The sequence below is a fragment of the Vulpes lagopus genome, chromosome 9, assembly GCF_018345385.1.
Source record: "Vulpes lagopus strain Blue_001 chromosome 9, ASM1834538v1, whole genome shotgun sequence".
NCBI lineage: Eukaryota > Metazoa > Chordata > Mammalia > Carnivora > Canidae > Vulpes > Vulpes lagopus.
This window is the reverse complement of record NC_054832.1, coordinates 77,088,794-78,242,226: the sequence shown is the minus strand read 5'-3', so window position 1 is coordinate 78,242,226 and position 1,153,433 is coordinate 77,088,794. Positions and strand designations below refer to the sequence as shown.

Here is a 1,153,433-nt window from a genome sequence, read left to right as displayed (position 1 = left end):
TTTCATTAAGAGTTGCAAATCACGACAAAAAGCATTCTAGAAATTACAGATCTTATCATAAGCTTTTAGTACATGAAGGAATGCTTGGCTCCAATCTTATGGGGACTAGGAAGGTTTTACTCTTCATGTCTGGAATGTTTCTTTTTAAGTTATTTGTTAATGAAGCATATATATAATACGTGCTCAGGGCAGAAGTAGAGGCTATGCTTTGAGGTTTTCCTGACTCTAGTAATGACTAAAGTACGGCTTCTGTGAGGGTCTGTGAGCAGGATCTACAAATATTAGAAGTCAAAAATTGTCTTTATCAATTCCATTCATCTTTTTTATTTTTAATGATCTTACACATGTTAATATCTCAAGAAGTTAGTTCAACTTGGTCTTTTATATAAGTTCCATGTGTAAATAACATTATTTCCTCTAACTTCTTCAATATGTGAAGCAACATGTGAACATATGAAGAATAGACACACATGGTAGAAATAATTGAAAGATTAATTATAATGATATTCTTTTAACTAACTTTTCAATTATTTCTACCATGTGTATCTATTCTTCATCATTTTGTAGTAACTGATTTTCCTTCCTATTACTGATTGTGGTTTCTAGCTTCTTTGTATGCTTAGTAGTTTTTGCTTAGATCCCAGATATCGTTGGTTTAAATTTTTGGTAGCTTATGGTATTTTTGTATTTCTATAAATACTCTTGATGATTTGGCTTGTCCTATTTGTATATTCCATGAGTTAAAAATAGTTTTTTTTATATATATTTTTAAAGGTAGGTATAAAATAAAAGACTACAGATAGCCCTCAAAATATAAAAATATTTACTGGATGGTCATTTAGAGAACAGGTTTTCTGAGTCCTGCTCTACCCGATGCATTACAAATTTGAGGTTTTCAATTATGGCTGGTAGAAACATAGTTTTGTTTTGTTTTGTTTTTAAAACATATATTCCTCATTCTATCAAAATTGAAAAAAAAACAGCTCTAAGTAATTCAGAATCACTTTTATGGCACAAAGACAGTATTGCATGGATTGTTATTGATGCACAATATTTTTTCCTTCTAATTCTCTAAACTGTGTTTGCAAATTTCTATAACATTAGCAAAAACACTCAGATCATGATAAACAGGCATATTTTTCTTATGGCTGATCTTAGGGGGGTGCTTCTATAGTTTCTTCCTCAGCTGAAATTCTCAATAAAGGATTTTGGTATATAATCTTTATAGTCTTTATAAATAAAATCTTTATAATACTAGGATATTCCCTCTCTGCTCCTCATTTGGTCAGAAGGTTTATTATAAGTATTTATTGAATTTTATCACTTTCTCAGTATGTTTGACATTGTCTCCTTTGATACATCAGTGTAGTGAAAACAGTGATTCATTTTTTTCTGTTCTTGTTCTTGAAAACATGCCTTTAAAGTGCAGACTTTATTAGGACTGGGTACAGATCATGGTACAGTAGTCCAGGATTGGTGGCAACAACAATACCAGGACTTAGAGATGAGGAATTCTGGAAGTCTTATAGAAGAAATTGTCTGCTGATGGTTACCATTAAAGAGTTTATGAGTCTTTCCTGAAATAGCGGGTATAAACAATCAAATCATTTGCTTAAGCTACACTGAAAAGAAGTGCAATTGAAGACGTCTAATAGCAAGATCAAGTTAATGTAATCAGTAAGGTGTGGTTTTGGTATTTAGTGTCCAGACTGAGTGAGAGTGATAGTTTTGGTCCTCAAATTTATTCCCTTATTGTTACTGCATATCAACGTTTCCTCATGTCAATATACCTTTTATTTCAGAGTATAGCAAACTCACTAGTCCTTAAGTTTGATTATTTCATTATACAGAGGATGTTAATTCACTCAGTAATTTTCTCTTTTATCTTGTGCCTGCAGACCTAGAATTTTTATGTGCTTTGCCACATAGGAAGAAGGCCCTAGACTAAGACACATATCAGGCTACATTTTTTTTTCAAGCTACATTTTTGATGCGAGTCACCTAATGCACATGTAGATGATCTCCACACACTTGTTCCTTCACTGGTTCCTGAATACATTGATCACATGTGAGTTCCCTGTGGTGACTTAGTTTCTGAACTCCTGGCCCATGCCACAGGAGTCACCAGATGACTCCGTATCTTCACTTTAATTTCATACTAATTCCTTGATTTGCTCTTTTGGATTCCAGTGTTTCATCCACAATTTGTTCTCTTCTATTATAATACATATATATCTGCTATATCCATTAAATTCCATTAGAATTATACATGTTTGTCTTTTGCCCTAATTTTCTGGATTCTGAGAGTTATTGCACACTCTGAACAATACTCTACTACTGTCTCAAGGAAGACATTATCAGCTAACTCCGAGAAATATTTTCTTTTCAGGAAGGGGAGAAACTCTTAAATGAATTGAAAGTTTTTGTGATCTTAGATGCTGTTTAAATTATTATTTGGGGGATCCCTGGGTGGCGCAGCGGTTTGGCGCCTGCCTTTGGCCCAGGGCGCGATCCTGGAGACCCGGGATCGAATCCCACGTCGGGCTCCCGGTGCATGGAGCCTGCTTCTTCCTCTGCCTGTGTCTCTGCCTCTCTCTCTCTCTCTGTGACTATCATAAATAATAAAATAATTTAAAAAAAATTATTATTTGGTTTAGTAAGTTTTTCAACTTTTAAATGAGTCACAATAGTTTGTCAATATCAGATATAAATAAGACTGTTTACTTGTTTAGTTTTCACATCTTCTACTTAACAAAATGCAAAAACACATCGGGTTTTTTCCTTAAGATTCATTTATTTTTGAGAGACAGAGAAAGGGAGAGCACATGAGCAGGGGGGAGAGATTGTGGGAGGGGGAGAGAGAAAATCTCAAGCAGACTCCCCACTAAATGCAAGGTCTAATGCAGGACTGAATTTCATGATCCTGAGATCATGACCTGAGCTGAAATCAAGAGTCAGACACTAAACTGACTGAGCCACCCTGGCAGCACAATGTTGTTGAGTTTTCTTAATCCATCATTCTGGGATGCTCAGAAATGTATTTAAATGCTTTACTTTTATAAAAAAGACAGAAAAAGATGTCTCCTTGTACTCTGTATCAAAGAAGTACTTGTTTATAGAAGTTCTCAGAGTTTATTGGAGCTCACACAGTTTAGCTCATTTGTTCCCCATCACAGCCTTTTGAAGCCAAGAGGGTATCGTGACCCTCTTCATTTGACAATTCTACATACAAACAAATAAACCTCTACAAGTAAGAGATTATGTGTTTTGTCTTAACTCCCACAATAAATGGTTTCCAAAGCTAGGACTGTGTGTTAGACACTAATTTTAAAACTTAAACACTGTACAAGATCAGGACCATATACTCTTCCCATTGGAAAAAAATGTTTTCCAAATTTCAAAAATTTCCTTTCACAGGTAAAAAAATAAAAATGAGCAATAAAATCTACTTACTAAGATTTAGATTATTCTAATTTGAGAGGCTTAGACAATGTTTAGAGAAGAACATAATTTCCCTTTGTTAGATTAATGGCTCCATTTAAAAATCCTAAATTTTGAGCAAATGCCTTCAATTCTGCAAAATTGCAAAGAATTAAAACAATTAAACTCTTTAATCCACTGCCAAGCCAGAATTTAACACAAGGCATTTTAAATTCTACCATTGTTTACTGTTGCTCAGATATTTTAGTATCTTCACTTCTAATTGCTATTGCTTTACTCAGAGCACATCACTCACTTTACGTCCTAACATACTCAGCATGGCATTTTCCCTAGAATGTGCTAGGTGACATTAAAAAGCAATGATAGCAACTGTGTGATAAGTATTTGATATTTTAGTATCATGTATTCATAGCATTTATCTAAAAAGCTGTTATAAAAATTATATGCCTCTCAAAGTATATCACTTACAATTTAAAAAGAGTATCAATTTATCCTGCTGCCCATACATTATTCATGATAGTTATGCACACCACTTTGTAACTATAACTGGAAGGTAAGTGCAACTGTAAATGACTCTGGGTGCTTAAAAATATTTCTGTAGAAGTTAAAACACTTAACTTTTTTTTTTTTCCCTGAAAACTTGTAAATGTGTTATTAGAGTAGGATTGATTATCTGTAGTTTGAAAGTGTGGATTATTATAGATAAGAGGTATCCACTATCAACACTAAAATTTAGAAGTGGTATTATGACTGCTAGCATTGATTGTGAAGATGCGCATCTTCCAGGAGACACTGGTATCTCTTCATATTTCCAGCAAGAAAGATTTGGGGACAGCCTTCCTGTTATTTGAGAGAGAGGAAGTAATCACCATGCAGTGAACTTGCCCCATCCCTACTGCACTGTCCTCCTAGGGCTAACTCTGTTGGTCCTGGGACATAGAAAACCATCTGTTCAGAATATGAAGAAGATGCCCAGGAATACGCCTCATGTAGTTTGACAATTTGGGTCCTAGTGAAAAGTTGAACTTGTAAAAAAAAAAAGTTGAACTTGTGGTTCAAAGGGGAAAAAGGGGACCAAAATTGTTTTCAGTTCACCAAGTACTTTCACATTTTTCCTCCCACTCATCTGTCTCCTTGGTGATGCTGTGGAGAGGCTGAGAGGGAAGTTGAAGGGAGCAGACTACATTCGACAGGCAGAGAAAGTATGGAGTCCTGGGTGCCCCAGAGGAGTTTGCATCTATTCTGAAGCAAAGGGGGAATTAAAGCATTATCCCTCCCTCATCCGCCACCGGATTGAACTAATATGTTTCCCTAAATGTCTACTCAATTTCAGAGTTGTGACTCAGCCACCAAAGGTAATGGACTCAAGGACACTTTAAATCAGGTTTATTGCTTCAACCTTTAATTTTACACTCTAATAACACTATCTTTTACTTGCAGAGGTAAATATCTTATTGATTCTCTTCAACAACTTTACACCTTTAGTTTACTTCACCTGTATCTACAGATGAGCACAGAACATAAAGTGATTAAAAGTCAGGACATATGGCTGGACGAAATAATCTGATGTTCAATTGTGTTTCACATGAAATAAGTTAAAGCCATCGATTTTCCCATGAGTTCTTATAAAATCTTCATTAACAAAGTTCCAGATATGAAGTATGCCATTGCCAAAAAAAAAAAAAAAAAAAGTTTAGAGAGTGCAAATTCTGTTCTAACTAGTTACTAAGAACATCTTTGGGGTATCTTGTGTGTCTGAAATCACAGGGCTAGTTATGCTTTCCATGCTGACAGGATAAGGCTCTGACCCCTGATTTTGGCTCAGATCATGACCTCAAGGTTGTGACATCAAGCACCATCTCAAACTCCACACTGAATGTGGAGCCTGCTTAAGATTCGCTCCCTCCATCTCCCTCATCCTCTCCCCCCCCAAAAACCCAAACAAACAAATAGGAGAATATTTGCTTTATTCATTAGCTTTTCATAGTGACTAGGTTCATATCTGGAACAATGCAATAAGATTTTGTATGATGCAGTCATATGTTGAGAAATACATCTGTAGAATGGAAAATTGAAATTAAGTTTGTAAAATGAAGTTTTCAATGATTCTGAAACAGGAAGAAGAAAATAATATGCAATAATCCTACTTACAATTTTTTCAAATGAGCATTCTTCTCTAGATATGAAAAGGAAAAGACACAAATAGGAAAGGACAAATCTAGAAAATATTTTTTAGTCAAATCTTGAGAATGAATGTTTGTCTATTTACATCCTTTCATTATTATCTTTTGGGAAGCGTCTGGGGATTTTATTTATCATGTCACATATGCTATATTTTATACTTCTAGGAATATTTTTCCTCAATAGTGCTCAGTGGAGACAGTAAAATGAGATTCAATATTTTAAAGGTAGTTCCAGGAGATTTGGATGTAAAGGGATGAGATTTGGAAGAAAGGCAGGCAGGGACAGGGGAACCCTGTCCTGAGAGGAAACCACCCTTAAAAGGATTTTACACCATCTTGGAAGGAGCCCTCCACCCTTTCCCATATGTAGGTAGATGACAAAAACCTGAGTGGCTGACAGGCTTATGGAGGGTTAATCAGATTAAATAGCCCACCAACAAGCCCATAAAAACCCTTAGACTTAGAAACTCCCATGCAGCCCTTTCAGGTCCCCTCCCTCTTTGGGAGTTTTATACTATCACTCAATAAACTTTGCTGGCCATCACTCTTCTTCTGGTCTACCTCTTTGTTCTTTGAAGCCACGGGACCAAGAACCCTGGGCACCAAAGGAAAAGAAATCCTGAGACAGTTACACAGAAGAAAGACAAATGGAGGCTTTCATAGAATTCATGAATTTCATACAATTTCATTGTGATTAAAAATGTGATTTGTCATGGCAATATGTAGTCCAATAAATAGAAGTTATTTAAGAAATACAAAACTAAAGTGAAAAAAGGGAAGGAACGAATCAATAAGACCTGAGAACATGTTAAACATTTGCAGAGTCCCCAGCATCAGTGTGAATTACCAGCTGTGGTTGTTGTTGTTAAAGGCCTCTCTTCCAGTCACTAACGCAATATGATTGACGTCTCTTCTGTTGACAGTTTGCTTACCACCATCACAACATTTGGTTCATCCGAATATATATTCCCTTATAGTAAAGATTTGATATCTACTATTCTTCAAAGAAACCATGATTCCTGGCAAAGAAGGCAGACAGAAAAGTAGGCTATTTTTGGCCAAAAGCAACAACATACTTTTCAAAATGGAAAACAATGATTACAAATGAGTGGAACACACCTAACAGTGGCAAGATGTGTGAGCAAGGTTGATTCAGGATATGATGGGTTGGTTGTGAAATAAATATGTGTTTCTAATTTGGGGGTATATTAAAAAATATAAACTATGCAAAATATCTAGTGTACTATTTATTGAGTAACTATTAGTATACAAAAGGCCAAAATCAAATAGGCTGTTCCTATAAAAAGAATGCATAATATTCATGTAACTGGTATATTAACATATCATATTTTATTGCATTTAACCATGAATACCAACTATTTTTCAATAACTACACCCCTAGAATGATGTATGGAAAATATTGCCTTTCTCCTATTGAGTAGTAGCTCAAAAAAGGTAATTGCTGGAATCCATCAGCTCTTAATCAGTTTTGATTATTATAATTTACCTTGTAGTTAATAACTACACCATTTCAAGATTTTAATTCCAAATTTGCTTCAAACCTTGCCTCTTCCTCTTTACCTTCTCTCTTGTTTCTTTCTTTCTTTCTTTCTTTCTTTCTTTCTTTCTTTCTTTCTTTCTTTCGAGCGTGAGATCATGAGCAGCAGGCACAGAGATAGGGAGAAGGAATCTCAAGCAGGCTCTGAGTTGAGCATGGAATCCAACCTAAGGCTCAGTCTCACAACCCTGAGATCATGACCCTGAAATTACAACCTAGCCAAAACCAAAAGCCGGACACTCAACTGCCTGGGTCACTCAAGTGCCCCTTCACCTCCTCCTTTTTAAACAAACCTTCTAGGCATTAGGCATAGGAGGAGAAGCTTGACCATATAAAAGAATATATGTTACCTTCACATATGATATAGTCTTATCATTAAAAGGGGATGAGTTTAAAGACAAATCCAAACAAGAAATTTTTATTCCTAAGGAATTATTGTTATCTTATATAAATGTTCCTTTAAATTGAGCATAGATGATGAAATTAATGAAAGGAGAATATTTTTATTTATATTTGTAATACCCAAACCACATATTTAAGTAGCATTGTATTTCTAAGTATATACAGCCAAATACCTTTCTGTTTAATTGAAAGATGCAAAAATGAACCCTAACAAACCAAATAAGTCAATAATAATCAACCAATCAATTGTACCTATATTAACTTAGGTATTTTTATTCTATATTTTTGCCTATTTAAAAACCTTAGAAAACAATATATACATATTTTTTTTCTTTTTTCTGTACATTTAATGCCCTACCATATCAACATACCACATTTTATTTATTCTTTGCCTACTAGCCAATTTTTTACTATATATGCTCCTTATCTCATGTGCCCTTAGTGCTTCTCTAGGGTAGACACAAGAATTATAAATATGTAGATACAGGGTTTGCCCAGTTTCAGTGTTACTACATTCTTCTAAATTATCCTTCAAAGTGATATACCAATTTATATCAAAGGCAAAAGTACCCATTTTCTCATCACCAGCACTTAATATTGTAAAAGCATTCATTTATGTTGACAATAGATGGAAAAAGCTCATTACAATTTTATTTTTAAAGACTTTTTAAAAATTTATTCATTCATGAGAGACACAGAGAGAGAGGAAGAGACGTAGGCAGGAGGAGAAGCAGGCTCCCTGCAGGGAGCACGATGTGGGACTCGATCCCGAGACTGGAATCACGCCCTGAGCCAAAGGCAGACACTCAACTGCTGAGCCACCCAGGCATCCCTACAATTTTAATGCCTAATATTCTTGTGTATAATGAAATCAAGCAAAAAGTAAAAATAAAAAATAAAAAAATGAAATCAAGCAACTTTTAATTATAGCATCAGCTATTTAAGAGCCATTTTGTTCTGACTTGCTTCATCATAACATTTGCCCACTTTTCAACTTATTTTAATTTGATTGCTTCTAATTAACTTGAAATGCTATAAGACAAGTTTATGAGTATTTTGAAGTATTTATGCTCTTGTTTTGCTTTATTAATTTGTCTCTAATGCATAAGTCTGTGTGTCTTCTGTATTCATGTGTGTAGTTTATTCAGCATATTTAGTGTGTGTATTTGTAGTCTATTTAACCTTTTTCAACATAGTTTTATGAATAAGGCATTCAATTATTTCAAAATGATTTATTGGGGAATATCATTCTATTTCTTTAAATAGATTCAAATTCCTGCTGCAATAGATAGGATTATTAAATCACTCACCCTACCTGTCTTTATTTAACTTTGAATTCAGCTTATCCAAAATGAGACGAAGTATTTGACTGCATAATCCTTGTGGAATCAATGCTAAGAACAAATAGAACTGCAAAATAATAATAATAATAATAATAATAATAATAATAATAATAACAATAATAATAAAAATATTTACAGTAATAATATTGTTAGTGGTAGCATTGGTATGTTTGTTTTCATTCTTTGATTTATGATTTTTTGGGATAAAGCAAATTTAGTAATTATCCTATCATCATTGAGAATGATAATTTTCTGCAGAGGAGATGAGAAAGGTGTCAACTGAAGGTGAGTGAGATTATGCGAAAATACTCTAGTCCTAAATTTGACCTACAAGTGTCATTATGAACTCATGATGTAGAATATCACAAATATACATACACAGGAGACTTTCACTGATAGGAGGGAGAAGTCTTTGGCAAACTAACCATTATACCAAGGATAACTCAAAAAGTAGAATGAAACACAAACATGTTTGCAAATGTACAAGATTTGCTGAATCAATAAATGCTAAAGGGCCAAGAATCTACAGGGAGACCAAGCTGAAAAGGTGAGATCACAGTCTTCCCTGCTTTTCCCTGAGGACATTTGCTGACATTGATCACAACTAAGTAGTTGAGCATCCAGATTTTCACTAATTTGTCCAGGAACAGTCACTGCTGGAAACAAGAAACCAAAAAAGGTTTTGACCATCTCTCAAAGAAGAAAGACAAAGATGAAGACCTGGACATTTCCTCTGAGACATTTGCCAAATTCTGTATTCTCTAGAAAAAAGGTCAGGGCAGCCCTGGTGGCTCAGTGGTTTAGCGCAGCCTTCAGCCCAGGGTGTGATCCTGGAGACCCAGGATCAAGTCCCACATCGGGCTCCCTGCATGGAGCCTGCTGCTCCCTCTGCCTGTGTCTCTGCCTCTATCTCTCTCTGTGTGTCCCTCATGAATAAATAAATAAAATCTTTAAAAAAAAAAAGAAGAAAAGAGGTCAAAGCTTTGTGGGTTTGGGTTAGGGTTCAAGGCTTCCAAGAGAAGGGGCTGATGTGAGTAGCAAGAGGAGTAAATCAGCCTAGACTGAAATTAGCTAATCATGAAAACATTTCTAGGACTAACTTGACTGGACCTAGAATGGAGAATTGTGTGCCTACCAATCATGGTCTTCAACCAGACACACACTTTTGATTCCTAGTCATGGGGCCAGTGCAGTATAAATCAGGCAATGTTTCCATGATGTGGATGCCTTAGGAACTTGTCTCACAGTTACTTGGGCTTTCATTGTCCCCAAGGCCTATTTTAAAAGTATTCAGTCATTGGGCCAGTATCCTAGCCAAATTAATGACAGAACAACTGAAGTTTTCCACAGAGTTTTACCATTTCTCAGTCTTGTTATAAGCCATGAACAGAGTAATCCAAAGTCTGTTCTGACATTTCTTCCATAGAAGAGGGTTTCCTCTCTCAGAAACACTCTTGCATCTAGTAGTTCACCAGTCTAGTCTGAGCACAGACTCTAAAGTTTGGGTCTTGTGATCCTAGAAACCAAAAAACACTAAGCAGTGGAGGGCCAGCCCTATTCAGGGAGAAAGCATGGTTTTCCATTGTTGTTAAAAATGTTAGCATCTGGGCAGCCCACGTGGCTCAGCGCTTTAGCATCACCTTCAGCCGGGCCTGATCCTGGAGACCCGGGATCGAGTCCCACGTCAGGCTCCCTTCATGGATCCTGCTTCTTCCTCTGCCTGTGTCTCTGCCTCTCTCTCTCTCTCTCTCTCTCTCTCTCCCTGTATCTCATGAATAAATAAAAAAAATGTTAGCATCTGTCTTTGTCATCTTGGACTGCTGTAATAGAATACTATACACTGAGTAGCTAATAAAAAATAGAAATTTATTTCTCACAGTTTCTGGAGTCTGGGAAGTTGAAGAGCAAGGCATGAACCAACCCACAGATTGGGTGTCCGGTGAGAATCTACTTCCTGCTTTATAGTTTGGCTGTGTCCTTACAAGGCAGAAGAAACAAGGGAGCTCTCTGGAGTCTCTTTTATAAGGCACTAATTCCATTCATGAAGGTGGAGCCATAGATTACCTTTCATACAGTTCATATTGGACTTTATCACATGAAAATGTTATATATAAGCTGTGTTTGTTGATCTGGAATTATTCTGGTATTGAAAGTATTTTAAAAGAATTAAAATGTTTCAAGGAACTAAAGATAGCTGTTCATCTAAAACTCTGAATTTTAAACCTGAAAGAATATTAAAATTTCAACTAATACCTGCATAGTAGCCAGCACCAAACCAGGATGTGTTCTGGAGAGTGTCAGTGAAGGTCATGTGTCTCTTGCTCTGTTGGAATCGCTTGATGTAAAATGCTCCCACTAAAAAAGAATAAGAAAAATGAGATAAAATGCAAAGTAAATAATAAAAATGTCCTAGCTATCAAAGATATTGAGAACAAACTTATAAAGAGATGTGATTAACATGTTGTAAAAGACAGATTACAACATGAAGAATGTAATAATAAGGGACTCAAAGGATGGATTTCATAGCACAATGAACACAGCAGGGGAGAAAATTAATGAATTGGAAGATAGGTACTGAACATGTTTCCAATAAAATCTATTAAATTTCTTTAGCTATTACCAACACAGTGAATGTAATTTAAGAAAAATTAACTAAGATTGTGCATTTGTATATTTTACTCATTTCTAAAGGATTCATGTTTATCCTTCTATTGTACTAAATCACCCCGGATTTTTTCAGAAAGTAAAAGCCATACATAATCCTAAAAATAATCATTTGGATGTATATCTATATACAGTATACATCTTTACTATCTTAAATAATAATTTAATACCAAAATATCATAAAATATATATGACCATATCTTCTACTTAATAAAACAAATTCAAGTTTGACTACAGGTCCATATAAAAAAGTCAAATTTTTCACTTGGCCACTCCATTTAGTGACTTAGTACATGGTTTTTCTGGGTTGTTGTTGTTTGTTTGTTGTTTTTTGAGACATCTTTTTTTTTTTTTTTAAGAATTTGTTTATTCTTGAAAAACACACAGAGAGAGAGAGAGAGAGAGAGAGAGAGAGAGAGAGGCAGAGACCTAGGCAGAGGGAGAAGCAGGTTCCCTATGGGGAGCCCAATGCAGGTCTCCTTCCCAGGACCCCGGGATCATGCCCTGAGCCAAAGGCAGTGTTCAACTGCTGAGCCACCCAGGTGCCCCTTGAGACATCTTTGAATCCAACCAAATTATTTACTTTATCTTAATTTTAACTACTCAGCCACTTCAAGGTCTATTTGAATAAGTTGCTTCATTTATTTCTCAGAATTATCCTCGTTCTTTTTATATCTTATTTCCATTTACTTTCAGTTTCTGTTCAACTTATGATTCAAGTGTTTCTCTATTTTAAATCAAATTTAGCACTCTGAGCTTTCACTTTTATCTTTGTGTCTGAGTTCAGGTTGTGTCTTTGTCAGTTTGGCCTGCTACAACAGAGTACCATAGACTGGGTGGCTTAAACAACAAACATTTATTTCTCATAGTTCTGGAGGCAGGAAGACCAACATCAAGGTGACGACAAGGTAGAGTTTACTCAGATGCCTCTTTTTTTTTTTTTTTTCAGATGCCTCTTTATCTGGAATGTAAGTGGCCACCGTCTCTCTGAGGGCTCATATGACCTCTTTTTTCTGCTTGTTTAGGGAGAGAGAGAGTGAATTCTGACTCTTGTCTTCTTATAAGAATGCTAGCATCATCAAAGAAGTTCTACCTTCAGGACCTTACAATCTCATGACTTCCCAATGGCTCAATTTCCAACTACTATTGATGTAGGACCGAGTTAGAGGCAGATGGGGCTAGACAGGGAAAGATAGGGTAAAGGCCCCAGAGTTAGGTTTCTGCCCATCCCAAGAAAACACAGATCGGAAAGTAAAAACAAACAGAATAAACCGGTCTCCCTAGCTCCAAAATATTAAGTAGCATCATCCCCCCTTTTAATGGCTACTAAGAGATCATAGAAATATGTCATTAAGGTATTATGAATAGTCCCTACTCAAACCAAGATGGCACAAGAATCTCAAGGCCTACCTGACTAGTCTTACAGAAATCCCAGATATAGTAAAATGTTATGGGGGAGATTTTTTAAAAAGATTTTATTTATTTATTCATGAGAGGTAAGGAGAGAGAGAGAGAGAGAGAAAGAGAGAGAGAGAGAGTCAGAGACACAGGCAGAGGGAGAAGCAGGCTCCATGCAGGGAGCCCGATGTGGGACTCGATCCCAGGACTCCAGGATCACACCCTGGTCAGAAGGCAGGCGCTAAACCGCTGAGCCACCCCAGGGATCCCTGTAGGAGGTATTAACCAGAGAGAAGGGAATACCTTGTATGGGCCATTATATTTACAAAAACACCTTGTTTGTTATTATGATAGTTACAAGTCCACAATGTTTGTTCTAAATGTCCACCCTGATATTGACAAGAAATTTACCAAGTGCTCTGGTCAGGTTCCTATAAAAGAGGCCATAAAAGCCCTCAGTGGCAACTCTGTCGGGATCCCTCTCCCTTTTGAGAGCTTTCTCTGTATCTCTGTTTAATAAACTTCTATTGCTTTGCTCACTCTCTGTTGTCTGCAAGATTCATTCTTCAACTCCATAAGATAAGAGCCAAGCTCTCCCATATCATTATCATATTGGGGATTAGAGCTTCAAGATATGAAGAGAGGTGGGGCAAGTCACAAACATTCAGAAACTAGCACACTTTCTCAGTAATTTGACCTATCCTTCTGAATTTTCTAGATTTTAAATAACTGTCAGTTAATTCAAGCTGTTGTTTCAGCTATTATCAACAATAGACTAAATTTTCTTTAATCCTTCTACACTTGTAAAGCAAGAAAGAAAATAAGTAGTTTGCCAGTTTAATGTGCCTCGTAAAGATAAGTTGGATAAATTCATAAGATATTACTTTGTCAGGAGGCACATTATTAAGTGTTCAATTTAGGTCAAAATTAACTGGGCTTCAAACATTGTGTGGGTCATTGATCTAGGCAACACTTCGTGTCATTATTAAAGTATTTGATTCTGTGATTCCCTGAGCATGTATGATGACCACAATACTATGACCCTGGAAGAATAATAGAAAAACAACAAATATTACTAGAATTAAATAGAAATGGATGCACACTGGTGAAGTATAAGCATACCTTATTTTATTGTGCTTCACCTTATTGTATTTTGCAGATACTGATTTTTTTTTTATTACAGACTTAAGTTTCAAGACTTCAGTAATTGCAGATGTGATGGAAAGAGCAAGAGAACTAGAATTAGAAGTGAATCTGAAGGTGTGACTGAATTGATGCAATCTCATGATAAAACTTTAATGGATGAGGAGTTACTTCTTAAGGATGATCAAACAAAGTAGTTTCTTGAGGTGGAATCTACTCCTGGTGAACATGCTGTGAATATTGTTTAATTGACAAGAAACGATTTGTAATAAACTTGATGAAGTAGCATCAGAGTTTGAGAGGATTGAGTCCAATTTGAAAGAAGTTCTACTGTGGATAAAATGCTATCAAACAGCTTCACGTGCTACAGAGAAGTCATTTGCGAAAGGAAGAGTCAATTAGTGTGGCAAACTTCTTTATCTTCTTCTTAAAATAAATTGCAGCTTATCTCATGGGACCTTGGGAAAATGTGGAGGAGGAGTACCCTAACTTACCTGGACTCATGTTTACAACCGGATATCACCTATATCAAAGTCAATAAACCGAAGAGCAATCCAAAGACTGGAAGAACAATCTCCACATCTAAATACAGAGAAGAAATTTCATCTGAATTATTAAAAGGGAAGGTCAGAAAGCCATAAGGAGGTTTCCCATAAAAGGGAGGGACTTGCATGCACATAGTGGCAGAAAAATGGGCCCTCACATCAGGATGCTCACAGGGAAGCCTAATACCCCTAATATTCAGCTTTAAAAACCAGAGGGGCTGAATTCTGTGAGTTTGTAAAAGCAGTGGGACTTGGAGCCTGGAACTTTAAAAGTCAGTTGACTCAGCACTGGGTGAGCCCAGACGGTGAGTGGTAGCTGGGTATCTACCATTAAAGAGACAGAAGCCTGTGCTGGGAGGCAACATAAAGACTGTAATTTACACACCAGGAACAAGTGGAAGATAAATCTCTTCCTACAGATTTCACAGCATCACAGCATCTTGGGCAGGAGAGACTTTCCTCCCCTGCTCCCAGCATAAACACAGAACCACCTGCAGGAAGTAGTGCTGTGCAGACACTTGCTACCTAACCTGCCAGCAATGAGTAAAGCCTACAGATTCTCCTGAGGACTCACCCACTCCAAAAATTACTGTTAGGCTGGCCCTGAACTATAGCAAATCTGTTAGTGCTTGCAGCATGCTCTCCCTCTCAGTCCACAGCTGCCTCCATGCAACCTATGCAGTTGCCAATCAGCACCCTGCTGCTGCATCACACCCAGCTTTGCACCCCCAGTTACTCCAGTGCATAGCCCCAGAAGCTGCACAATTTCAGGAAATCTGGCATAGGACTAGTGGCCCAATGCAAATTTTGCTAATACCACCAGTCTGCTCCCAAGTTCCCTGGTGGGCATGTTCCCTTAAAGCTAGCCTGGCTGGGTCCCACTAACACCACAGCACAGTCCATAACAGGCAAAGAGTCACTGCAGACAACTGCACTGAAAGGAAAAGTGACTCAGACACAATAGCAGGGAATAAGCAACAAACGTAGGATATTCTCCTGAAGTGTCAGGGTCTGATGAACAGGGTTATACTGCATTGCAGGGCACTCTAGGATCCCTTTTTCATCAAGTCACCACTTTCAAGAGCAAAAGATAAGCTGACTTTCTTACCAGAGATAAACAGACACAGAGAAGGAGACAAAATGAAGAGACAGAAAAATTTATCTCAAATGAAAGATTAGGATATAGCCAATATCTAAGCAAAACAGATATAAGTAACATGCTTGATAGAGTATTTAAAGCAATATACATAGTTAATGCAATCCCTATCAAAATGTCAGCAGCATTTTTTACAGACCTGGAGCACACAATCCTAAGATTAGTATAGAACCACAAAAGACCACTAGCCAAAGCAATCTTGAAAAAGAAAATCAAAGATGGAAACATCACAATTCCAAACTTGAGGGTATATTACAACGCTGTAGTCATCGAAACAGTATAGTACTGGAACAAAAATAGACACATGGATCAGTGAAACAGAATAGAAAACCCAAAAATGGAGCCACAACTCTATGGTCAACTAATCTTCAACAAAGCAGGAAAGAATATCCAATGGAAAAAAAAGGCAGTCTCTTCTACAAATGGTGTTGGGAAAACTAGACACCTACATGCAAAAGAGGAAAACTCGACCACTTTCTTATACCATACCCAAAAATAAATTCAAAATGGATGAAAGACCTAAATATGAAACCCGAAACCATAAAAATCCTAGAAAAGAGCTCTGGTAGCAATTTCTCTGACATCAACAGTCTTTTCTCTTTTCATTTTGGTGAGTCTGGCTAGGCGGGTTACCAATGTTCTTCTTTCAAAGAACCAGCTCCTAGTTCCACTGAATCTGTTCTATTGTTGTTTTGCTTGCTTCTATATCATTTATTTCTGCTCTGATCTTTATAATTTCCCTTCTGCTGGCTTTAGGCTTCAGGCTTTAGGCTTTATTTGCTGTTCCTTTTCTAGCTCCTTTAGGTGTAAGGTTAGGTTGTATAAATTTGAGACTTCTCTTGTTTTTTGAGGTGATCACTTTTGTTTAATCCCCAAAATTTGCTGCCTCCCCAAAATTTTGGGCCATCATGGTTTCATTTCCATTTGTTTCCATGTATTTTTTTTTTATTTCTTCTTTAATTTACTAGTGAATCCATTCATTATTTAGTAAGATATTCTTTAACCCTCATGTATTTGTGGTCTGTCCAAATTTTTTCTTGTGGATGACTTCAAGTTACATAGTGTTGTGGGCTGAAAATATGCATGGTGTATTTTCAAAATTTTTGTACTTTTGAGTATTTGTTACCCAGCTTATGATATATTTTGGAGAATGTCCAGTGTGCACTTGAAAAGAATGTGTATTCTCTGCCTTAGGATGGAATGTTCTGAATATATCTGTGAGGTTCATCTGGTCTAGTGTGTCATTCAAAGCTATTATTTCTTTGTTGATTTTCTGCTTAGATAGTCTGTCCATTGCTGTGGGTGGGATGTTAAAGTCCCCTACAATTACTGTATTATTATCAGTGTGTTCCTTTATGTTTGTTTTTAATTGATTTGTATATCTGGGGGCTCCCGAGTTGGGAGCATAAATATTTACAATTGTTAGACTTTGTTATCCAACCCCTTCATTATGATGTAGTTCCCTTCATCATATCTTGTTATGGTCTGGTTTAAAATATGTTTTGTCTGATATAAGAATTACTACTCAACCTTTATTCTGATGAATAGCCAAAGTAATATTGAAAAAGAAAAGCAAACCTGGCAACATCACAATTCCAGACTTCAAGCTATATTACAAAGCTGTAGTCATCAGGACACAGTATGGTACTGGCACAAAAACAGACACATGAATCAATGAAACAGAATAGAAAACACAGAAACCTAAAACCAATATTACACTGTATGTTACCTAACTAGAATTTAAATAAAAATTTGAAACAATGAGACATGGGTGGTTCAGTGGTTGAGTGTCTGCCTTTGGCTCAGGTCATGATCCCTGGGTCCTGAGATCAAGTCCCACATAAGGTTACTACAGGGAGCCTGCTCCTCCCTCTGCCTGTGTCTCTGCCTCTTTCTGTCTCTCATGAATAAATAAATAAAATCTTAAAAAAAAAACTTGAAACAAAAATAAAAATAAAAAATAAGAATGAAGAGTAGGCAGAAGACATGCACAGACATTTCTCCAAAGATATTCAGATGGCCAACAGACACATGAAAAGATATTCAACACTTACCAACAAGGGAAGTACAGATCAAAAGTACACCTGTCAAAATGTCTAAAACCAACAGCACAAAAACCAACAAGTCTTGCAAGATATGGAGAAAAAGGAACACTCATGCCATTGGTGGCAATGCAAAGCGGTGCAACCACTATGGAAAACAGGTGATTCCTCAAAAAGTTAAAAATAGAACTACCCTACAGATCCATTAATCATACTACTGCATATTTACCCAAAGAATACAAAATATTAATTCAAAGAGATACATGCACCCCTATGTTTATAACAGCATTATTTAAAATAGCCAAGACAGAGAAGCAGCCCATGTCAATTGATTGATAAATGAATAAAGAAGTATATATACATACATATATATATACACACACATACACACACATATATGTAAAAAGAATGAAATCCTTCCATTTGTGCTGACATGGATGGAGGTAAAGATTATACTACTAAGTGAAATAAGTCAGTCATAAACAAATACCATATGATTTCACTTATATGTGGAATTTAAGAAACTAAACAAATGAGCAAAAGGAAAAGTGTGAGAGAAACCAAGAAACAGATTCTAAATTATAGAAAACAAACTAATGGTTACTATAGGAGAGGGGGTAGGGGGATGAGTAAAATAGGTGTTGGGGACTAAGGTTGGGTTGAGCATTGACATATAGAAGTACTGAATCACTATATTGTATACCTGCACTAATATAACACTGTATGTTAGCTAATTCGAATTAAAATTAAAGCTTCAAAAAGAGTTTTTCTCTCTTTTTTAAAATTTATTTTAGAGAGAGAGAGAACATGAGTAGGAGGGGTAGAGGGAGATGGAGAGACAGAATCTAAAGCAGACTCTGTGCTGAGTGCAGAGCCCTATGCAGGGCCTGATCTCATGATGGTGGGATCACGACCTGAGCCAAAACCAAGAGTCAGGTGCTTAACCAACTGCATAACTCAGTTGCCCTCTCTTCCCCCAGAAAACACTTATCTCTTAATGAAAGAAAATAAATAAACAAACAAACAAACAAACAAATAAATAATAAAATTGAAAAAAAGAAATCATCATAGCCTCCTCAATCTTTAGCCACTACCATCCTGATCAGTCAGCAGCCCTAGATATCGAGGCAAGTCCCTCCACCAGAGGAAAGGTCACAATTCCATGAGCTCAGAAGACAGTTAGAATTTTTTAGCAATAAAGTATTTTTAAATTAAGGAATATGTATTGTTTTTTAGACATAATAGTATTGCACACACACCAGACTGCGGTATAGTATAAACATAACTTTTATATACACAGGTAAAGTAAAAAATTCATTGACTTTGTTGTGATATTTGCTTTCTTGTGGTGGTTTGGAACTGAATCCACAATTTTTCAGAGCTGTGCCTTATAGTTTATTAATATAGTTCTAAGAAAACAAGAAATGTTGTTTCTTCAATCTAAAAAGTCTAAGAATAAATTGTTATGTTCCAATGTGGGAGTTTTATAGCTTACACAAATATCAGTATCATTTAATAAAGTTCTAATTTTGTTTGATATATTTGAAACACCACATTTGATTAAAAGGTAGCTAGAAGCTAGAACGGTAGCCTTAAATATTAATAAGCTATATAGATGTTTATATGCGGATTTATTGCATACACTATCTACTAGAAATAAGCATTCTGGGCCATTTTGTAAGCTTTCCTTCGTGTTAAACATTTAATTAAAATTTATCAAATCCTAATTAAATAGTTGGATTTAGATGATAGATGGAAATTCAAGCATTATCTCATCAATGCAATTCTGCAAAATTTAATATATGCCCACACAATACATTTTTAAAACTACACACAAGAAAAGATCTGATTTACTTGTTTTAGTCTGTGAAAGCTTTAACACACTGTACCTTGAGAGAAGAGACTGGATAAGTAGTAAATATTTTTGTCCACAGATGTCCCCACATGTCTCAGTCATTGGTGGTGTCTTCCTTCATTATAAATGTGATGACCCACGTTTCCTATCCACATTCAACATCAGCAAACTCAAGGTCAGTTTATTCTGAAATAATTTTGAGTTTTCCTCTAGAGCAGATCGGGGAAGGGTGTTCTCCTGTCAGATGTGACCTGCCACAGAGGCTGCTCTATTTTCATGGTGGTCTTGGGCTTCTCTTTGATCCGGTCTTTCTCTCCATACTTGCTCTCCATTTCACACTGCTGAGAATTTATCCTGAGTCCTCAACTGTCTATGCATACTCCCCTCATGTCACAATTAACCCATGTCTGAAAAGAAGTATTTTTAAGGCTTTTTTAAGTACTAGGGTAGGGAAGAAGCAGAGATAACAGAAATTATCTATCCAGAGGAGGGAAAACAAATTTAATGGTTTTTCATTCATTCAATTCATTCTATTCATTCTGCCTCCTATGGGTCAGCGCTGTGGCAATAATCTGCCTAATGATGGTCATTATCAACATCTATAAGGAAGAAATCGTTAGTGCCACTTACGGTGTTAGATGTTAGAGTTATAAGACTTGTGTCAAAAGTTGGGTCTCCCACTGTCAGCTCTTTGACCTTGAGTAGCTTATTTAAAATTCCCAAACCTAAATAATATTTCCTGTACTGGTTAGTGATACCAGTAAAAGCAATCTTGTAAGAGCGTTAGGAAAAGTAAAGGACATAATGTATAATGTATTCTTAGCAGTGTCCACAACAAATTAACATTTCATAAATGTTAGCTGTTACCGTTATTTTATTTTATTATTCTAATAAAAAAATACAGTCATCATTATATAATAGATGTTGGTGAATTCCTTTTGGTCACTGGGTTTTCTACTGTTAGTTGCATGCATGAGTAAATTGAACAGTATTGCTGGCTATGTCAGCACAGAGCTCTAAGAATAGGGTGTCCTAGACAACTAAAAAGCCTTAGGACCTAGCCAAGAATCTTGACTTAACCAGAGGAACTTTCTAAGTTGATCCAGAAAATAAACTGTGCCACAACAGTCCATCCCATCTACACAGGTGAGCTGCAGACATACGTGTATCAATAGCAACAGTCACTTCCAACAACCTCCTCCTTTGTTCATGTTCCATTTGGGTCTTTTATTTCTCTCTTTTTAGTCTTGATTCTCCCTTCTGATTAACTAGCCACACCAAGTTTTTCCACCTTATCTCTGAAAACTGTCTCTAACTCAAGCTTTGGCTCTTTCAAAGGCAACTTAGTTGCTGTGAGTAGGATGTTTTGCCCTGTCTGAGGTACTTGTTATTCAAATCTTGGTCCTAACTCATGAATACAGCTTAGCTCCCTTAGCCATGAATGAAGAGGTAACGATGGTCAGGCCATAGCCACTGCTTCCAGTGAGATTCCTTTCCAACCTAGCTCTGTTTTTATTCAAGAACTAAACCTTTTATTTTTTTTGAACTCACCAATAATTATCTCTTCACAAATTATCCATAACAATACTGTACATTCTGTGAAGCAGAGACTAGTAAAAATACCCCTTATAAACTCACCTATGTAATATTTGTCCTTTTGGTAAATGACATACTGTAATATTTGACCAACCATTAAGAAAGTTTGTGATGAATACTAAAATATATACAATTTCTCATGTAAACATTACAATTGAAATGCAAAAAAATAATTTAACTTAAAAAAACATTCATATCTTAAAAATTACCAAAACTTGAAGAAAATGTTTGTTGTACACTGTTGGCAATAACCAATTTTGCAACAGACACCCTCTTTGTTTTTTGTTTTTTTTTCTTACCTTATTTCTTTCATATATGTTAGCCATTATAGGAAGCAGGACTCTAGATTCAAAGTGCTGCTGATTATTATGCTCTACTCTATCAGTTTACATGTTCATCAACCTTTCCCTCCTTGTCTTTCATTTCACAGTTCAGGAGAGGGAGCATCCATATACAATGCCCTCAGAGTGCTGGTTTAAAGTTAACCACAATATCCTTCTTTATTATGGTTACTTAATAAAATCATCATTAAGTTTAGCATGGCAACCCTGAGTAAATGACCTGGAGACCCACCTCCTTTGCGCCTGTCCCTGCCCCTCCTGGCACTATTTGTCGCACTGTGGTGTGCCTTTTTTTCCGCATCTGTGCAGAGTAAAGATAGCAGTGTCTGCTCACAGATCCCAATATAAACACTGAGAAGTGTTTGTAGACAGTGCTAGGTTTTCTGGTTGGTGGTGTTATTATAGAAGTGGAATAGAATACAGTTTTAAGATAACCAGCGTGATGTCCTCGATTTCTTCAAAGAAACTTGCTATCCAGAAAAGTTCAATGATCTGATTGTCAGAGGGAAATAAGTAAATTTATGAGTAATGAAAACAAATTATAGTGGTGTTCTCATCACATATGTTACATTTATTGGTGAATCTCTTTTCATCCAGAAGCTTTAAAATGTCATGAAACATTTCAAGTATATTTTATTGACTTCTTACATTTTGCATTAGACAGATTGACTTGAGGGCCAGTTCCTACATGTAAGGAACTAAGGAACTAGCTTCTCACCTAAGGCCATTAGTAGAAGCATTGGGAGCATTTTGGACCAAATGGAAACAATGCAACTGTGATATGTTTTGAATAAATGGAAAATAACTGGGAGAGATTAAGAAACCTAACTAGCACAAAGAGCTAGAGCTTGTGAGAAGTGAATTTGAATGTGCATTCTGACACTAGCTGGTCAGGTCAGAGTTGATATTACACCTGAATACATTCTCAAGATAGAAAAGGAAACTGCCACAGGAGAAATACTCCCATTTCTTGAAGGCTGCTGAATGTTCTGTACCCTTAAAACAGTTTTCTGCAAAGAAAAGCCTGTGTGTGGTAAGGAGAGCAGATGTTGTTGTCAGAAAACACTTCCAATTACATTTCATATGCTCCTGTGTTGTAGAAAATTTGAGACTGTTTTGTAGGTTATGTGGGAAAAAGGAAATAGAAATTTGCTTAACTTACCCTCTGGTCTAATGATTCGAGGTCTACAAGCCTAAACTCATAAGAAAGAAAATTAAGTAAACTATGTATGATAATGATAAATGAACATAATGCTAATTTTCAGCATTTAACCAATGTGAATAAAGGCAGATACAATATTTGATGGTTTAGCAGTGACAGAGTCATTACTTTTCAGCAGATAATTTATGCATACCAGTTAAGTAGGGGGAAAAAGTCATTATTTTCTTTGATGAAAAATCTCATAAAGTCAATATTATACCTTTTACAAAATTAAATGAAAATATTTGAATGTGCCCAGTTTGAAAGTGGAATGGCATATTGCCATTCTCATAAAGCACAGTTGTAACTGGCTTTTTAACCAATTGAATCACACACACAAATATTTTTATCTGACATGTGGTTCTTGTGTACCATCACTGACCCTGAATCTTTGATTGTCTGATAGCCACTGAAGACGCAGGGCTCTATTAACACAGGCATGATTATCCCAAGATATAGATTGTGTCTGTGAGTAAAAAGAAATAAAATGAACCCCCTTAATTCAAATTAAGATATAGCAAACAAACCACATTAAACTGCCTGAAATAGTTATGAGTAATATAGTAAATTTTGGTTTGGCATGGCAGTCTGTTATGTTATCAATTATAATTTGTGTTTTCAACTAATGAGACAAAAATGCTTTATATAACTGCTACAGATTGAATGCTGTATCAGGTACAAATGGGCAGTATTTACAATACACACTCACGTGTGCACATATCCATACAAGTATTAAACTACAAGGAACTTAAAATCCTTTTGAAAAGACAAAATATAGACATATTTCAAGTGTTAAAATGATCAAATCACCATATTAATATTGTTATTTCTATATGATTTCACATAGGTTTGATCTTCAAGCAAGTAAAGGATCTAACACGAATGCTGTATATAATTAAGTAGACATGTAAAATAAATGCATTCTCTTATTTAATTCAGTTATCTTTCCATGTTAATCTCTGTAACTACTTCCTAGCTGTGAGGAATATCAAGAAACTCAATTTCAGTCATAATTAATTTTATTTTTTCTTTTAAAGGTTATTAGTTTCAAAAAAAAATAAATAAATAAAGGTTATTAGTTTCAAAAAAATGTGTCCCTGCACTGGCCATTAAAAAAATCAATATTTCACTTTTTAATGTAATATTTTTGGTGTTTAAGCATGTCAGGACCACAAAACTGGAGTCTCCTACATCTGTTCCAGATTGCCATGGGCCTCTGAATCCACAGATTGAGACGTAAAGCCTGCAAAGCTAGGAAGCATGCCTCTGCAGGAATTGTACTGCTCCTTGGCATAAAAGAAATAGCAACGACAGCACTGTGGCATCCAGTACTGATTTCTGTTTTGCTTTGGATGCTACACTTGCTACCCCATGTCTTTGCATAATTTTCTTAGCATCTATAAACTTTACCTGTTTCATCTGTAAATGTGAAATGACCTCACCTGCTCATTTTTCAGGGTTTCATGGGTGTGACTGTCAAAGCATGAAAATCTATCTTAAGGTGATTAGTTTGTCCTCAATAGAATGTAAGCCTCACACATGCACAATATGTGGAATATAAATGTTAAATCATCTAATTTATTAAAATGCGAGTCACATGGGAGAGTGGCCTAAACCATTTGTGGATGAGGTAAGTTTATTAATTTAGTTTAGGATAGGAATGCTAATCATATATCTAAGTGAAACAGTAGAATTTTCTCAGTAGGCAATTGGATGTGCGTGTGTCTGAGATAGAAAGAGACAGAATAGGGAAAAAGAGAGAGAGAGACAAAACGTATACCTGTGTTGTTTGTTCTAAGACTAGAGTCAGACACTGGAGAGTTTTTTGCTTTTAAATGATCATTGAAGCTGTTGAATGATATGAGAAAGATTTGGCATAGAACCTTAAGAAACATCAAGACTTATGAGATAGATTAAAAGAAAAATATATGAGAAGATAAGAAAAAAAGCATGCATATCAGAAACAATGCAAAATTCAAATTTTTTCTTAACAAGAACTGGTCTGTAATGTTGAATTTGCTGACAAGTTCTATCAGTGAGGATAGGCCAGGTTATGCTGTGGTAACAAGGAGCATCCAAATCTTTGTGGCACAAACAACGAAGGAGATAGATGCATCCCACACAGTTTCTTGCTGGTAACACAGGCCTGGGAAACATCACCACTTCAGTGTTAACTTGTCACCATACCAGAGAGATGCAAATGCTCTTAGGTTTGTGCACAAGAGAAGCTGTTTAACCCAGAAACACAAAATCTCTTTAGCACACAAATCACAAAATCCCACCTGACCACAAAGAGCCCTTAGACAATCCTGACCATGTTCCAGGAAGCAGATGATGTTGAAAGACAAATTTTTAGCAAAAAAACACAAGAACTGTCATGGTCATAGAATAAGATGTGCCCTTAAAAACGTACATTGGATTGAGTGACACAGAAATCACTAAAGACAATGGGGACACGAGTGTCCTTAGAAAACCGTCCCTGACAAGGCTGATGAAGTTGGGAGCACATTCCAGGTCACTGGCTAGACTGAGGGGAAATAACCTTGTCTACTGAAACCAGAAGGAAGAAAGAACAGATCTGGTGGCAGAAAATCAAGACAAAGTTTTGCTTATGGATTACATTGTTCTGTGAGGTAGATGGTTCCTTGAAGATAAGCAAAAAAGATCACAAATCTGAGTATTTTATGGAATTTTGAGTCACGTGGAGGGATAAAAGAAAGAGAATGGTAGGAATTACAATTTGTAAGAATTGCATCAGTCACATAAACTGTGAAATATTGAACAGTCTGGACATAGTGTTCTCTCCTGTTTGGTTTCTCTCAGTTACTAAAAAGTAACTTTAAAAATAAATAGTTGTTTTCATCTCTGCTTCCACAATACTTAGAAAAGTTATTGCATTATAGGTTTATCAGCTTTTTCGCTATGCGTGATAAGATTATTTTATGATTACATTTTCTTCTCAGCAATTTTTGTGTATGATAAAGTTTTATTTGAATTTCATTTAATATACATATATAAGGTCATATATTAATTCTAATGTTTTTAAACAATTTTATAGCTTCTTTTCTTTTTAATGTAAGCTCTACACCCAACGTGAGGATCGAACTCACAAGTCCAAGATCAAGAGTTTCATGGTTTACTGACTTACTGGCTGAGCCCTCCAGGTGCATTTTAACAAGCGCTAAATTACCTGACGCAATAGTGATCATCTGACCATTATAATTGTGCCTCCTTTCTGATGAATATATCTTTTATTTCTATGTCACATTATTTTCTACTGCCTGAAATTCTAGGCCAGTATTAAGTAATTATTTGGATAGAACATATATTCTTGTTCCTGATAATTATTTGAATGTTTTCATTAGTTCAGTTTATTTTTAAGTAGCAGGTTGAGGATGTATCATTGTATTCTTAGTAATTCTTAGTAATAGTCATTGACAATGCAGATTAGATTTTATTGCTTTCATCTCATCTCTGATAGTTTATGTGTTAGATACTTATTATAGTTCTAAATTCTAGTATTTAGTAAATATTTATTACCCAGATGCATACATATATACCCATTTTTTTTAGTATCTTAGAATTATCCAACTATGACCCAAAAATATCTTCCCCTTTGAGATACAAGAAATAATTTGGGGTCACTTTCAATACCTAGATTCCATCAATTTCACCTTTTATTAACAGAGATTTTTATTTCTCTTTCTTATCCCCTCCCTTTTCTCTTCCCCTCCCTCTCTGCCTCTCTCTCTCCTTTCTCATTCTAAAGATGCAGTCTTCAGGTTTAGCTTTGAATTTTACACCCAAGTTTTCCCTGATAGCTAAAATTGTGTCTTCCCAGTGAATTATCAGGAGCAATTTTTGTCAATGTACCACTGCAATTGTTAAAATGTGTGATAATCAAAAATAAATGTATCATATTCCAATTTTATAAAATTACTTACATAATAAATGATGTTCATCATTACTATGATATTTTGTGTTGCTTGGTTCACCATAGGGAGTATCATTTTTGCAAAATTGAGTAGAAATGAAATTTATAAGCTGAAAAATAGAGAAGGAGATATCATGTGAAAACTAAAAATGGATTCTTTGGTCAAATATTTTGGGAAACACGGGATGAAACAAAATTGAACAGGATTCTTCATCCCAGAATTTCTTAAACTCTTCACGTACCAAGGTGACTTTTCAAGAAGAGAAACAGATTAGTTGGGCCTCTTAGTAGGAGTAGAGATGCTCCATTTTTTTTTTTTTTTCTTTTAAGACCATCTCTAAAAACCAATGTTCTGGAAAATCCGCTTAAAAATAATTAGAATGAAACATTTTATCTTACTTAGGTATTTTTGCTATTGACTGTGTTTTTCTAACCAGGAGTTGCCATTATTAAATTCAATTATAATTGTTTCAATTATTGTAAAGTCTTTATTTTTATTTTCAAAATGTTACATTTGGATATCATATTTCATCAAGACTGGTGAATTCCGGGCAGCCCGGGTAGCTCAGTGGTTTAGTACCTCCTTCAGCCCAGGGCATGGTCCTGGAGACAAGGGATCGAGTCCCACTTCAGGCACCCTGCATGGATCCTGCTTTTCCCTCTGCCTGTCTCTACCCCCTCCCCGTGTCTTTCATAAATAAATAAAATCTTTAAAAGAAATAAAAAATAAAGAATAAAAAAAAAAGACTGGTGAATTCCTTTTTGTAGCAGCAACTTATTACTGCACTAAATTCTCTTTTGTTATTATTATTGTTGTTGTTTTGTCATAGGTTGTTGGGAGAAAGTACTTTTTCTTCTTCCCACCTGGGTCTACCAATAATGGGCCTGCAAATTAATGAGAATGAACAGATTAACAGGCGAAAGGACAAAGTCTATTTAGGTGTGCCCATGGGAGTTGACTAATGAGTATCTGGCTTGCTGAATAGGGAGAGTTAAAGATTTACATGTCAGCTGAACAAGAAGGAGAGCTGGAATTTCAAGTGGATAGCACGGGAGGTTCTAGTGGGCTTTTTTGAGACCAATGGTCAGCTGACTTCTTGCTTTTTGATGCGAGGGCTCAGGCTTTTCCCAAATTAGGAAACTCCCCCTCTGGGGACAGAGAGATGGCATCAATGGCATTTATATTTCCAGCAGGCTCTGCTTAAGTATAGATATTTCTTTCTATGATTGCTGATTGTTCAGATATTTTCAATTTAATTTTCATGTCACTTTGATAGCCTTTTATTAATTTGTTTAGCTTACAGATTTTTTCTTTGATGATGTTTTTTTCTTTTAAAAAGTCATCTGTCATAAAATTGACCAATAATCAAACTCAATAAAATCACATTCCAAGAGAACAAATGTAGAATTGAGTAAGTCACTAAAAGATTCACAATTGATTTTGGTACCTTTACCTTCTCAAATTGACATCTGAATGGAGATTATCTGCTCATCGGTGCATCATAGGCTTTTATCTGTAGCACATTAAGGGACTGAAGACAAAGGTTTTGTCCTCACCATCAGGTTCTATGACATAAAGAAGATGATATCCATCCTAGAAAGTCCAGGACAGGTTGTTGTTGTCACTTCCTCCCCAAATTATGGTATTAGTGCCTCTGCATGCCCATTCCTAGAGTTCCAGAATTCCTTCATCCCTGCTATGATAGGCAGAATTCTAAGGCATTCCCATAACTGTGTCAAAGTGTACAAACCCTGTTAATTTCCTGTCATGGTGTGTAAGGGAAACTCGTTTGATGGAATAATATGGAATAGCATTTTTACGGTTATGTGATATTATTTGGCAGAAGGGATTTTGCAGATGTAATTAAGGTCCCTGATCAGTTGGCTCTGAGTTAATACAAAAGGAGATTATCTTGGGTGGGTCTAACCTAATTCAATAAGGCTTTAAAAGGGGTTGGAGAGATTTGGGAAGTGAAAGAGACTCTCCCTCTGGCCTAGAAGACAGAACCCTGTCATGAGGGGAGGGGCTATGTGGCAGGCTTCTGGGCAGTCTCTGGGACTTGGTGGGGTTCCTGGATGGTCATAGCATGAACACAAGGGTGTCACTTATAAACCTGCGAGGAAATGAATTCTGCCAACAACCAGTGAGCTTTGAAGAAGACCTCAAGCTTCAAATGAGATCACAGCCCCAGCTAACAATTTGATTTCAGTGAAAACCCTGAAAGGAGCCTTAGCTAAGCCATGCCCAGACCATTGGCCTATGGGAACTGCAAAATAATACATTTGTGCTGTTCTAAAATACTAAGTTTGTGATGATTTGTTATGCAGCAATAGAAAATGAATATACTTCGTCTCTCACCTATTCTTTCTATATCCCCCAGTCTCTGACTATATTCACGTATATTTGAATACTCAAATGGAATGGGAAATTGGTGGTAGCAGATTCGTATTGCCTCAACCTGTATTGTCATGCTTGAAGATGAGGGAGCCAACTGGCAAAATTTTGTTACTTAGAATTGTCAGCTAGTAACACCAATGCAGTTGAGCTTTACATTTTATTTCCCAACTTCTGCCTTCTTAGTACCATTATATTCCTGAACTTAGACATCGAAATTAGAGAACATTTTCCAATATTATGACATATAGTCAATCTATTTTCCTATTTTCAGTAGTGATGCATGTGTATACCCATGTGTGTGTCTATATGTGTATTTCTCATTTTTAATCAATAGTCTAATATAAGATTTACTTATTTTTATTTTTTTCCTTTAAGATGAATATAGAAACAGAAGCATCCAAAAGAGATGTTCACATCCAAAATTGTTGAAAAACAGCTTCAACCTACCCAGATACTAGGTGTAATAATTATGGAAGTGAGAGGCCATGCTGCCTCTGATTTACATTATATCTCGTTTTTCCACCACCACAGCAAGCTGTACAAACTTAAAGAGCTTCTTTTCCTTATGATGCTAGTTCACGCCATCATTAGCTTGGTTTTTGTAGGTGGAAGCACCTCCCACATACCAGTTGTCACACTGAACCCATGGGCAAGCAGCTAAGGAGATTTGTCAGTTTTGGTGTGTCACATAGCCCAAGTGTTATTTACCTTAATCCTAGTTCACTCTTTAAGCTTACATTTCACATACAATTTCTGGTAGCTGAATTCATGTTGTGATGATTAATTATATGTGTCAGATTGGCTGGGCCACAATGCCCAGATATTTGGCCAAACTTCATTCTAAATTTTTCTATGATGCCATTATTTATTGTTATTTTTTGGATGAGATTAACATTTCAATCACCAGACTTTGAGTAAAACAGATTACCCTCCATGGTGTGGGTGAACCTCATCTAATCAGTTGAAGACCTGAAAAGATCAAATACTGACCTTCCCCAAGCAAGAAGGAATTGTGCCCGCAGACTGCTTCAGGACTCAGACTGCAACTCTGCTCGTTGACCAGTAGGCTGGACACATTTTGGACTTGCCATTCTCCACAATTCCATGAGCCAATCCCTTAAATTTGGCAGCTCAACTTATCTAGTATTTAGCTCCTATGTTAATTATAGTAAAACAGAGAATTACTTAGAAGAATATATTGATGAATATTTAGTCTAATAAAATTTCAACATATATAATATGTAGGTACATAGGTGCATATATTTGTATGTGAGTATATAATTTGTGTGAAAATATATACTCACGGTAACCGCATAGAGCCTTGAGTTCATAATAAATACTGTAGCTAAGTTTCTGGATTTGAGGAATGTTAGACACTTTATTTTATTTAAAATTTATATGTGGTAAGTTTTACCTTTATAAATTGTACAGTTTGATGCCTTTTTTTTTTTTTTTTTTTTAGTTTGATGCCTTTTTAAACAAATACTAGAATATCTGCACCACCATCTGAAGTGGGTCTCCTGCCTTTTTCAGTCAAAGCCTCTTACCTAGCCTTGGCCCTCATCTAATACAATATGGATTATATTTTCTTGTTCTACAATTTATTTAAAATGAAATCTTACAGTCTGCATAGAGTGTGCTTTTCTTCTTTGTTAAGTAAAATATTTGGGTCATCCATTTTGCTGTGTCCATGAAGTTCTTTCCTTTCTTATTCTTGAGCAGTTTCCATCATGTGAACACAGGACAGTTCATTTGTTCCTTGCCTGTTAAACAGTTGGGTTTTATTTTCCAGGTTTGGGCTCTTACAAATAGAATTCTTATAAACATTTTGTAGAAGACTTGTGTGGATATACATTTTCATCTCTTTTAGGCAAACAGTTATAAGAATTGTTGGCAGCCTGGGTGGCTCAGTGGTTTAGTACCTCCTTCAGCCCAGGGCCTGATCCTAGAGACCCGGGATCAAGTCCCACCTCAGGCTCCCTGCATGGAGCCTGCTCCTCCTTCTGCCTGTGTCTCTGCCTCTCTCTATCTCTCTCTGTGTCTCTCATGAATAAATAAATAATCTTAAAAAAAAAGAATTTTTGGGTCAAATGGTGAGAGTAGGATTTTTATAAGAAATTGCTAAACTATTTTGTGAAGTTGATGTTCCATATCATGCTCCCATCAGCAATATATGAAAGTTCTAACTGCTCCATATTTACCCTAATATTTGGTGTTTTCACTCATTTTATTTTTAATAGTGTTCGAGGTTGGGCATTTCTGTAATGACTGATCATGTTTAGCACTTTTCATGTGCTGATTAGCATTCAGATATCTTATTTTATGAAACATCTTTTCAAAATTTTGCCTTTTAAAATAGAAGTGTTTCCATTATCACTGAATTGCAGGTGTATTTATATATTGTGTACAAAGTCTTTGTTAGCTATATGCTTTGCAAATAGATTCTTTTGTCAGTTGTTCACTTTCATTTTCTTAGTGGTATATTTTGAAGAGGACAATCTTTGAATTTAGAATAACCCCAATTTATTAATTCATTATCTTGATGGTTCACTTATTTTTGTTTTATGTAAGGAACTTTGCATATACTACAGTGATAAAAAATAAACATATAAGCAAACAGAGAAACTAGCAAATTACTATGCCTTCTACCTGAAGTTTATCATTTGAACTATTACATTTAGGTCCATGATACAATTATACGTGGAGTGAGGTAAATTTCAGGTTTTGTTTTTATTATTTTTATATGGATATGTATTGGTTCCTATACCATTTTTTAAAAAGATTATTGTTTCTATATGGAATTTCGTTGGCACTAGAAGAAAAAACTAATTGACAAGTATGCATATATCTAAACATCAATTCTTTTGTCAATAGTACTATGTTTTGATTATAGTTGGTTTTGTTGTAAATCTTAAAATTAAGTAATATCTTTTCATTTTGACCTTTTCAGAATCTCTTTGGCTATTCTGGGTCCATTGCCTTTCCAAACAAATTTTGAATAAACTTACCCATTTTGAAAACAAAAACAAACAAACAAACAAAAACTCCCTCAATTTCTTTATATTGGAATTGCATTCAATCATAGATTGCATTAGGAAAAAATGACAACTTAACAATATTGAGCCTTTTAGTCATGAACAAAGTACATCTCTCTATTTATTTAGGTATTTTTACTTTAGTTGTGTTTTATAATTTGTAGACTGCTGGGTGGGTTTGGGTGTCATGACTTTTTTTTTACTTTTCCATTTTATTAATTTCTATTTTTGTTTTATTATTATCTCACTATTGATTTAATGTGTTCTTTTTTATCCAGTACTTAGAAGATTAGATCATTTATTTTAGCACTTTGCTTTGTACAAGTCTTTAAAATTGTCTCCTTCAATGCACAGCTTTAGCTGCCTCTTGTAAGTTTTGATACAGCAATGTATTATTTTCATTCAATTCACAATATTTTCTAATCTTTCTTGTGATTTGCTTTTCCAGTATTAAATTATTTAAAAAATGAAAATTTTAATTTCTAAATATTTGAAAGCTTTCCAGATGCTTTTCATATATTGATTTATATCTTCACTCCATTGAGATCAAAGAATATACTTTCTGTAATTTAGACCGTTTTAAAATGACTGACATCTATTTTGTGTTCTTAGCATATCAAATATGATAGTTTTAAAATAATCTTTATTATACTGTTGTTGAGTAAAGCTTTCTATAAATGTCAATTAAGTTTGGTTTTGTTGTTTGTCTTGTTTTGATCAGTGTAGATAAAATTTTCTGTATCTTTATGGATTTTTGTTTCCACTTATCCTATTTTATACAGAAAGGATTACTTCAAGCTCTACCCACAATATTTGTTTTTTTTTTCCTTTTGAGTTAAATCAGTTTTTCTTAATGTAATTTGAAACTCTATTATTAGTCACATGCATATCTATCATTACAAAATGTTCACTTTATCCAAGAAAGTGTACCTGCCCTAAAGTCTACTTTGTCTGATAGCAGTAAGACAGTGGATTTAGCCTTATTATTTGTTTTTGCATAGATGCCTTTTTCTAATCTTTTATTTTTTAACTTATTTATGTCCTTATATGTAAAATGAAGGTTTTTGCACAGCACTTTTATCCATTCTGACAACCTTGCCTTTTCCCTATGCTTTAGACTATCTACACTCAAAGTAATAATTGCTATTATTGGCTTCATTTCAACCATTTTGACATTTGTGTTTTATTTGCCATGTGTGTACTTTGCTATTTCATCTTCCTTGTAATAAGAAGTTTCATCTTCTCTACTAGATTTTTAACTGTACTTTTTTTGGGGGTATGTTTTCTATGGTAACTCTAGTTTTTAAAACAGGCGTTTTAACTTCTTACAGTGTCATCTAATATTTTAGGACATTATGATGCAATTTGTGACATAAGAAACTTTTAACCCAGTATTTCAATTTCCTACCCTTATTCTCTGTGTTTCTGTGATTATAAATTTTACTTTTCATATTATATAAAATCCACAATATAATTCATTTTTCTTTTAAACATTTAAAAATCATTTAAAATTTTAAAATAAGAAAAAAAATTTTATATTTCCTCATAAATTTAACATCTTCACCTCTTCCAGTAGTGCTGATCTCCTACAGACTAATTCTCTCAGCTTTTGCTTCTCTGAAAATGTTTTTCTTTATTTTTTACATGGTATAAATCTAAATGGATAGTTTTCCTTTCCTTCCAGCATTTTAAAGGTGTCATTCCATTGTCACTTGGCTTCTGTTATTTTTGATGAGATCTTTATAAAAATTCTTACATTTGTCCTTTATATTATGGATATCTCTTTTCTCCTTTTATTCCTTTTTTTCTCCATATTCCTGGTTTTCAAAAAATTAATTATGGGGATCCCTGGGTAGCTGAGTAGTTTAGCGCTTGCCTTCAGCCCGGGGCGTGATCCTGGAGTCCCAGGATCAAGTCCCATGTTGGGCTCCCTGCATGGAGCCTGCTTCTCCCTCTGCCTGTGTCTCTGCCTTTCTCTCTCTCTCTCTCTCTGTGTGTCTCTCATGATAAATAAAATCTTTTAAAAAATTAATTATGATGTGTTTTAATATGTTTTCCTTTGTGTTTTATTGTTTGTTGCTTTTTGAGTTGTTATTTAATAATTTTCCTAATACTTGGAAAATATTCGATCATATTATCTCCACACGTTTTTCACCACTCTTCCCCCTTCCTGAAACTCCAGTTTCATACCTTAGTCCTCTCCATCTTGTCCTCATGTCACTGAGTCCCTGCTCATTTTAAATTCACTAATCTATTTTTTTCTTTTGCAGTATATAATTTGTTAGTAATTCTTTAAAGGAAAATTTTTTACTTCAAATATAATATTTTTACTTCCAGAACTTTCATTTACTTCTTTCCTAGATCTTCAATTTTGTCTTATTATGTTTGTTTCCCTTTAAAGCTTTGAGCATTTAAAATATTTATAAATATAATACTATAAAAGTCTTATCTTCTAGTTGCAGTGTGTTTGCCCTTTATTTAATTACTTTTTATTTCTATTAACTGATTTTCCTCCTATTTCTGGTTTATACTTCCTGCTTCTTGGCATGTCTAGTAATTTTTTAGTGCCTGTGGGACACTTTTTTTGTTTGAGTCCTCTTTGTTTAGTTCTATCTGTAAACATGTTTTACAAAGTGTTAAATTAATTTTGGCTTACAGTTTATCATTTGTATACCAGCTACATGCTCTTTAAAATAGCTATTAAGCTTTCTTTAGGGGAAATTTAAAATAGTCTTTAGGCTTGGTGAAGCATTACTACTATGTGAACCTTCTGATACATCTACTAAATATTTATGTATTCAATGAGGTTTCTCCATTGTGTCTCATGAGTATTAAAACATTTTCAGCCATTTATGAACTCTGAAAATTGTTCATCTGTTAGATCCTTGGTAATTGTTCTCTTCTTGATAGGTTTCATCTCCCAAGATTTGTAGTTTCACCTACACATTTGCAGATTCATGTTCAGCTAGAGACTTACGGTGATCCCATGAAGGTTCTAGAGTTTTTTCTGCAGAGCTTCCTTTTCTCCGGTATTTTATCCCACAAAATCTGGACACTTTGGAATAGCCAAAAAGTCAGTATACCTTAACTCAGAAAGAATAATGGGATTTGTTCAGATTTCCCCTTCTTAAATCTAGAAAGGGAAAATTATAAATTGTATCTAGATTTAAATCTGTCTTTGCAATGATCAATTCATTTCTCTTTTGAAGCACAGTTGTGTACTGCGTGTAGTCCCAATTATCCAAAAACAGTAATTTCATATAATTTGTCTAGTTTTCTACTTTTGTGAGATGGAAAATCAAAACATATACTCCTTCATAGACAGAATTGAACTAATCTATTTTTATTTATTTTCTTCCTGATTTCAAAATAATAAAAGAATATTTATTTGGCATTTACTCTCAACCAGGCAGTTTTCTATGTATTTTAGAGTCATTTAATATTATTTTCTCCATTTTCCAACCAAATAAAACTTAGCCATATAAAGTGTATGTGAATTTTCTTGAGATCATATAACAAGAAAAGTGATAAACTCTTTGATGCAAGGCATTCTGACTCCAGAACCTCCACTCTTTATCACTCAATTTGCATCCATCTATAAGCATATCATATTTACTTAAATTATGGGGCTATGAAACATGTTATTTGAATTACTTGATTTCCAAGAGATGGAACTTTGTGATCTCTCTCACTACAACTTTTTTGTTCAATACCAATCAATTCCTCAATCTTCACTGAAATTGCTCTTCATTAATGTCAAGACCTCTGGGTCCTTATCCTCTTCCCATTCTTAAAGTCAATCAGGATCCTCCCTTTACCTATACACCCCTATAGCTTTTACAAACACATCCCTTATTTTCCCCTCTGCTTTCATATTGTGTTCTCCTAACTTATTATTTCTTCTGGGATCTCCAGTTTGAAGAAATTTGCTATAGAGGACCAGAGGACCATATCTATTGTTTGTATTCCATTCTCCAATTAATTACCAGAACAGGATAGGCAAGATAGACAAAAGGGATACAATGCTTAGAATCAAACTCAATCCCTTCAATGTGGAAAGTTCAAAGAAAATTTGACCTACTTTTAATGTTGACTGTATTAAAACCCGTGCCTTACAAGGTTATGCAACAGTAATTTCTAGGTATGAGGTTATTTTCCATTAGCCTTATCATCATATATTTTGTCTAACTGTCATGCCTTCTGTACCCTGGAGACATGATTATGACATACTGCATCACACATCTCCATGATCCTCTTAGTTCTAGCAAGAAGAAAAACAAGGAAAGCAAAGTATTTTGTTTCTAATCCATCATGTCGTGTTACTCCTCTTTCAAGTTGCTCTACTCACACAGCTCCAGCTCTCATAAGGCATCAATAATGCCATTTCCTTTCGTTGCCCTTCAAGTACAGGGAAATAATAAATTCCTGCTGTAGTTCGTCCACAGATAAGATATTAATTCAATAAACTTTTCCTACACTCTTATAGTAAAATTTCATTAAATTATCTTTTAATCCCAGCCTAGAGTGTCTTTTGGGTCCTGCTGGGACTCTGCCAGATAAATCATGCCAGACAAAAATTCATCAATTAGCATGTTTAATAATCTTCAACAATTTTCTAGAACACTAGTGAGGATTATGATCATGAGTGCAATCTATGTGAGAGATGATTTTATAAATAGCAGGATATCAGTCATAAGCTTTGGGATGCCTGGGTGGATCAGGGGTTGAAGTGTCTGCCTTTGGCTCAGAGCATGATCCTAGAATCCAGAATCAAGTCTGGCATCAGGATCCCTGTGGGAAACCTGCTTCTCCCTCTGCCTATGTCTCTGCCTTCTCTGTGTCTCTCATGAATAAACAAATAAAATCTTTAAAAATGAAACAGAACAAAACAAAACAAACAAACAAACAAACAAAAAGAAAAAGAGCTTTGGTACAGGAAAATCTCCAATCTTTGTAAGGAGGAACTAGTGATACTAAGGTTTATTTCCAGATCTAACAGAGGACCATGGTACCTTCATATTAGCAAAACAAGAACCTCAAACATGGAATAAAACTGGATGATTTGGCTAGCTGAAGAAAAAACAAGAAGAAACATAGAAACAAAAATTAAACTTAAAAAAATTGAAAGCTCAGTTGGGTAACCCAGAAAACTGCAGAGGAAGTGAACATAGAAACATTCCAAAGGACAGGGTAATGGTAGCATGGATTTGTGGGCCTCTCTCTCAACTATACTGGTATTAGAGTAAGATTGGCCTGAGACTGTCTCAATTTGGTTAGTTTATAATTTCATCCTAAAGTAATAATAGTATTCCCTTTTATTCTGACAAAGTGTCATTCTATATTAAGATGATATAATTCCCAGAACTTCATCCTTTCTCTATCAGTATTTCTTGATCTCATTAGGAAGACTGTTACTGGTCCAGGCTGGTCAGGTATCTGGATCATCAACCATCAGAAGGAAAAGATCAGAGGGCACAGATTTAGTCCATTGATGAGTCTCTGCTAATTCTTAGCCACTCTCATTAGTGTCAACTATGGCTTTGTGTTCTGCGTTAGAAACATAAGAGGTAATAATTAGGTTTAAAAACAAACATGAATGTAGTATAACCAAAATCTGATTTTGAAAAGCTTCATTAGCAGCTTGATGGACAATGGGTAGTTGTGTGGAGACACCACTGGAAGGAATAGTAGACCCTACAAAAATTTGGGAAAGACATCATATAAACACAACTTTAAACACTGGAAATAGAAAGTAGAAATATATTTTCTGTAAATGAATTATCAAGTATTAGCAATATTTTGAATGTAGGGATGAAAGATACAGACAGAAAGTAGTCAAATGCAACTTTAGGTTTCCAGGCTAAAATGACTGAATGCATATCAGTATCATTGACTAAGATCAATAAAATTAAAGGAGACAGACACATCTTTAGGCAAAAGAAAGCATGTGCAGTATTTGACATAATAAAAATAGTTGTCTTAGTGGACTTCAAGTTTTATCTCAGAGATATAAAACTCTGGTAAGAATATAGTTCCCACTCTTACAATAAGAAAAAAGCTGCATTAACATGCAAACAGTAATTTGTCCAAAGATTAGGTTGCAGGGCAAACAAATAACAGGTAATGTGGAGAGATGTTGGTGCCTGCAGGGGGAAATACAACTCAACATACTTGGTGGATATGTTGCTGAATGCCATGTAAGCCAGTTAGAAGATTGGTCTAGAAATTTTAAATAAATTTTAAAAGACACAGGCTTAATTCCCCACCACTACACTAATAAGTACAAGAAAAAGCATAGCTACTAAGGGTATATTTTCCCTGGGGAGCAGTGTGAAAGAAAGATCCACAACCTAGTGAAGAGTCCCAAAGACAAGCAGGGAGCAAACACTGAGTAAAATCCTTTAGCAAATTAACTCACTCCATAAACAAAAGATATCAAAAGAGCAACTTGAAGGCTCTAGTACTCTGAGGGTTACTAAAACAATAATAAACCTCAATCACAGTCCAGCTACTGACAATATCAACACAAATCCCCACTTTAAAGTCTTAACAGAAGGAAAGTCATAAACAAACATACTTCTGTATTTACTTTCATGTATACATATGATTTTCAACCAAAAATAATGAGGCATAACAAAAGGCAAAATTTTTTTTTCTGAAGACAAACTAATCTTTAGAATCAAAATTAAGTAACATACAGATAGTGAAACTAACATAAAATTGATTTTAAATATTATTAATATGCCAAATTCTCCAATGGAGAGAGTAGAAAGTATATAAGATCAAATGTAAATCACTTCAGCAGATATATGGAAACTCTAAGAATTATATAAATGGAAATTTCAGATTTTTTTTAAACCACAGAAATACCGAAGAATGCCTTTGATAAGCTTATCAGAAGTCTACATAGTTGAGGAAATTATCAGTGAACTTAGAAACAGGTTAATAGAAATTTTACAAAATGAAATGGAAAGGAAAAAAGAAGTCAAAAAATTCAACAAAGAACTCAAGAACTGTGGGAAAATATCAATAGTTTAACAAATTAGATTCCTAGCTGGAAAAAAAGGCAGAAAATAAAGTATAAGAAATAGATAACAGTAAAAGAAATGGCTCAGAAAAAATGCAAATCAGTGGCAGGCACCAAATCACAGAAGTTCAGAAAACAACAAGTAGGATAATAAATATAAAATAAACAAACACTGCCCATATAGCATGTTAGATTTAAACTTCCCCAAATTAAAGACCAAAAGAAAACCTTGAAGGAAAGCTGAGGGGCGAACATTACCAGCATAATTATTATTTACAGAGGAAGAAAGATCAGAATTACAAGAGACAGTTTTCCAGAAACCATCTCTCAAGCAAAATTTGAGAGCATTGATTGTCAACAGAGATATTCTATAAGAAGGTATTTCTTCAGGAATAAGAAATATGAAATAAGGATGTAAGAGATTCAGGAACATTGGAGTGCTTGGTGACAATGATATGCAAGGGACTTTTTAGGGAACTGAGTGGTACTGAGGTGATGCATATACAGTCATTCATGTCAAGTCCCATACAACCGTACATCACAAACAGAACATTACTCTCTGAAACTTTTTAAAAATCAACCAGAATGTTGGTATTTTTTACTAGATATGTAAGACTGAAGACAAAAATTTGTGCATAAGGAGTGTACTCTACTTGATAAATTCTGACGCTACTTTACAGTATTGAACAAATAAGTAAGCAGTATACATACTTATATTTCTAGCTTCCTTACTGAGTAGGCCTAGAAAAAGTAAGACCCTAGTAACAATGAAAACTCCTAGAACCCAGCTCTTATTATTCCAAAGCCACTCCTGGATTAAACTAAAGAGAGATCCTTGGAGAAATGCAGATTGTAAACCTGGGAAGGGACAAAATACAAGATGTGCCTGGAGCAGGTTGTAGTGTAAGATAGTAAGGTGATGCTTTAAAAAAAAAAAAGCAAGAGAAGAATCCAGTTCAAAAGGACACAGCAGCCAATGTGAAAGAGCTCCCAGTGGCCAAAGTTGTAAGAATTTGAGCAACAAAATAAATAATGATAGTATTAAATTATAACCTAAATGTGTAAAATAAATATGCAAGACTCCATACTGATATAAGGAAATGATTGAATAAATTAATGAGGGAGAAAGGACAACTTTTCCTTACAGGAGAGTTTTAAATATTAACTTTGGAAGGACAAAGAGAAGCAGAAAATCACTATTGGAAAACCATCATGCTGCTGCCAAGTTCCACTAAGAAATACTAAAATTGGCGGGGAAAACTTTAAGTAGAAAAACAATAGCTGGGTAGCATAAAAATATCTCCCACAAATAAAGTAATACATTATTTGTTCTGATGTTCTAATATAATCCCATAAATTCTCTGATATTTCCCTCTTCAGAATGTGGGCCTTAATCCACCTGCCTTGAGTGTGGCTGGAAATAGGGGCTCACTTCCAAGAAATAGGGTTTTGAAAAGGAGAAAATATACTAACTTTACAATGGAGAAACCAGGAAGACACCATGTCAAACAAGGGTTTACGTTTAACATAACTAAAATAAGTTATGTTGATGTCACGCACCTGGAAGTACTAAAAGGAAAAGATGCTTCACCTTTGTGGCATGCCTTCCCAGTTTTTCATAGCCCCTGCCTAATCATGAAAAAACATGAGGCAAATTCAAATTGAAAAATTCTTGAAATTATTTACCAATACTTTTCAAAAATATCTTCATGAAAACGTGAAAACTTTTTGGTTCTCTTTCCAGACCTGGCTGACAAGGAGGTTCCATCATGGGAGTCAGCATCCACCATAAGGAGGAGCCCAAGTGCCAGGACATCTACCTGAGACTGTGGGTCAATTTGCACAGGTTTCTTTCCCCATTAGCCTACACCACCTTTAGCCAACTTGTGTTGAAGTGGTTGTTCATGAGTTGCACCAACCCACTTCCTCAGCCCCAATCCTGGATGATCCAGAAGATGAAGCTGCCTGACTGGGAAAACAAAATAGCTGTTGCTGTAGGTACTATAACTTATGATGTGCATAATGCACAGGAGGTGCCCAAACTGAAGGTGTGTCCGCTGCGCAGGAATAGCCATGCCTGGAGTTACATCCTCAATGTTGGGGCAAGAGCCTCACCTTCAACCAGGTGGCCCTAGACTCTCTCAAGAACTGTGGTACTATCTTGGTCTCTGGTCCAGACAGGCGCTGAGAAGTATACAGGAATTTCAGTAAGGCCCCAAGAATCCCATATAGCCACAACAAACTCCACTTGCAATCCAAGGGCTAGAAGTTCCAGTGCCACCGAGGCTCCAGAGCCAGTACAAAAACTAACCACAGATCCTGCCTTATTATTAAAACAATTTTGGATATTGGGGAAGTTTTTAAAAATTTATATTGATAGAGCAAGAATGTGCACGCCAATAGGGGAAATAGGAGGGGGAAAGGGAAAAACCGACTTCATGCTGAGTAAGGAGCCTGAGGCTAGCTCCATCCCAGGACCCTAATATCATAACCTGAATTCAGATGAATTGTCCTTTGACTGAAGTCAGATGCTTAATGGACTGAGCCACCCAGGTGACCAAAAGGAAAAATTTTTGAAAAAATAAATAGTGTTTTGCTGAGGTTGCTAGAATATCATTACATACTTCCCATAGACGGCAAGTTCTCGTAACAAAGCCAACTTCTTTGGTATCTGTAATTTAAAATGTGAGGGCCAACACAGCTGAAGCATGCACAAGGAGCACAGTACAAAGTCCAGTGAATCAATTCACAGTCTGAATGTGTGAAAATAGGGAGAGTAGGCCAATATTTTTTCCTTACACAGGTATTTCTTTTGTAATAATTAAAAATTAAATTAAGTAGCTAAATTTTCTATTCTTCACCAATGCATTAAATTTGTATTTAGAGTAACAGAATATGAAAGAAATTGCTATTGATTTTTTTTTTATAGTACAGTTTCCTGCTTTCAGATTATTCCTACTGGAGTTTATTTAAAAAGTCATAAAATTGAACCTCAAGGAGCAAATTTGAACATAATTTCAAATAGGCATAAGAAATTAGTCCCATAATTCTGAAAATTCATGATAATGGAATAAAATGTTAACATATAAGCCAGTAATTCTATATACAAAATAAATCTACAAAATTAACCCTGTTATTGGCCTTGATTGAAACCTAAAAACCTTTTTATAAAATAAACAATGATTTTGAGAATTGTGGTGTTTATAAAGAAAATTTTGTAAACAAATTTTAAAAGCTACATGGTTGGTCATCATTAAAAATAAAGTTAGTAATGTATGTTGGAAAAAATAAAACAGTTCTGAAATAAAAGCACTAATAAAATCATTTAAATTAACAATTCATTAAATATGCTGTTTTTAAAAACTATTTCGGAAAGTAAATATTGGATGATTGAGTAGAAATACTTTCCTTATTTCTCCCATTAAATATAGCTGAAACACCGGGACATTCTATATAAAACACATATAAACAGATACTGAAAAGTATAGAAAATACAGGACTTGAAAATGACATGACGGAGAGTTCCCTGTTTTTTTTCTGTTCTTTCATACTTCTCAGACTGAGTTCTGAGAAGCCATCAATGTGAAAACACTAACAGGCACAGATAAAAATGTCCTTTACTCTCTCTAGTCAAAGGACAAGGAATGGGGCAACCTCAAAAGGCATAAAACTTAGACAATAACCAAACTGGTCTGGACAAACACCAGAGAAAAGCTGCAGCTCCAGCCATACCAACAAAGACCAAGTGGGGAACTTAGATTCCACCCTTGATGAACTGCACTGAGATACCCTATTTGTGCTGTGGTGGAAAATTATACAAAGCTTAGCTTAAATTTTAAAGATCTCAAATCAACAACCTAACTTAATACCTTATGAGACTATATGAATAAGAAAAAGCTAAACAGAAAGCCAACTGAATGAAGGAAATAATAAAGATGAGATCAGAGCTAAATGAAGCAAAAACAGAAAAACAAAACAAAACAAAACAAAAAACAACAAAAAAAAGCAAACCAAGAGTTAATTCTTTGAAAGCACTACCAAAATTGAGGAACCTTTATCTAGAATGACCAAGGGAAAAAGAGAGAAGAGAAAAACAAGTTTAAAAAGAGTTGGAAGGGGATCCCTGGATGGCGCAGAGGTTTGGCGCCTGCCTTTGGCCCAGGGCGCGATCCTGGAGACCCGGGATCGAGTCCCACGTCGGGCTCCCAGTGCATGGAGCCTGCTTCTCCCTCTGCCTGTGTCTCTGCCCCTCTCTCTGTGTGTGACTATCATAAATAAATAAAAATTAAAAGAAAATTGAAGCCTTATTTCTTAAAAAAAAAAGAGTTGGAAGAAACAAAATTACAAATAGTTTTGCAAAGATAAAGGACTATGTACAATTGTAGGCCAATGAAATGGATAACTTATGTAAAATGAACAGTTTTGAAATGCACAAACTACCAAGATTGAATCACAATGAAACAAAAAATCTTAATAAATCTATAACCAGTATGGAGATTGAATAAGTATCAAAAATCTCTCAACAACAACAACAAAAAACCCAAGGCCAAATGGCTTCATTCTACTGAGTTTGAATTCTACCAAACACTTAATGGAACTAAATAGAGAGCCCCAAAATAGCCCCATGCAACATAGTCAAATAACTTTTTAAAAGCAATTTAATAGAGGAAGCTAACCTTTTCAACAAATGGTGCTGGTGTAATTGAATATCCATAAGTTTTTTTTTTTTAAAGGAGATGATATAAACTTCACAAATTAAAAGGAGAAAATTAAAGTTGTTTATAGATTTATACATAAATGTAAAACTATAGCACTTTAGAAGATAACAGGAAAAATCTGTGGTACCAAGCATGTATGGCCTGGTGAAAAGTTCTTAGGCTTGACAAAAAAACATAAAGTACATAAAGCAAAAACATTTAATAAACAAAAATTCATGCAATTCAAATATTTGATCTACAGAAGACTCTTAAAAAGATGAAAAGACAAATTAGACCCTGAGAAGGTACTGTGAAATTACAAATTTTACAAGGGACTCATTTTTAGAATAAATAAAGAACTCTCAAAATCAACCATAAAATAACAAACAACCTAAATGGAGTACTGTTAGATGATATACGTAGGTCACTCTGCAGTGTGTATCTTATATTTATAGCACATCTCAGTGGAGATTAGCCGTACTGCAAGTGTTCAAACGCATGTGTGGCTAATCGCTTCCATATTGTACAAAGCATATTTAGATCTTCCATAAACATAGCCCCCTTCCCTTGGCAAACATTTTATTCATGCTTTAGAAGAGCCATGTTTCTCCAGAATAATTGATAACTTCCGCATCACGTTCCTCAGCCCCATGCCCATCACTAATGGATCACAACACTCTTTATGCTATGCCAGGATATGGTCTTGGAACCTCTCCCAGCTGCCCTCCAGGCAGCAGAACAACTGATCGGCATGTTACTTGGAGAGGAGGCCGTCCTGAGGAGCAATGGAAAGTAGGGTGCAGATGGTGACTATGAGCATTTTTCAGGTCTTTTAACTTCAATTGTTTCAGACAGCTGTCTTTTTGTATTCTTTTCTCCTCTCTCATACTTTTTCATATATGAAGTGATGTTGGAAAGGTCAAGAGCTTTTGGGGGACGGGGGAAGCAGAGGACATTTGATTACACGTAGTAAATGACAGGCAGATTAAAAAGCCCAAACCAACTGTGTTTAAGCATGATAAAATGACTCTCAAAGCCCATGGAGCTGAAACAACCCTCATTAGAAGTGTTATAATTCTCAGGGGACCAAACATCAACTAAATATTTAGGGTAGAAAACAGGAGTCAGTGAAATTGTATAATACCAATCCATAAGTAAACTTGAAACTTGGTACATAAAAGTACATAAACATATACAAGTAAACATTTGCAACCAAAATTCAAGGTTGTATATGTAAATAATTCATATTTTCCACGGTTCATTTTATGTTCAATATAAATGGCTCTTCCTCCTCCCTTCTCCTTGCCATGTACAATTGGAGAACCCCATAGAATTATGAAGTCAGCATCCTAACTTATTTTCTTATCTCTTGTCTTGCCTCCCCAACCCCCTTCCCACTCCTGCTTACCTCATCTTCTCCCCCAGAGAGATGTGAGATAATTCCATGTTGTTATCTTACCTAAAGTTCTTGAAGAAGTCTCCGTTGTCTAACATTTCTCCATTAAGTAGCTAATCATTGTAGAAAAAAACCTTAATAGGAAGATTCCAAGTTTCCTTTTCAGTTTTTCTTCTAAATTCTAAAAACATAACTCTACATTCTGCTTCACAGAAATTACCACTAGCTTTTATGAAAAATGCAAACACGTAAAAAGCTCTCAATAATATCTATCTGCTTGTACCTGACATAACTGTATTTCCCCTTAACTTTTCTAGTCTTGAGTAAACTCATTTGTCTGTGATCAAGTACCATTCTTCGCAAGGCATTTCAAGAAAAAGTGTCTAAAGCCCCTCCTTTTCTAACATATGCTGGAGCAAAGAGCCAGCTCTTCCTGTGTGTTCCTCAATTTTTTATAGTTAATGTGTAGGAGCAGTTTTAATGTTTAATAAAGTGAGTATTTGAGTACCCTGCACTAAACATTATTAAAGGGTAGGCCATTTCTATTCATATTTTACTTCCATTACCTGGCACACTGTTCAATAAATATTTGCTAAATGAGTAAATGAGTATTGAATATGCCTCACTGTGGACATGACATAAATTTTTCTCTAAAACAATATGTAAAAATGACCTATGACAATAAATGCAAGGCCAAGAAATGGTGATTTAGTACTAGGACATATTTTATATCTTGTACAACTGATGTCTTTGCTTCCTTTCATCAATATTGCAATTCATTTAGATGCAATCATATGCTCTATAAATCTTAGTTTTCTGAAGTTCATGTATCAAATCATGGTCTCCAGCTTTAAATATTTTGGTTTTTATCCCTTTGCAACCATAATTCAAATTGCCTCTTAAAAACATTCAACACTTTGAGGATAAAAATGTGTATTATTAGAAGATTAATGATTACAAATAGGAGCTATGATCGATGTCTGATCTTTCATAAATGAAGAGTTATCCTTACCAAACTTATGATCTAATCATTCATTTTATATTATAATATAATGTGCATTATATATTATAAAATATATGTTTTATATACGTGTAGATACACATATATTTGTATATGTGGACATATACCTATATTTGTACATGTATATGTAAATGTATATATCTATATATATTTTATTTTTGTATATATTCATAAATATATAAATTTTAATAATATATATAATGAATTAATTATAGTTAACTTCAGAACCTAGATTTTTTTTTATTTGTTTCTGGGGAAATTGTGATTATAATTCTATCATTTTTAGAGCAGAAAAATGCTTTTGTGTACATGGCTAGTGCTGATATCTAATTATCAAGTAAGCAGCGCTTACTAATGAGAAGAACAAATCCATAGCCCTTCAGTGATTGTGGAAGTAAATATGGAAATCTAAAGCTACAAGATAACAGAGTTAGGATGCAAGAGTGCACTGCAAATAGTTCAACATACAAAACCACATAGTAAATTCAAAGAATATCAGATGCTTCAAGGGAAATATCAGTACGAAAAGAAGACCTGTGTTTGTTGAATCAATTGACAAATATTTTGGATACATTTTCTCTTTCGAATGTATTTAGAATAATCACAGAATTAGATTATTTCCCATCTGACTGGAGTGGTTTCCCTTCCTTCCTCAGTCTAGTAACATACTGCTTTCCCTTTGCCATACACTGAGTTTCTCCATTTCTTTCACTTTCATATGATTCTGTTCCTATTTCTGTTATAGCACTTAACACCTTTTGCTGCAAATTATCTGTTTCTATTTCTCTCCCTCCACCATTATAATAAAATCTCTTCAAGTTTAGGAAGTGGATTTCAATTAAAAAAAATCTAAGCAAATCCTAGCACTGTGGCGTTACATTGCTAGCACTTGGTTCTTAATAACTCTTTGTGTTTTTTGTTCGAAGCAATGATTGGTGTAACTGCAAAGTGCACAGATATGGTCAACTATTAGCTCCTATAGGAAGTGAAAACGCCACAGGTTAGCTGCAAGAGAACTCCCTGAATTTCAGAAAGTTCTAGTCACAAGGTGAATACTATATCCAAAAGTCTTAGATTTCTAACACCTGAATTATTAGAACCCAGCAAATTGCAAAGTTTCTTTACTCTAAAACAGTTGTAAAGGATTCCTTTACAATGACAAAGAATCACTTCTGAAATTAAGTGTGAGAACATGCTAGAAGAAACATGGTTGCCTTTTTCAGAGAAATTTCTCAATATGAATACATTATAAGAAGATATTAATGGAAAGCAGAGACTTAGATACCAAAAATTCAAAAGAATATGAAAGCTCAAAGGGAGGTTTAAGACCACAAGGCAGAAATTTCAAAGTAATAGGACAGAAACCATTTCACGGGCTATAAAACCCAAAAGGAAGATATAAAGTGGTAGGGAGTAGCACTGAGGGTCTATTCTTTGAAAATATCTCTTTGCTTAAAGAGATAATCTATACCTAAGTCTCCTCTCCTGCCCATCAGGAAGGAGAATAAGGCATTCTGTTCTTTTTTTTTTTTTCTTTCCTTTTTTCTTTTCATTTGAAGTCTAGAAAGAAAATAAGACCACTAGGGACTTATCCCTACAGTTTGGGGATGTAGTGGACTACTGTCTGACTCACAACAAATCCGAGAGATCAGGACTAGGCACTTTCTCTAACACCTGAGTATGAGAGAGATGGGTTAGCTGGGATTTTCTTGCACTCTAAATGTTGACTGGGCCAAATACGCATAGGTGTAAGTGGTGTGGGCAAGGAACAGAGGCCATGGACACCCTTGTTAAAGTTTGTATGGGAACTTTCTGAAATGGTAGCATTAAAGAATAGAATGATTGGAAGGGCAGGGGCAAGGGATCTAGAAAGAAACCTCAGGAAAAAAGAAAACCATTCTTGTACCTATAGGGAAAGAATTAAGCTTTGAGCTTCTGCAGGCTGGAAGTGTAGGAACCCATTTTATGATGGGCCATGTCAAGAAAGAATATTCTGACCTTTTATTTAAAGTGGGATTGGGAAAAAAATAAAGTGGGATTGGGGAAGGAAGTGTGTGACAATAAGAAAATAGGTAATAATGCTTGTTTCTAGAATTATGTCCCCATTTACGGTAAGCTTCTATGTGGAGAAAGGGAGTGCGCTGGGACAATGAATGTAACTTAAAGCTACTATGGAGCTCTTATTACTTGAAAGCAAGCATAAAAGTAAGTTATGCCACTTCTTGGAACAGGTTAGATGAAGACAAAAGTAAAACTAATTTCTATTTACATTTCTCAGGTTGTGCTTTTTGGACACAGCAGGTACAGTTTGCTTTAATAACTAGCTAAGTGATTGTTTAAATAGTATTTAATAATTTAATATGAAATGTTTTACGTTACAGGGAAAGTTGTAATTATATCGTTCATGTGCTTTTGTAATAGAAATTAAATCCAGAGGAACATAGGCATTTTAAAAGGCAAGAGTTTGTGCGTGGGTTTCTAACCTCCTTTTGTCAACGCTCAGCTCAAGCCTTAGTATGAGGATGTCAGCCAGGTTTGCTTAAGACTGCCCCCTGGAGAAAGAAACTGCTACATTCCATTTCTCTGGACTCATAGACAAGAGAAAGAAAAAACTTCTGTTTCCTTAAATAATTTCAATTCAATATAGTTTATGTTCAGTGAAATTCAGAGATCCCAGATGTACAATTCAAGCAGAAACTGTTCTGACAAATTAAGTAAAGAAGAAAGTAATCTGATCTTTTTTGTGTACCTTAGGCTGCTTTTACTCCACATTGTTCAGTTTTTAAATGTCTTGCTTTTCTTATTAATTACTCCCAGAAAGTTCATTGTATTTGTATCGGCAACTGCTCAAATTTCTTAATTAGAAAATAAACATCACCATAATACAGCTGACCTTTGAATCACACAAGGGTTAGAGGTGCTAATCTTCATCTAGTTGGAAATTCCACATATGACTTTTGACTTCCCCAAAACTTCTAATAGCCTACTGTTAACCAGAAACCTTACCAATAACTTAGTCAATTAATGCATAATTTGTGTGTTATATTATTGTACACTTTGTTCTTGCAATAAAGGGACCTAGGAAAAAGAAAATGTTATTAAGGAAACCATAAGGAAGAGAAAATACATTTACAATAATGTACTGCTAAAAAATAAAATTTCCCATAACTGTTGAATCACTGTATTGTACATAACACTCTAAAACTATACTAGAATCAAAATATTAAAAAATAAGAGGCAAAAAAAAAATCCGCCTATAACTGGACTGCATAGTTCCAACCTCTGTTGTTCAAGGGTCAACTTTACATCATGACAGTATTTACTTGTCAACAGGAGTTTAAGTATTGAATAGGGCCAGCCTATCAGTTTCTGTTTCTCTTTCTGTTTAGGATGTTAGTGGTATATGTCATATTGAAGCATAACTCTACTATTATAGGAAATATTTTTTAATTATTTTATTTATTTATTCATGAAAGACAGAGGGAGGGGGAGAGAGAGAGAGAGAGAGAGGGAGAGAGAGAGAGAGAGAGAGAAAGAGAAAGAGAGAGAGAGGAGACAGCAGGAGAAGGAGGCTCCATGCAAGGAGTCATGTGGGACTCAGTCCTGGGACTCCAGGATCCCACCCTGGGCTGAAGGAAGGTGCTAAACCGCTGAGCCACCCAAGCATCTACAGGAATTTTTTTTTAAAGATTTATTGATTTATTTATGAGAGAGAGAGAGGCAGAGACACAGGCAGAGGGAGAAGCAGGCTCCATGCACTGGGAGCCTGACGTGGGACTTGATCCCTGAACTCCAGGATTGCGCCCTGGGCCAAAGGCAGGCACCACACCGCTGAGCCACCCAGGGATCCCCCCCCTTTTTTTAAAAGATTTATTTATTTATTTATGATAGAGAGAGAGAGAAAGAGACAGAGTAGGAAATATTTTTTGATTAGAGTTAAGGATATAAACAAAGTTTCCTTCCATTAGGCTAAGATATCAAGGTTACAACAAATTCTTTTTGGTAGAAATGGTAAATATAGGCCTGATTGGTTTGATTTGCTTTCAATATTTATTTAATATTTAATACTTTATTGAATAAAATGAATAAATTATATGTAATAATTTATAAGTTTAATATGTACAGCATGTTATTTTGATATATTTATATATTGTGATATGATTGCCATGAGAGCAATATTAATTATATTATATAATTATAGTTCAATATTGTTGCCTATATTCATTACACTGTCATTAAATTTCTGTGTCTTATTACTACTCATTACAGTTACACCCTTAAACACCATCAATCTTTCTCCATCCCCTCATCCTCTTTCAACTAGCATTTTACTCTCTGTTTTTTTACAGGTTTTTTTTTTTTTTTTTAGATTCCACATATAAGTGATATCATAGATACTTGTATTTTGTAGAGGAAGAGAAACAATTAACAAAAAGCAAAGAATACCTACAAAATGGGAGAAAACTTTTACAAACCGTATATCATTTAAGGGGTTAATATCCAAAATTTATAAAGAACTCATATAATTTAATGGCAACAACAACAAAAACTTGATTAAAAAATGATCAGAAGAACAAAATAGACATTTTTCCAAAAAAGATATACAATAGCCAACGGGCACATGAAAAAAAGCTCAACATCACTAATCATCAGGGAAATGCAAATCAAAACCACAATGAGGTATTACCTTACACCTGTTGGGATGGCTATTGTCAAGAAGACAAGAGATAACAGATGCTGGTGAGAATATGGTAAAAAGGGAACACTTAAACATTGTTGGTGGGAATGTAAATTGTCCCAACCACTACGGAAAATAATATGAAGTCTCCACAAAAACAAAATAAAGATCAATCCATCATATAATCCAACAATTCCACTTTTGGGGATATCTTCTAAAGACAAGAAAACAGTATTTCAATGAAATATATACAAATGAATCATTTTTGATGTTCTATATCTATCAATGGAATATTATTCATCCATGTGAAAGGCAGATATCTTGCTATTTGCAACAGTATGGATGAACCTTGAGCACATTATAGAGTTCTCTGGTGGACCCTGAGCTGAATGAGGTAAGTCAGACAGAAAAAGATAAGTACTGACTTATTTTAGATTTTATTTATTCATTTATGAGAGACACAGAGAGAGGCAGAGACATAGGCAGAGGAAGAAGCAGGATCCCTGCAGGGAACCTGATGCAGGGCTCGATTCCAGGACCCCCAAGATATACAACATGAGCCAAAGGCAGACACTCAACAACTGAGTCACCCAGGTGGCATATATATACATACCTTAGTAATTTAAATGTATAATATTGATCTTTCTCATTTTAATTTCTCTACCTGTCCTCCAGGGATAAATTTAGACATCATGAAGGAAGCAAATGTCTTGGTGAGTATGACCTAACTATAGTTTGGGGTGAATGGTAATAAGTGTATGAAGTAACAATCTCTATAAAAGAGAATAGAGCTGAAGTGATGGAATAGAATCCAGCAATAGAGAAGACTATAAGTCACTAAGCATTCCCACTGTATAACAAGCTAATTGTTGTTTATGAGGTTCCATCTGCTGAACTTTTGGGTGTGAAGAAAGCAATTTAGAACACCAAGTATGTATTAACATTAACACATTCATATTTCTAATTTCATTTCCTAATGTTTCTTCACAGTTTTTTTTGCTTCGAACGTCAGCTATATTACACAGTTGACCCTTGAACAACATGGGTTTGAATTGTGTGGGTATACTGATACATAGATTTGTTGTATTTTCTCTTCTTTATGATTTTAATTTTCTTTTCTGTAGCTTACTTTATTGTAAGAATTCAGTATATATAGTACATATAACATACAAAATATGTCTTAATGGACTGGCATCCACCTGAAGCACAAACTATTCTCTGGAGGATAAGACAAAAATGAGTAAAATACATAAACTGACATTTCTCAGCAACAGAAATGATATCATCATATGAACATGATTAAAATGCTCAACCTTTACTGTGAAATTATGAACAGAGTAAGATATTATTTTACAACCAACATATTGGCAAAAAGATAAAGGAAGCATGGTACAAGTATACATATAAAACCCAATTTAGCACACTTTGCAAAGCATGTACAAAAATGTCCTTAACAGTATTCTTCATAAAGACCAAGAATGGAAAACAATCAAATATCAATTGCGAATCCAATGTATGTGTAATTAATGGTACTGTTACAAAATGGAGTGCTATAGAGAAGTAAACATTATAGAGAAGCAAATACAGTACAAGTACAAAATAATTGCACAGATAAATCTTTTTTATTATTATTTGAGAGAGAGCAGAAGCGCAAGTAGGAGGAGGAGCAGAGGGGGCAGGGAGAGGGAGAGAATCTTAGGCAGACTCTGCGTTGAGCATGGAGGGGGCTCAGTCTCATGACTCAGATTATGACCTGACCCAAACCAAGAGTTGGACACTCAATGACTGAGCCACAATGGCTTCCCCACAGCTCACTGGCACAGATAAATCTTAAACATCATATCTAAACAAAAATGAAAACTACACTCAATGTGATAGCATTTTCTAATGCTTAATAACAAGTTAAACAAAGCAATATATGCTTTAGAATATATACATACATGATTGAACCATTTTTTAGCAAGACAAAAGAATGATAAACACAAAATCAAGATAAAGTCACCTGAGAAGATAAGATTGAGACCAGCAATCCAGAAGGCCAAGGGAGGGGGGTAGCATTGTAGTTCTTCAACTGGTAGTGAGTCAATACATGCTCATTTAGATAGATAGATGATAGATAATAGATGATAGGCATCGATTATAGAGATGTGTCTCTCCCTCTCTCTATAGATAGATGATAGATAGATAGGTAGATAGATAGATAGATAGATAGATAGATAATAGATAGATAGACAGATATACACATATATATGAGAATATATATAAGATATATATGATATATATAATATTATATATGTGTGTGTATAAATTACACACTGTAATGTAATATATCACGTATAAAATTCATTTCTTTGTACAAGTTTAATAAAATAATTTTACTAAGAAGGCTTTCAAAAAGATTGCCTTTTTAAAAAGGAGAGAAAGAGAAGGAGTACTATCTGAAGGCACTGCAACGATAGCAGGTAACTGGAGCTTTCAGATAAACTACTATTCCAGCTGGAAGGAAGAAGCATATCAATAGGATGCACCAGGTTTAACTTTCACTCATGGCCTTCATTTTATTTTCCTTTTCTCACAGAGGGAGAGAAACAGACCCTGGCAGGCGTGCCTCCTCCAGTCTGTCAGTTTTCCCTGCAGTTTATGGGGGCCTAAAGGAATGTCCCAGAAGAGAACGTTAGCTACCATGTATGGGAAGATGATACCTAGTGGGAAAAGCTGGAAACTTTTAGATGTTTGTAGCAGAGGTGAAATAAGCCCAGAGACAGCCATGGTTCCAAACCTCTAAGAAACAAAGCGGCTTGAGGCCGTATATTGCCAAAGCCATTCCTGGAGAAGTAGCTCTTTGAGCACCAGAATGACAGGCAAACAGTCACAATTCTGGAGGAATAAAAATGCAGTGAAATTATAACCAAGCTGAAGGTAACACTGTAGGTTTAATTTAAAAACAGAATTGGTATAAGGGTGTATTTGCCAACTTGATGTCTCTCTCTCTCTCTCTCTCTCTCTCTCTCTCTCTTTATCTTTGGCATTCTTGATACAAATAGGAAATTTCCTCTGAAATTTTAAAGAAATTTGAGTTATATAACTATCCCAAAGAAACATGCCGACTATAAAAGCTCATTTAAGATTGACAATACAGGGATGCCTGGGTGGCTCAGTTGATTAAGCATCTGCCTTTGGTTCAGGTCATGATCCCAAGGTCCTGGGATCAAGTCCTGTATCTGGCTCCCTGCTCAGTGGGGAGTCTACTTCTCCCTCTGCCACTCTTTCTCCTTGTGCTTTCTTTCTCAAATAAATAAATATTTTTTTTTAAATAAAGAAAAAAGTATAATTTTTAAAAAAAGATTGGCTACATATTCTGTGAATGGTTATGGAATTTCTAGCTCTCTGGCATAATTAGTACAATGTATAACATACTAGAATTATCAGTACAATGTACAAAAAAAGTCATTTTCTGGGAGAAGTCATAAACTATGTCCTTAGAAACTCTCAGATTCTTAGAGGTAGTCTCAGAGATTAACTGAGGGATTAACCTGCTTAAGTATGACCATTCCACCCTTATCGTTTATAATTCACTTGGATCGACTGTTTTGCTTCAAACTAGTCCCCAAGGAGGAGTCAGGCAGCACAGCAGCCAAGGTAATGACAAACCTGAACTCTTCAAAGAATGTAACGTAGCATTCACTCATTCAATGTAAGCATTCACATTTTTATGGACTGTATAGGATATGTCAGGCAAACTAGTGGGGACCAGAGAAAATGATAAATGTGATATGTCGCATATTAAATGTCATATTATCACTGTGTCTCCGGGAAGATCATACACTATTCTGAGTTTATTTTTCATTATGGTTTTTAAAGTTGGATGTTGATTAAACACCACTGCCCACTACATAGAAATATGATAAAGATAAAAACATCATACTTGAAACTTGCATCAGTTTTAGGAAATGTCACAATAATGAATTTGTTTCTAAGATGTGGAGTAATTTGAGAAGATACAATGGAAAAGATAGGTCTAATGGAAACTTCAATAAAGTTGTCATTTCTCAATCACATAAAAACAAATATATGAAGAGAATTCATATTTAAATTAAATTACATTATATTTGAGGATTCAGCAAGAAGTTGGAGACAATGGTATAGATGTAATGCATGTATAGATGCAGAGAATTAATGACTTACATTGGTGACAGTGTTTACCTAGTTAGAAAAAAAAAAAAAAACCTGAATACTGACAGTGATTGCCTTATGACTCCATGCTATGAAGCTGCATGTTAATAGCCAAGAAATTCCACATATTATTCCAGGCAAGCAGAGCAGAATATACCATTTCAACCTTGAAGCCAAAAAGGGCATGTCTTGTTAGGGAAGAGCATTAGTTATTTCATCTTCCACATAGTGTGAGCTGTATATATTTCAAGGTTTCACATTTTTCTGATTGGATGGAAAAAACATCCAATTGTATTGCCATCTGTTTGCTTTTGCATATACTTGTTGATTTGTTGGGGGAAAATAACTGCTTATTTCCAATATTTCTGGAAAATAAATAGAGTAAACCATTAGTTAAATTCAGTAAGACCTACATTATAACATTTTAATGATCCTCCTACATTTTATATTTTAGTGATCCTCCACTTTAGAAAATGTCAATGACAGTAAGTAAATAATGTGAATAGATCTCGATCTTTATTCATACCATTTGACATGTGTGCAATGAAAATATATACAGATGGCGCAGCTGACATTCTAGGTCTAACATACTGCCCTTCTTGCCTTGATATGGTGCTTAGCATTCCAGGCTGATGGTACCTTTGGGTTCTGAGAGATGAATGGGCGAAATGGATACGCAAATAGAAAAACTTTAGAGAGGGGAAATTGAACAAAATCAAGAGAAGAAAGAAGAAAAGCATAACTATTTAAAATAAAGTCAGACAAGCGCTAGAGAAAAAGATATGAGTATTAGAAAACAAAGTGACCCCTGAAAAGCTTTCTGAGCAATATATGGAATGTCGGTCCAGAGCCAGGCTTTGGCACGACTTACTGAGGCAGCTACTGTTAGAGGTTATCCAACAAGTACCAGCAGGTCATTTTAGAACAGCTGACCTTCCATGTCATCATTTGGGTCCACATTTAAGTGACACTTTAAATTAATGGTCTCCATGTCTCCACTTAGGTCCTCTGAGAATTAGGAACCCAGAAGATACTCCCTGTGCAAGAGATTTATAGGGAATCCCAGGGATAGATAAAATGAATGGAAATAGGAGTACACAGGGAACCTGGAGACTCCAGTCAGGTGTAACTCCTGTAAAAGATAAAGGAGAAGAAGGAAGGTATGATAGAGAGATCTTCCCACTGCAATGCCCTTCTTTAAAAAAAAATTATTAATTTATTCATGAAAGACACAGAGAGAGGCAGAGACACAGGCAGGGGGGAGAAGCAGGCTCCCTGCAGGGAACCCAGTGTGGGACTCCATCCCAGGACCCCAGGATCATGCCCTGAGCCCAAGGCAGAGTCTCAACCACTGAGCCACCCAGGTGCCCCTGAAATGCCCTTCGGAGACAGTTCCCCAGGCCAATAAAAAGTAACCCTCAACGACTGCTGTTGAGCCCCCATGCAGGTCAGTGGTCTGACTCTGCCAGGATCCTGCCTTCTTGGTCCGTGCCTAGGAGGGTGGCCTCTGTAGGATCCTGAGCCAGCTTGCTCCCTACAGTTCATTTACAGATGCACATGTGCCCTTACAGAGTGCCTCGGACAGCCCTGGCTCACCCACAGAAAATGAAGACCTCAATGCAAGTGTAAACAGGATGCACAAGCCTCATGAGAAGTGATACAGAAAGGAAACTATTGAGTAAGGAGTTAAGCCTAGATGTGATCTGTTGGTGTTGGTCAGGTGACAGGTCACAAAAACACAATGTAGACTAGTTTGAGGATAAAGAAGTTTGGTTTGACCATGCTCATGTGGGTTGAGTGGGTGGAGGCATGAGAAAATAAATGTGTTTTTCTCCATTTTGGCTACATTTTCAAGTGGGGTCTCTCCATCTATCTGTTGTCTCCCAGATCCCAAAAGCTCAGCCAAAGGCTATGCACCACAGGTGGAGTCACAAGCTCATTCCTCAACAATGAGAATTAGACCAGAGTGCTCGGATCACACCACCTTAAGTCGGAGGGAAATATGCAATTTGCACAAAATTCGAGGACTGGGATGGTGACTAGAGGGAAGGGTGTTTTCTCTAAAGAGAAGTTTTCATGGCAAGAAAGAGAAAAGAATATTAGATATGGAGGGTGGAATGAGGGATTTTTTTTTGATTTTATGAACAATATTTGTTAACAGAAATCAAAATTACTGTCCAAAGTGATAACATATCAAAGAAATATATACTAAAATATTCTGCCATTATTAATAGTTTTTAACATCTTTATTGCATTTACAATATGTGGAACATTATAGGGATTTACAGTAGAGGCCGAACATCCCAGCCCTTAAAAACTGAGTAGGAAAGACTGAATGAACCATACGTAAATGCCTTTGAACACAAGCATTAGAGACATACACATGATTACAATTTTATAGGCTTATACAAGTAACTGCTACTATATTATATTACATAATATAACAGGCAGGAAGGGATAAAACACAGTAGGAGAGTCACTAAGGTGTGAAATAACTACAGCGAGGCGGTACTAAACAAAAAGACAACATGGAAAATGTGATTTGTAAAGGCGAAAGTGTCCTGCGAAGACAGAGCTATCCCCTATCACAACCATCAGGTAGAATTCTTCCCACCCCGTTTTCGGGTTTCTTCCACCACAGTGGAAGACCCTGAGTACAGGTGTTGTGTGTGTAGAAATCACCAGATACCTGCGGGTGCCAAAATAGAAGGAATGTTGGATAAATAGTATACAGGCTTGAGATTTTTTTTCTGAAGATAGTCCCAGGAGGCATAAGGTGGGACGTTGGCTGACTTTTCCCTGAAGTGACCAGTCCTGAGAACACTGCTCAGTGAACAAGATAGACTCAATAACCATCTATTGCATAGGCAGCCTTAGGAGTGAATAACTGCAAACATTGCCGGAAGGTGAATCTGTAAGCAAATCAAGGGATCTACCCATATCTTACCATATAGAACTATACTCAGGAGAAAACACCATCAGATCTCCCACCTCCAAAGAAAAGTAAATAGAAAAAAAAAAAAAAAGCACTAAAGACCAAGTCCAGATTATAATATTGTCAAATAGAAACAACAAGTCAAAATCCAAATAGAAGACAGGAACAATGCACATGGTTGTGTTCTTTGATGATGTGACACACACAAAGAACTAGGAACTTGGTTTTCAGTTTATTTTAACATTGTTATGCCCTTTTGATACTACAGTGATGAGGCAATTGAGCGACTAAACAAAATAGATTCTCGTACATAGACTAGATGACTTAGAATTGTTAATTTAACTTTAAGTAGGGAAATTTTGTTCTTAATTTTATAACAATGTAACATGGAAAAAAAAATTACTTGTGAGAAAACCGTATTTCCCCAAGCTTCAAAAGAACAAATATATGAAAGAAGGTGGAGGGAATCTCAGCTTTACCACTGTGGGTAGCTGCATTAGTCAGGTTACAGGAGACTACACCGCAGAATAAATAAAACTCAGAATTGCAACGGCTTAGTATAGAAAATACTTATTTCTCATTGACATCACAACCCTAAGTAGGCCAGAGACGATTGTCCCTTACTGACAACTATTTCTTTTCCTCACATGCTTCGTCTCAAAGTGTTTTTGTTCCAGCTGTGAAGACCTAAAACAGAGTATATGTGAATTTATATCCACTTCAAATGGGCTTATTCTGAAAGTAACACACATCCTTTCTGCTCATATCCTATTGGCCCAAGGCCTGAACCTAAATGTAAAACAATCTGGGAAATGTAAGAAAACACTAGGGAATCCTGGATCATTTTCCCTGCTGCAGTACCAATCCAGAAAAATTGAGCTTAATTTTTCCATTTGACTGGAAATATAATTAGCAATAAGATGTTTCCATAATGGAATTATTTATTTTCTTGTGCTAGTTTCTTAAGGATGTTTTTTTCTCTGGACACCTGGGTGGCCCAGTGGCTGACCCTCTGCCTTTGGCTCAGGTCATGATCCCGGGGTCCTGGGTTTAAGTCCCGCATCAGGCTCCCTGCATGGAGCCTGCTTCTCCCTCTGCCTGTGTCTCTGCCTCTCTCTCTGTGTGTCTCATGAATAAATAAGTAAAATCTTTAAAAAAAAAATGTTTTTTCTCTGTTGTTTTTTTCACAAAATGACCTTTGAAATAATATTTTTAGTCATGTGTGTAATTATATATCAAATATATATGCTATACACAAACATGTTCCTAAAATGCGCATGCAATATATTGAAATGTAAAGATAAAAAGTAGAATAAAAAAATCCACAATTCTAGTTTGACTCATTTATTTAATTTATTTGAAAACCTGAAGGCTTTTGTGGACATACAATTCTATTTTTAAAGTTACAAGTCCACAGCTTATTGAAGGATTGGTCCTAGGGCAATTGAATTACTATGAATAAGGCCAAGTTTGGGGGCTTGTTTATTGTTTTTATTTAATCTTAATTTTAATATTACACACAAAATTTAACATAGTCAATATGTGTTTTCCAAAATTATCATACTTGACATTTTACATTTAGATGCCTCAATAAAATATACTGCTGACAATTACATGAACTATTTTATTCTATGATGATATATTTTATCATATATTGGGTGGCTTAGCGGTTGAGCATCTGCCTTCGGCTCAGGTCCCACATCGGGCTCCCTGCATGGAGCCTGCTTCTCCCTCTGCCTGTGTCTCTGCCTCTCTCTCTCTGTCTCTCATGAATAAATAAATAAAATAAAATAAAATAAAATAAAATAAAATAAAATAAAATAAAATAAAATAAAAATGGGATGCCTGGGTGGCTCAGCCATTGAGCCTCTGCCTTTGGCTCAGAGTGTGATCCTGGGATCTGGGATCGAGTCCTGCATCAGACTCCCTGCAAGGAGCCTGCTTCTCCCTCTACCTGTGCCTCTGACTCTCTCTCTGTATCTCATGAATAAATAAATAAATCTTTAAAAAATTAAAAAAATAATAAAAATAAAAATAAAGTAATATTTATAGTTCTTATATTAATGCTTATCATTTAATCACAACCATTAATGCAATTGAAATTTGTTTTATTCAAAATATCTTCCAACTGAACAAATTTTTATCCATCCACTATTTGCAATTTAAACATGTTTATAATGTTAACCAAAATACACAAAGTGGTAAATTAAATTTCTTAAGCCAGAATATTTTACATACTAAAATACATTTTAAATATGTGGATATTTTAATGTTTGCAGTATCCATATCAGTCACATATTCTGAATTTTTAAAAGGTCTAGTTTCTTATTGCAAAATTTGTCCCTATCAAATATAAAATTATTTTGGCATGATCTTTTCTGATTTAATAACTTTTACTGCTTGAAATGCTTTAGCTCCATAAATGTAAGAACACGTACTTTTAATTCATAAACTTCGGTTGAGTGCTCCATATGACGTTATTGTGTTGCAAAGCAAATGTTCATTACCTCTCTTGAGAATCAATTTCTTCCAGTAGATAAAATTCAGGAAGAACTAAAACAATTATTTGACGATCACCTTTTTCCCCTGTGATTCCAGTTGAGGGAAAGAATGGGCTACATATTTGGCAATGTCAGAACCTACTTAGACGTTCTGTATTTGTTCATGTAATCACACAGTTGCAAGAGACCACACACCACATTGACTTGATATTAGATCTTTATTTTCATGTTATTATCATGAATGCTGTTTTTATTAAAAGATAGAACAATTCTGTAATTCCAGCAGAGCACAAATATCCTGTTTGCTTATTAGAATTTGACTCTTCTTTACCCACGAGGGATTCTATCCTCTGAAACTCTGTACATATGTACCATGCCAAGAGGCAGGACTCGATCCAGGACTGCATCGATGCAGGACTCGATCGCAGATCCCAGGATCACACTCTGAGCCAAAGGCAGAGACTCAATGGCTGAGCCACCCAGGCATCCCACTTTTTTTATATTTTATTTTATTTTATTTTATTTTATTTTATTTTATTTTATTTTATTATTTTATTTATTCATGAGAGACAGAGAGAGAGGCAGAGACACAGGCAGAGGGAGAAGCAGGCTCCATGCAGGGAGCCCGATGTGGGACCTGAGCCGAAGGCAGATGCTCAACCGCTAAGCCACCCAATATATGATAAAATATATCATCATAGAATAAAATGCTGAGACATTAAATTCCAAAAACCATCAGGGTAGACCATACATGCCCTGGTGGGGACTGTCTATGCCATGCCCAATTTCTGTCAAGCACCTATATATTAGAATATAAGATGCCAAACACCTGGGCATTTGGAAACATCAGCGACCATGAACCTTTTAAGTGTGGCAAGAGAGAAAAAAGATGCGATAGGGAAAATCACGAAGAATCGTATAAAAATAATTGAAAGACCAAGACAGAGGCAGAGAACACGTCAGACCATTCTATAAAGCGGTTTCACCGGCTGTCACTTTAGAGGGTTCGCATCAGCATCTTCTGGAAAGCCCGTGAGCATGCGGAGAGCCAGGCCCTGGCAGGAAGGCGTGACCTAGGTCGTGGTCTCCAAGGTCCTGACCTTGCAGCCCGGAGCCAGCGCCTGGTGCAGCGCGGGGGTGGCCGAGGGGAGCTTCAGGGATGGAGGCGGCCAAGGGGGGCCCCTGCGGACCCCGGGCCTCCTTGGGTTAGAGCATCAAGAGCCGTTTCAGGGAGTCACGCGTCGATATAAATCATTCATTGTGATTCAATTTTTTTTTTTTAATTTTTATTTATTTATGAGAGTCCCAGACCTAGACTGTCAGCAGGGGTTCGCCTACCCGTATGCATAGGACGTTTATATCACATAGTTCGGGATCCCTCAGCTCGAAAAAAATCACAATGTTCTACCTAATCAATATCTGATATTGACTTGATCGCGTTTGAAAGCCTCTTGCTTGTCTTTGAAGTGTAGAGTATTAATTTTGGTTCTAAATTCATAGCTCATTGTAATGCTTTAATAGAAATTACTGGGGTAAAAGTCGGGTTGACTGGGCCAACTGGCCTATTATGAAGATGGATGTACTAGAAAATCAGGGCATTTCGGGGCCCCTGGGCGGCCCCGGGGAGGGGGGGAGCCTGCGGGGGGCTCTCAGCTCTGCAGAAAGTTTGCCTCTCCCTCCCCTCTGCCCTTCCCCCACGCATGCCCGCTCTCTCTCTCACTCACTCACTCTCTCAAATAAATAAATGAAATCTTCAAAAAAAAAAAAAATAGTGCATTTCTTTATATATCACTTTTTTTATTTTTTTAATGATATTGCGAAATTGTTTCTTTGCTCTGGTTGTAGGAAGTTGGTTTCTTATGGTGCGATCTGGGATTGTCTGTGGTCATCACTAAATTCTTGAATAACATCACTGAGTCAGTGAACTCATACAGTATTTCCCCTTAGACATAAGGCTGAGCTTAGCGTTCTTAGAGTAATATAAATCCACAAATAAGGCAGATATAGCTATCTTTTTAAGTATATAAGCTCTTCTAGAGCTTATATCTTCATTTTCTGTGATATAATTGCAATGCTAAAACTTTACAAACAAAAGTAGATACTATTAATAATATATATATATATATATATATATATATATATATATATATATATATTTTTTTTTTTTTTTGTGGGGCACCTGGGTGTGCTCAGCAGGTTAAGCATCTGCCTTTGGCTCAGGCCATGATCCCAAGTCTGGTGCCAGGCTCCCTGCTCAGTAGGGGAGCCTGCTTTCCCCTTCCCTTTGCTTGCTGCTCACATGCTTGTGCTCTCTCTCTTTCTGTGTGAAATAAATAAGATCTTTTAAAAATCATAATTATGATATTTCCTTGTTGGCTACTTGGTATAGTCTGAGTTCTATTTTAAGCCATCCATATACATTATTTCCTTTCTCTCCACAGTCCTGTGAGGTGGGCTTAGAGATAAAGAAAGTGGTGTTGTTCCTACATTACAAACATAGGAGGTAGAAGAGCAGGGGTAAAATCAGGCTTTTGGACAAAATAGCCTCTGCTCCAATCACTGCGGCACATGCTCCAAATCCAAATGTTCATTGAATGAAACAGGCACATCAAGGACATTGTCAGTAAGTGGTAAAAGGGAAATATCAGACTACTCTTGCCCATAAAAAATGACTGGTAAATCTACAGTAAGCTTTAGTTTTAAAATTATTAATAAGAATTAAGCTCTATTTATCTAGTGTGCTTAAATGACATGAGTTAATTCACTATATTTGCATTTATATTAATATAAAATTAAAAACATCACACATTTTATATATTAGATCTTTATATCTATTTTTAAAATCTGTAAAACTGTAGCTGCTCACAATAGTAAATAAGATACTAACACTATAAATTACTAATGAGTTGTTAAAATTTCAGAATTTGAATACTACAGTATACCATGTTTTAAATAATCATGTGGTCATTACTCTATTCATTACATGGATTTCAAGTACCACAGAGCTGGAAGGTAGACAAAATCATCTTCACAGTCTGATGAGGAAGACTGAACACCTAAAGAAAATGTCCATATGTACCTATAGAAAAACATGCATGATTGTAATGAATGTAATGTAATGAACATCCTTATAATAAGGATGTCTGAGGAAACAAACTTAAGATAAAATCTTAAGGAAAACCAGGATTATTCAATAAAAAAAGGGAGGTGGAAAAAGGAAGTATCATGGATAAGGTTATATTGACGGAAATATTTCAAAATTAAGAAATTGCAGGAAATACCTGTGGCTATATTATTATAAGAAAAATTGTGGATTAGTGGTGGGAGGGACATATTTTAAAATAAAGCCGTTTCTGGTCACATCAAGAAGTCTGGCAGTGAGAAGCCATTGGATAATCTGCAAGATGAGGAATGGCACAAATTCAATGTACTTTTTATAGTGGTCATCTGAAGGCTCTTACATGCCTTTGAGGGAAGCTCGACATCAGACTGCTGGTGAGGCGGGGAATTACAGCAACGGGAAAAAGCAGTAAAATCTGAGAAGTTTAGAACTGATAAGGCTCAGTAACTGGACCTCTGGTTAGGAATAAAATATTGTCAAGTCTTAGTTTTAATATGAAGCAAAGTTTGTGCCACCGTTTTGTTGTTACTAAAATAAAAATGCAGATAATTATGTTTGGGAAAGATCATACATTCTGTGGGAGTCTCTGAAGAAGAAAGACAGTAGGGCTGAGTGAGTGGTCCAAAAAATAATGGCTGAAAACTTCTCAAACTAAGTGAATGATACAGACCAACAGATCTAAAAAGCTTAGTGAAACTTGTACAGAATATTCCTAAAGAAATCCACGCACAGACACACCATATTAAACTTCTGAAAAAGCAAGACAAGAAAAAACCTTGAAAACAGGCAAAGATGAAAGATATATTACTTATTGGGAAATACCAATCTGAATAAAAGAGAATCTTCATCTGAGGCCATGGAGGCCAGAAAGAAGTACACACTCTTTTTTACAATAGCAAAGGAGAAAAATTATTAAACATAAGTGCTTTACCTGGTGAAATTATTCATCAGGAACAAAGGGAATACAAGAAGAAAAAAATGAGGGAATCTGTTACTAATAAAATGACTATGAAAGATTGGGTAAAGCAAGAACTTCCAATACAAAGGAAATGACTAAAAATACGAAAAATTAGCAAGGATTACAGTGAAAGAAGGAACAGGTTTTGTTTGTTCGTGTTTACCTTTTGACTCCATTTATCTATTTTCTCCCACCTTCTACCTTCACCCCTACCTCTGGCAACCACCAATCTGTTCTCTGTACCTATGATAGTTGCTTTTATTCTTTTTCACTCCATATAAATGAAATCAAACAGTATTTGTCTTTCTCTGCCAGACTTATTTCACTTAGCATAATATGTTATTGCAAAGGACAAAATTTCATTCTTTTTCCTGGCCAAAGAATATCCCATTATATTCTTGGAATATACATATATATACATAATTTTGATATCTGATTTTTCTTGCTATTGATATCAATAGAAGTTTTTTTTTTTTTTCTCTTAAGTTCTAATTTTCTTGGTTCCTCACAAAGGGTGATTTTTTCGTTGAACTCTATCACTTAGTCTATTCTGTTTGGAGACTCTGGTCCAATTTGGATCTTTTTATTTTAGCAGGTGTTCATTATGTTTAGGTTCACTCTGTATAGTCCAAGCCTTCTTCTGTGGGCTGTGGTTTGGAAAACAACTTAATTTTCAGAGAATTTCTGATTTTGTTCGGTCTGCTTGTATCATCTGGTGCTGTTTAGTCTTCCACTGGTCCCTCTGGCACTACCTGCAGAACAGGAGTTTCCCAAGGGAAGACAGATGAATTGCTGCAATGGGGAATGAGAGCCTTGGACATACAAAAACGACGAGTCTCTTCTCCATGGGTATTTGTAGTTCTTCTGTTATGAGTATCTGGGAGTATTTCCCAGGCCAGCTGCCTTCTGTGATGGGATTCTTCTTGCCAGTATTGCTTGGCCTTCCAGTATCTCTTGCTTGAAGGTGGGAAATCTCAGGTTGGTGGTAGAAGAGAGCCATTACCCTTGCCGTTTATTGTAATCAAGGCTCCTAACGGATCTTCCTACTAGTGGTTGTGGCTCACCTGGTGTTGTCAAAAAAAAGTCCCATTCTACTGAGAAGGTGAGCCTGCTGTGGCTAGCGTGTATGTCAAAAATTCTATGGTCTAGATTGTCTTCTTTTGTGAGCGAAGGGATGAAAGGGAACCTGCTGCATAACTATTCCTCTTCTAGGCTCCCAAATACATTCATCTTCCTCTACCAACTTGTAAGCTTCCCCTTTGATTTCACCCCACGTTATTTCCCGGGTTTATAGCTTTGTTTCACAGGAAGAGCAGAGAGAGTCAGGCCTATGTCATTTTATCTAGAAAGGAAGACTCCAATGTGGCTGCAATTTGCAGTCCAGTATTTAATTTTCTTGCAGACCTCTCATAACTCATCCAAATCCTCTTATATCCTGGTTTTACTTCCTTTTAGCCCCTACCTGTGTCTTTTTTCATAGCTCTTTCTGTTACCTTCCATATTTTACTTCTGAGTCCTTTCTTCCTCACTTCTACTAGATTAAGGCATGACATTTTCTATCCAATTCCTAGGTTCTAATTGTATCTCTCTTGTGGTGTTCACATACCAGTGTCGTTTCCTCCTTTTTGACTTCCTGTACCAGCAATTCTCTCATCTTCCTTCCTAAGTGTTTCCATCAGAAACATTCACCAGTTGGAAATCTTACTCTCACTCCCCAACTATTGCACTTTAAGAATAATATTCTCAGATTTTAATTGCCAGATTTTCTCTAGAGTTTTTTCATTAACTCATTTCTGGGATTGGTAGTATTATCTTGGTTTTGGGAGATGAAAACAATAAATAATGAGATGGAAAAATTGTAATATGTTTTCCAGAGGAGAAGTTCCCATTTTGTTTTGTTTTTAAGATATTTCATCTCTAGGCTTATAAAACTGATTTTAAAAAACATGATCTTGGCTGGTTTACCTTTTTTCAGACAATATTGTATCACATATTGAAGATGGGGTTTGCTCTGAGTGACGCTTGCATAGATTTATAGCAAAATAATGACAATTGTCTTATAGTTAATATCTTTATCCCAGATATTGTCATTAGTTTATTCATTTTTCATGTATAAAAATAAGCATTTTCATCTTTATTATGTGTGCACAATAATACAAGGACAAGTTAGAGGAGGTTTCATTAGCAGAGGTTTTATAGGTAGATATTGTTTTGATTTTGAGGCTTTGATATTCATTTTGTAATTATGTAGCTTTTCTTGTTTACTTGTTTCTTTTTTTTTTTAATTAATTTTTATTGGTGTTCAATTTACCAACATACAGAAAAACACCCAGTGCTCATCCCGTCAAGTGTCCGCCTCAGTGCCCGTCACCCATTCCCCTCCACCCCCCACCCTCCTCCCCTTCCACCACCCCTAGTTCGTTTCCCAGGGTTAGGAGTCTTTATGTTCTGTCTCCCTTCCTGATATTTCCCAACATTTCTTTTCCCTTCCTTTATATTCCCTTTCACTATTATTTATATTCCCCAAATGAATGAGAACATACACTGTTTGTCCTTCTCCGATTGACTTATTTCTTTTAATTTTTCTTAGTGAAGTAAACTGGCATGCAACATTCATTAGCTTCAAGTGTACAACAAAATGATTTGATCTTTGTGTATACTGTAAAATGAATACCACAATAAGTCTAGTTAACCATACATGACTACAGACTTTCTTTTCTTGTGATAAGAACTTTTAAGATTTATTCTCTTAAAAACTATCAAATATACAATGTATTATTATTATTAACTTTGGTCACCACACTATATGCTATGTACCCAGATATCATTTGTTTTATAACTGGAAGTTTATACCTATTGACTACCTTTACTTTGCCCAACCCCCCACTCTCAGGCCCCAGGCAACCAGTAATCCATTTTATGTATTTATGAGCTTGTTTTATTTTATTAGATTCCACTTGTAAGTGAGATCATACAATATTGGTCCTTATCTGCCTGATTTATTTTCACTTAGCATAATGCCTTCAAGGACCACCAATTTCACAAATGGCAAATTCCATCCTTAATGATTGCATAATATTCCATTAGGTACATATCACATATTCTTTATCCATCTGCCACCAGTGAGCATTTGTGGGTTGTTTCCATGTCTTTGCTACTGTGAATAATGCTTCAATGAATATGAAGTAGTATATATATCTTTTAAAGTTAGTGTGTTTATTTTCTTCACATAAATACCCAGCAGTAGAATTGCTGGATCATATGGTATTTGTATTTTTGACTTTTTGAAGAATCAAAAATCCTCATATTTTTATAGTGATTCCACCAATCTACATTCCCACCCACAATGTATAGGGTTCCCTTGTAAAGAAATTATGAACTGGCCAACATTTGTTATCTCTTGTGTTTTTTTATAATAATCTTTTTAACAGGCATGAGGTAATATTTCATTTGGTTTTGGCTTATATTTTCCTAATAATTAATGATGTTGAGCACCTTTCACATGCCTGTGAGCCATATGTATGCTTCCTTTGGAAAACATCTACTTAGACCCTCTGCTCATTTTTGAATCAATTTTTTTTTTTGTTAATTGAGTTTTATGAGTCCTCTATATATTTTAGATACTAGCCCCTTATCAGATATAAAATTTGCCAATATTTTATACCATTTAGTAAGTTGTCTTTTCATTTTGTGGATTATTTCCTTTGTTGTGCAGAAGCTTTTTAGGATAGTGGAGTTATCCTTACTTATTTTTGCTTTTGTCGGTTTTGCTTTTCATATTGGGTGCAACATATCATCACCAAGACCTATGTCAAGGGGCTTACTGCCTATGGATTTTCATGGTTTCAGATCTTACATTCAAGTCTTTAATCCATTTTGGGTTAATTTTTGTGTATAGCATGAAATAGTGGTCTAGTTTCATTCTTTACCATGTCGCTGTCTAGTTTTCCCAACATTATTTATTGAACAAGCTATATTGTATATTCTTGTCTCTTTTGTTGTAAATTAAATGACATATATGTATGTATGGGTTTATTTCTGGGCTATTGGATATCATGGATGTGCCTGTTTTGATGACAATACCTTACTGTTTTAAATTACTATAACTTTGTAACACGGTTTGAAATCAGGAAGTGTGATGCCTCCAGCTGTGTTCTTCTTTCTCAAGATTGCTTTGGTATTTGGGATCTTTCATCTTTCCATATATATTTTGGAGTGGTTTTTTCTATTTCTGAGAAAAAAATGTAACTGGAATTTTATAGGGATTGCATTGAATCTGTAGACTGATTTTGGGTAGTATGTACATTTTAATAATAGTAATTCTTTCAATCTATGAACACAGAATATTTTTCTATTTATTTGTATTTTCTTTAATTTCCTTCATCAAAATCTTGTAGATTTTAGTGTATAGGTTTTTCATGTCCTTGGTTAAATTGATTGCTAACTATTTTATTTTTTATGCAATTATAAATGGAATTTTCTTAGTTTCTCTTTCTATAGTTTATTATGATTCTTTACAATTTTTAAAGACTTTATTTTAGAGAAGTTTTAGGTTTATAACAAAATTGAGAGGCAGATATAGAGGTTTCCTTTATGTCTTTTAACCCCATATGCATTGCATACTCCATCATCAACATCACTCAATAGACAGTACATATGTTATAATGATGAACCTATATTGACACATCATAATCACCCACAATATAGTTTATTGTTTACTCTTGGTGTTGTACATTTTATAAGTTTATACAAATGTTAAATGAATGTACGCATCATTGTAATATCATATAGAATATTCCTACTGCCCTAAAAATCCTCTTTGCTTCATCTATTCATCTTTCCTCCCCTCAACCTCTGGCAACTACTCAACTTTATATCATCTTCTATAAGCTTTGCTATTTCTGGAATGTAACTGAGTTGGAACCATACAGTATTCAGCTTTTCAAATTGGCTTCTTTCACTTAGTGATTTACATTTAAGGTTCCTCCATGTCTTTTGATGGCTTGATAGTTCATTTCTTTTTAGTGCTAAATAATGTTCCATTGTCAGATATAACATAGATTATTTTTCCATTCAGCTACCAAAAGACATTTTGATTACTAAATGTCTGAGTTTTTCTTTTAATTACACTTATGCACATTCACACCACTAGTAGTTCTCCAGCTTGGATTTTAATACAAGGAACCCCATTCTCTTAACTATACAACATACTGCCTCATCCTGGGATGTATGAATTTAGGGCCTTGGTAACAGTTTCTTATTTTTTTCCTCTTCTTTATCTTATTTCAAATATTTATTGTAGTTAATTCTGCTTTTATATCTCTTTATCTTTCATAGGTTAGCAGAATGAGGTATTCTAGATTGAATATAAACATAATAAGATGATGTTGTATGGATTTGGAAAGTCTAATTTGTAGGTAACAGTCCTCATGATACTTATTAGATATGCAATAGTCAGATTTCTAAAATGACTGTAAAAGAGGAATTTGACATCTTTCCACATCAGTTGAGAAATTTCACTCTTTAAAAATTAATCTACAGTAGTCAGTGTTTCCTCTTTTACTTCTCTTTCCCTTCTTTTTGGCACTCTTTCCCTTCTTTTTGTCCCTTGAAACAAACATTTCTTTAACTATTATCATCATCCCAGAATAATTCTAAATGCTTGTATGGGAAGTAAATATTAAGAATAAATTCTATTTGTCTTTCTCTGACTAATTTCACTTAGGATAATATTGTCTAACTCCATCCATATTATTGTAAATGGCAGGATTTCATTATTTTTATAGCTGAGTAATATTCCATTATATTAAAACAAATGAATAATTGGTGGAAAAAAGGAGAGGAAACCAAGAAACAGACTCTTAACCATAGAGAACAAACTGATGGCTACCAGAAAGGAGATGGGTGGAGGGATGGGTTAAATAGGTGGTAGGGATTAGGAGGACACTTATGATGAGCACTGCATTTGAATTTGTAAGTGTTGAATCACTAAATTCTATACCTGAATCTAATATTACACTGTATGCTAACTAATTGGAATTTCAATAAAAACTAAAAAAAAAAAAAAAAAAAAAAAGGAAGAAATCCTAGCTTCCCAAAGCTTTGAATTTTTATGTAGGCAAAAATAATACTCAAGTAGATATTAAATTTTTTGTTTCATTTTTATAAAAAGTACATTAAGGAAATGAAAACAGGAACTTGAGTTCGAGAAGTCAAAGTCTTTCAGAGTATGGTAAAGTGAGCAGATCCTAAAAGAATATATAAAATTTAATTTATACATTAATTTTTTCAAATTCGTTTTAAGTACCAATTATTGAACTAGTTAGCAGAATCTAACTGCTAAAGACTAGACATACAATCATGAAAACGTAGTAAGGTCACAGTTTAATGATAAAAGTAATCCTCTCAAAACATAGGCGAAATGGAGTAGTACTAGTGCTGTTTGGCTAAGATGTATTGACTGAATATGGTCAGAGGATATGCATAGTTGGCCCACAGGTGAATTAGCAAATATTAAATATTTTTCCATAAAGCTACCCAGTGTCTGTTGCTACTATATCTGAGCCTATGATCCTTGTAGGTTTTGTGAAAACATCAAGGGTATGGATATTAACGTTGTTTTAGGAGATAAAGCAAATCTTCACATCTGCACTAGCAGGAGTTGGATATGGAGATGTGCTGTCTAGATCTTCCTTGCTGAAGCCCAGTTCTTCAGAACTGCTGGGAGTGCTGTTTGTAGACAATCTTCAGGGCCAGCCTTTTCTAGACTGTTTGAGATGCAGAGAACTGCCTTGTCCAATGATTGATGACTGATGACTTGAATGACCTGGCCTTCTAGCTCAATGAAGAATAGCCCCAAGTCCAGGTCTACTCATGGAGTTACACTGCAGTTCAACTTATCCTCTACCCAATCTGGCTGCTTCTTTTCTTCCCTTTTGATCCCAAGGAAAATCTTTAATAAATTCCTTGCCTGCTAGACTCCAAGTTGGAATATCACTCTATGGATTTTGGAGTTAGGAAGAGGACAATAAGACAGTCAAAAGGCAGCTGTAATCTAGTCTCACATACAATGGGAGTTTTGTTTTGCTTTGCTTTGCTTTCCTTTGATTTGTTATTAAGAAAATTTAACTAGTATCCTTGTGCAAGATTAATTAAGTTTAGAAATAATCAATGGCAAACAATGCAAATTATGGAAACATGAGATGATGAAAACCTGGAAAAGTCATAGCAAAAGTAATCAATAAAAGAAGACATGTACGAAAAGGATGACTATACTTGATTTTAAATAAAGGAGGAGAAGATTTTAAAGCTTCATCTAAATCCATATGCTAAGAAAAAAGAATATTGTCTCTCTGACAGAAAAAAAAATAACAAAGGAAGTGAAAATCTTATAGCCAAGGGAATTATTAAATATAAATATATATTTATGGCGATATATATATATTTATGGAGGTTATATATATGTATATATATATATGGAGAGAGTGGTATATGCTCAGAAGTATTTCACTTTCAAACATATAGAATCAAAAAGTTTGGACATGGATAGTTTGAAGAAGTTTAGATGTCATATAGATTAATGTTTCTCAATAGCATCAGAATTTCCTCAGTTGTTAGCAGAAAAATGTAGACTGTTGATTCTACTTTGAAAGCTACTTAAAAAGAAAAGTTACCCTAGAATCCTTGTGTTAAAGTTTGAGAATCACTGCTGAAAAAAATTGAAAAACACGTTGTACCTGTCCTTGAAACTGTCTAGTATCCTTGTTCTAAGTTTCTCATAAAGTACACAAATTAAATTTGCAGATAGAGTCTATTATATTTAAATCAGTTCCTTATAAAAACGGTTAACTAGGGAGCAGGAGAATTGGAGCGTTTGTAATGAGACCATTAGAATCGGTTGGCCACCTTGGTGGAAGGTGAATAGGTCATTAACTTGAAAAACAGAAAAATAAAAGAGAGAGAAGAACATTTTGAGCTTAAGAAATCAGTTATTGAGGAAATCTATGTCTAGACTGACAAAACTGTTTATCCCATTAAGGGAAACATGCATATTATAAATTGAGAGACTTCCCCTGCCTCTTTTCCAGGAGACTAACATGAAAATGAAACGATTAAGTATCATTTTAAAAGTATCATTTTAAATTTTAGAAAAGTTCTATAATATTTTGGTTGAAAAAAGCAAAGATTAACATAAAAGTAATGGCTACGAGAAGTATTATTAGAAAAAAATAAACTAAAAATATAAGAAGGAAATAAATGAAACTGAAGACTCTTGCTTGATTATTTTAAAATTCTGGCTCCCCAAAATATCACCAAAGCAACTTTGGAAAGATAGTATTGAGGATAAGGTGCTAGTAGTATGTCAGAGTGAAGGGCAAAGTTGAGATATATAAATATGACTTTAGTATGAGTTATAGTGAGTCTTAAAATGTAGGGATGTAATTAGGATTCACACAACATAGTGAAGATTCAATGGGTCCTTTTAAGATGTCCCTAGAAATTAGGGCAACTGAGTGTCTCTGTCGGTTAAGCCTCTGTCTCTTGATCTCAGCTCAGGCCTTGATCTTAGGGTTGTGAGTTTAAGCCCTGTACTGGATTCCATGCTTAGTGTGAAGCCTACTTGAAAAAAAGAAATTCCTAGAATGAACAATAACATTGTTTGTAATGTTTATCTTCTGTGTTAAGTATTTCCTGGAATACTAAAGTTACATTGGTGAAGGCAATGGAATAATAAAGTCATGTTAATATAGAGTAGACAATAGAATAGTTTACAAATGGGTTTAGTTTCCATAATGCATAAGAATTTGTAAGCTGGAATTCACCAAACGTTCAATAACTCACTTTGTTGATAGGGAATGATATGTGAATAGAATAGCATTGTGAATTAGCCAGAATAGAGAAAATGGTCAGATTAAGAATACATAATCCAGTAGGACTTATTGTGAATTTAAAACTGTATCTGAGTCTATGTTGAAGTGGAGCTAATAGTTCTGAAAGATAAAACACATTGGACAATTAAAGAGATGACAACTAAGGCTACAGCAATTTATATTTTTTAATGAAAAACATCTAAAAGAAAAAGAAGTGGCCCTGATTATATAGAAGCAGGTAGTCAAAGGTGTCATCCAGATGAGAGAGTCATAACAAATGATGGAGACTGGGTTTATCTTGCAATATATAGAGGCATGAGTGTCTTTTGTAGTTAGCCATTCCCTGAAACAAAAAAAAAAAAGGGGGGTGGAGGGTGAGGGAACTTATCAAGTTTGCTATTTTCTGAAAACACAGGGATCAGGTAAAGTTCACTGTTAGTATACAGTGTGCTTATAAGCAAGGGAAGCAAAATATCAATATTTTGCAATCACTATCTTGAAAGCCAAGTAATTTAGTAAATAATAAACTGTGGCAACCAGAAAGCTGAATTCTGGTGCTGACTGCAAAATATAATAATATTCTGAAATCAGAAGCAGAGATGATAGATCCAACTGAATTTAGGTTTGCTAAATGGCAATGTTCAGTAGCTTGACAAAGAATGGCCATGAAACAATATTAGCCCCTGCATAACAACAAAAAATATAAATTACATTGTTTTTAAAAAGTCAAAGAGACAGAAGCAATGAATAAAGAAAAAATTTGGAGAAAAAGAAGTGTACATGCTGGGAAATTATAGAGCATCATTAACATTGTCTCAGATACAGACCAGAAAAGCAGGTTCCCTGTTCATTTTAAATGGATTTATAAACTCTTATTAGTACAGGAAGTATCTCACACAGATTCATAAGATGCCCTGCAGCCTGACAATTGAATACAGAACTGATTTCTTACATTTAATTTGTAAGCATTAAGTAGATAAATACAACAAAATTAAATCCTTCATCTCACCTCCTTTGGATACCAGTTATTCTTCCATAAATTGATAGACTATGTACAATAATAAGTGCTGGGGAACACTATAACTGTCTGCAGTTAGAATCGAAGCAGACAGATGAGATTATCTCAGCAAAAGTAGAAGAAAGCTTTAATAAACAATGGAAATAACTCTCTACGACAGCTCTCTCCTATTGAAATGCCTCCTTTATTAGGCGGGTTGATTTTAACAGTGGTCAATTCCTGTACTTGTATATCATTCTTCTTACTACTGTACCATTGTGTGAATGCATCTCAACTCTATTCGTCACTTAACCGGTGATAGGCACTTGAATACTTGAAAGTTTGGGGCAATCATAACTAGCACCACTATGAACATTCTCACACGTGTTTTAGTAAACATATATATATCAGTTTCTGTTGGGTATTTACCTAGGAATGGAATTTCTGTTAGATTAGCGAGTGTATTCAGCTCGTGTAGATACTGCCAGCCAGTTTTCTAAAACATGTTACCAACTTACACTTCCACCTGTGGTAAATGAGACTTCAATCCAATCTACATGCTGCAGGATTGGAAGAGTTTATAGTATAAAATTTAAGAGAAAGAAAAGAACATTTCCCAGAGAACTTAATTTTTAGTTCTGTGCATTATCTGAATATGACTTTATGTTATCTTCTGAAGGGGAAGAATGTGCCTGTGGTTTTGTATGAGACAGACCCTCTGTAATACCCTTTCCATATGTTTTCACAGGATTGTGCTCTCTGAAATAGCCCTTGCACTTAAAAGAATTACATTCAGCAGAATAGGTATGATTTCTTCCTTAAACGTTTGATAGAATTCCCCTGGGAAGCCATCTCATTCATTTGGGGAATATAAATAATAGTGAAAGGGAATATAAAGGAAGGGAAAAGAAATGTTGGGAAATACCAGGAAGAGAGACAGAACATGAAGACTCCTAACTCTGGGAAACGAACTAGGGGTGGTGGAAGGGGAGGAGGGCGGGTGTTGGAGGGGAATGGGTGATGGGCACTGAGGTGGACACTTGACAGGATGAGCACTGGGTGTTTTTCTATATGTTGGTAAATTGAACACCAATAAAAATTAATAAAAAAAAAGAAAACAAAAAAAATAAAAGAATTACATTTCATTTTTAAACTTTCAAGAACACACTGAAATACATTATAACGTGTGATTTTCAAAACAGGTGTTGATGTGCCCAGAGCTACAGAATAAATAGTGTGAAGGACTTCCAGAATAGCAGCACAGTCATCACTAGCTAAGACAAGTTCTGTAGATACAGACACGTTGCCAGAACAATTGCTTGACAGTCCATAGAGTATGTGAGCTTCTTACAATAATATGAGAGGGCAATAATTCCAATACTCAAGAAGTAGATCATACCTTGAAAAAAGAGGCAGTAAAAAATAAATAAATAAATAAATAAATAGTAAACAAACAAACAAACAAATAAATAAATAAATAAAAGAGGCAGCGACAAAAAAAAAAAAGAATAACAAAATAGGCCTATAAAAAATTAAAAATCACAAAGAACAACGACATAGATTATCCTGGCCAGTTTACACACTACATACACTTTTGAACAATAAAAATAATTTTTAAAGAATGTATTTGGATTTCAGATAAAAGTTATTTTTACCTGGCAGAAAAAAAAAGTATAGATACTGATATATTTTTAGTTCTGAAAGCTTTTGTAAAATGAGAGAAATTTACTTTTTTTCTGATTAAAACCTAGTTCCACAAGGAAGTGTGAATTATTTAATCATTTAGCCATCCATAGCTATTGTAGTACCCTTGAGAACTATTTTTTCAAGACTAAATTACCTTAGATACAGATATTTTTCTGTTATCATTTATCTTAAACAGAAAAAATTTATTTCTTTAGTTCTTTTTTCTTGAGGGACAGTTCACAATTGTGTATAAGAATCCCAAAGCTAATATCTAAATCAAAATGGTGGCTGAAAGGACATTGTGTGAGATGCTTCAGTGACTTGGAATATTGATATCGTGGATCTAGGGTTTTAAAAATCTATAATGAGCTGCAACATTTAAGCACTAAGTAGTTTATGATTGTTTAGAAGTCACAGAGGTACTTCTGGATATTTAATGACTGACAATTTAGAAACAGAAGCTATAGAGAGAAAAGTCTTAATATGTATATTTTTATCATTCATTGATAAAGAACCCAACTGAAAAGCATTGTGCTGGTTCATCCTTTAACTTGCTTTTTAAAAATTCAGTGAATATTGGGGCAACCTGGGTGGCTCATCAGTTAAATGATTTCAGCTCAGGTCATGATCTAGGGGGTTGTGTATTCAAACTCTGCCTTTTACCTCCCTGGTCCCCAATGTCTGTCTGTCTGTCTCTCTCTCTCTCTCTTTTTCTCTCTTGCTAAAAAAAAAAAAAAAGAAAGAAAAGAAAAATTTTATTGAACATCTGCCAAAAATGCTAGGAATAATGAGAGGAACTCCACAACCTGGATTCTCTGAAGAGGTTGTTCTCTACCAGGTGCTAGATGTTTCTAGTAAAAACAGTGTCCTGGGACTTTAAATAACCTTGAAAGCCTAGGGCAACCCAGGAGTCTTAAATGATTGTGGTCCCTATTGTGAACCCCAAACACCAAACAATGCCAGAAATTGATGAGGACAGTAGTCTGAAATAAGATTATAGGATCTAAAAAAAAAAAGATTATAGGATCTTCACGTCCAATCTCACAGCCTTCACCCTAAATCTGCACCAGACCAGTTAACGCTATTAGGATTTCTGAGATATATTCTAAAGCAATTGGTCTCACAGTATTCAATATATTTCCAGACCCAAAAGTAGGCATTAAATTTATTATTTTTTATTTTGATAGAACACATATGTTGATTGGTGAATTTGTAAATGCTTCATGGAAAACCACCTAAAAGTTTCTTGAAAAAAAAAGACACCTGGGGGATGCATACAGTGACATCCTAGATACTACTCTCAAGTTGTCAAGCATGTGTCTTCAGAATCTTCTCTTTGCATTGTTTCTTCCCCTTTAATATAGCACTTTGTATTAGCATTTGTTAGCATGTCTTTAAATAAATACACTATGGCGTTAGACCACTGATCAATCCTGAATCATGCTGAATGTAGAACAATACCCTCACTCCAAAAATAGGCAGCAGTGGGACAGAAAAGCATGGGATGCCACACAGTTAGTGAGATACAGCTTTTAATAGGTAATCTCTAGAAATGACAGCAGACTCCTAAGAACTGAGGTTTTTTACTAGCTTTATTAATAGTTGTTTATTTCATGAAATTTTAAATGTCTAGATCTTGCAAGGATCTTCATGATTACTTAGCCTCATCTCTATACAGAAATGCAGTGTCCTGGACATTCAAGGCCTTGTCCAAAGTCACAAGACTTTTTGCTTTTCGGAGGGAGCAAAACCTGCTGCTTTGACTCTGGCTCAGGGGTCAGATAAGACCAAAGTTCTTAAAAATGTACTTATTTAACTGAACAGTGGGGAAATGACTTATTACATCTGACCTTGTATTGTAAGCATCTTGCTATGAGAAATGAAAGCTGAAAGAAACCACACTGGTCATAATAATGTTAAAAAAATGTTTATGTCCAGATCATGTTCCATTTCTAATTATGATTTTACTTGACCCTTATGCCCACTATTAGGAAGGTCTACTTTTATGACAATTTTACAGATGGGGAAATTGAGGGGCAAAGGCATTAAGCAAGGCTTAATTGCACAGCTATCAAGAGGCAGATCTGGGAACTGAGCCGAAACACTATGACTCCAATCCCTTTGTTCTAATTCACTGCACTATATATTATGGTTTTTTTGGTTCTGTTAAAAATAAATAAAACAGTCAAAGACATAAAACGGGAAAGACTATATTACGTTTAAAGAGGTATCAGAAATAGAATAATTTAATTTTAGCATTATATGCAAAACTATTGTTTTATCTTAGCATTTAAGACAGTCTTTCGTATTAAACATTATGTTACAGAAATATGATCCCATTGAATTACTATCATCAACGTTGCCCTTCAAATGCTTGTGGATTTTCCCTACATAAATATATCTAGAAACAAATCTTAAGTTAGAAGTTATATTTCCTGTATGATAGATAATGTTTAAACTAGCTTTATTGAGATATAATTGAAACATAACATTATAAAAGCTTAAAGTAACCAATGTGATGGTTATATGTATATATGTAGTAAAACAATTATGACAATAAAGTTAGTTAACACCTTCATTCCCCCACATTATTAGTTACTTTTGTGTATGTGTGTGGCGAGAACATTTAAGATAGACTCTTAGCAACTTTCTAGTGTATAATGCAGTATTGTTAACTATAGTGTTGACTACAGCATTAACGATGCAATTCTATGCCTTAGATCCCCAGAACTTGTCCATCTTCTACCTGGAAATTTGTACCCTTTGATCAACATTTCCCCATTTGCCCACCCCCTTACTCCAGGCAACCATTTTTCAACACTCTGCCTATCTGAGTATGACTGCTTTTAGATTCCATAAATAAGTGAGTTCATGCAGTATTTGTCATTCTCTACTTATTTCACTTATCATAATGCCCTCAAGGTCTTGCCATATTGTCACAAATGGCAATATTTCCTTCTTCTTTGTAGATGAATACTATTCTGTACATACATACTTTTTTTTTTATCCATTCATCTGTCAATGGACTCTTCCGTTATTTCAGTGTCTTGGCTATGGTGACTAACACTGCAGTACATGGCAGTATAAATGACTCTTTAATATCATGGTTTCATTTCTTTTGTACATATACCTAAAAATGGGAATGCTAAATCATATAGTATTTCTGCCATAAATTTTTTGAGGAAATTCCATCCTGTTTTCTATAGTGGCTACACCAATTTACATTCTTATCAACTGTACCCGGGAAAGGGTATACAGTTGGTGTCCCTCACCAACACTTTTTATGTCGTATCTTCTTAATGACAGCCATTCTAACACTGTGAGGGGATAGCTCACGGTGGTTGTGATTTGCATTCCCCTGACGATTAGTGATGTTGAGAATCCTTTCACATACCTGTGATTCGTTTGTATGTTGGAAAAATGTCTTTAGAAAAATGTCTTTTCAGGTACCCTGTCCATTTTTTTTTAAGTAGGTTTATTTTTTTAAGATTTTATTTATTTATTTATTTATTATTTTTAAGATTTTATTTATTTATTTATTCATGAGAGACACATAGATAGAGGCAGAGACACAGGCAGAGGGAGAAGCAGGCTCCCCAAGGAAGAGCCCAGTGCAGGACTCAATCCCCAGATCCGAAATCAATGCCCTGAACTGAAGGCAGACGCTCAACTTCTGAGCCACACAGGAATCCCTCTGTCCATTTCTTAATCACATTGTTTGATTTTATGCTATTGAGTTATGAGATTGCCTATATATTTAGGATATTAACTCCTGATTTCACACTTGGTTTGCAAATACTTTCTCCCACTATGTATATTGCCTCATTGTTTCTTTTGCTATGTAGAAACTTTTTAGCTTGATACGGTATCACTTGTTTATTTTTACTTTGGTCTCTTTTACTTTTGGTGTCATATTGCAAAACAAAATGCAGCCAATACCAAAATCAAGGGGCTTCTTCCCTGTACTCCTCTAGGAGTTCTGCAGTTGCAGGCCTTCTGTTTAAGTCTTTTATACATTTAAAGTTAATTTTTGTGAGTGGTGTAAGATAGGGGTCCAATTTCAGGGCACCTACGTAGCTCAATGTGTTAATTGTACGATTTTTTATTTTGGCTCAGGTCATGATCTCCAGGTTATGAGATGGAGCCTGATCAGGCTTTGCACGCAGCGTGGAATCTGCAAAAATTTTCTCTCTCTCTCTCTCTCTCTCTCTCTCTCTGCCTTTCCTCCTGCTCTCTCACCCTCTCTAAAATAAATAAAAAATAAAATAAATAAATAAATAAATAAATAATAAATAAATAAACACAATTTTTTGAAAGCTAGCGGTCCAATTTCATTATTTTGCATGTGATTGTTAGTTTTCAGCATCACTCACTGCAGAGACTATCTTTTCCACATTGAGTGTTCTTGGTTCCCACATTAAATACTCGTTGGCTGTATACAACTGGCTTTATTTCAAGGTTGTCTATTCTGTAGCATTGACTATATGTCAGTTTTTATGCTATAATATTATTCTGATTACTATTGTTTTGTAGTACAGATTGAACAGGAAATGTGTTGCCAGCAGCTTTGTTCTTCTTTCTCAAGATTGCTTCAGCTATTTGGGATCTTTCATGTTTCCATACAAATTTTAGGAGAGTTTTTCTAGTTCTATGAGAAATACTATTGCAATTTTGATGAGAATTTGACTGAATCTGTACATTGATTAGTAATGTTATTTCTTCTAGTCTATAGATATGGGTATTTTCCATCTGTTTGAACTTTTTTCAATTTCTTTCATTGAAGTCTTGTACCTCCCAGTGTACAGATCTTTCCCCTTTTGCTTGGTTACATGTATTTCTAAATACTTTATTCTTTTTGATACTATTGTGAATGAGACTGTTTTCCTTATATTTCTTTCAGATATTCCATTTTTAATGTTTAGAAATGCAATTGATTTTATATGTTGGTCTTGTACCTAGGCACATTACTAAATTCATTTATTATTTCTAATACTTTTGGTATAGTTTTTAGGATTTTCCTCATAAGATCATGTCACTTGAAAGCAGGCAATTTCATCTTTTTTTTTTCTGACTTGTATATTTTTTATTTCGTTGTCTTACCTAATGGTCTGGCGAGGACTTCTAGTACTTTGTTGAATAGGAATAAAGAGAATAAGCACCATTTTTTTTCTTATTTTATTTTATTAAGATTTTACTCATTTATTCATTAGAGACAGAGAGATATTAATGTGGTGTATCACATTCATAGATTTCCATATTTGAATCATCTTTGCATCCTGGCAGCGATAAATTCCATTGATCATGGTATATGATCCTTTTAATGTACTGTTGAATTTGCTCTGCTGGGAGTTTCTTGAGATTTTTGCATTTATGTTGATCAGGGAGATTGGCCTATAGTTTCCTTTTCTTGTAGTGTCCTTATCTGGTTTTGGTATTATGGTATGCTAGATTCATAAAATGATTCTGAGGATGTTCTCTTCTATTTTTGAAATAATTTGAGAAAAAATGATATTAATTTTTCTTTAAACATTTGGCATATTTCACTAGTGAAACCATCTAGTCCCAGGCTTTTCTGTGTTAGGGAGTTTCTGATTACTGGTTCTATCTACATAGTCATTATTGATCTGTTCAAGACTTTCTATTTCTTCGTGATACAGTCTTTGTAATTTGTCCTAGTAATGTATCCATTTCATCTAGGTTGTCCTAGCTGTCCAAAATCTGTTTGCATATAATTGTTCATAAGAATAATAAACTCTTGAGGATCCCTGGGTGGCTCAGTGGTTTAGCTCCTACCTTTGGCCCAGGGCCTGATCCTGGAGTCCCAGGATCGAGGCCTGCATTGGGCTCCCTGCATGGAGACTGCTTCTCCCTCTGGCTGTATCTCTGCCTCTCTCTCTCTCTCTCTCTCTCTCTCTCTCCTTCTCTCAGTGTGTGTGTGTCTCTCATGAGTAAATAAATAAAATCTTTAAGATAAAAAAAAGAATAATAAACTTTTATGGTCCTTTGTATTTCCATGGTGTCCTTTGTAATGCCTTCTCTTCAATTTTTAGATTCTATTTATTTGAGTCTTTTCTGATTTTTTTTTTTTTTGGTTAGTCTCCCTAATGACTTGTCAATTTTGTATATCTTTTCAAAAAACTAATTCTTATTTTCATTTTTTTCTATTTTCTTTCTAGATTATATTTCAGTTATTTCTGCTCTATTTTTTTTTTAAAGATTTTATTTATTTGTTCATGAGAGACACAGAGAGAGAGAGAGGCAGAGACACAGGCAGAGGGAAAAGCAGGCTCCCTGCAGGGAGCCCGACATGGAATTAGATCACGCCCTGGGCTGAAGGTGGCGCTAAACCGCTGGGCCGCCCCGGCTGCCCTCTGCTCTAATTTTTGTTATTTTCTTCCTTCTACTAACTTTGGACTTAAGTTTATTCTTCTTTTTCTATTTCCTTGAGATATAAAATTGGGTTGTTTTTATGAGATCTTTATTTAATCTTAATGTAGGCATTTATCGCTGTAAACTTCTGTCTTAGAACTTCTTTGGAGTATCTCATACATTTTGGTATGTTGTGTTCTCATTTCTATTGGTCTCAAAGCACTTTTTTGTTGTTTTTGATTTGTGTTGTTTTTTAGATTTCTTCTTTCTTCTATTGGCTTTGTGTGATTTTTTTCAGTTTTCTTCCCATTATTAATTTTTAGTTTCATACCCCAGTGGTCAGAAAAATTACTAGGTGAGATTTTAATCATTAATTTGCTTAGATAAACTCAAAATGGATGAAAGATCTAAACGTGAGATAAGATTCCATCAAAATCCTAGAGGAGAACACAGGCAACACCCTTTTTGAACTTGGCCACAGTAACTTCTTGCAGGATACATCCAAGAAGGCAAAAGACACAAAAGCAAAAATGAACTATTGGGACTTCATCAAGATAAGAAGCTTTTGCACAGCAACGGATACAGTCAACAAAACTCAAAGACAACCTACCGAATGGGAGAAGATATTTGCAAATGATGTATCAGATAAAGGGCTAGTTTCCAAGATCTATAAAGAACTAAACTCAACAGCAAAGAAACAAACAATCCAATCATGAAATGGGCAAAAGACATGAAGAGAAATCTCACAGAGGAAGACATGGACGTGGCCAACACGCACATGAGAAAATGCCCCACATCACTTGCCATCAGGGAAATACAAATCAAAACCACAATGAGATCCCACCTGACACCAGTGAGAATGGGGAAAATTAACAGGAAACCACAAATGTTGGAGAGGATGTGGAGAAGGGGAACCCTCTTACACTGTTGGTGGGAATGTGAACTGGTGCAGCCACTCTGGAAAACCGTGTGGAGGTTCCTCAAAGAGTTAAAAACAGACCTGCCCTAGGACCCAGCAATTGCCCTGCTGGGGATTTACCCCAAAGATACAGATGCAATGAAACACCGGGACACCTGCACCCCAATGTTCACGGCAGCAATGTCCACAATAGCCAAACTGTGGAAGGAGCCTCGGTGTCCATCGAAAGATGATGGATAAAGAAGATGTGGTCTATGTATACAATGGAATATTCCTCAGCCATTAGAAACGACAAATACTCCCCATTTGTTTCGACGTGGATGGAACGGGAGGGTATTATGCTGAGTGAAGTAAGTCAATCGGAGAAGGACAAACATTATATGGTTTCATTCATTTGGGGAATATAAAAAATAGTGAAAGGGAATAAAGGGAAAAGGAGGAAAAATGAATGGGAAATATCAGAAGGGGAGACAGAACATGAGAGATTCCTAACTCTGGGAAACCAACTAGGGGTGGTGGAAGGGGAGGTGGGCAGGGGGTTCGGGTGACTGGGTGACGGGCACTGAGGGAGGCACTTGATGGGATGAGCACTGGGTGTTATTCTATATGTTGGCAAATTGAACACAATAAAAATAAATTCATAAAAAGATAATTTTCTAAAGCTTGCTTTATAACTCCACATATTACCTATCCTTGAGAATGTCCCATTTGAACTTGAAAAGAATGTGTATTCTGGTGCTGTTGGATGGAATGTTCTATTTATATCTGTAAAGTCCATCTGTTCTATAGAACAGGGCCTGATTAACCTGAGTTATTCAGGTCTACTGTTTTCTTATTAATTTTTTTATTTGGGTTATCTACCCAATTTTGAAAGTGGGATATTGAAACTTAGTATTATTATTGTACTATTATTTATTGCCTCCTTCAGTTCTCTTAATATTTGCTTTAAACATTTAGATTTATTAATGTTGTATGTATATATATTTATAATTGCTGTATCCTCTTGATACATTATAGAATGTATAATATCGTCATTATAGAATGATCATCTTTGTTTCTTATCACTTATTGTTACTGAAAATCTATTTTATCTGATAAAAATATAACCACTCCTGCTTTCTTTAGTTGCTGTTTGTGTGGAATATCTTTTTCTAGCCCTTCATTTCCAACCTATGTGTAGTTTTAAAGCTAAAGTTAAGTCTCTTGTAGGCAGCTTATTATTGAATCTTGTTATTTTATCTATTCAGACATTTTGTTTTTTTATGGAGAATGTCTCCCAGTTACCTTTACTTTTTAAAGATATTTTATCCATTTATATGATAGAGCAACTGGGTGTAAGGAGAGAGAGAGCATGAGCCATGAGCAGGGTGAAGGGCAGAGGGAGAAGCAGGAAGCCTGCTCAGCAGGGAGCCTGATGTGAGGCTCAATCCAGGATCATGACCTCAGCCAAAGGCAGACGCTTAACTGACTAGCCACTAAGGTGTCTCATTAAACTAATTATTGATAAGTAAGGACTCACTATTTTCATTTTTTAATTGTTTTCTTTTATTTAAACAAAGGTTTTATTTATTTATTCATGAGAGACACACAGAGAGAGACAGAGAAAGAGAAAGAGTGGCAGAGACACAAGTAGAGGGAGAAACAGGCCCCATGTAAGGAGCTCAGTATGGGACTTGATCCCAGGACTCCAGGATCACGCCCTAGGCCAAAGGCAGGTGCCAAACTGCTGAGCCACTCAGGGATCCCTCATTTTTTAGTTGTTTTCTGACAGTTTTCCTTTTCTTTCTGACATTTTTCCTTTCCTTTTCTTACTGAGTTCCTTTCTGATTAATTGATCTCTCCTTATCTTTTATGTAATTACTATAAGTTATTTTCTTTATGATTACCTCACTAATAGGCTTACATAAAACATCTTATAGGGATATTGGTCTGTAAGCTGAAATTAATTTACCTTCAGTTGCATGTAAAAACTACACTTTGACTTTTCCCCCTTCCATATTTTGTGCTGGTGATGTTATGCTTTACAACTTTTCATGTAGTGCATCTGTTAACAAATTATTAAAGCTATAATTATTTTTAATATTAGTGTTTCTTAACTTTTATACTAGTGATTGATTTATACAACACCATTACAGCATTATGGTATTCTGAATTTGACTATATATTTACCTTTACGAGTGAGTTTTTTACTTTTGTATGTTTTTATGTATTACTTAGCATCATTATAACCTGGAGAAACCCCTTTAGCATTTATTATAATGCTAGTCTAGTTATTACTTTTCTTAGCTTTTGTTTATATAGGAACATCTATGTCTTTCATTTCTAAAGGTGGGCTTTGTTGGGTATAGTACTCTTGGCTTGCAGGATTTTTTTTTTAATTTTTTATTTTACTATTTTGCAAATATAATTCTATTCCCTTCTGGCCCACAAGGCTTCTGCAGAGAAATCCACTTAAATATTAATGGAAATTCCCCTGATAATCTTTTCTTCTAGCTGCTTTCAATTTTTTCTCCTTCCTCTTTGATACTTTAACATTTTGATTACATGTGTCTCAGAGCAATTTTATTTGGGTTGATCCTGCTAAGGGTTCTATGGTATCCCTGTGCCTGGATGTCCACATTGCTCCATGATTTATGAATTATTCATCTATTGATTCTTTATATAATCTTTCTGCCCTTTCTATTTCTCTTTTCCTCTGGTACTCCTATGATTTGAATGTTCACTTGTATGATGTTTTCCTGTAATTAACATAATTGATCATCTTTCTTCACTCTTTTTCATTCATTTTTCGTTTTGTTTTCCTAATTGGCTAATTTCAAATTATTTTTCTTGAAATTTGCCTGTTTTTATCTTTTCTGAATGATGAAGTCTTTCGTTGAAGCTCTCTTTTGAATTTTTCAGATCTGTCATTTTATTCTTTAGTTCCAGGATTTCTGTTTTATTCTTTTTAAAGTTTATATTTTTAGCATACCTGGGTGGCTCAGTTGGTTAAGAGGTTGCAATTGTCTCAGGTTGTATTCCAGGGTCCTGAAATAGAGCTCCACATTGGGCTCCCTGCTGGATAGGCAGCCTGCTTCTCCCTTTCCAACACTTGTGCTCTCCTGCTCTCTCTCTCTCTCTCTTTCATAAATAAATAAATAAATAAATAAATAAATAAATAAATAAATAATTACTTAAGAGTCTATATTTTTTATTAAACTTTTCATTTTGTTTATGCATTGTTTTCCTGTTTTGTTTAATTGCCTACAAATTATTGAGATGAATAAATGAAGATTATACAGAAACAGAAACTAAAATAACTTTCCTTATTTTGTATTTCATATTTTTCTAGTCTAGAAAGGGCATTAAAATGACATCTTAGAAACACAGTCAGTTGAAAATATTGGTGGCATAGTCATCGTATATTTTTCATGCATGAAAATATTTCTGAAGATAAAGAGAGGCATCATTGACCTTGGTTATAAACTGCAACAGACCAGGATAAGATCACTAATTGTAGGCTAAATGTCTGTTTCATAAGTAGATGCTAAATAAAAGCACAGTAGTTCTTAAAGCTTAGGTTTTATCTGCATTGGATTGGTTCTATTTTCTTTTTTTTTTCTTTTCTCTTCCTTTTTTTTTTTTTTTTTTTTTTCTTGGCCGGTTACATCAGGATAGAATTCTTTCAGTTAGAGTTAATAGACATTATCCAGGAATGACTAACTTTTCTGGATCTTGGTTCTCCACTATGTTCCTAGATAAAGGGCATGTACTTTTGAGACCACATCATAGTCCTTTTTATTGTCAGGTACAGTCAAGGGCCAAAGGAACTGCATCTAAAGAAGTAATACCTCACTTTCTTGCAACTCGCCATCTAGGAGGTACTGCTGCTCACAGCAGCCACAACTTTATCATCTGTATCCTGTCAGCAACATACTCACAATGAGTGTCCTCAAACCAAAACAGCATAACATCATCCCTAAGCATTAGTTACAGAGGAGACATTATACAAGAAGGACCCTTTCCCTAGCTAACTCTTCCAAAGACTTATAATTGGTAAAGCTGTTATATCTAAAATTCCCCCAAAAAAACATAAATATCAATCTCCATTTCCCTTAAATGCTTCATAGCAGCAGCACCAACAGAAAACCTCATGTAAATTCTAGTCACTGACAAACACATTTTATCGTCATTTCCTAACAAATTTTGTTCTCTTTTAAAGATTCTTACAGCGATTTACTGAATGGCCTTTTGTAATTTCAAAGATCTTATTTGAGGCAGTCAGTGTTCAACATATTCTTTCTCTAAAGCAAAGGAATCTGTTTTCTAGTTTTTCTTTTTTAACTACTGTGTAGCTTACTCCATGCATAGCATGGCCTTAGGAAATAACTTGTATTTACCTCAACTGTCAGTGTTTAGTGAGAAAATGTAATGTAGAAACTTATACTCTATATATTGAATTAGAGTACATGATGATACAGTTTACTGGTTTTGAACTAAAGAAAAGTATTTCTCTCTTTATCTTTTTATTCTCACACAAAAAAGTATATAAACACACATATAAAAATTAGTACATTAGTGAAAGAATATATTTATCAACAATGGTTGATAAAATAGAAGTGATTGGGGATCCCTGGGTGGCGCAGCTGTTTGGTGCCTGCCTTTGGCCCAGGGCACGATCCTGGAGACCCGGGATCGAATCCCATGTCGGGATCCCTGCATGGAGCCTGCTTCTCCCTCTGCCTGTGTCTCTGCCTCTCTCTCTCTCTCTCTCTCTGTGTGTATGTGACTATCATGAAAAAATAAAATCTGTAAAAAAATAAAAATAAAAATAAATAAAATAAAATAAAATAGAAGTGTTTCAGAAACAGACCAAAGAATATATAGTCAACTAATTTTTGACCAAACACAAGCAATTCAATGAAGAAAAGATAATCTTTTCAATAGTGTTGAACAATTGTACATCCATATGCACAAAAATAAAACTAGATTCACGCTTTACATCTTATAAAAAATTTAACTCAAAATGGATTTTAGATTTAAATGTAAAATGCAAAACCATATAACTCAAAATAAAACACAAGCTCAAGGCAATTTTGGATTTGGTGATGAGTTTTTAACTACAACACTAAAAGCACAGTCCAAAAAAGAAAAAAATAATAATTTTTATCAAAATTAGAACTTTTGCACTGTAAAGTCTCCATTAATAGAAAAGATAAGTGACTTACTGAGAGGAAATATTAGCAGATTATATATCAATTAAACGGCATGCATCCATAATATAAGAACCGTTAAAATGCAACAATAAGAAACTAAATAAACAAAATAGGCCAAAGATCTGAATGTCTATCTACCAATGATGACAGACTATATAGATGATAGATAGCTGACAGAAAGATAGCAAATTAGCATATAGAAAGATGGTTCCTATCATTTGTTATTAGGAAAATTAAAATTCAAACAGTTTTAAGATGCTAATACAAACCTGAAAAAATAATTAAAGTTTAAGACTGAGAATACTAATTCTGGTGAGGATGTGGAAAAACAAAAATTCTCATTCATTGCTGGTGGAAATGTAAAGTGGTACCGCCACTTTGAAAAACTATTTTAGAATTGCTTACAAAGCTAAACACTGTCTTCCCTTGTACTCTAAAAATGACATCAACATGTATTTACCCAACAGATTGGAAAACTTACCAGAACAATCTGTGCAAAAATATTAATAACATCTTTACTCATAATTACCCTACCTAAAAGCAACCAATATCTTCTTCAATAAGTGGATGAGTAACCAAACTGTGATCATCCATATTATTATTCATCAAAAAGAAAAATAAACTATTGAGCCTCAGAAAAACATAAAAGAATATTAAGGAATCTTAAATGATTATTGATTAGTGGAGAAAAATCTAAGATTTATTTCTGTTTATGTGGTGTTGTAGAAAAAAGGCAATAAAGATTTAAAACAGGTCAGTGGTTGTCAATGGTTTACAAATAGGTAAAGCAGAGATTTTCATTAGGGCATACAGTGTAATGACATTGTAACGATGTGTATATGATTCTATGAATCTCACAAAATCCATAAAACTTTACAGATAATAGTGAACTTTAATGTATGGAACTTTTAAAAATAAACTAGTTCAAATGATCCCAGAATGGAATATAGACCATGAAAAAGAATCTCACTGTGCTACAAATGTATGATATAATCTCTCTGAAGCGGTTGGGGAAAAAGTGTGGTGCTCACTTAAGTGACTTTGGATATGACTGGAAACTCTAAGGCCAAAGACAAAAGGGTTTGTATATAAACATTACACTCTAGTTGATAAAGTTGCTTCTTACCAGGATATGTTAAAAACCTCAAAACTTCTGTATATGCACACTGTATTTGAACACATAAATAAGTGCATGATTGATAGTGATGGCCACGTAGTGACAGAAAGAAAGTGCTTTAAAAAACAAAATAAGCAAAACAAAAACATACAATGATAAGGATGTGTCAAGGAGACATAGAAGTCAACAGGGAGAGTTACCTATGGACAATCCTGGAATAAATTGAGCAAGAAAATCAATAATATTGTATTGGAATATAACTCAAGTTACAAAATAAAATCCATGTGTACATAGTGATATAAATAATTGATCGAAGAAATAAATAATGGGAAAGATGAGATGTAACCTGGTATAGAATATTTCCAAATAACTATTGTTGTTTCTAAACCCTCAAGGGTGGCACTTCTCCTCACCCCTTAAATGTGAGCTGTTCTAATGACTTTCTTCCAAATAGTAAAGAGGAAGAAAAGATTGATTTTATAGAAGACAAACCTGACAAACCTACCTCAGCCAGGTGGCCAAAATTAACATCAAGAGTGAGAAGTCATATTGATAGCATGTGTCTTGGCATAAAACTATGATGAGAATGACACTTTACTTTTGTGGCCTTCATCCAAAAATCCATAAGCCTCCATCTAACTTTGAGAAAAATATCAGACAAACTCAAATTGGAAAACAGTCTACAAAATATCTGATCCATATTCCTCACTGCCATCAAGGTCATAAAAAAAAAAGAAAAGTCTGAGTAACTGTCACAGCCTACAGGAACCTAAGGAAACCTGGTGAATAAATGTAATATGGTATTTGAGATGTGCAGCTGGAACATAAAAAAAAAAAAAAAAAAAACTAGATAAAAACAAGGGGGTTTGAATAAGGTATGGATTTTAACTGTTAGTAATCTAGTTGCTTTTTTGAGACAAACATACCATTAGTAATACAAATATTAACAATTCAGGGACATCTGGGTGATTCAGTTGGCTGAATGTTTGACTCTTGATTTCAGCTCAGGTTCACTTCAGGGTTGAGCCCCACATCAGGCCTAGTGCTCAGTGCAGAGTTTGCTTGAGATTCTCTCTCCCCTCTCTCTCTGCCCATCCCCTTGCTTCTGTCTCTCTAAATAAATAAATGAATAAGTGAATAAATAAATAAAATATTTTTAATATATGTTAATAATTGAGGAAACAAGGTGTAGGATACATGGGAACACTCTGTACTACCCTTGTTACTTCCTATAAGTCTAAAATTACTTTCAAATGAAAAGAATTATTTTTAAAATGCATGCATAATGTTATGAATAAATTCAAAAGGAAAGTGATGATTCAGAAAATTAGTTGGTTTCCTGTACAAAAAGTTGAAGAACTAAAACAGTAATAAATTAATGTGCTTAAAAAACATTAATTAATTAATTAATGTGTTTTTGTTGTGGTAATTGGAAGATTAGGGCAGATGTTAGTATGTCCAAGTTCTTATAGAAAGTAATTGAATGATTTTAGTGAAGAGCTCAGCTATATCTGAGGAACTCTATTCTTTGAATGATTTTAATGTCTAGAAAAAAGGACCAATTTTATTTTTGTTCTCTAGAAAAACACATATTTTAAATTTTTCTAAGGCAATGTCTCAAAATAATTTTCTTATCCCTATACACCTAATCCTTTTCCCAATATTTTCATGTGCCTTCTTAAAGAGAAGGCTTCAGAAGTCCTTTTTAATAATAAGTTTATTCTAGAATGTTTAGGGGACCACTGCAAAGTGACAGGGATTGCTTGCACTTTTAATATGATTGCATGATTGTATCTCAGCAAGGAAAATTCTGTACAAAAGCAAAATATTTCTTCTTCCCTACGTGATCTCAACTTAGAATGCTCCAGTTGACATACCACCAAAGGTTATCCAGAGATTTCCTTTGTTTTCAGTATGTAACCAGGCTTCTGGATTTTCTCAGACAAGATTACCACACACTTTTAGTTAACATCTATCACACATAGTTATATATTTTTTCTTGTAATGTGAACTTTTAAGATCTAGTCTTTTAGCAACCAGACAATGTTATTATAAATATCCTTAATTCATTGTGCTACCTCCTATAACTATTTCATGCTCAGTTCAGGTATTTGCTTGAAGTGTGAATTAGCTCTATCACTTCTTGTTAGTTACATTGGAAGGGGCGCTGAGAACCATTTTGTAGTCCTAAACCTACAGATCATTAATCAATGGTAACGAAGCCTCTATTTAACCATTCTTCTAAGTTATATTTATTGAGAAAATTCAGGACCGAAAGCAAGGACTCAAAAATAAACAGTGCAAAATTACTAAACCTAGAAAAGGATAAGGTTCATAAAATGGAGTCATAAGAGGCTATGCAAATGTTTACCTAAGAATAAATACTGCTTCAGGAACATCTCAGAAAAATAAAATAAAATGGCAATACCTAATCTGAATTTTTTTTTAAATTTTATACTGAAAGTAGAGACATTTTAAAAAGAGAGAAAGAGAAATAGTATAATAGAGCAGATAAATGCGATGTGTAGCAAAGATAAGGCTGAGGCACTTGACTTAAAGAAACACACAAGCCATGTCCAGGAGTTTGGAATTAGCCTGCGTATTCACTTGCCAGGGCTACCACAAAAAAGTACCATAGACTGGGACTGGGTGACTTAAACAAAAGAAATGTTATTTTCACAGCTCTGGAGATTAAAAGTCTGAGATTAAGGAGTCCAGAAAATTTGTTTCCTCTGAGGACTCTCTCCTTGGTTTGTAGAGGCAATTTTCTCACTGTGGCTGCACCTGGTCTTTCCCCCATGTATGTCTGTGTCCTAATCTCCCTATAAGGACAATTGTATTGGATTAGGGCACACCCTAATGACCTCATATTATCTTTTAACATCCCTTTCTCCGAATGCAAGCACATTCTGAGGTACTTGGGGTTGCTATTCAACATACAGAACTTTGCGGTGGGGTCGCAGTCAGCCCCAAATAGCCTGAGAATAGAATTAGGAAAGAAATGAAAGCCCCATGAAGGAATTTGCAACTCAGAACATACAGCCCCATCATGGTAGGGAGGATGAAACTGAGATCAGACTTGATGTGCTACGAATGTGACTGAGGCAAAAACAAAATAAATAACCAGAAACTAAAAACAGGCAGCAGTAATTTGAGACTCATATTAATAGTTAATTATTATGTCATGGTAATTCATTGGGTGTGGAGGTGTGGAGAAGTGATAGTCTTTAAAAAAAATCAGTAAAGCTAGTGCATGAAAAAAAAAAAAAAAGATCAGGAAGTGGAAAGAAGCAAGGATACCACCAGAAAGGAAATTGTATTAAGAAATACTGGATCTGAATTCATTAAATATTGACCCTGCACTACCTAATTTTGAGTTTAATGAGAACTTTCAAATATTAAATGTGTTTATTTATGTGTGAACTTTCCTTTGTGTGGTAGCCTGAAACCTAACTGAAGATGAAGCTTATCATGATTTAATAGATTTATTTTGGCCAGGAATCTTTTTTGTGATAATTTGCATGACATCTTATGAATATTTCAGTTGACTAAGAATCAATACAACAGCTGCTATATGATCATCTCAAGGATATCTGGTTGTTGTGTCTTAAGGAATTCAGTTTTCCAGGGGAATATGGAGCTATCATCCAAAAGTGTTACTTTTGTTATTTCCACTGCTACAGGGGATATGCTTCCTCTAATTATCCACTACAGGTTACATTTTTATGAGGAAAAAAGAAAACAGAACAATATTGTTGAAATCACTTTACACTAAGCCTTTGGCATAGGCTAATGTACAATTTATACATCACAAACATAGTCTAGAGATGTATGCCGGAGTACAGAATTTGTTCAGTTCATAATACAGTCCCTGGTTATTAATCTTCTCCTGTGGTAAGTGGTTATTCCATTTCTAGTTAGTATGCATTAAAAAATGAATTTCTCTCTTTTCCAATCTTGAAAATAAAAATTTACACTTTTATTGTGCCATGACTGACATAATGATAAAATATCATGAAAGTTTAGGTCCTAGGTCTATTAGAATTAGAATTAACTATAATGACAATGAAGCAAAAAAGTTTTCTCTCCCCAAAAGATTGTAATGTACTATTCCAAGACTATATAATTTTCTACAGATATTTTAATACCATAACCTTTAGGCATGAGGCATTTAATAATATGCATGTTTGTGAGTATTGGTGAAAAGTTACAACACCATTTTCCAAAAAAAAAAAAGGAGTCAATTTTCCCACATCTCTTTAATGTGGAAGTGTAAGACTTAAAGGAAAAATTATAAAAGAGTTTATAACTAGAACTATAAATGATATAAAAATTATTTTGGCAAACTGTTCTCTGCCCAGAGCACAAAAGTAAACCTTGAAAGTAACATTAAATTCTCCCTCTCAAAACAATGACTTTAATTGTTTGTGAAAACAAGGCATTTGATTTCCTTATGAAAAATCAGTAGTATTTAAACCTAACATATATGCCTAGAATACAAAGCTGATTTTAATTGTCCAGTCACATTAGTTGTTAGAAGCAGAACCATGAGTTATGGATTATGTTTTATTAGTTCATATTAAGAGCCACAGTAATTTATCTGTAAGCCTCCACAGTCACTGATGTAACCAATAACAGAGCAAGAAAAAGAAGAGTATGCAAAGCTATTGTAGATGATCATTCATACTCCTAGAAGAGCTCAAAGATGTTATTCTTTATGAATATTTCACTAACTAGGCCAAAGATCACCACGTTTTTCCTCTAATTTTACAGAATTACAGGTTTTCATATATACATGTGCATTACATACATACATACATGTCATAGACCTGGAGATAAATATACTGTTCTGATTGTTTTCAGTGAAGGATGTGCCTTCAGTAGACAGCCTTCAGCTCTCAGCTACTTGAGGATCTGCCTTAGCTGCAGATTGCTGTTCCCCAAGCTCAGTCCCCTGAGCAGCCTCCATCAGGGGACCATGCAAGCCAGGCATAAAGGCCGCCATTTCAGTCCTATCTGGCCATTCTGCTGGGCTGCACTCACACCACATTGGCTGAAGCCCTTATTGGTGCTGCTTTTCAGACTGACACTGGCTTCCTTTATCTTCTCTCTCTGCTTCTTTCGGGCTTTGATACCTAATAAACATCTTACACCCTCAACTCCAACTTGGTTTCTACTTCTGGAGAAACCAACCTGTGATATATACAGCCAAATAAGCACAGAAATACTAAATAAGAACCAATTGTTTTAAATATTAAAATAATATTTTGAAGTCAGTTGAACCAAGAGGAAATAAATTGCAAATCCCAAAGAGCCCTGAGTTAATATGTATGTAGAACACAGTTGACCAACATGGCGTGTATATATAAAGTACTTTAATAGATGAGTGTCCAGTTAGAATCAAATCATAAACCCTGTTACCATTCCAGACAAATGTATAAGAGAAGTCATAAAGTAGGAAATGTGGAAGGAGGGATAACTGATGAGGCTCCTTCAGAGACAGAACCTAAAAAGTCCAGTTGTTTCTGTACAAAAGAGACGTGTGGTCTAGAGCAAGTTACCACACCAAATACACTGTATTTAAGCTTTTTAGTTAATCACACCAGAATTCGAACTCTATTCTGAATTATTCCAAAGCTCTTAAGTTTTCATCTCGTTATGCTTTGCCTTTGAAGAAATTGTGTACCCCAGATTATAGAATATTCAAATGCAACCAAGATGGCAATAGAGTCGAATCCCATTGTAGCCACATTTGGACGAGATGTCTGGAGCATCCTATCTTGCCAGAAGCAAGGAAGTGCTAAAAACAAACAAACACACACATGGAAATATGTCAAACACAGTAGGACAAGTAGCCAACTGAAGAGCTCCCAATAGCAAAAATAGGAAAACATTTTTTTTAGCTTTATCCTCAGTGAATTGTGTTTTTTTTATTGTTTCCATAAGATTTTTATTTTAATTCCAGTATAGTTAACATACAATGTTATATTAGTTTCATGTGTACAATATAGTGATTCAACAATTATATATATTACTCAGTGCTCATCCTAACAAGTGTACTCTTTAATCCCTGTCACTTGTTTCACCCATGTCCCCCACCCACCTCCTCTCTGGTAACCATCAGTCTGTTCTCAATAGTTAAGAGTCTCTTTCTTGCCTTGTTTCTCTCTCTCTTTTCTTCTTTGTTTATTTTCTTGTGCTTGTTAAATCCCACATGAGTGAAATCACATAGTATTTGTACCTTTCTGGCTCAATTATTTCACTTAGTATTATACTCTCTAGCTCAATCCATGTTATTGCAAATGGCAAGATATAGATAGATAGATAGATAGATAGATAGATAGATAGATAGATAATAGATAGATACAGATATATAGATATATATATAGAGAGAGAGATAGATATATATTGCATCTTCTTTATCCAGCCATATATTGATGGATACTTGGGCTGCTTCCATAATTTGGCTATTGTATAGCCAGGGGAGAGTGAAACATACCAAATGGCTGATGTCAGTCAAAGACAACGTGGCACAGAGTATCAGTATTCCGACCAGGTCTCAGAGATGTGGCATATCAGTATGTGAAAAAGGGGTCCCGAATTTATGTAGAAGGGAAAGTAGACTATGGTGAATACACAGACAAAAATAATGTGAGGCAACAAGCAACAACAATCATAGCTGATAACATTATACTTCTGAGTGACCAGACCAAAAAGAAGACATAGAGTGGACGATTCTCCTTTGGCCGTTGTTTGGTATAGTCTCATTTCCAAATCATGTATAGTCTTTATAGTTCCTAAGGTCAAGAATTAAAATATAATACTGTTGTAAATAATACTACAATAAACATAATAAACTAATAATAAACTAATAAACTAATTCCCTTTAAATTAGTACTTTTCTATTTTGCAGGTATCTAGTAGTGTAATTGCTGCATTGTAGTATAGTTCTGTTTTTAACTGTTTGAAGAACCTCCATAATGTTTTTCCACAGTGGCTACACCAGTTTTCATTCCAACCAGCAATGAACAAGGATTCCTTTTTCTCCACATCCTCACCAATACTTGTTTCTTGTGTTTTTTTTTTTTTAATTTTAGCCATAAAAGATGGAAAAAATAATCAATAAAATAATGTAGGATGACTAAAGTATAAAATAAATATCCATTTATTTATATAAAATATATATATATTTACTTATATATTATATATTATATATTTACTCATATAAATAAATGACTGAGTAAATAAATAAATAAATAAATAAATAAATAAATAAGACAAATCTCCTATGTAGAATTCCAAATAATTAGTATAGATGTTCCATTTTCAAGGAGGTAGGGTATTAATGCTTTATCCCTTAAATGTTGGGGGAACATAATGACTTCACTCAATAGGAAATGATGTGCATAAGAAGGGAGTGAGGAAAAACAACTTTACAGTGAAGAGAGCTGAAAAAACTATCTCAGGTAAGCAAAGTCAAAATCAACAGTCATAAGTCATGTTAGTAATTGGTACCTTTATAAAATATGACAACATTGGCATTTTACCTCTATGATCATCTTATGAAGAATCTCTCACTTTAGTCTAATCATGAGAAAAATAAGTCAGACAGATCTCAATTGAAGAATAGTCTACAAAATGTATAACACATACTCCTAATAACTATCAATGTCATCAAAATCAAGGAAAGTCTGAAAAAAGTATCACAGTTTAGAGGAGCCAAAGGATACATGGAGAATATGTGAAATATGGTATCTTAGATGACATCTTGGAGCAGAAAAAGTATATTGGGTGAAAGAGTAGACTTGTTTTTTGTTTTGTGGCTTTTGAAAAGATTTTATTTATTTTTTTGAGTGAGTGAGAGAGAACAGGGGAGAGAGAGAATGAGTGGGGAAGAGGGGCAGAAGGAAGGAGAAACAGGATCCCCACTGAGCAAGGAGCCTGATAACCCCAAGATCATGACCTGAGCTGAAGGCAGACACCTAACTAACTGAGCCACCCAGGCACCCTCAAAGTTTAGACTTTGTAATAATGCATCATATTGATTAACTAGTTGTGACAAATGTGTGTTTGTAATATAAGATATTAATAATACTGGAACTTGGGTGTGGGTATATCAAGTACTCATGCTATCCTTTTAACTTTCAGTAAATCTAAAACTATTCTACATTATGAAAAATTTTCTTTAGAAAAGTGAGCATTAAAACAAAACAAAACAAAACAAAACAAACAACAACAACAACAACAACAACAACAAAAAACACATGCTCACTTATATGGTCACTTGAAAAGTGTTCCAAGATTACACAATGGGCAAAAGACTGTTTCTTAGACAAATGGTGCTGGAAATCAGGATATTCACATGCAAAAGAATGAAACTGGATCTTTGCCTTAAATGATATACAATAATTAACTCAAATGGATCTATGGCAGAAACATAAGATTTAAAACTATAAATCTGCTAGAAGAAAATATTAGAGAATGTTTCATGATGTTAGATTTGACAATGATTTCTTGATGACCCAAAAGCAAAGCAACAGAGGTAAAGATAGATAAATGGGGCTTCATCAAAATTAAAAATTCCCAGCATCAAAGGAAGCAATCAATAGAGTATAAAGACAACCTGTAGGATAGGAGAAAATATTTGAAAATCATATATCTGATAAAGAGTTAATATCTAGAATATACAGAGAATTTCCTATAATTAAACAACAACCAAAAAAAAACGCCCAAAAAACCCAAAAAAACATATTTAAAAATAGGCAAAGATCTTGAATAGACATTTATCCAAAGAATACATACATAATGTCAACAAGCATATGAAAATGTACTCATCATCACTAATCATCAGGGATATTCAAATCAAAATCACAATTAGCTATCTTACATCTGTCAATATTACCACTAACACCACCACCACCGCTGACACCACTAACAACAACTAAAACAGAAAACAAGTATTGGTAAGGGTCTGGAAAATTGAAACCCTTATGCACCATTGGTAAAATTGTGGAAGTGCTATCGAAAAATATGGAGTTCCTCAAACAATTAAAAACAGAATTACCACATGATCAAGTAATCCCACCTTTGGGTGTGTATACAAAATAATTAAAAATAGAATCTTGCACACCTGGCTGCTTCAGTCAGTACAGCATGTGGGTCTTGATTTTGGAGTCATGAGTTCAAGCCCCAAATTCAGTGTAGATTTTGCTTAAATAAATAAACATTTGAAAAATAGAATCTTGAAGAGATATTTGCATACATGTTTATTGCAGTACTAGTCACAATAACCAAGAGGTAGAAGTGACCTAAATGTCCAACTGATAAATGGATAAAGAAAATATGGTGTTCACACACACACACACACACACACACACACACACACACCCCAGAATATTATGCAGCCTTTAAAAAGAAGAAAAAGCCATCATACATTACAACAGAGATGAAACTTGAGGACATTAAGTGAAATAAGCCAGACACAAAAAGACAAATACTGCATAAATTCCACTTATGTGAGGTACCTAACACAGCCAAACTCTTAGAAACTTTATAGAAACTTTATAGAAAGTAGATGGTAGTTGCCAGGGGATAGTGAGATAATAAAAATAATAATAGTAATAGTAATAATAGTAATAATGAGAAGTTCAATAGATAAGAGTATCAGTTTTGCAAAATGAAAGATCTACAGTTCTAAAGATCTTCTCTACAACAATATGAATATAATTAGCCTCCATTTCATTAAGGGAGTGGGCTTTCCCCCAAAAATCTGAGAAATCTATTTTGACATCCTACCTTGCAGAGCCTAAAGAATTGTCTCTTGTCTCAATCACAGTGGTTGAATCAAGAAGCTCTACTTTGTCTGATACCAGCAGCTACCATTACAGTATACTCAGATGCATTCATTGCACATTATTCTGATTTTCTATTTTTAATATCTGAGCATATTCCTTACTATCTCTCAAACTCAGCTGTGATGAATATTTTATTTATACTTGATCTATAAGTTTTTGTTATTTCTGCTGTGAGAGTTCTCTAGCTATCCAGAGGAACCCATATTGCCAGAAATATAGCTCCTTTGAAGTCCTAGTCTTCAACAAATTATTTGCAACCACTTTTGTCACATTCTTAATTTCTTCCCTTTCTTAAAGCGTGTCTGAAACCTAGGATGTGCAATTTTTAGCATGTCTAAAGGGTTTTTTCTTCTATCATTAACTGTGTTTGGATTATGAAAACTACTGTATTCATTACAGTAATCACTATTTTATTTTTAATTATTTATTTATTATGTAGTATACATTTATAAACAATAAAAAATTGTTTTGTACGTCTAAAAACACAGACAATCCTATATTGTCAGAAAGCAAATGTCAGGACTTCCAAAGTAGAACTGTTGAAAGTTGAAGTGAGCCAAAATTAATTCAATGATAATTATTTAAAAAGCAAATCTAATAAAGCAAAACAATTCAATCCAGGGGAGAATAAAATGAATAATGGGTATATTTGACTTTTTGTTTACTTCACTCAACCAACACGAACACATTATGCCAGTCAATTTTCTATATAATTTCTAAATATTAACTGATTCATTTAACAACTCAATGATAAAACTGAGTCTCAGAGAGGTTCGATAACTTGCCCCAAATCCAGGAGTTCAGGTAATATATTCAGGATTTCAACCTGTCTTGTCTGGCTCTAGAGTTTATATTTTCACCTCTACAGCATGCTATCTCTTATGTATAAAAGTTTTATCTAGTCTAATTCTTGAATCTTTATGTTTCCCTTATGAAAGCACTTTCAGCATTTAGAACAAAATACATTTTGATTCTACTCATTTTATTTTAAGAATAAAATGTCTTTAGGCTTTATAACCATATTTTGGTTTAGTTGTAAACAGGAAATGACTAACAATGAATCTGATATCTTACAACATTCAAACGTTCAAAAAGGCTTGAAAAGAACAGCTTATAAAACAGCTGTTAGATTGCCTAAGGTAAAACTCATGGATGTATATGATTCTTTGCTATAAGATTACTTATAAATGAAATAGTGCTAGGGAAAATAAGTGGATGCAATAAAAGATAAATTAAAAATCAAAGTGAAAGGTATAATTTAAACAGCTTGATATATTTGAATTCCTAAATAATATTTCATTGACTACAGTTGGTGTGTTTGGTGTATTGTAAACAGCACTGTCATCTCTGCCAGTTGGGTGATAGTGGTCCACCAGTATGGACTGATACTAGTAAGGCATCAAACAGAAGCCTTTCTCTAGACATGTTCATTTGGTCCTTCCCTAAGGTTACAAATTAATTGGCAATTATGATACATGGAAAATGACAAACTGTTGTTAAGATGTCAAATATGTTCCTAATGCAGAAATTTCTCTCCAACAAGAATGGAAACCACATTTAAATGAGATTTTTTTTTCATGAAAGATCTCTTGTGGCTTAATGAAAAAAAGCATTTCAGTTCAGTATGAGAAATTCAGAACATGATGACAAAAAATAACAATTATTCAGTCACTGAGAAGCAAAGAATACTTTTTCATAAAAATGTTGAGAGGTGTGAAAATAAAAACTATTCCTCGGAAACTACACAAAAAATATTAAGCTTTATATAAACAAAGCATATTATCTCCCACAATTAGTTTGATGTTTGACATCTTTCCTGAAAAGTACTGTTTTGTATTTTAAAAAGTGATTGAGTTGTGTTTTCTTTAAAAATTACCCTTCTGAAACTTACAATTTCTGTGATTTTGTAATCTTCTATGTATTTATATATAAGAATAGTCTTATCAACAAACCCTAATAACTTAGAATGGGAAGACTTCCTCTTTTACAATATAATTCTCCCCCTTAGTCCAGAGATTGATATTTTATTTCTGATACTGTTTATTATAAACACAAATTGTTTGCCAATTAGTCTCTACAAATACTGTGTTTCGATTATGGTTTCTACTCTGTCTAGGTGTTTAGAATAGCCTAAATTGGCATTAACTTTCTAAAAATTTTCTATACGATGAGACATTGTTTCATTGGCTCTTAATATTCCTACCATTGCTATCTCATATACATCTCAGGCTCAAGGAAACACCTAGTGTTTGGAAATAAATAATATATATGTACTCTATAGAGCAAACCAAAAACTCCATAAGTATCCACACAGGGCATCAAAATGAACTTTGTTGAACATTCCACATTGCTTTGTGTGCTTCTAAAACAGGTCCCTCATGGGTGGCCCAGCCAGTTAAGTGGTAGACTCTTGATCTCATATCAGTTTGTAATCTCAGGTGGTGAGATCAAGCCCCAAGTGGGACTCCACACTCAGCACAGAGACTGCTTAAGACTGTCTCCCTCTCTCTTTGCCCCTTCCCCTGAGCTCTCTCTAAAATAAATAAATAAATAAATCTTAAAAAATAAAATAAATAAAAGAAGACCCATGAGTGTATATGGCAACAGTGTATAATCTCTATACACTTGAAGATACTCTGCGTGAGAAAACTTGTTTTGGTCATTTAGAGGACACAATATAGTAATTTAAATAAAGGATTTGAAGAAAGTCCACTTCCTTCGAGAGACTAACACTCCTTACCAACTTTCTCCTCCCCTTCTTCCAGAAAACGTCATAGAACACAGCTATTTTTTCTGCTCTTTCTCTGTGCTTTATTTTCACCAGATCTTCTAGTAGATTCAAGTAAAAATCAATAAATTAGTTTAACACTATGTACTGTACTCAAAAATATAGCAACACCTCTGTTATCTGCTGAGACTATAATATATATGGAGGAAATTATGGTGAACAAAATTTGTTTAGTAAGCAATAGTTCCATTTTGAATAGACAGTCTCATCACTTTTTCTCATAGGATCAGCAACTGTCAGACTTCAAATCATTGCTCACTCAACCTTCTTATATCACAAAGAAGTCCATTTCTACTCCATTCTGCCACTCCTATTTTCCTGTCCAGACACTATTTGTCTTATAAGACAACTCTTATGGGAGTATTTCCTGATTTCTGTTTCCCATCTCTAGTAAAATGGACTAGTCACTATTGTACATGTTTAGGTGTATTATTTTACATATTATACTTTATATTTACTCAAAACGTATTTGCTTCTAACCACTTTTTCCTAAAAATGCTATGTTAAAAAGCTCAAAACTAACCTGAGAAAAGTTACAAGAATAGTACAATGAAAACCCATATAGGCCACCTAGGCAAATATAGCAAATAATTGCTTTATCTCTTCATATGTGTTTCTTAATATTATGTAATAATTATAACTATAATAATAACAGTTATTATTATTACTATTATAAAATCAGCTCCCTTAAAGCATGTCTCCATTTTTCTGATGGTCTCTGCAATGATTAATTTCGTATGTGATCTTGGCTAGGCTATGATGCCTCAGTGTTTGGTCAAACACCAGTCTGGATTTTGTTTGAAGATATATTTTTAGATGCGATTAACATTTCCATCAGTAGGGACGCCTGGGTGGCTCAGCAGTTGAGGGTCTGCCTTTGGCTCAGGGCGTGATCCCAAAGTTCTAGGATGGAGTCCCACATCAGGCTCCCTGCAAGGAGCCTGCTTCTCCCTCTGCCTATGTCTCTGCCTCTCTCTGTGTGTCTCTCATGAATAAATAAATAAAATCTGAAAAATAAAATTTCCATCAGTAGACTTTGAGTAAAGCAGATTACCATCCATAACATAGGCCTCATCCAGTCACCTAAAGAGCTTAAGAACTAAGACCAACGTTCTCTGAAAAAGAAGGACTCAAGACTGCAACATGGAAACACTGCTTCAGTTTCCATCCTGTCATTGTGTGGAATTTACACTTAGAATTGTGATATTGACTCTTACAAGTCTCCAGTCTGTCAGATTGCTCTACAGATTTTAGATATGCTAGCTCCCACAATCATGTGAAATGATAGATAGATGTTAGATACATGATAGATAGATAGATAGATCAATAGATAGATGATAGATAACCATATAAATATAAAATATATTTTATGTGAATATACATATATGCAGAGAGAAAATATATAATCATCACATATTTATTACACTATATATTACATATATTTTGTATTATATATATACACATTGTACTATATACATTGTATTAGTGAAGGTTCTAATCCACACTCACACCTGCATGTCATATTTTCCTTGTTCCTCTGAAGAGCCCTAACTAATACAATTATATTACATACACATTGTGCACATATACATGCACAATATTTATATATTTTATTAGATATATATTTTATATATATTTATGTGCATACATATCTTGTTGCTATTGTTTCTTGAAGAGCCCTAACTGATACCATCTTTTTTTTTTTTAAGATTTTATTTATTTATTAATGAGAGACGCAGAGAGAGAAGCAGAGACACAGGCACAGGAAGAAGCAGGCTCCTCACAGGGAGCCTGATGTGGGACTTAATCCTGGGACTGCAGGGTCACGTCCTGAACCAAAGGCAGGCAGATGCTCAACCACTGAGCCACCCAGGTGTCCCCTAACTGATATGATCTATAAGCCATGATTATGTTCCCAGGAGACAGTCAAGATATTGGCACATATTAGGAATGTAACAAATACTGGTAAATTAATTACCTGCTTTTTAGTTGAATCTTCTACAAGACTTGAATCTTCTGTAAATAAAGCAGGTAGGAAGAGTAGAGCTAATATCTGTGTTCTATGGTACTCTCTGGAAGATGTATAGAAAAAGGAATAAGAGAAATATTAAGAGATGTTAAAAGGAAGTGTTTTGAAGGTACTAGACTTAATTTCTTTAAAGTCCTTTATGATTTATGTTTATTCTTTGCTTACTTTTTATTTTTCTTGCTGCTACATTTGTTTCCCCATCCTTTCAAAACTGTTTGAAGCCTAGCTTTGTGTAATAACTACTCAAGGTTTCTTTTATTTTATAAACTGAATAAAAGACAAACCAGAAATCTGTATACAGAAAAGCAAAAGTGCAACTGTAATAAGGCACTTGGAAAGATAATATATTTTCATCACTTATGTGATGTAAGTATTTCCTGGACCTCAGTTATTCACTATGGTAAGATAATCAGAATCAGCATCCAGACCAAAACACAGACACCAAGAAAATGGAGTATGCAATCAAGATATGGATACTGTACTCTATGCCGATTGGTAATTGTTTACCAATTAGTCTCTATAAATATTGTGTTTCAATTATGCTTTCTACTCTGTGTCTCGGTGTTTAGAATAACCAAATTGGCATTAACTTTCTAAAATCTTTTGACTAGATGAGACATTGTTTCATTGACTCTTAATATTTCTACCGTTGCTATCTCTGTGTCAGCAATTGCATGAGAGAAAACTAAAGAAAAAGATGCCTAGAAATCAAGTATGGAAGGGTTTTGAGAAGACGGGGAAGTTGGGAGTAAAAGAATTCTGTCTCCCCATCTAGACAATAATTGCACTAGCAGAATCCATAGGTCTTAACTATTTTGGAATACTGGAGTCTGTTAGAAGGCTTGCAACCTCCAGGAAAAGGCTTGAACAGTAAATGGCAGTTAATTTCAGTCAAAATCAGTTCAGCAGTGGCTACCCATTCTCCACTCCCCACCCCTGTGGCAAGCATCCATCCATGTTCTCAGAGCAGCTTCCACATAGCTAGCAGTATTCAAGTTAGGCAAAGGAGACCCTATTCCCCAAATATTAGAGATCTGTGTTCTCATTTCTGATTGTTGCTTCTGAACACAGAGGTAGGCAGTTGTCACAACCGTCTTCCTGCTGTTGGGAATCTCTCTCAGTTGGACTGAAGTCACTTTCAGGGGATTTAAAAAGCCAGCTTCTCCTCCCTCCTCTCATTTTCATTTTACTTTTTCCTTTTCCATTTATTTTTCTTTTTTCCCTTTTCAGGGACTAAATATTTAAAGTTTAGGACATTAAAAAGCAACCATATGCACAGGGAAATTTAGAAAGTCACTGCATATGCCTAGAGAAAGAAGCCCAGTACCTTATGTTTACCCCTCAGACTGATACCCAGTACAGAGATAGCCTGCAATAATGCAAACACAAGAACAAAAACCAGTCAACATGAGAAGGGGGGTAATCTGATTTGCTGAGCTACAAAATTATTTGATACAAATGTCCAGTTTTCAAAAAGAGATAAATCACAAAACATACAAAAAAACAGAAAAGTATGGCCCATGCAAGGGGAAAAAATTAAAAAAAACAGAAAATATCTGTGAGAAAGACCAGATGGCAAGCCTAATAGAAAAATACTTTAATACAACTGTCTTAGGGATGCCTGGGTGGCTCAGTCAGTTGAGTACCTTCAGCTCAGGTGGTGATCCCAGGGTCCTGGGACAGAGCCCTGCATCAGGCTCTCTGCTCAGTGGAAGCCTTCTTCTTCCTCTCCTCCCCACTTGTGCTTTCTCTTGCTACCTCTGTTTCTCTCTCTCTCAAATAAATAAATAAATAAATAAATAAATAAATAAATAAAATATTTAAATAACTTTTAAAAATAAAACAATTCTCTTAAATATGTTCAAAAACTAAAGGAGGATGTGGAGAATGTCAAGAAAATTATGTATGAATGAAATGGAAATACCAATAAGGAGATAGAAAACCTTAGAAACAATTCTAGAACTGAAAATAATAGTAACTGAAATGAAAATTTGTGATAGGGATTCAAAGGTAAATATGACCAGCAAAATCAGTAAACTTGAAGATAGGACAATGAAAATAATCAAGTTGGAGGAACAAATAGAAAAAAAAAGAAGAAGAAAAGTAAACAGAATCTAGGGGAACTGTGTGACACCATTAAGAAGACCACCATACACATTGTGGGAGTTCCAGTAAACAGAGACAGAAAGGGGCAGAGAGGTTATTTGAAAAAATGAAGGCTGAAAACTTCCAAAATTTGATTAAAGACATAAAAATAAATATCCAAGAAGCTCAAAAAACTGTAGGCTGAACTATTATAATCAAACTGTCAAAAGACAATGACAAAGAGAGAATCTTGAAGCCAGAATGAAAGAATTTACTCTTCATGTACAAGGAATCCTAGATAAGAATATCAGACAATTTCTCATCAGAAACTTTGAAGGCTGGGAGGTAGTTAGCCAATATATTCAAAATGATGAAAGAAAAAAGCATCAATCAAGAATCCTATATCTGGCAGAACTATTCTTCAAAAGTGAAAGAGAAATTAAGATATTTTCAGATAAACAAAAGCTGAGGGAGTTCATCACCACTAGACCTGCCCTCCAAGAATGTTAAAGGCTCCTCTGTAGATTGAAGTGAAAGGACACAGGCAGGTAACTTGAAGCCATACATAAAAATAAAGATATCAGTAAGGTAAATATATGGGCTATTGTAAAAGCTAGTATTTTAACTTCAATTTCTACTTTAACTTTCTTCTTCTTCATGATTTAAGATACTAATACATTTTTTGCTTATGTTGTTTTTTTTTCCCTTTTTTGAGGTATAATCAACAATTAAAATTGTATATATGTAAGGCATACAATTTTATGATTTGGTATATACTGTGAATTACTACAACCAAGATAATCAACATAAATATTACCTCATATAATTACTATCATTTTAATATATTTTTCAGCATTGTTGAGATATAATTGTCATATAACACTGTAAAAATTTATGGTGTAAAATGTGAGGATTTGATATACATATATATTGCAAAATGTTTACCAAAGTGTGGTTATTTATCACATCTTTCACCTCATAATTGCCATTTCATTGTTGTTGTTATGTCAAGATATTAAAATTTTCCTTTCACATCATCTTTTTAGTGTACACTACAATATTGTTAACCATCATCATCATGCTGTACCTTAGATCCCCAGAACTTATTATTTTATGACTTGATCAACATTTCCCCATTTCCACCACCCCTAAATCCTTAACAACCACAATTCTACTGTCTTCCTATCAATTCCAGCTTTTAAGATTCCACATATAAGTGATATACAATATTTGTCTTTCTCTATCTGATTAATGTCACTTAATCTAATGCCCACAAGGTCCATCCATGTTGTTGAAAATGGTAGGATTCCTGGGGCACCTGCGTGGCTCAGTGGTTGAGCATCTGCCTTTGGCTCAGGTAATGATCCTGGCGTCTTGGGATTGAGTCCCATATTAGGCTCCCAGTAGGAAGCTTGCTTCTCCCTCTGCCTCTTTCTGTGTGTCTCTCATGAATAAATAAATAAAATCTTAAAAAAGAAAATGGTAGGATCCCCTTTATTATTTTATATGAATAATATTCCATTTTATATGTTAACCACATGTTTCTTATCCATTCATCCTGCTATGGACACTTATGCTGTTACCACGTCTAGACTATTGCAACTAATACTGCAATAAGCATGTGAGTACAGATATCTCTTTAAAATTCACCTAAAATTTAATTTCCTTTAAATATATACCTAGAAATGGGGTTGCTGCGTTATATGGTATTTCTATTTTTAATTTTTTGAGGAAACATTATACTGTTTTCCATAGGGCTGTATCAGTTTACATTCCCACCAACAATAAATCAGAGTTCCCTTTTCCCCACACTTTTGCCAGCATTTGTTTTATATTGTGTTTTTGATAATATCTATTAAAGCAGGGGTGAGACGATATCTCATTGTGGTTTGGATTTGCATTTCCCTGATGATTAGTTATGTTGAGCACAATTTCATATATCTTTTAGGATTTGTATGTTTTCTTAGAAGAAATGTCAATTTAAGTACTCTGCTCATTTTTAAAATTTTTAAATTTATTTTATCATTATTTTGCTGTTGCTCTGTATGAGCTCCTTGTATATATATTAGCTATTAACCATTTACTACATAATGTTTGCAACTATTTTCTCCATTCTTTAAGTTACTTCATTATGATGATCATTTCTTTTGTTATGCAGAAGTTAGTTGATGGAGTTCAACTTATTGGTTGTTTTCACTGATTTTGCTTATTGCTAAGACAAATGACAAGGAATATTTCCTATCTTTTAAGCTAGAAAGAAAGAATTTTATAGTTTCAGGTATTACGTTTAATATTCTAATCAACTCTGAGTTCATTTTTATAAGTAGTAAATACAGGAGCCCAATTTCATTCTTTAGCATGTGTATAATTTTCCCAACACCACTTTTCCATCTTTTTCCCCATTGAATATTTCTATATCCCTTGTGAAATATTAATTAACTACATATGCATAGGCTTATTTTTTGGTTACAATTATGTCCCATCGGTCTATGTATCTGTTTTTCTGACTGTGTCAACCATATTGTTTTGATTTCTATAGTTTTGTAGTATAATATGAAATCAATAAGTAAGATGTCTTCAGCTTTGTTCTTCTTGCTCAAAATTGCTTTGGCTATTTGGTGGTTTTTGTGGTTCCATACAAATATTAGAATTGTATTATTTCTGTGGAAAATGCCATTGGAATTTTTATAGGGATTTCACTGAATCAACTGATGGCTTTGATTAGTATTTATATTTTAACAATGGGTAGGAAATATCAGAAAGGGAGACAGAACATGAAGACTCCTAACTCTGGGAAATGAACTAGGGGTGGTGGAAGGGGAGGAGGGCAGAGGGTGGGGGTGAATGGGTGATGGGCACTGAGGGGGCACTTGACGGGATGAGCACTGGGTGTTATTCTGTATGTTGGCAAATTGAACACCAATAAAAAATAAATTTATTATTAAAAAAAAGAAAATAAATAATTCTTCTAATACTTGAATACAATGTATCTTTCCACTTATTTGTACCTTCATCAACTTCTCTCATCAAAGTTTTGTAGTTTGGGGATATAGATCTTTCACTTCCTTGGTTATTTTTAAGTATTTTATTACATTGCTGTTACAAATTGGATTACTTAATTTATTTCTTTTTAAATAGTTTATTTCAGTACATAGTACACAACTGATCCTGTCATGTTGATATTGTAGCCTGAGGTTTTTACCGGATTTGTTTATTAGTTCTAATATTTTTCTGATGGGGTCTAAGATTTTCTATACACCAGATCATGTCATCATGATTTTTCCCTAATTGTTCTGGTGAGGACTTCCGGTACTATATTGAATACAAGTGATGAGAATGGGCACCCTTTTCTTATGCCTGATCTTAGGGGGAAAGTTTTCAACCTTTCACTATTGAGTTTGTTGTTAACTGAATATTTTTTTATTTATGTATTTTATTATTGAGGCATTTTCCCCTAAATCCAATTTCTTGAATGTTTTTACCAGAAAGGCATATTGAATTTTGTCAATGCATTTTTTTTCCCTGTAGTATCACCAACCTGTTCTCTCCTGGTAATTATTTGCATAAAGTACCTTTACTTCATGAAGTAACCAGAAGAGAGCAGGGTAGTTACACTAATATAAGACAAATAAACTTTAATTTTAAAAGGTTTACAATATGCCTGCCTGGGTGGCTCAGTCAGTTAAACATCTGACCTTTGATTTCAACTCAAGTCATAGTTTTAGGGTCATGAGATTGAGCCCTGAGTCAGGCTCCCTCTCTCTTCATCTCCCTCTGCCCCTCACTCTCTGCTCTCAGTCTCTCTCTAAAAAATAAAAATAATAAATAAATAAATAAATAAATAAATAAATAAATAAGTTTATAAGAGCTAAATAAAGATTATATACTTGTATAAGTTTCAATACAAGAGTATATAAGGATTATTAACAATTATACCCATAATATCTGACCATCAAAATATATCAGGCAAAAATTTATAGAATTAAAGGGAAGTAGATATTTTTACAATAATAATTGAAGACTTTAGTACCCCACACTCAATAATAGAGAAATACCCAATAAAACAACTAGATGTAACAGATAAATAGAATGCTCTACCCAACAAGAATGGTATACACATTAGTTTCATGTACACATGAGATACTCTCCAGATCTCCAGACTCTATGTTAGGCTAACACTTAAGCCTCAAAAGATTTAAAAAAATAAAGTAGCACAGGGCACATGAGTGGCTTAGGAGTTAATCTTCTCACTCTTGATCTCAGCTGAGGTCTTGATCTTGAGATTGTGAGTTCTGGCCCCACACTGGGCTCCATGCTAGGTGTAAAGCCTACTTAAAAAAAAAAAAAAGATAAAGTATCTTTTATGATCACAACAGGATTGAAGTAAACATCAGTAATAGAAGGAAAACTAGAAAATTCACAAATTTGTGAAAATTAAACTACATGCTTAATCAATTAATAAATCAAAGGTAAAAATCACAAAGGAAATTAAGAATATATTTAGAGATAAATGAAAATGAAGTCACCACATACCAAAATTTAAACAGTAAAAGCAGTGCTAATGGGGAAATGTATAGTTATATATATTTCAGCATTATTCACAATATCCAACAGATGAAAGAATAAGCAAAATGTGGTATATACATACAATGGAGTATTATTCAGCCTTAAAAATGAAATTCTGACTTATCTTGCAACATGGGTGAATATGACACTAAACTAAGTGACATAATCCAGTTAGAAAAAGACAAATACTGTATGATTCTACTATGAGGTACCTGGAATAGTCAAACTCACAGAAACAGAAAGTACAATGATGGTTGCCAAAGGCTGGTGGGAAGGGTGAATAGAAAATTATTATTTGATGTGTATATAGTTTCAGTTTTGCAAGATGAAGAGTTTTGGAGATGGATGGTGGTGACGGTCACTAATATAAATGTATTTATTACTACTGAACTAAACCCTTAAAAATAGTTAAGATGAATTCTATACTATGTGTATTTTACCTCAATAAAAAATTTGTATTTAGGGGCCCCTGGGTAGCTTAGTCATTAAGCATTTCCCTTGGGCTCAGGTCATGATCTCCAGGTCCTGGGATCTAACCCTGTATCAGGCTTCCTGCTCAGCAGGTAGTTTGTTTCTCTTTCTCTCTCCCTCTGCCCCTCCCCACTGCTCATTCTCTCTCTCTCTCTCTCTCTCTCTCTCTCTGTCTCTGTCTCCTAACTCAAATAAATGAATAAAATATTTTTAAAGCTTTATTTAAAAGGAAAGAATAAAAAGGGAAAAATTTTATTCTAAAATTTCTCAGGCAAATTCTATCTGAGAATAAAGTTAGAAAAATAAGGGAATTACCTACTGAATGGGAGAAGATATTTGCAATGACACATCCAATAAAGGGTTAATATCCAAAATATATAAAGAACTTATAAAACTCAGCACTCAAAAACCAAATGATCCATTTTAAAAATGGAAAGAAGACATGAACAGACATTTTCTCAAAGAAGACATTCAGGTGATCAACAAGCACATGAAAAGATGCTCAACATCATTCAGCATCAGGGAAATCAAAAACACAATGAAATATCACCACACACCTGTCAGAATGGTTAAAGTAAAAAACGTAAGACAGAACAAATGTTGACAAGGGAGAAAAAAGGAACCGTCATGTACTGCTGGTAGTGCAGCAGTGTCAAAATGAGTGTCAATATGTGTCAAAATGCAAAAAAAAAAAAAATATGCAGCACACTGGTGCAGCCACTGTGGAAAACAGCATGGAGGTTCTTCAAAAAATTGAAAATAGAACTACTATATGATCCAGTAATCACACTACTGGATATTTACCCAAAGGATGTGAAAACACTAATTTGAAAGGATTGCACCCCTGTGTTCATTGCAGCATTATTTACCATAGCCCAAGTATGGAAGGAGCCTAAGTGTCCATCTACTGATGAATGGATAAAGAAGGGTTATATATGTATACTATATATATATCACTATATATATTCTTTTATATATATAAATATATAATACACATATATACCACTTCACATATATATAGTGATATATACCACTATATATAAATATATAATACACATATATGTATATAATACACATATAACACATATATTACACATATGTGTATATATACACATATTATGTATATAGTGATATACATAATATATGTACACACATATATGTATATATATAGTGATATATATTATAAATATATATGAACATATAATTCAGCCATAATAAAGAATGGGATCTTGTCATTTGCAATAACACAGATGGAACTAGAAAGTATAGTGCTAAGATTTTGAAATAAGTCACTCAGAAAAAGATAAATACCATCTGATTTCATTCATATATGGAATTTAAGAAACAAAACAAAAGGACAAAGGAAAAATAAAGAAAGAAACCAAAAAAAGCAGACTCTTAACTATAGAGAACAAACATGGTTACCAGAGGGGAGGTGGGGGGATGGGAGAAATAGGTGATGGGAATTAAGGAGTGCACTTATCCTGATGAACACTGAGTAATGTATAGAATTGTTGAATCACTACACCTCAAGCTATTATAATGTTGTATGCTAATTATTTAGGAAGAAGAGGAGAGGAGGGGGAAGAGAGGAGAGGGGAAGGGAGCAGAAAGAAGGCGATCACCACCTGACCTTCAGGTGGATTATATACTTATGTGTCAATACCCACTTTGTTCCCAGCATTGTTTCTTAGGACACGTCCCTTCCAAAGGTTTGGGTAACAACACTGTACTCAGGGCCATAGTTTTTTAAGTGTCTGGGGGAAATTCCAGTGCCAAATTACAAACAGAAATCTGCGAACAAAATCAGTACATAGTAAAATGTCTTTATTATAATTCATTATATCAACTAGTCCCTGTGACAACTCCACTTATAACTACCAGCATATAAAGCATAGCTGCATGTGGGATGGCATGGATTAAAAAAAGTTGATGCCATGGGACAAAGTTCCCAGGAGTAAGGGTCCAAATATCTACAGGGTTCCTGAGTCTGTCTCAGAGACCAATGTCCTCATGTCTGGTCCTGCTGTTTTCCTATAGGCACTTACAAGTGTGGCTCTTTGTAAATAAGAAGACAAAAGTGAGATGAAGAAGAGAAAGAAGAAGAAAGAAAAGAAGAAGAAGAAGAAGAAGAAGAAGAAGAAGAAGAAGAAGAAGAAGAAGAAGAAGAAGAAGAAGAAGAAGAAGAAGAAGAAAGAAGAAGAAAGAAGAAGAAAGAAGAAGAAGGAGAAGGAGAAGATGGAGAAGGAGAAGGAGAAGAAGGAGAAGGAGAAGAAGAAGAATTAGAGAAATCAATGCTTATTCTGATGTTACACAGGTGAAGTCAAAGCCCTTGTGCAACACAATTTTTCCAGATCCATCAGTGCTCCTGCCAACTATGCAAGATAACTTAAGATAATTGGACTTTTGCATTCTTTAACACTATTAACTCTTAAACTTTTAAAGAGTGCTTTGTGAAGATAGGCCCACATGTAAATTAGAAAGATAAGTTCATTTGCCTTATTTCCTGACTGAACGTCTGGATGAACACCAAAGAAAGGAAACATTGAAGATGCGCCCACGATTGTGCATGCATAGGTGAAAATGAACTAAGTAGGTGTTTGATGAATGTGGTGCTGATTGTCCAGGAGGACAAGCCATTTTGTTTATTTGATATTTTGTACAGAATGTATTTGCCTTTGAAATGTTTTTAATTTTTTGGCAGCTGGAGCCTCTGTCTCTTGCCTCTAATCCCAAGCATTTCAATATGATCATTTAAAGATGGGAGCCAAGATAAAACAGGCGTCTTTGGGATAAAAATTAGCCAGCTGCCAGGAAATAGAGGGTTTTGCAATAAACAAATGAGAGTGCTGTCGCTTGCACAGCCTGGAGACTGTTCAGTGAGTCTGTTAATCATTTTCCCTGCCTCTACTGACATTGTCCCCTCTGTCCGGGGTGGCCATCTATGAATTCCCTGAGGAAAAGGGGAAAACCAACATTCCATACCACTGTCGAACATTGTTCAGTCTCTGTGCTGAAAATGTTAGAGCTTCTGTCGAATTATATTGATTAAAGGCATAGCACTTAATATCACAATTACATTTTGTTGGGAAACGAACCCTTTGATATAATCAAATGAATAAAGTGGCACTGAGTGCCAGTGAGATTATGTGATATCTGTGAAAATACCTCAAAAGCTGTAAATTATTCTTTAATTAAAAAAAACATATTCTACAAATAAAAGTATTTTTTTCATATTAATAGGATCAAAAATCTATGAGTGGCACAGGCCTGGAATTATGACATCAGTTTTGTTATTTTATATTGCATCCACATCGATAATAGATAATGGTTAACACCCTTTAAAGGCATAGATAAAAGAAACTATTACAATAGAAGCCATGATAATAGGATATAAAAATAGTTCTGTGAGAAAGAGCAATGAATATTCCTAAAATAAAAGCATTAAGACTTACTGGATATATCATTAAGTTGCCTTCCAAATGACAATAACATTTCTTAATTTATTAACATACTTTCCAACATAAAAATATTTTATTATTCAACCCACAAATTTCACTCTGAGTATTAACTCAAGAGATTTAAAACACACAGATATGTGTGCGTGCTTTCAGATCACGGGTGCACACACACACACACACACACAGCTTGTAAATGAATACTTATAGAAGTGCTTTGCATTATAACTCAGAACTGGAAACAAGACAAATATTCACCAACAGGTGAACAAATAAAGAAATTGGTATAGTCATAAAATAGAATACTATTCAGTGATAAATAAGAATAAAACATAAACACACATACACAAGGATGAGTCTCTAAACATATTGTTAAAGAAGCCAGACACAAAAGACAACAAATGACTTCATTCATATGAATTCCTAAAATAGGCAAAAGTAGCCCACGGTGACAGAAAGCAGGTCAGTGCTTGGAGGCAAGGAGGCAGAGATTGACTTCTTAGAGGCACAAAGAAACATTTGGTGTAAGGCAAATGTTGTATATCTCAATTATGGTGATGCTCATTACTTGGGCACGTATTAGTATATTGGTGTGAACAACCCTAAGATTAAAGGTTCAGCAGTTAGGTTAATAGTAGTTTTGGTAAATTTCAAAAGCTCATTGGAAACTTGAGAAACTACATATAGCTAATTCGAATTATCTAATCTACAGAGCAATTTTGGCAGAGATTATCTTAAAACCATCCTGTGGCGTGTCCCCAAAACGTCCCCAAAACGTCCCTTAGTCACCCAAATGTTCTCAGGAAATGCAGACTTCTGCTTTTTAAAACCTTAAAGGAATTATAGTGTGAACTTAAATGGGGGTCCTCATTTTATCCTGCCAGACTATTACGACTTAGACAAGACCCATCTCTGGCTAATAGGGGTGATTTGGATTTTCCAGTGGCTTGCAGAAGTTTATCTTCATCATGAAGGATTGTTTTTTTCATATAGTTGCTGTTGATGGATTTATTCCTACTCCATGTCATCCTGTCCAGTAGGAGAACTGCCTATCTCACCACATGCTCATGTGTATGCTAAAAAACACCTTGTTGCTTAAGCCACTTTTTAAAAAAGTCACACTCTCTTGTTAGAGCTATGCCGTCAAATACAGTAGACACCAGCCACATGTGGCTATTTAATTTAAACTAAAATTAAATAAAATTTTAAATTCCTTAGTTGTGCTAGACACATCCCAAGCATTACGTGTCTAGTAACTGCCCAATAATGGTGAAAATATAAATAATTTCAACATCACAGAAAGTTCTACTGTAAAATGCTCCTCTAGCACATGGATGAAGACTCTTCAAAACTTCTTGCCTTTTAAAATTATCATCATTGAATTGTGGTGCCCAAGGTCAACTTTAGGATAATAATATTCTAGATTGCTAATTCTATCCTTTTCACAGATCGAGTATTCTAGGTATAATTTTAGCTATAATTTAATAGAAAGTAAATTTCTTACTCCAAATATTTTTAGACCTTAATCTTTTATTATCTGAATTTAGTGTATCACCAGTTCTCTCTAATTGTACATTTATCAGTGCTAAGTCTGATGTGATCCTCGTGTCTGTGCAACAACAGGAATCTTACAGAGGGATAATTCCCTCTTTCTTCAATACCAGCTGGTGAATAAAGGCTGTTGTACAGCACTGAGTTCACCATAATTTCCCTCCAAGTTTACAATAATTCCACAGAGACTTTGCAATTTTTAGGAGCGAGTCAGAACATGTCAATTATATCAACCACAGTGGATGACATAGAGTAGAAAATAAATACTTTTTATTGAAAGAATGAATAAATGAATGAATGATCAATTCTTATTGTGTTATGACTGTCCAATACACATTATGAAGACTTCCAAATATGTTTTTAATGAAATCTTTGTTAAAATCTTGTAATTAAAAAATGGGATCTTTTCCACAATTAGCTTGTGGGTGTACACACACACACACACACACACACACAGCTAACTTGTACAAGTTTGTATGCTTTCATATCTTCTGTTAGGAGGAAAATATTAAATTATCATTTGGATTTTCCCAGGAAAATTCCTATCCTTAATTTGAAACTGGCTCCCCAGCCAATATTTAAGAATTTATAGTGGTAAAAATTGAAATGAACGTGACTTCTCACTTTTACAATTGTATAACAATGATAAAATCCAATCTTTAGAAAAATACATTAGTCTTTAAAAGCCATTTCAATTTTAATAAAGTGTTCCCAGCATTATCATTCTTCTCACATGCAATATATTTGCCAACTGGTGGCTTTAATAGTTTGTCAGATAATGGAGTAATTTATATATTTTATTAACATGTAAATTAATCCTGATGTGCTCCAAATTAGGAAACTTGGTAATACAAAACTTCAAAAGAAAATCTGACATTTTCAGGTTGAACTCATACTATTTCTAAAATGTTACTTAAAACTCAATTACTTCAGATCAAAGCAAAGACAACTCCACATATACTTGTAATGTTTGCCATATCAGAAATTGCATATCTGGACTGATAAACCCACAGTTTTTATAATTTACTTTTTAAAATATTATAATTTTAAAAATTCAAATTAATTGAATTATTCTAATAAGTCCATAGTTTTATCACTAAAGGTTTACAAGGTATAATTTGTACATTTAATAACTCAATCCAACAAGTTTTTAGTGAGTAACTATTTCCTGCATAGTAATGTCCTAGGCCTTGAGGAAGGGGTCCAGTAAATGAAAGATGAAAATCCTTTCCAGAGAGTCTTGTGTTCCAGTAGGGAGGAATTGGAGGTGGTTTGGGATCCAGATGGCAAAGGGTAGCTTATGATATATTTTTACCAACATATCATGTATTTCATAAATAAAATACATGTTCAGATTTTCCACTGAATAGCCAAAAAGAAAATCAAAGATATTGTTATTTTTTTATTAAAAGAAGCAAATCTCTAAACAATTCTCTAGGAAATTCAAATCTTGTTAATAGTATTTGCTGAACTTAACTGAGTTTTAGATGACCCTAGCCCTATAGTGAAGAGATCAGAAAAAAGCATGCATCCATGCATCTCTTCCCTCACTGAAAGATGTCAAACATAATCAACTTTCATAATCTCAGAAACTGCCTCAGGTTTCTCTTCACTGACATGGGCTTGTCTTGCTTCCATGACCACATGAGGAGTTGGATGATATAAAATGTCATTCAACAAATATTGGTATTCTGAATATTTTAAGGGTAAATTGTATGTGACCCGATAAAAACAAAACAGCCATAAAGAATTTCATTTTTATCTTAGGTATGGTCCAAACTTAATATTGAATCTATAATCACTGCTATTTCAGTAACCCAAGATTCTTACTACCTCTGGGCTTGCAGTCCCTTCACATCTACATTATGTTCTTCTGCTGATGGCTGATGAAATTGAACCGTGACCATAACACAGCATTTACTATTATCCAAAAGGGGATTTCAAGAGACAGGTTGACCTTTGGAAATATCACTGGCTTAGTACCTTTAAAAATAATTTGATCTTACAGGTTTGCTCACAATATATAGGGGTCACCTATAAACAGAAAACTGTCACCAGTCTGCCTCTGTAACCAACATACCCAGACTTGGGGTGTTTGAGCCATTGCTTGCTAATGATATTGCCTGTCTAAATAACAGGATTTCAAAACGTACAACTGAGACTCTATTTATTAAAAGCTATAAATGAGACGCAGCCTGCAGATAGGAACCTGGAAAAACTGACAGAAGCTGGCAAAAGGAAGAACTCTTTTATTATTATTATTATTATTATTATTATTATTATTATTTTAAGGTTATGTTTATTTATTCACAAGAGACCTGGGCAGAGGGTGGAGCAGGCTCCCTGTGGGGAGACCAGTGTGGGACTCAATCCTAGGACCCCAGGGTCACAACCTGAGCCAAAGGCAGATCCTCAACCACTGAGCCACCCAGGGGCCCCCAAAACTATGAATTCTTAACATGACTAGTGCTCCCAGGAGTCTGTGGGACCTCAGTGAGAGAGACAGTGTACCAGATGGATTGCCTGCACCACAGCTGGACTGCCCCATGCCTCACCTTTGACTGGCCTCTACCAGTCACTATAACGTTCAAATAATCCTGAAAACCTACAAATTTGGCCTGAGATTTAAAGAGAGAACAGCTAGAAGGCTACAGAAAGAAGGCTTTGCACTTCTAACAAGTACAACTTGTTTTAGCCACTCCACACCAAGCAAAATGACTAGAAAGAACTCACCACAAAAGAAAGAATCAGAAACAGTCCTCTCTCCCACAGAGTAACAGAATTTGGATTACAATTCAATGTCAGAAACCATTCAGAAGCATAATTATAAAGCTACTGGTGGCTCTGGAAAAAATCATAAAGGATTCAAGAGACTTCATGGCTGCAGAATTTAGATCAAATCAGGACAAAATTAAAAATCAATTAGATGAGATGCAATCCAAACTGGAGGTCCTACGATGAGGGTTAATGAGATAGAAGAACAAGTGAGTGATATAGAAGAGAAGTGGATGACAAAGAAGGAAGCTAAGGAAAAAAGAGAAAAACAATTAAAAGACCATGAGGAAATGCTAAGGGAAATAAATGACAGTCTCAGAAGGAAAAAAACTCACACTTAATTGGGGTTCAAAGGGCGCTGAAAGGGACAGGGGAGCCAGAAAATGTATTTGAACAAATCATAGCTGAGAACTTCCCTGACTTGGGAAGGGAAACAGGAATCCAGATCCAGGAAATAGAGAGATCCCCCTAAAATAAATAAAACCCACTCAACAACTCGACATTTAATAGTGAAACTTGCACATTCCAGAGATAAAGAGAAGATCCTTAAAGCACCAAGAGACAAGAGATCCATAAACTTTATGGGGAGAAATGTTAAGTTAACAACAGACCTCTACCACAGAGACCAGGCAGACCAGAGAGGGCTGGCAGGATATATTCAGGGTCCTAAATGAGAAGAACCTACAGCCAAGATACTCTATCCAGCAAGGCTCTCATTCAGAATAGAAGGAGAGATAAAGAGCTTCCAAGATAGGCAGAAACTGAAAGAATATGTGACCTCCAAACCAGCTTTGCAAGAAATATGAGGGGGACTCTGTAAAAGAAAGAGGAAGTTGAAGGAAACAATCCACAAAAACAGGGACTGAATATGTATTATGATGACACAAATTCATGTCTTTCAATAGTAGCTCTGAATGTGAATGGGCTTAAAGATCCCAACAAAAGGCACAGGGATTCAGACTGGATAAAAAAGCTAGACCCATCTATTTGCTGTCTACAAGAAACTCATTTTAGACCTAAGGACACCTACTGCCTGAAAAAAGAAGGTTGGAAAAACATTTACCATTCAAATCATCCTCAAAAGAAAGCTGGGGTAGCCATCCTCATATCAGATAAACTAAAGTTTATCCCAAAGACTGTAATAAGAGGTGAAGAGGGACACTATATCATACTTAAAGGGTCTATCCAACAAGAAGACCCAACAATCATGAATATTTATGCCCCGAATGTGGGAACTGCCAAATATATCAATCAATAAATAGCCAAAGTTAAGGCATACTTAGATAATAATACACTTATACTGAGAGACTTCAACATGGCACTTTCTGTAAATGACAGATCTTCTATGCACAACATCTCCAAAGAAACAAGAGCTTTAAATGATACACTGGACAAGATGGACTTCACAGATATTTACAGAACTTTACATCCAGATGCAACTGAATACCCATTCTTCACAAGTGCACATGGAACTTTCTCCAGAATAGACCATATACTGGGTCACAAATCAGCTCTTAACTGATGCCAAAATATTGGGATTGTCCCCTGCATATTTTCAGACCATAATACTCTGAAACTTGAACTAAACCACAAGAAAAGTTTGGAAGGTTTTCAAATGTGTGGAGGTTAAAGACCATCCTGCTGAAAGATGAAAAGGTCAACCAGGAAATTAGAGAAGACTTAAAAAGATTCATGGAAACTAATGAGAATGAATATACAACCGTTCAAAATCTCTGGGATACAGCAAAAGCAGTCCTGAGAGGGAAATACATTGCAATACAAGCATCCCTCAAAAACTTGGGAAAAACTCAAATAGAAAAGCTAACGTTGCATGTAAAGGAGCTGGAGAAAGAACAGCAAATAAAACCTGCACCCAGTAGAAGAAGACAGTTCATAAAGATTCGAGCAGAACCCAATGAAATCGAGACCAGAAGAACTGTGGAACAGATCAACAAAACCAGGATTTGGTTCTTTGAAAGAATTAATAAGATAGATAAACCATTAGCCAACCTGACTAAAAACAAAAGAGAAAGTACTCAAATTAATAAAATCACAAATGAAAAATGAAGGCTCACCACCAATATCAAGGAAATACAAACGATTTTTTTTATTTTTATTTATGATAGTCACACACAGAAAGAGAGAGAGACAGGCAGAGACACAGGCAGAGGGAGAAGCAGGCTCCATGCACCGGGAGCCCGACGTGGGATTCGATCCCGGGTCTCCAGGATCGCGCCCTGGGCCAAAGGCAGGCGCTAAACTGCTGTGCCACCCAGGGATCCCACAAACGATTTTAAAAACATATTATGAGCAGCTATACACTGCCTAATAAATTAGGCAATCTCGAAGAAATGAACAGATTTCTGGAAAACCACAAACTACCAACTGGAACAGCAAGAAATGGAGAAACTGAGCAGGCTGATAACCAGAGAGGAAATTGGAGCAGTCATCAAAAACCTCTCAAGACACCAAAGACCAGGGCCAGGTGCCTCCCAGGGGAATTCTATCAAACGTTTAAAGAAGAAACCATACCTATTCTACTAAAGCTGTTCTAAAAGACAGAAAGAGATGGAGCACTTCCAAACTCGTTCTATGAGGCCAGCATCACCCTAATTCCAAAACCGCACAAAGACCCCACCCAAAATGAGAATTATAGACCAATATCCCTGATGAACATGGATGCAAACATTCTCAGCAAGATACTAGCCAGTAGGATCCAAGAGTACATTAAGAAGATTATTCACCATGACCAACTGGGATTTATCCTCAGGATGCAAAGCTGGTTCAACACTTAAAAAGCAATCAACGTGATAGATCATATCAACAAGAGAAAAAACAAGAATCATATGATCCTCTCAATAGATGCAGAGAAAGCATTTGACAAAATACAGCATCCATTCCTGATCAAAACTCTTCAGAGTGGAGGGATAGAGGGAACATTCCTCAGCATCTTAAAAGCCATCTACGAAAAGCCCACAGCAAATATCATTCTCAATGGGGAAGCACTGGGAGCCTTTCCCCTAAGATCAGGAACACGACAGGGATGTCCACTCTCACCACTGCTATTCAACATAGTACTAGAAGTCCTAGCCTCAGTAATCAGGCAACAAAAATAAATCAAAAGTGCATTCAAATTGGCAAAGAAGAAGTCAAACTCTCCCTCTTTGCAGATGACATGATCCTCCTGTACATGGAAAACCCAAAGGACTCCACCCCAAGATTGCTAGAACTCATAAAGCAATTTGGCAGTGTGGCAGGATACAAAATCAATGCCCAGAAGTCAGTGGCATTTCTATACAATAACAATGAGACTGAAGAAAGAGAAATCAAGGAGTCAGTCCCATTTACAATTGCACCCAAAAGCCTAAGATACCTAGGAATAAATCTAACGAAAGAAGTAAAGGTTCTAGACCCTAAAAACTACAGAACACTTCTGAAAGAAATTGAGGAAGACACAAAGAGACGGAAAAATATTCCTTGCTCATGGATTGGCAGAATTAATATTGTGAAAATGTCAATGTTACCCAGGGCAATTTACACATTTAATGCAATCCCTATCAGAATACCATGGACTTTCTTCAGAGACTTGGAACAAATCATCTTAAAATTTGTGTGAATCAGAAAATACCCCAAATACCCAGAGGAATATTAAAAAAGAAAAGCAGAGCTGGGGGCATCACAATGCCAGATTTCAGGTTGTACTACAAAGCTGTGGTCATCAAGACAGTGTGGTACTGGCACAAAAACAGACACATAGATCAATGGAGCAGAATAGAGAATCCATAAATGAGCCCTCAACTCTATGGTCAACCTCTATCTGATAAAGCAGGAAAGACTATCCCTGGAAAAAAAGACTATCCCCTGGTGCTGGGGAAATTGGACAGCCAGTGCAGAAGAATGAGACTAGACCATTCTTTTACATCATACAGAAAGACAAACTCAAAATGGATGAAAGATCTAAATGTGAGACAAGATTCCATCAAAATCCTAGAGGAGAACACAGGCAACACCTTTTTTGAACTCAGCCACAGTAACTTCTTGCAAGATACATCCATGAAGGCAAAAGAAACAAAAGCAAAAATGAACTATTGGGACTTCATCAAGATAAGAAGCTTTCGCACAGCCAAGGATACAGTCAACAAAACTCAAAGACAACCTACAGAATGGGAGAAGATATTTGCAAATGACGTATCAGATAAAGGGCCAGTTTCCAAGATCTATAAAGAACTAAACTCAACAGCAAAGAAACAAACAATCCAATCATGAAATGGGCAAAAGACATGAAGAGAAATCTCACAGAGGAAGACATGGACATGGCCAACAGGCACATGAGAAAATGCTCTGCATCACTTGCCATCAGGGAAATACAAATCAAAACCACAATGAGATCCCACCTCACACCAGTGAGAATGGGGAACATTAACAAGGCAGGAAACCACAAATGTTGGAGAGGATGTGGAGAAAGGGGAACCCTCCTGCACTGTTGGTGGGAATGTGAACTGGTGCAGCCACTCTGGAAAACTGTGTGGAGGTTCCTCAAAGAGTTAAAAATAGACCTGCCCTACGACCCAGCAATTGCACTGCTGGGGATTTACCCCAAAGACACAGATGCAATGAAACGCTGGGACACCTGCACCCCGATGTTTCTAGCAGCAATGTCCACAATAGCCAAACTGTGGAAGGAGCCTCAGTGTCCATTGAAAGATGATGGATAAAGAAGATGTGGTCTCTGTATACAATCGAATATTCCTCAGCCATTAGAAACGACAAATACCCACCATTTGCTTCAACGTGGATGGAACTGGAGGGTATTATGCTGAGTAAAGTAAGTCAATCGGAGAAGGACAAACATTATATGGTCTCATTCATTTGGGAAATATAAAAAACAGTGAAAGGGAATAAAGGGAAAGGAGAGAAAATGAGTGGGGAAATATAAGTGAGGGTGACAGAACATGAGAGACACCTAACTCTGGGAAATGAACAAGGGGTGATGGAGTGGTGGAGGGCGGGAGGTTGGAGTGACTGGGTTATGGGCACTGAGGGGGGCACTTGATGGGATGAGCAGTGGGTGATATACTATATGCTGAAAATTGAACTCCAATAAAAATAATAATAATTGAATTTAAAAAATAAAGAGATTTTCTAAAAAGTTAAAGAAAAAAAACTATAAATGAACTCTGCCAAATTGAGTGTTATGTGGTAGAGTAGAATTTCTTGAAGTCTCTTATCTAAGAACATCAGCATCACCCAGGACTCAGGCAAGGCACATTCCCACATTCTACTATGGACCTACTGAATCAAAACTTGGTTGGTACAGGTCTACCAAGAGTGTAGGTGATTCTGATACACACTCAAGTTTGAGAATCACTGGACATCATAAGTGTCTCAAATTTTGACACCCATGCAATGCTGGAGTGTGTTCAGGACAATTCCTCTTTCTTTGCTATTGCCAGACATCTCCAGGGATGTGGAAGTCACTGTGTCCAAAATAACTCATTGAATCACTGGAATACTATTAAAAACATAGAAAAGCTTATTCCCATGAGCCAAAAATCTTTATAACCTAAGTGAGGATCTAGTCATTACAGTTCCATTCTTAGGTGCTTAATTTTAAACAATGTATTCTTAATTCTAGTTGAAAATGATTACGGAACTCACCATTTTATTTTAATTACCTCTCTCGGGCAGCCCCGGTGGCTCAGTGGTTTAGCACAGCCTTCAGCCCAGGGCATGATCCTGGAGACCCTGGATCGAGTCCCATGTCGGGCTCCCTGCATGGAGCCTGCTTCTCCCTCTGCCTGTGTCTCTGCCTCTCACTCTCTCTTTCTCTGTGTGTGTGTTTCTATGAATAAATAAATAAAAAATATTTTTTAAAAATTAACTACCTCTCTCCTTTTCGAAAATATTTCTCACGTTACCTTTTTATTTTTTTATTTATTTTATTGTTTTTTATTTTTTATTTTTAAAATTTTTATTTATTCATTCATGAAAGACACAGAGAGGCAGAGACATATGCAGAGGGAGAAGCAGGCTCCATGCAGGAAGCCTGATGCAGGATTCGATCCCAAGGACTCCAGGATCACGCCCTGAGACAAAGGCAGACGCTCAATCACTGAGCCACCCAGGCATCCCTCACGTTATCTTTTTAGAAATATGTCAGAAATTCACTCCATTTGCAAATAATGCTTGGTCCTCACTTGACCCATGGGTGGCCTTAGGTAATAACAACTTTAGGGCTACCTTGACAAGACTGAAGAAGCACAACTTTCAAGGTTATTGGGAGGACTAAGTGAGGTGCCACAACAGGGAAGTTGTTTAGTTCTTGACAATAACAGGGTGCTATTTCCCAGGGTGTTTACCTTCCCTGGCTTCCCTCAATTACTTTTCTTTTTAATATTCCCACCAACTCCAAGAAAAAAAAACAAAAAACCTCTATTGTTTTCACCTTCTTGATACTAATCTAAGTTTCAAAATCTCTCTGGCATTTTTGGGAAGTATAAACTCATTTTTTAAATTTAATTATCTGATAAACACTACAATGTAGATGAAACTTGAAGACATTATGCTAAGTGAAAAAAGGCAGTCACAAAAAAGACAAATGTATGACTCCACATATATGAGGTACCTACAGTATCAAATTTATAGACACGGAAAGTAGAATGGCAGTTACTAGAGGCTGAGGGAAATGGGGAATTACTGTTTAATGGGCACAGAGCTTCAGTGTGCAAAGATAGAAAAAATTCTGAAGGTGGTGATAGTTACTAAAAAAATGTGAATATACTTAACACCAAAAGCTGAACACTTAAAAATGGTGGAGTTTTTGTTATGCATATTTTACCACAATAAAAAATTTAAAAATTAAAGAAAATATAATTCATGCATTTCATGTAAATATCTGTGAATTATGTTCCCCTGAGGCAAATACCACTTAAAGGAAAATCTTATTTTTAAGGAGAAAATAGTATTGAATATTTTATAAATCACCCAAAGGCAACTGAGGTGAATAAAAATCAGATAATCATAGCTTTTTCCAACTATTTGTTCATAAGGATTTTTAATATGCCTGTACATTACACAATTTAACTTTGAAAGGAGACAATATTTGCAAATATTTATTCTAGTTCGTACTTTCCTTTACAGGTTTAAATATGCACTTAAAAGAAATATTAAATTTATGCCAAAGGGACCTGCATGCTCAGTTAATTGGCACACCTTTTGTCAGGGGGGAGAAGCTGTCTCACAAACAAGCCAGCTCGAATTGGCTCTGCAAACTAACCAAACCAACCAAGCTCCTGCCAAATGCTCACCCTCCGTCACTAGCATTAGCCATCGTTTCGATGCATTTCAATCAGCTTTACTTTGCCATTATTAAAATATTTTTAAAGCGAAATAACAAATTTTAAAGCATTTACTTGGCAACTCTCCTCAGAGACCCATACTGGGCTATGGTCACTCCTGTATGGGTTTGTTTCCTTCAACAAGAATTTATTCTCCATTTTATTTAAATTTGATATAACAAGCATAGAAAGGACTACAAATATAAATATATTTCTGTAGGCACAATACATAGAAGTAATTAAAATGTTTAACTTTCAGATAAAATATTACACTAGCATTAAAAGGAAACTAGGAATGCATTGTTGTATTTACATATATGTGTCACATTAGTATAACAATTCATTGAAAAAAAAAATAGAGCAACAGTCTACTTTTATAAATTAGCTCCGGTTACAACACTTTATATAAGTGGAACTTTTGTATAAATAAAGATTTTAAAATATCAAGAATTAATTAAAAATTATTTCCTGGGGTTGCAAAACTGAGATTGAACTTTTTTTTGAAAACCAATGAGAAAGCACCCTCCCTGAACCAGTGCTATTTTCTTAGAACTGTAGATACCCGTGCATTCAATTTTCCAGGACTTTGTGGGCTGTTGCACATCATTGGTAGGAGCTCTCATGTGGTCCTGGATCCCCTGTGCTCTGTGTTTCTATCACAGTTCCACAGCCAGAAACCTCCTAGTGGGGATGATGCTGCCTGCTCAGAAAAGACGTGAATGTCACCAGTGTGCAGAGGCTGATAGTGTGCACTTGCTGTGCTGAGGATCATAAGATGGTCCACCACGACCCCACAGAAGCCACGAGAGAAGCTGTGCTCTGTGGAAAGGAGATCCACTTTGCAGTATCATGTCACATTTTCCATTCACGCTATAGGCTTCTGTCTATTTCTGTGTTACCAGACTTTACCCATTTTCCAAATCTTATTAAATCTTGTTAAATGTCTCTGTTTTGAAAGCAATGTATATGAGGTAGGATTTGTGTGAGTGCAATATTGCATGACTTCATAAAGTCCTCTATTTACTATTACTAATTAGTACTATTTTATTCTGTTCCTCCTGTACTGGTCTTGAATAACTAAGTTATTGATAGACACCTCTTCCTAGAACGATGCTCTCTTTCCAATTCTGTGACTTTAGTTTCTATTTTGGGTGACTCTCACCTGCACTGTGAAACCTGCCATCCAGACATGCGTTCACAGCCACAGCTTCAAACCTTCGTGAGTGAGCCTTGATTCAGAGAAGTGATCTATATTGTCTATGGCTATTAGACAATGGCACCTCCACCCCATAACTACCCAATGCACAAATTAGTTCATTTGAGGAGTGATAATGATGTGCATTACATCTAAGGGCTCTTTTAAATCTTCAAAGCATTTCACAAGTACTAATTAATTTTCCTAGAATCCCTACCAGGTAGGTGTTAGCATTGAGTGTCACTTCATGCAGTGAACTATGATGAGTCCATAATTAACCTCAGTTTGCAAAGCAAACATACACGAAAATTGCAGTGGGTGACTTGCACTGAGGATACTGGTAGCAAATAGAGAAAGAATGACTTTGTTTTTTAAAGATATTTTTAGCTAATGGTTCTGCAATTTTTATTATGAACTTACAAATCACTTCAATAAGTGTGAGCAACAGCAATTATGGTAAGAGAAGGAAGTTTTCTATTAAACTGAATTACTAATAAGGATGTTTTACACACTATTTATATTTCTTATTTTATCTTATCTTTTTCCTTTGGTCCTTTCCAATAATGTGAATTCAAACTGTTATTTACCATAAGAGTATAGAAGTTTAAATGAGACTAACTCAAATGTTGGTAGAATCTAGACAGTCTTTATGTAGATCAGACCCAATTATTTTCTGGGCACCTGGGTGTCTTGGTCAGTTGAGCATCCAACTCTTGATCTCAGCTCAGTCTTGATCTCAGGGTTGTGAGTTAAGGCCCCACATTAGGCTCCATGCTGGACATGGAGCCTACATTAAAAATAAATAAATAAATAAATAAATAAATAAATAAATAAATAAATAAATACATAAATAAATACATAAATAAATACATAAATACATAAATACATAAATACATACATACATACATACATACATACATACATAAACAAACTGACTATCATTTTCATTTTTCACCTAAAATATATTGCTACTAGTAGGATGCTTGATGGGCTTTTAAAAAATAGTTTTCTAGGGGAACTTCTGACATCAGTATCATCTCATCTGTAGAACACAATTAAGTAACTATCAAGTAATTCTAAATACCCATAAAATCTACCTGAGGACTGACAGAACAAACTGCACACCTAGAGGGAGAGAAGGAGCCATATCAAGGAAGGTAGGAAGTGTGCAAGGTGGTTTAGAGGAGAAACAGATCACGGGTGCTGTGAAGAGGAGAGAGCCCTGGTCAAGAAGAAAGCCGAGAGTAGAGCACACAGATATCATACACACAAGGACACACAAAGAGAACATTTCCCCAAAGTCATTGGCTGGAAAATTAGAAGGGTTGATTTTTGTGAGTTTTTGCTACCAGTGGGTCTTGAAGACTGGAGTTTTAAAGGTCAGTGCCTTGGCTGGGATAGAGCCTTGAGGGTGTTGCCCTACTCCTCCAGAGGAGGCAGGCAGGTAACCTGAGGACAGACGGTGCCATCTCAGGGATACTTAAGGAGCATGGCCTGGAGACTGTTCGCTCGTCTTGGAGGGGGCATTCACAAAGGTGCATCTCAAGGGACAAAAGAGCCAGCAGACACTGTTTCCCTCCCCTCCCCTTCAGCATAGACTTGAAGCCACACCTTCTGAGGGTGGCTTTCCCTGACAACGCTTGCCTAGCCTGCTTGCTCCAAGTCCCACACCCTTGTGCTCTGGCCCAACGGCCCTTTTCAGTCAAACCTGATGCATCCGAGCACTGCTAGACCCTCCCCCAGAAGACCAGTAAAGGCCCCACTGCAGCACATCCCTAAAGTTTGGAGTTTTAAAAGTCAACAGGCTTGACTATGATAGAGCCCAAAGTGCATTGCACTGCTTCAGGCAAGCAAGCAACCCCGAGATTGACAGCATGAAAATGGTGATCTAAGAAATGCCTGGGATGCAAAAGTGGTAATTATTTGCTCCTCTGGGTGTGCTTTCCTGAGAGCAACAAGCATGGAAACGCCTCTCTGGGGACAAAGGAACTTGTTAGTGCCATTTCCCTCCCCTCTGCCCCTCAGCCTAAACACAGAGCCCCCTGTGGAATGCAGCTGAGCCCTGCCTAACCTGCTTACACAAAGAACTACCCTCCCACACCCTGCTGGTACTGTCCTTCTTGGTCAAATAAGCCTAAATCCCAGTGGAACAGGCTCGTTCCCCAGGAGACCGGCAGAAACCCCTGCATGCACCCCATCTCCTGAAGAGAGTTCTTCAGGGCCTCAGTTCTGGTAGAAGTAGCATCAGATCTCATTTAACAAGCCCACCAGAGCATACGTAGATAAAACTCACCACAGACTGACCAAGGTCTAAACACTGATGAGGCAAGGAGGGCCTGATGACTGGTCCAAAGGATAGAGCAGCCAAAACACCGTGGCAGGGTGCACACGCATATACCAGAAACACTCCCTGAAGTGCCATTTCCTGGAAATGACACGACCCCTCCCTATAGCCGTTACTCTCAGGGGCAGGAGACATGATAGGCTTTCCTAACACACAGAAGAAGAGAAAGACAAAATGCAAAGATGAAGGAATGAATTCCCCCCCCCCAAAAAAAAAGAACAAGATAAAGTCTGGGCCAGCAAACTAAATAAAACAAAAGTAAGTAATGTGCGTGATGGAGAATTGAAAGCAACAATCACAAGGATGCTCACTGGGCTTGAGAAAAGAACGGAAAACTTCAGAAGATCCTTACAACAGAGATAAAAGAGGTAAAAAAAAAAATCATTCAGAAATAAAATCAGACACAGCATAAAACACGCAAATTTGTTTCTAGCTGGAATAAAATAGTAAGGACTACAAAATTGCCTTCATTGGTATCACCTGTCCCTTGAGCTAAGGGTCACTGTGGCCTTTTGGCCTAGTAAGTGTCCTGTGCTCCACCTTGTTTAAGCAACAGGAAGGGCCTGCGCAAGGATGTCCTCATTCTCCCACCACCTATTTATTTGTACACCCACTCATGGCCCCTAGTTTTGTATTGGACTCGGACACTGTCAGTTGGTAAATCAGATCAAATTATTGATTTCATTCATCTTTTTTTTTTTTTGTTTCAAGCTACAGAAAGCACAGTTAAATAGTGTGCTGTGGCCAAGAGAGGTTTCTTATGGAACAATTGGCTCAAGTTCAAGCCTCAGTTCCAAAGAGCATTGATCAACTGACTAACACAATTTGGGAAGAATTCACTAGATGTGAAGAATGTAGTGAGATTGCTTTATATTTTTGAAAAAGGGGTGTGATAACCACATCAGACCACATCAGTCTATCAAATAAACTGTCATTGGAACGCAGGAAAAGTCATTATTTATTCTACGTGTGGCTTTATGTTTCTAACAGGAAACAGATTGTAAGATGAAACACTTTCAAATATAATTTTACACTGTCCCTGATTATTAAAGGCCCTGTAGGAATGCGGCAAACTTCTCAAATTTAGTTTAATCCATCAAAACTAATGATTTAAGTAGGAAGCCTGTGATAGCTATTTACTCTCTAACACCATACCCACTTTTCTGAGGCTTCTGCTTCTGATCTTATTTGTATCTAAATAGACTTTGTGAGTTGATTAAAGTCCTAGAGATCTGAAAATGTCAATTTGGAGATATTTCTTGGCACACAACCTCATGCTGAATCCTAAAATGAGCATACACACTTAAGAATCACACAAAGAGATGGCAGGTCGTGATGTAGAAGAAGAGAATAAAATTTATTAGTGAATGATTACAAACAGATTTGCATATAAGGTAGAAAGAAAGTGCAAATTTAGAACAAAACCTCACATGTGTGTTTGTTTTTTTAAAGATTTTGTTTATTTATTCATGAGAGACACAGAGAGAGAGAGAGGCAGAGACACAGGCAGAGGGAGAAGCAGGCCCCATGCAGGGAGCCTGACGTGGGACTTGATCTTGGGTCTCCAGGATCAGGCCCTGGGCTAAAGGTGGTGCTAAACCGCTGAGCCACCCGGGCTGCCCAAACCTCACATGTTTGATACAGGAAAGCAAAACAAAGAATGACTTTGTTGTCTCCTCTGTTATGTCTCTTGTACATCTCCTGAGACACCCTAGGCTAATTCCTGAATTGCATTTTTTACCTATTTGGTCTGTGTCCTTGGAGATACCTCTAAATTGTAAAAACTGGAGACTAGGCTTAATCCGGGAGATTTATCTCTATTCCAAAGGTAAGTGTAAGGACTCCAATTCACTGTTTCTCTAAGGAATCATTTGAATAAAGAGGAGAAGAAATCATTTCTTTGCCCTTTGAAAGTGGAAAAATAATTTTCATTTATCATTAATCTTCCTTGTAGTTCATTTTCTCTAAAATGTTGCAGTATTACTGTCCTATTTTATACCAATATTCTACTTCTATAATTTATTTTGCAAATAGAACTTAAGTTATATACAACTCAGCCCAGTTATATTTGGAAGATAACTAATATGAAGAGCTTTGTTTTCAAACATATAAAAGAGAGTTTATTTCTCAATTAAGAAAAAGTCAATATTCTATTGTAACTGATGATTAGCTCAGAAAAGAGTATAGATTTTTTTCCACATTATTTTTCTGCAAATGGATATTCAGTTTCAAGGAAACCACAATATTGAGTCCCTCATTTGCTCTCAGTCACAGTGCTTTAGATTTGGGGACAAATTCTGGTGATCAGCAAAATTGGTTCAATTCTAGGCCAAAATTAATCTTATAAACCCTAGAGAAAAGATTTATTTCTAAGTTAGCTGAAAAAAATAATTTACTCTTTTAATCAAGCCTCTAGTTTGAAGCATATTTTAGAACCAGTCTTATTTCTCTTGTCCTTTCATACTGAGAGAGAACAGTAAAAGCAAGAGATGAAATTTTCTCCCATTTCTTTTACTCTCTCATACAACTCACAAACATCAAGGTAATAATTTAATAAATTATTGATCTTGAGGTAGAAGTATGAGATATATAACCTAACTTCTTCCTGCTATTTTCCTCTTTATTCATATATTCATCACAATGCAGTTTTAAGAATAAAAAATAATCTCTCTCTCATTCTCTGTCTCTTGGTCTCTGTCTCTGTCTCTGTCTCTGTCTCTCTCTCTCTCACACACACACACACACACACACAAACCTTAATTCTATCTGCAACAATAACCAGGATGCCTCTGTTATCAGAATATTCTTATTAAACTGATGTCAGGGAGATCTCAAGAACTAGAAAGTAAGGTAATTTCTAGAATCTGCGTGGATGGGTAAATTTCTATGGAAAAGTATTAAATGTGAACAAATATTAAAATATTGTATGTGGACCACATGCTCCCAGTGGAAAGTTTTATCCAATTGTAGGACTGAAGCACTGGGTCTGTGTGTGTATATAGTTGGTTTATGGGGGTGTTTTAAAGCAGTGCTTTTATGTGCGGATATTCATCTGTGTTTTAATTAAGAACATCACATGAATCTTTAAAATAATTGTCAGAGAGGAAGTCTTACTTATGTCAATTCTATCTAGATTTCAAATTAAATTCCTTTACTTTAACTAATGATCATTCTTTAATGTAATCTACCTGATAAGTTATTAGCTATGGTGACTATATTACCTTCTTTATTTTTTATTATGTACATAATATTCTCAAACTTAATCTGCAAAACAATTTCCGTTGGTTGATTATAAAATTTTATCTTCATTAAAAATGAAAGCCAAAGAGATTTCCGATTTTCCTCTACTAGGTAGAAAAATTAATAACTTTTATTTCCTAACTGAAATATCAGACATTCATAATTAACCAAATTAAGTTTGATTCATATTGTATTTTATACAGCAAAATAACCATAGCCACAATATAAAAGAGTTAAAAAGAAAAGGACACTGTCAAAGAGTAAAGAAAGATGACTAGTATTTTATTGTTTTTAACTCATGCAAAAAAATATAGGCTGGATTCAAAACAAAGACAACCATATAGAAGAAATAAAAAAGACTATCTAGCACTGTCTAATAATATCCTATGAAATACAATGGTGGAATCAGCTGTTAAGTGCAAGGATCCTTTTTTTTTCCAGGAAAATGTTCATAAACTTAAAGATTAGATATATAGATATAGATAGATGATAGATATAGATGTAGATGCCTACACTCTAGAAAAGACAGACTTTATTTAATTGCTACAGCTCTAAGGAGAAACCTTAGGTCTATATGAATTCTAAAAGGAGGAGATGGGCAATCCTGTAAAGCATTGTAAAGCATTTACCATGAGCATCATTTACCCTGGTTACATTTCTAAGGTAATTGATCTGTGCAATATGAATGTGGCAAATTGAAATCACTTGACTCAGCATTGTTTCACTAAAAGTATGTTAATAATTTTCTCAACAGGAAGAATTTTGATGACCTGAATATCAAAACAATTGGATTGGCTCATAGTTAAAGTAGGCTTCCTGAGCATAGTCCTACAGCAATGAGGAGAGGTTTCTTTCTAGTAATGGAACATGAGTGCCATTCCTGGCCATATCCCAGTCAATATTTCTATAAATGAACTAAATGAAGATATTCATCAAATTTATGGAAATAAAATAATAAATTGTATAGCAACATCAGAATTTAGACATTTTAAGCCTAGAAATGTAGACAGAAAGATAGTATTTAATCAATATTCTATATTTACTAAGCCTCAAAAACTTTGTAAATCTAAATCTAAGTGGTAGGGGCATATCATTGGTGAAAACACTTTAAGAGTTTAGTATAAGCAAGCTCAAGATAAAATAGCAATGGATTTTAGCTGCCCAAAACTAACATGACTAAAGGTTACATTAGTAGATGTATAGTCAGTTCCTATTATTCACAGTAGTTAAATCCTATAAAGTCACCACGAACACTGAAATAGTGAACACTGAGCACTGTTCTCAGGAGAAATATGGGATTAAATTCCTGTGAGTAGAATCCAGTCACAATATTTTCATCAACCAATAAATATATAACTTTGCTTTATGTGTTTGTTTCTTTAAAGACAACTTATTTAATTTTCATTGTTGAATCATTAACATTGAACGCAGGGACAACAGCACTGTAAGTCATTCCTGAACAAAGCTTATCTAATCCATGTTTTTTCTCTGTAAACTACATCAAAGCCTTCTTGTGCTTACAAACACTAGACAGTACTCCAGCACCGTGCTTCCAGGCCATTCTAAATGAGAAATTGACAACAAAAAGTACAGAATCATGGCATTAAAAAGGTACTTATTTTAGATAGGATAAGAAGGCAGAGCATTGCCTTGTTCTCTACCGGAAGAGGGAACATGCATATCAGGTAACAACTTTTTTTTTTTCCACTCTACACACTTCCCCAAAAAGTATGAAAGTGCTATGAGTATAGATTTGAGGATTACAATAACTTTTGGCTACAGGAGAATTCATAAATACAAAATCTGTGAATAATGAATGACTATGCAAACACACCTACTTTTACTTTCTCTTTGTTTCACCTTAGAAAAGATGTAGATAAAGTGCAATCAGAAGAAAATGGTGAAGATGATAAAGTTCTGCAAAACATGCTTAATGTACAACACCTAAAGGAAATAAGAATGTTTAATCTAGAGAAAAGATCTGATAGGAGAAAAAAAGGAAGGAAAAATAGATCTGTTTCCACATGTTAAAATCGTGCTGAATGCTTTCTTACTGTTCTCCGTACCTGAACTCAGGCATGGTCTCCTGCCAACTGTTCCACCCCACCTTCATCTACTAAAAAGGATCTTCACATCAGGCTGACAATCTTTCCAGCTGGCCTTTCCACTGTGTCCCCAGGGATGAGCAGGACCTATGACCCAGCAGGTGGCTAGGACACATCTCTGAAGAAACCACCCCCCCTGTAAGTAGGATCAGCCCTAATCCAGAGGCAGCCCATCCAGGTGCCTTCCTGAAGTTTTAGCAACAAAAAGCATTCTGTTTGTGATAAGAAAACCATTTCCCCCCACACCCTGATTGGAATGTCCCTGAATAGGTTTATGTTGACCTTTTGAGAAATTGGTAACCTGAATGCTCTGCGACTCCCACGGTTCTTTTGTCTTTAAGCGGGTTTTTTTCTTTTACCTTTAAAAGATACCTGTAATTGCTAATCGGGGCTCTCTTCCTCCTCGGAGGCGGAGAGCCCGTTTGCGCAAACGTCCAATAAACCCTCTTGCTAATTGCATCTGCCTGTCTGGGCTCTGAGTCTCTGGGGCGTCCACCGGGACACGTTGGCACCCGTGAGCCAGGGTCCAACATCTCTTCCTCTCTAACAATTCATTACAAAGTTTATGGGGCTCATCCTAAATTGAAAATCTGCTTCTTGATATTTTATTGCAGTAATCACTTACATTCCATTGAATAAATTCATTCTGAATATATTAAAAAGCATATATTACAAATTATAGTAATAGAATTATCTAATTTTTATTTTTTATTTTTCTAATCATAAAAACAAATATATTCATTATAGAAAAGCTGGGAAAGAGGGGAGGTGGGGCAAGATGGTGGAAGAGTAGGATCCCCAAGTCACCTGTCCCCACCAACTTACCTAGATAACTTTCAAATCATCCTGAAAACCTATGAATTCAGCCTGAGATTTAAAGAGAGAACAGCTGGAATGCTACACTGAGAAGAGTTGGTGCTTCTATCAAGGTAGGAAGATGGAAAAAAAAAATAAATAAAAAAGCATCCAAGGGGGAGGGGGCCCTCGAAGAGCCCAGCTAAAGCCAGGCAGTGAGTGCCTCCAGCGGTTCCCGGGGTCACTAACAGAGGAGGTGCGCCTGGGGGAGAGCTCGCCACACCCCATGGGCGGAGCTCTCTAAAGGCTGGAGCGCACCTGGCGGGGCCTCAGGAGCAGCTCAGGTGTCAGCTCAGGCTGCAGCTTCACATGGAGGGGGCTCCCCGGCCCCTGGAGCACAATTCCAGCAGTGCAGACCTCAGAGCCCAAGGAACCAGGGGACACAGTGCAGGATCCGGCGCTCCCCTAGGGACAGGCAGAGTCTGGGAGGACACAGGCAGCGAGGATGCTCCTGCCGCTGAGCAGCCCCAAGCTGTGCAAATCAGCACCCCCCGCCCCCGGAGCATCAGGCGCCTATGGACTGGGAGCAGACTCCAGAGCTGGAGAGATGGCTGTCGCCACTGTTTCTGTTCCTATTGGTGTCACTTTGTACCTGGGACTGAGCAGGGGCCTCACAGGATAAACAGCTCCCAGTGAGCCAGTGCACCTGGCAGGGGGAGGGGCAGCTCCTTTAGGTGCACACTCCTGAGAATCAGCACACCAGGCCCCTCCCCCAGAAGACCAGCTGGAAGGACAGGGGAAGAGCAAGTTCTTGAGCAAGCAGCACTGGAAAGTTCCTAGGGAAATCGAGGGATATACGGTATACAGAATCAGATGATACCCCTACTTGTTTTTTGTTTTTTGTTTGCTTTTCCTTGTTTTTTCTCTTTTTCCTTCCTTTTTCCAATACAACTTGTTTTTAGCCACTCTGCACTGAGCAAAATGACGAGAAGGAAGAACTCACCACAAACGAAAGAATCAGAAGCAGTCCTCTCTCCCACAGAGTTACAGACTTTGGATTACAATTCAATGTCAGAAAGCCAACTCAGAAGCACAATTATAAAGCTACTGGTGGCTCTGGAAAAAAGCATAAAGGATTCAAGAGATTTCATGACTGCAGAATTTAGATCTAATCAGGCTGAAATTAAATATCAATTAGATGAGATGCAATCCAAACTGGAGGTCCTAACATGAGGGTTAATGAGGTAGAAGGAAGAGTGAGTGACATAGAAGACAAGTAGATGGCAAGGAAGGAAGCTGAGAAAAAGGAGAGAAACAATTAAAAGATCATGAGGAAAGGTTAAGGGAAATAAATGACAGCCTCAGAAGGAAAAAAATCTACATTTAAATGGGGTTCCAGAGGGCACCGAAAGGGACTTCCATAACATGGGAAGGAAAACAGGAATCCAGATCCAGGAAATAGAGAGATTCCCTCTAAGAGCAATAAAAACCGTTCAACACCCCAACATGTAATAGTGAAACTTGCAAATTCCAGAGATAAAGAGAAGATCCTTAAAGCACAAAGAGACAAGAGATCCATAAATTTTATGGAGAGAAATGTTAGGGTAACAGCAGACCTCTCCACAGAGACCTGGCAGGCCAGAAAGGGCCGGCAGGATATATTCAGGGTCCTAAATGAGAAGAACATGCAGCCAAAAATACTTTATCCAGCAAGGCTCTCATTCAGAATAGAAGGAGAGATAAAGAGCTTCCAAGATAGGCAGAAACTGAAAGAATATGTGACCACCAAACCAGCTTTGCAAGAAATATGAAGGGGGACTCTGTATAAGAAGGAGTAAGTCCAAGGAAACAATCCACAAAAACAGGGACTGAATAGGGATCATGATGACACTAAATTCATCTTTCAATAGTAACTCTGAACATGAATGGGCTAAATGAGCCCATCAAAAGATGCAGGGTTTCAGACTGGATAAAAAAGCAAGACCCATCTGTTTCCTGTCTACAAGAGACTCATTTTAGACCTAAGGACACATACTGCCTGAAAAAAGAAGGTTGTAAAAACATATACCATTCAAATCATCCTCAAAAGAAAGCAGGGGTAGCCATCCTCATATCAGATAAATTAAAGTTTATCCCAAAGACTGTAGTAAGAGATGAAGAGGGACACTATATCATACTTAAAGGGTCTATCCAACAAGAGGACCTAACAATCATGAATATTTATGCCCCGAATGTGGGAACTGCCAAGTATGTCAATCAATTAATAACCAAAGTTAAGGCATACTTAGAAAATGATACACTTATACTGGGAGACTTCAACACAGGGCTTTCTGCAATTAATAGATCTTCTAAGCACAACATCCCCAAAGAAACAAGAGCTTTAAATTTTACACTGGACCAGATGGATTTCACAAATATGTACAGAACTTTACATCCAAATGCAACTGAATACACATTCTTCTCAAGTGCACATGGAACTTTCTCCAGAATAGACCACATACTGGGTCACAAATCAGCTCTTAACTGATACCAAATTATTGGGTTTGTCCCCTGCATATTTTCAGACCATAATGCTCTGAAACTTGAACTAAACCACAAGAAAAGTTTGGAAGGTTTTCAAATGTGTGGAGGTTAAAGACCATCCTGCTGAAAGATGAAAAGGTCAACCAGGAAATTAGAGAAGAATTAAAAAGATACATGGAAACTAATGGGAATGAATATACAACCGTTCAAAATCTCTGGGATACAGCAAAAGCAGTCCTGAGAGTGAATACATTGCACTACAAGCATTCCTCAAAAAATTGGAAAAAACTCAAATAGAAAAGCTAACGTTGCATGTAAAGGAGCTGGAGAAAGAACAGCAAATAAAACCTGCACCCACTAGAAGAAGACAGTTCATAAAGATTCGAGCAGAACTCAATGAAATAGAGACCAGAAGAACTGTGGAACAGATCAACAGAACCAGGAGTTAGTTCTTTGAAAGAATTAATAAGATAGATAAACCATTAGCCAACCTGACTAAAAACAAAAGAGAAAGTACTCAAATTAATAAAATCACAAATGAAAAATGAAGGCTCACCACCAATACCAAGGAAATAGAAACAATTTTAAAAACATATTATGAGCAGCTATACACTGCCTAATAAATTAGGCAATCTGGAAGAAATGGACAGATTTCTGGAAAACCACAAACTACCAAAACCGGAACAGCAAGAAATGGAGAAACTGAGCAGGCCAATAACCAGGGAGGAAATTGAAGCAGTCATCAAAAACCTCCCAAGACACAAAAGTCCAGGGCCAGATGGCTTCCCAGGGGAATTCCATCAAAGGTTTAAAGAAGAAGCCATACCTATTCTACTAAAGCTGTTCTAAAAGACAGAAAGAAATGCAGTACTTCCAAACTCATTCTATGAGGCCAGCATCACCCTAATTCCAAAACCGCACAAAGACCCCACCCAAAATGAGAATTATAGACCAACATCCCTGATGCAAACATTCTCAGCAAGATACTAGCCAGTAGGATCCAAGAGTACATTAAGAAGATTATTCACCATGACCAACTGGGATTTATACTCAGGATGCAAAGCTGGTTCAACACTTAAAAAGCAATCAACGTGATAGATCATATCAACAAGAGAAAAAACAAGAATCATATGATCCTCTCAATAGATGCAGAGAAAGCATTTGACAAAATACAGCATCCATTCCTGATCAAAACTCTTCAGAGTGTAGGAAAAAGAACATTCCTCAGCATCTTAAAAGCCATCTACAAAAAGCCCACATCAAATATCATTCTCAATGGGGAAGCACTGGGAGCCTTTCCCCTAAGATCAGGAACACTACAGGGATGTCCACTCTCACCACTGCTATTCAACATAGTACTGGAAGTCATAGCCTCAGCAGTCGGGCAACAAAAACAAATCAAAAGTGCATTCAAATTGGCAAAGAAGAAGTCAAACTCTCCCTCTTCGCAGATGACATGATCCTGTACATGGAAAACCCAAAGGACTCCACCCCAAGATTGTTAGAACTCACACAGCAATTTGGCAGTGAGGCAGGACACAAAATCAATGCCCAGAAGTCAGTGGCATTTCTATACAATAACAATGAGACTGAAGAAAGAGAAATCAAGGAGTCAATCCCATTTACAATTGCACCCAAAAGCATAAGATACTTAAGAATAAACCTAACAAAAGAAGTAAAGGTTCTAGACCCTAAAAACTATAGAACACTTCTGAAAGAAATTGAGGAAGACACAAAGAGATGGAAAAATATTCCACGCTCATGGATTGCAAGAATTAATATTGTGAAAATGTCAATGCTACCCAGGGCAATTTACACGTTTAATGCAATCCCTATCAAAATACCATGTACTTTCTTCAGAGACTTGGAACAAATCATCTTAAAATTTGCGTGGAATCAGGAAAGACCCCTAATACCCAGAGGAATATTAAAAAAGAAAACCAGAGCTGGGGCCATCACAATGCCAGATTTCAGGTTGTACTACAAAGCTGTGGTCATCAAGACAGTGTGGTACTGGCACAAAAACAGACACATAGATCAATGGAACAGAATAGAGAACCCAGAAATGGACCCGCAACTTTCTGGTCAACTAATATTCAATAAAGAAGGAAAGACTATCCAGTGGAAGAAAGACAGTCTCTTCAATAAATGGTGCTGGGAAAATTGGACATCCACATGCAGAAGAATGAAACTAGACCACTCTCTTACATCATACTCAAAGATAAACTCAATATGTATGAAAGATCTAAATGTGAGACAAGATTCCTTCAAAATCCTAGAAGAGAACACAGGCAGATCCTTTTTGGACTTGACCACAGCAACTTCTTGCAAAATACATCTATGAGGCAAGGGAAACAAAAGAAAAAATGAACTATTGGGACTCAATCACGATAAAAAGCTTCTGCACAGCAAAAGAAACAGTCCACAAAACTAAAAGACAACTTACTGAATGGAAGAAGGCGTTTGCAAATGACGTATCAGATAAAGGGCTAATATCCAAGATCTATAAAGAACTCATTAAACTCAACAGCAAAGAAACAAACAATCCAATCATGAAATGGGCCAAAGACATGAAGAGAAATCTCACAGAGGAAGACACAGATGTGGCCAACAACACATGAGAAAATGCTCTGCTTCACTTGCCATCAGGGAAATACAAATCAAAACCACAATGAGATCCCACCTCACACCAGTGAGAATGGGGAACATTAACAAGGCAGGAAACCACAAATGTTGGAGAGGATGTGGAGAAAGGGGAACCCTCCTGCACTGTTGGTGGGAATGTGAACTGGTGCAGCCACTCTGGAAAACTGTGTGGAGGTTCCTCAAAGAGTTAAAAATACAACTGCCCTACGACCCAGCAATTGCACTCTGAGGATTTACCCCAAAGATGCAGAGGCAATGAAACGCCGGGACACCTGCACCCCAATGTTTCTAGCAGCAATGGCCACAATAGCCAAACTGTGGAAGGAGCCTCGGTGTCCATCGAAAGATGATGGATAAAGAACATGTGGTCTATGTATACAATGGAATATTACTCAGCCATTAGAAATGACAAATAAACACCATTTGCTTCAACTTGGATGGACCTGGAGGGTATTATGCTGAGTGAAGTAAGTCAATCGGAGAAGGACAAACATTATATGGTCTCATTCATTAGGGGAATATAAAAAATAGTGAAAGAGAATAAAGGGAAAGGAGAGAAAATGAGTGAAAATATCAGTGAGGGTGACAAATCATGGGAGATACCTAACTCTGGGAAACAAACAAGGGGTAATGGAAAGGGAGGTGGGCGGGGAGTTGTGGTGCCTGGGTGACGCGTAAGAGGGGCACTTGGCAGGATGATCACTGAGTGTTATACTATATGTTGGCAAGTTGAACTCCAAGAAAGAAAGAAAGAAAGAAAGAAAGAAAGAAAGAAAGAAAGAAAGAGAAAGAAAAAGAGAAAAGAAAGAAAGAAAGACGAAAGAAAGAAAAAAAAGAAAGAAAGAAAGAAAGAAAGAAAGAAGAAAGAAAAAGAAAGAAAGAAAGAAGAAAGAAAGAAAGAAAGAAAGAAAGAAAGAAAGAAAGAAAAAGAAAGAAAGGAAGAAAGGAAGAAAGAGAAGAAAGAAAGAAGCAAGAAAGAAAAGAAAGAAAGAAAGAAAGAGAAAAAGAAGAAAGAAAGAAAGAAAGAAAGAAAGAAAGAAAGAAAGAAAGAAAGAAAAGAAAGAAAAAGAGAAAGAAAGAGAGAAAGAAAGAAGAAAGAAAGAAAGAAAGAAGAAAGAAAGAAAAAGAAAGAAAGAAAGAAGAAAGAAAAAGAAAGAAGAAAGAAAGAAAGAAAGAAAGAAGAAAGGAAGAAAGAGAAGAAAGAAGCAAGAAAGAAAGAAAGAGAAAAAGAAGAAAGAGAAAGAAAGAAAGAAAGAAAAAGAAAGAAAGAATAAAGAAAAAGAAAGAAGAAAGAAAGAAAGAAAGAAAGAAAGGAAAAGAAAGGAAGAAAGGAAGAAAGAGAAGAAAGAAAGAAAGCAAGAAAGAAAAGAAAGAAAGAAAGAAAGAAAGAGAAAAAGAAGAAAGAAAGAAAGAAAGAAAGAAAGAAAGAAAGAAAGAAAGAAGAAAGGAACAAAGAGAAGAAAGAAGCAAGAAAGAAAGAAAGAGAAAAAGAAGAAAGAGAAAGAAAGAAAGAAAGAAAGAAAGAAAGAAGAAAGAAAAAGAAAGAAAGAAAGAATAAAGAAAAAGAAAGAAGAAAGAAAGAAAGAAAGAAAGAAAGAAAGAAAGAAAGAAAGAAAGAAAAAGAAAGGAAGAAAGGAAGAAAGAGAAGAAAGAAAGAAGCAAGAAAGAAAAGAAAGAAAGAAAGAGAAAAAGAAGAAAGAAAGGAAGAAAGAAAGAAAGAAGAAAGAAAGAAAGAAAGAAAGAAAGAAAGAAAGAAAGAAAGAAAGAAAAATGCTGGGAAAGAGAGAGCAAATCTTAAGAGCAAAATATTCCCTCCTGATATCACCACCTACAGGTAGCATTTTTTTAAATTGTGGCAAAAAAAACTCAAAATTTATCATCTTAACCATTTTTGTGGCATTCAGTACCTTGTTGTGTAACCATTGCCTCCACGCATTTTCAGAATTCTCTCCATTGCAAAACATGAAAATCTGTACCCAATTCTCCCCTCCTCTCAGCCCCTGTCCTTCTGAAAAGTAGCAAATTTTGACATGTAGCCATTTACCAGGTAATGATTGCCATTTGATGTTTCTTTTTTTTTTTAATATTTTATTCACTCATGACAGAGAGAGAGAGAGAGAGAGAGAGAGAGAGAGGCAGAGACACAGGCAGAGGGAGAAGTAGTCTCCATGCAGGGAGCCCGATGTGGGACTCGACCCGGGTCTCCAGGATCACACCCCGGGCTGAAGGCAGCGCTAAACCGCTGGGCCACCGGGACTGCCCTCATTTGATGTTTCTTAAGAGCTGAAAAAAGATTCCTCACATTACAGAAAGATCTAAAGGGATAGGATACAGTTTTGACACTGATTAGTATATCATGATGCCCATGGTTAAATTCTGTCAATTTATGCAAAAGTTATTTTTGACACTAAGCTTGTGAATTTTCATAATACCTGATGTCAATTAGTTGTTTTTGAAAACTAACAGGAAAATGTTACATATTTATGTTTAAAAAATACGTTCAAATTTTCTGAAACTCTTCATTTAGAAGAACTTTATGTTAAAAGTTTCCATTTATAATTTTTTTTTTTTAAGAAATTTTATTTTATTTTTTTTTTAATTTTATTTATTTATGATAGGCACACAGTGAGAGAGAGAGAAGCAGAGACACAGGCAGAGGGAGAAGCGGGCTCCATGCACCGGGAGCCCGACGTGGGATTCGATCCCGAGTCTCCAGGATCGCGCCCCGGGCCAAAGGCAGGCGCCAAACCGCTGCGCCACCCAGGGATCCCTCCATTTATAATTTTTGAAATTTTACAAATATTAAATATTGTGTGTGACATTGTTTACAATAACAAAATCACAAAATAGGAGAGATATTTTTTCTAGGGGCACTTGGTTAGGTCAGCTAAGTATGGGACTCTTGGTTTTGGCTTAGGTCATGATCTCTGGGTCCTGAGATCCAGTCACGTCATGCCTTCTGCTCAGCAGGGGGTCTGCTTCCCCTCTCTCCCTTCCTCTCTCCCCTTCCCCCTACTCACACACATGCTCACACTCTCTCTAAAAATATATAAATAAATATTTTTTTAGAAGAAACACTTCTAAACCTCTATAATTAAAAACTTTCTCCATATCATGACCATTTCTCTCAAAAGCAGTGATTAGCAAATTAGTAAATTTTCTGAATAGCAAATTAGTAAATCCTTTTCTTTGAGATTTTCCTTTTTCCTCACTAGTGAGTGACAGCCTGATTTTGTTAAGCTTGAATGGGTATTGATTTAACAATGAATAATGATCTACAACTAATAAGATAATAACACTGAATATCAAGGTCATTAGAACAGATGAAAACAAACTTGTAGATTCTGGTCAAAGTTGATCTAGGTAGTATTAGAAAAATACAAATTATAGTATTTATGTGAAATTTGAAAGATTATCTCAAGAATAGAGGAAGTATAATGTGTAACATTCAGATAAGATTAGGATAATTAAAACAAACGCTAGACCAATATAAAATTGTAATGAAATATTGATCATAAAATGACTTTAAGATTTCCCAGAGGATCCCTGGAAAATGCCAAAGGTTTATTTTTTTCAACTTGTAAAATGAGAAGGTTCAGATAATTAGACTTATTCGGTATGTTGAATTGCATGAAAATCATTGTCAAGTAATAAGAGATGCCTAATATGTTCCTAAATTTCATATGAACTATTAATATAAATATTTCAGGAATTACATGAAATTCCTAGAAATCTGTGTTCTCTATGTCCATATGTCCTGATACTCGCTTGCATAATGTAAGACAACAGTAATGTTATTAGTCATAATTGCAGTTATTATATAAAATGTTGTATGCTTCAAGAGCCACCTAATTTTATTATCAAATTGCATTATTTTTAAAATGAACTCTCATCAGATCTTTAACCATAGCTTAAAAGGATTAAGCCTGACTACTCAGATCCTTATTGGCACTCTAGGTTAATGCAGTTGCCCTTTTCCTAAACACATGTGAGCTGAAATTGGGTGAATTGATACAAACTAGAAAGGACTCTTCACCACAAGGGTCTGGCCACTCAAGACGTTCCCCAGAACACTTGTATCTTCTATTCCCTGGAAAATAACCATGATTGTAACATTGATGTTTATGCCATCACCAAATTCATTCAAACTACAAACCAGGAAATCCTGCAAACTGCAAACCACTGCCATCTTCACACCAGTCATCTAAAAATACTTTGAATCCATTCTTAAAAAAACTATTTCGACTGGGCTTAACTCTGGACCCAAAAACTGGATTTGTAGTCTGCTCTGACTATTCTTTATTTTTCTTTCTTTTTCCATCAAAACATTCCTCATTAAATTCCTCATTACTCTTACCATCCAGTCAACACCCTCTACTCCCAGACCTTGAAGACTGATTCATATGTGATAATGAATATGTGATAATGTTTATGCTCTGGTCTTCCCTGCTTATTCATCTTTGTTCTAATTTACATTCTTATTTCACTTTGCAGGTATCTTACTTCTGAACTGAATCTTCTCTGTAAAAATCGATCCAGATCCTTCTTTGTAAAACTTTTTGGGAAGTCTTAAATTTAAGTCTTAAATTTAAGCTTGTCCTTGGACAGATTAACAGCCCACAAGAGTAGTATGAAAATTACTTTAAGCTGAAAATGTCCGAACAAACAGCAGCCACAAAAAGAAACATCACCTAATCTTGAGCAGAGCCTCCCAAAAATATGCCTGCCACCGATGCCCCTCTAAGGGAGTTTTCTGTTTAGAAGAAGATTGACCCTTACGACCAGGAAGTGCAAATTCAACTACTTAGTAGTATCAATAAGCCAAACAGAACCTTCCATACCTTCCCACTGAAGCCATAAACCCCTCTCCTACTCTTCTTGTAAGTTTATGTATAAACCTTTACTTCTGGCCATTCAGGGAGTCATTACTGAGTATTCCCACATGCATGTGTAAATAAACCTTGTCTTTTCTCCTATTAATCTATTTTCAGTGAAATCCCCAGCCCCCCAGCCAGTCAGACCAAAGTTGTCAGAAAGGTTTTTCTTCCAACACACAGTTGACGACCAGGTGGAACAGATGGGGCACTCAGGAGGGGCGGGAGTTCTCACAGTCAGGACCTGGCTCTAAAGTCATGTCAGGCACAATCTCTTTTGGCTTTGTCCTGTGTTTTCAAATCCCCTTCCATATCCCTTACCCTTTATCTAAGAACTTTCTAATAAGGAATTTAATCTGTCGCCTTCAGTATATCTTGGTCTTCCCCAATTCATCCATCTGCCTTTGTTGTGTGCTCTCCCACAGCTAAAAGCAATTAATTCTGAAGGGCAAGGTTAAATCCCAAGCCTTCAAGGGGAGGGCTTCATTCAGAACTGAGTTGACAGGGAAATCCTCAGACTCCTTTGTTCCTGGTCTTCTTTTTTTTTTTTAATTAATTTTTATTGGTGTTCAATTTACCAACATACAGAAAAACACCCAGTGCTCATCCCGTCAAGTGTCCACCTCAGTGCCCGTCACCCATTCCCCTCCAACACCCGCCCTCCTCCCCTTCCACCACCCCTAGTTCGTTTCCCCGAGTTAGGAGTCTTTATGTTCTGTCTCCCCTCCTGATATTTCCCAACATTTCTTTTCCCTTCCTTTATATTCCCTTTCACTATTATTCATATTCCCCAAATGAATGAGAACATACACTGTTTGTCCTTCTCCGATTGACTTACTTCACTCAGCATAATACCCTCCAGTTCCATCCACGTTGAAGCAAATGGTGGGTATTTGTCGTTTCTAATTGCTGAGTAATATTCCATTATGTTCCTGGTCTTCTTGAAGTACTTAGTATCTGCATCATATATTTTTACCCTTAATTACGTTTCTGCCTTTATTATTCTATTTTCTTTAAAGCAGTCCAATTTCCTTCTTAGTTTGTGTTTCTTAAAAACATTGACCTCAATCACAATGATTTCTCTCCTCCCATTCTTTTGTCATCTCTTACTTCCCCTTCTATCTCCCTTTTCTCAGTTCTCCTTCCATCACAACATAACTGAATGTATTTCTGAAACCATAGGAGTAAATTCACAACACCTCTTAAAGGAAAGTCTCATTATTACAGTATTATGTGATGAAGTTTTGGAAGTATGGGTGAGGTCTGGAGCCAGTGACCAAGAAAGAATTCTTGAGACATCTTTGGTGCAAAATGGTGGTGTTATTAAAGCTCAGGGACAGGACCTGTGGGCGGGAAGAGCTGCTGGCCTGGGCCTGTAAGGGGCAGCTAATTATATACCTGGGAGTTGGGAGGGGTTTGAGGACAGCTGTACTCTCTAAGGACCTTTGGATGCAAGGCTTCCAGGACATTGAAGGGGCTAGCTATTGCTGGGAAAAGGTCACTTATTACCATTTAATAAAATCTGAGTCATGAGACCCTTCAGATGCATGTCGATGGGCCATGTGCTTGGGGGATGATTGCCAACACATATCTTTGGGAGTAGAGATAAAGAAAATCTCTAAAGGAATTTTTATATGTTGAAGTAGACTTACAGACTCCTGGGGGTCTGGCTAGGATTGCCTCTGCCCTTAAAGTATGAACATCGAGGTAGCCAAGTCTGTAGAGGAAGGTCCCTCTGCCTTTTTCAAGAACTTGTCAATGTGCTCCCCAGGCTTGTGCTTTATCCTCAGTTAGTCCTCTGTTCCCCCATCATTAAGTGTATGGTTGTGTGATGGTATATGAAGAAATGTACACTTAAAGTTGAGGTCACTTACTACACAGGGAGTAAAACATGGAGTCAGTGTGTCAACCCAAGCTGATCTGATACAAATCTTTCTCAAAAGCCACTCGTCTTGACTAATTTCTATTAATGGATTAAAGACATTCAAACGCCAAATAACTTAAAACTTACCATACTAAACTGCTGGCTATATGCTCATATTTCAATATGCACAAAATTCTCATAATCAACATTCTCATTTTAGACAATAAGAAGGATTTGTTAGTTTAAAGTTTGTTTACATGATCATGTAGAGAAAAAAATGTGCTTCATTGTTTAAAGCATACTCTATGGGGTTATTTGTTTTTTATTCTGATTCTAGGGGGCCTCTGTGTCTTTCACTGCCCTGGAGCTATTTTGCAACTCTGTAAATTATAGAGGGAGTGAAGGAAATGCAAATGAGGCTTGTCTATTGACATGCAAATAATTTTCCTTCTGGATGACGTTCATTGACTATCCTCCCCACCTCATCTCTGGAAAAGCGAATTTTATATCCATTTGCAAAGCCTTCCGAAATTTGTGATCTATATATATGCTTCTATTTTGGTTTTCTCCTTTAAACTAGTTGTCAAATATAATAGATTCTCTCATTAATAGCATATTGAATAAAATCTTAAACGTGTTAGTTTCATATCTATATGAGAATCACATTTTATGCTTTAGAAATTATGTTTAACAATAAAATTATAGAGTAATAATCCTACTTTAAAACCCTCTTGAGGGATGCCAGAGTAACTCAGGGGTTGAGCATCTGCCTTTGGCTCAGGTCGTGATCATGGGTCTGGGGATTGAGTCCTGCATCGGGCTCCCTGGGAGGAGCCTGATTCTCCCTCTGTCTATGTCTCTGCCTCTCTCTATGTTTTTCATGACTAAATAAATAAGATCTTTAAAAAAACACTCTTGTAATGATAAATTAGAAGAAATTTGAGAGATTTATTTAATACCCTTCAGATTACTAAACTAAAACATAATGCATTTGATTTGTCCACCTGCCTTCCCTTAACTAGTTAATACCATAGCTGCAACCAAATATAGGTCCTCTGACTAGATACCAAAATCCAGTGTTTTTCCCACAGTTGTAACAAACCATTTTCTTATGAAATAATTTCCTTAAGGAGCCTGTCTTGAGAAAAAAATAAAAATAATAATAAACTGTCAATTCATGAAATAAAGACATTAATAGAAAGTAACATATTTTTGAGTACTTATTCAATTAATTTTTAATACATTCCCTAAAAAAAGGGAAGATAGAAGAAATGTGTGGGAAATATCAGAAAGGGAGACAGAACATAAAGACTCCTAACTCTGGGAAACGAACTAGGGGTGGTAGAAGGGAAGGAGGGCGGGGGTGGGGGTGAATGGGTGACGGGCACTGAGGGGGGCACCTGACGGGATAAGCACTGGGTGTTATTCTTTATGTTGGTAAATTGAACACCAATAAAAAATAAATGTATTTAAAAAAATAAAGCACGAGTTGCAGAATTATATCCAATTCTGATTGCAGCTACATAAATAATATTATATATGAAGATAGACTATATAGATTCTATCAAAAAACTTAATAATGTCGCAACAGCAAACTAACAAAAAAGATGTGATAATATTTTATTATTACTGCAGTATCTACTTATAACTTTTGTAAATCATGGTGATGAATAATTTGGGGTAAGAGGGAAGCTCATCTGGGTTTATCCCTTTCCTCTAGGTACTAGCTGCATAATCAGAAATTAGTTATATAGAAAAGAAATCTTTTTTTTTTTTTAAATCTACAGTCTATCGCTTATCATTCAAAGTTATCAGATTCTGCAGATTCTGTCCTGTCTGGTAGTGATTTTAATTGACTTTCCACTTGAGAAAAAAATAATTTGTTCCATTTGTAATTTGTCTCAACATTTCCTTACTTCACATAAATTTGTGCTAATTTTTACTTTTCCTTTGAACAGGCTATATCAGCTGCCTGGCTTCCTCAAACTATATGAATAAATTCTTTGACATTCACTTATTTATATCTCAATGAGAATCATAATTTTACCTTTTCCTGAAATTTCTGTTTAATAATTCCTTACTCTAAGCCTCTAAAAGATTTTACAAATGTTAAATTAGATAATGTATTCTATGTTCCTGGCATAATATATGTTTCTGGCATATATTTATATGCTCTGTTAAATAACAAAAATTCAACTGAGTAAAATTAAAAAATCTAATAGGCTTTATTGGACAATTCTCTCAGCTAGCTAAATAGAAAGGAGGCCCTAAGGGTTCTAGAAAGGAAAGGTTTTTAAAAACAGGACAAGGAAGTCATAACCAAAACAAAACAAACAATAATAACCAAAAAAAGAGTTATTTCAGGCAAGATCATCTCCCTTTGGAGACAAAAGTGTCTTATTAGCTGAATAACCTCACCAGTGCTAACCAGGAAATTCCAAATTGACTGGTTAGGACTCCATTTCTGTGGAACATTAAAACCTCAACTATTTGGTATTAAGCTCTGGTTTGTTGATATGGGCCTAGGATAAGTAACTCCACTTTGGATCTATGGCTTTTTAACAAATTCTAGTTTCCTTTACAGTATAATTAAAGATATCTCACTTTTTAAAGATTTTATTTATTTATTCATGAGACACACACACACACACACACACACACACACACACACAGAGGCAGAGAAACAGGCTGAGGGAGAAGCAGGCTCCATGCAGGGAGCCTGATGCCGGATGGGATCCCTGGGTCTCCAGGATCACACCCTGGGCTGAAGGCAGCGCTAAACCACTGAGCCACTGGGGCTGCCCAAGATATCTCATTTTTATCTGCTAATATTACTCAGCAGAAACACCATTAATGGTTGAGCATTAGATAATATAATATTTATATAAATAAATCACATCATTTCTTAGCAGATCCATTTATCAAATTTTATTTTATTTGTTGTTCCCTTCTACTAGCTTTGAACTATGTGGTCAGTTTTAACAGGAAACTCCTTAATTTGATTATCAGAGCAGGTAGTAAAATATAATGCCAGTAAAGTCCACATCCTTTGGAGAAATACTAATTCTAGGAAAAGGCTTTGCATAGTCATGCCTCAAGCTTGCAGGTTTTGGACCTCTGGGCAACATAGGCTAACAGGTTGACAGGCTTTAAGCCAATTCCAAAGCATCAAATAGTTCTAGGAAGTGATGGTTATTTGTAAAGCTGCTTAGAATACTTTCCTTTATCAATCATTTGGCCCAATCAAGGAAAACAGCAATACAAATTTACAACAACAGGGAAACCAAAAAACTTATTTTCAATACCACTTCATGATCATAGAACATTAGGACATGTCTTGAATTCTTAACTCTAGGACATTTTTGCTTCGTTCATTTTCTTCCCCAAATGTTCATCATCCAATACCATTCTTGAATGGGATTTTTCATGAATATTTCCCTTGATGCCTAGAAAATATTTTGATCTTAAGCCTAGTTGCTATTTCTACATCTTTTCATCATGCTCAGCAATTTAAAAATAAACATTTATTCTCAAATTGAAAATCAGTAATAAGAAAAGACAAGTATTTATTCAGGATTTTTAAGAGCTCCTCCAGATAACATTCTCAGTCTCAAGTAATAAAAATGGAAATAAAATTGAATTTCTACCAACATTAAAGACACACAAAACCCATAATTACAATAAGTTGTAAAAGGAGGGGCTGTGACAGTGGTTCAAAGATGTGCTATTAGAAGAAGGATGGGTTAGGAAATCCAAAGAGGAAGCCATTTGGAAAGGTTCTGAAGTCTCCTGTGCAAATGAGGACATAGCTTAGGATCTAGGTGTTGGTCCATATTGAGAAATTTGTTTCAACGGTGAAGACGCAAAGTTTGGAGATTGGGAGGGGAAGAGTGAAGTTTAGGATTGGCATCAACGTTTCTAACAATATATGCCCATAATGCAGAAAAAAAATCTTTTTAAAGCAGCAAGTATTTCAGATTATCAAACACTCATAGGCTGCTATGAAATAGAAACTGAAGCCCAGACAGGTTATCGAACTAGAAGAAGCATTGAGTAGCATGTTCCAGAAGCCCTCAGCCATTCATCCTCAAAGAGTAGAAATGAGTGACAGAACCCTGAGTGGTCTTGTGGACAGGGAGTGGTGTGGTCATGTGATTGAAGTTCAGACTATTTACTCCTCAGAAATCAGAAGGATATTAACACAAGTCAGAGAGCTGTGTGAAATTCTTTGCAAATGGTCTAACAAGGAGGGCTCCCCACTAGAGCCCTCCTTGTTAGACCTAAAAAGTAAATGTAAATTTTCAACATTCAGGAGATAGGACCATTTAGACTTGAGAGTGTTTTGTTTAGATATTGGTGATGGTGTGTGTGTGTGTGTGTGTGTGTGTGCGCGCGCGCTTGCACATGCACATGTATCTAAGATCCCCAGTTTCTTGAGATTGAAGAATAGAAGACATTTGAGGAGCCTGTGGAACATCCAAATGATGGTGTCCAAAAAGTCTGGGGATTTGAGGTCTGAAGACCATACCTGGCAGCAGGGATCTGGAAGTCAGCACCATGTTGTCATTTGTTAAAACTCAAAGATTCAAAAAGATTATTTAGAAAAGTCTGAGTCTATAACCCTGAAAGAGAAATACATTTTCCAATATCTATTGCCTAAAATTTAGACTGTCCCTCAAGTAACATGGTATTCAGCCAAAGCATTTAAAAATAAACTTGAATACCTTTATATAATTATTTAGTGAAAAACTTTGTCACTATTGTACAAAAACTTCAAGATTATTCTTCACATTCTAATACAAGGTCAATAATTAAATTTGCACTCAGCACACTTGCCAATTATGAGTCTTAAACATTTGCAAATTTAGCTATTGTAGCTCCTTGATAAGCAAAGGACAGAGAGAAAAACTTGCCCTTTAGGGAGCTGTTAAACTTTTTCAAGTTCTTCAAGTAGTCCCCTGTGGAGATAGTTATTGGAATACAGTAAAATTGTTCTATGTGAAAGACTAATTTTCTTGGTGGTTAGAAAAAATGATGTGCATGACAAATATTTCTTCTGCCATGGGACATAGGATGATTTTATTTTACTCCTGATAACAACTTAAGTAATAATATCAGAATGATAGAGCATTAATTCTGACATTTGGATTTTAAACAAATATATATTAAAATGAACATCAATAATTTAGGGACACCTGGGTGGTTCAGCAGTTGAGCTTCTGCCTTGGCTCAGGTGGCAATCCCAGAGTTCCGAGATTGAGTCCTACAACAGGCTCCCTGCATGGAGCCTGCTTCTCCCTCTGCCTGTGTCTCTGCCTCTCTCTCTGTGTCTCTCATGAATAAATAAATAAAATCTTGAAAAAAATCAATAATTTATATCTTTTCCTGAATTGAATCTGTGTCAAGGGAAGCCATTTTCACAGCAAGAACCTGTACTTAATGATGTGGTTGATTATGGTAAATTATTTGTGAAATTGCTGTGTCTTTTTTTTGATAATATTTCTGTAATTAATGCCTTGGACTGTTGAAGTTTAGGGCAATGACTTCTATCATGTTTAACTAATTAAATTGTTACAGAACTTTGAAGAAGGACAGCATATTTTCACTTCAGGTTTGCAGCAGTGTTTCACATAATAACTTGGGATTTTATTATATTTTGTAAACATTAGTTAGGTACTTAGTGTCTCCTAAATGGTATGTCTGCACTGTTATTCCCATTTCAGAAATGAGAGAACTGAAGTGCACCAAGAACATGGCACAAAGTCCTGTTGAAGTTTACTTTTCCTTTACTCACTTAGGACTCTCCTATGCACACAGATTCTATTTAAGTCTGCTACCCTGGGACCCGGAAATGGGCTATTGATTTTGTTCTCTTATATGAAACCAAAAGCACAAGCATCACTCCCTCTCTATAAGAAAGACATTTGGTAGGGAGCCTGGGTAGCTCAGTCAATTGAGTGTCCAACTCTTGATCTCAGATCAGGTCTTGATCTCGGGATTGTGAATTCAACCCCCTACTTAAGAAGGAGAAGGAGAAGAAGGAGGAGAAGGAGGAGGAGGAGGAGGAGAAGAAAAGAAGAAGAAGAAAAGAAGAAGAAGAAGAAGAAGAAGAAGAAGAAGAAGAAGAAGAAGAAGAAGAAGAAGAAGAAGAAGGAGGAGGAGGAGGAGGAGGAGGAAGAAGAAGATTTGGACTGATACGTTTTGAATTAGATGGTGTAATAGGAAACCCCAAACATGTTTCCTTCAAAGACACTGACTTAATTATAATATGCAGTACAGAAAGCCTTCATAAATACTCCAGAAACAAGTTATAAGGGCCCAGTACTCCAGGAAAGTGCATAGCTGCACTGAAATGTGTTGTTATGTTTCATACCAATAGTCACACACACACACACACACACACACACACACACAAGCTGCCACAGCCTAGTACAATTAGGAGAAAACACACAGCTCATGGTGTCTCTTTTAAGAAGAAAAAGTGTAGAACATACACATCCAATATGTTGACTTTTCAGGGAACTGACCAAGACTGGTTTTTGCCTCACCTGATGCAGAGTGCTAACTGAAAATTAGAATGTCTTGGGTCCACTAAAAACAGAAGAGTTCAGTGGCTTGTTGCAGGACCAAGGAACCTATAGCACAATGGACAGAAAACAGAAAGAGCAGGAGACTAAGAATTTTTAGAAAAAAGAGAACAAAAAACTAAAAACTAACAAACTTCTCTACTTGGGAGATTGTTTGCATAAACTCAGAAAATATACATCCTCAGAAAGTGTTTGAAATGTCTCCAGAATCTCTATCCGGGTTGATTGATGATGATCTTCCCCTATACAAAGATGATCTTTAAAGACTAGGATAGGTGATGTTTTTCAAATATCCAAATACTAGCAAAAAAAGAAAAAAGATTATGAAGAGTCAGGGAAACATGACCCCCAATAAAAGGAACAAAATAAATCTCCAGAAAATGACCATAAGGAAATGATGATTTTTTTAATTACTTGAAAAATAATTCAAAATATTTTTAAGTTATCTTAAAGAATCTCAATGAGCTACAACTGAATACAGGCAACAAAATGAAATCATGAAAATGAAAACATCAACAAAAAAATAAACAAATGGGGGAAAAAAGAACCAAATAGGGATCCTAGAGCTAAAGAGTACAATAACTAAATTGAAATTTCATTCTAAAGATTCAACATCAGACTTGATGCAACAGAAGAATCAGTTCAGACAAGCCATTTGAAATTATTTTATCAAAGGAAAAAAAAGAAAACAGAATAAAAAATGTAAACAAAATCAAAGAGAGTTATGGGGCATTGAGAAAGGATCAAGTTAGATGTTATAAGAGTCTTAAAAGCTGAAGAGACAAAGAAAAGCACATTCTACAGTAGAATGAACTCAAAGAGATCCATACTAAACTATATTGTAATCAAAATGTCTGTTACAGACTAAGTTTGTGTCACAGGGACACAAAATTCATATGTGGAAAACCTGTCCCCAATAGAATGATATTAGGAAGTGGGACCTTTTAGCACTAATTAGGATTAGATGAAATTTTATAAGTGGGATTTTAAAAGTCATAAGAAATCTTGCTTTCTTTGCTCTCTTCCATGTGAGTATACAAGAAGTTGATAGTATACAACCTGGAAGAAGTTACTTAGAACATCCCACCATACTGGTACCTTCAAATCAGACATTCAGCCTCCAGAATTGTGAGAAATAAATCTTTGTTTTTTATCCACCCAATGTGTGGCCCTTTGCTATGGCAGCTCAAACTAAGACCAAAGACAAAGAGAAATTCTTTAAAACAGCAAAAGAAAGGTGGCTAATCACACACAAAGCTACATTTATTAAGATTATCAGCAGAAACATTATAGGGTTGAACTCCAATTTAAAAAAATTAAAAAAAAGAAAAAAAGAAACATTATAGGGTATAAGAGAGTAAGATTATAACTTAAAAGTTCTGAAATTAAAAAGCAAAGAAACAAAAAATGTCTGCCAACCAGGAATACTACATCCAGCAAAACTATTAATAAATAATGAATAAGCTTATCTTTTCCAGATAAGCAAAAACTGAGGGAGTTCATCATCATTTTATCTGCTCAACACACACTGCTAAAGGGAAGCTTTCAAGTTGAAATGAAAGGGGACCAGACAGTATCATGAAGGCATACAAAAATATAAAACTCTCCACGAAAGATGAATATATGGACAAATTCAGAATTTCATAATATGGTAATATGTGTGTGAATTATTTTCACCATTGGTATAGACCTTAAAAGATAAAAACATGCATAAAGTATAACTAAAAATTTTCACACGTTAGTGTGAAAAATATTTTATTTATTTATTTTTTTATTGAAGTTTGATTTGCCAACATATGGTATAATTATAATACCCAGCGCTTATCCCATCAAGTGCCCTTCTCAGTGCCCACCACCCAGTCACCCCTGCCAGCCTCCTCTTCCACTACCCCTTGTTCATTTCCCAGAGTTAGGAGTCTCTCATGTTTTGTCATCCTCTTTAATTTTTTCCTCTCATTTTTCCCTATAATCCCTTTCACTATTTCATATATTCCCCATATGGGTAAAACCATATAATGATTGTCCTTCTCCGACTGACTTACTGCAATCAAATATTTTAAAAGATAACATTGATAACATAAGTGGAGTGGAGATAGATGTAAATTGTAGTGGATTTGGTATGCAATTGAAATTAAGCTGTTGTCAAGCTAAAATTATACTGTAACAGCTATAAGATGTTTTATATAACCCTCACGGTAAAAAATAAATTAATAAGGAGAGAAGACACACAAAAATATGAGAAAATAATCAAAGAATGTCATAAAAAGACTCATGAAGGCCAGAGGAAGACAGCAAAAGAGGAAAAGAGGTAAAGTGGGTCAAAATAAGTATAAAACATACAGTAGACAATTAACTAAATGGCAATAGAATGTCCTACCCTTCCAGTAATTACTTTAAATACAAACAAATGAAGCTCATCAATCAAAATATAGAGAGTGATTGAATGGATGAAAAAACAGCCAACTATGTGCTAGCTACCAAAGAGTCTCTTTAGATGTAAAGACACACATAGGCTAAAAGTGAAAGGGTAGAAAGATGTATTTCATGAAATATTTATCAGAGAGCAGCATTGTACATACTTATATCAGACAAAATACACTTTAAGTCAAAAACTGTCACAAAAGACAAGGAAGATATTATAAGATGATAAAAGTATCAATTCACCAGAAAGAGATCACAATTATAAATATATGTGGAAATTATAGCAAAGGACCCAAATATATAAAGCAAACATTAAAAGAATTAGAGGAAGAAATAGACAGTATACAAAAATAGTAGATTTCTGTATCACACTTCCAATAACAGAGAGAACAATCAAACAAAAGATCAATAAGGAGAGAGAGAACCAGAACAGCACTTAGACTAAGTGGACATAACATATATATATAAAGAACACTTCATCCAATAACAACAACCTACTCATTCCTTTTAAGGAACATGAAACATTCTTCAGGATAGATTACACATTAAACCACACACAACACTTAACACATTTAAGAAGATTGAAATTATAACAAATATCTTTTCTAACCACAATAGAATGAAACTAGAAATCAAAAGCACAACAAAAATTAGAAAATATGTGAAAATTAAACAACATACTCTTGACAATCAAGAGGTCAAAGAAGAAATCACAGGGGAAATTTAAAAATAACTTGAGACAAATGAAAGTGAAAACATAGTATGCAAAAATATATGGGATAAAGCAAAAGCATTGCTAAGAAGGAAGTTTATAGCAGAAAACATGTACATTAAAAAGATACATCTGAGATCAACAACCTAACTTTATACTTCAGAGAACTAGAAAAAGAACAAACTAAGCCCAAAGTTAGTAAAAAGTTACCTGATCTAATAAAGATTAAAGTAGAAATAAGTGAAATGGAGAACAGAAAAATAGTTAAAAACAAAAACAAAAACACTGAAACAAAGAATTGTTTTTTAAAAGATTCACACACTTGACAAGTCTTAAGAAGACTAAGAAAAAATGCCAAAAAGAGACAAAAAATTCAGAAATAAAATCAGAGACATTCTAATGGTCAAAAATAAGAAAGGTCACAAGAAACTACTATGAACAATTACACACCAACAATTTGGTTAATCTAGAAAAATGGATAAATTCCTAGAAACATATACTCTCCCAAGACTGAATCATGAAAAATTAGAAAACTTGAACAGATTGAAAACAAACCAGGAGATTGAATCAATCAAAACCTCCTAACAGAGATAAGACCGGGACCAGATGACTTCACTGCAGAATTCTACCAAACATTTTTTTTAAGAATTAACACCAACCCTTCTCAAACTATTCCAAAAAAAAACTGAAAAAGAAAGAATACTTCCAAATTCATTTCATGAAGCCAGAGTTACACTGATACCAAAACTAGAAAAAAATATTGGAAGAAAACTACAGACCAGTATCTCTAATGAATATTGACATAAAATTGAGGAAACTGACATCTACAGCACATTAAGAGGATTATATACCATCACCAAGGGTGATTTATTCCTGAAACGTAAAGATGATCCAATATATGAAAATTGATCAGTATAACACACAGAAGAGAGGGCAAAAAGTGCACAGTCATCCCATTGATGCAGAAAATGCACTTGACAAAACCCAATGTCTTTCAGAATAAAAATACTCAAAAAAAACTAAGAACAAATGGAAATTACTTCAACATAATAAAGATCATCTATCAATAATCCACAGGTAACATCACATTTAATTGTGGATAATCGAAAACTTTCTCTCAGGACTACAAGGATGCTCACTCTCCCAACCTCTATTCAACATAGTACTGGAAATCCTAGCCATAAGAGTAAGGTAAGAAAAAGAGGGGGGAAAAAGGGCATCCAAGTAGAAAAGTAAGTAATAAAATCACATTTTTTTGAAGATGACATGATCTTATATGAAAATTCTACAAAATAAAAAATAGTTAAATCTAATAAACACATCAAATTTGCATGTTACAAATCAGCACACAAAAATCAATTGTTTCTGTACATTAACAATGAACAATCTGAAAGACTAGAAACTTAAAAGCATTGCTGAAAGAAATAAACACAAATACATGGAATGACAGTCTGCTAATGGATTAGAAGAATTAATATTGTTAAAATATAAATATTACTCAAATCAGTCTAGAGATTCAATGTATCAATCATTATCCCAGTGGAATTTCTTTACAAACATTTTTTTTTAATTCTAAAATTCGTATGGAATCTCAAAAGACCTCGAAAACCTAAAAGAATCTTGAGAAAGCAAAAGAAGGCTGGTGGCCTCACACTTTCTGATTTCAAAGCATATTACAGCTAATATTTGAATATTGAAAAGGAAATCAAGGGCACTGCATGGACAAAAGACAGTCTCTCCAAAAAATGGTGCTGGGTCAGCAAAGAAAACAGTCAAGAAAACTAAAAGGCAACCTACAGAATAGAAGAAGATATTTGCAAATTCTTATCAGCTAAAGGGCTAGTATCCAAGATCTATAAAGAACTTATCAAACTCAACACCTAAAAAACAAATAATCCAGTCAAGAAGTGGATAGAAGATAAGAACAGACATTTCTCCAAAGAAGACATAGACATGGCCAACAGACACATGAAAAAATGCTCAACGTCATTTGGCATCAGGGAAATACAAATCAAAACTACAATGAAATAACAACACCATTTACAATGGCTAAAAGTAATAAATCAAGAAACAACAAATATTGGCAAGGATGTGGAGAAAGGGGAAACTTCTACACTGTTGGTGGGAATGCAAGCTGGTGCAGCCACTCTGGAAAACAATATGGAGGTTCCTCAAGAAGTTAAAAATAGATCTACCCTATGACCCAGCAATTGCACTACTGGGGATTTACCCCAAAGATAAAAATGTAGTGTAACGGTGGGACATCTGCACCCCAATGTTTATAGTAGCAATTTTCACAATAGCTTAACTATGGAAAGTGTCAAAATGTCCATCGATGAATGAATGGAGATTATACATATAATGGAATATTATTCAGCCATCAGAAAGGAGGAAATTTTACCATTACCTTGATGTGGATAGAACTGGAGGGTATTATGCTGAGTGAAATAAGTCAATCAGAGAAAAAGGATTATATTATTTCACGCATATGAGGAATATAAGAAACATTGCAGAGGATCATAGGGGAAAGGAGGGAAATCGAAATGGGAAGAAATCAAAGAGGGAGACAAACCATGAGAGGCTCTTTACTATGGGAAAGAAATAGGATTGCTGGAGGGGAGGTGGGTGAGAGGATGGAGTAATTGGGTGATGGGCTTTAAGGAGGGCACAAGATGTGATGATAACTGGATGTTATATGCAACTGATGAATTACTGAACTAATGTTCTATATATTGATTATGAATTTATTTTTTTTTTATTTTTTTTTTGAATTTATTTTTTTAAAGAAAAAATGGTGCTTGGAAAATTAGATATTCACTAATTTTCATTCATTTAAAAGAATGAAACTAGACCTTTCTCTTATGTCACTCAGAAAAATTAACCAAAAATGGATTCAAGATTTAAATGTAAGATCTGAGACAATAACACTGAAAATAGGTGGTAAACTCTGCAAACAATTAAAAATAGAATTATGAAAAAAAATTAAAAAAAAATAAAAATAGAATTATGATATAATCTATAATCTGGCAATTCTACTTTTGGATAAATATCCAAAAGGATTGGAAACAAGAATTCAAAGATATATTTTCATATTCATGTTTATTACAATATTAATATCAAGAGCTGGGAAAGGATAACAACCTAAATGTGTATTGATGGGTGAATGGATGGAGAAAAATTAGTATATACCTACAATGGAATATTATGTAGCCTTAAAAAAGAAGGAAATTCTGTCACATGTTACTACATGGATGAAACTTAAGGACATTATGCTAAGTGAAATAACCCAAATCCAAAGAAGAAATACTGCATTATTGTACATATATGAAGTATCTAAATTAGTCAAACTATTAGAAACAGAAAGTAGAATGAAAACGGCCTGAAGATTGGGGAGGGTACAAATAGAAGCTTCAGTTTTACAAGATGAAAAGTTCTAGAGATCTGTTGCACAATAATATTCAAATATAGTTGACACTACTATACTATACTTAAAATGGTTAAGATGGTAAATTTATTTCACTTTTTACCACAATTGTAAAAAATAAAAGGTAGTTATTGCAGCTTCACTTATATGCTCTTTCAGATTATTGAGAATGACTCTTGTCAGTCACATAACTTCAGTTTTATAAAACTATGTTTATTAAGTTATGTTTTGATGCTTATAAATTATGAGGATCCTCTACTAAACTCATACCAAGGCATGTTCTCTTTTTTTAAAGATTTTATTAATTCACTTGTGAGAGACACACAGAAAGAGAGAGAGAGAGAGAGAGAGAGAGAGGCAGACACAGGCAGAGGGAGAATCAGGCTCCATGCAGGGAGCCCGAAGTGGGACTCAATCCCAGGTCTCCAGGATCACGAGTCACCCGAGCTGCCCCCAAGGCATGTTCTTTTTTTTTTTTTTTTTTTTCCAAGGCATGTTCTTGATGCCTGCCTGTTACCACTCAGCTGGGGGACGGAATATCTTTGTGAATACCAAATGCTTAATAATAATAATAATAATAATAATAATAATAATAGCAAAGCAAGTAGTAAAACATTTTTTAACATTTACTTAGTGCCACGTACAAAATACTTTATGTATATTTTCCCATGTAGTCCTTGGAGCGCCCTTTATCCCTCTAACAAGCAGAACCATTATAACTCCTCATCAACAAATAATATGTTTATGTTCAGAGTAAAATATGTGGCAGCAGGTTGTGATACACATCACTTGTAATTCTTTATTTGCAATATCTTTCCAATCACATCACACCTAGACTTGTCCTTACTTAAAAACAGGCCTTCTACTTAAAATATATTTTATTCCTTTAGACATAATAAATGTGACACCTTCTGAATATCCAACTATTGTATTTATATATTTGTTAGGACAAACTTACTGTGTGCGCCTGAAAAGAGCTTACAGACAGGGGTAAGGTTCTGTTTATTTCCAAATCCCTAACACACTTGGTAAGAGAGCAGAGCATATTATTAACATTATTAATGTTTTCATTATGAATGAATATATTACATGAAGAATGGCTTCTAGTTTTAATGGCTTCAGAGAAAGCAGTGTATGGCCATAAATGACGAAATGATAAAACACACAATACTAAGGGCCACATACACCTAACTGATACAGCGTCCATGGATACTACCACCAGAATAGAAATAAGCTGCTAGTTTCACAAGAGTGGGGGTTGTGGCAATAAAAGTGTTGGAAATAATGAAAGAGCAAAAGCATATGAATTGGCTTTTAAAAGGAGGGTAAGTGATCTGGAAATGAGAATGACAGGATTTCAATTAGAGGAAAGCAGTGTGAGTAGAGGTACCGGAGGGGTATGCAATTGTTATAGGTTGGGGACAGTGGATGAGTATTTTTGCTAGCTTGCAATGCCAGTACGGAGGGATAGGGATGGTACAGTGTAAGGTTGGAGACGTAGAACTCATTTATCCCCAGATTCTAACTTCAAATTGCCCATCCAAAACACTCCACTACCAAGCTATTTTCTTTTTTATATCTAAGATAAGTGCATTTCATTATGTGCCTTTGACTGGGCATAACTAGCCCAGTTGGGTGCCAGAGACAGTCTTTAAGATCAAATCAGCATTACACAGTTAACAGGCTATTTGTTTCTTAGGAATTACTTATAATCACAAAACTTCCATTTCTTCAGCCACAAGAGTGATAAAAATACACTTTTATAATGATTGCTGTGAAAATTACATAAAATAAGGTGTGCAAAACTTTTGGTACTCTGGCATATATAAGATACACAATAAATGTTACTTGCTTATGTTTTTCACATTTATAACTTAATAGACTTAGGAGTGATTATGGATGAGCCTTTATCTAATCCTCTGAAATTCCGTAGATCTGCACCTATAGTATGATTCAGAAAAGGGTTGCAGATAATATTAACATTTTAAGAAATTTGTTCTAAAATGGCTGATGATTTTATGTCTAGTAGTATCCTCATTCCCAAAAATCTCTAGCAGCCATGAAAACAAAGAGTGATCCATCTGTGCGGATAACTGAATGGAAGAAGGCTAGATAGCAAGAGTGCGGCTAATGACAATCCAGCAGCGTACAGAACGAGGCCTTTGGTTTTCTCTCTTCTAAACTCTGAGCAGAAGTCTAAGATATATGGCATTCGCCACATTGTTCTGTGACCCTTATAATTTTGAGAGTAGTAATGTGAGCTAAAAATAGAATGGCTAAAATAGAAGAGGGTGTAATTGTTGATTACTACTAATATTCAGGAATAAAAGTTGTAAGACTCTTGTAAGATTCATTTTTGTTTAACTGTTTATTCCAAAATATTTTACTGCAACTATATACTTGTCCTTCCCTTCCTTTTTCTTTTTTATCAGATACTGTTCTGGTGCTATTATGATTGCCAGACATTTTATTATACTATTATAAACATTTTAGGGATGCCTGGGTGGCCCAGCGGTTGAGCGCCTGCCTTTGACTCAGGGTGTGATCCTGGAGTCCCAAGATCGAGTCCCACATCAGGGTCCTTGCATGGAGCCTGCTTCTCCCTCTGCCTATGTCTCTGCCTCTCTCTCTCTCTCTCTCTCTCTCTCATGAATAAATAAATACATACAATCTTTAAAAAATTATATGTATTTGTTAAAGATTTAAATCAGGTTAATGTTTAGGCAGAGCAAATATAATGAGCAAATAAATCAACTAAATTTGAATTAATATGCCTATTACAAGGCATAGTTCTGTGTTAAAGAAAGCATTAATTGTGGCTGTTTTCAATGGCTGCCTGGGTCCACCAAAACAAGTCTGCATTACAGAATGCAAGATATTTGGAAATGCAAATATAGTTTTTCATGTTTTTATTAAATTAAAGCTTTGATCAAAATTGAACAAATTAAAAGTAACACATGCTAAGCCTTGTAAATTAAGGCAGAAACCAAATTTACTTATCTAGTGTTAGTTATTGTATCCTCTTCAGATATTAGCCAAGGTTTATTTTTGAAACCAGGACACTAAACAGGTTGACCCATTTGCAGATATATAGCAATAGCATAAATCTGAAATAAAATAAAAGCTCAACAAAGGAATTCTTACAGTCTTTTCTGGTGGTATGTTTAGCAAGCTCTGATTGTTTTCTAGGAGTGGATTTCCAGACACATTATCTTTATTTCAATATCTGTAATAGCTACTATGTGGGTTTCTCAGAATTTGCTTCTTAGGATCTTAAAGTGAAGGAGACTATCTCCTGCACTTCTAAAAGGAGATTATAATATATATATAATATATATCATAAATATATATGGCTTCCCATCTCATAAAATGTTTTATATAAAATTTAAAATGAATACCTGTCATCTCATGTGCAGGATTTATTATATATGGCCTATTTGTTTGACAGATAGGACCAGAATTTATGGACAGGTATTTGCATGAGCGGTGAAACAGTCTGGCACAATTTTTGCTATTTTACAGGAAGTGGGTTTTTTTTGTTGTTGTTGTTTTGTTTTTGTTTTTGTTTTAACTACAGGAGATTGAATGAGAAGACAGTGATTTTTTTTTTTTTTAATTTGCAATTGATTGTTGGGTAGTTCATCCAATTATCTATCAAATTTAGTACCACTCAGATATCCTATATAACAAATATGTTTTGTATTTCTGACAGATACAGCAAGCAGCATCAAGATCAAGAATATATCGATTTTGAGAGTTTACACACAACTTCACACTGGGAGCCAAGAGACCTGAGCTCTGCTTCATCTTGTTTACTCACTTGCCTTGTGATGGGTTGAAGGTGTACCCCAATAAGATATTTAGAAGTCCTAACTCCTAGTACATTTAAAGAATCTGACTTTATGTGGAGACAGAGTTTTTATAGAGTTAATCAAGTTAAAATGAAGTCATTAGTGTGGACCGTAATCCAATATGATTGTTGTCCTTATAAAAAAAGGAAATTTAGATGCAGACACACACAAGGGGCGAGGCCATGTTAAATGAAGACCAAGGATGGAGTGATGCATGTATAAGCCAAGGTAAACAAACAATTGACAGCAAACCAGCTGAAACTGGGAAAACACAAAGAATACTTCCCTTCCAGGTATCCAAGAGAGCATGGCCCTGCTGACATCTTGATTTTAGATTTCTTTTCCCCAGACTGAGAGAATAAATTGTGTTGTTTATTTTTTTAAATTAACTTTTATTGGTGTTTAATTTACCAACATACAGAAAAACACCCAGTGCTCATCCCGTCAAGTGTCCACCTCAGTGCCCGTCACCCATTCCCCTCCAACACCCGCCCTCCTCCCCTTCCACCACCCCTAGTTCGTTTCCCAGAGTTAGGAGTCTTTATGTTCTGTCTCCCTTCCTGATATTTCCCAACATTTCTTTTCCCTTCCTTTATATTCCCTTTCACTATTATTCATATTCCCCAAATGAATGAGAACATACACTGTTTGTCCTTCTCCGATTGACTTATTTCACTCAGCATAATACCCTCCAGTTCCATCCAGGTTGAAGCAAATGGTGGGTATTTGTCGTTTCTAATTGCTGAGGAATATCCCATTGTATACATAAACCACATCTTCTTTATCCATTCATCTTTCGATGGACACCGAGGCTCCTTCCACAGTTTGGCTATTGTGGCCATTGCTGATAGAAACATCGGGGTGCAGGTGTCCCGACGTTTCATTGCATCTGCATCTTTGGGGTAAATCCCCAACAGTGCAATTGCTGGGTCGTAGGGCAGGTCTATTTTTAACTCTTTGAGGAACCTCCACACAGTTTTCCAGAGTGGCTGCACCAGTTCACATTCCCACCAACAGTGTAAGAGGGTTCCCTTTTCTCCGCATCCTCTCCAACATTTGTTGTTTCCTGCCTTGTTAATTTTCCCCATTCTCACTGGTGTGAGGTGGTATCTCATTGTGGTTTTGATTTGTATTTCCCTGATGGCAAGTGATGCAGAGCATTTTCTCATGTGCATGTTGGCCATGTCCATGTCTTCCTCTGTGAGATTTCTCTTCATGTCTTTTGCCCATTTCATGATTGGATTGTTTGTTTCTTTGGTGTTGAGTTTAATAAGTTCTTTATAGATTTTGGAAACTAGCCCTTTATCTGATATGTCATTTGCAAATATCTTCTCCCATTCTGTAGGTTGTCTTTTAGTTTTGTTGACTGTATCCTTTGCTGTGCAAAAGCTTCTTATCTTGATGAAGTCCCAAAGGTTCATTTTTGCTTTTGTTTCTTTTGCCTTCGTGGATGTATCTTGCAAGAAGTTACTGTGGCCAAGTTCAAAATGGGTGTTGCCTGTGTTCTCCTCTAGGATTTTGATGGAATCTTGTCTCACATTTAGATCTCTCATCCATTTTGAGTTTATCTTTGTGTATGGTGAAAGAGAGTGGTCCAGTTTCATTCTTCTGCATGTGGATGTCCAATTTTCCCAGCACCATTTATTGAAGAGACTGTCTTTCTTCCAATGGATAGTCTTTCCTCCTTTATCGAATATTAGATGGCCGTACATTTCAGGGTCCACTTCTGGGTTCTCTATTCTGTTCCATTGATCTATGTGTCTGTTTTTGTGCCAGTACCACACTGTCTTGATGACCACAGCTTTGTAATACAACCTGAAATCTGGCATTGTGATGCCCCCAGCTAAGGTTTTCTTTTTTAAAATTCCCCTGGCTATTCGGGGTCTTTTCTGATTCCACACAAATCTTAAAATAATTTGTTCTAACTCTCTGAAGAAAGTCCATGGTATTTTGATAGGGATTGCATTAAACGTATAAATTGCCCTGGGTAACATTGACATTTTTACAATATTAATTCTGCCAATCCATGAGCATGGAATATTTTTCCATCTCTTTGTGTCTTCCTCAATTTCTTTCAGAAGTGTTCTATAGTTTTTAGGGTATAGATCTTTTACCTCTTTGGTTAGGTTTATTCCTAGGTATCTTATGCTTTTGGGTGCAATTGTAAATGGGATTGACTCCTTAATTTCTCTTTCTTCAGTCTCATTGTTAGTGTATAGAAATGCCATTGATTTCTGGGCATTGATTTTGTATCCTGCCACGCTACCAAATTGCTGTATGAGTTCTAGCAATCTGGGGGTGGAGGCTTTTGGGTTTTCTATGTAGAGTATCATGTCATCGGCGAAGAGGGAGAGTTTGACTTCTTCTTTGCCAATTTGAATGCCTTTAATGTCTTTTTGTTGTCTGATTGCTGAGGCGAGGACTTCCAGAACTATGTTGAACAGCAGTGGTGAGAGTGGACATCCCTGTCTTGTTCCTGATCTTAGGGGAAAGGCTCCCAGTGCTTCCCCATTGAGAATGATATTTGCTGTGGGCTTTTCGTAGATGGCTTTTAAGATGTCGAGGAAAGTTCCCTCTATCCCAACACTCTGAAGGATTTTGATCAGGAATGGATGCTGTATTTTGTCAAATGCTTTCTCTGCATCTAATGAGAGTATCATATGGTTCTTGGTTTTTCTCTTGCTGATATGATGAATCACACTGATGGTTTTACGAGTGTTGAACCAGCCTTGTGTCCCAGGGATAAATCCTACTTGGTCATGGTGAATAATTTTCTTAATGTGTTGTTGGATCCTATTGGCTAGTATCTTGTTGAGAATTTTTGCATCCATGTTCATCAGGGATATTGGTCTGTAATTCTCCTTTTTGGTGGGGTCTTTGTCTGGTTTCGGAATTAAGGTGATGCTGGCCTCATAGAACGAATTTGGAAGTACTCCATCTCTTTCTATCTTTCCAAACAGCTTTAGTAGAATAGGTATGATTTCTTCTTTAAACGTTTGATAGAATTCCCCTGGGAAGCCATCTGGCCCTGGACTCTTGTGTCTTGGGAGGTTTTTGATGACTGCTTCAATTTCCTCCCTGGTTATTGGCCTGTTCAGGTTTTCTATTTCTTCCTGCTCCAGTTTTGGTAGTTTGTGGCTTTCCAGGAATGCGTCCATTTCTTCTAGATTTCCTAATTTATTGGCGTACAGCTGTTCATAATATGTTTTTAAAATCGTTTGTATTTCCTTGGTGTTGGTAGTGATGTCCCCTTTCTCATTCATGATTTTATTAATTTGAGTCTTCTCTCTCTTCTTTTTAATAAGGTTGGCTAATGGTTTATCTATCTTATTAATTCTTTCAAAGAACCAACTCCTGGTTCTGTTGATCTGTTCCACAGTTCTTTTGGTCTCGATATCATTGAGTTCTGCTCGAATTTTAATTAACTCTCTTCTTCTGCTGGGGGTGGGGTCTATTTGTTGCTTTTTCTCTAGTTCCTTTATGTGTAAGGTGAGCTTTTGAATTTGAGATCTTTCCAGTTTTTGAATGTATGCTTGTATTGCGATGTATTTCCCCCTCAGGACTGCTTTTGCTGCATCCCAAAGATTTTGAACGGTTGTATCTTCATTTTCATTAGTTTCCATGAATCTTTTTAATTCTTCCTTAATTTCCTGGTTGACCTTTTCATCTTTTAGCAGGATGGTCCTTAACCTCCACGTGTTTGTGGTCCTTCCATATTTCTTGTTGTGGTTTAGTTCTAATTTCAAGGCATTATGGTCTGAGAGTATACAGGGGACTATCCCGATCTTTTGGTATCGGTTCAGACCCGATTTGTGACCCAGTATGTGGTCTATTCTGGAGAAAGTTCCATGTGCACTTGAGAAGAATGTGTATTCAGTTGAGTTTGGATGTAAAGTTCTGTAGATATCTGTGAAATCCATCTGGTCCAGTGTATCATTTAAAGCTCTCGTTTCTTTGGAGATGTTGTGCTTAGAAGACCTATCCAGGGTAGAAAGAGCTAGATTGAAGTCACCAAGTATAAGTGTATTATTATCAAGGTATTTCTTGAGTTTGGTTATTAATTGGTTTAAATATTTGGCAGCTCCCACATTCGGGGCATATATATTGAGGAGTGTTAAGTCCTCTTGTTGGATAGATCCTTTAAGTATGACAGAGTGTCCCTCTTCATCTGTCACTATAGTCTTCGGGGTGAATTTTAATTTATCTGATATAAGGATGGCAACCCCTGCTTTCTTTTGAGGACCATTTGAATGGTAAATGGTTCTCCAACCTTTTATTTTCAGGTTGTAGGTGTCCTTCTGTCTAAAATGAGTCTCTTGTAGACAGCAAATAGATGGGTCCTGCTTTTTTATCCAGTCTGAAACCCTGCGCCTTTTGATGGGGTCATTAAGCCCGTTCACATTCAGAGTTACTATTGATAGATATGAGTTTAGTGTCATCATATCTATTCAGTCCTTGTTTTTGTGGATTGTTCCACTGAACTTCTTCTTAAAGGGGAATTTTAAGAGTCCCCCTTAAAATTTCTTGCAGAGCTGGTTTGGAGGTTACATATTCTTTCAGTTCCTGCCTGTCTTGGAAGCTCTTTATCTCTCCTTCCATTTTGAATGAAAGCCTTGCGGGGTAAAGTATTCTTGGTTGCATGTTCTTTTCATTTAGGACCCTGAATATATCCTGCCAGCCCTTTCTGGCCTGCCAGGTCTCTGTGGAGAGGTCTGCTGTTACCCTAATATTCCTCCCCATAAAAGTCAGGGACTTTTTTTCTCTTGCTGCTTTAAGGATCTTCTCCTTATCTTTGGAATTTGCAAGCTTCACTATTAAATGTCGAGGTGTTGAACGGTTTTTGTTGATTTTAGGGGGGGATCTCTCTATTTCCTGGATCTGAATGCCTGTTTCCCTTCCCAGATTCGGAAAGTTTTCAGCTAGGATTTGTTCAAATACATATTCTGGCCCTCTGTCCCTTTCCACGCCCTCGGGAACCCCAATTAAACGTAGGTTTTTCTTCCTCAGGCTGTCATTTATTTCCCTTAATCTATCCTCATGGTCTTTTAATTGCCTGTCTCTTTTTTCCTCAGTTTCCCTCTTTGCCATCAACTTGTCTTCTATGTCACTCACTCGTTCTTCCACCTCGTCAAGCCTCGTCGTTAGGACTTCTAGCTTGGATTGCATCTCATTTAATTGATTTTTAATTTCTGCCTGATTAGATCTAAATTCTGCAGTCATGAAGTCTCTTGAGTCCTTTATGGTTTTTTCTAGAGCCACCAGTAGCTGTAAAATAGTGCTTCTGAATTGGCTTTCTGACATTGAATTGTAATCCATATTTTGTAACTCTGTGGGAGAGTGGGCTGTTTCTGATTCTTTTTTTTGAGGGGTTTTCCTTCTAGTCATTTTGTTCAGTGCAGAGTGGCCAAAAACAAGTTGTATTGGGAAAAGGAGAAAAAGAGAGAGAAGGAAAGAGAAGAGAAAAAGAAAAAAGAGAAAGAAGAAAAAAATAGGGGAAAAAGAGAAGAAAAAGAAGGAAAAAGAAAGAAAGGAGAAAAAAGAAAAAAGGGGGGGTGGGGGAAGCAATCAGAAATCAAGAAGAAAGAGAGAAAAAAAAAGCGCAAAACAAAACAAAAACAAAAACAAAAACAAAAACACAAAAAACAAAAAAAACCACGGGGAGTATCTTCCGATTCTGTGTAGTTTAAGTCCCTTGACTTCCCTTGGAACTGGTCCGTCTCGCTGGTCTTCTGGGGGAGGGGCCTGCTGTGCTGATTCTCAGGTGTTGGCACTTGGGGGAGCTGCTCTGCCCCTGCCTGGTGCAGGGCTCGGTGGGGGTTGTTCACCCCGTGAGGCCCCGGGAGGAAGCCACAGTGGCGGGGGCAGCTCTGGGACCCTGGATCCAGCCCCCGCAGTAGCTCCGGGGCTCTCCGTCTGCAGGGCCTGGGGGCTCCCGGGCGGGGCCGCTGATCTGCTCAGTTCCAGGCAGGAGCGTCCTTGCTGTCCTGGGCCCTCCCGGCCTCTGCCTGTCCCGGGGGAGGCCGGATCCTGGGCTGTGTCCCGGCGCCCTGTGCTCCGGCGCCTGCGCTGTTGGATTCGCGCTCCCGGCGGTGCAGCCCCCTCCGCGGAGCCGCCGCCCGAGCCCCTCCGAGCTGTTCCCGGAGCCGCGCAGCCCCCTCCGCGGAGCTTCTTCCTCCGCCCGAGCCGCCGCCGCCGAGCTGTTCCCGGAGCCGCGCAGCCCCCTCCGCGGAGCCGCCGCCCGAGCCCCTCCGAGCTGTTCCCGGAGCCGCGCAGCCCCCTCTGCGCGGAGCTTCTTCCTCTGCACCAGCCGCCGCCGCTGAGCTGTTCCCGGAGCCCCGCAGCCCCCTCCGCGGAGCCGCCGCCCGAGCCCCTCCGAGCTGCTCCGGGCCCCGCCGAGCGCTGCAGCCCTTAGGGAGCTCGGCGCATCTCCCGGGGCGCAGTTCCTCTGTTACTGTCCCAGGGAGCCCGAGGGCGTCCCCGCCTTCCTGGGGATCCTGCTCCAATTCCCGGGGAGCCCCTTTCCACCCGGGAAGGTCGGTGCAGCTCCTGCTCCTCCGGGCCGGGGCTCTCCTGTCCTGGGGACACTCGCCCCGGCCTCAGCCCGGCTCCTCGGGGCCCCTCCCCCTTGGAGGCCTTTTGTGTCTTTATTTCTTTTTCCCCGTCTTCCTACCTTGATGGAAGCGCGAACTCTTCTCACTGTAGCGTTCCAGCTGGTCTCTCTTTAAATCTCAGGCCGAATTCGTAGGTTTTCAGGATGATTGGATGGTTTTCTAGGTAATTTGCTGAGGACAGGTGACCTGGAGACCCTGCTCCTCCGCCATCTTGCCCCTCCCCCCAAATTGTGTTGTTTAAAGCCACTCAGGTTTTTGGTATCATGGTATGGCAGCCTCAAGAAACTCAGATACCATGTGAATTTAAATAACATTTCATCTTTGAAGGGTTTTTAATCTATAAAATGGAAATAAGATGATGATAGTTATAATCATTTTTTTAAAGAGTTCTTTGGAGAATTAAATGAGACATTATGTGTCAAAGTGATCATGTGTGTATGTACATTCTAAGCATATGTATATGACAATATGTGTCAAAGTTATTGGATAAGATAGATACATATTTCAGGTTTAACTGTATGTATATATGTGTAGATATATCATATTTTAATATACAATACCTGAAGAAATTTTTCTTATGAGTTCCTAGAAGGCAAAGATAGAAACCTTTTCATTTTTATATCACCATTACACACCATTTGGGTCATTTACCTGAGTGGAAATTGGGTGCAAATTCAATACATTATGGGTGAATTATATCTGCAATATTACCTACCTACAAATAGATAAATATTACAAAACTTATTTTTCCCCAGAATTAATGCTAAAGGTATAAAAGATTTAGAGCTATCATTAGAGAAGAGCACATATGAAATTAACAGGAGTATGACAATCCTTAAATAGAAATATTTTATTTACATCAGGGTTGGAATTAGATTTTCACTACTTTTTCACTACTGATGTAGTAGAAATTAATTAATTTGCAGATAAAATTGTCAATGACCTCACCGAAATAAATTTCCTATCTTTGGTTGCATGGTTATCCAAAAAACTCCACAAAAAATTAGAATTACAACTTAAATGATCATGTGTTTTTTAATATTAGTTGCACTGTTAGTTATTAAACATTTGGAGCTTTTAAACTATGTGAAAATTATTATGATTATATTTGTTATTGTTTATTTTGGCTCTGGTGCAGTCTTCATCAAACTGGAATTTAAGGAGACTGTAATTTATAAAAGTATGATGATACTAGCAATATAGAATCTACTTCATGGCAAGAAGATGTAATAAGATGAGATGTAATTTTATTATTAATCTTTTAGGTCTTTGTGTAGGATTTAGTGAGAACAAAAACAGAGTGAGTGATCTTTATCTCATAAATAAATATTATTTTTTAACATAGTTGTAAAAGAAATTATTTTCAGGCTATCATAATTAAAGTTGCCCTTAACTGTAGTAAAGGTATAACCAAGAAACATATGTATATAATATAATATCATTTTAAGTATCTTATTTTCTTTGATTTTTTTTGTTTTAATTCCTCTATGAATGGAAATAAGGTTTAAAAAAATCAGAAAAATATAAGTACAATGGAAACATGTTAATGATGTACGTCTTTATCATACGATTCCATTTCAGCATACACAACAGCAACTAAAGCCATAAATTATAAATAATATAATATATATTTGACAGACATAATACAGTCCTCTCTTCTTAAATGAAATATCTTTACTATTTTGTAGGATTGGAGGCGTCCTTCTTTTTGTAAAGAAATTAAAAAAAAAAAAAGAAGAAAAAAAAAGAAATTGTTGATTACTATTTAAGTAATGTCAATTTGAGAAAACATATAAAAATGAGACAACAACTACAAAAGTGTAGCTGCACTGTCAGAATGAGTATTTTACACCTTTTTTTTCATGTATGGTATTGAATTACTTCTCTGGCTTTCTAAAAGTGAATCCAGGACAGCCTGGGGTGGCTCAGCGGTTTAGTGCCTGCCTTCAGCCCGGGATGTGATCCCGGAGTTCCAGGATCAAGTCCCTGCAGGGAGCCTGCTTCTCCCTCTGCCCGTGTCTCTGCCTCTCTTTCTCTCTCTCTCTCTCTCTCTCTCTCTCTCCCTCTCTCTCTGTCTCTCATGAATAAATAAAATCTTTAAAAAAAGAAAGTTAAAAAAAAACTAACAGTGAATCCAATAAATTATTACATTGAAAAATGCCTCAAATAATTAATTATGAACTGCACAGTGTCAATAATTTTCCTTTCTTTGCATTTTATTTTATTGAGGTATAATTGGCCTATATCTTATTAGTTTCACATGTACAACAAAATGATTTGGTATTTATACATATTAGAAAATGAACATCACAGTCAGTCCAGTTACCATTTGTCACCTTATATCGTCATAAATTTTTGCATGTGTGATAACTTTTAAGATTTACTCTCTTAGCAACTTCCAAATATGCAAGACAACTATAGTCACTACTATCTATAGTCATTAAGTTGTATAGTATATCCCCAGGACTTATTTACTTTGTACTTGGTAGCCTGTATCTTTTGAACTCCTTCACCCATTTCACCCAGCTTCCACTCCCTATCCCTTCTAGCAGCCCCCAGTCCATTCCTTGTATCTAGGAGCTTGAGTTTTGTTTTGTTTTACTTATTTGATTTGTTCATATGTTTTGTTCTGTTTTTAGATTTCACTTATATGTGAAATCATACAGTGTTTATTGTCCTCTAACTTGAATGAAAGATCTAAAACCATAAAACTCCTAGAAAATAACACGGGCAGTAAACTCTTTGACATCAGTCTTGGTGATGGCATTTTGGATCTGACTCCAAAAACAAAGGCAACAAAAGCAAAAATAAGTGGAACTACATCAAACTATAAAGCTTTTGCACAGCAAAGGAAACAATCAACAAAATGAACAGGCAATCTACTAAACTTAATATCCAAAATATATATAGGACTCATACAACTCAATAATAACAGCAACAAATACAATTTAATTAAAAAATGAGTAGAGGACCTGAATACTCATTTTTCCATAAGACATACAAGCACAAGAAAAGATTCTCAACATCACTAATGACCAGGGAAATGCAGATCAAAACCACAATGAGATATCATCTCACATTAGTAAGAATGTCTAAAATAAAAAGCACAAGAAATAGCATGTGTTGGCAAAGACGTGAAGAAAAAATTATCCTGGTGCCCTGTTGGAGACATAAATTGGTGCAGCCACTGTGCAAAACAGTATAGAAGTTACTCAAAACATCAAAAATAGAAGTATCATATGATCCAGTAATACCACAGCTGGATAAATATCCCCAATAAATATGCTAAAGAAAATGAAAACACTAATTCAAAAAGATATGTGCATCTCTGTGTTTATTGCATTATTTGTAATAGCCAAGATATGGAAGCAACCAAGTGTCCATTAGTAGATGAATGGTTGAAGAAGTGTAGTATATATGTACAATGGAATACTACTCAACCTTAAAAAATACTGTAATCTTGCCTTTTGCGACAATATAAACAGAACTTGAGGGCATTATGCTAAGTGAAATAAGTCAGATGTAGAAAAGCAAATACTTCACTCATTTCTGTTTGGAAAAACCTTACAGTCTTGCTCTATAAATCTTGGAACCAGACATTTTCCTTTAAAAGCAGAAATCAATATTAGGAAAGTCATTATGTGGATAAACATAGGTGGATAAAGTAATAAGTGACTTCTATATTGAATATCTTTGGCACTGACCAAGCTTTCTTTTAAATTACACTAAATACAGTTGAATCATGCATAACAGCTTGACTTACAAGACATTTTTGAATCTTAAAACATTATTTGAAAACTTCAAGTGGATTTTAATATCTCAGGCCAAATATATAATATGCCTATCTAAAACTATAAGTGATAGTGTTAATTTAATTGAGCTCATACAATTTGAGCCTGATTATCCCTTTTAGCAATCTATGTATATATCAATTTAATAAATGTTAAATGCCAATGTCATGATGTATTTATAAAACATCAAGTAGTATTTTCCCTTTAGATTTTTTTCCTTCCCTCCTTCACTCTTCAGATTCATTTAAAATTTTTTTCCTCTTAAATTAGTATTTTGTTTTCTATGGGTAAATACCTACTAATGCAATTATTGGACCATAGGGTAGTTCTGTTTTTACTTTTTTGAGGAGACTCCATACTGTTTTCCAAAGTGGCTGCACCAGTTTTCATTCCTACCAACAGTGCAAGACAATTCCCCTTTCTCCATATCCTCATCAACACATGTTGTCTCTTGTGTTGTTGATTTTAGCCACTCTGACAAGTGTGAGGTGATATCTCACTGTTGTTTTGTATTTTCCTGAGGATCAGTAATATTGAGCATCTTTTCATGTCTCTGTTGGTCATCAGTATGTCTTCTTCAGAAAAATATGTATTCATGTCTTCTGCTCATTTTTAAATTAGGTTGTTTTTTTGGGGGGGGTGTTGAGTTTCATAAGTTCTTTATATTTGGGGATACTAACCCTTTATCAAGTGTGTCATTTGCAAATATCTTCTCCCATTCCATAGGTTGCCTTTTAGTTTTGTGGATTGTTTCCATCACCATTCAGAAGGTTTTTATTTTGATTAAGTCCCAATAGCATATATTTCCTGCTGTTTCCCTTGCCTTATGATACATATCTAGAAAGAAGTTGCTATGGATGATGTCAAAGAGGTTACTGCCTATGTTTCTTCCAGGATTTTTATGGTTTCAGGTATTGTATTTGGGTCTTTAATCCATATTGAATTTATTTTTATGTTTGGTAAAAGAAAATGATCCAGTTTCATTCTTTTGCATGTTGCTGTCCAGTTTTCTGAACACCATTTGCAGCATTATCTACAATAGTCAAATTATGGAAGCAGCCTAAATGTCCAACCACTGATGAATGGATAAAGAAGATATGGTATATATAGTATGGAATATTAGTCAGCCATAAAAAGCATGAAAGCTTGCAACATGGACGGACTTAGTATAATACTAAGCAAAATATGCCAATCATAGAAAGGCAAGTACCATATGATTTCACTCATATATGGAATTTAGGAAACAAATAAAAGATAAAAAAAATAAGAGGGGGTGGCAAGCCGAGATACAGAGAACAAACTGATAGTTACCAGAGGGGAGATGAGTGAGGACATGGGTTAAACAGGTGGTAGGGATTAAGGCGTGCACTTGTTATGATGAGCTCCAGGTGTATGGAAGTGTTGAATCACCATATTGTACTCCTGAAACTAATATCACACTGTATGTTAACTAAACAGAATTAAAATGAAGACTTTTTCAATTTTTTGCAAATAAAAAAAAAGCTTTCTTGTGAGTATTGGGATTCAAAATGTCAGAGAAGGCGGTCAACACCAAGCAAGTGAAAGGAGATTATACATAATATTATAGAAAGTCTAAAGATATTCTGTTTCTCATAATAAAGCTGTTGCCCTTAAAAATATAATATCCATTTCCTATTTCCTAATGAATCAGTAGCATTCTCATTTTAATGTTGCTTATCCTTAGCACATTTTCTTAGTGTTTCATTAGTTGTGCACCGTTTGAATTGCATGTCACCAGTCCATTATTAACATTTTCTCAGAAAAAGTAGACTTTCCCACTTTCCCACCTCCAGTTTCAGTGGTCATGGTAGCAAACTAACTTCTTAAGCCCACAATGTCAATTGTGACTGCACTGAAATTACAAAATAGAAAAGGCTGTTTTTGCATATTCATTAAAATAATTTAAGTCTGAGTTATTAAATATAAATTGTGATCATGGTCATAGAGTATAAGATCGCAAAAAATAGTTTGATCTTCTGATCATAGTTGCTCTGTCCACTGGATTCTTTCTCGGGATATATTAGCTTCTCTCATTTTTTATGAAGCATTGAATCCTTCTTTTGCATATATGATAATATATGAAATTTGTATAGTTAGCTAACTGATTAGCATTTGTATTCCAACTTGTGTTCATTTATATGGAAAATTTGAACTTTCTGGAACAATAATGCTTAATAGTTCTTGCTTCTTCATGTATAGACAGTCACCTGTCTGTCGTATTTCTAAACTCCTTGTATGTGTGTGAGGTTATAACTAGATACATAAACGCATACATGATGAATATTCCTAGGCCTCACCCATTTGCGGGTATAATTACTTTCCTATTTCAAGTAACTTGAATTCCACTGGATTTTGCTCCAGCACGAGTCCAAGACTTGCAAAAAGTTTTTCTAACTTCCCAGAAACACCAGCACATATAGAGCGAACTTCTCCAGAGGACCTGAGGCCAGCTGGGATTGGACTCTCATTCCCCAAGGCCCATGTGCAGAGCAGCCACTTCCCCCAGGTGACCCTCGTTTCAGAGTGATGGCATTCCCAAGGAGCTCTGCACCTCTGGTCATCGCTCTGTTCCATGCCCGTTCCCTTTGTCAGATACTCCTGACAAATCCTGCAGAGCAAGGATGTCTCCACTCTCATCTTCAGTGAACACTCACAGCAGCAGTCCCAGGGGAGTGAGTGCCATAACAGGTCTTTTCTGCTGTGCAGTATACCTAAAAGTGCTCTTTGTATCTTAATTAAATAGTCCTGCATTATTTTCCTCTAGTGCCTCCCATCACAGCACCCACAGATCACAGCCTGAGTAGAGAGTACCAGTTGTGAGGCTGATCCCCTTTCTCTCTGGCCTTAGTCTCTTGTTGAACATGAGTTTTTGTGGGTCTTCCCAGTTTCCCAGGCTGTCCGTACATTTATAAGCCTGAGTTTAAGTATGTTAGGAACTTGTAGCAGACCTATTTGTATATATTTTAAAACAGACTCACTTGGAGTCTCCTGGGTGGCTCATTCGATTAAGCCTCTGATTCTTGATTTTGGCTCAGGTCATGATCTCAGAGTCCTGAGATACAGAGCCCGGCCTTCTGCTCCTTCCTAAGAGGGGAGCCTGCCGGAGATTCTCTCCCTTTCCCTCCCCCTCTGCTTCTCTCTCCTGATGTGTACACGTGCTGTTTCTCTTACTCTCTCAAATATATATATATTTTTTAAATAGCTTCACTGGGTTTTCTTCTTCTCTCTTCATCATAGTACTTAGTCCCTTTTGTTTTCTGCTTTAAAAAAGAGAAGATCAATGAAGGAAGAAAGGAGGGAGAGAAGGAGGAAGGGAGGGAGGACGATATCATTTGATATACAACCAATCCCCAAAATTCATCTGTATTTTAGCATTCCTCATGTCCCTTATCTTCTTTTTTAAAAATTTTACTTTTATTTAGCCCTTTAGCAGCTTAAACTTACAAAGTAATTCGTTCGGATACTGATCCTTTCTTGTTTGCTATGCAGCAACAGATAAATAGAAATAGAAAGGCTTCTCCTGGAAAAAAAAAAAAAAGAGTTTTAAGGTTCTTTGCCCCAGTGTATTTCCCAAAATTAGTATATACTCCTTATTTAAATACTTCCTGAATGTAGCCACCTTGGAGGATTTGGTAGGGCAAGCCTAAGATTTCATATCAATCTGGTGGATGGAGATAAAGCCGAATTTGATTAATTTAAAAATATAATGGTCCCTGTCCTTGGATAACAAAGAAAAAATCTATATCCAATATCCTATATGACCAATTAGCTTCTTAAATCCTCTGGCCTCTAACAATTATGCACATTATATAACTAACAGAATAACCAGTTACTTGGCTTTTCCAAGACAGAAAGGCCACACCTGCTCTGAACAGGAATTTGTAGTTCATGGGAAAAGTGAGATTGAGAAGATCTGAGAAGCCCACAGACTAGACCTGACACGCTTTACCACTTCAATTTCATCATCCTTAAAATGGAATAAATGTCATTTATTTCATATGATGATTATGATAATGTAATTAGTATATGAAAAGCATTTAGAAAGTGTTTGTTAAATATTAATTAACTTAATTTAGAATTCTTGATTTTCCATATTTGACTCTAGCCATGTTTACTTTAAACTTTCCCTAATTACACAACACTGATCTATTTCTCTTGTTTTATTATTATTCATTATAATAATGAATAAATAGCCACTTTAAATAGTAATCATTGGGGATCCCTGGGTGGCTCAGCGGTTTAGCGCCTTCCTTCCCCCCAGGGCGTGCTCCTGGAGTCCTGGGATCAAGTCCCACATCAGGCTCCTTGCATGGAGCCTGCTTCTCCCTCTGCCTGTGTCTCTGCCTTTCTTTCTCTATGTCTCTCATGAATAAATAAAAAAAACCTTAAAAAATAAATAGTAATCATTATTATTATTATGGTAATGTGCTAATTATGTTAATAATGAGTCATTGTTTTCTATGAGTTCCCTAAAGTCTTTTCATTAAACAAGTCAAAATGTCAATTATGTCTGTTGATTACAGCTTGCATTTATTATTAATCGTATCCCTTGATCAGTGTTCACAGTAAACTCAGGAGCCTTTTAAAACTCTAGTTGAAAAAAAAAATTTAAAAAATTAAAAAATTAAAAAAATAAAACTCTAGCTAAGAATGCTATCCATCCGTTTGGGCTCATTACCATCATGAGCTCACCAGTGCTAAGGAATTGGCTATCTTATGGGTTTGTTCTTCCAAATAGGATGACCATTTATCAATAAATCAAAAGTTAACCAAAGGGGACGCCTGGGTGGCTTAGTGGTTGGGAATCTGCCTTTGGCTCAGGGCATGGTCCCCAAGTCCCGGGATTGAGTCCTACATTGGGCTCCCCTTGAGGATACTGCTTCCCCTTCTACCTATGTCTCTCCCTCTCTCGCTGTTTGTGTTTCTCATAAATAAATAAATTTTTAAAAATCTAAAAGAAAGTTAACCAAAGGATAAATAAGGAATAAGATCTTCCAGATGAACGTTAATTTGCTGAGATACATATGGCATACAAAATAGTACTAGAATTATTTTAGACTATATAAGCACATATTTTAAACTATTGTATATGTGTGTAAATTGTGCAATATTTCTTTTTTTAAGATTACATTTATTTACTTATTTATTTGAAAGACAGAGGGAAAGACAACTCCCACAAGTGTGAGATCAGAGGGAGGGGCACAGGGGGAGAGAGAGAGAATCTCCAGCAGACCCCCCCCCCCACTAAGTGCACAACCACCTGGGGGTGACCCAGGTGCCTCAGTTGTGCAATTTTTCTATAAAATCTATCTTTTTTCAGTGTCATTAGGTATCTACACATGGTCACTTACAGGATCTTTAGAAAGAGACTTCTGACAGATTTAGAAGAGTATTTATGGCCTTAAAGCTTTGCCCTCCAACTTTTTGGAGTATATATGGACCCAGATGAGCTAACACTGTCTTATAGGCTTGGCAAAATCACTTTCTAACCCACTACACACAGTTTGAAATTGTAATTTTTCTAACAGACACATCTTTTTTTTAAATTTTTTTCAGACACATCTTTTAAAGTATGATCTCACTTACTAATCCTAATCATAATACATACAACTACAACTTCTGTCTCTCTGGTTTTCATTTTCCTAACCTATTTTGAAATATTTCATTTTTAAAACTTAAAATCCTATTCCAAAGTAGGTCTACTTTTATTTCTTTTCCTTCCTTTCTTTTTCTTTTTTCAAATTAGTGAAGTGGAAAGAATAGAGACAGTGTCATCAGAATTCCAGTATCAGCACTCATTCAATATGTGAAATTAGGTAATCTACCTGGCTTCTTGTCACTCATTTTTATTCTCTATACATGGGGAATAATTATTTCTACCTTCCAAAAGTATTACAGCTGGGCTCTAAAAAATGTGTGTCATGAAACTTTCATTATTCTTATTTTTACTGTCAACTGTCAGTATTTAGAGGGATGACAATAAATACTTGATAATCATGCAGTCACTACTGCTAAGTAATACTGAATATTATTGAAATATGTCTAATGATTCTTTGAGATTTTGTTATTTGTCCATCCTTTTTGGGGTATCTGGCTCGTTTAGTTGGTAGGGCATGTAACTCTTTTTTTTTTTTTTTTTTAGGGCATGTAACTCTTGATCTCGGGTTTATAAGTTTGAGCCTCACCTTGAGTATAGAGATTACTTAAAAATAAATTTTTTTAAAAAATCTGCTTTATAGTGTATGGTTTTTTATGTTAGTAAACTGTTCTAAGTTAATGCTGTTGTCACATATATTACAATCAGAACATCTCTGACTTCTACTAGTGTTTCCATTTGTTCAACATTTATTCACTGAGCAACATCTACGTTCTTACACTCCTCTAGTTACACAAGTGAGCCAGACAGGTCTTTGCCCTTGAGGATGTTAAATAAACTTTTTGAAAATAAAAGGAAGGTAAGCAAAGAGAATTTCCTTTTGATTCCATATGACAGATACAATGATGAGGTAAATAAAGGATAGTAAGGAGCTATAGAGAAACAACATTAGGATTAGCCAGGTTGGGGAGGAGCAAAGGAACCCTGAAGGGTGGATGTAGATGATGAGAATTTTCCAGGAATTTACATCAGCACACCTTACATGGGGAGAGTGGGACTAGGCATGACTTATGGGAGGTCATACAATAGAACTGAGCACTCTGAAAAGTCCACTTTCACACAAACAAAGTGATGATCCTAACATTGCACTGCACGATAGCTTAATTTTCTTATTAAACAATTACAGTATAGACAGGCATTGCTTCCAGAGAGCCACCGTTAATTAGGAATGAACGACATGGAAAGTAAGAATTATCTCTGGTTGATGGTAGGCTCTTTCTTTTTAGTTAGCATTGTGATCAATTTTTAGATCCGCTTCATGGAATTCAGAGAACACTCAGAAAGTTAAACTCATGGCAAATCAACATCCATGTATCAAAGAACAGATTGGCACAAGAAGCCTGGGGTAATTGGTGCATCATTTGACAACGTAAGCACAGTACAGATGCTTGGAGAATCTAGGCAAGTAGGGGAGAGGAGAGGATAAATAAGGGACAAAACCCCTAAAATGCACAATACTATTGCTGCAAGATATTTGAAAATTACACCGTCTGTCCTTGAAATCAATTTGATTTTTATCATTCTATCGATTTCTCCTCATACCTATTATAACATCCAGATTTCAAATGTTTGTGGACAGGAAAAATCTTGTGTGGTGGTGAAACTAATAAACCAAATTCACTAATTTCTATGGTCAGTTCCACTTTTCTTGTAGATAAGCTTATCATGTGGGATATTAATACCTATTGAAAGGAATGGCAATTGCATTGATTGCTAACCTGAAAAAAATGGACTCATATATCTCTTTTCTCTGCAATACACAACTAGACAATATAATCAGTTTGAAATTCTGTGAAAGGTAACAAAAAGGAGACTCATGGATGATGTTCAGTATAGGATGAGAACAATGGAGTGACCCAGTTCATCTCAGTTCAAACTGAAGAGTTCCACGGTACCAAAAAGAATGACCTATATCAGGATGAAGCAAATGGAGAAGTCCATTTTCTTAAATAGCCTTGAAACAAGGTTTTTTTCTCTTTATTTTTTCAAATAGAAGCCTTTTACAAAAAAGGAAGGGGGAGAAAAAATGATACATAACAGTCAGTGACTTTAATTTTCAAGCAAGTCTAAAGATGAGATGTAACATTTTTTTTTCTTTCACCAAAAATGGCATGCTGGAATCCCCAAGATTTATGAAATTCTAAGAATGATTTGTGTTCTATCTTATCTATATTTTGATAAGGTTTTTAAAGAAAAGAACCTTTACCAAGATTATAATGATTTTCCAAAGCAGGGATTTAACAGACTGCTTTTAGAAGGAATCTATAGGGGACATCATGGAGCAGAGTTCAGTTTTCAATATTTTAAAATCTTATTTACAGAAGTGCTCTTTTCTGTACTGGCTGGTATCGGTGTCTAACATTACCACTTCAGTGTAGTCCATACAGGAAGCCTTTGTTGCACACCTTCTGTGTCCAAAGGCTTGAGTGACCACTCTTCAGCATAAAGCTGGTGCGTGTACCCGTACTGTGTATATGACAATCATCTGGCATATGTGACCAGTCCTGTTGGTATGAGGACAAACAGGAGGGTTTTGAATCCACAGTGACTAGTATGTAATAAGCACTCAATTTCACATACATTAAATTCAGGTTTTCTCCAGTGGAAATGAGGCACACTCCTATTTCAGGAAAAAATGGAATTTTATTAAAATAGAAGCAGAAAGGGCAATTTATCATTTTTTTTATAAAGAGGAGTTGATATTTCGAGTTGATTATTGAGTTAATTTTTATGCATGGATGGCTATTAAAGCAAAGTGAAGGAAGAGGCTTCATATTCAAAGTGAGTTTTGCTACTCTTCAGTTTTCCCTATTACTTAAGAGAAACTGTTGTTAACAAGAGAAGCAGACTCTGTGCCCAAAATAATGATAAAAACAAAAACATGTAATGTTCTATTTCAACTTACTTCTCTATTTTCTATATTCTCTATATTTTCTTTATTATTATATAAATAAATATTTATTATTTTAGAATCTCATGTACTATTAAAGGTAAGTTTGTGGTTTTTGTAGGAAGGAATGGCTTTTAAAGGTTAAAATTTTTCAAATAACTCACTTGAACATTTTTCCTTCTGACTGTCCAAACAGAATGTTAAAGAGTTCTCCACTCTCAATGGGCTGGGGGAATAATCAGTGTCACCCATGATATTTCCCAAAACATTACGTGTTCCTTTAAAGCATCACTTGTCATGTACCCAGTATTATAAAGGCAATACAAAAATCCCTCCATTATTATTTTTAAGTCAGGTTTTGCATTATGATTTTCATAGAATTGAAGGGACTCACTTTAAGTGTACACTAAAATTTAGCAAATTCATTCTGTGTCACCACTCACACAAATCACGATATGAAATATTTCTATTGCTCAGAAAGTACTCCCGTGTTCCTTAGCAGTCAATACCCCACCCTTGGCCCCAGGTAACCACTCACTTACTCCCTATCACCACGGCCAGGTAACCACTGAACTACCACCTGCCACTATGATTTGCCTTTCTAGAATATCAGATAAATGGAATCACCTTTTGGCTTGATTTTTTTTCCTCTCCCCATATTTTATGGTCCATCCAGATCATTGCAAGTATCAGCAATCATTACTCCTATTGCTCAGGGATATTTTGTTCTTCCTACTGTTTAAGTATTCCACAGTTTGTTTATCCATTCACATGTTGAGACATTTGCATTATTTCCAGCTTTTGGCTTTTTTTTTTAAGTGTATTTATTTTTAGTAATCTCTACACCCTACATAGGGCTCAAACTCACAACCCTGAGATCAAGAGTGACATGGTCTCCCTACTGAACCAGCCAGGCACCCCACAGCTTTTAGCTTTTTTGAATAAAGCTGCTACAAACTCTCTTGAACAAGCATTTGTATGGATTATGTTTTCACTTCCTTTGGGTATATATTTAAGAGTAAATTTGCTAGATTATATGATAAATGTATGTTTAAACTAAAGAAAGGGATCAGCTGTTTACCAAAGTTGTATCATTTTATAGTCCCATCAGTAATGCATTAGAATATCAATTACTACACATTCATTTATTTCATATTTCTTTTCTTTTTTTAAAAATATTTTATTTATTTATTTGAGAGAGAGCATGAGTTGAAGGAGGAACAGAGGGAGAAGGGCAAGCAGACTCCAAGCTGAGAGCAAGCCCAGCATAGAGCTCAATCCTGTGACCCCAGGAACATGACCTGAGATGAAACCAAGAGCTGGACACCCCCACTGACTGAGCAGCCAGGCACACTTACTTCTTTTCTAATGTCTTTGGGGAGTTTTTAACTTTGATGATGTTCATTTTATCATACTGCTAGATTTTCATTTGTTTTTTTTTTTCCTAAGAAATCTTTGCATACTTTATTGTCATGAAATGTTTCTCCTGTTTCCTTTTGGAATGTTACAATTTCAGAGTTAGTTTTGCCTTGAGGTGTGAAATAAGCAGGGTTGTACTTTGTTTTTTCGTAACTAATATGAAGTTATTTCAGCACCATTTGTTGAAAAGACCATTCATTTCCCCATTGTTAACTTTGTCTATTAACTTTGTGAACACTTCATTCCCTATTGACACTTTCATTAGAAAGAAGGTTCTAAAGTAGATAATATATGTCTTTTGTAAATTTGAGAGATCAAGTTACATTTTCAAGAAGTTTTGGCTATTCTACATTTCTCCCATACAAATTTAAAAATCTGCCTCTCAATTCCTACCAAAAATCCATCTAATAGGATTGTGTTTGAAATACCTCTAACTCTATTAATGAATTTGAAGACATTTGCCATTTTAAATTATTGAGAGGTATATGAAGATCTCATGAACTTGTTGTCATTCTAGTTTTATTTCATTCTTCTTTAATATTTTGCTCTATGCTTAGTATAAAGATTTTGCACTTTATTATTTTTTCCTAAAAATATTTAAAAAATAAATAAATATGTTATTTTTGCTGCTTATATATATTTTATATATATTTATATTTATATATATTTATATTTATATATTTATATATTATATTTATATATATTTTGGTTTTTATATTTAATATTTATACTGCTAGCTTATAAAATATAATTATTTTTATATTAGTCATTCATTCTGTGACATCACTAGATTCCCTTAGTATTTCTACTAGTTACTTGGCATATTTATTACGATTTCTATGAAAATGACTGTAACATCTCAAAAATCAAAGCAATTTTATTTCTTTCTTTTGTATTTTATGAAATTTTTTTCTTGGCCTACTTCACATGATAAGTGAATTGCAATTATTAATAAAACTGGTGAGAATAGATGTCTTTTCCTTGGTCCTAACCTTAGTGGAAAGGCACACAGTTATTTCATTAACTTTATTTTGCTTATTTTTAAAAGTCCTTAAATCTGTCACTGTAATAAATTATTTTGATCAAATATTAAATTAACCTTAAATTTCTTGAATAAAGGCAACTCGGTCATATTGCATTTTAATAAAAATGCATCATAATGCATTAGCAAATATATATGTATAAATACAAATATACATATACATATATATAATTAACAATATATATAATATAATACACATATATAATATATATATAATTAGCAATAGCCAAATCATGGAAAAAACCCAAACATTCATCAACTGATGAATTGATAAAGAAGTGGGATACAAACACACACACACACACACTGGAATATTAGCCATCAAAAAGAATGAAATCTTCCCATTTGCAATGACATGGATAAAGCTAGAGTGTATTATGCTAAATGAAATAAATCCATCAGAGAAAGACAAATACCATATAATTTCAGTCACATGTGGAATATAAGAAACAAAAACAGATGAACACGGGGGAAGGAAAGAGAGAGAGAGAGAGAGAGAGAGACAAACCATAAGAGACTCTTAACTATAGAACTATAGAGAACAAACTTAGAGATGCTAGAGGGGAGTTGGGTGGGAGATGGGCTAGATGGTGATGGGGGTTAATGAGGGCACTTGTGATGAGCATTGGGTGTTATATGTAAGTGATGAATCACTATTCTACTCCTGAAACCAATATTCCACTATATGTTAGATAACTAGATTTTAAATAAAAGCAATATATATATATATATTATTTTAAATATATGTATATATTTGCTAATACATTGTGAAGGATTTTTTTTCATATAACATGAATGATAATATTCTATAGTTTTTTTTTATCCTGCAGTGCCTTTGATTTTAATGTGAGATGATGCTGGCCTCAAAAGAGACTTACGAGATATCTTCTACTGTACATTCTGAAAACATTTGCAGTCAATTGATGATACGTCTTCTTAAGTGTTTGACAGAATTTATCATTCATTAATTCCGGGCCTGGAATTTTTATTTGTGAGTGATATATGTGTGCACATATGTGTATTCAGGATTACTATGTTTCATAATTTTTGTCTTTCAAAGAGTATGTCAATTTCAGAAGTTATCAAATTCAATCACATAAAATTTCTTCTAATATTCACATTATTTTTTTGTGCTTGTAAGATCTGAATTAACACTCTTTCATTCCTAGTGTGGGTAAATAGACTTAATTTTTTATATAGATTTAATAAAATTCAAATCAGAACTGCATTTTTATTTAATTTTTTCCTATTTGGGGATGCCTGGTGGCTCAGCAGTTGAGTGTCTGCCTTTGGCTCAGGGTATGATCCCAGTTCCGGGATCGAGTCCCACATCAGGCTCCCTGTGAGGAGCTTGCTTCTCCCTCTGCCTGTATCTCTGCCTCTCTCTGTGTATCTCTCATGAATAAATAAAAGCTTATTTTTTCCCATTTTTATTGAATAAATTTGACATATACTTTGTGTAAGCTTAAGGTGTATGGTGTTTTGCTTTGATGCACCTATATGTTGTAATATGATTGCTGATGCAGTGCTAGTTATCACTTAACTATAATAAAATATTATTGTCTGTTTTCATTACACTGGTCGTTATGTCTTATTTACTACTTGTTACAAACTTGTATCCTTAAACACCATCACTTGTATCCCCTGCTCCATCCAACGATAGCCACCATTTTACTTTCTGTTTTTTATAGGTTTAGCTTTTTTTAAATTCCATGCATAAGTGATATTATATAATACTTGTTTTACTCTGTCTGATTTATCTCACTTAGCAAAATGAGCTTAGGCCCATCCATACTGCAAATGGAAGGATATCTCCCTTCATCTTGGCTGAATAATATTACATTGTGTTTGTGTATTGTGTATATGTAACACACTTTTTTTAATCCAACAGTTTTCATATCTTGGATATTATGAATAATGGTGTGATGAACATGGGAGTACATATATCTCTTCAATATCCTGTGAAATAACCAGAAGTGCCATTGGATTGTAGGGTAGATCTATTTTTAATTTTTTGGCAACCCCCCACATTGTTTTCATAGTGGTTGGAAAAATTTACATTCACATCAGCAATATACATTCATTGATTTTCATATATTGAAGCATCCTTGCATCCCAGGAATAAATCCCAAATCCCACTTGATTATGGTGTTTAATCATTTGAATAAATTCTTGAGTTTGGTTTGTTAATATTTTGCTGAACTTTTTGGCATCTATATTTATCGGAGATATCCGTCTCTAGTTTTATTTTCTTAGAGCATTCTTATCAGATTTTGGTGTAAAAGTAATGCTGGCTTCATAGAATGAGTTTGGAAGTGTTCTTTTTTCCTCTATATTTTGGAACATTTTGAAGAGTGTTGGTGTTGATTCTTCTTTAAAGATTTGGTAGAATTTTCCAGTGAAGCCATTTGGGGAGTTTTGTTGTTGTTGTTGTTGTTGAGATTGTTTTTTTTTTTTTTTTTTTTTTTGATTATTGGTTCAATCTTATTACTCCTATTTGTTCAGATTTTCTATTTCTTTATCATTCAGTCTTAGTAGGTTGTGTGCTCACAACGTGTATTTATTTCTTCTAGGATATGTCATTTGTTGTCATATAATTGTTCATAGTAGTCTCTTGATCCTATGTATTTCTGTATTTTTGTAGTATCAGTTGTAATGTCTCCTCTTTCATCGTTAGTTTTATTTGAGTCTCCCCCCTTTTCTTTTCTTAGTATTAGCAAAAGTTTTGTGAAGTCTTTTTGTTTTCAAATAACCAACTCTGAGTCTTGATTCTTACTTTCCTTCTTTCTTTTACATTTGGGCTTCATTTATTTGTTTTTTTTTTTTTCTAGTTCCTTGTGTTATAAATTTAGGGTGTTTATTTGAGATCTTTCTAGTTACTTAATATATGCATTTATTGCTATAACATTTTCTCTCAGAACTACTTTTGCTGCATCCCACAATATTTGACCTTTTATGTTTCCATTTTCATTAGTTTCAAGAAAATTTTTTATTTCTCTTTTGATTTCTTGTTTGAATCAAGAAATCTCTTGTTTGAATCCTGTTTGAATGGTTAATTAGAACTGTGCTGTTTAATTTCCACATATTTGTAGATCTTCTTACTTTCCTCATTATTGGTTTCTAGTTTCATACCATTGTGGTCAGAAAAGATAGTTAGTATTATTTAAATCTTTTAAAATTTGCTAATTTTTGTGACCTATTATATATGATCCATTATGGAGAATGTTCCATGTGCACTTGAGAATATTTATTCTGCTGTTATAGGATAAATGGTCCGTGTTGGCCTATTAAGTCTATTTGTTCTAAAGTATGAGTCATTCTTTGTTGGTGCTTTGTCTGGGGCTTTTAAAGTTCCCTATAATCACTATATTGTATCTATTTTTCCCTTAAGACCTGTTAATAATTTGTTAATATACGTCAGTGTTTGGGTGATGGGAGAAGGTATATTTACGATTGTTATATCTTCTTAGTGTACTGGTCCCTTTATCATTATATAATGATTTTCTTTGACTTTTATTTCCTTTTTTGGCTTGAAATCTTTTTTGCCTGTTGTAAACATGGCTAAACTTGCCGTCTTTCATTTTTCCACATATATGGAATGCCATCCATTCTTTCACTTTGAGCCTATATAAGTTTTTAGAGCTGAGATGAGTCTCCTTCAGAGCCTATAATTGGGTCTTTTTTCTAGTCACCCAGCTTCTCTAAGCCTTTTAATTAGTGAGTACATCCATTATATTTAGGGTGATTATTGATATGCAAAGTTTTAAACTGCCACTTTATCTTTTCCTTCTGGTTATTTTGTTTTTCCATTTTTTCCCCCTTCTGCTTCTGTTTATCTTTGTTAGTTGATGGTTTTCCATCGTGAACTGCTCAGTATCTTCTTTTTATATGTTTTGTGCCACTGCTCTAGATTTTGCTTTGTAGTTACCATGGAGTTTACATAACATTACACAGATAAAATAATCCTTTTTCTGATGAAAAGAATTTATCTTAATTTACCTATAAATCTTCCATCCTTTTATATTTTTGATATCACAAATTACCTTTTTATGTTGTGATTTTATTAATAAGTTGTAGTAGCTATAGTTATCTTTAATGTTTTTTTCTTTAAGTTTTAAAAATAATTAAGGGTTTAATAAACTATTCTGAAATAGAGGTAAAATTTTCTAGTTCTATTTATCACCTTAATCAGTATTTTGTGTGATTTTGCCTTTTCACCTCAGCCTGAAGAATTCCTTTCAACATTTCCTGTAAGGCAAGTTTAGTGGTGGTGAATTCCCTAGCTTTTGTTTGCCTAGGAAAGCTTTTATTTCTTTTTCATAACTGAAGAATAACTTTGTCAGATAGTATATTCTTGGCTGGTAGTTTTTAATCTTATAATATTTTGAATAATTTATTCCACTATCTCTTGGCATGTCTCAGTTTCTGCTGAGAAATCTACTGGTAGCCTCATGGGACATCCTTTGTAGGTTACTTTTCTTTATCCTTGGCTGCCTTTAATATTGACGTTGACAGTCTTAATATAGTATGTCTTAGAGAAGGTCTTTTTGCACTGAGATAATATTATATTAGCTTTGTGGACTTGAACATATAGTGCCTTCCCCATGTTTGGGAAGTTCTCTGCTATTATTTTTTTTTTAAGATTTTATTTATTTATTCATGAGAGACACAGAAAGAGAGAGGCAGAGACACAGGGAGAAGGAGAAGCAGGCTCCATGCAGGGAGACCGTCAGGGAACTCGATATCGGGTCTCCAGGATCACACCTTGGGCTGAAGGTGGCACTAAACTGCTGAGCCACCCGGGCTGCCCTGCTATTATTTTTCTAAATCATCTCTCACCTTCTTCTCCTTATTTTCCTCTGCTGGTATACCCATTATTCTTTTTTTTTTCATATACCCATTATTCTTATTTTGGTTTTTCTATGGAGTCTGATAGCTCTCATAAAGTTTCTTCACTTTTTAAAAATCTTATTGTCTCTCCTGTTTCGCCTGAATTTCTATATTCTTATTTTAGAGATGGCTATCTCTCTCTTCCATTTGATCTGCTGTATCACCAGTACATTCTAATGACTACTCATCTCATTTATTGAATTCTTCCACTCCAGAATTTTTGTTTAACTCTTTAATAGAATTTCACTCTCTTTGTTAATATATTCCTTTTGTTCATTGATTTTTATCCCTGAGGTCACTGTATTGCCCGAGTTCTTTTGTAGCAGGTTGAATTTTTTCATAGCAGCTATTTTAAATTCTTTATTACAATATTCCATATATTTGAGTTACGTCGCTAAAAATTGTCATTTTCTTTTTATGATACCATATTACTGTGATTTCTTTCATAGTTTCGATGAAAAATGTTTCTGCTACTTCTTTTTGAAGTAGCCATCCCTTTTCTCACTTAAGGCAAGGTTTTGTGTACTTTGATTCTGACAGTTGAATAGATTGCTATTAGGAGCCTTCCTCTTTTTCCAGAAGGTGGCACAAGAGCACAAGTTTTTGGTTTCTCTTACCAGCGGACTCCCCGTTAAGGTTAGGAGTGCACATTTCAAAAAAATGGCAGAGGAAAAAGATGGCAGGAGAGTGGGGCGAGATTTGTATTTACCACTTGGGGCTTTGAGTGTGCCCACCTCCAGCTACAGAGGTTCTGCAGTGGGGATCCCAGAGGTCTGTGGGCGGTTCTATTGCCAGAACCCAAGTACAGAAGACAGGAGACACTTTTCTGAGGTGCCCTTTGTCTGCCTACTTTCCTTTCATTTCCCTCCCCCAGTCACTGTGGTTTCTTTTCAGAGAGAGCAACAGGTCCCTCCAGCTGCAGAACATATGCCCAGGAGAACTCACTGCCTTCATGCACCACCTTCTCTGCCTCACCCCCTGTGCCACCACCAGCTTGCCACCACTCCCCTTGGCACTTCTCCACAGGCCCATCCACCCAGTATGGGGGACACAGAAGACTGGATCTTCAGTGTTCTGACAAGCCCTGCATGGTCACTTTTCTCAGTTATGAATGTCCCATTAGTTGTAAGTGAAAAGGGAAAGAGAAAAAGGAATGACCCAGGCTGACTCAGCTGCCATGATGTCATGATGTCACTCTCCTAATTTACTTTTTTATAAATGAATCTAACCAGAGTTACGTCAAGTGCTATATCTTATCAAAGGATTAAAATTTTATTTCATTGATTTCTTCTTCATTTTGTCATTTTTAAATTTCATTGATTTCACCTTTATTTGAATCATGTACTTCATCATACTTACTCTGGATCACTTCACTTTTCCTTACTTAATTTCTTTAGATAGTATAATAGAGCATTTAAATGATTTTAGACCCCTTACTTTTCATTATAAATGTTTAAAGATCTAAAATTTTGTCTCAGCACATTTAGCTACACTCTTCCACCTAATGTCATTTCATTTTATTGGTTTTCCCTGTGATCTCTTCTGTGAGTCATAGTGGGAATGTGCATGTGTGTTTGTTTAGTAGTGTGTATAATTTACAAATATGTGGAGATTTTCAGATATCTTACTGTTTTGAATTTATATCTTATTTCAATTTTGGTCAGATAATACTCTGTATGATCCTCGTTCAATTATTATCGAGTCTGCTACATGGCCCAGTATAGTCTATGTTGTTAAGTATCCCATGACCCTGGAGCATATGAACTCCACTGTTGTATAGAGGTCTCCAATACTGTCAATTAGCTCAAGATTATGTAATACTGTTCTAGTTTCATATTTTCATTCTAATTTTATGTCCACTTTTTAATCAATAACTGAGAGAAGAGTTTTGAAATCTCAAAATTGTAAATTAGTCTATTTATTCTTTTGCTTTTGAAACTTTTTGCTTTATTTATGTTTAATTCTGATTCTGTTTTTTTTTTAAGATTTTATTTATTTATTCATTAGAGACACAGAGAGAGGCAGGGTCATTGGCAGAGGGATAAGCAGGCTCCTTGTGAGGAGACTGATGTGGGACTTGATCCCAAGACCCCAGTATCATGACATGAGCCAAAAATGCTCAACCACTGAGCCACCCAGGTGCCCCTAGTTTCTGTTATAGATAAATTAATAAGTGTGATGTACTGTTATATATTCTTTTTAAAAATATATTTATTTATTTGACAGAGAGAGGGCACAAGCCGAAAGAGCAGAAGGCAGAGGGAGAGGGAGAAGCAGGCTCCCCACTGAGCATAGAGGCCAGTATTGGACTCAATCCCAGTACCCTAGGATTATGACCTGAGCTGAAGGCAAACACTTACCTAAGCCACCCAGGCGCCCCAAGATGATGTTACATATTCTTTTTTTTTAAAGATTTTATTTCATTATTCATGAGACATACAGAGAGGCAGAGACATAGGCAGGGGGAGAGGCAGGGTCCTCAAAGGGAGCTGGATTCAGAACTCAATGCCTGAGCCAAAGGCAGACACTCAACTGCTGAGCCACCCAGGCATCCCATTGTTATATATTCTTAATAAACTTTCTTTCATCATTACAAAATATTCCTCTGTGATTTTCTTTACATTTCTTGTTTGGAAGTGTGCTTTATGGATATTAATGTAGCCACTTGAGCTTATGATTATTATTTTTGTAGTATATCATTTTCCCTTTTTGTTTTGACCTATTGTGACATTATATTGAAAGAGCATTTCTTTTAGACATGATATATGTGAGTCTTGATTTTTTTTATATCAAGTCTAATAATTTTTGCCTTTTATTTTTTTTTTTAAGATTTTATTTGTTCATGAGAGACCCAGAGGGAGAGAGAGAGGCAGAGACACAGGCAGAGGGAGAAGCAGGCTCCATGTGGGAGCCCGATGCGGAACTCGATCTTGGGACTCCAGGGTCATGCCCTGGGCCGAAGGCAGGTGCCAAACCGCTGAGCCACCCAGGGATCCCTTAGTTTTTGCCTTTTAATTGGAGTCTTTAGATGGTGTATATATAATGTCATTAATAATAGTTGAGTTGAAGTTTGCCAATTGTAATTTGTTTTCTATCCAGTCCTTGTTTCTTCTTTTTTTCTTTTATAAGTGTTTTGATTAATTATGTTTTTAGTATGACATTTGATCTCCACTTTAAATTGCCAGATAGATATTTCTGTTTTATTGCTGGTGTTTCTGGGGTTTATAAAATGAACCTATAACATCATAGTAACATTTAAATTATATTATACCATTTCACATATAAGAACTTAATCACAATATATTGTCATGTCTTCTCTCTTCTTTATTATTTCCATATATTTTACTTTAATATATTTTATTAACCTGATGATATAGTTACTAATTTTTGCTTTAATCATTTGTATTTTAAGTAAAACTTTGAAAGTGAGAAAGCAATATTTACTCATGTTTCCATTTCCAGCGTTTTTCATTCTTCTTGTAAATCAAAGTACCCATCTGGCATCATTTCATTCAGTCTGATGAACTTCCTTTACATTTTTTTTAACTCATGTTGCTGACAAACATTTTTCTTAGCTTTTACTCAGTTGAAAAGTCTTTATTTTGACTATATCTCTTCTCAATCAGAAGTATAATTCTATGTTGACAACTGAAATAAGCAAAAAAAGACATTTTTACCTAGAATTACAGCTCCTTAACTTTTCTATTTTAGGGTTTACATTTTCTCCTTAACAGTGAAAGATGTACAAGTTTATGAAAACACTAAATCAGACACTTCTTAGCCAAAGGGATACATTTCCCAGGTTTTTCAAGTTCCTTTGAAAGGTCTCCATATATTGATAAGACTTTTTCTTAATTGTGTGAGAGTTTGACGTTTTCCACTTCAAAACTGTAGCACATTCTGAAAAACTATATGAGCAGACATTATTTTCCTCCATACTGTTATAACTTCTGTACCTACCCCTCCCTAATTAATTCCCACTGTAACAGAACAAATTCTAGTATACAAAATGCAAAGCATAAAAACATTTTCAAGAAAAATGAAAGCTATAAAGGCCATAGAACATATCTTACTCACATATTCTTTGTTCTTAAAAGGGAAAGAGTCAGTTAAACCAGATGTGTCATACTCTCTTAGTAACTGGGTACCTAGTCCCTATGTTCATGGTGAAGAAACCATTATCAGATAGCAAATTGCCACCAAGTATCCTTGGCCTGCAGTGTAACAAAGGATCCTCTTACAACTAACCCGGTTTTCAGTAGTTCCAGAAAAGTTTTCTACTTTTCCTCCTTCATTCAATATTTCCCACATCTATCCATCCTCTTCCTTCCCTTTTATTTTCCTTTTATATTTAATTCTTTTCTATTTAAACTGGAACTGAAACAAGAAAATAAACAAATATCCAAAACAAAAGATTTAAAGCAAAGGTACAGAGCTTTTATTCAATGACTCAAATCATCCAAAATTTTTGCAAATATACATTTAAAAAAATACAATAAGTCCCTTAAATTACAATGTATATTCCAGTAGGATACCTAGAATAAACACACACCCACACACTCACCCACGCACACATATACACATTTCTAAGGACTATATGCCATCATTATGGTAGTGCATACTGTGTAATTTCTGTCCCTCTTTTTACAACTAAAAATTGGCAGCCATGCAAAAACAGAAACAACTCTGTGGGAGTTGTGGAATCTAGCACTATATGTCAAGGAACCTGAGAAGAATCTTGTCCATCTGTGTATTGAGTAGTGAGCAGATGGAACTTGGTGTGTGCTGTGGAATCGGCTGACACTGGCAAACTGGTTCCATCCTTCATGACTGTAGTTGGAGAAAACATGGCAAGTGCTGGCTTGGGCAGAAACCCATAGATAATAAAGACTATAGAAGTGTAGCTTTCCTGGGAAGAGACTCCAGCACTCTGTTAGAAAACATAAATAAATAAATTTATACACATTGTTTATATATGCGTATGTACACAATAAATATATACATATATAAATAAATTTATACGCACTTACGCACATTGGAGAAGGGAAGAGGCACTTTGCCAACACTGCTCTATTCCCTACGGGCACAGTGTAGGACTGAACTAGCCAGTGGTAGACTCTATCATAAGGGAATGGGATAGTAGTGAGAAAATATTTGGCTTCCACTATTTGGAATGCTGATAGAAATATATAGACTGGAGGAAGAGAGGTGGGCATGAAAGAGACAGATATGAATATCAAAGTGCACTAAAGGAACATGGTCCCTGATGACTGTGTTAAGCAATCCAGCAGGAACCCTGCCAATGAGCCACTGATGTAATATCACTTGAAGATTCCTTCCACTTGGCTCAGAGGTACCCCCACACCCCAAGTGCTAGACCCACACTACCCGAAATTCTGAGGCAAGGTCCTTGTGCACACTCACAAGTGTGACAACAAGAATGAGCTCTCTTGAGATGTACTCAAAATTCAGTCCAGGGTCTGTGGGTAAGGGAGCAATCATCTTCTAGAAAACAAAAAAGATGTTACTAGCTGTAAGAATAAGAGGGAACAAACAAGTTTAATAATTTGTCCACAAGAGGGAGCAAGAAATGGAGGGCAGGTGAAATCATAAAAGGTTGGAGAAAATGTCAGAAATAAACAGGAACATCCCCAACTTAAAGACAACTAGTTAAGATCTGCAGAAATATCCACCACTTCACATGTGAAAACAGCAATGCAAAATTCAAACATAAAGACTCAAGGAAACATGTGGTCACCAAAAGACAATCATCATTCAGTAACAGAACTCAAAGACACAGAATCTTATGATTTAGTTGATAAAGAATTCACAATTGTTCGGAGGAAACTTGGCAAGCTATAAGAAAACATAGAATAGAAATATACTTCAATGAAATCAGGAAAACCATGCATGAACAAAATGAGAAAAATAATAAAAAAGAAAGGTGAAGAATTTAATAAATAAAATTTAAGATTCAATAAAGATAATATACAACATAATAGAACAAATGGAAGATAAAATGAGTGAGCTACAGAATAGGACTTAGAAATAATCCAGTTAGAGAGGGACAAAGAAAATGGATGAAGAAGACTTAAGAAAGCTTACATGATCTATGTAACATCATCAAGCATTCAAACATTAGAATAATTGGAGTTCCTGAAGGAGAGGGTAGGTAGAAAGGAGTGAAATTTTCTTTAAAGAAATAATAGCCAAGAACATCTCCAAGCAATGGTGGAGGGGAGGAGAGGACTTCGATATTCATGTTCAGAAAAGTAATAGGTCAGCTCATCATCTCAATGCAAAACAATATTCTCCAAGACACATAAATGAAACTGTCAAAACTCACAAAGAGAGAACCCTAAAAGCAGAATGAGAATAAAATATTGTGATTTATAATGGAGCTCTATTAGTCTAAGAGAAGATTTTTCAGCAGAAACTTCACAGGTGAGGAGACAGTGGAATGATATAATCAAAGTGTTGAAAGAAAAAAAAATGCTGAGAATATTCTATCTGGAAAAGTAATGTTTTATATATGAAGGAAAAATAAAGACTTTCCAGTGAACACAAACTGAGGTAATTAATCACCACTAGACCTACCTTGCAGGAAATGCTAGAAGGAGTTCTTGGAGCTAAAATGAAAAGATGTTGCTGAAAAAATAGAACACACTGGTAAAGGTGAATATATAGTTAGATTTAGAGAACTCTGATTCTGTAACAACATGTTAACCACTCACATATAGTGTAAACTTAATACTTAACTATAGTATAAAGGTTAAAAGGAAAGTGCAATAAAAATATTTATAGCTAGTATAATTTGTTTAAAAATACACAAAACAAAAAGAGGTAAATTGTGGCATCAAAAATATAAAAGAAAAGTAGAAGAGCAAACTTTTTGTGTGGATCAAGATTAAGATACTTTCAGCTTAAAATGGGTTATTCTGTTTATAAGATGTTTTATGAAAGCCTCATGGTGATCACAAAGAAAAATTATGTACAAAAGGAAAAGAAAGGGGAATCAGGGTTACCACCTTGGAATATCACCAATTCATAAAGGTAAGAAGTAAAGAAAAGAAGAAACAATGGAAGTGCAAACAGCTACAAAACAATTAATAACACAGCATTAGTAATTCCTTACATATTAGTAATTATTCTAACTGCAAAGGGATTAAATTCACTAATTAAAAAACACAGAGTGTCAGGAGGATGAAAAATTAAGACTCACTGTATGCTGCATACAAGAGACTCACTTCAGCTTTAAGGACACATAGTATCAAAGCAAAGGGATGGAACAAGATTTTCCATGCAAGTGGAAGCCATAAGAAAGTGGGGATAGCTAAAGATATCAGACAAAATAGATATTTAGTGAAAACTAAAAAAAAAAAAAATAAAAGAGACACAGTAAGTCATTGTGGAATGGTAAAGTGATCAATTTATTAAGAAGATAAGTATAGGGATCCCTGGGTGGCTCAGCGGTTTGGCGCCTGCCTTTGGCCCAGGGTGCAATCCTGGAGTCCCAGGATCGAGTTCTACGTCGGGCTCCAGGCATGGAGCCTGCTTCTCTCTCCTTCTGTGTCTCTGCCTCCCTCTCCCTCTCTCTGTGTGTCTATCATAAATAAAATAAATAAATCTTTAAAAATATCTATAAATCATTAAAGAAGATAAGTATATATGCACCCAATATCACAATACTTATATATTTAACAAATACTGATAAATCTGAAGGGAAAATAGGCAATGCAATGATAAAAAGACTTCAGTAACTCTTTTTCTGCAATGGATAGATCATCCAGATGGAAAACCAAAACAGAAACACTAGACTTAAACCATAATTTAGACCCAAGGGAATAGACATTGATAGGACATTACATCCAACAGAAGTAGAATCACATCTTTCTCAAGTACACATGGAACATTTTCCAGGATATGATTGGCCAGAAAACAAGTCTTAGCAAATTTAAGATTGAAATCATACCAAATATGTTTTCTGATTATAATGGTATGAAACTAGAAATCAGTAACAGGAGGAAACCTTTAATTCACAAATACATGGAAATTAAACAACATGCTCCAGAGTAATCAATGGGTCAGAGAAGAAATAAAAAGGAAGACTAAGAAATATCTTGAGAAATAGATTAGCCTAAATACAATACCAGAGTGCATACAGTACACACTGAAGATACTACCTGAAACATTAGGCCCTGGGCACTACATAGCTCTTTTTCATAAGGCCATTATTTTCAGGAGCAGAAGACATAACTAGCTTTTCTATCACAGAGAAGAAGGCAGAAACTAGACAAAATACCAAGACAGAGGAACTTGTCCCAAATGAAAGAACAAGATAAAGCCACAGCTAGAGAAACAGATTCAAGTAACATACCTGAAGGAGAATTTGAAGCAACAATCATAAGGAGACACACTGAGCATGAGAAAAGAATAGAAAACATCTGGGAGACCCACACCAACAGAGACTAAAGAGTTAAAAAAGAATAAATCAGAGATGAGGAGTGCAATAAATGAGATAGGAAAGAGTCTTGATGCAATGAACAGAAGGCCGGAAGAAACAGAGGAACAAATTAGTGGCCTAGAAGACAAAACAGTGGAAAATAATGAAGTTGAACAAAAGAGAGAAGTCCCAGGAGTTCCAGAAGAAGAAGACAGAGAAAAGGGGGCAGAAAATTTATTTCAAGAAGTAATCACAGAAAACATGCATCCCTAATCTGGGTAAAGGCATCCAGACATCCAGATGCCTGAGGGACAGAAAACTCCCATCAAAATAAACAAAATCAAGCCAATACCAAAGCATTGTAATGAAATTTGCAAAATATAGAAACAAAGGAAAAGTCTTAAAAGCATCAAAACAAAAGAAGTTCCTAACTTACGAGGAAACATCCACTAGGCTAGCTGGAGATTTCTCCAAAGAAACTTGTCAAGCCAGCGGGGAGTGGCATGATATATTCCACGTGCTCAATGGGAAAAACCTGCAGCCAAGAATACTCTATCCAGCATCTGTCATGCATAACAGAAGGAGATAGTTTCCCAGAGAAACAAAAACTAAAGGAGTTCATGGCCACTAAACCAGCCCTGCAAGAAATATTAAAGGGACCCTTCGAGTAGGAAAGTAGGAAAAAAGTGACAAAGACTAGAAAGGAACAGAGAAAAACTCCAGAAACAACAAAACAAGTAATTAAATGACATTAAAAATATATCTGCGAATAATTACTCTGAGGGGCTCCTGGGTGATATAGTCAGTTAAGAGTCTGACTCTTGGTTTCAGCTCAGGTAGTGTCTCAGGGTCATGAGAACTAGCCCTGCATCAAGCTCCATGCTCAGTGCCTGAGTCTGCTTAAGACTCTGTCTCCCTGTCCTTCTGCCCTGGTTACCCCTCTTCTTGTCTAAACATTTAAAAAAAATGTAAATAGGAATTGTGAGAGTGGACATCCTTGTCTGGAGTGTAGGGGAAAGACTCTCAGTTTTTCCCCCCTGAGCATGATACTAGCTGTGGATCTTTGCTATATGACCTTTATGATACTGAGTACAGGAGAGGAGGGGCAAGACGGCAGAAGAGCAGGGTCCCCAGTCACCTGTCCCCGCCAACTTACCTAGATAACCTTCAAACCATCCTGAAAATCTACGAATTCGGCCTGAGATTTAAAGAGAGACCAGCTGGAACGCTACAGTGAGAAGAGTTCGCGCCTCTATCAGGTAGGAAGACGGAAAAAAGAAATAAAGACACAAAAGGCCTCCAAGGGGGAGGGGCCCGCGAGGAGCCGGGCTGAGGCCGGGGGAGTGTCCCCAGGACAGGAGAGCCCCGTCCCGGAGGAGCAGGAGCTGCACCAACCTTCCCAGCGGAAAGGGGCCCGCAGGGAGTTAGAGCAGGACCCAGGAGGGCGGGGATGCCCTCGGGCTCCCGGGGACACTAACAGGCACCTGCGCCCCGGGAGATGCCCCGAGCTCCCTAAGGGCTGCAGCGCTCGGCGGGACCCGGAGCAGCTCGGAGGGGCTCGGGCGGTGGCTCCACGGAGGGGGCTGCGGGGCGGGAGCGAATCCAACAGCGCAGGCCCCGGGGCACAGGGCGCCGGGACACAGCCCAGGATCCGGCCTCCCCGGGACAGGCAGAGGCCGGGAGGGCCCAGGACAGCGAGGACGCTCCTGCCCCAGCTGAGCAGATCAGCGGCCCTGCCCTGGAGCCTCCAGGCCCTGCAGACCGAGAGCCCCGGAGCTACTGCGGGAGCTGACTCCAGGGCTGCAGAGCTGGCCCCGCCACTGCGGTTGTTCCTCCTGGGGCCTCACGGGGTGAACAACCCCCACTGAGCCCTGCACCAGGCAGGGGCAGAGCAGCTCCCCCAAGTGCTAACACCTGAGAATCAGCACAGGAGGCCCATCCCCAGAAGACCAGCTAGACTGACCAGTTCCAGGGGAAGTCAAGAGACTTAAGTATACAGAATCAGAAGATACTTCCTCCAGTTTTTTTTATTTCTTTATTTTTTGCTTTTTGATTTCTGTTTGCTTCCCCCACCCTTTCTTTTCCCTTTCTTTCTTTTTCTTTCTCTTTTTCTTCTTTTTTTTCTTTTTTTCTTCCTTTTTTCTTTTTTCTTTTTCTCTTTTCTTTCCTTCTTTCTCTCCTCTCTTTTTCTCCTTTTCCCAATACAACTTGGTTTTGGCCACTCTGCACTGAGCAAAATGACTAGAAGGAAAACCTCACCTCCAAAGAAAGAATCAGAAACAGTCCTCTCTCCCACAGAGTTACAAAATCTGGATTACAATTCAATGTCAGAAAGCCAATTCAGAAGCACTATTATACAGCTCCTGGTGGCTCTAGAAAAAAGCATAAAGGACTCAAGAGACTTCATGATTGCAGAATTTAGATCCAATCAGGCAGAAATTAAAAATCAATTGAATGAGATGCAATCCAAACTAGAAGTCCTAACGACGAGGGTTAACGAGGTGGAAGAACTAGTCAGTGACATAGAAGACAAGTTGATGGCAAAGAGGGAAACTGAGGAAAAAAAGAAACAAACCATTAAAAGACCATGAGGATAGATTAAGGGAAATACATCACAGCCTGAGGAAGAAAAACCTCGTTTAATTGGGGTTCCCAAGGGTGCCAAAAGGGACAGAGGTCCAGAATATGTATTTGAACAAATCATAGCTGAAAACTTTCCTAATCTGGGAAGGGAAACAGGCATTCAGATCCAGGAAATAGAGAGATCCCCCCCTAAAATCAATAAAAACTGTTCAACACCTCGATATTTATAGTGAAGCTTGCAAATTCCAAAGATAAAGAGAAGATCCTTAAAGTAGCAAGAGACGAGAAATCCCTGACTTTTATGGGGAGGAGTATTAGGGTAACAGCAGACCTCTCACAGAGACCTTGGCAGGCCAGAAAGGGCTGGCAGGATATATTCAGGGTCCTAAATGAGAAGAACATGCAGCCAAGAATACTTTATCCAGCAAGACTCTCATTCAGAATGGAAGGAGAGATAAAGAGCTTCCAAGACAGGCAGGAACTGAAGAATATGTGACCTCCAAACCAGCTCTGCAAGAAATTGTAAGGGGGACTCTTAAAATTCCCCTTTAAGAAGAAGTTCAGTGGAACAATCCACAAAAAGCAAGGACTGAATAGGATCATGATGACACTAAACTCATATCTGTCAATAGTAACTCTGAATGTGAACGGGCTTAATGACCCCATCAAAAGGCGCAGGGTTTCAGACTGGATAAAAAAGCAGGACCCATCTATTTGTCTACAAGAGACTCATTTTAGACAGAGGACACCTACAGCCTGAAAATAAAAGGTTGGAGAACCATTTACCATTCAACTGGTCCTCAAAAGAAAGCAGGGGTAGAAATCCTCATATCATATAAACTAAAATTTAGCCCGAAGACTGTAGTGACAGATGAAGAGGGACACTCTGTCATACTTAAAGGATCTATCCAACAAGAGGACTTAACAATCCTCAATATATATGCCCCGAATGTGGGAGCTGCCAAATCTATCAATCAATTAATAACCAAAGTTAAGGGATATAGATAATAATACACTTATCCTTGGTGACTTCAATCTAGCTCTTTCTACCCTCAATAGGTCTTCTAAGCACAACATCTCCAAGGAAACGAGAGCTTTAAATGATACACTGGACCAGATGGATTTCACAGATATCTACAGAACTTTACATCCAAAATCAACTGAATACATATTCTTCTCAAGTGTACATGGAACTTTCTCCAGAATAGACCACATACTGGGTCACAAATCGGGTCTGAACCGATACCAAAAGATTGGGATCGTCCCCTGCATACTCTCAGGCCATAATGCCTTGAAATTAGAACTAAATCACAACAAGAAGTTTGGAAGGACCACAAACACGTGGAGGTTAAAGACCATCCTGCTAAAAGATGAAAGGGTCAACCAGGAAATTAAGGAAGAATTTAAAAAATTCATGGAAACTAATGAGAATGAAGATACAACCGTCAAAATCTTTGGGATGCAGCAAAAGCAGTCCTGAGGGGGAAATACATTGCAATACAAGCATCCATCCAAAAACTGGAAAGAACTCAAATACAAAAGCTAACCTTACACATAAAGGAGCTAGAAAAAAAACAGCAAATAGATCCTACACCCAGCAGAAGAAGAGAGTTAGTAAAGATTCGAGCAGAACTCAACGAAATAGAGACCAGAAGAACCGTGGAACAGATCAACAAAACCTGGAGTTGGTTCTTTGAAAGAATTAATAAGATAGATAAACCATTAGCCAGCCTTATTAAAAAGAAGAGAGAGAAGACTCAAATTAATAAAATCATGAATGAGAAAGGAGAGATCACTACCAACACCAAGGAAATACAAACGATTTTAAAAACATATTATGAACAGCTGTACGCCAATAAATTATGCAATCTAGAAGAAATGGACGCATTCCTGGAAAGCCACAAACTACCAAAACTGGAACAGGAAGAAATAGAAAACCTGAACAGGCCAATAACCAGGGAGGAAATTGAAGCAGTCATCAAAAACCTCCCAGGACACAAATCCAGGGCCAGATGGCTTCCCTGGGGAATTCTATCAAACGTTTAAAGAAGAAACCATACCTATTCTACTAAAGCTGTTTGGAAAGATAGAAAGAGATGGAGTACTTCCAAATTCGTTCTATGAGGCCAGCATCACCTTAATTCCAAGACCAAAGACCCCACCAAAAAGGAGAATTACAGACCAATATCCCTGATGAACATGGATGCAAAAATTCTCAACAAGATACTAGCCAGTAGGATCCAACAGTACATTAGAGATTATTCACCATGACCAAGTGGGATTTATCCCCGGGATGCAAGGCTGGTTCAACATTCGTAAAACAATCAATATGATTCTTCATATCAGCAAGAGAAAAACCAAGAACCATACGATCCTCTCAATAGATGCAGAGAAAGCATTTGACAAAATACAGCATCCATTCCTGATCAAACTCTTCAGAATGTAGGGATAGAGGGAACATTCCTCAGCATCTTAAAAGTCATCTACGAAAAGCCCACAGCAAATATCATTCTGAATGGGAAGGCGCTGGGAGGCTTTCCTCTAAGATCAGGAACAAGACAGGGATGTCCACTCTCACCACTGCTGTTCAACATAGTACTGGAAGTCCTCGCCTCAGCAATCAGACAACAAAACGACATTAAAGGCATTCAAATTGGCAAAGAGAAGTCAAACTCTCCCTCTTCACTGATGACATGATACTCTACATAGAAAACCCAAAAGCCTCCACCCCAAGATTGCTAGAACTCAAACAGCAATTTGGCAGTGTGGCAGGATACAAAATCAATGCCCAGAAATCAGTGGCATTTCTATACACTAACAATGAGACTGAAGAAAGAGAAATTAAGGAGTCAATCCCATTTACAATTGCACCAAAAGCATAAGATACCTAGGAATAAACCTAACCAAAGAGGTAAAGGATCTATACCCTAAAAACTATAGAACACTTCTGAAAGAAATTGAGGTAGGCACAAAGAGTTGGAAAAATATTCCATGCTCATGGATTGGCAGAATTAATATTGTGAAAATGTCAATGTTACCCAGGGCAATTTACACGTTTAATGCAATCCCTATCAAAATAACATGGACTTTCTTCAGAGATTTAGAGCAAATTATTTTAAGATTTGTGTGGAATCAGAAAAGACCCCGAATAGCCAGGGGAATTTTAAAAAAGAAAACCATAGCTGGGGGCATCACAATGCCAGATTTCAGGTTGTACTACAAAGCTGTGGTCATCAAGACAGTGTGGTACTGGCACAAAAACAGACACATAGATCAATGGAGCAGAATAGAGAACCCAGAAGTGGACCCTGAACTTTATGGTCAACTAATATTCGATAAAGGAGGAAAGACTCTCCACTGGAAGAAAGACAGTCTCTTCAATAAATGGTGCTGGGAAAACTGGACATCCACATGCAGAAGAATGAAACTGGACCACTCTCTTGCACCAGACACAAAGATAAACTCAAAATGGATGAAAGATCTAAATGTGAGACAAGATTCCATCAAAATCCTAGAGGAGAACACAGGCAACACCCTTTTTGAACTCGGCCACAGTAACTTCTTGCAAGATACATCCACGAAGGCAAAAGAAACAAAAGCAAAAACGAACTATTGGGACTTCATCAAGGTGAGAAGCTTTTGCACAGTAAAGGATACAGTCAACAAAACTAAAAGACAACCTACAGAATGGGAGAAGATATTTGCAAGTGACCTATCAGATAAAGGGCTAGTTTCCCAGATCTGTAAAGAACTTATTAAACTCAACACCAAAGAAACAAACAATCTAATCGTGAAATGGGTAAGTTTTGTTTTTTAAAAATATCTGATCAATTTTTCCCAATTAGGTGTGCATATAATACTCTTTCATTTTGATCTTGATTTGCATTTTTACTCATTTGTGTTTGCTTTTCCATGAAAAGTCTGCTTGTTTCCTTCGGTCATTTTTCTAATAGGTTACCATTATTATTTATTAATGGTCTCACTGTAAAATGGATCCTGATCTTGTGTCAGTTATATTATTTCCAAATATCTCCAAATTTTGTGGCTTATCATTTCACTTTCTTTATGATGTTTCTAAGAACAGTAATTATTAAAAACGTCTAATATTTCAAATATTTCCTTTATTATTTGAAATGAAGTGGGGAAGGCTGTCTTGATTTATAACTTAAGGGCTAAGTAACCCCCTACAACTGGCAATAGGGGTGTTTCCAGAAAGCAGAGAGGGACAGTTCAGCTCATCTACTTCTCTTCACATCCCTCCCTTTACCTGTCTGATTGGTTTCTCTTCTTCCCCTTACAGTATTAGAATAATAATAGTAGTATTTTAATTACTCCCTTCCCTTTCCTTCTTTCGTATCCTTATTTTGTTAATTTCACCTCCTGCCCATTCCATGGCATCTTCTGAAATCATAACTGGATGCACAGCATTAATTTTGTTTTTTCCTTTGTTTTTATAGAGTGGGGATTTTAATCTGGTATTTCCTAAGCAATTTATTTTTTTCTGCGTTACACTGTTATTTATCTCAAGCTCAGTGCAAGTGTATATGCATGTGTGCATGTGGACAAATAAGGTCGGGATCAGTTCCTTCCCTCTCCATAGCTCAAGGTTCATAATAACTCACTCATAACAGGGGAAGATTACAACTGGGGTCAATCACATCTTTAAGCTTGCTCATGAGCACATACTTAGAATGGCAATTTTTGCTGAAAGCAAATATAAATGGGAGTAAGAAAAGATAAACTACATGTACTTAGAATATTGATAAAACTAATTATTAGGGGATCCCTGGGTGGCTCAGTGGTTTAGCGCCTGCCTTTGGTCCAGGGCCTGATCCTGGAGTCCCCAGATAGAGTCCTGCATCGGGCCCTCGGCATGGAGCCTGCTTCTCCTTCTGCCTGTGTCTCTGCCTCTCTCTCTCTATGTCTATCATGAATAAATAAAAAATAAAAAATAAAAAAAAATCTTTAAAAACTAATTATTAGACTGTTATAAATATCTGCTCGACTAAACAGTGTCAAACTATTAGATTGTATTCACCTTGATTATCTTGCCTTGATTATCTTGTGTGACACCAATACTCCCAAGTGATTCAAAACCTCAAATGTGGGGCACCTGGGTGGCTCAGCTGTTGAGTATCTGCCTTTGGCTCAGGACATGATCCCAGGATCCATGATTGAGTCCCACATCGGGCTCCCTGTGAGGAGCCTACTTCTCCCTCTGCTTGTGTCTCTGACTCTCTCTCTCCCTGTGAGTCTCTCATGAATAAATAAATCAATCTTAAAAAAAAAATAAAAAAAAATAAAATAAAATAAAATAAATCAATCTTGAAAAAAAAAAACAACAAAACTCAAATGTATTTATCCTAATCCAATCTAGTTAATTATCTTTAAAAAAAATTAATCTTTTTGCCTAAATTCTGGTTTATCGTGTCACCACGAACATATCTGAATTAATTTTCTCCAATTGTAACATGAGAAGTTCTAATCAGTACATTTGATGCTATTGGAGACCAAAGATTTTTATTTTCAAAGAAGTGCGAATTAAAAAAAAAAAAAAAAAAAAAAAGCTCAGGGGGATCCCTGGGTGACTCAGTAGTTTAGCGCCTACCTTCAGCTCAGGGAATGATCCTGGAGTGGGACTCCATGCATGGAGCCTGCTTCCTCCTCTGCCGGTGTCTCTCCCTTTCTCTCTCTGTGTCTCTCATTAATAAATAAATAAAATGGTTAAAAAAACAAACAAAAAGCGAAGTTCATATGGCCCTTGTTCAGAGGCCCTTCAGTGAAACCTCAGAGAGTGTCCTGTTTTCCTAGTTGGATTCTTCATTGACATTCTCTCAACACATTGGCTTTCAATTCACCTTTTCCCATTATGACGTGATCTCCATCCTGATGCCCCTTGCAGGCCCAAGTTATCACCTGAGTTCCTTGTAGCCCTCTGGCTAACATATCACCTTTCCTCCCATTAGGGTCTTGTCAGCCACATTGAAACTGAGCAACACTTAGGCCCAAGCAATATCTTGTCAATTGCCATTCCTTCTGGAACTGCTTTTTTGGAAGTAGTAGATGTCCAGTTTCCATGGTTTCTAGGAAAAAAAATGTTTCAGAAATTTGCATTCTGTTTTTCATTGTTTTTACTGAAGTTCAATTTACCAGCATATATTTAACACCCAGTGCTCATCTCATCAAGTGCCCCCCTCAGTGAACATCACCCAGTTACCCCATCTCCCTGACCATCTCCCCTTCCACAACCCTTAGTTCATTTCCCAGAGTTAGGAGTCTCTCACGGTTTGTCTCCCTCTCTAATTTTTCCCACTTATTTTCTCTCCTGACCCCTTTATTCCCTTTCACTATTTTTTATATTTCCCAAATGAGTGAAAACATATAATGTTTGTCCTTCTCCGATTGACTTACTTCACTCAGCATAATACCCTCCAGTTCCATCCACGTCGAAGCAAATGGTGGATATTTGTCGTTCTAATGGCTGAGGAATATTCCATTGTATACAGAGACCACAGCTCCTTTATCCATCATCTTTCAATGGACACCGAGGCTCCTTCCACAGTTTGGCTATTGTGGACATTGCTGCTAGAAACATCGGGGTGCAGGTGTCCCGGCGTTTCATTGCATCTGAATCTTTGGGGGTAAATCCCCAACAGTAGAATTGCTGGGTCATAGGGCAGGTCTATTGTTAACTCTTTGAGGAACCTCCACACAGTTTTCCAGAGTGGCTGCATCAGGTCACATTCCCACCAACAGTGCAGGAGGGTTCCCCTTTCTCCACATCCTCTCCAACATTGGTGGTTTCCTGCCTTGTTAATGTTCCCCATTCTCACTGGGGTGAGGTGGGATCTCATTGTGGTTTTGATTTGTATTTCCCTGATGGCAAGTGATGCAGGAGCATTTTCTCATGTGCGTGTTGGCCATGTGTCAGGTCTTCTCTTGGACAATTTCTGTTCATGTCTTTTGCCCATTTCACGATTGGATTGTTTATTTCTTGGGTGTTGAGTTTAATAAATCCTTTATAGATCCTGGATACTAGCCCTAGCCCTTTATCTGTTATGACATTTGCAAATATCCCCTCTCATTCTGTAGGTTGTCTTTTAGTTTTGTTGTTGTTTCCTTTGCTGCCTGGAAGCTTTCTATCCTGATTGAGTCCCAATAGTTCATTTTTGCTTTTTTTTCCCTTGCTTTCATAGATGTATCTTGTAAGAAGTTACTGTGGCCAAGTTCATAAAGGGTGTGTCCTGTGTTCTCCTCTAGGATTTTGATGGGTTCTTGTCTCACACTTAAATATTTTAAGCATTTGTTTATTTTTGTGTATGGAGTAAGAGAATTGTCTAGTTCGATTCTTCTGCACATGGCTATTCAATTTTCCCAGCACCATTTATTGAAGAGACAGTCCTTCTTCCAATGGATAGTCTTTCCTGCTTTGTCAAAAATTAGTTGACCATAGAGTTGAGGGACCATTTCTGGGTTCTCTATTCTTCTTCTTCTTTATTTTTTAAGATTTTATTTATTTATTTATTCATGAGAGACACACACACACACACACGGGGGGGGGGGGGGCAGAGACCCAGGCAGAGGAAGAAGCAGGCTCCATGCAGGGAGCCTGACGTGGGACTCAATCCCAGGTCTCCAGGATCAGGCCCTGGGCTGAAGACAGTGCTAAACTGCTGAGCCACCCAGGCTGCCCTGGGTTCTCTATTCTGTTCCATTGATCTATGTGTCTGTTTTTGTGCCAGTACCACACTGTCTTGATGACCACAGCTTTGAAATACAGCTTGAAATCCGGCATTGTGATGCCCCCAGCTCTGGTTTTCTTTTTCAATATTTCCATGGCTATTCGGGGTCTATTCTGATTCCATACAAATCTTTTTAATAATTTATTTTTTACGATTTTATTTAGTTATTCATGAGAAACAGAGAGGAGAGAGAAAGGCAGAGACACAGGCAGAGGGAGAAGCAGGCTGCACACAGGGAGCCCAACGTGGGACTCCATCCCGGGTCTCCAGGACCAGACCTTGGGCCAAAGACGGCGCTAAACCTCTGAGCTACTCAGGCTGCCCTGATTCCACACAAATCTTAAGATTATTTGTTCCAACTCTCTAAAGAAAGTCCATGGTATTTTGATAGGGATTGCAATGAAAGTGTAAATTGCCCTGTGTAGCATAGACATTTTCACAATATTAATTCTTGAATTCTATAAGCATGAAATATTTTTCCATCTCTTTGTGTCTTCCTCAATTTCTTTCAGAAGTCTTCTGTAGTTTTTAGGGTATAGATCCTTTACCTCTTTGGTTAGGTTTATTCCTAGGTATCTTATGTTTTTGGGTGCAATTGTAAATGGGATTGACACCTTGATCTCTCTTCAGTCTCATTGTTAGTGTATAGAAATGCCACTGACTTCTGGGCATTGATTTTGTATCCTGCCACACTGCCAAATTGCTGAATGAATTCTAGCGATCTTGGGGTGGAGTCCATTGGGTTTTCTTTACGTCATCCGTGAAGAGGGAGGGTTTGATTTCTTCTTTGCCAATTTGAATGCCTTTTATTTTGTTTGTTGTCTGATCGCTGAGGTGAGGACTTCCAGTACTATGTTGAATAGCAGTGGTGAGAGTGGACATCCCTGTCTTGTTCCTGATCTTAGGGGAAAGGCTCCCAGTGCTTCCCCATTGAGAATGATATTTGCTCTGTGCTTTTTGTAGATGGCTTTTAAGATGCTGAGGAATGGGGATCCCTGGGTGGTGCAGCGGTTCGGCGCCTACCTTTGGCCCAGGGCGCGATCCTGGAGACCCGGGATCGAATCCCACGTCGGGCTCCCGGTGCATGGAGCCTGCTTCTCCCTCTGCCTGTGTCTCTGCCTCTCTCTCTCTCTCTGTAACTATCATAAAAAAAAAAAGATGCTGAGGAATGTTCCCTCTATCCCTACACCCTGAAGAGGTTTAATCAGGAGTGAATGCTGTATTTTTCAAATGCTTTCTCTGCATCTATTGAGAGGATCATATGGTTCTTGGTTTTTCTCTTGTTGATGTGATCTATCACATTGATTGCTTTATGAGTGTTGAACCAGCCTTGTATCCTGGGGATAAATCTCACTTGGTCATGGTGAATAATCTTCTTAATGTTCTGTTGGATCCTATTGGCTGGTATCTTGGTGAGAATATTTGCATCCATGTTCATCAGGGATATTGGTCTATAATTCTCCTTTTTGATGGGGTCTTTGTCTGGATTTTGAATTAAGGTGATGCTGGCCTCAAAATGAGTTTGGAAGTATTCTTTCCCTTTCTATCCTTTAAAACAGCTTTAGTATAATAGGTATCATTGCTTCTTTAAATGTTTGATAGAATTCCCCTGGGAAGCCATCTGGTTCTAGAATTTGTGTCTTAGCAGGTTTTTGATGAGGTTTTAAATTTCCTCCCTGGTTATTGGCCTATTCAGGTTTTCTATTTTTCCCTGTTCCAGTTTTTGTAATTTGTGCATCCATTTCTCCTAGATTGCCTAATGTGTTGGCATATATCTACTCATAATACATTTTTAAAAATCATTTGTATTTCTATGTTATTGGTGTGATCTCTCCTCTTTCATTCATGATTTTATTAATTTGAGTCTTTTTTTTCTTTTTAATAAGGCTGGCTAGGGGTTTATCTATCTTATTAATTCTTTCAAAGAACCATCTTCTTGTTTTGTTGATCTGTTCTACAGTTCTTCTGGTCTCTATTTCATTGAGTTCTTCTTGAATCTTTATTATCTGTCTTCTTCTACTTGGTGTAGTCTTTATTTGCTGTTCTTTCTCCAGTTCCTTTAGGTGGGAGGTTAGCTGGTGCATTTGAGTCCTTAGGTCTAAGACGTCTCTTGTAGATAGAATATAGATGGGTCTTGCTTTTTTTATCCAGTCTAATACCCTATGTCTTTTGATGGGATCATTTAACCCATTCATGTTCAGAGTAACTATTGAAAGATATGAATTTAGTGTCATCATAATACCTATTCAGTCCCTGTTTTTGTAGATCATTTCTTTGGACTTCCTGTTTCTTTTACAGGGTCCCTCTTAATATTTCTTGCAGAGCTGGTTTGGAGGTCACATATTCTTTCAGTTCCTGCCTGTCTTGGAAGCTCTTTATCTCTCCTTCTATCTGAATGAGAGCCTTGCTGGATAAAGTATTCTTGGCTGCATGTTCTTCTCATTTAGTACCTGAATATATCTTGCCAGCCCTTCTGGCTTGCCAGGTCTCTGTGGAAAGGTCTGCTGCTAGTCTATTATTTCTCTCCATATAAGCTAAGTATCTCTTGTCTCGAGCTGCTTTAAGAATTTTCTCTTTACTTTTGAAATTTGCAAGTTTCACTATTAAATGGCAAGATGTTGAATGGTTTTTATTGTTTTTTGGGGGGTGTCCTCTCTATCTCTTGAACCTGAATGGCTGTTTCCTTTCCCACATTTGGGAAGTTCTCAGCTATGATTTGTTTAAATATACTTTGTGGTCCTCTCTCTCTCTCTAAGTCTCTTCTGGAATCCTAATTAGATGTATACTCTTCCTTCTCAATCTATCATTTATTTCCCTAAGCATTCCTCCTGGGCTTTTGATTGTTTTTTTTTTTTTCTCAACTTCCTTTCTTTCCATAAACTTGTCTTCTATGTCACTCACTTTCTCTTCCACTTCATTAATCCTAGCAGTTACAGCATCCAATTTGGATTGCATCTCTTTTAATCTATGGTTAATGTCAATCTGGTTAGCTCTGTTTCTGCAGGAACAAAGTCTCTAGAGTCCTTTATACCCTTTTTTCCAGAGTCACCAATAGCTTTATAATTCTACTTCTGAATTGAATTTTGACCCAAATTCTGTAACTCTGTGGCAGAGTATTGTTTTCGGTTCTTTCTTTTACGATGAATTCTTCCTTCTAATCATTTTGTCCAGTGCAGAGTGACTGTATGAGTGGCCTGAGCCAAAAATATCAACTATGACCTAAATAAAATACACCCTAGATGATTCTGGAAAGGTCGGAGACCAGAAAATAGAAGAAAAAGAACAAAACAAAATAAAACAGAAAGGATCATTAAAATGAAAAACAAATTAAAAAAAAAAGCAGTAAAAATAAAAAGCCAAAAACAAAAAAGAGGAAAAAAGAAGAAGAAGTAAAAGAAAAGAAAGAAAAGAAGAGGGAAAAAAAGAAAAAAAGAAGAAAAGAAAAGGAGGAAGGAGGAATGGTTGTGGTGAGGAAATGGTAGTGGAGAGAGAATGTAGTCGGAGGGGTCCTAGAGGGTGATCCTCTTGGTTCTGAGTGTATTTTTTTCTGTATGTTAGAAATGCTCAATCCAAAATTTATATAAACTAATAATACTTGTATAAAGCCCCAACATTGACTACAAGAACATAAACAAGATAAAAGAGGGGAGCAGAATGGGAAGGAAGAGAGATTATAATCTTAGAGAATGAACTAACACGGTATTCCACTTGGTTCTGGGTGTATTTTGTCATGTGTTAGAGACTAACTCCCACTATTGTAAAACAAAATGAGGAAGAAAACAAAACAAAAAGCAAATACTCATATATCTACCAAAGCTAAATTGAATGTGTTGAAGAAGTGAAAATTATATCTAAGACATGTAATTGTAGAAATATGTTAGTCAAAAAAGAAAAAAAAAACTTAAAAATGAAGAGCTGTTACAATATTGTAGTTAAGTTGATAAAAGAGAAAAAAAATGGAAATTTTTCATCTGATATAAAAATGAGTTGTAAAGGAAGAAGAAAAAAATTAAAAAAAATTAGAATAACAAAAAAGGACCCTCTAGTTCTATATACTATTTCCCTCAGCCCTGTAGCTTTCCAGTACTTCTTGTTCAGTAAACTTGCTCTTCCCTTGTACTTCCAGCAGTTCTTCTGGAGGAGAGGTCTCCTGCCCTGATTCTAAGGTGTGTGTACCTGGGCAGAGATGCCCCACCCATGTGCTGGGCTCAGTATGAGCTGTTTACCCTGTGAGGCCTTTGTTCCCTAGAGACCCTGCCTCTCCCAGGAAACAAAGAGAAAAAAATGGCAGCGGCCAGCTCCCCAGCCCTGGAGTCAGCTACCCCTGGTACTACTGCAGTCTCCCAGTCCGCACTGGCCTAGGTGCTCCTGGGGGGGCACAGGTTCACTGATCTGCACAACTTACGGGGTGCCCAGTGGCGGGAGAGTCCTCACTGTCCTGTGCCCTCCCTGCCTCTGCCTGTCCCAGGGGGAATGTAGGATCACCAGCTTTGTCTGCTCCGGTGCCCTGGGATCCAGGGCCCTGTGCCACTGGACCCATGCTCCCAGGGGCCACCTCTCTTGCAGGAAACAGGGTACAGCCACCTCTGCCCAGACCCTGCCGCCTAACCAATTGGCTTTTCCCAAATTTCCTTAGAGAGCTGTGGTGCTCCATCCCTTTATCAATATCTGCCCCGGTTTGCAGTGAGCTTTCCCCCAGGTGCACTTCTTCTTATAGTGACTTCAGGAATCTGGAGGCTTCCTTGCTCCACCTGCGATTCTGCTAGACTTCCCTACTGAACGCTTTTCCAGTGTGGATTTTTAAAGTTCCCACTTCTCCAGAGCTGGGTTTTCCTGCCCTGGAGACTTTTCACTTTCCACTTCACTTTAGCCAAGCTAGTCACGGTCCCTCCCCCACTTCATTCTTTTTTATTTTATTTTTCACCTTCCTACCTTGTTAGATGCAAGAACTTTTCTCTCTGTAGTGTTCTGGCTGTGTCTCTTGAAATTTCAGGTTGAATTCGTAGGTGTTGAGGATGTTTTGAGGCCAGGTGGGTTAAGGACTCCTACTCTTCTGCCATCTTGCCCCTCCCTCCTAGAAATTTACATTCTTATCAAAATAAAATAAGTGTATAGAAGTGCTATAGAAGTCGGGAAGACAGAAACCACATAGAAGCACGCAGCCCCAGGTCATCAGCAAGGACACAACTAGTCTATACATTCTGATCATTGAAATGTTGCTTATGAGGGCTTTAATCACGAACAGGGGTGATGATGGCTACGTTTCTATCTAGAATCATCTTGGTGCTACATGCCTGGTTACTGTCCCAATCTTCACCTCAAACTAAAATTAAACACCATCTGCGATAGAATGAATTGTGCTTCTGCAAAATTCACATGTGGAACTGTAACTCTCAGAACCTTACACTGTGACTGAATTTGGAGATGGGATCTTTAAAGACATAATGAAATTAAAATGAAGCCATTAGAGTGGGCCCTAATCTGCTATGACTGGTGTCCTGAGAAGAGAAAATGAGGACACAGACATGTACAGAGGAAAGACTATTTGAGGACACAGATAGGAGATACTATCCACAAGCCAAGTAGAGGAGCCTCAGAAAAAAACGAGCCCTCCTGACACCTTGGTCTTGGGCTTGTGATCTCTAGAACCATGAGAAAATAAGTGTCTGTTGTTTAAGCAACCCCAGTCATGGCAGTTCTAGCAAACTAAGATAGCATCTCAGTAGCTCAACAGGGCCCAGCTTACAGCTCAGATCTGCAGAGGTCTCCTGACACGATTCCCCTTACTTTCTCCTTAAGCATCTTGGGGCCATCTTACTGCAAACTGGGTCTGTTCTGTTTATTGATGTCTCTGCCTGAGATCTGCTGATGACCAGACAACAACACAAATGTTACAGAGAGTCTCGCATAGATCCGAATGTTCATATTTTCATATAGGATTTTTGTCTTCTAAATTTGTTTTTCTAGTTACATGATTCAATCAATATTCCTAAAAACTCACATTTTAAACTTCTAAGCACATTTTATAGACATAAACTTTCCCAGGCCAGTGTAAAATATTCCAAACAACTCTCTTTGCCCATAAAATTTTCACTTCCATGTTAAACTTTACTTTTTCTAAAATCATATCAAGGCTTTTTTTTTTTTTTTTTTTTTTTTTTTTACAGCCAGACATTGCTTCTTCTTTGTGGTTACAAATCAGTATCGCATGCTTTGTTTTTTGCTGAGCTGGCCCTAGGTTTTCTTGATTCCCTTTAGGGTGTCCTTGGAATTTAATCTTTGAATTTTGGATTTTTATTACCACACTTTTCCTCATTATTATGAATAATGTTCCTGTCTACCTATGATCTTTCCTCAGTGACTGACTTCAGTTCAGGGGAATTTGGTATAAGTTAATGTTATCCATTAATTTCTCAGAATCTCTCCACCTGCTCCCATCTTTCTACTATAGAATTCAGCCTAAAATATTTTTAATTTTCTTCTAACAAAATACCTAAGCATTTATTTGGCATTAGCAATGATTCAAACACTGTGATAAATGCTGTGATATGTATTAATCTCTATGTTCCTGATGAGGAAACCAAGACTTAGAAATTGAATAATTTTTCAAAGTTCATACAAGTATTAAGGGTTGGAAATATTATATAGGTATAGGTCTGTCTGATTTTAAACTAAGCTTAAAGTGCTTATACAGAGATTACGTTTAAAGACTCTTAATCTTGGATTCTGTGTACTCTAAAAATAAGATCTATAATTCTCATTTTTTAAAAGATTTATTTATTTATTTTAGAGAGAGAGAACATATGCACAAGAGCTGGGGGGAGGGGCAAAGGGAGATGTAGAGAGAATCTCAAGAAGACTCTCTGTTGAGCAGGGAAGCTGACACAGGCCTTGATCTCATGATCCCGAAGTCATGACCTGAGTCATAATTAAGAGTCAGATGCTTAACTGACCGAACCACCTAAGCATCCCAATATATATTTCTTTCTTAAAGAATTTGTTTCTTATAAGATCAATTCATAGTAATTTATGCAAAATATGAGTAAAAACATAAAAGAAAATTGATATAAAAGGGCACCTTCATGCTCACAGACTAAGAATATTCAATTTAATATTTTATGTACACCCCATTAGGCATCTCTCTCTGTCCCTCTCTCTCTTTTACTTAAGGAGGATCTGAGCTTCTTGTGGACACTTTATGTAAATGTATCATACTTCATATTGAAACTATTTCCATTTAACATTTTAACATAACTATTTCCCATTTTTATATGAACATTTTGAGTATATTCATAATGGCTGCATAATATTCAACTAGAGATAAACAAATATAATTTTAAATTCCCATATTCTATGTGGGATATGATTCTTATTTTTGTATGTCAGAAACCTCTTGTTCTTATCCTTATAAATAATGAATTCAGTAATTATCTGAGGTAAACTTTCAATTTTAAGTAAGTTTTGATTTACAGGAAAGTTGAGAAGATACTATAGTTTTCATATATTCCTTGTGCAGTTTCCCTTATTATTCAAATCTTACACTAATAAATTACATTTTTCACAATCAGTGAACCAATATTGATACATTATTATTAAGTAAAGTCCATACTTTATTGAGATTTTCTTAGTTTGCACACGATGTTTTTCTTCTTTTCCCAAGATCTCATCTGACATCCTACATTACATGTAGTCATCATATCTTCTCATATTCCTTTTGATAGTAACAGTTCATCACACTTTACTTGTCTTTGACAGTTGTGAGGAGTGTTGGCCAGGTTTTTGCAGAATGCTCTTCAATTGAGATTTATCTACTTTTCCTATTATTAGTCTGGGGTTATAAATTTTGGGTTGAAACCATTTTTATCACATCCTTCCAGAGAAAATACTATCAATATGACTCATCCCTGTTGATGTTGACCCATTCACATGCCTGAGGTAGTGTCTGCCAGGCTTCTCCACTGGGAAGTTATTCTTTTTCTCTTTCCCACACTGGACACTTGGGAAGGAAGTCACTGTATGGAGCCCATACTTAAGGATGGGGAATTGTACTCAACCTTCTTGAGGACAGAGTATCTTTATAAATTATTTGGAATTATTCTTCACTGGAGATTTGTCTTTTCTCCCCCATTTATTTATTTATGCAATTATTATATAAATATGGGCTCATACTTTTAGTTATGATCTAAGCTATTTTATGTATGTTATTCATTCAAATTGGCCCAGTTGGGAGATCTTTCAGTTGACTCTTTTGTCCCTTTTACACACTCCTTCCGTGTGTGTGTGTATGTGTGTGTGTGTGTGTGTGAACATTTTCTTTGTCGTGGCCTCTCCCCTCTCTTCTGATAGGTCAGAGAAGCATGAAAGATGTTCACTATCACTCATGCATTTCCACATTATAAAGATTCTAGATCACTGACAATGCCTTGAAAGTCAAAGTCTTGTGGTGTGAAAATTAATAAAGGGAAACCTCACTAAGTGTTCTTAGGAGGCTAGAAGGGATTGTTGGGCGGGGAGAAGCAGTAGTATTCAATGTCAGTTACAGGAGGAAGAGTCAGTTACAGACCCCCAACAGAAGAATCATCAACAGGAAAGAATGACCCATTACAGGTTCCAACTGGAAAAGATGTACACTGCATCTCCTACAAGACATCCATCCCTGCAACTCAGCCAATGAGAAAGTCATCATCACTCTGAACTCCTGCTTTTTTTCCAGCAGATTTTCATTCCAAACAACCCCACACAACTTTCTCTTTCTCCATAAAATAACATTCGTCTCCTTTATTTGTTGGACTTACCTTTGGTTTTTGCCATAGCTTGCTGTGTTCTGAATTGCAATTCTCAATAATTCCTGAACAAATCCATTTTTCTTCTGGGAAAATAACTGATAGTTGTATTTTTAAGCTTATCAGTGGTGACAGAAGTATATTCAGGAGTGTTCTACTTTGGGGTGAATCAATACCTTCCTGTAGTAATATGCTGCAGCAGCATTTGCAAGTTTCACACAGGTCAGAGCCTGCAGGGTAGGAAAACCCACACCTAAAAATAGGCCTTTACAGCATGTCCATAGGCCAAGCAAGCACTGTGCTTCCCATTTTCTCCACTGACCAACTTTTGGGCTGTTATGCATTTAATAGCAGGAAGTCTACCCTCAGTTTAGTACAAAATGAGTAGCAAATGTTAACTTTTAGTGCCGCTCTGCCAGTTTCCTAATAGAAAAGGGAGACTTGCAAAACAGAGAAGCAGACAATTTTTCAAGGGGCCTAATAACCAGATGATACATCTTCAGACAGAGTGACTTTGGGCTACCACTTTGGGTTTCTCTAACCCATGAAAGGGGTTTGAAAAATGGACTAACAGATTTTGAATTAAAGATTACTAAAGATAAAAAGGAGATGGAACGCCTGGGTGGCCCATGGTTGAGCATATGCCTTCGGCTCAGGGCGTGATCCTGGAGTATTGGGATCAAGTCCCACATTGGGCTTCCTACATGGTGCCTGCTTCTTCCTCTGCCTGTATCTCTGCCTCTCTCTGTGTCTCTCATGAATGAATAAAAAAAAATCTTTAAAAAAATATAAAAAGAACAACATAATTCCTGAAGCCAGAAATTTCTTATATTTACAGTGTAAAGTAGGAATTTGTTTTCCTTAACTCTCCACCTCTTCCCAATGTCCTGGAAAAGACAAGTTTCTGGAGAAGCCCCCTCCAATCAGTTGTGTCATCCTGAGAAATGCTACATAAGGAAAGCTGTTTCACAAATGCTTTGGCTTCTTTCAAATTCATACTTTTTACCTGTGGGAAAGGGTCTTTCAATTGAAGAGTTGTTAGCATCATTTCAAACTCTAAATTTGGAAGTGTCCTCTAAAATGCTTTATGTGGGCAGCCCGGGGGGCTCAGCGGTTTAGGGCCACCTTCGGTCCGGGCATGATCCTGGAGACCCAGGATCGAGTCCCACATCAGGCTCCCTGCATGGAGCCTGCTTCTCCCTCTGCCTGTGTCTCTGCCTCTCTCTCTCTCTCTCTGTTTCTATGAATAAATAAATAAAATCTTAAAAAATACTTTAAATGTAAAATAACTATAGTAAAATATTACTTAAACTTTAAAAATACAAAATAATCCATTGGCTAAGGAGTTAAAATTTTAAAATTGTGGTATCTCTCCCACTTTAGTGGTCTGTTTCTTTCCTTCCTTTTCTGGTTCTTACTAGGGAGAGATGTGGTGTGGGGAGATAGAGAGGGTGTGTACATTGCAGCCAGGCTAGCTGTGAACTTAACCCCGCTCAGGACCAGCAGGAAAGGGAAAGTACAAGTGTGTCCCCCTGAAACAGCCGGGAATGTCCTCCCTGTCATAGAGGATCAGAACATCAAGTAATCCTCCTTCAGCTCGAAAGTGGCACTGAGCATTGTGTCTGCCTATGTCCTTAATAGTAAGCACATTGTCGATCTTTCTAAGGAATCCAGAAACTTCATTCTTGAATTGTTTACAAATAGAATTTAAATTGCTTGTCCCCCAAAAGCTATTTGTTCTGAAACAATTGTCTTAACTTTGGAGATTACATGTAAAATTTTTATTTTATTCTCAGGCTGACCACCGAAAAGGTACATCTCATAAGCCATTTGTGCAAGAACAACCAAATTATCAGATGTTTAAAGATTGCATTTTTCACCTGATATATAACATATTTATTTTTACTTCACCTTAACTGTGAAATATGTTGACTGTCTTTTGTAGCAGTACCTTGACAACCACTAAGGCCACTTAGTACAAGCTGTCACCTGGTGACACCCCAGAGCTGAGGCTGCTAATTCTCTGGGATGTTTTACTGATAGCACACTCATTATTTATCAGTCAGTACAACTGCTGCACACTCAGAGTACTGGGGAAAGTTGACTGTGCCTTTGTTGACAAGATAGATTACCCATGCTAAGCTTGAAATTTTTAATTATGTGTGATTAAATGCAGTTCCCTTCCTTATAATTTGTATGTTTATACCCTTTCAGAGTTAAAAGAATATGTATGTGTATATATAGCAACTGGAGAGATAATTTTTTTTTTTTGAGAGAGAGAATTGTTAATGCAAGTAGGAAACCCAATGGAATACATATGAGTTACACATTTAATAGCAAATATTAGACTCTTCTCTTTAGGAAAAATTAATATACAAAGTATTTTATACTAAAAATGATACCTTCTGTTCCAAATGTGTCTGCTACAATGACTGCATTTTTCAAATATTGTAGTAGAAAACCAGCTTATATCCATCGTCTATAGTTTAGAATGTGGTTAGGTAGACACTGCTTTCCTTATGATGCCATTTCATGATAGTTTATTCAATTTTTTCAGTTACAGAATTTTTCTGCAAAAATTCAACCTCTTTACTGATTCTGGAATTCTGAAATTAGACCACAATCAAAACTTAGGTTTACATATTAAATAGCAATATGGTATGTATAATGGCATGAAAGGTAATCAAATGTTCAGAAAAATGAAATATGAAAGTCTGATTCTCCTTTAAACTAGGATTTTAAATCAAAGAATTTTGCTAGTGCTTAATTCAATTCAGAGTATGTCTCTGTTTAAAGATATTATGTAGACAAGGAAGTCAGAATACCAAAGAAAAATGAATATTAGGCTCACACTGAACAGACAAATATATACATTCCCTAAGTTTAGTTTCTGCTTTAAAAACATGTGCTATGTAGCATTTTTAGTAACTTATTGAGGAAGTCACCATTGTGCAAATTACTATCCTCCTTTGACTTCCCTGATTTGGGGACTTTTTGTAACTTGGTCACATGGTACTTCCTTTCTTACCCACTATCCACGGGGAGTATTTAATACTCAGTTTCTACTCAGCTCACAAGGATATGGAGAGGGTCAAAGTGATTTGGGCCTCCTTGTATTCACACATGTTTATTGTTTCTGAGGCTTTGAAAATTGGGTCAGGATGGAGAGATGGCTCACATTCTTGTGTATAAACTGAACTTGTCCTTAGGAACATTTTTATCATCAAATGAGAAGAAATGGTGGGTTTGCCATGACTGTGGTCGAGACCAATTTTGCTAGCTGGGTGATGAGGAGGAAAGTAGGGCTTTGTGGCAGCATGCACAGGACAGAAGCCAGGCCTGGACATGGCAGTTCTGCTCTAGTTTGGCAAAAACTGTCTTCAAAAACCAATCATGACTTTTTTTTACTGTGATAACCTATTTACCACAATGCAGATGCTTCGATTAGCATGTAGTAAACTAGGTTCTTAATGAGGGAGTTTGTGAACTTAAATAAGAAAAAATACATCTTTAGTTTCACTGACTTCTAATTGATATTTATCAGTTTCTTCAATTATGAATATGGATAAAAAGCAATGTGGCTTTGGACATACCAATATAAGTCATAGCCATGAGGTATCTGGGTGACTCAGTCAGTTAAGCCACCAACTCATGATTTCAGCTCAGGTCACTATCTCAGGGTCCTGGGATGGAGCCCAGCATCAGACTCTGTGCTCAGCAGGAGTCTGCTTGTCCCACTCCCTCTACTCCTCCTCTCACTCATGCTCTCTCCTTCTCTCAAATAAATAAATATTATTTTTAAAGAGAACCCATAGCTACTTTAAATATTTATTATTTATATACAACTGTTACAGATAACTCAAAAATACTTTTTCACTTATCACTATAATTGTGGTATTTATTAAATTACATGGCCTTTATTAAGTCATGGTATTTGTTAGTCCCACTGTCAGATCTCACTTAATGTGATTAATATAATTTATAATCATATTTCGATATAATTTGTTTTGTGAATGTATGTATTTTATTTTATGTGTTTGTGTGATTCTTCTGAGAAGGGTTCATAGGCACACCTTGCCAAAGAAAAACAGGGCAAAGTAGAACTTTTATTGTGGCATGGTTTTCAGTGGCAGGGCAGAAAGTGAAGGCTGTTGAAGGGACTCTCCTCCCCATTTCTGTTCCCTGAAACTCTGACAGTCCTCAGGAGATAAATCTAAAGGACAGTAGTGGAGAAGGAGATAGGATTGGGAAAGAAGAGGCTTAATGACAGCAAGGACCATGTTTTGCTAGATGACGTCCTGCGGGAAGGTGGTAGGTCCTCTGCAGGTGCTTTAATGCAAAGTTCGTCCAGAAAAGTTGTACCTGGGGCACTGGAGCTCCCGGAATATATAAAAATGGCCAATCCAGCTTAACTTGGGGTAATGGAGCCCCTAACTTCAAAGGAATATATGGATTTGGCCAGAAGAACAACCAGTGGTGACCGTGGTGAATTAGAGCCTGTACCTTTTTTTTCTGTACAACTGAAAAAAACAAAAGCAAAGAACAACTCTAATACCTGCTCAGATAATTGTTCGACCTTGAAGAAAGACATGTAGCTCAAAAATTATTGCAATTGGATTTACTGCCATTTCAGCAAAATGCTGACATGGAATCAGATTTATTTTGATCTAAAGAAAAATAAATAGGTGTTTTATCTTTATTCAGGTTTGTGAAGAATCAACCACGTTGATTACATTATCATTATACTTATTATCACATTAACATTTTCATTATTACCATTTTGTGAGTATAGTGAATATACTATATATTCTATATACTATATATTTCAATATACTATATATATATATATATATAATATATACCATATATTTCAAGTCCTGACATTTGGGAAAAATGATGAGGCTTAATTTTTAACAGTTTTTGAAATTTATACTCCGATTTGGAAGATAAGTTTGGGGGACTATTTCATTACAGAAAGAGGCATTTTGTACGAAATGATCATGATAACCTCTACACATGATTTTATGAATATCAGCTTTAATCTTTCATTAACAAATAATTGTAATGTGTGTGATATAGAACACACTGGACATTATTTGAAGCAGCAAAACCATAGTCATGGACAAGAGGTAGCTCTAAATTCATTGTGTAACAGGCAGAGATAGCTGGCAGGTCACACAACTTTAGCTGATGGTAAGTGCTGGGAAGGGAGAGGATGCAGCGTACAACAGACACTGGTGAGTCATTGGTGAGCTATTTTTGTTAGGTAGTGAGGAAAGGCTATCCATGGAATTGGCACTTATTTCAGGACATGAACACTGAAAAAGAACTAATCACAAGGAAGATCTCCAAGGTCAGAAACAGGAGCATGCAGAGGCTTCTGGGATTAGTGCGGAAATGCAAGGATGGAGAAGTGTCTCTTAATGTACTTAACAAGAACAAAGAGAATAAATATGCAAGCAACCATAGCAGGGATTTTGGCTTTTCCACGTGATACTACCTGCTTCAAGGAATGGGGCCAACAGTTGGTAAAGACCACTGTGGATGCTTTGAGATTGCAGGCAGAGTGAACAGTAGGTGTTCAAGAAGACATGTTAATGACAAAAAAAGGGAAAGGTGGACAATTAGAGATATGTTTTGTAGGTTGTTCTAATGGCTTATTGAAGGAAGGAATTTAGGAGACAAGATAGAGTAATTGTGTAATTTACTATCCAAATTAGAATGTCCCTGAGAGTGAAAGGGAGTAGTTAGTAATAAGGCAGGACAGGAGATGTAAGCCAGGACTGTCCCAAATAAATCATGACATATATTTATCCTAGATTTAAGGAAGAAGAGTCACGAAGACTGGAACTGTGGTTTTGGCTTTGGTGACAACATAGAAAAGTGATGTGCTGTTAGGAGGAGCAGCAAAGCCTGTAGCAAGACAAATTTTGGAGAAGAAATCAATTGGTCCTTACTATATGTTAAATCTTAGAAACCTATTTTTTTTTAATCATTAGACTCTAAGTAAGGAGTTAGGAGTTAAAATGACCCTTAAAATACCATGTAAAGTTTTGCTATAATTTTGTTACTTAATTTTCTAAGACAAGTAGGCTGCACTTCATAATGTCACATTCCAAATTTGCTGGGAAAAAAAAAATCAGTGAACCAATTTATTTCATAAGAGGTTTTGTTGAGGAACTGATGTTAGCATCAAATGTTATCATCAAATATGTCAAATTGTTTCCTTTATGCTATTCTACTCCTTTATAATTTGTTTACATAGGCCTGGGCTCACCATTTCAGAATCAGAATAATGAGAGCAAAGTATAATGACTCTTAAGATTGAATTTTTTGGAGACTCCAAGATACTTGTAAACCCTTTCAAAGTAGCACTTCTCTTTTGAAGATAATTAAACACATCTACTCTTCAAGGGATAGGCACAGGATTGAGAAAAATGTACCTAATCAAGAAAAAATATGTTGGTTTTTTTTTTGCTTAATACACTACTATGAATTGTGCACATATATTCTAGATTAAGACTGCATTATGTCTTGTAACAATCATTTTCAAGTCTAGGCTGGACACTCCAGGAATACACAAAATGATTATTTGTTACAGGAAATAGATGTATATTCTTTCTACCTAATCTGTAAGCATTTTATTATTAGCAAAATATACTGGCACAGTAGTACATTTATAAGATAGAAACACAAGATCAGTGCTCGCGAAGTATTTTATTGATATAACTATCAGAAATATATGGGGGAGGGGCGCCTGGGTGGCTCAGCGGTTGGAGGGTTGAGCATCTGAGGGGCACTGTCACATAGCACCAATGATAACGGAACATAATTTCACCCATTTGGAATTTTTGCTTGATGGAGTGGGCTCTGAACCTGGCCAGACGGTCACTTGACATTTGTCTGGGCTCACACCCACCCTGAAAATTTTTAGGTTGCTGAGTGTCTCCTGTTCTCACCTAAGGAAAAGTCACAATTCTGACTGGCCAAGAATTTATCACTTAACTTCAGGCAAATCACGTTTTCTATCTTAATCGTCTTATCTGTGAACCAAAATTTGGAAATTAGTACCTTGTTGAATTAATGCACGAGTGAATAAATGATGACTGTTAGCATGAAAGTTGTACTTAGGTTCTGTCTAGGAGGAAAAATTCTTCCTCTATCTTGAAGGTCTTTCAGCTGGACTAAGAATTAGATCAATACGAGGCGCATTAACAGGAGAAAAACACCAGTTTTATTATGTGCAGACAGAGGCCCAATTGTGAAATTGAGACCTAAAGAGATGACCCAGGAAGGCAGGTATTATTCATTTTAGACAAGAAGACGGATTTCTGAGGAACTGACAGGACAAAGAAAATAGGTATGCGGGAGCTTTAATTTGTGAAGATTGTAATTTAATTTGTAAAGAATTCTCAGCAGAATTTGGGCTGAGGTAGTAGATTAGAAAAAAAGGTAATGAGGTATGTTTCCAAAGCTTTCCTGGCTTTTAGTCCCTATCTCTGGTGATAAAAGAGTGTCTTACTTCTAAGCATGGGGGGGCATTTCTCATATGGGAGGTTTGTTTCCTGCTTTCAGGAGGACAGAAGAAGGCCCTTGCACCAGCTGTTTCTTAAGTAACTTTCGTTTGAAATAATCAGGATGCCAAAGTGGCACATTTTGGGGCAGCCTGCTTTGGTCCCTGCAGGGCCCTGGCATTCACGTCCTCGCAGATGCTCATCTTCGACACTCTGAAGTAAGAGGAAGAAATCTTAATCTCATCTTTAAAGTTACTGCAGCATAACATTGGATGTTTCATACTTTGTCTGCAAATACATCTACACATTTCACATATTTTAAGAGTAAATCGTAAATGATGCTACTTAAATTGGGCAATAGGTAAAAGTAAATCATCATGGACTACAACGTAAAGTAATTTTCTCTTTCCCGACTTACGGGAGGGGGTGGCAAAGACAAATTTAACTAGTTCATTTTCATGGAGAGAATAATTTTTTTAAAGTGGTGGAAATTTTACTCAATGAATTTTCAATTTAATGTTGGAGAAATGTCAGAAATTATATATTTGCGTATCTTCTGGGATTCCTCCTAAATTAAAGTATTTTGGAAAAGATTTATAAAATATGCAACCTTATCTTGTCTTATGGCATCAAAACTAATAAATAAAGTAGATAAATAAAGCCCTGGAACCATAAATTTTAATAGAGTAAGCCTTCACATAAACAATAATGTCTACCAAAAATGTATTTACAAGACATGGTTGCCACTGTGTTTCCCTAACATAATTTATAAAATAATAGTGAAGTACATACTTCATATTATGATTATAAAACTAACGAGGCATTTCTCTATTTTATAGAAAATAAAGTCATTTAGATGAACTTCAATTTTGATTTCAAATGTCATAACTCTTTCTATGATTTATCAAAAATGCCACATTCCTGTCTCTATGATTTGTTATAAATGCCATTTTCCTGTCTCTAGTAAATTTGCACATCTATATTTCATCACCAAGATCACCAGTTGAAAAATATTTCTAAGGACTACTTTCCACTGAAAAACCTCTTCCTGACATTTACTGCATAATACTTGTAATACGTAACTAATACTTGATAAATCAGTGTGTCTCCATATGGCATCTCCACAACAACTAATCCAGGTAAAACTTGTAAAATCCAAGTCCAATCACTATGCTTTCCACTACATCACCATAAACAAACAGCAGCAGCAGGAACCCCCAAAATTTCCCTAGAATTCCAGGAAGGAGGACACTAGATGCTGTAATAACGTTGTCGGAATGGGAAAAGCCAGAAACATAGGTTACAGCCTACCACTTAATTTACAGATCATCTGGGAGAAAATGCTGAAATAGCTTAAAACAAGTTCTTCCTGATAAGAAGTAGTTTTCATGTGATGATCAGATAAGAAATCATTATATATGAAAAGCTGGTAAGCAATTGGTGGGCACAGTGTGCCAAGAAGGAGCCACGCATCCCAAGTTCTGATCAGAGCTGTGGCCCATGCCCTGCCAGTCAGTCTGGGGGCTCCTGAAGACCGTCCAAATGCTTTCCCACTTACGTGTTAGTCTGGTGAAAGAGCGAGGATCCCAGGCTGGGAAGAACATAAGCCATAGGTGTGTTTTGGATCTGAGTCTGGTTGTCAGTTCTAGACATTTCTCATTCTTTGCCAAGTGCCTGCAGCCAGTGGAACGGACCAATTGGATAACGTCTGCAGTGTGCTTTGGGACTTCTTTACTAACAGTTTATCTCCTAAATTGGATTCTGGCTTTTTCACAGGTTGTCTGAGCTGCTTAATATCCTATAACAGGTTCCTTCACTGTTTAAACTACTTAGTGTTTTACTCCTATTTGTGGAATAGCTGTGGCAGGTAGAAGCCTATGGAGACTGGTGTAGAGGCTGAAAGCTTTCCTAAAGACAAGGGGAGCCCTGTCACCAAATGTGTTTGCTAGGGAGCCACCGGGGGAGTTAACGGAGGCCGTGTCGTCCGAAGGCAGGCCAGGAGGTAACGCAGCTCACACACCCAGTGTGGAAGGAGCAGAGGCACCAAAGCATGACGAGGCTGGGCTATGGGTCATAGTTGACAAGCACACAGGCAGCAGAGGTTCCTCCCCCACTGTGGTCATTCCTCTGGGCCTCTCTCCAGGACAAATCCAATCTCACATATTGGGATGTAATAAAAAATAAATGCTTGGTCTCTGTGCCTGGTTCCTGTCACACATTTTCTAAAACTCTTGGAGCCTCCAGAGTAGAGTAGTAAGAATGTCTTTTTTTATGCTAATGAGATGACTAGTAGTTGGGGGCTACTTGTAAGTAGCTCCAGGATAGAGGCTGGTTACCAGAAAGACTCAGGCATGATTATAAGGGTGGGACTTTCAGCCCCATCCCCTGACCTTAAGGGAGGGGAGAAAAACTGGAGATTGAATGAATCACTAGTGACCAATGTTTTAATCAATCACGCCTATCCAATGAAACCTCCACGAACACCCCCTACCAACCGAGTTCAGAGTTCAGAGTCAGTGAACACATCCACATGCCAGGAGGGTCGCACACCCCAGCTCCCGGGGGATGGAAGCTCCTGTGCTGAGAATCCTTCAGGACCTTCAGGATCTCTGTCATCTGGCGTCTTGTATTCTTTATAATAAACCAATGACATTAAGTATATTCCTGAGTTCTGTGAGTCATCCTAGAGAATTATCAAACCTAAGGAGGGGGTCATGGAAACCTCTGATTTATCACTGATTGGTTAGAACCACAGTTGGCAGTTTAGGACTTGCAACTGGTGTTTGAAGTGAGGACAGTTTTGTGGGACTAAACCCTTCAACTCTGAGGTCTGTGTTAACTTGGGTGGTTAGTGTCAGAATTGAATTGAATTATAAGACATCCAGGGCTGCCTGGGTGGCTCGTTGGTTGAGCATCTGCCTTCGGCTCTGGGCATGATCCTGGAGTTCCAGGATCGAGTCCCACGTGCAGGGAGCCTGTTTCTCCCTCTGCCTGTGTCTCTGCTTCTCTCTGTGTTTCTCATGAATAAATAAATAGAATGTTTTTTTTTTTTTTAAAGAACTATTAGGAAGAGTTAAAGAATTGGTGTCCGAAGAGTTAAAGAATTAACTGGTGTGGGAAACAATCCCTACACAATGGATGCCCAAAATTTCTTAGAGACTTACACTATCCCTAGCCCTCTCTCAACTTGAAAGTATATAATCAGCCACTCTTAATGCCTCAGTGCAGTTCTTTCTACCCAAAGGTCTTGTCCCTATGCTTTACTAAAATCACCTTTCTGCACCAGTGACATCTCAAGAATTCCTTCTTGGCCATAGGCTCTGAACCCCCACAATTTCCTACATCATATACCAGGCCAGAAGATAGCCTGACCAAATAAAGACAATAAGTCAGTGGTAAAACTCCTGGTGCTGTTTTAAAAATAAGTATTGACCGAGTGCACACTCTTGAGTCAATTTTACAGGATTTAAACCACTTTGAGCACTCAAACACAGGACTAACTGGAGCCAGAGAACTGTTGATGCTGACCTTTGCTGGCCCCGTGACTTCAATCAACTGAGATCTGAACTCTCTTAACTCAGGATGTCTTTTGCCCCAATTCTACAATGAATCTTCCCTTGCCAAGTCTGTCCATGAATATGCACGCGCCCTTAGCTTAAAACTATCCCCAATTTTGTGTTTGTTTTTGTTCTGTATTTGTGAAAGTGGGACATTGCCTTTGGAAATATCAGCAGTACTCTCCTTACCTGTTGAAAGTAAAATCTCTCTTTTCCCCACTCTTTGGTTTGGTCGTGTCTTTTGGTTCCATGCCCACTAATAAGTGAACCGAGTTTTGAGTTACACTGTGAATGAAAATAGCTCATACTTGATGTGAGAAACAAAGAAAGAAGGAAACATAGATAAAATTAAATGTCCTTATAACCTGCAGCCTATGGACAAAGAAGTGTGGCATGCGGAGTATTCATGACAGGCATTCCTCCCTCTTAGTCCAACCCCCAGGATCCTGTAAATCTACTTTAACATGTAAAAATTCCCTTTGAAATTTTTCTTTATCTCTAAACCCCCAAGATACATGTTGGCAGTCATCCCCCAAGCACATGGCCCACCGATACAAATCTGAAGGGTCTTATGACTCAGGTTTTATTAAATGGCAATAAGTGACCTTTCCCCAACAATAGCTAGCCCCCTCAAGGTCCTGGAAACTTTGCTTCCAAAATTCCTTAGAGAATATGCTATCTTCAAACCCCTCCCAACCTCCAGGTATATAATCAGTCACTCCTCACAGGCAGGGGGCAGAACCTCACAGGTCCTGTCCCTGTGTTTTAATGAAACCACCATTTTGCACAGAAGACATCTCAAGAATTCTTTCTTGGTCGTCAGCTCTGGACCTCACCCCACCAAACTTCACCTGTATTCCAAAACTTCATCACCTTGAAACAGGCAGAGTGACATTCTCCTAAGGACTCAACTGCCTGGATGTTAACACTTTGTTAAGGGCAAAAGGCAATCTTAGCCTGACCCCCAGGATCTTGTAAGTCTACTTAAATATATAAAAGTTCCTTTGGAAACTTCCTTTATCTCTACCCCTCCTCCCATACATGATGGCAATCATCCCCCAAGTATAAGAACCCCTGATACTTGTCTGAAGGATCTCAAAGAGTACAGGTCTCATTGATAGACAAGGTTAGGTAGGGAGAGATAGGTAGGGGGTTACCTGATTAGGCTCACAGAAATCCCAGAAATGCTGAGGCGTAATGAAACAAAAAATAAGGAAACTAACCAGATCACCCCGCCCTGGGGGTCAGGGGTGGGGTCTTTTTATGATAGTCACCTTGTGACCAACAGAGAATAACCAGACCCCAAAGAAGAAGTAAGCCATTAAATATATTATCACCCGTCCTTACACACATCAAGACATCATAAGGATGTTAAGGCCACATGCAACCTGGTCAGTTCTAAAAAAAAAAAAAAAAGCTGTCAGTGGAGGTCGACATTGGCAACCCTGTCAGGACTCCTCGAACTCCTGAGAGCCCTTTCTGTGTCTCTGTGTAATGAGATTCTATTGCTTTATTCACTCTCCTTTCTCCGCGACATTCATTCTTCCACTCCATGAGACAAGAACCTCGCTTTGCTGCTTCACTCTTATGTGAAAAGGTATCAACACCAAATAGAGTCCTTTATTCCCCACCCATGTGGGAAGCTTGCAGATGATTACTCTTCCTGGAATCAGGGATTGAAGGGCTTTGCCTGAGGAGGTCAATTACTGGATCTACATCCTAAATCAGAATCCTTACTTATCCTGATGATATAATTTATGGATGGAAAATTAGGGTACCTGTTGATTCCCATACAGAATACAATTAGGTTAAATGTTACATTTCGTCATGATTCAAATTCAAGGTGCCCTAAATTGGATTTCAATGATGCATTTAAATACAGAATATTATCAGATATCTGTGGCTAAAAACGATAAGGGGAGATGTATAGGATTTTCTCCACAGTTTGAAAGACAACTTGGAATAATTCTAGGCCTCATCACCTTTCAGTGGATAGTAATGATGATAATAAAAATAATAATGACAAATATTTTTGAGAACTTACTATGTGCTAAGCATAGTTCCAGGTTCCAAATACACATGACCTATTTTAGACATTATTTTCATCCATGAGTCCTATTTTTTTCTGCCTTTATTATATCTTTAAAGTCATTTCTTGAATTTTTTTGAATTTGTATATAGTATGAATTTTAAGTCTTTATCCAAATATTTTTGCAAAAAATTGAAGGAATATGTTGAAGGTAAGCAAAACAAAGGAAAGAATTAAACAAATTTATTTTTTTATTTTTTTTAAGATTTTATTTATTTATCCATGAGAGAGACAGAGAGAGAAAGACGCAGAGATACAGGCAGAGGGAGAAGCAGGCTCCATACAGGGAGCCTGACATGGGACTCGATCCTGGGTCTCCAGGATCAGGCCTTGGGCTGAAGGCGGCGCTAAACCGCTGAGCCACCCAGGCTGCCCAACAAATGAATTTAAAAGGTAAATACATGTAATCTATTTCAAAGTATTTTCTCTTTTCTGTTTCTAAAGTATTCTGCTTTGCCAATTGCTTATTTAAAATACCTCAAAGCCATGATTATATCTGAGATCCTAGATGCAGCTAATACTGAATTTTATGACGTGGACTACAAGATTTAGTTATATCTAGCCCCACTCTGGCTTGCTGTGGTGTCTTCATTTTTGGAAGCATGTGGGGAAAATATGCGTGTAGTCCTTGGCTTAGCTGCTCCTCAGTTGGATGGTTTGGCTACTTTTCAGTTCAATCCCCTAATCTTCTGGTTCTGGAAGAGGTTTGCTGATTCATCGCAGGGGGTCTAAATACTACTACTGCCTTCCCACATCCCTCCAATGGTGAGAATTGCAGGTCCCCAGAAACAATGCACAAGGTGAAATAACTCAAGGGACAGATTCACAAAGATTCACACATCTTGTTTTCACTCTCTCTGTAAGGCCTTTTGGAAAAGTAAGTATTCCTCTGGGTACTGGTTATGTATTTCATATATTACAAGGAAGATTATATTTTTAAAATAAATGTGTACTTATTCAAAGCTATTGTAGTTTAGTTTTATGAGATTATTAAATAAATTTAAACAAGTGATACAATTTTAGGTCTACTTATATCTTCTTGAATATAACATGCTATTTTGATTATATTATTATAAACATATTATAAGGACTTTCCATAAAGCAGGAGAATACTTATTGATTATCCTCTGTAAGAGTAATCAGTTTTACTTTGAAGTTACTGTTGACAAGCTTTTTTTGTAACACGTATAATTTAAAAGATGTGCATAGATAATTCTCATAAAATAAGAAGTTGAGGAGGTAAGGAAAGATTTCCAAGTACTTTTTGGGGGGTTAGATAGATAGAATGTAAGTGAACACTTTTGTCTTGAGACTTAATGTGTCAGGTTCCTGTAGTTGCCACATCTCATGCCTCAAACTCTCTTCTGGGTATAAGATATAAGTGGTTAGACTTGGGAAATCATGTGATATTAAGAATAAGAAGCAAGAAAACCTGATTTCTCAAAAACTATCTACTGTCCAGGCCAAATTCCCATACAACCACACTTGGCTGGAAAATTCAGACAGGATATAATCGTGCAGACTAATTCAAGCAAAGGTATGTAATATGTTTTCTGTATAGGTGTTTGGAAAGTTAACAAGTCTGGGCACTCCCAGGAAAGGCTTTTACAGTCTAGGAATAAAAAGAACATCGTTTAGAGCCTGCCTTCTGCCTGGGTCATCATCCTGGAGTCCCGGTATCAAATCCCATGTCGGGCTCCCTGCATGGAGCCTGCGTCTCCCTCTGCCTGTGTTTCTGCCTCTCTCTCTCTCTCTCTCTGTGTGTGTGTCTCATGAATAAATAAATAAAATCTTAAATAAAATAAAATCTTAAAAAGAAAATCATGGAAATCCTGGATGGCTCAATCAGTTAAGCATCTGACTCTTGATTTCAGCTCAGGTCATGATCTCAGGGTCATGAGATTGGGCTCCACACTGGGTTTTTAAACCTGCTTAGGATTCTCTCTCTCCTTCTGTCCCTCTCATTTTCCCTCCTTCTCTGAAAGAGAGAGAGAGAGAGGAAGAAAGAAAGAAGAAAGAAAAAGAAAGAAAGAAAGAAAGAAAGAAAGAAAGAAAGAAAGAAGAAAGAAAGAAGAAAGAAAGAAAGAAAGAAAGAAAGAAAGAAAGAAAGAAAGAAAGAAGAAAGAAAGAAAGAAGAAAGAAGAAAGAAGAAAGGAAGGAAGAAGAAAAGAAAGAATGAAAGGAAGGAAGGAAGAAGGAAGGAAGGAAGGAAAGAAAGAAAGAAGGAAGAAGAAAGAAAGAAGAAAGAAGAAAGAAAGAAAGAAAGAAAGAAAGAAAGAAAGAAAGAAAGAAAGAAAGAAAGAAGATGAACATTAGCTTTCTCCAAAGCTATATAAGACTTCTGGGTTCCTTTGTTTGAATTCAAAGGCTAGCAAGCACTTCCTAGCCCAAATAAAATAAGTGGCCTCTCCAGTGTAGCAACTCCTCCTCCTACTATGAACAAGGGAATCTTGGGGACAACCCACAGCCTGGAAAGCACCTGCTGTTTGTTGAGCTGAGATGTAGGGAAACTTACAGTCTTTGAGGATGGCCTGGAGTACGATATAAGGTGACTTTGAGGCCTCACTGACCTGTGGTGGACATCTCAAATAAAATTTCTATTCAGTTGTGTATATATTGAACTTAATTTGGGGGCTAGTTTAAGAAATTAGTGGGGGGTAGACATATTGGTGGGAATAAATACTATTTAACCCCTGAGGAATATTCTTCAACACCACCACCATTAGTAGAGAAGAAGATACTCTCAGGTAAGGAAAAGAAAGATATTTGGCAACAGACATTACAGTATTGCAAGGTTAGTGAGGTAAATGGAGGCACACTGGAAGCGTATGAAGGATTATTAGTAGGTTATTTCTTGTGAAATACAGAAGTTGGTGCTAAGCCAAAAAGCAACAGTTCAAGCAAAATAAGGTAGACTTAGAGAATTTAGAAGACCTTCTGCCTTTTGAATCTAAGGTTTTCATCCTCTAGGATAGGAAAGTGGAAGAAGTTATCTGGAGATAGTGAGCAGTTCAGAGTGATTCATAATCAGACATATCCCATCTCATCTATGACATCAAATGCTACTTGGTCCTTTACAGAGGTGTGTGTGTGTATATATATATATATTATACTATACATATCTATATAATAACATTTCCAGGTAAACTAAGTTTAAAAATGACGAGGCAGATAATGTGGCACAGAGATGAAGGACAAACAAGGAAGGGAGGAAGAGTGTTCCAGGACTGACTGACTGCCACATGCAAGCTGCCTTGAGAAAACTTTGATTTTACTGCCTTATACCCAGTGGACAAAGAGGAAACTGCAGGAGGATCCTCAGAGGAATCAAATAAAAATAGAGGGGGGGGGAGTATGATATTCCAAAAAGTATAGAACCACTGGAGTTGTCTCTGCCAGGGACAGATGCCAGTCCATCAAACTGTTTGAAGCACGGAGAGACTTTTGTTGCTGTTGTTTTCTGTCTTTAAAAACATCACCATAATTGTGCAACTAGCAAATCTGTATCGGAAGACACCATAACTTCTCCAAATAATTATTTTTCTGGTGGTAAATAAAAGCCTAGGAGAGAGAGAAATTGAAGACTTTTGATCCAAATGGCACTATACGTTGATCCTTCAACAAAAGAAACAAGGTTAAAATCAACTCCATTCGGCAGAAACTAAAGCGCCAAATTGAGGTGGGAATGCAGCTGTAAGCAGTCACACTAGAGTCGGATGTAGGAAGTAAGGAAATAGAAGAAGCAAAAGGTACCTCTACAAGAGGGTAGAAAGAATCCATCAATTCTTTTGAACTGAGTTTTAGCTTCCCAGCTCCTGAACTGAGAACACAACTACTAGGAATTTGTCAATTAACACTTGTTAAGTGGAGCACAGGACACCAGATGGTGAGTCGCTGTCAACGATGGATCACAAGAGAAAGTGAAATGGAGTTTACTACTCGCAGGTCCTGGAGGAACTAATCTTTATGCCTCCAGTGATCACACGGAAGGTCAAGGCACAGTGCAGAGACACAGGCCTTTATTAGGGTCTATGGGTGGTGTCCTTTGGGCTTCCCAGGCTAAGGCCAGATTGATCAAACAGTTGGGGGTTTTGGGTAAGTCTTATGAGAGTCTTATATAAGGGGTCCAATAAGAGTAAAGCGTTGGGAGGCGGAGGAAACTGTTGTTCACAATAGCTGTAGAGAAAGTCATATTAGGAACATAGTTACTGGTGACTCTGTGGGCTATGATCTAGTGTGTTAGTGCTCCCTGCAGGTCACTTGGCCTAACAAAGTGAGTACCAAGGCAACACTACCATGGAGGAGCCTTGCTAAACTCTCAGCATCATTTGTGTAAGACAAATACTGGGCACCAGAAAGGATGAACGCCCCCACCCCCACCCTGCAGTCCTGATTCCAGAGTATAATGACCAGATCATACATTCCCAAATCCCAAGGTAATATTGAAGTGCTTAAGAAGATAACCTCTTTAAAAAAAAAAAAACATTTTATTTATTCATGAGAGACACACAGACAGAGAGAGAGAGAGAGAGGCAGAGACACAGGCAGAGGGAGAAGCAGGCTCCATGAAGGGAGCCTGATGTGGGACTCAATCCTGGGACTCCAGGATCACGTCCTGAGCCGAAGGCAGGTGCTCAACCACTGAGCCGCCCAGGTGTCCCAGAAGATAACCTCTTGAGAAAGAATGCCGAAGTTCAAATCTTGACTCAATATTTATATCCTATGACCTTTGGCAGGTTACTTAAACTTTCAGTATCTTACTTTTTTCATCTATAAAGTGGGAATAAAATTGATGCCTGTGTCAGGGAGCTGAATGTGATGTGTTAATATTAACAAATCATTTGGAAGAACACTGGCCCGTTGCAAGTACTCAGTAAATGATAATTATTGTTATTATTACTGTGGGACAGAAGACCAAAGCAATCACTATAGAGAATGAGTCTGTACCAGTAAGAGTCAAACAGGAAGGTAGGAGATAGGTATGAATAAGTTAACTTATGGACAGGGTAAGTCAGCAAAAGAAAAAAAAAAAAAATTCCACTCTGTATGAGTCTAAAACCACCAATTCCAAAAACCAGAACAATAAAAACTATTGCTAAAAAGGCAGTTAAAAAATCAAAATCAGGTATATGAAAACATTCTAGATAAAACTATTTAATGGATTCACCTGAAAAGGACTGAAGCATATTCAAGATGTCAAAAAGATTAATTGTGGAATTATATCTATCAAAACAAAATGAGGAATTCTTACCTTTAAAAATGGGTAGAAATGAGGCACCAAAAAAGTCTAGAAATAACTAGAAATCTTTGAAATTAAAAATATAGTCATGTAAATTTAAAAAAAATAAGATAAAAACCTGGAGTGATCACAGTTAAGGAAACAAATTGGAGTATTGGGACATAAACATGAAGCAGTTACCAGGATGCAACAAAGACAGACAGACATATAATGCACTAAAGGACATTACAAAACACAGAATTTAGATTGAAACACTCCAATTTGGGTTTTCTTAGAGTGTTGGAAGAAGGATATGGAGAAAATATGAGAGATATCATATATGAAGGGATCATAGCAGAGATTTTCCTAGAAATAAGGATGTCTTCCAACCAAAAACAAACCAAAAACCTTCTGATTTCCAAGCAAGATAAGTAAATATTAGTCCAAACTTAGGAACATTATAGTAAAAATGGAGAATATAAAAAAAAAATGAAGAGGAAAATAAAAGCTAGCAGAGAGAATATTTAGATTATAAAGGACTGAACACAGTTTACTTGCCAGCCATGCAGATATTGGAAGACAAATAACTCCTGTCTTCCAAGGGGGCTGAGAAAAACAAATAATAATAGAAATTTATGCCAAAACAAACCATCATTCAAGAGTACAAAAGAGAAGATATTTACCCAAAAAAAGGCAAAGATATTTTACCACCCTCAAGCACTAAATATATAACTCAAATTATCTACTCAAAAAAGGACAATAATCCAGAAGAAAGATATGAAAGAAAAGAAACCATGAAAAACACAAATATTAATAAAATGTCAAAATACTTTGCAACAACTATAGTAATTAATGTTAAAAAGGTAAGCTAAAAAAAAATTGTACATGATATTAAGATAGAGGGATTTGGGACTTGATACCATAAATATGTGGTTAAATTACTCTAAGTTCCTTATGCTCTGCAGGAAGAAGGAAGTCTATACCTGCAACTTTTTTAAGAAAAAAAAAGATACTTAAAATTCACATAAAATCAAGTATACCTGTAAAACCCATAGAAATACATTCTGTGACCTAGCAGCATTGTGTGGTTGAGACATAGACATGGCACTAACCCCATGAGTCTGAATAATGGCTCTTTGATTCATGAGTTTCATGATGAAAGGAAGGCAAATTTCTGGATCTTTCTGTGCCTCAACTCCCTCATCTTTATTTTATTATTTTTTTTAAAGATTCATTTATTTGTTATTTGAGGTGGGGAGGGGCAAGAGGACAGGGAGAGACTCTCAAGCATCCTCCTTTCTGAGTGTGGAGCCCAACAAGGGTCTCAATCCCACAACTTGAGATCATGACCTGAGTGAAAGTAGAGTCTGATGCTTAGCTGACTGGGCTAACCAGGCACCCCTCAACTCCCTCATCTTTAAAATGGGCATCATATTAGTCCTTACCTCTAGGCTTAAGATGAGGATAAAATGAATCAATGCGAATGAAGCTTCCTTTACCACACTGTATTTCAGAGAAATTTCTTGTGCGTTTCTTCCAGCTTGGTGATTCTCTCTGTAGATGTGTCTCTCCCGTGCTCTCCCACCCACTGAGGCTTCCTTTCAATGACTATACTTCTCAGAAAGTTATAGTTTGTTATTTTTAAAGTCTGCCTTTATATTCTAATGCCGAATCTTTTCCTTTTAATTTTTTTAAAAAAATTATTTATTTATTCATGTGAGACAAAGTAAAAGGGGCAGAGACATAGGCAGAGAGAGAGGAGTATGCTCCCAATGCGGGACTCTAATCCCAGAGCCCCAGATCACACCCTAAGCCAAAGGCAGATGCTCAACCATTGAGCCTCCCTGGCATCCCTCCTTTCTATAAATATTTATTTCATGTTTGTAACCACTTAGCCATGCATTCTTTAAAGATTTTATTTATTCACGAGACACACAGAGAGGCAGAGACACAGACAGAGGGAGAAGCAAACTTCTCTCAGGGAGTCTGATGTGGAACTCGATCCCAGGACCCTGGGGTCACGTCCTGAGCTTAAGGCAAACACTCAACCACTGAGCCACCCAGGTGTCCCTTAACCATGTATTTCATACTCTGCTTCACAGTGTTATTTAAACAGCTCATGGGGATCCCTGGGTGGCTCAGTGGTTTAGCGTCTGCCTTTGGCCCAGAGCGTGATCCTGGAGACCTGGGATTGAGTCCCACATAGGCTCCCTGCATGGAGCCTGCTTCTCCCTTTGTCTCTGTCTCTGTCTCTGTCTCTGTCTCTGTCTCTCTCTCTCTCTCTCTCTCTCTGTGTGTGTGTCTCTCACAAAAAGTAAGTATCCCAAATGCAATTTAAAAAAAATCATCCAATTTTCATAACCATTGCAAACTAATTATACGTTGCTCAAATCACACTTGCATACCAGAATAACACGTTTTCAAATGAGTATCCATATGCTGGATAGAGAATAGTGATAGATTGAATTATTGACCTGTTTCTTCACCACTCTTAATTCACACCCTTTGCCTTTTACAGTTCTTCCCACTGGGGAATCAATATTCTTCTCACTTCAGAAAAGAATCTTTTTGGACAAAAAGGTTTTGACTGAAGTAACACAGGTACAAGCTTGAAATGTACCTGAAGTGTTTTGTCTTTGCCATTAGGACAACATTGTCCACTAGCCCACGGGTCCAGCAGGTCCACAGAGAGCAAATACACAGGAGCATCTCCAACCAACCTGCAGCTTAGAGCCAGGCCCAGCTAGGCTCATCTCCAGACACATGGACCAGAATAAATAAATATCATTTTAAGTCATTAAGTTATAGGCTGGTGTGTTAGTCAGCATTACTCCTTCAATAATTAAAATACATAATAAAATATACCTAATAATTTTGATTTTGATACACAATTGAATTTATGCACTTAACATATTTATTTATTTTCAACAACAGGTTGACTTTTATGAGGTATTTTTATGATTCAATTAATATGAAACAGGGTATTGAAGCTAATATACCCTAAAATTAGACTATCCATTATCTATATTAAAAATCACTGTAAATCTTAAAATAGCTGAGTAGAAAGTTTATTCTAGTACTAGAAGGCTAAATAATTCAGACCAATTCCAAAGTAAGACAATGGAAAAAGCTACAGGAAATTCACAGACAAAAATTTACCAAATGCTTCTCAAAGCTTTTCAAAAACTAACAATATGGAAAAATTATAAGGCCAAAAATTTGTGGTAAGAAGAAATCCCTAAGATTGAAGGCCAGCACTCAGGGCTGCTTTTGGCCTAAAGCACTTGCTAATGCAAAAGAAATGGCTAAAACTTTAATAAATAGGTATCCATATAGATGAAAAAGAAAACCCTTACTTTATATCATATGCATAAAAGCACTTGCATATAGATCAAAGATCCAATTATGTCAGTCAAAAAGTTAAAACCAACATTAAAGAATATCTTTGTAGCCGAGTACATAAATGATCACAGGATTTGAAAAATTACTTACCAACAAAAGGAAATCAGATGGTATTTTATTTTATTTTATTTTTTTAAGATATTTTATTTTTTATTCATGAGAGACTGAGAGAGAGGCAGAGACATAGGCAGAGGGAGAAGCAGGGTCCATGCAGGGAGCCCGATGTGGGACTCGATCCCAGGACCCTGGGCTCACACCCTGTGCCAAAGGCAGACACTCAACCACTGAGCCACCCAGGTATCCCCAGATGGTATTTTAATGATATTCTTAAGTGTGCTACCTCATCAGTAACCAGGTAAGTGCACATTAAAACCTCACTGAAATACAATTACATTGCCACTACATTGTTTATTTATGCATTTTTATTTTTCTTAAGGATTGTGTTTATTTGAGAGAAAGAGAGGTAGAATGAGCAGGGTGGGTGATAGGGAGGGGCAGATGGAGAAGAAGCAGACTCCTCCCTGAGCAGGGAGCCCAACATGGGTTCCAAGACCCTAACCAACTGAGCAACCTTGGCTCCCCACCTCTACATTGTTCAAGTTAAGAAGCCTAGCTGTGCTCAATGAAAGTAATGTTTTGGAGTAAAGGAGCTTCCATATAATCACTATACTATACTGGAAAATAACTGTTGCATTATCTGATGAACTAAATACACATATATCCTATGGCCCAACAATTTAATCTTGAGTACATGTCTGAAAGAGATTGTTACATTAATTACTTATTGCTGCATAAAATTTATCCCTAAAAGTAGAAGCTTAAACCTACACACATTCATTATCTCATATTTCTCTCACTGTCAGAAATTTGGGAGAAGTTCAGCAATTGTTCTGGCTTAAGATGTCCCACGATTTTATAGTCCACGTTTCAGGCCAGGGATGAAGTCATCTCAAGGCTCAAATGGAATATCTGTTTCTTTTTTTTTTTAATAAATTAATTTTTATTGGTGTTCAATTTACCAACATACGGAATAACACCCAGTGCTCATCCCTTCAAGTGCCCCCCTCAGTGCCCGTCACCCAGTCACCCCCACCCCCTGCCCCCCTCCCCTTCCCCCACCCCTAGTTCCTTTCCCAGAGTTAGGAGTCTTCATGTTCTGTCTCCCTTTCTGATATTTCCTACTCATTTCTTCTCCCTTCCCTTCTATTCCCTTTCACTATTATTTATATTCCCCAAATGAATGAGACCATATAATGTTTGTCCTTCTCCGATTGACTTATTTCACTCAGCATAATACCCTCCAGGTCCATCCACGTTGAAGCAAATGGTGGGTATTTGTCATTTCTAATGGCTGAGTAAGGAATATCTGTTTCTAAGGCCATTCACATATTTATTGAGGGAGCTTAGTTCCTCAGGAACTACAAGTCAGAGGTCTCAGCTCCCTAACAGATAAGCCTCCTCATAGTTTTACTCACAGCATATTAGTTGTCTTCCTCCAGAGCAAGAAATCCGAGGAAGGGGGATGCCTACGTGGCACAATTAGTTAAGCATCCAACTCTTAGTATGGGCTCAGGCCCTGATCTCAAGGTGGTGAGATAGAGACACGAATCTGGGCTGTGCTCAGTGTGGAGTCTGTTGAAGACTCGTTCTCCTCTGCTCCTCCCAACATGCTCTCTCACTCTCTCTCTCAAATAATTAAATAAATCTTTAAAAATAAATACAAGAAATCTGAGGAAAAGGGAGACAGAGATGCTCACACACATACACATACAGAGGGAGAGAGAGTCAGATAGAAAGACATAAAGACAGAGCCAGAGGGAGCCAGAGAGAGCAGGGCAATAAGCGGCACTCAAGAAGGAGCTACAGACTTTTATAACCTAATCTCTCAAAGGCCATCCATCCCTTCACTCAAGCCATCTGCTACCAACCACCAGAGCAACTATAATAGAAACTGAGAGGGAACAGCAGAGTAAAACAAAGTGTGAAGATCAAAAGGCGGGGATCATTAGAGACAATGTAATGAGCCCCTGGCAACACATACATGGATCTTCCCTAACCACATTGCTTATCACAGGTCCCAACTAGAAGGAATCCAAATGTTCATTAATGTTAGGAAAGATAAATAACCTTTGGTATATTCTTAAATTGGAATGTTCTATAGAAGTGAGAATAAATGAACTATAGCAACAATATAGAGATAATTTATAATATGGAAACAAAGGAATATGGCATAATAGAATCATTATAATTTGATGGCAACTACATAAGTTCCTACACTGGCAAAACTAATTGAATTTTTATGAATGTATACATTGGAGGTAAGACTATGAAGAAAAACAAATTGATTGCAACATAAGTCAAGATAGAGTTTATAACTAGTGGAGTGAAGTATATATTTGGAAACACCACCGGAGGGTTTGGTAAAGAAACACTAGTAGTGTCTATTTCTTAATACGAAAAGGAGGTATGAGTGTTTCCTATGTATTCATTATAGTCTATATAGATTTATATGTTTACATTTTTATCCATGTGTAGTGTAGTCATGTTTAATTGCCTAAATATTACATACATTTGAGTTACTTTCTTTTTTCAAGATTGTATGTATGTATGTATCTATTCATGAGAGACACAGAAAGAGAGGCAGAAACACAGGCAGAGGGAGAAGCAGGCTCCATGCAGGGAGCCCGATGTGGGACTCGATCCCGGGACCCTAGGATCACAACCTGAGCCAAAGGCAGATGCTTAACCACTATGCCACCAGGTGCCCCAACTTGAGTTAGCTTCTTAAGTGAAACCCATTCCATATGCATTGTTTCATTCTTAGATCTAATAATTGCTTACAAGCAAGTGCCTTAAACATTAGGGAAAATAAATTTGAACATTCCTAGATAAATACAAGTGTCTCATGGTCAAACTCAATAAAAATTGCTCCTGTTCCATTCCTTGTTCAAGAGCATTGTCATCTATTTCTTAAATGCCATAGAGAGGTCTCAGAATTGTCATAAATAATGTGGATATTCAGAAAATATTAGAACAGACAAGAAGAGCAGAAGAAAAACCAGAAGAAAATGGAAGAGGAAAGGGCAGGATCTGGGATAACGGGAGGAAAAAAGACGTAAGATAATGGAGGCTTTATCTATGGGGACAAGGAGATTTAGGAAGCATTTGGTGGTTCAACCAGTGTTGGTTACCCAAAATGTGACTGAGATTTTCCAAAAACACACACTTTATGTCTTTATATTGGTTGATTAATTGGGTTAAATTAATTACTAGCTATGAAATAGACTATCAGTTTCTGTTCTATTTTTTTAATTTATTTTTATTTATTTTTATTTTTTTCTGTTCTCTCTATTAAGGAAAGACATGAGAAAACAGGAAAGAGGCTGCTAAATTATAAGTTTCTATCTGAACATTAGATATTTTTGTGATCTAATATCTCCAGTAATGTATTTTGAATTAACAAATTCCAATGCATTTGAAAAAACTCATAATAATTAAAAAAAAAAAACTAAGCTTATCATTTAAACATTTTAACATTTCCAGTGTATTGTTTAGCCCTACACTGCAATTATAGATAATGTTACCGTACGGACAGTTCAAAGAGCAGAAATGAACAACGGCACCCACTAATGCTTCTGAGTTCAGACTGGGTGAAGTCTGGGTCAGCGATGTGCCAGAGCCACCCTCCTACGTTGCTCTCCTTAACTGACTTCGCAGCTCTGATGCTCGCTGTGCAGATTCAAAATCTGAGCGTTAACACAGCACAAACCACTAAACTTCCTGGAAAAACACTTTGGAAGGTTCTCTCTCATGTCATGTCAATCGTGTTTAGAATAGCCACATGTATTTAAATTAAACACGAGTTATGATTTTTAGAATCAAAACCCAAATGCTACAAACGGTGTATCATATTGTCCTCACAGGGCTCCTTATTCTAGGTACCTTGCCTATTCTCCTCCCCTTCCCACACCAGCTCTATCGGGGACAGACTTCTTTATGGTCTTTGTCATTTGTGAGTAGATATACAAAAGTATCATGTAGTGTTTTAAACATAGCCAACTAATAAAAGCACAGCACAAAATACAATCATACAAACAGCATTTTAGGAGAAATATGTGCTATTGTATTATTAGATATAAAATTTAAGTAATAATCCCAATAATGTGCTAAAACAAAATGAGTCACTTCCGTTGGCCTTCTGTGTGGACTGCTGATTGATCTGTTTTCCCAAACAAATTCTTTTGAAGGAAAGTAATATTTTATAACGTCAATGTCTTGGGAATTCATATGCTAGCATATCTGTTCTCTATGGCTTTTGATTAGTTTTTGAATCAACTTCTTTTTCCCTTCAATTCTAATATAAGCACAAAAGAAAAAAATATCTATTATAAATGCAACAAAAAATATGCTGCTTTTTATATCCTCATGACTCCTAAGTCTCTAGCTTTCTTATGTCTCCACAAGCTGGAGGATGCATTCCACTGTCTTCTAAGTAACTACTTGAAAATCCCAGTCCTCACCAACTTGATGAATGAGAAATGTATACATGTATTTTGACGCAGATTTTTTATAATATCATTAATATTACTTGAATCTCTACCTCCTGCTTAAAAGGACTTCACTTGGCACAGAATAATGGCTATTGTCCAGACTCACATTGACTGATATCATAAAGGACTCTTGACAAAATATTCTTTTTCAGGATATTAATTTTACACTTCAGAGCATTATAGGAATAATATTTGTACATAACTGAAACTTCTCTTTCTTATACAGGTCTCGCAGCAGGTAGGTCTATAAAATTTTTGTCTATAAAAATTTGATCTCTGAAAATTATATAATCATTAAAATGCAGACGAAACAGTGTTATTCAACACATATTTAAATATAAATTAAAATAACCTTTAACTTTTCTGGAAATTATGACCTACAGGGATCCTTCACATAATTATTATATTCTTTTGGTTAAAGTCACTGTCAACTCTGATGTATTTTGGAAATTAAAATTAGATCTTGAGTGAACTGTGAAGTCCTAAAAGACTGCTGGAATTTCAGGATGCATCAAATCTTCAAGTTCACCCACCAGAAAGGAGCAAGATGCTCCTATGCTATATCTCCTCACCCTGGCTTTGCTCAGCTTTCTGGGACTGTTGAGGTGTTAAAATCGGATCTACAAGTAAGAAAAAATGTATATGAGCAGCTGAAAAACTAGAACACACAGAGTCAGGCAGTGAGCTTGATGGAGCCGACGTCAGGGCCAGCACACACGTGCAAAGCTAAACCTGAACTGGTGCCTCTTCCTACTACCGAAACAAAAAACGACTTGTTGCAGTAATAACTGTGGCCAGACAGATTCTCCTGGGGAATATCATGGAAGCCTGCCTGGTGGGAGAGAAGGAATGACCTGGACAAGCCAAATCACACAGCAGAGGGCTCAGGTATACTAAGAATGTGGCTTTAAGTTGGGGTTTTTCAGCTGGTAAACTTTTTTTTTTTAATTTTTTTTATTTATTTATGATAGTCACAGAGAGAAAGAGAGAGAGAGAGAGAGGCAGAGACACAGGCAGAGGGAGAAGCAGGCTCCATGCACCGGGAACCTGATGTGGGATTCGATCCGGGGTCTCCAGGATCGTGCCCTGGGCCAAAGGCCGGCGCCAAACCCCTGCGCCACCCAGGGATCCCTTCAGCTGGTAAACTTTTGCCACTTCACAGAATATTAACTTCTTAGAAGATATTCTAAATCCAACATCAAATTCTCACTGATTTAGTTTTTTAAGTGGTAGAGGCAGTTCAGGTCAGCAGGAGGTTGCATGCCTTTTAGGACATGGCAGTGTGGAGCACACAGACAGGGCAGTGTGGAGCACACAGACAGGACAAGATGTCAAAGGGGCACAAAACCCGGAGCTAGTTAAGAGGATGTCAGACAATTTTATTCAGTACTAGTGCAGTAGAGGAGAAATACTAGCCTGACTTGACCTCTACCACATGGAAAGAGAAGGTGAGAGGAGAGGCCTTCTAAACCCTGGGATGTGCTGACATACAAGTCTCCAAAGATGTTAAGGGCTGCGATGAGGCCATCTCTTACCCTTAACTGCTTATCGAAGTTAGACTCCTACCCTCTGTAGAGACAGGGAGACAGGGGCCCTATTCTTCATGAAGAATGGCTTCGGAGTCATTGAGAGACACTCCTGGGTGGAAGAGAGCTGTACATCTCAAAAGGACAGAGAAAGGATCTAGGATGTCAAGTTTCCTAAAGTAAATGTTCTGAAAAATAAAGAGAAGTTATGGGCCTCTGTCAGGTTTTTGGCTGAAACAAGGAGTAAATTCTCTGGTAGCTTTGAGTTTTCCCAGGCCGGGACTTAAAGGGAGCAGGGTCACCCCAGGAGCACGGCCTTCAAGTACTGGAAGTTATGCTAAGTTTGGTCAAGTTTCTTAGTGCGAGAGGCTGGACAGGTGGTTTCAGCTCAGTGTTTGCAGTTCTCAAGGGCACGTCCGAGACCTGACCCGGTTGACTGGTAAGAGTACGAAGAATCACTTAGATTTAGAGAGAAAAAAGTAGAATAAGCTAGAAGTGCCAGCTCCCTGTGATCCTGCACCACATACCAAAAAAAAGGACAGTGAGGACACAAAAGGGGTGAGCTGTGCAAGAGGACTACCAGCTGCCCCCCGGAGAGGCGCCAAAGGCTGACTGCAGTGATGTGGATCCTGCTCTGCGGCTCCATCCACCCAGGACTGCTGATGGCGACCCGGGGCAGGGAGAAGGCGTCCAGACGCCACACAGAGGGGCCTTGTGCCCGCCTCCGGTGTGGCCTTCGGCAAACTGGTTCAGCTTTGCCTGGCTGTGGGTGCTGCAAGGGCTCCAGCACCCTGGGGGCCCACCCAGACGTTGCATCCTCAGGCTCCCCACAACCTTGCACGGCCTCTGTGGAGAGTCGCACTGCAGCTTCATTGCCCTTATGGATGTTCAACATTAGTAATTTTTCTCTTTTCCTCTGCTTATAATTGGGTGTTACTCCAGTTTGGGGCAGGCTCTTACTTTGATTTTTATATTATGCACTAACTGCTGGTTATTGTAACATGATTTTCATAATGTCTATAGGCAGGGTCATTTAGATTGGTTTTGTTTCTCAGAGTTTCACTAATTCTGCAAAACTGAATCCATACTGGAAAGGTAGGGGAAAAAAGGGGATGATTTTCTAGTGTTGAATCTTTACATGCACCCTGTCACAGTCTTTAGGATGGAATTGCTTTTCTCCTTTGAACCACTGAAAATTGTAAATGTGTCAACAATTATGAAATTTCAACTGTCCATGGAGCTCCTAAGGATGACGCATGGATCTCTTAAAGGCAAGAAGCCATTTTTGACACCGTAGGGTTAATTAAATGCGTACTTTATATTAAATTCAGCATGATTAAATTAGGATCTATCTATTTTTTTTATTTTTATTTTTTTTAGGATCTATCTTTAAAAATGGTGGATAATTTTCATCTAAGACACTTCATTCAAGTAATAACCTGATAAACTCAGTTCATTCTCTGTTGTTTTTTTTCCTTTTTAAGATTTTATTCATTTATTCATGGAGACACAGAGAAAGAGAGAGAGAGAGACAGAGAGAGAGAGAGAGAGAGAAGAGAGAGAAAGAAAGAGGCAGAGACACAAGCAGGCTCCATGCAGGGAGCCTGACATGGGACTCAATTCCAGGTCTCCAGGATCACGCCCTGAGCTGAAGACGGCGCTAAACTGCCAAGCCACTGGGGCTGCCCTGATTCTCTGTTTTTTTTTTTTGTTTGTTTGTTTGTTTGTTTGTTTTAAATTCACTCACTTTCCTCTGCAGATGTGTCTAAAAGCTTATAGAGAGACATAGCATTTGATCTAACACTTGAATTTCTAAAAATATATCATTAGAAAAGAATAAAATTTGACTAAGCAAAAATCTATATCCAAGTGAATTATTTCTGAGAGTGAAAACTTGGAAACAAAGTATATATCCAGAGAAATTGAATAATGATTATTTTCATAAACTGCAAAAAGAATGAACCCTATTTTTCCTCCTAAAACTTATAGAATAGTGGAAAGGAGGGCATTAGCCAGGAACTGAAGGCTTTAAATTAATCTAAGATTTCTTAGAATCATGTGATAGCTGAATATAATGTACAAGGCAGGAAAGACTTTTCCAAGGAAGTAACGTTTAGGAGGAGATCTGATGTCTGATGATGAAACATAGGGCCAGTGGCGTTTGAAGCTTCATGAGCAGAGGGAATGGATCTCGTTGAATTTGTGATGTCTGACACTGCTAAAAACAAGCAGGCAAAACAAAATCAGAACAAAACAATAGCAAAAAAAAATGCAACTTTTTAAAATCTTCTAATGCTCATAAACATGACATGAGGTTTACCATTGTAATCATTTTTAAGTGTAAAGTTCACTGGCATTGAGTACATTCATTCACATTGTCGTACAACAACTCTTACCATCCATCTCCAGAACTTTATTTAATTTTGCAAAACTAAAACTTTGTACCTATTAAACTAACTCTGTATCAAATGTCCCCAGCCCTAATCCACTTTCGGCCTCTGCAAATGTCTTCTTTATGTACTTTATATGAGTGAATCATAGAGTATTTGTCTCTTTGTGACTAACTTACTCCACTTAGCATAATGTCTTCAAGGTCATCCATGTGCAATGTGTCAGGATTTTCTTCCTTTTTGAGATCAAATGATATTTCATATATATTTTTTTTCATTTTATATATATATATATATATATATATATATATATATATATATATATAGTGTATCCATTCATCCATCAATAGGCATTTGGGTTTCACCTTTTGGCTACTTGAATATGTGAATGATGCTACAGTAAACACGAGTTTACAAATTTCTGTTGGAGTTCCTGCTTTTACTACTTTTGGGTACATACCTGGTAGTGGAATTTCTGGATCATATAATTCTATTTTTAATTTTCTGAGGAACTGCCATACTGTTTTTCATAGCCGCTGTCCGTTTTATGTTTCTCGCAGTAGTTCACAAGGGATCTAATTTCTCCACGTCATCAGCAACACTTCTTATGTTCTGTTTCATTGATAATAACCACTCGAGTCACTGTGAAGTGGTATATTATGTGTTTTGATTTGCATTTCCACAATGATTGACGATGTTCAGCATCATTTCATGTGATTATTGGCCAATCATATGTCTTATTTGGAGAAGTGTTGACTTAAAATATTAGCAGATTTTTTTATTGGGTTGTTTGTTTTTATTGTTGCTGGATTTTAGGAGCTCTTTTTATACTTTGAATATTAGTCCATTATCAGATACATTTTTCTCACTTTGTTGATAGTATCCTTTTTTTCTTTTAAGATTTTATTTATTTATTTATTTATGAGAGACACAGAGAAAGGCAGAGAGGCAGAGAGGCAGAGGTGGGCTCCCTGCAGGGAGCCCAATGTGGGACTTGATCTCAGGTCTCCAGGATCACACCCTGGGCCGAAGGCAGCGCTAAACCTCTGAGCCATCCAGGCTGCCTTTGATAGCATCTTTTGATGCACAAATGATTTTAATATTAAGTAGTTCAGTTTTTCTGTTTTTCTTTTTTCTTTTGTTTCCTCTGATTTGGGTGTCAAATCCAAGAAATCATTGCCAAATCCAATATCATGAAGCTTTCCCCTGATATTTTCTTTTAGGGGTCTTATAATTCTACTTCTTATATTTAAGTATTTTATCCATTTTGAATTAAAAATTTTATGTAGTATAAGCAAGAGTCTGATTTCATTCCTTTGCATTTGTACAGTTTCTATAACACCTTTTATTGAAAAGACTATCTTTTCCCCAGTGGATGGTTTTTGTACCTCAACTCTGTTTTAGAAGGAGGTAAGGATAGATTGTACCAACAAGAGCTCTAATAAGTCAGTGGCTTGTATATGTTTTATTTCCATTTTACATAACTGTACAAGGTGAGCCTTCTGAGTCATCAGATCTGTATACTCTATTTTATGGAGATCAAGATTCGCTCCATCTTGTCTTTGATCCTTAACATAAGGCTTCAACTTCCTTTTGGAAGCTAGACTTTAGTGGTTTGAAGAAAGAAGTGAAAAGCACTCAGAGGCAAATTTGCTGGGACACCTGGGTGGCTCAGTCAGTTAAGCATTGGAGTTTTGTTCAGGTCAAGATCTCATGGGTTGTGAAATCAAGCCCCCAGTGGAACCCCATGTGGGGCTCTCATGCTCAGTGGGGAGTCTGCTTGAAGATTCTCTCCCTCTGCTCTTCCCTCTACTTGCATGCAAGTAAATAAAGATTTTTTTTTCTTTAAGAGAGAGGCATAGCTGCTGCCTTATAGTGCCGCCTACTGTAATATCTCACATGTTTCCACTTTTCTTCAATGAGGGAGGCAAGGCCATGGCAAATGCTGGACAGCCATACTCTCAACCATCATTCTATACCAGTGGAAATGGGGGATACATTTTGGTGGATAGCCAGTGGTGTACACTGCAGTAATCCTCTCTTGCCACTAAAGAATTCTACATCTCCTTTCTATAACATTTGAGTGCACTCATGGCCATAAAGGAGATAATCACAGTCTCATCTATTTATAGCATACAACTATGGTCCAAGATTTTTAGCTGATGTGCCACCTTTTTAGGAGTCTAGTCTCATGATCCAGTAACTTATAAATTAAAAATAAATTTATCTGGACCCTCAGATGCAAAATATAATGGTATGGGTGAAACTCTTATTTGGAAAAGGAAAAAAAAAATGGAAAAATTGGTCTAAAACCATAATTTTACTCTCCAAAATAGGTGCTGCAAAGATTCTTTGTCCCAGCAGTGGAAAATTTGGTTGATGTAGAATAAAGGAAAAGCATTTCAGACAGGCTTGAAGATATATTTTTGGACTTTCTGTTCTGTTCCATTGATCTACAGGTCTTTCTTCACTCAAATATCACATTGATTTTCCAAATTTAGCATAAACTTTGGAATCAGTTTAGCTTCTCCAATTAAAAACATTGTATCGGGGGGATCCTTGGGTGGCTCGGCGGTTTAGCGCTGTCTTTGGCCCAGGGCGCGATCCTGGAGACCCAGAATCGAATCCCGCCTCGGGCTCCCTGCATGGAGCCTGCTTCTCCCTCTGCCTGTGTCTCTGCCTCTCTCTCTCTCCCTCTATCTGTGTCTATCATAAATAAATAAATAAATAAATAAATAAATAAATAAATAAATAAATAAAATATTTAAAAAACAAAACAAAACAAAAAAAAACAAAACAAAACACAACAAAACAAAAACCAAAAACATTGTATTGACTATTTGGTCTTTCTTTACTCAAATACCACATTGATTTTCCAGATTTAGCATAAACTTTGGAATCAGTTAGTTTAGCTTCTCCAATTAAAAACATTGTATTGACTATTCTGTATCTTTTCATTGAGATATAAATATAAAACTCATTAATTTCTACAAAACGCTTTCTGTTATTTGAATAGAGATTCTGTTGATATATACAGGGTCAATGTGGGGAGCTTTGCCATCTTAATAATATTGAGTCTTCAAATTCATGAATGTCAAATGTCCTATTTATTTAGATCTTCCTTTTATTTTTTTTTAAAGATTTTATTTATTTATTCATGATAGTCACAGAGAGAGAGAGAGAGAGAGAGAGAGAGAGAGAGAGAGGCAGAGACACAGGCAGAGGGAGAAGCAGGCTCCATGCACTGGGAGCCCGACGTGGGACTCAATCCCGGGTCTCCAGGATCGCGCCCTGGGCCAAAGGCAGGCGCTAAACCATTGTGCCACCCAGGGATCCCTATTTAGATTTTACTTAATTTATTTTAGGAATGTTTTGGAACTTTCAATGTTCAAATACTGCATTTCTTTAAAAAAATATTTCCCACGTATTTTATTATTGCTTATGCTTATATGAATTTAATTACTTCCTAGAATTCATTTTATGATTGTTCACTAGAAATATAATTGATTTTTAGTATATTGATCTTGCATTCTGTACCTTTGGTAAACTCCTAATTTGTTTGTTGTTTTTACGTTATTATTAACAAGGGCTGTCTAACTTTGGTTTTAACATAGCCCGATGGACCTGGGCAAAGGAAATGCCTAAGTTTAGCATTCTCTACCTTTTTGTCTCATCTAAGGCAGTAGGTAAAACTGAGAATCACTTTTGAACGTCATAACCCAGGGGTGAAAACCCACTAAAGGACTAAGATCTTGTCATAGCACTAAAAAATGCTTACCCTCACCCTACTCTCACCCTACTCTCCTATCAATAGATGTCTTACATAATAACAGGGAATTAGAACTGAAAAAAACTTCATATCACAGACCTTATTTAAGAAGTTTTTAAAAATGTGGGGGACCCTCAAATCCTTATATCCTATATAAAACCTACATAAATATGTTTTTAATATAGGGAACCCTCAACATAAGAAGCAAAACAAGGGACACCAAACAAAGGAAACTAGAGGAAATTTTATTCACTGACACCTGCAGATACATCAAAGTGTAAGGAAAGCATAACCCTTAACCAAACCTCAACTGAGGAAATATTTACCTCAGTTCTTTTATCTAGTACTTTTGTCTGGTTTAAAAATAATTAAAAGGCATATTAAAGACAATAAAAGTAAAATGAACAACAACAACAACAAAAACACAGTTTGATGAGATACAGCAATTATCAAACAGGACTCCAAAATGTCAGGGATGTTTGAGTTACTAGAGTGGTACTTTAAAACACCTATGGTTAAAATACTGAGGTCTTTAGTGGAAACAGTGGACAACATGCAAGAACAGATGTATAATATAAGCAGATGGATAATATAACAGGAAATGCTAAAAGTAAAATACACTAACAGAAATGAAGAGTACCATTGATGGGTTTATCAATATTTTGAACACAACTAAAGAAGAAATTAGCAAGTTTGACAAAATGTCAACACAAACTTTCAAAAGTGAAATGCAAATAGAGAAAAGAATGTCAAAGGCAAATTAGAATATGCAAGAATAAAAAAAAAAAAAGAATATGCAAGAATAGTGAGAGCATTACAAAAGGCAAAGCATATACATAATTATAAATCAGAATCGAAGAAAAAGAAAAAGGAAAAGAAGAAACATTTGAAACAATAATAATTGAGAATTCCTAAAATTAATGATAGCAAGCCAAAGTACCAGGAAGCTCAGAGAACATCATAAACACACACAGAGAACACATAAACACACACACACACACACAAAGTACATCTACTATAATATATTCCAACTACAGGAAAGGGAAAAAAAGAAAAAGAGAAAAGCTTGAAAGATGTCAGGGTGACGGGGGACCCTTTTACCTATACAGGAGAAACATAAAAATTACATCAGACTTCTCTTCAGAAACCACGCAAGCAAGAAGACAGTGGAATGAAATATTTAAAGTGCTAAAAGAAGGAAATATTAACCTAGAATTTTATCCAGTGAAATTATCTTTGAAAAGTGAAGGAGAAATAAAAACAAAAGTAAAGAGAAAATATAAATAACTATAATCAGAAATGAATATGGATCATTGACACAGATCTTGCAGAAATGAAAAGGATTGCAAAAGAATATTATGAACAGGGGTGCCTGGGTGGTACAGTCAGGTAGGCATTCAATTTTTGGTTTCAGCTCTAGGTCATGATCTCAGGGTCATGGGATAGAGCCCCACGTTGTGCTTTGCACTCAGTGCAGTCTGCTTTAGAGTCTCTTCACCTCTCCCTTTGCCTTTCCCTCTGCTCATTCTCTTTCTCTCTCTCTCTTTCTCTAAAATAAATAAATAAATCTTAAAAAAAGAATATTATGAATAATGGTTTACCAACAAATGAGATATCTTATGTGAAATGGACATAATCATAGAAACACACAATTACCTAAACTAATTGAAAAGAAATAGAAATTCTTAACACAACTCTAATGAGAAAAGTGTTTGAATCATTAGACACATCTAGGACCAGGAAGCTTCACTGGTGAATTTATCAAGCATCAAAAGAATTGGCATTAACATTTCCCAAACTTTTCAAAAAAAAAAACAAAGAAGTAACAACAGCATAGAGTTTATATCCCAACTCATTCTATGAGGCTAGCATCACACTGATAACAAACAAGATAAAAACATCACAAGAAAAAAAAATTACAGGCCAATATCTTTGGTGAATATAAATGCAAAAATCCTGGACAACAAACTAGTAAACCAAATCTATCAGAATATTAAGAGGACTATATCAATGATCAAATAAAATTTTATTACATTTACATTACAATCAATGAAAAAGTGGTTCAAAATAAAAAAAAAAAAAGAAAAATCAATGAAATATACCATCTTGATAGAACGTGGGGGGAAAACACATGATTATCTTAGTTGACTCAGTAAAGCCATTTGATAAAATCCAACACCTTTTTATGGTAAACATTGTCAGAAAACTACCGATTAAAGAAAACTTCCTTAACATGATAAAGGGAATTTACCGAAAAAATAAAAATAAAACATAAACACCCACAAACCTGACATCAATTCAATAGTGAAATATTAAAAGCTTTCTCCCTAAGGCCAGGAAAAAGACAAAGTTGCCTGATTCCCCCACTACTTTTCAATATTATACTTGATGTTTTAGCCAGGATATTTTTAAAGAAGAAAAAAAATAGAGGTTGGAAAAAAGAACTTCTAAGTTGACATGAAATATATTTTTGTATATATTTTTTAAAACATGAGAAAGCTACTGGAGCTAATAAATTCAGTAAAGTTGCATGTAGAAGATCAAGATATTAAATTTCAATGAGTTTCAAAGAGAAATCAGGAAAGTAAATGAAGAAAACGTTTCCATTTATAATATCATTCAAAAGAATAAAATACCAAGGAATAAATTTAATCAAAGAAATAAAAGGCTTGTACTCTGGAAACTACAAAGAATTGCTGAGACAAATTAAATAAGACATAAATAAATATAACTCCAACTGAGTCCATAGATAGGAAGATTTAATAAGATGGCCATACTACCCAACACAATGTAGATATTCAGCTGCCATGTAGAATCCTTAGAAAGAACCATACATGATATCTGAAAATTGTTAGTTTTCTTTTATGGAAGAAAAAAATTCCAAAGGATCTTTTCAATGATAACAGGCCACAGATCCTTTTGTTGTTGTTGTTCTCTGTGATGAGGATTATTTGCTGTTTTTTTTCAAACATATATATGACTTGTTAATCTTCAAATTCTTTCCTTTTACAAATGGAATGAGCTGTAAAACAAACAAAATTATTAAGTAAAAATTTAGAGAAAAAATTTTTCCAAAGTTCCAACAGACTTTTTTTTTTTTCAGAAATAGAAAGGCTTACTGTCAAATTTATATATAATTGCCAACAACTCCAAATACTCAAGTCAACCTTGAAAAAGAGCAAAGGGGAGAACTTACATTTTCCAATTCAAAACAATACAAAACTGTAGTAATTGAAATATGGTACTGGTATAAGACTGAACACATCAATCAGTGGAATAAAATTGAAAAATCCAGAAATAAACTCACATGTCAATGGCGAATTGTCAAGTCCATTCAAATGGGATAAAAGGGTATCTTGAATAGATGACACATAGATGACTGGGTTCCCACATGCCAGAGAATGAAGTTGGATCCCTATTTTACACCATACACAAAATTGTCATATTGGATCTGTGACCTAAATATAAGATTTAAATCTTATATATATTACTCAACTCATGGAATAAAATACAGGTTACACCTTCATGATCTTGGATTTGGCAGTAGATTCTTAGATATGACACCTAACGCACAAATATCAAAGGTGAAAATAGATAACTTCATCAAAATGAAAACTTCTGTGCATCAAGTGACACTATTAAGAATGTAAAGGGCACCTGAGTGAGCTGGACATCTGACTCTTAGTTTCAGTTTGGGTCATGACCTAATGGTCATGAGTTTGAGCCCTGCATCAGGCGTCATGCTCAGCATGGAGTCTGCTTAAAATTCTTTCCCTTTACTTCTGCCCTTACCCTAACTTGTTCCCAGTCTCTCTCTCTCTCTCTCTCTCTCTCTCTTTCTCAACTAAAAAACAAAAGTAATAAAAAAAGAATGTGAAAGACAGCCAATGTCTGACAGAAAACACTTCCAAACTGTACATCTGATAAAGGATATCCACTACATATCAATCAACGCAAAGGGATAAGCAATCCAATTTAAAATGGGAAAATAACTTGAATTTATCTAAAGAAAATATGCAAATGGCCAAAATCACCTGAAAAGATGCTCAAAATCTTTAGTCATTAAGGAAATGCAAGTCAAAATTATAATGAGATACTATTCTATACCTACGACCTATTAAAAATTTCCTATTTTTAAAAAATGGAAAATATCAGGTGTTGGTGAGAATGTGGAGAAACTGGAATCCTTAGACTTTGCTGTTGGAAATGTAAAGTGATACAAGACAATCTGGAAAGCAGTTTGATGGTCCATGAAAGAGTTAAACATAGAATGACAACATATCCCAGCAATTCCATTCCTAGAGATATACCTCCAAAAATTAAAAATAGGGGCTTGGGATGCCTGGGTGGCTCAGCGGTTGAGCGTCTGCCTTTGGCCCACAGAGAGATCCTGGAGTCCTGGGACTGAGTCCCGCATCGGGCGACCTGCAGGGAGCCTGCTTCTCCCTCTGCCTGTGTCTCTGCCTCTCTCTCTGTGTGTCTCTCATGAATAAATAAAGAAAATCTTTAAAAAAAAAACAGGGGCTCAAGTAATAACTGTGCAGTGATGTCCCTTGCAGCATTATTCACAATAGCCAAAAGGTGGAAGCAATTCAAATGTTCACAACACAACCTTAAAAACATGATACTGAATGAAATAAGTCAGACATAGAAAGACAAATATTGTATGATTCACTTATATGAAATATCTAGAATAGGTAAACTCACAGAGACAGAAAATAGATTAGATATTTCTAGGGGCTAAGGCAATGGGTACAAAATTTCTGTTTGGGTTACTGAAAGCTTTAGTAATGGTGGTCATACAACATCGTGAATGTCATTAGTGCCAAAAAGTATACACTTATGTATTGTTAAAATGGAAAATTTCATGTTTGTAGATATTTTAAAACAATAAAAAAACTTAGAAAGTCAGTAGATGGCAATAATGAGAACTAACTTGGTGTGTTCAAAGGACAATAAGGCCCATGCAAATGGAACATGATAATGATGCAAACAGTGGTAGGGACCAAGTTGGAGATGGAGCCAAGGACGAGGCCATGAAGGCTCTTGAGGCCAAGTCACAGGTCCTTATTTGGTTGTAAAGGCAGTGGACAGTAATAAGAGAAAATATTTTAAGCAAGGGAAATCATAATCTGATATATGTTTTAAAGGGATCACTGTGCCAACTGGACAAAGGATACAATTGGGGAATGAATGGAGAGAGTGACCAACAATAATGAAACAGATGTACACAAAATAGCAGTATTCATAATAGCCCTAAAGTGGAAACAACTCAAATATCCATAAACAGATTAATAAATATGTAACATTTATTATTAATTAATTTATTATAAGTAATAATATGACTATTATAATAATTATATAAAATCATATATAATTATTATAATATTTATTTATTATTTATTTATTAACAGATTAATAAATATGTAGAAAGTGGTACCTCCATAAATGGAATATGATTCAGCCATAAAAATGAATGGATTCTATAACATGAATTAACTTCATAGATAGTATGTTAAGAAAAAGAAGCCAGTTACAAAAGGCCATATACCATATGATTCCATTTATATGAAATATCCAGAATAGGTGAATCTATAGAAACAAAATAAATGGGTAGTTTCTAGTGACACATAGGTGGGAAGAAATGGTATGTAACTGCTAATAATTATGAGGTTACTTGGGAAATGATGAAAATATTCTGGAATTAGATAGTGGTAAAGGCTGCACAACTTTGTGAATGTTCTAAAAACCACTGAATCCTACACTTTAAAATGGTCAATATTATGGTGTGTGAACTATGTCTCAGTTTTAAAAAGAGAGAGACAAAGTAGAGTGACCCAAAGGAAAAAATAGAGATTTTCAACTGTACCCTCTTAATTTCCCTGGCACTTTTTTTACTACATATGTTTGAGTTATTTTTTATTGGTTTCCCTGAGAATTACAGTGAATACCTTAAATTATAATAATATATTCCACAGCAATACCAAATGCATTTTAATAATATATACAAAATATATACAAACTTGGATCCTTTCTTCCTCTTTCCCTTCCTTCTCCTGTGAGCTACTTTCATACAAAATTGCATCTTTACACATCCATGCCTATCAGACTGAATTTGTAATTATTTTAGTGCAGTAGTATTTTAAATCACATGGGATAAAAGTAGTAACAAATAGGAAATGTATTTATATTGTCTTTTATATTCACCTTTGTAATTACCTTTACTACTATTATTCATTTCTTTGTTGGATTTGAGTGATTGTCTAGTATCCTAAAGAACTGAATTTCATCCCGAAGTATTCCCTTTTGTGTTTATTATAGGACAGGTATCCTTGTAAAAAAAATCCTCTCAGTTTTTATTTATCTAGGAATGTCTAAATTTTCTTAACTTTTAAAGGATAATTTTGATGGCTATATACCTCCACGTTGACTGTTGGTTTTTTGTTGTTGTTGTTTTGTTTTTTTAGTATTTTGAATCTATCATCCCACTGTCCTCTCCCTTTCATGGTTTCTGATGAGAAATCAGCCATGAATATTACTGGGGATCTCTTGTATATGCTTCTCTCGTGGTACTTTAAAATTCTCTTTATCTTTGAGTTTTAACTGTTTGATTATGATGTGTTCAGGCGTGTGATTTTCTTTGAATTATACTAACTAGAATATGTTGAGCTCCTTGGAGGTGTAGCTTTTTTTCTAATCTAATTTTAGGAAGTTTTTGGCCTTTATTTCTTTAAATATTATTTCTTCCACCTTCTCCCTCTCCTCTATTTCTGGGACACGACTTTGTGTGCCCGTTGGTATGCTTGATGGTGTCTCACTGGTCTCTGAGGCTATCCTTATTTTACTTCATTTTTTTCTGTCTCTCAGACTTAATGTTAATTAACCTATCTTCACATTCATACTCAAATATTTTATGAGCTCTCCAGTGAATTTTTCAGTTTAATTATTGTGCTTTCAACTCCAGAATTTATGTATGGCTATTTCTTATAATTCTGTGTCTTTATTGATTTTTTTAAAAGAATTTATTTATTTATTTATTTATTTATTTATTTATTTATTTGAGAGAGAAAAGAAAGAGCATGAGCAGGAAGAGGGGCAGAGGGAGAAGGAGGGACACAGGCCAACTCCCATCAAGTGGGAAGCCAAACATTGGACTTGATCCCAGGACCCTGAGATCATGACCTGAGCCAAAGTCAGATGCTTAACTGACAGCCACTCAGGCGCCCATTTATTGATGTCTCCTATTTGGTGAAACACCACTGTGGTGTTTTACTTTAATTCTTTACTTTTGTTCTTTGAACGATTTTCAAATAGCTGATTAAAGTCTTTGTCTAGTAAGCCTAACATTTGCGAATTCCTTAGGGACAATTTCTATTCATTTGTTCCCTATGTATGAGCCATATTTTGTTGTTCTTTGCATGTCTCACTTTGGGAGCTTGGAAATAGTGTATTTAAATAATATAATGTGTCTGTTTTTGTGCCAGTGCCATACTATTTCTATTACTCCAGCTTTGTAGTATATCTTGAGATCTGGGGTTGTAATACCCACAGTTTTGTTCTTTCTCAAGATTGCTTTGGCTGTCATAGCGCTGTTGGTGGAAATGCAGATTGGTGTAGCTACTGAGGAAACAGGGTAGAGATTCATCAAAAAACTAAAAGTAGAATTACCATAGATCCAATAATTTCACTACTTCAGGTAGATACCCCAGATACTGATGTGTAGATACTGGGTATCTACCTGAAGAAGATGAAAACATGAATTCAAAAAGGTATATGCATCCCTATGCTTTTTCACAGCATAGTTTTCCATAGTCAAGATATGGAAGCAAGTGAAATGTCCATCAAAGGATGAATGGATTTAAATAAAGTCTTTCGCACACACACAAACACACACACACGAATATTACTCAGCTGTAAAAAAGAACGAGATCTTGGGGTTTTTTGGACCTTATTTGGACTTAATCTGAGAATTATCTCTGCCCAGTGGTATGCAGCCCCTGACCTCTCTGCTTATTATTTTATTTTTTATTCTGATATTGTAGCGCTCAGCTTGATAGTCAATGATTAGTCAGTGGTTATGGAAAAAACACCTCAAATGCATGAAGTTTCTACTTTCTCTTGGTCTGTATGTGGATTGGGAAGCACATTCGATGTTCTAGAAGGTTGCAAGTCTGTCCCAGCTTTTCCTTTCCACTGGATCCTTTCAGGACTTCCTTGAATCGATTATAGCATTTCAAACAGCCAAGAGTATATTGGGTGTTTGTATCCCTCAGAGCTCTCCTTCCAAATACGTAACTTCCTGATCAGTAAGGGATTTGTAGAGAGCATAACTATTTCTTCTATGATTTTCTGTTGGTGTATGCTCTTCAGAAATATTTTCCTATCAAGATTTCTATCATTAATGACAATGACAATGGGCATTAGTTTCTCTGCTCCAACTCAAACTAGTACCTTCTGCCAGCAAAGCTAGTTGTTTCCATGACCAGCATCCCGTTAACATTTTTTTTAGAGAGGGATAATGATAGACGCAGTTGGGATGGGGCAGAGGAGGACAGAGAATCTTAAGCAAGCTCTATGCCCAGCATGGATCCTGATACAGGGCTTGATCTCAAAACCCTAAGGTGACCTGAGCCAGAATCAAAAGTCAGATATTTAACCAACTGAGCTACCCAGGCATCCCGTCCTGTTGTCATTTCTGAGTGAGTTGAGCTGGGCAGTGGTGGGAAGGGTGGGAGAAGCCCCAGACAAAGACACAGAGACTCATATCAAACTTCAGAAATTTCTTATGAATAAATGTTTTTCCATATGTTGTTTATCTTTGGTCAATTTCTGGAACCCTGATGATATAAAGGAGTTTTTGACAATTTTGTTTAGTGTCATAGTTTGGTTTTTGCCGGAGGGAGTAATGATTTCCTACTTCTTTACTCCATCATGGTTGGAAGTGCCTTCCACCCCTCTCCTCTCCAACAGTCTGGTTGATTTCTATTTGTCCTTCAGTGCCATCTTCTCTGAGTTGCTTTCTTGACACCTATGCAACCTAGAAGAAATGCCCTTTCTTCCTGTTTCTGTGGTATCCTCCATGTTGCTTTAAACTTTAACAGTTTATATTAAAAGATCCTATTGACATATTTGTCTCTGAAACTAACTGTAAACTCCTTGAGGGCAAGAACTGTATCTTATTTCTCTCTTTGCCACTATTGTTATGCATAGTGCCTTGCATTAAATATGGGCTCTATAAATGTCTAGAAAATTTTTGTTAGGATTAGTATGATAAAACCTTTTTGTTCTTATGTGTATGCTATTTCTGCAACTAGACTGGAAATCATTGCAGGTAAAAAACAAGTTTTCATTCTTTTTCTTTCTTTTTCTCACAGAAATTTGTAAGGTGCTGCATGGAATTGGTGTTCAAATACCAACATTTTATTTATTTGTTAAAAATTGTATTGATTCATGAGAGACACCTAGAGAGAGGCAGAGACATAGGCAGAAGGAGAGTAGGCTCCTGGTGGGGGAGCCTGATGTGAGACTCGATCCCAGGACCTTGGGATCACGACCTGAACCGAAGGCAGACATTCAACCACGGAACCACCCAGGAGCCCACCAAATACCACCATTTTCAATGAATATTTGCTGAACTATTTGTTTCATTCCAAAAAGCCATGAGGTTTCTCAACATCTTGCCTTTATATATTAATTAATTTATGACTCTGTGCCTGGATCAACTATACCTACTGTCCTTGACTGATTAACTTGTCATCTGTGAAGTCTCAAAGATCAGAGGATATAGGAATCATTTTCTAGTTCATTCCTGCTTCATTATTCAGCTAGACTGTATCTCTGTTATAGTGCTTTTCACACTCTATCAAATTTTTTTCTTACTTCATGCCCAGGAATTAAATTTGCTTATATCTTCAGTATCACACACAATGACTAATAAAGAGTAAGCATTAAGAAAAGTCTTGAAATAAATGAATTACAGTATATTCAACTAAAACCTTATGAAATATTAAAATATTAATAAACTCACCTGAACTCAATCTCTTAAGGCATAAACAGTTCTTTTATTTCCTTTTGATAGAATAGTAGTTTGGGTTCTTAGAATCAAGTTTTTTTAATTGACTCAGATTACTTTTCATTTTCATGTCTGGTGAATTTACTAATAACAGTATCTATTATCTGCCCAAATGCTCTAATTCAGTTTTCCTCAATAATGAAAAAACATGTTTATGTGCAGATTGTACATAATTTTAGCAATTACAGGTCTATTATCCTGCCAGAAAATTATTACTTTTCAACTGTTTTGTATATATGTGATTGACATCAATTTATATTACAGAATTCCAATTCAGGAGATGGCATATCAGATGTTAGTTAAATAACAAACTAGCAATCTTCAGAATAAAAGTAGAGCAAGTTAAAATCTGTAATTTGATATTGCCATTAATATAATATAAATTCTTGAGAGAATGTTATTCTCTGGAGTGTGTAATAGGAAAAGAATTATAAGAAGGAAAATATGGTCATTTTCACCTTTTGCCCTGCTGAGAGCCTGAGCTGTGAGATTCTACTGCATAGGTTTAAGTAATGACTCTTCTTTTCCTAGTTACAGGATCTTGGGCAGGTCACTAATTTTTTCCTTTCTGAACCTCAGTTTTGGCATCAGTAAAAAGGGAATACTAGAAGCTAGGAAGAGTCTGGCATTCACAAACACCATCAGATGTTAGCTCTTATTACCGTAATTACTGTTATCATTATGGTCATACTGTGGGCAAGCAGCAATGAAAGAATGTTTCACATCAGGAAAACTTACAAAATTTCAGGTAACATATGCCTTGAAAACTGATTCTTATACATCACAGAAGTAGATTGCCTCTTTCTAAGTTAAATAAATTCAGGTATGTCAATCCAATAAAGGTACAGATCATAATGTTAAGGAGAATAAACACACATCTGTAAAGCAATAAATGTTTCAATTCACTGAATTTAAATGCCAGTTAAATTACTACACAGTGTACCTTTTATCAAAAGACATTCTGCCTAAAAGATAATTAAAAATCTTTAAATGTCGATGAAGTGTTTCTCCTTCCCTAAGCAATAGCACTATAATAACTTGCATATCAGAAATAGCATAAAGACAAACATGGTAAGCTCTTAGGCTTCAAAAGTCTGAAATCTTGCAATAGTTTAAACATTAAGTTTCTCTCTCCTCCCTCTCATCCTCCTTCCCTCCTTCCCTCTCTCTTTCCTTCAAGGTAATCCATTCCCTAGCAAGTATTGTGCTTAGAGTAAACAGATGGGATCAGAGAACTATCAGGTTCTCAAGTCCACGTATAACCTGCAGGACTAGTGAGCTTCCTTCCACAGCATGCTACGGGGCATCACAAGATACCCAAGCTCTGACAACCTGTTACCTGAGTCATGGGAAGCACTTTTATTTATTTATTTATTTTTTAATAATAGATTTATTTTTTATTGGTGTTCAATTTGCCAACATACAGAATAACACCCAGTGCTCATCCCGTCAAGTGCCCCCCTCAGTGCCCGTCACCCAGTCACCCCCACCCCCTGCCCTCCTCCCCTTCCACCACCCCTAGTTCATTTCCCAGAGTCAAGAGTCTTCATGTTCTGTCTCCCTTTCTGATATTTCCCACACATTTCTTCTCCCTTCCCCTCTATTCCCTTTCACTATTATTTATATTCCCCAAATGAATGAGAACAAATAATGTTTGTCCTTCTCCGATTGACTTACTTCACTCAGCACTTCTAAGAAACAGTATTGAAGCTGCTTGACCTTTTAAGTGCCCCACCATTATCCTCAGCGATGCCTTTTTTAATGGATATTTTTATATAGACAATGGAAACACAGTGAAAGACAAAAATCTATTTCTTCCAAAGCTGTTTAGAAAAGAGCTTCAGTTTGGCAGGTGTGTGAGAGGTGGGGGCTGGGGAGGGGGGGAATCATAATGGCTATTTTTGTTTTTGTTTTTTTTTTCCTCTAGAAGTTATTGGTCTAAACATAACCAAAAAGAAAAGGGAGAAATGATGTGTTTATATTATATTTCTGCCTATTTACACTTGGAAAAGTTGCCTACTTCCTATATTCTAAATAAATTACTGGGCATATTTGGTGGCCATTCTTTAGGACACAGGCTTTCTACCCTCCCCCAAGTAGAATAACTTCTTTTAATATCTTTAATGAGCACGGATAATTTAGAGATGCTGACACGAACTATAATTGCTCTTACCCAGAAAAATGTGTATATATACAAATTCAGCAATTCAGCCCTCATTCATGTGGTCCAAAATTTCAAAGCCTTCCTGGTGTCTGAGGTTGTGTGTAGCATATATATCATGCATAGCACCATGTGGTGTAATGTGCCTAAACTTAACTGTAATAAAAGCTGATCAAATTAGGAATAATGTTGACACTTGTATAGCAGCAATCTGTATATTAAAGGCAATTACTGAATAGAATAGAAAAGGTAGGTTAGAGTGGCTTTGGGTGCTAATAATAAGCCTTTGACCACTAGTTTTGCTTAATATCCAAATCAGATAATGCGGATCACTGTCAGATTAAGCATTATAAGCATATTCTGAGCTTTTACAAGGATATAGTTTCACACTGCATCTTGGTAGTGAAAGGGATACCACCCCCAAAATATACCATTTTGGCATTGTCATTATTTTGAGCTGAAGGAAATTGAGAAAACAGCAGACATAGGAGGAACTCACCTCCTCTCTGCATGAAAGCAGGGCATACATTTCCATTTGTAAAAGGAATTTTCCAGTACCAGGAAGGGAACAACTGTTGATCAAAAGACATAACTTATTTCCATAAACAAACCATAATAAATAAGGCTTACTTTTCATTAGGTACTCCGTATATTTACTTTCCCACAACTTATCACACTTCAATGTCAAAACCTCTCTTCCATTGTATGGGCTTTGCAAAAGCTTTTTCCTTCTCCGCAGTTGCTAGATAGAGCCCCCTTAAAAATGTCAGACAATTACAATTTTACGTGGCTCCCTTCTGTCTGTGTTCTCTATTTTACAATTATTTCTCCTTGTGTCTTTCTCCTTAAAGGACCACAGGTATAAAAGTTGTAATTCTGCCTAAGTTGCTGGTGTGAGATTAAACAAAACAAAACAAACAAACAAAAAATGGGCAGCCCGGGTGGTTCAGCGGTTTAGTGCAGCCCTTGGCCCAGGGCATGATCCTGGAGTCCAAGTCCCACGTCGGGCTCCCTGCACGGAGCCTGCTTCTCCCTCTGCCTGTGTCTCTGTCTCTCTTTCTCTGTGTCTCTCATGAATAAATAAATAAAAATTTTAGAACATAACAACAACATTAAGAACAAAAAAACAGAGGGGCTCCTGGGTGGCTCAGCTGGTTAACCATCTGACTCAGGTTAATGATCTCTGAGTGATGAGATCTAGCCCTACATTGGGCTACGTGGTCCTCGGGGAGTCTCTTGGAGATTCACTCTCTCCTTCTGTGCACATCCTCCCTCCTTCTCTAAAATATTAATCAATTAAAAAAAAGACAAGAAACATTGCTAAATAAATATGCTGACATGAACATTCATTTTGAATAAAAAAGATAATTTTTTTTAAGATTTTTATTTATTTATTCAAGAGAGACAGAGAGAGAGAGAGAGAGGTGGGGAGCACAGACACAGGCAGAGGGAGAAGCAGGCTCCATGCAGGGAGCCTGACATGGGACTCGATCCTGGGTGTCCAGGATCAGGCCCTGGGCTGAAGGTGGTGCTAAACTGCTGAGCCACCCGGGTTGCCCTAAAAAAGATAACTTGGACTGGAACTCATGAAAATGAAAAACTAGAAGTAATAAAAGTAGTTTTCCTTTCTCTCCTAAATTTATGTAAAGGCACAAGGGAATAAGTTTATTATACAAGGTTGGTGTAGACGGAAGATGTAAATGTTAATGAAAATTAGGGAGCATTTTATAGAAGGAAATCAAATAGAGAAAAAGGGGTTATCTTTTTTTTTTTTAGGAATCAAATAAGTTGTCCTGTTTTGTTTTGCATATTCTATTGTGGTAGAAAGGGCATAAGATATAATTTACCATTTTAACCATTTCTAAATATACAATTCAGTGGCATGGGCCCCATTCACATTGTGCAGCCATCAGCATCAATCACCTCCAGAACATTTTCTTCCTCCCCACTGAAACTCTGTACCCATTAGAAACTAACTCCCACACCTCCTCCCCACCACTCCACCCCTAAGAATGTGACTATTCCAGGTACCTCATAAAATAAATAAGGTTTGGGGGGTGTTATTTATTTATTTATTTATTTATTTATTTATTTATTTTAGCGAGACTGTGTGTGTGCACAAGTGGAATGAGGAGCAGAGGGCGAGGGAGAGAGAGGAAAAAAACACTCTCTGCTGAGCACTGAGCACTGAGCCCAATTCAGGGCCTGATATCACAACCCTGAGATCATGACCTGAGCTGAAATCAAAAGCTGGACACTTAACTGATGAAGCCACCCATGCACCCCAGGAAATAAGGCTTTATTACATCATTTTATTAAGATATTTTCCTGTATAAGATTACTTTATTACTGATAACAGGATTTCCTATTTGCCTGGGAACCATATTGAAGAGAAGAGAATAAGGCTTTTATTTTAAAAGGCAAATGAAAAATGTAAGTTATACCTACCTAAAGGCCATTAAAAATAAAAATTAAAAAACCAAATAATTACAACAAAATTGGTTCTACCCTGTTGCAGGGAAAGCAGAATTCTCCAGTTATACATGGAGAATTTTCTTTTTCTCTTCTTTTTTTTTTTTTTTTTACGTTGATATGTTTCTTTTATTTTTTTAAATAGATTTATTTATTTATTTTTTTATTGGTGTTCAATTTACCAACATACAAAATAACACCCAGTGCTCATCCCATCAAGTGTCCCCCTCAGTGCCCATCACCCATTCACCCCCACCCCCCGCCCTCCCTCCCTTCCACCACCCCTAGTTCGTTTCCCAGAGTCAGGAGTCTTCATGTTCTGTCTCCCTTTCTGATATTTCCCACACATTTCTTCTCCCTTCCCTTCTATTCCCTTTCACTATTATTTATATTCCCCAAATGAATGAGACCATATGATGTTTGTCCTTCTCCGATTGACTTACTTCACTCAGCATAATACCCTCCAGTTCCATCCACATCGAAGCAAATGGTGGGTATTTGTTGTTTCTAATGGCTGAGGAATATTCCATTGTATACAGAGACCACATCTTCTTTATCCATCATCTTTCGATGGACACCGAGGCTCCTTCCACAGTTTGGCTATTGTGGACATTTCTGCTAGAAACATCGGGGTGCAGGTGTCCCGGCATTTCACTGCATCTGTATCTTTGGGGTAAATCCCCAACAGTGCAATTGCTGGGTCGTAGGGCAGGTCTATTTTTAACTCTTTGAGGAGCCTCCACACAGTTTTCCAGAGTGGCTGCACCAGTTCACATTCCCACCAACAGTGCAGGAGGGTTCCCCTTCCTCCACATCCTCTCCAACATTTGTGGTTTCCTGCCTTGTTAATTTTCCCCATTTTCACTGGTGTGAGGTGGGATCTCATTGTGGTTTTGATTTGTATTTCCCTGATGGCAAGTGATGCGGAGCATTTTCTCATGTGCCTGTTGGCCATGTCCATGTCTTCCTCTGTGAGATTTCTCTTCATGTCTTTTGCCCATTTCATGATTGGATTGTTTGTTTCTTTGGTGTTGAGTTTAATAAGTTCTTTATAGATCTTGGAAACTAGCCCTTTATCTGATACGTCATTTGCAAATATCTCCTCCCATTCTGTAGGTTGTCTTTTAGTTTTGTTGACTGTATCCTTTGCTGTTCAAAAGCTTCTTATCTTGATGAAGGCCCAATAGTTCATTTTTGCTTTTGTTTCTTTTGCCTTCATGGATGTATCTTGCAAGAAGTTACTGTGGCTGAGTTCAAAAAGGGTGTTGCCTGTGTTCTCCTCTAGGATTTTGATGGAATCTTGTCTCACATTTAGATCTTTCATCCATTTTGAGTTTATCTTTGTGTCTGGTGCAAGTGAGTGGTCTAGTTTCATTCTTCTGCATGTGGATGTCCAATTTTCCAAGCACCATTTACTGAAGAGACTGTCTTTCTTCCAGTGGATGGTCTTTCCTCCTTTATCAAATAGAAGTTGACCTTAGAGTTCAGGGTCCACTTCTGGGTTCTCTATTCTGTTCCATTGATCTATGTGTCTGTTTTTGTGCCAGTACCACACTTTTTTTAAAATTTTTATTTATTTATGATAGTCACAGAGAGAGAGGCAGAGACACAGGCAGAGGGAGAAGCAGGCTCCATGCACCGGGAGCCCGACATGGGACTCGATCCCGGGTCTCCAGGATTGCGCCCTGGGCCAAAGGCAGGCGCCAAACCGCTGCGCCACCCAGGGATCCCAGTACCACACTGTCTTGATGACCACAGCTTTGTAGTACAACCTGAAATCTGGCATTGTGATGCCCCCGATATGGTGGAGAATTTTCAACCTGAAGTTTCACAGAAGCTGTCATAGTCTTCTTTGAATTCTTCATGTATGTCTCATGGCTTCTCAGTTAAGCCACTGCTAGGATGGTTTAATGGAAATTTTCTGTATTTTAACCATCTCTTGCAAAAGAGATTCAGTGGCAATTGTGGACAAGAGCAGAGGGAGAAACCAGCAGTCACGTGGGAGGCTGCTGCCAGCACTCATACAGGCAACCTTCAGGGCCTTTCCAGGACAACATCTCTGAGACAAGTGATGCAATTTGGAAGAAATATCTAATATGTTGCAAATCCATGTCAACCTTATGAATTTGCTGCTTAGCAGAGGAATGGAAATAAATGAAACCAGAGCAACAAGGAAATGAGGCAATATATAAATGGATCAAGCGTGACAATGTTCCCTTTTCCACTTCATTGCTTTCCTTTATCTGAGTAAAGTGGTAAAATGCCAACTTTGGGTATTGTCACAAGTTACTGGTTACTTATTTTGAGAGAATGAGACATTCACCTAAGTATATATTTAGAATTATGTTCAGTTGCATTATTGCCTCTAGTTACATTGAGGCGACATTACTGTCTCTTGTGTTTATCCATGTGAAATAGTATATTTCTTTACACATTGTATTCCAACATAAATTATGCACTCTGTTTTATGTAATTGCATATTTTGAGAGAAAATGCTCAAGTTTATACGTTAAATTATTTACTATTTTTTTTAGAAAAAAATATTTAAATAACTGTAAGACACAGGCAAGGAATAAATTTGTTATTAAAAAGGTTTTGCTATGACGTTGCTGGGGAGGAAAATTTTTCTTCTACCATTAAAAGATTTTTCTGGCTGGTCTGAAAATTTAATTGACATGAGACAGATTAATAGGAGGAAAAACAAATTTAATTGTGTATATATGGGAACCCCACATATATGAGAGACTCAAAGACAGGAAAGCAAAATGAAGTGTAGATGTCATCCTGAGCTAAGGAATGGGATAGGGGGCTGAGACCTCAGAACCGTAGAGGACAATTCACAGGGAAATAAGAAGAGGGCAGATGTTTGATAGTAAGATATTTGCTATGCCAAATAGATGCATCACTTGGAAAAAAATTATCTCTGGTAAAAACTCATTCTGGGAAAGGACCCCAATTTAGACTTTTCTGGGCAGTGAAGGGAGGGGCAAATTTTCTCCTGGGGCCTGCAGGGTCTCAGTTGCCTTCAACTCAACATAGTCCACGTACCAAAGTACCACATTTTGGGGTGACTTGTTCTGAATACCTTTGAGGTGTATAATAAACATGATATAAATATTTTTGCAAGAGGCAGAATGCTGAGTCCTTTTAACAGAGGCAGAATAAGTTTATCTTAGTTAAATATATGCAGATATGCAGATATATGTCACTGTTTTAACACCAGATCCTTTAATCTACTCAATTCATAGAAGATTTGTTGTTTTAATCCTCTTTGGTGTCTTCATGTTTAAAGATTACACTGTTACACTTAAGAAGCCGGTAACATGGTTCCAAAAGTCAAGCTTTTGATGGTTTTGCAGATAAAACCATACTGGCTGAGGTTACATAGCTGAAAAGTCGGTAAGTTGGCATCAATTAATATTACTGTGGAGGCCGAGAGAATTAGGACCATTCACGTTTAACATTGGCACAAGTACAGCCTTTGTGGCTTCGGTAGCCGTCTCAGGCCACTGTGACCAGGCCCTGTGACGCCCTGAACTCTACCTTTACCTTACCCTGGCCACAGAGAAAAACACAAAGCAAGCCCCTATAGGATTAAGGAAGCAAGAGCTTGTGAGACTTCTTTACTGGAGATTCTCACACCCCCTCCTTTACTGAAAAGCCTCACCTTAGCCCCAGGCCAGCCCGTAAAAGCCCAGCTGTCACCCACCTGGGGCCCAAGTCCCTGCTCCGCTGTGTCGGGTGCACTTGGACCCAAGCTCCAGCTTGCTAATAAAGCCTCGTGCGCTTGCATCGGTGTCAGCTCCTTGGTGCTTTCTCTGACTCGCAATCTTGGGCACAACATTACCATGCTATTACCAGTTGACTTGTCTCTTGATTTATATTGCAGTAATAATTCGAGTAAAATAATAAATTAAATTAAAACTTAAAGCTCTAAATTCGTTTCTCAAGTATTGGTTGTAAAGCACTTTAGATGCTTTTGTTTCCCCTTGAATCCCCACTGCCATACTCTGGGGGTTAAAATAAACTGGTAGCTGAGGAGCTGATTAACAGTCTTGCTGACTTAACTTCATTTCCTTGGGAAAACCTCATTTTCCCCAGGAACATCATGGGGCTCCTCCAGCCAATCTCTCTGTTCTCTGGTGTCAAGAAATATGTAGGATCTGTGATTTTACTCTACTTATACGCTAAACAAGGTAGCCTGGCACAGTTTAGTGTATGCTGGCACAAGACACACGACTCGAGGCAGAGACAAGGGGCCTTAGCACTTACGGCAGAGCAAGCGGAATGGATGTCGAGCTCACTTCAATTTCTCTTATCCATCAAGCCCCATAGGAATGATGCCAAGGTGGGTGCTGCCTACAAAGTGGGTGTGAATCACAGACGAGGAACAGAGTCTAGGAAATCTCTGGTTTTATAAAGGGCGTTGTAAGCAAATCTGCTCAATATTTGACCCATACAGAGATATTGCCTTTATTCTCCTGGTCAGAAAAATATGTTCTCTCTGTCTTGGAAGAAGGTACCCTACTATCTCTAGCTTCCAAGGCTGTTTGCTGTACAAACATCTTTGAAAAGATAATGCAAGACAGAAACTGTCACAAGACATGTAGAAACTTCATAAAGAATTCCTTATCCCAATATCTGGTTCTTCCCATCATTTATCAGCATGAAAAATATTTTCCTTTTGATATTACTTAAAACCAAGGGTGAATGAGGATAAGGAAAAAAGAATCAAAGTGATACTTATAAAAATTTAAGGTTATAATATTAATATGTTATAATGTGTTGTAATTTTTAAACACAAGAATTCATATTCATGAATATTTCTATATCACTTCTGACCCAAAGGAATTATCATTAAAAAGTTTTGGATTTAATATGACATCCTACAGTAAATGAAATGCTTATATGCAATCGTTTCCATTCCATACCATTATTCATTTATTGCATAAACATTCAGAAATAAAGCATATGCGTATGCATATATTTGTCTCCACAACTGAGGTAGCATTAACCAGGCTTTAGATGTAAAATAGCAACCATGGTTGTGAATATCAAATATCGTCTTCTATATCTCTGTGGATGAATTCTAAGGTTTTTCACTTGATTCTTCAAATATATTTTTTGAAGTGTTAAAAGCACCAATAAAATTAAAAAAAAATATATCCATTTGGGGGAGAGGCACATGCACATCAGTGAAGGTGGTGGCAAGGCAGCAGGAGGAGAAATAAGCAGACTCGACACTGAGCATGGAGCCTACTGCAGTGTTGTATCTCATGACCCCAAGATCATGACCTGAGCCGAAACCAAGAGTTTGATGCTTAACTCACTGAGCCACCCAGACACTCCACCAATGAGATTTCTTTATGAAAATTTTTCTCTAAGTAGAATATATACGTAGCAAAACTGTAAATATTTAATACACTGAACAAAATTTTCTTTAACTTACGTAAAATATTAAAGGATTTCAAATATAAAAAAATGTATATAGAGTTAAAATCCTCAGCACTATTATAGCATCCTTGTAAAATGTTTTGGTTTTATTTGTTTTTAGGTTATTAGTTGATCTGTGTCATGTTCATTAAGGTAGATTTTTTTTAAATGCCCTAAAAATGTCATTATTATACAGCTAAGTTGTCCCCCCAAATATTCTCTAAAAATTTGATAGTTGTATGATTAGAGACAGAAAGCTATGTCATATATGATGTTTTTGATAGATTTTAATAAGATACAATTAACTTATTGCATTTCCCAGACATCGAGAAATATCTCCACCCTAATTCTTATTTTGGGCAGAAATTCTTTCCCAAAAATTCAATACGTAAGTGAACTGTAAGTTCAAAATTTTAAAGTTTTCTTTGTTTGTTTACTTTTTTAAATGTAATCTAAGAGCCAGATTGCTTATTATTGTTCCAGGTACGATCTTCCTACACCAAACTTTTAACTACTTGTCATAGTATAAGCTTATTCTCCAATGTGGTGTCTCTCTGGATCAGATGGTGGCCCCCAAATATGGAGCAGTGATGGGGTGGTGAAAAGACCCACCCAAGGCTGAACAAAGAAGATGGAAGTTTATTGAATACACTGCAAGGGAGTAGCAGGCTGGATGGCAAAGTAGTAACCGTGTGCCATGAGGCAGTGATGCGGCTCTATTTAAAGGGGGTGACTATATCTGGTTGTAAGTAGTCCATTGGGGAGTTAGGGCTGTGGATATTTTGAAGTTGGCTGCCTTGATAAGTGTGTCTGTATTCCACCCGGCGGTAGCTGTGTGCCCTTTTGCCTTGATCAAGTTCCCATTGTTCAAGTCTGTTGTCTAAAAGTGGCCTCCACATCCCACTGCCCAACTAACTCATTTTGCGATCTTCAGGAGGCTGGGTTCAGTTCTCTCTTTAGGGGTAGGTCTGTCCTGCTAGGAGGGTTGTATGGGCTTCACTTTTCCATCCCTCACAAATGGCTACAGGAAACGGAGTGGCCTTACATACCCAAACTATGAGTCTTTCTTTCAGATTTCACCAGCGGCCTTAGATTTCCTGAACTGACTGCCATGTCTGCCATCTTCTCAGAGTTTGAAGAGCTATGACCCCAGAGTTGGTGATCTTGACCTTTCAAAGCTTCAGCTTCTGTGTTGAGATAAAAATTTCAAGGACCTGGTCTAGAAAGGAGAACACTACAAGTGTATGCTGTCCGGGCAGCACTCTTCTTGCACAAGGTTCTGTGTTCTACTACGGAGCACATGAGTGATCTGCTGTCTCTGGGTCCTTGCTTGTCCACCTTCAGGTGAGTAAGAGCCCTGGTGCCAACAGTGAACTCTCCAAGTCTGTCAGGTGGACTCAGTGATCAGTGGGACTCTACTGCATTGCTACACTGACTTGACTTTCTAAGTTATCTGCACTCTCCATATCCTTGATTGGGATAAAACCCCATAAAAATAAAATATAATATTACAGACTTCTTATTTTTCTCCGTAACTAAAATGATTCTTATTTAGCTATTTATCCATAAACTTATTTCTACTCTCACTCTCTTGTATGTATTTCAGGTCACTTAGTGTGGTATTGTTTTGCCACTTAAGCCATATTAGCTGCTTAAGAGCTGCCAGACTAGCTTTGCATCCTGTTATCACTAGATTGTAAACTCACTGAACTTGGGACAATTTTTTCTCCATGGTATGTTAAGGTTAGCAAAGTGTCTAGCTCTGCAGATAGCAGGTGCCCCAAAACATTTACTTGTAGATTGTTGAATAAAGACATGAAGACACAGAATAAATGAATAGTACATGTGTTCACCACTTGAGTCTAACCACATCCTATTGTTCATTTCCTGGTGAGACAGATATGTAAGTGATGTTTTTTTCTAATGGGCTTGCTAGATAACAGGAATCTTGAGCTATCTATGTCCAACTTTTCCACTGAGTTTTTGGGGACACTTGGGCAACTCAGAGAAAGAATAAGATAGAGGAGGGGCAACACCTGCCCTACAGGTTTAAACTCTAAAATACAAATGTGCATGATCCTCTCTGGGCTTCTCATTTGTTAGAGTAAATATATTGTCCTATTTTGCTTTTAAAAATCTCCAAAGCAACAACCAAAGGAATTATGAGTCAATGTGAAAATGCTATAAAATGATACATTAAGCTTTTACATTTTCTTGCTCCAACTGATTTCAAAAAGAAGAAAAAAAAAATTAAACCAGCAGCCAAGCATTACAGAGGCAGGTAGAGGATACGACTAACTTAACTGGGTTGTTTGGAAAAGAATGCATAGGAAATGTAACAAATAGGCTCTAAATAAGATATATTGGTTATTGATATCAAACACACTACCCCCAAACTTAGTCAAGGTCATCTAATTTCAAGGTGGGTTTGCAGATGTGTCTGTGGTGAGCTGGGGAAGGCCAGGAAACGGTTGGGCTAGAATAGTGCCTGCTGAGTGCACTCAGCACTGCCCCATATCATTTCTCTGTCTGGCTTTTCCTGGTTACGGTGGTGAGGGGAAATGTCCAAAAGAGAACCAGAGAGGTCAGGGGTTCCTGAAACCCAGATTTGGGATTAGCACATCGTTACTCCTGGTTCCTTCTATTAGTAAAAGCGAATTTCAAAACTATACTGATTCAAAGGAGAAATAGTTTCCAATTCTTTATGAAAACTGCAATCCATATTGCAAAGTATGGATACAAGGATGCCATTTAATTAAACTTGTTAATTCAATCAATCCATTAGATAGATGGATGGATGGATAGACAGATATATAAGCTTTACACATATATATGTATCTGAACCCAAAAAAACATTATGTGATCTTGAGTGCAGATAGATTGTAACATAGTATACAGTGGCATCTTTGCCAGAGGGTCTCTTTCTTTCTTTTTCTTTCTTTCTTTCTTTCTTTCTTTCTTTCTTTCTTTCTTTCTTTCTTTCTTTCTTTCTTTCTTCTTTCTTTCTTCCTCTTTCTTTCTTTCTTTCTTTCTTTCTTTCTTTCTTTTTTTTTTTTTTGTCTTTCACCTTAGGAGTTTATGACATGGTAATGAATCAGTGTAAAAAGAAAGCAACATTTATGTTATATACAATCCACAGTTATCAGAACCCATCATAAATTTATACTTTTATACATTAACTTTGGCATTGTGTTTGAATCTAATCTTTTTTTTATTTTTAAAGATTTTATTTATTCATGAGAGAGAAGCAGAGACATAGGCAGAAGGAGAAGCAGGCTCCCTGTGGGGAGCCCAATATGGGACTTGGTCCCAGGACCCGGGATCATGACCTGAGCCAAAGGCAGATGCTCAGCCACTGAGCCACCCAGGTCCCTTGGTTCTAATCTTTTGAAAAGTATATATATATATATATAAAGCAAAAGCAAAAGTTCAGTGTTTTTTTTTTTTAACCTTTCTGTTATAAAAGTCTGAATGAATTTATGTTTGGGTTAAGCTGAGTTTATGTTTTATGATTGTACTTAAAGTATACACGCTGTCTGAAATTTACAGGAGAGGACCCTGGAGAGAACTTCAAAAATATTAAATGGTTATCACCCAGAGAGGCTTGGCTGAGAATGTAATTTCACCATATTCGAATGACATTTTTGAGGTGTTTAGACAAAAATGAATGTTTTGTGGCATTTACAGAATTTAATATTGGGAACCTGGGTGGTATACCTTTAAAAGGCACCCCCTTGAGAGGCTGAAAATGTAGTATTACAAGAAGCATCTAATATTGACAAATACATAGTAAGATGTGAAAAGAAAAAAACGGTGGTTGCAAATACAAGCCCACAAAGAGAGTCACAAGGAAAAGTTACACATATTAATTTGAAATCAGGCTGCCTTTCACATGGGAAACTCTATATAATAGTTCTGGGAGAAAATAACATCATAACAGAATTCATTTATCATGGATGAGTGGTTAATAGTTAATGATTATCCCCAGTAAGACAGAGTGGGCGAGGCAATTTCCTCTGTCTGTCTGACACACACAAATCATACATTAGAAAGTATCTACCTTAAACCTGTATTTCCATTTCTTTGACTCTTACTCCAAAATAATGCAAACAATAGAAATATTTCCCTGAAACTGTTCATGCAAATAATAGCAAAATTTAAAAATAGGCTACATGTCATAAAATAAAGACATGACCAATATGTTGCCTCCACATAAGAGTGATATGCAACCTTTAAAAGTGATTATAAAGACTGAATAACAACACAGAAAAATCATACATATTGTGTTGAATTAAAAGTATTAGTAAAAATTTTAACTATAGTGTGATAATTAATGGGAGATGGTGCAATATATTGAAAAATGTTTAGGAGAAAATACACTAAAATTGTGCTGTAATTGGTAAGGATGTGCCAGATGAAATTTTTCACTCTTTTCTAATTTTTCCACATTAAACCATATTGGATTTGTAAGAGAAGATGCATCTGTACATAAAACAATCATATACCTATTTTTCCTACAGAAGTGAAGATAATGAAAGTGTAAAGAATGTAGATCAAAGAGAATAAAGGGAAGGGTATAGAACAAAATCTGTGTTCATGCCCCTCTTTTGTTTTTTCCAGACTATGAATAATTTCAGTAATTTAAAATATTAATATCTAGCTGATTATATAAAAATGTTTTAATTATAGAAGCATACAAGGTGAAACTTTCTAAAAATAAATGCTTATTACAACATCAAAAATACACTCTTAGGGGCGCCTGGGTGACTCAGTGGTTGAGGGTCTGCCTTCAGCTCAGGGCATGATCCCGGGGTCCTGGGATTGAGTCACACATTAGGGTGCCGGCAGGAAGCCTGCTTCTCCCTCCGGCTATGTCTCTGCCTCTCTTTGTGTGTCTCTCATGAATAAATAGTAAAATAAAATCTTAAAAAAATACACCTTTGGTGGTTTCAAAATGGCTGAGTATATTTTTAAAGAGCAAATTATCATAAGGAGTGACCGCAGTATTGAAGCTCTTTCTTATGCCTGTAAATAACAGATGTTTCCCAGGTTTGAAAAGCAAAGACAATATTTTGTTTAATCTTGTATCCTCTTGACAATTATCACAGTGCTTCAGTCTTCAGATGGTACCAACCATCTACTAGCACGCACGCACCGTGTGCTGTACACTGTTCTCAAGAAGAGGATTCATAAGCACGTGAGGTTCCTGTTTTCCTACAGTCTGAATGGCAGAGGGAGAGAAGAATCAATAAGGAACACCACATGTTAATAAATTCTGACAGGGACACTTGTTATAAAGACATTAAAACAAATTGATGGATACACAGAAAGACGATGAGGATTGCTTAACCTGGCAGATCAGGGGAGGCCTCCTTGAAAATGTCACATTCAAGCTGAGATATGAAGGAAAAGTGGGACCAAACATGTAAAGATATTAGCAGTGAGAGTAGTACTTCAGGTTTAGAGGATGGCATGAGCAAAGTCCCTATAGCAGGACTACGTTTGGACAATAATGTCTTGACATTAGATGATTAAAGAGGAGAAAGTGATGAAATAAACATCACATTGGCAAAGTGAGACGTTATGCTCAATGCATTAGGAAGTCCTGGGAGGTTTTAAGCACAAGCGTGATATGGGATGATTCGTGTTGTCAAAAATCCATTCCTACTGCTGTGCAGAGGAAAGATTCTGAGGGAAAACCTGGCAACAATGAGATTAATAATTGGTATGTTACCAATATATCAATTGCCCTAGAGTAAAAAAGTTATTCTAGAGAAAGTAAGTGGATTTGGGAAATATTTTAGGAACAAAAACAAGAGTTTTTCCTTGTTGATCTTTTGCACATGATGTATAAGGGAAGATAAATATTGGCATGACTCTTTGGCTTTGAGCTGTAACTGGGTGAGTAGTGATGTATTTATTTGATGAAGACTATAGTCAGAGGAAGAATTTCACTGGGATGATGATCCAAAGTGTTGTTTCAGACATGTTGAGATGTCTAGTAAGCATTCAAGTAGATATGTCAAGTATACAACTTGCGTCTACATATATCTGGGACACAATGGAGTCTTTTTCACATTAAGGTGGCAATGTCATATAAATTGTATATTCAAAGCAATAGGGTTTGGGATTGGATGAGATCACTTAAGCAGATAATGTAGAAAAAGAAGGGTAGAGGCCCAAGAATGAAGGCCTGGTAATTTCAACATCAAGAGGTTTGAGCTGGTAAGATATCAGCAGGGAAAGCCGAGGAAAAATAGCCATTTATGTAAATAATTTCACAAGAAGGAAGCAGTCATCAAATGGATCAAAGATTGTTCTTGAATCAAGTAAGATGTTGAGTGTCATGTTAACTTTAAAAAGAAAAGTTAGTTTGGGATCCCTGGGTGGCGCAGCGGTTTGGCGCCTCCTTTGCCCCAGGGCGCGATCCTGGAGACCCAGGATCGAATCCCACGTCGGGCTCCCGGTGCATGGAGCCTGCTTCTCCCTCTGCCTATGTCTCTGCCTCTCTCTCTCTCTCTGTGTGACTATCATAAGTAAATAAAAAAAAAAAAATTAAAAAAAATAAAATAAAATAAAATAAAATAAAATAAAAAAAGAAAAGTTATTTTACCACAAAAATGGGTTTATGTAAGAGCAGCAGAGAATTGCAGTTTGGGATGTGCAAGCTATGGCAAAGCCAGAGGCTAGTCCAACAAACAAAGGAGAGGAGTCGTTTTATGAAGAAAGAGAAACTTGGGAGGCTTTGTTTTGAATGAAAGTCCACTGGACAAAAGTAGGAGTTCAGGTTTTTTTTTTTTTTGGTTTGTTTGTTTGTTTGTTGTTTTTTTTGTTTTGTTTTGCTTTTTTTGTTTGTTTGTTTGTTTTTTGTTTTTTTTTTTGGCTGAGTTGTAGGGGTAGTCAGTTTCTCATAGGGGACTCAGTGGTTTTGTTTTTTGTTTTTTGTTTTTCCCTCCTGAAGTCATGTAATCGACAATTCTTCCTGTACCTGACATTGAGTGGTGCCACTCCACATTCTTGCCTTCAGATTTTACTTTAGTGAGGTCTCCCTTTATTAATTTTCACAAATGTAAGAACGGAATGATGACCACTGGATTCAGAAATAGAAAATAGTTTGTTGACTTTGATAGAGAAGTCCAATTAGATAGGTCTAGAAAGGAAATGATGTAATAAGTGAGAAAAATAAACTAAATGAGACCATTTTAGACAATATTTCCAAGAAATGTTTCTCTAAATAATTGGGTAATAGCTGGAGGTATCAGAATAATGATCATTTATTTTTATTTATATGTGTATATAAACATATATGTGAATACACACTCATGCATATACACATGCATGTGCATCCACAGATACACATAAATAAAAGGAGATACTGAAGCATATATGTATGCTTAATATAAAGAATGCATATTACTAGGCATTTTAAAATATTTAATGTGATATATGGGCTAAATTGGCAGTATATTCTTTAAGGATAGCTTCATTTTTTATCATTGGTTAGCAACCTGCTACCATGCAGGACCTGATGACCTGTGAAAGGACTTCCATAGTACCGAAAACAGGAAGTGGAATTTCCACATACTTGTATTTAAACTCTATTCACTTTGATGTGTTTTGAATAAAGCAATTTTCCCTGATTGATGTTAATGAACAACAACAACAAAAACCACTCTCCAATACACTGTCTCTGTCAGAGAGGCGTGAAAGAGATGTCCTAGAAATGGATCAGCTCATCATACACTGAGCATTTTGTGAACAAGGCGCTGAGCTAGGGGCTGGCTGTAAACCTTACTAAGCAGGTTGCCTTATTTCTGTTTTAAAATGAAGATACAGGGTGACGGGAACCGAGGGGGGCACTTGATGGGATGAGCACTGGGTGTTATTCTGTATGTTGGCAAATTGAACACCAATAAAAAATTAATTTATTATAAAAAATAAAAAAATAAAATGAAGACACCGACTCAAAAAGGTTAAGTAACTTACCCAAGTAACAAAAGTAGCACTTTTTTTTTTTTCTGAGCAAGTTACACTCAATAAATAAAGTGCTCAGGGAGTCATTGTCTAAAATGACATGTTACGCATGAGGAACCATAGTTTATACAGCCCAATTTCCTAAGTTTCTCTGACTTCTACTTGTTACCTTCCTTAACAGAAAAATCAAACAAATATAACTGATGGATTTTGTACTTCAGCTACTTTGAAGTCATTGGAGTTCTGCAATCCCATCCACCTTTTTCCTGTAACTGAAGTCAATTGAACTCAAGTAATGCAAAAACAAACACAAAGTCCTCTAGATTTATTACCTGATTATAATTCAGCAAATTAGAAAACCTTAGCTGAAGGTGGTCCAGTTGCAAATGACAAAAAATCAGAATCTCATGCTATTCCAAGAATTGAAACAGAAGACCTGCATAGTCCTGCCTCCTCAATATCCTCCTGACCCTGTTTTGAAGGACTCTCTTAGCAATGTTTTCTACATTCTGGAATCTTTTTTTCCCCCCAACAAACTTAACATACTATTAGGAAACATATAAAAGAACAATTTTAAGTAGGATCCGATTCAGAAATAATTGGCAATAGATAGATAATACCTCGTTGTACTTGACCACAAGAAAATATCAGCTCAAAATAATGAGATATTGAAGCCATTGATTGAAAGAGTCAGAGGTGGGTATTGGGTTATCTCTAAAAGGAAACATAAATATAACACAGAAATAGTGAGAAAAATATGTTAGTAAAAACCAGAACACCCAAGTTATCTATCCAGTCTTGAAATTAAGGCATAGAAATAGTGATCAAGGGATACTCCATCAATAATATTATGTATTTTTAATAGAAATATACAAAGGTATTAAGATTTTACATACAGGACTTTTTGGGTATATGACAATTCAATCAGATTCACATGAATTTTATTATCACCATTTTACATATGATGTCAAGGTAGCTCAAAATAGGAGGCTTATGTAAATTATACAGAAGGTCAGAGTTTCATATATAATGATCATTACTCTAGATCATATTGCATGGAGATTTTGCTTTGCATTTCAAACTCTCCCCTTCAAAGGACCTCAAATTATTTTCAAAATGTTCCACAAGCTAATGTTGTCCAAGATTCCTATACTATGAGGGATGGGCTGGGTGGGGATTGTATTCTAATTTTAGAAACAGAGAAATTGAATGATCTGGTAACCATTCTAAAGTATTAAATTTTCTTGTGAGTGTAATGCTTCATATACTGTATGGTTCTGATGTTTCATATTCATATTTTACTATTTTACATTTTTTGAATTAAAAAAAATAAAGATTTTATTTATTAGCAAGACAAGAGGAGCAGGGGGAGGTGCAGAGAGAGAGAGAGAGAGAGAGAGAGGAAGAAGCAGAGTCCCTGAGGATCAGGGATCCCCAAGAGGGGGCTAAATCCCAGGACCCTGGGATCATGACCTGAGGGGAAGGCAAACCCTTAACCTACTGAGCCACCCAGGAGCCCCTAGGTTTACATTTAAAAATAATAACTTAAAATAATAAAATTTAACATTAATTTAAAAAAAAATCTGCTCCAAGTGTGACATTTCTTAAAACATTTATTGGATTGATCTCCAGCATATCTGCACCTCGGTGTTCGTCATACTTTATTTATCTGTAGCATCAGACGTTAGACTGCATTTAGTTTTCATCATTTTAATTTCTATCACTGGTCACACAACTTGATGAAGAAAAATATGGAGTGGATTTTGGTTCTTTAAAAAAAAAGACATCAAACTAACATAATCTTACTGGGACTGACAGTTCAAATTAATCAAATGCTTTTTTTTCTCTCTCTCTCTCTCTTCTCTCTCTCTCTTCCTGGCAAAGAGAGAGGGAGGAGGAGAGAGACAGAGAGACAGAGAGACAGAGAGACTCTGCATTACCGTCAACCAATGCTTAGAGAATCTGTCCCTCTAGGTCTCAATAATCAAGTGCATATGTTTTTAATTAGTAGCATCTTTGTACTTTGGGACTCATTTAAATGCTCTTATTTGGGGTGTTCAATTTCTGCAATTATTCTTGCTTTTACAAGTCTGGAGAAGATAATTCAGACAATTGAATCAACTGGAATAAGCGCAGAATTAAATACTGCGGGGAGATGCCTCCTCACTGACGGGGAGGGCGGCACCTGAGGAGTCAGCTCTCAAGCGACAGAGCTGATTTTCGTCTTATGACAAAAAAACGGCACTTTCTGAAACTTCCTTGTACGGATGGCACATACTCGTTTGTGCAAAGGAAGCGGGTGTTCCTCTACATTCGTGTAAGGAAAAGGAACATTTCATCTACCAGGATCCTCAGAAATCCACCTACTTTCACACGGATGTAAAGCAAAGCACACCCTTCCCAGTTAGCCTCCAGGAGCAAACACTGGGGGGGGGGGGGGGGTGAGTGAGACCGAAGTGCTTCACGGGGCACCGCTGCACACGCTCCACCTGTTCCCCGGCCCCTGGGAATAAGTTGGCCCTGGGCCTCCTGCCGCCGCGTCTCCTCCGGGCGCAGGTGCACACGGCGTCGGCCGCCTGCAGTCCCCGGCCCCGGCCACAGCCTCCTGCCGCGGGAGCCCGGCCCCGGCCCCGGCCTGAGCCCCAGCCCCAGCCCCAGCCCCAGCCCGAGCCCCAGCCCCAGCCCCAGCCCGAGCCCCAGCTTGAGCCCGGCCTGAGCCCCAGCCCCAGCTCCAGCCCCAGCCCCAGCTTGAGCCCGGCCCGAGCCCCAGCCTGAGCCCGAGCCCCAGCCCCGGCCCGAGCCCGAGCCCCAGCCCCAGCCCCAGCCCCAGCCCCAGCCCCATCCTCAGCCCCATCCCCAGCCCGAGCCCCAGCCCCAGCCCCGGCCCGAGCCCCAGCCCCAGCCCCAGCCCCAGCCTGAGCCCCAGCCTGAGCCCCAGCCCCAGCCCCGGCCCGAGCACGAGCCCCAGCCCCGGCCCGAGCCCCAGCCCCAGCCCCAGCCCCAGCCCGAGCCCCAGCCCCGGCCCCATCCTCAGCCCCATCCCCAGCCCGAGCCCCAGCCCGAGCCCGAGCCCCAGCCTCAGTCCCATCCCCATCCCCAGCCCCATCCCCAGCCCCATCCCCAGCCCCAGCCCGATCCCCATCCCCATCCCCATCCCCAGCCCCAGCCCCAGCCCCAGCCCCAGCCCCAGCCCCATCCCCAGCCCGAGTAGCCCCGGGGGAAGGACCGCCGCGCTGCGCAGCCCAACAGAGCAAGTCCAACAAAACCACGGACTCGTCGTGTGAATAAATGACCTGTCGGTCCGCTTTTCATTCCCAAGTGGTCCCGGATCAAACGCGTTTCGGCTCCCGAGGAACCAGTCGCGGTCCCCGCCGCTGGGGCCTCCCGCGCCCGCCGCCCGCCAGGGCCTAGCAGAGCGCGTGAGCTCCGCGGGCGAGGACCCGCGCACCCGGCGAGGACCGCTGCAGACCCACCAGCTGATCCGCAATGGAAGCGCAGGAGGAGGACGCGGCCTTAGTGACTTCCTGGGAGCTGCCAGAATCAGAGCAAAGGGGTTCAAGGAAGGGAGGCCAGGGACAGGCGACAGCCCCTCTCCCACCTCCCTGGAGAATCTAGTGTCCCCCCCCCCCCCAGTAATTCCTCTTTCCCTCATCTCCTCCCAAGTCTGCCAACAGCCTCCTGGCGCGCAAACCTCCACTGCACTGAGTCCAGAGCCTGAAGGGCTGGGCGCGCTGTGTGGCGCTACATTCTCCCTCTTCCAGGGAGAATCCCAATCCGTGCATGAGATTCTGACCAGTTTTCCAACAGCTTCGACCTTCCGTATTTCAGTGCCCCAGCCCACAGCTCGCATCTGCACCCGGTGCGCAGTGTGGGTGGCGAAGCCCCCGGTGGCCGCCCCGGGGACCACCCACGCAAGCCCTTCCCTGTGCTTGTCATCAGCCGGTTAACAGCGGGGAGAGCGGGCAGGGGCGGGGGCGCTGCACAGAGCGGGAGCGCAGGGCCTGCAAGGCCTGGGGAGACTGGACCACTGAGGCCCGGGGGCCGCGTGGGCGGGAGGGGGGATGCGCTGAGAACCGGGCAGCAGCCCGGCGGGGTGGGCATTGTTCCCGCCCGCGAAGGGCGGGGATGCTCGAGCCCGCCCGCTGACTTGGTGCCTTTCTCACCCTACACTTGGCGGAATCAGTCTGGTCCCGCTCCGCTGCGGGAGCCCGGGCCGGGGGCGGCTCTCGAGCCCTGCCCTGGGCGTGCAACCTCCCGCGGCTCCCGGCTCGCCACACTGTTCTCCAGGCTGCGGGAGGGAGCCCTGATGCTCGCGCCAACCGCGTCCGGCTGATCCTCCCAGCTGCTCTGCAACGACCCCGAGCCAAGTCAGCAGCGTTTTAAAAGGTAGCCAAGGCGAGATGCTCTCTCTTCCCTTTTTCCTTTTCTTCCCCGCCACCCCCCGCCCCGGTCTCTCTTTTATTTATTATTATTTATTTATTTCCAACTAACCTGTCGTTTCTTCTTGGAGGGTCCAAGAAGAACCCACGACCTCTCCACTGTGTCTAACCCAGGGATCTCAAACAGGGGCTTTTCAGAATTTAAGTGAGGTCGCCCTCATTGCTAATCAAGACTGTGGAGCCGTTCAAAATAACCCTTGACATTTTCTGTAATTAGAGACCAAAAGAAACTCTGGATTTTCCACGGTGCATCATCTATATTTATTCATATTCTCTCTCTTCCCCATTCCTTCCTCCCCCCCCCTTCCTCGTGCGCGTGTCTGCGCTCGCTGGTGCGCGCGTTTCCTTTTATTTCTACATTAGGAGACTCGTTCAGGGATGAACTGAACTGAAAAGTCAGGAGAGGCTCAGATCTGATGATCTCCATCGGATTCCTCCCTCTAATGTCAGATCATGCCCGGAGACGTTGCCGCCAAATAAGTATGAGAGCATTATTTCCGAAAAGCAGTTAGTTATATTCTGCCAGAATATAAAGCGCCAGAGGAAGGAAGGTGAGGCTGGAAGACAAGGAAGCCCTTTGCGTCCGCTGGTGGAGGAAGCGCGACTCTGGGGACGGGCCGGGTTCCAGTCCCTGAGCTTCAGCACCGGGGGGATGGACAGCGCCTCCGGCCTGGGCTGCTGCAGCCGGGACCCAGCCGAGCTGCGGTCGCCGCGGGCATCTGGGCTCCCTGCTCTTCGCAGCTAGAAGGAGGTGCCGCCTGACACCCCTGGCCCCCCCTTTCCTTGATAGACGAAAACCCTCTTTATCCACCTGCTATAACTACCATACAGGGCTCCGGGGAGTCCTCTTGTTCCACAGATTAAACTCTGAGCAACAACTTCAAGAATAATTCTCCTAGGGTGTTGGGAGGAATGCAAGCTGGAGAGTGGAGCTGAAGTTCTTAGAGGCTCCGAAAAGCCATGGGCTCTGCAGAAGGGGTTGAAACACTCGAAGGCCCACACTTCATGAAATAAACAGAATGCTCACCAGAGGGTTGCAACTATTTTGGAAATAGCTTTGTGGGAAGAGATTTCAGATCTACTCACATCCCCACGTTAGAGAAACTGAACGACTTCTAATTCCTTTACTTGGCTGGTAAGTGGTAACGCTATTACTTCTATTTATTTACGACCCTAATGACTTTTTAAATAAAGGTTTTAGCAGAAAGATTGCAGTGAGTCTCATCTTGCCTTGTGGATTAAGGAGTAAATAATTTTATTTTTGAATGATTGTTCCTGCAGCATGATCTTAGGAAACCTCTTGTCTCACAAAATAGGATATTTTACTTCTCTGAAGCCTCTTATGTGACAAGAATATTAAAAATAATGTGTATTACCTTATATGATTATAGTAAACTCTTGGTTGGGTATTTTACTTACGGATGATCTAATATCGTTTTTTGAATTTGTATGTGTCTTTTTTTTTTTTCAAAACTAGTATAATCTGGCTTTTTGTAAAAGGTTTTTTTTTTTCTTATACATGCACTTTAAAGTGATCTTGTCTGTGTTATGTAGTATACAAGACCCAAAGTTACAAGTAGAGATGGTTTAGCAACCTTTTTTACTGTATTTTATATGATTATAATTTGCCAAATCATGTATAAGAACAAACACATGCATACATACACGCTTGATCCTTCTCTCTTCCCCAGACCCTGAGTATACTTACACCTGTAGAATCTTACCTAAAGAAATACACACATGTTTACTTAGCACAGTCTTTCCAGCCTTTTAAATCTTAGGACTGCTTACTCAAACCAGATCTGCCAGAAGGGAGAAAATGAGAAGCTTTAGAGTCCCTTTTTAGGAGAGCTGGCTTTTGATATCATTCTGACTTCTTCGTTCTACAAGATGCATTTGTTAATGAAATCCAAAAAGCGATAGGCCAATAGGCCCTTGACAAACCATAAACTTTAAAGTTTAATTTAATTAAATCTGTCTTCTGTTGATTCTTACTTCTAGAGTCTTCCCCTGGAGCTTTCAAGTACAATCTTTCACAGTGAGTGACCTTGATAAGCATTCTGCTTTAATAAAAAGGGTTCACTGGGTAAAGGCAGTTACACAAATTTATAGCGTATGCCTGACATCTCACTAAGAGATTGATCAATTCCAATGAGAACATTCAATTCAGTGGAAAGTGTTGACTTGGAAGTATGGACTTCTACAGTCATGTAAATACTGGGGATGCTATATGCATGCCTAACACTGTGGAAATAGTTTGTCCCTTTAAAAAATTATAGTTCTTTAGGTTTCCCTTTTAATTTCATAGTTCATATATAACTGATATAAAATGCCTCTAATACATATCCATACCTACACTCCTCAGTTTCAACACAGAAATCAACTGAGGCAGTTAAGATGGTATTTATTGCTTTCCATTGGCTCAGAGTGGCAATAATCCTCTGAGGAAAAATCATTCTTAGCTGTCACTTACTGCCTACCATGAACCCGCCTGCTTGGGAGAAAGGGAGCAGAGGCATCTATGTCATTGAGCTCCTTGAGGGCTATTTTGTCCTATATAGGTCAGAAATGATAATCTGAGAAAGAGAAAATGTATCATTGGTGTGGATTCCTTCCCAAGAGACCTAAAATGTGCTTCTAACACAACCTGATTTTTTTTTTCCCAATCTGAGAGATGTGGAAGTGAAATTACTACGTGGAATGATTAATCATGTTTTAAGAGAATCACAACATATTGTTCGATTTTTATTGTGGTTTTCAATTAACTGACATAGAGACTCCCCTGGTTGGCAGAGCATAAAAAGAAAGCAGAGAATGTATTTCAGGAAGCAAGGCTGTTGGTTTGTGGCCGCAATACCTTCTTAGTGGTAGAGGGGGCAGGCTTGTCCTATATGTGGCTGAACTGCACAAAATAAAAGTTACCTTTGCCTAATTCCTCTGGAGATTTAGTCAAAGAAATAAATAACTCAAATTCACCCATCTAAGCTCAGGCAATGTGCATGGGAGCTTATATCAATCTGTATTCTTGGGGAAATGTCATTACAGTGAGATAGACTTTTGCAGACCAACTTAATGCCTACCTACATGCTAATATCTAACTGTCCTCTACTCAAAAAAAAAAAAAAAAAAAAAAGAGTTGGTGAGCTAATCAAACCTTCTTTTGTACAGAGTCACCTGTCTTTAAGCAGAAATCAATAGTTTATTTCAGGATATCCATATTTTATTAAAGTAAGCTGTTTTGATAGTTATTTTGGTCTGTAACAGAAAAAAGATGCATGCAGTTTGGCCAGTACCAGACAGAGTAATTCAACATCCTGTCTCCTTGGGGATAAAAGGGGGTTGGTAGGGATAAGTATTGTTGGCTGTTGCTTAGATTTAAGATTCAAAAGATAAAAGTGAAATAAGACTGCATAATCACAAAAATGTAAAGTGTATTTAGGACAGAAGATAATTCACAGTGAGCCCTGGAATCTGTTTAATTGCTTTCCTTCTTTTAATAAGAAATAGTTGAGAGTCAGACAAGGAGTTCTGCCCTCAATCTTTAAATTATGAATTACTCTAAAACTATTTATTGGTAAACTTTTTCTGTAGGCCATCTAAATATTAACTTGCTATCCTAATGCAATTACTGATACCATGATATCATATTGTATTTAAATATCCTTAGTTTGCCTTTGGAATTGTTGCTTGAGTGTGAAACAAGTTATATACGTATTTATCAAAACACATTCGAAGTATTAGATGATTATTTTTGGAACTTAAGCAGGCCCCTGGTAATTGATTTTTATTTTTGTACCACTTAAAAGATATAAATTCCAGGCAAGCAGCCACTTATTCATCCAATTCTAACAAGCATGGCAAAAGCCACTCGTGAAGAAAAGCATATTGTAAGTCAGAAATTATTTATATAGTCATCTCCACCTCTCCAGGACCCTGTACAGTGAGTCATAGAATAGCACTTAAATGGAAAGAGACCTCTTATTTAGTATATTCTTTCTGTTTGGCTTAGGAGAATGAGTTTTACATGGCCTGTGTTGAAAGAACAAACACACTGCAGTATAAAATATGTTATGCATCATGATGTAGCAGAGCAAACACTGTTTAACAGTTAAAAGATCAAGATTCTTGAACTGCTTGTCATTAGATCTTGGACAAGTCATTCAACCCACTAAAACTTAATTTTTCTTCCCTAAAAGAGGATATTTCACATACCAGTTAAGGCAAAATGCTTTATATATGACTGACACCTAAATATCTGTGGAATGAATGAATGGATGTCTACTCTATGAAAGGTTGGAAAGTATGATGTGATGCTTTTGAGAGCATTTTGGAAATCTGAGTGCGGTATCTTTGAATTATTATAAATAATCTCTGATAGCATTAATTCCTTCAATCATTGAAAAATCCCCTGCTGGTTACTGTACAGTGGGTATGTCCTTTATATTTAAGAACTAAAGAATATTTCCCTGTTAACTCAGCATCAATTTTCATGTATCTTTTAATTGAATCGATAATAGAATGCAGGTGGGACTGGTTTAAAAATATTTATTACTCAAAATTGACACCATGTTTTACACTAAATAGTCAAGCCAAGGTCAGCATGACTTGAGTTCATTTTAATTACTTTGATTTTGACCATAAATGGATCAGTCACTGCCTTTGTGTCATCATTTTCTGGTCTGTAAAGGAAGAATGGTATTATTAGTTATATCAGTAAGGAAACTCATAGGTTTAAATGGACTTTGAAACTGAAAATATAACAATACATATTGAAAGCATTAGATTTGTTTTAGGGCAAGTGAGGATGGAGAGAAGTGTAGACAACATGGACTAATCCATGGAATTGTCCTGAAAATGCTGTGAAGATTAGTCCAAAGCTTAGATTCTGTTCATGGACGTCTTCAGGAAATCTCAGTTAAGCAACATTTCATTGCTTGTTTTCTTTCTTGGAGTCTTAAAAGTGACTATGATTTTTAAATGCAATTTTTGAATATGTGGTCTTTATAGATTTCTGTAGTATCACTAAAAATATTATGATAGTATGTTTAAGAAATCTAGATTGTTGTGATGAAAATTATGAAATAACCTAATTAGTGATAGACTTTAAAGATTTTTTTTGGTTTTATTTTTTATCACTTACCAAAAGGGAAAAAGGAAATAAACAACAAAGAAAGAAAAATGGGCAAAGAACAGGTAATGGTCATAAAAATAATCTCATGTGACCAAGAACTTTATCTTTGAATTATCACTGTGAAGCTTATTGAACATATTCTATACAAAATGTCAGAAAATCATTTAGATTTTCATAAATTTAGTCTTCAAATTATCAACAAACTAAAGTAATAGTATTTTCTTAAAAGAATCATCAAATGAATGCATTAGAATAGTAGCTAATTCTTTATCACTTCATCACATTTAATGCACATACCTGCATAAATTCTAAAATTAAAATTTATAGTTAGTTATAACTACATTTCTGTTTATCAAATACATTAGCAGTTACTCAACATTTCAAAGAGCTGAAGATTTAATTTTTTATAGGAATAAGTGCTTACTTGATAAACTCACTAAATAAATTCATAGATAGTAGGAATCTTTTAGAAATGATACCAGAATTTTAACAATAATGTTATTCATATAAGACAATTGAAAAAAATAATGCATTCTCTTTAAATCTTCTCAGTGGACCCATGGTAAGAAATAAGTTAGCATCTGAGATTAAGAAATTTAATAATGTTGATAAGAAAAAAAAGTGTAAATTGCATGGTTAAAAATACACTGAGTACATGGAAAGGCTAAAATATGGTTTTCTCATCAACTGATTATGTGATCTTAGTTAAATCACTTTATCTTTACTTAATAGATGGTCTATTTTCTTGATTCTCTTGGGAAATCATTATCATGTCTATTAGAAAACAAACCCAGGAAAACCTACAGGTTTAGTTGAGCTCAAAACTTTTCTTCTGCTTCCCTCTGATCATTTTTCTTGAAAACATTCCTATACTCTTATGGTGGAAAGTGCATGACATTTGGGGTCAGTTGAATCTTGGTATAGAATCTCATTAGCTGTACAAACTTGAGCAAAGGATGTAAACTCTGAGTCTCTTCATTTTCATATGTAAAACAAAGAAAACTTCCATCTCAAATGTGGTTGGGAATGGGCTATGTAACAGGGCATAGAGACTGGCTTGTGCACTGCCTCTACCCAGAAGGAGATTGGTCAAGTTGGTATTTGTTATTACTTAGCCTGTAAGGTCAATCTGTATCTGACGTCTCTCACTATAGCCCAATTTTCTCTTATTATTTCTCCAAAATAAATTTCCCATTTTGTCTTTCAAAGTGTAGTATGCTCATCACTACCTAGTTCTTTACTTCATACTCTGTCCTAGACCGTTTCTTTTTCTGTTTATTTATCCAAGCCCACATTCATTTGCATAGATTGTAAAGTAAAATGCCTACTGGGCTTAGCATGTAAGCTAATGAGAGTGGCTGGCCAGCACAGCCTGCAGCAAACTACCGAAAGTAAGCCCCCAAGAGGTTCCGGACTCTCCGCAATCCTCAATAAAATCAAGATCTGGGAACTGAAAGCAGAGTTTGTGTGAAATCTTAATTTCAACTAATTTAACTTTTAAGGTTTTTAAATAGAACAAATGTGCTATATGCTGGACTCTGTTCACAGGATGCCTTTGGTCTTGTGGCATCCAGAACCATTACTTTTCTGCTTTCAGTGGCATCCGTTAAAGCTGACATTCTTAGAGTCATTTACTAGTCCTGTTTTTATCTAAAAATAGGAGAATGAACCATGACTTGGCAAAAACCCTCATCTTAATACCTTTTAGAAGTTTACAAGAAATAAATATCAAATAATGGTAAGTGGCTGAGGTGAAGTAGATACACTCCATTTCTTTTATGGTCAAAAATATTGTGGGGGAAAAATAGTCCATAGAATAAACAGGAATGATGATAGATCAGCAATTTTTCATAACGTATTTATTCCAACATCTCTTCTCACCACCATCTTTCTTTCCTCTTATACATGTGACGGCAGCAATAACCCAGATGTTAACCTTGACTAAACTGTTACATTCAGAAAAAGAAAGATAATAAATTACTGACTACTATCTGTTAAGTATATAACAGTTCCTCTATCCCCAAGTACAAAATTTGGTGCATTCTTCAGGTAAATGGGAACTATATTATTGGATAGAAAGAACAGCAACTGTCCACTGTAATATTATCAGATGATCTATCAAAGATTCCCTAAGTCATTTAATGTATCTAATGCTGACAGAATGCTCAGCAAAAGTAGGCTCCTAAGCTTATTGTTTCTCTAAAAGCTTGCTTTTCTAAGAAAACATTTTAGGATGAAATGTGACCTTCAATTAATTACTGCACCAAAGCTTTGTGAGTGTCCTTTTTACTTTATCACTCAAAGAATATCAAAAGGGCGTAAAAACAGAATAAGGAAAAGAGACCAGTGTGGATAATAGTACTTCTTTCTTCTTGGAGAGTGTTTTTTTCCCCAGCATTTTAAAGTAATATACCCTCATTTATCATCTGATTAGCTTGCTCCAGTTTCACTAGACTATTTATCTTTTTTTCCTCTGGTCCAGTTTTAATATTGAAGAAGTAACATTTCCAAAAGCAGATTAATTGCCTAAATATTGCACCATGTATTATAGATAATACGACCTAGAGGTGATGTGATAGGGCACATTTAGAGTTAAGGTAAATAAGAGTAGGGTAGCTCACCTAATTCATTAAATTCATAAATAGGCCGTTTGTTTTTTTTTTTCTTCTCTGTGGGCTCATTATTTTCTCTACTTGTAAATCCTTTATGTCACTTACCTGTTATCCAGCTAAGCAATTTATTTTTATCTTCCATTTTGTGTTTTCTTTTTGTGGCAGTAAATTTCTGGAAAGCCCCTTGAAATTGGAGTGAGAGTATTTCACTGTTGTATGGAGTCTTCATAAACATAATAGATATGTTCCAGGAATATTTGCCTTCTCCTTTAATTTCCACTCATGCTATGATTCTCTGGCACTTTGTATGATATTGACAGTTTTTAAAAAGTCCCCTTTAGGGAATCTTACGGATTTTCATGACAGATCTGTAAGGCTGTCATTCTTATTTTTCAAATGAGACAGTTGTAGTCTAAGAAAGTTAAATGACTCTCGAGATTAAATCAAAACTACAATTTGGTCAATATTTCATAATTTTCCACATGCTATATGTGATTTGAGAAGAAAACTGCCATCTATTACATGGGTATCTCACCTAATACATGCTTCACTTGCTTCAGCAACTGTATTTTACTGACATTTTAGTAAGTTATGGAAGAGTTTAGATTCTTAAGGATCCTCAGGGGCTCCCATATTATCCTGACCCTCATCTTATACAGATAGGGAGGTTTGTGGACAACATGATGACATGTTAAAGTCATATTTTAGAAGCATCAGGGAGTCAAGAAGGACCAGGGGTTGGTTCTGTTGCATTAATTCACCTTGGACATGATGGGAACTTGACCTAAGGGGATGAAGGTTAAAAATGAGTCAATTAAAACTGGATAATTAGATGAGAGTGATACCACTAACAAACAAAAGAAGAATCAATAAGAGGAGTCTGAATGAGATAATGCATTTGATACATGCTAGGTAAATGCTAAGTTATATATAAATGTAAAATGTTGTTCTTTGGAAGGAACCATGTCACATCTGACTTAGGACATGTCAAATGAGTGGTGAAAGGGTGTCATAGCCAAATGGCAGGTGGAGGAGCCATTAGTTTCAGAAAAAGGGTAAAACCTGACATACCCAACTCAGTCATTGCAGTAAAGATTATTGCTGAAGCCATGATAATGTATTAGCTATTTGACAGAATGAAGGGAAAACATGTTATGAACATAAACATTCATATTGGAAATGAAAATGTAATAGGAGAGAGGATTATAAAAAAGTACTTAGAAAAGGTTAAGGGAAAATATGTAGAATTTCAGGAAAAAAAATAGATGGTTAACACTGTTGGTACTCTGTGGAAGTGCACAGGATTGCCCTTGAATAAGGATTCAAGTTCCTTTGGGTTCACCCAAAAGTAGATCATTGGGGACCATAGAGAGAATGGTTCTTGAAAAATGATTCAGATAATCCTTCAGATTGTGAGGTCCTAGGGATAAAACCAAGGGCAAGGCAATGTTAAAATTGTATTTATTATTAGAATGTGGTAGGAAGCAATATAGTTACTTTTTCACTGCCAGTTCACAGACCACATTCCTGGGAAAGTGAATACTTTGTTGCATTACATCAATTTTGCCTGTGGTTATGGAGGTCTGGTGAGAGAAAATATGGTTTATCATAAATCTATAAGAGATACACATAAAATTAAGAAACAGATCTGCTTAAGTTCTTATTTCCCATTACTTAAATATTTGTTTTAAATGATCACATAAAGTATTCAATAATTACTCTTTTGCTTTAGTTAGTGGAAAATTAACTTTTCTCTATTAGTAATATGTAACATGGCTTTGACTTTACTTGAAAGGTTGAAATTCATCTCTAATAGTAATGTCTTTCTTTACTATATCCTCCTTTGTGTTCTTATCTATATTATTAGTTCTTTCTGCTTTAGATATGCAAAATCTCCATATTTTTCTAAAATAAATTTCTGAGTATGAAAATGGATATAAGGGATTTTCAGACCAATCTAAATCTCTTCTACAGTTTTTATTTCTCATCGAGTTGAATGACTTAGAAAATCACAGTATTGCCAATTCCATAGGAATAGCTGGAATTTCCAAATAAAAACTTTACTCTTGTCTATATTCAAATTCCTTTCGCATATCACTCAAATTCCTCAGACAATTGCCTGGCTTTATCTTGGTACAAAAGGAGTAAAGATTATCTACTTTTTGGAGGCCAGTTAAGTTTTCTAAACTACTAGTGTGCCATTTAGCAAATGCATTAAATGCACTAAAAGGCTCTCTAGTAACCCTAAAGGAGTTAATGTGCCGTCAAACAGTGGGTGATTTATTCCCTCATCTCTGATGGAATCAGGTGGTTTAGAGTGTCAATGTGAGCTTTTGCTTTGAATTAGTGAGTCGCAGTTGAGTCAATGTGGGGCATTGAGGCAGTGAGTCTCAGTGTGAGGCTAAGCTATAGAGGGCAGAAGGTGTTTATCAACGCGGAGGAAAGAGAAGGGGAGTAGAAAGTGCAGCTAATTTTGTCGGATTATCTGAATGGAATTCCTATGCCATTACCTGTATATGATTAGCAATCCATGGGCACAAGGAATCATCTGGTTATATAGATTTATGTAATAGATCTTTGTGAAGTAACCAACTCCTTTACTTTTAATTTAGTGACCATTGGCTTTCTTTGTCCTGGTCTTATTTGAGAAACGGAGTAATTTATTTCCTGCTAATTGTTAAGTTTCCATGACTTAAATGTAAATGAGCTTACTAAATACAACTCTGGTTATAATCTTTCTCATGTTTCTCCATAAATTTTCCAAAAGTTGTGGTGACTCATGTGTACTTTATTATTATGATCATTTTCTGTTACTATTGGTGTTCCATCTGGCATGTCAAACTGAAATATTTTTTAGGATTTTTTTCCTTCTACTTAGGGATATTTAAAGTGATATATACATATATACTGCATACTATTTTACTGAATGGGGTAAAGGTGTTCCTATATTATTTTAGGGAGTACTGTGAAAAAATTGAAGAATACTAAATATTTACCAGTGATTCTTATGGATAAATGAAGTTGTTTTGAGAAATAAGCAATTCTAGTATATACAATGAAATTTTTGTGAAAATGAATTTCCTTAAAACATATCCAAACTTCAGTTCTCTGAGAAAATGTTTTATGTATATAAAAGCAGTAAAATCATTGAATTAATCATCAATTAAATGAAGCTTAGAAATCATTTACATTATTTTTACAAGCATGTAAAGCCCCCAATAGGCTATTTTCTCCAAGGGGATAAACAAAATACCAAATGAAATACAGTCTCTTCCTTCAATGTGTAGTCACAGAATATTTGCATAAGAGCTTCACTTCAGTGTGCTTAGTTGAGCCAAATCACTGAATTTTTTCAGGTTTATTGAGGATACATACACATTAAGAGATTGAATCCTAAGAGCAAGATGGTACTCAAATAGATAAAAGTTGTAAGTATCAATTGATACTATATTATAACTATTCTTTATGAGCATGGAAGTTGAGCAGTTGGAAAAAGGCCGATGCATGGCCAAAAAAAAAAAAAAAAAAGTTTGGCAACTGATGAATTACTTAGCATTTCTTTTTGTAAAGAATAAAAGCTCCTTGGCTTCTAACAAAGAGTTTGTGAGCTGTATGGCAGTATTTTGAACAAGGAGATCATTTATAAATGCAGTCTTTATATTTAGGAAATGATTACGAGATGCAGCTGCAGTTTTTAATGACTTTTAATAAAGCACGTTATAAAGTGAATTAGCAATAAATGTTCAACAGATGATACTGAATCAAGACATTATAGAACATCATTAGATCTGTATATTGAATTGTTAAAGCAATGTATGAGTTCCTGCAATACCACTGGGTTTGTAAATTTCTGGGATATTTTGAAGGAATGTTCAAAGGCAGGTTAAAGTTTAACAGATAGGATTAGTATATCAACTAGCTCTGCTAAGACAGTAAAAACTTTAGTTGAATAACTGATTAAGTGAAAAATCTGAAAGTTTCTTAAATTTCTATAATATATGAAATTATAAAATAAGATTCAAATGTTAATACATGAAGAAATAATATTTCAACCATTTTAAATTCTTGAGTCTTTCATAAAGAAGGATGAATGTACTTTGTAGAAAGACATAGTTCATTAGAAATAATCTGCGTTCAGCACTGGTTTTGCTGGCATTGCCAAAATTCTAAATTTCAATGTTTAGTGGTCAGAATACTGATGAAGCAAGCACAGCCCATAACTTAGCAGTTTCTGTTTGTACAATATTTGCAGACTACCTACTATGCAGAATAATACAGTATAAATTCCTTTTAAAGACTAAGCTTGGTCTCTGACTTGAAGAAGTTTAGAGTCTAAAGATATGAAGAATGGATATTCAGAATCACAAAGTCATTACAAGGTAGATCCTGAAATGTACCCACAGGTTATCAGGTTAGGAAACTGGCATTCGGAGAATTTTTGAGATTTGTTGACAGGCTCAAACTAATTCATGCCTGAGTTGAAATGGAACCATAAATAATGGCTTAATCAATGATGGTACTCCAGAACAGTAAGAGAAAATTAAATACTGTTTAATGCCCATCATAGATGCAGTATAATGCCTTTAAGATCCATCCAAATGGGTACATATGTCAGAAGTTTATCCTTTGAATTACTTCAGTATTCCATATACATTGTACCAGTTTTTTGGCCCTTCTAGTGGTTGAAAGACATATTCAAACTTGGTACTACAATGAATAAAGAATGTTATGAACATTCACGTATACGTAGTTTGTTTTACAGTAAGGGTTAATCAGAATGTCTTATTAGAAGTACTCTGGACACTTATCAGAATATGTTAATAATACATATCCAGAAAGCAGGTAATAACATGGAGAAAACAAAGGAATTTGAGCAACGAATACTGTTTTAAATTCTGGCTTTCCACTGATGGATGGTGAGTTTATACCAGTTACCAGTGCTTTAAGAGCACTAGTTTTTGGAATGTAATAGATGTAAAGCAATAATATTTGTCTAAGAATTAATGCAAAAGTTTAAATAATTCAATAATGTTCCCAATTACTGATTTTCTAAAAAATATTTTTAACTTGATTTTATAATTTTTCACACATTCTATAACCAAAAAATAAGGCTATGAACAGGTAAGGTAAAAAAAAAACCTACACACAATGTATACAAATACAGATTATTTGCAATTTACATTATTTAGAAGTTCACAAATACATTTTCAAAAACTTGACCATATATTGTGCCATGTAACAAACCATGCCAAATTTAAAGTGTTTAAAATTCTAAGAGTATAGTCTTTAATCAATACCATTCAATTAAAAAAAGGAATTAATTAAAAAATGCTAGAACCTTTTCAACAAATGGTGCTGGAACAACTAGACATACACATGCAAAAAAATTAATCTAGACACAAAAATTTCACAGTCTTCTTAAGAATTAAGATGGATCATGGATCCAAAATTCAGACACAAAAATTTCACAGTCTTCTTAAGAATTAAAATGGATCATGGATCATAGACCTAAATGTAAAATGAAAAATGGTAAAAGACAACATAGGAGAACATCTAGTTGATCTTAGGTATGGTGATGACTTTTACATACAATAACATGACACAATCAGTTAGAGAAAGAATTGAATAATTGATAAGTTGGATTTCATTGGAACTAAAAATGTCTGCTCTGTGGCAGATTAAGATCAAGAGAATGAGATAACAAACCATAGATTGGGAGAAAATTATTTATAAAAGACATATTTGATAGAGAAGTATTATCCAAAATATATGAAGAACTCTTACAACTCAACAATAAAAGAATGAACAACCCAATTTAAAAAAAGGGACAAAAGACCTAAACAGACAACTTACCAAAGAAGATATACAGATGACAAGAAAGCATATGAAAAGATGTTCAACATCATATGTAATTAAGGAATTATATTAAATAAGGAGATACCACTACATACTTAATAGTGGCCAAAATGGAAAACACAGCACCTAATGGTGGTGAGGACATGGATCAAAAGGAACTCTGATTCATTGCTGGTGGGAAAGCAAAATGGTACAACCTCTTTGGAAGACAATTTTGCAGTTTCTTCCAAATCTAAACATAATCTAACCGTTCAATCCAGCAACCATGCTTTTTCGTATTACCCCATGAGTAGAAAACCTATACCCCCACAGAAACCTGCACAGAGATATTTATAGCAGCTTTATTTATGATTGCCAAAGCTTGGAAGCAGTCTTGAGGTATTTCAGTAGGTAGATGGATAAACTGTAGTACATACAGAAGAATATTATTTATTTCTAAAAAGAAATGAGCTGTCAGGTTATGAGAAGATCCAGTCTCTCTGTTGAGTTCCTGGTGCTTAGCTTACCATATTGTAAGTGATCAAAAATTTTGAAAAATTTCAATCCTACGAAAATGGTTGAAAGATTAGTACAGTAAGCACCTGTAGATCCTTCACTGAGACTATTTGTTAGTATCATTAACTTTATGATGTTCAGTGCTGTATTGTTATACATTATTTTTTAACTATCCCAAACTAGTCCTTATTTCTGTTTTTTAAATAGTCAGCGCTTCTTTAGATTTCCTAGAAACTTCTGTGTTCACTATTGCTTTTAAAACATAGAGATAGGGCAGCCCTGGTGGCTCAGCGGTTTGGCGCTGCCTTCCACCCCGGGCGTGATCCTGGAGACCCGGAATCGAGTCCTGCGTCGGACTCCCTGCCTGGAGCCTGCTTCTCTCTCTGTCTCTCTCTCTGTGTCTCTCAGGAATAAATAAATAAAATCTTTAAATCAATCAATCAATCAATCAATCAATAAAACATAGAGATATAATTTCCATAATATAACATCTAACCTTTTAGTATATATAACTCAGTGGTTTTCAGTATATTTACAAGGCTTCGCAACAATCACCATGATCTAATTTCAGAATATTTTCAGCACTCCAAAAGAAATTTGTATCAATTAACATTCTTTTCTTTTCTTTTCTTTTCTTTTCTTTTCTTTTCTTTTCTTTTCTTTTCTTTTCTTTTCTTTCTTTTCTTTTCTTTTTTTCTTTTCTTTTCCTTTTCTTTTCTTTTCTTTTCTTTTCTATTCTTTCTTTTCTTTTCTTCTTTTTCTTTTTTCTTTTCTTTTCTTCCCTTTCCTTTTCTTTCTTTTCTTCCCTTTTCTATTCTTTTCTTTTCTTTCTTTTCTTTTCTTTTCTTTCCTTCTTTCTTTCTTTTCTTTTCTTTTCTTCCCTTTTCTATTCTTTTCTTTTCTTTTCTTTTTTTCTTTTCTTTTCATCTTTTCTTTTCAGCCCTTAGCATTTGCTAATCTATTTTCTGTGTCTATTTCAGAATTGGTTTCTATCTTCTGGACATTTCATGTTAATGGGATCATAAAATCTGTGTGGCTTTTTCACCTAGAATAATGTTGTCAAAGTTCATGCATGTTGAGGAATAAAGAATTCGTTAATTTTCATATATATATGATATTGTATAAATAACACCACATTTTATTCACCAGTTGATGGGCATTTTGGAATTTCCACTTTTCTGACTGTTTTGAATAGTCATTAGTATTAACAGTTATCTACAAATTTTATGTGAAAATATATTTTCAGTTATCTTGGGTATATGCCTAGGAGGAAATTGCTTGGTCATATGATTAGCATTTTGGAAGCTGCAAAACTGTTTTCCGAAGCAGCTGCACCATTTTACATTCCCACTAACAATGTGTGAAGGTTCCAATTTCTCTACATCCTTACTGACACTTACCATGTTTGCCTTTTTGATTATAGCCATCCTAGTGGGAGTAAAGTGGTATTTCCTTGTTTTCATTTGCTTTTATCTAGTGATTAGTGATGTTGAGCATTGTTTGATGTGATTATTGGTTATCTATATGTCTTGTTCAGAGGAATGTTTATACAAATCCTTTCCTATTTTTTAACTGGAGTGTTCGTCTTTTTGGTAATGGCTTGTAAGAGTTCTTTTTATATTCTAAATATTAGAACTTTATGAGATATATGATTTAAAAATATCTTCTACAATTATACAGTTTTTTTTTAACTTTGTCAATAATGCCCTTTAAAGCACAAAAGATTTTAACTTTGATAAAATCCAGTTTATTTCATATTTTGTGATATTGTGGCCATAAGTAAGGAAAGGAACCATGCTATTTTGCCTAATCCAAGATAAGATTTTCATCTGTGTTTTCTTCGAAGATTTTTACAGTTTTAGCTATTACATTTAGGTATTTGACCCATTTTGAGTAAACTTTTGTATATGCTATGTTGCAGGAGCCAATTTCATTCTTTTGCATGTGTATATTCAGGTGTCCTAACACCATTTGTTGAAGAGACTATTTTTTTGTCATTGAATTATCTTGGCACATTGTTGGAAATCAGTTGGTCACAGATGCAAGAGTTTATTTTTGACACTTAGTTTTTTTCATTGATCTAGATGTCTGTTCTCATCCCATTACCAGTGTTATCTGATACTTTTGTACTAAGTTTCAAAAGAAGTAGGTCAACCCATTCACTATTCCATCTTACTTGATACCCACTCATTTATGTGATGGTTACTTATTTGTAATTTCCTAAACTGAATTTTATAAGGTTGGAAAAAGATACTATTATACATTGTATTGTCTTTGCTTAGCTTAGAATTTATTTGGGAAAGAGAAGAGGCATAAGCATAAGAAAATAAATACTTAAAAATTATGTCTAAGATACTTACTTTTTTGTGATTTAGTAAGCTCATAATAGAAATCAAATATGCTTCAACAGAGAAGTAAATGATACAATCTCTGAGACTAGTATCTGAGGCTGCCACTCATAACGTTAACCTAAATTTGACTTAATTATTCTTAATTCTTGTCATGGATGACTTAGTTCAGCATGGATATCTTCTCTGATTGTGAACACCTTTCCTTGAAGAAAAAACACCTTTCCTACTCATGGTGGTCTTTCCTAGTATACCTCTGTACCTTTTTTTTTAAATATTTTATTTATTTATTCATGGGAGATACAGAGAGAGAGAGAGGCAGAGACACAGGCAGAGGAAGAAGCAGGCTCCATGCAGGGAGCCTGACGTGGGACTTGATCCTGGGTCTACCAGGATCAGGTCCTGGGCTGAAGGCAGCGCTAAACCGCTGAGCCACCTGGGCTCCCCACCTCTGTACCTTTATATAAATATAATAATACATTTGCATATGTATATATATAATATATTGCATTTGTATTACATAATGTAACTTATAATCAGTTACAACATGTATTATATACCCTATATGTTTGTATGGTACTATGTGATGCATACATTATATATTATATACATATGTATTTTATGTATAACATTATATTGTAATTACATAGATATAACATATACAAGCATATAATATGCATATATAATGTTATATAAGATATATACTATGTAACATATACATAACTGTATATTAGATATAAAATATGTTATATATAATATGCATGCATGTAGCATATCTAATAACATGCAACATATTATATATGTTGTATGTATACATACATAAAATGTGTAACTAAAATGTATAGTATGTTATTTGTCACATTGTCATGTATATCTTTGAGAGAAAGCATGATGGAATGGTATTTGCAAACTAGGCAATTTATGGAGGTTTGAGCCACATTCCACTTGAATATTAAATTACTGACTCAAGGAGGAAATTCTGTGATTGAAAAAGGAAATATTACTGTTTGGGTTGGAGAGACCAAGGGTTAAACTATTCACTGGAGAACATTCCCCTGGAGGGTATATCTTATGATAGTTTTTCTGCTAGAAAGTGAAATGAATCCAAAGGAAACCCAAAAATAGTTGTCAGTGCTGTGATTATCTATAGTTCATAGACATTTCATAAAAAATACTGGTGCAAAAATATGTTTCTATATGCCTGTGAAACTATCCTTTTTGAACAGGTAAATAAATTGATTTAAAATCTAATTTTCTAGGGAAATATGGGTTACACTGTGAAATACCTAATCAGCCACATAGTTCAAAGAAGTTTATGCATGTGTGCACAAAATGGATCTTTGACGGGATTAGATAAGAAGCCTGGAGACAGGAGGAGGGGCAAGACGGCGGAAGAGTAAGGTCCCCAATCACCTGTCCCCACCAAATTACCTAGATAACCTTCAAATCATCCTGAAAATCTACGAATTCGGCCTGAGATGTAAAGAGAGACCAGCTGGAACGCTACAGTGGGAAGAGTTCGCGCTTCTATCAAGGTAGGAAGATGGGGAAAAAGAAATAAAGACACAAAAGGCCTCCAAGAGGGAGGGGCCCCGCGAGGAGCCGGGCTGAGGCCGGGGCGAGTGTTCCCAGGTCAGGAGAGCCCCGTCCCGGAGGAGCAGGAGCTGCACCGACCTTCCCCGCGGAAATGGGCCCGCAGGGAGTTAGAGCAGGACCCAGGAGGGCGGGGATGCCCGCGGGCTCCGGGGACACTAACAGGCACCTGCGCCCCGGGGACAGGCAGAGGCCGGGAGGGCCCAGGACAGCGAGGACGCTCCTGCCCCAGCTGAGCAGATCAGCGGCCCCGCTCGGAGCCCCCAGGCCCTGCAGACGGAGAGCCCTGGAGCTACTGCGGGAGCTGACTCCAAGGCTGCAGAGCTGGCCCCGCCACTGCGGTTGGTCCTCCTGGGGCCTCACTGGGTGAACAACCCCCCACTGAGCCCTGCACCAGGCAGGGGCAGAGCAGCTCCCCCAAGTGCTAACACCTGAGAATCAGCACAGCAGGTCCCTCCCCCAGAAGACCAGCTGGACGGACCAGGTACAGGGGAAGTCAAGGGACTTACAGTATACAGAATCAGAGGATACTCCCCGAGTATTTTTTTTATTTTGTTTTGTTTTGTTTTTTGTTTTGTTTAGTTTTTGCTTTTTGATTTGTTTGCTTCCCCCACCCCTTTATTCCTTTCTTTCTCTTTTTCATCTATTTTCTTTTTTTCTTCTTTTTTTCTTTTTTCTTTTTCTCTTTTCTTTCCTTCTTTCTCTCCTCTCTTTTTCTCCTTTTCCCAATACAACTTGTTTTTGGCCACTCTGCACTGAGCAAAATGACTAGAAGGAAAACTTCACCTCAAAAGAAAGATTCAGAATCAGTCCTCTCTCCCACAGAGTTACAAAATCTGGATTACAATTCAATGTCAGAAAGCCAATTCAGAAGCACTATTATACAGCTCCTGGTGGCTCTAGAAAAAAGCATAAAGGACTCAAGAGACTTCATGACTGCAGAATTTAGATCCAATCAGGCAGAAATTAAAAATCAATTGAATGAGATGCAATCCAAACTAGAAGTCCTAAAAACGAGGGTTAACGAGGTGGAAGAACAAGTGAGTGACATAGAAGACAAGTTGATGGCAAAGAGGGAAACTGAGGAAAAAAGAGACAAACAATTAAAAGACCATGAGGATAGATTAAGGGAAATAAATAACAGCCTGAAGAAGAAAAACCTACGTTTAATTGGGGTTCCCGAGGGCGCGGAAAGGGACAGAGGGCCAGAATATGTATTTGAACAAGTCATAGCTGAAAACTTTCCTAATCTGGGAAGGGAAACAGGCATTCAGATCCAGGAAATAGAAAGATCCCCCCCGAAAATTAATAAAAACCCTTCAACACCTCGACATTTAATAGTGAAGCTTGCAAATTCCAAAGATAAAGAGAAGATCCTTAAAGCAGCAAGAGACAAGAAATCCCTGACTTTTATGGGGAGGAGTATTAGGGTAACAGCAGACCTCTCCACAGAGACCTGGCAGGCCAGAAAGGGCTGGCAGGATATATTCAGGGTCCTAAAGGAGAAGAACATGCAGCCAAGAATACGTTATCCAGCAAGGCTCTCATTCAGAATGGAAGGAGAGATAAAGAGCTTCCAAGACAGGCAGGAACTGAAATAATATGTGACCTCCAAACCAGCTCTGCAAGAAATTTTAAGGGGGACTCTTAAAATTCCCCTTTAAGAAGAAGTCCAGTGGAACAATCCACAAAAACAAGGACTGAATAGATATGATGATGACACTAAACTCATATCTGTCAATAGTAACTCTGAACGTGAACGGGCTTAATGACCCCATCAAAAGGTGCAGGGTGTCAGACTGGATAAAAAAGCAGGACCCATCTATTTGCTGTCTATAAGAGACTCATTTTAGACAAAAGGACACATACAGCCTGAAAATAAAAGGTTGGAGAACCATTTACCATTCAAATGGTCCTCAAAAGAAAGCAGGCGTAGCCATCCTTATATCAGATAAACTAAATTTTACCCCGAAGACTGTAGTGAGAGATGAAGAGGGACACTATATCATACTTAAAGGATCTATCCAAGAAGAGGACTTAACAATCCTCAATATATATGCCCCGAATGTGGGAGCTGCCAAATCTATCAATCAATTAATAACCAAAGTTAAGGGATACTTAGATAATAATACACTTATACTTGGTGACTTCAATCTAGCACTTTCTACATTCTATAGGTCTTCTAAACACAACATCTCCAACGAAACGAGAGCTTTAAATGATACACTGGACCAGATGGATTTCATGGATATCTACAGAAATTTACATCCAAACTCAACTGAATACACATTCTTCTCAAGTGCACATGGAACTTTCTCCAGAATAGACCACATACTGGGTCACAAATCGGGTCTGAACCAATATCAAAAGATTGGGATCGTCCCCTGCATATTCTCAGACCATAATGCCTTGAAATTAGAACTAAATCACAACAAGAAGTTTGGAAGGACCACAAACACGTGGAGGTTAAAGACCATCCTGCTAAAAGATGAAAGGGTCAACCAGGAAATTAAGGAAGAATTAAAAAGATTAATGGAAACTAATGAGAATGAAGATACAACCACTCATAATCTTTGGGATGCAGCAAAAGCAGTCCTGACGGGGAAATACAAGCATCCATTCAAAAACTGGAAAGAACTCAAATACAAAAGCTAACCTTACACATAAAGTAGCTAGAGAAAAAACAGCAAATAGATCCTACACCCGCAGAAGAAGAGAGTTAATAAAGATTCGAGCAGAACTCAACGAAATCGAGACCAGAAGAACTGTGGAACAGATCAACAGAACCAGGACTTGGTTCTTTGAAATAATTAATAAGATAGATAAACCATTAGCCAGCCTTATTAAAAAGAAGAGAGAGAAGACTCAAATTAATAAAATCATGAATGAGAAAGGAGAGATCACTACCAACACCAAGGAAATACAAACGATTTTAAAAACATATTATGAACAGCTCCACGCCAATAAATTAAGCAATCTAGAAGAAATGGACACATTTATGGAAGCCACAAACTACCAAAACTGGAGCAGGAAGTAATAGAAAACCTGAAGAGGCCAATAACCAGTGAGGAAATTGAAGCAGTCATCAAAAACCTCCCAAGACACAAAAGTCCAGGGCCAGATGGCTTCCAAGGGGAATTCTATCAAACGTTTAAAGAAAAAATCATACCTATTCTACTAAAGCTGTTTGGAAAGATAGAAAGAGATGGAGAACTTCCAAATTCGTTCTATGAGGCCAGCATCACCTTAATTCCAAAACCAGACAAAGACCCCACCAAAAAGGAGAATTATAGACCAATATCCCTGATGATCATGGTTGCAAAAATTCTCAACAAGATACTAGCCAATGGGATCCAACAACACATTAAGAAAATTATTCACCATGACCAAGTAGGATTTATCCCCAGGACACAAGGCTGGTTCAACACTCGTAAAACAATCAATGTGATTCATCATAGCAGCAAGAGAAAAACCAAGAACCATATGATCCTCTCATTAGATGCAGAGAAAGCATTTGACAAAATGCAGCATCCATTCCTGATCAAAACTCTTCAGAGTGTAGGGATAGAGGGAACATTCCTCAGCATCTTAAAAGCCATCTACGAAGAGCCCACAGCAAATATCATTCTCAGTGGGGAAGCACTGGGAGCCTTTCCCCTAAGATCAGGAGCAAGACAGGGATGTCCACTCTCACCACTGCTGTTCAACATAGTACTGGAAGTCCTCGCCTCAGCAATCAGACAACAAAAAGACATTAAATGCATTCAAATTGGCAAAGAGAAGTCAAACCCTGCCTCTTCGCCGATGACATGATACTCTACATAGAAAACCCAAAAGCCTCCACCCCAAGATTGCTAGAACTCATACAGCAATTTGGTAGCGTGGCAGGATACAAAATCAATGCCCAGAAATCAATGGCATTTCTATAAACTAACAATGAGGCTGAAGAAAGAGAAATCAAGGAGTCAATCCCATTTACAATTGCACCCAAAAGCATAAGATACCTAGGAATAAACCTCACCATGGAAAAATATTCCATGCTCATGGATTGGCAGAATTAATATTGTGAAAATGTCAATGTTACCCAGGGCAATGTACACGTTTAATGCAATCCCTATCAAAATACCATGGACTTTCTTCAGAGAGTTAGAACAAATTATTTTGTGTGGAATCAGAATAGACCCCAAATTGCCAGGGGAATTTTAAAAAAGAAAACCATATCTGGGGGCATCACAATGCCAGATTTCAGGCTGTACTTCAAAGCTGTGGTCATCAAGACAGTGTGGTACTGGCACAAAAACAGACACATAGATCAGTGGAACAGAATAGAGAACCCAGAAGTGGACCCTGAGCTCTCTGGTCAACTAATATTCGAAAAAGGAGGAAAGACTATCCATTGGAAGAAAGACAGACTCTTCAATAAATGGTGCTGGGAACATTGGACATCCATATGCAGAAGAATGAAACTAGACCACTCTCTTGCACCAGACACAAAGATAAACTCAAAATGGATGAAAGATCTAAATGTGAGACAAGATTCCATCAAAATCCTAGAGGATAACACAGGCAACACCCTTTTTGAACTCAGCCACAGTAACTTCTTGCAAGATTCATCCACGAAGGCAAGAGAAACAAAAGCAAAAATGAACTATTGGGACTTCATCAAGATAAGAAGCTTCTGCACAGCAAAGGATACAGTCAACAAAACTACAAGACAACCTACAGAATGGGAGAAGAGATTTGTAAATGACGTATCAGATAAAGGGCTAGTTTCCAAGATCTATAAAGAACTTATTAAACTCAACAGCAAAGAAGCAAACAATCCAATCATGAAATGGGCAAAAGACATGAACAGAAATTGTCCAAAGAAGACTACACATGGCCAACATGCACATGAGAAAATGCTCTGCATCACTTGCCATCAGGGAAATACAAATCAAAACCACAATGAGATCCCACCTCACACCAGTGAGAATGGGGAAAAGTAACAAGGCAGGAAACCACAAATGTTGGAGAGGATGTGGAGAAAGGGGAACCCTCCTGCACTGTTGGTGGGAATGTGAACTGGTGCAGCCACTCTGGAAAACTGTGTGGAGGTTCCTCAAAGAGTCAAAAATAGACCTGCCCTACGACCCAGCAATTGCATGTTGGGGATTTACCCCAAAGATTCAGATCCAATGAAACGCCGGGACACCTGCACCCCAATGTTTCTAGCAGCAATGTCCACAATAGCCAAACTGTGGAAGGAGCCTCGGTGTCCATCGAAAGATGATGGATAAAGAAGCTGTGGTCTATGTATACAATGGAATATTGCTTAGTCATTGGAAACGACAAATACCCACCATTTGCTTCGACGTGGATGGACCTGGAGGGTATTATGCTGAGTGAAGTAAGTCAATCGGAGAAGGACAAACATTATATGTTCTCATTCATGTGGGGAATATAAATAATAGTGAAAGGGAATAGAAGGGAAGGGAGAAGAAATGGGTAGGAAATATCAGGAAGGGAGACAGAACATAAAGACTCCTAAGTCTGGGAAACGAACTAGGGGTGGTGGTAGGGGAGGAGGGCAGGGGCTGGGGGGGGAATGGGTGACGGGCACTGAGGGGGGCACTTGACGGGATGAGCACTGGGTGTTATTCTGTATGTTGGCAAATTGAACACCAATAAAAAATAAATTTATTATTAAAAAAAAAAATGAAGCCTGGAGACCAATGCAGAAATAAAGGAAATACTTCTCTTTGAAGCTGTGGGAAAAAAGTCTTAGATATGGTTTTACAGGTCATTATTATGTATCTCTGTGAGAAAGCCTGAGAAATCAATGCCAACCCTCATTTAGCACTAAGGAATTTCAATCCAACCAGTATTAACTTGTCTAGATGACTAGTTAATAAAACTGGCCAAGCGGTTTTGGGAAGCTTTTCAATGTGTGATTAGACCCTTTTCCAGACCTGCTAAATCTTAAATTTAATCCCATAATAAGGGAGTAGCAAAATAGAAGTGTATGTGTATATTGTAGCTTTTCTACATATGTTAATGTCATCTTCTGAGAATCAATGTTTGTAGAGCACCTGTTAAAATGAGGAATTAGGATATCATCAGTCACCTCCATGCTATTTCCTTTATTAAGGGTCTTCAGAGCCATAATTTATTTTTTGGTGCTAAGCATAGGCAGAGATTCTTCAGAGGCTTTTACATGTGGGAAATGCTGGGCCACTGGGAAAAGTGCGTTTATGTGAGGAAGAGGAGGTGAGACAAGAAAGAATCATCGAAGCAGGGGAGGACGCCCTGTTTAAACACGTACTGGTCCCTGCCTCCCAGTCCAGCTCCAGAAAGATGCCAAAGCATTGAACCAAGGTTTGCAGCACTCAGACTCGTGTGTCTGTTGGCCATAGCCTCTCTCTTCTACACTTGGCAGAGTTCTTAGTTTTTAATCTGCAGCTCTGGCCCACAGGATGCAAACTAGAGTCCTGACACCCTGGCCCCTGCAAAACCCAACACTATAATTCACCAAGGAACCTCACATATGTACTCATTTTAGTCGTTAATTTTTATTTTTACCTCAATTCCATTCACTTTCCCTCCTGGACTATGAAATATGATTGTGGTTTTTCTTTTTAATTAGTGCCCTGCTATAATATCTGTGATCTTTCAATGGCCGTGGATACCAATGCTTTGGCATTCCGGTTTAAAGTAACCAATCAATAATATGAAAATGAACCCCATGAAAACCAGTTAAAGTGGAGACTAAAAAATTTTTATGGCTACAGAACAGAATCCTATTGGAATGGATCCTGTGGATTTAGTTGGCAAGAGTTGGATTTCCAAAATGCAAGGTCATTCATTGAAAACTAACAGGTATAATTTAAAAGGCTTAGTACTCAAGAATCAATAGAGTTGGCCAAAATTATGTCAGCTAAATTAATACTTTTTCAAAATAAATTTAAAAATTGATTTGGATGAAAGGAACATTTTGTTTTATTTTTGTATGTGGCTCCTGTAATTACTTGCCTTGAAAATTCAGTGTGCTAAAAGAATTAAGTCCCCTTTTGCTACAATTTCCCTATTTATTAGTATGAGTTGATTGCATCGTGAACTTAATATTCTTTTGGGAATTATTATGCAACTTGCCGTTTTGGAGACTTGTATAAGTGTCATCCACATGTTTGGTAATTAAAATATAATTGTCAAATTGGATCAAGTAAGGTGTTGAGTATCTTGATTGTAGTGATAGTTTTAAGTTGCACGCTTTAAAAATGTGCAGTTTGTCGTATGTCAATTATTCTAACTATTCTAACACTGTCAGAAGAATTTCATTTAATCTATTTCTTTGTATCTTTTAAGGTGGTTCTTAGATAATTTACAATGATCTATGTGGCTTGCATTACATTTCTATTGATTGGAAAGTGGTGATCCAGGCCTAAGTACTGTTTGGCAGAAAATAATAGGGGAATATTATATAAGACCACTGGGATTCGATTGGCTATTTCCAGAATGGAGAAACTGTGGGACAAATGACCAGTCCTTTTCAACTAATATATGGCAAAAACAAATCATAGCTAAAAATGGGATTTATGAAAAATAGCAATAAGGGTTAAATGTACCTTTTTTTGAGCTTGAGTTTACATTTCTCTTTAGAGATGTTCAGAGCTCTTAAAGACAGTGTGTTCTCTCTCCCTCCTTTCCTCTTCTACTACCCCTCTTTCTTTTTCTGGCTTCTCTGTGAAATATTACTCCAGATCCACAAGCTAGTAGTTTGGGCATAGTCATTTACTTTGTCTCTCTGCCTCCTTTTCCATACTCCATCAGTAATCAGTCTTAAATTCTGCTTTGTGTTTGCCCTTGAACTTGGCTTCTCCTCTCCTTGGCTATGCTAGCAGTCTCTTAACTGGTCCTACGATCCTTTCAAACCCATACCATTCTCGGGTTTATTTCCAAAATACGGATCATAATCTTTCCATGCCCTTGACCCTTATTCTCACTGATTGTCCACAACTGATAGGGTAACTCCTTGTCATAATTTGCAAAGCTGTTCACAAGCTGAGCCCACCTGTCTCTCTAATCTAATGTATGGTCATTTCCCATGAGACTTTCCAAAAACCAGTATTAGCTGAACATGTGCTAAGTACTTAGCTTGCCATTGTAATTTAATCTAATTTAACCTGTACAAGAATAATCATAATCTCTGTCTTATAATATTGGATACTCAAGATAAAAACCATGGCTATATGATCAGTAGACAACTACTGTACCACTCTGTCAGTGCCTACCTAACATCGAGTGGAATTCCTCTCTTCTCCCTTCCCCTACCGTGTTGTCTCTCCTTCTCTTCCTTTCTTCCATATTTTCTTGGACTATGTGACAGAAGTTAAATTAATTACACCATTAGGTACCAGTGAGTACCTCAGCAGGAAACATTGATCACTGAAAGTAGGTAATCTGAAGGGAATTTAATAAATTCATTATTTCCACAGTGTGGGCAGGATGTAGGGAAACGACATGAGCACGAGCTCTCCCACTAGGTGGTGTCTGAAGGGGCAATTGGTAGAGGATGGGAGCAATCTTCTGGTCTCAGAGAAGGTGAGTGTGTGGACAGAGGTGCCGCCAGGACCTGTGTTGAGGGCCTGAAGAGGACCTTTGCTAACTCAAGGACTTCATAAGCAGGTCACTTGGGAACAGACACCCTGAGCTCTCTTTCCACTCTCTTATCTCTTCTTGGTGCAGGAGCATAGAGGAATGTGCATGAAGGATCTTTAAAATATGAAAATATCCCTATAAAATAGGTAACAGATTTTGTGTGTTGTAAATTCATGCAAATGGTATTGTCTTACAAACTTATTATATTTATCACCATTTCCTTCCAGCAATATGTTGGTAAAGATATCACCATGTTGTTTATATACCTATAGTTCAGTACTCCTAGGTCCCACACAGTATTCTATACTAGTAAGCTACCATTTTTTAACCTACTTATCTCCTGGAAATGGACCCATAGACTGCTTTCAGGCACCAGATAACCATGTGGAGTAGTGCAATAAATTCTTTGCTCCTGTCTTCTTTTGACTTAATGAGTTTGCTGTATCAGAAGATTTTCACAATTTCAATTTTGTTAAGTACTGCCAGACTGTTTTCCAAAGTGGCTATTTGAATTTATATTCTCTTTACCAGTGCATGAGGATTTCCATTTTATCACATTCTGGATAACTTTTGGCATACTCTATTCTTTAAATCTGCCATTTTGTTGGGTGAAAATTAATATGTTAACATTTGAATTTGTGTTTCTATCTATATGAGTAAATGTTAGAATCTTTTGAAATGTTTTTCAACCATTAGGATCCTATCTGTATATTGTCTCTTTATGGTCAGCTGTCAGTAAATAGTTTAAATGAATGACAAAGCACCGTGGTATGTGATTTTTCACAGCTTTTTGAAAGCCCCTTGCCCTTGACCACTTAGTAGACACAAATAAATGCTCATTTAATAAAGAGCAGTTTACTATGCTTACTTTTTGTATATAGAATTCCTGCCTTATGTCTTTTTACTTAGCTCCTTTTATCAGTCAATAAAGCTTTTAAAATAATCAGACAGAACAACTTGTTCTCTAACTCCTTAGTATATTCTATGCTTATGCTTATGAGTTCTTTTTTTAGAAAGGCCTGCCTTCAGTACTTCTGTTCTCCTAGACAGCATTGAATTTCAGAAGAAGTTGTAAACATGAGGTTTCTTGGGAAGATAGCACATCTTGAAAAGGTCTAGAATCCAGTAGGCTAAGAACATCTCCTTTCTGACTGTCATCTTTAAAAAGGAAAAGAGGAATAACAAAATTCACTTTATAAAGTGAAATAAACTAAAATGTGAAATCCTATGAAACATAGTAAATAAAATAATACACTGGAGGTTATTTGGATGTGATGTGGTATGAGGTGAATTCTAGGCTCCTGGGATTTGACTCTGTCAAGATTTGGTCTGCATAATCTGAAGTCCTTGGAATTTGAGGTGCTGGGATTGAACCAACCCATTACAGAGAAATGGCGCATTGAATCCTTGAGGAGCGGCAATGACACAAACCAAATGCCCTGAAAGACCCCAGAAACTTGGCCTATAGACAGTGAACTGGGCAGTCTTCAACATATGCATTGAATAGGAGTGAGCAAAAATGTCTTAAAAGACAGAGAATCCCAGGCCAGAGACTGTAATGTAATAATATATCTGAGGAAAGCCTGTGTCCACTCTTGGGGTACCTGTCAGTTTGTTAAAAAAAGAGATTTACCTGGGAAATATTTTCTAAGTAGAAATAGGCATGGCTGATCCAGTCATACTGGCAGGTATATCCTTATTCCAACATGCTTTTTTCCTTTAATATCTTTAAGTTAAAAATGTTTAAATTTAATTGACGTATAGTTGACATAGAATGTTATTGTAGTTTCAGGTGTACAAAATAGTGGTTGACAGTTATAAATGTTAGGAAATGTTCATTATGGTAGGTGTAGTTACCCTCTGTCATCATACAAAATTATTACATTATTATTAAATATTCCCAATTCTGTACTTTTCATCCTTGTGACTTATTTCTTTTATAGCTGGAATTTTGTACCTTTTAACCCTCTTCACCTGTTTTGTCTATCCCCCAACACCCTCACCTCTGGCAGCCATCATTTCGTTCTTTGAATCTAAAGCCTATTTCTTTCTTTTTTGTTTGTTTAGTTTGTTATTTGTCTTTCTCTAATTTGTTTCACTTCCACATTGTCACAAATGGTAAGATTTCATTCATTTTTTTTAGGTCCATGCTTTATCTCTTTATTTGACTAAATATAATATTTAATTTATATGGCTAAATCATTGGGTTTGATTCCAGAATTACCAAGGAAAATTTTCTAACATTTGACCTCTCTCCATATTTGCTCAATGAGAGACACTATGTGCAACAGACAACATTTCTGTAGATTTCCTTTCCTCAAATGATATTTTATAAATATGTATTGAGGGCCCGTTATGTTCCCAATATCATGCCAGGGATAGAGAATACAAAGGAGTTATGGTCCTGCCTTCATGGAATTTATAATCTGGTGAGGGAGAGAAGTATTAGACATATAATCATAAAGGTGAAATATAAAATATGCATGAATACATGAGAGAGAGATGCAGGATGCTACCACTGTGAATATTCTAGCCTAAGATGTCAGGAACAACTACCTTGAGGAAATGGTCTTTGAGTCAATATTCTAAGTTTAATAAACTTTAACTGACAAGATTAAGATAACTTTGATGGAACAATATTTAATGCACTGTTGGTACCACCTTAGAGATTTAGAATAGAACATTGAACAGACTGAATTCACCAATAAAAGGTATATCTTTATAGGGTGTATCTGAGTGGACAACCATCAATCATTCCAAGAGAAAAACTCTTCAGGCCCATATCCTTGTGCATTCAAAATCTGAAAAAGTGTAAGTGGAAAAGAAAGACAATTACTCTCCTGAGTAATTTCATGTGGCACTCTCCTTTGACCTTTCATTCACCTTTCATCCAAGAGTTACAAAAACATCAGTTCCTTGCTCTCCTTTACCTCCTAGAAGTTACTATCAATTATAGTAATTGATATTGCTAGTAACAGCCTGGTGTTGCTTCTTACCTTAATTCTGACTTTCCCACTGAAACTCATTAAACAATAATTGCTTATATTAAAACACTGAGGACAGTTTTAATAAAAAGCATTGAAGGTTGGACATGGAGATCTTTGCACATCCTTAAAGTCAAAAAGGAGCACAGCTGACAGCCTGAATTAGCACCTTTCGGCTTGGAATGCCCAACCCTACCATGTGCACCCATTTATTTCATGCATCTGGCAGGCATTCCCGAGAGGGAATCTGTGCCATGCTTGGCTACCAGATACCATGAACCCTATAATAAAGTTTATAATGGAAAACTAGGAAGCTTTTGGGATAGAGGCTGGATTTCCTTTCAATTCTACTTCAATATGCCTGAAATTATATAAGTGATTCTTTTCTTCCAAATGCATCTCTGCCTTCCTTTACCATTTTATATTTATTTATTTATTTTTGGAGTAATAGATTTTTTAGTAGTCTGAGAAACATATTGACAAGGTACTAGGATAAAAGATATGAGAAACATTTAGACTCAGAAATCATATCTTTGCCAGCAAGAGGCTTAAAATCTAGGGGCGGTATATGAGCATGTATACAGACGATTATACATCAATATAGACCAATAAGACAAAAGGGGGAAGTGTCTACTAAACATGGAAGACCTGCATCTATCCGTCTTTTCAGTTAGACACTGGTATGAGGGAGTAAAGGAGGGATTCTAAACCTTGACCAAATAATCTAGTAAGAACTTTTCTTAATAGTTGCTGTATTTGGCATGAGGGAATCTTATCGGGATTGGGGAAAACAAAAAAATGAATGAATCACGATCAAAGCTTTCACTTACAGATCACTTTCCAGTATAGAAAATCTTACATACAATAAGTTTATTTTTAAAAAATAAACTTTATTTTTTGGGATAGCTTTAAATATACAGAGAAGTTACAAGGATAGTACAGAGAGCCCCCATATACTTCATAATACATTTTCCCCATCATTAGCATCATGGCATATTTGTTACAATTAATGAACTGATATTAACACAATATTTTTCACTTAAGTCTACAGTTTATTTGGGTTTTCTTTAGACTTTGTCTACTGTTCTTCTATGAAGGATCCTATCCAGGATATCACATTACATTTTAGTCATTATGTTTATTTGGGTTTCTTTTGACTGTGATAGTTTCTCAGACTCTCCTTATTTCCTGATGACCTTGACAGTTTTGAGGAGTACTGGTCAGGTGTAGTGTAGGATGCCTCTTATTGGGGTTTGTCTGATGTTTTTCTCTAGGATTAAATTGGGGTAATGGGTTTTGAAGAGAAAGGTTGTGGGAGTAAACTGCCATCTCCATCAAGTCATGTCAAGATGCCTAAGATCAACATGACCTTATTACTGTTGATGTTGACCTTGGTCACCTGACTCAAGTGGTGTTTGTCAGGTTTCTCCCATATAAAGTTAAGCCTCTGATTGCTCTTTTCCGTCTTACCCTCTTAGAAGGAAGTCACTATGGGGAGTTGGGTTCCACCTCCTTGAAGGCAGACTATCTTCAAAAATTATTTGAAATTCTTCTTCATGAGTGATTTGTCTCTTCTCCAACTTGTTTATCTAATCACTAATTGTATTGGTATGGACTCATGGACATTTGTTTCATACTTTTATTTTTAGTGCAGCACTACTTTATTTTTTTGTTGTTGTTCAGTAACTTTAAAAAAATATTTAATATTCAGGTCCATCCTGTTTAAAAAAAGACAGTATGTGAAATTTTGGGTCAGAAAGATAAAGTGACTTGTTGAAAGGCACACATTTAGGACTGTACCCAAATTGTGCAACTCATGGCATGACTCTTTGCTTGGCAGAGAGAAGCCTCCAAACTAGTGGATAAATTGGCCAATAAAGGAAAAATTGCAGGACTGGGTATTGTAGGATGAAGACAAAATATATGTTCTAGTAACTATTTTATTCAAAAAATATTAACCACCAATTGCATGTGCTGGCATTTCAGGATAACTTTAATGTATTTCAGACTTCTGAAACTGTATTACTTTTCTTGAAATACATTAAAAAAGAACAGGATTACTTATTAAAGCTGGGAATTATAGAGAACCAATTTAGGTTAGAAGCTATGGTAGCATCTCTCTCTCTGGAGGCCTGCACCAACATTGCAGCATTTTGAAATGACTACTATTTTGTCCAACGTAGAAAATCATAATCCTTGCCCCTTTGGCCCTATAATCCATGTTTTTGAAATTTCACTGTGATCCCGACAGTAAACATAAGACTTATTTGGGAAAAAAGAAAAAAAGACTTGTTTAGTTGGAAATATCTCTGTGCTCCTAGTCCTCCAAATTATGTTGCATTTCTTCTTCTATTAAAATGGGTATTTATAGAAAAATTAACTTTTGAATCACTTGATATATTGCATTTGAATTATACTTCCATTTTCTAAAATTTTAGCTCAACAAATATTTTTTAAGCAACCATAAGTTTAAATTCTTAGTTTTTGTTATAACATTAATTCGGTTAATGAATTTATTATTTAAAAAAGATTTTAAAAGGCAGCTTATTCCAGTATTGGGCAATTCTAAAGGTTAGACAGTGTCTGCATGTATTTAATCTATTTCATTGATCTTCTGTTAGTCAACTATTGCTCCAGGAGTGCTAAGTTATGGACAGGGTGACTTATAATTATTTTACAACAGCAAGCCTTTATTTTTACATTTATGTGTCTGAAGATGAACCACATTCAGCCTATGTGTGCTGGGGTCAGCCTTGCTCGGTACCAGGGTAAGTTAGGTCTGTTTCACGGGCGTGCATTCTGGGTCCCAGGCAGAAGGGGCAGCGTCTGTCAGGCTCATGTGCTCAGTGATGGCTGAAGCAGGACAAGCAAGCCAGAAAACGCAGGCATGTGTGAGGCCTCTGCTCGCATCAGTTCACTGATACTCCAATGTGAAAGCATAGCATATGGCTCAGCTGAGCACGAGTGGAGCAAGGATGGGCACTCTGTGCACAGTGGGAGCAGGAGGGTGGGAGCATTTGCTGGACAGTAATTCAAAATACCGTGCCTCCTGGATCTCATCTCTGCCTGAAAGCATCCCCTCATATTGCAAATGAAGTGACTGAGGATCAGAAAGGTGAAATATCTTGCCTTGGGTTACAGTAAGTGCAACAACCAGGAAACTAATTGAGAGTCGAATCCAGAGCTACTTTGCTTTGGACTTCGTTCTTTTCCTCGTGCCCACTGCCTCACCCTGATCCAGCATCTTCCTCTCTTTCTATTTACATACATTAATGTTGAAAGACCGCGTCATACTTCCCTAATGATTTCTCTTTTCTAGCTTTACTCTTCTACCTTCAGCATCCTTTTATTTTCCAGGAGAACTCAGGCTCCTAGTATCTATAATCACCATTATCTTCTATTCATAAGCACATTAAAGTCTATTACTACAACTAGAAAAAAAATTGAGAATAACTTCATAGATGTAATAATTTAGTGTGTGTTTTGACCAGTTTAGGCTTCAGTAAGATTTGATAAATGACATCTTGAAAACTTTAAGAGATGTGTGTGGTAGAAAAATATACATACTTACTATCAAGAACATCAATGCTTTCTAAATTTTACTTGAATGTAAAATCAATGTAAGTTTTTAAAAAGCACTAAATTTATTTATTTTTTATTTATTTATTTATTTATTTATTTATTTATTTAATTTCATTTTTCAATTATTTTTGAAGTTTTTAATTTTAGTTCCAGTTAGTTAGCATAGTGTTATATTAGTTGCAGGTGTATAATATGATGATTCAACACTTCCCTACAAAACCAGGTGCTCATCACAACAAGTGCCCTCCTTAATCCCCATCACCTGTTTAACCCATCCTCTCCCCGACCTCTGGTAACCTTAAGTTTGTTATCTATAATTAGAGAATTAAGTCTGCTCATAAATTGTCTCCTCTTTTCCCTTTGCTCATTTGTTTTATTTTTAAAATCTACCTATGAGTGAAATTGTACGTTGTTTGTCTTTCACTGACTTATTTCTCTTAGCATAATACTCTTAGCTCCTTCCACATCATTGCAAATGGCAATATTTCATTCATTTCATGGTTGAATAATATTCTATTATATACATGTTATATATAAATATACATTACTTTTTTTGCCCATTCATCAATCGATAGACACTTGGGCTGTTGTCTATATCTTGGCTATTTTAAGTAATGCTGCCAGAAACATTGGAGTGCATGTATCCCTTTGAATCCCAGATTCTTTGGGCAAATACCTAGTATTACAATTGATGGACCATAGGGTAGTTCTATTTTTAACTTTTTGAGGAATTTTCATACTGTTTTCTACAGTGGCTGCACCAGTTTGCATTTCCACCAACAGTGCACGAGAGTTCCCCTTTTTCCACACCCTTGCCAACACCTGTTGTTTCTTGTGTTACTGATTTTAGCCATTCTGACAGGTGTGAGACTTTTGATCTTCATTTCCCTGATGAGGAGTGATGTTGAGCATCTTTTCATGTGTCAGTTGTCCATTTTCATGTCTTCTTGGAAAAATATCTATTCGTGTCCTCTGCCCATTTTTATTTGTATTATTTGTTTTTTGGGTGTTGGCTTTTAGGGATGGATATCAGTGATTTCTTTCTTTTGGTGATTTTAATGGTTTGGGGATTTTTTCTTTTTATTCATGAAATAGAAGATAATATTTCTTTTTGGAAGAGAGGTAAAAGTTCCTTAATATTTTAATTAAATCTCACAATGTTTTCATTCAGTCAAATTGGGCCTTCTGGTGTAATCGGAATCTGGTCAGTGTTATGAAAACCAACCATTACATGACACAACTCTTCTTTATATGAACCAGACATAAACCACGAAAATGATAACCTTATATCTCTGTTAAATAATCTTGAGATGTAACCTTTAGTTGGATTCAAATTCATGTCAATTGCATACCGTTTTATTTCTTTTTAAAATGAATATATCCAGGAATACTCATATTTAAATTTTCTATTAATGTATTCAACATCTATGTTTATCACATCTACTAAAAACTAAGTATTCCTTTAGATTAAAGGAGAGTAAAGATACTTCTGTCCTCAAAACAGTTACAAATTATTCTTAGTGGTAAGATAATTCTGTCAGATGAAGTTGCAGAGAAAATTGCTTTTGTAATAAGATGTAAGGAGAAGGACCTGGGCATGCATTTACCACAGCACTCATCTGTGTGACCTCAGGCAAGGCCCTTTCTTCTTCGAATTTTACTTTCTTTGCTTGGAAAAAAAGAAAAAGATAATAATGGAGATGCATTTAGGATTTAGTAGAAATAACATAAACTAATGACTACATCTTTACAACTATCTGTCTTACAAATGGTTAGTATTAGCTTTTTGCTAAAAGCAGCTTAAATTATGTGTCCTCTGAAATCAAAAGCTAAGGGATAGTGATTAAAAGTGGTCAATATTAACAAGGGTTTGATCTTAGCAAATCTTTACATTCTTTTTCTTAAAGATTTTATTTTTAAGATATTATTCATTTGAGAGAGAGAGAGAGAACAAATAGGGGGTGTGGCGGAGGAAGAAGGAAAGGAGAAGCAGATTCCTTGCTGAGTGGGGAGCCTGAGAGGCCCCATCCCAGGACCCTGGGATCATGAACTGAGCTGAAGGCAGATGCCTAACCAATGAGCCACTGAGGCATCCCCTCATTGTGGTTCTGATTTGTATTTCTTTTTTTTTTTTTAAGATTTTATTTATTCATGAGAGACACACAGAAGCAGAGACACAGGCAGAAGCAGGCTCTCTGCAGGGAACCCGATGCAGGACTCAGTGACAGGACCCAGAGATCATGACCTGAGCCAAAGGCAGATGCTCAACCACTGAGCCACCCAGGTGTCCCTTTAAAAAGGTTTAGATCTGAAGATGCCTCATTCCTAAATCTAGACATGCAATTTACTAGCCATATATCCATCCTCTTATAAGCTATTTGGTACTTTGGATACTCGACTTTTTAATCTATAAAGTAGGAATGACATCTCTGACGCTAACCCTGCGAGACTTCTGTAAGTTTCAGATGCAGGCAGGCTCGGGAAGCCACTGAGCAAACCCGAGACAGCTGTGATGCTGAGGCATCGCTTTCCCGTCGTGCATTTATCAGGGTAGTAAGCAAACAAGAATGTGCTGCCTTCATTTACTGATAAGCACATACATAGAAGTTGTATCTTCCAGGAAGATGTTTCTCCTTAAAACATAAAGATATTTTAATCTATAGATGTTGTCTGCTTTAATGAATATATTTGCATTTTCTAACTGATAAAGGCTGAAAATGGGTGACAAGATTTATACTGCCAGGAGACTTCTAATTCCCAGAGAATGTTAACTCAGAAGTTGTTTTTATGTGATCATAATGACCGTCTCCCAACTTCTTCAGAGACCAGGTCACTGGAACTTAGGATTTTTAAAGGAAAATGCTCAAAGATATTTAATTTTTCTCCAAATAAATATAGTTCACCTCTATTAAAACTCTATTAACATTAAAATGTCACACCTTGAAAATAAAATTCTGAAGAGGTTTCGATCTGTGTGATTACAGCATAAACATCTCTGACTCTTAATTATTCTCTTCCTTTTAGTCTCATCGGATCTCTGTAAATTAAAATCCACATGGACTCACGCTTATCATTAAAATCTAACATTTATTAAGGTCATACTGTAAGCTGGATCTCCAAAACCTGTGTTAAGTGTATAGATTAACTGTCACGGGTTTTTTCCCCTCATTTTGCATTGAGAAGTTGAACTTTAAAGGTGTTTAGCTCTCCTTTACTGGATGTAAAGACTGATAGATCTTTTGTAACAAAGACCTGAGTGTCCCCCCCAAATATGTTGATTTTTCCCTCAGGGTTCCTGTCCTGTACGGTTTTTACTACGTGATTTGATAGATTTCCTCGACCTTAACTTCCAGACCATTCAACAATTATTATCTTATTCTTCTTTTTTTTTTTTTATTTATTTTTATTATCTTATTCTTCAATCGCCTACTGCATACTTTCGTTTAGAAGCTATGTACTTCTTTCCTGGACTTTTGAGCACTGTACTCGAATCTCTTTGAGTACTCTTATTATTTTTTCAGATCAAAACATCCTCTGTTTCCTTGAGCAGCTGCATTTGAATAGAAACCCATTTTGTTTCTTTTTCCTCTCTCTAGAACCCCCCCCTTTTTTGCTGTTTATGATTGACATCTAAAGCTCAGATCTGACTGTTAAGCAAAATCAGTGAAAATGATGGAGCTTCTGTGGACTGGAATGTTATCAATCTTCTGCTGAGGCGTCAGGAAGAAGCCATTCTTTCTACAGTTGCCTTAATTACAAATTCTAAAGGGCTTCTAGGTTCAGGGTCCAGACGAGACCAGTTCATCTGTTCATCTTGCCCATTAGGTCCCCTGAGATGTGTGCCAGTCTTTAAAGGTTCCAGGAAGGATGTTTCTTCTTAAAGCATATAGATATTTTAATCTCCTATAGATGTTTTTAATCTCTTATAGATATTTTAATCTCCTTTAAAGGTTCCAGAGCCACTGAGAATCATATTCTCTACATCATAAGTGGACTGATTTGTACTCAATGGTTTTCACCTCCTGATCTCAGAGTTTCTTGAGATCAAGTAGGAAAATATCTGGTGCTTGTTGTTGGTCCAGACAACCCTGTTGTTTGAAGCCATACTGTCTCCAGGCCTGAGGACTCAAGAAGCTCTTCCTAGGACATACTGCTTGTCGGCCAGTGGTTGGTGAGGAGACCTTTTGGAATCCTTTCTACCAAAGACTTACTTACTAATGAGGCATTTGAAATGGTAATGTACATTTATATGAATACAGATCAAGAATCAGTGTCATGGGGGAAAAGAAAGACACCTTTACACTATTTCCACACACAAGTGATTTATGGCTTAATTATTAAAAATAAATGCTCACTCCTTTTTTTTTTAAAGATTTTATATGTTTATTCTTGAGAGACATAGAAAGAGAGGCAGAGACATAGGCGGTGGGAGAAGCAGGCTTCCTGCGGGGAGCCTGATGAGATGCTTGCTCCTTATGTGTTCAACTACTCATCCCTCATGCTTCAGTGATACAGAGTTCACTGGTCTTGATAAAAGAAGACCACTTAGTTTTTCTTTTATGGGCATGAAGCTCCCCTCATGATATCTTCATTGTTATTTACTTATTTCAAATTGCATGAATCCATGTGAAAATGGTTGGGATGAGCTTTACTAATTTTTTTTTTTTTTTTTAGATTTTAAAATTTATTTTTAGAGCACTTGGGCAAGGGGAGGGCAGGTGGAGAGGGAGAGAGAATCCTTGAGCAGGCAGACTCCCCACTGATCGTAGAGCCTTACACAGGGCTCAACCTCAGGATCCTGAGATCCTGAAAATCAAGGTTGACTGTTTAACCAACTGAGCCACCCAGGTGCCCTAAACTTTAATAATTCTGAGCTACATTCAACTCCTCAGAAGAAAGAGTATTATATCATAGATGGACTTATTGGATGTTTTTGATTTTTGTATTTTTCAGTTGTGATAAAGAAGAGATCTGAATTCTGTGCACCCATAGGTAGCTTGTGTTGTCTGAAAGTGTCATTTTTCCAAAAAGTATGAGGGAGTATTGTTGACGCACATTTTTAAGTTAATTGAACTGTTTTATTCTAGTATATGTTTTTATAGATGTAACTATTATTCATTTAAATTCTCAAGCATATTTTAATTATTTTGGAACATTTAGACCTTAAAGGACAGTTGAAGGGATAAGCAGTTTCACTGAATCTTTTTTTTTTTTTAATTTTATTTATTTATTTGAGAAAAAGAGCATAAGCGTGGTGAGGGGCAGAGGAAGAGGCAGACTGAGTGGGGAGCCCAAAGCAGTGCTTGATCACTAGACTCTGGGATCATGACCTGAGCCAAGGGCAGACCTTTAACTGACTGAGCCACCCAGATGCCACTCACTGGATCTGTATAGACTATTTCTCTTTGGATAAATCTTTAATTTACTTAACTTTTATTGAAACTAAATTTATTATTGCTTCAAATGTCCTATGGCATATGATTGATAATATAAATGACTTATTTGAGTTTTAATTATAATCATAAAGGTTTGGAAAAGTGTTGTTTACATTGTATATGCTATTCCTCTAGCAGTTTCTATTTGCATTAATATTTAGGCTATTTTTCCTTTTTATTTATATTTATTTATTTATTTATAGATTTTATTTATTTATTTATTTATTTATTTGAGACACAGAAGGAGAGAGAGGCAAAGACACAGGCAGAGGGAGAAGCAGGCACCATGCAGGGAGCCAGACATGGGACTCGATCCCGGATTTCTAAGATCATGCCCCGGGCTGAAGGCGATGCTAAACCACTAAGCCACTGGGGTTGCCCTTTTTTCCTTTTTAAATGAAATCAGGAATTCAGGGAAAATGCTTATTCTTTGCAAATCAAGTAAAAGATAGCTATTAATATCTTGGTATTTTTTCATGAAAAGGATATATTTTGGCTTCTCAAAATGATAAATTTGATCATGTAACAGAGTCTGGCCTGGCAGTTGGTTTTGAGTTGGTCTGTAGAAACTATCAATTTTCACCTTCACCATCTGCCAAATGTGGGTTATAGCAAATGCTCCCCAGGTTTTCTCCATTTCTCAAAGCTCTGAGACATATGAATTTCTTCCAGAATTCCAGAAAATATTGTCACTGTTGAAACTGTCCATTTCTTCAGTTGCAAGGAGCTCGCATCACACTTTTTTTCAGCATAAAATGATCTGCCTAGATGATAGCAAGGTTATTTTTCTTTAGTTATTCATAAAACCCTTATAATCTTAGAGTTGTCAGGTGGTATTGAGTTATCAATTCCATCACTTTCATTTTTAGGGATTGTGAAATTGAGACAAAGAAAGATTGTCTTTACTCCAATTTTACACAGCTAATTAGTGGTTGCAGTAAGAATAGAAATTAGGTTTGCTGACATCTAATTCATCATGCTATTATGTTAAAATGAATACTTTGAAGGTGAAAGCAGGGATATTTTATCAGAGAAAGGAGAACTAAATAATCAGTGGACTGAGAAGTAAAAATAATAATAATAAATGCCTCGAATGAATGCTTACTGCATCTAGGCTTTAAATGAAGTATATAAATGAATCAAATTAATCCTCTTAAACCTTCATTTTATTTTATTTGTGGATTTTATTTATTTATTCATGAGAGACACAGAGGGAGAGAGAGAGAGAGAGAGAGAGGCAGAGACACAGGCAGAGGGAGAAGCAGGCTGCATGCATGGAGCCCGATGTGGGACTTGATCCCAGGACCGCAGGCCAACCGCTGAGCCACCCAGGTGTCCCCTTCTTAAACCTTTAAAGGCAGATGTAATTGTCCCATTTTCCTACTGACACCATGGAAGCATAGAGAATATACCTTGGCCTTGGCCATAACCAGGCTAGTAGGAGTTCTGTTATTGGAGAGTGCAAATCTTTACTAATATCCATTTAACCAACCCCTTGAGGCAATCTGTGAACGTAGTGAGTGTGGCCAGGGTAGTCGCCACTATCTTTTCCTTGTTGTGTTATGAGAATGATTGGAACTGGATTGGTCTCAAGAAGGCTTTAGAGTCTAGAGAAAGATTTCCACCAGAAATATCATTTTAGGGTTAAATGTCTCCACAATGACAGATTTTTCTTGCAGCAAACTACTTTTATTGTTCGTCTTTTCTCAGCTATCATGTGCTCTACACTATCCTATGCTGTAGAAACGAAATCAGTACACAGATCAGTCTTAACTTCTCTTCTCACAGAGTTTCTGAGGAAACATGAGAAGTTCTATAAAGTAAACATTGCTGGTGTTTTATTAAATGATGCAAAGTCCTGATGAGAATGTGGAGGGAGAAGACTTCCTTTTTGAGTGAGAATGGAAGAGAAGGAACCGGTCTTGCGCAAGCAGTGGGGGAGGCAATCCACATAAGAGAAACAACCCTCATGTAGTCATAGAAATCTTGGCCTGTCCAACAAATTAGAGACTGCTATGGCTGTCGCTTAGGAATGAAGGATGATAGTTTAGAATAGGGTGAGAAATAGAGATGTGAGTGGCATGATGCATCCTTGGCTGTTACTGTTTTTATCCGTGACTCCCAGGGGATGCCTAACCTGGGAGGGGGAGTGACAGAATCAGGTAGTTCGATGCCACAAAAATATAGGACTTGTTGATAGATTTGATTTGATAGGTGATAATAAAGAAGGAATCAAGGGAAAACTCCTAGGTTTCTTAATTGGCTAACAGCTTGGGTCCGATTTACTATGATGAAGATACTTTGGTTAGGAACACATTTTGGGTGGTGGGATCGTGAAAATCAGGTGTTATTAGTAATGGTCATGTTTGTAAAGTTGCTGCCTTCCAGATAGAGTTGTCAATAACTAGGTGGATAAATGAACCAGAGTTCAGAGGAGTCTCAATTGAATATGCATGTTTAGATGTCATTAGTCAGTGAGGTTCGTAACAGTGAGAATGGACATAGCCACCATGAGACTGTGTCCGTCAGAGTCCCAACAGCAAATAAATAGCATGTCAAATTAGGAGGATTTACTTTCAAGGGGACTAATAACCAGGGTATCACTGCCCCTCGTCCATAGGTACAACAGATGAGCTAGTGTGAATATAACTCCAGGGTTTCATCCAGTCTGAGGGGACCGTTGGGAGGAAAGCAGAGGACAAATGCTCTGTCCTCATTCCCCTCCCTCCCTCCTAGCTTTGTTGATGTAGCCTACTGGCCAAGTACACCCAGAAACAAGAGGTCATTACAGCCTGTTGGTATAATCATGTAGGCCAGTGGCCTAGCACAACAGAGAGGGTGGAAAAGGCAGGGAGAGATCTAAGGGAGCGAACACAAAGTGCCTGGCATGTAGAGCAAAGTATTTTAAACTCAAGATTATGGAGCTCATACTCTTTTTTTTTTTTTTTTCTTGCTTCCTTGTAATGGTCTATGAATATAAAGGAAATGTAGAAGATACCTATTTATTTTCTCCCCGGGGTATGATGAGAATTAAATTACTTTAGACACTGGAAATCACCCTGAAAAATTTAAAGCCTTATGTTGTCATTAGTATTGTTCTTGCTAAGTCCAAGTCTCCCATAGAGTGAAGGAAAACACAGCCTATGTTCAAAAAACGAATCCAATTTTGTGGAGGTTCAGTTCGTTTCTTAGAAAATCAGATCCCTGGGAAAAGGAGTATAACAGCCTTCAGTAAGAATTTATAAAATTATTTTATGTAGCAACTGAAACTTGCTACATTTGTCTTCTCCCTCTCTGTTTTATAGGCACTTCTATTATATTTGTAATAAAAATGCTGTGATCAAAAAATAAACAGATAGACATGCAAATCTCAGAATGTATATTTACTATATTAAAAATTGAGAAAAAGTTAAGGACTGAAATCATCAGTTATGTTTTCTGTTACAATTAAAATGTAGGGGTAGAATATTAGAATGTATGATTAGAAATGTTACGAGAATTATTTGTATAGAAATCGTTGTAATAATTTCACACCGTTTTCATTTTATTTTCATGTCCCTAATAATTGGAAACTAGCTGAATAGTTTTCAAAGGAATCCAATCAGAGAGAAAATCCCACATGACCAGAAAGCAAAATGTAGATGAATACCACTGTCTTAAAGTGTGGTAATTAAATAGCAGGCCACATTCAGAGAGATGTCAAATAGCTAAATGGCTCATACATTTGATTAGTGATTATGTATCAGACGTAAAAGTCGCCAACAGCTCTCCTTAACAGAAATGATTTTGGTCTGTAATGTCTAGTAAGTATCATAAGTTAAAGTCAATTTGTAAATGCTGCTATTTAGAAGGAGAAAGGTGATCAGTTTTTATTTCTGTAATTCTGTTAAGTTTTCAGAGAGAAATACAGAGCCAGAAGCAAAACTTGAAGTAATTATAATGCGTATTTTCTCTTTCTTTTTGCCTAATTTATAGCTCTAATAAAATCTGCTATGATCTTGAAGGTTGATGTTACAGAACCCTTAGTTAAGTTAGTAGCTCTACCTTCATGAAATACTGAGCCAGAGAAAACATGGCAAAGCCTGTTTTTATTATAAGTTCAGATTATTTTTCAGAAAGAAGGCTAACAGGTTTCCATCAATAGCTTTTACTATTCTTAAAAAACAACAGAAAAACCTCTTGACTACTGGTTTTCATTATTACTTTATGTCACATGTGTCTCACTGTTTGCTTCAAGGAAATCAGAACACTGTAATACTTTTAGTATTTCAATATCCATATGTTGTAAGTGTTTATCCAGAATTTTATTAAGCAGAGTGTTTATCGACTGGCATCTCTATAGTTGGCAATGATATGAATGACTCCAAAAATGTGAACAAATTTGCAGCGTTTCCATGAACATCAAAAGAATAATTATGCCTGGTGTCACTTTGGTATTAGGTATCATTTGTCTCTTTGTTTCTTAAAGATTCATAGCCCACGTACGGTACGAAGGAAAACAGTCTGGCCAGAGTACGTGGCACACTGCCACTTCTGCTAAAGACCAAAGACTGTGTAAGGGATCTCAGTTATCTCGTAAGTCTCTAGTATGTACCGACTGGGCAAATAGCTTTTTCTTTCTTAGCTAGTTAAGATCACTTTTAAACTTAAAATAACCTCCTTAGAAAGTGTTCGTGCAGTAAAGTGATACTCTCAGCAGTGGCCTGGTCTCTGCACCATGGCTCAGTGGCCCACCTGTCCAGTGCGTCCATTGTCAGGATGGCTAATAGGGAGTGAAGCTCCTTGCTGCAAGTGAGCCCAGTGCTTTAAGCTGCTTTTTTGCACATTCACATGCAGAGGCAAGAAGTTAAGCTCTTAAAATTACAAATGGGCTGGCAGAGACACACCCAGTGAGTGGCTTTTCATCACTTACTTATCTTTAATGGGAAATGAGTTATTGTGGTTTACTTTTACCAGGTACTTACTAGGATTCTTTTGATTTTAATGGACTCTCTGCTTTAAAATGTTGTTAATTCCTTTGGCACCACTCTCTTCTGGAAAAGACCGAGGCAAAATCTTGAGGCACTGCAAAACTGCCGTGGTCACCTGCACTGCTGAGCCAGGTTTGCTGCATATTCGTTGCAGTTTCATCATGGAGATAAATGACCTTTATAAGCTTTCCCCCGGCTTATCTAGTGCATGGCTGGGAAACTCTGAGACATGCTGGATTCCTAAGCCCTTGACAAAATAATTCTAGGACCCATATATGTCATCTCATTTTCAGTGTCATTTTTATTCTTTTTTTGATTGACACGTTTCTTTTCTGTGCCAAATTTTCCTTTGATCCAGCTGGATAGATGCTCTCATCACAGAAATGTCCTTTAGTATTACATGGATCAGTTGCTATTTATTTAACAAGAGTCATAGGTATAAAGAACATAGAGATTTAAAATTATCTGGATTATTTTAATTTTGCAGGGAGAGGTTTTACTCTTTCTTTCTTTCTTTCTTTCTTTCTTTCTTTCTTTCTTTCTTTCTTTCTTTTTTTCATAGACAAAAAAAAAACATAATTTAGGAGTTTGAGCAAAAAACATGGTATAACTAGTGATTTGAAGAATCCCACTGAGCCAATATATGCTATTGAGGTAAAACCCAAAACATAACCACCCTAACTTTGTCCTTTGATTGAATTACCTGGATTATAAGACCTGATCTTTCTAAGTAACTGTGCATCTCATACTTTGCTTTGCCGTTTTATAAACAGGGTCCTAATATAGCTTATTAACTTGTATTGAAAGAAATGTCAATGCTAAGGCCGGTGTGGCAATGATCCATGAAGAACCCTAAGCAGTGCACAGCATGGGATAGTTCTGATAACATTGTTACTCACATTTGTCTCCATACACATATATGAAGGGGGATCCCGAGAAATAAAGATCCTAACTTAGACAAGCAATGGCTAATTCAAGTACCTTAAAGGCAGCATCCTCTAGAGCTTTAACAAAAGCACCGCAGTCAACATTATATCCCTATAGAACTCCACCACTGAAGATAATGCAACCCTCACAGGTTGCATTATATGTGGACTTGTAAGGTGTGTGGGTTGTCTCATCCTCACTCTTTCCAGAAGACAGTGATATTTTGTTAGCAAGAGTGGGAACAGCGAAATCAACAAAATGCCATTTTTCTGAGCTCATTTTAGTTATGTCTCTCTGATGGGTAGTATACATGTTTTATTATAATTGAATGCATTCATTTTAAAAACTGTGAATATTACTGAGTGTCATTCATCTTTTTTTTTTCCTTCATTACTGCTGTATTTTGTATGAAATAATTTTGAGCAACTACATTGGCTTAGCCATATGTTAGAAAGGGGAGAACGTCATGATTTGTTGGTCCCCACACATGGGAGAGAGTAAGAGGGAGGAGAATGCATAGCAAAGATAGGCTGGTGAGGAAGAACATTTTCCAGAAGACAAAGTTCCCCTAATAACTTTTCCCACAGATATCTAGATAAAAATAAAAACCGAAATGTGAGCAGAGACTGAATGAGGTTCCTTAATTGAATCATTACCTTCATCATGCACTTTGGTTGGATTTTGGAAAGTTTGCTGAAAGGCTTTAAAATTATGCAGATGACATGGGGCCTATAGAGCATGATATTTGTTACTCAAAACGTATCTCTGCTGTCCTATGTCTAACACTGAACTTCGTCGACATTTGAAGATTTGCCTCTGGGTTTAATAAGAGGTCAGGGATTCAAACACAGGGAAAGACCATGGAAGGAAGGTAGATGAAAACGAAGCCAATTGCTAAGTTCCATGAGACACTGTGGTCAGTCAGAGGGGCTGTGTCCTGCATAAAGGTTCACAAATCTGACTTTAAATCTACTCTGGGACCAAACACAAGGCAAACTGCCAGAACGGGGTCCTCCCACCTGCCAACAGTGTGAGAGAGGTGATATCATCTATGGAGCTGGACATCTGAGAAGGAGGCATTCCTAGAGCTCTAGAGCTGATTTTTGCCTGTAAATGTTTTCTTTCTACTCCAAGAATTTACTACTGTGAAACCTAATTAAGATCCTTCTTAGGTGGAAACAGTGAAGTATGTAATCACAGGTGAATCATTACCGGTCATGGAGTAGAAAGATGACACTTTTTATCAGAGAGATATTTCTTCTTTGGGCCTCCAAAGTAGAGATTATAGCCTTCATAAAAGTGAAAATATAGCTTCAATCAGAGCTTAAATTATCTCATGGTTGAAAATGTGCTTCTAAACATCCAGGGGCATGCTTTTTGATCTTTTAGTTAGTGTGGAAAATATGATTCTCCTTGCAATATGAAAATTTAATTCATCTAATTAGCTCTTGAATTTTTCTGTTACAGTATTTCTTAACTAATAAAAAGTGGGATGCATTCTTTATATTTTAGTAGTAATTATTAAATAATGTTTCAGATATTTTCTGATTTATGGAAATCATGCTCAAGAGAACATGATCTACATCTGTGCCCAAAGACTCTCTCTCCATCCTGCTGCCCCTGAGATGGATCATGGTGGCAAAGATCAAGGAAGAGGAGGAGAGACCTTTCTTTTATTATTATTATTATTAAATATCATTGAGAAATAGGACATCATTGATCTAGGGCCCCTAATTCTTACTGCCAGAAGGTTAATGTTTTAGTGAACATGTGATTCCGTGTTTCTGGCATCACAGCAGTCAGATATCTGAATTGTTTTTCTGTAGAGATATTCTTTTTTTTTTAAAGATTTTATTTATTTATTCATGAGAGACACAGAGAGAGGCAGAGATACAGGCAGAGGGAGAAAGGGGCCCCATGCAAGGAACCCGATGCATGACTCAAAGGCAGATGCTCTTAACTGCTGAGCCACCCAGGCATCCCTGTAGAGCTATTAACACACTACATTATAGTGGAATCTTTATTGAAATATAATTCGTGTATCATAGTATTCACCTATTTAAAATGTACAATTCGTTGTTTTTTGTATATATACAGGGTTGTGCAACCGTTGTTATAAACAGATTGTAGAATATTTCATCACCCCAAATAGAAAGCTCAGATCCATTAGTAATATCCCCCATTCTTCTCACCCCAGCCCCAAGCAACCACTAACCTACTTCTGTCTCCATATGTTTGCTTATTCTTGGTATTGCATATAAATAGAATAATACAATATGATATGTGTGTCTGTGTGTATGTTACTGGGATTTTCACTTGTTATAAGGTTTTCAAGACCCATCTATGTTATAGCATGTATCCAGTAAATCATTCCTTTTTATGACCAAATATATTCAGTTGTAGGCAGATATCTCAATAAAACTGGAGAAATTTGTTTTCCTTGACTTTAAATTTGCATATTTTTAATCTAGCAACATCTATCTGTTGAACATAAATATGAACTTAGTATTAGATATTTTGAAATTCAGGAGAAAACTACAATTATATTACGGAGTCAAAATAATACAACAATTAATGAACAAGGAAATGAATAATGGAGGGTTAAACTGCATATTCTAAAGTCAAATTTATCAAATACACAGATTTGACTGCTATACAGATTTTGATGATACTCTTTATACCAATTAGAAATAGGACTTTGACAAAAAAAGGTCTATTTACTTGAGCCTAAGTTACATTAACTGTGAGTGTATTGGATATATTGATGTCCAGAATGTCTTAGAGCTATAAAATGGTGCCATGAGTTATGTAGAGGAATACAAACACTACAAACTTAGATATAATGGATAGATGTTCAACTATATCAGATGCAAGTGAACGGAAGAACAAAGTCACAAAGTAGACAGGGCTCTAGAAGGGGCTGGGTCTTGTTCCAGCTGTGTTCTGTTGCTATAAGCTTGTGTGACTTTCTGGGACTATGTCTTTCTAGGTTAAAGATAATACATGTGCCCTAGCCCTTTATCGGGTTGCAGTAAGATATTGGCTCTTCCCTTCTCAGGTAGGATGATGAAGGTCTTCCAATAATCATGGAAGTATGTTGGACTCTCCCAGCCTGGATATGGATAGGAGCCTTAAAAGGAACAAACCTGTGAAGAGGGGAAAGGGTTGCATGCATCATAGATCATCATAGACCATCATAGAAACAGTTTTTCTGTTATTGGGGCTGTCAGTTTCTAGAATGTTAGTTACTGGCTTGAGGAAAAATACACCTGGAAAAGCAGGACACTGCCCTACCATTTGAGCTAAAGCTCAGTTATGTAGGCTTATAGGGGTCCTGTTTGGGCAGATTCTAGTCTGGAAATACAGCTGGCCCCTTTTTCTGCCTCCCTCCAGAGCTGCGTCTTCTTTAAAGGAAATTTCTATTCACTGTTTGTCAGGCAACAACACTTTTCAGCAATGTTATTGTCATTAAACATTGTATTTGAGATTTGCCATTATCATCAACAACGAAAAGAAAAGTCTTATCTTCAGTAAGAGGTTGAACTCCACTGTCATCCACAGGCTGAGATTCCACCCTGGATGGGAAACTGCTGGTTGTGGGAACCACAGTGGCTGATACTTTCTAGTGGGTAGAAACATGGATTCCTGCTGGGAACACTTGTCACCCCTGCACTCTGACCCACTGTCTTTCTGCAGTAGAATTTGCAATATTGCCCCCCCCCACTTTTTTTTGGTTGAGGGTCCATATTTGTAACTGTTATCCTGGTAAATGAAAACTCTGTGATAAAGAATATCTACATCACTGCTAAAGACATTATTTTCGTGGGCTTCCTTGAAGGAAGACTTTCTGTGATAAATTATTGTAAAAGAATGTGCTTGACTGATCTAAAGGGGAACTGTAAGAGTTTACACTGATGGAACTTGTTTGCTGAATCATTTCCCCATCGTGATACTGTTTTTGGTCACGTGGCCTACAGTTATCTCCTGAGCCTTGATCCCCTGTCATCTCCTTCTGTTGGAGGAAGACACCGAGACTCAGGAGAATTCAATGACTTGTTAGAATCACACAATTAATTAGTTCCAAGGTCATTTCTTGATTTTCCATCAAACTGTAAGAAAAAATGACATTGTTTCTACTAGTTTTACAAAAATAATTTGTAATTGGCCTTGAGGGAGTGTGAGAATGGCAATCAAAGCACACCAGTGGCAGCTGGGCAAACCCCAGAATCCCTTCTGTTTCTTGGGCCCTCCCTGAGGTCTAGTCAGGGTGACATTTGCAAACACATGTTAGCTTCTGCAAGAGTTGCTGAGGTCGGAGTACAGAGGAAGAGGTATGAGGTAGGTGACTGGATCTGACCCTACGATGTGCACAGCTAGCCTTAGTGGTCAGCCTTGAGCAGTAACCTGGTAGATGTGTGTAGATGGAACCTGAAGCCAACAGGATGGAGAGACGTGCAGGGCTGGGCCTGGGCTATTCAAATAGCTAAGTGAGGGACTCTAACAGCAGGCATCTTGGATTATGTGTAGCAATAAGGCAGGCAGTGTCCTGGCAGGAGCAGAGGTTCACACATGTGGGGCTCCATGAACCCCGGGTAGGCAGTGCTCCAGCCAGAAGAGGGAAGCACATACAGGGAGCTTCTGACTTCAGCAGTTTCATTATACCACATACCGTAATCGTGGTGGATGGAACCTAAGCAGATTAGTTAGAAGAATAAATGAATAGATGAGTGAATAAAGTATAAATGGATGAGTAGCTGATCCAACTCCAAATGAGGAAGCCCTTTCCATCCTGCCCTACTCTTATTTCCTTGGTTTTTCCATGTCAGGAAACAGAGCGGCCCAAGACATGTGCCCTCAGCTAGTTGGGCATTTTTATTTAACCCCCCTCTCAGGAATCAGAGAGGATATTGGAGACCAATGCTTGAAAGTGAGTTTTGGCACATTGCCCAGTTCTTAGCTTGACAAATCTGATCTTGTTTTGGTTTCTGTCTTGGGCTTGCAGCGTCCATTTATATGCTACCATTTCACACTTTCATTATTGTCTTTGGATCACCATTTGTAAGGGCCTGGTTTATGTTACCATTTCAGTGCATTAGGGTACCCTTGTAAGTATTTACTGTTTCCTTAAAAATTAAGCATCATTTATCTTTATTCCTTACCTTACAAGCAACTTTCCTGACCAAGCGGGCAGTGCCTGCTTTACTTCTTTTAACTCTGTGAGAGAGGTAGAATTTGGATCTAGAGCTTGTAGGTTGGGGTGTCCTTTACCGTAAGCTACTGGTGTTTGTGTTGTACCTTTGGATGACTGAGCTGAATCCATGAAGCAACGCTATGAATAGCTACCAATGTATTTCAGTGAGTTCTAAAACTTGTTAAAAATAGAACCTTGGAGAGACTTCATTTTCTTCACTGTTTTCCATAGCTGATGTGACAAAACATGTCTTTGTAAATCTTTTCAATTTAGAGAGAATTTTGCTTTGCTTCTCTACTAATGTCTGACTAAAAGAAAAAAAAATTCTAAAGCTCAAAATGAGAAAAATGGTTTGAATCAAATCTGTTAAGTTCCCACAGTTTATTTTCAACTTAACACAAGTTAAATTGAATATATGTGTATTTCACACTTGTCACAGTGCTTGTTCAGGATAGGTTCTTACTGTGATCATTAATTTTATGTCAAGATCAAAGTACTTAGATGATTGATTAAACATTATTCTTGATGTTTCTCTAAAGGTGTTAATTAGGAGCACCCAGATGGCTCAGTTGGCTGGTGTCTGACTCTTGATTTTGACTCAGGTCATGATCTCAAGGTGATGAGATCAAGCTATGCGTTGGCTCCATGCTGTGTGTGGAGTCTGCTTAAGATTCTCTCTCTCTTTCCCTCTGCCCTCCCAAAAGTGTTCTTATATGAAATTAACATTTAAATTGGTAGACTTTGAGTAAAGCACATTGCCTTTCATTCTTTGGGTGGGCCTCCAAGCAGTTGTAGGCCTTAATGGAAAAACTGACCTTCTCTTAACAAGAGGCAATTCTGTTAGCTAACTGCCTTTGAACTTAAGCTGTGATGTCAGTTCTCTGCTGGGTTCAAGCCTACCCTGGAGATTTAGACTTGCCAGTTTCCAATATCATATGATCCAATTCCTTAAAATGAATCTATTTCTGTGTTTCTCTATATACACACACAGTACTCTAATAGTTCTGTTTCTCTGATGAACCCTGCTAATACACTTAGTGACATTGGTTTTGCCCTTTCTGCTTTCTCGTTGAGGTGGCGAACCTTTGATATAGGTATGGCTTATTCACGTTTGCAATCTTCCATCTGGACACAATCCTGGCGTTAGAGAGTTGCTCAATCATGCTTGTTGAAATAAATTAGATTCCTCCTTTTTTTTTCATTTTTATTATATTCCTATTTTCTTTTCTTTGTTTAACCAGTATATTTATATTTATCCAGTTCAGTTACAATAAGATTTCATTAGTGATGTCCATGATATAATGAAGTTTTAGAAAATATCTTATAAATGTCCAAGATAGATGGAATTATGCTCAGTACAATTTTGAACATTTTGTTTCTTCTATAACTAGTAGATATATGGCATGTGAAGTATTGCCCAGACATATTAGTGATAACGTTTAATATATATTAGAGGTGTTTTTTTTTTTAAGATTTTATTTATTTATTCATGAGAGTCACAGAGAAAGAGAGGCAGAGACATAGACAGAGAGTGAAGCAGGCTCCATAGGGAGCCTGATGTGGTACTTGATCCCATGACCCCAGGATCATACCCTGGGCTGAAAGCAGATGCTCAACCACTGAGCCACTCAGGTATCACAGAGGTTTTTTTTTTGTTTTGTTTTGTTTTGTTTTGTTTTAGGGGAGAGAGAGAGAGAGAGAGAGAGAGAGAGAGAGAAAGAGAGATTACACAAGTGGGGAGGAGGGGCAGCAGGAGAAGGAGGGAGGGAATCTCAAGAAGCAGGCTCCACACCTATCACAGAGCTCAACAAAGGGCTCCATCACATGAACTTGAGATCATGACCTGAGCTAAAATCAAAAGGTGGATGCTTAACTGACTGAGCCACCTAGGAGCCTTTATAAATTAGACTTTCTATGTAAAGTATTCACTGAAGCAAGTAGAAATTATAAATAGCATGTGGAGTACGATAGGACATGGAATTTCTGACTTTTATTTATTTTTTTGAGTCTATTTTTAAAAACTTTATTTAAATTCAATTTGCCAACAGAGAGTATAACACCCAGTGCTCATCTCATCATGTGCCCTACTCAGTGCCTGTCACCCAGTCACCCCATTCCTCCATCTACCTCCCCTTCTGCAACCCTTTGTTTGTTTCCCAGAGTTAGTCTCTCATGGTTTGTCTTCCTAATTTTTCATTACTCAGTTTCCCCCCTTCCTTTATGGTCCCTTTTACTATTTCTTATATCCCACGTATGAGTGAAACCATATGGTAATTGTCTTTTCCCAAATGACTTACTGCACTCAGCATAATACCCTCCAGTTCCACCCATGTTGAAGCAAATGGTGGGTATTTGTCGTTTCTAATGGCTGAGGAATATTCCACTGTATACATAGACCACATCTTCTTTATCCATCATCTTTCGATGGACACCGAGGCTCCTTCCACAGTTTGGCTATTGTGGACATTGCTGCTAGAAACATCGGGGTGCAGGTGTCCCGACGTTTCATTGCATCTGTATCTTTGGGGTAAATCCCCAGCAGTGCAATTGCTGGGTCGGAGGGCAGGTCTATTTTTAACTCTTTGAGGAACCTCCACACAGTTTTCCAGAGTGGCTGCCCCAGTTCACATTCCCACCAACAGTGCAAGAGGGTTCCCCTTTCTCCACATCCTCTCCAACATTTGTGGTTTCCTGCCTTGTTAATTTTCCCCATTCTCACTGGTGTGAGGTGGGATCTCATTGTGGTTTTGATTTGTATTTCCCTGATGGCAAGTGATGCAGAGCATTTTCTCATGTGCATGTTGGCCATGTCCATGTCTTCCTCTGTGAGATTTCTGTTCATGTCTTTTGCCCATTTCATGATTGGATTGTTTGTTTCTTTGTGTTGAGTTTAATAAGTTCTTTATAGATCTTGGATACGAGCCCTTAATGCAAGGTATTACAATGCTATGATTCAATTACTCATCAGCAATATTGGACTTTCATATTTGTTACACTTACAGGAGTGAGAGATTTGCATTAGGTAAATCATGGTAGGCTACACATACTTAGCTGTAAGAAGGTAGTGTTCTTTCTTTCCTTTTTATTTTTTTAAAGATTTCACTTATTTGAGAGAGATCAAGCACTGAAGGAGAGGGAGAAGCAGACTCCTGGCTGGCCTAGCAGGGCACCTGACAGGGTGTTCAACCCCAGAACCCGGGGGTCATGGCCTGAGCCAAAGGCAGACACTTAACCAACTGAGCCACCGGGTGACATGAGAAGGTAGTTTTGTACCGTAGGTTTTAACATGTCTGGTTACAGAGAGCAAGGCATCTAACAGGTGGTGACAATGGTGGTGGTGGTGGTGATAGAATCCAGTGGCCCTTTTCACAGTCCTTCCTTTATGAACAGCTGAATATGCATGTGGTGATTGAGGCCTGGATGTATTTGCCATTATAACGACTTGCTGGTTAATCAGCTTGTTCTCTTCCTGAGGACTTCCGCTATAATTTTCATGTTTCGTCACCTGAGCAAACAGAGAATGAATTCAGACAATGAATACATTAGGTTATCAGTGAGAGCTCAAGAGAGTTCTTGCTCTAGACAGCAGGACAATGATCTCTATGGAAATGTGACATCTAGATATTCAGACACCTGACTTAATTTCTGTAGGTGGGTGTTGTCAGGATTCCATTAGCATCCCCTACCTCCACCAGGAGGACTCAACTTTTAGATAACAGAGAATTTTTTAATGAAAATAGTATAAATAGTTACCACTCTGGCTTGTGTAATTTCAATGATCTTTAAAACCAAATACTATGTCACAAAATTTAGCTTATTTCTACTCCCTTTATCTTTCTTTCCTACATATTATGTTTACTAACCTACTGAGTATTTCCTTTGTCGTAAGATCTTTCATTTTACTTTTATTTTATTTACATGAATATTAAAGCCAATTTTTTGTTCAACCTTTTATGTTGGGCCTTTTTATTCCTCCTCTTCATCCAGTATTTAAATTTTCATTCATCTTCCTCTATTTTTCCCAGTATTTTTAACATATAGTAGTCATATCTAAAATATATTTTGTTTTTATTTCTGACTGAATTTTACCTTTTTTTCTATTTTTCTTGCATCTCAGGAAAATGGTGGGAAAAAATATACTTTGGAGTCTGACTACTTGGGTTTTAATCATTGGTGAAGTTGCTTCTTTCGTGCCTCCACTTATGTATCTATAAAAGGGAACTAAGAAATATATTTACATTCATGGAGTTGTTATAAATTGTAGGTTTGCACTTGAAATATAGACAGTACTTTAGATGTATTAGTTACCATTGTTGTTTTTCTTTTTTTTAAACTAGTCTATTGCTTATTCCAGTCCCTTTTACTAACATAGATTTTGCCTCTGCAAATGACTTATTTTTATTCTACATTTTTCATTCCAGTAGTAGTTAATTTGTGATAAACAAAGGGTGTGATGACTAGTGAAATCATTTTCTTTATTTTATAGGCATATTTTGTATGTACTACTCTGTATGCCTAGCACATAATAAAAGCTCAATAAATATTTGTTTTATGACTGTAATGCAAAGCTAGCAGCTGTATTACAGCTTATATGAGTTTGGTGTCATATCATGAATTTGCCAACAATATATTTTTTTGATCTTCCTATAAAAAATGTCAGCAAGTGTTTTTGTGTTCTATTTATCATTTGGAGGGCACTGTGCTAGACAATACCATGAATAATAATAAAAGCTAACACTTTCTTAACACTCAGTATTGGCTAGCATTGCTCCAAGTACTTAAGCGAATTATAATCGTCATGATAACCTCACGAAGCTGGACTTGTTGATTTCTATTTTGTAGATGAATAAACTGACTCACCAAAAGTTTAAGTGACTTGCCAATAGTCAGATGGTTGATAAAGTAGCATTAGCAGGGCTTTGAACAATGCCTTTCTGGCTTTGGATTCTGTGCCTTCAATAATTATTCTGTATTTCCACCAAAATGAGAGTTCCTGTTACCAGAGAATTAACAGTCTATCAAATTATGGTACTTGTCACCATGCAACATCTATCTTATTTATTAGACTAGAGTCTACTTTTGTAGATAGGAACCTATGAAGTCTTCTGTATTGGTTTATTTTCTGCTTTGGTCTACAAATTTACTCAGTGCATATATGGTAATGAAAATATTCATTGATACACTGATAAAACCTTAACTATTCATCAATTTTTGTTTTCAGTTTTTGCTAATTTATTATGTGTGGACTGGGTTTATGTACTAATGGGTTAATTTGGACAAAAATGTTCTGTAGATGAAATCTTTAAAAAAAAAAAAGAAATCTTAAACCTTTTTTCAACCTACCTTTTCCATGATAGTGCCAGGTCTTCTGAGCTTTGTCCTTTTTCTGAACTATCTTTCATTTGTAGGGAAAATTGATAAGTGTTAATTATCACCAAAAGTGAGATTAAAGCAACAAAAATTCCATTACGCAGAATTAATTGCTAGGCTGGCATTTAACTGAAAGTTTTTAAAGCAAATAATAAGACACCATCAGCATGTATGTCTTACTATTGACATTTATTATTTAAAATAATGGTTATCAAAATAATCTGTTTTTCCGGCATCTCTTTCACTTTCTTCAAGAAGTAAGTGTGCACCTGTCTATGCCGATAGAGGAGTGAAGGTATTCTCCTCCTCACTGTTTGTCCCATCCTCATCCTGCAGGCCATCAAGGAATTGTTCTACTCCTCTTGCAAGCCCAAATATGTTTCTTCTATACCTGGTGGACATTCTTTGTTTTCTCTGCACAGAAATACAATGGTAATTGCTAAATATACATTTATGTTTATATGTTTATATATACTATTTTTTAAGAGAGCAAAAATTTTGGCAGAGAAGTATAAATATGGGTTCTGTTCTTCTCATTTCTCTCTGTCCAAAACCACTGTTCACATATTTCTTTGGATTTGATGACTTGAAATGTTATCCAAGTACCGTTTGTTAGTTTATGGAATTTTAACATCTTATCAACACTATCATCCTAATTATGCTGTATTTTGTCTTAAGAATAGATGTGGTAGTTAATTTTATGTGTCAGCTTGCCTGGCCATAGGATGCTCAGATTAACTATTATTCCTGGTTGTGTCTTTGTGAGTGTTTTGGTCAAGATTAGCATTTGACTGGCAGACTCAGTAAGGTAGGTAGCCCTTCCCAATGTGTGGGCCTCATCTAATCTGTTGAGGGCTTGAATGGAGCAAAAGGTGGAGGAAAGAGGAATTAGCCCCTTTTTTTCTGCCTTGCTGCTAAACTGGAACATCTTATCTCATCTTTTCCTGCCTTTGGAATTGGGTTTTCATCATTGGCTCCCCTGGATCTATGGGCTTTGAACTTAGGCTGAATTACATCATTGACCTTCCAGAGTCTCCAGCTTGCAGACAGCATGTCTTGGACATATACTTCCATAATTGTGTGAGTCAATTCCTCATAATAAATATCTATCTATCTATTTGTCTATCTATGTATCTATCCTTTATCATCATGTCTTCTACTGATTCTGATTATGTTATGAATCTTGACTAAAACAATAGATTTTTTACCTTTTGCTTCCTGTGAGTTGAGGGGTAACAGTAAAGAACACATTCAAAAACATTTCCCCAGAAAGTTGATCCAGTACCTGATTGTGAGTTAATCTTTTAGTTATTGAATTTTCACAATTATTTGAAATGGAAAGATTCCTGGATGAGTTACTAAAATAAATATAAGATGAATTAGACATGAGCCTTGCCCTGAAAGGACTCATAATAAAATTAAAGGTTACTATGAGCAGAAAGTGCATTCCTATTCAGAGGAGAAAATATAAAATTGGGAGGATCAAATGCAGCTTCATGATGAAGACAATTCTTAAACTAGATTTTAAAGAACAATGAAGACCTTTCCTCTTCCAGGCTGATGACAGAGCATTTATTTTTCAGTTCAATCACAATTAGAAACTTATATGTAGGGGATCCCTGGGTGGCGCAGCGGTTTGGCGCCTGCCTTTGGCCCAGGGCGTGATCCTGGAGACCCGGGATCGAGTCCCACGTCGGGCTCCCAGTGCATGGAGCCTGCTTCTCCCTCCGCCTGTGTCTCTGCCTCTCTCTCTCTCTCGGTGACTATCATAAATAAATAAATAAATAAATAAATAAATAAATAAATAAATAAATTTAAAAAAAAAAGAAACTTATATGTATTCTGCTCTGATATCTCAGAAAACTAAAAGAGATGCAACTGGAGATAATAATGGATATTTCCATTGGTTTGGTGTTGAATTGAGGCAAAGGCCAACGTTGAAGGGGAAAGAGCAAAAACTAGGATGCATCTAAAACGTGACCAGCTTGGGTGCCAAGTAAAGGAACTTGATGGATTTTGGAGGAATGGAAGGGGGGTGAACATATCTAAGTTTGGGTATTTTAATTTAAGAACAGTATGTAGAATGGATTAGAGATTAGATGATTAGATTAGAGGTGGGATGAGAGAAGAATTAGGTGATAGCAAATCCACAACAGGGTAGCTAATGTACTGGTGGCTTGTGTATGCACTACTTAATTCAATTAAAGTTTTCTGTTCTGATTATTTTTTTAAAATTTATTTATGATAGTCACAGAGAGAGAGAGAGAGAGAGAGGCAGAGACATAGGCAGAGACATGCAGGCTCCATGCACCGGGAGCCCGACGTGGGATTCGATTCCGGGTCTCCAGGATCACACCCTGGGCCAAAGGCAGGCTCCAAACCGCTGCACCACCCAGGGATCCCACTGATTATTTTTTTAATGAGGTTGTTGAACCAGTTTATTAGAAGGCTTAGTCCACTTCTTAAATTTCCTTTTTTTTTTTTTTTAAAGTTGGGCACATTCCATATTTTGATAGTTTTGCCTATAAGAGCTTTATTTATTTTTTTAAAAGATTTATTCATGCATCCATGAGAGACACAGAGAAAAAGGCAGAGACATAGGCAGAGGGAAAAGCAGGCTCCCTAAAGGGGAGCCCACTGCAGGACCCCATCCCCGAACCCCGGGACCACGCCCTGAGCCGAAGGCAGACCTCAGCTGCTCAAGCCACCCAGGCCTCTCTTAAATTTCCTTTTTTTGATTGATTATGAATCTTTAAGAACTCAGACAAAGGCTTTAATACAATGAAGTTTTAGATTTCTTTCGCTTCTGAATTCATATGTCACTTCACAGAGAATTGTATAATGTAGAAAAATTCCTAATAGCAAATTTATTTCATTTTAATTCACTTGATTTTTCAGACTACTTTTGTGGCATATGGCATTTTGCCTTAGGCCCATAAGAACAGAGATCACTGCACTATCAGAATAATGACACAGTAGTGTAAATTCCAAATGTATAGAACTTGAAGAGTAGTGGTTTCTTCCCCCTCTCCTCTCCTCAGCTGCACTCCAAATACTGTTGATGATGCATATACCAATATTTGAGCTTTTTGTTGATGAGATTGTATTTTTTTTCGGCCTGGTGTACTGCTGAATGCTGACAAAATGATCTCATGCTTTTATTAATTATTTTAATCAGCTTACCATGATGCATACTTATTGAAGGGAACATTTAGATTAATTTTGGGATGATTAGCAGGGGTTGGTTGAAGAATTCAAATCTAGTCTGGTTAATGTCTATTAAAGGTTTTTCAGTGACTGTAAACTCCAGTAATGTCTCAGTACCTCTCCTTCTTGCAAAAATTCTCTTTGTGTGTCTGGTGAGTAAGATTGACACACATTTTCATGTATTAAAATATATTGCATTCCTCTAGTAATACACGTAAGTGCTACTGTACAGCTTTTAATTTATTTAACATCTAATATTTGGTGGCCTTGTCAGATCAGAGTAGTGACTGTCTCCTCAGAACACATGCAGTTGTTTTAGATGGTTATTTCTGCTCTGAAACTTCCAAAATAATTAATAGCAAATTATCCATTTCATTAGAGATATAAGCATTTACTACTCACATCCAAATTATAGTCAGATGTCTGTCTTTTTTCTTTTCTTTTCTTTTTTTAATTCTGTAAGATTCCTGCCTTAGTTGAGGGTCAGAGGAAGGAATACCTTATGCAGTTCTAACTACCATGCCTCTAGAGAAGGACAATTCTGCTGTCCTAGATTCTACAGCAAGTGAGACTGGCAAACATTTTTTTTTTTTTTTTTTTTTTTTAACGGTAGAAAACCTCCTTCTCTTACCTTGAACAATTGGCAGCTGTGGTTAGGGAGTGATGCCAAGTCTAAGCAAAGTTGAGTTAAAGGTGGAGGGCATGTGGGGGAACTAGTGGTACTGTGAATACACAGGAGACTTGGCTTCAGGTAGAAATAAGCTGTTTCAGATGAGATGAAGTTCACTGCTTTCATTTGGTGAGTCTTGGCTTTCATAAAATATGCACCACTGTGTTTTAAAAAATTAAAAATAATTTAAGCAAGATATGTGTAAAAAGAAGCATAGGATGGAAAAAAGTATCCTTTTAAAGTATTTAGTATCCTTTCGATGTATTTCAATATGTAGGTCAAATCAATTGAGTTTAGGACTTTTAGAATAAAATTAGAGACGCAGAGACTGAGAAAGGAATATTTGGAGAAATAAAAATGAAAACAACATTGATAATTCTGATCCCATTTGGTAACATTTCATTTCAACAAGGTGATGATACTTTTACAATTAGTCTAGCAATTGCATTGCATTCTGTATTTTTATTCGAATTAGAGTGTTCTTGGTGTTATGCACATTATCAACTTAGAGGAGAGGAAAGCATGTCAACATTTTACTAGAAATCCCAATTTTCCTAGTGTTAAACTATTAGGTTGTTTCCTTTTTGAATACACTAAAATTAACCAGTAGTTCAGGTTTTTATTTTGTTATACCAGGAAACATGCTGTTTTCCAAAGTGAATGAATGTAGCTTCCAAAATTTCATATCATCCAGCTGTCTTTTTGTTCCTATCTAAAAGCACAGGCCAGAACTCCATTAGAAAGTCATAGAAACCGTAGACTGATAATTTCTAGTTGCAAAAAAATCACCTTAGATTTCCAAGCGGCGGTAGATGAAGTAAAACAATCACCATAACAATATTAATTAATGAGTACTAATACTTCCTTAGTCCCCAGATTATATAAGTGCTTATATTTTTTATTTATAAAATTATATATTTTATTAGCTTTTGGACTTAACAATTCTATTAGATAGGTAGATAAATCATTATTAAAATCACTTTTTCTCAAGGGGAATTTATATTCCTAAGGACATATATAGTTAAAAAGTGGTAAAATTATACTCAGGCCTTTTGATTTCAAATTTCTTGTTCTTTCAGCCATTTCCAGGATGATGCATTAAGGTACCTTTTTTTTTTTTTTTTTCCTTTTGGCTTCTTTAAGAGATAGCCGTAGCCCAAAAATTTGAAGAACACATCCCCCACATGCCAGATCAGCAATTTACTAGCTGCAAGACCTTGTGGCTCCTTTCATTAACTATAAATTGAGGGCTTTGAACTAGATAATTTTAAGTACTTTCAGCTATAAAATTTGGTTATTCTATTTAATGTAATGTAAGATGGTTCAGAAAAAATTATATGTACAATAATATATTTTATTGCTGAAGGTTTCCCAGAATTTATTCAGAAAAACTGTTTCATATATGTTAATACATATTATGTCATAAAAGGGTTTGATGGGCAATTGGTTTTGGGAAAGTCACAGTAAAACAAAATTAGACATCTATTTATGGTAGGACTGACTTCTTGGTAACTTTAGCAGACTAAGTACAGAGTGAAACTAGATAAAAGGTAAGTAGAATGCAAATGTCCAGGTGTACACTGCAGGTGCACTTCTCAGGAGGGATGCATGGTCCAGAAAATGCTCCCTAAGGAAACCCATCATAGCCCAAACCTTTAGTGCTTATTCTTAGTCAGCAAATCATCATTGTGTCTAGCTATACTTTGTCTCTTCCAAAATGATTTTGGGGTTGCTAAGGGCTGTGTATTTCAAAACATATTTGGTGAACTAAAATTTAAAGAATAATCTTATTAAATATAACTACAACATAATGTAGAATGTCTTAATTCATAGTGATCTCAGCTGCTGAGATTATTCAGCAGCATTCAAGAGGTATTTTAATTCTTCCATTTGTGGTAGCATTGGAAGAAAGGATTTCTGAAATTTCTTAGAATTTTGTACTATAGATCCTTGACTTAGTTTACCTTCACGTGCTATTTAATGTTGGCTTTATGATACAATGTTATTCAACTAAGTTTCCCAAGGTTAAGATTTCAGCAAATTGCGCAAAATATAGAGCAACATTTGCCTTCAAGATCCTTGTAATTTTTTCTGGGTTGTAGAGTTGGCACACGGTCTCTACAGCTCCTGATAATGGCGTTTTTTGTTTCTTTTTTGTCTTGTTTTTGGTGTGTGTTTAGAATAAGAACACTACGAAGCTGAGCCGAATGCTTTGGTCTTTCACAGGCCTTGCAAGATAGCTCTCCAATGACCATAACAGACAGATTCTCCATGCACATAAATCATAGGTGGTCCACAGAAAGGGATCTGTTACTTTCAGTTTGGGGAAAGATCTATCCTGTGTCACAATAGCATCGTTTTGTGACTGTAATACTTACAAAAACATATCTACATATTCAACATCTTCATTTGCTGATATATAATCTAAATAACTTTTGTATTTGTTTCTGACGAATTAATGGAGTTGATTGAGGATTTAACTTGGTTATTTCATCATTTTTTCTTTTCTTTCTTTCTTCACACTGTATTTTCTCCCTGAGTCATTTATTCTTATTTTATTTCAAAAATTGAGATGGAGAGAGAGTTGGAAAGATATATTACTGTTTTTGACAGCTATTATTAATTTTCAAGATTCATATCCCAATGTACTATACAGCAATGATTCACCCAGATGTGCCTTTCAATCAGTAGCAAATATAATAAGATTTCATGTCTTTTTTGGGGGGGAAAAGCAAGGCCTTCTTTGAAGGCTCCATACATTACATACATATTTATGAAGAAATAGGAAGAGAAGCCTTCTTTGTTTTTATTGTATTAGTATTATTTAAGTGCTGTTGATACAGCCAAGGCGAGCCATTCAATCATTTTCTACATTTTTGCATTTGTACATGTATTTCCAAAATACTTCACTTGGTTTCCCCCAGGCCATGAGGCTGACTAAGGCAGAGAGTTTCCTGTGCTCATGAAACTCACATGCAAGTGTGTGTGTTTGGGAGGGACAAGGGAAGGAGAAATAAAACATGACACTGAAAGATGTTCACCAAAGAATTTTATGGCACCATAACAAAAGAAAAGTGACTTAAACTTTTCCAGGGAAGCCTTTTCTGAGGAGGTAAGATTTAAACTGAGCTATTATCAACAGACCAAAGCTAAGTACATGAAGAGTGGGAGAAGAGATGATGAAGCAGCTGGCGGGGAGTTGCCAACGTGCCTGTTGGAGGAACCAGAGGAGAGAAGAAGGGTGCCATGGCTCCTGGTCATGTGGAGAATTTTTAAAGCCAAAGAGAAAAGTTTCAACTCAATTCTAAGTACAAGAGGAGGAAGCCTCCTGCAGGTTTTAAGCCAGGTTAAATGGCATGATTCCATTTGTTTTGAAAAGATCAGTCTATACCATGTACTAAAAAGTATTGCAGAGTCAAGAAGGCAGCTCAGAGACCAGGAGTTGGGCTCTGTTCTAGTGAACCCCAGGACAGATGCTGATGCTTTGCACAGAGAACGCACTGGTGAGGAAAAAATAGCTGTATTTGGGGCTCTGAACTCATGATTTAATTACAAGGTGTGGAAAAGCATGGCCCTTCCAACCCATCCAATTCAAAGAGAAGGAAGACCACCCTGAAAGGGAAAGTCAGGGGGAAGTGAAGTGGAGAGCTGAGAGACATGGTTCTAGAGGATGAAGAAAGACCGGATTTCACATCCTTTCAGAATCCCTAATCATAAAAACAGGCAAACAACTGTAAAACATCTTTGTACAACTCCTTGTATGTACTACAGCCATAAGTATTTTAGAGGATTTTCTTCAGAAATAAAAAAACAATCTCATAAAACAAATGATTAAAAAAGTGTACATTTTCACTTTGAATATAGAAGTATACAGGACTAGCTTGTAAATAAACCCTCGTGTGATTGGAAAAAAAAAAAAAAAAGAAGTATACAGGACTGAAGGCTGTTGAAATCGAAGCCTTCATTTTGGCAAATGAATATGCTCACATCCAAGAAAGATTACACCATAGGTAAGGACACTTGACCAGCAGTGTGCAGATTGGACCTAGAGCTTCATTCTTCTGTGGCCCACTCCAGTGGGCCTAATTATAAACTAATTATATCAGAGGTTTTATACTGAATTAGTAGTTTGAAGTACATGCTTCAAAAGAAAAATTAAGTAGGAAAACAGAGCAGAAGAACAATGGATATGGACAGAAACTTGGACATTAAGGGGCTGAGCCATTTAGTCTGGGTGTTTGGTCTGGGCAGGGTTCTTTATTTATTTATTTATTTATTTATTTATTTATTTATTTATTTATGATAGTCACACAGAGAGAGAGAGAGAGGGGGGGGGGGGGCAGAGACACAGGCAGAGGGAGAAGCAGGCTCCATGCACCGGGAGCCTGATGTGGGATTCTATCCCGGGTCTCCAGGATCGCGCCCTGGGCCAAAGGCAGACGCCAAACCGCTGTGCCACACAGGGATCCCCTGGGCAGGGTTCAATAAAGGTAGAGATGCTCATGGAGATGTTAAAACGAATCCCTTACCTTTCCTCAGAGGAAGACAGAACATACATACCATTTCTCTTCTTGACCATCACGATAGTCTCTGCCACCTAATGCCACCGTGCCTGCAGTGCCACTGCATCCTGTCTCCCATCCTCAGGTGCTAAGGGTCAGAGCCTCCTTGGGATTGTAGTCAGGTGTGCTGCTTTGTGTGTGTGCTGGTTTCTTACTCACTTTGTCTTCTCTGTTAAATGGCAAATTGCTTGAAGGCAGAAACTATGTTAATGATAAACTCAGAAAAATATTGCAGGTAAGTGGTTGTTGATTCTAGTGGGAAGGAGACCCTGCCCTGGGCCTAAAACCTCTCCTCCTACAATTTGTCTTTAGAGCATGAATCCTAACTTCCATTCTGCTTTCCTACTGTTTATCATGTCATAGGTAGAAGATGGAAAGGGAGGAATTCACAGCAAAGACTACTCAAAATTAAGCTGAGAAGACAAGAAAGCACTTACAGTTTCTGAGGTAGACATAGAGAGGCAGAAACACTGCTGAAGATTCTGGAAGGTCCTACATTTCTTTCCTAGGAAAGCAGCTTGTAAGCTTGGTGACCGTGAACACATGAACCTGTTTGAGCTTTAATTTACACACCTTCATAATGGGAAGTAAAAACTGATCATGTTACAGAGATGAATGAATGGTCATTTGTGTTAATATGTGTATGATGCTTCATACAGAACAGCCCCGACTGCTCATTTTCATCGTGTGTAAATTGTTCATAACCAAGATTCTGTGGTTTTGATGATAGTATTCTTCTTTTTCTAGGCCATTGTCATGTTTCTCCTCCTACTAAACCTTTGCACTTCCTTCTGGACCCTGTCTCTCTCTTAATTTGTCTACACGTGTACATCCTTGGGACGTACTTATTCTTGGGTATTTAGCTTGGTCTGGGTAGGCTCCCAATGCTTAGCTTGTTGTGGTACTATAGAGTGTAGCATCACAAACTGTCTCCAGTTATATAGGCTCTGTGTGGCCTGGGACCATGTTTGTCCTGTTTATTGATGGCCTAGGCACGGAGGCTGTGCAATGCATATTGGCTGAATGTCCGATAAGAGAAGTGTGCAGTGTCTGTATACCTCATGAGTGTGCAAACAACATATGCATGTTATTTCTATCTCTCTCTGTGTGTGTATGTGTGTAGCAAGACCTCCAGGCAGATGCACATAGCTATTTATATCTGTTGAATATTTCTTTGGGGAAAATCCTATCCTAGTAATGGAGCTTGGTTTTAGGAAACAATCATTGCACCCAGACAGAAGGCACCAAATTTGCTGAATATTGCTTTATAGGCATACTTCGTACCGTTAGGTAGGGCACAAGGGGGCATTGAGCCTCTTCAAATGCAGTGATAGAGCAAGTGAAGGGAAAATATAAACCAGGAAGATATTTTGTCATTTTGTTCAGTTGTTTGGTCAGATGCATTCTGCATCTACATTTTCTAGATAATCACCTTAAATTTTCATTTTTCTTTGCTGTTTTCAGTGTGAACACTGTGTCAGATTGTAAATCATTCTCATTTAAAAAATTCAGCTATGGTAAATTGCACATAACAAAGTTTACCCCCTTAACCATCCTTAAGTAGTTTATTTACCACCTTAACCATCCTTAAGTAGTTTATTAGTATTAAGTATATTCATACTGTTGGGCAACCAATTTCCAGAACCTTTTCAGCTTGCAAAACTGAAACTCCATATCATTAAACAATGCCCCATTTCGTCCCACAACCAGCCCCTGGCAACTGCTATCCTACATCCTGTTTGATTTCCTCTTTGTATTTTAATTAAGCCCTGCTTGACACTGTAAAGAAATACTGTTTGGCCCAGTGATCATTCTCATATACACACTCTGGATCCAGTCACTCTGAAATTCTCATCATTGCCTAAGCACTGAGAAGACTGATCCCTTTGCTCTTCTGACTTATACTTGGGCTTGGTCTCATACAAAATGCCTTGCCCGAATATCTGTCTTTACCAGTTCCTCTATATCCAGCCCCAGGGCGCTGATTTCTCCAGCAGAGGAGCCTTTGTCTCCTGACCACCTGGTGCACAGTTGTGGGGACATCTGTGTTGCCCAGAGTTGTCTTGTGAAGTGTAGTGTGGCCTCCCCAGTTTTTTATATAAAAACTGTGTTACAAATGTACTTAGGTGTAGTTGACATAAAATTTAATTTCAGGTACTTTTTCATAAAGTGGTTCTATGATTTGGACTGAAAAATTAAATTCAAAATAAAACGGTCTTTAGGAAAATGTGTCCTAAGACTTAGAAACAATTTAACTTTTGGTAAATGTTCACTCACTAACTGTATACTCATAGGGTTTCTATTGTGTCTTTCTCAGTCTTGCTTGAAAAAAAATATTTTTTTTTCCCTTAGAGAAGACCTGTATTTCTAAGAAAAATGATGTGGATTCCCACTACAGCAGCCCCATCTTTGTAACTGCCAGTCGAGAGCCACTGTACACGTAAGACAGTGAAGAGCAATATGTTTGTCTTTAGGGAACTAAATAAGAGATGCTTTTAAGTGTCTAAGCTCTATCCAGGCTGGGTTCCTGATAAGCACTGAACTGAGTCCTCTGGCATTCCTAGGTATTGATCTGGGGAGAAGGAAAGGCATATGAGTTAAAAGAAGAAATATTAGAGAACAAAAGCAAACGACAGTATTTGAAGTAATCTTAGCAATGATAGCAGGAGAGGAAAGGAAGAAAGGGAGAGACAAAGCAATAACTGACACCACGTCCGTATACAAGTCTCATAATTAGAAGAACCAAATAATACAAATGCAAATAGGGAACACTTGACTCTCCAGTGGCTTCAGGCTCAGAAACTTTGCCTGTTGCTTTGATAGACCATGAAAGTCATTGTTTTGTCTTGAAGGCAGGCTGGACTGGAATGATAAAGAGTCTGGACTCTATGACATTTAGGTTTCCAATATTACACTATTACTTTTAAGGGCATTATTGATTAGAATAAGTCAAAAACATGACTGATATCATTTGTTTTCATGTGTCCTGTATTAAAGTTAGTTGCTTACTTGTCTGCCACTGACTATGTTAAATTCAATTTTAGAAAGAGAAGATGGCCATCTTACCACTACCTCCTAGTATAGTCAGTGAATTTGATTGAATAGCTATATCTTCTTATGGTGATCAACAATAGTTGAAATAATATAATTAGTTCACCTTTTACACATTTTTACTTACGTGTTTTATGAAATGTTTTCCTGTTCCTTAAAGCTTCATGAAAATGTTTTTCTTTCAGTTAAGTAATTAAATACATCGTGTGTGTGTGTGTGTATAAAATGACCTTATAATCACTGCCCTCTTTGGCCTTTCAGAAAAATATTTGTAGTGAAATAAGAGTATTAAAAAATAAAATGCTACTTTTAGAATATATTTGCCTTAAGTTTATCTTAGTATTTGGAATGAGGATACTACTAATATTTTAACATAGATCTTTTTTTTACGCAAAATAAATCTAATCTTTGAAGAAAATAGTAGCTTTAACAATAAAAATATCTCTAAGAAAAAATGAATATAATTCTCAAAATAACCTAGTCCAAAGTTTGATGTCTCTTATGAAGTTATAGGATATTAGCCTTCCATTTCCCCATTAAGTCACTTAGAAAAGCAAAAGTGTATCTGTGTTTGGGAAAGTTACCTGAGAAGTACGTGAGGTCTTTCAATCATATTATGAATGGTTACCTCAGTGGTATTCAACTGTTCAAGAAGTCAGCATTTGAGTCCTTCCTTTTAAGCATTCAAAATATTTTGTGAGGTGTTAAATAACAAAAATTCAAACATGTAAATTTAAAGATCAAATTGGCTTTATTCAACAATTCCTGAATCTGTCAGTATCCCACCTAGCAATAGAAAGGAGTTCTGCAGAGCTGTAGGTGAGGAAAGGTTTTTGAATACAGAAAGGGAGTGGGAAAAATTATTAGCAAATAGTGCATTGCTTCGGGCAAGACATTGTTTCTGCCCTCCTAAAGGGACAGAAGGAGTCTGTGGAGCACATTTTGTCACCAGTGCTGACACTGATTTTGTTACCAATCCATGTTGACTGATTAAAAGTTACATTCCTGGGAGAGGTTGAAGCTGAAGTTAGGTCAGGTATGAAGTGTTGGTTTGCTGATGTGGAGGTTAGCATAAGTGACTCCATTTTTGGCCTGTTGTCTCCTTTTAACAGTTTTCCCCTTTTGATCAGTTTCAGCCTAAGTAAGACATGTGATCAAAATTTAAGGCATTGGCACCACTCAGCTACTACTCTCTAGTTTTTGTAGATTTTGTTGATCTTCTTTGTGGTACCCATAGGTCATGGTGACTTCAGATTCAAAATTTTTAAGTAGCCCATGCTCTTCATTACCTTTCTGAGGTTCCAGTTTTAGGGAGATTATTTGCTTGCCGGTAGGTGTCTGTAAACATGCATTTAAGTTTCTCAGAGAATACAATGCGCTAAGGAGATATTATGATTATTACAAGTGGGATAATTCTCAATGTTTGAAGTGCATTTTCAAGCAATGGTCCCTAAGACTCAAACCAGTCAGAATCAAATAAGTCAAAGGAAGACCCTCCTGAATTTCTTTTTAAGCCACTTGGTATAGATTAGTCATCTTAAGTAACTGAATTTCAACTTTCCCGGAAGTATTTTTTTTTCAACTTTTCCAGAAGTATTAATCCAGGTGCAACAGATTGCGTTGGCCACAGCACACATACCTCCTTGCTCAGCTAAAAGATAATCAAGGGCTATTATTCTATTCTCAGAAATAACTTTGGCCAGAGAGTCTAATGGTCTTTGTTGGGCAGCTGTTGTCTTAGCAATGGATTCTACCACATCATTAAGAGTTAGGGAGAGATTTCCCATCATATTTTCATTACATTTACTCCTATCAGGGAAGTATGGCCTTGCTAAAGGAAGTGAACCCTGAATTGTGAATGCCTCCTGGTAACTCCTTTCTGACTCAATAATGGGCTAAGTTTATTTGTGGAAAGTTAGGGGTATAGTTAGATAATCTAAGAGATATTTCCCAGCTGTGTCCCTGCTACCTAGGTATTTATAGGCCCAAGGAGAATGATAACCTCACAAAGACAAACCCTATGGGTGCACAAACCGTTCCCACTGAGGTTTATTAATGGAGTCATTCACAGGGATTGCTGCATTTACCCATTCAAGCCACAGTCAGAGAGGTTTTCAGTGCATATGGTAAAAAAAAAAAAAAAAAACCTCCTAGCCTGAAATACAAAGTTGTTTTAAATATTTTGTGAAGAGATGCTGCTGGTGAGAATTTTTAGAGAAAAAGGCACATCAGATCTAGATAATCATGGACTTGTGAGGATGCAAATGTGTTAAGATTTATGGAGGTAAACATGTCTAATTGGGTTAGTACAGTTATCATCAGAGAAAGGGAAAAAACAAGGCACTGGATGCTCTGGCTATAAGAGTTGAACTTGGTAAAATAATTCTAAGGGGGTTGACTGTGGTTTGTGGTGACATTGGGAATAGAAGGGAAATTGGTCACAGGGAGGACCAGGGGTCTCTGACAATGCAAATAGATGGGAATCTTCAAAGATAAATCCAGCAGTCTGAAAGTTTACCCCCCCACACACACACACACACATTACCACCACCCAGCAATGGCCTGGTATATTCATTCAGATGAGAGTTTTTTTTTTTTTTTTCTTTCCAGGCCAATGCCAGAGTAAAGGAGAAAGAAAAAGGTTTTATTTTCAGTTAGTGTATAAGTCATGACCACAGTGTCTTGGGTGGAAATCATCTATCTTGGTGTCCACTACTTATTTTCTTTGTCAGTTTGATTTGGAGGTCTTCACTGTCTGTACAGGACCAGATGTCAGAAAGAGGCTCTGCTTTAGCTGTGAGAACTATAACCAAGGCTCAGTGCTTTGCAGTTTTGCAGCAGTGTCAGTGGTCAGGAGCACTTGGTAAGGTCCTTTCCAAAGGAGTTTGGTGGTTGTTTTCCTCTGTTGATGTATCCAGAATACCCAATCACTAGGCTCCAGACTATGACCACTAGGATCTTTTGAACTGAGATCCAGGAAAGCTTTTTTAGTCTTTAGCATAAAGCATTTGAGACTTACAAGAGCTGGTCGTCCTAACATGGGATAATGAGGGATCAGCAGAACATTGTATACCTGTCAAATGGTGACTGTCCCCTGTAGAATTTGTTTCCAAAAGTGGCAACTGGGAATAGTCAGCAAGGTGTGAAATAGTGACATCTTAGGGCAAGGGAATCCGGTCTTTTCAGGAAGTTTAGAGATTTTAAATTGGGGGATCCCATTACTTCTTTGAACCTTGTCTGGTGACTGAGGGTGACAGGGACACGGAGATAATTCCAAAAGGTTTGCAAAGCTTACATTAAGGCATGTATGATTTTTAAAGTGAAGTGGGCGCCTTATTCACTGCGGATTATGGAAGGTACAACTCAGTGGAAAACATGTTCTCCAATAATCTCTTTGCCACTATGAGGGCATGCCTTGTGGCAAGGGAAAGCTTCGGCCCACCCAGAAAATATACATACAATAACAAGAAGATATTGATAACTCATAGTGACTTGATGGGACCAGAGTGAGGAGGTCTGAGGCTTCTGGGGGAAAAGGATGTTTTTCTAGGATTATGGAGTTGACAGGTCAGAGATTACTGGTACACTGTTTTCACAGTTCTATAGAAGTATTTCCACTAATGTCTATTCATAATTTGAGTCATCTTAAACATGTCATGGTGGGTGAAGGAATGCAAAAAAAAAATTGAAAAATGGGGCTTGCCTAGGAGCTGGAAAAAACAAGTGTCCATCTTGGGTTTCCCACAGTCCCAACTGTTCTTTGAATTTACAACCATTTTTTGCTCATCTTAATTTCTCTGAATCAGACACAGACTATTGTCACATTATAAGGCCATCAGGACGGCAAAAGTCTGGCAGTGAGGGGTCATTTTTGCAGAAGCAGAATGTAGTTCATCTACATGTATCACAATCTTTGTAGATTCTGTTAGTGCTAGCATTGCATGAAGGTCAGCCGGGGCATTTCCCTGATACTTAGGTTCAGGCCTTTTAGTGTAAGCCTCAGTTTTGATGACAGCAATTTTAGAAGGTAAGAGAATAGCAGTGAGATTATTTACTTGCTTCCCATGTTAGTTTGAGGTCTCAGAGGGTATAGGAAAACCCCTTTGTTTCCATAACATACCCAAATCACAGAGAGCTCTAAAGGTACACCAGCGAACAGTGTAAACATTGACAGTTTATCCTCCTGATAACTGGTACATGCCAGTAACCGCCAAGCTCTTGGCAAGAGTGTAGTGCTTTGGTGTTGGGCAGATTGAGCTTGTGGGAGGGAGGTTTCCCCTTTCAAGCAATTTATATTGGGTAGTAATATGACTACCAGCTTGAAATTTCTCTTTTTATGGTAAAACCCATCAACAAACAAGATTGGAGTTTGTTTCCTAAGTGACCTGTCCTCACCAACTTACCTAGGTAACTTTCAAATCATCCTGAAAACCTACGAATTTGGTCTGAGATTTAAAGAGATCAGCTACAGTGAGAAGAGTTTGAGCTTCTAACAAGGTAGGAAGACAGGGAAAAAAATAAAGAAATAAAAAAGCATCCAAGGGGGAGGGGCCCCGCGAGGAGCCGGGCTGAGGCCGGGGCGAGTGTCCCCAGGACAGGAGAGCCCCGTCCCGGAGGAGCAGGAGCTGCACCGACCTTCCCCGCGGAAAGGGGCCCGCAGGGAGGTGGAGCAGGACCCAGGAGGGCGGGGATGCCCTCGGGCTCCGGGGACACTAACAGGCACCTGCGCCCCGGGAGATGCGCCCCGAGCTCCCTAAGGGCTGCAGCGCTCGGCGGGACCCGGAGCAGCTCGGAGGGGCTCGGGCGGCGGCTCCGCGGAGGGGGCTGCGGGGCGGGAGCGAATCCAACAGCGCAGGCTCCGGAGCACAGGGCGCCGGGACACAGCCCAGGATCCGGCCTCCCCCGGGACAGGCAGAGGCCGGGAGGGCCCAGGACAGCGAGGACGCTCCTGCCGCCCGGTGGCCCCAAGCTGTGCAGATCTCCGCCCCCCCCCCAACATCCAGGCCCCTGCGGACTGGGAGCTGCGGTAGTTACTGCTGGAGCTGACTCCAGGGCTGGAGACTGGCCGCGGCGACTGTTGTTCTTCCTCCTGGTGTCACCTTGTACCTGGGACTGACCAGGGCATCACAGGATAAACAGCCCCCACTGAGCCCTGCACCAGGCAGCGGCTGAGCAGCTCCCCCATGTGCACACACCTGAGAATCAGCACAACAGGCCCCTGACCCAGAAGACCAGCTGGAAGGACAGGGGAAAGCAAGTTATTGACCAAGCAACACTGGAAAGTTCCAGGGGAAGTCCAAGGATTTATAGTATATAGAATCAGAGGATACTCCCCCTTATTTTTTGTTTTCTGTTTGCTCCCCCCTTTTTTTCCTCTCTTTTTCTCCTTTTTCCAGTACAACTTGTTTTTGGCCACTCTGCACTGAGCAAAATGACTAGAAGGAAAAACTCACCAGAAAAGAAAGAATCAGAAACAGTCCTCTCTCCCACAGAGTTACAGAATTTGGATTATAATTCAATCTCAGAAAGCCAATTCGGAAGCACAATTATAAAGCTACTGGTGGCTCTAGAAAAAAAAAAAAAAATATATATATATATATATATATATATATATATATATATATATATATATAAAGGATTCAAGACACCTCATGACTGTAGAATTTAGATCTAATCAGGCCAGAATTAAAAATCAATTAAATGAGATGCAATCTAAATTGGAGGTCCTAACAACGAGGGTTAATGAGGTAGAAGAACAAGTGACACAGAAGAAAAGTTGATGGCAAGGAAGGAAACTGAGGAAAAAAGAGAAAAACAATTAAAAGATCAGGAGGATAGGTTAAGGGAAATAAATGACAGCCTCTGAAGGAAAAATCTACGTTTAATTGGGGTTCCAGAGGGCACCGAAAGGGACAGAGGTCCAGAAAGTGTGTTTGAACAAATCATAGCTGAGAACTTCCCTAACTTGGGAAGGGAAACAAGCATTCAGATCCAGAGGATAGAAAGATTCCCCCCTAAAATCAATAGAAACTGCCAACACCTCAACATTTAATAGTGAAGCTTGCAAATTCCAGTGATAAAAAGAAGATCCTTAAAGCACCAAGAGACAAGAGATCCATTACCTTTATGGGGAGAAAGGTTAACAGCAGACCTCTCCACAGAGACCTGGCAGGCCAGAAAGGGCTGGCAGGATATATTCAGGGTACTCAATGAGAAGAACATGCAGCCAAGATACTCTATCCAGCAAGGCTCTCATTCAGAATAGAAGGAGAGATAAAGAGCTTCCAAGATAGGCAGAAACTGAAAGAATATGTGACCACCAAACCAGCTTTGCAAGAAATATGAAGGGGACTCTGTAAAAGAAAGAGGAAGTCCAAGGAAACAATCCACAAAAACAGGGACTGAATAGGTATTATGTTGACACTAAATTCATATCTTTCAATAGTAATTCTGAATGTGAATGGACTTAATGACCCCATCAAAAAAAAAATGACCCCATCAAAAGGCGCAGGGTTTCAGACTGGGTAAAAAAGCAAGACCCATCTATTTGCTGTCTACAAAACTCATTTTAGACATAAGGGCACTTACAGCCTGAAAATAAAAGGTTGGAGAACCATTTACCATTCAAATGGTCCTCAAAAGAAAGCAGGGGTAGCCATCCTCATATCAGATAAATTAAAGTTTATCCCAAAGGCTGTAGTAAGAGGTGAAGAGGGACACTATTTCTTACTTAAAGGATCTATCCAACAAGAGGACTTAACAATCCTCAATATATATGCTCCTAATGTGGGAACTGCCAAGTATATCAATCAATTAATAATCAAACTCAAGACATATTTAGATAATAATACACTTATACCTGGTGTCTTGAACACGGTGCTTTCTATAATTGACAGATTTCCTAAGCACAACATCTCCAAAGAAACAAGAGCTTTAAATGATACTGAACCAGATGGATTTTCACAGATATTTACAGAACTTTACATCCAAACTCAACTGAATACGCATTCTTCTGAAGTGCACATGGAACTTTCTCCACAATAGACCACATACTGGGTCACAAATCAGGTCTTAACCAATACCAAATGATTGGGATCGTCCCCTGCATATTTTCAGACCATAATGCTTTAAAACTAGAACTAAATCACAAGAAGAAGTTTGGAAGGAATTCAAACATAGAGGTTAAGGACCATCCTGCAAAAAGATGAAAGGGTCAACCAGGAAATTAGAGAAGAATTAAAAGGATTCATGGAAACTAATGACAATGAAGATACAATTGTTCAAAATCTTTGGGTATAGCAAAAGCAGTCTTGAGGGTGAAATACATCGCAATACAAACATCCATCCAAAAACTGGAAAGAACTCAAATACAAAAGCTAACGTTTCACCTAAAGGAGCTGGAAAAAAAAAAAAACACAGCAAATAGATCCTACACCCAGCAGAAGAGAGAATTAATAAAGATTTGAGCAGAACTCAATGAAATAGAGACCAGAAGAACTGTGGAACAGATCAACAAAACCAGGAGTTGGTTCTTTGAAAGAATTAATAAGACAGATAAACCATTACCCAGCCTTATTAAAAAGAAGAAAGAAAGACTCAAATTAATAAAATCATGAATGAGAAAGGAGAGATCACTACCAACACCAAGGAAATACAAAGGATTTTAAAAACTTGTTATGAGCAGCTATACGCCAATAAATTAGGCAATCTAGAAGAAATGGACGCATTCCTGGAAAGCCACAAACTACCAAAACTGGAACAGGAAGAAATAGAAAACCTGAACAGGCTGATAGCCAAGGAGGAAATTGAAGCAGTCATCAAAAACCTCCGAAGACACAAAAGTCCAGGGTCAGATGGCTTCCCTGGGGAATTCTATCAAACGTTTAAAGAAGAAACAATACCTATTCTACTAAAGCTGTTCGGAAAGTTAGAAAGAGATGGAGTACTTCCAAATTCGTTCTATGAGGCCAGCATCACCTAAATTCTGAAACCAAAGACCCCACCCAAAAGGAGAATTATAGACCAATATCCCTGATGAACATGGATGCAAACATTCTCAACAAGATACTAGCCAATAGGATCCAACAGTACATTAAGAAGATTATTCACCATGACTAAGTAGGATTCATCCCTGGGACACAAGGCTGGTTCAACACTCCTAAAACAATCAATGTGATTCATTATATCAGCAAGAGAAAAACCAAGAACCATATGATCCTCTCAATAGATGCAGAGAAAGTATTTGACAAAATACAGCATCCATTCATGATCAAAACTGTTCAGAGTGTAGGGATAGAGGGAACATTCCTCAGCATCTTAAAAGCCATCTACGAAAAGCCCACAGCAAATATCATTCTCAATGGGGAAGCACTGGGAGCCTTTCCCCTAAGATCAGGAACAAGACAGGGATGTCCACTCTCACCACTGCTATTCAACATAGTACTGGAAGCCCTCGCCTCAGAATCAGGCAACAAAAATAAATCAAATGCATTCAAATTGGCAAAAAAGAAGTCAAACTCTCCCTCTTCGCTGATGACATGATACTCTACATAGAAAACCCCAAAGCCTCCACCCCAAGATTGCTAGAACTCATACAGCAATTTGGCAGTGTGGCAGGATACAAAATCAATGCCCAGAAATCAGTGGCATTTCTATACACTAACAATGAGACTGAAGAAAGAAATTAAGGAGTCGATCCCATTTACAATTGCATCCCAAACCATCAGATACCTAGGAATAAACCTAACCAAAGAAGTAAAGGATCTATACCCTAAAAACTACAGAACACTTCTGAAAGAAATTGAGGAAGACACAAAGAGATGGAGAAATATTCCTTGCTCATGGATTGGCAGAATTAATATTGTGAAAATGTCAATGTTACCCAGGGCAATTTACACGTTTAATGCAATCCCTATTAAAATACCATGGGCTTTCTTCAGAGAGTTAGAACAAATTATTTTAAGATTTGTGTGGAATCAGAAAAGACCCCGAATAGCCAGGGGAATTTTAAAAAAGAAAACCATAGCTGGGGGCATCACAATGCCAGATTTCAGGCTGTACTACAAAGCTGTGGTCACCAAGACAGTGTGGTCCTGGCACAGAAACAGACACATAGATCAATGGAACAGAATAGAGAACCCAGAAGTGGACCCTGAAGTCTATGGTCAACTAATCTTCGAAAGAGGAGGAAAGACTATCCACTGGAATAAAGACAGTCTCTTCAATAAATGGTGCTGGGAAAATTGGACATCCACATGCAGAAGAATGAAACTAGACCACTCTCTTGCACCAGACACAAAGATAAACTCAAAATGGATGAAAGATCTAAATGTGAGACAAGATTCCATCAAAATCCTAGAGGACAACACAGGCAACACCCTTTTTGGACTTGACCACAGCAACTTCTTGCAAGATATAAGCCTACCATGAAGGCAAGAAAAACAAAATAAAAAATGAATTCTTGGGACTTCATCAAGATAAAAAGCTTCTGAACAGCCAAAAAACATTTAACAAAACTAAAAGACAACCTACAGAATGGGAGAAGATATTTGCAAATGACGTATCAGATAAAGGGCTCGTATCCAAGATCTATAAAGAATCTGTTAAACTCAACACCAAAGAAACAACCAATCCAATCATGAAATGGGCACAAGACATGAACAGAAATCTCACAGAGGAAGACATGGACATGGCCAACATGCACATGAGAAAATGCTCTGCATCACTTGCCATCAGGGAAATACAAATCAAAACCACAATGAGATCCCACCTCACACCAGTGAGAATGGGGAAGATCAACAAGACAGGAAACAACCAATGTTGGAGAGGATGTGGAGAAAGGGGAACCCTCCTGCACTGTTGGTGGGAATGTGAACTGGTGCAGCCACTCTGGAAAACTGTGTGGAGGTTCCTCAAAGAGTTAAAAATAGACCTGCCCTACGACCCAGCAATTGCCCTGCTGGGGATTTACCCCAAAGATGCAGATGCAGTGAAACACTGGGACACCTGCACCCCGATGTTTCTAGCAGCAATGTCCACAATAGCCAAACTGTGGAAGGAGCCTCGGTGTCCATGGACAGATGAAGGTATAAAGAAGATGTGGTCTATGTATACACTGGGATATTCCTCAGCCATTAGAAATGACAAATACCCATCATTTGCTTCAATGTGGATGAACTGGAGGGTATTATGCTGAGTGAAATAAGTCAATTGGGAAAGGACAAACATTATAGGGTCTAATTCATTTGGGGAATATAAAAATTAGTGAAAGGGAATAAAGGGAAAGGATTGAAAATGATTGAAAATATCAGTAAAGGTGACAAAACATGAGAATCACCTAAGTGTGGGAAATGAACAAGGGGTAGTCGAAGGGGAGGTGGGCAGGGGGTTGGGGTCACTGGGTGATGGGCACTGAGGGAGCACTTGACGGGATGAGCACTGGGTGTTATGCTGTATGTTGGGAAATTCAACTCCAATAAAAAGAATTAAAAAACAAACAAAAACAAACAAGATTGGATCAGAATTAATTAAAAAGGTGTCTCGGAAATCAGGATGTGATGGTACAAAATGGGATACAATTACCATGGGACTTGTTGGGCTCATCCTCATCCTGAAGGGGTACTAACATAGCAGAATTAAGAATGTTGGGGCATGTAAAATGTAGATTAGTTGGTGACAGCAGAAGGATCTCAGAGGAAGTTATTTTGCTTGCAGAGAAATGTTGAGTCAATTCAGAGTTAAGAAGACTTTGGACAGCGTGAGGGTTTTGAAATAAACATCATTTGCTAGGATTAAGTCTGCTGAGGCTTTCTTACCTTTGTGGCAACAGCATATGGCCCTTGGACAGTTAGGGTGGGCATGAGCAACTGGTTCAAGGTGTATGCTACAACGGACAATGAGCCTAACTTTATTGCCATGTTCTCATATAAGCATTCCCAGGGCCTATCTCTTTCATGCACAAATAAAATGAAAAGGTTTTGATTAGTTACATAATTCTAAGGCAGGTGTGGTTTTATAGTTTTAGTCTTATGAAAACTTGCTCAGAGGACGCCTGGGTGGCTCAGCAGTTGAGCATCTGCCTTCAGCTCAGGGTGTGATCCTGCGATCCAGGATCAAGTTCTGCATTGGGCTCCCTGTGGGGATCCCACTTCTCCCTCTGCCTGTGTCTCTACCTCTCTCTGTTTCTCTGTGTCTCTCATGAATAAATAAATAAATCTTAAAAAAAAATCTTAAAAAAAAACTCTGCTCAGTTTATTTTTCCAAGAAAGTATTTCAGACATCAAAGTTTTAGTAAGTTCATAGATTGGGGAAGCCAATAGAGAAAAATTAGGAACTCATAGTTTGCAATAGCCAGCCCAAAGTCCACAAAGCTATCACTTAGTTGTGGACCTATGAGACCCTTGGATCAGCTTGATTCTTTTTGGAGATATCCATGTTCCTTTAGCATTCAAGTTATGACTTAGGTCATGAATATTGTCTAGAGATAATTATAACTTCTTAATGACTTTATGCCCTTTTCCAACTAACTGTTGCAGCAAATAAATGGAAACTTTTATGAACACCTGTTTGGTAACCAAGCCCAGCAAGGGGTCATCTACATTTTGTAGAAGGGTCAATTTCCCTGGGACCTGGAAGGTTCCAATTAAATCTTGGTAGAGTACTTGGGAGAAAGAAGAAAGGATTTCAGGGAATGCTTGAAGCATTACTCTGCAGGTATATTGTTGACTATTTCAAGTAAAAACAAATTGATGTAGTCAGGGTCAGTAGGAATACTAGAAAAGGCTGAGAGGAGGCCACAGCAGTGAGGTATTTTGAGTCCAGAGGAATGCATCGATTACAGAAGGGTGTTGGGCTTTGGAACAACTGGGAAATGGGGGAATAACTATCTTGTAAGTAACGCATAATCCTTGACAAATCAATATCCCTTCCCTTTTGGCTTGTGGATTGATGAGATCCCTATGTTTTAGGGGCTGGTCCTGGGCATGATTAGCCCCTGGGAGATTAGGTCTTCAGTTAACTTGTGTGGACCCACACTTTAATGGATATTAAGGCAATTTAGCAAGACATTCAGTCACATCCATCTGCATTTTTTAAAGGTTTTATTTATTTATTCATGAGAGACAGAGAGAGAGAGAGAGAGAGGGAGAGAGAGGCAGAGACACAGGCAGAGGTAGAAGCAGGTTCCATGCAGGGAGCCTGATGCAGGACTTGATCCTGGGGCTCAGGATCATGCCCTGGGTCGAAGGCAGGCACTAAACCACTGAGGCACCCATTGGCCCCCCATCTTTACTTTTTATTCTCTCAATGTCAATATTAGAAATAGTGCACAGATTATCAGGCATCTAGATGAAATTAGAGGACTTTTATTGGACTTCTTGCTCTTCTGTATCAAGGACAGATTGCAAAGAACATAAAAAGTCAGGTTGGCCAGGAAATTCTAAGGTGAAGTCTTCTTTGAAAGCAAAATGTATTAGCCCTTTTAATTTAGAAAGGAGATCTTGAGCTAATAGATTGACTGAGATAGTATCATATAGCCAAAAAAAAAAAAAAAAAAAAGATGCTTTTCAGTAAAAGACTGTAGAGTCATGTGTACTGGTTGAGATAGAAACTTGCTCTGAATTTTATTAGATACCTGTACTACAGATACTTCTTTTTTTACTCTGAGTGATTTGTTGTCCTATGAGGGTAGATTTAAAGTAGAAAACAGCTCTGGTATCAACTAGAATTTGGCAAGGCTTCCCATTGTTATAGCTGTAAAGCTAATAGCTTGGCAGATTTTTGTTTGTAAACTTGCTCCAAGGTCTTTTCAAAGTGTTTAGCTATGGTCACGAGTTCTGTTGGGCTTGTGACCCCCATCCTATTTTCTGCCTTCTTATTAACCCACTAATCTCAGGAGATAGCTCATTTACAAATAGAGCAGCTAGAGCAGGTTGGGTGACCTCATTTATTGTATGATATCCAGAATGCTGTAGGAGGAGAGTCTCCAAATGTGCTTTAAATTCTGCCAAATGCGCATCTTTCTTTTGTTTTCGTGTGTGAATAATAGACCTATCAATGTGGCAGGGAGGACTCTTGAAATGGCTTTTAAAGGATCAGTTGCTATATTGTGTGTTATTTCTGGTCCATTAGAAGACCATGTTGGAAATCAAAGACCTCGAACCTCATTCTTGGGATTGTGCCATTCTGCTTTCCAAATCTAGTTTTGGACTTTGTCATGTTATCACCATGTGCACAAGCTGATACAAATCTTGTAGCCCAGGGTAGTAGATCCCAGTTAGAACTGTAACACTTAAAGACACATTTAGGGATCACTTTTGGGCCTAGAAAATCCTTTAACTATGGCCTTTAGTTCAGTCTTTGATCAAGGAGTGAAAGATATCTGGGGAGGATTGCCTGCAACCTTGGGTAGTTTTTGTTTGTTTGCTGGTTTGTTTGTTTGTTTGTTTAAAGTAAACCTTATGCCCAACATGGGGCTTGAACTCATGACCTGAAGATCAAGAGTTGCATGGTCTACAATTCTTTTTTTTTTTTTTTTAATTTTTATTTATTTATGATAGTCACAGAGAGATAGAGAGAGAGGCAGAGACACAGGCAGAGGGAGAAGCAGGCTCCATGCACCGGGAGCCCGATGTGGGATTCGATCCCGGGTCTCAAGGATCGCGCCCTGGGCCAAAGGCAGGCGCCAAACCGCTGCGCCACCCAGGGATCCCTGGTCTACAATTCTTGATTGAGTTGTAGACCATGGACTGAGCCAACCAGGTGTCCCATTGGGTGGCTTTATTTTGAAAGTTAACTATTCAATATTCTCTTCCGAGTGGACAGGCAGTTCAGACAGAATTAGTAAATTGTGAGCTACTCAGGTAAGGAAAGGTAGGGAGGAGTTGAAGTCACCTTCGTTCTATCGTCTTTTGTTTTAGGAACCTCTAGGTCTTCAATTTTGCATCAGCCTTTTGTAAAAAGTCTTTAATGAGGTTATTTTGGAATTTTGAAGCCTTTTGGCAGCTTCCGCATACCAATTAAAATAGGTATCACATTTTGTTTGTTTGACTTGGGAACCCTTATTCTGAGGTGCACTTCTTAGATGAATGATCCTAACTGGAATATTCCCCTTAACAGCCATTGTAATTCTAGGCTGTTTTTAGTAAGATTTGGGGAGGGATTCCAATCAAAGGGCAAACCATAGAAAACTAATTAGATCAGAAGCTTCATGCAAAGAGGGTAGAACATGAAACTGAGAATAACTGACCTCAGAACCCCAGGGAGCTCTAATGGGCTCACACCAGGCCTGTGTTTCTTGTTGTACCTGAAGCTGTTGGAGTGTCCTTTAGCCCTGCTGCTGCCACCAAATCTGCTAAATAACAGAAATTTATCCATGTAAATTTATTTTTTATTTATTTATTTTTAAAAACTTTCTTTTTTTTTTTAAGATTGTATTTATTTATTCATGATAGTCACAGAGAGAGAGAGAGAGAGAGAAGCAGAGACACAGGCATAGGGAGAAGCAGGCTCCATGTACCGGGAGCCCGACATGGGATTCGATCCCGAGTCTCCAGGATCGTGCCCCGGGCCAAAGGCAGGTGCCAAACCGCTGCGCCACCCAGGGATCCCTATCCATGTAAATTTAAAGATAAAATTGGCTTTATTCAATAGTTTGTGAACTGGGCAATGTCCCATGCAGCAATAGAAAGGAGCTCTGAGAAGCTATGGAAATGGAAAGGCTTTTAAAGACAGAAAAGGGCTAGGAAAAGGAAATTATTAACAAAGAATTCATTGTTTCAGGCAAGGATGCCTTCCTTAGGGGAATGGATAAGATCTGTTGGGCATATTTCTCATTTGTACTGACCAGGTGATTCCTCGTTGATGGGTTAAAGGTTATATTCCTAGGAAATTGAAACTTTAGCCATTAGATCTTGGTTTGCTGATGTTGGGTTGAGCACAAGTCACTCCATCTTGGACCTGCTGTCTTCTGTTTTAACATGGGTCAAAGGATTTTGATTCATTCAGTAAGTATTTTTGCATGCTTGCTTTTTGCTAGGTACTGTTTAAGTTGTGTGAATCGGCAAATATGTAAGAAATTCTGATAGCTGAAAAATGTGGATTTATAAATATATGGACATGCACATTTATATATAGTATAAAATATATATATAATATATATTAGCATGTACGTTCCTAAAATTATATACACTTGACAAAAGTCTAAGGATTTTACCTTACCTTTTATGTACCTTAAAAAAGTGAATGGCTTAATCCAATTTGGTTAAGATCATATCTAGTTTTACTTTTTAAAAAATAATCAAATGGCTACTTATCTACTAATATTTATGTCAACATTTCCTACAGTTATTCAGTTGATGTTAAAATACTTTAGAGTTAGTGTTAAATCATGAGAGACAGAAAATACAGTTCACTCGATATAATTCCAGTCAACTGAGTTGGAAAGTTATCACTTTTTAAAAAGCATTAAATATTATGCAGTTTGTGTATTTTCACCGAAAATTTTTCAAAGGCTGAAATGCTATCCAAATAAGCCTTGTGACCCTTCATAACTGCAGGTTCTTCTCATATTTAACCAAAGAAGTGATGCAGGGATAGGAGGACTTTTACCAAGTGGTTTCATGGACCATAAAACTTCAAGTATAGCTCTATAGTTATGCAATTACTTTGAGTCTTGGGAATTGATCTTTGATGGATAATTATATTTTATGGAAACTCAAGGAAAAAAATTTAACACAGAAACTTTCTGATTAATCTTTGTGAAGAGAGTGTTCCCTATACATCAAGTATAAAGGTCAGGTGACTGATTTGGAATTCCAAATTCAAAGATTTTATTTATTTATTCATGATAGTCACACACAGAGAGAGAGAGGCAGAGACACAGGCAGAGGGAGAAGCAGGCTCCATGCAGGGAGCCCGACGTGGGATTTGATCCCGGGTCTCCAGGATCGCGCAAATAACCTCTTTTTAAATTATTCACTTAATGTGACTCCATATATGTGGTATTATTTATCCTGAGTTTAATAAAAATACAAATTCAGTCATTTAATACAAGGACAGTGAACCATATATTTAAGGGACCCTGTATTTTCTATGTTTTTAAATCTCTAAATACTTTATAACTGATCTCATTTGCCTTTTATTATTGAGAAATATATGAGGTATGAGAACTTAAATAATAACTACTTGAGATAATATATATAAGGTAACTTGTAAGTGTAGTTTTCAGTTCTGAGAACAACTTACTAGTCCTACTGTTTTGCCCTAGCTCTTATCTGCTAAAGCCCCACACTAACCCTTGTCATGGAGAAAGGCCTTCAACTCAGCCGTAGTAGTCAGCGGTGCCCACTGAGGTCATCAGGATTATGCTGTCTCCTTGTCTTGGTGTTTTTAAGGTTTGCAGGAGAGAGATGTAAAAAAGAATCACTGCTAGCATATTCCCATTTAGTTGTGTCTACTCTCTAGAGTATGCAGAGAATACTGCAGATTTCAAAATTTATGTTTAGTTGTATTCATGAGGACATTTCATCATGGTCAGATGAGTGAGGAAGACAGTTGCCCTGAGACCTGGCTAGGATTTAACTTTTGGGCATCTACAAATTCAGTCTATTTAGGGGAGGCACAATTCTGTCTTGTTCTCTTCTACATGACCATTTTTCTCACTCTCCCTACTGCTAATTTCCTTTGAGGACAATTGTAGCTTCTAAGTTGTAGATTTAAAAGTAAATTATTTTGAAATAAAACATAAATATTTAAAAATATAATTCATGCTGTGACTAGCTTTTGTTTTTGTTATTTGTAAACAATATATTTCTCTTAGATTGGAGGGAGAACAAGTGTAATTTATTTCCGATAATATTAAGTGAACAACAAGGGATAAAAATTTCCTAATGTCTTAGACCTAACGGTGTAACTTATGTTGCTAAATTACTGTGTTTTGTTCCTTTCCCCCCCACCAAATCATCAGTACATTATATAGGATGTAAACTGAAGAATTGACACTTTGTAATAGGAAGATTACTGTGTTAAATGTTGTACAGCTTTAAGAATTTCTGCCTTGCTGATTTCATTAATGAAATGGCAAACTTCCCACGCAATACCATTAAATATTTTGGCTGGATATGTGTCATGAAAGGTAAGTTGCTTCTGTAAAGGTCTTAAGCATCTGTAGTACAGCGATCTGTTCTTCTCTTAGAGTACATTTTTTAACCTCTACCTTATCAGTTTCCAGAAGGAAAATTATCCCAAAGGCATTTTTAATTGAACTTTAATTAATCAGTTTTCCTTCTGGTGTCCAGGATTAGGTTCCTATGGAAGTTAAAAATTTAGGATCAGGACTTGGGAATGAAGGTTATAGACTTACAAACAGGGTTGAAAACTACTGCAAGTGTTATAAAAGTGGAAGCAAACATAATGCTTTTATTCTTTTAAAGAAAATATTGAAGTCTTGCTTCTTATTATCTTCCTGGAGAATATCAATGCTAACTTGTTATAGAATTTTCTTCAGGTAGATTAGACTTCTATTGTAATTCATTGTAATTACAAATATCTATTTGGGATGGCTCTGTAGAGAAATGTCAAAATTAAAAAAAATGACTGATTAGGATCATTTACATATATGGAAGTGAATGATACATTGATTTCAGTTCTACAACACAATTTTATTCTACAATATAACCCAAGAGGTTCTAAGTGAAGTCTGCACTCATCAGATCTACAGACATAATTTTCTGTTATTAGTATTCTACATAAAATAGAAAGTGGAATGAAAGAGAAGGTGGTCAGATCAATAGAGAGACTATCATAATTTGAGTCTTCATGCCAGTCAACACCTTATATATTTTACTTCCATTTTCTTAAGAAAGAATCTAATTGATTTAGCTGGTCTTCAGATAAAGAAGTGTTCTAGAGTGTAGATAAAGTGCTCATTAAGACATTGTTTTAATCTGTATGAGCTGCTATAGTAAAATATAAAACAAATTTTAAGTTCCAGAAACACTTTATTTATTAACAAAATAATATAAATAATAACATATAATGAAAATACATAAGGAGAGCAGTATATTTATGCAAAATAAAAATAATCTAGTAAAAGGTCAAATGCTTATAACTGAACAAACTTGTGTGAATATTTTAATGATAATGTAAGTAGAATAGATGATAATATTTTCTTAAACAACTCCTTACCCTCTACTTCCTCTACTTCCATGTGGAAGTACTTCTTCAAATGGATTGATCCTGTTTTAATATTTCAATTATTCCTTCAAAGCATTTATATCTTTCCATCCATTTTTTTTTTAGGATTTTATTTCTTTAATTGACATAGAGGTTGAGAGGGAGAGAGAGAAAAGTGTGCATGCATAAACACAAGCATGGGGAGCAGCAGGCGGAGGGAGAGGAAGAAACAGGCTCTCTGCTGAGCAGGGAGCTCAATACCAGGCTCCATCCCAGGACCCAGAGATCATGATCCGAAGGCAGACACTTGGCTGACTGAGCCACCCAGATGTCCCTCCATTCATGATTTTTCAAATATTTTCAATCTTACTTTGTTAGATAGAATGGGAAATTCAGCTTTATAAGGAAAATAATTAATTTACTTTTTTTAATTTAAGAAACAATATAAGATTATCATATAACAGACTTTGGACTTTACATATCTACAAAAAATATTTTTTTGCATTTTATGAACTGGCTGAACAGTACATGATTTCTTAACTCTTGTAAAGTTCTGAAATGTACAGAGTTGGCTTGTTTCTTAAAACAGATGTAGCAGAGTAGTATTGCTGAAATATTTAAGGACCACTTCATAAAAGTTGGAAAAGTTGCAGTTTTAATGGAGTTTAATGGAGTTTGACTCCATTGATGGAGTCAATGGTCATAGACCAGGTGGCTTACAAATAACATTTATTCTTCATAGTTGTGGAGGCTTAAAATCCAAGATCAGGGTACCAGCATGGTCAGGTTCCGGTGAAGGCTCATTTCTGGGTTACAGACAGCTGTCTTCTCATTGTGTCCTCACATGGTGGAAGAGGTGAGGGCTCCCTTTCAGGCCTCTTTTGTAGGGCGCAACAATCTCATTCATGAAGTCTCTCTCATGACCTAATCATTTCCCAAATGTATCACATTCTCACAACATCACATTAGGCATTAGGAATTCAACGTGAATTTTTGGGAAGCACATTCAGAACATAGCAAATCCCCTCAACATATGACTGGTCTAAATTTGGGTAAGAGGTTGATCCCTGATTAAATCAGTTGTGGATAAACTGGATGTATTACATGGATCAAATTATGGGCACTGTGCATAATTAATCACTTTTAACAATTTTATGCATAGCAGGTTTCAACAAAATAGGGTTTTCAGTATGGCGCATACTCAGTATAGCCCAGATTAATAAACTTCTGGACATTGGATATGAAGACATCCTCTATAATGGATGTTGGAGATTAAAATTCAAGGTTAGCCCAAAATTTCTACCTGAAGTAAGTAATTTCAGTTGGCTTTAGTTGATCTTGGGGGGAAAATCAATAATGTTTGGAACAATATGAGAAATTCAATTTGGGGGATGTTGAGTTTGAATAACATGTTGGTATTTATCCTGGACTAATCCAGTTGAGGTACTGTATTGGACCTCAGGAGAGAAGCTGGGAGTTTTCCCTCAAGATGATGTTGGTCCAAAATACTGGGATTCCAATTTCCTTAGTCTTGGCTTAATCATTGAGTAGAAGTTCATTGCAGGGAAAGGCAAGCATTAGAGAAGATTAGAGCCTCCTACTCTACCCAGTTCCTGCATCTAAACAGTTATCATTTTAGAAGTTGACTTCTAATCTTTGACTTGAATTATGGAACAGTTACTTAGATTTTCCCAAGAGGAGAGGCAGGCTTTCAGGAAGAGTGCTCCTAAGATTTCCCAAAAGGAAATTATTTTATTTGGAAACAAGTGTGGGAACTTTAAGCTTAAAAGTGCTATTGAAAACAATGGAAATTTTGGTTATAATCAATTAAGAGGAAACTGGTAGCTCCTTAAGAGCAATGAGCTAAACTTTGGTCTATGTAAAAGTTTAACAGAGAGAAAAAAGTCTACAGAGACAAGAACAGATACATTTAAGAAGAACCTTCCTGGGGCTAGGACAAACCTTGAATTGTATCCTCAGAGTCTACAAAAGGACCTAAATTTAATTGGATCCTATTGTGGAACAATTTCAGATCAGGACACTTTTGAATATAATAAAGCAATGAACCTGAAATTAATGAAAACTTATAGCTAAATGTGACATAAACAGATGTAGACATCTTAACAGAGAGATCAAGGAAAGAGACCATCAAAAGAGCTCTTGAAAACCACTATTATGCCAGGGTGACTGCACACAGGTTCAAGGCAGTGACTTCTGAGAAGTGACACCAGAGATGGCACATGAAGGGGAGAGACGTCAGTGAAATAGTCTAGTCAACTATTGAGACAAGCAAGAGAGCAAAGGCAACAATTTCTTGGAGAAATAAGGTTAAGGATCAGTACCCAGAATTGTTACAGTATTATCTACCATGTCCAATTTTCAACAAAAAATCAGGACATTAAAAAAAAAAAGGGACCCCTATTTGGGGACAAAAAGTAAAAACTGCCTGGAGAGGGCTCAGATGTTAGATTTAGCAGAAAATCTAAGTCAACAAATATTAATATGTTTAAAGACAGAGCATTTTCTCATGTGCATGTTGGCCATGTCCGTGTCTTCCTCTGTGAGATTTCTGTTCATGTCTTTTGCCCATTTCATGATTGGATTGTTTGTTTCTTTGGTGTTGAGTTTAATAAGTTCTTTATAGATTTTGGAAACTAGCAATATTACTCAGCAATTAGAAACGACAAATACCCACCATTTGCTTCAACGTGGATGGAACTGGAGGGTATTATGCTGAGTGAAATAAGTCAATCGGAGAGGGACAAACAGTGTATGTTCTCATTCATTTGGGGAATATGAATAATGGTGAAAGGGAATATAAAGGAAGGGAGAAGAAATGTTGGGAAATATCAGGAAGGGAGACAGAACATAAAGACTCCTAACTCGGGAAACGAACTAGGGGTGGTGGAAGGGGAGGAGGGCGGGTGTTGGAGGGGAAGGGGTGACGGGCACTGAGGTGGACACTTGACGGGATGAGCACTGGGTGTTTTTCTGTATGTTGGTAAATTGAACACCAACTTATGCCAATGTTACATACAAGAGTAAAGAGAACTATGATGAAACAGGCAATATATAAATATGGTGATAAAAGTATCAAAAAGAACCAAATGATAATTCTGGAGTTGAAGACTAATTGAAATCAGAGATCAGTACATTGAAATGAGAGTAAGCAGTAATTGAAATAGAAATTCAGTAGATGGGTCCATCAATAGATTGGCAGAAGGAAGACTCAGCAAACTTAAAGATTGATCAGTGCCCGTCACCCATTCCCCTCCAACACCCGCCCTCCTCCCCTTCCACCACCCCTAGTTCGTTTCCCCGAGTTAGGAGTCTTTATGTTCTGTCTCCCTTCCTGATATTTCCCAACATTTCTTTTCCCTTCGTTTATATTCCCTTTCACTATTATTTATATTCCCCAAATGAATGAGAACATACACTGTCCATCTCCGATTGACTTATTTCACTCAGCATAATATGATCAGTAGATGCTGTGTAACCAGAAAAAAAGGGATGAAGAAAAATCAACAGAGCTTCAGGGAATAACCAAAACATGAATAATGGGAGTATCAGAGTAAATTGAGAGGTAAATGAGTAGAAAAAACATTTGAAGAAATAATGGTGGAAAATTTCCTAAATGAGATGAAAAAAAATGAATCTAAACTTTGGAGAAGCCCAAGATACTCTAGTTAGCATAAAAATACAAAGATTCTCAAACCCAGGCACATCATAGAAATATACTGAAATCCAAAGATAAAGATATAATCCTGAAAGCAGCAAGAGAAAAATAATTCATCATGCACAGAATAATGTTAATAAAATTAATTGCCAACCTCTTGTCAGAAACAGTTTAGGCCAGAAGTCAGTAAGATGACATACGAAAGGTGTTTAAAGGAAAAAAGAAAGAAAAGATAAACCTCTAAAACAAGAATCTTATATTGAGTAAAAATATATTTAAAAAGTTAAGAGAAAATAAATGCATTTTCGAAACAAAACCTGAGAGAAATTGTTACTTCTAGACCTGCCTTCAAAAAAATGGTGAAGTTCCTCAGACTGAAAACAAGTGACCCCATAAAGTAGTTTGAACCTAAACAAACAAAAAAATATATATAAGAGTAATGCTAAAGTAAATATGTAATTAAAAGAGTATGATTGTAGATTTATCCTCCTGTTTTATCTTGTCTGATGTGTATATAATTAATTATATTATTGGGCTTATTGCATGTACAAATGTAACAATTTGACTACAATACCACCAGGATGTGATGGTAGCAAAGCTTATTAGAGTTAAGGTTATAACACTAGAAGATAATGTGAATCCACAGGGAACAGAGCCATTTAGGAGTCACATTTATCTATATTACTGGATTAAGTCTGTATATAACTGAAATACATTTTGCTACATTAACATGTACATTGTTAAGCCTAAAAGCAACCAAAGAAAATGACTTGAAAGTATAGTGAAAAATATTTAAAGAATCAAAATTATACAATAAAAATATTCACTCAGTGAAAAATAAGAAAGAGAACAACAGAGGTATAAAAAGATATTATGGATAAAAAGCAAAGCATAATGTAAAATAAAAACCCAACTGTATCAATAATAACATTATATATGAATGAATTAATCTACCTAAATCTAATCAAAAGGCAGATCTAATCTAAATCTAATCAAAAGTGGGCTCCATGCTGGTCTTGAACTTAGGACCCTGATTAAGACCTGAGCTGAGATTTAAAGTTGGACATCAGCTGACTGAGCCACCCAGGTGGCCCCAAAAACATGGATTTTAGGAGCTCTTTGCCAAAAACTGGAATGAATACCAAATATATATTTCTCATAAATCACCAATCGCATTGTAATTGTTTTTTTTATTTGGGAAAGACTTTTTTCATGTTAAATGTAGTTGGAAAACTCATTTTATTGTATAGTAAATGTGGCATAAATTTCTACAATATTTGGTTTAAAATGTTAACTTTTATATTACTTGAGGTACTTAAAAATAAAGGTAACCTTGGTGGGTAAAGGTAATAAGTACGCAGTCACAGAAACCTAGTTAATTGGAAAAAAATCTCCCACATGTCTGCATTGACAAATAGGTAATGTTAGAAGAAACTTTAAATTGGCGTTTCATGGTAGTGCCTAACATCAGCAGAAAAGTAGAATTCTAAGTAGTACCTTTCTCCTGATTAAAATACTTTACTATCCCTGTAGGGTAAAAGTGGATTTCATCTAGTAATGGACCTCTTGAGAACAATTAGATTTTACATATTGCTTTAACCAGTAATTTACAGACATAACTCAAGGTGTAATGCTAAAAGTTTATTTATAGTAAATAGAATGCCTAGAGAAATACTAAAATCAGTATTTTATGCATGCAACCAATAGAATTTATGTTGTATTTTTATATACTCACTTTCTTGGCTACAGTTTAAATACATACAGACCTTGAAAACTTGAAAGCAGAGCGTTATTTTTGCAGGAATACAGTATCCACGTTTGAGTTCTACATGTTCTAAATCTCTTTGTGAAGGAAAATCTAGTCATTGTATTTATGCTGATATATATGTGTGCATTTTAAATAACTGCATTGTTAAGATCAAAGAATAATAATATGGGAAGGTCTTTTGATTCAATGTGAGAGTAGTACTTTTCTATGGGCTGTGCATTCAAAAGAGGGTGGTGCTGATTATTGAATGGAACCAGATGAACCATCATATTCCTGTTGAAGCACCTTTGAATTCTTCTATACCTAAGCATGCGGGGACACTTCTTTTCCTTCTATATCCTTTTCTACTCTCTACCTATTACAACATAGGATTCTAGCTCCCTAGCTTATCCATTATATGCTCTGTAGTTTATTGAATTTATTACATGCCTTTCTCGATGTTTTAAATAGTAATGAATGTGTTCGTATATGTGTGTCTGCATGTGGGTTTGCATATATATGTCTGTGTAAGTATATGTTTACACTAGTATAAATTGCTTTTATAGTGTAAATGTACTTTTTCTTAGGTGCTATAAATGGGAAGTGAAAAAATAAATTCTTTTCTTCTATCCACCTAATATGGGCCAAAATTCTCCAGTTCATTTTTCTTACTAAGCAACATTATAAAGAGCAGTGCATTGAATTGGGATAACCCAACAAAATAATATTATTTCAAAGCTGAAAAAATTTGTCAAAATTATTAACTATAATCTCCTAATTTTTTAATAATAATAATACTCATTTTTTCCTCTGAATCTAGAGAGTATCTTGATGAAATGAGATGAAAGATGACAATGTTTATGGTAGAAAAGCTGGGAGCTAATGACTTTGAGTGGGTTAGAGGAGACATCAAAGATACAATATTAAAGATAGTAATGGACATTTCTTGATTTCATTTAGAATCATTTCAGATGTTAAAATATAGTAAATGACACTTTATTATCTCAAAGCCAATATGTCTTTTAATTAATAGAATGTAAGTGCAAGAAAAATGTAGTAATTGCTTAGCCATATCACCTCATACTTTAAATCAGAATATTAAAATCCAACAATAAGGTGATTTGAATTTGGTTTTTGCTTTATGGTGGGAGAATCCAGAGATAGAAAAACAACAATTGAGAGGGAGATATTAATGAAAAAAAAAGTGACAAGGAAAGAATCAATTGACAAAATCTCAAAAGCTTCAGATTGGCCGCAGGTTTATAAGTTTGTGAAGAATGGAGAAAATAGATAGTGCATGTGCTAGGAAGAATGGGAGAAAATACTGACATGGAAGGATTGGGGGTCAGAGCTGAGAACCCAGTTGAATTGGAAACTATAAAGTAATGGCAGTACCAGTGTATGAAGTTGGTGACCTTTCTCCAGTGGCATTCAACAGCTCAGAACTGGCAGGCATATTTATCCAGGCGAGGTTGCCCCCCGCCATACACCCATACACACGCACACCCCCACACCACCACCACGACTCTACCTGTCCAGTGTAAAATAATGCTCTAGTAATAATGTTCAGGATACTAGCAAAATAGATGTTAACAGCTTTCAATAAAGAATGAAAATCCAGCCTAGAATACTCTCTGCAGTGTGCTCACAGCTCACCAGTTGGACTGTGTACGCAGACATTACTACTTTTCAGTAGATTGCCATTTTCCTCTGTTTGTTGAACACCATTTATTTGGCTTCATTTTAGTTGATGATCATAATTCTCTTCTACTCTGAAGTTTAAAAAAAATTTTTTAGGCCCAAATGCCTATTTCTGTGGACACAAATATTTTCCGAGTTACACTAAAGCTACAGATGTACGTTGACAATCAAGGAGTATAACTATATGGCGAATGTGTCGATTCTAAGTCTTAAAGCAAAAAAAAGGGACTTACAAATTCAAAAGGCTAACCGAACACTGGGAAATATGTACTACTCAGTTTAATGTTTAAATTAGCATTTATTGGCTTGTCTTGTTTTTGCCATTTTCGGAAGCAAGCCTCTTAGCTTTTTTCATTTCTTTTATCCTATTTCTCCAATTTTATACATACAACTAAATGAAATTAAAAAATGTAGTTAATATTTTGTGACTGTTTTATTTATTCTAGGGTGATGTGATTTTTCAAAGGAATAAAGCACATGCCACATTACTTGCAGTATTAAACATCTTGGAAATAAAGACTGTATGACTCATTATTCTTGGATAAATGTATCAAGGTGAAAAGTTAAAGCAGAAGCAGTATGGTTTTTTTTTTTTTTCCTTCCACAATGCTTGGTGAAACATTCTTCACGGAAAGAGCACTTTATCCTTCACGTCCTTGTGCTTCTCCTCTCCGTCAGTTCTAATTTTATCTGAGAGCCTCATATTATATGTCGGAGAGAATGATTTTGACATGATAAAGCTTGGAAATAAGGATAAGATTAAAACACATACAATGTAGTTTCTAAGACAATAAAACCCCTATAAGTAAATAAGCTGAATTACTTATTAAAAATATTAACCATTAAAAAATACAATTTTAGTTAATGAAATCACCTAATGATGATCAAGATGTTTGTTAAAATGTGCTCCCTCGGGGGAAAAAAATGTGCTCCCTGGAGATGATCTAGATCTACTGTCAATGTTTTTCACTACTTAATACTGTCAGAAGGGTTATAGTTTTAATAACTATCATTTTTCATAAGGCTTGAAGTTTTAATATCTGGGACCTCGATATTAGCAGGGACCTAAGAGATTTTCTTGCTTTCTGATCTAAATTTGAAGGTGGAAGCCAATATTGTATATTTTTTAGATTGCCAGCAGCACTGGAATAATTTTATTTAATGTACTTATTTTACACAGTGTATGTGTAATGGATGGCACTAAAAATAATTAGCCTTTTTAATGGTAGCCTTCTGTGAGCTACTTACCTACTTTATCACTTGAGAATATAAAATTTAACTCGGATTTACCTGAACTAGGCAATTATGTAAATCCATGAAGCTGTTCTCTGTATAAACTAACACTGTGAAATGAGAACTCCACATTTTATTTTAATTTAAACCTAAATTAAGCTTGAATTAAATTCAAGCCATGGGTTTATCTAAAGCCAAAGCATCCACGTATTTCACTCTATTGCACCATGCTGTCTCCTTTCCTCCCTCCAGCCTTTCAAGGGTATCACTCCAGAAATTCTGCCCTCTCTCTGTGTTATCTTTAATCCCTCTACTTACTGGATTATTCCCATAAGCAAATAGATGTACTGTTGTTTCCCGTCAAAAAAAGGTAAAGATTAAGTTTCTTGATTTTCATGAACTACCCTTTTGATTTCTGTTGTTCCTCAATGGAGTTGTCTACCGCCTGTCTCCAGTTCCTTTCCACTCTTGTTCCATTATGATTCCACACAGGTTGTATTTCTCCCTCACCCCATTACTGAAACTTTCCCTGGTCACCGCTGAGATTTATGTTGTCAAAACAATAACCAATTCTTAGTACCCGTCTTAGTGAGTGCTAGTGAATGAACTATTAGTTCATTTGTCACAGTCAATCACATCCTTACGGAATATTTGATCACTGACTTCTACAACAGAGTGTCCTGGTTTTCCTCCACTCTCACTAGTTATTTAGGAGAGGATTAGGGGAAGGATTTGAGGGAGGATTAGGAGCATCCAGATCTTGAGATCTTGTAGGGGAAGGATTTGAGGGAGGATTAGGAGCATCCTGACCTTGAGATCTTGAAGTGTCCCAGGGTTTAATCCTTGGGCGTCTACTATTTCATCCTGTTTCCTGCCTTTCAAAACTATGCTAATTCTGAAATTTCTATCCTCAATCAAGACAAGTCCAGCCTCATGTATATATGCAGCTCAACATAGTTCTTTGGATGTCCAAAAACTATATTAAAGTTAATATGTCTAAACTTAATTCTTGATTTTTTTTCTCTCAAACCTTGTCTTCGTATTTAAAAAAAAATTGGTTTCCATTTTTCCAGTTCTTAAAACCAGAACCTTTCTTCCTCTTTTTCACTGTACCATTTACTCCACTAAGATAGTATCTCTTTTCCCAAAATATATCAGAATTCAACTATTTCACATGACTTCTGCCATTTCTATTTCATCCAGGTCAACCCTGTCTTGTGCCTGGGTTATAATTATAGCCTCCTGACTGGCTGTTAGTCCATTTTGTTGTTGATCTGTCTTTGCCCACTCCTGAGAGATCTTATTAGACAGAGTCAGGTCTGATCAATACCACTCAGTGATGTTCCACCTCACTCTCATGACAGCCAAGTTCTTCTCCCGGCCTGTGATGAATCTGTTCTTTTGGGGCACAGATGCTGCCCAGCCCTTCACTCACTTCTAGAACCCCACAGGTATCTTCACAAGGGGCTATTCCATCAGGCATCAGCATTCTCTCCTCAGGTGTTGGCATCTCTCCCCTTCACTTCCTCCAGGACTGGCTCATGTGTGTCTGTCACAAGTGGGCCTTCTCTGCCAGTTTTTATGAGATCTACACTTGACCCTGGCACCATGCCCCTACTTCATGTTCCCATTTTCTGCTTTATTTTTCTCCATTGCACTTGTACTCCATTGGCATACGATATACACTGATTTATTTAAATTTGTTTTCCTCCCCTGTTAGACTGTAAGCACTAGAAGAGCTGGGATAATTTTAGCTATACTGTTGCCTGCTGCATCCCTGGAACTTAGATCAGATCCTGGCCCAATAAATATTGTTGAATCTGTCAGTTAATTGTAGCTAGTATTAATGTCTAATCATTCCTCACTACAGGAAAAGTACAACCTCAGTCTGGAATGGCAAGAGGAAGCCTGTTCTTTCAGTTAGTACTGACCATGATAACTAGTCCAGGTGTTGCCTCCCCATATTTCAGCTTCTGTGATCTGCCTCTGTTCTTGCCTCTTGCTGTCTGTGTAGATATGATTGATTGCTTAGAGCCAGGCTTTTAATATCTACAGTGCAGAATATTCAGTTTTTTTCTCACTGCCATTATTTCTAGTTCAGATTTTAAGCCCAAGTGTCATCAACTGGGCTTCTAAAAATCTATCAACTCCAATTCCTTCAAGTTTTTAAATCACGGAAATGCAGCAAGAGTTGTGTGTACCCTGGAAGTATCTGCTCTTCCCCCATTATCCTAGAATGGCTTCTCTTTTCCTCCTTTTTGGGTTTTAGCTCTGCACATCTTTATCCCTGTGCATACCTTTTTTCATCTATCCTGTGACAGCTTGAGGGGCTTTCCATTTTTGTGAAAAGAAAGAAAGCTTCAGTGGTGAGCCTGACCTCAGAAGAGCTAGCCCATAATGCCAGTATGGCAGACCCTGTGCTACTTTCTTCTGTTAGCAATACCAAATAGTCTTATTGGCTCCAATAAACCAAGCTTTTACTCTTTCCTGCCCCTAATGTCACATGAAATGTGAAAAGTAGAAATTGTGGTTTATAAATATAGTTAGAAATAGCGGCTTCCTGCTAGTTACTTCATGTATTTCATTCCATTCTTGCTGGTCTACTGTAAATTTGAACAAGGGGTTATCCTTTGTGTCACTGGCATCTAATTTGTTTGTTTCAGCTGATTGAGGGAAACTATTTCACCATGTCTGAACTTTAGGCCCTTTGAAAGCATCAGAGCATAATTACTAAGGGGCACAGTTGTCACAGTGCTTTTCTTTTCTTTTTTTTTTTTTTCTTTTTCTTTTTTTTGGTGGTGATTGTTTTTTGTTTGTTTGTTTTTTGTTTTTTTTTTCCTTTCATTTTCTTTCAGATACCGTATCATCTAACCTAGTTCATAACTCTGACTCAGCATTACTACTGAAGCACCAATGACTCTTGGGTTTCTTGGGTTTTGAACTCTTCTATATGTACAAGACAGGCCTCCTATACTGCAAACTCAAAATAGAATGTAAGTGGGATAGCTGTAAAACTAGTGTTAGGTTCTCTTTCTGGTCTCAACTAGTGTGAATTGATTATTGTTTGTTGAAGGGCACTGACACCTTCCCTCTCAATGTCAGCAGGCAGCGCTCTGGTGCCATGTGCCAAAACATGTGGTTTGTTCAAGGTTAAACACCTAGTTTGCAGCAAAACATATGGGTTATAAAAAGTAATTTTACAAGTATCAGGTTATTTGATTTATACGATCCTTGTGTGAGGAAGACAGAGAATTGAACTCTGTTTTGTAGGTAAGAACTCTAAGCTTAGAGAAGTTAAGTGCTTGCCGAAAGCGACACAGGCGATAGGCCAAGAATTAAGGCTCTGGGGCTCTAGGACCAGTGCTTTTTCACTGGACACCTTGATTCTTATTATGCTTCTCATGTGTTTGGCACCTTTAACACTAGACATTTTATTATATTGAAAAGTTCTGTTACTGAATAATATCTCTGAAAACTATGGAGAAACATAGGTATGAATTGAAATGATGAGATTAAATCGAGAGTGACGTATCATAAAAAAGACATTTTTTGAAAAGATGATTTCTTTCTTCTCTGAATATGGAAAAACAATGTCATTACCGTTTATCTCTCAAAGTAGCCTACAGCATTTCCCCCCCAAGTGTATCTCCATCTGTAATGTCGTCCCAACTAAAATGTGATTTTTTTAAAGATATGTGTGATATCTCTTATTTGTATGTATTACTAATGGTTTTATACTTTATGGTATATGTGGTCACCTATATAGTGGGACTACAGGATCAATTTTTGATCATGAAATGTATTTTCATTTTTAAAGTCCTCTATACCTTCCCCCTACAAATCTATAAATGTTTGTTAATTTGGAATATGGTTCAGTGAGAAGATTCATTTATGGGAGGTAAATGTGAAAAGAGTATATCCAACTTTTTTAAAAATTGAAGTATAGTTCACATACTATATTAGTTTCAGGTGTGTAACAGTGATTTGGCAATTATGTACATTACATATGCTCACCTCAATAAGCATATTTACCAACTGTCACCATACAAAGTTATAGTAATTATTGACTTTTCTCTATTCTATACTTACCTTTCCTGTCATTTATTTATTTGCCAGCTGGATATTGGTACCTCTTAATCCCCTTTACCATTTTTACCCATCCCCGACCTTCCTGTCCTATGACAAGTACTAGGTTTTTCTCTGTATTAATGAGTCTGTTTCTCTTTTGTTGTTGCTATTTGTTTGTTGTTAATTTGTTCTGTTTTTTTTTTTAGAATCTGCATAAGTGAAATCATATGTTGTCTTTTTCTGTCTTAGTTATTTCATGTAGCATAATACCCTTTGGGTCCATTCATGTTGTTCCAAATGGCAAGATTTAATTCTTCTTTATAGCTGAGTAATATTCCAGTGTATATATATATACCATATCTTCTTTATCTGGTCATCTAATGATGGACATTTAGGTTACTTCCATATCTTGGCTCTTATAAATAATGGGAGATAAATATAGGTGTGCATATATTTTTTGAATGAGTGTTTTCAAATAATCCCATTAAGAATGGCCAGAGGCTCTGCATCACTTGCCATCAGGGAAATACAAATCAAAACCACAATGAGATATCACCTCACCCCAGTGAGAATGGGGAAAATTAACAAGGCAGGAAACAACAAATGTTGGAGAGGATGCGGAGAAAAGGGAACCCTCTTACACTGTTGGTGGGAATGTGAACTGGTGCAGCCACTTGGAAAACTGTGTGGAAGTTCCTCAAAGAGTTAAAAATAGACCTGCCCTACGACCCAGCAATTGCCCTGCTGGGGATTTACCCCAAAGATTCAGATGCAGTGAAACGTCAGGACACCTGCACCCCGATGTTTCTAGCAGCAATGTCCACAATAGCCAAACTGTGGAAGGAGCCTCGGTGTCCATCGAAAGATGATGGATAAAGAAGCTGTGGTCTATGTCTACAATGGAATATTCCTCAGCCATTAGAAACGACAAATACCCACCATTTGCTTCAACGTGGATGGAACTGGAGGGTATTATGCTGAGTGAAGTAAGTCAATCGGAGAAGGACAAACATTATATGTTCTCATTCATTTGGGGAATATAAATAATAGTGAAAGGGAATAAAAAGGAAGGGAAAAGAAATGTTGGGAAATATCAGGGAGGGAGACAGAACATAAAGACTCCTAACTCGGGGAAATGAACTAGGGGTGGAGGAAGGGGAGGAGGGCGGGGGGTGGAGGGGAATGGGTGATGGGCACTGAGGTGGACACTTGCCGGGATGAGCACTGGGTGTTTTTCTGTATGTTGGTAAATTGAATACCAATAAAAATTAATTAAAAAAAAAAAAAAGAATGGCCAGAGGACCTGAATCTTCCAAAGAAGACATCCAGATGGCCAAATAGACACATGAAAAGATACTCAGCATCACTATTCATCAGGGAAATATAAATTGAAACCACAATGAGCTATCACTTCACACCTGTTAGAATGGCTAGCATCAAAAAGATAAGAAATAACCAGTGTTGGTGAGGATGTGGAGAAAAATGAATTGTTCTACACTACTGGTGGGAATGTACATTATTGCAGCTACTATGGAAAACAGTATATGGAAGTTCCTCAAAAAAAACAGCAATATAAGTAACATATAGTCCAGTAATTCCACTTCTGGTATTTACCCAATGAAAATGAAAACTCTAAAACTCTTTAAGTTATTAAAGAAATAGTAAAAAAAAAAAAGAAATGACTTGGAAAATTTAGTATTGACCATTTCTCTGGGATGTTGGATTATTTTCAGTACAAATGCAATATGTATTACATGAACAGTCCTTAAGCTCAACAGTAACAATCTATGAACATTATTTTAATTATCATAGTACAATTTTCCCCTTTATTATGGAAAGATATGCAAGACCATTGGGAGGATTGCTCAGTTCTTCTATTTGTTTTCTGTGAGCTTTGTTCAGGTTTCAATTCTTAAAATTGTTTAAGAGTTTTTGTACAATACCCCCTGAAAATTTGAACATTGTTCCTACACTGGAATGACAACTACCATATGACCTAGCAATTCTACTATCAAGTGTATACCCAAGATAAGTGAAAATATATCTACATGAAACCTTATACAAAATGTTTTTAGCAGTATTATTTATTAAGTCTACAGGTGGGAACAAGCCAAATATCCACCCACAGATGAATGGATAAATAAATTGTGGTATATCCCCCATATTGGAACATTACACACCCACAAAAAGGAGTGAGGCACTGATACATGCTACAACACAGGTAGACTCTGACATGCTATGTTCCATGAAAGTAGCTCTTACAAAAGACCACATCTTATAGGATTCCATGTAAATGAAGTATCAAGAATAGGCAAGATAATAAAGACAGAATTCAGGTAAATTCTGAATTAGGGTCTGGTGGGATGAGGGAATGAGGAATGACTGCTTATAGGTATGAGGGTCTCTCTTGGCATGAAAAAAAATGCTCTGAAATTAGGTTGTGATAATGATTGCACAAGTCTATGAATATACTAAAAACAATCAAATTGCATACTCATAAAACACGAATTTAAAGATGCATGAATTATATCTCAAAACTGTATGTAAAAAAATGTAATGCATGTTATATTAGTTTAAAATAAACGGCAAGGAAATTATTTCTTCTTATTACTTAAGATATAAATGTTAACAGCTGAAGATTAAATATTAGTGCTTTTTCTCTCCCAAACAACTATAGTGGTCTTATGGGAAGAACAAATGCTTTAGGAAAATCTTCATGGACTCTAACAACATTTACCTTTTTTTTTTTTGACTAAGTGCTTGAACTTAAAAAACATCCATTTTATTTAATTTAAAAGATAAATATAAAATTTAAGGATAAAATGTTTCAAAATTTTGATGTTATTATCATGGAAAAGATTTTATTATTATTATTATTTTTTTTTTTATGGAAAAGATTTTAAAAGCATGATTATTGTGTGAAATATATTTTCTCCTTTTAAAAAATTCTATGTAGAAGATGGATGTTTTTATTACTGGAATTACTTGATATTTTACATTTTTTTCTCCTGCAAGTGGAGCCATCCTTATTTATATTAAAACATTGTACTAATGCCTCCAGGGGGGATAAAAGTGATTTGGCCATTTTCTTTCTGGAAAATGCCCAAATGAAAATTGCTTGCTCACTTGGCATTATCAGTTAGAATTAAGTCATGTTTCCAGGTGTCACCATCCTGTTCCCCAGAGTTTGGTCCTGATCCAGAACAATCCAGGGGAGGTGAATTTCACTGTGGTTGATGTAAGGTTATTGCTGTAGTTAAAAGACTTTGTCAAGGATCCAAAATTATGCTAGGACTTTTTTTCCTGTTAGATCTGCAAAATTTGCAAAAGGGTATACATTATGGTAGTGCTTAACAGCATATATATCAGGACCATGTAATTCTGGCGACATTACTGAATGTCTTTTAACCTCAATTTGTGGTCTTTTATTAATGATTTTTGTAAGAGTTAAATATAATGTACACAATGCTTTAGAATAATAACTTGAGTAGTTTTAATAGTGATCATACAACTGCTTAAATGCTGTCTTCTCCCCCAAGTGTTTTATTCATACTAAGCCAACTCATTTCACATTAATTGGGAATTGCTAACTTTGAGCTGTCTATCCTGGAATTCCTAGTAAATTAGGGAAAAATTTGTAAATATTTGTCACTTTAGATATTTGTAACAAAGGCTGGGTTTCCCAAATCCCAGTCGAGAAGGACAATGGCAAGCCATGTTTATTAAGAATTAAGGTTTTGTCAAGATCCAGAGGATGTGCTGTTACTATAATTCTGTCATGGACATTGTGCTTGCCTGCCCAATACCTTCTTCCCCTTCCTTTCCTAATGCTCTCACATCTCCCCTGCACAGCCAACATTTGGTGAAGCAGACTCCATCTTGACTGTACAAAAAGACAAATTGCTCAGTCCTAACATTCTATCCAGTGGCAATATTTGTTATTGGCATGTGACCCCATATGGTTCAACAACATCTATGTAGAAATATCTGGAGTTATTAGACGAACAAATTTCCCTTTTCTCCTGAAATACCTGACAGAAGAAATGCTCTGTTCATCCTTGGAAATAGATGAAGGAGCAAATAGCCCTGTAGCTACTTAGAACTAAGAGGGGAGCCAACATTAGAATAAACCTGATATCACATGATGAAGAGCAGAAGAAATAAAGGAAATTGGCATCTTTAGGACATTATTGCACTGCTGAGCTAAATCATGCATGAAGGCTCCCTCCCATTCACTTTCTGTTATTTGAACCAATAGATTTGCTTTATTGCATAGTCAGAATTATATTTTATTTATTTGTTTTGTTTCTTGCAATAGAAAATATACTGAAACACCACATAGAATCATACATATTTTTTCTATTTCTGATATGAATACCTAGAAAGATACAGTCTAGTAAATGTCTGAAATCTACTTCTTCAAACTGTTACTTGTAATAATTAAAGCATACATTTAGATGAAAAAGAGAAACTTACTTCTAAACTGGGGAACAAAAAGATCTAGAAGATGATGTCCTTATCATCATGAGTGTTAAAGAAATAAAAAGAAAACTTTACTTTATTTTGCAAAATGGAATGAATCATCTCAAGGATGATAAAATTGTTAATCTTTAGTGAGGGATGATATATTATGTCATGACAACATGTCTCATATATTATCTTTAGTTGAATGTATGCATCATAAAAAATTTTAAAATTTCCTGTGATGTTTCTCATCTTTGAAAGAATAAAAATTATTTGAATATGATGGCCTAGTCTACAGCTATTACTGTAAAAATGAAAATGATCATTTAATTTTTTGTATATATATTTATTTTTAAAGATTTTATTTATTTATCCACAAGACACATAGAGAGAGACAGAGACATAGGCAGAGGGAGATGCGGACTCCATACAGGGAGCCCGATGTGGGACTCGATCCTGGGACTCCAGGATCATGCCCTGAGCCAGAAGGCAGGCGCTTAACTGCTGAGCCACCCAGTGGCTTTTATAAAATTTATAAAATTATAAAATATAAATTTTATATTTAATATAGGACATATTTTAAAAATAGAATTTGAGTAGCTTTCTATCCAAAATAAACTGAAAATATGACATAAGGATTTTGGTATACTTATAAAATTAAAATTGTCTACCTGTTTGCATCATTTTGGAAGTAAAGTGTTGATTTGTATATCCTTAGTTGAGGTATATAATAGTGAATATTTAAAATTCAGACATAAAACCCTCCATAAGATAGAATTAAATTTGATGATGTGTCTGTTGGATATTTTATTGTTGTTCCACAGGTCCTGAGGCTATATTACTGTTTCTTAGATTGAGTAAAGTCCTTTGTTCTTTCCTCCAGCTCACTATTCTATCCTCTCTCATCTTCACTCAAAAATTGAGCTCATCCAGAGATTTTTTTTGCTATTTTTCATTTCTATAGCTTGTTTTTTATTGAAATTTTCCATTTTTTCATTCATTTCAAGAGAATTTGAATTTGCTTGCTGAAATATTTCTATGATGATTGCTTTAAAATTCTTGTCGGGTTACAATATGTGTGATTCATCTCATTTTCGGTATTAGATAATTGTCTTTTAACTTTCAAACTGTGATTGTTCTGGTTCTTGGTATGACATAATTTTTATTGCATCCTGTGTTTTTGCTGATCATGTTGTGAGACTCTGAGCCTTTTTTTTTTTTTTTCTTTTTTTAGCAAGCATTCACTTGATTTAGATTTAGCATACAGGTCCTGTCCTAATTTTGTAGACTGATTGGTGTCATTAGCAGTTGAATTTTTTGATCCTGTGTGTTACTCTTTTGGTTTCAGTGGTTTATCTTGTGTTACTGGAGTATCCACTGGTCCCTGCTGGTACTGCTTGAAAGGATAACAGAAGCTACCCAAGATAGGCCCTTGACTGCCACCAAATGTGGAAAGGGATCCCTTCCATGTCCAGTGGTGTCTGTGAGCATTTCTGGGCCAATACTTGTTGTGTGAAGTTATCCCCCTTATTATAGAAGAAGTAGGATGGATGAGGTGATCCTCATCAAGAGGCTGCTTGTTAGGACAGGGTTACCTTTGTCGGGTCTTCCCCACAGTGTAGTGTCTCTGAGTGGGGAAAGTAGTGTCAGGCCCTAGAAAACTGGCTTTCCAGGCTAGGCACATTTTGTGGCAGCATGTTCCTGCTGGTGACCTTGGCTCGATGGATGCCTCTAAGTGGGACAGAAGAGTCAGGCTAAGGAAGGAGAGGCCACCTCCACTGGCCACTTACTGTCACATGGTTTCTGATTGGTATCGTTCACCAGTTTTTCACAACATACTTTGTGTTGGTGGGACTCCTTTTCTATGCTAGAGATGCTTGTGAGCCTACTTGGTCTGCCTTTGTTGTTATATGGGGTGGGGGTGGGGGTCAGGAAACCTTCTTCTTCCGATGAGTGGGGGGCTGCATGATGCCTGTTTCCTGAGCTGCGCCTCCAGTCCTGGGGCCCCTAATCAACTCCTCTTCATTTTCTACTTTTCAGAGCTCTCCTTTGGTTGTCTTTTGCACTTTATCCCAGGATGTCATTGTACTGGCAGGGAGGAACAGGGAGAGATCATCTTCACATTTTCTCTGGACTGGGAAATTTTAACTTATTTTAAAACCTGTTTTCCTTATCCTTTAAGTGACACTGCATTCCCTAGGGAGGAAAATAAATTAGCAAGATTTATGGACTGAATGAGCTAAGAGTTGACTAGACAAAATTTAAAAGTGAAAAGGTGATAACCACGTACTATATATCGATAGTTCTATGAAATGGTTTCTGATCTGCCATCTGGCAGACCATGACTGGTTCCTGAATGATAATTCTGTAGGATTTCAGGGAAGAGATAGATACATCACAGTGGGCTAGAGGGTGAGATTTTCCTGAGGGAAGTTCCAAATTTCCTCAATAATAAATTTAGAGGGACAGAGAAGAATTTCAAGGATTAGGTATCAAAACAGTATTTCCGTGGAATGCTGTACTTGGTGTTTTAGCATCGGAGCTCTAGAGTCAGTTTTCTGGATTGGAATATTCACTCTTCTCCTAGCAACTAAGTGACAGCAGGAAAGTAACCAAACTCTCTGTACCGCTGTTTTCTCATAGAAAGATGAGCTAGTAATTAGGACCTCAATCAAAGGGACATTTGAAGCAAATATGTGCACATTTCTTTTTTTTTTTTTTTTCGTGCACATTTCTTAAATGCAATGTCTGGACAAGCACTTGATGCTTATTTTTGTCTATTATTAGACATATCCTGTCAGAACTATTGTTTTTCTTAGCAGTTGGGTCCAATTTTCCAGTTTCTCTTCATATGTTAAGTTCCTTATTGTGGGCTGTTTAGTTTCATTTTTTTCAGTAATCCCACAAGTGGTTTGTGGCTAGCTGGTTGGATGGATGGATGGGTGGATGGATGGATGGAGAAACAGAAAAATTTCATCAATCTTATAGCGACTAATGCTAGAGAATGCTATGCTGATTTAATTCTACCTACAGCTAATCTCAGTAAATCAAATGATATGTCAACCACCTGTTGTGTTATATTGCTGATTTGTTAGAAAAAGTGAATTAGATTTCTCATAGGACTTATAAATGATTATGCTAAGATGTATTGCTTAATGCAAGTTATATGTAGCTCCAGTTAGTCAGGTGCTTGTCTGTAGTTGCAAAGTTAAATCACTATATTAAAGAGGCATCGTTGCATTTTCTCACAACATGTAAACAGTTCTTTCAAGTAATTTTGAATAATTTTAATTTTCACTGCTAACCTCACAGTGTTCCTCTTAGAGTGAATCAGCTTCTCTGTCCGGGCTTCAATTAGTTATTGATTTGTTAAAATTTAATTCACTTTTTATCAAATCTTAGATTTTCCATAATTATTTATAAGTATATTAAATGGGCTTGTTTGAGAAGTTGCTAGGATGCCAGATTATCATTTCTGGGCTATTCTGCACCCTAATTCTGTATGATTTGTATGTTAGTTAGCTGGGAACTGATTTTTATATAATGCATAGATCCCACTTAAGATGTTTAATTTAATTTTAGTGTCCATGCTTTTTGAAATTTTAGTTTTAATACTGGGACTATTTCATTGTTCATGGGATAGGAATTCTAATATGAATACTACTCTAGCTGAAATAATTGTTGGTTATATAATTGTTGGATTCCTTTGGGTCGTAGGGGGCATGGAATATAATTTGGCCTATGCTGGTTTACCTTTTCAGAAATGTATGCTAAGGGAAGAAGGTCTATAATTTGAGAATGAGCCTAAGCATTTTTGCTTGTGGATTTTGTGGTGATATTTTATCTTATTATGTTCTGCTATTTGAGAACCAATCTTGTTATTGCCACTGTCTATATTTATCTGGAGTAATATATTTAAATTTTTGTTATGGTTGTTGACAATCTCCTAAAATCATTAGTAGTTTTGATATTATAAAAATATTTCAAGATGTTAATGATCATTTTCTTAGATAAGATTGCATACAACACTGGTATCCTATTATTTATCTCTTGAACCTCTTTTTTCCCTTTCTATCAAGATTTCTTAATTATAGATAAGAAATCATTTATCCCAGAGAATCACCAATGTAATTTTTCTTCTTTTTTAAGAATAAGAAATTTACTAGGCAAACATGAATGCATTATCTAAAATTCTGGGAGGCTCTCTTAACCGGTAGATTTAAGTATATCTGCATATATACTTACTAAATGTGCATACATACACCCACTTGTTAAAAACCTCCTCATACAGACTCAATGTTTTGGTTGCTTAGGAAACCTCAGCTCCTATTCTATCAACTACAGCTTTCAGTAGACAAGCAGGTATCTTTTAGGTATGATGCTTTGTTATAAGACGTGTTTGGTTAAAAGTTTCCTAGTGGGGAGTAAGGGGAAGGTGCTGGTGTCTCTGAACTAAGGGACTAGTTAACTGCAACACCCTAGGGCACAGGCTTCTTTCAAATAATTCCAGTTTTCAGCAGACAGGGGGCAAGACAGTAACCAGTTTTGCTGTTGTTTCAAATTCCATTGCTCACTTCAATGGAAATAGAGTAGCGTCATTTTCTTTATATTTTATTTCTTCATGTTGTCACACTGCGGCTCATTCATTTTAATAATAGTGAAATATTTCCCTAAATCAATAATATATATGCCACCTGACATGCTGAATATGAATAAAATAGAGACAAATTTAAATGATTTCTGTCATATGTCTGGTTTGTCCTTTTAAATGTAGAACTAGGTGTATCCATGTGACTGCATATGACATTGCTTTGAAATGGGATAGGCTCTACATCAAATGATGAGAGAACTTTTTACATATGGCTTATTGAATAAGTCTGATCATCTTATTGACAGACTGGAGAACCAAAATGAGTGTAAGGGATTTGCAATCTGGCAGACATAATTTTAAATTCCAGCTCTGACATTTAAAACTTTTTTACATTAAAGAAGCTAGGGAAACTTTCTAAATCAGTTATTAAATGAGATAAAAATACCTATATTTAAGGAGTTTTGAGAGATAAAAATAATATTTTAATTAGAAATTTATTTGTACATGATACTTATTGTTAGTCATATGCAGGAATGTCCCATGAACCCTCCCATATATTTTTCAAAGATTTTATTCATTCATGAGAGACACAGAGAGAGACAGAGAGGCAGAGACACAGGCAGAGGGAGAAGCAGGCTCCATGCGGGACTCCAGGATCACCACCTGGGCGGAAGGCGGCGCTAAACCGCTGAGCCACCCAGGCTGCCCATCCCATATTTTTTTTTTTCCATCCTATATTTTTAAGTGCAAATATTTCTAACTTTTCTCAAAGATGTGTAACAACTCAGAATTTTGAGGACTATGATAAAGTTATTTAAATTTATACTATTTTTTTTTCACCTTTAAGTATTCCAGCAAAATGCTAAATCTAGTGCTTCCAAGTTTTGCTATTTTGTGTGTGTGATTCCAGGCTACTGTACCAATGCTAGAAAAGATCTTTCGAGATTTCTGATCCTTTTATGTTTCTTTTAAGTATTCCAGCAAAATGCTAAATCTAGTGCTTCCAAGTTTTGCTATTTTGTGTGTGTGATTCCAGGCTACTGTCCCAATGCTAGAAAAGATCTTTCAAGATTTCTGATCCTTTTATGTTTCTTTTAGGAATTCTGTTATTAAATCATAGCACAGTTTTGAACAGATATTGTCAATTCCTTAATGTCACATGAGGAGGAATATATTTTGTGAAATCATCCTGTTTTCTGACCCTAAAAGATGGACAAGTTGCTGACTTAGCACCCAGTGCTGAGAATACAGAATTGAACATAGAGATAATAGATCTAGCCCTCCTGGATCTTATGTTATGATGAAAGTGACAAATTCTCTAACATCAATAAAATGCAGTGCTTTTTTTTATGAGAAAAGACTAGTGCTATAAACATTTTATCGTTTTCATTACCTCTTTGTTAGGATCACGCTATGGCCCACAACCCCCCCCCCCGCCCCAAGTAGGACTTTGCATGTAGTGGATTCAGGTTGTTGCACCATAAAAAAAAAAAAAATTAAATATACTTGTGGTGAAAGATTAGGTGAAATTGGCAAACATAAATTACTTCCATACACACATTAATTTTACCTAGAATGGGGCTTTTTTTGGTAAAAAAAAAAAATTATTTATTCATGAGACACACACACAGTGAGAAAGAGAGAGAGAGAGAGAGGGAGAGCCAGAGACACAGGCAGAGGGAGAAGCAGGCTCCATGCAGGGAGCCCGATGAGGGACTCGATCCTGGGTCTCCAGGATCAGGCCCTGGGCTGAAGGCGGTGCTAAACCGCTGAGGCATCTGAGCTGCCCCAGAAGGGGGGCTTTTACTAAAAAAATATATATATATTGCTTACACATTGTGACCACACTGGCCTTTTTCTGAGGATGTTGCCTGCATTTCATTTTGTTTGCTTTCCTCATGCAAGAAAGTGCAACGAGACTGTTGTTAGAATGTTTGTGTTTCAATGGAGCATGGGAGTTGAGCATGGGAGTTTAGTGTTCTAGATGGAAACGGAGTCGTGCTCACTAGAAAGTATTTTCACTATTCTGTGTGCATCCAGAGTCAGAACTGTGGGTACTGGACTACAAAGTTGGTGAGCCACAAAAATTAATGGAAAATTCCATACATTTATACAAACTTTAAAATTTCAGACAGTCTGTTGGTTAATGTTTCATCTTATTGCAGTGACTCTGAGTTTGAGAATTCATACTATTACACTTACTGGAAAGTTGGCCCTGTTTTAAAATGTGGGTTATATTATTATTCTGATCTGGTGAGGTCAGCACACCAGGAGATAACTGCCATTGAAAAGATAGTTTGTGGACCACAGTTTCCATGACAGAGGGGCACAACACCTCATGGGAAGTTACGTGGGAAAGCACCAGTTTCAGCCACCAATGTAGAGGAAGAGAAGGCAACTGTGAACAAGAAAATTTATTGTGGTTTCCATGGGAAATGACAGGTGAGGCAGGGTAAACAGATTTAGATTAATAAGTTCTTTTTCTTAAAATAGAATCATGTCATAGATTTTTGTTTGCTTCCACATTTCTCAAATCAAATGTCTGTGGAAGGTTTTGCCTGTTGACTCTCTTTAATTTATTAATTTCTCTTTTACATTGTAAAAATTTCTCTTTACTAAAACTATAATCTTCAAGATGGGGCTGGATATATACATATTTTATCGGTAGGGTTCCCCGTGGAGGTAATTATCTGGATAAAAATCAGGTAAAAAGATTGTTTTTTAAAATAACATAAAATTCTACATGCATTTAACCTATTTCCCTGAGGAAGTTAGAAAGAGAAAAAATAAACACGGGCCCAGGGTTTTCTTAGATACCCATGTTGAAGGAGGACAGACCTGGAACCTGAAAATTTTACTCCAGAGAATGAACTCCAGAATTGCAGAATGAGGACCTCGGTTAACTCAGTCTTCCTCTAAAGCAACACAAATATTGACAAAATCAATTGTGTCAGAATTTGGACAATTAACCAAGGCTACAAAATGAACCAAAGATCATCTATCCAAGAGAAAATATTGAACCACAGTGTGATAGCAGGCTCTGTGATATTGTAAACTTGGGGCTGTTCCCATCCTCCTTCCCCAGCTGCACACACACCAGTTCAGTGACATAGTAACCAAAATCCAGAATCATTGCAGACAATGGAGAGATTTGTGACCATTTTTAGAGCTCCATTAAAGCACGATCCCAGAGCACAGTCCATATACTATTCAAATTTGCAGCTATTTGCGAAATCTCAGAATATGGTAGCTATTTGATTTGACTCAGAGCTCAGATCAGGGTGGGGGCAGCAAATTAAAAGAAGTCTACCCCCATATTATTACAGAAACAATAGAAGATTGCTGGCAACATGGTATTTATGGATGCCACTTGATCAAGGCAAACAAGAGCCTGGCTATGGATTTAGAAGGACATCAAAGGAACTGCCTAATGACAGGAGCATCAAAGAAACCTTGATTTACTCCTGGGCAACTAGAGGATGTGTGCATGTGCAGGAAAGATCTGAGGAAGGAAACAACAGTCACTCAGCGTGGTCTGAACTTGAAGCCCTGTATAAGCAGGAAGTGAGAGCTACAGCTGTCTTATAGATTGTATGAAGTTGAAATGTAGGCTCTCACACACAGATCCCTATGGAAAAGTATGAAAATATATAGGCAAGACACCTAAGGAAATCTGACCAATCATTGACTGTTCACTAACAATGCTAATATCAGAAAAATAAACTTTAAAACAAAATTTTTATTAGAGATAAAGAAGCACATTTTATAATGACAAGAGATAATTAATCAGGAGTACATGTGATTATAACATAAATGCATCTAAAAATAGATCCTCGGAAAAAAATGAAACAAAACCTGACAGAATTGATGAGAGAGATAGTCTGTTGGCGATTCAATAGTGATTTTCAATAATGGGTAGAACTAGACAAAAGATCAACAAAAATATAGAAGACTTGAACAATACTGTAAAACAAGTAAGCTTAAAAATCTCTATAGTACAACCCTTAACAGAAGATATATTTTTCTCAAGTGTGCATGAGATACTGAAAAATAACACAGCTCTATGAAGGAGATTAAGGTAATTCTAAATAAGTGGACAGACCACGCGTTTTCATCAATCATAAGACTTTGTTAAGATGACAATATTCCTTATATTAATCTGCAGATTCATGCTAATCTTAATATAAATGCCAGCAGGGTTTTTATATGGTAAGTTGCTCAAAATTTTTTTATGAAATGGCAATGACTCAGAATACTCAAAATAATTTTAAGAAAGAATATTGTTGGAGGATTCATTCTTCCTGATTTCAAAACCTACTGGAAAGCTACAGTAATAAAGACATTGAAGTATTGGCAAAAGGATAGACATCCGGATTGCTGGAATATAATTGAAGAGTCCAGAGCTAGACATTCACATTTATACTCAGTTGATTTATGACAACAGTGCCAAGATCACTCAATAAGGAGAGAATAGTCTTTTTAACAGATAAGCCTGGCACAATAGGATATCGACTTGCAAAGCATGAGTTTGGAACCCCACCTTTTAACATAGTCAAAAACCAACTCAGAATGGACTGTAGACCTAAATGTAAGAACTAAAACACTAAAGCTAGGAAGAAATACACATGTAAGTCTCTGTTACTATGTATTAGAGAATGTGTTTTTTACATATGACACTGGAAGCAAAAACAACAAAAGAAAAAATAGGTAAAATAAAAGTTCATCAAATGACAAATGGATAAAATAATCCGTTTGTGGTATGTCTATACAATGGAATAATATTTAGTGATATAAAAGAATGAATTACATGCTACAACATCGATGGAACTTGCTGATGGAAAGAAGGCAATCCACATAAGAGCATATATTGTCTAATTTTATTTATTTTAATATCAAGAATATTCAAATATTTAGAGAAAGCAAGTAGATAATAATTGATAAAGTTGGGTCTGGTGAGAGGATGAGAGGAAAGCAGGAAAGAGGAATGCCTGCTAGTATGTATGGGTTTCTTCTTGTTCGGGTACTGAAAAAGTCCTAAAATTAGTTTGTGATAATGTTTGCACAACCCTGTGAATACACTAAAAACGTTGAAGTGAATACATTAAATGGGTGAATTTTATGGTATGTGCAGTATTTCTTAGTAAAGATTTAGAAAAAGTTTCCATCGTCTCTCTGATAGATTTGAGGAAAATTATATAGTTATCTTATTTGATAATATTCCTAGTCTTCAGAAAGAATAGTTATATGGAGAATAGGCTTATAAACACAGTAAATACAAATGAGTGTGCAGGGGTGTGTGTAATGTGTTGTACACTTTGAGATGGAGGAAGAACAGTCTATTTGTCGAATGAAATACAAAGAATCTTCTTTTATATGCCTATTTATTCTCATCAAAATCTTAGTTTAACTTGCTTTCTGTATCTAGAAAATTTTATCTGTACGAGTCACTTATCCCTTTATCATCCATTTATGCATCTGTTTGTTTGTTCATCCTTCCATCCATGGATCCATCCAATACACTTTATGACTTCTTAGCTCAAAAGAAGACAGTTCTGATAAAAATGTGTCTTATCCATTCAGTAAAAACATAGGCAACAACAAAAAACTCTCTCAAAATACACAAGGATATATTTAGGTAGCAATATGATGATAAGGAAATGTATGTAAGGCATGGGAATTTGGAATACAACGGTACAGATATTTGATGGACTTCCATCCATATTGAGATCCCAATGTGTGTAATGTATTATGCACCTGGGTGCCATGTGTTCCAATAGAGTTAAAAGTGTTCTCTAAACATGGATGTTATTTTGCCCCACCTGCCAAAATGAGATGCTATGAAAAGAATGTAATTGAGAGAATAAAACAGATGGTAATTTGGCAGCAGAATGCACATTTATATTCTTAATCTGTACAAAAGATCAGAAAGCAATCATGTCTTTGTGTCACTGCACTGTGCCATTTAATATGGGATTCCTCTTTTTAAACAGCATCCGACAGGGTGATCTCTTGCTCACAGACAAATCTGAAATCCCAAAGGAAAATATTTTGATCTGATGGAAAGTTATTCTCCTTTTTTGTCTTCTACTCCTCATTTTTTTCACCTTATTAGGGAAGGAAAAACTTTCCACAATAGAGTGAGTAAAATACCTATACTTTCTTTGGGTGGGTTTTGACATATTTATACTAGGTCGTCTTAGGCATGAAGCAGACAAGGCTTTCTACACCGCTGCCAGCCTGCTATTCATTTCACTTTTAAATCATTGGGCTTAATGCAAACAAAGCTGGGTCAATTTTATTAATTATCTTGGGTCATAACTTTACTATATACAATGTAATCATTTTGGGGTAATAAACTTTCAATTATATTCTCTTTTTTAAAATATATTTTATATATAAAGTATTTTTTCTTGTAAATATTGTCTATTTAGGCACACCACTAATCTGTGGTGTTTTTTTTTTTTTTTTGATCCACATATCTTTTCTTAAAAGCACTTTTCATTGAAATGAAGATGGTGAAAATATATGCAAATGATATCCCTATGTGGATTGATGACTTGTATTCTGTAAGCTGTAATGGGGAAGAAACTGTAAATGCTTTTCTTTCTTAGGATATAAATATAAATATAATATACACACACCTGGGATTTTGACTTCTCTTTATGTAGTATATAAAGGAATTTACTTTTGCAGATTCTAAGAAATTTGGTGAGGAAATCTCTGTTTGGAAGGGATTAAATTGTTTGGTGGGGATAAACTCAATTATAATTGGCTTCTTTATCTTGTTCTAATGTCTTAGATACAGGCCATAATCCAGGGTTTCTCAATCTGTGGTATAAAGGCCTGCTGTCTAGAATCACCCCAAATGCCTTTTAGTAATGGAGATGATTAAGGGCCACCCCTAATCTGCCACAATAGAATTTGTCTGGTGGGAGCAGAGGAGGCTGCATTTTAACTGTAGTTCCAGGTGGAGATTATGCCTACAAAGTCCTGAGAATTACAAAGGGCCTTTTGCAGGTTTTCATCAGAGGTGATCACACTTGAAAAACTTGCTGCGATAGACCCCCATGATTCCAGAGTTACTTTTCAAGAAAGAGAGTTGGAAAGGCTATCTAAAATCTCCCAAACTTATAATAGTCTTCCTGTTGGCTTCTTTAATTCTGTCTCCACTGTCATCATTTCTCAGCACCGTTATGTGAGTTCTGTCACATTTACCCTTCTGCAGCTAGCACTTTGTCAAAACGGGTGCAATCTGTTATCTTTCCCAGATTCTAGATGTCTCTTTATTTCTCCCACTAGTATCACCTATATTTCTTTAAGTCCTTGTTAAATGAGAACAATTTATTTGATAATCAAACTAAAGACCCTTTGTACAGGTACAGTTAATGTAGGAACTCTGGCAATTATGGCAGGCCTAGAGAGTCAGGGTTGTGATCACAGCTGGCGAAGCACATGTCTCCATGACCACCAATTACGCTGTCTGAGCACATTCTGAATGCTGGGTGCTACGTTGTGCTGCGTGAGGAGAACTAATATAGTAGTTAACGCTAAAGAAACTTCATTCCAGTGATGGGAAGGTCCACAATGTATGTTAAGGAAGCATGGCAGTATCATGCAAGGGTCTAGGCTACACGGCTTTCTTGTTGTGTCACATTAGCAAGATAGAGAATCTCTGGGCCCCGAGTCCTTGTGATGGGGATAAATAACAACCTCTAGAGGCTACTACGCAGATTAATGAGAGAATGGTGCTGCTAAGTGCAACAGTAGAAATCTGTACAAAATGCTTGAGGTTCCAGGGAGTAATATACCTAATTATGTCTTGAGATGTGGTGGAGAAGGGTCTTGGACAGACCTTACCAAGGCAGCTGGGCCAGAATCCAGTGCTGCCATAGAAAGCATGTGTATAGTCTAGCCATGTAGGACAAAAGCAATTGTTATCAAATTCTGGAAAGCCACAGAAATCTTAAATACAGGGAAGGCATGTCCACTGTAGTGATAATGCATCTCCTCTAAGGAGGCATGCAAATTGGTCAATATCTCAAATATATAATGAATTAAATTGGAAGGAACGGGATTTAATTAAGTGGATTAGATTGCCTCTAGACTGCCTCAAAGTATGAGTCTTTTTTTTTTTTTTAACCTGTTTAGGGGATCCCTGGGTGGCGCAGCGGATTGGCGCCTGCCTTTGGCCCAGGGCGCGATCCTGGAGATCCAGGATCGAATCCCACGTCAGACTCCAGGTGCATGGAGCCTGCTTCTCCCTCTGCCTGTGTCTCTGCCTCTCTCTCTCACTGTGTTCCTATCATAAATAAATAAATAAAAATTTAAAAAAAATAAACCTGTTTAGGAACTATTTACTGCCTGTGTTTTTAGGAAGAGCTACAGTAGCAGAGCATATATAGAGTTCAGGAGTAGGCAAAAAAGAAAAAAAAAACCTCAATGTTTTCTATAAATATATAGTAAGAAAAGAATATGAACGCCAGTCTAAGAAGTGTTGCATTTATGGAAGATCAACATGATTAAACGGTAGGAGAATAATAAAGTGAAAGCCTTTGAGCTTGGAAAGAATTGAACTTGTTTGATATCCATTAGGAAGGAGCCTGTGGAGAGGGACAGAGTCAAGATAGGATGGGCAGGGGTGTGAATCTTAGGACAGGGGTAATGTTAATAAGAATTAGAAGGAGCCAGTGCTCCATATTTAATCATTTTCTATGTCCTCATCACAAATGGAACATTTATATATATTTTTTTAAAGTCAAGTAACACTCAAGGTGGTACTATTTTGTTTATGTTTCCCCAGATACAGTAGAAAACTCCTTGAGTCATCTGTAAGGTCAGAGGGTGGAGATGAAAGGCACTTCTGTATTTGCTGCAAAAACCTTTCCCGTGTATGACCTGTGGGTTTCAATAAACTGTGCGTTTATTTCATCCATGGAATTATAAGAGGCTTCTAGAGATTTCCTAAATATTTTGACCTTTAAAGTTATCTAACAGCCTCTTTATTTATGCTTCCCAACATCTTCCTAGTCTTCTATAAAGACTTCTGCCGCTCGCAGCGAAGTGAATGCAGTTTCACTAATGTCCAGCACATTCAGTGAGTCGGCCTTTCCTAAGCTGGAAGAATGTGTGGCGATAATAATAGCAATAAAGTATTTTTAACCATACATTTCCACGACACCCAGATAATCACTGAGATGAATTGGAGACCGCAGCGTCTAAGCTCCTTTGTAACCACCGGTGCAAACTTTGGCTGGGTCCACAGGCCTTCAGGCTTCAGGCCTCAACTCAACTAGGACATCACGGAGTTATATTAAGCCTTGAGCATGTGTTTATGTAGATGGGGAGGGAAAGCACTTCGGTTCTGAACTTGAGTCTATATTAAAGTTGTGTCTTTTGTCAGTCTAGATATAGTTTCTGTGGTGGAAACACAGGAGGGTATTCTCATTTTTACCCATGTGTTCTCCATATGTGATCCCTGGACCAGCTTTATCTGCATCACTCAGAAACTTGCTAGAAATTCAAATTTGGCCTCCACCCTAGAGCGACTGAATCAGAAACTGGCAGTACAGCCTAGCAACCTGTATTTTAATGAGCTCTCCAGGTGATTTTCTTGCACAATAAGGTTTGAGAATTACTGTTCAAGGCAGACAGAACCAAAATCTAGGAAATGATCATGTACTATAAAAGCAGCGTGGCCTTAGACATTAACTAAAGGAAACTTGCAAAATCCTATACAGATTTGTGTCAGGAAAGCTTACTTTTACACACATGAAAATTACTTCCTTTTAGTCATCATACTGTTACCCTCTACCATGTTTTCTGTCCAAAAGCTGATATTGTACTATGTTACTTTAATAATACCAGTCGTCTTTTTTGAAATGTAACCGTTTCACATAAATTCTTTATTTCTTTAGAGCCACTACCCTGAAAAATAAAGAAAACTGAGAAGAAGGCATTTTTAATGAGCTTTTTAAAATATAAAAATACATTTGCTCTGATGCTTTTCTGGCACAAAGTAGAATGCTATTTCACATTTTTTTTAAAAAAAGGTATATTCATTAATTTCAGTCACTTGTAATAGGGCATTTTATCAGTAATCTGAGTCCTAATTTATCTAAAACTTTAATTATTAGGTATCTTCTTCTTCTCTACTAACTTTACCATGCATTCAGCCATGTCTGTCAAACTATTAATTAGTTTAGAGTGATAAATTAGTCCTTCCAAAAATTAATGGACAGTAAGAAGTCTAGTTCTGTGAGATGATGTGATATCCACAGCGTAAGAAATGTACTTTCTTTTTCTAATACTCCTTAGAAGCATATGATAAATCAAAGAGAAGAGCTATTAGATGAGAACACTTAGGAAAAGTAGGTGGGATAAAGAAATGGTTTTGTTTGGTAACTCCTTCAGTCACAAAAAGCAATGTTGGTATTTTTTTAAGCCTTGACACCAATTCAGGATTTCAGATATTTAGGAAAATCCCATGTTCTTATAAAATTACATTTTTGGAAAAATATGTGTAAGTCGCAGCAAGCTAAAAACCTTAGAACCATTCAAAAACTATTCTTTTTTGTTTTTTTTGCACTTAAAACAAAGTCTTTTTTTTAATGTTTTTTTTTTTTTAATTGGAGTTCAATTTGCCAACATTTAGCATAAAACCCAGTGCTCATCCCGCAAGTGCCCCCCTCAGTCTTTCACTCTGCTCTTGCTTTAGGAAATAACTTCCTAATCGATACATTGCAATTCTTTCTCTCTCACTTTTACATGTTGGCATACAGAGCGCATCCCACTGGCTGTAGTGAAGCAAATAAGTCTATTCCTCACATTGATAAAATGCTAGAGCAGTGGTTACATAAATGAACTAGCATTCAGCCAGCAATCCTCCTCGGAGCTCTGTATTTAGGTCTCTGGCCCAGATTTTCTCAACCTTTTAGGCTGCTGTATATTTAGAGTAGAATACAAATGAGTTTCAGAGGAACATAAATTATCTAAAATTGTTCCCTACTGCAAAAAAGTTCAGATGTTTATTTGTAAAGATTTCCTTTGATCACTTGTATGTTATTTTCCATCAATGTACACTCTCTTTCAATATAAAAGTGATCTTTTATTGTTGTTGCGTCCAGTTTTTAGGTTAATTTTTAGCCCATGTATATCTTATAAATAATGATTTTGCTCTATTTGTAGGATTTTGAAAAATGTCCTTGGGCCTATGCAGAGAATAATGATTCTATATTTATCTTAGGCCTCTTGTTCTAGAAAATTTTTGCTATCTGAATTCTACATTGTCTTGGATGACTTGGTGGGTACGTATTTGTGAATAACAACCTTAATGGATTTTTTCCTGCTCTAATTGTAATACATTTGTGTTGCTAGCTAATCAGGTTAAAGGAAATTGATAATGAGATAAAGGTTGAAGGTTCAAACTCCCTGATGACCAATTATCTTCATTAGGAGAACTCAGTGTCCACACTCTTGTGCTGGAGACTACCACCTCACAAATGCAAAATGTTGCACATGAGTGAAATTTATGAGTTTAAGGATAAGTTGAACGAGCACAAAACCACTAGTAGAAAAATAGCCCAAATTAAGAAACCCCAGACAGGAGGGGATTTATATATTCATTCAAAAATTACATTTATAGCACACATGTATATATGTATATATATAACCTAGAGAATTATATTGCCTCCATTGAAAGGAATAAATTCTGAATGAAAGTCACAAAAAGATGAGTTTACAGATTTTTGAATCTATAGATTTTGTATTGTTAAAACCTTTGTTTTTTTCCCGTTAAATGTTTTTAACTGTCAGTGGTAAAAGAACATTAAAATAAGCATATAGATCAGAATTAAATGAACAAGCTCTGAATTAATTTGATTGACAATGGCTTTTCCTGTAGTCTCCATCTCCATTTTTTAAAACCCCATTGTTTCTCATCTATAGCATTTCTGTGTCTCAACTGATCGCTTACTTTTAGCTTCCCCTTGAGTACATCTGTAAACCACTGTGAAATTGATCTTTCTACAGATTATTACTAATCATATTTCTGTGTTTCCAACAAGCGAAAATGGGGATAAAGAGAGTGCTTTGATGGTATATGGGAAAAGCCGGTAACATAGCAAATTGTAGCCTTATCTCTCAGGGCTCCGTGCTCCCTATACTTCACTTCGTGTCAAGGTTTGATTGTCATTGTCCTCTATCCATGTCTTCGTTATTTTCTCTTCAGTTGGCACCAACCCATCCAGAGACCTCATGTGTTATTTTGTTGTCCATCTGTACCGGGTTTAATAGTGACTCCCCACAAATTTCTGCCCATCTGGACCTCAAAATGTGACCTTGTTTGGAAATATTCCTTGCAGATGTGATTATTAAGATGAGAGCATATGAAGTAGGGTGTGCCCAGTGGGAAGACATGTGACATATGAAGACAAAGACACACATAAAGGGGGAAAAGGCTATGTGACAAGAGAAGCAGCAGTCGGTGTGATGCATCTGTAAGCCAAGGAGTGAGGAGTGCAGCCACCACTAGAACTGGGAAAAGCAAGGAAGGAATCATAGCCCTGCGTCACCTTGACTTCAGATTTTAAGCCTCCATAACTGGAAGCTTAACTTCCAGAAACGATAACTTTCTGTCCTGTGAAGCCACACGATCTGTGGTACTTTGTTAGAGCAGCTCAAGGAAGCTAATATACTGTCCAGCACAATTCATTGCCTACAGCTCCTGCTCACACTTTGATATTTGCCCCCTTACCAGACCCTCCTCAGTTAATCCTAGCTTCTGATGGATTACTCAGATTTTCATACTTTTTATTTTGGAATAAATATAAACTAACAGAAAGTCACAAAGATAGTACAGGGATGTCCAGCGTATCCTTCCCTCAGTTTTCTCCAATGATTATATCTTGCATAACTAGAGTACAATATTGAAAGTAAGAAACTGACCTTGGTACATTGGGTGTATATAGTTTCATGTCACCTTACGACATATGTAGATTCTTGTAACCGCTACTGCAAGCAATCAAGATACAGAACTATTCTGTTACTACAAAGGTTATATATATACACACACCTCTCCCTTAACCCCTTGACACCATCCTGTTCTCTATAATTCTGTCATTTCAAAATATTACATAAATGGTAACACATAACCTTAGAAATTGGTTTTCCTTTTTTAGCATCATATGACCTTGAGATCCATCAAAGTTGTGGAGTGCATTAATAATTCACTTTTATTGTTATGTAACATTTCATGATATGGATTTTTAAATAAACTTCTATTTATAAATTTGATATATCTTATATTAAATTAGAATTATGCTAAATTCTGATTTGGTATAATTTATAAGGTCTCCTTAAGTAAATTTGTTTAACCATTCAATTTTTGAGAGATACTGAGCTATTTTCAGGTCTTGACTATTAAAAATAAAGCTTTTATAATCAACTGTGTACAGATATTTGGGTGGATATAATTTTCATTTCCCTGGGATAAATGCCCGGGAGTGTAATTGCTGGATCAGATGGCAGTTGCATGTGTATTTATTTACTTATTTATTTTTAAGAAACTGCCATAATATTTTCCAGAGTGACTGTACCATTGTAGTTTCCCACTAGCAATGTTCGAGAGGTTGTTTCTTTAAGACCTTGCCAGATTTTATATTTCAATTATTATTTTTAAATTTAGTTATTCTAATTAGTGCTGTGATATTTCATTATAGTGTTAATTTGCACTTCCTTAATAGTTAGAGATTGACTGTGGGCTTATTCAACATCCTTATATTCTCATTAGTGATGTACCTGTTCATCTCATTTGCCCATTTTCTAATTGTATTGTTTTTTTAATGTTTAATTTTGAGAAATATTTGTTGTTTCATCAGATATGTGATTTGCAAACATTTTCTCTAATATGTAGCTTGTGTTTTTGTCCTTTAACAGTATCTTTTAGAACAAAATTCTTAAAACTTTGATGAAATCTGGTTTATCAGAATGTTTCTTTTCTGTTTGTGCTTTTGGTTTTATGTCTAAGAACTCATTACCTAGCCTTAGATCTGAACAATTTTTTCTTAAGTTTTATTCTAAAAGTTTTACAGTTGTTAATTTTACATTTTAGTCTATGATTCATTTTCAGTTATTTTTTAAATTTTTTTTTTAATTTTTATTTATTTATGATAGGCACACAGTGAGAGAGAGAGAGAGAGAGGCAGAGACACAGGCAGAGGGAGAAGCAGGCTCCATGCACCGGGAGGATGATGTGGGATTCGATCCCGGGTCTCCAGGATCGCGCCCTGGGCCAAAGGCAGGCGCTAAACCGCTGCGCCACCCAGGGATCCCCATTTTCAGTTATTTTTTATACATGGTATAAAGATTTAGTTAGAGGTCGTTTTTTTTTTTTTTTTTTTTTTTTTTTTTTTGCTTAGGGTTGCTCAGTAGCTCCAGCACTATTTACTAAATAAACAACACTCAGTTGAATTGCTTTTGCTCTTTTGTCAAACATCAGTCATCAATACTTGTATGTGTCTGTATCTAGATTCTCTATTTTGCCTTATTGATCTTATGTCAATCCCTCCACCAACATTACACAGTCTTGATTAGAATATAATAATTCTTGAAATTGGGTGTAGTAGTTCATTCATTTTATACTGGTTTTAGCTGTCTGTCTTTGTCTTTCCATATACATTTAAATAATTTTGCTTAAAACTTCTAAAAAATGTGGTAGGATTTTGGTAAAAGTTGTGTTAAAACTGTGTGTAAATTAGTAACAAATTGACATCATTACTATGTTAAATATTCCAGTCTATCGATGGACATTGAAATTATTTTTTTTAGATCTTTGATTTTTTTAGCAATCTTTTGTAGTTTTGTATCTGATACAATATGAGTTAGATTTTTATTTAAATATTCTTTTAGTGATTGTGAATGGTATTGTGTTTAAAATTTGTTTTCATTATATAACGTAAAGAAATTCAACTGATTTTTGTATGGTGCTCTTGTATTCTGTGACCTTGCCGAATTTATTTATGAGTTTTAGTCCTTTTGAATAGTTTCTTGACATTTTCCACATAGATCATGATGTCATTTGCAAATAAGAACCATTTAATATCTAACTTTCAGATTTATATGTCTTTTATTTATGTTGCTTTTCTTATTTGCCTCTGGCTATATCTTTCAGTACTATGTTGCATAGTAGTGATAAGAATAGATTTCCTTTTCTTATTCCCAATTTCAAGAGGAAAACAGTGTTTTGCCAGACTGGATATACATTTTTTAGGTACACTTTATCCCTAAAGTTATCCCTCCAATTCTAGTTTACTGGGAGTTTTTATTATGAATGGGTATTAAATTTTGACAAATGCCTTTTCTGCATGAACTTATATGATCATTTGATTTTTTTCTTTAGCTTTTGAATTGGTGGAGTATATGGGTTGACTTTCAAATGTTAAATCAGCTTTGCATCCTTAGAATAAATCACACTTGCTGATGATGTATAATTCTTTTTCTATATTGATAAACCTCATTTGCTAATATTTTATTAAGAATTTTTACATCTAATCCATTAATGATATTGGTCTGTAGTTTGTTTGCATTTTCTTTGTCTGGTTTGGTATGTGAATAATACTGGATTAATAGAATAAGTTGAGAAGTATTGCCTTTTCTATTTCTGGAAGAGAATGTAGAGAATATATGATAATTATCCTTGAATATTTGGTAGATAGCTTTATGAAACCACTGAACCTGTATATATTTTTTTTGAAAGTATTCATTTGTAAATTTGATTTCCTTAACAGTTATAGGGTTATTGAAATAATTTATCTCATCTTTGTTGAATTTTGGTTGTGTACTTTTCCAGGAATTTGTCTATTTTGTCTACTTTGTCAAATTTATGTGTATAGAGTTTTTCGTAGAAATCAGTTTTATCCTTCTGTTGTGTACAGTGTCTGTTATGATGCTCCTTGCTCCATTCCTGTTGTTAATAGTTTTTATCTTCTCTTTGTTTTTTTCTTGGTCAGTTTTGCTAGAAATGTATCAGTTTTATACTTTTTTCCAAAGAACCAATTTTCACTCATTTTCTATTTTCAATTTCATTGTTTGATGCTCTTTGTTATTTCTGTTTTTGGCTCATTTTGATCTTCTTTTGTTAATTGCTTAAGAAAGAAGTTTAGGTGATTGATTTGAGACTTTTCTTTTTTCCTACTATAGTATATAGTGGCAAAAATTTCCCTCTAAGCATTTCTTTAGCAATGCGTCATATTGCCTGTGTGTTTATTTTCATTTTTATTCAGTGTGACCTGTGAGTTATTTTGAAGTATATGTCTAGTTTCAAAGTATTGGAGATTTTCTTATTATCTTTGTTACTGATTTATATATTTTAATTCTATTTTGGTCAAATAATATATGATTTCAATTCTTTTAAACTTCTGTTATTTTTTTAAAAGTCCAAAATATGGCCTATCTTTGTATATGTTCTGTAGGCACTTGAAGACAATGTTATTGAGTGGAATGTTCTATACATGTTAATTAAATACTTTTGTTTGATGGTGTTGATGAGTTCTTTTTTTTTCATTTTTTTCTTTTCTTTTTTTTAAGATTTATTTATTTATTCATGAGAGAGAGAGAGAGAGAGAGAGAGAGAGAGAGAGAGGCAAAGACATAAGCAGAGGGAGAAGCAGGCTCCATGCTGGACCCCGCGACATCAGTTCTGTTAGTTTTTGCTTCACATATTTTGGAAGTCTGTTATTTGTTATTTATTACATACATACTAAATGTCCCTTTCTGCCACTGGCAATTTTTTTCCTGAAGTCTGTTCTATCTAGCATTAACGTAACTATTCCTGCTTTTTTTGGATTCATGTTTGTATGATTTCTCTTTTATCATTGTTTATATGTGTATATTATTATGTTCAAACTGAGTTTCTTATATTCAGCAAAGTTACAAAACTTTATTATTTTTATTTTTTTTAAGATTTATTTATTTATATTTATGATAGACACACAGAGAGAGAGAAAGAGGCAGAGACACAGGAGGAGGGAGAAGCAGGCTCCATGCCCGGGGCCCGACATGGGATTCGATCCCGGGACTCCAGGATCAAGCCCTGGGCCAAAGGCAGGCGCCAAACCACTGAGCAACCCAGGGATCCCTATTATTTTTAATCCACATTTCCAATTTTTGTTTTCTTATTGGTGCATTTAGAAATTTACAATTAATTTCATTGAGCTAAAATCTGCCATTTACTTTAGCTTTTTTGTTTTGTTTTGTTTTTTTCTTACTTCTATTTACTTTTTTCTATCTTTCTGTTGGTTAATTGAGCAATATTAAGAGTTCCATTTTAGTTTACCCATAGCATTTTTTATTGTATCACTTTGCATAGAGCATTTTTAGTGGTTACTACAGAAATTACTATACAGACACACATCTGTGTTTTTAAATACACATCTGTGTGTGCTTACAACATGTGTACAAACAAGCTCATATATTCACATACACACATCTTATCACAGTCTTCTGGTATTGCTGTTTTACCCGTTCCCATGAAGTTTAGAAATCTTATTCATTTTACATTTCATTAAAATCCCCCATTCATAAGATAATTATTTTATTCTGTATATATATATATATATATATATATATATATATATAGAGAGAGAGAGAGAGAGAGAGAGAGAGAGAGAGCTCTATAATGACCACATTATAAGGTCATACTTACTGTTTCAACCCTCAAATGTAATGAAGAAAGCTGAAGTGGAGAAGAGAAGTAGATTCTATCTATACATAATTTTGCTCTATCCATATACTATTTTCCTTTCTCATTATCCCTTTTTTTATTCTTCTTCATATTCTTTCTGTTTTGAGAATTTCCTATAGCTTTTCTTTCAGGGTAGGTTGTTATGTTCTGAATATTTGTGTCCCCTTAAAATTCACTTGTTGAAATGTGAAGGTGTTAGGAAGTAGGGCCTTTGCAAGGTGATTAAGTCATGAGGTGGATAGGATTAGTGCCCTTATAAGAGACTCACAGATCTCCCTTACCAATTCTGACATGTGAGGCTACAACAAGAAGTTTGTGACCCAGAAGAGGTATCCCACTTGGCCATATTCACACTGTGATCTTAAAATTCCCGGATCCAGAACCTTGGAGAAATAAACGTTTGTTGTCTATAAAGCACTTAGTCTGTGATATTTTGTTATAGCAGCCTGAAAAGACTAGTATGATAAGTCCACTGGTGACAAATTCTCCTACTTTCCTTTATCTGAAAATGTCTTGATCTTGTCCTCATTCTAGAGGATATTTTCACTGGATATGAAAATCTCGATTGATGGTTCTTTTCTTTCAGCACCTGAAATATGTTACACAACTTCTTTCTGATTTCAGTAGATTTTGATGAGAAATCTGCTGTCAATTGATTTGTTTTTACCCTCTAGGTAATGCATTGTTTCTCTGGATGCTTTCAAGCTTTTCTTCTTCTTCTTCTTCTTCTTCTTCTTCTTCTTCTTCTTCTTCTTCTTCTTCTTTCTTCTTCTTCTTCTTCTTCTTCTTCTTCTTCTTCTTCTTCTTCTTCTTCTTCTTTCTTCTTCTTCTTTTCTTTTAAGATTATTTATTTATTTATTTATTTGATAGAGAGAACACAAACAGGAGTAGTGGCAGAAGGAGAAGTTTAGCAGGGAGCCTGATGTGGGGCTTGATCCCAGGGCCCTGAGACCATGACCTGAGCCAAAGACAGACACTAAAGCAACTGAGCCATGCAGGTGCCCCAAACTTTTTCTTCATCTTTAGTTTTCTGAAGTGAACTTATGATATGTCTAGGTTTGTTTCTCTTGGTTTGTCCTGGCATAGTCTCACACCACACACACTTCAGATGCCAGTTGCAAGCTCAGGTTATTAATTTTGCTTCTGTGCAGAGTAGAGGTCCTTATGACCCCCTCATTCCTTGGATTTGATTAATTTGCTACAGAGCTTATAGAACACAGGAACTATTTTACCTAATAAATTACTAGTTTATTATATAGGATATAACTTAAAAAATGGCTAGATGGAAGAGATACATCAGGCAAAATATGGAGAAAAGATACAGTTTCCATGCCCTTTCCAGGGGTACCAGCCTCCCAGCACTTTTATGTGTTCACCAACCCTGAAGTTCTTCAAAACTGTCATTTGGAGATTATATGGAAGCTTCATTATATCCTTGGCATGATTGATTAAATAATTGGCCTTTGGTGATTCAACTCAATCTTCAGCCCTCTCTCCTCCCCTGAGATTGGGGTAGGAACTTAAAATTCCAATCTTATAATCGCATAGTTGCCTCCACTGGCAACCAGCCCCAATCCTTATGTTCTGGTCCAAAAGTCACCTTATTAATGTAACAAAAGACACTTCTATGGCTCTTTTACATAGGACATTCCAAGAATGTTAGGAACTCTGCAAGAAATGGAGACAAAAACCAAATATATAGTTATTATTTTAAATCACAATATCACATTCTTCCATCTGCTTAAGTCATGGGTTTTATTTTAGACGACAGCATAAGATGTTGCAGGTGAAACTTCTTTAAATATTGTCTTGCACAATGATAGGTAGAAGTAATTAATTTTCTTAAAAATCATAATTGATATATATCCAATAGCACTCATATTTTTTTGGAATAGAGAAGGTGCTTTATAATCTCTTGAATCTGTGTGAAGTTATGGGAGGGAAAGAGTGAGAAGAACAAAGGGAAAGTGAACTCTCAGCAATAATTTATTTGATAAAGTTAAAAAAGTATTTAATTAATTACATTCTTGTTGGTGGAAGTTACAGCTCAAAGAAGAAGAGAGGGCAAGGATGGAAGTTTTACTTCTGTTAAAATAGCAGAAAAATCTGGAGCAGTCAAGCAACAGTTTTTTTCTAAGGATCTGTATTGTGAGAAATTAGAGTGTTTCCCTTCTCAATCTGAATAAATGTAACAATTGGACCATTAAGCTTGTTGGCAGAATGCTTTCAAAGCATGAGAAGGAAGCTGCCAAAGAACATGAGGAGTAATAAAAATCATACTCCTATGTCTTCATTTCATTAGAAGAAATAAGAGATGATGCAATGTGGATGAAGCTTTTCTTAGACTTGCTATCTAGTCTACTTAGAAGGCAAACAAGATTTTTGAACCTCTTAGAAGTACTGACTGTTTTTTTGTTTAGGAAGTTTAAATACAAGGCTAATGACAACATTGTTAAAACAAAGGGAATTCTTTCATTGAAATTACTATAGCAGTAAGAGCATAGGTTCCTCAGTGGGGTGAGGTTGGAGTGGGGGGAATCTCAACTTTCACTTGATGTAAGTCTTTGCCCGCAGCCTGGTATGGAATGCTATCCTGGACAGTCTGGTGTTTTAAAAGTTGATGTCATTTTATAAGATCAATAATATTCCTAAGTCTTAGATCATCATGATATAGATTGAGATGGGTCAATCACCAGTATGCCAGCCTTCATCAACCCAAATTCATAATTTTCAACAATGGTAGGACTGTCTTTTCCAAAACTATCTGTACTCCAGGCCTCCCTTCTGGCTGCATTATGGCCTCATGGAGTTTCTCCCAAATATGACTCTTTTATTCTTTTCCTGGCTGGCTCCTTTCTTAGCATTCAGTATACCAAAAGTCTTACTGAAGCTTCCATTAGCAGAAGCCTCATTGACCCTTCCAAGGACATTTGGACTTTCTGCAATATTTCCTCTTGAAAATACAGCTCCTCTCATAGAGTTGATGTTAGATGTTGAAGATATGAGCCAGATTTTCCATCCTTTTGCTAACCCTGGGAACAATTTTCTACTGGCTGTTCCCACCTCTGTGGCCTCCCTTGATTATTTTTCTTAAACTTTTATGCTGCATGCTGTCTAAGCTGTTTGCCTCTTCACTTTCCTATCTGTGAACATTTTTTTCCAAGTTTCAGGATGTGTAGGTTTGGACCCAAACAGTCTTTTTTCCTGTATCCATTTTTCCTAGAGGTGAATAAAAATGTGAAACTTTTATAAAGATACAAGTCAAATATTTTGGGAATTGTCCAAATTCCACCTCCTTACTATAAAAATGCATACTGTATCTCAAAGAAAAGTCTTGGTATGTCCTCTTGTATTTATTTAGCTCAGTTCAGCTTTAAGAGTCATTTGAGATTCCAAAATTCAGGCAAAGGAAATCACTTTTGGCTTCTGCTCTGTATCACAGATCTTTACAGATAACTTCCTATGTAGACAGTGTCAATAGGTTCTAAACAAGTCATTTAAGGCACAGTGGAATAAAAGGGACATCTGTGACTAGCCTAGCAAGTGCTCACCTGACAGCAAGGAAGGCCAGATGGAGTTCCTTTGAAAAAGATTTGAGTTAATTGTTAGGACAGATGTCCAAGCATGGCCTGCACCTGCCATAATCAAACTAAGGACAAGTTGGAGACCAGTTTTGGGTTTATATCAAAGATCTAGTGAGGAAAAACAGCAAGTAAAAAGATAGGTCATAAAAATTCAGTATTGCAAAATTTAGAAAATTTGGTCTCTTTTTGCCTAGCTTTCTGCTTACAACAAATCCACCCAATCATACAAAATGATTGAAAAGGGTATATACTGTGTAGCAATATGAATGGAAATTAATTAAGTGTGTTTACATATGAATGTGCAATAATATGAACTAAATGTGTCCTATTCCAAATGTGTCCAACACTAAAAGAAAAGAAGCTTCAAGGTAGATAAATAAGATTGTATTGATGGGAAAAAGAAAATTTTGTATGTTTGTGCAATTTTTGTATAATCTTTTTGGTTCTTTTAATGTGCCATTCCCAGTGTCACTCTCAACTCTGGGCATGATCTTTCCTCTATCTGAAAAATCTCTTTCCCACCTTGATTCTCATTGGGTTCATGCTTATTTTTAAGCTTCATCCTACATTCAGTTTTTTCCAGGATGCCTTCAGTATGGAATGAATTATTCTCAGAAATGCATGTCATCACACATATATTCCATCAACATGGCCTGTTTCCTTGTGCATCTCCTTACTAGATGAGGAATTCTCTTTACAGAGGGGAATAGCTCATTCATTAAGGAATCTGCAGCTCCAAGATGTGTGCCAAGTCCACACTGGCAGATGATGATAGTTGTAGAATGAATGAATGGCAAAGCTCATAATTTATTATGTGTGTTTAACATGCTAAAAATGAAGTACCTTTTCTTCAGCCATAATAAACATCTTCTACAAGTTTAGAAGAACTTGTTTTCTTTTCCTCAAAAGTATTATATCATATTTTATTTTGCCTAAAATTTTATTCTAACAATAGATATTGTTCCCAAGCACACAGACTCTTCTGGGACTAGATACTTATGAAATATACAGGAAGTTATGTAAGAATAAAAAAGTTACCATTATATAACCTGCAATCTTGAGAAGTGAATACCTCTGTAAATTTCAATGATACAAGTTCATCTGTTTACCATATACTTACAGCTTCTTCATTTAAGCCGTATACATAACTGTTTCATAACTCTGTAGCTTTCCAGCATTATGTGGTCTGGATTCCTCTTCCAATTCATGTGACAACTGAATTGCACAGCCAGCACATTTATTTTCTAAGTTTAGGAAATCATCAGCTTTGTGTATTTCCATACTTAAATTAGACAGTTTTGGTAAACTACAGTTTCAGAGTTATTATTTTAATGAAGGGTACTTCTAAGGTTTTTGATGAGTGTATAATAAATCATTGCTTCTCCAACTTTATTTCATATGAATCATCCTAGGATTTTGTTAAATGGAGATTCCGATTCAGCAGGTCAGAAGGAAAGCCTGAAACTCTGTATTTTTAACTAGCTGTATGGCCTGTATGTCACCTGTAGACCAGAACCTCAAAATAGGAGTTTTTATCTGCTTCAGTATAGCTTCATAATTCTCAAAATGGAATCAATAGTAAGTTTGGTAATAAAAATACAATAGGCAAATAGTTAAAATGCCAATGCTTCATATTAATTCTGTTAATGTGAATTAAATTATTCTGTTTATGGTAATACCCATTTCATATTATTTTTAAGATTTTATTTATTAATTTGAGAGAGAACAAGAAGCAGATTCCTTGTTGAGCAGAGAGCCCAACTTGGGGCTAAGTCCCAGGACCCTGAGATTGTGATCTGAGACGAAGGCAGATGCTTAATCAACTGAGGCCCCCAGGTACCCCTGTGCATTGTGGGCTTTTTAAAAAGATTTTATTTATTTATTCATGAGAGATACAGAGAGAGAGGCAAATACATAGGCAGAGAGAGAAGAAGGCTACTCACAGGAACCCTGATGCAGGACTCAATCCCGGATCCTGAGATCACAAGCTGAGCCAAAGGCTGATGATCAACCGCTGAGCCACCCAGGCATCCCCCATTGTGTATTTCTTTTTAAAGCCTATGTGGCATGAGTTTTAAAACTGAATTTTCAAAATTTGATTTCTGGATCACCCTTACTGGCTAGTCTTTGGGAAAAGTCATAATATCATAAACTTATTAACATTGCGTAGGTACTAAACTTAAGATCCCTTTTCTGGGAGTTGTTTTGAGAAAAATAGGTAAATTCACATAAAATAGCAGTAAGTATGAGGTGTAATCATAATAATAATCACCTTTTAGAAACTGATAAAAAAGTTATCAAATTTTAGAGTTGAAAGAGATTTAATGGTCATCTAACTCAAACTTTCATATGACATTTGAATCACATTTGATAAGATGCCCATCCTCACCCAGGAGGATGAAAACCCAATGGCATTGGGTTTAAGTTAATAAGTGAAACTTCTGCACTCAAGCTTCAATCTATCTTCCTGGAATTTCTACTTTGGGGCATCATTCTTTCTTATGGATTCATACATAAATCACCTCATCAATTTTCCATGTGCTGATCCTTCAGTGTTTGAGTTACTACTAGTTTGCCCCCTCACTTTCACCTTTTCAGACTGAAAACACAAACTCTTCAATTTATACCCTCTTCCCATCTGCCCCTTAAGCTTATCTATGGTCCTTAAATACTGCTTAAAATAGGCCATCTGTAGGTGAGCACCATGTTCCTGGGGTGGACTAATCCAGGATGAGTGCTATAGAATAGGTTCTTCCAAGTTTCCTCTTCTGACTGCAATATTTCTCTCTGTATACCCCATAATCACATAAGCACTATGGCCACATCACAATGTGGACCTAGAATTGCAGCTGACTACATCCCACATTCTCCCATTTGCGACTATGTTACTCTTCTCTCCAGCCCTTCTGTGCATTAGGGTTTAGGGGCCTCATAGAGCCACTTACCATGATTCCTGTTCAATGCATTTCTTTTATGTAGGCCTCATTCCAGTAGACATGGACTTGGATAATTTTCCCATTGATGAATTTGCTATTCCTCCAATTTTGTGTCAAAGGTAAAAAATGTATGTATTAGCCTGACATCAACGTCTTCGTCTAAGTCCAAAGTAAAAGTTCTAAAAGGAAGAGTTCTATAGAAACAAACATAATAACAAAGTGATACTTAAGGAATATCCTTGGATTAATTTTTTATAAAGTAATGATTAACCAAAGAAAGGCTTACCATAAAATATTTTATTTATAGCTACTTTTCCCCCAGACTGGCATGTTACTGGTATTTTAGTGTTAACAAGAAGATGAAGTATCAGTGTATGTTTATTTAATGGAAGATAATCTCATTTATAGACTAACTGGTCTTGATCAATTTTCCTCATTTTCATACTACTGTTTGATTCTTGGTTATCTAATTTTTGCTTTTTCTTTCTTTTCTTTTCTTTTCTTTTCTTTTCTTTTCTTTTCTTTTCTTTTCTTTTCTTCTTTCTTTTTTTTTTTTTTACTAAATGCCTAAAGAAAACAGACACTAAATTTAAGAGCATCTAATCAGCAAATTTTGTCAGAGCTCTGGAAGAAAAGAGACTGAAGCAACTGCACATTAATTCTAGTTGCTTTTTGTGATTATCTATATATTCTAATATTCTAATATTTTCTTTCCTTCAATTTCTTCTCTTAAAATTAACTATAGTGATAAAGTATTGACTTAAATATGTCAACCCTCTGAGTGTAACCTATAATCTTAATATATTTTTCTTTCTTAATGTTCTGGTAGTGTGAATGGTTTTGTTTGATTTTATGGCCATGACATTCAATTGCAAACTTTGCACCTGACTGGCAAGAACTCACTGCTATGAAAAACCCAAGGATAAGAAGATGGATGGGGAAAGTACATCTAAAGAGAGTTTAAATACAATCCAGGAGGAAGTGGCTGCCACATGTGAGTGGGCTCTACCTATGTAGCAATGGAGACTATTCTAATCACTCATTTGACATCATGTTATGACAAAATGATACCCTCAGACATTGTGGACAGTCTGCATAGCCAGTACCCAGTAGGAAACATGTCCTTCTGTAGATTCAGTTTGGTTAGGTGATTATCAAGTATTTGTCTCCTGCCTGACAAATCAGCTGATTCAGGTCCTTTAGGCTACATATATGTTCTTCATCACTGGTGCAATATATTCCAGTGAGACCCAAGAAAGTACTGTGCTTGCAACAGGACTTCCCATTGCTTTTTGTGAGATGAGATAGAAATTTAATAAGTAGTGGGTGCCATTTGCTTAGAATGGCCACAACAGTTCCCTGCATTTATCCAAGTAACTTCCTGGGTATGATTTGTCATGGGTATGACAAATCAGCTGATTCTGGCCCTTTAGGCTACATATATGTTCTTCATCACTGGTGCAATGTATTTCAGTGAGACCCAAGAAAGTACTGTGCTTGCAACAGGGCATCCCATTGCTTTTTGTGAGATGAGATAGAAATTTAATAAGTAGTGGAAAAATTAAAAAAAAAAAAAAAAGGGATGCCTGGGTGGCGCAGCGGTTTGGCGCCTGCCTTTGGCCCAGGGCGCGATCCTGGAGACCCGGGATCGAATCCCACATCAGGCTCCCGGTGCATGGAGCCTGCTTCTCCCTCCGCCTGTGTCTCTGCCTCTCTCTCTCTCTCTCTCTCTCTCTGTGACTATCATAAATAAATAAATAAAAAATTAAAAAAAAATAAGTAGTGGGTGCCATTTGCTTAGAATGGCCACAACGGTTCCCTACATTTATCCAAGTAACTTCCTGGGTATGATTACTGTATCTGATAAATAAATCTTGGAATAAAAACTCAGTTTAATTACCAGGCCATTTCCTTATCTAAAATGGGTATTAGGACAAGTTAGGTCCTCTGATTGGGGGTTTTGTCTGATCCCTTTAATCTAGATCTAATGTGGTTGAGCATACTATCATTCCTTGCATCATTTCCCCATAAATTTCTTTAATTAATTATTTCATTTATTTTTTCTGTTGAATATGTTCCCATTACTTCTTGTCATGGAATTCTCTGAAGTGCTTTAATAGATCTGAATTTTCTAGTCCCTCTTTTTGTTTTATGTCAAATTGATCATATTTATTTTCTTATGGTAAATGGGTGCCATAAACCTCAATCCTAGACCCATAAGTCATGATTCAAAAGATACCAAACTTGCTTTTGTTAATTGAAATGTTAGTTGTGAAGGTGGAGATGACTTTTGCCTATGGTACCCTGCAAGACGTTTCCATGGCCATGGACTGAGCCACACAGTACATAGGAAGGAGTACCAGATGTCTGTGTGCGCCCAAGGATTATCCATGGAGGCAGTACACATTGATTCTTGGAAGACACACTTGAGTGTCCAAAATGAGAACTGAGATGAACCATTTTGAGTCAAAACTTGTGTGACCTTTAAAATAGAGAAGCAGAAAAGCAAAGTAAGGGCAGAAGGTGTGCTTATCAGAGCTCTAAACAAATACCAGGAGTCTGCTTGTGCTTCCTGTGGGGTTGTATCTCAGCCTTGCTTGACATGAACAGTGTACTTTACCTTTCAATTCAGGTAGAAATAGACTAGATCTTTTGCACCAAACATTAGATATAATGTTACATCTTTGGTTTTGTTAAATCTGGTATTGGTCAAATATTGTTAGAAATAAATGTGACACACACATCTTTTTTTTGCTGTGAAGCTTATTATAGCATTTTTCTCTGTCCTGTTTTTGGGCATTCATTGTCTTACATATTAAGCATTTATGATTGGTATAGTTTAATTATACTATAAGTCTTAATTTGTTAGTGTTCACTTGGAATGCCTTTAACTTATAATATTTAAAATTTATCCAAAAAGAGCCATTTGCTTTGCTGATTAAGATTAAGCTTATCCAGAGATTATTCTGTATTTATAAGGAAGCAATCAAGGAAATTGAGATTGTGAGATTCTGCAGGAAAAGCAATCTTATATCTTCAACTAATGGCATGGGAGAAAATGAGAAGACAGTTATGAATAAAAGATTCAGGAGACAAAGCAAATGAATGCAACATATGGGCCTTTTTTAGACCTTGATTTAAACAAAACAATGATAAAATCTATGAAGCTTCAAGGGAAAAGTACAAAATGAATTGGGTATTATATGATGTTAAGCAGTTCTTACTAATTTTATTAGGTATTTTCATGGCATTTTTTTGTTGTTTAAAATGTTCTAGACATGACAAAAGAGAGATTGACAGTTGATATAAAATGGTATCTAAAAATTATTTTTAAATTCAGCAAAAAATAAAGGTGGAAGGAAGATAGAAATAGTAGCTAAAGATTGGTGGCTGCTGGAAATGGATTATGGGTATAGTCTGGATCACTGCAGCAGTCTAGTTCTATAAACTTTTGAAAAATTTCATGATAAAACAAATGTAATACGTTAACAAAGGATTATTATAAAGGCTTTTAAACATTTTATAATTTAAGATTGATGTTAAGCAGTGACCTTCAAAATTTAAGGTTTCTAGATGAAGGTAAATAAATCAGTAAATCACTGTGAAGCTAGAGAGATAAAACAGGAATGAGAATTGTATTCAATGTAACAAATAGACATTGATTTGGGATTAAAAGGGATTGACCTCAGTAGAAGTTTTAATGTCAAGAAGTATTTTTTTCCTTTTAAATCATCTTTATTTCATTTTAAAACATTTACAGTTTTTTTCATTATTTATACCTCCTTTTATTCAGCCTCAGGAAACATAATGGACTGTGGAACCATATTAAGTGCCATTTGAAAAGCTACAATCTCCTTTTTTGATTCCTACCTGTTTGCTTTGGGATTAGTTCCTGGATTTAGGATCCAATAATCATTGTTATCTAGACAATGGAGTTGATTTTTCCATCTAATCAGTTTGCCCCAGTACATAGTGAAAATATGAGGCAACGCTCTTTCCTGCAGGACAGGCCTTTGCTCCTAACAGGGGAGTTTGTTGACTTCATAGCTGAACCTAGATCTTGCTTTATCAATGTAATGCTTTTGGAAGTCTTTACCTTGTCTTTTATTTTCAATTTTTTTCTTTTCTACTAGTTTCCTGTTACCAGCATTTAAATATGAAATGATTTCTCTAATCTTCAATTTTCTCTCCTTTGATTATATAAACCACAACTAAATATTATTTACCACCTAACTCTCTTGGTAATCTGCTCCCATCTTGCCATTCCTAGGTCACCTCGCTAGCTACTGCTCCCCTTACTGTCTTTCCCCTGGGCAATTGCTAACAAGCCACAAATCTAATTTCTTTCAAACTGTTATTCATAGGGCATGTTGAAATAACTTTCAAAGAGAAACTATATCCACCATTCTATTGACTTAAAAACCTTCAGGGCTGCCCATTTTCCATTTGTTACGGTGCAAACATCTACATTTGGTGTTATGGGTTGAATTATGTCTCCACAAAATTCATATGTTCAAGTCCTGACTCTTCCTACCCCAGATGTGACTGTATTTGGAGTAGGGACTTTAAAAAGGTGATCAGATTAAAATGAAGTCATTAGGGTGGGCCCTAGTCCAATATTACTGTAGTCTTTATAACTAAGGCTTTGTAACTATAAGTCTTTATAAAAGGAATTAGAACACGGAGGCAGCCATGTACACACGCACACAGAAGACCACGTGAGGACAAGCAAGAAGGTGGCCATCTGCAAGCCAGACAGGGGCTTCAGAAGAAACCAACTCTGTCCACACCTTGACCTTGGACTTCTAGCCTCCAGAACTGTGAAAAAATCAATTTCTTTTAAGTCAACCGGTCTGTACTTTGTTATGGCAGCCCTGGCAAACTAATAATACGTATAGTTTCCATATTTTGGTCCATTATCTTTCCAGTTTCTCTTATTTCTGTGTTTTTTACATACTATGTTTTAATTTCAATTCTGAAAGTATTTGCAAGCTGCCATGTTCTTAGCCTCTGCACCTCTCTACATGCTCTAAGTAGCTCTTCCCATTATCACTTTGTTTAGCCTTCAGGTCTTTGCTTAAATCATACCTCATTAGGAAAGTTGCCTTAATTTCTAAACAAGTTTGGATCTTTCTGATATTTATTACTATAGCATGCCAAACTTCTCTTTTTTGAAATTTACTTATGATAGACAGAGAGAGAGACAGAGACAACAGCCAGAGGAATAAGCAGGCTCCATGCCAGGAGCCCAATGCAAGGCTGATCCTGGGACTCCAGGATCGTGCCCTGGGCCAAAAGCAGGAGCCAAACCGCTGAGCCACCCAGGGATCCCCTAAACTTCTCTATCACCACATCAGTCATAATGTTCCTTGTGTGATGATTTAATTAATGGATATTTTCACTGGCTTTGGTTGAAAGCTCAAAGAGATCAGTTCCCTAGGTATTTTAGGACTGCAGAACTGGGATTAATGTTGGAAGGCTATATGTAAGAGATTCATGCAAACCAAAATTATAAAACAGTATTTGAAGCTTTCTTAGAAGAAAAGTCCCATAACTGACTCAATGCTTGAATTAATTAGATGCACTTTGTATTTTTTATGAAAATTCTAGAACCTGATGATACTTTTTATTGAAAGAAGCCCTTCCTAGTGTCATTTCTTAGCTTCCTATGACAAAATATAATTTCCTTGAGATGTGACATTTCATCACTTAACTGAAGACCTCTGTAACTTCAACTAATAACTGGGTTTTACAGAATAAAAAGTCATACTAAAGCTCCATTATTTATGGGAGTTATAACAATAATTTAATTTCTGTGTCACTTTTGTGGGGCAATACTTTATATTCTAAAATAATTGAAGATACGGATATATTAGGATTAAGAAATTAGAAAATTATATTATCATTGTTATCAGAAATTTAATTTAATTTAGGGGTAAATTAAAACAAAAATCTTATAGAAGTGAAACTATGATGATTAAAATATACTTATTTTGAACATTCACCCAAATTAAATATTTCTGCATTTTAAATTTACTGGCCTTTACTATCGTAGTTAAAATTCAAGGCTGAAATCCCCCTTCTCTAGTCCTAATATCATAGGGTCTTACTGTCTCTATCCATAAGGTTTCTGTTATTTTTAATCTTAATTTATTGGTATCTAAGCAATGAAGATTTTGAACTATATTTAAAGTTAACCAATAATTTCATTTTCAGAGATTATGTAATTTTTGAAAATACACATTTTGAGATTCATGTGTTCATGTAACGTTTTCATATTAATTGTTACACCAATAATTTTCTATTTAGAAATTAAAGTAATATAAAGTCTTTGGTTTGTGACCACATTTGTATTAACCATTGATTTGTAAAAATACTCAATATTTTTTGCACTTTTTCAAATGTTAATATGGCAAATAATCATTTCAGAAGAGCTTGCTAAAATATAAATGTTGCATTATCAACAGAGATTCTATATTAGCAAGTCTGGAATGAGGCCAGGAATTTGAATTTTTATAAACACAATGAACGAATGATCTTAATAGATAGTGTCCATTTATAGACACTCCAAAGGCTTCTGAAATTATTGTGTAGCAGGAAGTTAAATTAGAATTTTTGACTAAACCATAAGTATATAATATATATGGTATACCAACATGGAGACGATGAAAATTTTAAAAAGAAATCACTGGAAACTATTCCTGGTACATCTTACTTACATTGAGCATGTAAAAGCAGTCTGATTAATAAATTAGTTTGTGCAATAGATATCTCTTGACAGAGCTGCTGGACTGAACTGTGAGTTCCTTTACCTTCAAGCTAGTATGAGTGGTTTCAACAGAACCACTTCTAGAGCTGACTGTGTTAAATTAAAGATCCCCCACAATTAAAGATTCATGGTGGGCAGGCATTTGACTCATGCTAAGATAGTCTATGAGATGAAACATTGGATGGTTCCTGTTTCATTGGCAAATATGGTCCCAGTGTGTCGGGGAGTGCTTCTTGGAGACAGATACTACTACTTGGAAAAAAAGAAAAAAAAGACTACTACTTGGGGAGATACACACACACACACACTTTTCACCACAAACAGCATGGGCTGCGAGGGCAAGCCAGCATCCTGGGTAAAATCCTGAGGAAAATGCATTACCCACATTAAAGTAAGTCCAAGGAAATGTTCTTAGTGAGGATCTTTGAGGAATCACCAGAAAATGAATAAACTTTAAACATTTCCCAAGTTTATGAAATGATAAATCATCTTATGACAACCAGTCACAAAAGAACTTTACTATCCTTCTAACATGTGCCTTCACGCTACTCTCCCCAAATAACGCTGAAAGTATTTCTTTAAAATCACAATTTGTAAACTTGGGGTGAGTGAAAGAAGAGAAAGACCTTCTGTACTTCCAGAAGTCAGCTTACAGAGCATCCAACTGAAGATGATAGAAGATACAAGTTTAAGGAAAGTTCATTGCTTCTAGTATAACATAGAATCAGACATATTTAATCACTGAATTGAAAATGTGCTTCTAAGTTAAAGTGACCATAGAATTTTTAACCAAGAATTACCAAATAAGTCATAAAAATGGCCAATGTCTTTATCCCAGAGCAGAGGAGGAACTTCTCCGTATACATTTTGGAGCGAATCATACGTGCTATTTGTTAGGTATGCCAGTTATAAACCTTAGTGTCATTTTAAGTCTTCACTGTTTATCAAAATTCAACCTCTTCTGCAAAAACAAAACAAAAAAGAATAAAAAAATATATGTAATTATGACAATATCCTTTAATAGTAGAAAGAGCTCAGAAACAGAGACTGGTTTGGCCATTCCCTGTTTGGCATATGAATGTCACCACTGCTTTGAATATTCCATATCCTGACATCATCCAGGGGTTCTGATTCAGAGATTCTGGGGCATGAAGTCAGGAATGTTTGATTATTTTAACAAAATATATGATACTTTACTGCCACAAATGCTGATTGTTTAATTTTTGTGTCATTTCCAATTTTCCTACGTGTCTAACCCTTTTGATGTGTTATAGTTTTATCTTGCCTCTATTTTTACCTAGTGGAAGTTGCTGCTTCTTTATAATCAAATTATTAGCTTTATTATAATAATTTTTGGATTATTTATTCATATTGATTTTGTGCTAAAATTTTGTGTTAAAATTTACCCTTCTCCTCCCAAATTTTAAGTGCCATTTATCTCATGAAGATAAATTATATATTTCTGAATGTCTTAATTCTAGATTTTTTACTCAAATTCTAATTTTTAGGAATATTAGATAGATTTTGTTAGAATACATGATAAAAGGCTAAATGAAATATAATTTTGAGTTTAGCATAGAACTGTAAATTTTATTATTTATCTATATATAGAGCCACTTAAAAATTTTTTTTGTTAAAGAAATTGGCTTCTGTACAATACAAAAAGTAAAGTTGAAGCCCTAAGGAACAATTAAAAATTAAAAGGTATTAGGAAGTGAGGAGTGCCTCTGGATGGTGCAGTTGGTTAAGCCTCCGATTCTGTGTTTCAGCTCAGATCATGATCTTAGGGTCATAGGGTTGAGCCCCAAGTCAGGATTAGGGGTCAGCACAGTGTGCTTGAGATTGTCTCCCTCTCCCTCTGCCCCTCCTGCTCATTCTCAATCTCTCTCTAAGGTAAATAAATAAATCTTTAAAAAGAAAAGATATTAGGAATTCATAAAAAGCTGTTTTAGTCACATGACCAGAATAGTTAAGACTATGTTTCTTGTGGCAAATTGATAGGAGAAATAATTGCCATTTTAAGAAAGCTTCAAGTCTTAAGATTTTAATCAATTAATTATAATTTCTATAATGTACTCTAATATGATGAGCACAAAATTTTCTACCACTCTTCTCCCTCAAAGAAGTGGTGACATCAAAGTTTATCTAGTGTTTCCTACTCTTGTCTCTGATAATGACCTTGAGAAGAATATATTGAAATAGGCATTCTCCAGGCCTTAAAGATTCTCGGCAAGGAATCTGCATTTTAAGAGGTGACTGGCATTATTATTTTTTAAAAAATTAAATCAGGCACATTTGATAACCCTGGTTTAGTATTTAATAATTAAGGATCAGAATCTTAGTTTCTTCTGTTTTAATATTGGGTAATATCACACATTTCAAAACATTGATTAGAAGATTATTGAGAAAGCCCATGTAATGGATTTATTTTAGAGCTTGGCACACAGGACACAATAAATCACCCTAATAATCATAATAAAATACAAATAAAATAGTTTTAATGTTGGGATTCATGGGTAAGGGCATTACAGATACATTATTTTATTTTTTTAGATAGAATAATTTCCTTTAGTTGACCAGCTAGGATGTTTCAATAAAATTTTTAAACTCTCTGAATTTTAATTTATTTTCCTCTAAACTGAGGGGTTAAAATAGTTATGTAAGTATTGGGATGAAGGAAAATTTGAAGTCTGGAAAAAAAATGACATTAAGAGACCAAAATAAACAAACAAAAAGATGAAATGCACAGGATTCAGAGTTAAATGTTTGCACACATGAAAGGAAGATCCTGACTTCCCATCTTAGAGTATACTGTTACTGGCAGTGTACAGAACGACACAATGAGGAAAATCTGCAATCTTTGTGTGTAGTATTGCCTGCACTTAATTTATTAAGTCTCACCTCCAAATGTGCCCATTTATTTTACTATGTTCTGTTTATTGCCTTCTCTCTTTTTAAAATAGTGCTTAAATACTTAGATGTTTTAAGTTTAGCCTATTTCAACTTTTTATTTATCATAAAATACAAAGAGTGTCGACTCCTAATAAAAAAAAAAAAAAAAGCAGGGGCATCTGAGTAGCCCAGTTGGTTGAGCATCCAACTCTTGGCTTTGGTTCAGGCCATGATCTCAGGGTCCTGGGCATGATCTCAAAGTCTTGAGATGTCAGGCTCCATGCTCATCTGGGAGTCTGCTTGAGATTCTCTCTCTCCCTCTCATCTGCCCCTCTCCCTGCACACTCTCTATCTAAAATAAATAAATAAATCTTAAAAAAACACAAATATTAAATGAAAATAGTGATACTAGTTTTTTTCAGTAAATTCATTAATTTTATTTTTGTAGCATATACCTCATATTCTTGGATATAATTAGGTGAACACTGGCAATATAATAAACTTGCTTTTTTGTTTTTACTTTGATACTGGCTTTTGACTTTAATATTTTATTTCTGACTTAAAACTAATTTAGTGTTATTATAAATGATGACATTGCCAACTATGTTTTGCTTCCACAGCACTAGCTTACATTTTTATCTATCTATCTATCTATCTATCTATCTATCTATCTATCATCTATCATCTATCTATCTTTTACTTAACCTTTACATTGTAGCGGTCTGGTATCTGATTCTCACAGTGTGGCATTTAAGCTTCTTGAAGGCAAGAGCTCTGTCACATAAATTAGCAATGATTAAAGCATACAAAATATTTGTAAAATGAATGAGTGCACAGATAATTTTCCTGAATCTCTTTCTGTGTTGTGTGTGTGTGTGTAGATTTCCTTTGTGTTTATTTTACTTTTCATTGCCCCCTGCTACTTTCTAACTGGAATTGCCATTATTTACAATGTGCCTTATTGCTTTTAGAAGACTGTTTAGTGTTTTTGAGTATAAGAACTGTTTTCTTATTTATCTCTTCATCTGTAAAGCTTGCCCAAATCTCAGGAATTCCTTTTCTTATTTTTCAAAATAATGTGGAATTTTAAGTAATTGTAAAGTCTGAAGATCCACAAAGCTGTAAGTTGTTCTTGAGAAGATATGTTAAGGGTGGGCAGTATTTTCCAAAGAGTAATCAGTGGTCAGTCACCATTCATTGAATATCTATTTCTTTCCTTATGTGTTGTGTAGTGAACACACAAAAATAAGGCAAGATCCTGTCCTCAAAGAACTTACCATTTAGATACAGAGAAAATAACCACACAGAAACATGTGTAACACAAAATGACACAAACTCGGTAAGAGAAGCATTTACATAACATAGTGGGACACAGAAACTAAAATGACTACTTTTGTCTGTGAATTTCAATAAAATTTTCTCAGAGGAAGTTACACAGTTGCTCAGTCCTGGTAATTTTTGCATGTGTTTAGGCTATACAGGTGAAATTCTTCATATACACAAATAAGAAAAAAATATGTATAAATATATGAAGAATATATTTATACATAGGTATAGAATGTATATGTAATTGGTGAATAAAATATGAATATAGAAATATATTGTTTGACTTATATTAAATATTAAATGTATGCAACATGAAACATAAATATATTGGATTTCATAAAAATATAATATATAAGTGTAAAAATACATAGAGGATCAATATATATAGAATATAAATTAAAATTTTAAAAATATATAAAAGCACTTCTATAATGGCAAAGTAAAGACCCTCCAAAATCCACTTCCTCATAAAAGGAAGGAGAACAGGAGTGCACTTGCAAAAATTGTCAAATTAACTTTTCTAGAAGTCTGGAAATTAGTGTCTTATACCATTTCAAAAAAAAATTGAATCTCATCAAAAGCTCTGACATTTCTGCATATTAATTTGCCCTATTTTCATTTTTTATCCCAACTTCCATGCTACCTAGAAGACCAGCAGCCTCAGAACCATGGTAGATGTGAAAATTCACAGCATAGCTACCACTAGAAGGGAGGACAACAGATTCCTAAGGAAGCCCCGTCCATAGAAAACTGTCAAAACTTGATTTGTCTGATAACTCCCTGGAAATTTTTCCTTTGATAGCATCTATTTTTGTTTTATCTCACTCAAAATTTGCCTTTTCCCCAGGATCTTTGTCGAAAACAATCAATGACATTTGTTTAATATTGTAGCTGCCCATGCCAGCAGAACCAGTGGGGCCAAACAAATGCTGGTCAAAAAACTTAAAAAGGATATCTGGAAATAAGATGTCTATACGGGCTTTGTAATGGTCCAGCATATTCCTTGAGGTCTAGAATGCTATGTGCATCATTAAAGCTGGCCATGTGCCCAGGAAAGGCCTGAAAAGGCCCCATTCTCTCATCTGGTTGACTTTGAGGCTCTCTACAAGCAGCAAGCGAAGGTTATGACAGAATTTTAAACTGCCGTAGCTTTGAAAGCATGCCACAACACAAATATGTGTGCACATTTACACACACACAAGCACACGCACTGAATGGAGAAATAAGTGGCCACCCACAACAAAGAATACAGACATTATGTAATTAGTCAAGGAGTTTCCAGAGAAACAATGACAAAATAACAGTAGCAAACAAAAACAACAAATCTTGAAGATACAGGGGGTTAGTTTGAAGTTTCCACATTATGTTATTTTAAATGTTCAATTCTCACCTAAAATTATGAGACATACCAGAAATAAGAATGTATACTCAGTACCAAGAAGAAAATCAATCAATAGAAACTATGCCTGAGAAAGTCCAGATAGAAGTATTGAATGAAGCTTTTAAATCTGCAATTGTAAATATGTTTTAAAAATCTCAAGGATATTATACCTGACAAATTAAAAGGAAGTATGAAAATAATGTCTCATTAACAGAAAATATAAAAAAGACATATAAATTATTTCTAAAGAACCTAATAGGTATTCTGAAATGAAAAGTGGAAATAACGAATAAAAAATTGCTAGTGAGGTTCAAGAGCAGATTTAAATTGGCAACAAAAACAGTGAATTTCAGTATGCATCAACTGAGATTACTTATATGAGGAACAGTAATAAAAAAATAAAATAAATACAATTGACTGATTTCTGCTTTTGCAAGTTAGAAGCTTGGAAATCATTACTCCCATTCTCATGAGAAAATAATATTGAATAAATTAAAAATTAACAACTATTTTTAGACTTATCAGAGAATTCAGGCCACAGGAAAAAACAAAAACAAAAACAACAACAAAAACAATCTCCTCTAAAGGGGAGAGACAGGCAGATACAGATAGTCACAGCTTACCGCAGCAGAAGACAAGGAGCAGTAACCTCTGTTGCAATCAGTACTGGGTAGGAAAATTTAAGCTATGATTAATGGATTACTGGGTGATCAGTGAGGATAATTTTGGGTTAAAAATGCTTCAGTGTTGTAAGGGGTCTTAATGTAACTCAATATTTATGTGAGTTTTACCTTGAGGATCCCTCCTAGAGGAGGAAAAAAATTTCTTCATGCCACTAGCAAGGAAGGAAAAAATGGCCATTTTGAAATATGCCCAGAAAATTATGTTCTTATAGCCTGTTTTCAAGGGAAAGAGTTCTACTATAGACTAGAGATTTACCAGAGACTAACTGACTTGAGGGAAGGAAAATTCCCAACTCTGGCCCCCCTTGACCTTCCTTTCTACTTGAGGTATGGGGGGTAATAAACTGAGATCACTTTGCAGGTCACACAGCCCAAGACCACAGGCTCACTGAAAGACTGATATCAAATCATAAATCTGTAGAACCCTGCTTCTACCCCCACACCTCACCTCCACGCCAACAGGGCTGCTGTCTAATAACAGTGATACAACTGAAAGAGCTGCATGTCTGATCTTATTTAAGATTTAGGGAAATCTAACGATTAAAGGGAAGAGAAAAACAAGGACATCACAGGAAATTTAAGTCACTAACACCAATAGGTCTAACAGTAAGCACAGCTTAACTACCGGCCGGATAAACATAAAATCTCACACTAAAGGCCAATTATCTCAGTTCTTTTAAACTTGACTTTCTTTTCTTTCTTTTTTTAAAGCATTGTTTATTTTATTAAGTAATATCTACTGCTTGTGGAATTTTTAAAATTTGTTTTGTTACTGTTGATTTCTTATATTTCTATCTTTGCATGACACAAATCAAGATTCCAGATACAGGTCCTTATAGTGGGAACTTGTATGATTTTATTTACCCCTCGATGCCACAGGCACTTTATTATTTAATTTAATTTAAAATTTAATTTAATTTATTTATCTTTATTTTTTAAAAAATGTTTTATTTATTTTAGACAGAGCACTAGTGTGCATGTATACATGATGGAAGGAGGGATGAGGGAGAAACACACTCTCTGTTGAATGTGGAGCCCAACTCAGGGGTCAATTAAGCATACACTGATATACAAATGGATAGGGATGATGTGGGGTATATATATATATATATATAATCAGATATAATATAACTCAAAATGGATTATAGACCTAAATGTAAAAGCTAAATTATGTAAGAGTTAAAATTATAAAACTCTTGGAAAAAGAAAAACAAACATGAGAAGAGTCATGCCCTCTGTTAGGCAATATCCTCTTACTATGCAACCAGAATCACAAGCAAAAGCTAAAAAATATATAAGCTGTATTCTATTAAAATTACAAAAACACTTTTTGCTTCAGTGGACACTATGAGGAATATAAAAAAAAAAGCAAACTCCACAAATTAAAGAAAATATTTGTCAGTTAATTTTTGATAAGTGTCTATGATCTAGAATACATAAACTCTTTTAACTCAACAATAAAAAGATAATCCAGATTTTATTTTTTTTTAATTTTTATTTATTTATGATAGTCACAGAGAGAGAGAGAGAGAGGCAGAGACATAGGCAGAGGGAGAAGCAGGCTCCATGCACCGGGAGCCTGATGTGGGATTTGATCCCGGGTCTCCAGGATCGCGCCCTGGGCCAAAGGCAAGCGCCAAACCACTGCGCCACCCAGGGATCCCGATAATCCAGATTTTAAAAGTGAAAAGGTTGCATATACATTTCTTCAAAACAATGTATTCACATGGCCAATAAGCACATGGAAGTATACTTAACATCATTAATTACTTTTGAAATGCAGATCAAAACTACTTTGAAATACCCTTGAATATCCACTAGGATGGCTACAGTCAAAACCCAGCAACAACAAAGTTGGTCAATATGTGGAGAAATTTGAATAATCCCGCATTGCTGATGAGCGTGTGAAATGGTGCCGCCATTGGGCAACCTTTTGGTAGTTCTTCTAAGTGTTTGACCTAGAGTTCATATATTACCCCATCATTTGACTGCTATGTATATACCAAAATAAACGAAAACACTTCCACACAACTACTTTTACAAAAACATTTATAGTAGCATTTTGCTTAATAAGAGTCACAAAGTGGAAACAACCCAAATATCCATTCACTGATGAAAAGAAAAACAAAATGTGGTTGTCCATGGTGTAATATTATTTGTCAATACAAAAAGATGAACCACTTATCCATGTTAGAATACGGATGATCCTTGAAAACATTAAGCTAAATGAAAGAAGCCAATCACAAAAGACCAAGTATTTATATAAAAATGTTTAGGATAGGCAAATTTACCCAGTTGCCCAAGCCTGCCACCTAGACATCATTTTTAAAGGCTCATCACTTCCTTATGCTCTACATCCCATCAACCATTAGTTTCTGTGTATTTTTCCTTGTAAAGACATTGTGAATCTCTCCAATTCTCTCCCAACCATCCTTGCCCAAACCACTATCTTCTCATACCTACAGTTCTGAGCAAACTCTTAAGCTCTTTCCAAATTTGTTCCCAGCATTTTTCATACTGTTGCTAGAATGTTTATTCTCATTAAAACATTGTTCAGTGTCTTTCATTTTTCAGGGTAATATTCAAGTTTCTTGATATGGTTCTTGAAAAATCTGCTCCCTGCCCTCCTTCCTAGGCTTTAGTTCATTTAAGTTCTCTCATTCCTACAGCTGACCCACAATGACCTAACATTCTTCAAATGGGAGGCAAACCGTATCATTCCCAACTTGCCAGTAATTGTGACTCACTGTCTTTACTGCATTGATGTCAACTGTTTCCATGGCCCCAGTTAGCTAATATCTACTGAATAGTCAGGAGTTGAGTGAGCTGCTACTGCTCCTAGGAATCTTTCTCTGACATGCCTCATCCTGAATGGATGGTTATAACAAAAGGTCTCTTGTTATAACGCTCTTTAATAAGTTATTGTAATTATGTGTTTAATTTTCTCTATTCCCTATATCATATTGTATCTGGAAGAATATGGCCACTCCTCTTTCATTGTAGCTCGCTTTGAAAGACAAAAAAATAAATAAATAAACAAAACCAAAAAACTCATGTCTAGTAGATATTTTTGAATGAATGAATGCAATACTCTCTGAAAGATACCTTCCAGGTTTTCAGTAAACTTTGAAAAACCTGTTAATACTCCTGTTTCTCTGCTCCTCAGTCTTTTAGTGAAGAAATCCATGTCAGGAGGCTTCACTGTGCTGGAAAGTATGGGGTAGGGAGGAAAACATGCTTTTTTTTTTCCTGCGTGGGAAGCTTGTTAACATCTCTGACTCTCACTTTCTTCATCTATAACAGGAGTGATAATATCTCAGAGGATTGATTGAGGACAAACGAATTTGTGTGTAAAGCGTGCCAATGTAGTAGGCATTTCTTTTCCACCTTTGTTCAAAGAACCTCTCTTATCCTCACTCAGTGTTGAGAAGGGATATATCCAAGGTTTGACAAGGTTCATCCTTTTCTCTTTCATGTAAAAAGTTATTTACATCATTTCTAAGTCAAGGTTAGAGACATAAGCACATCAATATATTTTGTAACTTTTTAGAAATTCCTTTGTTGATAGTCCCTCTTTTCCTTAGAAAATAAATTTTACTGTCTATTTATTGAAAACAATGGATAGTATACCATGCCAGATAATTGCTTTGACTCCATTTTTCTGTTCTTTCTGTTTTAAAGGGCTTGGAAGCAATTCCAAAGCGGGAAAAATGAATCATTGCCTTCCCATACATGCATTTTGGATTGTCAAATTTTATTTGAAAATAGCTTTTTATTGTTTCACTTTACAATAGATAAAGCATGGATTTCCTTTAACCTCATGGTCTTTTTGGTTCTCTGGGTGTACTCCTACTTGACCTAAGGATTCTCTGTCCTTAGGTTTGAATAAGGGCCTATGGAGAACAAGTTAGTGAAAGCCCATGTATTCTACGTATAAGACACTGAGCTCAATCATGAAGGACAAATCATGAAGGACTGCATGGGCACAGAGATTTTGGACTTAGGACTAAACTTAGGTACTTTTCTATGAAAGAGAAGAACCAGCCCCTTACTTGGATCTACATCCTCCTCCCTCACTATGGACACTCATATCTTTCTTTTTTTCTTTAAACATCCAGGCAAGCCATATGACACAACTCAAAAGCTATGGTGAATAGTAAAGTCCGGAATTGGGAACCAGCTTTCAAAATACACAGCCGAATGGCTAAATTTGCAGGCCCCAGGGCCTAACTGCTTGGGTTTGAAATTGTGTGCAAGTCATATGAGGCAGGTTTCTTACCCTTGCTGTGCAAGCCATCACATTGCTAGTCAGATAGGGATAGTAATAATAGTGCTTTCTTCCTAAGTCATTGTATGTTGCACCGTAGGTAGGATATTTAGGACATCATGTGGCCCATGATCACAGTTGATGTTAGCTATCACCATCAAGCATCTCCTTCCAACAATGTCAAGTAAGACAAATGAGTGAGTGGGTCCCATGGAGCAATAAGGGATTACCCAAACAGTAGTGCATTGGACTGTATGTATTTGGATCGAGGGAAAATGTGTTTTATTTTAAAATAAACAAGTAAACCTATAAATTCCCACTGAGCCTCCAGGCTCAGTCCAAGAGGCTGGCCATGTCAGGTGCACTACATTTTGAGGTTTAACCTAATAAATTTGTTATGTCTAACATCTGTATATTGTCACAGGAAGTGACATTGGCACCTATATATATTTCATTGTGATGATTCAGCAAGACATAATTTAGAGGAAATATTTAGAACAGTGATTGTTACCAAGGGATTGATTACTTGGGTGACATAACCCTTCCTTACCCTCCTTCCCCCTGTCTGTCTCACTCTCTTTCCCTCTTCTCCCTTAGGCTCCCGTCCCTTTCCTTTCCCTTCCCTCCTCTTTCTTTTTTTTTTTTTTGGGGGGGGGGATTGTATACCATACAATTGTATACCACAATGTGGTGTTATTCTTGCCAAAGATAGGTTATTTTGTCATAGGCATTCATTCATCTTTTGTTGCATTAGTCAGAGGAACATGCCGAGCCGAAATGTAGTTGTCAAAAATAAGTTCAGCCCATAGATGGAAGCCAGGATGCATGACAATAAAATGCCCTAAAGTGATGATATCTTGTTGGGCCATGTGAATCAGCTGAGCCTGTAGTTTTTCTTTTCCTCCTTTTGAAGCCTTAGTTCTTTTTTTTTTTTTTTTCAGTCTTTTTAATTTCATACGAACTGCCACAGTGCAGCAGAAGGTCTGTGGGCTCTAAAATTAGAGAGAACTCAGGTCAAATGCAAGGTCTGGTACTTAACTGGGCGAATTATATAAACTTCTCAAGCATTAGTGTCAGTGTCTGTAAAATGGAGATAGTGTCTAATTACCAGTATTGCTTTAAGGATTAAACACGTAAGGCAGATGCTGATGTCTATAGAACTATGTACATAGGGTAAGGTGAAAACATGTGCTTCCTCCCGTTGTTTTAAACTGTGAAGGACCTGTGAGCTGAGGCTGTGCCCTCCCTGTGATTGTTGCTTAGTGGCATTTGGTTATGTCCCTTTTAAGGCCTAGATATTATAGGAATGTCACATCTCAGGGCCGTGTCACGTCTCAGGTTCCTATTTAAGGATCATGGGATCCATGATCAACTTAGGGAATGATATACACACAAAAAATCTGACTGATGACGTGTATTTTGGATAATAATAGTCTATTTGTGCTTTATAAGTTATTAACTGTGATGTGTGTGTAATTTGATAAGGTACTTTCACATATTGGAAAAAATGATTCATATGCAAACACTTTGTGGCTGGTGGCGTAAATGTATAGAGTTGAAAAATCTAAATTGGTACCTTGGAATCCTAGGTCAGGAAGAGACCTTTGACATTTTTTATTTTATCTTTTAAAATTTGTACAACATAAACTGTGGACCCCAGAGGGCTGAGGAGCTACAGCAAGGGGCCCCGGAACCACATAGGCTATAAACTTGTTCTGTAGAATACATGAAAGATATTTTCATGACACACTACTCTTCCCAGTGTATGTAGATGTTTATGCAATTAATAAAACCACAGAGCACAATTTTTTTTTAAATATTAAAATTTCTACCAGTGGCTCCTAAGTATGGTGATGATCATAGCAGTGTGGGATAGTGGAGAGGGGCCTATGAAGTGTTTTGCTGTGTAAAATAACTATAATTATCACATGGCCTGGAAACCATACACCTTATCTAAATCCTTCCTTTTCTTACAAGGAAGATGGAGCCTAAAACGATAAAGTGAATTTTGGGGGTGGCACAGGTAAATAAGGGGTAGGTCAGAGTCTAGAAAAAATATGGCATCACACACAGTCCAATGTCTTTTCTACAGCTACCTCAAATTTCTTAAATGAACTTTTTATTTTGAGGTAATTATAGGCTGATATGCAGTTGAAAGAAATAATGTGGATGATCCTGTGCATCCTTTACTCTGTTTCCCTCAGTGGTGACAGTGACAATGACAAATGACAGTCTAATAAAATACCAGGATACTGACATTTATACAGTCAATTGATCTTTCACAGATAATTGCAATTTCGTGTGTATGTGTGTGTGTGTCTTTTGTGCTAAACAGTTTTATCGCAAGTCTAGATTCTTCAGTATATCATCTGAGTCAAGTTCCAGAGTTTCATCACTCCATATCCTTGCTGTTGTACTTTAATAACCATCCCAAGCTCTTTCTCTCACCTTCCCACATGCCCCCCCAGCAATAAATTCTCCATTTTTATAACTTTGTTATTTCAAGAATGTTATATAAATGGGATCATGTGGTGTGCAACCTTTTAGGCTTGACTTCTTTCTGTACCATCCCCTTGAAACTCATATAGGTTGTCACATGTATCAGTAGTTTCTTCCTTTTTATTTCTGAGTAGTATTCCCAGGTAAGGAGTTACCATAGTTTGTTTAACCATCCATTGAAGGACATCTGGATTGTCTCTAGCTCTTGGCTTTTACAAATAAAGCTGCTATAAACGTGCATTTAATTTGTGTGTGTGTGTGTGTGTGTGTGTGTGAATAGAAGTTTTATTTTGCCAGGTTAAATTTTAAGATCGCAGTTGCTGGATTGTATGGAAGTTGCCTGTTCAGGTTAGTTTTAGTTTTTATTTTAATAGCTTTGAGATATAATTCATATACCATGCAATTCATTCATTTGTCTGAAATTAAAATAAAAAACTTAATTAAAAAACACAAATGACCCATTTGAAACATACAATTCTGTGGTTTTTAATATATTCATGAAGTTATGCATTCATCAACACACTCAAATTTAGAACATTTTCATCACCTAAAAAGGAAACATTGCACTCCAGCCATCACCCCTCGACCCCCACCAATTCCCCAAGCATTAGGCAGCCACTAATGGCCTTTTGGCTTTCTATAGATATACCTATTCTGGGACTTCCAGATAAATGAATCATGAGTTATATGGTTACTTGTAATTTGCTTAGTTCACTTAGCTTAGTATTTTCCAAGTTCAGCCATGTTGGAGAGAGTATCAGGCTATAAAGTGATTGAATAACATTCCGTTTTATGAATATACATTTTATTTATACTTTCATCATTTGGTTGACATTGGGATTGTCTGCAATTTTTGGTTATGAATAATGCTGGCATGAATATTTGTGTACAAGTTTTGTGTGGAGACATTTTCATTCATCTTGGATATTTCTGGGAGTGGGAATTGTTGGATCAGATGCTAACTCTTAGCCACTTTAAAACTGCTTCCCAAAGGACTGGTAACATCTTCATTCTCACCAGAAGTGTGTGTGTTCCAATTTCTGCAGATCCTTGTCAATGCTTGTTATTTCTGTCTTCTTCATTGCAGTCATCCTAGTGAGTATGAAGTGGTAACTCATGGTTTAATTTGCAATTCCTTGATGGCTAATGATGCTGAGCATATTTTCATGTACTCACTGGCCATTTGTATATATTCTTTGGAGAAATATCTATTGAGATCATTTGTCCATTTAAAGAAAATTGGTTATTTGTCTATTATCGAGTACCGATTATTCTTTATATGTTCTCGGTATAAGTGCCTTATCAGATAGATGATTTGCAAAAAATGTTCTCATTCTGTGGGCTATATTTTCAATTTCTTAATGATGTCCTTTGGAGTAAAATGTTTTTAATTTTGATGATGACTTGTTTATTTTATCTTTTGTGGCTTGTACTTTTTTGTGTTCTAAGAAACCATTGCTTTATTATCCCAACTCACAGGGTTTACACCTATGTTTTCTTCCAAGAATTTCATCATGTTAGCTCTCACAGTTAAGTTTTGATCTAATTTCCAAGTTAGTGTTTTTAGATGGTGTAAGTAGGGGTCTTTCTTTTGTCCACTCCCCTTTTCCCCCGCTTATTGCAGATACTTGGACTTAGAACTTTCAGCAATGTGTGGAATAAAAGTGGTGAGAAAAGCCACCTTTGCTTATTCATCTTAGGGGGAAGGTGTTAGGTATCTAATTATGTGTATTATTATATGTATTGTAAGTTGTAAATTTTTGTAAATGCTCTTTCTCTACTTGAAGTATTTCTTCTGTTTTCAGATTGCTTAGAGTTTTTCCCTCTCCCTCTATGGATGTGTGTTGAGATTTGTCAAATGCTTTTTATGTCAATTAATACAGTCATATGATTTTTTCTTTTTTATCCTGTTGATATGATGGATGATGGTGATTGAATTTTCCATGTTAAATTAGATTTTCATATCTGGAATAAACCCTACTTAATCATAGTGCATAATTCTTTTTATACATTGGCTGATTCATTTGGTTAATATTGGGTTGATGCCTTTTGTACATAAGTTCAAGGGGAATATTTGAAATAGGGTTTAACTTTGTTTGGTCTTTGTCTGGTTTTGCTATCTGGGTAATACTGGCTTTATAAAATGAATTGGGAAGTGTTCTCTCTAATGGAAAAGATTGTGTGAAATTGTTAATTCTTCTCTAAATATTTACTAGATTCAAAAGTGAAAACATTTGTACCTAGATATTTTATGGGGGGGGGGGATTTAAACTATGATTTCAATTTATTTAATGAATACAGGACTATATAAGTCAGCTATCTATTTTAGTTGAGTTTTAATATTTTGCAGTTGGCAAAGAATTGATCAATTTCTCCTAATTTGTCAGATTTCTGAGCATAAAGTTATATATATGCATCCATTATCTGATATTTTCAACATTGGTACTGATAAACCCTGTTTTACTCCTGATATTGGTTGTGTCTCCCTGTTTTTATTCTTGTCAGTTTTGCTAGTGGTATATTATTATTATTATTATTATTATTATTATTATTTTAATAATAATAGATTTATTTTTTTATTGGTGTTCAATTTGCCAACATACAGAATAACACCCAGTGCTCATCCCGTCAAGTGCCCCCCTCAGTGCCCGTCACCCATTCACCCCCACCCCCCGCCCTCCTCCCCTTCCACCACCCCTAGTTCGTTTCCCAGAGTTAGGAGTCTTCATGTTCTGTCTCCCTTTCTGATATTTCCTACCCAATTCTTCTCCCTTACCTTCTATTCCCCTTTACTATTATTTATATTCCCCCAAATGAATGAGACCATATAATGTTTGTCCTTCTCCGATTGACTTACTTCACTCAGCATAATACCCTCCAGGTCCATCCACGTTGAAGCAAATGGTGGGTATTTGTCGTTTCTAATGGCTGAGGAATATTCCATTGTATACATAGACCACATCTTCTTTATCCATCATCTTTCGATGGACACCGAGGCTCCTTCCACAGTTTGGCTATTGTGGACATTGCTGCTAGAAACATCGGGGAAATACTTAGATAATAATACACTTATACTTGGTGACTTCAATCTAGCACTTTCTACACTCAATAGGTCTTCTATTATTATTATTTTTAAAATTACTTTTGGAAACCAGTTCTTTGTTCTATAAATTTTATTTATTGTTTTTTTCTTTTGTTTTAAATTCCTTTTTTTCCCCCTACCCTTATCCTAACTTGTTATTTAATTTCTCCTGCATGATTTGGTTCTTTTTTTCTCCCAATTTTTATGGAAGGAACTAAGATTATTGATTTAAAATCTTTTTATTTCTGTAATGTAAGATTTTGGTGGCATGACTTTACTTCTCATGACTGCTTTAGTTGCTTCATATATCTTTCAAGATGTTGTACTTTCTCATGAGTTCATTTTTATTTCCCCTTAAAACTTCATCACCATGCATTACTTTATAATATGTTAATTTTCAAATTTTTAGAAATTTTCCTTTTTTATTTGTATTATTTATTTCTAGTTTGATTCCTTTATTATCAGAGAATTTGAGTTATTTTAAATTTGTTAATGTTTGTTTTATGGCTCTGGACACACTCCCTCTTGGTGAATGTTTCATTCAGTTTTGGAAAAAAAAAAGATACATTCTGCTGTTATTAGGTAAAGTATGCTATATAAGTTAATTAGGTCTGGTTGGTTGATTATATTGCTCAGATTTGTACCTTTGCTGATGTGCTGTTTTACAGTTTTATACAGTTGTATATTGTAAACAGTTGTATACAGTTGTAAAGTGTATAATGTGTATACACTTTACTCAGGTGCTAAGAGTAGTGTTGGAATCTCTGAGTCTGTGGATTTGTTCACTTTGTCTTTCAACTCTGTCAATATTTGTGTCAGGAATTTTGTGGACCTATTGCCTGATGCATACACATTTGAGACTGTTATGTCTTACTAGTAGATTGATCCTTCAGTCATTATATAATATCCCTCTTTGCCTCTAGCAAGTTTTTTGTTCTGAATACTAATATTAATGTTGCTACACCTGCTTTATTTTTTTAGTGTTTGCATGTTATTTTTTCTATTTTTTCCCTCAATGTGCCTGTGTTTTTGCATTTGAGCTGAGTCTCTTGTAGTCAACAAAATAGGATTCACCTCAATTAGGATTTGTTTTTTCTTGAAATTCTGAAAACTTTGAAAGGTGATTTGCCCACAAATATTGGTTTAATCCATAAATTGCATATCATAAATATGAGTTACATTTGTACATTTTTATACATCCTTTATTACTTATATAGTTTGAACATATAATCTATAATATTATATGTTACATGTTTCCAAATTGTATCAATTACATGGTGAATTCAGTCAAATGTAAGGAAACTAGAGATAAGATATATGAAGAATACTTAACCACAGACTAACTAATTAGTTTTAATTCTTTTGTCAAGGTAGGTAAATTTACTAGATGCTTTAGATACATACACTGGGTATTAAGCCTCATGGTGACGGTATGGTGTATTTTTGCTCTTCTAGAGAAGATTGTCAGGCTGCCTTTCAAGAGGTATCAAGGTGAAGCACCATTAAGGTTGTAAATATGCCATAGTCTAGAGTTCGAACCTCCAATCTATAATCCCAGACAACCAATTTTATTAGCCAACTGTTTAGAGGTTGCCACAGTAACCAAACTTGGAAGATGGATGTATTAAAGCAGCAAACAAAAATACTGAGAAAGTCCAAAGTATCCAGAATACTCATGTGTGCATGAACATACATTTGTACATTTACAATGAGAATTCACTGTCATGTGTCTTAAATCAGCAAATAATAAGAATCCATGAAGAGAAGAAAACAGGGAAATGAATTAGATGATTCAAATCTTAAATAACACCAGTCCATAAAATAAGAACAATAGGATCAGGATGCCCAACCATCTTGCCAGTGGCCACTGAAACTAAAAATGTCGACTGATGTTTCCTGGGAGAGCACTGCCAGTGCTAACATCTCTCCCTTTACCCTCCACATCCATGACCAAATCCCACCTGGTTGACACATTCTTTGTATGTATCAGTAGTTTATATCAGATCACATTATAGTTGTATAACCTTTTCTTGAAATCATTGCTCCTTTTCTTTTGATTTTGACTACTTGATGCCAATAGGACAGGTGGGGGGAATGGATGAAATAAGGGAGGGGATTAAAGAGTGTACTTGTTGTGATGAGCAACAGATGTATGGAATGGTCGAATCACTATATTGTACACCTTAAACAAACTTTACCCTGCATGTGAACTAACTGAAATGTAAATAAAATCTTAAAAAAAAAAAAAAACTGATAACAGAGGTAATCTCGTTTTCAAGTTTTAAGGATGAACTTCATTGTAGTTTTAAAATGTTGAAAACATACAAGGTTACTCTGGATGTTGGTGACCTCCAAATATGCAGATCTCAAGTCCTATGCTCCTTGCTGAGCCTGTATTGTATCACAGGGTTTAAGACAGAAACTTGAGTCAGACTACTTGGGTTCAAATTCTGTGGATACCAATGTATTAGCTGTATAACTCTGAGTAACCTTTTTATGGCTCCATTTTCTCATTCGTAGAATACCTAACCATTATTATGGTTATTATGAAGATATGATACTATAATATGATAATACATATAAAGCAACATAAATGGCTTGGCATAAATTGAACATTCAACAAATGTTAACTATTTTTAATGGTTTCTCAGCATTACCAAGTATAACATGACTAACACAGAATCCTTGATTCCTATATTCACACTTAGTTTTTCCTCAATCCCTGGAAATGGCATCAACCCAGTTTCTTAGGCCCCCAACTTAGCCATCAGAATGCATGTACCTTTCCCTTCTTCCCTTTCTTCTCTTCATCAGGATGTGCTGCCTTTTGTGTCTACAAATAGTAAACCCATCTCCTTGTCTCTTGTTTCCCACCTAATTCAAGCCACTGTCATCCCCTGCATGGGCATCCGCATCCCTCTCCTGATTTTCTGCTTGCACTTCCTATCATCATCACTTTTACCACAGCACAATCCATCATCTGTGCCTTAGAAAAAGGGATCTTCTCATATTCAGAAGTATGCTGTCACCCTCCACAGCCTATCACTGCATACTTCCCTTGTGAGCTGGGTGGTTGCATGATTTGGACCTGCCCACTCCTCTGGTTTCATTTCCCAGTGCTTCCTTGTGGCCATGCCACCTTTCATTGGTGCATGTCTCTCTGGCCCTTGAACACATTCAGTTCATTCCCATTTCAGTGCCATTCCTTGCTGTATCTCTTCTGCCTGCAAGATTTTGACTAGATATTTATATGTTTGTTCCTTCAAATTATTCTGATTTTAGTTCGCTTATCACCTTCTCATGAGGCTAACTTTGACCACTATATCTAAAGTACTCTCTGTCCCTACACATGCTTGCCCACATTGACATGTTCTGTTGCCTTATAGCCATCATAAATCTGAGACATTAACTTATTATTTATTATCCTTTGCACTATAATATTAGAATATGAATCTCTTTGCAATCTTAAGTGCCTAGGACAGTGCTTAGCACATATTAATTCTTAATAAGTATTGGCATAATAGACAAATTTAGGGGCACTTGGGTGGCTCAGTTGGTGAAGCATCTATCTTCAACTCCTGTCATGATCCCAGCAGGCTGGGACCGAGCCCAGTGTCAGGCTCCCTGCTCAGCCAGGAGGCTTCTTCTCTCTCTGCCTTCTGCTCCTCCCTCCTGCTTGTGTTCCCTCTTTCTCTCAAATAGATAAATGAAATCTTAAAAAAAAAAAAAAACAAATTTAAAAAGAAATATAAAGTGATAGGGTAATTAAACATATTTGCAGAAGTTCCAAAAGATTTAAAATTGGTTACTAGTCTTTAAATATTGATTAAAATATCATGATCCAATAAAAAATTAACCTTGCATATTAGCAGTTAATTTTCTTTTAATACTTTAAAAAAGATTTTATTTATAAGTAACCCCCACATCCAACATAGGGCTTGAACTTACAACTCTGAGATCAGGAGTCACGTGTTCCACTGACTGAGAAAATTACCTGCATCCCTGGCAGGTAATTTTCAGTTGAAGGAATTAGACTATGTTGCACATCTGATAAAATGTGATAAATTAAAATATTTTGAGATATTTATTTTCTGTAATTAATAAAAGGCTTCTTTCACTAATGCCAGGAAGAAGTTGATATTAAGCATCAAGTTTTTAATCTTTTTTTGTTTAAAATATTTAAAGAATAAAAGCAATTATGATTTTACATTAAAAAGAGCCTAGAGGCAAACAAACAATTAAAAAGATGAAGAAATAAGCTAAGAAATAAAATGGCGATTAAATTTGAAGTCTATTTTACTGAAACTGAGTTGCAAGGCCGTTGTGGTTATGACTTAGCAAAGTAATAGGTTCTAAGTCCATATAACCTATAAGAAAAATAGGTGACTCAATCATGTTCTTTTTAACTGCATGCCACAGGATATTATGAAATCCTTTTTAAAAGTTTGTCATGGGAGACACAGACATATTCAGATTCATTACAGAATATTTTACCATGGGGTATATAGATTTGTGCATTTTGCTGTATGTACCCTGGTTTATTACACATAAATTGAAATGCATGAATATGCTGTTTAGCTAATCTAATCTGGGAAGTACTTTCAAATGAGGGAGTTCATTTGTATTAGTTAAAAAAAAAAAAAACTTTTGTATATATATTTACTTTCTTCTTAACATTTTCAAAGTACAGATGGCTCCCAGGATGTTTTGACTAGAGAAATAGGTCTATGCAATCCAGTTTCTCATATTATTTTCTCAGCTTTAAATAATCCTCATATCACCATATTATACTGGTTCTTTACGTTCTTGGATTCTTTTTAATTCAGTGAATATTTTTTGAGAAATAAAGGTAGTAATAATACTTATAAATACAATAACAACTTGAAAATACTGATTAAATTCCTTTCCTTTTGTTCTTCCCTACATTTTTCAGTTTATTTATCTATGCTATTGCAATGAAAATGTTTTTAGTCACAAGTAGTGCAGACTTTATAGTAAAAATGTATGAGTCCATAATTCTGTTTCCTTACATTCTAAATCGATAGTGAAGGATAAATAGAAGCTGCTTTAGCTTCAATACTTAAAATGTATAAAGGATAAAATGAAAGTACTCTAATATCAGGACTCTGTGTATCATGACAGATAATCCCTATTATATGTTGACTTTATAATGTTATACCTGTTTGACTACTTAGGCACTAGTGGTTTCTAGCATGTAAGGACCAATTTATTGGAAGATCTTTGAATAGAAAAAGATGAACAAAGTAAAGAAAATGTTGTACTCTTATGTAGTAAACAGCAGTAGAAAAAACAGAAGAATAAATTTGATTTTACCAATAAATATATATCATTAACCATTGCTTATTCTTTCATCAATTAGTTTTCATTCTTTTGTAAAAGACATAAAACGTCATTCTGCCGTTAACTACATTCATCTTTTTATTTTGTTTTAAATGTGTCTCTTCCTAAGAGATGTTAAAGTGCTGCATTATTTTGTACTTAGTATTGTTGCTTTCTCCCTTTCATTAGTTTGCTTGTTATGTTTTGGTGTGAGCAATTTTAATGAAGTTTTACAAAGTTGAAAACATTCTTATTTTGCACATATGTGGTTTTTCACCAGTTTATTTCAAAAATCGAAACTAATGCTATTACTTTAAAAATTGAACTATTAATTTACACACCATTTAACTTCCAATTGCATTCTGAACCTAATTTAACTTTAAATTTACCTTTAAGCCATTAAGAAAATAAGTTTAGTTGAAATACAATTGCAGGCCATCTGGTTGTTTCAGGTCTTTCCATTTCTGATGTGGAATTTTATTTCAAATGGGCTTGTTTACTTAGCTCAGTGTGAAATTAATCAGTTTCTGGAACTACCCTTCCAGTTGTTAAAATTTGTGAAACTTTTTGGCCTTCCCTTTAACAATTTGTAATTTGTATTCCTTTGACTTTTCAAAATATATTTCCTTAGTTATATTCTTGTCTTATCTTCATTGGATGAAAATCTGCAGCTGAGCAACATTCTCTCTTTCCTTTTCAACTTTCTCTTTTTGTCAAAGACCAAGAAAGCACACAGTAACTTTGACGTCTTTGGCCTGATGTTTTCAAAATGCACATGTGGAAATTCTGCTTTCCTACTGCTTTGCTTGTCCCCAGTCTTATCCTAGAAGACATCTGATGATGTAGTGTACATGGCTCCAGGTCCTGATCCTCTGCATTTTAGGATTTAGGCACAGACCTTTAGGGGGATTGTCACGGGGCAGGTTCTCAATCAGTAGTTGCTGCATGAAAATGTTTTAGACAGATTTAAATGTCCCACAAAAATCCCACTAAGCGTTTCATTTTGTGCTTATAATGCCCAAGCAAATCAAACTTTTCAGACACAACAAAAATCAGACAAAATTCACAGGAAAACCTCTAAAATAAATCTAGGTGGCAATATTTCTGTTCTTTCCAGGTAGCAGATGTGAGGCACTTTTAATTACAATCTCAGTGGTATTAGCTGCTGTGACTGGGGAGGGCTTCTAGAAATTTTGCTCTTACATTTATCTGCAATTATCTTCAAGCAGATTATCTACCTGCCATATCACCTCTAATTTTTCTTGTCACCTGACTTGTACTTTTTTCTTTCCACCAATGTCGTCAATTCAGATTATAATAGTCACTGCAATAAAAGAGCAAAAAATCACTTCTAAGTGTTTCTAAGGTGTTTGGCAAGAATGGGGCCTGAGGATACGTGCGGTGATTTTTCAAGGACGACTCTCAGTGAGCATGGTCTGATCTCTGTAGAGAAGGAAAAATAATTTCCTCTCTACCATTCTTGGTTCTTGGCTAAAACATCCTGCAATAAAAGACAAATTAACAAGAGAAGAAAAAAAAACACCCTTTAAATTATGTATGTATATAGCAGAGCCCTCATAAAGATAGAAGACCGAAAAGGCAGCCAGATGATTGAGGTTTATATGCCATACTGAACTAGGGAAGCAAGTAGGGGTCTGGGGCTTCAAAGGGGCTAAAGCAATTCCTGGGAAGGTGGGAAGAGGAATCTTTGATAAGTGCCTTGTAAATAAATCCCTCAGGCAAATCAGCTATCTCTGTTAATAGATCTCTCCCTGGTACAGATCTTGTTTCCAACGTGAACTTCTCTTACAAAAGGGTAACTTCTACTCTGTTTTTATAGCTTCTCTGGAGCCTACTTTTTCTTGAAATAATCAGCTCAAAATACTCCTTAGAACAAAGAGGAATATTTTGAGGTGGTACATGCTGCTACCCCTCCCTCCCTGATCTAAAGCTGCAGTCAGACCTCTGCCAGATGGAGCAATTTATGGTCTTCTCCTCTAGCTATTTTTTTTCCAGTAACACTGAGAACTTTGTAACATATACTACTGATTGATCTTATTTATTATCTGTCTCCTCTACTACAATGGATGCTTATATATAATAAATAATTCTTTCTGTTAGCTAATTATTGCATCAGTACTACCCAAAACAATCCCTAATACATAGTACACACTCAATAAACATTTGTTGAATGGGTGTGCTACTGTTGAATGACTGGTTGATTGTTCTTCTCTTGCTGAGTAGACATTAGCTATTCCTTTTCCCTGCTACTCCTTTGTCCCATTGTCTCCCCATGTGTCCCCTAAATCCATTCACAATTATTGTTACTTAAAACATTATTTATAAAAAGTGCACCTATTCAGTGCAGTCCTTGACAAAATAGAAGAAGAAGCAAAAATGTTATTAATGATTTAAAATTGGTTTGTTTTCTCCAGACTCTTGATAATGGTCACTACCCCTTGCAAGTTTTATCCAGTATTCTTCCTTTCAGAATTAGAGGCTAGAGTGACATATTTTATGTCTAAGGAGAAATACATGTGAATTTATCTAAGTACCCAACAACAAAAAAGGTGAAATCAAATTTTGTCTAGCTATACTATTTAGAATAAACTCAATGATGTACTTTAGTTGACTTATGCTAGCTTACAAGAATCTATTCTGTGCATTTCTTCCTAAAGCTACATTCAATGACATCACGTCGGTAGCTTGGAATTGGCCAAAGTGAGAATACTTATATAAGAAAAACTTTCAGGTGCTACAAATCACGGTGTCTCTTTTTCAGAATGTTACTTGTCAAATATTTGCCTCAATATTTACCAGCATAGCAGCAAAAGTAATTTAGTGACATCTGAAAGAGACAATATGAACAGACCTAAATCTATTAAGGAGATTGAACCTATAATTAATAACCTTCCAAAACTGAAAGCACTAGGCCCAGATGAATTCACTGGTGAATTCTACAAAACATTTGTGAACGAAATTATGTTAATTCTGTATGATTATTTTTTCAGTAAAGAGGAAAAGAAGAAATATTTCCTAACTCATTTTATGAGGCCAGTGATATGCTAATACCAAAAGCATGCAAAGATATAACAAGAAAAGTGGGGATCATTATCTCTCATGAACATAGGTGTCAAACCTTAACTAAATATTAGCAAGTAGAATTCAACAATATATATGAAAAATGATATACCACAACCAAGTGAAATTTATCCCTGGTATGCAATGCTGGTACAACATTTTAAAATTAATTAATGTGTGGGAAATATCAGAAAGGGAGACAGAACATAAAGACTCCTAACTCTGGGAAATGAACTAGGGGTGGTGGAAGGGGAGGAGGGCGGGGGGTGGGGGTGAATGGGTGACGGGCACTGAGGGGGACACGACGGGATGAGCACTGGGTGTTATTCTGTATGTTGCTAAATTGAACACCAATAAAAATTAATTTATTAAAAAATAAAATAAAATAAATTAATGTAATCCATCCTAAAAATAGACTAAAAAAAGAAAAATCACATGACAATGTGAATAGATACAGAAAATCATTTGGCAAAATCCAACACCTATTCATGAAAAAAATTCTCAGTAAACTAGGAATATATGGAAACTTCCTCAATTTGATAAAGAATATTTTCCCCCCAAAACACACAATAATAACAACTTATAATTAATATCACATTTGCTAGTGAGAAGCTCAAAGCTTTGCCATTCAGATCAAGGAATGAGACAAAGATGTCTTCCTTCAGCACTCATTTCCAATATTGCAGTAGAAGCTCTAGCTAATGCAATAAGCTAAGAAATGTAAATAAATATAAACAAATTGGAAAGGAGGAAATAAACTGTCTGTATTCACAGATAACATGAGCAGGTGTCCAAAAGCATAGACAGAAACACTCCTGGAACTAGTGAGTATTTATTGCAAGGCTGCAGGATTCAAGGTTAAAATCCAAGTCAGTTGGTTTCCTATGTATCAGCAGTGAACAAGTGAAATTCAAATTAAAAACATAACACATAACATAACACTATTTACGTTAGCAACCTCACCCTTAAAGCTGTTCATATAAATCTAATGAATTATGTACAAGGTTTATATAAGGAAAACTATTAGACTGATGAATGAAATCAAAGAAGAAATGAATGGAGAGATATTCTACATTCATGGGTAGGAGGACTCTATTGTCAAGATGTTAGTTCTTTCCAACTTGATCTATAGATGAAGTTGCAATCTCAATAAAAATCTCAAGTTATTTTGTGAATATGACAAACTGATTCTAAAGCTTATATAGAGAGGCAAAAGTTCCAGAATAGCCAATATAATATTGGAGGAGAAGAATGAAGTTGGAGGACTAACCCTATGTGTCTTCTTCTAGACTTACTAGAAAGTTACGGTAATCAAGACAGTGTCATATTGCTTAAAAAATTATTCAAAAAAATCAGTGGAGCAGAATAGAAAGCTAAGAAATACACCCCTATAAACATAGTAGACTGAGCTCTGTCACAAGGGCAAGAGCAATATGATGGAGCAAATAGTCTTTTCAACAAACAGTGCTGGAATGACATGGATAGCAATAAGCAATAAAATAAATCTAGACACAGAACCTCACACAACTGCACAAAAATTAACTCAAAATGAATCATAGACCTAAATGTAAAATCCCAAACTATAAAACTCTTAGAAGATAACATAGGAAAAAACCTAGAAGTATTTGTATGTCAATGACTTTTTAGGTACGACACCAAAGTACACTCCATGAAAAAAAAAATTGATAAATTGGGCTTCATTAAAATTCAAAAATTCTGTGGAAAACAAGAGAATGAGAAGACAAGATACAGAATGGGTAGAAATATTTTCAAAAGACCCATCTGATAAAGGACCAAAATCTGAGAAGCCAAAATATACAAAGAACTCTTAAAACTCAACAAAAAGAAAGCAAACAATCTGATTAAAAAGTGAGCTAAAGATGTCTACCAACTCCTCATCAAGGGAGATATGCAGGTGGCAAATACAAGCGAGTGTATGAAAATATGCTCTACCTCATTTATCTTCAGGGAAATGAAATTAAAACAATAAGATATGTTTTTAGATATCATTAGAATGCCCAAATCCAAAGCACTGACAACACCAAATGCTGGTGAGGATATAGAGCAATAAGAACTCTCATTCATTACCGATGGTGATGGAAAAATGGTACGCACATTTTCAAGACCGTTTAGCGGTTTCTTAGAAAATTAAACACGTTCTTACCATATGATTCTGGAGTCACACTCCTTAATATTTACCCAAAGGAGTTGAAAACTTATGTTCACACAAAAACCTGCACAGGGATGTGTACAGCCGTCTTCTAGTTCTGAAATTCAATTTCTTGTGTGGGAGGGAGGGTTCCTACAACAAACAATTCTCAGGACGCTCTCTGTGTGTCCTATAACTCAACTAGATTCTGACACTATCTACCTGGAGGTAGCATCAGATTCCACAGGTAGAGGGCTCAGTATCACAAGGCGACCTCCCACTGCAGATGCCAGCTGCCAGCTAAGATAGTTACCTGTGCATCTGCCTGACCAGCTACAGACTGGAGGCTTTCAAAACTGCCTCCTTGGATTTTAGACCCTGGTCATAAGTTCCAGCTGCTATCTATACTTCTGACTGACTAGCTATAAATCAAAGATTTCCAAAACCTCAGGTTCAGTTTTTTTACTAGATCAGGTCACAGAATTCAGAGACACATTTTGCTTACTAGATCACTAGTTACTTATAAAATATGGAAGGAAATAACTCAAGACATAACTCAAACAGAAGAGATGCATAGGGCAAGGTATGGGGAAAGGACACAGGGTTTCCATGACTTCTCCAGGTGCACCATTCTTCCAGCACCTCCAGTGTCTCCTCCAAGGAATCCACTCCTCTTGGGATGTTATGGAGGCTTCATTTATGGTCAAGATTGATTAAATCATTGGCCATTGGGGGTTGGTTCAACCTCTGGCCCCTCTTCCCTTGGTGGAGGCTGGGGTGGGGTGGGACTGAAAGTTTCAACCTTCTAATTGCATGATTCATTACAAGAGCAATGAGCCCTCATTTTAGGTGCTTTCTAAAAGTTACCTCATTATAACATAACAAAAGACACTTTTATTACTCTCAGAATTTAGGAAATTCCAAGGATTTTCAGACCCGTGAGCCAGGAAATGTAGGTGAAGACCAAATATATATGACAAATATATTTTGGTTATTTGAATGACCAAATACGTATTTTTCTTATAAATCACAGTATCTCAAGCAGCTTTATTTACCAACTTGGAAGCAACCAAGACATCCTTCAGTAGGAGAGTGGATAAATAAACTGTTGTACATTCAGACAATGAATCATTATTCAGTGCGAAAAAGAAATGCGCTATCAAGCCATGAAAAGACATGGAAGAACTTTAAATGCACATTAGTGGGCAGCCCCGGTGGCGCAGTGGTTTAGGGCCGCCTGCAGCCCAGGGCGTGATCCTGGAGACCCTGGATTGAGTCTCACGTCAGGATACCTGCATGGGGCCTGCTTCTCCCTCTGCCTGTGTCTCTGCCTCCCTCTCTCTCTCTGTGTGTCTCTATAAATAAAGTCTTTAAAAAATAAATAAGTAAATAAATGCACATTAGTAATGACTACGTGAAAGAAATCAATCTGAAAAGGCTACATATTGCATAATTCCAACTGTATGACATTCTGGAAAAGGCAAAAGTATGGAGCTGCTTAAATCCTCAGTGGTTGTGAGCTGTTTTGGGGAGGAAATGAATATGGAAGGAAGACAATGCATTTTTTAGGATGATGAAAATACTATGTATGGTACCATAATCATAGAAATAGGTCATTATACTTTTGTCCAAACCCAAAGAAAGTACAAAACCAAGAGTCCAGTATAATGGATACTGGGCTTTGGGGTGACTATGATGTGTCAATTTGGCTCATCAGTTTTAACAAATGTGTCACTTGAGTGGGAGATGTTGCTGTTGCGGGAAGGTATATATGTATAGGGACAAGGAGTATATGTGAATTCTCTGTCTTTCAGTTTTGCTGTGAACTTTAAATTGTCTGAAAAAAAAATCTCTTAATTAAAAAATAATAATGTAGAGATTATAAAGTTATTTTCTAGAGAATATTTTCTGACATGGAAAAATACAATTTAAAAATATTATGTTAAAAAAAGAAAAGAAAGAAAATTGTAAAAATAAAGAGTATATTTTCTCTATTAAAAAGAAAATAAAACGAGGAACCTGGATGGCTCAGTTGGTAGAGACCCTGACTCGGTTTTGGCTCAGGTCTTGATCTCAGTCATGAGCATGTTGGGCTCTGTGCTCAGTATGGAGTCTGCTTGAGATTCTGTCCCTCCCCCTCCCTCCCTGCTTCTTACCTCCCTCTACTCCTCCCCCCATTCACGTACTTTCTCTGTCTCAAATTAAAAAAAAAAACTAAAAAAATGAAAAAATAAAAATGCGATATACTATATACTATTCATTACTAAAAACTGTATTTTGAAACTCTGCTGAAAATAAGTACTTTTAATGTGATACTAGTGGTGATCTCTGCATAGTGGGATTGGGAGTGAATTTCCTTTTTTGCTTTATTTTCAGTGACAAAATAGTTTCATAATCAGAAAATCTTTTCCTTTCAAATCTTTGCTGCATTCCCCCTCTACCTGACTTCTTCCTGCAATCCTCACAATGGATCCCTGATATGATTTCCTATGCTTTAGCTCCTCCCTGCTGCTCACTCTTTTTTCTGCTTAGTGCACATTCCCTGTTAAGAGAAACTAGAGGTGGACAGTTGTTAAAGTGGTAAAAGTAGATTATAGTCATGAATATTGCAGTAAGGGAAAGGAGATCTCGGTATAGAGCTGGGCTGAATTCCAAATACAACATGGACAACTGGGGGTTTATAGCCAAGGAGCAGAGTGAATGGAAAATTACTGGGGGATTTTGGCTCCAGACACGACAGGGCCCTTGGTGACAGCAGGCTAAAGTAACCAGACATCACCTGAAGAGATGAGGAATTTGATCAGCTATCGAGGGTGATCAGATATTGAGGGTAAGGTTTTTCTCTGAACTGACTTAGCAGAATTCTTCTGTGACATGGCTCTATAGGACAGAGATAGATGCCCAACTGTGGACTTACTAGAGCTCATAAGAACCTGAATAAAATTTGGTCAAGGTGGGTATCTTTGGCAGTTACTCCTGTTCAAAGGAAGAAGAAATGTTCTCCTTTCACTTGAAAAAATTATGTCAGTAATTCCCGTTCACTTGCTTTTTGTTCATTAAGGGCTAGCAGAACTGTTGGGACTTGGTGATAGAGGATGTTTGTGAGCAGCCAAGCATTTAATGAGGGGAATTTCTATGGAAATAAAAGAAAGAAAAAAAAAAAGATTAGTGTTTGAAAACCCAGTTCCTGAGCCGAGAGAGTAGCCAGCCGAAAAGATTTATAGATGCTGGGTTGGAAGTATCGTCTGATGGTGGAGTGAGGACAGCGCTGACAAGTGGACAGATTATCTGGTTTGAAATCTGAAAATCTCTGTTGATGGAATATGCATCAGTAGGAGTCATGGTTACTGAAGTAAAGCGTGGAAACTTCCAGCTTCAGCTCATAGAATTCTTAGACAGTCTCAGTAAAAATCTGGGAAGTCAGGTTTTAGTTCTCAGTTACACCAGGTAAATAAGGTGGAAAAGAAAATTTGCAAGCACTAATTTGAGGGTTGTAGCCGCATATTGGAGGAAGCTAGAAAATTTAGAACTCACCAAGATTCACTATGGTTTTTCCATTCAAACATAAAATTTCTCTCTACAGTGTCCTCCTTTTGATTCTATTTACAAAACAAATCTGGTCTCCTAGATTTGTCCTAATTATTTACATAAGTGCAGCAAGACTGTTAACTGACCACATAGGCCTTTATTTACTCTGCTTTGCAGGAGCGTTTCAAAAGAAATGTCGTATTAGACCCTAAGAAGTCCCTAGAGTCTAGGAAGCCAAGCCAAGAATCACCACCAGACTTCACTTTTCATACCTATTGATTTAAGTGAATTCTTTTCTCCTCTAGGTCCCCAAAATACCCCTTCCTGGGCCTGCCAGGAAATGACTTTCCTCACTTACCTCCAAGGCTGGAAATCCTTTAGACCAGGTATCAATCTAGTTTTTCTAAAAGGGCTTTGTAAGCATTAGTTCCATAAAGTCAACCTAGTTCCTGAAACTGATTTATGCATGTTGTTCTCAAATATGACACCCCCATCAAAGCCTGAGTTATACAACCAATGTTTCAAATTATGTTGTGTAACCCAGAAAACCAATTCTCATTCAATTTGGGCAAATAGTTATGTTATCATGAAAATAAGAATACTCAATAAAAATTTCCAAATTTTGGCAGAGTATGAAGGGAGAAAATATGTTTCCTTTTTGTTTATAATGGTATGATCTATAACATTGCTATAAATTATTTATAGTGAAGAGAAAAGGGGAAGGAAGTTTTTTACATCCAGAGACTATGTCATTAAAGTACCATCAATGTACCAAGTAAAACCATAGTCCTCCTTTATCACTTCATTCAGTCCTATGTAGTTAATTCTTGTTCTTCTTGATTTTAGGTTATCAGTTTCTTGAATCTGTCAGTTTTTCCACTAGAATTCTGGAAATTCTAACTCAGTCCAGTGGTATAGACTCAGAGTTATTTAGGCAACACTATCACAAAGCATTGTGGCCTATAGCAGATGACAAGAGCTTTTAGGAAAACATCAAAGTAAAATAACAAGTGTGAATGACAAAAGGCTTAAAATGGCCATGATTAAAGATTTGATGAGAGTGCATTTGACAAAAAAATGTAGTTATTTTTGTGGCATATACAACATTTTAAATAATAACTGAATTTATGACTGATAACATTATACCAAGACATACCATGAATAGTAAGGATACTGAAGAATTCAATGAACTTCACACAATTTCTAGAATATGGATATTAATAATATTTATCTATATTAATTCAACCTGGTAAATGTTAAAACATCTTTTCTTATTTGACAGTATCTATCATGTCATTCAACATATCAAATAAACCAAATTATTTTTAACATATCTCTTTTTACAAGGTGGAAGAATAAATCTTTTGAGATTTTCCAGGAACCCTCTAGATGACGTCAATGTTAGTTTAAGAATATGATTTTATTTAGGATTTGATTTTGGGAAGACAAGTCTGTTAAATGTAAAAAATCTTACCTCTTTAAAAGTGAAAGTGATTACTATTTTAAGTAATGGAAGATGTGGAAAAGGTTAACATAAAGGATAAGAAAGTAGTCTTATAAAAACATAATCTTCATGTTCTATGGAGGTTACTCAAAAGGTAAAAATATTTTACAAATCGTTATAAAGAGCAGGCCAGTAATCCAAGAAAATTCTGTCATTTTAACTGAATAAAAAAAGCAAATTCGTGTTTTGAACTAGTGTACTTTGATATTGAATATAAAAAAATTAAGCTTATGAAAATCCATTCAGATCTTAGCCAGATTGACCACACATATTTTTTTTTTCTTCAAACTTTCTATAAATTTGTTTAGTTAGTATTTTTTTCTTTATTTTCCTCTGTCTCATTCTGAAATACCCAGTCAAGCTAACTTTAGGACAAATTGACTCTTTTCCCCTTAATGAAAATATATCCTTCAAATACCGCTTATTTTCCTTGCATAGCTTTCATGCAAAATTGTTTCCCTTACTATTTTTGGTAGTTTTATCTTCATATATTGGTCATGCTTTCTAACCATTAGTAAACTTTTCCACAGAAAATTGGGAGTTCTGAACTGTCTACAACATATCAGCATTCTGTAGCATACTAGCGAATTTGATACCATTTCACATTTTTTAGAAGTTTATTGTTCTTTATAGTATAGTTTTCAATGCAGCAAAAAGAACATGTTTATTAACAGGCTTAAATATATTTAACTTCTCTTTATGGTATAAAGATAATATGCCAAAAGCATTTAATTTAAACTTATGTTCAATAATCGGTGCTGTAAGAGTTTATCTTACTTTGCAATGAGCTAGGTTCTAACTGAATGTTACCTAACCTAATTTAGCCTAGGTCTAAGGGTTCAAGTTACCAAAGAACTTTGGAAACTGGCTATTTTTTTTGCATGTATTTTTTGTTAAGTATAATATTAAACAGACTTAGCCATCATCTCAAGCTATTTCCCAGCTAACTACTTTTACAGCATATGTATATTAGTGTCACAAATACAAAAACCTAAAAGTTAAATACATGGACTTTTGTCTTATTGCTATCTCATATGAATAAAGTAACATATCAAGCAATTCATTTTTTACTCTATATTATTCTTTTCTTCATAAGTTGAATTTATACTTTTCATAATATTAAACATCTAGTAGACATTTACAAATAAGTTTATTTTGCTAGTAAACCCAAATAGATTAAAGATATATGCTTATATTGTACTTAATGCTAACTCAGAAGATACAGCTATTTTTATTGAAGTAACTATGAACCTAATATTACTCACTCAAGGTTTCCAAAGTTATGTGGACTTGGAAAGCATTTGGGTTAATTTCTATACTTTTGGAATCTCAGGAATAATTAATTTATGTAAGTGCTCATTTATCTCTAAGCCAGTTTGAATAGAACTCCTTTAACTCGTTTTGTAAAACACTTTGGTAATATTGCCCAGAGGTAAGAATCTATCATGTATATATAACATACATATTCGATGCCCATGAACATAATGATAGATGCAAATGGTATTCTTACAGCTTTTATTCTAAAATTTGAGCCATGAGTCAGGTAACCTAGTGATATACTCTCATCTTTGCTGCACTTTATGTAGTTTATCTCAACTTTTGGCAAATGGAACAAACTGAGATTATCTCTTCAATGTGAGGGCTAAAGCTTTTTTTACCAATATCTGTAGAGGAGGCTTTTTTTTTTTTTTAAGATTTCATTTTTATTTATTTGACAGAGACAGAGTGTGCAAGCACACAAGGTGGGGAATGGCAGAAGGAGAGGGAGAAGCAGACTTCCCACTAATCAGGGGGCGGGATACAGGGCTCCATCCCAGGACCCTGAGATCATGACCTGAGGTAAAGGCAGATGCTTAACCACTGAGCCATCCAGGCACCTCTGTAGAAGAGGCTTGTAAGACTTTCTTTGGCTGTGAGCCAGCCTCACGGAGGCTCTGGACTGTGCATTTTTAGGTGAGAGGTGGAGGGCACATCCAGCAGCTGTCTGGTTGTCTCCAGGCCTCATCTGAGTGGACAAACTGTCCAGTCTACTTCTAATTCACCTTTCCTCCCCCTTTCAGAGTAGGGGGTTGCTTCTGGGGGTCTCCAGGCGCCTGGAGAGATCCTGATGAGGGGAGCAGATTCAGGGGGCTGGAGGGATCTGCGTGGCTGAGAGCATGGATGAAGGATGCAGGATGGGGGCTGAACGGGGGACCTCATCAAAGAATTCCAGGATGCTAAAGGGAAGAGTAAGGTGGATAAAGAAGGAAGAGGGAGCAGATGTGGGGGAAGGGAGAGACTTTAGAGGAGCCATTTTAAGGAAATTTTAGGTTTCCCAAAGAGGCTACTTACACTCCATACCATCCTTAGTAAAAATGTGCTGATCAGAAAAGAAACAGACAGCAGAGGTTCACGAGATGGGTTCAGTCAGCCAAGGGGCTCCTTTTCTTTTTTCTTTTCTTTTCTTTTCTTTTCTTTTTTTCTTTTCTTTCTTTTCTTTTCTTTTCTTTTCTTCTTTTCTTTCTTCTTTTCTTTCTTTTCTTTTCTTCTTTCTTTTCTTTTCTTTCTTTCTTTTCTTTTCTTTCTTTTCTTTTCTTTTCTTTTCTTTTCTTTTCTTTTCTTTTCTTTTCTTTTTTCTTTTCTTTTCTTTTCTTTTCTTTTCTTTTCTTTCTTTTCTTTTCTTCTTTCTTTTCTTTTCTTTCTTTTCTTTTCTTTTCTTTCTTTATTCTTTTCTTTTCTTTTTTTCACAATGAATCGCTTTTATTTCAGTATGCATCCACATCTCAGCATTTAGTGGTCCTGAACAGAAAAGTGGAAAAATGCAGCAATTTTCCAGGAAGTCAAGCCCGCCAATTTCGGGGACCTGCTGCGCACACTGAGTTCTTTCTCCATCCCTGCTGAGGACCATGAGACGCAGCAGCACCAAAACCAAAGTATGCACCGAATCCAAGGTTCTTTTTGTTCCAGTTGTCAGATTCCAAACTAGACCCAAATGGATTGTAAGATCACCACATGAGAACCCTGTTTAAAACTTCTTCAATTGTTAAAAGCAAAAGCAATTACAGGAAAAGAAAACAATTCATTCAGAGGGATCGCGTGTGCTTACAAGTGTCTTCTGTAGCCTTTCTCCAAGTTTATCACCAAGCACTTTGAGAGCTGGCAGGTCTGAGTACCCCTGGTGACTCTTCTTTTCACTTTATCAAAACCTGAGCTAAAAAAATGGCATCAGCTGATGATGACAGCAGAGGGTGGCAGGGCTGAAGACCCAATATGCACTCCTAGGCTGGTGGAGAGTGAGTTAATGTGGTTCCAAACTAAACGAGGGAAGTCAGAGACTCTTTCCAGCCTTACCTGATGGCTTCTGGCCAAAGCAAGGAAGCATTAGGAGGTGATGGTGCAAAAAGGGACTTGAGGAGGAAGGAAAAAGCAGCACCCCTCGATTGAGGTGGGGGAGAAAATATGGGGAAAGCCCTGAATTGCTCACCAAAGGCCAATTTCAGAGGGGAGCAGAGGGCATTACAATCTATGCTTCGGCTGAAGGTAGTCATGGGAAGTGGAGAAAGGATGATGGCTTGGAGGGAGGAGGACATCATTTAAGACTCAAAAAAAAAAGAAACCGGGGGTGCAGCTGGAGCACCCCTGCACACCCAGCAGTAGTCCCACAGGCAGCGACCTGAAACCTTCACGCCTATTCTACAAAGCCACCCCCAAGCTGGAGGACTGCTGCAGGGATGGAGGGTTGGGTGGAGGGAGGGAGGAAGGTAGCCAGTAGGAGGAGAAGAGGAGAAGGCAGAGACCCCAGGCCTGGAATCAGCAGCAAGGTGATTGTGGGATGTGTCTTTTCACAGTTGAGTTAGATGTGCCCCCCCCGCCCCCCGCCGGTTATGATGGGAATCAATTTAAATATACTTTCTTGGTCCCAGAAGTTCAACTATGTGGACAGTCATTACACTTGACAGGATGATTTGTTATAGCACAACTTATGTATTTCAAATGGACAAAAAATTAGTATTGTTTACAGTATCTTAAGATAAATTGCCTTTGAATGGAAGCTTCCTTTCCAGTACTTTTGAGGCCTACAAGACGTGTCTAGAAAATGTACTACTGTGGAAAATGACTGCGGAAATCGAATGGGGCGGGGAGGGGAGGGCCTGTGGTTTCTTTTTTTTGACTAATTGCTGTAACTCTGTCCTTTGGGCGGCTGAGGGGGTTTCATGTTTTCTTTAGACATCGTTAGGTGCCGGAGCTCTTGAGGATAACTTTGATGCTATATGAATTCTGCCATTTTGCCAGCACTGATATGGCTCCTGGGTCCACCACTCCATTAGAACTATTAAGTCCATTCATATTAATTTTTGTTACAAATCTTACAAAGGGGGGGTGCTTCTGAGTATTTAGGTCCACATTCTATTTTAAGGCTGGATATTCGATTTTCATAAATTGTTCTTGGAGGCCCAATTATCATCCCTGTCTATCTTTTAAGTGTCATGTCTTCGTCATCTTCTAGACCCCAGCTAACTGTGCCTTCTCCTACTCCTTTCTGGCCTTCTTCCAGTTCTTCCAACAGTCGAAAATTGTGAGGGACGTTTACTTCCGAGCCCGTGGTGGCTGCTATCTTGTGTTGCTGTCGCTCCAAGAGGCTCTTTTTTCTTAAGTAATGGTGCCCTTGTGCTTATGAACAGAGGAACTGGGGGCTCCAACCGAACTTCTGAGCCACTTACCAACAGAAGTTTAGGGCTACCCCAGCCTCTGTTAATCTGGGTCTCCAGTGCTGCTTGTACGTTACACTGAGATTCTTAAAGATCAGATTATTTTAAGAATGTCCCACTGTGCTTAAATGGATCACCATCCAGAGCCCTGGCTCGGGAGTGAGACTCATCAGCAAAGCCCGTATCAGTCAGCCAAGAGTGAAAACAGACCTTTAGAAAGGTGCCCATTTGGGATCCTGGGCAAGAGGTCCCTGGATCTGATTCTAAACAATTCATGGGCACCACAACTGTCAAAGAAAACCATCGCTGGACAGTAGATAAAGTTAATAAAACAGATATTACTCAGGATCTCCTGCAAAAGAGACCTCAGTATAGAACTGGGCCCAATTCTGAGTACAACGTGGAAAAGTGGGATGTATGTTCAAGGAGCAATGTATCCCAGTGGACGGAAAATTACTAAGAGGAAGTATTAAAGGCAAAAGGGGATTTCTGGCTACCACTACCTGACAGGCTTCTTGCTGAAGGCAGGCTGGAGTGACCAGATCCTCCTGGGGGATGGTGTGGCAGAGGAATTTGGTCAGATATCCAGAATGAACAGATTTCAAGGGTGAAGGTTCTTTCCACACTGACTTAGCAGAGTTTTTGTTAAAACTGACCTCTAATAGGATTAGAGGTCGGAAGCCCAGAGTTGGTCCTAGTTAAGAAAGGGCTCAGAGTCTACTAAGAACCTGAGGAAAGTTTGGTTGAGGAGAACATGTGTCATCTCCTACATTCCCTTGTTCTGACCCCTTTAGACTTTCCTTTCAAAGGTAGGATGTGGTCAACCTCCTTCAACAGGTATGGTCCGAGGCTGCCCATCCACAGCCCTCCCATCCCTGCCCGAGGCAGATGCTTACTTTGGAGCGCATCGGGCTGGGCAGCAGGTGCTTCCTAACTTGTCAGTCTCTTCTCCTGTGATCATTTGTGGGATCGTTGTGGAGTTTGTATCCCCAGGGAAATACCCCAAACTGAAAACATTCACTAAATTTGTGGTAAAATAATAAAGAGTTAATGGATATCATGATAGAAGAAGTATAATCATCACAATAGTTAATAAGGTGTTATAAGTAATTAACTCTGATAAAATCTAAAAAACAAAACATTTATTGATGAATGTCAGAAACAGCTTTTTTTTTTTTTTTACTCAAATATGAGGAAAAATTTAAACTATTTATGGAAATACTTGTGCTTTTTCTTTTTGGAAGTCAAGAGGAGGAATAATAGTTCTAATTTAGCTATTGCTCCCATCATTTGAAAATGAAAAATAGCTTTTCTTTTCTTTTACCAACTATTTTTAAATTTTGGAAACCAGATTGGAAATCTATCATGCACCAAAAACAAAAAGTGTTTTGCCACTGTCTTGTAAGCAGATGTAACTATAAATTAAATCTGTATATTTTTCCTATTATGAATAAAACTGTTATATCAGATAACATACACAGTCATGTACATACAAATTACTTGCTGATCGGGCCAAATGACAAGTCTCATTAGCAGACTGGACAGGGCCTCCATGTTAGAGATTTAGGATAGAAACCAAAAAAAATGAAAATGGCTTTAACTCTATCCTGAAAGCTATATTTGAGTACCCTCAGGTTATCTTGCTAGGTAACAAACTACCTTTCAAATCTAGTGCTTTAAAACAACCATCATGGAGCACCTGGGTGGTTCAGTTGGTTAAATGTCTGACTTCGGCTCAGGTCATGCATGAGCTCAGAGTTCTGGGATCGAGCCCCAAGTAATCAGGGGAGTCTGCTTCTCCGTCTCCCTTCGCTCCCCTGCTACCACTCATATGTTCTTTCTCTCTCTCATATAAATAAATAAATAAATAACCTTTAAGAAAATAATAAACAAAACAACCACCATTTTATTATATCCAATGACAGTGTGGCTCAAGAATTCAGGCAAAGCTTGACTGGGTAATCTTGCCTGGCCTGTTAGCATTTGTGATCACGATGTGTTCAGTTGGTGACTGGGCTGGGCTACAGAGTCAAAGAAGACTTTATTCACATGCTTGGTACCATGGTAGGAATAGCTTAAAGCTAAACTTCTTGTCTCACCCTCTTTATAAAGACTAGACTTTACATATAGGTCTTTACCTGGGCCATTGTTCTTACATCAAACCTCAGGAATCCAAGGGAGAGAGACAAGCAGTGGAAACTATCAGTGTTTTAAGGTGTGGGCACAGAAATGGGTACAATGCACTTGTTCTTTATTCTGGTGGCCAAAGTAGTCACAGAGATTGCCCAGATTCAAATGGAGGGTAGCTATATCCCAACTCTTGAGGGAACCACGTGGAAGAATCTGTTGATACGTTTTATCTACCACATATTCACAAACATCATTTCAGAGATAATAAACTGAATTAAAGAGAACGTTCAGGTACTAATAAAACTAAGGAATTATTCAGAAACATAGGGTAAAGTTTCACTTAATAAATTTTCTGTCTTCTAGTAGAGATAAATGTCGGTGATAAAATTTAAAAAATGATAAAAGCAGATCCATTTGTTTTATTCCATTATAATGATATTATTGCCAAATAATATTCCTGTGTGTGTGTGTGTGTGTGTGTGTGTGTGTACCACATCCTCTTTATCCATTCATCTATCAATGGACATTTCTCTTAACTATAGAGAACAAATTGATGGTTACCAGAGGGGAGGTAGATGCAAGGATGGGGGAAATAGGTAAAGGGTGAAGGTTTTTTATGGTGAACACAGAGTAATATATCAATTTGTTAAATCACTGCATTCTACACCTGAAAATAGTATAACCCTGTATGTTACCTACACTGGAATTAAAATTACAAAAAAAGACTTATAAGTACCATATGTATTGTATATTTATCACATTTCTGAGAATATTTCATTAAAGTTTTTTAGTAATTAAAAATACATAAATTTTTAAAAATGATATTATGTCCTTGCTTAAATTTATATAAGTCCTAGAAACTTAAACTATGAAAAAGTATAGCAAGTTTGACCCCTTAGTTTTATTTGCATGAATTCACTCTTGGAAACATTTTTGAAAGTTGGCGTATTTTAAAAAGTCATATATCAGAAAATTAAACAGAAAATTACAGTTTAGCATCGTAGTTAAGAGCTCGAGCTATAAATTCAGACTGACATGGATCTTTTCTTTTGGTCGAGTAATAGAACTTTGATGATCTTCCATTGTGATAGAGGAAATAGTAGTAATTACTGCCAAGAACGGTTGATTATTAAGTGAGAATGTATATGAATTACCTAACATGATGCTGAGCATATAGGCACTCAATAAATATATTTTAACAAGTTATAGTACGTGTAGGGTAAGAGACTAAGGAAAGGTACAGAATTCTAAACTGTGCCTCAGACAGTTAATAATTTCTTCAGGCTCAGTCTTTTTGACAAGAAGCATGAAAACAGCAGCCCAGGAATCTTCCCTTTTTATGAGTTAACTGCTTGTATAGTTTCACAGAATTGTTGTAAAAAGGTACAACAAATTGTGTCCTGAAACAATAGGAATTTATTTTCTCAGTTTTAGAGGCTAGAAAGTCTAAAATCAAGGTATCAGCAAGGCCATATTCCTGAGATTGAGTAGAATTTTTCATTGCCTTTTCCCAGCTTCTGGTGGTGACCAGGGATCCTTGGCCTATTCTGTTTTTCAGCTATATCACTGCAGTAGGTAAAGCTGTCATTACTTGGTGTTCCATTGAATGTCCCAGTCTTCGCATGGTATTTTTTTCTTCTTAAAAGACACCAGTCATATTGTATTAGGGCACATCTAATGACGTTCTAATTGGATTACATCTGTGAAATCCTATTTCCAAATAAGGTCACATTCACAGTTAGTTGGGGTCAGGACATTTGGGAGACAGAATTCAACCCATAGCAGTCTACCTTCTGATTCCCTAAAAAAAAATCATATTTTTTCCCATGTGCAAAATACATTTTCCCATCACAACCCCCCAAAAGCATTAGCCAAATCCAGCATCAACTCTAGGTCTAAAACCTTACCTAGATATAATCAACTCAAAAAGTCCCAAATACTGTCTTCTAAATCATCTAAATCAGTTATGAGAGAAACCTGGGATATAATTTATCTTTACACCCTAGCATCAGTGAACCTATAAAACTGGACAATCCACTTGCTTCCAAAATGGAATGGTGGGAGAGGCGTAGGATAGGCATCTGCATTCTCAAAGAGAGAAATCAGAGGTATGAAAAAGTGTAATGAGTACCATGCAAGCCCAAAACTTAGCAGAAATAATTAATTTAGCTTTCAAGGCCCACGGATACTTACCTATGTTTCGGGGATCCCTGGGTGGCTCAGTGGTTTAGCGCCTGCCTTTGGCCCAGGGCGTGATCCTGGAATCCCGGGATCAAGTCCCACATCAGGCTCCCTGCATGGGGCCTGCTTCTCTCTCTGCTGGTGTCTCTGCCTCTCTTTCTCTCTGTGTCTCTCTCATGAATAAATAAATTAAAAAAATCTTTAAAAAAAAATTACCTATGTTTCAGTGCCTTTTCTCCTGACCTGAGGAGGGGCATGTTCACTCAAACCCATGCATCTTTGGCTTGGCCTCAGAGTTACTCTGCCTTTGTTTTGTCCCATCATGGTCTTTTCCAGGCCAGGCTTGAAATGTCTCTAATGGTATAAAATTCTCATAAATCTTCAGTTTATCTCTTTAATCTCCTATTTTCCTATAAACGTCAAGGAGAAAGAAGGCTTTGTGTTCCACATCTTGCCTGGAAATTTCAGTGATATGTCCAAATTCATCACTACAGATTATTCGGCTCTGTTATTTATAGTGTAGTCTGTATTCACAATTTTGAAGTGGCGGTGACTCAGGAGATCGGCAGCACCATACTTTCTTGTACGGCAAATACATGAGTATATTTGAATCAAAATTACCACTAGCTAAAGCTGATTTGAAGGAGAAAATGTGGAGTAGGCAATTTAGTTATCAGTGACACAAACTTCGGAATTTTAGCACCGACACCACTTTTCAAGTGAAGAAATTTTACAAAATGACATGATAACCTTTTCTGCTTCTGGCCCAACTTTCTACACATGCTCCCTGATGCAATGCCAGCTTGTGTTGATTGACAGGTTGCAAATGCACAGAACAACATCCGAACACATATTTTGGCTACAGAGAAAAAAAGTCACAGAAAGAATTAATCTGTATTCAGTTTGGCGCGTCTGTGTAGAATCATCCTTGCCTCTACTGTTTATTCTTCCCACATCTCATTGGCATGTGTTTCATTTATCATCCAGGGCAGGGTATCCAAAGGAAAATGTTCTGGCTCTCAAGTTATTAGATCATTTTACTTCTTCACAATTTCCTATTTTATTATACAGGATGCTCCTAAAATAAAAGCCCCATCTTCTAACCTGTTCAGAGTAATAATGAATATTATTTTTCTTTTTTGAGAATTACTCAAATCAATTTAGTTTTCTAAGAGTTGCCCTCTTAACAATATTCAGAGTTATATCCCGTGACCATGGAGTAGCTCTGTGTTTATTTTTATCTGCTTTAATATTTCTTAGCAATGCTTTATAGATTTCAGGGTAAACGTTTTTTATGTTTTGGTTAATTTTATTTCTAGATATTTTATAATTTTGGTTGCTATTGCCAATGGATTTTTAAAATTTCATTTTTTAGTGTCCAATGTTATTATATAGAAACACAATTTATACTCAAGTTTATCCTTTAACCTATGACCTTGCTAAACTTGTTTACCTGTTGCATTAGTTTTATTGTGGATTCTTTAGGATTTTCTACAAAAGGGATCATGTTATTTACAAATAAAGATAGTTTTATTCATTCCTATCCAATATGGATTCTTTTATTATTTATTTATGGCCTTATTGCATTGGTCAGATCTAAAGTAAAATGTTGAATATAAATGATGAAAATTGATAGTCTTACCTTGCTCTAAATTTAAGGAGAAAATGTTCACTCTGGCACTATTAAGTCTGATGTTAATCATAGGTTTTTCAAAGATGGCCTTCATCTTATGTTTTCATCTTAGTTTGTTGAAATTGTTTTTGTCATGAATCGGATTTTGTAAAATTCTTTGGTGCTATGAAGGTAGCTGCGTTTTTATCATTCATTTTGTCGCTATCACTTAAATCATTACATTAATTGATTTTTGGATGTTAAATCAATCTTGCATTCTTGAAATGAATTCCACTTGATTTTGATATAGACATTTTTTATAAGTTGTTAAATTTGATTTGTTAATATTTTGTTAAAGACTTCTGTGTCTATGTTCAAGATGAATGATATTCTATAATAATCCTTTCTTGTGATCTTTTAGTCTGATTTGACATCACAGTGTCCTGGAATCTAGAATAGGTTGAGAAGTGTTCTCCACTATTTTCTGAAAGACATTTTGAATTAGCAATAATCGCGCCTCGGATAAACTTCATTGGCTATGATACTGTCACTGCACAAAGCTTGAAAGACATTTTGAGGTTATTGTTATATCTTTAATACTTGATAGAATTCAAAGTGAAGCCACTTGGGTAAGATTTTCTTTGTGGGAGATTTTAATTGCTATTTATATATATTTTACTAGCAAGAAACATAATAAGTAATAGGTCTGCATAGATGACTTTATTACTTTAATGAGTCAGTTTGCATAATTGGTGTCTTTCTAGGTATTTTTCTATTTTATCTACATTGTCTAATTTGTCGGCATACACTTGTTTTAATTGTCCCTGACAGACTTTTTGCTTTCAATACAAAGTTAGGGATGTTTCCTTTCTCTTTCTTACTTTCAGGGACAGTCTACATTTGTCTTTTTTTTTTTTTAATCCTTTTAATGTACCATCATTTTGTTTCATTGATTCCCTGTCTTGTTGGTTTCTTTTTAAATTTCTACTCTATAGTTTATTATTTCCTACCGTCTGCTTGATTGGGTCTTAGTTGAGTTCTTTCCTAAACTTTCCTAAAATGAAAACTTCAGTTAGTAACTTGTTACTTCTCTGCTTTTTTGATATAGCATTTAAAATATAAATTTTTCTCTAAATAATGCCTAGCTGCATTTCATAAACTTGATATATTGTTTCATTTTCATTCAAGAGAAAATATTTTAGAAGTTTAATTTGTAATTTATTTTTGACACATGTATTATCACAACAGTATTGTTTAATTTCTAGACTTGTGGTTTCCCAATTTTATTCTGTGGTGGACCCTTAAATCCTTTCTTTTTTTGCCATAGAATATTCTTTGCATGACATTAATCTTTTTTTACATTTATTAAGTCACTTTATTACCAGACTTGCACAAAATCTGCTATTAGAATATTCCATGTATACTTTTAAAAAATGTTTATAATTTAGTTGTTAGATGGAGTATTTAAAAATGTCTACCAGGTCAGATGCATTGATGATATTCCCAAGTTTTCTGTAGATATCCTGATTTTTTTTATTGTTTTGTGTTTTTATTTAAATTCGATTTGCCAACATATAGTATAATACTCAGTGCTCATCCCATCAAATGCCCTTCTCAGTGCCCATCACCCAGTCACCCCATCCACCCACCCTCCTCCCCTTCTGCAGTCCTTTGGAGAGTCTCTCATCGTTTGTCTTCCTCTCTAATTTTTCCTCACTCAATTTTCCTCCTTTCCCCATAATCCCTTTCACTATTTTTTATATTCCCAAATGAATGGGACCATATAATGTTTGTCCTTCTCCGATTGACTTACTTCACTCAGCATAATACCCTCTAGTTCCATCCACGTTGAAGCAAAAGGTGGGTATTTGTCGTTTCTAATGGCTGAGGAATATCCCATTATATACAGGAACCACATCTTCCTTATTCATTCATCTTTCGATGGACACCGAGGCTCCTTCCACAGTTTGGCTATTGTGGACATTGCTGCTAGAAACATCGGGGTGCAGGTGTCCCGGCGTTTCATTGCATCTGATATCTTTGGGGTAAATCCCCAACAGTGCAATTGCTGGATCGTAGGGCAGGTCTATTTTCCCTGATGGCAAGTGATGCGGAGCATTTTGTCATGTGCGTGTTGGCCATGTCCATGTCTTTATTTATTTATTTATTTATTTATTTATTTATTTATTTATTTTTTAGTGTTTGTCTATGATAAGGGTTGGCAGACCTCTCTCTGTAAAGGCTCACATAATAGATACTTGAGAGTTTGTGGACGGTATGTTCTTTATGGCAACTGATCAGCTTATCTCTTGTAGTGTGGAGGTGGGCACAGCAAATATATTCATGGAGAAGCATGACTATTTTTCAATAAAAATTTAATTATAAAACCGGTGGTTGGCCAAATCTGATCTATGGGTCATTCCTGTCCTCTTGAGTTCTAAGGATTGCACTGGGTATATTAAATTGTTATAATCTACTTCAGAACCATAATAGTTACATTATGATAAAATAGGCAAAATTTACTATATTTCCTTATTCTCCTTCCATTTTATTCTTTTATAATATAAATAACATACATTATATCTATTTATTAATGAACCCCAAAACATAATGTGATAATTTTTACTTCATATCATCTTATTATTTTAAATAGGTCAATAGAAGAAATGAGAATATATATATTTTTTTGCAAAAACCCACACAATTGCAATTCCAGGTATCTTAAAATTTCTTTCTATCAATTTTAATTGCTATTTCCTTTTTTTCCTTTCAGACTAAAGGATTTATTTTAGTATCTTTTGTAAGTCGGTTTTGTAAGTCGGTCCTCAGGATTCTTCCTAAGAATGTCTATATACTTTGCCTTCATTTTGGTAGATGAGTTTTACTGGTTATGAATTCTTAGTCGGCAATACTTTTCTGTCATCATTTTAAATATAATAAAACACTGTTTTTTGGCTATTTTTTTCTGATGTCAGACATTAATCATGCTGTACATGCTGTATATTATTGATCATTTATTTCTTGCTGCTACCAAGTTTTTCTCTTTTACTTTGGCTTTCAATGGTCTGATTGATATGTCTAGATGTTACATTTGTGTCTTTATTTGGGATTTATTCAGCCTCTTAAATCTGTAGATTGAAGTTTTTCATAATATTTGGAAAGTTTGAATTACTATTTCTTAATGTATTTTTCTTCCCCTTTCTCTTTCTTTTTTCCTCCTGTGCTTCTATTTCACCTTTGTTGCTGTGTTTGCAGTATTCTCACAGGTTTCTGAAATTATGTTTATTTTTATTTCATCTTCTTTCTCCTTCTTCTTCAGTTTGGATAATTCATTTTGCTTTATCATAAAGTTCATGGATTCTTTCTTCTCCCTTTTCAAATTTTCTGTTAAACTCTTCTAGAAAATTTATTGTAAACATTATACTTTTTAAACTCTAGAATAACCAATTGATTTTTAAAAAATCATATGTTTATTGAGACTATTTGCAGAGCTATTGTTGTTCTGCTTTAATTCTTAGATATTATTTCCTACAGTTCTGAATATATTTATAAAAGCTGCCTTGATGTTTTGGCTGAATTCCACATTCCACAATTAGAAGAAATATATGCAGACTTTTTTTTCTTCCACGTATTCGTCCTTTTTCTTTTTTTATTTATGTTTAATTTTTTGGCGTAATAATGAGTATTTTGGTAATTTACTGGAGCAACTCTGAATTCTGACTTTTTTCACTAAAAATTGTTGTCATTTTGTTTGTTTTGTAACAAACATTTTGTTTGTTTATGGGTATATTTATGAAGCCTCCCTTGCCTATAGTGTATGCCTGGTTATTTCTCTACTCCAATTTGTGTTGTTTTATTTTTAAGTCTGAATTCCTGTTATTCCAAACTGCTGTTTGAATAGTTTCAGATTCATCTTAAGTAAAGGATAAACTCAAAAGACCTGCAACTAGTCAACTTTCTAATCCTTGTTTCAGATCTATGTGTGTTTTGGAGAGAGTTTTATGCCAGGTCATCTTAAAGCATCCCTAGCTGTTACTTCTGATGGACTTGTTCATGTCACCTGTGCACAACGTTCAGAGGCCTTTTGCCAGGGGTGCCTGGGGTGTTAACATCCCCATCTCTGCTGTGCATGCACACGGACTCCCATCCATCAGGAATATGTTGACAGCTTATAAAGTCCCTAGATCCTAATGGCTATCTCTAAAGCACACTATTAAACCCCATGCTACGCCTCTAGTCTGTTGTTTGTCCCAAATATGACCTGGATCTCTGGCTGATGGAGCCACTGGCCGTTCTTTAGTTGCCAACAGGATTGCCAATTTAACTAACAATGCTCCATCCAAATCAAGTGAGTTTTCCCAAGTGATGTGAAGGCACTTTTCATAGCCTGTTCCATCCTGTTTTAGCTACTGTGCCAACAGAACCAAGGGACTTCTGGGACAGCCTTTGGCAAAACAGCCACAATCTCTTGAGCACAACTTTTCACTGTTCTTAGCTTAAGTTAAGTAGTCTTCATGAACAAATACTTCCCAGTTAGTTATATGGCTTTGGTCAAAATCAGAGCTTTAAAATAGCTGATTTTGATTTGGCCAGTTCTTTAGTTGACTTTTGAGAGACAGATGTGTCTTTTTTTCTTTTTTTTAAATTTTTTATTTATTTATGATAGTCAGAGAGAGAGAGAGAGAGAGAGAGAGGCAGAGACATAGGCAGAGGAAGAAGCAGGCTCCATGCATCTGGAGCCCAACGTGGGATTTGATCTCTGGGCTCCAGGATCGCGCCCTGGGCCAAAGGCAGGCGCCAAACCGCTGCGCCACCCAGGGATCCCCAGATGTGTCTTTTCATGACAGAGGTCAGAATAGCATTTTCATATAAATGCTCATACAAAGTGCTAAGTGTACTTAGACATCTTTTTTTTTTCTTTTCAAGAGTTGAAGTCCATTTTGTACACACAGTTTATCCTGCGGTGCTTGCAAATAACCAAACACAGCAAAAATAATCAAAGCCTTTCAGTGAGAGAAATGGTTTATAATATAGGAGGAATTAGGCATTTGGACACCTGGGCTAACTTCATTACTAACGTACAATTTTAAGACTTAAATTTGTGTGTTTTATATAAAGCAACATATTCTTTCCCTATCAGAGTTCTATTCCTCAGAGATAGTGTATGATGCACATAAGCTGTAAGATTAAACAACTACGTCAAGCGCTCATTCAATTCGTGTGTTACTAGTTCAATGTTGTCCTAACACAAATCTGAATCTGCGTCATGATATATTCCTGCTTATTGGGAAAAATGGACTGTCAGAATGATGGAACTATGTTTGCTTGTGCTTTTCATGGGTTTAATGCATCAGGCTTCCTGACTTGAATACCCAGTTAGTAGTTTTGCAGTGTCTGATTATTCAAAATTATGAATCTTTGGTTCTGCAAATAATGTCACATGGTTTCCTTAATCTATAATTACTAGAAAAACCTATAGTGTGTAAATTAATACTTCATTGGTCATACTTAATATATTGATGTAACTTTTATTTAGGGCTTCTTTAAACTTTAAGTGCCAATTTTATGTGCAAACTCATGATATTGTATTCATATTCATTTCATATTGAATAAACATACCCACCTCTTAAAGACACCCCCACCCCTAATAGAGGATGGCTCATTTGGAGAAAATACTATGCTAAATATTGTGAACTGGTACAAAATTTTAAATATATTACATTTTTGTTTTGGACAAAATCTAAATGACCAAAATTTATATGACTTTGTGTAAGTTATTCGTGGATCTTTTCTTTAATTATTTTGTTACTGAAGTGAGAGTAAACTATTATGGCTTAATGCTTAAAATTACTAATTATAAATCTGTTCATAATTAAAATTAAGATGTTTGTAATTATGACTAAATATGAGCATGTTTATAACTTTTATATGTATCAGTAAAAGTACAATCTCAAATTAATGTAATAGTAAGAAATGATCATGCAGCATTTTCTTTGATCCTAAATGTCCCTATTATAAAGTAATCATGAAGGGAATTAGAAAACCTGTCTTTTGTTCATTTTTAAAAATAACTTGTCTTCCATTGTGAAAACTATACACAGTTTAGAATATTAAGAAAATACAGAAAATGTATACAAGTCAAGGGAAATAATCAATAATCCCACAATCTACAGCACTAATCCTTTATAGAAAAATCCATTGGTCACTGGAAAACATGTTTATTTCTCAGTACTTATGTCTGGACTCTCCTTTTGAAATTTAACAATTCATAAAATTAAGCTCCTTTTCCCTTTTTTTTCTTCTTTCCACATTTTACAGTGAGTACCAGAAGCTCTGAGCTCTCCTGTAGGCAATGCAGAGGCAGTGTTGGACAACTCAAAGACTTTTTCCATTTAGATTCCATTCTGAGGAAGTCCAGAGCTAATGCATTCAAAGGCCAGAGACAAAAATGTATGCACAATAAAATCAGCACCTCAATATCATTAAATCCTTAGGTTCTTCCTGTTCTTCTCTATTCCTCTTTGGGCTTAATTCATTCTTAGGTTGCTTTCATTGTCACATTAGATAATTTGTGCTTCAGTCTACACTAAATATCTCCTGTTCAAGTCAGGAGGATATAAAGCAAACTTGACTCCTGAGCCTGGAATATAAACTATTTCCTTCCTTGGATTAGGTCATTAAATCATGTACCAAACCTGGGAACAGCAAAAATTTTTCACATTCACTTACTTCAAAATTGCTCTCATCCAGGTTGTACCTTTACGATATTTGGAAAAACTTACAGAACACATTTATGCAGGTCCTGGTTCAAGATGGCTACATAACATCGTGAACTCACCTTTTTCCATGGGCACACTGAGTCTTCAGCTATGTAAGGGATAATTGCCTCTTTAAAAAAAAATGTAAAGGCTGGCTGACTGCTACATATCAGGCAAATAGAAAGAAAACCACATTGAAGATTGCAGGAGGGGGTGGAACACAATCTTGCCATAAATTCTACCTTTGTTGAGGAAACCCACAAGTAGTAGAAAACTCAAACCCTAGAGCTTCTCCCTGAGGAGTCAAGGGTTTGAACCCTACATTGGGTACCTCAAGTTTTAGCACCTGCACTTGAGAGATGAGCCCTTTAAACTTCTAACTGAAAATCAACAGGCTCAAATCCTGAGAATCACAAGATTGTAGTGATATTACCGGTAGCTCTTAAAGGGCCTCTGTAATTGTACTTACCTGCCCGTATTCCCAGCTCAGAGGAAGTTAGTCATGCTCAGACTTAAAGTGAAGGAGGCTCACCTACTTATATTGAAATGTCAGGCTAAGGGCAGGCATCTAACTTAACACACACATTTAGGAGCCTGCTGAACACTCTCCAGGGGCAGAGACTCCTGGGTACCATATCTACACTCTCTCTTGCCAGGTCCAGAGCACCAGTATCTCCAAGAACAGAGCTTTTACATATATCTGATGCCATCACTTTTATTGCTGCTACCCAGGGTACACCTGTTTACAGCTTGGCTCTAGAGGCCAAGGAAGCTTGCATTCCTAGTACAAGAGGTGACTATGGTAGCCAATGGGGCTTATGTTTATGGATCCCTTAGAACTCTAGTCAAAGAAGAAAGGGTTCTTAAAAAGCTACTACTGCTAGGGCATAGAAAGAGGCAATAGGCCCAGGAGTTCTGTCTTTGTGTGAAGGAGGCCTATTAGCTAGTAATCATAGCTGCTCCCGAGAGGCAGGGTTGTAATTGTTTGCCTTGATTGCCTGGCTTTGGTGGTCAGGGGCCTTACGTTCCTGGGTCTCCTGAATCTATGTAGAGAGGTGGCACTTGCCTACAGTGTGCTACAGATAGAGGACTAAGGCATGCCCCCCACCACCCTATTTTTCTTTGATGTCTTATATACTCCTTATATGTCTTGGAGCTTTAGATTGACAGGCAGGCTTTAGGTTGGGTGTACATCTCAAGGAATGTAAGCTGCAGACACCATCTTGGTACTCTTTCTTGGCCTTATTCCAGCTTGCCAGTTATCACCCAGAAAATAGCTGTATACACTATCTGGAGCCCTGATTTTGTGACTGCTGCCTAGGGGAAAATGCTAGATTGTCTGGCCAGTGTTCTATTTATTGTCTGGCCAGGGTTATATTTATGGCCCCATATGATACATGTGCATACTTTTAAAAGCTTCTGCCTGAGAATCTGCCTTCCAAACAGTCTCAGTCTCAGTCTAGGAGCCAGGATGCTCTCCCTTATGGACGCTAACAGGTCTAGGCACACCCTCAACTCCTGGGAGCTGTAAAAAGATAATAAGCTGCTTGGACAAGCACAAAAGTCTAAGTGACAATTAAGAGCTGAGGCAGTACTGAACAAGATGCTCCTCCTACATGAGGCCTCTTCTTCAAGATCGGAAGTGGTTGTTTTCTTTGTTTTTGTTTTTGTTCTTTAATCTGCCCTATAGAAAACAACACAGAGAGCCAAGCAAATGAGGAAACAAAGGAATGCATTCCATGAAAGAAAAAGATAAAAGCCTCAGGGAAAAAAAAAAAAAAACTTAGTAAAATAGAAATAAGTAACTTAGCTGATGAAGATGCTTACTGGATTCAGGAGATGAACGGATGGACATATTGAGAACTTCAACAAAGAGATGGAAAAGATAAGAAAGAAGTCACAGACCTGAGTAATAAAATAATTGAACTAAAAAAATACAGCAGTCTAGTTGAAGCAGAGGAATCAGCTGAAGGCCATGTGGTGGAACTCACCCAAAGAGCAGCAAAAAGAAAAAAAAGAATGAAGAAAAAAGAAGATAGTTTCAGGGGCTTGTGGAACAATGTCAAGCAGACCAACATGCACATTGTTAAGGTCCCAGAAGGAGAAGAGAGAGAGAAAGGGGCAGAAGTCAAGTTTGAAGAAATATTGTCTGAAAATCTCCCTTTCCTTCCTGGGGAAGGAAACAGACATCTGGACCTAAGAAGCTCAGAGAATTTCAAATAAGATGAGCCCAAAGGGACCACACCAAGACAGGTTATAATTAAAATGTCATAAGATAAAGACAAGGAGAAAATATTAAAAGCAGCAAGAAAAAAAAAAAAAAAAGAAAAACCTGTTATATACAGAGGAGGCCCCATAAGACTATCAGCAGATTTTTCATCACAAACTTTGCAGAACAAAAGAATATCCGTAGATTCAGTGATGAAAGAAATAAACTTCCAACCAAGAATGCTCTTCTTGGCAAAGTTATTATTCAGAATAAAAGGAGGGATGAAGTTTTCCAGAAAGGCAAAAGCTAATGGAATTCATTACCGCTAAACCAGGCTTATCAGAAAAAAAAAAAGTTCTTTTTTTTTTAAGATTTATTTATGTATTTATTCATGAGAGACACGCAGAGAGAGAGGCAGAGACACAGGCAGGGGGAGAAGCAGGCTCCATGCAGGGAGCCTGATGCGGGATTGGCTCTGCGGTCTCCAGGATCATGCCTTGGGCCGAAAGCGGCGGTAAACCACTGAGCCACCAAGGCTGCCCAGAAAAAGAGTTCTTAAGGCTAAAAACAAAGGGCAGTAATCAGTAACAAGAAAATTTATGAAAGAAAATATCCTTGCAAAGGTAAATATATCACAAAGATAGTACATTAATCACTTATAAAACTAGTATGAAGGTTAAGAGACAAAAGTAGTAAAAAACTATGATTACACTAATTGCAATAATAATTAAGATGCACATATAAAAAGATGTAAAATGCGAGATCAAAAACAAAACATTGGAGGTGGAGGAAAGAGTATACTTGTTGAGCTTTAGATTGTGATCAAACTTAAGTTGTTATCAACTTAGAGTAGCCTGTTATAAGTCATTATTTGTAAGCCTCATGGTAACCAGAAAACAAAAAGCTATAGTAAATACACAAATATAAAGATAAAGGACTATAAGTAAACCACTAAAAAAGTCATCAAATCACAAAGGAAGAGAGTAAGAGAAGGAGAAAGGAACAGAGAGGAACTACAAAACCAGCCAATAAATAATTAATAAAGTGGTAATAAGTACATACTTATCAATAATTGTTTTAAAGGCAAATGGACTAAATATTCCAATCAAAAGGTGTAGAATAGCTAAATGGATTTATAACAAAAGACCCACCTATAGACCCACCTATATGTTGCCTACAAAACACTCCGTTTAGAGTAAGGAAACACACAGGCTGAAATGAAGAGATGGAAAAAGAGAGTCAATGCATATAGAATCCATAAGAAAGTTGGAGCAACTCTACTTCTATCAGACAAAATAGGCTTTTTAAACAATGACTGAGGAAGCCTGGTGGCTCAGTGGTTGAGCTTCTGCCTTTGGCTCAAGGCAGTCCCAGAGTCCCAGGATTGAGTCCCATATCGGGCTCCCTGCATGGAGCCTGCTTCTCCCTCTGCCTTTCTCTCTCTGTGTCTTTCATGAATAAATAAATAAAAATCTTTAAAAAAATAAAATAATAAAATAAAGCAAAGACTATAATTAGAAACAAAGATGAGCATTGCACAATGATAAAGGGGCTAATCCAACAACAGGATATATTATTATTATTATTATTATTATTATTATTATTATTATTTTAATTTTTATTTATTTATGATAGTCACAGAGAGAGAGAGAGAGAGGCAGAGACACAGGCAGAGGGAGAAGCAGGCTCCATGCACCGGGAGCCCGACGTGGGATTCGATCCCGGGTCTCCAGGATCAGGCCCTGGGCCAAAGGCAGGCACCAAACCGCTGCGCCACCCAGGGATCCCCCCATTGCTCTTTTATTGTTCCACCAAGGAAGGCACTTCAAGGTTTTGTCAGGATTAAGCATTTTTTTGGCTTGTGGTATTACACTGTTATGTTCCAGATAGTTTTTATGAAATAAGTGAGAGATTGTCATGTCTATTTTTTTTCAATGGGCCTCTTTTATGGAGCTTTTGTGAGCAAGACATGTTTTAGAAATCCTCAGGAATGCCTGACTCATTTTCAGGTTATTCTTTTGTTGATATAATAGATCTCTCAGTTGTGATCTCCTGCAGATTCTGCTTTCCTCTCAGAGGGTCAAATTTGTCTTCAATAATGACAAGACTGCCGTTCCAATATCCCTGAGTTTTGATATCTCAAATGAGAGTTTGCACAGTTTTAGGGGGTCTGAAATTTTTAGTAATATATTTTATTTTACTATGTCATGTAGAAATGCCTTACTTCAACAATTTCAGACATCATTACATGATATCAAATAGTATTAAAAATCCTGTGTTCTCTTACTTAACTTTCCTTCTATTTCCTTTTTGCTTCTAACATATATTAGGTATTTTCTTTTTTTTTTTTTTTTAATATGTATTTTTTTAATTTTTCTTTATTTATGATAGTCACACAGAGAGAGAGGGAGAGAGGCAGAGACACAGGCAGAGGGAGAAGCAGGCTCCATGCACCGGGAGCCTGACGTGGGATTCGATCCCGGGTCTCCAGGATCGCGCCCTGGGCCAAAGGCAGGCGCCAAACCGCTGCGCCACCCAGGGATCCCATATTAGGTATTTTCATGTGAAAGGATGTTATTACATAATTGAACCATAATTTAGTCTATGGAAGTATTCTACTTAATTCAGTGAACAAACTATGAACTGGACAATCTTCCCTATTGCAAAATATGTGTGAATAATATTTATTATGTAACTTAAATCCAAATTAGCCAACATCTAACCATGGAATGTCCTATTAGACTTTCAAAAATCTTAGAAGGTATTTTAGAAGACAGAAATTCCATGGTATTGTATGGATCATATGATACTGTTCCATGGCAATGATGCTTCTTTGGCTAATAAATAAAAACTAAAACAGCAAACCAGTGTCAACAATTGGATAAACATCGACAATGGTCTGTTATTCTTTCTTTGCATGACTAGTGAATGGTGATTGATAACAAATTTAGACTTAGCCAAGTCATCCTAGAAATATGTTTAAATCATCACAATCACTCAGGACATCGGTTTCTTCCAACCTGTGAAATAAAGGAGTCGAACAGTGTCATATTTACTCTAAAGTTAGCACGATGACTTTCCACTACCTAGAGATCCTTGCTCAGTTTTACACTTGACGGAATTCTTACACTTTAAAAGCCAACACAAATGCCACTTCCTTTGGGAAGTATTCTCGGTCTGCCAGAAGGTGTCTACTACTTGCTCCCCTGTGCTGCTTAGCAGACAACGTCGAAGAATGTTTATTATGGCATCGTTACATTGATTTCCTGTAGTGAAGGCCCTGTTTCTCTTTAAATATTGTGAAGTGTTTGAGTCGGGTTTTTAAGTTAATTCATTTTGCATATTACTCACTTTGTTTCAGTTGCGAGTTATAAAAGTCTACCTGAAATGCTCAAGCAGAAAAGGAATTGATTGGCTTGTAACCTGTAACTGGAGACATAAGGATGGAGCTGGATTTAGGTGCATCTTAAACGAGGGTCTCACAAGATATCACTGGGATCCAGTACCTTTCTCCATCTCTTATCCTCTCTCTTTCTGGGTCATTTCTTATATGAAATAGGCTCTTCCATCATGGCAGATGGCTTAAGCCTTACAATTTCACAAACCAAAGAGCAGTAGATTTGGGGAAGCTTAGATTCAGGGCATCTCCCACAAGTCCTAGAGATTCACTCTGAAAATATCAGTTTGGGTCAAAATTAACCCCTTTTTTTTATTAGCATGGACAGGTGAAGGTGATGAGCAAATTCGGTACTGCGACTCATCTTTCATTTACATTATAATAACATAATTATTCTTAGGGACACATGTTCAGATTGTACTGAATAAGAGTAACAAAGGAGTGTGTGTTGCAAGAAAAGCAGGATATGTATACTGGGCAGAAAATAATAACTACTAGGAAGACACATTATATGTCTGTACACATTCCATGGATTAGAATCTCAAGAGTATAGTGACTAAAAGAGCGTATGAATAAATGAAATATGTTCAATGCTGAAAAAAAAAAACAAATGAAAGAAGGATACCATTCATCTCTACTAGAGTTAAGGCCAAATTCAAAATTATGCTTTTGAGGGCTTTATTTAAAAGAGGTGAGTATATTAAAAATGCCCAAAGGTAATAAAAAGATGGGAGACACTCATGTAAATGTTCATGAACCAGATAATATATTTTTTAAATACATTTTTTGTTCTCATAAAAATGGATGAGAACAGTGTCATGGAAAATCAAAAAGTCTATAATACATATTTCTTTCATAATTTGCATTTCAAGGAAAAATAAATTATATCTTTTTCTTCTTAAGTATGTTTTACTTACGGTGATATTTATGGCTGAGGGGATCCCTGAAGATTGGTTGTCAGGAAATCAAGCTATAGGTAATCTGCTGGGAGGATAACAAACAGATAACTGTCTCTTTTTTATTTTTTTTATTTTTTTAAAGACTTTATTTATTCATGAGAGACACAGAGAGAGAGAGAGAGAAAGAGAGAGAGAGACAGGCAGAGGGAGAAGCAGGCTCCATGCAGGGAGCCAGAATGTGGGACTCAATCCAGGGCCCGCAGGATCACACCCCGGCTGAAGGCGGCGCTACACCACTGGGCCACCAGGGCTACCCACTGTCTCTTTTTTAATTTTAAAATTTATCTGTTACTTAATGGTCTCTGGAAGCTTGAGCACCATTTTAATTAAAACAGTTTAATTAAAATTCAGTTTGACTGAAACATGCAGCATGACAGGAACTCAGCCAAGAGACCAACGCCAATGACAAAACAACACTTGTCACATAGGAACTCCCAGTCTACATATAAAACTCTATCCCTTTTCCTACCGTATGGAAAGTATCATAAAGCACTTTTTCCTTCTTGTGACCTGTAACAAAATCATAGTCAATAAACTATTTGAGTACATTTGTTGTTTCATGACCTTCAGCTCTCTAATGGCAGAGACGTGTCCACCTATTTGAATCCTCTGTCCCTTACTCAGAGACAAAGAAGACACTTCATGAGTGATGAGGTGTCAGTGTCAAATGAAACGGATACAAACAGCTAAATGAGGTGCTTATCGGAATCCGTGAACACGCTGTGGAGCCACCTCGATAAGTAAACGTTGGTGGGTTTATGAAAACCACTGTGGTAGCAGTGCAAGTGCCCCCCAGACTGGTGACTTTAGGGAACGTAATTGATACAGAGCCCCCTCTGCTCTGGTGTAAATTCTGTCTCTGGGTTCGCTCCACGGCTGTTTTCTTTTCTTTTTTTTTTTTTTTAATAAATTAATTTTTATTGGTGTTCATTTTACCAACATGCGGAATAACACCCAGTGCTCATCATGGCTGTTTTCTGGGCTCCTCTCAGATGCTGATTGACTGTGGTAAGGATAAGAGGAAGCAGTGGGAGTCCTCTGATCGCTGACTTGACTGCAGACACCTAGTAGCCTGGCAGAAGTTTCCTGAGCCTCCTAGGCAGTTTAGGAGATGTCTACCTTGCCTCACCTTTCCTCTTTACCCAGAGACAGCCTGGTATCATGGTCTGATGAGCCAGACCTCCTGGAACCATTTTCATTTCCTTTCACAGACATTTCATGCTCAAAATAATTGTGTACTTAATTCTCACTCTGGGCATTTGCTTCTCAAAGGACCAGAACTAATGCAATCATGATACTTGACGAATAATTTTATTATTTGACAACATGTGTGTAATAGGATGTCACTGTGCTAGATTCTAGAAATACCAAGCCAAAAAAAGAGAGCAATCTTAATGATATCTTGCTATATTAGGAGAAAGAGTAATTGAAATACAATAAAAGTGTAATTATTTATGGTACAGGAATTTATCACAAAAGGAAAAGGACGTGATTAGTGGAAATGCACCAGTGGATACAATTAAAGGTGAATTCTTAATATCAAAGTATAGGAACAATCGTCTGTATATAGATAATTAGGCACATCATCGATCCCAGCTGGGGAACATACATTCGTGATGATTATGGCTTTATGAGGGTGTGTACGTGTGTGTATACCAACTTTTATTATGCTTCACTTGTGCTTTGCATATATTCTGTTTTTTTACAAATTGGCGGTTTATGGCAACGCTATGTCCAGCAAATCTATTGGCCTTTCCCCAACAGCATTAGCTCAGTTTGGTAACTCACATATTGTAAGTTTTTTCATTAATACTATATTTGTTATGGTGATCAGTGGTTATGACTCAGTGAAAGCTCAGATGATGGTCACCATTTTTTAGTAATAAAGTATTTTGAAGTTAAGGGTTTTTTATTAAGTTTTTATTAAATTCAAGTCAGTTAACATGCAGTGTAATATTAGTTTCAGGTGTACAATATAGTGATTCAGTACTTCCATACAACACCCACACTCATCACATCAAATGCACCCCCCAATCCCCATCCCCTGTTTAACTTATCTCCCCACACACCTCCCCCTGGTAACCATCAGTTTGTTCTCTATAGTTAAGAATCTGCTTCTTGGCTTGCCTCTCCCTCTCTTTTTTTCCCCCTTTGCTCATTTGATTTGTTTCCTAAATTCCACAGAAGAGTGAAATCGTATGGTATTTGACTTTCTCTAACTTAGCATGACACTCTAGTTCCATCCATGTCATTGCAAATGGCTGGATTTCATTCTTTTATAGCTGAAAAATATTCCATTGTGTACATAGATACACACACACACCTTCTATATCCATTCATTAGTCAGCGGACACCTCTTTCCATCATTTGGCTACTGTTGATAGTGCTGCTATAAACATTGGAGTTCATATTTCCCTTTGAATTCATATTTTTGTATTCTTTGGGTAAATAGAGACTAGTACAATTGCTGGGTGGTATGGCAGTTCTGTTTTCAACGTTTTGAGGAACCTCTATCCTGTTTTCCAGGATGGCTGCACCAGTTTGTGTTCCCACCAACAGGGCAAGAGGTTCCCCTTTTTCCACATCCTTGGAAATACTTGTTTTTTTGTGTGTGTGTGTGTGTAGTTGATTTTACTCATTCTGACAGGTGTGAAGTGACACCTCATTGTGGTTTTGATTTGTATTAACCTGATGATCAGTGATGTTGAGCATCTTTTCACATATCTGTTGGCCATTTGTATATCTTCTTTAGAAAAATGTTGGTTCATCTCTTCTGCCCATTTGTTAATTGGATTATTTGTTTTTTTGGGTATTGAGCTTTATAAGTTCTTTATATATTTTGGATAATAACTTTTTGAACGGAGAAACCTTTCTTTTTAAAAATATTTCATTTATTTATTCATGAGAGACACGGAGAGAGAGGCAGAGACACAGGCAGAATGAGAAGCAGGCTCCCTGCAGGGACTCTGATACAGAACTCGATCCCAGGACTCTGGGATCATGACCTGAGCCAAAGGAGGATGCTCAACCACTGAGCCACCAACGTGCCCCTGGATACTAACCTTTTTTCAGGTATTTTCATTTGCAAATATCTTCTCTCATTCGAATGATAGGTTGTTTTTTTATTTTGTTGTTTCCTTAACTATGCAGAAGATTTTTATTTTGATGAAGTTCTAATAGCTTATTTTTTCTTTTGTTTCCCTTGCCTCAGAAGACATATCTAGAAAGAAGTTAATATGGCCATTGTCAAGGAAGTTACTGCCTGTGTTCTGTTCTAGGATTTTTATGGTTTCAGGTCTCACATTTAGGTCTTTAATCCATTTTGAATTAATTTTTAAATATGGTGTAAGGAAATGGTCCAGTTTCATTCTTTTGCCATCTAGTTTTCCAACACCATTTGCTGAAGACACTGTCTTTTTTTCCATTGCATATTCTTGTCTCCTTTCTCCAATATTACTTGACTATATAGTCATGGGTTTGTTTCTGGGGTATCCTGGTCTCTTGATCTATGTGTCTGTTTTTGTGCCAGTACCATGCTATTTTGATAACTAGAGCTTTGTGATATAATTTGAAGTGCAGAGACTCCAGCTTTGCTGTTCTTTTTCAAGATTGCTTTGGCTAATTGGGGTCTTTTGCGGTTCAATACAAATTTAGGATTGTTTTTTCAAGTTTTGTGAAACATGCGGGTGATATTTTGATAGGGATTATATTAAATATAGAGATCGCTTCAGGTGGTATAAACATTTTAACAATATTTGTTCTTCCAATTCCATGAGCTTGGAAATTTTTTCCATTTCTTTGTGCCACCTTCAGTTTCTCTCATCAGCATTTTATAGTTTTCAGAGTAGAGGCTTTTCATCCCTTTGGTTAGGTTTATTCCTAGGTATCTTATTATTTTGGGTTCAATTGTAAATGCAATTGATTTCTTAATTTCTCTTCCTGCTGCTTCTTTTTTGGTGTATAGAAATACTACAGATTTCTGTATGTTGATTGTGTACCCTGTGTCTTTACTGAATTTGCCTCTCAGTTCTAGCCGTCTTTTGGTGGAGTTGTTAGAGTTTTCTATATATAGAATCATGTCATCTGCAAATAGTGAAAATTTCACTTCTTCCTGCTTGATTGGGATGCCTTTATTTCTTTTTGTTGTCTGGTTGTTGTGCCTAGGACTTGAATAAAAGTGAATAAAAATGGTAAGAATGAATATCCCTATCTTGCTCCTAACCATAGAGTTTTGTCCCTTTTTGGATGACATTAGCTGTGGGTTTTTCATATATGGCCTTTATTATGCTGATGCATGTTCCCTCTAAACCTACTTGACTGAGGGATTTTATCGTGAATGGATGTTGTACGTTGTCAAATGCCTTTTCTGCATCTATTGAAATGACCATATGGTTCTTATCCTTTCTTTTATTAGTATAATATATCATATTGATTAATTTCTAAATATCAAACCACCCTTACAACCAGGAATAAATCTCCCTTGATTATGGTGAATGATTTTTTTTATGTACTGTTGGATTTGGTTTGCTCGTATTTTACTGAGAATTTTGGCATCTACGTTTATCAGGAATATTGGCCTGTAGTTCTCTTTTTTAGTGGTGTCTATCTGGTTTTGGTATCAGGGTAATTCTGGCCTCATAGAATGAATTTGCAAGTTTTCCCTCCTTTTCTCTTTTTTGGAACAGTTTGAGAAGAATAGATATTAACTCTTCTTTAAGTGTTCAGTAGAATTTACCTATGAAGCCATTTGGCCCTGGAATTTTGTTTGTTGGGAGATTTTTGATTACTGATTCAATTTCTTTGCTGGTCATGGATCTGTTCAAGTTTTCAGTTTCTTCCTTTTTCAGTTTTGGTAGTTAATATGTTTCTAGGAATTTATCAATTCCTTCCAGGTTTACCAATTTGTTGGCATGTAGTTTTTCATAATATTCTCCTATAATTGTTTATATTTCTGTGGTGTTGTTTTCTTTGTTGTTGTTGTTGTTTGTTTGTTTTCTCCTCTCTAATTCGTGATTTTATTTATTTGGCTCCTTTTTCTTTTCCTTTTGATAAGTCTGGCTACAGGTTTATCCATTTTATTAATTTTTTCAAAGAACCAACTCTGAGTTTTATTAATCTGTTCTCTTTTTAAAGCTTCTGTATCATTTAATTCTGCTCTATTTTTTAAAATATTTTATTTATTTATTTATTTATTTATTTATTTATAATAGACACAGAAGGAGAGAAGCAGAGACACAGGCAGAGGGAGAAGCAGGCTCCATGCAAGGAGCCCAATGTGGGACTCAAACCTGGGAATTCAGGATCATGCCCTGAGCCAAAGGCAGGCACTTAACCACTGAGTCACTCAGGTGTCCCAATTCTGCTCAATTTTTATTATTTCCTTCCATCTGCTGGCTTTAGGCTATGTTAGTTGTTCTTTTTCTAGCTCCTTTAGGTGTAAGGCTAGGGTTTTTATTTGATACTTTTCTTATTTCTTGAGGTATTGTGTACAATTAGTAAGTTATAGCATGCTCACAGAGTTGTGCAGTCATCTCTCCTACCGAACAAATGCATCATGTAGACCACATTTTAAATAGCAAAGTGCTAAGAATCTGGCCACCAGTATCTGATACAAACGAAACTATTTCACCCTTGAATAGTTTCATAAGGCTGACTGAAGTGAAAACTAAAATTCCACATGGACTTGACATCACGATAGGACTGGGCCTCAGTCCTGCCTGAGTTGTTTTTGTTTGTTTGTTTTTTTTAATAGAAGTTTTATAGAGAGACTTACCCTTGAAGATCAGAGAAGTTGCTCAGAAGCGATGGAAAGGCTTGTCTTTTGAATATGGAAAAGGTATGAGTTAAGTTGATTATTAACCCCTGGAGAAAGTATCATGCAGGAGGACACCATGATGTGAAAGCATGTAGTCTTCTTTAAGGACCTACAAAATGTTCAGCACATCTGCAGTGAAGATTTTAAAAATTGTAGAGTAATTGTGACCAAATTATAGAAAGCCTATGTTCCATGCTGGATTCCGGAGGGTTTTGTTTTGTTTTGTTTTGTTTCATTTTGAGAGAGAAAGAGAGAGAGAGAGAGAGAGAGAGAGAGAGAGAGAGAGAGAACACGTGCCCATGCGATGTTGGAGAGGCAGAGGGAGTGAGAAAATCTCAAGCAGGCTCCATGCCCAGCAGCCTGATGCAGGGCTCTATCTCACGACCCTGAGATCATGACCTGAGTTAAAATCAAGAGTGGGACACTTAACCAACTGAGCCGCCCGGGTGCCACTGGAGTTTGGGTTTTAACATGAAGATGAAGAACCATCTAACAAAGAGACATGATTTTTTAAATTAATTATTTGAGAGAGAAAAAGCACGAGAGAGAGAGAGAGAGAGAGAGAGAGAGAGAGAACAAGCACGATGAAGGGTGTGCTAAGAGGGGGAGGGGGAAGTAGGCTCCCTGGTCTAGGGGAGGCTTGATCTTAGGGGCTGGATCCCAGGACCCTGGGACGATGACCTGAGCCAAAGGCAGACTGACTGAGCCACCTGGGCACTCCCAAAGAAATATGATTAAAAGCCATTTTAGAAAGGTATTTTTGGTAAAAGCCTTGAAGATGAATTTGAAAAATTTGAGGATTATTGTAAGTGACCAATCAGAGGGATGTTCCAGCAACTGAGGCAACAATTCTTAAGGCCCCAAATAATTCATTCGCAGTTAGAATAAGAAGTTAAAAACAAGTTAGAATAATGTAGAACAATGATGCATAGAACTTTGTGAGAATTCAGATAGAAATGTGGGAGGTGGGATTCCTGGGTGGCGCAGCGGTTTGGCACCTGCCTTTGGCCCAGGGCCCGATCCTGGAGACCCGGGATCAAATCCCACATTGGGCTCCCGATGCATGGAGCCTGCTTCTCCCTCTGCCTGTGTCTCTGCCTCTCTCTCTCTCTCTCTCTGTGACTATCATAAATAAATAAAAATTAAAAAAATAAAAAAAAAAAAAAGAAATGTGGGAGGTATAGGATCCCTGGTTGAAACCCAGGATTTTAGCTTCAGTGACTTGAGGTGCTTTTGTGCTTATAGCACTACAGTGAATTTTATATATCCATAGTAGTACTATGTGAAAAGACAATACAATAAGATAATAGTGATGCAAGTTACTACTGTTATGCACTGTTTATTGCCCCTTAGTAATCAGAAAAGATTGTAGAGCAATGCTACACTGAGAGATTTTTTTGGAGGGGGTACCTTTACATAATAGGTAAAGTGGAAAAAACTCTGAATGAAAATTAAGATCACATATTTTGTTTCTCAGAATCCCCCTTTGTGGGACGATTTTTCTTTATGGACTGTTTTTCTCATTCTTTACAATGATCCTGAGTCTCTTTTAGAAATTTGTAGTAAAAGCCCAAGGCTGTAATATATGCATGTTATTCTGAAATATGGTAAGTAATATAGCACTGTAAATTATTATCTTCACTACCATTATTTAAATGTAAGAAATAATTTCTTGGATGACATGCCTATTTTAAAGGACAAAAGAGCCCCAGTCAAGTTAAGTACTAATAGGTGGAAATTGCACTTCACACTGAAGTACAATTTAGTTATGTTGTACAGTGGACTGAATTTTGCTTCCCCAAAATTTATATGTCGAAGCTTTAATCCTACTGTAAGGGTATTGAGAAGGAGGCCATTTAGGAGGTAATTAGATCATGCAGTGGAGCCCTCGTGAATGGGATTAGTACCCTTCTTAGGGAATTAGTGCCCTTAGAAGAAGAGGTTCCAGAGAGCCAGCTAGTTTTCTCACCACCTTGTGGCAAAAACAACAAGAAATCAGCTGTCTGCACCCAAGAAGAGAGCTCTCACAAAACTGGGCCATGTTGGCACTCTTTCAGAGTTGCAGCCTCCAGAACTGTGAGAAAAAAAAAAATGTTGTTTTAGTTAGATAAACAAGTTTATTTGTAAATGTAGTAAACACATATCATTAAATTCAATGAAAGGATACATTTTAAAATCATTCAGAAAACCATCCGTAAATTTCCCAAGACCGTACGGTCAGATGTAACCTAACCTGATGTCATCTTAACTGGCATAGTTTGTTTAAATAGGATAGAAAAAAATAACAATATAACTGAGGAGAATTTAAGCAGATTTTAAAATTACAGGGGCTCGAGTTTGTTCCATTGAATTTTTCATCAAGGTTTAACTCTTGAAAACTTTGAGTTTCTTCAAAACACGAAGAAACTTGGACAGAAGAGTCTAATCATGAAGGAGGCTTTGGGGGGTTTACCTACAGGACAATGAGATCTAAATGAGTCTGCTTTTGAAGTAAATAAAGGATTTTTCTGAGCTTACAATACAATGGTAGTTGTACTGAAAACCGAATTATAGATGAAGTATTTTCAAGTTAATGGAACAGCTTTTATTTGTCTGTTCACAATATGACCCACTGTTGGTAGAAATCATAAAATGTACTTTAAAACGTATCAAAATGTGAAAACATAAGATATTTATGAGCTAACATAGAAGATACATATTGCAAAAATAAGGTCGTTTTTTAAAAGAAAGATTAGTTGACTGTTAAGTTTGGTTTCATTTTTTGAAGGGTACATGGAGAAGATTGGTGGGATGGTGCACAAAAGTTAAGAATGGATCCAACTGACTTTTGTGCCAGAGCCTGTAGTCATACTCCAAGTAGTGTTTAGAATATATATGAAAAAATTTTCTCAAGAATTTCTGTATAAAGATGAAAGAAATAGTAGTAGTGTTTATGGAATAAGTAGCATAGAAATGACTGAAGTTAACATGAAACACTGAATTCTTACTATAACTTGTTTGAATTGCTGGTGTAATATTCAACTGAAAATTACCTGTAGAAATGGTTATGAATTTGGAGTGTTCCATGCTGAGGAATTACCTCATGCTACGACTTATTTATTTATTTATTTATTTATTTATTTATTTATTTTAGGACCCAATAATTTAGATCAATCTGGTATTACCAGAAATTTAAAGTTGAAATAATCTCTTTCCCATAGTCAATTTTTTAGAGAATTATAAATCATAGAATTACAAAATTTTTTCTCTTTAGAATTTCTTAGTTCTAAAGATAAATTATGACTTGATGACAAGAAATGTCCTTTTTTTATCAACCAATTTCAAAGTTAAGAACTGTTCTAAATATAGTGTGTGTACATGTATGCATGTGTGTGTGTGTGTGTGTGTGTGTGTTTGTAAAGAAAAGCTTCTTCAAATTCTGATTCAGAGTGGAAAATTTTAAGAGAATTTCCACCCATCAGGAATTTTGGCAGATATCAGAGTACAAAGAAACTTTTAGATAAAGTAGATATTTGTTTTAAATATGCTAGATTTTGTTCAGACTTGTTTATGTTGCAGTGTTTGTTTCAATGATTATCCTTGGCATACTTAAACTTATGTGTTAATTTTTATGTGAATGCTTTGAATGATTTAAATGTTACATTTTGGAAAAAATATTCCTTTCTGGTATGTGAAGAGCTATTGGAATTCTTCTTGCTTCTCCCAAATCCTATAATTGTCATTATTTTTCTTATGGGAATAGGAATTTCAGATTAATTAAAGCATACCATTAGCCTCAGGCAAGGAGACAGATTTAATCTTTGTTGTCTCCTGATACTCTTTTAAATTATTTTCATGGCTTCAACATCTTTCTAGTGAGCTTAAAATGTTTCTACTGATTTGATCTTACTGGTCAAGAAAAGGGCATCTGCCAAACTAATTTACTCTAGAGGATTTAATGAACAATACATACTTTCCAAAGGACTGCATTTCAAGAAAGAATAAAATAATGCTTCTTAATATAGCGGAGAAAGCATGGATTTAGGATTTAGACAAGTGATTTTCATAATGAGATCCTCATTATGTGATCCTGAATAAGTTCTTTTTTCAAGCCTTAGTTCGTGTTTAAAAATCATATGATTTGGGGGAGAATTTAACAAGGATATATTCATTCATCTGTTTCTCAGGAATTGTGCTAGGTTTTGGAGTTTCTATGAAACAAAAGCCTGTTTTCACATAGAGTTCATAGTCTAACATAGGAGATAGATATGCATTATAGCTTTATATAAAATAATGACCAAACCACAGTAATGGGCTTTTGTAGGGTGTGTATAATGAGCCACATGCATATTAAACAAAAAGCCACAATGTATTTGAAGGTTACTGATAATTTATACTGAGTGGGGTTTTTTCAAAGATTTTATTTGTGTATTCATGAGAGACACACATTGAGAGAGAGGGACAGAGATGTAGGCAGAGGGAGAAGCAGGCTCCATGCAGGGAGCCCGATGTGGGACTCGATCCCGGGACTCTGAGCCCTGAGCTGAAGGCAGACACGCTTAACCACCGAGCCACCCAGGCGTCCCTATACTGAATTTTAAAAATATATAAGGATGCTTCACACAAAATTAGTGACTCATCTGAAAGAAATATGTCTCAAATGGCAGAATATTTTACTCTTTGTTATCTGTGTGGGAGAGCAGTGCCTGTCACTGAAGCACACACATAGCTACACACACACACACACACACACACACACACACACGCTCCCTATATTATAGGAACCAGAGTTGGTTCACTGAGAACATTGGTTAAAAAGGGGGATCTTTAAAAATGACATAGTCTCCTAAATATATTAACATCTCTGTTATGTGTATATTTACTTGTCAATCTTGTAATAAAGGCAAGGCATTTTCTTTGATTATGGGCTTGCTGATTAGGGTCTTATTTTTTCCCTTGCGTGAATGGTACCCAGTTTGCACTTTCTGTACTGCATTTCCATTTTCGGGATTTTTCTGAGCATAATAATATTTAGATTCTTGATAAGCAACTTGAATGCAGAGCTTTCTTTCATATATTTATGAGTTTTTTAAACTTGCAAGGTTGTCTTACTTTAATTTTGATGACATTTTTGCTTAACAACTCACCTTTATTATGTGTGTCCAAACATGCATAGATTTCATAGCCTCAATTTTGTATTTTGGCATGGATATTTCAACAATTTATGTACGTTTTTCAATATTGTGTTAGGTAGTCACACTTACACGTCATGCTGGAATAAACAGGTTTGGAGACAAACACAGCTGATTGACTCATGATACCAACATGAGTTTTTCTGACTGGCAAGAGAAATGCAGGGGCATCCTGTAACCTGCTGACAACACACACATAGAGCACATAGCAACAGTCCCTATAATTAAAAGACTTTTCCATTCCAAATTAGGACAGTGTCAGAACTTAAATTTTCACTGTATATAAAGACAATATTGTCAATATCCATTAAAATAATTGTAATGTCCTTTAATACTTTCATCTTCTAAATATCCTTATATTTTATGGAAATCCCTCAAGACTGTTATAATTTGCCAAAAAAAAGGAGTAACTTGGTCAAACTGGAGAAAGAATACCTGGGCTCCTCCCTCCATGTTACATTGGAATTCTATACAGAATATCAACAACATAAACAGGTGGGTAGATACATAGGTAGGTAAATAGATAGATAAATGGGTACAGAAATCAATTTGTACCCATGGATGTTATTTAAAGGTCAGTTTTTAAATGCAATTTGTATTTATTATTTTTAAAGATGTATTTATTTATTTGAAAGAGAGAGAGAGAGAGAGGGAGGGAGGAAGAGAGAGAGGAAGGGAGGGTGGATGATAGAAATTCAAGCAGATTCCACACCGAGCAGGGAGCCCAACATGGGGCTTGATCTCATGACCCTGAGATCACCACCTGAGCTGAAACCCAGAGTCAGATTCTTAACCAACTGCACCATGCAGGCACCCTGAAATTTAATTTATTTTTAAATACCTCATTGTTATTCACTTATTTTTAATAACTCTACCTTCATTTTATTTGAGATTTAAGAGTAAGTCACCTAAAAGCTTATTTTAAGGTCTAAAGTAGCTTAAATTAAGAATCATGATTTTAGAAAGAGAAAATCACTGAGGAAGTATAAGAATAAAATGAAGATATGTTTAAAGTATTTAATTTTTAGCATTTCACAAATAATTTTCCTTGATAAGTGCTAATTACTTTTTCTTTGCCTTGGATGTTCCTAAAACCATACGCTAAATGATGAGTCACTGTCCATATCATTGATCACATCCAAACTGCGTAAGGCAGTATACTAAATATTTGCATTATATGAGATTTCAGATTCAGAGGCTGTATTCTTCCATGCATTCACAAAAGCCCTGCCTTGCAGAGTTTTCTGTCTTTAAGTGCTTGGACCAATATCATGTACCAACTGGACAGAACTTTTCTAAAAAGGTATTGACACAAAACAGAGCATTTTTTTTTTTAATATTAGGGCACTGTTATTTATTTGACTTGATATGCTGAGTAAAGTCAAGCTGCCTTTGGGAGAATGAAGAAATGTTACAAAATACAAGACAGGTTATAGTCTGTTATTTCAGAGGACAGGTCAAAGAATTTTATACTGAGAGTAACATACATTTGCCATCCTTGGCAGTAATTTCATAAGGAATTTGGATAGATTTGATGTCGAAAAACAATTATAGGAAAAAATGTCATCACTGTTATAAAGATGATACTCTATAATAATCTAGATTTATATTGTAAGTGGCTATGAAGGGGCGAAAAAAGGCCAAGAATTATACTTAAATAAAACAACAACAAAAAGTGTGATTTGGTAGTTTACTTTTTTTTCTTTTTTTTTTAATTTTTATTTATTTATGATAGTCACACACACAGAGAGAGAGAGATGCAGAGACACAGGCAGAGGGAGAAGCAGGCTCCATGCACCGGGAGCCCGATGTGGGATTCGATCCCGGGTCTCCAGGATCGCGCCCTGGGCCAAAGGCAGGCGCCAAACCGCTGCGCCACCCAGGGATCCTGGTAGTTTACTTTTGTAACATTATTAAAGCTAAAAATATTTTATATATTTTGATCTTTGTTGAAAACCTACTACATAGCAGGTTCCTTGTTAATTTATTTGTGAATAGTCTGTACAATTTTTTTTTTTATTTTTCTTCTATCCAATACCCTACTCAGAGAAACTCACCATTAAAACAACTATGGTCTACTTTTGGAGTAAAGTAGGAGACTTTGGGCTTTTCAACAACCTGAGGATTTTGCAGGTGTGAGATCATATGATCTGCAGTGATGTTTGCATCCCTCCATGTATGCACATGGTCAGAAGGAGGAGAGTATAATTGACATAAGGACATCTCATTAAGAAAGGGAAAGATCCTCTGTAACTGCTGGGTCCAGCTTTTGAGAGATCAGCTCTCCCTGTTGATGTCAGAGGCCCTCCTTGCTCCTGGACATGGAATATCCTATATTCCTAGAAGATGTGTACCTATGATACACTGTGAGAAGTCAGGGGAAAAAAAAAATCCACCCCTTGAGTTTTACCTGCCTTTCATTCCAGAAGACTCAAATGTCTAACACAACTTCAGTAGGCAGGGACTTAATTGTGCAAACACACCATTAATATCAAATGTAATGAGAATTGCTAAGCAGATGCAATTTTTATGCATACACAAGAAATCACAGATTCTGACGTCTTATAGAAAATCACATTACGATAGAGCAGCAGAGGCTGTCAAAACCCATAAAAGACACCGTCAGAGTCAAGAGCCTCAATGTGGAATTTAAACATGGAGAAACCATACTACAGACTATTGATAAGCCTACTTGCACTAATTTTCCATTTAGGACAGGAGTTCTCACATTTTGCAGTTTTTAAAGAATGCTCATGCGTGTATCAGTTAGCATGGTACCCAAACTTAATGAATACAGAACCTGCCACAATTGCTTAAGGAAATAATTGAGTTGTCCCTGTCATCAGTCAGCACTGTTCTCAGTGACAAGTACCAGGCTTCTTGGTTTGCTGCCTGTGGCAGCCCAGGCCTTTTGTGCACTCCACTTCTGATTTCAGCCCCAGCGGTGGAAGACAGTCTGTGTGAGCCCAGACAAGCTGTTTATCTCTCTGCCTTTTGCTTTCCAACATTGAGCACTTCTCAGTTCTCCTGCAGGCACCCAGTGGGGATTAAATCTCATGGAACCAGCCCAGACTGATGGGAGCTGGGCCTTGGTCTTTAAACCCTATGTCTACAGCCTCCTGCCATCAATAGACCTTAACAGATATTTCCATTAGGAGATATTATAGCCTTCGCTGGCCTGCAGTCTTTGTTGGGACTACTCAATTATACCATAGCAAGGCTGCCATGAACAATACACAAATGAATGGATGTGGCTTTATTCCAATAAAACTTTATCTACAAAAACAGGCCACTGGCTAAATTTGACCAGTGGGTAGGGTTGCCATATTTATATAAAAAATTCAGGACATTTACTTAAATTCAATTTCAGATAAATGCATTTAATTTGTTTTAGCATAAGTATATCCTAAACAGTTATTTTTTTTAATATGAAATTCAAAGTTAATTGTGTATCTTGTATTTTATGGCAACACTACCTGTAGATTGTAGTTTGATGATCTCTGCTTTACACAGATTTTATTTTTTTAAGGATTTCAGTATTATATCAAGACTTCTAGAAGAACCACCTCTATTGGTTATAACGCTAATGCTAATAAATACACATCAGTTTTGGCTCTTTTTCTCTTTTCTTGTTTTGCTCTCTAAACTCCCTCACCTTTGCTTTCTGGGATCTTCTCCTAAGTAAACTTCTGCCTCCTGGCTATGCCCTGAATTGTTTCCTCCCTACAGGGTTAAAGTCTCAACCCCCAAGGTGACTATTTATTTATTTATTTATTTATTTATTTATTTATTATTTTTTCAAAGCAACTATATTTCAACAAAGGACCTTGAAGTGTGAATTAAGGTTAAATGACATCATAAGGGTGAAGTCTTAATAGGATTAATTTCCATAGAAATAGAGTCACCAGAGAGGTTTCTTTCTCTCCTTACCTGCACAGAAGAAAAAACACATGAGGAATTACTGAGAAGGCAGTCATCTGCAAGCCAGGAAAAGTCCTCACCAAAAGCAAATCCAGAAAGTAACTTGATCTTGAAGTATAATCTTCACTACTGTGGAGTAAATAATTTCTATTGCTTAAGTCACATAGTCTATGGTATTTTGTTATGACAGCCCTAGCAGATTAATACACTCACCCTCTCTAATGAAAAAAAAAAAATTAAAGATTTTATTTGTTTATTTGAGAAAGAGAGGGAGAGAATGAGTGATAGAAAGCAAGATATGAGTGATAGAAAGATAAAAAGATGATCATAGGTGAAACTGCATTAGCATTTGCCAAGGCCCAGTGGGGGACATCTGCCATAGTTCTAAGCAAAATCCTAGGGCATGGAAATCATGATTGATAAATGAGACATGGCGGTAATTCCATGGAAATAAAGAAAGAAATAATAGGAGTTGAAATGGGAAGAAAGAGAAAGAAAGAAGAAAGAAAGAAAGAAAGAAAGAAAGAAAGAAGAAAGAAAGAGAAAGAAAGAAAGAAAGAAGAAAGAAGAAAGAAAGAAAAGAAAGAAAGAAAGAAAGAAAGAAAGAAAGAAAGAAAGAAAGAAGAAGAAAGAAAGAAGAAAGAAAATGAGTCTAATAAAAAATAATGAAAGTTTCCAAGACTTAGGAAGAAAGAAGCCACATAAGGAGATATAAAAAAGCAATCCTTTAGGCCAAAGCAATATAGTCATAACACAGATAACTCTATGGTGAGACATTTGAGAAAGAAAATATATAATTTATATATTATATATATATACATATATATATATATATAATTTGTCAAATTCTGTTGCAAAGAGGTAGAAAACTTGAATAATTCAGTAATACTGTAAAAAAGGTAAAACACAAAAGACAGGCATTAAACCTTCAGAGAGCAGATGACTTAGTTCAACATTCAAGGAATTTGAGATTTCAGAAAATATATTGGCATATATTTCATATGAGAGTGTTATTTAAGATATGACTATAAAAAATTTGACCTAAGAATATAGATATAATTATTCTAATTATAATGCTAGTAAATTGAATCTAAGATACCAAAAGAATAAATAGCAAATCAGGTAGGCATGCAATTCAATTCTAAATATATTAGTTAAAGAAAAAAAAGAATCAAGTTAATATAATCCTCAAACCAGGATTTTACGACAGCATAAAATAAAGCATCAGACTAATTGGACCTAACACTGCAGGGGTAAAAATCTTAATTGAAATACTACTTAATAAACTCAAAAAATACATATTAAAAGAGTTATGCAGCATAACCAAGTATTTAATTTTAAGTATGCATGAATGGTTCAACTTTACATAAATTATTTTTATTATTTATTCATAATAGGAAAAAAGCCCTCTCAAAATGACATTTGATAACATTAAATGACCATTTGTCTTAAAAACCAAGTAAGTAATTAAGTAGATTCAAAGTACTTAGAGATTGTAAATCTTGCAATTTTCCTACAGCAAATAGCTAATATATTAAATGTTAAAACACTAAAACAGCTATTATTGAAATCACTACAACTCAGATCAGAGTGCTATCCCCTCAATGGATAAATACTAAATTATTTTGGATATGGATAATACTAGATACATTATAGATATATAGATATCTGTATTTGTATAAATAATACTAGATAGTATATAGATACTAATACTAATAGTATCTAGATAATACTGATTTAATGCTATAGATAATACTAGATTATTTTGAAGATGCTAACTAGTAAGAGTTACCCAGATCCCCAGACCTGAGATTGCACCCTGAGCCAAAGGCAAATGCTCAATAGGGGACCCACCCTTTTGCCCCTATTTCAGCATTTTAAATGGAAAAATTTGTACTTCACTTACAGAAGACCAGAGATTCTGAACCATTCTGAGACCAGAGATTCTGAACATTTAGGTATATATATTTTTTTAATGCTAGAACTCATTTTCTCAGTGGAGAATGAGGCACAGCACAGCAGGAAATATATTATAGTTGACAATGTTTTAAATTAGACTAATATTGTAAAACATGCTTTAATAGTCCTGGAACCAACATATTTTATTCTTTCTGCTTGACAAAGTTCTGATCATTCAGCTGAATGAGAACTGCAGTTCGTTATTATCTTACATATGTGTAAAAATGTTCAAATACCTTTTTTAGATATCATTGTACACAATTTGGACTTGTTATGGTATAAAAACAATATAGGTTAAGAATAGATGCAATTTATTATTGTAACTTTCGAATCCAAAATTATATTTCAGCATATCATAAAACACAAAAGTTAAGGTTACTGTAAGATGAAAATGTACGTGATTCTTTAGAGTTTCAGAACAGTTTGGAAAAATAAGACAGGAAGAATTACCCTTATATCTAAAACTGATTCACAACGTCAGCATGTGTCATATTTTCCCCTCTTTTCCTTATAATAAATATAAAATGTAAGGTGTTTGAATCACATGAAGAAAAGCACCAATATCTCAGAGTAAACCGGAAAATACTTAAGACTAAGGCACTGTGCCAGTCTTCAGGTCTCTCAGCAAAATGCTCCCCACTGGATTGCTGTCTGAGTCCTTGAGTTCATTTCCAACAAGTAATTTTTCCAAGCACTTTAATTTAGCATCACAGATACGGCTCTCATTGAACTGACGAAGTGAGAGACTAAACTCGCTCTCCGTCGGTCACTAAGGTCAGTCATTCCCTGTGTTGCCTCTAGACTGGAACAGGGAGCATTTGCCAGTAACTTAACAGGCTCAGGAACTAAGAGGAAGGTAATGTTTCCTGCAGTCACTCTTATGCTTTCCAGAGCAGCTCTCAGATTATGTTTCTGTTCCCTCTCACAGTCTAATAAATATTGGTTGGGTTTGTAATCAGCAAAACTGAGGTCTCCTAAATCCCTTGGTAAGAAAAAGCTAAGTGAGTGTTGGTACTTGAAGAGGAAGGAGACCCCTGCGCGAGCTTTAGCCCACCATGTTTTTTGAGGTTGCATTTACCATAAAGCCTCTAATTGTTTCCTTGTTTTTCAAATGTATAGTTTAAATATTGTCCTGGGAGTATGAAGGCTATGACTGCACACTTGCAACTTGGAAACATGATTTGCTGACTTACTGGTCAACTTGGAATTTCCTAGTTGTTCAGATATTTGAGGTTTTTGAGCCACTAAAAGGCCACTGTCAATAGACTCTACTCCAGAGAAGAAACCATTTTTCAATGGCTGGAGGAGGTAATTCAGTTCCAACACGCAACAGTTTATTTTACTTCCCAAGTTTTTTTTTTTTAATTACATTTATCATAATTTCCTATATTTTATTTCAAATAATGATAGTAACAGGACTTAAGATTTATTGTCAAGTACTGTTCTCAGTTTTTCACTGCTTTGCAGATGTAGTCATGTAATCCTTACAATGTCCCATGAGGTAGACACAGTTGTTCTATGTATAAAAAATAGAAGCAAGGGCAGCCCGAGGGGCTCAGTGGTTTAGCGCCGCCTTCAGCCCAGGGCAGGATCCTGGAGACCCGGGATCAAGTCCCATGTCTTGCTTCATGCATGGAGCCTGCTTCTCCCTCTGCCTGTGTCTCTGCTTCTCTCTCTCTCTTTCATTCTTATGAAAAAATAAATAAAATATTTTAAAAAATAGAAGCAAGAGAATTTCTACTTATTTTTTTTAATTTTATTTATTTTAGAAAGAGACTGTGTGCATGCAAGTGGGAGGAAGGGCAGAGGGAGAGAATCTTCAAGTGATTCCCTACTAAGCATAGAGCCGGAGGTGGGGCTCAATCCCAGGATGCTAAAATCATGACCTGAGCTGAAAGCAAGAGTCGGATGCTTAACCAACTGAGCTACCCAAGTGCCCCAAGAGTAATTACTATTTATTCAGGGCTGCATAAGTAAAGAATTACTGAGCTGGGTTATGTAAGGAGGCTGACTATAGAGCCCCGCTCTTCATCTTCTTCCATATGGCCTGCAAAAAATATGGGGAAGTTTGAAAAAAAGATTGAATAATTATTTTATTTTTATAGTTTATAAAATTGAAATTCATTCTTAAATTCCATGGATTGCTAGTTTTTCAAATGACAAAAATGCATCCACTTTTCATCATTCTAGAGAGATGGATTGGTATAATATTATGTGGATTTTATAAACAAACATCAGACTTTTTAACAGAATTGGAAGAAGAATAATGAAATCTAGAACCACAACACATTAGTCTTGAATAGAGACGTACTGTATTCTAGTTGAATGACAGACTCCTACCTCTGACTAGCTCAGGAACATACAGGGGTTAGATTGGCTCAGGTAATGAAGAGTTAAAACCCCAAACTGCTAGGATTCAAGGCACACAGCTAGCTTCAGAAACATCTGAAGCAAATAAACAACCAAAAAATCCCAAAAACAACCCTTCAAAAAACTTTCTAGCAATTATTTTCCATTTATTATTTCCTGATTTTTCTCTTGAGTTAGCCTTTTTCCTCCTCTCACTAGCTTTCTCTACATAGTGGAAAAGTATGGCCAGTGGAGGTGCTCAGTTTTATACTTTATCACCACTACAACTGAGACGACAGATTCCCCTTCTCCGCTGCAATTTGAAAAATTTCAGGAAAGCGCTCAGGATGCCATTCCTGGAGAGTGGCCACTTTGGGCCAGTCACGTGTCTCACGCAGCATTGCTTTGTTCCATAGGGGCCTTCTCCACAATCAGCGCAGGTTAAGTGATGGGAGGATGGATCTGAACAGACCAGATCCACGAAAATGACATGAGGCAGTGGCAGGAGCTGAGAATTTAAGAATTAAAGAAATGGTAATTCAAACCCCGGTCCAAAAAGTCACTACTTAAGTGATTCAGGTTACTTTGTGAATCTCTTTTCACATTGGTTCATTTATCTAAACTATTATGATAAATAAATGAGATAATAATACAAAATGAGATATTTTATAATAAAAATATCATAATATTTATTATGATAATAAATGAGATAATGAGATAATAAATAGACAATAGCTAGCATTAGACTAGCTTGGTATCATTTTTATCTAAGCCCTTGTATTGTCCACGTATTACCTAAGCCCTTATTAGTCTGTATAAGTTTACTCTGTAAACCAGGTTAATAGTGCCTTTTCAGATGAGAAATTGAGACATAAAAAAGTTAAAAAAAATGCTCTATACTCATATTTAGTAAATTTGGGAGGCAGAATATGTAGATTTTCAAGAAATATCAATCCTTTATAATATGAGCTCTAAGTTCATTAATCTTCAAGACATGCTTGCTCTTCCAGGAAAGCTCAATGCTCAGAGGTAGGGCTTGCACTATGTACTTCTGTGAATCTGACTCAGAATTGCCATAATTATAAAAATATCCCTCATTCTTCATTAATGAGTGCTCATCACTAGTCTTGTGCATAATTCAGTATCATACCTTGAGAGGCATAGTGAGTAAGAGCATGGACTTGAGAGCCAGTCTACCTAGGTTAGGAGTGTAGCTTTGCCATTTTTACCAAATGTAGAGCCTTGACCATGCCGCTCAACATATTTGTGTCTTGGGTTTCTTTCCTGTCAAAAGTTAATAGTACTGTAGCTACCTTTCAGATGCATTATAAGGGAAATCATGAACAAATCAGCACTTTGTAAGGTCTCTGAATAATACCTGACCCTTAGCACTCAAGAAATAGCTGCTACCATTGCTGCTAACTACTATAATCTCGACTACCTCCACCACCGTTAACATTAAGGAATGTTTTCATCTGAAATCCACTGTTTCTATTAATCACATTTTAATTTTTAGTTTCCACTTAATTTATGCATGTCCTAATTCATGTAGTCAAGAAGTATGTATCAAGTTCTAACCTGTGCTAAACTGGTAACGAAATGGTATATAATATATTAAGGGAGCAAATCATGTAGCTCTGGAATGAGCACAGTTACACGAGACAACTGGGTGTATTTATATGACAGCTGGTTAGATATTTTCATAAATATACTTCAGGAAAACTCAACTTATAGGAAACAGAAAAGTTATTTTTTCTCATATTGTCATTTTCTTTTTGTCCATACTTCCTGAAGACAGAAAACTGAACCAGGTATTGAAAAGTTACTGTTATGTATTAGACTTATTTTTACTTAAGACTGTTAGAATGTCTTCTGTTTTTATTGCCAATAAATACACACTTGCAACACACAAAAAAAGTAGTCTCTCACTGTTATTTTTTAAATTACTTTTCCTACATAAATGGTTGTGAATATAGTAACAGCGATTTCAATGGAATCAATTTTTTTTTTTTTTTAGAATCAAAATTTATTGTAAGAGATTCCTGACTGATTTTGGCTTTTGCCTTGATTCTGTAATTTATTATTTTTGTGAATTTAGACAAATTACAATCACTGAGCCTAGCTTCCATATCTTTAAATAAAACACCTTAACTAGCTGGTATCTAAGCTCCCTTGGAGTCTGATATTCTTAGTTCTACATGGAAAAAGAAACTGAAGTGCAGTCTAGGGAAGGTAAGCTCATCTATTTATCAGCATATACTGAATTTTATATACAAAGAGAAAAATAATTTTAAAGAAAACTGCCAGAAATAATGTTTGTATGCTTTGGAGGTAACAGGCTGTCAGATAGGTGTGTGAAATGACATGATTTGGTCATATAAATATTGATTAAACTTACTTTAGTTGTATTTTGCAGGGTATTTTAGAATAATTAGATGTTGAGAAAGCAGAAACACAGATACAGGATTTTTCCAGGATTTACAGGATATTGTGACTGGACCAAAAGTTTGAATTTTAAATCATGAAAATAATGCAGTTTGAGCTTAAAACTAAATGAGTAGCAGAGGCTGAGGGGTGGTACAGAATAAGAAAAGCATATTTATCTTAAATCTCAATCTCAAGTTTATGTTTGTGGACAGAAAAGCTAATAGTAATGGCCCTATATTTTGGTGGTACAAATACTGAGGTGGATACTAACCCTGAGTAAAGAGGGGGCGTGTGCATGCTGGCTTTTCATCTCAGTCCCGACACTACCCACCTTCCAGTGCTTGTTACCTTTGATCAGGGCCCCTTCCTCTGCCACACAGACATGCACACCTTAAAGGCTGTGCCTCCCATGTTTTTCATACTTTTGAATCCATGCTTCCTTTGGGTAATTATTTTAAAAATTCAAGACACGTACACACATTTGGCAATGTCACCCTCCTCCCCTTACCCTTGATTTCTACTCGTTTTGCAAAACAAATAGCAAGATGACAAGTATTTCCTGGTTTATCCCAAGCAGAAGGTCCAGTGTGCACATGTGCCTGGAGAGAACGAGGGGGATGGGAGAAGCAGAGAAAAGAGGGAGTGAGGGCATTTTCAGGAACTAAAGTAGTTTACAAAGCCAGGTATGCTGGAAGGACGTGGAGAGAAGCAGGCTGAGCCCTGCACAGGGAGTAGATTTAATGGCCTCGTAAACTACACTAAAGTGTTTGGCCCCATCCTCAAAGTAATCAGTAGAATTTGAAGTCTTTTGAGCATGGAAATGATACTTAGATTCATATTTTAAAAAGACCTTTCTGTGTGTACAATCCCAAGAAGTAACAAGGGGGCAGATCAGGATGGAGATTGTTGCATTCTCCCAGTTGGGAGGAAGTGGCCTGGGCAAAAGAGGGTCGTGGAAATGGGGACAAGAAGGTAGCATGTGGAAGCACTGCTGATCAGCTAAGGGAGAACAGAAGTAGTAGAGAGAAGACATTTCAGAGATATACCTGATAAAATACAATATCAGTACTTCTTTTCATAGGAAGTTGAATTTCTGAGCTCCCACAGGGAAGAGTATACCAAATGAATAGAGAAGAGAAACTAATCTCTTTGCTTATAGCATGGAGCTGGCTGTACATATACTCAACACCTATTTATTGAGTATCTGTTAAGTACTAAATACAAATACTTCACGGATTCCAGTGGCAAACTTCCATTATTGTGGTAAAGATCGCAGAATTATGTGGGAATGGGTGGCAAAAGAAGGTCATAGATACTCGATATGAAAATGAGATCACTGAGATATAAAACCTTAGATTCACTTGCTATAGTTGCTACCTACTTCTAAGAAATCATGAAACTCTACTGAAACCTAATTTGCCAGTTTGTATCTAGGCATTGCAGAGGTTTATATGCAAAAGACAGCCAGCTAAGGGCAGTAATTGTGCTGTTCCATGCCCCAACACTCAGTTGTGTTGACATATAGGAGCTTACAGGACTTAATTATGAGACGATTAATTTAATAAAGCAAATGAATTCACTAGTTTCAGCATTTCTGAAAGGTGAGACCAGGATACTGAATAAGCATTATATAAATTCCTAATAAGGAGTAGATAAACTAATTGTACAAGAGTGAAAATAAGATACAGTTACACTCAGCTCATTTTTATGTTACTCCCCAAAATATAAAAAGATCAGGTATTTAAGAATATCTTTATGAAAAAAAAAAGAATATCTTTATGTTAAGAGAGTAAAAGTGGAATCTTTTCTCACCTTAAAAATGTTGAAATGGCAGGTTGCTAAGAAATTCCTATTATAGCCCTTCATTAATTCTCATAATTATCACATAAAAACTTTCTTCCAAAATAAAATTTACCTTTTAGGTGTGTCCAAAAAAGCTTATTTTGTTTTCTACCTGGGAAATGGTATTATCATGGAAAGCAAAGAAAGAAACACTTTAAAGGTCAAATACTTAAAAATGCATATTACCAGTCAAGATTGCGAAAGTCCTGGTCATGATGACGAGCAATGGCAACAATCGTTCTTATCGTTCCCTGACCCTTATCACAGCACAGTTGTAGAAATGTGAAATGAGGGCACAGAAAGGTAAGTGCAGGCAAATGTCCAGAGAAGAGGGGATGTATGTCGGGGTTTTCTAGTCTTTCTGATTCAGAATCAGTGTTTCAGAATCCTATGGGAAGGGTACCTGGGAAACTGTGGTTGATAACACTCCCTACTCCCTTCCCCAAGTACTTTTAATTGGGGTCTGTTTCCCTGGGAAACAGGTCTTTATGGGATACTAACTCTAAGGAATCCTGCATAAGGAAGAGCCATATAACCCACAAGCACACAGTTTAAAATACTCAAAGGTCATCACGTATTTGCTTTCGTAAATGATTTTTCTAAAAATGGGTGGGTAGTAAGTAGCAGAACTTGGATCAAACCATTGCCAGAAGTGGTTATATTTTCAACACAACTGAATATGAATAAATATAATTCAGGGCTTTTAGTCTCTTTTTCTTAGCATAAGAAAAGTACCTTTTAACTTTCGGCTGAAATGCATCGCCCCAAGTTTATGATGAAGTGCCAACCCTCTGAGGGCACCTGGGTCTCAGATTTTAGCCTCCAGGACTGTAAGAAATAGATTTCTGTTATTTAAGTCACCAGTCTGTGGCATTTTGTAACTATAGACCTCGTACTTTTTTATTATGACCACAGCATCCCTGCTAAAGAATGGGTATGACAAATAATTGTTTAGACATTTCTTATAGATTGTTGAAAGTAGTATTTGTCTGATGCTTCTGAAACATAAAAGTCACTTAAAAAATTAAAACTACATATTGGTAAAACTGACATCTAAACTTAAGATGATGAAAAGCAATATGCTCCTCACAACATGAATGAAACAGATTGGAGCTTTATTTTTAATCATCTACTTATACATTATTGATATAGCTTCAAAATATGAGTAAATAAGGCAGAAAATTATCCCATTTACATGCCTAAATTACTTCCAAGGAGCCTTCCTTTTTCCATTTGTGCTAGGCAGCAGTGGATAAAATTGTTGCCAAATTCCTAAAGAAACTGGCCCTACATGTTGAAGCTTATTGCTAAAATTGGAATGTTAGGCTGAAGAATGTGTGAGAATGGGATTTATTCTTAAAGATGGGATTAAATACTTCCTAGAATCTTCCAAGTATTTGCTTTGTCAAAGGGTTTGTAACTGGATTACAAATTCTATTTGCTGATATGTAGTTGCTTGCCCTGAACATGTTATTTTATTTTCATGGTCTATCGTCTCATAAGTGATACTATAAAATAATTACTTACCTACTGATAGAGCCTACCTGAAATTGCTCAGACTGTTGCTCTCACTTTGCAAGAGTCCAATTACTTATTCTTAAGAGCCATATTTTGGTTTTGGCTGAGAGTTCTTAAAAGAGATGTTGTGGATAAAAAGTAAATCGCAGAGGTGTCCTTGAATGGGAAGTGGAGTAGTGAGGGAGGATGCGTGTTGTAATGTCAGGAACTCAGTCATCAATTTCCCCTAACTGTGATATTAAATCCTGACTAAGAACCTAAGCCCTGTTGGAAGCAATTGCATGTGAAATTCTAAATATAGGTGTTATCATCTCTTGTTTTTCCCTTTTCCAAACAGTTTCAAAATAACTTCATCATCATTATAAAAAATGCATTATCCAAACTGAGGGGAAGGTTAATTTGGTCTAGTAATACTAGACCAAATTACTTTTGGTCTTATGTAGGCCTCAGGATTTTTCTTTATTTACTAATGTGTGTCACATAGAATCACATAGAAATTTACTTTTGTTTCTTATGTAGGCATCAGGTTTTTTCTTTATTTACTAATGTGTGTCACATAGAATCACTCAGATATCTATTTAATTAGTATCTAGTATGTTTAAATACATATATTAGGACATGAGTTTTTCTGTGAAAGGCACATAAAACATAAAGGATTTTTTATTTACTACAAGAACTATTGTACTAAGTACTATTGAATTCATTCTCTGTACTAAGTACTGTAGAAAGTGCTGTGGCTAGAAGGATACGATGCAAATTTTCTCTCATGGGGCTCATTTTTGGTCTGATAGAAAGGTACCATTCATAATGTGTTGTATCCGGGCAGCCCCCGTGGCCCAGCGGTTTAGCACCGCCTGCAGCCCAGGGCATGACCCTAGAGACCCTGGATCGAGTCCCACATCGGGCTCTCTGTATGATGCCTGCTTCTCCCTCTGCCTGTGTCTCTGCCTCTCTCTCTCTCTCTGTCTCTATGAATAAATAAATAAAATCTTAAAAAAAATAAAAAAATATATATAATGTATTGTACCCTTAGTGGCCACCATATGATGGCTATGTGCCTATGGTAAGGCCGCTAAATGCCCACTGCATGGCATACAGATGCCCTTCATGGAGTAGCCTAGTAACCACCGTACAGTGTGTCAAGTGCCCATCATACAGCCTGCAGAGTAACCATCATATGGTGTGCTAGGTGACTTTTTACCCTGTGCTTAGTGCCCATTGTACGGTATGATGAGTGTCAATCATTAATTGTGCTAAGTGCAATGTATGGTTGCTAAGTGATCATCAAAATGTCAAATGATGGGGATCCCTGGGTGGCGCAGTGGTTTGGCGCCTGCCTTTGGCCCAGGGCACCATCCTGGAGACCCGGGATCGAATCCCACGTCGGGCTCCTGGTGCATGGAGCCTGCTTCTCCCTCTGCCTATGTCTCTGCCTCTCTCCCTCTCTCTCTCTGTGTGACTATCATAAATAAATTTAAAAAAAATATAAAAAAAATGTCAAATGATGTTACATGTTAAATGCCCATCGCATGATGTGCTAAGTACCATTGTATGGCTTGCTAAGTTCTATTGTGCGGAGTGCTATGTATGGGGGCCCATGGAGGGTAAAGGCCTATTAATCTTGGGGAAATTAAGGAATATTTCAAGTAACATTGTAGTTGACCTTTAAATGATGAATTAAAGGCCTAGGATTTAGTGTCAGACAGATCTGAGTTGTCTCAGCTCTGCATACCACTATCTGCTATTGGTCAGACTATTCAGTATGTCTGAATCTCCATTTCCTGATCTGCAAAATGGGGCTAATATTATGTGATCCATATTGTTTTGGGAATGAACTAAGATGCTGTCCACATGACCCTTGAAAACCTGGCTCTAGAGTTTAGTCGTAAATCCATAGCCATGCTAACTGGTAACCTTGGACAAGTTATGTGATTTCTCATTGCAGATGAGTTGTATATAAATTGAAGACCACAGTTTTTAGTCTCAGGGCTAATATTAGATGAGCACATTCAGGTAAATATGCTAAGCAGCATTCTTTACACATAACAATAAGTGTTAATAAATATTTGTTATTCTTGATTTGTGGCAAATGTTCATGGTTCAGTAACTAGCAGCCATTACCCCTAGATATTCATCTAGAAATGTTCAAAAATATTGGCGAGTAGCCAGGCAGAGAAGCAAAATATACTAAGTGAGAAGATACATGGAATAGTTTGACTCTGTTTTTATTGTTCATTTTGAACATATTAAATAGGACATAAGATAGGAATAGAAAATAAATGTAGACAATAATCATTATCATCATAGCAATATTAAATGATTCTTAGTGTCATTAAGCCATGTTTTTTTAGTATGTCAGATCTGGAGGGTATGGAAAGTATATTTTGAAGTCACACTTTAACAGATATTTTTTAATTACCTATCTCCAAATTAACCCTCACTCTGATTTGAAAGCATTTTTTTCTTTTCTTTTCTTTTTTTTACTAACAGGAATACTATTTTGTTCATTGGCGGTGAGCCTCTCCCAGGGAATACAAGACAGTCAGCCCAAACTAAACAGAGTCACAGAATTCCCTATGGTAGTGACTGACCTAGAAAAGGGCATGTAACTCAATTCTGGTCGACAAGATAGGTGTTAAAGAATAAAGGCAGAGACACAGGCAGAGGGAGAAGCAGGCTGCATGCAGGGAGCCCGACAGGAGACTGGATCCCGGGTCTCCAGGATCACACCCTGGGCTGAAGGCGGCGCTAACCTGCTGAGCCACCGGGGCTGTCCATGCTGCCATCCTTTGAACTCTGTTGCATGAGGGTCTGATGGCTGGTGCTGAAGCAGCCCTCTTGAGTCCAGAGACCCACAGGCAAATGGCCACATGCTGAGGAAGCTGCAGTGAAAGAACACTAATCCAGGGCAGGGATGTCCAGGGATATCACTTATCTATATTACTCAGTAATGAACACATGGATTTTAACTTCTGAAAGGGACGTGTGACCGAATTTGGACACAGAGTGGCCAAGCTAAATGGGCTGTCACATCGTATAGTTTTGTGATAACAGATACAGGAGAGGAAATAGATTTGAATGGAATAAAAATGAAGTTTTTAAGAATTATTCAATAGAATGTTCATAAACTTAATTAAAATAAGTTAATAATGAATACTTAAACAGATTAGATTAGTGCATCCTTTCAAAAAGTTTAGTGCTGATGGAACAGAAAATGATGGTTATTAATTTGATAAGATAGAGGCTTAAGAGCTGTTTTCCTTATATCACACAGACCCCAATGTTGGTGATAATCAAGACATTATTGTCGAGGAAGGTGTGGAATCATCGTTATTGGTGAAGAAATGTGAAACCATTCAAAATAGTATAGGTTAGGCAGAAAGGAAGTGGGAGCCAAAGAAGTTCCATGAGCCAGGAGGACCAAAGAAGGCCTGTCTCCAAAGTGATGAGTGCCAGTGTTGTCCTTAGGAATATAAGATCCTAAAGTAGAATGTTTTTAAAATTATCGGGCAGCCTGGGTGGCTCGGCGGTTTAGCCCCTGCCTTCAAGCCCAGGGCGTGATCCTGGAGACCCGGGATCGAATCCCACGTCGGGCTCCCGGTGCATGGAGCCTGCTTCTCCCTCTGCCTGTGTCTCTGCCTCTCTCTCTCTCTCTCTCTCTCTCTCTCTCTGTGACTATCATAAATAAATAAATAACAATTAAAAAAATTATAACTGAGTCAGGGAAGTTAAAGGGGTTTAGGACTTGCATGGTCAGAGATAGAAATACGGATTGTTAAGTCATACCAAAACGCCAAACTTATGAAATTAAACCATATGAAACCTTAAGAATATGAAATCTCAGTGTTAACCTATGAACACTGTGACCAAAAATATACTATTAAAACATATTCTCTTAAATAAAGAAAATGTTATCTTCATTTATTTTTACTGGGTTATCTTCAAGTATGTTTTGTAAGTCTAATTGTGATGATCAGACCACGACTGCCTGTGTATGGCCACACACCGCTGCATCTAAACACAGCTTCCAACATCACTTCTGCATTCAGTAGGTGGCTTGCAAATTTCCGTGCATCATTATCATGCTAAACTGGTCATTAGATTGGGGAGAGAGCCAAAAGAAATGCCTTTTACTGCAAACAAATGCTAGGGATCAAATTTTAAATCCTTTAAACTGGGTAGCACTGCATATTAAGTTTCTAATGCGGAACTCTAATTACCCTGTAATGAGGAATCACAACTCACAAAAGCAACTAATATATTGAGGGGGAAAGATTTACATGGAGATACTATTTGCTTATCTCAGTATCAGTGCTGATGTGTTAATTTTATCACTCTCCATTACTGACGGTGAAGGAAAATGAAGGCAGAGGCATATACCAAGCACAAAGTGGAGGAAACAATGCCTGTGATTAAGGGAGAAGCAAGGGACGCTTTGCTGTATCTCAATGTATCACTCAGAACGAGAGCTTTTGTTGTTAGCTATGAGCCTGTAGAAAGGAGTTGTAGAAATTTAAAAGGAAAATCATTTCATATCGTTAAAAACACTTTTGAGGGATGCATTTATGCCTGTAGCAAAGATTCTAAAATTCACAGATCCTAAAAGCAATAATAATAAGCATTTATAATCTTTCTAAAATGCCTCCACAAATAAATGTTCACTTAAACAAATGAAATGCATATTGCTCCCAGTACTTTATCCTAGATCCAGTTCCAGTGCTATGACTTCTGAATGGTATTATGTGGACAAATTACGTTTTTTGTTTCTTCTTCAATAAAGTGAAGGAAATACTTGAACCTGCCTTATGGAGGATTGAAGAGTAAATGAGATAATAATGTGCTCAGTTCTTATTACAGTACTCAGCCCATAGCCAGTGCTCAACAAATGTTGATTCTAATTACAATTACAAAAACTTTTAAATAGAGTTTTCTCCAGTCTATCATACGTTCATCCCATTTTTTTTAAAGAACTCGCAGTTTTAACTCTATAGCATTATGTAGTCATGAGTTGCAGAATCCACGTTGCATTCATATCTCAGTTCAGTAACTGTGACCGTACATCCACTTAACTGCAAGCATGACTCTATCAGTCAGAAAGATAATGAAATCATGAAGAAAACCAGTGTGACTAGAACTGATGTGACCAATATTGAATCAAAACAAAATGCCATTTCATGAAAAATTGAACATAGCAGACTACTCTATTCTCTGAAATTGCATGTTTCTTAAAGTATAGCACTAAAGTTATCTATTCCTGCAACTAGCATTTATTGGGTCCTTACTATGTACAACCCACTCCCCTAAGTATTAGGGACACAGGAATGAATAGACTAAGTTCAAACTCTTCTCTGCCCCTGCTTACATCTGTATGATTGATTTCACATATAGGATGTCTGATTACAGAGCACTGAGCAATGTGCTGACGGTAGAAGAATAGTTAAGGCAGTTCTTGTTTCAAGGGTGTTTTGTTTTGTTTTTTAGCATTAAAGAAAGGAGATTTATTTGTTTTAGAGATAGAGCATGCAAGCAGGGGGAGGAGCAGAGGGGACGGAGAGGAAGGGGGAAATAATCTCAAGCAGACTCTGTTTTGTGTGTGAAGCCCAAGGTGGGGCTCAACCCCATGACCCTGAGATTATGACCTGAGCTGAAACCAAGAGTTGGGTGTTCAACTGGCTGAGCCACCCAGGTGCCCCTCCAGTGTTCATTGCAGAAGAAAGCCTTGGCTTTTCCTGTCCAAGTAAAAGATGGAAGGCAAGTGTATTGATCTTCTCAGGATGCTGTAATTAAATACCACAGATTGCGTGATTTAAACAGTAGTTTATTTTTCACTCTTCTGGTGGTTGGGAGTTCCAAGACCAAGGCTGGCAAAGTAGGTTTCATTCTGGGTTTCATTCTCTTGGCTTCTTCTCTGTGCTCCCATGACCTCTTTTTTGTGCATTCACAGAGAAAGAATGTGCCCCACCTTCATGACCTCATCTAAACCTAATTAGTTGCCAAAGGCCTCATCTCCAAATACCATCATACTGGGGGGTAGGGTTTCAGCATACGAATTTTCAGTGGACGCAATTGAGTCCTAAGAACAACCAAAACTTATGTCACATTTTCACATAATCAACAATTATAAATTACAGCCAAAATCAGACTTCTCTTATTAAAGATCAGAGAAAGCATAAACATAAAGCAATACAGTGTGTCAAGAATTTCACCCCACAGCACCTGGCAACCACCATCTACTCTCTGCTTCTATGTGTTTCACTTTTAGATTATGCATGTAAATGAGATGATGCATTCTTTCTTGTCTTTCTTTTTCTGTCTAATGTCCTCCAGATTTATCAAAGTACTCACAAATGGCAAAATTCTCATCCTTTTTCTGGCTGAAAAATATCCTGTTGCATGATTATACCACATTTTCTTTATTGATTCATGCAGCAACAGACAAGTAGGCTATTTTCATATATTGGACACTGTGAATAATGCTACAATGAACATAGGCGTGCAGATATGTCTGTGAGGTCCTGACTTCATTTCCTTTAGCTATGTAACCAAAAGTGAGATTTCCGGATCATATGGGAATTCATATTTTTACTTTTTTGAGGAACCTTCCTACTGTTCTAGAATGGCTATACCAGTTTATATTTCCACCAACAGTGTCTAAGTGCCCTTTTCTTCCTACCCTCAACAACAACTGTTATCTCTTGCCTTTTTGATCCTAGTCACTCTAAGAGGTGTGCGGTGATAATTTCATTTTGGTTTTGATTTATATTTCCCCGATGATTAGGATGATTAGTAATTTGAGCAACTTTTTATATACATCTTGGCCATTTGTATGTCTTCCTTAGGAAAAAATACCTATTCAGGTCTTTCACTGTTTTGTGTTTTGCTTGCTTGTTTCCTTTTGTTTTCATGGTTTTGTTTGTTTGTTTGTTTATTTTTGTTTTTGTTTTGTTATGGAGTTGTAGGAGTTCCTTATGTATTTTGGATATTAATCCCTTATCAGATACCTGTTTGCAAATATTTTCTACCATTCAGTAGGTTGCCTTTTAAGTTTTGAATAGTTTCTTTTATTGTGTAGAGGCTTTCTAATTTGATGTAGTGCCACTTGGTGTTTTTTGTTTTTTGTTTTTTTCTTTTATTATTTTTGCTTTTGGTGTCAAATCCAAAAAATTATTGCCAAGACCAATCCCAAGGAGATTTTCCCCATGATTTCTTCTAGGAGATTTACACTTTTAGATCTTTCATATAAGTCTTTAATCCATTTTGAGTTAAATTTTGTTTGTGGTATAAGATAAGGATCCAATTTGATTCTTTTGGATGTGGATATCCAGTTTTCCAACACTCTTTATTGAGGAGACTATCTACATTGTATATTCTTGACACCTTCATCAAGGATATTTTGACAATACATTCAGGGATGAGGGAAATGGGGGGATGTTGGTTAAAAGGTATAGACTTTCAGTTATGACATTAATAAGTTGTAGGAATCTAAGGTGCAGCACAGTGACTATAGTTAATAATGTTGTATTGCATGCTTGAAATTTGCCAAAAGAGTAAGTCTTATGTGTTCTCACAACATATAAAAATTATATATGAAAAAAAAGGAAAAATTATCTATGAGATGATGGATATATTAATTAACTTCATTATGGTAATCATTTCACAGTATATATATATATATATCAAATCATTACTATGTTGCACACCTTAAATATATGTACAATTTTTATTGGTCAGTTATACTGTGGTAAAACTAGGAAAAAGGACACATTAAATAATCAATAAATTTAATTAAAAAAGAGTTTCAGATGTTGAGTGAACAAATATAAACTGTTATATGTAAATAATTGATATTTTTCAACAATAACACTAAATAAAAATTGTTCACACAAATTTGAAAAATAAGAAAGTGAACTGCCTGGGAAAGCAATGTTCCAAGTTAAAACTTTGGGGATAATTAATAAATTATCACAAAGAAGGAACTAATAACTTATAAAACATAACATAAGAACTTATTCTCAAAAAAAAAAAAAAAAAAAGAACTTATTCTCAATATAAAACTGAAAAGTGGAAACTGAAGTTAAGAGAGTTTACGAGTCCTAGAAAAAAAAAAAAAAAAAAGAGATGTTCTCACAGAGAAATTTTGTGTCAGTGATAAAGATTAGTGTAAAAGAAATGTTATTTGGCTTTTTTTTTTTTTTTTTAGAGTTGAGGAGAGAGAAAAATCTTCTAATTCAGAAACCACAGTATTAAGAAAGATAAATAAAGGGAAGTATGCATTTAGAGTGTTTTATGGGGTTCCAGAATGCCAAAAGAAAGGAGAAAAATAAATTAGTAGCCAGAGAAAAAAGACCACACATTTTATAATAATAATGGAAACCAGATATATTTTTAGGTATTTGTTTTAGGTAGTTGTTACATCAGTACTACACTTTCCAGTGCCAAAAACCGTATTAGTTTCCTATGATTGTCATGACAAAGCACTACAAACTGAGAGCCTTCGAATAACAGAAGTTTATCCTCACACAGTTCTGGAGGCTACAGGTCCAAGATCAAGATATCAGCAGGGCCAAGCTTCGCTTGAGACTCCGAAGAGGAATCTTTCCTCTCTCCCTCCCAGTTCCTAGTAGTAGCTGTCAGGGCTCCTATTTCTGCCTCCATTGTCACGTGCTGTTTTCCCTGTGTGTCTCTTCTCCTAGAAGGGTATCAGTCATGTCGGATTAAGGGCTCTCAACTCTAGTATGATTTTATCTTAACTAATGATGCCTGGAATCATATTATTTCCAAAACCTAGCATAATCTTTTGGACACAATTCAATTCCTAAAAAAGAAGTGTCAGTATAGTAGAGGACGTTATGAGAGGCGAGAAAACGGCCAACTATTCCAAAGTAGGGTGCATTGGAAGACTGTGTTTGAGGAGGTGGTGCTTAAATAGTCTACATTGTTGAGTAAGAATTTCTTAAGGCCAATATAAAGAAAATAGGTATTTTTTTTCAAGGTTCAGTAGATTCTATAAAATATATGAAACTCAACCTTGCTGATCGTGGATTGAATGTCAGGTTATCTTTCACAGATGTTATTCTGGAATAGATGAGAACATGTGGAGTTGTTCCAGCGATTGTTATAATAATAGGTTATAGTGGAACCATTGGATGTGAATAAATCTCCCAGGTTAATCAGACAGGCATGGCTAATAAAAGAAAAGAAAGAATGGAATTCTGGAAATTATCAACATCTCTGGAAAGTGCAAAGGAAGGGAGACTTTCAAATGGGGCTTAGAATATCAGAGGGGATAAAAAGATGGGTTGAGTGTGAACTGTCATACAGAAAGATTAAGCAAAGGAAGGACGTGTTTGTCACTGGGTCTGGCAAACAGTCTCCTCATGACTTGTGGAAAAGCTGTTTTGGTGGAATTTGGGGGAAATGTGCTCAGCAAGTGTAGACAACGGTTTCAAGTATGCTTACTGTGGTGGGAAGGAAAGATGGAATGTGATAGGTGATTTTTTTTTTTAATGAAAGACAAGGATGCCTCATTTGGTTAAGCATTGGACCATTGGACTCTTGGTTTTAGCTCAGGTCATGATCTTACGGGTCGTGAGAACTACCTCTCCCTCTGCCTCTCCCTCCCATGGCATGCCCCCACTCATTCTCTTACTCTCTTTCAAATAAATACATAAACCTAAAAAAAAAAAAAAAAAAAAAAAAAAGAGAGACACTGAGGTATGTGCATGCACTTAAAAAGAAAAAAATATTGTGGGAAGATTCAAATTAAAGATAACAAAGAGGAGATATTTCTTCTTTTCCTTGTTTTTTATTTTTAGTATTTTTTTTTAATTTTACTTTTTCAAGCAGGCTCCACACCCAGGATAGGGATCGAACTCATGACGCTGAGATCAAGATCTGTGTGCTGTAGAGACGGAGCCAGCCAAGAGAGGGGATATTTGAATAACATATGGAGTGTGTTTCCTGGAAAATGGACATTGAGAGCATAGACTGAGGGATTCACATTGGGTGGGAGACTAAAATGACCCATACTTACTATAAAAAAGAATCCAGCTCCGATGCGGCTCTCACAGTGATTGCAGGAGTAATTTAAGTTCTCTCTTGTTCTTTACAATGAGAAAGGGATCAAAGAAATAGAAACGATGCCACAGATCTGATCTTAAGTTGGTTGTTTTCTGTGATCCCAGTGAGAAACAACTTCACAGGTTCCCTGATGTCAGCCCAGTAGTCAGCCTAGAAATGAACATTACTGTGAGGCTCAGACTTGCTTTGCTGCCTGGCTGCATATTGAAGCACAAGAAAAGTTTAGCTTTTCAAAGCATTACCCCATCAGCAAGAAAAAATATCAAAAGTGACTGAATCTTTTTCATAGTTGTTCACTCCCTTTACCAAAAATCTGTCCTCAATGCTTCCTGAATGAAGTCTGGTTTTATTTTATCTTACCTGCATTAATATTTAAATCTGATTTTATACCCAAATACTGACAGTTCTTAAATAACATTCCATCATGTGTTACTAAAGAAATAGAGAAATCAAAAGTTAAAAAAAAATCACATAAAGGAATAAAACTGTAGTTCTCTTTTATGTTTATTTTCATTTTTTGTAGGCATTTGTCATTATTTGAATTGATATATTCTATCTGCATATTTAATAACAGAAATTTGTTGATAGCCACCAATAATACGTAGCAGATGTTAAAACGATCATAGGGAAACAAGAGCAATTATCTTGTTTTTCATATATCTGTTCATGAATATATGATGCTTTCTCATTAAACTCCACATGGTCTTTCAGAAATTTTTGGCTTTCTTTATAATGTTCCTTTTTAGACAAAACAAAAATATTAAACAAGACATGGAACACTTGGAAAAGAGGTTTTTACATCCCATCAGAATTAGAGCTATCTCAAAATCATTAATTATCTTTAAGTGCCAGAGTTAATTTCCAGGTGTTTCCACTACAGGATTAGTTTTTCTCTCTGAATTATGTGACTAAAAAATAATCTGGGGATGCCTGGGTGGCTCAGCAGTTTAGAGCCTGCTTTCACCCCAGGGTGTGATCCTGGAGTCCCAGGATCGAGTCCCGTGTTGTGCTCCCTGCACGGAGCCTGCTTCTCCCTCTGCCTGCGTCTCTGCCTCTCTCTCTCTCTCTCTCTCTCTCTCTCTCTCTGTCTCTCATGAATAAATAAATAAAACCTTTAAAATAATAATAATAATGATAATATGTTTGGCCACAGATTCCACCATCTTGGCCCATTTTTATTTCTTTTTTGAACTTCACCATGATCTGACCTCTCATTCTTTACCAACTCTGTCAAGGTCAGGACTCTCTGGAGTTAACTTTTATTTGCCTTGTGATCTACATATTTTGTGAGGATTACTCCATAAACTTCACACAATTTCAACTAATCCCTTTCTCCTCTCTCATTTTCCTTGTTCTTTTTCATTTTTCATTTTGCCACCTCTTTCATTAAGCCACACACACAAATTGTCATTCACTTACTGGAGTCTTGATTCAATATTCGTTGAATATTTTAGATTTCAGCTGCAAGAAACACACAGACAAAGAGACTTACTCCTGTGCTCTGGGAGCTCATGTGAAACAAACCTATAAACCAATTGACAGATCCCGAGGTGACTGAGAGGAGTGCACACAAGTCGTAGGGTCGGGGACAGGGGAAATAATGGTCACTACTGCCTCATTGATTTGAACTGTTGAATAAAAGTAGGTTTTTCACCAGGAAGAAAGGGCATAAGCCATTTGAGGACCCATGGTACTCTTTGGAAAGGGATATGTGGAGAGCAACCTGAAATACCACACATTTGGGGAAAAAAATAACTGCTTCAGAATGACTTAAGTTTCAGCAAAATAGCACCATGGAGGACCCTCCAAAATACTGTAAGAAACAGAAATACTACTTCTTACACAGTATCAATGCACCGTATTTAGAAATCCTCCCAGGCAGTGTGAGGTGGGGGTGGAGAGAACTGGGGAGAAGGGGAGTGGGAAGATGTGTGAGAGGCTCCTGCATTCATTAGAATAATGAGACAATAAAAGGAAGTATAGCTTAGGAGGGTGTTTTCAGTCAACCCACTCATCCTCATTCCAGTGCAGATGACAAGATCTGAGCCCCCATCTCACGATGGAAGGTCTCCACATCACAGCTGCTCCCTGCTGCTTCCATTCACTTCTGCATTCACTCAGCAAGTGTTTATGTGAGGATTACTCTGTCCCTTGTGCTGGTGTAGGTGTGGGAGCATGACAGTAAACAAGACAGACAGGTACTAAACTAGTTTATCTCTAGCAGGGGAGGACAGTCACGAATTAAGTAGAATTAAGTAAACATGTAAATAGGCGGGTGGAGGCACTTCAAAGTATTGAGAACGGAGAAATAAGGGTGAGGAAAGTGGAGTGAGGATGTGTTGTTTCACATGGGGGTGGTGAGGGAAAGCCTCACCGGGAATCTCATGACCTGGAAGAAGTGATGATACATGAACCATGAAGGGCTGTGGAGAGGAGATCCCAGGAGAAACCTGAGGCAGGAGGGTTTTTGTCCTGACGCATCGTCAACACAGTGATTGCATTTGATACTTAGGTTAGAAGGTGTCACCTTGAAAGTGACTACAGAAAATAGTTCTGAGGACTAAGTCTCGGTGCCTTCCAGCATATGTGGGTTGTTGAGCTAAAACTAACAGAAGAACAAAAAAATTATCAGCACTGAGGAAAGAGGAAGCCAAGACAAGGGAGCTTTCTGGTAGTCAGATAAAAGACTGTGCTTCCGCAAGAGAAGAAATGATCAGCTCTGCTGAATTAGTTCTCTATTGCTGCATACTATATGATCACAAATCTAGTGACCTAATATAAAGTACACTTTTTGGGACGCCTGGTTGGCTCAGCAGTTAAGCATCTGCCTTTGGCTCAGGGTGTGATCCCGGAGTCCTGGGACCAAGTCGCACTTCCGGCTCCCTGCACGAAAACTGCTTCTTTCTCTATGTCTCTGCCTCAATCTCTCTCTCTCTGTCTCAAATAAATAAATAAATAAATAAATAAATAAATAAATAAATCTTAAAAAATAACATAAAATACACTTATTATCTCATAGTGTCCATGGGTCAAGAATCTGAGCACAGGTTAGCTGGGTTCTCTGTTTCAGGGACTCGCAAGGCTAAAATCAAGGTGTTGGCCCTGGTGCATTCCCATACAAAAGTACAATGGTGAAGACTCTGTTTCAGTCCTGAGTTCACTTAGGTTATTAGCCAAATTCAATTTCTTGCAGCTATTTGACTGAGCCCCTCAGCTTTTTGCTGGGTGTCAGATGAAGGCCACCTGAAGTTCCTTACGGAATAGCCTTCTGCAACACGGCCACTCACTTGTCAAGTCTATAGGAAGGGTCTTCAGCTTCAGTGTGTAAGTTGAGACCTTGTCCATACAACACGATTACAGCAGTGACATCACCTTTGGCCTCTACTGTAGGTCAGAAGTAACCCTCAGATACTACCTGGTCTTGAGGAAAAGGTGTTGCACTAAGACATTAATATCAGAAGCTTGGGACTGTCTTCCTACCCCCATAGCAGGGTCATCTCCGGGTCTATCTGGCATACGTGCTAAATGCTGCTAAGTCTGATAAAATGGAGATTGAGAAGGGCTCATTGGATTCTCAGTGAGGGAGGAAACATTGACATCGATAAAAGCTGTTTTATTGTTCAAGAAAGAATGGATGAGAAGAATTGTGTAACATGCAAATCCAAACACCTTAAATCTCTGTTTCAAAACCTTTAAAACCTATTTCCTGGAGGATAAAGTTCTAATTCTTTGACGTGGCCTTCAAAGAAGGTTTTTTCATCCCCTCTGCATTGTAATAGATCCCAGACTCTACTTGTCGGGCTCCTCTGTCTCTTTCCCTTCATAATCTACTACGTGCAACCTATGCCCCAGGCAGGAGTGACTTCTCGACACTCCCTGAATACATCTAGTACTTCATATCCACATGACTTTACTCAGATATGCCTTTCCCTCTAATATTCTTTTCTACTTGGAAAAATACTACTAATTTCTTAACAAATGATGCATATGTCACTTCTTTTGTGAATTCTTCCACAACTCACCCCGGCAGAATTGCTCATTTGTCTGTATCCATATTGTAAGCCATACGTAGATTTTTTTTCATTCATTCACAAACACTTGAGCATTTACAACAATAAATTGCATTTAGAATAAAAAAGAGGCATGACCTTGTCTTGTACAGTGTAGTTCTCTATCTTAGTAAAGCATTTATGGAGTATTATTTTATTTTATGTTTGTCAGTTAATTTTTTGAAATATGTCTGCATGTTGTAAGGTTTGACACCTCACACAAATGTCGTGACACCTCATGTCAAATTGTGACATGAACAATTTCTAACAGATCTGTATGCTTAAATCTAATTACAAATATTGACAATTAATAGGTCCCTTAATAACTATTAAATGGATTAATGATAAATGTTGATTGATTTATGGGTACATTTATGTTTCTTTTCATGCCAGATAGACCTAATAGTAAGGTGAGAGCTAAGAAATACTTACATAGAATAAAAAATATAATAGATTTTTACATGTGCACACCAGGCGCCACACATATGAAGTTTGCAGCTAATAACTTTTTTTTTTGAACTGAGAGAATCTGGAAAATTTTAAGATGCCACTTTTTAAAATATTTTATTTATTTATTCATGAGAGGCACAGAGAGAGAGAGAGAGAGAGAGAGAGAGAGGCAGAGACACGGGCAGAGAGAGAAGCAGGCTCCATGCACCAGGAGCCCGACGTGGGACTCAATCCCAGAATCACGGGACCACGACCCGAGCCAAAGGCATCTGCTGAGCCACGTAGTGTCCCTAAGATGTCGTGCTTTAAAGATAAATTAAATCAAAGCTATGAAGGCACATAGTAGGGTAAACAGCTGGATTTTCCTTAGCATTATTTTAGAAAACCTGGCATATCTCTCTAGACTTAAAGGTAATTGGCAAAAGGAGATATTCTTAACCAGCTTCTTTTTATTATTATCATTTTTCTAATTCTACTTGAGATGTCATTGATGTCTGCCATTTTTGCTTCCCAACATTTAAACACACTTATTTACTGGAGGAATCTCTATAGATGAGACCCACAGTGCCACCTCCAGATATAGAAACTAGGAAGTACAGACATGCCCCTTCCTAGTTTCTCAGAAAGTCATTGCTTTCCAATATGGACAAGATCTCAAAGAAGAAAATCCTTTTTAGGATTTTGGGATCTAGAATGAGTGACAGAAATGCAAGGAAAGTTGAGATCATTTATAAATACCGAGCCACAGGTAAGAATTTAGCAGCATACCATTTAATAGCCAGAAGTGGTAGTGCCTACCGTGGCCCAGTGACCACCAGTGCCTTGCTAGTATGGACCCCTTAGGACAATAATTTTGTGCCAACATTCCAGTCAGGCATATACTTAGTTTTCTGAATCCAATTCTATAACCTTTCTGTTAATTATGGAATCAAATCAATTATCCATCCAATAAATGCATTTTCTGCTTAGGTTCATTTCTGTTGTCTAAAGCTAACAAGCTTATCTAATAGAGGAAAAAATTATAGATTCTGATAACTTTTGACTTTATACAAACTTTATAGGTAGCATTAGTCTGACTACCTTATTGAATTCTGGGAATAAGGACATTGGGACAAGTCACACGCACACACTCACATAAATACACACACATGGAATTTACATATATATTTTTCCACTGGTAAAGAAGGCATTGAAAAGTTCTGTCTAGGTAACCAGCAACTTAAATAATCAGAATGATGTCAATGAAAATATAACTTATGCACCAATTTCGCCTCAGTGGACATGCAGCAGATACTTGCTAGTAGGTGCTGTATAAAGCCATTTGTGATTTTTTTTAATAAAATAGCTATAGATCTCAAGAATGGAAATCTTAAATTATTTGAATAAGAAATTGGATTTCAAAAAGCAAGTATTGATAGTGTAGAGTTTTATGAGCAATTAGAATCAAAACTATGTTTGGCAGATATGGAATATATCATATTGACTTTTTTAATTCAAAAACTATTTTGTGATAAAATTATGAAACTCTGAAATTTTAAAAGTCACAGAAAAAACAGTGGCAAATAAAATAAAATTAATGTATAATCCTGGTCTGTACAAGTGCTGTTGTCATTTTGATGTCTCCACATCTAGAATTTTTCTCTCCAATTGTGTATATTTGCATCTCTGTGTTTGGATTTAAACTCATATTTCAAATGACAAAATTGAAGTTTAATTAACACCATATTTTGTAATGTACTTTTGATGTTATATTAGTCTGTTCCTGATGCTATACCAAAATATCACCGACTGGATAGCTTAGACAAGACTTATTTTCTTACACTTTTGGAGGCTGGAAGTCCAAGATCATGATTTGACTGATTTAGTTGATTTAATTTCTGGTGAGAGCCTTCTTTCTGGCTTGAGACAGTTCCCTTCTTGCTATATCCTCATTTGGCCTTTCCTCAGTGAATATGTGAGAGAGTGAGATCTCTGATATTTTTTTCTTATAAGGACCCTAATACTAGAGGATCAAGGCCCCAGTCTTATGACCTCATTTAACATTTTTCAAAAAATATTTTATTAATTTATTCATGAGAGACACAGAGAGCCAGAGACACAGGCAGAGGGTGAAGCAGGCTCCATGCAGGGAGCCCGATGAGGGACTTGATCCTGGAACTCCAGGACCATGCCCTGAGCCAAAGGCAGACGCTCAACCATTGAGCCACCCAGGCATCCCCTCATTTAATCTTAATTACCTGCCAAAGACCTTTTCTCCACATACAGTCATGTTGGAAGTAGAGTTTTGACGTACAAATTTTAGGAGGACATAATTCAATCCATAGCAGACAGATACTGTTGGAAAATTATGTAGAAAAAAAAACTGTTTTATTTGTTTAACTCTATTCTCAAGTCTTTTTTTTTCTTTTTTTAAATTTTTTTTAAAATTTATTTATGATAGTCACAGAGAGAAAGAGAGAGAGAGGCAGAGACACAGGCAGAGGGAGAAGCAGGCTCCATGCACCGGGAGCCCGATGTGGGATTCGATCCTGGGTCTCCAGGATCGCGCCCTGGGCCAAAGGCAGGCGCCAAACCGCTGTGCCACCCAGGGATCCCTCAAGTCTTTCTTTTTTTTCATAGTCTGCCTCCTCCATAAGGTGTTTAAAAACTTAAATACAGTTGACATACAATTTGAAATTAGTTTCAGATGTACAACATAGTGATTCGGCATAATACCTTTTATGTCTATCCATGTTGCAAATGCATTTTTCAGTAATATTTCATTGTGTATATATACCAAGCCTTTTAAATTAAACTCTTTATTAAAGAGATTTATTTATTTATTTATTTATTTATTTATTTATTTATAATATTTTATTTACTTATGAGAGACACAGAGAGAGAGAGAGGCAGAGAGGACATAGGCAGAAGGAGAAGCAGGCTCCTCCAGGGGAGCTGGATGTGGTACTCAATCCCCAGACCAAGATCACGCCTTGAACTGAAAGCAGATGCTCAACTGCTGAGCCACCCAGGTGTCCCTATTAAAGAGTTTTAAATGGCAGCAAAATATTATAGTGAATGCATATACCACAATATATTTAATCAATTTTTTATATTTGGACATGTATGTATTTAATTGTTTTTACTATAAATTTGTTATGGACATTCATGTGCATAGTATCTATTGATATGGCTTACTTCTTTAAGTCCTAAATGTGTACTCACCAAATCAAGGGATGTAGACAATTTAGGCTTTTATATATATTGCTGAATTGCCCTCCCAGAAAGTCTGCAATATATGAGAAGATGTCATTGACCTAGAAAACTGGACGTTTGTGCCATATCTGTCAACATTTTACTCTGTTAACATTCCCAAACACATACCAAATGATTCCAAATTATTTTTACAAGTCCATTAGTGAAGACCTGAGACACAAGAGCATAGTCATTAGATATGTCATTATATAGGCTGTTTTTTGAGAGTTCTGCAAGGGGAAAAAGGAAGAGCCCTCTTCATTTGTAGGACTCAGAATTATCTTAATGTACTACACAATGGTACTATTTGAAGAAACATCTAATTATCTTGCATGTGCCCCAATGTGCACATTCCCCAGATACCTGGCAGGATTGCAAAGCATCAGAGCCAAGAATGGGTCGCTGAAAAGTAAGAGATGAGACAGTTTGCAGGAAGATTCACAGTGATTCTTGGTGATGAGTACCCTGAAATAGCTCAGTAATTTAGTTCCGTTTGGATCAGTCTTTCCAAGTTCAGTTGATGTTTTAAGATTTTCGGAAAATGGTTGTGGTTTGGATTTATGTTGTAAAGAAAACAGTGCAAAAATTATTATAGGGACCCGAGTAAAATGTCACACACACAACTCATAATATCATTGAGATGCTACATTATTCCATAAGGTCCCAGGACAGATGATCAGAAACCTTTGTTCTGTCCAGCTAGAAGTCAAGAAGTGAAGAGGCCCAGCTAACTAGCTCAGCAGTTGCTACCGTAGTCAAGGAGAAGGGCGTTTGGAGGGGAACAGGAGTCTCACTTTCAGAATCGCATTGTTCAGTTGCATACATGTTTACAATCTTCTGAGTCTAATTCAGTGCTACAGGTGATATTTTTGCTCAGCAAATTCCCTGTTCTTGCTCATCTTGAGTGTGTTCATGCACCTGTGTGCATGCACGCATGCATTTTTACGTGTGTGTTTATGTGTGTAGATTTCTATATCTTAGGCAAAAACAAAACAGAAGTTTATTTCATTTGTATTAAAAATTCCAGAATGCCTTTAGGATATATTTTAATGAAGGCCATTTGTGAATACATTCCCTTAATTTTTTTTTGTATAAAAAATATTGCTTGTTTTTGTTTTTGTTGTTAAAAAATAATTTTTCAGGAAATTCAGGTTTGACAGCTATTTTTTTTTTTCAATACTCTGATGACTTAATTCCCCTTTATGGCTTTCATACTTTCCATTGGGAAGAAGGCTATGTGGTTGGTATTGTTCCTTCCCTGTGACTGATTTAATATTTATTTTTGTTAATATGAAGTTTCACTATGATGTTTTAAGTATTGATGCCTTTTTAATTATTTCTATTATTTTAATTTTCTTAATCCTGAAGGTTGACGATTTCAACAATTTTGGTAAATTATTCACCATTATTTCTTTAAACAGTGTCTCTTCCTTGTATTTCTTGAGATAAGATGATCCTCTTGAAAATGTGACTTAAACTTCTTAATTGGCTCTAGAAATGTCTTACTTATCCTTCCAAATACTGCTTTTGTCCAGTCTGTTTTTTTTTTTTTTTTTGGTTTGTTTGTTTTTAAGGATTTTTAATTTTATTTATTTAATCATTTGACACGCACACACACAAGCAGGGGGAGTAGCAGAGGGAGGAGAAACAGGTTCCCACTGAACAGGGAGCCAATGAAATGTTCGATCCCAGGATCCCGGAATCATGACCTGAGCCAAAGGCAGAAGCTTAATCAACTGAGCCATCCAGGCACCCCTTGACCAGTCTGTTTCTACCCTCCAGAACTCAGATCAGTTGTATGTAAGTGCTTAATTAACCTTTCATAACTTCAGCATATATGTTTTTTTATTTCGTGTTGAGTATTTACTTGAGATCTACCTAATTTGGGATCCCTGGGTGGCTCAGTGGTTTAGTGCCTGCCTTTGGCCCAGGGTGTGATCCTGGAGTCCTGGGATCGAGTCCCACATCAGGCTCCCTGCATGGAGCCTGCTTCTCCCTTTGCCTGTGTCTCTGCCTCTCTCTCTCTCTCTCTCTCTCTGTGTGTCTCTATGAATAAATAAGTAAAATCTAAAAAAAAAAGACCTGTATATGTTTTGATGCATTAATATTCATAGGTGCTAAAATATATGAATGTAGATTGATGTCTTTGTATTGACTATTGCATATGAAATGATATATTCCTTTATACAACTAAAGGATATCTTTCATCAGATATAAACTTTTTTTGATAATTGTTCTCAAGTTGTTTGCTTCTGTATCCTTGTGCTCACAATATTTCTAGACATATACCTTTTTCTCCCTAATATCTATAATTTTAAAAACTTTCATTAAGGATAGTGCACTAAATAAAATTCAGATTTAAGTGACTCCAAATAACTAATGATTGATATTTTATTTTTCCAGCTTTCTTGAGATATAATTGACATGTAAAATTGTATAAGTTTAAGGTATACAGGGTGATGATTTGAAACATGTATATATTGCAAAATGATTACCACCATGTTAGTTAACACTTACAATCACCTCACATAGTTACCTTTTTTGTGTGTGTAGTAAGAACTTTTAAGATCTACTCAGCAACTTTCAAGTATATGATACACTATCATTAACTATAGTTATGCTGTTTATTAGATCACTAGGGTTTATTCATCTTTTAGTTAGGTGTTTATACCCTTTGACCACCTTTAGCCATTCCCTCCCTGTCACTCTGCCCCTGGCAACTACCACTCTACCCTCTACTTCTATGAGTTCACTTTTTTTTTTTTTTGATTCTGTATATAAATGGGATCATACAGCACCTGTCGTTCTTTGTATGACTCATTTCACCTAGTGTAATGGCCTCAGGGTTCATCAATGTCACAAAAGGCAGAATATCCTTACTGTTTTATAGCTAGATAATATTCCATTGTATGTATATATTATTCTTTTAAAAATCCATTTATCTGTGACAGAAACTTAAGTCATTTCCATGGCTTACCTACTGTAAGCATCTGAGGAATGCAGATATCTTTTGAGATTGCGATTTCATTTGTTTTAGATATATGCTCAGAAGCAGGATCACTAGATCATATGTAGTTCTGTTTTTAATTTTTTGAGGAGCCTCTATTCCATTGTCATAGTGCCTATACCAATTTACATTTGTATCAACAGTGTACAGGGTTGAGTTGAGAACCTTTTCATGTGTCTACTGGCCATTTCTATGCCTTCTTGGTAAAATGTCGACTTAAGTCCTGTAACCATTTTTGAAATGGATTATTTGATTTTTTTTTTTTTGCTATTGAGTTTTATGAGTTTCTTGTTTATCATCTCGCATGTTTTGCTTTGTTTCTGTGCTCTTGCTGTCAAAAACTTCAAAGATCATTGCCAAAATCATGTCAATGAGCTTTTTTCTTGTGTTTTCTTTTAGAAGATTTATGGTTTTAGGTCTTACATTTAAGTATTTGTTCAATTTTGAATTGATTATTGTGTACTGTATAGGATAAAGGTCGAATTTTGTTCTTTTGCATGTAGATATACAATTTTCCAAGCACCAATTTGTTGAGGAGACTATCATTTTCCCCCATTGTAAATTATTGGCATATAGTGTAGAACTTCATTGACAGTATGAATTGTACAGTTTTTCCTATATAAACCTTGATAGTAGTGAAGATAAAAGATGTAATATAATTTATAATATAATGTTATCCAATTTATAACAGAATTATGAACAATGAAAGTTTTGAGAACAGAGTAGGATATTGGAGAATGGTTCACAATGAATATACATAGCAAATATGAAAGTTTTTTTCCTTCTCACCAAAATACTAGCCAACAGGATCCAACAGTACATTAAAAGTATTATTCACCATGACCAAGTGGGATTTATTCCTGGCCAAGGGTGGTTCAACAGCCTCAAATCAATCAATGTGATACACTACATTAATAAAAGAAAGGACAAGAACCATATGGTCCTATCAATTGATGAAGAGAAAGCATTGGTACAGCATCCTTTCTGGGTTAAAGGTCTTCACAGTGTAAGGATAGAGGGAACATACCTTTATGTCATAAAAGCCATATACAAAAAGCCCACGGCAAATATCATTCTCAATGGGGAAAAACAGAACTTTTCCCCTAAGGTCAGGAACATGGTAAGGATGTCCACTCTTGCCGATGCTATTCAACATAGTACTAGAAGTCCTAGCCTCAGCAATCAGACAACAAAAAAAGAAATAAAGACATTCAAATTGGCAAAGAAGCCAAACTCTCATCTTTGCAGGTGATATGGTACTCTATATGGAAAACCCAAAAGACCCCACCCCAAAATTTCTAGAACCCATACATGAATTCAGCAGCATGTCAGGATATAAAATCAATGCACAGAAATCAGTTACATTTCTATACACTAACAATGAGACTGAAGAAAGAGAAATTGAGTCAATCACATTTACAATTCCACCCAAAACCATCAGATATCTAGGAATAAACCTAACCAAAGAGGCAAAGGATCTGTACTCAGAAAACTATAAAACACTCATGAAAGAAATTGAGGAAGAAACAAAGAAATGGCAAAACATTCCATGTTCAAGGGTTGGAAGAACAGATATTGTTAAAATGTGTATGCTACCTAAAGTGATCTACACATTCAATGTAATCCTTATCAAAATACCATCAACTTATTTCACAGAGTTGGAACAAATAATACTAAAATATGTACGGAAGCAGAAAAGACCCTGAATAGCCAAAGGAATGCTGAAAAAGAAAACCAAATCTAGTGGCATCACAATTCCAGACCTCAAGCTCAATTACAAAGCTGTAATCATCACAACAGTGTGGTACCGACACAAAAACAGACACATAGATCAATGGAACAGAATAGAGAACCCAGAAATGGATTCTCAATTCTATGGTCAACTAATCTTTGACAAAGCAGGAAGGAATATCTAGGGGAAAAAAGACAGTCTCTCTTCAACAAATGGTGTTGGGAAAATTGGACAGCCACATGCAGAAAAATGAAACTAGACCATTTCCTCACACCATAAACAAAAATAGACTCAAAATGAATGAAAGACCTAAATGTGTAACAGGAATTCATCAAAATTCTAGAGGAGAACAGGGACAGCAACCTTTGTGACCTCAGCTGCAGCAACTTTTTACTAGACACATCTCCAAAAGCAAGGGAAACAAAGGCAAAAATGAACTCTTGGCACTTAAGCAAGATAAAAAGCTTTTGCACAGCAAAGGAAAACAGTCGACAAAACCAAAAGACAATGGACAGAATGGGGCAAGATATTTGCAAATGCTTTATCAGATAAAGGGCTAGTGTCCAAAATCAATAAAGAACTTGTCAAACTCAACACCCAAAGAACAAATAATCCAATCAAGAAATGGGAAGAAGATATGAACAGACAGTTCTCCAAAGAAGACCTACAAATGGCCAATAGACATATGAAAAAAATGCTCCACATCACTTGGCATCTGGGAAATACAAATCAAAACCACAATGAGATACCACCTCACATGAGTCAGAATGGTTAAAATGAACATATCAGGAAATGATAGATGTTGGCTAGGATGCAGAGGAAAGGAAACCCTCTTACAGTTGATGAGAAGGTAAGCTGGTGCAGCCACTCTAGAGAACAGTAGAGAAGTTCCTCAAAGAGTTGAAAATAGAGCTACCTATGACCCAGCAATTGTACTACTGGTTATTTACCACAAAGATAATGATGAATGATGTAATGAAATGACAGGATGTCTGCACCCCGATGTTCATAGCAGCAATGTCCACAATAACCAACCTGTGGGAGGAGTGGAGATGTCCATTGACAGATGAATGGATAAAGAGGATGTGGTGTGTATATTCAATGGAATACTACTCAGCCATCAAAAAAGGAAATCTGCCGTTTGCAACAATGTGCATGAAACTACAGGATATTATGCTAAATGAAATAAGTCAATCAGAAAAAGACAATTATCATATGATCTCATTCCTATGTGGAATTTAATTTAAAAAAAAAAACAGAGGATCATAGGGGAAGAGAGGAAAAAATAAAACAAGATGAAATCAGAGAGGGAGACTAACCATAAGAGACTGTTAATCCTAGGAAACAAACTTAGGGTCACTAGAGGGGAGGAGTGGGAAAATGGCTTAACAGTGAGATGGACATTAGGAAGTACAGATGACATAATGAGTAGTAGCTATTGTATAAGATTGATGAATCTTGACCATTCAATAATACATTATATGTTATTGAATTTAAATTTAAAAAATAAAAAATTGCCTTTCTCTTCTTAATATGCCTCTCATTCCTTTGAATATTTGGGGTGAATGAGGTAAATGATTAGCTATATAAGGAATTTTATTTATTTATTTTAAATAATGGTAACCAGAAAGAACACATGCCTATGACATTGTACTCAGGTTTGTTTGGGAAGAGATATGCTTTTATTAATTAACTTAATGGTAAATGGAGTAAATTTTTCTAATAACCTGCATTTTTATTCCATGAAAGCATGATAAACTTTATGAATACATGTTAATAGGTATAACTCACTTTTTTATGACCTTTCACTGAAGTTTTGCAAAAACAAAACAGTTTAAAAGTCAAGTCCATGGTGCATTGCTATACACAGGACAATGACATTAAATTACCATGTGCCACCTCCTGCTAGAACTTTTCCTCTGATAGAAAATTTGTTTATGTGCTTCTTATGCTCTTATAATAACATCACTTTTTGTCTGAGGCAAAAATTTTGCTTAGTTTTCAGGTTTTGCTTTGCTATTTTTATATCATTAAATTATATAGTGAAGACAAAAGTTGGAATTGCTCCCTTTCCTCCCTTAATAGTGAAATGCTGAATAAAAGAGGAGTGAAATCACATTTTGATAATGGATGGGATGATCCTAAGACATTTTTCCCCTAATGAGTTGACAACTAATCAATGTTGCAGTAGAAACTGATTCTGTATATTTAAAAACTTACATTAGGGACAGAACTTTAAAACCATCTGATGGAAACCATTTTCCACCAAATTTTCTGTTATTCTCTTATGTTTAAACATGCATGTGTATAACTTTTTTTAAAAAGTTTTATTTATTTTTATTTTAGAGAGAGAGCAGGGGTGGGAGAAGGGGGAGAGAGAGAGTCTTCAGCAGACTCTGCCCTGAGTGTGGAGCTGTGGGGGCTCAATCTCACAACCCGAAATCATAATTTGAGCTAAAACTGAGTCTGATGCTTCTGGAATGTGCCACCGAGGTACCCCACATGTGTATAACATTTGCTCAGTTGCAAGTTTGGATAAACCTTGCTTAGGAAGCAATGTGTAAAAACACTTTAGGGAGAACCAATATACTGTTTCGACATACGATTCCAGTTATGACCTGGTTTGATTTGGGGGTACATTTTAACACAGATGAAAAAATGGACATGTCACACATTCCTGAGTAAAACCTCAACGGAAGATGCTTTTCACTTTATTGGTAATGGGAGTAAATAGTAAGGCTGGCTTGCTAATCGTTAGAATGCAGCTATTCTATGTTGCCATAAACAGTGACATTATACCTTAACCAATATTCAAAATTAGAGTTCCTCTTTGACATGAGGTAACTGAGGTGCCTAACAAGAGTCACCAGAAAGCTTGCCATTCTCTTCTTCTTTTTTAAAAAAAATTTATGTATTCATGAGAGGCACACAGAGAAAGGCAGAGACATAGGCAAAGGGAGAAGCAGGCTCCCTACTGGGAGCCTGATGCAGGACTTGATCCCAAGACTCCAGGATCATGCCTTGAGCTGAAGGCAGGGGCTCTACCACTGAGCCACCCAGGCACCCTTGCCATTCTATTCTATGAGGACTTAAGTCAAAAGTGCACCTTGGAGAGCAAGACCAAATCACACCACGCTTCATCAGAAGCACTGACAAAAGGATGTAGCCACACATGTTGAATATTAGCCTAGAAAATTTTCTCAGATAGAACCAGATGTCTACTTCATCCATCACTTTGGACATTACTACTCAAGTTATCATACTGAAATTTTTAAAAATTTGCAAGGACCACAACTGTTACTGACGGAGTTAACCTCCTTTATTTAACCAATTATTTAGGTTGCATTATATGTTGGATCTCCACCGAACAGGTAGTGGGTAAAATTAATTAGCTGGGAAATACACAAAGGAAAATGATTAATTCTAGGTAGCGGTAATCTCTATAAGAAAAATAAAATATATTGACAAGATAGAGATGGATACAAGGCCAGACACTACCTTAGCTAGGTTGTCAAGGAGTAGTGTTACTGTAAGCAAGAAATATTTGAGCCAGGGAATATTTTAGGAATAAGGAGCAGTAAGTGCAAGGGCTTGAGTTAAGAACAAACATCATATTTAGGTAAAAGATGTCCACTCAGTTAACCAAGTGGGAGCGATGAGATAAGGATTAGTGGTTTAGGCAACATCATGCTGAATGGGTCAATTCATTTAAAAACAAATCATTATATGAGACTTAAAAGAGCTTCCAAATATATAATGCAAAAATTTGAAAGAAAAACAGGAAAAAATGGAAACATCCATACTTGTATTTGGAAATTTTAATGTCTTTCATTAATTCATGGTACAAGTAGTTTCCACAAAAACTAATGACACATCAATCATCTTCATGTAATAGACAGCTATAAAACATTTTAGCAAATAATAGCACAATATACATTCTTTTTCAAGTGCACATAGAACATTCACAGAACAAATGGGATGGCCAAAGAATGTCTCAATAAACTAAAAAGACTGATTAAATACCGAAGTACTAGAAATATTAGAAGGAACAGTCCCAACTGTTTTTTTGAGGCCAGCATAGCCCTAAATCTAACTCTTGAAAAACACTACAGCAAAATGGAAAAGTATTAAATTACTTTTATTAAAAAGTAATAAAATTACATTTATGAGCATGAATATCAAAATATTTTATGAAATACCATCAGATCTTATCCACAATATATAAGAATTAGTGGAACTGCTGGATTACAATGGAGTTCTGTTTTGTATTTTTTGAGATGCCTCCATCTCTTTTTACTAATGGTTATACCATTTTACATCCTTACTAACAGTGCATGAGGATTCTATTTTCTCCACATCCTCAGCAACATTTCCTATCTCTTTCTGTTTTTTTTGTTTTTTAAATTATTTTATTTATTTATTTATTTATTTATTTATTTATTTATTTATTTGAGAGAGAGAGAGCACAGGCAGGGGACGGGCAGAAGGAGGGAGAGAAGCAGGCTCCCCGCTTAGCTGGGAGCCTGATGCCATGCAGGGCTTGATCCCAGGACGCTGAGATCATGGCCTGAGCCAAAGGCAGATGCTTTGCCTGACCTACCCCGGAGGCCCTACCATCTCTTTTCGATAATAGCCATTCTAGCAGGTGCAAGGTGATATTTCCTTGTGGTTTTGATTTGCATTTCCCTCATGATTAGTGATGCTGAGCACCTTTTCACGTACCTGTTGGCCATTTGTGTATCTTGGGAAATATTTCTATTCATTTCCTCTGCCTGTTTTTAATTAGACTATTTTCTTTTCTGCTATTAAGTTTGTTTGTGTTCTTTATATATTTTGGATATTAACTCCTTATCTAATATACGTTTCAAATACTTTTGGCCATTCCACCGGTTGCCTCTTTACTTTGTTAATTGTTTCCTTTGTTGTGTAGAAGCTTTTTAAGCTTGATGCAGTCCTACTTGTTTATTTTTGCTTTTATTGGTGTCATATCCAAAAAAATCATTGTCAAGATCAGTGTGAAGGATATTATTTTTGTTTTCTTCTAGAATTTTTATGCTTTCAGTTTTAATATTTAAGTTTACAATCCATTTTAAGTTGATTTTTATGATTAGCATAAGATAAGGGTCCAGTGTCATTCTTTGGTATGTGAAAATCCAATTTTCCCATCGCCATTTATAACAAAGTCTATCCTTAACCCACTGAGTAGTCTTGGCTGTCTTGTCAAATATTGGTTGATGATATATGCAGGGATTTATTTGTAAGCTCTCAGTTTTGTTCCATATTTCCATGAAAAATGCTATCAGAGTTTTGGTAAGGATTGCATTGAATCTGTGGCTTGCTCTGGGCAATACAGACATTTTAACAATATAAATACTTCTGATCAATAAACATGGTTATCTTTCCATTGATTTGCATCTTATTGTATTTCTTTCATCAATGTCTTATCATTTTCAATGTATTGATCTTTCTTTGATTCAATTTATTCCTAAGCATTTTGTGTGTTGCTATAGTGAATGAGATTTTTTTTAAATTTCTCTTTCAAATAGTTTGCTGTTAGTGTATAGAAATGCGACTGATTTTTATTTGCTGATTTTGTACCTCGCAACTTTGCTGAATTCATTTATTAGCTCTGTTTCTTGGTAGAACTTTATTTTTTTTTATTTTAAAGATTTTATTTACTTGTTCATGGGAGACACAGAGAGAAGGCAGAGACACAGGGAGAGGGAGAAGCAGGTGCCTCCTAGGGAGCCTGATGGGGGATTCGATCCCAGAACTCTGAGATCATCCCCTGAGCCAAAGACAGATGCTCAACCGCTGAGCCACCCAGGAGTCCCTTGGTAGAACTTTACATATCAGATCAAAAGAGATGGTTTTACCTCCACCTTTCTGTTTTGGATGGGTTTATTTATTTATTTATTTGCCCAACTGCTCTTTATAGGACTTCCAGTACTTTATTGAATAGAGGTGGCAAGATTGGGTAGCTTTATCTTGCTCCTGATCTTAGAGTAGAAACTTTCAGCTTTCCGTCATTGAGTATGTTAGATGTATGACTATCATATGTGGCCTTTATCATGTAGGGTTATGTTCCTTCTATACCAAATTTATGGAGAGCTTTTATCATGAAAAGGTATTGAATTTTGTCAAATGCCTTTTTTTTCTGAATCTACTTGAAGGATCATATGATTTTTATCTATCATTCTTTTAAGGGGGTATATCACATTGATTGAAGTATGTATGTTGAGACAGACTTGTGTCAATCAGTCAATAAATCATGGTGTATGATCCTTTTCATGTGCTGTTGAATTTTATCTTCTAGAAATTTGTTGAGAATATTTGCATCTGTATTCATCAGGGACTTTGGTCTGTAATTATCTTTTCTGGTAGCATCCTCAACTGGCTTTAGTATTAGAGTAATGCTGGCATTGTAAAAAGAATTTGAGAGCGTTCTCTTTTCAATTTTTGAGTTTGTGAAGAATTGATATTAATTATTCATTTAATGTTTGATAGAATGCACATGTGAGACCATCTGGCCCGGGCCCATCTTAGTTCAGGAGGGTTTTAATTACAGTTTCAATGTTCTTAGTCATTATTTGCTATGTTCAGATTTTCTATCTTTTCATAATTTAGTCTTTATAAATTCAATGTTTCTAAGAAATTTATCCATTTTTTCCAGGCTATCTAATTTGTTAGTGAATTAAAGTACTTAGTAGCCTCTGGTAACCCTTTATATTTCTCATTCTCTGATTACTTTTTATTGTTATTTCAGTTGTAATAGATCTTCTTTCATTTATAGTTTTGTTCATTTGCATCATCTCTCTTTTTTTCTTGTTAGTCTATCTGGTATTTGTCCATTTTGTTTATCCATTAGAAAAAAACAACTCTTAGTTTCAATGATTTTTTTCTATTGTTTTTCTATTCTCTATTTCCGTTTACTTCTGCTTTAATCTTTATTGTTTCCTGCACTCTGCTAACTTAGGGCTTAGTTTGTTTTTTCTTTTTCTAGTTCCTTGAGGTGTAAAGTTAGGATGATAACTTCTATCGAGCAGTAAATTGTTGTTTTTCCACCCTCAGAGACAGATTATAGTGGCTCTGTGATATCCAAGGCTATAAATGTAGAAAATATAGAATCCCTGAATTTACATGATGTCTATTTATCTCTTTCATATATTCTTATTTTTAGTATGTCTAAGGACAAAAAAACACATTTATTAAACTGATTACCAAACTGAGATTCTTTTTTTTAACCATAGATATGTTTAGTTTATTAACAGCAGTAATATTAATAGGTTTCATATTCTGAGAAGCACTTATTCTAATGAGAAGTATCAAGAGTTTAATTAACTCTTACTAAACTTAAATGACTACATGGATGCCCCCTACCATATCATACATTTGAAGACTCTACCTAAGTAAATTTATTTATTTATTCATTTGTATATGTCTTTATTGGAGTTCAATTGGCCAACATATAGCATAACACCCAGTGCTCGTCCCATCAAGTGCCCCCTCAGTGCCCATCACCCAGTCACCCCAACCTCCCGCCCACCTCCCCTTCCACTACCCCTTGTTCGTTTCCCAGAGTTAGGAGTCTCTCATGTTCTGTCTCCCTCTCTGATATTTCCCACTCATTTTCTCACCTTTCCCCCTTTATTCCCTTTCACTATTTTTATATTCCCCAAATAAATGAGACCATATAATGTTTGTCCTTCTCCGATTGACTTATTTCACTCAGCATAATACGCTCCAGTACAATCCATGTCAAAGCAAATGGTGGGTATTTGTCGTTTCTAATGGCTGAGGAATATTCCATTGTATACATAGACCACATCTCCTTTATCCATCATCTTTCAGTGGACACCGAGGCTCCTTCCACAGTTTGGCTATAGTGGACATGGCGGCTAGAAACATCGGGGTGCAGGTGTCCCGGCAATTCACTGCATCTGTATCTTTGAGGTAAATCCCCAGCAGTGCAATTGCTGGGTCCTAGGGCTGATATTTTTAACTCTTTGAGGAGGCTCCACACAGTATTCCAGAGTGGCTGCACCAGTTCACATTCCCACCAACACTGCAAGAGGGTTCCCGTTTCTCCACATCCTCTCCAACATTGGTTGTTTCCTGTCTTGTTAATTTTCGCCATTATGACTGGTGTGAGGTGGGATCTCATTAAGGTTTTGATTTGTATTTCCCTGATGGCAAGTGATGCGGAGCATTTTCTCATGTGCGTGTTGGCCATGTCCATGTCTTCCTCTGTGAGATTTCTGTTCATGTCTTTTGCCCATTTCATGATGGATTGTTTGTTTCTTTGCTGTTGAGTTTAATAAGTTCTTTACAGATATGGGAAACTAGCCCTTTATCTGATAGGTCATTTGCAAATATCTTCTCCCATTCTGTAGGTTGTCTTTTAGTTTTGTTGACTGTTTCTTTTGCTGTGCAGAAGCTTTTTATCTTGATTAAGTCCCAATAATTCATTTTTGCTTTTGTTTCTCTTGCCTTCATAGATTTATCTTATCTTTTGGAACTGTGGCCAAGTTCAAAAAGGGTGTTGCCTGTGTTCTCCTCTAGGATTTTGATGGAATCTTGTCTCACATTTAGATCTTTCATCCATTTTAAGTGTATATTTGTGTATAGTATAAGAGAATGGTCTAGTTTCATTCTTCTGCACATATCTGTCCAATTTCCCCAGCACCATTTATTGAAGAGACTGTCCTTTTTCCAGTGGATAGTCTTTCCTGCTTTGTCAAATATTAGTTGACCATAGAGTTGAAGGACCATTTTTGTGTTCTCTATTTGTTCTGTTGATCTGTGTGTCTATTTTTGTGCCAGTCTCATACTGTCTTCTTGATAATCACAGATTTGTAGTACAACTTGAAATCTGGCATTGTGATGCTCCCAGCTCTGGTTTTCTTTTTCACTATTCCCCTTGCTATTCAGGGTCTTTTCTGATTCCTGATTTAGATTATTATCTGATTCTTATCAGATGTGATATTATCTGATATCTGATTTAGATTATTTGTTCCTACTCTCTGAAGAAAGTCCATGGTATTTTGATAGGGATTGCATTAAATGTGTAAATTGCTCTGGGTAGCATTGACATTTTCACAATATTAATTCTTCCAATCCATGAGCATGGAATATTTTTCCATCTCTTTGTGTCTCCTTAGTTTCTTTCAGTAGTGTTCTGTAGTTTTTAGGGTATAGATCCTTTACATCTTTAATTAGGTTTATTCCTAGGTATCTGATAGTTTGGTGTGCAATTATAAATGGGATTGACTCCTTAATTTCTCCTTCTTCAGTCTCATTGTTAGTGTATAGAAATGCCACTGACTTCTGGGCATTGATTTTGTATCCTGCCACACTGCCGAATTGCTGTATGAGTTCTAGCAATCTTGGGGTGGAGGCTTTTGGGTTTTCTATGTACAGTATCATGTCATCGGCGAAGAGGGAGAGTTTAACTTCTTCTTTGCCAATTTGAATGCCTTTTATCTCTTTTTGTTGTCTGATTGCTGAGGCTAGGACTTCCAGTACTATGTTGAATAGCAGTGGTGAGAGTGGACGTTCCTGATCATTGGGGAAAGGCTCCCAGTGTTTCCCCATTGGGAATGATATTTGCTGTGGGCTTTTCGTAGATGGCTTTTAAGATGCTGAGGAATGTTCCCTCTATCCCTCCACTCTGAAGAGTTTTGATCAGGAATGGATGCTGTATTTTGTCAAATGCTTTCTCTGCATCTATTGAGAGGATCATACGGTTCTTGTTTTTTCTCTAATATGATGTATCACGTTGAGTGCTTTACAAGTGTTGAACCAGCCTTGCATCCCAGGGATAAATCCCACTTGGTCATGGTGAATAATCTCTTTAATGTAATGTTGGATCCTATTGGCTAGTATCTTGTTGAGAATTTTTGCATATGTGTTCATCAGGGATATTGGTCTATAATTGTCCTTTTTTGGTGGGTTCTTTGTCTGGTTTTAGGATTAAGGTGATGGTGGCCTCATAAAATGATTTTGGAGGTATTCCATCCCTTTCTATCTTTTGGAACAGCTTTAGTAGAATAGGTATTGTTTCTTCTTTAAACATTTGATAGAATTCTCCTGAGAAGGCATCTGGCCCTGGACTTTTGTGTCTTGGGAGGTTTTGATGACTGCTTCAATTTCCTCACTGGTTATTGGTCTGTTCAGGTTTTCCATTTCTTCCTGTTCCAGTTTTGGTCATTTGTGGCTTTCCAGAAATGTGTCCATCTCTTCTAGATAGCCTAATTTATTGGCATATAGCTGCCAATAATATGTTTTTAAAATTGTTTTTATTTCCTTGGTATTGGTTGTGATATCTCCTTTTTCATTCATGATTTCATTAATTTGAGTCTTTTTTGTTTTTAATAAGGCTGTCTAATGATTTGCTTATCTTACTAATTCAAAGAACTCCTGGTTTTGTTGATCTGTTCTATGGTTTTTCTAGGCTCTATTTCATTGAGTTCTGCTGGAATCTTTATTTATTATCTCTCTTCTTCTGCCTGGTGTAGTTTTTATTTGCTGTTTATTCTCCAGTTCCTTTAGGTGTGAGGTTCGCTTGTTTATTGCTCTTCCCTGTCCTTCCAGCTGGTCTTCTGAGGGAGGGGCCTGCTGTGCTGGTCTCAGGTGGTGCACCTGGGGGAGCTGCCCCACCCCCCCGCCGGGTGCTGGGCTCAGTGAGACCTGTTTATCCCCTGAGGCCTCTGTTCCCTGGTGGCCCCGCCACTCCCAGGCACAGGGTGACACCAGGAGGAACAACACCACTGGCAGCGGCCAGCTCTCCAGCTCTGGAGTCAGCTCCTGCAGTAACTACCACAGTCTCCCAGTCGCTCTGGCCTGGATGTTCTGGGGGAGGGAGTTGCTGATCTGCATAGCTTGCAGCTCCCGCAGCAGGAGGGTCCTCGCTGTCCTGTGCGGTCCGTGCCTCCGCCTCTGGGGGAAAGGAGGGGGGAGCGCAGGATCCGCAGCTGTGTCCCCCTGGCACCCTAGGATCCCAGGTCTGCGCTGCTGGAATCACGCTCTGGGCCGGGGCTCCCGAAGCAGCAGGACGCAGCCCCCTCCAGCCGCATCCACCACCCGAGCTGCTCACGAGGCCCGCGGGGCGCACTTCAGCCCTTTACCCATCTCCACCCACAGTTTGTGGGGCACTATCCCCCAGGCGCACCTCCTCTGTTAGTGACCCAGGGCATCTGGAGGCTCCACTGCCCCTCCTGGGGTTCTCCCGGAGTTCCCTGCTGAGGACCTTTTCCTCTGGGAAGAATCTGGTGCGGATTTTTAAAGTTCCTGCTTCTCCAGGGCTGGGCTTTCCTGTCCCTGAGGCTCCTGCCGCCCAGCCTTAGCCTGGCTCCTCAGGGGGCCCCTCCCCCACTGGATTCTTTCTTTCTTTCTTTCTTTCTTTCTTTCTTTCTTTCTTTCTTTCTTTCTTTCCTTTCTTTCTTTCTTTTCTGCCTTCCTACCTTGTTAAAAGCGAAGACCCTTCTCTCTGTAACATTCCAGCTGCTCTCTCTTTAAATCTCAGGCTGAATTTGTAGGCTTTCACGATGATCTGAAAGTTACCTAGGGGAAAAAAAAAAGTTATCTAGGTAAATTGGTGGGGACAGGTGACTTGGGGCCCTACTTCTCTGCCATCTTGCCCCGCCCCCTACCTAAGTCCAGACTGCGATTCTTCAACTAAATACAAATTACTTTTTTAAGGGTAATATACCCATTTATCACTATTGTATACATTTTTGCTTAGATTTCCATGTTTTGCATCTCAAAAATGAAGGCTAAACATAACTAGCTGTTTCCTAAATGGATGACTTTAGTAGTTTTGAGCTCAGCTCTAAAAATAACTTTGATCCCTAAAGAAATGGGAGAAAGAACAGAAACTAAAATTGGCCATTGGCATTACTGGTTTGAGTCGACCCTGTCAAAAGTTGAGCAAGCACAATGCCAGTTACAATGATACCTCTGCCTTTCAGTTCACAAACTATTCACTTTCTCATTTGCATATATTTGCTCTTCTGAATTCTGTGGGTAGAGAATCAGTCTTTACATCTCCAAATTTGCTAAACATTAACTCCTCTAAGGAGGGTTTTCCTGGGACCCTACGAAGAAAATAATTTCACGTGAATCTGAATTCCCACAGTGCTTTGGATTTTTATGTCATTTATTACTTTCTGGTGTGTAGTATTTTCCTCTTCTACTTGATTATAATAAGCTGTAGTTCATTTTAGCATTGTTTGCCAAAGTGGTTTCTGCAGAATTTGAGTTGAGTGTTAATCTGAGAAGTCAAAACTATGTGTATTCTTATACACATATGTTCTTTATTTTCCTTTTCTGCTGTTTATATTTCCACAGTTCAAAAGCACTAATGGGTAATACCAGTGGGTAAAACCACTGGTGCCTTAGCACCAAGGCAGTGGCACCAAACCACAGAGTAGTCGCAATATCCTTCACCACTGCACACTCACAGTTAGAAAATGATGCTCTTTTATACCTAAAAGTGTCACTTATGAAACAAAAACAAAATTACTTTATTAAATCTCCACCCCTGAGTACACATCCTTTTAATATTCTTTGTGAAGATGGGACATATGCATAGAACCCTCTGTAGTTTACCAAAGTACATGGTTATCTCAAGACAAAACACTTGGGAGATTTAATTGTGGCCTGAACACTTTTTTCATGGATCTCTGCTATTACTTGCAAGAAAAACTGACATATGCAGTGAAGTTATTCAGGCCTTGGATTTTGGCAGACATTTTCTCAAAAATGAATGAAGTGAGTCTATTACATCAAAGAAAACAAAAGACAGTATTTGTTATCAGTGATAAAATACAAGCTTTCAAAAGAAAATTGGAATTGGGGAAACATTTATTTCATCTGCTTCCCTCAGGACAACATATCACAACAGCTACAATGCTGAAGCAGATAGGACAATCTAGCTGTTGTTTCATAAGATAGACATTAAAGAGATTTACAAAAAAAACAGTAACAACAGTGACACTCTTCAGTAATTTATTTTGTGATAGAAAAACAGTTATTTTTATAAGAAGATGATATTTAAGTTAACATATAATTGGTTGATTGTTACTTTTAACCAAATTGATAGATATTTTTTTAATTTGTTTAATTTCAAATATAATATTTATTGATAGAAGTGACCCGCATACACAGTTAACTCCTTAAGTTCTGAGTACCTTTTAAGGGTATGAAAGTGTCCTGAGGACATGCAAGAAAGCAGTGGGCAAATCCTCTGATGATTAACAATGTTCAGCAGATGGTATTCCCATGAAAATGGATCATGAAGAGTACTTCTGTTTAGCAAAATTAACAGAATCCAAAACACAACATGAAATAGGAAGTTAAAGTTTAATTTTTCAACTGCACGATTGAGTACCTGACAACATTTCTAAGCTACCCACAGTGGTTCATATAGCTATAGTTGATTCCTTTGCATTGTTGTAACCAACCCTCTGTTGCAGTAATATTGTACAATTTGTTTTTCTATTCTTTTTGTTTTCTCTCATGGACATGTCTTTGTTTTTCTTAAGTGTTTTGCTATTATAAAAATGAATTTGGTGGACAAACATTGTTATGTTTTGATTCTCATGTGCAAGAGGTTTTTCCCCTTTTTTAAATGGGTATATATATATATATATATATATATATATATATATTTGATAATAGAATTGCTGAGACATCAGATATAGACTTCTTCAAATTTAATAAATACCAGACTATTTTCTATAGCGATTTACCAGTTTATGTTCCTACTAGAGTATAAAAATCAGTTGCTTCACTTAGTCATAAGCATTTAATGACAGTATTTATCAGTGATTACAAAAACAAATTATCTATTATTTTCCAATTTGACGGTTGCAGATGACATTGTGTTGTGAATATTATTTGTCTTTGCCTGATTATCAATGAGCAGAAATGCCTTTTGATGATTACTGGCCATTTGAGTTTCTTCTTTAAAATTCTTGTCTTGGGTTCACTTTTATACTAGGTTATTTGTCTTATTGATTTTTAAAGAGTTTTCTAAAACATACTTTAAATATTCCCTTTCTTCAGTTGTATTTTGTTACAAATATATTTAAGGTGTTTTTGACTTAACTTTTCAGATACCCTATACATCAATCTTCTTATCTAGTTTCTACATTTTCCTAGGTATTCTGCAATATAAAATGTCTTATTTCTGTTCTTGCCAAATGCTGGCTTAGGACAGCTTTAAGCATTCTTTGGTTTTCTATGCAAGGTACTCATTATCCATCCAAATTTTAAACTCCAAAATTTTGTTGTTGTGTCCTTTTCTGTTTTTTGTGGTTTTTGATTTATGTTTTTCTAGTATCTTTACTGTAATCTCAATGGACTTTTGGTTAATGGAAGAAAACAAAGTGTGTCTTTATTGTTATACCAGGCTTAACTAGAAAAGATTTTCAGTATTTGATATGGGAATTTAAAAAGTAAGTAAAACACTCATAATTATTTTGAAGCTTTGGTGAACTAAAAAACCATCTGCTTATATTTGTTTAACTGGACTCTTTCAGCAGTTTTATTTGATAGTCTTGTGTTTCCAGGATACTTTCACATATGTGCTCTTATTCTGCCCTCAAATGTATTATATACAACTGGTCTTACTAATTCCATCACATATGAAAGGGTACCACAGTTCAGAGTCTAAATTAGCTTGATCAGGAATACCACTAGAGAGATAAAACAAGAAATTAAACCATGTTTTTCAGAATCCACCTGCAGCCTCCTCTACTACAGAAAAATAAACCCAATTACCTAAAATAGGCACTTAACTCAATAGACTTAAAACAATAAATCATCTGGGAGCTATTTTAATTCAGAACAGGAAGAATGTAGAAAATGCTGCATGTTTGACATTAATGCAGGACATATTGAACAATGCATTTTCTGGTTTCTCTAATAAAAAGAAAACATGCTCTTGAGCATTGCATTTAATTTTTGGTGCAGTTTGTTCCAAGTCTTTTGAGAAAAATTTACTGATCCTTAGGGTTGGAACAAATGTTTCTAGATAATCCTGACTTGAGCCTTATAGAATTGAATTCAGTTTCTGACACATAGATTTTGCTACTGCAAATTGATTTTCAATTATTACTGAAATCTTTGTGTGAAAGAGATGATATAAACAATATCTATTATAATGGTAACGTAACATTTTGTTGACTTCTGAGATGAAATACAATGGGAAAATGCTATTGCTTTCGAACAATCACCTCTTTCCAAGATGAAAACATCACAGTTTTCTTAGAGTCGTGGGATTGCTCAAGATTTGCACTAGCAGGTAGCTTGGGTGGCTCAGGGGTTTAGCACAGCCTTCAGCCCAGGATGTGATTCTGGAGACCGAGGATCGAGTCCCATGTCAGGCTCTTGCAGGGAGCCTGCTTCTCCCTCTGCCTGTGTCTCTGCTCTCTCTCTCTCTCTCTCTCTCTCACTCTCTCTCTCCCTGTGTCTTCCATGAATAAATAAATAAAATCTTAAAAAAAAAAATTGCACTAGCCATTTCAGAGGCTCTGACATGCTTTTCCCTTTTGTGCTTTGATTTTTGTATTACCAACTACAATGATTCATGGTGAATTCATGATGAATGAAATGTAAACAAAATAATATGTTATTAAATTTCTTTGAATAACAGCATCTGTAGTTTGCACTTCCTGAATGTACATGGACTTTTCCTTAGTAACAAATATGTGTAGTTTGTAATTACTTTGTAATATATCTGATGCATTTTGAAGTTGACTTCATATTTACATGTATTTTTTTTTTATATTCACAAGAAGCTCTTACACAAGTAGGGTTACCTAGTGTATATCTCTGGGAGTGTACAACTTGAGCATGGGATGTGGGATGAAGAGTACTTTCCGTAAGAGTTTTGGAGAACAAATGGGAGCCAGCCCATTTGCTTCCTGGCAGTAGAATATGAGGCAAAGGGTCCCAGACAAAGGAGAGTCCAAGATGATGCAATCACCAATGGAAAGTAATACTAGTGCAAAAAGAGGAATTTGCACTTGGAGAAAAAGACAATGTCTATGGAATAGTAAAACTGAGGATAAGATGAAGTTATAAAGTCAAGGCTTACAGATATATCATTAAGGACAATGGAGATTCTCCTGAGCAGTATCTTGTTCAGAAGACAAGAGAGATCCATGAAAGGACTGGAAACTGAGAAGTTGCCTGATTAGACATTTGCATTTTTAAACGATTTGATGTTTGTAATTCAGAAAAATAACATAAGCATCAGGGGACAAGATAAATCAGGTTTTTTGTTTTGTTTTGTTTTTTTTGTTTTTTGTTTTTTATGTGGGACACCATGTGATCAGTGTGTTTATGGACATTGAAGCACGGAATAATAACAGAATAAACCAAATAGAGACCAAGGGAGGTGGAAAGACTTAGAGACTGTGTAGGTTTAGGAAGTAATAGGAGGGCATTTTAAAAGAACAAAATAGCTCACTGAATGTGGAAGACAGAAGTAAAGGAAGAAATCAGTTTCCTGGGTTAGAAGACTGGAGTATGACAGTACCATGGAAGGAGACAGGCTCTGTGGAAAGATGGGTGTGCTTGGGGTGGGCAAAGGCTAACTTCCAATTTCAACAGGTTGATTTTGAAGACTATATAGAGGAAACATATGGTAGCATGTTGTATATTTTTGAATTCAAGAAAAACTGTAGCCTAGAGATGTAAAATCAATGACTGATTCTTGACTGGATATGGCAAAATAGGCTCTGGACTTGAAAGCACTGGTATAGTGAGAAGAGAGTTCCCAAGGGGAATAGCATAGAGTGATTTGGGAAAAAAAAAAGTTGACTAAATATTTTGATGTAGAAGACCCTAAGTTACATCAAAAGAGAATATATTATTTTCAAAAAATGCAATTTGTTTCTCATTGTGCATTGATAAAGTATATATCTTAGCTAGACATTCAAATCCTCTATAGTCTGGCCTCACTTGCTTTGTAAGAATGAAGTAAAGAGGACGAAACTCATGGAAGGAGGAGACAGAGGAAGAAGAAGAGCAAGAGGGAGAGAAACAATGCTATGCGGTTGAATTCAGTGATTTGTGGAAATTACACGCTGAGAGTTGGAGAGCTTGACTTGGCTATCCGTCACTTGGGAGGAAAAATAACTATTGGGGAGAAATACATTAGATGAGAGAATCTTCACCCTGGCTCTTGTCAGGGCAGTGCTGTGAACAGCCTTTGGGTGGGAAAGCAGTGCAACGAAGCCAGAGGGAAAATGAGAGAGCACCAAGAGTTGACCCTGAAGTCAACGGATTGTTAACAACCACATAGTAGCTAATAGAACGTCATCGTCCATTATAGCATCCGTCTTCAGTACTCTAACGCTGTGTTTTATCCAGAGAGCTGGGATGTATAGGGGTATCTGAGGCAAATCTGTGAAGCCACATCATCCTAGTGTGATCTCTATCTGCTGGGTTACCTGTTTATGATGACACAGCGCTCTGATTCTGCTCCTGCCATCTGACTACTCTGGGAATTCCACTGGGGAAATGTTCTAACCTCCTGACTTTGGTGGATGCCCCCTTTACTACCTAAGTGGAGCTTGAACACAGATCTTTTCTCTCAAACGCCACTGCAAGGCACAGCCGAAATCATATTGAAACATTTAGGAAGACTACTAATGGCTTAAGGAAAGGAGAAAGAGGTTACACTTAGTGTAATCTGGCTGCTTTTGAGGATCATAGTTCCAGCCTCTTTCTCAAGGAGTTTTTAACTATCTGCTTCCAGATTCAACTGGCCGGATACCTTGGCCAGTTATTCTACCTCCCTTTTGATGAGACTCATTTCACCTGCAGCTATTGAGTCTCATATTTTCTAGTTTTGAATTTTGACAAGTATGTATATTATCATAATATCAACTATATCAATTGAAAAACAATTTCTCTTTTACTGTTGCTTCTGAGTATTCAAAAATATAATTTCTCAGAAATGCGGTTCTTCCTATTTTTACAAATGTCCTATAGAAAAGAGTTAAGTATTAACAATTTATCCTCAGAGCTTTATTTAACTTTCAAAGTGTTGCTACTTATGTGCTCTTATAATAGCAGATTATTGCAGTTGTAGTTTAAAATTCAAAAGAGCAAACTGACAAGATTAAGACTTCAAAATTATCACTTATATTGAATTCTACCTTTTCAAGATGACTGTATCTTTACAATTGTATCCTTTATCAATACAAACTATTGAACTGAAAGATGTAAATTTGTGAGTTTGAGCTACCTTTTGTGTTTGCTTTTTTCCATTTTCTTCCCGCCCCCCCCTCCGCCCATTTTAATGTTCTCCTTGATCTCAGAGAACCTGATAGAAAAAGACTCTTCTTTGAGTTTTATATCACCATGGGCTGGCTGAATATGCTTGAAATGTGGCCACATTAAAATGTGGTCAAAAATTAACAGGAAATTACTTTTTGTTTTTCGTATACAAGTTTAAAATTGTTAAGGAGAATAAAATATTACTCTCCTGCTATTCAGACGCTTTACCGTGGTTGATGTGACATGATGAACAATTAGGAAGAACTTTGCACGTGAACATGTTCTGTTCAGGTATCAAGTTCACAGACCCTAGAACAGTACTGGGTTCTTAGTGGGCACTCAAATGTTTGGTGATGTGTAAATAGATATAGTCTTATGAAATATATAAACTTATACCAACAGTTAGAAATAGTATGTGTTTTGGCCATCTTAAAAAGTATGGCTATAAATCAGAGGATAAACTTTGTTCTTATGAATATTTCTCTAGCATTCTTGTCAAAGAATAAGTCATTCCTTATTTACAGGTTTTTGAATTTGCCTTAAGATTATTTCATGTGTGTCTGAAATTAAGAAAACAAAAAAACCCCAAACCCATAGAAACTAACCTTTTTTACTCCATAAGGAAAAAAACAATTAAAGAAATACTTGAACTTTGAGTCAGGTGTTTTTAATAATTAGAACAGAACAGAGAGTTGCATTCTGCAGTGATGAACTTCACAAAAATAGCTTTGTTTTCTGAAAGGAGTACAGATGGCTTAATATTGCTGTATTTATTTAAGTGAAGTCAGTGTAATGTAAATATTTGTCTCCATTCCCAACCAGGGACTCTGATTCACTTTGCTCTAGCAAATTCTCTACTTGGAAAGGTAAACATTTTATATCACAGTGCAGTCAGTGATAGTAATGAGATATTAGAAAACTGTTGCATGTATAGAAAACATTTTGCAGCCTAGTGATTTATTCAAAGCAAAGACCAAGAAAAGCATGCTAGTCAAAATCATCCAAAAGTCCTTTTGTGCTGTATTGCTGATGTTTTTTCTCTTGTGTCTGATCTTTGTTCTCATCTCTAGATAGAGTCTTTTAAACTGGAAAATGTACAATTGACTTAGTATTGCTTAATTTAACTAAATGAAGTAATTAAACTTATATGATAGTTTTCATGCCCAGCCAGGCACACCTGTCCAGCTTGCACTGGCTTATTATCTTCCAGCCAGTCAGCAGGGTATGTCACCCATTTAATTAAGTCCTCTTTGAATGATTTCATCAACACTTACACAAGTAACTCTTGCTATGCAGGTACTGTGCATGCTTGTTATATTTATGTCAAAATATTTATTTTTCCTTGGGTAATCCTAAATAGCATTGCATTTTTAAATTTGGTTCCTGTTTGTTTGATGTTAGTATGTAGAAATGAAGTTGAATTTCATATTTTGATCTTGTATCCTGTAAGTTTACTAACCATTAGTAATAGATCTTTTGAGAAACTCTTTGGGATTTCCTATACAGACAGTTATGTAGTCTGCAAATAGAGACAGTTTTACTTACCCCCCCCCCCATATTTAGACTGGCTAGAATTTAAACTATGTGAAAGAAAGAAAGAGAAAGAAAGAAAAAAGAAAGAAAGACAGACAGAAAGAAAGAAAGAAGAAAGAAAAAAGAAAGAAAAAAAAGAAAGAAAGAAAGAAAGAAAGAAAGAAGAAAGAAAAGAAAGAAAGAAAGAAAGAAAGAAAGAAAAAGGAAGGAAGAAAGAAAGAAAGAAAGAAGAAACAAAGAAAAAGAAAGAAAGAAAGAAAGAAAGAAAGAAGAAACAAAGAAAAAGAAAGAAAGAAAGAAAAAAGAAACAAAGAAAAAGAAAGAAGAAAGAAAGAAAGAAAGAAAGAAAGAAAGAAAGAAAGCAAGCAAAAGGAAGGAAGGAAGGAAGGAAGGAAGGAGAAAGAAAGAAAGAAGAAAGGAAGAAGAAAGAAGAAAGAAAGAAAGAAAGAAAGAAAGAAAGAAAGAAAGAAAGAAAAAAAGAACAAACTGCTATCTTGAATGGAATTACTACAGCAGGCTTTATTGTCTTCTCAATATTAGGGGGAAACATTCTATCTTTTCACTATTAAGTCTGATGTTAGCTGTGGTTTGGAGGTTTTATTATTTATTAAAAATTATTTATCTATTTACCTATTTATTTATGAGAGAGCACTAGTTGGTGGGGAGGGGCAGAGGGAAAGGGAGAAGCAGGCTCCCTGCTAACAGGGAGAACCAATGCTGGGCTTGATCCCAGGGTCCTGGGGTCATGACCTGAGGTGAAGGCACAGGCTTAACCAACTGAGCCATCTAAGTGCCCCTGGGTTTTGTTATTGTTGTTGTAAATGAGTTTTTTTATTTGTTTTTTGAGAGTGGCTGTTGAATTTTATTGAATTATTCTTCATCTATTACTGTGAGTTTCCTTCTTTAAAACCAGCGGATAACACTGACTGACATTCAAATATTGAACTAGCCTTGTACACCTGGAATCATTGTTTGATTTGGTTTCCTAATTTATTTTTGAGGTTTCTTACCTCTAAGTATATATGAGAAATATCCTTCTTTAGTATTCTTCTCTGTATGTGTTGTCCTCGTCTGCTTTGGGCATCACTTGATACTGGATTCATAAAATGAGTTGAAAAATGCTCCCTCCTCTTATAGTTTTGGGGAAATGTTATATATAAAATGGTCTCAATTCCTCTTTAAATATTTGGCAAAAGTCTTCAGTAGCCATCTCAGCCTAGAGATTACTTTTCAGAAGATTTTAATACAAATGTAAATTATTTAATCGTATTAGACAATTTGTTTTATCTTTTTTTTTTCTTTTCTTCCAAGTTTAATGGTCTGTTGTCCACAGGAAATGATTCCATTTCTCAGTTTGGTGAATTCAAAATGGAAAGTTTTTTATGGTAGCCCCTTATGATCCTTTCAATGACTGCAGGAGCTTTTTTGATATTCTCTATTTCATTCCATACATTTGAGATGTGTATTTTCAGTGTTTTTATATTTGTCACTCTTGATGAAGATTTTATGTTTTATTTTGTTTTTAAGAACCAGATTTTACCTTGCTAATTTTTACTAAAGGATGCATTGACCTACATTCTTATATTTATCTTCTTTTGGCTTACTTTGGATTTATTTTGCTCCTTTTCTAGTTTTTTGATGTGGGAACTTGGATTATTGATTCGAGGTATTCAGTCTTTCCTAACATAGGCATTTAAATGCTATAAATTTCGCTCTCAGAACTGCTTTGTGTGTATGCAATAACTTCTGAGGTTGTAGTTTCATTTTCATTAAATTTACTGTATTTTTAAATCTCCTTTGATACTTTCTCTTAGGACCAAGGGATATTTATAATTTTGTGCTTAATTTCTACATTGTTGAAGATTTTTCTCTTGTCATAAAATTTGTTAACGTTTGTTTCATGATCCAAAATACAATCTGTCTTAATGATTGTTCCACAGACACACGAAGAGAACATATATTCTAACTTTGCTAGGTGGAATGTTCTCTAAAATCCATTAGATCTTTTTAGTTGATGGTGTTGTTAATTTCTGTATCTTTGCTGATTTTTTAGCCAATATAAACTGTTGAGACTGGAGTGCTTAAGGCCTCAACTAAAACTGTAGGGTTGTCTATTTCTTCTTTCAAGCTCTCTTGGCTTTTGTTTCGTGTATTTTCAAGTATTATTTAAAAGACAAAAGTTAGGGTTGCTATATATTCATTCTTGGCCAATTAATGTTTTTTATTCAAATAAGATTCATTTGTAAAAATAAATAAATAAATAAAGATTTATTTATTTAGGAGAGAGAGAGAGTGGGGAAGAGTAGAGGGAGAGAGAGAATCCCAAGCAGACTTCCCACTCAGCACAGAGTCTGGGGTGGGACTCAATCCTAGGACCCCTGAAATCATGACCTGAGGCAAAATCAAGAGTCCCTGCTTAAGCAACTGAGCCACCCAGGAGCTGCTTTTTCACTTAATGTTTTTATCATTATATAGTGTTGCTCTTTGTCCCTAGTAATTTCTTTGCCCTAAAAACTATTTTATCTGAAATTAATGTAGCTATTTCTGCTTAAAATAAAAAGACAGAGAGAGAGAGAGCAGCACAGGTAGTCCAGCAGTCAGCAGTTTGCACCACCTTCAGCCCAGGGTGTGATCCTGGAGACCCAGGGATCGAGGCCCTCAATGGGTTCTCTGCATGGAGCCTGCTTCTCCGTCTGCATGTGTCTCTGCCTCTGTGTGTGTGTGTCTCTCATGAATAAATAAAAATAAAATATTTATAAATAAATAAACAAATGAATAAATAATTTTTTATTATTATAAAATAATAAATCTTTTATTTATTTATTGATGACAGAGAAAGAGGCAGAGACACAGGCAGAGGGAGAAGCAGGCTCCCTGCAGGAAGCCTGATGTGGGACTCCATCCCCAGACATGGGATCATGCCCTGAGCCAAAGGCAGATGCTCAACCACTGAGCCACCCAAGCATCCCTATTCCTGCTTATTTTGCTTAATATTTAAATTTTATGCTTTCCCATTCTTTTAACATATATCATTATGTTTGAACTAAGTTTCTTTTGGAAAGGTTATAGTTCTGTTGGCATCTTTAATCCATCAAACGGTTTCTTTTAATTGGAATATTTTGATCATTTCCATTTAAATAAATGACGTTAGAGCAGAAGTCTGCCATTTTATTTGCTTCTATTTTATTCTTCATGTTTCTCATTTCTGGTTTTTTTTTTTTTAATTTTATTTTCCTCTGATTGGTTACTTGAACAGGTTTAGAATTCCATTTTGAGGGACGCCTGGGTGATTTAAGGGTTAAGTGCCTGCCTTCAGCCCAGGGCATCATCCTGGCATCCAGGATCTAGTCTGGCATTGGGCTCCCTGCATGGAATCTGCTTCTCCCTCTGCCTGTGTCTCTGCCTCTCTCTCTCTCTCTCTCTGTGTGTCTCTCATGAATAAGTAAATAAATAAAATCTTAAAAAACAAAAATAAAAAGAATTCCATTTTGAGGGACACCTTGGTGTCTTAGTTGATTAAGCAGCCAACTTTTGGTTTAGGGTCAAGTGGTGATCTCAGGCTCCTGGGATTGGTCCCATATGGGGCTCCATGCTCAGTGGGGAGTTAGCTTGAGGATTCTCTCTTCCTCTTTCTCTGCCCTTCCCCCAGCACACGCATATGTTCTCTCACTCTCTTTCTCTAAAATAAATAAATAAATCATAAAAAATCCACTTTGATTCTATTTTGATTTATTTATGTATTTGACTACATTACTATTTAAATTTTCCTTGGTAGTTATTCTAGTATTATAATTTAGTTATGCAATTTATCACAGAATACTGGTATCAACATTTATCACTCTAAACAAAGTATCAAAACTTTATGGTTATCTTATAAAACTGAAAATCTATATTCATTAAACAACTTCTCATTCTCCCTAACCCCAGACTGCCTACTACCAGTCTACTCTCTGTCTCTGTGATTTTGACAATTCTAAGTACCTCATATAAGTGAAATAATACTATATTTAAATTTTTGTGACAGATTTATTTCATTTAGCATAATGTCTTCAAGGTTCCTCAAAGCTGTAGCATATTCCAAAATTTTCTTCCTTTTTAAGGACAACTAAAATTTTATTTTATATATATATATATATATATATATATATATATATATATATCACATTTTTATACCCATTCATCTATTGGTGGACACTTAGATTTCCTCCATGTTTTAGCAATTCTGAATAATAGTGCTATGAACATGGATGTACAAATACATCTTGAAGATTCTTCTTTCCCAGTTTTTTTTATGTATCTCTAGAAGTGGAATTTCTGCGATGGTAATTCTATCTGTATTATTTGAAGAATCACCAGACCATTTTCCACAGCATCTATACCACTTTACATTCATACCAACAATGTACAGATAGTCCAGCTGTTTCACATCCTCACTGTTATTTTCAGTTTTATTCATTGTTATTTTTTAATACCAGTCATCCTGACAGGTGTGAGGTTGTATCTTATTGAAGTTTTGATTTGCATTTCCCTGGTTAGTGATGTTGAATATCTTTTCATGGGCATATTGTTCATTTGTGTATCTTCTTGGAAGAAATATGTTTTCAGTGTCTTTGCCCATTTTTCAATCAGGTTGTTTTGTTTTGTTTTGTTTTGTTTTGTTTTGTTTTTTAGTTCTCTGTGTATTCTGGATATTAATCCCTTATCAGAAACATGGTTTGCAAATATTTTTCTTTCATTTTATGGGTAATCTTTTTACTCTCAATAGTGTCATTTGATGAACAAATTATTTTTAATTTTAATGAAGTCCAATCTGCCTACTTTTTTTTCTTTTGACTATGCATTGGGAATCATATCCAAGGAATCATTGCAAAATCCAGAGTTGGGAAGCTCTTGCCTTATGTCTTCTTCTAAGAATTTTGTACATTTTAGGTCTTCCATTTGAGTCTTTGATCAATTTTGAGTTTTTTTTTTATTGTATTAGGAAAGGGTCTGAATTCACGCTTTTGCATGTGAATATCTAGTGTTTTCAACATCATTTGTTGTCAGGCTGTTTCCCCATTGAATAATTTTGTCACTTTGTCAAAAATCATTTGGCCATGCATGTGAGACTTTCTTGCTGGTCTTCCTATTCCACTCCATCGATCTATCTATCTATCTATCTGACTTTCTGCAAGTACTACACAGATTGTTTTTATTACTGAAATTTTCTAGTAAATATTAAAATAAAGACCTGTGTGAGTCTTTTAGCTTTTTTTTTTCAAGTTTTTTTTTTTTTTTACTAGTTGGGAAACCTTCAGATTCTATATAAATATTGGATGTAATTTGGGAAACCTTCAGATTCTATATAAATATTGGATGTAATTTTTTGTTTTTGCCAAAAAATTCCATTGGGTATTTTGGTAGGGATTTCACTGAAGCTTTAGGTGATGATGAGTATTATTGACATCAATATTAAGTCCTCCAATTCATGAATATGGGATGGGTGTCTGTGTATTTATATTATTTACCCTCAATTTCTTTCAACAATGTTTTGTAGGGTTCATCATACAAGCCTTTAATTTCATGATTAAGTTAATTTGCAAGTATTTTATCCTTTTTGATGTTATTGTAAATTGAATTGCTCTTGTAATTTCCTATTCAGATTGTTCATTGTTAGTGTATAGAAATGCAACTTGTTTTTGTCTTTTTCTTTTGTATCTTGCTAATTTACTAACTTGATTTATTAGTTTTAACAATATTTTTGCATGTGGAAACTTTAGGGTTTTTACATATAAGATCATATAATCTGCAAATGGAATTAATTTTACTTCTTCCTTTCCAATTTTAGACACCTTTATTTCTTTTACTTACCTAATTTCTCTGGCTGGAACATTCAAGACTACATTGAATAGAATTGGTGAAAGCAGACATCCTTGCCTCCTTCCTGGTCTTACAGGAAAAACTTTCAGTCTTTCAACACTAAGTATTAATTTTGTTATGGGAATATGTAGATTTTATTTTATTGAGACATTGTTCATCTATTTGAGCTTGCTGAGTAGTTCTATCAAGAAAAAAGTGTTGAATCTTGTTGAATGTTTGTTCTGTACCAGTTGAGATGATCATGTGGTTCTTACCCCCTTTATTTTGATAACATAATATATTACATCAACTGATTTTATTTTAAGATTTTATTTATTTATTTGAGAGAGAGAGAGAGAGAGAGAGAGAGAGAGAGAGCGCACAAGCAGGGGGAGTAGCAGGCAGATGGAGAGGGAGAAGCAGGCCTCCTGCTGAGCAGGGAGCCTGATGTGAGACTTGATTCTAGGACCCTGGGATCATGACCTGAGCCGAAGGCAGGTGCTTAACCAACCGAAGCCACCCAGGCGCCCACATCAACTGATTTTTACATGTTAAGCCATCTTTGCATTCCACCAATAATCTCCACTTGGTCATGGTGTAAAATCTGCTGATTTTACATGCTGCTGAATTTGGTTTGCCAAAATTTTGTTGAGGATTTTTAACTAATTGTTCCTAAGTGATACTGATCTATAGTTTTTTTAAAAGATTTATTTATTCATGCAAGACAGAGAGAGCAGAGACACAGGCAAAGGGAGAAGCAGGCTCCCTGTGGGGAGCTCGATGGGGGACTAAACCCCAGGACCCTGGGATCACACCCTGAGCCAAAGGCAGATGCTCAACCAGTGAGCCACCCAGGCATCCCTGATCTGTAGTTTTTGTAGTGTTTTTATCTGGCTTTGGTCCCAGGGTGATGGTTGCTCATACAATGAATTACAAAGTGTTCATTTCTCTTCAATTTTTTGGAAAAGTTTAAGGATTGCTATTAGTTCTTACGTTTAATGTTTGGTAGAATTCACCAGCAAGGCCTAGGTGATCTCTCTTTGTAGCTCGACTTTGCATTTCCCTAATGATTAGTGAGATTAAATATCTTTCCAGGTGCATTTTGACCATCTGTATGTCTTTTTTGGAAGAATGTCTATGAACCACTTTTTTCCCTCTAATTTTTTTTTTTTTTTTTTTGCTTTTGAGTTGTGTGAGTTCTTTATGTATTTTGGATACTAGGCCCTTATCAGATACATGATTTCCAAAATTTTTCTTCCATTCAATAGGCTGTCTTTCATTTTGTTGACCATTTCCTTTGCTGCAAATAGCTTTTTAGTTTGATTATAGTCCCACTTTTTTTTTTGCTTTTTATTTTATTTATTTTATTTTATTTTTTTAAGATTTTATTTATTTATTAATGAGAGACAGAGAGAGAGAGAGAGAGAGGCAGAGACACAGGCAGAGGGAGATGCAGGCTCCATGCAGGGAGCCTGACATGGGACTCGATCCGAGGTCTCCAGGATCACGCCCTGGGCTGAAGGTGGCACTAAACTGCTGGGCCACTGGGGCTGCCCTTGCTTTTGATTTTAATGTTACATTAATAAAATCATCACCAACATCTATGTCAAAGAGCTTACTGCTTACTTTTTCTTATAGAATTTTTATGGTTACAAATCTTCTTGGCTTCCTTGTCATAAAATAGTTGACTGTATATGTGTGGGTTTATTTCTGAGTTTTTTATTCCGTTCTATTGATATCTTTTTTATAACTAAGCCATACAGTTTTTAAATACTGTAGCTACTTAAGACAGTTTGAAATCAGGGAGTGTGATGATTTTAGGTTCTATATTTCCTGGTGATTTGGTCTTAGTTTTTTGTTTCTAGGAATTTGTCCATTTCATCTGGACTATTCAATATTTTGACATATAATTCTTTATAGTCCTCTCAATCTTTTTTAGTTCTATTGATTTGGCCATAATATCTCCACTTTAATTTATGAATTTATGAATTTGGGTCTTCTTTCAATTTCTTTTCTTTTCTTTTCTATTTTTTTTGTACCTGTAGCTAAAATAGTAAAATTTTGTCAATTCTCTTGATCTTTTTAAATAATTTTTGGTTTCATTGATTTTCTCTATTGTTTTTCTAATATCTATTTTTTAGAAGATTTTATTTATTTATTTTGGGGAAGATAGAAGGAGAGAATCTCAAGTAGACTCACCACTGAACATTAGGCCTGACTTGGGAGCCCAATATTACAACCCTGAGCTCATGACCTGAGCTAAAATCAAGAGTTGGCTCTCCTAATCAACTGAGTACCCAGATGTCCCTCTAATATCTATTTTGATTATCTCTGGCATAATCTTTATTACTTCCTTCTCTCTTCCAGCTTTGGGCTTATTTTGCCATCTTCCCTCCATGTCCTTAAGTTGTCAAGTTAGGCTGTTGATTTGAGATCATTCTTGTTTTTAATGTAAGAGTTTCCATCTATTGATTTCCTCCTTAGCATTACTTTTTCTGCGTCCCATGTTTTGGTGGGTTGTGTTTTGTTTTCAGTTAACTCTATGTATTTCCTAATATCTCTTGTGATTTTTTTGAACTATAACTTGTTTAAGATGTGTTGTTTACTTTCTGTACTTTTTTTGGTCTGATTTTCTATCCATTATTCAGAGTGGAGCAGGGAAGTCCGCAACTATTATATACCTGTGTACATCTCCCTTCTGTCAGTTTTTGCTTTATATATTTTGATAATCTGTTGCTAGATGCACAAATATTTATAATTATTTTATCTTCTTCATATATTACACATTTTATTAGTATACATTGTGACTCTCTGTCTCTTCTAAACATTTTTGATTTAAAGTCTATTTTACCTGATAATTGTATAGCCACCATTGCACTTGTTTGGTTACTATTTGCATGGAATAAATTTTTCCATTTAATTTCTTTGTGTCTTTTCATACAAGATGAATATCTGGTAGATAGCACATAGTAGAATTATAAGATTTATCCACTCTGCCAACCTCTGCCTTTTGTTTTTAGAGTTAAATTCACTTATACTTAAAGTAATCACTGATAAGTGACTTAATTCTGTCATTTTTCTATTTATTTTCTTTACCTCTTACAGGTTTTTGTTCTTTATTTACTACCTTCTTTTCTATTTAGTTGATACTTTGTAGTGAAATGTTTAAATTCTCATTTCCTTTTATGTATATTCTATTACTAATTTATTCATGGTTACTATGGGGATCACACTTAACATTCTAAAATTATAACACTCTAATTTAAATTTATATTAACCTAACTTTAATAATATACAAAAATCCTGCTTCCTTACACTTCTATCTATATTGTTTTTGGATGTTGATGTCACAAAATTACATCTTTATAAATTCTATGCCCCCAAACATGAACTAATAATTCTTTTAAATGTATTAGTCTCTTAAACTAGGTCGAAAACCAAATGTGGAGTTATTAACCAAACTTATAATAATACTAGCTTTAGACTAATAATTAAAAAATATATTAATCTCTTAAATTATGTAGAAGACAAAAGGTTGGGATGCCTGTGTGACTCAGTCAGTTATATGTCTTCTTTCAATGAAGGTCATGATCTTTGGCTCCTGTGATTGACTGTCGTGTCAGGCTCCCTGCTCAGTAGGGAGTCTGTTACTCTCTCTCCCTTTGCCCCTCTCCTCCTACTTGTGTTCTCTCTTTCTCTCTCAAATAAACTTTTTTTTTAAGGTAGCATTATAGTTACAATAATACTATCTTTTTTTAAGTTGCCAATGTATTACCTTTCTTGAGAAGTGTTTTTTTTTTTTTAAGATTTTATTTATTTATTCATGAGAGGCAGAGAGAGAGAGAGGCAGAGACACAGGCAGAGGGAGAAGCAGGCTCCATGCAGGGAGCCCGACGTGGGACTCTATCCTGGGTCTCCAGGATAGAGCCTTGGGCTGATGGTGGCACTAAACCTCTGAGCCCCCCGGGCTGCCTGAGAATTGCTTTTATAACTCCAAATTACTATGGAATATTCTTTCATTTTACCCAGCAGGACTCACTTGAGCATTGTTTGTAGGGCTGGTTTAGTCTAATGAAGTCTCTTAGCTTTTGTTTTATAAAAATGTTCTAATATCCCCCTCTCTGTTGAAGGGAAATTTTGCCAGATATAGGTATCTTGGTTGACTGTTTTGTTTTGTTTTCCAGTTACACTTTGAATATATTGCCTAGTGCTTTCTGACCTCCACAGTTTCTGATGAGATAACTGCTGATAATCTTATTGAGGGTCAATTGTTTATTAAGTACCAATTTTCTCTTGCTGCATTCAAGATTTTCTTTTTGTCTTTGGCTTTTATTAATTTAACTAAAATTGGCTTGGCGTGGGTCTCTTTATGTTCATTTAGTTTGGAGTTCTTTGAGCTTTTTTGATGGATGTATTAATGTTCATGAAACTTAAGATATTTCAGCAATTATTTCTTCCAAAGTTCTTTTTGCCTCTTTCTCTTTGTTTCTGCCTTTTGGAACTTCTTCATGTGCATGCCTGTTTTCTAGATCATGTCCCATAAGCCCCTTAGGCTCCATTTACCTTCCTTCAACATTTTTTTTTTAATTTCTGCACCTTGGACTTAATACTTTCCATTGCCTTTTCTTTTTAAGCTTTCTCTTTATTAATATTTTCCTTTTTTTATACATCAACTCCCTGAATGTGTATATGGTTGACTGTGAGTCAGATTAGCACATTTGGTGACTTCTCAAATGTCGAGGGGCTCAGATAGAACAATTAGTTCCACCTCTGAGTGAGCCCTCATTGTTTAGTAGGCTCTTCTGGGCTTGTTTTTGTCACTGGAAAAGTTTTGAAAGAACGTGGAAATATGAAGAGCTTCTTGAGCCCTGGTTCCAGTACTAGCACATATTTCCTTCCCATGGAACCACTGATCAAGCCCAACATAGACTTAAATGATAAGGAACTAGACATTCTTACTGGGAGAGTCTGTGGGCCAGTTGCAAAGGGTTTGAGACCAGAAAGAGTTAAGAATTATAACCCTTTTTACAATCTCTGTCATGGTTTTGAAAGATGTATTTTTTTTCCCTGTCCCTATTATCCTAAGCTGACTGGACAAATCAACTCATTGCCTTGGCACAGTGATATTATAAAATGTATTTTAAAATGCAAGCCAAGAAAACATCACTGAGTCACTATTTTTTGATAAGTATTATGAAAGTAATTAAGTAAAATTATTTTGGCATTCCTTTTTAATTTTTTTTAATCTTGGCATTCTTGAAGCAAAACTCTAAAGTGTCATTAATAATATTCATAGTGTGGAATGCTTTCTACTAGCCTGCAACTTGAATGTAAATCCTGACTCCTATGTTTACAGTACACTGCAGTATGCATGTTTTTAACTACTGCTGGCAAGTTTAATTTGAGGTTGTCATTCTCTTACAACATACTTCATTTTATAACAAAAGACTCGTGTTTGGAGGACACAAAATGTCTTTTGTTAACTAACAGGGTGCTGGAGTGAGTTTGGGCAAGAAGAAAGCTTACTGCAGTTCTGTGGACATCAATTGTAGCAGAGTTTTTTTGTTTTGTTTTGTTTTGTTTTGTTTTGTTTTGTTTTGTGTTTGTAACATCAAAGCTGATAGCATTTTTCAAATAGTGACAGATATTCCATTTTAAGAGCTCTGACTTGTGAAATTCTTATTGTTCATTAAATGGAAAAAAAAAAAAGCTTCCTTTGAAAACACATCAAAATTTACTCTCCAATCAAATAATGATGCTTAGTCTTAGAAGTCTATGAAGAAACCCTATGTTGAAACCCAACTAGTATTTGGTTAATGTCAGACCTCATTAAATAACATTTGCTTAAAATGTTTATATAGATGAATAATGTTGCAAAATACTTTAGATTTCACCTATTTAATTTTCTTTCTTTGATTTTTTAATATTTATGCCTGAATTTGTTTTCTTCAATGGTATTTGTGTTAACAGTGTTTTCAGTGAATAGCATTTTATTTTATTTTATTTTATGAAAATCTAGCATAGGGCATACAGGTAATATATTCACATCTATATTAAGTAATGTACCTTGAATGTGTTTTTTAATGTCATGAGTATTCTCTTAAATTTCTCATTTAAAATATTTTCTATTGCATTCTTAAATCAAAAAATAGAGTTGGATTTCTGGTTCTAAAGAAACTGGAGTAGAGTAAGTTTTGTTTATTTCTTCCACTTAAGTAGCACTTAAGATGCTGGACATCATATATAAAACATGCACATTATAACCTAGAAAGGCAGATAGAAAGGTAGATCAGTCAGTGAATTTAGAACCCGAGGTTCCCCTCCATACCCACAGAAAGCAGGTGTGGAGCCTCCTGAGTGATGACAGCACATTCCTCTCTAAGAAATTCTCCTACTCTTACACCTCAACAGGGACCTGTGCAACAAGGACAGGCCCCTCTTTTGTTTCATTTGTTTGTGTTTAATTGGAGAGGTTTTGGTGTATATTTATTATATCTGAAATAAAACCCATGGAATACATCTTATAGGAAAAAGAAAGGCAGAAAATGGGATCAGGTTAAATAGTTCATGGAAAACATTTAAAGCAACAACAAAAACTTAAATTTTATGTACCTTGAGATACAATGTTAAGAATTTTACTGCAATTGGTATTATTTTCACTTAATACATAATTCTCAGTCATCAAATTTATGAAATAAAAACTAACCCTAATCACACGTGTGCAAGGTTTCCCAAGGCTGCGATCATGTGTTAACTAGGGTGTGTTCTGATCCCAGGCTCAAGGTCTTTTTCCAAATCCATATATAAGTCATTGCAGAATCCATTTTTTTCTGTTTCTAAGATTGATTTCCCTATTTTTATGTTGCATGTCAGCCAGCAGTTGCTCTGAGCTCCTACTAGCAGCTTTCTGAAGGTCTTAGGTATATGGTCTTCCCCTAGCAAGGCTGCTTTACTTCTTCAAAGTCAGGAGGAAACTCCTCCCACTTTGAATCTCTGACCCTTTGTAGGACCTTTTCTCCCTTGGCCAAGTCTGGCTACCCAGTATAATCTCCCTCAGACTGGTTAACTCAAAGTTCGCTTATTTTGGAGTTTATGGCTAGAAAATTCCTTTGCCTTTGTCATCTAATGGAAACTCATCACAGAAGTGAAATATATCGTGGTCACGAGCTCAACTCATAATCATGGGATCATGGGGAAGGGATCATACATGGTCTAGGCCAGGGCATGGGAATCTAGGAGCCAGCCCAGAATTACTCCTACCATGTTTCAGAAGCTTATATCCTCATTTAAGGTTCTCAACATGGCTAAGGTTCAGATTTCTCTGTGGAACCTATAAAAGGTCATATATTCATATTCAGAAGCCTCTGTATAAATCTAAATCAGATTCAGAATGGGATGTATCTGTTCTTTGACAAGCTATGCAAGCCATTTCTATGCAGCCAGCTGTATGCTTCTGGAACTTCTGATAACCACTGCTCTATTAAATATGATATTTCACCTGCCTATCATTTTAATAAAGTATTAGAACATTTTGAAAAGTATGATTGAGTTTGTGAGAGGACAAATAACATAAATGGGGTCATTAAAAAAATGAAGTGCCAAAGGCAGAAACATCATTCTAGCCTTTGCAATTAGCAATCTGTTGCCAGGCCTTGATGTATAGAGGCTAACCCCCTCTCCCTCAGTATAAAACTGAGTTAATAGCTATGTCTCATTAAAAATAATGGCATCAAATCAATAGGCTATTCCTCACAAGGAGTGCTTTTAAATATTATCAGTAATTTAAATGTGGAGTCTAATTCTAAAGGCTGTGGTATAGGCAGCTTATATCTAAATGCCAACTACTGGTAGATACAATTTTGGGCAGGTTACCAAATATGCCTTTGTGCTTTTTTTTTATAAGCCAATTTTCCCAAAGTGTGTTTTGCATAACTCAATCTTATGAAATTAGCCATTTGGGAAATACTCATCATGTATTTTTCCTCTTGATAATTCACAAAGTTTTGAGTTACTCCTAGAAATTCACAAAGAAACATGTTTAAAAACGAATATGATATAAACATACATGGGGTGCATGTTTTCTTTGTGGATACAGTAAATAAATTTCAGTAGATAGATTGTATTGCTTTAACTTTGTATACTCATAGGGACTTTTCATTTTTGCTTTCTGTATCCAGACTATTCTCCAGAATGTTGAGATTGCCAGAGAAGTGACCTCTGAAAAAGGAAAATATTGCTCTACCTAAATTCAAGTAAGACTATTACTTTTCAATGAGTCATTGTGAGTTAAATTGAGTGAATTTAATTTAAATCATTTACTTATGATTTAATGAAATTTAAATCATTAAATTAAATTAATGAAAAGTAATCATTTTTCTACATTTCTATTACAAATTATTTTCTTCAATATTAAACTTTATTTAAGCTTTTTGCTCTAGGACAGTACCAAAAAACATATTTTTTAAAATTTCCTGGAGTGGGGAGGGGAGCAATACTCCAAAACACATGTCAACATTCAGTAGTTAGACTGCATTTGGACGTGTCCTTACACCATAAGTATTTAAACAATTGTATTAAATTTGTGTTGTTCCTTTAATGAACATCCTACAGAGGAAATAGCAATGAGTCTTTCCTATGGAAAGAGGAGCTATGACTACTCATCAAGGAGAGAATTGATATCGTACGCTTCTGTGAACTATGTGGTCCTGGAGAAAGAGTAAATATGTGACTATACAAGGGAGGCCTTGGCAGTGTTTTAAAATGCTTCACAACACTAGAACATAGGGAACTATCACATTCTCTGTTGTTTATTCAGAACAACGGATGATAAAGTGCAATGAAAATTAGTAAAGTAAATCAAATACGCCTTCAGAAAGGGAGTTTGAATCAGCATAGGCAAAGCAGGTGCAAGATGAGTACAAGTCTCTGACTTAGGCACCAAGACAAATATTACCTTTGAAGGGATTCATACTCTATTTGCTAGGAATAGCAGAGCCTGGTCACCAAAGTTTAGGATCAAAGTCACGAAATCTATTTTCATAATAAATTTTCACAGTATTTTTGAGTTCTTAATTCTGTCATGCAAGGACTTACGTAACGGTTTTAGGGAGAATGATGAAACTCGTCATCTGTTAAGTTTAAAGGAACATTAACGCTTAAAAGTGTGTTGTGTACATATTGTTATATTAAACTACACTTAAAGGTAATATGAAAATGGGAGGAATTCTTGAGTATATATCTGTGCTATGAAAATCATAGAGTTCTAGGACTAGACGCATCCATGCAGATGGCCTATTAATGGATTCCCCAGACAGGTTTCTTGAGGAGTATGGCAAGGTTCAGAACCACTTAGGATTATAAGCAACTAGATCTAAAGTTGTTCTGGTTACTCAGTATTCTAAATATTTAATCAATAAATATTGTTATTTAACAAATACTTTTTGTTATTTAACAAATGTTGTTATTTAACAATAAATATTTAGAATGGAAGCCACATAGTGCTATGTTAATCATAGTAGCACTCAGCTAGAGATGGATTCTAATAGATCCATTATTCCTTCCTTATTGAATCCTGATCCCCAACCACCTGAATGCAGGTAGTTTTTGGCCTTATACTGAAACACAAATAATTCTCATCATTGGAATAAACTTAGAAAATTCTAAAGCATATTTTCCAAGGAAGCAAAAATAACACATTCCAATGCATCACAAAATTATTATCCAAGGTTTTCAAGTGATTTTTCATCACTGGAGCATTTTTATAGTTAGACCCTTTCTTCAAATAAAATATCAGAGAGAAGTCTAAAAGATAAAAGAGAGGGGTAAAAAAATGTCTTTGAAACAGGAGTACATGTTCTAGGACTACTTGGCTTCTCTACCTGTGCCTTTTCTTACCTGTGCATCCATTCCTCATTCCCCAAAACCCTACACACCTGACAGACATTAATATTTCCTGGAAGCTATGATTCTTTGTCTTCTCAGTCCTTGATTTTGAAGCTCATGTGAAATCATTAACTTAAAAAGAGATAGAAAGTGAAACATAGAAGTGGAAATTACCAGAATTATGTATACTGTGCTAGCCAGAAATGGAAAAGTGATTGCTTTGCAAGAGAGATCATTTATTACCAGCTTAGGTTTCCCAGTGTCAGGTGTTGCCCGTGTGCTTTCACTTCACCATTGTACAAAGCTCATTCTACATGATTTCAAAGTATCCTACATGTAAATCAAGAAGTCCAAGAGAAGTACATATTTATAAATGAAGAAGTCCAAGAGTACATATTTATAAATGAAGAAAAGAAGTCCAAGAGTACATATTTATAAATGAAAACAGGGAGAAAGACAGTCATAAGAAGAATAATGGAAATTCATTTGAGGATAGCTATTCCCATCCTCAAAGCACCTCACAAAGAATAGTTAATATTTTATTTTAAAAACTCTCTAGATGCATTCAAACATGTCTTTACCTTCTTAGATATATATCTTTGCCTCCCATGTTTGTTTGTTTGTTTTAGTTTAACATACTCTATTGACAAACAACATGTCTGAATTGGTATTGCTTTTTTTAAAAGATTTTATTTATGTATTTGAGAGAAAGAGAGAGAGAGCGGGAGAGCACAAGTGAGGAAGAGGGGCAGAGGGAGAGGAGAAACAGACTCCTCACTGAGCGGGGAGCCTGACATAGGGCTTGATCCCAGGACCCTGGGATCATGACCTGAGATGAAGGCAGACACCCAACTGACTAAGCCATCCAGGTGCCCCTGAATTGATATTGTTCTGAGACAGGTTGAATAAAGAGGAGAAATACTAAACATGCTCAAATAACACATAGCCTACCCATGTTGCCTATTTTCTGATATTTTGTACATATGGTATATTTCAAAAACTACATGTCTCTGCACATACTGTTACTGAATTCCTTATAGGCTCTGATCTGGCCTGTAGAATTTTACTTGTGCCTCCTATGTTTTATTTATGCTATTTTTGTCCACATTTAAAGCTAAACTGCCTTAGAATGTTTGGATGGAAAATAGCCTCATGAGCAAGAGCAAACTGAGTGTCCCCTGGGTGAGCAGCTGTCCCAGCTTGATCACCTGCCCCTACTTTGCTGGCTACTCTCTCTACTTGGCTAGAGGAATTTTCCTAAGCTTTCTTCTTATTGGCAGAATACGATTACTATAATATAAACACTCAATACTTGAATAAAGTGTTTATAATATAAACACTTAATTTTATGCTCTTACTGCTTCTCTGAACTTTCAGGATGTTTGAGTCATCTGATATTGTACTTTGATTGATGTTCCTGTGGTCTGTTCCTTTGTGTTACACACTGCATCTGCTACTAGGATGCAACTTCTATTGGCCCATTTTCCACCAGGATTGTTATTCAAATTCCCAGTCCTTTCAGGACATTTGTGGGTTTTGTCATTGGCTTCAATGGTAAAACGTCTCTATTTTTGGTTTTGCTGGCTCTATTGTCTGTCCTGTGTAAAGCGACACAATTATCAAAAGCAAAGAAGCTTAGCCGTGAGCACGGAACTTGCTTCATATTCTAGGCAACCTAATGTTTTTTGACTGAGCCCTATTCCCCATCTAACCTGAAATTTGACTGAATAAGTTGCCTGTGGGAGGTGTAGCTCCTGGCCATGGTACGAAGAGGGGTGCAAAGAGCAATGTTTTTCCCTGCTAACTTGTGTTTTGGTTTTTGCTTATTTTCTGTTTTCATGAGAGTTTGAGGAGAAAACTATAGTTTCTCTTCGTGACCCCAGGATCTACCATCATGCCAAGATGTATAGGGTTCCAATAAATATTTCAGAAAAATTAATAAATTGATGAAAATATTTTTGGAGTTGCATTCTGTGCATTTTATTTTTTAAAAAAAGATTTATATATTTATTTTAGAGTAAGAGATAGAGTATACATGAGCAGGGATAGAGGCAGAGGGAGAGAGAGAGAATCTCAAGCAGTCTCCCTACTGAGCGTGATGCCCAACACTGGCTTGAGCTCATGATCCTGAGATCGATCTGTGCCATAACCAAGAGTTGGCCACTTAACTTACTGAGCCACCCAGGCACTCCTGCCTTCTGTGCATTTTAGACATTTGCCCGTAGTTGAGAGAATCTGGCTAATATATATATATATATATATACATATACACACACGCACACACACGCACACACATTTACTGATTGTTCTCCTTTCCATTTCCCAGTCAGAGTAAATTTTGGCAGCTCTTTGTATTGCTTTCCTTTATGGACATATTAATGTAGATCGCTTTAGTCTTGATAAATCCATTCCAGTTTCCTCTATTCTGGAAAATTGACTGAAGAGAAGACTGGATAATTCTGGCTGGATGAAAACTATTGGCAGCCTCTCAGGGCTCAAAGTATGTTCTTTATACATATATTCATGTATCTGTGTCCTGGCTGTGAAGAAGATTCACAAGAAAATCTTTAGGTTACCATCACATACCTTTGGTAAAAAGGAAACAAAAACAAATAGTTCTAAAGAAATCTCATAAATATTATTTGCTTCAAATTTTGGGCAATGTACCATAGCTACAGAGAGGAATTGGAGAAATTCCTGGAGTATGGCAACTGAGATGATGGAAGTGTACAATGTCCTCATGAGAGAATGGACCTAGTTCATATGCTGTCCACATCTTCTCAGTCCTGCCCAGTTTTTTTTTTTTTTTTTAGTTTTTTAATTTATTTATTTATGATAGTCACACAGAGAGAGATAGAGAGGCAGAGACACAGGCAGAGGGAGAAGCAGGCTCCATGCACTGGGAGCCCGATGTGGGATTCGATCCCAGGTCTCCAGGATCGCGCCCTGGGCCAAAGGCAGGCGCCAAACCGCTGTGCCACCCAGGGATCCCCCAGTTTTTCAACTTTAGTCGCTTTCCTTGCTTTGTGGCTGGAATATTCCCAGTTATCACTTACACCATTCCCATGGATATAAAGCCTCTGTTGCAGTCAGTGACTTATTTCCTGCCATCCCCGACAGTCTCTTCTACTGCTATACAAAGTGCCTGTCTTTAGCATAACCTCTATTTTTCCCAGAGAGGAGAAAGTACAATACCTAGAGGACTTGATCCAACCCAACTGGACCCATGGAGTCTCTGATTTCCCAGAGTCTGCTCAAAGATACTGGTTGTGCTAAGAAGTAGAAGGGATTACAAGTTCACTAGGCAAATATGTACCAATGAAGCAGGATCAGGGATGACTTTGTGGGAGAGAGAAATATGCACTCTGAGGGGGCCCTGCACACAGAGAAGCCCCACATTTGATTTTATTTCCATTCAGTTTCACTGTGTGCTAAAGTCATATTTTTTTTTTCAATGACAGAGTGTCATGTATCTATTATTAGAGTATCATGCAGAGGAGTTTCACTACCCAAAAGTATTCCCTGTGCTTGGCCTGTTTAGCCTTCTTCCTTCCATTCTAAATTCCTGGGAACTTTTTGTTTTGTTTTGTTGTTTTGTTTTGTTTTTAATCATCTGTAGAGTTTTGCCTTTTCCCAAATGTTATGTAACAGGAATCATACAGTGCGTAGTCTTTTCATCCCGGCTTCTTTCACTTGACAATATGCATTTAAGAGTCATCATGATTTTTTTTTTGGCTTTGTTGGTACTTTTTATCTGAATAATATGCCACTTTATAGAGGTACCAGTTTGTTTATTCAACTTACCTACTGAAGGGAATTATGAAGAAAGCCTTTATAAAACTTCCTGCGAAGGTTTAAATACGTTCTTGAATCAGTTGGCTGAGTATCCAGTAATGCGACTGCTGTATCTCATGGTAAGAATATAGATAGTCTTGTAAAAACCTATAAACCTTTTACCATTTTGCATTCCTACTAGCAATGAAGGAGAACTACTGTTGCTCCACATCCTTGCCAGTAAATGATATGATCAGTTTTAATATTTTATGTCTTTTTTTTTTTTTTGGTACACCTAGATGGCTCAGTTGGTTAAGCATCTGCCTTCTGCTCAGCTCATGATCTCAGGGTACTGAGATTGAGCCCTGCATCAGGCTCCCTGCTCTGCAGGGAATCTGCTTCTCTCCTCCCTCTCCCTCAGTGCAGGATAAAATAAATAAGTAAAATAAATAAGTAAATAAAATAAGAAATTTTAAAATAAATTCTAAAATAAATAAGTAAAATAAATAAGTAAAATAAAATAAGAAATTTTATTTTGTTTTTTAAAAAATATTTAGTGCAGCCCCGGTGGCACAGTGGATTAGCGCCGCATGCGGCCTGGCGTGTGATCCTGGAGACCCGTGATCCAGTCCCACGTCGGGCTCCCTGCATGGAGCCTGCTTCTCCCTCTGCCTGCGTCTCTGCCTCTCTCTCTCTCTCTCTCTCTCTCTGTCTCTATGAATAAATGAATAAAATTTTTTAAAAAATTAACTTTTAGAGTATCTTTTTAGAAATTAGGAACTGAGACATTAGCACATTTTTAAAATATACTCTTATAGTAAGTAGAGACTTTTCCTCCTCAAAACAACAAAGTTTATTAACATAGGATCAAGCAAATGTACATCATGAAGGATATTTGGTGGGGGACATAGGCATTAAAGAATTAATAACAAGATAAAGTAGCTATAAATTCAAAATGAATTAAAGACCTAACGGTGAGACTTGAAACCATAAAAATCCTAGAGGAGAACACACAAAGTAACCTCTTTGATATTGGCCGTAGCAACTTCTTTCTAAATATGTCTCCTGAGGCAAGGGAAACAAAATCAAAAATAAACCATTGGGACTTCATTAAATTTAAAAGCTGTACATTGAGGAAAGCAGTCAACAAAATAAAAGGCAATCTGTGGAATGGGAGAAGATATTTGCAAATGACATACCTGATAAAGGGTGAGTATCCAAAATATATAAAGAACTTACAAAACTCAACATGCAAAAAACAAATAATCCAATTAAAAATAGGCAGAAGAATGGACATTTCTCCAAAGAAGACATACAGATGGTCAACAGATATATGAAAAAATGTTCAACATCACTGATCATCAGGGAAAACAAATAAAACCTACAGTGAGATATCACCTCATACCTGCTAGAGTGGCTAAAATCAACAACACAAAAAATAATAGGTGTTGGCAAGGATGTGGAGAAAGGGGAACCCTCTTGCACTATTGGTGGAAATGCAGACTGGTGTGGCCACTCTGGAAAACAGGATGGTGGTTCTTCAAAAAGTTAAAAATAAAACTACTCTATGATCTAGCAATTGCACTACTAGGTATTTACCTAAAGAACACAGAAATACTAATTCAAAAAGATACATGCACTCTAATGTTTCTACCAACATTATGTGCAATTGCCAAAGTATGGAAAGACCTCAAGTGTCCATCAACTGATGGATAAAGAAGAAATAGTATATATATACATAAATATGAAAAACTCAGGCATCAGAAAACGAATGGAATCTTGCCATTTGCAATGGCATGGATTGAGCCTAGAGGAAATCAGTCAGAAAGAAAATAATTATACAATTTCACTCATATGTGGAATTTAAACAAATAACCAAAGAGTAGAAAAAAAAAGAAGTGGAGGCAAACCAACAAAGAGACTCTTAATGTTAGAGAGCAAACTGATAGCCGCCAGAGGGGAGGAGCGTTGGGGGATGGGTTAAATAATATTAAGGAGTACACTTGTGATGAGCAGAGGGTGTTGTATGCAAGTGTTGAATTGCTAAATCATACACTGAAACTAACAATAACATCTATATGTTAAGTAACTGGAATTTAAATAAAAGCTTTAAAAAAGAAATTCAAAATAATAAATCTATGTATCATAAACAGAAAAAAGTAATTATAATTAGTTGGAAGTTCTATGAAGGAAATGCTGAGTAGCTACGGGAGAAAACAAATGAGATTTCTTATTCTACCCCTTCCGTTCTTGCCTCTCCTCCCCCTTGTTTTCCTCCCTTTCCTCCCCCTCCCTCTTCATTCCCCAACCGAAAACTGTAAGGGCATTTGAGGGGGTTACCTAACATTTAAAAGTTTTGGGATGAACAAATCAGAAAATGCAGTTAAAAGCAACACAAATTAATGCCTAAATGAACAGATACAATATGAAGCCTCTTCATCAGCTCATGGTGTCTCTACCTAGTCAGTACTTCGTCAACAACATCCTCTACCTCTCAGCAAAACGTAGGCATATAATTGGACATTTCTTACTCTTGAAACACCCGTTATTCATAACATCTGCAACCATCCGTTCTTCCTGTCTTTTCACCCATTTTCTGCTGATTATTTTTGTTCTCCCTATCTTGATCTATTTTCGTTTTATACTTAAATCTCATCTTTCTTCAATGCTGTTAACTCTGTATGTACTAATTCTTTACAGGAAAATCCTTTCCTCTAGTAAAAGTCTTTTTATCATATAAGAACCAAACACACACACACACACACACACACACACACACACACACACAAAGAACCAAACACAAATCCTACCACCTTCTACAAATTTTGCAGGTGCTTCAATCCTAATTGATTATTCTTTTTCTATACATATATGATGACATTTTAGACTATCTTTGTCTGTTTTCCCTACCAAATTGTGAACTCCCGAAGAGAATGGATTTACTCTAATGCTAATACTTGGTCAATCCTGCTCATTTCATCTCGCCCGTCAGAACCAGGAGTCTCCAGTCTCTGTTGGTGGAAACTGCCCTGGGCATGATTTCCAATTAACTAAATCTGGCTCAGATTCCATATCCCTACATATCTTCCAGTCTCCAAACTCATTTTTTTCATACCTCGCACCTGTCAGAAACTGCATCTGGCTGTTTGGACTTGATCTTTGTGTTTTATTTTTCTAATGGACTTTAACATAAATGTGACCCCTGGTTCTTTTAATTATCTTGATATAATTCCAACATTCTTGCCTTTGCACAAACTAAAGCTGCAGGAACAAACATTTGGCCAACATTTTCATGATTCCAGCTCCATAAATAGGAAGAGAGGGAGGCATAGAATTCAGAAGGTACCATTTGCACATTGTGCATTCTCTTTATTTTTTTAATTGAATTGAGTTTAACTGGTATTTACAACATTCATTGATTCAACAAGTTAACATTTTGAGTATTTAAGGAAGAAACTAACACTAGTATAAAGGATAATGGCTAACAGGTTTTTAATTTCTTTTTAAATGACTATGATTGCTTGTGTAAGTATAAAAATGCTTAAAGGTGAGAATATGCAAAATTCCATCTGACGGACACTGAGGTGGACACTTGACGGGATGAGCACTGGGTGTTTTTCTGTATGTTGGTAAATTGAACACCAATAAAAATTAATTTAAAAAAAAATTCCATCTGTAAGATTTCTTGGTGATGGGTAATACTCAGTGATGGATATATAAAAAATGAGGTGCTTTTGAATTATATTACCTTTTAGTGTTTTAGAAGTCCATTTAGGATGTTTCCACACACTATTTTTTGAATAATACTGCAGGAAGATAAACATTTTGAGAAGAAGCCATTTGGCCAAATGAAGAAACACAGTTCCTTTTATATGAATGTCATGACACAATACAAGAACTATTAGGCTATTTAAAAACCAACCCAAATTTTCAAAATTACTCTACACCTGTATGTAATTCCTGAACTCTGTAGAGCAAAAGGGTAAAATCTGAATAAGAACATAAGATTAGGGGAATCTCTGGGTGGCTCAGTGGTTTGGCGCCTGCCTTCAGCCCAGGGTGTGATGCTGGAGTCCTGGGATCAAGTCCCACATCAGGCTCCCTGCATGGAAACTGTTTCTTCTCCCTCTGCCTGTGTCTCTGCCTCTCTCTCTCTCTCTCTCTCTCTCTCTCTGTCATGAATAAATAAATAAAATATTTAAAAAAAAGAACATAAGATTATTTTCTAAAGTTAGATCAAAATTAACAAACCCTAAAAAAAACCCTAAAAAAATAAAAATAAAATAAAATAAATTAACAAACCCTTTACTTTAAAAAGAGAATGGCATTTACAAAGTGAGAATCCTGGTCTAAATTCTTACGTATTGAAGAGACAGAGATATATGAATATACAATAATAACCTGTCATTTGTATAGTATTTCACATCTTTTGTTGTGATTTTTTTTTAAATTTCAGTGTAGCATCTAGCTTTTGATATATGGATGGTGGGTTCTATTATTGCCAATTGCATTTCTCCTAATTTGTATATTGTTATAATGGCAGATCAAGAATTGCCTCCTTGGAATTCAGTGAACTGATCCTTTTTTTTTTTTTTTTTCAGTACATGGCCTGACTCAATTTATTAGTTCAGAGTATAAAGAATCTAAGGAATGAGTCTTCAGTTAAGTAATTAATAATTAATGAAGATGAAATGAAGAGAAAGATATATAAAATATGGATAGATGTTACTAAATGAAAATTATTTTACCATTATGTCTACGGATGACCCAATGTATTAGTGATAATAATAGCCCCAATCAAAACAAGAAGCATTTTTCAAGAAAACAAAAAAAGGAGAGTGTGCGTGTGCATCCGTGCGTCTGTGTGTCTGTGTATCAGACATCTCTTGAGAATTACTCTGCATTCTCCTAGTTTCACCAATCTCTTGGATCACTTATTCCAATTTTATCACTCCTACAGCGGTCAGTTCTACCTGGTTTTGAAATACTTTATGCAGGCCCACATCACCAGTTCCTCAACTTATTTCTATATCTCATACCCCTCAGTTATTTTCCCCTCCTTGGAAATTTCTGATTAAGGTGAGACATCAAGAAACCCAGAAACACTATGGAAAGGTCAATCTGTGCTCACTGGGAAACCAGAGTCAGTGGTTGGCTTCTTTTCTCCTCTTCCCTCAGGGGCACTGCCCTGAGAAACTGAACATTTGCAGGAGCTTTATACGAAGCGGGGGCCAGCTCTCTCTCTCTCTCTCTCTCTCTCTGTCTCATGAATGAATACATAAAATCTTAAAAAAAAAAACCTACCTGCATTCCTATACAGACCTCTCCTGTTACTGTGAGAATGGGATGTATGTATACTCCTATCTTAGCCAAAAACTCTTCACTTTCTTATTAGATTCCATCTTTCTTCACCCCACTTAAGGACTTTCCTCCTGAAACTGTAACTTATCTATCCTGCTATCATCATCAATTTGTCTCTTTCTGTTCTATTCTTTATTTCCATCAGAAACATGGTTATGTCTTAAAATTAAAAATAAAATCCTTCCTTTAATTCCACTTATTCCTCTAGCACAGTCTGAAATTTCTGTTTTCTCCAATGTCAGACTCCTCAAAGTAGCTGTAAATATTCCATGTTTCCAAATATTCACATCTTAGTAATTCCTGAAACTGTTACTCACTTGTTCACTCCTGAAACACCGTTTCACTGAAAACCCTTCTTATTGAGGTGACCAGTGATTGTTTAATATATATTTTTGCCTTTTAGTCTCCATTTAAAAATATCCTCCTTCATATCCCATTAACTCAATACTATTTATATTGCCTTTAAAAGTTGTTTAAATAATACATATTGGCGCTCCAAGGGCCAAAAACAAATGGTTATGATTGCTGTATTATTTTGAAAAATTATTAAAATGTTCCCATCTCAGATTTAAGTATCCTTTTCATGGAATTTATGAATCATTTTTTCATTGCAGTTATTTTTTCTCATGAGGTTCAAACTTTTACCAATATTTTAAGATTATGATTGTTCATTTTTAGCAAAACAAAGAAAAATTTGAAATTTTTTTATTCATGTGGTTACTTTGTGACATTAATTTCTCTGAGGATGATCAATGGCTTTCATACAGTACTGAAGTTCTAGAGTATGCAACCATTTGCAGGTTGGTGCACTGGGTGGTTCAGTGGTGACTGACTCTAGGTTTTGGCTCAGGTCATGATCTCAGGGTTGTGAGGTGGGGATGCCTGACTCAGTGTTCCATGCCTCGGGCATAGTCCGCTGAGATTCTCTCCCTGCCCCTCCCCTGTTTGTGCTCTCTCTCTCTCTCTTTCTCTCTTAAGTAAATAAAATCTTAAGGAGATACTTGCATGCTGTGTTAAAAAGTTGTATCTCTAAATTTAGATTGTAGAGGTCAAAAGTTGATGCCATCATTCACCAGCTGTGAGACCTTTGACAGTTTCTTAAACTCTCAATCTCAGTTCCCACATAGATAATAGTGTTATGGAGGGAATAAATGGATAATACATATGAAGTGCTTAATATCATATCTATCAAATAAGCAAATAATGTTAGTAAATGAATTTTCGAATGCGAAATCTTTATCTCACTTTAAAGTTTATAAATAATTTTTAAAGTGCTGTATTTAAAATTTTATTTATCTTTTGCAGTAGCCTTGTTAAAAGGATCATTTTATAGCTGATAAAAAAATAAGAAACATCAAATTATATAAATCATTTTGGTATAAACTCAGAATGCAATTGTTACACAGAATTCATAAGTTTAGATCATTTGCTATGAAATGAGCTCTATGGTCAAAAAGAATGCTGAATAATACCATGATGTTTGAGAAGGCGTTTTAGAAGTTCACGAATGGTAAATTGACAAAAGCACCATATTCAGGGAGGATAAATTGGTATGTATTCCACAAAGAACCCAGTGCTGCCCCTTCCATAATGGCAGCAATCCAGTCTAAGCAATCCGCCACCAGGCAGCTGGCTGATCATAGCAGGAAATGGAGCCATGTTAGCAGTAGTTGTGTCCAGTTCAGCCTGGAGCAGTGGAACCCCATGTGGCTTAGCTCATGCATACCCTCCATCACTGTCACCATGGCCATTTTGTTCACCGACTCATGGCTGGGGAGAGAGGCTGACTGATATCAACAGAATGGGTCATCCTATCCTTATTTAAATATTCTTCTGCTGAGGTCACTTGTTGGAAATCTTTTGCATATCTTCACATACTATGCCGATCTGGGTTGGACTACCCACATTCCTCTTTCCTAGACTCCCTTGTCACCAATATTCCTGTCATACTTCTTCAAATTGTTAACCATTCACTCAAGCCATTAGCCCAGGACACAAAGCCGTCAGATCATAAATTCTCTCTTCTTCCAGGCAGAGTGAACAGCCAGGTAGTTATATTGATCCAAATTCTGCCAACAGGTAGTATTTTACCTCATAATTTTCTTTAGGACTGTCCTGGAGTGAGGCTATAGTGCCCCATCTGTCCACCTGTAGGTGGTGCCTGTAATATCACAAAGCTACATCTGTATACTAAGCCTGAGCTTTTTCATTATCAGCCAACTAGTCAAAGGAACTCCTAAGGCCATAGATACAGGCTGGGAGAGGGAATGCAGTGTACCAGGATGGGACCCATGGGCATGCAGATCCACTTCTTTATGCTATCTCAAAGCTATGTCCTTGGAACAACTCCCATTGTGGGAATGGTGGAAAGTGCATTCCAAGAACAGAGAAGAAGGTGAGGAGCTTCCAATAGCACGAGTTCAGCTTGCAGGCAGGTCAACTAGCCCTCATGTCCTCCAACACCCAGGTACACTATAAGACCACGCAAGAATGCTTGTGTTAATTCTTCTAGCATCTAGTTACTTTGTGACATTTACACAGCAGAATCAAATATTTAACATATTTTAGAACAGGAACAATTTTGAGTAAGTATGAATATTGAATATTCTAGACATAAAGTACATTATCTTTACAAAAAAAAAGTATAAAAATAAAAAAGAGAAATGATCTTAAGTTGGTAGTGGTAGTAGATCTAAGGGTTGGCATTCTTGGGATCCTCATCCTAGATTCTGATCTACATTAAATTCTAGTCTAAGTTAATTTACCTCTAGAGCATGTTTGATTGGGGGTTATTTTGTGAACAATAGGGAAAGATTTGATCATGTTATGGGTGTTTCAGATTCTGTATTTGAAAATTAAGTTATCCATAACAGTTATTTGGTAGCTTTCATTCATTCATCCATTCTTCAAGTATGTGTTAAATACCCACCAGGTATACTAGGTTCTCCATTAACACCAGGTATTCAAACATGAATGAGATATAAATCGCTGCCTTTATGGAGCTTGCAGACTAGTGATTTTAACTAAGTATTTACAGAGGAAGGCCAGCTTCCTGATTCTGATTTTTCCTAGAACCATTTTATGTTTCGTTGTATACGATGACACATCTAGTGCAAAATTCAGGTGTTAACTGTGTTTTACAGTCTTCACCTTCCTAGATTGAGGAGACCAGTCAGAACAAAGAAGAGTAAGATGCATGTTGTATCTTTTCTGCTCTTAGATTTACAATCTACATTAATTTTTATTCAATGTGTCAAATTAAAAAATAAAATGAAGGGCACCCCGGGTGGCTCAGTGGTTTAGTGCCACTTTCAGCCCAGGGTGTTGTCCTGGAGACCCGGGATTGAGTCCCATGTCAGGCTCCCTGCATGGAATGGAGCCTGCTTCTCCCTCTGCCTGTTTGTGCCTCTGTGTGTGTGTGTCTCTCATGAATAAATAAATTAACTCATAAATAAATAAATAAATAAATAAATAAATAAATAAATAATAAAATGAAGTAATATTTTCAGTTATCTTTAAAACATATATTCTTATGTCACAAACTCAAACCCATCCTACCTGCTCTACTAAATTAAGGGGTATGGAATATTTTTCCATCTCTTTGTGTCTTCCTCAATTTCTTTCAGAAGTATTCTATAGTTTTTAGGGTATAGATCCTTTACCTCTTTGGTTAGGTTTATTCCTAAGTATCTTATGCTTTTGGGTGCAATTGTAAATGGGATTGACTCCTTAATTTCTCTTTCTTCAGTCTCATTGTTAGTGAAAGATGATGGATAAAGAAGATGTGGTCTATGTATACAATGGAATATTCCTCAGCCATTAGAAACGACAAATACCCACCATTTGCTTCCATGTGGATGGAACTGGAGGGTATTATGCTGAGTGGAAATGAGTCAATCGGAGAAGGACAAACATATGTTCTCATTCATTTGGGGAATATAAATAATAGTGAAAGGGAATAGAAGGGAAGGGAGAAGAAATGGGTAGGAAATATCAGAAAGGGAGACAGAACATAAAGACTCCGAAGTCTGGGAAACGAACTAGGGGTGGTCGAAGGGGAGGAGGGCAGGGGGTGGGGGTGAATGGGTGACGGGCACTGAGGGGGACACTTGACAGGATGAGCACTGGGTGTTATTCTGTATGTTGGCAAATTGAACACCAATAAAAAATATATTAATAAAAAATAAAAAAATAAAAAAATGAATTAAAGGGTAATAGTGATGTACAATTAAAATTAAAGACATAGTGATTTAAGCTAGCTATCAATAACATCAGCAACATTAGTAAGGGTATGACTATTTCCTTTTTTTTTAAAGACTTTATTTATTCGTGAGACACAGAGAGAGACAGAGACAGAGACAGAGACAGAGACAGAGACAGAGGGAGAAGCAGGCTTCATGCAGGAAGCCTGATGTAGGACTCGATCCCAGAGTCCTGGGATTATGCCCTGAGCCAAAGGCAGAAGCTCGACCAATGAGCCACGCAAGCATCTTGGGTATGACTATTTCCAATTGGTTTGAAGTGCATAGCTACAGTTTTGATTTAAAAATTTTCTGTTTGAGAAAAGAAATAGAGAACTGGCTATAACTGACTAGCAGGTCATAAATCAAATGGATGTTCTTTTCCATTTGAAAACCCGAGAAAGGTGTAGTTACGGCAAGTACTCATTTCCTTTATTTGCCAGTGCCTTTAAAGGTGTATTATTTCAATGAAGTTTCTTTCACACTCTTATAGAAGATTTGTAAGCCATTTTAATGCTTCCAGTTGATAAACATGGCAAGATTCTGCACACATCACCGAAGTGATATTCTTGGTCATTTGGGGCAAGAGCTATTATTAGCCAGGCAGTATATAACAGGCTCCAAGTGATGAAGCAGCCACCTGTTCACTCTTTCAGTAGATGAAGCAAGGTGGCTAGAATATCTGTAGAAAAAGGTGCAATGACAAGATAATAAGACTAAATTGGGCTGAGATGGAATGGTGCAATTACACTAAAAACAGCTTGTTTTTCGTTGCCAATAAGCCATGCTGAGTTAGAGTATTTTCTAGATAGGCAGCTTATTTTTCTGTTACTACTCTTGTTTTCAGTTTTTTACCACTTTGATATTTCCTGTTTTCATTTGTCTTGCCACATAACAAAACAGCTATTTCTTTGAAAGCTCACAGGTTTATGGGACTTTTTGTCAAAAGCATTAGGGGATTTTTATATTACATATTAGACTGTGATTTTTTCAGGGGACAAGATTTCTCTGATGTCAAACAAGCTGCATTATATGTAGCTGTTTGGTGATGGTAAGAAGACCAAGGTTTTGTTCTAAAAATTATTTTCGTTCTCATTTTTACTTCACTGGAATCAACATTGTAGGACAAAGGGAAAAGAATGCTTTGTAAATTTTTATTAATTTTGAAACAGTGAGTTCCTGGCATAGGTTGTTCTAATATGCCAGATCAACCAGTATTACTCAGTTTATTCACAAGAGCAATTTGCGGTAGCTGGCAAATCACCTACTCCGCTGTCTTTGGTTAATTAGCTGCAGATGATACTGACAAAGCCAGATCCTAAATGTAGAATTATGTGGGGAAACCATTCTTTAGGTGAGATGAGTGATACCAATTACTATTAAAGTTTGTCCTTTCAATAAATTAGTATATTATGACAGGACAATAAATTAAAAAAAAAAAACACAGTATTTCCACATTTTGCTGCATCATTTTACCTCCCAGTGATACTGGATTGATGAAGTCAGAGAAGCTGTGGAGGTGGCTGAGTGTGCACAATTTGTCCAGAGCTAGCAGTCTAGACCAGGTCATGGAGAGCCTGACAGAAAGTATGATTGTCACACTGAGCATAGCAGAAAATTGCAACAAAACGGTTTTGTGTGTGCTAGAACAAAACCAGAAACCATATTCCACAGGCCTGAGATACAAGAATCTGGCTCAACTATCCATCTACTTTGTCAATTTGAGAAATTATCTTCCTTTCTTTGGGCCTTGGTTATATCATCTGTAAGATAAAGAAGCTAGTCCCATTCCATTGTTAGGTCCTAATTACACTCAGCCCAAGGATTAAGGTGATTAAGGTGTGCTGCCAATAGGCATGGGATTGCCTCTGACAAAAATATATACATTAATCATGTCTTCCCCTGTACTGTGTTCACTTGTTTTGTTTATTTACCATATTAACAAAACAGCTAAATTTGTACTATGTCTCATATACTTATAAGCAGGTAAAGTGAGCAATGAATGCAAAATTAGTTAATCTATTTTAAAACAGAGCTTCATTTTAATATTTAAAAAAACACTAAGATGTCAGTTTTAATTACGAGACTTTCCCTATGGTTTCAATTTATCCTTTGTCATTTGAAAGCTCATTTTTTTTCCTCAAATATAGATTCTATTAGGACAATGACATTATTTTAAGTACTTTGGTACTTAAAGGCTTTGGTACAAAAGGCTTGACTTTGGTAAAGCCTTTGAGTACTCTATCTTCCTACTTCAAATATAAAGATAAAAACCCCTCGGTCAAGACATACATCAGTATAATTTATTAAAAAAGACAACTGTTCCAATTTCAGTGCTGTTGGAGTTTAGAGATAATTATCTTTTTTTCTAAGCTACAACATAAAATCCCAAGTTTCTATGAGTTGAATCTGTAAGATAGGATTCTAAAGTCTTCAATAGCAAAAATATATAAATTATTATTATCTTTTATGAATGCAGCTTACTAGTTGCTTTCCATATGATATATCATTTGATCATCTGAAGATGAACAAGATGGCACAAATGAAAGTCTGAGAAAAGATTGCATAGCCTTTTGGAAAATAGACCACAGTCCAATAAATGAGCAAGATCTGTTTTCAGATGGACTTTTATGCCTTTGATGTTTAATTAAATGCAGAAATGGCTTAAGAGAATTATAAAGTGTGACAAAGAATATTACCCAAAAGCATCTAGAAACTTTATTTTCCACTTCTGTCCTAATTAAGTATGGTTACAAGTGTCTTAATTACATATGGTTATAAGTTAGACTTGAGTTAGAAAAAAAAAAACCATTGTTTACACTGAGATTGGACAAATACCACACCACGAACCAAAATTTGTTAGTTTCTCTCAGCAAAGAGAGAGTACCAGAAACCAATTTGGTGCTTTAAATTTTGACAATCTATTTAACTGAAGTCTATTTTTGGAGAATGACCTCATTATAATCTACTTTGTCTCGTCCCTTAAGATTATTCATTGAATACCTATTACTGTTAAATTTGTTGCTCGAATTTAGATGATGAGCGAAAAGATGTGCTATAGGCTATTCTTTATGAGATTAAAAAGAAAATGCTATTTATTTTAATGTGAAAAAAGGTAATGAAAATCTTGCTGTTGACTTTAAAACAGTATTTATTTCTAAAATATAGGTCAGATTCCAATTTGATAAATCCTTCAAGAGGTATCCATGAAATTTCCAAAATAAGGAAATTTTAGTTAGAAAAAAAAACAGATTCAGCATGCTGAAGACATAAATATTTGAATCTTTGGTTTGCATTCCTTTATTATTTTATATGACCTTCTTAATAACAGTAAGTTTCTGTTGCTGCCATGGCAGTAAAATTTTGTCTATACTTTTATTTTAGGACTTTGTTTTGTTACCCATTGCTGTGTAATAAATAAGCACAAATTTCATGGCTTAAAAAAGCACATTTTGATTATCTCACAGTTTCAGGAGGTGGGGAATCTGACAAAGCTTGGTCCACCTGCTTCAGAGTTATCACAAGGCTTGGGTTTCAGTGTTGACCAGGGCAAGTGTCCTGTCTAAAGCTCTCAGCCTTGTCCCTGAGCTCCTTTGTTTCTAAGTTACTCAGTCAGGACCTCTCTCTTTGACCAAATTAGATAAACTTAAGAAGGGATTAACTAATTTAAGACACTTAAAAGTATAAGTAAGAAAGACAAAAGGAATTCATTACACTGCAGATGATTGATATTGGAAATATTTTGACGGAATTTAGAGGTGGCCCTGGTGAGCTGCATACATTACAGCTGTTTAAGGAAAACAGCAAACAGCAAAATGTAGGAAATAATGCAAAAGTGTTTATTGTGGGGTAATTTGTTGCATTCGATAACTTCAAAAATGCTGTTAGCTTTAATAGTTTTGGTGTTCGGACTGAGATTTTCCACTGGTCCGTCAGAAACTCCATGTTCTAAAGCCATCATGAAGTCTTGATATCGTCATCCCTTCAGATCAACTAAGAGGATCAACTCCTATAACATTATTTAGGGTTTCTAATAATGATAGTCAGTATTTTTAAGAGTTCAATCCTACCAAGATCACAGCTATAATCTCAACATCTTTTGCAGAGTGTGTGTGTGTGGGTGTGTGGGTGGTGGGGTGGGGGTTGGCCTATACTATCTCTGCTTATCACAGCTACTCATCCTTGGAGCCATTGTGTGTGGGTGCAATCTGAGATACTTTGTTGGTTGAAAATTTCTCCTTTTTAAATGCATGCCACTATACTTTTGAACCCAAACCTTTCCTCTCTTTCCTCAGTCTAACACATTTAAAACAATAAAAATAACAAGTGGTGACATGGGAAGTTGAAGGGTGGAAATTTCATACGGATAGAGTGATACTAAGGACCAATAAACTCAGTCTATGTGAAAATGTAAAAGGACTTAGAGGAATGCACGATGGCAACACAATGCCCTGGGCTGCTGTGGATTGATGTCATGACCACCTATACACTCAGCAATTCCAGATGGCAGCAATTCCAGTCATCACGGCACCACGGTGATTCATTCTTCTCTGAAAGCGGCATGCTACTAAGTTAACCTTCTGAATTACCCTTGTGCATCCAGAATCTATTGAATCTATACCACATATTTGTCAGCTGTATGCTTAAAAAGTTTTAACTCCATGAAAACTTGACTCCAAAACAGGGTCAGATCCCACCTATGTCAGGAAAATGGGCTAATCATTTTCCAAAATGTTTACAGATATTTGATAAAATTTTATCACCTAATAGTGTGTTAACATTGTTTATGATCTTCTTCACACTTGTTTTCTCTTTGAACAATTTAGCAAACCTACAATGTCATTTGAAGGGCAGCACGCAAACTTCAAAGTGTAAGAATGTGTTTCTGTGTGATACAAGGTCATGTCATTATTCAGATCTAGGATGAGTCTCCTTTAGCCTGAATCACATAATACTGTATGTGTCTGTGTGTGTGTCTGTCCGTATCAGTGTCCTCAAATGTGTTTATATGGAACAGTAGGACAAGTAGCAGGTGAGGGTTGTGTTAGCTCACGAGTCGAGATTAGGCAAAGACTGCGCAGAGTGAAAGGAAGGTTTTAATTTGCTACTGTTCAAAGACGACCTGAGGGGTATTAGACATTTTGAGTTTACGTGAGCAAAAATTGATTCCAGCCAGGCACTGCCCAACCAGAAGTGGCTGGAAGCCCTCCACCAACAGGAATTAGGGGAGGATTTTTATAGAAGAGGCAGAAGCAAGACAAGGAAACTATTGATTGGTTCTAACTTAAGCAGTTGCTTTATTTGGGAAAATCTAGCTGGGTGCTCATGATTGTCCTTAGCTTTTGATTCCGTAAGCTTGAAGTGTTAGGAGGTTAGGCTTTGGTTAGCTTAAGTAGGCTGCTAAGACATTAATTTAAAAATTAATTTGACATTTCTCATAATAGGGGTTTGATTTTCTTTTTTTATGATTCTCTGGACAATATCTTTAGCCCAGAGAGGCAGTTGATCATTAATTATTTTGAGCACATTGAGTATGGCTGCCATGAGAAAATATTTTAAATTATAAAAATTTTCTTAATGTTTTATGAAAAGGTCACTTTTAGTTATGTTTTTCTCCTATTTTATAATATTGCTTTATATTATCATTATTGTAATATTATTTTTGCTTTAGGATGGAGAATCAATATAAAGACAATGAGAAGTAGGTTGAGGCCAAATAACGCAAAATAAATTATGTAGTTTCATCCTGACTGCAAGTGGGGATAAGCTATTCTCGGATACCAAAATGATGCAAATTAGAATTTTAAAAATAAATACCTTAGAGGTTAAATGTTTCCATTGCCAAAGAACTTGCTGTAATATTCTCTGTTTTCCTAAGGTGATACAATGTGTTTTATTTTTAATTATTTGAACAAAGATTTTAGAATCTAGAAGCATATAAAATATGATTAATATTAGATGTCAATTAAAATCAATACCAATACATTTTACCCTATTAATAATAAATACTATCAAAAATGAGAAGAAAACTATCATTTTCAGAAAACACTGTGTTTGAAGACCTCTGTTATGTTAACATACTTGTAGAATTGGAAAAAATGTTTCCCTGCAGTGATAATCTTAGTTCTAAGGAGGATAACACTGTATGTAAAATAGAACTTTTCCTAAGCTGGATATCTAAATCGTGGCTTTGTTTTAAGATCATATTAATGTAGTTCTCGGTGATTATAGAAATTGAAAACACCAGGCATTCTTTTTTTAATAAAGATTTTATTTATTTATTCATGAGAGACATGAAGAGAGGCAGAAACACAGGCATAGGGAGAAGCAGGCTCCCAATGGTGGAACTTGATCCCAGGACCCCCATATGCCAGGATCATGACCTGAGCCAAAGGCAAATACTCAACCCCTGAGCCACCCAAGTTCTCCTAGGGATTCTTTTTTTTTTTTTTTTTTAAGATTTTTTTTTTGATTCATGAGAGACATAAGCAAAAGGAAAAGCAGGCTCCCTGCAAGGAGCCCGATGTGGGACTTCATCCCAGGACCTCGGGATCATGCTCTGAGCCATAAGACAGATTCTCAACCACTGATCCACCCAGGAGTCCCGAGAAAGGCTTTTTTATTGACATATAGTATTGTGTAAGTGTAACGTGAATACTATGATAATTTAATATATTTATATATTACAATATGATGACAAATGTGTCATAAGCTAACACAGCCATTGCATCACATAATTATTATTTTTTTTCTGTCTTGAGAAGATTTAAGACCTAGTGTCTTATAACTTTGGGGTATACGATACAGTATTGCTAAATATAAACACAACACTGTGCATTAGATCTCTGGAATTTATTCGTCTTCTAACTGCAGGTTTGTACACTTTTATCAGTATCTCCCCATTCTCACACAACCAACCCCTCATAACCACCGTTGCACTATTTCTGAGTTCAGCTTTTTTAAGATTTCATTCATAAGTAATAGCGCACAGAATTTGTCTTTCTCTGATTTACCTCACTTAGCATAATGTCCTCATGGAACATCCATTTTGTTGCAAATGGCAGAATTCGTTTATTTCTCACTGGTGAATAAATATTACATTGTACTTATAAAAAATCATCTTCTTTATCCATTCATCCATTGACAGACACTTGGATTGTTTCCATATCATCAGTATTGTAAATAACGCTTCGGTGAACATAGGATATCTTGTTATCCATTTACATTTCCTTTGGATATATACCCAAAGTGGGATTGCTGGATCACATGGTATTTCCATTTTTAATTTATTGAGGAAACTCTTAACTGTTTTCTGTAGTGGCTGCACCAATTTACATTCCCATCAACAGTGCAGAAGTTTTTCCTTCTCTCCACATCCTCGCAAACACGTGTCATCTCTTTTCTTTTTGATAATAGCCATTCTAACCGGTATGAGGTGATCTTATTGTGTTTTTGTATTTGCATTTCTCTGATAATTAATGACTCTGAGCCCCTGTGCACGTAGCTACAGGCCATTTCTCTATGCTTTAGAAAAAAGTCTCTTCAGTTTGTCTGCCCACTTTCAATCAGATTGTTTTTTCCCCCTTGAATTGTTATGCATCATTTTTACATTTTGGATCTTAAACTCTTATCCAATGCATGATTTGCTAACATTTGCTTCCATTCCATAGGATGTCTTTTCATTTTGTTTCCTTTGCTGTGCAGAAGATTTTTAGTTTGAAGTAGTCCCCAACGACTGTTCCTGTTTATTTTTGCTTTTGTTGTTTGTGCATTTGGTGTCATATAAAAACTATTGTTGCCGAAACCAATAAGGAGTATTTTCTCTATGTGTTCATTTAGGAGATTTGTGGTTACAGGTCTGCGATTTAAGTCTTAAATCAATTTCAAGTTAATCTGTGTGAGTGGTGTAAGATTGAGTCCATTTTCTCTTTTTCACGTGCAGTTATCCAGTTTGCCCAACATCATTTATTAAAGGGACTGACCTTTTCCGATTGAATATTTTGGCTCCATTTGAAATATTAGTTGACAATATAAGTGGTTTTTTCCCCCTTGAGCTTTTTATTCTATTCTGTTGATTTATGTGTCCGTTTTTATGCCAGTGTCATACTTTTTGATGACTGTCTAGTTTCAACTCAGGAAGTGTGATGCTTCTAGCTTTCTTCCTTGAGAGCCCTTTAGCTATTTGGGATCTTTTGTGGTTCTATACCATTTTAGGATTTTTTTTCTACTGCCTTGAAAAAAAAATGACTTTGGAATTTTCATAGGGATTGCATTGACTCTACAAATGGATTTGGCAAGCATGGACATTTTAACAATTTTTGTGAGCTACAAACATAGGATATATTCCCATTGGTTAATGTTCTCTTTAATCTTTTTCTATGAGTCTCGCAGCTTTCACTGTACACCTCTTTCAGTTTCTTGGTTAAGTTTATTTCTGAAGATTTTATTGATTTTGGTACTACTGTGAATTATGGTGAACACTTCTTTTTCAAATATTTTATTGGCAGTGTGTGGAAAGCCAACTAATTTCTGTATGTTGATTTTATTTACTGCAATTGACTGAATTTGTAGATTAATTCCTTTTTTTTTTGTCTTTTGGGGGTCTTTTTGTTTGTTTGTTTTTTTGTGAATCTTTAGAATTTCCTATGTATAGCATCTTATTTGCTAATAAAGACAGTTTTACTCCTTCCTTTCTGATTTGGATGCCTTTTATGTCTTTATCTTGCCTGACTGCTCTAGCTAGGACTTCCAGTACTATGTTGAATAAGAGCAGTGTTAGCATCGTCATCTTGTTCTTGACCTTGGAAGGAGAGCTTTCAACCCTTCACCATTGAGTAAGATAGCTGTGATTTTGTAAAAAATGGCCTTTATTATGTTGAAGTTTGTTCCTTCTTTACCTTATTTGTTGAGAGTTTTTATCATGAAAGGATGTTGTGTTTTATCAAGTGGCCTTCCTGAAGTAAGGTTGAAGTCCAATATTTCCTTGTTGGTTTTCTGTTCGGATGAGCTGTGCATTGTGGAAAGTGTGTTATTGAAATCCCCTTCTATTATTATTTTGTCTATTTCTCCTTCCAATCATGTTAATATTTGCTTAATATATGTAGGTATTTCAACATATTTAGTTATATGTATTTGTAATTGCCATATCTTCTTGACGAGTTGACCCTTTTATCATTCATTATATAATGACCTTTGTCTTGTTACATTTTTGGCTTGAAATCTATTTTGTCTGAAATTAGTATAGCTATACTCACTTTTTCTTTTGGTTTCTTCTTGCATGGAGTGTCTTTTTGCATCCTTTCACTTTAAGCCTACCTGTGTCCTTAAATTTGAAGTGAGTCTCTTTTAGCAGCATGTGATTGGGTCCTGTTTTGTTGTTTTTTTTTAAATCAGTGATTCTGTGTCTTGATTATAGAATTAAATCAAATTACATTTAGAGTAATAATGGATATGGAAAGACTTATTAGTGCCATGTTATTAATTATTTTAGGATGTTTTGTTGTTCAGTTGTTCTTTTTTTCCTCATAATGCCTACCTTTGTGATTTTGTGATTTTACACAAGAGTAATTGCAATTAACTATAAATAAAATTGACTTAACAATTGAGGAGCAGATAGATACATCTCTGTATCTATCTATATATGTGTTATATATATAAAACACATATCTCTCTATATATAGATATACACATATATATCTATATATGTGTGTTTTATATATACAAAATGTAGTTATAAAAACATAACCATAATTTTTGCTAAAGTAGGCTTTCTGCTAATTTCTGATCTTTTAAAACAGCATAGTAGAATCTTTCAAATCTTTCAAATAGGATCTCTCTGTCTCTCTTTGCTACTTATATATGCATGCATCAAGCATTTTCACATCTACTTGCCAGGTATGACCCCAAAATCTTTTTTCCTTCCTCTTCTATGTTGAATGAAATTTTTTAAAAATAGATATTTTGATCCAAATTAGCCAAAACAGATAATTGTTAGTTTCTTCAACCAGCCAGACTTAGAGTAAAGGGGAAGTAGAGTAGAGATAGCTCAAATAGGAAGAAAAGAGCTTGAAAGTCGCTTCTATAATAGTGCTAAAGAATGATTATGATGATTCCTATCTTTACCATCATGATAATACTTTCCTAAACAGTTTTGCATTCTGGTTTCATAAGTTGTCTCGTTAGACCTTCATAAGAACCCCATATCCTTGTTAATTCTATGAACATTGTATAGTTCAACAACTAGATATTCAGTTAGCTATAAAATGGCAAATCAAGTTTCTGTCCTGGCCTTCTGTTTCAGTGTCCTTTCTTTGACACTAAATCAAAACCTCTTGTGAATATTGGTCACCTCAGCTAAGGTATTCTAAGATTTTACAGAGGTGATTTATCAGGAGAATTTCACCAAGTACAGCAGTCTTAAATAATAAGGAATTAGGAAAAAAGAGTAATTTTTGTATTGAGCTCAGGAAACTCATGAAATTAACTCTAGTTAAACCACCTCCATATACTTAAACGGATACGGACCTGCAATCAAATTATTGATATTAATATTGTCTCTCAAAATATAAGTGGACTAGACTCTTTTTTAAAATTAATGTTTTAATAAAATATATTTATTGGTAAGTTCTGAGTATTTAGGAAGAATCTTCTCATGCTTTGTGTACACATACATTTGGTTACAGATGGATTTATTATCTGATTTACATTTTTTCATTATGCCTTCACTATTAAGAATTTTTGAAATTTAATAATGTGCTAATTTTAAAATCTGCAAGAAACATGTAGATAGCTTTATTCAGTGGAACTATGAGAGGCAAGCAGGTGAGGCAAGTATTATTTTTGTAATTCCAATTTTACTTGTCATTGAAATTTTCTTCTGATGTATGCAAATCATTTTACTAAATTATTTTTCCATCTCTTTCAATACCATGGAATAAATGTGAAATATGTATACTATTATCTGATTTACTTCAAATTGAAATTCAATGTATTTTCATCATTTATAGACACAGGTATTTCATTTCAATAGGATATATGTACTATACCTATAACATAAAACATAATGGGAAGTCAAAAAAATTCAATTATGAGAATTTTGATTCTTTGTAAGAGAACATCTTCATATTTTTTATCCAGGATCACAATTTCTTTGCCCTAAGGGTTGCACATACATAATTAGATTTTGTATTGCCAGATTAATCTTCAGGATGGTGGATGAAACTATCACTGTGGGGAATAAAAATATTCTATTTCATTATCTCCTATTATCTTTATTGTTTTATCTTTCACATTTAGGTTCCGATACATCTGGTTTCAGACTTTGAACATGGAATTATGTGGGGATACAGTTTTAACTTTTTCCCTAATAGTAGAACATTTCCTAAAACCATTTGCTAAACAATCTATTTTCCCCACTGATTTTAATGGCATCTTTTCTGAATATTTAGTTGCCACTTACAAATTGCTCCATTTGAAATCTCCCCATGGTGTTCCTTGGGTGTATTACAGCCCTACCATTACCACTGTATTAATTTTGTAGTTTTGTAGTATATCTGTACATTTGCTTACTTTTTAGAATGAACCATACACCTGATCGTAGCACACACCGCATAGCACTGCAGTGCGCTCCCCTGTTTACTGGCCAGTCCTGCTGTCAGTACCTGACTTTAGATGCTTACAGACTACTAGAGAGGAGCAATCCAGAAGGAAGCAATCTCCTACTTTTAATCTGCCCGCTATGAAGGTGAGAAGAAGGGGAAATTAATGCACTTTCGTAGCATCTAACACCTAAGAACTACTTAGTATCCTGAAAAGCATGCCATACTGTCGGCCTGAACAGCTACTGATGATTTCTCTGGAGATAGGACAGGCAATAATTGTACTAGACAACAAGTGGAATGGCACAAGGAGAATCTCCAGTCAGCTGCAGAGCCCACTCTACCTCAAATCCGCAGGGGTTCTGCAGGTCCATGCCTCCTTCTTGCTTCCAGAGTTTCATAAGGCAAATCTGAGTGCAGTCCTGGACTTGGTAGTTGACATTTGTGACAGATGACAGATATTAAGGAAGTATTTATAACAGAAAAGACAAAATTATAGCCAGAAATAGTAACATCATGACTTTTACAGTAAGGCATCCATTTCTGCCTTTATACACTTTATCTTCTTTTAACTAATGATATGAAGCTCTGTAGAGTTTTGTTTTAGGTTGAGAAGATAGTAAAAACAGCTATTCAGCTATTAATGTTGCGATTCAAGGAATCAAAAGTTATTCTGTGATTTTCTGATATCATAACCAAGAGGAGGTTCAAATCTTTTAGCAGACTATAAATAGTATAGTGGTTTATGAAGTGATTTCAAAGCAAAACTACCCAAGTTAAAGTTTATTTCCAACACTTGCTTAATGTGACTCTGGCAAATTATTTTCATTTTTATGAAAATTGTATATAAAATACTTAATAGAGAAATCTATCACTGAATATGATGAGGATCATCTCACCTGGAAAATTGAAATCAAAAGGAACTTAATCACGCTTAAGTTTGGAATGCTCTCTCTGGGTGAAGGTAGGAAAAACACTTTTATTCAGTGTTTTTTCTATTAGTGTTTAAAAAAACCCTCATTTTTATATATTTAATTAGGTAAAACTGTTGAAACACAATGGATCAAGACATAAACTTTAATGTGCTCCTAAAAAAAGCAGGTCAACTAATTAGGAATTGAGCCAGCAATTCTGATTAGCACAATTCTGAATTGGTCCAAGAAATCCAAACCCTGTTTGTGCTATGGATTCTGAGAAACTATTAAAGTAATGAATGCAGGTCACCTGCTGTATGTTGTAGTACAGGGGTATCATAAGATGCTCTTCAATGTGTGGTGAGGATAGGGGGCTGGCCTGCCCAACGGCCATCCCATTGCTCATGCAGTGTCCCTGTTATAATTACAGCAAAAGATGGAAAGCCATATAGAGTTCCCAAACCTCTTATTTGTGATTTAAATTTCATCAGTCCACTCATATTTATGGACAACTTTGATTCTGAACTGAATGACACAGGTAAAGAAACAAGATCTGGAGACTATTGTTTTGTTTGGCATAGATGTTAGCAAAAGACTGAGTAAATAATAGAATGATAGACAATCAACTATTTTTTTTTTTTTGGTTTAAGCAAATATGTCTACTTTATTCTTCCTGGTGGTTACTGCAGTGAATACTGTACACATATCATTATTTCCTGTCAGTCAGAAAAAGTGTTGATATTTATAAGCAGCTTCCTCATTCATCATCTATTTGACATGATTTTAAGCCTTAGAACTAAAAAAAAAATAAAAAAGAAAAAAAGAAAAAAGAAAGAAAAGAAAAGAAAAAGTAAAAGAAAAAGAAAAGAGAGAAAAGAAAAAGAAAAAGAAGAAAAAGAAAAAGAAAAAAAAGAAAAAGAAAAGAAAGAAAAAGAAAAGCCTTAGAACTTTCTCTAGTACCATGGGTTACATTGAGGTATGCTGATTAGAACACTTGAAGAAGACAAGTAGACGGAAACAATACATCAGTTCCTCAAGATAGAAACCAGAGGTTCAAAACAGTTAACATGTATCTTAAGGGCATAAACCCAAGGCCAGAAAATAAATAATTGGGATTAAAGTTTTCTCATTTCTATACCATTCCCAGAAATTTATGGGGCATTTTGTTAACTAGATGGCTGAGATTTCTTTTACCCAAGAAAATTGAAAATAAATGGGTTGCAGTTGTGCATAGAATGCAGAATGATTAGTCTAATTTTATGTTTTTGGATTAGGGGAGAAAAATGAGTGTTATTCAGATTAGGGTTGGACATCTGTGATGTTCATTTTATCCTTTTTACTGTGATTTTTAAATAGATTAATAATTAGAATGGTTTTAAATTTATAGAAATATTGAGACTGTAGTACAGAGTTCCCATGTATTCCCACACCCAATTATTAGTATATAATATGGTGAATTTGTTATCACTAATAAACCAATATTAATCCATTATTTCAACTGAATTCTGCTACTATGGACTATAAAATAGAATATACTTATTCAGGTTTATACTTTACATAATTTTCTTTATACATAATGTTTTTTTCTCATCAAATGTGTCATATTAATTTTAGTCTTCATGCCTCCTTAAGCTCCTCTTGGCTGTAACAGTTTCTTAGACTTCTCATGATTTTGATGACCTAGACAATTTTGAGGAATACTGCCCAGGTATCTCATAGAAAGCCCCACAGTTGGAAATTGATTTTTTCTACTGATTACATGGGGTTATTAGGAGGAAGATGGAAAAATATACATGCCATTTTTCATCACATCAAATGAAAGGCATATACCATCAACATGACTTATGATTCTTGGTGTTGATCTTGATCACCTGGCAAAAGCAGTTTCCCACACTAAAGTCACATGTCCCCTCTCCACATTGTACCTTTTGAGAAGGAACTTTCTACGTGCAGCCTGCACCATGAGTGTGACAAGTTATACTACCTTTTATTTAGGGTAGAGCATCTACAAAATTTATTTGGATTTTTTTTGCAAGGAAATTTGTTTCTTCTCCCCATTTATTAATTTACTCAATCCTTTATGTGAGTATGGACTCATTTTTATTTTGTATTTTGGGTTTTAATTCAATAGTAATTTATTTATTTTTTTAGTTCAAATTATTTCACCTTCCACCATTGGGAGCTCTTTTCAGATGGCTTCTGTGCTCTTGACATACGCTCATGATGATGAGGCTTTTATTTTGTTCTGTTTTTACGGAACTTTGTTACTTTCTGATATAGGATCATCTTGTGTATTCCTTGTCCAAATTCTGTAATTAGTCCTTTCTCCAAGGAGAAATGGTTCCTAATATTTATTTTTTTTTGGGGGGGGGTCTTTTTTTTTTAATTAACTTTTATTGGTGTTTAATTTACCAACATACAGAAAAACACCCAGTGCTCATCCCGTCAAGTGTCCACCTCAGTGCCCGTCACCCATTCCCCTCCAACACCCGCCCTCCTCCCCTTCCACCACCCCCAGCCCGTTTCCCCGAGTTAGGAGTCTTTATGTTCTGTCTCCCTTCCTGATATTTCCCAACATTTCTTTTCCCTTCCTTTATATTCCCTTTCACTATTATTCATATTCCCCAAATGAATGAGAACATACACTGTTTGTCCTTCTCCGATTGACTTACTTCACTCAGCATAATACCCTCCAGTTCCATCCACGTTGAAGCAAATGGTGGGTATTTGTCGTTTCTAATGGCTGAGGAATATTCCATTGTATACATAAACCACATCTTCTTTATCCATTCATCTTTCGATGGACACCGAGGCTCCTTCCACAGTTTGGCTATTGTGGCCATTGCTGATAGAAACATCGGGGTGCAGGTGTCCCGGCGTTTCATTGCATCTGAATCTTTGGGGTAAATCCCCAGCAGTGCAATTGCTGGGTCGTAGGGCAGGTCTATTTTTAACTCTTTGAGGAACCTCCACACAGTTTTCCAGAGTGGCTGCACCAGTTCACATTCTCACCAACAGTGCAGGAGGGTTCCCCTTTCTCCACATCCTCTCCAACATTTGCTGGTTTCCTGCCTTGTTAATTTTCCCCATTCTCACTGGGGTGAGGTGGGATCTCATGGTGGTTTTGATTTGTATTTCCCGTGATGGCAAGTGATGCTCTCATTCAGAATGGAAGGAGAGATAAAGAGCTTCCAAGACAGGCAGGAACTGAAAGAATATGTGACCTCCAAACCAGCTCTGCAAGAAATTTTAAGGGGGACTCTCAAAATTCCCCTTTAAGAAGAAGTCAGTGGAACAATCCACAAAAACAAGGACTGAATAGATATCATGATGACACTAAACTCATCTGTCAATAGTAACTCTGAACATGAACTGGCTTAATGACCCCATCAATAGGTGCAGGGTTTCATACTGGATAAAAAAGCAGGACCCAACTATTTTCTGCCTACAAGAGACTCATTTTAGACCTAAGGACACCTACATTTACCATTCAAATGGTCCTCAAAAGAAAGCAGGGGTAGCCATCCTTATATCAGATAAACTAAAATTTACCCCGAAGACTGTAGTGAGAGATGAAGAGGGACACTCTGTCATACTTAAAGGATCTATCCAACAAGAGGACTTAACGATCCTCAATATACATGCCCCGAATGTGGGAGCTGCCAAATATTTAAACCAATTAATAACCAAAGTGAAGATATACTTAGATAATAATACACTTATACTTGGTGACTTCAATCTAGCTCTTTCTACACACGATAGGTCTTCTAAGCACAACATCTCCAAGGAAATGAGAGCTTTAAACGATACACCGGACCAGATGGATTTCACAGATATCTACAGAACTTTACATCCAAACTCAACTGAACACACATTCTTCTCAGGTTCCTAATATTTATTGGAGAATGGTATTAGAAACCAGTGCCTGAGGGGATCCCTGGGTGGCTCAGCGGTTTAGCGCCTCTCTTCTGCCCAGGATGTGATCCTGGAGACCTAGGATCGAGTCCCATATCGGGCTCCCTGCATGGAGCCTGTTTCTGTCACTGCCTGTGTCTTTGTCTCTGTCTTTCGTGAATAAATAAAATCTTTTAAAAAAGAAAAAAGAAACCAGCGCCTGAGTGCTATGTATCCTCATTGCTGCCTTTAGGTAAGCTCTCAGCTGACAGAGCAAATAAATACATGTGTGCCGGCTAACCCTGGGTGAGCATGGATCTGTCTGTTCTATGTTGTCTATATCTAGCATCCACTTGAGTCTATACCAGTATGTATTAAGGTAAATGTAGTGGATACTAATTATTCCAACTCTCAAACTATTGCCACATAGATCATTTTAGCTTTCTACCTTGATTGCTTGTAAATTCTCACTCCAAATGTTGAAAATTTGCCTCCTACCATCAGACATACATTTACTGAAATATTCAGTTTCAGAATAGCAATGTCAGGATTCTTCATCTATATTCCCATGCGAAAAACCTTTATCAACGAAAGCTAAAGTGCTTACAGTTCCTTTTACCTGTAGCCTTGTAGATGCTGCTCCTTTCCAAAGTTACATGTTACCTTTTGTCCCCAAACCTGCCAATAAAGTCCCTTAATATATATTCATATATGGTTAGAGTCTTGACACAGTCCCAATTCCTCCTTGGGATCCCCTAAGCTACTAACTGACTGTTATTTGTTTTTAGTCTGTATGCAGTAAGTTTCAGTCTTTGTTCTGAAAGTTCTGTGGTTGTTAAATGGACACTATCACACAGAATGGTTTTAGTGGCCTAATTTGTACCCTCCTGCCTTTTCTCCGTCTCCCTTGTATCACAGACCTTTTTTAAATCTAACTGTATCTTTGCCTTCTCCAAAATGTGATATAATTGTAGACTTGCAGTACATAGTCTTTTCACACTGGTCCCTTTCACTTAGCATATGCTATTGCTTTCTTGCTGTCTTTTTATGGCTTAATAGTCCATTTCTTTTTGTTGGTAAATTTTGTTTTATTGTGCATATGAACTACAATTTGTAATTCATTTACTTATCGAAGGACATCATGATTGCTTCCACATTTTGGCAATTACGGATGAGTTGTTATAGACATGTTTTGTGCACCGTTATCTGTGGAAATAAGTTTTCAAATCAAATGAGTAAATACTAGACTAAATTTATCTTTAGAAGAAACGTCCAAACTGTCTTCCAAAGTGGCTGTACCATTCTGCATATCCACTGGCAATCAAGGAGACGGTACAGTTTTTGTTGTTCTGCATCCTTGCCAGCAATTGCTATTGTCCCTCTTGAGATGTGAGCCATTACAATACATGTGTCATAGCAACTGTGTTTAATTTGCAATTTTCTGCTGACAAATGATGTTCAGTAACTTTTCATATGTTTTTTAGCCATCTCTGTGTCTTCTTTTGTATATGTTCAGGTCCTTTGCTTATTATTTAACTAAGTTATTTGTTTCTTTACTGTAGAGTCTTAAGGAGAGTCCATATTTTGGGTCCAAAAGCACATATATAGGTTTTTCCATTCCCCCCCCCCCCCCCGCCAGTCTCTGGCTTGTATCTCCATTCTCTTAACAGTGTCTTCTGCAGGGCAGAAATATTAATTTTATGTAAAGGTCCAATTTATCAATTTCTTTTTAATTCCATGTTTACGCTTTTAGTGTTACACCTAAAATCTCATCGTGGACCCTAAGGTCACCAGGATTTTCTCTATATTTTCTTGTAGAAACTTTATAGATTTGAATTTTACATTTAGGTGTATATTTTATCTCAATTTACTTTTTATGAAATACAATGCATCTTTCTAGTTTTTTGTTTATTTATTTGTTTTGTTTTGCTTCATGGATATTATAATGTACCAACATCATTTGTTGGAAGAACTATCATTTCTTCTTCAAATTGCTTTTGCCTCTTTGCTAGAGATTCATTGACTGTATTTTTTGGGTTATTTTTGAGCTCCATATCTAGTCCATTGATCTATGTGTCTATTTACTTACCAGTTCCACACTGTCCTGTTTACTGTAGCATTATATTAAATCTTGATATCTGTTAATGTAAATCTTCCAACTTTTCTCTTCTTTTACAGTCTTCTGCTGCTTACTATATAAATAGATCTTTTACTTTTCCATATACATTTTTATAATCAGTTTGTTACTATATACACAGTAGGCTCCTCAAATATTAAATAGGATTGTGTTGAATCTATAAATAAATATGGAAGGATGCACATCTTAGCAATACTGAATCTTCTAATCTATGAACACAGAGTTTTGCAGATTCTCTCAAGTAGATCAGTATATTTTTGTCAGAATTATACCTTTCTATTTCATTTTGGGGTGATTTTTTAAATGGTTATTTTTTTTCTTTTAAATTTTAGTTGTTCATTGTTAATATATAACAAAGCAATTGGCTTTTGTATATCAACTTTGTATCCTATGACATTGTATTTCTCACTTATTGGTTCTAGGAGACTTTTAAAAACACAATTCTGGTCAATTATTGTTCAACATTTGCTACATAAATAACCATATCATCTGCAAATAAAAATATTATAAAAATAATCATATTATCTGCAAATAATCTCATCTGCAAATAAAATTGAAAGTCGTTTTTTCTTTGTAATCTTTAATCTTTAATTTCTTTTTCTTGTCTTACTGCACTAGCTAATACTTCCATTACGAGGTTAGATCAACAGTGGTGGGAGAGAAGATCACTGTTTTTTCCCATAGTGGAGGGGATCTAATTTCTCATCTTAAGTATGCTTAAGTATTTATCTCTTTTGGGTAAATACCAAAGAAAATAATTGCTGGATCTTATGATAAGAATTGTTTAATTTTTTAAGAAAGCCCCAAACCATCTTTGAAAGTGACTGTACCATTTTGAATTTCCACCAGCTATGAATGAAAGCTCCAGTTGCTCCACATCCTTGCCAACATTTGATATGGTCAATGTTCTGGGTTTTGGCTATTCTAATGAGATAAGTAGTGCTATCTGATTTTAATTCGCATTTCTCTGATTTATTTATGTTTTTAATTTAATTGGTGTATTTAAGTCATTCAATTAAATATGTTAATTAAAATAATCCATTTTCAAATTCAAAATGACTATTGACAGTTGAATTAACATCTACTGTGCATACACATGTTTACTGTTCACTGATCTTATGATTTTTCTCTTCTTCTTTCCCTCTTTTTCTACCTCTGTGGTTTTAGTCAAGAGAAGACATGCATCCTGGATCTGTAGTTTGATGTGCCATCATTTTGGAAAGTCCTCAGCTACTATTACTTAAAATACTTCTGCATCATCTGTCTTTTCTTATACATATGATACATCTTCAAAATTATCTCAAATTTCTCTCATATTTTGTTCTTCTATTCTTTTTTTTCCTTTGTATTTCAGTTTGGGAAGTTGACATATTGATATATCTCCAAGCTCATGTATTCTTTCCTTAACCGTGTCTAGGCTTCTGATAAGCCCACCGAAAGCACTCTCCATTCTCATTACAGGTCTTTTGGTTTGAGCATTTCTTTTTGACTCTTTCTTCTACTCTCTGTCTCTCTGCTTGCCCTGCCTATCTGTTCCTACAAGCTCTCTGCTTTGTCCAATAGAGTCCATTTATGGCTCCAGCAGCTTTTCCTTCATTTAAGGTGATCTCAGCTCTTTCTTTGTATTCACCTATCTCTCCAGTTTCAGGTTGGCAGTTTGCTTTCAGACCTTGCTTCTCTAAGGCTTTCAGTATTTTCAGTTCTTTTTTTTTTTTCTAATTGTAAAGAAAGAAATGCCTGCTTCCAAGCTCTTTGTTCATCAGAACTGAAACAGGAAGACTACCATTTTTAAAGTACCAGTATTCAGACTGTTTTACACATGGAAAATCACACATGGATTTTTTATGGTTTTACCCTATGTGCAGAAAATCAGGCAGTAAGTAGGAAATGTATACCTTTTACTTATTTGTTTACTCACTTATTTTAAAGTATAGTTGACATAAAATGTTACATTACTTTCAGGTATTCAACAATTTTATAGATTAGGCAACTCTCACCACAGTAAATGCAGTTGCTGTCTCTCACCTCTAATATAATGACAATATTATTGACTGTATTTCTTATGCTGTACTTTTCATTCCTGTGACATATTTATTTTATGACTGAAATTTTGTACCTCTTAGTCCCTTTAGTGTATTTCACCCAACCCCTCACCGCCCTCCCCAGTGTCAATCACCAGTTTGTTCTCTGTATTTGTGAGTCTGTTCTGTTTTGTTTGTTCACTTATGAATTTTAGACTCCGAAGATGAGTGAAATCATTTGGCATTTGTCTTTCTCTATATGACTTATTTCACTTAGCATAATTCCCTCCAGGTCCATCTGTGTATGTCTTTTAGTTGGGCATTCCAAATGGTTCTTAGGACCATAGAGGAAGGTTGCAAAAGTTCATCCATTGTACTGTCTTCCCATGCTATTTGGTTATTTAAAAAAAGCACATGCATTTGCAGTAAAATCTGATTATATTTGTAGTGAGGAATAATGTAACACTTTTCATTTAAAAAATAAAAATTTATAAAAGGAATGTAAGATGCCTTGAAATAGCTAGACAATACCAATGCAATTTTTATAGTAAATATATAATTTTTAAACCTAATAATTTTGTTGTTATTGATGAGCTCTGCAAAGGACATCCTTGCCTCAGAGACCTTTCAGTTTTATAAGGTTATGAAAAATACACAGTGGCATTTGCTGAAAAAAAATTAATGGATACATTTTGTGTACAGAGAATTTAATCTAAATTCAATAGTTTACTAATTCATTAAAACAGGAACAGAAATGTTTGATTTCCTCAAGTTAGGGTGGCTGCTACAGCCTAGCTGTCTATCTTGCAACCTTTGAAGTATATCTGCAAATGAGATTTATTTTCTTAAAGTGAAGAACTTTTAATTTTTTAATATTTTAATTTACCTTTACTATGCCTACATCTGTTTCTTCACTATACCTACATCTGTACTAGGTACGTTTTTGTTGCCTAGTGAATGTGGTACTGAAATGGATAAACTCAATACTGAATTATCTGAGCATGAATTGTGTTCACAGTGGATTTTCCTGACAGTGTTTTTTTGTCTTGTTCTTGCCAGTCGAAATTTTTTTGGTCTAGATATCTTTGAATAAACTACAAATTTTATTCCTGTAAATATTAACCTAGAATTGGCATAAATGCAAAAATAAATCTTTGAAAATCAATTTAATTAATTGGAAGATGAAATAGAAATACTTTAATGGTAGCTCCCATCATTGCTAAATAGAGTTAGACAGTGATTAAACAATAGAGTGATTTTCACCATTTTGTTTGTGACACTCAAGGATTTCTTCAGATATCTCAAAGGAATATTGTAATAATACCAACACATTTATTTTAAAAAAGATTAGTTACATGGTACTTTAGCTCTTAAAAGTATCATGGTGTAAAATGAACACAACTAGAAGACAGTCTTTTAAAAATATATATATTTATTTTAGAAAGACAGAGAGAGGGGAAGAGCAGAGGGAGAGAGAGAGAATCTCAAGCAGACTCCCCACTAAGCCCAGCCTGACAAGAGGTTCAATCTCAGAACCCTGATATGATCTGTGCTGAAGTCAAGGGTTGAACACTTAACTAATTGATTTACTCAGGCCCCACCCTTTTCATTTTTTAAAAGATTTTATTTTTAAGTAATCTTCATTCCCAACATGGGACTTGAACTTACAACCCTGAGATCAAGAGTCACATGCTCCACTGACTGAGCCAGCGAGGTGTCCCCAGAAGCTAGTCTTAAATGTACATAATCACTAATTAACTTTACTCTTAAGACACGTTGTGAATCTTTTCAGATACTGTCTGTTGTATAAGACTCCTGCAATGACTGAAATTCACACATGGATAATTTAGGATTGATTTTTTTCAAAACTAGCATTTTAAAGTCATTGTTGTTTAACAATACAAGTGGGGAAACAGAGCGTTACAAAATCAGACCAAAGAAATGTAACATAATGCAAATTAGGATAAAATATGTTGACTATAAAAAAGCTATGAACAAGGGATCTTTTTATCACATAGTGATATTGAGATACATTTCATAACATTGTACAGAAATCTGGAGCTTTATTGTTTAGCACTCATGTCAGGAGAATATAAGAAATCTGTTCTACTTAATATGGAAACATTTAAAGGATGCATTTTAAACATATGCCATCTGTTGAGCACCTGGGTGGCTCAGTCGATAAGCATCCAACTCTTGATTTCAGCTCAAGTCATGATCTCGGGGTTGTGACACAGATGGAGCCTGCTTAAGATTCTCTCCTCTCCCTCTCCCTCCATCCCTACTCCACCTCTCTCTCTATCCCTCTATAAAATAAATAAATATATATATATTATATATATGTTATCTGCATTGTTATTATTTGAAAATGATTACTATAGATAGAAATATTAATAGAAATGTAGAATAGTAATAGAAAGCCATTTCTAACATTTAAATTGATTTTTATCAGAACTTTATTATCAGAGTATATTTCATTTTCTCTATGTAATTATATTCAGTTAACAATAATGAATATGTAAAAAAAATATAATGACTATGTTTCATACTTACTTTGTGCCAGGCACTGTGTTCTTTAATGTCTTGACTCTTTTAATCCTGATAACGCTATGTAGTCAGTAATCTTTTTTTCTAATTCACCTTGAAGTAACAGATGTATTACATTCAGAGCTAGAATTCCAAGCCAAGCAATGTGATTTCAGAACTTGAATGTGTTACTACTTCTCCATTAAGAGAATTTTAAGGGAAAAAAAAAGATAATTTTAAAAGAAAGAATAGAGAATTTTGAGAGAAATTAAATAATTATAAAAAAATAAGCTATAAGATTCTACCTCTGATACTTAAATATATATATATATTTTATTTATATATAAATAAATATATTTATTTATAAATGAGAGACACAAAGAGAGAGGCAGAGACATAGGCAGAGGGAGAAGCAGGCTCTCTATGGAGAGCCTGATGTGGGACTCCCTCCCAGGATGCAGGAATCACAACCTGAGCCAAAGGCAGGCGTTCATCCACTGAGCCACCCAGGGATCCCACCTCTGACCCTTTTTAAAAGAGAGATATCAAGTATTTATAAAAGGCATTTTATTTTTATTGGAAATGCTACAATTACAAATATAAAAAATCATTTTGTTTTAATAGGATGAAAGAATATGACATTAGATAATGTCAGGCACCGAGCTTCAGAATTTATTTTCCTGTTATTCGGTGTCTTCCAGTATATGAGTCAACCTCTGTAAATAAGGTCAACAAGGTTTCCCCTCTCAAAAATACCCACAGTTCAAAAGGAGAGATAAATGACTAAAAAATAAATGGCAAACTGGATATGTGCTCTTCATTAAACTGAATTTTCTCAGGGATTTCAATAATAGTTTTTACAGAATAAAATGTATGAAAATATAATCCAACACACTGAAAGAAGTCTAGAAATTTCACACCTGTCACTTAAAAGCAATAGTTTCTCTCTTATTTTCTCCATCAGCACACTTACATACAAACGGTAATTTTTTGAACATCGTCTATTTTAACTTCCATCGTGATAATAAAGAAAGTCATTCAAACAAAGCAGCTCTGTTGCCTGGGCAACACTCTTCTTTCCTACATTCATCTGGCTCCAGATAGGAACCATTTTAGCCATCAGTGAAGACATGCAGATTATATCCCCTTCACAATGAATGACAGGGATTCTATCCAACCTGAATAATGAAATTCACCTGTAGGAGAAATACCTCCCTATAAAATAACATGAAATTTAGTGTTGAGATGCAGGATTACCTGGAAGCTATAACATAATCGCTCTATACCTGTTAGACTTCCATTAGGCAAACATTGTCTACACGGTGTGTGACACAGATAAAAATAAGCACAATTCTTGCCCTCCAAGAATTCATGGGTTAGTAGGAAAGACATATGAGCAAACAAAAACCCCAAACCAAATACTTTAGCATAAGAAAAATAGTATTTTGTTTTCCTACTACAATGTGTCACAGGGATATGAGATAGTTAATTGACATTGTGTCAAATGGCCTATTCACCAAGGCTCTGTCTATATATACTCAGTAGCAGAAAAATTCAAATTCCAAATGTGCTATTGAATGGAGCAGATCAGATACCGTTTGTCCATGTGGCCGTGTGATTGGCAGGAATTCAAAAGTAACATTCACTTCCTTTGAGCAGCTGTGTTTTAAGATCAGGCTGACCAATGTGAATGGAAGTTTTGGCTGGAATGTTTTTCAGAGCTGTTCTATCACAGAATATGTGGATGCAGTTACAGCGCAATTTAGGTGTGCCTGTGCCATGGTGAGCATTTCTGTGATGCTTCCCCCAATAACCTCCACCTAGAAACATCTTTTCTTATGCCTCTAAACTACTTAACAATTTGCCTGTTCCGGTTATAGGGCGATTGACATACATGCCCTTGTGTCTTTAAAGTATGCATTTATGCATCCATATAGCATTCAAATGTTCTAAAAAAAATTTTAGGAGATTATGAGTGTGATTAAATTTATCCCAGATGACCATTCACATATTATTTGCCACAGAGTAAAAAGAATCAACAACAAAATTCTTATGAGCAGTATTTAGTCAGTTTGCAAAATTGAATTAGTGATCAGTCTTTTTTTTTTTTTTAAGATTTATTGATTTATTTGAGAGGGAGAGAGAGAAAGAGAGCAGGGGTAAGAGGCAGAAGGAGAGAGAAAGAGTCTTAGGCAGACTCCTGCACGGAGAGCAGAGTCCAACACTGGGCTTATTCTCACAACCCCAAGATCAAGACCTCAAATTCACGTTCTGAGCCAAAACCAAGAGTCCACTGCTCAACTACTGTGCCAATCAGATGCCCCAAATTAGTTATCAGCCTTAATTAAAATAGCTTATTTGTGGAAAAATATATTGGCAAATCCATTGGCAAACATTAACTGTAAAAACAAAAGTTTTTTGTTGTTATGGTTTTATTTTGTTTTTTTTTTAAAAGAAGGAGAGATTCTATCACCATCAGGAGCATAGCTCAGATGTGTCTTCCTTTCAGACAAGTGTCTACTTCTTTGGTGCTGACAGAAGCCTGGGGCATCTGTCATTCTATGGATTGTTTTAGATGAGGAAGCTTATTTCACTACTTGGTCTTCTTTTTTTATCTTTTCATGTAGGTGCCTTCCAAAGCTGTAAAAGTTGAGAGCAATTTAAAATCCCGTCCTTAGATTTATTGATCTGTTTTTATTTTAGATTTCTTAGCATTTATTATTTGTGACCCAACATGTTTTAGCACTTCATTATATATATATTTTTTTTTCTCAACTGTTTTTCAAATATGGAACTCCTATCCCTCCACTAGGACTATATTGATGAAGGAAAATATGTGCTACTTATTTGTAAGTAGTAATACATATACTTACATATTTATATAGTATATATACTATTTTCAGTTTTTTATAAGAATCTGTTGAAAGGAAAATAAGAAAATTCAATAAAGTCACATCTTAGAGTGGTGATTGCCTTGGGAGAAGGTAGTTGCTCTGATCTATGATATCTACTTATTTGAAATTACTTTGACAAATCTGTTTCAGATTTTATCTGAATTGGTGTTTACTAGCCTATTATTAAAATGATTAATTTAGGACAGATGAAATAATTACAGCCTCTTTTAAATTGAAGTACAATTACCATGCAGTGTTAATTTTTATTTCAGATATTCAATATAATGATTCAAAAATTCTATACATTTCATAGTACTCATCAAGATAAGGATAATCTTAATCTTTTTATCTACTTCTTCCATCTGCCTACCCACATCGCTTCTGGTAACCATTAGTGTATTACAACTCTTAAAAAAAAAAAAATTGAAAGAATTTGGGTGTAAGGATGATCTAGCTGCAATGTTTATCCCACTGATTGCCAGGGTTGATTTGGTTGCTCTGGCTGGCTAGGCCAGTCCCCTTACCCTCTCACGGCACCGTAGACATTAGTAGAACAATGGGGGTTGTCAAACTTCCAAACATCCAAATGAAGTGCTGTGTGTGGCAGTCTGCCTTTCTAAACAAACAAACAAAAAAAAAAAAAAAAAAAAAAAAATTGTATATTCATCAATCGATATTTGAATGTTAGAAAAGGAATCTTGGAATTATTTTAATAAGAACAAGAAAGTTGTTAAAATTGTATGTCAACAATAAATTGGAAAATATAATTTAATGAATGTTTTTAGAGAATATTAGATGTATTTACCCCAGAATACATGTCAGAAGAACATTTGGAATACCATTAGTACAAGGTTTGTTGGGACAGAGATTAGTCAATACATCAGGTATTCTGTTAATATGTAACAGAAATAGAAAACTTATTTATTGAATTTGGGGGAAAAAACAGGTAAAGGGCAATTGCAGAAAAAAATATTTTTAAAGCTTATTATTATTAAGTGGAATAAATATGCTGACACCAAAAGGAAGTTGAATATTAAGGCTGTGATTCAACCTGGTCCAGATATGTTAATTTAATAAAAAGAAACTTTATCATGATATGAATATTTATATACTTAAATGTTACTGATTTAAATATGATTGGTATATTGATAAATATAACATTTCATGTTGCTGATGTATACTCATATGTAGGAAATATCTAATAAAATGGCTATGATGAGAGTTGTATTAATGGGAGTAGAAGCAGGCTTTTTAAAGCCACTAGAAAGATGGTCCAGAGGGCTAAGGAATGTTACATCTATTATATGTCTAAATCAATTTTTAAAATGCTATTTCCTGACCTTGGTAATTGCTCACTTGTATTGTAATTCAACACCTTCATATTATGTAATAATGTTCTTACCTCATTCCATAAAATGAAAATAAATCAACAGTAGATTTAATAGAAAAAAATCAAATGGAAGCACACAAGGCCAACTCTATATACAATTTAATTCTAAAATCTAGAATGGACTTATGATAAAGCCACTTACATTTAATGTCCTTTACATTCTACAAAGCACTATTTTCATGTCTAATACAAATATACTCATCATGACAACTCTACAAATTTTGAGAGTAAGAAAGATTACTCGATTTTCAAATGGCCCTGAGAGTTATTAGGAAAGCTATTCAAACCCTGTTACTCTGATGTCGGTTCTTCGCTGTTATGGTGTCATTATCAGGAAGTCGATGGACTTGAAGATGATGGAAAGATAGAGACTGAATTCCACAGAGATCCACTGGGAAAAGAATAAAAGGGCATATCAGCTCAGTTGGGGGTTTTGATTCCTTTTCTTAATTTTGTGCTGTCAGCAACTTATGCTTTGGTAATAAAATCAGAAATAACCTATCATGGCAGACCTTGAGATAGGACATCACCATGTATGTTCACAAATGCTGAAATATTATTCTCTGCTATATTATTGTTCTCTGCTATGAAATTTGAGCATGTGGCTTTGTTCATTTTCTCATGGTAGTAAAAATTTGGACTCTTAATACAAATACTATTTTATAGAATAAGAACAGTATTTTCTGTTTAGCAGCATGAACGGTAGGTATACTTACTACATCCTCTATGGCATATAAAGGGTTTACAGAGGATAAACAGGAATTACAGGATCAAAAGTATGAAAAAATGTTTAGATTTGTGTGCAATGTTTTGTTTGCTTCTAAACACCCTCAACTATTCCAGATATTTATGGTGAAAAGAACTGTAAAAATTCACACGCAAAAAAGACTTCATTCATACTCAACTATATTATACTGCAGTATATAAGAATACTTCTTGGTTTTTATTTGTGTGTGTGTGTGTGTGTGTGTGTGTGTGGTCGTTATATATTCAGATGTATTTAATAGTTGTAAGTACCTGTGTTATATATATTCTTAGAAATAAAAAGAGCTATTCATCTTTAGAAGTGTAAGAACTTATAAACTACTTGACAGTCACGATTACATTGTTCCTATACTTCCCTTGCAATATAGGGGATTGGAGTGAAGGTTTCAATTCAACAAATGCTATTTTGCTTGAAATAATACTTTACCATCATAATAATATGTTTTAGTTATGGAAATTTTAAAAATACAGGACTAATGTTAAAGAGCGACAATATTCCGACATATATACAGCAGACTAATTTCCTGAATAAACTTTGCAATACGTTATGTATAAAAAAAAATTAGGTACAGGGACGGGTGTACCTGGTGGCTCAGCAGTTGGGCGTCTGCCTTCAGCTCAAGTGGTGATCCCTGGATCAGGGACAGAGTCCTGCATCGGGCTCCCTGCAAGGAGCCTACTTCTCCCCCCATCTATGTCTCAGCCTTTCTCTCTCTCAGTCTGTGTCTCTCATGAATAAATAAATAAATACTTTTTAAAAATTAGGTACATATACCCCCTTTATGTGCACATTTGATTGGGCAAGAGAGTGAGAGAAATACCAAAGCCAGAAACAGCAAATTAGAAGGTAATAAAGCACCAAACCTGAGGGCTGTGTGAGAGCACTTGATCCTCAGTGGACAGAATGTTTCCATTTGATGGGATTCATGACCAAGAAAGGAGAAAATGCCCAGTCCTGCACAAGATGGGAAATCATTAAGAGAATATCTTACAAAAACAGACACCAGAAGGTAATTTTGCCAAGAAACGGACAAGTTGTAACAAGAAGAAAGGTGCTCAAAGGATAAGACGAAGGGAAAACTTTTATGCTTTATGTAGAAGGAGGAAAAACAGCTTTAACAAAGAATTTCTGATGACAATCTGGTTATATCTTTTAGATTAGAATCCAGTCTACTGCTTTAGCCCTCAAAGGACACAAACCAGGCATTTACTTTAAGAAAGTCCCAATTGATGACCCATCCAGGTACATGTTGGAATAAATAAAGGGAGTCCACTTTAAACCAAAGCTTCACAAATCCCACAAATAAAATTTGATTGATTATGATCTCATAATCCTCAATAACATAAGCTTTAAAATATGTAAAAGCAAAAGTGAATAAACTACAAGGAAGAATTGATAAATCTATAGATCTTTGGGAAGATTTTAATAGTTTTGTCTTCAAAATTGATTATATATATATATATATATAGTTTTTTAAATTAATTTTTTATTTTAATTCCAATATAGTTAACAATGTTAGATTAGTTTCAGATGTACAATACAGCAGTTCAACAGTTCTGTACATTACTTAGTACTCAAGATAAATGTACTCAATCTCCTTTACATATTTCACCCATCCCCCCCCATCTCCCTTCTGGTTAATTATCAATTTACTCATTATAGTTAAGAATCTGTATCTTGGTTTCTCTCTCTCTCTCTCTCTTTCATTGGTTCTGTTTCTTAATTTCCAGATATGAGTGAAATCATATGGTATTTGTCTTTGACTGACTTCCTTTACTAGCAAATTGTATATAAGATTTGAACCACATAAATTACAAGGTGAAAATGAAGGACATTTAGATATTTCTGCTCTATAGGAATATATGTCCTAAAAATCATTCTGTGCTGTAAAAATATACACAAAAAAACCAGCAAGGCTTCTGAGAAAAAGAGGATTGGAGAAGACGGTATACAACTATGTGGCTTTGTAAAAATCTCACAAAACAAAAAATAAGTAATTAAGACTTCAGTGGTTAATTTGGACTGCCCATGCAGATGTATTAGTGTCAACAGATGCTGCCACAGTGGTTACTAAAAATGTACCAAAACAATAGAGTGGTAATGATGGCAAAACTTTATTTGGACCATGGCTGGTGGGTGCTGAGACAAGACAGATGGAAAGGAGCGTAAGCCAGTGTGATCTTGTTAGGATGATCACAGGTGGCAGGATGATGAGCAACAGCCACGCAGAGCAGGAGAGAGGAGTGTGCTTCTCTAGGATGCAGCCCGGAATGCCGGTTTCTAGGGTGGGGCTGTTCCCATCATCCTCAGGTAGATGCTGAAGTGCTTTTCCTGCTGGTATAGCACCAATGTTGAACATTTTTTCCGTTTCTTCATAAAGATCATAATTCTGCTCTCATTCTGCTTCCTCTTATCTAGCATGTGCTGTAGATGAATGAATCAACACAATTTTCACTCTATTCCAGAATAATCCCCTATTAATGTATCACATGTGAGTGAATTTGCTTTAAAGAAACACATGTTGAAAAAAAAGAAACATGTTGTGGTCTAATAGGCTGCACAGAGAACCTTGCACCGGGTTACTGGAGAAAACATCCTCCTTTCAAATCAAGTCCATAAAGCAAGTTTGGGTATCACATGGACTATATTCTCTGAGCATAGCACAATTAAGTTAGCACAACTAAGAAAACAATAACAAAAGAGAGTCATTAAAACTTCCATATATTTGGAAATGAAAATCTTGGTGATTAAATTTAATCTCCTAAGTACCTCATACTTCAAGAAGAAATCATAGTGGAAATGCTTGCAAATATATACAAGATGGTAGTATAGAAATGACTAAATATAAGAATCTGTACACAGAGAAACATTACAACCCTTAATGAATTTATTGGTTAAAAAAATCCAAGACTAAAGATTATCTTAAATATTAAGAAAGTGCAATAAGAAAGAAATAAAAATGAGAATTACAGTGGAAAACAGAGACTCAACAGAGATCAATGAAGCTGAAGTGTCAAAAACAAAAGCTTAGAAAAGCAAAAGATTAAAAAAATTACAAACAATTCTTAATACAAGGCTTTCCACTTCTGCAATCCCTGCTTGCCCCCCCCCCACACACACACACATCAAAAAAAAAAAAAACTTAGGAGTTATAAGAACATATACACTCAAAGGCAGCAAGAGAGAGCTAACGAGACCAAGTAGGATTCAACCCCGGGACACAAGGCTGGTTCAACACTCGTAAAACAATCAATGTGATTCTTCATATCAGCAAGAGAAAACCAAGAACCATACGATCCTCTCAATAGATGCAGAGAAAGCATTTGACAAAATACAGCATCCATTCCTGATCAAAACTCTTCAGAGTGTAGGGATAGAGGGAACATTCCTCAGCATCTTAAAAGCCATCTACGAAAAGCCCACAGCAAATATCATTCTCAATGGGGAAGCACTGGGAGCCTTTCCCCTAAGATCAGGAACAAGACAGGGATGTCCACTCTCACCACTGCTGTTCAACATAGTTCTGGAAGTCCTCGCCTCAGCAATCAGACAACAAAAAGACATTAAAGGCATTCAAGTTGGCAAAGAAGAAGTCAAACTCTCCCTCTTCGCCGATGACATGATACTCTACATAGAAAACCCAAAAGCCTCCACCCAAGATTGCTAGAACTCATACAGCAATTCGGCAGTGTGGCAGGATACAAAATCAATGCCCAGAAATCAATGGCATTTCTATACACTAACAATGAGACTGAAGAAAGAGACATTAAGGAGTCAATCCCATTTACAATTGCACCCAAAAGCATAAGATACCTAGGAATGAACCTAACCAAAGAGGTAAAGGATCTATATCCTAAAAACTACAGAACACTTCTGAAAGAAATTGAGGAAGACACAAAGAGATGGAAACATATTCCATGCTCATGGATTGGAAGAATTAATATTGTGAAAATGTCAATGTTACCCAGGGCAATGTACACGTTTAATGCAATCCCTATCAAAATACCATGGACTTTCTTCAGAGAGTTAGAACAAATTATTTTAAGATTTGTGTGGAAAAAAAAAAAAGATTTGTGTGGAGTCAGAAAAGACCCCGAATAGCCAGGGGAATTTTAAAAAAGAAAACCATAGCTGGGGGCATCACAATGCCAGATTTCAGGTTGTACTACAAAGCTGTGGTCATCAAGACAGTGTGGTCCTGGCACAAAAACAGACACATAGATCAATGGAACAGAATAGAGAACCCAGAAGTGGACCCTCAACTTTATGGTCTACTAATATTCGATAAAGGAGGAAACACTATCCATTGGAAGAAAGACAGTCAGATTTTTATTTCATTCCGTTTGTCTTTTTGCCTATTCATGTATCAGAACTACACAGCTTTAATTTAAAATTTTTGTAATAGGTTATAATGTCCTAATTACTTATCTTTTCCAGAATTTTCCTATTTTTGCTTCTTATATCTTCCAAATGAATTTAGAATTTACTTTTCTAGACTAAGAAAAAATAACTTCAAAACATTTCATGGTATGTTTTATTAAATTTATGAATTGACTTCAGGAATTTCAATATCCTAGAATAGATTTCAAAATAGATTGTCAATAGATTGTCTAATAATTTCAAAAGATTTGGAATGATGTTGTCTTCCTACCTTTCTACCCAAGAATGTATGATTTTTGTACAAGTCTGATTTTATGTTTTCCAGAAGTGTTTCTTCATATAGATGTTAATATTTTATACTTGTTTTACTGTTGTTTTTTGTATTTTTGTTTTGTTTTGTTATTTTGGCCTTGAATTAGTGCTTTACATTACTTCTTTTTTTTTTAACTTTACATTACTTCTTCACAGTGTTTCTGTTTGTTTATATTCAACTATTGATTTTTGTATGTTGGTGTTCTCACCTCCCATCTTGCTTAATTCTCTTACTAGAATAAAATTTCCCATTTTTCCTTTGACACTTTGTTCCCACTGTCAACTTTTCCATGATTCTTTCCATTATCCTAGATATGTTATGTGCATTTCCCTTTATAATTTGTATGCCTCTTGATTGCTGTGTCTTGTGCAGCTCCAGTTGTTCTTACTTTAAAGCAGTGGTGATATGGGTCTCCATATTTTGACTCTAGCATGAGAATATCCAGTGTTTCCTGTTCAGGGAAGATGATAGATATATCTCTACGTGTACCATGCAGTTGCTATATTAACATTTGAATCTTGATAAATCTCTACTTGTGGATGTGATAACATGAATTCTTCCTTAAATATATAAAAATGGCAGATTACATTAAAGCACTTTATAATTTTAAAACAATCTCAATTCCATAAACTCCAAATGTTGATCTTGTGGAAGTATTTAGTATGCTTAAACTTTATAAGAATATTTGCTTAAATTAAATGATTCTTTAGTGTTCTTCTCTGTGCAATTTGTTAGACTGGTAGATCTCTATTATCTTATTTAACAGAATGGAATGGAAATGGAAATTTTCCTCCATTTTTTATGCTCAAGAACAGTTTTAATAACATTCATATCTGATTTTTAGATGTTTAGTGCGAGTCTATTGTGAAACTATCTGAATTTACTGCTTATACGGAAACTCGTCAACTACTTCTCTTATTTCTTCTATGATACTTAAATTCTGTTTAGTTTCTGTATATACCAGTTTTATCATGATTTGTTATAGTCTAATTTTTTTTTACTTCATCTAGGTTTAAAATGTATTTCTTAGGAATCTAAGGTTTTTAAAATTTCCTCTCTTAATAGTTATTCTTTTTTTTTTTAATTTCCAATTAAATCAGTTGAGCTTTCTCTCTCTTTTCTATTAGATTGGTTAGATCTTTTCCTATTTTATTGATTTAGTTAGTGAATCCATTTTTGGATTTATATATTAGTTCCAATATTTTTGTTTTTTAAACTTTTTTCTTTCTGACTTAAATTTATTAATTCCATTCCTCTGCTTTTTTAAGAATCTTATTTTACTTACTTTTTCTTTAGTAGTATTTAATTATTTTCATTTTTAAAGGCATCAGTACCTTCTGTCATAAATTTCCTCCTCAAGTCTCCTTTAGCTGTTTCCTACACAGTCTGAAATACTATGTAATATACCATTATTTTAAAATTATTCTTTCATCTCATTTTGCATTTCTATTTAATCTGAAGTTATGGAATAAAACCATTTAGTTTTGTGTTTGTGGTATTTTTACCTAATTTATTGCAATAGCATTAAAATTGTGTTGTTAGCATTATTTGTATTTTTTCACAATTATTGAGATCTTTTTTGTGACAAGACACAGAGAATTTTGCCAAGGTTCTATGTGTACTTATTTTTCTTTTAGGATTTTATTTATTTATTCATGAGAGACAGAGAAGCAGAGACATAGGCAGAGAGAGAAGCAGACTCCATGCAGGGAGCCTGATGTGGGACTCGATCCAGGGACTCCAGGATCACGCCCTGGGCAGAAGGCAGGTACTCAACTGCTGAGCCACCCAGGTATCCCTCTATGTGTACTTAAAATGAAGAGAATATTGTAAGTCATCAGGCCTTGGTCAAAGCTAAAGCCTGCAAAGTCCATCTTTAGCAGCTGTTAATCCTTTCATACTGTGAGGATGCTAAACTGTAAGGTGAGGAACAGTTGATAATTCAATTTCTCGTACTCTCAGCACTATTAGAATAGTTCTTATTTCGTTAATCCACCCAGTCCTGCAGAGCTGCTGACACCACCCAGGTATTGCTACCGAGTGCAGTTAGGCTCCTGTGGAAATATTTTGGGTTTGTGAAGATACTTTGTCAATATTATTCTAGATATTGTCCATGGTTTTATTCATTCGTTTGTTTGTTTGTTTCACATCACTTGCTTTGCTGTTTAATTTTATTTCAAGGCTTGGGAGAGGGTTAAAGACTGGAAAGTATGTGAATCCATCAATATCTTGACCAGATCTTGATCTTAGTCATTTAATTTGATATTTTGAATAGTTAGAATAGCATCGAGTTAAAAAGTCCCAATCTCTCCCTTTAGGAACAAGTACAACCTTGACTTCTATTACAACTTGAAATTGTACATTATAATTTATAAGTAATTATTGTATTTTGTCTTCTACTACTGGGTATAAAGCTGTAGGAATAGCTGTAGGAATAGTCAATACTAAGGGTATTGACCAGGGTTAATGGAAAAGCAAGGTGAAGACTTTCAAGATTTGCAGAGGTCAGTCATAAATATGTCTGCTAGACTTTTGCAGCAGATATGCCCAAGTCCAGGTATTTCCAATCTGGAAGGCAAGTGAACAACAGTGAGAGAGAATGACAAATTCATGATTTTGAGGTATGGACAAAGTTTGTGTACTGTTTATTTTAACAATGAGCCAAAGCATTTTAATTTTACTATGCTGGGTTTGTAATTTTAATTTCAGCATAAGGTGATGGTAGTTTGAACTGCTTTTACAAATGCTGAAAGTCACACTTCTCATTCTGATAATGTTTGTGGAATAAATGACATTTACATACTTAGAAGAATTAAAATTCCAGTGAGTTCCCTTTAGTTAATACCTGAAGTAATTTAAATTTTATGAACCATCATTAATCTTTCATTCTACTTTTGTTTTGTGATTTTGTTTAACAAATTTGTTTCAAAATCTTGCATTTGATATTTCATCCCAAAAGAATTCTCATCTGTGGTAAGCAGAGAAAACTGGAAACAAGCCGTGAAGATACTCTTGCTTATGATAGAACAGAATCAAGTTTAATTCTCAAAATTGTCTCAACTGATGGGTTAGCAATATATTTTCTTTATATTTGAGTCTATTATCCACAAGTGAAATAATTTATAATATAGTGCTTAAACAAACAAAAAGTTTAGGTCGCAATAATTTTGATTACCAATTTTTTTTTTAATTTACTTATGATAGTCACAGAGAGAGGGGGAGAGAGAGAGGCAGAGACACAGGCAGAGGGAGAAGCAGGCTCCATGCACCAGGAGCCCAACATGGGATTCGATCCCGGGTCTCCAGGATCGCGCCCTGGGCCAAAGGCAGGCGCCAAACCGCTGCGCCACCCAGGGATCCCTGATTACCAATTTTTTAAATAGAACTCCTCACTAATGAGAGATTCATATTTTTTTAACTTCAAGCAAGTGATGCACACTTTTCCATTTTACTTTTTCTAGCAATGAAGCATGAAAAGAGAAAGAAAGATTGCTTTCTTTAATGAATTAGTCTTGGTAGAATCAAGAAATATCGACTTTAAAAAGCCATCCCCAAATTCATGAAAGCATAGGATAATTTTCTCTTTTACTGGAAAGTTGGAATAAAAAAAAAGACTGTGCCACATAGGTGTGGATAAGGACAATGGTAGAGTAAAAAGGTATCATACACTTAAAATTTAAAAGATAGATCGGTGTATATGTTTTGTGTTTTTATTTTACAGAGTATTTTCACAGACTTATGTGTGTTTTCTTTTAACATTCTCTACTTTCTAGCTTTAGATTCATGTGAATCATTGTGTTATATTTAAGGCTTAAAATCCAGGAAGGAGGGCAGAGAGCATGAGAGAGAACAGCTTGGCATCAGAATTACAATTTGGGAGAAACGAATTCAGACTGCATGGGATTAGATGAGGTGACAGAAAAGTCTTGAATGAAGGAAGGAGAATCAGTATTTTTGTTGTATCATAATCTAAATTGAATTTTAGCCTCTGATTTGCAGCAGTGACCAAGATGAAGCTGTGTGACAATCCTGTAATTATGCATAGAAGCTGGAGTAAGGGGACAGGGGATTCAGGTGGTTTACACGCCAATGTCCAAGTAAGTAGGCATGCAATATGTGAGGAATCCCTTCAAGCCCTGGAGTCAGCTCTTGGGTTAAGCAGACAGAATTTAGATCTCAGGGAGAGAAAAAAAGCAAGATGGATGCCACAATCCTAAGAGGATTTGCAGGGATCCCTGGGTGGCTCAGTGGTTTAGCGCCTGCCTTCAAGCGTGATCCTGGAGTCCCGGGATTGAGCCCCACATTAGGCTCCCTGCGTGGAGCCTGCTTCTCCCTCTGCCTGTGTCTTTGCCTCTTTCTCTCTCTGTGTGTGTCTCTCATGAATAAATAAATAAAATCTTAAAAAAAAGAGGAGTTGCAATGATAGTTACTACAAAGTGTACTGAGAAACAAGAACTAATGTACAACTTTGCAGATGAGCAGGGGGAATGACTTGAGCCATGGGAAATGACAGACTTCTAAATTATGCGATGAGAACAGAAGTAGCATGGGGTTTTTATACACCTGGAACCAAGAAGCAACAGGGATCTCACTGGACAAAGCTAACGTACCAACCTTAAGTCATCTGAGCAAGGAGTATTCAGGGAGAGTCCTGTGGTCCTGAGCTCCTCGGTGCAAATATGAACCTTACTACTTAGTGATGAAGCCATGGACTGAAGCTCATAATCAGGCGGCCTAGACTGATCTGTAATCCATCTGCCTTACAGTTGTTGAAAATAAAGGCAGAAAGAGGTAAGTGTGCTTGGGTGTGAGGCTGAGGGTAGCAGAGGACTCTTCTTATCACTGCTACTTAATTAAACAAGGCATTTATTATCATCTCAAAACTTTGAGACATAGCTTGAAGAAGTTGAGACGCAAGGTGAAATGTATGGCATGTGGTAGCACCAGGCATTTTTCTAACATGTTACATCCCAAAGTCATTCTACTTATGCTCATTTGCTTTTATTAATTACTACTGGTGTTATTGTTTAGTGTTCATTCTTGATCAGTTTTTAAAAGTAGGCCTCCCTCCATCTCTTTTGCAAAAGCACATTCCTTTTTTTCCTTTTCTCTCTCTCTCTCTCTCTCTCTCTTTTTAGTAAAAATCCTATTTAAAAATGAAGTAAAGGAAGAATTAAATGATTTCCTTAGTGATGGACAAATGACACAAGCATTCATAGGTTGCTTACTACGTACTCAGAGAGGATTCACATCCAGAGGAGCCCAAACATCACGTTCTTTATGGGGATTGACACTTGAATTTTCTAGCCTAAATTATTCTTTCCTAAAGGGACTGGTGCAGTTAAATGTGAGAGCTGGTTTATCTTTACTTGATGGATCTGAATTCCTTTTACAAAACCTACAGTGACAAAGTGAAAGTGTGCTTGATTGAGAATAGTTAGAGGCTGAAGCAGCAGAGCCTTTACAAAGAATGCAGAGCAGTTTCGGATTTTCAAAGGAACTTCAAGCCAGAATTTTGAACTTCAAGTGATATCGAAAAGTAAAATGCATCGGGAAGCACCAATGGCAGAAATACATTTTTTAAAAATCCGGTGGTTATTTTTTAACGTGAATTTCTCTTTCACATTTACTCTATTGGTGTGTATGTTTGGTTTATCATAAGACAATCTCCTCTAAATCTTTGAGTAAGGCTGATGCTCGAAGATATATCCTATTTGTTCTGTAGTTCCTCATACCACTTGGTATATTGACATGAACCTCCTAGGAAACATATACTCCACTTTGTGAGGTTGGCAGTGTATAGACATTGTACTTCCAATAAGCCTTTTCTATAGGGATCCCTGGGTGGCGCAGCGGTTTGGCACCTGCCTTTGGCCCAGGGCGTGATCCTGGAGACCCGGGATCGAATCCCACGTCGGGCTCCCTGCATGGAGCCTGCTTCTCTCTCTGCCTCTCTCTCTCTCTCTGTATGACTATCATAAATAAATTTAAAAAAATTAAAAAAAAACTTTTATATACCTATACTGAAGTGTACACAATCTTTAATTTAATTGTTTAGAGAAAACGGATAATGATGTCTGCTTGTAGAGTAGTACTGCATAAAAGTCATAGAATTTACTTTGACTCTTGCAAGACTTACTATCACTGTAGAGATCGATGGGCTTGTCTACTGTTTCTACTCAAGTGCTGGACTCATTAATTAAATGTTGACTTACATAGAATTAAATTCTACTTCTGATAGTTAAAAGATTAACATATACATATATGAATTAGCATTCTGCTCAACAAAAAACACATCTATAAATATTTAGTAATCGACAGATAATGAAGTGTGTACCAGATAAGTCAGTGGTGAACTGTTATCTTCACATATATTTTAAAAACCAGCATGACAATTATTTAGTTTCAGTGTTGTGACACTTTGGTAAAAAACTGTAACAACAGTCTTTGATATTTCAGACTTTATAAGCGATTTCAACTACCACGTAGGGTTTCATATTAGTACAATTCTTACGAGTCTGTGGATATTTTTGCAGCCTTATTTATGAGTATTTTTGTCCTGTCTTCCTTTTTATGTCTACTGCACCAATACTAGAAACCAAATCTCTGAGGATCTGAATGGATTTTAGAATGCAAATATCCAACTGAAGTTTTACCAATCCTATGCCATTTTTATTACATTATTGACCAACCACTGTTGAGCATTTTCGGGGATAGTGAATTTAGCACAGCATTTCTTGGGACTACTCTCTAAGAGAAGAGAAGCCGTGCATTTTAAGGTGTTTGTCTTCAGGCCAGATGTCAGTGGAAAACTTCCATTCCTTTCTGTTTTTCTGTGTTATGCCAAGGACATACATTCAGATCACAAGCTTTAGAGGGTTAGATTGGAAACTTGAACTCTGGCAGGTTTCTTCTTCATTTTTCAGAATCACAAATGCACAGTGCAAGAATCTATGGATATGAAAAATGGATACATTACTGGATGCTTCCTTTTTCTTACTGAGATAAACTTGAAGGGGTCCCAGAAGGGTGAAGAACTAGACTTGGTGGCAATGAGCTGATTTCCAGGGTCAAGGGGAGGCTTTTGGGAAGTGGGGAGATTTGTGTTATGATATAGTCACTTATTTCCACATTCGGCTTTCCACTACCAACAAACTACTCAGTATCAAGGCAGCAGGCCTATATCCTCTTAATAAGCTCAATATTGTTTCATGTTTTTCCCTTAAAATAGAAAATTCATGGACTTCAGAACTAAGTCCATTTAATTCTAAAATGTAACCCCTCAAGTACATTTTTCAATTTTAGATGAAACATGCTGAATCTTCTGTGTTTCCTTCGGGAATACTACAGGCATTTTAAATTTCAATACGAAAGGCAGGTCCTCTGAAGCTGGGAGCTGTGCTAACGCACCAGACATCTCAGGGCTTCATCCCGTATATCTACGGCTACACAAACATGCATATTTATCAATCCTTTGCTAATACAAGATCACATAATGATTGGCCAGTTCAATGTTGAGACATACAAGTCTCTCCTTTTTTTTTTTTTTTTAAAGAAAAACCGGTAGCTTCAAATATGCTTGGTGATCACAGAATGGATGGTAGACTACTATTTCTGTCACAGAGAGAACGGGTTAGAAACAGACATTCTACAAACCTAGAGCTTATTTTCCTTTGAAAAATTGTACTCTGACATTTAAACTGTTATGGTTTGGATAAACCAGAGCAAATGGGGTTTTTCCAATTCTTTTCCATTTTCATTCTTCAAACAAAGTCTTTAAGTCTTCTTGGCTTGATCAGAGCAACTGTAATTCTCTTTTTTTTTATAATAAATTTATTTTTTATTGGTGTTCAATTTGCCAACTTACAGAACAACACCCAGTGCTCATTCTGTCAAGTGCCCCCTGCAGTGCCCGCCGCCCACCCACCCCCACCCTCCCCATCCCCCTCCACCACCCCTAGGTCGTTTCCCAGAGTCAGGAGTCTTTATGTTCTGTCTCCCTTCCTGATATTTCCCACACATTTCTTCTCCCTTCCCTTCTATTCCCTTTCACTATTGTTTATATTCCCCAAATGAATGAGAACATACAATGTTTGTCCTTCTCCCATTGACTTACTTCACTCAGCATAATACCCTCCAGGTCCATCCACGTTGAAGCAAATGGTGGGTATTTGTCGTTTCTAATGGCTGAGGAATATTCCATTGTATACAGAGACCACATCTTCTTTATCCATCATCTTTCGATGGACACCGAGGCTCCTTCCACAGTTTGGCTATTGTGGCCATTGCTGCTAGAAACATCGGGGTGCAGGTGTCCCGGCGTTTCATTGCATCTGTATCTTTGGGGCAAATCCCCAACAGTGCAATAGCTGGGTCGTAGGGCAGGTCTATTTTTAACTCTTTGAGGAACCTCCACACAGTTTCCCAGAGTGGCTGCACCAGTTCACATTCCCACCAACAGTGTAAGAGGGTTCCCTTTTCTCCACATCCTCTCCAACATTTGTGGTTTCCTGCCTTGTTAATTTTCCCCATTCTCACTGGTGTGAGGTGGGATCTCATTGTGGTTTTGATTTGTATTTCCCTGATGGCCAGTGATGCGGAGCATTTTCTCATGTGCTTGTTGGCCATGTCCATGTCTTCCTCTGTGAGATTTCTCTTCATGTCTTTTGCCCATTTCATGATTGGATTGTTTGTTTCTTTGCTGTTGAGTTTAATAAGTTCTTTATAGATCTTGGAAACTAGCCCTTTATCTGATATGTCATTTGCAAATATCTTCTCCCATTCTGTAGGTTGTCTTTTAGTTTTGTTGACTGTATCCTTTGCTGTGCAGAAGCTTCTTACCTTGATGAAGTCCCAATAGTTCATTTTTGCTTTTGTTTCTTTTGCCTTCGTGGATGTATCTTGCAAGAAGTTGCTGTGGCCGAGTTCAAAAAGGGTGTTGCCTGTGTTCTCCTGGAGGATTTTGATGGACTCTTGTCTCACATTTAGATCTTTCATCCATTTTGAGTTTATCTTTGTGTCTGGTGCAAGAGAGTGGTCCAGTTTCATTCTTCTGCATGTGGATGTCCAATTTTCCCAGCACCATTTATTGAAGAGACTGTCTTTCTTCCAGTGGAGAGTCTTTCCTCCTTTATCGAATATTAGTTGACCATAGAGTGGAGGGTCCACTTCTGGGTTCTCTATTCTGTTCCATTGATCTACGTGTCTGTTTTTGTGCCAGGACCACACTGTCTTGATGGCCATCGCTTTGTAGTACAACCTGAAATCTGGCATTGTGATGCCCCCAGCTATGGTTTTCTTTTTTAAAATTCCCCTGGATATTCAGGGTCTTTTCTGATTCTCAAAGTGCCTAGGAATATTTTCAGTGCATACATATGGAGCAAAAAACATGTTTCATACACTGGATTAACCTGACTGTCTTCCTTCCCCCAAATGGCCTAACAAGTCAGCACAGCAGACTGTGACTCCAGAATCTTTCCTGGGGCCACTCTCTCACTCCTGAGAGCAGTAATCTGGGGTTTTCAGAGTGTCATTTTCGCCTGACTTGTGGCAGAATGCCAGACCACAGACCCTGGTTTCAGCTGCTCTTTTGAGCTTGATGGCTAAATAAAGGCAACACTAGATGTAGAATCTTCTGTTCACTATAACCTGGGGCTTTTCATTTATCCATCTGCCCTCAAGTTTGAAAAGGTAAGACCAGAGGGATGAGAGCACTCTCCTCTTTTGGATATTATGAAATGCATACAAATAAATTTGGAAACCAAAAACTGTGTGAACTATTAAGTATTATAGCAATGATCCATGTAACTTATCTTCTTTTTTGTTTATTTTTTAAAGATTTTATTCATTTATTCATGACAGACACAGAGAGCGGCAGAGACCTAGGCAGAGAGAGAAGCAGGGTCTCCCTGGGGAGCCTAATACAGGACTTGACCCAAGGACTCTAGGATCGTGATCTGAGCCAAAGGCAGATGCTGAACCACTGAGCCACCCAGGCGCCCCTTGTATAACTTATCTTTAAATTGGGAGAATGCTACACAATTGCAGTCTTATAGCCAGGATCAATATGATAGCTTGCTGAAGTCCTTACAAATTGAGTAATTTAAGAAAGAGAGTGAAAATCATTAAATATTTCTTATTAAAATGTATTAAAATGATTAATGCATAGAAATAACTTACACCTGATATTAGATGCATTAATTAGTGACTATTTAAACTGAATAATTAGGGATTATATGATCTTTCAAAACTGATACAAAAACATAACATCTTTGTTTTTCATTCTCTGCATTAGTTTGCTAGGGCTGTAGTAACAAAGTATTACCAATTGGGTTGTTAACCTAACAGAAAAGTATTGTCTCAGAGCTCTGGAGACTACAAGTCCAAGATCAAGGTATTGATAAAGTTGGTTCCTTTGGGGGGCTGTGAGGGAAACTGTTCCAGGGCTCTCTCCTTGACTTGTAAATTATTGTCTTTATGTCACATCTTCCCCGTATGTATGTCTCCTTCTGCATCCAAATTCTCCTTTTTATGAGGACACCAGTTATAGTGAATTAGGGTCCATCCTATTGACCTCTTGTCTTAACTTGATTACCTTTATAAAGACCCTGTCTCCAAATAAAGTCACATTCTGTGGTACTGGGTGCTAGACCTTCAACATCTATATTTCACCTTATCACATACTCTCTGTTGAAGAGGATACCCCTCAAATCAAAGCTCCTTCTTTGCTAGTTATACAGTCCTGCCCTCTTGACTTATCAAATAATATTGACGACTCTTTACCAGAATGCCTTTATTAAGGTTTGACTTTCAGCTCTTCTCCAGTCATGCTCTTAGACACAATTCCCCTAAGGACAAATATGCCCTTATTTATCTCTGCATTTCCAAATGTTTATTTCTTTTTTCCCAAAAGCTTTTTCTCTGCTTGTCACCTTCATAAATTTCTCCCCATCCTACTGGACTCGTCAGAGTGTCAATTCTCCTGTAAAGCTCCTTAAATTTTTACCCTAGTCTTGACAACAGTAAATTCTACAGAACCTCCTTGGCCTGCCTGCTCTTTATACTGCATTCATGTTCTTTGAAATGAAGAACCCTTTTTTATTTATCTATACCTAGATATTTCCAAGGCCCAACATAAAAGTAAGATATGTAAAATACAGCAACCACTCAGTTTGGGTTAAAACAAATAAAGAGTGAATGGCTGGAAATGAAAATAATGGTACATTGTTCATACTATCAGTAAGTCCTTAGATTTATTTGCTACTTATCATGTGCTATATATGCATTAATTGTTTTACAAATTCTATTCTCATTTTACAAATAGAAATATGATACAAGGAGCATCTAGGTGGTTCAGAGGTTGAGCGTCTGCCTTTGGCTCAGGCCGTGACCCTGGAGTCCTGGGATCGAGTCCTGCATCAGGCTCCCCACAGGGAGCCTGCTTCTCCCTCTGCCTATGTTTCTGCCTCTGGCTGTGTGTCTCTCATGAATAAAAAAATAAAATCTTTTAAAAAAGAAATATCATACAATGTAGTTAAATAACCTGTCTCAGTTTATAGTCACTAAATGGGGATACCAGGATTAGAACCATGGTGATGAGCTTCAATGACTGTATTCTCAACTAATACAGAATATTGCCTAGCAAAGAACATAATCGTTGAGAGATCTTTGTGTTAGATGATGTCGTTTGCTTTGCAGAACCTCCTTTCACTTAAGTTAGCCTGGGTTGTAATTATCATGGAAACTCCTTGGTGATTTCTTGCACCTTCTCTCTTACTTGAGTCTTAGATTCCCTTTCAGTAACGTCATGATTAAAAAGATGTGTGGAAGGACAAACTGGGTGATCCTATTCTGCAGGATTTTTGCTGCTGGGTAATTGATGGTCTCTTTCATTTTTACTGTTTTGCTCTGAACATTTTTGTTATCTAGCAATTCTCATTAAGTTCATCTCAATCTGAATCATAACCTTTCTGATAATATTCATCTTCGTGGCTTTATTTTCTATAGTTTATTCAGTGTAATTTCTGTCCTTTTTAATTGACCCTTTTAGATCTGAGCTCACCACAGAGCAGAGAGCAATCTTTGCATCTGTAATTAGTCTTTAGAAACCCTTAGTTTTCTTTCTCATCAGGGTCATTTGTAATTATAATGTCAGACTTGTATATTTAGAATGGGGAATAGGTGTTTATCACATTTAGCCATGATTATTATTCTTACCACTTAACAAGTTTCCTTGCCTCTAAAACCTTCTTTCTCTCTAATTCATTTTATAAATATGTCAAATTTCAATTGTTTTGAACTAAATACTAAAGGATATCATCACACTTTGTAACCTTCACTGTCATCACATGTATTAGCTAGGGGAGCTGTAACACATTACCACAAATTGGACGGCTTACACAGCAAAATTTATGTCCTCATACTTATGGGTATGGGTAAATCCCCAGCAGTGCAATTGCTGGGTCATAGGGCAGGTCTATTTTTAACTCTTTGAGGAACCTCCACACAATTTTCCAGAGTGGCTGCACCAGGTCACATTCCCACCAACAGTGTAAGAGGGTTCCCCTTCTCCACATCCTCTCCAACATTTGTGGTTTCCTGCCTTGTTAATTTTCCCCATTCTCACTGGTGTGAGGTGGTATCTCATTGTGGTTTTGATTTGTAATTCCCTGATGGCCAGTGATGTGGAGCATTTTTCATGTGTCTATAGGCCATGTGTAGGTCTTCTTTGGAGAAGTGTCTGTTCATATCTTCTGCCTGTTTCTTGAGTGAATTCTTGGGGTTTTTTTAGATGTTGAGTTTTATAAGTTCTTTTAGTTTATAGATCTTTGATACTAACCCTTTATCTGATAAAAACTTTTATTTTTTTTTAATTCTCAATTGAATTAACAGGTCATAGTCTGTTCGAAATAATTATAGTAGCAGTATACTCTGTGGATATAGGTAATGGATATGTAAAATGAAGACAACAAGGACAGACGGGATCAAACTGATGATTTAGAAATACTCTCTTACAAGGTACTTCTACTACTCATAAAACAGTGTAGAATTGTTTGAAGGTAGAATTTGTTACATGAAAATATATAATGCTAACCTAGGACAACTAATAATAATAAAAAGATGTATAATTGATATGCTAAAAAGGAGAAAAAATGGAATCATATAAATATTCAATTAAAATCAAGATAGCAAAAAAAAAAATAAAGAACAGAAGATAAAAATAAAAGAAAGAACAAGGGCCCCAGATAACATGATACTCAATGGTGAAAAGCTAAAAGCTTTCCCTGTAAGATCAGGAATAAGACAAGGATGTCCTTTCATTATTTTTATTTAGTATAGCAGTGGTAGAAGTCCTAGCCACAAGAATTAGGAAATAAAAAATACTGAAGTCACAAGGAAGAAATAAAACTGCCTTTATTTACAGATGACATAATATTATACATATGAAAAATTCACACGAATCTGTTAGAATAAAGAATTGAGAAAAATTTGAAAATACAAAAAATATACAAAAATCAATTACATTTCTATGCTCTAATAACAAAGCATCAGAAATAGAAATTCAAAAATAATTTCATGTATTATTACATCATAAAGATTAAGATATCTAGGAATATATTTAATTAAGGAGGTGAAGAAGCTCTACACCAAAGCTTTTAAAATATTTGTATAAGAAATCAAAGAAGACACAATAAGTAGAAAAATATCTTGTGTTTATGAACTGGAACAACCAAGATTGTTAGAATGTCCATCCATCCAGCTCAAAGCAGTTTGTGAATTCAATGCAAACAGTATCAAATTTCAAATGACATTTTTCATAGAACTAGAACAAACAACCTTAAAATTCTATGGAACAACAAAAGACCATAAATAGTCAAAGTGGTCCTAAGAAAGAAGAACAAAGCTGGAAACATCATGTTTCCTGATGTCAAACTATATTACAAAACTATAGTAATCAAAATACTATGGTATTGCACAAAAACAAACACATAGAGTAGGGATCCCAGAAATAAATCTTTGTGTACATAATCGATTAATTTATGACAAAGGAGCTAAAATATAAACGGGGAAAGTATAGTTTCATCAATAAATGGTGTTGGGAAAACTGGATAGCCACATGCGAAATAATGAAACTAGACCCCTATCTTAAACCATAGACAAAAATTAACCAAAAATAGAAACAACAAAACAAAACTATGGATCAAGGGCAGCAAATGAAAAGCAATAACATATATAAATATATATAACACATATAAATCTAAAAACATCAATAATCACTTTAAACATCAATGTCCCAAATATTCCAATTAAAATGTAGAGACTGTTGAACTGGATCCAAAAACAAGCTTCAACTGTATACAGTATAAGAAGCCCACTTTAAATATAGAGGCACAATAGAATACATATAAAGGGATGAAAAAAATGTACAATTCTAACACTACTCAAAAGAAGCTGAATTCATTTTTAGTAGTTTTTGTATTAAGCAAACTGTAGAGCAAGGAAATTATCAAGGATATAGAAAGGTATTACATAGTCCTAAAGGGTTCAGTTCTCCAAAAAGATTTAATAATTCTTACCATATAGGCATCTAATAAGCAATTATCAAATTACATGAGATAAAAATTCATAGAACTGCAAGGAAAATTAGATGAATCAACTATTATAGTTGGAGACTTTAACACCCCTCTATCAACAATAGACTGACCTAAAAGGCAAAATCAGTAGGACAGTTGAATTCAACACCACTGTCAGTCAAATGAATATACTTGACATTTGTGGAATACTTTACCCAAAACAGCAGAATACAAATTCTTCTGAAGTTCACATGGAACACTCACCAAGAAAAAACACAATCTTGGCAAAAAAAAAAAAAAAAAAAGAAAGAAAGAAAGAAAGAACCCACTTTAATGACTTTAGAGAACTACAAATCTATAATGTCTGCTGCAAACCACAATAGAATTAAAATGGATATCTATTACATAAATATAGATTTAAAAAATCCCCAAATACTTGAAGTTTAAAAAATATTTTTCTAGATAACACCATTAGTCAAAGATGAAATCTTAATAATTTTAAATTATTAATCTTTAATCTTAATAATATTAAAAATATTTTATTTTAACTAAATGAACATACAATTTCTTAAATCTTATGGGATGCAGTAAAAGCATGTCTTAGAGAAATTTATGTTAAATGCACATATTAGAAAAAAGAAAGATATAAAATCAATTAAGTACGACCTTAGAAAACTAGAAAAGAAAGAGCAAATTAAATCCAATATAAGTAGAAGAAAAAAATGATTAATAAATATAGCAGAAATCAATGAAATATAAAACAGGAAATCAATAGAGAAAATCAATGCAACAGAAAGTTGGTTTTCTGAAAATATCAATAAAATCAATGAACCTCCAGCCAACCTAACTACAAAAAGAGAGATGATATACATTGCTAATGTCAGAAATGAAAAGAAGCTATTATTAGTGATCCTATTAAAAGGATAGTAAAGTTAATATTATGATCAACTCTAAGTCCACAAATTTGGTAACAGAGATGAACAATAATTTCTAGACAATATGAATATGCTTATATATAAGGAAATGCCATTAATTATTAATAACTTTCCAAAAAAGAATGCACTAGGTCCAGATGAGCTCACTAGTTAATTCTATCAAACTTTAAAAAGAAAATTATACCAATTCTATAAATATTTCCCAGAAGATAGAAGCAAAGGGAATACATCCACACTCGTTATATGAGACAAGGGTTACCCCAATACTAAAACCATACAAAGACATTAGAAAAAAGAAGAAAACTACAGACCAATATCTGTCATGGATATAAATGCATAAATCCTGAAATTGTTAGCAAATTGAAAATAACAATGAAAATAAATACAATTATAAAACAATGATGAAGCAGAAATTTTCCTAAGTATGCAAGGCTGGGTATTTAAAACCCAGTTATCTAATCCCTCACATCAATAAGTCATGGAAGAAAAATCTCATGATTATAAATTAATAGATTCAGAAAAAGTATTTGACAAATTTCAGCACTCATTCATGATAAAAACTCTCAGGAAACTGGGAATAGAGGTCAACTCCTCAATTTGCTTAAGGATTTTTACAAAACCCTACAGATAATTATACTTAATGAGGAGAAACTTGATCCATTTCCAGTAAGATGAAGAACAAGGCATAAATGTTTTTTCTCACTACTCCTATTCAGTATCATACTAAAAGTTCTAAATAACACAATAAGTCAAGAAAAGGCATAAAAAGTATACAGATAGGGAATGAAGAAAGAAGACTGGCTTTGTTCATAGATGACATGATTACCTATGTAGAATGTCCCAAAGCATCAGTTAAAAAAAAAAAAAAAAAACTCCTGGAACTAATTAATGATAACAGCGAGGTTGCACAGTAAAAGGCTAATATGCAAAAGTAAATTGTTTTCCTATATGCCAGCAATGAACAATTGAAATTGAAATAAAAAAATACAAGACCATTTTTTTAAAAGATTTTATTTATTCATTCATGAAAGACACACACAGAGAGAGGCAAAGACACAGGCAGAGGGAGAAGCAGGCTCCATGCAGGGAGCCTGATGCAGGACTCAATTCCAGGACCCTGGGATCATGCCCTGAGTCAAAGACAAACTCTTAACTGCTAAGCCACCCAGGCGTCCCTACAATACCATTTATATTAGCACCAAAAATTAAAAATATTTATATGTAATTTGTACAGGATCTATATGAGGGAAATTAGAAAAATTGATTAAGTGAAATTAAAGAACAAAATAATAGATGAAACATATCCTGTTTATAGATAGGAAGACTATGTTGTTAAGATGTTAATCACTCCTAAATTGATTTATAGATTCAAAGCTATCCCAATCAAACTCTAGCAAGATCAGTGGGAGGAACGGAGGGATGATACATCAGGTAACAAGAATTTTTAGAGTAGGGAAACTATTCTCTATGATACTTATATTGTATATGTTTGTTATGCATTTGTCAAACCCTATAGAATGTATAACAGAAAGTGAATCCTAATGTTAATTACGGACTTTAGTTGATAATGACCTGTCAGTACTGGTTCACTGATGTAACAAATGTACCACAAAGATACAGGATGTTAAAGGCAAGGAGGCTATATGTTTTGGGGGAGGAAATATGTGGAAACTCTCTGTGCTTTCTGCTCAGTTTTGCTGCAAACCTAAAAATGCTCTACAAAGTAAAATTTATTAATTTTTTTAAAATAAAAATAACTACTAAAGTTAGATCTTCAAGCTAAAAAGCAAATAATCCCAGGCAGTAATTCAAATCCATATAAAAGAAAGGCGGACAGCACTGAAAAAGATAATCAATTAGGTAATTATAAAATGCAGTATTATTGCAAATTCATTCCTTTTCTTCTTATAACTGATTTAAAAATAAACTGCATGACACAACATGTATATAATTGCATTGTTGAGCCTATAACAACAGAGATGTTTGAGTGCAATAGTACAAAAAATCGGGATGGTAATAAGGAAGTATTATAGTAAGCAAATGATATCAGAGGGTATTAAAATTCACAAAAAGAAGAAGGAGAAAGGTAAAAAAGAAGTTTAATATTACAAACTCTAAACATATATACTTGGTCTTCTTCCCTTAGCATCTTTTCTCCCTGAGCATTTATAAATTTGTACAAAGTAATTTTTTAAAAAAATGTATTATTTGGTTTGTAATATAGAGAGATATCACATGTATAACGGTGACTTCAAAATAAAAAGAAGGATGGTAAATAGGAAAAACATTCCTGGATTTCTTATTTTCCTGGTATTCACATCAAACATTTCTGTTAACAGATGTGTGGTGTTTTTCCCCCTGAGAGAACAAATCTCTGGTAGCAGTTGGGTGACCTATAATATAACTCAATCCTGACAACTACCTGGAGACATATCAGACCCCACATGTTAAGGGCTCAAATCCATGAATCAGCCCCTACTTCAGATACCGATCTGAAATCCAGATTAGAGTTTGAACTGAATCTCAATCTCTTGTCCCCTCCCCAGAGGTTGTGGGTGGAACTGAAAATTTCAACCCTCTAATTATATGGTTGGTTCTCTGGGAATCAGCCCCCATCCATAAAGCCTTTCTGAAAGTCATCTCATTAATATAAACTCAGAAGTGGTTGAAGGGGCTTGTTATGAATAACAAGAAATATTTCACTTACGAAATTCTAAGAATTTGGGGACTCCTGTGGCAGAGACAGGGACAAGGAATAAATATATATTTATTATAAGTCTCAATGTCACAAAGAGAACTGGGTTATATAAAAATATAATTTTTTTATCTCACTGGAATTTGGTTAATATAAATGTGGTATAGTTAGTTAACAGGTATGTTGTAAGCTCTAGAGTAAACATTGAGAAAAGTGCTCAACAAATATAATTAAAATTACTAGAAGAATTTAAATGTTATAATAGAAAATAACACTTAATCTAAATGAATGGAAAAAAGAAGACAAAACCAGATAGGAGGTATATAAAGACAAATGCAAAGCATCAGATGTAAATCCCACTACATCAATGATATTATTAAATATAAATGAGTTAAACAATCTAATCAAAATAGAGAGATAGTAAAATTGGATCAAAACATATCCTGAGTTTATAATACTTCAAGAAGAAATAATAGTTATAACAAATATGTGTACCTAACAAGAGAAACACATGAAGTAAAACTGATAGATTTAAATGAAGTAATAGATAATGCAAAACAGTAGTTGGTGACATTGGTACCACACTTTCAGTATTGGATAGGACAAGAAGCAAGAGCACAAGGATATAAAGTCAGAACAACACTATAAGTTAAACCTAACAGGAAGGTGTAGAACCACCCTACAAGAATGGAATAAGCACACATGGAACATTTACATGATAGGTTAAATGCTAAGCCATAAAAGAAGCTTCAATCAATTTGAATACAATGGAATTAAATTTTAAAAAGAATAAAGAGAGAGTTTGGAAAAATTATAAATATATGAATATTAAACATGCCCATATAATCAACACATCAAAAAAAGAGGTTACAATGGAAATTAGAAAATACTTGGAAAAGAATTAAGAATACAATATACCAAAACCTATGGAAGTGAGCTAAAGTGATGTTTACAAGTGATGTTACAATATAGCTATAAATGCATATATTAAAAAGATAAAGATATCAAATAATATAACTTTCATCTTAAAAAAACAAAAAAATAAGGCAAAGTGATTCTAAAGAAAGCAAAAGAAAGGGAACTATAAAATAAAATTATATATACATATATATACAGAAAAGAAGAAGAATAAGGAAAATCAATGAAAAAAAAACTCAATTCTTTGAAAAGATCCACAGAATTATAAAATCAATAATTAGACTGACAAAATAAGAAAGGTTCAAATTACTAAAATCAGAAATTAAGAAAAGGACATCAGTACTGAGCTGACAAAAATGAAAAGGAATACAAAGGAAACTATGAACAATTTCATACTTACAGGTTGATAAATTAAATGGATAAATTCCTAGATGGAAGCAAAATACTACACTTACTCATTAAAAAAATATTAGAACAGACCTATAAACATTAAAGAGATTAACTTGGTAATTCAAAAGTTCCTGAGAGGGGTGCCTGGGTGGCTCAGTTGGTTAAGTATCTGCCTTCAGCTCAGGTCATGATTCTGGGAACCTAAGATAGAGTCCTGTGTTGGGCTCCCTGCTTCTCCCTCTTGTCCCTACTTGTGCTTTCTTTCTCTCTCTTTTTCAAATAAATAAAATCTTAAGAAAAAAAAAAAAAAAAGGAAGTTCCTTAGAAATAAAAACCCCAGGCTTTACTGATAAATTCTATCAAACATTTAAGAATTAATGCCAGCCTTTCATATATAATTCTAAAAATTTTAAAAAGAGTCAATACTTCCTAACTCATCCTCTGTGGCCAATATTACCATAATATAAAAATGCATATATATGCAACAATTTCCAAAAGCACTAAAAAACTAAACCTAACAACACATAAAAACATTATACACCAAACCTTGTGATTTGTATCACTAGAATGAAAAGATAGCTTAACGTCAAAATCAATTAATGTAAAATACTGTTATTAAAATAAGTTAAAATGTGATTATCTCAGTATTGCAGGAAAAATCCTAGGCAAAATATAACACCATTTCATAATAAAAATATTCAACAGAGTAGAAAGAAGGCAACTCCCTAAATCTGATAAAAAGCAGCTTTGAAAAACCTACAGCAGGCAGCATTCTTAGTAATTAAAGAATAAATGCTTTTTTGATAAGTTCTGAAACAAGAATACCTGTTTTTGCCATTTTTATTCATCTGTTATAGGAAGTTCTAGTAGCACAATTGGGCAATAAAATGAAATAAAAGGCATCCATATTGGAAGAAACAAATAAAACTGCATTTATTTTTAACTGGCATGGTCTTCTAGGTATAAAATTCTATAAAACACAAAAAATAGAGCTAATAAAAAAGTTCAACAGAATTGCAACTACAACAACAGATAAAATGAGTTGTATTTTGTAAGCTAGCAAGTTTTTAAAAGAAATCAAGTGAAGAATTCCTTTTGCACTAATTTTGCATGTAATAAAACAAATTTATTTAGAATAAATTTTTGCTTTTTTTTTTAAAGATTTTATTTATTTATTCTTGAGAGACACACAGAGAGAGGCAGAGACATAGTCAGAGGGAGAAGCAGGCTCTCTGTGGGAAGCCTGATATGGAACTCGGTCCCAGGACCCCGGGATCACAGCCTGAGCCAAAGTCAGACGCTCAACCACTGAGCCACCCAGGTGCCCCTATTTAGAATAAATTTAACGAAGGCAGAATGAAAATGCACATTCTATATGTATGTGAAGTGCATTTTCATTTCATTTCACATTACAATAGGTAATGTGAACATTACAACATTATTGTAGGAACTTAAAGAGCTAAATAATCAGAAAGATATTCCATTTTCACTGATTATAAAACAATATTAAGAAAGTTATTCTTTACAAATTGATTCATAGATTATGTGCAATCCCCGTCAACATTGCAATTGGATTTCTTGGAAAAACTGATGAGAAACTGGTTCTAATATTTATATAGAATTTCCAAGGACTAAGGTTATTAAATCCAATCTTGAAGTAGAAGAATAAAGTTAAACTCACATATCCAGATTTCAATACGCACTTCAAAGCTACAGTAACCAGAATTGTGATGGGGCCATAATAAAAGGCACAAAAAAAATATAATTAAGATTCCAGAAATAAACCTTACAGTTATGACAAATTGATTTTCAACAAAAATGGTAAGAGAATTGATTAGGAAAAGTAGTCTTTTCAACAACTTGCAGTGGGACAACTGGATGTACACAGAGAAAATAACCAAATATAACTTCATCACACCATAAACAATAGTTAGCTTCAAGTGGATTATATGTCTAAACATATAAACTAAAACTATAAAAGTCTTAGACTAGAAAACTGAAATAAGTCTTCATGAAATTTGGTTAGGCAGTGGTTACTTATGATAGGAAACAAAAGCTCACATAACAAACAAAAAGTATATAACTTCGTAAAATTAATAAAATTTTGATGCTACATATGATGCCACTAAGAGTTAGACAAAAGATTTCACAGAATGAGACAAAAGATTTCAAATCTGATAAAGAAATTGTATTCAGAACATATAGAAACTCTTATATTTTAGCTGTAAACATTTTTTTAAAAGATTTTATTTATTTATTCATGAGAGACACACAAAGAGAGAGAGAGACACACAGACATAGGCAGAGGGAGAAGCAGGCTCCATGCAGGGATCCTGATGTGGGACTTGATTCTGGGTCTTCAGGATCACGCCTTAGGCTGAAGGTGATGCTAAACTGCTGGGCCACCTGGGCTACCCTATATCTCACTAATAAAAAGACAACCCAATTGAAAAATGAGTAAAGCATATAAATAAATGTTTGTCCAATGATGGTATGCAATTGGCCAATCAATGTTAAAAACACGCTTAACATTATTAGGGAAATTAAAGTCAAACCACAAGGAGATATAGTTTCCTCCCCCACGAAGATTGCTGTAATAAAAAAGACAGACAATATCTAGTGCTGGACATGAATATTGGAAGGAACTGGAATGCATATGCATTACTGGTGAGAATATAAAATAGTATAGTCACATGGAAAGACAGCTTAGCAGTCCCTAAAAATGTTAAACACTAAATTACTATATGCAATATTCAAAAATCAAACTGTGTAATCTGCCATATTAATGGGCTAAAGAAGAAAATATATAGTCCCATCAATTGATGCAGAAACCATACTTGACAAAATCCAACACTTATTCATGACAGAACTCTCAACAATATAAGAATAAATGGAAAGAAACCAACTCCTGTTGAGAGAGAACATCCAAAAACCACACAGCTAACCTCATATTTACAGAGGTGGAATGAATGCTTTCCTCCTACTTTATGAACAAGGCAAGTATACCCACTCTCATACTTACTCCACACAGTATGAGAAAGTAAATGTCATATGTGGTGGAAATGAAGAAATAAAACTATCCCTTTTTGCCAATGGCATAACTGTAAAAAAAAAATTAAAATAAATCTACAAAAAACTCTTAGAAATAATGTTTGAGTTTAGGAAGATTATAGAATACGAGATCAAAACAGAAAATTCTTTTGCATTTCTGTATACTAACAATAATCATGAGGAAGCAAAAATTTTAAAACAATACAATCAAAGTCTTGGCAAACAAAAGTAAATATTTTGCTTAAAAATTAATAAAATTTTTAGGATCCGTATGCTGGAAATCAGAAAATGTTGCTGATTCCAAACAAAGAAGCCTTATATATATGGAGAGAAATAATGTATTCAAGGACTCATGGACTCCATGATCTTATAAGACTCATCGTAGTGAAGAGGCTAGCTCTCAGCAATATTGACTGTAGATTTAATGTGATATTCATCAAAATACTAACAACTTTTTATAGACATAGATGAGAATATTCTAATATTCTAAAACAAAGGTTCTGGTGTTAGAATAGTAAAAGTAATCATAAAATGCATGAGCGTTTCAATTCCTTCACATCTTCATAGTCAGCCCTGTGCTTTTGTAGATGCTCTATATCCAGTTGAGTTAGCTTCTATTCTTAAAAGTTGAAAGTTTTTATCAGTTATGATATTGTACTAGTTTTCTAATGTGTTACTATTGAAGTATGTAAAAGGCACATAGGATTTCTCTGTGTTAACTCTGACAAGTGTATGTCAATCGAAAATTCACTCAAAAAATGTTTTGAGAAGAAAAATAAATTACATGCAGGAAAAATTACATTTGAATATCCTCCATGATGTTCTTAAAATATGCTGCTCATATTTATTTATAAAGTTCTGTACTATAAATACATATAATATGTATGTGCAAAGTTTTAGTGTTTTGTATGTATAATAGCTTCCGTGTTGCAAAACAGAATCTGAAACAGACAGAAGAAGAGGAAGAGAAAGAGGAAGAACACATACATATATCGTTGTTGCCTTCAAGGATTCTGTAAGGTGGTAGAGAATGAGACATATAGAAATGACTGTGGCACAAGGCAGCCTGTGGTAAGCTACATAAAAGACACACACGCAGAGCGCCTGGGTAGCTCAGTCTGTTAAACATCTGCCTTTGGCTCAGGTCATGATCCCAAGGTCCTAGGATTCAGCCTCACTTCAGCTCCCTGCTCCTCAGGGAGCCTTCTTCTCCCTCTCCCTCTGCCTGCCGCTCCCTCTGATTGTGCTTTCTCTGTCAAATAAATAAATAAAATCTTTTTAAAAAGACATACAAGAATCTACCATGTGAGCAGAGAAGAGAGATAGCAATGCTTTTTTTGGATAAGCCCATGAAACACAGGCCTTTTGTGGTGATCTTTAAGGATAAAATGATATTTATAAACATACATTAGTAGTAGGGGTAAAACAAGGGTAATAGAAATAGCTTAAAGAAGGATATAAAAGCATGAAACATGAGATGATAAAATATAATCAGTCGATCTCTTCCAAATCAATAACTATATGTGATGATGTTATTAGGAAAATTATCAGAGCCGGATTTTAGAAGGCTTTGAATGTCAGGTTAAGAATTTTATCTTTGTCTTATAGGTTGTTAGAGTCATCAAAGGTGTTTCAATAAGGCTACATTGATATAAATTAGGCAATCTGATTTTAAAAAAATGCATATGTGAAAACTTTCAATTTTATCATAAATAAAAATCAAACAAAACAAGAAATATGAAAAAAAAAGTTATTTTAACAAATGACTCTGTTATCTTGTGAATTAAATTCCAAAAGCCTTTTATAATGGGAGAATAGAGAAGTCTTCTGTAATTAGGCTGTTGATATATTCCAGGCCAGAGGAAATGAGATTTGCATGGTCTTTAAAAAACTGAATTGAAGGGACTCCTGTGTAGCTCAGCACTGAGTGTCTGCCTTCAGCTGAGGGCGTAATCCCAGGATCTGGGTCGAGTCCAACATTGGGCTCCTTGCAGGGAGCCTGCTTCTCCCTCTGCCCATGTCTCTGCCTCTCTTTGTGTGTCTCTCATGAGTAAATAAATAAAATCTTAAAAAAAAAAAAAAAAAACTGAGCTGAAGAAACTGTGAAAGGTGAAATGCAATGGGATCACCTATGTCAAAGGGTTTAAAAATGGAGCTCAGAAGCCTTCGAAGAGGTGGACTTTCTGCACATCCTCACTACTGGAACCATGCATGAACTTTTGAACCCAGCCAAACTACAGATGCTTCAAGGACTCTGCTGGAGGGATCCCTGGGTGGCGCAGCAGTTTGGCGCCTGCCTTTGGCCCAGGGCGTGATCCTGGAGACCCGGGATCGAATCCCACATCAGGCTCCCAGTGCATGAAGCCTGCTTCTCCCTCCACCTGTGTCTCTGCCTCTCTCTCTCTCTCTGTGACTATCATAAATAAATAAATAAATAAATAAATAAATAAATAAATAAATAAATAAAATACAATGGTTAGTTCCCAAGACTTTAAAAAAAAAAAAAAAAAGGACTCTGCTGGAAAAACCTGCAACTTACTATAGTAACAAACTTTTGCATAGTGATAACCCTAAGACCAATTAGTCTTCTGCTGCCAACACCAACCAGAATTTCTTTGTAAACAACATGTACAAGTGTTTCCTTTTGTCTTTAAAAATCCCTAAAGCCAAATAAATGTTTTTGTTTCATTTCAGTTCTTTTCTCAGTCAAGATGGATTCAAGAGCTCTCTGTCCTATAAGCTCAATGAGGGAAGGACCCATAGTCTCTGTCCAAGGCTTTAAGCTTAGCACTTTTCATGGTGATTGGAATGCAACAGATTGATATATATTTTATTTATTTATTATTTTTAAAAATATGTATTTATTATTTATTTATTTATTTATTTATTTATTGTTATTTGTTTGTTTGTTTATTTATGAGAGAGTATGACCAGGGGGAGGGGCAGAGAGACGGAGAGAGAGAACTGCGAGTAGTAGACTCCCCACTGAGTACAGAGCCTGTCTTGGGGCTTGATCTCATCATCTGAGATTATGAACTGAGCCCAAATTAAGAGCCAGGTGCTTAACTAACAGCCACTTGGGCACCCCTCAATATGCATTTCAAATGAATTATGAATGCACACAAACATTAAATAGAATCACTAGGCCTAGTGTATAATGATTTTGTGTGTCAAAGAGAAAGAGAAGACACAAAAGTAAAGCTGTTGAGGCACTGGTGTCTGTGCCCTGGGAGTTATGAGGCTCTCATAGCTCAGCTGTTGGCAGTGCCTTTGGGCATAGCTGGAGTAAGGTGAAAGTTACTCTGAATATGCTCTTCCTGCCTCTGTTATTGCTACTTAGAAACACTCAGTCAAAGTCAGAGAAATAGATGGCCCTGGTTATTTTTTCTGAGGGAGAACATGAGATATTATGTACCAAATTGAAATCAACGAGTGCTTTGAGATTGGATGATTAAATGGAATCACAATATCCCTGGCAAACATGATTTGAGGTGAGATTATGGAAACATATGAGAAATGGAAAGTATTAAAAATGTGTTCGTTTTGGTATTTCTTCCCTAACCCTTTCTGAAGATCCATTATTATGCCAACAAACTAAGAATAATGATGGCGACATTTACTGAACAAGTACAAATAGTATAACTTTCCATTTTAATACACTATCTTTCTCATGTTCATAGGGAATGCAGAATTTTTTTATGTCCAAATTTATAATGGGTTTTTTCAACTCTTTTTAAAATAACAAATACTTCCTTTTGTCATGCACGTAAAGTCTGAAGGCCTAGGAGGCTTTCTGATAGTCAATTGGCAGTGACATCATTTTAATCAGTTCTAGAAGAACTGTTTCTATTACTGATTATATTTACAGGGGTTTGTTTTATACCTAGATAGATTTCTTATAGCAATTTGCTTTCCAGGAATTAAATTGCAGGGTAAAAATTTAAGGTATAATTCAGTTTTCTTTCATCAGGATGATTCAACTGAACTTAATTAGGAAGCTAGTCCGCATATTTGTACTCGAGTTTACTTTCTAAACATTTTGACCCTGAAAATACTATAGTTAAAATTCCTTGGGGAGCCACTTGTGTTTAAGTTATATATATACTAGGTATATACTAGGCATACTCAACTAGAATATTATACATCTGTCAATTAATTGCTGTTTGTTTTAGCTTTCTCAAATGTTTATTACTTACCTAATGCCAAATAAATGTTTTTGTTTCATTTCAGTTCTTTTCTCAGTCAAGATGGATTCAAGAGCTCTCTGTCCTGTAAGCTCAATGAGGGAAGGACCCATAGTCTCTGTCCAAGGCTTTAGGCTTAGCACTTTTCATGGTGATTGGAATGCAACAGATTGATATATATTTTTTATTTATTTATTATTTTTAAAAATATTTGCACTATATTTTATAGTGCAAAAAATTTTGCACTATATTTCCCTGAATTCTCCTTCTATATATTTCTGATTTAGGGTGGGCAGCAAAGAATAGCCTTATGCAATATTTGGGGGGCAAAGATGAAACAACGACTACTGTGTTGTTTGCTTCCCTGCTGGATGATCGTGCTGGCCTGAATTAGTGGCCAGGCTTACAACTGCCATCTTCCCCTGAATCCTTTAGTATTTTTGTTTCCTTGCCAGGCGTGTATACTTTAGCCCCAAGGCAAAGAGCCCCAACTCCTGCAAGGCCTCCATACCATTAAGATTATATACAATAAAACTGACACAAGTTTCCGTCCTTCCTGTGGACATCAGCTCACACTTGACAGTTACAGCTTCTCTTAGTTTCCCTTACTTTCCGTCCGTCATTCCCTCTCACTGTCTGTCCTGTAGACTTTAACTGCCAACACCACATACAAAGACAAGAGCCTTGGGACTTAACTGGTAAAGTGATTATGTACACTCTGTGTCATTTAGGCTAGACAACTGGTAATTCCATATATTTAAAATTTTTTAATGTTTATGCAAATTTTCCACAATGAGAACTGAGAAATTGTCTCAAATTCTTCTTGGAATGAGGTAGAATTTGCATCAATATGGAAGATGATTAGTATTTGGAAGTTGAGAATAGTTCTAGGATATTTTCAATGAATAATTCTCAAGGTGGTCATATTATGTTATAAGGCTGTTGAGGGAAATAAAAGCAGCATTTAGAATGCAGGTGTTTATTTTCACACAAAGAACTTTATGCATATACTTAATCCAACAAAGTTCAAGTGGTTTCTGAAGAACAGGTCTAATAGAAGCTCTGCATGCAACAGCATATCTGATCATTATTTCATTCCTTCACTCCTCATTTCACATATTTACATTTACATGGTACCTTCTGTGTGCCAGGCACTGTCCTAGGTGCTGAGATACATTAAGGACAAAGCAGAAAAATAATGCCACCCTCTTGGACTTAGACTCAGGAAAGAGGGAAAAGCAACTATAACTGTAATAAAAAAATGATAATGTACTATGTTAAATTATATTAAGTTTTATAGAGAAAATTGAAATATGGATCAGTGTTATGAGGTTAGAAAGTACTGAAAGAGGGTAGATGCACATTTTAATTTCAAACAGAAAGGTCAGTGTGGGTCTCCTGGAGCTGACATTTAAACAAAAACTTGAAGAAAGTGAGAGGATTAGCAACATCAATGAATATTTTATATCCTGGGAACAGCCATGCCAAAGTCTTACAGTGAGTTCATGATTGATATGGCTGAGACATGGCAAGGAAGCCAGAATGGTTGGACTGAAGGGAGAAAGGAGAAGAAGATGAGAAAGGAAGTCAGAGATTTAATGGGGAAGTACCAGGAAGAGTATTACCTGAGGACTAGGCATCTTCTATTAGGGACTGGGCTTATAGTGGAGTAAGGTGGCAACCATCTTTGGGTTTGAATGGAGAACTGACATGGTCAGATCAAAACATTTTAAGAAATGCATTCTACCTGTTGCAGGAAAAATTGACATTAGTGGATAAAGTCAAGTCCTAAAGACCAGTAAAAGGCATATAGTACCTATGTGAACATTATGATGGTTCCTGATGATGGAGATAGCAGAGGAGATGGTGGGAAGGAGAGGTTAGTATATGAATGTACTTTACAGTAGAGCCAACAGCATTCCTGATGGATTAGATGTAAAGTTGACGGAGACAAGTCATGGATGACTCCATAGCTTTAGCCCTGTGAATCAGGAAGGACTAAGTTGCTATCTGGGGAGATAAGGAAGGCTCTGACTGTCCTATTTTGGCAGTAATATCAGGTGTTTACTTTTTGATGGGTTGAATTGAAAATGCTATTAGATATCCAAAGTAAGGTTTCTAATAGGAATGAAATATAATTTTTCAAAGAGTACTAATAAGTTTGAATAACTGCCCATTGGAGAATCAGAATACAAAGAGGTTCTGAAATTCTTAGATAAAAAGCCTTTTAGATTTTGTTTAAGGAAAAGTGTCTATAAATTGCCTGGTCAAAACACAGGTAGATAATATCTATTCATGAAATTGTTCCATGGAACAATTTGGCAAGTGATGATAACTGATACTATATATATATATATATATATATATATATATATATATATATATATATGATAAGCCAAGCAAATTTAGGAAAACCCAGGTTTACAAAATTAATGCTGAACCTTTATATGTTGGAAAGTATTATTTAAAGAATTCACATGCCCTAAACAAGTAAGTCCAGTTAGTGTTTAGCATTCTTTTAGCCCAATGAGCTATGTGGTTATACCCAGTCCTAGAACCTTTTTTCAGACACAGGAGAATCGTATGTAGTTTTGAGAGAAAAACCATGAGATAAAATAATTTTATATGTAACATTAGGTAGACTCACATGATTTTAATTTTTGAATGGAATTGAAAATGAGACTGAGTAATAGATGTTATAAAATGGAATTTAAAAGACCATTAAACAATTATGAGATATGGGCCTATGTTGATATAAGTAGTTTTTGTACTTAGTAGTTTAGTATGTTTTGTCCAGAGGTATATATATTTTATAAACTTTTCCTAAATCCTATTTCAGAATTATATAGTTAATGCATCAGGGAAAATACTAAACATTTCTGTAAAATGATCCTGTTTTTAGTCTTATTGATGGTTATGGAGGACACCTCATCAGGACCTATCTTAATTAGCAAAAATTAACTTTATGAATTATTCTTTCTCCAAAATTTAAAAGTATGATTTTATACACAATTGAGTGTAATATTTTCCAAAGACAAGGTATTCCTCTATCTGACAACTTAGTCATTTCTACCCATTCACTCCTTGAAACTGCAGTTTTATTTTATTGGTTTTGCACTTTGTCTCTTCTTGTTGACTTTGACCTTATAATGTATTTTCTGTTTCGCTAAAAGTATGATAATGAGATCTGCCTAATTGAAAGGGAAATCTCCTCAGAACTCCCTGTGATTGAATTTATTATGAATCATAAATAAGAATTATTTAACATAAACAAACTTTGCATGTTGATTCGTAGTTAAATGCTAGGGCTGTTAATGGGTTACTTATTTGTCCAATAAACTCAGTTATATAAAACCTTCTGGGGAAACATCAGTGGACTCTGAATCAATAATCTCAAGCATGAAGAAAGGGAGAAAAAATAAGAAAGAAAAAATGAATAGAGAAAAATGTAGAACTTTTTAGACCTATGTTGAATAAAATTGTTACGTAGCTAGGGAAACAAATGGCAGGCACCTCTCCATTAGCTACATGTTTCAGGTAAAATAAATATGCTTTATTTTTCATCTTTAATCTCTGTTAGAGCAGTTTTAGGTTATTAGACTGCCATTTTCTGCTACGGAAATTCCAAGAGTATTTGTAACATTGTTGAAGTCTTATGAATCATTCTTATCATTCTTACAATGTTATTGCTATAAAAGCATGTTAGCATGGTTTACATCATAATTTATAATACAGTATGAGTTAAGGACATGAGAGAGTACTTTCAAGCATTCTTACATATCTGTTCTTCATACAATTGTTTAACCACTATTTACTGGAAGCCTAATGGATGTGTAAAAACCATGCATGTTTCCTTAGCTAAATAATCTGTAATCTAACTCAGAATCATATATGGTAAGATTAGTAAGAGTGTATATAAAGCAAATTAAAAAGCTCCAAAAAAAATCTATGAAATCAGACGGTACTAAGAAAACTCTTTAAAGATGCTGTGATTTCAGTATGTTATTCCTACTTCTTTGGTTCTAAAAGAAAAAAAAATGAGAAAAGCATTATAAAATTTTGAGTTACTATTTTTAAAGATCAACATAATGAATTTTACCAGAATGTTTTTCTACTTATTCAGATTAATAGAATGAATCAATAGATCAAAATGTATTGACTATGATTAGTTTGCCATTTTAATCACCTTTGTTCATGCTTTTCATATATACATATTTGTGTTTGTTTTGAAAGGTTATCATAAAAGATGCAATCATGAAGTTTTGAATATTCCATTTATTTAATGCAAATTCATGTTTTACTGTGTCATCACAACTTTCAAAGTCCTTTGACAGTAGTTCTCTGTTTATATGGATTCAGTGCTCACAACTTTTTAGTACCTTGAGAAGGTTTTTTACCCCTGAGAACTTTATTTTGACTCAGTTCTCAATTGAAAACTTTGAATTGTCAAGCAACTTCTTCAAGGTCACATGATTTCTGTATTTCCCAATCTATTCTGGTTGAGAAAGTTTGTAGTTTCCTTTATGTATATGTATGATAAACTTGGGTTGCATATATTTTTGTTTTTAATAAACTTGCTTTTTTAGAACAGTTGCAGACTTAGAAAAACTTCAGATACAGTATAGAGTTCTCAGAGCATCCCCTGTTATTAATAGCACCATTAGCGTGATGCACTTGTTAGAATTAATGAACTAATATTGATATATCAGTATAAGCAGAGTCTGTAGCTATTTAGATTTCCTTAGTTTTAACCTAATGCCCTGTACTGTTCCATGATCCTCTCTAGGATACCACATGGCATATATTCATCATGTCTCTTAAGCTCCTCTTGGCTGGGACAGTTTCACAGACATTCCTTATCTTTGATGGCCTTGAAGTTTGAGGAGTACTGGTCAGGTATTTAGTAGAAGCCTCTCTACTGGAACTTGTTTGATGTTTTGTTCATGAACAGAATAGGTGCATAGGTCTTTGCAAAGAAGACAACAGAGGTAAATGCTTTTTTCATTACATCCGATCAAACACACGTATTATCAAATGACTTATCACTACTGATGGGTTATAATATATTGAATTTGTTATTTTATTGCTCACAGTGTTCCAGTGTTGACCACTGGGAACCCCTTTAGTTGACTCCTGTGTCCCTTTGGTATCCCTCCATCCAGTGTATGTGTGTGTGCGCACGCGTGCGTGCATTTTAGCACTTCCTTACTTTCTCCACTATAAGATGCTCTGGTCTCATCTTGTATATTTCTTCCCCCAATCCTAGAATCAGCCATTCTCCAAGGAGCCCTGGTTCATTTTATTGGAGAATGGTATTAGAAAATGAGGTCTGAATATTAAGTTTGTTCATGGCTACTAGATGTCATTTCATTTGGTTCTTTCAGTAACAGTAAAAGGATTGTATTCATATACAATAGCTCATATTATCTCTATTTGTATGGAGCTAAATGAGATCTTAAGATGTCTCCACTTCTATTCTGTTACTACATGAATATCTGTAGCCTCTAGTCACCTTGTTATAGGTAAATCCTCTCTCCCAGAGTGAGATCTGTCTCCTACCATTTTCTGACTTATTCAATTCTTATATACATTCACAGCAGTATCAGAATTGCTAAGCATCACCCCTGGGGCAAACATTAATGATTGCACCATACTGCTTATGTGCAGGTCCTTTTGCATCTTAAGCTTTTAGTTGAAGACACTCCACTGGCATCCAAAGTTTTTTAAACCTGCAACTTTTTCCCTACAATCTTCAGCGACATCATTGTCACATTTTGGATCTCATCCTAGTTTCTTCTGACCACTAAGATGATTTTAAAACATTTTTGTACATTAAAGTTCACTCTTTGTCAGTAAAGAATGTGGCCTCATTCTAAGAGGAGTCTGGCCTTTGTCCAGTCTTCTGATAGGTAACCTCTAAACCCTTGGAATATTCTAAGTGATAGGAATATCTTGTTATCAATGACAAACCCCTTTGAGCACAGCTGATAGTTTAAGCTAAGAAGGTAACTACTCAGGGCAGCCTGCTACTACACTCAACATTCTTAGGATGGGAAGTGCCAGAAAGGCCAATCATATGACTTGTTGTGAGCTCTGGGTAACACAATATCAGGTCAACCTAGATTCTAGGCTCAATTTTGACAATCAACCAATCATGCTTAGGTAAGGAAGCCTGTGGACACTGAAGTACAGGTGAGACGCCCAGGGTGGCAATACTCTATGCTGTTTGTCACACATCAATACTGAGAGAGAAATACATTCTGAAAACAATGCAAGCTTCATATTTGGAGCTTCTGAGTCTTTGCCCTATGTGTCTCTTTCCTTGGCTGATTTTAATGTATCCTTTCTCTTTAATAAGTGTATTTATAAATACAAGGGGTCTCAGTGACATCTGTGTAACTTGCTAACAATTTTTGAGAAAGACATTTTGGAAACCCTGAATGTAATTGGTATCAGACATGAGAGTGGTCTTATGTGGAAACTGTGCCTTCAAACTTGATATGTGGACCCTAACCTCTTGCAGTTGGGGCCAAAACTCTTTGGTAGACTTGGCAACCTGGAAGGGTGTGCCCTGACATCACAGTTTTTCCAACTTGGGGAAATGCTCTACTGTTCTGTGAATTTCGACAAATGCATAGAATCATATATCCATCATTATCAGATCATAAAGAGTAGTTTTGCTGTCCTAAAATATCCCTTGTGCTTTATCTATTGGTAACTTGCCCCTCTGAGCAAATCCCTGGAAATCTCTGATCTTTTTACTGTCTCTATAGATTTTGTCTTTTCTGGAATGTCATGTAATTGGATCATACAATGTGTACCTTTTGCAGACTGCCTTCTTTCACTTAGCGATAGGCATTGAAGATTCTTTCATGTTAAGGCACCTGGATGGCTCAGTGGTTGAGGGTCTGCCTTTGGCTCAGGTCATGATCCCAGGGTACTGGGATCGAGCCCCACATCAGGCTCCCCACAGGGAGCCTGCTTCTCCCTCTGCCTGTGGCTCTGCCTCTTTCTGTGTGTCTCTCATGAATAAATAAAAAAAAAAATCTTAAAAAAAAGATTCTTTCATGTCTTTTCATGACTCGATAATTTTTAAATTACTGAATAATAATGCACTGTATAGACATATATTTGTTTATCCAGTCATGTATCAAAGAACATGTTGCTTTCTATTTCTGGCAATTATGGGGAGGAGGGGCAAGATGGGAGAAGAGTAGGGTCCCCAAGTCACCTGTCCCCACCAAATTACCTAGATAACCTTCAAACCATCAAGAAAATCTAGGAATTCGGCCCGAGATTTAAAGAGAACAGCTGGAATGCTGCAGTGAGAAGAGTTCGCGCTTCTATCCAGGTAGGAAGACGGGGAAAAAGAAATAAAGACACAAAAGGCCTCCAAGGGGGAGGGGCCCGCAAGGAGCCGGGCTGAGGCCGGGGCGAGTGTCCCCAGGACAGGAGAGCCCCGTCCCGGAGGAGCAGGAGATGCACCAACGGGAAAAGGGGACAACGCGGAAAGGGGCCCGCAGGGAGTTAGAGCAGGACCCAGGAGGGCGGGGATGCCCTCGGGCTCCGCAGACACTAACAGGCACCTGAGCCCCGGGGACAGGCAGAGGCCAGGAGGGCCCAGGACAGCAAGGACGCTCCTGCCCCAGCTGAGCAGATCAGCGGCCCCGCCCCGGAGCCTCCAGGCCCTGCAGACGGAGAGCCCCGGAACTACTGCGGGAGCTGACTCCAGGGCTGCAGAGCTGGCCCCGCCACTGCGGTTGTTCCTCCTGGGGCCTCACGGGGTGAACAACCCCCACTGAGCCCTGCACCAGGCAGGGGCGGAGCAGCTCCCCCAAGTGCTAACACCTGAGAATCCGCACAGCAGGCCCCTCCCCCAGAAGACCAGCTGGACGGACCAGTTCCAGGGGAAGTCAAGGGACTTAAAGTACACAGAATCAGAGGATACTCCCCCGTGGGTTTTTTTGTTTGTTTGTTTCTTTTTTTTTTTTTTTTCTTTTTGATTTCTGTTTGCTTCCCCCACCCTTTTTTCCCTTTCTTTCTTTTTATTTCTCTTTTTCCTCTCTTTTTTTTCTTTTTTTCTTCTTTTCTTCTTTTCTTTTCTTTCCTTCTTTCTCTCCTCTCTTTTTCTCCTTTTCCCAATACAACTTGTTTTTGGCCACTCTGCACGGAGCAAAATGACTAGAAGGAAAACCTCACCTCAAAAGAAAGAATCAGAAACAGTCCTCTCTCCCACAGAGTTACAAAATCTGGATTACAATTCAATGTCAGAAAGCCAATTCAGAAGCACTATTATACAGCTACTGGAGGCTCTAGAAAAAAGCATAAAGGACTCAAGAGACTTCATGACTGCAGAATTTAGATCCAATCAGGCAGAAATTAAAAATCAATTGAATTAGATGCAATCTAAACTAGAAGTCCTAACGACGAGGGTTAACAAGGTGGAAGAACAAGTGAGTGACATAGAAGACAAGTTGATGGCAAAGAGGGAAACTTAGGAAGAAAGAGACAAACAATTAAAGGACCATGAAGATAGATTAAGGGAAATAAACGACAGCCTGAGGAAGAAAAACCTACGTTTAATTGGGGTTCCAGAGGGTGCCGAAAGGGACAGAGGGCCAGAATATGTATTTGAACAAATCCTAGCTGAAAACTTTCCTAATCTGGGAAGGGAAACGGGCATTCAGATCCAGGAAATAGAGAGATCCCCTCCTAAAATCAATAAAAACCGTTCAACACCTCAAAATTTAACAGTGAAGCTTGCAAATTCCAAAGATAAAGAGAAGATCCTTAAACTAGCAAGAAACAAGAAATCCCTGACTTTTATGGGGAGGAGTATGAGGGTAACAGCAGACCTCTCCACAGAGACCTGGCAGGCCAGAAAGGGCTGGCAGGATATATTCAGGGTCCTAAATGAGAAGAACATGCAACCAAGAATACTTTATCCAGCAAGGCTCTCATTCAGAATGGAAGGAGAGATAAAGAGCTTCCAAGACAGGCAGGAACTGAAAGAATATGGGACCTCCAAACCAGCTCTGCAAGAAATTTTAAGGGGGACTCTTAAAATTCCCCTTTAAGAAGAAGTTCAGTGGAACAATCCACAAAAACAAGGACTGAATAGGTATCATGATGACACTAAACTCATACCTTTCAATAGTAACCCTGAACGTGAACAGGCTTAATGACCCCATCAAAAGGCGCAGGGTTTCAGACTGGATAAAAAAGCAGGACCCATCTATTTGCTGTCTACAAGAGACTCATTTTAGACAGAAGGACACCTACAGCCTGAAAATAAAAGGTTGGAGAACCATTTACCATTCCAATGGTCCTCAAAAGAAAGCAGGGGTAGCCATCCTTATATCAGATAAACTAAAATTTACCCCGAAGACTGTAGTGAGAGATGAAGAGGGCACTATATCATACTTAAAGGATCTATCCAACAAGAGGACTTAACAATCCTCAATATATATGCCCCGAATGTGGGAGCTCCCAAATATTTAAATCAATTAATAACCAAAGTGAAGAAATACTTAGATAATAATACACTTATACTTGGTGACTTCAATCTAGCTCTTTCTACACTCGATAGGTCTTCTAAGCACAACATCTCCAAAGAAACAAGAGCTTTAAATGATACACTGGACCAGATGGATTTCACAGATATCTACAGAACTTTACATCCAAACTCAGCTGAATACACATTCTTCTATTTCTGGCAATTATGAATTGAAAAATACCTGTGTCTGGCAAATATGCCATAAATATTTGCTTTCAATTTTTTGCATAAACATAAGTTTTCAACTCAAGTGGATTAATTGCTCAATCATGATAAGACTAAGTTAGACTTAGTAAGGAACTGTCAAACTGTCTTTTCAGGGTTTTTTTTTTTTTGTGTGTGTGTGTGTGTGTGTGTGTGTGTGTTTTGGTCATTCTAATAGGTGTGTGGTGGTATCTGATTATTGGTTTAGTTTGTAATTGCCTAATGAAAAATTATGTTTAAAATATTTGCACATTTCTCATTTTTATTATGAATGGGTGCTGTATTTTGTCCATTGTTATTTCTAAATATTTATTTATTTATTTATTTATTTATTTGTTTGTTTGTTTATTTATTTATTTATTTGAGTAAGAAGGGGAGAGAGAGAGAGTGGAGGGAGGGACAGAGGGAGAAGGAGAAAGAGAATCTAAAGCAGATTCCCTTCTGAGTGCAGAAGCTGATGTGGGGCTTGATTCATGACCCTGAGATCATGACTTAAGCTGAAGTCAACTGATCTGAGTCACTCAGGCATCCCTGTCCACTGTTATTTCTGAATCTTAATGTGATCATATGGTTGTTCTTTAGTGTGTTGATATGATGCAATTATATTAATTTTTTGGGTGGTTGAAGAAGCCTTAGTTATTTAAAGAATAATAAAACATAACTTAGTTATGTCAAAAAGCCTTAGTTAGTTAAGTGTCTGCTTTTAGCTCAGGTCCTGAACTCTGGGTCCTGGAATTGAGTCCCCTTTGGGGGCTCCCTGCTCAGTGGGGAGTCTGTTTCTTTCCCTCTCTCTCTACCGCTCCTTTCTGCTTGTTCTCTCTCTTTATCTCAAAAAATAAATAAATAAAATCTTTTTTACAAAGTTTCTTTATTATGTTTATTTGTCTCATTAATAACATGGTTCTTATATTCTGTTGGTTTTCTACTTCAACATTATGTTTGTGTAATTGCCAGGTTCTTTAACTCACCTTTGCTAGCCTTCTGTTCAGTACTTTCTTTTGTTTTGATACAGTATGACAGATTTCTCAGTTCTTTTCACACTCTATACGTGACTTTCTTTCCCTCTATCTGACTCGTACCTGAAAGCCTGTGCTGTGCTCTTTTCTATTTATTTTTACATACCTTGAAGAAATGATTGAGTGGGGACAATAGAATGGGGGATCCAAGTGGAAGTGACCACATAAAAGCATATTGTCTTTGGTAGAATGCCAGATCTTAACTTTCCTTCTGGTATTGTATTTTTAAAGTGCTCTTGTTAGTATTTTTTCAACATATATGGAGTCTATGTCTGCTTCAATGTGACAAATAACTTGAGCTTTGATTTTCTAACTTTGCTTAATGTCAGTGTGTATTATAAGAACCTTTGCCTCTATAATCATTCTTGGTATTTTTAACTCTAATTTACCATTTTCTCTCCACCAGTAACTTCCTTTACACTTCCATAAAAAATAAGAAAATATAGTAATTGCCACCAATTCTGTTCTCTTGAGATTTGGAGTATTAGAAGTAATTCCCTACATTGCTACCATACACCTGTATCAAAATTGTAGAGGAAGTGTTAGGATCTGAGCTGAGCTGGGTGTCTGCTTAGTCCCCCAATTTATTTTTTCCTTTTTTATTAATTTCTAATGTTAATTGCATTGTGTTAATTCTGATATCTGGGTTGGGCTGGGGAGTTTTGGGCTTTTTTTTCAAAGATTTTATTTATTTATTTATTTATTCATGAGAGACACACAGAGAGAGTCAGAGACATAGGCAGAGGGAAAAGCAGGCTTCCTGTGGGGAGCCCAATGCGGGACTCAATCCCAGGACCCTGGGATCACGCCCTGAGCCAAAGGCAGATGCTCAACCACTGAGGTACTCAGGCATCGCTTTGCTGTTATTTTTAAATAAATTTTTGTTAATTTATAATTGAAGAAGAAAGTTTGCAATGCAATTTTAACCTATTATTTTAATAAGGAACCATCAGTTTATTTTCAAGCTATATACTATTAGGCTTCTGTCCATTACTCAGCTGCATACAGCTCTAATTGAAGTCATCAATGATTTCTTCCTTACCAAATCCAATCACCTGTTTTCAGAGCTAATTTTATCACATCCTACTCAAGCATTTAATATAATCAATTTATTTTTCTGTCCAGAAAATCTCCTTTCTCATCAGTTAACTCATTCTCTCCTACCTTGTTCTAATCTCCTATCTCTTCTTCCAATTATATTAACATGCATTTCTTCCTCTGACTTCTATTGAAACATGGTTTTCCTCTTAGTTCTTTGTGTCCCTAAATAATCACTTCCATGCATACTGTTTCAGTCATGTGTCACGTTAAAGTTTCTCTCTGAAAATCTAAGCCTACTGTCCACTTCCCAATGAAAGATACCATATGGGACCTTCTTGTTGTATTTTTACCCTTTTATTGCTCTCTATTGCTTTTTTCCCTTACTAGATTATTTATTAATATGTCATTCTAAACGTTACATAAATACAGTCTATACACTAGAGTATCAAACATTGTTCCAGTAAAAGTTCAAGAGTACATTTAGGGCTAGCTTAAGAAATATGAATACTTTGGCTTTCTTTATTACATCAGATGAAAAAAAAATTCAAAGAACAGTTTTCCTTTCCTGCTATGATTAACAATAAAACCAAGTAGAAAAATAAGAGTGTATTTAAAAAAAAAAAGATACTCAAAAAAAAAAAAAGGTACTCAAGTACTTTTCAAAGGACTTACTCCCATTTTCTTCACTACGCACATATTAATACAAATTACTCAGTAATCTACTATGAAAAATGCCTCTTCACGTATATGAGGAACCTCAGTAAATATCTGTTGAGTGAACAATCTGTGGAAATGGATCTACTGCTTTATTTTGTGCTTTTTTTTAAGATTTCTTTTTCAAGTAAGAGTAACAGTAAACATAGTGAAGTTCTTGGTTGTCCAGATCATAAGCCTACGGAACAGTGATTGTTACAGACACTACCCATCATAGCTAATAATCAAATTAATGTGCATTTATCAACCTAGTAAGAAAAGTTCTATCGCGTTGCAGAAGTAAGTCTAATGTAATAATTGACTGGGCTTCGATCACCTGTGACATGGTCAAGAAAAGGGAACTAGGATCACTAGGTTTTTTTGTTTGTTTGTTTGTTTCGTTTTTGTTTTCTGTGTGTGTGTGGTTGTGTGTGTGCATGTGTATTGGTCTTTATGAATGAAGCTATTCCACCAAACACTCTGAAAGGTGAATTTATTCCGTCTCACCCTTGTGTAAAATAATGCCAATCACTGACTGCAGAGCAGCACATAGTCCAGAAGACTGGCTTGGGCTCATTTTTCCTAGCAAGGACAGAGATGCCATAGTCTAGGTACTGAGTGTCTCCACTTACAAAACAATGCCAAACAACCTTAACCATGAGATTCATTACAAATCTGTGGTCAGTTGCCTCCTTTCTGCTTCTGCCCAAGTTTATAAAATCTTCATTTAACTTGTCTTTGGGCTTCCAGAATCATCACCATTTGATTCATCTTCTACATTGCTTGAATGATATTTTTAGCACATACTCCTGAGCATACTATCTTGCCTAAATACTTAACTAACCTCCTACCATTATAACCTGATTCCAGACTCTATCAAAGACTTTAAAACCTCCTGTTCTCCCCACTAATCTTTTATTCCTCATTGCCTGCTACAGGCCTGCAACAACAAAATTCTGCAGGAAATTCAAAAAATCATTTCATGCAAACTTCTGTTATGCTCATTGGTGCTCCCAATATCTGCTGGATTCTTTCTACTCCTCTATGTCCATGTGGCTGTCCCTTGTTTATTATGTTGCCAGTCTCATTGTGCATGTCATCTCTATGCTGCTTTTTCCGACAGCCTGCCTGTAACCCACTTTCTCCTTTGCCCCCCTCCCAGTGTGGTATTTATATTATGGACCTTTAAGAGCTGTAAATCCCTTTAGGAAAACAGAAAGATGTACTTCTTTACTTATATAATTTTCTTTCTAGTATTTAAATGAGTGGCAGTCATACAGTAAGACAGAATGGAATGATATTAATGAATAAAGTATATATTCTAAGCTCTGAATAAATATTCTTTTTTAAATAGTAACAATTTGGGTTTCTCAAAGAAACTAAGATTGCACATGCCTAGATTTGTCATATTATCTAAATACAAAGCATCTCACATTTTGAATTGGTTTAGAAAAAGAGAAAAATAACTTTGGTCAAGTAACAAGAAATATTTTCCATAGGTCTAAATGGTATGCTGTTGATTTATTGATTTAATTGGCTTAAATTTATTAGTCAGTGATGTACACTATTTGTTTCCCCATACTGAAAGGCATATCTTCTATAATAGGGAAATCTACTTCTTTATACAGCCTTTGAGAGCAAAGAAAATCTTTGGTTTTTCCCTCACAAACCAGAGACTTTACCCAGTAGGTACTCACTGAATTAAATTGCTCATTTCAAGACAATACAACTGTCTGGGGACTCAAAGGTTCAGAAACATTGAATATTTTAAGAGATAAGTTTTGCTGTAGAGTTAAAAAATATTGTTTAAGGTCTTCTGGACAATAAAAGATAGGATAAACAATGATTCAAGCTATACAATGAAATGACATTGAAATATCGGGCTATTTTTGTCATATCACAAGTTAATGTACTTAACACTTTAGTCTTATGCCAAAGGGGATAATTTATCTTTTAATTACCACCCAAGTATCACATGTTATAGGTTGCTACCATCAATTTGCATTGTCTCTTCTTTTTAAATTAAGCTGGAAATTTTACCCTTCTCTTGTCAAAGGAGCAAGATAAGGTTCAATCTATTTAATAGGAAAATACAGAGTTCAAGAATGTGACCAACTGAAAAATAGAATTTGATTCTGGTGCTGTTCTAAATTTCACTTTGGAAGATTTTTTGAGAGGGGCAAAATTGTAAAATTCATCATTTAGATTTATGATAATTAAAATATAATAAGCCTAGCTAAATGATTCCTATATAAATATCTCAGTCTTTCGTTCTATGGGATGTGGAAAATAAAGTCACGTAAAACCTACTTGTGCTGTTATTCTTATGGGGATCCAGGTAAAACTGTGTCTTCAATAGATAATACATCAAATTTACTGAATCTTACAGCATTGTCTCCTAAGTTATCATTGACTAGCATGTACAAGTCTTTAATTCATGAATGCTTCAGTGCCCATGACTCCTCTGTAGAGCAATAAAACATAACAGCCTCAGAAAGTGCAGATGTGCAGTCAGTGGCTAAAGTTGATGTGTTTCCTCTTCTACTTTGGTTATGGTGAGATATTGTGCACCATTAAATAGTTTCTGTACATCATTGCATCACTGATACCCCTGAAGTTATTTAATATTTGTTTATTTGGACTTAAATAAATATGAAACTAGAATGTGAACTATGCTTGATAGGAAACTTTGTTTTGTACTTTGTTGTATTCTCAGTGACTCTAATAGCAGAATAATGAATAGCCATTGAACAAATATTGACTGAAAGGAGAGGCCAAATAGATTTACCGTGGTTACAGTCAGGATTGGTACCAGAAAAAAACTAGTGGAATTCATTGAGCATTCGCCTTCCCATGAGATATGTACGCTTCTTCCTTTTTATAGAAAAAGAATACATAGTACGTACATCTAGTGAGTTTGGGATTCCTCCAGATGTACTCAGAAATTTAGATGACTGTGAACATTAATCCTGTAGAGTGTGTGTGCATGCAGGTGGTGTGATTAAGATCCCTTCAAACTTGCAGCATTTTTTAGTTCTTTCACTGGTTGTAGAACCCCTCGGTGTCCGGTGTACACTTTGACCTCTCACAAAGGGAAGCTTTCTACCTCAGATGAGGTTGAGGACCTTCTCTGACATATTCTCTCAACCTCATGTCCCTCTAACCTCTCCTGTGCCAAGGTTTCTCCAAATCCTGCTTATTTTAGGCATCTGGAATTACTCTAATAAACAAATCATCCAATATGCTTTGTGAGTTATTACATTATATATCCTTAGTCATCACAGCTTTTTCAAAATGTACCCTAATTCAGATTTCAGAATGCCATTTTGAATGCCAAAAGTTTCTCAAGAGAGGATTTTTCTTTTTGCTTCCTTGTAATCAAACGAATTGTAGGGTGACTTATACCAATGTTAAATGCAGTATTTTCCAAATGATGTTATTGCAGGAAAACCATTGTTTGGATTCCTGGGGCTATAGAAAAGTTACTGGCTAACTGTGCAATTTTTATTTTCCAGAAAATTTAGAGTTGCAGTTTTCAAAGATACATAAAGTTCTTTCAAGTTCTAACATCCTGTGTCCCTAAAAATAATCATATCAGCACATATATTACTCCATTGCTTTTATTTGTTTACATGTTTGTCTATTCTTTTTGCTCTCCTTGAGATCAGGATCTAGGAAGTTACTTATTCATTCACTCATCTATTAATTTCTGCGTGTGTGCACTCATTCAAGTAATAACTAGTGAATGTTTGCAATGCATTCCTCCAGACTCTGAGGTTTGAGGAGAGAAGAAAAGGTCCAACTATCTTTCCTCAGGTGTCTTACATACTAGAGATAGAGAGATAGATAGAGAGACAGACATACATGTAAATATATAATAAAGTAACAGGACTAAGAAGGATAAACAGAGTAAAGGATAGAGTATGCATGGTACTGTTTTTAAAATTGTGGTCAGTGAAGACCTTTCTGAGACATGTGATTTGAGCAGAGACCTGAATCAAGCAGGGGAGCAAACCTTGTCAAGATATGCGAGAAAACTTTACCAGGTAGAAAGAAAATCTTGTATATACAACATGTGGTAGAAAGTTTGCCTTGTGGTTTGAGGATCAAGGATATGATGAATGAAAAGTGAAGTAGTAGAAATGGCATTGGAGAAGATGCAGGGCCGGATTGTGGAAGGCCTTCTAGACTATGCTAAGGATTTGGAATTTTAATGTGTGTGTGGTGGAGAGCCAATACAGGTTTTGAGCAAGATGTAACACAATAGAATGGCTGATTTTCATTTTGTTTTGTTTAATTACTCTGGTTATTGTGTGAAGGATAGGCTGTGAAAAAGGAATCAGAGAGACCAGAGGGAGAATAATAGAATAATCCAAGGGATAGTTGCTTGTGTGCTAGACCACAGTGTTAGGAATAAAGTTAAATAGAAGGCATAGTTAGGATATATTTTGAAGATTAAAAAGATAAGATTTGTTGATAAGTTGGATCTAAAAAGTGAGAGGAGGGGAGGCATCAAGATGACCCCTAGTGTTTTGGACTGGTCAATGACAGAGACATTTGTTGAACTGGAGAAAGATGCACGGCAGAAAGCAGAATGGGGGATGTTTTATGTTGTTTTGAATGCTCAGTTTGAAATGCCTATTACATAAGCAATCAAAATAGGTGGTTAACCTGAGTCTGGAGTTCATGGCAGAAGTTGATCCCAGGCATACAAATGTGGGAGATGCCGGTGAATGTAGATGGCATCTAAAACTGTGGACGTGGTTGATATCATTCAAGGAGTAATGTTGACAGGAGAGGAGTAGAGGGTCAGGGAAAGAGTGAAGGAGAGTGGTTACCAGATTAGGAAAGTAAAGGGAGATTCCAGGATGATGTAACATAACAGTTGTAGTTGAGAACAGGACCCTTTTGAAAACAGGGCAGACCAGTATGAGTAAACTATGGGAGGAACAGAGAGTGTGATATGAAATAAGCAGAAGGAAGGAAGAAGCAGGTGCTAAGTTGAGATGAGGCTGAGTAGCCATGCTAGTCATTCTAGTCATGCTAATAACTGACTGAAGAATGTTTTCACTGGCAATTACTAGCGTATTCAATTGTTTCTTCAAAATCTATCTAATTGAATTGTGAAGATTAGTTTAGAGAGCTAAAGAGAAAAGGCAGATAGACTGAGCATTCAAGAAGTGTTGATGAGAGGTGGTTGATCTTGGGCCCAGATAGTGAAGGTGGAAAGAGAGAACTGAATGTATTTGAAAGAAAATTAGAAGATTTGGGTCAGGTTGCTAGTTTGAGTGCTTGGATGAAGTGTTAATATCTGTTGAAATGGAAACAACTCATACATGGAAAGGGATCACAAATTTGATGTGCTTCTTGTCAGGTGGATGTTTTGGTATTTGAGAGCAAAATTAGGATGCATGTTCTGATTTTTAGTCATTTACAACATACAGGTGGTTATTAAAGCCAAAAGAGTAAATGAGTTTCTCTATGAGTGCATGGAATAAAGGGAAGTAAGAAGCACTGGAGAAAAAGCCATGTCCACCAGCATTAGAGACAGAGAACAAAAGTTGGAGAAGGAGCAGAGATCTGAGATAAAACCCAGTGAATATAAATAATAGTGAAAGGGAATAGAAGGGAAGGGAGAAGAAATGGGTAGGAAACATCAGAAAGGGAGACAGAACATAAAGACTCCTAACTCTGGGAAACGAACTAGGGGTGGTGGAAGGGGAGGAGGGGGGGGGTGGGGGTGAATGGGTGATGGGCACTGAGGGGGGGCACTTGACGGGATGAGCACTGGGTGTTATTCTGTATGTTGGCAAATTGAACACCAATAAAAAATAAATTTATTATTAAAAAAAAAATAAAACCAAGTGGATTCTGACCACAGAAATCAAACAAACAAACAACATACAGGAGACACATCTTCAAGGCATTGACTGTAGGCAGTACCTGTGAGGTCCCAAAATTGTGCTCATACCAATTTGCTCTTAGAACCTCTTATGTATGAGAGTCTACTGTGGAGCCTGTAAATTGATTGTGAAATTGGGACATCCAAGATGTTTTGTCAGTGCACTGGTTTGCTAGATCTATGGTAACAAAGTACCAAGACTGAGTAGGTTAAACATCGAGAAAAAAAAAGTATTTCTCACAGTTCTGGAGGATAGAAGTCTGAAATGAAGGTGTGAATGGTGTTGATTTCTTTTGAGGCCTCTCTCCTTGGCTTGTAGATTACCCCCTTCTTTTTGTGTCCTCATAGTGTCTCGCCTCTGCTCTCATCTGTCTTTATCTCCTCTTTTTATAAAGATGCTCGTCGTATTGGATTAGGGTCCACCCTAATAAACCCTTTTTAAGTCAGTTACACATTTAAAGACCCTATCTCCAAATATATTCACATTCTGAGTGATTTCAATGTGGAGTTAAGATTTCAAAACATGAATTTTAGGGAAACATAATTTACCTCATCACAGTCAGATTACATAAAATCCAACATTTTTAGGAATTATGACTTGAGAAAAAAAAACTTAGAGCTTCTTCAGAAGTAATTTGATATGTGGCATCATACAACTTCACTATTCCTAGAGAAAAACAAAACTATACTGCTATGTTAATGGTGAGAGCATTTAATCAAGAAAGAATTATGACATAATTAATGATACCTTAATTTAAGATCTACCATTAGGAAATGTGGAAGAATGGATCAAACTGCGGGAATAGGTGCCCATGGTATCTCCCCTTCTACCCCAAATCTATAAAATAATGAGAGAAAAATAACGGAATAAAACTTTAGTATAAAAGAAGCTAAGAACAAGTGAAAAAGGTGAGAATGTCAGATCAATAAGTTGGATGATTACACCTGTAATAACACATTAGTAATTACATTGGTAGAGTTCAGGTCGTGCTAATCCAGATTCAATAGATACAAGAAGCAGAAAGAGCCCAGGAGCTACTGAATAACCTTCAAGGAGCAGTGTTTAGGGCAGGGAGTATGTTTAGCAACTGCGGAAAGGCAGAACGAACTGGGTGTATGTAACTATAATAAACATATATTTAGAGGAATGGACTCCTGTGCTTATGGAGATTAGCAGATCTGAAACCTGCAGTTCAAGTGTGACGGCCAGTAGGCTGGAGACCCAGGAAAGAGCCTGAGAGGCAGTTCTAGTCCAAGGGCCACCTGCTGGCAGAATTCCTTCTTGTTCGGGGAGGTCATTCTTCTGTTCCAGCCGCACCTTCAGCTTACTGGAGAAGCCGATCTGCTTGACTCAAAGTCCACTCATCTAAATGTTGATTTCATCCAAAACACTTTTCACAGAAATTTCAAGAATAATGTTTGACCACATATCTGATCATCGTGGCCCGCTTGACCCACGTAATTAACCACCACAGCAATCTGCCTCTCCTATACCTTTGCTTGCTAGTGGCAACGCATAAATCAGGGAGGATGCAAGTGAGGCTGATACACCTCAGTGGTCAGGTGGTCACTGCCCTGCTAAGATCTCCCCTGCCTCAGAGCTGGACAGTGGGCACTAAATCACTTCTTCTTCCAAATACATCATGTCCCTTCCCTTAGTAGCCAGGTGCTGAAGAAACGATAGCAATCAGGTAAATAAAATATTTTTATAAAAAGCATTTTGTGCACATCATATGTTCATGAATGTACTAGATTCTAAGAAAGAAACAATTTAAGACAGCATCAACGTTCAGGGCATTTTGAAATGTTACGGAAAAAGCAAAGGGAATTAAAATCAAACCTAGCAATTAAAGTACATTTTTAAAGGCTATGATTTAAATACTAAATAATAATACACTTTTTTATGATAATCCGGCTCATGGTAAAAGAATGAAATACTAATAATGTTAACATTGGTAGGCAGTTGAGCAATGAATTACCTCCATTTCAAGCACTCATAAGATTCCCACACTCCTGCTCATTCAAAAAGATAATAATAACCCATATATATTTTTTATTGTTTATGTACTATACTAGAACACATACTATATATATATATATATGTAGTGTTTACAGGTTACCTCAAAAGATTTATTTATTTGGGCTGCCTGACTGGCTCAGTCGGTTGAGCATCCTACTCTTGATTTTGGCTCAGGGCACAATTTTGTGGTTGTGGGATCAAGCCCTGGGTTGGGCTCTGAGCTCAGCATGGAGTATGCTTGAGATTCTCTCTATTTTTGTCCTTCCCCCACTCATTCTCTCTCTCTAAAATAAATAAATGAAATATTTAATTTTTTTCATTTAACATAATAGGTGGATAGTTTCCTTGAAATAAGAATTCTACTCTGAACCAGTGTGTTATTGACAGGATTTGCAGATTTACCTGAGAAGCAGTTTCCCAGCTGCCACCACAGACATATTGCTCTGAATCACCTGCATTATCAAATCATAGATTCTTCATTTTTGTGATAGGTTAAAGGGAGAAAACAGTACTGCCAGTGACTATTGATGCAAATAACTTTTCAGAAGGTTAATTAATTTCATTCTGTGGATGTTCTTTAATTGCCACAGTCTTTGCACGGCTATTCAAATGGCAATTTAAAGAAAATTTAGAAACTGCAAGAGTCCCATATACTCTTCAATAGAAAATAAAGCACTAAAGACATTAATATCTTTAGACAAATGTCTCCTGTTGAGCTTAAATCCATTCTAGAGATTTCGATTCCTGATTGTTAATAGAGAAACTCTCAATCTACAAATTACATCTAATGCATGTAGATCTTATGATGGGATTTGAGCATGTGCACATATCACTAATACGATCTGAAACAGGGAAAATTTGTTAAAGTGTTTGAGATTTCAAAATCTGAAGTTATTTAAGATTTAGTTTGCTCTCCTCCAGACCCAAGCACAGCACCATCTTTTGCAAACTAATTAAAGGAAAAAACACTAGTAATGGAAAGTGTGTGTTACAGGCAGCAATTAAAACAAACTTCATGTCATGCTTGAGGAAATAAGCAATCCTGCATCTTAAACAGTACGTACAAGAAGTACTGCCTAAACACGTGCCCCAGATATCCCATAAATCCATCTCGAGATTTGTTCCTCAACTTGGACTCTGAGTTCCTTAAGAGCAGAGTCCACTGTTAAATTAACATCCCTAATCATTAGTGCTTGGCATAGCTCAGATGCCAAAACATGCACAGTTCGGCAGTGCATGTTTATAGTTTTCTACTTCATAGATGCAATATTTCATTAAATTAACATCAGAAATTGAATGGGAAGCTTTTGAACGATTCATTGTTGAGCTTAGGAGCATTGCAGTAGCAGGAGCACAGAGCTACGGGAAAGAAGCGGTTGGTATACCTGGCTTTTTTGACAACAACTCTTCAATCAATAGCCAAGTGTCTGCTATGGGAGGACACTCTGCTAGACAAGAAGAAAGTGATTTTAAGTCAAATATTGCTTTTTTTTTTGTCAAAACAGGGTTATGGAGTAGGGTTGGGGAAGGAAGAAGATCATTATCCTTTTCGAAAGCTACAGCATCCCTAGCAAGGACTGGAATCCCCTACTTCTTGGCCAGCTTTATAGGTGCTCATGAATTTCGCTCCCTTACTTTGGGTTCTTCTGACACAAAGGCCATTTTTTTCCATTCCTTTCCATCTCAAAGTCTACCCATATGGTTCCTTCTGCCTCACATATTTTTCACATCAACTTCTAATGCTTCCTCAAGAGGACACTCCTAGCTTCTTTTAAATGGTAGCTTCTTTTTTCAGGTCTCATTAAAAAAGTTATTTCCTTGAGGAAGAAGATAGTAATTCTAATTAGGAATTAGAAGTGAAATAACATATGTCTTGTTACTCTTAATGCTTCTTACCGGGTTCATTCCTCGTGTTCATTACCTCCTGTGTTTTTCTTTCAGAGAAATCTGACAAAATTAACTATTCAAGTAAATAATTATGATATATTTATTAAATAATAAGTTCTAAGAAAGCAGAGATCAACTTATTATTCTTACATTTCTGCTATACTTACCATTTGATAAATGTGTAGGTGTGTATGCCTCTACACGAGAGATCAGAGCATGATTAGGGCATGTATTAGTGTAAGGATGGTCACGCATACAGAAGTGCAGAGGAAAGGCATTTTCATCAGATTAGGCTATCAGAAAAGGCTCTTCAAGATAGGACGTTTGGACAGGAGAGTAATAGTTTTGTATGTTGAGACAGTAGTTAACAGTTTTGTCTCCAGAATTACATTACCTGGTTTGTTACTTTACTATGTAATATTTGCAAGTAATTTTTCTAAGCTTCAGTTTCTTTATCTGTAAAATGGAGGTGATAAATACACCTCATGCATTGAGTCACTATGCATCATATTTATATGCAAATGCAAATAACAAATTTACCTGAATCCGGTATATTATAACAGCTAAATAATGGAGTAGGAGGGTGGTTCAGGCAAAGGAATTGGTATGAACAATGAAAGGATGAAAGCCAATAATTTATAAATCACATGGTTTTTTTCACTAGCTCTAAATGAGATAGTTCAGTGAAAAGAGGAAGCATAGAATCAGCAGGAAAGCTTGCCCCTTGAACAGTGTGAATTATTTTTACTTTGTGTTTTGATGTTTCATTTTGCATGCAGTCACATTCAGCAATAAAAATATCAAAGTCTGCATAAATACAGAGTTATGTGGCCAATGCAGACTAAACAAAGCTGTGACTTAGGTTTCAACAATTGGTTGAAAGGACATGCTGAGAAGACATGTATTGAAGTCTATTACGTGTATAATATTCTTCTTTTTAAAATAATTTTGACCGTTCACATGAAGTGTTCTGGATCAAAGACAGATTTCTTATTACTTCAGAGTAAATAATAATTTGTTGACCTCTTTCCCCATGCCTTAATCTTTATCTTGTATCATGAAAGCCCAGGGGAATTTTCCTGCATGAACAGGAAAACTTCATAGGTGAAGGGTGAGGAAAATTATATTTTTCTACTTATAAAGGGGAATGAAGCAGTCTTTTGCTACTTTCTTAAGTCTCCTCCAGGGAAATATAATGGACCTGAGTCTTAATTCCAGCCTTTAGTAATGTAAATGAAGTCTCCCCAGGAGCCATGTAGCCTTATGTATCTGCACTTTTACAACCTAGAGATGTTTCCAAATCCCCAGGCTATCATTTCTCTTTGAAATATAAATTCCTAGAAAAAAACTTTCTCCAGTCTTCTGGTATTTTGGGGTGTATCTGGGAGCTAGTCTGGACTGTGACCACTTGTCCATCTCAGGGAGATAAGAGGAATTTTATTAGCCTTTCGGGTCAGAGAAATAAACCTGACAAATGACTTGGCATCTAATCCTCCTGTGAAGAGTGAGATGTTTTTAAAGGAAGTAAAGGCAAACATTTCCACATTTCCTATTTTATGTTGTATTCATTTCCACGTCCCAGAAGGCTAAGGTCTTGCATAAGCTCTGAGAATTCCAGGGAAGATTTATTTTCTACAAAGCCTTTATTCTTTTTTGTTTTGTTTTTGTTTTTTATCGAAGTATAATTAACATGTAAGGGTCATATTAATTTCAGGTGTACAGTATGATTCAGCAATCCTATACATTTCTCTGGCTCATCAAGATAAGTGTCCTTTTGATCCCCTTTATCTATATCACCCATATCCCTCCCCACTCCCCCGCAACCATCTGTTTGTTCTCCGTATTTAAGAGCCTATATTTTCGTCTCTTTTTTTCTTTTTTCATTTGTCTGTTCCTTAAATCCTATATATGAGTGACATGATATGGTATTTGTCTTTCTCTGATTATTTCACTTAGCATTATCCCCTCGGTCCATCCATGTTGTTGCAGATAACAAGACTTCACACTTTCTTATGGCTGAGTAGTATTCTACTGTATATACACACACCTTCTTTATCCATTATTTAATTGGGTTGCTTTCATATCTTAGCTATTGTAAATAATGATGCAATATGCATAGGGGTGTATATATCTTTTCAAATTAGTGTTTTCATTTTCTTTGGGTAAATATCTAGTAGTGGAATTACTGGATCATATAATAATTCTATTCTTAAACTTTTAGGAACCTCCCTACTGTTTTCCACAGTGGCTGCCCCAATTTACATTCCTACTACCAACAGTGTAAAATAGTTCCTTTTTCTCCACATCCTTGCCAATGCTTGTTATTTTTTATTATTTTAATTTTAGCCATTATGACAGGCATGAAGTGATATCTTTGTGGTAATCATCAACAAAACAAAAAGGCAACCTAATGAATGGGAGAAAATATTTACAAATGATATCTCCAGTAATGGGTTAATATTCAAAATGTATAAAGAACTTACAAAACTCAACAATAAAAAGTAATCCAATTAAAAATGGGCAGAGGACCTAAATACATATTTTTTTTTCTAAAGAAATATACAGATGGCCAACAGACACATGGAAAGCCTTTATTCTTTGGTATTTTCATATTCTTTAAACATCGATCTCATAGCAAGAGTACCAACCTATAAGAACCAATAAGAAAATTCTATTTCTTATTAAGTATTGAAATCCAGGTTGGTTTAAATTCATTTATTGAAATGATCAAATTGTTCAAGTGTTCATTTGAAATTCATTGTTGAACATTTAAAACTCTTATGTGAAAGAAATGAAGAAGCATAATTCAAAAGTTACAGCTAATATTATTTTAAGTCATATCAAATTTAAGTTGTTTCCTCCAGGAGCTGTTCACACATTGTTTTTAATGCCAAAGTTAGAGATTTAAGAGTGATAGAGCACAGACAAATATTAAGACTTTTTACAGATTCTTTATTTGTAGATAAAAACTCAGGTATTATTTGGATATTAATTTCATTCTTAGGTAGAGTTAAGAACTTTCCTAAAGTTTCATCTTCATCCCAGAACTTGCTGGCATTTCTCTGTGTTTAGAGCATGTGTCTGAGGTGGTAGAAACCTGCATAAAAAACAGGTAATTCAAAAAAAAAACCAAAACAAAACAGGTAATTCTAGTTGTTCATGTGCAAAATTTTCAACATTTACTAGTGTTTCAAGGACCACTTTTCTCCAATCCTCTACCTCCTCCTTCTTCTAATCCTATTACCGTTATTATTATTTGAGATGAAGAAAGAGGAACTTGTTTGCTTGTTGGGTATGTACCATGAAATAGGCACTTGAGAAATCTCTCAAATCTTAACAGCCTTATAAATAATTGTTTGATAAAAAGATAAAGAGATATCATAAATCAGTGCAACAACAGGTTAATATTCAATAGAAATACGTGAGCCACATGTGCAATTTTACATTTTCTAATACTCACATTGGAAAGTAAAAGAAGTAGGTTAATTTAATGGTATTTTTAATTTAACTCAGGAAATCCAAAATATTATAAATCTCAAACCTCAAACACTTGAATCAAATGTCAGAAAGAAAAACTAATAAAATAAATATTTAAATGAAAATGAAGCACCCAGCATGTTACCATTTAAATTTTTGCGCTGTAATTCAGGTTTTGATGATGATAAATGTACTTTTTAATCCCCACTACCTATTTCACCCATCCCCCCTACCCATCTTCCCTCTAGTAGCCTTCAGTTTGTTTTCTATAGTTCACAGTCTGTTTCTTGGTTTCTCTCTCTTTTTTTTCTCTCTCTGTTCATTTGTTTTCTGTCTTAAATTCCACACATGAATGAAATCATATGGTATTTGTCATTCTCTGATTGACTTACTTTGCTTAACATTATACTCTCTAGCTCTATCCATGTCATTGCAAATGGCAAAATTTCATTTTTTTTATGGCTGAACAAGATCCATTGTATAATGTACCACATTTTTTTTTTATCCATTCATTGATTGATGGGCACCCAGGCTGCTTCCATGATTTGGTTGTTGTAAGTAATGCTGCAATAAACATAGCAGTGCATATAACCCTTTGAATTAGTATTTTTGTGGTCTTTAAGTAAATACCCAATAGTGTGATTACTGGATCATTGGGTAGGTCTATTTTTCACTTCTTAGGGAACCTCCATACTGTTTTCCATGTGGCTGTGCTTGTGTGCATTCCTACCAACAATGTACGAGAGTTCCTTTTTCTCCACGTTCTTTCCGGCACCTGTTGTTTCCTGTATTTTTGATTTAAGTCATCTGACAGGTTTGAGGTGATATCACATTGTGGTTTTGATTTCCATTTCCCTGATACTAAGTGATGATGTTCATGTTTTCATATGCATGTTGGCCATCAGAATGTCTTCTTTGGAAAAATGTCTATACGTGTCATCTGTATGGCAGCCTATCTTTAAAACCAAGGTTAATATGACCACATCATTATGAGAATTCCATAATTGTATTCTTCAAATTATATATTATTAAGTATACTCTAAATGGTATAGTTTCCAGTAACTTATACAACAAATCACCTCAAAACTTAGGAGCTTAAAACAGTAATAATCATTCTGTGTGTGAAAAGGTTGATAGTGGAAAGCTCAGCTCAAGGAGTCTGCCATGGTTCTCTTATACTCCTTTAGATAATGACGACCCAAAACGGTAGTGTGGATCTCTTTCTTTTCATGCAATTTAAGAGTCTGCTCATGTAGTCTCTCCTCATGGGTTGGTTTAGGTACCTTGCCGTGAGGTGATTAGTCAGGCACTCCATGGCTACTGGAGTTTTCAGAAGTATATATTCCAGGGAACAAAGTACAGGCTGCACTGCCTTTTATGACATAGCCTCAGAAATCAAATGGTGTTATTCCCACCCTACTCTATTAGTCAAATGTCACAAAATCCTACCCAGTTGTAAAGAGAAGGGTCATAGGTCTCACTGCTCAATGGGAAGATGAATAGTTATGCATTGCAAGAAGAATATGTGAGATGGGAGTTATTGTTGTAGACATATTTGAAAATACATCTTGCCATAGTATAATTTCAGAAATTTTGTCAAAAATTGTCCCTCCTTTTGCCTAATAGGCTAGATAAATTTCTACTGTTTGCTAGTTATTTCCTTAACTTAGATATATCTCTTCAGAAGTATTATTTTTCTTCATTTTCATTAGTGCATTCCTTAGTGTAGTAATTCAGAAAATGTGAATTAAAGAATTGCTTGATGTAACAGAGTCTAATAAAGAAAAATATTCTATTTTCTGTCTTCTTTATCTCAATTCATGGATAAATTATTTTCTTTATTTTTGATGAAGGTATAATGAATGTCTCTGAATGTAAGAAGTATAATCCTAAAAAGGTAAAAAGTAAATCTGATTTCAAAGAGTATTTTGGTGAATTAAACTTTCCTGGTAAATATTATTACAAAATCAGAAATATAGATAGTTGGAGAACATCGAATCAGAAAGTATTTATGAACACATATTTCTGAAAATGTATACACACATAAACACAAGACACGTATTTTCAGGTATATACTTATTTAAGAGTGCAATGTGTCACTTGAAATTGATATACTAATAACATCAATAATTGGGAAATTTCTCTTGGGTTATAAATCAAGTAATTCTGGCAAATCTTCCAATGGAAGAAAAATATAAAAAGAAAATATTGAAGAATTTAGATAGAGCTAAAATATAATGAACAATTACTTCAGTAAAATCTGGAAGACAGTGAATACTTATATATACCTGTGTAAAATTCCTCAGTAGTACTCATTGTTTCTTTGTATGAATTGGGTTACTAGTGTCATTTCCTATTAGCCTCAAATAATTATTTCAGTACCTTTTGTAAGGCTGGTATTAGCAATAAAATCTGTTTTTCTTTGTATTGCAATATCTTTGCTTTGCCTTTATTTTGGAAGATCGTTTTGTTTGATATATAATTTTTAGTTGACATTTTAATTTTCATTCAACAGCTTGAATATGTCATTCCAACACTTCCCTCCCTTCCCTTTCTTTTTCTTTCTTTTCTTTTCCTTTTCCTTTCTTTCTTTCCTTCTTTCTTTCCTCTACTTTTCTTTTTCTTTCTTTCTTTCTTTCTTTCTTTCTTTCTTTCTTTCTTTCTTTCTTCTTTCTTTCTTTCTTTCTTTCTTTCTTTCTTTCTTTCTTTCTTTCTTTCTTTTCCTTCCTTCCTTCCTTCCTTCCTTCCTTCCTTCCTTCCTTCCTTTTTTTCTTTCTTTCTTTCTTTCTTTCTTTCTTTCTTTCTTTCTTTCTTCTTTCTTTCTTTCTTCTTTCTTTCTTTCTTTCTTTCTTTCTTCTTTCTTTCTTTCTTTCTTCTTTCTTTCTTTCTTTCTTTCTTTCTTCTTTCTTTCTTTCTTTCTTTCTTTCTTTCTTTCTTTCTTTCTTTCTTCTTTCTCTTTTTCTTTCTTTCTTTCTTTTCTCTCTGAATTTCTAGGGGTTACCTGTAGATTGACCTTGGTTAGGGATTTGTCAAACGTTGTGCTTAAGCATACAAGGCTTCCCCTGCCCGCCCAACAGAAGCCTTTATTCAGCCTCATTGTCAGCTCTGAGCCACAGCTACAGAGCAATCAATCTCCTAGCCCCACTGGCACTCAGGAAATGAGGTCAGCCCCTGTTCCCAGGGGCTAGAGCCTGAGGTATGGCCCAAGGGCTGAGGCTGGTACTGTCCTAAGCAGTCCATCGACCCTGAAGGACAGTGCCATGCCATGGGTAACTCTCAGATGTCCTTTTCCATCCAGAATATGGGGCATCCTCTCAGGTCTTGGTACTGCATCTCCAGCTGGCTTTGTGGACTGGGCCCTGCAAGAGGTGGGTGAGGAGGTCAAGGGCTCAGGCAGGGGAGGGGGTGGTGGCAACGATGGCCTCTTGTGGGCTCTTGGAGCAGTTTGGGCAGTTACACTAGGTGCCTTGTAGGGTAACACTAAATATAGTGACACTTTGCAGATAGATCAGATCAGTGTAGGGGATTGGGAAATGCATTCAATGTTGAGGCAGTTGCAGCGTGTCCTAGCTTTTATTTTCTATGTCTGTTAGTTGCCCTTCTCAGGTGAAAAATCTCAGTTAGCTGAGGCTGTCTGCTGTCTCTTCTGAGATGCATAGCCTCTTAGACAAATAAGGATGCTGGGAGTTTCTCAAACACCACTATGGTTGTTTTAACCCCCAGATCTCCCTGGTATCTTTCTAAGTAGTCTGTTACTTGGCTTTCTCTGTTGTTTGCTATGGGGATCATGATAGCTTTTGCTAACACCTCTGGTTATGGATTTTTTTCATACTTCCCTCGGAATCAAGACCTCCATCTCCATGAAGTGAGGCTACCAGTACTTATGATGTTCCCTACCCTGGTAGGACTAGGGTATCATGGAGCTGGATGGACACTTAAGAGAAATTTCTGGTTAAACATGGCAAGCCCCAAAAGATTTTATGAAAGTTCAGCAAATTTCCTTTGCTGCATCTTAATATTCCAATAATGCAGCTTTTGAATTATGAATAAATGCATCTTAATCAGCTCTATGCTTTGGGTCAATTTCAAGAGTAAAAACAAATTTCTTCTGAAATTTTTTTTCAGTTTTATCATTGTACTTTTAGAGATTTGCTGAAATATTTACTTCCAGAATAACTAAAATATACATTCCAGACTAGCTAAAAAATATTTGATTAATAAAATAATTAATAAATGTATTGATATCCCACTTGGCAAAAAATGTCTTGAAATGGCTTATTTTTATTAACACATTAAAATGATTTAGTGTTGGGGCACCTGAGAGAATCAGCCAGTTAAGCATCCCACTCTTGATTTTGGCTCATGTCATGATCTCAGGGTCATGAGATCAAGCCCTGTGTCAGGCTCCATGATGAGTGTGGAACCTGCTTAAGATTCTCTCCTCCTTTCCCGTTATCCTTCACCTGCTTATGCTTGCTCTCTCTCTCTCTCTCTCTCTCTGTCTCCAAAAAAAATAAAAAAATAAAAACAAAATAATAAAATAATTTAGTTTTAACACTTAAGCACATATTTGTCACCACTTTCAAAGTTCCTAATTGTTCTAGTAATATTTCCATGGTCTTCATGTGCAAACTTATTATTTTTATTAGACTCTCAATGCTTAGTCAAATAGTTAGATAGATATTCACCTCCTTATTCTAAACTATTTCTGAGTTTATAAAATTTTTATTTCCTCAAGAACTTTTTTTTTTCCTTAAGTACTTATTTCTACATACAAGATGGAAATTTTTTCTAAGATGTAGGTCTTTTTTAATTACAATTATAACACATTTCCTAGTACACATAGAATATTAATGTAATTAATACTAGTAACTTTTCAGTTTATTAGTATTTGTTTCAAGGTTATATATCAAGTACATAAAGAAATGAATATGTTTTATAACACAGTCATGAATACTTAATACATATACTCTTAAAAATAAATAAGGTTAGGCCTCAAAATTTTTAATAGTGAAATACACATAAATATAAAAGAGCATAACCTATATGAAATGTATACTTTCATAAAATAATATAAATTCTCTGAGAATGTGGAAAAATAGATCTTATTAGAAATGAAAATGTATATTTGTAGCATCTTCAAATAAAACACATTGAGAATATTTGTGTTTTGGTCTTCTGAAAAGGTCTTTGCATTTATTTATTTTTATCTTTAGTAACATAAAACAATTCTAATACTTTAATTTTTAGCTTATGTAGTTTGTTTTGAATCTGATTGTAGGCCATAGGACATACTCTTTTGTGAATTGGACATAGAAAACAGAGTAAATTCAAAGTCAAGAGTTATCATTTCAAAGGCAAAACTCCACTTGATCTTCTTACTCTAAATTGCTACTTTAAAAAAGAACCTTATTTATTGTCCAAGCTACTTTTCTCTAATGCTGTTAAGTGCAGTTGGATATTATGAGTTTACACCGGAGTTATGCCTAAACAGATGTGTTTGTGTTCTGCTTTGGCAGTCCAGCTTCGCCCTGTTTCCATCATGGCATTACAGCTTCTTTTGAATGAAATAATAAATTGGAATAAACTATAATGCTGCACATTGTATCAACTGAGTTTTCTGCAGTGAAATAGACTGACATTGACCAATCACTTCCCATATCTCATAAAGAAGAACCTTATGGAACACACTAGGGAGCAAGGGACAAAACCTGACTGCTTATTAAGTAGCTGAGAGGATGGGGATAAAACAGTGAGAGAAAAATGGCATTTAGATAAATAGTATTTAAAAAATATTTTATTAATACACATTATTTATTATAACCATTTTATAATGCAAAAATGCATGGAAGATATAAAGATTTTTCATATACCTCCCGCCTCACACAGGCATAGCTTTTGCATTATTAAGATCCCCTACCAAACTGATACGTTGGTTACAAAGAACAAACTCACACGGACACATCGATATCACCAAAGTAGTGGTTTATGTTAGAGATGACTCTTGAAGTTGTACACTCTGTGAATTTGAACAATATATAATGACAATATAATGACATACATTCACCACGGTAGTATCATTCAGAGTATCATTCACTACCCTAAAAATTCATGCTATGCATATTCATTCCTTCCTTCCCCCAACCCTTGGCAATCACTGATCTTTTTACTGTTCACCATAGTTTGTCTTTTTCCAGAATGTCCTACAGAATCATGCAGTATGTAGACTTTTGGGACTGTCTCCTTTTACTTAGTTAAATGCATTTAGGGTTCCTTTGTGTTTTATAGCTCAATACCTCATTTCTATTTAGAACTGGATAACATTCCATTTTCTGTACATAAGAGTTTATCCACTCATCTACTGAAGTACATCCTGATTGCTTTCCAGTTTCTATTAGGAAAAAGCTGCTCTAAACATCTGTATGTAAGTTTTTGTATGAAAATAAATTTTCAGCTCATTTGAGTAAATAACAAGGACCACAATAACTGGATTTTATTGTAAGAGTATGTTTATTTTTTATTTTTTAGGAGTATGTTTAATTTGCAAGAAACCATTAAACTATCTTCTGAAGTAGATGTACCATTTTGCATTTGCACCAAAAATGAATGCATCCTAACCAGCATTTGGTGTTGTCAGTGTTCCAAATTTTGGCCATTCTAATAGGCATGTAGTGACATCTCATGATGAGGAGCATCTTTTCATATGGTTATTTGTCACCTGTAAATCTTCAGTGAGGTATCTGTTAGGAGCTTTGATCCATATTTTGGTCAACTTGCTTTCTTATTGCTGAGTTTTACGAGTTCTTCTGGTATGTTCTATCTATTTCATCAGTATGTATTTTGTAAGTATTTTCTCTGAGTCTGTGGTTTTTCTTTACATTTTCTTGACACTATCTTTTTTGTTTTTATCTTTTTTAGTAGGCTTCACACCCAGCGGGGAGCCCAATGTGGAGCTTGAATTCACAACCTGAGATTTAGACTTGAGCTGAGATCAAGAGGTGGTTGCTTGCTAACTGACTGAGCCACCCAGGCGCCCTGACACTATCTGTCATAGAGCATACTTTAAAAAATTTTAATGAGGTCAAGTTTTCTCTTTCATTGATTATGCCTGTGGTATTACATCTAAAAAAACTATTACCAAACCTAAAGTCATGTAGATTTACTCCTATTTACCTATAGGTTATCATCTAGAAGTTTTACAGTAGATCCACAATTCATTTTGAGTCAATATTTTAGAAAAGTACAAAGTCTGTCTAGATTCATTGGTTTTGCATGTAAATGTCAGTTAATTACAGCACTATTTATCAAAAACACTGTTGCATTGTTTTGCCTTTGTTCCTTTTACAAAGATTAATTGGCTCTATTGGGGCACCTGGCTGGCTCAGTTGGCTCTTTATCATAGGGTTGTGAGTTCAAGCCCCACATTAGGTGTGGAGCCTACTCAAAAACAAAATAAAACAAAGATTAGTTGGCTATACTAATATGGGTGAGACTCTGAGCTTCATAGTCTGTTCCATATATTCATTTGTCTATTCTTTTGCCAATATCACATTGTCTTGATCTGTAGCTTGAAGTCAGGTAAAGTTGATCCCAACTTTGTACTTTTTTGTCATTATCATGTAGCTATTCTGAATCTTTTGCTTGCACATACAAAGTCTAGAATCATTTGTTCGATATCCACAAAATAATTTGCTGGGATTTTATTGGGATTGTTTTGAATCTATTGGTCAGGTTGAAAAGAACTGACACCCAGCAATATTGAGTCTTCCTATCCAAGAACATAGAATATCTCATTTCTGTATTTAGTTTTTTCTTTTTTCTCATCAAAAGTTGTAGTTTTCCTCATATAGATCTTGAACTTTTTTTTAGATTTATAACTATTTCATATATGGGTGGTAATGTAAATCATAATGTGTTTTAATTTCAAATTTTACTTGTTCATTGCTGGTATATAAAAAAGTGATTGACTTTTGTATTCTGCAACCTTACAATAATTACTTATTAGTTCCAAGAGTTTTTTTCTTGATTCTTTTAGGTTTTCTACAAGATGAGTATATCATCTGTAAACAAAGATAGTATTATTTTTTTCCTTCCAAATATGTATAATTTTTATTTCCTTTTCTTTTTTAAAATTCATATTCAATTTGTTAAACTTGAAATCAACAGCAAAGTTTGTCAGAAGACTTTAAGCTCAACTTACAAATATTTGTTTACAAATCAAGTAATTTTGTATTAAAATTTTAAAATATCTACCTTCACTTCTTGTTATGAATATCAATTTCTTTATAATTTTGACAGATTAAACTTCTCTAAATATTTCCCAAACATATGCAAGTTGTATTAAGTAATTTCCCTTAAACTTTTCAAATCATCATCACAAATTTGATTCAGTATATCAAAATTTTCAAGCATTTCACACACTGAACAAAGCAATGCCAACTTTACAGCAATAATGACAAATCTTCCTTAGGTCATAAATACTTTTGCAAGCCTATTCTAAACATATCAGTTTACTAAATCAGATCCTTTTAAACTTTAGAGACTGTTTACAATCACATTCTCTTAAATATGTCAAATTAAAATTATATTCCATCAGTGTCAAACATTATAAATTACAAGAGTAACATTGTCTTCTTATGTTACGTAGGACTTCCAAAAATTCATACATTTTTTGACGTTCTGTACAATGTTGAAAAGCACTGGTGAGAGATGTCATGTTTACCTTGTTTCTGTTTTTAGTCAGAAAGCTTCAAGTTTCTCACCAAGGAGTATAATATTTGCTATAGAGTTTTTTGTTGTTGTTGTTTTATTTTAGGGGGAGTTTTATTTTTTTTTTTAAATCAAGTTGGGGGAGTTCCCTTCTATTCCTAGTTTATTGAGAGTTGCTATCATGGGCGGGTGTTTGATTTTGTCACATGTTCTTTTTTGAGTCTACTGATATTATTAAGTGACTTTTCTTCCTTAAGCAATTGATTTGATGGATGACATTAAAGTGAGGTTTGAATATTGAACTAGCTTTGCATACCTGGGATAAAGCATACTTGGATATGATATATAATCCCTTGCATATATTGTTTCATTTGACTTGCTAATATTTTGTGGAGGAACTTTGCATCTATATTAATGAGATATACTCATCTATACTTTTCTGTTCTTGTAATATTTATCTGGTTTTCTTATTAGGGTAATACTCATGAAGTGATTTATAATATTTTCCCTCTGTTTTTATCCTTAGAAAGAGATTATACAGAATTGTTATTTTTTTTCTTAAATGTTTTGTGTGATTCACCAGTTGAACCCATCTGGGCCTGATGTTTCCTGCTTTGAATAGTTACAGATTATTGTTTCAATTTATTTAATAGATACAGGCATAATCAGTTTGCCTATACCTTCTTTTGAGAATTTTTTTAAGATTTTATTTATTTATTCATGAGAGACACAGAAAGAGACAGAGGGAGAGGGAGAAGCAGGCTCCATGCAGGGAGCCCGATGTGGGACTCCAACCCGAGACTCTAGGATCATGTCCTGAGCCAAAGGCAGGCACTCAACCACTGAGCCACCCAGGAGTCCCTTCTTTTGAGAATTCTAACAGATTATGTCTTTCAAGGAATTGATCTATTATCAGTTTTTTGAGCATAGAGTTGCTCATAATATTCCTTTATTATCCTTTCAGTATCTATGGAATCTATAATGCTAATTCCTCTTTCATTTTCCATAGTAGTAAATTTTGTCCTCTATTTTTTCTTAGCCTATGTAGAACCTGATCAATTTTATGAATATTTTCACAGATAGCACTTGTTTTCATTTATTGTCTCAGCTGATACACTGTTTTTAATTTCACTGATTTCTATTCCAATTTTTTTTTTAATAAGACTCCATGCACAGTGTGGAGCCCAATGTGGGACTTGAACTCACAACCCTGAGATCAAGACCTGAGCTGAGATCGTAAGTCAGACACTTAACCAACTGAGCCATCCAGGCACTCCTATTATAATTTTTTTATTATTTCTTTTCTTCTAGTTTTATTTGGATTTCGTTAACTTTTTTAAAGTTTCTTTTGAAGTTTAGATGACTGATTTTAGATCCTTCTTATTTCTAATGTATGCAATGATATAAGTTTACTTCCAAACACTGCTTTTGTTGAATCCCACAAATTTTAGTAAGTTGTGTTTTCATTTTCATTTTCATTTAATTTAAGATATTGTAAAATTTCTCTTGAGATTTCTTTATAGACTCATATATCATTTAAAGTGTACTGTTTAATCTTCAAATAATTTGAGTATTTTCCAGCTATATGTTATTTTTTCTTAGTTTAATTATATTGTGGTTTGACAGCAGAAATTTAATGATTTCCATCCTTTTAAGATTTTTTTTTTTTTTATGGTCCAGAATGTGGTCTGTCTTGGTGAGTATTCTAGGGAGCTTGAGGAGAAATGCGTATTTGACTATTGTGTATGAAATATCTTATAGATGTTCATTTTATCCATTTGATTGATGGTATTTTTGAATTGAACTATTTCCTGACTGAATTTCAGCCTTCTGAATCTGTCCATTTCTAATAAAGGGGTGCTGAAGTATTAAAGTATAATGGTGGCTTTTACTAGTTTTCCTTGCATTTCTATCAGTTTTTGATTTTGTATGTTGGGCCAGTATTTTAAAGCACATACATGTTAAGAATTGTTAATTTTTCTTGGAGAATTGACCTACTTATTGTCATGTGATGCTCTTTATCCCTGATCATTTGACTTTTTCTGATGTCTGCTCTGTTCATTATTACTATAGCTATCCAACTTTCTTTTGATGAGTGTTATCTGAGTATATCTTTCTCCATTTCTTTTAAATTTCTGTTTCCTTATTTATAAAATGATTCTATTGAAGATAATATATAATTTGGTTTTGTTTTTTGCTCTACTCCGACAATCTCTGACTTTTAATTGGTGCATTTAGATATTGACATTCAAAATGACGATTGATACAGTTGGATTAATATCTACCACATTTGTTACTTATATTTGTTGCCATTGCCTTGTTCCTATTTTGGTTTTTTGTTCCTATTTTTGTCCTCTATATTTTTCTACCTTTTGTGATATTAATTAAGCACTTTTTATGGTTCTCATTCCTTTCCTTTCTTATCAAATCATATCATTTCTACTTCTTTTTTGAAAAACTTTTTTTTAGTGGTTGACCTAGAGTTTACAATATACACTTACAACAAATCCAGGTCCACTTACAAATAACACTATATTGCTTATCAGGTAGCGCAAGCACCTTATAATAACAACATAATCCTAATTACTCCCTCACACCTCTTATATGATTGCTGTCATTCATTTCACTTATACATAAGCACAGATAAGAATAAGAGTTTTGCAGGGTACAGAATTCTCTCAACACTTGACATATTTTCTCTTGACACTTTAAATAGTTCACTCTCTTCTTACTTACATGATTTCTGAGGAGAATTCAGATGTAATTCTTATCTCTGCTCCTCCATAAGTAAGTTGGTTTTTCCTTCTAGTTTTTTGCAGGAGTCTATCTTTGATTTTTTTTATAGTTTGAAAGTGATATGCTTAGGTATAGTTTTTGTTTGGTTTTGGTTTTTGACTTTTAGGAAGGAGATGGGAGCATTTATCCTGCATGGTGTTTTCTGAGCTTTTTAGATCTGTAGTTTGGTGTCTACTATAATGTGGGAAAATTATGTTACTATCGTTTCAAATAGGTCTTCTATTCCTTTGTGTCTTCTCCTTCTGACATTTCTATCATGCACTTGTTACACCTTTTGTAGCTTTCTGAAGGTTTTTTGATATTCTTTTCTGTTTTATTTCCAATCTCTTTTTGTTTTTGTTTTTTTTTTTTTTTTTTTTTTTTTTTTTTTTTTTTTTTTTTTTTTATTTTTTTTTTTCTCTTTTTGTTTTGTTTTGTTTTGTTTTCACTCTTCATTTTGCTCTTCATTTCTTTAGGTTTCAATTGATATATCTACAAGGTTAGAGACATTCCTTATTTGTGTCCTATCTACTAATAAGCCCGTCAAAGGCAGTCTTCATTTCTGTTATAGGATTTTTGATCTCTAGGATTTCTTTTTGTTTCTTTTTTATCCTCATAGGATTTTCATCTCTCTGCTTACATGTTGTCTGTTTTATCTGGAGAGCCCTCAGCACATGTATCAGAGTTGTTTTAAATTCCCAGTCTGACGACTCCAACATCCCTGCTGTAGCTGAGTCTGGTTTTGATGCTTGCTCTGGGTCTTCAAACTATGTTCTGTTTCCTGTTAGTATGTCTTCTAATTTTTAACTGCTACCTGGACATCATGTGCCAGATAAAAGGAACAATTGTACATAGGTCATTAGGAATACAACAGGTGTGAAGAGGATGTGTTCCACAGTACCATGATTAGATCTGTCTTTTAATTAATCTTCACTTCTGAATGTGAATTCTACATGAATCTCAGCCACCATCACCCCTCCAACTTTAGATAGAACAGAAAGGTTAAAGGTCATTACAGCTGGGTATCTCCCTTCCTGCAGATCAGTTAAGCTTTGATGAAAGCCCAGAAGGCTAAGGTCTGGTTAAATAGCTTCTCCTAAAGCCTGAGATTATTAAGAAGAAACCGGGTATAGAATGCTGTGACATATTTCAAAATGGTACCTTTTTTCTCCCTCTGTTAGAGGACAGGGGAATTTTTTCTGATAAGACTGAAATAATTTCAAAATTACTCAAGGAAATGGAAAAGAAAAAGTACAAAAAGTTTGTATACCCTTGGACTAGATTATTCAATAGATTTAAGAACATTCCATCCCATTTACTTTATGTCTATTTTTTCTCACCTCTTTCAGCCCCTCTGTTCCTTTCATACCTCCCTCTTGTCTTTCTCTCATATACACACACATTTCCCTCTACCTTATCTATGTCTATCATTATGAATTATAGCCTTAGCAGGATAAGGATACTCCTTATTTTTTAAATGCTTTATTATTCTTAATATATCTTGTCAGGTACCAAGTTTGTAATGCCTGCTCTCTTTATATTTGTATTTCTCTGGCATCTTTGCTTACACTTGTTTCATAACCTTCCTATCTTTGTCTTTGTATCTTTTAAATACAGGATAGAGTAGGCTTTTTTTTTTTTTGTCAACTGGAAGTTAATTTTTTTTTTTAATTATTGGCATCCATTTACCTTGCTGATATATTTGATCTGTTCAGTGTTTTGTTGTGCTTAGGTATATTCACATCTCTTTCATAAATACTCTGATATTATATAAATCCTCTCTTCATTTTCTTTCTCTTCCATTTTAAATATTTTTTTCATTAGGAAACTTTTTTATTTTGGTCTAATGGTTACTCATATTAATATCAATATATTTATATAATTTCCTTATTACTCTGGTCTGGTTTGTTATTTTCCTCTACCAGGAGCATTATTTAAACATCTTGGAACTTTTCCCACTCTAGCCTTTTCCTTCATCATCTGATCTGATACCTTTTACTCTTTAAGTATTTATAAGACAATCAGTAAGCCAGTGTTCATTTTCAATTGTTTTCCACATAAGCTCCTTGCACCCTTAGTTTTGACAATTGATCTATATCCATGTTTTCTGAAAATATAATTATGACATGCTATATTCTGTTCTATCATTTAATTGTGATCCAATGGCAAGTACAACTTGTGTGCACCATTATTTGTCTTGTCAGTGTTCGCCTACCATTGTTTATCTGAAGATCTTTATCTAAGAGAATCCTCAAGGAGTGCTCATGGAAACACTTTACTGGGCTGTTAGGTTCATGACTATTTTACATTCAAGTTAATTTGGCTCAATATAATGTTGTTAGCTCACATTTTCTTTTCGTGAATATCTTAAATATCTTCCTACCAGCAGAAAGTACGGTGATTGAGAAATCTGAAGACAGAATTATCTTCTTTCCTTTATAGTTGACTAGCTCAATATTTTCTTAAGTGGTGAAATAATTCTTAAAAATCTCTTTAAGTTACACTAAAATCTAGTATTTTTCTAAAATATGTCTTGATGTTGGTCCTTTAGATTTAATTTTTACAGACTTTAGGCTATTTAAGTTTCAAATATTTTTTAAGAAAAAATGGATATATATTTATTCTTTTCCTTGGTTTTCTCCTATGTAGAGTATTACCATATGTGTGTTAAATTTTTTTTCCTGTCTTCAATATGTTATTTTTTAAAATACTTTAAAAAATTCCTTTATTTTACTTTTTAAGAGAAGTTTTGGGTTAAATGTAAAAAATATGTTAAAATGTATGTAATAAAATTACAGTTTAATGAATTAAACATAATCAAGTAAATAGTATTTAGATAAGAAATGGAAAACTATCAAAACCCCAGTAGTTTCACATATCTTCATTTAATTGCTAACATCATGAAAGGTAACTGCCATCTTGACTTTTAATATCATACATGTATTTAAATTTTGTGTAAGGGATAAGTACAGTGTGTCCTTTTTTGTGTCTGGCCTTATTCACTGAGTTGTATTCATGTTGTTGTGTACAATTATTCATTAAATCTCTTTTATATATGTATTCCATTGAGTTAATATGTCATGATTTATTATTAGCTACATACAGCTAAATAAATTTGGGCTCTATTATGGTCTTAGCTATTATGAATAGTTCTGCTTTGACTATAAAGGCACCCGTCTTTCAGTGAATGTATGTAAATATTCTTTTATGTATTTACCTACAAATGGGATTAGTGGATCTTAGAGAATAGATATGGCCAGTTTTGGTAGGTATTGCCAGTCCACCAGTGTTGAATAGGACATGTAAGTCTTTTTTTCCCTTTCTTTCCCATATCTTTTTTATTAAAAAAACAAAGTTTCCAACTTCTATTTCTCTTAAGTCATTTTCCAATGGGTTTACTTTAGCTTTTTTTCTTACTAATTTTACTTCTAAAAAATGTATTTGTTTTAGTTCTTTCCTGATTTATTATTTAGGTTCTGTTTTCTCCATTATTGATTTCTTCCATCATGTCCTTAATTTATTTTAGTTATTTTAAATAATTTGGTAATAGTTTTTATCTACTTGTGAGCATATCTTATTGTCTGTAAGGACTCTATTCTGTTCCTCATTATCTTATAGTAGCTCTGTGTGTAATTGTTATGATTTATTTCTTATTCTTATTTTTTTACAAGGCATTCTTTTTTTTCTCCAAACTATTAGGAAGGACATTATATACTTTTTACTCTTCTAAGTTTGTGGTTTTAGTAGTTCTTCAGTTGCCATATGAGTTCATGCTTTCTGAGTTGTTCTGGGTCTGCTTTTTCCTCCAAGTTAGCTGAATCTTCCCTTTTCTTTGCCACTACTTTCCCTGCCCTTTCAGTGAAGAATATATTACCAGAGGTTTCTCCTCAGTTCAGGGCTTTGTCCTGGACAATTTGAAGTGTTGAAAGGAGTTACTGTCCCAGCCCCTATAGATCTTACCCCTTTCTACTCACCTCTTAATTGGAGAGTACAAAAAATCCTCCAAGCTTCAGCTGTTCTCAAATGAGCCTACTGTGTTCTCCAGATAGCTCCTGTTAACTATGAGTATTTCTTTTCTTTTTTTTTTTTTTTTGGTTCTTTCATATCCACTAGAGTTTTCTTTCTTTCTTTCTTTCTTTCTTTCTTTCTTTCTTTCTTTCTTTCTTTCTTTCTTTCTTTCTTTCTTTCTTTCTTTTTCTTTCTTTCTTTCTTTCTTTCTTTCTTTCTTTCTTTCTTTCTTTCTTTCTTTCTTTCTTTCTTTCTTTCTTTCTCTTTCTTTCTTTCTTTCTTTCTTTCTTTCTTTCTTTCTTTCTTTCTTTCTTTCTCTTTCTTCTTCTTTCCACACAGATAATATAGTGCCAGGACATGTTATAACTGTTCTGTGGTTTTTCTCCAGGACTAAACACAGTTTAGGGTGTATGAGGCTACTTCATATTTTTTGTGTCATTGTTATATATATATTATTAATATATTAATATGTTATCATTAATGTGTGCGTGTCAGTCACTTTGTTTTAGGGAGAATTTAAGAAGATCAGAATATTATGACACCACCTCTATCTTCCTTCTATTTTCTTTAAGATTTATATATTTCAAGTTCTGCATCTTAAGCTGGATAGACTACACAAGTGTTAACTTCATTTTTCTTTAGTGTTTCAAAGGTTATACCTATTCATTCATGCATTTTAAATTTCTAGTAAACTAAAAGTTACAATAATAATGTATAGATGTATTTTATAAATGATATTTAGCTTTTTTGTTCTTGCTCATTTCTTGCTTTCATTTTCTGAGAAAATGTATTCCAGAACTATAGAATTACAGATACAGGGGTATGTTTTCTAAAAGATACATTTATTCATAAAGTAGGTTTTGTCTATTATAACTAGGAAGCAATAGTTTTGATATGCATGTCAAAGATGAAACAGCTTTTGCAAGAGAAAGCAAATGTTTCTTCATGAATTCTTGGCATTTATATTCATCAGGAAAGAACTCATAAAACTAGTTTTCTAAGGTTGTCTGGTGGTGTTAATGGCCCTTTACTGAGTTTAATTGAGCTTAAAATTCAAGAGGCAAATCACATGCTTTTGGCTATTCTTGTGTATGTTAAAGGGCAACTAGGCTTAAATTTCTTTTAAAACCTAGCTGTCATTTCCCAAATCAAAATTTCATGATTAAAAATGAGTGGTATATTTACTCTTGTCTCTCTCTTTTTAACTCTTAGGGATTAGTATTTTTCTTTTAATCTTTTGAAGATTAAAAAGTATGATTATTCCAAGAAAAACAGGTCTAGAGCTTTTGATTTTTTATCCCCACATTGCTTGATGCAAAACTACTGTGGGGCAAATAAATGGATTTAGACACAGATCTTATTTCACTGCATTTAAGTTTAAATGAGATAAGTGGGAAGTTTGATGTGCAACCTACTTCATTTATTTAAAACAGATTGATTATTTTTAAGGTGAGCGATTTTGAATATCTACAAAAGTGGCAGGTGTCTGAGTTGTTGGAGTTGTTGGCTTAAAAGTGCCACTCTTAAATATGGCTGATGTAAACACCTGAAAGAGAAAGTAGAGATGTAAGGCAAATGTCTACCTCATTTCTCTCCAATCATTTCTCTTCCAAAATGTACTAACTCCTTGGAGGAAAATCATTTTAATACTAAAGATGATAAAAAAATGTTTTTCATTTCAATACCTTGCATATTTAAATTCTCAATCCACAAACTCCATTGGTCAGTAAACAAGAAATATTGAATTGAGACAGGTAACTGAAGAATGTGATTTTTTGTTAATCTGTCATATTGATATTAAAAGTGAAAACTCAGTCTCTACAAATGTGAAAATAAGCAAGCAGTTTATTTAATATATATTAATTAAACTTCATTGTCCTTATGTGCGTATCCATTGAAATAAGCATTAATAAAAGTTATACTTAAACTTGTAGTTCCAAATGAATGTTATCCTTCAAATTGGTCACATTGGAAAGGAGTTTACTTATTACAATGATAGCATAATTGCTCAAGATACCTATTCTGTTTTGTTTTTGAACCCAGAGTTACCCAGTTTGTACTCTAGTGTTATTAAATAAAATGGATTTTGTGAATTCATTGTAATGCACAGAATTTCCATTTTAAAGGATGAAGATTTGACACGGCCAAAGGAGAGTTGGAGAAATGCATTCTAAAAGCAGCTCTAAGAGATAATTCAAGTCTTTTTTTTTTTTAATTTTTTTTTTTAAGATTTTATTTATTTATTCATGATAGTCACACAGAGAGAGACAGAGAGGCAGAGACACAGGCAGAGGGAGAAGCAGGCTCCATGCACCGGGAGCCCGACGTGGGATTTGATCCCAGGTCTCCAGGATCGCGCCCTGGGCCAAAGGCAGGCGCCAAACCGCTGCGCCACCCAGGGATCCCAGATAATTCAAGTCTTAAAGAAAAATGGCAGTTGTATTTAAGTACTGTCTGAAATTGATATATAAAACTTACACTGGTTAAATAATTTGCTTATTAGATAAAGGTATGAATATGACTCTAAAAATATGTTTACCCATATATAAAGAGTACATGTGTTTTTGTTGTATATTTCATAGATATATAATTGAATGATAGAATGTCATAGCCAACAAGGGGTCTTATAATCTGTGTCGTCTCAATTGCTGCTGTCTTTAAACAAATGTCCAGAAAGTTTTATTTCCAGATTTCACAACTACTTAAGGCCAGAGCCAAAACAATGTCCTAACTTCTGATTCATTATTTATTCACTAAAGCATGCTTTTAAAAAAATACGAATTTTTACATGAACTCAAAATTATTGTTCCTAACTTTTGTTTTTGAAAATGTATTTCTTTGATTTTGTAACTGGATAACCGGATAAGGCTGTGTTCTATTTCTTTATTCTTCCCCCACCCTATTCATCTAACCTGGCTAAGGGGTCTGGCTCTAGCCAGCTTGAGTAATTGCATATCTCAGCATTTATATCAGGGTTTATAGGACCCCTGAGGTGAGCCACTTTAATAAAAGTTATGCTCCATTGTAACCAGCAATGTGCTTGCTGATTAACCTCAAAAATCACATTGTAAAATCAGATCCAAGGTGCTTTTATAATCACAATTAATGTGGTTTGTGTTTATATGTGACATTTGACTGAAAACAAAATAAACCTTTTATTAGCATGAAATAGTTGAAAAAGTTACATTAAAAGTAGGTTGTATGTCTAGAGTTACAAATGACCTTTTATACATAAATGTCTTATTCTTAAAATATATCTTTTTAATATGTATAATGTGAAATACAAATAATTTAATCCACGGACCCAAATTTTTAGAAATGCATTTCACAATTTTAAACTATTATCACCTACAACTGGGTCAATTCTGTCTCCATACACACACACACACACACACACACACACACGAAGTGAAAGTTACAAATAACGCATTTAAAAAAATAGATAGGAATTAGAAAAATGTATTGTTTAAGATTATTCTCAAAAATATTCTATAGAAATTGTATGAAAATATACTTTGTATAGTTTTTACTAACCCAAGTGTCATGTGAAGTAAGTTATAAAGGTAACCAAATAGTAGTCGTTGTAGTTAATTCACCTAGTTCAATTATTTGACATTTATGCATTATCTGATCTCCTCTGATCACCATGGAGTCTTAATTATCCACATAAATGAGGAGGACTGGAAGAATAGATTCTCCCTAAGAACAATAACTAAAAGTAATGCAGATGTGATTTGGAAATATATTTCATAGCAGTGTATGTATTTTATATGTCTTTATGTTTTTTCTGTCATTAAAATAGATAATAATCTAACTATATGACAATGGATAAGTTACTCATCTATTCTGGGTTTCACGCTGGTCCTCAATGTTCTTATCTTCAAAGAGTGAAAGTTTAAGTAATAAATCCAAAATTATTAGTGACAATATAATGCACCATTTCAGTGATATTGTAGGAACTTAAACCAACAAATCCTTTTCAATTGTACTCACAGTTTCTGTTCAAATCCTTCCTAAATCTGTTTCCCAAAAAATTAACGTGTAGTTATCATTTTAAAACAATACAAATAGGTACTCTAACCCACAGATAGCTTATTTCTCTAATAATATCAATTACATTCTTTCTTTTTATTTCTAAATCTAAGACAGATATTTAATAATCTTAAAAATATAAAAATTTTGTATAAAATGTCTAGAGCTTGCAGTAAAATATAATATCATCTATAATATATTTCAAAATAAGTAAAATGAGTATCACCATATAATTAGAAATTAGAGAGGATCCCAGCGGTTTAGCGCCTGCCTTTGGCTCAGGGCGTGATCCTGGAGTTCCGGGATGGAGTCCTGCATTGGGCTCCCTGCATGGGGCCTGCTTCTCCCTCTGCCTGTCTCTCTCTCTCTCTCTCTCTCTCTCTCTGTGTGTGTGTGTGTGTGTCTGTGTGTGTCTCTCATGAATAAATAAATATAATCATAAAAAAATTAGAAATTAGAGCTGTAATTAAAGCCAATGCTTCCACTGTCTCAAGGAAAGGAGAGGAAACGGAGACAGAAGATGCCTTCTACTTGCCAACCAAGGCTTTGAATTTTAAAAAAATACTCTGATAATGGAAAATGTTAAGTATATATAAAAATGTAGAAGACAGTATAATAAACAACCGCATACCTATCACTGAACCTCTATATAGCAAAATACGTTTTATCTTTTACCTCAACTCCCAACACTATTTCTTTAGTTTACAACAAAAAATACATGACATATAATTTCATCTGTAAAACTTTTCACTAGCTATCTGTAAAATAGAGGGCTTTAAAAACAAATATAATAAAACATAAATAACCATCTTACCAGAAATTAACAATACCCAATCAGTCAGGCTTCAAATCTGAGGAGTTTAAATTCTAATAATTATGAAAAGTCTGGAAGAAGGTGCCTTATGGGTACATAGAAGTAAGCAAAGTTTTTATGAAGAAAGAATCCTCAAGGTACCTTTAGTGAAGGAGTAGACTTGAAAAACTACATACAGCAAAGGGAAGATATCCAGGCACTTAGTTTATTACACTTGGGTCTGTGAGTGAAAATTGTCTTCTCCAATATTCACAACTATACATCTACCATGAGATAGCTTTGGGATTCATATTTACAAATTCCATATGATCTGGGAACATGCAGTAAACAAAATTACTGTCTAAAATTATTTGCACACTGAAAATACTGCTAGAAGGATCGATCTTTGATGGAGGACACACAAGATTCCTGTAGGTACAACCACCAGAACATGATTTCTCAATCCAAATTGCAAAACACACAAGGAAGCGTCCAGCATTAGTGTAGGGAATGTCAGAAAATACAGCAAACAACATAATATAACCAAAAGGTTTTATATCATCATAAGTTTCATCATGTCTAAGTTTAACAGATTCAGAATCTAAAATCAATATATATAAAATGATCAAATAAGAGGGATTTAGGGGTGCCTGGGTTGTTCACTTGGTTGGGCAATTGCCTTTAGCTCATGTCATGATCCCATGGTCCTAGAATTGAGCCACATCAGGCTCCTTGCTCATCAGGGAGCTTTTCCCTCTTCCTCTTACCCACCCAGAGAGCTCATGCTCTCTGACTCTCAAATGAGTAAATAAAAAAATCTTTAAAAAAAAGAGGGATTTAAAATAACAAGTTACTATAGAAAAATATACCAGTATAACTTAGAATAGAAATAAGTAGAAATTTTAAAAATGAAAAATTAGGGCAGCCTGGGTGGCTCAGTGGGTTAGCACTGCCTTCAGCCCAGAGTATGATTCTGGAGACCTGGAATCAAGTCCCATGTCGGGCTCCTTGCATGGAGACTGCTTCTCCCTCTGCCTATGTCTCTCTGTCTCTCTCATGAATAAATAAATAAAATCTTAAAAAAAAAAATGAAAAAAATATTCTAACCATTGAAATTAAAACCTCAATATATGTGGTAAATAACATAAACTGTAGTTGTTGCAATATAAGAGGTAATTAGAAAGTTGGAGTATAAAGTTGAACAAATTATACTGTGATTTAAAAGATGGGAAATGTGACAGAGGGGGTTAGGAGAAATAATTAAGGAAAAATATGCCCAATATATATCATATAAGGATTCCAAAGAAGAAAATACAGAGAAAACAAGAAAGATATTTTTGAAGGTATAGGTATATTTGGAGTTTTAAAGGATTCCCCAATAAATGATAGTATTTTTAAAATCTGGCCCTAGACAACTTCACAATATAATTATTTAAGTAAAATATCACTTCTATTATTAATAGAGAATATTTTGAATAATGTACCATAGTGAGGAACAAACTTAGGAATGAAATTTTAGAATTTAGCAGAAATGCTGGCCCATCAATGGTCAGTGTTTTACTAGGTAATATCATGAGGTAAAACTTGTAGAATGGAGGAACAGTAAGAAACTTCTGAAAAAAACAAAGACAATAATAAGTCATAGCCAGGTAATCTTTCTAAATTTATTTGTCAGGTAAGTAAATCATTACACATCCTCTGAGGGTAAGTGAATTAAGGGATGAAGAAATACATAAAGCTATAAAGACTGAAGATATTTCATGTTTTTAAAAACTCAGATGATAGGAGATAAGGGCATTACAGAGCTGATTAGACAGGACAAAACTACCAACGAGGATAAATACATAAAAATCTACACCAACACATGTTGGAGTGAAATTACAAAGAATCCAAAGCAAAAAGATGATCTGAAATGCATACAGAGAGGAAAAGCAAATTACATAAATAAAAAATAAATATTAGAATAACGTAGATTTCTCAGTAGCAAAACTGCAAGCCAGAACTCAATGGCATAGTAACATATATATTTGAGATAAAAGAACTGTGAACCTATTATTTTATACTTATTTAAACTACTATTCAAAAAACAAGGGCGTGGATATCTGGGTGGCTCAGTGGATGAGTGTCTGCCTGTGGCTCAGGTCATGATCCTGGGTCCTGGGACTGAGTCCCCTGGGACTGGCGCTCCCTGCAGGGAGCCTGCTATCGTGTCTGGCATGGATATCTGGGTGGCTCAGTGGATGAGTGTCTGCCTGTGGCTCAGGTCATGATCCTGGGGTCCTGGGACTGAGTCCCCTGGGACTTGCGCTCCCTGCAGGGAGCCTGCTTCTTTCTCTGCACGTGTCTCTGCCTCTCTCTCTGTGTCTCTAATGAATAAATAGATAAAACCTTTAAAAACAAACAAATAGGAAACATCAAAAAACAAGGGCATGATAAAAAATTTTTTCAGAGAGCATACTTGAGAGTGTTTATCTGTTATACAGTTTCATCATAGAATTTTCTAGAGATGATTCATGGTGCATAGAAACATTGAACATTAAAACAAAAGACTGAGATGGAAAGATGAGTTATGTGTAGGTATTTAGATAAATTTGTAATAAGTATAATATTGTCTGACTGAAACCATAGTGATCTAATTTAGATCATATTAGAATAATATGCAAATAAAATGTCATGAAACAGACATAATGTAGCCCATGGTTGGTCAGGAGATAGAGGCATTTATTGCCTAATATGCACATAAATATGTAAGCAGAAATAAAAAAAAAAACTAAAGTACAGATTGCAAAACAGCAGAAAAATTCAATTAACAATAAAAGAAAAAAATTCAACTAAGGAAAAAAGAAAAAGAACACTTGAATAAACCAAAAATAAAGCAGGAAAGTAACAACAACAACAACAACAACAACAACAACAACAAAACCAGGCTAAATCAAAGGTTCAATGTGATATGTAACCAAATAATGTAGCGTATAATATTAAATGTGAATGAACTAAACATGCTAGTAAAAAGATCCTTATCTTCTGGTACAGTAATGTAGTAAATCAGTGTATTGCTTGTAAATACCTATTCACTCCATTTACTGGGGTAACAAGAAATTTAAAAAATAGATAACCAATGTGTTATATAACTAAGTAAAAATAGCAGTGACGTTGATAAGATTTTGACATATTTTCTCATAAATAACTTCCTATGGTACTTTTAGGTTATAGTAACATACCTTTTCACACCAAAATATGCTTCTAGATTTTTTAAGTCTTTGTCAAAAAATAACTTTGTAACAATTTTTTTCGTGGAAGTAACCATGCAACATGTAGTAGGACATAGGGAAAGATAAAACATTTTATTTGACTTTGTTTATTTTATTTCAGATTTATTTATTTTTATTTTAGAGAGAGAGAGAACACAAGTGCACACAAGCAGGAGGCAGGGGTCCAGGGTAAGGGAGAAGCAGACTCCCTGCTCAGCTGAGTTGGGACTTCATCTCACAAACTGGAGATCATGACCTGACACCCAGGAGTCAGGTGTTTAACAACTGATCCACCCAGGTGGCTCAAGATTATAGAAATTGCCCCTTTCTTTCAAAAAAAAAATGTTTTTAAAGATTTTATTTATTCGTGAGAGACACAGAGAGATAGAGAGAGAGGCAGAGACACAGGCAGAGGGAGAAGAAGGCTCCATGTAGGGAGCCTGACGTGGGACTCGATCCTGGGTGTCCAGGACCAGGCCCTAGGCTGAAGGCGACGCTAAACCACTGAGCCACCCGGGCTGCCCATTTCTTTCAAAATTTTATGTTAAATGATAGCATTTTCAGGATAAACAGGGAAAAGGCACATGAAAATATAAAACCCACCTTTTAATGTTAGCTGCAATGTCCTGGTTTGAATCCGTACATCCACTGTTACATTAATTGCTTTGTATGAAATTTTCAATTATAGAAAATATTTTATTTGTTGGCCACCAGGTATTTCTCTAGATGGAGGAATTGTCATATAGGACAATGGAATTAAATTGTTATATTGCACATTCTGAATTTATTTTATATTGTCAAAATTATAGAGAACAAGCTTGGAAGGAACTTTTAAAAATACATCTTTAGTTTGTAGATGCTTTAAAATGCTTTTATCATGGAAAAGAAGTAAACAAAGCATAGTATAGTGCAATAACAGTGATCCATATCTTCTTTCATTTCCCCTCAGTACCATTTTCTAAAGACATATTTAAAATTAAATTTGCACTTCCTCTCATTTCCACCTTTAATAATCGAGTGTACATACCTAAAATACAAATACTCTTTTTCTGCATAACCAGCTTCCATTATCATTATTAGAAAAAAATACATTGATAAAATTTTAATCAGTATTTAATAAACAACCAATTTTCCGATTTTTTTGATTGTCTCCATGCCATCTTTTCTACTTTGGTTTCTCCAATTTAAGATCCAAACAATCTTTTTACATTGTTAAGGAAGCTCATTAGCCACTGGATCATTAGGCCTCTTCTATGGACAACTATATATTACACATGAGGTGAACATTCCAATTCAAGTTCGATTACTGTGTTTTTACCTCTTTTTTTGAGTCTTTTCTCTTATAATGATGCAAACATCTTGGTTCTTTATCTCTCTGTTTCTTTGAACATTTTCCTTTTTATCACTCATTTTGACCAATTTGTGGCATGCTTTGGCATACTTTGTCTAGGCGTTGCTGTGTGTTTATGGTTTTTACCAAACTGAAAAATTTCCAGCCATTGTTTCTTCAAATATTTTTTTTCTCTTCCTCTTCTACTCTAGACATCCCAATTATATTTTTAGTTGGCCAATTATAATGATTTGTTCATTTTCTGGAAAATATTTATTCTCTGTTTCATTTGCCTTCAAGTTCACTATTTTTCCCCCTGTAATGTTTAAAAAGCTATCAATCTTATTCAGTTATTTTTAAAATGTCATATATTGTACTTTTCATAACTGGAAGTTGAATTTGGACTTATTTTCATATCTCCTATATTTCTACTTATCATTTTGAATTCATAAAATCTAGTTATTTGTTTATAATAATATAAATGACATAATGTCCTTGTCTTAATTCTAACATCTGTGTCATTTCTGTTAGTTTTGATTGATATCTTATCTTCTTATGATGTGTCGAATTGTCTTGCTTCTTTGCATGCCTCGTAATTTTTTACTGGCTGTCAGACATGAATTTTACTTTACTGTGTGCTGTGTTCTATATTCCTATAAATATTACTATGCTCTATTCTGGAATGTAATTATTTAGGAGGAGTTTGATCCTTTTGGATTTTGTTTTCAGGTTTGTTAGACTAGACTAGGTTTATTTAGGTTGGACTAGAACACTGTTCAGACTAGGGCTAATTATACCTCATTGTTGAGTCATGCCCGGTCCAAGTAATTTACCCAATGCTCATGTAGTCTGGATGAGGGGAGAAGCACTCTTCTTGGCCAGTGTGACGATGGGATACTATTTCACCTAAACTTTTTTGGTGCTTTATTCCTGGCCTTGAGTAATTTCTTCATATACATATGACCTTCCTGTCCTGTGGCTTGGAAATTCTCTCAAGCAGTCACATGCGGCAATCATGAGGGGCACTTCATTTTTTCCCCATTACTATGGATCGCTGACTTTATTACCTGATGTCTGTTATTTTGAAAACCATTGTTTCATATATTTACTTTTTATTGTTTTATGCAAGAGGGTAAATCCTATCTCTTACCCTGTCTTGGCCTAAATCATTAGTCTGAATAGCCAATTTTTATCTTGTATTATGATTAGTTCAATGATATGACAACTCTAATGTAAATCAGTCATATTTATTACACCACAGCTTTATTTAAGGTGATGTAATTGTTATGCAAAGGAGAGAATCAATGCAATAATTGAGCAATAAAATCTATATAACTTGTTCACCTTCAGTTTTAGAGGATGATGTAAAGGGAAGACTAAAAGATTGGTATCAAGGTTACTGGAGTGTCAGAAAGAGATGATTTTCAGTGGAAGATGTTGAAATCCTTGTTAGGCATGTCTCACATCAAGTAACAAAGCAGAATCCATTTGAAGAGAACACACTGGGGGATGAAAATGGAGATCTGAATCACATGGAGTTTGGAACACTTTGCTATTTCCTGAAAATGCCTTATAATTTCTAAATCATGCTTTGCCTTATGTTGTCCTATCAATCTAGAATGATCTATGTCACCTGCCCCTTTATTCCACGTCAAATTTAGACAATTAAAAATGTCACTTGTTTATAAAAACTTTTGTAATCTGATTAAATGTAATTAGGTCCATTTCTGCTTTGGGCTTATACCTCTATTGAGTATTTTCAATTTATCTTGTATTGTAGGTACTGGTGAGCTTTATTGTCTCCTAGATGGTTATTATCTTGAAAGATAGATAGTACACTAGATTTTTTACATCCCTTATGGTAGTGGTTTTAATTGTATTTTGATAAATTGACTACCTTGAATTCAGGTTTTGCAGTGTTTACTAAATGATTCATTAATAAAAATTTAACCGGTAGAGATTGTGAATGGTTTACCTCAATTAAAAAAATGAGTTAAAAATATTCAAGTTTAATGTTATTATAATACTCTTTTATGACATTATTTTTTTATTTCTAACATGTGACGTCAAAGAGTAGGGCTGATTGATCACTAAGGAGACTGCCAGTTTAGCTTCAATATGTTATAGATGTGAGGCAGACAATGTGCAGGACCATTTAACTTCATTTCCCACTTATTCTCTATAGTAAAAAAAATGCCATTGCTTTTCAGTAGGTAACAGGAGATACATTACAAGTTGGGATAAATAATTATATTTTCTCTTACCTCATAAATATCTTAATATCATTCAGACTCTGTATGCATTTTATTGACATTTCCCACAAATTAGATAGTAAATAGTAGAACAAATAAAAAATAATCAAATCAATTATCTTATGTAATATTGTTAGCAAATTGTTTAATGAAAATAAAAACAGCATTTAAGATATAGTAAACTAATGTTGTAGGCAGTAAAAATAATGCAATAGAAAGTCATTGAATTTTGGATAGAAAATCAGAAAATTTGGAATTGTTTCAGAAAACAAAGTAGAAAACCCATAGCATTGGACTAAAATGTGGACTAGATGAAATTATGTTAATGTAGTCATTTCAAGAATTTTTTTCCTCTTGGATACTCCCAGGGAAAATAGTTAAATTTCATTCAAAACTATCCAAACAACTCAAACAAACAACCAACCAAACCAGAACAATAATACATTGAAGCTCTGGTTTCTTTGTTCACACCATGAACATCTGTATCCCAGTTAAACTCAACAATTCACAGGTGTAAACTGGAAGTATACTGATGACAGGCATATTTCTACCTTTTGAATTTTAGTTGAAAAAAATACTACCTGGAAATTCAGAAAAGTGAAAATAAATGTGGAAAGGAATCATTTTAAGGAAACAATATTACTCAAATGCTATCCCCAATTTTTTTTTTTTTTTTGCTTAAAACCAAATTCAGTTGATTTTCAAGGAACCAAATTTTAAAATCATATGTTTTCCTTCAGATTTCAGGTGTTAGGTTTATTTTCCCTTATTTCATTATCTCAGATTGTATTTAATCTTCCTTTCCCTTAGTTTTGTAATTGCAAGTGATCACTTCAGAAACACATCATGGTCTAGTAGAATAGTACTTAAATCTATATTCTATTTCTCTATAGTTACCACCTAAACAATGCGTGTTAAGAAACTTTTGAACACTCTGAACCTCACTTCCTGCATCTGTTAGATGAAGTTAAGCCAGATGATCTTTAAAATTTGCTAGACTAGAGCTGTGATGTACTTTCTTTAAAACAATATATTACCTTTGGGAATTTTTCACCTACAATACACCACTGAACTATTCATGTCATAATATATATGTACACGCTCTCCTAGCTTATAGAATTCGGGAAACATGGTAGAATCTTGATGATGCCAGAACATGTCTATTAAGAACAGAAAATGCAGTTTATGGTCATTGAAAGTCTGGCACAACCCCCAGCCTCTGCAATGACTCATCATGTGACTATGGTCATGTGTATTTAATTTTGGACTAATTTTGCATGTTTCATTGTACTTAAAGTAGCATGTTTGTTAGAATGGAAAATCCGTGCCTTTGCTCATGTTACTATTAACAAAACCCTATAAAACATAATTAAAAAAATTAAAAATTAAAAATTAAAAAAATTTAAAAAAATTAAAAAATAAAAAAAACATAATTAAGAACAATGTAAGGTATTGAAATTTTTTTATGTAATAAAGCTTGGTCATTATCTTGTATAGGAAATGCCTAAAAAATAGAATTTGTTAAGAGATTCTAAATAATTTTACTTTTCTTTCATTATCTGTGTCCTCCCAGTGTCCTTGCTTGCTTAAAGTACCTCACTTAGCACCTGGGTTGTGATTACTGTAGGCCAGTTTGTCTTGTCACCGGACTTAAGGGCAGGGGACTCTTTTCCCATTTGTTTAGTCTGTACCTGGAACTGTTCCCAAGATGTACCAATACGATCTACAAATATGTGTAAAGAATATTTTAAGATACCTATATAATTTTGTCATTGTGGAATCCACTGGATACCATGCTTAACTGAATAAAGAGCATCAGTCTTTCTGTAACCTGAGAACGCATATTGATGCATTCTTTGTGGTCTACATCTTGTTTACCTCCCTGGAGTTCCATCTGTTAAATTTACTTACTCATTTCCCTGGGAGAATGAAGGATAATGTGTGATTCATTACCCTCCATCACCTCACAGCAGAACTAATCTCTCAATTACCCGTAATACCAATGGCCCCGTGTGACTCCCGTAGTAATACTCTCTACTATTTATCTCAGAAGGATCTAACAGAGGACCCAGAAGTCTGCTGCCAATACTGCTGGGTAAATTTCCCTAAGTAGATTTAGGAAGCTGCCAGTCTTTCTTGTCAGTATATGAATTACGTCATCTGTGATAATCTAGATTTATAGACCCATGAATATCAGCTTTAAAATCCTGAAATTCATGTTATGTGTATGTTTCTGAATCACATATAAGAAAATAATATGTGCACATCCATCCAACTCATATCTTAATGCACTTCTTTTTAAAAGAACTTCTCAAAGTGCTATTATGCATATTTTCTATTTTACTGTTCTATCTTCCTTTATAGACTGGAATATTCATATGAAAAGAATATTCTACTATTTGGCTACTATTTGGTATATATATGTAGCTCATATAGGAAAGGCAAGACAAATGCTTTTTTTTCCCATTTATTAAAAGTTTTCAGAAAATGATTTGGTATTCTCAGTACAGATACATCCCAGAGACAATTAAAATTTTAAAAATTATCATAATAGCTTTATTCACAATAGCTAAGAAGTAGAAATAAGTCAAATGCCCATCAATAGAATGGTGAAATGAATTGTGTTGCATCCATATAGTGGAATATCATATAGCATTCAAATAACTTGATTAGCAATAGCACAATAGCATGGTTAAATCTCAGAAATATAATATTGAAAAAAGTCAGATAAAAGGTACATAGTATATATTTTCATTTGTGTAAGGTTAAAAGCAGATAAATTAATCTCCGTTAATAGCAGATTAATAATAACCCCTTGAGGCAGATAATTCTGAGTGGCCCGTGGAGTCTTCTCGAGTGTAGGAAGCTTCCTGGTTCCTCACCTGAATATTTCTCTGTCAAACTGTTCACTAACGGCTTTTGTACAAGATGTAAAATATAACATAATTGTAAAATGTGGTTTAGTTCATGTCCTGGCTAGTAACGTGAACACACACATGCGTTCTTACAATAGTTATTTTTATTGATTTCAAATTGTCTTTTATGAAGGTTTGTTCAAGTTGCTACTGTGTCTTTTTTTTACTTGATTTTTGTGCTTAAAATTATTATTTTTTTATTTTTTCAGTTCCTGTGTCTTTTTTACCCCTACATGGTAGTTTGTGATTCCTTCCTTGCTGTTTGATGTGATATTCCAGACACATCTTGAATGTTTCCTACCCCAAACCTGAAATAAACTGTTTCTGAAATAGTGCATCCTTTAAATAAGAAGTGATGTTTTTGGAATATCAGCTTATAATCTTGGAGTATTGTTCCATTCCTGTCTAATATCAGCATTCCTCATGCAGTCTTATGCCAATCTTACCATTTGCCTCTCTGTGAGTACTGTCCACTTTTGTTGTTATCATTTTTCTCTATGAAGCTTTTGTAATTTTTCTACATTTCTGTTTTGAACATTGACTATTGTCTATCTAGATATTTTATATTTATCTTTCTGTAAACTGATTAGCCTCTTGAATTCGAGTATTTCTATTTCAGTGATAAATGCAGCAAATGTATATTGACCTTTCTGAATTGATTGACCTCATAATCCCAGATTTCTGCATAGCTCTTCTGTATTTGACTTTTAAAAAATCCATCTACTTTTTTTCTGTGAAGCTCACATTTAAAATTCTCATGATTTCTGGGTTTAAAAAAAATCCACCATATTCATATATGGTGTTCTACTTCACTTCGTAGGGTATATTAACCATAGTTTTTTAAAAAAAAAATCTTTTATTAACTCAGCTTCCTTCTTTTTAAGTTGTAGTTTATAAATTTGTAGGGTTTCCTACTTGTTATTGTACATGTCAGCCATAAGAAACAGTATGGGAAATACTGTCACAGGACCACTTAATCACTGCCATGCTAAAGAAACGCCCAGAGGTAACTCTCTAAAATGCTCTATCTCTTTCTGCCTCCTGAATCTGATATTTACAATTCCAAATGCATATTTTTACACATTTAATACTTTTAAGGAAATATTTTAAATTGTGATAAATTCTCCAAAAGCAAAAGTTTGGCATGAATCTTTAAACATAGGTAATCCATGGAGCTGCAAGCAGATTGTTCCTAAGACCCACAAGGGCTGAAGAATCTTTTTTACATTTAGCCTGGAAGATTTATGCAGTAGCTTGGAAAGATAGAATATAGTCTATCTTTAGTGTAGAGTCAGTTTTAAAACATCTTTTTTCTCATATGGCAAATTAACCACAATGGCTCAATGGTTTTATTTAGCCTGCTTCTATTTTATCTATGAAAAGAATAAATCTTAAAGATGCTTCTCAATACTGAAGTAAATCATATGTTGTATGTGATGCAATTAGATATAAAATTGCCTACATTGTCTACAGGTATTTTCAGACATAAAACTTTTAAAATTAGGGCAATTTTTAAAATATTTTATTATTTATTCATGAGAGACACAGAGAGAGAGAGAGAGAGAGAGAGAGAGAGAGAGAGGCAAAGACACAGGCAGAGGGAGAAGCAGGCTCCATGCAAGGAGCCTGACATGGGACTCGATCCCAGGACACCAGGATCACACCCTGGGCCAAAGGCAGGTACCAAACCACTGAACCAACCAGGGACCCAAGACTTAAGTTTTTGAGGCAGCTTTAATTTTATGGAAATATTGGGGGGAAAGTGCAGTGAGGCACATTTAACTCTCACCCCCATAGATTTCTCTGTTATCAACATCTTGCATTAATGTGGCACATTTGTTAACAGTTGATGAACCAATATTCCTATTAAGTAAAGCCCCCAGTTTGTGTCACAGTCTGGGTTTCGAGTTCTATGACTTAACCAAAGTATAATGTCATATGTCCACATTACAGTATCATACAAAGTAGTTTCCTGATCTAAAAATCCCGTGTTCCATGTATTTGTACCTTCACTCCTCACTCTAAACCACTGGCAGCCACTTATCTTATTATCCTCTGTATAGTCTTTCCTTTACAGAATGTGATATAGTTAGAATCATACAACATGTAGCCATTTTATACTGGATTCTTTCTTGTGGCAATATTTATTTAAGATTTCTCCTTAAATGACTTGAGAGCTCATTTTTATTTATTCCTAAATGATGTTCCATTGTCTGGATGTATCAGTTTGTTTAACCACTCGCCTATTGAATGACAACATAATGGATGCTTCTAATCTTTGGTAATTAAAAAATAAACCTACTAGAGTGCAGGGTTTTGTGCAGACCTAAATTTTCATTCAAGTAAATACCTAAGAGTGAGTTTGCTGAATCATGGTAAGACTACCTTTAGCTTTGTTAGAAATTCCTAAGCTGTTTTCCAAAGTAGCTGTACCACTGTACCATGTTACCTTCCCACTAAAAAGGTTGCTCCACATCCTTGCCAATTTTTCATGTTGTCAGTTTTCTGGATTTTTCCCATTCTACTTACTGTGTAGTGGTATATCATTGTTTTGATTTGCAGTTTCCTAAAGCATGTTGAGCACCTTTTCATTACTTATCTGCCATCTGTGTGTCTTACTTTGTGAGGAAGATCTGCTCACATCTTTTGCCCATTTTTTAGTTGGGTTATATGTTTTCCTATGGCCGAGGTTTAAGAGCTCTTTGTATCTTCTGGACAACAGTCCTTTATCCGCTAAATCTTTTATAGATTATTTTCTCCCAATCTGCCTCGTTTTCCCTTGTATTATAAGAGTATCTTTCACATAGCAATATTTTTAAAATTTTATAAAATCCAGCTTATCCATTATTTCTTTCATAGATCATGCCCTCGGTGTTGTATATGAAAGGCTGTTGACAAACCCAAGGCCACCTAGATTTTCTCCCATATTATTTCTAGGAGTTTTATAGTTTTACATTTCACATTTAGATCTGTGAGCCATTTTGAGTTAATTTTTTGTGAAGGTTATAAAGTCACTGTCCAGATTTTTTTTTTGCATATAAATGTACGATTCTTCCACCACCATATGCTGAAAAGATGGTCTTTTCTCAATTGTATTGTTTTTGCTTCTTTATAAAAGGTTAGTTGACTATATTTATATGCATCTATTTGTAGGCTCTGTATTGTTTATTCTTTTGCCAACGCCATACTATCTTGATTACTGTAGCTCTTAGTAAATCTTGAAACTGGATAATGTTGGTCATCCAACTTGGTACTTTTTCCTCAAATTAGATTAGTTATTCTGTATCTTTTGCCTCCCCATGAAACTTTAGAGTCAGTGTGTCAACATCTACAAAATAACTTACTAGGATTTTTTAAGTCTATAAAGTTAAATTAAAGTCTTAAATCTATAAATCAATTTGGAAAAAAGCACCATATTGAAAATACCAGTTCTTCTTATCCATAAACATGGAATATATTTTGTTTTTTTTTCAATAATTTTCAATTTCTTTTATAAAAATTGTGTTTTCTTTTCATTGATCTCATACATATTTTATTAGATTACTTAAGTATTTTGTGTTGTGGGTATTGACTCTAAATGGGTTTAATCACTAAACGGTATTTTGTTTTTAATTTCAAATTCCACTTGGTGGAATTATTTGGGTATATAGGAAAGCAATTGATTTTTGTAAGTTGCAAGCTTGCTATATCATTTATCAGATCCAGGAGTTTTCAAATTAATTATTTCAGTTTTTCTACTTAGTCATCTGTGAACAAAAACAGTTTTATTTCTTCCTTTTCAATCTGTATACCCTTTACTTCCTTTCTTGTTCCATTGCATTAATTAGGTCTTCAGTACAATGTTTAAAAAAGAGTGGTAAAAATGGACATGCATTGTTGCTGATTTTAGCAGGAAAGCTCATAGTTTCTCACCATTAGGAGTATGTTAACTGTGGATTTTTTGTAGATGTTCTTAGCCAAGTTTAGGAAGTTCTACTCCTATTACTGAAAGTTTTCATGATGAATAGTTGTTTAATTTTGTCAAATGCTTTTTTTCCACATTGATGTGATCATGTGATTTTTCTTAAGACTTTCAATGTGATAGACTGAAATACTTGATTTTGAAATGCTAAACCAACCTTGGAGCCTATAGTAAATTCCACTTGGTCCTGGTGCATGATTCATTTTATAAATTGTTAGATTCAATTCACTAATTTTTGCTGAAGCTTTTTGCATCTATACTTATGAGAGATATTAGTCTATAGTACCTTTGTATTATCTTTGTCTGGTTTTGATATTAGTACTAATACTGGCCTCCAGATGAGTTAGAAAGTATTCTCTCTGCTGTCTTCTGGAAAAGCATGCAGAGAACTAGTAAAATTTCCTACTTAAATGTTTGGTGTAATTCACCATGGAATCCATATGGGCCTGTTGCTTTCAATTTGGGAAGGTTTTAATTATTGTTTCTATTTCTTTATAGATATAGACCTAATTATATTATCTATTTCTTCTTGTGTGGATTTTGGCAGATTCCTTTCTCAAAGAATTGATCCATTTCATATAGGTGATCAATTTTGTGAGATGGAGCTGTTCATAATATTCCTTTACTAACATTTTCATAACCATGGAATCTGTAGTGACAGTCCCACTATCATTTCTGAGAGTAGTAGATTGTATTTTCTCTTATCTTCTTAGCCGAGCTAAAAGCTTATCAATTTCATTGATCTTTCCAATTAACTAGTTTTGTTTTTATTGATCTATTGACTTTTTAAATTTTTCATTTCATTGACATCTCTAATTATTTTTTCTATTCACTTTGAATTTAATTTGTTTCTTTTCTAGTTTCTTAAGATAGAAGCTTAGATTATTGATTTTTATCTTTTCTAGTATGTGCTTTCAATTTTATGGATTTTTCTTTAAGTACTGCTATTGCTGAATCCCATAACTTCTGATTAGTTGTATTTTCATTTTAATTTAGTTTGCAATATTTTTTAAATTACTTGTTATTCTTTTTCTTTGACCCATATGTTATTTAAAAGTGTATTGTTTAATTTCCAAGTGTTTTAGGATTTTCCAGCTATCTTTCTATAATTGATTTTGTTTAGTTCTGTTGTATAAAGCATACACTGTATGGCATCTAGTCTTTTACAATGTTAAGGTATTTTTTATGACTCAGAATGTGGTGTTCTTATGACTGTTTCCCATGAGCTTGAGAAGAACTTGTATTCCGGTTGTGGGATGAAGTAGTCTGTAGATAATAATTATATCCAGTCCTTTAATTATGCTTTTGAGTTCAGTTATGTCCTTAGTGATTTTCTGCCTGCTAAATCTATTTTTCATAAAGGGTGTTAAAGTTTTTAATCACTATAATGGTTTAGTTTATTTCTCTTTGCATTTCTATGAATTTTTCCCCCATGTTTTTAATACTCTGTTGTTAGGTTAATAGGCATTAAGGACTGTGTGCTCTTAAGCACTTAATGTGCCTTAAGCACATTAAGGCATTATGTGCTCTTGGAGAACTGACTGTTTTGTCATTATGTAATGCCTGTCTTTATCGCTGATATTTTTTCTCACCTTGATGTCTGCCTTACCTAAAATTAACACAACTACTCCAGCTTTGATCAGTGTTCACATGATACCCCTTTTCTCATCCCTTTCTTTTTATATTGTATGTATCTTTGTATTTAAAATGAGTTTCTTATAAACAGCATTCAGTTCGGTCTTGTGTTTTGATATACTCTGACAATTTTTATCTTTTAGTTGGTGTATTTAAATGATTGATATTATAATGATTATTGCTATACTTGAATTAATATCCATCATACTTTTTATTGTTTCATTCATTTATATTGTTCTTTGCTTCTATCTTGTTTTCCACTCTTTTTCTGCCTATTCTGGTTTTAATTAACATTTATATGGTTCCAGCTTTCCCTCATTCTTAGCATATTAGTTATACTCATATATCAGTGATTATATATCAGTGATTATCTAGAGTTCACAATAAAGATTTGCAGCTAATCCAAGTTCACTTCAGATAACTCTACTCCATTTACAGATAGTACAAATAACTTAGAATAAATTATTCCTAATTCATCCATCACATTTTCTTAGCAGAGCACTGTTAAGAGTCACATTTTTGATAAGAGAAAACTATCTTTAGGAGAATAAAATATGATTAACATATTTAAATGGTGGCAAGTTACAGTGGGCCATGACTAAACAAAGAAAGGGTGTGAGATCCCAGTGAGCAAACACTGAATGAACATATGATTAGTCTTCTCCCATGGTCCTCAAAAATGGAGTGTTTCAAATAATTTTATAAGATTATATATTAAAAGTGAAAATTATTTCCTATGATATGTTCTTTCATAGCAATAAAAATTTGTCTTACACAATTGGGAATTTTACTGAATAATTGTTTAGTAGGGTTAAAAAATGGCAGCAATATTATACTGTTATGTCACCCATATTTTCTTAGGTTTAAGGAAAAAAAAAACTAGGAGCTTATGTGTAGGAAGGAAAAGCCAATTGGAAGATGGAAACAGAAATAATAAAATGAGAAAACTTTTAAAGTAATTTAATGTTTTGAAGGAGTCTATTCTGTTTCTTTGTTTTTATTTTTTAAAGGAAGAAGGTTATAATGTCAAGGGTAAAATCTATAAAAGAAAATAAATTTAAGATGAAAAAAAATCTGAAGGAAAGCTTGTAACTACAAAGGAACCAAGATTGTAGGTAGATAGATGGTAGATAGATGATAGATAGATAGATAGATAGATAGATGATAGATAGATAGATGATGATAGATAGATAGATAGATGATAGATAGATAGATAGATAGATGATGATAGATAGATAGATAGATGATAGATAGATAGATAGATAGATAGATGATGATAGATAGATAGATAGATGATAGATAGATAGATGATGATAGATAGATAGATAGATAGATAGATAGATAGAATCAAGTGTCTGACTAAGATAAGGACCCATTCACAATGATCATCCAGATAGCTATTGGACTTCAAAATCTTTCAATTTAGGATTATATATATAACTAAAATTTCATAGTACTCTTTCTGTAGCTTTTAAGCTGAAATGTTAAAAATATAGATCAAATAATGAGTATATTTTGTATCATCAAATCCGTATGATCAATATTCACTTTAATGACATACTATTTAAGTGAAAATGTGAATTGAACAGGTTTGTCCTGTGAAGCAAGTTATAGACATGAAGTATAATAAAACTGTCACATTATAAGAACTCACTTATCTAATGAAAAAAGTTTTTCATCAATTCCAGAAGAACTTAAAAATGCATACATATATGTATATATGTATTTACATGTATCCATGACTTAATGTGTTTATATTATTTATATATGTATATCATTATTTTACAGATTGAATCTTCTATAGATATTTTAGATATATTAATAAAAATATATTTATATAGATTTGAATGATTTCACAACAGATGATGGAAAGTGATTTGAACTTACTAGGTTTACATATTTCAACCTTTTCCCCCAACCTCCTCTGAAACAGAATAGATTTGTTGAGACACTCTAGGCAAGACTTCTAAATGTGGTAGATTCTTTCTGAAGAGCTTCACAAACATTACCTATTTAATCTTCAAGCTATTCTGTCAGGCAGGCATTTGCCCCGTTTTCCACAGAAGAAGACTGAGTACAAACTAAGTACCCTTCTCAAGTTCACCCTTTTCTACATACTTTCAAAAGCAGCTGCTGTGAACCACACTATGTTGGGGTCACAGCAGCAAAACTGTGGGATTGAGGTACTGTCTTCTGGCAAGATGAAAGTGGCTGGGATCTGATTTGGTTCAGAAGTCTGAAGAAGAATCACTAATAAAGTTGTATTAAGTTGAGGTCAAAGGATACTTGATTAATGGAAGAAATAGCCCTGAATAAGAACGGAGCTTGGTATTTTTAGAAATTCAAGGAAGGCCAGCAGGACAGGAATACTCAACCGGGGAGACAGATGCCACCATTGTGAATCAGATGATTCAGTCCTTGGAAGGAATATTGTGCATTTTCTTCTAAGTTTACATGAATCCTGGGTGGCATTTAAGCAAAGGCATGGCAAGGCAAATGTATCCTTTAACAGTGTTTGTGGCTAGTGGGTGCTTGTGGATAAAGAGCTGGGGAATGAATTAGAAGAGTTGTTCAAGTGAAAGATGGTGGTGGCTTGAATTTCCAGGGGAGCTGAAGAAAGATAGAGTTGGGGCATAATTGACAGGATGTGGTAAAAGATTCTAGGTAGAAGGTGAAGAAAAAAAAAAGATATTTCAACATCTTCACGTCAAAGCTATGGCAGAAGCAACTGGGGGATGAAGGTGTCATGATTCCAAGTGGAGAAACCAGTAGAAAGAGTATTCAATTAAAATATTTTGATTTTTAGATTCTATCAGTTAACTAAGTCATGTCTAGAGCCAGAGGAGAGATACAGATGGCAAGTTAAAAAAAAAAAAAAAAGGTAGGATCATTAGCAAATAAAATCACAGAGATGCACAAGGAATTCTGAGGCTACACTGCTAATTACTGCAGATCCAAAATATAATTCTTGGCTTCCCTAACTCCCAAACATATGTTCTTAACCATTGAGCAATGGAGCCAGGAAGGCACACAGTTTTATGAAATCTGAAAAATTCCCCTAATTACTACATCCACTCTAATAAGCTACCATATTATAAGCATCATATGATGTTAATTACATGTATGTTTTTTAATGCTTTCCCTAATCTGCAAATGGATGCTATTTTCATTTCATAAAAAAGAAAACTCGAAGTTTAACTTGAAAGTTAAAAACTAAATCAAAGCATTGTTTTTATAACCTTTCTCTACAAAGCTCCTTCTCATGCTCCCATGATGCCCACCAGTTTAGAAAAAAACAGTGTTCTTGGGAGAAAATGTTTTCCTTAGACTTGTGGTGGTGGTGGTAATGTGGAGGGTATGTATTCTTTTCATAATTAAGTTAATTGTAAAATAAATTCCACTGAGGTATAATCAAGTCTGTTCTGGCAATAAATGTTAAAATATATAGAATCATGTGTGGAAATATATAACAATATTTACTTACTTGTATGATTCTCCTGTTGGAATCAGCTATTTTATCAAGATCTCACCTCTTCTACCATTAATGATGTATGTCAACGGGTATATGCGTGCCTAGTCCACTAACGCAGCCGTCCGACTCTAAATTAAAATGGAAGCTTTGCCAGCAATTCATATCTGCCATCATCAGAACAGATTATATACCAGTCCCCTCACTTCTTTCATGTCAGGGTATTTGAGGCATTCAGTGCTAAATGATGAGAATGTCACCAGGAAAGAGTTCAGCTACAGAATAGCACAGTTGGAGCAGTTGCTTTCTTTTGAAGTGTGATTACTTTCTTCTCTGAACCAACGTAATCATTTGAGTAGACCCATTTTTTCCTTGGACTCAAGTAAATGTGTATCAATGTGTAGCCTAATAAAATTAGGTAAAATCTATTATATTTGAGGTCAACTAACAGTAGTTTGATGTGGCTTTAGATATATGAATATTGCCCCTAAAATAAATGAAAATGGTGGTAACAGCTTAAGCTTACAGAAACAATGATGAGAATAAAAATAATAAAAAAAGGAAAAACAAAGAAAAAGCATTTTAAAAAGTCACTGCTGCATTGTAAAAAAAAAACTTGATATTCTTTTTTTCCTTAAATATTTTATTTGACAGAGAGAGAGAGAGAGAGAGAGAGCAGAAGCAGGGGGAGCATCACTGAGCAGGGAACCCAATTTGGGACTTGATCCCAAGACCCCAGGATCATGATCTGATCTGAAGCAGATGCCAAATGCGTGAGCACCCAGGTGCCCCCCAAAAACTTAATATTCTAATGTTTCAGAGAATCTTTCATCCATTTTCCTAATACATAATTTGCAGAATGGCTGAACTAACTTTCCCCATAAGTTTGTGCATAACTATTTTGTTTAGGTATCAAACTATGATATATTTTAAACAATGGTTAGTGTTGTGTACTTTGAGGAACATTTGAAAAGAAGATTTTTATTTATTTGAGAGAGAAATAGAGAGAGCATGAGCAGTGGGGGATGGGCAGAAAGAGAAAGAGAAGCAGCACCACCCACCCACCCACCCCCCGCCGCCCCTGCAGCAGGGAGCTGGATGTGGGGCTCGGATTCCAGGACTCTGAGATCATGATGTGAGCCTAAGGCAGATACTTAACCACTCAACCATCTGAGCCACACAGGTGCCTCTCAAGGCACATTTTAAAGCATGGAGGAGTGGGGAAGGGACAAGTTCTAGAGTCACACAGATGGCCTCAGGTCTGGCCCCACCTCTTCACAGCTAGGGCACCATCACTTAACCTCTCCGTGCCTATGCTTCATTATCTACAAAGTGGGAACAGTAAAAGTGCCTACCACACAGTGTTGCTATATAGAGATTAAATGAATTAATATTTTTAATTAATATCATTCAATGCCATTTTAGTGTTTGTTTTGCCTTTACTGACATTTTCTAAATATATGAGGCTTATATTTTCCCCAAACATTTGTAGATATACTTACCCCATTTATTATTCAAGGTTTCATGGTATCACTTCCTATCTGAAAAACAGATATCACCATATAATGCTTCAGTTTATATTTTCATTTCAAAGCCAGCTTTTGCCATTTTTTTGTGATGAACGTGTGCTACTAGGTACCATTACTATTGGGAACAATATTGTCACTACACACTGGAATTTATTCAGAGGTTTTTCCTCAACATACTATCCCAACCCCAGTGATTCTTTGAATTCATGCTGTCCCCTTTTCCCCAAATGATCTATTTCCATTTACTTTCTTGAAGAGATAGCACTCATTTATCAATGCTACTCCTTTTGTGGAATTTACTGTGCAAAGACAAGAAGCAAAATTAGTCCATTGGTCAGAAAATCGAAGAGAATCTCACAAAGCCTCCACCAATGCCACAAAAGGAGTGACAATGATAAATGAATGCTATCTCTCCAAGGAAGTAACCATTTATACATCATTCCTTCATTTCAACAAACAAACATGATGTGGGTTTACCATGCTCATTGAATTTTGTCAAGGCTGGACGTGCACAGATGTAATCTCTGCCCTAAGAAAATGTCTCCCTACATTCTGAGGAAGCAGCCTACAACTATGGTTCATTTGGGATGTAGTATGCATACTATGCAATAATAATAATGATAGTTTTCTGCCTTATTATGTAGCAGGCCTAGCTATTCTACAATAAAGAAGCTAAGGTGCTGAGCAGGTATATTACTACATAAATTCATGACCCAAGGATTGGTAGAGATGCACTTTGAACCCAACCATCCTGGCTATTGAGTTTGTACTCTACCATTGTATGTCTCATAGTATCAACATTATCAGGAAGGGAGACAGAACATAAAGACTCCTAACTCGGGGAAACGAACTAGGGGTGGTGGAAGGGGAGGAGGGCGGGTGTTGGAGGGGAATGGGTGACGGGCACTGAGGTGGACACTTGACGGGATGAGCACTGGGTGTTTTTCTGTATGTTGGTAAATTGAACACCAATAAAAATTAATTAAAAAAAATTAAAAAAAAATAAAATGACAAAAGAGAAGTAAAAAAAAAAAAAGAAATAGGTGTGTTTACTTTTTGTGTTTATTATTTGCCAGATAGTATAAATGTTGCTTTGGGAATAGGAACTCTTTTTTAATCTTCATAGCTTCTCTTTAGAAGAGGTATTGTTAGGCCCTTTTTATTCTTCGATTGTGTCAGATGAGAAAATTAAGAATTCAGACTGCTGGTTTTTGCTGTGATATATAAAGAGTTTAAAGGTTATTACTCCCTTTCTCACAGACGAAAATGATGAAAAACAGTAAGTCAACAACTCTTCTTAGATGCATTAGAAAATTAGTCACAGAGAAAAATGACACCCCTGAAGACCAGAGAGACAAGCATAGGTAGGGAGTCACAGCTTCCTGGGAGCAGCAAACACCATTGGGCCCAGCAAATGGTAGGAGATGGTAAAGTGTAATTGACAATTTCTGGAAGTTCAGTGAGGGCTAGATTTAACTCCCATGAAATACTCCTGGGGATCCAGCCTTAAGGGGCAATGAACATTCAGGTGTCTTATCTCTAAGAGCCCCACCTGGTTCTCACAGTTATTATTACAGAAAAGTAAATACCCATCTGCTTCCTCCAGTACCAAGGGACAATCAATTATTTTGAAATACACCAAGAGCATTCTTTTTTTGTAATTAACAGATATTAACTCAAGAAAAACACTTTAGAGTACTGAAACAACCCGGGGAAAGGTAAATACTTGCCTCCAGACTTAAGTTTTCCTATCTCACCCAAGGGAAGGGAAGAAAGAATTGCTGAGAAACACTTATGAAGGTCACAGCCCAGACCACAGGACTGATACTTTTCAGAGGATCATGGACTATTTCCCTTTCTCTCACACCTTACCCCCATAACAGCCTCCAGTAAAAGAGCAGTGGAACACTCTCTTTAAAAGGAGTCTGTCTGGAAACTCAAAAATAACATGGGAGGTAAATACAAGGACACTAGAAGAAACTGAAACTTCAGGTAGACATAAAACCTTACACTAAAGTTCTTTTTTACCTACATATCGTGTCTGGTTTTGAACCAAAACTTTCGGGCATACTAAAAGACAAAAAACAAAATGCAAAACAAAGTTTGAACAGATAGACCAAATAAAAGAATGAGAATTAGATATGACAATGATTTTGGAATTATCAGACTGGGAGTTAAAATAAGTGTTGTACGCTAAGGTATCTAATGGGAAAGGATGGACAGCATGTAATATCAAAAGCATAGATAGAAACTATAATAAAGAATCAAAAATAAATGCTAGAAATGAAAAACATTGCAATGGAAATGAAGAATGTCTTTGATGGGATTATCAGTGGCTAAATAGACCCAAAGAATGAACCAATGAGCTTAAAGATATATCTTTGGGTATTTTCAAACTGAAAAATGAAAGTGAAAAAAGGCAGGGGCAGGGAAAAGAATAAAAGAAACAGAGTATCCCAGAACACTGGAACAATTTCAGAAGATATAACATACATGTAATGGAAATACCAGAAAAAGACACAGAGAAAGGGACAGAAGAAATGTTGGAAGTAAATAATTGAAAGTTTTCCAAAGTTAATGACAGACATAAACCACACATTCAAGAAGCTCAGAGAACATCAAAGAGAATAAATACTAAACAAAACAAAACTATATACCTAGGTCCATAACTATAAAAAAAAACAAAGACAAGTAAAAATCATGAAAGAAAACATAAGGAAAAACAAAATAAAACCAAAACAAATAGACAAAAACAAGTTTTTCAGAGAAAAGGAAAATTATATAGATCAGAAACTTGGATCTATAAAAAGAAAGGAAGAATACTAAAAAAGGAATAAATGTAAATGGGTAAAATAATTTGTTTTCCTTACACTTAATTGATCTAACAGATATCTATTCAAAATATTAATGGCAACTATATATTTGGTGATAATAGCTTATGGACTAGTGAAATGAATGACAATGCTATAAGAAATGAAAGGGAGGAACTGGGAATACCTGTTGTAAGTTACCTGTATTACCCATGAAAACACATAATGTATTCCAGAGTAGATTAGTTGTAAATGTATATTGTAAACATTATGGCAACCTCTGAAATAATTAAAAAATAAAATAGTTATGCTAAGTGATAAGATATGCAATTGTATAAAATGCTTAATTGAAACCAAAGAAATCAGAAAAATAGGAGAAGGCAAAGAGGAAACAAAGAACAACAAATAGAAAACAGTTACAAATGTAGATAAAATCCAATTATGTGAGCAATGACTTCAAATGCAAGATGCGGCAATTGAAAGGTAGAGCATCAAAGTGGGTAAAAAAAATCAAGAAAACCCAAGATATTTTGACAAAGTCTTAGAAAATAACCATACTCTTACCATACGATCCAGCAATAGTTCTCTTCCAATCTACCCAAATTAGCTGCAAACTTGCTTCCACACAAAAATATGTAGACAAATGTTTGTATCAGCTTTATTCATCATTTCAAAAAAACTGTGAGCAACCAAAATATCTTTCAAAAGAAAATGAGCAAACAAAATGTGGCACATTCACAAAATGGGATAGTATTCAGCGATAAAAAGACGTGCGCTGTCAGGCCAAAGAAATACTTGGAGGAACTTCTAATGTGTGTTGCTAAGTGAAAATTCAGTCTGTAATGGAAACATACCATATGATTCCAAATGTAGAAACTATACAGACATTACAAAGTTCTGTGATTTACAGGAGTTTGAGGAGAGGGAAGGAGGGATGAATAGGTGGAGCACAGGGGGTTTGTAGGGCAGTGAAACTATCCTGTATGACACGGCAGTGGTAAGTATATGACATACTGCATTTGTCACAACCCCTAGACTCATGCAACACAAAGAGTGAACCCTAACCTTGATATCAACCAAGGACTTTAGTTGATGATGTATTGATATAACATTGACTGTGACAAATAGGCCATACTAATACAGATTTAATAAGAGGAAATGCTGTGTATGATGAAGAGGGGGTATATTGACTCTCTCTGTACCTTGTCAAGTTTTCTGTCAACCTAGAGCCTATTATCTCTTCATCCCCTTCTCTATTTTGCCCATCTCCCTACTTACCTCTCCTCTAACAACCACCAGTGTGTTCTCTGTATTTAAGAGTGGTTGTATGGTTGTATTTGTTTGTTCATTTGTTTTGTTTTTTAGATTCCACATGTAAGAGAAATCATGTAGTATTTGTTTTTCTCTATCTGACTTATTTCCCTTAGCACAACACTTCCTAGGTCCATCTTTGTTGCCACGGATGGGATGTACATATATATACCATCATTTGCACACACCCTTCAGACATCTTCTTTCTTTATTCATCTACTGATGGACATTTGGGTTGCTTACGTGTCTGGCATATTGTATATAACATCGCAATAAACACAGAGCTGCATCTATCTTTTGGACTTAGTGTTTTCATTTTCTCTGGGTAAGTACCAGTAGTGGAATTACCAGATCATATAACATTTCTATTTTTAATTTTTTGAGGGACTTGCAGTTTTAAAATAAATGTTAAGGAGATGAAAATTACATCATAGGGAATATAATCAACAAAATTGTGATAAAGTTGTATGGTGGCAGATGATGACTATACTTAATCATGGTGAGGACTGCACAGAATTGTTAATCAATATGTTATAAACATAAAACTATTATGCCATTGCATGTTGATTATACTTCAATAATAAATGCTGAAAAAAGGTCTATTAGTTTAAAAAGAAGATTCTTAAATTAACTTACATGTCTGGTATGTGGCAGAGCCATGATTCTGGCCCAGTCCATCCTACTCAAATACTTTTATTTTTAAAAAAATTAACATGTCTTCTAGAATGACATTAAGCCACCTACTAAGGATGATGACTGCTTGGTTATTAGCACACAAGGAAAATACTAACAAGATACTTATTAGAAGTGTTATTTTTAAAAAAAAAAGTATTGTTCTTAATATATGATTGACTAACAAAGTAATTTTTAGCAGCATTTACCTGTGTTTTGCCATAATTTTTGAGTTGGGTATGTTTCACTCAAAGAACAAGAAGACACTGTTAGCCTTTTAGAATCTGTGATTCTATAATTAAAAGTATTTGTCCATGAAGGCCTTGAAACTATTTTATGTGAGGATCCCTGGATAGCTCAGTGGTTTAGCACCTGCCTTCGGCTCAGGGCGTGATCCCGAAGTCCCAGGATCAAGTCCCACATCAGGCTCCCTGCATGGAGCCTGCTTCTCCCTCTGCCTGTGTCTCTGCCTCTCTCTCTCTCTCTGTGTCTCTCATGAATAAATAAAAAAAATCTTTAAAAAAACCTATTTATGTGTTTCTGATAAATTTCTAGCATATGACTATAATCACACCATCTCTTTTGTCTTCGTTAACTAAGAACAGATTTTTTCTAAGAGTTTAGCCAGTGTTTGTGTTAGCATATCCCACTGGGCCTTTGATTACAGGCAGATTAAAAATAACATACTATGTAAGGCAGAGACATTATTTTCATCTTTGCAGTATCTCTAAAATGTAAAACACTCCCTGCTTCAAAATAAGGGCTTAAGTTGTTGAATGAGTTTGATTATAGAGTATCTTTCATTTTGATGTAGAAAAATTACTTGACTTGTTCACGAAAGAATGACATTTTACTCTTGAATTTGAGATTTAACCCTATTCCAACCTTTAAATGTGGGACAATTGTAGATGGAAGCAAAGAGTTATTTGAGTTTTTATTTCTGGAGTTTTTTTGTTGTTGTCTTCCTTTGTTTCTTGCTAAATAACAGTTGGGCCACTAAGTGCAGTGCAGCCTAGGTAAGAGGTGTAAGCCCAAGCTTCCTTGGAAAGATTGCTCGCTCTCTCGCTCTCTCTCTCTCTCTCTCTCATTCTTTCACTATATAACCAAGTACTCCACATGGCACATTGAGAAGTCATCAATACTATAAAAATAGGCAGCTAATGTGTTGGAGTTCAAACAAGAAGTAATTAAGAGTTGGAAGGACTGTCCCTAATGTACTTTTTCCCTCTGTTTCATAAGTGGGGCTTTTTCCCCTCCATCTGTATAAGCACACTTTAACTTAATGAATATTTGTTATTTTCATTTCTATGCAAATATTGGGACAATCTGACATATTATTTATTCAACAAACATTTGTATTAATTTATTCAATAGCGTTTATTAGAGTTATCTACTTTTTGCTACTGCTTTGAATACCGAATGCCAATAGATATAGAAAATGGAATTAGGTGAATATTGATATAAGAAACAAGACTCACAGCTGGGAATAATTTCTTCCCTTCTTCCAATCAAAATTTAAACAATTGGAAAGAAAACACGATAGTAAAACAACTTAATAATTGCATTCTGTTGCTCAGATTAATGGAATTTAACCTATTACTATAAAACTAATATTAGTATGGTTGGGCTCAAGCATTAGATTGGTACCACTTTGGAGATGACAATTGTCATTTTTGCCTAGTAATTGATACTGGAAGTCTGAACAACCATCTGCACGTGACAAAATCACCGTCCTTATAGAAATAATGAAAGGTGAAATGTAAATCCCCTGGGGTTTACATTAAAATTGTTATCTTTTCATTCATTCTTAGTTATGCTAAAAAACAGTCAAGTAATTGACCATTTTCCCCAAAATAATTTTTTCATGGCTGCCTTTTCCTGTATTCTCAAATTAAATGTACTATCCCAAGTATTGTGGTTTTCAATCTTGCTTCCTCTAAGATCTTGCAGTCTGGATGACCATAAAAATGGCATAATCACAATTTGTACAGTGGCAATTTTGTCATTACTTGCAGAATGGCAATAAATATATAACTTGTTTTTGTTCCAAAGAATAAGTAGGCAACTATAAGAGAGAGGTTTTTATCTTCTGCTCATTTTAGTTCTGTGTGAATAAAAGCTTCCAGAATAATACCATGTACCCTTTTAACATCACAGACTGCCACCTACTGGAAGATAAACTAAATATCTAAAGACACCTGTGAAAACACAATATTCATCTTGTTGAATACACACACACACACACACACACACACAAATTGAAGAGAAAAAAACATCGGTATGCTTTATGCAAACAATAATAGGTCTGCTTATTTCTAGATTATGTTTTAAAGACAAGAACTTTTCATAGCAAACCAGAAAGTGATTATACTCTACACATTAGAAAAAAAATAGTTCTTGACCTGCAAATCAATAGATAGGAAAAAAAGTTTTACTTAGGTAAACAAACCAGAAATACATTTAGAAAGAGGTGTTTCCCTCTAAAAATGCTATTAAACCCATTGATTCAATCTGCCAATGGCTCAGTTACATCATATTCTGGATTGCCTTAAATCTGTCACCTACATTCCCTAGGCAATATTGAAGCCAAATCAGTTGGGAGAAGAACCTAGGAAACCACATGATTATTAGTGAAGTAAAACAACTGTCCAAACAAGTTAAATAAGTCTAAATAAGTTAAAGTAAGTTAAAAGTAATCTTACTTGTCTTGACTATATATATATCTCGACCTTCTAGTAATTAATTATAGGATTCTTATAATGCATGTTATTGATGCAAAAATAAATGTATTTTTTCTCATTTGTCATTATTGACATGTTCTTAGAAAACTGGAAATGAAAGTTGAGATATTGTTAAACCAGGGCCTTGCACAAATGGGGGCTTTCTGTACAAATTAAACATAAAAAAATATGAGGCACTATGTGTATTTCACTATCCTTACTTCCTCCTAATTCTGAATAAAAGTGAATAAAAACTGGTAAAACTAGTAAGATCCACAGAGGCAACAAGAAGACCACATTTAAGTTCAACTAATGTTATCACCTCGCCCTTGGAATCTGAACCTATCCATCAGGGAAAGCCTGAAGGTCTGCCTCAAAAGGCAGCTCCAGGAAGTGCAGAAAATGCAGAGAAGCAAGTGAATGCTGCCCTGAGCTTTCTTCCAGTGGTGGAAATGGAAAATCATGGCTTGCTTGTGTGAGATCAATGCCAATCTCACGCGAGGAAAAGCTTGGTCTGATTCAGTTCTGCACAGTTCCCTGTCTTGAGTAATGAAACTAAAGTCTAAATTTAGCAAACAAACAAAACACCTGTGCTACAAACCTCTTCATGGTAAAACAAAATTTTACGTAATCCCTGGAAATATATTTCTATAGGACAAAATTCTTCTTGAGGACAGAGACTATGTTTAGATCTTTATACCTATAATGTCTAGCTCAGAGTCTAGTGCATATAAGTGCTTAGTAAATGTTTATTAAATCAGTGACCACTTTTGAGTCACAAGGCTTTTTGGTGAAAAAGTTTTCTTATTCTATAAACTGGGAATGGCTCCCCACTCCTATAAATAACCGAACAACAAAAAAATATTTTTACTCCAGACAAAAATCTGAAAAAACTGGGACAGGCATACTTGTTTGTCCTTTTCTAATTTTAAGACTGTATGTGAAAACAAAAGTAGGATTACCATAAAGATTTTCTCTGCCTGGAAGCTGAGTTTATCTAGTTGGCCATGGACATCATGATATGGTGCTCCTTGTAACTGTATGGTGGGGCAGTGATGGGTCTGGAATTATCAGTGAGCCTTCTCCAGTTGCATAGACCTGTCAGTTCCTTGAACACACTCAACTTACCTGCCTTTGGATCTCTGCAAATGCGTTTCCCTTTGCCTAAAGTCATTGTATCCCAGATTTTCTTAAATTCATTTACTTTCTGAAACTCACTCTCTGTACTTCTTTTCAAATATATTTAGAGACATTAGCATTAGCAATGTATATTTCTTTCTTATGGCATCACTCAAAAATATTTGAAAGATGCTAATAAGAATTCAAACTATCCATGTGTTTTTGCATTCTCTTAGGTTTAGGCAAAACTCTTCAGTCTGGTAGTTTTCATTTAGAAACATAATAGAATTCAAATTCATTTCTCAATGTATACATGATGTGTTTGTATTTTGGCCTAGTCCACATTATTGGAATAAAAAATAATACTGTTTCTAAGCACTTCACAATCTACAGGTGGATAATTTGCAATTTTTCTCTGTGTTTATGTGTGTGTGTGTGTCTTTTTAGATGTATTATATATGTATTTAATTAGAGAGAGAGAGAATATGAGTGGGAGGAGGGGCACAGAGAGAGGGTGAGATTCTCAAGCAGAACCTGATGAAGGGCTCAATCCCAGGACCCTGCGATCATGACCTGAGCCAAAATGAAGAGTCGGACACCTGACTGAGCCACCCAGGCACCTCTGTGTGTGTGTTTTAAAATAAAGCCAAAAACTACTGGAAGGTCATTTTATGGTGAGATTGAAACATAAAATTGTCATTTTTGTGGTGCTTAAAATTCTATCAACAGTTTCATATAGCTAACCTAATACTTATAAACAAAATTGGCTCTTAATTTTCAGTTAAGGATACATTTATATTCTTAACTTAAAAAAATTTCTGTTAAATGGCAGTGCATTAATAATTTTCATGTGATAGTGAGCCAGCTCTGTTGCCTAAATGACATATTTTCTGGTCCCTTCTAGGCCTGGTATTTATTAGTCTGTGACTGTGATAATTTGTAATAAACAAACATAATCAGTAAGAGAAAATATATGAATTTTTTATATATGTATGCATGCTGTCATTTAGACAAATAGTTTATATGAGAGATTCTAAGTAAAAAGTCTTTATTTTGCTTTACTTTTTAAAAAGAAAAAATGATCTTCCTTTTATCTGATATTCTAATTTCCCAATCTATACAATCTCTATAGACTATGTTTAAGACATGCTTTCCATAAAATATGTTACTTTAATCTCTGGTATTTTCTCTTTTCATATTTGCAATTAAACTCTCTACATTATATTTTCTAAAGGACTATTAATGTCTTAATGCCTCTGAACAAATACTTTCCAATATATCATATCTTATGATTTCGTTACAAACGTTTATAATAAGGAATAGACAAGCAGAACTCATCCTCCCAGATTAAATACAAGAATGAAGGTAGAGAAGCTTATTAAAATGCTCAGCGTGGATGGAAGTGTGAAAACAGAGAATAGGATCATGTCCACATATTCAAACAGGGTTTACAGGCTCTGTAAATGCTCAGTGCTCACAGAGCATTGAGGAGCCCTGGTATTGTGGAGTTGGAAAAGGACTGACATGTTATCTGGTCTCATTCATCTTTCCCAGAGCTGAAGCAAGTTAATTCCAGACAAGTCAAACAATCTTTCTGGAGCTCTTGGACACATCCATCAGTATACGAGCTCTACATTATTAAGTCAAAGTTCTTTTTTAGGGAAAACTGGGATTTTATTTGTAGGAAACAAAATTGAAACCAAAACCAGAAAGCAAAGAAACATAAAAATCAAACATAATTTTGTCACTGAAAATTTCCCTGTCTTGCTGTTGAACCGACACTAATTTTTAATGGGTTTATTTCAGTCAGTCCAGACTGCACTCAGTTAAACCTGAACAAGCTTCACTTCCCAGTGAGTAAAGATTTTTCAAACGTACAATAATAGCAAGTAGGAAAAATAGGAATGCCATCAGCATTTATTAAATAGATTACATGGCATTAATTAGAAAATTGTTAAAAGTCAACTACTAAATGGATAACCTTTGTATCATTACCATGATTTGCAAGTCAAAGTCTTTACTTGAGGTTGTGAAGAAACCTCTTAAGCCTAGGATAATAATGTGAAATATTTCTATAAGAACCATCAATGTGTCATGAATATTACAATGATTGAAAGCAATTAACAATGGATTTGCTTTGCAAAAATATTTTTAAAAATATTTTATTTATTTATTCATGAGAGAGACACAGAAATATAGGCAGAGGGAGAAGCTGGCTCCCTGCAGGGAGCCTGATGTTGGACTTGATCCCAGGACCCCAGGATCACGACCTGAGCCAAAAGCAGACGTTTAACCACTGAGCTACCCAGGTGCCCCTACAAAAACATTTTAGAGGATTGCAAAGTACAAACAAAATAAAGTCAAGCAAATTATTTTTAATTGATCAGATTGGATTGCATTTGATTGTAAATGAATAAATGTAAATAGCAAATAGTAAAAACAGATCAGATCTAGAACTAATTTCTTTTGTTGTATTTTATCTGTATTTGTATAAAATGACTTTAATCATTTTTATTATGACTCTTGTATGACCACCATATCCACTTAACATAGTGAGGTTATCAGATAATGAAAACCAAGACAATGTTCCTACTGATCTTTGAAACAAAAAATAATAATGACATATAAGAGGTGCACGTTTTTCATCAGATTATGTTCTAGGCCTAATAGAGTTGAACCCTGGGTCTTAATATTCTCACAATAAAGATGAATATGGATGCTTCTCAGGCCCAGTAGACTCAGAAAGAAGACATAAATCTATAGAAGGAGAGATCAGGATGGCCCTGAGAAGATGCTTACGTCATCCTGCAGCTGGTTCTTCTCCCTGACAGAACACTGTTATCGCCAGTGAGTCTTCCAAAAGACCATACATAAACTACAAGGTCAAACATTCTGCTTTCTGTTTGAGAAGCTTTACATTTGGAGTTTACTATTTATTAATCTATTGGTTGATTGCATTTTACTTAGAATTTATTATGCTTTTTCTGTGAATCTTTATATGCGATCATTTTTGAAGAACAAAAAAAACGCAGTGTTCCAGTTTAGTATGACTCATTACGAAAAGTACACGTAGGGGATCCCTGGGTGGCTCAGCGGTTTGGCGCCTGCCTTTGGCCCAGGGCCCAATCCTGGGGTCCCAGAATCGAGTCCCATGTCGGGCTCCCTGCATGGAGCCTGCTTCTCCCTCTGCCTGTGTCTCTGCCTCTCTCTCACTCTCTCTGTGTCTATCATGAATAAATAAATAAAATCTTAAAAAGAAAAAGAAAAGTACACATAGACTAGTGGGTTAAAACAACACACTTGGCTCGTGCTGTATTAGCCAGGGCATGTTGAAGTCTGGCCTCTGTGCTTATCTAAAGGCTCATTTACTCATTAGTACAATATACCAGTATGGCCTGTCTATGGGGCCCGAGCATCCTCACAACATTGTGAATATATTCCAAGGGTAAGTGGCCTGACAGAAGCCATAGAGACTGAGAGAAAGAGAGAGGGGAAGAACAAGGATGAAGCCACAGTGCAGTTATAATGTAGTCTTGGAAAGCATGCAGTGTTACCTCTGCCTCATTCTGTTCCTTGAAGCCGTCCCTACACTGTCACCCAGTGTCAAGGGCAGTGGAAATGGACTCCACCTTTTTTGATGGATGGTGGCAGGGTTCTAGAGGAGCACATGGGAACAGAAACACTGCTGGGATCATTCTAGATGATACCACATTCTGCCCTTTGGCCACCACAATTCCAAACGTTTTTCACATACAAAATACACTCTATTCTTCCCAAAACTCTGAAAAAGTTTCATCTCATTATTGCTCCATGATAAGTTTTAAACATCCAGCTCAGACCTAGGTGCCTATAAAGCTCCCCATGTTTGATTTCTTGGGTATAGCACCTCTGGTTCTAAAGAAGGTTGCTTTGTATTGTTGCTTTGAATTGTACCCAACCCATATTCATATGTTGAAGCCCTACCTCCCAGTACTTCAGACTATGACTGTATTTGCAGATAGGTTTTTAAGAGGTGATTTGTTGTTTAATCACCCAGTCTGTGGAATTTTATTATGGTAGTCCTAGTAAACTAATATAATTTTGCATCAAGGAGACACGTTATCTTCTCCTCATCCACAACCATTATACTTTGGTGGAACAGGAATAGACTGGGCATGAACCTCCTCCTGTTCAAGCAGGGGGATATTAGAGACCTACAGCTATCATTGCTCATAGCAATTCTGAAGGCCAGCAGGGCAAACATTGCCAGTTCCTTAATTAGGGCTCAGTATCAGTGCCTGGGTATGAACCACTTGGCTCTTGACTTTGCCCTTTGGGATGTTGACTCTTTTCTGTGATCTTGTTTCTTAATTCTGACCTCTTGGCTCTGCCCTGTGGGGTCCCAGTTCTGCCTTTTGGAATCTTGGGTTTGCCCTCTAAATCATACTGCCAGTGTATCATACCTGGGAAGTTAAAATATATATTGGTTTACAGGAAATTAAGTTTATTTTAATATATACCCAATATTCACATGTATATTCAATATATATGTTTAACTAGAAATTGCTAGGAGATATTCATTTACAATTTATGCTTACTTATTATATAATTGACTTATCAAGTTCAGAAAAAAGTCAAAGGATGTTATTCTTTCAATTTTTAAGATATTTCATATAAGATTGTTTTCTTGGATTTCAGTGTTACATTATGGTACCCTTTTCTCTATCTGTCCATATATATGTGTGTGTATTGTGTGTGTGTGTGTGTGTGTGTGTGTGTGTATATATATATGTAATATCTATATATATAAAACTTCTTAAATTTTTAATTTTTTTTTTAGAGAGAGAGAGCACATGCATGTGAGTGGGGAAAGGGCAGAAGAAGGGAGAGAATCATAAGCAGGAATGGAATTCTATGTTATTTCCAGAAGACCTATGATGTATTAAACAGATATCTGTGATGTATTAACCACAGACAAGTAGGCATTTCCTTCTAACTAACATCAATAAATGACATTAGACATAGTTGTTCTGTATTGGTACTTGTTAGACTTTGACCTAGAATTCATTGATTCTGAGCAAGTGCTCAGAATATCAATGGATTCTAGGTCGAAGTCATTTATTGAAGTTAGAATTCCATTTTGCTACTCATCTTGTCAAATAATATAATAATAAAGCACAATTAAATTAAAATTGAATATTTAACATACTACCAGTAAAGTCAACTAAATCCAGTTAATGAAATTAAACCCAATTATATTTGGTAAAGTAAGAGAGTTAAACTATGGCAAAGATGATTAAAATTAACTGAATGGAAAAAGATACCAAATAAATGCAGATAAAATGAAAGAGGTGTTAAAAATATCAACTAAGAAAGTATATCTGAATAAAACACAGTATGAAAATAAATTTTAGGGTTGCCTAAGTGGCTCAGTCAGAAGAGACTCCAACTCTCAATTTTGGCCCAGGCCATGTTCTGAGGGTCATGGAATCAAGCCCTCTATTGGGCTCCGTGCTGGGCATGGATCCTGCTTATGATCCCATATCATAATGGAAACATATACAAAATTGAAAATATACTAAACTGTGAGCTCCTTGAGGGTAAGGACCATACATTGTTCATCTGTGTATCCCTTGAACCATTCTAGTGCTTAGTCCATAACTAATTGAACAAATATGCCTTCCTTCCTTCATTCATTAGAAGAAAGTAGGAAGTTATAGGTCCCTGAAAGAGTTTTCAATTGAATTGCATGGATAAGATATCCAGGCATAAATAGCCATGTATACACCCATACTTTAAAACGGATTGTGGATTTCCCAGTGAGCCTGTAAAAACTCTAGCATCATGGGACATGGAAATATAAGTTAGAGAATATTTGCTTTCACTTTCCAAGAAACTCTCTTACATATCACAAGGATCAGATCTGTAGCCAGCTGTTTCTCTATTTATGGGCTTCATTGCTCTGATGCAACAGGACCCAAAAGATAACTGGATACATCCTGTGACAGGCACTTAGATTTGCTGCCAAGGTGGCAGGGTGGCTGAAGACTTATCTTTCTAGGTATTCACATGTTAAAGAGAAGTAAGGTCAGTAAACTAGAAGATTATCTCTCTAGGTCTTAGAAGCCAGAGACAGAGGAGTTTCTCTGGCCTTTGGAACGTATATATATACTCCACATGTTAGAGCAAACTCCAGAGTCCTTCCCATCCACTCTCACCGGATCAAAGCGTCCCCTCTCATTCTTTCTCCTTTAGGGGAGATGGAATGATGCTTTCTCCTGTGTAGAATAGAATGGAGAAAGTCCATGTTCTTCATCACTTGCATATGAGTGTCCAGCTACTAATGTAGGACATTTGGCTTGGTTTTTGTTATGCTGCCCTAAGGGTATAAAGTCTGAGGCAAGGAGAAACAATGCACTTAATATTTATTATAAGGCAATTAACCAGAAACCTGTCAGATTCAGAATACCGTGTGTGCTCATCCAGAATAAAACTAATGAAGATGAGTGCCCCACAAGTCTATAATAAATGTGGCAAATATAAATTGCACCCTATGGAATTAAGATAAACAGCTCTTACACTGATTTTCTTCTTCCTCAAAGGAGGGAAAATAAAGGCAAAAGGCAATCTTTCTATACTTCCATCATCATGTCTACCTTGTGGGCATCTGGTATAGATTAAGTTTTGCCTTTTAATAATATTGCTAGGCTAGGACTTTGTAGGAAGCCTCTCAGTACACTTCCTATACATGTATATTATTACAACTATCACCCCTGAGGATTTAAACCTAATTTCATTCTTTAGTATGTATTGCTTAACTATTATAGGTATGACATCAAAAGAGATATTACATAGTATATGATAACTTGAAAGAGTCCCCACATAGAGGTTTTAATGCTTCTAACCTGTGTAGTTATTTAAAAGGTGATGAATTAAGCTTTTAACAACAAAGAAAGTTTATAGTAAAATGTTGAATGTGTGGTAAAGCCTGTAAATTGGCAGTATTTTCTGTTCTTTTAAGGGTCAAGTGCAGAATGAACATCTATTTTTAACTGCATTTAGCCATTGAGGTATGTTTGTATGTGTGCACATCTACAGTGTGTTCTTTCGTATCATTTATTGACAATGCACTAAGGCCCGAAACTGTCCTTTTCTTTCACACAAGGTAAACTTTAGCCACAAAATCCATGTTCAGTATGATAACAGAAGTGATGCTTTCAGTAGAAATGTGAATGAGTGAAGAATTGTTACATCAAAGTGAAAAGAAATATCTGAGAATGCAAGGATGAAAGACTTCAGTCATGAATCACATGCTCCTAGTGTTTAGTATTTTAACTGGTCCCGAAGAAAACCCTTGGCACTTTAGAAGAACTGATTGGTACCGTGTATCTGATGCTCAGAGAGAGGACATAGAAGTCCTCAGCAGGGAGTGGGCCCATCTAGGAAGGACAGACTATGAGTGAAAAATGCCCTCAATGATTGCCAAGGCAGGATTTTCCATTTCAGGGAACTCTGTCCCCTCTTGTCCTTATCCAGAAAGCTCCATTTGTCTGTTTTCACTGCATTCCTGCTGATACAAACCACCTTTATGGGTTTTTATTAAAGAAAGCTGTGACTTTTCCCCTTAAAAGTTATAGAGAGTTCTTTAAACAGCGTAAGCAGGAGCAAACAGTCACAGACCTGCCATTTTATTAAAAGGAACTATTGACTCTGCAAACTGAAACATGGCCAAGCTTCCTTTAAATTAGATTCTATCAAAAAGCTTGGCAACATTGTCATACCTGGCCTGGAATACTCTGTGTACTGGAATATTCTGAATAATACTGGAATACTTCATATAATATTAATAATAATTCCTTTCCTATTTTGTTTATGATACACGTTTTAAAGATTTTATTTGTTTATTTATTTGACAGAGAGAGGGCAGGGGAGGAGAGGAGGGAAAGGGTCAAGCAGACACTATATTGTGTGCGGAGCTGGACTCAGGGCTCGATCCCACAACCCTGATGTGACCTGAGCCAAAACCAAGGGTCGAATGCTCAAATGACTGAGTCACTCAGGCTCTCTGTTTATGATACTTCTTATGGTCAAGAATCATATTTTCTTTGTATTGTGTCACTGCTGAATCTTGCATGCGGTGGTTAAAAATGAATTAGTGGTAGTTATATGTTTCATCTTGTCCTGGTAACCTGTAAACAGATTTTGCAAACTCAGGGTTGACCTAATCATATCTTCTGGGTTTTTTTAGGATTTTACTTATTTATTCATGAGGGACACAGAGAGAGAGAGAGGCACAGACACAGGGAAAAACAGGCTCCATGCAGAGAGTCCAACACAGGACTCGATCCCAGGTCTCCAGGATCACACCCTAGGCTGAAAGCAGAACTAAACCACTGAGCCACTTGGGCTGCCCCATATTTTCTGTTATATTATTTTTCTATTGTTGTATAAAAGATTCCCAGAAATTTAGTGGCTTAAAACAGCATTTATTACCACACTTTCCATGCATCAGGAGACCAAGCATGGCTTAGCTGGATCCCTGGTTCAGGATCTTGCAAAGCCACAATCAAGGTGTCACACATCCTTTCTGGATCTTGGGGCTTCTTCCCAACTTACGTGGCTGTTGGCAGAATTTAGCTCCTCGCAGTTGGAGCACTGAAATCCCCATTCTCTTTCTGGCTAGACTGAAACAATTACATGTGACATCAGCACACAGAAGTGTGTGCCTAGTGGGTAAAATTGGACTACAAGTTGGATGTTATTAAGCCTCTTGAAAGTGGAAGGATATACGGAAACGTAATTAGATCTAATGCTCACGTATCTTTTAATAAAAGAAAGCCTGCCATTCTTGAGAAGTATACGTTATTTTCAACAGGGAGCCTGGAAGTCTGAAAGTCATGGAAGAAATTAAAATGCGAGGCTGTTGATTTTCAACACCCTCACTATTTCCCTGAAATCATGCTGCCTTACAGAGAATTTTAGTTCAAATATTTCATTTTGCAAATGAAGAAACAGAAAACTAAAAGCTTTGAGAGTTGAGGAGTTTAGATCTCATTTTTAAGTATCATTTTTCTTATTAATTAGATTACCAATTTTAATCAAAATAATATGCTTACATTGCTAATTTATGATGTATGATGATTAGGTGTTATCAAGTGAGGGAAGAGAATTGAGGTTATTTATATTGCCTCCTCATGCTGCACCCTCTGCATCACCTCTGTCCAATCTGAGAACTCTTATTTTGGATTCTCTGGTAGCCTTCGATATGCTTCTTTATATACTCCCTTTCGTTATATCCTCACTTGCTTTATGTGAGAAAGGATGCATGAAAGATAAAATGTGTAAGTCCTTTAAGATCCAAAAATGTTTTTGTTCTGTCTTAGTTGAAGGATACTTTGCACACATTTTGCCCCAGAGCTTACTCCATTGTCTTCTAGCATCATTGCGGCTGCTGAGCAACCTGACCCCCCCACCCCAAATGTTTCACCTTCACTTGAAGAATCAATTGACCTCAATCGGTGGGATTCCTATACTGTATGAATGAAGAGGTTTTATTTTAAGACAAGAGTATCTTCATTTTTAGCCTTACTTATCATGAGAATAAATTTAATCTGGTCTTTGAAAAAGCTTCTGATTATCTGTCTGGAGTTAATCACAGCTTTTAGGCTACTTGATTTCAGGGTTCAGGTGTAACTGCTGGTTCTGAACTCAGAGAGTTGTCCAGCCCCAGAGGAATAGTCCACCCACAGCATTTCATGCAATTTTATCATATTTTATTTTAAGCTATAGTTCCACTACTGTCAAAATTCTTCCACCTCTATTTTTTCTGTCTTTTAGTGTTTTTAGAATCGTCCTTGCCATGCTAATTCTTTATCTTTGTGCTGTCCTCATTGGAGAGGCTTAGTTTTCCCACGCTTGCCTGTGAGGGTATGTCTGAGGGGTTGAAAGTCAAATACCCGCTCATTCGCCACGCTGAAGGCACTACCTACAGTCTTTTTAAGCCAAACTACTGGATTCATCTTCCTAGGGAAGGTGTGAAATCAGCCCAAAGAAGCACAGCAGGCTTCTGTCAGCCTGGGTTTCTGTCTTCCCTCCTGAATCTCAAATAAAGAAGCAGAGATCTGAGTGCTGCTGTAGACAGAACCAGGGATTTATAGTCCAAAAGAAATGTATAATTTTACCATAAAAATAACTGCAGTGTTACATTGGGCAAATGTTCTGTACTCGTCGTGTCTGTTTCTTTATCTTCATAAGTAGAAATAACTCTTATGAGAACTCATTAGGATGGTGTTTGTGCAGTGCCAGGCCCTACTGGTCCCCAGCCACCCAACACTTCCGCACAACTTAGGGTCCCCTATGAGCCAGCCCCCGCTCTGCCTTTCCTGTCTTAGTGAATCGTTGTGCTTGTGTCATCTTCAGAATCACCCTGCGAGGCCTGTGGCATGTGCACTTTCTCATCTCCGGACAGCCTTGCCTCCAGATGCGGCTTGAGAAGCTGCTCTGCCTATGAGATTTGGTTTCGCCTTCTCATTTGGATTGCTCATGTCCACTACCGCATCAGCCATACTCTGCGTCCAGGCTGTTACCTGCTCCCCTTGGCAAGCAGGGTACAGGGCTCTGTAAACGTGTCCCCATCACAGCATGGCTCACACCGCTGGATAATTGTTTTTCTTTCTTTGGTCTCCTTAGTCAACAGTGTCAGAGGCCAGGGATTTAGTCCTCTACGATTCTGTATTCCTGTGTCTGTTGTTATCCAGGCAGGCAGAAATCAATCCATAAGTGCTAAGTTAAATTGAATTGAAATGAAAGACTAAGTATACATACTGTTTCTTAGACATGCTTTATTACTGCTTTGAAGTGATGTGAATTCTCAGAGCATCAGACACTTTCATGTTCTAGGGGAAGCTCAAAATTACATCCCAAAATCAATATGAATGCTCCTGGCATTAGGGAATTATCACTATGCCTCCGAACACCAAGTTGAATAGATTTTATGTTATAATAACATCATTTTCTGTGGAATAAGACTGGGCCTAAGAAGAAATTCACTATCCTTGAAGTCGAGGCAGGTTTAATGCCGTCATCTCTTGATTATTCTTGTCAGTACACTCATATTTTTTTAAATAATAAATTTATTTTATTGGTGTTCAATTTGCCAACATACAGAATAACACCCAGTGCTCATCCCGTCAAGTGCCCCCCTCAGTGCCCGTCACCCATTCACCCCCACCCCCCGCCCTCCTCCCCTTCCACCACCCCTAGTTCGTTTCCCAGAGTTAGGAGTCTTCATGTTCTGTCTCCCTTCCTGATATTTCCCAACATTTCTTCTCCCTTCCCTTCTATTCCCTTTCACTATTATCTATATTCCCCAAATGAATGAGTCCATATAATGTTGGTCCTTCTCCGATTGACTTACTTCACTCAGCATAATACCCTCCAGGTCCATCCACGTCAAGCAAATGGTGGGTATTTGTCGTTTCTAATGGCTGAGGAATATTCCATTGTATACACAGACCACATCTTCTTTATCCATCATCTTTCGATGGACACTGAGGCTCCTTCCACAGTTTGGCTATTTTGGACATTGCTGATAGAAACATCGGGGTGCAGGTGTCCTGGTGTTTCACTGCATCTGTATCTTTGGGGTAAATCCACAGCAGGGCAATTGCTGGGTCGTAGGGCAGCTCTATTTTTAACTCTGAGGAACCTCCACACAGTTTTCCAAGTGGCTGCACCAGTTCACATTCCCACCAACAGTGCAAGAGGGTTCCCTTTTCTCCTCATCCTCTCCAACATTTGTGGTTTCCTGCCTTGTTAATTTTCCCCATTCTCATTGGGGTGAGGTGGGATCTCATTGTGGTTTTGATTTGTATTTCCCTGATGGCAAGTGATGCGGAGCATTTTCTCATGTGCGTGTTGGCCATGTCCATGTCTTCCTCTGTGAGATTTCTGTCCATGTCTTTTGCCCATTTCATGATTGGATTGTTTGTTTCTTTGGTGTTGAGTTTAATAAGCTCTTTATAGATCTTGGAAACTAGCCCTTTATCTGATACGTCATTTGCAAATCTCTTCTCCCATCTGTAGGTTGTCTTTTAGTTTTGTTGACTGTATCCTTTGCTGTGCAAAAGCTTCTTATCTTGATGAAGTCCCAACAGTTCATTTTTCCTTTTGTCTCTTTTGCCTTCATGGATGTATCTTGCAAGAAGTTGCTGTGGCCGAGTTCAAAAAGGGTGTTGCCTGTGTTCTCCTCTAGGATTTGGATGGAATCTTGTCTCACATTTAGATCTCTCATCCATTTTGAGTTTATCTTTGTGTCTGGTGAAAGAGAGTGGTCTAGTTTCATTCTTCTGCATGTGGATGTCCAATTGTCCCAGCACCATCTATTGAAGAGACTGTCTTTCTTCCAGTGGATAGTCTTTCCTCCTTTATCGAATATTAGTTGACCATAGAGTTGAGGATCCACTTCTGGATTCTCTATTCTGTTCCATTGATCTATGTGTCTGTTTTTGTGCCAGTACCACACTGTCTTGATGACCACAGCTTTGTAGTACAACCTGAAATCTGGCATTGTGATGCCCCCAGCTATGGTTTTCTTTTTTAAATTCCCGTGGCTATTCGGGGTCTTTTCTGATTCCACACAAATCTTAAGACCATTTGTTCTAACTCTCTGAAGAAAGTCCATGGTATTTTGATAGGGATTGCATTAAACGTGTAAATTGCCCTGGGTAACATTGACATTTTCACAATATTAATTCTGCCAATCCATGAGCAGGGAATATTTTTCCATCTCTTTGTGTCTTCCTCAATTTCTTTCAGAAGTGTTCTACAGTTTTTAGGGTATGGATCCTTGACCTCTTTGGTTAGGTTTATTCCTAGGTATCTTATGCTTTTGGGTGCAATTGTAAATGGGATTGACTCCTTAATTTCTCTTTCTTCAGTCTCATTGTTAGTGTATAGAAATGCCACTGACTTCTGGGCATTGATTTTATATCCTGCCACGCTACCAAATTGCTGTATGAGCTCTAGGCTTTTTGCTGTCTGATTGCTGAGGCGAGGACTTCCAGAACTATGTTGAATAGCAGTGGTGAGAGTGGACATCCCTGTCTTGTTCCTGATCTTAGGGGAAAGGCTCCCAGTGCTTCCCCACTGAGAATGATATTTGCTGTGGGTTTTTCGTAAATGGCTTTTAAGATGTCGAGGAAAGTTCCCTCTATCCCAACACTCTGAAGGGTTTTGATCAGGAATGGATGCTGTATTTTGTCAAATGCTTTCTCTGCATCTAATGAGAGGATCATATGGTTGTTGGTTTTTCTCTTGCTGATATGATGAATCACATTGATTGTTTTAAATTGAATTTAAAAAGTATGGATAGTTCTGGAGACCTTTGCACAGGCCCCAGTTCACAATTCAAGATTTCTGAATAGTTTTGCAATGATTTTGGCTCTAGAAAACATTGACCTAATAATAATGCTTTTAACTTTCATAGCTTCATTCTTTTAAGAAATTCCTCTACGATTGTTGGGATAATTTGAATCACTATAAATTGCCAAATGACAGTACTGGAAGTATAGAAAAGATAATTTACTTTTAGCAGCATTGGAATTAGCACTATGCTATTTTTCACAGACTTCAAATTCAGTCAATAAATTAGCATCTTGTGCTATGGAAAATTACCACCTTCATTGCAGATATGGTAGAGTTTTTTAAACCTTGATTGATCAGGTGAAAACCATCATGTGTGACAACAGAACATTTTCTTGCCTGACATTTGTTTTTCTTCTTATTATATGTGAATTTGCACAGAGTTGGGTATTTCTTTGCCTCTAAATGTTTAAAGAACTTTGCATAGAGGTAATCTGTGACCTCAAAGAGTGGGCTTTCTGAGATCCTCATTGTGGAGCATCTGTAGACATATCACCTCCCTGCCCTGCAATTTCAGTGGATGTGACCATTTCTGCCTTCTGGCTGCAGAATGTCCTTATGTTTTCCCTTTTGCCTTTGCTGTCATAACTGAAGCTGTCAGCTAATTCTTTCCATGGGTATATGAACATCAAAATTTCCCAAAATAGGCAAGCCTTTTATTCTTCACAAGGCTCAGTTTTCATCTGAGTTTGCAGTCTCCGTCCATGAAATTGTTCCCTACTCAAAGGGGCCTCTGATTTCTGACATTTTTACTTTTCATACTCCCCAATTCATAGGTATGTATTTGACATCTGGACTGAGCTGGGTCTTACACGTTCTACGTAACTTGCTTTCTGGGACTGTATGTTGTAAACTGGTGGCATTGAAGTGGTCCAGAATTTGCTTGCCTTGCACGTTATAACACAATATAAACCTGGCTCATCTCCAATTTTTGCATCTCTGTTTTCCTTGTTGTTCCCAATGTGATAATCTTTTCCAAGAAAGTTGCTTTGAGCTAGTCTTGCATCAATGATAGACAATGCAATGTTTTCCAGTCTCAAAGTGATTTTGTGAATCTGTCTAAAATATGCTATTGTCTTGCAAGTGAAAACAAATGTATGCTAAATTAAATGTGTGAAAAAAGCTGGAGTAGGTTGTTAACTTCCCCACCCGAAACTTCTTAAAACATCGTTCAGTATGATAGGAGTAAATTTTAAGGTGGAAAGCTTTAAGATTAAAGATTTTTTTTATCTTATTCCAGAGTATTTTCCTAGTCTTTTTCTTTTCCTTTCTATTGGCTTCTTTCAATCCTTTTTCCACATTTAAACCTTCAGTATTTCATTCTTTTACTTCTACTTTTCCTAATGTGATGCTTTTCTTCTCCCTTTCCACATGAATGTATTTCAGTTTTTTCTGACTATGTTGGTAACCAATAATTCACTAAATGTTCATGTTAAAAAAACAGATAATTTTCCTAGAAATATAAACCTTTATATGAAAGAGTTGTTAGCCACACAAATGACTGGGCCCATTCTATATTTCAATGAATGTGATAATCAACAGCTATTATTAATTAATGTTACTAGCCATGCAGAAATACTAAACATACATCCACATAGATAGAGCATCATCGCTATAGATCTTTCAGGGTGTTTCCTCTGATCAAACTAAATTGTCAACAAATTTAGCAGTTATTTACATATACTAGGCAATCCATCACCATTTCCAAAATATCTGCTACACAATTATACATACATAGATACATACCAACCCCAGACACCTGGATTGTTTAGCATCTACTTGGTAATCCAGCTTCCTATCAACATTGGACAGACAGATCATGTTTCCCCTTCTCCCTTTTTTTTTCTTTTGGAGAAAGGTATTTAACAGTTTTATCATTGTGGTACTAGTTTGGTATTCTGGAAAGCACTGGTGTGCTATTATCATTTTTTTCTGACACATTTAAGTAATAGCATCTTCTTTCTTTCTTATTTATCCCAAAGTGCGCTCACTACACTTCACCTCAGGTGTCTTTCCTAGGGTATTTGTATAGCAAATAGCCTTAGAAAAAAGGTATAATAACTCTCTCCAGAGCAAAGGGCGGGATGCTTAATGTCCAGCATAAGAAAAGTAATGTCTTTCTATAGAGCAGAAGGCAGGGATGTTTCACATCAATATTTAGGCTCCCTAAGCTCAAGATTTCCTATCTATGATGAATCCCACTTCTTGCACTGTCACCCATCAGGATGCTTTTCTGCCATCCCCATGGGACATTGGTACAAGAACTGATAGAACCTGATGCTTGTGAAGTTTGTTGCACTGTGAGTGTGTAATGAAGTTCTTAATCTCTGACCCAGGAATCCCATGTATTCTATCAGACACTTGAAACTGAGACAGGCAAAATTGTTATCTTGCAAGTAAGTTACAAGCTTGGGAAATCTCAGACTCTTCACAGTTCTTTACAGCCAGATTATGGGCTGTTATTGTCTTATGATTATCTAAGTCAGTGTTAATTTTTTAAAATTATAAATATTTAGTATTACAGATATTTTAATTAAAATTAATTTTTTCATGAGTGTTCTATTTTATTAGTCACTATTGTACTTTTGCTTAAAATGAATGACTTATATATACACATAGGCCCCATTTTGTTTGTAAGGGATTCTTAAGCAGAAAGTATTTTAAAAATGAAAAGATATTTTCCATATATTATATATTAGACCCCTTAGTGTTTTCATATAAATACATTTTATAAACTAAATCAATTTTGTAAGATTGTATTTTAGAGAGTTCTTGATGAGTATGTGATTTATGACTAAATTTGCAGTTTGAGTTTCACATCTTGGTAAGATATTATTCAACTATTGGTTCAAGACAATACAAATTTGTTAACTAAAAAACCCCACCAACACCAAAACCAAACAACAAAAATTAACTCCAAATTTCTGATGATAGAATATCCATAACAATAGAACAAAATAAGGAAATCACTGTTTGTTTCGAGGTCATTCATTGCCTTTGTTCACAAGTTTCATTTTTCATGACCTCAGAAAAGCAATGTAGAACTCAAGTTTAATAGGGGAATAAATGTGAACTAGGGCAATGCTCTCAAGAATTTCAAGTAGAATCAGAATACATTATAATTGAACAGCCTGAAAGAATAGTTTACATCTCTTCTGGTTTCACATTTTTCATGTATTTTTGCTCATAGCTTTATACAAATATCAAAGATATCTACTGTTTATATTTATTTTGATAATACGATGGCACATAGTGAAAACGTTCTAGGAAAGTAAAAACCATTTAACAAATGGAAAGCGTGGATACTAACCTTTACTTTGAGATGATCATTTATTACTGCATGATCAGTACATCGCAAAATTGCATATTTATTAGCAAAAGGACTCTTCAACAAAATGTTTAAAATATTTTTTATCAAAGGTTATTACAGTAGTAATACATAAATTATTATAGATAGTAATGCATTATCATATTATAGATAGTAATACGTACATTACTATCCAAAAAGCTATGTATGTATTTATATAAAATATGTCAAATATGTTTACTTCTCAAAAATGCTGTGTATACATATATATATATAGTAACAATAAATGTCTTAATATAGGTTATACATACATTGCTGTCACCTTTTTTTTTTTTTAATTTTTATTTATTTATGATAGTCATACAGAGAGAAAGAGAGAGGCAGAGACACAGGCGGAGGGAGAAGCAGGCTCCATGCGCCGGGAGCCTGATGTGGGATTCGATCCTGGGTCTCCAGGATCGCGCCCTGGGCCAAAGGCAGGCGCCAAACCGCTGCGCCACCCAGGGATCCCTGCTGTCACCTTTTAATGCACACAAATACAAAAGGTATGTGTGCATCCCAAATTTTTTTGATTAAAGAAATAAAAAAAAAAGACAATAGATTCTTATTACCTCCAGTAGCTTTTTAGTTTTGATAAGAATCCTTTAATTTCAGGTCTGTAGTTTATATCACACTTTCCAGATCAGGTACTTTTTTTCCTTGGTTTGGGGTTTTATAAAACAATCACCTCTGTAGGACTTGAGGTGAAATGTATTTTGCCAGCCTTGCCAGAACTCACCCTTCTTGAATGCTGCGGCATGACATCATGAAGTCAGATCTCCCACTGTGCGAATGGTACTCTATGGATTAAAATAACTTATGGCACTTATTGCTGGTATCTATTAAATGACAATCTCTGGCATGTGTAGCCAGCTTGAATTTTGAAAACTGTCTTTTCTCCTGGGTAGATGTGTTTAGGAAGAATCTGAATTCTTCATTTGTACTCAAGAAATGAAAATGGCCTATTCTCAAATCTTAAAGAGGGGGAATTCTTTTGAACCTGCCCAAAGTTTCTTACCTTCAGACTGCATAGTTATTTACACACATACAATTATATACAGTGGCTGACTCTTATTTCAGAGTGTCTGAACATTATTGACTCATTTCCCCTGTGACACAAAGGAGAAATTCGGAGTTTCTGTTGAAATATATTTACACCACACGTAAGTGAATTATAGTGATATAGATTATAAAGGTAACTAACTTGTCAAAATACAAAAATCATTAAAAAAGAAAATCTAATAAAATAATGATTAAGATTTTAAGTTATATCTCTAATCATTTAATGTGCATATGTATTTTAATTTTAACATTTTTATCTGAGATTTCTTATGGGATAAAAATATGAATATAACTCCACATATTAAGGATAAAAATAATTTTAAGCACCTTGGTGCAGAAATGCAGTAAATTGTAATATTGGAGCTTTCCTTTATAATTGTCCTGTTTTTATTTATAAAAATTTTCCAAGTGCACACAAGATATTTCTTGAAAATTAAGCTATTTTATGTCCTTAAGGAAAGATAACTCTATCATAATGATATGACCTTTTCTCTAATTATAACCATGATAAGTATACAAATAATATAAATTGACTATTGCTGAAACTACTCCCTCTCCAGATGTCAATACATAGGGTTTTGTTATTTTAAAAAATTCTTCTCGGACTTAAATAGCACACAAGTTGCTTCTCCTCCAACTGCCATTTTCTGGTCATCTTGACCTTTCTGCAACAATGCACAATGCTGACGTGTGCTGCAATCATTTGTGTGACACTGTCTTCACTCTACCTTTCTAAGATGATTTCAAAACTCATACTTAAACCATCTTCTTCCAGTCTTCATCTTCCATGGTTAGTTCTCTTTAGGACTAGCTGTATCCATCAGGATTCTTTATGTTTCAGGTGACAGAAAATCAATTACAAATAGTCTCAATGGCCTGAGAAATTTGGAGGTAAAACTAGGTCAATTATGCAGCATGATAGAGAGAGAGTCAAGTTTTCTGCATTCCTTTGCATTAGTTCTGCTCATCCTCCAGCTCCGTGTGTCAACTTAGGTGCTTGTCCTGAGTCTTCAAAAGCTGCTGCAGCCTTGAATGTTTATGTATTGTTGGGGCCAGTGATTCTCAGACTTCAGTGTGAATCAGGGTGAATCATCTTGAAAATTAAACTACACTTTGCTATGCCTCACCACCCAGAGTTTCTGGTTAAATAGGTTATGGTAGTGCCTGAAAATGTGCAGTTCTAACAACATCCAAGGTGATGCTCATGCTGTTGTTCTGCCTTGAAAATCACTGGTCTAAGTAAAGTGTTTCTCAAACTTCAGTGCACTTCTGATTCTTGAAAAACTTGTAAAATTTAGAATCAAATTCAGTAATCCGAGAGAAGGTCCTGAAAGTCCTCATCTACAAGCCTATGGATATTTCTGATGCTTCTGCTCCAATGGAATCATATCATGAGGAACAGGGATCACTGTAGGCCAATGTTTTCCAGCTTTGTGTCCTTTTAAAAATCTTCTGGAAATATTTTTACACATGTGGATTTCCAGGATCTCCCCATGAAGATTCAGGTCAGAGGGTCTGGAGTGTGATCCTGGAATCGATGATTAAGAAATGCCTCAGGTGACTTAAATTTTGACAAGTTTAGGAAGTACAGAAGAAGGAGAAAGCCTCAGTGTGGTCTTGTTGATGAGAGAAATGATTTTTTCCCAAAGTCCCACCAAACCTTGTCACAGTTTCTCTCTCATTAAGTTTCCTGATGTTGGATAACTGAAAACACCCTGAAGATGAGGATAATCAGAAACAGCACATCTTCAAATGTTGTACCCACAAGAAGAGTGACAATAAACAAACACAAAAGAAAAATGAGTCTAATAAACCAAAGTAGTAGCCTTAATCTGGTCAATGAAGGTTTTTGGAAGTCTTTTAACAAGGGAAAGCAGAAATATTGGACACTTTCACGTCTTGTTTTTCTCTTATCTACTTACATGTTTCATGTTAAGGGTAATTCATTTTCTTTTTTTCTCTTCTCCCTTCTTTCCTTCCTTTCTCCCTCCACCATCCCTCCTTCCTTCCCTCCCTCCCTCCTTCTCTTCCTTGCTTCCCTCCTTCCCTGTCTTTCTTTGGAAAAACTATAGAAATGACTTAGTACACCTTTAATTTTCTTCACGTGAACAAATCAAGAGCCTTTTAAATTACTTTGCCAAGGTCATATAGACATTAAAAGGTCATTATAAAGTTAAAATTTAGTGTTTTCTTCCCAATTCTATTTCTACCACACAGAAGCAATTTGTATGTATTGAGATTTTTAAACATATTTTACTAAAATTTAGTAATATGTAGGAGTTCAATAACTTTACCATATAAATAGTCTAATTTCAATAAGGCATTGTGCTTTGTTATATATATTTTTATGGATAGTGTTCTTGCACTCTTGGTGTTAAAAGGCTTCGGTGAGATAGATACAAATACACATCTAAGAATCAAATAAAATTAAATGTACAATCAAATCATAAATGAACCATATCACTAAAATCTATGAAGATCTAATTTTCATTAATAAACATTAGAAACTGGTTTGCCAAGAGAACCATAGCCACTGGAGAACAGAAAGGATGACAAATGAAATTAATAGAGTCTTCCTTTCTTTAGGCTTACTAGGACATAGAATTTTTAAGCCTATTTGTTTTATTTTAAGACTAATCAAAAGTCTCTTTTTCTTTTCTTTTTTTTTTAATTAATTTTTATTGGTGTTCAATTTACCAACATACAGAAAAACACCCAGTGCTCATCCCGTCAAGTGTCACCCTCAGTGCCCGTCACACATTCCCCTCCGACACCCGCCCTCCTCCCCTTCCACCACCCCTAGTTCGTTTCCCAGAGTTAGGAGTCTTTATGTTCTGTCTCCCTTCCTGATATTTCCCAACATTTCTTTTCCCTTCCTTTATATTCCCTTTCACTATTATTCATATTCCCCAAATGAATGAGAACATATAATGTTTGTCCTTCTCCGATTGACTTATTTCACTTAGCATAATACCCTCCAGTTCCATCCACGTTGAAGCAAATGGTGGGTATTTGCTGTTTCTAATGGCTGAGGAATATTCCATTGTATACATAAACCACATCTTCTTTATCCATCATCTTTCGATGGACACCGAGGCTCCTTCCACAGTTTGGCTATTGTGGACATTGCTGCTAGAAACATCGGGGTGCAGGTGTCCCGGCGTTTCATTGCATCTGAATCTTTGGGGTAAATCCCCAACAGTGCAATTGCTGGGTCGTAGGGCAGGTCTATTCTTAACTCTTTGAGGAACCTCCACACAGTTTTCCAGAGTGGCTGCACCAGTTCACATTCCCACCAACAGTGCAAGAGGGTTCCCCTTTCTCCACATCCTCTCCAACATTTGTTGTTTCCTGCCTTGTTAATTTTCCCCATTCTCACTGGTGAGAGGTGGTATCTCATTGTGGTTTTGATTTGTATTTCCCTGATGGCAAGTGATGCGGAGCATTTTCTCATGTGCATGTTGGCCATGTCCATGTCTTCCTCTGTGAGATTTCTCTTCATGTCTTTTGCCCATTTCATGATTGGATTCTTTGTTTCTTTGGTGTTGAGTTGAATAAGTTCTTTATAGATCTTGGAAACTAGCCCTTTATCTGATATGTCATTTGCAAATATCTTCTCCCATTCTGTAGGTTGTCTTGTAGTTTTCTTGACTGTATCCTTTGCTGCGCAAAAGCTTCTTATCTTGATGAAGTCCCAATAGTTCATTTTTGCTTTTGTTTCTTTTGCCTTCGTGGATGTATCTTGCAAGAAGTTGCTGTGGCCAAGTTCAAAAAGGGTGTTGCCTGTGTTGTCTTCTTTGATTTTGATGGACTCTTGTCTCACATTTAGATCTCTCATCCATTTTGAGTTTATCTTTGTGTCTGGTGAAAGAGAGTGGTCCAGTTTCATTCTTCTGCATGTGGATGTCCAATTTTCCCAGCACCATTTATTGAAGAGACTGTCTTTCTTCCAATGGATAGTCTTTCCTCTTTATCGAATATTAGATGACCGTACATTTCAGGGTCCACTTCTGGGTTCTCTATTCTGTTCCATTGATCTATGTGTCTGTTTTTGTGCCAGTACCACACTGTCTTGATGACCACAGCTTTGTAGCCCAACCTGAAATCTGGCATTGTGATGCCCCCAGCTATGGTTTTCTTTTTTAAAATTCCCCTGGCTATTCGAGGTCTTTTCTGATTCCACACAAATCTTAAAATAATTTGTTCCAACTCTCTGAAGAAAGTCCATGGTATTTTGATAGGGATTGCATTAAACGTGTACATTGCCCTGGGTAACATTGACATGTTAACAATATTAATTCTTCCAATCCATGAGCATGGAATATTTTTCCATCTCTTTGTGTCTTCCTCAATTTCTTTCAGAAGTGTTCTACAGTTTTTAGGGTATAGATCCTTGACCTCTTTGGTTAGGTTTATTCCTAGGTATCTCATGCTTTTGGGTGCAATTGTAAATGGGATTGACTCCTGAATTTCTCTTTCTTCAGTCTCATTGTTAGTGTATAGAAATGCCTTTGATTTCTGGGCATTGATTTTGTATCCTGCCACGCTACCAAATAGCTGTATGAGTTCTAGCAATCTTGGGGTGGGGGCTTTTGGGTTTTCTATGTAGAGTATCATGTCATCAGCGAAGAGGAGAGTTTGGCTTCTTCTTTGCCAATTTGAATGTCTTTAATATTTTTTTGTTGTCTGATTGCTGAGGCGAGCACTTCCAGAACTATGTTGAATAGCAGTGGTGAGAGTGGACATCCCTGTCTTGTTCCTGATCTTAGGGGATAGGCTCCCAGTGCTTCCCCACTGAGTATGACATTTGCTGTGGGCTTTTCATAGATGACTTTTAAGATACTGAGGAATGTTCCCTCTATCCCTACACTCTGAAGAGTTTTGATCAGGAATGGATGCTGTATTTTGTCAAATGCTTTCTCTGCATCCAATGAGAGGATCATATGGTTCTTGGTTTCTCTCTTGCTGATATGATGAATCACATTGATTGTTTTACGAGTGATGAACCAGCCTTGCGTCCTGGGGATAAATCCCACTTGGTCATGGTGAATAATTTTCTTAATGTACTGTTGGATCCTATTGGCTAGTATCTTGTTGAGAATTTTTGCATCCATGTTCATCAGGGATACTGGTCTGTAATTCTCCTTTGTGGTGGGGTCTTTGTCTGGTTTTGGAATTAAGGTGATGCTGGCCTCATAGAACGAATTTGGAAGTGCTCCATCTCTTTCTATCTTTCCAAACAGCTTTAGTAGAATAGGTGTGGTTTCTTCTTTAAACGTTTGATAGAATTCCCCTGGGAAGCCATCTGGCCCTGGACTCTTGGGTCTTGGGAGGTTTTTGATGACTGCTTCAATTTCCTCCCTGGTTATTGGCCTGTTCAGATTTTCTATTTCTTCCTGCTCCAGTTTTGGTAGTTTGTGGCTTCCATAAATGTGTCCATTTCTTCTAGATTGCCTAATTTATTGGCGTACAGCTGTTCATAATATGTTTTTAAAATCGTTTGTATTCCCTTGGTGTTGGTAGTGATCTCTCCTTTCTCATTCATGATTTTATTAATTTGAGTCTTCTCTCTCTTCTTTTTAATAAGGCTGGCTAATGGTTTATCTATCTTATTAATTCTTTCAAAGAACCAACTCCTGGTTCTGTTGATCTGTTCCACAGTTCTTTTCGTCTCGATTTCATTTAGTTCTGCTTGAATTTTAATTAACTGTCTTCTTCTGCTGGGGGTGGGGTCCATTTGTTGCTTTTTCTCTAGTTCCTTTATGTGTAAGGTGAGCTTTTGAATTTGAGTTGTTTCCAGTTTTTAAATGGATGCTTGTATTGCGATGTATTTCCCCCTCAGGACTGCTTTTGCTGTATCCCAAAGATTTTGAACGGTTGTATCTTCATTCTCATTAGTTTCCATGAATCTTTTTAATTCTTCCTTAATTTCCTGGATAACCTTTTCATCTTTTAGCAGGACGGTCCTTAACCTCCACGTCTTTGCGCTCCTTCCAAACTTCTTGTTGTGATTAAGTTCTAATTTCAAGGCATTATGGTCTGAGAATATACAGGGGACTATCCCGATCTTTTGGTATCGGTTCAGACCCAATTTGTGACCCAGTATGTGGTCTACTCTGGAGAAAGTTCCATGTGCACTTGAGAAGAATGTGTATTCAGTTGAGTTTGGATGTAAAGTTCTGTAGATATCTGTGAAATCCATCTGGTCCAGTGTATCATTTAAAGCTCTCGTTTCTTTGGAGATGTTGTGCGTAGAAGATCTATCGAGTATAGAAAGAGCTAGATTGAAGTCACCAAGTATAAGTGTATTATTATCAAAGTATTTCTTCAGTTTGGTTATTAATTGGTTTAAATATTTGGCAGCTCCCACATTCGGGGCATATATATTGATGATTGTTAAGTCCTCTTGTTGGATAGATCCTTTGAGTATGACAGAGTGTCCCTCTTCATCTCTCACTACAGTCTTCGGGGTAAATTTTAGTTTATCTGATATAAGGATGGCTACCCCTGCTTTCTCTTGAGGATCATTTGAATGGTAAATGGTTCTCCAACCTTTTATTTTCAGGCTGTAGGTGTCCTTCTGTCTAAAATGATTCTCTTGTAGACAGCAAATAGATGGGTCCTGCTTTTTTATCCAGTCTGAAACCCTGCGCCTTTTGATGGGGTCATTAAGCCCGTTCACGTTCAGAGTTACTATTGACAGATATGAGTTTAGTGTCATCATATCTATTCAGTCCTGGTTTTTGTGGATTGTTCCACTGAACTTCTTCTTAAAGGGGAATTTTAAGAGTCCCCCTTAACATTTCTTGCAGAGCTGGTTTGAAGGTCACATATTCTTTCAGTTCCTGCCTGTCTTGGAAGTTCTTTATTTCTTCTTGTATTCTGAATGAGAGCCTTGCTGGATAAAGTATTCTTGGTTGCATGTTCTTCTCATTTAGGACCCTGAATATATCCTGCCAGCCCTTTCTGGCCTGCCAGGTCTCTGGAGAGGTCTGCTGTTACCCTAATACTCCTCCCCATAAAGGTCAGGGATTTCTTGTCTCTTGCTGCTTTAAGGATCTTCTCTTTATCTTTGGAATTTGCAAGCTTAACTATTAGATGTCGAGGTGTTGAACGGTTTTTATTGATTTTAGGGGGGGAATCTCTCTATTTCCTGGATCTGAGTGCCTGTTTCCCTTCCCAGATTAGGAAAGTTTTCAACTATGATTTGTTCAAATACATATTCTGGCCCTCTGGCCCTTTCAGCGCCCTCGGGAACCCCAGTTAAAGGTAGGTTTTTCTTCCTCAGGCTGTCATTTATTTCCCTTAATCTATCCTCATGGTCTTTTAATTGCCTGTCTCTTTTTTCCTCAGTTTCCCTCTTTGCCATCAACTTGTCTTCTATGTCACTCACTCGTTCTTCCACCTCGTTAAGCCTCGTCTTTAGGACTTCTAGCTTGGATTGCATCTCATTCAATTGATTTTTAATTTCTGCCTGATTGGATCTAAATTCTGCAGTCATGAAGTCTCTTGAGTCCTTTATGGTTTTTTCTAGAGCCACCAGTAGCTGTATAATAGTGCTTCTGAATTGGCTTTCTGACATTGAATTGTAATCCAGATTTTGTAACTCTGTGGGAGAGAGGGTTGTTTCTGATTCTTTTTTGAGGTGAGGTTTTCCTTCTAGTCATTTTGCTCAGTGCAGAGTGGCCAAAAACAAGTTGTATTGGGAAAAGGAGAAAAACAGAGAAGGAAAGAAAAGAGAAAGAAGAAAAAAGAGAAAGAAGAAAAAAGGGAAAAAAGAAGAAAAAGAGAAAGAAAAAGAAAGAAAGGAGAAAAAAAGGGGGGTGTGGTGGGGGAAGCAATCAGAAATCAAAAAGAAAGAAAGAAAAAAAACACAAATCAAAACAAAGAAAAAAAAAAAAACACGGGGGAGTACCTTCTGATTCTGTACACTTTAAGTCCCTTGACTTCCCCTGGAACTGGTCCGTCCAGCTGGTCTTCTGGGGGAGGAGCCTGCTGTGCTGATTCTCAGGTGTTAGCACTTGGGGGAGCTGCTCTGCCCCTGCCTGGTGCAGGGCTCAGTGGGGTTGTTCACCCCGTGAGGCCCCAGGAGGAACAACCGCAGTGGCGGGGCCAGCTCTGCAGCCCTGGAGTCAGCTCCCGCAGTCGCTCCGGGGCTCTCCGTCTGCAGGGCCTGGGGGCTCCAGGGCGGGGCCGCTGATCTGCTCAGCTCCGGGCAGGAGCGTCCTCGCTGTCCTGGGCCCTCCCAGCCTCTGCCTGTCCCTGGGGCGCAGGTGCCTGTTAGTGTCCCGGGAGCCCGAGGGCATCCCCGCCCTCCTGGGTCCTGCTCTAACTCCCTGCGGGCCCCTTTCCGCGGGGAAGGTTGGTGCAGCTCCTGCTTCTCCGGGACGGGGCTCTCCTGTCCTGGGGACACTCGCCCTGGCCTCAGCCCGGCTCCTCGCGGGGCCCCTCAAAAGTCTCTTTTTCTAATCACAGTGCCAAATCCAAGCAGAATTTCTAATCAGAATTTTGCTGCTAAATAATCAATTTATAGTTAAAAACACTTTTGGTCAATTTCTTATCTATTTACTTAAATACTTATCAAGAACCTATTAAGTGCTAGGCTTTAAATTAGGAGCTGAACGTAAATAGCACTGGTCCTTGCCCTACCTGAATTGACATCTCCTATTTCTTTTTCAATAGAGATTGCACTGGTGATCCCCCTGGGAGGTGAGGATGGTGGTCAGACTGCGAGCAATGGCCATAGTAACAGAAGGTGCTATGTGGGGATTAGAATTCAAGCTGAATCTATGCGACTGCTGGCATCAGCATCTAGTAGTTCACCTTTAGAAATTGAACTTTGTCTTTGAAGCTTATGGTTGGGAGAAATCTTCATGGTGTGTGTGTGTGAGAGAGAGAGAGAGAGTGAGAGAGAGAGAGAGAGAGAAATAACTCTAGCTATTCAATTGTGATCAATTATGATGTTAGTGATTGGTAAAGAAATGAGAAATTCAGAGGCCCATAAGTGCATTAGATTTCAATTACTCACACATATCAAGCAGGCTGTATCTATTTTATTCAGGTTTGAATGAGAACATTTTTTTTCTCCAAAAATTGATGTATTATAGTTATTATAATATTTATAAAGATATAGCCATCTTAAGATGAGTTTTTGTAGGTCTAAATAAACTCAGCTGTCTCCAGATGCAGTTCCTTTGGGAGGGAATGTCTGGAGAAACTCTCATAAGTATTTGTATACTGGTCTACCCAAGGATGAAAGGGTGGTCTGAAATTTTCTTATTGGTATTGATATTTTGGTCCACTGAAGGATAGAGAGGTTTTTAGAGAAACTCCTGTAGGTATTTATATACCCGTCTAGCCAAGAACAGTTCTCTCTCTGAAAGTCATGCCTTACAATATGAATGAGGTCTTGCCATAATGCAAAACAAATTATGACACTTTCAACATTTACATCCTCAAAAATATTTTGTTGCATGTTTGTGGTTTTAAAAAAAATATTTATTTGAGAGAGAGAGAGAAAGAGAGTGAGCATGAGTGGGGACAGGGGCAGAGGGAGAAGGAGAGAGAGAATCTCAAGCAGACTCCCCACCCTACCAGGAGCCCAAGACAGGACTCAATCCCACAACCCTGAGATCATGACCTGAGCTAAAATCAGGAGCTGGAGGCACAACTGCCTAGTTACCCAGGCGCTCCTGTAAGTGTGCTCTTAATGATATGGCTTATATATATTTTGAAAGTAACTAGAAATATAGACAAGATCAAATTTAGACTAATGTGTATTTCCTGCATGATTTGGAAACACCTACAGCATGTTTATTAATGCATTTTCTCAGGGGCACAGTATCTTAAAACTGTAATAATTATAGTACCCCTCATTATCTTGGATGTGAAAAAGGTTATGATGAGTAATTCACTCATATTCAGGATTCATGCCTGCATTTGCCTTTCTATAGTCTTTGAACTTTGATGAAGCTGTTTAAAATAAATTATATTCAATTCTATCTTACTCATCATTTGCAGGTCAGCAAAACATTTTTGGTTCTATGTTATTTTAGTAAACATTTATCATTTTGTTGAGTTCTTAAAAATCACAAAACTTAAATAATAGTAATAATGTGTTTCTGGAAAAAAACTAACTTAAAGCAATGAGTATTTTTACAAACAATAAAATATCACTTGAGGCTTTTTATAAATTGAATAACATTTTCTTTTTACTACTGCTACTATTACAATTGCTACCATAATCGTAATTTCTATTTATTAGGCTCTGATTTTGTGCTAGGTCTCATGTTGCGTATTTTGGATATATTACTGTGGACTCTATTTCTACAATTTCAGACTGCATCAAGAGAAAAATAATTTCCAGCAATATGGTGGTCATAGTTGCATGAGAAATAAAGGAAAAAGACAAAAGGAAAAACTGAAAATATAAGAGATCTCTAAAGTTAGATTTCTTAAAGTTTTTTATTGAAATATAATTGACATATAACATGGGTGAGTTTGTATACAAGGTGCCGACTTGTTCACACTGTATACACTGCAAATGCTTACCACCACAGCATTAGCCAGAATCTCTATCATGTTACGTAATTGCCATTTCCTTTTGGAAATGGTCTGAACAATAAAGTTCTAGTGTCTTAGCAACTTTGAAGCTTATCATACAGTGTTATGGACTATAAGTGTTACGCTATGCGTTATATCTCTAGGGTCTTAATTACATACTAGTTCCCAGTTTGTACCCATAAACAATATGTCCCAAATCTCCGACCTCCAGACTCCGGTAACTACCAATCTACTCTCTGTTTTTACAAATTTGTTTGTTTGTTTGTTTTTTATATTCCACATATAATTGATATCGTACTCTATTTGTCTTTTTCTGACATCTTACATAGTATAATGCCCTTAAGGTTCATCCATGTTGTCTCAAATGACAGGATTTCCTTTCTCATGGCTGAATAATACTCTGTTCATCTTCTTTATCTATTTATTCATTGACAGACATATAGCTTGTTTCCATATCTTGTGAATAATGCTACAGGAAACATGGGAGGGCATAGAACTTCTCAAATTCTTGTTTTCATTTTATTGGGATATTTACCCCAAAGTAGAATTTCTTGATTATGTGATAGTTCTATTTTTTAACGTTTGAGGAACTTCAAAGTGTACCAATTTACATTCCCATCAACACTTTTCAAGGGTTCCCTATCCTCCACATCCTTACCTACATTTATTATCTTGTCTTTTTAATGATCAAATTCTAACAGATGTTAGATAATGTCTAGTACATTTTGGATTTACATTCCCTTGATAGTTAATGATCTTGAACATCTTTTCATGTCCCTTTTTGTCACTGGATATCTTCTTTAAAAAAAATGTCTATTTAGTTCCTCTTTTTTATCAGATTGTTTCTTTGTATTGAGTTGTATGCATTTTTTAAAAAAAATATATTTGGACATTAATCCATTATCTGATAATGGTTTCCAAATATTTTCTCCATACATTGCCTTTTCAGTTTATTGATTGTTTCTTTTGCCTTGCAGATGCTTTTTTTAGCGTTTTAGTCTAGCTTTTAGTTTGATGTAATTCCACTTGTTGATTGTTGCTGTTGTTCCTGGTACTTTTGGTGTCGTATCCAAAAAAATCATTGCCCAGCCTGATGTCAAAAAGCTTCTTCTTTGTTTTTTTTCTAGAAGTTTATGGTATCGGGGTTTATGCTTACGTGTTTGATTGATTTTGAGTTACTTTTTTTGTGAATGATGTAACATGGGGGCCCAATTTCATTTTTCTTCATGTGGTTATCTAGTTTTCCCAGCACTGTTTGCTGAAGAGACTGTCCTTTCCCCATTGAGAGTTCTTGTCTCTTTGGTCAAATAGAAGTTGGTATATATGCAGGTGTTTATTTCCGGTCCTCTATTCTGTTACATTGATCTGTGTGTCTATTTTTATGTCAGCACCATACTTTTTAAACTACTATAGCTTTGAGGTAGGTTTTGAAATCAGGAACTCATACCTTCAAGGATACTTTTGATATCAGGAACTGATATCCTTCTTTCTCATGGTTGTTTTGGCCATTCGGATCTTGTGTGGTTTCATATGATTCATATGAATTTTAGGATAGTTTATTTTATTTCTATGAAAAAAAATGCCATTTGAATTTTGGTAGGTATGTGTTGAAATGATAGATGGCATTGGGTAATGTGGACATTTTAATAGTATTAATTCTTCTGATCGATGAAGACAAGATATCTTTCCATTTGTGTATCCCTTCTTCAATTTCTTTCATCTAATTCTTTCTTGTCTTAGAGTTTTCATTGTACTGAATTTTCACTTCCTTGGTTAAATTTATTCCTATGTATTTTATTGTTTTTAATGTTATTGTGAATAGAATATTTTCTCTATTTCTCTTTCAAGTGTTTCATTATTAGTCTATGAAAATGCAACTGACTTCTATATGTTTATATTCTGCAACTTTGCTGAATTCATTGATTAGCTCCAACAGAGTTTTGGTTAAATCTTCAGAATTTCTGTATATAAGATCATATCATCTGAAAATAACAATAACTTTACTTTTTCCTATCTGATTTTGATGTATTTAATTTATTTGTCTTGCCTAATTGCTCTAGCTAGAACTTTCAGTACTATATTTAATACAAGTGATAGGTGTAGGTATCCTTGTTCTGGTCCTTATTTTAGAGGAAAAGCTTTCAGCCTTTTGCCATTGATTATGGTAGCTGTGGATTTGTTGAAAATGGTCTTCATTATGTTGAGGTATGTTTCTTTTATACTCAGTATATTGAGAGTTTTAATCATGAAAGGATGTTGTATTTTGTCAAATGCTTTTTCTGCATCTATTCAAATAACCATTTAATTTTTTCTTTCATGCAGTGTGTGGTGTGGTACATCACATTTATTGATTTGCAAAGTTGAACGTTCTTACATATTAGGGACAACCCACTTGTTCATAATGTATAATTCTCTTAATGTGCTATTGAATTTGGTTTGCTAAATATTTTGTTGACAATTTTTGCATGTATATACATCAGGCCTATGATTTTCTTTTCTATAGTATCCTTATCTGGCTTTGGTTTCATAGTAATGTTGGCCTTGTGAAATGAGTATGGAAATGTTCCCCCCTCTTCAGTTTTTTTGAAGAGTCTGAGAAAGATTAACATTAATTCTTATTTAAATATCTATTAGAACTCACCAGTGAAGACATTTGATCTTGAACTTCTCTGTGTTGGGAGGTTTTTTATTACTAGTTCAATCTCCTTACTTGTTATTGCTCTGTTCAGATTTTCTACTTCTTCCTAATTTGGCCTTGTTCAGCTGTATGTTTCTAGGGTTTATATCTCTCCATTTCTTCTAGGTTGTCAATTTATTGGCATATAATTGTTCATGGTAGTCTCTTATGATCTTATGTTTTTCTATAGAACTGTTGTAATCTCTCCTTTTCATTCTGATTTTATCTTTGTCTTTATGTTTTCTACGTTAATCTAGTCAAAGATTTGTCAGTTTTGTTTATCTTCTCAAAATCCCAGCTCTCGGTTTTGTTGACCTTTTTCCTACTGCTTTTGTGGTCTCTGTTTCATTTATTTCTAGTTTGATCATTGTTACTTCTGCTAAATGCTGACTTAGTTTGTTATCTATTTTCTAGTTATCTCAAATACAAAGTTAGTTTAGTTGAGATCTTTCTGTTTTCTTAATATCTGCATTTATTACTATAAATTTCCTTCCTCAAACTGCTTTTGCAGCATCCCACAGTTCCTGGTGTATTATTTCCATAGTGATTTGTTTTGAAATATCCTTGATTTTGCATTTAATTTCTTCCCTGACCAGTTGCTTATTCAGGAATGTGTGGTTTAATTTTTAATTTAATATGTTTCAGTCACCCTATGTTAGGTACATATGTATTATTATTGTTATATCTTCTTGATAAATTGACCCCTTTATCATTATATAATATTTTCTTTGTTGCTTGTTACTATTTTTGGCCTAAAGCCTATTTTCGTTCAATGTAAGCATAGCTATCTCCTCTTTCTTTGATTCCCACTTAACATAAGTTATCTTTTGCTTTCCCTTCATTTTGAGTCTATATTTGTACTTAAAGTGAGTCCTCCATAGACAACATATAGTTATGTCTTGTTTTTGTTTTCATTTTTTAATCCATCCATCCAACTACTCTTTCTGCTTTTTCATTGGGGTATTCTACTCATTTACATTTAGAATAAGTACTGATATGTAGGGTTTTACTAATGCCATCTTTTTTTTTTCTAGTTGTTTTGTGTTTCTCTTGTTTCCTTTTCCCTTTGTTCTGCCTACCTTTGTAAATTTACCTTTGTAAATTGTTGATTTTCTGAGATGGTATCCTCTGTTTCTCCTTTCTATATCATTTGTGCATCTGTGGTAGGGTTTTGTGGTTACCTGAAGTTTACATAAAACACCTTATAGATAGAATTGTCCATTTTAAGCTGATAGTAACTTAAATTTAGTTGTCACAAAATCTTCACTCTTTTACTCTTCCTTTTTAAGTTTTTGATGTCATTATTTACATTTTTTGATGTCATTATTTACATTTTTTTATCTTGTATATTTATTAACACATTACAGAGGCCATAATTATTTTAATACCCTTTTCTTTGACCTTTACACTACAGTTAGGTAACTTGTACACCCTCCTATTACAGATTTAGAGTTTATATCTGAATGTATATTTACCAATACCAGTCTGTGGTATAGTGTTATACGTTTTTATGTCACTAATTTGTACCTTTTCATTGTAGCTTGAAGAGCTTTTATCAGCATTTCTTGCAAGGCAGGTCTAATGATAGTGAACTCCTTAACTTTTGTTTGTCTGGACAAGACTTTATTTCTTCTTTATATATGTAGAATAACTTTGCTGAATAAAATATTCTTGCCTGGCAATGCTGTCCTTTCTATATTTGAATATGTCATTCTACTCTCTCCTGGACTGTAAGGTTTGCAGGGAAATCTGCTGATAGACTAACAGAGATTTTATGTTGTATTTCATTTTCCCATTTACTTGATTTTACGGTTTCATTATAATGTGCTTTGGAGAAGGTCTCTTTGCAATGAGATACTAGGATGATCTATTAGTTTTATGAACCTGGATGTCTAATTTGCTCCCCAAATTTGGGAAGTTCTCAGCTATTAGTTCTTTAAATATGTTCTGCTCCATTTTCCTTCTGGTTCCCTGATTATTTGAATATTTATTCTTTTTTATGAATTCCTGTCAATCACGTATACTTTATTTGCTTTTTCATTCTTTTCTTTTGTTCTCCTATAACTGGGTTATTTCAAAATTCCTACCATCTAACTCACTTATTCTGTCTTCCATTCACGCTACTCAAGCAGAGTGAAGTTTTTAATTTCACATGGAGTTCTTCAGCTCCAGAATTTCTCTTTGGTTCTTTTTTATGATTTCTATCACTTTGGGAAAAAAAAAAATTTCATTTGATCTCATATTTTTTGAAAGTTCATTAAATAGTTTCCTGATTTTTCTCATAGCTTGTTGAATTTCTTCAAAGTAGCTATATTCAAGTCTTTATCATCCAGATCACAAAATTCCATGTCTTTGAATGTGGTTATTGAAGAATTTTTTTTTTTTGATTGCACGTTTCCTTGATTTTTCATGTTCCTTATAGTTTTGCATTGATGCTTTCACATTTGAAGTAGCAGACACCTCCTTACATGTTTCCTGGTTGCCATCAAATAGAGTATTCTGTTGATGTTAATATCTCTGGTTTTTAAAAAAAAAATAAAAAAAATAATATCTCTGGTTTTATTTATCTTTGTATCAATACACCCGTTCCACCCTTTTGATCCTTCTGGTAGCAAAATTTGTAAGTTTTTATGTCTTCTGTGATTCTTACAAGCTACCAGACTGGCTACTAGAATCCTTTTGTCTTTTTTTTTTTTTTTTTTGAAGGTGTAATTATAGTTCAAGTTTGTAGTTTCTTCCTTGCTCACAGACTGAAGCCTGTTTTCGCAATGTACTCTCTAACCAAATTTTCTCTTGCTGCTGCACATGGAAATGTATGTAAAAAGATGGTTGCATTTTGGAGGGAGGTATGGATTTAGGGGAGCTGGGCATACCTGTGGACCTGTAGGGGGATCCCCAGGTGTGGTACTGCCACAGGTTTGTGGGACTTTCTTCTGTGTGCAGTCATTAGGAACCATGTTTCTTATCTTCCTCTTTCCCAGTCTTCTTCCTCTCTCCCTCCCCCTTTGGACATGGAGGTACAGCAGTACTCAGAGTACTACAGAGTACAGAGTACTCAGAGTACTGCTAGAGAGAAATGGATTTCTCCAGCCATGTCCTATACAACTGGATTAGCTGGGCACCCACTCACAGCTGTCTCTTCTCTTTGAGAGTGGTCACCACTGTCAGATAAATCACCCAAGTGGTGTTTCCTTGTGGGATGAGGCAACCCTGAGAAAGTTTCTCACTCATCATTACCTCCTCTGTGATCAAGATCACATTTTTTTTCTTTCTTTAATGGCATGCCTGAATTCCTTCTCACAAGGCTGAAGTTCTGCACATTCTCTTATTCATGGGTACCTGTCCGGTTTAGCACTCTCCAGGTTTTCTCCCCAACAGCGGAAGGGGGAGGAGGGGGCCTGGGCAGTTTTGCTGGCTTTCCTGGTTCTATGTCTCTTACAGAAGTATCTGCCTATTATCAGATGCACAGGTGGGAGAAACTCCTCCTGGGTTCCTTGGTGTATGGTGCTGGATTCCTCAACATCCACAGGTGTGCTTCTCTGCATGAATGGATATCTAGTCTGTTGTTAAAAAACAGGAAGATAAAAAAGAGGAACATCTTATGATACCACAATGCTGTTGTAATCACCGAAATGTTTTATGCATTGATTTTCCTCTTAGAGTATTTAAACTTTTGGTGGTGTCATTATACTATCTGCAAAAGGACACAGTGATATGATTATCTGAATATCCCACCAAGGCAAAATAAAACAAATGTGAAGACAATGAGAGTTAAGTGCATTATATAGGTTATTTTTTAACATGCTTTTTAACACTGGTTATTTATATATATTTTTGAACTTACACATCTTAAATGTATATATTAAATGAAATTAATATGTGTTATATATTATATAATTATATTCTATGTTATAATTAAACATACATTTACATCTATGAAGTACTATATGTTGAATATATTTTGTGTATTATATCTTTAAATATGTAAATATATTATATATATATTTGAAAGTGAATATATATACATGGAATTTATATATTTATTCATTTTCCCTTTGAGAGTTGCTAGTCAAACAGTAGGCTTTGCCATATCTGAACTAAAATATTTATGAGAAGGCTTTAGAAAATCATCCATTCTTAAAAATCTTGCAGAAATAAATGAGTAAATGCTTTTTAAAAGTCATATATAGTCTATGAGATTAGAAAAAAAATGAATATAGCAATTCAAATTCAATCACTTTGACCAGTTCCTTCAATTTATTATGTTCTTATTTAATTCAATAGCCTGATTACTTTATGGTGTCTTCATAATTATGGCTGTTGATTAAGAGCTCTTATAAACATAAATTATGAGAGTAAAGTACAATTGTTCTTGCTTATTCATTTTAAATTGCACAAAATATTTCAAAAGCCTATTGATCTCTAATTGTTAACATGAATCCTTTTGAGACCTTTCTATTCCAAAAGGTTGCAAAACTGTTTAAAATCTAGTTTTAGTTCTGGGCACCTGGCATAGAACCTATTTTTTGAGTATTTTCTTGATTTTCTAAAATACCAATTGGCTGTATCTAAAATAGTTAAATTGATTGCCATGACTATTGATCTGTTAGCATATCACTTATCATCCAAGCATTTGAGTAATGGAACTTTTATCATGCAATGTTAGAAATTTCCAGTGAACAATGATAGAATGAGAGCTAGATTCTACCCAATGGATAAAATCATTCCCAAATGCATTTCCACTTTTATATGGCCCCATGAGCCTGAGGTATGGTCAAGGCAACACACCACAGTAACACACAAAGGCATGCTTCGAGGGCATCAAATCCAAATAAGAGCAGAGCTCAGTCCTGGTACTTGGAGATGACTAGACCAAAATCAAAAGATGTTACATGATTGTGCCCAAGATCACAGAGTGAGTCAGGAGAGAATTATATCTTAACCCAATGATTTTTCTGCCACACCGTGGAATCATATTTAAATCAGTATTTCCAAAGTGTGATCACTTGAATCTAAATTATTTGGATGCCTATGAAAAAATTCATATTCCTGAATTTTTCCCCAAATCCACTGAATCAAAATAGTGGCTGGGAGTTAGCAGCAGGATCTACATTAGTTAACAATCAACCTTTAACATTTTCTTATGCACATCAGTTTAAAATATATACATATATGTGCCCAAATATACAAACATTAAGGAGTAAAATATAGATGTAAACAACTTGTCAGTATCATTGAGATACTAATACCATCAAAATAACTGGGAGAAACTCTCAATAACAATAATTTAGTTTCCTAGAATCTAATCCAGATATGATAGCTATGCTGGTATGAACAAAAATGACTATCAGAGACTATCATTTTTGGAAAACATTTCTCTTTGCGATGACATCATTTCTTTTCCCAAGTATATTAGCTAGGCATTGGAAATTTATAGTTCTTTTTTCTTAAGCTACAAATTGGGAATTAGTCACTTGACCACCGGTTAGTTTACTGAAGCACGTGACATTTCCTAGTTAGCTGTATTAAATTGTACATAGCTGTAGAATTCATAAATCTATAACAAACTTAATTAGCAGCACATTAATTTTATTTGTGTTTATATTAAATGTTGTATTATAGTAAGTATTAAAAGATATCAATTATATCCTAAGCCTATATGCAAATTTCATTTGTCTTATTTTGTTTATAGTAGTAATAGAAGTGTGTGCTTTCATGCATGGCCTTTCAAGAAATTAATACTTTTGATAATGACTCCATTGAAAATACAGAATATATATTTTAACAAATGTAGAATCCATTCTAATCATTATCTATCACAGTTTGCCAAAAATATTAAAGCATTCAATCATGACTTTATTGGCAGATAATATGTAGCAATTACCTGTGGTGGTTAATTTTAAGTGTCAACCTGATTGGGCTACAAAGTGCCTAGATATTTGGTCAATTATTATTCTGTGTGTCTCTGTGAAGATGTTTTTGAATGAAACTAACATTTGTATGAGTAATGTGAGCAAAGTAGATTGTCCTCCCTCCTTGTGAGTGTTCCTAATGTCATCGGTAGAATGCCTGAATCAAAAAAGGTTTACTCTTACGCACCAATGAGTGAACTCCTTCTGCTGACTACATTGAGTTGGAGCATCAGTCTTTCCTTGAGTTTTGACTTGAAGTGAAACACACGTTCTTAGTTCTATAACCTTCCTGGCTTTCAGATTAGAACTTACCTTTGGTTCTTCTGGGTCTCAGGCCTTTTGACTTAAACTGGAATCACACCATTGGCTTGCTAACTGCAAATCTTGGAATTTCTCAACCTCTGTAACTATGTAGGACAATTCCTTATAATTAAGGAATATAATTTTATATATACTATATATACACATATCTGTGGGGATGTATGTATACGTATGTATGTATACATATATGTACACACTATTTACATAAACACGTGCATACATACACATATGTGCACCTTTTTGGTTATGTTTCTTTTGAGAACCTTGAACAATATATCCCCTACTCTCCTATGTAAAATACAGCTCAGCTTTATTACAGAGAACAAAAAGCACAGATCTACTTTCTGCATATAATCTTTAATGAAGTACATATGCTTTGCCTTCACAGAAAACTAGATTCTGAGATCATACTGGAACACTGTTAGTCAGTGATTTCTTGCTAGAACAGATGTAACATAATAATATATTTAGGTAAAAATCATACAAAATAGATTCTTGTGTTAGAGAGACTTCACATTATATTTTTATTTTGCTTATACTTAGAATTATCTTTGTTCCCATTTGAATGAGGCTAACTGAAGCTGGTAGAATAACTCCCACATTGTACCATCTGTCCACTAAGGGGTGAGTAATACAGGAACAAGTAAATAAATATACCCATTTTATGCATTTCTTTATCATTTTCCTCTTTGTGTATCTATGACTTCCCTCATTTTTGAGAGTAAGAAAATTAAATTAAACTGTGGAAATTGCATGGCCACATGTATTTTATATCCTAGTTCTACCACTTCTGAGTTTGGCTAAGTCCCTTAACCAAACTGACTTTCCAGATCTTCCTCAAAAAATTTGTTCTATGTTATTAACAGCTTAGATTTGTAAAATTTCAAGCTATGTAAGTCATTATTTGTCAAAATACACATAATCTAGTAGACTTTCAGTAAATATTTATTAAGTAGAATTGTATACTTGCTTCACAAGACCAATACATCATTATTTTTCCCTATTTTAGAGGGATACAAATGTAAAATGAGGGACAAAATAGGTTGTCCAGAGGTCGCTGTTGAGAAAATGTTAAAAAAACATAGATGTTTGAAAGTCTCTAGTTGCCAAATTTATATGATTTCAAAGTGGAAATTGATCAGAAAATATTTGATAATGAATTCATTATACATATGTATGTATGTATGTGATGAGGTTTTGCCTCTTTCATATTTTGAAATAATTTTTTAAATAAACAATTCTATTAAATTTAATCATGAAATAAAAACTAAATTTTAATTTTGAAATAATTATAGATTCAAAGAAATTTTCAAAGAAATGTACAGGGAAATTCCTTGGACTCTTTACTCAGCCTCTTGCAATGCTAACATCTTCAATATCAAAGGCCGGATACCGATATTGATATGGCCTTGCGTGTTTGTACGTACAGCAGTGTGCATTTTTATCACATGTGTGACTTCATGTAAATACCACCACAATCAAGATGCATGTCAATACCACAACACAAAGCTCATCTTTACTTCCCAGTATAGCCCCCTGCCCATTTCTTTCTTCTTCTACTTGTTTTTTAACATTGAATTATCTTGGTGATTACTAATATCATCAACAACAATATAGGACATTTTTTTAAAGTAGGATCCGTGTTTAGCACGGAGCTCAGCATGAGGCTGAATTCATGACCCTGAGGTCAAGACCTGAGCTGAAACCAAAAGTTGGATGCTCAACTGACTGAGCCACCCTGGCACCCCAACATCAGGCATTCTTAAAGTCCACAGTTATACTCCGTGTTACATCTCTTCCAAAATTCCCAGTTTTCCACTCCTACCATTCCTAATTTTGGGACACAGCAATAGACTATCAGAACTTGACCTAACATAACTGTATTGTTCTTTTACCATCTTCATCAATTTTAAGTGTATAGTACAGTAGTGTTAACTACATATACATTATTCTGCAATTGTCTGTAACTTTTTATTTTGCAAACTTGTTGAACAACACGTCCTCTTTTCCCCAACTTCTCAGACACTAGAACTGTGACACCACCACCCCCTTTATGTCTCTAAGACTTTGATTCCTTTAGATATCTCATTGTAAGTAGAGTCATGTAGTATTTGTATTTGTGTGACTGGTTTATTTTGCTTGGAATACTATCCTCAGGGTTCATCCATATGATAGCTGATGACAAGGTTTCCTTAATTTTTAAGGCTGAATAATATTCTTTTATAGGTATACACCACATTTTGTTTATCCATTCATCCATCAATGAACATTTGGGTTACTTTCATCTCCTGGCTATTATGAATAATGGCTCTAAGGAACATGAGTGTGTAAATATCTCTTTGAGATTTTGTTTTATAGTTGATTATAAATGGAATTCTTTTGAATATATACCCAGAAGTCGTATTGCTGGATCATATACTAATCTCATTTTTAATTTTTTTGAGGGATCTCTGGGTGGCTCGGTGGTTTGGCACCTGCCTTTGGCCCAGGTCACGATCCTGCAGTCCCCAGGATTGAGTCCCACGTCAGGCTCCCGGCATGGAGCCTGCTTCTCCCTTCTCCTGTGTCTCTGCCTCTCTCTCTCTCTATGTCTATCATGAATAAATAAATTTTAAAAATTAAAAAAAAATTTTGAGGAAACTCCATACTGTTTTCCATAGCAGCTGCACCATTTTACATTCCCACCAACAGTGCCCAAGTGTTTCAATTTCTCCACATCCTTGTTGTCACTTATTATTTTCTGAGTTTTTAAATTCAGTTCTTCATTTAACTCCAGTATAGTTAATAGACGGTATTACATTAGTTTCAGGTATACTATATAGTGATTCAACAATTTTATCTATTACTCAGTGCTCGTCATAAGGACATTCTTAATCCCTGTAATCTGTTTCACCTATTCTCCACCCACCACCCCTCTGGTAACCATCAGTTTGTTCTCTGTAGTTAACAGTCTGGTTTGTTTTTTTTTTTATTTGACTTTTATTTTTTCCTTTGTTTTGTTTCTTAAATTCTACATATGAGTCAAATCATACAGTGTTTGTCTTTCTCTGACTGATTTTGCTTAGCATTCTATCTTTTAACTCCATCCATGTTGTTGCAAATATCAGATTTCATTCTTTATTATGGATGAGTAGTGTTCCATCATATGTACCACATCTTCCTTTTCTATTCATTTATCAATGGACACTTTGCTTCCATAATTTGCTTATTTTAATAATGCTGCAATAAACATAGGAGTACAAATATCTTTCAAATTGGTGTTTTTGTAGTCTTTGATTGAATACATAGTAGTGTGATTACTGGATCATAGGGTAGTTCTATTTTTAATATTTTGAGGAGACTCTGAAACTATTTTGTTTTGATAGTGGAGAGTCTTACAGGTGTGAAATAGTATCTACCTGTGGTTTTGACTTGCATTGCTATTATGACTACTGATATTAAGCATCTTTTCCTGTGCCTGTTGACCATTTGTTTCTCTTCTTTGGAGAAATAATTATTCATTATTCACATCTTTTCCTAATATTTTATTTGAATTTTTTGTTGTTTTATTTTTGTGTTGTATGGATTCTTGATGTATTGAAGATATTAACCCATTATTAGATAAATGATTTGAAAATATTTTTCCTATTTCTTAGGCTGCTACTTTACCATGTTGTTTCCTTTCTTCAGCAAAAGTGTTTTTTGTGTTTTATGTAGACCCATTTGTCTGTTTCTGTTTTTGCTGCCTGTGTCAAGAAATCATTGCCAAGTCTGATGTCATGAAGCTTTCCTCTTTGTTTTCTTTTAGGAGTTTTTTATTTTCAGATCTTATTTTTAGGTATTTTTAACATTTTTTTCAATGTTTATTAAAGTTTCTTCTAGGGGATCCCTAGGTGGCACAGCGGTTTAGCGCCTGCCTTTGGCCCAGGGCGCGATCCTGGAGACCCGGGATCAAATCCCACATCAGGCTCCCGGTGCATGGAGCCTGCTTCTCCCTCTGCCTGTGTCTCTGCCTCTCTCTCTCTCTCTGTGTGACTATCATAAATAAATAAAAATTAAAAAAAATAAATAAAGTTTCTTCTATAAGTTTGCATTTATAGTTCTTTTAAAAAAAGTCAAAGTGTATTAACATTCCTATGCCAGTTCCTTCTTAATATTTTTTCCCCATATGTTTTTATTTAAATTCCAGTTAGTTAACATACAGTGTGATATTTGTTTCAGGTGTAGAATTTAGTTTTTAACACTTGTATAGAACACCACGGGCTCATCACAGGTGCCCTCCTTAATACCCATCATCCATTTAACGCATTGCCTCTCCCCACCCCTCTGGTAACTATCAGTTTATTCTCTTGAGTCTGTTTCTTGGTTTGCCTCTCTTCCTTCCCCATGCTTGCTTGTTTTGTTTTTAAAATCCTACATATAAATTAAATCATATGGTATTTATCTGACTTTTTTCATTTAGCATGATGCTCTCAAACTCCAACCATATTTTTGCAGATGGCAAGATTATGTTCTTCTTTATCTATCAGTAGAACACTTGGGCTCTTTCCATAATTTGGCTATTTTAGATAATGCTGCTTTAAACATCAGGGTGCATGCATCCTTTCAATTCAATATTTTTTTGTATTCTTTGTAATAAATACTTAATAGTGCAATTGCTGGATTATCAAGTAGTTCTATTTTTAACCTTCTTGAGGAACCTCCATACCATTTTCCAGAATTACTGCACCAGTTTGCATCCCACCAACAGTGTAAGAGGGTTTCCCTTTCTCTACATCCTCACCAACACCGGTTGTTTCCTGTGTTATAAGTTTTAGCCATTCTGACAGGTATGAGGTGGTGTGTAATCGTGGTTTTAATCTGTACTCCCCTGATGATGAGTGATGTTAAGCATCTTTTCATGTCTCTGTTAGCCATCTAGAAGCCTTCTTTGGAAAACTGTCTATTCATGTCTTCTGCCCATTTTTAAATTGGATTTATGTTTTTTGGGTGTTGGGTTCTATAAGTTCTTTCTAGATTTCGGGTACTAACCCTTTATCAGATGCATCATTTGCAAATATCTACTCCCCTTCCATACATTACCTTTTAGTTTTGTTGATTATTTCCTTCACTGTACAGAAACCCTTTATTATTTATTTTTTTAAGGATTTTATTTATTTATTCATGAGAAACACAGAGAGAGACACAGGCAGAGGAAGAAGAAGACTCCTCACAGGGAGCCCAATGTGGGACTCGATTCCCAGACCCTGGGATTGCACCCTGAGCTGAAGGCCAATGGTCAACTGCTGAGCCACCCAGGCATCCTGAAGAAGCCCTTTATTTTGATGAAGTCCCAATATTTTATTTTTGCTTTTGTTTCCCTTCCCTTGGGAGACATACATATGCTAAGGCTGATGTCAAAGAGGCTACTCCCTGTGTTCTCCTCTAAGATTTTAGGAGTTTTCTGTCTTACATTTAGGTCTTTAATCCATTTTGAATTAAGTTTTGTAGATGCTGTAAGGTAAGGGTTCAACTTCATTCTTTTGCATATGGATATCCAGTTTTCCCCACAACATTTATTGAAGAATGCCTCCTTTCCTCATTGTATAGCCTTGATATCATCTTGGAAGATCATTTGACCATATATGTGAAAGTTTATTCCTGACTCTATTTATTTCATTTGGTCTATATTTATGTCTTTATGCCAGTACCACACTATTTTGATTACTGTGACTTTGTAGTAAATTTTAAAAATAAGAGTTGTGAGGCCTTCAGTTTTGTTTTTCTTTCTCAAGACTCTTTTGGCTGGATGAGGTTTTGGAGATTCCATAAAAATATAGATTTTTTTTTCTATTTCTGTAAATATTATCACTTGGATGACAAAATCCACTGGTATTTTGATAAGGATTTCATTGAATCTGTAGGTCTCTTCGAGTTGTATTAACATTTTAACAACATTAAGTCTTCCAATCCATGAATAGAGTGTCTTTCTATTTATTTGTGTCTTCTTTCATTTCTGTCAGTAATGTTTTGAAGTTTTCGTGGTACAAGTCTTTTGCCTCCTTGGTTAAGTTTCTTGCGATTTTATTCTTTTTGATGCTATTATAAATGAAATTATTTTCTTAATTTCCTTTTTTGATTGTTCATTGTTAGTGTATAGAGATGCATCTGATTTTGTGTGTTGATTTGAATCCTGCTGAATTTGTTTCTTAGCTCTAGAAAGTTTTTTGTAGCATCTTTATGGTTTCTTTATTGTTTTTCATATGCTATAGATTGGTTGGGGATTCCAATACTATGTTGAATAGAAGTGACAAGAGTAGACATCCTCACCTTGTTGCTGATCTTAGAGGGAAATTTTTAGTTTTTCCCACTGAGTATGATCAACACTGTGGGATTTCATCTGTGGCCTTTATTATGTTGAAGTAATTTCCTTCCTTTCTTAGTTTGAGTACTGGATTTTTTTATCATTAAAGCAAATTGAAATTTCTCAAATCCTTTTTCTGCACCAATCAAGATAATTACATGTCTTTTGTCCTTCATTCTGTTAATGTGGTGTATCACATTGATTTTTCATGCCTTGAAACATTCTTGCATTTCACTTAATTGTGATGTAAAATCTTTTTAATGTGCTTTTCATTTGATTCGTTAGTGTTTTTTTTTTCCTGAGGATTTTTTGCATCAAAATTCATAAGGAATAATTTCCTTTTGTTATTATTTTTTGTAGCATCATTGTCTAACTTTGTTTATCAGTTATGTTGCCCTGTGAAATGAATTTGGAATTGTTCCCTCCTCTTCAATTTTTTGGAAGAATTTGAGAAAGATTGGTGTTAATTCTTTACATGTTTGGTAGAGTTCTCCAGTAAAGCCATCTGATGCTGGACTTCTCTATGTTGAGAGGTCTTAGATTACTAATGCAATTTCCTTTCTAGTTAATAGGTGTGTTCAGGTACTCTATTTCTTAATAATTTGGTCTAGGTAGGTTATATGTTTCTAGAAATATATCCATTTATACTAGGTTTCTAATCTGTTACTCTATTATCTTTTTAAAAAAAGTTTTTGTTGCATCATTCTTAAATATCACCTCTTTTATTTCTGAGATTTATTATTTTAATATTTTATTTTTTCACATTTAATCCAGTTAAGATTTTTCAATTATGTTAAATTCTTAAACTCTTATTTTTTTCTGTTTTTCTAGTCTCTATTTCATGTATCTGCTGTCCTCTGTTTCTTTCTTTCTGCTAAACTTAGATTTAGTTTGTTCTTTTTTTTTTTTTTTTAGTTCTATAAGGTATAAAGTTATGTTGTTGATTTGAAATCTTTCTTCTTTTTTAATGTAGATATTTACTGCTATAAACCTCCCTCTTAATTCTTTTGCTGCATCCCGTAAGTTTTGGGATGTTGTATTTTCATTAGCCTTAAGATAGTTTATAATTTCTCTAGTGATTTCTACTTTGACCCATTGTTTTTTCAAAAGTGTTTTGTTTAATTTTCAAATGTTTGTGGATTTTCTCTTTTCCTTTTACTATTGCTTTCTAACACCATTCCATTGTAGTCAAAGATAGTTTGTGTGATCGCAATCTTCTTAAAAGTGTTAAGTTTTTTGTGACCTAACATTTCATCTATCCAAGAGAATGTTCTGTGTTCTTAAGAAGAATGTGTATTCAGCTGTTGTTGGGTAGAGTACCATGTATATGCCTTTAACTTCAGTTGCTCTGTAGTGTTTATTCAAGTCTTTTATTTCCATTTTGATCTTCTATCCGGTTGATCTATCCATTACTGAAACTGGAATATTTCAATCTCCCACTTCTACAATTTTTATATTACTACCTATTTCTCCTTTTTATTTATTTATATAAATATTTACTGTAGGTATTTGGGTTGTCTGTGAAGTGCATATTTCTAATTAGCATATAAATTACCCTTTTATCATTATTTATCATTTTATCATTATATATCCTTGCTTATCTTTTATGACACTATTTGACTTGAAGTCTGTCTTGTCTGATAGGAGTGTAGCCACCTCTGTTCTCTTTTGCCTTGCCATTGAACCAAACGTTTCCATCGTTTTACTTTCTGCCTATGTATGTCCTTATATTTAAAGCCAGGCTCTTGTAGGCAACGTATGATTGAATCCTGTTCATTCATTCAGCCATTATACACCTCCTGAATTGGAGGTTTAATATATTTACATTTAAAATAATTACAGATATGGAAGTACCTACTATTGTCATTTTGCCCATTATTTTCTGTATGTCTTGTAATTATTTTGTCCCCTTATTTCCTCTCTTGCTGCATTCATTTGTGTTTCATCATATTTTTTATGATGTGTTTTGATTCCTTTATTATTTTCTTTTTGCATCTTCAATAGGTATGATCTATGTGGTTACTATAGGGATTACATAAGACATATAGTTATAGCAATCTATTTAAACTGATAACAACTTAAGCTTTATCACATAATAAGTCTCTATTTTTTATTTCCTCCCACCTACTTTATGTATCAGATATTATCATACTTCAGTATCTCTTTGGGAAAATAAGGGCTGAGGTTTCTATTTTGCCATCTTGCTAGTGTAGCTTCCCTTTTGCCTCTATTTTTGAATAGACAAATAAACTTTTGTAATCATTATTTCCTTTTACAAATAAGTCTAGCAAGCAAGACATGATCATAATTTAACTTAATATACTTTTACTAAATATCTACTCTGTGCTAAGTTCATTGGAAAGTCTGGGAATTCCAAGAAAAGTAAGACAAATCCCTGACTTCATGCAAAGGGAAGGAATAACAAATAAGAAAAAAAAAATCATTAAAATCTAGTGTAATAATTTAAATAATGAAAGCCTATATAGAGTGAAGAGTGAGGAATTTATTCTCTCTAGAGAGTTATAGAATCCATCCCTAGAAAATCCATACTGGCTTTAATTACGGGAGGCAGGCTGGTAGATATATACGTCTACCAGTATTTATATATAAATCATAATATAAAATACTCATTTTTTTACCTGAAAAGTTTCCAAGAAACAATGGAAAAAATAACTAGTTTAAGATGTGATGGTTACATTGAAAGTGATTTCCTAGTTCTATCTGCTCATGGAGTAGATTTAAATTTAAACATTGATCCATTTTATATATTTATAAATGCATTTTTCCTACAGAATTTTCAAAAACCGTATTATTTCATGTTTCTTTTTACAAATGAATTTTACTACTGTCTCTGCAGAGAATGGAGGTAGTAAAAATGCTAATGTAGGTAAAAAATATTGTACTACTATTGCAAGTCACCTTAATGAAGTATATGGTTAATTCCAGTTTGTAATATAAATAAGCCTTGTTTTTCCTGATAATAAATGAGCTGGAATTCTCTATGATTGGAGATTATTAAATTCAAATATCACATTATTTAAAGAGTACAAATGCATATTTACAAACTATAGTTGTTAATTTAAATTCATAAGTTTGGAATCCCTGGGTGGCTCAGCAGTTTAGCACCTGCCTTCAGCCCAGGGTGTGGTGTGATCCTGAAGTCCCAGGATCGAGTCCCATGTTAGTCTCCTTGCATGGAGCCTGCTTCTCCCTCTGCCTATGTCTCTGCCTCTCTCTCTCTCTCTCTCTCTCTCTCTCTCTCGGTCTCTCATGAATAAATAAAATCTTTAAAAATAAATAAATAGATAGATAAATAAATAAATAAATAAATAATTCATAAGCACAAGTATGGTAAGTTATGTTTAAATTAATATCTTTAAGTCTACTACTATGTGGTTAAATGGATATACCTAACTTAAAAATTTATTGAGTAGTTAAAAATGTATGACATATGTCTCGGTTTCTTCATATTTAGAATAAATATGTGTTTTTCAGGATTGTTCTGATGACAGAGAGACAAAAGATGGGCGCTCATTTATAAAGTGTGAAGTTCCAAACTCACATGAGACACTGCCCAATACTCTTGCTGCTGAATATTATTTTTCTTAAAATCAGATGTCCTGAAGTCCATATGTAATCATGGCAAGAGTGGCTGTCAAGTCACATGGCCTGCATTGATGCTGACCCCAGACCTCATTTTTTATCATTGTTTGATCACTAGGTTGTTTTGTTTCAAGCTCCCATGAGTGTACTTACTCTCCTGAGCAAGAATCATCTCATTAGTGTTTCAGATTCTAGTCTTGGGATCTCTGATTTAGCCTGGACTATGCTGCCACACTAGTAACACACACTGACCTCATCAAGAGCTAAAATTATCCAAATATGGTTCTTAACTACCTTGATAACCTGGTATCCACTAAACCTCTCTTTTTGTCTTAGTTGGCTTGAGAATTCAATAGTTCCTTCATTCTATCCACACTTGAGCTCAATATCATTTATTCCTCAGAGGACTTTCACTTCTCTCTGTATGTCTAAATTCTGCCAAGTGTAAGCCATAAATGCAGTGGATAGGACTGTGTGTTCTCTGGCTCAAAGAGCTTGGGCTTAAACTCTGGCTGTGTCTTTCCTCCTCTGTGAGCCTGGACTCACTGCCGAAGTGCTCTGTGCCTCAGTGTTCTCATCCATAAAATGAAGGTGAGAGCAGTATCCACTTCAAAAAGCTGGCATAAGCTTTAAATCAAGACTGCATGTAAGCAAAACAGGCCAAGTGCAGTACAGGCCTACTTAAGTACTACTAGATATTATTAATATAACTAGGACTAGTCATTAGGAGTGGCATTCATGGTAATAACAGCAGTGGTAGTAGTCATATGGTGCTGGTAGTAGTTGTAGTAGCATTGTAGTAGTAGTAGTAGTAGTATAGGTAGAAGCAGTAGGAGAAATATTTGTATCAGAATCTTCTTCTTGACCTCACGTCCTCTCAGTTTACCTTTTATTCCAGCAATCACTGGGAGGACACTTCCTGATGGGAAGCCCCTGCTAGCTACCATAGCTCTACTGCATGTCTCTTGCTGTCTGCCCAAGGGAAGGGAGTTAGTACTCACTGGACAGCTTGGCCCAGTAAGGGAGATTTATGCATAAGAGCCTGCTTCTTCCCTGCCCCAAGAGGGTAATTCCAGGAGCATTGTACTAGTTTTTCAGCAGTTCCCACGCTAAGCACAGCTGGAGTGGGTGGTGAGTGTGCATTTCTGCCCTTCATACATCCTTCCTTCTTCTCCTTCTGTCTCCTTTCCTGTGCCGCCTCTCATCTCCATCCCCTTTTGCTCCCCAGGACCACCCTTGGTAATAAGCTTTTCTTGTCAGCCTTAATGAAATATAAGTGAGATATATTTAAAATATATAATGTGAGGATTTGAAATGACTATTGTACATCCATCACCTCACATAGTTACTGTGTGTGTTTGAGTGTGTGTGTGTGTATGTGTGTGTGTGGTGAGAATTCATGAGGTCCACTCTCTTAGCAAATTTCAAGTACACAACATGGTGTTCTTAACCCTTATTCCGTACATTAGATCTCCAAGGCTCATTCATCTCGTAACTGAAGTCTTCTTGTATCCTTTGTCTAGAATCTTCTCATATCCCCCAAACTTTAATCTCTGGCAACTACTATTATTTTCTTTATATCTGTAATTTTAAATCTTCTTTCTTTTCTAGATTCAGCATAGAAGTAAAGTAATATAGTATTTGTTTTTCTCTTGCTGGCTAACTTAGCATAAAATCCTATAGGTTTATCCATGTTTCATAAATGGCAGAATTCCCTTCGTTCTCATGGCAGAATTATATTCTTGTGTGTGTGTGTACAAAAATATTATTTTATATTTTTATCCATTCATCTATCAATAGAAAGGTTGTTTCCATATCTTGGCTACTGTGAATAATGTTTCAATAAACATAGAAATACAGATATCTCTTTGAGACAATGATTTCATTTCCTAAATATCCCCAGGAGTGGGATTGCTGGGACATACAGTAGCTCTATTTTTATTTTTTGAGGAACTGTCATAATATATGAAATATTTTTCCACCAACAGTGTACAAGTGTTCACTATTCTTCACACTCTAATGCTAGTTATCTGTTGTTTTTTTGATAAAATCCTAACAGATGTGAGGTGATATCTCATTGCAGTTTTCATTTGCATTTTGCAATTAGTACTAATGTTAAACACCTTCTCAGGTACCCACTGGCCATTTGTATATCTTCTTTAAAAAATGTCCATTAAAGTCTTTTGCTCATTTTTAAATCATATGATGATCATGATAATGATTTTTGCTATCAAGCTATGTAAGTTCCTTTTACATTTTGGATACCAGCCTCTTATCAGATGAATGCTGCACAAATATTTCTCCAATTCTGTAGTGTTTTTGTTGATTATTTTCTTTGCTATGCGAAGCTTTTTATTTCAATGTAGTCCAAGTTGTTTATTTTTGTTTTTGTTTCCTGTGCTTTTGATGTCATATCTGAAAAATCATCGCCAAGAGCAATGTCAAGGAACTTACTTTCTATGTTTTCTTCTAGGAGTTTTGTAGTTTTGGGGTCTTACATTTAAATATTTAATTCATTTCAAGTTGATTTTTTAGGCTAGTATAAGACAAGGGTCCAGTTTCATTCTTTTGCATGTGGATCTTTATTGCAGAGACTTTCCCCATTGTGTGTTCTTAGAGAACTGGTCAAAGATTAGTCGACCATCTACGCATGCGTTTATAGCTGGTCTCTCTATTTTGTTCCAGTGATTTCTGTATGTTTTAATGCCAGTACCATACTGTTGATTATTATGGCTGTGTTGTATAGTTTGAATTCCAGAAATGTGATGTTTCAAGTTTGGTTCTTTTTTGAGACTGCTTTGGCAATTAGGAATGTTTTGTATGCTTTCATACAAATTTTAGGACTCCTTTTTCTGTTTCTGTGGAGAATGCCATTGGAATTTTGGTAGAGACTGCATTGAATCTGTAGCATTTGGAGTACTATGAATTTTAACAGCATTGACCCTTCAACCCATGAACAAGGGATATTTTCCTTTTTACTTATGCTTTCATCAATTTCTTATAGTTTTCAGTAGTAGGTTTTTTGCTTCCTTGGTTAAATTTATTGTTAAGTATTTTAGTCTATTGTAAATGGGGTTGCTTTCTTAATTTCTCTTTCTGAGAGTTTGCTGTTAATGCACACAATCACAAGTGGTTTTCGTGTGTTGATTTTTCTGACCTGCAATTGAATCTATTTATTAGTTTTAACAGATTTTGGGATGGAGTCTTTAGAATTTTCCTTTTATAGGATCATGGCATCTGCAAAGGGAGACAATTTTATTTCTTCCTTTCAGATTTAGATATCTTTTAGTTATTTTTCTTGCTAATTGATCTGTCTCTAACTTCTACTTTTATATTGAATAGAAAAGGCAAGAGTGAGTATCCTTGTCTTATTCCTCATCTTAAAGGAAAAGCTTTTAGCTCTTCACCTATGAGTATGTTACCTTAAGTCTTGTCTTATAAACTCTTATATTCAGTTTGTTGAATACTTTTGCATCTATGTTTATCAGGGATATTGGGCTGTAATATTTTTACTTGTGTTGTTCTTTCTGCCTTTGGTATAAAGGTAGTATTGATCTCATAAAATGAATTTGGGAGAGTTATTTCCTTTTTAATTTTTGGAAGAGTTGAAGAAAACTTCCATTTATTCTTCTTTAAATATATGGTAGAACTCACCAGTAAAGCCATCCAGGTCTTACAGTTTTCTTTGTTTTGACATTTTTGATCAGTGATTCAATCTCTTTACTCATTACTGGTCTGTTCAGATATTCTCTTTCTTCGTGTTTCAGTCTTGATCGATTCCCTATTTCTAAGAATTTATCCATTTCTCTAGGTTGTTCAATTTTTGTGATATAATTTTTCATAGTTGTCATAAAAATTTTTCATAATTTTAAATTTTTAATCATGATATTTGAAAATATGAAATAAATGTTGATTCTAATGATGTAAAAAGAACATTATTTTATTATTATTATTTTGCTTATTATATTTAATTCATGATTACTTTTAGTAAGATTGGGATTACATTTTTTAAAATGGTTTTGAATATCTTTATAAAATTAAATTATTTTCTTCTTAACATTGTTGTTTCGTGTATGTATTTCCATATCCATATCTGGCTCAAAAATATGTGGGTTTTTTTGGTTTGTTCACCATTGTTTTTGAAATATAAAGTAAATATCAAAATCTATATATTGAGATTTGACATTATAATTAGATTTCCAGAATTTCATGTTTCTTTCTTTTTTCTTTTTTCTTTCTTTCTTTCTTTCTTTCTTTCTTTCTTTCTTTCTTTCTTTCTTTCTTCTTTCTTTTTCTTTCTTTCTCTCTTATTTCTTTCTCTTTCTTCTTTCTTTCTTTCTTTCTTTCTTTCTTTCTTTCTTTCTTCTTTCTTTTCTCTTTTTCTTTTTCTTTTCTTTCTTTTTCTTTTTCTTCTCTCTTTTTTTTTTTTTTTTTTTGTAGGCTCCACACTTAGGTGTGGAGCCCAAAGCAGAGCTTGAACTCATGACTCTGAGATTAAGACCTGAGCTGAGGACAGCCCAGTTGGCTCAGCAGTTTAGCGCCACCTCCAGCCCAGGGCCTGATCTTGGAGACCCAGGATCAAGTCCCATGTCAGACTCCCTGCATGGAGCCTGCTTCTCCCTCTGCCTGTGTCTCTGCCTCTCTCTCTCTCTCTCTCTCTCTCTCTCACATGAATAAGTAAATAAAATCTTAAAAAAAAAAAAAAGACCTGAACTGAAATCAACAGTTAACCAACTGAGCCACCCAGGTGCCCTGATTTCCAGAATCTCTGATAAAATTAAAACACCATATTATATTTTGGTATAACAAGAGTTTATCAGATCTTAGTACCAACTCTTCCCATCAGTTCAAAATATATATTAATTTAATGATTTCTGCTACTTTTACTTAATATATTTAGGTATTCCAATGTTGGGTGCATTTATATTTACAATTAATATGCCCTCTCTGTGAGTTGACCTATCTAACATTATAGAATAACTTCATGTGCCTTTTACTACAGTTTTTGAATTAAAGTCCATTTTGTATGAAACAAATGTATCTACTCTTGTTCAATTTCCATTTACATCGAATTTCTTTTTCCATCCCTTCACCTCATGCCTGTGTGTGTCCTTGAAGTTGAAGTGGTTCTCTTGAAGGCAGCAGATAGATGGGTATTTTTAGTATAATCATCCAGGAACTCTATTCCTCCTTTTGGGATAATTTAACCCATTTACATTTAAGGTGATTTTTGATAAGTAGGACTTACTATAGCCTTGTATTGTTTATTGCCTGTTTTGTTGTTCCTGCTTCTTTTCCCTCTTCTGATGCTTTCCTTCATGAATTGATGGTTTTCCATAGTGGTTTGTTTTGATTACATTCTTTTATGTCTTGCATTGCACTATAGGTTTTGCTTTGTGATTTCCATGAGGCTAACATAAAATGTTTTATAGTTATAACAGTTTATTTTATGGTGATCACAACTTAATTTTGATTATGTGAAAACTTTATTCTTTTACTCTTCCTTCTCACATATTATGTTTTTGGTGTCACAATTTACATCTTTTAATATTGTATATTCATTAACAAAATTATCTCTGTAGTTAGTTTTTAATATTTTTGTCCCTTGATCTTTATAGTAGAGGTAAGTGATTTGCACATCAATATATTAGAGTATTCTGAATTTGACTATATACTTACATTTGTCAGTGTGTTTTATATTTTCATGTTTTCATGTTACTAATTAGTATCTTTTCAATTAAGCTTGAAGGATACTTTTTTAACATTTCTTGTAAGGCAGGTTAGTGGTGATGAACTCCCTCAGCTTTTGTTTAATGAAAAAAATGAAAATTTTATCTCTCACTCATTTCTGAGGGATAACTTTATCAGGTAAACTATTCTTGGTTGGTGAGGTTTTATTTTTTTCAGTACTTTAGTAAAAGATGAAAGATATATTTGTCCTGAAGAGAAACCAGACTATATTTTTGTTCAGCACTTTAATACTGTCTCACTCTCTCCTGGTGTGTATGGTTTTTGCAGCAAAACCCACTGATAGCCTTATAATTTTTGCCTACGTAAAGGACTATTTTTTCTCTTGCTGCTTTTAAAATTCTTTTTTGGTTTTCTTTATTTTAAGCAGTTTTATTATACATCTTTAATAAGATCATCTTGGGTTTAATCTTCTTAGGAACTTATGAGCTTCATAAATTTTGGATGTCCAAATGCTTCCTTAGTTTGGGAAATTCTCAGTCATTATTTCTTTAAATAAGTTTTTTGCCCATTTCTTCCTCTCACTTCCTTCTGAGACTCCTATTATGATGAGTTTTTGTTTGCTGTTGCTTTTGTTTTCAGCATTTTGTTTGTTTGTTTATTTTGGTTGGTATCCTATAGTTCACATGGACATTCTTAACTCTTTCTGTTATTTTTTCTTTGTTCTCCTTTGACTGAATGATTGCAAATGAATTATCTTTAACTTCACAGATTCTTCCTTCTGCTTCATCAAATATGCTATTGATGTTCTCTATTGTATTTTCAATTCATTAATTGAATTAAGTTCTTCAGCTCTAGAGTTTCTGTTTGTTTTTTTAAATGATTTTTACATATTTGTTAAACTTCCTTTTGTTTATGTGTTGCTTTTTTGATTTCACTGAATTGTCTTTTTGCATGTATTTTATTTTTCTATAGCTCACTGAGTTTCCTTAAAACAACTGCTTTTAATTATTTATCATGTAAGTTACATAACTCCACATCTTTTGAATTAGTTACTGGAAAATTGTTGTTTTCCTTTGGTGATCTCATGTCCTTGATTTTTTATGTTCCTTGAAGTTTTATGTTGGTGGTCATGTTTGATGAAGTAGTCACCATTAACAATCAGTAAGGACTGACTTTAGAAGAGAAAAACAAAAACAAAAACAAAAACAAAACAAAACAAACAAACAAAAAATCTTGCCAGCCCTGCTAGAGATCCTGAGGCTTTCTTAGACCTTTTCTATGAATACACATACTCCACACTTCTCATTTCCTCTTTTGGGTAAATTCTTAAGATTGTGTGCCTTCTTGGGGTACTTGGTGGTTCAGTTGTTCAAGTGTCTCTCTTTGGCTCAGGCCATGGTCTTAAGGTCCTGAGACTGAATCCCTCATTGGTCTATGTCCTCAGTGGTAAGTCTGCTTGTCCCTCTCCCTCTCTCTGCCTCTCTCACCTTCATGCTGTTTCTATCTCTCTTTAAAATAAATAAAAACAGTGTGGTACTGGCACAAAAACAGACACATAGATCAATGGAACAGAATAGAGAACCCAGAAGTGGACCCTGAAATGTATGGTCAACTAATATTTGATAAAGGAGGAAAGACTATCCATTGGAAGAAAGACAGTCTCTTCAATAAATGGTGCTGGGAAAATTGGACATCCACATGCAGAAGAATGAAACTAGACCACTCTCTTGCACCAGACACAAAGATAAACTCAAAATGGATGAGAGATCTAAATGTGAGACAAGAGTCCATCAAAATCATAGAAGACAACACAGGCAACACCCTTTTTGAACTCGGCCACAGCAACTTCTTGCAAGATACATCCACAAAGGCAAAAGAAACAAAAGCAAAAATGAACTATTGGGACTTCATCAAGATAAGAAGCTTTTGCACAGCAAAGGGTACAATCAACAAAACTAAAAGACAACCTACAGAATGGGAGAAGATATTTGCAAATGACATATCAGATAAAGGGCTAGTTTCCAAAATCTATAAAGAACTTATCAAACTCAACACCAAAGAAACAAACAATCCAATCATGAAATGGGCAAAAGACATGAACAGAAATTTCACAGAGGAAGACATAACACGGCCAACATGCACATGAGAAAATGCTCTGCATCACTTGCCATCAGGGAAATACAAATCAAAACCACAATGAGATCCCACCTCACACCAGTGAGAATGGGGAAAATTAACAAGGCAGGAAACCACAAATGTTGGAGAGGATGTGGAGAAAGGGGAACCCTCTTACACTGTTGGTGGGAATGTGAACTGGTGCAGCCACTCTGGAAAACTGTGTGGAGGTTCCTCAAAGAGTTAAAAATAGACCTGCCCTACGACCCAGCAATTGCACTGTTGGGGATTTACCCCAAAGATTCAGATGCAATGAAACGTCGGGACACCTGCACCCTGATGTTTCTATCAGCAATAGCCACAATAGCCAAACTGTGGAAGGAGCCTCGGTGTCCATCGAAAGATGATGGATAAAGAAGATGTGGTTTATGTATACAATGGAATATTACTCAGCAATTAGAAATGACAAATACCCACCATTTGCTTCGACGTGGATGGAACTGGAGGGTATTATGCTGAGTGAAATAAGTCAATCGGAGAAGGACAAACAGTGTATGTTCTCATTCATTTGGGGAATATAAATAATAGTGAAAGGGAATATAAAGGAAGGGAAAAGAAATGTTGGGAAATATCAGGAAGGGAGACAGAACATAGAGACTCCTAACTCGGGGAAACGAAGTAGGGGTGGTGGAAGGGGAGGAGGGCGGGTGTTGGAGGGGAATGGGTGACGGGCACTGAGGTGGACACTTGACGGGATGAGCACTGGGTGTTTTTCTGTATGTTGGTAAATTGAACACCAATAAAAACTAATTTAAAAAAATAAAATAAATAAATAAAATCTTAAAAAAGAAAGGACCTAAAGGGACCCCTGGGTGGCTTACTGGTTAAGTGTTTGCCTTTGGCTCAGGGCATGATCCTCAAGTCCTGGGATTGAATTCCACATTGGGTTCCCTGCATGAGGCCTGCTTCTACCCTCTGTCTGTTTCTCTGTCTCTGTCTCTCTCTCTCTCTCTCTCTCTCTGTGAGCCTGTCATGGATTGATTAAATAAATAAATAAATAAAACTTTAAAAAAATAGATTGTATGCCTTCTCTCAATCCTGGAGAGTCAAGTCGGGTGTCAGAAGCCTCCCATTCACTTTCCATGTAGTGGGCTGAAAGCTCAATTTTCTGTACTTTCTTCCAATTTCAAAGTTGAGATGGCTTCTATATGTACCCATTAGCCATCTGCAAAGACTTTCACTCACTGTCCCCCAGAGGCATGCACAGAGAGTCTATAAGATGTGAGGATGTGTGGATGAAATACACAGTTTTGGGTGTATCCATGGGCCATTTGGGGGGACCCACATTGGAAGTGACTTCCATGGTTTATTGATGAGCATTCTGATAAATCTGCAAAGTGATTAGTAGGATCCATGAGAGCCCTGGCCAAGTTTTCCCACCCTCTGCCCTACTAGTCATAGAGCTCACCTCAGTATTCTCAGTGGGGCAAGGAAGAAGATGGCCTCTTTGGCAGTGTCCTGCACATTAGGGAAGCCAAGAACTCATTCACACACTCTCACTTTTCTCTGTGAAAGAATTTTTTTGAAGGTTTTTTGACACTAAGCTGTTCTGCCTTGGGGGTGGTATGATGTGGGTAAAGTAAACTTCTTACCTTTACCCTCTTCAATGTATCCTATCTTATGTTCTTATCTCCTCCAATGGTTTGTTGGAACTTCTCCACTGAAGTCCCAGATTTCCACATAGGTATGTCCATTCATGAGTGATTGTTGAACTTGGTGTTTGGGGAGAGGATAGTAGAAAACACCTGCTCTGCCATTTTGTTTTTATCATCTGACCTGTAAGCTCTTGTGTCAGCCTCTACTTTCTGAGGTGAGAACAAGGGTAAGACTTTACTGTTCAGTCTCCAGAAACTTGACTTTATTCCATGAATTTTGCAGGTCACTCCAGTGCAATGATATATTCCTGTTTATGCTGTTTGGCAGTTAAACTAAGCAGAAATGTGACATATTTTTATTTGTATTTGTTACTATGTAAAACATATGCCATTCCCATTACCACTATTGACTGTCTATTATGTATGGGCACTTGAGTAATGTCTTTATATGTGCTATATAGCTGAAGTCTTCCCACCTACCCTTTTAGGTGGTGATTGTCAACTTGAAATTTATAGTAGAAGAAACTAAGATTAATAGAATTTTTAAATTTTGACAATTTCTTATAGCTAGTGAATGAGAGGCCTGAATGCAAAATTTTATCTCTTTTACTACAGGTTAATATATCTTTTCTAATGTTGTTTATGCTTTTTCTTTCCAAGTACAAATGTGACGTATGTCTTCTCCTATTTCACACTAAACTAATCACTGTGCTTCTATAAACATTTAAGGTACAATGGGATGAATAACCCAACTGGATTTTTAAAATATTGAATTCTATATTAAATTTGGGTACAAAACTGAAGGATCATAGAAAGTTATATCATTTTCAGAAGATTCCAGAGGGACTTCTCTTTCCTTAGTAATATAAAGAGGAGATTCTAATACAGTGATTGTCAAGGCAGTATTTACTTTTTTTTTTTTTTAAGATTTTATTTATTTATTCATGAGAGACACACAGAGAGAAAGGCAGAGAAATAGGCAAAGAGAGAAGCTGGCTCCATGCAGGGACCCCGATGCAGGACTTGATCCTGGGACTCCAGGATCACACTCTGGGCTGAAGGCAGGAGTTCAACTGCTGAGCCACCCAGGCATCCCAAAATTTTATTATCTTTCAATCTAACTTGATACTTGATGAATTGATAAAGTGAGATAATGTTTAAGAGGCTTGATTATTAATAATCTTGTTTCCAGAAGTGATTAATTTTAATTATTACCATCAAACAATTATTCTCCCATATTTTAAGCATTGTATCCTGCATCTTTTAATAATATCAATAAACAATAATATTCTTCCTTATAAAATTGAGCTGAATACATGTGTTCCCTGCTGTGAACCATGTTATTTAACAATTTGTGTTAAAATGTATGGCTTTTGAGAGGACCTATTTTGATGGCAAAGGACTCTGTGAAAAGGAAGTTGCCAATGCTATTTGCCGTATTTTGGACTGCCTTTTAGGTATATGAGCCTTCTCCATTTTCTACTAAAATCATATGTTAATTTGGACCAAATTGATAATCTGTAATCTTGCTAATAAAATAGAGAACCACAAAGGCTTTGGCCTTTTTCTGGGAGCCTGACCTCCCTCAAGGGATCTACTGAATTGAAATCTGCATGTTAACAGAATTCTATGCTGATTCGTTGCATAATAAATTTTAAATTGCATCTTTGAAATACAACTCAACTACTCCCTCAGGCCACATAATGAATGAATGGAGACTTCATATTTTTTGAAGTTTTGCCTTTTCAAAAAATAATAGAACATTTTTTTTCCAATTTATGTCAGTCCTTGACTTTTCAGTGAGAGCTACTAATATTATTGTATTCCCTTCTTTAAATTCGTAACAAGATTTCTTTTAATAGTGTTTTGAAAGAGAAAAGATAAATCAAATGTCTGTCAAAAAAAATCATATTGTTAAAACTAAGGGCTAGACATTAAAACCATTCTGATGAAAGTCTTGTTCTTGCTATAGAAAAATTCGGTAATATTTTTGAAAGGGGGTAGTCATAAAAATTTCCCCTTGATGTCTAAACATTCAGTTAGTCAAAATATCAGAGTTGTTATTTTCAGAATCATGGAAAAAGATTATAATAAGTAATTAAATTCTGTCTAACAAAATTATACCAGCTCTTTCAAATTTATTCAATTTCATTCTTATTCTTCAGTGGATTATTACTATTTTGAGTGACTTATCTTTTGAATTTTGTTGTTTTATTGAAATGTATATGACATATTACATTGTGTATATTTAATGTGTAAAGCATTTTGATTTGATACATATTATACTATACTTCCCACTATAGCAATAATTAGTACCTTTCTCACCAATAGTAAAATAATTACTATTTATTTTATTAGATAGAATAATTAAATTCTAGTCTCTTAGCAAGGTTAAAGATTATAATATAGTATTACTATCTATAACCACTATACTCTGCACCAGAAATCTAGGAATTATTTACTACTTGTTGAAAATTTGTGCTATTAATAAATTAATGGTAAGATCCATCCTATGTTGTTACAGTGGTAGAATAGTCTTCTTTTTCATGGTTGAATTATATTATATTGTGTATATATACCACATTTTCTTTATCCGTTTATTCACTGATGAGCACTTAAGTTGTTTCCATAACTTGGCTATTGTGAATAATGCTGCAATGAACATAGAAAGGTTTATATTTCTTCAAACCCTTATTTTCATTTCATTTGGATATATACTCAGAAGTGGAATTTATGGATGATAAAGTGGATCTACTTTTAATTTTTTGAAGAACCTCCATACTGTTTTTTTGTGGCTGAATCAATTTACATCCACAACCAACAGTGTATAATGTTGTTTGTGACTATACAATATTGTACAATGGCTATCTTTTCTCTACATGTTCAACACTTGTTATCTGTTGTCTTTTTGATGATAGTTATTCTAACACGTGTGAGGTGATTTTCATGTACTTGTTGGCCATTTGGATGTCTACTTTGGAAAAATGTCTATTTTCTTTTGTTTAGGTTGTAATGCAAGGTACATTTTCATACAGACAGTGTCACTGCAATAAGGCATGGAAACAGTCATGATTTTCTGGCCACTCTGTGTCAGGCCTCATCTCAGATCACATACCCAAGTCATAAGGATGGCAGGGATTATAGGAATTACCTAGCACAATGGTCCTTAAACTTTGCCCTGCAGAGCTCCAGAGTTTGAAAAACATGGTCTAATTTTCTGTAGAAAAGAAAACAAACCTGAGAACTGGAGCTTACATACACTCCTGCCCATGTCAATAGGAACTGCTCAGCACTTATGCATTTTTCATACTGAATTTCTACATAGCATTTAGATGGAACATATAATTCCTTGGCTGAATAAGTAAATACAATTCCCTAGTTGATTTTTGTCTTTCTCTTAGCAGATAAAAAACTGTTTCAGGTTGGAATTTTTTTTTTTTTTACATAAATGAAAATGTTTTCATTGTGAGAGCAAAAGTCGTAAGTTCAAATGCTTCTGGCCCTGGGAGATGAAAGTCTAGTATATTCTAGATAGAATATAGAAAATTCAAATGCTTCTGGCCCTGGGACTGAAAGTCTAATATGTTCTAGATAGAAGCAACCTGTAATCAATTCATTGAAGAAGGAATGTCTTGCCCAAGTGGAAATTTGATATACAAAAAAAAAAAAAAAAATCTGTCTACAAGCCATACTTGGTGCTTGGTTTATTATTGGAGATCTCCCCTATAGAGGATACTTGAAAATGTAGGGCAGATGATGTGTTCTAAAACAAAATCATTTCTGAAATGCATAGCATGCTGGTGATAGAGTATGCTGTGCTCATTGCTGACTTCTGTGGGCATAGAGCCTTGAATTTTTAATGTCATCAGATCCATTTCAAACATGTGGCTGCAGAATGGACTGACCTGGGTGGGCCTGGCTGCTGTGCTGACCTGACAGATGCTGGGGAACTGGATGGTAATAGGACAGCCTGAGTGACAAGGTCCAGAAATGTATAGTCAAGAATTTGTGCATGAAACAAATATGACTTTTTGAGGATCCAAGTGAAGATGAGTAAATGAAAGGGACTAAGTCAGAGACTAAAGGGAAGGTGGTAGGTGACAGTGAATGCTATATTATAATAGTTATAGTAATCAAAAGTGAGAGCAAATAGTCCAGTACAGTAGCAGGGAAAGGGAGAAGTTTGGATTTAATCACAGAGAATAGTACCAACCTCAATTCTGACATGCACTAGTTTGGAGATATTACCCCCATTTAAAGGGAACCAGGATAGATTTATAGATTTGACCAAATCCTCTAACGCAACAATAAGCAATTGGAATTTTATATTACTATGACTATGTAAGATCATATACATCATTCACTTCATATTTAAAACAAAACTTGCAATTATTAAAAATTGAGCCTCATTCTTGCTGTTGAATTTTAAGTGTTTACATGTCTTAGAATGGGTAAAATACTTATCTATATAATCTTCTTGAGTTTTCCTTATACTGGTAATAATGTCTTTTTTTTTTTTTTAGTAATAATGCTATTGACTGGCTTTTTAATAATAATTTACAAGTTTTTCAAAATACTTACACACACTGTATTTCATTTGAACTTAAATCATCCTTGAGTAGGAGGACAATAATTACTTTCCTCATTGGAAAGAAAAGGGTATTGAAAATTGGACCATTTAAGTATTATTCAGTAATTAAATACCATGGTCAATAGAGTGTGCTTCCTGAATGCCTTCTGATGTTTTCCACATTGCACCTGTCTTCTTCTGAATCCTCATCAAATTAGATACTTGTTTTTACCTGCCTCCATGTATCCTAGGGCTTCATTTTAATCTGTTTTATCAACACACATATATATTAGTGTTTCCCCATGGATTTAAAAAGAACATTACCCCTTAACTCTATTCATTTTCATTTTCTGTTTTAAATTACATATGTTGATCATTTTTCCTGTTTTCTTTACATATACATTTAGAATTTACTTTCTAAAGGTTTAAAGTCTTATGGTTCAAAGGTGAAACTTCTACCCAGAACTACTGAAGATGAAAATAGAGACTGTCATACAGAGTATTGTATAAACTGTCATGTGGAGGAAAGGTTTTGAAAATAGCATCAAAATGATTAACTCCAGAGTAAATATGTCACCATAACTTGAAAATTTCACCATCAGAGATGTCTTCCTTGTGTTAAGACTTTGAATCTGTAGAGATCTTGATGCTCTAATCTTTCTACAGATATGAAATGTACTCCTGGATGAGCCAGCCTCTTGCACCAAACAATTACATAAATTATGAGAGAAACAGACCTGCTCTGGGGAGTCCCTGTCTTGCCAGACACTATGAACCCCATGATCACACTAAGACTAGTGGCATGAAATGTTCCTGAGTCATAGCCACAAAATAACCACGTTTATAGGAGATGCTTCTTAGGAATTGTGGAGGTTTGATAGTGCAAGCAGAATGAGTGTCCAAGTACTCTAACTGTCCTGATAAGTCCACCCCAGTGTTCCCCAGGCCCTGGCTTATTCTAACCCCAGCTGTTCAACCTGCATCCCCAGCAAGGTAGCCCTTGCATGGCATACCAAGGGTGTTCCCTACCTGCACTCACTCCAGCTTTAGCCATCCTACCAAGAAAGCTCTGGTACAGTGTGGTCCAGAACCCATCCCACCCTGCACTCAACCCACCTGTCCTACTAAGGCAGCCTTGGTGCAGCCCATCTCAGAAAACCCCTGACTGCCTGCTGCAGGTTTGGCCATCCCACTAGGGCATCTCAACATGACATACCCTTGACCCACCCCACCCTACTTTGCACCCTATCCAATTACCCTACAAAGGTGGCCTTAGTGCACAGCACACCCCAGTACATACTATAGCCTGTGCCTACTCAAGCTCTAGCCATCTTACAGGAGTGGCCTTGGTAAGTAAACCCAGAGAGCTTCCAGCCTGTGCCCACTCCAACTCCAGCAAGCTGGCCAAAGTCACCAGCCACACACAGTGTGCACAGGAGACACTTCTATACAAGGTCACCCTTTCAATACTGGGAGAGGTACTGCTCTGCCTAATGCATAGAAACAAATAATAAGGTTAAACAAAATGTGGCAACTGAAGAATATATTCCAAATGAATTAATAAGATAAATTCCAGTTTGGGGGTACTAACTGATGAAGTGGGGATAAGTAATTTACCAGTTAAAGAGGTGAAAATAACAATCATAAAGATGGCCACCAAACTCAGAAGAATGAAGGAACACAGTGAAAACTTCAACAAAGAATTTAAAAGTATAAGAAAGGACAAATGGATGAAGGATATAAATCAGAGTGGAAAGTACACTGGAAGGAATCAACATCAGATTAGGGCATACAGAAGAAGGGGCCAGCCACTTGGAAGAGAAAATAATGGAAATTACCCAATCAGAACAGCAAAAGAAAAGAAAGGAAAGGGGGACAGAAAACTTATTTGAAAAAAATAACAGCTGAAAACTCTAATTGAGGAGAAACAGACATCCAGGTCTAGAAAACAGAGTCCCAAGCAAGATAAATCAAAAGAGATTCATTTCAAAACATATTATAATTAAAATATCAGTAAGATAATGAGGGAATCTTAAAGACAGCAAAAGAAAAAAAGTAGTCACATACAAGGAAAACCCTGCAAAAATATCTGGTAATTTTTCAGCAGAAATTTTGCAGGCCAGAAGACAGTGGCATGATATAATTAAAGTGCTGAATGGGAAAAACTTACTGGCAAGGCTATCATTCAGAATTGATTCAGAAAGAGATAAAGTTTCCCAGATAAAAATAAAAACCGAGGAGTTAATCACTACTGAACTTACCTAACAAGAGATGTTCGAGGTTTTTCTTAAACCAGAAAAAAAAAAAAGGCTATAACTAGATATATAAGAATATGTGAAAGAAAAAAATCTCAAAGGTAAAGGCAAATATATAGGAAAGGCAGTAGATCAGCCACTCAAAATCTAATATGAACGTTAAGAGACAAAAGACAGTAAAATCAGCTATCACTACAGTAAGTAGTTAAGGGATACACGAAATAAAAAGGTGTAAAATGTGATGTCAAAACATAAAACATAGAAGGTAGAGTAAAAATGTAGCACTTTTTGAATGCATTCAAACTTAAGAACTATCAACTTAAAATAGGCTTAGTTTTTTAAAGAAGGAACATAAAACCCTCTGCATAAAATTCTGTTTTGATGGGCATTATTGTTCTTTTTGTTTTTAAATTGAAAATAACAATAATTAAGCCCTTAAAACTTTCATAGATGAAGCTTTTTTCTCCTATTAAGAAGAAATCAGGCTGTTTGTACACAGGACCTAATTAATATAACTAGCTTCATCATAGCTATCAACCTCCTAGGACAAATTTTGTACTCTAGATGTACAATCTGCGTGGAATTCCCTGAGTCTTCACTATGGAGAAAATTACTGGTTACAGAGCTTACCAAATAGAACTATAAAGAAATATACCTATCAGAATGACAGGTTTCATTTACCAGAAAATTTCAAAATATTGTCAGTATGATTTCCATTAAGAAAGTTTTCAGTGAAATAATAAAAAAATGAATGAGGGGGAAAACAAAACACAAAAAACCAAAATCCATCTATATGGTGTCTACAAGAGACTCACTTCAGATCTAAAGACATAGACTAAAAACAAGGGGATGGAAAAAAGATAATTTCATGTAAATGGAAATGAAACAAGAGCTGGAGTAGCAATGCTTCAATCGGATGAAATAGACTTTAAAACAAAGACTGTAATAAAAGAAAAAATGCATTACATAATGATAAAACGGCCAATCCAAGAAGAGCATATAACATTTTTAAAAATTTTATTTAAATTCAATTTAAATAAACATAAAGTTCAATTTGAACTTTGAACATTGAACAATGTTCAATTTGAACATTGAATATATGTTCAATTCAACATTAAGTATACCACCAAGTGCTCATCCCATCAAGTGCCCTCCTTAGTGCCTGTCACACAGTCACCCCATCCCCCCACTCACCTTCCCTTTTGCAACCCTTTGTTTGTTTATCAGAGTTAGGAGTCTCCCATGGTTTGTCTTCTTCTCTAATTTTCTCCACTCAGTTTCCTTCCTTCCCTTATGGTCCTTTCACTATTTCTCATATTCCACAAATGAATGAAATGACTTATTTCACTCAGCATAATACCCTCCAGTTCTATCCACATAGATGTAAATGTTAGGTATTCATCCTTTCTGATGGCTGAGTAATATTCCACTATACTATATATATATATATATATATATATATATATATATATATTCCACTATATATATATTCCACTATATATATATATTCTACTATAAATATTCCACTATATATATATGTGTGTGTGTATATATATATATATACATATATATATATATGTAAATGGTAGGTATTCATCCTTTCTGATGGCTGGGTAATATTCCATTATATTATTTATATATATGTATATATATATATAATATTATCGTATATATATAATATATCACATCTTCTTTAGAGGATATAGTATTTGTAAATATTTATGCCCCCAAAATAAGAAAGCCTAAATATCTAAATATCTAAAGCTAGTATTAACAGATGTAAAGGGAGAAATTGGCAGTAATACAACAGTAGGGGACATTAACACCCCATTTAGATCAAGGGATAGATCCTCCAGACAGAAAATCAGTGAGGCAACATCAGCCTTATATGACACAGTAGACCAAATGGACTTAAAAGATGTATGCAGAATACTTTATCCTAAACAGTAGAATACACATTATTTTCAAGTGCACAGAACATTGTTCAGGATAGATCACATGTTAGGACACAAAACAAGTCTCAATAGATTGAATAAGATTGAAATAACATGAAACACATTTTCAATCACTATGATATGAAACCAGAATTCAATACAAGAGGAAAATTAGGGGCAACCCGGATGGCTCAGCAGTTTAGCGCTGCCTTCAGCCCAGGGCGTGATCCTGAAGACCCAGGATTGCTTCCCACATCAGGTTCCTTGCATGGAGCTTGCTTCCCCCTCTACCTGTGTCTCTGCCTCTCTCTCTCTCTCTGTCTCTCACGAATAAATAAAACTTTAAAAATAAAAAAGAAAAAATTAAAAACCCACTTAACAATTGCATCAAAAAAAAGAAACATAAAAGAATAGGAATAAATTTAACCAAGATAGTGGTAGACATATATTCTGAAAACTGTAAGACATTGATGAGAGAAACTGAAGATGACAAGTGAAAAGACATCATATTCATCTTTGGAAGAATTAATATTATTAAAATGATCATGTTACCCAAAGCAATCTACATATTCACTGCAATACCATCAAAATGACAATGGTATTTTTCAAAGAACTAGAACAAAGAATCCTAAAACTTGGATGGAACCACAAATCCTAAAATTTGATGCAATCTCAAAGAGCCTTAAATAGCTAAAGCCATCTTGAGAAAAAAGAACAAACCTGGAGTTATCATGTTCCCTGATTTCAAACTACACTACAAACTACAGTAATCAAAACAATATAAACTGTCTTGGTAACGGACACATAGGAAAATAGAACAGTATAGAGAGGTGAGAAAGAAACCGACACTTATATGGTCAGTTAATCTATGACAAAGGAGGCAAGAATATACATGGAGAAAATATATGGTGAGATAAATACATAGAGAAATACATGGAGAAATAAGTGGTGCTAGGATAACTGAGTAGCTCCACACAAAATGAAATTGGATGAGTATCTTACACTATATACAAAAATAAACTCAAAATGGATTTTTTCAAGATTTGAATGTAGACCCTGAAACCATAGCCTCCTGGAAGAAAGCATAGGCAGTAAACTCTTTGAAATTAGTCTTACCAATATTTTTCTTACTAGTATCTCTTCATCAAGGGCAAAAAAAAAAAAAGCTAAAATAAATGAGATTACATCAAATAAAAAACTATTTTGTGCAGTGACAGAAACCAACAAAACAAATAGCAACCTACTGAATAGGAGAAAACATTTGCAAATGATACATCTGATAAGGTTAATGTAATATTCAGAATATATAAAGATCTTATACAACTTAATATCAAAAAAGAAAACAATTCAATTAAAAAATGGACAGAGGCGTCATCTGGGGACTCAGTGGTTGAGCGTCTGCCTTTGGCTCAGATCGTGATTCCTGGGGTCTGGAGATCTAGTCCCATATCAGGCTTCCTGCATGGAGCCTGCTTCTCCCTCTGCCTGTGTCTCTGCCTCTGTGTGTGTGTGTGTGTCTCTCATTAATAAATAAGTAAAATCTCAAAAAAATGGACAAAGGACTTGAATAGTATTTTTCCACAGAAGACATACAGGTGGACAATAGGCACATGAAAAGACACTCAATACCATTAATCATCAGAGAACTGCAAAGCAAAACCAGAATGAGATAGATATCTTTCTAACCTATGAGATTGATTATTATCAAAAGATTTTTAAAATCTGGGCAAGGAGTGGAGAAAAGAGAACCCTCCTACCCTGTTGGTAGAAATGTAAATTAGTACAGCTATGGAAAACAGTATAGAGACTACTCCAAAAATTTAAAATAGAACCTCCATAAAAATCTAAATAAACTCCACTTTTGGATATTTATCCAAAGAAAACAAAAGCACCAATCCAAAAAGACATATGCAACCCTATGTCCATTGCAAGATTATTTATAATAGCCAAGATATGGAAGCAAGCAACCTAAGTGTGCATCAACAGATGAACAGATAAAAAAGATGTGATATATACATGTCATATACATAGATATATGTGTGATCACATGTATATGTATGTAGGTAGTAGAATACTACTCAGCTATAAAAAAGAATGAAATCTTTCCATTTACAACAACATAGATACACCTACAGCATATTATGCTAAATGAAATAAGTCAGGCAGAAAAAGACAAATATATGATTTCACTTATATGTGAAGTCTAAAAAGACAAAACAGAAACAAACTCATAAATGCAGGAAATTCTTGGATACCAGAGGAGGTAGGGTTGGTGTGCAAAATAAGTTAAGGGGATTAAAAGGTTCAAATTTTCAACTACTAAATAAAAAGTCATGGGTGTATAATGTGCAGCATAGGAAAGAGTATTATTGTAATAACTTTGTAGGGTCACGGATGGTAACAGGATTTATTGTAAGAATCATTTTATATGTATGAAAATATCATACACACTACACTACAGTGTACACCCAAAAGTAATAGGATATTTTATGTAAATTGTACTTCAACTAAAAAAAAAGATGAAAGATGCATAAATAGTTGCTTCAGGATCCTAAATGATCTAAATATTCACTAAAAATGAAACCCAAGTGACTGCAGCTGTCATTTTCAATGCTATTGTTTTAACCAGTTTTAAGGGGGACCAATTAATTAATTTGCGAACAGACACAGCTGAAGATATGGGAGTATCTGGAGAGAGTATATGCTGGGTTTGAGTTTAGAATCCACAAAAAGATGGAATATAAATTTTACGTATGTTATAATTTTGCATAGGGCAAGTTCTATAAATACATAACATTTTTCCCTTCAGTAAACTGAACTGTCATAGTAAGCAGAGTATTATAAGGACTTTTTTTTACACTAAATTAAGCATTCTGGAAATTATCTAAGTAATTTAAGTCCAAAATATTTTTGTACCAATGCTTTCTATTCTACCGTATATAACTACCAACTCAGTTCTCCATTTCAACATTTTTCTGGGTGTGTGCTGTTATAGAGGTACATTCTTTATATTTTATCAGCCTCATACCAAATGAACCATTCTGAAATTTTATATGCAGCATAAATGAATTTGGCTATATTTGTCTAATTTTGCTTTCCCTGGTTGTGGTTACAAAGATGAGTTAAAATCAGTAGGAATTGGAGCTATTCTTAGCATAGTTGAAGATAATAATTTGTGTTAATTTCTGGATATTAGATTGAACCATAAGAGGCAAGCAAGACCTCTGGACAGAAGCCAAGTCTATTGAACCATGCCATATAACTGGGACACTGTAAACTCTCAAGAAACACTCATCTCCACCTTCTCTTTTTTTGGGCAGAGACCATGCTTTCATCTCTTGTTGTTGGGGCACTTATGGAACACTAGTAGAAATTGGTTTCCGTTAGGCTAGGGCTTTTCCATGCAGTGTCGCTTATCACTGAGATGGTCATGCGAAATCTAAATGGATCACAAATGAGGTAGATCACATTTAAATATTGTGATTTTGTAATTTTATCATTAATTTTATCATTATTCACTCAAGCTATTTATGCATTGCTATTCTCATCTTCATTCATATTTTAAGTGATGAGATTTTCTAATAACCATATTTTAAGAAATGAATTTCTATAAAGGCTTTGTTTTTTTTTTTCTTAATGAAGCTATACTAGATACTAATAAATCAGTAAACTATTTTTTTCTTTATCCCTGGATATAGAGATGAGAGCATTTGGAAATTATACATTTGTTCTTGCATTATATCTTAATACAGATCAATTCATTTAAAACAATTATGGAAAGAAAAACCTTAAAAATTTCAGATGTGGATAGGAAAAAGTAGTATGGAGATAATGAATGTGTCTCTAGATAAAAAAAAGTATTTTTTTAACAAAAATATTAAGTGTGAAATTTTCAATTAAGATATTGTTATTATGTTAATGGAGAAACTGCAAAATGAAATGCTTTTCTCATAGTTTTTTAATAGTATAACTTAGAAATATCTGTACATATTTTGAAACTCATATTATTCAAGGTTCTGGTACTTATTATTCTTGATAGACTTTCAGAAGTACTTAGAGATATGCTCTTCTAGTCAATTATTGTTACAATAATTCTGCATAATAAAATCATAAATTTCACTGGCATTCACAATTGTATGAGTCAGGATCCTCCAGACAAAATCCAGTTTGATACCTATACATCTGGATACATACAATGAAATTAGTTTCAAGGAATTGACTCACACTACTGTGGGGGCTAGCAAGTCTGATCTAAAGGATAGGCTAGAAGTCTGGAAATGATGCAGAAATTGGTCCTGCAGTCTTGAAGCAAGTGCTCTTTATCAGAGAAATGTCTGAGTTTGCTTTCAAGGCCTTTCAGTTTGCATGAGTCTCACTCACATTATCTAGAATAACCTTATTTGCTTAAAGTCAACTGATTGTAGATCCATGTCTACAAAATACCCCCACAGCAATACCAACGTTAGTGTTTGAGTGCATAACTGCATACCAGGTTGAAAAACTGATTTGGCCAAGTTGGCACACAAAAACGAACCATCACAGTCCACTCCTTGTCACCTTGGCACACAAACACATCTCAACCTACTTTAGCTTCCAAATAGAATCCAGAAAGTCATACTTCCTACCGAGAAAATACAACTATCCTTTTGGCAACCTAAAGTACACTAATCACTTCCTTTGAAAGGAATGCAGAGTCTATGACTGATATTCATTCTTCTCCTTGATATACTGTAACCTAAATGCTGTGATATAAAAGTTTGTATTATTAATAAATTATATGTTAGATGAGAGGGGGATAAGAGAGGGAAGAAAATAAAGACATGTGATACACATATGCACACACACATATATATACACAAATATATACACATTTATATTATATATACATATTTAAACACATACATTAATGTATAGTATATAATATATTATGTATGATATACACACACAAATTCATAACAAAATGATGAAGAAATACAAATTACAGTCTTTATTTCTGCCATTGAACAACATGGTTATGGCTGTTATTTATAGCTACCTTCTTCCACTATCCATTGCATATTCCTTTGCCTCAGCAAGTACCTCAGCTGGTTGTGGTTCTTTATCTCATAGAGTGATCTGCACTTTCATTCCTAAGGGTCTGGCCCATTAGCAATTGTGTTTTAATTATTTGTTTGTTTTTTTCCACATGGCATGGTAATAGTAAGAGAAGCCCTAATGTACCTCCTGTATTTCACACAGATTCCTCATTACTTTATTGTGAAGTATCAGTCCAATTTCCCTTGGAGGTCAGGATCAATCACCCCATCTGGTAAAGTAACTCCTTCTTTGCCTGTTGATTCAATCATGAGGAACCTACAGTGGCTAGGCAACAGTCTTATTTTCCAGTTCAATGGAATCATTGTGTCTCCTGCTAGAAGCATTTCTCTCTTTGGAACAAAGACTTCTAGACCAGCAGAGCCAAAGTTCCCAAGAATAAGAAGTAAAAATTTTGCTAGTGGGCCACTCAGGATAATAGTGAGGGTGCCACATCCATTTCCTCTTTTGACTCTTGGACCCATCAATCCTTGCAATGGGAGGAAGAGTACCACATATATGATGCCAATTCAGAGCATATACAGCCTTTTGGAGAACCTTATCCAGGTCCTGCAAGATATTGCTAATTGACACTGTAATTAAGTCTTCTTAAGGCCATTACATTGTTCTGTCAAGCCAACTGTTCCAGGATGGTGAGGCACATGATAAGATCAGTAAATTCCATGATCTTGCGCCTATTCCCCACTTCATTTACAGTTAAGCAAGTTTCTTGATCAGAACCAGTGCTGTATGGAATACCATGACAATGGTTAAGGCATTCTGTAAGTTAGTATGGTAGTTTTGGTAAAAGAATTGCATATAGGAAAGTCAAGTCTGTATCCAAAATGTTTACTCCAGAAAGAAAAAAAACATTTCCCATTCTAATATGGAAATAGTCCAATGTAATCAAATTGTCACCCGAAGCTGGCTAGTCATCACAGGGAATGGTGCTACATTGGATTCAGCATTGATTTCTGTTATTGGAAGATTAGATGTTGAGCAGCAACTGTAGCCAAGTTGACCTTTGTGAGTGGAAGTACATGTTGCTGATCCATTAAGGTACTCTATCTCTGCCACAAATTGCACTTTGTTCATCTGTCCATTGGGTAATGACAGGAAAAGATGGGTAAAAAAAAGGCTGATTGGTATCTGAAGAACAGCCCATCCTACTATTCACTTGATTATTAAAATCTTCCTCTGTTTAACTCACCCTTTAGTGAACATTTGTGTGGGATACAACTATCTTTGTGTTTTTTGTCCATTTCAGAGAAATCTATCCCCATAATTGTTACTCAGACCTTCTTGTCACTTATTTTACCAGTCACATTTTCCCAACTCCCTGATCATCCATCCAAATTATAGACCATAGTCCATGAATCCATATACACTCATAACTCTGTCCATTTCTCCTTCTGAGCAAAATGAACAAACACGTGCACTGCTTGAAGTTCTGTCAAATGAGAAGATTTCTCTTCACCACTACACATCAGGAGTATTCTGGAAAGGGGTTATAGGGCAACAGCTGTCCACTTTTAGGTGATGCCTATGCAATGTGCAGAATTATCTTTAAACCAGGCCTGACCCTTTACTTCCTCAGTCATCTGATTGTAAAGAACTCCGCATGAGGCCATAGACACAAGCTGGAAGAGAGAAGTCAATGTGGGGCCAGGAGGCTGAGCCAATGGCATTTGAACTACTTCTCCATGCAACTTACTTATGCATTTATATGGTTTGGTGAGTTAGAAAACACCTAATTCAAGATAAGCATCTCAGGTCACATGATGAGTTGGTGGCCCATGGTCAAGCAATCAGTCTCTACTAAGGCCCTGGAGGAGATTAAGAGCCGTTTCTGAAATGGATGCATGCAATGCAGAAGATGGCAAAGCTTTGCTCCAGAATCCTTACGATCTGGACTGAAATTCACCTATAGGAACCTGCCAAACTCTGCAAACAGCATCCTTAGGTGCCACTGACACTTTAGGCACCTTGGATCTGACAGGTCATAAGGCCCAAATGGCAGATCAGCTTACACAGCAGCCTGGAAATGTTGCAGAGCCTTCTCTTTTTCTGGGACCCACTTAAAATTGGCAGCTTTTTTGGTCACTTAATAAATTGGCAGTAGTAGGTTACCCATGATGACTGTTGCCTGCAAAGTCCAAAGAGGCCCATTGGGCATTTTGCCTTTTTTTTTTTTTCAGTTATAGGAAAGGCCATAAACAACAACTTATCCTTCACTTTAGAAGGGATATCTCAATGTATCTCATACCACCTGACCTCTATAAGAAAAAGATCATCTACGAATTTTTGTTGGATTTATGCCCCACTCTCTAACACTATATCTTACCAGTAAGTCTACAGTTGGTGCTTCTGTTTGCTCACTAGGTACAATCAGCATAATGTCATCAAAGCAAAGGTCCAGTGTGAAATCTTGTGGAAAGGAAAGATGATCAAGATTCCTGTGACCTAAATTATGACTTATGGCTGGAGGTTAACGTATCCTGAGGTAGGACAGTGAAAGTATATTGTTGGTTTTGTCAGTTGAAAGCAAACTCTTTTTCACGAGCAAAGGATAATTATTGAGGAGAAAAGCATTTGTCACATCAATAGCTACATAGCAGGTACCAGAAGATGTGTTAATTTGCTAAAGAAATGAAACCATATCTGGTACAGCAGCTGCAAGTGGCGTCATCACCTAATTAAACTTATGATAATCCACTGTCATTCTCAAGACCATCTGTTTTTCTGCACTAGCCAGATAGGTGAGTTGAATGGGAATGTAATGGGAATCATTACACCTCTGTACTCTTGAAGTTCTTGATGGTGGCACTAATATCTGCAATCCCTAAAAAATGCAGTACTGTTTTACTATTTCTCCTGGTAGATACCATTCTAGGGGCTTCCACTTGGTCTTTTCTATCGTAATAACTCTCACTCCCAGAATAAGAAACAATGTGGAGATTCTACTAGTTGCTGAGTATATCTATTTCAATTCTGTATTCCGGAGCTCTGGCAATAACCACAGGATGGCTTTGAGAGTCCCCTAAATTCACTGTGAGATGGGTCTAGTCAAAATTCTACTTATCACCTAACCTTTGGAAGCCCCAGTGCTGAGGGACCACTGTGATGTTTTTGAATCTCCTGGAATTAGTGTTATGTCAGTTAAGAACTAGGATGCAGTTGTCCCTGAAAAGTCTGGTTATTTCCCTTTCCTCAATGGACAGTTACCCTGGTAGGAGGCCATATATCCTTGACCTTCTAGGAAAGCTGGAGAGAGATTAACCAGGGTCTTTTTTTCCAAGGGAACCCATCCTTCCCCCATTCATGGGCCTCAGGACCTACAAACTGGTTCAGGTTTGGGAATTGATTGAAGGCCCATGACTGTTTTGGTGATTCAGGATAGACTGTTCACTGGACCTATAATTCTTCTGCTTTTTTAGATCAAGTTGAGAAATAAATAGGCTTCCCACCTATTTCACTTTTAGGAAGGCATAATCAACTTGCCAATGTCTGAAAATCAGACTATTCTGATTACTGCTTTGAAGATTGATGTCCATTATGGTAACTATAGCCACTTCTCTTAAGTGCTGCCACTCAGCCCCTGCCATCCCAGGATGCAATTTCTCTCCTGCATTTAAGGACCCCAGTTCAGTGGCAGCACTTCTCACTTTAACTTCTAACCTACAGAAGTGACCACAGAGTTCTTCAATTTTGTTTGGTTCCTATAACAAATCCTTGCCTCACAGTCATTGTCAAAGCTGTGAGTGAGCAGGTTTCACATGATAAACCCATTCTGACACCCCAAACTCTTTAAGCCTTTGAATCTCTTTATCTACCTTAAATCAAAGCAGGTCTGGCATTTCTAACTCTCCTATTGTGGGCCATGTTTTGGTCTGTGTTTTTGTCAATCAGACAAACAAAGTGGTAGAGCCCTCCTAACCCCACACAGTAAAACATTAACTGTAAAATCTCTGCTTCATTAGGCCATATAGGTAAATCTGTCCTAATTCAACTTTATGCTCTTTCCATCATTATCTCATATTCTTTTTTTTTTTTTAAGTCCCACATCCTTAAACTGTCATCACATCTCCTTATGGGTCACATTTTGATTAAGAGTATCCAGTGCTGATATTTTATATATTTCTATAGCTATATTAGTGTTTTCTTTCACAGTGGAAAAAAAATCACTGGTGCCTTTAAATTTAATCAGATTAGGGAACCAATTCTAGAAGCCCCAGAACCAATTCAGAAAACTCCTTAAGGTTCTAGTAAATTGTAGATATTATCCACATTTATAAAGGTTTTCTCATGGCAGAACCTAGATCAGATTTTGACTGATTGAGGACTATACCACAGTCAATTTGACACATAAAGTTACTAATTACAAATTCTAAGCCTTTATTTCATTCCAGAGTATGCAGGTTGGCTCTAAGTAAGTCTATTTAGACAGGGATGTGAGGGCAGCTCAGCTTCACCCCATGTTCTGTGGGCCCTTTAGGAAAATGTTGCTTTATGTATGTCATTCTGGGGCCAGACCAAGTGGATGGCAGCCTCCTGAAGAGGCTTTTCTAATGCAAGAGGTGCAAGAGAGCAGTGGGAACATATGAGGCCATTAAAGAAATCAAGACATTATCACTTCAATGGTGGCAGGAGCAATTCACATGATTAAGTCTAAAGTCAATAGATAGCAAAGCCACTCTCTCCATGATAAATTTATGGCATGGAAGTGGATGCCAGAAAAGATAGAGAATCTGGGTCAATCATTCAATTTTCCACAAGTGTTTACATATTATAGCTTATGTTTGTTTTCAGACTTGACATCTCTCATTGCATCTGTAGAGAATCAAAAGTTATCAATATAACCTGTACCTAAATGATAGTGTTCATCTAAAAGATACTCTTTTGCCCTGGTGTTTTATTTTTTAAATCTATCTTTATTTGTTACTAACTCAGATATATTATTACTGATATATTTGTTGTTTGATAAAGGCTTACCTCAAATATGAATAATTTATTTCTCTTTTTTTTGAATAATATTTCTAACACCATATGCTGTCTGAAAAATATAGATATAGGAACAAATATATATTTCTATTTCTATAAATATACATGGAAATAGGCTAAAGGGATCAGATAGAATTATATATTTACTTTTATTGGGAGGGGTAGTGCAATTTTGCATGGATAAATGTTACTGTGGTACATACAGCCTTACAACATGGCTTATTATATGCACATATGTACTTCCTTGCTCTGTCAGCTGGCAAGGCCTAAGTAAGTGGTTGAATACATAAATAAATGGGGGAAGAACAGGCAAATATTCTATCTAGAGCAATTTCAAATATTCATGTAGACACTTTACCCTCATTGAAGGGAAGTGTGACTTCCATTCCTTAAGTATGAGCTGCTCATAGTGACTTCTAGTCAAAGAGCAAAGTGTGGAGAGACAGAAAAAAGTAACTTACCAGTGGGGAAACCTGACAAACACTATCCTCGTCAGGTGGTCATAGTCAGCCTTCACAATGATAAGTCTTGTTGACAACGTGGACCTTTGATACAATGTGAAGAAATGGTACTAATCTCTGTGGTATCCTCCCCAAATCTCATGGCTCTAGTATAATCATGAGAAAAACATCAGAATAAGCCCAGTGTAAGTACATTCTACAAATTACTGATTAATACTCCTGAAAACTGCCAAAGTCATTTAAAAAAAACAAAGTCTGAGAAACAGTCACAGCTAAGAGGAGCCTGAGACATGGTGATTAAATATAATATGGTGCCCTGGATAAGATCCTAGAACAGAAAAAGAACGTGAGAAAAAAAAACAAGAAAATTGGAATCAAGTATAAATTTAATAATAATAATATATAAATTTAATAATAATATTTAATAATAAATTTAATAATAATAATAATATATAATATTGATGTATCAATTCTAACAAATGTGCATACTAATGTAAGATGTTAATAATAGAGGAAAAAGGAATGTGGGGTATATGGGAACTCTGTGCTATTTTCACAATATTTATGTAAATCTAAAGCTGTTCTAACAAAAGTTTAGACAAAAAAGGCTCAAAAATTTTAAATAAAAAAACTGAACAGCTTTTACTGCAATTTTAAAATTTATAATCACTGAAAATAGTTTCATTGTAGTATGTAATTTATTCTTACCCAGCAATTAAGTCATTTTAAATCTCATAATAATTTTTTTCTGAATAAGCACTGATATTATTACCTAATATTTTGATGAAAGATAATGGAAGATTCAGGAAAAAGAAGGAAAATGTTAAAAAAGGTAGAGATGCAGGCACAATGTGTCATATTATTAATGATGTATTAAAATGTATGAACTAATATTCAGATTATGGCACTAAACATGAGCTTGTGTTTAGACAGATGGTTAAGTACCCTCATGTCTATTTCTCTAGTTGCTTTTTAGTAGCAGGAAATTGCTTCTAGAGATATTATGTTTTTATATGATAAATAAGTATTGAAATTCCACTTTAATATAAAGGAATAACTTTATGTCAAAGTTGGAGATAAACAGGTATTTATAGTTTTTTCCAACACAATCTTTAAGAGCAATTTTGAAAAATAATTTTTAAAACTAACAACCAATTTCCCTTGGATATCAAAAAATTAAGTGATTTAAATAGAGAAGGAGATAAACTAGAAGAGACTCTTTTAAGATAGAGAACAAACATGTTTGATGGAAGGAAGTAGGTGGGTGATGGGCTAAATGGGTGATGAGCAATAAGGAGGGCACTTGTGATGAGTACCGGGCATTGTATGTAAGTGATGAATCACTAAGTTCTACTCCTGAAACTAATATTATATTATATGTTAACTAACTAGAATTTAAATAAAAATTCGAAAAAAGATTACCCTCAAAAAATAATTTAAAAAAAGAAAAAACTGATTAAGTAATTTATATCATCAAATTGTAATTTTTATCATCAAATCCCCTTTTATTTGCAAATGACTTGTTTTTACCTAGATTTACTATAATCAGCTTGCTTATGCATTCCAATGGAGTAAAACCCATGAAACCTATTTAGGGAAAACACTCAATATTTTATGCAGCGTGTTCAATTAACTATTGAAGACAGTCAATCTCTTTTCTTGCAGGGGCAATAGTAATAATCCAGTGACAGCATAAGTGAACATCCTGCTTTGTTTCGCTCACACTTATTTGATAAACACTTACTGTTTATCAACCTAATACAACAGAAAATGACAAAGAAGAACAAAATAATTCACTGTTCCAAAGACTGAGAGGAGGATTAATCTTGAGTCCGATCTTTTACTCTGGAAATCACCATACATTTTACTTTGAGTCTCATTTATATAAACTATATTATATATTGGCTCTGCAGTTTTTTCATAGTGTCAGGGTGTCAATTTTCTAAGACCATTCTTAGTTTCATTAAGTTTATCATATAACTAAAATTAAATTCTCTAAAAACATTAAAAAAACAAATATGCATTTGTGTGCATTTAAGTTTATGTTCACCATTTAGATATTATAATCACCGCAAAATGAATCTGTATTCAGTATTTCACACATCGATTTATCTTAATATTAAAAAGTTTGTTTCCTTACATCATACTGTTTGTTAATAAAATTTTAAGTTCCAGAGAGAATTATTCATGCATGTAGCTTTTTAATTAAAAAAAGGAAGATTAGTCAACCTTTTTTCAAGAGATAACCATACGAAAAGCAACATTTAATTAGTCCTTTGAAGTTTCTTTCCCAGTTGCAAAGTCAGGTTTGACAAAGAGCACTAGGAACGTGCCCTTAGGGGAAGGGTGGACTCTAACCCAGACACTGAATGCTCAGAGGTGCCCCGAGATGCCCCCACTCAGCCAGGCAGCCCCAGGACAGGAGGCCTATGCTGCACCAAGGCGAGAGCTAAGACTTTTCTCTCTTCCTTCCACTCTCTTCATGTGGCCCTGGGAATTCCTGTCCTGTCCAGGTGGCTGTGGAAGGTGCGCCCACAGGGTCTGCTCCCTAATTGCTTATGCTTTGCTTTATCAGCGTGCCTTACCCTTACAGTCGGTGCTGTGCTTCATGGCTTACCATTTCTCTGTCTTTTCAGACATCCTTTGCGGTGCCTTAGCACATGGATTTCAGGACTGCCTGTGAAGAGGTATGTTACATGGCTTTCGGCTTCTTGAATAAGGAAAACAGGTTACAAAAGGGACACACTTAGCTCTCCTTTATATAAGTGGAACACTGCAGAGGCAGAGGAATGAGTGGCAGGTCCATTTCATTCCCAGGGTATGAACTATTTCTGCGAGACTAAAAAGCCAAAGAGTGCCTGGGGAAGCCTTGGATTTTCACTCTTTCTCAAGAAGACTGGAGCATATTTGATTTGATTAAATTTCCCTTCTCCATAAACTGTACACTCACTGTGTGATTTCAGGTAGTAGCAGTGTTGGAAGTAATTCTTTGCACATAAATAGTCATAAATTAGAAGACCTCTCAAGTCCCTTTCAGCACAAAATCCTAGGATTTTATGATTCCAATATTATTTAACTGTTTCAATATTATTTAAGTATTAATATATGGAAATTCAGATTCTCCGTAGAGCTGTCTTCACACTTTGGTATGAGTTAAAGAGATACATTGCTCTTTCAAGGATATTGAAGGCCATTCAAGTGTGCAGTCAGTAGTGCATGCAGTTAGGCCCCAGGGGATGTAACCATTCTATTTTAGGAAAACACACTATTTTACTAAAGATGCAACATTCAAAGCATTCTTTCATTCTTCAGGCAAAATGCAAACACTCATAGGTTAAAATATTTTATGTTTGCTTAAAAGGTTTAAAATATCTTTATTGTAAATGCAGATACCTCAAGAAAAACAACCATAACTAGATTATCTATGGTACAGTTAAAAACAAACCAACAAGAAACTTATTAACATTTGTAAAGATGGTTCTTTTAATGAGATGTCACATGTTAAGTTTCCTGCATAAATGCCTACTTTTAAAAAGCAATTTGTTACAATTGGTTCAAAGTTTAGAACATTACTAAGATCTTTTAGGAAATTAATAAATTCCTTATATATATATACATATATATATATATATATTTAAGGATTTATTCATTTGAGTGAGAGAGAGAGAGGAAGAGCATGTGCATTGGAGAGTGATGGGGAGGGACAGAGGGAGAGAATCGCAAGCAGACTTCCAGCTGATCTTGGAGCCTGGTGCAGGGCTAATCGTACCACACATGAGATCAAGACCTGAGCTGAAACCAAGTCTTTTGCTTTAACTGAGTGAGCCACTCACATGCCCCACTTTTATATTTTTAATACTTAAGCTTAAACTTCTTATTTTTCCAAAGGATTCTCTCTACACTAGCAGTTTTCAAATTACATTATATTTATTTTATATTTATTTTTAAATCTCTCTTATGTGCTATACTAAATACTATAATGTCAGAATGTATAATTTATTCATCCTTCTAACTTAGCACCTATCAGTTCATACTTTTAAAAAATGAGTTAATGCTTTAGAAGCTTCAATTTAGAAACATATATTTTAATTCTGTGCCATGTCTAGTGTTAAATACATAGTATTATACTCTTAATTTTGGATGTAGTAAGCCTACTATTTCCATCACAGTGTTTGTTATTTTGTTTTGGGTAATAAAGCACCATTGAATGGATATTTGCAGGAATGAGATAACAAATGAAAAACCTGTGAGATTCATGAAATCCTTAGAGACAGGATAGTGGCTAAATACTGTTTTAAAACATGGTTTACCTTGGGCTTCAGAGGCTGATATAAGATTGATTGATTTCTCAGACCTTTTTTCAAACAAAATTGTTTGATTCATTGGTTTGGAATATATATCAAGTATTATTTAGGGTTCAGAGATTTATTTTACGATGGTGTTATAAACCAAAATTTACCCTTGCTTCTGGAACAGAGGTTCTTGTTCTCTTGCAATGAGCTATTTGACAATCTCTACTATTTTAGACGGTCCTCAAGGTGGAGTAAAACTGTCTCAGAATTGCTCAACACCCAGATGGCTCAGTGGTTGAGTGTCTGCCTTCGACTCAGGGCATGATCCTGGGAACCTGGGATTGAGTCCCATATCAGGCTCCCCACAGAAGCCTACTTCTCCCTTTGCCTATGTTTCTGCCCCTCTCTCTGTATCTCTTATGAATAAATAAATAAAATATTTTTAATAATAAATTTATTTTTTATTGGTGTTCAATTTGCCAACATACAGAATAACACCCAGTTCTCATCCCGTCAAGTGCCCCCCTCAGTGCCCGTCACCCATTCACCCCCCCCCTCCCCTTCCATCACCCCTAGTTCATTTCCCAGAGTTAGGATTCTTTATGTTCTGTCTCCCTTTCTGATATTTCCTACTCATTTCTTCTCCCTTCCCTTCTATTCCCTTTCACTATTATTTATATTCCCCAAATGAATGAGAACATATAATGTTTGTCCTTCTCCGATTGACTTATTTCACTCAGCATAATACCCTCCAGTTCCATCCACGTTGAAGCAAATGGTGGGTATTTGTCATATCTAATGGCTGAGGAATTTTTTTTAATAATAAATTTATTTTTTATTGGTGTTCAATTTAAAATCTTTTAAAAAAGAAAAAAATAAGAACTGCTCAGCAGCAACAGCCATGTGTCTTCCACACACTGGCTAGGTTTGCAAGAATACAGAACTCTAAGATACTCTGAACATGATCAAATTCCCCTAGAGATGGATCAAAGTCAATTAGTTTGCCTGAAATTTACAGTCTTAAAACATTTTAGTGGACATAAAGCATAAAGATAATTTAGCTTAACTCTCTCACTTTGCAGGTGAGGAAATTGAGAGGTTTTATGAAATTCTAAGTGCCATTTAATTAATTAGTTAAAAGTAAAACCATAATGTGTAGTTTGGAACTCGTGAGTCCAAATTTGAGCCTCTTTCTAAATTATGTTGCTGGAAATTATAACATAGACAAATATATGTTGAATAAAACTTATTTTCTCTTGACTGCTAATAAGCTATTAAAGATGCAACTCTGATATCCATATCCATTGGACAAATCTAGCTAGATTATAACCATGCACAAACCAGGAAGTCTCTTTTGTGAAAAGAAATGGAAATATATATAGTTCTATGTAAAATATCTTAATTTTCTAATGCATACCCTTTGCAAAAAAAAAAAAGGTTTATTAATTAAGAAGTTTCTCCTCTTGAAAAGAAAATACTGCAATATTTTAAGGAATTGGGATTTAGAAGTCATAAAATGCATAAGTGAAGGTAGAGAATCCAATTGGGACAACATAAAATCCACAATTTAGGAGAAAAAGTGTATGCTATGTGCAGGTAAATTACTGATTTTCTACTTTTAAAGATATCATCAAAATAATAATATATATTAGGGATTCTTAGGTGGCTGGTCAGTTAAGCATCTGCCTTTGGCTTCGATCATGATTAAGCCCCAAGTCAGGCTTAGGGGATTCTGCTTCTCCCTCTCCCTCTGCCCCTCCACTTCCTCCTCCTGCTTGTGCTCTTTCTCAAATAAATAGATAAAATCTTAAAAAAAAAAAAAAAACTACGTGTTCAAGGAGCCACTATGCTGTCTTTAGTGTAGGTATTCCTCATATTTCATTTTCACATCTATATATGAACCATGTTTCTGTGTTGACCATGAAAAAGTATATTTTTCCATAACATATTTAATAATTTATAATTCATTTACATATTTAATTTTAGTCCCTCATACAATAGGATAGAATTTGACTATGAGTCAATTGTATCTAATGGCATTCAGTGCAATATTGCTATAATATGGTAGGATATAATAAATTACACATCACTTAAAACTGTAAGTTTACGGAACAAATTAAGTTATATTTGGCAACCAAAATATGGAAATACCAAGGACATCTGCAAAACTATGTACAGGGCATGTCATGGTCTCTGTCCAGTTCCTTGTAGTTTTTTATGTCTGATATCGCAAATTTTATGTTTCCAGTTTAAAAGGAACATAGATTCTAAAGTTTCATGAAAGCAGAGGTGCCTGAGTGGCACCATCAGGTAAGCATCCTACTCTTGATATTGGCTCAGTTCATGATCTCAGGGTCATGAGACAGAGACCCATGTTGGGCTCCATGCTTAGGCAGAGTCTGTTTGAGATTCTCTCTCTCCCTCTCTCTATCCCTCACCCTGCTCACACACTCTCTCTAAATAATTGAATAAATAAATAAAATCTTTAAAAAAAAAAAGTTTCATGAAAGCACGTTTCATTCTTTCAGGATCTAGAATCTATATTAAGGAGGCCTTAACTTTTAAGTATAAAAGAAAATATAGCCGATTTTTTAAAGTTCCAAGGTACTAGATTTAAGCTAAGCATAAAGTATTTGTAAGTTTAAATGTGAGGTCTGTTTGTTTAAAACAGAGTAAATCTGTGTAAATTCATAAACACACCTCATTGATTTACAGAAAGCAAGTCAATGACTAGATTTTTTTTTAAGATTTTATTTATTTATTCATGAGAATACACAGAGAGGAGAGAGAGAGAGGCAGAGACACAGGCAGAGGGAGAAGCAGGCTCCATGCAGGGAGCCTGACGTGGGACTCGATCCGGGTCTCCAGGATCAGGCCCTGGGCTGTAGCCCGCGCTAAACCGCTGAGCCACGAGGGCTGCCCAATGTCTAGATTTTTAAAAAGTATTGCCTGTTAAATAATTAAGAGGCCTCCTTTATTCCTCTAAGCAAACAATGTGGATTTTGTAAAATCCCCCTGCAATATAATATTATCTACCAGGCACAAGGAGACATTTGAATCTGTATCATTTTTTTTTATGAATCATGCCTTTAAAATTTCAAGCATTATAATTTACATAATATATTGTACATGTCTACATAGAGCAATACATTTCTTTACTCATGTGCAATGTGTATGCAGTCCATGAAGTTTAAAGACAAATGATTGTCATGTTAATAAAGAAATGAGTGCAGGACCTCAGTTTATACTAAAATGTACAGCCAATACTTATTTAGGTGATTATTTTTCAGCAATCTGGGTGCACAAGTATAAAGACCACAGCCAGATGCTTTTTGTTGTACTGCACTAGTGGCCACTCTCGCAGTCCTGGTTCCCATTCTTAACCCTGAAGCAATCTACGGGGGACGAGGCTGTGCAGATTAAGCCTCTCCCCATATCCTCAGAAGCTTGTATTTAATGGGAAAATCATCACATCAGAGTGGTTTCACTCACGTTACCCCCCAGTGGCCATTGTTCTGACCAGGAAAAACGGTTGGTTCAAGATGATGACCTTCTCAGAACACTCTGCACTCCCATAGGAGATTCTTGGTGACCAAAGTGCTACCTCCTGGTGAGAGACACTGATGGTCATGTCACTGTTTACAGGAGGATTGGGAGAGGCTTCCCTCATATAATTTGTGCATGAGAGAAACCAGAGCAAGTGGTAGAGTGCAGAATCTGGAGCAGCTTGGGTTCGGATCCTAACTTCCATTTATTTCTGCTCCTCCGTTCTTTTCCTATCTATGAAAGTGGCTGCACTGGGTTGTTAGGAGGATCAAATGAAATAATATTGCAGGAAACACAGTAAACGTTATGCAAGTGGTTGTTAAACAACAAATAAACATATGACTACATTTCCCTAGCAGTGATACCAGTCCAGCAGTGCTGTTGTGAGTCAGAGGAGTGCCCTGAAACGAATTTTATCCATTTTTTGATCCACTGTACCAGCTCTGATTCTAATACAGTTGTTTACTAGCTCTCAGCATTTTCTGCTCAAGATTTATTCTGTTATCAAAAACTATGTTGTAGCTTTCCCAATTCCTATCCGCCTCCTGCTCTAAGAAATATACGTATAAATCACTGTTCAGATTTCTCTAGGGCATATCCAATATCTTTAAACTCCTGGAACATCACATAAGGGCCCTGACATTCCTCCTCTTCACCTAACGCCTCTCCTCCCTTGGCGCCTGCTACATCATGCAGACTTAGCATTGGAATGTACTCATGCTTCTCTCTTCTTGCATCATGTCAACTATCCATCTTCATACTTTCATATCTTTACTCATTTTACCCTCTTGGAATAAAATAACTTTTGCCTCCTCTAATTGTTATTTCCTCAATCTTTTAAAAAAATATTTTATTTATTTATTCATGAGAGACAGACACAGAGAGAGAGGCAGAGACACAGGCAGAGGGAGAAGCAGGCTCCATGCAGGGAGCTCGACGTGGGACTTGATTCCAGGACTCTAGGATCACTCCCTGGACTGAAGGCAGACGCTAAACCACTGAGCCACCCGGGCATCCCTCCTCAATTTATTTTTTAAGACAAACCATACATTTTTCTATCTACAAAACTTTCTTTGACAACCTCCCTCCTTCAAGAATATTTAACTCTTCTCTCCATGCTGTTCCTACATCAGATATCACATTGTGTATATGCACATTTTTGTAAGTAAGAGGACTCTGAGGTCAGAGACTGCTGTCTGATTCATGTCTGAATTAATTTCAGATTATTTGGAAAATTGATGTATGTATGGGATTTTATTTTATTTTATTTTATTTGTGCGTGTGTTTTTTTTAAAGATTGTACTTATTTATTCATGATAGACATAGAAAAAGAGGGAGAGGCAGAGACACAGGCAGAGGGAGAAGCAGGCTCCATGCAGGGAACCTGACGTGGGACTCGATCCTGGGACTCCAGGATCGCCCCTGGGCTGAAGGCAGGCACTAAACCGCTGAGCCACCCAGGGATCCCAGGATATTAAATGTATTTTCATGTACATGGCTAAGTCTTTATAATAAAATATATGCAACATCTATAATCCCTAAAGAATGAATTTAAGTAGAATTTGTTGTAAGCTTCATTAGTGCTGTTTTTCCAAACAGCTGTTTATTGGCATGTGTGTGTGTATGTGTATTCATTCTAACCAAAGGTACTTCTTTCTTTATTTTTCTTTAATTCTGCCTTCTTAGGACCCAAATGTGAGCTCACAGTCTGTGTTCTGTTTTGCACACAACTCTCTAATAATTAGGGGATATTTTATACATTATTTGAGGGAATGGAGATCTGACCATGTCGGATGTAACAAGTCTCATAGCTGTATTTTTGTGCCTCAAACTTTCCCTGGATGATCTTTGATATCTCTTTGATGTGTAACAATAATGTATTTATGGGCTCTCAGGGAAAACCCCCCTTTCATCATCATGCTGAGACAGGGCATTATTTGTGATTGCTAGCTATTCCATTACACTTCTGGGAGAAAATTGGCCCAAATGTACTGTACATTAAAAAATCAGCAAATGTGCTCAATTATGTTCACTTGGCTTTGATATTATTTTATACCCTCCTCTTCTCCATGCCACCTCAGAGAGTCTTGATGTTGGCTCCTAGCCAAGATCACATTGTAAGCATGAAAGACTCTTCTCTGTGAAAAATGTAGAAAATTATGTTCTATATTAAGAAAATATAATTTGCCTTTGCTGAAATATTTTTGTCCTCTAGACCTATTCACTTGAGTTGTGCTCTAGAATAGATTAATTGACACAATTTAGTGAATGCCTGCTGTGTGCCAGTCTCCTAAAGGAAGAAAGAATGCCGTCTATGCTCCTGGAAAAAAAAAAAAACTAGTTTTTCCTTAAAAGATATAACCCTTACAAAATAATTCCAGACTAATATAAGACCATGGTTATAGAGAGTATAATGGTATGTGTTAGCACATGGAATAAAGCAGTTTACAGCAAGAATAATCTTTAGAGGCATCAGTATCTAATTACATTCCCATTTACATAATGAAACATTTTTTTAAAGGAAGAAATTCCTGGTGGATCCACATGTAAATTTATATTCCAAGAGAAAGCCTGGTATTATTGCCTGGAATTTTGTGCTCATTAAATACGAAGGATAAACACATATTTATGTATGCTTATCCTTTTATCGAAATTAAGAATGGCTTAATAATTATTAAATGAAAATGTAATTGCCAAAGTAGTCATTGTTCCTGTTGACTTGATGGTGCGGAATGATGGCCAGAGGTCATTTCCTGTCTCAAAAGAATTTCCTTTTGTATTTTTAACAAATGAGGACCTTAAGTGTACTTGCTGAGGAGCATAATTTTATTTATCTGGTTGAATAGTATATACTGACGGGTATTGGTGCTTCAGGAGTGATGAGATTTGAGGGTTTCTTTAATGAATACTGAGGTACTAGTGTAAAGCGACACAGTACAAGTTCAACAGTCTTCATGGGCTGTGTTTGCAACTCCCCAAAACACATGAAGCAAGAACAATGGGTTGGGAATCACAAATCTTGGGTCTTAAGCCAGGTTCTGTTTTTAATTAACTAAATTTAGGCAGTTCTCTCCCCCCTTAATCCTCATTTTCTCATCTGTACAGTGTGTGTGTATGTGTGTGTTTGGTGATTAGGAATGATGAAATCATTGAAAATAGAAAAGATGTTAAGCAGGTATGGCTTCAGATTTAGAATTCTATGATAGAGGCAGAATGTGGATTAGTGGTTGCCTGGGGCTGGGGTGAGGAGTGGAGTGATGCACATAATAGGTTTCCTTTGGAAGTGATGAAACTGTTCTAAAATTGACTATTAATGATGCCTACACAACTTTGTACAGAAATCATTGTCTTGTACATCTTAAAGGGGTGAATTGTACACAACGTGAATTGTATCTCAATTAGTTTAACAGAAATTTTATATTTAGGTCATAAATATTAAACACATTTTTCATTATTTTTCAAATATAGTGTATGAACTATATTGTTTATTCTCCTAATCTTACGTGGATTTTCTGACATAATCCCCATTACCTGAGGACTATTTCACATGAAATGGTTAATCTTGTCTCTGCACCTATATTAAGTATTAAGTTCCAGATTCATCAGAATGTATTTTCTTTAGCTCTCAAACGCTCTTCACCATGTTTTGCTATGAATAGGACATGAAATTATATTCTATAAACTAAGTATAATTTTTTTTTTCTCTATTTTGTTCTTTTCTTGCCTGAAGACAAAGACAGGGATCTGTTTGCTGCAGGATGGTAATCAGGAGCCTTTCAAAGTTCGGCTGCACCTAGCCAAAGATATTTTGATGATCCAGGAACAGGATGTGATATGTGTGTCGGGTGAGCCTTTCTATTCTGGTGTAAGTAGCTTTCCTTCTGTTGAAGTTTTTATTTTTATTTTTTTATTTTTTTATTTTTTTGGTTTTTGGTTTCTTTTGTTGTTGTTGTTAATAAAATGTTTAATTGCAGAAAATTCATAATACAGTTTTCTTTTGCCTCAGTGTAGAATGAATCCTCCTGCATGTAATTTTGTTGACATTATTAAGTAAGCAGAGCCCTTGTATATGTACCAAACCCAGATCCACAGCCACTCATTAGGGCCCATCCCCACACATGAGGGCATCTCATTGACTCCCAGTTGTTAAGTGGCTGCAGTGACACTTTTATTATCTGATCTTGAGAAAATACATTTTACTTTTTCGTGCAGCTGACTATCTGAGAATAGTGCAGGGTAGTTTCCCTGTCCTGGTCTTCTTACCTTGCATCACATTGAACTTTTGAAGTTTGTGCACAGGTGGAGCCTAAATCTTGACATTTGAGAATGAAGCTTTAGGTGGCAGTCACTGGACTCAAAGTCAATGCTTTTCCCCAGGGGATTGTGCCTAAATGATTCCATGGACCTCCTTGATATAATTATGCCCAAGTGTCATAGCAAGGTCTATCTGATGCCCTAACTGGTTGGCATATTACCCTGCTACTAATCCAACCTCTGAAAGAGCTATAAATTATCACTCAAAACTCATTGGTTTACTTAGTAGTACAGCTGTGGAAGACATCTTTAGGATAAATTATATTATATTCAACAATTTTAGCATTAAGAGGACAACTTTTAGAGTTTATCATTTATTATGTAATGGCCTTAAAGACATTATTTTAATAGTGTTGTCAAGTGTGATTTCAGAAGAAAATTACAGCAAATAACAAACAGTAGGACTCCTGGATTCCCTAGACATCTATCCCCTATTTTGGAAAAAGATTTAATCTGTAGCTTATTAACAGACTTACCTTGGAGTTCTGTTGGTGGTGAATAATGCTGCACTTGACTTTCCACCTCGCTTCTCATCAGCATCCTATGGGAGTCACACAAGGTCCTAAATCAATAGGCCCTTGCTAACTAAAGATTATGGACATTTTGCAGACTGTTAACTATCTTTTGTCACAGACCATTTAAATTATCCTGAATCATGGGTCTGACTGTCAAAGCTAATTAAATTGTTCCTATGGAGTGCCCATTCTTCCTTTTAGTTAATAAAAAATAGTGGTCAATGATTCTTCCTTTTTTCTTTCTGTCTTTTCCTTTTTTCCTTCCTCCTTCCTTCTTTTACTCCTCCTCCTTCTTCTCTCTTTATTTTCTTTCCTTTCAGTGAAGTAAAATGATTCATATAACTCTCTGGAATGAATATATTTCACAAATTCTAGATCAGTAAAGTGTTATAATTTGTAAAATTCAGTCTATCAATTGTATGTTATCGATTTTAAACTATGCAGTCAAAATAGCTAATGCACAAAAACCTAATCTCTTTTTTGAAAAGAATGTTGGGAAGAACTTGACGGAATTAAGGAGAAATACCCAATGATAATGTCGACAAATGCAAAAAAATTTGACAAAATTTGACATCCATTTATAAGAAACACTTTCAACAAAGTCCAGATAGGATGGAACTTCCTTCATCCAATAAGCCTCTAATGAACAATTCTCACTAATATTATAGTTTACATTGAAGATACTTTCTGACATTAAAAGTCAAGGATCATCACTTGCCTCATTTTTACTCAATATTGTCTTGGTTATTCAGTAAGCCAGAAAATGGATATAAATGACCTAACAATTGGAAAAGAAGATGTAAATTTTGTCTTTATTTTAACTGTCATGATGGTGTATGTAGAAACCCCTTAGAATTCTACAAAAGATAGAATAACATACAAATTCAGCAAGGTTGCTGGAAATAGGGACGATGTCCAAAGTTAATTGTATTTCTGTAATTTGCAACAAACAATAAAAATGGAATCCACAATACATCATAGGGATAATTCACTTAGTAATAAATTTAACAAAATGTGTTCAAAGCTTTTACCTTGAAAACCACAGAACTACGATAAATGAAATGAAAATAAACAAGTAATGGAGAAATGTAACATGATCATCAACGAAAGACTAAATATTTTTAAGTTTTCAAATATTCCTAAGCACTCAATATCAATTAAAATCCCCAAAATGTTTTGGTAGACCATGACAAGTTGACTCTAAGATTTACATGGAAAGACAAAGACTCAGTATAGCCCAATCTTTAACAAGGAGATCAAAGTTGGAGTGTTTATACTTCCAAATTTCAGAACTTACTATAAGATTATTATAATGAATACAATGTGATATTGTCATAAGCACTGGTACATGAATCAAATGGAACATTATAAAGAGTCCAGAAACAGAACCACACTTACATGGTCAATTGCTTTTTTTTTTATTGTGATGAACTGTACATAACATAAAATTGACCCTTTTAACCATTTTCAAGTGTATGATTCTGTGGCATTGAGCATATTCACATTGCTGTGAACTTATCACTGCTACCCATATCCAGAATTTTCATTATCCCATAGTAAAATGCTGTACCCATTAAATAATGACCCCCCCATATCCCCTCCCCTCAGCCCTTGCTGATCTCTCTTCTACTTTTCTCTCTTCTACTTTCCATCTTTACGTATTGATTCATAAGTGGAAGCACAGAATTCATGCTTTTGTGTCTGGCTTATTTCATTTAATATAATGTCTTCAAGGTTCACTCATTCTGTAGCATGTGTTAGAATTGTCTTCCTTTATAAGACTGAATAATATTATATATATATATATATATATATATATATATATATATATATACCATATTTTCTTTATCTTGCTTATCCATCCACCCAACAGTGTACATTCGGGTTGTTTCACCTTTTGGCCCTTTAGAATACTGTTAATATGAACATGAGAGCATAGATATCTTGAGTCATTGATTTTCATTCTTTTGTGTATGTTCCCAGAAGTAGAATTGCTGGATGAAATGTAATTCTGTGGCAGTTTTTTATTTAATTTCTCATCAGATGTGATTTGCAAGTAATTTTTTTCCCAACCTATGGGTTGCTTTTTATTCTGTTGCTTCCTTTGATGCACAGAGATTTTAATTTTGATGAAGTTCAGTTTGTCCATTTTTTTTTTTTTGTTGGCTGTACTATTTGGTGTTATACCTAAATCATTGCCAGATCCAATGTCATGAATATTTTCTCTACATTTTCTTCTAAGAATTCCTAGTTTCAGTTCTTACATGTATGCCATGTACATCATGTAAAATGATTTATTTTTATTTAATTTTTGCATATGGTATTAAGTCCAGCTTCATTCTTTTGCAGATAGGAATCCAGTTTGCCAGAGATTATTGTTTCTTGGTACCCTTGTAAGAAATAATTTGACCATGTATTCAAGGGCCGATTTCTGAGCTCCCTATTTATAGTATTGGTTTGTCTGTCCCATACTGTTTTGATTACTTTAGCTTTGTGGTAAGTGTTGAAATCAGGAAGTGTATACCATCCAGCTTTGTTCTTTCTCGAGAATGTTTTGACTACATAGAGTTCCTGGACATTCTATATAAATTTTAGGATGGGTTTTTCTATCTCTGTAAAAATTAACATTGGGATTTTAATGGGGATAGCATGGAATTAGTAGCTAGCTTTGGATAATACTGCCATTTCAACAGTATTGAGCTTTCTAATCCATGAACACAGGATGTTTTTTCATTTACTTATGTCTTTAATTTTTTTCAGTAATGTATTGTGGGTTTTAGTGTATGCCTTTTACTTTCTTGCTTATTTAATTCCTCTAAGTATTTTAATATTTTTATGCTATTGTTAATGGAGTTGTTTTCTTAATTTTCTTTTCTTTGTTCCATCGATTTTTGTGTATTCACTTTGTGTCTTGCTACTTTGCTGAACTTTTTTTTTTTTTAGCTCTAATGGTTGTGTGTGTCTGTATGTGGGGAGTCTTTATGTTTTCTGATATGAGATCATATCATCTGTGAGCAGAGATGATTATACCTTTTTCCTTCCAATTTGGATATATTTCATATCTTTTTCTTGCCTGATTTGTCTGGCTAAGGCTTCTACTACTATGTTTAAAAGAGGTGGGGGTATCCCTGGGTGGCTCAGCAGTTTGGCGCCTGCCTTTGGCCTGGGTCTTGATCCTGGAGTCCCTGGATAGAGTCTCATGTCGGGCTCCCTGCATGGAGCCTGCTTCTCTCTCTTTCTGTGTCTCTGCCTCTTTTTCTCTCATGAATTAATAAATAAAATCTTTAAAAAATAAAATTAATTAATTAATTAATTAAAATAAAGTAGGTGGTAAAAGTAGGCATCCTTGTTTTTGATGTTAGAGAAAAAACTTTAAGTCCACCTCTGAGTCCAGTCTTATCTATAGGTTTTTCATATATGTCTTTATTATCTTGAGGTAGTTTTCTTCTGAGTTTTTTGAGTGTTGAAAGGGTGTTGAATTTGTCAAATACTTTTACTATATCAATTAATATGATTGTGTGTGTTTCTTTCATTCTAATAATATGGTATATTACAATGACTGAATTTCATATATTGGATCATTCTTGTATTCCAGGAATAAGTCCCATTTAGTCATGATCTAAAATATATTTAATATGCTGCTGAGTTCAGTTTGCTGATATTTTGTTGAGGATTTTTGCATCAATGTTCATAAGAGTCAATAGTTTCTTTTCTTATAGTCTTTTTCTGATTTTGTATCAAGGTAATGTCACCCCTTAAGGATGAGCTAGAATGTTTTCCTTCCTTCAGCTTTTTGTAAGAGTTTGAGAAGAATTGGTATTATTTCTTCTTTAAATGTCTGGAAAAATTGACCAGTGAAATTATCAGGTCCGAGAATTTTCTTTGTTGAAGGATTTTGGATTACTGATTTATCCTCTTTACCAACATTATATTTGTTCACACTTTCAGTTCCTTCATGATTCAGTCTGAGTACATTTTGTGCTTTTAGGAATTTGTCCATTTCATCAAGGCTATTCAGTTAATTCATATTCTCTTTGGATATTTTTTAAATTTCTGTCAAGTTGGTAGTTGCTCACCTTTATTTATGATTTTAGTCATTTCTTTAGTCTTTAATATTCTTTTTTTCTTAGCTAATCTAGGTAAATATTTATGATTTTGTTAATTTTTTCAAAGAATAAATTTTTTTCATTGATTTTCTCTATTGCTTTTCTATTCTATTTTATGTATCTCTGTTCTAATCATGTTATTTCCTTCTTTCTGCTAGCTTTATGTTTAGTTTGTTTTTTTCTTTTTTTTCATTTTCTAACATGGTTAAGGTACATTGTTGGTTTGAGATCTTTTCTTTTAATGCAAACTTTTATAGCTAAAGGTTCTCTTCTTGGCACTTCTTTCATCTCAGCATTTTGATGTGTTATACTTACATTTTCATTCTTCTCTAAGTATGTTCTATTTTCCTTTTTGATTTCTCCTTTTCCCATTGGGTGATTAAAAGTATCTTAATTTCTAGAAATGTGTGTATTTTCACTTTTCCTTCTGTTACTAATTTCTAACTTCTTCCTGTTGTGGTCAGAGAAGATACCTTATGTGATATCTGCCTTCTAAAATCTGAGACTTAATTTGTGGCCTAACATATATATCCCAGAAAGTGTACCACATGCATTTCAGAAGAATCCTAGCTTTGTATGTCTTGCATTTTTTGTTGGAACTTAGACATTTGATTCTTACAATGAGGCACTCTGGAAATCAAATTCTTCCCTTTCTCCGGGGTTTGCAGTTTTTATTTGTTTCTTAGTCTTTAATTTTTGTAGGCCATCTCTATGCCAGGGATTAACCGCAAGTGTCAACTTAAGGTCTTCTCAGATCTTGCCTGAGCCTATAGCTCTCCTTGTGTATGCATTAATACTTTGTAAATTTCCCCATACATATATATGGGGAACAAAATATATCTATATATATATATTTGCAAAACCTGTGTATATGTATATATATATATATATATATATATACACACACACACATACGCATATATATGTGTGTGTGTGTGTGTGTATATATATATACACAGTTTCTTTTAAATATCTTAATTCTTAAGTGTTTGACTCCCAGAAGAGGAAACAGGGAGAAATGAAGGGAAAGGAAGTCTTTGGTTCTTTAAATCCCCTGGAATTTGCTTTAGTCAGTGGGTGTTGCTACAATGGCACTTGCCTGTCTGTACACTTCTACAATCAAAAGAAGTTATCAGTGATCAGAACTTAGGTCCCCAATATTTGGAGTTTTCCATAAGCCACATGTAAGCTGCTCCAGAAATAGGTATTCTATCACTGGGCTAGTGGGGGGATGGGTAGTTAGTTGCCACTGTTCTGAGAGCAGAAATTGATTTAAATTAGCTATGATTTACCATCCAAAACTTCTCTGAAAGTTCCAAACTTTACAATAGACTCCAGAATTCAAAATTAACTATATTAGACAGATTCTACCAGTGCAATTTCTAGGTGGAAAGAATTCTTTGTTTCTTATTCCCCTATCTTCTTCAATGCCACTGGTCAATTGTCAAATCAGTTCAAAGGAGAATAAAAGTCTTTTCAATAAAAAAACTCTAGGACAGCTCAATAAATATATGGAAAAGTAAGATTACCCCTGACTCCTACTTTATACGAATTACAAATATTTTAAGATTGACCTTAGTGTAAAGCATAGAACTGTAAAAAATAAGTTTCTGAGGAAAATAAAAAAAAAAAAACATAGGAAATGGTTTTGTGTTCAAGGGTAGACTATTTTTTTTTAAGGTAGAACAATACTAATAAAATAAAAAATGAAAATGGTCATGTGAAGCCATCATGTTTTTTTTAATTGATCTTTAAAAACACCTTTTAAGAAAATGAAAAGACAAACACCATATTAGGAGAAAATATTCCCTATATTTGACACAGGACATCTGTCCAGAATACATAAAAAACTATCACAAATCAAAAAAAAGGTACAAACCACCCAAATAAGAAAACAAACAACAATAACCGAGCAAAAGACCACAAAGTAAGATATGCAACTGACTAAGAAGAGCATAAAAAGATGTTCCAATTTATCAGTCATCAAGGAATTTCAGATCAGATTAAAATCCCATACTATGCAACTTCACACCCATTACAATAGCCTAAAAAAAGATTTGGCAAAAATGTGGTTCATTTAAAAATCTCATGCATTAGAGTACCAATTGAGAACCACTCTGGAAAACTATTTGGCAGTTTCTTATAAAGCTAAACATAAACCTACGCTAAACTAAAAAAAAAGAAAAAAAATCCTACTCCTTGGGATTTACCCAAGAGTAATGAAAATAAATGTTCACAAAAAGTCTCGTACAAGAATATACAAGTTGTGAACAAAAACAAGTTGAAAACTGATGAATGAATTCTTATACATTCACAAAATGGATTTATATCCACTTATTCTTTCAATAAAGAAATACATAAGCTTCTTGTTCTACATATAGGAAGAAGTCACCACTCAGTCATAACAAGTAAAATCTGAACAGACTGGAAAATCATCAGCTCTCCTTGGATCCATAAAAGAGAGGAGGATACAGGGCAAACTGCTGCCCCAGAGACTGGATAAATAAGACAGGCAAATACAGGAAGTCACAGCTTACCAAGTCAGAGGCTCACCCACAGCAACCACTTTGGCCACCAGTGCTAGGGTAGGAAACCCAGAACTGTAATTAAACTGCTGGGGGCTCCGTGTGGACAAGTCTGAAAGTTAAAGATGCAAGGGGACTTCTGGTTTCTGGTTCTGCTTATGAAGAGCTTGGAAGTCATCACTCCTTCTTCAAAACTGTAAAGTTGAACAGCTTGAAAAATGATCAACTCTTCTTGGATTCATAAAAAAGAAAATACAACAAACTTCTGCCTTCAGGGTTGGAGAGACAGTTGAATACGGAGAGTTTTTGCTAACCAGAGCAAAGACTCAAGAGCAGGCAGTGGGAGCCAGAACCAGGGTAGGGAGACCAGAACTGTAATTGATGAGTTGTTAGCCATTCAATGTGGGCAATCTGACAATTAAAAACCCTAGGGGGACCCAGTCATAGGGGCCAACATAATGGTGTGAAATTTACCTCCAGGAGTTCTACCAGTTTCTCAGAGTAAAAATTGGAGAAAATCCCCCAGGTATCCCCTGAGGGGGAGGGAGCTATGGAACCATCTTGAAATAAATGAGAACACTCTGTTTTTCTTACCAATGTCTGCCCTCAGGGGAAGCTAGTTAATTAAGCCTAAACTATTTGGCTGTCTTCAGACCCTAACTGACCTAAGGAAGGGAAATACCCAACTCCAGAGCCAACTCCAGGGCACTGTAGCCATCCTGTCCAACTCAGGGGTAGGAAGAAACTGAGAAGTACCTGTGAGGTTCACGATGGATAATCAAAGGCTTATCAAAAGACTGAGACCTAATCACAGGACTGTAGAATGCTTCTCCTCCCCCGACATTGCACCACCACATTATTAAATGCCTATTGACAGTAGTAGTTCCTTTTACCTAGTACATCATGGGAAACTACCAAGAAAATATTACAAGGGATACCAAGAAGGCTACAAAGCATACACACAAAATTTGAAGAGACAGAACAAACACCAGAACCAGACATGTCAGAGATGCTGGAATGATCAGATCAGGAATTTAAAATGACTATGATTAATATACTAAGACCTCTACAAGATAAAATAGACAGCATAGGAGGAGATATGGGTAATGTAAGCAAAGAGCTGGAAATCCTAAAAAAAAAAAAAAAAATTCTAGAGATAAAAATGTGTGAACAGAAATGATGAATACTTTTGATAGGCTCATTAGTAGACCAAACATGGCAGAGGACTGAATCTCTGAGCTATAGGATTTATCAACGAAAGCCTCAAAAACTGAAAAACTAAGAGGACAAAGACTGAAAGGAATAGAACAGAGTATCCAAGGACTGTGAGATAGCTACAAAAGGTGTATCATATGTGCAATGGGAATATCAGAAGAAAGAGAGGAAAGAACAGAAGAAATATTTGAAATAATGATGACCGAGAATTTCCCCAAATTAATGTTAGACACCAAACCACAAATGCAGAAATTTTAGAGAACAGCAGCAGAATAAATGCTAAAAATCTACACCTAAATATATGAGTAACAGAAAAACAAAGATAAACAAAAAGTCCTGAAAAAAGCCATAAGGAAAAACACACATCACCTATAGAACAGAGATCAGATTTATGACTATCTTCCCCTTAGAGACTACACAAGCAGGAAGAGAGTGGAGGGAAATGTTTATTTATTTATTTATTTTAAAGATTTTATTTATTTATTTATTTATTTATTTATTTATTTATTTATGAGAGCCACAGAAAGAGAAGTAGAGACACAGGCAGAGGGAGAAGCAGGCACGCAGGGACCCTTATGTGGGACTTGATCCTGGGACTCCAGGATCATGCCCTGGGCTGAAGGTGGCTCAACTTCTGAGCCATTCAGGTGTCCCAAGAGAGTGGAGAGAAATGTTTAAAGTGTTGAGAGGAAAAAAATCGCCAGCCTAGAATTCTGTACCCTGCAAAATTATTCTTCAGAGGTGGAGAAGAAGAAAAAATAGAAGTGGAGGAGAAACAAAGACCTTCTCAAACAAAAATGGACAGAATTTATTGGCAGTACACCTGCCTTCTTCTAAGAAATGATAAAACAAGTTCTTTAGAGAGAAGGAAATTAATAAAGGTCAAAAACATGAACCTTCCTAAAGAAAGGAAGAGTAATGAAAAAATATATAATTGAAAGAAAAATAAAACCTTTCTTTTTTATTCTTGTCATAACAAATAGCACTTTGTTCAAAATAATAACAACAAACTGTTATTATGTACATTTATGAATGCTATATACATGCTTATGAATGCCTATTGTAAGTGAAGTGACTGACAACTAGACAAGGGAATGGAGAGCAGGATTAGGATTATTTTGTTATTATAATATTCATACTACCTCTGAAGCAGTGTAGTGTTATTTTGATGTGGATTTGGATTACCTGCAAGTATATGTTGCAATCTTTTGGCCAACTATCAAAAAAAGTAAAAAAAGGAAGTATAACTCATGCTTAGAAAGGAGAAAAAACAGAATCATACCAAATATTAATTGTAATGACAATGGGAAGGAAAAAGTGGAAGACAAAAAGGGGATAAAGTACACGGGCAACAAATCCAAACAATAACAAATATGGTAGCCATTACCCCAATTATATCAATAGTCACTATAAAATCAATGGTTTAGTAGTCCAATTAAAGGACAGAGATTATCAGAGTGGATCAAAAAACCAGACCCAATTAATTACATGTTGTCTACAATAAATCCATCTTAAAAATAAAGACACATATAGCTTAAAATTAAATAGGCTGATAACAATATACAGAAACTATAGACTAATATCTTTAATGAACATAGATGCAAAATCCTCCACAAATCACAAATCAAATCAATCATATGAAAAATGAATTGCACACCAAGACCAAATAGGATTTATCCCAGGTATGCAAGTCTTGTTCATAATTCAAACATCAATTAATACAATCCATGACATCAAGAGGCTAAAAAAGAAAAAAAAAAAAAAAACTTCCTAGTAGAAGAACCCTAGGAGGGAAGCCCCATCTCCTCTTGGCACACCGTCACAAACAGACCCGGTCTCCTTTCATACATACCTTACTACTAGGCCAGATGAATTTGGCCAGGAAAACATCTGGTTGCTGCTGCTGCTTAGATAATCCTTTCTTCCTCTCACAGAATCACTGGAACTCATGAGGCCCCAGTTCTTTCCTCCTGAAAGCAGCTGCAACTGCTAACAGGTATTCCCTTCCCTATGTGTATCTTGTAGACATCAGAAGGGTCTAGAGTAGCCACTGTTCACAAATCCCACCCCCCACCCCCCAAAAAACGGGTAACTAGTCTCTATCTTTAAGGACACAGCAACATTTCAGGTCTATATGTTTATCCTATCCCTTGGTGGATCGTCCCAGAAGGGGAGGAGACTGTGCCAATGCTTCAGGGATCTGCCCACACTCCTGTGGTGCACTGCTTTCTACACAATGGTGGTTCCTTACCCAGCCACTGGCCACTCTTGGACTCAGGGCTTTTTCTGTCTACGAGAGTGCAATACCCTGTGCACCCAACAAGGAAAGATGCTGAGAATTGCCTCCCCCAGAGCCAGACCTCAACCAGTGACCAACAGAAGTTGGAAGGGGAGCACAAGCTTCTTCAATTTTGGTGGGTACTTGCTGAGACATTCTGACTTCCCTTAGTATGGGACCAGCTACACAGAGAAGTAACCCACCTGAAAACATTCCTTGCATTCATCTCATTTCCTTCTGCTCTCCAACACTCTTCTCTTCACCTGAGAGCATGTCTTGGGACCCATCCCAAATGAGATTCTACCTTCTGTTTCTATGTCTGAGGGAAAGAAACCTGGATCTGTTTATATTTCTTTTTCCACCTCATGTTACTTTTATTGCACTTCTCTGTTGACCGTAATTTCTGCCACCAAAAGACTGTGAGTCCCTGGAGAGAAAGAAGTTTGTTTTAATCATCTTAACAACTCTTGCACTTACAAAGTGCATACCTTGAACAGTATGTGATAGGAGTTTTAGTGAGAGGGTGAATTCAAGATAGTGAACAGAAGAGCCAGTCTGTTCAAACTATTATGGTCTAACACTAGTCTGTTCCTCTTAGGACTATTTCAGAAATGTGGTAAAGCCTGAAGCCAGATCAGAATAGTTCAAGCAGCATTTGAAAAGTGATGTACTGACACTTGTTCTGAAAGAGAAAGAGGGTGATTACAAGTAAATATATAGACTAAGGTGAAAAGCATTGTTTTAATTTTTTTTGCATTTTTTGAGAGTTGAATATGTCAGTTGACCAAGGAGAAGCCAGCAAAGGAGACATGTGAAGATACAAGGGAGAAAGGGAAAAAGATTAGTCTCAGGATCATTGTTTAGAAAGGCTTATTTAGGAAGAATGTCATTAAAAGCCACAGCTTCTGTGGTCATCAAGACAGTGTGGTACTGGCACAAAAACAGACACATATATCAATGGAACAGAATAGAGAACCCAGAAGTGGACCCTCAACTTTATGGTCAACTAATATTCGACAAAGGAGGAAAGAGTATCCACTGGAAGAAAGACAGTCTCTTCAATAAATGGTGCTGGGAACATTGGACATCCACATGCAGAAGAATGAAACTGGACCACTCTCTTGCACCATACACAAAGATAAACTCAAAATGGATGAGAGATCTAAATGTGAGACAAGATTCCATCAAAATCCTAGAGGAGAACACAGGCAACACCCTTTTTGAACTCGGCCACAGTAACTTCTTGCAAGATACATCCACGAAGGCAAAAGAAACAAAAGCAAAAATGAATATTGGGACTTTATCAAGATAAGAAGCTTCTGCACAGCAAAGGATACAGTCAACAAAACTAAAAGACAACCTACAGAATGGGAGAGGATATTTGCAAATGATGTATCAGATAAAGGGCTAGTTTCCAAGATCTATAAAGAACTTATTAAACTCAACAAAAAGAAACAAACAATCCAATCATGAAATGGGCAAAAGACATGAAGAGAAATCTCACAGAGGAAGACATGGACATGGCCAACAGGCACATGAGAAAATGCTCTGCATCACTTGCCATCAGGGAAATACAAATCAGAACCACAATGAGATCCCACCTCACACCAGTGAGAATGGGGAAAATCAACAAGACAGGAAACAACCAATGTTGGAGAGGATGTGGAGAAAGGGGAACCCTCTTACACTGTTGGTGGGAATGTGAACTGGTGCAGCCACTCTGGAAAACTGTGTGGAGGTTCCTCAAGAGTTAAAAATAGACCTGCCCTACGACCCAGCAATTGCACTGTTGGGGATTTACCCCAAGGATACAGATGCAATGAAACGCCGGGACACCTGCACCCCGATGTTTCTAGCAGCAATGTCCACAATAGCCAAACTGTGGAAGGAGCCTCGGTGTCCATCGAAAGATGATGGATAAAGAAGATGTGGTCTATGTATACAGTGGAATATTCCTCAGCCATTAGAAAGGACAAATACCCACCATTTGCTTCAACGTGGATGGAACTGGAGGGTATTATGCTGAGTGAAGTAAGTCAATCGGAGAAGGACAAACATTATATGTTCTCATTCATTTGGGGAATATAAACAAGAGTGAAAGGGAATAGAAGGGAAGGGAGAAGAAATGTTGGGAAATATCAGAAAGGGAGACAGAACATAAAGACTCCTGACTCTGGGAAACGAACTAGGGGTGGTGGAAGGGGAGGAGGGCGGGGGGTGGGGGTGAATGGGTGATGGGCACTGAGGGGGGCACTTGACGGGATGAGCACTGGGTGGTATTCTGTATGTTGGTAAATTGAACACCAATAAAAAATTAATTTATTAAAGAAATAAAAAATAAAAAAAAAAGCCACAGCTTCTCCTCATTCTAACATGGAGGCGTCCCTTCTCTAGGCATTGCATAACAGTGATGATGTGCAGAATGAATCTGGACTTGAGGCTAAGTAGGAACAAGGAAAAGGAGATGAGAGATATGGCAATAATACAATATTGATTGGATATCATATTGGAAAAAAAGATATAGAATACTTTTGGACCAATTGGAGACATTTATATATAAGCCATATATTAGATAATATTTTGATGGCAGTTTTTAATTGGGAGTGATGATGATATTGGAAAGATATTCAGAAAAAGAGCACGTTCTTGTTCTTAGAAAAAATATATAGGAAAATTTAGGTGTGAAGTGTCAAGATGTCTGTAACTCACAAATGCTTCAGTAAAAATAATACCTAGAACAATATCTAGAAAACAGGAAAATATTTGTAAATGTGGCAAGTCTAAACATCTGGTTTATTGTAAATTAAGAATGTAAAAATGCACATTAATCATTGCACTGTGTTATAGATTTGATTTTTTTCCAGTTAAAAACTGTGGAAAGATGACCATCTACTAGCGTTTTAAAATATAAATGTATAGCATATTTCCAAAGCTAAACTTAGAATGTAGGTCAGATCTGTAATTTTAAAAAACAAAAACTGAAATTGGCTTATTAAAACAATGATGCTTAGTTAATTTAATTATGAAGTATATTGCTCTTATTTATGAACTTTCATATACAAAATATATATCATATTTACATAAATTAATTTTTATAACATATAATTTGTATTTGAAAAGCAAGAAGGATATGGTCACCCATGTGCCCATCATCATACCCCCACTGCTCCCCTCACTGGTACATTTCTCCCCCTCCCATAGAGAGAAACTGATTTGCATTTTGTGTTTATGATCCCATTAATTTTCTTTATTTACTACATATAAATACTATAAGTCTATCCCTAAGATTTATCCATATATGGGTCATATATATATATATGTATATAGATGGTAAATAGATGGGTAGATGATAGATAGGTACATAAATATTTAAAATTTTCTAGTGTTTATTTTTCTTCATTTTGTAGGAAGGTTGACATTTTTGCTTTATTTTGTTATGTTTTGCTTCCCTCACTCTGAATTTGAGTTTGAAGTTTTGGAAAGTCAGCCATCTATCCAATTATGCTTTCTTTGTAGAGAATCTGTCCTGTTCTTCCTGAGTGCTTTGAAAGTTTAGAAATCCCTGTCTGTGGTTACTTGCAATTTCACTCTGATGTATTTATGAATATTTCTTTTTATTTACTTTGCTTTGGAGTCATAGAAACTCTTGAATATGAGGATTTATGTTTTTTTTTCAATTCTGAAGAATTATCAGCAATTATTTTTAAAGTATGTATATTTCCCAATCTCTCTTCTTTCCCTTCAGTAATATTTTTTAGGTGGATGTTAGTTCATCTCCCTTGACTCTTCATTCTCTTACTTTCTTGTATTTTACTGTTTGTCTCTCTGGAGCCCTGACAGTAACTCCTCCAGTGTCTCTTTCACTTCACTAACTCTCTTTCTGGCTAGATTTACTCTGTTATTTAAACTATTTATTGAATTCTGTTTCTAATAATTATGTTTTTTGCTTCTAAAAGTTTTATTGACCCATTTTGTTTTTGCCACATAATATTTTAAAGCACTGTCATACATTTGATATCTCTTCCTGTTCTATTAATCATATTAAAAATCCTATCTATGGGGATCCCTGGGTGGTGCAGTGGTTTAGTGCCTGCCTTTGGCCCAGGGCGCGATCCTGGAGACCCGGGATCGAATCCCACATCAGGCTCCCGGTGCATGGAGCCTGCTTCTGCCTCTGCCTGTGTCTCTGCCTCTCTCTCTCTCTCTCTCTCTCTCTCTCTCTCTCTGTGCGACTGTCATAAAAAAAAAAATAAAAAAAAAAAGATTTAAAAAATCCTATCTATGTGGTATGATTGGAATTCTAGCACCAGTAGTATTTATAGATCAAAATATGTTATTTGTTCCTTGTTTGTTGGTTTGCTATTCTGCTGACTCATTCATTGTGCTCTATTTCCTCCTGTGATTTTTCACTGTGAGCTCAAGTTTTTTGGCACTTTGTCAGTATTTCTTGGGGTTCAGCTTTATAATGCGTCACAAATACAGAATTTGTATTTGCATTTGCTTTTGCCAAGTCCCAAAGACACTAGCAATGGGATGTCCTTTAAACTAAATTCTCTTTTGGGATTTGAAACCACATAGGTAGTGTGAGCCTCATCTCAAACCCACCTGGGGGGCAGTAAATATTCTACCTAGCACTCTTGTTCTATTTTGCATGCTAACACATGCCAAAATAACTTATGAGTCTATTAAAATGCACATTATAAGCATCCCCCTGGAGAGAAAACTATTAATAATTTGGAATAGATGATACATCCCCCTGGAGAGAAAACTATTAATAATTTGGAATAGATGATAGATATTTACAAATTCTCAGGAGAATTAATTTGTAATTCTTTCAGCCAGAGCTAAATTAAAAATGAACAAGTTTTCTACTATAGCCCTTTGGATGGTAGAAATGTTTTTCATACACTATTTCAATGGCACTTCTCACCTTGCCAGTCACAGGCCCAGGATGAATGCAATCAGGGCCACTGGTTTTGCAGAGCCTTTTTACCTATCCCTTGATTGACACTTTGTTATCATTCTAACAAACAAGTGAGAAATTTTTTCCTCTTACCTTATCACTCTGGCTATGCGTTGGCATTATTTTTTTGTTTATTCATTTTTTTTTTGGTATGTTGTCCTGGTAAAATATTTTAGTATATCTGACTCAAAGGAAAGTCATATATAAGATTAGTTTTGTGTGTGTGTGTGTGTGTGTCTGTGTGTGTGTCTGTGTTTTATGGTATAAATCTATTGGCTTTGGAATCAAGCTGACTTGGCTTATAATCTCAGCCTTGCTACATGCTAGCTTTGTGACCCTATCTGAATTACTTACTTTCTCTGAATCTTGGTTCCCATGAGTGAAAAAGAGAAAACACCTAATTTAAATGATCTCTTGTGACGGCATTAAATGAGATTGCAGAGGCTGCCAGAGTTGAAAAACAAAAGTTGACACCTTTCCTCTCGCTTTCTGTTTTTTAACTACTTGTGTTTGTCTCAGTTCCAAAACTTTATCTGAGGTCATAATTGATTCCAAAAACAATGAGTCAATGAATGAACTACTGATCTGGATATTTTTTCCTTTCTCTAGTTCACATTTCCTATAATTTTGAATGATTATCTTGGATGGACAATTAAAACAATTTAGATAGTAGCTTTTCTGTGTAAAAGTAGAAAGCAAAACTTATCACTTCAAAATAAATGTCCTGTGGGTGAATGAGTGATTTTTAAATGCACAGGAGTTCCATTATTATTGCTTCAAACCAAAGTGTCCTTAATGTGATACTAGTGAAAAGAGCCTAGGAATATTCTAAAGATTATAGACTTCTGAAGGTTGTGTTGTTTTCATCGAATTTTATTTTAATTAAATATGTAATACTTCAATGAGATTGAGTAGAGATTATTAGGCTAACATCTGGATTGTTTTGGAAATGAAGAATCACACACACCGATGAAATGAAATAAGTTATACTGTGAAAGCAAGGTCTCTACAAACTATGTAATTGCTACTCTACATGACGGCATAATAGATTAAAGAGTGAAATTTTTTATTAAAATTGTCATTTTTGTTAATGACATACTTACCATTTTTCTTCCTTAGAACTGACTTCTTCTGTTATTTTGTATCACAGAGAAATTTAGGGTTCAAAAAAATGTTTTTTTCCTTACTTCCCATTGGAGAAGTACAAGAGAAGGCTTTGTGGAATTTCAGGATTTTCACTGCAGCTCATAGCCCCCCTCCACTGAGATGGATTCCCTTCCGGCACCCGTACCACTTCCTTCATCTGCTCACTGCAGTTTTCACCGGTGCTAAGAAACCCAATCATGCGAACTTGAGGGAGATAAGACCAGACTGAGGAACAGCAAACTGATGGCTGTCAACTCAAGCACACTTTGAGGCATATGTTCCTAGAGAGGAATAGCTGAGTGGATGGTCCAAACTATTTCAACTGTTCTTACTTTTTCTTTCTGCAAACATATGTGGTTAAATTATAGACATTGAATGCCTCTGTGGTGAGATTTAACTGTAGCTGATGACCTAGTCTTTAACTCTTTCTATTCCCAATGTGATTGCCAGGATCTCCATCTGTAACAATAGAAGACTACGATTTCTTCTGGTTCACTGTTGACATGGGGAAGTATCCTATTTTTGAATTATAATAAAATTCCCTGAAATTAAAGAAAGCAAGCTGCTGGCAAGAAAAGGAAAAAAAAAAAAAAAACCTCTCGGAGCAGTAATGAGGCATTCCTGTGCCTCCAGTCACGGTCTTGTCAGTGGAGGCCTGGAGAGCACCTAGATTCCACCTATGGCCAGCCATGACAAGAAAATTCTCACCTTGAAGGAGAAAAAGCAATCAACAGATGCCAACCCCGGAAATGATACAGATGTCACAATTGTCTAATAAGGATTATAAAGTTGCATCATAAAATTGCTTCATGTTTCTTACAAACAGGATCGAAACAAATGAAAAAATAGAAAGTCTTAGCAAAAATGGAAATTGTAGAACTGGAAATACAATTGAAATAAAAACAACTCAGTGGAAGAGCTCAATAGCAGAATGGAGAAAACAGAGGAAAACATTAATTAACTTTAAGATAGAAAAATAGAAATTATCTTTTTTGAACAAAAGGGAGAAATTGAACTGAAAAAAAAAAAAAAAACTATGGGATCTATGGGACTCTAATAAAAGGCCTAACATTTATTTCATTAGAATCCCAGAAAAAGAGAAAGATTTCAGAGCTCAAAAAGTGCTTGAAGAAATATTCACTGAAAAACTCCCTAAATTTTGTAAAAGCTATATCTCTACACATTCAAGAAATGGGGGAGATCTCAAAAGGATAAACTCAAGAAATTCATGTTAAGACAAATCCTAGTCAAATCCTGAAAGCTTGACGGGATGAGCACTGGGTGTTATTATGTATGTTGACAAATTGAACACAAATAAAAAATAAATTTATTAAAAAAAAGTCTTGAAAGATAAAGTTAAAAAAATAATAATAAAGCAGAAAAAAAAATTTAACACTTTAGAAACAGAGGGAAAAGGGGCAGTCCGGGTGGCTCAGTGGTTTAGTGCCGCCTTCAGCCCAGAGCCTGATCCTGGAGACCCTGGATTGAGTCCTGCATCGGGCTCCCTGCATGCAGCCTGCTTCTCCCTCTGCCTGTGTCTCTGCCATTCTCTCTCTCTCTCTCTCTATCCCTGTATCTCTCACGAATAAATAAATAAAATCTTTAAAAAAAATAGGAGGAAAAAATCAACTGCAAATGATAGCAGATTTTCCCCCCGAATAAATTTAGTGGCAAAGTATTTTCCAATGGCTGAAAAGAAGCAACTGTCAACCCAGATTTCTATGTATGTCAAAAATATCCTTCAGGAATCAAGGGGAAACAGACATTATCAGAAACAAGAAAACTAAGAAAATTTGTTACCAACAGACATTTTCTAAAAGAATAATCGCTTTTAGAATTCTTATAAAAAGAACTTTATAAGCAGAAAGTAAATGATGAAGAAAGAAACTGAAATAACACAAAGGAAGCAGAACAATGGAAAGAGCAAAAATATGGGAAGTACAATACATTTCCTCATATTGAATTTTCTAAATGATGGATGAAAATTCAAGCAAGAATTGTAGCGCTGTCTAATATGGTTCTCAGTGGTGATAGAGGACATATTAAAGATAATTATATTAGAAACAAAGCAAGGTAAAGGGACACAAATGAAGATAGGTTTCCTTCATCTCCTTTGAACTAGAAAAATGTTGGCACCAGGAGATGTGATATTATGTATACCCAATGCACTGCCCGCTTAGGGTATAGGCGCTAAATGTTTTATACAGAGACACACTCCAAAGCACTATAGATAAATCAAAACGTAATTCTAAAAAATATACATGTACCTATAGAAAAGCAGCAGAAGGGATGGGAGAAATGAAGAACAGAGAGAACAGACACAATACAAAATATAATAAAATGCCAGAATTATTAAGTCAATCAATCACTAGATTAACGGTAATTATATTTTATTGTTCCAAACTTATAAATCAAAAGGTAGAGATTACAAGTGTGAATTAAAAGAAAAAGTAAGTCCATGCTATACTCTCTACAAGACTTATATGGAGTAAAATTATATAAATAAGTTGAATAAAATTATGGGAAATGGTATAAAGATATACCATTAATGAAACCATTAATTGAAAAAAGCAGACCTCAGATAAAGTAGATGGTACTATCATATTGAGTGGACTTTGGAGCAAATAAAATTATCAGGGCGAGAGGAATACATTACATAATGATAAAAGAATCAACCTACCAGATATATATAACAATCTTTAATGTGAATGAACCAAACAACAGAACTGCATAATACATGAATCAAAGAGGAAAGAAATAAAAGGAGACATAGAGAAATATTATATTATATTTGAAGACTTTGACATCCTCTCTCAAAAATTGATAAGCCAACTCAACAATATATTTGAACTCAATAATACCAATAACCAACCAGATCTAATGAACATTTACAGAACACATAGCAGATTATGTATGTATTTAAAGCATGAACAGAGTATTTATCAAGACAGAACACACTGGGAGCCATAAAACATATGTCAAGAAATTTAAAATACTTGAAATATGAAGCATGTTCTTTGATTAAAATTGAATCAAACTAGAAATCAAAAATAGAAAGAAAGTAATCACCAAACACTTGGAAACTAATCAATGCAATAATAAGTCAAATAAGATGTCTCAAGAGAAATTTAAAAATACACTGAATTGAATGAAAATACAGCATACCAATATGTGTAGGATTCATCAAAAGTATTATTGAGACAGAAATAGCATTAGATGCATACATTAGAAAAGAAGAAAATCTCGAGTCAATAATAAAAGCTTTTGGGCAGCCCGGGTGGCTCAGCATTTTAGCACTGCCTTCAGCCCAGGGCCTGATCCTGGAGACCTGGGATCGAGTCCCACGTAGGCTCCCTGCATGGAGCCTACTTCTCCCTCTGCCTGTGTCTCTGCCTTTCTCTCTCTCTGTCTCTCATGAATAAATAAATAAAATCTTAAAATAATAATAATAATAATAATAAAAGCTTTCATGCAGAGGACCTAGAAAAACAAGTGCAAAATAATCAAAAAGCAAGTAGAATGAAGGAAATAGTAAAGGACAGAAATCAATGAAATAAAAACAGAAAAATTGAATAGAGGAAAAATCAAGAGAGGAAATAAATGTAACAAAAGCCTGGTTCTTAGAAAAGATCAATAAAATTGGCAAGTCCCAGTGAGACTGATGAGGAAAATAGACTGAAGATACAGGTTTGGTTCCAGATCACCACAATAAAGTGAATATCACAGTAAAACTAGTCAAATAAATTTTTTGGTTTTTCACTTTGTATAGAAGCTAGGCTTACACTCTAGTGTAGTCTCTTAAATGTGCAATAGTATTCTCTTTTAAAAACCAATATACATACCACAGTTAAAAAATACTTCATTGCTTAAATATGCTAACCATCATTTGAACTTTCAACAAGTCATAATTTTTTGTTGATGGAAATCCTTGCCTTAATGTTGATGGCCGCTGACTGATTAGGATGGTGGTTGCCCACGGTTGGGTGGCCGCGGCATTTCTTTCAGACACCAATGAAGTTTGCTGCATCAACCGACTCTACCTTTCATGCATGAGTTCTCAATAGCATGTGATGTTATTTTATAGCATTTGCCCACAGTGGAATTTCTTTCAAAATGGGAGTCAATCTTCTCAACCCTGCCACTGCTTTATTAATAAGTTTATGTAATATTCTAAATCTTCTGTTGTCATTTCAACTATACCCACAGCATCTTCACTAGGAGTACATTCCATTTCAAGAAACCATTTTCTTTGTTCATCCATAAGAGGCAACTCTTCATCTCTTCAGGTTTTATCAGAAGATTGAAGCTATTCAGTAACATCTTCGGGCTCCACTTCTAATTCTAGTTTTCTTGCTATTTCCACCACATCTGCCATTACTCCCTCCAATGAAGTCTCAAACCCTTCAAAGTCATCCATGAAGGTTGGAATCAACTTCTTTCAAACTCTTGTTAATGTTGATGTGTTTGCCTCTTCCCACGAATCACAAATGTTCTTAGTGACATCTAGAATGGTTAATCCTTGCCAGAAGGCTTTCAATCTACTTTGCCCAGATCTATCAGGGGAGTCACCACCTATGGCAAATGCAGTCTTACAAAATGTATTTCTTTTCTTTTTAAAGATTTATTTATTCATGAGAGACACAGACTGAGAGAGAGAGAGGCAGAGATATAGGCAGAGGGAGAAGCAGGATCCTAACAGGGAGCCCAGTGTGGGACTCGATCCTGTATCTGGGATCACGACCTGAGCTGAAGGGAGGCACCCAACTGCTGAGCCACTCAGGTGTCCCACAAAATGTATTTCTAAAATAGTAAGTCTTAAAAGTCTAAACAACTCCTTGATCCATGGACTGCAGAATGGATGTTGTGTTAGCAGGCATAAAACAATATTAATCTCATTGTTTTCCATCAGAGTTCCTGGGTGACCAGATATTGTCATGAGCAGTAATATTTTGAAAAAAAAATTTTTTTTTCTAAGCAATAGGTCTCAATAGTGGACTTAAAACATTCAACACACCATTTTGTAAGCAGATATACTATCATCCAGACTTTGATGTTCCATTTCTAGGACATAGATTAGATTTAGTATAATTTTGAAGGTCCCTGGGATTTTTGGAATGATACATGAGCATTGGCTTCAACTTAAAGTCACTGGCTGCATTAGACCTTAATAAGAGAGTCAGCTTGTCCTTTGAGGGTTTGACTCAGACATTGACACCTCCCCTCTAGCTATGAAAATCCTAGATGAAATCTTTTTCCAGTATAAGGCAGTTCATCTATATCAAAAATCTGTTTTTTAGTGTAGCCACCTTGAAGCATGAACTTCATTACGTCTTCTGGATATGTTGTTGCATCTTTTACATCAGCCCTTTCTTCCTCATCTTGCATTTCTGTTATAGAGGTGGTTACTTTCCTCATTTCACATGAACCAGCCTCTGCTTCAGAGTTTTATTTCCACAGCTTCCTCACCTCTCTCAGCCTTCATAGAATTGAAGGGAGTTAGGGCCTTGCTCTAGATCAGCCTTTGGCTTAAGGGAATATTGTGGCTGATTTGATTTTCTATCCAGACCACTGATACTTTTTCCATATCAGGATAAGTCTGTTTCACTTTATTATCATTTGTGTGTTCATCGGAGCAATTCTTTTAATTTCCTTCAAGAACTTTTTCTTTATATCCACAACTTGGCTAACAGTTTGATGCAAGAGGCCTAACTTTTGGCCTATCTTGGCACTCAACATGACTTCCTCACTAAGATGACTCATTTCTGGCGTTTGATTTAAACTGAGAACTATGTAACTCTTCCTTTCACTTGAACAATGAAAAGGCCATTGTAGAGTTAATTGGCTTAATTTCAATTTGATTTCAATATAGCTGTATCTAAGGGAAGAGAGAAGCCCCAAGAGAGGGAGACAGATGGAGGAACAAATAGTTGGTAGAACAGTCAGAATGTATACAATATCTGTTGATTTAGTTTGCTGTTTTATATGGGCATGGTTTGTCATGTCCCAAAACAATTACAACAGTAACATCAAAGACTGTGATCACAGTTCACCATAGTAATAAGGAAAACGTTTGAAATATTGTGAGAATTACCAAAATGTGACACAGAGACTTGAGTGAACAATGGTGCCTATAGACTTGCTTGATACAGGGTTGCCACAAAACTTTAACTTGTAAAAAAACACAGTATGAGAAGGGCAATAAAGTGAAGCACAATAAAACAGGGTGTGCCTATACTATGAACAACTCTACACACATAAGTTTAACAAATTAAATGAAGTTGGCTAATTCTTCAAATAACACAGCCTATATAAAATTGATTATTTGATAATTAAGGAAGTGGAATTTGAATTTGTAACGAAAGAACTCAGAAAAAAAAAAGTAATATTAGGTCTCAGGTGGCTTTGTTGGAAAACTCCACGAAAGAATAATAAATAAAAATTCTATAAGATCTCCCTCCAGAAAAGAGAAGCAGAGATAATACATAACATCTCATTTTCTAAACTTACTATTCTGATACCAAAACCAGAGGCAGTACACAAATGAAGACTATGGATCGTTATCCCGCATGAATATAGACACAAAAATTCTTGGAATATTAACAAATAGAATTCAACAATCTATATAAAAGGAATTATATACAATAATCAAGTAGGTATATAGGGATATAAGATTGATTCAAAATCCAAAAGCCAATCTCTGAACTCAGTTCCTGATAAAAACTCTCAGAAAACCAGGAATAGAGGATCTTCTGCAATTTTTCAAGAAAATATCTGCACAAATTTATAGTTAAATCACACTAAATACTGAAAGATTGAATACTTTCCCTCTAAATTTATGAATAAGGGAAAGATGTCTGCTCACACCACTGGTATTCTATGGAATATTGGAGGTTTTAGCCAGTGCAGGGAGGCACTAACAAAGGAATTAAAGGCATTCAGATCAGAAAGAAAGAAACTTGTCCCTCTTATACCAGGTAAATTTCATCATAGGGATTTTGTGTTGGCCTTTTGTGCCTGAAATACTTTTCATCTGGGTATCTTATCACTTATTATCTTCTTACCAAGACCACTTGTGCTCAAATGTCATCATCTCAAAGAGACCATTTTTTCCCCTTTTTATTAGTATGTAAGTTCTATCTCTCTGGCATTATTTTTCTGCAAAGCACGCATTGCCCTTAACCTGTCTCCCAGTTAGAATGTGAACACGTAACAGCAGGAATTTTTTATGTTTTGTTCTCTTTTTTCAGTTATAACAGATAAAATAGTGCCTGGTATGTAGTAGCCATTTATCAACTATTTGAAGTATTTAGCATTTCAAAAATAAAAATAAGTAAGAAGCTCTTATCTCTCTTGGTTTTGAATTCTGTATTTAAGCTATATCAAATAATTATCCTTTCATTGTCCCGTTCCAAAAGTTTGACTCTCTTAATATTTTTGCCTTTAACATTTCTATAAAAGTTTAGTTTTTAAAAAGATTTGTATTTATTTGAGAGAGAGAGCACAGAAGTGGGGTGAGGGGAGAAGGAGACTCCCTAGTGAGCTGGGAGCCTGTTTTGGGCCTTGATCCCAGCACCAGGAAATAATGATCTGAGCCAAAGGCAGGCTCTTAAATGACTGAGCCATCCAGGTGCCCCATCCTATAAAAGTTTTAATTGTTTATTTATTTTTCCCTTCCTCTTATGTGCTTGCAAAACTCTCCATCCAAAAGCCATAGCATAAAAATGCCATCTCACGGAGAAACATGGTGATTGCAGGCACAAAGGCAGTACTTCCAGTTTGAATATGAAGAAAAGATGTCCTATGTGGAAACCAGTTAAGTAAAACTCAGTGAATGAAGACTTTACTTTGAGCAAGTCTATAAATTACTTCTAAGACAGACAAAAAGCAGGTGAGAATGAAAAGAAATTCCGTCTGGAAGTTGACAACAATTTTGTGGGGTGAGAGACAGCTGACAACAGATTAGAGAACACTAAAATCTCAGTGCCTGATATGGGCCTGGAAGGGTTAATTAACACAGGCAATGTGAAGTAGTCAGACCCTAACTTCAAGCAACAAGAAGGTCAAGAATTTCATATGGGGAATATAAAAATTGGTGAAAGGGAATAAAAGGAAAGGAGAGAAAATGAGTGAAAATATCAGTGAGGGTGACAAAACATGAGAGACACCTAACTCTGGGAAATGAACAACGAACAGTGGAAAGAGAGGTGGGCGAGGGATTTGGGGTGACTGGGTGATGGGCACTGAGCGGGGGGCACTTGGAGGGATGAGCACTGGGTGTTATGCTAAATGTTGGCAAATTGAACTCCAATAAAAAAAAAAAAAGTTCAAGAATTTAAGGGCCAAGGTTCCTGTGAAGTCCTGGATTCAGGGAAGAGCTAAAGACAGAAACTGAAGGTCTGTGTGAGGCTTTGGAGAACTGAATCCCTTTCTTAGTTCACAGCTCCTCATTTCCCATTTGTCCCTAATGGACATTTCCTTTTGGAGATGGTGAACCAGAAGCTCAACTGGTATGCCGTGGTGGGACATTTCACTGAAAATGATGGGGTTAGAAACTGAGATGAATAGTGGAGTACCCCAGTGACCCTTTTTCACATCACTTCTTTCCCAGAACATACAGGGGGAGCAAGGTAAGTCATTGATTAGTTTGAACAATTGCAGCAGACTTGAGGCATAGGCAATTCGTAGTTGTTTGGTGCCTGGCCATGGGAGGTTAGTGAACGGAGTGGGAAAGCCCAGTCAGGGATGTGTTTGGATGTGGACTCCTTTTGCTATTCTGGAGGGGAACTGTCCAGCTTCTAGCCAGGGTCTTAAACTGGGTCAAGACCAGCAATTTAAAAAACAGTATTACAGGGTATTGTTTCTTCTAGGCTCTCTCAAAAAAAAGAATGAGATTACGTATATGTGTGTATGTGTGTGTGTATATAAACCAACCCACAATAAGAATCTCACTGAAAGCAAAAATCAAGATTAATAATGTTACTGTCAAAAAAATAATAATAATATTACTGTCATTTCCCTCTATATTAGCATGATGACAAAGGCAACTATCTCAACCATTATTTAATGATATTATAAAATTAAAAGCTAATTCCACTGACATAAAATATCACAAAAACATAATCATAATTATTATTAATATCAATATTTATGTGTATAAATCCTTTTTTTTGAAAACTAGACTATTGAAAATATAAAAGAAACATTGGTTATATAAATACTCGAAATATTTTCATATAATGATTCAAACATATTCTAGGACAAATAACTTACTCAAATGTTCTTTTAATAATCTGCCAAGAGGTTTTGTGGGGATGACATGGTTAAACACCATTTATTCGGTGATTAAAAGTGGGTGAATCTTTGTTTCACCATGACCTTTTAAATATATATGTGCCTGAAGCAATTAGAAATCACATAGTAAATTTTTCAGTTAGGGGAAAAATAGATTAAACAAAGGGCAATGGCATGCTTAGTAGAGGATTTCTCAGAGCTATCATAATAACTGTTTGAAAACAGGAGACAGAATGGAGCAGGGGACAAGCACAAAGTTGTAGTTCACAGTGCCTAGATTTCAATTCAAGGATTCACCACCGATGATCTTGGTCAGGTTACTTGACATTATCGTACCTCCTTTTACATTATGGATTCTCATTAGTAAGAACAAAACTATAAAGATTTCAATTTTGTAGGTGGTGGGGAAAATGAAGGTGGAAAGGTGCTATTCCCAATTCTCTGCAGTGGTAATTTTAAAAAAATAAAGAGGAAATATTTAAATTTCAAACAACGTGCGTGTCTAACAATTAATTCGGATAGGAAGGACTTGCTACAAGTTATATTTGCCAGCAGGCTTAGGGGAATGTAAGCCTCCTTTTTCTCTACCACTAGTATAGCAGGAGAATGATCCTCAGGGGCTGCCAAGGAATAAAACCAAAGGGAAGGAAGCAAGGTACTCGAAATGTCCTGTAAATGTGATCTCTAAAAGAAACCATAGAATTGAACATATTAAAATGTATTCTCCTTAACTGCTTAGATTTTGTTATCCAGGGATATGAGTTTAATGCCTAAGCCCTCTCAGAAAGAATGCTATTTCTTCCTTAGAACAAAGGAGTTCTAAACTCTAATGTTATTCATTGAAAATAGAGTAAAGAAGATTGAAACACTTAGGAATAAATTTGTAAAAGTACAAAGTATATATTCTGTACACTAACAACAACAAACAAATAAATTAAAGAAGATCTAAATAAATGGAAAGACAATCTATTTTCATGGGCCCAAAGACTTAATGATATGTTAAGATACTAATGATTTCCATGTTGATTTATAGATCAATCTCCATCAAAAGTCAAGCTAACTTCTTTGCAAGAGTAGACAAACTAATGGTAAGATTTATATGAAAATGCAAGGGACTTAGAATAGCCAAAACAATTTTGAAAAAGAAGAAAAAGTTGAGACACTCGCACTGCCTGATGTGTGAGAAATGTAATCTAGACAGTGTGAGATATGTCCACATATGGCATATGGATAGTGATATAGTAATTGAAATAGAATTGAGAGTCCAGAAATAAACCTGCACATTTATAGTCAATTGATTTTCAAGGGTGACAAGACCAATGGAGGAAAATTTTCTCTTCAGCGAATGGTGCCAGACTAACGCAAAATAATGAAAACTCACACCGTATACAAAAATTAACTCAAAAAGGATCAAAAACCTAAACATAAGAGCTAAAAATATAAAACTCTTAGAAGACAACATAGGTGTAAGATATTGTGACACATTCAAAGAGCTCAAGTAGACATTTCTCCAAAGAAGGTATATAAATGACCAAAAAGCAAATTAAGGGATGCTGGTCATTGTAAGCCCTCAAGGAAATATATATCAAAGTCACATGAGATACTTTGTAGTCCCTGGGATGGTCATAATCATAAAGATAGATAAGGACAAGTATTAGTGAAGATGTGGAGAAGTTGGAATTCTCAGACACTACTGGTGAGAATGTAAAATGGTATAGCTGCATTGGAAAACAGTCTGATAGTCCCCAATTTCACTCATTAGTAGAGCCTCAAGGGAAAAAAAACCCACGTATGTACACATAAAATTTGCACACATGTTTATAGCAGTATTATTTATAATAGCCAAACAGTGTAAATAATCTAATTGTCCACCAGTGGAGAAATGGATTAATAAAATGAGACATAACCATGCCGTGGAATGTTATTTGACAAATTAAAAAATGAAATATTGATACATGCTACAGCATAGATGAACCTTGAAAATATCATTGTTCAAGCCAAACACGAAGGACCATATACTATGTGATACCATTTATGTGAAATGCTGCACTGTTGGCAAATCAAATAGATGGAAAGTAGATTGGTAGATGCTTAAGGCTAGGATGGGCTTTAAGGAATAAAGGACATGGGTTACATTTTGAAAAATGCAAATGTTTTAAAATCAATTATGGTGATGGATGTATAACTGTGAGTATAACAAAAGCCACTAAATTATATACTTTAAGTGGTTGGTTTTGTGCTATATGAATGGTATCTCTGTAAAACTATGTTTAAAAGGATGAAAAATAATCTGTATATATTCACATATCTATGGATATTTCTGTATGTGAACATCTGTATCTACATTACACTAAGCATGAGTTCATACTCTTTTACTGCCTTTCATTATCCGATGGACTGTTTTAGGTTTCTTCTCTTGCTGTAAATCCCCACTCCAACCCTGAGAAACTTGTTTTTCCCACCCACCATTCACTTTCTTGTTCAATTTCAAATATATGTACAGCAATTTCAAAATTATAAACCGTATCTTCATGTGAAAGAACTTTATCAACTAGAATACAGTACCGTGTGCAGTTCCTTCTGCCTGTTGTCTTACAGACCCCATTCATTTCCAAAGTGACTTAGGTCAGCACCTTTCCTCCTATTCCTTTCAAGGAGATGGTAACAGACATTTGTAATGCAATGACATAGTTTTGTCACAGCTGCATTCCCTCTGGATTCTCTAACTTCCTAAATGACTCTTTTAAGTGTATATATATATATATATATATATATATATGTGCGTGTGTGTATATATATATACAGACACACACAATTTTATTTATTTTTAATGAATAAAATATAATGTATAAAATATACAATTTTAATGAATAAAATATAATGTATAAAATATACATGTATAAAATATACATATAAGTATATAATGTGTGTATATATATATATATATATACATTCTTTGTTCTCTAAAGTTTTATGTGTTTTCACTAAAGCCAGCATGTACCCATTATTGTAATGTCAAAAAGGAATAGTTTCATTGCCCTGTAAATCCCCTGTGCGTCCTTTGTTCAACCCTTTTTCCCTCTCCCTGCATCCCTGACAACCACTCATCATTTCATTGACTCTATACTTTTGCCTTTTCAGAGTGTCTTGTAAATGGAATCAGAGCAAGTATTCTTTTGAGACTGGTTTCTTTTACTTAGAATTTATATTTGAGGTTTCTCCATGTCTTTTTGAAGCTAGACAGTATATCTTTCTACTAGTGAATAATACTTCCTTGTATAGATGTATCACAGTTTTGCTTTTTTTATCCATTCTATAGATGAAAAGCATCTTTAAGTTTTTGACAATTAGGAATAAAGCTACTATATGTATTTTCATGCAGGTTTTAGGGTAAACACAAATGTTAAAATTAGTTGGGTAATCTTTTCAGGCTGTGTTGAACCTTGTGAGAAACTACCAAACTCTTTTTTGAATTCCCACCAGCAAGGAGGGAGAATTCTTATGATGATATATCCCACTTGATAGTATCAATGTTCTACATTTTAATCATTCTAATAGATGTGCAATGTTATTTGTTTTAATCTGCAATTCCCTAATAACAAATGATGTTGAAAGAAAAAAGAAAAAAAAAACAAATGATGTTGAGCATCTTTTCATGTGCTTACTTGCCACCTGTTTATTATTTGATGAGGTGTTTGTTCAAATATTTTGGCAACTTTTTAATTGGATTGTTTATTTTCTTGCTAAATGTTAAAGAGTTCTTCATGTATTTTGGAAACAATCTTTTATCACAATGCATGATGCAAGTATTTTCTTTCAACCTGTGACTTTTCCTTCTTTTAACAGTATCTTGACAAAGTAGAATTTCTTAATTTTAAAATACTTTTACATCAAGGTGCTTTGCTTTTTTTTTTTTTTTTATGGATCATGCTTTTGGTACTGTATTGAAGAGTGCATTGCCAAACCCAAAGTCCTAGAGATTTTCTCCTGTTTTCTTCTAGAAGATTTATAATAATTTTGTTTATGTTTAGATCTGGGATCCATTTAGTGCTAATTTTCATGAAAGGAATGACATCCATGTTTAGATTCCTTTTCTCTTTCTTTCTTTTTCTTTTTCTTTCTTTCTTTCCTTCTTTCTTTCTTTCTTTCTTTCTTTCTTTCTCTTTCTTTCTTCTTTCTTTCTTTCTTTCTTTCTTTCTTTCTTTCTTTCTTCTTTCTTTCTTTCTTTCAAAACTATCCTTTCTTTTCACCATTAAATTACCTTTATTCCTTTGTCAAAGATTAGTTGACTGGATTTGTTTGTTTGCTTTTGTTTTGTTTGGGGGCATTCTGTTCTATTTCAATAATTTATATGTTTAGTCTTCAAAAATTTCACGCCGTCTTGATTACTGTGTCTTTATAGTAAGTCCTGAATCAAGCATCCTGAGTCCTTCAACTTTTTCTTCTACTTCAGTATGTGGTGGCTATTATGAGTCTTTGGCTTTCCATGTTAACCTTAGAAACCTTTTATTAATATTCACAAATAGCTGGCAGAGATTTTATTGGGACTGCATTGATTCTATAGATTTACCAGGAAAGAATTGACATCCTAAAAATATTGAGTCTTCTAGTCCATGAACATGAAATAACTTTCTTTGTTTTGGTCATCTTTGATTTCTTTCCCCAGAGTTTTGTAGTATTCCATATATAGGTCCTTACTTAGTTAGATTTATACCAAGTATTTCCTTTTTAGTGAGCTATTATAAATAATATGATTTTCATTTCAAATTCTAATCCCTCATAGCTCTTGTGTAAGAAAGGAATTGACTTTTATATATTTTCTGTTCTCCTGTGACCTTGCCAGAATTGCTATTATTTCTTGGAGGGTTTTGTTGATTCTTTAGGATTTTCTACATAGACAATGCCTTTTACTTCATATTATTGCCTTATTACACTCGCTGAAACTACAAGCACAATGTTACAGGCGTGATGAGAGGGGAGGATCCTTGCATTTTCCTCAGTTTTAGAGGGAAAACATTCAGTTTTTCACAATTCCCTCTTTTTATTACATTTTACCTCGATTTTCCAGTTTCTTTGTTTCTTTCGTCTCAATTCTCCATCTCATCCCAGTCCTGTTGTTATAGAAAAGACAGTGGGAATCAGACAGTTTCATTTAAATCATAATTTGGATCTTGGTCAAGGTAATTTAATCCTTTGTATTTAGTTTTCTCATTCTAAATTAGGAAAATATTGCCTATCTCAAGTGCTGTTATGATGATTACTTGAGAAAATACTTCCAAAAGACTTTTTTTTTTTTTTACGAATACCTAACTTTGACATAGGTCCTATGCTAAATTCTTGGGATTTGACTGTGACACTGACTCAGCTCTCAGAAAAATTCATGGAAAAAAAAGTCAGGGTCACAGTGCATTTTAAAAATCATATGTGCTATGAGACCTATCAGTTTACATAGTTGATTTTCAGAACCTGGAAGCTACCATCTTTAGTATTATTCCTTTTTGAAATTTAGTCACTCTTCCTGAACTGTCAAAAGAGCTAATACATTTCCTGTCTCTTTTTTTACATATCTTCTTTGTTTCCATCCTCACATAATAGGTACAAATAATTCTCCATTTGATAATTTCTCTATTCTCTACATGGTTCTCACTTCATTCTCCTCTTTTCACCTACATATCTCAAACATTTCTCTTTTTTCTTTTTTTTAAGATTTTATTTATTTATTCATGAGAGACACAGACAGAGAGGCAGGGACATAGGCAGAGGAAAGAGCAGACTCCCTTCGTAGTGATGGATGCAGGACTGGATCCCAAGACCCTAGAATAATAACCTAAGCCAAAGGCAGATGCTCAGCCACTGAGCCACCCAGATGTCCTCACATCTCAAACATTTCTAAACTTGGGATATATAATGGCAGCACTTTGTTTTTGGTAACATACATATTTTGGTTATAATTCCCACATAGTTCATACAGCATACATAGAGTGTTTCAAATATAATATTTCAGAGGGAAGGGGTGACAGTAAAAATAGATTTTTGAATAAAGCAAATTAAGCATTTTAAGTAAGTTTTTTGTCATAATATTAACACTGATTATTGAGGTATACTGCACAAAATTTAAAGTCCAATATTATTCTTGGGCTTTATGCCTTACATTTTATAAGGAATAGGAAGATTAAAGAAATTTTTTATATATGTGAGTATAGGGGCACCTGTTTTACTTTTGTGTTTTAAAGAATATAATCACCAATAATATATTGGTTTCCTGAAGGACAGTGCTTTGTTACTTAAGCAATGGACACCCAAGATATAACTAAATAAAACTTCAGCTTCCAAATATTCTCTGATTCTCAGGTGAGCGGCTAAATTAATTTATTATATTGCCTTTTAAAAACATTGTGTTGGAGACAGGATGGAAGAACAAAATGTGGAGAGTTGGACAGGGATGGAGGCTATAGCTTACACGAACATACGATGGGGAGAATATTAGAAAGGTGCTATACTAGGAACAGTTGTTTGCCATTCTATACTTCCTGCAACCTGCAGTGACAAACTTAAAATTTTGGTTTTAAAACATGAAGTAATTTGTCTTGCTTGTTTCTCCTTACTTTCTTAATTAAGTAAGCTAATGAAGCAATAGCATATAGAGATATTGGCTGGGGTTTCCATGTGCATGAGCGTGTGCCTGTCTGTTTAAAATACATTAACATTTTCAGCAGTTACTGCTGACTCTTTAGTCTCTCCAAAGTCCTCTTTGCATGAGCAAATTTGTATTTGGTTTGGAACATGTTCTAAATAGTCTCCACCAAGTGTTGGAAAGCAGTCTTGTAGAGAGGGAGTAAAGGCATTGCATAGACCTTTGATAACCCTGGCATGCCTGCTGTCCCTTCAGAGAAAAATGGTATGGTTTCAGCATACACTTGGCTGGTTCAAAGAATGTATTCACCAAGTTGTCCTTGTGACTAATGACTGCTGTGCAAAATGTTGTAGAAAATTTAGGTGATGTCATTTACTAATTAATGAAATACGTTCTTTGATAGATTGAATTCTTTACCTTGAGAAAATAAAGATGAATCCTTAAAGAATCAAGAATTTGTTCCTTATAGAAATGGAATCAAGAAAGTAACTACCATCTAAGAACCTATTTAGTTTGATAGGAAGTGTTCTGAAAGTGGTGTGCCTGTCTGTTTTATATGAGTAAGGGTAACCATTTAATTGGCCTGTCCTTGAGTTGAGTCTTCCAGTATTTGAGTTACTCTGTGATGTAACTACTGGAATAAAAAATAGATAAATATTAATCAGATATTTAAGTGACTATTAAGTAAGAATTTGTTTAGAATAACATATTGTGTGTATCTGTGTGTGTGTGTGTGTGTGTGAGAGAATATTCACTAAGTTTTTACTATATTCTAGGCTCCTTCACAAACATCAGTCCTCAAAACAAAGTTGTTTCTATGTATTATTTATCACCATTTTACAGAGTTGGCAAAGGAGATTCACAGGGCCTGAGTAATTTTCCAAACGTATTAAATTGTGAATATTTGAATCATTGACATATTCTTTGATTTCAGTTCCATTATTTGCAATGTAAGCTTTAATTAATCCTTTAATGAGAATTAATCAAAGATCCACTTCCCATATTTGTGACTCCACAAATGAGGAACAATATAATAGTCGTCTTAAGATTAAAAAAGTGGAGATGGTATTATTTAACATGAATAGTGTGTTTTATATTTCATGTTACTTTGCATAAATTGCAATACATCTATAAACTTAATTTTTCTAAGTAATTTATTGTTGGTTTGAAAATAAAATTAGATGACAGACTATAAGAGTAAAATCTGTAGTTTTAAAATAGGTCAAATTACTTAGGACATGATAAAAAGGAAGAAAATCTATATAGTTAAGTACTATTCATTTGCACTGATCGTTTTTTTTTTTTTTCTTAATAGGCACCAATCTCCAACCACAAAGGTTTATGTTTTAATTCAAAATAACAATTAATATACCTCAATTTCTGGTATAGTGATCTTGTTCTTTAAGTATTTTTTTTGCTTTTATTTATGAAATTTAAAATATGACCAAATGAAAGTACCTTGTAACTGTTAAAATGATGATTTTTTGTGGTATCTTAAAATATTTAGGAAGAGCCATCAGAAGCACATGTTTCCCAGATTTTTTCTTTGTCCTTTTAAAATAATATAATCTGTTCCACACATCCCCTCGAAAACCAGGGAGCAAAGAAAAGAATCTATAAGAAAGAGAGCAATAGTCAGACTTAAAGATTGGTAATTTAGTCAAATAAGTAGGGCTTTTGTGGGGACCAGATAACCAACATCTATCCTTGGTACAGCAGGAGATGGTGGGTGGTCTCAAATCATTATAGATGGAGGGGGTTCAAAACATGAGGAAGTTGTAAGTGTGGAGAAAGTTATAAATAAAAGCTTTCAACCTTTCAACACACTTCCAAAATATGCATTAGGTAGAGATGATTGCCCTAAAGAGAGTAATACTGATTTTTTTCTTTCTTTTTTTTTTTAAATAAAGGATCTGTCCAAATGTCGATCTTTGTGACTTTTGTTTCATACACCAATGATTGTTTCCATTGTGGAAGGAAAAATAGAATTGATTTTGAAAATTGATGATTCCAGTGTCATTATTAGTTAGGTGTAGAATCCATTCTTTTTTCAAAAAGTAATCATTTTGAATCTGGCTTATCCACAGTTTTCAATCCTAGACACACACGAGAATCATTGATGTGCTGGGAATGGCAGCCTCCCAGCTCAGCTCTCAAATTTCCGCCAGCAAGATGACTCAATAGTGATGGTGATGACCTTGGTTGACAAAGATAATATTTACCATCAACATTGAGTTATTTTTATGTAACCCAAACTTGTCATTTCTTAGTCAACAAGAATACATATATGAAAATGAGAAGAGGCTTAAAAATTAAAATTCCAAAATATGTCCAAAGAGCATTGAAAGCAACCTAATTTGGGGGAATTCAGAAGTTTGATAACAGTACAGTCCCTTTTATCTTGACAAATAAAGTATCCTTTGCTTTGAGAATTACAAAATACTCTGTTTATTTCAAGAACCAGAACCAGTATGCTGTCACAAAATATTTCTTCTTTAAGGAACAAAAACAGAACCCAGAGGAGGAAAAACGGTGTGTAAGTATAGTATTAGGAAATGCTAACCACTTTTAAAATCCTGTCTTTCAGGAAAGAACGGTGACCATTAGAAGACAAACTGTAGGAGGATTTGGATTAAGCATAAAGGTAGCCTGTCTTTCCAGTCTATCCTTAAAGGCCATGCTATATTGCCTGCATTTTTGTGTATTTTGATTTTTTGCTGCTTAATAGTTAGATAAGAATGGCTATAGCAAACTCCTCAATATTTGGAGTGAGATATACATTAGGTAGGTTCTCACATTCAGAATTTTACCTGGCATTGAATATAGGTTAATAATTTTCTCCATCTGGTGTCATCTAAAATATCAGATAAAGTATTATAGTATGCATGTCTTCCTCTATCCAGCCAGAGTGGGAACTCCTGTCCCCTCAGTGAATGGAAAAGAACAAGCTTTACACTAATAATAGTTCAGTATTAAGTGGGTTTTATTCATCTTTTTCTTTTGTTTAGTTTTCCTTTTTTTTTTTTTTTTTTTTTGGAAACCAGCCATGGCACAATGCCAAGTATATATGATAGACAGAATTTTAGCATCTGATTTATTTTAAAAATGACCATACTGGAAATGGTCACTTCCATTTATTATTAAATTTTAAAGGCATTTTTCCCTCTATATGGTTGACTAGTAAAGATGTACCACACCTGCAAGTTATCATCGTTGAAACAAAATAAATTTTAAAAGGATGAGAACTTATATAAATATTGGAAAAGTTAGCTCAATGTCTTTGAAACCCTTTAGAAACCTACATCTCTGCATAGGTAAATGAAATTTAACGTTATCTTGACCATTGGGTTAGGTATTTTGCCTGTGTATCATGAAAATCATACATCTCAGGTATATCATGAAATTATATCATGAAATTTAACACAGCTCAGTTTATATATGCTTGGAAAGTGGAACTCTAAATTTTGACTACCAGTTCTGGCTGACATTATGAAAATGACTCAGAAAAATATACCAGTGTGGAATAGCATTGTGTTGTTAAGTGATGAGAATATTACCACATGAAATGTTAGTTTTAAAACATATATTTAACTTTCCTTTATCTATCATCAGCTAAAACCAGGGAGATCTGTAGACCAAGTTATAGAATGTGGAAATGAGTTTTGTTTTTGCTCTGATATTTATTGGGACTGTTTGGAGGCTTTAAGGGTACCACGGAAGAGGGACATTTGGGTGGCTCAGCGGTTTAGCAGCTAATGTCACGCCCAGCGCCTGATCCTAGAGACCCAGATCGGGTCCCACATCAGGCTCCCTGCATGGAGCCTGCTTCTCCCTCTGCCTGTGTCTCTGCCTCTCTCTCTCTCTCTCTCTCTCTCTCTGTGTCTCTCATGAATAAACAAATAAAATCTTAAAAAAAAAAAAAGATACCATGGAAGATAGTAAAAAGTCCATAAGAGAGAACAAACGCTAAGTGTGAATAAAACCCAATCTAGAGAGCTGGTTTCATTTGAGATAAGCACTTTCACCTACCAGACCTAATTCAATTTCTTTCTTTTTCTTTTTCTTTTTCTTTCTTTTCTTTTTTTTTTCTTTTTCTTTTTATTTCTTCTTTCTTTCTTTTTCTCTCTTGCTTTCTTTTTCTTTCTTGCTTTCTTTTTCTTTCTTTCTTCTCTCTTTCTTCTTTCTTTGTCTCTTACTTTTGTAAAGATTTATTTATTTATTTCAGACAGTGAATGAATGGTGGGGTGGGAGGAGAGAAGCAGACACTCCCACCCCACTAAGCAGGGAGCCCAACATGGGACTCCATTTACTACTACATATTTGGAGATCATGACCAGAGCCAAAACCAAGAGTCCATCACTTAACTAAGTCACACAAGCACCTTTGACTCTATTTCTGATGGTGGAGCTACATTAGTTTTGTGCAAAATGGAAATATTCTTTTCTATCTTTTCTGTTTTCATTTATAATTTAAACTCAATAATCCAATATAATTTATTTTTACTAAGATGACACAATTTTAACCTAGACAGTTCTTAAAACATCAAGAATTTTGCCAAATGAATTATGTCTATTTAATATTTTCATTACTCCAATCCAAACAAAACTCTTACACAAAAATAAATATTTTTTTTTTATCAAATCACTGTGTAGTTTCCATTCATAATATTAAACATAAGAAGCAGTATTTGAATTGCAATCTGTGCCATATATTAGGAATTCTGACCAAAAAAGGCAATTATTTTACAATTCTTATGACGTACTAACCAGAAATACAAAAATTAATACTTTTACTTAGAATATTATCCAGTCATTTGAAAATTTTCCTTTTAGGGTTTTCCACTTTGCTTTTCTCAGTACTTATCTCTGATATTTGCTTTTTAATTTTTAAACTGTCTTTGATTCTGTTAATGTGTGTACATATATATGTCATGTTATATATATGTATCATATTATATGTATGTGTGTATATATATATGTATACTATATACATAGTGAACAGTTTAAGAAATTGTTTTAGCCTATGCAGAATTAATATTTTAATGTTGACCATTTATTTATTTTTCTTGTGTATTTATTTGTTTGTGTACTTATTGCTGGAACAATTTGTGACAATAATATAATTACTTACCTAAATATATAATCATATATCTTATCCTTATTTGCTTCAGTTAAGTAACCAGTGCTCACACACACTGGAGATTTTGCAGGTGAGAATTATTGACTTAAACCTGGAATATCTCAACTGGAGATAACAGAAAGAAGAATGCATGTTGGACAATTAAAGAGGCATTAAACAATATAGTAAAACTCTTACAGGTGCTCCTGAATCTCATTGTACTAAGAACATATGGTCATGTTATTTCAATTTTACCTTCTAAAAAATTATTTGTAGAAACCCAATTAAAGGGTAACAAAATGTCTTTTTTTTTTTTGGTCAGATAACACTAAAACACTCCAGCATGTGCTGTTACCCGTCAAAGCTAATTGGCCATGCCCTGTGCTCCTGACAAATCTTGGCTCACAGGCCTTTAAGGCCCCTGTCACCATCATGCATAGTGGCAACTCCTTGGTTTTCCCATGTGGTAGTCGGTGCTACAAAGTTGGTGAACAATGTCACAGAGAGGCTTCTCATATGACATGTAGTCTGATGATTGATGTATTAATGTGCCCCAGTGGCTGTGGACTGTGGGCAGTGTGACATCCCTGAAGCTACCAGTGTCCTTTAACCCTTGATGTCACGTGTCCATGTAAAGTGTTCTTGTTCCCCAATGCTCTCCAGGCAGAGTCTCCTATAAAGGTGGTGAAATAAAAGTGAGCCTTTACCTCCTTTTATTTTCTCTACCTTATTGTTGGGACAATGTTAAAAGTTCTGGGACCAAATTGTGTGTATTAGTCACAGGTGGCTTAGAGGTGGTCATATGTCTGAGGTAGTGCACATTAAGGAATGTATCCATCTCTAAATTTCCTGAAATTCTAAGGAAGAAGAGAAAAACATAAATGTATTAGATATAAATCTTTTAAGATATACTTCATGCCAATTTTAACTTATTTTCTTTTCAAACATTATTTCCCCTTTTATTATAGTTTTGTTTTTTTCATCTTAAGAAAATTTTTGGTTTGCGTTACTAGCACTTCTTATAAAGTTTGAGACTCTCTTTGAAAAGTCACAATTATTTTAAATCATATCCAAAGATACTAGACCCTCAATGTGGAACACAGTCACCCAAAAAAAGAGCTTTGGCATCAATTACATTGATATTTAATGTACAAATCAGATATATCTCCAGAGATAAATTAATTTTTTAGATTCCTAAAATTCCATTTTTTCATAAGAGTGCTTTTTTAAAGATTTATTTATTTGTTTTAAAGAAAGAGAGAGAGCATGATTGGGGAGAGGGGCGGAGAGAGAGAGAGAGAAGCTCAAGCAGAGCCCCCACCCTGGGCTTCATCTCCTCACCCTGAGATCATGACTGAGCAGAAACCAAGAGTCAGTCACTTAACCAACTAAGCCACCCAGGTGCCCAATAACAAAAGTGTTTTACTGTGAAAAAGTAGAGACCAAAATTATCTATATAACCATGTTAATTCTACATGACAGCAAAAAAACCCCACAGTGCAGAACCACGGATCTGTGGGCACTTGACAGACTTGTGCTAAACATTTGTCTTCAGCTCCTAAAAATGAAAGAGATTCTTTTTAACCTTTGAGGAGTGTTCGCATCCCTGGGTCCTGGCTTGTTTCTGCTTTGTTGTCCATGTTACAGTTATTTTCTCGCTGCAGAGTAAATCGAGTAGGAGCAAATTGGTAACTGAACCAGGGTGCAATGAGATGAAATTTGGAGCCATGGCATATACACAGCATCTACACCTTTATAGCTGGCCCTGCCCTATGTTGTCTTAAATGGCATTTCTCTACAAGCCTCTACTCCAGAACCTCAAAATAGAAATGATGCCCATACTTTCTGATCAGAAACTTAGTCATGAGCCACTGCTAGGGTTTTATGCATTGTGCTCATTCCTGAGCTGTCTTCCAGAAATCCTTGCTCATTCAAGCTATTTTTGCCGTTGTGTTATTTTTTTTCATTGTGTTACTTTTTAGAACACTTACTGCATCTGCTATAACTTTGATCTTTTTTTTTTTGGCACTTCTTTGCAATTCTCCCTGGCTTTTATAATTATTCAATCTTGCTCTATTTAAACATTCTTCAGAAGTCATTGTGTGTTTTTTCCCTTATATCACTTTTTGTTTTTAGCACTCAATAAAATGTCAACCTCTTCTTTATGTTTCTAAATTTCCAAAAGATCATTCTCCAAAAACTGAACAAAAGGATCACTAACCTTTTCACTTATAATCACATAATCTTCTCTGTCCCCAGACTGAAAGTGCTTCTTTTCATGAAAATTTCAAAAATTAAAGAAGTAAAAACAATGAATCCTCGAAGTAGTAATTAGTAAAACTTAGTTGTCAAGAGACCAAAAAGACAGTTTGCAAAGCAAGAGCAGTCAAACCAAAACATGGAACGAGGCTCAGGGTATATCCTTATAAAGCAATGTGTATAGTGGGAGGGTAGTGACTGTTTATTCCTCACAGGGATTGGTTATAATATCACAATTTTCTTAAATGATAAGGAATTTTTTAGTGGTTACCTCATATCAACCTTGGAAATAGTTCAAGTTTTTCTTATGATTTCTAGAGGCATAAACAAGAAATGACTTGGGTCAGGCTAGCCTTGCAAATAAGCTAACTGAAGCTTTGTTTGTATGACTCCGGTGGTTTTGTCTGATCAGAGAATTTTCAAGCCTGGTCACCATTTGTGTTTGATTTTTACACCTTGACGGTCTCAGATTCATCAGGCCACCTAATGTATATTCTCACTGTTCCTACAGGACATTCCAATCTGCACCCTTGTCTAGTTTTCCAGAGTTCCTAAATTCCTATGGTCTTTTCTGTCCCAGCTTTTCAGTTCCTGCCCCCTTTCCCTCACACCTCACCAGCCTTCTGGCTTTCTGATAGAATCTTTCGTTCAAGTGCTTATCCCTCTTGTGTGCACTATCCTGATACTTAACTGTTTCAAAAAATAAGTTAATGGTCTCCTACACCTACATTCCCCAATAATCACTGAAGTTTTGCATCATAGGTCCCAATATTCTTCTATTTTTGCCTCATTCTTATGAAAATCCACCATATGGATAATTACCTTAAAGTGAGTCACTATCTTATTTATCTTCCATATCTTTGAAAATACAATACTATACATTTGCATATTATTAAATCACACCTCTGGTCATTGTCAGTTAACAAATCACCTTTAGAGAAAGGGTGCCAATTATTATTACTGGAAAAGGTTCTATGGAGTTATATTCCAACAGACAAGGCTATGTCATCTCTATCCATTAAGGAAATATTTGTAATCAAAAGTGATTTTTTTAAAGATTTATTTTTATTTATTTATGATAGTCATAGAGAGCGAGAGAGAGAGAGAGGCAGAGGGAGAAGCAGGTTCCATGCCAGGAGCCCAATGCAGGACTCGATTCCGGGACTCCAGGATCGCGCCCTGGGCCAAAGGCAGGCACGAAACCGCTGAGCCACCCTGGGATCCCCTCAAAAATGATTTTTATATGAAGCTTTAACTTTGCAGCAATCAAGAATGAAATTATAATTACTATTAAAACCTTATCACTTATAAACAATATCGCAAGTATATATTAATTAACTGCTCTTTAAGTGACAGATGCTAAATGCTTTATATTCAGTTACATTTGCCCTTTAGTATCCAGCAAAGTAGGTAACCTATTGCTATCCCTCTAGAGACAGTGCAGTCAAGTATTAAGAAGTTGAGTAATTTACTCATTGTTGTACTTGGCAGAGCTGGGCCTAACCTCACATAAAGCAAATGATGTAGTCCTTACTCTTAATAGCTATGCTCTGTAGCTATAGAAACCAAACTAAATTATCTCTAAACTCTACACTTGGGAACACAAATAATGTTTCCTTTCTAAATTATCTACATTCTGGTTTATTCAAAACTAAACTAAATGGATCAGTAAGTCCAGGATGAAGTAAGCAATTTAATATGAAGGAGTTGGTATTGATTGTATCAAATTTACCAAATAAAAATGTATGTCTTCATAACAGCTATAATAAATTTCTGCCTTTTAATTTATTAGTGGGTGATATAAGTATGCCCACATTTATATACATTTCTTCTCATTCTCTTCCTTGTTCTTTTTATTTGATTCTCATTCTTCTGTTTCCACCAGAGACAATATGGACACATACCATTACATTTCTGCCAAAATCAAACTAAGTGATATTAGCAGGTAGGCATGGCACTCAAATAGAGCATATTTTCCCATGTCCTTTCAGATCATATTATTTTAGGTGTTTCTTCCATGCTTGTTCATTAGGCTCTTGACCTTAATTACTGTGCTGTTATTATCTGTTTACAAATATTTTCCTTGTTCTAAATAGATATATAATGGTGGGGTCTATGTATCTTTTCCCCCCAGAGGCTAGAATATGATTGACTAATTGATTAACCAGAATAATGACAATATTGGATCCAAAATATTTATTCGGTTAAGACTTCCAATACTCTAAAACCATTCTGGGTTGGATCTGGCAGAATTTTAGTTATACTGGTAAATTCTTTGTATAGAGGCCTACTCAAAATGTATTAGATGGGAAGTTATATCCTGGTTCCTGTAAGGCTAGTTTTAAACTTAATTTTGCATTGAATGGTAACTATTTTAGTAATTTTTGGGATGCACCGTAGAATATTGCCTCACTTTCCCTAGTCTTGATTTTATACTGGAACAACAAAGCTCAGTTAATTCATTTATTCTCTAAACCTGGAGCATAAGTCTGCACCCTGTCTGGTCTAAGGGTGAGTTGGGGAGAAGCCAGTAAAGGAAGGTCTGCTTCGACCTCCTGCTCTTTACAATCCAGTGGGAAAGTCGACATTGATCAAATTGTGATGTAAATAAATGTAAATAATTGCCTGGATCCAGTGTTACAGAAGTGAATTATATCAAGTAAGGAGACACTGATGAATGGGGTCCTTTAGCTGAAATTCTGAGTTTGAGTAAGAGTTTACCAGGTTAACAGTAAAAGAAAAAAAAAAAACAAAAAACATCCAGGCAGAAGGAATAGTGTATAATGCTGCCCTGTGGTGCTCAGAGTGACAAGGTTCCTGGATGAAATGGAGAGAAGGCTGAAGTCACCAGACAGCCTGCTGAGGATTGGGGCTTTTTTCCACCTGTAATAGGAAGCCTATCACCTGTTTTAAGCAAGATGAGTTGCATTATGTGATTCTTGACTGGAGAACCTTACATTTCCCCATTTAGGTCCAGAGCTAAATCTAATTAACTTTAGTAGAGCTGGACTGCTCTCACAATTCATCTAGTACATTAAGGTACTGTAAGTTTAAGTTCCAATTTTGTCTCCTGAAAAGTAATTTTCTGCAGTTAGTTTAGGAATTCTTTCAAAGCCCCTAATGTCTGATTCAAAACAAAAACAAAAACAAAACGAAACAACAACAACAACAACAACAACAAAAATAAATAAAAAAACCACCTTTGGACTCAAACCATTCAAATATCAGGAGAAATTTTACATACAAAAAAAAAAAATGTTGAAAAAATAGGGGTTAGTTTTATCCTGTCCTTTAAACATAGTTCCAACACTCTGGTCTTGAGGGAGGAGTTACTGAGTTGGCCTTCAGAAATTGTTATTTCAACAGTGTTTTTCTCTAGACAGATCCCAGGGAGAGTTTTCCCGCTGTAGTACCATGGTAACTGGCATGAAAAGTCTGAGCACTAAGAAAATCTTTGGATGAGTAGTTAAAGGAGAGAAAACTGTGAAAAGTGAAAACAGCTGATGACAGCCATACAGACAAGAGTGACATAAACAATGCCACTTTGTGTCCCAAAATATCTGAACCATATAATATCTGGATGAATTTGTTTCTTCCTTTTATGCCACCTAAAACTTCATTGGTGGATGATTCATCTCAGTTAACTAGTTCTTTCTTCTAAGAAATGGAGATGTATTCCTAAAATCCTTTTCAATTTCCAAATATCTCTAGAAACTAACTGTAACCATGGGCATTTAATTTCATTATACATTCTTAGCTTCTACTTAAAATCGTTTTGCATTTTTTTTTAAGATTTTATTTATTTATTTGAAAGAGAGAGAGAGCATGAGCAGAGAGGGGGCAGAGGGAGAGGAAGAGGGAGAGGGAGAAACAAGCTCCCTGCTGAGCAGGGAGCCCAATGTGAGGCTTCATCCCAGGACCCTGAGATCATGACCTGAGCCAAAGGCAGATACTTAACTGACTGAGCCACCCAGGTACCCCTCATTCTGCAATGTGTTTTAAAGAATGGGGCTATCTTAGGCCTGGGAAAGCTTTTGACTTCATTTATTCTATTCGCTCATTCATCAACAAACATTTCAAATATAAAAAAAGAAACACATTATTCCATTCACTGAGTTTACACCAACATATGAGACAAACTACCAAAAAACTTTAATGCCGTATTGGAACCTGCATTCTAGATACGAGTGGTGGAAGGAGAATGAAAGCAAATAATAAATATAAGAAATGAGTAGAGATAAGAGTAGATTGGAAGCTGATGAGTATAATGGTAAAGAAAGAATAGAACAGAAAAAGAGAATTGGGAACTTAAAACTCTAAGTAGTAAATATTAAGTCTTAGAATGGATTAGTGCTAAGATTATTTACTACCCTAATGCCATATTATTTTATTCATAAATCTTAATCAACAGACTATTTAGAGTAATAGCTGACTTGTGTCTATTGTGTGCTAAATAAATACTCATTTCAATGATCCTATCAGTCACAAATTACTATCTTTTGATTAGATGAGAAGTCATTTTAGAATTTGTGCTTGCTATGAACGTGCTGACCGAAAGGCAAAGCAGAATTAGAAGCCATGTGGCTAAGGCCAGAGACCACAGAGCTAGTGAGGGTAGGTGGATGAATATTTTGTTGGTAGCAGTGTGTTTGAATTTCAATCTAAGATAGTTTTCAATATTTTATTTATCATGTCCCTAATATTCTAGAAGTGCAAAGGACTATTTGCCAAGAAAAAGTTGAATATTACTACTTTTCTCAAAAACTATTGATCATCTTATATTTAAATATAGTGACAATTCACTGTTAAAAAATGATATTCATGGAAAAAATACAGTTCTAAAATAACTTTTGTTATGAAGATAGAGAAACCCAGTGGAATATTAGATTGTCTTTTCAACTGTCCTATGTTAACAGTGCTATACTTCTTCTTTTGTGCATGACATTTTATTCTTTTTATTTTTATTTTTAATAATTTTTGAAAGATTTTATTTATGTGAGGGAAAGAGTGAGAAAGAGAGAGTGAAGATCATGGAGCGAGGGGTGCAGAGGGACAGGGAGAAGCAGACTCTCCCCTGAGCAGGGAGCCAAATGCAGAGCTCCATTACAGGATCCCAGGATCCTGACTCCCAGGCACCCAGATGTTTTATTCTTTAATGCATTTACTTGGTTTTTCAATTATTGTTTTCAAACCTCTCAACTCTGCAATATCAAAAGAGAATTTTTATGCACTTATTTCATTTTTATGCTCTTATTTCAAAGCCCCTAATGTCTGATTCAAAACAAAAACAAAAACAAAACAAAAAAACAACAACAACAAAAAAAAATAAATAAAAAACCACCTTTGGACTCAAACCATTCAAATATCAGGAGAAATTTTACATACAAAAAAAAAATGTTGAAAAAATAGGGGTTAGTTTTATCCTGTCCTTTAAACATAGTTCCAACACTCTGGTCTTGAGGGAGGAGTTACTGAGTTGGCCTTCAGAAATTGTTATTTCAACAGTGTTTTTCTCTAGACAGATCCCAGCGAGAGTTCCCCGGGAAACATGATAAATAAAATATTTCCCTATTATATTTCATGGGGAAATATCATAATTTTCCCCATGTGCAAATAAGGATCTACTGCATTTATTTTATTTCCTTCCATATGTTTCCCTTACTTATTTTTCATTTTTTCATATCTCATTTGGTCAATTAGATTAAGAATTACTATAATGTTTTTGTCAGTTTATTTTATTCTGTTAATTATGTTGTATGTGCTTTCATACAAAGGAATCTAATTTTAATTAAAGATTTGTGGATGATTCCTTTTCCATCATGCACATGCACACTCTGATTTTTTTGTGCAAGTAAAGTTCACTTAGCATATCAAAGGGTCTGTGCTTGGTCACCACCATAGAACAACTTAGCTAGTTAATGGAAATACATAATTATCTGGTATTTGGAACTCTAAATAAGAATTTCTACAATGGACAGCATGCTACACATTGAAAAGAATGCCTATTTAAGGCATTTCCAATCTTTATATGAAAACAAAAACTCTCAAAATCAACTGTTATTAATTACTAGATACACAGTGAAATTCTAAACTGGTAGATACTTTTTTTTTTTTTTTAAATTCATGAAAGACACAGAGAGATAGAGAGAGAGAGGCAGAGACACAGGCAGAGGGAGAAGCAGGCTCCATGCAGGGAGCCTGATGCGAGACTCAATCCTGGGACTCCAGGATCATGCCCTGGGCTGAAGGCAGACGCTAAACCACTGAGCCACCCAAGGATCCCTGGTAGATAAGTTTTTTGGGAGCCCTATCTGCTGAGTGGAGAAATCCATGAGTTTATTTAAATTATAGCTGTTGTCTATTAACATGTTATTCATGGCATATATTGTTTCCTAATTAAAAGCTGTATTTTTATTTTTTGCAATTAAAAAGCACAATATATGATTTTCTCTTTTTAGGGGGGAGCAGAACATAATATTCCAGTTGTCATTTCAAAAATCTCCAAGGAGCAAAGAGGTAAAGTGTTAAGAGAATTACATGGTAACTATTCCTTTGTAAGCCGTTCTTACTGGAGAATTGGTCAGTAAGAATTAGTATGTGATTGACCAGCTCCAGGATCCCCATGACCAGAGAGTAAGTGGCCAAGTCAGATTGCTGAGTCCGTCCGTTTATTACTCCAGAGAAACGTTTCTCTCACAGGAAAGCATAGATGAAAGATGAGAGCGTGTGACTATGTATAAATTAGGGACTGCATAGCTAATTAATTGTTTCATTAAACAAGCAAACATATAGACAAATTTAATGATAACAAATAAGGCAGTTCCTGAAACACACATTTTTTTCATTTCTTATATGCAGTTTAACTTAATCTGCCATGATATTTCATCCAAAGATGTAAAACAACTGTTTCAATGACTGAAATCAGTAAGATAATCTAATGTTTAAAAAGAAACTCAGAGTTGATCTCGTAGCTGATGTATTAATGTCTAGATAGAAACTTTCTCACAGATACTTTAATATTATAAGTACATGAGAAACTTTTGTCGTCCATCAAGAAGAGTAACAACTTTTGGGCAACTGTAAGATTTGAAGTGATATGATTAAATGGAAATAGGTGTTCCAATATTTGGGCAGAATCATACAATTGCTTTTGCATTCCTATTACTTGTGGATCTTTTAAGATGCTATCTGTATAAAACATTTAATATTTCCCTTGTATCAATTTTTATTTTACCTAATTATAAAACCCTTTCATCTGTATGAAGAAAATAGTCAATGCATAATCATTGCCTTTCTTCCTTCACAGCGGAACTTTCAGGACTGCTTTTTATAGGAGACGCAATTCTACAGGTATACGTTTTACCCTTATTTTCTATGTGCAACCAAAACATAAATTCAATTCACAGTATGCCACATGAAACCATAATTTTCTTTTCACTGCAGATAAATGGAATCAATGTGAGAAAATGCAGACATGAAGAAGTGGTGAGTTTTCTTTGCTTTTTCTTAATATCATTATTTTCCCCATGCGCAAATAGGGATCTACTGCGTTGCTAAACACTGTTCAACTCACTCCTTAGGTAGACGTGACATTGGTCCAGTGTGCTAATCAGATTTTCAGATGATCTCTTCATTGCTGCCCGCATGTGTGTTTTATATTAGAAACAGGTCTGTGAGTAGTAAGTATCCAGGACAAAATGTAATTCAAAAAAATACTTTGACTGGCAGGGATTAATAGAAGAACTGGAGAAAACATAATAAGCCACCCTCAATGTCCACTAAATATATCTCTAGGTGAAATACACCTCTAACTCCTTGCAAATGTTTAAAAGCATATAAATAATATGAGGTGCCTGGGGGCTCAATTCATTAAACATCTGCATTCAGTTCAGGTCATGATCCCAAAGTCTGGGATTGGAGCCCCATGTTGGGCTCCCTGCTCAGCAGGGAGTCTTCTTCTTCCTCCCCCTCTGCCGCTCCCCCTTCTTGTGCTCTCTCTCTCTCTCTCAAATAAATAAAATCTGAAAAAAATGAATAAAATCTTATAGATAATAGAATTTTTGTTTGCAAAGTCTTACCCAGTAGCAGAGTCAACTGGAAGAGCATAGAAAGTGTGTGTGTATGAAAGATAGAAAGAGAAAGAGAAAGAGAAAGAGAAAGAGAAAGAGAAAGAGAAAGAGAAAGAGAAAGAGAAAGAGACAAAATTTAAAGGAGTTTAATCTCAAGGCATCCTGAATTAGCACTGGGCAGAATGGTCATCAATTTTGTGTTCCTGCGTTGTTGTGTCTGTATGTATGTATGCATGTATGTATTTTTGGGTGTCGATAAATATGCAGATCTGAAGGCCCAGCTTCATATGTTCTGATTCAGTCAGTTTAGGTGGGCCCAGGAATTCGGATTTTAACAATCAGGCCCAAATGGTTCCATTGTGGGTGGCCTATAAACCACACTTTGGGAGAAGGTGGAAAGTGGAAGGGCTTCCGATGGGGATGGTTAGAAGACATAAAACGTGGTACTAAAAGAATAGGACCGCGTTAGGCATTTGGGAAACATTTGTCATGGTTGATTCAATAAGATTTATAGAGCCTTCCGTGAATTTCCGTAGTGGCTCACATAAGAAGGGATAGAGGAGAAATTATGTCTAAAAGTTTATGCTCAAGGATTGCATTTGAATACATTGCTCCTCTGTTAAAAGCTTTTTAGGGAAAACTATTCTGATACGTTTGTGTATTTCAGTCCTCAACAAGGCACCTGTGAAGTGTCCGTGAGAAACCACAGTTCCCCAAGCAGTGATGCAGGAGGGTTCTCAGTCTTGCATGCTTGGACTAACTGATCCAGTTTGTTAGTATTCATCACTTGTCTTGTTCTTCTCCAAAATCTTACTTGGGTTACTGTGTTGCCACTCTGTGGCGAGCATCCTATAAAATATGTGTTTCAAGCCTTGAGTGTACTGCAAATATGTACAGAAAAATCGGTGTTTTAGAACAGGTTTTAGAAAAACGAGAGAACAGCACAGAGCACGGCAGATTCGGTCACGGTCACAAATGTTAAAGATAGCCGTGTAAGCAGAGATATGTTTAACTCTAGTCTTTTCTCAAAAACGTAAGTTGATTTTAAACTCAATTGTACGGAAAGCAAAAATAAGTGCATTCTCTATCAAAAGCACGTGCTGTTAGGTGGAGTTGTGCTTGCAGCTTGGCCCCTCGGAGGCAGACAGACAGCATGCTGACCCGAGCTGTGCTCTGGTTTTGATTAGACAGATTAGTGTGGCATGAAAGATTAGCTTGTGCTAGTAATGCCACTTCCTAGTGCTGTTCGTTCTGCTTCAAAGAAAAGGAATTTAGGATTGTAATGCAAATCATGTGGCTCTTCATGATACACTTATTTTTTCAAGAGGCTTAACATCATCAGCTTTGAATTATGGGCACTAACATTCTTAAATTCCAGTCTTCCACTTCCCAACAGTGATTAGATGCTTTTGTCTTCATTGCTAATTACCTAAGCAACTAGACTGACTTGTACCTCAGTGGGGCTGAGATCTTAATTAAGTGTTTAAGAATGTACTTAAATGGGCAGGAAAAGGCACAACAAGCTTAGAGGATGTCGATGGTTTTCAAACAGCATGCTGATGTCCCACGTTGATCAGTATTCCGGATCGGTGATTCACACAGAGTTCCAAACCCAGAAACAAATTGAGGAGGTCGGACAGTATGTTGTGGGTGCAAGGAACTTTCCTCTAATTCATCTACATTACTCATTGACATCGCTAGAAATTTTGTATTGGTCCCTGATTAGCTTCACTCTTAGGCTGCCTTTCACAATATAGCTGCACCTTCTGTGTCAGAGTTACAAGGCTTACTCTATGTAGGGGGGGAATCCCACGGTATCTGCTATGGGTACCCAATAGAACTGTTAAGGAATTATTTAGCCTAATGCCTCGAATTAGATTGCTGAAGCATCTGTGTCTGTGTGTTTCTCATGTTACTAGAGTGGACATAAAATAAGTCTGTTCTGGGCTGCACTTGTACCATGCAAGGGATAAAGAAGATTGCTGAAGGGGAGAATCTTCCAAAGTTTCCTCATGCCAAGTGTTGCTTGGCATGTGAGGCGGTGGGAAGGTAGCAGGGCACCCAGCTGAGAGGGCTTTCCCACATGTGAGGGCTTTCCCACTCACAGACAATTGTACACAAGTCCTAGCTGGACCATTTATTAACATTGTAATTTCAGACAAATGAGCTTACTTGTTCTGTCCCTCTCTTATTCATCTATAAAAACAAATTATTAATTACCTGTATAAAGATCAAATGGTAGTAATGTATATGAAACTCCTAGCACAGAGCTGACAATTAAGACAAATGAGGTGTTATTTTGTGCCATCAAATACTATTGCTTCACATTTGACACTCATCTCCCTGTTTACTCCCAGTGCTTACTACCTGTGTCAGTACTGGTCAGTGTCTTGTTGAGATCCATCTTGCCCCTTAGAGCTTCCATACACAGAGGGTCCTAATGCACACCTGTCTGCACCTCAAGCTCCTTCTACCACACCCAGTTGGAAGTTGAAGTGGATACCCATGCCTGGAGGGACAGAGATATTTGAAAATGAGGGTTCCTTGTTCATTGTAGTAGGTGTTTCTTTTGTTTTTGATGTGAATTGCTGTTTTGTAGTCTATGACTTCTACTCTGGAGATACCAAAAGTCCCTGATGTACCTTTTTTTTTTTTTTTCAAGGAAACCTAGATCCATTACCACTGTTGATATTAAGATTGATTATGTTATTGTTCACCTTACCACTGAACCCTAGACACATTAAATTGATTGTCATCTATCTATCATCTATCACCTATCTATCATCTATCTATCTATCTATCTATCTATCTATCTATCTATCTATCTATCATCTATCTATCATCATCATCTATCTATCTATTTTATTAACAGGTAAACTGATCATATCAAAATCTGAGTACCAACTATATGAAATACATTGAGATGGAAACTTTTTTGAGAAAGAATATACAAATAACTTTGTCTCTAAATTTATTGCTAGGAGGATGTCATTTCTGTGGAGTTTATTAAAAGACCATATAAAAATTATTAGGAAAGGGCATGTTGACTTATCCCAGTCTTCAAAATATAACAGTGCTCTATTTATGCTCACTAGAAATAAAAGGACATAAGATCTAGCTATAGTAGAAAAAAATGCACCTTGAGTCTATAATCAAGATAGTTGGAAATGAGACTCTATTAGTAGAATTGAAATTTCCATCTAATAAGACTTTCAAAATAGAATAACTCATCACTAGGCAAAGCCAAATGCATGGATAGAGGATTCCAGAGGTTTCCTTCTAAATTATTTCTGCTTTCATGTTTGAGATTTATGGGTTCTAAAAAAGAGGCTCATTTGCCTTTTGTTTTCATGGTTTTACTGATAGAAAATATTAGATAATTAGAAATGTAAATAACTATCTCATTCTGAATTTTTAATTTTTAACCTAACTCTGAAAAGCTGTGTAATTCTTCTAAAAGGAGAATGAATATCTCAAATTATTCAAGTTAAAATGATATATGCAATCAATATAAACAAATTTTGATAAAACTAATATGTTATTTAATAGAATTTTAATTGTTCTGCTATACTTAATTCAAAATTTCCATTGGAATAAGATGAATATTTTTTTAAACTTAGATTAATCAGAAAATAACTTTAAAGGGTTTATATCCTATTATCTGAAAATAAAGCACTAATTTATACATTGGAATAGTTTACGAGGTTTTGAGTTACCAAGAAACATATGTAGGATGTGATTTGGGAACACACATCATTTTACACCATGGCAAAAAATATTGAAATGTCACAAGAGTTACAAATAATGTTTTACCTAACTGCTAATAATTTTTAATTTGTTCTCAGTTTGGAAATGGGTTTTGAGGTCTAACTTATTAATGATTTCCTTAAGAATTCTAATCATGGTGGACTCTTTTTCTTTGAGTTAACTACCACCAAGGAAAGCCATATGAGAAATAATTACACTTTTAATATTTCCCGCTGATTTTAGAAATGTTTAATGCAAAGACAAAAAAGTGCAAAATATTGTTTATGCTATGTTTGATTTTGGAAAGAAATAAAATACCAGGAACCTGCCTTGTCTACATATTTAGCTTTTTATTAGAACTGTTTGGAGTTCCTTCTCTGCTAAACCCACAGGTCTGTCTCCTCATTGGGTATAAATATAGATAGCACAGGCCACACTTTAATTAGATGCATGCACTTCACTCTTGGCTACTGAGTCTCAACAAATCCTTATTTGCTATCTAACATAGCTCAAAGACCCAATTTCGCTGCTACGCTAATAATGAGACAAAGCCACCCCCGAGAAATCAATTCCTTAGTGGGGGGTCCCAGCCAATTTTTATCTAGAGGAATGGACATCTCTATGACCAATACATAGCAGCAGGCACAAGGAGACCTGTCATCCTAGGGGGCAAAGTGACTCTTGGGGTAGGAATAAACATGTTGATTGTCCCTCTTCATCTTCTGCAAAGACTCTTTGTAGTCATTACCACTCTCCAGGTTAGAACAATGAGGGTAGATGTGTGTTATAGAGCTCATACACTTTTCACAAAACTGACATTAATTTTCAAAATGATTAAAATCACCCAAGTGGAGGTACTGGGTGGTTCAGTCAGTTAAGTGTCTGCCTTCGGCTCAGGTCATGATGCCAGGGTCCCAGATTTGAAACACATCCATGTTAATATCTTTTTCAGCTAAAAAGTTCAATTATTTTAAAAGAACACAGACTTTGTTAAGCCTGTAGAACTATAGAAGGCAAATAGTGAACTCTAGTGGATCTAACTATGGGCCTTAGTTAATAATAATGTATTGATATGGGCTTATCAATTGTAACAAATTAATACACTGGTGTAGGATCTTAATAATAGAGGATACTCTGTGCGAGAGAAGATGGGGAGGGAACTTTTTGCATAATTTTTCTATAAACTTTAAAGCATTCTAATGCTATTCTTTTCTAAAAAGTAAAGTCCAGGGATGCCTGGGTGGCTCAGTGGTTCAACATCTGCCTTTAGCTCAGAGCGTGATCCTGTAGTCTCAGGACTGCGTCCCCCACCGGGCTCCCTTCATAGAGCCTGCTTCTCCCTCTGCCTCTGTTCTGCCTCGCTCTCTCTCTGTGTCTCTCATGAATAAATACATAAATAAATCTTTAAAAAAAAGTAAAGACCATTAAAATTGAATAAAAAGGAAAAAACCCACCTCACACACATTTCTGTGCTTTTGTGAGTGAATAGATATATGCCAAAATCATGGCATTTATAAATTAGGCATAAACAAAAATCATGAAAATTGGGAAGTGATACTGAGAGTAGTCATAATTACTCAGATTAGTCTTTCTTTTTTGGGGGTATCCATTACTCCTATGGCCTTAGCCTGTGTCCCAGGAGAAAGCTTATTAGATTCAGGGAAAAAAACCCTGAAGAAAAATGTTTTGGAGAAAATGACTAAAATATCAGAGTGTGAGGAATTATGCCTTGCTGTCTCCAAGAAAATGTCTCTCAGAACACTCCCTACCACTATGTGATAAAGGAAGTGGTACCCAGTGGAAGCAGCCACTGTGTCCGGCAGAAGCAGTAATGTCATCCGTGTCTGCCATAGGAAGAGAGTTTAACAGAAGTGAACAAAGGAGAAAGAAAGATGGAGCACTGGACAAATGGAAAGACTAATTTGTAAGCACATGGACACTCAGAATCATTAGGGGATAAATATTAGGGGATAAATAATTTTTATTTATTTCTGCAATTTTAGGGGGGTAAAAAATAAATGAGTCTAGAGTCATGCATCCATCTATTACTCTCCAAGTGGGCAGCTCTTACCAAGGGCCTTCTGGAGTTCTATGTTCTGAAGTAATTCTGAGACATCTCAGGATGCTGCAAGCTACTCCTGAAGGTCATTGGGGCAATACCCATGATTCTCCGGATCAGAGATTGGAGTTAGAAAGGGAAAAACCCAAGATCTAGTTAAAGATCCAAATACCTGTGGTCACCTGGATAGGAAATGACTCTGGGTAATGTTAAAGCAGAAAGATATCCTATTATACATGTGTTTACTTTTAAGACCTAAAACAGCTGCTATAGATACCATCACACCTTTACTCAATAGTTACAGTTTTGTGTATATAAACAAACTCCTAAAACACTTGCTCTGGTTCCTAGTTTGGGATATTGAAATAGCCTAGAAAAAAAGTGTATTTGACCCGTTCAGGATTATTTATCAAAAGACAAATCTGCTCTGGTCTGAATGTCTGTGTCTCTCCAGACTTCATATGTTGAAATTCTAATGCCAGTGTGATAGCACTGGGAGGTGATTAGGTCATGACTGTGGAGCCCTCGTGAACAGGATTAGTGTGACCTTATAAAAGAGGCCGGACGAGCTACCTACCCACTTCCCTCATGTGAGAATATAAGAAGTCTACACCCCTGGAAAGGGCCTTTGCCTGACCATATTGGCGCACTGATATCGGACTTCCAGTCTCCAGACTGCAAGAAATAAATTTCTTATGTTGGAAGCTACCCAGTCTATGATACTTTGTTATAGCAGGTGGAACAAACAAGACATCTTCCCACGTGGTATATGTGCGATGTTAAGCAGAGATTTGGAGTTAAAGGAAATGTTTTTACTTTTCCCCTCCTGAAACTTTTTTTTTAAGATTTTTATTTATTTATTCATGATAGACATGGGACGGTGGGGTGCAGAGACACAGGCAGAGGGAGAAGCAGGCTCCATGCCGGGAGCCCGGTGCAGGCCTCGATCCGTGACTCCAGAATCACACTCTAGGCCAAAGGCAGGTGCCAAACCGCTGAGCCACCCAGGGATCCCCTGAATCTCTTTTTAATGAAAATAAACAGAGTCAATCGGTAACTTTTTTGAAAATGGAAAGCAGATTTTCATTCATGGAAACTATCCTAGGTGGTCTGACAAAGCTGAAGCCAAAGCCAATGTTTAGCAAGCATTCACATCGCAGAACTGAGGAATCAGAGCGAAAAAGGTGTTCAGCTAAAAACAGGAGTTGAATTAAAATTCACCAAGAGTGAGTATTTGGCTCCAGGCCTAGCAGAAGGCATAGGGGAGGTTCAGCACCACGATAAAGTAAGAGACCTGCTCTGAACAGCAAGTTTCTCTGCTTTTCTCCTTCTTTAACTCTTAGAACACTGGCATAGAGGTGGTTTTTGTTTTGTTTTGTTTTGTTTTTTGTTTTTACCACTAAGAGGGGAGGTGAAATTTATAGTGAGATTGATCTAAGAGAAATAACCCACCAATAATACGTTTGGGCTCTTCTACTGCAGACTGAGTTCCCACCAGAAACTCCACAGGAGAGCCCAGTAGTGGAAAAACCATGTGACCTCTACCCAAAGCTGTCAATTTGCTTTTCAGTGCCTCACGCTTAAATATTGACCTATGCTAAAGGATTACCAGTATGGGAAGGAAATTATCCATATCAAGACAACAGTTAAAGCAGAGACAAAAAAAAAAAAAGGAAGGAAGGAAAAAGACAATGCAATAGTTGAGGAAAAAAGTGGGAGTACTCAATACTACAGTATTTTCAGAGAAGGCAGAAACTATTACATGCATTTTTTAAAAGTCATCATTATATGTAAAAAGAACATGTGGAGAAGAAAAGAAGATATTCAAACTTTGTTTATAATATTGGAAAAAACCATAGAATGTGGAAGGATTACAAAATAAAGTTGAGAAACTGGTCAAAAAGGAATGAAATAACAAATAAGTAGGCAATAAGACAGAAAAGAATATTAGAGATAGCCCATTCAGGAATTCTAACATCAGAACAATAGAATTTAAGTATTTTCCCAAGAAAATACTTGGGATAAAGGGATCAGCTATTATCTAAGGAATGTCACAAGAAAGGTATCCAGGTTTGATGTATATGCTTTCAAATATAAATGAAATGGCAGACAAAAAAAGAAAAAGAAAAAGAAGGATGTCTACATATCTATGCTTGCTATATAGTAGCATAATACTATGATTTAGCTAGCATTTCCCTAATGGCTAAGAATTTTGAACATTTTTTATGTGCTTATGATATTCCTTTATATTGTTGATTAATTGGGTTATTTGACTTATCCATTTTGAAGTTTATTTTATACATTCTGGCTGCAAGTCAAATATATAATTTGCAAATATTATTCCCAGTCTTGGCTTGTCTCTTCAATTTCTTAATTGTATCTTTTGAAGCTCAAAGTTTTTGATTGTCATGAAGTTCATTTTATGAATATTTTAACTTTATCACTTGATCACAGCTTTTGCTGTCTTATCTAATAATTCTAAGAGTTGGAAGATCTGTTGCTTTGTTTTCTTCTGAGGGTTTTATAGTTTTAACTGTTACACTTAAGTCTATCATCAAATTTCAGTTAATTTTTGTATATGGTATGAGTTAAGGTAATATGGGTATCTGATTGTCCCAGCCAATTTGCTTTGGCACGTTTGTTACAATGAATTGTGCTAAATTTAAGAGTTTATTTTTAGATACTTCTGTTCCATTAATCTGTGTATGCTTAGGCCAATATCACACCATTGATTATTGTAACTTTGCGGTAAGTCTTGCAAATGAAAAATTTAAGTCTTCAAACTTTATTCTTTTCGTATTTGATTTTTTATTTTCATTTTATTTTTTATTTTCTTATATTTGAGTTTTCAGAAAACTTTGTTAGAACAGTTTTAGAAAAAAAATTGTAAAGATAGTTTTGAGTGTTGTAATATACACTAGACCTAGTATTCCCTGTTACTAATATTGAATTATTATACATTTCTGATGATTAATAAATATTGATACATTTTTATTAATGAAAGTCTAAATAACACCCTATTCATATTTCCTTAGTTTTTACCTAATATGGTTTTTTCCCTTCCCAGATCCCTTCCAGAACACATGTTGCATATAGTAGTTTGTCTTAGACTCCTCTTGGCTCTTATATTTTCTAGGGTTCCTTTTTTGATAACTTTACCAGTTTTAAGGAGTACTGGTGAGATGTTTTGTAGAATATATCTCAATTGGGCTTTTTTCTGATTTATTCCTTGTCATTAGACTGGTTTCTGTGTGTTGGAGAGGAAGACCATAGAGGCAAAGTGCATCATCTTATCAAGTGTTTATGCTATCAACATCATTTTATTAGCATTAATATTAATTTTGATCACTTTGCTGAGATAGAGTTTGTCAAATTTCTCCACTAAAAGTTTTTTTTTTTTTTTTTTTTTTTCGTATTCTTTCCATACTGGGCTCTTTGGAAGGAGTACACTATGGAGAGACCACACTTAATGTGGAATATACTTCACCTCCACAGCAGTACGTTGTCTACTTACATTCTTTAGAATTCTACTATATGTGAGATCTGTCTATACATCTTAGTTTATTTGTTTATTCAATCATATCAATAAATCAGTATAGACTTGTGGATATTTATTTTATGCTTTGGATTATAAACCAATGCTGCTTTACCTTTTTTTTTGCTCATGTGATTCTAGCATTTAGCCCTTAGGAGATATTTCAGTTGGTTTCAGTGTGGCTTTCAAATATTCCCTAATTTTTTTTAAGCATTTCTTCTTTTTTGACACTAAAATATGTTTCAAACTCATCCTGTATATTTCCTGCCAATCTAATAATCAGCCATTTCTCCTAGAGGCCCTGCTTCCCTTTATTAGAGAATATATTAGAAACCAAAATCTGAGTCCTAGGTGTGCTCATTGAGGGCGGAGTAGAAGTACCTTCTAGATACATTCAGCTGATGAAACAAGGAAATATATGAGTGTGTGCAGACTTGTTCATACACCCAAATGCATCCATACACATTCCTATATATAATCATTTGTGTCTGTATTAAGCCGAATGTGAGTTTATGTGGCTGCCTCCAAGCTAATCCATTATCATATGCATGATTCAGCCCACTCTCGTGCTTCTCTGTAACCTCCCACTTCAATAAATGTCTACATCATCTGCCATCCATTGGTTAAGTGCTCAAATCCAGGACACATATACAGCAATATCAGAATTGTTAATCCATTCCCCAGTGGGAAAGACTTTATTAAGTAGAATAGAGTTTATGTACAGTTCTTTTGTTTTGTTTGTTTTGCCTTCAGTCTTACAGATTTTGTTTATTTCCAAAGTTACAGAACTTAGTACCACTACCACATCCCCTTCAGTGAAGTTGTTTCAAACATTCATAATAAAATTAGACTTTTGTCACATTCTGTATTACATCATAATATCCCCCCCCCCCAGTCTCCTAAATGATTAAAAAAAAGAGATTTGTACACGTTAAGCATTAAGGTTCTCTCCCTTTTTGGCTGTAAATTCTATGAGTTTTGACAAATACAGAGTATCATGTATGACCATTATGATGCCATATAGGATAGTTTCACTTTCCAAAAAAAATCCTCTTCATCTGTTCCTTTCCTACTTCTTCCATGCCAGGATTATCTGGAAATGATCATTTTACTGTCTTTATAGTTTTGCCTTTACAAGAACGTTACATAATTGGATCTGAGAGAATATAGCCTTTTTAGATTGGTTTGTTTCATTTAGCAATGTGCATTTATGAATAACCCATGTCTTTCCATGGCCTGATAGTTCATTTCTTTCTGAGCACTGAATGATATTCCATTGGTTATATGATGGAAGAGTAAACAACTGCACGACAGTTTGTTTATCCATCCACCTACTGAAGGACATCATGCTTGCTTCTGGTTCTTGGTAATTATAAATAAAGCTACTGTAAATATTTGCATACAGGTTTTTGTGTGGACATAAATTTTCAAATCATGGACATTAATCTAGGCCTACAATTACTGATTACAGAGTAAGACTATATTCAGTTTGTATGAAACGGCCAAACTGTCTTCCAAAAAGGCTGTGCCATTTTATACATCCACCAGTAATGAAGAAGTGTTGCCAGTGTTGTATATTCTCACCAGCAACTGGTATTGTCAGTTTTTTTGGTTATAATCCATGTTAACAAGTGTGTAGTAGTTTCTCATTGTTATTTTAATCTACAGTTCCTTAGTGACAAAGGATATTGACCACTTTTTTCATATGCTTATTTGCCTTCTTTGTATTTTCTTTGGTGATATGTCTGTTTGTACAGTTTGCCCCCTTTTTAATTGAGTTAGGAGTTTTCTTATTGTTGAGAGTTAAGTTCCTGGTATGTATTGGAGATAATTATTTGTATATGTTGTATACAGCAACAAACTTTTTTTTTTTTCAAATATTTCTTTTAAAAATGTTTTCTCCCTGTTTGTGAGTTGCCTTTTCATTTTCTTAAAAGTAAATTTTTCAGAAAAGAGGTTTGTCATTTTAATAAAGTCCAATGCATCAATTTTTTCTTTCATGAATTGTGCTTTTGGTGTTGCATTTAAAAACTCATCACCAAAAAAATAATTAATTAATTAATTAATTAAAAAAACCTCATCACCAGAGACACCTGAGTGGTTCAGCTAGTTAAGCATCCACTTTTGGCTCAAGTCATGATCACAGAGTTGTGGGATTGAGCCTCCTGTCAGACTTCCTGCTCAGCAGGGAACCTGCTTCTCCCTCTCTCACTCCTCCTACTTGTGCTCCCTCTCCCTCTGTGTCAAATAAATAAAAACAAAAAAAATTAAAAACTCATCACCAAACCCAAGATCATTGGGTAATGTCCTTTGCTTTCTTCTAAATATTTTATACTATTCAATTTTACATTTAGTTTTATGATTAATTTTGAATTACTTTTTGTGAAAAGCGTAAGGTTTGTTTCTAAGTTATTATTACCATTATTTTTTGCATATGGATTTTTGATTGTTATAGCACATTTGTCAAATGACTGAATTTTCATTGTATTACCTTTACTCCGTTGTTGATCAGTTGACTGTACTTGTGTGAGGCTATTTCTGGTCTTATTTTCTTCTGTTAATCAATAATGTGTGTTCTTTTGCCAATAGCATGTTGCCTTGATTATTGCAGCTTTATGGTAAGTCTTGAAATCAGGAAGAACATGTCTCCTAACTGTTGTTCTTCCTCAGTATTCTATTGACACTTCTAAATCTTGCTTTTCCATATAAACTTTAGAATTACTTTTAGGTTTTTTTTTTCCAGTTTTTATTTAAATCCCAGTGAGTTAACATACAGTGTAATATTAGTTTCAGGTGCACAATATAGTGATTCAACAATTCCATACAACAACTTAGTGTTTATCACAAGTTCAATGCTTAATCCCCATCACTTCTTCTTTGTGGCATATTGTACTAGCTGGACTTTCAATATGATTTGAATAAACATTTTGGAGAAAATATGTCCTTGCCTTGTTTCTGGTCTCAATGAGAAGGATTTTAGCTTCCTACAATTAAATATGTGTTAGCTGTGGGGGTTTTTTGTAGATGCTCTTTATCAAGTTGAGGAAGTTTCCCTGTATTCCTGCTTTGCCAAGAATTTTAATCACGGATATATGTCGGGTTCTTTCAAATGCTTTTTCTGCATCAATTGATATGACCTTAGTATTTTTGTTGTTTAGCCTTTTGATGTGGTAGATGACACTGATTGAATTAAAAATGTTAAATCATCCTTGCTTACATGGAATAAATCCAATTTGGTGTGATATATAATTCATTTTATAGATTGTTGGGTTTGATGTGCTAAAATTTTTTTGGAGATCATGGTGTTAATGAGATATACTGGTCTTAATTTTTTTTCTATAATGTTTTTTAAGATCATTTTTGATATTAAGATGACTTCAGAAATGTTTCTCCTGCCTCTATTTCTAGATAGGATTATAGAAGATTGTTACCATTTCTTCATTAAATATGATAGAACTCAACAGGGAAACTGTCTTGGTTGGGTCCTTTTTATCTTTTTTTTTTTTGTCATGTTATTAGTATTGGTTCAATTTCTTTGATATAGGACATTTCAGAATACCTATTTTTCCTTTTGTGAGTTTTAGTAGTTGTGTCTTTCAAAGAATTGATCCATACCTTCCAAGTTATCCAAATTGTGAGCATAGAGTTGTTCAGAGTATTCCATTATTAACCTTTTGTTTTAAAGTCCATAGGATGAATAGAGATGACCCTCTTTTATTTCTGATATCGGTAATTTATATCTTCTCTCTTTATTTCTTGATTAGTCTTGGTTAGTCTGGTAGTCTGGTTTATCAATTTTATTAATCATTGTTCAGATTTATTTAATCATTATTCATGTTTCAAAGAACAAGTGTTTTGTTTCATTGATTTTTCTCTGTTGCCTTTGTTTTCCATTTCATTGATTTCCTCTAATTTTTATTGTTTGTTTTCTTTGCGCATTAGGCTTTGTTGCTCTACTTTTGTAGTTTCCTATAGTGGAAGATTATAGCATTGATTTTAATCTTATTTTTTAATTTATGCATTTGATGGTATACATTTCTCTCTAAACATTCCTTTCCAGCTCTTTCTGTTAGTGATTTCCCCCTTAAAGTCCTTGTCCTTGGGGACATACTTTGTATGATTTCTTTTCCTTTTAAATTTTCTTTTCTGAGCTAGAATTTGGTCTGTCTTTATGAATTTTCCATGTGAGCCTGGGAAGAATACACATTTTACTTTTTTGGATGGAGTATTCTGTGGAACTCTACTGTGTGAATCAGACTGCTAGTGTTGTTTAGTTCAATAATACCATTGCAGAACTGCTACCTGCTTGAACTATTATTTCTTAAAAGAGTGCTATTGAAGTCTACAACCATCATAATGGACATATCTATTTTTTCTTCAGTTCATCAGTACTTACCTCACATATTTTCATATTCTGTTAGATTATTTAGTATTACTAAATATTCTCAGATTCTACTACTTTATTTTTATTCAATTCCCTTTTAACCTGGAGAAATTATTTTGGTTCTGAGGTTGGCTCTGTGTGTGATTCATAAGTTCCTCCAGCTATCTTTGATTAGTGTTAGCAAGGTACATTTTTCTCTAAGTCTTCAACTTAATCATATTGATATATTAAATTTTTGGTAGAATTTAGAGTTAGATCTTTTATATCTCCTTGATAATCTCTCTTTTATTAGATAAATTTAGACCATTCAAATATAAAATTATTATTGATAAAACTGAATCAATATCTATCGTGTTTATAAATCTATTCTATTTATATAGCATTTGTTCTGTTTCTGCTCACTTCATTTCCAATTTTATTGTTACTTCCTCCAATATATATTTTTAATTAATCTACATAATTTATCTTCAAATAGCCCTATTTTGTTTCGTATATAATTCAGGTACTTTACTACAAAATATTCCTAATTCATCCCTCTCATCTATTATACATGGCTGTCATTCATATTACTTATGTATAACCTTCAATAACCCCATACATTGTTACTATTACTTTTTTCTTATCTTGATCTGAATTTCTGAAGTATTACTTTCCTAATCCTTAAAAAAAATTTATGTATCATTTTTTTTCAGTTCAGAGCTTTGCGTAAGGCATTCTCTATTGTGTATATGTTAAAGTTTTACTTCTTGGTAAGATGTTTCCCTTACTCTTTGGCTTATTTCAGGATTTCTTCTTTGTCTTTGACTTTCTACAGTTTGATTTCCTGGAGTCAGTACCCAAGAAAAATAACATATCCACACAAATGCTTGTACACAAATGCTTATAGCAGCATAATTTATAGTAGCCAGAAAGCAGAAACAACAAACACAGCAACTGATAAATGGAAGAACAAAATGTATATCTACATAATTGAACGTTGACAATAAAAAAGATAAAAGTACTGATACAGGGTACAATATGGATGAATCTTCAAAATGTACTAAGTAAAAAAAGCTACTCACAAAAAACCACACATTATTGTATTATCTATCTCATTTAAATGAAAAGTCCAGAAAGGCAAATCCAAGGAGACAGAAAATAGATTAGTGGTTGCCTAGGCCTAGGGAGAGGGGATGATAAATGAATGTTAATGGGTACAGGGTTTCTTTTTAGGTTGACAAAAAATGTTCTAAAGTTATATAGTGATAAAAGTTACACAATTCTAATTATGTATACTAAAAACTACTGAGTTGGATGCTTCAAACATGTGAATTTCATGTTGTATAAATAATTTATCAATTATGATATTAGACAAAAATGAAAATACATTTGTAGAAGTCATTCAGTATGATTTAAATGTTATTTTAATTTTTACTTGATATAACTTAATACATAAATTCCATGATAAAATAAAAGGCAAATACAGAAAACCACATAAAACAAATACATAGCTTAGTAATTTATTATAAAACAAATAACCTTTAAATTATTACTATGCTAAGAAATTGAATTTTTCTAACACCCAGAAGCCCCACTGTACATTCCATCTTAAGTATAGGCTTCCAATGAAACCACTAGGTTAAATTTTGTATCGATCACTTACTTGGGTGATTTTTATTAAATCCCTACACAATATTGTTTTGTTTTGCATATTTTTTCAGAACTTTCTATGTAGTTTAAGTTTTAATTCCCAGACTTTCTCTGGAGTCATCATCTGAAATTTTGTTTTATTGTTTATGATAAAGGAATAGATATTTTACACAAGAAATTTATATAATCTCTCTACTTTATGTTTTGGAAATATATCACAATTGTAGTTACAGTTACATTACATTTTAATAAAACCTTTTATTTTGGGATAACTGTAGATTCACATGAGTTATAGTAAGAAATACAGAGAGATCTTGTGTACACTTTATTCAGTTCCTCTAAGAATAACATCTCGTAAAACTATAGTACAGCATCACAACCAGGATGTTGACATTGGTATAATCAAGATTTAGTGATGATCTTCATCACTAAAGGGACCCTCAATTTCCCCATTTATAGCCACACCTACTTCCCTCCTGCCCTCACACTCTACTGAAAACCTGGCAGCAACTAATCTGCTTTCCATATTTATAATTTTGCCATTTCAGCAATATTGCATAAGTGTTATCATAAAGTTTAACCTTTGGGAGTTGCTTTTTTCACCTAGTGGATATCTCTGGAGATTCATCCAGGGCATGAAGATTTATACTTATGCAAAAACCATGCATGAATGTTTATAGCAGATGTAGTACTAACTGCCGCAAACCGAAAACATCCAGATATTTTTTGACAATAATGGTTAAACTGTAGTACATCCATACTATAGTCTAATACTCAGAAAATGAGTGAACTATTCACGTAGTCTATATGGCTATATGACTTTAACATCTATTCAGGAACTGTAGTAGTATTCACATCTTACATGTAGTAGTATTACCTGTAGTCTAAACAGGTAGATGTTTGTCATTTCTAATTAATTAACATTAATGCACAACCTTTCTTCAGTTTTTTTTTTTGAATTTTTAAAAGTAACCAAATATTTAGCACAATAGGTTTTTTGAAGTAAAGAAATATAAGTGAGAAAAATTATGCAGGTACATCTTCTATTAACTTTTGGAACATTAATTGGCAAGACTCCTCACTGGAATTTGGCCAGCATGATTTTTGATGGTTTATAAATATTTAAAAGGTAAATCCTAAGGAAGTGGTTAATATTACACAAATGTTTCTATTACTTGTCTTATGATTATTCAATGATTTGAAAATAACCAATAAAAGAATGTGAGAAATTATAATAAAAACAAATTAAGTTTTTCATCTATTGTTGCATTTTATATATTTTTATATATTTGTAAGTATATTTATATATATTTATATATATATATTTTATATATTTTAAATGGATATGTATTTTATATATGTATTTTATAGATATAAAGTCTACATATTTTATGTATACATATGAATATAAAATATATTTCAATAAATATGCATACATGTGGTATATGTATTATATATTCATATATGTGTATTTTATGTGTGTATATATACTAGTTATGCTACAAGCTTATCCCACAATATAATGATATGTTATTTTGTCTTTAGTGTAAGTCTTCTTGTTGAGTCTGAGTCTGAGCTTGTCAAAAATAGAGATATTTATTACATTTTTCCATTTAACTTTTCTAAATGTTTACTAAGAAGGATAGAAAACAAAATTTCAGATAATCATTGTTTTGTTCATTAGGGATTTTTTCAGAGAGATACTGTAGAGTTGTACTAAATCATATATGTGCTTGAAATGTGTATTTATTGGCTTTTATTTTTCTTGGATATATATATATATAACCATTTCTTCTCTTTCTCAAAGTTAACTACAGTCTATTTATAAATCGATAATTTAACATGAGAAAATAATTTAAAAGTACTATTGTACATCTGGAACTAATATTAAACCACACTTTAACTAACTGAAATTTAAATAAAAACTTAAAAAATAAAAAAATAAAGCGTATTACACATATAGTAGAATTTTTAGAAGCAGCTTGCATAAAAATATACATATCTGGTCTAAATTAACTTCCAAAAATAAAATATAAAGATTTAAAAGAGATGAACTGAAGTGTTCAGAATGTGGATATGGTATTATAGATGGTATTTATATTCTATTTTGTGAATTTTTATAATTTATAAATTTTCAGAAAAGAACATGTAGAAATAATCAAATAATTATTTATTTTACAATAACAAGTTACTTAGGCATTTAACATAATAGTATGAGCTAAACCATGCATCAGGTAATGTCATTATCTCAAGTATATGGAAGTTATAATTATTTCATTCTACATTGAGAAAAGTAAGACTAAAAAACATAAGAGTAATTGGCTGAAATTTTAGTCAAAGTGGCAAAATTAAGTCAAATCCAATCCTACTTCCAAAGTTTATGGTCAGTGGGCTACAGAAAATACAATTGTGCATAAGATTCAGTAAATACATGTTTTGAAGAATATGATTACTATAAATTCCAGTGATAAGTCTCTCCTATGTGGTCATTATATTCCATGTGAAACCACAATATCACTATAATTTTGAGACTAAGTGTTCCATTGTGAATAACAAAGACCTACTTATTTATCTTCGAACTAAGGGAGGTATATAAATGTAAGAGATAAAGATTTTATATTGATAAAGATAAAGATATAGAAAAAGATTAGGATATTTTGCTTTAATTATTGAGAGATCTTAACTTGGGTCTTCAAGAAAAATTTAGATTTAAATTATTCTTAATTATTTAAACTGTATATCATTGCTTATTAGTGTGTACACATGTGTAAAGAAGTTTTTGCCAGTAAATATTATTCCAGTCAATTCCAACTTGGTGCTCCCACATAGATCAAATGCACATTTCACACTTAACACAGCCAGCTAGAAGTCTGAATTAACTAAAATCTGAGAGGAGAGAACACTACAAGTTTACTTGTTTTCCTCATTGCCATAAATGATACGATTTAGTTATTAAATCTAAAGGCAAGGGCAGCCTGGGTGGCTCAGTAGTTTAGTGCCGCCTTCAGCCCAGAGCGTGATCCGGAGACCCTGGATCGAGTCCCACATTGGGCTCCCTGCATGGAGCCTGCTTCTCCCTCTGCTTGTGTCTCTGCCTCTCTGTCTCTGTCTCTGTCATGAATAAATAAATAAAATCTTTAAAATAAATAAATAAATAAATAAATAAATAATAAATAAATAAATAAATCTAAAAGCAAGATACACAGCCACAACTCCTTTCTTTTTTATCACACTTTTCAGCTGTGGACCATTCCCAACAAAATATGAATATGTCCTCTCCTGTCAGTGAGTAATCATCTCCAAGTCTATGACACTATCATCTTTGCCTAGACTACCACAGTGGTCTCTGACTTCATTGTGTAACTGCCTACACCATGACCAACTCACCACATAGTAGCCATCATATCACCTATGCTGGAAAATGTTCAGTGGTTTCCCAGCACATGTAGAATGAAAGAAAACTCTTTATCAGCCTAATGACCTACATGCCTGCCTCTCCAAACTTACCTGGTACCAGTTGCCTGCTAGCCCACCATGTACCAGCCCCCACAAGCTCCTGTACTTTCTAGTTGGTTTCTCCCACACCAGGCTCGCACTCACCTTGGAGCCTTTGCCCTTGTCATCTCTACCTGCAGTTTTCTCCTCTGATATCGATTCTTGCCATTCAGAGCTCAGACTATAATTATCCTGATCAGAGACCTTCCCTGATAAGTGACTCTCATTGATTTTGACTCTTTCCCTCTACATTTATAGAAATCATTTACCATTTTGGGTTGCCTAGCATCACACCAATGTTCCCTACAAGGGTAATATACCAAGACAATTGGGAAATTGAGTTATGGCTAGAATAACAACAACAACAACAAAAATAATAGAGGGAGTATATGTTCCATCACTTTATTCTCTGGAAAGTAAAATGTAAGCCAATGGACTGCTTTTGACCAAATTTGATGAGAACAATTTTAACTTAGAGTTCAACATTTAATAAATCATCACTATGACACTGCTTTGTGATTGAGGTATGGTCAAGACTCTAGTAAAAAGGTGTAAATTTCTTTATATCAGCCCTGGTAGAAACATCTTAATCAAACCACCATTTTAAAATCACACTGTGTGTGTTCATGTGGAGACACCTTGTTCCTTCCCACCAGAAAACGTTTCTCTACGCATTGCTTCAATTCTGTGAACTGGTATCCTTCCAACATGCTTATTTTCTATGTTTTTTAAAAAACTATCATCTATTGTGTGCAACAAACGAAACAAAATAGACAACAACAAGATACCACTATACACCTATTAGAATAGCAGAATTCAAAAATCAACATTATGAAATGCTGGTGGTGATGTGAAGCAACAGGAATTCTCATTCATTGCAGGTGAAAATGCAAAATGATAAAACCACAGTGGAATACAGTTTGACAGTTTGTTACAAAAGCTAAATATCATCTCATACAATCCAGCATCCACACACATAGGTATTTACCCAAGAAAAATGAAACATGTTCACACAAAAATATATACAGGGATTTTCAGTGAAGATTTATGCATAATTACTAAAAACTAGAGCCAATCAACATGCCCTTCAACATATGAATGGATAAACAAACTGTATTACAACCATGAAATGGAATACTTTTCGGTGATAGAAAGTAATGATTGTCTCAACTGATATAGAAAAAGCATTTGACAGAATTCAATCCCAACATTATCACACTTAGTACCAAAAGACTGAAAGACTTAAAGCTTTTTGCTAAGTTGAGGAATAATATAAGAAACTACTTCCACCACTTTTACTCAATATAGTACTGAAATTATTAGCCAGTGCAATTAGGCAAAAAAAAAAAAAAAAAAAAAAAAAAAGAAAGAAAAGAAAAAAAAAAAAGACATTCAAATTGGAAAGGGTGAAATAAAATTATCTCTCTTCACAGATGAGATAATTTTATATGTAGAAAATCTTAAAGAATCCATTTAAAAATGTTAAAGCTAATAAACACAGCACAGCAACTGGATGAAAATCAATACACAAAAATCAGTTGCATTTTTATACAGTAAAATGAATAACTGACACAAATTAAGAAAATAATTCCATCTATATTAACATAAAAAAACTTTAGGAAAAAAACAAAGGAACAGTATGGTAAATAAAGTCAATGTATTGTAATAGCATTTTATGGTGACGATTAGTAGGTAATCAGAAGTTTGTTGTGTTAATAAAAAAATTATTTGTCTCCTGTAGCATTTGAAATGGATTTCCTAAAGCTCATTTGAGGGGTTGGAATTCTTGTTTGTTTGCTTGCTTTTCCCGTTCAACTTTTCTCCACTTACTACGAGCCCTTGATGATTTATTTAGAAAACATCCGAAGAGAATTTGGTTTCACATGGCAGAAGATTTGTCCTGGCTTCATTGGAACACATGGAGACCCCTTTCCTGTGTTTTCACAGATAACTCTTGTCTTAAATCTAGTCCCAGTGTGGCTCCTGGGCCCCACTTACATCATCCTCTTCAGTTGTTCTCAGTATCAGACTGGCTGTGAGTTTCTGCAAAAACTAGTCTACATATGGCCTCCTTCCTCTGTTGAGATTTTCGCCAAAATCCTTAATTAGATTCCCCTTTTCAAAACACCTAAAATAGTTTCTATTTGACTAGACCCTGGCAATTGCAAATATTTATCTATATTTCAAGTTTTCCTGGGGTCTTTATGAAAACTGTTGTATTTTTCATCATGGAAGTTCAATAAATGTTTGTTGATTAGGATAATAAATCGGATGATGAAAGGTTATAAATATAGATCAGTAACTATGGAGGTGAAAATCTAATAAGACCTTAATTCAAGGAAAGAATCTTCCTTGAGATCTTTTACAACATGAACAAATTTAACTTTTAGCCCAACCCTTAGTCGAGTGTGTGCTGTCACCCTTGGAATGGATACAGCTATTTTCAGTTCACTGACATGAGAGATCTTGAAATATACAGGAGATAAATATGTCTAAATCCATTTCATAGTTGGAACTGTAATTTGTGGTTTACTTAAGTGTATTTACTATTTACCTGGAAAGCTGCACAGGCGAATTAATACGTTCCTGACATACAGCATCATAAGAAAATCCGAGAAAATTAATAGAAACAAACTGCCAGTTAGCATTAAAATAATTAGATGAAATATACTCTTTTGACATGAAAATGTTAATGGCATCAGGCTTCTAGAAAACATTTACAAGATCAAAGTGTTCTTTTCACTCTGACCCAATATTGAAGATTGGTTAAAAAAATATTTACATTCTTTGCAAAATTATATTTTGATGGCCAGTTATAGAATATTTTATATGGTCTAATATAAATATAAATAATTTCACAACATAAATCAGCCTATATTTAACAGTATAAAATATTCCATTGAAAAAAATTGAAAAATTGTGAAAATTAGAGGATATACAGTTCTTTTAAAAGTGATATAGTTCAAATATTATGTGAGAGACACAAAACTGCAATTGGTATTAGTTTTATTAACAAAATAGTATCAAAAATCCAATATAGATATAGAATAAAAAAATTCTAGATAAAAATATCAGACTAGAACTATTTCTCCCTATAACTAGTTTGTAGTTTAGTATGATAGCACCCACAAAACAGAGCAGTAGTAGTTTGAAGGCAACAATATAAGGAATTATACACAACATACAAAATAAGATTTTTTTAAAGATTTTATTTATTTATTCATGAGAGACACACAGAGAGAGGCAGAGACACAGGCAGAGGGAGAAGGAGGCCCTACATGGAGCCCAGTGCAGGACCCTATCCCAGAACTCTGGGATCCCTCCCTGAGCCGAAGGCAGACGCTCAACCGCTGAGCCACCCAGGCCTCCCCAAAATAAGATATTATACGTAACATACAATACAAGGTATTATATACAAAATATAAAACATGGTATTATTTATACTCTTTTCCTATGATTATTCATGCTTCATTTATTCAAGGAGTATGAAATATCATATTTATTGGGTAGCAAATAATCATGACCACATCAAATGAAATTGAAGAACCTTACTTTTTCCCTATGTTAAAAGCCATCGTGATTAATATAAAGGATTAGACACCTTCACTTTGTTTTCCATTTTGTTACTTTGGACTTAATGAAAGAAATCATAGTATCTCTCTGAGATTTTTTTTCCTTACCAACATTTAGAATAAAGTTGTTTATCTCTTAGTTACATCAAAGAGAGTTTGATGATGATTTTAAAAATTTCTAAGAATTCCTGTTGAGTTTCTTTCACAAAGCAGTATCAAAGAGAAGACATACTTTGATATTCTTAATGGTTTCCTTTACAGGAATATTTGTTGCTGTTAATTCTTTTTTGTGATTTCTGCACAGTAATGAAATGAGATGGCTTGGGGCAGCCCGGGTGGCTCAGCGGTTTAGCGCTGCCTTCAGCCCAGGGCCTGATCCTGGAGACCCTGGATCCAGTCCTACGTCAGGCTCCCTGCATGGAGCCTGCTTCTCCCTCTGCCTGGGTCTCTGCCTCTCTCTCTCTCTCTCTCTCTCTCTCTCTGTCATGAATAAATAAATAAATAAATAAATAAATAAATAAATAAATAAAATCTTATTTAAAAAAAAAAAGAAAGAAAGTGAGATGGCTAGCTCCAGTGGTGAACAGAATCAGTGCTGGTCCCAAATGTTCCAGCCCTGCATGCCACGTGTTACAGACACATTTATTGAGTCTCCAGTTTATGAAGCTAAGATAGGAACCAAGTCAGCAGTGTTGTAGTGATTTCCCAGTCCAGTGATCTGACAAATTGTTGCCCCAATCGGTCTGTCAGCATGTCTTCCCCATGCTTCCTCTTTCCTCCCACTAGGTTGTGGTTGTGGAGCAGCCCTGTCTGGGGGTACTGCTGTCCCAGGTTGCTATGGAGACAGAGCAATGATAGATATGGGAGTAAAAGCAGCTTTTAACCTCCTCTTATCACTGACAAACGTGAACCCTTGTCCTACTCAGGACTTCATGTGTAACTGAAGCAGGTGGAATGAGAATAAAGGAATTTCAAAGACTTATGGGTCTAGTGTCTTCAATACTCATGCTAGGAAGGGAGCCCAGCTTCCCTTAGACTCACCTACATGCCACCTGCTTTTCAAAGGAAATGTTCATGAGAATTATAAGAAGTAGCTTTCTTCAGTGCTGTTTCATCTGAAAGTACTATTTGTGGGCTCACATAACTTCAATGGACATTCATTCTTCTTAAAATCTCTAACAGAACATAAACCATTTCAGTGTCGTGTTTTAAGTGAATGGCCCACAGAGTTCTGAAATTGACATTAATGTACGTCAATTCATTTAAACAGATAAAGTTTAAATTCCTTGTTACTAAGCCATTTCTATGTGGCCACACGATATTCCAGATGCTCACTGACGAAATGCAGTTTTAGGAATTTGAGGGGCCTAATAGACTGGCACCAAATTATGTTTAGCAAATTGCCATTGATGTGTTTACCCTTTTCCTGGCAGTTCCTTAGGATTGAGTCCAAAACGCATGTGGTTTGGAGAGGAATGGGGATGGGAATGAAGTGCGAGTGTGACACTGAGTGCATGGATGCAGAGAGATTTCCCAGAGTTGTTTCCTTATTTTTGTCATTCAGGTCAGGACGGTCCTTAGTGACTCTGTTGGAAATGAAGCAGGGTTTAAAGTAGAAAAGTAGACTAGAGAGATGTCCGAGATGACAAAAGAGAAAGACAATAAATTTATAATTTTGCTGAAGTTCATTCTTATATATTATCAGTAATGTCCATATAACTAAGATGCGGAAATGTATGTATCCCATAAAGTATATGCATCCTGTGCAATTTGATAATGGCTTTTAAAATTGTGTGTGTGGTATCTCCAACATTTTGTGCGTGATAGAGTTCTTTGAAGACTGAAATTTGAAGTAATTGTCAAATAATAGAAGGGATGTATTTTTTCCTCATGCATGTAGCAACATATAAGGCAGATTATTTTTCCCTATTTATTGAATATATTACGTTTGAAGCATACACATCTATTTTCAAGTGTTTGAAATTACCAGACACCCAAAGAAACCACTGGCTTCCCAAAGCAGTACAGCTGTGTTTCTCCCTGTGCAAACCAGTTACCAAGGAAATGCAGCACAGCTTACTCTGGTGGCCCCAAAAATGCTGCTAATGGTATCAGAGTGTTTATACTGTACTCAATGTGCATCACAGGGGAATGGCATTTAAAATTTAGAATAACATATTTAAATGACTCACGCAATAGACTGAAATGACAGTGTATGGCAGGAAACAGTGCAAGTGGTTGTGAAATATTTATTTCTTAGTTCTATGTTGTGTAAACATGTTATAATAATATGCATATACAAATATTTAGCAACTGTATGATGCAGCTGCAAATCTAATGTGGGTATGATAATGTTTAGCTTTGTTTTTCAGATTTTTTAAAGATTTTATTTATTTTTGCATGAGAGACACACAGAGAGAGAGAGAGAGGGAGGCAGAGACACAGGCAGAGGGAGAAGCAGGCTCCATGCTGGGAGCCCTATGTGGGAATTGATCCCAGGTCTCCAGGATCACCCCCTAGGCTGAAGGCAGCGCTAAACCAATGAGCCACCAGGGCTGCCCTGTTTTTCAGATTTTAACAATTCATTTTGTGTGAGATAATTTTATGCAGAATCTATGAAAATAAGGAAAAGCATTATGATTTCTCTTTTCCTTCAAGAATTTGACTTAAATCTAGAACACTACACTAAACATTCATATAACTATGGCTTTAATAAAAATTTAGAGTAAGTATGTGCATTAGATATTTCAATCTAATATGATTATAGAATATTATCATCTTCATGAGACTTTGTTTAAAATTTAAAACACTCTGAACTTTCTCAGATAAATATGAAGATGCTCTGTACCTTACTATTCTGCCTCAAATATATTATAACCATGTATAAGAAATGTTACAGTATTTTTATTTGTAAAAGATGTCTTTTCTTTCCCTTCCCTCAAGATTTGAAATGATATATAGTGACTGTGTTTTATAAATATACTTTCCATAGTTGAAAGAAGGTAGGGAGCCGTTCAAACACAAAGGTCTGATTTAAAATTTCGGGGCCTTGGTAAACACTTGATTACATTTGGTTTGGTAATTGAAACTTTGCTCATATTTAACATATGGATGATGATGTCTGAGTCATGACCAGTGGCAAAACTGGTGGCAAAACTTCCAAGACCTCCACATTGTGAGGGCAAACATTGCACCAGTTTTTGTTTGTCCTTGTCGTGTTAAGGAATGAGAAGAGTGTGCAAACTTCAATGATATCCATACTATTAGCAGAATGGGTAGAAAAAAAATCCTGTGATACGTAACATGCTAAGTATATTTGGGTCTGAGTAATTTACGTATGATGTTTACTTTTAAAAACCTCCCTTGTAGCATCTTTCCCCTTGTAATTTACTGTGAATACTTGTCTTCTGACTAGTTTGATAATCTGCTGAATTAAAGGCTTTGCTACCTTTATTTAATACTGCAGATTCTGTTTTATAAAATATGGTGTTTTGAATTTGATAGACACTCAATGTATGTGTGTTGCATTGATTTAAACTCTACAGTAAGTAACCCCAAAAGGAAAATATGCACGAGAAAGTAATTTAAACAAATGTAGTTTTACTAATTTAGAGAGAAGTTACTTTCTCCATTTTATCCTGGCTCCTGATACCAGAGGGGCTGTGTCTTCTATCTATCTCCTTCTCAGAATTAGGGCAGTGAGGTTGTGCAGTGTAAATGGACTCTAGATATAAGGGGTATGTGGAAGCTGAGAGGTCGTGACTGTCATCTCAAAATCACTATGAGAGTCAAATATGTTTTTTAAATGATTACTTAAGATTTGCCATTAAAAAAAAAGGCCCAGTGAAAAAAATAGAGAACTCACTTATACATGTAATTTTACTTGTCGGTCTGTCCATATATTAGCAGATATATTTGAACAAGTCACCTACCTTAATGTTTTCAGATTCTCATTTGTAAAATGAAAAGTAAGAACTTTTGTCTTGTTTACTTCAGAGGCTTTATTTTACAAATCTAGGGCAGCAGTAACTTGCATACTTGGTAAAATATTGTTCATTTATGTAACTGTGGATTATTAAATATACAACTGTTAAGACTTTCAGTAGAAATGAATTAAGAAATCAAAATAATTTTTAGTCAGATGATGTGGGCCAGTATTCAGTAGATACAATATTGTCATACTCCATTATTGCTGGGATTTTTAACAGTGTTGCATTAGATTGCATTGTCATCTCTGAAAATGTAGTATTTGAAGAACCATTGATGTGTGTATCAGGTCATTAGGAATGACAGTGATGTTCAGGACAGGATGGCTGGTGCCCCAGCCACCTCTTAGCCTGCTCATCTAGCTTCGTTTCTGTATTTAAGGAGATGCAATATTCAAGCTTACTATTCTTTGTGCTTTTCTCCAGCAAAAGAATGAAGTGATGAATCTGAAAACTGTTCTCTATTTGTTGGTCTTAGCAAATATATAAACCTTTGAAGTTTCCTTTTGAGATCTTTTGAAAGAATAATGTCAACTTAAATTAACAGGGGCCTTATGTAGGAGGTACTTATAGTAATTGCAACCAAAACAAACAAACAGAGAAACAAAAGGAAAAAAAACAATTGTCTTCATATGTATTTGAAAGAAGTGACTAATTCAGCTGAATTTGAAGAACAGGCAAAACTGTTGCAATATTTACATTTAAATACATTGCTATCTCTCCATAGGTAGCTTTACAAATGTAGGTGTGTCCTTCAAGTTTTGCATTTGTAATTCAGTTTAACATGTTCTTTTCACCCCTAGATTTTACATGGAATCCTACACGTAATTTCTTAACATTATATTGGTGGTAGTATTTACATTTGACTCTAATTCATTAAGACTCCCCATTAGTATGTTGTTTAAAATTGTGTCCTATTTCATTTTCTTCTGAAAGGATAGCCAGATGGGTTTGTACTACTTATTTTAATCAGTCTTTTAAACACTAAATTTAAAAAGTCTCTCATATATTAAAAGTTCAAGTATATTAAAATCCATTTTGTAGTTTTTATCAATTTCTATTGATTAGTCTATTTGTATATCCATAACATACAGATTTAATTAAATAACATAATAATATATTCAGACAAGGAGAACTCAATTCCTCCCAATCCCTGATGCTATTCTTTAAGCATAAAATATTTTTGGATATTCTGGAGAATGTTGACCAATTTGTTCTTACTGAAAATTTCACCAAGTATATGGTATATCCTTGCAAGGCTTTAGATTTTGATTTCTATCCTTCAAAAAAAATACAATTTACTTTAAAGCAATTTGTGCTTTGAAAAATCTAAGGATTTTATGGGCTTTTTCTCCCCAGATTTTTAATATTTTTTCCTGGTTCTTATGGCTAACACAGGAAGAAGATATTTACATTATAATGATCCTCTATGAAGCTACCTTAACACATTATCTTTTAAAATCCAATCAGTGTTTTAGTGGGGAATTTTTTTAAGTACACAATTATATATTTTTTTTACAATTATATTTTTAATAATGAGTTGGTTTTATTTTAATATTCATGTAGGTTTATTTTCTTATTTTACTGTATTTGCTAGAACTCATAAAATATTTTTGAAAAATAATGGAGACTGAGCATCTTTATCAATTACCTGATTTTAATTAATATGGTATCTTTGAAAAAATTAATATAGTATCTTTGTTTTAACATTTGGGATAGTTTTTGCTGCTTTTTTAAACACCTGTAGTAAGTTTACCCACCCAAAATTCTATAATGAAGACTTTTTATGAGATGTGTTATGCCAGACTCTTTGAGTGTACCTGTGAACAAGATATATAGCCTGTTATCCTTGCATAGCACACATTTTCATGGTACGGAGATAGAAGAATATTAGACGCAATATGTCGGTGCAGTATGGAGTATGTAGGAATGTACTAATAGGTATGAGAAACTGAGGACAGCGATATGTGGAGAGCTATAATTTTAACTAGGTTGATGAAGATAGGACTTATTGGGATGACTTTTGAAGTAGGCGTAAAGGAAGTAAGGATGTTAGCCATGCAAATATTTAGGGAGAGACCATATTAGGCTCAAGGAACAGCCAGGCATATTCAAGAAATATCACAAGATTTTCTTCTGTTCCTATTTTTCTCAAAGTTTTTATTAGAAAGCATAGCTTAGTTTGACCAAATGTCCTTTCAGACTCTAATGAAGAGGATAAAATTTTCTCTCTCTAATCTATTTTCTGTATGTATTAATAGATAAGTTATATATGTTTAACTTGATTAAATTAGTTACGTTGTTAATAACCTCGATATTTATCTAGGCTTGTTGTTTTGAAATAAAGCCTATTAGGTCATGGTACAATTTCATTTGTCATTTGTAGGATTCTATATGTGAATAATGTATTTAAATTATTACATCTGTATTTACATTAACAGTGGTCTTTTGTTTCTTCATATGTCAGCACTCATTATTCATTTTCATTTTAGTTTTATTTAGTGACATGAATTGAAGAAGCTTTAATAACTTTATGCTGGAAAAATTTCTTCTTTAAGAATTAGATAAAACTTAGCTTTGAACCCAAGTGTTCCTGATCCTTTTGTGAAGTAAAGATTTCATGAATTTTAAAATTTAGTTAAACTGGCTTAATAGAACATAAACTAGGCAATTGGGCATATGACAATAAGAAGATAAAAGTAAAATAACACTTGAATTATTGAGGAAATCATCTTGGAGTTAAAATAAATACTATAACAGCATTTCTATAACCATGGGAACTAGCTAACAATATATTCTGCTTGTTATGTTGAAGTTCAATATATCTATCATTTGACTTTTCACCCACTTTTGTTATATAGAATCTTGCTCTAATGGAGTCTTTGAAAGTGATAGAATTATTTTTAGTCATAGTTTTAAATATTCTAGGAAAATTTGCTCAAGTGTTTCAACATTCTTTCCTCACTAAAGTTAAATGGTTCTTTTGCCTATTGAAATTCACTGATATTATTACATCCTGATTTTAAGAACTTAAATTTACTCTCCACTCAAACTTTATTCTTGATTGTAGTATTTACCAAGACTCAAAAATTACTGTGTACTTGAACACTGTTTTAGCCTGAAACTTTAGGAATTCAGAATTATTAAAATGTTAGTAGTCCTTTTTTAAACATATAACCAGATATACATTTGTGCTGTGACTTTTTATTTTAAAATGGCATAAAATTTGGACTAGAGATGCCTGTATGCTTGTATTCCTTTACATATATATGGAGTGTTTTCATAAATTAAAATGCAGGAAAGACAAAGAAATGAGTGAATGCATCCTCAGGAATGTCACATTACCTTTTGGAGCTGCTTTATCCATGATAATTCTGGTCCTCATGCCCTATTCCATCTACTTCTGGCTCTTCTAGCACCGTTCTGTATCTACTAGTCATAGTAATAAAAGGTGAGAGATGACAGTTTTAAATAATCCCAAATCTCTTCTTTCTTTCACATTGCTTCCTCTAAATTCTAAATTATAGTTGATTTTTCACAGGTCACCCACTACTTCCAATGGTGATGTGATATGATCTTCCTAGATATAGTTCTATACCCTATTTTCCAATTGGATAATCTCTGCTACTCCAGTTGATTTACTATCAACCCAGTAGCACCAGTTCTTGTGACTATTGTGGACTCCGTTCTCGGTCAAACGTCTCTCTTAAAAGGCTCTATCTCCTGCCCTGAAAACGGGCAGCCACTGTGACCCCAGGTATAGTCTGTAGGTATGAATGTGTTCACCTGCACTCACACTACAGAGAGGGTAGTGTGCCCCTCATTTGCCTCCCTGCAGATTCCTCTGAAACCTGAATGTGAATGCGATGGTCAGGGCCAGAGGACCCTCTAACTCCACTTATGAAAGCTTTTAAAATACAATTTCCTCTCACACTCTTACTCTCTAATTAATACATGTAATAAATCAAGTTTTTCCCCACAATTAATATAAGCAAAAAGTGATTACATAATAATATATATAATAAAAAGTGATTTTTTTATTCCATGGTGACATGTAATTACTAGTTAACATCAGCAGCAAAGCATGTGATTGTGTCTAGTGTTAGCCTTGTTGTTTTGTCTGTAAGGCAACCTGTTTAGAACCATTCCTCAAAGTCACATCTAATTTCCTTTTCAGGTAGAGTCAGGGCTTTAAGAAAATGATGTACTGCACTTAACAATATGTCAAGAAAGAGGAGTCAAATGTTAATGTGGAATTTTACGTAACTGTTTTCCATCACTGTCATCAGTAAGTGGCAATCTTGCTCTCTGGAGATCTAAATCTTACTTGGTAGTTCTAGCATCACGCTAGGCTAGTTACTATTATCCTCACAAACTTTCTTATTTCTCTTCTTGCTACTTTTGTCCACATACACAGCCAAGGCAGTATGATAGAGTAACTGTGATAATTACTATTAGATCAAAATGCACATTTGATTTGCATCATACAATGTGAGTAAAAATGAAAAACATAGCTTGATTTATTGGTGCAGATTTCTGATTTTGCGGGAAGATGACCTTCATCATTACTCATGATATAGAACCTGTATTTTCCAACCTGACAGTATCAAGCTGATGAAACATGCATTCAAAGCAATAGTAGCAAAGCTGAGAAAAATTTGAAAAAAAAAAAACCCCAATCCTGTTCAATGAAAAAATGAATATTCTTGCATTTATTAAGAAATGCATATGTGGCAAGGACTTGAACTTGTTACTTGGTTCTCAGAAAGAACCATAACTGAGCTTTTAGTAAAAAACAAACCTAAGTTATCTGTCTATGGTGAGATTTTACAATTAAAATTATTATTTTTATTTTTCTCAATTACACTTGAATGAAAACTTCAAGACTGAAGTACACATGTAAAGCAGTTGTCCATTGCCTATTTTCGAGGGAACCATATTTAACTTCCTCATGTTTATTCTCATATTTACGCTTAAGATACTCATACTGTTATTTATTATTTAATGGAGAAATTATTTGCTGTACATTTACTATAGAATGTAACCATTGGCCTATTGTGTTCCACCGTCCCATTATTACACTAACAAATTTTCAATACAATTATGTAATAATGATTATATCAGTGTTAAGTGCTAATACAAAACATAAGTTCATACTAAGCCAAAAATTGAATTAAAAGACATTGGTACCTTGAATAGGATTGTCTTGCATCTATAGAAAAATAGGAGAAAATTGTTATCTTTACTGTATTACACCTAGTGATCCATGACATAGCATAAGTCTTCCATTATTTAAAAATTAATGTTATATTTGTTTATTGATATTGAATCAAAACCAGTTGACCCTTGTATTGTTCAAAGACAAAATTTAACCAAGTAAATTTGAAAGTCTAATGCACTTTGTTAAGCCACTTATGAATCTGGCAGCATCCCATCCAACAAGTAGAAAGGAGCTCCAAGTTTCTGTACAAAGTGGGAGAATTTTATATGCACACATGAGAAGGGACAATTAGTCAAAAAGAAAGAAAGAAGAAAGGCAAGGGCAAGAGGCCCTCGTAGATGGATTACTTCATCCTCCTTTGGGGAATGGAGAGGACCCATGGGACAGATCACCTCCTTGGTGCTAACCAGAAAACTCCTGACTATTTAAGACTACATTTCTGGGAGAAATTGAAACTGCAATTAGATTAGGTATTAAGCCCTAGTTTGGTGACAGCCTAACATATATATTACTCCATTTTGGGCCTATGGTTTTCTTCCTAACAGCTTATTACTTTGTATTTGCACTATTCCATGCTAAAGACCCTTAGTAACTCAACTAGTAATATCTAATGTAATGATGTCTACAGGTTTCCAAAGATTTTTTATGCTCAAAATTATTTTATCTCTGAATAATGATAGTTTTATTGCTTCTTTCAATTTTCGTGCATTTTATTAGCTCTTTTCTTGCTGTATGGCAGTAAGACCTGAAGAAAGATTAAAAGAAACAAGACGGTGGACATTTTTGTCTCATCTCTGATCTCAGAGAGAAATGTCTCAATAAATCACCATTAACAATGACATTTCTTCTAGAAATTTCTATATCCTCCTTATCTTTTTAAAAGATTTTATTTATTTTTTATTAATGAGAGATACAGAGAGAGGCAGAGACACAGGCAGAGAGAGAAAAGCAGGCTCCAGACAGGGAGCCTGACTTGGGACTCGATCCCTGGTCTCCAGGATCACGCCCTGGGCTGAAGGCTTGCACCAAACCACTGAGCCACCTAGGTGTCCCTATATCCTCTTTATAATATGAAGATACTCTTTTTTATATTCAGTTTTCTATGAATTTTTATCAAATGTATTTTATTAAAAGCTTCTTTGCATCTATTTAAATTATTACATAATTTTCTTCACTTTTAAACTTTTTTCCACTTTTAATGTGATAAAATATATTACTTTTCCCTGCATGTGAGTGAATTTTATTCTGTCCTCAAGTCTGTGAATTCTATTTTTTGTCATTTGACTGATTCTATCTTCTGTCATTGAGCCAATCCAATAAGTTTTTTTAATTTATGTTAATGTATTTTTTAGTTCATTAGTTTTCATTTGGTTCTTTTTCAAAATTCGTATTTCTTTGCTGAGATTTTGTAATTTTTCATTTGATTCAAGGGATTTGTATTTTCTTGTTGAAATATTTTTATTAAGGTGGCTTTAAAATCCTTGTCAGATAATACCAGTTTGTAATTCATCTAGTTGGAGTTAGCTGACTATCTTTTATCACTCAATTTGTGATTTTCCTGGTTCTTAGCGAGACGTGTTATTTTATTGTATTCTAGCCACTTTCTTATTATTTTGAGCCTATGGATCTTATATAAGATTTTTTTTTTCTTTTTAACAGGAATTCACTTTATTTACCATACAGATCATAGCCTAATTTTGTGGACTGTGGTCCCATTGCCAATATACTTATTTAGAACAGTGTTTGGCTTCTTTGATCAGATTGATTTCCCACTGTTCCCTGCTGATGCTGTTTGAGGAGATGGAAACAGTTTTCTCAGGCTGGGCCCCTGGAACCACTAAGTAAACAAAGGGATGCTTTTTTTGTTAACATTTTTTTTAAGATTTTATTATTTTATTCATGAAAGACACAGAGAGACAGAGAGAAGCAGAGACACAGGCAGAGGGAGAGCAGGCTCCATGCAGGGAGCCTGAGTGGGACTCGATTCCATTCCGAGTCTCCAGGATCAGGCCCTGGGCTGAAGGCGGCGCTGAGCCCCCAGCGCTGCCCCAAAGGGATGCTTTATCCAGCAGTGGGTAGAAGTTGCTCTGTTGGGTGAGGGCATAGAAAACATCCCTTCTCTGTGCTATTCCTCCTGTCCTGGGATCCCTAACAAGTTCTTTTTTCTTTCTACCTTTCAGAGTTTGATTTGCATTTCAGTTGTCTCTTGCAGGTTTTTAGGTGTTTCTAGTTACTGAGGGAGAACAAAGATGAAGTCATGCCAGCTTCTCCAGACCAGAAGCCATTCTAAATCATTTTGATAGCTAATTCTCTAATGACTGGAGGTTGAGCATTTTTTCTAGATGTTTAATCACAACCTATGTTCCCATGCTCATTAACTGCCTTCACTAATTATTCATAATTCTCCTTTTAGTTGATGTGAGGTTTTAAAATTATGAATATACCTATATCTTTTCTAATATGTTTATTACAGATAACTCCTCAACTCTTGTACTTCTTTTAGTATTTCTTATGTTTGTCTTGATACAATTTTTGAAGAAATTGGTGTTATTTTAACTGGTAGAACTAGGCCTATTAATTCTATAATTTGAAAAGTGTTGAGAGTTGATGATAACAGTCTCCACCATATTACAAGTCTGCAGGGAAAGGAAAATAAAGTATGCAATGATATAACAAGAAAATAATATCTATTTATTTTTTGCAAAAGTCTTGAATGAATTGGGCCAATTTTGTTTAATTTGGATTAGACCTTTCATTGACAGAGTCATTTATTTTTTATCTGTAAGTGGTATATAATACAGGTTCAATAAATACTATTAAATTAATGACACAGTGGCTTGAGCATCACATCTTTCTGTAAATGTCATAATCTCTCATATTGCCTAATATAGACTATATGCTAAGAGACCTCTATAAGTATTAATGGAAAATGATGACATTGTGAATGAACAGAGAGGACCACCGAATGGTGGGAAGAGGAAGAAGTGATGGCTGTATTCCTACCATGTTACATAATTCATTCCTCCCATCTTTAATGAAATGTTCTGACCACTAGGGAAAAGAGAGAGGTGGAAAAGACAGCAAATAACCTCAAGGTTTTGCAATCATATAACATACTTTGTGACCACACAAGTAACAGTATTATTTCACCCTTTTTTATTTTAGGTTCAGGTGCTTCGGAATGCTGGAGAAGAAGTGACCCTAACAGTGTCATTTTTAAAAAGGGCACCTGCTTTCCTCAAACTCCCGCTGAATGAAGATTGTGCATGTAAGCATTTATGAAGAATAGGTAAAATGCTCACATCATCATATTTACTTTCTAAACCACTATTTCTGACAGTAATTGGTAATTTTCTTAAAGTTGAGATTTCTGCTTGAATACAAATATTTTTATATCACAAAACATTCTATGAATACTTATGCAAAGGGAGCAGATGTTATTTTTGTTTTAGAATGTACTCAGCACATTTACAGTTATTCGCTAACCTATAATTAGAGGCATAGTATTTATTGTAAAAATAGTATCACATCAACTACACACATTTTGTATCTCTATTATATTTCATTCATAATGATTGATTGATATATTTTCTCTAACTATGAAATGATATACTTTCATTTGTCTACTGGACTTGCTAAACAAGCATTTACACGTAAGTTAGTCCTGCTGAGGCTAGGAAGATTGATGGAAACCAGTTCATGTGGAAACTCGTAAGAGTAACTTAAAAATCTCTGTATCGATTTATACATTAAGAAATAAAATAGGGCCGCCCCCGTGGCCCAGCGGTTTAGCGCTGCCTTCAGCCTGGGGTGTGATTCTGGAGACCAGGGATCAAGTCCCACATCAGGCTCCCTGCATGGAGCCTGCTTCTCCCTCTGCCTGTGTCTCTGCCTCTCTCTCTCTCTCTCTGTGTCTCTCATGAATAAACATAAACATAAACAAAATCCTAAAAAAAATAAAATATCATCTAACATTTTTGCTAAAAATCAAAGAAGAATATATTTTTGAGGCATAATTTGCATGTAATGAAATGCAAAGATCTTGAACAATTGGATTGGTTCTGACAAATGGACACATTTGCTTAATCCACATGCCTTTAAATCACAGAAAGTCTCCTCTGTGCCTCTTCCCAATGAATAACATCCTCAGAAACAGCCATTAATTTGATTTCTTAACATCATATATTCTTTTTGCTTCTCCTAGGACTTTTTTTAGAATGGAATCATACCGTATTTACTCTTGTGTCTGGCTTCTTTCATAATGAAAAATCACTTCTATATTTCAATTGTTTTTTCTCTTACATTGCTGTGTTATATGCCATTAAATGAACATGTGAAAGTTTGCTAATTGTTCATCTATTGATGGATAACAGAGCCGTTTCCTGTAGTTTGCCACCATAGATAGAGCTATTATGAACATTTTTGTAAAAGGTTTTTGAAAGTCTCCCAGTTTTATGTCACTACCATAAGTACTTCGGAGTGGAATTGCAAAGTCACCAGGTAGATGTATAATTAACTTGTTACCTAACTGCCAAAAAATATTTCTAAAACGGACTATATTTCTAGACCTCTTACTCTCTGCTCCAGCAATGTATGAGAGTTCTGGCTGCTCTACATTTATCACAATATTTTGTGGTCATAGATTTTTTTAAATTTTATTTATTTATCCATGAGAGACACACAGAGGAGGGGCAGAGACACAGGCAGAGGGAGAAGCAGGTTTCATACAGGGAGTTTGATGTGGGACCCAATCCCAGATCCCCCGGAACACGCCCTGGACTGAAGGTGGCACTAAACTGCTGAGCCACCCAGGCTGCCCATTTTTTTTTTTTTTTTTTTAAGATATTCTATCAAGTGTGCAGAGGCAGCGTATTATAGTCAAAATTGCATTTCTGTGAAGACTAATTATGATCATCTCCTTATGGTGTATCATTTGCATATATCATTAGAGTTTATATATCTTATTTTGTAATGTGTCTGCTCATGTTTTGCCTATTTTTCTGTTAGTATGTCTTCATATTATTGTACTGCAGGAGTTTAAGATTATATTCTGTATACAATCATTGTTGGCTATATGTATTACAAAAATTTTCTCTCAGTCTATAAATACTGTATTTTACCTAAAACTGTCTTAAGTTTGCAGAAGCTTTTAATTTTGACAATATCTAATCTACCATTTTGTTGTTCTTTTGCATATGGTTATTTTTTTCTGTATCTTCTTTAAGAAATATTTGCCTACCCCAAAGTTGCAAAGAGATTCCCCTACATTTTTCCTAGAAGCTTTATGTCATTGGCTTTTAATTCTAAATTTAAAATCCATCTTATATTAATTACTTCTTATGTCTGAGCTAGGAATTTATAATCAAAAAGTTATTATATTTCCATTAATTTTGGGGTCTGTTTTTCACCATAACTCCCATGTTGATGACATAGGATAGGTTTTCCAATTTTGCAATTTTTCAGTATTATTAACTGTTCTAGGCTCTTTGCATTACTGTACATATTTTAGAAATAACACATGGATTTTTACAAAACCCAATTATGATTCTGATTTATAGATAATTTTGAGAATTAACACATTAACAACTTTAAATCTTTCAATCCATGAACATGATATAACTTTCCATTTATTTATGTTCTAATTTTCTCAGCAACATTTTAGTGCTTTCAGTGGGAAAGTCTTGCATATCTTTCATTACATTTATTTCTAGGAATTTTTTATTTTACCATAAATGGTATTTAAAAATAGTTGTCCAGTTATTGTTGCTAACACATAGACATAGTTTATTTTTATACATGCACATATTCTGCATCTATTAGTTCTGTAGGATTTCTGGTATATTCTTTAAGGCTCTCTAATTATATTATCTGTAAATAATGAATTCTGCTTCTTTCTTTCCAATGTATATTTTAAAATTTCTTTTTCTTGCCTATTGCAATGGCTAGGACTTCCAGAAAATGTTATACAAAGTATTAAGAATAAACATCCTCTCTTGCTCAAAACATTAGAGGAGAAATTTCCAGTTTTTTATCAATAAATATGATATTAGCTCTAGATACTCACACATGCCCTTTATTAGGTTGAGGTACTGTTCTTTTATTCCTGGGTTACTGTGCATTTTTCTTTTTTTTTCTTTTTAACATAAGGAGATGTTCAATTGTCACATTTTTTTATATTCATTGAGATATATTTTTAATCTTTTTAAAATTCTGCTGATATGGTGATTTTTTAAATACTTATTTTGAATGCCAAATTAAACTTGTATTCCTAAGATAAACACCACATGATCATGAAATGTTAAAGCATATTTAATATATTACTGGTTTCAATTTACTAGTATATTAAGACTTTGTAAAAAATATGTTCATGAGGGATATCCATATGTACATTTTTGTGATGTTTTAGTGGGATTTTGGTACCTGAGTTTTTGATGTCTTCATGTAACGTGAAGAATCACAACCCCTCCTTTATCTTCATAAAGAATTTTCTTACCAGTAATAGTATATTCTTCTTAAATAATTTAATAAATTCACTAAAAAGGCAACTTGACCCTAGAATTATACCTTTTATTTTGTTTTTTGGTTTTTTGTTTTTTAATTTGTATTTATTTATGATAGTCACACAGAGAGAGAGAGAGGCAGAGACACAGGCAGAGGGAGAAGCAGGCTCCATGCACCGGGAGCCCGATGTGGGATTCGATCCCGAGTCTCCAGGTTCGTGCCCTGGGCCAAAGGCAGGCGCCACACTGTTGCGCCACCCAGGGATCCCTATAGTTTTTATTTTGTATGAATTAATCTCTTGAATCCTTATAGGATTTTTCTAATACTTTTCTCCTTCTTTTATAAGTTTTGGTAAAGTGTTTTTCAAGATTTTTTCCATTTTAAGCTATGAATTTATTTGCATGAAATTATTCATCATATCCTTTAATTATTACTTTTGATGTTTGTTGGCTTGCAGTAATAGTATCTTCACATTCTTGATATTAATAACTTGTGTTTTCACACTCTGTTGCTACATCATTTTTGATATGTGTTTTACTAATCTTTCCAAAGAACCTATTTTTCTCTTGGCTAATTTTGTCTATAATTTTGTTCCAATCTTACTATTCTCAACTTTTATTTTTATTATTCTCTATCTTCTACTTACTTTGATTTGATTGGCTCTTTCATATCTAACTTCTTAAAAAGAAAGCATAGATCACTGAACTTGTATCTTTTTCCTATGCATACATTTAAATCTTTGAATTTCACTCAAAAGACTACTTGGATCTGTCACAGAATCTGACATATAATTTCATTCTGTTAAAAGTGGATATAAATTTTAAAGTAAAAAAAAATTTAAGTAATGTGTTTATGCATTAAAATGTTGTCTCATAAGATACAAGGCAGATAAACATCAAAATAAAAATTAGCTAAAACAAAGTATGAAATTGTTAAGATTTAAAAAGTGGAAAAACTGTATTCATGCTAGTTTGGTAGAGAGACCTGCAATCCCCTTCTTAGAGCCAGGAAAGCTATGGGACTTTAAAGTGATAAAAAAGAGAACAAAATTATTCTTTTTTCAACACATTAATATTAGGAGTGTTACTTGTGACCTCTGATGTTTGAATATAAGTGTAATATTTCAAGTAAAAAATGGGAGTCGATTATATTAATAGTGCATATTTATCAACATTAACACCTTCAATATATACAATGTTTTCCAAAAAAAAAAAAAATCAAAAATTTTAAAAATGTATTCTAATCTTAACTGTAAAAATTTCTGAATTGTGAAATCTTGGTTTAAGACATACATTACTCATATTTAGAGAAAGATATTAGTAGGCTTCTCATGAGAATCTGATATGAGGCTTTTTAGTTTGTTTCACCAATTTAGATAGCATCAGTGAAGGTACTTCCAATTATAACATATACCAAGAGCATTTATAAAGAAAGATCCCATGCAAACTTATTTTGCATCATGGAAAATTATGGTATCTAAAAATATAACTTGCTGGTAGGTTGAAACATAATGATAAATAGAATTATGTAGACAACCCAAATCCTGCACCGTTATAATTATGGATCATAAGTGTAGGTCACTTTGGATAATAAAATGAAATAATCATTTTATAAGGTTATATGTTTTTAATAATAAAGCCTTGCATTATTTCTGAAATCAAAGATAAATACATGAGTCTCTTTCGGGGTCCCACTTACCTTATTTGGCAAAACTCTGGCTTTGATATAAGTGAAATAATAATTTATTTTACTACCTGATTTTCTTGACATTACTGAGTATATGGAAATATATAATGTAGAATGCATCAACTAGAATATTTGGGTGTTCTAACCTTTGGGGTGTTGTGATATTTTTCCTTGCAGGTGCTCCAAGTGACCAGAGCAGTGGCACCTCCTCACCTCTTTGTGACAGTGGCTTGCATCTCAACTATCACCCCAACAATACAGTAAGATGATCAAAGCATCGTTCAGATTAATAAGGACATAACACAAAGAAAGCAGAAGAGTAAAGTATATATATGTGTGTATATAGAGATATATATATACACACATATATACACACACATATATAATATGTATGATTATATAATATATATGTGCATATAGATGGATATTCATAGTCTGCAAAAACTGCTAATGAATCTCATTGCTCTGATACAGTTGAAATACTTGTTTGCTTCATCCTTTAAGAGTTAGTAGTTAAAATGAGCCAGGAAGGAAAAAATACATAGGCCAGTTATTTTTTAATGTCATTTTTATCCTTTCAGGTCTGCATTAGGCCTTTTGTAAAGCTATAGAGACTTTGTGAGATCACACATAATATCATATAGTCACCTTATAATAGTGCATATTGTATTTAACTTCATGCTTTATGTGATTTCACATGACTTTTGTCATTTTTCTTTTGAAATCATTTAGCTGGAAGTAGGTATCTAATTTTCCATTTGGTAGGATTTCTTAACAATCTGCAGGCAAACCAGAAAACAATCTCACCCACAAAGTGAGAATAATCTAATATCATGTTAAAATGTCACAAATGTTAAACTATACATATATTTAATCATTGATAAAATTGGCATGCTTGTTTTTTTAAACATTCAATAAAATGTTAAACTTTCTTTTCCACTTGAAATTTTGAGTAAACAAGTTTTTGTTTCTTGGGTTTTCGTTTATAAATATGCTTGAAACTCCTTATATTTCATCCTCTAAAACACTCACACATGCCAAAGACAAAACAGTTCTCTCAGGTTATATGCGAGTCTAACACATTTCCCCTGGGATCACAAAGAAGAGTACAGTTAAGTAGAATTTTATTTTTCTATTCCACGTCTTAAGATATAAAACATATATAGCTTCTAACTTGTAAAATTCATCTTTCATTTGAAATTCTTGACCTAATTGTGGCATTTTACTTAAAGTACTCCTTTGAGTATCTCCAGCCTTCATCGTACCTCACTGCACCAGTTCTATTCTTTACCTGTGTGCCTTAAGTACCTACATCCTTTTAAATATTATTTATTTGTTCCCAAAGAGGAATCCTTGGCAAGACCAAAGGTTATCTCTGCCTGCATACACCAACCACCTCCTCGTGTACTTCATCTGATCTTTTTTATTTTTGTTCCCAAAGAAATAATTGTCACATTACAGATAATATTTAAAACACTGATCATCAGAAGATGGCAAGATTGGAGTGACTTAAATGTTGATTTCCTAATGAATCAATGAATATGTACATTCTGTGTTGCCATTAGCAATTCTAATAATTCTAATTCTACAGACTTTTTACAATCTCCAACCAAATCTTTACCTATTACTTCAGAAACCGCTCACCTTCTTTCCTTACAACCTAGATGCTCTTGATGCTTTCCATGTCCTACTAGGCCCTTTGCTGGGCTGGAGCATCTACCCCCAGCTGCTGTGAAAGCTGGTTACTCAGCTCTTCTCCCCAACCCACTCCATTCACTGCTGACTTTCTTAGAGCCTGGGCCTGAGGATCTGGAATCACCACACCCTCCCAGGGTATGGCTGTAGCCAACAAACTGAGGACTTCAAGAGCCCCCATCTCTGGCAAGGTTGTTACCTGTCTCATCCATTGCTTCCCTCAGTCCTCACAGGTTTTTCCTAAGAACTTTCCCTTCACATATCATTGACTCAAAAGTTCCCATCTCAGCTCTGTTCCTCAGACAGGAAGGAGAGCTCTTTTACTTCAGAGTGGGAGGAAGCTGTTTTATTCTAATTCTTGTCTATTACCTGTGGACTCCTCTATAGTAATGAGAAGCAGAGAAGTGAGCACGGAAGGGCTATGGCTAAGAATCAGTCTGGCTTTTTAACTCATCTGGTTGACGTACTAAAATATCTGTGGATTTAATTCCATAAACCATGCTTCTATGTTGTTGCTTACTATCATGTTCTCCTTTAGAAAGATATAATTAAGCAATAAAATCACTGAGTGATTCTACAACATGACTGTTCCAAGTAAATCCCTCTAATATAAATTTTTTTAAAAAACAATTGTAAATTTCCCTTATAGGAATTATGTCTTTCCATTTTCAAGAGGGATTTTTATTTTCATTTTTAGCATTAAGATTGAACATTATTTTGACGAATTCTGAAGGTATTAAGTGCAGAGTAATGCATGATACTTATCATGATTTTAGAGAATAAGAACAAAGACGTATAAATTGAAATAAAGTATATTAAAAATATTCTAAATTGTGAAATAATCAGGACAAAAACCTGAATTATTCTTTGCATAGTTTCACTGATCGTGAGTGGTAAATGTTGTGCTATGATAGATATGGTCCTAGAATCATAAAGATGTAGGTCTGGGGACGCCTGGGTAGCTCAGTGGTTGAGCATCTGCTTTCAGCTCAGCGTGTGATCCTGGGGTCCTGGAATCGAGTCCCACATTGGGTTCGCCACGGGGAGCCCGCTTCTCCCTCTGCTTATGTCTCTGCCCCTCTCTGTGTATCTTTCATGAATAAATAAATAAAATCTTTAAAAAAAAAAAAAAGATGTAGATCTGAGTGAATCTGCCTGACACTGACATTTGCAGCCTGGCTGATTTGAACCAATTATTTACTGTAAAATTTCTCAGGAGAGAACCATGTGTACTGGGGCCCTTTGAGTTGGTTCTAGACATACACTGATGTGTGCTTAATAGTTATAGGGCAGCTTAGTGGCATCCACGACACTTGAACTTGCTCCAGCCTGTTCTGGTCATAGAAACTTAGTGTGTTTACCCTAGTGCATCACTCGGGATTATTGTTTTTTTAAGTACCCTCATGCAGAAAAGGTGGGGAAGCAATAATTTACTGCACCTAAAAAAGTTTTAGGTTTTTCTTTTGTGAGAGGAAGCCTTGTGACAAGCCTTATCTTTGGACATGAGCATAATAAAGAGCAGAGAGTTTAAATTGTCCCTAGGTTAAAGGACTAGTCAGTTGGGAAATTGGCATTTTTTAACACAGATGGTCTGATTCTGATTCTTTACCCTGTGGTACTGTCACCTAATTGATGCCATTTCATTGTGCTGACCATCTAAAACATGTGATATTAAGGCCAGAAGAAAAATTAATATGAAACCTATGTCTGCACCTTTGCAATCACCAGATAAGCATGAAAGGCATCCTTGTTGCATCAAAGCTAGGTGTCTTGGAGACCATCACCAGTAGGGGCCCCTCACTAGATGGTCTTAGCAAGTCTGCTCCTGCCTTCCTACTCTGCCTGGTATTCTCAACAACTGGAAGGATTTAGTAGATTTTTATTAGCACAGTTGGTACCAGTTAACATAATAATGCCAAAGAGCACTCAACTTTTAGTGAAAATAATGGAAGTTTTTTCCCCTAAGCAATTTTGAAGAAATTAATACCTTAAAGAAAATGTTAGGGATGCTACCTGGCTCAGTCGGTAAAGCATGTGATTCTTGATTTCATGGCTGTGGGTTCAGGTCCCATGTTGGGTATAGAGACTACTTAAAATCTTTAAAAATAGAAAATGTTAATAATAATATTGAGACTAATGGAGTTTCAACATCTAGACTAAAATAGGATCTCCTTCTAACATCATCACTCAAATATTATAAAATCTATAGAATATAAAGAAATCAAATTGTGACTTGGCCCCTTACAATCCCTGGAAACTTAAATAAAACATTTTTACGTGTACTACTGCCAGGAAGAGATATTTAGGTAAAGCTGAAATAATGAAAGAAGTGTGAATCATCATCAAGTGTGAAAAGCCCAAATTTTATTCAAATCTGTCTCTTCTTTTTTTTTTTTTTTTGTCTCTTCTAAATTTAAGGAAAAAGACCCAAACTTCTAATGAAAGTTAAAATACATGTAATTTTAAACCAGCACTGGTTGATTTAACATGACTTTAAAACAATGTAAGAAAATACAAACGTTATATAAACATAAAGTTAAAACAATGGACACAGATTTCCTTGAAAAAGTTTTATAAAAATGTTTTATAAGAATATACATTCTATTCAAAAATATTTACCAGTAACAGATAAATCACAAGCACTTGTATAATATTGTTTAGTGCTTAGCAGATACTCAGAAAATGTTGGCTGATGGACTTATTTTTACATTTGTCACTTACTACTTCATTACAGTTACAGCTTGCCCCATATTTCCTGTTCCTGAATGAATTCAGTTCTGTTATTGTTCTATTTTTTCTCCCTTCTCCCCACTCCATTTTTTTCATATGCTTTCTCTACCATTCTTAATCTTAATGGTTCCCTCCTTCCTTTCCTATAGAATTCTAATAAGAAAATTAACAGATACAACTTCATTGGCAATGAATATGGATCCCTTTTTGAGGCAGTCTATAAATGTCTTTTGATTATTTAGGGGAAAAAATGATCCCCCAAATGAAAAGTATTTGTGACAAAGGAACTCAAAACACAGAACTGAAAAAAAAAAGAATAACGATTTGTTTGTATTCTTTTCAGGACACGTTGTCATGTTCTTCATGGCCAACATCTCCAGGCTTGAGATGGGAAAAGCGATGGTGTGACCTTAGGCTGATCCCGCTGCTTCATTCACGTTTCTCTCAGTATGTTCCTGGGACGGATTTGAGTCGGTGAGTTCAAGCTAATAGGGTCTGATTTTCTGTACATTGCACAGAGGCCTGCAACCAAATTTTGAAAATAATATGATTTTTATTCTCAGCATATTTCTAATAGTAGAAAAAAGAACTATGAAAACATAGTATAACACAGTAAAACATTTATGAATCTGATGACACAAACCTTAAGTTAAAGCCCTGACTGTACTAATTTGCTATAATACATTCAGTGTCTTTAGTAGATACAGTTTTATTGTTTTTTTTTTTTTACCTCTTATCTTAGTTTTAGTAAGTTGCCTTTTCTCAAGGAAATTATAGTTTATTTAAATAGCAAACTTTATTTTCATGTACTTGGTAATATTCTCATATTATCTTTTTAAATAAGTGTGAATCACTAGCGATGTCCTGAAGCTCTCCATTATGTGTATGTTTTATAAATTATGAATTTCTGCTTTATTCTTGATTGTTTTCATTCTTAAATTCTGTGGCTTGACTTTTTGTTCATATAGTTCCTTGAGATTGATATTCTAAGTATCCTAAAACTTCTCCGTAACAAGTGGTATTGTAAATATTTTAGGCTTTGTGGGCCTATTGTCTCTGTCACAATTATTGAATTATTCTGCCTTTGTTTCATGAAAATGGCCATAGACAATATGTAAATGAATGAGTATGGCTGTGTTCCAATAAAACTTTATTTACAAAAACATGTCAGGTGAGATTTGGTCTGTAGGTCATATTTTGCCAACTTTTGGTTTGATCATTGATTTTTCAGACATCCTTTGCTAATATGTGTAGTCAGAACTGCATTTCCAACAAATTCTGCTTTAGCTATACCCAGAAATTCAGGATTATATCTTGATTTATTTACATAGTGTTTGAGTATATCATTTGATATAGTTTTCTGAGTGGCTGCTCAAGACACTACAATATGCATACATATCTTATCACACTGCTGGTATTGATGATTTATCACTAAATGAAGTATAGAAACATTACTTTCATTTAGATCCCTTAACCCTCCCTTACTTTTTAAGTATAATCATCTTAATTTCTTCTACATATATCAAGCACCATATCAGGTGATATTATGATTTTCGTTTTTCTCTCTTTCTGTCACTTTGTTAATACAATGTTAGCTCTTATACTATTCTTGCACATATCCCTGAAAATTTATACTTGTGTTTTTCAGTTTTCCTTCTTCTATAAGACTGAGTAAATTCTATTGATCTATCTTCAAGTTCTCAAATTTTATCTTTTCTTGTTTTCATTCTGTTGCTGAGCCCGTTTAGTATGATTTTATTTATTTTGTTGATATGTTTTTCAGTTCTGTCATGTCCAGAATGTGGTAGAAGCTCATCTCTCCATAGTGAGATCTGCTGTCAGGGAAGAGGAGATGGAGGGAAAGCTAAGAGCAAGGATTCCCACCTCCCATCACCTCACTTCACCTTGGTGATGACAGGTGGGAGTGGAGGTAGAGCTTCCTGCTAAGCCATGGTGGTTAGCATGGGAGGAGAGGCAGAGTACTGACTAAGTCCATCTCATACCACCTCACTCAGTTTAATTGCTGCAGGGTGAGAATGGGGGTTGAGCTTCCCACTAGACTTTACTGCCATTACCCCAAGGGGAAAGGGAATACTGCCTGCTTCTAGGTGGGGGATGGAGGATCAGCTCCCTGCTTGGCCCCTTGAACACCACTAGACAAGGGAATCAGAGGATGTGTGAAAGATTATTTCCCTGCTTGGCCTGGCTGAACCCTGGGGGAAGGGGATAGTGGTTCCATTGATGCTTGATTGAATAAGTGCAAGTTTCCAAAAAAGATTGAACGTGGTTAGTCGACTTATTTCCTAGTCCATTAGGGAGAACAACATTTCTTAGAACCCCCCCTTTTTTCTGTCTTGCTGTTAGTGATTCTGAGTTGCAGACTTCTAGAGCACAGTGTCTAGGATGTATGGAAGGCAATAAGTAAACCCACAAGACTTACTACCTTGTCATTCCTCAAGTTCAAAAATCCCTAGGCAATTAGCCTTGTTCTTTTACTTTCAAGAATTATGTATACCTGTTGTTGGATTATGTCCAAGGTTCATTAGTTGTCTTGGGGAGCATTTGAGAGGAATTGGACTACTCTTTCTTAGCCAGAATTGGAAGTCCACAAAACTTGATATTCATGAGGTTTTTTAAAAGTATTTATTTAATTATATTTTCTAATTTTTGTTATAATTACTTCTTTGACTCAAGGACTATCTAAAAGTGTATTGCAGAATTTCAAAAATATTTTGGGGTTTTTCCAATTGTCTCTTTTGTTGTTGCTTTCTAGTATAATTTCATGCAAAATAATTTCAAGCCTTTGATACTTGTTGAGACTTAATTTCATCCAGTGTATGAATAGTTCCAAATGTCCCATATGCACTTGAGAGTATTGTAATTTTCTTTAGTGAGGTATCATACATATTTCAACTATATTATATTTGTTCATTAAGTAATCTAATCCTCTGTATCATTATTGGTATTTTTGTTTATTGTATGAGATATTGAGAAAGTCGCTTTTCAGTCTCCTACTGTAGTGACTTTGTGTGTTTCTCCTTTTAGTGTGTCAATATTTGCTGTATACATTTAATTTTATATTATTGGATATAAATAAATTTATAGATTTATGACTTTTTTATGTATAACCCACTTATCATTATGAAATGTCCTATATCTCTGAAATTGTTTCTTGCTTTTGAGAATTACACCAAATATCTATTAGCTAATAGTTACATTATATATTCTTTTATCCATGTCTTTCAACTTTTATTAGTCGTACTCTACAAAATGTGTCTTTTCTGAGCTAAATCTATTTTTCTTTTATTTCTCTTTTTAAATCCAAAATAACTTAATCTTAATCTTCCACTTGGATTATTTAGTTTAGTACTTGTAATTACTATTATACTTGGGATTATATCTATCATCATAGTATTTTTTTTCTATTCAACACTTTAGGTTTTTGTTTTTTACAATTAAATATTTTATCTTTAGATAATTGTATTTTCACATGCAATTGTAAGAAATAATATAGAGATTCTGATTACCCCTTATCCATTTCCCAAATGGTAACTTCTTACAAAACTATAGTACCATATCACATTCAGGAAATAGATAAGAGTGAATTTCACCACTCATTCAGATTTCATGTGTGAATGTGTGAGTGTATTGTATAGAATTTTTTCTCGTATTCACAGTCTTTTATCCACCATCACAATCACAAGCAAGAACAGTTTCATGAAAACCATAAGAACCTTCCAGTTGCCCTTCTATAACCATTCCAATATATTTCCCCTCCAGCATGTCCCTGACCTCTGACAATTTATTAATTTTTTCTTCATCTCTATTATTATGTCATTTTAAGAATACTATATAAATGAAATCTTACATTATGTAACCTTAATGGATTGAATTTTCTTTTTTTTTTTTTTGGATTGAATTTTCTTACTCAGCATAATTCTCTAATAATTCTTCCAAGTAGTTGCATTTTTCAATTGTCCATTGTTTTTAAATTTCTAATAGCATTCCATGGTACGGATATACCACATTAAAAATATTCACCCCTTGAAGGATATCTAGGTTGTTCCAGTTTGGGACTATTTTAAATTAAGATGCTATGAAAATTTATGTATGTTTTTACATGAATATACTCTTTCATTTTTTTGGTTAAATGCTCAAGAGCTCAATTGTTGAGTTGTATGCTAATGACATATTTACTTTTGTAAGAAACAGGTATACTGTTTTTTAGAGTGGTTGTACAATTTTACATTCCAACCAGCATTGTATGAGTGATCCAGTTTCTCTACATCTTTAGCAGTATTTGGTGTCATTGCCGTCTTTTTAGTCTACATTCTGATAGGTATTTAGCAATATATTATTGTGACCTGAATTTGTGTATCCTAATGATATTAAACATCTTTTCATGTGCTTCTTTGTCACACAAAATCTTTTTTGGTGAAATTTATTTGATTATATTATAATTAACTTATTTTTTGTTTTTTTCTTTATTTTTACTATTGAGATTTGAGAATTTTATTTATATTCAAGCTAAAGTTCTTTATCTCAAAACATTGTTTTTTTGTATTTTGTATTTTATTTCCCTTACTTTGTTAAGGTGTTTTTGGCAATAATTAAAAACTATTGTTTTTATTTCCTTTTATATACATATATATAATATATATATTTAAGTTTATACTTTCTTGTTTGTTTTAGTTATTACCTAAACATTATACCATATGTCTGATAAGTCCATAAGTCCTAAGACTAAGGAAAGACTAAGACTAAGTCCATTCAGACTGCAATAACAAAATGGGTCATTTAAAAACAATAGAAATTTATTTCTTACAGTTCTGGATGCTGGAAGTCCAAGATTAAGATACTATGATGGTAGAGTTCTCTGATGAAAATGATCTTCCCTATTCATATCAGTTGTTTTCTCTCTATGCCCATATAAAGTGGAAGGGCTAGGGATTTCTCTGGATCTCTTTTATAAAACACTAATCCCAATCATGAAAGCTCCACTTTCATGATTTAAGCATCTCCCAAAGTTTCCACCTATTATTGCTCTCACGTTGGTCATTAAGATTTCAATATATAAATTTTTGGGGTGAGGGCAGCAGGGAGATAAACACTCAGATGATAGCATCATACAATTTAATACAATTTACTAATTTTGTCTTTTCAGAAAATGCTAGAAACTCAGAACGCTTTATTTCTTTTATTCCTTTCTATCTTCGGACATATTTCTGATATGATAATAATTATATATGTATTTTAAATTCCTCAAGAAATTATGTTATTTTCACAATACTCTTCATATATATCCCACATTTAATCTTCCTGTTTTTCTTTCTTTCTTTTGGTTTTATTTTCTTCCACTTTCAGAACTCTCTTAATAATTTTATTAACAACATATTTTTAAATGCATGTATTTGTTTTCTTTTTATTTAAAAAAATTACACAGATAGATGATGTAGAATCACTTAGATAAAACAATTTATGAGAAAAAGAAATTGTTTGCATGAGTCCAGATGACTCCCCACATTTTTATTTTTATGGCACAGCAATACATCAACAGCTTTTAGCAATTGAATTAATTACACTCAATAAATATTACAGTAATAAGCAGTTATAAACATAGCACTATTCAGAGTGGATTGCACAGCAATTCAGATTCAAGAGCTAATTTATTGTTCATTCATTCACTCAATAAATATTGATTTAATGTCTGTAAGTAGGAGGTGTTGTGTTTGGTTCTTTCCCTGAAGGAGCTTATAGGACAGAGGCAGTTGCATTAGTGAGGAGAAATAAATAAATAAATAAACAGATAAATTACTGGCCCATGATGACAAATATAGGAAATTACTTATGTTGGTTTCAAAACCTAGGATGTTATTCTTTGGTTGTTTTTTTTTTTAATTTTTTTTTTTTTTATTTATGATAGTCACAGAGAGATAGAGAGAGAGGCAGAGACACAGGCAGAGGGAGAAGCAGGCTCCATGCACCGGGAGCCCGACGTGGGATTCAATCCTGGGTCTCCAGGATCACGCCCTGGGCCAAAGGCAGGCGCCAAACCACTGCGCCACCCAGGGATCCCTTCTTTAGTTGGTTTTCACAAGGCCTGTAATTTTAACTTTAGTGATGAATTACCTCTCATATTTAATTGCAACAAAGATGTGTTACGTCATATACTATTGTGTAGGTATGAATTAAAACATCACAATATTTTTTTCAGTGATAGAAGAGTTTATGTTCATCTATGATAATGACCTTGATTTAGAAATATATATCGAATTTCAATTTTTAAGTGTCATAATATTGCAGAGCATTGAAGTGTTAGGTTACTAGAATGGGAAGTAGAGATTGTGGGAATTTTGGCTATTTTTTAATTGCTTAGCTTAATTTTCCCTATATGAAAAGTGAATATATAAAATGTCATATGTATAATTGAGTAGTGGTATCACCTACTGCATGCTTTTCAAACAGTATGAAAATCAGTAGTGTTGAAATAAAATCTACTGATTTGCACTATTACTTTTAGAAAATTCCAATGACAGCAGAATCCCTAGTACCTTTCCAAGAGTGCTCAGCCTTTTTCTCCTGAGGTGAAGACATATGAATTGATATCTTTTTCTTTTTTGGCACCTGTGAATGAGGTTTAATACCTGAACAGAGAGCAAAGATGGTGATTGTGAGAAATGGAGAATATTGTAAAATGAATTCTAATGATGGAGACAAATATGAATCTAACTCATAAGAAACACTCAATTCATTGTTGCTTATTGAAGAATGGGACTTTTTAGAAATGTATAGTTTAGGGGATCCCAGGAGGAAGTAAAACAGGTGATGGTATGAAATAGAAAAGGAGTAAGTAGGTGGGGGAAAAAGACTGACTATAATACTATAAAAACAGAATCTATTGTAAGCAGGGGTTTAAGGTGAAGAAAGTAGTTGATTGTATCAACTACAGAAAAGAAATACTGAAAGGACTCAGAAACCCATTAATTTTGGAGTGACTTAGGGTACGATAATTTTTGGAGTGAATTAAATCGAAAAATAGTTGGTTATAAGAAGAATATTGACAGGGGTGCCTTGGTGGCTCAGTTGGTTAAGCATCTGACTCTTGATTTCAGCTCAGGTCATGTTCTCAGGGTCACAAATAAGATATTAAAAAAAAAAAAAGAAGCAGCTTTAATTAGGTTCAGCCATGTATACCATCCAGATGGTTTCAAGAGCACCTTATTCTTTCAAGGTGATGTCCTTGGAACAGCTCCCACTGTGGAAATGGTAGGAAGAACGTACATTCTGAGGACAGAGCAGGTGATGAGGATCCTGCAATAGCCGGGTCTAGATTGAGGATCAACTGGCAATCATGTCTTCTCCATTACCCCCTCTAACATTTGTTCCTTTTTGTTTTAAGATTTTATTTATTTACTCATGAGAGACACAGAGAGGCAGAGGAATAGGCAGAGGGAAAAGCAGGCTCCCTGTGGGAGAGTGTGATGTGGGACTTGATCCCAGAACCCCAAGATCACAATCTGAGCAAAGATAGATGCTCAACCACTGAGCCACCCAGGAGTCCCTATTTCTTGTTCTTATACAGTGGTACTGTGAGGTTAAGGGAGAAAGTGCCATAACTTCCTTAAGATATACAAGCCTAACAATTACATTTTAACATTTTCTGGTACCAGAGAAGGATAGAACTTGAGTATATATGGGAATTTGAAAAAAATGAATAAGGAATAAACGTATTTGTTAAACTTAGTTGTGTAAGATAAGTAAGATGACTGCTGGGTGAGTGAGTGAATCTGCAATATATATAATGCTGGCTGCAGTGAGGGAAGAAAAATGGCAAAATAGATCAGAAGTACTAGGATCCTGATTCCCAGATAACAATTGTATTGGGAGTCATATGGTAGAAATATGAATTCATATGGTAGAAACAGCTGGAGATCAAAATGGCAGAAAAATTATGAGAAAAAAACCTCACATAATTGATATGGATGAACAGGGAATTCAGTCTAGGGAAGAATATAAGTATATGCTGAGTAGATTTATGGACAAAGACAATTAGAAGGGTTTAGAAAAAAATGGAAAAAAATAAATAAGTGGTGATGGAAAGGAAAAGATTATAGTCAAAGAACAGAAATGCCAGAATTTAAGTCAAACAGTGGAACTGTCTTGAATGACAATCAACTGTCAAGTTATCAAAAGCAATGGATTGCCAAAATAAAGGAAAGAAAATAAAAGGCATACAGATTAGGAAGGAATAAAAATATTTGATTACAAATGGTTTGATAACCTATGTAGAAAATCAGAAAAGTTGACAAAAAAATTTATTTAACTAATAAGTGATAATAGCACATATGCAGAATACAAGGTTAATAGGCAACAGTTAATCACTTTCCTATATATCAGTAATGAGAATGGGAATTTAATATTTAAAATGAAATGCCAGGGGCACCTGGGTGGCTCAGTGGTGGAGTGTCTGCCTTTGGCTTAGGTTGTGATCCCAGGATCCTGGGATGGAGTCCTGCATCAGGCTCCCTGTGGGGAGCCTGTTTCTCCCTCTGCCTATGTTACTACTTCTCTCACTGTGTCTCGCATGAATAAATGAATATAATTTTAAGAAAATACAATGTCATTTACACTAGCATCCAAATAAATGAAATGTTGATCTGTAGGAGGAAAATTATAAAACTCTGGTGAACAAAATCAAAGGAAAACTAAATAAATGGATAGATAGTCCACGGTCATGTATAGGAAATCTTGATATTGTCAAAATGTCAATTGTTCCTAACTTGATCTTTAGATTCAGTGCAATCCCAATCAAAATCCTAGCTAGTTATTTTGTGATTTATTTTGCAAGAGTCAGAAGCTCCAGAATAACCAACACAATATTGACGAACAAGAAGAGTTAGAGGACTGATACTATCTGACTTTACCATTTAGCAAAGGTGGGACAGGATGCCTGGGTGGCTCAGTGGTTGAATGTCTGCCTTCAGCTCAGGGCATGATCCCGGGATCCTGGATCAAGTCCCACACTGGGCTTCTTGCATGGAGCCTGCTTCTCCCTCTCCCTGTGTCTCTGCCTCTCTCTCTCTCTCTCTCTCTCTCTCTCTCTCTCTCTTTGTATGTCTCTCATGAATAAATAAATAAAATCTTAAAAAAAAAAGACTTAGCAAGGGCTGGAATAATCAAGACAATGTGGCAGTGCAAAATACTAGACAAATAGATCAATGGAGCAGAATAAAGAGTCCAGAAATAGACTCTCATAAATGCAGGCATCTGAGGTTGACAAAGAAGCAAAGATAATAAAATGGAGAAAAGAATCTTCTCAACAAATGATGCTAGAACAACTGACATCCATATGCAAAATAATGAATCTAGAAATAGACCTTATACCCTTCATCAAAATTAACCTCAAATAGGTCAGAGACCTAAATGTTAAGCACAAAATTATGAAACTGCAAGAAGATAACATAGGTGAGAACCTGGATAAATTTGGGTGTGCTGATGGTTTTAGATATAACACTGAAAGCATGATCTATGAAAGAAAGAACTGATAAGCTAGACTCCATTAAAATTAATAATTTACATTCTACAAAAGATAATGTCAGTAGAATGAGAAAATAAGCTATGAACTGGGAGAAAAGATTTGCAAAGACATCTGATAAAGGATTATTATACAAAAAGAAAAAAAATGAAAGAATAAGAAAGAAAAAAAGAAAGGCAAGAAAGAAAGAAAGAAAGAAGAAAGAAATAAAGAAGAAAGAAAGAAAGAAGAAAGAAAGAAAGAAAGAAAGAAAGAAAGAAAGAAAGAAAGAAAGAACTCAACAATAAGAAAACAGCGTAACCAAATAAAAAAATAAAATAGACCAAAACCTTAACAGACACCTTGCCAAAGAAAACATGCAGATGACAAGTAAATGAATGAAAAGATGCCCCACATCATATGTTATCAGGGAAATGTAAATTAAACCCACAGTGGGATACCAGCATACCTATTAAAATGACCAAAACCCAGACAGTGACAACACTGAATGCTGAAGGAGGTTTGGGGCAGTAAGAATTCTCATTCACTGTTGATGAGAATTCAGATTCTTGGTCCAGACACTTTGGAAGTCATCCAGCAGTTTCCTACAAACTAAACATGACTCTTACCATGTGATCCAGTAATCATATTTCTTGGTATTTATCCAAAGGAGACAAAACTGCACACAGCGCATTTTGTACATTCAAAACCTGCACACGGAAGTTTATATAAGCTTTATCCATAATTGCCAAAACTTAGAAGCCAGATATCCTTCAGTAGCTGAATGGATAAACTGTATATTCCATGTAATGGAATATTATTCATAACTAAAAGGAAATGAACTATCAAGTCATGAAAAGATATGGGAGAACCATAAATGCATATACCAAATGGAAAACGTCAGTCTGAAATGGCTGCATACTGCATGATTCCAACCATATGACATTCTAGAAAAGATAAAAATATGGAGGCAGTAAAAAGATCAGTGATTTCAGGGGTAGGGATATGGAGGGACAGGTAGAGGAATAAATTAAGAAGCTGAGCAGAGAGGATATTTAAGGCAATGAAAATACTCTGTATGATATTATAATGATACATGCCAGCCATCATACGTTTGTCCAAACCCAAGGAATACAGAACACCAAGAGTGAACCCTAATGTAAACTATGGACTTTGAATACTAATGATGTGTCAATGTCGGTTCAATGGTAACAAATGTCCCACTCCAGCTGGGGAATGTTGATAATAGGGAAGGCTACACATGTGTGGAGTCAAGGAGTATATTGGAAATCTCTGTTCTTCCCCCTCAATTTTCCTGTGAACCTAAGCCTGCTCTTTAAAAACGTCTTAAAAATGCAAGATACAAAGGACAAATATTGCTGTCTTTTTTTTACACAAAGGAAAATTAGAGGTCAGAATGTTATGTAAAATTGCTTGCAATATCATTGCAGATAATAAATGGAGTGGGATAGAAGGGTTTTTTCAGACAAAGGGAATACTGGGGAGGGGTATTATAGAGGGCATAACATTGTAGGGCTTATTTAGAGAATTATGAGTTATTGTGTTTCAAATCATGAAATGAATTGGTGATTTAAACTTTAGAAAATAGGTAACAAAATAGTTTGGAAGAGCTCCTCATATACCTTACCAAAAAGATTAGGTTTTGAGCCTGAACAATAAAAGCTGTGATGAGGCAGTCAACCGTGATAGGAAGCCCAGTGCAGAAATGATCCTGAACCTGGTGAATGTGAATTGAACTCAACAAAAAATAGAGTAAATTGCTGGAATCACTAACCTAAGTGGATTTTAGACTTTTTTGAGAAAGGATCACTTTCTCAAATAATTACTAACTGAATCAATTAAATGGCCTATTTTCAATACCATCTGAGTCAATGTTCTCTCCTATGTACACATTAAACATTAAGCCACTATCTCAAAACTCTCTTATCTTTGTTCATCTTGAGTATTGCAATGCCCTCTTCGTTTTTTCATTTTCCCCATCTTTAACCACCACAGAGCTCTCTCTCTCTAAAATACAAACCTGAGCCTTTCATTCTAATGTTTGAATGTTTCCATGGCTCCCTCTGACTTTCAGGATTAGGTAGAAATACTGACATGCTCTGCAAAGCTCTTAATGATTAGACTTTAGTTTATTGCCCACTTCATGACTTGCCACTTCTCACATGCACACTAAGCCAAAGAGCCCACATTTCTCCTAACATGCTGATGATACGTGGTTTTGGATTATCTATCTCCTATCTACATGCTTTCCCTTCTTCTCTTCATCTAAATTCCATTTTAAAAAAGGCGTTACTAAATCAAATCTTTTCCAATGACTTTATAGTGGAAAAAATAATCTGAAATTGAAGCTTCAGGTTATTTAATTCTAATACTGTAACTCTTTTTTCGGCAACTGTGTGTGTGCCTACGTGTGTATATTAAGAATCAAAATTGTGTCTGAGTATCTTCAGGGCTACTACAAATATTGTTAAAGTTTAATGTCTTACAATGCGAAATATGGATAATGTAGTCTATTGATTTCAAAACAAATACCATCAAATAAGATAAAATGAAAAATATTTACTTTCCTGATTATCTCTAATCAGAGAAATACATTTTCTAAAAGCTAAAAATAAAAGCAAAAGCACTATACTTCTTGCTAAGTGCCTAATGAAGCAATAAGTTCACCAAACATTCACAAATATTACAGTCAAGATTACATGTTAATAGATTATTCACAGTAAAGTTATTCATGGAGCTTCAGTGATATGTGAAAGTTATCTGGAACTCATCAGTTACTCCATAAATACTTGTTAAATCTATAAAGTAGATTATTCTCATTTTCCTATAGAAAAAAATTGTGTCCCAACTAAGTGGACTAATTTGTTAATACTCTCATTTATTTAATAGCAGAGGAAAAAATATGACCCATACTATAATCCTAATGATCAGCCTATTTTGCAAGAGGTCATATGTAAGCAAACTGGTTAAGTATTTCACTTACATTCATTAAGGGGTTTTCATTAAATCAACCTGGAGAGTTTAAACTGAATGTGAAAAGTGATATAGGTTAACGTATATGCCTGGATTTATAAATGATTAGTCCCTCGGAATTATTCTTTCCAGAGACTGTGTAATGTATATGATTACAGAGATTGCAAGTTTGATCTAAGCATATTAACTTTAATCAGCTAAAAATACCAGAAACTGCCATGATTCATTTAAAACAGAGAGGACAAATATGTTCAGGACATGCTTTAACTTATGACACATGAAGAAATGGTTATGATCATCAGAGAGCAGAAAGAAATGTATATCACTAAACTCAAACTAGTTCTCATTTTCCATGGATGGTTGAACTCTGGATATTTTAAATGTCTTCCTCACTGCTGAGTATCAAAATTAAAGCTAAGAAAGCCGTGAAGTGACAATATTCTTTTCGCTATCACAAATTCAAAAGAATGTTACTTCAAAGAGACAGACAATAGTTGTACTTTCTAAGTTTTTTTCTTGTATTTTTAAGAGAAAACAAAATAGTATATTCGAACACTTCTCTGTTATCAGTTGAAAGGACTTAGTGAAGGGTATAAGAGCAGATTTCTCTAAAAATATTAATAAGTTGGATGCAGAGTGCCTTAAAAGTGAAAGCTTTAGCATGCTTCCACTTATGAGCTATGTATGCACTAGTGTCACGGGAAGGCAGGGTGACACAGGTGCTGGAGTTGAGGCAAACACTGTGCTCTGTGGGGTGTACTTTCTCTGATGGGAGAAGTGAAATCATCCCTACTATCCACATAGCCCTCGTTACAAAATGCGGAAGACAGAAAAGGTATTTATTAAGAGAAAAAGATACAAATTTGCATAATTTATAAAGCCTTTGAATGCTGACCTACAGAACTTTTCTATTTCTTCATAAGTAGCTGAGATTTAAATGTAGTTTGTGCATTTCCAAAGTGTATGATGTAATGATGTCATTACATTATGACAATAATGTAATGTCAAGTAATTCTCAAGTAATTCCAAAGTGTATAATGTTACACAACAGAGTAATTCTCAAGCCCATTTTGCTAGCTTCCATTCATTTTGAAAATTTTATCAATTCTTGTCCGTTAAGCTCATATCTAAATTTGCAAGAACTTGATACAGAAAAAAAAAAATCATTAAAGATGTAGGGAGCCAGTTTGAATTCTATAGCACTTTGGTGAACAATTTGGGATGGCATCATTTGATTTCTCTAGCAACCACTACAACAAATTAACAAATGACCAAAGGATATTTATACTGGCCATTGGAATTTAAAGTTTGGCTGTTACTGATATGCACAATATGCACATAAATTCAGAAAAAATTTAGACCTGAGGAGGAGCTATGAACCTCTTGTCCAAACCATCTTTGAGAGAGGAATAAACTGAGGTTAAACATGATTTACAACTAACAAAATGCTGCAGCTGATGATTAGGTGATTTTACATATGATGTTTAATTTTTGCATGTCTGTTTTGGTGATCTTTCCATTGTCAATCAGAAAATGCACTGAAAAACATAAAGAAGAGATGATGTCAACCAAAGTAATAAATAAACTAATATGTATATTTTTCTGGTAAACTGGGAAAATACCTCTAAAATATCTTAGATATTTTTCCATTTACATAATATATATTTTACAACTCAAATCTCCGAATTTATCTGAATCTCAAGACTCTTTCTAGTAATTCAAAATTATACCTTGCCTTACTTTATCCTTAGTGTTCCATTTAAAAACAGCGATATTGGGATGCCTGGGTGGCTCAGCAGTTGAGTGTCTGCCTTTGGCCCAGGGGGTGATCCTGGAGTCCTGGGATCGAGTCCCACATCAGGCTCCCTGCATGGAGCCTGCTTCTCCCTCTGCCTGTGTCTCTGCCTCTCTCTCTCTCTGTGTGTCTCTCATGAATAAATACATAAAATCTTTAAAAAAAACAGATATTTATAAAGAGAAATAAGCAAATACGAATTTGAAGCTGTATTTGCATTGTGTAAAGAAACAGCTTTCAACAATACTATTTCAAGTTGCAAATAGATAAATGAGATGATGTTTGATCTGATTTGTTTTGACATGTCTGCAGGCAGAATGCTTTCCAAGTCATTGCTGTGGACGGGGTCTGCAGTGGGATTATTCAGTGCCTCTCTGCTGAAGACTGTATTGACTGGCTACAAGCAATAGCAACTAATATTTCAAACCTCACAAAGCACAATGTAAGTAGTGATTCAAGGGATATCTGGTCATAGAGTTTCGAAGCTGTGTTAAATTTCTTCAGTATATATGTAACTTTACAACAACAACTTGGTGTTTACCTAAGAGTGAGCCACTTTATAACCATCATGACAACTATTCTGGAATACTTATTTAAAGAAAATCACTTTATCTTGAGAGTTTTAGCCCAATATAAGTTCTAGAATACTTACACATTTAAGTTTTCATTCACAAACATGATAAACCATCAACGTGAGTTAAATAAGTGGAAATATTTAGCCTGTAATGACTAGACATATGTGTATATATAAGTCAAAGTATTCTGAACTAAGGCAGTACTGAATTTCAAGACAGCATTTTTGAGTTTCCATTAGTGATTTTAGAATTGTAGCTGGAACTGTTTTATGGTGTAAGAAGAGAGGGTCAAAGAGCATGCAGACTGAAGGTCCCACCTAGGACGATGCTGGCACAGGAATAATCAAAAGACGCACTGTGCGATCCAGCAACTCACCCCTTAGAGACACGTCTGTATTACAAGGAATGGCTTCTCTACATTTTCTCCATTGTTCTACTCCAACCTTTCTTTCCCACTCCGATTTCTTCATTATCTTTATCTTCTCACTATCACTATTCTTTCATAACCTAATCAGTCCTTACTTCTAGCAGAAGTTTAGTCCAACAAAATATGCAAAATTATAAACATCACTTCATTAAGTACTGACATAGATCATTAAGGATTATTTGATCTTAATGAAAGATTACTCTGTCTCAAAGACAATACTAGATACCATGCATACTTTTGTCTTAATATACTCCTCCAAACACAATTCTATGCCTCGTTTGAGCATTTCAGTCCCAAGGAAAGTTCGGAAATCTATTATGTAAACAGTCAAGCGTAAATATGTAACTCTTTCCCCGACTCATGAATGTACAAAACTCTCCTCACATGAATGACCCTACAGATCCAACTATCTTTGCACAGATTTTGCTTTGAAATCTAGGAAAGAGCAAGGCGATGCACGTGTCATTTTGAAGGGATTGCCTGTGAGTGGAACTGCTAGGGATGGGACATGCGTGTGTTCGGCACTTCTTGGTACTGCCAAATGTTTTTCAGATGGCTGTCCAGTTTGTTCTTTTCACTCTATGGCTGTGGGTCTCTTTCTACGGATCACCTCAATACTTGGCATCATTATGTCTTTTTAAATTTTGGTTATTTGGTACATGTGAAATTATGTCTCATTGTGGTACTAATGAAGGGAAGCAACTTTTTTTCATGATGTCTAAATGGGTACAGATACACCATGTCTTGCCCAGGGATGTCACCCAACAAGGATGCCTGGCCTGAGCACACCTCACTTGAACAGGAGTGACACTCTACAACACCAGTCTTTGCCAGCTCTTGGTTTCATCATATAGGAATTCAGAAGGTGATAAGAGATTTAAGACAGGCAAAAAAAGAAGAAGAAAGAGAAAGAAAGAAAGAAGAAAGAAGAAAGAAAAAAGAAAAAAAGAAGAAAGAAGAAAGAAAGAAAGAAAGAAAGAAAGAAAGAGAAAGAAGAAAGAAAGAGAAAGAAAAGAAAGAAGAAAGAAAGAAAGAAAGAGAGAGAAAGAAAGAAGAAAGAGAAAGAAAGAAAGAAAGAAAGAAAGAAAGAAAGAAAGAAAGAAAGAAAGAAAGAAAGAAGAAGAAAAAGAAAAAGAAAGAAAGAGGTGTTCTCTGAAGATCATGCCTTTCCTCATTCTTGACATATTTTTTAGGGATGTTTCTAGGGATAAAGTACTATGAAAGTACTGACTTTTTATTTCATTATATACAATAATTAGAATGCCTAAAAACTGAGCCAAGATCTTATGTTTGTGAGGAAAAAAAAGTATTTTTAAAAGAACAGAATGTTAAGTTCTAAATCAATTTTTTTTCTCTTACTACATCCAAATTTACATTGACCCCATATCCTAGGAACATTCTTATGAAAACTGTTTCTTTGGAATATATATTTAGCTAGAACGCTGAGACCCAGAAGACAAGCATATGAGAAGAAAGTGAAGATGCAAATGTTTCTATCTCTGTAGCCAGAGAAAAACAAGCCAGATTTTACTGCTTGTTTTTCACCCTTGTGATGAGTACTTACCACAAGAGAGGAAAGCAGACTTCATTATCCTATACTGAGAGATCCATATGTCTGGTATGATAACGCTGTTCTACTAAAGTTGTCCAATTGTTCTTACAAACCTTTGTGATCACAGTCTAACTGCATGTCCTTTTCATCTTGTAACCAGTTCTCACTCAAAAGGGTTATGATAGCAACAAACTCCCACCTACCTTATAGTGCTACATAAATGTTGAAAGGTCATTGGGCGTAATAATCACATGTGAAAGTTAGATTGACTTTCATGAGGATCAGTGGCTTCCCTGATGATACCATTGATATGGTTGGTTCATATGAAGAAAGAAATGATACAGACTGAGAGCAGCTGGATGAGTTTTGTTTAGATGAGTTTTGTCAGATCATTCTAGTTCTCTTAATTTTTTATTGTAGAAAAGATAGAAATAATACTTTGCAGAAGGACATAGAAGGTTTTTTTTTTCTCTATATCTTCAAATACTGTGAGGATGTGCAAACTTTTGGGAGTATAATTCTGAACAGTTTTATTAATAGACTCAAAAAGGAAAATATTTAGATATCTCAGGAAATTTAACTCAAGAGATTAGCATGAATAAACATAAAATGAAAACAAGATCATCTGGAAAATGCATATAATTATGTTAAAAAGTAAAAACAAAAATCATATTATTGAAATGAAATAAAACATATATGTAATCATAATGACTAGAAGAAAAAAATAAATATTAAAATCTCATAGAAACTTTTTAATACTGAATCATATTTTAGCAATTGAAGTAATTATAGGATATATATAGAAGATATATAGAAGATTAAAAGAAAGCAAACAAAACAAAAGCTGTATACTAGAATTACTTGAGTGATATGTTAACCATTTGCTAATTCTTTGGTCACTGATTTCCATCAGTAATAATTTTGTTTAATAGGGGTATTTTCATACCTATTTTATGTGGAAATCCCATTGTATTTGCTATCCAAAAACATTCTTTTTCCAGAAGGTCATTGAAAATAACGGTTAAAAATATTTAAACAAACACTTACTATTTCAATTTAACCCTGTTCAAGGTGACTTCAAAATATTGACAGTGCACTTTAGTAAATGGCATAGAGTAGAAGAGGATACTGCAGGGATTTGCCTTAAAACCATGCTTGCACAGAAGCCCATTCATTCTACTTAAACAATATGCTCACACGTTGGAAAGGAAGGAATGGCAGAGGCTATAGTTTACTGGTTTGGTTCCAGCAGGCCTAAACCAGCTCTATTAGGCATTTTTTATTATTTTGGGTAAAGTAGACTTGAATAGATTTGTAAAGGTAAAACTCATGAATTGTAAAAAACAATTAATACTTTTTAAATTCCTTTTTCTAACCTTTATTATGTTACTAAATACATGATCAAGTATCGCTAGAAAGTTATTATTTTTTATTCCATGATCACATCATATTAAATAATTGAAGATCTTAAAATATAGTGACACTGTAATGGGATGTCATGGGATGAAACTCTTGGGAAATTTAGAGGGGGGAATGTATTTTGCATATAGAAGGAATGTGAGTAATTAGGGGCCAGCTGGCAGACTTTAATAAGTGGGTTTCTAAGGTGACTCCCAATTTTCTCAATTTTCTGCTTTTCACAATATATGCAGTCCTCCTCCTTCATGTGTGCTGGATAGTGAACTGAGAAGCAGATGCTTCCCTTTCAAAATTTCATAAGACACTGCAGTTTCAGTTGACCTGACTACAACCTAGTGACAAACCCAGAGAGAGAGGACCCAGCTAGCCCCACCTGGATTCCTGACTACAGAAAATGTAAGGTGGTAAATGTTTTGTTAAGTCACCAAGCTTTGGAATTAATTATACAGTAATAGGGAACTGCATTTGTTTCCTAGAGCTGTATAACAACTACAAACTTGGTAGCTTAAAATGACATAACTTCATTTCCACACAGTTCTGGAAGGCAGAAGTCCAAAATCAAGATGTTATCAGGGCTACATTTGGAGGCTCTAGGGGAGAATCTCTCCTCTTCCCTTCCAGCTTCTGGTTGCTGTCAGTATTTCTTGCCTCCAGGCTCAGGGCCACTTACTGTAATCTCTGCCTCCATGGTCACGTCATGTCTTCCTCTGTGTGCCTGTTCTCCTTTCTGTGTCTCTTAAAACACTTTTCATTGGATTTAGGTTCTACTAGATAATCCAGGATAATCTCACCTTAAAGTCCTTAACTTAATTGCACCTACAAAGATCATTTTTCCAAATAAGGAAACATAACATTTGCAAGTTCCAGGACTTCGAGGTGGATATCGTTTATTTAGTGGGGGAAGGGCATCGCCGGGTAGTGTACTGCAGAAACTGACATGGCAGACAAACAACTTAGATAAAATTCCAACTACAACCTTAACTCTCTTTGCCACGTGAGATAACATGCTCGCAGGTTCTAGAAATTAAGATGCAGACATTTTTAAGAGGCCATTATTCTGCCCATCACAAATGCACAGAATAAAAATCTCATAAAACAAAACCAAGTTTAAGTGGTAGTTTAGAGTTACTGATTAAATCATATTTCCAAATTTCTTTTCAGCTACTCTTTGTAACTTATAAATTAAAAATTAGGAATTTTTAAAACAAATGCATGGTTACCTTTTTTTTTTTTTTGTAGGGCAGTTAACATTTAAAGGGTATATATTGGATGGATATTGATAGTGAAAATCTGAGAAGGATTATTTTGGCCTTAAGGAGTCCCAGTGAGAGAAGCTGATAGGTTTTAACAGAAAGATAACTACAGTGTGCTCCACTCCTGGGGTGGAGCTGGGAGGCATCCCAGACTCGCTTAGTGCTCAGTGAATGGTATACGGGAGATTTCCACCTGTGTGTGATGGGAAAATGTGCTAATGACTCTCTACAGGTTAAAATGAGGAGTTTCAAGAATCTGTCTTATTCCTCTTATGATTTCATAACCATAATATTTTTTCCTCTTTGTCATAAATATGTCCTACTATTTTTTGGTTCGAGCTCTGGAATTGCACCTTTTTTTTTTTTTTTTGCCTTCAACCTGCTCTTTCAATCCCAGATAATAGGTACTTCTGATTCCATGTGACATCAATGTTTGCATTTAATTTTGCTAATCAGCTGACTTTCAAATAAATTGATTAGGCTGGATTATCCATGATTGTCCAATGTTATCACTAGTGTCTTTAGCAGTGAGAGATGAGGGGTACCTGGGTACCTCAGTCAGTTGAGTATCAGCTCAGATCTTGATCTCAGGGTCATGAATTCAAACCCCACGTTGGGCCCCACACTGGTTGTGAAGCCTACCTTAAAAAAAAAAAAAAAAGTGGAAGAAAGTAAAATGAAAGAACTATGGAATGGCAATGTGAAGTGTAGTTCTGATGTGGCTATCCCGGAAGACACTTGGGAAGGGACCAGGACTTCAACAAAGCCAGGAGGCCAGTAGAAACTGCAAAGACAAGGGGATGTTGTTCCTTCAGAGCCTTCTCAGAATAGCCACAAAATGCACTTGCATATATCCGAACACCAGCCTTATATGCATATTATTAATTAATTCAAGTGCAAAGAAGCATATAATATGAGTCCCTACATCCTTCAAAAACAGCTAACTTGTAATATTACAACAAATATGCTCATAATTGTCGAGGTAAAACACTCTAGCGAAGATGTCTTTGGAGTTGGGAAGATCTATATTTATCAGTGCCTTGACAGATATGACTAAAAGCCTTCAAATACTACAGAAAATGAAGCAGAAGAAATCTTCGGAAGGCTGTGAGAACTGCCGATGCCGGAAGAGCAAGCATGGCTGGTCTCGTCTTTGGGACCGAGGTCAGAACTGAAGTCAGAGGGAGTCACTGTGAAGGTGTGATGTGGGGTACTTGTCTGACTTGGGGAACAATGGTAGCAAAGGCCCTAAGTAAGAACAAGTCAATCAATCAGTAGTTGTTTGAAGTAAGGATCACTGTAAAAGTGGGGGGAAAAAGAGAGAAAGGGGCAATTGATTGAGCTACACTAGGCACTGCAGTGAGAACTTCTCATTAAATTCTTATAGCTCATTAAATACTACTCAGCAAATGCTTACAACTTTGGAGGCATCGTCTGGTTTAGAAGAGCTGTGGAGAAGAGGCCCTGTCGGTGCTGCCCACCATAGATGATTCCTGTCGACTGCTTATTATCCGGACATATTTTCCTGTTTCTCATAAATCTCTCTCTCTCCTAATAGGAGTTTAATAAACAAGTGTGGTATTTTTTTCTTTTTGAAATAAACCTTCTTCATATACTCACTGAATGACTTACTACAAGGCAAGAATAGAAGAATACAGTGGGCCAGAGTGAGGGAAAATGCATATATCAGATTGCAAATCAAGGCAAAAACTTTTGAACACCTCTCTATTGCACAAAAGCCATGATTCTCTTATGAACATTCTTATGTATGTTCCTCAAACCTTCTTGTTAGAACAGACCATGGAGGTCATCTAGCCCCATCTTCCTGCCGATTAAGAAATATCTCCTGCAAAAGCCCCTTCAGACAACTCTATTCTGGAAACCTCTCCATGACGAGAAAACCACTGTTTCACAGTGCAGCAATGGATTCTTTGACAGCTTGGTGTCAGGAAATGCTTCCCTATCCTGAATAAAACTCTCCTGTAGCTTTCATTCATTTGCACTAGTTTAGCCTCAGGAAAGACACACAATAATTTAAACTTCTGTTTTCCTTGACAATTCTTCAAATATAAAAGGGCAGGCAGGTATTATATGCCACAGCTGGTTTTTTTCAATGGAAATATCACTGATGCCTCCCTCCTTGAGTTTTCTTCTTTACTCTGTCATCAATCAATGAATGTTTGGGCTTTTTCCAAATTTAGCTATTGTTGATAGTGCTGCTATTAACATTGGGAGGCTCATGCCGCTTCAAATCTATATTTTTGTATTCTTTGGATATCTCCTCCTTTTTCTAAATTCTTTCATATGTATATGTGTATAAATGTGTGTGTATATACTTTTTTCTCAACATGCATTTCCTTGTTGGAATTAAATGTGTAACTTGAAGAGTATTATTTATGTGTGTGTGTGTGTGCAGATGATATGGATAGATGATAGATAGATAGATGATAGATAGATAGATAGATAGATAGATAGATAGATAGATAGATGATAATTATGTTTCTATCCTCAAAAGTTCATTGAAACTTGGTATTACCCTAAATAAAAATATGCGATTGCACATTGAGGATCTCAAAGTATATAATTTACATTATAATATGTAAAAGAATAGAATAGATTCTCTTCCCTAGATCTTTGTATCAGTTAAGAATGCTTTCAGACAACTAAGGGAACACTAAGTACTGATGGAGTAAATAGTCGGGTCTTTTTGTTCCCAACTGACAAGGATTCTGGATGGTGACATTCACTAGCTTTGTCTCGGTGGTTCAGGGAAGCCACCAAGAATCCATCTTCCATCTATACATATTATTGCCCTGCATTACCATTAGAATGTTGACTTTTACCTTGTTTGTACCTCATGGTTACAGAAGGGCTTCAACAGTTCCAAACATCACTTTAGTGTTTGGAACAGGAAAGAAGGATACATAGTCCCAACTACACGTGTCTCTTTTTATCAAGCTAAGAGAAAAGCTTGATAAAGGGGGGTGGGGCAGGGAGGTGAGGGTGGCTAGTTTCTACCATTTTTGGTGTCTACGGTGGGAAATGACTGAGAAAAAAAAGATTGTGAACAGCTTTTGAGACAAATAACCAACAATATCTACACATTACTTAATATTAAAACCATAGTAATCCTAAGGTAAATGTGTGTAAAATCAATACTCTCTCTGATTTTTGTGAGATAATCACAGCCTTTCTGGATTCTATCTCTCTGTCTCTGTCTCTCTGTCTCTTTCACATACATACCCCCCCCACACACCTTTAATCAGTCATCTGAGTTGACTCAGCAGGTATTTTATTCATTTTATGTCTTTTACAGATTTACCTTCAGAAGTGAAAGCAAATTCATTCAAATGTTTAATTCATAGGGATCTGCAATATTAGCTGGCAAACACTTGCAAGTTGAAAAAATAGAGGGATCCTTGGGTGGCTCAGCGGTTTGGTGCCTGCCTTCAGCCCAGAGCGTGATCCCAGGGGCCTGGGATTAAGTCCCACATCTGGGTCCCTGCGTAGAGCCTGCTTTTCCTTCTGCCTGTGTCTCTGTCTCACTCTCTCTCTGTGTCTCTCATGAATAAATAAATAAAATTTTAAAAATAGAATATTTTTCCCTAAAAATGTTGGTTGTGAAAAGCTAAAGGAAAAACTATTATGTCTGCCACGTTGAAAAGGCTTGACAAAGCTTGTAGGTGAATTGAAAGTCATGACAAAATAAAACCTAGTACAAAGAAGATTTACTGACAATGAACTAAGGGCTGTGATCAGAGATGGCAGAGTGTGGTTCTGACAGGCATAGGTGTCACGTAAGTAGACTTTTTCTTCCTTTTTATAGCTGCTGACATTCCTGAGTCCTTAGATGTACTTTTTAGTGCTAGCTTGTTGTTGTTTTCTACATTGTTTTTCTTCATGCACCAAAATATGAACGTCAGACATGCAGGTGTTAACTAAAAATGGGTTATAGGGAGTGAAATCAAACAACTGCAGAGTCAGTAATTTAAATCAGAATAAAACCAAGGGCAAGTTTGGGCATAACACTGTGTGCATAATTTTGACAATCATATTTTTTCTTTTCACACAATTAGAGTTTATTTTGGCATGTTAGGTCAGGAGAGATCTCAGTAAAATAACCTACTTTGTTTCTTGGAGAATTACTAACTAAAACTTAAATAAAGTCCCTAAATTTTTGGTATTGAACCATATTAGCTGATTTTCATTTGTAAAACCCAAAATATCTGCTTTGATGTTAGCTGGATAATGCAATCATTTATAAAATGGGGCAGTGTTACTGGACACAATCATATGCCACCCTTGATCCATCTGGCTCTGCCGGCATAACCCAATCCGCTTTGCCCAACAGGACTCCTTTTGCCTTTCTTTCTGGCCAGAGCATTCCCGGTTCTTAATATTCTTTAGTTTCAGAGCCACAGGGATTTCCCAGGGGACCTCAGCGTAACACACTCACAGTTTTAGCTGCCTGCAGTGCCTAGGGCTAGACTTCAAGATGGCCTTCATCTTGCCCAAAGTGACAGGAGCCAATCCCACTGGCCCCACCAGCTGCCCCCACACTGATGGTAACTCAGTAGGATTGTGCAGCAGCTTATCCCCATGGGACATACATTATCCAATGAGAGACAAGGGGCAAAAAGGAGATAGCTAACAAAGTACTTGTCCTTCACCAACGCATGAGCTATTTGGAAATGCAGTAATTGCATAAGGCTCTACAGATGTATCACACTCCATTGAACACCAGCAATGTTTCAAGAAGCTACGGCCAGCCCAGTGACTCAAGCAACTCACCACCTTGTATTTGCATCCTGCTATTATGCTGCTCCTTTTACCTTTCACTCTTGCTTCCTTGGGATTGAACATTCGCCGTCAATAATGGTTTAGCATATATGACTTCCTCAGGCTATACTTCTAAGGAAGCCAGACCAAGGAAATACATTTTACCTCTAAATGCTCATTATAGGGTATTTCATGGGGGCTACATTCTTACCTACTAGCAATTCAATATGGCAGGGAAGGTGTAAATGAAGTGTGCTAAGTAGGTAGATGAAGGGCCATTATGAAATTATGCAAGAAATCATTTTGAGTTTGCAGTTATTCAATTGAATACATCCTAAAAGACCCACTGTTCTAAGATGGAGCTTAAAAGCTGAGGACACCTAACTATGGTGCAGAGGTGGCTGAAAACAATTCCTGAGGATTGAGTCTGAATTATGTGTAAACCCTGCATTCTCTTCTTTAAGAGTCCTGCCTAATTATTTAGCAATGGTAAACCTAATTTCTTCACCTATGATTAAACTGACATAGCAAAAAGTTTCATCACTTCCTGAAACCCATGCTTCCTACACTGTGCAGACACACCTACCCTGCAGACAATTTTCCAATTTTCTCCTCTTTTTATAATGTCTTATAGTTCCTATTGTAACACTCATCTCAAAAATTTAGAATTATTTGTTGCATGTTTGTTTTGCCAGCTATATCAGATAATTCTTGAGGATAGGAATCCTATATCCTTGGCATTCACTCGATGCCTGACATACAGTCATGTCTGAAGTTTAGTGAATTCGTGGAAGAAAGAATAAATTAGCCCTGAATGAATAAACATATGCATTTATAAATGGTTGCAACCCACTTTCAGCTTCTGGGCTTTTAATTCATAGAAAGATTAGATAGATGATATGGATATTGATAGATAAAGATAGGTGTGTGTTATCTACATGGCATTTATCATATATATGCTAATATTAAAGACGATGACAGAATTGAAAAATTCTTGTACTAGGAAAAATAAAGTTTAAGAAAACTCATTTGCATATAATACCCAATCATCCTGAAATATTGATTTATTGTTAATAGATATGTTTTTAAACACAGCATGGCATACTTTTAAAATTGTATCCATAGAGATGGAGAGTAACTAAGGTAGCAATGGGACAGAATCCATATCCTGAAAAAAATGGATGAAAAATATGAGCTGAAATATGAGCTCCTGAGACAAAAATCATTTTTTGATTCTTCCCTCTACATGGTAAAGGTAGAATTTTATCAGCAGCTGCAGAATGGATATACTGCCTTATGTGCCCACACACTAATATCATTAGTCGTCAGGTGGATTTATATCTGTAGAATAAAGATCTCTCTTAGTCCTCACACATCTGTTAAATAATATTGGCCACAAATCTCTAAGGGAATTGGAGGACTATTTTTTGCTTCCATAAGAATGATTTGCTTGAGTAAATCTTCAAAATTGATTTTCATGGGAAAATACACCTTGATAGCAGGGTCCTGCAGCATCTGTTCTGAAAACACACAACTTCATCCACCAAAATCACCTTGTTTATGAGATCTAAAAAATAAAAGATCAGTAGAACTTGGACAGAAAGTTTTTAATGTAAGACCTTCACTGATTTTCAAACATTTAATTAGAAGAAACCATCCCTAAAGACATTCAAATTAGGAGGAGAGAAATTTTTTAAAGGATTATTTTAATATCCTATTATATTTCTTTTTTGGTCTGAAGAGATAGTCATAAGAGGATATTACAGTTTTAGTTTCTAGATACATTTGATGATGCTAAAAATGAGTATGCAAAATTAGGGGATTCAGAAAATAAGAGTGATATTTAAAACAAATGGGCAATCCTATTACACCAAATTTTATTTTCAATCAGTTCCAAACAAATCTTTACTAGAGCCAGTTATGGATTACCTTTATCTCAATTTAACAGATTTGCTGCAATAATTAAGCTTCCATTAAGGGGTTTTCATCATTAACATTCAGTGAAATGTTGTCAAAGAAAAAGGAAGACACATATTTATCATTTATTCCATCATTTAGTAAAAATAAATATTATTCCTTAAAGTACAGTTCATATATTTATTTTAGCAGATGTTCACTTTTGATGTCAGGTAAGTCAAATTGAATTAACCATGACTATTTTCATTTCTTTAGTATAAGAAATTTGCCTGAAAAAAATTTTGTAAAGTAAGCATTCAATGACTTTATATTTGTCCTCCGAGCTTTTTTAAGTTTCAAACTTAAAATTTAAAGTTCTAATGAAAAGTCTTTAATGAAAAAGCTATGAATTTAAATTAAACTTTAATACTATAGGACTATGGTATTCTTGCATATAATAGAGTTTCAAAATACTTATTTCTTTAAATGTAAGACTTCATAAATACCAAAGATTCTTACAAGAAAAATATCCCTAATGTAATAGAGTAAGGAGACCGAATAAATGGCGAAAACATTTGATAAATTAGAATGCCTCATTTTTCTTACATTATTTAGCATCTATAAAAATATGTACATGATATGCAAAAAGTAGAAGTTTTAGTAATTAATTTTAAGATCTAGAAAATAACGTTTCTATTATACTTCATTCAGAACATGAAGATTTTTCTCATGTTGTGCATTTAATGATTCTTCCCCTTAGAAAAATCTACTCAAAATCCTCTTTCTGCGAGAGTTTATCTAATTACTGACTTTTATATTTCTTGAGCGTACTACTTTCTAGAAAATCAAGTACAAAACCTCATTTGCCATTTGGTGTATTAGTATTGATACAAAAATATATATTAAAATATGTCCTTTCATTTGTTTTTAATTTTAGATTTTTATTAAAGTGCAGAAGAGTTAAAATGAAAATTTATTGCAATAACATATTACTAGTGTTTTTATTAGCATATTATTACAAATATATTAAAATATGTGGGTTTTTATTTACATATATAAAAAAATTATCATCCTCTTGTGTACATTATAGTATCCTTTGTTCAATTAGGGTTTAATCATAAGGGGTGCCTGGGTGGCTCAGTCGGTTAAGCATCTGCCCTCAGCTCAGGTCATGATTCCAGGGTCCTGGGATCAAGCCCCACATCAAGCTCTCTGCTTGGCAAGGAGTCTCCCTCTCCCTATGCCTACTACTCCCCTTGCTTGTGCTCTCTCTCTCTCTTTTCCTCTGTCAAATAAATAAATACAATATTTTAAATAACTAATCATGAACATTTTCCCTTGACAGTAATTATATTCTGAGATTACCCATTTCTAAGGGACTAATAGTTATTTAACTTTGTATGTCTCATCATTAAATGGGTGATTATTACTTGAAATAGAAATCATTTAAAATATGCCATTAAATAATAGTGCGCTTTGGATTTTTTGGGCATATTAAACAGTTAAAACACTGCTGATTATATTTAGAAAAAGAACCAAAGTATATGAACAAACCAAGATTGATGTCTTAATCAAATCAGCTGGATCACGACTATATTGAAGTTTTGTAGGGTTCTGTTTACTTCTGTTTTTTTTCTTTTTTTTTTTCCTTTTCCAGTGCTATAGCCCTCCAGGCCTTTGAACTGAGAGTATAGTCTATTCCTGGGAGCTCTCCTTAGCTGGCTCTGAATTCACCTTGCTTACTTCTCAGCACAGCAGATTTCTAAAACTGTTTTCTGCTTTTGCATAATTTTCAGATTAATATTTTTAACCTTTTGTCCTACCTTGATTCAGAACTCAGCAAATATCTTGAAGTGAAAACCAGTTTTGTGTTCAGTGCCCTACAGATCACAAATCCTGCCAATATTATCCTATGAGAAAAGTAAATGTTCTGCTTCTTTCTCTGTCTGGGCAATTTATGCTTCTGACTCTCTTCCAAGTGCCAATCCAGTGTCTGCAGAAGGCCAGCTCGCCTCTTTGTACTCATCGGCCTGGAACCGTTCCTATACTACCCCTTGTAAGAGCAGGTGCTCTCACATGCCTTCAAACAAAATGCTTTTACTCAGTTCACATCTCCGTTCCAGTTGTCATCAATAGGAAGGTAGCTGTGCCTCATGCTTTCTCATCCCATTTAGGAGCCTAATGATTTTGCTTTCTTTCTTAAATATGTCTGCGTTAAATATGGACAGTGTTGGACACTAGTGGATGATTCAAGTAATTAACCACTTGTTCCACTTTTGCTCTCTATTGGAATTTAACATACAATCTTTCCATTAACTCAGTATATACATTTTAGGTGCAACTATTCTTATTATATTTATTCATATAGTTTAATTAGTATATTTATATTTAATACTATGTATTCAATTAATTATGTGTTAAAAGTCATTGGTCCATTTAGTTTTTCAGGTGTAAAACTCTGTTTTAATTTTTGTAATTTTACATGCACTTGAAATTCTAAATGCATTTAACTAGCCTCAGAGATTAACCTTAAATACTCTCGAGTGTGTTTGACCATTTATTCTTGATGGACTCATAAAAGTCTAAATATAGTTGCTCTTAAATAGTATCATCAGAAATTTTAATGTGGAAGAAATTTGACATATATATTTCTTTTTTTGACATATATATTTCTATATATAATCTACTTCTTAGATTAATTGTTACTAATTTTGTTCTTCTTAGAGTGATCAAAAACATTTTGTCCTTTATCTGTATCTTTTATTTTTCAAACTGAAGAAGACTATTGATTTGGATATGCATATATGGTATTCAAGCAACTTAAAATCTTAGTCATTCTTAATCTAATTTTCTTGGGTATTTATCATACAGTGGATTATCTTCTTCTAATGGCATATGCATCATGCCCTTTTTAAATAGATACATGTTTTACATTCTATTTTTTACCATATTATCTAGACTATAATTCTTTAATGCCACTGTTAAATAATAATGATAAGGGCAATTATTTATTTTTTCTGTTAAATAGATTGCTTTCTCTTTTTTTTTTTAAGTTTTATTTGTTTATTCGTGAGAGACACAGAGAATGGCAGAGTCATAGAGGGAGAAGCAGGCTTCCTGAGGGTAGCCTGGTACGAGACTTGATCCCAGGATCCTGGGATCATGACCTGAGCCAAAGGCAAACACTCTACCACTGAGCCACCCAGGTGTCCCTGTTAAATGGATTAATTTCAATCAGAATATTTGTTAACTTGAAATAAATGCTGATCCTATATAAAAGGATAATTATATTCTTATTTTACTTATTCTACTTCCTTTACCATTACTTTTATAAATATTGGAATTGCATTTTAAAATTAAATTTGCATATCTATTTGTGATTTTAATTTATTTTTCTTCTTAACATAACCATCTCTTAGATGTGTTTCCATAAGCCATACCTGGCTTACAAATAGGTTTTGATGCATTGTCCTCACTGTCTTTGAACATTAAACATCAAAATTTACATATTGAGATTTGTAGTAAAAATTAAATTTCCAGAATTTGTGGTAAAACTAAAACCCATGTTATATTTTGGCAGAACAAGAGTATGTCAGTTCTTTATACCAGCTGTTCTCATTAGTCCAAAACATATATTAATGTAATGATTACAAGGTTCTGTAATAAGTAAAATTACAAGATTATAGTAATAAAGAAGATTAAATCAGATCCTAGTTAAAGAATTCGGATAGCTAAACCAGTTACAGATTTTCAAATCAGGAATGAGAGCCTCACACTGAGCCCTAGTGATGACCTGCAGAGTATCACCAACAACAGAAGGAACTGACATTATTTTGATTCAGATTTAGGATTATCAATGAGGTTAAGAACGTAGGAGCAGCATGCAACATGCCCCATAAGATAGCTAACGGTGACTGACCATCTTTTTTAGATAGTTGGTCACACTGCAAGGCCGAGTGAAGACAAAGGCTGTGCAAGTAATGGTTACGGTGAAGTAGAGGTCAGTAAGCACAAGCAACAAGAACAATGTAAGAACTACGCCCTTGGGGAATATTAAAAAGAAAGTCACTGGTCAGTTTCGCCAGGGTTTGCAGAAAAGTTTTTATGGTGGTTATGGTGGTTCTTGATCCTGTAGTACAATAACACAGCCTCTCTGGTCAGACAGAACCAGATGCCACGTTTGGATGAATTTAAAAACTCTTTAATTTCTGTGCACCTCAAACACACACACACACACAAGAATAGATTCTTTGCAGGTGAAAAACAAAAAAGAGAGAGGGAGTGAGGAGGATGCAGAGAGGGAAAAGGACAGGAGACAGAGCGTGCAAGTGCGGGTGAGCAGGTGGTGTGGCAGGGAGAGGCTGAGTGAGGGAAGGCACACGGTATGGACAGTCCTGGACGGACAGAGACCTATTACACAGGTAATCATGGAGGGGTTGGAATGGTATAGCACTCTGCCAATTTAAGATTTGCATTTTTAAAATCGTGTCTTGTAGGTATTATAGAAGGGCAAACCTGAAGCATTGTTTTTAATTATCTCCTTTCCATCAAGAACATAAAATTACGCAAATGTGCACCTTCATCTTTGATGTTCTTTTTTGTTACATGAGAAACTAGATGACTAAATTCCAAAATCCCCCCTGCAAATTAATGGATGCAGGTCACTATCAAAAGTCAGGAAAAGCAGAGACAGGAAATCCTACGGAGAAGTTAAACAATGATTTACTGGCTAAGCACTAAGCTCAGGTTTCATAACTTTTTTTTTTTTTAAACAGGAACTTATTTAAAGCTCACTGGACCATTTCTACTAATGCAGTAAACTCAAGCTTGGTGCCTCTTAGCATCTCAGTCACTTCTAAATTAGAATTCACTCTTTTGGGGTAAATACTCAAATTCCAGTTCTCCTCTCTTTCCTTTTCCTCCCTTCTCCCTGCAGGAATAATGTATGACTCCAGCCTTGGTCTCTGGAAACTCTTCCGTGGGGTTCCTCCCCGTGTTCTTATGTGATTCCTGGTGTGTGTGATCCTCCAGTATCTCCAGCTCACGTGTCACAAAGCTGCTCCTTATCTTCCAGCACTTGTGTTATTTTCTCACCAGCCTAGCAGGCATGAGAAATCTCAGATTCTGGTGTTCACATTCAAACATCTCCTCTACCTACAGCTGTTCTATCATTTTGAAACCATCTTTGATACGGAGATTCAGTGAGGACCTGGGGAAGAGAGTCCAAATCTCTCCACTGGGATTTCCCAAGTTAATTTGCGCTTTCTAAAACTACTTCCCCAAACCGTCACCTGCCATGGCAAACTGCAGGAGACCCAGCCACTCCCTGCTCACCATCTCTCTCTCTCTCTCTCCCTCTCTCTCTCTTTCCACAACCCCCCGCCCCGTCTCCATGCTTATGTCTCAGTCCACAAACTAGTCTTCCCGTGAGATGAATTTGCTTGTAATCATCAGGCATCCCTTCCCACTCTCATGTATGTATAAACTCTAAGTTTTGAAGCCATTAGAATTCCTATGGACATTCAAAGTTAATAGTTTAGAAACTTATTTTCTTCTGCACAAACTTGCTTTCAAGACTAAGGTAACCTCAGAGAACTTGATTTTTTGTTCTGAGATACTCCGTTTTTTCATTTGTTCAGCAAACATTGATTGAGCACCTTAGTAGGTGCTTAGTAGACTTAATAGACCCAGATATCTCTTGCATGTAAGAAGTAATGTATTGAATAAAACGGAAACCTGTGACATCATGAACTTTTTTCTAAAGGGAGAGGGCAAGCAGATCATAACACAAAAAATATAAAATAAATGGTATTTGACAACGTTAAGTGATACAGAAGGAAAGAAATAAGTCACTATTTTAGATTTTATTCTGCTACTTCTAAGACTAGAGGTTTATAATGAAACATCAACTTTCTTCTTCACATCATGGTGACATGAAAGGATTCATTTGGTTTTATTTATTTAATTATTTATTTTTGGTCCTTTCACCCATTTTAATGAAAAATTTTGTTCAGGTAACTATTTGTTGATCTCAATTTAAAATTATTCAACATATTCCCTAGTTAGACCATATGAACACAGATTAACTAGGAAATCTTTGCAGCTCTCTATGGATTGTCCACGTTGTAAAAACATGGTATGCTCCAAGTGTATGCACGTGCACTTGTGTTTGTACTGTAAACCCGACAATATATGTCTATCTCATTTACTTGAGGTGTTGCAATAGTCTATTTAGAAGGAAATGTTCCAGCGTGATTCTAGAGAAAAATAGAAATTAAAGTACTATATATTGTTTTCCTGAACAAATCTGAAAAAGCCTATTTAAGTATGCGATGGCATAGGTTTGATTTTGAATACTGGTTTTTATTAAATACTATTTTAAGTAAATACTACGTAAAGAAGTGTCATTTGTTTCACATTAGTCATGTATTTTATGTCATTCACAGAACTAAAATCACATGTTGGGGGAACTAAAAGAAGAAGGCAGAATTTCCATTCTCAGAGGGTTTTCAGTGTCCTAGGAATGAAAGATAGTTCCAGAAACATTCCACTGAGTTGAGCATTATCTTACCACGATTGCACAATAAAACAAAAATAAGTTGATATTTGATTTTAAGATATTTGAATTTCATACCATACGTTTATAAGACTTATGTTCTCAAATAAAATAAGAAATTTTCACTACCTAGAGTTTGTTTCTTTTGAGTAGGTCATACCATCCTGAATGTAGACATTGTCTTTCGAATATGTAGAAGTCATTAAAACAAGTAATACGTCTGTAAATAACTGTGGTATAAAAATTATTGGAGATGCAAAGCCTCTTGCTTTGTCCATAGCACTCTTCGTCTCAGGGCATCTTCTGTAGGACAACTGTGCTTTACTACCTGATAGAAGGCCAAATCAGCTGTTTCTTGAGCCATTGTATTAAACCTCCTTCTTTTCTGGAACTCTCTATAAAATTTTAAAGTCTCTATAAATCCTCTGGAAGAGGTCACACAGTTTCATCAGATTTTAAAGAGGTATGTGGTTAAAAATGATTTATAGAAGCACTTTGCTGTCTTTGAAATAAATGTCTTTCCTTAGGGTAGCCATAAATTCTAACTCTATACTCATCCTCGAAGGTAGAATATCTACATAAATAAAATTCTTCCATCCGGCAGATTTATTTATTCTTCCTTCCCTCACTCCTCTTCTTCCTCCCTCCCTTCCTTCCTCTACTCTCTATATTATGAGGACCAATTCGAGTATGCTTCCTGTTTTTATTAAGATGTGAGGGGTTCCTGAAAAAATATACCACGTAAATTGTAACTTCTCATACTTTCACATAGACATTATATTCCACATTCTCAGCTTACATCAATGTGATGTTAAAACATTAAGTGTTTGCAGATTTATCTTTCTCTTTTGGGCTAAAAGCTTTAATATGGATTCCCTTCATCCAAATGCACTGTACTTGGTGGTTGTGTATGTCACTTGCTGTTCTTATAGAATGACAAGGCATTCCAGCTGAAAATCTTACTCTGCTTCTTTACAGCCATAGGATTAACAGTTTAAGTAATCCTGCTCCATAAACAGCTAGTTTGATGTGACTGCAATTATTTCCTTTCATCTCTTCAAGCCACTGATTCTTTTTGTTCAAGATTATATTAAATTTTCAGCTTCTCATAACACAAATTATTGGTTCTGAAAACAAAATAATTAACATTGGTTTCTAAGAAGTTTAACATTAAAAACATCTTTCAGACAAATTTTAATTTTCCTTATTTGCAGAGCAGTCTAAAAATGACGCAGAGAATTTAGGATTTCCATTATTTAGAATTAATATTGTTGCCAAAAGTAGACAATTTTTAAAACTTTGCTCTAAGAATGCATTTAAGAATATATTATTTATAGGGATCCCTGGGTGGCGCAGCGGTTTGGCGCCTGCCTTTGGCCCAGGGCGCGATCCTGGAGACCCGGGATCGAATCCCACGTCGGGCTCCCAGTGCATGGAGCCTGCTTCTCCCTCTGCCTGTGTCTCTGCCTCTCTCTCTCTCTCTCTCTCTCTCTCTGTGACTATCATAAAAAAAAAAAAGAATATATTATTTATAGTTTGATATTTTATTACATTTAATACATTAGACATTATTTCAACCATATGACATACAGCATTATTTTTAAAAATAAACTTAAATTGTCATTAATGTTTCCAATAGTTTCATCTTATTAAGCTATTTTAGTGATGTGGTTTCTTATGACTACTAAATGAGTGACCTAAAACGAAGTACTTCTAGCATTTTTTACATTGAGTTTATTCATAATTTAGGTTTCCTAAAGTATGTTTGTAAATGTAAAAGTGGGCACACTGTTTCCAACTGATAAACACTTTCACACCTGAGGAAGAAACTTCCGTTGATTCCTTATCCCTCCAACCATGGGCATGCCTGCAAAGTGATTGAGGCTCTGAAGGTGAACAGCTGGCGACCTCCACTCTGGGACCCACTGTGGTTCACACATGGCTGTCACTCACTTGGTGCTTGCGTATATAAATCCTAATCTAGAGTTGCCAAGAAAACAATAAAGGCACAAAGGATAGTACAAAAAGGACGTATTTGCTTAGCTTCCTTAAAATATTCTCATTGTCTTCAAAGGAAATCCAATCTTCTTTTACATTAAATTTTGTCTTATTATTTATTGTATTAATAATCATCACTTATTGAGCTCTAACTTCATGACATTTGTTTTTTCATTTAATTTTTCCAACAAATATATCTGGCTAATATTACTATGGACATTTTACAAAGGATGGAAATTAGACACAGGATAATTAATAACCTGCCTATGACTGCAAAGCTTGACAATGTTATTTTATGTCTACATTGTGGCTTCTGCACTGAACTTAAGTTCATTTCACACTGCAGACATTTGGACTCTTCAGACTCTGTAAACTAGCATCATTATGCCCTTTTCACAGCTTGGAATAACTTTCATTTTCATGTTCCAGCACTTACAGTACCATGACTCACATTGGTGGAAGATCATTAAAGGTTTTTAGAAATGAATGAATGATAGTCTTCACACTTCTCTTTGCATATATCATATATATATATACACATACACACATATGATATATATATATATATATAGTGCATGTGCACATTTATATACATTACTATGGCCCAAGCATTGTTACAATTACTCGGATTATTCAGACTTTTTTTCAGGTTAAAAAATTAAAAATTACAAAACTAGATAGTTCATGCTGGAAGACAAGGGTCCATACAAAATATTGGTAGAATTTTATAATTTTTTTAACAATCCATAAGAACAACAAAAAGCATAGTTCACAAAGTATTCAATATGGATTTTTAAACTGATTAATAAAAGATGTTTAGGAGGTATTTTTTTCTGTCTCTAGACTATCCTGATTTTAGCTGAAGATACCAGTAGTTTTAGAGATTCTTTAGCTGATTCCTCACCAAAACAAAAACTATTTTGAAATGACTATAACAATGTAAGAAAGATATATGTTTTTTGTACACGCCCCTGATTAGATCACATGAATCTTCTGTTTTCTTTTCTTGTATATGTTTCCAGTAAGTCTTTTCTTGTACATAAGCCATTGATGATTCTCCAACTCTGTGTACCATATCTATTAAATTTCCTGTTAGTTCATATTTATCAGTAAGACAAAGGGAACCAAAACTAACAAGGAAAATAAAATAATTCAGTAAAATAGTTTCTAAGTGAAAATAGTGTTTAGTGTGGTGTAGATTATACCATACAGAGTTAGCATTATAGAAGTTTCTCTAGAAAGCCAAAGAAAAATAAAAATTGGTTTTGATTACTGAAGATTCTGTTGAACAAAGGCTTTGTGTGCTATAAGGTTATTTGTCTAAATCTGATGTTCATTTTAAGTTGGATTTTGAAGTTTGTTTATATGACAGTATAGAGGACATTTTTTCCTCTGAAGATTAATTTTAAGTTGTTATGAAATGTCACTCATTAAATTATTTAAAGTAAATGTTATACTTTATTTGGAGTCCTGAATGAAACTATTTTGACACATATACTTTTTTATCTTTTAGTATTTGAGTATTTCATTTCCTTTTCTCTTGAATGTTAAAAGAAATTGAAAATAATATTTCAAGATAAAAAAATAAATTACAAAATATCACTCTATATTGTCTGTAGATTCTCATTTAACATTATATGGAAACACATGCTTTTAATATCTCATAAATGAGAAAATTATTAGATGAAAATCTTTTTCAAAATGTTTCCATATCATTTTGGTAGACAAAATCTTTTAAAAGGTTGTAATTGGTGTTTGATACGCAATGATTTTAATATGACAATTTAGGATATTAGTATATATCAATGTACTAAAAAATAGATTCTCATAAGTTTGAGGGCTCTTGTGTAACTTTATGTTTATTGTTCTCATTTTTATTATTTATTTATTGTTGCAGATTAAAAAAATCAACCGAAACTTTCCTGTAAACCAGCAGGTAAGAGGAAAAATACTTGGAAAGACAAACCATATATTTCTTTCATTTTATCTATTACAGAAGATAATCCTGATTCATTTAATTTTTATGTGGAAATAATTGGCACTCTCATTTGCTCTCCAGGAAAATACATAATTTATTAGATTTCTTTCATATTATGTAATATATCTGTTTCCCTAATCATATTAAAAGCAATTTAAAAAATTATTTTATCTAAGTAAATAATCAAAACCTAGTTTTGTTGTATGTATTTGACAAAATACATAAATTTATTTTTATTTGCTATTCACATAAAATAGCTTGTATCTTAGTAGGAGATCTATTTTTTTTTTATTTAAACTCAAGTTGTTTAATATATAATATATTATTTGATTGAGGGATAGGATTTAGTGATTCATCAGTACCATATAATCCCTAGTGCTCATTGTATCAGGTGCCCACCTGAATGCCCATCACCCAATTACTCCATTCCCTGACCCACTTCCCTTCCAGCAACCCTCAATTTGTTCCCTATAGTCAAAAGTCTTTCATGGTTTGCCTCCCTTTCTGTTTTTATCCTATTTTATTTTTCCTTCCCTTCCCTATGTTTATCTGTTCTGTTCCTTAAATCCACATTTGAGTGAAATCATATGGTACCTGTCTTTTCTCTGACTTAGCATAACACCCTCTAGTTCCATCCACATTGTTGCAAGTGGCAAGATTTCATTCCTTTTGATGGCTGAGTAGTAGTCTTCTACTTTATCCATTGATGGACATGGGCATTGCTGCTATACACATTGGGGGTCCATATGCCCCTTCAGATCACTATTTTTGTTTGGAATATCTATGTTTAATTGATCTAAAAGTTAGAAGAAATCTTCAAAATTAGAAGACAATATTTAACATGAGCCTAAATGAATGCATAGAATGAAAATGATGTCTAACTAATCCAGCCAAGAATTTAGTTATTAGATTGATAATTGATTATAGAATAAAATAATTGATTATATAAAATAAATAATTCTATTTATAATTTTATAAAGCTGCAGTTAACTCTTGCATTGCCTTCATAAACATTATGGAAACATTCATTTGAATGAAGAAAGTAAGTGTAGGCTCCATTTTGGACCGATGCAATCAGTTGTGTGTCAGGTTTGTGTGATGGTAGAGAAGCAAAGGCCAGCCATGCATTTCTTAACCTCGACATCAACCTCAATGTGTAACCATTGATCAACATCCAAACATCTATCCACTTATAAGTAGGAGGTCAATCACAAGTTAATTTCAATGGTAAAAATTTTAAATAACCAACTTAGGAAAACTAAGTTGCTTCTTTTTAAGATTTTATTTATTTATTCATTAGAAACAGAGAGAGAGGCAGAGGGAGAAAAGCTTTTTTTTTTTTTAAGACTTTATTTATTTATTCATGAGACACACAGAGAGAGAGAAACAGAGACATAGGCAGAGACAGAAGCAGGCTCCATGCAGGGAGCCCGATGTGGGATTCAATCCTAGGACTCCAGGATCATGCCCTGGGCTGAAGGCAGGCGCTCAACCGCTGAGCCACCCAGGCATCCCTAAGTTGCTTTTCTTATCTAAACCTCAGTTCCTTCATTGGTAATATTTTAAAAAGTGCAACTACTTTACATGTTTATTTTTAGAGATTAAATAAAAAATGTAAAATTCTCAGTATATGCCATTATTATTATGTTAAAATTTTAAATTTGTTCTTTAGAATACAGAATTTATGGTATTGTATAAATTATATTATTAGTGGTGCCACTAGCCCAGACTAGCCCACAAAGTTACGTGTGACTGAAATACTAATGAAAATGGAAAGTTCAGTGTGTCTACAGTGCTCTGAACTATGTCTTTACAGCTATCGGCATATCTTGTTTCTGAGACATGTTGATGTTTTAGGTAGATGCAGAAGTTGGAGAGCTGTATGTCATGTGTCTCACTACATTCCACTGTGGTTACATCTGAGGCTCTTGTTTGTGGTGCAGAGACCAGAGCTCTAGCCCAGAGCTACTGATTCACTAGCTCTGCAATGATACCTGGGAAACTCTTCTGTGGCTCCCAGTCCATCCCAGATGCTTCTGATGCCAGTAGGACGTTACTTGGAAAGTAGTTTAACAATTTTATAGGGCTATAGTGGAGGAAAAATTCATTAATGAGAAATTCAGATAGAAAGGAACATCAGCCATCATAGAAGGTTGTAATGCCCATCAGTAAACATAGTCGTTTTATAGTCAGATACATAAAATTTAGATCTATTCATTCGGGGAATTCTTGCCAAAAATATAATTGATGAATGTTTCTTTAAGATTGACCCTAATAAAAAAAAATAATAATAAAAAATAATTTAAAAAAAGATTGACCCTAATATCTATGTTATTATCCTTCTTGCCCTTTCTAACCTCGACATATGAAGTATTAATAATTAGCATAGTTTATATTACTATAAATATTTCATAATCCAAATAACCTATGACTATTCTTTATTTACAATGACAACTATATTCAATGCTCCCTACATTTTCCCTTCAATGACCTGTGGCATTCTTTGCCACCTCTGCACTTACCTGTGTTTTGAATAATAGTAAAGTAAGAATCTGAAAAAACTTACATGTAAAATAAATAATAAAAACTATTCAATATGCCAAGCCACACATATGTTAAAAATGTAGATAAACGTTAGTATTCATAGCTTTTTATTTGATAGCCTTATAATATTATTATACTGAAATTTTATTTCAAATCTCTTAGCTTTTCACTTTTTTAAAAAATCCTAATGAATTCTTGACATTTTAAAAACTGAAAGCAGAGCTAATAATTTTTTTATTTACTTTCCATCATGGAAATGAAGACTTCTGGGAAATAGGATTCATTTATAGTCCAATATCCATATATACACACCATTGGAAAACTCACTTGCATAATGTGATAGCAATGCATTAGGAGGCCAAGGTACATTCCCTACTTACTAAAATGTGAGCCACCTTAATGAATAAGAATCCAAAAACAGATATAATCTCATCTCTCCTTCAGATTTAGCATGAAAAAAAAAATACTCAACCCTGTAAGCCATAAAGAACATGCAAATTTAAAACATGGTGAAATAGCACTACATATACACTAGAACAGCTAAGAATTTGCACGGAGAACCTGGAGTTGTTATACACTACTAGCGGAAATGCAAAATGGCACAAACACTTCAAAGAGGCTGGCAGTTACTAAAAGGTCAGACCTACACCTACCAAGTGATCCAGCCAGTCCACTCCTAGGAAGTAAAAGCATGTGTTCCTACAACGACTTGTTCATGAATGTCCATAGCAGCTTTGTATGTTAATAGCCCAGATAATAACAGGAAACAACTCAAATTCCAACAGGTGAATGGACATAGAGTATCATATCAATACAATGGAATGTTCTTAGCAGTTAAAAGGAACATACTCTTGATATGTGCTACAGCATAGATGAATCTCAAAATGATTGTGCTGAGTGAAAGTAACTATGCACTGTCCCCTCCAAAAATAGAGTATATTCTGTATGGTTCTATTTATATAATAGTCTAAGGATTGAAAACAAAGGTACAAAATCAGGAAGCATATCAGCAGTTGTCTGGAAGGGAAGGGAAGGTGGTAATAGAAAGGGAGTATAAAGGAGCATGAGGGAATCTTTTGGTGATGGATATGCTCATTATGTTGATTATAGTGATGGTTTTATGGGTGCATAGATATGGCAAAATTTATTAAACTTTACCATTTAAATATGTGCCATTTATTTATGTCATTATACTTCAATAAACTCTAAACCATTTATTATTAAGACATCTGGGAATTGGGGGCACCTGGGTGGCTCAGTAGTTAAGTGTCTGCCTATGGCTCAGGTCTTGATCACAGGGTCCGGGGATTGAGTCCTGCATCAGGCTCCCCACAAAAGCCTTCTTCTCCTTCTGTCTATATCTCTCTCTCTCGATGTGTCTCTCATGAATAAGTAAGTAAAATCTTTACATAAGTAAATAAATAAAACATCTGGGAATCAAATAAGTTAAAAATTATATTAAACCAAGGCCATTGGGATTTGCTTTAGTCTTAATTATTGTCTAGACTTGAAATTATAATTGTGTATCTCTTAATTCACTTTTTGTTAGGAGTAACTTTCTCCTTTCCTCTGTGCATCTAGAACATAACCATCTGTCTTCTCTGTCATAATTTTGACCAGATTTGTTTATTTAAAAAAATGCAGTGAAATTCAGTTTCAATTGATATGTTTCCTGAAAATCATGGAAAGGGGGGACAGTGGTCTTGCTGCTAAGTATCTGTTAAGCAGTGGTACTCAGCTAGGTGTTAAATTATGTTGTGATAATTTACTCAAAGAATTAGAGATCATTTAGGCAAGCAGACCTATATCACACTGCTGTACATGCCTAACTCCATTATGTAATAATTTATTGTTTTTCATTTTTTATTATTATTAACTAAAATTCCTCCATTGTGAAGCATACCTCATTATTTTCATGAAAATAACATTTTGCAATGAATATCTTCAGTGCTTACCAATGAGAAAGGTTAGGGAAGATTAATTCATCATGAAAATATTAATATAATGAACTCCCTTTATATCAGGCACTATGCAAAATAGCATTATTAAATTATAATAGTTTAAACACATAAAAATTATATTAATCTGAAATAAATAAAATAGTACTTCAGTTTATCTTATAGAAACATTCATTTTGTCTAGTTATAATAATTTGGATACATTATTATAGATAGATGTATTGAATATGTAGAATGCCGGTGACAACAGAGAGAAAAGTGACTAGTTATCTCTAATTGTGTTAGGAGAGCTAAAAAATTCAGAACACTTTAAAAATCCAATTTTGGAGTAGCATCAAAGAAGATACAGAAGTAAGGACCTACAAAACTTTGGTTTTCTGTAAAAACCTGCAGAAATCGTCCCAATAAACTTTTCTCAACTTTGAAAATTCACCAAAGGCTTACTGAACCCAGGGAGCATTTACAGGCACACCCTGAAATATTGCAGGTTCAGTTCCAGACCACCACTATAAAGTGACTATCACAATATACTGATTCAAATGAATTTTTTGTTTCCCAGAGCCTATAAAAGTTATTTACACGGTACTGCATGTCTAAAAAATAATTTTTTTAAATAACCATAATTTTTAAAAAAATAACCATAATTATTTTAAAAATATTTTAAAAATTTTAAATTTATTTTAAATATTTAAAAAATAACCATAATTTTTTAAATTTTTTTTTTAAAATTTGTTGCTAAAAATGTGAACTATCATCTGCATTTTCATCACTTTTTTCTGGTGGTGGATCTTGCCTTAGTGTTATGGTTGCTGACTTATCAGGGAAAGAATGTTTGCTAAAGGTTGGGGTGACTGTTTCACCCACAATAGAACTTCTTTCAAAGTTGGATTCAATCCTCTCAAAACCTTCCTGCTGCTTTATCAACTAAGTTTAAGTAATATTCTAAATCCTTTCTTGTTTCAACAATTTCCATAGCATCTTAGGAGTAGAGTCCATATAAAAAATAAAAAATAAAAAAACACTTTCTTCGCTCATCCATAAGAAGCAATTCTTTCTCTGTTCAAGTTTGATTACGAGATTGCAGCGATTCGGTCATACCTGCAGGCTCACTTCTAATTGTAGTTCTCTTGCTATTTCCATTCCATCTGTAGTTTTTCCATCCACTGGATGGATTTGGAATCTCTCAAAGCCATCCATGAGGGTTGGAATCAACTTCTTCCGAACTCTGTTAATATTTTACCTCTTTCCATGAATCACAAATGTTCCTAATGGCATCTAGAGTGGTCAGTCCTTTGCAGGACGTTTTCAATTACTTTGCCCAGATTTATCGGAGGAATCACTGTCTATGGCAGCCATAGCCTTATGAAATGTGTTTCTTAAATGATGAGACTTGAAAGTCAAAATTATCCCTTGACCCGAGGGCCACAGAATGGATGCTGTGTGAGCAGGCATACTAACAACATTGACTCCATTGTACATCTCCATCAGAGCTCTTGGGTGACTAGATGTCAATACTTTGAGAGGAATATTTTTTTTTCCTGAAAAGTAGGCTTCAACTGTAGGTATAAAATAGTAAACCACGTTATAAACAGATATGCTGTTGTCCAGCTTTTCTTGTTCCACTGATAGAACACAGGTAGAATAGATTTAGCATAATTATGAAGGGCCCTAGGATTTTCAGAATGGTAAATGAGCATTGGTTTCAGCTTAAAGTCACCAGCTACATTGTTCCTTAAACAGGAGAGTCAGCCAGTCCTTTGACACTTCGAAGCAAGGCATTGACTTCTCCTCCTTAGCTATGAAAGTCCTAGATGGCATTTTCTTCTAGTAAAAGGCTCTTTCATCCACACTAAGAATCTGTTGCTTTGTGTAGGCATCTTCATTAATAACCCTAACTAGGTCTTTTGAATAACTTGCTGCAGCTTCTACATCAGCGCTTCCTACTTCATCTTGCATTTATATATGATGGAGATGTCGTCTTCCCTTATACCACATGAACCAGCATCTGCTACCTTCAGACTTTTTCCTCTGCAGTTTGTTTACTTCTCTCATTTCATCAAATTGAAGAGAGTTAGAGACCTCCTCTGGATAAAGATTTGGCTTAAGGGAGTGTTGTGGCTGGTTTGATCCTCTATTCAGACTGTTAGAACTTTCTCCATATCAGTAATAAGGCTGTTACACTTTCTTATCATTTGTGTGTTCACTGGAGTAGCACTTTTATCTTCCTCCAAAAACTGTTCCTTTGTGTTCACAAGTTGGCTATTTGGCCTAAGAGGACTAGTTTTCAGCCTATCTCAGCTTTTGAAATGCCTTCCTCACGAAGCTTACTCATTTCTGACTTTTGATTTAAAGTGAGAGATGTGTGACTCTTGCTTTCACTTGAACTCTTAGAGGCCATTATAAGGTTATTAATTGACCTAATTTCAAGATTGTTGTGTTTCAGGGTGTAGAAAGTCTGGAGAAGAGGGAGAGAGGTGGAGAAATAGCCCTGATCAACTGAGCATTCAGAACACATATAACACTTACTGATTAAGTTCTCCGTCTTATAGAGGGACACTCTGTGGTGCCCCAAAACAATTTCCATAGTAACATCAAAGCTCACTGATCACAGATCACCGTAACAAATATAAAAACAGTGAAAATGATTGAAATATTGCAAGAACTACCAACATTTGACAGATACACAAAGTGAGCATATGGCACTGATAGACTGGCTCAATGCAGGGTTGCTGCAAAACTTCAATTTATTAAAAAAAAAAAAAAAAAAAAAAAAAAAGTGGCTCCTGCAAGGCAAAACATGATACAGCAAAGCACAAAAAAAAAAAAAAAAAAAAAAGAAGTGTGCAGGTATTCAAGAAAAACAACTGAATCTTGATAAAACAGTCAGTTTCCTGGCATTTTATCTTGATCTGGTGAATCTCCCCCAGCAACACGGGGACCCTGAAAGCAGCCGCTCACATTCCCAGGGCAGCCTGCCTACTCGGGGCATCATTTAAACAACTAGTCCTATCTACCTGTTAGATTAGGCTATAATCTAATGATGAGAATTCCCTTCACTCATTTTAGCTTTATTGAAATGTGTGCATCTATGTGTCATTTTTAAGCAAAATATTCTATTAATGAGATTGGCAAATTGTCTTTGTTTTTATTTTGTATTTCAAAACTCAGGTTCTTTTCAATGGGAAAAAAAGACTTTTATAAATACTGACACCAAATTGAGTCACATAATCTGGGGATAATGAACCTGTTATTGTTTTAGCCCATTTTATAACACTTAGTGATAAAATATGGTGGCATTCTATGCTTTAAAACAGAATCCTCTTCTAAATTAGTATTTCCCTGTATATGAATTCTCATAAAAGGAACTAGCTTATAAATCAGTGTGAAAAGGTAGTGGAAGAGGTTTCATAGGAAAAAGAGGACTGACTAAAAAGTACTTTATAGGTGAGCACACACCAAATTAGGCACAAAAATTAGTTATCGTTATAACTAAAAAATTAACTACATTTTAGAAATCTTGGAAAAGAGTTCTTGGAAAACTCTTTTCTTGGAACAAAAGCATTGATGAATCAGGAGATAGAAAGAAGATAGGAAAAGATAAGATACATAGTGTATACAGAATTTTATATCATGGAGAAGGCACTAATGGGAAATCAGTGGAATACTGAGATATGGAATGAGATCGTTTGTGCAGTTATTTTTAAGGATGAAAAGGTAAAAGCCCAAGTTTCCATGAACTTTCTTTGCAGAAATGCTTCACCTGTAGAAGTTGCTGCACAAAAAAAAAAAAAAAAAATGTTCACAAAGAACTTTCCTCCGGATTTACTCTCTATTACTTTTCTGGACTTAAAATGATATTTAGATCCTTGCACATATCAACTTGGGAAATACAAAATCCAGCTTGAGAGGTGATAGCTTGCACATAGCCACTGAAGGTGCCAAATCTTATCCTCCTTCAATCCCACACTTACTCCAGCCCCAGCCTGCTTTATGCCACTACATTTTCCAGAATTTTATATAAATGAAATCATACAGTTTGTCTGGTTTCTTTCACACAGCATAAAATTATTTTTAGTTTTATCCTTGTTACCTTATACATCAGTTCTTCATTCTATTTATTACTGAATAATATTTCATTGCTGGCTATACCACCATTTGTATAACCACCCATTCACCTGGTAATGCACACCTGTTGTGTTGTAAGTTTTGATGTGTAGCAGATAAAGCTTCTATAAATATTTATGGACAAGTCCTTGTTTTGACATATGCTCTTATTACTTGGGTAAAATCCTGGTTACAGAATAGCTGGAAAATACTGAGGTGCATGTTGAACTTTTTGAGAAACTCAATACTATTTTTCTGAGGGGTTGGCCTTTTGGCATTCACACAAGCTGTGTAAAGAGAATTCCTGGTATGGCCAGTTTTTAGATTTAGGCATTCTAATAGACCACATGTGATCTTTCGTTGTGGTTTTAATTTGCATTTCTCAAATGACTAATAACGCTGGGCACCTTCTCATGTGCTTACTTGCCATCCATATATCTTCTTTTGTGAAGTGTCTGTTCAAATATGTTGCCCTAAATTAGAAGTTCTTAATTATGATGAAGTCCAATTTATCATATTTTAATGGATCATGCTTTTGCATTATACTTAAGAAATCTTTGCCCAATCTAAAACAGAAATTTTCACCTCTGTTTATTCTTAGATTTTTGTTGTTGTTGTTGTTTTATAATATTCTCTCATGTCTGATCCATTTGGTGCTAATGCTTGTTTTAGGAGTGAGGTAGAGATGAACGTTATTTTTTAAATGAATATCGAATTGTTCCAGTGTTTGTTGAAAATATTATTCTTTATCAACTGAGTTGTTTCATGCTCTTATCAAAAAATAAATTGATCATATATGTGTGGATCAATTTCTGGACATTCAATTCTGTTGAGCTGATCTATTTATAGATTTTGACACTAATATCACACCATCTTGCTTACTGTAGTTTTTCAATGTCTTAAAGTCAGGAGTTCAACTCCTGTAGCTATGCAACTCTTACATGAAATTGTTTTAGCTACTCTAGGCTCTTGTCATTTCTGTGTTAAAAAGAAAAAATCAAATTGTCACTGTACTTATATTTGTAGGGCTATTTGGATTTTTAAAAATTTATTTATTTATGAGATACACAGAGAGAGAGGTGGAGACACAGGTAGAGGGAGAAGTAGGCTCCCTGCGGGGAGCCTGATGCAGGACTCGATCCCAGGACCCGGTGATCACAACCTGAGCCAAAGGCAGATGCTCAACCTCTGAGATACCCAGGTGCCCTGGGGTATTTGGATTTTTACTGTGATTGCTTTGAATCTGTAGCTAAATTTTGGGAAAGTTGACATTTACCGATATTGAGCTTTGAGATCTTTCGACCTGGCATACCTTTCCTTTTTTTAGTTTTTTAAAAATTTCTCTCAGAAATAGTTTTCAGTGTTTAGTGTATAGATGTTGTATACATTTTATCAGATTTATCCCTAAGTATTTCATAATTTTCAGATGGTATAAGAATGAGAATATTTCTTAAATTCAATTCCTAGTTTTTCTTTGCTAATATAATAGAGATACAAATGGTTTTTATATTGATTTTGTGTTCTTAATAGTAGCTTTAGACATTCAGTTGGGAAATATTCATTTTTCTTGAATTTTCTGGAGAATTTTATGTAGCACTAGGATTATATATTCTTTAAATATTTGGCAAAATTCTCCCATTTACCTAGACCTGAAGTTTAATTTATGTGTAGGCTTTCAACTAAAGTTTACATTCTTTTGAAAGTATAGGACTATTCAGTCCACTTCATTTTGAGTAAGATTTGATTATTTAGATCCTTCTAGAAATACATGCATTTTATTTTAATCTAAGTTGTTGGTGTAAATGTATTATTATTCTTAAAATGTATATTTTAAGAGCTATAGATTTTTCTCAAATACCGTTTACCTAACTCTCCTCAAGTTTGATATGTTGTATTTTAATTTGCAATATGCTCAACAATATTCTGTCACTTTATTTGTGATTTATTCCTTTAGTCATGGTTGTTTTGAGGAATTTTTAATCTCCAGATGTTTTTGAATCTTCCGTACTTCCTTCTCTTTTTAATTTCTAATTTAATATTAATTGAAACATAGAAGATATTTCATGTGATTCCAAATCTTTAAATCTCACTGAGATTTATGTTATCGTTTAATCTGGAACATAACGCCAACGTATTTATAAGGAATATGCATATACTCTGTTGTTTTGAGATAAAAAAATGTTTTTCAAATATCAGTCATGTCAAAATGCTTGACAGTGCTATTCAAGTCTTCTATATTTTACTGGCTTTTTGATTAGTTGTTTTACCAAGTATTAAGATAGTAATATCTAATTCTCCAACTATCATTATTTAAATTTTTTTAGTTCTGTTATTTGTTCTATTGTATACTGGGTTTCTACATTCATAATTGCCATATATTAGATATTTAGATATTAGATATTTTTGTCATGAGATGTCTTTTTTTTTCTATATTTCTTGGCCTAAAGATTCTTAGGATTCTTTATTTTTTAGGTTTTAAAAATTTTAATTACAGTAGAGTTAACATACAGTGTTAACTTAGTTTCATGTGTACAGTATAGTAATTCAACAATTCTATACATTATTCAGTGCTCATCACGATAAATGTACTACTCATCAGTCCCCATCACCTATTTTGCCCATTGCCCTACTCATCTCTGGAAACATCTGTTTGTTCTCTATAGTCAAGAATCTGTTTCTTGTTTCTCTTTCTCTGTTCCCTTTGTTCATTTGTTTTGTTTCTTAAATTCCACATATGAATGAGATCATGCTATTTGTATTTCTCTGACTGGCTTATTTTGCTTAGTATTATACTCACTAGCTCCATCCATGTAGTTGCAAATGGCAAGATTTTATTCTTTCTTACGGCTGAATTATATATATATAATGTATATAATATTTAATATAATATTTAATATAATATATAATCATATATAATATAACATACAATATAATTATATATTATATATACACACATGCATTTTATTTTACTCTAAGATTAGATTAATCTAGATTATTTCTAATATATATATATATTTATATATATAGGCTCCTTCCATAATTTGGTTGTTGTAAATAATGCTGCAATAAATTAAGGGGTGCATTTATCCTTTTGAACTAATGTTTTTGTATTCTTTGAGTAAATACCCAGTAGTGCAATTACTGATAATAGGAAATTTCCATTTTTAATTTTTTTAATTTTTGATTCTAATTTTCTTAGTGGATCTTGTTCTAATCTTCTACATTCCATCTATTCCTCATTGGTGAAGTTAAAGCATATTTATTCTAGAAAATATAAATTTGGGTCTTGCTTTTATATCAAAATTTGAGTGCAAGAATTGGAATCCGTGAGTAAATGTCTAATGCTAACGATGGAAAATGGAAAAATTGCAGAGTTTCAGGTGATTCCCAAGGTGTTAATCTAGTGAATTCAAATCTACACTTTCTATATGCAAAATGTATATGAAAGTCTTAACTTGGTTGAAGTTAAGCTTGTTGTGACAAGAAGTGTAGTGGTATCAATAGCTCACAATATCCTGAGTTTGGGTAATCTTGATTTTGAGATTGGAACAAATGAATGGAGTCCCATTTACAACAGAAGAGTATCTTCCTTGAGCTTGTGTATTTATCACCAAGATCATATTTCTTGTAAGAGTGCAATTAGTTGCAATTATGTATTTGAAAATCCAAATGAAAATGTATGAATTCAATGATTTATTATTTTAAGTGAAATACATGGAGACAGAATATGTAAGAAAATACATTTTAGCTATATTATCTCATACCTTAATGAACTGGTGAGTACAGATATTTTTCGAAGCAAAGATACCATCAGTTAACTGACATATTTATGTTTTTTCAAAAAAATTTACTCAAATACATTTAAATTCAGACATTCTTATACTAATGGTGAGAGTATGAATTATTATATTTTGGAGGGTGGTTTTGTATTGTGTATCAAAATATAAATTGCATATATCATTTGACTCAATAATAATCATTTTTAAAGTGTGTTGTGAACAGAAAATAATTACATGTAATAGAAAAATTAAGGCAAGACAATTGTGACATCAAGTAAGTAATGGTTATATAAATTTTTACAATCATTCTATGGATTATAATATTAACAATCTCAAATAGTTCTATACATGGGGAAATAAAAGTTAAAAAATAAAACATTCACACACAGGGTGTGTGAGGGTTTTTTTTCTCAAATTTTAGGATGATTATCTGTTGAGATGGTTAATCTTTATTGTCCTCTAAAAAAAACATTAGAGCTGAAGGAGAGATGCCACTTTCATGTTTTATTTTATATATTTTATATGCTTGACTTTTTAATGAACATTATTTAGATGTTATTTGTTATTTCTTATTTTTATTTATGTTTTTGTTATTTTAATGAACATTATTTAGATGTTATTTGTTAGCTTAAATGTTTTAAATTTTATATATTTTTATTAAAAATAGATATATTTTATATTTTGTAAAATACCAAATAATTCTGAAGTACAGAAAAGGAATACTTGAAACTATTGAACTTGAAGGAGATTAATTCTTTCTAGATTACAGTGCCCACAATCCTCAAAGCAAAGAGTCATGCCATTTACACTAACAAGGAATTGAGAGATAATTCTCTTTCACCAAATATGAAAACTTTCTTGATTTGTTAGTTTTTATTTTTTCTAAGAAATAAAATTAGAAATCTAGTGGAAGAATTAATTTGTAAAGCCTCAAAATATATTCCGACAAATTGACATACAGCAGAATGTCATGATAACATTTATAGTTATTTTTAACTACTCAATGAGCAATGACCTATACCGAAATTTGCATTTTAATTACATAATCTTACCCACTGAGGCATGAGTGAATTTTATACACAGTTTGAACAACAGACAGATTTAGGAGACTAAAATGGGTATGCTTAATATTTGAAACTAAAATTTTTTGAAAATGAAATTTGTTTGGATTTCTTATGCTCTGTATGATAGTTATTTTGTACCATAGCAAAACAATAAATGCAGCGTATGTATCAAAGCATATTAAAGTATAAACCAATATTAATGATTACATAATTAAAAGCTTAAAAATTTATGATAATGTAATATTTTAAGATAATCAGAGGTGTTGAGGAACACTTATTTTCACTAGAGAAAATGATACAGTGCATTTATATTAACAAATATTAAATAGTCTATGATTATACATAAAAAGAAAGGGATCTAGATGCAGAATAGAACTATGGCTGGAGGAAGAAAGACCAAAATAAACACCTATCAGTTAATTCTGACATTTTATTCAAGTAAAGCTTCTTGGGGCTTCTGTGTGGAGAAGCTCTTCCACTAAACCTTTCATAAGGGACTTGAAAAGAGGCTGGAGGAGAAAGTATGGACATGCTAAGGGGATGGACAATAGACACCACAGTTTTGAAGGGTGTTAGATTTCTTGTTAGAGATAGGGGAGAAATTGTCATTTCATAAGATCTTTCCTATAACTTCCAATCACTCTGAATAATACCTACAGTCTTTACAAGAAAGCATCATTAGGAGTCCCATCAAGAGACAGAAACCAGACTAGTTATTTGAACAGAAAGAATTTAATGTAAAGAGCTAGATATAAAGTATTAAGTAACAGAAAAAGTGTAAGGAGATTACACAAAGGTTATCACAGAGGTAGGAGACAGCATCCCACACATCTAGGGCTGAAAGAAAAAAGGAAAAAGACAGTATGTGAGTCAGGGTACCTTAGAAAAACAGCAACAAAATAATATATATTTTTATTGAGTTATCTATGTATCTCAATGGCATAAATATATAACAACATATAACTATATATTGAGATATATATAACACAAAACTCAATGTATATATACATAAAACACAAAAGTAATCACATATTACATACAATGTAATAAGAAGTAGTTGAAAACAAACAAAAAAAACCCTTCTTTATCTTTGCTCTCTTTCTTGTGTCTGTCTATCCATCTATTATCTATTATTATCTATCTATCATCTATCTATCATCTATCTATCATCTATCTATCATCTATCTATCTATCTATCTATCTATCTATCTATCTATCTATCTACCTATCATCTATCTGTTTACACATAGAGAGAGATTGTAAAGAATTGGCTCATGTGGGTGTTGGGTCTGACAAGTCTGAAATCTGTAAGCCAGGCCAGCAGTCTGGAAACTCAGGCAGAATTTCTATGTTACAGATTTAGACAGAATTTCTTTTTCTCTAAGAATTAAGATTTTACTCCCTCAATAACTGGGAGAGGCCCACATTATGGAGGGTAACCAGCTTTATTTAAAGTTAACTTATTGTAAATGTCAATCACATTATAAAATAGCTTCACAGGTAGTAATAATTAAAACATAAAAGCTTAGATGGTATTTTAAGCTTTGAAAATGAAATTCAGAAGTCTAGGGAGAAGAGGGTATTGCTTGGCTAGTGCTGGTGTCTCTAAGCTAGAAGAGGGGTCCAGTGGAATGGAGCCCAGTGAATCTGGTCATGAAAATGTTGGAAAACCTGTAAAGAGGATACAGTTGCTGTTACAGGAGGGCATTGCTGCTGCCCAGGTGAAGAAGCCTTTCTGATGCTCACAGGAAACATGGGCAGGCAGTAAGTCCACCAGCAGTAAATAGGAAGCAGGAGAGAATAAACAACAAAGTCCCTCGTGACCTTGCTATGACCTTTCTTGAGCCCACCTCCTCTGCTTCCCAGAGCACACAATGCTAGAACAATTAGCAAAATTTCATCAGTGTAGGATTCGTGTATCATCTGTGCAGAATGTCAAGATAAGTAAGCTCTCTGGGGACTAGAGCAGGAGTGTTGGCGCGCACTTGGGACAAGTTTGTGGCAAATAATGACCTACCACTCAAAATTATTCTTCAGCTATTAATTCCCTCCTCCATGCAGTTCTAGCTGTGCTGTTTTCTTGCTTCTCATCCAACTTCCCAAGCACACTCCTAACTGAAGGACTGGTCATTTGCTTTGGCTTCTGTCCACATGCCTTTCTGTTAAACACTTAGCTGAGTCACCCGCTTCATTTCAATTTGATCAAATATCATTATTGAGCATATTTTTCCAGAATATTGAAACTAAGATAGCAACCCAATCACTCCGTGGTTCTCTGTGCCACTCACCTTGTTTTATTTTTCTGCATGTTGCTTATCACTGCATAAAGTGATATTACACATACTGTACTGTACAAGTGATACCACACTATTCATCTGTTTACTTCTTTATTACACACCTCACCTGAAATAAGACAAACTTGTAAGAGTAAGCCTTGCCTGTTCATTGATCTTTCCCTCACAGGTATCACTGTACTTGACATATTGTCAAATCAAAATAAATTTGTTCAATGAGCAAATGAATCTTGGCATAGGCAACCCAAGTGTCAACGTGACTATGCCAGTAAGCAACAGTAGAATTTCACAATGTGCTCTAAAGAAGGAAAGCAAGGAAAAAACTGAATTTGTGACCCACTGGGAAAGTCAAAGTAATTTAAGAATATAACGCCCATAAAATCAGGGGTTTTGCTGTTCTTTTATCATTGTACCCAGAGACACTAGAACTAAGTTTGATAGATAGCAACTTCTTATTGATTAAATTAATTAAGAAAAGATAAAAGCAAAGAGAGTACGTCTTTGTGCTAAGCTGCTATAATGTTCACGTAAAATTATATTTATAACTTCCTGGGTTTTATTATAAAGTTGCAAAAAATCATGAATAACTGGAAAATAGTCAACAGAGAAAAATAACACCACCACAACAATGATAATAGCAACAAAACGCCTAAATCTAAAACTAATAATCTGTTGTAAATTATTTCCCATGCATTTCCTTTTTGTAAGCCAAAGAATTTTACTTTTCTATGTGTTCATTTCATGTCATTGCCATTGTTTCATTTCATTGCCATTGGCAGAGGAAGGAGGATAGCCTCTAATGGCAGGAAAAGATGAAGAAATAGGCTCTTCCTTAGAGCTTCTGTAAAGAGTACACCCCGTTGACACCTTGACTTCATTCCAGTGAAACCCATTTCTGACTTTTGGCCTCAAGAGCCATAAGAGAACAAATGTGTGTTATTTTAAGCCACCAAGTTTGAGGTAATTTGTAACAGAGCCATAGGAATGCCCTTCACCTGTCAATGAGAAAAGAACTATGAAACACTGAAATTATTTAATAAACAGCAAAATGATTTTGGGGTTATTTTTGAGTGTTTGTGAATTTTCCATTTGTTTTCTGGTTAATACATACACAGGTGACTGCCAATGAATCATACAGTCATATGCTTATAAAATTTCCTACCTTGAGGGAACCGTGACTTGCTTCTAACCTATTGAATATTTGGTTAGCAAAAGTCCATCTTATTAGCACACTCTGGAGAGAATTCCCTGCTGGCCTTGAAGAGGCGGAAAGCCATATTATGAACATGTGAACAGCCTGTGAAGAGGGCCACTTGGCAGGGGGTTGCAGATAGGTTGTAGTATTTGAGATCTCCAGCTGACAAGCAGTAAAGAGCCAGGGCTCTCAGTCATAGCGCTACAAGAAACTGAATTCTGCTGCTAACCTAATGAGTTTGGAAGTGGATCCTACCCCAGTCGAGCTCCAGATGAGCACACATCCTGGCTAAGAACTTGACACCAGCCTTTGGAGACTCTGAGCAGAAGCACAGCTAAGCTATGGAGGAATCCTGGCCCAGAGAACTGTGAGCTTATGTGAAGTTTATCATTTTAAGTTGCTTACTTCTGGTTAATTTCCCACATCCGCAATGGAAGATTAAAATAGGTTTCTAGTTCATTTTTGGGAGAAACATCTTATCATAGAGAAACATCTATTAAATGATGAGAAAATGGCATGGATATTATATAGATTTTAAAAATAGCAACCATTTCATGTCTTAAGCATTTTTTCCTATTATGTTCATGGTTGCTATTTTCTCTCTGCTGAGCAAGGAGCCTGATGCAGGACTTAACTCCAGGACCCTGAGATCATGACCTGAGCCAAAGGCAGACACATAAATCAACTGAGCCACTCTAGTGCCCCCATAGTACATAATCTTTTAAATATGCTGTTGAATTCTATTTGCTAGCATTTGAGGATTTTTAAATCTATATTCATCAGGGAGATTGGTTTCCCTGATGAAATCTTTCTTGTAGATTTTTTTATTTAGATTTGATATCAGAGTAATGTTGCCCTCATACAAGAAGTTTGGAAATTTTCCCCTTCTTCATTTTTTGGGGAATAATTGGGAAGTATTAGCATTAATTCTTATTTAAATGTTTAGTAGAATTCACTGGTGAAGCCATGTAGTCCTGGGCTTTTCTCTAATGAGAAGTTTCAATTACTAATTCAATCTCCTTACTACTTATAGGTCTCTTCAGATTTTCTGTTTCTTCAAGATCCAATGTTGGTAGGTTGTGTGTTTCTAATTTTTTTTCATTTAATCTAGGATATCCAATATCTTGGCATACAATCATTTATGATACTCTCTTATAATCTTTTCTACTTATATAGAATTAATAGCAATGGCCTCTCTTTTATTTCTAATTTTAGTTACTTGGGGTTTTTTTCTCTTTTTTCTTAGTCAATCTCACCAAAAATTGTTATTTTTTAAATCTTGAAGAACCAACTCTTGCTTTTATTTGTTTTGTCAGTTTGCTCTTGTATTTTCCATTTGATTTGTCTCTGCTTTATTTTTTTTTTAAATTTTTTTTATTTATTTATGATAGTCACAGAGAGAGAGAGAGAGAGGCAGAGATACAGGCAGAGGGAGAAGCAGGCTCCATGCACCGGGAGCCTGACGTGGGATTCGATCCCGGTCTCCAGGATCGCGCCCTGGGCCAAAGGCAGGCGCCAAACCGCTGCGCCACCCAGGGATCCCATGTCTCTGCTTTAATCTTTATTATTTTCTTCTTTCTGCTTATTTGAGGTTTAATTTTTCTTCAGGGTGTAAAGTTTTGTTTGCAGTGGAATTCAAGAAAAGTGTAAGTTTTAATATTTATTAGAGGATCCATTTTTATAAGGAATTCCTTTACCTATGTTCATCATCTTAAGAGCAACTTTAATGTAATTTATACCTCTTGAGTTCCATAAAATAAGACAATGAGATTATAGTCGAAGTGTTAATTTTAACAAGCAAGGCACCTAGTAAATGGCATGCCTCAAATACAACTGTAAGTGAACACAGTTTTCTACAATAAACTTTAAAAATATTTACAGATATAGTTTCCTGTAAAAAACATTTATAACCTAATATTTATAATTCAAAAATCATTGAAATTACTAAGTCAAGTATCTCAAGGTTTTTGCTTTTATTAGTAAACAGAATACATAATAAATAATAATTTAAATTAAATTTTATGACAACTTATATGCGAATAATATAAAATATAATAACTCTTATGTGAATGAAACTTTTGTCTTATCTCCTTAAGGCTAGTTGCTAATCCAGTACATTTTTGTGTATATATCATACATTATGTGATTTTTACTAGAGATATTATTTTTCTTAGCATTTTAATTTAAAAGTTATACTCAGTTGCTTTATTGTGAGCTTTTTCTCATATTCCTTTAAAATCTAAATTTTCATAGTTGTATCAAGGTATATAGATATAATCTTCTATTAACATAAATTTATTTTTTCTATTCTTTACACTTACAAATATTGATTCAATAAGCAGCATATGTGTGCTTCTTTGTGTGCATTTCTGATCATTTCCTTAAAGAATTCCTTACAAAATTATTGAGTCGGAGATGATTTTCATGACTAGGGTTATATATTTAGTTTTACATCTCAAAGTTGCCCTCAAAAATGTTTAAAAAATAGTTTTCTACAGCCACATTACAGTGGCCACTAGTACCATTTTAATTTCAGGACCTCACACTAGAATTCATGTATTAACTTTGCTTTTGTGTGACAATTTATTTTTTTCGCCTCTGGCAGAAAATTACTTCTATTTGTGAATAATAGTAACTCTGACATCTTATTTGGCAGCTCTCATGTAATGTTTTATCTGCTCATATATCAGGAATTTCTGTTTGTTGTTTGGGTCACTCTGGCCACACATCAACTGTAGTCAACTTTGCTAAAATGAGCAAAATAGCCCAGGAGGTCATTTTAAGTTAGAGGAAGCACAAAGGGAATGTGATACTCTAAATTCTCTGAGAGAATGAGGTCAAGACCAGCTTAAAGAGTTATCACGGTAGTAGTGCTCTTAGAAAACATGATAGTTTTGAGCTAAAATATTCTGAAGCAGTATTGTAACCCCTTTTTTGAATTAAGGGATTCAAGTCTCAAGCAAGATCTATGTTCTACAACTTGACCCTCCATTTCTTAATATCACCATCCTTCTGTCAGTACTTCGTTTCTGCAATATACTTTCACAACAGCCATTTCTTTTATTTGTAAGTTAGTCCTTTCTATTTGTGGAAAGATTATTGTTTAAAACTCTTCTTAAAATGACACGAAGTCATGTTCCTGGCAATATCCATTCAATAATATCACTGTGTTCCATAGAGAAAACCAAGAAAGGTTACTCTCTACCATGTAAGACATTCAAAGAAGCAAATAACTGTTTCTTCCTCTGTATCTTCTCTTGGGATTTTTTTTTTTTTAAAGGGGGAATTTCGTTACTCATTTTAGGGCTGTTTTGCCTATGGATTCATTTAAACAGCCGCTTAAGAACTTAAATTGTTTACACCATATTTACCAAAAAATTGGCTTTCACCCCTACAATAGGTTCATTCACATCTAAATAAATCCCCAGAATCCTCTGTTTCTTCCTCTGTATCTTCTCTTCTATTATCTAAACATACTCAATTTCTTTACCTGGTTGTTTGTGGGGTTTTTTTTTTGGCACTTGTTTTCCAGAACCTTCAACATTTTTATTGAACTTCTTTGAGCATACTTTAATTGGTCAATTTCCCTATTAAAATGTGGTTCCAGAATAATGATAATAATGATGGGCCTTTACTTATATTATCCCACTGAATCCCACATCACATATAAGTGCTTAATTCTATTACCTGACATCCAGATGGTGACTCTATTGCTCTTTGGGGGTAAAGGAGCTTGACCAGATTTTGTAGCTAGTTGTTGACATGATTAGGTGCTGGACCCAAAAAATGCAACCCTACCCAACTTATTTTATATGCATCACTGCAGATATGGCAGTCCACGTAGATCACAAAGGGTTATTGCTTCCTTTGTAAGCACTATATTAAATGAATATTGTAGACACTGTCTGACAGCTTTATCAAATCATCTACCTATATTGATCTTTCAGGCAACTACTATTTTTAAGAAATATTTCCATCATAGATTACCCCACTCATACTCACATAGTTAACATTCTGAAAGTAAATGAATACTTTCACATTTAATACTCTTAAATTTCATTGGTTTGTTTCAGTCTGACAAAAAGTATTTGGAGCGGTTTTTCTATTCTGGGGGATTAGCTAGCATTCCCAAATTCATGCCACTGCAGTTTTGAGGAGAGTACTTTTTTGCTTTCTCTACATTAGTCATAAAATTATTAAAAATGACCAGAGTTTTCTGATATGTTTGGATATGATTCATACAGCGAGGAAGGGGACAGAAATACATATTTATTAAATTATTTTTTAGGATGAGCACTGGGTGTTATTCTATATGTTGGCAAATTGAACACCAATAAAAATAAATTTATAAAAATAAAAACATTATTTTTTAAAACTTCTTTTAGAAGACAGACACCTCATATCTGCTTTCCTTCCCAGGGCTACTGTGGCAGAGGGATTACATATACTTCCTTCAGCTATATATACATTTTCAGACTAGTTACATAAGGTGTTCAAAGTCTCTTCTTATAATAGAACTCAAATGTCCTTTTGCCCATCTGAGAACATATGCTTTTTCAGATTATTCTTCTAGATTCAGGAACTTCTTAGATATGTTTTAGGACTTTACCACACTTACGAGAATATGTGTGTTAAAAGTTTACTTTGCTCAAAACCTTCCGTTACTATGTGGTTTTTGTTAGAGCCTGTTTAAGTATATAAGAGCATACGGAGAGTATTAATTTTACACTATTGTTAATTGACTATACATTGAGATAAATAACAAAGATGATAGATTATGTATTTCAGTTCAAGAAATTAAATAAAACATGTTCCTATATAAGAAAGAACATTAAAAAATAAAATAAAATAAAATAAAATAATAAAAGAAAGAACATAATCTTCTATGTCATTACTTATGCTTTATCTATTCGGTCTGTCACTGAAAAAGAAATGCAAATAAATGTATTTCTCATTACAATTCCCATTAACTTTCCACTATTGATTTTGATGTTTTGTTACTTGTATACTGATATTACAGATGGCAGATTTTATTATTACAAAGTGTCTTTCTTAGCCTCACTTAATGCTTTTTCCTGAGTTCTATTTTTTCTAATATGAATTCTATCCCTTCCATTTCATTTCATTTGCCTCCTTTTTATTTCCAACTTTTCTGAGTCACTTTGTTTCACATGATATCTGTAAATATTATTATAGTTGTGTATTTCTTAGCATATTAATATGAAAGACATTTTTATTTTTATTTTTTTAATTAATTTTTATTGGTGTTCAATTTACCAACATACAGAAAAACACTGAGTGCTCATCCCGTCAAGTGCCCCCCTCAGTGCCCGTCACCCATTCCCCTCCAACACCCACCCTCCTCCCCTTCCACCACCCCTAGTTCGTTTCCCAGAGTTAGGAGTGAAAGACATTTTTAATAAAAAAAATTACTTCATACATGCTAATTACTATTATTTTTTAAAGACTTTATTTATTTATTCATGAGAGACACAGAGAGAGGTAGAGGCATACTAAGAGGGAGAAGCAGGCTCCATGCAGGGAGCCCAATGTGGGACTCGATCCCCAGACCCCAGGATCATGCCCTGACCCAAAGGCAGACACTCAACTACTGAGTCACCAGGTGTCCTCATTTATGCTAATTAAATAATCTATGTGTGGTTTAATTCTATAATCATATTTTATCAATTTTAACAAATTGTCTTATTTCATACTTCCTATTTGTGCTTTTACTTGAGGTTTACCTTTTATAATCTTCTAATTTATCATCATTTTCCACTTCCTTATATTTGAGCTATAGAATCCCTAACTTGAAAAATAAGAGAATGTATACATTCATTCTTCCTTTTTCTTTTTCTAATGTCCCAGTGCTTCAATAAATTACTTCTATATCTTTAGATATTTACTTTCTTATTTCTTGATTCTTTTAGCTTGAATGATGTATTTTGATACCTGGTTATAAAGGATGATAAAGTTAACATAATCATGCTACTGGTGGTTTCCTTTCTCCAACTGCTCCCAACTATTTTAATTTATTTTAATTTCTCCAGCACAATAATTTGCAACATTTAAATCTTCTTTTGTAAAAATAAGTGCCAATTCATGTTTGGTCTTGCTTTTTACTGATAGTATAGTTTCTACTATCCAGTGTCAAATTGATTTATTTTCAACTCATCTCATTTCTCCGATTGGAAAAAATTTGCCCTCTTATATTTTTCTTAAGAAGTGCTCAGAGAAATAGTGTTTCCATTTGTTTTTACATGTTCAGAATTTATAAACTGTGTTCTTTACTCTCGAATACCATGTTCATATTAAAAGAATACTCATATTTTCTTTCTCTCAGAATATTATTCTACTATCTTGTTAAATTTTGTAGTCAAGATGACTGAAACTAAATTGATTTTTTCCCTCTTAGGAGATTTCTTATTGACCTGGCCTTAGTGACCAAAAGATTCTTTCCTTTTCTTTGGCTTAATAACTTGATTGATTTTGGCCTCAGTATTCTCTCTCATGTTTCAATTATTCCTGGAAGACTATGTGTCTATATAGGTTCAAATAATCTTATATTTTGCAAAATTTTTCTTTATATACATCTTTATGTATTTTTTTCTTTCAATTACTAACACACTATTATGTCTTGTACATAGTGAAGACACCAGTTTTATTCATATTGGGTGTACTTTACTTCTCTTCTGTGGATATGGTCTAGTGAATCTTTTTACATTCTTCATCTATTTGTTTTGTTCCTCTCATTTACTCAGTCCTATCCTCTATTCTTAATTGAGTTCTCAGTGTGTCTTTTCTAATAGTTTCTTTCAATTTCACCTTCATTTCTGTGAATTTTAAAATTTTTGTTCTATTTCTCTTCTGATCTGAAACATTTCTGTTTCTTCTCCTTTTTGCTTTAGTATCTTTCTTGTGGTCTTTAGTACAGGCTTTGTTTTCTTATATAAGAGGGGTGTTTTTCAAATTCTATAATTTATGCAAATTTTATCATAATTTAATTTTGTTGCAATATTTCTTATTTAATATTCTTTGCAATGAATTTTCTGTTCATCTTTTCTCTTATGTTATAGTAAGTTTAAAGAGCAACTATGCATATTTATCCAAATGAAGTAAATTTTTCCTGGTCAAGGTTGTAGTATAGATGCCATCTCTATTCAGACACGCAGAAACTTTCCTCAAAAAGATTTAACCTAACAAATCTTAACTAACCATACTAAAATTCTGGTTATGAAATAAAAACCAAATTCATATAAAATACTGATTATGAACTAAAAACATATGAAAATATTTTCCCTGAGTTATATAATATTTGGTAATCCTTTATGCTTTTCTTGACCAGAAGTTATTTAAATGTCACCAGTGATGTGAAACATTGTTATAAACAGAGAATAATTTGAATCCTTAAAATTGGACATAAAGTCCCTGTTCACAGAAGATTCATTTTAGCACTCATCTACTGTTTACACATCTGTGAGACGTACACAGAACACTGTTTTATGATTTCAGAGTCATACTGATTGGGTCATCCCATGTTCATATAAACTGTGAAACTCTTATTTTCTCTGTTTTTTAACTTGCTATTATTGTTAACTGGCCCATCTCATAATCTAAAAGTGTTGGGAAGAAATGTTGTTTGATGGATTTAGCTACTGTATCAAAGGAAATGTGTAACAATGCTCTTCCAATATTAATATGTATGACCTCATTACTTAGTCCAAGGGACTATGCATGGGAAATATTTGTTTTTCTTTCACTCAATAAATCAGTTGATTTTTCTCTAATATCTGAATGATTTTATAATTACTTTTATGATTCGATTTCCATTGGGCATGTTGGTGAGAGATCAGAGATGGCAAAAGTTAAGAAGGGATTTATGAAAGGCTTAAATTACTTATGTAATTTCATATATATGTAAGATCATGAAATATAAAATAAGGCTTGAAATTCTATTTTATTTCTCTATCTGTATCTTACTATAATTGGGTAAGAAAAGAGGAATATCGTATTTTAAATCTCCTTAGAGACAGAGTTAGACTTAGTTTAAGATTTTAAGAGGAGAACAAAAACTAGAAATTATCTCCTTTAAGCTTCTAAGTCCTTGTTGACACCAGGCATGATTAAGGAATGACAGTAAGTAAGCAAGTTTGGAGTTCTACAAACCAAATTTATCTCCACACTTCTTCCTGGCTGAATTAATGTCCTGTAGTTGTCCTAAACCCTGTCTTCTAATTGCCTTACCTATAAATGGATTGTTTTACAGTGGCATTGATTTTATAGATGTAAATAGCACAGCATTATGTGTGTCACATAGTAAATACACCAACTTTGTCAAGAACTGAAAAATGTCTGAGATGTTACCCCAATTACAAGATTATGTACTGTATATATATAGATAGGTAGGTAGATCAATAGTTACTATTACATATATAATACACATATACTGCAGAAACATGAGGCACCTGGGGCATGAAAATAAGTACTTTACTAATTCTCACAACCAGACCTACACCCAAAGTACCATCAGTGTCAGTCACCACACTTAGACCTGCAGGAATACAGTGAGAACTGATGTGATTTTCTACCTGAGTGTCAAGCCATGTACCTAGAAGAGAAGTGAGCGAGAACAATATCTCTTTGATTATGCACAGACAAAAGACAACTGTCCCCTCTACTCCTGAGAGAACAGATAGACAACTTGTCTTTATGAGACAAGAAGAAAAGATCCTGGGCTGTCTGCCTAAAATTTGGGAAGGTCTCTCCAATGGCCAGGTAAATCTAGGTGTCTCTGGACTTTCTGACTTACAGATATCTTCAAACTCTGAGCTTTTATCTTTCATTAAGCATTTTATTTCTGTGTAACTACTACACCCAACATGGGGCTCAAACTCACGACCTAGAGATCAAGAGTTCCATGCTCTACCAACTGAGCCGGCCCAAGGCCTTTTTGCTTTTTGAAATGTATGTACCTAAACAGAGAACAAATTCACTTTTCCTGAACCTTGTGGCTTAGCCTGCGAACATCTGAGCTGTAGCTATTTGGCCTTCTTAGATTAAGGAAAGTTTTATTATCCCTTCAGTTCAGATTGGAATAATTAGCTAGGAAAACAGTTACAGATTTAATTCTCCTGGTATGTGAAAAGAAAAAATATTTCTAGTAGAAATAAGGCAACCATTCTTGCTTTTTTTTTTTAAACATACATTCCTTTCCATCAGGAGGCTAGGGCTTTTAATAAGAGGACTGAGAAATCCAGATTCATTTCTTCAAAGTCAGCACAGATATTTTGAGAGTTAACATGACATTTTCTTTAAACTTGCATTTTCTTTAACATTGTTTCTCAATAATTACCAATCATGATTCTGATTATATTGTAATACTGGAATATGAGTCTAATTTAACATGTTTTGTATACTTGCCTGCTTGTAGCAGTCTTTCCACGTTTTGAAATAGTTTTTAACATTTCACTGACTTCATCAAATTAATGATGAATAGGTTTGAATCATATAACCAAAAGCTTTATTCAAGGGGATGATTACGCATTAAGTAGGCAAATTAGTGAAGGCTAAATAAAAACAAGCCCCCTAGGTGAAAGATTTATGTTTTTAAATAATGCATGGGTAGGACAACTGCTATATTTTTCTTCCTTTATCACTTTCTTAAGTGTGATTTAATTGACCAAACCACGTAATCCATTTCCCTTGACACATGAAGGAAGATAGACGTGATTAGTGTCACATAAAGCATAGTAAGAATGTTTGGCTTAAGAGACCAATTCATCCCATTTGGGGTTTAATGGATTGACCCTATGTTCCATAGTGCATACCCTGCAGAAACTTTCTTTATTGCCAGGATTCTCCTTGCACCAGTTTTGATGATGGAAGCACTAAACCAATGTTCATGTCTGCTATATTTTACTAGACTAGTTTTTAGTGCTATTTGAAGCATTAAAGTATAACTCAGACAATGTGACTATGACTAATCTGTTAAATGATTTGTCATTAAGAAATACTTCTATAAAAAATAAATTTATAAAGAAAAAAAGAAATACCTCTACAATTAACTGATGGGAAACAGAAATACTGCCCTGTTTAGGAAACACATTTTTCAACAGTGGTTATTTTTCACAGGTACAGTATATGCTATTAACTGAAGGAAAAAACAGGTCAAAATTCAGAACTGTATTAAATTATATTTAATTTTACAGTTATCTTCTACCAGTGAAAGATTGGTATAAATTTAAGAGTTGGAGAAATACATTGTAAAATGATAAGTGTTATGTCATAGACATTTTATTATCTTTTATTAACTTAAAAATATATGATGTGTACTATTACTATAATGATATAATAAACAAGTAAAAGAGCTAAATCATGTATAACTGAAAGCCAGATATTATAAAACTAGTAGAATATTTGCAAACCCAAAGCCAAAACTATGGAGAAGACTGTCATATTCAAAAAGAAATTGTGAAAAAATAAAAAATAATAAATAAATAAATAAATAAATAAATACATAATAAATAAATAAATAGTGGTTATATGACAAATGAAAGTTGAAGCTATTTGTTTGCACTTGCAGACCCAAAATGAGGTTGGTGGCAACTGTACCAAGCAAAATCCCTAGATAGGAGGTCTCCAAACCCATTAAAGCTAGATGGGCATTTACCTGCAATATCATAGCTAGGGAAGGGCATAGTTATTAGTGACAAATACTGCTAACAGATAAATGTGAAAAGTGAGGTAAAAGTTGAACAGTTAAGTATGAGAAGCAAGATGTCAATTGAGTAAATTGGTGGAAGATGAGGTGTCTAAGAGGAAAGCTGTGAAGTTAAGTTGTCTATGGTGTGTGTACCCTGGAGTTCTTTATCTACAAAAGATAAGGAAGGATGGCTTCTGAGGTAAAAAGAACTGTGCATGTCAGGACAAATCAGTAAGTGAAGGGAAACCTTTAATACTAATGAACACAAAGACTTGATTCTCAAATGAAAAGTGATCATTGTGTCAGGCATCAGTAGGACCCAGTAATACGGGAAGGAAATGCGTATTCAGCATAAGACTATAGGCCCATGTCATTTTTCCTTTGAAGAATTACAGAAATAGATCTTCCAGACCCTGTATGATCAGGGAAAAAGAGGAGTGAGAGCATCACTAAAAAGGTGCCCAGGCATTGGAAAACATTTCTCTATGACACTTTTCATGTCTTCTAAGAAGAAACACTAATTTACACACTATTTTTTCAAGGATGTTTACATAGCAAACAGCCTTAGTGTTTCTCTTCAGAGCAAAGGGAAGAGTTGCTTACACTCTTAGAGAATAGAGACAATATCTCCCTCCAGAGCAACGGGGAGGCATGCCTACTGTCCATCATGAAAGATTTACTTAGTTTCCCTAAACTCAGGAATCCTTTCATGGAATGTCATGAACCATATGTGCAGATATATACATGATGTTTGCTGTGCCATGATTAACAAAGTTTTGTCTATGAACCAAAAGTATCAAATTTTCGACCAATTTCCATACTAGCAACTGTTTCCTGCCAATAGAATTTAGAGAATCCAAGAGCTTCCTTTAATGTTGTGTCCTTTCTGTCCCTTTTGTAGTTCAAGCTAACAGTGTAGCTGCTGAAACAGTTTTCAATGTTTGGGGGTCGCTCACAGATATCAAAAGTATTCACTCCATTAGAAGAAGTTAATCTTCACAGACCTTTCTGATATAATGCCCTTGTATCTTGGCCTCCTGCTGAGAGGCCTGGGAATAACATCCTTGAGATTTCTAGAGATCCTCTAGCTTAATTGAGGTCTCTGAGTCATATCCTTAAACTCTTAGAAGGATCCTAAATCTTGATCTTTCTGGGATTTGGGGGCAAGTTTGTGTAGTCATATACAGAGGCTTCCCATTTTGCTAACATTTCAGGAGCCACACAATTCTTGACATATTTTGACAGCTGGGGAAACTGAGATCATTTAAAATCATCAAACCCCATTTCTTTGTATTGACTAGTCCTTCACCAAGTTTTCCCCTTCCTTCTGTCCTCTCACATTTTGACTATTTGCATGAAGAAGAAACCGGGCAGTACCTTCAGCATTTTGATTGGAAATCTCCATAAGTATGTAACCAGGTTCATTCTTTACAAGTTTTGCATTCCCCATAACTGCAGGAGACACTTTTGCCAGGCTTGTTGGTACTACCTAGCAAGACTCTTTTCTTCCAGTTTCAAGTAACATGTCCCTTCTTCCCTCACTGGTAGGTAGCACTCCTAAAATCCACATTCCTTCTAATCATCAGTTCAAGTTAATGTCTTTTTGCAATGTGTTTTAAGTTTGCCCTATCATGCATCCCTAAAACTTTTCCAGCCTCTGTCCACTCACTTCCCAATTCCAAAGCAGTTCACAATTTTGGGGATTTATTAAGGCACCACTCTACTTCTGCATTTATTTTCTATTGTGGCATAACAAATGACCACAAATGTAGTGACTTTAAACAACACGCACTTACTCTTTTGCAGTATCTGTTGGTCAAGGGTCCAAGCTTGGTTTATGTGGGCCCCCTACTCAAGATCTTACAGGGTTGCAGTCAAGGTTTTGGCACTAGCTACTATCTTACATGAGGCTTGCAGTCCTCCTCAAGGGTTTGATTTAGATTGTGGGACTAAGATTCCTGACTACCAGGGGCTGCCTGCCATTTCCCTGCCTGCCTTCTCCACGACATGATGGTTTGCTTCTTCAAGAACAGTCAGGTGTTCCTGCCATTTCCAATCTCCTTTAAATGGCTTACTTGAATAAGCTCCACCAAGATAATTTTCTTTTGATTAAATTAAAGTTGTTATTAGAGACTTAAATTACATATGCAATACCTCTTCACCTTTACCATGTACCATTGTATAACCAATGGAGTGACATCTACCATACTAACGCGCTCCCACCTACATTTAAGAAAAGTGGATTATGAAAGGGCCATTGGGCATAATGGTAGCATTCCTATTTATTTATGTATGTATGTATTTATTTATTTATTTATTTATTTATTTATGCTTTTAATTCTCCTTAACAGACTTATTAGACCTTCAGAATTTCTAAACAATTTGTAGGTATTCTTTTAAAACTTTTTCATGATCACCTAGAATAATGTCTCATGATAATCTAGAGACTCCATTAGTACTTGTTGCATGGGTTAACCTCTTCATTTTTCACCTCTTGTATAGTGCCTGGTAAGTTTAGGCAGCCAGTAAAGATATGATAACAACTAAGAAAGAAAGAATTAAAGTAAATTCATTCCCTTCTAGTTGTAGAAGTGAAACATTAATCTTTAAAGAGATGTCACTTCTTGGTTCCTGAGATAGACCAGCATATCATTATATCATGAAAGCATTTTTAAAGAGTTAAAATAATGCTTCTATTTTTTGGAAAAAAAAAAACTAATGAGAACCATACTAATTTCTCTAAGTGTTATATTAGTTGGGTAAATAAACTATGATAACAAATAAGATCTCAAAAGTATAGGGTCTCAAACATGTGAGTTTAATTTTTTCTCACTGAACAATTTAATACAGGCGTTCATAATAGGCAGGCAACTTCCCTCCACACTATGATTTTGAAACTCAGCCTATAGCTCCACCATCTTTTAGGGACTTAGTATCAAAATGCATGCAGTTTCTCTACTATATTCTCTTCCAAATAGTGGATAGTATAGAGAAGCTACCTAAAAGTGGCACACATCATCTCAGCCCATATTCCATTGGTAAGTTCTAGTCATAAGGCCATACCCACCTGAAAAGAAGCCTAGAGAATACAGCCCTTCTGGATACCTCACTGTATTTTTCAATTTCATTTGCTAACATGATCTCTAAGCCTTGGCATTTTATCCTTGCTTGTTTGGGTGCAAGTGTCTTATGGTGAATAGAATGTGTTTCTTGTTATACAATGATATTCATTAAAATTGTGAAATCTTTAATTTAGATTTAGCTTTAGGAAATCTTGAGTTTGGTTTTCTCATTTTACAGAGAGAAAGCCTCCAAAGGTTAACACAATTCAACATGTTTTTTTTTCTGTTATCTCTGTAAGATAACTTTTTTTTTTTTGTAGGTTTTTATGGTCCATTATGAATAAGTTATCTTATTAGCCTTGGTTAAATGACTTATCCAAGGTTATAAAAAAGTGAATTTTAGAATTAGACTTAGGATGTAGGCTTCATAAATATTTTTTTACTACAGTATTTAGTATAGTCTTTAGTTGCTGACTGGCTTTCATTTTATTTTTGATAGAAGCAAGACACAAAATTGGATGCTTTATGTTTTTGACATAGGGAAAATCTCAGGATTAATTTGAATTGTTTGCTACTTTATTTAAATGAGTCATATCAACATGATTTGATTTAGTTTTTCAAAGAATTTATTCAGATCTATCTGATCTGAATCAGATCTATCAGATGTATTACCTAGATATTATTTTCTTGTTTAATTAAAATATTTTAAAGTACAAGAGTTAATTAAAAATCAAACACATAATTCTTTGTAAAATATTTCCTTTAATCCACACTAATATATAAGGGTAAGTTGCTTGAGCACTCTTTCTCAACACATTGATTCTAGGTTACTTTCCAAAAATGTGTTACCAATAATATGATAGAGTAGCAGAGTAATGTCCACCAAAGAGATGTCCATGTCCTAATCTCTGGAACCTACGAATATATTACCTTATATGGAAAAGAAGACTTTTCAAGTAGGATTTTGGTTGAGGACATTGAGATACAGACATTATTCTGTATTATCTAGGTGTGTCCAATCAAATCATGAGTCCTTAAAATCTGAGAACCTTTGTGGGTTCAGATAAGTGAATGAGAGAGAAAGATATTAAAGTGATAATGTATGGAAGAAAGGCAGAGATATTTTGCTGCTGGCTTGGAAGATGGAAGAAGGGCGTCCTGTGATACAGAGTATAAGTAGCCTCTATAAACTAGAAAAAGCAAGGAAATAGATTCTTCATAAGGCCCCCAGAAAGTAGTACAGCTAACTGACATCCTGTTGTCATCCTGTTGCTCAATAAGACATATTTTTGACTTCTGACCAACAAAACTTGATATAATAAATTTGTGCTGTTTTAAACCACTAAATTTTTGGTGATTTTAATAGCTGCAACAGAAAATGAATGCAGATTTGGTATCTAGAAGTGAGGTCCACAATAAAGAGCCAAATATGTCATTGTTTGTAAATTAGGTAGATTCAAATATCCATATGACAATAATGATTTTACTTATCTGCCTCTGCTACACTTTTTGAGTAAAAAACAAAGGTAGAGTACCAAGATTGTTTTACGGAACATTGGGTATTCCAATGGAAGTAGGTGGAGCAGGATAGCATCTCTCCTCAGAGGTCTGAGTAGAAAATGCCTTACAGGGTACTGAGATATTCAGATTAGGAAGAAAAGCTGTTATTCTTGAGGTCTTGAACTTTTCTTATTCCTAAGAATCTTCTTGAGTTTTTATGAATACCCCTCTCTACTCCAGAAGGGGAAATAACCATAGTGTACCTTGGTAGACATATTTTCCAACAAAGGAAAACCCTGTCAAGTTTTCCACTTTAGACTATTTCACTTCATTTAGAATGTGTTTGATGATTAAAATTGGAATTTAGAATAAAGTATGCTCTAACAGTAACTTTTCCTGTACCAACAAAATAATCGGATGTCTACAAAGTCGTAAATATTTACTGTAGTATAGATTCCCTCTGTCTGGACTGAGATTCATGATTGATTTAATTAACTGAAATTAGCAAAAAAGATCATTGTTAAGCTCAAAAAGCTGAAAAATACTCATTGCTATTGTTCGTTTTTTAACTATTCAATTGTTGGAGTGTATATAATACCATCTCAATTGTGTAAGAACTTAACTACGGCCTACATATTAAGAAGAATGTATTATTTATGCAGAAGTAGAAACTAAAAATACACTAAGTGAAAATGCAAATTTAAAATTCTATAAAAGGAGAAGCTAATTATTCCCCATTACAAAATAAGATGCTGTTAGTGACAGAAATGCTTTTCAAAAATAAAACTGTCACCTTATTTCAATGGTTTATTTATTTTCACAGCATTCTTTTAGTCACTGGCCTTTATCACAATGGGAAATTATGGCCAATGCCTCACTGAGCTCTCTAAATTTTTCGTAATTTGATTTCCTTCATATGTTTCTTTTATATGTGGAATTTATTGCCTTTATCTTCTTCTCTGAAATTACACAGGAGAAAAAAATTGTAATGCAAGCATAGCAATGAAATTAAAATTAATTACAAAATGTGTTATTTGATTTGATTGCTTCCATAGTAATTTCAAATACTGATGTATTTTCTTATGGCACTAAGACATACATTGTTGATCCCAACAGATTCCTCTATAATCATGCCTGAAATATCCTATTTGTAGAGTTTGTAGAGTTTATTATTGAGCAAAAAAAGTCAATAACACCTCTGCTATAGTAATATATATACTTAAAGATATATTCAAGTAATGTATTAATTAACCCCTAGTCCAGGCCTAAATATTTATAAACTATAATCTGTAACTATAAACAAATCTTATCTTTTTGTGTATAATGATAGGAGACTTTTGATCTTTTCTACAAACCAACAGAAGCTTTCCCATCTGAAATCACTATTTATTAAATTATGTGACATACTCAATTTTACTTTTTTTTAAAAAGGCTTATTTATTTATTTTAGAGAGGGTGAGTGAGGGAAGGGGTGTAGGGAGAGAATCCTCAGGCAGACTGTGGCTGAACAGGGAGCCCAGGGTGGGGCTCCATCCCACCACTCATGAGATCAGAACCTGAGATGAAAACAAGAATTGGAAGAACTAACTGAGCCACCCAAGTGCTCCTGGATTTTACTATTTCATGACCAATCATGTTGTGTCTTCATGTTTCAGTGGTTCAAAAGTCTTCTGTGATCATGAAATTTTTCAATTACTATCATTGTAGTTTGAGAACACTTTAATCTCACCATCAAAAATGAATTTGCCTTCCTGTGCTACTTGAAACCTGGCTCTCCTGCAGAGAATTGTTTGATCCTGTAGTTTTCAAATGGAATCTGGCTCCTTTCACTAACTGTTCATCCTGCTAAACTTGGAGAGACAAGGCAGTCTGCTCCCTCCTATTGCCCTGTCCCTCTAATCTTTTCTCCATCTCTGTCTCTCTTTCATACTCATTCTTTCCACCATTCACTATACCAGATATCTGCCCAGCCAGGTGATAATTTTAGTGCCTGGACCATTACATCTCCACAATAAGTTCCTCAATACTTCTTTCCATATGAAGAAAGATATCAGAGAGTGTCCTGGTTGTTCAGTTACTTGACCTGCTCTTATGCAATTGCTTTGCTCTTCATGCTTTCTCAAAAGTACACCTCATCTTGGTTGTTCCCTGCACCTTGTCATTATGAGTACCTACAGTGTGATGAGAAATCCCAAACATTCTGCTCCAGAGTGATATCTTCTACCTTTCCACCTCAGCCCTTCAGGCACCCCAAACTTCACGATACTCCACACTAATGGACTCTTAACTGTTTGGTCCCAACCTTGTATTTTATGCCCTTACACAAAGGAAATTCCATGATCATTTAGTATTGTCATTCTTTCACATATATCTTCAGTTCACTTGCTTCCTTATTCTCTCTTGAGGAAAATCATTCTGATTAAATCCAACTCTCCTTTTACTCTTTGACTATTCTCAGTTAGCTAAATATAGCTAAAAAAAATAAAAATAAAAATAAAACAACAACAATAACAACAACAACAACAACAACAAAAAACCAAATAGCCTTGGTGACATTTTACATTAAATTCATGATCACTGACCCAAGTGAACTCCTAAGGCAGCATGGCAGTTATTCTACCTCTCCAGTCCTATCATTCCCTCATTTAAGTGAATCTGTGTTATCTCTTTAAGCCTCCAAACCACTCTCCTCATCTTCAGAATCAAAAGACAATTTTGCTTCCTGCTTCACTGAGAAAATTGGAGCAATCAGTGGAGAGCTGTGCACATCTGCCCACTCTCTGCATCTGTGCTCTGCGGTTGCTCTACAGGAACCTTGAGCACTGAGCTCTCCCCATGCTCCTGGTGCTACCTGTGCCCTCGCGCAGCCTCTCCTCTCTCATATGCCATTGTCTTCCACCTTTTCCTCTCCATCCAAGATTTCTCAGGACCACTCTGTTCTTTGCTCTCATTTAGAGGAAACCTCCTTGAAAGAGAGGCTCTATTCCCTACCCATTTTCTCTTGGGTCTAACCCAACTACAATTTGTCCCAAGGTCACAAAGGAGTGCTGTTTTACTAGATGAATGATCAATTCAGTCTTCATGGCATTTGAGTCGTCAGAGGAATTTAATACAGCTGATCACCCTCTTTCCGCTTGTCTCTCATGATGTCAAAATTGCACGTGAGTTTTCTCCATCTTTGCTGTTTCCTTCTCTTCTCTGTCACCTCAAAACATTTGCTGTTTCAGAATGCTATTTTGAGTCTCTTCTCTCTTCTGTACACATATATCCAGCTTCAAGCCATTAAATCTCAGTCTTAAACTGATGAATCAAGATTTAAGATTTGACGGCTCCCTTGAACTCCACAATGGTTTATACAGTTTGTCTCTTGATATGCCTACTTTAGGTCTCAAATTATCACAATCTTAAATTGTCTAAAATTAAATTCCTGATTTTCCCTCCAAAGCTGATTTTTTTCAAGGGCTTTCCCATCTCACAATATTCATCACCATTCTTCTGTTCATAAAGGTCAAAAATCTGTATCTTCCTTAACTTCATTTTTGCTTTCACGCCATATAATGAAATTCAACTTTCAAAATATATCCCGAGTCCAAAACTTCCTAAAACCTCCTCTGCTGCCAATCTTTTGCATCTTCTCTACTCTCTCCCAGGATCACTGCAAATCTTCCCTACCTCCTTGCCTCTCATCTCTCTTCTCACTCTGTCAAGTAGTACTTTTCAAATACCACCCAGATTCTGTCTCCCTTCTCCTCAGACCCTCCAATGACTTCCCATCTCACTCAGAGCAAAAGCCAGAGTCCTCACAATGGTCCCAAGGGCATGTACATCTGAGGTCACCTTCCACTTTATCCTCTGGTTGTCAAGGCCACACAATCCCATTCCCGTGTTTGCCTTTGTTGGCTTCTCTGTCTTAATGCTCCTCCCCTAGACATCCATATGAGGAACTCTCTCAGTTCCTTTAAGCCTATACTCAAGTGTACTCCCCTCCACCCCTCGTGAGACCTCACAGCAATCTCATCCAGAATCTCAGCCTCTTTTCACGTCTTCCCATTTTCCCTTCCCTCATTTATTTACCTTGTTTCCCTTAGTCCTGACCTCTTACTCCTTGACATAACATATATTTATTTTTTTTAATCTTTTCATTTTCAGTCTTCCAAAGGGGAACCTAAGTTATATTATTGCAGTGTGTGTTTAGTCCACTGCTGCATTTCCAGTGCTTACCACAGAAACTTGACTGAGTTACTCTATTTTGTAAGTGTGTTGGGGAAAATGTTCACAACACCAATCATCTGAAAATGTTAGCTTTGTGTGTAGAAATTTTAGATGGTATTAGATCTAATACATCTAAAAAAAATAAAATAAAATAAAATAAAATAAAATAAAATAAAATAAAATAAAATAAAAATATCTGATACATCTCCTAACCAAAAAACAAAACGAAGCAAAACAAATTTTGAGTTTTACTTTCTAATTGTGAATCAAGATGGCCTAGAATTATTTTAATTATCAGAGAAAGGTCAGCCTAAGATAGACAATGTACTTCGGATAACATTGACTCGTTGCCAGAAAATCGCCGTCCTATTTCCTATTAATATACTCAGCCTCTGCTCCAGGTCTACCTGCTTTCTTGTGCTGACAAGGGTGGCTCCTTCTTCTTTACTGATTGCTACTCTCCAAAATACCCTGGCATAGTCCCAAACTGCTTAATTTCAATGTCTTGAAAGAAGCCTTTGTAGCAAACCCTTTGCAGTAACAAATCAGGGTAATTGCCATGGTCCCCATTTGAGGGGCTTTGTGCTGCTACAGTAATTGCTGCTCAGCCAGTGGTTTTCAGGGAAGCAGCTGGCTAGAGGGAAAGGAGATGTTTTTTTACAGCTGATATAAAAATAACAATAGGTCCATTTGTAAACTCACAATCAACCATGTGTCCTTTTACCAGAAGTGAAGATGACTTCTTTCTGCTTATACCAGAGCACTCTGGATACATTTAACTCATTTGGTAATTTCTTTTTCATTTAAAGCTCTCCTTGAGATTCATTTTACTGAGATTTCTCCTAGATAAACATTAACAAGGCAAAAGTCTTGTAAAATCCTCACAAAAATAAAACTACCTGGTGAAATATTTAGCAAACAGCAAGAAATTGACATTACAATGGGATTGGACAGAGGGATGGTTTCCTAAAAGGGACAGAAGGAGTAGCTTTCATTGCTATCCTGGGGACCTGGAAGCAGGCTGCCTTCTGGGATGAGAGGGAGGGTGAACTTGATGCCAAACACATCAAAGGCTGTGATGAGACAGGCTGGTTTGTTACTTGCGCTGAATGGCTTCCAGTCCTAGGAGTGGTGTCCGCTCAATGTGAAGAACAATCGAAGGAATATAAAGGATGTATTTATATTAGAAAACGGGTAAGCCAATCCATGGTGGTACAGCCAGTCCATGGTGGTACAGCCAATCCATGGTGGTAGAGCCAGTCCATGGTGGTACAGCCAATCCATGGTGGTACAGCCAGTCCATGGTGGTAGAGTCAGTCCATGGTGGTACAGCCAGTCCATGGTGGTACAGCCAGTCCATGGTGGTACAGCCAATCCATGGTGGTACAGCCAGTCCATGGTGGTACAGCCAGTCCATGTGGTACAGGCAATCCATGGTGGTAGAGCCAATCCATGGTGGTACAGCCAGTCCATGGTGGTACAGCCAGTCCATGGTGGTACAGCCAGTCCATGGTGGTACAGCCAATCCATGGTGGTACAGCCAGTCCATGGTGGTACAGCCAGTCCATGGTGGTACAGCCAGTCCATGATGGTACAGCCAGTCCATGGTGGTACAGCCAGTCCATGGTGGTACAGCCAATCCATGGTGGTACAGCCAGTCCATGGTGGTACAGTCAGTCCATGGTGGTACAGCCTCAGTGCTCCACAGAGAGATTCTTCTCCTAGAAGCAGCACGAGTGGACACTGGGGGAAGTACTTTGAGGTACACAGTAGTGGCCGTAGTGCATGGTGTGGCCAGTGTAGGTCTTGTTTTCTTCGATATCTGCAGGAAACATAATTAAAAGCTGACATATTGGATTTGGTAGGTGCTGTTGACCCTGCTCTCTTAAAGCACAGGAGGTTGGGTGGAAGTAAAGATGATTGTATTTGGGAAATATGTATCTCCTCTCCCTTAATTTAGGGACTTGTAATTAATTCTAACGTGCTGCAGGGTAAGACGTGCTCTGAGATGAAGTTACCACCAAAGTGGGATTCTTTGGTAAATACTCTTAAAGTTTGTATTCTCTTGCCTTCTGTAGGCATTTTGGATTGCTGTGGCTTTGAGAAACCTCTGTTACTCCCAGGTGCTTTTAGTTGTAACATGTAAACTTCTGCTTATAAGCTGTGTGCACACATGTGTATGTGCACCTGTGAGCAGGCACACACACATCAAGGCTAGAAAAATGGTCTTTTTAGTGTAAAACAGGTTATGCTGACTTTGGATCAATGACTGTTAAATTCACTGAATTCTGTAGTCCTCTATTCAGCTGTATATGAACCTCTAGCAAATCCATATATTGAATTGCAGTTATCCTTATTTCATTTCCAGATACCATTTTATTATTTTGTGATTTCCAGTTACCTCCTATTATTGTTGAACTAGTCATTTTAATTTCAAATATATTGAGCATAGTAGTTTTGAGTTCTTGGTCTGATACCTCCAAAATCTGAGGTATGTGTCTTTCCCCTATTTACCGTGTCTTATCTTCTGGTTTTCTGAGCTTTACTTATTTTTGTCTCCTTTTATGGCTTCTAAACATTGATTTAAAAGTAGACATTGCATATAAATATTATAGACATAATTCGAGGCTTTGAGTAAGGTTATCTTCCTCCAGGGAGGATTTACTTTTATTTTTGGCAAAATAAAATCAAAAGTATAGTTTATCTTATCTCAGTCAGAATTGAGTGTTTCTGTACTAGGCTTAGTCTTTGTAAGGCTGGGCCTATTCTTCATTTATTTTTACTTCTATGTTGTTATATTCTGCTGACTTTTTTCTTGCCAGGCCCTGAAATCCAACATATGTTATTTAAACCTTTGAATCTGCTGACACTTACTGTTTTAGCCTCTCAGCAGTTGGTTTAAATGGACAAAGGCTAGGGGTGAGTGGCGCTGAAGGTCACTAAAAGGCAGGTTGCTTAGGTCTTTGAGCCATGGTAACATGGCAGTACTTTCTAAATGCTTTTATCCTCTTTTAAAACATTTTTGCTTGTTTTATTCCAGTTTTATTCCAGTGGTCCTATGAAGTAGAATTGGTCTTAAACAAGCTTACTTATCATTGTTCTATTTAGAAATACCTATTAATCAAGAACCCATATAATTTTTCTCTTACTAGAATACTTTCATCATGGTTTCTTCTGTCATAATTAATAAACCCTGTTCTCAGTAATATGCAGACTTACCACCTGTTGGATCTACTTCTTGATTTAGTGATAAAAATGTCCAAAGTCGAGATAGCTTTCACATCAGAAGGGTGTGTTAACACAGAGAATGCTGGGTCCCAACCCTAAGATTTCTGATTCAGAGGTGTGTGATAGGGCATGAAAATTTGTATTTCTAACAAGTTGAAACCCAGATGAAACTGATGATGATGGTCCAAGGACCCCTCTATCACAGGGAGATCAGATGACCATTCTGTCCATCTTCACTTTGGCTGAAAAAAAGACAAATCTGTAGACCTATGTTAATAAATATAAAAAATTTAGTTTGCTATAATTATTGTGTTGTGAGAATATACTATTTGTCTCAGTTTTACTATGCATTATGAGTATACTGTTACCTTATGTATCTTCTTAAATACCTTCCTTTCCCTTTCACCCTCCAAAAATGGGAGTATGTATTGTTAACCTTAAATAATACAAATGGGAATTTAACTAAACAAAGATGAATTTATTCAATAATAGCAGGGGAATTGGCATTTGGGACAAGCAAGCTATGGCAAATCATAGGCAAATCTTAAGAGATAGAGGAGGCTAGCTTTTATTAGGTGCCGGGAGGAAATTGGTGAGTGTTGTATTGAACGAAGTTACTTGAAGGAGAATAAGAGTTTGAGGTTGTGGCTTTTACTGAGACATGTGGAAATCTTTGTTCTTCCTGCTGGCCATGTAGATTGAGATGAGTGTATGTGCATGAGAGCTCTCCTTTCATGGCTTCCCAACTCCATTTTAAGTCAGGTTTCCTCTATTCATTTTTTTTTTAATTTTTATTTATTCATGATAGGCACACAGTGAGAGAGAGAGGCAGAGACACAGGCAGAGGGAGAAGCAGGCTCCATGCACCGGGAGCCCGACGTGGGATTCGATCCCGGGTCTCCAGGATCGCGCCCTGGGCCAAAGGCAGGCGCCAAACCGCTGCACCACCCAGGGATCCCTCCTCTATTCATTTTTATATTCCCTCCTTTTGATCCAGATATTTCTCTAAAGACATCATTGGTAAAGCTACCAAGTTGTCCATTTCAGCTGAGATATTTCTGTCTACATTTGTCCCTCAATGCTGGAAAGAACCTTTCCCAACAGTCATGTCCCATGTTGGAGGAGGGAGGAAAGAATAAGTACTGACCAGAAACCATACAGCCACATTTGAGTTACAGGGGAAATAAACAAAGAGGCTCTCAGGCATTTCCCCTTCTAAAGCTCATGTCTTGTCAAGGTTTGAACATTGGAGATCATCTCAAAGCACTTCACTGATGTCCTGTTTCATTTATCATTTTCACACCCTTCAGAATTGTCAAGAAAGACAATGAACTCAAAAAGTGGTTCATGGGTACCACAACTGTGTTTCTCATTATCCCCAAAGCTGTTGGATAATGTCCTTTAGTGCTACTCCTGGCACAAAATCTCCAAACCTTTCCAGAAATGTTAATTCAGCTACAGCAAGTAGTGTTGACCATGGCATAGACATCTTATTGCTCAGCTAAAAGATAATTAAAGATTATCTAATTATCAAAAAAAAAAAAAAAAACTTAAGACAGAGTCTAAGAATCTTTGTAGGACAGCTACTATCTTAGAAAATTCTGTAATATCTTTAAGAATTAAGGAGAGGGGATCCCTGGGTGGCGCAGCGGTTTGGTGCCTGCCTTTGGCCCAGGGCACGATCCTGGAGACCTGGGATCGAATCCCACATCGGGCTCCCGGTGCATAGAGCCTGCCTATGTCTCTGCCTCTCTCTCTGTGTGACTATCATAAATAAATAAAAATATTAAAAAAAAAGAATTAAGGAGAGATTTCTGATCATATTCTCATTTACATTTACAAAAAAAAAGAAAGAAAGAAGAAAGAAGAAAGAAAGAAAGAAAGAAAGAAAGAAAGAAAGAAAGAAAGAAAGAAAAAGAAAGAAAGAAAGAAAGAAAGAAAGAAAAGGGGATCCCTGGGTGGCGCAGCGGTTTGGCGCTTGTCTTTGGCCCAGGGCGCGATCCTGGAGACCCGGGATCGAATCCCACATCAGGCTCCCGGTGCATGGAGCCTGCTTCTCCCTCTGCCTATGTCTCTGCCTCTCTCTCTCTCTCTGTGACTATCATAAATAAATAAAAATTAAAAAAAAAAAAAAAAAAAAAAGAAAGAAAGAAAGGTTGACTTTTCAGACCCATTAAGCCCCTTGGAGAAAATCGACATGGTAATTTGCTTACAGAGTTCCAGAAAAGCTGTCTTAAAAAGAGCTTATATCATCCATCATTATTCTTGCTGCACTTATGTAAATAACCAAAGTTTAATGCAAACAAATTAGTGTTACTGTTAAAAATGAGGGTAATTTTAAAAGGAGAAGAAATTATGCTTTTACCTTTGTCTGTATTAGATTCTAATCCTGTTAATTGTCTTTGAGGTTCTGTTAATATACCTGTAAATTGGACTGGATCCTGAATTCTTTGTTTCCTCAAAAATCTGGCTATTACTTTCCAAACTAATATTTCCAATTTTCTTCCACTCTTCTGATCTAGAATCACTAAGAACAGAGTGCTTTTGAATATTCTTGGAAGAGACCCTATCAGGTCTTCTTTACTACCCAGATGACAGTCAAACTTACTTAACTATATTTTCATAAAAATAAGAATGCTCACTAAAAGTTTCTTAATTCTGGAGGGAGCAGGTGGGGAGAAAAAAAATTCACCTTTGTTCATAAAGCTATGTCTTACAAAATTGTAGTCTAGACAAAATAAGAAAAAAGTTTCCCAATATCTGGAAAAGAGAAAATTAGAGAACCAACAATATTTTAAACAGGAGGTAATAAAAGTTATAATCACCCTCCTCAGTTAATTCAGTTCAATGTTATTGATTCTTTTTCTGCTTGAATCCAGTTTTCCCACTAGTTGTGGAAATTTTTACACAGTTAAGTTTTATGATTTTAAAATTACCTGAAAATACTACTTGTCCAAAGCCATTTCCTTGAATCTTCTTAAAGATGAAATACTTTCAAGGGAACACTTTTTGTGAAACATCAGACTAAAACAGTAACTGTCTATAAATGACAAAAGACTTAAAAATGGCATGTTAAAGATCTAATAAGAATTCATTACAATGCAGTTGACAAGGAAATTTAGTTACCTGTGTGAAATACATTTTAAGATAGTAACTAAAATTACAAGTGTTAATATTACATTCGGACATATCAAATTTTTAGTAATTTCTTACATTTACTGCAACACTTGTTTTAATAACATATATCCACATAAATATAATCAAAGAAGGTTTATAATCACTTATTTCACAATGAATAAGTTAACATGCTAAATAAGCCTAATTAGTTTTACATGTCCCCCTTTATTTATAAAGCGAGAGAACAAATTTTTTGAGATGGCCCAGGGACCCCCTGAAAAAAAAAAAAAAAAACAAAACAAAAAAAGTTACTTCAAGGTGGAAAAGACTTTAGAATTTGATTTGGGGGAAGTTTATAAAAAATGTCAAAAGATTTGCACACTTTGTCAAATAGAATTAGGTCACTGTGAAATAATACTTAGTTCCCTATTTAGCCAAAGTGACTATTAAAGATTTTACAAGCAAATACAGAAAGTTAGGTAGTTGTAAAAAGCCTTAGTTCTTGTAGTATTCAGTTTTTTCTTTTCCAAGTAACCAAAGACCTGATCATCAAAGACCTGACTTTTGGAGACTGCATTAAAGGTAAAGAAAAACCTTTGTTTACAATGTTGTATTAAGAGCAGACCAAAAATAAGAAAACTTTGTCCTTTTAACAGAGAAAAACTAAATTCTAATTTGGTTAGCCAGTGTACTTTTTTAATTTAAGTTTTTTTTTTATTTTAATTCCAGTATAGTTAAAATACAATGTTACATGAGTTTCAGGTATAAAATATAATGATTCATTAATTCTATACATCATCTTCAGTGTTCAACCTGATAAATCTCCTTTACCTATTTCACCCATCCCTCTACTCATCTTCCCTCTGATATGCTTTATTTTAAATGAGTACTCTGTTATTTTTTAAATAAAATTTTTCACATGAAACATACTTCAGAATACATGGTTCTAAAAGATATATATAAAAAATATTCCATATAAGAAAAATAGAATACACATTTTTTTCAAGTATACACAGAAGAATCCCCTGATTAAATTACATAAAAAGAGATTTAAGAAATATTACCAATTTAAGAAGCCTAAAAGCCTACCATGTATATTTTCCAACTACTCTGGTACAAAACTAAAGTTCAACAATAAAACAAAGCTGGAAAATATACAATGTAAATATTAAATATTTAATATATAAATATTAAACAACACACTACTGCACAAGTGATGGGTCAAATAAGAAACTGAATAACAAATCAAAACATGTCTGGAAACAAAAGAAAACTTGAATATTACAAAACCTATGAGAAGCAGCAAAAGCAAATGTTAATGAAATTTATGTTATAAATGCTTGTATTAAGAAAAAAAATTCAAATAAAAAATTTAACATTCACGCCCAAAGAACTGGAAAAAGAAGAAACTTATCTAAAAGTTAGTAAGGGAAGAAAATAACAAAGAAAAATCAGAAATAAATAAAATAGAGACTAGAATAAACAATAACATAACATTAAAAGAAATGACCAGTTTTTAAAAATAAATAAAGTTGGCAATGTTTTAACTACATTAACTAAGAAAAAAAAGAGAGTACTCAAAGACCAAAGTGAGAAAATGGAAGAGAAAACAATACAACAGATAACCACAGAAATACTTAGTGTAATAACAGATCACTATAGAAAACTATATACTAACAAATCAGATAGCTTAGGGAAAAAGCACAGAATTCCTAAAAAAGCGCAAGTTATCAAGGTTGAATAATGAATCTTGAATCCAAGAAATAGGAAATCTTTTTAGACCCATAACAAAAAAGTTGAATTAGGAATCAAAACTCTCCCAGCACAGAAAGCCTAAGCTCATATGGTTGCATTAGTGAATTCTATCAAACATTAAAAAAAGATAATTAATGACAATCTTTATCAAAATTTTACAAATAATAGGGTATTGGGGTCATGTTCAAAAGCATTCATGAGGCCAGTAATACACTGATACCAAAGCAGGATAAAAACAATACGAGAACAAAAAAAGAGTCTAGTTTGTCTGATATAAGTATTGCCACTTGGACTTTCTTTGACATCCATTTGTGTGATAATGTTTTTCCATCCACTCACTTTTAATCTACGAGTGTCTTTAGGTCTAAAATTGGGTCTCTAACTCGTTCCTCTGCTTCTTCCAGCCTACTGTTTGTTGCATCATGCCTGTTTCCAATCTCATTTATTGCATCCTTCATCTCCAGCTGATTCCTTTTTAACTCTTTTGTCTCTGTGTGTGTGGGTCTCCCTGATGTCTTCTATTCTTTTCTCAAGTCCAGTGAGTATCCCTATGATTGTTGCTTTCAATTCCCCATCCAGCATGTTACTTCGATCTATTTCATTTAGATGCCTGGGTGTGGCCTTATCTTGTTCTTTCATTTGATTTGATGTTCCTCCATCTTGTCATTTATCTAAGTCTCTGCCTTCTTCTCTGTTAGAAAAGCCAGTTATGTGTCCTGCTCCTGAAAGTCATGGCCTTCCGAAGAAGAGTTCATAGAGTGCTCAGGGCCTGGCACTTCCGTGAGGGTCTCCAGCATGTGCTGCATGCACTCTGCTGTTGTGTTTTGGCCGTTCTGTCCTTTAGGCCAGTCCTCTGCAGAGGCTCTCTTTGCCTGCTATGGACTGTAGTATTCAGTCCTGGCCTAAATGTGATGAGTTTTAACTAGGTGTGCCCTGATCTGCTGGTGAAATGAGACCCGGCACCACTCCTGTGAGAACTGAGGCCCTGCAGAAATCTCTGGTTGGGAGATGTGGTTGGGACTGGACTTGTGCTGGTCTTCTTGGGGTGGGGCCTACCATGCAGGACTGAGGCAAGCTTGACTGAGAAGGGTCGTCCCCCAGAGCATAGGAGGTGGGACCAGGTGCAAGCAACCTAAGCAGACTTGTCTCTGTGCTGTGTCCCCTGGTGGTTCTATATTTATGCTGAGGGGTGGAGGAGAGAAATGGCACTAGCAAGCTCCTCTTTCCAGAGAGGTGTATCCCTCAGATGCCTCCCAGGGACACTCTCCAAGACAACTAATCTCCCCACTGTGCGCCCTAGGCATTCTTCAGATCACCATTTCCATACTAGTCTACCTCTTAAGGTTGTTTTTTTTTTTTTTTATTTTTGATTAATTTTTATTGGTGTTCAATTTACCAACATACAGAAAAACACCCAGTGCTCATCCCGTCAAGTGTCCACCTCAGTGCCCGTCACCAATTCCCCTCCAACACCCGCCCTCCTCCCCTTCCACCACCCCTAGTTCGTTTCCCCGAGTTAGGAGTCTTTATGTTCTGTCTCCCTTCCTGATATTGCCCAACATTTCTTTTCCCTTCCTTTATATTCCCTATCACTATTATTTATATTCCCCAGATGAATGAGAACATACACTGTTTGTCCTTCTCCGATTGACTTACTTCACTCAGCATAATACCCTCCAGTTCCATCCACGTTGAAGCAAATGGTGGGTATTTGTCGTTTCTAATGGCTGAGGAATATTCCATTGGATACATAGACCACATCTTCTTTATCCATCATCTTTCGATGGACCTCTTAAGGTTGTTTACCTGCTTTATCTCCAGGAGTAGGGAATGGCCACAGGCCTGTATCACAGCAAAACCCACTGACCTTTAAAATTATAGGCTTTAAGCCAAATTGGTTGCAAGAACTCCTGAAATTCAGCCTGTCTTGTTTTCTACGCCAATGGCTGTGAGGAGACATTCTCCTTGTGCATTTCCCTGTGTGTTCCTCTTTCTCTCATCCTCTTCTGGGACGAGAGCTCCCTCATCTCTGCAGCAGCCACAATCTGTTCCTCAGACCAATTTCTGGGGTATTTAGGATGATTTGATAGTTATCTAGTTGTGTTCCTGGAATGAGACAAGCCTAGGGTCCTCTTACTCTGCCACCGTCTTGGGACCAATCTGCACCAGTTTACTTTTGATATTAAAACTCATTTTAAAATAACTTCATTTTAATTTAGCCAGCTTGATCACATATTAAAATTCCTTTTCAGAGATTCATTTTCTACAAATACTCTACAACTTTCTTAACATTCATATTTTATCCTACTTCTTCCCTCTTGAAATAGTCAGCCTCAATTTAGCACAAAATTACTTTTTTTTCCCTCAACAAGAAAGTATTTTCATCCCTCAGACTTTTACCAAAAGCACATATCCTACTTTTCTTGGATACAGAGATACTTTCTTTATTATTTCTAGTAGCTTTAATCACATATATTAATTAGAATTCTTAACCCTTAGGAAATTTAACTAAGAAATAAACAATTATGAACTCTCTTTTACATTAGCACTCTGTGAAAGTATAAATACTCTCTGTGATTCCTGAAACATGTGCTTTTTAATTTTTTTTTTTTTAATTTTTATTTATTTATGGTAGTCACACAGAGAGAGAGAGAGAGAGAGGCAGAGACACAGGCAGAGGGAGAAGCAGGCTCCAAGCACCGGGAGCCCGATGTGGGATTCGATCCCGGGTCTCCAGGATCGCGCCCTGGGCCAAAGGCAGGCGCCAAACCGCTGCGCCACCCAGGGATCCCTTTTCTTTTTTTTTTTTTTAATTTTTTTTTTTTTATTTTTTTTTACATGTGCTTTTTAATAGAACATTTCTCAGCATAGCATAAAATGTGTTTACTAATAGATTCAAATATCCTCAGTTCCTCTGTAAAAGGAAACCAAAAGTGAATAAACCTGTGTTTAGTAATTTATATTTTAGTATTTTATCCTATTTGAAATTATCTGAATAGTCAATTAATTTAACTTATTAATTAACGTAGTAAAACTTTAAGGTTTCAGGTTACCCAAAAGAGTTGGGGAAACCATTTTAAAAGTTCACATAAAAATATTTTATTCTACTTTCATCTGTTTAATTTACTTATTCACAGCTACTATGTTAGATTACCCATAAAAATTTCATGACAAACAACAAAAAGTCAGCCTTTGTTCCAAGCTATTTTCCTTCTCTCTAAGGGGACATTCTGCAAGATTTTTTTAAATTTTGTTTTTGTTTGTTTGTTGTTGTTGTTTATTTAAATTAAATTTGCCAACATACAGTATAACACCTAGTGCTCATCTCATCACATGCCAAGCTATTTTTCTTATTGACAATTTTTTTAACAAAAATAACACAACCTTATTTGATTAGTAAACCTAGGTAGAAGTGCGTGTCTGCAATACATATAATGCTGATACTCTGAATACATACTTATTTTAATCAAAACAAATTTAAATTAGCTTTTGTTACCAAAGATTATCCCATATCATGTGAACCTGAAAACATTTGGATTAGTTTCTATTATATTTGAAACTTTTTATGAATAATTCATATGTGTTTGTTTAAATCAATTAAATAGAGATCTTTTACAAATTACATGTAATAATACAATCCAGAAGTAGAAAATACCACACATCTATACTGACATGCTTAAACATGCAGACAGATATAAACCAAAACCTTATAGCTTCTATTTTACTAGTTACAATACAAATTGTTTCTAGGTTGATTTTCTGGTAAATGATACTGCCTGTTCCAATGGCTAAAACCTTTTTTTTTTTTTTCAAACTTATACTTAAATTCTAGTTAGTTAACATATATGGTCAAATTGGTTTTAGATGTTGAATTGAGTGATTCATTGCTGACATATAACACCCAATGCTCATCACAAGAGCCCCTCATAATACCCAGCACCCAGTTAGCCCATCCCCCCACTCACCGCCCTTCAATCAACCCTTAGTTTGTTCTCTATCGTTAAAAGTCTCTTATGGTTCCCTCCCCCTATATTCATCTGTTTCATTTCTTAAATTCTACATGTGAGTGAAATCATATTTGTATTTGTCTTTTTCTGACCCACTCATTTAGCACAATACACTCTACCTAGCTCTATCCATTACCAAAGGTAAGATTTCATTCTTTTTGGTGGCTGAGTAATATCCCATTGTGTGTGTGTATGTGTGTATATATATATATATATATATATATATATATATATATATATATATTACATATTCTTTATGCATTCATCAATTGATGGAAATTGGGCTCTTTCCACAATTTAGCCATTGTCGATAATGCTGCTATAAACATCTGAAACTAAGTTCAAGTGGTCTTTTTCTCTTCTGTTTCTCTAATGGTAAGAATTACCTTCCTGAAGTTTGTACTTTAACATTTATATTTCAGGCACAAAGAAGAATGCAAGGTATAAGTCCTTTAAGATAAACAGGGGATGTTTAGGGATTGAGAAAAAAGAAAAAAGAACAGATGAACTTTGAACTGCTTCTAGAATTGCATTTCTAGTTTTGCAAAGATTTTTAAGATAAAGATAGTTGATTTCAATCAAAGAGTGGGTTGCAACTTAAATAGCACTGTAAATTAATCCACCCATCCAACTACATTATCTTCAATTTGTTTAAAGGAAAAGGTCTAAAAAAAATCCTATCAGGCTCTGAATAGGAGCTCTGGTTACAGATTCAGTCACACTGGTGGTCTCCCATCTTATTTTCCTTTCACCTAATTGCTAATCTTAGGAGGTAATCCATTTATGAAATTTTGGGGGACCCTTTCCAGATGGTCTTTTCTTTTACTTTTTTTTTTAAGATTTATATATTTTGGGGGGCAGCCCCAGTGGCGTAGCAGTTTAGCACTGCCTGCAGCCCAAGGTGTGATCCTGGAGACGGAGGATCGTGTCCCACGTCGGGCTTCTTGCATGGAGCCTGCTTCTCCCTCTGCCTGTGTCTCTGCCATTCTCTCTCTCTGTGTTTCTCATGAATAAATAAATAAATAAATAAATAAATAAATAAATAAATAAATAAATAATCTTTAAAAAAAAGATTTATTTATTTATTTTTTTTTTGAGAAAGTACACAGGGCAGGGGCAGAAAGAGAGAAAGAGACAGTCTTATGCAGACTCCACACTGAGCACAGAGCTCAACTTGGGGCTCTGTCTCATTATCCTGAGATCATGACCTGAGCCTAAACCAAGAGTTGGATGCTTAACTGACTGTGCCACCCAGGTGCCCCTGGGTATTCTTTTCAATAAATGGTATTAGAACAACTGGATATCTATATACAAAAAAATATATTTACATATCTAGAATAGACCTTATATCCTTCACAAAATGTAAACTCCAAAACCATAAAATTTCCAGATGATCTCATAGGAGAAAAATCTAGATGACCTTGGCTATGTCTATGACATTTTAGTGGTAACTGTAAAAGCATAATCTGTGAAGAAAACCATTGCTAACATGGAATTCATTCAAAGTAAAAATCTTTGCCCTGCAAAAGACAATATCAATAGAAAAAGACAAGCCACAAATTGGGAGAAAATATTTGCAAAACATATATCCAATCAAGGACCATTATCCAAAGTATTCAAAGAACTCTTGAACTCAACAATAAGAAAACAACCCAATTTTAAAAATATGTCTAGTATATTAATAGATATCTCACCAGAGAAGATACACAGATGAAAAATAAACATATGAAAGATATTCCACATTATATGTCATTTAGGGAAATGAAAAAAAAAATAAAACAAGTAGTATATCACACTTACTACAATAGCCAAACCCAGAAATCTGACAATGCCAAACGGTGGCAAGGATATGGAGAAACAAGAACTTTCATACATTGCTAGTGAGTATGAGAATATGAGAAATGGTATAATTACTTTGTAAGACAGCTTTGTGGTTTCCTACAAAATAAGTATACTTTTATCATACATTTCAGTGATCACACTCCTTGGTATATACCTAAATGGGTTGAAAACTTATGTCCAGACAAAAACTTGCACATTGATGTTTATAGCATCTTTGTTCATAATTGCCAAAACTTGAAAGCAGCTATGACACATATCTATAGGTGAATCAACTGTAGTATATCCAAAGAATGGAATATCATTCAGCACCAAAAAGAAATTAGCTACCAAGCCATGAAGGGGCATAGAGAAACCATAATTTTTTATTAAAAAGTGAAGGAAATCAATCTAAAAAGGCTACATAGTATCTAAATCTAAACATATGACATTCTAGAAAAGGTGAAATTGTGTAGAAAATAAGAAAAATAAGTGGTTTCTAGAGATTAGGGAGGGAGGGTTGAATCAGCAGAGCGCAGAGGATTGTTAAGGCAGTGAAATGATTCTGTAAGTTATTCTAATGATGAATACATGTCATTATACATTTGTTAAACCTATAGACTATGCAATGGCAAGAGAGAACCATAATGCAAACTATGGACTCTGGGTGATAATGATGTATCAGTGTAAGACCATCAATTGTAACAAGTGTATGGGGGATGCTGATAGTGGGAGAGGAGAGGCGCACAGGCTGTGTATATGGGAGCAGGTTTACGGGGAAATCTCTACCTTCCACTTGATTATGTTAAACTGCTCTAAGAAATTGTTCTATTTAAAAGAGGCAAAATAATAATGTGAAAATAAAATTTATTTATTTATTTATTTATTTATTTATTTATTTATTTATTTATTTTTAGATTGTATTTATTTATTCATGAGACACACACAGAGAGGCAGAGACATAGGAAGAGGGAGAAGCAGGCTCCCTCTGGGGGGCCAGATGTGGGACTCGATGTCCGGACTCCAGGATCACACCCTGAGCCAAAGGCAGACGCTCAACCGCAGAGCCACCAGACGTCCCTGTATAAATAAATTTTAAAGTAATAAAATGTTGCTGTTGTAGTGCAGGCTTTACATATCAAGTGTGTTTTCAGATAATTACACGTCATTTAAAATAAGCAAATTTATACAAATCAAAACCACAATGAGATATCACCTTAACTTACACCTGTTAGAATGGCTATCATCAAAAAGACAAGAAATAACAAGAGTTAGTGAAGTAAAGGGAACACTTTTGGTGGAAATGTTAACTTGTGCAGTCAACTGTGGAAAACAGTATGGAGGTTCCTCAAAAAATTAAAAATATACCCAATATATACCATAATACCCAAAGAAGAGGAAAACAGGGCCTCAAAGAGATATTTGCTCTTCCATGCTCATTGTAGCATTATTCACAATAACCAAGAGATGGAAACAGAGTATACATCAACAGATGAATGGATAAAGTAGAAATAAAATATATTTTATATTTACCCTTGAGAAGGAAGGAAATCCTGTTGTCTGTGACAACATGGGTGGACCTTGAGAGCATCATGTTAAGTGAAATAAGCTAGACAGAGAAAGACAACAGTTCATAGTGTCACTCATACGTGGAATAGAAAAATAAGTCAAACTCACAGAAGCAATGAGTCAAGTGTTTGCCAGGGGCTGGAAGAAATGAGGAGAGGTTGGTATAAAGGGATAAACTTTCACCTAGAAGATGAATAAAGTCTGAGGATCTGATGTAATAACATGGTGACTGTAGTTAACACTTTATGACATAACTGAAATTTTCTGAGAGTAGAACTTTTATGTTCTTATCTATATAAATAAAATACATACATATGGGAGGTTCATGAATGCATTAATTGGATCTATTATTTCACAATATATGTGTTCACTAAATCATCACAGTGTACAACTTTAAATATCTTATAATTTTATTTGTCCATGTATACCTCAATAAAACTGAAAAATAGGCAAGTTTCTGAATTATTTATTTGTCTTAAAATTATACAATTTGGAAGTCTTCTTGTTATTGCATGTGCAAAAGAAACCATTTCCTTTTAATTATCCTTATTTCTAAAATATCCCATTTGAAATACTCTTAAGCTTTTATTGCCCACTTGGTTTTTAAAATTTTTTTTTAGGATTAAGTGATACAGTTGGATTTTTTGTTTTTGTTTTGATTTGGTTTGTTTTAGGATTATCATTTACTGTGACATGCATGGGAAGAATTTATTAAAAAATGCTTAGGTCTCCTCAACCATATAATTATTTCACAAGAGTCCTGATAATGATGAAAACCAAAGAATACCTTTTGACATCTCTGCACAATTGAGAACCTCTTTTCCTTGTTTTGAAACAGGAAATAATAAGGGCAGTCCTTGGCCTGGAGAACAAGAATGAAGAAATATCACTTACAAATCTGATAATCCCATTTTTATTATGTATATCCTCAACTCATCCTCAAAGCTACACTCGGTTCAAAATAATAAAATTGTATTCAATTCTTGAAAAATATGTCTATCTTTCTTAATAATTCAGCTTCCAGCAACTTATAGAGGCAGGAAGAGACAACAAACTCAACTTTCATAGTCTTAAGAAACTTAAATATTTCCTTCTTATAATTATGTATACCGCTCAATTCTTTTTTTTTCTTCCAATACAGAGATGTCATAAACATAGGGTTACTATAAGTTTTACCAAACTGAGTTCAAATGAAAGATTCTGACCTAACTGGGAAGTGATATAATGATTAAATAATTTGCAATAACTAAAATTTCTTCTCATTGCAGTGGCCCAAGAATGACTGGACAATTTAACTATATTTGTCAGAATATTTTTTTTTTTCCTATAAGGGGATCCCTGGGTGGCGCAGCGGTTTAGCGCCTGCCTTTGGCCCAGGGCGCGATCCTGGAGACCCGGGATTGAATCCCACATCGGGCTCCCGGTGCATGGAGCCTGCTTCTCCCTCTGCCTGTGTCTCTGCCTCTCTCTCTCTCTGTGTGACTATCATAAATAAATAAAAATAAAATAAAATAAAAAAATAAAACTCACAAAGCTCTGTTATTTTAATATTGTCATAAGGCTATTACTAATAAAACACATTGTATGCCTTTTTAAACAGCGTTTTATAAAATAAAATGAATGTAAAGAAAGTTCATAAAACATAGATGACTTGATCATTAAAAAGCCAGACCCCTGCATAGCCTCAATCCAGGTCAAGAAAAGCAGATTGCTAGTAACTCACATTCTCCCAGTTTCCCAGAATTAAGAGTTTCTCATGGTTTGTTTCCCTCAGTTTGGCTGACATTGGCTGGACATTGTTGCTATGAACATGGGGGTGCAGGTGTCCCACCGTTTCACTACATCTGTATCTTTGGGGTAAATCCCCAGCAGTGCAATTGCTGGGTGTAGGGTAGCTCTATTGTTAACTTCTTGAAGAACCTCTACACAGTTTTCCACAGTGGCTGCACCAGCTTCCATTCCCAAAAACAGTGTAAGAGGGTTCCCTTTCTGCACATTCTCAACATTTGTTGTTTCCTGTCTTGTTGATTTTAGCCTTTCTCACCAATGTAAAATGGTATCTCATTGTGGTTTTGATTTGTATTTCCCTATTGACAAGTGATGTGGAGCATTTTTTCACGTGCTTGTTGGCCATGTGTATGTCTTCTTTGGAGAAATGTCTGTACATGTATTCTGTCCAATTCTTGACTGGGTTGTTTAGTTTTTGGAGTGTTGCATTTGATAAGTTTTTTATATATCTTGGTTACTAGCCCTTTATCTGATTTGTCATTTGCAAATATCTTCTCCCATTCTGTAGGTTGTCTTTTGGTTTTGTTGACTGTTTCCTTCACTGTGGAGAAGCCTTTTATCTTGATAAAGTCCCAATAGTTCATTATTACTTTTGTTTCCCTTGACTTCATAGATGTATCTTGCAAGAAGTTGCTGTGACCAAATACAAAAAGGGTGTTGCCTGTGTTCTCCTCTAGGATTTTGATAGATTCCTGTATCACATTTAGATCTTTCATCCCTTTTGAGTTTATCTTTGTGTCTGGTGTAGGAGAATGGTCCAGTATCATTCTTCTGCGTGTGGATGTCCAATTTTCCCAGCACTAATTGTTGAAGAGACTGTCTTTTTCTTTTTTTCCATTGGATAATCTTTCCTGCTTGGTCAAAGGTGAGTTGACCATAGAGTTGAGGGTCCATTTTTGGCTTCTCTGTTCTGTTCCATTGACCCATGTGTCTGTTTTTGTACCAGTACCACACTGTCTTGAGGATCACAGCTTTGTAATATAACTTGATTGCAGCAAGAAATCAAGCATTGTGATGCCCCCCGCCCCCCCCCCCCCCGCTTTGGTTTTCTTTTTCAGCATTCCTCTGGCTATTCAAGGACTTTTCTGATTCCATACAAATGTTAGGATTCTTTGTTCCAACTCTGTGGAGAAAGTCCATGGTATTTTGATGGGGATTGTGTGGAATGTGTAAATTGCTCTGGGTAACGTATATATTTTCACAATATTTTTTCCCAATCCATGAGCATAGGATATTTTCATTTTGTCTTCTTCAATTTCTTCCATAGTGTTTTTGGGGGTTTAGAGTAGATCCTTTACCTCTTTGGTTAGGTTTATTCCTAGGTATCTTATGGTTTTTGGTATAATTGTAAATGAGACTGATTCCGAAATTTCTCTTTCTTCAGTCTCATTGTTAGTGTATAGAAATGCAACTGATTTCTGGGCATTGATTTTGTATCCTGCCACATTGCTGAATTGCTGTAAGAGTTCTAGTACTTTTGGGGTGGAGTCTTTTGGGTTCTCCATATACAGTATCATGTCACCTGCAAAGACTGAGAATTTGACATCTTCTTTTCCAATTTTATGCCTTTTATTTCTTTTTGTTGTTTGAGTGCTGAGGTAGGACTTTTAGTACTATGTTAAATAATAGTGGTGAGAGCGGACATCCCTGTCGTGTTCCTGACCTTAGGGGGAAAGCTCTCAGTTTTTCTCCACTAAGAATGATATTGACTGTGGCCTTTTCATAGATGGCTTTTATGATATTAAGGAATGTTCCCTCTATCCCTACACTTTGAAGAATTTTGATCAAGAAAGTATGCTGTATCTTGTCAAATGCTTTCTCTGCATCAATTGAGAGGATCACATGGTTCTTGTCTTTTATTTTATTTTATTTTTTTATTTTTTTATTTTTTTTGGTTCTTGTCTTTTATTAATGTGATCTATCATGTTGATTGATTCATGAATGTCAAACTGCCCCTGCATCCCAGGGATAAATACCATGTGGTAGTGGTGAATAATTCTTCTAATATACTTTTGGATCCTATTGGCTAGTATCTTGGTGAGTATTTTGACATCCATGTTCATCGGAGATATTGGTCTGTAATTCTTTTTGTTGGGGGTCTTTGGCTTTGGGATCAAGATAATGCTGGCCTCATAGAATGAATTTGGAAGTTTTCCTTTCATTTCTATCTTTTGAAACAGCTTCAGTAGAATAGGTACTATTTCTTCTTTAAATGTTTGGTAGAATTCCCCTAGGAAGTCATCTGGCCCTGGATTCTTGTTTCTTGGGAGGCTGTTGATGACTGTTTCAATTTCCTTGCTGGTTATTGCTCAGTTCAGGTTTTCTATTTCTTCTTATTACAGTTTTGGTAATTTATAGGTTTCCTAGGGATGCATCCATTTCTTCCAGATTGCCTAATTTGTTGGCATATGGCTGCTCATAATATGTTCTTAAAATTGTTTGTACTTCCTTAGTGTTGATAGTGATCTTTCCTCTTTCATTCATGATTTTATTAACTTGAGTCTTTTTCTCTTTTAATAAGTTTGGCTAGGCATTCATCTGTCTTATTAATTCTTTCAGAGAACCAGCTCCTAGCTTCATTGATCTGTTCTACTGTTCTAGTGTCTATTTCAATGAGTTCTGCCCTAATCTTTATTATTTCTCTTCCCCTGCTTGGTTTAAGCTTTATTTGCTGTTCCTTCTCCAGTTCCTTTAGGTGTAAGGTTAGCTTGTGTATTTGAGATTTTTCTAACTTTTTGAGGGAGTTTTGTATTGAAATATACTTCCTCTTAGCACTGCCTTTGCTGTTTGCAAAGGTTTTGAACAGTTGTGTTTTCATTTTCATTAGTTTGTATGAATCTTTTTAATTCTTTTCTAATTTCCTGGTTGACCCATTCATTTTTTAGTAGGATGCTCTTTAACCTCCAAGTTTTTCACTTCCTCCTAATTTCTTCTTGTGATTGAGTTCTAGTTTAAAGCATTGTGGTCTGAAAATATGCAGGGAATAATCCCAATCTTTTGGTATTAGCTGAGACCTGATTTGTGACCCAGTATGTGGTCTATTCCAGAGAAGATTCTATGTGCATTTGAGAAGAATGTGTATTCTGTTGCATTAGGATGGAAAATTCTATATATATCCGTGAAGTCCATCTGGTCCAGTGTGTCATTCAAAGCTCATGTTTCTTGTCAATTTTCTGCTTAGAACATCTGTCCTTTGCTGACACTGGAGTGAAGTTTCCTACTATTAATTTACTTTTAGCTATGTGTTTCTTTACTTTAGTTATTAATTGGTTGATATAATTGGCTGCTCCCACATTAGGGGCATAAATATTCATAATTTTAGGTCTTTTTTTTTAGAATTTATTTATTCATGAGAGACACAGAGAGAGAGGCAGAGAAATAGGCAGAGGGAGAAAACAGGCTCCCTGTGGGGAGCTTGATATGGGACACAATCTCAGGACCCCAGGATCAGGATCCAAGCCAAAGGCTGATAGATGCTCAACCACTGAGCCCCTCAGGTGCTCTTGTTAGGTCTTCTTGTTGGATAGACCCTTTATGTATGATATAGTGTCCCTCTTCATCTCTTTGATTATAGTCTTTGGTTTAAAATCTAACTTATCTGATATGAGGATTGCTATCCCAGCTTTCTTTTGAGGTCAATTTCCATGGTAAATGAGTCTCCTGTAGACAGCATATAGATGGCTCTTGCTTTTTTATCCAATCTGATACCCTGTGTCTTTTGATTGGATCATTTAGTCCATTCATGTTCAGAGTAACTATTGAAAAATATCAATTTAGTGGCATTGTATTACCCTACAGCTCCTGTTTCTGCAGATTGTATTTCTTTGGGCTCCCTCTTCACTTACAGGACCCCCCTTAATATTTCTTGTAGGGCTGGTTTAGTGGTCATATATTCTTTCAGTTTCTGGATATCTTCATCTCTCCCTCCATTCTGGATGACAGTCTTGCTGGATGAAATATTCTTGGCTGCATGTTTTTCTTATTTAGGACCCTGAATATATAATGCCAGTCCGGGGATCCCTGGGTGGCGCAGCGGTTTAGCGCCTGCCTTTGGTCCAGGGCGCGATCCTGGAGACCCGGGATCGAATCCCACATCGGGCTCCCGGTGCATGGAGCCTGCTTCTCCCTCTGCCTGTGTCTCTGCCTCTCTCTATCTCTCTCTCACTGTGTGCCTATCATAAATAAAAAGTAAAAAATAAAAAAAAATCATTATAATGCCAGTCCTTTCTGGCCTGCCAGGTCTCTGTGAACAGGTCTGCTGTTAATCTAATATTCCACACACACACACACACTTATATGTTAGGAATCTCCTGTCTCTAACTGCTTTCAGGATCTTCTCTTTATCTCTGAAATTTGCAGGCTTCACTATTATGTGTTGGGGTGTTGACTGGCTTTTGTTGATTTGGGGAAGGATCCTCTCTACCTTTTGGATCTGAATGCCTGTTTCCTTCCCCATATTAGGGAAGTTCTCAGCTATGATTTGTTCAAATATACCTTCTAGCTGCCCCTCCTGGCAGATGTGGAGGGTCACCCTGCCTCTGTCCATTGCAGGGCCCTGGCACTGAGAGTGTTCACACTGTTGACTGGGCACCTGCTCCACCTCTCCCAGATGAAAGTGAAGGGTTGCTTTTTTTTTTCCAGTCCTTTGCAGAGATCCAGCATGGAAAGCAGTCACTCAATCTGTCCCATTGGAGGTTTGCAGTTTATGGCACAACATGCTGAGCCTTCTTCCAGGCTCACTGGCCTAAACCTGTCTCCCAACTCTAATGCTTGGGAACTCTGCTGGCTCAGGCTCCCATTCTTTCTGTGTCCCTGGGAATATTGAGATCCCACTGTCTCTCCTACAATTCTGTCCCTGCTTCACCACTGAGCACCTTTCAGGCCAGGAAGTCTCTCACAGGAGATTTCTAAAGGTCCCAATTTTGAGCCCCAAGGCTGTATTACTTTCCTATAGCCAGATTACAAAGTATCCCTCCCCTCACCATTATTCTTTCAATATATCCCCTCCATTTCTCTTCTCTGCACTTCTACCTTGCAAAAAGGGGTCACTTCTCTATTTGTAGAGTTTCAGCCATTCTTTCTTTACATCTCAGGTTGAATTCATAGGTGTTCAGGATGGTTTAATAGTTATCCAGCTAAATTTGGGGGACTATATGAAATGAGGACTCCTACTCTTCCACCATCTTGCCTCCTCCTCTAGTTAGTATTTTAAGATAATTTTTCTATTTCTGTAAGGAATGCCATTGGAATTTTGATAGGAATGGTATTGCATCTATAGGTCAATTTGGATATTATGAATATTTTTTACAAATAATTATTTTAACCCATGAACATGAGAAGTCTACTTATCTGTATTTCTCTCTGCAAGTGAACTGGTTGTTTGGAATTAGCCTCTAGGCTGGATTTGGCTAAACTTGGGTCCAGGAGGTAGTTTCAACTCTGGTCAGTTCCATATATATATATATATATATATATCTTGAGTATGCTTTTCTTATGGTAATGGCAGAAGCACAAGATACTAAGTCCGACTCTACATGTGTCATGTGCATTAATATCCCATTAGTCATAACAGATCTCATAGAAAGAAAGAAAGAAAGAAAGAAAGAAAGAAAGAAAGAAAGAAAGAAAGAAAGAAAGTTCTGAGAGCAGAAAAGAACATTCTGTCAACCATAAAACCAAAGTAAGTTACATGAGGTGAGAAATATATCCTCCCAGATATTTCTACCACATAGAGTTTCAGTAAGAGATAAATGACAGATGAATACACTGTCAGGAATATATAACTCATTAAATAAATGCTTATGTTTAAGTTTGAGCTTCACAAGAATCAAATAATTGAATGAGGAGTGTCTTATCTCACATGATTTCCTTTAGGAAATTGACCCACTATCATTTAAGATCTAGAGACAAAAGAGCTGTTATCATTGCCATTTAACATATGAATAATATTTGAATAATCTATATTCCTCTTAGATCTGTGACTAAAACAATGGTTATTATCCCATCCTGTCAGGTAGAGGGGAGATGCAATATACCACAACAGTGGTAGTCACACAGGGTACCTGTCTTTGACTCATCTCCTTAAATATTTTATCCTGGGAGCAAATCCCCATAGTAAATATCACTAATTGGGAAACTGATAAGACAAATCAATAAATTTTATTATGAAGAAACATCTTTATGGTATGAATGGTAGAGAGTGGGAGATATAATTTACACCAAGTTGGATCACATAAACAAACACTTGATAAGTGCTGATGGAAATATAAACTCTTAGGAGTGGTTCACATTCACTTATTGGAAGTTATGTCTAGCTAATATATTTTTTGCATCAATTAATTTGATAATTTTATGAGAATTAAAATACTGAACATATAAAAAATACACAACTGTAATGAGACTTTTTTGACTGTTAATCATATTCAATTTTCTTGCAGATAGTCTATATGGGCTGGTGTGAAGCACGGGAGCAGGACCCTCTACAAGATCGTGCATACTCACCAACATTTCTAGCCCTAAGGGGATCATGTCTTTACAAGTTTCTGGCACCTCCAGTAAGTGTCTTTGTCCAATGTTTTTTACTTTTCCCATATTATCATGACAGAGTGACATCAACCTTATAGTAGTAAATAGCAACTTATCAATATATTTTTAAAATAAAATACAGAAAAAATAGAAAACAATCCACATGTTTCTGAAAATATCTTCATAAAAATATATATTCCAGCATTAAATATTTACTTTATAATCCCAGAAGGTATTTCTGCTTAGGCACTTATGACAGTTAAAATATGTTTATCTGTGTGACTGGTCTGTCTAAATTAAAAAACATATATTATTTTGCTATCCTGTCGTTGGATAGTCATTGGTCTTTGCATTAAATATATATGGTTACCTATTGCACCTAAGGTCTTTCTTTTGGAAACATGTGCCTTACACAATAGTAGATTCTCAATAAATGTTTATTGAATATAAATTTCAAATGCCAGACCACTCACTTACAGGTCTGATGTTACACAGGATCTTGGAAATATCAAGTCTGACCTGCTGCTATTTTGAATGTCTATGTCTACATGAAGTTCAAAGCACCCATAAAACAGGGAAAAAAAACATTAATACTTATGTATTTAACTATAATCCTACTGAGTAATTTCTCATGACTAGACAGACAAATATGTTTTAAACATAAGAAAGTGAAATAACCTCATTATAGTGTTCAGTGTCTTCACAATGTTATAAGGTGTTCACATCTTGAAATAACTTCCTGATATAAATTATGTCTTTTTAAAAAAATTAAAGCCAGCATTAAAGTGTAGTATTCTGCTTTGTATGTAACCAGTAGTAAAATTATTACGTGTGAAATATAAATATGTAGCATTTATGTAGATAATACATTACTTAAAATATGTAAGTACATTGGACAAAAGGAGATTTTTACCTATAACATAAAACATTCAGTGACAGAGGAAGAAATGGTGAAAAAGCTTAGAAGAGAGGACACCAAAATACCACACGTGAACTCTATAAAAATAACTCCACTACTGAGATTGTATAGTACATATGGGAAAGTTTCATCATGCACCATATTATGTAAGCAAAATAAAAAGGGAAATAGGGGTTATCTTTCTAAAACAAATGACATATTATTCTTTCATCTTTTAAAGGTGACAACATGGGACTGGACCCGAGCAGAGAAAACATTTTCAGTTTATGAGATTATGTGCAAGATTCTCAAGGTATGAATAATAAGTAGTGAACATTTTCATGGCTTTTCCTTACCAATTGTTCTGGGTTCAGAAGTAGCTCATGAAAACAAATGATGCAAGTATATAAAAGGTAAAGAAAAGGAAAAATATGTATAAAAGATAGAATGCAGAGAAGTAAATAAGCACACTCATATCAGTTTAAGTAATTACTAAGCAGATTCTGCAGTCCCTCCACCTGGGGAGAGGAACAGGAAGAAGCTTAGTAGAAGTTTATTGAGGGACAAGTAGAAAGTCAATTGAAAATAATCTTAATTTAAACCTCAATTAATACCATATTTGCTGTGTTTGTTTTTCCTTTTTTTAAGGAAAATGCAAAAGAAAAAGTCTTGGAAAAGATGTGGAATAAGAAAATGCAGAAAATATAAAGATGTGCAAAGAAAGATAATTTTTTTTAATCTCAGACGAAGGTTACCTGTGTTTGTAAAATAATTATCATAAATCAAAGTTCTGTTATACACTAGATAATTGTAATTAGAAGTCATGAAGAATTCTGTAAGATTTCAAATGGTTTCTGCAGCCATTTTTAAGAATCAAAATGGGAATAATTTATAAAACCTAAATAATAGTCTACATTCAGTTTTTACTCTGAGGTCTGTAGGCTTGGAACTACAGATGATATAAATCCTTGGTAAGTTGACCGTGTTTGTGTAACCAAGGAGAACTAAGTTCCCTGCATTTTATGTCTATTATTTTCTTCTAGTTGAAGACTCAGTAGAAAATGCTGGAACATTTACAACATAAATGAAATGTATCAAAAGTATCTGAAGGCAGAGAAAAAAAATGTGGTAACCTCAAATGTGTTCAAAATTTTTCTTTCCTATAAAATAATCCTGTATTAAAGCTGACATTCACAGTAGCACAAGAGCTAAATAAAAATATAGGTCCTTGTTTGCTCATCATCATGTATGTGCTTAGTTTAGTTCTATTTATGAATTTATGGAAGAAAAACTCTGATATACTTGAGTTGATTGTTAGTAAAGAAGGGCCTGGCAACTCCCAAAAGATGTAGCAGAGAACATACCTAACTCCATTTTTTTAAAAATAATTATCAAAACGGCTAATGGAATTCTAATTGAATCTAATTAAATGAGATTCTAATTGAAATTTTTAGCAAAAAAACTGGTGGAATTAAGAAGAAAGATGCATATACTTAAAAACTTTGACCTTTTGGTAGATTTAAAATATCCTATCATGGCCATATTTATTTAGCTGTTTAGGTGCTTCCTCATTTGTCCTATCAGACATCACAATAATGACTGATTTATATAATAGATAATGGTTGAATATTTGACATATACCAGGTAATCTGCTAAGTGCTTGTTAAATGGCTAGGGGAAAAAAGCAGCAAAAGTCCTTGCTTTCATTGAACTTACATATTATTAAAATGACACAGACATAAAGTTAATATGAAGGCACACACAAAAAATAGGTAGCAAAGAATTAGTGTTTGCTCACAGACTTTGATGTAACTTTCTGGTTATTTCCTTTGATCTAAATTCTGAGTTTTTGAAATCTTGGGTGGAAAATATTTCAACATATTAAGGAGGTTAGGTTTAGCTATCTAAATTCCTTCCTAGAGGGATCCCTGGGTGGCGCAGCGGTTTGGCGCCTGCCTTTGGCCCAGGGCGCGATCCTGGGGACCCGGGATCGAGTCCCACGTCGGGCTCCCGGTGCGTGGAGCCTGCTTCTCCCTCTGCCTGTGTCTCTGCCTCTCTCTCTCTCTCTGTGTGACTATCATGAGTAAATGATAATAATAAAATATATTTAAAAAAAAATAATAAAATAAATTCCTTCCTAGAAAAGCCATATCAATTTACAGTATCATTACGGATATCTAGAAGCTTCCATGCATTTGCACTCTGCCCAAATTAAAATCAAAGAGCACTTTTCATTTATCTTTTCCCATAAAACTTCCTATAAGCTCATTAGTTGCTTTGGGAAAATTTTTACATAAGTTAGTGAGTCTTGGAGATAAATATTTTTAGACAATAAAATATAATTCTACTCTCACTTGTGATATATAAATAAGAAAGCGCCCCTGCTATTAATCAATACAACACTAATATTCTGTGGCTCTTGGATTTACATTTGACACACACAGAAAATTGTCTACTGAGGATTTTTTTTTCCCAAATGAAAATTTCATATAGCACAAGAATAGAGGAGTGGACATAAGACTTAATGTTCAGTGGATACTTTTCCTGCACTCAGATCAGTGCTTGGAGGATGAGTGGCTTGACAAGGAGTCGAGTTGGGTCGGGGAGCAGTTCTGAAGGGAGTCGTCTGTAACTCAGCCATCTACTACCCTGTGCAGATGTATGGATTGTAGACTTCAATTTCCAGAAAGGGATCTCTCAGAGAAGGCAAATTTAAAGGCACAGTTTAATGATCTGGACCATAGAACATCGACCACTACTCTCTCTTCTCTCTTCTGATATGAAGCTATACCAGTAATAAGAAAAATGAAGCAATAATAGTTAGTTACCCAGTATATATAGTGTAAACACACATCAGTGCCAGGTACTGTTCTCAGTTTCTTGATATAGTCATGTACTTAATCTTTACAATACCACTATGAGGCAGTTATTCCTATTTCACATACAAGGAAACCAAGGCAAAGTTTAAGTGAATAGCTCAAGGTCACAATCTCTAGTAAATGTTAGAAGTAAGGATTTGAATTTTGTAGTCGGTCTCAAAAGCCTGTGCTCTTAAATATTATACTGTATTACCTCTTTCTCTGTCAGTATAAACATTGATAAGTTGGAAAGAAATAAGATGAGAAAGCCAGCCAAGTGATGAGAGAACAAAATTTTCAGAACAAGAGAATCTTGGCAGAAAATTACAACTCTGTTACTAAAAATATTACCCTTTGCAAATATATTAGGCACTTGAAGCTTCTGTTCAGGGGAGCTAATCACAGCATCCTATGTTTTATTAGCAGTTCAGTGCAGCTAACAAAGCATGGGATGCTGTGAAGGTTAACACTTCATTAATTGATATGTGAATGTAATTTTATTCATTAATTCATATTGCAAATACTCATGAAGTATTCTCTCTGTGCCAAGCACTCAACTAAGTATTAGAGATTCAGGGCAACTGTATGGGAGGGCTGAACTCACAAAAAGCCTAGCTGACAAAGGAATTTAGGGAGGGCGTTTTGGAGGAGGCCTTAAATGAACTTAAAATATAAATGATCATTAAAAGGTTCAGATGATGTGTCATGGTTGGGATTGGAGTTTGGCAAGTGGGAGAAGAAGGAGCATCATGGGCATAGGAAGTAATGTGCAAACTTGTCCAGATGTACAAAGAAAAATGTGCCATTTAAGCAACTAAAAAATGTTCAGCATATCTGTAATTTGTTTTGATATGAAGCTAATGCTGGTGTTTGCTGTTGAAAGACAATAACAAGAATCTAAAACTTATCTGAAGAACAAAAGAGCTCCCTAATGATTTCGAGCCTGAGCAGTTGACTGAGTTTGCCTGTTTCAAAATATTCTTATCGCCACAGTGTGAGATGAGATTGGAGGGACAAGTAGGGGTGGGAGGAATGCTCCAGAGCTGCTGCAAAGATCTTAGATAGAGACAATCCATTCCAACAAGGCACGAGCAGTGGGCTGGAGAGGTGCAGGGAGTGGAAAGGATCAGAGGAGAAGATTGTACAGGGGCCTGGAGTGCTCTTTACCCTGATGACAGCCACATGCCTATGGAGGCCTGTCCTCTCCCACTGCTCTGGTTCATCTGACTCTGGGCAAAATAATTGCTTGAATTCCAACTCAAAGGCTGAACTGTAGCTGTATGCAGCGGGGAAAAACTCACAATTTGTTGTTCTCTGGACTCGCACTTCAAGAAAGCCTTTAACTCTATCTCAGAATTCTGTCCTCTTGCCTAATCTACCACAGCCTAGGATAGACCTTCTTCCTTTCCTTCAAAATTAACAAAGACTTCTCATTCTTAGCCTTAGTTGATAATCCTGGTTCCTATTTACAAAGCCTGTCAGCTCTGCAAATACCCCTTAGCAGCCCAGACCTAGAGATGTCTGTCCTCACTCATGTCTGAGGGCAGCTTTTCCAATTTAACAGGTCTCACCCATCTGGCACAGCAGGGGCACCAGCATTTCTATCCTGATAACCCCTAGTGCACATATCCTGCCCAGATCCTGTTGCACTTGTCTACTGGCATGCATAATGGAAATCTCGGATGTTACACGTCTCAAATTTAGGAAGGGCAATTGGTGAGGAACCTGAAACACCATGGAGAATTAGAGAAAAAAGGAAAAGCATAAACTAGAATCTTGTTACATTTTCTGATACTAGAAGAAGAAGGAATGACCAAGAGATATTTTATATGAAGTGGCAAAACCAATACTCTAGACAATTAACTGATGGCATACTGATTCTTAGTTTTGGGTACTTTGCCATTAAAGGACCCCATGTGCAGTGTGTCCAGATATCCTGGGACTTCTCACTTATTCAATTTGAGGGCCTCATTACTAAAAAAAAAAATGTAAAACTAGGAATATAAAATTGGGCATGAATGTGAATATTTAGAATGAGAAAAAAATCACAACACAGAATCATTTTAAAAGTTGAGAAATAGGGATCTCTGGGTGGCACAGCAGTTTAGCGCCTGCCTTTGGCCCAGGGCGCGATCCTGGAGACCCGGGATCGAATCCCACGTCAGGCTCCCGGTGCATGGAGCCTGCTTCTCCCTCTGCCTGTGTCTCTGCCTCTCTCTCTCTCGTTCTCTCTCTCTCTCTCTCTCTGTGACTATCATATATTAAAAAAAAATAAAAATAAAAAATAAAATAAAAGTTGAGAAATACCACAAACATTGGGAAATTTTAAAATGCGTTATATTTTCTATTAACTAACACATTCTTTAGTACTTTTCCTCTATGATTTTGAGGTACTATATATTCTTTGATTATCTCTTTAAATGAAAACAACTTTATATCAGCTTCTATAGGAAAAACAAGTTACTCCCTGTGTTTTGTCTGTACCTAACTGGACACTTGTGTTACCTCCCACCTGGAGAACACTCAAAGTTCCACGCTCAGGCACCACTCCTCAGGCAACATGGATCTTATCCTACAGCCGAATTTAGGAGTTCAATTCCAATGATCAGATTCTTCCCAGTGAGAGAACAACGGGACATATCTGCATGATGTGAAAGTCGAGGCACAGTAATTGTCCTGTCAACCGATCATACATGGGGAAACACAGGAAGTGTGAATGGAATATTTAACATAGTTAAAAATAGTTGAATTGCATGCTGTTGTTAAGAGAAACAAATAATAACAGCTGGCTAGCAAATCCTGCAAAAGAGGAGGTCTGCTTGGTTTGTAGATATTTAAAGCCTACCCCTTTCAGAGCCAGCGTTAGACTGAGGAGGAGCAAGCTGTTTTGATTGACCATTTTTCTTTTTTATTTTTTAGGACACTGCTTTACAGACTAATATTATATATATTAAGTTTAAATTCTTGATGAAATACACTAGTGATCAGTATAGTCACAGTGATATTCTTACAAAATAATTTTCAGAAAAAAAATATATTATGGCTTGCTGGGCCAAGTGAGGAGAGCTTTCATATGTGTGTTGGTGAGAGATGAGGAAAGAGAGAAAGGGATGGATCAACTAGTTAAATATGGGAAATGGGGAAAGGGGACCTGATTTCTCCCTGCCAGATATGAGAGTTGCATATATGACAGGACAGACTAGAATAAAACCAAAAGAGTTGGATTACAATTAGAAATACTGGTATGCAATTGGTTTTATGTGTGTGTATGTATCTATAGTTGGCTATAAAAATAAATACAGGTGTGTTTACACAGGTTTATACGTGTGTGTATGTGTGCACATATAGATCTTAGCCTGCCTCCTGAAAGTACCTGGATCAGAGAGTCCCCAACAGCAAGGGGCACACCCAACATCCAGCTGTCACTTCCTTAATACCATCCTCTACTACGAGGAGCCAGAATTCTGAGAAAAATTGATCGTTTGATTGCGGCATAAAAGGATAAAGATAAAGTTAAATTATTTTATTGTCTCAGAAAATCAGAAAGTGCTCAAGGAATGATGGAGAAATGTCAAAAGACACAGAAGCTGCTTCAAGGGTACCCAAGCGCCAATCTGGGACAAATTGATCTTCAAAATATGAAACCATGAATCTAGCATCCTAAATAAATAAATAAGTGGAAAATTGAATGAGAATCAGAACACTTATATAGTTTCAAAGTACCTCCCTACACAGTACTTATGATAATTTCAAAAGAAGAAAGAGTAACTCTACAGGGGACTTCACAATTTTAAGTTGATCAAAATGAGCATTTGATTAATGGAACATATCCTGATAATATAGTAGTAGAATATCACAATTAGAAGAAGAATTTAAGGTCTGAAACATTCTTCCTAAAGCTGTATAATAAACCTAATCTAACTATTAGAAACATCTGATTTAATTTAATGTAATAATGGGGAAACCCAACAGAATTTAATCTAGCGTGATATGATCTAATCTATTCTCATCATGAGGAAATATTAGACAAACCTAGGGGAAGCACAGCTACAAAATAACTCGCCTGCAGTCTTTAATAGTGTCAAAGCTATTATGGGCATGTGGGTGGCTCAGTGGGTTGAGTATCTGACTCCTAATTTCTTCTTGGACCATGATCTCAGGGTCATGAGATTGAGTCCTGCATGGGGCTTTGTGCTGGGCCTGGAGCTTCTTAGTATTCTCTTTCTCTGTCTCTCCCCCACTTTTTCTCCCACCCCCCACCCCCCCAAAAAAGAACATTTTTAAAAATACTGTCAGAACTATTAGAGGCAGGGCAAGACCAGGACTCTTCCCATTCAAGGCAACCAAAGAGCCATGACAACTCCATACCAAGATGATTCTGAACTGCTGAATTATGAATGAAGTATAAGGACCAGAGATCAATATGCAATGGCAAATTCCTTGTTTTGATGGTTCTATTGTAGTGATATTTGTGAGTATCCGTAATATTCTTGTTTGTTAAAATTACATAGAAAATTATGGGGGTAGAGGGTGATGAGGTATCACATCCGCAATTAAATGGTTCAAGAAATAAGTCTTTGTAATTCACATGCAAATTTTCTTTGTGTGATTGTAATAAAAATATTACATTTCAGGATTTGCTAAATAAAGAGAACTGCAAAATGAGCATGCAAGAAAAACAAGCCTGCCTCATGTAGAGTAGATGCAGCAAATCATGCCTAAAGGCAATCTGGCTAGTAATGAACATTCTAAGACAATGCTGATTAAAATTGTGCTCAAATACAGAGTAGCTAAAAAAAGAATTATTAAAATGACTAGAATAAAAAAGAGATAAATGGAAAATATAATTTTATCAAATTAAAATAATGGAATAATCCCATATTAAAGAAAGAAGTATTTAAAAAGTGAATTTTTTCATGATTCTCATATTTTGTTATCAAATGTTTTCCTGAGACATTAGAGTTGTTGTTGATTAAAAAGCTAAATCCAATATTCTCATTCCTTTTATTCTCACTACTATCATTTTGAACAGAAAAGAGCTGCTCCAAAATTTTTTATTATCTGATTTAAAATAAAAGCAAAAATTTTATAAATCCAATAATATTTACAAATATTATTTGTAATAATATTTGTATAATATAATATATTATAAATAATATACAAATATACAATATATACGTAAATGAAGATATTACAAGAAACAAAATATAGAAGATAGTAGGTGGCATCAGTGTATTGATATCATTATTAGGCTAGCAATAATGGTTTGTTAGGGAAAGCAATTCTTCCAAAGACTGTAATTTAGATAAAGAATTATCTTTTATTAGGGTTTTATGTCAATGGCATGTATTGATGGGAAGGACACTATTTGTCTCTAAAGTTAAACTTTAAAAAAAAAAAAACTATTTCTTTAAGGAAACTATCTCAGTAAAAAAGATGTGTCTGAATTTTCTGAATATTTTTTTTTAATTTTCTGAATAAATTTGTATCAGTTTTCATCTTTTAAAGGATCTTATTAAAAATATATCAATTGTTTTGCATTTTATTAAGTTGTTTTAAAATGATTAGGGTTCATAGTTTTTTAGTGTATCACTAGAGAATTAAATTGCCCTAAAATGTACAATCGCTTCCTTAATCTAATCTTCTTAAACTATGTTTTATTTATTTTTTTCCCCTCTACATTGGCCTGGTGATTTTTAAGAGACTTTACAGACTATGAATTAAGGTAGTGTTACTTCCTTCCACAATGCCAGTGCCATCTACTTCAAATCCAGCCTCCTTTCTTAATAAAATACAATGATCATCATTGATAAAAATTGACTCCATTTTTTTTTTATTTGTAATTTTGGAACTGTCATGGATCTATTAATGTTTTAGAATGTATCTGCTTTTCTTTTAGAATTCCATAAATTTACAACTGTTATGTAATTACTTCCTATTTTGCAAAAACATTTTTCAAGCCCCAGGATATTAATTAATTAAATCTCATTTTTAGATATTTGTTTTATTGACCTTTATATGCTCTTGAAAGCTCAAAGTCATAGTTTAATACTCTTTCACTGCTTTGTTTTCTTTTCAGTTATGTTTCTTATCCTTTTGTTTGTTCAATGTGATGACATACATTTCCCTCTCGTTCTTACGTTATTACTTTTCTCCAGGTTATACCATTTGCACTACCTTTTGTATATCAGATGTGGACAAAACATAAATTTGTCCAGTATTTTAAGTAATTATACATGACTTGTATAACCTATCTGATGATTCCTCAGATTTTATCATTTTTGACATAATATTTACAGACCTAAAAAGGTTTCATAAAGCTTCTAAAGCAATTAAAGCAACATCCTCTTAGCAGTAGGATGTGGGAATAAAAAGATTGAGTCATTTCCCCTCCTTAAGAACATTGGACACAAAAGATACCTAATCTTGTTTTTCAAATAACCAAAACCCCATTCCCATCTTTCTTAATATCTAATTTGGGGGCATTCCTTCCCCAACTAAGTGGGTATAAGAACAGTATGTTTATGAATTATTGCAACTTCATGTTGCAAAAATCTATTCCCTTTCAGTCTGAATAGAAGATATAGTCTAGTTCTGAAAATAAGCGATGGAAGCATTGCTGGTCTAAATCCTGATATTGTAATTTATTCCAATAATTTTAATAAAATGAGACTATAATTATGTTAGGAAAATCTTCCAAATGACACACATTCCAAGTGAAATTTATATAATACTCATAAAATATGAATAAGTGGAATATTTTTTAAAACTATTTAAAATACTTGAAACTTATCTTCCATAATAATTTTCTGGTTGCTAGAATTTTGTGTAGGCAGTTAGTCAGGATATACCTTTTGTGTAAGGAGTGAGGTAGACAATTGGCTTTGTTGCCCAAATCCATTTAGTGCCAATTTCAAGGATTCATCCTATAAGAAGAAAATACTTTGTAATCTTCAATTCAGTATAAATTCCCTCAGGTCCATTTTAGATTTTTTTGGTAATCTTTCTAGATTAATACTTTTGGATTTTTGTTTACAGAAAATTTCTACCTTGCAAATCTACTATTGTATGAAATCTTATATATATTTGACTGTCCAAAAGCTTCTATTATTATTTTCACAGCTGCACATAAAGTTTTAATACAGGTGGAAACCAGGTATTAAGCCCCTTCTAAGGCCTTCATTCATTAAGGAACATTGCAGAAAAACATTGAAATCTCCTTCAAGTTGTTTTAGAATGTCTTCTTTTTTTTAAAGATATAGTCTCATAGGTAATTTTTAGGTCCAATTTGTAATCATATCACCTTATTATCTATACTAATATAGATATATTATAATATATTATGTATATCTATATATAATCTATATCTATATTATGTGTAGATGTAGATAATATATAACTATATTTTTGCTTTTATACATTTTATTAATAAAAATATTATTTGCTTTGTTTTCTTTAGAATGGTATAAACTTCTTTAATATTTTTCTATAGAAACTCAGTAATGTACACTGAACTCTACCTCTTGCTACTTATCCTTTGCATATTATAGAGAGTTGAATAAATTTCTCCCATTGCTCACATCCCACTATATAAAGTAGAAACAGGGAAGATTAGAGACACTCTAGGTGACACTACTCAGTTACTGCTATAGAAGAAAGACAGGAGGACCCAACTCTTTGGACTCATGCTGCTCTGTCCCTACTAGATTATAAACCTTTAAAGTATGATTGTATAGGCCTGTGATGTTTGGATTATGTCAGGACATATCCTGTTAGAAATGAGCTTTGCAATGGGTCAGGCTTCTTCTTCTTCTTCTTTTTTTTTTTTTTTTAAACATTCATGAACCAGATTTATTAAATTTAACTTATGTGATTATATTTCATTGTTTGTTTCTCCTTTCAGCTTAGCAGTTTTAAAATTATGTTACATCTGTAAGCAAAATAAGTGTTTGGCCAAGCTCTAAAATATCTGAAATATGTTCAATTAACACATATTTTTCTGAATAATAAAATTAAGGGCATTAGAATTTACCTTGAGGTTACATATTTTTTTGCCTGATTTCCAAGTTTTTATTTAAATTCCACTTAGGGGCAGCCCCGATGTCTCAGTGGTTTAGCGCTGCCTTCAGCCCCGGGCCTGATCCTGGAGACCCGGGATCGAGTCCCATGTTGGGCTCCCTGCATGGAGCTTGCTTCTCCCTCCATCTGTGTCTCTGCCTCTCTCTCTCTCTCTCTCTCTCTGTGTCTCTCCTGAATAAATAAATAAGATCTTTAATTTTTTTTTAAATTCCAGTTAGTTAACATACAGTGTAATATTAGTTTCAAGTGTAGAATTTAGTGGTTCACCCAGTGCTCTTCACAAGTGACCTTAACATTAATTATATATTTAAAGCATCCCCCAACCACCTTCCCTCCAGCAACCTTCAGTTTGTTCTCTAGAGTTAAAAGTCTGTTTTATGGTTTGCCTCTCTTTCTTTTTTTGGCCTCCCTATGTTCATCTCTTATATTTCTTAAATTCCACATACGAATGAAATCATGTGGTATTAGTCTTCCTCTGACTTGTTTCACTTAGCATAGTACTCTTTAGCTCCATTCACATCATTGCAAATGGTATGATTTCATTCTTTTTGATGGTTGAGCCATATTTCATTGTGTATATATATGCCACATCTTTATCCATTCATCAGCTGATGGACATTCGGGCTCTTTCCATAGTTTTGCTATTGTTGATAATGCTGCTATGAACATTGGGGTGCATATATCCTTTCTAAAATTCATTTTTGCATCTTTTGCGTAAATAACTGGTGATGTAATTTCTGGATAATTAGATAGTTCTATTTTTAACTTTTTGAGGAACACCCATACTGTTTTCCAGAGTCCCTGCACCAGTTTGCATTCCCAGCAACAATGTAAGAGGGTTTACACCTATAAACAGTTGGATCTTATCAAAATTGGCACTGTTTCTTTTTAAAAAACTGTTTATTGAGCAAATCTTCATAGGATCCAATTTGTTGTAGCCAACAAAGCATAGTTGAGAGAAAAATGATTCACTCCTGTGAAATGTTTTCCTTTCCTAAGGAAATGTTATCTTTCCTAAGATAAAGATATATAAACACAGACGTGCACATCTGTGTATTTGTCTGTGCAGGGGGATGTGTTTTGTTATTTTGTGCTTTGGAAATATTGTTATGATGTTTTGGAAATAATAAATAACTATTTGATATATTTTGGTTTATCAAAACATAGAATAAAGTACAATTTTGCTTTAGCATCACTATTCACATTATTCATTCTTTTATTAGTTCTTGTTTTTTTCTGAACAACAGCCAATGGTCTTAATAGGAACTAAGATAATTCTTAGGAATACAGTTATGGTTACTTTTATTTTTTTTTAAGATTCTATTTATTTATTCATGAGAGACACAGAGAGGCAGAGGCAGTGACACAGGCAGAGGGAGAAGCAGGCTCCATTCAGGGAGCCTGACATGGGACTCGATCTCGGGTCTCCAGGATCATGTCCTGGGTGGAAGGCAGCACCAAATCGCTGAGCCACCCAGGCTGCCCATACTTTTATTTCTATAGATAGTTTTACTACTTTTATTTTTGTTTCCTTAAGGTGTTTTCATCCTTTAGCCATTCATTATGTACTATTACTGTCTAATTTCTGTATGCCGTGTTAACATGATTATCAGATTAGTTAGTTGAGAGAGACAACAGTGACATGTTAGTATGAATCAGCATCAGAACGCCAAAGCTTCACCTCTGGACCCAATAATTTTCTGAAATACATCATTGATAAATTGCTCCATTTTTTATTCCAGAAGAATCACCCTTAAATCAGGAATTATAATTATAGCTACCTTATAAGGTTATTGGTATGAATAAGTATGCTAAGAAAGAGCACTTAATAAGCATTGAAAAAAGTTGGTGATTTCTGTCTCTAAATTGCCCTTGAAAACTATGCCACCCCAAAATGGGATTAGTCCTGTCCACCAAGGCAGTTCCTTTACTTTTGTCCAATTTATGAAAGTCTTCTTGCTCATTTTCTGAAAACATGACTTTCTCACAAATGTAAAGACCTAGACATGTTTTACTTTAGTCCAAATAATCATTTGAATGAGAGATCCCTTCCATCCTTGAAATCATAGGACAATCTTTTGACCAAGTGCTTGGAAGTGAAAGAAATGGACCCATTTCTTTGATGATGAGCTGGAATTTGACTATCTTTATAACTCTTGGAAGTTACTTCTCTCTGGTGTTGTATCAGTTCTTACAACCATATACATTATAGAAAGATAAATCAGGGGTGTCCCAGAGACTAGAGATAAGGCTGTTGTTCAATGGCAATTATTTATCAGCAACCAGATCCTGGGTGAAAATCATCAACAGACACCTCTCTGTGCAATGGGGAGCTTTGGTGGCATCTATTCCCTGGGCCAATTATTGCACAGTCAGCAACAAATATGGAAATACAACCTCGGTCAATTGAATAGCAAAGCAATGCTCTTTCTCCGTGACCCTCAGTTGTAATAATTCTTTTGAGGGGAGTAATTGATTCTATCATTTGTGATTCCTACAACCTAGTGATCCATCTTCTTGTATACCAGTAGGAAGAGGAGAACAGACATGAAGTGCAGACAGATTTTTCAAAAGTATTACATGTAACAGACTACTTGATTTTAAAGACTTGCTTAATATAATAATTCGAATAGTATGCATTCAGTAGTATCCTCCTTTTGACGATCTCATATAAAACTTGCAAATCATGTAAGAATTTTGTATAATACAGGCAAATCTCATTTCATTGTGCTTTATTCTATGTTGAGATTTGTAGATTCTGTGTTTTTTAGAAATTGAAAGTGTGTGACAACCTTGCATCCAGCAAGTCTATTGGTGCCAATTTTTCCAACAGCATTTGGTCACTTCATGTCTCTATGCTGTATTTTGGTAATTTCAAACTTTTTTCATTATATTTTTTATGGTGATCCTTGATATGTTATGATCACTGATCACATCAGTGATCTCTGATGTACTATTATAATGTTGTGTTCATGTTTACTGACATAACATTCATTCTGCAGCCCATTGATCAAGGAGTAATCTCAACTTTTAAGTCTTACTATTTAGGAAATATATTTGTAAAGCTATAGCTGCCATAGGTAGTGATTTTTCTGATAGATCTGGGCAAAGTAAATTGAAAACCTTCTTGAAAAGATTTACCATCCTGGATGCCATTAAGGACATTTATGATTCATGGGAAGAGGTCACAATATCAACAGGAGTTGATCCTCCTGTCCTCCTATCCTATAGCAGGAGTTTGGAAGAAATTGATTCCAACCCTCATGGATGACTTTGAGGGGTTCAGGACCTCAGTGCAGCAAGTTACTGTAAATGTGATGAAACTAAAGAGAATTAGAAGTTAAGTTGTGACTGAATTGCTATAATCTCATGATAAAACTCTAAAGGATAAGGAGTTACTTCTTATGGATGAGCAAAGAAAGTGATTTCTTGAGAAGGAAACTACTCAGTAAAGATGCTGTGAATATTGTTGAGATGACAACAAAAAACTTAGAATAGTATATAAACTTAGTTGATAAAGTAGCAGCAGGGTTTGAGAGGATTGTCTCCCATTTTGAAAGGAGTTCTACTGTGGGTAAATGCTATTAAATAGTATCACATGGTACAGAGAAGCTGTTTATGAAGAAAAACGTCCATCAATGCAGCAAACTTTATTGCTGTCTTATTTTAAGAACTTGCCACAGCCACCCCAATCTTGAGAAACTGAGGCTCTGATCAGTTAACAACTATTAACATTGAGGTGGAACCCTCCACAAGCAAAAACATTATGACTTACTGAAAGCTCAGATGATAGCATGTTCTAGCAATACAGTATTTTTTTATTAAGACATGCCCATTTTTTTAGACTATATCACACTTGAGAGACTTGGTGTAGTGCAAACATAAATTTTATGTGCCCTGGGAAACAACAACAACAAAAAATACACTTGACTCTCTTTATTGTGATATTCACTCTGTTGCAGTAGATAAGAACTGAACCTGCGATATCTCCAGGGTGGACCTCTTTGTGGACTTCAGCTCCTTGGTTTAGGGGCAAAAGGCTGATGAAACTGTCGTTGGTTAATACAGAGTGTGAAATTTGGTAAATATCATCAAATCATTAAAAATAACAAATTGAGTTTTTGTCATTGGACAAGGAAGTATTGTCCTTATTAGGTATTGTTTTCTCTTTCTGCTTAGAGACGGTCTAAGCTTGCATACACTGAAATGTGTGAGGGCACAGTTATCAGACTGATGGTGGTCACTCTGTCCACTACTTCTGCCAACACCCTTCCCAGCTATGCTTTTTTCTTCAGCCTGCAGTGTGACCTTTGGTCCTCAAGTGCAGCATCCTAGGGCCCTGGTGACATGGAAGCATTGGGCTGTAACATAGAAATGGGACCGAGTGTGAGAACAGAGCATGTATGGGATTACACTCCATCCCAGTTTAATCTCAGGGCAGCCTACTTCTCTGCAGTGACATCCCATCAGAATGACCCTAAAGACAATGTGTACGAACACAAGAATAGAATTTAACAAATATTCAAAATTAATTCTATTTGCTTTATCTTCTTCCCTATATCTCTTCTTGTCTGGGGAGCTGCTTTCAAGTCAATAAAAGTCATAACCATCTAATCTTAAGATAAATTAACAGAATATATTTATCAATTGCTCTGATAATTTGAAAGCTAATACAATAAATACTATAGATCAATTATAGACATTAACTAAGAGTGTGAAAAAAAAATTTAAAAAAATAACTAAGATCGATTGCAGAAATAAAAATTATTTTGCACCAAAAAAATAGTTGCATGCTTTGTGTTTATATAAAATCTGAGTTATGAAGATTATATGGTTGTATTTTATTGATGTAAAAACATAAACTGATACCTTGAATATTACAGGTCATATGGTGTTTTAAATGCCAGGAATAGAAGATAATTATATACAATGGGAAAGAGAGACATGTCTTATTCCACATATAAATGATGGCTCTGAGTTATGTTCAATTACTCACACAATAAATGATGGCTATGAGTTACTATGTTCAATTATTTTCATGACATCTGTTTTCCAAAAATGTTATGTATATTAAAACATTTCATAAGCATATATATGTATATATATATGTATATATGTAGTATTTTACAGTTTAAATTACATATTATTATTTTTACTTACATGGAATATAACCTGTTTTCTATTCAACAGAAACGTGAAAAAATAGCAATAATGTTATTTTTGCACGTGTAAAAAGAAATTTATTATTGGAATATGTTTTGATGTTTACACTATTATGTAGACTAATGAGGACCCAGAGTTACTCAGAATGATGCAGTAATGCTAATGATTCTTCATAGACTCTTCTTTTTTTTTCTTTTAAGATTATTGATTTTTAGAGAGAGAGAGTGCATGCATGTGAGTTGGGGGAGGGGTCGAGGGAGAATATCTTCAAGGAGACTCCCCCCTGGGCATGGACCAAAGGCTGGGGCTCAGTCTCACAACCCAAGAGATCATGACCTGAACCAGAACTGAGAGTCAGTGCCTTAACCGACTGAGCTACTCGGGCCCCCAGAGCAGATATTCCCAACCAGTTGCCAATTTCATTGCATTAAATGCCATTTATGTACCAATAACTATGAGTTTATGGAGAGCTCTCTCTCGCCTCTATTTGTTGCCTTTTACATGCCTCCATATGGATGTTTAATAGGCTCCTCAGACATGTCCTCCCACTCTCCAAATGCCCATCTCAGCTAATGGCCGCTGTAACTTGGGCATTCTAATTGCTCACCCCCAGGAACTTGGCATCAGCCTGAAGTCTGTTTCTCCCATATCCTCATCTAATGAGCAAAATATATCCCAAACTGCTGTTATACTGGTCACCCTTGTTTCTCACCTGTGTTAATCTTATCAGTTTTTGCATTTTCCTGACTTGCCGCGTTGTCTCTTATTACCTTTAAACTTGAGTTACATTAAAATCCAAAGCTTGGGGCACCTCCATAGCTCAGTGGTTGAGCCTTTGGCTCAGGTCTTGATCCTGAGGTCCTGGGATGGAGTCCTGCATCGGGCTCCCTGCATGGAGCCTGCTTCTTCCTCTGCCTAGGTCTCTGCCTCTCTCTGTGTCTCTCATAAATAAATAAATAAAATAATAATAATGACCTTTTAAAAATAAATAAACAAATAAAATCCAAAGCTTTTATGACAACTCCAGGACACTGTAAGATATCCTCCATAGTTTGCTCAGCTCTCCACCAGTCTACTCTAGTGTCCTACTACCTGCTGCTGTTTCGCTCCAAGGCTACAATATTTTGGAATTTGTTGCATCTTCCCCAAATATCTTAAATAATGTAGTCTTTTACTTTATGCCTCTTTTCAAATGTCACATCCTTAAAGAGCCCTTTTCTTATCATTTTATGTAAATGGCAGTGCCCCCTGAGGTTAGCACTGGCACAGGCTTTTAATGGGCTTTATCAGCATCCGATGTGTTATGGTTAAGCATTTTCTTGTTTGCCGTATGGTTTGTTTCACCCCAGTCAAAACAAATCTCCATGAGGCAGAGGTGTCATCTGTTCTACTCAGAGATAATCTCCACACCTGAACAGCGCCTGGTACCTAACAAACATGATATAGTTTTGGAATGTAGGTGAGGTTTGGTGGAGTGAGGTCTGGAGCCAATGGCAAAGAAAGAATTCTTGAGATGTCTTTGGTTCAAAATGGTGGTTTTATTAAAGCAGGGGGACAAGATGTGTGGGCAGAAAGAGCTGCCACCCAGGGGCTGATTTATCTACTTGGGAGTTGGGAGAGATAAGGAAAAGGGAGTTTTCAAAGGATTTTCATATGTTAAAGGAGACTCAAAGGATACCAGAGGCCTTGCCATGGTCAAATTGAGGTGGTTTTGCCTTCTAGCAAGGTATTAACATTAAGATAGTTGGGTGTTTCCTAGGAACACTACACTCTGCCTCGCTTCAAGTATCTGTCAATGGGTGGCAAGGTTGTAAGGACATTTAATTATATCTACAGTTCCTTCTGGAAGGTAGGTCATTGATAAAAATGCTTTGTTCCTGTAAATGCTTTGTTCCTCCTAAACTGCTCTTTAGAAGATCCCACAGAAGCCAGGAATAAGATCATATTATCTATACTCGTGAGTATTAATTGAGCAGTTTGGCCTCAAAACTTCCCCTTCGTCTGACAAAATGTGCTGGTGTAATTGAACGTATTTTATGAGAGGTTTGGTAACCAGATGCCACTTCCCGTAATGATCTGCACTTTTTATATCTGCCCAGACCAGACATGGTACTAATACAGTATACTAGGGTATGTAAGCAGAAATGTAATTTTAGGAGACACAGGTAGTTCCCTTTATATCTCGTGTTGGTCAGATCCATATGAGTCCATTCTGGCTGCTTGATGGCTTTTACTACTTGCGGGATTAGAAAAAAATTGGAAAGGTTGTTTTTGTGAGAAACACTATGATAATGAAATAGCTAAAACAGCACCTGTGAGTAAAGGTAAAAGAACTCTCATAAGTTGGTTTTATGAAGGAAAAGCTAAGCCGTGACTTGGTAATTATCCTCAAGGATATAAAAGGTCACTCTTTAAAAAGTGGTGACCACCTGTTTTAAACACACCTGAAGAAAGATTAAGGGAAAAAACTAGTATTTGTTGGGTTGGCGAGACTAGAGACCTCAAAGCGGCCAACCCCAGGCCAGCACCTCGCAATAAGGCAGCCTTGCCGCCCTACCCTAACTTAGCTTACAAGACCTGTAACCCTTGCCCTAATTGAAATGCTGCCCTGTCCCCATCTTCCCACCAAAAACTCTTTATAGACCCCCCTGCGGTTTGCCTGGGTGTGACTTCCCCGGCCTTGACTTCCCTGCTCTCTCCCTCCCCTGTGGGCCGTGGAACCTCGCCCTAGAGCTCGTCCATTAAAAGCCTGTTTCGACCAACCTCTGCCTGGCCTCTCTATTCCATTTCACTACCGATGGGATTAAACCTGACATTTGGTGCCGAAACTCGGGAGGAGATCGAGGCCCCACGCTGGTGGGGAGCCTCTGTCCTCCAACCACCAGGACCTTACTGACCCCAGAGCCTGGAAATGCCCGAGTAGGTTCCCCTGATTCCGGCCTCGGTCTGGTGGTCCTGCCTGAAGCCAGGGCACCTCCACCAAGCCACCAGGTGGCTCGCTGCCAGCCCCTGGGGATCAGGAGATGTCCTCATCCTCATAGTGACCTCCCTTTCTGTCCCTGACCCTGAGCTGCAAACGGGACACCTGTTTTCGGCCTCTGGGTTACCCAGCGGGAATCCTAGGAACTGCCCAATCCAAATTGGACCCCGAAACTCCGCTGGGTTGTCTACTGGCCAATTTCAAGACTCTGGGCCTTCACCAGGACCTGAAAAGGCGCCGCCTCATTCAATACTGTATGATGGCCTCGCCCCAATATTGCCTAGACGATCAGTCTCGATGGCCCCCTGAGGGCACTTTTGACTTCCCAATTCTCACGGGCCTGGACAATCTCTAGACGTCCGGGCAGGTGGACCGAGGTCCCATAGGTGCAGGCTTTCTGGGCCTTCCCCTCGCCCCTCCCTCTGCTCCCACTGCTCTACCACTCAGGTCCTTTGGGCGTGGGTGCCGCTCCCTCCCTCCCTTCCACCTACTCCCTCAGCTCCCAAAGCCCTGGAATTCTTTCCCCTTTCCCCTTCCTCGGAGTCTCCTGAGACCTTGGCCCGTCCACTTACTAAGGGAACGCCAGTCTTCCCTGCTCCCTATCCGAAACCCCCTGCCCCCTGTCCTTCTCCTCCTGCCCCCAACCACACACTTCTGTACCCATTTCTGACCCCCAACCTTCACCCCTACCTCCCCTCCAATCTCCATGCACGCAAAATCCCGCAAGGTCTCCTCCTCCCCTGACCTGGTCTGTCCCCTGCAAGAGGTGGGGAGCTGAAGGGGTTGTTTGGGTCCACGCTCCTTTCTCACTCCAGGACCTTTCCCAAATTAAAAAGCTGCTGGGCTCTTACTCTGCTAACCCAGGAAACTATATCAAGAAATTCCAATATCTGGCCCAGGCCTATGACTTGACACAATGTGCATGTTGTCCAGACCACCACCCTTACACCAGAGGACAGGGAACCTATTCGGGCTGCTGCCGAGAACAGGCAGACCAGGGCCCTGTACCGGATGCCGCTCTGCGGGTCGTGCGCAGGCAGCTCCCGCCGTGGATCCCAGGTGGGATTATCAGGCTGGATCCCAGATGGGATTATCAGGCTGGATCCCAGATGGGATTATCAGGCTGGATCCCAGGTGGGATTATCAGGCTGGATCCCAGATGGGATTATCAGGCTGGCTCGGATTGCCGCGACACTGCGACCCCATGACCCATTGGCTCGTCACTGGCAAGCAGGCGGCCTCTAACAGGGCTGTCAACTATGATAAACTCCGGGAAGTCATCCCAGATGAAAACCCCACAGTTTTCCTTAATAGGCTCACAGAGGCTGTGACCCAGTGCACTTGCCTGGACCCTGCCTCCCAGCCGGGGCTACTGTCTTGGCAACCCATTTTATCTCTCAGTTCTCCCCTGAAAACCGTAAAAAATTTAAAAAGGCTGAAGAGGGTTCTCAAACTCCCATTCCCAACCTGGAGAAAATGGCTTTTAAAGTCTTTAACACCCGAGAGGAAGAGGCTGAACTTAAGAGGGAGGCTAGAGTCCAGCAGAAGGTCCAACTCCAAACCCAAGCCTTGGTGGCAGCCCTGCAGCTGGCGGGCTGCGGGAGCCCACAGAAAGGGGGAATCAACCGCACCCCTGCCCGGGGCTTGCTTCAAATGCAGACCCGAGGAACACTGGCCCGTCAATGTCCCAATCCCAAGGAGCCAATGCGGCCGTGCCCTCAATGTCGAATGATGGGCCGCTGGAAATCTGACTGCCCCGGTCCCGGAGGGTCTTCGGCACCTCCACGTGGAGCAAACCCTGAGCCGGTAAGTCCAGCCTTGGATGATGACTGATAGGGCCCAGACTCGGACACCTCCTAACCCAGGCTGAGCCCAGGGTCCTGCTCCAGGTAGCAGGTAAGTCCATCTCTCTCCTGTTGGACACGGGGGTGACCTACTCTGTTTTGCCTTCCTACTCGGGGGCCAGTTTCCCCTCTCCAGTAGCAGTGGTGGGAATCGATGGCACCTCCTCTATTCCACAGACCACCCCACTCCTCTCTTGCAGCCTCTATGGGTTCCCCTTCTGACATCCCTTCCCTATAATTCCTTCCGGCCCAGCTCCTCTCCTCGGCTGGGATATTCTACACAAACTCAACGCCACCGTTCAAGTCTTTCTCTCTCACCTCCTGAGTGCAAGGCTATAATTGGAGACAACTGGGGTTAGTCTACCTGGGACGGAGACTTTAAGGAATATTCCCAAGCAGCTGCTGAAACTCCCTGTTTCAGGGGAAATTCCCTGTCTTCTCAGGCCCAACGTGGACTCCTGTTCCCTCTTGTTGATGGGAAAACATGGCATCTGCTCCTCTGTTGGAGCTGATGACCTCTAGAACCAGGAACCCTTTCTCTGCCTTCTGGCAGCACCTCCGCTCTTCTGCCTCCCCTTCTCCCTCCTCCTCCTCGTATTTCTGCAGCGCCCTGGGTATGGCCTACATAGCTAGCTTCTAGGCCATCCTTGGTGCCTCCGGTGCAGCGGCTCCTTCTCCCCTCACTGTCCAGGAACAAAAAGACCATCAATCACTTAACACTGCCCACTGCAGATTCCCTGACCAGTGTCTCAGGTAAAAATTTGCAATGGGGAGCAAATTGATTGACTTTAAGTGGATCCAGGTGGGACATAGTAGGTACTTAAACTAAATTTGTTGGTTTAACTAAGATAGGTCTTGAAAATGATCACTATTAAGTCTGAAACTTGTATTCTGTTGAGGTTTACTGAAGGTCATATAAGCTATGTTATCTCTTTACAATTTGTTAGTAAAAAAAAAAAAAAATGGCTAAAATGATGGTTAATTATCTGTTTCCAAGTTTTCATAGGTAATTAAGATACCTTTCAAAGTCTTTGGTAACCTGAAACCTTAAAGTTATGCTTGGATGATAAATGGGATTAAATTCATTGGACATCTAGGTCTTTTCCAAACAAGATAAAGTGCTGAAACATTGACTAATGGACATCAGTTTGTTCTTTTGACTTTTGATTGCAAAGGAACTAAGAATATTCTAATCTTTTGGTAAACATGCTTTGTGCTTAACTGTTTCATAAATTTGCCATCCAAAGAGTTCTGGTGTGACGGTTCAAAATCAGTCACTCCTTAGTTTTCACTGGATACTAAGGTTTCTAAGAGTGAAAAACTGTGCTAAATCTAATTAAGACTTCTGGCAATAAATGAAGCAACTCTGCATGTGGAAAAGTAGGAGATGTGTAAGAAAAATATAAGGATTGGGGATCCCTGGGTGGCGCAGCGGTTTGGCGCCTGCCTTTGGCCCAGGGCGCGATCCTGGAGACCCGGGATCAAATCCCACGTCAGGCTCCCGGTGCATGGAGCCTGCTTCTCCCTCTGCCTGTGTCTCTGCCTCTCTCTCTCTCTGTGTGACTATCATAAATAAATAAAAAATTAAAAAAAAAAAAGAAAAAGAAAAATATAAGAATTGGGAATATGTTTTTGTTCAAGGTAAAAGAAAGAAATTTTGTCCTAAATGAGACTGACTGGAAAGAAATGGCTTGGGACAAATTCTCAATGCAAGGGAAGGTGTAGAAGATTTGTGAAGGGAGATCCTTGGAAAGGAATTTAGGTGTGGTCAGGACAGACTAAGATCGAAGGGAGTGGATTTTAAAGTACAAAGGTATAAGATCTGAAAATCTACTTTCTGTTCAAAAGGCTTCTCGATTTGTGGGTCTGCTCTCCATAAGAAAATATAAAGAGCTGTTTTCTCTTTGCCTGCCCAGAAAAAAACAGTTTCTATGTTTTGCCTTTATCAGGTCTTTGATCCTATTTTGGCGTGTTTTTAAGACTTTCTAAGCTTTTAGCAAACTGCTCCAAACCGTCCTAAGTAACCAAGCTCACACCATACACGCCCAAGAACGACTTCTCCAAACCCACCTACAGGCTAACCCAGCCCAGGACCAGGGCCACTTCTCTTGGATAAAACTTATCCAACAAGGCACTTCCCTTACCAACCTTGCTGGCGTGGGCAGTCTGTCCCACTGCTTTATCTGTGCCGCCTTGGGCAAAGCCCCCCTGGTGGCTGTTCCCCTCCCCAATGCATTTAACTGCACCAACCCCACACCCACACCTCCGGGACCTTCTCCGGCTCTGCACAACATTCCCTTATTCACTGAACCCCCTCAACCACCAATTCTCTTTCTGTTATTCCACCCTTAACTCTTCCCTCTGCGATGCCACCCTGTCAAATGTCACCTCTCATCACGCTCCTATCAGCGGCTCCTTCTGGTGCAATGGCACCCCATCTAAATCTCTTAATACCTCTGCCTCCCTCCTGTCTGCCTGTCTCCCTGCTCCATGATTAACTATCTACAGTCAGGCAGAAATAGCCCTCCTTAACGGCCCTCCCCCAGAAAAACAAAAAAAGGGCCATCTTTCTCTCACTGGTTATCAGGGTCTCCCTGGCCTCAACCCTGGTGGCCACAGGACTGGGTATGGGGCCCTTCATCCACTTTGCAGATTCCACCAGACACCTATGTGAGAGGCTTCAGTTGGCCATAGAGGCCTGGGCAGAGTCTCTGGCCTCCCTCCAACACCAAATAACCTCGGTGGCCCAGGTGGCTCTTCAGAACCGACATGCCTTGGACCTCCTCACCGCAGACAAGGGCAGAGCCTGCATGTTTCTCAGTGAAGAACGCTGTTCCTACATCAGTGAAACAGGTGTAGTTGGGACCAATCTCCACACCCTCACCGAAGTTCGTGAGTCTCTCCAGGCCCAGTACCACACCAGCGGCCCAACTACACCCCGTTGGTGGCAGACCCCACTAACCACATGGCTCCTAGTCATTGTCATACTATTAATGGTGGCCCCTTGCTTTCTCTGATTCAAGGAAGGAATCCACAAAATATCTCAGGTATCAATCAACTTCTTTTACACCTCTGTGTTCGCCTGCCCACCTCCCACATGCCCCATGATGCCCCTGTATCAGCAGAAAGCAGCCAGATCTGAATCATCGCCCCATTATAACAAAACAAAAAGATCAGAATGTTGGGTTGGCGAGACTGGGGACCTCAAAACGGCCAACCCCAGGCCAGCAACCTCCCAATAATGCCGCCTTGCCGCCCTACCCTAACTTAGCTTACAAGATCTGTATCCCTTGCCCTAATCGGAATGCCACCCTGCCCCCATCTTCCTGCCAAAACTCTTTATAGACACTCCCCCCCCCCCACCCCCTCCGTGTGGTTTGCCTGGGCCCCACTTCCCCCAGCCTGCGACTTCCCTGCTCTCTCCCTCCCCTGCGGGCCACAGAACCTTGCCCAACAGTGCTTCCCATTAAAAGCCTGTTTCGACCAACTTTTGCCTGGCCTCTCTATTCCATTTCACTACCGATCGGATTAAACCTGACAGAATTAACTGCAGTGGGAGAGATTCTGGTTTTAAAAAAGGAATACCAGAACATTACAAGATGATTTTTCATACAAAAATGGTGGTATTACAAGATACCATGTATGAAATGCTAAGAATTAGGATTTCATTCTTTGAAGATATTTGGATTGTTTGGATTATTTCTTGAAGGCAGGACCAAATGACCAGCCACAATTCCTACGGTTTAGGACCTAGGATATCCACATTTATAGTAATAAGTTCCCATCCTCCCACAGCCTCTGCCTGCAGAAGGTTGTTCTCCAAAAATACTTATACTCTTCTGATGGAAGCATGGATTTCTAAGCACGGATCTGAGGATCTTTTTAGTATGATGCAATTATCCCCAGAAGCAGAATATTATAATTGAAATCTAGAAGATGAATCTTCATTAAAGTCATTAATTTCGATAGATAATTTTGAAAGCCATCTTTTTAAATAATATTATAAGAAATTAACCATGTCTCATGTGTCTCTTGCTTGTTTGCTTTTCTGGTTTTAGTAATTGTGATTTATGGTACTAATGTTTCTACTTATTTCAGCAGCAATGTCTTAGGGAAAATGCTGATATCAATCAAAATAGTAATGAAAAAAGATTCAAGTGTATTAAATAAGAAATCAAGAATGCATATCAAACACGAAGATTAAAAGTTCACTTTGGTAGTTATATGCCCTTTATATGCCATACACTTTGTAAAAACATTATCTTACAAAAAAAGCATTTTTCCTTTAAAGGTGAATAGCATTTTCCCACATGGGCTGGTTGACTTTCCTGAAACTTTTTTCTTCAGGTTGGGCTTTGCTTCCCTAAATTTCCTATAGCAAGCCAAGTCTAAACATATTATGCCAAAGAAGGAGATTAAGTCCTGCAGTGTGGACAGATTTAAACAAGAGGATCCTTATAAATGCGTAAATGGAGGGGCTTGCTGCAAGGACAGGAAAATGCTGGCACGCAGGCAGGCAGATGTCTAAAGACCATTTCCCAGTTTCTGGACTAAGAGGGGATGAGCTGTTTGAAAGGGAAATTCAGGGTAAGAGATTATATGCATATTGGTGAAAAGGGTGGGAACCTTACGGCGATCATGAGGAAAGAGGAGCATGCACATTGAGCAAACATTTATGTAGCATACACCCCCGTCACTTTGAGGGTGGAAACTTAATATTAGAGCAATGTGTTTTCAGAGTAGTGTTATTGGGGTCTGGAGCTGATAGTCGAGAACGACTTCTTGAAATATGTTCAGTGCAGAAAGGTGGTGTTATTAAAGCATGGGGACAGGACCCATGGGCAGAAGACAGTGCTTTGGGGTTGGGGGAAATAAAGGGAAGGGAAGTTCCTAAAGGATTTTCCTATGCTAAAATGACTCACAAACAAGACATCAGCATTAAGACAGTTGGAGTTTCCTGGAGGAGCATAATACTTTGCGGGCCTCACCTATTCGTCAATGGGCTGCAGGTTATAAGGACGATTAATTTTATCTACATTTTCTTTTCCCTTTGTTTCCCACATCAAGAGCAGGGCAAAATTGAGCCCCTAACATCAGGAGGTTGTCTTAGGACAAAGAGAGGGTTCTGCACTTGGTCTCTGGGCTCCTTATCTCTGGTAAGGAACGCCAAGGGCTTGCTTGAATCCTAGACGAGAATCAGTTGACCTTGAAGAACCAGGCTTCTGCAGAGACGGCCAGGGGGTTTGTTAGTGGTTCTCAAAAGACACAGTAGCTGAATAGAGGAAACAAATCTCTGAAAAACAAGCTTTAAACTTTAGCCTAGTTTCAACCTCATTATCTGTCGATAATGGTTTCAAAACCTCTGAATTTTCGGTATGTGTACTTGTTTAACTTATTTGACCTTTTCAAGCCTTAGTGTTTGCAAATACAAAATGGAAATGGGACCACGTCTATAAAAGGATTTTATAATATATGTACTATTTTTCAAATGGAAAATATGATTAACAGGAACAATAAATTAATATCTTGAAAGTATCCAGAAGACTTGAAAAAAAATGTAAAAATCTACAGGATACTTCTGAAGAAGTCGTAAATGAGATCAATGCACAAAATTGGTGCTCAAGATGTGCGTAGCTATTATTTTTCACTGACTAATTAAGAGATCCTTTCAATGAGCTGAGTTATTACAGAGGCTATTGTTTCTATTGGGGCCAAACTCACACTCTGACTAAAGATAAACGAAGTGAATAGGAAGCAAGTTAAAGAAATAGAGATCAGGGAATGACATATATATTGATTTTATTGAATATCAACATTAAGAATAGAAATTTCTAATATTAATCAAAAACTACTACTTGTCAGAAAGCGTGCTAGAATTTATCTGCATTATCCTAGCACATCCTAATAAATGAAAGAGCTAAGATTTGAGTCCAGACAGCATCTGAGGCTGCAGCCTGTGTTCTTATCACTACAGCAGATGCACTTGAGTAGACAGCATGAGGGGGACTGAGAGGAGGATGTATATTGTGGTGCCCAAGATTGCGAATCCGAGAAACCACCGAGGAGCCGACACCGATGCAAGCACACGAGGGTTTATTAGCAAGCTCCAGCTTGGGTCCAAGTATACCCGACACAGCGGGGCAGGGACTTGGACCCCGCAGTGGGTTACAGCTGGGTTTTTTATGGGCTGGTCTAGGGGATTTTCAGAAGGGGTGGAGGAATTTCTCAAGTTCTGTTTACATTCTGATGTGGGGCTTTCAAGGGCATTGGGCTCTGTTCTCATTCTAATATGAGACTTTCTACCACAGACGTGGGCTCTGTTGTCTTTCTGATATGGGATTCCCTGCCGAGGACATTCTGCAGTTTTTCCCGTAAAGTTCAGCTCTTACACACAGGGGCCTAAGATGGCTGTACTTGTGCTGATGCTAAACTTGAGGTGGGATGGCCTTGATTTTTCTCGGCCTCCACATATTTTGATGATTACTTTTAAAGTAGCTCTTTCAAATGCTTGGGCTATAATCGCTTTAAACTAAATTTCTAGAAACGGATTTCAACATGCTACTTTTTCCATCTTCTGCCTCACTTGCTCCTCCTTCTCTAAAGCAGTGTATTCCACCTCTTTCTTGCCCTCTCACAGGTAGTCATGTGCATTTCTTAGCAGGAGGACCTGAGCCCATTCAGGCTTGCAGCTGATTGCTCTTGCATGTGTCTCTAAGTCCTTGGTGATAAGACAGTCCCTTCCTAGAATAAAACTTTCTCCTTTACACTCTCAAGGATGATTTATTGCTCCTTACTCTTTTTCCTTAGAGTTTTAGCTATATAGAACTGTCATGAAGCTTTTAAAATTATTTTTACATAGTTGTCTCCATCAGTACACCTTGAGGCCTGAGTACCCGGATGCCCGTAACAGTTGTAGCTTGAGTCAGTGCATGAGGAGTGTCCTACAAATAGCAATAGCCAATGACCACAAGTGTCCATAGATGTCAAACTTATATTTTACAGAGTTGAATAGAGAATTCTATCTCTGAGAGCTTCGGTGCTAGGGTAATATAATAGAAGATGCTAATTCAAGTTTTTAAAAGAGAAAGGAGTTAAGCTGCCAAGAAAACAAAATCTTAAATGATTATTTTAAGATTCCGTAGCAACATGCAATTTATGAGAAGGAAAAATATCAACAGGTTTCTGGTTATTAAACCTGATGTTGATTATTTTGTTACAATTTCATATTACAAGGAAAATTAAGGCCAATTGAATAAAGCATAAAATTGGTGGGGTTTCCAGAAATTCTTTAATGTTTAGTTACAGGTTTTGTGCCAATGTCATCAATTTAAATAAGTAATATAGAAGTTGAAATATTTACAACAGAGGATTTGCTGATTTTTTTTTAATAAAGTGACTTGTCATTACACTTATGTTAGAGTCTAAGATTCATGACCTCTCTAGCCATCTTCTTTCCCAGTGTTGTCTCTCAGTCTCTCTCTCATCTGTTCTCTGGATCTCTGGAATGTACCTCACACTTTTGCTTCAGGCCTCTGCCAATACCAGCCCCTCTGTCAGCAAAAGTCTTCTTCCTGTCCATTCTATCTTTAATCTTTCCACTCATCTTTCAGCCACTGTTTAAAATGTACATCATAGAGGACATTTCTCTGACTTGCCCATACAATTTGGTGTAAAATGCTTCCTTACTCCCTATAATGGCACTTACAATGATCTGTCCCGACATATTCACTAGTGTAGTAATTTATTTAATATCTTTCTTTGCCACTTCTCTAGACATTATAGGCTTTAAATGATTAAAAAGTACTTTTCAATTGCTTATCATTGGACCATATTTTTGAAGATAGTATGTTTTCACTTTTTTCCTTAAGATGGTATAAGAAAATCATAAATACAGGGAATGTGACTTCCTTTAAGCTTCTGAATATCTCCTGACAGCAGTTATCAAAACTAAATTCTACTGCCATTCATCCACTCTCCTCTAGTATTTTAAGCATCCCAATGCCAAAAAAATGGATTTATTAATAAACTAGCTAATTGCTTTGAAAATACTTGCCAAAGCAGAGAATTCCTTCTAATATTTTGGGTATTTAATGATGCTACCTTTATTCTTTATTTTATTCTTTTATTTATTCTTTATTCTTTATTTCTTATAAATAAATATATTTCCACCATTTCTTATGTAAGAAATGGTGGAAAACACTAGTAATTATCCTTTGACTATTTTCAGTACACTCCTCATGTAATTCAAAGGCCATATCTGACATATTGCGTGGGATTACTCTATTCCATCAATTCTTAGCTGCATTTTCTGTTAACATCCCTGAGGTTGAAATACACATAGATGTGTGAACACTTGAAAACTTCTAGTAAGACCAAGAAATTGCCATGTGAAAGTCTTTTTGACTCAATAAAATAGAGTTACATAAGTAAGGTAAATATGTATTTTTTAAAAGCAATAAATGTCTTTTAGACAACCTAAACTCATTTTTTTCATTCCTTGTCTAGATGAATATTTTCATGATACTTTCAGGGTTGAAGAAATCAACTCAATAAAAATACCATGCTTATTAACCTTTTTAAAATTTTCAAACATATTAATAAGTATTATTTAATTTCATCATCCTGACAGCTCTGTAAAGGAAAAGGGAAATTGTGTGTGTTGTTCCTTAATACAGTAAAGAACTGAATCTCACGTGTTAAATGCATTGGTAGCTACATTGCTAGTAAGTATAGAAACCAGAAATCCTCACTTCTGTTTCATGAGCATGCTTCAGGGTTGATACAGAAAAGAAATACATTGGTTATGGACTTTGAGGCATGGAGTTTAGGCTGCTATGACCATTTTTAACGAAGATTTAGCAGTAGCATAAAATCTTTATGACTATGGCGTCTCCACCATGCATGTCGTCAACATTGATTCAAGGTATGACCATGTTAGCAATATGGATTGATGTATGCCAGCCTGTGTAACTCCAGGTTTTCATCAGGACAGTGACCTACTGGACCGGCGGAAACACTGCTTCACCGTGCAGTCCGAGTCTGGGGAGGATCTCTATTTCTCTGTGGAGTTAGACTCTGACCTCGCCCAGTGGGAAAGAGCCTTTCAAACAGCAACCTTTCTGGAAGTGGAACGGATACAGGTGAGAGTCTATGAGATTTTAGGATTTGTGACTCCTAAAAACATGTGATGGCTCCCTAGAGTTTAAATCTCTAATAGAAAATGCTGTGATTTCGATTAATTTACAAAGTCATTTCCTGTTGTCCAGTCATGACCACCTCACTTTTAACATGAATGGCTTCATTCTCTTGCAATGCTCTTTCTTTCTAGAAATAATTCCCTTCAACTCTACATTTCAAAACTATACATGAAATTTGAGAGTTTTTCCAGAGGTCATATCATCACAAAGGTTTTCCTGATTTCCAAACTGTCATGCTCATTATTACCACTATTCCCACAGCTATCCTGTTCAAACTCATCCCACTCGTGAGCATCATATCACTTTCTTTTGTCTGTTTTCTTAGGTCTACTTACACGGTCTTACTGGAGTGATATGTGCTTGTCATTCCCCACACTAAGTTATAGGTTGCTTGGGATTGTTTTATTCATTTACCAGCTGAAATGCATTTTGTACTGCATATTTATTATGCTTTATTTCTTAAGTGTCAAGTTGTATGTAGATCAAACTTCATAGAATCTTCAGCCTCTACAATTAATGGGACCATGGAATAGATGAGGCTCCCAAACATTGGTTCTATGGCTGACATCTGACAGATATTGATGGCAAAACTGAGCAGTTGTAATGCACCTGCCACATGCAAATGGATTCATAGAGCCAAGACCTAAATAGACATATGGGCACTTAATTCAAAAGCAAACATATGATGATGATAATATAGCATTGACTCCCCTGGAATGCTTGGCTGTAATCGATGTACATATTTTCAATATGCTGAACTGATTTGTAACATATGTTAATTCCCTTTATTTCTGACTATAGCTTTCTATATTGAACATATCAGTTTATACCAGTATGACATGGTATTTCCCCTGATTTTCAGGGGAAAAAAACAGGAGAATTTCACTTGTTTCATTGCTCAGTTGACACCTTCTAATAGCTCTGCTGATCTGCATATATCTTAAAATGTTAATGTAACTGAGGAATATTGTTTCAATAACTTAGCTGTAAAGAACCTCAATTCAATAGTTTAATATCAAAAATGGGACATGAAAAATATCTTCAATATTATTTTATTCTAAGTGCCAACATCTAAGACCACTTTAAGTACTAAAATATGTTAGTTGAATAGTTGAAATTTTTGTTATTTATACCGATATTTTTGTTTTCCTAATTATCATTTCTTTAGAATATCACACTTTACTTGTAAACAATTACATGGAAATATCTATCTGTCGGTCTCAATTAAAGATTTCATTTGAAGTCTCTTGAAGTTTAGAAATAAGACAATATTATATTGTTGTGATGTATGTTAACATTGTGTGTGTATGGTTTTTGTTTTGTTTTGTTTTTTTGAGTCTGGGCTTCATATTCTCAAAGCTGATGTCCTGAGCAATGCATTTCTTTGGGCTATCTCACAATACTTATTTAAGATGCATATAGCAAGTGAAAAGTAAAATACTTAATGCTTTGTTAGCTTTTGGTTGTTTTATAAGTCTTATAGTTTCCCTTTGTTTACTGCATTAGAGATCAATATGCAGTGACTGAACACCTTGGTGGTATTATTTTCAAAATTCAAGGATGTTAATATATTTACATGAAGATGTTTATGTATTTTTCTTCTGTGTCCTCAGTATTCCCACTAGCATTAAAGTTGTTAAGAAATAAATTAGAGGGAACATATGTTATATTGTGAAATAAGCAGAAAGAAAATTAATGAATTACTAATACAAATTAACGAATTAAATAATTTCTTTTGATTTTGAAATTGGTTTTCATTAATGGGATTGCACCCTCACATTTTCTAGCTTCTAATCTATTACTTTATTTTTTAATAAAGATTTTATTTATTTATTCATGAGAGACACAGAAAGAAGGCAGAGACACAGGCAGAGGGAGAAGCAGGCTCCATGCAGGGAGCCTGATGTGGGACTCTATCCTGGGAATCCAGGATCACACCCTGAGCCAAAGGCAGATGCTCAACTGCTGAGCCACCCAGGTGTCCCTCTAATCTATTTATTTATCTATTTATATATTTTTGGATCTCTAATGTACTTAATATTGATATAATATCTACATATTTAAAAGGTAATCCATTAAAAGCAGGTATTTGCAAAGATTCTACATTGTTATTTAAATTAAAACCTTAAAATTTGGAGAATGTAGTGAATATTGAAACAGGAAATGACAATTTATATGAATAAAATCTTACAACATATACTTAGCATTCCAAGTACCAGTATTGGGCCTAATTCATTTGTAGTATTTTTAGCACCTTTATTTTTCCTTTTTCTGAAAGATTTTCCCAGAGTAAGTAAATAACACTGGTAAAGGGCAGACAATATATTTATTTATTTTTACCTTACAATAATTCAATTTGAATTAATATAGCTCTTTTAAAATAGGACTTCTGATGAAAAAGCATATCATTTACAAAATTGATTTTCTTTAATTATTAATATTGGTTGAAATTCATATGTGTTTAATTCAGGTGTAAGCATTTAGCTATAATTCAAAAGGATATATTAAAATGTATAGAGATGCCTGGGTGGCTCATTAGTAAAGCATCTGCCTTTGGCTCAGGTCGTGATCCCAGGGTCCTGGGATTAGGTCCCACATCAGGCTCCCTGCTCTGCAGAGGCCCTGCTTCTCCTCTCTGTCTCTCATGAATAAATAACAAAATAGTTAAAAATAAATAAATAAAGTAAAATGTATTTTATGTGTGATGTATCTTCGAATGTTATTTCATAATATAAAATTCTACACAAATCTTCCAAATGTTTCGAGTTATCCCTAAAAAGTATAATTTCTTGCTTTTTCTAACTATAATTCAATTTTTATTATAAAATAAACATAGAAATTAAATCTAATATAGTATTAAAACATTAAGTATAAAAAAACATTAAGTATACTCATCATATGTTTATTAAAAGATGATAAATCATATAATTAAACTCAGTGAGTCTCCATTTATATCATATCTGTTTCAATTTAATGATTATTGATGAATTAGTTTCATTTGTAATTCTGAACTTAATGAGATAAATTTTAATGTTCTGGACTGAAGGTGTTTTCATCTGATATATTCTTTTATATTATAGTAATTGAGAAAAGCAAACAAATATGTCTAAATTAGAAGGAATAAGCCTTGAACATTTCTTACTATCGACTATAGTTTTAATAAAATAGTGATGGGTAGATATAAGCACAGAAGATAGCCTGCATTAAATCAATAAAATTACACCCAAATTGAACTTAAAAGGCCCATTAAGTAAGTTTTTTGAAAAACCTGACTCCAAAGGAGTAATTTAGCAGGGTTATAACTTTTCTATGCAAAATGGGCTGAAAGCCATAGCTTTTGGTGAAGGCACCTTGATGCATTTAGCCATCATTATAGTCAGAATGTCATTCATTTAATGTACTTTTATATACAGTGTTATAAAACAAATATGATATAAGGATTAGTGTTGAAAATTTGCTTGAAATCACTTTATCTCTTTCTCTTCCTCCCTCTCTCACTCCTTATTTTGAATTATAAGGTTTTTTTTTTTTTTTCATTTAAATATCCCATTACAGTGTTCAATTAAATGGAAATAAAATTGGCCTGTGGACATATAAATGCATTATGTGGCATATAAGTCCTGAGTTTTTATTTCATATTTGTTATTGTGAAATTTCAGTATCTTTATTTTAGTAGTCTTTCCAAAATATTCATATAAGTAAAATTATAATTTCAATTGATCTCAGTGTGAAAAGCCGTTGTTGATTTTTGAATAATCGGTAGGTTTATACAAATAACAAGCAACTGGTTAGTGTCTTTGGGAAACAGCTTATGCCACATGGATGAAAATTATATGAGAGATTCTTAAGGTAAAGATATTCTTATATGTTTTAGCTTGAATCTGTGTTTGTGTGCCTGAGAGTTCTCCTTTAATAATATCCATGAAATTGATATACCAAGAATTGAAGTCTTGAAGAATTGAAATCTTAACCTTTAAGAATTCACTTTTGGTTTAATGAAAATGCAATGATATTTAGCTACAGAATATAACAACGTAACATAATCTTGCCTACACTTAAACATTTTTATACCAGTATTGCCAATATAGTAAAGGGTGTCAGTGTAGCACAAGGTAAAGACAAGTTTCCATGGAGCAGGAAAGAAATGTGGTCTTTCACCTTGGTAGGTGAAAAATTATTCAGCTTGTTTTGTCAACATTAAGACATCAATAATACTATGCATCTTATAAAGTTATTGCTGATATTAAGTTAGCTATTGCATAAACAATTTACTACAGGAGCTATCATTCTTTGATAAATGTTGGCTATTAATACTGATATTGAATAAAGCACACGGAAAGTAACAGTATTTTCTGTTCTGTCTAGTGCAAGACCTATGCATGTGTGTTAGAAAGTCATCTCATGGGACTCACCATTGACTTTAGCACAGGATTTATCTGCTTTGATGCTGCAACAAAGGTAATGTGTCCAGGTCAGCTCTGAGAGATGGGCTGCAGACGGGGTAAATTAAGAATGATTCGAAAATAATTTCTAACTCCTGTCAACATTTTAATTGGTTATCATGTATCAAATGTAAGATCCTCATCTTTGTTAATAGAAAATAAATCATGCTTTATTTTGTTTATAGAAAAACAAAAGTTTGAATAAAACATAACATTTCCACAAAATATTATAACTATAGAAAGTGAAAATATATGTGTAATATATATACATTAAAATCTATAATATATGCATAATATATATTATATATTCTCTTTTACCAAAAATTTAATTAAGGGGAAATTTTTTTCTCTCCAAATTTGTTTAAACTAAGTGTTTTTTTTTTCTTATTTTTCTGCACCAATATCTCTAATATCCAAACAGGGAAAACATTTTTCAGAGTTTAGTTTAGTTTTACAGGTAATATGTTAGAATTATGGTATGGGGAATTTGGGGTTTAGAATTTCTAGCCAGAGAGTATTACCCTTGTCAACCCTTACTGGACTTAGTAAGGTCTTGTACTATCTGTTGGGTTCCTTTTCCACAAGGATCTTTCTCTGAGATTGATGTATATTGAGTGATAAACAGAATCTACTCAGTTGGTCAAATATAAGAAACCTTAAAACACAACTATCTCTTACCCATCACTAATTTCCTCCCAGTACTGGAGTCCCTGCTGCAGTTTCTGACTTGTGGCTCTGTTCTCCATGGAGGACATTCTTTTCCCTCCCATGGCACATCAATACCTCAGATCCACTCCACTTTTCCCTTTATCAAAGTATGGCCCAAGAAATAAATCCATGTTTCTTCCCACTAATTGTAAGGATTAATGAGTAATTCCTTACCAGGAAACTTATATGTTACTTAAAAATTAAGCATCGTACAAAATTTTCAAAGACAAATACAAGATAATGATATAAGTGTATGAGAAAGGCAGTTTACAGAAAGGGAAATGGTTTGGATCTTGGGAATGATGGAAGTCCATGGTGCAGTCCTGCAGCTCACAGCCAACTATGATGTGGGTTGATGTCTGAAGATCTTATGATTTTTCATGACTCAACAATTGAGATTGTCACATAAAAGCTCACATTATTTAAAAATGGCCATTTTTTTTTGACATAGTGAAATTAAATTGCATGCATATGCTGGTCAGATTGATTTAACTATCCAGCACATTGCCTTTGCATAATGCCAAAAGAATACTTTTCTACGTATGGAATTTCCAGTGCCATGGCTCTTTTGATGATTTTCAAATGAGACTGCCATAAGCTTTTCTTATGACCAAAGACTTTCTTTTAAATAAAATATTCAATCAACTCAGGTTAGGCTCATGAGTATTAAATTAATTTAACACAATTTAATTTAATTATTACTCAATTTCATTCATTAAATCAATGTAATAAATAACTTCAAAAATAATTAAAGTGAGGTCACCTGGGTGGCTCAGTCAGCTAAGTGTCTGTCTTGGGCTCTGGTCATGATCCCAGGGTCCTGGGATTGAGCCCCACAAAGGTCTTTCTGCTCAATGGGGAGTCTGCCTCTCCCTCTCCCTCTGCTGCTCCCCCTGCTTGTGCTATTTCTCTCTGTTGAATAAATAAAAAATCTTAAAAAAATAAAGTGGTTAGAAAAAAGATAGTGATTTTATAAAGAAAATATTACAGCTATAATTGTCACCAAACTATCACATGAAGATGAAAGAATCATACCTCCCAAATGAGAGGGAAAGAAATAAAATTCATCTAAACACATTTCTGAATGCCTGAATTTAAGAGTTTTTCTTTAAGGATAGTATAATCTAAATCCAGGTCAGGGTCCTGTTTTATCTCTTCGTGTGCTCAGGGAGAAAATCCAGGAGTGGATGTTCTATATGAAATTTCAGGTATTCCTTGCCTGGGTGTGCTGGGAAGGAATGAGTGGCCAGCTAACCCTAAGCAAATTGTTATAGTGTCATCTAGGGCATATCATTTAGCAAGAATGAGATTTTAGTCACTACAAGCTTGATGCAGAAAAAAAAAAACAAAGGCCTTGGGGAGTGGTAATCACCATCTTCCTATTTTCTGATTGTTATTAGAAGTTCCTAACTTCGAGGCCATCTGAGAATTGGGAAGGAGGGAAAGACTTTGTCTGCTTATGATGAACAGAGTATTCATCGCTGAAACTGTGACACTTGCACAATAATAGGGAACTATTAATAATGATGTCAGGACACCAGACAAACACCAGAAGAGTACTGGGCAAACCACTGAGCTGGTCTTACTGCAAGAAGGTGGCCTCACTCCATGGAATGAGCCCAAAAGTTATTTTTAAATAAAAAAAAAAATGCTATAATTGTTATATATAAATTAAAACATGTTTTGTTCCAATATTTTATCAAAACAATTAAGTAATATTAAGTTATTTTCTCTACTTGGTGTGCATGTGGAAAGAATCCTTAAGAATATATGTCCAGCAGATTTTTTAAATGTTTGGTTTTGGGAAGGCCATAGAAGCCATACAAGGATACCCTTTAGCTGTTCACATTTTGTCTGTCTGCACTGCATCTTGATCAGGTCCTCCAGCTTTGAAGTGACTGGAAGCAAACCCAAGGTCTTATGATAAAGTACAGATTCCAAGAAAGGGGAGGATGGTGTATGGAGTAGTTAATTGAGCTCGATTTAAAGCAAGTTCTGCACCATCAGTACCTTGACAAAGGGGAGAATTGCTGCCTCGATATAAAAAAAAAAAAACATATTTATCATTTTGTACAAGATATTTTTAAAAATAAAATAAGCAATAAGGAAAAATTAAATTAGAAGACCATATCAGAGACTCTCATGGTAGGGAAGAGAGTCATCATGACCTTAGTTTACACTAGACTGCTACAAGTTTTGAAGCAGTGAGGTCTGAGAATGTCAAGCTAGTTCTTGTTACTTGTCCCTTGTGCCTGAAACTCTGCAGGGAAAACCATTTCTCTGTATTTTCCAGACAGTACAAGACACATTAATAGCACTGTATTTCCCATACTTCACTTTACATTGGCAGCATAGCAAGAGGCTATACATTCTTCTGTTTACCTTAGTGTTGTTGGCAAGATTCCCTCATAGAAGTTTGTTGCCGTAGAGAACAGCTCAGCTTATTCTTTGTAATCTTCATCCTTATTAAAATGTAGACTTTTGAGCATTAGAATAGGTTTTCTTATTAATATGTCAAAGTATGATATTGCAGTACTAATGATTCCCATAGCCAAAAGGAGATTCATTGTCATTATATCCCTTTAAACATGCACATATGTAAAAAAAAACATGCATATATGTATTAATTACTTATATCTATTAAGAGATTCCCTATAAAAACAGAGACTTCAGCAGTAACATTTGTTAATATATAGTTACTGATATTTGCTTTTTATTGAAAGACACAGTAGGGATATAAATACACACACACACACACACACACACACACACACACCAATCTTGGGTCCTCAAGGAAGGCTTCCTGGAAATTGAAATATGAAAGGTAAGATTATCCAGACAAATATCTGTAAGTAAGGAAAAATATTGAATTTGAGATCAGACAAGATGAGAGATCAAGTTTGTGGGCAGCCAAAAAGCCAGATTATGAAAGGGAACCTAGTAAGGAATTTGCATTTGATCCTAAGAATAGAAGAACCTTTGAAGGGTTTGAGACCTAGGAAGGAAATGATCAGAAATGTGTTTGGCAGCACAAACCCAACAGAACAGCAGATGACTGAGATGGAGAAAACCCGGGCAAAGTCGGGTTCTGAATTTGCAAAATTGGCCCCCCCCGGACATCTACTACCCAGTGACATTCTAGTGGATCAGCTCTGTCATATTTTTAAAGCTACTATAATGATTTTATATTTCCTTCTTGTACTCATTACTAACTTTATTATAGTTTGAAAACATTGTCTGGAGGAAATTTATAAGACTCCCATGTATGCCTGGTGACCTACATTTTAGGAACTTAAATTCTGGGCAGTAAAAGACAATGTCACCCGAATTGAAATCACGTCCTTCTTGGTTTAGAAATGTTCTGTATAAAATTAGAGGACTTTCTCTTCCCGAAGAATCGTGCTTCAGAATTAAATTCATTGTTAATTTATTAATTCCTGAAGTATCTTAATCTCCATAATCCCTTTATACCTTTAAGTACACTCTGGTTTCTACAGTGTTTCATGGTAATATTTGAAAGGAAGTGGAAATGATCTCTAATTACACTTTTCATTTTCAAGAGTCTTTGATATATACTGGATAATTTGAAGGTCACTAATTTTAAGGCCCTTTGAGGTATTGTTTCTCCTAAAGATATATGGTCTTCATTTACACACACACACATTTCATTATATGTTTGACTTTTTCTAAAATGCATTTATATAATTATAACTATAATATGAATTCTATGGGTCAAACCTCTCAAAATAGAATTAAACCTTTATTTTTTTCTGTTTATGCAGTTTTTCTCTAATATTTCAACTATTTCATATCAAAGGTAGATATTAAAAGCCCAAAAGGAAAGCTTGAAATTATTAAAATGAATGTTTTCTTGAAATGTCTCCTCCATGAGTAGAAATCTGAAATATATATATATATATGCTATTATGTAATTACAATATTCATATAAACCTTAGCATTTTTTTCTTTTTATACTATCTTTCAATCATTTTGCTTCCCCAATTGTGTAACTTACAGCCCCCAAACATGGACAAAGACATCAAATTCTATTTCATGGAATTTTTACATTCTTCTTCAGAGAAATTATTTCTTCTTTGCTTTTAGGAGAATGAAGAACATTGCATTTATTGCAAAACAAACTCAGACATTTAGGGAAACAATCCATCAGGTAAATTTTTTTTAACCCTCAAGCATTTAAAAGATAGCCCTAAAGGAAATGTTCAAAAGAGAGATATTAACCCAAGTTTTCATGCCAGCAGTATATTAGCCAGATGCAGCACAATAATAAAATCCCGGGTTTTTCATTTATTTCTTGTAATATAAAGACAGGATAAAGTAATGTGGGAACTAACACATACTTTATTGCCTATATTTATAATTAAAAGTATATAAAGAACGAAAACAGGTAAGAGTCAAAAATTCTTTGCCTAGTATGCTTTATATACTTTTTCCATTTTCTTTTTTCTCCTCTTCCTCACCCTTTTAAAATTTTAAATTTTAATTCCTTTCTGAGGCTTTCGATATATTTTATTTTCTCTGGATTAATTTTTTTCATTGTTAAAAATCTCTGCCTTAAAACTTTTCTCACTGTATTTTAGATTGTCTCTCCTTCAATCATCACTTTTGGTTTTTATGAAATTTTTTGCTGATACAATGTATTAACCTCTGTAACTATCACATAGTAAATGAAAATAATAATAGTTGTGTGTGTCTATCTTGCAGCAATATTCTAAAATTAAATGAGATAGATTTTTGAAAGATAAAAACATAGTAAATTGTCAAATATGGATTCTGAAGTCCTTAAGCATTATTTCTGACCAGCCCGTCTTTCAGTGGGTTTTATCTCAACCACAGACCTTATCTTTTTATCTAATCCCAGGAATCCATCACATTTTCTTTGTATTTCAAATTCTCTTGAATTCATCAATGAGTCCCTTTCATCCTTAACACCCGCAGGACCTTTGCAAATCTCATAGCTGCTGTATCCTACTTTCCTCACCTCTAAAACAGATATGCAAAGGACATCTTCCCATTAGGATTATTGTAAAATTTAAATAAAAAGTATATGGAGAGTGTAGCACAGTGAGGTGGGTACTTATATTTCTCCCACACTGCTTGGGTAGTTCTGCCCACTGCAGGGCACCAGCACCAGCACCATCTCACTATTGTGCTGCCATTCTCAAAATGTCACGGTGGCACTGTGTTTTCTAGAATTTTGAATGAATCAGTCAACACATATATCCACTACATCCCAGTTCTTGCGAGTCTCTGCTTTCATGAAGGTCTGTTTTCATGGCACCTGGTGGAGAAGACAGACATTAAGCAAGTAGTCATAAGCTTAATGGCTTTCAGCAGAGGGGATTCAGGGTGGCTCAGAGGCATATAAGGTAGGGTAAGGACCTATTGATGGCACTCGGAGAAAATTACATTTCACCTGAAAACAGGCAAGTCATGAGTGCTAACAAGCCACACAACGGAGGCAGATGTAGAGACCCTGAGATGTGATTTGACTGACAGCTTCAGTGTGGCAGGAGCAGGAGAAAGGGGATGCAGTGGTCAAAAGGGGTAAGGCACCAAATAATAAGGAGCCTTGGTCTTCACCGTAAAGATTTGGCAGTCCCCTTGGTGAGCTGTGGCCACAAAATTACCCTGTAACACACAATGGCCACACTCAGTGTCTCACAGCAGCAAATGTTTGCTTGTTTTCACAACTATGGGATCAGATTACTGATCTGTATAGGGCTCCTTTGTGGTTCTGCAGTTTGGATGGTTCCTTCAAGCATTGTGATTTGACTCACCTCTAGTTCCTCATTCTTCTCAGAACTGGGACATTAGTCCTGGCACATCCTTTTCCTGTGCATGACAAAGGCAAAAGAGAACAAGCCTTAATAGGCAAATCTTCTTTAGCCTCTGTGGCTGGAACTGGTGACAGCGCAAGGCCACAACCAAAGATAAAGACCACAGGAGAGCACCTCAAAGTTACACTGCAATAGGCCTGGGTACAGGGAGGATGCAGATTGGGGATGAAATTCCCCTAGTGCCAAGGGCCATGGAAATCCACCAACAGATTTTATTTCAGTAATATGATGCATAATGACTCCAAGGCCCTTGTGGAGAATGCTTTGGAGAAGAAGAGTGGGGATTATCACAGTAGGCTTTGAGGATGCACAGCAGGGGGAATCGAGTCATAATAAGGATGCACTGTCCGTAGTGCTTAGAGAGAGAGGGTAGAGCTAACTATAGCACTGAAGCTTCTCACCCGAGCAACTGTGTAGGGAAAAAAAGAAATACACTGGCAAAGGCGTGGATTTGCAGGACCTCTGTTGGATTATTTTCATGAAAGTAGCCATGGAGAAGTCACTGTGTGGTTACTATGTTCAGTGTAAAAATGAGAAGGATACTTTCTTTTCTGGTGCTATGGGTTAAGTGACTTTTCTACATTTCTTGGAAAAACACACTCCAGTGTCCTGTGATACACCACGGGATTCAGATACGGTAAACAGACAATGTATATTGGGAACTTAAAATGCCAAGGTGTAGTTCCGAACAGCTTTTCCCTGTACCATGCAATACTGTGTAACTGCTTTTACTCATCTCAGAATGACTTTTATCTTGAGAGACTTCTTGGTCTCTAACACAGACAAATTTCTGGCAGGCAAGCTTTATTCACCAGTCAACTGAGATAGGAAATTATTATAAATTCATCAGGTAAATACCATTTAGGCTCTAGGGACGATCTTCCATACATCCCATCCTACGTATATCCATTTAAGCATTAAGCTTACATATGCCCTCTCTAACCTTGAGTAGTACAGACTCTTCAACTGCTTGCACTATTGTATGGCCCTTTTACCTAAACCAAAAAGTTTCAATGCAAAAAAAGAAAGAGTATGCATCCCAAGGTAATTCATTATGTTGCTAATTTAATGAAGGCAATAGTTTCCCACGTGATGAGTTTGACATTTGAATCAAAAGTAAACTATAGGGGGCAGCCCCAGTGGCGCAGCGGTTTAGTGCCGCCTGCAGCCCAGGGTATGATCCTGGAGACCAGGGTCCCACGTTGGGCTCCCTGCATGGAGCCTGCTTCTCCCTCTGCCTGTGTCTCTGCCTCTCTCTCGCTCTCTCTGAATAAATAAGTAAATAAATCTTAAAAAAAAGTAAACTATAGGGATTAAAATTAAAAACTCAATACAATTATTTTTAAAAAAGTAAACTATCAATTCCTACAAATAAAAATTTATTTGAATTTTGGGATTTTTTTTTATACTCAGGGAGAAAAAAAATAAATGATTGGTCCATGCCAATAAAGTTCTAAATTAAATATTAGAAATCAAATTAGTTAATGTGAAGAATGGTGCTGTCTCAAAATAAAGATATGCAGATACTTATGTATTAATTAAGCAGTTCTGTAATAACCTGCTTCATTTCTGCCAGCGTAGCAACCTGTAGGAGATGAAACTGTAAAGTCTTATAACATTGCACAGACACATTACCTTGGATGTAGCCTCTCAGGAAACTCCTTTCTTTCTTTTTCTTTTTATTTTTTTAATATTTTATTTATTTATTCATAAGAGACACAGAGAGAGAGAGAGAGGCAGAGACACAGGCAGAGGGAGAAGCAGGCTCCATGCAGGGAGCCTGATGCAGGACTCAATTCCTGGACTCCAGGATCATGCCCTGAGCCGAAAGCAGGCGCTAAACCGCTGAGCCACCCAGGGATCCCCTGGAAACACCCTTCTTTTACTCTCTAGAGCTGCTACTATCCATTGAGCTGGCAACTGTGTGTGCATATGTTAAAAAAAAAAAATAACTAGAAAAGAGTTCATTTGTATAGAGGATTGGAAATATTAACTAAAGTATGGCTGAATTCTATCATGTTGCCACAAAAAAAGCAACAACAATAAACAAAACAAAAACAAAGCCCTAAGGATTTGAGAAATTCATACCAAGAAAACCAAATTTTCTTGCCCTTTCATATTATGTATGTGACATATAAGGTTCTCAAAATAAAATTAGTATGTTAATAATGACAAATAGCTATACCATGTCCAGTAGCATTTGGAAACATGTTAGTACATCCTTTCTCACATACACTGTGATTATTTTTTGGAAAAATTTTATGTAGATATGATTAAAATAAGTACTCAGTGTACATCAACTTACTAAATTGATGACCTCAAGCTATTACAAAATAACCCACAAAGTCTGAGTTTTAAAATACTTTTTCTGGTTTTTAAATTTTTTTTTAGTTCTATTCTTCCAAGTAAATTCTTAAAGTGAAAGTTTGTATACTCCTCTTTGAATATTCCATCTAGGAGATGGAAATATATATACATCGATCCCTATATGTACAGTCCATTCAAGGGAATAAGTTTAAATGAGATATATTTGATAGATAATTCTGAGTTTGGGCTGTTCCGGCCAATCTTTAATTTAGGAGCTGGCCTGATGATAATGAATTTCTGTTTTGTTAACTGCAGCTCAGATAAGCATCTTGCTCTCTAAGGTTACATGTTAAAAACATCTCAACACATTGTGTCCAGCACTGAATTTTGTTGTCCATTTTGGTCTGAGTCCTTTGCATTCCTATCTTAGTCATTAAAAGAATTGTCTTCTATACTCCTGTCTCTTCCTCAACAATTCCTTCTAAATAAATCTGGAAGATGTTTGCTAGCTAACTTGGGTAATCCCTTCTCATTTGAATTTTTGCGGTATTATCTAAATAGTCCTTTTTGATTTATTTATTGCACACACTCTTTATGCATTAACTATGCCTTGACCACTGATATGCACTAGAAATTGCAGCTAAGGAAGTCTACAGTTTAGTGAAAAAGACAGATCTGGAACTGGGTACTTTCAGATACTGCGCCAAGAAGCCAAAGCATTATAAAGACATAGAGTTGCATCCCTCTATGGTCCATCTTTCACGACATTGCTGGGTTAATGATACTTCTAAAATGTAAATTCAGCCATGTCTTCAGTTTCTCTAGTTAAATTACTTTAGTGGCTCCCTACTGCCTTTAAGACAGTATTTGTAAGCATATATAAAAGCCTTTTATGTTCTGGTTTCTGTCTGCAATTTAGCATTATCTCCTATATTTCTGCAATGTTTGATGACTCAGCCATGTTCCATGTTCCAGGGTTTTAGACATAATACTCCCACAGTTAACATTCATCTATGAGTGCAAATCTTCATCCAAAAAGCCTTCTTTCACCCATCTGATTTACATGTCTCTTCTTTGATGACAAAATTGTAGGCATAGCCCAGCACAGCACTTCTCATAATATATTACAATTAAGTCTGGTGGAGGTATTAACTCTAATCTCTGATCCAGACTCAAGCACAGTTCAAAGACAGAATTAACTCAATGGCCAGTAATGAATATATTGATGAATATAATACCACCTAAAGAAATAAATGAAAGCCATAAGCTTTCATCTAATTCTGTGATCTTTCGATATTGCTGTTTTTATCTCTCTGTTCATCACTGTTCAAACTTAAAGACTTAAAAATTAGTATAGAACTGAAGTAAAAATGCAATTAGGCCCAAAGACATTTAATTTGGATGAATTTTACACGAATGAAGAACAGATGAGAAGTATAAAGATATGTTAAGAAAAATAGGTTTAAAGAGAACATTTCTTCTGGTTTTCCACCAAATAGGACCCCTAACTCATCCACAAAAAAAGAGAAGGAAAAAGATTCACTTTTAGAATACTAAAAAAGGTGTGGGAGGGTGGACAGAAGGAAGGCAAGAGGTGATATGTATGCTTGGGCTTCTTGCCAAAGTCGTAGCATGATGCAAAATGAAAATACGGCTGAATGGAAGGTTTGATTTACTGCTTCCCTAGAAGATCCATCAAGGCAATTTGCAAGGGAAAAAAAAATGTATTTGTGGTTATTGCTAGGCCAACATGAATTAAATGCCAAGTACCAGGTGTTTGGTGTTATGGGAAGAGTGAAAATAGACCCTGGCTTCAAAACATTGTTTGTTGTAATTGTTAACATGATCTATGCAATACCTTGTAATACATATAGATTATTCTTTCTATAAGAAAGAGTGTTTTTCCCTCTGTGTTGTAAAATATCCTACGTCTATTACTCATAAGTTAGATGACATGATGCTTATATTACCTTCTTATGTAGAGGTTGTTTTCTTTTTTGTTTTTTAAGAGAAATTTTTCTGTGGGGCATGACAAAATTGAAGCTGGCAAACAGTGGAAGAAGAAAACTGAGAAAGTTTGTTTTTGAGACTGTTTTGTCTCTTTTTGTTCAATAGGCCAGTTTTTCATTATCATTTGCATATCTTCATTTTCCATTTATATGTAATTAATGAATTATACTTTTGAATAGTCTGCATCTAAGACATTCTTGATGTTATGCAAACATGAATTCATTCACTAACCTGAGTTGTTTAATTATATTCAGCTTTGAATCCTGTTTTTTGAGGGATTACACAAATGTAGAATGTTCTCTCAATCACTAAGTTTCCAAATTTTAAGTCAATTCTAGCAATTGGTCTTAAACAAATGAATACCTTATGCAAAGCTTTTGACTTGGAGGGGGAAAATGTTAAACTAGCAAAGTATTATAAAGAAGAAACAATGACTCAGAATACACTATCTGAGAAAAATCAACAAATTACCTTCCTTGGTTTAGTGTCCTACACTCAATGGGACTCTAGGTCTTTCCTCTATTTTAAGAAAGGAATCAGGCATTTGCAATGAAAGTTCATTTATTACTGATCATGCTCAGCAAATGGGTCTGTGATTTTTATTTAGTTGGGTAAAGAATTCTAGCAAATCAAAGATGCAGCTTGGGATAAAAGCGGGAGTATGAACCATGGAGAATGATGTAGTTAGATTTGATTTCCACTTAATAGCTGTGAAATATTATGAATGGATATGCTGTTTCTTTAATTGTATTATCTGGAAAATGGAAATACTCTGGCTGTTGCATCATTCTTGCAGGCATGAAAGGGCCTACGTAGAGCAATGCTATGTTCATTGTAATAAGATGTCCATTGACGGACAACAGACACACAGAATATTCCCAGGCACTAAGCAAAGTATTTTTAAATTACTTAAGATCTGTACATGTGTTCACCCATCATATGACTTAATGCTACGTGCCTCATTATCTTCGTATGAGATACTCTGCTTAGTAATAGTTCAACATTTCATCTTCAATCATCATTTGTAAGCACATTTTATAAGGATTATTCTCTGGTTTAAGAACGATGACCTTAAATTATAAACCCCAAATGGCATTGAACCAAGGTTTTTTCTTAGCATTTATGTTTGCCTGTATTGTATTGTTTAAAATAAAATGTATTAATTATAAAGTGTAGGTCAGAGGAAAATAATTGCTTTGCACACTTTTGGTCATAATCTTTAATTGAGAGAACACTTTGGTCAATAAGTTTTACCTATATATTTTCTTACTGCCTATTTTTGTTTTGGCGATCTTCAATGAATTTATCACTACAGTATTGAAAATGCTGTGATTCACTGTGCTGTTCTTTCTTCAAATGTATCAAAACTTGCAGCTTTTATGTGCCTACACTTAAAGATATTTAATGCATGTTCAAAATGCCACATTCATTTTATATTTATCATTCCATATAATCAAAAAACATGTTGAGTTAAACACTGATTTTGATTATCAAACAGACATTTTAATAAATCAACACGATATTTCAGATACCTTGTTGCGTTAAATATTTTATAGTGCAATTTTTATTATTTTTTGAAATGTGTTCCGTGGGAAAAACTACCTGGTTAAAGTCAGTTAGATGAGTTTCATTTCTAAAAATGTCCGCAGACTTTATTGTGCTAATGAACCTCACCATGTATTGACCTCACCATGTATTTGACCTCACCATGTATCATGAACCTCACCATGTATTTGACCATGTTTGACCTCCTTTTTCTCCAGGAGCAAGTAGAAGCATGCTCCATCCATGGAAAGACTTGGGCAAGTGAAAATCAGTCTGTGATTATTTATAATGAAGTCTTTGGATCAAATTCCACATTTTAAAAATGTTCAGAAATGTCTTTATATATTATTAGTAGTTTTTTTTTAATTTTGTTTTCTTTTCTTTTCTTTTTCTTACTCATTTTGTACTTGATCTCCATCAAGTTCAACAAATTAAGTTTATTACTGGTGGCAAGAATTTTCCAACCCCAAACAGATCCCTTTCGTTAAAATTATCTAGAGAAGATAGAGACCACAGGCTTGCCAAATCCAGAGAAATTATTGCCTGCTGGTCGTTCGAGTGCTGCCTGTTCTAAGGTTGGAAATTTTATGTTTTTTTAAATGAAATTCTCATTTTAGTATGTTTTCCCCACCTCTCCAATAACATGACAACCACATAATAAAAGGAATGAGAAGGAATTTTCTTTTTTAATATTTACTCTGTCTTAATGCATATATTTCACAAAAGTTAGGTTCATTGTGTCAACTGTATACCAGCTACTCTGTTAAAGAATGAGCTAGTTAGACCAACTACTTATAGACTTGAAGCTTTCATTACAGTAAAGAGAGAACAGGATGATCACAGACTACAGTTATCTGGGGAGAAAATGAACAAGGTATTGAGAAACTGAAGACCTTAGAAGGTCTTTTAATACTTTGAAAGGAAAAGGCTCTTTGAAACCTTGGTAGTTCTCGTGGGACCTAGATGGTGAGAAGGGACCAGCTACAAAATGAGTTGAGGGAAGAATTTCAGTCATACAGTAAATAAGACCTCTATCTGTTCAAATTGGTGTCTAAAAACCCCACAGAACTCCCACTTAACCTCTTTTTCCTATGCATCTTTCATGTATATACAATCTAGAGTTTCCTGTTTCCCAATGACCCCTCGAACAAATTTCCTGACAATTTTATTCTTCTCAGATACCAGGAGACACATTGCACTATGCATTCTGGTATATCAGCCAGCTCATGAACATGGAAATAATGAGTACTTACCTCCTCACCTCGTGACACCTGAAGAAAGAAGCTGTCTTTAGCACTCCTTGTCCAAGTGCACTTAACTTTATTAGCAAGGACCCTGCATGTTCCATTTGTGCTGACCAGGAAAATATTCTGGTGTGATATTCCCATATCAGCCAGTACTTCAATGTATCAGGACTCTGGAAAGGAGGGTGGTGAAAGACAAACTTGGTTTTCTCTGTTGAGTGTGGATCCATGGAGAAGGCTAATCACATACTGAAGGGGCACAGTTGGATGGACGCATTAAGCAACATGACAAAAAATACTGTCATTAAAGGTTTAAATAAATGAATAAGGGGTAGTCCAGGTGGCTCAGTGGTTTAGCGCTGCCTCCAGCCAAGGGCATGATTCTGGAGATCCTGGATTGAGTCCCACCTCAGGCTCCCTGCATGGAGCCTGCTTCTCCCTCTACCTGTGTCTCTGCCTCTCTCTCTCTCTCTCTCTCTATCTCTGTCTCTCTTGAATAAATAAACAAAATCTTTAAATAAATAAATGAATGAATGAATAAATAAATAAATATAAATATATTTAACATATGTCTTAAACAAACAAACAAATAAATAAATGAAAGCGTCTCGACACTTACAATCAAAAATTCTTTCTTTTTCCCCTATTTCTACTCTATTCTTCTACTACTCACTACCCTTTTTGCGCTGAATTTAGGAGCATTATATGCTAAAACTTTATGCAGAAAAAAAGGAAGAAACACAAGGAAATCATAGAGCAGATGGAGAGGGAGGAGATTTTCTAGATCTGGTATAATGTAGAATCAGGAGTCTATGCAATATATACCATTTATAGCAATGAGAAATCATTATGACATTTACTGGGACTTGCTTCCTCAAAATCCAATGTATTTGATGACTTATGTTTAAGATAAAATAAAATTTTAATTTTAAAGCTGAATATAAGTTTCTTTTTTTTTTTTTCATAGAAGACTACAGACAGGTCAAGAAGACAGTCTTTGTCTTCTGAAAGTTCTCATATCTACTTCCATATTCTCCCAGAATTATCACTATTATTGCTACTTGTGTTCCGGGGCCTTCTCACATCAGAATTTGCCACATTCTACTGGTCTATTGGAAAAACTACTAAGTTAATTTTAACTAATATGGGAAAAAAAAAAACCCTACTATTTACAAAGCAATTTCATGAACATCACCATCTCATCCATTTTCACAGTAACACTTTAAAGTAGGATAGTCAAGTATCACTACTTCTAATTTACAAAAGGATATACTCAGACTCTAATTAATTAAGAATCTCGCCCAAGGTCATGTGGCTTATAAGGTCTAACATTTGGTTACATCCTAGTACTTATAGTGCTATGATCAGGATTTATTTTTATTTCACTATGTTGTCAAAAAAATTCATTACCTTTTCTGAGATATATGCCATATAATAGGGAAAAAGATCTTAATATCTTACTAGTAATAGAAACTAGGTCAGTGTATGGGGAAGAGTGCACCAAAAATAGGTGATCAGGGAGGAGGTAATCTTTATAATTACCCTCATCTCATTCCATATGTATATATGGAATTATAAAACAAAATATTGGATTAAGAAATAGAATTGCTGAAGAGTTCTTGAACTAAGCCCCTTTTTAGACCTGTGAGACTTTTGCTGGTAATACTTTCAGATTCAGATTCTTCCAAATTGTCCTTAATGAATTTCTGTGAGAATTACCAATTCATACAGTTTATCAAGCCTGTTCTAACTCTTTCTCGTTTACTGTGTTACTTTTGTTTGTTTTAAGACTTATAAACATCTATTGAATACTATTTCCAGGTACAATGATAAGTATGTTAAATGCATGCTTTATTTTGCTACTGATTTACCTTTTCTATTGTTTTTTATTGTTGTTTAAGTGCAGTTGACCTACAATATTATATTAGTTTTAGGCATACGACATTCATGTACATTAGGCTGTGATTACCTTGATAAATCTAGCTACCATCTGTCACCAAAGTTGTTATTATATTAATTTTGTATCATTACCTCTTAACTGACAAATCTTTAAGTCAATCATTATTAGATTCATTAACTACTTTATTGTCTTTGAAGTATTCCACTCACAGCCAAGGATTGATGCTCCATATTCCAAACAGTTTCCAAACCTCCTTCATATGTCTATAATATGCCTTCTTTAGCCAGAGTAAGTTTGTTGTCACTCTTTACTTAAATTAGTGAGTTTTTAAGTCTTTTTATCCCTTGAAAAGTCATCTAGTTGAAATGATAAATTCCAGTTTTACACTGTAATGACTAAATATGAAATATTGTCTCAAATTTTTAATTATAATTTGAGAATGTCAAAGCCTTTCATTATATAGCTAAGCAAGCTAAAAATAAAGTTTTTTTTTTTTTCAAAACCACAGAGTAGGTTAATGTCAGGCCCTGAGCTACATAAGATGCTATATTTTGCATTTTCCCTCCAGCCTTTTGCAAGCTACTTTGTTTTAACATGGGTATCTCATCTAATTTCATGACCTTAAGTTCTTCCTTACCATTATATTATTTGCATTTTTCTATGTAAATATATGACTCTTATGAACATTATTTTAAGCAAAATGTTCAGAATTTCCATTTTTGATATTTACTAACAATGTGTTTAACCCTTTCCTTTGTTTTTCATACATCCTATTTCTTTACAGTTAACTTTTAGAAATGGAATTTCTCAATCAAATAATATGAATATTTGAAGGGCTTAAAATACATATTAAAATTATTATCCTAAAGAATTTACACTGTTGCTAGCAATTTTATGCAATATTTGTTTCAACATAACAAATTGCTAGCTTTAGTTATTATCATTTCAGTTATCTTTACTAAATATTTGGAGAAAGCTAAGTCATTTTATTATTACACTCTATTTCTAGTAAAATTGAACATATATTTATTAAAATAATATTTGTTTTTCCATTTTTTGGAATGACTTCTGCATAATATTATTTGCCTTTTTATTTATTATATGTTTAGAATTTTCCTTACACTATACCGTATATCCTACATGCCACTAAGTTTATTGCTTTTCTTTACATTTTGGTAAATATACATTACTTGTACCTATGACTATATAATTTTTTGTTACTTCTAAGTCTGGGACTCCCTCTTTTTGAAGTTATTCAATATTCACTTACATTATGTACTTTTCCTGTAATCTGGCTTGTTTAAATTATTTTACTTTTTAAAACGTAAGGAATTTTACTTAGAGGAACTTACGAATTAAAAGTTTAACTTGTATTTTTTTTTCCAGAAAGTTAGTAGTCCCAGGTAATTTTATTGTTAGAGAATTCTGTATATTAACAGATCTAAAGAAACATTTAGACAATTTAAATGTAGATATTGCTTCTTTATAAATTGTATAGTCTCATGAAAGCAAAAGCAAAATGCTTAATATATAGTAGCCATTTCCCCAAAATGTTTGGTGAATAAGTAGATAAACAGTCAATAACATTCTGTATAAATGCATTATGTGTCATTATTATTGATAGTTTTGTCATCCTTATTTTTAAGGAATTTATGATTTCGCTATTTCATTATACCTTTTAAAGTGTGAACTTTTTAATTAACATTTATCTTGAGTGGATTTTGGAGATACATTGTTTCCAGAATGACTTTTTAAACTTTTGTCTCTATCGTGTTAAAATAATATAAAATTTTCTATTTTAGCCACTTTTATGCATACGGTTTGGTGGCGTTAAATGACTCACGCTGTTTTCAAAACTTGTCATCACCCCAGACAGAAACTCTGTGATCATTAAGCAATAACTACCATTTTCTCTTCAGGACAAAATAGATTTAAAGAATATGCTCCAAGTATACGCTGTCTACAAGAGGCTAACTTTAGATCTAAAGACTCAAGTGGGTTAAAATAAAAATGACATGAGAAGATATTCCATACAAATAATTACCAAATGAGAGCAGGTGGCTAAGCCAGTATAAGAATACATTTTATTTCAGGGCACCAGGGTGGTTCATGCAGTTAAGTGCCTGACTCTTGATTTTAGCTCAGGTCATGATGTCAGGGTAATAATCTCAGGGTCAGGAGATTGAGCCCAGCATCAGTCTCCACACTTACTGGGGAGTCTGCTTCTTTCCCTCTGTCCCAACTCTACTTACTTGTTCTATCCCTCCATCCCTCCTCTCTCTCAAATAAATAAGGCTTAAGAAAAAAAAAAAAAAGAATGGATTTTGTGTTACTATTACAGAAGACAAAGACGAGTGTTATATACTGATAAAAGGATTAGTTCAAAAAGAAAATTTAACAATTATAAAAATTATAAGCAGCAAGCATCAGAGCCCCAGAGTGTATTAAACAATGACAGAATTTGAGTGTTCTGACTTTGTTAACATTTGTTAAGTAGAGCACAGGATGCCAGATGGTGATCCACAGTTCCACAACAGACCCCAAGAGAAATTGAGATACAGGTGTTTGTTATTCACAGGTCCTGGAAGAAGGACATGACAAGCCTTCAGAAGCCACATGGGGTGGTCAAAGCATAACACAGTGAGACAGGACCTGGGGCACATGCCTTTTTTGGGGTGCATAGGTGGAGTGCTTGCTGTTTTAAACTCCTGAGCTAAGACTGGACTGGTCAATTCATACGCAAAGAGCAAGGGTTTGGTAAGCTGCATGGGGCTCTTATCTAAGTGATGCACAAGGCACACAGACCCTGGGAGACAAGAGATTCCATTGATGAGAAGGGCTGTTGGGGAGTCTTATCAGGAACTTACATGTTTGTGACTGTGACTGCTCTCTAGCTCATGCACTTGCACAAGGGGGCTAATGTCGGTTTAAGGTTCTGCAGGTTACTTGGCCAGACTAAACGGATGCTGAGGCAACAATACCATGCAGTGGCTTTGCTAAATTCTCAACATTCTAGGAAATCTTTAACTAATCTAGTTATGAGAAATACTTCAGACAAATTCCAGTAGGGTCAAATACCTGACCAGTACTTTTCGTGTTGTGAAGCACAGTCTGAGAAGGATCTGAGAAACTGTCACAGACAAGTAGAGCTTAAGACACACAAAAAATAAAAGTAATGTGGTGTCCTAGGTATAGTTCTGTACCAGAAAAAGGCATTAAGTTAAAACTAAGAAAAACTGCATAAATGATGGACCCTACTAAATAATGATGTGCCAATATTAGTTCATTAATTGTGATGATGTACCATATTTTATGAGATATTAAAATTGAGTAACCTATTTGATAAGAATTCTTTGTACCAGCTTCTTAATTTTACTCTACAATAAAAAAATGGATACTTCTCACAAAAGTATTTGGATTCCATGTCACTATATATTCAAACAGTAAGTGCCTAGTCATGTTGTAAGGAATGTTTGGCTCTTAACATAAATTTCATATTATCTAAAATTGCCCCTGCAATATTTGGAAGATGGCTTTTAGTCAAATAAACCTATTCACTAAGATATTATGGATTAATGGATTAGTTCTGTAAAATGCTTATTCTGGTTTGGTCTCATGATGATACCATATAAATTTTTGTCATAATTATTTACTCAGGCTGGTCTTTTAACCTGATAAAGCTATAGATTATTAGTTTGAGCTTTAAAAGAAAGTACTATAGAATATCTACAGAATTATCAATTCAAAATCACTTTATCACTTCTATTGACAGAAAAAAGAAAGAAATAATAAATGTCTTTGCTTATTACTAGCAGACATATGCTTTAACTGAGTTTGTTTTGGTTTCATGATAATATATAAGCAGGATATTCAAATTGATTTATTTGCATATATATTTTGAAATAATTATTTCATGGATACTGAAGTTATTTCTGGAAACTAAAAGATATTTTGAATACTAAATTGCAGCCTTTGATAAATACATTTTAATTTACTTTTTAATACTGGGATATAGTACTAATTTAATATGATTAACTTTTACCAGGTAAAAGAAGACTTTCTTGGTTGAATGTAGATATTAACTGTGCTGACTTGTGTGTTTCTTTTTTTTTTACCCTTTAGGCTATACTTTGGAGGTATAAGTTTTCTCAGCTTAAAGGTTCTTCAGATGATGGCAAGAGCAAAATCAAATTTTTGTTTCAGAATCCAGATACTAAGCAGATTGAAGCAAAGGTAAATCTAAATTCATCATATAAACCACCATCATATAAATCAACTATATTAATGCCATTAATAAGCAAAGGAGAGAATATTTAGGAGAACAGAAGAGCAAAACCACACATTTTCTGTATACTTTGGAATATTCCTCAGGACCAAAAGAATAAAATCACTTTGAGATTTTAGTGGCAAAATTTCACTGAAAGGCATAAATCAGAATAAGTTAGACAGAGCTAATTGCATTTCCTAGTTTTAATTTCTTATGAATTATATTTGTGTCACACTAAAATAATATTCTGAGAATTGAAACACTTTCTTGGTCTTTTCACATTTTAAATAATAATTTAAAATAAAAATTCTAAGTGTATTTTGCTATTATCTATATCTTCTTTGGATATGAACACAAATCCCTAAAGAAAAATATTCTTTAAACCAATTGATGTTTTCCTCATGTTATTTTATGTTAGTAAAATGGTTAAATGAATGAATTTTTTGCTTTGCTCATGCAAATATTTTCAATATTCTGAAATATATTAACTATGTTGCTTTAAACTCATCAGAAAGTTTCACTACCTTTATTTTTATTAATACATATATTTGTATATATTCAAAATTTGAATTAATTATTCTACAATGAAATTCACAATAATAATGTTTAGGGTAGAATAAACTATAAATATGATTCCAGTGTGGAATAAAGGATAAATAATAAACACCAAAGTGGAAAATTAATTGTATGGAAATGCAAACCCATATATAATTTTCCAACTATGGACTAAAATTAGCATAATTCTATTACATTCCAATACTTATTAAATTCAGGTGTTGAGATTAGTCTGACAGTCAAATCCTTCCAAGGAATGACCTTCTCTGACATCCTATACACATCTCCTATAACACTGCTTTAAATCTACATCAGAGCCTCTCATTCTTTTATCAAGTTGACTTCTTTTACCTTATATTTCTGTTCATGCGTGTACCATAACCTTTCTCCATAGCTTTTCGTTTGAATTTCTCTGTGTATACTCCATTTTTGTCGTAGGTTTATCTTTGGACTTGCCTGATTACCTCTGCCTGTGGTTGTTTAAAGAGGGAACTGTGGATATAATCCCTTTCTGCTGGTTCTTTTCCTGATGCATTTCTCTAAAGCATCAGTGTTACATGTGGTCTTGCTTTATATTTGTCTCCCATCAATTTAGACATATAGCATCATAATTTCACCCACTCCCTTTATCTAACTTGCTTCATGATTTTCAACTCTAAAATAATAATAATAATGAATTTTCAATTCTACATTTCCATCACTGCCTTCTCCCTAAATATAGATGTCCCCAAATCAGGGACAGGAACATCTTTGTATATTATATAACTCTTGTAAGTTTTTGTATACTGTAATATTGATAACCATCCTGCATGGAAATTGTTCACTAGCAGTCTTCCTTCCCTGGATTAAGAACTTTTAAGCACAAAATATATGTCTTACAACATCGTATTCCTAAGGCCTAGACTAATGCTTGCCTGGGAGCAAGAAAATTTTTTAAATTACACTAGATCATTGTTTAACAGTTGAGATTGTAAGTACTTTTCTCAACATTTTATTATGAAAAATTTCAAGCATACAGCATACTTTAAGTAATTTACAGTAAACGCCCTCTACACACTAAACTCTATAATTCACATTCCTCTATACATCCCTTTCTCTGTACATCAATGCATCTTATCTTGACACATTTTGAAGTAATCACAGACATCAGCATGGTATTAAGTAATTCTCAAAATGTGTTTGTGGGATGTTGTCTTTGTCCCTCTAATTCCAAATTCCTCATTCATTGTTTTTGGACAGTTCTTCAAATTTATAGTTGTTTTTGATAGTTGACAGTTGTACGCTTTTAATTGCATAATCTAAATAAATAATAAATAAATAATTATAACTACTGAAATATAACTACTGAAAAATAATTTTAGTAAAATACCAAAAATCCTCAGCAAGTGAAAGCATTATATTTTAGTCCATAGATTTTTAAAAGTATTTCATTTTATATTTGTATATATACAATTTTGACAAATTAGCAGAGAGCTAAAGCATGAAATAATTTGATATGACTGATAGTTTATAAATATTTAGTAAAAATAGAAATTTATCTGATTTCTCACATAATTTGTTTAAACATTCTTATAATAGAGAAGAAATAACATAGCTTCAAAAATAATCACTGACATAAAATTCCATGTTAGTTTGAAGAAAATTTTATCTTACCTAGAAAGATCGGCCTTCTTATGGCTTAGATCAACATAAAAGAGATCAAAATTTCTACTCACAGTGTTTTGAGAAATATTTGGAAAGCTGTGTGTCAAGAGGTCTTCATGCACTTTTATAAGTACACTGTAAAACTTTTGTGATTTTTGAGAACAAATTCTGAATATTTTCTTTATAATTATTAATGTGTGAAAAATTTACTTTTACTTTAAACATAAAGGACACATTGGTGAATAAAGACATGAAGAAAATAAGTTATTACTTCACTTGTCTTAGGTTTAAGTAAATAAATATCAATTAAAATTTTTTTTTTCAATTAAAATTTTTAAAAGCCTATAATGCAGTTTATCTTTATGTGATCCTTACCATTACCTAATTTTTATACAAGTCATTGTCCTTTAGTAGTAGGAATATGAGCTTAGTAGTTAACAAACTCTGGCTTCCACATATAAATATGATGTTTGTTATCTAGGGTGAGTTATCTAAGTTCAGGCTAAGAATCCTCCAGTGCAAGATGGAGGTTTTTGTAATAATAAGAGCATGTGTGCTTTTCTCAGGAGATGAGAATACCAACATACTTCTGTTACACGTCCATAAATATCCTAAAATTGGCAGAAAGTTACAGGTAGAGAAAAAGTAGAAAGGGAATTTTTGCCATCAGCCTGAAAGTAAAAAGATGGAATCAATGCACAGAAGAACCCATAACCCAAAAATGGATCAATTACATTATTCCCACTCAAGAGGTTCTCCATGTATACAATATGAATGAGTAGGGAGTGAGAATGAACACTGGTTCAATTGTCAGGATGATTATTTGGAAACTCTCTTTGATTTCATGGGCTAGTCAATCCCTCCTTTCCCATGAGCTTTTGTTGAGGTAGAGATAATAGGGGTTTATAACGGGTTAATATCTCATCCTCAGCAACCATCCAAGACAAGTACCCTAAAACAGGATATATATTAATCCCCTCAGAATGCTTAGAAAGACTTGCAAGTAATTTTTAAAAACTAGTTCTTATGAACTAGAATAGTGATTTTTATGAAATGTGAATTTCACATTTAAAAGAAAAACTCTATAGCAGAATAGAAACAGCTAAAGCTGGAAATTATAGCTAAAGATTCTCTCAAAATGCAGTAGCATAAAACGTGGAAAATATAAGATGAAAGATAGTTGTATGAATCCACTACTGGAAGAACTAGCATTCAAGATGAGTAGAAAAGGGTAAATAAAGGAGAGAGAAAAATAGAAAATTTACCCCCCAAATTCCCTAAAATTGAATATGTACTTCCACTTTCAGAGTAAAAGGGAAACTGAGTTCTGATTAGTTAAAAAAAAATCAGTAAATCAATAAATCACACTCCAAAACTTTCAAAATGCAAGGGTACATCAAAAATTTAAATGATCCAGAGGGGAGTGTCTTGTGGAATAGTGGATAGATGGTCTCAGTGAACTTACCCTCCCTCAAAAACAGTGGAAATGCCTGCAAAGCAATTGAAACCAAGCATCTATTTTCAAGCACCCTAAAAATTAGCCAAATTGACAAGAATGAAAAATAACCAAAATCACAGAATGAACGGAGAATTATCTCTGCAAGAGAAACTACTGGACCCCATTCAGTAACATAATGGGGTTCATCTTAAAGTTTTAATTTAAAAATATTCAAATACTCCTCCCTTCCCAGACAGTGGCTTTATAGACAAAAGCCAGTATCATTGCAGAAAATTGAAAGGTCTGACCTCATCCAGAGCAGAGTCAGTAATTTGGTTTACTTTGCAGCTTCCTGAGAATTCTCTATTCTTAGTGTGGTGGCTATGTGACTCAGAGCTTAGCTCAGCAAGGGGAGGGGAAAAAAGAGAAGGGATCTACCCCAGGACATAACTAGAGTCCTGGCAAACTGCTGGCAACATCTTGACTACCTAAGCTTTAAGTTTTAAGTGGAACAAACTAAAGGCTGGCCTGGAATTTAAAAGAAAATCTCTTAGAAAACCAGGAAATGATTGTCAATTTAGGAAAAACTCTGATGTATTCTTGGAGATTTGTGGTGATATGTGCATGCCCAAGAAAGGAAAAGGCACCAGTTGCTTAACTCTGAACTCGAGACCACACACAGGCAGGAGATTAGTTAATTTTGTTTTGGAAATGTCCTGAAATTGGAACATGTGCCTTCATGTGCAGATTTCCTTGGTGAAGAATAACAGACTTATAGGTAATACATAAAATGAAATTGTCTGACCAATAGTTGGCTGACCCAGATGTGACCAAGGGGCAGCTAGGCTTAAAAATTTAAAAATAAAAAATAGAAAAAAGCTAAAACAAACTAACAGAGAACTTAGTTATCAACACACTACAGGGAATACAAATTCTATAGAATTAATGCAAAACAGTGCCAAACAAAGAAACAGCAATAAGAAAATCAACAACAACAAAACACCAACAATAAACCTCTGGAAAGTGGCAGCATCTAAAACCAAAGTTGTTACAAGATATTATCTAAAATATATAGTTTCAATCAAAGCAGAAAAGTATGTACAATAAACAGGATAAATACCAACAAACAGATTATGTCTTGAATAGGGTTCAGATTTTGGATTCAGTAGTAAAAGGCTTTATTTAAATTTTTATTTATTTACTCGTGAGAGACACAGAAAGAGAGGCAGAACACAGGCAGAGGGAGAAGCAGGTTCCCTGCAGGGAGCCCAAAGTGGGACTCCATCCTAGGACCTTGGAATCATGCTCTGAGCCAAAGGCAGATAATCAACCATTGAGCCACCCAGGTGCCCCAGAAAAAGACTAAATCAGATATAATGAATATGTTTAAATTACTAAATAAAACAATGTCTAAAGAGTTAAAGGAAAATATGACAATGGTGTCTTAATCAAATAGAAAGTAACAATAGAGAGGTTATATAAAAAATAGAGTATCTGTAGTTGATGTACTTATTAACTGAAATGAAACATTTACTAATGGGACTGAGTAAGATTTGAGTTGGCAGAAAAAGAATCAATAATCTTGAATATAAGCCAATAGACATTATCCTATCAGAGCAACAGAAAAGTGGCAAAGAGTAGTGAAAAATGACCAGGATCTCAGAAACCTGTGGCATGCTGGCAAACATACCTGCATACGTTTAAAGAGAATTCAATAAGTGAGTTAAAAGACAAATAGAAAGAGACAGAAATATATTAGAAGAAATAATAGTTGAAAACTCAAAATAGATAAAAAAGTAATCTACACATTCAGTAATTCAGTGGGCAAAATATGTGAAGGGAAGTAAGAGATACAAGTTTCTAGTAATGGAATGAATCAGTCATGAGAATAAAAGATATGGCCTAGGGAATATAGCTAATGATATTTTAATAACATTGTATGGTAACAGATGGTAGCTACACTTGTGGTGAGCTTAGCATAATGTACAGACTTGTTGAATCACCATGTTAAACACCTGAAACTAATGTCACACTGTTTGTCAACCATCAACTATACTTAAAAAAAATCGTACTCTAAGTAGAATAAATTCAAAGAGAACTATATTCAGACTTACCATAGTCGGTTTCATGAAGATCAAAGGCAAAGAGAAGATCTTGAAAGCAGCAGAAGAAAAGGAAGTATCACATACATGGGATCATCAATAATACTAACAGATGTAAATAATAATAATAATAATATTAACAGTTGATTTGTTATTAGAAACTAGTAGGTAGTGAGATAATATCTCCAAAGTATTGAAAAAAGACTGTAAAAAGACAATTGTGTGAAGTAATAATTATAAAATTGTATTGATGCACTTGAAATGTATAAATATGTAATTTGCATGGCAAAAATATTAAAAGGGGAAGTGAACAGAGGCTGTAGTTGGAGCAAAATTTCTCCTAAGTAATAGAAATTGAGTCAGTATTAATAAGAACTAGATTGATTTAAATTATGATATTAGTACTAATCCCAACAGTAATCATTGACAAAATAAAATTATGTAATAAAAGAAGCAAAAGGAATTAAAAATCTGCATTAGAGAATTTCTATTTAACACAAAAGAAAGTAGGAATCAGAAAACAGAGGAACAAAAGACCTAATAAACAGGAAAAAAATAAGTAAAATGGCAGATGAAAATCCTCCGTTTACAGTGAATTGCTTTAGATGTAAAAAGTTTAGAGATTGAAAAAAAAATCGTTCAATTAAATGCTGTCTATAAGGTAGAGATTTAAGGCAGAGATTGAAGAAGAAACATTGTTCAATTAAATGCTGCTTATAAGAGGCAATATTTATATTCACAAACAGATTATAAAAAAATATGCCACATATATATACCATGGAAGCAATAATAAAACAGAACTAAGTAGCTACATAAATATCAGACAAAATAGACTTCAAACAATAATTGTTAATTGAGAAAAACAATAGTTGTTAATTGAGAAAAAAAGGACATTTTATAGTGATGAAAAAGTGATTTTGTCAGAAAAACATAGGAATTGTAGATATACACGTACCTAATAATATTAGTTCAAATGCACGAAGCAAAAGCACACAAAATTGAAGGGAGATGTAGACAAAAATAATAGGAAACTTCAACATCTCATTTATAATTATGGATGGAACAACTGGGAAGAAGATAAATGAGTAAAGAGAATACTTGAAAAACAAGAAAACAGTTAATTTGAGCAGACATCTATAGGACATTCCACCCAAGAGTAGCAGAATAAATTTTTTTTCCAAGTACTTATAGAATGTTTTTCAGGATAGACCTGATGCTATGACATACAAAAATCTCATACCTCCAAAAGGATTGAAATAATATAAAATATATTTTCCATTAAGTATGAGATTAAATTACAATAAAGAACAGAAGAAAATTGGGGAACTTCGTAAATGCAGTTGATTCTTGTTATTTGTGATATTTATGTTCTATAAAGTCATCATGAACAGTAATTCAGCAAATACTGAAATATTGCTCCCAGAGGGAAATACAGGGCTGAGTTCCTGCAAGTCACAGCATTTTCATTAATTAATTAATGTATAACTTTGTTTTATGTGAGTTTTTGTTTAAAGACAACTTATTTAATATTACTGTAGAGTCTTTAACATTGAATTCACAGTCAGGAGCACTATAACTCATCTCTAGACAAAGCTTATCCAACATATATATTTTCTCTTTAAGTATATTACAATGTTCTTTTTTAAAAAGATGTTTAAAATTTATTCATTTGAGAGAGAGAAAAAAGAAAGAGCAGAGCAAGCGGAAAAAAAAAAAAAATGAGTAGGGGTGAGGGGCAGAGGAAGAGGGAGAAGTATGTGAGCTTGATCTCAGGACCCTGGGATCATGACCTGAGCTGAAGGCAGACACTTAACCAACTGAACCACCCAGGGGCTCCTAATAAATATACTGCAAAGAAAATACTTTTTTGTACACATTTTACAGTATGAGAACTGAAACAAGGAGTGTCACCTTGTTTGACCTCTGCTGGGAAAGTGCATGGTGTGTTACTAAAATTTTTCACTGCTAAATATATATCCACAAAGACTATGAAAACACCATGAATAGTGGTTTTGGAATTAAAAATAAATGTTAACAAGTAGGAAAAATTTGCAAATACAGAATCCACAAATAATGAAAATCGAATGTATGTGATGGAGAAAAGGAAAACTTTTAAACTGTCTGTGAGTCTAAGGTTAAATTGCAAGAGATATTAGAAAATATTTTGAGAGAAATGAAAACAAAAACAATCTTAAAATTTATGAAATGCAGATAGGTCAGTGATCGAGGAAAATTCATATCTATAAATGTGTATATTAAAAAAGAAAGACTCAAATCAGCATGCGAAATTTTCATATAAAGAAATAGATAAAACTAAATTCCTGCACAGGGCCTGATTCTCCCTCTGCCTGTGTCTCTGCCTCTATCTCTGTGTCTCTCATGAATAAATAAATAAAATCTTTTTTTTTTTTTTTAAAGAAAAGACTCAGCTTGCTAAAATCATGAATGAAAGAGAGGACATCATTCCTGATGAAAGAGATTAAAAAGAAATACAGAAGCAACTTTATACCAACCAACTAGATAACTTAGATGAAAGGATGAAATTTATAGAAAGACACAGAACACGAAGTGTGACTCTAGGAGAAATAATAAATTGGTTAGATCCCCTGGAAGTAGAGATTGAATTAATAATTTGAGGACTTCTCATAAAGAAAATGACTTTACTAATGAAAAAAAAACTAACAATTTTATTATACAAAATATTATAGTATTAATATTATTAATACTAATACAAATGAAATCCAGCAATGTTTTAAAAGAATTATAAAAGCTGTGACCAAGTTGGATTTATTACAAGAATACATGATTGATTTACGAACCCCAAATCAATCAGTGTGATACACCATATTAGTAGAATTTAAAATACATGTATTGTCTGAGTAAGTACAGAAATACAGAAATTTCACAAGCCCAAAATCCTTTCATAATAAAAACACTCAGTGTAGGAAGAGAAGGAAAATTCTTCAATCTAATAAAGAGTATCTGTGAGCATCATATGTAATGGTAGGAATAAATGTTTTTCTGGTAAACAAAGAAGTCTGCTCTTACCACTCCTACTCAACATTGTGCCGAATGGTCTCACCAGGACAATTAGGCAATAAAAAGAAATAAAACTACCTCAGTGCATACACGTTGATCTTGTATATTGAGATTAAACACAGAACACTCGGAATATTATTTTCACTAATGATTTCAGCAATGTTGCACTATACAAACCCAACATACAAGTATCAATTATATTTATATATACTAGTCATGAACTTAAAAAAATCAATTATATTTATAATAACATCTAAATTAATGAAATAGGAAAATATAATCAAAAGAAGCTCAAACCGAGATACCTGGTGGCTCAGCAGTTGAGGGTCTGCCTTCAGCTCAGGGATGGAGTCCCACATTGGGTTCCCTGCAGGGAGCCTGCCTCTCCCTGTGCCTGTGTCTCTGCCTCTCTCTCTGTGTCTCTCATGAATAAATCAATACGATCTTAAAAAAAAAAAAAAAAAAGTTCAAACTTGTATACTGAAAATAATATAATATTGTTATAAGAAATTTAAAAGATTTGAATAAAGGGAAAGATGGCTTATATTCATTATTTGAAATGCAATATTGTGAAAAAAACAATTTCTTCCTAAATTAGACAACACATTCAATAAAAACCCAATCACAAAATCCAGCTGCTTTTATCATGGAAATTGACAAGCTAATCTTAAAATTTTATGAAAATGCAAGGTATCCAGATTAGATGGGATTCCAAACACCTGTCCATGATGTGTGTGTATATGTATATTTTTTATTTCATTAAAATTAAGAATTTTGCGTGTCAAGAGACCCTCAAAAGCTAAAACATAACCTACAAAGTGAGAAAAAATACTGTTTCTTGATTCTTGGACTACTAATCAAACTTATCTTTCATGTCTTCTAAAGTGATAATGTTGGACCCTGGCTCACGGGTGCCAGCGTGTCCCGGTGGACGCCCCAGAGACTCAGACCCCAGACAGGCAGATGCAACAAGCAAGAGGGTTTATTAGACGTTTGCGCAAACGGGCTCTCCGCCTCGGAGGTGGCAGAGCCCCGATTAGCAATTACAGGCATCTTTTAAAGGCAAAAAAACCGCGGGAGTAGCATAGCATTCGGGTTATGACATGATTGATTTCTTTGAAGGTCAACACGACCATGTTCAGGGACTTTTCCAGTCAGGGCGGGGGGGGGGGGGGTAGTTTTCTTATCTCGGAAAAACAGAATGTTTTTGTTGCTTGAATTCATGGGAGGCGCCTGGATGAACTGCCTCAGGGTTAGGCCTGGTCCCACTCACGGGGGCGGGGGTGTAGGGTTTCTTCAATAAGAACACAAACTGGAAAAAATATTGGCATTTTTCCTTGAAAACAGCATGCTTATAGAAAATTGCATTTGAAATGCACATGAAAAAATATAATAATTTAAGAAAAATCAAACTACTGATTCTCACAAGACCACAGTTATAGATAGTGCATAATCAAGACTTATGTTTATTTGAGTGTTTCTGATTTCACACAGAGATGAGTGATCGAGGGTGTAAGCAGACACTGCTAGACATTTTAGCAGAAAAGATGTTTATTCTTAGACAGAAGGTAATAAAGCACTGAAGTTTTTTCATGCAGATTTATTTAGTATTCTAAAACTATTACTACACATTTAAATAGTAGTATAGCCATTACCAAACCCTTTCATTGAGGAATATAAATTCCAAGAAGCTATAAAGATGATACAGAAATACTCTATACACTCTTCATCCTGTTTCACCCAATAGTCAAGTCTTATGTAGCTGTAGTATGACGTAAAATATAGGAATTTGACATTTGTGCAATATGGTAGCAGATATGCATTTGTAGAACCATTTCCATGGTCAAGATGCAGGACTTCCTTCATTATGTTGATGCATCTCTCACTTCTACCATTTCTAAATCCTAGAAACGACTGATCTGCTTTTTATTTCTATAATTTTGTCATTTTGAGATTATATAAATTAAAGCACGCAGTATGTGACATTTTGAGATTGACTTTTTTCGCTCAGCATAATGCCCTTGAGATCTGTCCAAATTGCTGTGTTTAGCAATAGTTTATTCTTTTTTGTGGCAGAATAGTATTCCATGATATGGATCTCTACGTGTGTTTAACCATTTACCTGTTGAAGGACATTTGCTTGTTTCCAGTGTTTAGTTATTGCAAATAAAGCTGTTATAAACAATAGTGTGAGATTTAATTTCTCTGGGATGTGCAGGAGCACCGTTGTTCAGGGGTATGGGAAATGTTGAGAGTGGCTGTAATGTTTTACATTTCTAATAGCAGTGTATGAGGAATCCAGTTTCTCTTCATCCTCACCAGCATTTGGAATTGTGATTACTTTTCTATATATGAGGCTTCATTAGATATGTTGTTTGCAAATATTTTCTTCCAAAGATCCTTCATCTTAAATGTCATCTTGCAGAGAAAGTTTTAAAATTTTCATAAACACCATCTGTAAATTATTTCTTTCATATATTATGCTTTTGATGTCATGTCAAGAATTCTTCAACACATCCCAGGTTTCAAAGATTTTTCCCCTATGCTATGCTCAAATTTTATTATAGGCTTGGAGCACCTGGGTGACACGGTCAGTTAAGTATCTGACTCTGAGTTTCCACTGGGGTGGGGATTTTAGGGTTAGGAGAGTGAGCCCACATGGCTACAGTTTATCTTTCTCTCTCCCTCTGCCCCTCCTCCATATGCACACACTCTCCTTCACTCTCTCTCTCTCAAAATAAATAAACAAGTCTTAAAAACAAGTTATATAGACTTGCCATTTAAATATATAATACATCTGAGTTCATTTTTTTTCCTGTAAGCTGTGAGGTTTAACTGATTTTCACTGTTTTGTCTATAGATACCCAATTTTTCAGCAACATTTGTTGTAAAGACCATTTTTTCCTCAATTGGATTGCTTATACAGCTTTGTCAAAAATCTGTTGGTCATACTTGTATGGTGTTATTTCTTGGTTTTCTGTGCCTCTTTGTGAATATCTTATGATCCTGAATACATTAGCTGTATAATAATACTTGAAATCAAGAAAAGTGATTCCTTCTATTTTATTCTCATTTTTCAGAATTGCTTTAGCTATTCTAATCCCTTTGTCTTTCCATAGACATTTTATAATTGCCTTCTCTGTATCTATGAATAAACTCACTAGTATTTTGATAAGGATGTTATAAAACAAATATAAATCTGAAAAGAATTGACATACTATATTGATTTCTTAAAGCAGTGAAAATTACTTTCCTATTTCTTTTTTATTGATTCTGCAGTGTGTACTTTTCGTTAAACAAATTCTAGGCATGTGTCATTAGATTTACATTTAGCAAAATCATTTTTTAAGGGACTATAATTGGTGTTGTTTTTCAAAATTTTGTTTTTCAATTATTAATGTTACAATATAGAAATATAATTAATGTTTTCACATTTACATTGTCTCCTGATTCAAGCATAAATGTACCTACTAGTTCTACATGTTTTTTGTTTTTGTTTTTAAGATTATTTAGATTTATCTACATCAAGACATGCAAATTAAAGAAATATTTTTTTCTGATCTGTATCACATTGCTTTCATTTTTTTGCCTATTGTATTAGCTACAAATTTAAATAATATATTCATATGAGTGGTAACTGTGGACATTCTCTGCTTTCCTTATTTTAAGGAAAAACATTTAGTCTTTCACCATTAAGTATGATATTAGCTTAGGGTTTTATTTTTTTTTCCCCCTCAGGTTGAGTTCTCCTCTATTTCTATTTTTCTGAAATTTTTCATTGTGAATGGGTATCAATTAATATGATCATGTAGTGTTTTTAGCTTATTAATATGGTGGGATATAGTAATTGATTTTGAAAGGTTGAATCAATCTTACATTCCTAGAATAAACCTTACTGATAATGATGTGTAATTCTTTACATATGTTGATGAATCACATTTGTAGATTTTTAAGTATTTTTGCTCTTATGTTCATAAGAGATATTGATTTTTAAAGTTATTTGGTGTTTTTGTTTGTTTTTATACTGGGTTTTGTATCAGGACAAAACTATCTTATAAAATGAATCTGGAATGTTTCCTTCTCTTCTATTTTCTGGAAGATACATGTAGAATTGTTGATTATTCTTTAAAGTCTTGGTAGAATTCTCCAGTGGAAATATCTGGGCCAGGAGATTTCCTTTTCGAGATTTTTATGATCTGTTATTCTCAAATGGGTTGTGATAATTTTTACTTTTCAAGGATTTGGTCAATTCTACCAAAATTGTCAAATTTATGTTTGTAGACTTTCTTTTTTTTTTTTTAATTTATTTTATTTATTTATTTATTTATTTATTTATTTATTTATTTATGATAGTCACAGAGAGAGAGAGAGAGAGGCAGAGACACAGGCAGAGAGGCAGAGAAGCAGAGAAGCAGGCTCCATGCACCGGGAGCCCGATGTGGGATTCGATCCGGGTCTCCAGGATCGCGCCTTGGGCCAAAGGCAGGCGCCAAACCGCTGCGCCACCCAGGGATCCCTGTAGACTTTCTTATAGTATTTTCATATTTCTTATTTCTTTTTTTCACCTTATTTCAGTATTTCACTTTGAAGTCTGTAGATTTTATAAGGATATACCTCTTTCATTCCTGTGATTAAATCATGCCTGTTCTCTTTTCTGTTAGTCTTCCTAGAAAAATTACAAAGAACCAAAATTATTTTCTCATTGATTTTTTCTGAGAATTCTTTAATCAATTCTGTAAATTCTACTCTTAGTTCTATTAATTTGCTTTTTTCTGGTTGCTTTGATCTTATGTTGCTCTTATTTTTCTAATTTCACAAAGATCATTGATTTGACACTTCCTTATTTCTAATACAAATACCTAATTCTATAATTTCCTTCTTATCACAGCATTTACTGCATTCCATAATTTTTTATAAATTGCATTTCTTTTTAATTTTATTGTATTTATTTATTCATGAGAGACACAGAGAGAGAGGCAGAAATACTGACAGAAGGAGAAGCAGGCTCCTCTAGAGGAGCCTGATGTGGGACCTGATCCCTGAACCCCAGGACCACCCCCTGAGCCAAAGGCAGAGGCTCAACTGCTGAGCCACCCAGGCATCTTGATAAATTGCATTTCTATTTCAATGCATTTCTGTTTTTAATTTCCTTGAATCAAGGTTTCTTCTTTGATCAATGTAATTTTTTTAGAAGTGTAATACTTGTTTCTATGTATTTTGGGATTTTCTTTTATCTTTCTAGAATTGATTTCTGGTCTGATTTACTTGCTCAGAGAACATAGTCTATGATTTCACTTTTTTTTTTTTTTTTTAATTAGTTGATGATTTCTTTATGGCCCAGTTTATAACCTCATTATGGCTTGGCAAGAGTAGGAGTCTAGATCTTTGCTGGTGGGAATGCGAGTAAGGACAGTTTTTCTGTAGCATTTGTCCAAAGTAGAATAACCAATGGACTACATTTTCTGGCTGGCTAGACTGCCCTTTTTCAGGTCATACAGCTAGAGAGAACAGATATTTGTTGTTGTTGTTGTTTTTATTTGCTTTGGGTTTTTGTTTTTTCATTTGTTTGTTTTGCCTGTAATCACTGGTGTTTCTGGGTTTAAAGCTGTCCACTCTCTTGTTTGAAATGTATGATGCAAAAACAAACTCAGAGTACTTACCACGGTATTATTCCTCAGTTCCTTAGGTCTCTGGATTGCTAGCCTATCTGCCCTCTCCTCCTCTTTTGGAATGTCCTTTTGTTTGTTTTACCTCCAGAGCTTTTTATTACACTTAGGATAAATGGAAACATATATCTATTTCACCATCCTAAAACTAGGACTGTAAATTTTAAAGTCCATTAATGCCACATCTAAAGAAATACAATGTCCTAGTAAGTCTGATTCTTAGTTTATCACCTTTCATAACTCCAATGAAATAATGACAGAAACATAACAAAAATTCAACAGTGAAAATTTTGTTATGGATATGGCTATTATTATGGCAATAACAAACAAGGAGATTGAATTAGTGATCAAAAACCTCCCAACAAAGAAAAACCCAGGATCAAAAGGATACATAGGAGAATACTGACACACATTCAAAGAAGAATTAATATTGACCCTTTTTAAACTCTTTTACAAAATTGAGGAGGAAACATTCTCAAAATGATTTTATTAAAACCCACAGCTAACATCATAGTGAATATGGAAAAACTGAAAGCATTTCTTCTAAGATCTTGAATGAGGCAAGGACTCCCGCTTATACCACTTACTATTCAAAGTACTGAAAGTGCTAGCCAGGCAATTAGGCAAGGACAGGAAATAAAAGACATCTAAATTGGAATCAAAGAAGTAAAATTATGTCTGTTTGCAGATGACATGATAATACGCATAAAAAAACCTGAAAACACACACAAAAAATCATTAAACCTATAAATTCAGTGAATTTGTAGAATATAAAATCGACATAAAAGTCTACATAGATACACCTGAGTGGCTCAGTTGATTGAGCATCTGCCTTTGGCTCAGGTCATGATCCCAGGGTTTTGGGATGGAACCCTGTATCATGCTCCCTGCTCAGTGGGGAGTCTGCTTCTCCCTCTGCCTCTCTCTACTTGTGCTAGTGCTAGCTCTCTCTCTGTCTCTTAAATAAACAAATAAAATCTTTAAAAAAAAGTCAGTATCATAAATATACACTAATAACTTATCTGAAAGAGGAATTAGGAAAACAAATCTATTAACAATAAAAACAAAAAGAGGGATCCCTGGGTGGCGCAGCGGTTTGGCGCTTGCCTTTGGCCCAGGGCGCGATCCTGGAGACCCGGGATCGAATCCCACGTCGGGCTTCCGGTGCATGAAGCCTGCTTCTCCCTCTGCCTGTGTCTCTGTCTCTCTGTCTCTCTGTCTCTCTCTCTCTCTCTCTCTCTCTCTCTCTCTGTGACTATCATAAATAAATAAAAATTAAAAAAAAAAAAAACAAAAAGAATACATTACTTAGGAATTAACTTAAAGAGATGAAAGATTGTATACTGAAATTTCTAAAACATTGATCAAAGTTCTAAAGGACACAGATAAATGAATAGACACCCCATGTTTATGAAATGGAATAATTAATATTGTTAAAATATTTATATTACTCAAAGTGATCTGTGGATTCAATGCAATACCTATCAAAATCACAATGATATTTTTTACAAAAATATAAAAAAAAATCTTAAATTTAAATGGATTCATAAGACCCCAAGTAGCCAAAGCAATCTTAAGTAAAAAAAATTCTATAGGATCACATTTCCTAACATCAAATTATATTACAAAGCTATAGTAACCAAAACAGTATGGTGCTGGTAAATATAAACATATATATCAATGAATAGAATACAGAGTCCAGAAACAAACCTACACATTTATAATCTACTGCTTGAGCAGCCTGGGTGGCTCAGTGGTTTAGCTCCACCTTCAGCCCAGGGCCTGATTCTGATACCCAGCATCGAGTTCCATGTCAGGCTCCCTACATGGAGCCTACTTCTCCCTCTGCCTGTCTCTGCCTATCTCTCTCTTCTGTGTCTCTCATGAATAAATAAATAAAATCTTTATTAAAAAAAAAGAAACTTACAAATATTTATATATATATATATATATATGCACAACTGCTCATTGACAAGGGTTCCAAAGGCACACGATGTAAGGATAGGTTCTTCAACTAGTGATGCTGGGAAAACTAGATATCTACATGCAAACGAATAAAATTGCATCACTATCTCACAGCATACATAAAAAGTAACACAGAGGTTTAAAGGCTTAAATGTAAGACCTGAAACCATAAAACTACTGAAAGAAAACCTAAACAAAGAATGTTTTGACATCAGTCTTGGTAAACAGTTTTTGGATAGGACATCAAAAATATAGACAACAAAAGCCAAAATAGACAAGGGGGGACCACATCAAGCTAGAAGGCTTCTGTACAGCAAAGAAAATAATCAAGAAAATCAAAGGCAATCTACAAAAGGGAAAATCATTTGCAAAGAATATATCTAATAGTGAATTAATATCCAAAACATATAAGGAACTCATACAACTCAATACCAAAAATACAAATAATTCTATTTATAAATGGGCAGAGGTACTAATAGACACTTCTCAAAAGAAGAAATTTAAATGACTAACAGTTGTATGAAAAGATATTCAACATCACTAATCATTAGGGAAATGTAAATCAAAATCATAATGAGACATGACCTCACACCGATTAGAATGGCTATTATCAAGAAGAAGCAAAAGATAACAATGTTGGCAAGAATGTGGAGAAACGGCAACCCTTGTGCACTGCTGGGGGCAATCTAATTGGGATAGCCAATATGGAAAACACTATGGACATTTCTCAAAAAAATTAAATAAGATTATCATATTATCCAGCAATCCCAATCCTAGGTATATTTCTAAGTGAAATGAAGTCTTTATCTTGAAAATACATCTGCAGTCTCACGTTCATTGCAGCATTATTCATAATAGCAAAGATATGGAGCAAACCTTATTGTCCGTTGACAGATGAATGGATAAAGAAAATACTATACCCACATACATTATGCTAAGTAAAATAAGCAAGACACACACACACACAAAATAATAATACACGTGGCATCTACAATAGTCAACCCTGAGGCAGAAATAGAATGGTTATTGTCAGAGGCTTAGGGTCAGGGAAATGAGATGTTGGTCAAAGAGTATAAAATTTCAGTCGTATACTGTGAATATAGGTCTAATATGTAAAGTGATTGATGATAGTCAACAACACTATATTGTATACTTAAATTTCTCCTCTTCCCCCCCAACACAATGGTAGCTATGTAGAAGTGATATGTTAATTAGCTTGATTTTGACACTCTTTTCACAATATATACCTTAAAGCATACAATTTTATATACCAAAGATATCCCAATAAAACTACAAAGAAATAAAAAAAGTCACCCAGCATTTAAAGTATGGGTCAGAAAACAAATAGTTAAATATGGAAGCTGTTCAAGTGTTTCTTTTCTTTTGAAAATGGTTTATAAAGTGATTAAATGGTTTAGACAGTAGACTCATATCTTGTCATACATAATAAATAATAAAGCAATAAAATGTGCTTTAACTTAATATTATATTGTATATTCCCAGTTACAAGGCAAATGCATTACTACCAGTGCTTATTAAATAAGTAATATTGTTTGTTAGGAGGACATGATTGAGTTACCATATGTATGACAGAATTAAAAGTTCTACATAGTATTTAAGTTTTTGGTTGTGAAAAGGTCTCAGAGATACTGAAAAACGTCATGTGGATTTACCTGGGAGTTGGGGAATTTACTTTGTTTTTCGTTTTTGTTTTTTGTTTTGTTATTGTTTGTGGCTACCTGAGAACAATGTCATAATGCAAAAGCCCATTATACTTTTTTTTTTCTCTGAAAACAGAAACTCATAAATTCTCACTTCATTACTCAGAAGCTTAATAAATTTGCCATCTGTTTTCCAAATCATCATTAAGCGTCTCAGAATTTTCCTACTAGAACAAGGGAATGGCTCCCAGTTGAAGTCAGGAGCAGTATTGCAGCTATTTGACAGTTTACCAAAAATCTCATTTTATTACTATTAGGAACTTTAAAAAGGTGGCTTACATCTGATGTTATACACACTAGTATATCAAGGATTACTAACATATTCTTATAGTCATTCCTACTAAATTTTCTAACCATATATATATATATTTTTTTACCACTTGTAATATCTTGTTTTTATATTTATGTATATGTAATTTTAAAATTGTAATTTGATATAGACAATCTTCTGACTTCAAAACAGGTTGTCGTCAAAAAAACATTAATGAAGATTTATTCATTGAAATTCATAACAATTATTCCAAAAAGAAACACTTAAAATTTTTCCTAGCTATTTCCTAAGTATACAGCATATTAATCCCAAATTACTTAATTTGAGATCTGGAAGCCAAAGTAATGCTTTTATGCACAGTACAGTAAGAAAAGGAAAAAAAAGCAATTGCTTTTCTATTTAGTGGAACAGTGCAGAGTATAGAAACATATTTACATTGATTTGGTCATTGAAGTCTTTTTTTTCCCCCTGAAACCATTTCCTGCTCCCAATCTCCATAGTCTCAGAGACTCTATGCTGCCATGAGATATTTTTTTCACAAATATTAGGTACAGTAGAACTTAAATAAGAAATCAAAGATTGACTTCCAGTAATGCCACTTTCAGCTAATCTCTATATATCTTCATTTCCTCATTATAAATTGTGGATAAAATTCCTGCCTTGGGATCCCTGGGTGGCGCAGCGGTTTGGCGCCTGCCTTTGGCCCAGGGCGCGATCCTGGAGACCCGGGATCGAATCCCACGTCGGGCTCCCGGTGCATGGAGCCTGCTTCTCTCCCTCTGCCTGTGTCTCTGCCTCTCTCTCTCTCTGTGACTATAATAAATAAAAAAAAAATAAAAATAAAAAATAAAAAAAAAAAATAAAAATAAAAAATAAAAAAAAAAAATTCCTGCCTTAACAGAGTGCTCTAGGAACAACATGTTCTGTGGTTTTGATGGTAAGGATTGAATATAAAACACCATAGATGGAACATTCTGTATGCTCATTGTCATAGATGCCTACTAAAGAATTAATGATGTGTTAGTTTGTCTTTTGGAGAATGACTGGCAATTTAAGCGAATCCGTATTTAGCACTGAGGTTTCATAGATGAGGAAGTTTAATATTCACAAACCTGGGTAGGTATTTGGGATGAAGGATTTCCTCTGTATTGGAAATAAAGTATCATTTTTCCATCCTGCTTTTCACAATTTATGACATTTTTAGGCATCTGGAATCAAAGATTTTATAGAATTCTAAGATCCTCTTCCTTTCGCTGAAAATCGTTGACAGCATCAGCTGTTTAGAGGATGGACTAAAAAAAAAAAAATGAGGATAGGGCAGGGGCACCTATTTATTAGTGCAGGTCCTGCATCAATTCATGTTTTGTAGTGTTTCATACTGTAAAATAAACTGAAGCATCAGTAAACAAATTGCGGGGAGGGGCGTATTGAAGTAGGTTTTATGTGCGTGTGTATATAATTTACGTTACCCATTGTTTTATCAGACATGTTATTTCAAACTATTGATTGGATTAGGAAAAGAAATATGCGATAAAGAAGATATCTAGGCAGCATATGCTCCTACTTTTAAAAGAACTTCTGAACTGGGAATCACTGAAGATTCTGAACTATTTTTATTTCTCACTGAGATTTTTTTTTTTATACATAATTTATTTTTCAGGTCCTCTATTTTCTCTGTAGGGATATTGAATTTTATTTGCTCATGTGTATTAGGAGTCCAAAACATTTTTGAACTTGCTAAACTATAAATTTTAATTGACATTTTTAAGGTAAAGCAAACATATTAACTGCCTCTAAAATAAGTAATTTTTGAGGGAAACATGTCCATGGTATGATATTTTTTTTTCCTTTTTGCAAAAGGTCACCATTACAGAAGAAATGTAATTACATTTTTATTTTATTGATGTAAGTAAACACATTTTGAAAATCAGAATTTTAAGAATATACACTTGAGAGCATTTTCCAAGGAGGTAAAGTAACTTAAAATAGAGTATAGTAACCAGGTACTTTATCTTCTTATATTATAGAAATAGCTGCAAAAATTACAATAATCATGAAAGCATTTGAAAATGGGAAAAATCAAATTTTGACCTGAAAAATTATTTTATTATGAAAAGTGGTACCATAGAATTGTTCAGAATAATTACATATTTTATTTAGAGTCTTTTACATTGGCATTAGGATCAACTGGTTAAATTGTCTCATATGAGTTTCTTAAGTGCATCAGTACATCTTTTTCAAATTTATGGTTCTGGGTATCAAGACACTGTTTGGTATACTGCCATTCACTAAATAACTTAATATTAGAGAAAAGGTATAAATAGGATATTAACATATGTCAGTATCTTATTTTTTAACATAAAAAATGACACAAGATATTAAGTAAGACATTATTACATCAAGATCCTAGAAGTATGTAAGCCTTTGAAAGTAAACAGATTAATATAGATTGACAATTAAATGAGTTCTTATTTTTATTCACCAAGCCTTGTAACAGAAGACAGGAAACCAAGATAAATAATAAATCAATAATCCAAACCACATAAAATTTGGAAATCACTGTGCCTAAAGGAATTTTATAAAATCAAATGTAAATGTGGGTGGGACTCCCAGGATGGCAAAATAAGGGATTCTAAAATGGCACTTCTCTGAAAAAACAATGAAAAAGCAGTCAAAATTATCAGAATTTACTTTTCAGAATTTGAAAGTAACCCTATGTTTGCAATAACTAGAGTATTCATTACAGACAAAACAAACATAAAACAAACAGCCTTAGAAGACATGACAGTTGTGAAAAACAGGAGCCCAGAAGCCACTGGAGAGTATAGACTGGGGTTGGAGCTCCTCAAAAAGCCCCATCCCCAGAAAACTCCAATATCTTCCTGAGAACCTAGAATTATATATTGATAGGCAGGACTGTGTGTAGGACCTAATGTCTCAGCTCTTTGTCAGACCTTTGTAAGACTGGTGACCAATAAGAGACTTTCCTAGCAACAGTGATGGGAAATACAGTCTTTACAGAATTACAGATTATTCCAGGAATGTTACTGAAAAATAGAAAGGAAGGAGGAGGAACAGTAACAAACTTTATCAATAGTAACAAATCCTAGGGAGGGATGAGAATCTTATTTCCAAAGTATGTTACTTGAAATGTCCAGTTTTAAACAAAAAGTATGAGACATTTAAAGAATAAGGAAATTGTGGTACTTACATAAGAAAATGATTGCCAGTAGGAACTTTCCCTGAGGAAATCCAGCTATTGGACTAAATAGACAAAACCTTTGAATTGTCTACCATGTTTATGTTCAAAGGGCTAACAGAAGCCATGCTCAAAGAATTAAAAGTATGACATGTCTCATGAAATGGAGAGTGTTAATAAAGATATAGAGATAAAAAAGAGAATCAAATCAAATTTTATAGTATAAAAGTGGAATAACAAGTAAAATATTCCCTGGAGATATTAAACAAAAGATTTGAGCTTTTGAACAGAGAATGAGTTCAATACATGTCAATCTCATTAGGTCAATTGAGATTATCCTGTCTAGGGAACGGAAAATGAACAAATGAGTAAAAATGAACAGATCCTCAGAAAGTTACATGTACGACAGCATCAATCATGTACATAATGGGAATCCAAGGAAAGCAGGGGAAAAAAGGGCATAATGATTACTTGAAGAAATAAAACAACTGAAAACTTCTCAAATATGAAAAACATTAACCTCCAAATTCCAGAAGTTCAGTAAACTTCTAAGTATGATAAGCCCAAAGAGAAAGAAACCTTGTAACTGAACTTTTAAAAGCCTAAATAAAGAATCTTGAAAGCAGCAAGAGAATGATTCCAGCAGTACTTGGGATCACTCATAAGGATAACAGGTGATTTCTAATGATAAATGATAGAGGCCACATGGCACTGGAGTGACATAGTTAAGTCCTGAAACAGATGACAGATATTTTTTGTCTATCTGCCTTCAATTTTGACTTGCCAAATTTCTGTATCTCAGCCATATTGAGTTTGCTAGACATTGTTGCAGAAGAAACAGAGCAAGTGTACAAGCAAGGACAGTTGACAATTTTACTTTACATAGTTTAAAAAGTATATATAATAAAGCATGAATTAAAATTCTGTTAATTTTTATGAAGTTATGAAGTCAATAAAATGGTTTTTTTTAAAAAATTGAGGTATAATTGGCATTATATTTCAGGTGTATAACATAATGATTTGTTATTTGTATATGCTGTGAAATGACCACCACAATAAATCTAGGTAACAGCTGTCACTATGCATAGTTACAGGTTTTTTTTCCTGTGATGTGAATTTTTAAGAATTACTCCATTAGCAACTTTCAAATATGCAAGACAGTATTAACTATAGTCATTATATTGTACATAAATCCCCATGACTTATTTATTTTATACCTGGAAGTGTATAACTTTTGATGACTTTCCTCTATTTTGTCCCTGTCTCTGGCAACCACAAATCTAGTCTCTCTATCTATGAGCTTGCTTGTTTTTATTATTCCATATGCGAGTTAAATCATACTGTATTTGTGATTCTTTGTCTAACTTATTTCACTTAAGCATACTGCCTTCAGTGTCCATCAGTGTTGTCACAAATGGAGAAATTTCATTCTTTTTCATGGCTGAATAATATTTCTGTGTGTGTGTGTGTCACATTCCTTTATTTTTCATCCATCAATGGACACCAATGCTGCTTCTATATCGTGGCTATTATAAATAATGCTGCATTGAATGTGGAGGTGCATGTATCATTTTGAATTAATGTTTTTGTTTTCTTGGCTTCAATACCCAGAAGTACAAATGCTGAATCATATGGAAGTCCTATTTTTTTTTTAATTTTTGAGGATGCTTCATACTGTTTTCCATAGTGTCTGAAACAATTTACCTCTGTACCAACAATGCACAAGTGTTCATATTTGATTACTATATCTTTGTAATAGAGTTTGAAATCAGAGAGTGTGATACCTTTAGTTTTGTTCTTTCTCAAAATCGCTTTGTCTATTTGGGATTTTTTGTGGTTCCATACAAAGTTTAGGATTGTTTGTTTCATTTTTATCAAAAAATCTATTGGACCTTTGATAGGGATAACAATATTGCTTTGGGAAGCATGGACACATTTTTTTAAATATCTTATTTACTTCGAGAGAAAGAGCACACACAAGAGTAGGCACAAGTGAAGGGAGGAACAGAGGGAGAGGGAGAAACAGACTTCCTGCTGAGGAGGGAGCCTGATGCAGGGCTTAATCCCAGGACCCTAAGCTGAAGGCAGACACTTAACCCACTGAGCCATCCAGGTGCCCCATGGACATTTTATCAGTATTATTTCTTCTAATTCATGAGCATAGAATATCTTTCCATGTATTTGTGTCTTTAATTTCTTTCCATCGGTGCTTTTTGGTGTCTAATGTACAGGTCATTGGTCACATGTATTCCTAGGTATTTTATTATTTTTGAGTCAATTGTAAATTAAATTATTTTCTTAAATGCCCTTTGTGATAGTTCATCTAATAATGAACTACTAACGTGTATAGAAACATAGCAGATTTATGTATATTGATTATGTATCCTGCGATTTTATAGAATTTGCCTATTAGTTCTAATATATTTTGGTAGTGTCTAGGACTTTCTTATAAAATATCCTTTTATCTGCAAATATGAATATGCATATATTTGTAGTATCAAGCCCATCTGGTCTAACATGGTGTTTAAGGATGATGTTTTCTTGTTGATTTTTGCCTGGATGATCTAAACATTGATGTAACTGAGGTACTAAAGCCCGGTACTTTCATTATATTGCTATTTCTCCCTTTAGATATTTTACTATTTGATTTATATATTTAGGTGCTTTCTAACTTCTTAATTATTAGATAAACATTATTAATCTCACCTGTTTCATTTCTCTGCTCATTTAAGAAAGAAAAACAGACTTGAGAGAGTTGTTATCTATACTTGCTCTATTTTTTTTTTTCACTCAATCACTCATGAAGTGATTCTTATGAGTTCTTCGCATCCACTTCCCAATAAAACGCTTTTGTCAGGATAAAAATGACCTCCATATTGCTAAATCCAAAGCCAATTTCCAGTTCTCATTTTACCAGACTCCCTGTTTTGTCTATCTCTCTTCTCTGGCAACTACTGTTCTGTTTTCTTTGCTGGTTCTTCCCTATCTTTTCCTATATTTTATACTGTAGGATCCCCAGGATTAGTCCTTAATCCTTTTTTTCTACATACCCTCCACACATTAATCTTGTCACTTAGACCACAGGTTTATTCTTTATTTTATCCATATACCAGTGCATCCTAAATTTTATGCCCAACTTTGATTTTTCCTTTAAGTCTGCACTAATATATACAGTTATATACTTCTCCTTGTAATTCTGATATGCTCTCAAATGTAACATTTCTAAACCAAAATGGTATTTTGGTATTTCATGTCAAACCTGCTTTTTTCATAATTCCCCCATTTTAGTAAATGACAACTCTCTCCTCACACTCTCCTCCATCAAATATTTTGGAATCATCCTTGAATCAACTTTACTTTCAAACTCCACACCTTTCCTTATTGAAAACATTATAACTTCTCTCCTTCTTTCAATTTTATTTCCAAAAAGCTCAGAATTACGATTTCTCTGAATTATAATTTTAAGTCTTATGTCAATTCTTGTCACTTCTCTGCTCAAAAACCTCCTGTGGCTTTCCATGTCACTCAGAGTAAAACTCATTGAATAGTCCAATGTAACTCCAAATTCTGACCTGCGTTACTTCTTTGACTTCATTTCCTATTAATTACTCCTTAATTACTTCTAATCCACCCACAATAACCCCTTGCTTTAACTCAAACTCTCCTAGAATGTCTTTATGTCAGGCAGGGCCTTTGAAATTACACATCTGCCTGGATTTTTTTTTTTTTATGGACATTCAAATTATTTATTCCTTTGTCCATTTCAGATTTTGTACACATGCCAATGAAGATTTACCCATCTTGCAGTCCCTTCTACACTCTTTTCTCTCTTCTCTGTTTTATTTTCTTGACTGTACTTATAAATATATTCAACAATATTTAATTTATTTATACCCTTACATTTTGTCTTTTGCCACTAGATTTGAAGTCCCATGAGAACTTTCTTTTCTTTTTTTTTTTTTTCTGTTTTGCTCACCACTTATGTCTTTCTGGTTAGAATAAGACTAAATGGGGATCCCTGAGTGGCGCAGAGGTTTGGCGCCTGCCTTTGGCCCAGGGCGCGATCCTGGAGACCCGGGATCGAATCCCACATCAGGCTCCCGGTGCATGGAGCCTGCTTCTTCCTCTGCCTGTGTCTCTGCCTCTCTCTCTCTGTGACTATCATAAATTAAAAAAAAAAAAAAAAAAAAGAATAAGACTAAATGCATACTAAGCACTCAATAAGTATTCATTGAATGAATGAATGAATGAATGAATTGATTGATTACATTTTGAAGAGAATTTATAATTAGTTAGATTTATAGGGTTGAACCATTTGCTTCAACGTGGATGGAACTGGAGGGTATTATGCTGAGTGAAATAAGTCAATCGGAGAAGGACAAACAGTGTATGTTCTCATTCATTTGGGGAATATGAATAATAGTGAAAGGGAATATAAAGGAAGGGAAAAGAAATGTTGGGAAATATCAGGAAGGGAGACAGAACATAAAGACTCCTAACTCGGGGAAACGAACTAGGGGTGGTGGAAGGGGAGGAGGGCGGGTGTTGGAGGGGAATGGGTGACGGGCACTGAGGTGGACACTTGACGGGATGAGCACTGGGTGTTTTTCTGTATGTTGGTAAATTAAACACCAATAAAAGTTAATTAAAAAAAAAAAAAAGATAAAAAAAAAGATTTATAGGGTTGAGAAGAGCTTTATTACAAGGAGATGGCAAATACTTTGATGGATGTCATTGTGGATGCTCAGCAGATAGATGGACATGTAGGTCTAGGAAACATATTTTAAAATGTAATATATATGTGATATATTAAAATGAGTAATACATATTCCTCATATATATGTCACATATATATGATATAATAATATATATTATTCATTTTTATATCACGTATATATTTGATAATTGAAACTCCAAGAAGGGGTATAGTTGCCAAAACTGACCGTTGAGACAGGAAAGATGAGTTGACATTGGAATCAAGAACCAAACTTGAAGACATCTCTGCCTCCTTTCTTTCTTACCTATTATTTCCTGTCACCACTAACTCCCCTGGAAAAAAAAAGTGTAAAAATTTTACAGTGCCAACCTATATAATTTATAATGTATGAATAATTGAAAATATAATCTTTCTAAAAAATTCTATGTAAGTTGATACCTATTTTGATAACTAAGGTGTAATCTCCAAATTAATAAAAATGTAGCATTTTTTTAAAATTTTATTAATAATAAATTTATTTTTATGGGTGTCCAATTTGCCAACATACAGAATAACACCCAGTGCTCATCCTGTCAAGTGCCCCCCTCAGTGCCTGCCACCCAGTCACCCCCACCCTCTGCCCTCCTCCCCTTCCACCACCCCTAGTTCGTTTCCCAGACTTAGGAGTCTTCATGTTCTGTCTCCCATTCTGATATTTCCTACCCATTTCTTCTCCCTTCCCTTCTGTTCCCTTTCACTATTATTTATATTCCCCAAATGAATGAGACCATATAATGTTTGTCCTTCTCCAATTGACTTACTTCACTCAGCATAATACCCTCCAGGTCCATCCACGTTGAAGCAAATGGTGGGTATTTGTCGTTTCTAATGGCTGAGGAATATCCCATTATATACAGGAACCACATCTTCCTTATTCATTCATCTTTTGATGGACACCGAGGCTCCTTCCACGGTTTGGCTATTGTGGACATTGCTGCTAGAAACATCGGGGTGCAGGTGTCCCGACGTTTCATTGCATCTGCATCTTTGGGGTAAATCCCCAACAGTGCAATTGCTGGGTCGTAGGGCAGGTCTATTTTTAACTCTTTGAGGAACCTCCACACAGTTTTCCAGAGTGGCTGCACCAGGTCACATTCCCACCAACAGTGTAAGAGGGTTCCCCTTTCTCCACATCCTCTCCAACATTTGTGGTTTCCTGCCTTGTTAATTTTCCCCATTCTCACTGGGGTGAGGTGGGATCTCATTGTGGTTTTGATTTGTATTTCCCTGATGGCCAGTGATGCGGAGCATTTTCTCATGTGCGAGTTGGCCATGTCCATGTCTTCCTCTGTGAGATTTCTCTTCATGTCTTTTGCCCATTTCATGATTGGATTGTTTGTTTCTTTGGTGTTTCGTTTAATAAGTTCTTTATAGATCTTGGAAACTAGCCCTTTACCTGATATGTCATTTGCAAATCTCTTCTCCCATTCTGTAGGTTGTCTTTTAGTTTTGTTGACTGTACCCTTTGCTGTGCGAAAGCTTCTTATCTTGATGAAGTCCCAATAGTTCATTTTTGCTTCTGTTTCTTTTGCCTTCGTGAATGTATCTTGCAAGAAGTTACTTTGGCTGAGTTCAAAAAGGGCGTTGCCTGTGTTCTCCTCTAGGATTTTGATGGACTCTGGTATCACGTTTAGATCTTTCATCCATTTTGAGTTTATCTTTGTGTATGGTGAAAGAGAGTGGTCCAGTTTCATTCTTCTGCATGTGGATGTCCAATTTTCCCAGCACCGTTTACTGAAGAGACTGTCTTTCTTCCAGTGGATAGTCTTTCCTCCTTTATCAAATAGAAGTTGACCATAGAGTTGAGGGCCCACTTCTGGGTTCTCTATTCGGTTCCATTGATCTATGTGTCTGTTTTTGTGCCAGTACAACACCGTCTTGATGACCACAGCTTTGTAGTACAACCTGAAATCTGGCATTGTGATGCCCCCAGCTATGGTTTTCTTTTTTAAAATTCCCCTGGCTATTCGGGGTCTTTTCTGATTCCACACAAATCTTAAAATAATTTGTTCCAACTCTCTGAAGAAAGTCCATGGTATTTTGATAGGGATTGCTTTAAACGTGTAAATTGCCCTGGGTAACATTGACATTTTCACAATATTAATTCTGCCAATCCATGAGCATGGAATATTTTTTCCATCTCTTTGTGTCTTCCTCAATTTCTTTCAGAAGTGTTCTATAGTTTTTAGGGTATAGATCCTTGACCTCTTTGGTTAGGTTTATTCCGAGGTATCTTATGCTTTTGGGTGCAATTGTAAATGGGATTGACTCCTGAATTTCTCTTTCTTCAGTCTCATTGTTAGTGTATAGAAATGCCACTGATTTCTGGGCATTGATTTTGTATCTTGCCATGCTACCAAATTGCTGTATGAGTTCTAGCAATCTTGGGGTGGAGGCTTTTGGGTTTTCTATGTAGAGTATCATGTCATCGGCGAAGAGAGAGAGTTTGACTTCTTCTTTGCCAATTTGAATGCCTTTAATGTCTTTTTGTTGTCTGATTGCTGAGGCGAGGGCTTCCAGTACTATGTTGGGTAGCAGTGGTGAGAGTGGACATCCCTGTCTTGTTCCTGATCTTAGGGGAAAGGCTCCCAGTGCTTCCCCACTGAGAATGATATTTGCTGTGGGCTTTTCAAAGATGGATTTTAAGATGGTGAGGAAAGTTTCCTCTATCCCTACACTCTGAAGAGTTGTGATCAGGAATGGATGCTGTATTTTGTCAAATGCTTTCTCTGCCTCTCTAATAAGAGGATCATATGGTTCTTGGATTTTCTCTTGCTGATATGATGAATCACATTGATTATTTTACGAGTGTTGAACCAGCCTTGTGTCCCAGGGATAAATCCTACTTGGTCATGATGAATAATTTTCTTCATATACTGTTGGATCCTATTGGCTAGTATCTTGTTGAGAATTTTTGCATCCATGTTCATCAGTGATATTGGTCTGTAATTCTCCTTTTTGGTGGGGTCTTTGTCTGGTTTTGATATTAAGGTGATGCTGGCCTCATAGAATGAATTTGGAAGTACTCCATCTCTTTCTATCTTTCCAAACAGCTTTAGTAGAATAGGTATGGTTTATTCTTTAAACGTTTGATAGAATTCCCCAGGGAAGCCATCTGGCCCTGGACTTTTGTGTCTTGGAGGTGACTGCTTCAATTTCCTCCCTGGTTATTGGCCTGTTCAGATTTTCTATTTCTTCCTGCTCCAGTTTTTGTAGTTTGTGGCTTTCCAGGAATGCGTCCATTTCTTCTAGATTTCCTAATTTATTGGCGTAGAGCTGTTCATAATATGTTTTTAAAATCATTTGTATTTCCTTGGTGTTGGTAGTGATCTCTCCTTTCTCATTCATGATTTTATTAATTTGAGTCTTCTCTCTCTTCTTTTTAATAAGGCTGGCTAATGGTTTATCGCTCCCGTTTCTTTGGAGATGTCGTGTTTACAAGACCTATCAAGTGTAGAAAGAGCTACATTGAAGTCACCAAGTATAAGTGTATTATTATCTAAGTATTTCTTGACTTTGGTTATTAATTGATTGATATATTTGGCAGCTCCCACATTCGCGGCATGTATATTGAGGATCTTTAAGTCCTCTTGTTGGATAGATCCTTTAAGTATGAGATAGTGTCCCTCTTCATCTCTCACTACAGTCTTCGGGGTAAATTTTAGTTTATCTGATATAAGGATGGCTACCCCTGCTTTCTTTTGAAGACCATTTGAATGGTAAATGGTTCTCCAACCTTTTATTTTCAGGCTTTAGGTGTCCTTATGTCTAAAATGAGTCTCTTGGAGACAGCAAATAGATGGGTCCTGCTTTTTTATGCAGTCTGAGACCCTGCACCTTTTGATGGGGTCATTAAGCCCGTTCATGTTCGGAGTCACTATTGAAAGATATGAGTTTAGTGTCATCATATCTATTCAGTCCTTGTTTTTGTGGATTTTCCACTGAACTTCTTCTTAAAGGGGAATTTTAAGAGTCTCCCTTAAAATTTCTTGCAGAGCTGGTTTGGAGGTCATATATTCCTTCAGCTCCTGCCTGTATTGGAAGCTCTTTATCTCTCCTTCCATTCTGAATGAAAGCCTTTCTGGATAAAGTATTCTTGGTTGCATGTTCTTCTCATTTAGGACCCTGAATATATCCTGCCAGCCCTTTCTGGCCTGCCAGGTCTCTGTGGAGAGGTCTGCTGTTACCCTAATATTCCTCCCCATAAAAGTGAGGGATTTCTTGTCTCTTGCTGGTTTAAGGATCTTCTCTTTATCTTTGGAAATTTCAAGCTTCACTATTAAATGTCGAGGTGTTGAACGGTTTTTATTGATTTTCGGGGGGGCTCTCTCTATTTCCTGGATCTGAATGCCTGTTTCCCTTCCCAGATTAGGAGAGTTTTCAGCTATGATTTGTTCACATACATATTCTGGCCCTCTGGCCCTTTCAGCGCCCTCGGAAACCCCAATTAAACATAGTTTTTCTTCCTCAGGCTGTCATTTATTTCCCTTAATCCATCCTCATCATCTTTTAATTGTTTGTCTCTTTTTTCCTCAGTTTCCCTCTTTGCCATCAACTTGTCTTCTATGTCACTCACTCGTTCTTCCACCTCGTTAACCCTCGTCGTTAGGACTTCTAGCTTGGATTGCATCTCATTCAATTGATTTTTAATTTCTGCCTGATTGGATCTAAATTCTGTAGTCATGAAGTCTGTTGAGTCCTTTATGCTTTTTTCTAGAGCCTCCAGTAGCTGTATAATAGTGCTTCTGAATTGGTTTTCTGACATTGAATTGTAATCCAGATTATGTAACTCTGTGGGAGAGAGGACTGTTTCTGATTCTTTCTTTGGAGGTGAGGTTTTCCTTCTAGTCATTTTGCTCAGTGCAGAGTGGTCAAAAACAAGTTGAATTTGGAAAAGGAGAAAAAGAGAGGAGAGAAAGAAGGAAAGAAAAGAGAAAAAGAAAAAAGAAAAAAAGGAGAAAAAAGAAAAAAAGAGAAGAAAAAGAGAAAGAAAGGGAAAAAAGGGTTGGGGAAGCAAACAGAAATCAAAAAGCAAAAAAAGAAAAACAAACAAACAAACAACAGCAACAACAACAACAAAAAAAAACAGAAAACAAAACAAAACAAAACAAAAACCACCGGGGAGTATCCTCTGATTCTGTATACTTTAAGTCCCTTGACTTCCCCTGGAACTGGTCCCTCTCTCTGGTCTTCTGGGGGAGGGGCCTGTTGTGCTGATTCTCAGGTGTCAGCACTTGGGGGAGCTGCTCTGCCCCTGCCTGGTGCAGGGCTCAGTGGGGTTGTTCACCCCGTGAGGCCCCAGGAGGAACAACCGCAGTGGCGGGGCCAGCTCTGCAGCCCTGGAGTCAGCTCCCGCAGTAGCTCCGGGGCTCTCCGTCTGCAGGGCCTGGGGGCTCCCGGGGGGGGCCGCTGATCTGCTCAGCTGGGGCAGGAGCGTCCTTGCTGTCCTGGGCCCTCCCGGCCTCTGCCTGTCCCCGGGGCGCAGGTGCCTGTTAGTGTCCCCGGAGCCCGAGGGCATCCCCGCCCTCCTGGGTCCTGCTCCAATTCCCCGGGAGGCCTTTCCGCGGGGAAGGTTGGTGCAGCTCCTGCTCCTCCGGGACGGGGCTCTCCTGTCCTGGGGACACTCGCCCCGGCCTCAGCCTGGCTCCTCGCGGGGCCCCACCCCTTGGAGGCCTTTTGTGTCTTTATTTCTTTTTCCCCGTCTTCCTGCCTTGATAGAAGCGCGAACTCCTCTCACTGTAGCATTCCAGCTGGTCTCTCTTTAAATCTCAGGCCGAATTCATTGATTTTCAGGATGATTTGAAGGTTATCTAGGTAATTTGGTGGGTACAGGTGACTTGGGGACCCTACTCTTCCGCCGTCCTCCAGCAGATTTATTTTTGAGAAAACTTTTTTATACTTTTGCCTCCTTGCAATATTCCAAATATTTTCCCCTTTACCAAGAATGAATTGCTAGTTTTTTTTGTAGTTTTCTTTTTTAACAGTACGTAGACACGTCCCATATTTTCCAAAACCTTTCCTACCACCCTTTTCATATCAAATGGACTTATGGGTTGATATCAAAAGTATTTTGAAATCTGCAGGTGACATAAACTGGCAGAACAAAGAATGAAGGGAGAGTAGGGGCCTTCAGGGCTAAGGCAAGAGAGATACTGCTAGTTGACAAGTAACATATACTGCCACTGAAGTGGGTTGTCAAAAGTGAAGCTCCTGAAAACATTATGATGGAATAACTAAAATCATTTTTAGACTGAAATATTTTAGGCATTCAGAATAGTTAAATCTTCACTGCTCTCTAGAATAAGTCAACATTTGCTATGGAAACTATAAAATACTGATGTTCTGAAGGGGATTACTGAGACAGCATAAGTATTTTATTTATGTTGTACAGAACTGTGAGTGAATTTATGCTGTGCTCTATTGTACTTTTATTGCATGATCTGAGAAAATATTCTGAAGGTGAATTATTTTACTTAGTTTCCTGGTGCATTGCACATACCGCAATATGTTCCAGTTGAATAGATATTTTATATTGTTTTCCATTGTGACATATGACAGATTTCAAACACTATTACTAATGTACACATCAAGTGTGATTCTATATGCTTTATTATAAATATGAATGATATAGCAACAACTTTGTCAGCAATTTCACATGGTTTATTACCCTCTGGTTATCCTCTTTGTGATATGTTTATCATATAGACTTCATTAAGCACATGTATGTGTCTTCTCTCAATCCTCTTGGAATTAAAACATTTTATGGGACTATTGATGGTTTTCCATACCTCATCACCAAGGATGAGGTCAGCTTTTAAAGTCTATCCTGACCATCACCTCAGGATATTACTGCTAGTCTGACATTATTTGTGGTTTGAAAAAAACAAAAATTTTTCCTATTTTTTTTTTCAATGTGGGCTACAAATTTCCTTAAGGATTCAAATGGAAAACCTATTTTAAAAAAATCCATTCAGTTTCCTCTCCTTCTCTTATGGTCCCTTGCATGTTTTCTTATATTTCACATACGAATGAAACCATTTAATTGTCTTTCTCCAATTGACTTATTTGACTCAGCATAATGAGAGAGTCAACTCTGGGAAACAAACGATGGTTGCTGAAAGGGGGTAGGGTAACTTGGTGACAGCCATTAAGGAGGGCATATGACAGGATGAGCATCTGGTGTTATACACAAATGATGAATTATTCAAAATTATATCTGAAACTAATGATGTACTATATATTGGCAAATTGAATTTAAATAATAATAATAACAAATCCAAACAATTAGTGGGCCTTGGTTGATTTTTTTTTAACCACCAAGTACAAAAAATTTAAACAAATACAACAATTAAAATTAATTACATTTAAAATTAATGTATGCATTATACTTTAGAACTGAACCATTTGGCTCCTAGTGCCATAAACATTCATAAACTCCCTGCTTTCAGCATTTCATATTCAGTGTCTTATGGTAAATTGTAACTTATTCTAGATAATAATGAAGAATATTTTTTAAATTATTTCAATCCAAATTTATCATTTGAAATGCGTAGGAAGAGATTAAAAATAGGCTTAAGCTACTCCCATTTTTTGTACTTTATCAATAATGAAATTTTATTCTGGCCAGATATATTTCTATCCAGCATTTATCAATACAGAAATGATAATACGAATGCTTAGTATTTCTAGCTCTTAGACTACCATGTTTTGAGTACATCTGCAATACATATAAAATTTACATATTGAACAAAATGCCTACAGTTTCTGCAATTTGATATAATTAACTGATTTAAATTATGTTCATTGAGCTTGAAAAAATAACTCATTATTAACTGTCTAGTTATTACCAGTTTTTAAAGAGAATTTGACTTTTATTTTATCTGAAGCATTTCTTTTTCTCTTTCAGGAGCTGGAGTTCTCAAATCTGTTTGCTGTTCTTCACTGCATTCATTCATTCTTTGCTGCCAAAGTAGCTTGTTTGGACCCTCTTTATTTAGGCAATCAGACTGCTGCTTCCACTGCTGCCAGCTCTGGTACTACAAGCAGAGCAAAGTATACAACCTGACGTTCTGAGCTTGCATTGCCACTTACCATGACTATAGAACCAGAATAAACATAGTCTTCAGTTTAGACCCTGGAAAAACAATGGTATCACCAAGTCAACAGTGAATTCAGTTTGAAATTTCAGCAGAAAACAAGGTCATGAGGAATCTCAAAAGCGCTTCTCTTTTGGAAGACAGTTGTGAATAATTTTAAATGAACATAACTGCTTGTTCTCACTCAGCCCATTTGTACCAGTATTTCATTGAAAGTGAAGACAAAAGAATGAATGATTCAAAGTATGTAAATAATATAAAAATTGTAAGCTACCTATAAATAAAAATACCACTTAAATGGTTATTTCTGTATTTTAGATTATTTTGTATGACAAATACATGTTGGGCCAGATCATGAACTAATGCCCTATCATTGAATTACGAGTGATATAAAGAAGGAAAAAAAAAAAAAAAAAAAAACATGGCAGCAAGGAAAAAAGCATGCAGAAAGTTCATCAATGAAGAATGCACTTTAATTTGCTGATGCAGATTTTTTCCTTGTATTCTCATTCTGTGATATGACACTGGCACTCCAATTTTGTTTATCTTATTGTCAGCTATTCCTAACATTTTCAAAAGAATAAATATATCAATTCTATGATAGTCACAATGTAAAATGTACTACTTTTCCTTAATCACTGATACCAACGTTTTATCGCTGCTACTGTCAACCAAATATGCTGAAATGTGTTAATTTAACCACAAAGATAACATTCATGAACCTCTTATTCTTTCCTTCATTTAAGGAGATTTATACTTACTTAATGGAATTTATTATCAAATTAAAGTTTCATAAATTTTCAGTGACCCCAAAAGCTTTTGTAGTGAAAATAATATAAAAAATGTGATGTGTGAAACAATTCTTTGTAATCCTAACTCTACTAGTTAATCATGGACTGAAATGATCTTAGAGGGTAGTCTCAAAGTTTTACTTATTTCAGGTAAATGACATTTTCCCATTTTAGTAATATTTTATGAGAAAATAAGGTGAGATATGAAAATAAAATTTTAAATTTCTAACTTATCATATCATAAAAAGTGATTCTATAATGGCAACCTATGTGGGTCATTTTAGTTATCTTGTCTTAGTAAATAAAAAGAGCCTGGGAATTTGAAAGCATCAGAGGTATGTATACATGACTCAGATACCAGGTATTATATAATCATTTGTTTAGTGTGGAAAACATTCTCTGTCCTTTACTACAGCTGTACTGAGATCTGCTTTTAAACAACCAGCTGCCTACAAAAAAAAAAAAAAAAAGAAAAAAAAGAAAAGAAATTACTTTATTGTTGTTATTAACACACATGTTTCCAACTTATTTTTTTTTTAAGATTTTATTTATTTATTCATGAGAGACACACACAAAGAGAGAGAGAGAGATTGGCAGAGAGAGAAGGAGGCTCCATACCGGATGCCTGAAGTGGGACTCGATCCCGTGTATCCAGGATCACACCCTGGAGTGAAGAGGGTGCTAAACCGCTGGGCCACCGGGACTGCCCACGTTTCCAACTTAAATCAGACATTGGACAATTCCTTGTGAAGATAATGAAATATCTAATAAAGTGGCTTGATTTTCTTTTTTAAGTAGGAAAAAAAAGTTACTTGAGAAGGAAACAAAATTATTTGCCAAAAGGACACATGATCAACATACTTGAAAATTTGTCAAACTATTTCCATAATCACCATAAATTATGAATTAATGTTGTGTCTGGTTAAATTGAAAAAAAAAAGTGAAGGTTCATAATTGTACCTGGCAAGAGTTAAGTTGGGTCTAGGTCACCTTATTCAAGAAACTATGGCTAATTGGACACGACATACTTTTAATATATTTTATCTTAATCATAAAATTAATATATATTCTTAACTGGGATGACACTGTGGAATTATCATTTACCATATATTCACCAAATAGAACAGTCATTCTAAAGTCAGAAGTTGACCAAAAGCAGGCTTTAGTAAGCCTCTGTTGAGTCTACAGGGGAAAAGCAAAGGGAGGCAGGTACCTTAGGATCAGAAGGAGTAGTAGCTACTTCATTATGGAATCTCTACTATGAACTACAGCTGTATTATGGTGCCCCACATTGGGGCAACATTTATGTGTCTGCAGTGTGATAGTCTAGTCTACAGTTAATACGAAATGGGCTAGTTAGCCAAATGGAAAAAAAATAGTTTTAAAATCTTATATATGTGTTACATAATCATTTTTAATAACTAATGTCAGATTTTCTAAAAGCTCCATTTTAAATACACAAAAAAGAGTAATTAAATATCCTTTTTGTTATATTATAAAAATCTTCTAGCTGGGTATGATGAAGGAAAAGGTGCACAATGAGATATGTATGGGTATATATATCTCCTTGTACAACACACACACACACATATATGTGTATATGTATATAATAAAATGCTACCCACAAATTATATTAGAATAATATATTTAAAATACATATATTTAATACACTTTAAATTTACACTGTAAATTGTAGCTTGAATTAAAATTTATGGTAATATATTATGGTGTTTATTTTTGATACCATTGATAAAAAACTAACAGGCCTAAATTACTACTTAACATTAGCGGAGCACCTATCTATTAGAAAAATATCACTCTGATGCTCATCAGTTACCAAATAGTATTTAACACTTTCCTTTGCAGTGGAATGATTAGCCACTGTCATTTGTTATAACTTGGAGTATTTGAATGAGAAAGATTAAATATGAACAAAACAGATAAATCTCTATTTCTCATGTAATTTATGTTTAGCTGCATGAGATTTATTCATGAAATCCTAGTTTGTACTAGAGCACATTTTAATAGCAGAATGCTTAATTATGTGTTAACCCCTCCAGTGCCTTGGGATATGTGTGTATGTGTGTGTGTGTGTGTGTGTGTACACATTATACATATATATATATACACACACACACATATATATACACATACACCTGTGTGTGTATATATATATATACGTATATAAATGTATACGTATTATACGTATATACGTATATATATACGTATATACGTATATATATATATATACACACACACACACATTAAAGGATTCATTATAGTGTACATAGTGCAAGATCAAAGGGAATATTATAGGTACTTAGGTCAGAGAAGGGAGTTCAAATATCATTTGAAATATTTGCTAACTACTATAATAATGTATTTTTCCTGATAAAGAATAACAATTCATTTAAGCTGAAGTATATTAAAGCAGGGGCATTTTTGATTTGTTATACTGCAACAAATATTTATTTCAGAAATACTTTAAGATAACGTAAGTGTAATGTGTACTCCTCCATTTACCATCCAACACTATTTTAAAGGGAAAATAATCAGCTCGTCATCCTTGCTCATTTTTCAGGCAGGTACCAACTTAGAGTTTTAAAGTCTTTGCTCACAAAACTGTCGTTAAGCTGGAAGAAAAGTAATTACTTGGAAATAAATATCAAGTTCATATTAATTGTGTAAGAGAAATTTTCCTTTAGGTGCATTGGTTTATAGATCAACATTTCCCTCATTTACAATGACAAAGCTTGTTATATAAACTTTGTTTACATTGAATGCTGGGTTTGAGAGAAGCTTGATTTATTATTATGGAAAAGTAATAATCCTAACAATTATTTAGAATTACTGCTAGAAATCAGCAAGTGGAGAAGCTTTAAAAGCACAAGGATGATCTTTGTGCTTAACTTTTAAGGTAAGTGTATATGTTCCAATATTAGTAACAAACATTTTGCTACTCTTAATAGTGCTGTACTCATGAGCTCTTCTTAAGGAATTGCTTTATTCATACCTCTAAAACTCTTATTTATGATTTATTCTTATTCCTTAATACTTTAAAATCATAATTCACTTATTTGCACATTTGAAGTTGCTTTTGAGGATAAATAAAATATGATAAATGTTATATATTTTATATATATTAAAAATGCAATGAAAATACCAGAAATATAAAATGTAAATATATTTATTTCATTTTTAATTGTTTTGGTGGATGTTTGTAAAATGTAAATTAATATCTGTGACACAAAATTGTCACTTCATTCTTTAAGTTCATTAATGTACTACTAATAAAACTACCTTTTTTAATGAAGCATATTGGAAAATAAAAACAAATACTTTTTACTATTTGCATTTTTACTTCTTGGGTTTGATTTATAATTTTCACATGTGTTTAGAGAATGATTCTGAGGATCTTAACCGCAACAAACGGGCAAATAAGAGCTGTCAGCCTGGGGTGCAAATCTTTGGGGATGTGATCTGCTCTGGTTCGTCAATATTTACGAAGATTAGACATTTGGCCCCTAAAGGCCCTAAAGATGGAAGAAAGATGCTATTTGCCAAATTACTTAAACAACCAGACTTACATATTTGAAAACATGACAGCTTGGATATTTTCACAGTGGTCTACTGCAAACTGGAACTACATTGAGAGGACTGGTCTCACAGGGCATCGTCCTCTGCCTGTTTGTAACTGAGAAGACCACGGTTGTCTTTCAGGTAATTACAGTGCCATAAAAGAGAGTGATTACAGGAATCACATTAAAACAATTCTGATATCTAAACTATACCACTTGTTAAATGAACATCTCTCTCATTTTTTATATCTGTTTTCATGTTTTGAAAAAACAAAACCTCTGCAGAAAAAAATAGTACATGCCTGTCATTAATAAGCAATTAAAAGAATGTTAAAAAGTAAATATTATATTAAAATTTAAAACCACAAAAATAAACACATTCATTTATTATAAACACATTTTCATTTTATGTATATACATAAATATTTTTATATATCTATTTTTATATAGAGACAAAAAGAAATATAATTAGTTGATATACAGACATACAAGTTCATGGATTTAAATGCTTCTATAAATATATTCCTTCAAAAAGCACGATATAAAATTAGTAGATAACTGTATTTTGTGTGAATGTATAAAGAATAATAGCAAAATGTGGATTTTTAAAAGCTAACTACCTATTAGCAATGAGTAGAATTATGTATGTGTCTTGAAGGGATCATGAACTCAAGAATATTCTTTTTTTAATTTTTAAGATTAATTATAGTTTAAATACAAAACTATCAACTTTCCAGAATACAGCTCTGTACATTTTGATAAATGGATATGATTGTGCACTACTACCAAGATGAAAATACGGCGTAGCTCAATCTCACCAATAAATGCCCCACTGCCCCTTTGTAGACAACATCTTCTTCTAACCCGAACCCCTGTACACTGTCAATCTGTTTTCCATCTCAATAGCTTTCCCTTTTCAAAATTGAATCGTACAGTACATAATCTTCTGAGATTATTCCCTCTCTTTTGGGAGATCACTTCTCTGCAAAACATCTTTTGGGTATGTTCTCCCTCAAGAAAATACCAATCTTGATCCCTTTCATTGTGTCCACACGGGTTCTATGACTATCTTTGCCCTTTGCCCACTGGATCCCACCTTTCTTCTGTCAGAGACACCTCTAATCAGCTTTAGAGTTTTCTAGACATACAACAGGGACTACGTTTTACATGAGCAAGTATGGAGAGATGGAGGAAACATAATTTTATAATGTGGATTCCATTTAAGGAAAACACAGTAATATTTTTTTCAATTTAAGAGTTGCCGTGAGTTTACTTTTTTCTTTAAATTTTATTTATTTACTTATTTGAGAGAGAGAATGAGCAGGAAGGGCACAGAGTCTGAGATCACAACTTGAACCAACCCAACTGACCCAACCAACCCAACTGAGCCACCCAGGTGCCCAAGTTTACTTTTATATGAACACAAGTTTGTAAATTATTTGAGTAAACACCAAAAAGGGTAGTTCCCATGTCATATGGTAAGAAAATGTTTAATTTTGTAAGAAATTATTAAAATTTCATCCAGAGTAACTATACAATTTTGCATTCCCACCAGTAGTAGATGTGAAGTCCTCTTGCTTCACAACTTTACCAGTGTTTTAGCCATTCTAATAGTGGTATCCTTATTTAACTGTAATCAGAATAAGGGATCCCTGGGTGGCGCAGCGGTTTGGCGCCTGCCTTTGGCCCAGGGCGCAATCCTGGAGACCCGGGATCGAATCCCACGTCAGGCTCCCGGTGCATGGAGGCTGCTTCTCCCTCTGCCTGTGTCTCTGCCTCTCTCTCTCTCTCTCTCTGTGACTATCATAAATAAATAAAAATTAAAAAAAAAAACTGTAATCAGAATAAGATTCTTAGTTTTCAGTGCCCAGTAGCTCCTAATTCATCCAACTCTTTCAACTTGAAATATCTCATCATTTTTCTATTTGTTTGTTACAGCAGCTGTGACAAAATACCATAAACTAAGTGGCAAAAACAACAGAAGTCTATTAACTCACAGGTCTAGAAGCTAGAAATGAGATCCAGGGGGTCAGTGGGACCATGCACCCCATGGAGGCACTAAGGAAAGATCTGTTCCAGGATTCTCTCCTAGTGTCTGATAGTTCCTTGACAGCATAATTGCAGTCTTCATGTGCTATTCTCCTTGTGTGTGTGTGTCCTTTTTTATAGACATCAGTCAAATTGGATTAGGGGTCCGCCAAACTCCAGTATGACCTAATCTTAACTCACTAAATTTGCAATGACCTTATTTCCAAATCAAGTCACATTCTGATGTCTGGGGGTTAGGATTTTAACCTATTAATTTTGAGGAAAATACATTTCAACACATAACAGTCCTTCAGATGGTAGCTTAAATGCCCTTTACCAATGAGAAGCTTTTTTTCCTTCTCTTTATCAGAAAAGCTGAACTCTTGCTGCAATGTACTTGCACCACTTGGCAACTTTTATTGCTATGGTTTAATTTACTATCTTCCCTAACAAACTTTAATTTTTATGAAAGCAGAGACTAGGTCTATTTTGCTTACCTTTGTATATTTACCACCTAGCATGATGTTTGGAACACAGAGGTACTTAATGAAAACTGTTATTGTTGAGTAATTTTAAGAAAGACAATGACCAAAAGTAAGGTTTTGTTCAGAATTAAAGTGGATGGCATTGCAAAATTGACTACATTATGCTATTTTAGTGATTATCTTGACATAATTGCTTATTTTTCTAAGAAAATAGTTGGAGAATTTGCTTATAAGGAACAGCTAATCATATAAATAATAGCTGACAAAATAAGAAAACAAGAGTTGATATTCCTCTGTACTTTTTCTCTTTAATTTTTTAGGTCTGATGTTTCTTGTCTTGCATTATAATTTTATAAAAAACATCTTCTAGTTATATATATATTATATATACACACACACATATATACTTGTTAGTAAACTATAAATAGTAATCTATAATAGTGGCCTATATCTACAAATATATGAATACATTTTTAAAATTGTCAAATTTTAAACTGAGTAGTACATATCTATACTATAAGAAGCTATTTAGAAAGAATTTTTCTAAAAGTAAATATAAAAGAAAAATTTCAAAATTAAGGGATTGCAAACACTGAAAAACATATATAGATATAGTACTATACAGTAGAACTTAATTTACTAATTATGTGAAATGCACTCAGAAAGGTAAAAATCATTATAAAATAAAAATAATCAAGATGCAGACAGCCTGGGTGGCTCAGCTGTTTAGTGCTCCCTTCAGCCCAGGGCGTGATCCTGGAGACCTGGGATCAAGTCCCATGTCAGGCTCCCCGCATGGAGCCTGCTTCTCCCTCTGCCTGTGTCTCTGCCTCTCTCTCTCTCTCTCTCTCTCTCTCTCTCTCTTTTCTCTCTGTGTGTGTCTTTCATGAATAAATAAATAAAATTTAAAAAATAATCAAGATGCATCAGAAAGGATAAAGATCTCTACTATCTGGTAAACTGATTAGCTTTCTCAAGAATACTCAAGATGAAAAAATCTACTTCATCTCCTCTTTTCTGGAGTTAGTGATTTTGTTCAATAAATAAGTGAAACCAAAGAATCAAAGTCAAATAACCGTGAATATGTTATGCTGACATTTCTAAATGACTTTGAATGTGCAGTAATGGGATTTGCAGATCTGCTTTATGACAGTTCCCACAAAATGATTATGTGGAACAAAATTATGTCATTCCTAAAAAATGATTGTGTTGCCATGGTCACTTCTGTCAGGAATATTCTATCTAATCTCTTATATACCAGGCACTTCCAGTTTCATGATTGTTATATTCTAAAACTTTAGTGTCTCATAATTATGTACAACTTACTTTATTCTTTTCCATAGAAAGCATTGCAAATTATGATCAGCTTAAAATAATTACTGAAAAAATAATTTATTAATGTGAAATTTACGTGTCATAAAAATAACTATTTTAAAATAAACGATTCTGTGACATTCAGTATATTCACAGTATTGTGCTATCACTGCCTCTATCTAATTCCAAAACATTTCCATCATTCCAGAGTAATATCATTATCCATTACGCAATTTCTCCCCATTCCCCTTTTCCCACACTCTCTCACAACCATCTATATGCATTTATCTTTGTGAATTTATCTATTTTTAATATTTTACATAAGCATAATGACATGTGCTTATATATGTGCTGTGTCTGAGTCCTCTCACTCAGCAGAATGTGTTCTGGGTTCACCTTTATCATATAAAACAGTTCTTCATTCCTTTTTATGGTTGAATATCCAGCTACTCTGATAACACAAACAGAAGGTAATAATTCTGTTCATTTGAGTTCCAGGTCCCACTCAGAAAAGTCAATAGTGCTGGGGTCAGAGGAAACAAAGAAGAATCTAAGTCCATTACTGGATTCAAAATGGGCTCTATAAATATTTAAATGAACACAATTTGTCTTTGAAAGTGGGCCATCTTTTTCCTACACCTCATTGCATCTTTTCTGCATAATGTGGACAATTTATGTAGTGCCAAATGCTCCTCCTTAAACCTTCCTGGCTTAGTGTTGCCTAACATGCTCCAAAATACAGATATTCTTATCTGTATTTTATCAAAATTCATATTCCCTAAACTCCATTAAGCTAAGAGAAATATGGAGAATAAAATCAGAATGAATTCAAATTGCTGACAATAGATATTATCTTTATAGCATTTACTATGTGTCCACCCTCATTCTAAGTTATTTACATGCACTAACTCATTTAATGCTCATGACAATCTTGAAGGTAAGTACTAATGTTATTCCCATTTTATGGGTAAGAACATAGAGTTTAAACAGATTTCCCTAAATCCTCTAGCAAGTTACAAAAGCAGGAAAAATGAATAAAATGTTGATGGTATTTATAAATATATAGATAATACATATATATTTAAATAGAATTTCAGTCCCAGTAATCAACGGAAAGTTGAGGGTGTTAGAAATTTTTACTTGTTTTTTTTTTTTTACTTGTTCATTTTTTATTTGCTTTTTATTTATAATCAGACATGGGAGTAAAGGTCAACAGTATTCCCAATGATTGGATGTTTGACTTTATGGATTGCTCCAAGGTGTTGTTCTGCTTCAGAACACACTTTGTTAGAGATCCCTGATATCTCAAATTCATGAGATTACAACCAGTGTATTCACAGTGGAATCTAGGGTAATGAAAGTAGGTAACAGGATCATCCCTTTAGGAATATATGTTTTTTTATAAATCGAGATTGTATTACACAGAAGCTGTGTAATATAGGGGCAGATGCTATAACAGTGGGACCTCCACTGACGTGGGCCTTATCTCTATGGCTCCTTTGTGGAACTCCAAGTTCCTTTGTGCCAAGACCACTTGGTTCCAACTTCTCTAAACATCTTTTAGATACCTATTGCCCTATTATTCTTCCTGCTCAGAATCCTTGAACCTAGAGTGATCTCTACCTGGAACTCATTCACTAGTTTGCATACATAACTTCTACTGACTCCAGGTGTCATTTTGTCACTTTTTCCAGTGAAACTTTCCTTTAAGCCAGTGGCCTTGTTCTGCAAGGGAACTTGTGAAAATTGAATTAATACAACAAAGAGTTTTGCCAGTTTTAGAGCTGCTTCTCCGGCTGTGCTCAAAGACTCTAGTTAGTAGTTATGCTCATCACTCAATGCAGGTTTCAGCCTGTCTGACCAGAGAACTGAACCAGAGCAAACAAAAAAATGTAACTCATTCAATAGCCTTAGGTACAGTGGCACTTAACACAGAGCACAGCCTTTCCATGGTTGTGGCTTCCCTCATCTGTAAAGTAAAACCAGTGACCTTACTTAACCAGGAAATTTAGTGCACACTCTTACCTTATTTGGGTCCCCAGTGAGTCGTATGAGCTCTGAATCCTGTCTTGGTGACCTCCCAGAGCAAGAAAACTAATTCATACCTCACCTACAAATGAATCATCTACTAAGCCTGATGAGAGTTCAGGCAACTGCAGATCCTACCATGCAGCTTCATTTGGGTGGGGAATCAAGCTAGTCATCTTATCTACCTGTTCTCAAGCAGTGAAACAATCCCCCACTCTTTCCCAGCCTCACAGTTTGAACAGTTACCTCCCTCCCAAATAGTCATACCCAAAGACATAACCAGCAGACACATCCAGAAATCCAAACTGAGCTCATTGTTGAAGATCTGCCTCTGCCAAAACAAATCTATAAAGTCTGTAAGAGGAATCTGATTAACTCAAATGTGCAGATGTCAATATAAGAAATCAAGGATTATGAAAAATCTGGTAAATATGACTCCACTAAAGGATACTAATATAGCTGTAATAATTGATCACAAAAAAATGGGGTGGGGGATGAAATGGAGATCTATGAACTGTCAGGCAAACAAGTCAGGATAATCCTATTAAAGTAGTGTAATGAACCATAAGAACACACAGACAACTAAATGAAATTGTGAAAATGTTTCATGAATAAAACAAGAAGATATACAAAGCCATAGAGACCATTAAGACAAACTAATAGAGATCTTAGAGGTAAAAAATACAATAACTAACCTGAAGAATTCAATTCTTCAAAAGCAGAATTGAACATGCAAAAAAAAGAATCAGTGACCTGACTATAGGACATTAGAAATTGTGCAATCAGAGGAGTAAAAAGAATAAAAAAAATGGAAAAGAGTGAATAAAGTCTAAGAGACTCATGGAACACAATAAAAAGGAACATTATTTGCAATAGGAGAATTCTAAGAAGGAAAGAAAAAGTCAGGAATAGAAAGCATATTTAAAGCAATAATGACTTCTAAAAAAAATTTATTTATTTGAGGGGGAATGGAGCAGAGGGAGAGGTCAAGAGAAACCCAAGCAGACTCTGTGCTAAGCACAGAGCCCAACATGGGGCTTGATCTCATGACCCTGAGATCACAGCCTGAGGTGAAACCAAGAATTGAATGTTTAAACCTACTGGACCACCTAGGTGCTCTACACATGAAACATTGCCTAGACTAGACCATATTTTGGCTACAAAGCAAGTCTTAGAAAATTCAAGAAGATTGAAATCAAACCAAGTGCCTTCTCTGATCACAAATGCATGAAACTAGAACTTAATAATAAGAGAAAAACTAGAACATTCATGAACATGTGAAAAGTAAACAACACTCTCTTGAATAGCCAGTGGTTTAAAGAAGTTAAAGAAGAATCTAAAGTTTCTTAAGATAAATTAGAATGGAAACACAACATACTAGAACTTGTGGGCTGTAACAAAAGGAGTTTTAAGAGGGAAGTTCACAACAATAAAAACCTACATTACAAAACAAGAAATATCTCAAATAAATGACCTGACTCTATTCCTTAAGGAAGTAGGAAAAAAACATACTGAACCCAAAGTTGGCAGAAGAAAAGCAATAATAAATTTTAAAGAAAAAAAACTGATATAGAGGACAGAAACAGAATGGAAGAAATTAGCCAAACTAAGAGCTGGTTCTTTAAAATGATAAACAACATGTTATCAAATCTTTAAAGAAGAATTAACACTATTCCTTCTCAAACTCTTCCAGAAAATTGAAAAGTAGGAACACTCCCAAACTACTCATTTTAAGAGCTCAGCTTTGTCCTCATCCCAAAATCAGATAAGGACACTAATAGATAAGAAAACCACAGGCTGAAGAAAAAAAAAAAAAAAGAAAGAAAGAAAAGAAAACCACAGGCTGATATCCCTGATGGATATAGAGGCAAAATTTTTCAATAAAATAGTAGCAAACTGAATTCAGCAGCACATTAAAAGTATCATTCGCCATGATCAATTGGGATTTATCCCTGTGTTGCAAACGGATCATTCAACATACACAAACCAATCAATGTCATGTATCACCTTAATAGAATAAAAGCAAAGAATCATGTAATCACCTCAATAGATGCAGAAAAAGCATTTGACAAAATTCAACACCAATTCACAATAAGACTCTTTAATTATTTAGGCATAGAAATATCATATCTCAACATAATAAAGGACATATAGGACAAGCTGATAGCTAACATCATGCATACTCACCAGTGAAAGGTTGGAAGCATTTCTTTTATGACCAAAAACAAGACAAAGGTGCCCACTCTACCCACTTCTATTCAGTATAATACCAGAAGTCTTGGCTAGAGTAATTAGGCAAGAAAAATAAGTAAAAGGCATGACAATTGGAAAGTATGAAGTAAAACTGTCTTTATTTGGAGATGATATGATTTTATATGAGAAAATCCTAAACACTCAACCCAAAAAACCTATTAGATCTAATCAATGAACTCAGTTAAATTGTAGGATACAAAATCAACATAAAAAGTCAGTAACACTTCTATACTCTAACAATGAATTTTCTGAAAGACAAAGATATTAATAACATTTACAATATTGTCAAAACCAGTATAAACTCAAGCACGTATGGTTAACTAATATTTGACAATGGAATCAAGAACCCTCAATGGAGAAAAGATTATCTCTTCAAAGTAATACCCAGTACTACTTTTGTTAATTTGATATTCACATTTAAAAAAAATGAAAGTGGACAGCTATCTTATTCTACTCAAAACATTAATCAAAATAAATTGAAGACTTAAATGTTAAACCTAAAACTGTAAAACTCCTAGAAAAAGATAGGAATAAAGTTCCCTGACATGGGCCTTGTTAACGATTTTTTGGATATAACACTTAAGGCACAAGCAACAAAATACAAAATAAACAAATGGGACTACAACAAATTAAAAAGCTTCTGCACAGCAAAGAAACCATCAAAAAAGTGAAAAGACAACCTATGGAAGAGGAAAAAAATATTTGCAAACTGTATATCTGATAAAGGTTTAATATCCAAAACATATAAAGAACAAATACAACTCAGTAGCAAAAAACAAATAGCCGGTTAAAAAAAAATATAAGTAAAGAACCTGAATATATATTTCACCAAAGAAAATATATAAAATGTCAGCAGGTACATGAAAAACACTCAACATCACTAGACATTAGGGAACTGTAAATGAAATTCCCAATGAGATAGCTCTTCATGCCATCATACCATGATGGTTGAAACAAAAACAGTAACACTAATTAATGTTTCAATGCTATATCGTGACTATGACTGTAATACCATATGCCATAAAAATTATAAAAACTCATTAGTGTATAGGCTAGGATACTGTAAGCAGTCATATTGATTACACCAGGCTGCCATAAAGTTAAACTTATTGCTCTTTCCTTGTTATCACTAAATGAATCATTATACTTGTAAATAAATATATATTTATTTTTCACATTATATTTTCTTTTTTGAAATCAAATGTTAGTAATATGCAAATATATACACTGTATTGAATCATATAAGTCAATATTAGTGTAGGAACTAACAGATGAATAATCTTGTAAACATGATATAAACTTATGGTATCAGTGAACACACTACAGTGTTGTAAATGTATTTTCTCTTCCTTATGTTTTTGTTAATAAACTTTTCTGATCTGTTAAGAGAATACAAAAAATGGAACTCTATAAACTGCTTAAATTAGACAGAATAAAGAGGGCAAGATAAAAAGGGGAAAAGAGTAACCGCATATTTTTTTTTATAAAAAATACCCTTACATGCATTGTAGATATTAAATCAACAATATAAATAATGACACTAACGTAAGCAATATAAATATAATAATAAAAGACAAAGTTTTTCAGAGAGTATTAAAAAAAGACCCAACTACGTGTTATCTTCAAGAAACTCATTTTAGTTGTAGAGACACAAAGAGAATTGTGAAAGATTTTCTATGCTCACACCAATAAAATGAAAGAGGGAGTAGCTTTCATACTTTGAGATAAGGTAGATACCAGAAGAAGGAGACTGGGATAAAGAAAGGCATTATACAATGATGAAAGGGTCATTTCTTCAGGGAGACACGACAGTCCTTAATATGTACATGCCTAGAAAGAGAGTATCAAAATTTAGGAGAGGAGTGTTAAAAAGCCCTGGGTAAAACTGCAAGAAGAAACAGGTAAATTGGCAGTTATACATGGAGACTTCAATATTTTTCTTTCAATAACTGATAGATTTTGCAGGCAGAAAAATGAAAAGTAGTTTAACTGAATAGCAACATTAATCAAATCTAATTGACATTTATAGATTAATCCACCCTCCAATAGCAGAATTTTCCTACTCATTATTTTCAAGTTCATGTGGAAAATTTCTCAAGTTAGGATGCATTTTAGGCCATAAAATGCAACTTACCAAATAGAAAATAAATAGAAAACATGCAAAATATGTTTTCAGAAAACAATGGCATTTAACCAGAAACATGTTGCAGAAAGATAGCTAGAAAATCCTGAAATACTTGGGTATTAAACAACAAACAGTAACACATAGGTTTAAGAAGTCACAGATAAATTTAAAATATCATTAAAAGTATAAATAAAAATAAAATAAATAATAAAAATATTTTGAAAGGTATGGAAATGAAAAAACTAATTATAATTTGTAGGATGTAAGTAAAACAGTAGTTAGAAGTAAATACATAGCATTGAGTGCATATATGGAAAAGAATATAGAATTACACTTCATAATCTAATCTTCCACTTCAATAATAAAAATAGGAAAAGCAGTTCAAAGGGTGCCTGGGTGGCTCAGAGGTTGAACATCAGTCTTTGGCTCAGGTCATGTTGCTGGGGTCCCGAGATCAAGTCCCACATCAGGCTTCCTGCAGGGAACCTGCTTCTCCCTCTGCCTATGTCTCTGCCTCTCTCTGTTCTCTCATGAATAAATAAATAAAATCTTAAAATAAAAAAAGAAAAGCAATTCAAGTCTAAAACAAGAAACCAATCAATATTAAAACAGAAATAATTGAACCTGCAAAAAAGTAATCAATAAAAAAGATTAAAGAAATAAAGCTAAAAAAAAAAAAAAAAAGAAATAAAGCTGATTCTTTCAAAAATCAATAGAATTGACAAACCTGGAGCCTAACCAAGGAAAAAAGAGAGAAGTTACAATTACTAGTATCAGAAATGAGAAAAGAGTCATTACTACAAATTCCATAAATATTAAAAGGATAATAAGGAATATTATGAACAACTCTACACTCATGAATTAGATTACATAGACAAAATTGACCTTGAAAGACCAAAACAACTGAACTCACCAAGGAGAAATGGTAACCTGAATAGGTTTATATATATTAGAGGAATGTAATCAGTAATTAATAATCTTCTGAAATAGAAAGTTCCAGGCCCAGTGGGTTTCAATGGTGAGTTCTACCAAACATTTATGGAAGAAATTAAATCAATTATCTACAATCTGTTCCATATAATAGAAACAGGGGAAATTATTTTCGAATTCATTATATGGACAATCATTACTCTAATAACAAAAGCAGGTAAGACACTTCAAGAAAGGAAAACCATAAACCAATATCTCTTGAAAACATAGATCCTCAATAAAATATTATCAAATCACACCGAACAATTTATAACAAAATTATACACTATGAGTAAGTGATATTTATTCTAGATATGCACAAACGCTTAAGAACTCATAAATTGATATAAACAAATTACCAAGAAAAGGGAGAAGATCATATGATTATATTAACAACTACAGGAAAGAATTTGATGAAATCCAACAGCATTTATAACAAAAATTCTCAGTGAATTAGAATTAGAGGTGAACTTCTTCAACTTGATAAAGAACATCTATGAAAAACTTCAGTTAACATCATAGTTAATTGTGAAAAATCATGTTTTCCACCTAAGATAAGGAACAAATTAAGGATGTCCCCACTCACTATGCTCATTCAACAAGTGCAATGAGACAATAAAAGTAAATAAAACGCATACAATTTAGGAAGGAAGATACAGTTTCTTTTCATCCACAGAAGGGATGATTGATTATACAGAAAGTTCCCAGGAATTGACAGAAAGTCTTTGAAAACTAATAGGAATTATATCAAGTTTGCAGGATACAAATTTAATATATAGAAGTTGATTGTAATGAACAAATAGAATTTGAAGTTAATATGACAATATATTTTAATAATTCCAAAATAAATGAAATGCTTAGTTATAAATCTAACAATATATATCCAAGTCTATATGAGAAAAACTATAAACTTTGATGAAACAAATCCAGAATATCTAAATAAATTGAATGATATTCTGCATTCATGGTTTGGAAGACACAATATTGTTGTCAATTTAACTAACTTGAGCTATAGATTCAAAGTAGTCCCCAGTTAAAACTCCAACTAGCTATTTTATGGATATCCACAAACTGATTTTACAGATCATTTCAAAAAGCAAAGAATCAAAAAAAGCTAACACAGTACTTAAAAAGGACAAAGTTGAATGATTCACATTATCCAAGTTCAAGACTTTATGTTACAATAATCAATACCACATGATATTGGTAAAATAATAGACACAGTGATTAATGGAACAGAATTCAGTGCCCAGGAACAGATCTACACAGATAGAGTCAATGAAACTTTGACAAAATAACAAAGATAATTATGTGGAGAAAGGACAGGCTTTTCAACAAATGGCATAGGAAGACTTGGACACACACACACACATTCTAAAAACAAAGCTTACATTGTTCTAAAAGTTAAATTTAGGGGTGACTTGGTGTCTCATCTGGTTAAGTGTCCTCCCTCAGCTCAGGTCATGATCCCAGCATCCTGAGATCCAACCCTGCATCCCCACATCTGGCTCCCTGCTTAGTGGAGAGTGCTTCTCCCTCTCCCTCTGCCTCTCTCCTGCTCATTCTCTCTCACAAAGATAAAAATAAACATTTTTTTTAAAAGTTAACTTTAAATGGATCACTGACCTAAATGGAAGATGCAAATCTATAAAAATTCAAGGAGGAAATATAAGGGAAAATGTAAATGGCTTTGTGATTGTTAAGTTTTTCGATATAACGCAAAAAGCATGATATATTAAAGATAATTGATAAATTAGACTGTATTGAAAACCTCTGTGAGTTATACTGTTAAGAAAAAGAAAAGACACAGACTGGGAAAAATTTTTGCTAAACACACATGGGTTAGAGGAACGTTATCCAAAATATACCAAAAAAAAAAAAAAAAAAAGAAAGAAAGAAAGAAAGACCTCCTAAAACTCAACAATAAGAATACAAGGCAATTGAAAAATGGGCAAAACATCTGCACAGATACCTCATTAAAGAAGATCTACAGATGAAAAGCATATGAAAAGATACTCAGCATCATGTTTTAGAAAACTGGAAATTAAAAAAATAGATTTTAATACACATCTATTAGGATTGCTAAATTTGAAACACAGCACTAAATTCTAAGATATGGAGGAATGGGATCTTTCAAAACCCACAGAACTTTTAGTACAAAGAATGGACCTTAATGCATGCAATTTAAGAGGGCCATTTCAGAAATGAAGGATCCCAGGAAGCAATGCAAACTGTGACAAGATCATTTAAATATATTACAAATGTGTTAAATATCCTCACTAAAGGAAAAAGGAGGGGAAGGTGCTGACTTAAGTACCTGGAAACAAATAGACTCTGTAAGTATAAGGAAATGAGGTGCTGGACATAGGCAGTGCACTCCTTGGTGAAGTTATTTCCCAGGGGAGCAAAGGTTGACACTCAAATGCTGTTACATTTGTATGCAGGAATAAAACAAGTAAGTAAGTGGATGGCAAACAGCGGGAGCCAATTTTCTTACTGCTAGAGTGGGCAGTTATAGGTAAGTAAAGAAAGAGACTAGATATAGCGGTGGGTTAGAGCGGAGAACATCAGTAAGAACTCGTTGTGAGCTTAAAATAAATGCAGATGATTACACATAGAGATCAGTGAATACTACATTTTTAGAGACATGTATATATATGGTAGGTAACATACACCCATATTTCTTTGCTGTGCCAATACAAAGTGCTAAAAGAAAACAATACTCTACTAGTAATGAGCATACGTGGCACCCAGATCTTAATTTTTAATTTCATCCTCAATAAAAAGAAACAGGATCCTTGGAGAGATGGTTGATACTAGGATTAAGGCAGGAGGGGCGCCTGGGCGGTTCAGTCAGTTAAGCGTCTGCTTTTCAGCTCAGGTCCTGATCCCAGGATCCTGGGATGAAGGCCTGCATCAGGCTCCTGGCTCAGTGAGAGTCTGCTTCTCCCTTTCCCTGCAGCTCCCCCTGATTGTTCTCTGCCTCTCCCTATCAAATAAAATCTTAAAAAAAAAAAAAGGGGGGGGGAATGAGACAGGAAGTGTATGGAGATGAGACTGGAGTACCTTGTAGTGCCAGGACGTAAGTATGTTCAAAAAACAAAAAACAAAAACAAAAACCAAACAAACAAACAAACAAAAAAAAAACCCATAAAACCCAAATGATAGGAACATATCAAAGGGACATTAGGAACTAAATTAATCATCTTCCATTGACCAAAGCTGGAACCTTTGAACAACAAAATAAATACTATCAGATTATAACTCAATGTGTAAAATAAATATAATAAATGAATATCCATTCATACTGATGTAAATTTTGTATCTCAATATGACTGGCCATGGGGTATACAGATTAAACTTTATTTCTGGAGGTGTCTGTGAGTGTGTTTCTAGAAGAGATTAACATTTGAATTGGTGGATTCAGTAAAGATTTCCCTTCACAATGTGGGTGGGCATTATTCAATCCAATGAGGATCTGAGTAGAACAAAAAGCTAAAGATGGAGGAATTCACCCTTTTTTCCTGTATCACTGAGCTGGCATATCTTAGCTCATTTTCACTGGCCCTTGGACTGGCATTTACACCATTAACTCTTCTGGTCTTGGGCCTTCAGATGTGTTATGAATTACACAGCTGGTTTTCCTAGGTCTCCAGATTATGGACAGTAGATCTTGAGATGTTTCACCCTCCATAATAATGTGAATTAATTCATCAAAATAAATCTCCATTATATACTTGATCCGTTTTTCTGGAGTACTTTGACTTGTACGTAGGTGGTGTCTAGCAACTTCCTTTGGAAGAACATAAAGTATAATAGGGAAAGGAGGGGTAAAAGAGAAACTCTGCAATGGAGAAACTTCAACTTCATGACATCAAAGTCATGAGTGATAAGTCATGTTGGAGTATGTACACTTAATATAAGTTGATGAAAGTGGTATTTTACTTTTGTAGTCCTTTTCCCTCAAAGCAATGAACCCAGTTTAAAAGAAATGAAAACATTAAAAGTCGAAGAAACTGTGACCTCCAAGAGAGGCATGACCATTAAAAATAATAAATATTGAAAAAATTATTTCAAAAAATTAAAGGGGGCTAATATCTAGGTCTCTGAATTTTTTTGTAAGGATGTCTTTTTTTTTCAGAATATTTATCCCAGTTAATAATTACACAAGTAATATTTTTATCAAGTCCAACCATCAAGAACTTTAGGGGTATTTTTCACAAAGTTTGTCATCTAGATACCATGTATCTTCAAAAAAGCAGTGGTCCATTTTGTAATGCTGACTTCCATGGAAGTCAGTGATGCCATGAACAAAGGTGTCTGGCAAAAACCAGGCTGCATTTACTTTTCCAAAATGCATACACTGATGTAGATGGATACCCATGGAAAAAGGAAGAATATTCTTCTAATATGGGCAGGGCAACATGATGACATTTCTACTGCTGTTTCCTATCAATGAAGAATATCAGCAGTTCAGCTAAGCCAGAAACTGTCTATTCTTTGACTTCAATCACTACCTTATTACGCAAATCCAATTAATCAATTTCTTTGCCTCTACTTAATTGGCATCAGTGACATATAAATACTTAGGTCACATTCCTATAAAGTTGACTTAGAGACCAAGATTTCCTGTGCAAATTACTAAAAAGGTGGTGTCTTTAGAGAAATCAGAAAAGCAATCACGAAAGCAGGGCAGGCTAAGGGAAAAAGAGTAATGAAGATGTGATTATAATCAAATATCAGCTTTAGTGTGAATCCACAGGGGAGCACTACTGAGCTGGAGACAAGGAAGATGGGCTGTCGCTCCTACTACCAAACTAATGAATCAGTGGTTCCAAACCCAGAATCTCTGTGTATGCTGTTCCATTGGAGCAGAATTGTTTTCTATGTGAGCCTTAGAATTTAAGAGTGAACCCAACGAACAAAAGTACATAGAAAACAAAAGATGGGCTCATAGAAATGGTCAAAGGAATGTGAGGGGAATCTGGGAGAAGCATCAACTCTCATAATCCCCGTATGTTACAATTTTTAGCCTACTACCACCTTTTGCCCAGAACATTTATTTCCTCCCCATTCTGTCTCCTTGCTAAAAGTTTTGACCTGTTGTAAAAATCCACCATGCTGCGACCATAGCAGCCTTTCAGAAACAAAGATCTAATTTTGTTGCCTCCTATTTGGTACTTTTCAGAAATTTTCTACCACCTTTATTTTGAAGTCCGTTATTTAATATGACACAGAGAAAATTGCATGACCTGGATCCCCCTGGCATTTTCACCTCTTCCCCTTTACAACATATATTTTAATCATATTAAACTATTGGTTATGACTTGATATGTCAGATTCTATTTTACAGTGGGTCTTCGCATATATCTTTTTTACCTGAAATGCCTTCCCCTATACCTTATTATTCTTCCTATCCTTCACAGTTAACTCAGCTGTGGCATTTATTGAGGAGGCCCTTCCGACTTCTGTCTAAACTGTAACTCCTGCTGAAAGCTCTTTTTGTGTCCTGCTTTTGTATCTCCATAATAACCTCTGTAATGCCACACAAGAGATTGTAGAATATATTTTTAATTATTCATGTATTAATATCCACAAGGAGATTATGACTGCATAAATCCTGGGGTTGTTTAACATGCATTAATGTAAACTCTGTGTAAAAACAATACTTGATGCATTATAGTAATGTAATAAGTACCATATGCTAATTAAATATTGAGAATGAAATGTTGAAATAAAGATGTGGGAGACTTCATATCACTTTGTCCAACATAGCTCTTTTCAAATAATTTTCACCCTACGTAAATTTTATAAAAGTTGCTTATGGTGAGCTTTTATTTGTAGCTCTTTTGTGTTATAAAACTTGCATAAATGTGAGCAATAAGAAATAATTCATTGATTTCATTGAGAATAGATATGTTATCAAACCATCATCCAAGTACAATTTAATTCTAAATATAAAAACTACAAGTAAGAAATACTCAGCAGCATTTTATGGAATATGTCAAGCTTGATAAATGCCTACTGCAGGCAATTAATTAACTGTTATCAGGGAAACAAATATTTAATGAAATAGTAGAACCTCAAGCAAGTGTGGACATTCTTTGAGATTACTTTGATTGAAAGAAGCATTCAAATAAATTTCAAACCCATGTACTCAAATTCATCAACTCCATCTCCCAGAAACAGCTGAAGGTAACTGACATTAACAAGCTATGCTAGAGGTTTCATATTTACCAAAGTATTTACAAGATCTAAAGGTTTATAAGGAAATAGAACATCTTAAGAGTTTACATAAGCAAGAAGTTTGCTCTGGCTTATTAATTTTACAGATGTTCACTTGTTTCCATGGAGAGAAATATTCAGATGGAGTATACCTTGATGCAGCTTCTAGGCAGAGTGCTGTGGATTTAAAGATTCTTGGGAAAATAGCCAGAGAAGCGATTATTGGGTGATGTCTGTAATCTGCATGTGTGGATTCAGGCCATTTTTTCAGTCATATCCTTCTCTGAGGAAGGGGGCATCCACCACAGAGAACATTTGTATGAATTAAGCACTTTAGCTTTCATTTTAAAAGGGTACATTTTTTATACATGATTCATTTTAATGATTGTTTAGCTAATAGAGCACACAGCTGTACTTGTTCAGACACTAATAGTTTCAGCAGATGGTATGTTCAAATCTGAATTTTTGGAATTTCTAAAATTATTATGGCGACAGTGAAATGAAAGATTTTGAGAATGACCTTTTAATTCTGCGAGTGTGAATTGTTTTGTGTATGTACAAGATTATTGCTTCTTTTAGCTTAATTTCAATAATTTAGTTTCAGTTCATATCTTTTCTTATAAAGGTAGTTTAATAAATGACATCTTTTAATTTTCTACCAATCACAAATATTAAGACTTCCAAATTTGAAAACTCACTTTTTACACCTGATCTAGCCAAAACTATTTTTATTCCTAAATTTATGACTAAGGCAAAATAGAAACCCATTTTCAAATTTTGATGACATGAAGAGTTAAAGTGACCTTTTAAGGTTACTATAAGAATACATTTATCTACCATATTCAAAGAAAAAGCTTAGTTCTTTATGCTACTTTTTTCCCCAACAATGAAGTTTTAACAATTTTTCTAAAAACTCTGTCCCTTTATTCTAGTCATATTTTATTGCTATATTCTATATTTGCAATCATACACCTAATCATTTATATAATGCTGTCAAATGACCCATAAGAGGGTTTTTTGCTTTATTTTGTGTAAGTTCATACCTTCATATTCCCATTCCACAGATTTTTCTATGAACTTTGTAGTCACTAATAGAAAGAACTATTATTGGGCCCTTGGGTTTCTCAGTGGTTGAGCATCTGCCTTTGGCTCAGGTAGTGATCCTGGGCTGGAGTCCCACATTGGGTTCCCTATAGGGAGCCTGCTTCTCCCTCTGCGTATGTCTCTCTGTGTCTTTCATGAACAAATAAATAAAATCTTTTAAAGAAAAGAACTATTATTGACTGACAGTGACTACAAGAAAATTTTTTTAATTGCTCAGAAAATTTTTAACTGTTTTCAGGAATTAGATAAAAAAATCCCATTATATTCCTCCTAGAAAAGTCACTGATTAAGAAACAAGCAAACAAAAATACTGCTGGAAACAACTCTTTTATTGGATAAGAGATGAGTTCATTGAAAAATGGATAATTCCCTGTAGAAAAAGTGGAGGTATGGAATAGAGACGGAAGTGAAATATGAACACTATAGTGTTCTAAAGTCTGGCTAACCCCTTGGTAGCCTGTAGATGATCATTATATTCATTATACATCATTTACACATACAAAGCTTTTAATAAGTCAGAACTGACAGTGCCTTTAGGATTTTTTTGTGTCTAGTTACTGGACCAAAGACGTGCATGTTGCTCAGTAAGTATAGAGCACTAAAACAGTTTCCTAGTTGTGCAAATGGCTGATCACTTCTTATTAAAAAAATGTAAAAAAATGTATAGCCAACAAAGTCCTGGTTTTGGATGCAGGGACACCACCTCTGTCCTCTAATATGTGAAAGAAAAGTCATGAATAAAATAAGATTGTTCCTCAAGAAATAGTTTTGGGCAATCTATAATATTCATAAAATTATTAAATAGATAACATCTATTAATCTAAACCTAGGTTATTTACCTAAAATTATTTTGGAGTAAAAGTATAAAAAATTATATAAAGTACCCATTTAGTCATTACTCTGCTAACATATAAATTATTACCAATATAATGTTAAAGCCACCTTATACCCAGTCCTATAATAGCATTCCACTTATCTGGGACACCTACTATTCTGAGTTTGTACTTATTATTATAATTCCCTTATTTATTTTTTCATACTAGCCAATAGGATCTAACAATACATTAAGAAATATACATTAAGAAATATACATTAAGAAATATAAAAATACATTAAGAAAATTATTCACCATGACCAAGTAGGATTTATCCCTGGGACACAAGGCTGGTTCAACACTCGTAAAATAATCAATGTGATTCATCATATCAGCAAGAGAAAATCCAAGAACCATATGATCCTCTCATTAGATGCAGAGAAAGCATTTGACAAAATACAGCATCCATTCCTGATCAAAACCCTTCAGAGTGTTGGGATAAAGGGAACTTTCCTCGACATCTTAAAGGCCATTTACGAAAAGCCCACAGCAAATATCCTTCTCAATGGGGAAGCACTGGGAGCCTTTCCCCTAAGATCAGGAACAAGACAGGGATGTCCACTCTCACCGCTGCTATTCAACATAGTACTGGAAGTCCTCGCCTCAGCAATCAGACAACAAAAAGACATTAAAGGCATTCAAATTGGCAAAGAAGAAGTCAAAGTCTCCCGCTTTGCCGATGACATGATACTCTACATAGAAAACCCAAAAGCCTCCACCCCAAGATTGCTAGAACTCATACAGCAATTTGGTAGCATGGCAGGATACAAAATCAATGCCCAGAAATCAATGGCATTTCTATACACTAACAATGAGACTGAAGAAAGAGAAATTCAGGAGTCAATCCCATTTACAATTGCACCCAAAAGCATAAGATACCTCGGAATAAACCTAACCAAAGAGGTCAAGGATCTATACCCTAAAAACTATAGAACACTTCTGAAAGAAATTGAGGAAGACACAAAGAGATGGAAAAATATTCCCTGCTCATGGATTGGCAGAATTAATATTGTGAAAATGTCAATGTTCCCCAGGGCAATTTACACGTTTAATGCAATCCCTATCAAAATACCATGGACTTTCTTCAGAGAGTTAGAACAAATTATTTTAAGATTTGTGTGGAATCAGAAAAGACCTCGAAGAGCCAGGGGAATTTTAAAAAAGAAAACCATATCTGGGGGCATCACAATGCCAGATTTCAGGTTGTACTGCAAAGCTGTGGTCATCAAGACAGTGTGGTACCGGCACAAAAACAGACACATAGATCAATGGAACAGAATAGAGAACCCAGAAGTGGACCCTCAACTTTATGGTCAACTAATATTCGATAAAGGAGGAAAGACTATCCACTGGAATAAAGACAGTCTCTTCAATAAATGGTGCTGGGAAAATTGGACATCCACATGCAGAAGAATGAAACTAGACCACTCTCTCGCACCATAACAAAGATAAACTTAAAATGGATGAAAGATCTAAACGTGAGACAAGAGTCCATCAAAATCCTAGAGGAGAACACAGGCAACACCCTTTTTGAACTCAGCCACAGTAACTTCCTGCAAGATACATCCACGAAGGCAAAAGAAACAAAAGCAAAAATGAACTATTGGGACTTCATCAAGATAAGAAGCTTTGGCACAGCAAAGGATACAGTCAACAAAACTAAAAGACAGGGATCCCTGGGTGGCGCAGCGGTTTGGCGCCTGCCTTTGGCCCAGGGCGCGATCCTGGAGACCCGGGATCGAATCCCACATCAGGCTCCCGGCGCATGGAGCCTGCTTCTCCCTCTGCCTGTGTCTCTGCCTCTCTCTCTTTCTCTCTGTATGACTATCATAAATAAATAAATTTTAAAAAAAATCATCATATACTTTAAAAAAAAAACAAAGAAAAAAAACAAAACTAAAAGACAACCTACAAAAAAAAAAAAAATAAAAAAATAAAAGACAACCTACAGAATGGGAGAGGATATTTGCAAATGACGTATCAGATAAAGGGCTAGTGTCCAAGATCTATAAAGAACTTACTAAACTCAACACCAAAGAAACAAACAATCCAGTCATGAAATGGGCAAAAGACATGAAGAGAAATCTCACAGAGGAAGACATAGACATGGCCAACAAGCACATGAGAAAATGCTCTGCATCACTGGCCATCAGGGAAATACAAATCAAAACCACAATGAGATCCCACCTCACACCAGTGACAATGGGGAACATTAACAAGGCAGGAAACCACAAATGTTGGAGAGGATGTGGAGAAAGGGGAACCCTCCTGCACTGTTGGTGGGAATGTGAACTGGTGCAGCCACTCTGGAAAACTGTGTGGAGGTTCCTCAAAGAGTTAAAAATAGACCTGCCCTACGACCCAGCAATTGCACTGCTGGGGATTTACCCCAAAGATACAGATGCAATGAAACTCTGGGACACCTGCACCCCGATGTTTCTAGCAGCAATGTCCACAATAGCCAAACTGTGGAAGGAGCCTCGGTGTCCATCGAAAGATGATGGATAAAGAAGATGTGGTCTATGTACACAATGGAATATTCCTCAGCCATTAGAAACGACAAATATCCACCATTTGCTTCAACGTGGATGGAACTGGAGGGTATTATGCTGAGTGCAGTAAGTCAATTGGAGAAGGACAAACATTATATGTTCTCATTCATTTGGGGAATATAAATAATAGTGAAAGGGAATATAAGGGAAGGGAGAAGAAATGTGTGGGAAATGTCAGAAAGGGAGACAGAACATGAAGACTCCTAACTCTGGGAAAGGAACGAGGGGTGGTGGAAGGGGAGGAGGGCGGGGGGTGGGGGTGAATGGGTGACGGGCACTGAGGGGGGAACTTGACGGGATGAGCACTGGGTGGTATTATGTCGGCAAATTGAACACCAATAAAAAATAAATTTATTATTTAAAAAAAGAAAAGAAACTGCATTATGTGAATATGCTCAAGCTAACATATATGAAGAGGTCATTTGGAGGGGCCCTCTGATAATTTGAATAGCTAGGTGGCTGGCTGTTCCTTTGCCCCACTATTCCAGCATTAGCCATTCTATTATTTAACTGAATGAAAGACCGAGCAACTGCTGAACTGAGCCCATCAGCCCATGTTGCTGACCCACAGAAACTATGAGAGATAATAAAATAATTGCTTATTTTGGGGTGCTAAATTTTGTGAGGTTTGTTATATAGTAATAGTAACCAGAAAATTAATTGTCAAGTGTCTGTTTGGCTACTAGATATAGTTTTATTACTGATTTCACACAGGTCTGTGTAAACACATGTGATTTCATTCTGAATAAATATTAAATGTGTAGGGCAGCTCAAGTGCCGCAGCGGTTTGGCGCCGCCTGTATCCTGGGGTGTGATCCCAGAGTCCCAGGATCGAGTCCCACATCGGGCTCCCTGCATGGAGCCTGCTTCTCCCTCTGTCTGTGTCTCTGCCTCTCTCTCTCTCTCTGTGTCTATGAATAAATAAATAAAATCTTTTAAAAAATTAAATGTGTAATATACACATATTTTCTGATTAGATCATAATTACTCACTGAATGTGGCATGCATGCTAGAGATTTTTAATGCAAACAGAATTTGACTTCAGTAATTTTTAAATACATTTTATTTATTTATTTATTTATTTAAGAGAGAGGAGAAACAAGAGATAGTGCATGAGTGGTGGGGAGAGGCAGAGAGAGGGAGAAGCAGACTCTCCATGAAGGAGGGAGCCCAATATAAGGCTCCAATACCAGGATCCTGGGATGATGACCTGAGCCAAAGGCAGACACTTAACCAACTAAGCCACCCACGTGCTCTTATCTTCAGTAATTTTTTAGTAAGCTCACAAATTATATATTCATAGCTAGCAGTATGTTACCACATATTATTATTATTACTAAATGAAGAATTTTGAAAGTGTCAACTATAGGAGTTCAAAAAGGGACTTATTCTGAAGTGCTTTGGGTAGACAAGTCTGCAGGAATGCTGAATTACAAAGGATTTAGAAAACATATAAGTAGGGAGAAGAGAGCACTCTAGAGAGAATCAGTAGCATACCATGAATTTCCATGGGTATTTTGCATAATCACAAGTAAAATGATTGAACAGGAGCATTATTTATTTGAATATCAGCAGGAAATAAAATCAAAAGGTAATTAGAGGCAAAAATGCCCAGCAAATCATTATGCATTCTGATCATAAAATGTAAGAAATAGGAACACTTAAAGGTGCTTAAGGAAATAATTGGTGGTTATGGAGTGGTGTTTTAGAAAACCTGAGGACAATACATGTGATGAAATAGTACCAAAATCTCAAAAGAAGGATATTCATAAAAACAACATTAAACACAGGAAAGAAAAGAACAGAATAGTAAAATTGCATATAAAAATAGTTTTTCACCCATTACAGAGGAAAGTGTTTGTATTGTAAAACAAAACATTAGTCGGAGCACTGGGGTAGCTCATTCCATTAAGGGTCCCCCTTTTGGTTTCAGCTCAGATCCTGATCTCGAAGTTGTGGGAGGGAGCCCCACATCAGGCTGCCTGCTCTGTAGGAGGTCTGTTTGGGATTCTCTCCATCTCCCTCTGCCACTGTCCCTGTTCACTCCCCACCCTCATAAATAAATAAATAAATAAATAAATAAATAAATAAATAAATAACACAGTAAGAGAGGATTTCTGCTTCTGGGAAGATTGGTACACCTTTTAATCTATTCCTTCAGTGAATAAGACTAAAACCACTGCACATTATATAGAAAACAAGCATAAGAAAATTCTGAAAGATGGAAAGAAGAAAACAATTTGGCTAAAAACATAAATGGCAAGTTCCTTGTGTTTTCTTTTTGTCCCATTCATCTCAGACTGGGTAAAGGCAAGGCCAAAAAGCTGAGTAATGGAGGAAGTGGAGAAATCCTAGCAAAAGCCTGGTTTTTCAGGGATCCCTGGGTGGCTCAATGGCTTGGTGCCTGCCTTTGGCCCAGGGTGCAATCCTGGAGTCCTGGGATCGAGTCCCACGTCAGGCTCCCTGCATGGAGCCTGCTTCTCCCTCTGCCTGTGTCTCTGCCTCTCTCTCTCTCTCTCTCGTGAATAAATAAATAAAATCTAAAAAAAAAAAAAAAAAAAAAAAAGCCTGGTTTTTCCAACCAATGTAGTCTAGCAGGACAGAAATTTTAAATAGCCATCATACTATTCCAGCAAAAGATGACTAAAAAGACTGGAAGTCTGTAACTAGGTACCTTGACACTTTCCCTTATCCTATGTTCCTCTTAGTGTGTGTATCAGACAAGGCTGAGTGGCGAGCTGAGACTTTGATCATCACTGGGTAGTAATAAAGCTTCTCTTCTGCTTTTCAGTGGAGACCCATGGGAAACCTCCACCCTCATTGCCACCAGATAATAAAAAGGCATGCTCCCATTGCTTGCTGAGATTGTGATCAGAGAGGCCAAATGAAGAGTCAAGAGTCACCAACATCCATTAGTAATGAGTTCAACTCTTCCTGGTGTTAGTGGGGGATATGTGGGGAACAAGCCTCTTTTCTTCCTTTCAGCAATATGCTATCAGTGTAGACCTAAGGAAGAGCTTGAACTACTACCTCTGTCCAGTAGTAAGAAGCCTCCTCACTTCCAGAATATCAATGGAGACAAGTGAACATTTTAGACTTCCACCCCCATGAGTAAGGAGTCAACATTCTCCTTCACCCATTGAAGAAGTGTTAGATGACCTCTGTTAAAACACAAAAATTAAATAAAATCCAGAATCTTGTAATATAATATCCAAAATGTACAGGTTTTAATAGAAAACCATCTGTCATAACAAGAACCAAGAAAATCTAAAACTGAATGAAAAAAGTCAGTATATGCCAATAAAATCCTGAAATACATATTAGAATTATATGATAAGTATTTTAAAGCAGTCATCATAAAAATGTTTCATTGTGAAATTATGAAATAACAAGGAAATAATAATAGAAAAATAGAAATAATAATAATATCAATAATAATGATAATAGAAAGTCTCAGCAAAGACATGGAAAACTCTGGAAGAAAGAGAAGATATAAAGATCCAAATAGAAATTTATTCATAAAAAATACAATAACAAAAAAGTCCTTCAATAAATTGGCTCAAAAGTAGAAGAGAAGGTGAGATAATCAGTAAATTTAAACATAGAACAATTTAATTATGCATTCTGGACAACAGTGAGAAAATTGATTTAAAAAAATGAAAATTAGGGATGTGAGGGAAATAGCAGATCAAACAGCATACTTTAGAGCTTCCAAAAGAGAGAAAAAGATGTAGCTGAAAATGTATTCAAAGAAATAACAGATAAAAACTTCTCATATATGGCAAAATATATCAACCTAATGACTCAAGAGGCTAAAGGGATTCCAGAGGGGATAAACCGCCCCCAGAAAAATAGAATCCAAGGTACATTATTATCACACAGTTGAAAACTAAAACCAAAGAAACAAACAAGAAGCACTCTTGAAAGCACATAGAAAAAAATAACACAAAAAAAAAAAGAAAAAAGAAAAAAATAACACATTAGTTATAGGGGAAAAAGAACTTGAATAATTGTGGATTTCTCATCAGAGATCGTAGAAGCCATAGGCTATTGGCAAAAGAGTTTTTGAATGCTGAAAAAAGGAGCCTCTTAGAATCCTATAGGTAGAACTTAAAAGAAAAAGTTGGAAACTTCAACACTGTTCATTTTAGTTATTGCCAGTAGATAGAAATTCAGCAAGGACATAGAAGAACCCAGTACCATTAAATAATATGATTTAATTGACATTTTAAAGCACTTTACCCAACAATAGAATATACATTGTTTTCAAGCACTCATAGAATATCTGCCAAAATAGACTATATCCTGGGACATAAAAGAATGTTCAACAAACTTTAATAATTGAAATCATAAGGTATGTTCTCTGAGGAAAATGAAACCAAACTAGAAATCAATAACAGAATGAAAACAGAAATATCTTCAAACACTTGGAAATTAAACTGTATACTTCCAAGTACATAACTAACAGGTCAAAGAGAAACTCTGAAGGGAAATAAAAATACATGAAATGAATAAGAATATAAATACAACATTATCAAGTTTATGGGACGTATCTAAAGACATAGAAGGGCAATTCACAGCCATAAAAGCTTATATTACAAAACAAGGAAAAGTTTCACATCAGTAGTTTAAGTTTCTATGTCAGGAACCTAGAAAAAGAGCAAAATCATCCTCAAGCCATCACTGGGGGGGAAATACATTATCAGGGATGAAATAAGGGATATCACAGCAATCCTCAATGGGGAGCCTGCTTCTCCCTCTCCCTCTGCCTGTGACTCCCAGTGCTTGTGCTCTCTCTCAATCAAACAAATAAAATCTTTAAAAAAATATATAATAAATTTAAAAACTCCATACAAGAGAAAAAAGAACAGCTGTGTGCCCTTGGTTCTGGCAAAGAGTTCTTAAATAGGACATAAGTATTACCATGTATATACGTATAATATATATGTATACATGTATACTTCTACACACACACGTATGTTCCTAAGTGCGGGAGTGTGATGTGTCTTACAAAGAAAATGCGAGTATTAGATAAGCTTGGTTTAGTCCTGAGTTATTGTGTCATTTGCTGTGAGCTCAGTGTTAGAGAACCAACAATATACAGCACATTAAATAAGGTACTTCCAAACTGAATCATACCCAAAAAGATTGTGTATTGATCAATTGACAAAAGTGTTGTGACCAGAGTCTTGGAGGAACTTACTTTTTTATTATCACTAGGAGAAATGCCTCAGCGTTTGCTAATTCATGCTTGGAGTGACTTTATAAAGCCACAATAATTAACTGTTACAAATAATTAGATTCATATGTGTGTATGTGTATATTTGAATTCCATAAATCAATTATTAAAAAAGCAGATAGTGCTCCTTTTTCTTGTGACTAAAATGTCTAAACAAAACAGGTACTTTACAAAAGATAATACACAAATAGCTGATTGACAGGGGTTTTCGGAAAGCCTGTCAGAAATAAGGAAGGCTCCTCACTTTGTCCTGAGTTCCAGTCAAGCCCGTTCCTTCCACTGGCCGACCTTAACAGGGAGCCAGTCCACAGGGGAGCTTACAGGCTTCCTCTCCTCACCACGGAGAGATGGATATAAAGGGCCTGAGATCCACGCATGCGGTTCTGCAAACATATTAAATGGGAAACACTGGTTGGGGTTGAAGTTCCCAGTGGTGACCATAGACGATGGTTGCTAGATCGTGCAAATCCCATGCTTCCTTTATTATCCCCAGGAATATGTAAGTGATCTCAAATATTGAGCGTGATGGACATTCTTGCAGTCCTCATGTTGGGGGCTGAGTTGGATTTAATTTGACTTAGAAGAAAATCAATTTTCTTCCCAATGAAGACTGTTTCAAAGGTAGTTGGAGAAGTTTTGATCTTGACTGTAGAACAAATTGTGCAGTATGGAAGTTATCTAATTCTAATTTGTAAAAATTTGACCATAAAACTGCCTAAGCACGGTCATTATATTTTCAGTAATATTTCAAAATTCAAAATCTATTCTATGATTGTATTCTTCCATTTATATTTGCTTGGGAGAATTTAAAAATATATTACCTTGTAATGATTTTAGTGTATTAGAAAAGTATGGTAGATGTATAATTATTTATCTCTGTATTAATTTCCTATTTTTGCCTACTTAATATGTTTTATATCTTCTCTCTTAATTTAATTTTTTATTAATTATTAATCTAATCGGAGCTATCAATTCGATTTTCACTTTTCTTATTTTGTCTATTTCTCACTTTATTTATTAGTCTCCTTTTTAATAATTTTATATAATTTTTCCTTTTATTTCTTACATTGATTTTAATTTCTTCCTATATATTTAATAATCAAAACATTTAATCCTATAATTATTGCTAAGGGTAGTATTTTGGCTTTCTCCCTTAAAGTTTGATACTTGATATTTTTAAATGTTTTGTGATTTGAACTATTTTTGAAGTTTTATAGCTTATCTCCAGTTTATTAAGATGCATCAGAAAATGTGGCCAGTTAAATTTCTACTTTTTACATTAATTGACATTCTCTTGTGGCCCAAGTATTATATAAATAATTGCAAAACTATTTAAAGTATGTAATTTTTCAGCTTTATTGAGATATAATTGACAAAGGAAATTGTAAATTTCATTTTTCATATTTAAAGTATATAGTATGATACAGTGTGATGATCTGCTATATGGATACATTGTGAAAGAATTTCTACCATCAAGTTAATTAACACCTCCATCACCTCACTTTATTTACTTTTTCTTGGCAAGTTCTACTCAGCAAATTTTAATTATATAGTACAGTACTCTCAACTATGGTCACCATGTTATACAATGGATTCTCCATCTTTATCTTATAGCTTAAAGTTTGTGCCCTTTACCAGTCTCTGCCAAAATCCCCCACCTCGAGCCCCTGGCAACCACCATTCTACTTTTTGTTTCTATGAGTTCTACTTTTAAAAAGATCCTACATAAAGTATTACCATTGCATGTTTATCTTTCTCTGTCTGGCTTATTTTACTTAGCATAATGCCCTCCAATTTCAGTCATGCTGTAAAAAATGACAGAATTTACTTAAAAAAAAAAAAGATTTTATTTAGTTATTTGAGAGAGAGAGAGAGAGAGAGAGAGAGAGCACATGAGCAGGGGAGGGAGAGGGAGAGGGACACAGAGAGGGGCCAGAGGGAGATGGGCAGAGGGAGAGCATGGTTTTTTGACAGGGGTTTTCAGAAATCCTATCAGAAATAGGAGATGGGAGGGAGAAGGAGAAGCAGACTCCCCACTAAGCAGGGAGCTGGATATGAGGGCTCCATCCCAGGACCTTGGGATCATGACCTGAGCAGAAAGCAGATGCCTAACCAATGGACCCTCCAAGGTGCCTCAGGATTTACTTTTTTTTAGGGCTGAATAATATTTCACTACATATACACTGTGTAATAAGTATAATACACATAAACACACACACATATCATATATATATATGTATATATGTCACATTTCCTTTATCCATTCTTCTGTCAGTGGACAATTAAATTGTTTCCCTGTCTTGGCTATAGTGAATAATGTGATTACAAAATGGCAATACAGATACCTCTTTGAGATAGTGGATTTGTTTCTTTTGTATATATACCTAGATGTGGGATTACTGGATCATATGGCGATTCTATTTTTTACTTTTTGAAGAAACCATATTGTTTTCTGGTGGCCGTACTATTTTATATTCCTACTAGCAATATACAAGGGTTCCCTTTTTTTCCCACATCCTTACCAGGATTTGTTATATCTTGTGTTTTTTATAATAACGATTCTAACAGGTTGAGACAGTACCTCATTATGTCAGGTGCTTTTGATTTGTATTTCCCTGATAATCACTGAATTAACATTGAATAAGTTTTCATGTACCTGTTGGCCATTTCTATGTCTTCATACAAAATGTCTATTCAAGTCCTCTGCCCATTTTTAAATTGGGTCACTTGCTTTTTTCTATTGAATTATATGTATTCTATGGGATCCCTGGGTGGTGCAACGGTTTAGCGCCTGCCTTTGGCCCAAGGCGCGATCCTGGAGACCCGGGATCAAGTCCCACATCAGACTCCCGGTGCATGGAGCCTGCTTCTCCCTCTGCCTGTGTCTCTGCCTCTCTCTCTCTCTCTGACTATCATAAATAAATAAAAATTTAAAAAAATTTTTTGAATTATATGGATTCTTTATATATTTTGGATACTAACCCCTTATCACATATGTGGCTTATACATATTTTCTGTCATTTGATGGGTTGCCTTTTTATTTTGTTGATGATTTCCTTTATTGAGAAGAAACTTTAGTGTGGTGTAGTCTCACTTATTAATTTTGGTTTTGCTGCTTTTGCTTTCAAATAAAAAAAAAATACCAAGACCAATATCACAGAACTTACCCACTTTTTTCATGGTTTCAGGTCTCACATTCAAGTCTTTAATCCAGCTTGACTATTTTGTGAATGGGGTAAGAAAGTGGACTAGTTCCATTATTTTGCATGTGCCTGTCCAATTTTCCTAAAACTATTTTTTAAAGAGATCATCCTTTCTCCATTGCATACTTTTGGCTTCTTTATTCTAAATTAATTGATCACATAACCATGAGTTTTTTTCTGGGCTCTCTCTTCTGTTCCATTGGTTTATGTATCTGTTTTTATGCCAATACCATATTATTTTGTTTACTATAGCTTTGCAGTATAGTTTACAATCAGAAAGTGTGATGCCTCCCACTTTGTTCTTTTTTTCTCATGATTGAGTTGGCTATTCAGGACTTTTTTGGTTGCATATAAATTTTAAGATTGTCTATTCTATTTCTGTGAAAAATGGCATTGGAATTTTGCAAAGAATTATATTGAATCTATAGATTCCTTGAGTGGCATGGATGTTTTAATAACATTAATTCTTCTAATCCATAAACACAAAATGTCTTTGATTTATTCATGTTATCTTCAATTTCTTTCATCTATATTTTGTAGTTTTGAGGATACAAATTTTTTCAACTCCTTGGTTTAATTTATTCCTAAGTATTTCATTCTTTTTGCTGCTACCATAAGTGGGATTGTTTTTTAAATTTTCATTCCGATTGTTCATTGTTGGGATATAGAAATGCAACTGATTTTTGCATATTGACTTTGTATTTTATCATTTTATCAAATTTGTGTATTAGTTGTGACAGTTTTTAGTGGAGTCTTTACAGGTTTCTATATACAGTATCATTTGCAGATAGTGTCAGTTTTACTTCTTCCCTACAAATATGGATATCTTTTTATTTTCCTTATCTGATTGCTATGACTAAGACTTCCAGTACTATATTGAATAAAAAGGTGAAGAGTGGACATCCCTATCTTGATCCTGATCATGCAGGAAAAGCTTTTAGCTTTTCACCATTGAGTATGATTTTAGCTGTAGGTTTGTCATATATGCCCTTTATTTATATTGAAAGATGCTCCTTCTACAACAATTTGTTGAAAGTTTTTACTTTAACCAAAATTTACATTTTGTCAAATGACTTTTCTGCATCTAATGAGGTGATCACATGATTTTTATCATTTTTTAAAGCATGATGTATCACTTTGATTGATTTGTAAATGTTGAACCACCTTTGGATCCCCAGTGTAAATCCCACTTGATCATGGTGAATGATCCTTTTAATGTACTATTGAATTTAGTGTGAATATTTTGTTGAGAATTTTTAGATTTATTTTCTTCAGGAATATTGGCCTGTGATTTTCTTGTGACACCCTTGTCTGGTTTTGATATCAGGGTAATGGTGGCATCATAAAATGAGTTTTGAAGTGTTTTTCTCTTCTACTTTTTGGAAGAATTTGAGAAACATTGGTAATAGTTCTGCCTTAAATGTTGGTATAATTCACCAGTGAAGACATCTGGTCTTAGAGTTTTCATTCTTGGCAGCTTTATTGATTATTACAATTTCCTTACTTCTCCTTAGTCTGGTCAGATATTCTATTTCTTGATCAATCTTGGTAAATCATACATTTCTAGAAATGTATTCATTTCTTCTAGATTATTTAACTATTGCCATGTAATTATTCATAGTAGTTTCTTATGATACATAGTATTTCATCAGTTACAATGTCTCTTTTTCATTCCTGATTTATTTCCTCCTCTCTTTTTTGGTTACTTAGACTAAAGTTTTGTCTCTTTTGTCTTTTTTTTAAAAGCTCTTAATTACATTAATCTTTCCTTTTGTCTTTTATTCTCTATTTCATTTATTTCTACTTTAATTTTTTTTCCTTCCTTCTACTAAGTTAGAACTAGAGTGTCCTTTTTTTTTTTTTTTTACTTCCATGAGATATAAATTTAGGTTGTTTATTTGAGGGGTTTTTTTCAAGTGTTGTCTAATCCTTTCCTCTTCTTCTTCTTACTACTTGGTATCCACATTCTCAGATATATTGAGAGCGCAAAGAAGATACTGTTTAAATTTACCTTTGTGTCCTACAACAAATCTTGCATAAAATTTAACTTTTGCCATTTAAGGCTATAACTATTTTCCGTTCATATTTCAGATGCTATATCTTCATGGACTCTATATGTGAATTGCTTACTTGGCTGCTGTTGGTTGATCCATCAATGATTAGTATGTTAGCGCTCTTTGTATTTGAGTAGATTCTCTTCAGATCTCCCTTTGGATCCTATTAGAATCATTTCTCAGAACTCAAGTTAAAGATCTAGAAATCAATTTACTTTGACGAGAATGGGAGTAAGTCATAAGAGATGGATGATGACAGAGAAGAAAGTTACAGAACAAGACTGTGTGCATCTCTGGCAAATGCTTCCCCCTTATCCATCGTTACAGCACCCCTACCTTGCCCTCAGAATAAAACTTGCTTCTTACTGTATTATGTTGCCCTTATAACCTGAGCCACTCAGGCACAGCTGCTTTTAAATACTTCTTATCATCAGCACTGTGGAGCTTTCTGTGATGTCCCACAACCTGCCTTTTCCTGCCACTATCCCAACAGGAAACATTCATGTGGTCCCAGAGTATTGCATCCTCACTTCCAGGAGGTCACACTCCTTTCTCAGAGAAAAGATTTATATTCCAGCCAGAAAAGTGCTTCTATTTAATGCCCTCTCATCATAGTAAATGGAGTTTCTGCCATCTTGATTACTGTCCTTTATGGCTTCCAATATTGCTGCTGATGCTGTGGCTATATTTCTTTTATTTATATATTTATATTTACTTTTTATTTATATATTGATAAATAATATATTTATCATTTGATGCTATTTTACTAAATATAGTTAGAATTTTTTAAGAGTTAGCCAAAAGTTTTCTTTCTTCTTAAAGAAAATGCATGACTCTATTTACTTATACTTCAGATATCAACTATTTTATTATGCTGTGACCACAGATGACCCCCATGAGCTTTTGAGATATTTGGAATTCTTTATTAAAACACTACTAGAAGGGCACCTGGTGTTGCAGTCAGTTAAGCATCCAACTCTTGATTTCCAACCCATGATCTCGGGGTTGTGGAATTGAACCCTGCAACAGGCTCCATGCTCCGGTGAGGTCTGCTTTCCCCTCTTCCTCTGCTCCTCCCTCTGCTTTCTCTCTCTGTCTCTCAAATAAAACAGATTGTTAAAAACCAATTGATATGCTATGTATTTTAAGTAGAATCATGAAAAATGGCATTTTCTACAAATATGCTTCACAAGAAATCATCACTTTTGTGACTTCTGCTTTGAGTTTTAAGATAATTTTTACTTCTTTTTCAGTTCGTGGCAGTATTTAAGACAATTGAGCTGTCAGATAAGTAAGTCATGGGGAGCAGCTTTACACTAATTTACCTATGTTTAAATAGAATGGGGGACACCTGAGTGGCCCAGAGGTTGAGTGTCTGCCTTCAGCTCAGGTGGTGATCCTGGGGTCCTGGGATCGAGTCTCACATCAGGCTCCCTATAGGGGAGCCTGATCCTCCCTCTGCCTATGTCTCTGCCTATCTCTCTGTGTCTCTCATGAATAAATAAAATCTTAAAAAAAAAATAGAATGGCATCTGATACTAAAACTACTGAGAACTGATACTTATATCTTTCCTTAAATAAATAAAAAGCCTATATAATCTCTCAGAAGGTAAACACCTAATTTTTACCCCAAAAGTCACCCTTTTTTCTTAGAGAAAAAGAATGTTTTTCCCCTTCAAGCATGCTTGTCTTACTAAGTTAGAAACTTTACACACCTGCTTCATGCTCTGCCACTGTCTAATCACATTCATTGCATTCTGCATTTTACAGATATTCCCTAGAGTTACACTAAGGAATATATACTAATCATTAAAGAGAACTGAGAAATGGTTCTTTCTCCAAAGTCATGTAACAACATAAGCAATGATACCCTGAAGACCTGTCCCTAAAAAGTAACTAAAATTTAGTTTCATGCATTATAGATTTGTTATGATGAGAACTGATTTTTAATTTAAATAAATAAGAAAAAGAGAAATCAGAACTTCAAACAGGAATCTCATACTCCAAACTGTGCAATTTCTCAGATGCTTCAAAAAAGAACTAAAATGATCTTATATACTATTGACCTGTACCTGGGGAACATTTTCCCCTCTCCAAATTGTAAAAGCCAGGCATATACAGAAATAGTAAGTGGATGATTTTATACTCAGCACTTGAAATCAAAGTAAATAAAAAATAATTTGCTCAGCAACCACATGACCAGGGAGTGTATCATAGACATGATTGATATTTGATTTCTTAGCCACAGCTATCCCCATTGATGGTGATGTATGGATTGTCATACTTGCCTTTGCTGGTTTTGAGTGTTCTCTTTTGAGGGTCTTTACCTTATATAGGTCTAAATGTTACAGTATTGCCCTTAGAATAGTGGTTCCATTTTATTCTCTCTCTCTTTTTATTTATTTCTTTTTTTGTACAGGTAACAGCTAACACTTATAGAGCATCATAACTTGTGGAGTAGTCTTATAAGCTCTTTATATGAAACTTATTTCTTCCTCATGCAATTCTATGAGATATTGCTCATATTATCAATGGACATTTTTACAGATTTGAAAACTGATCCTCCAAAGTAATTTGCCTATAGTCACTAGCCAGCAAGTTATAGATCTGGACAGGGCAGGGTGAATCTGGTTCTCAAGCCTTTAGCTATTGAAAAGACACTCAAAAGATCTAAAGAACTGAGATGTAAAGGGAAAAATGGAACTTTTTCCAGTGATGGTATGCATCTTAGTAACAATTAGTTCAATTTTATATACAAACAAAAATGTTACTTTTAAACTATGTGCTGCACTCATTTATTTGTCTCTTAAATAGGAACCGAAATGGGAGTTTTAGTAGAGATTTAGCAGAGACTCATGCTCTGCCATGATAAAAAAAGAGCCACCTTAGAGTGGAATTCTTGTTATTCTGGGTAACTAATAGCGCTATACATCCATTCTTGAATTAAATCTCTTCAACCGTGTACAAGGCCAACGCACTGTCCTCAAGAAGCTTACAGTTTAGAACACTCCAAGGAACTTCACCTATTGACATACTCTGCTCAGTTATGATGTTGGGCACTATGTCTTTTTTTGCTAATATTCTTGCTATCATTTGCTTGATCCTGCTTCTGTATCGTGGTAATGGGCATAATGATATGTCATTAATGATTTTCTGCTTTCCTTGGCAATTAAGGACCTCAGTTCTAGAATAATTGTGCAGACTCAAGGCAATTAGAGACATCCTACTGAGAGTCCACCACCTCAAGCCACATTAGCCTTATCCTAATGCATATTATCATTTTTTATTTGTTTCATCAATGACAGTGATTAGAAGGCTTTGAGAAATTCAAATAACTTGTCTCCTATCATGAACAAAATTTTATAACCAATGCCAGAAATTTTCTGAATGTCTCTGAATTCTAAGGAAATAAAGTTAGTATCAGGTTTTTGAAATATATGGGAGAGCTAGGCTTTTAGAAAGTCTTTATTAGTCAGTGTTCTTTGGGGAAAGAGGATGAACAGGAAGTCTATATATGGGGAGATTTGCTTTAAGTAATTAGATCATGAGATTATGAAGGCTGGCAAATTCAGAATCTGTAGGCACATCAACAGGCAGGAGACCTAGGAAGAGTGATAGTATGAGTCCTAAAAGTCCTCTGCTCTTGGATTTCCTTCTGGTTCAGAGAAAGTTCTTGTGTAAGCCTTTAACTGATTGGATGAGACCTACTCACATTATAGAGAATAATCTGCCTTACTCCAAATCTTCCAATTTAAATGCTAATCTAGTCAATCGGAGAAGGACAAACATTATATGGTCTCATTCATTTGGGGAATACAAAAAATAGTGAAAGGGAATAAAGAGGAAAGGAGAAAAAAGTGAGTGGGAAATATCAGAAAGGGAGACAGAACATGAAGACTCCTAACTCTGGGAAACAAACAAGGGGTGGTGGAAAGGGAGGTGGGCAGGGGGTGGGGGTGACTGGGTGAGGGGCACTGAGGGGGGCACGTGATGGGATGAGCACTGGGTATTATGCTATATGTTGGCAAATTGAACTCCAATTAAAAAAAAGAAAAATAAATAAATGCTAATCTCATTCAAAAACCCCTTCACAAAAGATCAGAATAATATTTGGCCACATCTGGGTACCATGGCTTCACCAAGTTAATACATAAAATTAACCATCACATCATCCTATTTAAAGTAGTTTTGTGTGTGAAGTATGAGACAGATTTATTGAATATATGTCCTTAGCTCTTCCTTAGATGAGCCAATCTGTAATAATCTTATTCCTTCATGATTACAATTTGGATGAATTTCAAAATAATTATGCCAAGTGAAAAAGGCCAACCTCAAAAGTTTTGATTTGTATGTGAAGTTGGTAAAATCTGAATTAAACTCTGATTGTACCAATGGCAGTTTCTGGCTTGCATATACATATGCAAGATATTACAATATGAGGAAACTGGATAAAGAGCACAAGAAATCTATTCATACATTTTTTTCCAAGTTCTGGGAATCTATGATTATTCCAAAATAAAAAGTTAAAGAAATTTGATATTTAACTACAAGTTAAAACCTTATATCCACACAAAAACCTGTACACAGATGTTTATAATAGTTTTATTCATAGTTGCCAACATTTGGAAGAAATTGTGATATTTTCTAGTAGGCAAATGAATAAATAAACTGTATCCCATCCAGGCAATGTATTATTATTCAGCACACACACACACACACACACACACACACACACACACAAGAAAGAAAATCATGAAAATACATAGAGGAATCTTAAAAGCATAATATTAAGTGAAAGAATTATGATCCAATCTTGATTCCAATAATATAACATTATGGATAAGGCAAAACTATGGAGACATTAAAAACATCAGCAGTTGCCAGAAGTTAGGTGAGGAGAAAGAGGTGAATACCAGAGCATAGGGGAATTTTAGGGCAGCGACTCCACTCTGTGTGTACCACAGAGTAGATGTAATGGTGGATACATGTTATCGTACGGTTGTAAATCTATAAAACCTGGAACACTAAAAGTGAACCTTAATGTAAATTTTGGTCTTTATGTTTATGTAGGTCCATAAATTGTAGGAAATGTATCATCCTGATGCGGGATGTTGATAATGGGTGAGCCTGTGCACGTGTGGTAAGGGGACATATGGGAAATCTCTGTATTTTCCCAACTTTTCTGTGAACCTAGAACTACTCTAAAAAATAAAGTCCATTTTATTAAGAATTGTAGAAAATTTAAAAAAATAAAAAAGAAATTATAGAAAATAAAGGAATGGTAAAACACTATACATGACTAATATTAAGAAAACAAATGACTATATAAGAAATTGACAAGAAAAGTTATATAACCTGTGAAGGAGGGTTATTTCATAATGATAAAAGGGCTATCCCATCAAAGAGACATAATCTTAATTGTATAGGCGTATATTTTGATTAGGATGTGGGAACTTGTATATTCATCTGACAAATTTCATTATAGTGTATGGTTAAGATCTATGAATTTTAGTGCATATAAATTATTTCTCAATAACCAAAAAAAAATTAAAAATTAAAAATTAAAAAAAAAACCCTAACACACAGTACAGAAAATTAGCAAAGGCTGGAATTGGATCTTTGAAAGTGAAACCCAGGAAAAAGGTCCCTGTTACCAATATCAAGGAAATGATGCCACAACTACTACTGTATTAAAAGGGAAATGACTGGATATTATCAACAACTTTTTGCCAATAAATTTAAAATTGTGAATAAAGCACAAACATTTTATTTATTTATTTTTAAAGATTTTTATCTATTTATTCATGAGAGGCACAGAGAGAGAGAGGCAGAGACACAGGCAGAGGGAGAAGCAGGCTCCATGTTGGGAGCCTGACGCAGGACTTGATCCCAGGTCTCCAGGATCACACCCCGGACTGATGGTGGCACTAAACCGCTGAGTCACCAGGGCTGCTCAAACACAAACATTTTAGAAAAAATTTATTCGAAAGAATCTAAGCACACACAGCGAACATACTAAGCAGTTTCATCACCCCACATCTCTTCACCAAGCTTACCGTTTTAATCAAACCTGCCCTCCACATGTGACCTCTGGCAAACACTGATCTGTTTTTCATACATGATTTTGCATTTCCCAGAAAGCCATATTAGTGAACACATATACAGACTCTTCGAGTCTCATTTCTTTCACTTGCCATAATGCATTTGATATTTATCCATGTTGTTTCATGTACCAATATTACTTTTCATATTTATTGCTGGAGAGTATTCCATTGATGCACCACAGTTTGTTTTTCCATTTTATACCTGAAGAATGCATGAATTGTTTCTAGATTTTTCACAGTTACAAACAGCTGTTATAAACATTAAGTAGAGGATTTTGTGTATGCATAAATTTTTACTTCTCTTGATTAAACTGAAGCAAAATTTCTGTGTCATATCATTGTTTATCTTTATAATTAATCATCATTTTCAATTTCATAAGATACTGCCCATTTTCATTCATTCAGTAATGCATGTATATTTCATTTGCTCCAGTGTCACCAGCACTTGGTATAATCAGTTGTGTAGTGCTAGCTGAATGAGGTTTTAATTTGCATTTCCCTAATGACTAATGATGTTGAGCATCCTTTCATGGTCTCATTTGCCCTGTTATATTTCCCTTACCATTGTAAGGGAGACCATTGTTTTAAGACCTTTGCCCTTTTTGGCTGCATTGTTTGTTTTCTTATCGTTGACTTGATAAGTTATTTACCTATGTTGGAAACAGATTCTTTGTCAGATATATGATTTGCATGTTTTTTTTCACAGTGTATGGTGCTTTTTTAAAGATTTATTCATTTATTGAGAGAGAGTGTGTGTGCGTGTGCATGGGGGCAAGGGCAGGACAAAGAAAAGGGAGAGAGAACTTCTAGCAGAATCCTGCCTGAGCTTAGATCTCAACACAGGGCTAATCACAGGTCCCCAAGATCATGACCTGAGCCAAATCAAGACTGAGATGCTCAACAGACTTAACCACCCAGGCATCTCATGTGTGGCTTGTTTTAAATCATTATCTTAATAAATTCACAAGTCAAAAGTTTTAATTGATTGAATTTATTAATTTTTCTTTTTTAATGGACTGTGATTTTGGTGTTGCATCTGAAATCTTGGTATAACTTAGTCACAAATAGATTTCCCTGTCTTTTTTCCTAAAGAAATTTTGTAGTTTTCTATTTTGCATTGGTTCTAGATCTGTTTTCAACTACTATTTTACAAGGAAACTGGATAAAGAGCACAAGTAATATATACATATATAATTGGTATTAGGGGGGATTTTTTTTCTTTTTTTTATGTGTGAATATCCAAATGTTCCAGGACCATTTCTCCATTGAACTGTCTTTCTTTGCATCTTTGCCAAAAATCTGTTGATATAACATTTGGATCCTTTTTTAGACTCTATTATGTTTTCCTTATATATGTGTCAATCCTTTTATAAATACCAAGCTGTCTTCATTACTGTAGCCTTAAGATGAGTCTTGAAATCTAGTATTGTGTGACAACTTTGTTCTTTCACAAAATTGTTTTGACTGTCTTAATTTCTTCTGCCTTTTCATGTAAATTTTATTTTTCATGTCTCAGTAACTGAAGGAGTGCTGCTGTGATTTTTTAGAAGATTGCATTGAATCAATATATTGATTTAAGGAGGACATGCAGCCAAAAAATATTTAGATTTTCAATTCATAAATGTGATATAGTACTCCACTTACTGAAATTGTCTTAGGGTTCTTTCAACAGTGTTTTATAATTCTAAACAATAAAAATCTTATATATAGTTTATAAGTATTTTTGTTGCTTTTGTAAATGGTACTTTAAAATAGATTTCTAGGGATGCCTGGGTGACTCAGTGGTTGAGCTTCTGCCTTTGGCTCAGGTCGTGATCCTGGGGTCTGGGATCGAGTCCCACGTCAGGATCCCTGCAGGGAGCCTGCTTCTCCCTCTGCCTGTGTCTCTACCTCTCTCTCTGTGTGTCTCTGGTGAATAAATAAGTAAAATATTTCTAAATAAATAAATAAAATAGATTTCTAGTTGTATATTACTTTGCAACAGTTTTGTATATTTATCTTATATTCTCCCACTTGTTAAACTCAAGTTTAGAAATATTTTTTATGGATTACATGGGATATCCTATGTAGATAATCAGGTCATTTGTGAATAAATACAATTATAGTTATGCCATCTAAATCTTTCACCTTTAATTCTTTGTCTTGCCTTAAAGCACTGGCTTGGAATTCAGGTATGATGTTGAAAGAAGTGTTGAGGGCACACATTCTTGCCCACTTCTGATCTGAGGAGGGGGTATTCAGTCTTGCACAATTGAATATTATTTTATCTGTACTTTTTTTGGTACATTATCTTTTTAGTGTAAGAAAGTTCCTTTCTAATCTTAGTGTATTGAGAGCTTTTATTAAAAATGGATATTAATTTTTTCTAATTTTTCTTCTGCAGCTATTGAGATGATCGTGTAGGGTCGTTTTTTTTTTTTTTAATTTAGTTTGTTAATATGGTGAGCTACACTAATGGATTGTCAATTATTGAATGAGCTTTGCATTTCTCATCTAATCCCCACTTGATTATAGTAGACTTTTAAGACTATCCATTTTGGGGCACCTGGGTGACACAGTTGGTTGCATGTCTGACTCTTGGTTTCAGCTCAGGTCATGATCTCATAGTCATGAGATCAAGCTCCCCTATTGGCTCTGTTCTCATCATGGAACCTGCTTGAGATTCTCTCCCTCTCCACCTGCCCCTTCCACTCCTATCCTCTCTCTCAAATAAATAACTAAATCTCCAAAAAAGAAAAAAAAAAAGACTATCAATTTCTTGGGTGCCTGGGTGGCTCATTTGGTTAAGCATTCAACTCTAAATTTCATCTCAGGTTATGATCTTAGGGTTGTGAGATCAAGCGCCACATTGGGCTGCATGTCTAGCACAGAACCTGCTTAAGATTCTCTCTCTCTCTCTCTCCCTATGCCCCTCCACTTCCCTCCTTGTCTTAATTTTTTTTTTAAATAATATCAATTTACTCTCAGTGTAACGTTAGCTACATCTCTTTAATTCCCTTTCTTTCTATCTTTCTGTCTCATTCTAGGAAAAGATGGCCAAGACCTCTAAGTTGTTAAGTACATTGAGGTACTAGGAGAGTGGTATAGGTATATCTAGAGAGGACAGGGAAGCTTCCTGTCCCCACCTTCCACATATTCATTTTTTTTCCATCTGGCTGTTCCTGAATTATGTTTTCTATAGGTAAACATATAAAAAAATAAACTTGTTTGAAGCTAAGACAACTGAAAGTGACCTTCGTTAGGTTGAAGAAGAGAATTCTGCTTACATAAGACATCATTTTTGAAAATTTTAGAGAAAGTAAATGTAGAAGTCAATTTTGCAAATTCCCTTCTTCCTATGGCAGCTGACAATAAAAAGGAATTTTTGATTGAGCTACCAGAGCCAGATTTCCAGGACCTAAATGAAAAGGCACAAATAATCAGTAAGATTTCAGTTGATATCAATGACAAAGTGATGTTTCTGTGGACAAGGATTTAAATAGTGCAATAAAAGAACTTTTTTGATGTAGTGAATAATGTCTTCAGAAAATATCAAAGCAGAACCATAAGGAATTTGAGCACAAAAAGAAAAAAAAATGTAAAAACTCAAAAACTTCAGTGATACCCCGAAAAATGTATTTTAAAACTGGAAAAGCAATAACATTTTCAAAAATGCTTATTAACTACTTCATTAAACCAACTCAGCACTTCAGATTTTCAAAACTGTGGCCTGAAACTTGTACGTTAATAGGTGTAGTTATCAGTGGTGGTATTAAGCTGCCTTCATCTGTACATTTTAATGTTTGACTCTAAAAATTATTAATCCTTTCTGAAGAGATGGAATCCAGGATTTTGAATGGCACTATTGCTCCTTTATACCACATCTTTGTGAAATCTACTTTAATCATAATCTCATACTGAAAATTTTGCAATATTTTTACTATGATCATTCTTTTAAGAATTATAGGCCAAAAGAATCTATGCCTTAATGTGTCATTGTATAACATTCTTAAAAGAATTGGAAATATTGATGTTTGGTTCTGACATTTTAACTTGAGCATAAGTTGTAAGATCATGTATTTAACAATAGTTGATAAATATTCAATAAATAGGCTATATTTGTTTTATTTACTTATTTATTAAATATTTTATTTATGTATTCATGAGAGACACACACACAGAGAGAGAGAGAGAGAGGCAGAGACACAGGCAGAGGGAGAAGCAGGCTCCATGCAGGGAGCCTGATGTGGGACTCAATCCCTGGGACTCCAGGATCACGCCCTGGGACAAAGGCAGGCACTAAACTGCTGAGCCACCCAGGAATCCCTGCTATATTTGTTTTAAAAAGATAACCAATCAAAACTGGAAAAGAATAATAAGAAAATCTATCTACTACTACTCTATTAAAGAATTTTTTTCTTAAATTCTATAATGGGGTCTATTGGAATTCACCTATCACATTTTGGGAGCCAGGAATGAATTCTTGAGAAAGTTACAGAAATCCTGAAACCTGAGGATAAGTAAGATTTAATCTGTTGAAGTTGGGGTAAAAAGAAATAGAAATAATATTCTTCTGATAGGAAGATTAACTGACAAGGTTTTAGTCTATGTTGCCAAAACAAAGAGATACTAAAAAGATTAATGTTTTTTTCTCTCTATGAGAGTTTGGAGGTAGTTATATGGCCCAGAGCAGATAGGCAGCTCTAATACATGAAATTCTTTTCATCTTTTCTTTTATCATTTAAGAGTATTTGCCATGTTAGCATCTAAGATGGCTCAGATTCACATCCAGGTGAGAAAAAAAAAGAAAAAAATTTCAGACTAACTGAATTGTATATATATTGGAAATAAATTGGAAGCTGTATAAATTCTTCTCTTCGTATTTCATTATAAAAAATCTAGTGCATGTTGGAATATCTTACTTATTATGTAAGATAAGTTTTATGGGAGAAACTTCGGAAGCATGGTGATTAAAACAAAACAAAACTGGAAAGATTTGTCAAGAGAGTCTATGAAATCCCCATGTCTGTATTTTCACTTGTTTATTTTGGACCACTTTTTCCTTGGAGAAGATTAAAAATATAGAAATCCATTGAAGCTATTTTTTTCCATTCTTTAATGTCCTCTTTTTTTTTTCTAACCATTGTTTCTGATAATAAATATTTGGCATGAAGATTTAGACCAAGAGCATGTAGTATTTTTTTTTCCAACACTTTGTGATTTATTTTGTAAGACTGAGAGTAGAAAAGAAGTTAACTCAATCAAATTCAGGTTGTAGAGGCAATTAAATTAAAAATATATTTAATTTGTCTATAAAAATGCTTAATACTGCTTACATACGTTAGTATAGTTTTTAGTTAAATTTCAGCATATGCACTGAAAACTATATGAAAATGATTTTGTTGATATTTAAGGAAAAATGATATTTAAAGGAGCATTTAATGCAAAGTGCTTATCAAGGGGTATTTAATTGTAAATAATTGTGAGTACAAACGCATATGCTTAGTAGAAATGTCAACTCACTTTTTCATTATTTCTGTTTACTGATGAACTTTGGGTTTATCTTTGTGACTTTAACTCTTTAAAGGAATATCTGTTACTTGAATCCCATGTGAAGATATCTTGCCCATAAAATTATGTGAAGTGAAAGGCAACCTCCTCCCCTCTACTACCAAATCAGTATGTCCATATATCATAGCTTCTATTTCCCATTATAGGCTTCGTTCCAATTTTTGTGATCAATTTTCAGTGAATATATATGAATATATATATGAATATATATATATTCAGCTCCTCTAATGATATCCTTGAGGACTATAAAATTATTGTGTTAATTTCTTTTCCTACAGACTGCTTTAAGGTATCCCTTTGCATAAATTGTGCAAAGCTTCTTGGAAGAGACCATAAGATTTGCCTTATTTTTCTTAGTTTTACCAGTCCAAAGTGCCCTTGTCTTTACTGTAATCTGTGCTGACAAAAATAAATGTATCTCTAATTGCCTGGTGTCAGCAGTTGGAATTAAAATTATATGGTATAAAATGAGCTAAGTGGCCACTTTATTATTTGCCCTTGGTTTTAAATGTCATTAATAGTTATGAACTGCTCCATTTATACTGAGCTATTTTCCCTCCTGGATTTGACAATTCCAGGGATAACAGGTGAAGTTCAAGGAAGGGAATTAGAGAAACTAGTGAGATGATAAAAACAATGAATGACCTTACCCATTTGCATTCTGAAGCATGTAGTTTCCTTGCAGCACTAAGAGCACTTATTAGTGACTCCAAATATGAAGAATTTTATTTCAGAAAGCAAATATTTCTGGCTTGTGAAATGTTTAATTTCAATTGAGTAGATATTTATTGAACCTATACCACCATGACTCTGTTTATTAAATGATCTCTTGGGCAACTGAAAGAGAATACAACCAGTAACATTAGTCTAATGTCATTTATTCTAAATGCACACTTTACTGACACTTGATTACTATCAGAGCATGTCTATTAATTTTGAAATTTTTAAGTTTTAGTGTTACACATTTTCAATACTTCAGGATAGGTCATCTTGGCAACATCTAGCATTAATGAATTATAGGCAAAAAATGAAAGAACAGAAATTTAATAACAAAAAGAAGCAATTTGTTTTTCTAGAGACTTTTCTCCAGATACCTAGGCTTTTTTCCCATATACTGATAATTGACTTCTAAAAAAATAATTCAACTGCTAAGAAAGAAGCTTTAAAGTATGCTTATTTAGAACAAAGTTTTTATACACTTGTATGTTTTAATAAAATACATGGGATTATCTGAGCCCTTAAAATTGGTTTTTAAAGAGTTCTTGAATCCAGTAAAAATGTTAAGGCAGATGCTAGATAACTCTGAGAGGCTAATCAGTATCTAGGGAGCTTTGTATATGAAGCTATGATAAAATGCTACTAATTTTGGTTTCCTGCCATGTAAAATTCATATACCTCTGACGTATTTAAGGGAATAATGCAGCAGATTTTGGTGAATCTGAGATTGTGATTGATGCATCAAAGTACCAGAGCAGAATGAGGAGGCCAGGCCCAGCTTTAATTACTTCATAGAAGCAGCTGTTCTCCCGTTATAGGGCATGAGTGTCATTGGCATCATCTCTGTCCTCACCCCACAGATATGGACATAATGTCTCCAGTTGATGGAGCACAGCTGTTTTGTGGGCTATCCATCCCTAAAGGAGCCAGTACGCTGCCTGCTGCTATAGAACTATTGCGCCTGCCAGGCTGCCCTCAAGCCCTCTTGCAGGGGGATAGTTATATTCACTTTATGGCAAGTATATTTGCATATCTCTCCCAGGAGCCCAGTAGATGAAGAATGCCTTTCATGAGTCATTTCCCCCCTCTGCTTGGGTTTACCAGTAGACAGAATGAAAACCATCTGGGTGGTCAGTTTATAAATGATCTTATTTATCCAGGAATTTATTTTTTCTGAGATTGTAAATAATGTATAGACCAAAGTAACTTCTAAAAATTAATACAATTATTAGAAAGAAACAAAACATTTTTGTTACCATATTGGGACAGGAGTAGTCTTGTCTGGAAAATATATGTAACCGTAAAGGAAACATAGGACAAATACAACTACTAATAATTATAAATGCTTATAAGGTGAAAGTTGTATTAGGTAAAGTTTACAATAGAAAGAAGAGAAAAAGAGAAAATGTTTGCAAGTAATATGATAGATGAAGAATTTAGTTTTCCTAATATGCAAAGACTAGGTTAGTAAGAATGTTAACAATTCAATTGATATCTAGACAACTGACATGTACAAATGGCCACAGTATATTACACACTCTTCCACCACTACATAGAGACTATGTCCCCAATGTTGCACCTTGCCTGGCTTTGTGACTTGCTTCAACTAACAGAATAGAGTTCAAGGCCACATGATGCAGGTTCTAGCAGAACCCTTAGAACACATAAAAGCAGTTCTTCAACTACTATGGTTAGCATTTTTACTTTTTAAACAGAAACAATTTGTAAAGTATCCCAGACTCATCTGCTGGCAGGTAAAAGGTATGGGCCAGAGACATCACAATCACCCCAGTGACATGCCAACCTCTAGACATGTGCTGTAAGAGCATAATAGACCAAACAATCCCTGGCAGGCCTCCAGAGGACCACACACTCATGAAAATGACCATCATTGTTTTACGCAAAATTAATTGTTATAGGATATTACCAGGGTCTTTAAGAAGAAATGTAAACAAACAGTAAACACAGGTTGTTATACAACTCCACCAATAATTAAGGAAATTCAAATATACAAATATTAAAAAGGAAATACAATTCTCTTTTCATTAGATTGAAAAAATTGCTAAAGATTGGAAAATATCTAGTGCCAGCAAATATGTGGGAAATGGGTACATGCACAATTACCTGGAGTGTATATCAGTATAAACTTGTTGAATCTAATTTTGTAGTCCAACCAACTACTACCATACTATAGAAATTATGACACAGATGGATAGAGGTTTTTGTAAAAATTCTCACTGCAGCTTAGTAATGAAATAAAAAGAAACATTGAGTTAAACTGTATCTGACAGAACACCAAGGTAGGGAGATTTTATACAAGATAGTATATTTCTTTACCATGTAAAATAATTCTAAAGAATTCTAGAAGTTGTCCAAAACTGATATGGTTCACGCCCTGAGCAGAAGGCAGTTGCTCAACCACTGAGCCACCCAGGCATCCCTTCTCCATCTATCACAATGTCTTCAACATGAGACTTATACCTTATTGTACAAGGTATGTGGCACATTCATATAATAGAATGCTATTTTCTATGAGTAATAGTATTAGTGAATAAACTTGATCCACCCATATGGACTATCTTGGAAATTCAATGTTCAAGATATTTCTAAGAAATAAAAGGAAATGGACAAAACAATGTGTACATGTATATGGAATGATATAGGTAGAATTAGATATATCTTTAGAAATTTTGATATAATTATAACAACATAAAGAGCAGAACATTGTTCATGTTTTTATTGTGGTGAATCATGAAATTTACCACTTTAACCATTTTATAGTGTATGATTCAGTGGAAATTAATAAATTCACAATGTCATATGACAATCATCATTATCTACTTCAGGAACATTTTATCATTGTGCCCCCAAACTCCATACTCATTAAGTAGTCGTGCTCTTACTCCTTTTCTGTCCTCTCCCCAATGTCCCTGGCAATCACTAATTTTTTTTTTGTCAATATGAATTTGCTTATTCTGGATATTTCATATAATTATAATCATATAATATGTGGGTTTTGCGATTGCTTCCTTTCACTCAGCATAATGTTTTCAAGATTTATCCACATTGTTGCACATATCAGAATCTCATTTTTCCAGCTGAGTAATAGTCCACTGTACAGTTGTTTCACATTATATTTATCAGTTGATGGACATTTAGGTTGTTTCTGCCTCTATCATTGTGGATACATAAGTTACAAATATTCTTGTACGATTTTTTTTGAAGACTTGCATTGAATTATTTTGTGTATTAACTAGATGTGGAATTGCTGGTATGTCAATTCTGTATTTAACTTATTTAGAAGTTGCAAAAGTGTTTTCCATGATGCTGATCAACTTTACTTTCCAAACAGCGATGTATAATGTTTCCAATTTCTACACAGCCTTGTCAATGCTTATTATTTTCCATTAAAAAAAATTATAGCTACCTCATAGAGTGTCAGTTGGAATCTTATTGTGCTCTGATTAGTGATTTCTTAATGACTAATAATTTTGAACATATTTTCATGTGTTTGTTGGCTATTTGTATATCTTCTTAATAAGTCAAGTAATCAAGTAATAATCAAGTAATTTGCCCATTTTTTTGTTTGTATCTCTCTTTGTTTGTTAAGCTCTAAGAGTTCCTTATATATTCTGCCTAATAAGCCTCTACCAGATATACAATTTGCAAACATTTCCCCCATTCCATAGGTTGTCTTTTCTCTCTCTTTAAGATCATCTTTGATGTATAAATTTTTTTTATTTTGATGAAATCTAATTTATCTTTTTAAAATTTGTTACTTGTTCTTTTAGTGTTATATCTAAAAAGCATTGTCAGATCCAAGGTCATAAAGATTTTTAGCCCATGTTTTCCACAAGAGTTTTTGTTTTCATGCTTATGTCTTTGATTTTGTGTTAATTTTCCTATAAATTGTGAGGTAAATATCCAACTTCATTCTTTTGCATGTGACTATCTAGTTGTTCCAACACCATTTGTTGATGAGACTATTTCTTTCCCATTGAATGGTCTTAGCACCTTTGTCAAAAATCAATTGACCTTACATGTATGGGTTTATTTCTGGACTCTCAATTTTATTCCAGTGATCTCTATGCCTATCCATAGATCAGTACCACATTGTCTTGAATATTGCTGCTTTGTAGAAAAGTATGAAATGGGGAAATGTGTCCTCCAGCATTTTTCTTCTTTTCAAGATTCTTTTTGCTATCCAGTGTGCCTTGAAATTCCATAACGATTTTGGCATCAAATTTTCCATTTCTATAAAAAGGGCTTTTGGAATTTTCATAAGCATTACATTAAATCTGAAATGGCTTTGAAGAATATTACTATCTTACCAATATTAAATCTAGTCTATGAACACAAGATATCTTTCCATTATCTTTTTTAATTTCTTTCTGCAGTATCTTCTAGCTTTCCAGTGTATAAGTCTCATACTCTCTTGGATAAATTTATTCTTGAGTTATTGTGTTCTTTTTAATATGATAATACACTGAGTTGTTTTCTTAATTTCTGTTTTTTTATTGTTTACAAAAAGTGAACATTTAAACATAGTTACCAATGGGATGGAAAAGGAAGCTTGGAAATGGAGAAAATTTTTACTTCTTATTTTATATAGCAAAATAGGCAGTGGAATCATATTTTCTTTTTCTCTCTTTTTTTACTTTGTCTTCTGTGATTTTATTTTTCATACAAAACTTTAAAGAGAAAAAAATTGCACACATATAAGCTTTACTAACATAAAAACGTCTCAAGATGCCTGTCAAAGAGTCCTACATCTTTGTACTATAATTAAGCCATAGGACTAACTTTCAAGCCCAAATCTGCTTTGCTGCTTCTCTCTCTTTGCAACAAACCCCAGAGACCCAGTCAGCCTTCCTTTTCTTTTAGTAATTACAACCTCAGACTCCATAAATGGGAATCCATCTTTCTCTCTTCCTCTTTACAAATGTGACTTTTGATTATAATACTACAGAGAGGCAGTAAACATTTCTTAACTCTTTGTTATAAGAACTTTTTTCAGATGGTTCTAACTCAGATGTGGGTGCTTGGAAATTTAGAAGCAGAGTGCTCATGGAAAAGGAAAAATCTGGGCATTATTTTAAGTAGGAAACAGTTAATGGAAAGCATTTAACATTATATTGCTACTGATAATAAATTTGAATAGAATCAGGAAATAAAAACAAAACATTTGATGTTGTTTTTGCTTCCCCTCTTCTGCACTTTCCACTTACTGTTCTCTTTGTTTCTCCTGTAATGAAGTGTGATTTTCAGGATTAAACCCTTTAAGAAGTCTTTAATCACATAACAGCAGCCAAATATTCTTATCTTAGGTAGACTTCTGTTCTAGAAGAAATTCTTTTTCTAATATAATTGTATTTTCCCTTTCATTATCTTTTTCAATAAGTCATTTTTTCTTTTAAAATTCTTTTTTCCTTAATATTTTATTTATCTATTTATTTGAGGGGCAAATAGAGGGAGAAGGAGAGAGAATCAGAATCGAACTCTGCACTGGGTACGGAGCTTGACCTTGGGCTTGATCTCAGGATACTGAGATCAAGACCTGAGAGAAACAAAAGAGTCAGTTGCTTAACCAACTGAGCCACCCAGGTGTCCCTCTTTTAAAATCCTTTCCTTACCTCCAGGTTTAAGGTTAAAACAAAACAGGTATTTTAATAATTTAAAGACTTTTCTTTTTCTCCTTAAAGGAACTTTGAAGTTTATTATACTGTTTGTCACATAGATGGAATATAGGCAGCAATGACTGCAGTAGGTTTGCCTGGGAATTTGAAAGGGAGTCTGGAAGCTGGCAGTCAATGACAGAAAGCTATTTTAGTAGCAAGGTGAGAAATGAAGAACTTCTCCAGCTACCCTGGAAAATTAATATTCTCCTAGAGAAAGAATTTTTTAAACTACTTAACTCACCATAATTGCCATGATTCAATGGTAAAAGTATGTGTGCCAGAGTAAAAGACAGTTCACTTAGCTTTCAAAAGCATAAAAGTCTTAGCCATCACCATAAAAATTAATGTTTTAGGTGTGCTTTCTGTAAAGTTTTTATTCTCACTGTATTTTCTTTTTCTTTTCTTTCCTTTTTTTTTTTTTTTTTAAGCAGGGGGGTTGGGGAAGAGAGGCAGAGGGAGAAGAAGAGAAAGAATTTTTCTTGAAGTAGGACTCAGTCTCACTACCCTGAGATCATGACCTGAGCTGAAATAAAAAAATCAGATGCTTAACTGCCTGAGCCACCCAGGTGCTTCTTTCAATGTTTTTTCTTAAAAAAGTATTCATTATTAGCTCTATTACCTGCCCACCTCTTTAGAAATGGTCTGCCTTACATCATCCATTCATATCCTGTCCATCTTCTGTCTTAGAAATTTTTATCTAGTTTCATTTTGTTTCAGAGATTTGTAAATTTTTCTTTTTTGTGAACTTGAGGTTGATTTAAAATGCAGGATTTCTGAAGTATGGAAAAACACTTGCCTGTGATAGTTCAAATTATGAACAACACGTATAAGAGTCAAATAATTCTTTAAGTATTCTGTGGCTTGATAAGTAATAAACAAGAGCAAACCTTAAGTACTTCTGAAGAGGAGTGAGAGAGTCTAATCATGCTGTGGCATACAGCTCCAGCCCTTTCCAGGACATCAGATGTGTTCAGAAAGGCAGGGAAACGTTCAGCAGCTCCTCTTGGATCCATAGGATATCGACTAAATATAGAGTCAATCTGCAGCTCTCAAAAAATGCTACAGCTATCAGGTAACAGAAAATGATGCAATAGAGAATTCAAAACTGACTCTTCGAATGATTATATTTATTTTGAAAACTAATCAGATAAATATCATCTGAGATATAATTAGCTGTGTGTATTCAGTCTCAGCCTATTTGAATTAGGCAGTAGGTCTTGTCTACTCTCAACTGAAGTTGGTTCCTATGACATTTCTAGACTGATCAAGGTACTCAAACACAGGAAGAGAAATATAGAGAAACACTCAGAGCCAGAAACAAATACTCCCTAGCATGATTACCAGTGCAGCAAAGCCATGGAGAATTTTGGAAGAGGAACACAGGTAAGAAAGAGCCTTCAGAACAGCTGTTGGTATGTGAAAGAAATGAGAAAAATGGAGAGAGAAAGAGTAAAAAAGAAAATTTTAGAGATTATGTGACTATCTCCTAGTCTTTTAACATCTTTGGAAGGGAGACTGTCAGAATGGAGAAACTTTTAAAAAGTCTATTCAGATAAAGGTATAAATGGCCACAAAATTCATCACAGGCCCATCCAGAATGGTAATTTAATTTAATGTTTTTTTTCTTCACAATTTTTTACTTAGCTTATGACATGTCTCTCTAACTAAAAAGGGCAATACAGGGAGATATATATATGTGAAAGATTCTCATACACAATCTTAGAGATCTCATACAAACAAAATTATATTTTTGGATGAATTCGGGACAGTATGATGCTAAGAGACCATTCTAAATAATGAAATTAGAATAAAAAGACAAAAAAAAAGCATTAAAAATTATTTGAAAAATCAGTACTGCCTAAGTACCCCAAAAAGAAATGATGAATATTCTCTTTTCACCACATTTTTATATTAGAAATTGAAAAGTTAAAAAAAAAAAAGTAAAGTAAAAAGATAACAATCCTAGTACTTCAATAATCCTTTGTAAAAATGGGGAGGCTCAGTGGCCTTTCTCTTACTGAAGCCTTTGTTTTTGTTCCATTCAGTAACATAGGCTATGAAGGGATTTAATAAAAAAGAAAAAGAGAACAATTTTTTAATCATCTCTAGGAGTAGAAATTTTGCGTGAGAAACAGTAGCTTTAGTCATTTTTATGATCCATTCTGTTATAATACAGTGGAACATTAAGTTATGTTAGAATTTCTTATTTTAATTCTATTAAATCATAGACAACAAAGCACCTAAGTGATGTCCAACTCTTAATTTCAGCTCATATCATGATCTCGGGGTCCTGAGATTGAGCCTCACATCAGACTTAAGAATCTTAAGATACTCTCTCTCCCTCTCCTACTACCCCTCCCCTAACTCTTGCATGCACACACGTGCTCACTCTCTCTCAAAAAAACCAATCAACCATAGACAACAGTCCTCAGTGGTTTGTTTGCTCATGCCAAAGCTTCTGTCATATACGTTATAAAAATAAATTATATTAGCACACAATAACACAGGATTTGGGTATTTAGTGTCTTTAAACATATTATGGGAGTCATGTTGCTTTAAACAATAAGCATAAGAGAAGTGTAACTAAAATAGTTATTGGACGTAGCTTCATAATTACCTACTTTCGATGTCTTTGTGAATATATTAACTGATAATGGTTTAAATATGAAAAGCCATGCATTGTTGGCAATTGAACGAATACTTGGAATCTTCTAGTGCAGTTTTACATATTATGGCACCGATTCATAATGGTAAAAAACTTGTTCAAAATAGTATGACTGTCTCTGTAGAGGAAAAGTAGATGGAATTCTTTTGGCTTCCACTCTAATAATTTTTATATAACCTCTTATTACTAATGGATTTGATTTCTTACCAACTATGTCAATTCCAGGAACCAGGTGGCTCACTTGAATGGACTGAACAATCTATGTGTCTTGTTTCCTTATGGTTATTTACTAGAATCAGTTCTTAACAAGATTGTAAGTCAAACTCTCATCCATGATCTACATGCATAATTCAATATAAACTAATTAGTTGATAAAAATTATTTTTATATATCTGTAAAAAGTATTATCTGTATATCTATAAAATGAGAGGCTTGAACTGAATTATTTATAAAATTCTTTTTAGCTCTAAATGTCTATTACAGTACGTACTTCATTTACTCGAGAAGAGTTTCCTCCACCCTCCCCCTTCTAAGATTGTTTTTATTTATTCATGAGAGACACAGAGAGAGAGAGGCAGAGACATAGGCAGAGGGGAAAAGCAGGCTCCATGCAGGAACTGATGTGAGACTCAATCCCAGGACTCCAGGATCATGCCCTGGGCTGAAGGCAGGTGCTAAATCACTGAGCCACCCAGGGATCCCAGTTGTGGGGGTTTTCAAATGAACGTAAATTTTTTTACCTTGAGAACACATTGAAAGATTCAAATTTTGATTTATGATTTCTTTAATAAAATTGTTACAGTGATAACTGAGACATGATCATGATGTGTCTACATGGAAAATAGGATTTTCATTAAGATCTAATGCCCAACAGAAGGAAGCAAGATGGATTATCTAAATATTTTCTTTTTGTGATAGATGTTTAATTAAAGAATCCTCACTTAATAAAACTCCATCATAAATATGAACTATTTTCTAAATTTCCTCTTTTTAAATTTCTTTAAATATAAATTTTAAAGCTTATATTTGTAGGATTCATTTTAATTATTATATTGATTACCATTGAAAACTAGTAATCTTTCTGTAAAGTATTGCTTTCAATTAGTTTTGAATTGCTTAAAACAAAATTGTTTTATAATCTCAATTTAAGTTGTTATTCACATCTGTATTGAGGAAGTCGAAATAACAGCCTTAATCTGCTTGGTAGACAAAAAATCAGGAGCAAAAAGTAAGACTGGACCCCGTTTTCTGAAACAAGATCAAGTATGCATCGCCCGCTTAAGGACAGCAGGAACCATCTGCCTTGAGACCTTTAAAGACTTCCCTCAGATGGGGCGCTTTACCTTAAGAGAGGAGGGTAAAACCATTGCAATTGGGAAAGTTCTGAAACTGGTTCCAGAGAAAGACTAAGCATTTTCTTGATGACCCTGCCCAATACTGCGAGGAAAATTGACTGCAAAAGCCTACTTCACACCACCTTCTCTTATTTTCTGCCCATTGACAAACTTCTCCCCATATTTTTCAAAGACAAAATCCAGAGCAAAAGTCCACATTATGTCAGCTTTCTCATATTGAGAGCTCTGCTATGCCACTGTTGAATTTCCCCCCAGATTTTTTTCCTTCCCCTCCCAAACTCTGCTTCCTTGGACAGATTTGGCAATAGCTTTGTAAGTGATGTGGACACAATTGCCTACAATAATGAAAACTTACAAGAATCTTTTATTTTCCATTTTCCCCTTAGGCATACTTAGTCTTTTTTCCCCCCAGGCAGATCCTTCTGAGTGTGCGAGTGTGTGCACACGTTATAGAGACAACTACCATGTTAATAAAATATTCAATTTGAAAAAAAAAAAAAAGAAAAGAAAAAAAAACCTGTCAGGGACAGGTTTTGCAGTACAGAGGGGATGGATAGAAGTATATAACAAACATGGGTGGAACTTAGTGAAAAGATTGAATTTTATAACAGATAAAATAAGAATGTAAGAAAGCTGTAATATGGGAACTATATAACATTTTCGCATAATGGGAAGTGGTTGGTATGACTAATATGTTGCATATGAACATATGGGTATAAGTCAAACATCAAGGGAAAGGTTGCCTCTATATTATTGAAGCTATTTTGTAATATATTTTTGTTTTATAATTATAGAATTAGCAACTTCAACATTATGCCAAGAGCAATAAACATAAAATAATGTTAGCAAAGCCTTTGGAAATTAACCTGATGTCTATTTTGCTAGCTTAAGATAACAATTGTTACTGTTCATAATAACAAAGGCCAATCAATTATTTTAATTATTAAATATTAAGAGTAGTTATTTAAAGTCTAAAATCATGGTTATAGCTATTGGTGGATGAAACTGGAGAGAAGTCTGGTAAATATTGGTCACTAGGTTTCTCTGTTTGAACAACAAAATGCACCACAAAATGTATCATTTTTTTGTCTTAGAGAATTAGTCTGGACATGCAGGTCATAGGCACTAATTTTTGGTTCCTGGAAATCCCATCTCCTCTTTTGTGAGTTTGCCTAGTTTTCCCTTCACCATTTTCTTTAGCAGGTGATTATGGCTAGAACAACTAGCCTCTTAATGCCTAACATTTTTCAGAACAAATGACAAAGTTATAAAAATACATTAACAGTAATCCAAGACAATGCTTTCTCTAATCCACATTGATCATACTATAGTATAGTCAGAGAAATTTAAAAAATCAGCTCATAATCTCATAACCAAATTCATGTTTGCTCTTGTTAAATTATACCTGTTTTGAACTCTCAAAATATATTCTGTGTTAATGCTCACTATTTTCAGATTGCTTTAAGCATTTTTTAAAAAAATATATTTATGTATTCATGAAAGACAGAGAAAGAGGCAGAGACGCAGGCAGAGGGAGAAGCAGGCTCCCCACCAGGAGCCTGATGCAAAACTTGATTCCAGGACACTGGGATCATGCCCTGAGCCAAAGATAGATGCTCAACCACTGATCCACGCAGGACCCCCTCTTTAAGCATTTTAAAGGGAAAGATTACCTCTAAAATCTTTTGTTTAAATTTTAAAAATTATAGTAGTTTAGGTATTCATTAAATTATAAGTAATGAGTCATGAAAATATGTTAACATTAATAAATTCATTTACAAAATTTAAAGCTAGTGTTCTGAGTTCTGGGTTTTCACTTAAAATATAGCACAAGATCAATAGAGTTGTACAATCATACATATGATTTTGATAAGTAATAGCTGGAAATCAAATAGTCTGACTTCAAACAAATTACCAATCCTCATTCCAAAGAGAAAGCTAAATAGAATTGGCCAATTATATTTCACTAGTATGAATATTATTTATTATTCATTCCTATTATAGATTCAGTCCACTCTAGATTTTATATGCTAATGAGTGGTAGGAGAGAAGTTGACTTATATGTAAATTCAAAAGATGATGATACAAAACAGTATTTATATTTAAATTTGGAATGTCAAATGTGCAGTAAATTTTGATTTATGATATAAAAACAATGAAAAAAGACACAAAAACCACAGGCTGATTATTTGGGTTTTAAAATTATTTTTACTCCATTTCCATTTATGATTAACTGCTTGGAATCACTCTTGATGCTCTTCTCTACTATATATATATATATATATGTATATATATATATATATTATAAATATATATATAAATATACATTTCACTCAATATTACTTTTCTAGTGACATATTACTGAACTAATATCCACTTTTTTGAGTGGTGCTTTTATTAAAAATAATACTTTATTATGGGCCTACATTTATAATATACTAAATAAGTAATATCTATCTTAGAAAAGTCTATGTTTAGCAACCCAAAACGTTGATTTGAGATGACCAGATCATTTAAAGTTGTTTATATAGATATTCTTTATTGATTGTTTCTACCAAATTGCACTGCTTAAATTATGAACAGTTTCCTTAATATTCCAGTACGTTATATTAGGTTCTTAGGAAAACATATCACTACATCATTAACCTTAGCAGTAGCTACAGCACTGTCTACAACGAGAACTTGGCACTCTTTTTTGGGGTTCTTGGGTGAATACCTCAGCTAGGTACTCCTTTTCCACTCCGTGATGTGTCACAGGGCTCTAAAGCATAAAAAGCTTGTATTCTACATCACTTGATTTTTTTCCATGATGTACAAAGGTGAAAGATTGATTTTATCCCAATAAAATTGAACTTGGCTTTGACTAGTCATCTGCTAGTGGTCTTTTCCCCTTATTAGATGGATCAAACCCCAATCCCTTAACCTTAGAGTAATAGTCATCTTTGACGTCAATCATTGTTTTAGTTAAAAATCTTGAATATTTCAAGCTTTTTACACGAGAAATAAGTTCACCTCTTCTCTGTCATTAATCATTTTAAGGCTATGATCAGATCTCTCAGCCTTCACCAGAATTTTCATCTTTTAATCTTACCTCAGAACATATTTTCATTTTTTAAATTATTTTAGCTTTCTATTTTTGACTTGTGAGAAATATGTATAAAGACTCTTCTTAGACATACTAAGTTTCCTGGACATAATAACATTTTCTCTCTTGCTTGTAATAAAGTCCTAATTGATCTCTCTGCATGTTTGACTAGTTGCATCAGCCCAAAGTTAATATATTAAATCTTTGGGGAAAAAAGGTATAGCATTTATCATATTCAATTATAGTTTGAGGTTATAAGACTTTTTATTTTTACACCCACATTTTTAGAGATAAAATAGAATCTTGCTTAAAATGTTTAATTAGCTGTCATGTAATGGTTTATTTCTCAACTACAGATATAGTTAAATGGAAGATTCTTTTTAAATTGAAAAAAGAAATGGTAAGTAACATACTTCTAGGAATAATGACCTTATATGTTATATAATTATTTTTATATATCCAAAAGTTTTGTATGCCTCCTATTCTTTAATCTCCATTCAGCACTATGCTGCAGGAAGAGTTGAAATGTTCATTTTACATTTATTCCTCATATGTAGTTTTTCCCTTATTCATTTCAACTGGCTCTTTTTTAGTTCCCTTAGGATGAAAACTTGCTACCCTCCATAAGAAAGGAAGGAGTAATTATTACCATTGCAGATTTCTTAGGATTAGAAAAAAATCCATTTTTTATATTCCTTTTTGCAGGACTGGGGAAGTGTCGTCAAATGTAAATTTTTTAACTCCTTCTTTTGCTATTTAGAGATAGAACACAACAACAGATAAAAACAGACACTGGATTCTTCTCTCTTTCTTATTGAATTCATTCTTATACCCCAAGACCAGTTGCTCCCCTTTCACTATGCAGAACAGCTCTTCTTGGCTCCACTTAAAGCCCCAAGTTTTATACTCCAAGATATCACGATACACATTATACAAAAGTTCTCACCCTTAAGAGATAACAGAATTTTATGTAAAAAGAGAAACAGTCAAAACCATGTCATGAAAGATTTAGAAGCAGATATCAGTTAATTTTGTTACCTATGTCTTTCAGAAAGCTACGTCTACAGTTAGTATTAGCAAGTAAGACTTTTCACTGGAGTCAGAAAAATGTAGGGTAATGTTCAAGAAAAGGCAGGTGAGGATCATCATGCCCCGCCCCCCCGCCACCCATGCCACTATGGTCCTAGTATTTTTTTTTCTTTCATGCCTGCTATTCAATTTTAAGGCTCAATCGATGGATGGCTTTCATTTCATATACTGCAGAACAGGTACATATTCTGTTGTCCTAAATATTTCTGTGACTTCTTTGAGGACAAAAAAAATCTTCATAATGAAAATTTCTGTATATCTAATAAACTCAACGTCCCTAGTTGTATAAATAAGTAGATTTGCCCTTGTTCTGTCCTTAATATAGAGGAACAGATGAGCACTGTCTGCTCCGCATTAATACTTTCTATCTAGAAATAGTTCATAGGACTTTATTAGGCTCACTAAGTAATCCTAATTACTTTCCCTTTCCCTTGTGTTTTACAAAAGTTATATACTCATGACTCATTTCCCTAAATCCTAAATCACTTTTATTGTTTTCTTTTAGAACATTTTTTCCAATTCTATTTTTAAAAGGTATGAAAATGTATCCAGTAAAACTGGATTAGGACTATAATAAAAACTAGAAATGATAGGCTGAAGGATGGAAGAATCTAGGACATCAAACACTATGCCTCACTGAATAATCTCTCTGCCACCAAGTTCTTCATTAGCCTAGTGTTAAATTATTTTTTTCAGATGCTTTGAAGGGCTCCATGTCACAAAACAGTAAAGGTGGAAACATAAGTAGAGTTTTACTCATCAAACTATATAAAAATCTTAGGTTAATTTACTTAGTCATAGTAAATAAAAAGAAATTATTATATAACATATATACACTCTAGATTTTTTATTTATATTTTTTAACAAGCAAGAGTATAATTATATAACCTTACTGCTTCATCTAGCAGTAACTTAATCTGTATTGTTTCAGGTTGTTACACTAATTATGTGCCACTTAGTTGTACATAAGAATCATAAATAAATAAATAAATAAAATCTAAAAAAAGTAAAAATAAAAAACAAAGTAAAATACCATAATTTTAAAATTTAGCATATATTATATATAAAAACAAAATATATAAATAAAATATCTTACAGAACAATAACTAATTTCAAAGAAATAGTGAGATGCATAGTGGCATTTTTTTACAAGTTTATAAATTCTTTCTAAAATGTTTTTAAAGATTTATTTGAGAAAGAGAGAGAATACAAGTGGGGTGATGGGCAGAGGGAGAGGGAGAGAGACAAGCAGACTCCTTGCTGAGCGGGGAGCCCAATGTGAGGCTCAGTCCCAATCCTTAGACCTGGACTGAAGTCAGACAGTTAAATAAACTAGCCACTCAAGTGCTCCACAGTTTTATAAATTATTAATGTACAGCATAAAGAGTATTTTATTGGATTCTGCATTCAATGTTTTATCCTATGTTTGGTTGAAGTATATGAGACTCATACAGGTATATAATTGGAAGACAGTGCTGTATTTTAGTAGGATTTTCAGACCATTATTGATATTCTTCTTTAATACTACCCTACAATGCAACAAGTAGAAGATTTTTAGTATTAACATGGATTTTGAGGCCATACCAATGATTTTTTTTATTACACCAAAATGAATCATTCTAATGCTATTTGTACACATTAATCAATTATGTGTGATTCTGTAACATCATGTACTGACCATTTGGAAACTGCTGGTTTACTGAATTAAGAGCATATTTCAAATAATGACACATTTCATTCTATTACATTAAAAAATCACCTTCATAATGTAATTACCAATCTCATAAAAATACCTTTGCATATCAGAAAGCTGCTTAGATGTTGGTAGATATAAATTTTCAAAAATTTTAACACTACTTGAATGCTTGAGGTTGGCCAAAACAAATAACACACACACACACACACACACACACACAAACCCACCCTGTCAGTGACTTTTCTTAATGGAGTAGCTTCACTTTTTCCATTTTTGTGAAGATGTTTTCCAATTGTCCAAATCTGCCTAAAGCTAGTGTGCCTGTCAGTTATTCTTTCCAGTGAAACAGTGTTCCATAAAGAAAGCAATTAATTCAGCTCACAGCTCACAGAATCCCCAGGCTGCTTTTTCTCAAGACAACTATCAAGGGCTTAATGTGCACTTTCCTCATCATGAAAAATACTAAATATGGGTATGCAAGGGATGAGCTTTACTAAAACTAGTGGTTTTTCTTAATTAGAAGGGATTTTTTAAAGTGAAATCGCCTTTCTTTATTATTTTTCTATAAGCATGTGGCAGTAAAGGGTAACATGACTGCTAGTAAAGTCTGATGCCAATGCTTCAATGCTTTAATTCATACTAAGGAGCAAGTAGTTTTAGCAACATCAGTGTGTATGGTTTTTTTTTGTTTTTGTTTTTTTTTTATTTATGATAGTCACAGAGAGAGAGAGAGAGGCAGAGACACAGGTGGAGGGAGAAGCAGGCTCCATGCACCGGGAGCCCGACGTGGGATTCGATCCTGGGTCTCCAGGATCGCGCCCTGGGCCAAAGGCAGGCGCCAAACCGCTATGCCACCCAGGGATCCCCCAGTGTGTATGTTAACCCAGGGCAAGAGGCAAATAATATTCTATTATTATGAAAATAGATTTTCCACTTAAAAAGACCCTCTGAAAGGATAAACTCTATGGGAGTATGAACTGCACTTTGATAAGCCACTGCCTTAGAGGAATATGCAAAGAGAATTTTGAAATACAGAAGACAATAAACTATAGAAAAGAGAGGAAATAGTCTACTTCCAAGCATATGAAAAAGAGATTTATAAATAAGATTTGTAAGGCCAGCATGGAGGGGTATGGAAAGGAACTTCAGTTTTAGTTGTGCATTCTTGTGGAGCTCTGACAGCACACAAGTCTCCAGATCAAATAATGCTGCTGCCTCTGTGACGCCAACATCAAAAGAGAGGCTGAAATACTACTCAGTCGTTGCATGGTAACTACTTCTCCTTGAGGATGGTAGCAATTTTAAAAAATTAAAAAAGACTTTAATGATTTTGAAGATCAAATCATTCAACCTCCATATTATAAGACCTTTTTATAGAATTATAAATTCTGAGAATTTTTAAACAAGGCTTAGCTTGAGATAATCAAATACCTTGTATTTCAACAGAACTCATTTTACAAATGATAAAAAAGGTTCAGTGAAATTCTCACTTGAACATCTTGTAGCTTGTCAAAGGCAGAACCAGGCCTAATACTCCAATTTTTGGATTTCACGCTTCTTTCTATGTTTACTGACTTGAAAATTGTTGTTTTTCCACCATGTCATTTAGTTATACTCTCAGCTAATAGTAATAGAAAACCCAATTACATGGACTTAAAACGTTTTACTTCTCCTACATTATAAAGAATCCAAAGGTGGTCAGCCATTGGAGTTTTTTCAGGGTCTCAGTGATAACAGATGTTATTGACTTTTCTGCTTGGTTACGCAATGGGTGCTGTGAGCAAGCTATCATGCATACTTTATAGGCAGGATTAATGAGGAAAATAGGAGGGCAGCACTAAAGACTGATGTTTACATCTCATCAAAGAACTGTGCATGGGAAGACACATACAATGTGTTGTAACTTCCATCTCCTTCCAGCCCCTAGAATATAATCAGGGAAGAAAGCGAGATTTAGCATAATGTGGACCGTCTAGGATGTCTGTCTCTCAGCAACTACTTTTCCTTTTTTCCTGCAGACCCATTGCCTCTCAGGAAATTGACTACTTCCATAAATCCCTGGGTGTGTCTGATGGTTTAAGGGTATTTTAAGGGTATTTAACTTTTTTTTTTTTTTTACTGGTTAAAACAAGTTTTTAATAAAGCAAATAATTTTACAGTAAGGCATACATGAAATCTTTGTAGAATTTAATAAACAGCCATTTCAAGTTATTACTGGTTTAGAATTCCAGGTATCATGATTGCAAAAGGCAGGAATGGGTATGAATGGCCAGGCAGTAATTGGCTCTTGGTTTATTTTCCTTTAATCTGTTTACAATGGAATATTTGCATGTTTCCTCCAAGGGCGCTGTACCTTCTTGCTGGCCAAGACATCCAAGTCACGGCAGATTCGGGCTCGTGTAGAGGAAGGCTGGATGATGTCATCCACAAATCCTCTCACTGCAGCAGGAAAGGGGTTGGCAAACTTCTCAATGTACTCTGCCTGAGCAGCTGCCACGTCCTCGTGCCCTTTGAAGATGATCTCCACAGCACCCTTTGCTCCCATGACTGCGATTTCTGCTGTAGGCCAGGCATAGTTGATGTCACCACAAAGGTGCTTGGAGCTCATGACATCGGTGTCATGAGGTTTGGTGACCCAGGCAAAACCACTCACATAGCAATTCATTTGCAACAGAGATCAGAATCAGCATTGGAATTGTGCCCAATTTTAGTCAATACATTTTAAGGAACTTATCTGAATCTTTGAAGGAAGGAATTCCTTCTGCTTTGAGGAGTAATCTAACAAAAAAGACAATCTCTATTGCTCTGAATGTATCCAGATGTATTTATCAATCCTGGACTTGTCAGAGTCTAAGACTAAAATGTACTTGGAATATGCAGAGATAAGACAATTGCTTGCGATATGGAGCAAGGACACTATAAACCCCTTCTTCTTCACAGTCTTAGACTTTATCAGTGTCATAAACAAATGCATCTTTTTTATATTTTAAGCCATTTTCAATTTTCTATTACTTGTAACTTAACATGAACTATCATTGACTGGCACAACTAGGAACTAAATGGATATGAAGGTTGATTCAAGCTTCTGTTCAATCTATAAATGTTTGCTGAGAAACTATGGCATTGTCTGGGAGGTAGAGGAAATCACAAGAGACCAATATTTCTATTGAGATTTTTAGTGTGTAGATAAAAGTGTAAATTAATTACTAAATAAGAAAAAATGTATGCTCAAAGAGTGGTCTTCGGTCAAGAATTTTTTATGAAGCAGAATTTATGTATGATTTTAATATTTGGGCAGAATTGGTCAGATGTAGTTGGTTGAGAAAGAATACACATTCTAGATACAGAAAATAGTGTGATCTAAGGCATGAGGATCCTAATATATGGGAGGATAATTGTGAAGTAGCTGCTATTCAGTTTTCTGGAAATTCAGTGTACACAGGACAGGTGAACTTAGAATTTGCAATTAAAAAGTAAGGCTCAAATGATATTGTATACCGCACTGAATTCTGGTCTGAAGCGTACAAAGAACATTTAATAAGTCATGGAGAGGCCTTGCAAGTTTCTGATTAAGTTATATTACCAGTCTTGAGCTTAAAATGCCACTCTGACAGTAGTATGCTGGATAAGCTGAACAAGATAGATCAGGAGACTGTTGCAATAATTGATAATAAAGGCTTGAATTTGTAAGGTCATTGTTGAAATGAAATGAAAGTCATTATGGAGGAACTAGTTTGATTTCTGGTCCCAATGTTTTCCACTATTCCATAGAGCCATACAGCCGGAACCACCGAAGGGCCCGCCAAAAGTGATGGGCACAGCTGTCACAGCGTTTTATGTTAGGATTTTTGATTTTCTTTTCCTTTTTTTTTTTTTTTTTCTGGAGCTGCAAGTAATGAAATGGACTCTGATTAAGGCAAGAAAGGTTGATTGGATGGACATTTGAGTATCTCAGAGAATGAAATAAGTAGTCTCAAAATCACACTTTAGCAATGACAGACACACACAACTCGAGTGGTGAACAACATCTAGCGAAGATGTTGCCTATCTATTTTGTTCTAATCATTCTCTACTCAAAATTCACATTCTTTGTAGAGTAAATCTGACCTTTCTCACTTGGTTTCACAGCCCTGTTAGAGAACTGCCAGAAGATTACTGGAAGTGAATAAGATATATATAATCTCACAACTTAGAAAATTCTATAAGTGCATCTACAGAATTTTAAAGATTGGAAAACACTTCAGGATTTCAATTTCATTTCAGTAAAAAAAAAATTTCAGGTAACACACTGATTTTGAATCTATATGTTATGGCAAGGAATATTTTCATTTTCTTTAAGATTTTATTTATTTATTTATTCATGAGAGACACAGAGAAAGAGAGAGAGGCAGAGACACAGGTAGAGGGAGAAGCAGGCTCCATGCAGGGAGCCTGACGTGGGACTCGATTCCGGGTCCCCGGGATCACACTGTGGGCTGCAGGTGACACTGAAGCACTGTGCCACCAGGACTGCCCAAGGAATATTTTTAAAGTTAAAAGAGCTCTTGACCTGAGTGCTCACCAGAGTTTCATTGAGGGCCTGCAATTCAATGTAAATTTGCTTATGCATTTTGAGGATCTATAGCACAAAGGATATTTGTAATTATTATTGAGGTAAATCGTGATTTTCAATCAAAACAGTTGATATATCAATCCACATAATAGTTATTAGGGATTGAACCATGTCACCTGCAAAAATAAATGTTGGTGTCTTAACCATGTTTGCTTTAACAACATACAATCCCGTGATATCAGTGTCTTATAACATATTATTCTCATTTTCCTCATTCTAAGACACAAACTAAAGGACTAAAAACTTTCTGGGACATAATCTTCTTCTAACACATGCCAGAGAGTGATGGATAGAAACATCCACTGTGTTTTAGAGCCTCTCTTTAGAAGTGGAACTTTTACCTACATTATAGCTACGTGAAAAAAAATCTCAAAGCCTCCAGGTAGAGATATATACACTGCTTATTTAAGGGCAGTGCAAAGGAAAAGGCATAGAATTATTAGAAATAATATCTCAATCCATCTACTTGGTCATGAGTATTTCCTTCAGATACACAAAATATACTCAGTCTAACCCTCCTCCTTAGTAGTTTAAGGCACTTTGGACATCAGACCCAAAGCCCCAAAATTCATGACCTACTTTATGTCCAAATCTGACAATTTTGAAATATCATTCTGAAAATGTTATGAAGTCCTGGTACTTTGTAAATAGAGGATATATTTTGATTAAATACTGATTGATCACACACACACACACACACACACCACAAATATTGATTGTATTTGTGGGGCACAGTGACTTCCAATTCACTGTATCTCTACTCTTAGTTCTACCCTTGTGAGGTTCTTTTTTTTTTTTTTTCTTCATTTCCTTTTTGTCTACATATAAAGAGGGTAATGGAGACAATACCTCGTGTTACAGTGAGGAACTTCCTCAGCTAACTTACAGGTCTGTAGAAAGTTGGGATCAAAGGTGATTATATATATGTCAGTCACCAATAGTCATCATCTCTTTTGGTCCAAGCTAGGGGTGTGTGAGTATGTGTTTGATTACTACAGTAATCAAGATGCTACAGCAACTTAGTAATTTTGAAATTGAGATAAGTGGGTCCTCCACATAAAAATAACTTTTGAGCATTGATCTGAATTCAGCAACCTTGGTAAACTTTTTACTTTAAATAATTTATTCATAGTTTTATTTTTAGACATATACAATAAATCTATATGTAAATGATAATTGGAAATGATTCTTCTGCTGGCTTTTTACTATGTGTACTTTTCATATAAATATCTTATATATTTTATTATTAATTTGTTAAGGGGTCTAATTTTATAATGACTAGATATTGAGTTTTATCAAGTATTTTATACTTTTGAGTATAAAGAAAAATATTTTGAGACAAAAGAAAAATTTTATCCTTTAATATTTTAATAAAAGAATTATACTGACTGACTTTAAAATATTAACATATACATGCATTCTTGCATCATCACACTTTGGTTCTGATATACAGTACTGTTTATATATTGGCAACTTCAGTTTGATATTTTATTTAAAATTGTGGCATTTCTGTTTAGGAGTAAGACTGAATTGTACTTTGTCTTTTTTGCAATGTCTTTGTCATGTTTTGATATATATACAGTAAAATATTATACTGATCCTCATGCAAACAGTGGGAGTATTCTTTTTTCTCCTAATCATGGCAAATTTTGCAAGGTATCAATCTCTTTTTTCCCTAATGTAGAGCATCTACTTTCAAGAAATGATTTTTTTTTACATTTTAAAAATATAATTCGTTTGAGAATTAATCTTCTGAAACCCAGCTTTAAATGTTTTCTCAAATTTTACGTGTACCAAGCAAGGAAATTAATACAACATCAATGACCATTTAGCAGACTGAAATTGACCAAGACAGTGATTTTTAATTTTGAAAGAAGTAGGTATTAACTGGCTACGCAGGGGGTGTGGGAAAAGCAGACAGCAGCTTCACAACAAACACCTCACTCTGCCTCCTATCCGGGCATACAGAATCCATGGGGGCCTGGAGAGCAAGGGGCTCTCTGGAGAGAGCCTAGAGAGGCAGTAGGGGCTAGATCACACATGGGTTACAGGCCATGTTGAGAACTTGAGACTTTATCCCAACATCAATGGGAGACCTACACACACTTCCAGAGGAATCTTCTAGAAGTATGGCTTATCCTGCCACTCCTCTATGTAGGCACTTCTAGTAATAAAACCCTCAAAACAAATCCTAGATTTCTTAACCATCTGGTCAAGTTCTTTTATGATCACAGACTAACCCCTATTTTCAGACTTTTCTCCTGGTCCCTTTCTATGAGTCTCTTACTCTAACCAAATGCACATTTCTTGTGCTGCAAACACTAGCCCACGGTGTCCCTTTCCATAGTGAGTTCCCATTTCCTCTCCCTAAAGTGTCCTTCCATCTCTCTCCACCATTTTGCCTCCGGCAAAGACCTGTCCATATACTATGACTTAATTCTAAAGCCATGATCTCTAAAAAAGCCTTCCTAAACCTCCCCAAACATATGAGGTCTCTCAGGACTCTGAGCTTGCCTACAACTCACCTCTCCTGGTGTGCATATCACGTTCTATCTTGTGTTGTAGTTATTTGTATTTTTTTTTCTTCTCTCCTCTACTTGGTTAAAAAAAGAAAAGGAAGGAAAACTGAGTAACACTAATGACCATTTAACAGACTGAAACTGACTGAGTTACTAATTATTCAAGGTCCTATATCTTGTTTCTAACAGTGTTCATAACAAGTCATTGCCAGGTGACGCTGTGCAGTGGCATGTTTGACAACTATTTCATTTTAAAAGGAGCACATAGTCAGGTTCATATTAGCCTATGTGAAAAGGTGCTTTATGTCTGCAAGTAGAGTGATTAAGATCAAGCTGGACCTCCTAGTACATTGAATACATTTGGTTTTCAAAAACAACCTTAAGGGGTTGTAAATACCGCTTTTTCTATATGTACTCATTGTATATAATTGGTTCTAACTTGATTGCCAGAAGTCTGCATGGGATGTTATTACCACAGCAAGCTGTATCTGGGAGTAATAAATAATTACCATAGCAACTTCATCCTGCATAATGGTTGCAATGAAATTGACAGTAGGAAAAAAAAAAGAAATTGACAGTAGGAAGCATGGGAAAGACTGCCAAACATTTTTTTGCACTATATATATATATATGTATTGAATGAGGTGATGGTTTTACAAAACCAACTTCCTTTTTCTTATTGAAAGGACCTCATGGTTATTGTAGGCATCTGTCACTCAGGCATATGTGAACATTTGTGCTTTTCTGTTATTTCAAGTACTAACATTAAGAAATGCAAACACACATTTGTTGCTAAGGAGTTTCCAAATCCTGTATTTTCTTACTTAATAATTGGGGAAATAAACATACTGCTTGACATTGTCATAAATAGTAAGAAAATCCCCTTGTGAACTGAATCTACATAGAAATATTAACCAAATGAATTATCTTTCAAGAGAACACACAACTTCAACCGAGCATACCCAATTTTATATGGCAAGAAAATACTTCCTTTCAATAAACATCCTAAAGAAATATCCTGAAGAAAAACACTCTAAAATGAAAGAAAAAAACTCTGAATTTGAATATTATGAGAATGTAGTCTATTTGTTTATAGAAATTTACACTGAGTAGCAATAAATGAATTTGAATATTCAATTTAGAAAAATTTCATAGCAGAAAAAGTAATTTTAGTTATGCAATATATTGAATTATTAAGCATAATCAGGCTGTAAATCTTTGAAACAAATATAAAAGAATCATTTAGATATTTTTCCTCTGAAGAAACATATTAAATAAATGCGCCTTTGTAATTTTATGAAAATATTTAAATTAACAAAGTCATAGAAGGAAAATTTATAGTAAAAATTCTTAAGCTTCTTCTCTTCCAGGAAAAGAATTATATTAATCATGATGCATATTAAAGTAAAAAGTGTCTGCTCCTATGAAGAGGGTATGGCAACTGATTTGAGAGGCTGTCACCTATTTCTTTTACTGAGACAAATACATTTTACATAAAACAACTTTGAAGAGACTGAAATCTGTTGTAGCATAGCAACAATAAAATAGGGTATGGCATTAGGGAAGAAAATACTTTTTTTTTTTTTCCTGTATAATCCTCTAGCAATGGCAGATATAGGGCAGAGGAAATTATGTGTCATATAATGATCTTTTGAAGAAACATTAAAACATTAAATTTAACATAAAATGTGATTGTGAGACTTTAATGAGTAGAGTTGTTTTAATTACATCTCACTATGCTTACCTTTTCTCATTTAAAAAGTTTAAATTATTAGGAATTTACATTATTACTAATAATTGTGGCAGCAAGACATTATTTAGCTATTTTAATCCAACTGACTACATAAGATACCCTCATTGGAGTTACATTAAAATTTAAGTACTTAGGCATCATTCACCTTCTTAATTTACTACAGTCTTAAATAAACATAACTATGGTAAAAGTAATCTTATTACAAAATAAGTTAAATATTGAGGGATAAAGACTAATTAAAATGTGAGAATATGTTATGTTAGAATATACATTAAAAAATTAGTTTTTTTATGTTACACATAGAGACTGTAAGAATTGGATAGAAGAAAAAAAAAAAAAAAAAGAATTGGATAGAAGCACAAAGATCACTGCATCAAACATATTTGGTTCATAGACCATAAAATACACAATTCACCTGATCTCATATGAGGTTGCAGATTCTTACGTGCAATTTAAGAAAATGCATTTCAGAAAAATATGCTCAGAAACAGATGTACCAAATGTGATTAACATAAAGATGTCATTCTTTGTTTAATACAAGAATTCACTATGATTTAATTAGAATTCTCAAGTGAATTTGATATTGTAATAATCATTACTATCCATTCTATAGAAAACATTACTAGGAAGAATTTATAGACAAAATTATAATAAAATTTAGTTCAACTTCTGCTTTCATCAAAGAGAGCATCTGATATCAGAATCACTGTATTTCTTTAAATAGCTATAAAACTGCCAAAAATTATGAAGTAACCTATCTATTTCAGATATTAGGTAAATAGCCACTGGACAGTTCCTGAGGGAAAGGAAATTCACAAAGAACATCATATAATCCCTGGTTCTTTGCCTGGAATAATGTCACACTGCAGCCAGGAGGGGAGGCCGACATCACTATGCAGCATCCAAAGCTGTTGGACATCCACAGGCAGAACCACTTCCTGAACTGTGACCTGTGCAATTATACTGGCCCCAAACCCCAAAGGGCCTCATTCTTGCTATAATCCTCTATGAGTGTCATCTTTAAATGATCATTACTTTTGTCTTTGACTTTGACTTTATGTTTTGTAAATGCAGTCCAATGGGATAATATATCAAACATATGAACAGAGGAGCTATTCACAATATGCATGTCTTCTGTTCATGCTGTGTCATACATACATACATACATACACAAACATACAGGTTTGTGATGCCCCATGGGCATAGAATTCTGGTTGGCTTGTGGCGTAAGGAGTTCAGTGACAAGGTGAGCCCAGACTGAGCATACCTCTTCTATAACTAAGATGACCCAAGAAGTTGGGGTTTCTGTTCCATTTAAAACTACTTCAAACACAAAAACAAAGAATGTTCTAAGGAACTCTATGATACCCTTTCCTATTCATATTATTCCAGGTATTAGCCATACACTTATGCTAAGAAATGATGACATAGTAGAGCCAGTGAATCCCTACTTTCCTTTTAGTCCTTTCTAAACAATCATTAATCCAGAGGAGATCAAGTCAAATTAAAAGTAATCTTCAGTTTTGGTAATAGGGATATCATGGGTGAAGGAGACAGTGATGTTAGCACAATGCAAGATATTGATTCCCCTGTACCTATCAATGGGACTTTAAAGCTGTATTCTGAGAGTGATAGATTGTCATTGCTGACATCTTGTAAATATAATTTTTAAATCAGGAAAATTGAAATAAATGAAACTATCGAAGATAGATGATGGCATGTTCAGATAGGGATTGAGAGAGAGAGAGAGAAAGAGAGAGAGAGAGAGAAGATAGAGAAAAAAGAAAGCAAAATAAATGACAGCTAAAAGATGGAGATGTATCTCCAAATAGACTGCTCTCAGGAGAATAATTACAATCATAATGCAAATCCCCAAAAACTTTGGCTAGATTGGAATTCCTGAATAAGATTTTTGTGTATTATGCTTTAAAATGTCCATAACATTATGTTGCCAGAATCCAATGAATAAATGTATGTTTGAAGCTGAGAAATTATGTATTTTATATGAAAATATATGTATCAGAATCTTGGTCAAAATTCAGAAAAGTACCCAAAAAGTAAATTAACTGATTTTGCAAAATCCTAAGCTATAGCAATTTGAAGAAACTTTAAAAAAAATTAAAGTATACTTAAGATAGAATTTTTTTCTGAATGCTAAATATGAGTTTAATCTTCTTTTAAAGTTAGAGAATGAAAGCTGAGAGAGTAAATGTACTCATAAAATGTTTATAATTTAGTTTTTAGTTAGGAGAGTCACATTTTAAAGGAATTACCAGTACTATAATTTAAAATAACTCTATTGCAAACCATCTAGATGCAAACATTTTCCTCTGAGAATTACTACAAATCTAGCTTTTTATATATATGTACATGTGTATTTCCTATATGCCAAGGGAATGAACATTAAGTAATATTTATAAGTGCAAACAATGGTGAAAGACATAGAAAATGTTTTTAGTATACTTTTATTTTCTAAGCATTATGTATAAAATAGACTTATTTTAATCTGAGCTCTATTAAAGTATTTTTAGTTTGCCATAGTCAATATTTTTGCTGAAAAGAATGAGTTCATCAACTAACTCCAGTTTATAAAAGCAAAGTTCAATGATCTAAGCCCTGTGATTACCACTTAGTCTCTTAAAAAACAATGTAACATGAATTGAAATGTGTTTT

At 35.5% G+C, this 1,153,433-nt stretch overlaps 1 protein-coding gene and 3 pseudogenes across 4 annotated transcripts; 2 read left to right on the top strand and 2 right to left on the bottom strand.

Moving 5' to 3' along the window:
- The first annotated feature begins 41,031 nt into the window (after positions 1 to 41,031).
- Positions 41,032 to 41,639, top strand: LOC121498639 (annotated as a pseudogene).
- Positions 41,640 to 285,456: 243,817 nt separating this feature from the next.
- SNTG1 (syntrophin gamma 1) lies at positions 285,457 to 1,077,385 on the top strand. 4 transcript variants are annotated; one of them, XM_041768508.1, is made up of 19 exons: positions 285,457 to 285,774; positions 286,191 to 286,962; positions 788,532 to 788,582; positions 797,464 to 797,598; positions 833,308 to 833,364; positions 844,556 to 844,613; positions 845,404 to 845,447; positions 845,541 to 845,582; positions 880,960 to 881,062; positions 886,159 to 886,241; positions 890,750 to 890,880; positions 905,022 to 905,151; positions 927,062 to 927,100; positions 987,276 to 987,392; positions 988,503 to 988,574; positions 1,018,173 to 1,018,325; positions 1,022,748 to 1,022,840; positions 1,042,519 to 1,042,629; positions 1,076,926 to 1,077,385. In XM_041768508.1, the coding sequence occupies exons 3-19, from the start codon at positions 788,556 to 788,558 to the stop codon at positions 1,077,082 to 1,077,084; spliced, it is 1,554 nt and encodes a 517-aa protein (XP_041624442.1). In that variant the 5' UTR covers positions 285,457 to 285,774; positions 286,191 to 286,962; positions 788,532 to 788,555; the 3' UTR covers positions 1,077,085 to 1,077,385. The 4 variants fall into 4 exon arrangements, with proteins under 4 accessions (XP_041624442.1, XP_041624441.1, XP_041624443.1 ...); XM_041768507.1 differs by lacking the exon at positions 285,457 to 285,774 and having other exon boundaries at positions 285,906 to 286,962; XM_041768509.1 differs by lacking the exons at positions 285,457 to 285,774; positions 788,532 to 788,582 and adding an exon at positions 560,188 to 560,262 and having other exon boundaries at positions 285,906 to 286,962.
- On the bottom strand, positions 459,008 to 465,583 carry LOC121498638 (annotated as a pseudogene).
- On the bottom strand, positions 465,904 to 466,030 carry LOC121499222 (annotated as a pseudogene).
- Positions 1,077,386 to 1,153,433: the final 76,048 nt, after the last annotated feature.

Excerpts from the sequence above, each read along its gene's own strand:
- SNTG1 (XM_041768508.1), top strand. The coding sequence starts at position 788,556 with ATGGATTTCAGGACTGCCTGTGAAGAG. Across the intron at positions 881,063-886,158 it reads GCTGAATGAAGATTGTGCAT|GTGCTCCAAGTGACCAGAGC; the intron begins GTAAGCATTTAT and ends TTTTCCTTGCAG. Across the intron at positions 1,042,630-1,076,925 it reads CTAAGCAGATTGAAGCAAAG|GAGCTGGAGTTCTCAAATCT; the intron begins GTAAATCTAAAT and ends TTTCTCTTTCAG.